Here is a 1,070,632-nt window from a genome sequence, read left to right as displayed (position 1 = left end):
TAAGCTTAAATGCACTCAGCTGCCATACCACCTGCTGGGTTTGCTTTTGTTTATTTTCCCCAGAATGAAAGTGGTGGGTTTCAGGTGTTATTTCCAGCCCATCCCTTGCCTGCTCGTGTCCTTGCCATTTCCAGGAGCTCTGCAGAACTGATGATTTAGGCAGAGCTTTGCCTGTACACACACGGGAGCATCAGCCCACATGGAGATGCTGCATTACATAGGAAGGGCTGTGTTAAAAGCAAGAGTCAGGTGGGACTTGGAATAGGAGGGTTTGCCCTTTGCTTCACTATTTCTGGCTGCCTAAAGAACTGTTTTCCTTTTGGTTGGGATTATTCGCTTTGCCCTCAGCCAGTCCCATTGTCCACAGGCTCTGCTGGTTTGTTGAGGTTCAGGTTTTGTCCATTCAGGCCTCTCTTCCTGTTTTTAGTGGCTCCTGCCATGGAAATAAGATTTGAATATGTGCTGTGCTTGATGCCTGATGAAAGGGGCTATTTCTGTCCCCTTTTTCTGTCAAGACAGATTTTCTTAATTATCTTTCCTTTTTTTCCCAAATTTTCTGTCTCCTCTAGCATTTTCTTGCTTTTTCCCATTCACCTCCTTCTGTCTTACTCTGTTACTTCAATTCTCTAATTTCCTTCTCTTTCTCTCTTCTTTTATATGTTGATTTAGCTTTCAGTATTCTTTATCTATGAAAACTACACACAGAACAACATTTAATACACTTACACAGTACAAACCCCTTTTTAAAATAATAATAATAATACCAAGTAGTTTTTCAGTGCTCTGAGAAGCATCACAACACCAAAAATGTCTTACTTACCTGTACATCCTATTTTATAGAACTTCCCAGAGATCCTTTTCTACGTTGAGTACATAGAGAGTGCACAATTGGTTGTGCACAGCAAATGCAAAACCCAGAAAGCCTGGCTGAAGAAGACATGTGTGGCTGTATCTAAACTAAAGCACAGGATGGGCTTTAAAACATGAATCAGGATATTTGCCTGAACCTGAGTTTTAGACTCTTGTTAACAGGATTTTATCCTGCTCCCACAGCAGAAGGTGAAGGGATTTGGTGAAAGAGAGGGAAAAGCTATAATCAAATCATGCAGCTTTCAAATCAAGGAAAAGTAGACCATAAAACAGAGGAAGAAAAAGGAGAGATAAGACAGAAGATTAGGTCTATTTGGCAATGATGCACAGGAAAACAAAACACCAGCTTCATCTTTTGTGTGCCTTATTGTGATTTTCCAGGAGACTAACTGAAAGATGCATTTTTGTAAAGTACAGATCTGATGTAGAGTTACAGTAAGACAAGGAACCAGGAATCTCATGACAGTACTTATAGAGTCAGTGTTCAGAGCACAGTCACTATTAAAGTTTATTATCACTCACTCATAACCACAAGAATGTCAAAAGCAACTCAAAGTTAACAGAAATAGAATCATTTCTTAGATACCAACAAATCTAAAAGCCTCAAAGGAATTTGCATGAAGTTACAAGTGAATGAAAACGGGAGCCTGTAACAAAATGTGTCGATACTCTGTGCTGTGATAGTGTATCCTGAAAAAGGTGTAATTACTTGTCTAATGTAGCACAAAAGTTAAATCTTTATGACCTTTTCCATTTGCTGCTGAAAGCAGCAGAAAGACAAATGTGAATGACTGATGGAGCAGAAATATATTCAGTTCGTTCAGGTAAAGCTTCTTGTGAAAGATCAAAATAATTTTTTTCCAGCTATGTGATATTTAGAGTCTTTTCCCAGCTTCGCTTCATGTAGAATTTATGTAGCACAACGTGAAGTGGGGGATGCAAGTTGGGCTTTGCATTTAAACACATTCTTCCTCCTCTGCCTTGAGCCATCTGTGTTCGGTCAGCCTCCTGTTCAGGGTAAAGCAGCGTGAAGGTTTCCTACGAAGCCTTAGCTGCAGGAATAGCTTGCCAGGGAAGTGGAAGTCCTGCCACACTTATCTTTTCCCTAACTAAGCCCATATGGCAATCGTAGAGTGAAACAAGCCAACGAGAGGGTGGGCATGCTCTCTCAAGCTGTTTCACACCCATAAGGAACAGAGTTCGTTTCCCAGGGAAGGGCCATGCTGCATTTCCCAGGGTCAGGCTGCTCAAACACAGGGACATGAGGTTACTCAGGTTTCTGGCCGCTGAAGAAGCTATGTTCACAGATCTTGCTGAGGCTGATGTTTATTCCAGGTACCCCATTTCATCCTGTAGGGAAGCCAAGGTCCCTGCACAAGCCACCATGGCTAATAAAGGCACCCCTCACCTTTGGCAAACAAAGCCAGCTTGAGGCTGTAAAGCAGGATGAAGCTTCCCAAACTTTCAGTAAATACCTCTGAAGCGTAAACATGCTGCATCCTTTTTATGCAAGGCAGAGCTTTCTGAAAGGTGAGACATCAACTACCAAATAACAGGCTGTTTTCCTCAAAGTTTCCTTACAATCCAGTAATTTGTTGTCACATCCAGAGATATTTCTCCTTTGGTAACCTCAAGATAATAAGCAGGATTCAATCTGACCACACTTCAGATCGATCAACGTCATGAAAGGTGGATTTTCTTAAATACTGGGTTGAGGGGAAAGTGAATTTGTGCAAGGACACACATACCTTGAGATATATGAACCAATCGGCTTAAAATGTTGTTTTGCCCTGACCTGACAAGACTTGCTGTCTGGCAATGCATAATCTCTTTTAATGTACTCCCGGGAAGGTGATGGCTGTTTGAAAACCCTTCTGAACTGCAGTTTATCTCGATGGCTGGTACCTGAATAGAAACCACACAGCTCTGTGGAAGCCTCGGGACAAGAAGGAATTAATAGGAGTCCATGTTGATTCAGGAGACAAAAGGATAAGGAAAGACTCTGAATCAACTTGCTATAGGTTTTGTGCAGAAGTTTAAAAATTTGTGTGTCAAGGATTTTGAAGCAGACACTGCCCTTGGAGGCATCTGTTTCACTGAATAAAGCCATGAGGTTTTGTCCTGCACATCAGGATGTTTTCCTAAGAGCGTGCTGCTCTTATTCATCTCCGTCAGTGATTTCAAGTTGTGCATTTAAGACTCAAGTAAGCTCCTTTGCAAACACTCTTGAGAATAGGATCAAAATGGGAAGAGATTACATGTAATCTAATTATGTTAGGTTCCATTTGAAATCCTTCAGTGTAAAAATTAAAAGAATACAACACAGCTTTGCAATATGCTGTAGTTCACATGGAATTGACATGAGCATGTAGAACTGAGGCAACATGGAAGAAAATATCATGTGTTGGGTATACAGCAACGTTTGCTTTAAATAATCTAAACCTCAGGACTAGAATGGTTTGGTGAACTAAAAATAAATTCTAAGAACTTTATGCCCTCTGTCATTAATGTGGCTCTGACCTTTGCCTTTTATTTTCTGGCCACAACTTATATGAGAAAGCTGGTGATCAAGAAATCTATATCAAACAATCAACAACAGCACGACAGTGCTCAGCAAGGTTGTGCCTGGAGCAGCACTGACCCTGAGGATTGGCACCTGCTCATGGGACAGAGTGAATTCCTGGGTGCTCTATACCTTTACACCATAACTTTCACCTTCTGGTAAGGGCTGTAAGAACATTCACAGTCACTAGAGATTGAGTAATTCTTCATTTTCACAGTCTTTCAAAATCACAAGTGAATTAAATTAACAGCTGTAGTATAAGAAGCAGTACTTTCACTGAAATTGCACCACCTTGTGATCCATACTGAATCAGGCTTCAAATTATGTATTGAAAGTCTGATACTCATGAGTGCTCCAAATGTACTTGGAGGGAGGACCTAGAAACCCTAAGGTCTCATTCCCCTCATGCCCTCATGCACTGAGTGCTGCAGGTGATCTGAGGGGAGGCTCAGGTGTGGTACCTCCCCTCTGTATCACCACTAGTGCTCCCGATCCATGTTGATCAAATTTAGAGCTGGAATATGTTTAGTTTGTCAGTTAGGTTTTGGGATGGAGGCTGTCCTTCCTAGACTAGAACTTGAGCACTACTCAACATCATGAAGTGTTCTGTGAGATTCCTCAAAACTGGGATTGTAGAAAGTTCTTCAACATGTCTTGTCTAGTTCTATTTCCATTATTCCGAGTTATGTCAAAACTGGATTCAAAAAACAGGTTCCTTTCTCCTCTTGAATTCAATCAATGAGCTTAAGAAGTTTCTACAAAATCCCCCTGAGAAGGTCAGATTTCTCTTCAGATTTTCCTCCAATTTTAGAAAATGGATCAAGCTGGAAAATTCAGATGTGAGTTTTGCCCTCCACCACAGCCCTCACATTCTAATTCCATCTAAGTCTACAGATCATTTGCCAGAGCTATTTCTAGCCCAGTTCCAGACATCTGGGCATATCTTGATCTCATGTTGTACTCTGGGTCTGATCACAGAACAGCAGCAGGGGAATCCTCATGTTATGGGCTCCATGACCAAAAGAAACAAATACAGTTAAAACAATGAAATAAGTTCTGTACCTCTTGCTGGCCAGATGGTATTGTGAATTGCTATAATTCATCAGCAAAGCAGAGGAAGGAAGTGTTTTAAAGCAAGATTATATTATTTTCCTTGAGTTCTTATTATGAAATCTTCCTGAGGTGAACTTTCAAAATTTGAAAACCCTTCCAGAGGGAATGAATGGAACAGGGCAAACTGAAGGCTTGCTGGGGAATAGTTAAATACAAGGGAAAAGAATAGTATGCCAGTGAAATAAAGGAAGAATTCATTACCAAGCTTTCAGTTTGGGAAGATGAGTGAAGAAAAATACAAGTGATTAAAAAATTTTAAAAAGTACATAAAAATATATGGTGTTTCTGTCCTCTTAATATTTCTAGATTGGAAATCACCCAGGTCTTCCCTCCCACTGAAGGGAAATAAGCCTGAAAGCTGAGAAAGCAGATAAGGCCAGTGGTGACATATTCACTATATAGAGAGGCTGCAATATTTAGCAAATCACTGCCAGCAAAGTGCCTTAAGATTCTTAAGAAAAAATGCTGAGAAAAATGCATTTTATTCTTACTGTCATTTAAGAAACAAAATACATTTGAAAACCATGAGAAAAAATGTGTGTCTTAAATGAAAACGACCCATGACCATTAAGTTCACGCCAGTCAAATAAAACACATCCTGTTTTTGTAACTTTTTTATACAAAGCAGATCCTGGACTGTATAGACTCTTTCCAGCCAAGGATTTGACCCATAGCTGAATTTTTATTAGAAGCAGGGGAGGAGGTAATGGAAAATAACACAGTGCTGCTGCTGCTTCAGTTAAGATAAAGGGTAAAATCTGAATTTGGGAAAATGCAGAAAATGGAGTAAGTTCATTGTACTGTCTCTCAACTAAAATGAGTCGGTACAAAGAGTTTAGAAATCCTCTGGCACGGCAAACATAGCTACAGTATCAGTTAATTAAATGACACAAAATGCGTCACCTAAAATACATCCTGGGCTTTCCACACAGTCAGGAAAATCTGTCACACAAAGCTGCATCAGCCTTTTCTTGATAATTTTGTTCTGAAACAGCTGCATTGAGATAGAAAAGGATAATCATGTTGTGTCCTGCATCAGCCATCCCCAGGTCTTTTCCATGGGAAGATGGAACTGTTGGTCACACCTCCACACCCTTATCGTCCATAAAGAAATCTTTTTTTCTTCTTGTCTAGACTTTGTGGAAGAACTGGGAAAAGCCTGGTATGTGCAGAGACTCCAGGCAAGCTGTTGATGAACGGGGCCACACTTGTAATCCAACCACTGCTTTTGTGAGACTGCTTATCCAGAGTTCTGAACTCTGTTCTACAGCCTAGTTCCTGCAAGAAGTCAGCTGAGAGGATCCCTTCCTCTGGTAGCTCCTTTGGGTGGGATGGATCTCACTTAACCTTAGGTTAAGGTCCTTATGTCCACAGTGTTTGTGCCTGTGTGTAAACCAGGTGTCAGGGCTCCCATTCTAGGGGTTGGAGGACACTGAAAATGGCTTGAGGGCATGAGGCAGCTCATTGTACAACACTCACAGGGGACTGGATTGATGCCACCCTGAGCCCCACTCTCAGACTTCCACTGATTACACTGGGAAATTGCTCCATAAGTACTTGCTCAGATCTGATCACCAGTGATGAGTCTGGAGCCCTCTCAGGCTAATGAGCCCCGGTGCCTCCTGGCTTCTGCAGCCACCTCACAGGTCAGCACCTACGTGCTGACACCTAAATTTAGGTGTCTTAATCTGTGTGCTGAGTCTAACCTTTACTGTAGTTAAATGAATCTGCTTCCATACAACTCGGTAGAAACACAGGTGTTAAATCCAAATTTGAATGACTTCGATGAAGTAAATGGACAGAAGTATTTGGAAAATATAATCTGAAGTGCTGAGAACTGAGTATAAACCAGTACAAGAACCAAACAGGAATCTGCTCTGTCTGTGTGGTATCTAGTCTTTAAATACACACTTACCTCCTACTCAGCTGTTCAGGTGCTAAAACAGGATCTGCATTTGTAGAAAAAGATCAGGCTCATTAGTCCTTTTCATGATTATAAGGTTGTTATCTATTTTTGAATAGAAAAAACACCCTTTGTCATTGTTCATCCATGCTGAAAATAAAGTGTTTAAATTAAAGATTTTTAAAGAATCTTAAAACTGAAATATTCTTGGTATTTCTGTTGCAAATAAAAATCAAGGATTTACAGGTTTTAGTGTTTTCAGCTGGTAGCATTGCATGTCCACAAGTTAAAAACTTGGCATTTATACAAAGCACAAAACATCTGACAGTCTATTTTTGCCAGAGATGGTTCATGTAACTGAATGTTTTCAATACTTATTAAAGTATTCTCATGCAATGACAATGAATGTCAGACAAATACCTTGCAATCAGGCAGCACTCCAAATCTGCTCCTGTGTTCACACTGGATATTGCTGATAATTATCCTCTTCCCAATCATATTATCATAGAAAACATAACTGGAAGGGACACTGAGATGGGATCATCCACTGCATTCTCCTACCCTCAGCTGGATTAACTATACCTAAAGTTTTTAACTAAGTACACTTTTTAAAATGCATTAAAATAATACTTCGCTCCTTATGGTTTTTTATTGCAGGATTGGACATTGCTTCATTTCCTTTTGGGGGATGGGAGTTGGATCAAAGAAATAGGTAAAAAAAACCTCCACATCTTTTGGTATATTTGTAATCTTGGACAGAAAGCAGCTACAAATTACCTGCACATACAAAGAAAGGAGACTGGCTTTTTTGTTCCAGCTGTCGTGTTTGGACATAACTGGAAAGGGAACAGTAGAATTTGAGGATATGGAGAATTACTCTTCATCTAAAGCCTTCCTCTTCCTACAAAGAGTAATAAAGACTTCTAATGATAATGGCAGGCATCCAAAAGCCAGAAACTATTTCTGATATTTCATTCAGGTCTAATAACAGGAACAGAACCAAATTACCCTCTTGGATGCACGTTAGTCTTTTTTTACAAATGAGTGGAAGCTGTAGGTGTGCAGCTGAGCAGGATGTAGTTCAGATCCTGCAACATTCCTTATAACTGAACCCCTTCCCATGGTGAATCAGTGTGAAGCTATAAAAAGAAAATAGGGATTCCTTGAGACAAATTCTAATCCCTGCTTGAGCAGATGGAAGAAACTGACAGAGAGTTCAGTGTGTTACAGGAGAACTCCCTCAGCATAGGTCAGATCCTGAGGTGGCCTAGAGCTGATATAGTGAAGAAACAAGGGAGCATCAAAACATCTCATCAGTGAGGCTGTGAGCAGCCAGATCTCTTTTCAAACTAGCATTAGAGTTGTTCCAGTTTAGCATGTAGATGCCCACCTTTAATTCCTAAATTTGAGACCTGGGGCAGTATTGTCAACATAATATTACAAATGTCCCTCTGTGTACTCTGTGTGTTTCATTCCTTAAATCTGCTTAAAAAGGAAGTTCAGGGGAAAAAAAAAGAAATTAACTATAGATGCTCTGGCACACACCTATACTGAGAACAATCCCCATTTCTGAGGGATCCAGCTCTCAGATGGGGAAGAAGCAAGCCATGAGATCAGCTGTCAAGGCAGAAGTGACAGCCACCCCCAGAGCCACTCTGCACTGCTGGCTCAATATCCACCCACAATCACTAGCTGTTTGTTCCAGCCCCTGTGCTCAAAATTTCTTATATCAGCTTCATTTCCACTCCTGGGACTGTTACTCCAACAATCTTCTTTTCAGTGTCTCTTCTCCTTTGTCTCCTCTTTCTGTTTGTATTCTCAAACTGATTCTTACATCACCAAGTTACTAGGTGCTTGCTCTCAAATCACAACCCTCACTTTACAAACACATTCAGCTGCTTTTCTCCAGCTCTGAGCATTTTTGGAGGAGGAAGTACAGTGTCTTCTGGGGAGAGCTTTGTACTTTCTCAGCCTTAGGCACTGGTGTAATAAACATGACTTAGCTTCCTAATGTCCTTGTAATTTTACTTCTATGGATTGGTCCAGATCTAGACAACTGATTAGTGCCTAATGTGCACTGAAGAAAAGTAGTTGGTCTTCCAGTATCAAAAAGCTGTGCAATTATGTACCTCTGTAATTTTTGGAGCACTAGGGATTCAAGGTGCTGTCTAAATTCCTTTTTGTACTGTTGTGGCTCTGAGACTGCACAGATGATATCACAGAATCACAGAATGAGTTGGTTGGAAAGGACCTTAAAGATCATGTAGTTCCACTCCAGTCTGGATGGCACTGCATATCCCAAAGCTGAAAGTAGGTCTTATATGAACTGTCAGGAGTTGCCACTAGCGTCAATCCTTGAAAATTGCCGTGCCAGGTCCAACAAACTAGCAGATGGAAACCTGATGACAGTGAAATCTGTAAGAATCCAGCCACGAGCTTCAAACTGAACTGGGATTCAGCAGCCTTGCAAAGTCAGAAACTCTTCCATCCTCAGAAATTCAAATGAAACCTTGTGCCACTGTGAACAACCAAATCTGTACCTTCATGAAAAACGTGAAGAACTTGAAAAACTCCACAGCTGCCATTAATTCATATAATCCTATTTCATTTGTCTTGGATGTCCAAATATGTGCTGTTCATTTTCCTGAGGGTTTCCTGCTGGGAATAATAGTGTCAGCAGAGGCACCTGGCTTCCTAGAGCTGAACATGCCAAGCACATAAGGTACTCCTGAAACAAGAAGAAATAATTTAAAAAAAAACAAACATAGAATCATAGAATATCCTGAGTTCAAAGGGACCCACAAGGATCACTGAAGTCTAAATTTAAATAAATTTACTACTTAGAAATGGTATTCTTTTGCCTCCTCCAGAACTACGCATGTAAACACTGATGGAGGAGAAAAGCAGGTGGCCATGTTTAAAACTAAGTGATAAATTAAACTACATTATTTCAAAGAGACCTAGCCAAACCCTCATGTTTTGCATACTGTACAGATCTAATTGAACAAATCATGTACCCAGATTTAAGTAAATTAATGTCAGTGGGATTAAGCAGGATGTAAATCAAGGAAGCATTTTATTTCCTTGCCTCTGATGAGAAGAGAGGGAGAAATCAGCATGTATGTCTCTCCTGCTGTCTTGTGAAGCCCAAGCCCAAATTTCTCATACAAGTGGAATGAAAAAGTGAAAATAAAAACAAAGATAAACTAGTCAGTCAGCTGTTTAAAATAAATGAAACTATAAAAAATCACTAATGGGATTAGCTCATTAAAATGTTCATTGATAATTGATAAGTCCATTGCCATATTAAGAATCTTTCCAGTACTAATTGGTTCAGCTCTCAATAAAACAGATGGATAATGATGAAAATCTCTAGTTCACTGTAGTGTTGCTGTTGGGCAGGAGGCTGTTCATGAAAACAACAGCGTCATTTTAAATGTAGGAGTTTAACAAGATTGTGAGGGTTATTTTAGACTGGTTTCCTGTGGAAATAGGATCAGACTGTCTGTCTCCTGCTACATTTAACAGCAGGCTGGGGTTGTCAGTGATCTTAAGTATCTACCTCTCCTAAGAACACCGAAGGCTAGACAGAGACTGGAGACCAAAATTGCCACCTCAGATTAGAGAAGAGCCACAGACTTCACTGGGCACTGCTGTGTTTGACCTGCCAGAAGCCTGCACTCTTCCCACCACAGCACATCTGCTCAGGGAATGGTTGGGAAAACTGAAGGAATGGTTGGGAAAGCAGGAGGGCAAGTGACACGGAGTGCTTGGGATTCTATTCAATCAACTCAGGTTCTTTCTTCAACTACAGGACTAGTAAACACTGTTTGCAGCTAATTTTAATTCTGTCATGCACTGTCACAGTAACCTGAAGTTCCCCACGCATGTAAATCCTCTCTCCAGTGTGTCTGTGTGGCACAAACACAAACTCCCCATGTCTCAGCTCCCTTCCACAGCCCATAGCTCCTGGCTCAGAGAGCAGGGCTGGTCTGAGCACTGTGTATCAACTGGCACACCCATGGACTGCTCAGGAGGTCATACCAGAGAGAGCATCACAGCCTGTGCTGCAGCCTCTTCCTCAGGACAAGCATTCATTTCTGTCTGTATGTTCAGCAATAATTTTTCTGCAACTTTTAACATCTTTTCCAATCTCCTTGACAGATCCAGGGGACTGGTAGACATAATTACCTGAAGCTTTTTCCTTTTCCTTCTAAACTAAAATAATTCTTGATTATAAAAATGGTCCTTTTAATTTGTGGGTTAGTATTTCCTAAACACAGAATAATTTTCTTTGCTCATTATGTATTACTGCTTCCTCTGCTTGGAAACAGGAACCACGAGCACTTTGACACAGAGTGTTACAGGATGTTTCTCCACAATATCAGACAGCTGTGTTGGATCAGGCCATCGCCCCTTCCTTTGTGCCAACACACTGTGAATTTAACATGTGTGGCCTTAATAAGATGAAAGTGTGTGGTGAGAGTATCGGGGACAGATGGATGGTCTGAGCCCAACCTGCAGCCTGGCATTTCCTTCCATAAGGAAAATGTACCGAGCAGTTGGCAGCTTCCCTGGTGGCTCCTTGTCCTGCCTCCTGCCTGCCACGTCTGACACAGCACCACCCTGATAAGATGTAAGATAAGGTAAAATACACACCATTGAGATGTCAGTCACCACCAACCCAGTAATGAGCAGCGTTCTGTGCCAAGCCCCGTGCAAGAAACGTTACAAGGACACATAAAAACCTCCCCCTTCTCCTCCTGCCCCCGTGTGGTGTGGACATGACTTCAGCTCCTGACTGAACTATTTTCTGGGACTTCATAAACTTTTCTACCCAAGGTGGATGTTGTCTGTGTTATCCCAATCTGATGTTGGGGGTGCCAAAGAGCCATTAGCTATTAGGATTCTGTCATTCTCATGGTCATTTGTAAGTCTGGCATTCTTATTGGATAGAAATCCAACTTAATTGGAAAATGAACATTTTCCCTGTTTCTTATATGATATTTGTAATGAGATGAAAAGGATTGAAAGAAAATGAAACGAGTTGAAAATTGGCCAAGGGGCAGGAAACATGTGAACTTGAAGAGTCCAGAAAATTCAATATATTTTGCTACAGTAAAGTAGTTACTAGCAGAGGCAGGAACAAGCTGGGTAGAAAGTGCAATTCTGTGGTGAGAACTGTCATTTGCAGAAGGGGGCTGGAGCAAAACCAGGCCACAATAGAGGGTGTTCCCAAGTATGGACAACTTTAGGCAAACTTTTGCTCTTGGCCCCAAACAGTAGCTACAATTTACCTCTTCATTCACAGCAATGTTTTTGTCTGTAACACAGCAGAGAGGCACTGACATCTGGAAGTGAATCCTAAGATACAGTTAGAGAATCAGCAGGCCGAGAGGATTCTGGTATTCCCTTCTTCCATTGAGGTCCCTGGGCTTAGGTCAGTATTTGTACCTTTCATGTGGGTGAGGAGAAAGTTCACATGCCCTGCAAGAGGTGTCAGACCAGTCTGCCTTGGTTCCCTGCTGATTTGGGCTAGGACAGAGCTGGTTTTATTCACAGAACCCTGTATGGGGCTGGTTTGGATTTGTGTTGGAATCAGTGCTGATAGATCAGGGATGTTTTTGCAATTGTTGGGCAAGGTTTACACATGGTCAAGGCTTTTTGTGCTCCTCACCCCACCAGTGAGGAGGCCAATGCTGCACAAGGAGTTGGGAGGAGACACAGCCAGGACAGCTCACCCCAACTGACCCCAGAGATACTCCAGACCATATGGGGTCATGACTGGCATGTAAAACTGGGGGAAGGAAGGGGGCACATTTTGAGTGATGGTGTTTGTCCTCCCAAGTCACTGTTACATTTGGAAGAGCCCCGCTGGCCTGGGGATGGCTGCCCATGGGAGGTGAGGAATGAATTCCTCGTTTGACTTTACCTGTGTGCACCATTTTTGATTTGCCAATTGAACTGCCTTTATGTTAACCCATGACTTTCCTCAGTTTCACTCTTCTGACTCTTTCCCTGCTCCTGTTGGGGGAAGTGAGCTGCATGGGGCTGAGTTGCCAGCTGGGGATAAACCCCAACACTGGTGCAAGGAATGGAGAGCAGAAGGAGCCTGGAGTGGGAGCAGGCAGCAAATTTAGACACTGTTCACCCTGAGGGGGAAAGAATGTCTCTACTGATTGTGTAGGGAACCTTGCAGGATTCAGTATATAAATTGGGAACCTAGGGGTAGATCCTCTGAGGGAAGGAATGAATATCACCTTTTTCCCAAGCCTGTTATAGGCTCACATATTTTACAATTCTGATCATTGTTCATATCTTAAGAATCTCACATACAAAAAAAAAAACTAATGTTAACGCCAGGGAATATAAACCACTTTAACAATGAGGACAATATAGGATAAAAGATAAGTGTGGGGAGGATAAGAGAAAGACAGCAAATGAAGAGGAGCAGGAATGGGCGTAGTGACAAAAGGGTCGATCACCTGGTTCACAAGCAGAAGGGAAAATAATCAGTACCGATTACATGGAGCAGTGCTGCCACACAGTGGAAAACAGGAAACACGGGCAACACAGGAAAGATCTGAGCAGTAACTGCAAAATATTGCAGCAGAAGTGACTCTGGGAGCTTTATCTTTAATGTCAAGAGCAAACAGGACACTGGATTGTTTGCTAAAGGAATGCTAAATGTGAAAGCAGGAGGCAGCAGTACTGCCAGGGAAGGACCTGATCTGGGCCTGACTGGCAGGTGATTAGCCTGGTTTACAGGCTGCTGCAAATTCTCAATGACAGTCATGGAGTTAAAACTGGATTCAAATCCTTTCTTTTAGCAGAATAATCAGTATATTAAAAAAAAACAACTTTCTCTTAAAGTACATGATAAAATTTTTGATAGTCTCCTATACATTAATTCTGTAATTGATTTTTAATTACTATTTCATAATTACTAATTAGGGCCTCTATAAAGAGAAGGCTGATATATAAATTACCTTTCTCAGACTTTTCAAGGAAAAATCTCAAGGCTAGGATTTAAAGGACGTTTGGTAGCAGAGTCATGGGAATTTGAGGTGTAGACAGAGTAAAGGGGTTTCATGCCCTTAGAAAACCCTAGCACAATTAAGTATTTTCCTGAAGTTTCTCTGCTATTTCTATCTTAACAGCAATATAGAAAACATAAATTGTCTAAAGACACAATAAAAATGTTACACAGACAGCACCCACCCTGTGGTGCTGGGACTCAGCTCAGAATTCTTGCTAAATGGAAACAAAAATGCAAAATCTTTTTTCATCTTTTCTTTAGTCAGTCCTGGAGGGTTCTACTTCAGAGAAACCACGATGCACTAGTCTATCTCTCTGCTAGCAGAATTTACAAAGCAGGGAAATAAATTATTTTCCTTGGCCTGGGTGCAAGAACAGGACCCTGCTCTCCCTGTTATCCTGGAACTACTACACACCTGAGCAGAATTAAGCAGTTTTTGAGTTCTTAAGGTGCCAAACCCCTCTGGCTCCCAGTGGGATTTGAATGCCTTCAGCGGTGTTGAAAATTAGGTCACAATATCCTCTGGGAATGGCGACGTTTGACAGGAGATAATTTGCATGAAACTCTACTAAGGATATGTCTGCTTCGTGTTCCATAAAATACTCCCAAGTTTCCATCATAGCATTGCAATTAATAGAAATGTCTTTATGGATAAATTTACTAATTTACATACATGTATGTGGATGTATTTTACATTTCAGCTGCATCCCAACGAGGTCTGCCTTTGCACTGGGTGGACCTGTTATTTATAGCAGCAGGTGCTCCTGCAAGATTCATATCCCATCTGGGCTCGCTGAAAGCCAAGGAAATAAAGACCCAAATAAATACTTGTGCTTCATAAAGGAAGGGATCCTGTATCTTTATTGTTCTTGTATGATATCTAACAACATCACAATGGAGAGCACAGAGGGCTTTACAGCAGCTAAGCACACTCAAATCTCTAAACATCTTTTCCTGCACAGTGTGATACCCTGATAATTTCTGGAATGATCTAAAGATGAAGTCACATCATGTCCTTTGTCATTTCCCTTTTTATTTTTTATGAAGATCAGTACAGCTAAAGGTTGGAAAAGCCCTGTCTGATACTTGCAATCCTGGCTTCTGCCTGTCTCCAGCTGAAACTGAGCTCAGCCATAACCACAATGCTGCTGGCAAATGCTATGAAAAGGAAAACTGCCTGAAATTGGAGTTTTTTCAGTACTTTCTCAGAGAAGGCAGCAGCAGGTCTGCTAAATGCATTGGGGAAGCTGCAGCCAAAAAACAATCTGTAATGGGGGTGGGTGTGAAAGGAAACATGAGGTTGTCAATCAAAGTTTAAAAGAACTGAATTTCCAGAGAGCTGGAAACACAATATAAAAAGTAAGCTTTTTGGAGAAGACCACAAAAATACTCTTTCCTTGGAGATAGACAGAAAAGAGACAAACAAATGGAGAAAGAGAAGGAACTGGAAGAAAAATATCAGGTGATTTTCACAAGTTTGAAAGAGGTCAGTGGTCAGAGTTTCAGAGGATTGGGAACTCCTCCCAGAGCAAGCACACATGTTGTGTTTTCGGTGTGCTTGCATTTGCCAAACCAAGTAGGGACTTTGAAACTGCTGAGATCTATATAAGATGATCTCATTTGCTTTTAAATGGGAATTTGTTTTTCTACAAATTCCTACTGCATATTAAAAGTAAACTTTGGAAGAACTTTTCAGTAAATGACCATGAGGTACAAACAACCTTGAGAAAATGAAAATGATCACGTGGGGAAAGCCCAGAGCAGAATTAGCTCTCAGGTCTGACAGTGACCTTCAACACTGAAAAATGTGCATAAATGTACATAAACCCACGGTGCCTCTTACTGTAGAGCCACAAAGCCCAGGGATCTGAGGGGCCGTTTTGTTAGGCAACATGAAATCAGTAAGCAGAAAGTGCATCCCCACACTAAGCTGTTAATATCTGTGTAAGTAAATATATTACTAAACAAAAAATTCAAATGGTTCTTTTATAAGGCTGATGCTCACAACTGAGAAGCCTCAATTGCCACCACAGTCAAAAAAACTGCAGGGGTTCAACAGACACTGATGAAAACTGGAGACACATCTGGGAACCTACAAGTACTTTGCAACAACTCACAAGAACAGCGAGATCAGAAAGCAGGAGCACAGATTTACATTTACAAGAAGCATATGCTGGACATAAATCCATTCCACTTTAGGGTACCTGTATCATGTGGAAAAAGGCTGCTTGGTCATTTGGCCTGTCAGCATCTCCTGGCAGATGATATTGTTTCTCAGCTGCCTCAGCCACATGGCTGCCCCTCTTTCAGCTTGACTTCTGGAACACAGGTGACTAGATGAATAAGCAATATTCAAGATAAGCTGTAAATGTACCCATAAGTCCCTAAAATACTCTGAATTTTAAAATTACATTTGAAGTTTGAAATCACCAAACCACCTCTTAAAATTGCATTTGCCTTTTTTTTCTTCTTGAATGCATCATATGGACTACAGACTGACTCTGTAGAACCAATTAGAACACACAAGGCCTTTCCCATGACAATTTCTAGGTGATGAGTTCCCAGTGAATAAATTATGGTCTTCTTAGCTCCCAAGTAGCCCTGCAGAACTGAATTTCATCTCATACCAATTACTCTAGGGCTCAAAGCAATGTCATTTTCTTTGCATGACACTGCTGTCCTCTCTGTCATGACAGATCCCACCCCAGTGCCACTGACAAGTTCGCTCAGCACAGTCCTAATCTCCATCCCATGGTCACAGATGCAAGTGTTCAGTGGAATCTGAAGACGTTATCACATTTCTAAGTGCCCCCCAACACCCTGGCTACTCATTAATGACACCACTGCCTGCCCAGGCCTTCCAGTGAGGAGTCAGGGCTGAGAACAGGACCGAGGGTGGCTTTGTAAGGATGGTCTGTATCAGGAATAATGTCCAGCAGCACCAGGGGAGTGGGCACTGGTGAGCCACACCTCGAGTGCTGTGCTCAGCTTTGGCCCCTCAGCTCAGGAAGGGCATTGAGGTGCTGGATTGTGTCCAGAGAAGGGCAATGGAGCTGGGGAAGGGGCTGGAGCACAAGTCTGAAGAGGAGCAGGTGAGGGAGCTGAGGGGCTCAGCCTGGAGAAAATGAGGTTAAAGAGGGACCTTTTCACTCTTTACAACTCCCCGACAGGAGATTGTAACCAGGTGGGTGTCGGGCTCCTGTCCCAGGCAACCAGCAACAGGATGAGAGGACATGGCCTCAAGCTGTGACAGGAGAGGCTTGGGTTGTACATTGGGAACAATTTCTTCATACAAAGAGTGCCTGGACATTGGGGCTGCCCGGGGAGTCACTGTCCCTGGAGCTGTTCAAGGAAAGCGTGGAGGTGGCACTCAGTGCCGTGGTCTGGCTGACAAGATGGTGTTTGGCCACAGCTTGGACTCCATTGTCTCAGCGGTCTTTTCCAACCTGATCGATTCTGTGATCCTGTGCCCCGGCACCACCACCAGCCCGGGTCAGGCTTGGGCCGCGCTGCCAACCCCACTCCGCGCTCCGCCCGCCCGGCCCGGCCCGCTCCGCTCCGCCCCTGCCCGACCCCGCAGCGATGGCGGCCCGGCTGTGCCGGCTGCGGAGGCCCCTCAGGGCCGCCTTCAGCAGCGCCGCGGCCGCGGGAGCCGGGCAGGCCCCGCCGGCGGAGCCGCTGACGGAGCGGCGGCAGGCGGGGGGCGTGCGGTGAGCGGGGGCGCCGGCGGCTCCGGGACGCGGCCGCGTTCGGAGCTCGGTGAGCGTAACCCCGCTGTGTTTCACGGGTTTTGCAGCACCATCGTCCTGAACAACCCGCGGCGGCGGAACGCGCTGTCGCTGCCCATGCTGCAGAGCCTGCGGCGGGACCTGCTGCACGACGTCAAGAGCCGGGAGCTCCGCGTCATCGTCATCGCGGGTACCGCGGCACCGGCCGGGCGGGCTGGGGGCTGACACCGGGGAACGCCGAGCCGAAACCCAAACCTCGCTGGGAACTGCAGGAAACGGGGCGGGGAGGGACCCTGGGTGTTTCCCTAAGGCTCCCGTGGTCTCCCGCGGCTGTGTGCGCCCCGCAGGCCTCCCTGTCACGCTCTTCCTGTACACTCACCCCGGCTTCCCCTCTCCTGTACTTCATTCCTAACTCGGCATTAACGACTGACTGGGGTTTTATTACGCTTTTGGTTTTAGCCAACGTGTCTAAGCATGAACACGTTTCAGAATGTTAGCATTTCAGTCGGGGTATGAGGATGTTTACACTCGGCAGTTAGGGTTAATAGGTTTTAAGATTGTATGTAAATACTTTAAACAGAACAAAAGCCAAGCCAAAAAAAAGTTCTAAGAGTTATCTAAGTAAAGCGTTAACATCCCCACATAGGTGTTCTGTGCCGGAATGGGCAAAGCTAGGATGGCGCTTGTTGCCCTGTTGACAAGTACAGACTAGTAAAAAACAAGGTTTCTGCAAATCAAGTACTGTTTCCCTACTCTGAGCCAGGATCAGCCTCATCGTTACCAATGGTTTGTCAGGACTATTTTAAAAACACTCCAGTGAAGGAGAGACTGCAATATCAATACCACAGACACCCATGACCCACGGAAGTAAAACAGCTTCTCTCAGAGCTGTTACAGTTTCCTTCCATTTACATATTAAGCTGTAAAGTTCCTAAAGATGATGAAACTTGAGCCGTACTTAAGCCATCGTTTTTTCTTCTGCTATTTTAAGATAACCTTCCTCTGCCTCCCTTCCAAACATCTCAGATAAATGGATTTATTAATTTAGGATCATGCTGTTTCCTATGCACAGGGGGAAATTCTGTATGTTAGGGCACGCACATGAGTGGAAGAAAACTGATTTCACAGGAGTGAGTTTAAATATACATATTCCTCATTTCAAACAGCAGTTAAAAATTCTGGGAAACACTGAAGGCTCTTCTTTGGTAGTACTGTGCTCTGGGAGTTCACCAGCACAACTGTGTTTGGTTTTTTAGAAATTGCATGTTCCTGTTTAATTCCCCTGCTGAATAAAATGCAAAAGAAGACATTTCAAGAAAACAAGATTCCTCAGAGAACGCTTTGGGCTTTTAATACAGACTTTGCAGCAGATTCTGCAATGAGGTTCAAATGCAGATGTAATCAATCTCTAGATATATATTGCCAATGCCATGAGTTGGCTGACAATTGTGTGGTTATTTCTGGATAGATTGTGTCTCAAAAATCTGATTCAAAAGAAACTAATCCATAGGTAAGGTTTGGTCTGCACAGGTGTAGCTGGAAATGTCACATATATACAAATATCTGAGAAGTTCTGAAGGATTGGAAAGCATCACATTGGTTCATTCTAATGGCAGGTAGTTGCATGACAAAGGAAAACCATTGTAAAGATTGTGTACCTGTAGAGAGTGTTTTGATCTTAGCAAATCCATAGTTCCTCAGAAACCTTCTCTTTTGCTGCCCAAACCCCAAACATGCTTTTAGGGATTCTCTAAATGACAGTTTAGTAGTGGAGAAGACACTGCAACCCTTCTGTAGCAGAGTAACCTTTTTTTCTCTCTTACAATGTGACCCTCAACACCGCGACAGAAAAAATACTGATGCTTATTTAGCAAAAGTTAATAATTAATTCTGGGTACAATAAATAGGGACTAAGTATATTTATCAGTCTGAGAGCAGAACACTCCAGCCTTGCTCCAACTGATAAGTTTGTGTTGTACCAAGGAGCAGTTTTGAACATCCTTACACAAGACTGGGCTCAGAGATGTGAAGTGCATTCTAACTGAATTAAGTGCAATATAAGTAAAATGAGACCTTGAAAAGTGATAATGAGTGTTACTGTGATTAAATGTTTCAGTGCAGCAATTTAAGGTTACCACAAAACCTAGAAAGCAATATTTTGGAATTCTGTTCAAAACTCCCTCCGCAAACTCCTTTTTGAACACTGACACGTCATTGACATCCCTTTACCTGGGACATTGATATGCTGCAACCCCTGATTTCTCTATTAATTCAGACTGACTTTTCCTGAAATTCTTTGCAGCTGAAGGACCTGTATTTTGTTCTGGCCATGATTTAAAGGAACTGTCAAGTGAAGATGATGTGAAGCATCATTCCCAAGTATTTGAATTATGTGCAGAGGTAAGCAGTTCTTCTTGAGTGCCTCTGCCTTTGCCTGGTGTTAAGAGCAAGCGTTGGTTTAAGGAGGGACAGCATTGGTCATCTGCTTGCTAAAGCGCAGATTATTCCTTCAGATTCCTTCGTTTTTGCTGCTCTGCTATTTTAATGCCTGATCCTGGTGAAATTATGTTTTCCCTGGATTTCTCTACATGTAAATAGAAGGGCTAGAATGCCAGTGTGCATGTCTCCAACAATGGGCACAGTCAGGTTTGTTCCTTGGTTTAGCCAGTGTTCCTTGCAGCTGAGTATTTGGGCAACACTTTCAAATCACTTGTGATCAGATGTTCTTTCCCAGAATTTATTTAGTTAAAAGTTCAGGATCAGCTTAAACATCAAGTAGACCATGTGAAAGTAAGATCTGACTCACTGGTTGTCCAAGTTCTTGTTAAAGGTACAGGTCAGGGAGGTGGGGAAGTTAAAGTGAATCTTGGAACCTTTGGAGAGAATGGCAAAATCCCCTTTGATAGTGGTGTAGCTACAATTTCACCCCTAATCCTCCTCAGAGTGACAACAGTGAGTGCTTTGAAACCTTTTGTTCTAGTTCCTCCAGTACTAATGATCTCTACGGCATTGCTGAGCCCATACTTAGGGAAAGCTGTAAAAGCCATGTGTGAAAGCTACATGCCCTTCATCATCCTTTCATCAGAAAGGAGCCAAGATCCAACGGTTTGGGGGTTTTTTTGGTAAATAGAGAGGAAGGTACTTCTGATGGCTTCCGAAACAGGATCATGTCCTCCTGAATTTCCATACTGACCACTGTCTTTTGTGCATGCAGGTTATGACTTTAATCCAGAAACTTCCAGTGCCAGTGATTGCCAAAGTAAACGGCTTGGCTACAGCAGCTGGCTGCCAGCTCGTGGCAAGCTGTGACATCGCAGTGGCAAGTGAGAAATCTCAGTTTGCTACTCCTGGAGTAAACATTGGGCTGTTCTGCTCCACACCAGCTGTGGCCTTGGGCAGATCTCTTCCAAGAAAGGTAAGCTTCCTTTCCAGATATTCTTCATAATTTTGCAAAAAGTTGGTTCCCTTGTTAGGAGTTTTAGTTCCATTGCCCCAACTTTATTTTCCTGCAGTGCAACATTCAAAATACTTTATTTCAAAAGGCATTTCCATAACTCTTTGGACTGGGAAAAATAATAAAGGGTGAACTCTTGTTTAGGAAAGGCAGCTTCCTACTGATGTGACTCCAACCAGCACGAGCTCGTCCCAGCAGCCTACAAGCTCAGCAATCCCTTTCCTTTCCAACAGACAGCTCAAGGCTTTAGCCAATGATGTTCTCCCCTGAGGAGGAAACCCCTGCAAGTTCAGGATAACAATCCCACCGAGGCATCAATTCTTGCCAGGCAATGACATTTCACTGCCAGCAGGATCTGCCTGGCTGTAGATCAAGATGCTTTAAATAGCATCTAAAACCCTTCTATGCTGTCTTTCTGTTTTATTTCCTACTGATTGTGACTGCACATCTCTCACTGCATAAAAAATAGTACAATCTGTAAAGCCAATTGGATTCATGCAGGCAGACGGTCCAAGCCCAGCAGGGCTCTGCTGGGATGCAGTGACTGAACTGCACACATCCCATTGCTGGATAAGAGCTTCAGCTTGAAATTACCCATCTGCAGGGACATCCTGTTCAAATAGTGTCTGTGGGGGATTTTTCCAAGTCTGCTCTTGTGTGCAGTTGTAGCTGTTTCTGAATTAGTATTTCTGGGCTGTAGGATTACCTTTTTAAAATGTGTGGGAAATACTTTTCTATATGCCACTTTTCAAGGCAATAAGAACATTCTCTGCCAGGATTGCCGATTTTTACCTTTTAACAAAAGAAGTTACCATTGTTTGTAGCTACCAGAACAAAGATGCTAATGAGGATAATCAGCTCTTATGATTCGGGCATTGGTCAATTGCGCCAGGAGTCTTGGAGAACCATCTTTATTGATACACTGAGTATTTGGGGGATTTTTTAGTCTGAAACCTCAAGCACCAGATGCTGGAAGCAGCAGGAGACTGAAATAATGTGGCTATAAAAAGTCCATATTTAAAACCACTTATACTAAACTTAAAACTAGGACAGGTGTTTTCAAAAACTGCACTTATGCCCAGCTTAAAATACCAGGTTCAGTCATTTGACTTTGTAGATGATTTACCTCTCTTTTAATTCCTAAGGAATCACTAGAGATTGTGAGCTTTTGAAGAGAAACCCAGGGGTATCAGCCTAGGACAGCTGGAATCAGCAGGCAGGTTTGAAGAGACCAGCTTTAGACCCAGTCCTTCTCTTTGCTGAGACCTCTTAACAGGTCCTTGGCAGTTTAAAAGACCAAAAGATTTAAATAATTTGTGAAAAACATAACTTGTACTTGAAAGAGGAAAACAAAGCAAAGCACTGAGGCACTTGGGGTGACTTAATACAGCATTTTTCCTTGTTCAGGTGGCACTGGAGATGCTTTTCACGGGTGAACCTCTCTCTGCCCATGAAGCATTAATGCACGGGCTGGTCAGCAAGGTGGTGCCAGAAGACAAGCTGGAAGAAGAGACCATGAAGATCTCTCAGAAGATATGTGAAAGCAGCAAATCTGTCCTGGCCTTGGGAAAAGCCACGTTTTACAGACAGATATCCCAGGACCTTGACACTGCTTACAAAATAACTACTAAGGTCATGGTAGATAATTTGACTTTGAGAGATGGGCAGGAAGGCATTGAAGCTTTTGTTCAGAAGCGTAAGCCTGTCTGGTCACACTCTCAGGAGAAGAAATGAGTCCTGTCTCTAAACAAACCTTAGCTGTGCTTTAAGATTCTTCACGCAGTTGCCTTTGGGAGCTATATTTTTATTCTTACTGAAAGTTAAATTTGTCTTTTTACAAATGCCAGACACAGTAAATTTACTCTAAGTATGTAATAAATGTTAAGAAAAATCAAAGAAAATGGGTTTTCTTAGCAGTGAATTTAATCTGTGGTTTTAGAAGTAACTCTGTGCTGCAAAAATCAGTTTAACGTGTCTCAGGTTACATAGGGAGTCACAGGGTCTGAGAGAGCTCAGATCACCTTGTTCAGAACCTCCCCTCCATAGTTCTGGATGAGAATTGCTATTTATTGTTATTAATAGAGAATTGAAGGGCTTGGACACATTCCAGAGATGATGGTAGAAGGTATAATAATGGATTCCAGGACTGAGTATTACAGTCAGAAGCCTGTAACAGAGTTGTCCATTGCTCCTCATATCTTCCTGTGAACTGTATGTGTCAGCAGTTTTTCCCCCACAAATCCTGATTTTCCACCATCAGTTCAAGCACTTGTCCCAGCTCTAGGGAGTTTTGTTGACTCCAGGGAGCATGAGCATGGGTTAGGATGAAAAGCAGTGTCTTGTCCCAGCTGTACTTTTCAGGCTGGACTGTTGGGAAGTCCATCCTTGTCGTCAAAGCTGGGCTTTTACCAGCACTGGAGCAGTTCAGCCATGGATATTAAGACTTGACAACTTCCAAAAAAAATGGGGTTCATCTGCCCCTCTGGGTAATCAGTTGCAACCCTCCAGGTGAATTTTTTATTGATGCACAGTCTGAGCCTTGAAGCAGCATTTTCTGGCCATTCCCCCTTATTGCATTATTTGGCATTACTGAGAAAGTTTAGCTCCATTATCTGTGTAGCTCTCTTTAAGCAGTTACAGGCTGCATGTAGACCACACTTAGATTACATTTAGATTCCTCTGTGTCAGACTGACAAGCCCTGCTTCCTCCACCCTCCCTGTAGGGTCATGTTCTCTGAGTAACCAGTTTGGCACCCCTCTGCTGGACCACTTCCAGTTTCTGCATATCCCTTTAGTACTGGTTGTGCCAAAACTGGGCTGTATCCTAAATATGGCCTCGGCAGATTTGAGTAGAGAGCAAAATAGGCCCTCCATGTGCTGGTCTGTGAATAGTGCTCAGTTTGTGTTTTGTCTGCCCTGTCATGAGAGTGCTTGGATCCAGCCAGGCATCCCCTGCAAGCCCATTTCAGCCCTTTCCAGGACTCTGCCCTGCCAGCCCACTCCTCACCTGTAGTGATATCTTGTACTGGTTATTCACTCCTCACCTGTACTGGTATCCTGTACTGGTTGTTCTTCCCAGGTGAAAAAACTTGCATTTCTCCTTGGATCATGGTGGGTTTGGATTGAAGCCAGGCCATTTGGGGTGTCAGCCATTGCCCCAGTTTTGCAGAATCTGCAGATTTGCTGAGGATGTGTTATTGATGGCAGTACTGGATGAAAGGAGCTTTGGTATCAAGCCATGGTGATCAGCATGGGATGACCTCCCAGCAAGCACATTTTTTCAGAAGTTCCACATAGCCAAATCATGAGGGCTCATCCATCTCATCCTTAAATAGATATCTAAGCAAGACCACGTGAATCACAGTATGGATGGGCTTTTTTTCTCTGTTGACAGTAGAAGAAGCCTAAAGCGCTTGGTGCAGACTTGGATGTCTTAAATTAGATCAAATTAATCCTACCTATGGCTACTAAAACTCCAGATGATGAACTATAAGTGATACATATACAGCCCCACAAAGCAAGTCCCTTTTCCATCTACAGGTTCAAAAGAACAAAATTTTCATTTCTGCTGCAAGTTTTAATTTTAAGAATGGAAACTTGAACTTTAATTCACCATAAACTGTTTCACATTAAATGTGAAAAATGTGCATCATTGACATTAGCTGTTTTAAAAATATAAATTTTTATTGTTACCACCAGGAAAGATGGGTAAGTTTTTTACAAACTCACATAGTTTATATAGGTTAGAAACTGCTATGAGCCATTATGAGATGGAAGAGTTAAATCTGGAGCCCAATAACCTTCATCATGTCCTTTCCAAATGCAGTAAGATGCTGCACTTAGACTCTGTTCCCACACGCTGCTCTAAAAGCATTAGGAAAGAGTAAATTGTTTTTAAAAATATTTATATTTAATGGCTATCTTGCAACTACTCAGCAAATCTCAACTGGCTCTTTTGTTCCAGGCTTTTAGAAATAAGTACATTATCTGATTTTTGCAGAACACTGCCCTTTCCAGCTAACTGCAGTAATAAAATGGTTTCACTGGCCATCTTAAAGCATGAGTGGCAGTTCAGATGAGCACACTCTTTCAGATATTCAGAAATTCTTCTGCAGTTGATTTCCATCTACACAAGATAGGGTTTGGCATTATTATTAACTCCATTCAGATCTTGAAGAGAAAATATATTTCTGTTTTAACTCAGTTTTCACAGTATTTGCACTATTTCATGTAGGAAAGAAACAATGTAATTATAGAATCATAGGATCCTCCTAGAATGGTTTGGGTTGGAAGGGACATTGAAGACCATCTAATTCCAACCCCATGGCAGAGATACCTTCCACTATTCCAGGTTGCTCAGAGCCCCATTCAGGCTCTCCTTGAGCACTTCAAGGGGTGGAACACAAACAGCTTCTCTGGGAAACCTGTTCCAGTGCCTCACCACCCTCAAATTAAAGAATTTCTTCCTAATACCCAATCTAAACCTACCCTCTTTCAGTTTCAAACCACTCTGCCTTGTCCTGTCAGTAGTGCTTTTGTAATTAGCAATCATCAGTTCTAAAAATGTTAGCATCCACGGGAACATTTCCCTCTTGCTTGAATGCTAGACAGAAAAGCTTCAGAAGGTTTTCCAGCATTCTCATACTGGCCCCTGAAGACTGACAAAACAACTTAATTTTTCATTTCTGACTTGCATGGGCTTTTTATTTTTGCCCACATCTGCCCTTATTTTTTAATTTAATGGATTTACAGTCTATTCCTGGGCAACAGAGCAGTTCCAGAACTGTTAATTAAGTACTACAGCCAAGAAACAGCAAACCAAATGATAGATTGGGAGCCTTACCACCATGGTTATCTGCTGCCTGAGGGAAGAGTTTGTCCCAAAATAGCAAGGAGCCTATCCCTTGTCACCCCCTCTATTTTTATTAAAGAATCTCTCTGCAGTAAGGTCTGCCAGGTAATTAGCCTAGTTTCAAGTCATCCTAACAGCATGTGGCTCTGGAAACTAAGTGCAACTCCATCTGCATACATCCTCTAGGATGCAGCTTATCCTTAGAAATGACCATCAGGGACACATTTTCTATCCATATATACAGGAACAGCTGGAGTGGAAACCAGTCATGATATGCAAGGAAGGAACTGCCAGCATGAATGGAATGAACTGCCTCAGAGTCCATGGAGGCCTTAGAGGAATGGCTTCGAGCCTTTACCTGGAAATTTTAGAAAAGATAACAAAGGCAAAATCTAGAGGATATGATCATATCACTTGTGATGTAGCTTCAGGCTCCCCTCATGAACAAGGCAAATGAAAAGCCAGGGAGCAGTGACAAATAACACATGGCACAAGATTATTCCTAATTCATGGACCAGGCAATGACCTGCCTCACCACATCACTTGGGGAATATGTACTGAAAGTAGAGTTAAACAGAGGACTTGGGTAATGGACAAGGTATTTATACCCTCTGTGCTCCACAGAGCCCAAGAACAGTTTATATAAGCTTTTATATAAACTTCATGGAGTTTCCTTAAGGCCAACCCAGAATTCAGCAGCCTGGGTAAGAATTAGTTTTGGGTTGGTTTGAAGTAATCTCCTGTAGCTGTGGATGAGAAAGCTTGAAAATATGTCCTAATAAGTCCAGAAAAGCTGGACTAAACTAATGATTTAGTTAATATTAAAAATACATGACTACCTCATTGGCAGGAGTCAGCATCAGAGTTTTTACCACCTAGCTCATGATTTCTGAGCATTTGGATGGCAGCACTATGTCCTTCACAGAATTGCCTCTGGGTAATTCCTGTGTTGTCATTCCTGTATTGCAGATGGGGAAATTGAGGCCAAATGTGCTGTGCCTGAGGTCTCACAGTGAGCCCGTGCACTGTGGCAGTGGCACTTGGAATGCTGACACCTGCCCCTTGTATTTCTTCAGCGACAAAGTTTTCAGTAAAATCAGCAGAAATGCAGGATGACAGCGTGCCCTGAAGTGACTGCAAAGGCTTCTGAACAGGAATTATGAGCCACTGCATCAAAGGCCTCTTGCTTGACATTTATTGGCTTTTTGATGAATGCTGGGGTAATTCTACTGTCAACAGTTTCTCATTAGGAGCCTGGCAATGTACTTTCTGACCATTATCTTTCTCAATATCACACTAGGTTGCTACAAAGAGCAGGGATTTTATGTAAAACTCATCTGTCTCTGTGGCTGCAAACTTTTCTAATAATTCTACATTTAAATAATCTCATGGAAAAGCTGGCTGCTGTATCTGAGCAATGAGGAGTCTAGACAAATGGTTAAATTTCCATGAGGACCTAAAGCTATGGGACAAATTTCATACTGCAATGAGTAGGATTCATTTCTCTTGATTCCACTGGCATTGCACCTCAATTATACTAATTCTGAATTTCACTGCTGAATAATGCATTCCAATACTGCTTTACAGCATGGGATCCTCTCCACTATGATGTACCATCTCCTGCTGCTTAGGGTCAGTATAAGGAATTATTTTTATCAAAACCATAGATTTCCTAAAAAGAAAATAGTAGAAATATACCCCTAATACCACTGTATATTTGGAAAGGGGAAAAGAGTTAATTCAACTTTGATGTGCCCAACTGGAGTAATTTTCATACTATGAGTTTTAAAGCATTAACACTTATTTTAAATATTTGTATCCTGGAGTCATGACAGTGGGAACATCATAGGGCTATTGTATATTATATTGATTATGGTTGGTATAGACAAAGAAATTAAAACAGAAACAGATGATAAAATAATTAATGGAATTTCTACTACTAAAATGGGTTTGATTCATGACTAATGTTCATAAGCTACCTAATATGAGAGACTTTAATTTTCCCTCCTAGAGGCAGGATGGTGTTTTCAGCCTGCCAAAACCAAGGCTTGTAATGCTGTGGACTCTAACTAAAAATAAACTTTCCCACCAACTCTTTAACCTCACTTTCATGGCAGTGCAGATCAACCTGTTGGATTTAACACCTATTTAGGTCTCCATCTCATCCACCAGTCCTGCTGAGGGAACATCCCCTCCCAGAAACGCAGCACAGGTATGGATGGCAGTGTCTGAGTCTGTCACTCGGCTCGTTAGAGCCCCGTCAGGAGCTCTGATGTAATGGGCCATGTCTGACTGAGGGAGCAGAGGCAGCTCTGCTTCCTGAAGGAGTTTTTAAGGACACATTCCCTGCAATAAGGGAATGTTGACATTCAGGCTCTCTCAGCTGCTGATGACAGAGAAGGTGTGATGTCTTCCAAAGTGGCACTCAGGTTTTATTCCAGACCTGTCCTATAAACAATTACAGTGGATGAAATCATGTTTGGAAAGATGAGTGATGTTTTCCCTGTCCACTCTGCCCTGTCAGCATCAAGGATAAAGTGATATATATACCTGCTTTGGTCTTCTCCACTTCCTGGCCCAAAATCATTCTCAGTGTAGACAGTGAGTGATGCCTCTGGAAAGAAACAATAAAGAATTAGTAAATCATATATAGAACACGGGGGAAGGAAAAAAAGGAAATGAACACATGAAGTCATTCTCCTAATGTGGTCTTCAGACTAGATATGAATATTTTGTTTCTTGTACCTGTTTAATGAAATATGCCCTTCATGCCAATAAAACTTTATCATCTGTTTGTTTAAGAGAGTTAAACCTATTAAAAAAAAATCCCCCTTCTGAATATCCAGTGAATAGGATATTGTGTAAATATAGACACGATGAATAATTCTGAGTTAATCTCTCTTCTCTTTCAGGACCTCACTAGTGTGGGGGTTTTTTGTTGTTTGTTGGTTTGGTTTTGTGACCTCAGTGTGAAGTCAGAACTTTTACTCTGTTTTTTTCTCTCCCTCCTTGGGGGTTAATTTTGTTTTAATGAATGCTGAGATCCTTACATGACTAAAGTACTCATTCTTACAGGGGTGCACAAATCTGAGATATAACAGATGGAAGAGCAGGGTAATGAGAGAATTTGGCTCTCTGAAAAAAGGCCCAGCAGGAGAAACACTGAGGTGCTCTCCAGAGCACCCACACAAAGAACTGGAAAACTGACCTAATTTACCCCTTTTTCATTGGGACCATGCAAGGATGTTCAGCCCCTTATTCATTGGCCTGAGACTATTATTAATTATCAATACTATTACTTATTTTTACAGTTGTTCTAATTCATGTTATAATCTATTTAATAAAATGACAGCACTAAAGTTCAGGAATTTAGATTTTGGTATCTCCTCCCCACAAACGGGCTTGGAAAGTGGTCTGAATCACTGAAATCAGAAGCCTTTGCTGCTTGAAATGGGGAATAACCTTTATCTACTCAAGAGAAGACTTCATCCTTTTATAGAGCCTATGAAAAAACACTTAGTCCCTACTATGTACTCATCACGGTAAAATGGAAGTTGTCAAAGATAAAAGTCCTTTTTCTTTGCTGTCTGTGGATGTTCCTTAGTCTTCTTCCACATGAGCATTTATTCAGAGCAAGCAGCTCAAGAATATTTCCATTGACAGCCTGAAATCTTTATGAGGTACTGGATGGTCAAAATGCAACACCAGTTTATTTAGAACAAACACATACAGTGTTCAGAACAAACACAAACAGTGAATTTACCATGGGAAAAGTCAGTAAAGACCTCACTGGCAGTTCATAGGCTAAAACCCCACCTGTTAAATGCCCTAGACCTTTCTGACCCATTCACTATATTTTAATATATTTCTATATGTAATTTGTTAGATAGTTCTGAAGCATAAATAAAAGGAAAAAAAATTAAAGCCCTGGACAAAACAAACAAACAAAAACAACCACAGACAAAACGAAAACAAATAAAAAACTCTGATTCACTTCCTGGCTTTCTCACAAAACTCCACTCTGACCTTGGGCAAACTGACAGAGGCAGAAAAGAAATGTGACTGTCCAGTCCAACTTTCTGTTTATCACAGGTCATTGCTTCTGCTTGCTTTACCCCCAGACAACGTTTGAATTGTAGCTTTGGGTGAGCTAAGGAATATCTAACCTCGTGATGAAAAAAAATTTGAAAAGCAAAAAAAAAAAGTAGATTCCAACAGTGTGATCCGTTCTCCTTGCAGTCAGAACTTGTGCTTTACTTCTGCTCTGAATTAACCTGTCTTCCAGCAGGGAACCAGAGGTGCCTTTCTGTGGGCTCTGGTAGACCTCTCAGTAGCTCAGTGACTTACAGGTAAGATGAGGCTGATCACTGGGGTTTTTGTTTTATTTGAGTTGTCCCTGTACACCACAACCTCTACAGGGGAAATTTGGCTCTCACTCCCAGTACACTCCATGCCTTGCACAACAGCTTGCACTGGACTTGCCTTTGATGCAGAATGATTGATGGGTGATTGATTCATTCATTGACTGACTGACTGATGTGTAGCATCTAAGTTACGACAGCGGGAAAGGACATAACAAAATCAAGCAATAAATCTGTGTCTGAGGGAGGGTCCTTCAGTGCAGACCCGCAGAGCTCGTTGTTTGGCGTGGAACAGAAACCGCTGGCTCTGCAGCGAGGGCACCGCAGCCCGAGCTGTCGGCAGAGGGCAATGGCAGCTCGCAGCTCGCAGCGGCTCCCGGGACCTGAGCCAGGCCGGTGCTGCCGGACTTGTTTTATAATGGACTGCGGCCAGGGAATGAGCCCCGGGTTTATTCCGAACAGCGCGTGTGACAAAGTACCCCCGGGAGCCCCGCCAGTCAGGGCTCTAAGCTTTCTTCTCCCACTTTCCCTGCCTTAGCATCCTCACTGATTATATTGGAGGGCCAGTTGCAACTTGATTCAAGACAGACAACTGGATAAAAAATTCCAGGGAGATCTTTGGAAGCAAGAGGAGACACTGTTCTGCTTTAAGGAACACACCTGTGAGCAATCCAGCTGTGTCTGGGCAGCTGTATCATTCAGCTGAGCACAGTTTGGGAAAGACTGTCTGTTCTGGCTTTCCTAGGGAGTCTTAATTTTGGATCCAAATGGATCTGTGTAAATTGGTAAGAGGTTCTGGATGGAACAAGTGATTCAGAAAGATTTTCCAAGGAGGCTGTGTCAGCAAGCCAGGTAGAAGAGGTGAGTGAAGGGTGATAATCATGCCTTCATGCCTCAGGCTTTCAGGAATAGGATCCAGAGGATGGGCAGCCCAGCCAGAGCTCAGCCAGCCAGAATCTCAGTGCTGCCTCTTCCACCCACCTCAACAGGTGAACTAAGTGGCACCATCTCTTCTCTCTGTGACTCAGTTTCCCCGGCTGTAAAGGAAGTTCTAAAGTTCTGTGTGACACACTGAAAGCAGTGAATGATAAGAATTAATCAACTGTGCTACTCATAGCTTGGTGATGTCATAGCTTGTCACTGGTGGCCCAGAGTCTGCTGGGCAGAGAAAAAACTGCTGAGGGTGTTAGTCCAGATGGACTGTAAATGCCAAGGCGCAGCAGGAGCTGTTAAAAAATAAAAATATTCTCTCAAGTCGTCTCCCAGCAGGAACAATATTCCAATTGTAATGCAGATATCCTACCAAATCATTCCATCCCTGAGGCCAGGTGAGCACTCTGCAAGAGTCTGTGAAGGTAATCATTACACTGTTGTAATATGAACAAATACAAATGCCAGGTGTCTCTATCTGAGCCTTAGTTTTACTCCTGGTTTCATGAAGAGACCATGACCACCTATCATGATAGTTTTATTAAATGGAATTTAAGGGAACTCTGGTTATCAGCCAATTCTCCCCAGATTCTCATACTGTAGAAGAAGGATGGGGAGCATATTCACTGTTCAAAGCCACCACAGTGGGGGAAATCTACAACTTCAAACACCAGAAGAGCCAGTACAGTGGGCTGTGCTGGAGCAGCAGAGGAATTCAAACAAACAACATTGAACTACCAGCTCTGGAATGCAGTGAACCCAGCCAGGTCAACAAGAACACCGATAAGGTGGCAAGTGGGGTCCAGCCCAGGCCAAACCTGCAGGAGCCCATGGCAATGAGGTACAGGTTATGCCAGCTTTGTGCCCAGCTTCTGGACAGCTCTCACCAGTGGACTGAGTGGAAGATGTAATTTAACTGCTTTGCCAGTTTTCACTACAAAGGCTCCACTCAGACCAGTCAGACGTGATTCAACACCTTTTCCACCAGACAGCCCCAGCCCTGCTGTGCAGGTGTGCTCCCACAGAGCCACGACAGGGGTGACCTGTGCTCCTGGATTTGTTTTCCTCCCTGCCACTCTTGAGCTTTCCCTGACTGGGAGAAGCTGGTTCAGACAGGAGCCGTTTCAGACTATGGCCATCTGTAGCCACAGATATTGAGCCACCACCAGTAACATCCTGGAAAGCAAACAACTGAAATTTTGGAACAAAAAGCAAATGTTACCTCAGAGTGATAAGTAGCAGTAAGAACAGGCCTGGCAAGACAGTTTTTTAAGCCAAAAATGTGCTAAATAAATACTTTTGCAGCCTGTTTTGAATCTTTCCTTCAACAAAGTTAAAATGTTGGTTTTAGGAAAAAAAGTACAGAATATCAGGTTTAAGCAAAAGGGTTTTTTCCTTCTTAATTAAAAAGAAATTTTGAAAGTTTTACATGAAAGTTTATGGAAGTATTTCCATATAAATAAAAAAAAAAAAAAAACAAACCAAAACTCTTTCATGTGGACAGAGTGTTCCTGTTAAGGCAGTGGTTGGTTGCAAGGAGGATACAAAAATAGATGGTAATATAAGTGTATAAGGGATGCCATTAAGAAATCAGGTGCTAATGAGACTGCTCGGCGCAACTGCCTGTGGCTATTCCATGACAGCTCTTCCAGGAGGTGTCTCCAGCAGCCATGAGTCAGATTCCTGCCGCTGCAGGAAACTCCCTACAGAGGAGCTGCCAGGTATGTCCTTAAAGGCAAAGGAACCAGGATCTTCTCAGACTTTAGCATTTCCAACTGCAAAAACAGGTCACAGAGGCAGCTTGGGGTGAGCGTGGATAACAGCAGCCTGAGAAATCTCTGTGCACTGGCATGAGCAGGAACCAGCAGCACTGTAAAGGTACAACAGATGGCTGTGAGCCAGGTGTGTTCTTGTTGGTCCTTGAATTGATGTTGGCTCTGACACTCTTGTGATCTTGAACACAGGCCTAGAGGACAGACTCTTCACTGCCTGAATTAAAATCTTGCCCTCAGTTACCCTAGGCAAGGTTAATGACTATAATTTATTAAAAGGTTTATAATGACTTGTTAAATGATGTTGAAAATGGTAGTTCCGTGAAAACAAGTTACAAAGTGTCCTGACAAACAAAATGCTTGCCCTGTACTTGCTTTCAAATGGAACATAGCAGTTAAAAGTAATCCATTTGTCACTTCTGAGGGGCCAAGAAAATGCATTAACTATATACATTTGCATCTACCATACATATCCATGTGCACTATGCTCTTCTGCTTGTTGGTACCTGAAATACAAAAGTGTGATGGTTTCCTTCCCATCATCTGCATTCCGTGGACTTGACAAGAACAGCACCTACAGTGGAGTCCTACAGCATGGAAAGCACCAAGTGAACCCAGTGTGAACCACCTGTCTCATTGCTGTGCCCCCCTAGCAATGTGCTCCCAGTGAAGCATCACCCTTCCTGGTAAGGCTCAAGGAACAATCCATAGGCAGTACCTCCCAAGAGGCAGGGTTGGCAAGAGAGGAAGGGATTAATGCACAGGTGACCTCACCTCTTCTGTCTGTGCTGATGTTGTCTTTCATAGCTATTGAAGAAAAACTTGGTATTACAGGCTGGCAATGTTCCTTTGGTATTTAGCATTTGCAAGGGACCCTGCATGGCTGGAACTCAAAAAAGCCTCCAACGTTCAAATTATTTTCTCCTGTTGCTAGGGTCATTCTCTCTCACTACCCTGTTGCAAATCTCTTAATAGCCTGTGTCTGAAGCTCAGGTCACCAGCCAAAAATGATATCCAAGTCCAGAACTAATTGTCTAAGCTCCTTGTATAGTTATAAAGAGGAAGAAAAGCTTCCAAAGATCAAAATACACGAAATGCTGGGAGGTACAAAGCTGCCTACCCACAGCTCAGCTAGGGAACAGATGCCTCAGAGCACCTGACCTTCATCAGGAAACTACTCAGGAGCTGGAGCCTGACACATCCTGTGCATAGGAATATTTTTAAGAGTAGAACAGGGAGACTGTTGAAATCCATAGAAGTTTTTAGAACCTTTTTTTTCATGTTATTTGCACTTAGATGTAGTGACTTTACACTTATTTAAGGACTTGAGTATTGCTCTTATCTCGACATAAGGCTTATTTGGTTACTTCTTTTCTTCCTAATTTCGAAAGGCCACTCCCATTCCAGTTTGAGAAATGCACATGGTAGCAGTGTCCCGACCTCAGAACAGACCTGTGCAAGTGCAAGATCTGGTACTGGTTGTCCCACTGCCTCTTCCATCCATCTTTGCACAGCATCAAGGAGGAAAAGGGACAAAAATCTAGCAATAACAATGTGCTTTCATTCCTCATTTTCAAGGGTGAGATTTCCTTTTTATTGAGAGATCTCTCAAATTATTTACTATTGGAGCCTGATACCTTCTTCCACCAAAAGAACAAGTTATTCTGTAAAAAAGCCAGTTCTTTGCCTCTGCCAGCTGCATGCAAGTACAAAATTACAAAGCACTCACTTAGATGAAGTGAATACTTCATTAAACAATTAAGCAATAAGGCAGAACAAAGGCTGTGGTTTCCAGGCCCTTGTTCTGTAATTGTATCCTAGAGCATTAGGAGAACCAGTGCTCAAACACAGGGTTGCAATTTAGGTTAGGATTATCCTCTAATAGCCTTGTCCTGTGGGATTAGGGGTTTGCCACGATGGGGAATTATTTTATCCATCAAGGCAATGTAAAATACATGACTTGTCCCTGAAGATCTGGAGGTGAGGATTTCCATCCCTCTTTCCTCCTTTCATCTTCTTCTTGTAGTGCCTTGAGTAGAAATTTTTATCTCTGCTTTCACTTTCTGAAGCATGAAGGGTATCCCCAGTCCAGTTTTTATGGAGGTACAGTCACAGAACCCAGTTCACAGTTCACAAGTAAATATCCCTGAGTGTCCCCAAACACACTGTGCACACTGAGCTTGAGGGACACTGAGGATGGAAAATGTGGGAAAAGTTTGTGCTGAAGTTTTGTGTTCACCTCATACTGCATGTGTAGCCAGTGGACTTCCACGGAAACTGAGAGGCTCCTGAAGAGATAAGGCAGAAGTGGGTTTTGATGGCTGATAAACAAAGACTGTTTGGATTGCAGATGAAATTTAAATGTTGAAAGTCCATCTACATTCTGCTACAGAAGTCTAAACCCCTTTCCTGATCTAGTAAAGGCCTGATTCAGCTCCTAATGAAATTACTGGGATTTATTCCACTGACTTGAAGTTGACCCTGCACAGAGCCCCCAGCCCCACCAGAATTCCTTTCCAGAATATAATGAATGACAATGGCAAGTCCTTCCCTCAAACATGATCTACAGGGAACCTCTCCATCCTGCTCTCCTCTTCCATAAACCATTCAGTCCTGCTGAAACAGAAAATACAGCTCAAATGCAAAATACAGCTTGCTGTATCACAGGACACCCTGTCCTTGGGAACTGGAATTAAGATCAGCCAGGCACATATCATGGGCCAATGGAATACCATTAGAAGAATTAACTTTCAGTTTAAGAGAAATCAAACCAGAAATTTTAAAAAATAAAGAAAGAATAAAAACAAAGGGTAAATAAAAGAAAAAAGCACAAAACTTCACAGCAATTTTAAAAGATAGATTTATTTCCAAGTATATGTATTTACGCTCTCTTGGAATAAATAATTTCCCATATTTTTTGATTGTAGTTGCATTTCTCCCCTTTGGAAATAACACGATTAATATTTAATTCAATTCAGTGACATATGTCTCCATTCCCCAGAGGAAAATAAGCTGCATTAATTTCAAACTCACTGACACTGGAAAATAACCAGTTGTTTATAGTCGTTGGGACATATGGGAGAACAAACTTATCATTAAATGTCAGAAAACATATGTTTTAAATAGCAGAAGCCAAGGAACAGCTATTAAAATCAGGCCACTTAACCAGATACTGCAACACCAGTAGAAAGCTGTCCCACCCCCGTCTAAACACAGGAAAAGGGAAGTATTTGCTCTCAGAGTAGGATCTGCTGAAGGAAAAGATGAAAGATTAGATCTAGTAGAAGATTTAGGAGCCAAAACTAGAATTTAAATGAAAGTGAGATACTAAGTGCCAAAAATACACCCCAGCTCCCCTTTCCCCCCAGGTGAACTGCAGACAAAGCCTGAAGGCAGCCCAACTCATCAGGGAACTTCCTCTGCAGCCTTCTCCTCATACCTGCAAATCTTGTCTCACCGGTGAGGTGCACTAACACCAGAAGGAAGGAGAGGAGGGAAATTAGGTCTGACTTCCTAAACAACTCTCTAGTCTGCCTGTGAGATCAGGCAAGGAAGAGGGACATGGCTCCACGGAGAGAGAAGCAGCAAGAAACCACAGAGGCAATAGCGAGAGTTCTGGGGAACGAGGGTGGGTCCCGAGGCATGGGTGGAGCGGGGCTGCTGCTGGAGGAGGTAGAAGGGATTGGGAACAGTGAGCTGGCCTCTGCAGTGCAGGGAGGAGAAAAGGTACTGGAGAGGGAAGGGACAGCGGGGAATCTGCATATCCAGAGGGCAGAAGGAAGACTGTGAAGGTTGGCTGGAGAGATGTTATTAAATACAGCTCACAGTGCCTCCAGCTCTGCTTCTGTACAGGCAAAGAACCACAGCAGCCTCAGGGCCATTTCTCAATTAATTTATAACCTGAAAATCAGATATTCTTCTGGCTTAATCACAAACAGGGCTAGATGCTAAAGGCGTTCCTAAAGAGTACCAAATAAATACTTGACTGTCTCTGCTCTCCACAGATCCTATCTGGACTGTTTTTCACAGCAAATGATGGTATCTCAAGTGCTTGTCTAGGAAGTGCCCATCTAGAAGACTCCGTTGTCTCTGAACCACCAGACTGTTCAAACTCATCTCTCACTCTCCACACATGTACCCTGATCACCCAGGGGAGGGATGGAAGTTGCTCTCTGCAACTCTAAGATATTCCTGTCCCTACAACGGTGGATCTGGTTTCAGATCTGTCTCCCTCAACCTAAAGTTTTTGTCCCACAGCAGTCAGTCCAAACAAAATGCAAAAACAACTGGGTAAAAAAAAAAAAAAAGGTACGAGCACCTCCCAGAAATAATCACTGAATCATAGAACAGCCCAGGCTGGAAGCGACTTCAAAACATCATCAAGTCCAGTCTTTCACGAAGCCTTGATGAGATTATGTAGCACCTGTCCAGTCACATCTTGAAAAGCTCCAGCCCTATCTGGTTCCTTGGGGAGTTTGTTCCAGTGGGTGACTGTTCTCACCATAAAAAATGGTTTTCATATAAAGATGAAACCTCTCCTTGAGCAATTTGTATTCATTGCCACTTGCCTTCTCCATGTGGCTCCTTGAGAGGGAGAGCCTCTACTCTCTTTGTAATAACCCTTTAACTGCTGGAATACTCTGATAAGCTCCCCCCAAAGTCTTCTCCAGGCAGAAAATACTTAACTGGTTCTGTCTTTCTTCACAGGGTGGGCTCTCCAACCTTTTGATCATCTTGATGGCCCTTCTTTGGATCCTCTCCAATCTGACTGTGTCTTGAACTGCATAGACCAAGACCAAACACAGTACTCCAGGTGTGGTCTGGCCTCTAATGGGTTCTTGGGTTATGTTGTCCCAGGTGAAGAACCTTGCCTCTTGTCTTGTTAAATAAACCCTAACAGTTCTTGCTAGTCCACTCTTCCAGCCCTTCCAGGCGTCTCTGCAAGAGTGCTGTCACTTCTCACATGTCCACCTCACCACCCAGTTTAGTCTCATAGTAAACTTGGGGAGGGAGCTTTCAATCTTGTTTTGTTGGTTTTAAGCTGTTTCACTACACAAACCTGCCTGTCCACAAAACAAAAGCCACAGAGTTGGCAGAAGGGAGGCAGCAGTGACATCTGGGCTGGGATATTTGACTGCTACTGAGTCACAGGCAAAGCCCCAAGTTTTGGTTACTGTAAGTTTATCTCATTGCTTGGAAATGCATTCTGCCAGCTGGGCACTGAAAAGCAAGGAGTGCTGTGACACTGAAGCCTTCCTTTGGCTCTGGCTGTAAATGCCCTGCCAAAACCCAGAAGTGGTCAATCACAGGGAAAGGTTGTATGAATCAGTCCTGGAGCACATTTCATGTGGGATTACAGATTGTAAACAATATTAGTGGCCTACTGTTGGTACAGTACTTTGTACAACAAGCGAGGCTCTTGTCTGGAGGTTTCCTATGAACACTCTTATGCAAACAACAAGTCATGACAATACCATATTTATCACAACACTAAGTCAATCATAATGATTGTAAACGTAACCTGACCTTCACTTCGGCTGAACTCTGTTTCTTTCATGGTTATCTCATATCTCAGTACATATTTATTTGCCTATTTTGATTATCTGTTGCATGTTCTTTTACTTTACATACACTGCCTCACACAAAGGGCTTTCTAAGCTTACTGAAATTCAAGTAATAACAGATAGCTTCCCATCAGCCTATGTTTTCTTTCTGACTGTTCCACCAATTCTTATCAAATCCAGGACCCATACAGAGAAAAAGAAAAGACAGACCCACAATGAAAACTGTTTGTGAAAAAACTCCAAAACAGGTGAATAAGATCCTCTGTGATCACAATTGCGTAGTTCAGTGTGTCTACTCTCAGCTATTTGCAGTAGCAAATACAATAAGCACATTCTGTGAGAAGAGAAACGAATTTTGGCCTGTAACACAAGGCAAAGGAGTCAGATTGGCAAGAGGAGTTTTATAAACGTGGGCTTGTTCTCGTGGCTGTTTTGGGCAGCATTACCAGTGTACTGACACTGACAGCTGGATGTGTCACCCTCCACTGATGCTGGAGAATGATAGAAGAAATTAGAAACGCACATAAAATACTGTTTTGCTACATTAAGTAGCAACCAGAAATGTCAGTATCACATGTTAATTAATGATTAATGCTGGAGGAAGGAGATGCATACCTGACATATTTTTAAACTGGTATAACGAGTTTTCACCGAGCAGAGAAGTTCTCTATAATACACAGTAATGGGCTGTGTACTTGGAACTGTGCTCCATAAATTTCCCCACCTTCAGGACAGAATGTGTCAACACAGTTGGTCTCCTCGAATAAACTCTGTGTCAGGATTAGTAATCAGTAATGCTGAAGAACGAGGAAAGGGGGGAAAAAACATACACATTATGATCAAAAGGACAAAAAAACCTCTTTTGGACTCACCTGGGGTAGAAAACTGTTGACAGGGCACATTTTTAATGACAGACTACACCTGATATTACGAGGTGATGAGAGTAAATCAAGAAATGAAGAAAATAGCACTGTGGAGCTGATAAAGCCCTGGAACTGTAAAATCTTCCTCAGAATGATGTCCTACTTAGTAAGGAGAACTTTAGCTCAGGCAGGTCCAATTAGCATATAATACATTGTAAAAATAATACATTGAAGTTATCTAACATTCCACCCTGATGAATCTCAAAGCACTCTCCCTCTGTGTATTGATGGTCCCACAGTGGAAATCTGCAAAGTACATGCTTGCCTTTAAGTATATTCTTGAATTAAATGTTCCCAGAACAGAGATGCTCTCCTTCTATAGCTGGGTGTCCATGCTATGTGCAATAGACACCACTCCCACTTTGCTCCTTGATGAAATAAGGAGCTTTCCTCTCCTGTGCTGTTGTGTAACAGTTGTTACACAGGACAGACATATGATCCTGTACCAAATTGTTGCCAAGAGCCAAGAATAAAAGAGAAAGATGGAATTCATCTAGCCTAGCATCAGCAAGCTCTAAACTGGGCCCCCAGTCATGAGAGACACACAAGACTGTGGTCAGGCTTCACCACTACAACCACTAGAGACAGGTTTCCTCACAATGTGGTTTGTCCAGCCTCTCCTAAGCTGGTGGAAAGTCTCTGTCTCTCTCGGCTGTAGAATGACCAAACAGCTTAGATTAGGCACCAGCTTTAACATAACCAAAAATTACATAACTGGAGTCTTAATCATCTGCTTTCCTCCTGGACACTGCTCCTGTAGCTTTGGAAAACACTTGAAAAAAGCAGTTACAGACTGGGAATGGTCTTACCTTGTGGACCCTCACTGACCCACATTGCATATCCCCCTTCCCTGTTCTGTTACACCATCTTTGTGAAGCACTTCCATCTTCCACACTTTGAGGTACTTCTTGCATTAGGAATATTTCAGCCACCACAGCATGGGTGAAAAATAATGATTTCTGGGAGCAGCTTGAAATTTTTACAGCATAACATAAGTTTAATTGATCATTTGCTGGCTGTCATGGCCTTTCACAATAAAGAAGGGAGGACACAATCACCTGATCAATACCAATGTGACAATATATTAGTAATAAATAGTATAAATAGGCAATATTTGTTATTGAGCTCTTAAGTTATGGGTGTCACAGATTTACAAGGCATGTAAACCTTTTCCCCACTGAGGAAGCAGACTCAGGGAGTTGTGACAGTGATTTTCTCTTTTACCTCCCCCATTTCCCAGTAGTTTAGTAGAGGGACAAGCCTATCAGACACCAGATCCGACACAATTTACACCTCACAGAATCACAGAGCCATAGAGTGGTTTGGGTTGGAAGGAAGCCTGGAAGATCATCTAGTTCCAACCCCCTGCAACAAGCAGGGACACTTTTAACTAGACCAGGTTGCTCAGAGCCCCATCCAGCCTGGCCTTGAACACTTCCAGGGATGGGGCATCCAGAATTTCCCTGGGCATAATCAAGGCAGGTTTTACCTCAGGGTTCTCTGAGGCAGCCAGAGGTGTCACTGTCCCCTCTCTGCCCTCACAGGGTGGCTGTCAAGACCCAGGTCCCCCAGACAGTGGAGGAACACAGAATCGGTCAGGTTGGAAGGGACCACAGTGGTGAAGCACAGGATTTTGTCCAGACAGTTCTGGAGTATCTCTAGTGAGGGAGACTCCACACCCTCTCTGGACAATCTGTTTGAGTGCTTGGTCACTGCACAGGACAGAAATTCTTCTTCATGTTCAGGTGGAAGTTCCTGGGCATCAGTTTCTGTCCTTTGCCTCTTATCCTACTGGGTGGCATCACTGAGCAGAGCCTGATCTATCCTCTGACACCCGCCCTTTAGACACTGATAGACATTGATGAGGTCCCATCTCAGTCACCTCTTCCCGAGGCTGATCAGGCCCATCTCCCTCTTTCCTCACAAGTGAGATTCTCCAGACCCTTGACGAACTTCGTAGCTCCAACACGCTCGGCTGGACTCCGCTCCTGGAGCACCGCAGCTGCCTTTCTGAGGGGCACACTCCCTCCCTCACGCCCTGCCCCGAGCGCCGGGACAAAGGCGGCGGTCCCGCCCGGGCGAGGCGGAGCTGGGCCGGGCTGGGCTGAGCCACCGCCCGGCCGCTTTATCCGCCCGCCGTGGGTGGCGGCCGGCGCAGTGCGCATGAGTTCGGGGCGGCAGCTCGGCAGAGCTGCTCCGGCCACCTGCCCGCCCTCTGCCCGGGCTCGTTCCGCCCTCGGCTGGCAGAGGCGCGGACCCCAAAGCCGGTGAGTGCCGCCTTTCCTCGGGGGGCTCCTCTCGCCCAGTGCGGGCCCCGGCTGAGGGGTCTCCGCTCCCCCCGGGTCTCGGGTCCGCTGGCGTGAGGGGAGAGCTCGGTCTCGCTGCGCGGAGAGGCCGCGGAGCTGCGCTCCCCTGCCAGCCCGCCACGGGAAAATGGTTCGGCGTTGCTCTTATTACTCACTAATGGGTTTTTAATTATTCTTCCCTCCTGTTCCGAGAGCAGCGGTGGCCGGGATGCCGGGTGCTCCGTGCGCTGCGCGGGCTCTGGGCGGCGGGCGGGACCGGGGACAGGGATCGGCACAGCCCCGTAGAGCAGCTTTGAGCTTGGGTTAGTTTTGGTATACAGGCGGGCAGGAGAAAAACTATCAGCAAACTGCTGCCCTGCCGTGAGGCTTGGCTTCCCACTATTGAGTTGTTAAGAATTTTTTTACCCCGTGGATTTCTTGTTCATCCCTAGCATAACCTAAAATTTGTTTCTGCTAATCGGCAAGTCTGAGAAGATATATTTACGTAAAGGTTTCATACCGGTAAAACTTTGATGTATACTGTTCCTGCCTGACTACGGGTGATGAGGAACAGCTGCCTTGTGCCTCCTCTTTGCCTTCCGACTGCCTGCAATGTAGGCTTTCCACTGGAAAAGCTGTTTGTGTAAACAATAGCAGATTCTAGTTCAGGATACTTTCTTCCCCTTCCCCCTGTCAGGCGTCTTTTCCATCTGGAGGTGGTAAGCATGAGATGGCTGGTACTTCTTAAGATCTTAATCTTAGGTGGTTCGGGCGAGGTTTCGTGCTTGTAAAGAGAAAGCACAGCCTTAAAAACACTCTCGGGATTTTCATTAATCCAGGATCTCAAGGGCATGTTTCCTGAATAGTTTTTGTTTTAGCGTGGCAGTGAGAGGAGGTCGCTGGAAGTGGAGCTCTCTTGTGCTTGGTCCTGTGCATGGGTGTAGCAAGAGGTGATTCCTGTGGTAACAAGCATGCAGATGAATAGGAAAGAGATAAGACAGCCTCTTCTGTATCTTTCTAAATATTTTTCAAGGATTTTAAGTTACAACAAGTGTCAGAAATGTAACAGTTATTTCCTTTCTCCTCCCTTATATGAAAGACACAGGAGGAAAGACTTCTTTCCAAACCCTAAAGCCTAAGTCTTAGCTTTAAAAGCTTTTGCAATTTCTGGCTTATGCTAATAAAAATGTATTATTTTAAGACTTTGACACAGATCCTTGACTAATGCAGCATTGTAGATGGTCTTTCTTGTGCGGGTACTACTTTAAAGAATTGATAGTGGCTTTTCTCCTTCCTTTGCAGGAATTACAGGAATTACTGTTGTATAAGTGGGGAGTTGATGTTTAAACAACAAAAGGACAGGAAAAAAAATGTTGCTTACTTGGGTCTCTAAGACATGAAGATATTACTTATTTCTCAGAAACAGAATAGATTTTCCCAGCAGTATCTTTCTTATCAAGGATTTGTTTGGGGGTTTTACTATAGAGAGTGAATGAGTAGAATGAAGTTTTATGACTAGAAGTACAAGTAATGCCTGGCATTAGAAAGGAACAGGGAGATTTCTATATTACACCTCTATTTTGTCAGTAGTAAAACTCTTCTCATCCTATTAGTTATAGCTGCTTTTTCTCTGCATGCCTCTGAGAGAAATATTAACCAAGAGTGTTGGCAGACGGATTGCTGGTTGGATATAGTACCTGGAACAACTTAACTCCTGAGCAGTTGACAAGTCTCAGGCTGACTGACCTTCTGAAATACTGGAGCATGAAAATAAATGAGCATATGAATGTGGCTTTCAAAGCCAGCCAGACAGGCTGTTACTGTTACCAAATCCTCCCTCCTCTTTTTTTTTTTAATTAAAAAATAAAAAGCGAGTGACTTTAATTTCCAGTATAACTAACTGCTTAAATATATTCTTTTCAATAGGGTGTGTATGGATTATCCCTGTATCATGTAAAGTCCAGGGCCAAGACTCTACTGCTCTGTTTTGCCAGTGCTGTTTTCAGCTTTGTTTACCTTGGGCAGGCAGACCTTTATGTACTTACATAGGAATGAAATGTCCAAAATTAGTTAATTTTTAAAGTAAACACTCGTGCTTTGTGCTTCAGATGTCCTTTGCTTTCTTCCCCACACCAGCACAGCAGTCACAAAAAGAAACATAGGAGAGCAGTCTAAAATCCAGTTGTAAGACTGTGACACAGCTATACTGGAGCTGAAAATTGTCTTGCTATTATAAATACTGTGTAAAACAGGATTTGGCTCACCATTGCTGTGACTGTAGCAGCAGTTACATAATGAAACCCTAAACCCCAGCAATGCTGCACCTGTAACAAGACAGAAGTTGACTAATTACAGAGGCGTCTGTGCCTGAAATTGTTTATGTACACTTCGTGGTTCTAAAGTGTTGGCTGTCACAGATAGCACCACCCTGATGTTAACAGGGGAGATGTTAAAAAGAGTAACTTGAAAAGAATGGGATGCTTTCCTTGTTGAAATTTGCATAGGGACATTTGAAGTCAGAGGAGAGCTCAGCCATCACCTGGATGTGTTTAAAGCCCCATATGGGACTGAATGAGGCAGCTCTGGGTATTACACCCAGTTCTCCCACCGAGCAGCTACTGATCATGAAATCTCAACTGGACAGTACCAGTGAGAGCCTTATCATTATCCTTAGGTAAGACCTTAATCTACAGAAAAGTAACTACTTGTCACTGGCTGTAGTTTTATTTTTAGTTGAGGCAGGAAGGGATTCTGTCACTGTAAATGAGTGGGAAATGTAAGCACTTCAGGGATCTTTAGTGGTTTAATTCACAACGTTATATAGGAGCCTTTGCCACTGGCCTTCACTTCAGGCAACAAGATTCAACTAATGCTGTTGCTGATGTAGTGAACAGGGAACAGAGTTTATTTGCAAAGGAAAAGGCAAAGGTGCGGGCACATGCATCACAGATGCCTTTTTTACCCTGATAAATTCTGTCTTGAGGGTGGACCATCATCAAATCCTGCACTGGTATTCCACTGCCTTAAAAGAAGGAGCAATTCCCAAACGCTGCAGAGAGAAGTATGAGGCAGTGATGAGCTGTGCTCTTGTGCAGGCTTGGTTGTATGTAACAAAGTCTCTAAAGCATAGGGTCTCAAAACAGTAAAAAGGTTCTTGAAAATCTAGAAAGACCAGTTAAGAATGAAACACAGTATGGAATCCTCATTTTCTGGTATCATAGGCTTGGATGAATGTGGTCAAAGGTGTGACCTTAGGCATTGTTTCTGAGCAAAGCATGATTTGGAGAATTCAGTGTAGGGATTGAGTTATTACTTAAGCGATAAAAATGTTTTGTGATTGTTTCCTTTCTTTTAAAGTGATTGCTACGTTTAATTTGAGCTCCAATTCACCAAACCATTTAAACGTGTGATGGAATGTCCTAGTGAAGTCAGACAGATTTAAGTTGTACTGAATTAGTGCTTTTCCCATCTAGTTCTTTAAAAATGTATGTACACAGGATTAGTTATTTCACAGTTGGCAGCTCTCACAAATTCTAGTGTGAGTTGTATGAATGACATTCAGTGTGTTTCTTGAGGCTCCAGCTTCCAGATTTAGAGGACTGAGAGAATCTTTGTTTTTAGCTCTAAAACTAACGGATTTTGTAGCTCCCCAGCCTGTAGAGGAAAGTTTGAATTGTCACAAGTGTGCCACAGAAACCAGTAAGTTTAAAACAAAATATTGGGGTTACACACATTGAATTCTGGGAGACTTGCATGGTTTTGTCACTCTGTAATTACTTTGATGTAGTTGCATATCTGTCATGGGCTGCCATGAAAGCCCCCCGAGTTCACACTTGGCTAAACATTGTTCAGTCTTACTTGTCACCTGTTCTGCAAATCAATATTGATGTCCAAGGAAGTGTCTATAAAAATGCTGTTGGCCTGGCTCTTATTTAGCAGATCTTCCTGTCATGGATTCTGTGTCTGTGTATGTTTTTGGTTCTTTTTCTATTAATGCTCAGCATTTCTATTTGGCTGGCCATACTCTGGGGGCAGTCCCTCTCTAAACAAGGGCAGGAATGTTTCTGGATTACTGGATGTTAAATAGCCATGACTGTTTTGAACACTCAGGATTTTTCATGAGCAGATAAAGACTTTGAATTGTACTAAATATTATCACAAGCTTCTACAATTATGATGTGGAGAAGAAAAGTTAGAATTTAACCATGCTGGCCAGTTTTGGTTTACCTTGGTTCCTAGACATCAGCTGTTGTCTGTTATTACTTCAGTTTTGTTTTGTTTCTTTCTGTAAGAACAGCTTATAAATTTACTATCTTATTCTGTGCGGGTTTTATGTAATTCAGCAAAACCTTATCAGTTTATTCTGTGTACTTCTGGAATCAGTGAAGTTGCCTGTGAGGTCTGGCCTCTGTACTGTTACTTTGTCTCTTCTTCTACCAGAAAGCTTCAATCTTACTGTACATCACAAGAATAGGGTTACCCCTAAAGCTCAAGGATTTACTCAGTATTTCACATACTGAAGGAGGTAAGAACAACTCAGCTGCTGGTAACCCTGTTCAAAAGAAGGAAATGTGTCCACAGTAAGTAGCCATCAGTTAGTTTTGAGGAGTTTGGAACAGCAGTAGCTCAGTGAAGATGTGGGCCAGCTGGTTTTGTTCAGCTCTGGTCTGGTACAGCTGGCTCAAAGGTATGTTGCAGTAGCACTTAATATGAGGAAAAATTCATGAGGTTATTAGACACAAATACCTGGCCTGTTTTGGGAAGCCCTGTGGTCTCCTGACCACAGCATGCAGGAATCTGAATGAATTCCTGCTCTCCTTTGCCTTGTTTTACTGCTCTGCTGCCAACTGTCAGAGGCTGATAAAGGTCTCCAGTCTGCCCCTGTACCATCATTTTTATAAAACCCATCCCATGGTAACACTTCTAATGACCACAGAGCGTTTCCTGATGTTTTTTCCAGATGCTTAACTCTCCAAACTCAACCACCACCATGGAGAGCAAGGTGACTGACAGTGTGTGTAGAGCTGAGTGTGTGCATTGCTGTGTCTGTGCACAGCTGACAGATTAAACCAACCTTGAAGTTCATTGCCACTTCTTCTGTTTCAGTTGAATCACTGAGAAAGAGCTGGTTAAGAACAAAGGCAAAGTCTGTGTGATGCTCAGAGTACAATGAGGCTTAGAAATCTATCTTGAGAACTGTTTCATGCAAAGAGTGTTCTAGAAATTGTGCATATAGTGAAAGGGACAGACTGATCTTGTGCCTTTTAAAAATGCATGATAATTTTCTAAAAATTGTCAACTCACCTTAAGTATATTGTGCAGTTAATGGCCTGGTGCTGTCTGCTGACTTTTGGCTCCTGGCTTACTTAGCAGTTGATTTTTAGCATTTAAATGTCTTGCACTTTTGTGGGATTGATCTTTTTGCCTATTAAGCTAGTCTTCAAACAGGATTGTTAATAAAAAATTCTTTCAATCTCCTGCTACTATAGAAACAGTCCCTTGTAAATGCTAACATTGAGCTTCAGTGAAGAAGTAAACTTAGTCAGCAAAACTATAAAAATATCTCTTTTGAAAGGACAGACCGCACCTTATCTTTGATGGCAATTTAATACATTCTCTCTAAATTATTTGCCTCTGTCAAAGCAAAATTAAATCTTTGGAGGTGAAAGTCAGTGCTAGCTTCAGAATCTTTCAATTTCCTCCTTCTGCTCTCTGAAAAACATGCATGATATCTGACTTATATTGTTTTAAATATCTCATGAAGGCTATCTCTAGTGTAACCAAGAAGTGATCACTTCAGATGATAGAATCACATCTGCTCTAAGATGCATTTCTGGTTTAATATCTGGGATCCTCTCTCTAAATAGTATTGCTCCTGTCACACTTCTGTGCTCCTGTGTCATGGTCTGATTTTTTTTTTTTTTTTTTTTTTTTTATTATTATTAATCCCTAAAGGTATAGGCACACATCTCTTAAGCCAAGCTTAAAAATACCCAGCTACAATGACTGAACAACAAATCCCATTGCGAGCACCTTTCATATTTAATGCATCTCTGAAGGTCAGGAGGAGCAGCCGCCTGTCATCCTGCTGTTCCTGCTCTCTCTGAGCAAGGTTGTCTTGTTTTTGAACCCTGATTGTTACCTTGGCAATCCTGCTGAAACGGACAGTGAGGTCTGGAAATCCATTAGGTTCTTGACTATTTCTATCTTAAACCTATAAAGACTTTCACTTAATAGAGATGGCATAAAGAGGGTGAAGGGACTTCAGTGTTGACCATGGTTAGGAGAGGAATTTGTCTGTAAAACATACTGTATGTATTGCAGCAGTGCCAGGCAGCCTCACGTCAGCTCTAGCTCCTCTAGACACTGTACAAAGGTCTAGGAGTTTCTCAAAGCATAAAAAACACAGCAAAGGGCAGAAGAAATAATATGCATGGATTATGATTTTATTGAAATGTACCTTTGATGTGTTGAAGATGATGTAAAAGGTAGAAGGGTGGAAAAAAATCTTCCCCCACAAGTTTTCTGCAGGCTCACAGGCCATTGCACAGCTCCCAAGCTTTTCTGAAATGAGTAAAACTCCCAAAGAAGCCACAGCTTCCAACACAAAGGCAGGACTGGTGCTGTAATGTTTGATACTGGCTTTTGTGTGGGCGGCTCTCTGAACCAGTCACCCTCACTGCCTTTAGTCATTGTTCAGGAGCTTTGTGAAACATCTGAACTGGAGCTCCAGAATGAGTAATGGCAGCTTGCTGGGAGCAGAGTTATTTGTTGGTATTTAGAATTCGTGCCTTTAATGTTTATTGCTGCTGAATCTGGGTGCCCCTGCTGTCCTGAATGCAGATAGCCTACTATGAACTTAGTCCTGGTTAACCTGAGGTATTGCTGTTGGAGAAAGCAGAACAATACTCTTAAATACTTCTCCTTCAAAATCCGGGCCTCTTGATTTGTTTCTTGGTAACATCAATTAATATATTCTCCTGGTTAGTCTTTAAATGTAGGTTTTATTTATGTTATCTGTTGTAATCTGCAGCACTGACCTCTCATAATGTAGTCCATTAAATGTTCGTAGTTTTGAGTGTAATTCTAGAAATCTCATAGTTGTCTATAGCATCTCTGAGGGACTGAACAAACACAGCATATTAAGTTTATACTGGGGACACCTGCATAAAAATTTGATGCTGCAACTTAAAAGTGCTGAAGAGGAATAATACTTACCTTGTGTTGAATGTCAGTGGAAGTACTCACCTCTTGCTGGTCTCTCTTTTCTATCTGAACATCACCTTGACAGTCACAGGATGGAATCTGAAGTCAGTGGGAGTTTTATGTGAATTTCAGAGGTGTCAAGATTCTCTAATAGTCTTGCCTTCTAAAAATATATATGTATTTGTGTGTGTTTGTTCACGTGTAGGATTTCAGAGGAGTCAAGATTTTCACTGATAATGTTGGCTTCCAAAAATTGCATGGATTTTCTTGTGTGGATGTATTTGTGTGTGGCTTTTCAGTACCACGGGGTTTGTTGTAGATGGAGCTGCTGTTGCAGGATATGTTCCATGCTTGGTCTGCTGTTTTCCTGTTTAACTTTCTGCAGCAGCCAAAGGTACAGCAGCTGCCTCAGTGCTCCTGTGTCTGCCTGTCACGAGCGTTTGAAAACCAGGACCATGAGCATGTTTCTACCTCCTTGGGCATCACTTAAAGCCCATTATCCTGAGGATGCATTGTATTGTTGATAGCTAAAGTTCTTAATAGAAAAAAATGAAGTTCTTTTTGTGTAAAAGTAAGGCTAAATTTGATCGTTAGACCTAATGCTCATAAGAAGGACTGAGAGATGTTTTTGTTGTGACAACCCAGTGCTCTGGATTGTGGATGTGCTCCCAAGGCTTGCTGGACTGCAGCCTGGCTACATTGTGTGGGAGCTTTCCCACAGGACGTGTTGGTGCTGCAGCACTGGCCACGCACCTCTGGTAATGTCATAGCCCTCTCCTGGGAGGAGGGATCAGCAGGATGGAATTGTTACTCAGTATTGGCAGATGTTATCTCACTGCTATGAAACACTAATCAGCTTACCAGAAGGGTCTGGTTTCTCAGCCCTCAACCCACAGCTGTGGGGAGCAAGGAGAAGTAATCCGATTGAATTGGAAATGCAGGCTTGACTTTGCTTCTCGTGTCGCCTCTTGAGCCATAATAAAGGGAGAAGCACTTGGGAAGCAGGAGCATCTCATTTAATTTGTGCAGTGTCAGGGGAATGGTATCCATTTCCCAGCTGGTTGCATATAACCTGGCACCTCAGAACCAGCTGTTTTGAGGAATGTGTCACTGCTGTTCACGGGTCACAGGCAGGGTGGGTGAAAAGATGGACTGTTAGCAAGCAAGGCAATTTCTCGAGGCAAAGTGTGGTTTAATGTATCAGAGCGAGAAATGAGCTAGGTTCTACGTTTTGCCTATCCCCTGCTCATGCTGTTAGTGCACTAAGATGACTTTTGTGTTTGTGTCCTTGAGAATAAAAGAAAAAGTTCTGCCAGAGTGTTTTGGGAGATGACGACAATTCAGAGGTTTTACACAACTGGGCATCGGGAAAGCTTAAAAAACTGGGGGCTTTTGCTCTCGGGAGTGCTGGTGCATATGTCTGTTTCAGTAAGTGTCTTCCAAATGTACAAGTACTGTTTCTTCATGGCTGAGTGAAATAAAAGGTCTTGAAGCTTTAAAATGCAATTTGTAATGCACTGGTGCAAAAATGACACCAAGTTTTGCTCATGGATCTTTCACCAGAAGCAGGTGGCATAGAGCTGCTTCAGTAGCATGAGTTAACTGCAGCAGTTGTTAGGAAATGAACAGGGTTCTGTTTCCCTCATGTGGTCCCATAAATAGAATTTTTGTTTAAAACCAAATAAAGATAAAGGTACTTGAGCTGGGCCAGTTGGTGTCTCAGCCAGTGGGATTTTATTACTCTTAATGATGTGCCATAATGGAAAACACAAACTGAATTTGTAGGACAAATAGGGTCCTTGCTTCTAACTGTCCACAGACATCTGGTTTGGAAGCACGACAGATGGGGTACAGAACCTTTCTGTGTTGGATTTTTAGTCATCTTTTTGAACAAAGCTAGTTTTTAAAAGATGCCCATAAAGTGGTAGATGTGTTTCAGGGCATAAGGATATGCCCTTTATTAACTCGTGTGGATCTTTTTTTGCCATTTATTTTCCACTCTTTTTCAAGTGTTTTAACAAGCAGATTTAACCCCATAGCACATTGTTCTCTGTTTCCAGACATGAATAAAGCGAGCAGCCCGACGTAACACACCGATGGCATTCTGTGCTGCGTCGGGATCAATAAGTCAAGAAGGTGTGATGCCTAGGAATCTCCTGGTGGATTCTCCTGAAATGGCATCTGAAATCTCTCCAGAACACACTCTTGGCAGCATGGAAAGGGCTGGCACTGTGGAGAATCATGGCAGCCAAGCTAGATGCAGAAACCTTGCTTTGGTAAGTGTTTAATGAGCCTTGTGCTTAGTGCTACAGATTACATTAATAGCTCTGTCCCACATCACGCCATTTTTGTTTTATTAAGGTTGGTTCTTGCCATTTCTAATCCTAAGTGGTTGCTGGTGTTGTCCTGCTTGTTAAACTCAAAGGCCAGAAATAGCTTCTCAGCTTTGGTATAACAGCTTGTTATTGTGGCCTGATTGTCTGAGAGCTTGGAGAGTGCTTCTCTCCAGCCCTTCCTCGCAGGGAACCAGGAATGGCAGTAAGGGCTGCTCTGCCCTTGCTTTCTTAAATAGCTCATAAAGAAACTTAAGGATAGTGGTTGTTCTGCACACTGCTTTTTGCTTAATCTCTTTGTTGACGCTCCTGAATAAAGGTCTCAGCTTATTCCACCTTAATTAGATGAGTAACAAATATGTCACCATAAACAAAGCCATGCTCACATTAGTGACCATTTAAATCGTGAGTGAGTAACTGAGGGAGTAGGATGCACTCCTGCATTTTTTCCAATTAGCAGGGTGAATCAGGCAGTGAACTAAACAGTACACTTTGTACTGTGACAGGCTAAGCCTAGAAAGCAGGTATGGTTCCATCCATATTCTTGTTATCATCCCAACCATTTGAAAAGCACCCAATTTTAATTGAGAAGAGAGCATTTGGTAAACATGCTTGCCCGAAGTGGAAATCTAAATCTCTGTCTTTCCTTAAACATGGAATTAGGCTTTGTCTCTTTCCCTCTACCCTCCCTGATAGTTTCCTTTCAATGTGGTAGTTTTCTGTGAAAAAGTTGCAAAACCTTATACCTCAGACACACTCATGGTTTTGTGCTACTTTGTGAGCTTTCTGGCACCTGGAAGCAATTTGAATGCAGTTCCTTTTTTTGTTGTTTCTACTGAAAATACTTACTGTTAATATGACACTGTATCCTTCAGCTGTGTTGCTAGTTAAAACAAGAACAAAACACAAAATAACAAAAACACATACACAAAACAAGTATGACAAAATTCAGTTCCTTAACTGTTTCTGATCTATTCTAGAAAAAAGTGATGAAGGGTCAGGGTGGGGGAAGTTAAGTACATCATTTGGACTCAGGAAGTTAGTGTATGTTATTTTATGAAAACTAGTTGAATTTTAGAGAATTATGGTGGAAGTAGTACTTTGCTAGAGAATTACAACTTAATTTTACACAGAATTGCAAGGTAATTTGGCTCATTACTCTACCACTAGTTTCCAGGTTAACACAGTAATATCAATCATGTTTCCTTGGGTTTTATTCTTAGCTGCAGTAGCAGGCATGAGACTAGGCATTAGAAAAAAATCAGTATTGAATAACAAAGCTATGTATAAATCAGTCTGTTTGTACAGGCTCATCCTGGGTCTGCTGTGTCAGAAAATGACGTAAATCCCCTCAGCCCAACTAGATCCTGCCATGTGATAGCCCATATGATGATGCATCAGCTAGAATTGGAATCCCTTGCTACTCTGTAATGCAGTAATTTATAGATGGAGTAAAAGTTGGCTGCAGGCTTAGGCAATTCCCATCAGACCTGTGAGTTAGCAGTTCACAGAGCCTTTCGTTTGTCTTGTTTGGGTTTGTGCATAAAGACAAAGAATTGTGTACTAATAAATTTGTGATGCCACAGATTCTCCTTCCATGATTTTTCTTCCAGCTGTGTAGTAGGTGGCATGTCCAATAAGGCTGACAACTTGCAAGTGTGGAATAACAGGTTGGACAATATAAATTCTTCTCAATACAGGCATAATTTCAGTTTCTGAATTGAGAAGGGATCTGTGTTAAACTGAACATCAAGGAAATTCTGCCTGTTCTGCTAATTGCTAGAACATGCTCCTAGAGATGTTATGTTCTTGCTTCAGTAGTTTTATTATAAAAGTTCAGGAGATGCAGAAGCTTTGATGGCCTAATGAGAAGAAAGAGATAGATAACTGTGTAGACAAAGAATTTCTATTATGCCAGTTCTGAGAAAGGAGGGAATGTATTTTCAGGCATGCTGGACCCTGAAACAGAAGCAACTAAAGACCTAACTGCCTCTTTATTTATCACTTTCCTGGCTCTGTTCACCTAGAGACAGGACAAGAAAGGTCAGGGTTGGCTTTGATTTTTTAGGTTTTTGTAATGGCATAGCAAAGGAAAGAAGTTTGATAATGCTGTTTATGACAGGCCTGTACTGCTCCAGGTTTCTTCCTACTTGATTGTAAAAAAACAGGCTCTTAAGCTTCTCAGTGTCAAACTGCATTAGTCACTAAATACAACCTTTGTATTGCATCTGTGGAATTCAAACAAACCCAGGGATGTGATAATAGGGACAAACACTTGGACTGGCTTTAGCCTTTGCTGACTGCTCACAGCTGGTTTGGCTGACTCCTGGCTGGTCCTGCATCCTGTGTGTCTGTGCTGGGAACTGGTTGTCAGTGTAGCAATGGCTAGGAGATGGATATCAATTGCCATGTGCTAAAAAGGTCTTAAAATTCTGTTTGTGGGATCCTTCCCAGTCAGCTGTTGTCACTTCAGTTTAATTTTGCCAGATTTCTCAGCTTCTCTTACCTATAATTAGTGATGCTTTCAGTTAATCTTTGACAACTGCAGGCCTCTAAGCCAAATTTTTTTTTAATGGAAAGCAAGGCGCTGCCTTGATTTTTAGGAGTATTACCATAGAAATTATAGATGTCCGGGTCTGGATTTTTTTCTGCCAAATCTGTCACAGGAGGTTGAGTTGAGATGGGAGGAATGTATGCCTTGATATGTTCATCTCACATGAATGCTAGTAACCATAAAAGCTGTTCTATATGAGGACATTAATTTGCACATATATTTTGGGTTCTTTGTTAAAAGAGGTATCCATATATCTACTTGAGAGAAGTGAATTTTCTCGATGCATGGAATCAGTTGCACTTATCCAAGGGTGAGAGCAAACAAAAACACTCTGTTCTTGGCAATTCTAGCTTCCAAAACCCAATCTGTAATGACACTGCCTGACATGTGGTATAAGAATTAACGTGCCATGAAATACAGTTGCAGCAATTTAAGGACACTTAATTTGAAGATGAAACTAGTGAAACTAGGTCTTGGAGTTTTTTTAAGCAATTTGTCTTGTTCCACTGACTGAATAGGCACAGACCAGCTTCTTAAAGCCAGTCCTTTCAGTGCTTCCCTCTGATAATTGGACTAGGTATCTATTCTCAGCCATGAGTAACTGCTTTGGTTTCTAAGTGTGAATAAAGTGCTAGGACAATTGTGCTACCTGTGAAAACCGTGGCAGAGGTGCTGGTTGTACCTGAAGTGAGCTGTGCCAACTGGAACTGCACTAATAATAAACTGTGTCAGTGCCTTGGATATGTTGCTACAACTTCAGTACTTTACCTTCTGTATCTGAACATGTCTTACTGAATGGTAGCTTTGAGGGATAGTGAGTTTTTGTTTTTCTTGGTGGATCACACTGTGTTATATATTATAATTTTTGCCTTTGGATCAGACAGATCCCTGGTTAATGCTGCAGTTTGCCACCACTCTTCTTGGGGCAGTGGTGACCTCTAGAATTTGTTCAAGTGACTATTTAATTTGATCACTAATCAAATGGCTTAAACTGGGAGAGGTCATGGCTCTAAAAAAGAGATTTTGCTTGTTCTGATTTCTTCAAACAAGCTTCCTGTCTAGCTCTAAGAAGACTTCGTAGCCAGTCACTGAAGATGGTTTGTCACTCCTGGATCCCTTGTATGGTACAGGTGACATTCTGAACACTCAGCCATTTAACTCAGGGATGACCTGGTTGTTTTGTAGTTATGGTGTCTCATGTAGCCTAAAAATTTGTTATTATCCTTATCCTGTTTTGGATCAGTACAGATAATTCAGATACAACAGACCTGACATTCTAAATGCACCGTGTTGGTATCTCTTTACCTCAACCTCCCTGAAGAGAATCCACTGGGAATCTAGTGTGGATTTAGGGGTTCTGGAAAAGGACAAGTCATGTGTCTGTTAGCCCACTGCCACCTTTTTTCCTCACAGTTTGAATGAGAATTGTGATGCTGAGCTGCACTTCAGGTACATTCAAGGGAAAGTCCTGAGAAAGAGTCCTTTCATAAAATTAATGTGTTTTTCCCCCTTGACACTGATACTCCACAGGCTTTGCTGTGCTACAAGACCTTTCACCGTGTCCAAGGACTTTGCCAAATAACAATACAAAAAAAAATGACAAGAATTTTTGACTGTTTGCTTTGTATGGATACATCTGCCTTGGGGCAGGTGGAAGCCATTCCTTACAGGGTGTGGAGAGAGCTATGCTATGCTTCATCCACTTGAAACTGATGTTAGTATGACCTGGAAGCAGTGTGCCTTGGAAAAATATGAGCCTGACTCTTAGCAAGGCTTGATGTTGCTGTAAAATTGCTAGTGAGAATATAGATCCTGAAGGCAGTTTGGCCTCTGTGCACAAACTATCATTGTGCTTCAAAGCAGGATCTGGTAGATAGAGATTATTCCAGCAGGTGGGCAAATCTGCTTTCTAAACCATGCTGATAGGCATTTCTGAACTTTCAGAATGTTTTCTTCATATATTCCACTACTTTTCACAGAATGCTTGAATTAAAGCTTGTGTAGTGTGAAAGCTAATTTATACTTGTCTCACCTTCAGTGAATGTAGAGAAGATTTGTTGTGATTATATGGGTGCTCAACTTTTTATATATTAAAATACACACAGGGACTCAGGGCTGCATCTGCCCCCCACCCCTTCATTCTCCCCTATTTTCAATGTAATGTGCTCCATTATTTGAGCCTTCCTGTGCAGCTAAGCTTGCAGCACTCCGTGCTTTGTTCTGGACCCTGTCCAGCTTGGCTGCATCCTTTCCAAAGTTCAGCAATCTGAACCTGAACTCTGTGTTCCGAATGAGGATGTGCTGTCATGTCATCACCCTGGTTAATATATCCCAGAATGAGATCTGCATCCCTGAACAGCAGATTTTTTTCCTTCTTTATGGCACTTAAACTGACAGAATCACAGATTGCACAAGTACCTTGCAGTAATTTCATCTCAGCATCATTTTTTTTGTTCATCTCCGAGTTCATTTTTGGGGGCTGTGTCATAAAGATTTCACATCAAGGTATGTGACATCTTGTGCTTGCACCTATTGGTTAAGTCAATAACTCTCTCATGAGAAATGAGCTTGGTGTGAAATTATTTAATTTTTTTAAATGAAAATTTAGTGGCTTTTGCTTGAAATATCTCCCCGTTTTACTCAATGTTGTTCTAACACAATTTCTTTTTCCTTTTAATTTCTATAGGCTGATCAGCCTAATTTTGTTTATCAAAGAGACGTCTTTGGAGTTTAAGTAGATATTCAGCTTGCTTTCTTTAAAAGTAGGTTAGGAGTAATTTAGTCAGTTTATGACTTAACTCATCTAGTTTATTTATTAAGTACTTGTAGATAATTTGTTTCCTCACTTAGGAGCTATTGATTATATGCTTTGCTACCTCTTATGAAGCACACGGGTACAATTATGCTTGTAAACTGAAGAAAACAACACTCAATATTATAGTCTTCTTCACCAAATGAATGGTATTATCAAAACCATCAGATAGTGGGTTGTAGAGGAAGCACTTTTTGACACAGCACACAATTACACTCTGGAACTCCCTGCCACAGAATGCTGTGAATGCCAGTCATTTCCATGGCTCAAACAATAAGATGAATTCATGCTAGAAAAGCTCATTAAGGGCTATTAAATACACAGATGCTGGGAAGTCTTTAAGCCATGTATGGCTGGAAACTTGGAAGGATTTAGGGGAGGAAAGAACTATATCCATCCAATATACAGCAATACCCCCCAACCTCTCTCCCTAATCCTGTGTCTTCATAGCTGCTGAAGGCTACTGAGCTAAATGGGCTTTTTGGTCTGATCCTGTGTAGTAGTTGATGTTTTTAGCTGTAATTCACTTGCTTCCAGCTTCAGTAACACAGCAGTACAATCTATTCCATTTCCCTTTCCTGTAAATCTAGTCAGAGGTACTTGACTTCTTCTGTGTAAAAGCTTTTATACATGTTCTGATACAGTTCCTGCACACAGGGCTTTCCTTTTCACCCCTTCTGACAAGTAGAACTCCCTTGTTATTAACAGAGTGTGGCCCAAGTGGTGCTACACTGGCCTTTGTACTATACATTAGAATAGTTTGCTCCCTTCATGGTTCTTTTGAGAAGCATCCAGTCACTCCTTTCCCATGGAATTTTCCCTATTAATTCTTCAGTGCTGTCAAGTGATTGATAAATCAGTTGAATCTGGCATTCTCCTGATATTTTGCTAATTGAAGTTTGGTTCCTTAGCAGGTTTTAGAAGATTTTTTTTTAAGCGCTGCAGATGTATTGGAATTTCCTGTGGTGTTCTGTTTCTGTGGTGTCAAAGCTGTGCTGGTCTTAGGATTTCAGATCTGGATGTGATGTTCAGAACTTCTTCAGATGTGTATAAAATTGTGGGCCTCTGGATATTAAGTTATTGTTTTGAACAGGTAGGAAAGGAATTAACGAATCTTTTCTATGAAGTAGATTATATTTTTTATTTTCTTTCTCTTATTTCTTTTTTTTTTCCTCTTTTATACCAAACACTGTTATAACAGGCTCTTTCCTGTTTGGCGTAAGCAGGAAATGTTTGGCTGCATAGAGAACTAAAATATTAATGCCAGCTGAGCATACTCAGCTATTTCAGCTGTTTGCATCCCAAATTTCTTCTGTCCAAGCAGTCTTTTTTATCCTCCCAATTTAATGTAATTTTAAGCTGAGGCACAATATTCAAGTTTCAAATTCAGGCTGTCTTTTGACCATGGTTTTAAACTTTGTAGTGTTAGGTGTATGTGAGATTTAGTTTAGAGAGGTGTGTTTGTACATCAAGAGTAGGGAGTAGATGGAAACTATGAGGTGAATAACTCAAGTAGCTGAAAAGACTTTTTTCTTTGACTATTAAAAAACACAGATTCATCAAGAGAAAAGAAGGCCTGGAAAACCAGCCTGGAAAGAATATGAACTGTTCCAGTACTTGGAATATAAGGAAAATGAACTAATTGCAAATAGGCTTGGTAGCCTTCATTAAAACTGGCACCTTTAAGTTACAAAAATTCCTCCCATCTTTCTGAAGGCTTTACTATAATACAAGTAATACAGGCAGGAATAAAGCAAGTCACTGCTTGCTTTACATCTCTGAGCTCCTTTGGTTTGACCAGCCTGAGTAGGTTTTTTTTTTCCACTGTGATTGTGTCTCTAAATTGGGATTGTTTCCTTGGCTGGCAAACTGAAACATGCCTTGCCCGAGGGAGTTTCTATCCAGACTGGATGCCTTGCATCTCAGTACAGTGCCCTGACCTAACACTGCCTATTCTCCAGAGCTGTTGGGTTTGTTTTTGTTTGTTTTGTTGGTTTTTTCTGATGAAATGTGACATTGATCATCTTGAAGGGAAACTGCATGAGGAAACAGATCGAAGTGCTAATAGAGATGAAGTTGGCCTTCCACATCTTGGTATGCTATTTATTACAAATGTGTTTGCAAAGGGATGGTTACTCAATTTAGATCCTTTACCTAAAGGGACTGTGCTCATTTCAGCAAGAACTATGAGGAATGGTTAAATCAGGCAAAGCTCTCCTGCAAATCTTACCTAGCATGGAAAAATGTTCAATCTTGCAGCACAGAAAAGGACGGAAGGAAGTCCTTCTGGAAGTCTTTGCTTCCTTGCTCTATTCTTTGCTCAGCTCTTGATCAAACAAGTTAAGCTCATGTGGGGGCAGTTTTTAGATGCACACAGTAATTCCTGTACCATGCTCTAGATTTGTTGCCACTATGAACTTCTTAAACACAGCCCCCTCTTTTTTTTCCTTTAAGTCTGTGTAAGGCTGGCCCTTGCAATGAGCTCACCCTCAACAGAAGGTTCTTGGAGTCCTGTTCAGCTCCAGCTCAGGGCTACCTAACAAGGGCTCCTTTCCTGTCATTCTCTCGCCTACTAGACATAGCAGCCCTATGAGTATTTGGGTGGGGAAGGAAGGAGATTGCAACATCCATTAAGGAAAAAAAAACATGCACACATAAAAAAAAAAGAACAACTAAAATACAGAAAAGGAAGCCTTGTCTGTCTGTTGCTTTTCAAGTGCAGCTGTAAAACTTTCCTTGGCCTTTGAAAACTGACGTGGTGGGAGCGAGCTGTGGACTACGTCAGCCTTTGAAGTTCATCTTTTAAACCAGCAGTGGCAAATGGCATCTGAATTTTAGCTTTTGTAGCAGTTTTGCTGCAAGCTGGAATAAGTTACTTATTCTGACAGTAAGACTAAGTTAGAAATAACCACACCTCTGTACATCTTTCCCACCCACCAAATGTTCTATTGGCTGCCCAGGCAAAGGCAGCTAAGAGCCTCAAAGCATTTATTGTCTCATCTGTAACATTCTGAGTACTTGGAGATCAATTGCCACTGGCTACAATGCAGCACATTATATTTTTTAATCTATGGGCATTACTTTGCTACAGAGCTACGTTGTTCTTATTTTTAATGCTGAGAATGGGGATAAAAAGCTTTGTGCAAGGAGTTAACAGGTAGAGCTGCACAGAGGTTTTTTTAGTCTAATGTAATGTAAGATGATCTGAACAGGCATGGTGAGTTTGAAGCAAGTTGTGCTGCCCTAGCAAGAACGTGCTACCTCTTGGATATTTGTACTGCATACCTTTATGTATTTACCTAAACTCTCCCAGGCCTCCACTGAGAAGTAGCCTTTTTACCCAGTCTGCACGTGCAATGAGGTGTCCTTGGTGCTTCTTTTTGAGTTACTGACAGCAGAGTTTCCAGTATATGCTTGGCAGGGGAGAAATTCAATCCAGAAACGGGAAAACCTCACTTGCTTTTCAACAATATATACTTGCATTCCAGAACTTACACAGGTCTCTTGGGAAATGTCTTTCCTGTATCCATTGTCTTAATGCAGTGCCTTTCTTAATCATTCTTTGTCATCTCCAAGTTTCTGGAAAAGTGAGTGTTTCTCAGGGTGGAGGAAAAAGAGTTAGTGCATTGCTGCCCAGCTTTGCATAGTGATAATGTGTTAATCAAGTTAATTAGGAGCAGTGACTCAGAGAAAATGAAGACTGGATAATCCAAGTGATTATTTATCACTTCTGTGGTCTACAGGATTATTTCCTGCTGAAGTAAATAGCCTAAGGCACTATACTGCTGGGTCTTCATATTTATTCTGGGGTTTTCCTTTCTGTAACTGAAAGGTAAAATCTTTAGAAACCCTCTCCCTCCTTACTATTACCTCTTTGTAATCTCTTATGTACCTCTGGATAATTTATAGTTTGTAGTGGCAGAGACACTTCTCAGCTCCAGCTTTGCCTCTAGAAGCCAAGTCACCCTTTGGACTTGAGCAAAAAGAGAATTAACCTATTTCTGGGACTGTCCTGAGTGCATCCTTTCCCTCCCATGTTGTTCCCCAAGCCTTGTCCCTGAATCTGACACAGAACAGTTTGCCCTGGTTTGGAATCAGAAGCAGCCATCCTAACCCTTGAAAAGGCACAGGTGAGTGTAGGGAGCTTTTTTTTTTCCTGCCTTTTTTTTTTTTAGTACTTTATATGGCTTTTATAATCTTTTAGTAATTTGTTCTGTACAACTCAAATGAAGACTTCTTTGCTAAACTGAAGGATGTAATACCAGTTGCTACTCTTTTGGTTTTTAAATTTGTTTTGTCCTCTAGCATTGTAATGTCTAAATGTCTCTTTGGGAAGGTGTTGATTTTTCTATTTTACTTTTTTTTCTTTTTTCCCCATAGGATGATGAAAGTCTGAAATATTTAACTCATGAAGAACAGGATGTTCTCATGTTCTTTGAGGAAACCATAGATGCCTTAGAAGATGACTTGGAGGAGATGGCCCTACGTGACAGTGGCATCCACTGCCAGTCCCCAAGGTCAACAGAAGAAAATGTGTCCAGTCATTCAGAGACTGAAGATATCATTGATTTAGTGCAGTCAACACCTGAGAGCAGTGACCATGAAGGCCCTTCTAGCAAAGACACAGAACCAGGTAGTTGTGTTTCTTGCAAGTGTGGGTTTTCCCTTTGATCCAGTCCTGACTTATTCCAGTTCTCTGTAGAAACAGCTAAAGAAATTCTTTACTTTCCTTACTACCTCAACATAAATTTATTACTCATCAGGAGCTCTGCCTCAGGATTTTAATTTGCCTTGGGGTTTTTGAAATTCTTGCTGCTACTTTTTTCTAATTTTTCCTTTTCCCTCACCGGGGGGTCATGCATATGATGAAGTTGTTGGTTTGCTATCTCAGTCCTCTGCCTGAAGACTGAGTTGTCACTGTTGTGCACTGTCATTGCAACAAGGCAGACTGCATTCACCAACTTGTTCATGCTCTGCTCTTCTCCAAGACTTTAAGATTTTCTTCGAGATTTAAGATAGCAGATTGTTTTCAGTGCTACTCTGTGTGAGACTGAAAGGCACATGATCCTATCAGTGAGTTTGTGACAAGATAGCATATGGCATGTTGTTTTTGTCACCCTGTAGTGTGTGTTCTCTCTGTGTTTGGACAATGAATCTATCAGCTAGTACACACAGTGGGATGTAATGTGTCCTCTCCTGGCTGTTTTATTAAAAAATAAGAACTGCAAAACTCTTATGAAAGAGCAGCCATTGAAGCAACACGTGGACTATGAGTGAAAGGCAGAGAGAGGGCTGTGATAGTGACACATTGTAAACGTGGTGATTTGAGCTATAGCATTGCCTGCTGGGGCTTCATTTATAGTTTCTTCTGGCTATGTGGGCTGAGGCTGAGGTAGAAAGGTAGGGAGAAGGGAGAAATGCTGCTAAAAGAAGCATTTTAGCTTGAGTTCTACTCTGTGTGAAGAGTTAATGACATGTCTGCTGCTTTGCCTTTTAGTGTTGGATGCCACTGGGAGAGCCGAGAGCCCTCAGCCAGCTGTACCTGCTGAGCTTCCCCCACACCCGCCTGCACCACCACCAGCCGTGTCTGAGACACTTCCTCCTCCACCCCCTCCTCCAGTGCAGCATCCGAAGTTGCTCCGTTCTGTCCCCACTCCTCTCATCGTGGCCCAGAAGATCTGTGAGCAGCAGGTGGAGAACCGGGCACGCTTCCCCGGCGCCCTCAAGGAAGGGAATTCCGACAGGAAGAAAGCCCCGGTAACCAACGGTGATTATTCCACAGCACCCAAGCACCCTCCTGCCCCCGCCCCCAAACTGCACCGGTTCCCAAGCAACATCAACATAACAAATGCCAGTGGCAAGGAATTCAGCGAGACCATTTCCAAAGCTGCGGTTAACGTCCAGGAGCGGCGGGCTCAGGTGCTGGCCAACATCAGTGGGGGAGCTCTTCTGGCAGCCGAACTGGAGGAGAAGCTGCACAAAACCGATTTCTTGTCACGTAACAGAAGTTCTTCCTTACGGGATCTCTCCTCTGAGCAAACACGCTATGAAGCCCTGACAAAACTCGGCCTAGTAAAGGGAAAGTCAGCTCAGGACCAAGTGGACCATGCCCCAGGCACTCAGCAGCTTGATGTGCAGCCCAAGCAGTCACAGCCTGTTACCAATGGATATCAAAACATCCATGAGGTTTTAAAAAGTGAGCCCAGCCCTTTCCTTCCTATGGGCAAAACTGTAACAATCAAACCAGAGGTGGCTCTTGCCACTAACAAAGTCAGCAGCGCACAGCAGAGCACAGAAAAAAGTAGTAATGATTATAAACAAGCTGCTGTAAGCCTGGACATGAGGAGGAGGTCGGGTTCGCTGCCTAGACCTTCAGGATTTCGATCCCAAGGGATAACGGTGAAGTTTTCCGGCCGTGGCTCAACTGAAGAAGCCAGGAGAGAGGCACTGAGGAAACTGGGACTGCTGAAAGAGACTGCCTAACTGGATGGGAATGTCGTGGCAGTGAGGGGAAAGTCATAGCATGGCTTTGTGCTAGAACAGTCCCAACAGGATTGGGATCTAGTGGATTGGAAGAAAAAAGGGAATGTTCTCTGCTTCAGGCAAGGCAGGAAGGTATTAGACACTGTGGAATGGCCACTTGTGTTTATCCCGGAAGGACTGGCACCACGTAAGGTCATGTACAGCAGTGGGGTTTGACTCTCCTTTCTACAGAGATACTCATCTGTTGCTCTTTGTGACTAAGAGGAATTTTATTTAATTAATGCTGGACCGTAGCAGGCAGCATTTCATTAATGAAGTGTACAGTGCAGTATTGTTGTACATAGTAAACTGAATGGCAAATCTTGCTTTTGCTCTTTCTGAAGCCAAAACAAAGAGCTCCGTTGGTCCTGCCCATGTCTGTCTGTCTGTCCATGGGAGCTCAAGATAATGTCACAGCTGAAATTTGACTCTGTGACTTTCTGTTGTCTGTGTTATCTGGCTTGGCTTCTTTCCCTGCCAGCGTTGGAGTCTTCTGCTCCCTCACTCTGCCCTTGACTCAAAACTGTGCACAGGGTGGCTTCTGCTTCGACCTTCTCCTGGACAGATCAGCCCAAGCTTTGAATGGGTGACTGCCTCACTCTGCTACTGCACCTGGAGTCTCCCCTCCCTTCCCAGCCACCTGCTTCTCTGTCACGCCTGAGCAACCCAAGTGTCCAGGAAAAGGCACCAGGAAAGCCTCAAGGATATGCACTGAGCACCAGATTTCACACTGACAGCCAAAGAGTCTCCTGACAATCTGTGACCCCAACTGCTCTGTCCAGGCAGGATCTCACAGCAGAGAAGCCATAGGAACAAGTTAACTTTGTACCAAAAGTGAGACCCATATGTCAAAAGTCTTCTCTTTTATGTCCAGGTTCCTGGGAAGGAACTGCTACTTTTTGAACAGTAGCTGTACTACACAAATTATAAGTTCTGTTACTTCTAAAACGATCATTTGGTCTTCCTGTAGTTTGACAGCCCTAATAATCCTCTGTTCACAGCCTTATTTGATTCTGCCCTGCCAATGCATAACAGAAGTTACAGCCAAAATTCTTGCAGGCTATGTGGAGTTTCAGGAGAGCTGCATGTAGGAGCACATCATTCCTAAATGGTCCAAGTTGGTGGTATTTTGCTTTTGTTCAGTAGAAAAGCTGGTAAAGATAGTCCCAAAATATCTTTGTGTGTTAGTATGGTTTTGGTTTTTTTTTAATATGGCAAAGCTGCCCTTCCACATTGAAGCTCCTTCCCTTTTTGTATTACCTAAAAACATCACAAATAGCCACTTTAAAATCAAATGCCAAACTCTTGATTTTTTTTTTTGGTTGTTGTTATTGTTGTTATTCCTTCACATTTGTTTTATTGGTGTTTTGGATTTTTTTCTAAAGGGAAAAACTGACTTACTCTCTGCACTTTCTAAAGCCTTGACCAACCCACTCCTTCTCCGAAGTACCTTAGCAATAAACCTTGGAGAAGAGGAGGGGTGGCTACAGCAGAAACTGACACACCCTCTGGTGAGGAGCTCTGACATAACTGTGATAAACAAGTTTGTAGTTCTTGTGATAAAGTATTTCAAACTTGCTGAGCTGTGCTTGTAAACGAAGCTGTCATGAAGGAAAAACCTTTGTGTCATTCTCAACCTGCCTCATACGTTAAGGTTCTTTTGTTTTGCTTTCATTATCTGCTTGCTGTTTGAATTTTTAATTATGTTCTTACGATATCTGACTGGTTCTGTAACGTAGTTATTCTTTTCAGCCTTTTCACTGGGTAAGTGATCATGTTCCTCATTGTGACAGACTTGCTACACATAAGCAATCAGTAATTAAAATATGTGGCCATTCCTGGTCTGGCAGAGCACTTGGGCATGCATAATCAAACATGAGAGGTGCTGCTGAAAAAAAAAGGCTGCTTGTGTGCTGCAAGTATAGCACAGGCTTGTTCTGCTGGGCTCTGAGTCTGTAGTCCTAAATCAGAAAGACAAGGGAGCACAGAAAATACACCCAAGCACGTGCTGCAGTGAAGGCTGGAATAGAGGCTGTCATGTGAATGATGCATCATAATTTATTAACATAACCTGCTAAGTAAATTTAAATGTTTCACGGCCTTTGTGCTTTTAAATCCTGATAAAGCAAATTCTTCATTATGAATGTGAAGTGCATACAAAGCAATCTCCACATCTAATCATTTCTTGCCAGCTCTTCTTTGAGTTGTTTACAGCTGAGAGTCCTTGCTAAGCAAAGGGGGAAAAATCCCTGGCACTGTTTCATTGAAATTCAGTCCAGTTCAATAACTCTGTAATGTCACCCTACGTAATAATACCCCAGATATGTAATATCTAAAGTTATGTATGCTGAATTAGCTGGATCATGTTCTCTCATCCTTTGTGCAGGGCTGTGTCCTCAACTGGTGGGAAGTGAGAGTTAGATCTTTGTTAGGTAAAGCAGTTTCTGTCCAGGGAGGACTTGGAACGAGGTATTCATTGTGGCCCTTCATCATAGCAGATAAATTCTTCTCTGTGCCTAAAACTGTAGTGAGTAAAGCCATGTACTAAATGAAGTTAAGTCTAGCTGCTAATAACCTGTATATAAATTTAGCTCTATTTTGTGTATCTTGTTTTGTGTGTATATGTTGCTGTGATTTTACTTCCCCTTTGTGCTGGAGCTAATGTCTTGCACAAATCTGATAAATCATCTATTAAACTAGAATAAACCAAATGAAATGATGGCTGATGGGAGGTGCCGCTGTGTTCTTTGCCACCCAGTAGCATGACTTTCTTGGAGGAGGGATATGACTTTTTCTTAATGGCTAATACTGATTTAATAACCTTTCATTTTGCAACTGTGGATGTGTGTGAGCCAGAGCCCAACCCTGTTGGGCAGGTGCTGGAGGAGGGACAAAAAAAAAAAAAAGCTGTATCTGACAGGAGATGTGTGTTCTCACTGCTGAACTTCAGCAGCTGTGATCAGGGTCCTTGCAGGAAAGAAATTCATCCTGAATTTTTGAATTAGACAAAAGCCTTTCTCTCACAAGGTTTTGCATTATTAAAATGACCTTTCCAAGAGGAAAGAAGATATCTTTTTATATTTGAAAGAAGAATAACATCTTTGTTTCCAAAGCTGTTACCATAAGTGAGTGTGGTCCTGCTGAGTGTGGAAGTTTTCCTTGTTGCACAGGTCAAAGTTCCCTGTCAGAGAACATTCCTATCCATCCCTTCTACCTCTATTTGCTGCTTTTCTGTCTTTTGAAGAAGGATTTCTAAGTAGTCGGGTGTTGTTGAGCATTTGTCCAAGCATCGTGTGTCATAAAAGAGAGAATAGAACTCACTCTAGAAAAAATAAATACTTCCCATTTGCTTGAGCTACTTTTTTATCCCTGAGGCTGGATGTGGTGGTAGCCAAAAAGCAGCAGCAGGTGCAGCAGCCTTGTCTCCAAGCTCTCCAGGGCTGCCTCGGGGCTCAGCTACGTCTCAGCCATGGCAGGGCAGGTGGCCTTTTGTAATTGTGTCCAGCTCCAGCCAGGAGCCAGAGGGGGAGAATTTAACTTGGCTCAAATCTGTAATGAAACTTAAAGGAGGTTCCAGTGCCTCACCCGTGCTGGAGGTGAAGCCTCACAGCTGCCCCAGCACCTGCAGCCTTTCAAGTGGCTGCAGATTGGGGAAGAAGCTTTTGATGTTTTGACTCCTCTTTTATACATACACATATGGAATTTGGTTTCTCCCTTTAGAATAGACAACTTCAGAAAGTGTTATCCATCGAGGGATCAGGGAAGGCAGAATCTGAAGGGAGGTGGCAGTTTTAAGCCAGCAACTTGGCCAGGATTTTAGTCTTGTTTGTGCCTCAGCAGAAAGTAACTTTGAGCTCTGCTGAACAAGCTCAAAATGTTGTGTAGCTGAGCCCACCAAAATAAAAATCACAGCCCTTCCTTAGCTGGCTATTCACTGCTCTTCCTGGCAGAGGGGAGCCAGGCAAGCACAGCTTAGACACAGCAGCACCTGCTTCTGTGGGATTGCTCTGAAGGCAGCTACAAAGGAAGGGCCTTGGAGCAGGGAGGCAGCACTGGGACAGCTCAGGGACAGCAGTGGCTCATCCTGGGCACCCCCAGCTCCCTTTCCACTGCCCACTTTTCCAGCCACTCATCCCCCAGCCTGGAGGGATCCAGGGAGGTGTTGTGACCCAAGGGCAGGACCTGGCACTTGCTGGTGTTGACCCTCATTCCCTTGGCCCATCAACCCAGCCTGTCCCAATGCCTCTGCAGAGCCCTCCTGCTGACCAACACTCCTGCCCAGCTCCATGGCAGCAGCAGCTTCCCTTTATCCCCCTGTCCAGTTCCTCAATAACGATGTTGACCAAGGCTGGCCCAGCCCTGAGCCCTGGGGGACACCACAATGAGCAGATGCCACCTGGGTCCAGCAGAATTCCCCCCCCACTGCCTGGGCTGGCCATCCAGGCAGGATTAACCCAGCCATGAGAGGGACTGGTGTGTGTCCAAGTGCTGGAGCAGCTCACTGACCATTTCCACTGGGATTTTGAGGCCTTCCTTCTGCTCCCCATCCCTGTCTCAGGAGATGTGTACCCAGAGAAGAACTGCTCTTGCCATTATACACTGAGGCAGAGGGCAGGAAGTACCTCAGCCTTCTCCTCATCCTTTGTTGCTGTGTTTCCTTCTGCATTCAATAAAGGAGGAAGATTCTTCTCAGCCCTCCTGTTGTTGCTGATGTATTTATAGAAACTTTTTTTTTTTGCTTTTACAGCAGTAGCCAGATTAAGTTCCAGTTAAGCTTTAGCCCTGCATAACCCTGATACCCTTGAATTCCTTCTGAGTTACCTGCACCTTCTTCCAAAGGTCATATACTTCTTTTTCACCCCGAGTTCCAGACAAAGCTCCCTGTTCAGACAAGCTGGTCTCCCTCCCTGCTGGCACATTTTTCAGCATGTGGGATCATCTGCTCCTGTGCCTTTAAAATTTTCTTTTTAAAAGCACATCCCGCTTCCTGAACTCCTTTGCCTTCCAGTGTTGCCTCCCAAGAGACTCTGACAACCTTCTCAATGAGAGGAGGCCTTTAATTCATCAGCCCTCCTCCACCTGTTCTTGCTTTCAGATAATTCCTGCATCCCGTAGAGGCAAAGGGAGACAAGTCTTCATCCCAATGCTTATTTCCTAACTATAAATATCTTTTTCTCTGCAGTAAGGAGGGTCCTTAGACTGGATGGAGCCAAACCCTTCCAAGGAAACACACCCTTGTCTTGTGTGTTTTGTTTTTATTTGGTCTTTTTTCTTCCTCAGATGGGGCTTCTCTTCCCATATTAGGTGACTCCTCCCAGATGAGGAAATGCCTTCCCTGAAAAGTCCTCGGTGCATCCCTGACTACATCACCAAATGTTCAGATGTGTTCTTACCTCAAGGGAACTGCCAGGAAAGATTATTTTCCACTGGGCCATAATTACCTGCTGCTACTTCCAACTGGCCAAAAAAAGAACACCAGAAGAGGCTTCAGTAACTTTGGGATTGAACTGAGCAGGCACAAGGAGTGGTAGATAAACCAGCTGGCAGGCTTGAAGGAGCGACTCAGCTTCAATTTCTCTTTTGTTCATGGGTCTTTGCACCTGCCCCTGAGCTTTAATGAATGTTTCACAGAGCCCCAGGAATCACAAACTAATTCCCAAAGCTGCTGAGGCACTCTTACCTAGGACCATTATTTTCTTCTCAGAAGGGTGTCTCTGTATCATAAAGAAATGCAGCTGTTACAGTGTCCTTACCTGAAGGGCAAAGTTTTTTTGGTTTGGGGGGTTTTTTCCCCATCTTTTTTTTTGGTTGTTGTTGTTGTTTAAAGTATGTTGAAGGTTTGAATTGAAAAGAAAATAAATACATAGAATCCTTTTCTTGACCACTGAGTCAGGGAGCAGCTCCCTTTCCTACAGCCTGTGCTACAGCCAGCCTGACTCTGCTGAGCTGCTGCTCCAGGTCTGTCAGAGATTCTGGCCTTAGTCCTCCCCTGGTGCTGCACCCAGTTCAGTGTCTGCACCGATCCCACAGCGGCGTCACCCTGTGCACCCTAAACCTGCCCTTCCCAGCAGCTCAGCCCCTGCCACGTGCCCCAGCAGCCACCTGAGCACTGGAACCTGCAGCAGGCAGAAGGAAAGAGCTGCCTCACCTTATTTGCTTTGTTTGCTCTCAGCCCGTGTGGAGCTCAGAGGCACCTGGAGCAGGTGGGGCTGGGAAGTGCAGCTCAGCAGTGCCTTTGATCCCACGGAACAGTGAATCCCCTGCCCAGGGCGCTGCTGTAGCAGAGGAGCCAGGACATCCTTCCTGTCCCTTTCCTGCTTTGCAAATGGAAGATTACAGAGTTACTGGCCAGGGCTGGGGCAGCCAAGGGAAGTTTCACCCAGGCACCAGCCAGAGCTGGGGTATGACTGCTTCAGTGGTTACAGCTGAATGTCACACTTCTCTTTCTGAGGTGATGCACAAAACCACGTCCCTGCTCTCCCAGTAAATGCACAGTCCCCTCCCAGTGTCCCCACCCTCCCTGCCAAAGCCCCACACAGACCCTTGGGAGGTCCCATGTCCTTGAGCCAGGCTTTGTTCAGCCCAGGAGGGATTGAGCAGCTCAGTGCAGCATCCTGTGAGTGTCCTCCCAGAACCTGGAGAGCCAGCACAAAGCCCTGGAGCCCCCAGCCCTTGCTGGGCACAGCCCAGCTCATGCCCAGGGCAGCTGGCACAGCATCCCCCTCTCACTGCTGGCTGGGGCTTCCATGGAAGTCCCTTCCCTGCTCTGTTAGGACAGGATTGCTCATTTCCTCACAGGGCTGGGGAGGTCAACTTCACCCTCAAATGTTCATGATGTACTTTTTCCCATAATTTGAAAGGAAGCTCTTAACTCCCTGAGATTCTGTTATTGTCAGCATCAGAAAATTGTGTAACTTTTTTATCTGTTCTCTGCTTGCTTATCCATTCCCACAAGGAAGGGCAAGGGCTGTGTTTCCCAGCTGGGAAACAAGGGCAGTGATGTTAAGCCAAGGAAAAAGAGCAGAGATGATCTTGACCTTCGGGTTTCCAGGCTTATGGAGTAATCCTGAATCCCCCTTCCTCTCCCACCACCACACCTGCCCCATTGGTAGCATTCCCTTGCCAGTCCAGGAGAACATCCAGCAGCCTGGAAGATCACTCACATGTGCCAGGAGTTGTTCATACTCTAATTAATGAAGATAAGCTACCCATCGTACTGATGCTCAGAGGGTGGAATAACACCAGAAGGAAAACAGTATCCCTACAAGCTGTTGTGGCAGGAGGGGAGACTATTTCTTCATACTTAAACATCTATTAGGAAACAGTTGTCAGCACAGAGCAGAGGATCCAAAGGGTCTTCAGGCTTCACGACCCAAACTTCATTACTGTGGAACATTTCCTGCCTCCTAAATGGATTTTAGTTTGCCTGATCAGGTTTAATTTTTATTTATGGCATGAGTTTTCCAGTGAGCTCAAGCCCAGGAAATGGGCACTGTGTGCAATTCCTGGTGCATCCTGTAACAAACCCCTCAGCTCTGTGCCAGCCATGCTGAGAGCAGAGACTTTTCTCTGCAGTTTGTCACCCTGCAGCAACAGCGAGGTCTTCTCTGAACCCAAAAGCTGCTCTGATTTTATATTAGCTAAGACTCACGGCCACTAATAAACCCCTGGTTTTCATGGGTGTGGGATCTGGGACCAACCTGAATAATAAACTTGGTTTATTTACCCCTCCTGGGCATTTCAGTAGGAAAGAGAGAGTTAGACTGTGTAAGTCCTGCTGCTGTGTCCCTCTTCCTACTGGAAAAGAAAGTCTGCCACAGAAGGGATGAGGAACCAGTGTCTGCCAGGAACAGCTCAGCTGTATTCCCAGACAGAAGTGGACTGAAGCTGTGTCTTCCTCCCAGGAAAAGGCTCTTCCTGCCCTGAGCCCAAAGAGGAAGCCAGAGCTCCCATCAGCACTTGAAAAGCTGCTCAGAGCAGAGATAAGAACAGCCAAAAGCTGCCTCTGAGCTCCCTCTCATCACTTGGTTATCTTCACTTCCATCACTCCAGGGAGGCAACTTCCAGCAACGTGTAGCAATTCAATTTGGGATTAATACAGCACCAAGCTCCCTCCAGGTGGGCTCTGAAACCCTCACTGACACATTCAAATCTTGCTTCCCAGGAGAGAACTTGTGATTTTGAGTTCACCATGAACAGACAGATGTATGTGCATATGTATACAATATATATTGTGGAAATACTTTAAAAATTAAAAAACCCACCCTAAAACAATTAAGGGGTAAATACAGCAGTTTTCAAGCTCTTGGGCTGTTGACTATGACTCGTTCTCAGCTGCAAACGTCACTCCCCTTTATCCCCTGCACAACAGAAACTTTCTTCCTGCAGGTAAATGTCGAAGAACAAATAAACATTAGCAATAGCTAAATGTCTTCCTCCTTTTTAAGTGTCTCAACTATTTTTTTTCTTTGCCTGACAGCTTGGATCCAGGTGATGGGGAGAAGGAAGGAAGGAGGGAGGGAGAGAAGCTTTTTCACAGAACACTGCTCTTCTAACAAGTGTTTTAAGTGTTTTAAGGGCACAATCACACCCTGACAATAATAACTTTAAAGCAAAGTTTATAGTTCAAACAATGCAAGTAAATATTTTGACATTTTCTCATTTGTTTGATTCCTGCTCAATTAGTTTCCTATTCCTGTTCTCAGGAAATACTGGGATTTCCTTAGGACTAGCTGGAAAAAACCCTGTTTATAGTGGAGCTCTGGGAAGAGACAGCAAAGTGTCACCTCAGAGGAGCACGTTCAGCAGGGCAGAAGGGTGAATGGCTGAGGAAAAGCTCAGCATGGAGGAAATTAGTGATGAAGCTCAAAGAAGGGAAAAAATGAGGAAAAAATAGATGTATTTATCAGGGGGCAACAGCAGGTTCGTGGCACCATTATGGATGGATTGGTATTGCAAACATTCACTCCAGGCTGATGAGGACATGCCATGCCTGAGCCAAGCAAACAGTGAGTGCTCTGCTGCAGCAGCCAAAGGAAAAATGCTGAGAGCTTGAGGAAAGCAGACAGACTCCACAATAGAGGTGGTTTTCTAAGCCTGAATATACATAAAATTGTGTGTGCTGTGGAACACGTGCATAGATATGCTTTATATTTTTATCTACATAACAGAAACAGCCCAAGAGATTTCTCATGCTGAAGGCCTGGGAAGTTGAGATTACAGCAAGTCTGCAAACTCAGCAATTAATGAAAAAAAGATTGATACCCTTTTTTATCACATTACATCATTGTGGGTAGTGAAAGATGCCCAATAGCATCAGCTGGAGTTCAAGGTATTGCCTGCAAGCACTGCCATTCCTGGGTCAAATTCCAATTCCAGAGCTTCCCAGACACCCTGGCTCCATCCTCGAGCAAGGCCCAACACAGCACCTCAGCTCCAACAGGCTTTCAAGTGATGCACCATAAATCATGGAATGGTTTGGGTTGGAAGGGAACTTAAAGCTCATCCACTTCCAGCCCCTGCCATGGGCAGGGACCCCTTCCACCAGACCAGGCTGCTCAGAGCCCCCTCAGAGGAGCCTGGGATGGCCTCAGAGCCATCTTGTCAGGTCAGGGGGACTCAGGTGGTCACAAACCTGTCCCTGTGACAGACAGGACTTCATTCCCCCAAGTCCCTGCCTTGAGCTTTGGAGGCTTGAGAGATCGGGGAGGAGAAGTTACCATCAAAAACTGAGGCACAATTATTGAGTACAAACCTACAGCACACTTTGTCAGCTCGAGGAGCCTCACATCAGTGAAGACAACCCCAATGCCAGGGCCTGACTTCAGCCCAAATTCTTTCCACAGAATGATAAGATAACAGAAATCTTTTACGTAATCAAGAACATGAAACAGTTTCTCCTTCATCTACATATGCTTTCCCAGACTTAACTCCTCACTTGCAGGGTCAGGAACACTGCTGCAGAAATGGTCTTTGCAAGGACACCTTCAACCAGCATCCCGTGAGAAAGGCTCCCAGGGAACATCCTCTGCCCCATCCAACAGTGCCTCAGGTTGAATTGGGATGACTTCCCCAGTGACCAGACACACCCATGGGTCACTGCACTGCAGGGAAAGAGAAGCAATGACATTAAACACAATTTCATTAATTAAAATAAACATCATGTAATCTGGGTAAAGCAGTAATATTCATAGGTGACAGACACTGACCAAAATAGAGGCCATTCCCCATTCTGTATCAATCCCAGGCTGCACAGGTGACAATTTTAATTAAACACCCTCTAAAGGAAGGTAAAGGATTCTAAAGACATGAGAGGGAGCCATGCAATCCCTGCAGCAAGAACCTGCACATGGATCAGGTAGTGAAACTGCTGTGCAAGCAGCAGGAGCAGCATCCAGCCACACCACGAGATGTGGGGTCAGCACACGGGAAGGCAAGGAATAAAGTGCATGCAAACTGGATTTTTTCTGTGCATCATGGAATGGTTTGGGTTGGAAGGGAAGGGACTTCTACAAGTCATCCAGTTCAATACCTCTGCAAATGAGCAGGGACAACTTCAAATACATCAGGTTGAAATCTTGCATGTTTCCAGGGACTGGGCATCCACCACCTCTGGGAAATCTGTGCCAGTCTCATCACCTCATGTAAAAATTTTCTTCCTTATCTCTAATTTAGGTCAACCCCGATTTAGTTTACAACCAGCACTCCTTGTCCTACTGCAACAGGCCCTGCTAAAACGTTTGTCTGTGTGCATTCAGCTCTGATTATTTCATTTACGGTGATCTTTGGCACAACATTAGAATAATTAATTTTAAAATTAAACTTCAGAAAGTTTCACTGAACTGTTTTTTGATTTCAGTCTGAAGTCAGGAAAATCCCTAGCTGACCCTAAACTATTTTTAGCAAATAATTTTATAAAGACATTTCCATTGATCCAAATTCCATCCAAGGCATTGGATTGACACATATAACACAGAGCTAATATTTTATTTTTATGCAGTTACTCAATCTGGATAAATTAAATGCTTTTGAAACTAAGCAACATGTTGAGTAAAGGAAGCTGACTCTAGTCTGAACCACAATTAGATGCTTAATCTGCTATTACCAATTGGTAGGCATTGTTCTTTGGGGAAGTGGAAGTTACATCTGAGCAGTGGATATGGTCATATTGGTGTAGGAGGCGTTCCTGGAGGAGCTCAGAGTTACAAACACGATTAATAAATGTACCCATGAATTTCATGTGGAAAGAAAACAACATGAAAAAAATCACGTAAGACTTGAATCGAAGACCTGGAATTCCTGTCCAAACTACAGCCCACAATACACCACAAACCCTTCAAAACATTTCCAAAGAACAAAGTGAATGTCAAGAGGCAGACACCGACTCTAAATTACAACACTTTATTGCAGCATTGGCAAAGGTCAGATTTCTGAAGCTGGTGAAGATCGGGCGGCATTTCTGTATGAAATGTTACAATTTTACAAGTCTCTCTTCCTACATGCAGAAACCAAAACCAGTGGTAAAAAGGATTTTAGAAGAGCTAGAAAAAAGAATTAGTAGTAACATACAGATGGGCTCTTTAACTCAATGAACTACCTCTACCTGAAAGCAAACAAAACCCTACACTAATAAATAACAGATTGTCAGAAACAGACCAAGAATCCTCATTTCTACTTAGAAAAAAATAAAAATTCTACTTGTTTCCAGACTTAAATCTTTTTTTTTTTTTTTTTTTAACTTTTTGTTTGTTTCAATAGACACAGAGGCTTATCAACCCATGAAGATCAACAGAATATTTGGATCCACTCCTTGACATCCTCCTGTTATGCTGACTGGCACGTTTTGGTTTTCAATGATACATACAATGGGCTCAACTATATCCCTGTCCTTAGGCTGGTGTCAGGCTGTTCCAAGCAGTACGAGTCAACACCCCGTGTTCATCAACTTCACTTTCTATTTTAAACCTTAACAGACATTTTATCTCCTTGGCTCTTCAATTTTTCACCCCTCCCCACCCCCTTTCTGGCACATCTGGCAGCAAAAGGCTCTTCCTTAACCAAGAACATCCTCGCTGAGGAGTGTTTGAGAAGTTATCCTACTCGGCAGGGTTTTCTTCTGGATTTTGCCGTTGGCTCTATGTTTTTCTACTGCAGATTTGCAGCCCTCAAAGAACATCCTTCCAACACCAAGTGCTCGAGTCGGAGACAATGTAACTTGTGGCGAGTTCAGAGCTTTATTTCCCTGCAGGCTGAGCTGCCAAAGGCCTTTCCCATTCCAGTGTAATCATCCGAACTCCAGGCTGCTCCCGGCTCTCACCGAGCTGCTCGCAGGTCAAGTTCCCCATCTCGCTCGTTTGCTTCTGCTCCTATGAGAAGATTGACCCTCAACGCGGTTCCCATAACAAAAAGCTTTTTTTGGGGGGGTGGGGGGGGAGAGGGGAGGCTGCTCTTCGTGCCCCACGGCCCCAGCCTGTCGCAGGTTTCGGTTCTGAACGCTCTAGACTGACATGCTGAGATGTGTCCACTGCTCTCGTTTAATCGCTGGAGGACTCCACAACACCAGAGATACAGGACCTAATGAAATGACACTGGCGGTGGATCAGCGTCTCCTGCGGGAAGAGAGGAATCACATCAGGCTGCGCTGCCCAGAACTCTGCAGTGAGCAGCCCCCAGAGCAGCTGCCACTCATTCTGATACTCTTTTACCTTCCAACAAAAAGTTACATATTTCTCTTTTCTGCACAACCATTTCAAAAGGCCACACCAGACAAAAGCAGGGGGATAATCTGCACCTTCTCATCCCAGATGAGATGCTGAACTACTGAAGCACAGCTGTGAATTTGGTGAAAAAATGAGTTATTGTAAATAGTTTTCATCTTTCTGTGCAGCTTCTTAATACTTAGAAGCTCTGCAGAAACGTTACAAAGGACTTTCTATATGCAAATTACTGGTTAGAACCTTTTTAGAGTCAACAGGTGCATTTAAATTTTCCACCACCTGTTGTTCATGAAACACATCCCTACTCACAAAAAGTCACATTTAATTCTCTCAAGAACATACAAATGCATTGAAGAATGACACCACTTTGCAGGCAGGGGATTCAGCAAGACCAGGGCAATGCAGCAGTAAGGCCACCCCAGTGTCACTAACTTCAGCACAATGCAGTTACTGCATCTGGGCTCCTTTTCAGCTGATTTTGGGCTGCAAATTAAAATTAGTAACAGACAGCAAAATAAAACTTCAACATTTACAATTCCAAGAAAGCTCCAGGGCTACACACCCAGGTTTTTTACCATGCAAACACAACAGTTCATGTTTCTTTACATCAGTGTGTATCCTCCAGTGTTTGTTCAACAGTCATTTGATCTAAACCTGGTCTTTACTGAAGATCTTGCAGATACAGATAGGTTAACTGGACATGGTAACTTTTCCATCTCTTGTACCAGATGAAGCTTTCACACTAAATTTTGTATTTCTATGTGTTGCTTTGTTCTAATATCCAGTATTTGTTTATATAAAAATGCTGTATATTTTTGCCAGGAAGTCCCAAGCTGATGCATCATTAGAACTCACTGCAGCACTCCTTCTATGATTTGGTTTTAACTGCCTGATGGGGAGGGAAGGAAAAAGGCTGGGACTGGCTGCACCAAACCAGCAGCTACCAGTACCAGTACACCAAACCAGCAGCTACCAGTACCAGTACACCAAACCAGCAGCTACCAGTACCAGTACACCAAACCAGCAGCTACCAGATCTGCTGGTGGCAGATCCCTGTTTCAGGGGATTACAGACACGTGCTGCTGCCAAAAATAGCAGCAATAGTTTTTCCCAAACCAGGTATTTCACATTTGTGTCTGATCTAGTAAACTTGATCCAAACTTCTATTTGGCAAGGTCAAACTCAGTACACAGATGTGATTAAAACCATCTTGAGCCCTATGTGTAAAATGAATCAATTCTTTGCAGTCTCCTCCCACACTGCCCTTCCTGCCACTGACGCCTTATTCATTTGTATGAAATTCATACAGGCGGCTTCTCACGCCATGCTGAGCATTAACACCGCCCACCCGTGACTGACAGGGAAATACACAGAACCTCTGCCACAAACCGTGGCTGGAGCAGAAAACTGGAAGTCATAAAAACACACAAACATCACACCATAGGCTACGAAATAATCACAAAGCCAAGGCACGGGTGAAGCTGGGAGAGCTCAATCAGCAGCACAACTTTACAGCTTAAACTGAGAGTGCCCAGGAGAATATCAACAATCAACTCCTTTCTGCATATTGCTGACATCACAAGATCACAAAAAATCTCTTTATTTCTTGACATTGAGACCTTTGAAGTTGGATTTCACACTTATCCCTAATCCCCTGGTGTCCTCCAATCCACAACACTGCAATTCTGCAGTGCTGCATTTCTTCACAAATCTCCCCACAAACTTCCAGCTCCAAACACCTGCTCTCCCAGTTCACTCCCTGCTTTGCTCTTCTCAACTAATCTCAGCTTCCATGTTTTGTTGTCTCTCTCCCCTTGTCACCCAAAACCATGAACAAGAAACAGAAAACACCAAGGTGCCCATTAAAAATCTATCACATCTGACTTATCACATTCTACACTGTGAACATCAAAATTCAAATAAACCACAAAAGCTGAACTCGCCTAAGTAAGAGAATCTTATCTTCTGCAAGCTATTTTATATTCTCATCTATCCATCAAAAATAAAATGCTCTGACAAAGTTAAATCACAAAGTCAGTGTGTATAGTGGGAGCAGGGAGGTGTTTTGGGGATTGGTAGCTGGTTTCCAGAGGGCCACAAAACTGCAGGGGTTTTTGGTAGGTAGTTGTTATTATTTATATTGAAAGAACCTTTTCAAACATAGGAGTCTTTCTAACTGAGCATGGCTTATAAATACAATTTTGCCTTCCATTCCCTCTAAACTGAAGTGTGATCTCTCCAACTTTGCTGTCTGGGTTAGACTCACACTCAGCCTGCAGAGCTCAACAAGCACCATCCTGCCAAGGCAAGCACCTGAGCCTTTCCTGTTTTGTGTTCAGCTCCAGTGCAGCCCACCAGAAGCAGCTGCAGGATTTGGAGCCCTCCTCCCATACTCCTCCCTGTGCTTCCCTCCCATGAAACAGCTGAAAAGGGGTTTGGCATTTCTTAGCTGAGTTTGAAAGGTTCATGCCAGTAAGAAGTGAATTCAAAGCTTCATAAAGCAGTATTGTCAATGCATCAACTTCATGACAGGTGATGTATGAATTGTGTTGGTCCAGTAGCTGAAACAGGAAATCATATTAAATTCACATTTCTTCTTATTATCCAAACTCTGATTTTTCAGCATTAATGCAATATTCTTTATGATGAAAATATTTAGCTAATAACATCCCAGCATCCTGTTATTACTGTTATGCTTCATTTTTCTATATTAAATGGGTTAAAGACAAATAAGAGTCAGATGTAAACAGGAGACCTGAGATCACCATTTAACATGAATATTATTATTTGGTTTGCCAGCCTATACCTGCATCCCCAGGGGAACTTTGGACACAGGCAAGCCCTGTACTATACCTTCAAAACAGCAACCAATTTTGAGGCTACTTCTTTTAATAAGGAGAGGTTTAACAAGATAAAATCCTTGGTAAGGCCCCACTTCTCAACAGAAGAATTACAGGGAGAAATCTAACTTCCTTGGTAATCAATGTTTTTAAAATTATTTTATATAACATGGTTATTTTCATTTCACTTTTAAAACCAAGCCATTTAATGGATCTCAATCCTCTTAAACAAAGGAAAACCATTTTATATTTTAAGCTGTTCCTAATGGTAGAAGTCTATTTTTATGATAATTCCATCACAAAAAAAAATTACTTTAGTGAATTTTGTGTTTCCTGAAGGTAGTAGTTTAATAGCCTGAGCCAAAGGCTTCTCTTAAGACACAAATGCTACAGAACTGGAGGCAAGAGAGAAAATTGTTTTCTTCCCAGTTCTGCTGAAGCAAATCAAGGAACCCTACTTTTAAGGGAGTCACAGTAAATTATCTTTAAGGTCAGTCATCCTTAAATGTACCAGTCCCAGAAAGAATCTCCTCCCTACAGGATAAACAGGTAATACAAGGCCATACAAGCAGGCAATTCCAAACAAACAGGAATAAACTCCAATTTTTGATCCAGCATTTTGCACGTACTAAAATCTGACAAAGCTTGCAAATCTCACTGCATTTACTTTAGTATAGAACAAGGACATTAACAGAGGAGAAATAAAGTAAAAACTACAGCAGATTTCTCTTTTTTAAAAAACATAGAGGGTTAATTGCTTAGTGAGATCCTGCTGTTCAAGGCCAAAAACATATGGAAGAACCCAATGCTACCTTCATAGACTTCTGAAATGAACTGTTACAATAGGGAGATTTGGATTTAACTTCCTAAAAGGTGTTTGAAACACGGTGCTTAGGGCATGTTTAGCAACATAAAGCAAAGGTAAAAACAACAAATCAATTTCTCTATTCTCAACACTCCCTCAAATCCAAGAAAGGCCTCATTCCTACCTCAGCTATCAGAACCTGTCACATTGTACATTACAGTGGAATCGACCAGGAGATTTATTTGCTTAGTTTATCCCTATCTCAAGAATTGTAAAATAAAAAGTTGTATATCTTGAAGAAAGCAGCAAACTGTTATTTCCAGTAAGTTTGAATTATTTTGTAAGAAAATAACATTTCAGTTGTGTTCATGTACAAAGAAGCAGCAACAACACAACACCGTGTCCTCATGGAAGTGGTAACATCTGTGTTACACCATTGTTCTACCAAGTCGGAATGTGAAACCTTCTCTACAGATATTAAAATTAACAGCTCAGTTCCTATCTGCTCAGCCAGATCCTCCAGCATCCTCAGAATCCACAGGGTAAAGCTTTAACAAAGCCTGAGGGGGGTCTGGGCAGAGACTGCAGTGCAACCTTGAAAGTCAGAAGATTATTTTCAATACATCCTACAAATCAGAGGCTCTAAGATTGTAGGCAGCAGACAGTCTGTGCCAGTGGGAAGCCATTGGTGTACCCACAGTCTCCAATAAATAAATGGAGTTAGGAAAAGTGTTAGTGCCTTACTGCAGGCTGAGATGGCTCAACCGATGCATGACTGCCAGGCAGAGCACCCAGTACACAACAAATAAAATATACCTGCTCAAAAAAACTTCCTGCTCTCTGCTCCAAGGAGCTGATGGATTAAAAGGAACAAAGAGTGAACTCCATAATACAAAACTACATTAAAACTGCAAGTGCATGGCACTTGAATAAGCAAACACTGCTCAAACTGCTGTGTAACATCTGACCTACTTCACAGTCTAAATGACATTTTCCCGACAACATCAGAATATAAAAAGTTTTCTAAAGAAAATAATTTAGAAGAAATCTACAGATATCACATCTACTGGTCTGGCTGTTGTATTTAAAGAATAACTGCAGCATGCAGCTCGTGCCTGAAAGAACAGAAGGCTGCAGCTGTTAATGAAACACCTGTAAGTATTGTGGCAATTCAGTGTAACTGAACACTTTGTATTCCTAAAACAGCATTAGGTCACAGTGATATGAAAAAGCTACATGGAAAGCACTGCTCATTTTGAGTTACATCTGGTTCATTTTTTAAAAACATTTAAAATAAACTGCAATCTTTAAAAAAACCAAAATTCTTTCTTGTACAAGCTGTGTCTGTATGAGGTCTCAATGAGTGAGTGCTCATCAGGACATTATCAAATGATCATAAACATGTACCATGAAGAAGATGGAAATGCTACTAGAACACAGAAGTAGTACATTACATTAACTTATTTGCAGTTCATAAAGGCAGATCCACTAGGAGGTAAACTGTTCCCTTCCCAGTTGCTGCTCCTATCAATCCACCTTCAAAATGGACTTGCAAAGAAAAGAGGAACATGAAAGCAGGTCTGCAATTCACCCGAAACCGTCTATTCAAATGTGTGCTGCAAGGCTAATTTAATGGTTTATTTGCCAGCTTGCTCCAAGTGAGAAAAGACATATACTAAAGCCTCAGAACAACTATTAAGCAATTGGGAATGACTTTTCATGTTAATGCTGGTTTTGGTACACTCTACACAACAAATTGAAAGTTCTTCTCTGTCTTCCCACCTTTACTATATTTACTTTCCATTCAAGGCATCAAATACAGAGGAATAGCTGTGAAATTTACCTCACAGAAAGACCATAATGAGAATTTCTGTGATACTATAAAAAAAAAAATCCTCATCCCCTCTCATGGAGAAAGCAGACTTGTTTCTTTTTCCCTACAAAAAGAGGCTCATATTCTAGCAGCTATTTCACAACTGAAAAATAATCTTTTGGCTTCCAAACTGTCACGGAGGTACAGACACTGAATTAGAAGCACAAAACACTGCTTGGCATTTTAAGTGAATGCTTTAGAATGGAAACGACTGCCCAAATACTCACTACAGAGATCATTATCTGTTTCAATTATGAAGGTAATTACTTGCCTAGAACCAGAATTACCACATTTAAAGGAAGATTGTCCTACCTCCCACCGGTTTTAAAGATTAGATCTGCATTAGGTGCTCCCTTCGGATGCTGGTAACGAGGCCGCCGCTCACGATTGGTATTTGCTGGAGCTGGACGCTGTGCCAGAGACTGCAACATTTCTGGGATTTCAGGCAGAAGAAAAGTAAATAGAAGAAAGTTAAATACATTTTCTATGCATCATTTTACACAGGAATTGACACATGCACATTTCACTGCCATTTACACTTACACTTTGCTGTAGAGTTAACACTCAAGTTATTCCACAGAAGTTAATTATAAAAAGTTACAAATCGCATCCACAGCTTTGATAAACCAAGCTACCCCACAATATAAACCTGCATTTCCAGATGTTCCTGCAGAAGGAACTGCCAGTAGTGGTTTTCATCACAGATGCTCAAGAGAAGGTCTGCGACCTTTTCTTTCTAAACACATCAGCCACCACTTTCTCCATCAATGATCGAGAACAAAGACTCACAGCAGCGTGAGCGGCCTCAACATTAAACCTCCCCGGAATAGTAACAACTGCACAAAGCTCCTACCAATTAAAAGACTCAGCAAGAAACCTGTCCTAAAATTAGGCATTGCCAGTCAGGTATTTAAGTCTAAGCTTGGATAATTGGATCTTTTTCCAGCGAAGTCAGGCACCTGAAGAAGGTGACTCAGCTGACCTACATCGCACCAGCTGTCCCACGGATGAAGTTTTTCACTTTATCATCAGTGGGAATAGTTTGGGTGCAGAAAGCAGTCCACACGATGCAGTTTATCCCTGGATAGCCAACTTTTGGGCAATTTAAACTAGGATAGTATTGTATTCTGACATTTGGTAAAACTTAATTTCTAAAACTTTATTTCATTTCTTAATGATTAAAAAAATGTTTCTTTACCAGGCGAAGTCAATGCTTATTAAGTAGCCAATACAATTGCAGATACATCATAGGAGGTAATCTCTGCCAATCTGTTAATACATCTAATGGAAAGTATTCCTACAGTCCACCTGAGCAGGGATCTACATTACTCAGCAAACAGACAGATGGGATAAATGAAGGGGAAAAGTGGAATAAGCTGTTAAACAGATTATGTTTGAAAGTCTGCTCTGTCTAGTTCTCCAGTCTCTGGTAATCTCATTGGAGACACACACCCATCACCTGCTGCACTCACCCACTGCTCTCAGTGGGGCCAAACTGGAGGCTAATGAGGTTCCCTCATCATTTACAAAGTGCAGGTGAAACGTTCAGTAAAGTTATCCACCTAGTCCTGGAGAAACTGGGAAACTGTGACTGATTTAATATTCAGTATCTGTGTCGATAGCCAGTGACCTTTGTATTCATGCTCTGCACACTCATCCAGCAGTGGCAAAGGCAGCCCCTGAACTCACTGACAGTCCATGTTTGTAAACATCATGAAACATCAGCATTCCCACCAACCAGTGTCGTTCCTGTGTGCCAGGAGAGAGCTCTGGGGGCAATGAGGAGGAAATCAGGAGGAAAACCCTATAAGATTAGGGTACCCTGCCAGCCAGGTGTGAGCAGCAAGCAGTGAATGAACAAGTACGTGCACATCTGCCTCTTCTGTTTTCCACACAGCAGGTGAAAGGAAATATGGGACTGGGAAGTTTGGTATTGGAGAAGGTAACAGAAGGCAGAGATGGCAGGGGAGCACAATGTGATTTCTAGGCTGAAGACACACCACCAAACATCCTTGCTTTTTTAGTGAAAAAAAAAATCAGCACAGAAAAGTACCAGTCTAAACTAGAGAACCACCCAAGTTCCTAATAATTCTTTAAATTAAAAAACGTTTGTAATATACTAAGCTTTGCTGAAACTTTAAATCTTTATCTGATACTACTTTGAAGTACATTGGTGAATTTCCATCTATTAGCTACCCTGTGCAGATGAAAAGAATAACAAGTACATGTGAAAACGTTGGGACAACCCTGAGGCATTCTTCCAGAAATTGAAAATTCTTCCTCCCTCGGTAACTTCAAAGCTTGAAACAGAAATTTAACCAAACACTTTCATTCAATGGGTAGGTACCAACTTGTCACAGACAGGATGACTCTTCAAAAGTAACATCAGCTGCAAAAATCTAAATAAAAAATTGTTCCAAAGGCAAATGTAATTTGGCCTGTTTAATTTAGCCTGATTAAATGGTCCTCCTTAGTTTGGTTTTACTCTGTGTATTACCCAAGTAAATAAGATGTATCAACAGCAGTTTTAAAAAGGGATGTGAATTATGGAAAAACTTTTTTCTTTTGTGTTCACTTCCTTCCTGTATTGTTTTGTACACAGGAACTACATAAAAATCTATGAGAAAATGTAAAAAGCCTATTTCCAATTATCAATTCTTATCAGTTGTCTGATTTTGTCCAACAGAAATAAATATGATCCTTTTTTGGATAAAAAGTACAATTGCTCACAATAAAATCCTAGATTAAATAGGTTCATTTTAGATATCAACAAAGTCATACAACAGAGTATAAAACCCAAATGCCTGGACCATTAGAAATATCAGAAATATCTAATGAGGAAAAACCCACAAAAAGTCTGAGAGAAGCACTGAAATGTCTAATTGTAGAGCCTCTCTCTTCCTTTCTCACAAATGGGCTTTATAAGAGCAGAGTGTCTCAGAAAGTTTCTGAGCTAATTACCCTGTCCAATACTCAGAATATATTGTGTTACCATTTCAGAGCTCTGCAGACACTCTCTTTGGAAGATACTCCTTTGTACAATTACAAGTTTAGTTCTGGTACTATCGAAGTTCTGCAAGAAGTACTGGATTCCACAGTGTTTTAAAATCAGAACTGTTTTAATTTCCCACTTCTTGATGAACAGTGACCTTTCACTAAATACCTTAAATGAGATTTCCTGCTGATTAACTACTTACACCATGATTACCACCAGACTACAACATCTTTACAAAAAAAATGCAGAGCAAAAACTTTTGAGATGTTAAATGGAAACAGTAACATAAGGCATCAGTTTTATTGGCCTGGCTTTGTTTGCTACCTGAGTAAGCCAATGGAAGTTGAATCTGAAAAGAAACACAACCCAAAACAAACCAGCCAACAACTAAACACATCAAGTGCACCTGTTTAGGGACTGTATGATCTGCTGTATTAACTGTTTGCTTCAATCTGTCCGGGTTCCAAAATGCCTGACTGGCATGTCTTCAAAAAACCAATTAATCATGTCATCTGTATGAAATCCTAATTGTGTTAATATATGCTTATGCTCCAGATTTGAGGACTCCTAGAACCTTTGCAGCATGAAACTGAGGTAACATTTTGTATTTCTCTGGTGAAGGTTACCTCAGGACTTGCAAGTCTCAGTAAGACTAACGAGTCCAAATATTATTAGTATCTAAACCACCTATTAAGAGCTTAAAAGCAGAGCTTAAATTGCACAGAATTCTTTCTGTATCCAACTCAACTGCCTTGCAGTAAACATCACATTGATTTTGTACTACCTTAATTTTAAAAGGACAATCTCAGTTCTTCCCCTTTCCCAAAATAAATGGAAATGCTGAAATTTGAGACCACTTGAAAATTCCTTTTCATGGAACAGCTACAAAAACTTCTTCAAGTATATAGACCAGGGAGGAAACACTGAATGACTAAAACCAAAATACAGGTTTCCCATAAGTACTGCAAATCAATATTGAGAACTTAAGCTGTTAATCATCACAAGTAATGCTTTCTGCAGATCCACCAAAGGCTCCCCTGAAAATAAAAACTAAATAGTTGATTTTCTTACCCTGATAGTCCTCTTGTTCCTGCCGTTCATTGATATCCAAAGTGAGTTTTTTCATCCTCATTCTCTCCTCCTGTTCCGCTTGCTGCTGGTTCCAATGGTTTGCAGCAAGTTGGGAAGACATCGGCACATTTAGGATCTTAAACTGCAAATCAAAATAAGCTTTTAAGTGCCCATCAGAGCAATAAACCAAACCAATACCAAACAATCCAAAATACAGAAATGCTACGGTTATTCCTAGGTTATTTCAGTGGGGTACTTTCTACAAAAGTTTCTACTGTGAAATGTGTTGTTGGTTTGTTTTGAACCTCTATTTCACAAAAAGCAGCATGAGAAAATGCAAGACTTGCTAAAGACACAGAGAACATAAAAAAAGGCTGAGTCCAAAACTTACTACACACAGTATTCATGTGAACAAAACTGACTGTCTTTCCCTAGCAAGGCACAGCATATGCTTTATTTCTTATTTTCATACCAGCTGATCAAGACAGGGAGATGCCCTGGTCTTGAGATAAAAGCACCACAGCTGACTCAAAAAGCTGCATCTCCCTCTTCAGTCTCTTCTGTCCAAAGAGATGAAGCCCCCTGAGCAGAATTTCTACTACTATCTCTTGTGATAACAGAGGAAAAACATTTCGAGCATTTCAGACATTCCCTGGAATTCCTTGGCCAGAATTTTTCTTTTTAAAAATAATTCTGGCTCCCCGGTGCTTCTTCTTAATCTAGAGATAACCATGGTGGCAGATTGATCTTTTCCTCCTCCCCCATACCCACATGTGCCCACCACACATTCTGATTTACACACCCATTATTTGATTTGCCATAAGGCACACCAGGTAAGCTTGCCCTCCCACAGAAATTCTTTCTGGAAATCCAGCTGATATTTTTGGGAAAGTGTAGGGAAGGTGATTTCTTTTTCCCCAGACTCAGAAAATCCAATCTGTTACTTCTACATCTCTATTTTTTTACTATTGTTCCAGAACAGAGAAATAATTCTTAATCTTATCCAAAACTGAGACAACAGTTCTCAGAAAATCCCTAATGCTAAAGTTTGCAAACTTTTAGAAAAATCCCACTTCCTCCTCCAACTCCATGTCCATTAGAAGTATTTCTGTGCCATAAGAAGGGTTATGCATTTAAGGATAATCTCTCTCAATATTCCACGAACTAATCTGAGTCCTGGTCCTTGTTACTCATCATGGGAGATCTACTTCCAAAGAAACAGAAGTAAATTCCTAAGTGTTCTTTTCTGTTACACTGTCAAAAGCTGCAGAGAGAGGTAAATTATCAAAACCTCTGCTGAGAAGCTTTAGAATAAAAGCAAAATCCTCACCACCTGTGGTTAGTATTTAATGCAATAATCACTAAACAGTCTCAAGGTATCTCACAGAGTAATGCCCCACTAGCAGCACAGTGATGAGGGAGTGTGAGAAGACTTAGATGAAGCACTTGAAAATAAACTGGATTTGAAACAGCTAAGACAGACTCTTGCAAAGACCCGAGAAAAACTTGGGAACAGTAAATCCCTAAACCCTACCAACTACATAATGCATTTAGATGAGATTTTTTGGGGGAGGTGAGGGTGAGGGTAATAGCATATTATATTGAAAACAAATATGAGCTTGTTATTATGGTGTGCAGGGAAGAAAAAAAATGAAAGTTGAAATTCCAAGAGCAAAGTAAGCTCTGTTTACTTACTGCTGAGCAGGCTGTGCAGGCTCCCAGATATCATCAAATGAACTTTACATAAACTACACAAATACCTAATCCATTAGCAGCATTTAATGATAAAAATCATTCCTCAGCTTCACCATTAAGCTCCTCATCCATTTTAATATATATTTTTAATTTATATTTTCTCTGTTCTAGGCATTTATCAGCTAAATGGGACTAGTGTTTTCAGACAGGAAAAAGAAAACTGAACTATAGAAGGATGTAAATGAGAAACACAGATACAGAAAAAACAATAGCCTGGCAATTAACAAAACATCACTGAGTCACTATCTCAAGGCAATCAGCTGCCACCTGAAATCAAGTCACTGATGACAATTACTACAGGATATGATGATTAGTGAGCAACTGAAACATTTCCGATTTGCAAATAGTGAAGAGGTGTATCAAAAACCTCTTATCGAATCTGTGAGATGGGGGCAGGATGGAGGATTTCACTTTAAAGATGTCAAACTGAGGAAAGATCAAAAATCATTATTCAGAAGATTAGACTAGAGAGTTTATAAAAATGCCACGAGATAAAAGCATGAAGATATAAACGAGATTAAAAAATTCACATTCAGGGAGAGATTTGACCACTCCATGGATATTATCATTCTTTTCTGGAGTCTTGCTAAAAAGCTTTCAAAGAGAAGGAAATCTTTTGTCTTAGGTAATAACCAAATTTCTTGACTTTCTTTTTACTGTCTATATCTCATTTTAGTTCATACCTACCTGGCATACAATGTCTTGGCTCAGAAACACCAAATGGTATTAGATACAGCTCAACTCTGATCCCTTATGATGCCAACATTATTTCCCCTTACTCTCTCATGACTTATGGATAAATCACAATGCCATCATGTAATTTCAAATAACCATGTTAGGTTCTATTGCTATTAGTTTTCTAAGTTTTGAGGATAAAATATGGTGTCCTTGTCACTACCAGCCTGCAATGACCATTGATTTGGGTATATGCAGCTGGTAAACACCAGTCAGTGGTCTTGTATTACTTAAAAAAAACCTATTTGTCAATGCTCCACTAAAAGGTGGGTGGACACTGACATGTGAACTGAGTATTTGGCAACTGGACCTCCACTACCAAATGTCACCCTCGGGAAGGAAGCACAGTACAATCCATTTTTCTAACATTTCTTGTTTCAGGAGCACCACTGACAAAGAACACAAAGACTGAAATCATTACTAACAGAAGTAGGCTGATGTCATTTATCACTCTGGTGACAGTGCAGATGAAGGTACTTACAGCCTCCCAGGTTGCTGCAAACTTCTTTTGACTGTTTTTAAAAGCTGAAAGTTTACAGCTATAACTTAACAGTGAACTATGCATCCATCACTTCAGAACTCATGCACATTCTGCTCATGTAGATTTAAAATAAAGCACCATAAGAAGGAATAATTATTTTCTTTTCAACTCCACCTCTTCTTTCCTGCTTATTTTTCTATTAAAACTCTGTACTAAAACACATTTTTTTTCTGAATACAGAACTGTGGACAAAGAAGCCTTTCATTAATTCAAGAGCTGAAGTAGTCTATAAAGCAACTGTTTTCTACATTTCTAGAAACACTGAGAGTAGTTTTGGCAGGAAGAGCCTACTCCCAAAACCAAATATTGGGGGAGGAGCAGGGAAAACTCCTGAACAAGTTCTGCTTTCTTTCAAAGTCACATTTCTGCAATATTTTCCCTTTTACATGGAATATGAAGATCCCAAAATTCCTTGTAACTACAGATACTCCTAATAAATTATCCTAAAAAAGCTAAACAACATTTCTTAAAAGATGGAGTTCTCTTAAACCCCTTCTCAGACCAATGACCACAGTTAAGAATCTCCCACTCAGAGCTTTTGTAGAACTTTGTATGCCACATTCAAGTTCCAGGAGAACAGAATAACCACTTCCTACATGGATTTCTGAAATGTGTTTCATATGAAGGAAGAGAAGGAGTCTACTTCAGGTTTATAAACCCCGACAGCTACACTACTCCCACAATTTAGGTGAAAAATGTTAAAACCAAGTAATGACATTGATCTAAACACTTGAAAGGCTCAGATACATGGCATGAAACAATTCCTTGGGTATGCTTTCCATATCAATTCAGAGTAATTTCTTTTCATCAAAATACAACCAAAATGAAAAGGTTTCTTTACAAGCCCTAAACCATGACAAGAAATACATGTGGAATGTGTTAGGTAGAGATTTGTGTACTGTGCATTTGCTGAGCTAGGAAAATTCAAACATACACTGTACAAAAGAGCCAAGACTAACATACAGCTTAGCTGCATGAAGCAAGGAGTTAGTTTGTTTTATCAACCTGATTTCCATTTAAGTTTCTCCAAGAGATTCACTCCATGCATTCTGGAATAATCCCCTAACAGTGTCTTCAGGGATAATGCCTTTTTTCCATTTTGCAATTTGAATAAATTCAGCCAAGTGGCAGCTACTTAGGAAATAGAATTTAGCAATGACCCTATATCTTGATTTGAAGCTGAAGGTGTTTTCAGGAAAAGCTGTAGAATCTTAAAGATTCTGGAATATTCCTTTTTCTTCCTACTCCTTTCAATGTTCAGTGGCAGTCCACCAACCACATCATTAATCTTCCACAACTATATCTAAAATACATGCAAGACATGCCACTGACCTACTGGTAGAATAACCAAATGTAAATAGCAATGGTATCATCTGACCATAGAATTTTTCTACATAATTTCTATTAAAAACCGAGAATTCCAAGAAATTATATATGGTATTTTCCATGTGTCAAAATGAAGTTCTCTGTATCTGATTTTGAGAAATGAAAGAAGAAATAAAAAATGCTGTGTTACTTTTTTTGAAGTGAAAGGCCTTTATTTATTCAAACAGTAACTATACCTTAGATAAACTCTTACCTGCTGTTTGTTGCCTTTTCTTGTTAACATGACAAATGGCATCGTGTCCCCAGACTCTGACTCTCCTTCCCCACCTCCAAGTGGGGGGCCCTTTTTCAGCTGACTTTTGAGATGCAGAGGAATAGCAACATCCAACTGATGCACTTTAACAGATTCTCCACTCCGTTGCTATGAAAGAAAAATGAATGATCAGATGCTGACACAGTCAGTCGGGCTGGCAACATTCAGATTTTCACAACTGAGAAAAGGTTTAACCTTCCAGGAAAATGAAGTAATATAGAAATGCATTTATTAGGCTTACTGTGTTTTCCTTTTGTTTTCCTTGCTTGAGAAGAAGAAAGTTACAGGGCAATCTCTTAGGGAAAGAATCTAGAGACCTGATGGGCCACACTGTAGAATGTACATTCTTCATTCAAGAATTTTTTTTTGTACATCTGATTAATATATTTATTATACAGGGCTTGCTATACTCAATACTGAAATACTTGCCAGATGCGACTAAGAAAACAAAGTACTAAAAGCTTATTAAATTTAAATGCATTTTAAGCCTATTAAAACCTAAGATGAAGTCAGAAGTGTTGCACAGTATCTGCTGCATTCATTATTCCTTCTGTGAAATATATGTCAGTATGTCATGTATTCACTGGGCAAACAATACAATTAACAACTATTTTACTAAAAGCCAAACCAGTCAACTGCAGAGAACAGTCCAAAACATTGAAAAAAAATATCTTCGTTCCTTTAGTATGGTAACCTAAGCATTAATCACTTATTTACTTTAAGAAAAAAAAAACAACTACAGTTAGCTGTACATTCAATTAAGAAAATAACTATTTATACCTGAAGATTTTCCAGCATCATTTTATCTAAGGCCTGAATGAAGTCCTCATCCTCTGCACAAGGGACATGCTTCAGTCCTCCTCCTTTAATCATTACTTCCTGTTGCAATGGGAAAAAATTGTCCATTACATTAGTTTCAGAAATATGAATAGTCAGTCTGAAAATAAGTGGAAAATATCCTTGTTGCTTCTATATCATGCACAATCAAAAGGTTTATAAATCCGAATTGTTCAAGAAAGAAGTTTTCAGCCTTGATTATTTTCTTGGAACACATATTTCCCCATTTATGGTCACTCATTCTGACAGACTGACGTGTGTGCATGCAGGTGCATGGACACTTTCAAGATGTGGCAACAATCAAAAAAAAAGTCTCTATCCTTAACACACCTATTTTAATTCAATTTTTTATTAAGTCCATAAACTTAGACGGCATTTTCAAGACCAAATCTACCCTTCAATTATTTGGAAAGCACAACATGACAACAAAAATGTCAGAAGCCAGCACCCCAACACATTGTTCTATAATGTTCATTATTTCCTTACTATGTAACTGCAATTCAGGCTCAACCAGATGGGTTCTTTAGCTGCAAAAGTTATCATCTGTCAATCCCAAATTCGTATTGTAGGAATTTTGCACTTCTTGGCTTGTCTCCTTTTCTGTTTTGAGATCTAGTGAGTATAATCAGTTTACCTTGTTGTATCCTGTCAGTTTGCTACTATTGCTGGCATTGTAAAACCATCATCTACACAATATTTTCCAGTGTAGCTACCTGTGAAAGCTCACAGTCTTGTGAAAACATGTTGCAGTAAATTTGACAGCATAAAAATTTTCAAAAGGAAATAATAACCAAAGTTCACAAACATGAAAATAAGCTATAAAATATATTTGAAAGAATAACAGGAAGTGTCCTTGCTGTATTTTCCCAGGTATGTTATGAGCAGCAGTGACAAAAACCACTGAGTAAAGAAAACCAAAGATGCAAATTCAATTCACTTATCTCCATCTCAATACATACTGTATTCTCCTCATCTGTTTCATTTTCCTTATTGGAGTCTGTAAGATAATCGGTGTTTTCTTCCTCCTCTTCTTCACCTTCTTCTTCCTCATTGTCAGAGCCCTCCTGAAATATTCAATTTTAACTCCTGACTATTTTAAAACAAGAACAGCTGGTTCCTCAACATTTTCCTAAAGACTTCATGTTGCTTAGTTAAGTCTTTGCAAATTTTTTGGTTTGGTTTTTATTTAATGTTTCAGTCTGAACTCACTCAGCTCTATTACTAATTTCACAAATGTACAGCAGAAAACTGGGAGTAGTGGCCAATACATGCTGCCACTCAGAGGAAACTCCAGAAACTGGAGGAATGGATTGGCAAGAGCTCATCAAGTTCAAAGAAGGGAAGTACAAAAATCTCCAGAAATGCCTTCCCCACCCTGCAACTGCTTCTGATTCTATCGATACTAATTTATAGGTGAAGGCACAAACCCAGCCAAACTTTAGGACCTTAAATGCTGAGAGACATCTATTGAAAGAAAGCTTATTAGTAATCAACCAGCCCAAGACATATGGAGAAAAACTGTTCTCTGTTTCCTTGATGAACTCATTTTCTTGTAACAATACCATTATCACATCAACTTTGCTGTGTCATAGTGACAAGTCAGAACTTTTACGTCGTTGTGGTTTTTTTTATTGGCTCCACCATTTTTGATTGAAAATATTTTTAGCACAGTAAATAAGGAAGGTTTTTATGCTCCATAAATCTTTTATTTATTCATGTTGCATAGGCATCCTGTGAACACCTGTTATTTTTTCCTAATGACTGCTTTGACATTTAGTCAATACATTTGCTTCTACAACAGATAACGAAAGTCATCTGAAAGTGAGTTTTTTCATGCCAAAAACTGAAGGTATCTTCTTGTTGAGAAGCAGCACATACCCTGAGCAAAGCTGTCAGGTTCAAGTTTCTGCCAGAATAAGGACTAAGCTTCAGATACTCAGTTTTCCACATACACGGAACTAGGATAGGAATATCCTGACAGTACTGACTGGGCTGTGCACACCCAGATTTCACCTGCTAACTCTGACTTAGAGGGGCTTCAGAAAGTAACAAGCAATCAAAATCATTTCTTTTACATGAAGCAAGGGAAATTATTAAGTTCACCTCTTCTTCTGGCTCATTTACTTCACTTTCATTTCCAGATTGCTCCTCTGTCTCTGCTCCACCTTCTTCCTCTTCTTCATCCTCTTCCAGATTCTCTCCTTCTGTAATGGACTCCTTGGAATCTTTGTCATTCACAATTCCTGAAATTTAGAGAAAGAGAAAGATTTAGAACATTAGAAGACATATAACTATTCAAGTTATATGTGGAAGATCACTTCAAAAGTCCATTGTTACTGAGCATTAAAACTTCCCATTGGTCATAATATTTGACTTCTGAATGAAACACTTCCTATATAGTTAACTTAGACATAAAGGGTAATAATGTCAGAAAAGGAGGAAAACATTAGAGAGAATGTTTAAAATCTCCTAGAGAACAGAATAAGCTGTGCAAATTGCCTCAAAACATTCTCAAACTAAATGTGGACCCTACTGAAACATGTAACAAAATCTGAGTGCTGTAATAAATCACGTGTGATTTATTACAGTGTTGTAATAAATCCATTTTCTTCATGTGGGAAAAGCCAATTCTTTATTCACATAATGCATTTTTATACACTTTCTACAGACCTCATTTTGATCTCAATTGGCTATCAGTTTTCTTACTGCTTCATTTATTGGTCAGAAGGTGATTTTGTGTGTATGTGTTAAGGTTAAAGTGTTTACACTTTTCTTTTGTGGGTTCACATGGGACGAACCTTATACTTTACATAAGTGCACTTGTTTTGCACCCAGGAATAGGTTGTTGTGTTAATGAACCTTTCATACCAAGACTGTTTCACATGGGAACTTGCAAACTGCACTTAGAAGAAATGACAGCTTTAATTTAACAGAGCAGGCCTGGTTTTATGAGGCCTTTCTTTTATAATTTCTTTATCTGTCTATGATAATCTGAGTACCAAACTACAGAGACGGCACAAATCCAGCAGAACCCAGAGACACGAAGCCCCTGCAGTCTTTGCAGTACTTCCCTCTACTGTCAATTAACAGTTCTGAAACAACAATTTTCTCAGCCTGCAATAGACCTTTATGAATCTCTCCTAATGCTCTGAGGCTGTACTTGAAACCTATGAGGATGCAGGTGTCTATATGAAATCTCTGGGAAAGCAGAGTTTCTTCCACAAGTTCTACTGGTTCTCCCTGCAGAGAGGTCTGACCATTCTTACACTGTGTGTTTAGCTCATCTTGCTGTTTTTCTCTTGCTGACCTACAGATGTTTTAGTTTACTCTGTGTGTAAAATACCAAACATAAAGATCTCCTTTCTTTCAGTAAGGCATCCTTCAATCTAATACCATTATCTGTACCATTTCCCCAGCAGTGAAAGATTAGTTTTAGCTTTTCCCAGTGATTCAGTGTCCAGATTAGTCTTAGATATAGATTTCAATCAATGTTTTTAAGAATTGAACATGGTTCTGATTCAGGGAAAAAATGAAGATCTGTTTTTAGAAAATGACTATTGCAATATTAAGTCATCCAATGCAAACTCCCTGAACTTCTAGCATACACTATTGTTCTCATACATTCTTTTTTTCTTTTCTTTATTTACAAAGCCACTTAATCCTCCAGGGGATTGCTGATGTCAGACTTCTACCATTAGTTTTTCTAGGAATTTACTGAGGAGTCAACACAGTCACTACTCAGATTCCTTTTTTGATGTTAGACCAGATGCACTTAGAGTCAGCCATTAGTGTGAAGTCTTGTGAAGCTCCTGTTATTTGTAGGAAGGAAGCGCTGAGTACTTTTCAAAAGAATATTATAGTTTATATAACTCATATATTTCTTCTTGGTTATCGTTTTGAGACCATGAAAACCACACCATAGGGGAATTCTATTCTGCTTTTCAGTTACTACTACATAGGGAATTTCAAGGCATATTAATTAAATAAAAGGCATATGAAAAAAAAAATTCCTCCTAAAACAGAAGTTGCAACCTTTCATGTGGCTGTTAGACATATTCATCCCACTGAATTGAAGGATTATTCTTAAAAATTGAGTGTGTCCAAGCAGGTGAAGTGCTGTAATTAAAATTTACATATAAAATCTCTTAATGAACAAGCTTGTTTTCAACTAAAAATGGAAGATTAGAAAACAACTCCATTTAACAAGTAATGAGCACAGTAGTATCCGTTTTCTAAGAACGGATATGTTCAAGAGGTTTAAAGGTTAATAGGACAACAGTTTTAGATACTCACCAATAAGTCTATTTTCAGCTGAGCTATGCTGCCAGCCCAACTGTTTTCTCCTGAAATTAGTGTGATTCCTACATTTTTTGATTAATGATTTTCTTCCTCATCACTTGCACCATGTGACTCCATAAATTAATATACACACACACTTCTGCTGTCTAAATATTATTACATTAGGAGTATTCATACTGACTATTTTTTACAACATCTATTACTTTAGAGTTATGGAGATTCTGTATGGTATTTATGATGATTAGAAAGAAACATGCAACATATTACAAAAACATTTCTATCATGAGAATAAGTGATCATAACAATAACAATGGTTAACTATTACCATCATAAAGAGACAATTTTAAGAACTACAGGAATTGTAATAAATACCGAACTTCCCTTGCACATTTTCTTACCCAATTTTATTAAGAATTCCCGTTCCAAGTCTTGCACCTGTCTGACAGCTTCTTCCAGAGAATTGCAGAGCTTTATCTTTGGTCTCAGCAGTTCCAGTGTATCACTGATCATATAATCTATGTCTATAGGAAAAGGGTGGTCTTTTGTCCAAACATCCAGACTTTTTTTCCACCACACATAGCGCTAGAATACCAAATATTGAAATCAATTATATCCACACTGATGTTTATAAACCATTCAAGTTGTGAAGTTTAAAATGCCATGTTTGTACGTAAAAAATGCAAAAGCTTAAATGTCACTACTCTCCTATTTAATACAACTATTAGATACTTTGATATCACTAAAACTTGTTTCATAACACTGGATATCACAAACATTAAGAATCATAACTACTGTTGTAAGTATGAAGACTCAACTAAAGAGCCCTGACAAGAAAGTGCCTTCTCAGGGTAAACTCTTTCTACAAGAGATGACCACTTAACCAGCCAGCTTCTGATTCCTTCTCCTAAATATTTTCAGGAAAATGCATTTCCCCAAAGGCATATTATAGGGAAAGTGGGGGAAACATAATAAAAAAACCGTTTGACTGCAGTGACCTTCAAGTGCCTTATTCAGTTTGCTTTACAACAAATTCCCATATACCTCTTACAGTGACATTGTAAAAAATAAATGCTGATAATAAGTGAACCTAACAGTAGAACCTGAGAACTGAGGTGCTGCAAAAACTGCATCTGAAAATGAAGTATGAGTAACAGAATCTTACTTAAAAGATGACATGCTCAAGAGGAAGGCTTGCTGAAATTATTAGGTTTAACAGAAATACAATGATGTCTTCCCCAAAACATTTATTTTTGCATTTAAAAATCAGACCATATCATACTGTGAGCAGCCTGGTCTAGTGGGAGGTGCCCCTGCCCATGGCAGGGAGGTTGAATAAGGTGATCCTTGAAGTGCCTTCCAACCCAAACCATTCTGAGATTCTATACTTCAAAACACCATTTTACACCTTGAATGCAGATGAGTGATTTGTATCCTTAAGGTTTGAAATAAGTTATCACCTTAATTTGAATTTTTTAACATCCTTTTTTTAGTATAAATTATAGAGAAAAGCAGAAAGAAAGATAAATTAAATCCAGCAAGTTTTAGCATGAATTCCATGGTCTGGAATCTTCATTTCAGTGTTTAAACACTCATAATGAAATATTTTCCCCACTTCATTACATTTATTGAGTCAGAACTTTCTTTGCTGCAACTTGTGCCCATTACCTCTCATCCTTTCACCATGCATGCCTGAGAAGTATCTGACTCCTCTTCCTCTACAAAAACCATGAGGAGAGCAGCCTAAATAATCTTCTCTTCTTCAAGTTCAGCAAACCTCAGTGTGAGCACTGAGCGCCTCCTGACCATTTTGGCATAACTCAACATATCACTTGAAACTAAAACTGCTACCAGACAGACAAGATTCTACAAATTACAGTGCTAGAGAACAATGAGATAAATACATACCAGACTGACTTATATTAGCTTGTTAAAGAACTTTACAGATCTGCAAAAAATTTAGAATACCTGAAAATATACGAGGAAGCAATCAAGTTTTCGCTTGCTGGATCCTCTGTCAAAATATTGCCCACAGGTATCGAGGATAGTACAGACAAGTCTGATTCTGAAAAGGTGTTCTGGAGGGTCCAGTGGACTAGGACTGCCATCAGGGTTCACACCAAACGAGGTGAAAGAATACAGAGTTCTAAATATTACAGCTGACTCCACCATTCGATAATTGTAAAGCTCCCCCAAAAACTTGGCACTGCTGATCCGCCGTTGGTTGAACTTTGGTTGATTAACCTTTATCAAAAAAGAGCAAGAAAATTCACTCTTATCATGCAGACACAACAGAACATTAAAAACCCAAACCCAACCAACCTTTTACAAAGGAAAAAAAGTGTATAAAAAGTTGACAGAATGGTTATTTATGGCTACATACGTTACATGAAAGTAAAGATTAAAAAGCAGTTATGAAGGTTGGTCAGCTAGTATTTAAGTTCCAAAGCATTTAGCATACACTCCATCTTAAATGTATGATGACTTCTCATCATCCAGAGAATTCTTGTACTTATAACAGCTTTTAAAATATGGACTGGTCTCCAAAGTTACTTGAAGTTGTGTAAATCTGTCTACAATTGTCAAAGAATAAATTTATGGCCTTAGTATGATAAGGGAGGCAAAACAATTATCTTAAGTAATGTTGTTAGTTTGGTTTTGTTGTTTTTTTTTTTCGGTACAGTTATTCTGTTAATTTAAATAAACCTATACAAAGCAAATAAGTGAGGTAGAAAAATCATCAGAAAAAAAAAAAAAAAAAAGAAGAGACTCCATGGACTTCTTTCCTTAAGCACAACTATTTTAGTTTTCCTTTCAACATAAGTAGATGAGTATAGCTTAGTAAGAAGACTGATCGTTTACCTCCATTCCTAGTCGAATATCCTCTAGCACTCCATCCACAACATGAATTCCCACATCTTCCTGGTAAAGGACCAACCCTGCTAGGAGGTTGGCTACACAGTGAATACTATTATATTTCACATTCCAGATGTTGATCATACAGCATATAACATAGTCCTTAACTTCTGCATCCTGCCAAGGCAGCTTGCGCATCTGTCTCAGGACCTAAACCAAATTTTAAGACAAGCTTCACATTTTAGCAGGTAAAATATCAAGATGCTCCCTGTCATCCCCCTCTCTCCTGGTTGGAATGAAATCCCTGTAAGCACCTGCAAACAACCCAATTCTCACTTCCAGCCATCCTCCAGACCTGCAGTGGCAATGGAAATCTTTATATACCTAACCCAACTGCTGTCCTTGAGCTACTGATCAAGCTGGCCAAGGCTGCTCCATCATGTCCTTGTTCTTACAGTCTGTATTTAACTGAAGGCTTTTGTCCCTTACTCTCCCAACACAATGTACAGAACACAACGATTCTCATCTCACTCTCCCTTTGTTCAGCATTTGATGCTGTTGAGAACACAAGTCCTCAACTGGAGCTTCTATGTGTTCCAATGAAAGAAATTAAAACACTTTATTCATGAATACAAAAAATGATCCCTCTTCCTCGCAACTGAAAAAAACACAGCCCTCCCCAAACCTTTTCCAAAGTTACAACTATGCCACTTTCAGTAAAAAAACTATATTAAAGATTTTGGAAAGATTTACCTTCTCTGTGGTGACCTTGGAGAGATCCTTGTAAAGAAGCTTACGGATATATTCCTGCAAAGGAGGACGTTTTTTCTTCACAGTTTTTTCAGCTGGAGGGGGATTACAGTAGTAATAGGCATTTTCTACCATTGTAACATAGCGTGCATCAAGATGCATTGCTTGTTTTTTCCTCATCATTTGTTCCTGGAAACAAATGCAAATGACCAGTTAGAGATGCTGACATACTACATTTTCAAGCCAAAGGCTTTTAGAGTTACATTTGGGATACACTAAATATGAAAGGTTGCAGAAAAGTAAGTTAAAAGCTCGGGTAGAGAGAAAAAAAGACAATGTACATATATATATGGTTCTGTGTTGCTCTTTCCATGGTCATTTTTCTTTTGATCCCTATTTTTATAATGGTTCATCTGTGGTAAAAAAGGTTTCGGAAAAGTATTTAAGCTTTAACTCAAAATCTTAATGCTGCTGTTCAGATAAATGGTTCATAAGACTACTAGGAACTCTGTTTAAAATATTATTTAACTAAAGTCGCTGCAATACTGATGTCTTGGCACAAGCACACTGAGTCATCATAAGACTGGCAATCTACTTTTACATCAGCATCTAACTCCACAGAGTTTTTGATGGTTTCATACGAATTTCCAAAGGCTTAGACAACAGAATTTTCCTTATTCCATGCTCCATTACTGCTGTTTACCCAAGCAGAACTGTCTGCAAGAAAAACAGTATCTACATAAAGTAATGTTTCAGGAAAAGTCAGACAGGTAAGACTCAGCACTAATTACTGTGCTTACTTGTCAGGATTGTCCTGATTTTCCTCACTTAATACAATCTTTTCTCCATACTTCATTTCATATTGTAAGTTAAGGTTTATTTTGTGGAGTTTAAAAATTTCTTTTATCTAAAAATTCTGTACAAAACCAAAAATAGCAGTTTTAAGTTGCTGATTTTACAGTTAGGATGAGCTTAATTCCATTACTAAATATTTTTAGTGTGCATCTGTGTAATTATATGCATAGAAGTGTAATCTTGTAAGTGATCCTATATATTCAAAATCACTCTGTGGTGGTTCACCAGGAAACTGGACCTGTGTAAATTTTATTGTATGCTAGAGGTTGGCTACACAGTAATTTACAACTTCAAACAGACAAACAAAATTAACATGTAAGTACTGTTTCATCCCCTACACACAAATGTTAGTATATCTATTCATGCAGTCCAGTAAACCAACCAAGAGTTTAAACCTCCTTTGATTATGCGTGAAAAAGCAATATTTTTCATGCTGGTGGCCTTTCCACTAAACCTGAATAATTTAAAATTTCTTTTACAGGGCAGATATTTCAGTTCAGCTGAAATGTCAATGTACTCCCACAGCTCCTTAACCTCGAGTTTCAGCTGCTAATTCAATGAGGAAGGGTAGCTTTGTGTAACATAGTAACCCAACAAATAATGTAAGTTTCCTCCTGGATTTTAGTCATCACCAGGAAGGTCTCCATCTGACACCAACCCTAAGGCATTTATTTCATTCTCAACCTTTTCCACGACACAAATGGTCTTTCCTTTAGTTCCCTGTGAGACTGTTCCATCCCAAATGGGAAATTGCTCTCAGTAGCAGTAGCACACTTTCCTACAGGCACCTAACAGACACACAGCACTTAACAACTGAGCACATAAATTGTTTTATGTGGGGAAAAAATACTTAAAGTAGAAAATTCCCAAACTATACCATGTCGTATATGTTAATGTCACCTTAGAAAAGGTGAAACCCTTTTCTAGATAGGTCAAGAGAAAATACACCTTTGCTGCCTTAAAGGCATTTATCATTCTATACTATAAACTGAAAAATGAAGTGGGTCAAAGTGAAGGAGAACAGAGAAAATGGCAGAAGGGCTGGCAAATAAAATTTTAAACCCCTAAATCTACGTAATTTGTGTATTTTCATGTTAAAAAAAGTTGTATATTATACTCTAAATAATTTATGATTATTAGTTTATGATTAAAATGTTTCTTCCCAGAAGAGACAATAGGTACTACCTCAGGTCTCAACATAACCATAATTTACTGGGTTTTGAGCAGTCTTGAGGGTGTGTTCTAACTGTAAGTGGATTGTATTAGTCTTAATCTCTATTTATTAAAAATCTTCAGCATTTCAAAAAACTGTTCCAGTCCTTTTTCACCTAAGACATCAGACAGTCAAGCAGGAAAGAGAAATCATAACACTACATCTTTTGTAGTAGCAAAAATCTTGATGCAATCCAGAAGAAAAAAGCAAGACCTGCAGTCCAAAGTTCTTTAAGCTCATCAGCTACTTTGGATCCTCATTTTACTAGGCTAAAATTAAGAACTACACAGGTGAAGCATTACATTTGAAGATTAGGTTTATGTTTTTCCTTTGATAAAAATAGACCACAAATATTAAAGTATCCATGTTAAAATACTAAAACTGTTTGGGTTTTTCTTCTTGGTGAGTAATAAAATCTCTCTGCATGTAGCATATATTGCAAAGCATTTCAAAAGAAAATCTGGTGATCATTAGGGAAAGAAAAAAAAGAAATGTAATTAATCAAAACCTAAGCATCGTGAGAATTCCCATTTCAGAAAGCATTTCAGCATGACTGACATTTAAACATCAGATTATAGCAAGATACTGAAACTGTTCAGTTCCTCCTTCCCTTTAACACCTGCACTGCTCTGTTCTCTGGAAATTTTTAATTTCCTGGAAGCACGTTATTATTAAAGAGAATTAACACAGTTCTACATGAACTGCATTTACTTTGCCACAGCCTCTGCCTGTACAAACAACATCTCCCACAGTTTCAATGCCACCAATAAAAAGCAGTCACACCAAGAAGGAAGGCACTGTGTAGCTTAACTTCTGTATATTTATCAATACAAGTGATCTGGCCCTAAGGCTTATGACAATTGTCTAAGTTAAATGATTAAAAATGCAACAGGAAGCTTTTAATACCAGAATTTCAAATATTCCTTCAGCAAGACTAGAACAGTATAATACAAGAATTTGACATTTTAACTTGATCATGTTACAGAAACATGGATCAAGATGAAGCTGATCTTCTTTTAAAGCTCCAATTCAAATAATTTATTTATCAATTGATCAATCCCAAAGCCAATCTAGTTTTACATTAGTATTTTAAATTACATAAAGGACACTGAATTTGAAAGATTTGCCAAGAAGACCATTATTAGAAATAAACATTGTCCTAATAAAAGAAGAATCCCTAAATAATTTGCAAAACATGAAGTAGTTCCACAAAACCAGGATATGATCACTAAATGTTTCTCTAGAATAAGTTGCTTAGTGCTACTAAATTTGCAATATAGAACATTTTACTTCTCAGTAAGTAATTTCTCCTTAATTACTTCTAAAATCCTTTCTTAACTATGACTTTCCTCCACACCAGGACAAAGCAACATTGTCTCTAGCAGGAGACAAGCAGCCTGCTTGCAATCTTATTACAAAATATGTCGTCAGCAGTAAAGATTAGGACAATTAATTATTTAGAGGATCAACAGGCCTTAATTCTACACATAAGAGTAGATCAGCTTTACAATTGCTTAGATTTCTACCACAAGATTCTTATCAGCTTGCTTTGGGAGAAATCCTTTCCACAGTTCACACTAACTTGTACCATAAGACTATGATCCAATTTGTACAAGACTATGTAAGTCAAAATTAATCACTCTAGGTTTTTTAGGGGAATGTTAGAAGATGCAGAATATAAATCTATTTAGCCTAATTTACATCTTAATAAATAGATATTCCAAACTTATTTGCCATCTTCCACCTTCTCCTGGTTCCTCAATGCATAAGAAAAGACTACTTATCCAAAACCTTGTGAGGCTTTAAACCTCAGTAATTCACACAGTGTTTGTGGTTTGTCTTGCACTTCACAGTTAATCCGTGTTCAGCATTCATCCAGCAGATTCCAGCAATCCAGCTAACAGTCAGCATTTTTGTAGTGCATAACACTAAAAGCAGTCAGTTACAAAAACCAGCTCTGGTATAAGTATTTAATTTTTCCTGACTTCTAAAATTTTTATTAACTATCAAAAAGTGATAGAAACGAGTAAAATGTCTTTTAAAGGTAATGGAACAAGATTTTCAAGGGAAAAATACTTGATAATGGAAAGGAATATATTTCACAATACAACCCAGCAGCTGGCAACCTTTTAGAAAATTGAGATTAAAACCTTTCAAGATACAAAGTACTGCTACAAAAGGCAAGAGCCAAAGAACCGGCAGTTAATTTGCCCATCTCTTTCCTCTCGTGACTGTACCACCTCAACAGATGTTCTGACATTCAAAGAGGTTCAGAAAAAAACAGTATTTTGTGGAAAAGAAATTATTCAACAATATACCCAAGTAAGCAACTGCTACTCCATTAACTAGAGCACGAGAAGAGGTTCAAGAGAAAGTGAACCTATTTTTGAAGGTCTTCTTCAATCATGCCTGACTCAGTCCCTTGCCTTGGACACAGAGTTTTAGGATTGTCTCCCAAGTCAGAAAATGTATTATTTAGTTCTTGTTATTTTTTATTCAGTTCTTGTTATTTTTAAGTCCTTGACAGTACTTCTCCAGACTTACAGATTCCAATTCTAATCTTATTTTAACTTCCAATCTCTGTTTCTAAAACTGCTTCTCTTAGAGTCTTCATAAACCTTTTCTTTCACATTTAGAACCCCAGATCATTATACAGGGCATAGAAATCCCCTCTTGCACGAATGTCTTCACTTCCAGTTGAAATCAGGTCTGGTTCCATTCACTACTATTCTTCCCCCAAACACTACTTCAGGCATGTTCAGGTACAGCTACAATATTCTTTCAACCTCATCCTCTGGGTTTTCCCTGTCTCTGAATTACTGGTATTTCAAAAGCAATTGCTTTTCACTTCAAAAATTGAATTATCTTTTTAACATTTTCATTCACGTCATGACGAGATTTTTTGGTCAACTGGAGTTCTCGAGAAGAGTTTCAAAAAGAAGCAATTGCTTTAAGTCAGGACATGACAACTTCCCCCATAGGACAAGAAGTTTGCTCTTACCAAAAGAACGCTGGTTCTTAAGTGAGATTCTGGTGATCTGAAGAGGAATCTTCCACAGGTTTCCAGCAAGGTGCATGCCATTTCAATATGGTGATGAGAGAAGTCTGACAGAAGCATCTGGTTTGTATTTATATAAAAGCACAGCTTGTTAAACATCATTTTCAATTGCAGAAAACACTAAGTTATATCTACCAGACTGGACACTATACTGGTGTTCTAAATTCTTTCTGGAATAAGTACAAATGGATTTCACTGATTAGATGTTAGGATTGGCAATGCCCTGGCACAGGTTGCCCAGAGAAGTTGTGGATGCCCATCCCTGGAGTGTTCAAGGCCAGATTGGATGGAGCTCTGAGCAATCAGGTCTAGGAGGAAAGTGTCCCTATCCAAGACGGGGGTTTGGGAAACAGATGATCTTTAAAAGTCCCATCCAACCCAAACCATTCTATGAATATTCAAAAGATTAATCTCATTTTAAAATTCTTTTATGAACAGTCTATAGACCCCAAACTTAGGCTTCAGAAGAACAGGATGTTTAGAAAGACCAGCATAAAAACTACCCAGTAATACTGCACAAGGGCACAGTAACCTCAGAGCACACCTAACTGCACTGTTTTAAGTTAAGCCATAACTATAATTAATACCACTTTGCATTTTACAGCATTTTATAGACAAGAGAGGTGAAATTAGGACTGATTATGCTTTCTTTAGGAATTCAGCTGTGATATCTAACAAGTCAATGAATAGAAACAATTCATATAGAAACTGATGTTACGTTGTGAGTCTCAAGAATCTTTTATTAAAGGCATCTTTATTTTTTAAAGCCTATTTTTAATTTGGGACTTGATATCAAGGTTTCAGTGCTTATCAGCATGCAAAGTGAGATGATGTGCCTAGAGATTAATGCTTTCCAGATAGGTTTTGTTCCTTAACAAACAAAAGCACCTGCTAAAATGGCATAAAAGCCATCCTTGCATCACTGAAATGCTTTTTCCCTCCTTCTCCCTTACTGTTATTTTTTCCACAAAAACATTAATTGAAATCAACATTACACGAGTTTTGCAATGTGCAGCAGATTAACAAGTAGAAATATCTGCCATGCTGACAAAGAAAATTATTAGCAGTTTGGTTATGTCCAAATGTGGAAGTTTATTTTAATATATTCCTCCCATTAGAAGAGGTAAAACATTCTCACTTCTATAGCAACTATAAAAGTCTCCTCACACACAGCTGTCACAGACACCAAGGTTTAAAACATCCCATGTAATGAATTCAGGTAACATCAGCAGCAGGTAAGTGAAGGGGAAGGGGATGGGGATGCATTATCAGCAAACAAAGGAGTACAGGACTATCACAACACCAACCTTTAAACAGTGCAGAGTATCGTTCTTGGAGAACATCTTAAACTTGGTAAGCTCACCAATAAATCTCACAGTTTTATTCTTTGTTTCAATGTTGATCTGGTCCTTTTTTCTTACCTAAAAAATAACCAAAAATTGATTGTAGGCCCTCAAAAATATCCACTTCTAAAATACTTTGATCTGAACATGCACAGAATACACTTGGGAATTCAGCAGTGTTTGGTATTGGTTTGGTTCCTCCAGCTCCACCTTTACTTTTCATTGAGTTTCCTAAAACTCTCCCTATGACCTTGTTTCTTCAGAAGATTTTCAATTCTTTTCCCCATCTCCCCATTCCCCAAAACAATTAATTCCTCTAACATACCTACAGCCATAGTTCCTCCTCCTTTACCACAGTGAAGTAGTGATAAAGTATTTTAGATTCTGTTTTCAGAATCAGTAAGAAGTCTCTACGTGATTAGGGCCACATGTGCTGTCCTCAAGGAAATATTAAATATTGATGACTTGAAAAAGTCAGATTTAGTAATGTGCAGACTTTTAAAATTACTAACATTTAGCATAAATTTAGGAACAAAACACAAATACATGTCTATGTCTAAACATAATCTGCAAAATAGAAAATTGTATTTCCCCAACAGAAAGAGGTTTTTCTGAGAAAGTTAACATAGTTAAGATTCATGTAACTCTGAGCAATTTATACACATCTTTAATGTCAGTATGAGGGGAAAAAAAAAGAAATCTGTGCCACAAAACTCAGAAAATGGTGAAGGAGTCATCACTGTGCACCATTACAAGTTTGATTACAACACTTAAAAGAAAGGGAAGGAAATAACACTGAAAAATACATTTGTGTGGAAAACTTTGATGGATGAAAATTCTAAAATCTAATTTGAATGAAATACTATATGATAATAGTGATCACTACAATAGTAGCCTTGGAGTGGGAAATGTTAGAATAGGTCAGGTCTCATTTTAAAACCAAGTTATTAATTTACAGAAAACTCTTAACACAGATGGAGCAGAGTTTCTAATTTTTGTAACTTCAGTTCATTTATAGAAATATATAAACATCTATGGAAAGTTGCAAAACCCTTCTCTTTTACAAGGACTTAGTTCACAAAAATTTCTTTTTTTTTTTTTGAGAACTGCTGAGCTGACAGAAAAATAATCACTGAGTTTTAGAAGTAGTATCTACACAACACAAAATGGGATTTTACCACAAAGGACAACTTATGAGATTGGTTAATCTGGTTTTAGTAAAAAACTAAATAATCAAAACATACATGGAATCTGAAATCCCCTTTCAGCATGGAACAGAGATCCTCTGCTACATCAGACATACAGGGATGCAATGTGGCAACCAGTCTTGCATAAAATGGTAGCAAATCCAATCTGCAAACAAAGGCGAGGATAAAATTTAGACAATTTATAGACAAAAATGCATTTATGTGTAAAAATATGGGTACCATTTTACTTGTGAAAAGAGTCAATGCACTGACAGAACTACATAAATGCAATTTTTTGGGCCTACTTCAGAATGTAATATCATTTAAAAACAATACAGGAAAGTAAACCACCCTATCTTGTTGGAATACTTCATAATTATTTTCCTTTTTAACTTTTTAACTCCCGCCATAGGATTCAAATGCTGAATATCATCAAACACAGAATTTGACCTACAAAAAATTACCAGAGAGAAGATTCAGATCCATCTCAACATGAGAAAAAAGGTTCTTACAGACAAGGCCATGGGTTATGGCAAGGTATTAATATTTTTTCTGAAAAGCAGTAGATATAACCAGGAAGGTAGAGAATATCTTTACTTGTAAGGTGGGAAACTTCTAAATTAATGTATTATATGTATATGAATGTATATGAATTTGTTTTATTACATAAAACAAAGCTGAGCAGATGTGATGTGGCCACCCTTTTCCCAAAAACTCTTCTAGCACTCCCACAAATGGTAATATTTCCAAGTTTTCTATAGAATTTCCTTATTTCCTCTCGTGTCTTAATTACATGCCTTCACACCCATTTCCTTTGCATATTTATGCAAACCAGCTGTGTATATATCAGTTTTAAATGCAGAGAAACTAACTGCACTCCGAGGCCTCATAATATCATTTAACAAGCTGAAGGAAGTATTTTCAGTCTATTTTCAGAATGTTAAGTTAATGCAGTAAACAGATGAACTCTAGAACAAGCCAAAGTAAGTGGAGAGGAACATCCTAAATTTGCATGCTTCTAGTGAGAAATTGCCTGTAAGGGAAAAATGCATCTTGAGTTTACACTTTATGAAGGATTAAGGTTTTCCCTGCTTAGGAAAGGAAAAGAAAAAATATGCTGACACAAAAAATCCAACAGCACAGTTCATACACAGAGCTTGTCCTGGCACAAAGCATCAAGACAAAAACCCCAAACAAAGCCATCACAACTGCCTCCTTTCTTCTTTCTGTTTCTATGTCACTGGAGCCCATTTCCAAGACATTTAATACTCACTTACAGAAAAAAAGACAATTATGTATTTAAATTGTGGGTTAGAAGCATCAGAATATACCCCCCCAAAATAGCATATCAGGCAACCTCCTGATAACACACAAGACTCCTGGTGAAACATTGTGGTTACCTCAGTTACCTATTTAACAGTTTTTATCTCTTTTGTTAATCAATAACTGAAGCAGTATTTACATTTTTCAAGCTGGTTGGAACACACAGTCAAGGCTGACTACCCACAGCAAATTACTACCATGTTATTAAGCATTTAGTCATTAACTTTGAGAGAAGTGAAAGTCTCACTACTTCACACTCACCCACAAAAGCTGAACTAAGAGAGGACTGTGGTTGAACTAAGAGGGTGCATTTAACTGAGGGGATTTCTGTTTGACAATTCTTTTAAGACAAATACCAGAAAGTTTTATTCTGGTGTCAACAAGTACCTGCCTGTTGAGAGCTAATAATTTCATCTCTGTAAGCTGAGTATACCTGGGAGAAAATTAAAGTCTTAGAGCACATTGTTGTTATTCTGTTGCAGGACACAAAAGGTTTCTTCATGGGGAAGGATACTAAGACTGGGTGTTTTTAAATAGGTGAAATATAATAAGGAAAAGCCTTGGGTTAATTATGCTGAAACTGGCAATCAGAGATTGAGTTAGTTCCCTCTCAGGGGAGACAAAAATTCATGTTCAGCAGTGGAGACATTCCAGTATCAGTGGCACCATCTACTGGTACATGCACTGCTTTGTTCTCTCCAAAAGCATTTCCTTCTCTTGAGAAGGGGGAATAACTTAACTAAACCCCCACAAAACCCACAGTATTGCTTGCTCTTCCTGCTCTTCGATTACAAAGCAAAATCTGGCATCAGAGATGAGTCAGTCACTCTCTGAAGTCCACGTTAAGCACACTGAATATTCACCACCACAGTAAAAAGCACCACCTCTGACCATTGTCATTTAGACCACATACCATGGACTGAAATCTTGTCATTGTGGATCTCGGCTCACATGGGCTACATGTCAGTAAAATATCTAAGAGCCCATCTTTTTTCCTACCATTTCAAATGTCAGTTTATTTTCAAAAGCCCAAACAAACAAAACCAATCATAAACCAACTTAGAGGAAAACTTTTCTCCAAGTCATAATTGCAATCTCTCTAAAATGGATGCATCCAAGATTTTATGCCCTGGAAGAATGAAGGGGGCATTTTGTACATTTCCTCATTTCTGTGACTCTACAAGACAGCTTAAAGAATGAAGCAATGGAGCCAGAACTCCTGCCTCACAAGTATAATCATAATGGATAAAAGCAGTGCATTCACAGGGCCTGAACAGGTACTAAGTGCCACCCACACTGCTCAGTGGGAACAGAAGGATGATGTGGAATTGGAATGTTACCAGGGAAGCACTTTTGGCTTTTATTTTTTAGTCAGGACATAAAACTCCTTGATCTCAAGCACATCCCTCAATTTTATCCTCAACTGAAACAGGCCACTGAAACACTGATGAGTCAAGTTCAACTGAACAAAAAGGACCTTGGTACAGAGAAGTCTCAGGATGAAAAGCTTACAGTAAATACACTGGAGGCTTGCAGCTTCTGAGTTAAAATGTGCACAACTATTTTAACACTTAAGAAGCAGTTAACTTCTGAATTAAGAACAACCAATAATAACACTAAAAACCTCCACATGAACAACTGATCTCTTACTGCAGGTAAACCTGCAACTTCACAGAACACCATAGATAGGAACATCAAAAAATATCATAAGCCACGACAGCCCCTATATACTGCTCAGCATTTATGCAGCATTGTGTAAAATTTAAAGCCTAAGAAAAGATTTCAGACTTCTCATATTGAAGTAAAAGAAAATTTACAAAATTGCAGTATTCTGGTGAATCTAAATCATTCTGCATACAGGAAGATAATTCAGTTAGACAGCAAAGAACCACACAAAAGTCCTAAAATTGTGAGCAGTATAGGTTAAATCACAGTCTGCAGTTCTGGATTAAAAGCTTAATATTTAGCTTTAAATCAATCCTCCAATGCTAATGTGAAAGCCACTTGTACACTGGCATTGAAAAATCTCTTTAAAAGGCCTTCTGTTCTGTTGGGTTTGAGGTTCAAATCACAGCTGAAAATGTAAATGTGATCCATTCATCAGTATTCAACAGAGCAGGGCAATGATGTATTCTAACACTGATTTACAGTGAGTTGAGGAAGAAATGGCCTTTTTTGTCAAATTAAGTTTTCTGTCCAGAAGAATACTGATTTGTCCCAATCTATCCAACCCTAGTGGTAGCACGAAAGCTACTGGCAACACTACATAATGACTTTGATTTCACAGTGTCTGTTTTATATCTCAAACAAAAAAAACAGTTTTACACTTTCTTGATGAAACTGTTGTGCCTGCACATCTCCTAAAAGTGATCTCAGAAAAAAAGAGAACTTATTCTGTCATTGAAATACCTCATTATGGCTGGAAATAAAGCAGCTAAACTTAAACATCAAACTGATATGCTTGGACTAAATGCTTTTGGAAAACATACTACTTTATCTCCATCCTTAAGGACACCACTCTGAAACTTTCAGGAAAAAACCTTCCTCAAAAACATTAGCATAACAAGCACTCTTCTCCCACAGTATCCCAGAGACATTGCAAAAATTCCTGGGTTAGTAAAAACAAGTATGGAACAACAATAATGGAAGGTAAAACCACATCATTATGGTTAAGTGATATACAAAACAAAATCATTGTTAATGCACAGTACACAAAGCCTCAAAGCAGTGTGTTACAGAATATATAGAATTTTATACATCAGAGAGGATTATGATGTTGACTTGAAGACACACAGCAGAACTGCTCTTTTACCAACCACAGCAATACAGTTTACTTAAATATTGGATAGGTTGCCCTTTCAAATTGTCTGTATCTATGGGCAGTTGTCTGCATCTATCTTCAGCTGGGATTTACATTCCAACTGCTTGTGTTCAGAACAAGCAGCTCAGTCAACATCCTCTTTCTCCAGCTGAGTAGCCCAGAGATGGGGTCACCGATGCAGGCACATAAACAACTGAACTTAAGATCCTAACAGAATCAAGATGGTTTGAGTATTTCTTAGTCAAGTAGGTCCCAAAGCAGACAGCAGGAAAAGGAATTAAAAAAGAATTGTACATCAAATGTTAATACTTCTTTATATTAGGAACCATTCATATTTATAATCAAAGACCAACAGTGAGAGATCAGCTGAACCATTCATTTCAGTGTTAGTTCCAGCTACTGGAGACCAGAACCATTACAAATGTAGTAGCTCCTTGAGGCTATCCCCACCACTTATCCTGCTCTGTTGTGGTCTATGAAAAAAGTTAGTATTTTAAAAATTATTATTACTTTTAATACAAACCTGTAGGGCAACAGAATTAGCACTGGGAAGATGACAAAACAATGGCAATGAGGAAACTATGTATGCTTCTAGGAATTTCTTAACTCTGTTCATAGTACAGCCTGATCACAGACACATTTTTTCACAGTACAATATATCAGGAATTTAACTTTTGCTTTCATGCCACCTATGAAGTCACACTGCTGAATTTATAAGCCTTATCATGCTGTTCCTATTTGAAAGTACCTCCTTTTGCTGTGCACATCTACAAGTTCCTTCAGATCACTGTCACCTAGCACAATTCAGCAGATTATGCAAAGAGAATAAAGGATTTTCAAAGAGATTCCAAGAGTTAATAATCAATTTCAGCAATCTGGAACCTACAGCACCAGGAAACAATACAGGGCAGTGGTACAAACATTACCGTATGGTCATAGACCAGCCAAAAAGCCACTTCCATTTTACAAGCACTGAAAGTTCTCTATCATGGCAGAGCTGAAGACAAAAGTCTAAGTGCTCCTGCTGATTTACATTGCTGTACATGTTCTAAGCTGTGAAAAAGAAATTCTTCTCACATTGTGTTTTGATGCATTTCATAATTACCAGCAGGCTGGATGATTGATTCTAAATATTTCTTTGGTGCTACAGCATAAGTCACTCCAAAAGTGCACATCAGGAATAAACAAATAAATAAGTTAAAAAATACATGCACATGCTAAATTAAATAATAAATGGGTGGATCCAGCTTGGTCCCCTTCTGTTCTTACCTTTGTCTAGGAACTATGAAAAGTGCTCGTACCAGTTTTCTTCTGTTGGCTTTTGTATTCATATTCATGCAAAAATCCATCGCTGCCTATAAAGAGGAAAGTTAATGCAATGCTTCACTTTAATGCACTGGGTTTTCAAGAAAGCAACAGAAAATGGTGTTTGAACATTGCTTTTACAGAGCTATACCCACTAAATGCAGCTGTTTTAAACATAACCATAAAGAAAAATCTTCAGTTTTGGCTAGAACTGGCATAGTTAGAAAACATGTCCACTGAGGGGAATACAGACTGATTAAAAATTAATTCAGCTACTGTCAGACTCCAAAGCTTGAAATCTTTATCTCCTATCTATCTGATCTAGCATTACGACTTTTAAGAGTGTAAAAAACTGAAACTATGACCATACCTTGTCTATGAGGTCTCTGTTGACACAATTTGGAAGCTGCTGAAGAAAAGCATCTACTATGAGTTTTAAATGAGATCCAGTACTGGCTTCTTCATCCTCTTGTTCTAACAGAGGCAAATAAAAAAACAGCAGACATCTTTAAACTATGAAATATAATAACTTATGAACATATTCCCCAAACAATACATTTGTAATGTTTAGTTGTTAAGTATTCATTCCTCTTTGTAGTCACTTTTCAGGCAACTGCCTTTATATCTGCTTACTTTTAAAAGCTGTGTGAAGGAATGGCTAACTTTCACTACATAAACATCTTTAAAATAATTTTCACTTGTATCTGAATGACTTGATACAAAAACATTTATCACAATCCTAAAAGTTTCTAGCTACTAGTTTAATAAATAAATACCCTGAATGCACTCTACAAATCCACAAACTAAAACAATCAAGTTAAAAAAACAACCAAATCATTAAGAATTCTTAAAACCAATTCTTTTTACCTTGCTCATCAAGAAGCTTCTTTGTAAGATCTTCTGCCTCATCTCCACAGTCCAACTCCAGTGCATCATCATTAATATCCAGGTTCTCCAGCTCCAATTCCAGATCCTCATTCCCAGCTGCTTCCTTATTATCTTTGGCATCTTTTGAATCTATTTACAAGTTATGTAGAAATACCAAATAAATACTAATAAATTGTTAAATATACAAATCATATTAGAATACAGAAAGATGAATGCTGCTAAACCTACAACTCTTTAGTGTCTTAATGGAAAATCTTTTACACAGATGAAGAAAAAAAAGGAAAAAGCAGAACAGGAGGAAGTTGATGAAATAATATGCTATATAAAAAGTCAAAAAAACATTATTAGTTTCCTTGAACATAGTATCTGAATCTGATAAAGATTCAGAAAAGAATAGTTAATATTTCTCTTGGACCACAATACTGATCTAACACTGAGCATTTTTACAAGAGATTATAGTTAATTTAAAAAAATAAATTTCAAGGCAGATAACCTTATTAAAATTCTAAAATTTTTCAAAGCCGAGTGTGACAACTTCTGAACAGTGCACACATCATATGGAAATACAGACTCAAAAATGTCACATGTTTAGAATCACAGACAAAATTAATCTGAAATGGACTTTGGTGATCTCTCAAGTTCAACCTTTTGGTCAAAGTGGATGAACACTATTCACACCAGATTTCTCAGGTATATTTCCAGTTGTTTTAAAATGGTAAAACAGAGATTCCAGTCTCCCCGGGCAAGCTGCTCCAATATCTAAAGATCCTTACAGGGAAATGTCAGAATTCTCCAAACATGCACCTTCTGTTACACTTTGAGCCAGGGATGAGAACTTTTTATCCCACTGCACCTGAAGTCTGCACACACCTGGCTGTGAACTGAGAGCTGTGTTAGAACTGAGGAACCACCCAGGCCTTCAAATCTAGTGAAAATTTATGCTGACAAAGTCATCTACTATTAATAATTTAATAAGAAAATAACAGTGGAAAAACCCCCAAACACGAAAATCTGCAAAAAACAGAAAACTCTTCTCATTTCTCACAGAAAAGTTGGTATTTACTCACACTGGTTAACCTACAATTACTTGGAATTTACAATTCTAACAATATTAAAATGCATTTAGTTTTTTTCCTTCCTTAATAACCAGATATAATCCCTACCCCACTTAGTTTATTCCCTAAAAATTCATCCAAAGTGGTGTACTGTTCTGATTACCACAAATTATTTCATTAAAGACTCATTACTTATATCAAGTTTGTTTATCTGTTGGACAAGATATGCTGAAGAAAACAGGCACCTAAGCATCCTACCTCTTGATTCATCTTTGCTGGAATCCTTGCTCTGGGAATATTTTTCATTATCTTTAAATAAAATTGCTGGCACAAAAGCCTTCAAGTCAATGAGATTCTCATAGAAGTTTCTAGCATCTTCATCTTCCCAGATACCCCCCTCCAGGTCATATTCTCCAGGTTTTCCTGGTGTGAAAATATCAATACCAGGTCCATGTTCTGCAAAAACAGTGAAATCATAAGAAAGTTATTTACATAAATTTACAACCTTCTATGGGGAGGCAGCTTAGAGATTAACAGTCTTTTAGCAAAGTGTTAAACTATTTATTCCTACCCCTGTTTTCATCTAAGTATTTCAACGCATACTTGAAAGTGTTCAATCTATTAAACATCAAGAAATTATCTTAAAATCATAAATTTCATTTTGATTGAAAATACAGAATCACAGGAAGTCAAATTAAGAAAAACTAAGCAACACATTATGTGGTATCAGAAAGTTATAACACACTTTACTAACATTAGCATTAAAAGTAATCACTTTGAGTATGACGAACTGTACCCCACTGAGTTTTCAGAATGAAGTTTAAAAAGAATAATTAAATATTTAGAGGCAATCAAGAAACACAGCTTTTTAAAGTTTAAGATAATTTAAGGTAAAAGATACTCAAGGTTTCAACAACATCTCAACAAACCCCAAAGTTTAGATTTAGATGCATTGAAAGCTGCACGTCTGCTCAGGAGGCCAGACAGCCACACCTAGTGACTTATCTGGCTAAACAATATGTTCCTGCCCATAACAATATGGCCCAAAATAGACTTCAAATGTATTTTTTAACAGTATCAGATTTTAAAACTCTAACAGTTTTTAAATACTAAAAACTGCATAATATTAAAGAAAAGGATCAGGTTAAAAATGTTTTTAATTTTCCATTTATTACTCTATCCCCAGAAAAAAACCTAAAGAGATATTACTTAGGTTTCCATAACTACACAGAATATACAACAGTTATGGTTACATATTAGGTATAATTACTTTAATTAAAGAAAATAAATGTATTATTCATTAGCTGATATCCTCCAGGGGGAAAGGCTGAATGAAATGAAACCAGCAAAAAGAACACATTGGTAAGAGGGTTTGGTTAGTTTTTCCACCATATCTAAGCTGAGTCCCGAGCTCTGTTGACCTGCTTTAGAACCTGGCTTACCCTCAGGCGTTGGCTTCTCTTGGGGGAGGTCAGGCATGTTCTCATCCAAAAGATCAGCCAGAGACTGAGAATTTGCCAACAGCTTCTGATATGACATTGCAAATTCCTCATATTGCTTGTGTCGATCTTCACTCAGCTCTCCCTTGGAGTGGAGAATCCGTCTACAAAAACCAAACTTACAGTAAGAACACCTTTTTCCTTAAAATACATTTGAGCTATGCTGAACCATTAGGAATTTCTTTGAGCAAAGCTAACCTACCCTCTTTGAGGGAACTGTAACAATTTTAATTTAGACTGCAATAGCAGACATTTAAATGACACTATTCTTTTTCCAAACTACACTGAATTTCCAAGTTTGATCCCACTGAGGACAGTACAGTCACAGAATCTCCAGCTTCCATGTCCAAAGAGAAAGGCCCACTTACTCTTTGCCAAAATTAGGCTGTAATAGTCCTAAAAAGACTTACATAGTAAAATAAAATATTCAACTTTATCAACAAGCTAGCTAAAAGTTGCTTTGCAACTCTAACAATCCATTTCCATATAGTTTAAATGATTACATGAGCTATTATCACCAGGAGGGTCAAAAAATTTTCAAGCAGTCCAGTGACTTTCCAACAAACCAAGTTATTTCAAGGCTACTGGTCCAAATTATGAGCAGTTACATTTGTTTCTTCAGCTGCTCTTTATTTTCTTTTACAAAACTACTTGTTTCAAATAATAATTTTTAAAATCGAAATCTGTTGTCAAAAGTAACTTGCGTTTGAAGGAACCTAATCACTGCTTACAAGTGCTGGAACCACTGACCAGACAGCTGAGATGGAAGCATCAGAAGTCTGAAAAAAGGTGCAAATGCCACAATTCCCAAAGCAGGTTGTATCATTACATTATCATCAGTAGGATTCCAATACCATTAGGCTTTTATTATGCAATAGGCAAAGAGTCACAGTCTTGCCAAATGACATAAGCATTTTGTGGCATAAGAATTCTGAAATAGTTAAGGCAATGTAAGTTGAGGGATATCAGTCTTCTTGTTCTAGGCTAATTGCAAAACAAAAGTCTTCTTTGTACACATTCACAGGGTGAGCAACAAAATCCCTTATCCCTGCTCAGAACCAGAAGTGGACACAGGTGTCTGGCTAGAGAGCAAGAAGCATTAATGCTGGCAAAACTTCTATTTCTCTGACAAAACGCACTTATTTAACATGTATTGCCTGCTCCTGCAGAGTACAGCAAAGAAAAATTAACAAATTAACTAACTACTGACTATTTGTGAAGTTCAGTTCAGTTTGAATTCAGGAAATACATTAAGTGTCAATTCATAGCTTTTCCATGGACACTGCTGTCCATTGCATACATACTTTAAACCAGCAGCTTTATCAACACGAGCATTGAAGCTCTCTGCTACTATTAAAAAACAAAAAAAGCAAAGTGGTGTAACAATAGTACGAGACTTTCAGTTCTCAATTTCAGTTCCAAGAAGACAAGTGTTAGCAAATTCAAAGAAACTAAAGCAAATGAAGCAAACTTTTAAAAGCACAGTTCACCTCTGAATACAATTACAAGGACAGCACACAGTACGTGTCTTACTTTATGTCTCTTCAAAGCACAAGGCAAGTTCAGCACGTCTTAAAAACATCCTTAATTTAGACAAAAGAAGTTTCTTCCATAGCTAACACATATTTTTGAAAAATCTCTCCAGAATTTGGAAATCAAGGTGTTTCCTTCCAACGACACAGCCTGAGAAGTTTTGTTGTGGCCTCAGCTGTGTAACCACACTACCACCAGGTTCTATGTTATGTCTATATTAAAGTCAAAGAGTAACTCAAGGAACTTTTTCCTACCTATCCACTTAACCAGCAATGCTTGAGTCTGCTTTAATTTTACCTAAATGATTCCACAGGTAACACAACACTAAAGCACTGTTAATTTAGCATAGTAATTTTCAATTAATTCAACCAAATTGTACAGCTTAAATTATTTCACAGTCATTCTCTTGACAGAGATAAATTGATGAGTTATTTACCTGAAAAAATACCATAACCTAAACATGTGATGCAGTTGATGCACAAAAGGAAACAGTTCACTCCCTATTCATTTCATTGATTATGGAATAACACAATGAATAAAAAATGGATCCAATTTTTAATACACAGAGAACTCCTTTAACCTATAGGATTACTGGTTTAAAAAAAAAAATCAAAACCAACCCAATCAAACAAAAACACCTCAAAAAAACCTGCCACCCACAATTAAAAAAAATCATTCCAAAACAAGTAAGGAATCAAATGCACAATCACTCTTCCAAAATCCACAGTTTAGGAAGATTTCTGTAATACTCATAGACTTCTTACTCAACAAATTTTTGTCTTGTCATCCTCATGCCTTGCACTTCCATAGCAAGCAAATGCCACGAATTTGTTACAGATGTTGTAAACAAGTAAAATCTGGTAGGAAAGTTTTGTGATGTCTTACTTAACAAAACTTATTCCTCAACATTTATTAAGGAGTTAAACACCTTAAAGTTCAGAGAGAGAAATAAGAGAGTTCTCTTATTCCACTGATAAATGATAGCTCTTCACATTCCTTCCCCAAAACAAAGCTTTGCACCCAAGTTCACAGGGATAATTCAGATGACAAGGTGCTCAGAGGTCCCTCATGTGCCCTTGTCTGATCTACTCAAAGCAGGCTCAGTGATAAGGTCAGACCAGGCTGCTCAGGCCCTGTCCAGTCATTTTTATCCAGCTGTACAAAGGAATATTAATGTGTATTTCTCTCTCCCAGATAATTCACATTCTTTCTGCTTCTTGGTTTCTTAACATATTTGATACCTCTCAGAAACTTTTTTCACTGTTTTCTATCATACAGACTTTGTAACATCCACTCACTGAAACACCAGCCAGAACCAATGACAGTTGTGAAAGTAGAAAGGTTCATATTAATTCACTTTGAAAAAATTACACCTAAGTCACTAATGCACTTTGAACTAGTAAGGTACTTGTAGAAATAACAGTACCTCAAAAGTCAGTTTATGATCCTGTGAAATTCAACACTTGGCTGAGACCAGATAGGACTGCAGCACAAAACTCATCAGCACACTGGATTCTTGGTTTGGAAACATAAAAATTTAATGCATTCCAAGCATACATTTGGCTCTGGATGGATGTCCAATCTTCCAGACAAAATATGTGCCTATACACAGTAGCATGTTCACTTCTATCTAACTGGAATGCTTCCAGAAGAAATTAAGAAAGACTGTTCTAAGAATGGCATTTGGGTTTAGGCTGGCTCCAATAATGAGAATTCAGAATGGTTTAAAGCCAATAATTATTAAACAATGTGAACATGGCAAAAATAAAATTATTCAGATCTCAAGGTCTGCATACTCATACCCTGGAAAATTAGTACTACATATAAATATTCAGGAGGACTTTTATCAAAGTCTATTTGTTGCTCTCCAACAATTTAATACATTTATTTAATATATATTTGTCCACCTTGGAATGTAGCAGATATCTTCTTAATTTAACCTATGTTTTCCTTCATCTTAGTACACCAAAAAAAGTAAACAAGCCAAAGCAATTGTGGCATATGCTTCGTTAGATACATGTGGGTGGAAAAGGGAGACATCAGATTGTGCCAACTGGAAAAGGACAGTACCAGCTGGGAAAGCAGCATTGCTCTCATGCTGATAAAGGAAACAGCACCAGAGTAAAGAGAATTACAGCTAAAGGTCAACCTCCCTTTCCTTTAAAAGATATTCAAAGAGTCTGTCTTGTCTCTGCTTTTTAAGTATTCAGAACAAATTTAGAACTTTTTTTTAGAAACACTGCAGAACACACTTATTTTCTACACACTGCTAACAGACTTTTTTCTACATACTGCAGCAAATCTAGGCATTTAATAAAGAAACTAATTTTAAGTCATAAGTAAAAAGCAACTTTCAATTGTCACCTGTTTTGTCTTTCAATATTTTGTAGCTCCCTGTGGTCCCTTTTCAGGTGTTTGGTCAAAGATGTAAAGTATTCCTTCAACAAATTCTGGAAGGGCTGTTGTTTCTCTGGGCTAATTATCTCACTAGGAGGAAAGCTCAAGTTAAACTTCTCTGCAACAGTTTTTACTTTCCTTGGTACCAAACCAGCAATGTCATCTCCACAGTGCCGACAAAAGCTGATAACCACAGAAACATGAGTGTGGGACTCTCGATCAGCGTTAATAATATTTTTAAGTTGCTCATAGATTAAAGACAAACCTTCCTTGTCAGTGAAAATCCCAACTATTGTCAATTCTGCAATGAAACGCAAATCAGTTCTTAACTTGGTAATGTTGGAAGTCTTCTCTTCTTTCCTTGCTTCAAAATGTTTCTTCCAAGCCTGAAGTAATGAAGGAGCAAAATCAGCATATCGCTGGTGAAAGAGGGAACACAAGTGCACAGCGCAGTTCACGTCTGATATTTTCAGTTTTGCCTCCACAATAGAAGCTACTGCTTCTGCAATGTATTTGCTTAAATTCAGGCTATTAAAGTCATGGGACAAGGAGTCCCTTTGTTGCTCTGTAATGGTTTTTAGCTTCTTAACAAAAGCTGTGTTCTTCTTCAGACTGGAGTCCAGTCTGCTGAAGAAGTTTTCCTCCGGACGACTGTCCGGTGCGTTCTGGTTTTTGCTGCGGAGCTCTTTTCTTGCCTGGTGCCGCTCCCAAGCCTCCTGATGGAGCTGATGTGCTTCCTCTTTCTCCCTGTGTGACACAAAAAGTAGTTATTTTGGTTATGGAGCCTTAACCTCAGGATATCAGTTCAAAGGAAAAAGGCTGGAAAATCTTTAGGAGTTCTAACACAATTTCACCTCTCTTCTTAAATATCTACCAAGCTAATCCTAGAAAGCTAAAGCATCTGCTTCAGAAACTGTTTAAATTTTGTGTTGCAAAGGGCAAGTACTACTTGTTACAAAACAAAATTTCTCAAATATTTGTTGGGATTAATATGCTGAACATATTATTCCCAACAGACTTTGAAAATATAAACACGAAACTCCATTTACTACAGATGGAGATGAAGTTCTGACAGAGGAAGAGGAAACAGCCTTTCAACAGGTCACTGTACTACACTTTTATTGCCAGACTACTGAAAGTACACAGAAGATTTGGAATAGGTGAAATATATCTGTCCCACCTAGAATTTGGCAATGACATTGCCTCAGTCTTAAAAGTGAAATATTTCAGACCTCAGAATGGCCAGAACCTCAGCTTTACTGGTCTAAAGATGACACCTTCAACACCGTACTACCATTGGATAACACACTAAGAAACATCGTCTTGGTAATATGACATATTAAACTGCCAAGTTACATTCTGAGTTTGCCATCCAAGTATCTGTTTTCTAAATATTTAAAAGAAATGACAGTCATTTCTCACATCAGATTTGCTCCTGTTATGTACAGTCTGTAGGCCTGCTAAGAGTCTATATTCCCAATTTTTGGGCAATAACACTTCATCTTAAATGCATCTGTGCTTCTTTATTGTTCTGGTTTGGGCTGGGACAGAATTAATTTTCTTCAGAGTATCCTGTATGGTGCTGTGGTTTGGATTTGTGCTGGAATCAGTGCTGATAACATAGGGATGTTTTCACTATTGCTGGGATGGGCTTACACACAGTCAAGGCCTTTTCTGCTCCTCACCCCAGCAAGAAGGAGTCAGGGGCTGCACAAGGAGTTAGGAGGGAACACAGCCAGGACAGCTCACCCCAACTGACCCAAGGGATATCTCAGTCCATATGACATCATGGTCAATACGTAAATCTGGGAGAAGAAGGAAGGGGAGGAATGATAAGAGTGATGGTGTGTCTTCCCAAGTCACTGTTACATTTGACAGAGCCTTGCGGTCCTGGGGATTGCTGGGGAAGTGGGGAATGAATTCCTTGTTTTGGTTTGCTTGCCTGCACAGCTTCTGCTGTACCCATTGAACTGTCTTTATGTCAACTCATGAGATTTCTCGCTTTTATTCTTCTGATTCTCTTCCTCATCCTGTTGAGGGGAGGGCATGGCCGTGTGGGGCTGATGCCAGCTGGGGTTAAATCACAATATTTATTCAAACATAATTGTGCTCTCCATGGTCATCACATGCAGAACACTGTCAAACCCCCATAACAGAGACCAAAGCAACAGAAATTACAAGTGAAAGCTCAAAACCTCTTAGAAATCATAAAACACAATCAGACAGCCACATAAAGTTGCTAACACTACATGCAACTTCTTAAAAGTAACTCCAACACTTCACCTTTTGTAACTCTGACCACATTCCTGATAACAGAACTCCAGCATTTGGCACAATTAAACCTTTAAAAGATAACTTACTTCAGTTGAGCAGCTTCTTCTTCTTGTTTCTTTTTCTCTTCCTCCTCCTGTTTCTTCTTCTCCTCTTCTTCAAGTTTCTTTTTTTCTTCTTCTTCTTTCTTCTTCTGCTCCTCTTCTGCCTTTACTTTATCCTCTTCTTTTTTCTTCCTCTCCTTGTCTTCCTTCTTTCTTTTATCCTCTTCCATTTTTTTCTTTTTATCTTCAGGAACCTTTAAAGTCTCTCTCTTCATGCCAACCTTCACATCTTCTTTTGGCTTTTCCCTGGTGCTCACTGGTCGCCTTTCACTAAATTCTTTGTTATTTAACTGAGATTCTTTTTCTTCCATATTTGCTGACTTTTTGCGCTCAGCTGGCATTGTGTTACCCAGGCAAACCTGCAGAAGCACAGGAAAACAATTACTTTTAAATTGCTATTGATATTTTAGTCATTTTTCACAGCCTACCCATATTCACTTAACTCACAAACGTGTGACTCATCAGAATAAAGGTTTACGTTTTCTTGAACTACGGAATAGACCTGACAGGTAAAAATGAATCATTTTCTAAGCATGTTGTTCTGCAAAGTTGTCTTCAGCATGAACTGTGAAATAAAAGCATCTTGAAGATTCTACAACCCAAGGAATGCAATATCTTGAACATAAACAAGTCCACCTGAAAGAAAAACAATTCGAGACTGATGAAAACAAAGTATCTTCAACTTAAAAATAAGTACATGCTTGATACATCAGCATCTCACTGACCTTTCTACACATCTCCTAAGAATACTCCCCCTTCCACTACCACTACTTAGGCTCATAGGATAATGCAGGTTAGATGGGACCTCAAGTAATTCAACCTCCTGCTCAAAGCAGGGTCAGTAATGAGTTCAGACAAGACTGTTCCTCCAGTCTTGAAAAGCGTCAAGGAAAGAAACTGCACAACCTTCCCTGGCCAACTGTTCCAATGCTTGATTATCCTCACTGTGAAAAGACATCAGCTTGCTTCCCTCTTTCCTCACCCCCTTCCCAGATTCCCTCAGAATCTCCAGCACTCAGCACAAGCAGCAGCTGAAGAGCAAGCAATGCTGACTAAGTTGTACACACAAACCTCCCTGTCAGCAGAGCAAATGGAAATAATACCAGAAAGGCTGCAATTATCAAGACTTATCAAAGGCTACAATTTCTCTCTCCTTCTACTCAACCAACATTTTTGTAGGAGCTTTAGCCTCTGGGGTTTTCAGCCCTCTAAGCTTTGGTTTCATTTGGCTAAGGATACAAAAGATAACATATACTGAACACAAAAGGGTAAAATCACAGGACAATTTTGATTAGGAGGAAACTGCAATTAGCACCTAGTTCAGTCCAAGCAGATTCAAGCAGATCAGAGGCTTGGCTAAGGCTTTAGGATCTCCAGGAACAGAGAAGCAATGGTCCCTTCTGGGCACGCTGAGAAAAAGCTTTTCCTAATCCCAAACTGGAAATTGCCATGCCCCACACTGTGGTTTTTTCCATCCTATCCCTGCACAACTTTGAGGAGAAGTCAGCTTCATCTTCACTATGCTGTCCCATTTGATTGCTTAAGACAGCAATAAGATTTTCCCCTCTCTTCTTACATATCAAGAGCCCAGTTCTCTCTGTTTCTCTTCAGGTATGTCCTCCAGCCTCCCTGTGCTCTTGGTGATCTTCCAATAGACTTATTTCAGTGTGTCAATGCCCTTCTTGGGAACAGAGAACCCACACCTGGATGTGTTAAGTACCGAGCAGAGGGGGAAGACTCACCGTCTTCAGCCTTACAGTTAACTCCTGATACTACAGCCTAGAATGCAAGGGCATTCTGCTGACTCATGTCAGGGTCAGCTGGGCCAGGCAGGACCACAAGAGGCAATTGGAACCACCTAGGCTTTTACTTCAGGCGAAATTTATTTCTTAAAACCAAAAATAATTTTCACATATTTACAAGCTTCAAGTGCATGTATAGGTGGGACTGATAGGACACCATTGCAAGCAATGCCTTCTGAAGGGCCATCACTTCGTTTTAATTAGTAACACCAGTTTGATTCCCAATGGCCACCCCTACTTTTGCTTTCTAACATTTTCCTCTGGATGATGAAAACATGCTAGATTCACCAATTCCCTGCATCTACTCAGAATGGATAATGAGACACTTGCATTCCAATCTAATGCAGAGTGCTTCTGGTATTAACTATTTTGAAATATGTTTATAAGTAACACTTTACAATAAAGAAGATGTTTCTTAAAAAGCATTGCACATTCCCTCTGCCATCTCCCAAACAATAAAATGACAGATTCATATACAGTCTATCTCACCCAGATGAAACTCTGTATTTACAATATTTAAGGTGCTCCTCTGGGGCTTCTGAACAAAAAATGGTCTGCAAAGATTTACAGTATCAGTACTCACATCTGGGCACTGACAACTTACCAATGGGGAACCTATTCATGACTTGGCCTCTAGCAGCAACTGGCAACAGATCCAATGGAGAAATGTCTCTGACACTGATTTATGGAAATCAAATCAGCATTGCCTAAACAAGCAGTAGCACATTTGGCTCCCTAATGCATGTCTACAACCATGAAATTTCAGATCTCAAGAACTACTTGAACTCCAAGAAGATTGATCTTAAAACAGTATTATTATAAAATCAGCACTTAACTAAAGACGGAAGGTGTTGCCTATGTTTAAGGAAATGCTGGAACAACATGCCACAATTCCAATACTCTGAACAAAATATCCAGCTACACATGTAACTTTCAACAACATGGTCATTTACCACAATCATTATAGTACTTGAGCTCTTACTAAACTTAGGAACTCAGAATTCTGTTTTAAAGATGCAGCTGATGTTTGCTTGTATAAAAGCAAACCAGAGAAGATGGGAAAAAAAGAAAAGGGATGGAGCATAATTGGGCACATTACGGTTTTGACAACAAGATAGTATTATCCACTTTTTCCCAGTGAACACTGGAGTCCAAAAAAACCCCCAAATCTTGTTTTACAGTAGGTTTCTGTTCTGTATCCCAGAACAGGTATGCTGCAATACTTCTCAGTACCTGCTACGTGTACAGCTCCTTATCTCCCAAACCTTTCCGATGGTTCTGCCAGCTCGTTCGCGCCGACACCAAACGCCCGAGGGCAGGAGGAGGCGGTGCTGCCGCTGCCTCCAAGCTACACCCGGGCTGATCCAGCACGGAGCTACAGCCAGGCTGAGCTTTCAGCCAGCACACGGCCCCCGTGACAGGCAGAGTAGAGCTGGCCCACCAGCAACTTCCCCTAAAGTTGTGGGAAAAAGGGAAAACCGGAAACAGCCGGCACACCTGGGCCTCATTTCCATAAACATAAAGGAAACAAGGTGAAGATAGCACGGAAACATTAAGAGAAACTTCATTCTAGTTAATGTCTCACATTTACATAAATGTACTGATGAAAAGGCATAATAATGACATTAACTCCGTAAGTCAACAGACAGGACAAACCAGCACTCACACTGGAAAATTAGGAAGGACAGAGAAAACAGAGACAAGACGAACATCTCTGTGCCTTTGGACTCCTGGCAGCCCATTTCTGTAGTGACACTTACATGCTCTAACACGCCTTCTCAGTTTCAGCACCTAGACATACTATGTTTTTTAGAGGGAACTATTTCTCTTAATTTTTCAGTATTTGACAAACATTGGCTCATTTGTACCTAAGTCAATTTTTACTGTACTTAAGTTTCTTCTTTTTTTAAACAATAATCTTGGGATTTGAAAGAATGGGACTGGGTTCGTGATAATCTGAGCTCAGAGGCTTAAGAAATAGTCTTGAAATACAGAAGTAACATTTAAGAAAAAACATCTGTGGATTTACTCTTGAGGAAAACAGAGAATAATATAAGGTATTCGGCGTCATGAATTTACACACAATTCAGCATAAAAGAATAACATCAACACCTCAGCCCTCAAAGCAATCCTCTCAAGTCGGTAAAAAGTCTACTCTCAAAGCCTGCAGTAACATGATCCAGAATCCCCATGTTTGCAAACACAAGTATGAGGGAAGGAAATACAGTTCCATTAAACTAAACACAGTGACATTTTTTTAGTTTGTCCTGTCTGTTGACTTACGGAGTTCATGTCATTATTATGCCTTTTCATCAGTACATTCATGTAGAAGTTAAATGGATTACATAAACAGTCCTTTCTGCAGCTACTCTATTACAAAAAAATATATAGGAGATAACAAATGTAGTCAAGATGTGTACCTCTGACTGACTGAAAAATCTCAAAGGGGAACAAACTACTCCATCACTAGTTATCACACCACTAGAAGGTTGTAAGTTTCAAGAACTGAAATGCAATTAAGGTTCTCTTAATGCAAGGGAATATGCATAAGTAAAATACCCAGGTCAGTGAGAAGAAAATAAACTTAAAGGTTTTGGAAGATGAGACGCAGCACACAAGAGAAAAAAACCCGTAGTGAAGAGAGAGGAGTCCCCCACTCAGTGGCAGGGAAGGGTCACAGAATCACAGAATATCCTGACTTAGAAAGGACCCACAACGATCATCAAAGTCCAACTGCTGGCTCTGCACATGAGTCACACCATGCACCTGAGAGCACTGTCCAAACGCTTCTTAACTTCTGACAGGCTCGGTACTGTGCTCAATTCCCTGGGGAGCCTGTTCCAGTGCCCAGCCACCCTCTGGATGAAGAACCTTTGCATGATATCCAACCTAAGCCTCCCCTGACACAACTTCAGGCCACTGACACATCTTCTGGCCAGCCTGCCGAACAGCCGGGCACTTTTACTTTCGCTTCTGTATCTCTCGGGGAGAATGTTTTGCTGCGGGACTTGCATGAACGCGCTTTCCACCGTGAAACAGAGGCCTATAGACAAGGCACTAAGTATAAAAAAACTCCTTCGCTACCACCCCAGTCCCCGCTCGCAGTTCTTCCGCAGCCCAGGCCTTTTCCTGGATGGGACCAGCAGCTTCCGCTCCTCTCCCGGCCTCCCTCTCCCCGTGCTCTCAGGCACCGCCGCCCGAGCCTTCTCTACTCCGAGCCCTACGGCCCCTCCGCCCGCGGAGCGCCCCTCCCCGTGCCCCCCTCCTGCCGTCCCCGAGTCCCCTTCCTCACACACGCCCCGGCACCGCCCTCCCGTCCCGTCGGTGCCCGCGGTACCTGTGCCCGGTGCCGACATGGGCCCGCCCGGCGCCGCCGCCGCCACCGCCTCCTCCTCCGCCCCTCCGAGGCCCCCGAGCGCTTCTGCCCTCACGGCGACCGGGCCGCCGCCGCGCTGCCTGACCCACGGCGCCGCCCCGACCGGGCCCGCCGCGCCCGCCCCGCCACGCCCGGGCGCGAAGGGAGGAGCGGCGCCGCTTCACGGCGGCGGAGCCGCGGCTGCAGGCGGAGCGGAGCGGCGCTTCCCAACGGGCGGGGGTTAGGCAGCGCGCAGGGCAGCCCCGCGCGGGGTCCTGGCGACGGACGGGTTACCGGGAGCGCGGAGGCGGAAGGGGAAGAGGAACGGGAACGGGAATGAGAATGGGGATGGAAGAGGAAAAGGGTTCGGCCCCGCGTCCCTCACAGCGGCGGGGAAGGGCGAAATAGCCTCTGAATGTCGCTGCCTTGGTGGCCCCAACGCACGACTCGGCTTGTGGCCCCGCGTGACGTCACTGCAGTGACGTGTCTGTGCCCGCCGGGCGTCACGGCAGCCGTCATGTCGCGGGTGGGGCCCTCAGGCGTCACCGTGATCAAACATTGGGGTGACAGTGTCTGAACACCAGATTACTGCCTGGGGGGTGGTTTAATGAGCGTCCGTTACCGTGCCCAGTTCGGGGCTTCTCAGTGCAAGGGAGACGAGGAACTGCTGCAGAGGGTCCAGCGGAGCCACAGAGATGGGGAGGGCTCTGGAGCTTCTGTCCTGTGAGGAGAGACTGCGAGAACTGGGCCTGTTCGGTCTGGAGAAGAGAAGACTGAGAGGGGATTTCATGAATGCAAGTAAATATCTCCAAGGCAGGTGCCAGGAGGATGGTGCCAGGCTCATCTCAGTGGTGCTGAGCGACAGAGCAATGGCCATGAAATAAGACATAAGAGATTTCACTTGAAATGAGGAAGAACTTCTTTACATTGAGGGTGGCAAAGAACTGGCAAGGCTGCTCTTGGAGTCTCCCTGTCTGGAGACATTCACAACTCACCTGGATGTGTTCCTGTGTCACCTGCTCCAGGTGACCCTGCCTTGGCAGGGGGTTTGGACTGGATGATCTCTATACGTCCCTTCCAAATCCACCCATTCTGTCATTCTGGGATTCTGTCATTGGGTATGTTTCCTAGTCTAAATTTGGTCTCTCTGCCCTCCTGTCCAGTCACTGTTCCCACAAATCTGAGGATATTTTACAGGGGTGAATTTAGTGGCACAAGTCTCCCAGATTTGTTGGAAACGCTCTCTGCCTGCGCGTCTGGGCATGGCATCACCTCTTGGGCAACTCTGCCTAAGCTGGAAAAAGCTGGCACAGCCAGAGCTGCACTGTGAAAATCTGTTTATTTTACATTTTGAAATCAGGTTCTGACAGAAAGTTTTTCTTTAGTTTGGGAAAGCTTTTACACCCCTCTGGGCTTAGAACAAGCCTTCAGCAATATTGGACTGTGACAGCAGGCACAGGCCTGGGTGTACATAATGAGGTTATTCAGCTGTTAAAGTTTCTTTTTATTCCGAGGCAAGAGTCGGCCTCAACAGAAGACACTGTTTACTGATGCAGAGCTTTAGGTGTGTTCTGCCAACTGGTACAGGACTAGACAGGTTTGTTTGGGTTTTTTTCCAGGCAAGAGCTCTCCTCCCTGCTGTTTAACTTCATTGCTCGTTTTGCAACAATTTTCTGGACAATTTTGAAAGGATGTGCTTGTTAGTGGCACTGCTCACAAAGATCTCATTTGTTTGCCAAAATATCTTAAACTACCAAGTTGGTTAAACTAATTCACTGGAGTAGAGAAGATCCATGGCAGAACATAGTAAAAAGGAGGAGAGAAAATCCATGTTAGTGTTGGCACTTTATTTTCCAAAGGCACCAATCCTTTGGCCTGTCAATGGGTTCCTTTGGATTACTCTTTTTAGGGGGAATTGGGTTAAGTATCAGTGGCACTGGCATTACATCAAGAGATGTTGGCTTATTTTCTTTTGAAGCACAATGTTGCTGCCCTTTCCAAAATGAATAAAAAGCATGATCACTACGGTTTTGAAAGCAAAAGCTCTTTCTGTGTTGATACCACACTCCACATCTACAATTATGTTGGAGCTCTCTTGTAAAGGCCATGCAAGCAAATCTTGTTTCACCTTTGGTACCTCAGAAACCTTTTCTCCTAAAGTACCTATTTCACTTGTGCACATATTAATCAAGCTTTTGTAGTGGTTTACCAAAACCAGGTAGATGTCATTTCCTGAATCTCAGGCATAAAGCACGTCTTTTTTTGTTTTAATTCTTGAAGCTTTCTTCCAAATTTTTTTATATGTTTCCTCAATTACTGCCACCAAACTTGCACACAGTATTCAAATTATGCCAAATACTGGCCTAATGTAGAATCTGTAGGTGTCTTCTATATTTTCTTGTAGCCAAATCCAGCAAATTATCTTCTTTTCCGAGTGAGCGGATATTCACATAATTTTTTTAGACCCATCTGCTTTTTTCTCATGATTTTTGGAGATTACTTATAGCCACTGTTTCCTGGAAAGGAGCTACATTTTAGTGCACATGCTCTTTCGTTGTGTGCAAGCTTTTACCTCATCCTGTTAAAGTAAGTTGTGTTTGCTTATCTCCGTCTTGACTGCGATTCAAAGTAACCTCTTCACCACTTACCTCCAGCTGACAAACTTCATCAGCACTCAAGGTGTGGGCAGCTTTTTTGGGTTGATCTAACTACTAAAGTGGCAAGGGGGATAATTCCTTGAGAAATATTCCCAGTGCTGCTGATTTTCTATTCTGTCAGGTAGTCAGACACTATTTAGTATGTACAGCCTTGGTTTTGGAGCATTTTTAGTGAGAGCATCATGTAGTACTGAATCAACTCGCACAGGAGCCTTCTCTAGGACAGGCTTTGTGCCAGAAGAGCCAGGCTGGGAGAGTCACTTTGCCTACACCCTCAGCAATGGTGTTTCTGCTGGCACAGGTACCACCTTCTCACATTTAGACATGAGCCAAAGTCAACAAAACCTTTCTTTGACCTAGATATAGCCACAGCAATGCTTTTGCCATGTGTAGTCGTGTCCTACACAAGATGATTATGCTGGCAAATCTGCCAAGTACTTTAAATCTTTTAACTGGATTTTGATTCTCATAAAAAATTCACATAAAAATCCTAACAAGTTGATGAGATATAAACATAAACACCTGCTTAGACTTTATTAAACCTTCATTAAGTGAACTTTTATATGCAAACATTCAATTAATTCTCTGAGATCCACATTGTGTAACTGAAACATCTCACTGGAGAAACTGGAAAATTTTTAATGTCAAACCTTTTCCTATCAGTGCTAATTGAGAAATATTCAACTAAGTGCCTATTTGATTCAAAGCAGAACTACATTGATATCTGCTGTTTGACTGGTATTTGCTTAAGAACTGTGGACAAGTATTTCATCATCCTGCAATCTGCCTGCAACATTTGTCTTTTTCCCCAAGCACAGAATGGAAATATTTAACTATATCAATGTTTTCTCCCTTTCCACTGTCAGCTTCAAAAAAAATCACATAATCTTCCAGCATTACATTCAAGGTTCCTTCATTCTAATTTAAAAAATATGAATATGCACAGTCACATTTCTACTATACTTTATTGTATGGGCCACATGTCCACTATTCTTCTGTCACTGTATCCTTTTGCCCTTCTTGCAGCATTAACGGTAATTTTTTTTTTCTCCCAAATTGGGTTTTATAAATATGCATAAACTCAACCATACAGGCCTCAAGGAACAAAAGTGGCCCCTCTGCAAGAACTGTGAATATCATAAAATCCCAGACCAACTGGAGTGTTGGAACTGATTCAGTTCTGAAATCCAGTTCCACCTGTTCCAAAGGCAAATACCATGGATTGAGTTGGACAAAAAATACTCTTTGATTTCCTCGTTGTGAAGGCAACAGGAGCACAACCAAGCATATGGAAAGGAAACTTGCCAGTACTCCGGGCATGCATTAAGACAAAGTTTACAGAATCACAGAAAAGTTGAGATTGGAAGGGACATTTAAAGATCATATGGTGCAACCCCCTGCCATGGGCAGGGACACCTTCCACTATTCCAGGTTGATCAGAGCTCCATCCAAACTGTCCTTGGACACATCCACAGGTGGAGCATCCACAACTTCCCTGTCCAACATGTTCTAGAACCTTACCATGCTCACAGCAAAGAGCATCCTCCTAATACCCAATCTACACTGTCCTGGTTTGAAGCCATTCCTCCTTGTCCTGTCACTACATGCTCTTGTAAAAAATCCATCTCTATATTTTCTTGCACACTCCCTTCATGTACTAGAAGGCTGCAGTTAAGTCACCTGGAAGCTTTCTCTTCTGCAGGCTGAACAATCCCAATTCTCTCAGCCTTTCCTCCTAGGAATGGTGCTCCGTCTCTCTAATCATCTTGGTGGTCTCCTCTGGATTTGCTCTAATAGGTTCATGTCCCTCCTATGCTGAGGGCCCCAGAGCTGGATGCAGCACTGCAGGTGGGGTCTCACTGGAGTAGAGTTGGAAGGGATGTCTGGAGACCATCCAGTCCAACCCCCCTGCCAAGGCAGGGTCACCTGGAGCAGGTGACACAGGAACACATCCAGGTGGGTTGTGAATGTCTCCAGACAGGGAGACTCCACAACATCCCTGAATAGCCTGTCCCAGTGCTCTGCCACTCTCAACGAAAAGTTCTTCCTCGTGTTGAGGTGGAACATTGAGTTTTATTTTATGGCCATTGCTCCTGGTCCTGTCGCTGGGCACTACTGAAAAGAGTCTGGCACCAACTTCTTGGCACCCACCTTTGAGATATTTATATGCATTGAGATCTCCTCCCAGTCTTCTTCAGACTGAACGGGCACAGCTCCCGCAGTCTCTCCTCACAAGAGAGATGCTCCAGAGCCCTCCTCATCTCTGTGGCTCCGCTGGACCCTCTGCAGCAGCTCCTTGTCTCCCTTGTACTGAGGAGCCCAGAACTGGGCACAGCGCTCCAGATTGCCTGGCTGGAGGCCAGAACATCGTATCCTTCTCCTTCCGTTCGGCGCCCGGGAGCCCCTGAGGGCCCCGCTGCGGGCGCCGCCCCCGGGGCTGGGGGCGGGTCCGGGGGCGGTGGCGGCGGCGGGGGCAGCGCGGCCATGGCTATGGCGGCCGCGGCGGGGGCTCGGGCCGTGCGCTGCGCGCTCTGCCGGGGCGGCCCGAGGCGCTGGTACCGCACCGAGCGCGGCGTCTACGGCTACAACCCGCGGAAGGCGGCGGCCGGGCGGGCGGAGGAGCAGCGCGGCGCCGGCAGAGCAGGTCGGACACCCCCGGGGCCGCGGCGGGCAGAGGCAGCGCGGCGGGGCTGCCCCGGAGCGGGGCCCGGGGACGGAGCGGGGGCTGCCCCGGAGCGGGGCCCGGGGATGCAGCGGGCGCTCTGAGGTGTTGCGTGCGTTGTTCCCGGCGGGACAGAGCGCGGAGCAGACCCTCTCCGAGAGCTCTCGGCTGTGGTTTGTGCAAGTCTGGAGTGCCTGGCTCCGCTCCGCGGGCTGTGAGAGGCACCGACTGCTGAAGTTTTCTCAGCGATGGGCTCTCAGAGAGTTCTGCTGCTCATAGAATGACGCGCCTGTCATTTTCCATTTATATCATGGTGCTTGAACCTGCTGAATTGAGGGTGATGAGACACTGAACAGGTTGTCCAGGGAGGTTGTGGATGCCCCAACCCTGACAGTGTTCAAAGCCAAATGGGAGAAAACTTTGAACAGCCTGGTTTAGTGGGAGGTGTCCCTCCCCAAGGCAGAGGGATTGAGATGGGATGGTCGATAAGGTCCCTTCCCACCCCTTAACATCCTAGGATTCCATGACTGAATACAGGTAACTCTCTCCTGTAGCAATCCTATGTTGCTTTTAGCTCCGTTTTACAATGCAGAGATATGATTTCAAGCAGAAAACTCTTCTAGGTAGGAGTGTGGTCCTTGTATTAACTTTACTCTGGTAGGAATTAAACCTTTTGCCCAGAAGCAGGGGTGAAACCAGTTTGTAGCTCCTGGATATCGAGGCCCATCACAAAGTAGTCTCCTTGTTAATGATCAACTTATTTTTATGTAACATTTTAAAAATTCCTTTGAACGGCCTCCTTGCCGAGAGCATTGTGGGCAGTGTTAGCCTTATGTCTGGGTTATGTCCCTCTCTTGTAGACCCCAGTAGAGAAAAGAGCCTGTTTTGAATGGGCTGTGTGATTGTAATGGCTGGAGCAGAGTGTCAGCAATAGAAATATAAGTGTCAGAGAAATATCCTTGTGATATGGTCTGAGAAGTGCATTGTTCTGGAAAACAAAAGCCTTCAGACCCGACTAGTGTCGGTGCTGCATTTTTATCAGGATGAAAAACTCCTCCACATTAGGAATGCTTTATAAGCTGGTTCATGACATTGAGTTGTAGCAGGTTGTGCTTGCAGTATGTTTTATTGTGTGCAGTTTATCAGCCTGGTCTATGGCTGTGGCTCAGTGGCAGTAACGTGTGTGATTTCTCAGTTGGTCATTTCTGCCCATGTCAATAATTTTTACCACATTTGGCTCAGCACATCCTCTTGGCTCCCACAGACAGACTTTGGTTTTTTTGAAGTCATGGGACCTGAATTATTGTAATGAACAAATCCTCCTGTCATTCCAGCAAGGAACAAGGAAGCATAAGTGATAGGATGAGGAGAGAGGAAATAAGACTATACACTGGTAATGTGCTGATCTTGACTTGGACGTACCTGTTTGTAGTGGTTTTGGTTTGGCACTGTTGTAAAGAGATTCGAAGCAAAATAAAGTAGCTTTGCATATGTTTACAGGAGCCTAACCTATGAGGGGACCTGTGGAGGAAATCTAGAGTGTACTTGTTTGAAAATTGGATGGGGAAACAGATGTAGCAGTTTGATGATGGGAGCTGTTGTGGGGTAATAAGGTAGAAACAACTGCATAGAAAGGCTCTCTTTCCAGTCAGAACCTTGATGGTTGCCAGCAGACAAAACATTCATGTGTTGAAACTGTAAATGGATTTAATCTGAGCATGTGTGTGATACTGTTCTGTTTTCTTTTTGGTTTTAGTTGACCATGGTCTTGCTCGTTTAATAACTGCCTACGCTGAACATGGCCACAAAGCGGCCAAAATAAACCCACTGTTTGCTGGCCGAGCCGTTATGAACATGGTACCTGAAATCCAAGAGCTGGCTGAAGTTCTTCAGGGTCCTCTCGTTACTACAGGTGAGTCCACAGCCTTATCACAGCAAATTCTGTTCATGGGTGATTTATTGAGGGGCTGTGGCCTCTGTGGAAGAGTCAGATATTGAGTGGCGGCTCAATCAGCGATGAAAACTGTTGGACAGAAAATTGTCAACATATCTGTTGCAGAAGTCATAGTGTGCAGTGAGAAGTTGCCTTCTAGCATCTTCAGAAATCATGAAATTTTTGTTCTTACAGCTGCTGAAGTTAAACATTAATTTCATGTGTTACTGTAGCAGTCTATGATTTACCATAATACTTAACACCGTAGTGAAGGTTTGAAAGTACAGGGGCAGAAGTCAAGAATTGTCTTTTCTTGGCTCTCTTAGAGCCTTGCTGCAGCCTTAAACAAAGGAAGGGGGTCTCTCTCATTGCTTTATTTTCTCCAAAACAGGTCTTAGTGCTTCCCCCTCTTCCTCCAAAGTGACTAAACATTTATTTCCCACCAGGACTTCTGAACATGGGAAAAGAGGAGGCTTCTGTAGAGGATGTGATGGCTTATCTTGACCATATATACTGCGGGCATATTTCCATAGAAACAAGCCAGCTTCCAACTTTGGAGGAGAGAGAATGGTTTGCTAAAAGGTTTGAAGAGCTAAAGCAAGAAGCATTTACACCTGAAGAGAAAAAGCACTTGTGCAAACTGATGCTGGAATCCCAGGTACTTTGTTCCCTGTTACTGGATTGGAATAGTCATGGAGTCTGTCATGGATCCTTTACTATTCTGGACATGATTCATGCAGAAAAAGAACATTCACTGTCCTGAAAGGCTTTGACAATGTGCAGGAGGAAGAAGTACAAGGTTTTGCCTGAAGCAGTGCAGTGCAGTAATCTCATTGTTGCTGAATTTACTTACCAGCCATTACTGAAATAATGAAGCTATAAACCAATGAATAATCAGTCTTCAAAAGTGAGATACTCTTAGATTAATGATCTGGCAGCTCATATTAAGTGTTACTAAGGGGACCCCAAGGTTGAGCAGAGCTCTGTGAAACCTTGTGCTCTGGCTTAGCTCTTCTGTATTTTCCTCTCACCCTCATGCTGATCTGTTTTACTGTCCTTAAAGTATGCTGTCCCTCAAGGTTTTGGAAGAACAAATCAGAGTTGGACTGAGGTGTTATCATATAGCACTGGCAGATATATTGCTTTTCAGCAAGGAACCTTTGTTCAATGCCTTCTATAAGGAAGTGAAATATTTATGCACTTATGAAATGTATAGAGAAAATTTATTCCAATACTTCTGTACTGTGAAAAGTTTTAATTTTTTCCCCTTTTCTTCCTATGTTATCCAGAAGGATTGAAAGGTAGAAGAGCAGAATCTGTGAAGGTTGGAAAGGTAGAAGAGCAGGATCTGTGAAAGTGTCCCTGTTTCCAGTTTTCCAAGTGGAAGGAGTGTTAAATGTAATATTTACCAGTGACTAAACGGAAGTATATGGCCCACTTTGTATTTTTTGTTGCCTCTTTGGCAGTTAGAGGAACTTGATGGTGATACAGGAGGTTGATATTGGGACCCTGATGTGCTCTACTTTAATTTCAGTACGACTAGAACTATACTAAGAGTATAGAATTTAACCCTGACAGAAAAAAACCTACTTTTGTATGTGATTAGTTTTGTATACATTATTCATGAGAACTGAATATTGCTCAGCTAGCAGTCAGTCAGATCTTTGGGTGTGGCTTAGTCTTCCCTTCTGTTACAGACTTCATTTAGTTTCTGTCTTCAGTTGCAAAAACTGAAGAAATTTCCAATGCTTCAAAACTTGGACTCTTGTTAGAGCTTTCTAGGAGGAGGTGAATGGAGTGAAATGAAATGAAAATTAAGTAAATACAGATTCATTTATTTTTATTGTCTCAAGCATTCTGCCTATATAATAAGGACTGTGCCTAATGTAAATCAGAATGAAACACTGCTTTGCTAGCACTTGTATCTCAAGAACATTATGATTTATACTGTAAAAGAACACCATTTCTAAATTTCCACTTTTTTGCCTAAAACAGGTAAACTACCAAGGAATTTGTAAATTAGTCTGGTGTTACAGTTCTTCTTGAAGCACCTTCCATGTGAGACAGAGAAAGTTTGGTCCTCAGTGCAACATTTTTCTGCTTAGAGCTGATTTTTTATAGTCATCATAGCTTCTGTTCTCAGACTGTGTGGGTGGAGAGTGAGCTGAGACTTTCCAGGGGTATGTTTAGATTTATATGCCTCAAGGGTATAAACATAAATTGTATTTCAATTTTATAAACAGAAGGCTGCTGCTTAAAATAGCATAATACTGAAGTTGTCCTGTTTTTAATAGGAGTTTGATCACTTCTTGGCCACCAAGTTTGCCACAGTGAAGCGTTATGGTGGTGAAGGAGCAGAGAGCATGATGGGCTTCTTCCATGAGCTGTTCAAGATGTGTTCCTACAGCGGGGTCACGGATATCATCATTGGAATGCCTCATCGGGGAAGGCTTAATCTGCTCGCTGGCTTGCTTCAGCTTCCTCCTGAGGTAAGGGATTTATATCTCATGGGCAGCTGCCTGGTTTATTTGCAGTAAAAAAACCCCAAAAAAATGTAAAGTTTGCCGTGCTGTAAATGCTGGAGCAATAAAATGTTACCTGTGTGAGAGTGTTCTCCCTTCCTATCAGCACTTCAGTGAACTGTCTGCAGGAGACTGCTAGAAGAGCTCTAATGAAGGGTTTATATGCTGTTACTTAGAAGCATCCTTGCAATTTCAGGAGTAGGAGAGTGTTTTACTTTCAACATGTCAGTGAATCAGAAAAGGGTTTTAACCAAATCTGTATTTCCATGCAGCTCATGTTCCGCAAGATGCGTGGTTTGAGTGAGTTTCCAGAGAATTCAGCAGCCATTGGGGACGTTCTCTCCCACCTGACTTCTTCTGTAGATCTGGACTTTGGCTCCCACAGACCTGTGCACGTCACCTTGCTCCCCAACCCCTCACACTTAGAAGCCATCAACCCAGTGGCTGTGGGCAAGACACGGGCCAGGCAACAGACTCTGCTTGATGGTGATTATTCCCTAGAGAGTTCTGCACAGCCTGGGGACAAAGTTATTTGCCTGCAGGTATTTTGCTTAGATATTATATTTCATATTTGTAAGACTTGCTGGACTGGAATGTGAACAGTAATGTACATGGAAATATCAAACAAAATTGGGTTAATGTATGATGTCAAGAGCTGGGATCTTCTTTATGGGGAAAGAGGAGGGCAAGGAAGATTTCCAGGTGGTGATACTGGCATTTAAATAATTGCACTTCTAAGATTTCTGAATAACTGATTCTGATACCTCCCTTTATTTGAATAATATTCTGCATTGAGAGCCATATGTGCCTTTCCTCACTTTTGCATTTAAACTGCCACTGGAAGCCTTCTTTCAAGTTAATGAGTTGGATAAGAGCTGTCAACAAGGCTGCAAAATGTTCAGGAGGATTTAGAATTTTGTCATGATACTGTTGAAGACTGCTGGAATTAGTTTTTACTCCTTGAACTGACTTGTATAGCTGTAGAAGCAATCCTAAACAATTCCTTGATAAATTTTCTTCTCTTGCATTGAGTTCAACTTGGAAAAACAAGTGAGTTGAACTCTTAACATTTTAAAGCCAGGACTAAAAACAAATGTTCTGCAAAGTGTAACAAACATGGAGGAAGTCACTTGTAGAAGTGAAAACGTATTTCAGTTAAAAAAGTGTTTTGGTGTTGTCTGGAAGGGTGCAGATATTGTGAAAAGCAGACATGAGAATACAAAATATTTTGGGAAAGTTTGGGTTCTTAGTTTTTTATTTAAAAAGAAATCTTTAGAGCTTGCAAGTATAGCCAACTTTTGCTGCCCAGGGTGTCTCCATCTTTCAGTGCAGTTAAGTCTTAGTTTGAGAAGATGCTATTGTTTCTTTGTCATAACGGTAGATCTTCACCATGTAGTAATGAAAGTACTATGACTCTTTAAACAAAGATTCTTCAGGATAAAAGGACTCTCCTTATCCAAGAAAAAATTCACTTCTTAGGATTTGTATGGGTAAGTGGTAGGGAGGATTGCATAGCAGAGAAGAGAAACATTTGATTCTGTGCTGAGCACCTCCCTGTTAGGAAACTGATTCAAAGTATTCCTAAAAGGAAGAAAATGTATAATGTAACCTGACCGTCATTACTTGTGATTGTGTCTTTAAGAGGTACACAAGTGAGGTTGAAAACAGGCAAATTTTTAGTTGTAACTGTTAACTGTTCTCATTCAGCTAATTGAAAAGAAAGAGAAAAATCAGTGTGTTCAGATGGTTCAGAATCTTCATTTGGGAGTTTGTCTTTGAACTTTCTGTTTTTACAGTGCTTTCTCTTGAGAATTCTAAGTGTAGACACTGAACTCTGAATTGAGGTTTATACTGGCAGTTTTTCTTCCACAAGCCTCAGTGCCAGAACTTGAGGAGAGAATGAGTAAAGATGAGTTAAGGTGGCATTGTCACTGGTGAGCTTCATTGTCCAGGGTCTGAAGGTCTTCTTTTCTGGAACTTCAATGTGGTCAGAATTTTTTAGGATTATAAACTCTTCTTGGTTAACTACCACGGACATCTCTGCAATATTTAATTGTCCATCTCTGCTGGAGAGTGGTTTATTTTTCACCTTCTCACATACCTTAACTCCAGTTCCTGGACATCACACAACTACGATGTTTATGAATTGAAATCAAATCTGAGAGTAAGATCTCCCAGAAATAAATTCCACCCTCAGGGACACTGTTTGGTGAATTAAACTTGATGATAACCTTGCTTTTAGCTTTTTGCTAATGCAGCCTAGAGAAAAATGTGCCCTAGCAAAAACTGTCTCCATGTTTTTGGTAGAATGGGTAAAATCCTACCTGCACCACCAGAATTGAATCCTCTGAGGTTTGAGATACATATGAACAGTTTTGTGTAGTTGGATAGTCACACTATCTTTAGGCTTTAATGCTTTGGGATGTGTTAAAGGCCATAAAGTTTTCTCAGATGTTTTAGGGTCTTCACTCAAATACTATCACCGAGATATGTAGCCTTCTTAGGCAGCAGAAGAAACCAGGAAGGAAAGGTGAAAACCCAACACTTCAGGAACAAGTGTGGCATGGTAAGGGATAGAGTGGGGACGCTGGCTTGTCTCTCTTGCAGTAGTTACCTTTGTTTTACTGTGATACCTCTCAAAAATCTTTATTAGAATGGTATAAAACTCAGTGCTGCCGTTTCATTGGTTGATTGCACTTTTGTTATCTTGGTGTACTTGTAGAAGTCCCTTAAGACTTAAAACTGTTATTCCATAGCTAGAAAGTAGAACTGTCATTTGGTTTCAATAAGGAAGTACATCAGTCTGCATAGTGACTTTGATCTGCAAATGATTGATTCTGCATTCTGAGAAAGCTCTGATCATATTCATTGGAGAACTGTCTCCAATTTCAAAACATTGAAATGTTAGATGATATTCACTCCAGTACCTCTAGCCTTTTTTTGAAACCTGGGTTGGATATCACAGTATTCTCCCTTCCCCTTCCAAACTATTTTTTCTTTGCAACATTTATTTGCTATTGCTATTTTGAAATGTAACTAAGAAGGTAACTTGGGTTTTATTTCCTTCTGAAAGTTTTTCTTTGTTTTTGAGTGCTTTTATTTGGTTCAGTTTCCACTTGTTTTTCTGTTCTTGTCTGTTTGATAAGGTGGAAATGGGCAGAAGTCCCAGTTCACCAGCATTCAGCTTCAGCAGAGGTGTAATGAATGCTGTGATGAGTGGCTCCCTTTGTTCAGGGGTCAGTGGCTTGCCTCTGATTGCTGCAGCTCTGCCATAGCCAGGAAACTTGCAATAACCTGGACACTGGTGGGTCAATTTTAAGAGATTATAGGTCAGTTCCAGGTAGGGATTACATCAGGCATTCATGTACATATGTTGGCTGCTATGACTTTGTGTAAGTGATAAGGCTACATAAACTCTTAAGTCATGGAAACAGTATTCTGAGAGGGATTAAGAAGTGGGTCCAGCTCGAACTGTATCTGTTCCAGGTAACCAGTTTAGAAAGTCTTACTTAATGAGTTATGGTTTTGATCTTGCTGTTTCTCCAATGTTTCCTAATGAGACTTTTCCATCTTCTTTCCTGATGTAGGTTCATGGCGATGCTGCTTTCTCTGGGCAAGGGGTTGTTCCAGAAACACTGACCCTCTCTAATCTACCACATTTCAGAGTTGGTGGGAGCATCCATTTGATTGTTAATAACCAGCTGGGCTATACCACTCCTCCAGAGCGAGGAAGGTCGTCTCTGTACTGCAGTGACATTGGTAGGTGGGGTTGAATCACAAGGAAGATTGCCTGTTGTGTCAGAAAGGATTTTTAACTCCAGTGTAAGCTGTGCAATGGATTTTTTTATAGCAACTGCCTATCAGGTCTGGGGAGAGATTATTATAACTCCAATTTAATGGTAGAGTAGGAATTAAAATTATTATTATTCCCTCCTACTAGCAACAATTCATATGCTAAAAATATGCCCTCCCCTATCTTTATGGCAAAGACTAAATATCAAGGGAAAATCTTGTCACATTTTATGGGATGTGATAAAATAATTGCAAGATTTCTGTGAAGTCTTTATAACTCAGTTTCTGTCATATTATTGACAGCTTTTAAAAAGGTATTGCAATGGAGTATATAATAGATTTATTTTAAATATACCTTGTTAACTTTCATAAAAATCATCACAGCGTGTATTCTGAGCAATATTTTTAGGTCAGATACTCCTCCATTTTTGCTGTTTTGTTTGTTGTCATGTGAGCCTGTTGAGCTTTCAGTTTAAAGATTAAGCTCAAGACCTTTCTATGCCTGAACTGAAAGCTTTGTTTTGGACTAATCTTTCTTAGTGATAAACAGATTAATTATCAGTAACATCAGAGACATAGTGGTTAGTTATCTTGTATATATCTCCTATAAGTAAAAGCATACTTTTGTATGCTTTTGACCTAACATCAAGTGTTTGTCTTATGGTTTCATCAAACCAAACAAGTAGATTAATTAAATCTGATAATGTAGATAGCATGTGTTTTTACTGTTTTCCCTGGGCTGGTTTTGAGTTGTGCATTGTTTTTGTTTGGGTTTGGGTTTTTGCCTCCATCCTTAGTTTTCCTTTCTTCTTACCTGTTAGTGAGAAGTGGCTGAGTTTTAGTATTATGTTATGTAGCTGAGCTTTAGTATTTTGTTAGGGAGGGAAACTTAATATGAGCCAGGAATGGCTGAAGTATCTTAGTTTCCCAGAATTTGGACAGATAAAGTACAAAAGGAGCACTGTTCCTTGCAGACAAATTGTCATACAGGAGAGGGGGTTAAGATATTGAAATTTTACTGTGTTTTCCTTAATGAAGAGATTTTTCTGCCTGGAGGAGCAGTGGACAGAATGATACTCCCTACTAATAAGGGAGAAAGTTTAGCCTGTATGAATTCATAGTAGTGATAGCTTAGGACAAGAAGGAAAAAAAACTCAATTTCTGCTTGAAAGAGAAGCAATCAAGTAGTTCTCTCCCAGCTCCTGTACACTACCAGATTAATATGATGCAGGAACTGTATATAAAAAGTCCTCTGGAAGCAAAGTGCTTGTAAAGAAGTTACAAATACAACAGGTTGGGCTAATTGCATGTTCTCTCAGGCAAGACTCCTTTCCTTACCCCAGCTCTCATGGCAAAGAACATCTTTTTTTGATTTGTTTTCATTATACCTACTTCACATGGGTTGTCTGTAGTTTCAGCAGAGCAGGTGTGTGTCTGCTTTCTTTGGAAGGGGTTGTGTGTGATTGCTGTTGCGTTTTGAATCCCTGGGCAGGTAAAATCGTTGGATGTGCAGTTATCCATGTGAACGGGGATGATCCTGAGGAAGTTGTCCGTGCCACACGACTGGCTGTGGAGTACCAGCGCCAGTTCCGCAGGGATGTCATCGTGGACTTGCTGTGCTACAGGCAGTGGGGCCACAATGAGCTTGATGAGCCCTTCTTCACCAACCCCAGCATGTACAAAATCATCAGGTAAGGGTTGCAACACCTCAGGTCTTGCTGCTGAAACAGAAATCTCTGTATGAGATCCTTTGACATATCCACAGGTTTTTATGTAAGGTGCAGCTACACTGTCAGCAGCCCTTGACTACAGTATGAGTCTTATAATATATTAATGAGCAGACATTACTGTTGGCTCTTGAATGTGTGACTTGGTGTTTTTTGGAGAACAATCTTCGACACAGCTCTTGGATTTCAAATTTGTGACCCCTGGTAGTCAGAGGGCAAAGTTGCTTTCTGTGTGCCAAGGGGAAGCATGCATGATGTGGGAGAATGGACAAGAAGCCAGTGTGATGTTTGTCTTGTCTTTGCCTGGTCCTGCTGCTTCCAATGGCGACTCATTTTTATAAGCACTTAAATCTATTCAGATTCCATCCTTATCCCCGAAGAAAAACACACAAAATTTCACTTGCCAGTGAATTCTGGTATTTTTGGAGAAATGTTCATGGAATGGTTGCTTGAATTCTCTCCAATGCGGAAATCCTACTGTGAGTTTCTCTGAAGAAAATATGCACGGTAGCACAGAGGGGGTTTTGAGTTGTTTTTACCTGAATTGCCACCTATAGCACTTTTTCTTTCACTTTTTTAATAAAGGACCATAAGACACATCTGTAACAGAACTGTATCTTTCTGAAAATGCCAGGAAAGTGAACTTTCATGCAAATAAACATAATTTATATTTATATAAATAAAGGACACAGTTTACATGAGTTTTCCATGGTACCTGACTGTAGTAAGGTGGTATTTCCTTGTTCTCCTGTGACACTGTTTTTAGGCTTAATATCTACATGGTTTGCTTCCCTCCCTGGCAGATCCCGTAAGAGTATCCCGGACACTTACGCTGAACACCTCCTGGCTGCTGGGCTCATGACTGAGGCTGAAGTGTCTGAAATAAAAACCACCTACTATTCTAAGCTGAATGATCACCTTGCCAACATGACTTCGTACAATCCACCTCCTACCAACCTGCAGGCTCACTGGAAAGGCTTCGTGGAGCCTTCTGCCAGAATCACCACCTGGGACACGGGCATGCCTGTGCCTCTCCTGCAGTTCATTGGAGTCAAGTCTGTGGAGGTGCCTGAAGAGCTCCAGATGCACAGCCATCTCCTGAAGACCTATGCACAGGTGAGTAGAGCATCATGATACTTCTGATCCCATGGCTCAAAGGTACAACCTGTTACAGGAAAAGGTCTAAACACAGTTAGAGAATAGCATGGTATTCTCTAGGAAAAACAGCTCACTCTCTTTCAAGGCTGAGATGATGCCATTTTTTCTCCAGTTTTGAAGAAAGACTTCTTCCCCCATGTACTTTAGTTTGTTATTTCAACAATGTTTTATTGCAATGAAGGAAAAAGCTTATAGAAAATACAGCTACTTATTCTTACAAATAGAAAAAAACTATTATGATAACTTACTAACATTTATATAGCTGATAATTAGAATGAGTACTTTGTGAAGGAATGACTCAGGAGCCTGACAATAGTGTACACAGTTTCTAAAGCCTGTGGTGAGTGTTTTATGACATATATATATAAACACTAGACAACATGTGGCCAAGTTTGACAGTCAGGGTTTGATAGTTCCAAAGTTGGTGTTTGGTTTGGATCAGTTTAGGATTTGTGAATATTTCCCTTTGATAGATAATGAGTGTGTGCAGGTGTCTGCTTGGCAGCCAGAGAGAGGCTGTGAGCTGAGTATTTCAAGACTGATGTTTTTGTCTTCCCAGCCCAAGGCAAGAACTCCACAGCTCAGTTTGATCATTTGTCTGCAGTTCTGCAGGCCAGAACAGGGAAGAGTTCTGGAGACTGAAATACTTGCACCTGGTACCTTTCATCACTGCTAACCAGACAGACCAGCAGTCTGTCAAGATTACACTCTGTGCTTGCTAAGATTTTTAATATATTTTTTATTTTTAATATTTTTAAAATTTTAAAAAATATATTTTATAAATATTTTTTCAGACTAGGATTAATTCATCAGTCCACAGTTTGTTGGCTGGGAGGTGATCACCAATGGTTCAGGCAACCTTCTTCAGGATGTGCTGAAATAAGACACTGTATTCTAATGCAGCCTAGGCTGGCTGCAGGAATGCAGCATTTCTCTCTGTAGTGTGTTGGCTTTTTCCTAGCTTCTAATATTAGTCTGTGCTACCAAAGAGCTACAGATGGGAAAAGACAAAGTAGTAATTTTTTCTTGTTCTTTATTTACTTAGTCAAGAGTTCAAAAAATGGAGGAAGGAAAAAAGCTGGACTGGGCGACAGCTGAAACTTTAGCATTTGGTTCTCTGCTGAGCCAAGGTAAGAGGCAACTAGACAGCAGACAGTAAAATATTTTTGCTTTAATGTCAATAAAGGATAACATTAGATTTCTTAGGCATTTCTAAGTAAAAAGATTGCTATGATGTATTCATTTGACAATTTGTATGGTCTAAGATAAGGTAAATATGAATCCATTGTGTCACTAATATTTGTAGACTGAGTCTTAAATATCTTCAAAGAACTGTAGCTCCCTCTCACTCCCCAAAAACATTTGTGCATAGAGCTGAGCACATGAGCAGTGCAGCTGACAGCAGTGGGGCTCCCAAGTACTTTGTGTGCTTCATGCTACTATTTCTTCTCCCTCCTCTCTAGGCTGCATTCAAATCTCCATTTACATATGATAGAGAATCTATCTTTTTTTTTTGCACTTTTTTTTTTTGCAGTTTGCTTCAGTAAATTGAACCATTTTACCCAAAATAATGTCAGAACATCTGTGTGTTTGAGAGTTGGAGCTGTTGCTGGTTAAGAATTGCATCTCAGATTTGATGTTGCTGATAAGGGGAAATCCAAAAAGAGATAGAATTATTTCCTGCATGTTTTCTTTTTACATGACTTGCTGATCTGGTGTTGTGTTTATTGCTTGGCAAGGGTTTAATATCAGACTAAGTGGACAGGATGTTGGCAGAGGGACCTTCAGCCAACGACACGCGATGTTGGTTTGCCAAGAGACAGACGATACCTACATTCCTCTGAATCACATGTCCCCAGACCAGAAGGGTTTCCTAGAGGTAGGTTCTGTGGCCCACAAGACCACCTTCTTTAAATGATGCTGAAACAATGCATTTGTTGAAGCTGCTGAGATATATGTAGGCATAGTATATGTTCTGGAAGACCCAGATACAGGGACGTAAAAATTGTCAGGGCATCCCTATTCTTTGTCGTTACAAATTACAGCTTTAACAAGGGGGTGTGCTTTTCCTTGAGAGAGCCAATATTATTTTGTTCCCCTCAGTGCCTTCATTCAAAAGCAAAAAATCAGTGCCTATCAATTGTCTTTAGGAATGTGTGTCCCCAGCACTGATTGCCTGGTTCCAACACTTCTTAACCCTTAATTGTCTTCTTTCTTATCCACCTCTCCCAACAATTTCCTTTTGTTAGGTGAGTAACAGTCCCTTGTCTGAAGAAGCTGTGCTTGGTTTTGAATATGGAATGAGTATTGAGAGCCCCAAGTTACTGCCAATTTGGGAAGCTCAATTTGGAGACTTCTTTAATGGAGCCCAGATAATATTTGACACTTTCATCTCTGGAGGTGAGTGTACAAGGAACTAATATATTTAAGAGTAAATCTTTTGTATTATGCACATTCTTAGAAAATCCTTCCTCTTTCAAGTAAAAGGGCAGTATGTTGTGCAAAGAATTCTGTTTTCTCAAGGAGCCATATGAGCTTGCCTGTGAGGTCTTGACTTCTGTGCAGCTTTGCTCTGAAGACAGTGCATCTAAAATGAAAAACTCTTTAGCAGAGTACAGTCATTACAAAAGAACAATTAATTATACTAATGGTCCTTCTTCCCCCACATGTATTTTACTCTGTATATATATGGCTGATAGCTTTATAGGCTGTACCTTTCCTTTGTGAAGCATCTGAAAAATTCCTGAAGCAATAGAGAAGGAAAATAGTGATAACTTAGAAGAAACAAACAATAAACCCCACAACAACACCTTACTAAGTTTGACTCTAATGTGTTTTCTGAGTGCTCAGATATAAAACCTCTGTAGTCATAGATGGAAATTCAGAGGCCCTCTTACCCCACCCACATGTATTTGAAGCTGGATACAGATACCTTCTGGATTTGGCTGTAATCTCTTGTATAGTGCAGGAGGTTTGGCAGAGCTCAGGGGTACAAGCATTGCTGTGTTAGCCAGGACTGGCTCACAGGATGCTGCTGGGATCATACCTGCAGAGATGAAGTTTTAATATTTCACTGTATCATGTGCTCTGTGTGGAGACTTAAGTCTTCTGGGAGCCCAGAGCTACCTGATGACTTCAGAAACTTCAGATCACCTTACATGTGTTATTTCACTGTAATGAACCTCAGGGCAAAATGCCAGCAGCATGTTTCAGGCTTGCATTTAAAGACATGGAAATTGGCTATTCTTTTTCCTGAGCAGTTTGTGCAAAGTAATGTGTTCTGTGGCTTTATGTTCTGTGGAAATCATCCTTTCCTTCCTCCTCATTCTGTTTCTAGGTGAGGCTAAATGGCTTCTGCAGAGTGGGATAGTAATTCTCCTTCCCCATGGCTATGATGGTGCAGGCCCTGAGCACTCGTCCTGCCGGATGGAGCGGTTCTTACAGGTACCCAGCACACCTCTCAGGGTCACACATCCCCAGCACAGCACTGGCAGGCAGTGCTCTGGGAGCTGTGCTGCAATGTGCTCAATGGAGACACTTCTGACACAATCTTACCAATTAAATGCTAAACCAATTTCTTCTCTGAAGTCGTTCCTCTCTTGAATTTGGATATTTACTAATCTTTTCCTATACAGGTCAATGTGCCTTGTGTGCCTGGATTCTTTCTTGCATATTGGTCTCACTGCTTGCTTTTGACAAGGTATTGCTGTGTTCCCCCTGTACAGATGTGTGACAGCTCAGAAGAGGGAGTTGATGGTGACCAAGTGAACATGTCAGTTGTTCATCCCACCACCCCAGCACAGTATTTCCATTTACTCCGGCGGCAAATGGTCCGAAACTTCAGGAAACCTCTCATTGTTGCTTCTCCCAAAGTGTTACTCAGGCTCCCAGTAAGCTGAAAAATGTCCTTCCTCTTTCTTTTTTCTTTTTTTCTCCTCTTTATCCTCTTTTGTTTTCTTTTCCCTTTTTCTTTTCTGTCTGTGTTCTCTGATTGCTGTTTTGGGGTCAAATCAGTGGAATTTTGCCTGTATGGGGCCAAACAGGTTGAGAATTAAAGCTTGGTGGAGGTGAGCTAGAAGTAGGGTTAATTCCTGGCTTGAAGGTGTTCTCGGGAAGCTTATTATCCCACTTTTCACTGGGAATAGGAATATGAGGGAGTGGGAAGACTGTGTATTTTGTACTTACCAAAACTTTGTCTCAGTATTCTTTCTGGCTCTGGCCTGAGAGAAAAGCAGCAAGATTTGGTGACTTCCAACTCTTCCCCCATGTAGGCTGCTGTATCAAGTTTTGAAGAAATGGCCCCAGGGACAACATTCAAGCCTGTCATTGGTGACTCCTCGGTGGATCCTAAAAGGTAGCTCTGCTTTCTTAGAGGAGAAGCTCTAATGAGATGTCCTGTCCCTTTCTCCTACCCAACAGCTCAAATTTGAGGTGACAGGAAAGAGGCGACTTGGAGGGGAAAATATTTTATGGTAGGCTACTGTGGTTAGTTTTACTTCCTGTCCTTTTCCTCTGGTAATTGTTGGTAGTTACCACATCTGCCTGCAAAACAGTGAAATGTTTACGCTGTCACCCCTTGGCCTCACAGGGAGTTTGTGACTAATTACCAACCTGATGGGTCCTATTCTGCACCGTGTCCATTAGCTGACACTCACTGGAGCAGCATCATGACATGAATGATAAAATCAGATCTGTTTAGGTTGGAAAAGACCCTTAAGATTCATCAAGTCCAATGTTAGCCCACCACTAAATCATGTCCCAAATGTCACATCTAGACATTTAAATACCTCCAGGATGGTGATTCACCACTGCCTTGGGAGGCCTGTTTGAGTGCTTGACCTTTTCAGTGAAGAAATTTTTCCTAACATCCAATCTAAACCTCGTCTGATGCAACTTGAAGCTGTTGCCTCTTGTCCTATTGTGTGTTACCTGAGAGAAGAGATGGACTCTCACCTGGCTACAACCTGCCAAGGAGTTGTAGAGAATGAAAAGACACCTCCTGAGCCTCCTTTTCCCCAGGCTGAGTCCCCCAGCTCCCTCAGCTGCTTCTCACTGGACTTGTGCTCCAGGCCCTTCACCGGTTCCATTCCCTTCTTTGGACAGGCTCCAGCACCTCAATATCTTTCTTGTCGTGGGTGGCCCAAAACTGAATCCAGAATTTTTGTTCTGGGGCTGAAATGCCTGAGCTGATGAGGTGGGACAATAATAAAGTGTGTGTACATCTCTCTCTCTTCAGATATTACAGTAAATCCTGTTCAAAATGACCAATTCAGCCTTAATTTTTTTCCCTTTATCTGCTCCTTGCCCAAGTAGTACCCACATCTGAGCCTCTTTCCTCTTTGCTTCCTGACCCTCAATCAAAAGGTTGGGTGTACCTTAGCATCTTGGGTTTTTTATGTGGGATGGTGTGGCACAAAGGGTGTAGTTTATCTCATTGCTTTTTCCAGTAAGATTAGGCAGTCAAGACCTCTGTGACTGCTGGAGGGTGTAGTGTCTCTCCAGCAGGCAGTCCTGCTTTGGCACAGCAGGGAATTGTCCTCTGGAGGGTCTTCTCTCCCTCTGGTTTATTTTCTACAGAGAGTTCAGAGATGACTAGCTTTGACTGGGTGTTCAATTTTTAATAGTCAAAGCTAAGAGAGATCAATCCCATTGTAAGGTAACTTTCCCAGAATTACTAAAGAAACATGACCTCTGGCATACTGTGCCCAAAGGTTAGTTTGCCAACTGTTGGAGGGAATGGGAGGGACGGGAAGGCAAAGAAAAGATGGTCTAGGGAAACAATTTAGCTTTTTGAAGTTGTCTTTGAAGTTTGACTGGTTTTTTTATTTGGAAGTGTGAAGCTGTTCTGCATCAAGTTTCTGTAAAACTAAACTAAACTTGGAAACATTCTTTTTTTTTAGTGTCACCCAAGTGGTGCTGTGTTCTGGAAAGCATTATTATGCTCTGGTGAAGCAAAGAGAAACTCTGGGAGAGAAGCAGCACAGCACAGCTATTCTGAGACTTGAAGAGCTCTGTCCTTTCCCCCTGGAAGCTTTACAGCAAGAGTTGAGCAAATACAGTCATGCAAAAGGTCAGCCAGGCTTCTACCTTTGTATTTCTAGTCTCTTTGAAGTACTGAACTCAATCTGTTGCCTACCTTTTAAGATGAAGAGCTGTAGTGGCTTTTTCCTCTTTGTTCTCCCCCTCATACATCCAAGTGTTTCTAGAGTGGGATGTTTCAGAAATGTTTATCACTAGTGTTAAAAGAACTCTTTTTTTCTGCTATTGTTAGCTTCCAAGAAGCAGCCCTGAAAATCAAAGCAATGCATTTGAGATACTTTTTGTATTGGTCTTTGCAGTCCAGTCCTTTTAGTAGCTTTTGAAAACAGCAGTAGAAAAGCAGAATATACAAACTATGCCCTAATGGTGGACATACTTTGGGTTTGAATTCAGTTCTGACCTGCAAGGGAATTGCGTCTGGCATGCCTTCATTTCAGAGATAGTGCCAAGACAAAAAAACTGAAGATGCTACAAAAACAAAACACTGATTTTCTTTCTCTGCTGAAAAGATAAATGTATATGTTTGTTATGTACCCTTATCCTTCCTTTAGTCTTCATCTGGAGTCAGGAAGAACCACAGAACATGGGTCCATGGTCCTTTGTGTCTCCACGGTTTGAAAAGCAGCTGGGGCTTAAGGTAAGATGTCCCCAGGGTGTTTTAGTCTTTAAAATGAAGTCGTCCTTGAATGCAAAATTCTGTGGTGCGTACAACAAAAAACCTAATCCTGATGCCTAAACCAAAAGTGTGTTCTAATTTCAGCTACTTCTGCTCTTTATAGCACCATTGGTAAAGAGCAGGACTGGAGCTTTATTTTACATGGTGTTCAAAGTAGACAGGATAATGAAAGATCCCAGGTAGGATAGTAGGAGGAGAATGCAAAAGTGCCATTTGCTCTGGCAGGTCATGCACTATAATGTCCTTGGAGCCATGGTCTTTGGGAGATGGGGGATAACTTCCTGCATTATTTCCAGCTGGGACTGCCCAGTTCTCTGACAGCAGATATCACAGTGGCATCAGGACCTCGAGATGTGATTCTGTCCTTCATTAATCATTTCCCCACAACTCAAATTTCAGCTCCGTCTTGTGAGCAGACCTCCTCTACCAGCCCCAGCAGTTGGCATTGGAACCCTCCACAACAAGCAGCAGGAAGATGTTCTGACTCACACATTTATCTAAGTTTTCAATGGATGGACTGCTCCTGATACCAGTCATGTTTAGTGCCTCCTCCTGTGAAGAACAAAAGCCAGATCCTTAAGACTCTTAGTTCTCCAAAATGGGGAAAAACAAAAAAAAAAAGTGAAATAAGTTTGGTAATGATGAAGCAATTTGTTTCCTGTTGGGGAATACCTAACAATGAGAAGTGCCTGTTACTCCTGATACTTCTTGTTCTCTTACATGATTTTCTACAAAATGTCTTTATAGTTAAAAATCCAGTCCAGGGGACAGATTGGTGAGGTCACTGTGGAATACCTTATGTCTGCTGCTTATTTGCACATGACAGTTTCCTGGGATGGTGCATGTGTGGAAACAAGTTCTATTTCTTCTGTTTCCAAAGAAGTGTTAGTACTGCTTGATCAAATAAATGCTTCCCCGTGCCTGGGAATGAGCCATTTCTATAGCAGAATGTTGTGGATTATCTCTTTTTACTTTCCTTGAGGGCCAGGAATGCAATCTGTTGTGGCTGTTGGTGCTCTTCTCAGTGCATGAGTTGTTAAAGCAGGATTCCCGTTGGGGGGACCATGCAGGATGGCTCCTGAAGGCTTCAGGCACCACTGTTTTTCTCACCCAGAGGGTGAGAAATCCCAAAGGATGGTTTCAGCACAGCTGTCATCTGGAGAAAGGAAAGAAATCTGTCTTTATTGGGAAACAAAGAATAAAGTACCAAAACATTGAGTTTAAATTAGAGAATAATGGAGCCAAATGGAAGACAGGCATCCCAGGCTGACCCCAGTGTTGACTGCCCCACAGCAGCATTCCTGCCACCACAGGATTTCTCCCAGCATTTTTCCTTCCCTGGTTTCAGGGTGAAGTTGGCACCTCCTTGCTCTTTTCAGTTACCTGTGAAAGCAATGCTTAAGTAATCCAAACTCATTGTGAGCCAGAGACATTTCTGAAAAGAAACAAGTGGGGTTTAACCAGACCCAGCACTTACAGATGGGAAGTCATGGTAGGTGAGAAAAAACAGATCACAGGCATGGTGTGCATTCACTTGGGGAGACAGCTCCCAAAATCATCTCTGAAGCCTGCTTTAGTATTTCATCCTAGTTAGTTCACATATTCATTAGTTCATTAATCCATATGACCCAGAAGTTAGCTCTTAACCTCTGTTCTGTGATGTTTCACATGACTGCTTTAATGCATCCATCACAGCAACATGAAATCATCTTTCTCCCACTTTGCTCTAGCAAACTGCACAACCTTCTTCACATCCTGAACATCTTTATCTAATCAAGGCATATTCTGCTTTAAATTTCTGCTGATAACTAGAAAAAGGAAGCTGAACAGTAACGTTGCTTTGGCTGCAGCTGTAGCTAAGGAAGTTGTAGAGTGCAGTCACCAGCCTTGACTGCACACTGATGATTACATAAACCCACAGTTTCTCCACTATGACAATGCACACAAGGGAAGAACAGACCTCGTGTTTTCAGTTTCACATGGCCCAAACCTGACCTTGTTATGCACCATTCCCCCACAGGCTGCGCAGGTCTGGTTATCCAACCAAATCAAGGATGCTCAAGTGTTCTGACCCTGTTTGATCCTCCTGGTGGGAGACAAAGCTATTTCTGTGGTGCTGCACAGCTCAATGCCCCCAGCCCCACCAGTGTGCCACAGAGCTCCCCAGGGATCCTGGGGTAGGAAGGGAGAGCTTGAGCACAGCTTTCCTCAGTCAGCTGACACACAGGCTGCCTGCAGATCGCTGCTCTTGTGTGATGGAGGACAGCTCCCAGGAGCAAGGCAAAGCCTTTGCTGACTGAGGGGCTCACACTGTTTCTCCCTGCAACTCTGGATGCACACAAAGCTGTTTTCCATCTGGATTGCTTTTGCTTTGGGGAAAAGAGAAGCAGAAATTAGAATAGAACCACAGAATATCCTAAGTTGGAAGGTACCCACAAGGGTCCAGCTCCTGGCCCTGCACAGGACACCCCAAGAGTCACACCGTGTGTCTGAGATGCTACACAAATTGAGTGAGTGAGTAACAGAGCAGGTCCCAGACTTTGGACAGGAAATTCTGCAGGTCGTTAACATAAGGAGAAGTGGGCCTTTATGTGCTGTTAGATAGCAAGGAGTTAACTAGAAAAAGAGAATTACAGCATTTGTGCAATGTGGTATGTCAGGGTTTTCAGAGACAAGTGCAAGACTAGAAGGAAAAAAAGTAAAGACATTGAAGGAATGAGCTGTTAGGTTGAGCAGTTCATTAAAGGCAGCAAAAACTTTCAGAAAGAAAACACACCAGGAAAACAAACATATTAAAACAGTTATTTTAGTAAGTGATGTTAGTTTAGATTTAAAAAATACAGTCTGGACTTTGAAGATGAAAAGTTCTAAACACAGTAGTATTTTGAATAAGCAAAGAAAGCAATACTGCATTTTTTTTTTTTTTTTGCTTCTGTCAGTGAAGAAGGTGACATAGAAACATTTGGTCAGCACATCTGAAGTGGTGCATCGGTATGCAGTCAGTATGGACTGAAGAAACCTCCTGGACCTTTCATCAATCACCAAAACAGTGGCCAGTGACTTAGACAGGAGGGTTTACTAACAAAACCTGTAATTTAACGAACTTCTCAGTTAAGTATGGCTAAAAATCTGAATGAAAGGTGATTACAAGAAATTTCCTGAAACTTAGCTACTAACCCAGGTATTATTTGGAGATTATGATCTACAAGTACACTGCCAGGTCCATTAATTGTGGGCATTTGTCAGACTATACAAGAACTCTCGATGAAAGTTTTTGCTATGGAGTTGCTCATTAGTATTAATAAATTTAATAATTAGTAATTAATTAATTAGTTAATGAGTATATAAAACTGGAAGAAAAAATTTCTCTAAGTGATTTCAGATGAAGGAAGCTACCGAACAAAGTTGTTTAGGTATTGTAGCAAGGTCTTGGTTAAGAGGATTTCTTAGGGAATGCAAAGTGCAATCCAAAATACAGATTCAAAGTTTTGGAGGAGCCCTAATGCTTCACACATTTTGTGTTCTCTTTTAGTAACAGCCTAATACAGGAAGGATTCGAGCTGGTGCATCAGATCAGTTACTTAGAAAGAATAAATACTATTTTGAATTATCATCTCTAAATCTTGTAGTAAATTCTGATGATCCTAATTTTGTAGACCACTGCCTGTTGTAACTGAGAGCTCTGTAGGTGTGATACCTGTTTTGGTAATTGTGGGATGATATTGGAATAGGTTTTCAGGTTCACTTCAGGGAATCACAGAATCAATTAGGTTGGAAAAGACCTCCAAAACCGTTGAGTCCAACCTATGACTGATCATCACCTTGTCAAACAGATCATTGTACTCAGTGCCACATCCAGGCTTTCCTTGAACACCCACAGGGACAGTGATTCACCACCTCTTTGGGCAGCCCATTCCAATCACCCTTTATAATGAAGAAATTCCTACCAATGTCCAATCTAAACCTCTCCTGGTGCACCTTGAGGCCATATCCTTTCATCCTGTAGCTGGTTAGCCAGGAGCAGAGTCCGACCCCAACCTGGCTACACCCTCCTGTCAGGGAGTTGTACAGAGTGATCAAGTCAGGCCGAGCCTCCTTTTCTCCGGGATGAACAATCCCAACGCCTTCAGCTGCTCCTCACAGGACTTGTCCTTCAGACCCTTTCCCAGTTCTGTTGCCCTTCTTTGGACAACATCCTTTCACCCCGTGAAAATATCCATCTGTCCATACGGGCGGATCGGGCTGTTAACAAAACACTTCGGTACCAAACCGCTCAACCTGTGCTTTTCACCTGACACTGCCGTACCACCGGCACCACAGAAACGCCGGAGCCTGAGGGAGCCTGAGGGAGCCTGAGGGAGCCTGAGGGAGCCTGAGGGAGTGAGGGGCGGGAGTTTCCCGCGCTGGGGCAGGGCTGAGGTGTGGCGGTGAGGGGCCGTGCCCGCCCCTGGCGCCGCGCGGAGCACGCCGGGAGCGCGGGCCTTGGCCGCGGCCCCTGCCCGCCCTCAGCCTGATCCCGCCGCGGCGGCCGCCGCTGCCCGCCCGTCCCCGCCCATCCGGCTCCCCTCGCCTGGGGAAGGGCGCGGGGGGCGCTCCGTTAGGGCGGTACCGCCGTGTCCCCCCGGGCGGGGAAGGGAGGGACGGCCCGTCCGCAGCGCGCGTCACGTGACGGCGGCGACAGCGACGGTGACAGCGCTGGGACCGCGGCAGGGCCGCCACCGCCATGGGCAGTGAGTGCCGACAGAGGCGGGAGGGAGCGGGCCGGGACCCGGGGTAGGGGACAGCGGCCCCGGGCAGCGCGGGGCGGACGTGGCCGGTGGCCCGTGGCCGCTGATGGGGCGCCGTGCCCCGGGTACCGCGGCTGGCAGGGCCGGGGGTACCGAGCACCCGCTCCCCGCAAAGGGTCGGTGCTGCCGGGCACAGCGTGAGGCCGGGCTCTGCTTCGTGGTGAGGCGTCCTGTTCCACTCTAACCCTTATATATATATCTGTGTGTACACTGTATGCACTCTATATACGTATGTACCGTATATACACGTACGTATGTGTGCATATGTGTCTAAAGGGCGGGTGTAAGGAGGATGGACCAAGCTCTGCTCAGTGATGCCACCCAGTAGGACAAGAGGCAATGGGCAGAAACTGATGCCCAGGAAGTTCCACCTGAACATGAGGAAGAACTTCTGTCCTGGGCAGTGGCCAAGCACAGGAACAGATTGTCCAGAGAGGCTGTGGAGTCTCCCTCATTGGAGATATTCCAGAAGTGTCTGGACACAGCCCTGTGCTGTGTGCTCTGGGATGGCCCTGCTTGAGCAGGGAGGTCAGAGCAGATGAGCCCTATGGTCCCTTCCAACCTGACCCATTCCTTGATGCTCTAATATCTTGTTCATGGCGGAGCTGTGCCACCCTCTGTGGAGTGAGGTGCATCTTCCAGCGGCCTGTGTGAGGGCTTGGGATCAATAGAGGAGACATGTGTCATATCAGAGTGTAAATGTAAACTACATTTACACGTATGGCACTACAACCAAAATGTTACTTACAGTGTAATAAATACATTCTCTTTGAAAAGGAGCCAATGGTGTTTTTTATGTCTGTCCCAGTGTGTTGGTGCTGAAAATAATGTTCAAGTTTTGGAGGCAAATTCCCCACGAAGCACATAACCTTTGCTTTTTTTTTTTCCAAATTGATTTCATTTTTTTCCCCAGAAAAAGAGCTCAAGCTGTTGAGCTTTTCTGTGTTTTTAAAGGAGAAACTGTGAAGAGAGATGTATTAAGAGCTAAACTAAAATCTCCTGAAGTTCCAATCAGAATAAGTATTACACTCATTTAAATTACAATTTCTTAAGCACATTTTAGCGCTTGAATTATTTTTTCAGCCAAATACTTCAGTAAACACAAGAGTCTAATCTCTGCATGGATACCTTTTGATGTCAGTATCGTTCTGTGTTTAACTAGCACAGACTGATACTAGGTCATTTATTTTTAGATGGAATACAATTCGGTTCACTTCTGGTGATACATACAGCACCACTTCTCTAAAATTATTCCAGTTGTAGAAAAAAGAATGGGCCAAATCTGGTTAGAACAAGAATTCTGTTTCACATTTTTGCCCTGATTTCAGCTGTTTTAAGAAGAGGGTATTAGTTTTTAGATAATTTTGGAAGCTAAAGTTCTTTGACGTTTCATAAATTCATAAATGTTTATTAATACATTTTTTTGTCTTCTTTTTTTGTGTGTGTGTGTGTTTGTTTTTCTGGAACAGTAAAATTTTTAGAAGTTATTAAGCCGTTCTGTGCAGTGTTACCTGAAATCCAGAAACCAGAAAGAAAAGTGAGTGCCACATTATGTTCTTACTTTTATGAGTTCACAGGGGAGGGAATATTGTGATATTCTAGTCTATATCCTATATAGATACAGAAGGTGGGCTTTAAAGTAGAACACATTCTTTGGAGCAGGGGGGACCCAATGTTAAGGTAAAACATTACGTGATGATGAATTCTGAGCACCCTGCTGGTAAGTTGTTCCTTTCAGTAATTATGCTAAATAATAATAATAATAAAATCTTTTAATATACTAGAACAGTCTTCAAACTTTGTTTTCCTGTGGATCCCACTGTTGGCTTTGAGCTGGCTGTATATTACTTGGAAAAGGATTATTCTGTAGATGAGGAAACACAAATTTAATTCTCTCCTTGCCACAGAGTAGGGTCTACACCCATAGCTGTGATTGACCTTGCTGAAGTGGGAAAGTGATCTGTGGTACAGTTCGGGTAATTGCCCTGTTCACCTTCTGGATAAAATGTTTCCCTTTGATCTGAAATCAATGAACTCAGTTCATTTACAGCTGATCTCTCTAGTCCTCTAGCCCTTGAAACTCCTCTCATTTCTTGGCATATTTTCTAGATTAAAATTAGGTAATTTCTACAGATCAGAAAGAGACCTTCCTTGTCCAAGAAAACCCCCCACCAAACACCATTTTTGCTTTCAAAGCTCAAGCACATATTGCCCACGTGACCATCTAATTAAAGTAACAAATTGACTTGTCATGACTTCGTGAAAATTCCTTAAGAGCTAAATATTGGTTTTTATATTCTAAAAGGGAAAGCTTAACTGGGAACATCACACCATCTCAGAGAATCCTCTTTGGCTAGTGAGAGGTTCCCCAAGGTTGGTACTGGATGCAGAGGTGTTTGTGCCAGTGACCATATCTGAGCCTGCTGAATTGAATGGAGAAGATACAGTAAAAAATTATGTTGATGGCCCTCTGGAATTGATTCTTTAAAAAGACTGGGATTTACCCCTTGACTCTTTGCTAGTTGGTTTCCAGCATCTTTCAGCTTTGGGACGGGTTTCTAAACAAATTATTTAGGCCAGAGAAAGGCATTTTCAGAGCAGGAATCTCCAGAACCAGACCTCCATGCTAAAGCTTGGATGCACCAGGTCTAGTTGGCAGGTGCCCATCTTTGTTTCTGCAGTGGGGAACCTTGGTGCAGTCTTTTGGTGCTGATTTATGGCACATCTGTGATTAGTTGGTTACAGCCGTCCCGTTTTTGTCTTGTGAGATGAATGAGAAGAGAAAGCTGACACAAACGTACAGATACTGATGTTTCCATAAAGCTCACTGGCAGATGTTATTTGCCAGAGAGGAAGAGGAGCTTGTTCTGTCCTTGTTGTCCATCAGCAGATGAAGGATCTCCAGAGAGGTGCCAGGATTCCTGTCCTGTCTATTTGGGTCACTTTGTCTTTACTGCTATTTAGGTCGGTGTCTAGACAATGGCTGCCAGTTGCCAGCTTTGTACAAATTTAAAGTGAAAATGTAATTGGGAACATCTTTGCTAGGCTGAAGAGCCCTTTGACCATTTTTAGTCACGTTCCTTGCTTCTGTGTAGTTTATCAAGTGATTTAGGTCATTCTATGTAACTCTAATTCTCTGTAATTTGTTGTTTTCTTGCAAGCTGTCACGGTTAGATACGACCAGTAATGGCTTTAGTGGATTTGTTTAAGGGCAGGACAAGAAATTTAGATAACCAAAAAGAAAAAGACATTCATTCTTATTAAACATGTATTGATTGTTAAGTGAAGATGATGTTTTGATTCATTTGGGCTTTCACTGAATCATTTTGCCATTCTTGTGGATGAGGAGAGTGGTTTCTTCTGTCTCTAGGGAGTGTTGCTTTTGTGTTTTGGCCAACTTGATTAGCAAAAGTGATTGCTACTTTTGTAGTTAGTAGAATGGGCTCATATTTCCCTCATGCACAGATTTGCTAAGTAGAACACACTGTTCAGAACACCAAGATGATAATGCTCAAGTCCCTTCATTTTCACATGATTTAAGAAAAATGTCAAAGGAAGAAAATGTCCGATTGAATCAGATCAGATCATGAAATTCACTCTCCCTGTGCTTGTTAGCATTTGTGGCTGGAATATTTTGGTACCACTCATTCCTGGCATATGGATTTGAATGACTCCTTTTTCCTTTTAGTCTTCTTGACTCATAGAAACTGTTTTCCTTGTGAATAACTGTGATTTGGGTGATGCAGAATTCCTCTAATGCTCCTATTCACCACAGTTACAGAGAGAACCAGAGCAGTTTTAGACCTTTACCAATGCCTCTGAGGCCAAGTTTAACTGTGAGGCTGTAGAGAAAATTTGGTTAAGCATTTTTGGTTTTGGAAGTCTGTGTTTAAAATCTGAATTGTGCAGTTCAGACTTGGTAAAGTGGGTCAGCACTGCATAGTCCAACACAAGGTATTGTTTGAATTTATTTGCTGCTGTCACTATTTTTCTTTTTATAACTGTGCTGTAAGTATTTTTAGCATCTGTCCTCTTTTTTAAGAGTGAAGCAGTAGCAGGAAATAAATTAAATTACTTGGATTATTTTGCTTTTAAGTGGATGGTTTCACTTACAAAGATGTAGACTACATTCTGTGTTTTCTTTTGCTTGAGGACCTGTGCTGCTGCTGCACTGGCCTGTAGTTTCTCGTTTGTGGGTGTTCAGTACCTATTAAACCAGGCACTAATCCTTTTTCTTGTTACTTCTCCACAGGCAGATTCAGTGGTTGGAGGCAGAGAGCTCCAACCATTTCTGCTGTATCTCTCTTACGTTTTAGTTCATGTCATGTTTTAGTAGCTGCCCTACACTTGTCTGCAATGAACACACTTAACCCTCAGGTTTACAGTCCCTGGAGGAGAGGTGGGAACTTGAACATAACCGTGCATTTCAGCTCTCTCTGCTCTCTTCAAGTGCATTCCTTTCTGTCTCATGCTTTGAGTAATCCTCTGGCTCAAACTTAAATCTTGTGATTCTTCTCTTCTTGCACCTGGCACTAATTACAGACACTTAAAATGTTGTGACTCTGAGATTCTCTTCAATGAATGACTAGTGATCATTGGTCTGGCATTCTTTTTCAAGTAATATATAATCTACATCAATAAAAATACTTTGGAGGAAAACAAAGAATATTTGAAGACCATTTTGTGGTGTATGTCCATGAGCATAATGATGAATTTGAAGCTTCCTCTAACACCCTTTGAAGAACTTAATTCTAAATTTTTTGAATTGCCGTAGAAAATTCATGGTTCATCTGGTTTTAATCATGTGTCTTCACAACAGTTCAATCTCTCTAAAAATTTTGTAGTGCTTTAGTTTAATAACTCTCAGTCTTACAAAACTTCTATTGAAGCCTAGAGCACTAAGTACTGGAGATAAGTTTTTTGAATTAATCTTTCATGTTTGCTCTGGTAAGTCCATGGTTTTAGCCATGCTGTTGCTCTTCTGTAAATACCCACTGCATTAGAATATTGTAGATAAAATATATTCTAGTGACTGAATGTCTGCCAGTCCCACATGAGTTATCTTTATCACTCTAAAATCTGAAATCATATTAAAAATAAATTCCAATGAGGGGCGATACTTTCTGGTTCTATATCTTTGCATTGAATTCTGAATTATAACAGCATTTAGTACTGTTGTGGGAGTGCAGTGGAAGTTCTACATACAATGAACATGTTTGTGTCTCCACTCTGCCCTGTAGATCCAGTTCAGAGAGAAGGTACTATGGACAGCTATCACACTCTTCATTTTCTTAGTGTGCTGCCAGGTAGGTATTGATGTTGTCTGTGGTAGAAAATGTGTGTTCTGTACATAAAAAGTACCCTGAAAGCATGAGACGTTCTTGTTTCATGTTGACCTACCAGTTTCAGCTTTTATTTTTATGTTAAAGTATTTAAAGTTCAGTTCAAAAAACCTGGTTCTCTGAAACAGTCTTTAGTGTTGATCATAGATGTTTTTAGAATCTAGTGCTTTATATTTAGTCAGAAATACATAACATTTTTTTTCTTGTTACAAAGATCCTATCAAATGATGGTAGTGGCTGCAGGGTAAACAGCCAAGGTAATTAATTATTGAGCAGCATAAACAAACCGAGCAGTTCACTGCATTGTTTACCCGCTGTTCATAGCTGCTTTTAAATTTTAGTACTCACAAGTGTGAAAACTAAATCAAAGTGACTTTTTACAAAATTCCTCTTCAGTAAGCTGATGGATTGTAAAGATTGCAGGAAGATGTTTTTGTAAAGTGTTTAAGTTGATATTTAGAACTTGTTTTTTGTGAAGATCCTGGTAAAGTTGTTAGCTGAAACCTTTCCAAAATGCCTGTCTTTGTAAACATTTATGTGATCTTTATTACTCATAGTTGTAGGCTTGGCTTGTAAACAGTGGAGGCTTTTTTTGGTTTTCTATAAAGAATACCTAGATAGTGAAGAAAATGAGAATCCATGTATTACTTATAAATATGTATAATCCATGTATTACTGTATAAATTTTTTAGAACTTATAGACCTCTTGGAAGATTCAAAATTAACTGTACATTTCAGAATCAGGGTTTTTATCTTATGTTTATTAATGCAGCCATTCCAGACTGCAGAGCAGTAGTTTAATAGTTTTTGTTTTCAGCTCTGAAGGACTGTTTAAAGGCTAAAACCCAGCTCTTGTACCTATCTGTTTTTTGGAAGGAGGAAGTGGGAATGATACTAGAGCTAGAAGAACATGTCATTTATCTGGGTTTACTAGCAGCTGGATGTATGCATGATTAAAATTTTGCATCTATATGAGAGATTATATAGTAGTTGAATAAGGAAAACAGATGGTGCAGACCAGAGTTTTCAGAAATTGATCTCTAAGATTGCCTGGATTCCTACTCTACTGTTTTGATGATTAGGAAGAGTTTTAAAGAGCTCAAAATACCTCAATATTGACATACAATATTGAAAGTTTTGTATGAACATGTCTGGTATTGACAGTTCCATGTGGGATATTTCAAAACATATTTCTGTGTCTAGAATTTTGGTATTTTAACTTCTTCTTTCTAGGGGTTTCTGCGTTTTCCTGTGGAAAGGTCTTAGTTTAGTCCTCTGAGTTGTGCCTCAGCTGGAGGATTAAAAGAGATTGTGTCAAGACTTCTGGTTTATTTTTTTTAAATTGAAACAATGTAACAGTTGAATCATTACATGTTAATATTTTGTATTAATGCATGCTAATTGTGTGTATCTGTTTAATGCTGTTGTGCACTTTGACAGATCCCTTTGTTTGGAATCATGTCATCAGATTCTGCAGACCCCTTCTATTGGATGCGAGTCATTCTTGCATCAAACAGAGGTTGGTACTCACTCTTTTCTCTTTTTCTCTTTTCTATTGGGATAAACACACCAGGAGAAAAACAGTTGGCTGTTAAATTCCACACCACCTAGATGTCAGGTTGGAACACTTTGTAAAGTTCTTAACAGAGATGGAATTAAAATCGGTACTTGAGCAGTGCTTCATGTTAGGAATGAGATTTCTCTGAGATGCAGATGAGATTAATATTGATTCACAAGTTTTGGGATGATCCCATTCAGGATTTTAGAGCAGTCTCTTTCTAACTAATATATGGGATATGGAATCTTCTGACTTTCCAGTTAGGAGCCGCATTAATGTGCAGTACGAGGGTGTTGATTAGGAAATGCCTCACCTGTGCAAGTCAGTTACACTTGGTAATAGTTTGGCAGTGTTATGGGTGAGTAATTTTCTAGGTGGGAGAGCTAAAGGCAGAGATAATTAAGCATAAACTGTAGCAAAATCAAACTAACGTATTTTTGAAGAGTAAAGTGGAACACAACCAAATGTATAAGATTCAAACTAATGCTAGAAGTCTGAAACTTAAGATGGGTGACCAGTCATGCTTGACTCTAAATGAGGACACTGATCTCATCTGTAGCTTGGAAAACTGGCTGGAAGTAAGAAAATCACTGGAACCCTCTAATGTGAAGGTACTGCTTACTTAGGATTAGTAGATTTTATTACACCAGTGAGGATAATAAGGTAAAGAAGTTCTCTGCTTCAAATTCTCCTACAGAGTTAGCAGAGTTTGGTGTGTCCCTAGCAGTGTATGATACGAAATACTCTGTCCACTACCCAAATAGAATGGTAACAGTGGCCAAGAAAAGGCTAGAGAGATTGAAAGCAATAAAAAGCGAGAGTGGGAAAGTGAGTTTTCACTTAAGTCAACTGCCTGGAAGTCATTGGAGAATGTGAGGTGAATGCTAAAGTTTTTGACATCCTAATTTCTGGCTGCTGGAGGAGTAGAGATTTCCATGGCAGGTGATGTAATATTTAACTTGGAAACTCCAGGATACATGTATGAAAGAACCAATTTATAATAATAACTTTAATGCTTTCCCTCTTTGAATTGTGTACATTTGGGAGTTGGTACCTCAGTGACACAGTGCCACTGAGTTGGCAGAGTTAAGAGCAGCTTAATGACGGTCTTTGTTTTGTTAAGAACTAACTTAATCCTAAACTCTCAACCAGAGCCAGTGATTCCAAGGGCAATGTTCTCAGAAACTGGATCTGCAGCATGTTTTTGTGGTCTGCAAAACTAAACTTTTGGAAAACGTGACATTGAAGCACCAACAGACTAAACAACCAGGGACAAGATGCTGTCCAGGCAAAGGTTTCTTGAGGATATGCCAAAAAATCTGAGCTTCAGTGTGCATTGGCCTTCAGTGCTAGCATGGTTCCACAAAAATATTTGTAATTAAAAGCTACATGGCTTTCCCATGCTGCCTTCAAAAGTACAGGTTTTAACACAGCAGCCTTTTGTGAGGCCATAACTGTCTTTGTTTTGTCATACCTCTACAGGAATATACATATTGGAAGCATTATTAGAAATATTCCTTATAGGTCAAGAACCTTTGAAGAGACCTAATGCTTTCTTTAGGAGAGGTGCTGGAATGGCAGTTGTGTTAATTTTTCTTCTTTTCTAGGTACTTTGATGGAATTGGGTATCTCACCCATTGTGACATCAGGTTTGATCATGCAGCTGCTGGCAGGAGCAAAGATCATTGAAGTTGGTGATACTCCAAAAGACAGAGCCTTGTTCAATGGAGCTCAGAAATGTAAGCACTGTTCCAATTAAAATTACTGAGTGTATTTTTATTCTTGGGAAAGCAGCCTGCCTAAGTGATACTAGATATGAGATTTCTTTGGTAGGTGACTTCAGATTTTTTTAAAAGGATTTTCTTTCTCTCTTTTTTTAGTATTTGGGATGATAATTACCATTGGGCAAGCCATTGTGTATGTTATGACTGGAATGTATGGAGATCCTGCTGAAATGGGTGCTGGAATTTGTCTTCTTATTATAATTCAGGTTTGTAAAGAGCTATTTTGCGTGTAACTGAGACTGGTTAGAGACAGTATAACTGGAAGGAAAAATCTTTATATGTCTGGGTTCAGCTTATTTATTTTTAATGCTGCAAAGCATCATTATTTGTATCTGTCTAGATATGAGAAATTCTAAATACTCCATAAAGGAGGAGAATGCTGGGATAGTTAATATCAAAAGTATTTCAGGTAGGAGTGGTGCTTAATTCAAGATACAGGAATTGGTGGACTTTGGAAACAGTAGCTGCTCTTCAGTGCTGTGGAGGAATTCTCACTAAAGCTGCAGCTTTGAGACATTCTTCTGCAGAACAAAACAGTAAATGCACAAACTTAAACATTTCTTCTAGAAAAAAGTTGTTACTGAGTAATGTTTGCTGTGTCTGCCTTGAAAAAAGGCACAGAGCTCATTGCCATGTGAGATGTGCAGGCCTTGGTATGTGAGAGGTCAGAAACACTGCATGAATGACATTTAGATGAAAGACTTAATGATTACTCTCCAACATGATGAAAATATTGAAGCAGAGAATTAAAACACAACTCATGACTTGATTTATTCTTGTTTCTGCTCAGTTTTGTTTCTTTTCTCACAGCTGTTTGTGGCTGGTTTGATTGTGTTGCTGCTAGATGAGTTGTTACAGAAAGGTTATGGATTGGGCTCTGGTATTTCCCTGTTTATTGCTACCAATATCTGTGAAACCATTGTCTGGAAAGCTTTCAGTCCTACTACCATCAACACTGGCAGAGGTATGTGTGCAGTTACAATCAGTCACAACATGTTTCAGTTATGTGTATATTACACATAACTATCAGATGTTTATTGGATGGCATTTAAAAAAAAGTTCATATGTCTGGTGATTGGCTTCTGAAGTCAATTGTCCAATTAACATCGAAGATGAAAATGTCTGATTTACATGGAGATTAGTACAAGTTTGCCTTTGCTGATTTGAAGTGCAGCAGTTAAAATGGGACTTCAGGCCCCTTGAAGGAAAATTTTTGGATTTCCAAACTGAAATCGTCTTGTTTCAGCATCACTTAGAGAAGATAGGAAATGCTGTACATGCTGTTTGTGATCCAGCTGTTGTTTGTGGCTATAGGATGCTTTTGTAGTTGGTGCCTCTGAATTACTTTAAGCTGGTTTGATTCTGCAGAGGCTGCAGTCTCTTCATTCCTCAGCCAGTCTTTGACAACAGCTGGTTGTTCTGAGGCCCCTGAATTAGCACCTTAAGATACAGCATCAAGAAATTAATTCATTTACTGCATTCATTTGAAATGTTGAGCCATGTTTTTAGTTTGCTTTCATTTGAATTTAATTCTTAGTAGTTCTGTTATTTCCAAAAGAAAGGTACTTTTTAAAAAATGTTTTTAATTTGGTGATTAACCTTCCTTTCACTTTCTTGCTTCATGCAGGAACAGAGTTTGAGGGTGCTGTGATTGCATTATTCCATCTCCTGGCCACACGAACCGACAAAGTCCGGGCTTTGCGGGAGGCTTTTTACCGACAGAATCTGCCCAATCTCATGAACCTGATTGCTACAGTGTTTGTGTTTGCTGTAGTCATCTATTTCCAGGTAAAACTCCTCAGAGCAGCTCTGCAGGGGCAGAAGGGCACGTGGACCCTGGACACTGCAGTCATTGGGAAAAGATGGGAAGGTTTAAGCCAGAGTAGCTGAAGTATCTTAGCTTTGAGTAACGAACTCTTTTTATCCCAGTGTTATTTCGGTAACTGTTACTTCTGACTTCTGTGACAGTACAGTCATAAAATTGTGCAGCCAGGCCTACTTGTACTCAGTGTGGAACCTCACATTCCATTCAATGCCATACACATTGTGAGAATATTTTCGATAAAACAGATTCCAGTACTGCAGTGGTTGCATCACACCAATAACATTCTTAATATTCATCATTGGCTGAAAAGAATACTTTTGGACAGAGCTGGAGGACTTTGCTTTTTTGGGGTGTGTAGCTTAGCGGTTTTTCCCTTATTTTTTTGAAACATTTAGTTAGTGTTTCTTTTTAAGTCTAAGTATCTACTAAAATGAACACTAAAGTAGGATCCATGTGGGGATTTTGGGGACAGCTAAAATGTGATTTTTAACATTTTTTTTCTAGTTGTTGAGTCTGAGTTCTGGGAAAAAAAAAAAAAAATACCAGGTTTTCAAGTTCATGTGGCTTTTCTTGGGTCTATTCAGAAAAGATCCTGCCCCAGAAGACTACACAAGAGCCTGGGCTTATTTCACAAGAGCCTGCTGGTAACTGGCTAGTTCAGTTGGAAGCCATTACAGGCTTTTATCAACCCCTAATCTATAAAATTTATTTTACAGGAGTACTAGTTAGAAGATGAGAAACCATGTTTATGTGAAACGAATGTAATACAATCAAGCAGTAACACTTTTAAATCTTTAAAATTTGTAATCCAGACTGTAGCAGAAAGCCTTTGGGCTGCACTATCTCAGACCTTGCAGTCCTTGTTTATCTAGCAAGAGCTGCATGGTCAGGAATAGCTCTGGGGCGTACTGGGAATAAATACCTTGTGTCTCAGAAGTGAACCCTGGAGCATTTTTGTTCTTTCCCACAGGGATTCCGAGTGGATTTGCCCATCAAGTCTGCTCGGTACCGTGGGCAGTACAGCAGCTATCCCATCAAGTTGTTCTATACCTCCAACATTCCCATCATTCTGCAGTCTGCCTTAGTGTCAAACCTCTATGTCATTTCCCAGATGTTGTCTGTTCGTTTCAGTGGCAACTTCTTGGTGAACTTACTGGGACAGTGGGCAGTAAGTATTTTATCACATTTTAGCTGCATAGAATTATTTGCATTTTTACTTTGATGTGAATTCTTGGTATTTAACCAACTGGTATACTTACTTTTTAACATTTGTATATATAAGCTGTTTCAAACATCAAAGAGGAATTCCTCTATTAATACAGGATAGGAATGTGGGAAGTCTGTGAAAAATAATTTATTGCCTTATTCTTCCCCTCCCAGGATGTCAGTGGAGGTGGCCCTGCTCGCTCTTACCCTGTTGGTGGCCTGTGCTACTACTTGTCACCTCCAGAATCCATGGGTGCAATATTTGAGGATCCTGTCCATGTAATAGTTTATATAATATTTATGTTGGGATCCTGTGCGTTCTTCTCCAAGACTTGGATCGAGGTGTCTGGCTCATCAGCAAAAGATGTAGGTGTTCTATCTTAATCGTTTTCAAACAGTGCTTCTGGTTTAGAACTGACCAGCTACTGAATGGTCAGTTTATCCCAGTAAACATCAAGTGACTAAGAAACACTGCAGTCGTTTCATAAAATGATGTTTTTTGCAGGTTGCCAAGCAACTCAAAGAGCAGCAAATGGTGATGAGAGGCCACAGGGATACATCAATGGTTCATGAGCTTAACAGGTAAGGAAATGCTGACTTCCAGCTGGATGGCAAAGAGTGCTGGGGAAGTGTCAGCTAGAGCAGTTTGTCAGAAAAAATCTGATACCTGTTTCCAGTGCAAAAGGGAAGACTCTGCCCATTCGCCTGTTGCCTTTCCTAGTTATGCAAAAGAAGTTATAGCAGCAGATTAGAGATTAACCTGTACTGTCTTTTTTTTTAAGTGACATAATGAGGGATTTTGAGTTGAATCTCTTCCATGTTTGTAAAAGATACCTCGGTTACTACCTTTTTCTTTTCTGTTTTTACCTTTCTTACAGATACATCCCTACAGCAGCTGCATTTGGTGGTTTGTGCATCGGTGCCCTTTCAGTACTGGCTGACTTTCTAGGAGCCATTGGCTCTGGCACTGGCATTCTGCTTGCAGTCACTATTATTTATCAGTATTTTGAAATATTTGTAAAAGAACAGGCTGAAGTTGGAGGAGTAGGTGCATTATTTTTCTAGATGTCCAAATATTTCATGGTTTGTGTGAAAGGGAAAGTATTTTGACAACATGCGTCGTTTAGTCCAATAATGCTATTTTCTTTTTACTTGTTTTCAAGTGCTACGTGTCCCATTACTGTAATGGGCATTGAGCGATGCCTGTGTGCAGCATTAGTACCAGCTGCCTTAAGAATAAAGTTTACATTATCTTGTTTAAGTATTATCTAGTGTTGCCTGTAATGCTGGAAACAATTCATCTACCTTGCTGTTCAGACACTACAGTGAGATGGTAAAATGTATCAGTTTGAGAGCCGTGAATGTCTTTGCACACAGCAGTAAAGTGTTAAATTAATTTCCCTGTCCCTAATAGGAGAAAAAGATACCTGAGTTCAGATTGCCACGTGCCAGTATTCCTGACAAAATTTATTTGTATCTGTATTTTACATTAATTTTTTTATACTTTTTTAACTTGCATTTCCCCAACACTGAACTCAGCACTCCTTATTCCTTTGCGGTGCCTCCACCCAGGCATCTTTCACTGAGCTCTGAGGGTGGCAAGCAAACCTTTTACTGGTGGCTGATACTCATCTCACCTGTGAACTGGTTCTGTGGTGCATCTGCTGCGGCCAGGGCAGTCAGGTTCTTCCCCTGGCTGCTGTGGGGCAGGGCAGCCCAGCCCAGCAGTGCTGTTCAACCATGTACTTGTGAAAAGTGTGCCACTGAAACTTCATGTCCACTTTGCTTTTGTGAGTCTAAAGAACGAGGCCTGGTTCCTAAAGCAGTTCCTAGGAGGGAAAAGGGGGAACGGGGTGTTCCTGCTGAAAACTTGTCGCACTTTACAGCGGCGATGTAACAAATGTAAGCGTTAGACAATAAACTTATTTAATTAAACCCTCTCCTGTGTCTTGTCTGTGCCAGATGTATGTCATGTGCAGTCTTTGGTAATTTCTACAATGCTTTGATAGGGAGGTAGGTCGAGAAGACTCCCTTTTTTCCTCTTTAATTTTTTCTTTCTAGAATATAATTCTGATTAATTTTTAGCAGCCACAATAAAAAAAAAAACAACAAGATTCTTTCCCTTAAAGTCATTGAGCTTTTCTGCTCTGCGGTAATCACTTTTTCCCTTTGATGTCACATTTCTTCTGTCTTCTCTCACTCTTAACTTGAAAGTAACTTTGTGTTGTTTGTGAAGATAAGCAACTCTCAAGCAATTTTCTGTTTTAGAAAGTCTCCCTAATTATGCATGCTCATCCTCATCTATTTCAGAGGCAGGAGTGATTTTGATGTGTGTTTATTAATAAACTCTCAGATCCTGACCTTTCAGCAGTGGTGGCTGTTTACATAATTAGTAGCAGCCTACTGTGTGCAGATGCACTGAAGGTTTATTTGGGATAAGATGTACCTAGAAGAGATTTGACTGAATGAAGGTGCAGCCTCGGTAGACACATGTGTCCTTGGGAGAGGGAAAACTGCAAGGCTGTGCCCTCTCAGGGCACATAAGTGACCTCATGCCTTCAGTAGGATCCCCTGGCTGGGTCTGCACAGTTCTGGTTTGCACTGGTGAATGGTGGTGTCATAATCATTATTTTAGACCAAACAAACCAGTTTTCTTTCTGCATAGTTTAGTTAGGGCTGGGAGAAGGAAACATCATCTTCATGTCTAAATCATAATAGGAAGTTGTTAAAATTGCCATTTCAATTTCAGCTGTCCCTGCTCCTGTCACAGAGAATTACTACTTAATAGAATATTCTGCAATTCAATGATTTTTGAGTTGGAAGGGACCCACAAGACTCATCGAGTCCAACTCCTGGCCTTGTGCAGGACATCCCAAGAATCCCACCATGTGCCCAAGTGGTGTGGCCACTTCCCTGGGCACTTCCAGTGCCCAGACACCCACTGGGTGAAGAACCCTTTCCTGATACCTAATTTTAACTTCCCCTGACACAACTTCAGGCCATTCCCTTGGATCCTCTCACCATTCACTACAGAGAAGAAATCAGTGCCAGCCCCTCTGCTGCCCATCATAAAGAAGCTGCAGACCACCATGAGCTCTCCCCTCTCCAGATGTTAGCTGTGAGAGAGAGTGAGACCTGCACTCACTCTTATGCCTCCTTTGGAACCATGGTGTTACACCATCAACCACGGTTACCTAAGCATCTTTTCTATACTGAATTGTAAGTGCAGAGAGGAATCTAGTGAGAAATGAGCCATTCTGAAAATTAAACAGTATTTTTATTATGGGTATTCTGTCAAGGGGTGATAGAGCAGTTAGAAGAAATGCTTTTTGTAAGTTACATAATTCCAAATAAAAATACCAGAATCATTACTACAAACACTTTTTTTGCTCTACAAGTAAAGCAAAGGACCCTGATTACAAGAATAGTTGTACTTCTAAGCCATCCAACTTGGGAAGTTTTGAATTAAATTTCTCAGTTCTAGAACTTCATAAAAGGAACTTGGAGCGGTTTTTCTTCTGCGCGCTTCAGAGCCAACGCGTAAGTATAAACCCTGGCATCTACTGCCAAATGCTCCTCTGCTACTAGTTCTGAAAATAAAAGACAAAAATTATGAGATGCTGTTAAAACCTCACCTTTACAGAAATGTAAGTCCTTGCTAAAATGAAGATGTGTAGCATTCCAGACACTGCAAACTCCTCCTGCTATCACTAACTCTCATGCCTGGCCAGGTCCCTCATGGCTTTTTGCTTAACAGACAGTATTCTAGGGTGGGAAATGACACGAGGAGCCCTGAGAAGAGAAGGGATTCTTGAAGCTCATATTAGTGCATTTAATGTGTCAAAAAGCTCTTACCATCAATCCTTTGCAGCAGGTCATTCTTTGGAAGTGAAACAACTTCCACATATTCTAGGAGAGAAGAAAAAGGTTTACACATCCTTAAATTAGTGAACAGTAGAGAATTTATCTCTGTTTATGTTTCTTGCAATTTAGAAAGGGAAAGAAACTGACTTAATGGTCATCACCATCCAAAAGCTGTAAGCTTTCATATATCAAAAAAAGGTCAATTAAATGGGGGAAGGCAGTGACTGAGCTCACTAAAAAACATGCTTGGCAGAAAAAAGCTGGAAAAACAGTTGGGGAAAAAGCGTAGCTGGTAGCTGTGAAGGATAAGAATCTCAAAAAGAGAAATCTCTCTTTTGAGAATGAAAAATACACTGTTGAAGAAAACTTGTTTGGCTTCTCCTGGTACAGGAATGGATTGGAGATGCATTTCAAGAGCAAACCATCTCAAAGGGTTTGTTAATGATGGATTTATTCTGGCTTACCCCTCTCCCGTCTCTCTGAATTACCTGTCTTTAGGGCTTGACCTACAGCTGTTGGGGGGTAAGTAATTTGTATTTCCTGAAATAGTGGTGCTATAGGTGTAATACTGGGAAAGATAATTGACGCAATAATGCCCCATAGGAATTTGCATCTAGGCCAAAGTCAACCTCAGGCACATTTGATTAGGGTGAGGAGATTACCCAAGCACAAATAAACACCAGCTGTAACTGACTTTTTCTAAGTAAAACTTGCCATACGAAGAATCACGCTTGACCTTATTATCAGTGAGATCACAGTCACATTACGTACCTCCATCATCTGCAAGTGAAAAAAGTAGTGAGTTAAGGGGTTGAAATACACTGGAGCTTACAGTTAGAAAGCATTTGACAGCTGATTGTGAGTGACACTGCAATTTCTTCCAGAGTGAAGCTACAACTGAGAACAGTATCTAGATCCACAAGTGTTTATGGCCTCACTGAAATTTGGCACCAAAATGTTTTATTCTGAAGCTGACACTTCACATCTGGGCTTCTCCAGTGAATTCAGCAGAGACACACTCTGCTCATCTAGACTGCAGGATGTGATTGGAAGGATGTGCAGTACCCAAATCAGCTAGGACGGAAGAGATATAGTGGTGGGGTTAATTGTTTCAAACCTATTGTTTTGTTATCTTCTCAAAATTTTCAGATAAATGGTACAAAAACTCACCAAGGTTTTGCTTAGGTCTTGTGTTCTCAGCTTCATCTCCATTAATGATGACACTCACGATGTGTGTTGTGCTGTTTGACATTCCTGGGTCCAAGCACAGAGCTGCCAACAAGTACATGGAGAGGTTCATTTTTCAGAGCAGGAGTCAGGCACCTTGACATTTTAACAAAAGCTTTCACAGAAATGTATCTGATACAATAGTAAAATATATATTTGGCAGACATTTATGCTGTAAGAACAGCAAAAACTTTGTCTTCACATATTCTTAGAAGTAATGTTTCTGTAACTCTCAGCTCTTTACAGATCCCTGGTAAGACTTGTTTTCACAGCCAAATTTACTTTCCAATCCATAGACTAAAGATTTACTGTAAACTATCCCTTATAGACTTCCTCAGTCTGAGTCTAATTTTGCCATCACCTGTCTCCAACCTCTCCCAATCCCCAGAATACAGTTGTACCCAATAACTGAGAGACAAGACTCGGCTGCAATGACATTTCCTCAAAATCCTAAATTGCCTCATCTACCTTCTCAATCTTTAATTTATGATCCTCATTTTGCCTTCATTTTATCTTAAGTAGGAAGCATAGGATTGGAACAATCATGTTCCAAAGGATCTCTGAATTTACTCCAATTACTCTCCTTTCCTCTTTCCAGGTGGAAAACCCAAGTGCTGTCACCTCCCCAAAAGTACTGTCACCTCCCCATGGCTAACAGAAGGCTGACCTCTGCATCATGCAGCTCTTTTTTCCTAAGTTCACAAATGTTGTTCACAGAAGTCCAGCACTTTAGACCTGTACACTAAAATGCCAGATCACAGGTTGAATAATTGGGTTTTGTGTAAAAGATTCTAATTAATAGCAATTTCCTCCCTACAGACATCAAACTTACTTCAGACAGAAGTTCAGCAACTGATTGCACATCAAGGACCAAAGTTTCACTTTTACAGCCATGAGATGCTACCCTGCTAATCTGAATAGGCTTTGCTGCTTGGATTTTCCCTTTGGTTTATAGCATTTCAGACATTTAGAGTAGCCATCAAGACAGATTTAGCTTTGGTGGGAAAAAATAAAAAGAAGCAAAGACCTGGAGTACATTCAATGACTTCCCCCTTGTACCCAGTTTCTTCCTTCAGCTCTCGAAGCGCAGCACTTTCTGCTGACTCGTTTTCCTCAATGAGGCCTGGGAGATACATAATACACAAAAAACAGTTAAAAGCCTCCCACTTAACTGCAATACCCATCCTGAGATCTAATCAAGCTTTATGGAAGAGGGGAAATATCCTCATTACTCTGTCTTTACAGAGTAGTAAGTGTTAGGAAGGTTTCCTGTCCCTGGATTCATTATGCTGCTCCCCACATCCTTAAGCAATTATTTACAGAATCATGCTGCCTTCCCCAAAAATGGCATTAATATTCTCATGAGAGAAAGAAACTGAATGCTTTGACAGTTAGAGAAAGGAGAAGTGGAGGGAATTTTCTCCAATCTGCTAAAACAAGCTTATTTTGATTTTTTCATTATCAAATACTCGTATTTTAGAACGTGGAACTCAGGACGGTTTTCCACCTAGAGGTTCATTACGATCACAGAATCACAGAATCAACTAAGTTGGAAAAGACCTTGGAGATCAAGACTAACCTATAAAATATATATAACTTATAAAATACATAAATATTGACACTTCCTGCACATCTAAATACACTGAACCATATGTGACTCATCCCCATGTTTCAGCCACTTACCTGCAGGAAATTCCAAACAGTAGGCATTGATTGGAGGCCTGAACTGTTTCACCAGGACAATGCAGTCGTAGTGCAGGGTTCTCTGTAGCACTGCTATCACTGCTACACCTACCACAGCCATGGGAGACACAAGGACATGGAATGTGAGTGTAGCAGAAAGTGAGATTTTAGTGCCAGATCTGGAAAGGAACCCACACACTGCTACTCTGAGTATTAAATGTTTAGGTGCCTGCTCCAGAATCCTGAGTGATGAATTTAAGTTCTTTATATCATGCATGGTGAGAGATGTTCAAAGCTCCCCAGCAAGCCAGAGGCACACATGCCAAGCAAGACTGAGCCTCAGGGAAGGGCTCTCCTACCTACAGAAACTGCTCAAAAGCCTCTGTAGGGAACTCTCTACTACATTCTTCTTGTCTAAATCATGTCCCAAAGAGCCCCTTGACCCCTTGGCCCCTAAGAGGAGACCAAATCATCAGTTTGTGAGCTACTCTGTATCAGGGCATCTCTGATGTCTTTGGAAATGCTCCATCATTTTAAAGTGAACACAATGATCTTGGGAAAGCACTCCCAAAGTTCTGATTCTTCAGCGCTTAAGTTAGCATTTCATTAGCTCAGGGGTATAGCTATCTCTGCCAAGCCACCTGTTCCACATCCTCATTCATTCAGGAACAGATCAGCTCAAAATCTGCATTGTCAGCTTCTCAGAAGGACTTACATAGGAAAAAATGCAAACAGAAAAAGCCACCAATTCTTACCATCAGCTGTAACTCCCTTTTTGTTGCCAGTACGCTTTACAGTTTCCCAAGTTCTGTTTAAACAGAGAAAAGAGCAAATGAATACATAAGTCATCTTCTACCCTTGCTACTTTCATTTAAAGCAAAATGTACCATCACACAGTGAGATGTAAGAAGCAGCAGGTCATAGGCAGGCCCTGTCATACACTGGCACTATAAAATGTCTACAGCATAGTTTTCTTTTGCCTTCTTAAGGAGGGAGAGAGAAAATAGTTAATTTTAGTTATGCAAAAGATCCAATCTTGCTAAATTTAAGAAGATACTCTGCTCGTGAACTGGGAGGCACTAGAGAAAGCAATCAGCACAGAATCTAATACATTAAGGGGAGGAAATTAAAGCCATGTTGTAACACCTACATAAATACAGCAAAACTAAAGAGTACAAAAGAATTGGACATAAATGATAACATACAAGAGGACATTAATTTGTCAGTAACATGCAAGACCTAGCAACACCAGTAGGAAAAAAGGAGCCCTTAATGAAGAACCAGAAAAGCCACAGGATGGATTCTCTGATTGCCATGGAGTAGTTGCACAGCTGGAACTCACTTCTGTGGAGCACCTTTCCAAAGAACTGGAAATGCAACACAATCCAGGTCCAGTGTGCCCGAGAGGATTTGGGAGCCAAATTCAAACCCAATGCTTGCACATCTGCTGGAGTAAGATTCTCTTCTCTGAACAGCAGGAACTCTGAAGGAACCTCACAATGAACAGCTCATCTTGTATGGAGTGATGTGTTTGTAATGCTTGTGTTTTCTAGCCTGGGGCCAGCCTGTACAATTGGGAATCTGGAATACCAGAGAGGCAATTACCTGGTTTTCCCAAAGGGATCAGTGTAAGTTGTTTCCGCAAGCTTCAACCATTGTCTTTCTACAATTACCTAAAATAAAGATTTCTTTGTTAATTACGTTTTAAAATTAATCCCAAAGAATTGGGAGAAACAACACAACTATTTTTAGGTTCTTTTGAATACAAATTTCAGCATCATAACCCATGCAGGAATGTGGAACAGCATTCCTGTTGCTAATACAGAAAAAAAATTACTCTAAATTCTTGAATACGAATAAAAAAATAACCCCAAGACAGTAGCTTTTCTTACCATGAGTTTTATAACCAAGTTTGGATGAATTCAGTGGGATTTTATGTACTGCAAAGTCCTAATTTTTTTTAGTAGGATTTTGCAAGGGTAATATATCAGCTGCAAAAGGGTCTCTGGGCTACACAGACTTTATCTACACTGGTGCTCAAGAGTGTCCCCTTAGCAGAGAGCACAGCCCAAAAGCTGAGCATGCAAGACTGAAAACCAAACTACCCTGAAACTTTTCTTGCCCTGATCCCAGACTGTGGCCTTGTGTAACTGCTGTTTTCTGCAGCTGTGAGAGTGATACATACCTGCCCCTTTAGGACTCTGAGAGCTGCTGAGTGGGTGCTTGGCATTAACACTATGACCAAATGTCTTTTCTGGGCTAAATGAGTTTATTTTCCCTATGATGTTTCCTCATAATTTATGTAATTCATTTGAAAGAGAAAAATCCCTGGATAATTAGCCCAGCAGTTTGCTTCTTTTACTGTAACTTGTTTTAAAATGAGTTATTTTTATTGCTTTGTCTATTACTTTGATGAGCAAAAAACGTCTGCTTAGAACAGCCTGAATGTGCCTTCCCAGAAAAAGGAAGAATGAAGTAAGATCAGCTCCCATTTTCATGGAAGATAGTCCAGCATCAGACTACACTGTTACTGCACAGTTACAGAAACACTTCTGATATAAGAGCCACTGGCAGAAAGAGGGTAAATACTTCTCTCTATTAAGCCCACAAAATGATTGAAAAAAATAAATAGCTTAAAATATGTAAGATCTTATTATAAATTTTTAGTGATACCGAAGAGTACATTGTTTTAAAAGAGAATAACTAAGAAACATTACAAAAAACCCCCAACAACAACAAACCAAACAAAGAAAACCATAAAAAACCTACACAAAACCAAACCAAGAGGATAAAATTAAAATGCTGCCTGCAAAATACCCAGCTCCTAATAGCAAACCCAAAAAGATTACAAAAATTAAATCCTTTATGCTTGTGAAATATTTGTATTTAAAAAATACAAAGAGAAAATACATAATCCAAACAAATCTCTTTTTTCCTTGTGCCTTGAAACCAGAAGAAATTACAAGAGTGTGTTCACTCCATGAAGAACAAATAAAAGAAACCATAGTTGTGTTACAATAAGAGCAGGACACTGCCAAATCTGTCTTAACACCAAAGATTAACTTTTGAAACTTCACTTAAGAGGGAACAGAAACAAATACAGGCAGCTTAGGGTGAAAGTGCTTCAAATAAGAATGAAGTACCTCCAGAATCCTTTCTTAGGACTGATGTTATTCTTAGTACTTCCTTACTTATGTCTTTGAAACAGCAATTATCTAAATTCAATCTTTTCAGAATACAAAACGTGGTACAATCCTAAATGTTAAAGCAACCCTTGGTGGTTCACCACCTTAAAGAAACAGAAAACTGAAAGAGTTAACTGTTGCTGAATTTCATAACCCAGCAATTTGTAAAGTCTCTCAGAGATATCAGCATTATTTCTGAACATTGAAAAACCTCCTCAAGAGACAAGTACAAGAAACAGATGCAAAATCTGAAAAAAAGAGAAGCAGCTAAAAAAATAATGCAACACAGTAGATTTCTCTATGCTCATTGACAATTTGTATAATTATTTCGATAAAGAGGAATGTCACATTGTTTAAACTCCTTGACAATCGGGAAGAAGTGTTTCATCTATTGAATAGGTTTTTATGAACATACATCATCTCTAGCATTTTGTACTCTGCACTCACAAACTGACAAATAATTGTTATTTAACAACAAAAAAATGTCAAACCCAAGCATGCTGTACCTCTTCCTTAAGGACGAATTGTTTAGCTGTTTTTGCAACTTCTGTGGATGTCTCAGCTGCCATTTTCAGGAATGTCAGGTTTTCCCCTCCTGTGCAAAGTCCAGATATAAATGAAACAAAATCAATATTTGCTTTCAGTGTAAAGTTAAAAGGTTCATTTCTGTACTGTCAATTAACAAATATAGCTTGTTGGAGAAAGTCAGGGACGTGTGATGGCAAGTTCAATTCATGCTTTCAGCTCCACCCAGTGATTTCAGAGTGGAATAATTCAAAGGAGAAATATAAATTTGGGTCAAATCCCTGACTTGCATAGTTTTAATAGTCCTATCAGCTGTCAGGTAGCTATGCCAGCTGAAGACACTTTTCTTAACTATTCCAATGTCAGACACACTTACAGACAATCCATTTCAAATTGTTTTGTTCTGATCTAGGTGAAATGCTCTGTCAGCAGTGTCTGGACAACAGGACTGTGCATTCCACTGTGAAAGTGCAAAAAAAATCTTCTATCAAGAGGACTTCAATAGTAAAAACTGTCTGCTATTAAAAATCAGAACTAGAACCTTACTTACCTATCTCCACCTTACATCACAAATAAACAGGTAAATGAGTCAACCTTTCCTCTAGAAAACAAGGTCAAAAAACTACACGTGTGTTGCAAGTCTGTGCAGCACGTGGGGCTGGTGTGACCATGGCATGTCAGTCTCTTACTACAAATGGTGTGCCCAACACCATGCAAAAGGCAGCATTTTCATTTAAAAATGCCCAAAGCAAGGCTCTGCACCTGCAGCTCAGTGCCTCAGCCTGCATCTCCAGGAAAGTGAGATTATGTACTCCCTCCATCCAGTTCCAGCCTAAAGACACAGCAGGTAACAGAAAAAAAAAATGTATTAGAGACTGAACCTGTGTCACTGTGGAACTACAGGGGACTTTCAGCACAGAAACCATCAGAGAAACCATCTCTGATATTAATATAATACTCTGATATTAACTTAATACTGAAGTCCTGAAAATCATAAGGAATCATAAGCAAAAGCCAGTGAAAATAAACAAATCAGTTTAAACACCAGGAGAGATGAGATGAGATAATCTTAAAGATTTCAATCATCCATAGCATTGATGGTCATAATCGTTCCATAAAGTCAAAAAGAATCTCTCTATGTCTTCAGCTATGGATTAATAAGGCTCTGTGTGGTCTCTAGCAATGAACAGTACCAAAGAGTGTGAAAACCTTCTCTGTCACACCCAACTTCATCACTTTCATTTTTTACTTAATCTTTATCCTGTAACATCCTGTAACATCTGTTGCACACTTGTGAAACACGAAAGAAAGAGCAACAATCAGTTCTCCTACATACTGGATTGACATTTACTTGCAGTAAATTCCTTAAGACTAAGGAACTAAGGAACAGGTAGGACTAAATATTTCTGTTTATCAGCAGGAGTAAAACTAAAATACATGAAACCACTTTCTTGGTCTGTACACAGCCCAGGCTCGCTCTCAATTCTTACCTTACCACAATTTGTATGAAAAGCTGTTCAGTAGCTTATGTTACACTGCAGTTCAGTCGGCCATTCCAGTGCTTGGAACTCCCTTCTCTTAGGATTGAAGAGTTCTATCTGGACAATGGCCATGGTCTCATGCTGTGACTCTCAAACACAATATCAAGCTTTCCACCAAACATATGCAAAAGAAGCACAGGCCAGGAGAAACACTCATAGGAGACTGTGTGATGTCTTTAAAAACACAAAAAACCTTACATAACTAGCTACAGCAAATTCATCTCCTGCATTTGGAAAGAATTGCAGCCTTTTGCATTGTCAATAGAAATACATGAAAGGAGTAGGGAGTGAACCATAGCCTTGTTAAAGTTGTCTTTGGATTGGGCTGTCTTCCTCTTTTACTGTCCCCTCACAGGAAATCCTGTTCCATTCATTGCACAAATCCTTCTGCATAAATATCAGTGTATCTTCCTCAAACATGGATTACCATAGTTGTATTATGAAAAAAAAATACTAGAACCTCATCTCACAGCCGAATCTGTTTACAAAACAGCTTACTTTCTCCTGAGAGATTCAGTGGTGACTTGCTACTTAACACAACAAAGAAACATACACAGTTTCAGTGGTTTGAATTATCACTAAAACGTAAAATGGGTGAACACCTCAAAGAGAGGGGAATGCTGATCTATCCCAGCTTCTGTAGTTTGGGTCTCCTCCACAAGTGGGTGCAGTAACTCTGCGTATGGTGACATTTTTAAAAGTTCCACTAAAACATATTTTTGTGCAGATTCAGTTGGCAGCATAGAAGTGAGAATTTCTGCTGTTAGAAAGCTGAAATAGTGTTTGGTTAAATGAAGGCTACAATTCTGGCATCTCACATTAGTCATGCTGTCAAGGATGGCAACATCTCTGTTCATAAACAAAATTAGCTGCAACTGAAAATTAAATTTAACACTAAAATGTGAGGTTTCTAAAGGCCTATTTAGCTTTCAAAACATGCCTTGTCTTGCACTTCTTCTATCTCATAAAATTCCCTCTGCATATAAATATGAGTTCATTTGAGTTAAAAACTCAGTGCAGCTGATACAGCAGCCTGAGAACCTGGCTACCTGGCTTAGGATTACATGAGCTCTAAGAATTCACATTTTTAATAGTTATAAATGCAATATTAAGAATATGTCAAAGTGCACACATTTATCAGCTGCCTTAACATGAATCTACAGCACTTGAACTATCAATTATGAGGAAAAACAAACATTTTCTACTTGGTCTGGAGTTTTTGTGCCCAGTGTTACAGAGTACAGCTAGCAAATCATGCTACTTCTTCAGTTTATTTCAAACTGGGGTCAAATTCGGTCCTGCAAAAGCCATGCCATTTATAAAATATGTAACTTTATTCCCATTTCTTATTCCTTTATTGAGTAGCTTCCTTTCAAGGCAGCATCCAGCCATTATCCTTCCCAGCAGTTAAAATCTTAAGCCAAGGTCTGTGAATCAGTTTGAGAGAGAAGTCAAGCTATCAGAACTATATTTCAATATTAATACTTAGATAGATTAATTTTCCCAAATCACTTTGCAGAAGACATTCTATGATCCAAACACATATTCCAGCTGACAGATTTAAGGGAAGCTCAGCAATGGGGGTCCATGGCAAACTCAAGGTCAAGGTCAAATGAAATGCAGATTTTCTTATAAAGAATGTGCAAAAGAGACACTGGCAACATTTTATGTACGAGTTAACCAACAGCACTCTGAGATACCTAGGCTGAAGATAAACATAATTAAAAACTCCTGAGGCACTTTAAACTTGTTACTTGAACTTTAGTGCTATGATTCTAGAAACAATATCAATTAAGTAGCAATTAAGTTGAGGAGAGGGAGAAAGTTTCATTTTTATCAAGGAATCTAGAAGCATGGATGACCCACTAAGTGCCAAATAAAATATGGACAAGGAACTGCAGAGCAGACAACAAGGATTATCTCACACAAGCAGAAGAGGGTTAGAGGCAGCTCCATGGTGTTATCAAACTTCCCAACAGCTGAGGTGTCACACAGCTGGGGGAGACGTCCCCAAACTGCAGATATGAGAGCACAGGAGGAGACATCGCATGGAAACACCTCCATGCAGGGGACACACATGCACAGACACAACAGCTGAACCACGGGGCTTAAAAATCCCCCATACTACTCGGTAATGTTTGACTTGGGACCGAACAAAATGAAACATCGGTTGATAAAAAACTTAACGCTGAGCTGACAACGTGCACCCAAAGCCAAAGGTGTCCCGGGCTGCATCCAAAGATTCTGCCCCTCTCCCCTGCCCTTGTGAGAGCCCACCTGGAGCACTGAGCACAGCTCTGTGTCCCCGGCAAAACAAGGACACGGAACTGCTGGAGCAAGCCCAGAGGAGGCCACGAAGTTGATAAGGAGACTGGAACACCTCCCCTACAAAGACAGGCTGAGAAAATCGGAGAAGGTTGTGTGGAGACCTCAGAGCACCTCCCAGTACCTGAGGAGCTACAGAGAATCTGGAGAGGGCCTGTTCATCAGAACTGCAGTGACAGAACAGGAGTAATAGGTACAAATTGAAAGAGGGGAAATTTAGGTGAGATATTAGGAAGAAATCCTTTACTGTGAGGGTGGTGAGACACCAGAACAGATTGCTCAGAGAGCTGCGGATGCCAGCCTGGATAAAGCTTTGAGCAATCCGGTCTCACGGGAGGCGTCCCTGCCCATGGCAGGGGGTGATTGCAACTGGATGATCTTTAAGGTCCCTTCCAACCCCTTAACATCTTATGAGTCTGTGAGTCAGCTCCATGCAGGGCACACGCGGGCAGTCGGCAGAACCTACAGGGATGACACGTTACTCAGCTCTTCCTGGGCTCGGGGCAGGGCAGAGCGAAGGCAGCGCTGCGGAGGCTCCGGGGCGCGGCCGCCGAGCGGGGCCGGCGCGGGGCAACGCTGAGGCGGCGGGGGCGGGGCCGGGCCCCGTGCGGAGGGGGCGGGGCCGGGCCCGGTGCGCCGGCGATGGCGCCGGGCGGCGCCCGGAGCTGCGCGGGAGGTTCCGGGGGGAGCGGGAGCTTCCGGGAGCGGCCGGGCTGAAGAGGAGGAGGAGGAGGATGAAGAAGGAGCAGGTGGCGCACTGCCAGTTCTCCCTGTGGTACCCGCTCTTCAAGGCCGTCACCATCCGCAGGTGTGGGCGGTGAGGGGCGGCGGGGGCTGGGAGAGGCGGTGCGAGCCGTAGGGGAGTGGTGTGGGGTGAGGAGGAGTGCGCGGCCGGGTGGGAGTGGGTGACAGGAGTGTGGGGCGAGAGACAGCCACACTCTTCTATCCTGCCCCTTCCTTCAGCCCTGGTGAGGCTCCTCTGGAGTGCTGTGTCCGGTTCTGGGTTCCTCAGAGCACGAGGGACATGGAGCTCCTGGAACGGGTTCAGTGCAGGGCTACGAGCGTGATTAAGGGACTGGAAAAGCTGAGGGAACTGGGCCTCTTCAGCCTCGAGAATTACAGAATGATTTGGGGTAGGAGGGACCTTAAAGATCATTTGTTCCAATCTCCTGCCATAGGCAAGGACACCTTCCTCTAGACCAGGTTGCTCCAAGCTCCTTCCACCCTGGCCTTGGGCACCTCCAGGGATGGGGCAGCCACAGCTTCTCTGGGGTGCCTGTGCCAGGGCCTCACCTCCCTCACAGGAAAGAATTTCTTCCTAATATCTATCTAAACGGAGTCTCTCTCAATTTGAACCCATCCCCGCATATACGTCACTACAAGTCTTGCTCCATCTTTGCTGCAAGTTCCCTTCAGGTACTGGAAGGAAAAAGAGATGAGCGAGAGGGGACTTCATTAACACATATAAATATATCTAAAGGGGGGGTGCCAAAGGATGGACTTGGTGGTGCCCAGCAATAGAAGGCAAAGGGAAGAAACTGATGCCCAGGAAATTCCACCTGAACATGAAGATTTTCTGTCCTGGGCAGTGGCCAAGCACAGGAACAGATTGTCCAGGGAGGCTGTGGAGTCTCCGTCACTGGAGATATTCCAGAAGTGTCTGGACACAGCCCTGTGCTGTGTGCTCTGGGATGGCCCTGCTTGAGCAGGGAGGTCAGAGCAGATGAGCCCTGTGGTCCCTTCCAACCTGACCCATTCTGGGATTCTGTAGGGCTAGGCTGTGAAAATGAGCTTGTATTGGGGCAGGGTTGGGTGAGATAAAGGGGAACTGTATGGGGCAGAGCTGGGTGGAGGTGGTAAAGGATTGTTTGAGCCATCAGCTGCAGTGCCAGGAGCTGGGGTCTTGTCTCTGTATCCCAAGGGAGTGTTTTGGGAAGCCCTAGGGGAGGCCAGGTATCCCTATGCTCCCTGTTCTCCTGGTGGGATTCCATGCTGAGCATCAGAAGGTGTCCACACTGTTCCTGTTATCCACTTCCTGCTATCCACACTGCTGTTCCTACTTTAACTGTGACTGAGTAGATCCAACCCAAGTGGCCAACTTGATGTTTCTTTGTATTTCTGGAAGCTATAGGAAATCTAAGAAAATCTAAGGTGCTGCTGCAGGTCATGAGATTGTTACAAGAGCTACCAGTAGCTCAGGAAAGTCGAGATAGCTGCCCTGTTGGATCAAAAAATGCTGACATCATGCTGTCAGTAATCAAAGCATTTGATCTTTTATTTTTCTTAGTGTTTAGCAGAGACTTATTTTTTGTAAGTTTAGTGATAGTTCTTCATTTTTAGAACATTAGGATGGCGTATATTGATTTGGATTTCAAAAGAAAAACCTTTAGTTTGAGCAACATGTTGTCTCCTCACAAGCTGCACATAATTTTACTTGGAATTTCTTAGAACTTTGAAGGAGTGGGGCATTTTTGTGCATTTCATCTAAAACTTTTGTCCTATACTTCCCTGGAGGGAAAACGGACATGGCTTTTTTGGGTGAGGCATAAGATGGGCAAAAGAGAATTTTCTTCCATAATGTTAGAGGATAAAACATAATATTGTTGAGGTATGTGTTGTGAAAAAAACAAATTATTTTATTCCACTAGGATTTTATTTTAACAAGTAATAATAAGGTATTAAAGAGATTTTCACATTTCTTCTAGTGTTATACTTCCCCTGCCAGAGAATGTGAAAGAATATTTGCTGGATGATGGAACATTGGTGGTTTCTGGAAGGTAAGGTGTGTTTTCTCCCCAGCTTCCAAGTATTAATGCCATCTTATATTCACAGCAGCGTTTTGTACATACATATTGTATTGAGCATAAAGAGTTTTTAAATTTGACCAGTGTGAGTGCAGCAAACCTCACACTGTGTGAGCATGTGAATGGGCTGACTGTTGTTAGTACAGCTGGATTTGCTGGTGCCTGAAGCAGATCCTAACCCATGAACTACTATTAATTCTAGACCAAGTGAACACAGTATTTTCATTTTTTTTCTCCACCTTTTTCTGGGGGTTGTACCAGTCTGTGAGATGCTCAGCTAGTTTGCATTTGGTTCTGGTTGGGTCCGGTTCAGAGGCTTGACCTGTCCCATGCCAGTCCAGGGGTGAAGTGACATTGCTTGAGCTTAATTCTCAATAAGATAAGCTATATCCAAACTCAGTAATTAGTAACATTTTATATAATCATTGTATGTGGGTAATCCTTGCATATGGCAGAGCTGAATGTCCTGTATGTACACCCATGCCAGGATTTTGGATGGAGAAGAATGAGGTGGATAGATAGCAGGAACAATTGGTAAGAACACAGGCCTTGCTCTTTGTGCCTGTGTAGGATCTCACTGTGTGGTTTCCTTGAGAAATGCTGCATGCACCTTGTTAATGATCAAACTCAGAAACCAGCCCTCACTCCATGATTCCCTAACTGGTAGTTTGGCCCTTGCAGAGCAACCAGTGAGGCTGTGAGTGAAAGGGAGGTTGGTCTGATTTATCAGGTATCAATTTATATAAAAATTGAAGCTGTTTAAATGCCTTGTAAAGATGAAAGGGTTTAATTTTTAATTTCTAAGTTCTTTTTCTTATTAAAGGGTATCCAGAATATTGGAATTGTTTTTTAAACCATTTCGGATCAGAAGTAGCATTGTTATCTGCTTCTGCAGAATTGTGCAATTTATTTAGCAGCAGCTGTTTCTTTTAATAAGCCTTCAGAAAAGCTGAAATTGAGAGTTTAACACACTTAACTGCTGTGTTCTACAATTTTTCTGTCTTCAATGGAGTAATGGACAGCTGTATGATTGATTTCAATTACATTCTTAGGATGTTTGCAGTTAAAACCCCTTCTAAAAACCTTTTTTTCTGAGTTGAATTTTCTTAGCTATAAGTGACTGTGATCTTGCAGTCAAAGCCAAGATTGCTTCTAACCTTCAGTGCACCCCTATCTGGCCTCTAGATCTCAAAAATTCGATTGAAGGCTTAATCCTTATGGAAGTGCATTGAGGGGACTGCAGAAACTCAGCTTGTCTAAGAATTGACTTTTGGCAGGGATGTACATTGACCTTGCCCTGTTTACTACACTCTCCACTTTCCATAGAATCTTCTTTTGTTTGTATGCTGAGTGTGAGGACATTTTCTTTTCAGAGCCAGAAATTCACAGGTCAACATTTGAAACTTCAGGTTTATGAATTTTTACCTGGAAAGGTAATGTGGAGGCAAAGCATAATTTAAATTGATTTTATTTTTTAAAAATTCAATTTATGTTTGTGTCAGAGTACAGTAAAGCTGGAAAAGAATCATTAACAAGGTGTTGAAAAGCTTCAATTATGGTGTTTTAGAGCAAAAACTGATCTGCTAATTTGAAAGAAGCAAAGTGTTCAGGGTAGGACCTAAGCCTAATGCCAGCTGTTTGGTCTTTAGTTCTCACTACTGGCTTCTCAGATTTTTCTCTCCCAGGGTTTGGATTTTGAGGTTTAATCTTATGAAAGCATTTTGATATCAAGAGCTGGAAATGCTGTGGAAATGTAATGGACATGGTCAAGTCAAACTCCAGTGCTTAATTATTTTTCCTGTTAATTTTTTATTTCAGAGAAGATCCACCAAGTCATGCTCAGGAGGGGAGTGATGATGCAGAGGAGATACAGGTCAGTGTAAAATGCAAATTAATGTCCAGACTCCTGAGAAAAATATGAATGTGTAACTTCTTCTGCATAATATATAGGTGTGGAGAGTCCTTCACAGAAATAATTATCATGTGTAGTTGCCATGAAAAACGTAGAATGTGATCACTTATGCTGTGAAGTCAGGGAAAGTTTCAAATATTTCTATGCTCTTTCACAGAAGACTTTTTTTATTTATTTTTCATTTATTGATAATTACATTTGTAATAACAAATGGGGAATGTTGAAATTGAACTTAATGCTGTTTCATGCCCTGAAAAATTAGGAGTACATTTGGAGTAGTTACTTCAATAAACAGTGAAAGTTTCTGAGGCCATAATAACTCGGAAGGCTAGAGGGAAAACACTGAAAAATGTTGTAAGTACAAGGTGACAGAAGGTACAACAAGGAGATGAAAAAGAAATAAAAGCGAAACTAATGGATCATGGATCTAAGGATGGAAGTGCTGGAGCTGAAGACAAGCTGTAGATAGGGACTGAGTTCTGAAATGTCCATCTTTCTGATACAAATCACAATTGAAATATATACAGGTATATTTTTATCAATATGTTAGAGTAGTGCTTCTGCTGAATATATAGTGGTTTTCCTGTATTACTCTACAGACAAAATAATTGCAGGATGGTGATGTTATGCTGTCTGGGCCAGTGATTTCATCTACATGTTGTAAGAGGCTGCATGAATTCTGATGTTCTCATAAATTATGAAGGAATTATGAATTATACACTCAGGAAACTTTGGTAACCTTTGGTTTGTTCTTATTTTGAGCAGTGGTCGGATGATGAGAACACTGCAACACTTAAGGTAAGGAGCTGTAAAAGCCCAGTGTGGGTTTGTCAGCAGTTTCCTTTCTGCAGCCTTGTGATACAAACTTGTTGCTGGTTAGAGATCTCTCTTGCTGTTTTTAACATTTTTCAGACCATTGTAGATGGATGGCAGTGGAGATATCTGTAACTTCAAAAACGTTTTGGTGTCTTAATTTTATTTAACTAAAATAAAACACTTTCCTTCATCCTCAACAATCATACACTTGTTAGACTCTAGGAAATTAACTGCAGTACAGCTCTAAATATAGCTTTCATTTTCACCACTTTGAGAATGTCCAGATTATTTAATCAGACTGGATGCAAAAGAAACGAACCCCCTACAGCTCAATCTTCACAGCTCTTCTCTTGATATGCCATTATTTCTTCTAAGTACATCTCTCTATAATTTTTTTATTTTCCTGTCTCTATGGTCTCCTTGCACGTGGAATCAAGATCATAATGGATGCACACCAGGCTTTCTTGATTTTTTTCTGACATCTTTTTCTGAAATTCGCTGTTGCCCTGTCACTGTCAGGGTTAAAAGGCTTAAGGCACTTGTCTGCCATCGATGCTGTGATTTCAGTCCCTTAGCTCCCTAATGTTCATCAGGGTGTGGAATTGCTCATGTTGGATTAGGTGCCATATAATGACAACCCTGCTTTGAGTGGTACTTCTGATAGCACAGAATTTATAGCCTAGAGTTTAAAACTAATACATTTTAAATTTGTACATACTGATTAATCTTCAGTTCAAATATTTAACCTTTGATAACCTAGAGTCCTTAAATTCTAAATTATTTAAAACAAGGATTTTAGGATCCATCATATGGTTTGCAAAGCTCATGGTAGTGATGCTAAATAAGTAATACCAGAGTTTTGAATCAGATTCTTTTAAAATGTAGAACACAATAAGGAAATACATAATTAAGAGGTATTTACTTGTCAGAGGAGCACAGGGCAAATGACTCTAGTGTATCTAGGTAAGTCTACAGCTTCCTCATGAGGGAAGTGGAAGGGCAGAAAATTCTGTTTTTAGAATAACTTGTGTTAATATTAATGGTTACAAAGCCAGGCATTCAAAATTCAGGAAATGATGGAGTCCAGCTTGTTTATGCAGTTGTACAACTTTCCTCTTGTGTGTATATTTATCCCCTTGTGTTAATCAAATGACACTTTGGTAACATTTTCCCAAGGAGGCTTAGTATGTGCTGGTATTACATATATAGTAGGACTCCTGATTTCTGTCAAAACAAGAGAAGCTTGGACCAGAATGCAAAGGTTTATTTCTTGCAGGAACAGTTTCTAGAATCGACTGAAATTTTAAAAATAAAATTAGAGAAGGTTTTTTTTCAGTTTACCAAGTGTAGTTTCCCTTGGAGACTAGGTAATGTATGAAAGAAAGGTTCAGAATGCTTGAAGTTCAGTCTAGGTCACTGCACTAAAATGTGAGAAGGTTTTTTAAGTGTTTGCATTTGGGGAAGCTGCAGTGAGGAGATGCCAGAATGTATGAGGTTTTTTTATTCACTTGTATGGCTGTGACAGTTTTGTTGTTTAAGAGGCATCAATTAGCTTTATCCTAGAAGTTACTTTTGAATTGAGTTTAAAAATAGACAAAAATAGTGTTCCTATATGCTTCTTGCTATAAATCCTGTTACAGGAAAAATCTTTGGCATATGCTTCAAATCCTTTCATATTATTTTAAAGGTCAGCAACCTGTTTTTTTTCTGTAGCACCACATTCAGGGTAGAGTTTGGAAAAACATGACAAATTTGGGTTATTTTACCTCAATCCTACGTTTTCAATGTTTTTTACAAGGCAAGGTTTTCTAGTCCAACCTTTGCAATTGTCCTCTATTTTGAATCAATGTAATGTTAAGCAGCTACTTTAAGACCTAATTTAAGAGCTGATTAGTTAAAGTATTACTAATATTTTATAAAACTAGAGCTTAAATGAGCAGCTGTCACTCAAATTGCCTATGAATTGATAAAGATACGTTTAATTCTAAAATCACTCTTTAGAAGTTTAAATATTACTGGATCTTATTTGTATACAATAATCTAGCATAAGATATAAACCAACAGGTAAGGACTTAAGATTTGGTTATTTGACTTGTATTTTTGCCAGCTGTTGCAGACTTCTTGGTGGCTGTTACAATGTTTTTGGTTTTCTCCTGAAGTTCATGATACTTGATAGTAATGGGAGTGGAACTAGGAGGATTTTCAGTTTTCTCCGATTGAAAGAATGACAGATTTGATAAAGTGATTTATTTAAGTGATTTTATTATGTGCTATGTTTCTGGGATTCATACTGATTTTCGACTAATTTCTAATGCAATATGTATTTCTAATAGTATTCAGAAGATGACTAAACTTCACTATTAAATATGAAGTAAAATTGTATAAATTGAAATTTATGTTTTTGCTGTTGTTTTTTGTCCAGGCACCAGAATTTCCCGAGTTCACAGCTAAAGTTCAGGAAGCAATAATTTCCTTGGGGGGCAGTGTTTTTCCTAAACTCAACTGGAGTGCTCCAAGGGTAAGAATGCTGACTCCCTTGTACCACTCATCTTGTAACAGATGTTGTCATACAGAATTGTTTCTTTGTTTTCTCTCAATGCTTTGGAAAGAAGAAGAGCCTAGTGGTTCAGATGAAGGAAGAAGTGATACACACGGTAGCATTAAAGTGGTGGATTCTTTAATCTAAGTGGAATCCACCACTTCACTGTTATCTTTTCTATCACTAGATGGTGATGGTGCATTTTTAGGGAGGCTGATGCATGGCAGCACTGACTTTGCTATCTAAAACCTATATCCTGGTCACAGATGGTTTTGTGATGGGCAAGTTCTTCTTGTTCTGGATACTAATTGAAAACTTTACCTGGTATAAAGATGAAAAGTGTCACAGTTTCAAAAAAAGGAAATAAACTTTCCTCTAGTTAATTTTAGGTACTCTTAACTATAACATAAGGATGAGTGCATCCAAATATAGTTGTTTTGTGTTCTCAAGGGACGTTTTGTTCAATCATGGCATTCCAAGAAAGTTCCTGGAAGCAGTAAGGCTTAATTTTGCAAATGAATTTGCACTACTTTCATCAGAGTATTCATAAGAAAAACAATAACAATTTTGTCTCTTTTAACCACTAATGAAGTTTTCCTCGAAATAAATAAAAAAACCTTTTCTGCATGTATTTCAAACGTTGCATAATATTTCAATAGACTTGAAGTTTGCAGTCCCTCCTGCTAATAAAGGTGTATTTCAGGTGATCTCTGTATTTCCTTAGGATGCCTACTGGATAGCAATGAACAGCTCTCTGAAATGTAAAGCTCTCAGTGACATCTTCCTCCTCTTCAAGAGTTCAGACTTCATAACTCGTGACCTCACTCAGCCGTGAGTAGATTTCCAGCAGACAATCTTAATTATATGCAGCTAGAAAAAACCAAAAGCAAACCAGAAAGATGTTCAAGTAACACATGCTACCAGTGTGCTTTGGCACTGTGGACTAAGATTATAATTTTTTTTTACTACCTTTCCAGAGCAAGTCATGTTGTATTCTTGAAATTTTTTCCACCCCTCTTGGTGTTTACTTGTTTCTACCCTCCTTATTGATGCCACTTCATATGGTAATAGAGTGTGACTTTACCTTGTTCTTTTTGTATTTCAAAGCTGTTGAGGTTTGTTTGGCTGCCTGGAAGATGCTTGAGATTTATGCTAACATATTTCACGTATTTCTAGAGTTTGTTCTGAACAAGTTCTTGTAGCTCTTGGAACAAATACATTCCAGCTGACTAAGGATAGCAGTTATGGAGACAGTAAAAATATGATGTGCTTGGGGTTGATTTTTATTTTCTCACATGAAGGGAGTACTTAATTGTGTAGGAATAGTTTCCTCCTGTAGTACCTGCATCTCACTAATTTATGTCACTCATTTTTAAAATACAGCATTTTTCTGAAAGAAAATGAGATTATTGGAGTTGATATTTCTGTTACTATCGTTACTTTTTTTTTCCTCAGACAAGCAGAAGTTCAAAGAAAAGGGGCAATCCATGGCTTGGTATTTGAGATTATTTTCCAGTAATTATTCAATGCTTATTTACATTACAGGATTTTTTAGGAGACTCAGTCAAACGTAGAGCCATTGTTCTAGGTGCCTTGCAGGGGGTTAACAGGTAGAAGTTTCATGTCAAGTGGCTTATGTCTTGATAAAAATTTTCTTTCTGAAGTGTGAAACCAGTTACATTAATGCTGTGCAACTACCTTCTTTTTTATTCCTGCAACTCTAATGAGACTCTCTTCCCTCAGTTTTTGGTACATGGAAAAAAAAAAAAAAAAAGGGCTGTTGGCAGGAAGGCTGTAAGTGTAATTCTGATGTTGGGTTTTACATCATGTCTAACCTGCAATGCAGGAGATGCTGGGGAAGAGACTCAGGAAGAGGGGAGAAGATACTGGAGTGATAAAACAGTTTGGAAAGTATGTTGGGCTTGGGAAACAATTGTGAAGAATGAGAATTCGTGATTCTGGGGTCACAGAGGATGAAAGGAAGGGTAAGACCAACCTTTGTTCTCTATTGGATGAGGGAGGGAACTTAGTAACTGCAGATGAGGAGAAGGCAGAAGTGCTTAACGCCTTCTTTGCCACAGTGTTTAATGGGAAGACAGCTTGTCCTTAGAACAGCTGCCCTCCTGGGTTTGTAGATGGTGTCAGGGAGCAGAATTGTCCCCCTGGTATCCAGGAGGAGGCAGTCAGAGAATTGCTGAGCTGCTTGGATGTTCATAAATCTATGGGACCAGATGGGATCCATCCCAGGGTGATGAGGGAGCTGGCAGATGAGCTTGCAAAGCCACTCTCCATCATTTACCAGCAGTCCTGGGACACTGGCAAGGTTCCAAATGACTGGAAGCTGGCTAATGTGACTCCCATTCACAAGAAGGGTAGGAGGGAGGATCCTGGTAATTATAGACCAATCAGCCTGACCTCAGTACCTGGTCAGGTATTGGAACAGTTTATACCGAGTGCCATCACACAGCACTCACAGGATGGCCAGGCTATCAGACCCAGCCAGCATGGGTTTAGGAGGGGTAGGTCGTGTTTGACCAACCTGATCTCCTTTTATGACCAAGTGACCCACCTGGTGGATGCAGGAAAGGCTGTGGATGTTGTCTATTTGGACTTCAGCAAGGCCTTTGACACTGTCTCCCACAGCATTCCCTGTAAAAGCTGCAGCCCATGGCTTGGACAGGAGCACTCTTTGCTGGGTTAAGAACTGGCTGGATGGCCAGGGAGTGGTGGTGAACAGTGCTGCATCCAGCTGGGGATCAGTCACCAGTGGTGTCCCTCAGGGGTCTGTGCTGAGGCCAGTTCTGTTCAATGTTTTTATTGATGACATGGATGAGGGGATTGAGTCTTTCATTAGTAAATTTTCAGATGACACTAAGCTGGGAGTGTGTGTTGATCTGTTGGAAGGTAGGAGGGCTCTGCAGAGGGACTTGGAATGATTGGATGGATGAGCAGAGTCCAGTGGGTTGAAGTTTAATAAATCCAAGTGCCAAGTCCTGCGTTTTGGCCACAATAACCCTCTGCAGCATTACAGCTGGGGACAGTGTGGCTGGACAGTGCCCAGGCAGAAAGGGACCTGGGGTACTGGTTGACAGCCGGCTGAACATGAACCAGCAGTGTGCCCTGGTGGCCAAGAAGGCCAATGGCTCCTGGCCTGGATCAGGAATGGTGTGGCCAGCAGGAGCAGGGAGGTCATTCTTCCCCTGTACTCAGCACTGGTGGGGCCACACCTTGAGTGCTGTGTCCAGTTCTGTCCCCTCAGTTTAGAAAGGACGTTGAGACTCTTGAGCGCGTCCAGAGGAGGCAACGAGGCTGGTGAGGGGAACACAAACCCTGTGAGGAATGACTGAGGGAGCTGGGGTTGTTTAAAATGGAGAAAAGGAGACTCAGAGGTGACCTTATCACTCTCTACAACTTCCTAAAAGTAGTCAGGTGTGGTTTGGTCTCCTTCTCCAGGCAGCAACTGACAGAATGAGAAGACACAGTCTTAAGTTGCACCAAGGGAAATATAGGTTGGATATTAGGAAAAAGTTTTTTATGGAAAGAGTGATAATGAAATGGAATTATCTTCCTGGGGAGGTGGTGGAGTCACCATCCCTGGATGTGTTTAAAAAAGCACTGGATATGGCTCTCAGTGCCATGGTTTAGTTGAGATGTTAGGGCATGGGCTGGACTCAATGATATTGAAAGGCTCTTCCAACCTAGTGATTCTGTGTGAACAGGGGAGATGAGAGATCTATAGTTTACATGTCAGAGGTGAGTGAATTCTCAGAAGCCTTTGGTACCTTCCCAAGGACCTGCTTGTTATGGTTTCCCCTAATAAGAGGTGGGGCGTTTGGAGGATGGCTTGCTCACAGAGTTGAGCAGTAACATTTTTGTTGTGATGGCTTTCAGGACTGATTCTTGTGGGTCTGAAAAGAACTGCACACTTTGCATCATCCCTTTGTGAATGTTAAATAATATGGAGTTTGTATTTACTGTCCTTGTGTATAAAGAGGTCCAGCAAAAAATACCCAGAGCTCCTTGCAGTATTCCTGTTTGATTAACTGTTTTCGAGTGAGTCGTGGAGACAAGCAAGTGTTCAGCAAGTGCCACTTGATTTAGATGTGACAACTCTTTGTAGAATGAATTGGTTGTACCACCTTCACTGATACTGTAATCAGTGCATTTTCTGTCTGGCTTACTTGTATCAGTGCCTCAGCTCTTCACTTCACCCCCTGCATTCAGCATGGGCTTGGTGGGAGAGGCAGTGAAGACATCCTGGTGGCTGTGGTGTGAGGTTTCACAGCATGGCTGTTGACTTGAAGCATCAGTGGTTTCACCTTAAGTTCACACGAGAACAGTAGTGGCTGAGCAGCCCATAGCAGACACATTCCCTTCTCCTGATCCTGCTGTGGGAGAACAACCTCTTGCAGAAAGGCAACACCTCAAATTCTGCAGGTCCACTCCATTTAGGCTCCTTTCCCAATGTGATAAGACCACCAGACAGCACAACTAAGGTGGTAAATAAGTAAAGCTTATGACATGATTCTGGGAAATCACCTTGGTCTCTGTATATATCTTGTACTTTATGAATATGTCATACTTGATTAAAGCATATATCATTGTCCAGTCTCTGCTTGGTATTTCTAAATTACAAAGTGATTTGTACAGAATGTCCCCAAGCAGTGCAATGATTATTGCTAGATCGGAACAGTGGTCGTCCTTAATTATACCATTGATTAGCTGCCAGTTCACTAGTCCTTAGCAAGCAGAAATTAAAAATGTAGCTGGCAAAAGAACCTGAAATGCTGAACAAATGAAAATTACATACATAATGCATCCAAATCCCTTGGAAGGACTACTTGGAGGGAGGAGAAATGTGCTATATTTCTACTGCATCAATAATACTCAGTATGGTCTAAAGGTTTCTTGCCCTGCATAAGTAACAGCTGAAATGCTGAGTACACTTTTTTTGTTATTGTTGTTTTGTTTCTTGTTCAATTGTATGAACTTAAGTGTCCATGGGTTGCAATATGGTAAACATGCTGCAGTGGCAATTTCTAGATCTGGTTTTTAACCTAGAAATTTAAGCCAGTGATGCAGTATTTAAGGCAAACCACTTTCTTTGCCTTTTTCTTCCTCTCCCATCTCCTGTCTGCCTCTAAACATTGTTCAGGTCAGGGAATGCCCTTGTTATAATTCTCAACTATTTCAAGCAGGGAGAAAATTTCAACCGTGTAATGCTTCAATAAAACTATTAAAAAATATGGACTCAGTGAAAATATACTGAGCATCATTAAATTGCTCTGAGTTTTAAAAGTTTGGATTCTTTCATGATGCTGACACCTTGGTTGAAAAGTTCAGACTAATGAATTATCTTTCCAGTATGTTAATTTTAAATAAATTAACAAAGACTTCAGAGCAATGTACTCATTAATGCAGTTGATGTTGTTTCTGCTTCAAAGTCAGCATTGTGTTTTACTTAGCTGAATTCACAAAAAAACCTTGTGAGTGGTATGATCTTAGTTTTTCAGGCATTAATGTAAGCTTTCAGAAATTTAGTGTTGAATATATGTGATAAAAATATCTTTTCTAACTGGGAATTCTGTAAGTGATTAAAAATCTTCTTTTGAACAAAAAGCTCTTTATAGCCCTGATGGATGTATTGGTGTAAAATACAGTTTTCTTCCTTATTAGAAGATTAGAATGGATGGACTATGTTTTGTTAAAACATGATTGATTTCTCACTTTGAGACTGGTAGAAATATTAGCAGTTCTTCTAATGGTGTGATAATGTCCCTGCATTCTGACAACATTTCTGATGCCAGACTTAATGCTTTTAGTATTGAATTCCAAATTGCAAGGAAATATCGAAGCTTTTTGAGATGTGGAGGAATAACAGCCTGTGTTCTCCTAACAGAACATAGGAGGCAGTGTTGGATCATGAAGAATGTGCCTTAGCACCTCAGTATCCTTTTGCAGGAGCTGTTAGTTTAGGCTTTAATAGAAACTGTTTCAAGGTAGGCAGTTCCACACCAGAGGATGTGGAAAATGAGGCCTTTGATGACGATTCTTTTTTTTTCTGGAGATTTTACTCTTCCACATTTTTCCTAGCAATTTACAGTGCAGTACAAGATTCTCTTTTGAGTGGTGCATGAATTTTTCTATTTCTTTTAGGCCTCAAAGTTCCAGCAAGGTTTAATATTCAAGGAATAAAGATACGGTTCAAAGGCTGTTAAAAGCTTCTCATTTTTTTTAATAAGATTTTAAAATAAACCATGCAATAATAGCAGGGAGGTATCAGGTACAGAATAAATTTTCAATTCTCATCATATTCATAATAGTTCCTAATTATCTCAGTGATTTGCAGATGAGTTCATGGCTTTCTTAGCAGGGTAGGTACTGGAGAAACTTGCCAGCCTTATTAAATTGCTTTTCTCAGTGTTGAAAACTGACCTGCATAATGACTTTGTGTAGCCTGTCCTGTGGTCAAGTATTTGCATTTGGAATTTGATATAGAGCTGCCACATATAAAAACATCTTGATCCTTCTGGTCTTGGCTTCTAAGTGTAACTCTGTAAAAAAGCTGTTGACCATATCACAGCAGAGGAGTTTGATCCCTTCACCAATAGTATTCAAAATGACAGAGGCCTCAGAAAATACAGCCCAGGCATGTCTCAGTTTGGGGTTCCTGAAAACTTCCTGATTATTCTTTCCAATACATCCAAAACTGAATAGGATGTGGGCTGAAGACACCCCACTTAGCATTGTGCCTCTAGAGATCAAAAGCCCATCTGTAATACATGAGTTCAGATGGGTCTCAGCAGTAAATGCTATGAGCTGATAAAAAACCATAAAACTGCAACCTCAAGTTGTCCAAAATTTACTCCCCGAACAAAGGTGGCCTTTTTTCAATGAAAACTCATGATAATATTAAGAAGGAAAACCAGATTACAAAAACATGAGTTTGTCTTGTGCTGTGTTCACCTATTTTTTTTCCTTATTTAGACTCAGCCCTGTGTCATTAAGACCCAAAAAAAAAAGCCCTTACTGTGTTTTGCAGTATTTTTACCTGTTTGCTTGATTTGGCAGCAATACCTGCACAGTCTGTGGGGCTTGGGATAGCACCCAAGGATTTAATTTTCTGACTTACAAGGAAAGAGGAACCATCTTTCCCCACATAGCTCTTACCCAAAATATTTGAATGTTGAGTTAGGGAATAATTTTGATTATAAGGTTGGGTTTTTTTGACTCCTGGAAAAGACTGTTATTGGAATAAAGCAAATTGCAGGTACCCCAGTCTCAGATATGGAGTCTGTGAGAGGTAATACAGGTCCTTGTGTGCAGGCACTGTAAAAATCCATGGGCTGGACTTAATCTGCCTCTGTAGACAGAGTTTATTATTGGCTTTGTGTGTGGGGGGGATATTTTCTTCAGCTTGGTAGGCATGTACTCTAGTAAGGGAGGAATTCTGAGTCTAGCAAAACTGTGAGTTCTTATGGGTTTGTTTCTGTTGCCTTGACAGATCTTAAATTGTGGGGAATCTAAACTGTAGTTGAAGGCTTACAGATATATATATGATGTGTTTGATCACTGTGCTTTTGGAAAGCCTGCCTGTATTGCCCTACTTTTCTGTGTGTTGTGGGTATTAAAGTCTAAACTAGAATGTGTGAAATTTATTTCTGCTGGCAGCATACAGAATGAACTCTTACAATAGCTCTTCAAACCAAAGGCTGGGCAGCCATGTCTTACAAATACAATGTTTATGTGAGACTTTTGGGTTGCTGAATGAAGTTCACTGCCAAAAGGAGATCCTATAAATATTGCATTTAGGACTATTGCTCAGCAGTGACCCTTAACACAGTTCTGTGCTTCCAAGTAGTTTGTTGCCAATAAAGTCAGGGAGTGAAATTGGAAGAAAAACACATGTTCTTCCGTGAATACCTTTTGAAAATTACAGAATCTATTGCAAGGTTTGCTGTAAAAATGACAAAAAGGTACATGGAACTTGACTTGGTTTATAACTGCCTCCATTCTTGGTAGCTCCTGAAAGGAGACCGACAGAGGCAGCTCCTCACAAGGGACAAAACCTTGACATCTGCTTGTAGTTGTGGAAATAGTTCTGTTTATTCCCACTCTCAAGAGATTTGTAACAGTATTTCTTAAGGCTCTTAATTTAGACAGATACCATGCTATGGAATCAGGAGTGCTGAGCAGCAGTGCTGTTTTGCATCCTTTATTCATGGAAATGAACTGCTGTAAGGCATGATGATGTGTCTCTGTTGTGTGGTTTGGGAAGTTAAACATTAAAAGTACTTGGGAAAACATGCTGCAGTGAAACTGGATTAGATTGCTCAAGTTTATTGGGTTTTTTGAGAATTCAGTTATGCCATCATAACAATACAAAGGAATGGAGCAGCACTGTTGATTCAAACAGAAATAAATCAACAGTGAATAAACACTGACGTTTTGGACACATCCCTTTCTGGATTTAAGTGCTTCCAAATTGCTCTAGAATAAAAGAGGTGATGATTCTGTTTTTTCCCCAGGATAATTGTCAAAAGGAGAGTTGTTATGTATTGCATTTACTTCCTTTGTGCATATTTGAAATAATTTAACAGTAGTTCTTGTGTTTCACAGTTTAGGGTTATTTTTCTCACTATGGCTAAAATTTTACATGTAAAGCAGATTTTGAAGTCTGTGCCTTACTTTTCCAGATTTATTCACTGTACTGATGATTCCCCTGATCCTTCCTTGAACTATGAGGTAGGACTCCTTGCATGATTTCTAAGTAATTTAAAAGAATTGCTCACAGGCTGGGTGACATTTGTGGTTGGGTTTCTGTCCATTAAATGTGTTATGTTTGTTTTATTCATGTTGCTTTCGATATGAAGGGAAGTCTGGTTCAGCACTGCAGGTCATAAGAAGTTCATTTAATTGCAGATCAGGTGGGCTAAAGTGCAGACTCGAGAAGCTTCCTTGCATTGTCCTCTCATGTCTGTCAGGTTGTGACAGGAAGGACAAGTTCACTAGCTCAAAGTCATACATTCTTGATGGTGAGCCTCTTGTGAACATCACACTGAGGTTACCAAGGGTGAGGCTTGTTCCAGTGGCTGGGGACATCCTGAACTGCTCTGTCACATCTTGTTTCCTATGTTTGTTACCAGATCAAAATGCTCAGCTATAGATGCTTTAAACTGTTAATATGAAGCTACTGCTCTTATGGTAACATCTAGTCATCTCTCTAATAATAGTTTTAATGTAAATATAACATTTGTCATCATGCTGTGGGCTTAAAGGGCTTTTTGAAAGTGAATGAACCCTGTTTTATTTTAAAGCACTATCAAGTGTGATTTAAAGGAACAGGACATCTAAAAGTTGGAACAAAATGTTTAATGTTAACACTGTAATTAGGAATGTCATCTCTGGTTACTGGAGCTTTCTGCTGCTCTTTAGAGGGTTTAGGAGTTTCCAGCATCCAGTAGCAGTAACTGGGGCCTTCAAAAACATGGGTCCTTCAGAATATTTCAGCTTAGGAAATACAGAAACTTGAGAAAGTGCCAGAGAGATGCTTTAATTCCCAGGCAGTCTGTCCTATTGACTATAATAGTTTGCTTTCTATTTCTATCTTGTGTCCTTATTTTAACTGGTTTGCGCCTTCAAAGGCGTCACAGAATTCTGCTTGGGTGTCTACCAGAATAGAGGTTGATTTGGATAAATTTAATTCTGCTCATCAGCTCCTTTGACTAGGGAGCAACTTTCTGCCAATTCCATGACAGATTTGTTGTGCTGTACAGCAGGGTTTATATTTTCCATGCTTTATCATTATTGTAACTTGGAAGTGTTTCATAAATGATTTCACAGTCATAAATACTGTACAAAGTGGAAGAGCATAAGATAATTAAGGTGGGAAGGGACCTCAGGAGGTGTCTAGTCTATCTTCATGCTCAAAGCTAGGTAAGGAATGAGATCATAGTGTCTTGCTTGGCATTTTATAAAATCTGGTCTGAAAACCTCAGTGGGTGGAGGCTGCACAGCCTCTGTGAGGGAGCTCTTCCAGTGCTTGACAGTCCTCATGGTTTCTTATGTCCAATCTGAACCTTTCTGCTTTAAGCTGATTTAGACTATATGGTCTTTATAGATGCCATCCAACTGAAAGCATTCTGTGATTCTCTGAAACTAATATTAAATCTAATTGTTTTGAAATATTTGCAAAGATAATTATGTGAACTGCAGATTTAAGATTGTTTTTATTTCTAGTATCACTGGTCATTTTATCATTACAGCAAAACTGTAGCTCTAAAAGGCAGACCAAAAGGTTGACAAAGAATGCTGTTACTTTTCTGAAACAATATTTTGCCATTTGTTTTTCCTCCACAGCTTGTTCTTCGCAAATGGTGTGAATTAATCCCTGGTGCAGAATTCAGATGCTTTGTCAAGGAAAACAAGCTTTTAGGTAAGGACTTTCTTAAAAACAAAATTATTGGATGAAGTTTTGAGGAATTTCTCTGATTCCTTGAATAAGAATTAAGTCTGAAGAGAGTTCTTTCTTTCCACACCTCATTTGTGAAATTAATGGTTTCTTCTTTCTGTAATTTAAAATGTGGTTTACCACATCTCACTTTCCACTGTATTTGAAAGCCTGACAGCAGAGCATGCTTGCCATTACAGTGGGAAAATTCTTAATTTAATTATTTATTCAGAAACTTCACCCAAAGGCAGTTTTATGGGTGAGTTTTTTATATTCAGGAGCAAATTGCATCATCCCCAACTTGCAGAATGAATACAGAGGCAGTTGTGTGTTGTGCTGCAAATACCTGACCCCATGTGGATACTATATGCAGAAAGCTGGAGAGGTCAAAACATCTCCACAGGTGTAGGAGGTGTCTTGAGTTCATAATAAATTCAGTGTAGCTTAGTTAGAATCCGTTGTTCTGTTACTCAGGTGCAGAATCCTAAATGTAAAATGTTTCAAGTGGCACTGAAGAGCCAGGGTATCCATCCACAGCATGCACAGAGCTGGTGGGTGCATTGAGAGACCTCTGGCAGCTGGAGAACAGGCAGATTGTGCTAGAGCATGTGTTGTAGGCAGCTGAGTAGGGTAAATTTAGGGTAATTTAGGGTAAATTTAGCTCAGTTTCACTCCTCTGGTTGTGTTGACTATTCTCTGCTGACTATAGCAGGAAATGAGATACCCAGTGCATATACAGGTGCTTGAATTGAGGGGTTTAATTTCAGGCTAATTACTACTCTGAAGTTTGATTTTGGTGTGGTCTACCATGAAATCTTTAGAGATGAACAGAAACTCAAATAGCACAGGATTAGTGCACATTTGTTCTGAACAAGGTTGAATCATTCTGCCTGAACTCTTCTAACAAGGAAGTGTTACAGCAGCGATGGAGCAAATCCAGACTCCACAGGAAGGAAGGTGATTTTTTTTTTTTTTTTTTTTTTTTTTTTTTTGCTATAAGACGAAACTGGGTTTATTCACTTTGCCTTTCTCATGCCCACATATTCACAAGCACCAAGCTCCATATCTGCAAGTGGTCTGTCCAGGGTTCCTTGTGACAATATAGAAGGCCAGGGATATTGGCTGTGTAGTTCTCACTGTTTCTCCTGTCTTAGCATGGTGAGTGTGGGCTTGTTTTGGCTGTGCCTTTCTGTACCTGTTGGGAACTTTCTGTTGCTCCATCCAGCCCCACCTGTGTGAACCTTTAGGAGCACACTCCCTGTTCTTCTTTGCCCGATTTGGGTTTCCTGTGGAGCTGCACACAAGATATTTGAGCTGTGCTAATCCAGGTGCTGTCAACACACACCATTCTCCTAAGTCCTTTTATTTGGCTGTTTCTTCTGTGTTCTCATGCTCATCTTCCCATTTTCTCTCCATTTATGCCAGTTGCAAGTGTATTACAGCCCTCTGTAACAGAGTTTATCTTCTTAATAGCAGAGATTTCCCATTAAGTCTGTGTTCCTTAATGGCTCCTGACAGAGCTTTTTGAAGGGAGGAAAGCTGAATCCTGTCCTGCTTTGTGATGCTGGAATACCACAACTGCCAGAGATACACATTACTCTAATAACCTCTAAAACATTTGAATGTAGATTTATTATAGAATATATATATAGTAATATTGAACTTCAAGTACCTCAAAGCATTTGTACACTGGCTAATTAAGCACTCTGTGCATTTCATGACCAGGTTTTGAAACCTAGTAGATTTGCCAGTATGGAATTTTTTTTTTTATCTAGCACTCCAGCTGCATTTCTGAAGATAGTTCCAAGATTTTTCACAATATGTTCCATACTCTTAAAATTAATAAGCCTGTCAGTCAAACTAAGAAATGATACTTCCAGTATAGTGAATGATTTTCCAGTTACACATCTGCATCTGCTTAGATGCCATTGTCTTTTGTTTTTTAGACTCAAGCTTTGCTGTAGTGTTATAAATTCAATGTTCCACTGACATCATAAACTTTTTATATGAACTTTTTTAAAAAGAGCACATCTTTGGCAGTTGTCAGCATTGTCTTACAGTAAGTCTGTGTTTTGTATACGGTTAAAAAAGCAAACTGACCTGATACATCTTCCTGGGGAATTCTGTCTCTTTTTGTATGTAAATAGACTGAATTACTCATTCTACAGTGAATGGGGCAGGTCTTGGGTTGACATTTGTCAAGCAGGATATTGCAGTGTTTTATGTTGACACATTCTGTATGAGAACTCTTGTCAGTCAAGATGCATGCAAGTGTATAATCCTGTTGATGTCATTTTAAGCCAGTGGCTTGTAGACAAATGTATGAAATTAAGAACTTGTAGGAGGGATGGTTTGTCTGCTTAGGCAAGAAAGCCCTTGAGGGAGCAAATGGGAGCACTGAGGTACTGGCCTGCATGCCATCCCACTGATTGAGGGGTTTAGGGTTTCAGCTGTAGTGCCTTATCAAATAGGCAGATGTTAGTCCACACTTAAAAATTCAGTTAAGTGAGAATCTGTGATATCCAAGGATCATCTTTGCTAATGTACAAGCTTAACCTCCACCCCGGCATTTCATGGTTGTGACCAAATTGTGGTCCCTATGTGTGAGGTGCAGAACAAGGTTTTTGACCAGAGTAACCAAAGGGAATAAAACTGAAAAGATGGGAGCTAGAAACTTAAACACAGGGAAAGTTTCCTCCTGAAATTCACTTTAAAATAGTCAGAGTGTGTATATATGAAATGAAGTTCACAGAATTTAGGACAGAGCTGTTCAAGGAAGATATTCCTAATGGAAGTACTTTTAAGTATAGCAGAATAAAGCCAAACAGTAAGTCACTAATAATGGTAGAAACTTGGGAAAACCCCATTTTCTGTGTCTGATAACTGCTTTCTTTTCTGGTTGGGTTTTTTTGCATGCCTAGAGCTCTTCATAATTATAATTACCTGAAATTATTGACAGGTATATCACAGAGGGACTACACCCAGTACTACGATCATATCTCCAAGCAACACGAGGAGATCTGTAGATCCATACAAGAGTTTTTCAAGAAACACATTCAGTATAAATTCTTGGATGAAGACTGTAAGTATCTTGAGGGTATCTATGGGTATGCATCTCTCTCTTCATTGCTCTTGCTTTCACAGAGCTTGGTTCTCTTTTAGCTTGGGAGAGTCTGAAAGCTCTTGTGGCTACAGCACGTTGAGCAGCTAAAGTTTGGAATTACATTGGCAACAAAAAAATCCCTGAAGGAATAGGCTGGAGCTCTTCAAGAAAACACAACATATGAGTGAAAGATCCCTTCAGAAGACATAGTAACTTTTTTTTAAAGGCTTTTCCCCCTTAAACTTGAAAATAATTTTTATACCAGAAAAGTGGGGTAGGAAATCCTTGACAAAAGGCATTCAGTAGTGAGAAGAATACTTGTTTTGCTGCTAAATTATTGAGGTATTCCTTGAATAAAGGATTTTTAAGTTTCTTTTAAATAAGTTTTAATGATTTCTAGAATATCAATGCACACCAGGTTAGGTGCCAAAACCTTTGAATAAATGCCACAGTATTTGATACACCTAATCAGTCTCCAAGTAAATTGCCTTGTTCTTTAAATGTGAAGTCCTTTGCAAATTTGATTTGAAATCGTTTTCTAGCATGGTTTAGTGAGAATTGAATGGTGTTGCATTGTGATGGGTGATCAATAGTGGTGAAAAACATGATGAAGAAATTTAAATTAGGTCTGACATGGACCAAACTTCAACTTAGTAAAAGCCATAAACATAAGAATTTTCTAGCAGTTTTACTGCCATCTTTAAAGCTTTGAAAATTCAACCTTTAGGTGGATTTTTAACATTAATAATTGTTTTACTGAGACACCAAAGCTGTCAAATAATTTGTCCCCTCTAACTGTCTGAAAAAGGTGCTTTCAAGTGCCAGTCTCTGTTATATTGAAATTCTTAATAATTTGACTCTGCAAAGCTGGTTTGTTTCAGTCCAGAGAAGTTCTCATGGGCTGCTGCTTGGAGAAGACCAGTAGAATAGTACACCAATTTAATAAGTCCATTACATTTTGAAGTAAGATCAGGCATATAGATCTGGCATTCTGATTACTGCCTTTTAATTTTCCTGTGTTCCAATGTACTTTTAGCTGATATGTAATCAACTGACAGATAAGAATTCAGGGCACTATTTTTGGAAATTGATGCCTAGATTTAGGCTCTGAAACGGCTGAAATGGAAACGGTGAACTGAAAGGTCTGAAATGTCACCTTATGTAAAGGATGCCATCTGAGTTGCCTTGAGGGAAAAGGAGGTTTCAGGGCAACCTTCTGGGATGAAGATTTGTTAACCTTTTATTCTTAGGCACTAAATGCTGGTCCATCTGCAATGAAATGCCATGCAGAAAATGTTTTCTGTGTTTTTGTGGGTGTTTTGGTTTTTTTTTACCACATTGCATTTATCCCCCATCATCTCCCTTGATCCACTGCCTGGTAGCATATGTGTTGTTAACAATAAAAATCTGGGTTTGCTTGTTTGTTTGCTTTTAAAAGGAAAGGTATTACAGCTTTTTTCCTGACTTCTTGTTTCGTTGGGAATTTTGATGCTGTTTGCTCTGCTTTTTCCAGTTGGTCTGGTAGCATCTCCAGATGGAAGAGTTGAGTCAGAGCAGCTGAAGCATTGCAGAGTCAGAACAGTAGGATAACAGATGGGTGAATGCTTTATAAATACTTCTAAATCATGTTAGAACCTTCTAAATACCTTTGATAAGAGCCCAGTAAGAGCAATGCTCTGGAGGTGTTGATAGTGCAGAGCTGGGCTTTGGCTTTCCCTCTGTTTAGAGCAGTTTCTGGTGAAGTTTCACTACAGTCTCACAGGCACAGGACACTCCTGCTCTGAGGTGATCCCTAAGGAGAGGGAACAATTCAGGTTTTGTTCTCGTTCAGTGTTTGTGACTGTCCTGAACCGGTCATCAGAGTGCAATCAGTCTGAATTCCAGCTGTGTGAATCTCAGTGAAGCCAAATAAATACCATTAGCCTCAGTGGCTGCTTTAGGCTGACAGGCCTCACTATAGAAACCTTCAGATGCAAGGGATATCATTGGGATATGACTAAGGATAGGATGTGCAGGCACTAAGTTTAGTTGAACAGCTGGAGAAGAAATCCTGGGGTTCCTGTACCCCCTTTGCACTGATGACTGGCTTAGCCACTGAAGGCTTGTCTTCCTGGGAGAAAGGAGCACTTAATCCTGGAGTGACTTTGACGTTGATGCAACCCAGCTTGTGCAAAAGCTGTGTGGAAGTTTAGGCTGCATGGTAAAAACCAGCTACGTGACTGGCTTTGGCTTTGTGGAGTTGTGGTTTACCCTTAGCCCAGCCAACTGCACATTAAATGTCAGATTAAGCTTTACATGCATGGATGTGATCAGTCAACATCCCTGTTCCTGACAGGCAGCTTCCTGAGACTCAAGTGTTCTGCAGTAATATCCTGAGTTTAGTTTATCCACATGTATTGGGAAATTTCTTAGCTGAAATATTCCCTTATTAGTGAAGGAAGTAACAATATAGCATTTGTCGGGGGCTTTTCTAAATCTATTTTTTCTTTTCCCTTTCTTCCTGATAAACTGGTACAATTTTTGCATGTAGCCGTGCCTGAATTCTTCCCTGTTGATTTCCCTAGGTCAATAGAAAGACAACTCAAAGGTTTGTTTAACCATACAGAACAGAAGCTGATGGAAAGCTGCATGTACAGAGTCGTGTTTAATTAAGCCAAGGGGAGAAACAACAGTGGAGCCAGGCAAAGCAACTTTGAGTCAGTCACTGAGTGGCAAAGGGGCTGTTTGAAGGAGTTAATTAGGTGTGTTGTGTCTGCTCTGTGTGACATCAAACATGGCCATTTCACTGCCACCGACCCCTTTGTTCCTACAACCTGTTTGTCTTGTTAGCTCCTGAAATCCTAATGTCTGTGTAGCAGGAACTTTCTCTTATTAAATGTTTGTGCAATGTCCAACACAATGGATTCTTAATCCTTCCCTGAAACGTCTCTGTTCTGCTGTAAACAAAACAGCAGTAATGTCAAAGATAAGCTCTCTGGGCTAATAGTTTATCAAATATTCTTAATGGGAGAAAAATCAACAGAAGAAACTGGCATTAAATGGGAAAACCCAATAGCTGATTTCCCAGTGCATTAACAGTAGTTCTTGAAATGTTTCAGCTCTCTTACAAGTACACCCAATTCTGACTTGCAGTTCTTTAGACATATTGACTTCGCAGATTGTGCTGTGTACACAAGTGTCTATTCAGATTTAGATATCTTCTGTGAAATTATATATCTTTTACAATTAACTTTTTTTTCTCCTTTTCAGTTGTTTTTGATGTGTACAGAGACAGCAGGGTAAGTGAACAATAGATTGTATATAATTGCTTCTTCTGTGAAAACTTGAAATACTACAAAGATCAAGCAAGTAATATCTTTGTCTTCCTAGAAATGGTCCTGGAAAAAAAACAACCAACCAAACAAAAAAATACCCCCAAAGTAGAAACCCCAACCAAACAAAAAACACCAAGCAAAACCTACTTGATGTTATTATGTTCCACAGGTCTTTTTCTATGCTAAATGCTCTCTACAGTAGGAGAATAATAGGATTAGGGGTGTAAATATGTCTGTGCCAGTGATGTAATTATTTAGTTAATATCTTCCAGAGAAGTTGTCTGTTCTAAAGCACAGCACTTAGGCTTCGACTACAATTTTCACAGTTCTGTGACTCTACAAGAGGCAACTTAGTTTTTGTTATGACATGAAAGTCCTGCTGCAGTAATTTAGAGTAGAATAGACTATTTCAGTTGAAGGGACCTGCAGTGGTCATCAAGTCCTACTGCTTGACTAATTCAGGACTGACCGAAAATTAAAGCCTGTGGTCATGGGTGGTGTTCTCAGGCACATGGTGGGATTCCTGGGGCTGTCCTGTGCAGGGCCAGGAGCTGGACTCAGTGGCCTTGTGGGCCCCTTCCAACTCAGGATATTCTGTGACTCTTTCATTAAGGGCATGGTCCAAATAGCTTTCAAACACACAAACAAGTTTGACATTTTCTTTTAAGGCAGGTATTTCCTTGGGCTTCATTTCTTTTTCCACGTGTGTGTTTTTTCACTACAGCATTTGAACTAATCAGAATTATCCTTAATATTTGTTCAGATTATGCTGTGAGATTTTAAAATGGTTCATATCTGGAAGTTTAGGATAGGAAGGGGTAATTGCAAAGAGAGGGTATGAATGTGGTGTGCCCAGTTTGTGATAGATGGAAGCCAGTTTTTTTCTTTTCAAGCTGCTTCAGCTGTGGTTCTGAGAGTTGGGCAGATCAGAACCCTCAACATCCAGATAATGATGGAGATGGGGAGAAGCATCCCACCTTAACTATTTGGAAAACATGTAGGTAGGCAGAGTCCTTAGGTGTGTGGTTTAGTGGTGAATACAGAGGTGTTAGGCTAAGGGTTGAACTTGATGATCTTAAAGGACTATGAAGGTGCCAATATCAGAATTAGTAACTTTGACTTCTTCCACTGTGAGTGGAGAGAAATACTTGGTCTGATGAATTATGCTTGAAAAGCTTGATTAGAGAAAGTCTTTATTAGAGTTGAGTATATTGAGAGTAAGTCCCGATTCTCATTTTAAATGGTGCCGAACTATTTTGTAATTGTTTAACAGTATACCATGCCATAGTTTACAAAACAGGAATGTGTCTCATGTGGAAAATAAAAGACTGTACCATTTCTCAACCTAACTTCTAATGTAGATATCTAAAATGAGGCTGTGGGCTAGAGCAGCTGTGCTGTAATGGAAATTACCTGCCCAGGCTCAGATCAACAGACATGAGGATGCTGTCAGGGAAAATGAGGAGCAGCACTTGAGCATTGAACCAGATTCTGCTGTTGGGTGCCCTGCCACATAGCTGAGGCATGAAGACAGATTATTTAAGTAAAAGGTTCCAGCCTGTGGGATCTCAAATGAGCAGTGTTTCTTCATCTGTCAAGATAAAATATATCTGTTTGTAGATTTTTCTGGGTGCCTTCTACCCTCAGGTCTTGTGAACTGCCAGATAGCCCTTTGTGTGTCAGATGCTCCTCCTTTCACACGTACTACTGTGGTTTGCAACTGTGTTATTCATCGCTCCCTTGGCGTGTGAGTTACAGGCAGCAAAAGAATATTGTGAGCATGATTAATTTCCAGAGCCTGTGCTCCTCATCAGGCTGGTTGCACAGCAACCTCACCTACAGACAGAGAGAAGTGTTCACTCTCTGCTTGTTTTAAATCCTTTAAACTCTAAATATTCAGCTTGGAGAAGCAGGTTGTTGTTGTTGTGGTTGTAAATGACAGCAGTCCTCTCCCTGTGCTCACTTTAGTTGCATTAGAGACTGGAGTTGGCCCTGCAGGTCCTGCTCACTGAGTTGGAGGCAGGAGTTCACAAAAGCCTGACAGTCAGCTCTGCTGCTGCTCTTTGCTGTCTCCCAGGTGGGAACAACAAACCAAGTTCAAGACAAGTCATTGTGGTAAGACAGAGCAATGCAGGGAGTGGCTCCAGACCACCGCTGGCTCACAGCTCTTGTTAAGGAGCAGACCAGTGCTTGTCTGTGCCTTGTGAGCCTGGTCACTGTGCAAGAAGGTGCAGCTGGAGTTAGGGAGATGTAACAGTTAAGTTTGCATTTTATCTGTCTTTAACTTCCTTTAAACAACAGGCTTTGTCGTGGGCACTTCCTTTCAGCACCCTGCTGCTTAATGCCTTGGTAAAATAAAGCATGAAGCTGACAGGGTGTGGTAAATCTATTGATGCCTTCTTTTAGGATGAGAAGAAATTACCATGTAGTACAAGTAGGGGGATTTTTTTCCCCTCCAAATATGCACAACCTTTTTCTTTCCTGGCTTGTGTGTTTCTGTGCTCTTGTATGACAAAGATTACTAATAGCAGGCAAATAGCCTTACTACTGCTTTTTAGATACACAGTGCAAGTTATCTGTAACTGTCCTTAAATCATGATATTGCATGTAAGACTTGAGAGAGATCTTAATCTTAAGAAAAGGCAGGTTGGTTACTGACCCAGGGTTATATACACTCCTTTTAATGAGCCCTGAAAAGAGATATTTAGCTTGTTTTACCACTTCTCATCAATTTGCAGCCAGCAAAGCTCAGTTCAGATTTAAGACCATCTCAGGGAAACAGCTGTTGCTGTAGATGGTGCACTGCTGTCTGCAGGGGTGGAGAAACACTGCTGGGTGCTCACAAAAAACATGTTGCTTTCAGTAGTCTCAAAATCAATTTTCAGTTTTTTCCAGGATATATTTATTCTTTCAAGAAACTATCTTAATGTTCCTGTGAAAAAGATGGGCTGGATGTATTTGGGGTGAAGAGGAATTTCTGTGAAAGCCTTTCATAGGGAATTATTAGGTATAAATGTTTCTGATGCAAGGAAAGATTCTCTGAACTGCTGAATGAACTTTGCCCGCCATTTCTTCTGTCAGTGATTAAATTGGTTCATTAGCTTGTTTTTCAAGAATGATAGAATTAATCTAAACCCACAGATTCTTCCTCGTGCTGCCTTGGAGCTAACAAGACACCCCCATTAGCAAAAGTAAAAGATTGCTTATCATGAGAGTTAGTGACAGCCTTTTGAGGAGGACCAGAGATGGGAAATGACAGCAGAGCTTGCCCCATGGGCTTTCTGCACTGATGGTGCCAATATTAGTGCAGAGGTGTTGCAACTCAACCACGCAGATCTGGGCTTGCTCATCCTTCCAGAGCAAATAAGAAACCACTCAGGTCTGTGTCCCCCCACTTTGTAGTTTCTTTTGTAGCTGTCTAGTTTCAGCACTGTTGTTTCTGTGCTTTGGCTTCTTCAAACGTGCTCTGTGAGAGCTGAACCCTGTGGACCTGCCCTGAGACAGACACCTGTGACAGTCTGTGTGCAACCACACGCTCCCTGCTGGGGTGCTGGCCCAGCTCCAGTTTGCAAGTCATAACCACTGTTTTCACCTCTGCTGGGACTCCCCACACCTGCACGAGGAGCTCAGTGTGGATGGTAACAGAACATTTGTGCTCTGTATCTCACAGGTTTCCATCCTTTGCAGTTCCACAGTGTGTCAGTGCCTGTGGGATAGCTCAGGTGCCGTGGGTGGGAGAGGCAGTCTCCATGTTACTCTCTGCCGACGCTTCCAAAGCTTCTTTGTGTGTTAGGAACCAGATGGCTGTAGTGTAAATAATTGAATGTATTTGCTGTTTGTATCAAGATAGGCAAGATCTTTTAAAGCAAGAAGATCCTTCAGAAATGAAGGAAAAGAGGAGAAAGCAAAATGGATGTTTAGTAGCTACAGAGTCTTGAGGTTTGTTTACCAATTTCAGTTGATCTTTATTATAAACACAGTAAAACTCTTCAGCCCTGCTTATATTGCTGCAACTTTTTCCTTTCCTGTTTGATAGAACTGATTTCTTCCAGATGTAATACTAGTTTTGCAAATTTTTACTAGCATCCGTGGTCATATTTCCTTATAATTTCTTACAATGTTTTGTTTTATTAGAATAGTTGGTACTTTCTTGGGCCAGAGAAGATGGCCCTGTGCTGGGGGTTGTATCTTGAAGTGACTCAAGGAACACAAACTATTTCTTCCTCCCCCACATGTCTGTTACTTCTAATATGTCTTGTTAGTCTCTGCTTTCATTTTTCAGTTGTAAAGCAGTTATGCTGTTGTGCACACTAACACAGCAGTTTGGAACACAGATGTGTTAAAGATGAGGTAGAATCTAGTGTGGAATACTAGTAATGGCTATATTAAAAATGCCTTCAAGATATTCTTTATTTATTTATGTCTGTACAACATCTTTGAGCTTTCATGAGCTCCACTAGCATTTTGCAGACCCTGCTCTCTCTTTTTTGGGTCCCTTCTGAGACCAAGAACGGCAATTTTTGTAGACTGCTGGATGGTACAGCATTGCTGAGGTGTTTTTCTGTGGAAAGAAAAATCCTTGTTTGGGTGGTTTGGGTTTTTTTGCTTGTTTGGTTTTGTTTTGTGTTTGGGCCTTTTTGTGGTTTTTGATTGGATCTCTCCCCTGTTTCTTGTTCATTCTCTCTGGGGATCTTGGTGGATCGTGGGGATTAGCCAGAACTTCTGTGGCCTCACCTGAAAGCACTTGGCACAGATCTACATTTAGTTTATTTGAGCTCTGTCTCATCTTCTGTTAAAAAAAAATCAAAGTAAATTAGTATATCATAGCTTGCTATGATATAAAACTCTATAAGGTAAAGGATGATAGAATATTTTAAAACCAGGTAGTTTCAATTTTTGCATCTTTTTATCTAAAGACCAAGACTACAATAATCTAAATATGTGGGGGTTTTTATTTTTTTCCTCTTTTTTGCTTTGTTTTAATTCTGTGGTTTGTTTTAATTCATCTGTGCTTCCTTTGCAGGGTAAGATTTGGTTAATAGATTTTAACCCATTTGGTGAAGTAACAGACTCCCTGCTCTTTACATGGGAAGAACTCACCTCTGGAAAAAACTTGAAAGGAGACCAGAGTGAAGGGGAAGCAACAGAACAGGTGAGGGAGGCTAAATAGCATCCAACAGGATTTATGGCCTAATTTTTTTTCTTTTTTTGCTGTTACAATCAAATTTTGATGCAAATCGCATTGAAGTAAATTAAGCTCCTGTGAAATGTAAACTCTTTGCAAGTAGAATCTACCTTAGTAGTTAATCTCAACAAGTATTACCTGATGGCTTCAGATGCCTACAAAGGAATTTTCAGTTCAAACAGTACAAGTCCATATTACAGCTTTCACCCCATTGCAAAGAAGATGCCCTGGAACTTGCTTTTACACAGTTTTGATGCATTCCTTTCAGTTTTTCTTGAAATCTATTACTTGTCTATATAATCACATAAATTTCTGCTTGGTTCTTGGTATCTATCATGTTGTTTCCTGTATCTCCAGTTTAATGCTTGGGGGGAGACAAACAGAAGCTTAACTTCTGTCTCTTCCTCATTTGGAATACCCTTAGCAAAGCCTTGTCCTCTGGTTGAACTCCCAGGACTTGCAGAACAAGGCTTTTCCATCCCTCTTCCAAGCAGCATTTCCTCTGTAAAAAGAAGTAACTTCCTGTTAATACAGAAAGGGAGGAATAGTCTTCATTTTTTGTATTCCAGCTTTTTTTTTCTTACTGCATCTTGAGACAGAGTCCTCATATCTTGAACAGCTGGGTAGGAGATAGAAAGTGGTGTGTTAGTGGATCTTGGGAAACACTTGATTGTTTTCTGAGGTGAGATGGCTGGCCAGTGTGGGCTTTTCTTTATTTCCTAGCTGTTGAACTGCATTAGAGGCCACTGAAGTGAAAAACTTCATTGAGCTGATTTTAACATCTGAGTTTCTTTAGTCCTGTGGCCCTTTCCATAACACATTTACAGGGAAACCCCACTCCAGGCTATTATTGCCTCTGTCTCACTGTGGGGTTGTTGCTGTATGAAAACCCATTCCATGAACCCTCCTGCTAAAAGCTGTCTCCTTTGTTAAAACACACTCCAAATTCTAGAACTGTCTGTGGGACATGTGAATTTTTGTTTTGGGATTTCTCTTTCTCATTGCCAGATGCTTTACACAGTTTTCTGTAGTGCAATCCTGGATGAAAAGTAGAATAACTTGTCTTCATGTTTCATCTTACATCCAGTCACAGAATCTGGTGTGAAGTTGCTGATCTCTCTTAAAATGAAGCTGTTTATTGCTATACAGCTGGCAATTGCATGGCACGTCAATGTGTTCAACTGAAAATTTTATCATCCCTCAAAACCTGTTGTTACAATTGAGCATTTAGAGATGTTTTTGGCCTTATTATAAAGGTATCTTTTCCTTCAGTAAGTGAATTGGTTGGAAAGCTTAAATTATAATTTCAGTAAGGTTATAGCTGCAAATGTGTTTAAACAAGGAACTATGAAGGCAAGTTTAGGTATTCTATCAAAAAGATTTTTCTCTATCCAGATATATATCTAGATACTACTGCCCAAAGTTCCTTGTAGCTCCATTATTGCAGCACTATCATAAGCATGAATTTATTAGACACATTAAGAACTGATACACTGTGGAAATTTTAAAGTGAGGTAATGAAAGCCATTATTTGACTGTTTAACATGTTTGACATTTTAAATTGCTCCTAAGTGGGCAGAGGTTTTATAAGAAAGCTACAATTTTTAGAAAGCGCAAGTTTAGTTGAGCGGGTGCCAAATAAACTCATTGGCAATGTGACTCAGTCTCACGGAGGAGTCCCAGAAACATTTCTGACTTTATTCATGTCCACTGTTCTTGTCTAATCTTGTCTTTTCCAAAGGATTATCCAGTGTTCCGTTGTACAAACAGCAAAGTCACCGTCCAGCCCAGTCCCTACCTGAGCTACCGACTGCCCAAGGACTTTGTGGACCTTTCCACGGGAGAGGATGTTCACAAACTGATTGACTTTCTTAAACTGGTAAGAAGTAGCAGAAAAAAATCTGACATTCCACCTCTGTCAAATGGAAACACCAAAGTCCCTGGATCTCTGCTTTTGTTACTAAGAAAGAATACATAGTTACAGAAAAAGCAGAGTATGAAGGGTGCACACAGTGTATTGTTGGGTTAATTGTTTCTGAAGTGGTAAAGAACAAGCTTTTTACTGCTCTTACTTCTCTTAATTAATTTTATTTTATGGGAAGCAATGAATGTCGTTTGACAAATCTTACTGAAGGACTGAGCTGTTTTCTTTCTTACTGAAATGTAAATATGACTGTAGTATGAATGGAAATGTGCTTTTTGAATGCCTGGAGCTAATGCTTTTAACTTTTAATGTTTTTAACTTTTTTCTTTAAAAGTTACAAGACAAATATATTAGAAAAATCCATGAAAAAGTTGTTCCTTTTTCAATCCTCTTTGTTCTTTTAATGCACAGTGACATGAAAACATGACATCTTTGTAAGGTAGGGAAGGGAAGGCAGCTTACCTGTATCTGGATCCCTGACACTTGCCATCACCATGATGTTTTCTGGTTCTTATATATTCCATGAGTTAATGGACAAGGCAAATCTTGTTCTTTACTGGAAATAAAATCCTATAGTTTGGGATGAGAGAAGGGGTTGATAGTGCTGTGTTCCATTTGCTGGAAAAATCTCTTATTGTTCCAAAAAATGACTTAGAAATGCAGCCACTGTCTAATCCATTGTATTTGGAACACTTGTCATGATTTATTATTGCTCTTACTTCAGATAACTGTGTCCTAACATTATGAACTCTCCTGTTCTGTTGACAGAAAAGAAATCAGCAAGATGACGACTGAGGTACCCAGAAGCATTACATTGAATTACGAGCAAGAAATGTGGCAAAAGCTGTATTTAGCATAACTATCAAACTATTGATTTAAGGAAAATCTGCTTTTTATAGTCAATGAAAGAATTGAAGAGCTGTTCATCCTCTCTTGGTTTATAAAAATGTGTAGGGAAGCTTCTTCAGGGAAACATGAAAGGTCAGGGTGAGTTCTCATTGGATTCCAGGTGCAAAGAAGCAACAGCCTGAGTGCAGCTGAACGACTGCTTTCCATTTCTCATAATGTGAAGATTGATGCCACTGAGCTACGCCTTCAGACTCCCCGGTGTAAATATGGCAACACGTAACGCTTGTGCAGTGAAAACATGGAGCATTCTCTGAATTTAGGCACAGTCTTGCTTAATATGTAGTCACAAAGAGAAAGGAATGTACATTTTTATCTGGAGTAGCCTTTTAAAATTGTAAATTGGTTTTGTTTGGGAGCACTTCTCATCCTTTATGTAAAAAAATAAAATAAAAAATGGAGAAAGGATTAATAGATTTTTTTTTTTGTTCCAAGGGCTGATACTTCATTTCAGAGAACAGCTATAGCTATAGTAGACTACTTAAGGTTTGAAAATTTTTCATATAGGGAATTACAATTCTGAATGCATTTGAAATAAAGTAGTATTTTCACAGTCACTAAAGCAACAAAACTAATTTAACTTCACCAAATTTAATTTCATTTTCATAGTAAAGCTTTCTCGAAACCTGTTTTTTAACGTGATTCCATACTAGACATCATCTGTGACTTTAATATAGATAATTAACATCAACCTATAATTTATGTGCAGACTCAGTCTTGTTTCTCTTGTCACATCTCTGATTCTTACAAAATCAATTATTCTTTCAGCTCTTAAAATTCTGTATTCATTTGGTACTTCATGCTTTTTGTATAAAGGGAAACTTGGCTAAATCTGGGGAAACAGAAGCTCTTGTTACCAATTGGTGTTTGGGAGGTGGGGGAGGACAGTGTTAGTTGAATCATCAGCTGACTTTTGGATATAGGTGTTTGTGTGGCATCAGTAATTTATTAACAGTGTGCAGAGTTCCCATTGAAACAAAAAGACATTTGAAGGAGTTCATAACCTCTGGAAATTGCTTCCTATTTCAAAGCAGTTATGTGATACTTTGTGTGTGTGTGTATAAAGCTGTTTGTGTTTGTCTTGCTTTTGCTGTCAGATTGGAATGGTGCTTGGTTACAATCTTTTATTGGATGTTAAATCTGAGCTAAGTTGTTAAATTATTACTTACTGTCTTTATTTAGCTTCACTTTTGAATGAAAATTTACTTGAGTTAAAGATTATGCAGGTTGAGAATCCACACATTGTTGAAACATCACAGAAGAAAGCTCCTGGAGTCAGAACAGGTTTGCCCTGTGTTTGAAGCTTTGGAACCTGGTACTCAGTAGATTTTTGTATTCAAATTAGATGGTCATTAACTCAGAGCTGGGCTATACCTAATCCTGCCATACTGCATGATTTTGGGTGAGTGTTTCTTACCCTCATCAGGGGGATAATTTGAGTATAAATGTCTCTCAATCGGGTAGGAACCTCAAAGTGTAAAAAATTAAAACAAAGAGAAAAGCTTTGTTAAAGTTTCTAGCTATAACTTAAACTGCTGTGATGATCTAACCACACTTCCTTTACACAGATGATGCCCTGGAATTTCCAATAGATTCATAAATCTATTTTTTTGAATAGAGTATTGGCTTTAAAAACACAAAGTCTTAGTTTAGGGCTGGAGGATAGTTTCCCACTTCTTCCACAAATTAATTTTCCACTTTCTCAGCTGTCTTTGCTGAATGTTCACCAGAATATTGAGCCCAGTTTGCTGGGACCCTGTGCACTCTGGAGTGTCCTTTTAGGTGGGTAGGCTGGAGTTTTTCTTTTCTGAAATGTGAAATGCTGGCAGATGCCCAGTCTGAATTCACGTGCTGCTCAGCCAAGCTACCCAACACTGATCATGAACTGCAGTTTAGAGTTGTAGGAACTTGTCCTGCTTCCTTTGGGCTGAGTCATAGTGAAGAGCCATAAAAAGTAGCAGAGCAAAAACAGTGGTCCCATGTTCAGAACTGGTACAGAAAAAGTCCCCAGTATAAAAATATGATCTACAGGATCAGGTCCCCTAAAATACCATATCCTTACAGTTTGAATACGTACTTTAGGTGTACTTTGCATTTTTCCCCACTTCAGGTAACCAGACTGAATTTTATTTGGCTGTTAAATTAAAGATTCCACTTCTAAAAGAATTTTCATTTTGTATGTACTTTTGATCTTCTAGGAAAATTAACAAACATATTCCCTTTGGGGAGTTGAGGGAGCTAATGTTGATAGATTAAAAATGTTTCAGATCAATTTTACACTGAATAGTACATGACACTTTTCCACCAAAAAAACAGTTTCTGCCTCTAGCCCTTATATACAGAAATTTGAAAATAGAGATTTCCAGTTGTTCAGGTCCTTTTTCACAGGATTCAATTATCACCATTTGCTGAGTAAGGGCCAACTGTATACTATATATTCTTAATTATATGCTTAAAACACAGTGTAAAGATGCTTGCAGTCTCATCTAGATGACAAACAGAAGTTTTAGAGGGAGGTAGCACGCAGTCATTTTATACAGATGCTGTGCCTGCCAAGCCCTGCAGAAGTCTGGCTGTGTCTGATGGCTCCAGCAGTGAGATTCAGTTCTTGGGCTGCAGCTCTGCCAGGAGTGCCAAGGAAAAGTCCTCATTGTTTCACAGTCAATACTTGGGCTGTTTAGTTTCCCAGATGGATCGTGGGGATCAGGATTCCTGTGACCTCAAAAGTAGCAGTTGTTAACATGTCCTGACTTAGTTCAGCATTTGGAGTAACATTCCTGTCCTTCTGGGCTTCTGTGCTGTTTGTTCCCTTTTGCCTCTTCTTTCTCCAGTGTTGTCCATGTCTTTCCTCATCCCTCAGCCTCTTATTTGGATAAATATTAAGATCAGAATTGGTAGCAGCAGCAGCATGGATAATATTGACCTGAATTTTAAAACCTTTCTGCTTTTGCAAAGGCCTGGTTTTGAGTAGTGCTCTATAATACCTAAAACCCCCTCTAAACTCCAGAAGTAGGGGAGTAATATTCAGGTCCGAGTCTCAGTAAAATCAATTGCACTTGCTAGATGCTGATCACAGATCGTAAAACTCCACATAACTGCATCTGACACCCTTAGGTAGAAATCTCATTGTTATATACTCACTTGTTGCTCATGTCCAGGATGCAGAGAAAAGGTGCCCTGTGAGATGCAGTTCAGGTGCTCATTTGAGCAACAGAGACCCTTAAACACTCCTGGTTTCAGGCTTGCAGGTGAGCATTCCCAGGTGAAAGGACCCCAAAACAGATCAGTGGCAGTGTGGAGATGGGTAACAGCATGGAGCAAACCTATGTAAAAATCCTTCTGTACCTTTGTGCATGGCTGAGCTCAGCTTTCACAAACTGTTCCAAATTTGAAGTGTCAAATAGCAAAGAGAGGAGCTCAGGGTGTTTGTCAATGAGCACAAATAGGCAAATCAGCGTGGCAACTGGTAATTGATTTCAACTTAGAGGCCAAAAGTATCAATTCTGGTTGTGTTTGGACATTTTACATTTTGAAAATTAGTTCAAGAAATAATATTGGACTAAAATACATATTTTTGGCCAAGAGAAGATGGAACACAGTGTAATACAGAAATAGACCATGGTGCTTTTGATTCATGAAGGACACTTGGTAACACTGATATTTAGAGCCTTAATAAATCTACCTTAGGAAAAGCTTGTCTGGATGTTAAATTAACAGTGTCTTCTATTTGAATTTGATAACCTCTGTTAAAAGAAAATCTCCAACTTGCTATCATCCTGACGTTATCTAGAGCTAAAATAAGACTTGTTGCCATAACTGCTATATTTTGTGTAATCTTGAAGCTTTCTCAAAGATACAGAACTCTTAGGCAGTTTTGTGTGATTACAGGATTTTGTAGTAATAATGACATTGGCACTGCAGTAAGTCTGGTTTTGGGGTTTTTGGTTCTTTCTTTTGGGGAGGGCTTTTTGAGGGAGGGAAGTATCCTGCTACATTTCTTCATGTGAATTATTGCAGCAATGGGTATCCTACCTGGGTATCAATAGTGTTTTGATTGCTCTAAGATCCTCTTAACAGCTGGCCAGGCTTCTGCCAGGGATGTGTTTTGGCAGTTTGTAGGAAAAGGTTGGTTGGTCATAAACACTGACTGCCCAGGACCTTCTTTCAGGGAAGGTTTCTAGTTACAGCTGAACTTCCAGGAGAGATTTGTGGCTCCTTAGCAGCATTGCTGTCCAAAAGAGAAAGGATAATCAATACTTGTTCCTAGTCTTTAGGACTCAAATCCAGCTGGTGGAGGGGCTTGAAATTTTGGGTTCTGTCTTGGCTTCTGCTATGAAGGTGTGTCCTGACAGACTGTTGCACTTCATTGAAGTAAATGAATTATTCATGGGAGCTGGGACTGTAATATCCAGGAGAGAGAATGAACATGTGAAGCTAAAACGTCTGTAACCAATATGAGGAATACATAGGAGGAGCTCAGTATCAGGATGTGTCAGAAAAGATTGATGTGCATTTCAGTGACTTTAGGAGATTAATGGCAGCACTAGATCACAGACCTGTCCGTTGCTCAGGAAAAGGCTGGAGGCACTGTGTTTGAACACCAACAGTGTATTTCCAAAACTTGGGAATCACAGAATGGTTTGGGTTGGAAAGGAGTGTTAAATGTCCTCTAGGCCTCAAACACTTCCAGGAGTGGGGCAACCACAACTTCTCTGGGCACCCTCACCAGCTTCATGAAAAATTCCTTCCTTAATGTCAATCTGAACTGATCCTCTTTCAGTTTAAATCTGCTGCCCTTTGTCCTGTCCAGCCCCTGGTAAAAGCCTGTGTTTCATATAAGCCCTCTTTAAGTACTGAAAGGCTGCAATATTGTCTACCCACAGCTTTTCCCAGCTTTCCCCACCTCTCTCAGCCTGTCCTCCAACAACAGGTTTTGTAGCCATGGCATCATTTTTGTGGCCTTCCTCTGGATTTGCTCCAACAGATCCATATTTTTCCTGTATTGGGGATCCCAGAGCACTGCAGGTGGGGTCTCACCAGAGCAGAAGGTCAGAATTCCCTGCCTTGATCTGCTGCCCACAGTGCTGGGGATGCAGCCCAGGCCTTGTTTGGCTTTCTGGGCTGGAGGTGCATATGACCAGCTTGTGCTCAATTTTTCATCCACCAGTATTTCCAAACAATACTTCAGAATCTGTTGGGAAAGTGCCTAACATGGGAAGACTTGAAAAGACAGAGAGTTAATAGATTTTTTCCAGAGGACAGTTTGTATTTCAGAAGGTACAGGGTGTTGTTATTCCAGAGTTAACTGTTCTGGGTTGCAGTCAGGTTTATTTGAAGCTTAAAACTTTAAAAGTCAGAAGTAATTCAGGTGGAAGTGGCTGTGGAGTTGGCATTTGGTGCTCTGGAGAAAGCAGGGAGATGAGACAAGCAGAGTAAGGACCTCAAAAGGCAGTTTTGGTAAGTGTGGGTGTCGATGCTTTGCATCCATTTGGGAGAGGTGGGTGGGATAACTGAACAGAGGTGCTTTTTTAATGGCCCATCAGCAGTGTCCTAATGTGAAGGGAAAATGGTACAGCAAGGGCTTGTAAGGATCAATCAAAGTGAAAACTGCAGAAATCTGAAGGAAAGGCGCATGATTTAGTGTGAAAAAATGAGTGGATAGAGAAAAAATGACAGATGATTCAGAGAAAACTGATGTTGTTAATGTTTTCTTTGCCTCACTATACTCTTTTTTCAAGGAAAAGAAGAAACGAAACAAATTAACACAATTTAGCAGAAAAATTGCACTTGGAATAGCTATTGGTATGAAGCCAGAGAGGGCATTGTGAGACCACTATACATTTTATTTCAGGGTCCGTATTTTTCCATAGCTTCGTTAATGGCTGGAGCGGTGAAATAAATAGCCTGTATAAAAATCCGTGGTTGGCAGTGACTTGAGAATACTCAGGCACTTTGGAGGTTTGTATCAGAATTTGAAATGGCCATAATACACAGGAAAAATGGCCTGAAATAACGAGAAGAAATTTGATAAAGGCAAGTGCAAAGAGCTGTAGTTAGGAGGAGAAATCAGACATTCGAGTATAAATGGGTGAGAGCTGGCAGAGCAGCAGTGCAGTGGGAGTGGATAAGTTACAGCAGAGACCATTAAATGCAAGGTGATAATAAGCTATTGGGGGAGGATAAAGGCAGGTGTCATTCTGGGCTAGCAGGAGAGAGGGATGGAAAAAATGAGAGATTATTTTGTTTGATGAGAGGATGGTGTAGTGAGATGAGTCGCTTTAGGCACAATGTTGCAAGAAATACCTCGATCATTGGAGAGTGGCCAAGATTGGATAAAGAATCACAGAGTAATTCAAGTTAGAAGGGATTCATAAAGATCATTGAGTCTGGTTCCCTGCTCCTCACAGGACTACCTAAAGCTAAATTCTGTGACTGAGAGCATCATGCAAACCATCCTTGAATGCTGTCAGGCTGGGTGCTGTGACCACTTCCCCAGGGAGCCTCTTCCAGTGCCCCACCACCTGCTCAGTGAAGAACCTTTTCCCAGAGTTCAGACTGGAAGTTCAGCATCCCCAGTGCAGCCTCTTTCCACTGTCTCACGACCTGTTGCTGGTCACCAGAGAGGGGAGACCAGCACCTCGTCCTTCCCCCTTGAGACAGGTGCAGACCTTGAAGTCTCTCCTCAGTCTCCTTAAAGCTGAACAAACCAAGGGCACTCAGCTGCTCCTCATTAGTCTTGCCCTTGAGACCTCTCACCATCTTGGCCACCCTCTTCTGGACACACTTGAATAGTTTGATGTCCTTCCTACATTGTAGTGCCCAAAACTGCCCCCAGGACTTGAACTGAGACTGTCCCAGTTCAGAGCAGAGCAGCACAATCCCCTCACTTACCTGGCTGGTGATGCTGTGCCTGATTTATCCCAGGACAGGGTTGGCCCTCCTGGCTGCCAGAACACACAGTTGCCTCGTATTTCACTTATAGTGAAATAACTATAACCATAGTTTTGTAGATTCATAAGATCCCCCCGAGCCTTCTCTTCTGTACATAGATCCCTCCCAGCTCTCTCTGCCTTTCCTCACAGGAGAGATGTTCCAGTGTCAGATTTCTCCAAGGAGCACCCTAGAAATGGTGGGCAGCTTTGAGCTCAAATTGCTTAGAAAAAAAGTAATCACGAAAGATGTTTTTCTAACTGCATTGGATGTCAGACTCTAATCCCAGAAGGAACAGCTTGGCCTGTGGTACCATCTTTGAAGGCCTATGCAGAGTAGAAGGGACAAACCTGACTTCTCTGGCTGTGTTTTCCAAGTTATTGCCTGCTGCTTCTGTGACAGCAAGATGCCCTTTGTGTCCTGGTTTTGGGGTCAGGAATGTACTAATAGCTGCCTCCAGTCCCTGCTGTTCCATAAATTCATGTTTCTTCCCATCCAGGACTGCTTAGGAACTTGAATGGGTGTTTTGGCTAATTATTGCCTGCTGCTCTTTCAGCACACAGCTGCCACTTGTCCCTGGGTCCAGGGTCAGGAAGGACTTTTTTCTCTGTGAGTTTCTTGCTCATGGGATAGTTCATTGTTACCACAAGAAAATGTGATTCATTAGAAAGGCAAAATTGGACTTCTTCAGTGTGGGAAAAAGGGATGAGGTCTATGCAGTTCTAAAAGAAATCAGCCAGTACATTTCAAAGATGAGCAGGGAGAGCCCTCAGAGGAGAAAATAATCCCAGTCCTAAGGCAAGCTACAAAGAGAGTCTGGGGAATCTGCAGGAATAATGCTGATTATGCTCAGTCTTACTTGAGGTTCTTCCTTATCCTATTCCCTCACTTTCCATGTGGTGTGAAAATTTCTGCTTTATCCAGTGAGAAGACCCTCCCCAAACTTCAAATCCCGCCTGGGGATGCCACATTTCCTTTCAAAGTGGTATCCATGCTTGATTTCACTGATTCCGGGTGAAAGCCCTTGGTGCTTTCCTATCTCTTTTAGGGATGTGCTGGTTCAGCCCTTCTCAGTGCACAGGGCTGAAGAGGAAAGGAAATTCAGCTCCAGCACTGGGTTTGGATTTGGGTTTTCTCCCTTCTGCAGGAGGCGATGATCCACAGCAAGAAGTCAGCCGGAGTCCAGGAATAGCAGTTTGTGTCTCATAGAAACCATTTGATTGGCATCACTGAGCTGCAAAAAGACCCGGTGGGCTTGGTGACAGATTCTGATCGCCTGGAGACAGGATTTTCTCTCTCATCTCACAGCAAGGGCAAGAAAGCTCATCTGGTATCCTTTGTACTTGCATACACCTGGGAAAGGGATGGCAGATCTTTTGAAAAGGAGATGCAGAATGGGATCATGCACGTAGAGGGAGGGAAGTGTCTGCTGAAAGGCCTCTGTCTCAAAGTGTTTGTCCATTGGAATTTGGTTTCTTGGTATGTGAATACCCCCAGAAAGGAACAACAACAACAATAAAAAGTATGATGGAATCATACACCGTGGATCTCCATTTTTAACCTAATTTGATCAAGAGCTTTCTTAAACATATTTAATATCCTGAAAGCAGCAGCTCGATGGAGAGATGGGCAGGAGTGAGATGCTCTGAAAGCCCCTTCCTGAAGGAAAAGCTGCGGTAGTGGTTTCTGTAGCAGTTGGTAATGATTCCATGAGAAATATATAGTGCAAATACCCTGAGGGCAGGAGCACCTTCAACACAAATTTCTTTTATGAGTCATTACAGAAATAAACTCCCAAACCCAAGTCTGCACAAGCCCTGCCTACATTCTGCTACCTTGCAGGTAAACTGCAAATGAGTTTGAGTCAGAAACATTAAACTGTCAAAGAACTTCGACATTGGACACTTTTAACTTGCTTTGGATGACCCTTTTTCATGGAGAAGACTTGGAAATAAGTGCTAATGAGTGCTAATTGCTGCTTCTTCACTAGTCAGGCCCGTATAGCCCTAAGCAATGATTGATGATGGCTCTTTCCAGTGCCTGATTTATTTACTGGCTAAGCCATTAGAGAAGCATAATGGATTTCTAAATAAAATATTCGACATCGTAAATACCTTGGCAATCAGTAACAGAACCAGTTTTTTACGTCTGGCTCCTCAGATCATGCTCAGCATTTCTCTTGGTATTTTAGGAAAAAAGTTTTTTCATAAATCTTTTTCGATAGTAAGATTTTTTCGTAAATCCATGAATATCTGAGACCCTCACTGCACACAGCCTCTGCCATGTGCATTCGAGGAGGAAATTGGAGCACTGCCCAAGGATGGAGTTTGCTCCACACTGGGGGCTCAAGGTAGAGAACAGAAACTGGTATGTTATATTTGGGCATCTCGTTCTCATTTTTCTTATTCAGCCTGAGATTCTTCCAGGTATGGAAACAGTTAGTGGAGTTGCTGTTAATTTCCTAAGCACAAGATTATCTGCTTCTGTTTAATATGGACATATAATCTCCAATTATGTTGTTTTAATACATACAGCAAATATAATTCTTCTTAATTATTACCTTGAGCACATGGCTGCAAATGCTGTTCACATATTTTTATTTTAGTAGGAAATCTGCATTCGTCCTATATATTGAAGTGTTTTTCATTATTGAGTGTGCTAATAAGTTATTCAGCCTACAGTTTTCATGTGTCGGGAGATCAGGGCTGTATTGATTTCATGGATGCAAAGCCCTCTTTAATATAGGGGAAAAACAGGACTCAACCCTGAAATAAATTAACCTGGGTTGTTCCAGACACCTGCAACTGCAACGTGGAACCGCCAGTCTGGTGTCTGACATTTATAGCTGGAGAAGCAGGTCTCTGTTTGGAATGGCATCAACCAGCTGCTGGGAACCTCTGGAGCCTGGGAACAGCATCGTGTGCTGCTGAGGCTTCTTCAGCAAGGACTTCTGACTGCAGAAGGTCCTCCGTGGGCAGGGGGTTCTCCCTCGAGCTCTGTGCTCAGTGCAGGGATCTCCCTCAGCATCAGGAGCCTCCTCAAGTGGTTTTCTCCAACCCATCTCAAGGCTGGAAGGAGCGTCGGGAAAGGGAGGAGGCTCAGTGGCAGGATGAGTGTGTTACACAGAGATTCAGGCTGGAAGAGGCTGCTGTAAAACATGGGAAAATAGTGGCTTTCAGCCTTTCTCAATCATAGAAGCTTTTCCAGCAGAAGTGCAGTAGCTCAGATGAGAAACTGGTGCCGCTTGCCTTGGTCACCCTTAAGGCTGCATCCATGATCTCCAGGAACCCCGTGCTGATGGGCTGAAAACCACAGCTAAAACCAGGGAAAAGGGGGTCTTCCCTAATGGGATATTCCTTTGTAGCTTGCTTTTATCTCCTGTGGTATCCCTTTATGGGAGTCAGGACTTGCAGCACACGCCTTGCACACCGAGAACCCCAACCAGTGCAGGGAGAGGATCCTCATGGGCAAGAACTGCAGGACTGAGTATCCCTGTAGGAAAGAGACCAGAAGGAGCCAAAACAGAAGCTAAAACAAATAAGCCCAGTAAATTGTTCTGCAAATAGTAGGAGAACAAATTCGGGTTTCCAAACTTCACATCCTCTGTACCTACACAGAGCCCCTTGCATTAAGCTCATCCTCAGACTTCTCTCTGTGTCCCTCAGCCATGGGCAGGGCACAACCTCCTGTGGATAATTTTGAGTTGTGCCTGGGCTCTCCAGCTCCTGGGCTCTCTGGTCAGCTAAGGGACAAGCAGAGCAGATACCTGCTGCCCTTAACTGCTGCCATTAGGGGAGGCACTGATTTCACACTCTCCTTTTCCTCTACCCAAGCATTGTTTTTCACAACATGTGCAGCTGTTTGATGTATTTGATTTTTAGCTGTCAAAATTGATAGAAACAGGCCACTTGTGGGCACAGATGGAGACAGAGCAGTGACAGAAGCCCTTGAGGTTAAAATGTGGGGTGTGTTTTGCATCTCAACATCTGGACACACGTTTTTCCCATCCCTGTCTCCCACTGGAGTTGCATCCATCATTCTGCCCCCAGTCCTGTGTGCACAGAGCTGCTGCTCAGTCCATAACTTTTCACAACACTTTCCATGAGCCTCCAACAGCTTGTTAAATAGGATAATCCTGGCTGCATGCTTCCCACAAATGCTTCCATTCATAGATCCAACACTTGCTTCTCTGAATTAAAGGCAATTCTCCCTGTTTGGATACATTCTGCCATCGATATAGTGAAAGACATCTTTAAATTAAGTAAGAAACCCAAAATACTATTGAGATGAGATAATATATTATACATACCTGCTATCTTCAGAATGTTGGTTTTCCACACTAATTACAGTCCAATTTATGACATTTAGATTCTAGCCTATACATTTTTCTTCCTATTTGAAGATTTTTCTTACAATAGCATTCAGACCTATTTTTTTTTCTTAGTGGGTACCATAAAACCATTATTGTCAAAAATAAATATAATGAATTTGGGGAAAATTGGGACAATTATTTAGGATTTCAGTAACTAAAGACTGAATTTTGTAGAATGTCAGTAAATTTCAGTAAATTTCAGTAGTTTGAAATTCAGATGATGTTTATTAGGATTAAGAGGGATTGTAGAGGAGAAAAAAAAAAGGGACAGAGAGTTACTAGAATGAAATATAGAGACAAAAATGAAGAGTGGAACTGGAGAGAGACGGTTAACTCAAGCCAAGCAATATTTGTGTGTAGTTTGACCTTGCTGAGGAATTTTATTGAACTGGATCCTGTCGTAGACAATGACACCATGCATTTTGCAGTGATGAATTCCTAATTACTGAGCTGAGCTTTTCCAACAGCAAGATTTCTTGCAAGTTGGTTACAAACCTAATTATTCCAGGTTTGGTACTGTGACATCAAAAAATTAAAAAGGAAGCATAAAATATGCATTATTGCCTATATTCTTGCAGTTATGTATCTCCAGGGTAGTGTAAGGTGGTTCTTTGTTCCAGCTTGCGTGTTTTAGCTGTGCCTGGGGTGTGTGGGAGGAGATGGTTTATGAATGTGTGCATGGCTTCGTGCACAGTTATGCAAGAGATGGTTTCTTAAATAGAGGAATCCCGGGAAACACAGAGAGAACACAGCCCACCCACCCTGGAGAGCCAAACCCCCTGCAGAAACCTCACACCTTCTCCAAAATTCATTCCCTAGGGAAAATGAGGAGAAGGGAGCAGATTTACATGGGACTGTGCTACATGATGTAAATGAATGTTGTAATAATCCAATTTATTTCCACAGCTGGAGGTGCTGTCCACGAGATGACATCATCCAGTCCAAAGACTCTGGGAACTGACCTGTCCTTGAGGTTGAGGGTGAACATCCTACAGGGGTGATCCCTGGTGCAGTGGTATATAAGCAAAAAAAAAAAAAAAAAAAAAAAAGCAGGAAAGGCAAGAAAGCAAAGCATATTTTCAGTCTAAAGTGATTGATTTGGTCCTCTGTGCTTGATCAGGCAAATTAGCTGTACGTGAAGCCAACTTCTGCTCTGTAGAGTGATGAGAGAGGAAAGAGAGGGAGCCAGAAATCCAATGCCCAGGTTGCAGTAATGAAGGCCAGCTAAGCAATGGCTGCATCCCAGAAGTTGGTACTGTGCTGGAAGAGGCTGCCAAAGCAAGTTTGCTAACAGAATGTGTTTTGGACCTCTTCTTGCAGCCCTCAACAGCAGTGTCAGAGCTTCTGGCTTAGACTGGCCACGGGCTGGCCAGAGGTACAGGGAGCACATCAGTGTCTGGGTCCAAGCTTGCCCCAGCACTTTGGACATCTCACAGAGATTTGTCACTCCCACAGGGTCAGGCGTGGCTGAGCCCCTTAGTTTGGGGTGTTGCAGTGTGGCTGTTCACCCCAGGGCAAGGCCAACCACACCATTCTGGAGTAAAGGCTCACCCTTGGCACTGCTACTTCTCTGTGGCTTCTCCTGCAGCATCGAGCCTGTTTGCAAAGGTCTCAGGTGTGTCAGACCAGCTTTTCATCTCTACCATTCCTTCACAACTCCTGGAGCCTGTTTGGGGACCAATAATTTAACAATTTAATATTGGCCAATAACTTAACAATTCCCATAAGCTAATTGGGAGAACCAGATATTCCCTTCTGGCTGTTTCTAGGTCTCAAACCTCTACAAGTTCTTTCAATTTAATCTTTGGCTTTTTCATGCTCTCAGGCCTTGCACCTCTGTGTGTGCCTTCCTTCCCCTTTCCCACCCTTCCCTCATTGCCTTCCACAGAGCCATTTCTGTCCTACAAACTGAGCTTTCCTAAATTGCATTCATAGCTCATTAGGGCCTGCAAATTCATCTAAGGGAGCACAAGAGCCAATATGTCTTGTGGAAAAACTTAAAACCCAGAGTGGTGAAGAAGAAGGACACCCACAGACCTGCTCACAAGCCTTGTGCCAGGCACAGAAGCCTGTCTGAATCTAAAAGACTCCTTCATTTAGCACAGCTTTGCACCAGTAAATGTGTGGGGCTGGATTCTGTAGGGCTGGCAGCCCATCCCCATCCTGGGGAGAAATCCCAATGCAGCTCTCACAGCTGAAAGGCCCCATGAACAGGCTGTGAAAATAGAGATTTCAGGATTAGTTCACAAACTCGGCCTCAGATTTTATAGGAGTTTGACAATTTTCAGATGAGTGTTTCTTCTGTCTTTCTGATATAAATTAATAGAAATATAATGATGTTGCACCATTGCACCAGCTATACTGCTATTCTCTCTGAAGGACTGAATCATTAAAGCAGCCACAGGTTTTAGATATCCAGAATCCAATGATTTTTTAATAAATGCTCTTGGTTGTGTCATTTCTAATAGAACAGCCATTCTGCATCAGTCTCATTGGAGTCTGCATCAGGTACAACCCTTGAGTTACTAAAGCATCACAGTTCCTTAGATATGTTCTAAAACATTGAGAAAACTTGATGGCCTCGATAAGGAAACATTTATCCTTGTTGAGCAAAACTCCAGCACAGTTTCCTGGGGCTGTAGGCATGATAATTCCAGAGTTCTGGGTATATGGCAGCAGCAGCAGGACTTTTCCTGTAGTGGGAGTTAATGAGTGCACAGGCAACACTTGCAGCCCTGCCCTCCCTTGGGGAGCAGATCTGGGGGAATTCATTTCACTGTCCCTGCTGTGAGAGCTGGGCACTCAGGATAAAGGCAAAAAAAAAATCTTTGGACTTCTCAGTCAAGGGTTTAGGAAACAAATAATTAATTCACATTCTCAGTAGTGCGGAGAAAGAGGAAAGAGCAACTTTTTCTTATGGTTAGAAAAATAAATTGTTATTTTATGCATTAGGAAAGAGCTGCCAACAGGGCTTTAGACTTTCTCCCCAAACAAGAATAGTTGCATTTCAAATACAAAAGTGGAAACATATGTGCTTCTTAGCACATAACTTCTCTCATTCAAAGAAACCCCCTAGAGAACCATGTTCTCTGCTGTTAGAAATCAGCACAGCTCCAGAGTTATACCCTCTGAGATGCTGACCACAGTCTTAGAGGCAGAAGTGATTCAAAGAGTAGCACTGGGGCTCTTTTAACACCAGCTGAAGGCCAGTGGGGAGAAGGGAAGGTGCAGGAAGTGGTTTTGGGAAGCAGCTCATATTTGTCTTGGTGCCACCTGGGGCAGCTCTCCATGCAAATCAGGGCTTTTGCATAAAAATTAAACCTTAGGCCCTCCTGCTGAACTACCAAGCACTCAAAGCCAACCCTGTGTTGCATTCAAATGATCTGCTTAGGATCTATCCTTCTTCCCCAGTCCCATGACAGAGCTCTGCCCTGCACCTGGCTCGCTCTGGCATCATCTCCTCCAGGGATGCTGGTGCCTGGCTGCTCATGTTTGGTGCCAGGGCATGGTCAGGGGGATGCTGAGACCATAGCTGTTGGCTCATGCTTTCAAATGTTCTATGTAAAGTTTGAAAAATTTTTAAAAAACGTAAATTTTTTTCTGTGCAATGCTTTCTGCTGTGTAGAAAAGAAGCCTTTGCTCCCTGACTTTCTTCCTCCTGTTATGTGATGATCAAAAAGGTGATGTTTTTACCCCAAGGTGTTCCAAGGGACAAGAGGTATGTGCAGCCAGTTCCTGTAAAGCAATCCTGGTTGGGGAGGCCTGCTTCATCTCAACTGCAAAATTAGGATGATGTTTCTTGTAGCTTTTGCAGCAAAGGAGGCCTGGAGGCAGAATTTTGAGGAAAGTGCTGAATGAGGAATGTTTTTGGGAGCGTCACTCCCTCAGGGAGGGCAGGGTGTAGCAAAGCAATTCCTTGATTTTTCAGTTCAGCACAGGGCACATCAGAGGCACAAACAGGCTGTGTGAGAGCATTTTGCTGTGGTTAATATTGGTTTAGCATCAGTAAGTAGCAGGGTGGCAGAGCATCCTCAGCAAGGCCACACTGCCAAGCCATTAAACAGAAAAGATGCTTCCTTGAATGTAAATTTATTTTACCAAGGCTGAAAATAGCCTAACCAAAGAAACTCATAATGGTTAATAACTGCATTGCTAGAAAAGGGGGAAAATGGGTAGAAAAGATTTATCTTAAAACCCATAAATACAGAGTCCTTTCTGCTCCTGCCATGCTGAACAGCAGGGCTGGGAAGGTGTGAAAGCCCTTTGGGTGCCTACACAGCCACACTTCACCAAGACTGAGCAGCCAAGGATGGAAGAAATGCTGAATTCTGTCCTAATAATTGCGATTTTTTACTAAATTTTTATTAACTTTCCCAAGATGTCCCTTGCTCCTGTACAGTACACAAAAGGCAGTGCCAATTACGAATATCTCTATCATTTGTTTAGGTCCTTGCACTTCCACAATTTCCACCACACCAAACTGGCAATAGCTACATTTTGAATTCTCCACTGGAATTTTACCAAGATCTTGCTGCATTGGCTTCAAACTGACATTGAAGAGGGGATGATGATGATGATGATGATGATGATGATGATGATGTGCCACCTGCAGACCTGTTGGTCACTGCTTGGTCAACCATCAGGCACAGCTGGATAAAATCAGGATGTGAAGTTGCCTGGTATTAAACTGCCTCAGCCACAGTCTCTACCATATATGCCATATATACCATACATACCATAGATACCCACCCCTGCAGCAGCAGTCCATGCACCCACTGCTCTCAAACCACAGCTACCTCTTGGGGTTTTTTTAATAAAAATTGCTCCCTAACAGGAAAATATTCCCACTGCTCATACACATGCATGCCCACGTGGCTATCAGTTTGTTTTTTCCAAATTAATCCAGACTTCTCTTAAGGGAGAAAACAATGAGAACTTGTTGTTTTTCTTATGACAGTGTAGAGGCAGATGAGGAAGGAATATTAAGAGGAGTAAGGAAAAGATGGGAAAGAAGTAAAAACAGCCTTTTTTCCCTCACATAGTATATACTCTGAAGGCAACCATTCTCTGGCAAAAATAAACCCTTTTTTAATGTCTGGAAGGTGATTTTTAAGGTGTGTTAGTGCAGAGGGCCCTCCTGGAAGAAGAAGTGGCACAGAGCTGGGGGATGGGAAGCAATGGTAGGGCAGATGGGGCTGTTGTACTGGGAGGTAACAGGAAAGATAAATGAGCTTGTGTTGGTTCAAAAACATCACAGATGTGGCTGTTCCAGGCTTGCTGGTGCAGCGGGTTCCTGGAACTGTTTGAACAGCCACCCTGTGTGCTCAGGCCCTGACAAACACAGAGTAACCCAGGGTACAAGCAGACCCATGTCACAGTGCTATAATAAGACATGTGGCATCATCAAGCTGCATCCCTCTCCAGGAGAGTAGAGGGCATTTCTGGAACAGCCCTTTTCATTAACTAAAGGAGCTCTTGTTGAAAAATAACTCCACCTGCTCTAAACTTAATTTCCCCATTTGGTGCATAAATTAAGAGTCAAATAAGCAGGGTCAAACAGAATTTAATATTCAAGGCTTTTAAGGAAGAGGCAGCAGCAGATATTAGCACAGGGTCTGGCTTAGATGCATTTTTTTTTTTCCAGGCCTTCATCCATAGCACGATTTCCCAATTGTTCCACCCTGACAGGGAACAATGGCCTTATCTGCACAGCAGATACACCCAAAACTAAGGCTGAACATGAACACTGCATGCACAATCTCCAAGAAGTCTGAAATCTGAATCTTTCCAGACAGTCCCTGCAATGCTTGGTGATGTTTGTTTTCCCAAGTTATTGGAAGGCTGGAGGCAGGTAGGATGAGCTCACCTTATTTCAAGGCTTTTCTTGCACTGGTGAAGTCATGTCCCCATAGATCTGTGATTATCTGTGTTCAGGTACTCTGGTCAGATACAGATCCTCCTGTCAGCTCCTTATTATTTGACTCTGGCCCAGCATTGTTAGTTAAGGCTGATTAACTGTGAAAACCAGTTGTATGACATTCCTGTGGTGCACACAATCCAGCTGGAGGAGGCAGGATAATGTTTCCAAGGGTCTGCAATCTGGACCATCATCAGTCTTGAAATGAACAGCCTTTGAGCATGACAGCTTACATGGCAGATAAACTGCTGGACACTCACTTTTCTCTATGATTTTTTAAAATATAGAAGTAATTGACAACAGTAGCTGACAACTGGATTGTTGACATATAAAACTCAATCTGCTCATTGACTTCTGAGGATGGAAATGATTCAAATCAAACCATGTCTGCAAATGATACCAAAGCTAATGGGCCCTGATACTTTAAGAAGTTGAACAGGTGAGCTTCAGGCTTCAGTTCTCTTACAGAATGTTCACCAAGGTCTGTTTTGCTCAAGTATTTGAAGTCTTACAATGGAGATGGAACCAGGACAGAACTTGTTCTCCATCAGGCAAGCTTTGAAGTGTGGTTAAACAGGGACGAAACAAATGCCACATAGGACAGAAAACTTTTGGTTAAGGGGATTGGATTTATATGGAAAAGCTCAGTGAGGAAGATGGTGGTGCACAACATAAAACCTCACACTAGTTGGGTTCTGCTGCCTGCAGAGCCCAGATTAGATCTTATCCGACTACACAGGTCCTGGAAACACACAGACACAGTAAAACACAGCTCAGTCCCACCCAAAACACGAGCCATGGGAACAAAGAGTGGCCAGATTCCTGTCTGGTGGGATGGTGATCAGCTGGGCCATGCAGTATGTGGAGAAAAGACAAAAACCACGATTCCATTTGGGATTTGGGAGTGGAAGGAAGACAAAGGGAGAGGAAGGTATGAGGATGCAGGCAAGTGGTGTCCTCCTGAGCACAGTGACGAGGTGGGAATACAGATTGAATGCTTTTGGAGCAATGACAGCCTGGGGGTTGTAGGGATGTGGCAGGAGGTTGATCCTGCCCAGTGATTCCTGGCTCTTTCCACAGCTGCTCTCCTATCCTGCACAGAGCCAGGCTCCAGCCCAACCATGGAGCCTCACAGGCACATCCCAGAGATGTGGGGCACACTGTTTAATTAATGTCAAATAGAGTGAGATGGAAGAACAGCTGGTGAAGAGATGTAACATTTACTCCAGGCTTTTGTTTCAGTTGGAGACATGGACAAAACAAGACAGTGACTGAAGTTCAGGTGTCCATGAAGGGTTGTGTTAAGGCCCATGAGTCCCAGTGACACTAAACCAGATTTAAACATGCCAGTGACTGGGGTGATGAGGCCACCAGCTTCTCTGCACCTCAGTTTCAGTAATGAGGATGATGAGGATGATGATGCTTATCACAGAGCATGCAGTGAGGATAAATCAAGACAAGAGCCTTGATGGCAAATAGGAAAGAGTCCATCATATTCCAGCAGAAATTACCACAAAATTGAGGTGGGGAGCCTCTTTGTGACAGCTGCTGGGGTTTGATGTGCCTGTAGAGCAGAGTGGTCACAGCACCCACTGCTCATAGCCCTGTGCATTTGTGGGAGATGAGGGAAGGCAGGCAAACAAGAGCCTGTGAAGGCATTGCTCAGCCCATAGCTGACTTGAGAGACAGTTTGGCAGCTTGATGATGGGGGGAAAAGTGGATATTGCTAAATGAAAGGAGCAAAGTTAGGTAAAGCGTTCTGGCTTTCCTCACTTTTTATGCCCATGCAAATTTAATTAAGGGAGAGTGCCTAAAATATGCCATTCAATTAAATGAGATTTCAAAGTGCACAAAGTGAACTCCAGCTCCATCAGAGAAAGACACTTGCATTGTGGCACAAGGCTTGGAGACACAGGTTTGATTAAACACCTTATAATAACTTTTGTGGGGCTGTAATTTTCTCAACAATTAGGTGAAAGCACATTTTTCCAGCTGAATTATAGAACTCTGAAAAATGAGGTTCACCTTTCTGCTAAAAACCTTCCCCCTCACCATCAAACTCTGCATAACTCACTCTCTGGAGATCCTTTCACAGTCTGCTCACATCGCAGCAGGCATGAATTTGCACAGTTGGAAGAATCCCACCAGCTGACACTGGCCATGGCATCCTGAAAGTCAGGAATTCCAGTAAAACTTTCCAAAAAATGTTTGATTTTGCTAAACACAGGCAACTTCTCTTTTCAGATTTGGCAGTGAATGAGGCTTTTGGCTATGATTTCAAAACTGGATCTCTTCTTTGCTTGGCAGCTCATCTGGTAATTATGTTGTGTAAATGGAGTATGGCTTGCAAAAAGTGGAGGGCACGGATTTAGCCCTTGAGCAGCTTCAGCTAAGCTCCACCACTTGTTTGCTGATGGGGATGTTTGCTCAGTGCAGAGCAAGACAGTGATTAAGCCTAGATCCAAAAGTTCATCCCAGGTTTACAGCTACTCCATGAGCAATGCCTGGGCCCTGTGTTAGTTGTCCTCTGCCAATGCAGCTGGCAGGTCTGAGCTCAGATATTTACCCTCCATGGAGGAAGAGCTGAGCTCCAGGTACAGCCTGGGGTAGTCCTGATGTCCCTGCTCTGGAGGAAAGAAGCTCCCATGCTTTTTCTGAAGCACTCCCTGAATTTGGGGTCTGTCTGCCAGGAAGCACTATGGCATGGCCTAAACCCATTGCAAAATCATGTTTTATGTAAAGAACAGAAATTCAGATTTAAATAAGCTCACACTTACATGAAACTCTACTTTCCCCTTCCAAGGCAGCAGGTTCCCTTTTTCACATAGGTCCTCTTCACCCATTAGCTTTTTTTTTACCCCAACCTCTTCATGAGCTTTTAATAGGTCCCACCCTGGATTTCAGGATCACCAGCTTCCCATGGCCTGCTAAGGTCCACCCAGCTATTTCAGGCTGGAAGAGGACAGGATATACCCAGGAACATTTCTATCACATTTCCATTGTTGACGTAATCCTGTTGCAGCCCTAAAAACCATATTGGGATGGAGAATCTGCCCATTAATAAAAACTAAAACACCCCTTTTGGGTTGATTTGGGCAACAGGACTCTGTTCTGGCTCTTGTCCCATGTGCCCATCACTGGCTGTTGGCACCATGCTGCTCCTTGCATGTGAGTGTCAGCCTGGACTTAATGTGGTGACTAAAGTTAATTAGCAAAGCTCCTTTTCCTGTTGTTATTCAGCAATGTTAATGTCTGTGGAAGGAAAGAACAAAATGAACCAAGTTCATTTCCCTCTTGTGAAAAACCCGGAAAAATAGCAATGTTCACCAAACGGGAAAAAGAAAATGAGGAGATAAAAAAAATTTAATTTCTAGCTTCTAAAAGGACTTTACCAATAACAATATAAAAGATAGCCGAGTGCTCTGCTTAAATGAAAAAAGTGATTACTTCACAGGCAAGTGAATGGTTTTCCATATCTTCTTCCCTTGCTTCTGTAATTTAATTTTTTTTTCCTCCACTTTTATTATTTGACTCCATTGGTGTGGTGAGATGGTGCTGGAGGCTATTGACATTTCTCCTCCGTGCAAGTGGAGGTGACATCCAGAATAAGTCACCTCCTTTGGAGGGGATGAGTCTGGCCTGTGACCCCTGGAAGTGAGTTGTGTTGGTGCAACATTCACATGGTTCAGACAAACACTTCAAGCTCAGGAAGATGAGAGCTCATAGTGCATTTACAGCCTCAACAGTGAAATCACACAAAGCTAAGGAGGTGTGGTGCATCCTCAGGGTGAATGTGGACCCAGTGCAAGCATGGGAAAGGCTGGAAAGGGAAGAGATGCTCTTGCATGATTCCAGTCAGCATAACTGTGACTACTGAGTGCTTCACAGGCAGTAGTGTCTGGCCTCTAAGAGCTGTTCTGAGGTGCACAAGCCAAGTTCCCTGATGGATAATCCATTGGACAGAAGAACAGTGCAGCTGGCAGCTAAACCAGCCGAGCCCCACATCCTACACCCCTGAGTCCTCTCCTGCACTTGCAGCCTCTCCAGGCTCCCTGACGTTCAAGCAAGGCATCATGTCTTTCCAGGGAGGAATAACTGGATCTCTTCTCTCTACTCTGACTTCTCATTTTCAGTAGACTCCTCTTTTTGGGCTTGTCTGTGATAGAAATGGGTATGAAAGCCAACATTTGTAGGGGGTGGAGAAGACCAACAGGCACATGCCCAGAGATGGTGCAGAGAGGTGTGATCAGATAATCCTCCCTTCCTGAGGGCTATTAACCCCACTTACAGAAGACAGTCAGGTCATAAAGTCAAACTCTCAGGAGCCAGGAAACACCAGAATTAACAGCCTGCACAGCCACAATGTGGGCCTTTCTGCACATCAGATGTGAGGCATCCTTTAATTATCTGATCACCTATCACTGGGGTTATTTTAATCTGGAGAATTGCTGCAGGCCACATGAACACACGCTGCTCAAACCGCACGCTGCATTCAGCATTAATTTCCTCGCTGTAAAGCCTGGGTGTCTGATCAATATTAATGCCTTTATCTGCACAGAGCTCCTGCCATGTCACCAGCTGGGGAACTGAGCCATGGAGAGATTAAGGCCAAAATGATCAAACACACTTGCTAATTTTGGGTGCCGGGGATCTGATCTTCCCCAGCACTCAGCGTTTCACTGTGCTTGGTATGCCTGAAGCACAGCTCCTGCTGGCTTGTTCCTGTCTCCCAGGACACATCCATCCTCAGTGCCCTGTGTGGGGCAGCAGGAATAGGAAGGAGAATTTTTTGGGCAGCTCCTTTGCTGTGCAGATGAATTTCCTGTGCTGAACTGTTCAGAGCAAAGGAGAAATCCTGGGGATAAAAAAAAAAAACAACCAAAAGAAAAACCAAGCAAACCTGTATTGGCCATCAGTGTGAGCCCAGGTGGCCGAGAAGGCCAAGGGCATTGCCTGTGTCAGCAATAGTGTGGCCAGCAGGACCCAGGCAGTGACTGTGCCCTGTACTCAGCACTGGTGAGCCACACCTCAAATCCTGGTGTCAGTCTTGGGCTTCACATGACAAGAAAGACATTAAAAGGCTGGAGTGTGTCCAGAGAATGTTCTGGAGCACAAATCTGATGAGAACAGCTGAGGGGGTGTTTATCCTGGAGAAAAGGAGGCTCAGAGAAGACCTTTTCACTCTCTACAGCTCCCTGACAGGAGGGTGTAGCCAGGTGAGGATTTGTCTCTTCCCTCAGGTAACATGGGACAGGACAAGACCAAATGGCCTCAGCTTGTGCCAGGGGAGGTTTGGATTGGATATTAGAAAAAAGATTATTTACTAAAAGGGTTGTCAAGCACTAGAACAGGCTGCCCAGGGAAGTGGCTGAGTCACCAGCCCTGGAGGTATTTAAAAGACATGTAGATGTGGCATTTGGGGACATTAGTGGTGGCCTTGAGGGTGCTGGGACTTGATGATCTTAAAGATATTTTCCAATTTAAATGATTTTACAATGTAAAATCTGAAGTGTTTGGGAACCTTGTTTTTTTGATATTTTTGCAGCTTTACAGTTCTTACTTCATCACCCAAAATTCTTTCAATATATATTGTGAGATGTAAAGTCCCAAAGTATTCCCCTCAAAACCCAAGTGTGCAAAGCCAATTCTGCAAAATTAACTCGAGGAAGAGTCAGTTCTCGTTTTTACCAGCACTTATCTCATGGGTGGGGTGTAGGCTGTTGAATCCTGAGCCAAACCTCCAATTTCACAGCCCAGGGACTGAGAGAGGAGGAGTGTGAGCAGGGTTTGTGCTGGCCATGCAGCTCTCTGAGGTTGTGAAATATCCAGTGATTTCACACTGAATGCTTGGCACCAGGGAAACACCAAGATTTGAGACCCCAGAGCGCAACATCAGGAACTAAGCAGGGTGTGTGGTTTTGCCCTTTCTAACTTTTGTCCCTGGGAGCACCTCCTGTCCCTCCTCCCTCTGTCCTGCCCATCTCCCGTCCCTCCTCCCTCTGTCCTGCCCATCTCCCATTCATTTCCTGCTCCCTGTCTGTGTCCTGCCAGCTCTCCCATTGCCCACATCCATCTACACCCCGTTGTTACTCCTCTCTCTTCTGCTTTGGCAGTGATAGGGTTTTTTTCCACCCACTACACTTTTACATGACCATGATTTACGACCTGGGTTTAAAGATTTATTGCAATGCACACATGGCACAGCAGCCCCTAAGTGATGTATTTAGCCTGGTTGTTATTCTCTTAAATAGCAATTTTTCCAAAGTGAAACAAGCAGCCTCATGTTGTCAAAACTATTGTCCTCTAACTTCTGAGGTTTATTCTAATGAGAATAAAACCAGGGAAGAGAAGCAACTTAAAGAGTTTGGCTGGCATCTGTAAACCTCACGAGTAATATAAGCACATGGGAGCTTAACCAAGCACCAGATGGTCTTCAGGCAATTAATTGCAAGTTGAGGATTCAGATCTACATCAGCTCTTGTTCATTCCTCTTTACAGAAATGGTTAAAAACCTGCCGGAAATTTAAATTCCCTCCTCCCTCTGAGAAAAGCAGCAATGGCAGCAACCACCTATCACCTCTTCCCCCTTGCTTTTGCATGTTTTAGGACAGTGTTTTACCTATCTAAGATGAGCAAGGGCCTTAGGTCATCTTAGAGAGCTTAAACTGATCTAAGGCTTTAATGTGCTTAAAGGTAGTGGAAGGACATTGATTATATTTAACCCTAAAAACCCACAAATCACCATGTACCTAACACAGGCAGAAGTCTCCTGTTTGCCATGGATTTGTGCTCCCTTCCTCACATGCATCCTCTTGATGTACAGACCAAGTCAAAGCCCCCTAGAATCACTGAGAAGTCTTAAATTAGCTGAAAGGAGCACTGCTGTTGGCAGCAGCAGCAGCAGGTTCAGCCTTCTGCTGTGGACATTCTTAGAGCCAAGTTTATCCTTTTCCATACTGAACTTGTGGTGTCAAAACTGATCTGGAAAACATTGAAATCCAACCATAACCACAGTTTCACCTGTGGTGGAAATCCAAAACCTTTGGTTCTCCATCAAAGTGCATCTTTCCAACTGCAGTTTTTAAAATTACTATCCAATGAAACAAATAGCAGTGAACCTTTTTTTTAATAAGCAATTTTCTCATTTAAACAAACATTTGAAAATGCCATTTAAGAGAAGCAATTTTGTCTCTCTCTTTTATGCAAGCAAATCTTGTCATAATTTTATTTTCTCATGACTAAGCGTAATACCCAAGAGGATTTCTTCCAGATTTCCAAAGGGGGCTCAAGCTGGAGCTGCAGCATTCCCACCATTTGAAATGCCAAGAAATGCTGTGAGTTTGGATGGAATTATTACCATGCTAGTCAGACCTAGCATCCCAAAAAATTAAGACCTGTGCTGCCAAATTTGAAGATGCCTTGCCCTAGGATTTTACTTCATGTCAGGCTTGTCTCAGAGGCAATGAAGCATCCAAGATGTGATTTTGCTTTGAGTTTCTCACCAAGGACTACACTCGTGTATGACAGTGTTGTTATCCCTGCCTGTGGGAGCAGGCCAGCACTAAAAATCCTGGCTCCTCCTATGTGAGTGTGACACCAATAATCCACCTTCTCACTGGGATTGGCCCAAATTTTTTCTGTCATAAGCAGAAAAGCCACTATCTGAGGTTGGTACGTGGTAGTGAAGGCAGCAGGGAACAGCTGTGGGCTTGAGTGCTGGTTGCTTTACACTGATGCTGCTCCAGAGCTTGAATGTGATGTTTTAACCCTAAGCATGGCCATGGACTGTGGGAGTGGGCTGGGTTGTGGTTTGTCATCAGTCTTGTCTGTTTTTGTTCAGAGCCAGGATTACTAGAAAGGTGATCGAGACAGTTTCTCATGTTCACACTTGGATGTTTATTACATCTTATAAAAATTTACAGAAAGTACAACAGTACCTCTAGCTGCTTGCTAGAAGTAGGAAAAATGACTACAGCTGAGACTGCTTCAAGGCCTTTTAAAGCTAAACACACCAATAAAAGTTTTACACCTATATTATTTATACTTTTGACCCAATAATAGATTCCCATGACCCTTAGAGTGACTTTCAACTGACCAATCTAAAGGTAACTACCTAAGTTCTGTGAAGAAGGAAGAGAAGATGAACAAGAGGAAAAGACACCACCCAAAATTCTCCATCTTGTCCCCTAACTACCACTATACATAAAAACCTCAAATTTATAACTCATTACCCAGTGAAAACACACACATCTAACCCACTACACATTTGTGATTTCTAACTTATTCATATTTACAAGTCTTCTCCAAGGTTTCAGGTCCACTGCAGTGCCCTCTAGGGTGTCCATGCCCGGAATCACAGAAAGCCCAAAAACTCCAGACTCCTGAGATCCAACAATGGCCATGTGGGTGCTCATCTCCTGGGCTTGGACCTCAGCAGCTGAGGCACAGCCACTTTTCTGATGTTCTTGCAGAAAAGCATCAATAGTGCTGATTTGTAATTGGAAAGGGAGATTATATTGCATGACTCAGAAACTAAGCTAGGAAAGAGGTCTGATATTATGGTGTTTAAGCACAAGAAAACCAGGTTGCCAGTGGAAAAGCTTGGAAAACAGACATGACTCCTTTATTTATGCTCATGATAAACTGATTTGCACAGTGCCCATATTAAGGGTCATCAGTGAACATGGCCAAGTGCAGCCATACCATACATGACCAGCCCCAACATCAGTTGGAAGGGCCAAGCAGTAAAAATACAGTTTCAAATATTACTCCAAAAATCCTATCACTTTATCCTGAAATAAAATCTCTCACATAGCAGTCTATTTTGAATTTTTCCCTTAAATTGACAGTATTTCCAGAGAAGGCCTTAAAAGCCAGTTGGAACTCGTCCATCTGCAGTGTAAAGGTTTGGAGTTTTGCTGTGTGGAGTGGCTGGGTGCATGTGCAGCTTGTGTAGCTGTGTCAAATACACATCAGCCACGCCTGCTCATTAGCCATGTTCTGATACAGCCCTTGGCAGAGCTGCAGAGCATGCCCAAGTGAGGAGACATGGCCTCTGTGCAGCCACTAAAAGGCCTTGAGTTGATGTTTCATTGTCAGTCTTAATGCTGGCATTTCTGTGCATTTCATTTTACCTCTCTATTGCTGTTCTCGTAATTGGGTTGTGTGTAATTAAACATTGAATGCAGCCGTGCAGATCCCTCAGCTGCAGCACACCCCGCTACTTCCAGCCACTCCAGAGAGAACTTTCCACCTAAGATTTTAATTTTTTAGAAATACCTGTTCTTCAAATAGCTACAATATCTCTGCAGGAGCCTGTCAGTCAAAGCAGGATTACAGACTCCCTAAATTCAGGCTGACATGACAGACTGTAATGACTTTGAAGGGGCTTTTATGGTCTATTTTGTCAGTGGTCCCTGCCTAAAAGAAACATCTCCTACACTTCTCATTAAAAATGTAATGGCTCCAGAGACTTCTATATTATCAGTTACTTCAAATGTGAGTTATTTCATCATTAAAAAAGAAAAAAGCACATGAATGGGATACTAAAGATGTAGGCTAAATACGGAAAATAGAATTTAGATTTTACACAATTTTGATGCTGAGAAATTACAGCATTGGCAAGGATTTGAGCAATTTTAAGTAAAATTTTTGCTTGCTGAAAGCCAAAATGGAGAAGTGGATGACACTGTCTGTGCAGTGAGATTTTAATGTGGTGCCATAGGGACCAATGGGGTGTCATAAATAAAAGTGGTAGATGATTTTTGGATGCCATAGCTTCAAGGTAAATTACGATGCTCATCTGGATGATCATCTTCTCTTTGGTCTCCACCATGCTGGAGGTCAGGGCAGAGCATCACACTTGCCCTTCCTGGCTTCACACTCTCTCAATCTTCTGAAGGCAGGAGCATGGCATTTCTAACACCATGTGATTTACTTGTGAAAGAGAGAGAAAATGTCACAGTGGTGCTGTTTGAAGGGCAACTTGGATTTGGTAGTCAGCTGCATGTTTTTAGGTCAGTCACATCTTTCATTTTCCAGGTATGCAGTGGGGTTGTGAGGCTGCCTGGGGACTCCTGGTGACACTCCCATGGAGTGGAGTAGAATGTAAATTCTGAGGGTGGTGGTGAGAAGGTGGAAGTAAGTCAGGAGCAGAAGGAAACCCGTTCCATGCTGTGACAGCACACAAACATCCATGGTAGGAAATCCCAAGATGTTTGGGCTGTCCATGAGGCTGGAGAGCTGCCAAAGCATCAGAGGGGTGCAGTAATCAACCCCAGGAGCTGGCACACACAAAGCCGAGTGGCTCTGCCCAGCAGAGGGTAGCATTGACCAAACACCCCAACCTGTACCCCAGGTTTACACTTTCACCCACCTACAAATGCCCAAGTCTGCCACAGCCCCTTTGAGATGAGAGGCACAGCTCTCTCTGTTCCCACCGAGCCCAGACTCAGGGAGAGCCTCATAGGCTGATACTGTGCAAATTCTGCTCATAAATTATAAGAAATCTGGAAAATCAGCTTCCAGAATAGACTTTTAAGGAATCTGTTAAAAGACACAATACATGTGAAACAGTAAAGTGCATACTGTCACGTTTGTTTTAAAGTAAATGTTATTTAGCTCCTTGTATTTGAATTTATTTTCAGGTCCTGATTTGATGATCAGGTTTGGAGTTGGTCAGGTTTGGGACTGAGGCATCTGAGTGCCTGTATTGTCAACAGCAAAGCTTCTGATTTGGTCGCCTACCTCGGGTGTCCCAGAAGAATTTCACTTTTTTAGTGCCTTACGTATTCTAAAACTGAAGCCCAAAGATCTTAGCTATAAACATGTCTCAGTTAGTGTAGACGATCGTTTTCTCTGATGTCTGACGAATCCTGTCACCCCGCATCAGAGCTCAGCCCATGCCCGATGTGACGACGCTAGAGGTCTCAGCGTCGCTGGGAAAAAGCTGCTTTTAGCAATGATGCCAGCCACGCGTGTGTGTGACAGCGTGAGGGGCCGATGCCGTGCCGGGCTCGGACGGCGGTGCCGGCGGGGTGGGCGCGGTGCCAGGGCTGGACCCCTGCCCGGGGCTACGCGGTGCCCACCAGCGGCCCCGGGACCCCCTGAGCCCTCTTAGGCTGCCCCTTGCCTCTAGGGCTGTGCTGGGTGAGGGTGGTCCTTGCTGAGGGATGAGTTTTTACATCCCAGACTGTGTGTGAGAGGCAGGTGGGCACCGCCGCCCCCGCGCATCCCCGCGCAGAGCCCGTCCAGGCAGCACGGCCGCTTGTGGTGTGCCTTTTTAATTTTCCTTTTTTTTTTTTTTTTTCTTCCTGGCTTTCCTTTTTAATTTTTTTTTTCCCCTCGCTGCTTTCCCTCCCCTCCCGTTTGACGTGCGTGGTTTTGGTGCAATGCGAATTATCTTCATTCAGTCAGGAGGGGCAGCGCCAGGCAGCAGAGCAGCGGTGGGGCTGCCTCCTCCTTCTTCCTCCTCCTCCTCCGCTTTCTCCTCTTCCTCCTCCTCCTCCTCCTCCTCCTCCCATTGCCATAACAACCACGCACAGCCGCTGCGCCCGCGGGGCCGCTCCGCACCGCACCGCGCCCGGCAGGCTGAGCATCCCATGGGGCCCCGCACAGGGGTGGGGGAAGATAAACAGTGACCTCCCTCTAGAAAAAAAAAAAAAAAAAAAAAAAAAGAAAAAAAAAAAAAGAAAAAGAGAGAGAAAGAAAGAAAAGAAAAACAAACAAACAAGCAAAAAAAGGAGGGACTTTTCGACAGGGTGGGTCAGTCAGGGAGCAAAGTGACCCCGGGACTCGGGTGCGCGCAGCTGCTGCGCGGGGCGCAGGAGGACGGAGAGACGGGGCAGCCCCGGCAGCGGCTCCGCGGGGGGAGCGCAGGAGGAGGGGAGAGAAGGGGAGGGAAGGGTGGGGGAAGAGAAAGTTGGGAGGAAATAGCCCAGGAAAAGTGACACTCGCGGAGCCCGCCGGAGCGCGGAGGAAATAAAAGCGGCGGCGGGCAGGAAGTGTGAGGAGGAGGAGGAGGAAGGGGAGAAGAAGGAGGCGGAGGAGGAGGAAAAAGAAGAAGAAGAAACAGCAGCAGCCGCTACCGCCGCGGCAGAAAAGAAAGCAAAAGCCGCCCGAGGGCTCGGAGCCGGCGGCGCGGCATCCGCGGGGCTGCGGCCATGGCCCGGGAGAACGGGGACGGCGGCGGCTCCTGGAAGAAGCAGGCGGAGGACATCAAGAAGATCTTCGAGTTCAAGGAGACACTGGGGACGTAGGTGGCGGGGTTCGGCTGCGGGGCCGGCGGCGGGCGCGGGCGCTGTCCCTTCCCCGGGAGCGGTGCGGGTCCCCGTGCGGGGATTTGTGCGGGTCTCTGCACGGGTCTTTGCGTGAGGATTTGTGCGGGTCTCTGTGCAGGTCTCTGCGCGGGTCGGGAATTTGCGCGGGTCTCTGTGCGGGGATTTGCGCACCCCCGGTGCTGCTCCGCGCCCCGCGCATCCATCCGAGCGAGAAGTCGGAGCGACCTGGGAACACCGAGAAAAACAGAATTGTGGGGCAGGTGCTGGGCTAGCATCACCCCTCACCCTCCTTCCATATCCTCCAAAAAAGCGATAAAAAGGAAAAATCCCAAGTGTTTTAAAATATTCATAGAACGAGGAGACAGGGGAAGGTTTTTTCTTCCAAGTGCAACTGTAAATAAATGCGGTCTGACTTGCACGCTTCCCCTAAAGACGATGGCTGCAGCTATTTGTGGACAGGAGAGCAGAAATAATCGGAGTGGATTGGATGTGTTTTAGCTACGATGCTTAACTGTTGTTGGGCTTTATTTGTTTTATTTATAGTGGCGGGGCATAAAGATTAGTAAAACGTTAGAGCTGTTTGTTGGGGGTTTTTTTGTTGTTTTTTTTTTTGAAGGCTCAAGAAAAACACGCACAGATGGTGCAAGGGAGCGGGGTACAGGCTGGTGCCTTTTTGGCCGGGCAAAGAGTTTTATTTTTGTTAAAACTAATTTTTGCGCTCAGAATATTATAAAGGTAGGGAGCCGGGAGTGCAGAAGGAGGCAGCGCACGGGCTGCTGTGTGTGAATACATTGTAATTAGAGTTGGGTTGGATTGCGAGTGCTCCTCGTAGCTGTGTTCCCACCGCTTTAATTGAAACTTCAAGCGCGTCTCAAAACGAAGCGCTGTTAATCCCGAGTAGTGCTTTTCCTACGCTCCAAAACACAGTTGAACAAGTTTTGACTGTAATATTTGAGTTTCTTTCTGCTTCCAAGGGAGGGCTCCCTATAAACAGAATATTTCTGGTTCGTGGGCTCGCTGGTTTCCTATAAACAGGCGGTGAGTAGGAATCAGGCTGGTGGTTTAACATGGACATGGGTCAGCAGCCTGGCAGTGATGGGCTTGATAGCACAGCCCTCAGGAAAACACCGACTTAGTAAATCAAATTAATGTCTGTCCAGGTCTCTGAGGAAGCAAAATGCAGCGTAAGAGCCAAGCAGTGTGATGGATTCTTGTCACCTTCATTGAGTTTTTGCTGTGGGAATTTCGTGCTGGGAGAGACGTGTCCTGCTTTGTCACCTTAGGTGTGCAGTTCCCTTCCTGAGCAAAGGGGTGTTGGGGAGGAAAGTTTTAACGCTCTGAGGTTTGCTGGAGCAGTAGGACAATTCGCTGGGATTCCCACTCTGTCACCCCTCTGGTTGTGGCATTGAAGCCACCTGTGAGGGTTAATTTGTGCTGCTGAAGAGGTTCAGGAAGAATTAAAGCTGTGGTCTTGATCCGGATCCCACTGTTAATGGGAGCTGGTGTAGGTCCCAAGGAGGGTAAAGCTGGTCAGAGTTAATAGTTATGCATATTCGCATGGCTGTTTCAAATTAAATCCATTAAATATGGCCAATTAGTGTCTCAAACTGTTAACCATTGTCTGAGCCTCACAGTTTGGTGAGTAAATTCTTTCTAATGGGAGTGGAAGCTGTGAAGTTTTTAAACTTGACTTAATAGTCAATCTAGAAAGTTTTAGAAAATTGAAATAATTGGATTATGAACCTGGGCCCATATAAAGAAAATAGATCTTCTTTCTTTTTCGGACATAGCTGAATTCAATTATGAATATATGTGTGTTTAGCAGGCTACACGTGGGTTGCCTTCTGGTTGTGCATTCCTTAGCTTCCAAGGGCAGGCTGATAATTAGAAGATTTGAATCTGAGTTTTGGTTCTGTCCTTAGCCACCCACTAGTGCAGCACCTGCAATTCCTACCAGGTCTGGTGTAACATACTAGGATGTGAAGCTTCTAAAAAATTTAGGCCATTGCTGTGCAAATCATTAAAGTGCCTGTTCCATTTCTGCTGAAGGGAGTGAAGGGCGGTTCACTGACTTGAGCAGCAGATATACAGGATCCAGGAGCCTAAATGATGGGAAACGTTCTCAATTATTGATAAGAAAGTATTTAAATAGGAATTAAGCTATATAAGTATAAATAGCTTTAAACTGTTTGTACCAAAACGTTTTTCTCTGACATTATTTAGGAGCAGGGTTAAAATCTGCTTTGATCCCTCCTGCACTGTAATGCTGAACCATGTTGGACAGCCAACACTTGATCTCACCAGCTAATAGATTTTTCTCTAGCATAGAGTGAAAAACTTGGCATGTCACATGAAATGTACTGGATTGTAGTAGCTATATTTTGCATTTTTCTGCCATTCCATTTCAGGATGCCAAAGTACTAAAAGCACTTTTAACAGAAAAACAGCCCTTTTTCATGCAGCTGTCTTAATTGCCTGGGGTAAAATTGGCTAGATAAATAAAAGCACTAAACCCCCAAATCAGGGAAGAAAGTGAAAAAGAAACTTTAAAAGCTTATTTTATTTCAAGTGCATTGATTTGTGGATGTTAAATCTATGTGTGCACCTTATAATGTTCTCAGAAAAGAGCCTTTCATCTGAATAAAAGCTCTTCAGCAGATCTTTAACACGGGAGAGTTGAAATTTGCTGGAATTATTAAAAAGATCCTAAGTCAGTTAATCATGACATCATCCGGGCTGCAAGGAACCTCAAATGAGTATCCAGCTCTCCCTTTCAGAGCTGGAATAAATTATTTACAAGTCTCTGTAAATCATGTCCAGCCACATTGATGCTGAAATTGAATTGTATGTCATGTCCACATGTAGGAAAGCAGCCCTTTTCCACCCAAAGAATTTTCATTTGGTGGCTGAGGTCTGTGTTGTTTGCTCTGTGCTGTTGGACAATAATGTTTTTCTACTAGTGTGCAGTGGTTGGCTCAGATGTACCCAAACCTGTATTTACCCTGTTCTGTACTTATGCAGATAGCATGTGCAATCTTCTTTTGAGGCTGCAATCTCTCAGGTACCAGAGTGTCAATGAAAGATTTTGGTAATACTAATTAATAGTATTAATATATTTTATAATACATGATTATTGGTATAGTTTATATGTTATCATATTACAATATGTATGATGGTCCTGGTCCATTCCTGGGCTGTGCTGGTCCAAGTGGGACAGTGAGCCACATTCCATGTGCAAAGGTTCATTGAGTGCCCCTTTTTGGAACTGGACCTGTTTGCTGCTAAGCCATTGACAGTGAAATTACAGATCCTGAAAAAGTAGCTAGGAAAAAATAAGCAAAATAAATTAAAGATAAAATAAAATCATAGCAAAGGGGCCTAAATGTAATTTAGAGTCCTTTCCAAGTCAAGAAAGGTGTGTTTAAAGAAAGAAGAAGATCTGACTCTTCTCCCTTTAAGTTTCTACAGATTCACCTCTTGTAGCTGTACTCAGTTCTCCCTGGAAGACAAATTGAGAGGGGAATTGAGGGCCTGCCTGGAGAGGGGGATTTCTGCCCCAGCTCTTGAGAGATGTGAAATTTCACAATAGCAGGAATCTGATGAATGATCACAGAAATATCACTTTTTTTCCTCACATTTAAAGTATGTTATGTCTAAGGCATTTTAACCTTAGCTTTTGACATCCAGGAAGTAATAAGAAATACCATTTCATCCAGTAGTCAAAGAGGAAGGTTACATCACTTGATCTGCCTAATTAGATCAACTCCAAATTTCTAAGATATCTGTAATTAGGCCTAATTGGCATCAGAGTTATGACAAAGTTCTAATATTTAGAAAGGCTCGAATTTAGTAACTATGAAAATATTGGTACTGTCCTTAAAAATGATGTGGTAAATTTCTTAAATCTTAGTAAGGATAACAGAGGGAGTTGCATGGATGTAGCCATAACATAGTAAGAGCTGGGTGGGAAGACAAATACGCTTCAAGTAAGTTTCCAATACTTTCCTAAAATACAGTTTGGAGAAAACAGATGGGTGGTTCTGTTTTTCTCAGGGGCTCTGTGGTAATTTTTGGTTTGTCTGTGTCACTTCCATACTCTTATGCCATTTGATGGGCTCCTGGCTCTCTCCAAGGCTCTTCCACTCACCAGTACGTGCTGGTTCATGCTCTGAAATGAAGTCACTCCTCATCCTCCTCTCACACCTCTTTTCTTTCTCACACACCCCCGTGCACACAAACACTCCCATTGGCACAAACCCTTATGTGCTGTGTCTCTGTCCTCTCATGGTGCCAGCCCCACACTGGCACTCCATCAGCTGATCCACCTCCTGCTCTCGTCTGGTTTTGGGTGGTCAGACCCTCGTGGGGGCTGTGCCTTGGGCCAGCCTTGGCTCCCACTGGTTAGGACAGGTCCTGACAGGGGCTCCTCTCTTGAAGGAGGGTGCTGGGAGGTACCAGAGCACTCAAGGTCTGGTTGTCTCTGGTCAAAGGTCCTGCCTTTTCATCAGCTGGGGGCCAAAAGCACTCGTGTTGGAGTCACACAACAGCCCATCCCTGTTCAGCCATTCAACTTGAGGCATCATGCAAGTTATTCAGTTTTTCCCTTGTGATTTTGGAAGTTCTCAAGACATAAAGAAACACGTTGATATTTGTGTTTTCCTTGGCTCGATGCCTCCTGTGATGATTGAGGGGTTTGTCTGATTTTCGAGTTTCTGCTGACATTACCAGCAATTGCTGCCTCTTTTTTTATGATACCTCAGTGAGGCAGCAGTGGCTCTGTCAGGTTGTTTCATATTTTCCTCAGTTCAGTATTTTCCTTTTTTTTTTTTTTTTTTTTAATTAAATAAACATTTCACCTAAAAAAAAAATCTTCAGGGAAGAAAATGCAGTGTCCCAAAGGGCTGAAGTTGAGGTGCAGGTTCTCAGGAGCAAAGTTGATGAACTACTGGAGCAAACCATGAAGGCAAGTGGATCTCATCTGCTCTGATGATTTTCTGGGAGCTCTGAAAACTCTCAGGCTTCAAGCAGCAGGAAAGTGCCTCTTGTCCATGTTTACAGAGGATGATAGTTCATGATAATTTCTGACCTTAAAATCCATAACTCTGGGAATCTTGCTGCCAAACCCATGTGGAGTCAGGGATAATTTGTGCCAAGAGGTGCTTATAGCACCTCTCTTGAATCTGTGGGAGGAGTGAAAGCTGAGGTCCAAATATTAATGTTTAACTTTGTGGTGTGAAACAACTCAGATGTTTAAGTTTGTGTATTCTATTTAGTGAAATCAGAAAAAACTCAGTATTTTTCTGCTGTTAGGACTCCTTTAAGATGATGCATTTTGTTTTAAACCAAGTAATCCTGATTGCTATCTCCAGGCATAGGTTTCTATCCAGTTTGTTCTTGAAGGCTTAAAAATAATGAGTTAGTATCTTTTGATGTAAATTGTTGGTCTTCATTGAACAGTTATAGAAAATAACAGGTTTGGGGTTCAGCTGGAATTGAAATGGGAAAGAAGGAAAAGTAAAATGGCCAATGGGTCTAAAGGCTGATGGTGAGGATTGGGAAAAAAATTGGCAGCGATTGGTGGGAAGGGATTTTTTGACAGCTCTTGGTTTACAGGTGCATTTTGGAAAGTGCTTGTTTGGGGCAGCAGTGTAGCTGAAAGGCAATTTTCTTTCATCATCTGAAATTAGGATTGCAAATCCTCAATAATCAAAAGCTTTCAGGTGAGCACCTAATTCTGGAGACACACTGTTGCTGTATTGTCAGCTCACATATGTGCTCGTGCTTCCTTTGTTTGCCTGTTTGTCTACCAGTTTTGATGTCTTGCCTCATTTTTCCCCTGCCTTGTCTCTTTTTCTGTGGATTTTCTTTTTGAAATACATCTTGGTCCTGTCTGAGCTCCCTGCTGCCAGACAGAGGATACCTGCATGCCTGAGCAGCCAAGGAGGGTGCTTGGCCAGCAAGGTGACAGCAAGATATTTGGGTTGGATTGGAATAGACAGTTTGGGTATTCTCCTGCTATTTTTTGCTTAGGAAAATGTGATCCTTGCCTTGGCCAACGCTTAATCTCAGCCCTCAGGAGTTCAATATAACAAATATCTATTCCACAGCTTCTCTTTGTGTAGGGTATGCATTAAAACATTGGTGTTTTTTGGCAGCCACAGAGGTAGCTGACATCCCAAAAGCTCCCAACAAGCAAAACCCAGAGGGTGGAGAGGTGGTGGACGGAGCTGAACCCAACTCTTCGGAACCCCACAGTAATCCTTTAACCAAAAGTCTCTTGTTCCCATCACAGCCACAACACAGTGGGTGTGAGAGCCTTCTTCTCCGCCGCTCCCACCATCTGGAGCAGCCTGTCTGCTTCCTTCACCCTCCATCTGCTTTCACATAGGAGCTGAAATATCTCTCTATGTGTGTTTTCCTTCCTTTTTGCCTCTTTTTCTCTCCACCTTGGCTACTGACCTCAATTATTTTTTGTTGTCCTTCACACACAGTTCTCCTGACTACGTGCAGAATATTAGTTGGGGTTACTTAATCCTTTCAAGCATCCAAGGATACAATTAATATTGAATAAAGTAGTATTGTTTTGGTTTGCTTGACAATGACAGTCATTTATAATAGGGTTCTGAATTTATTGCCAGTAATGGTATTCACTTAACCGGTGACTCACAGTTTGTATTCATGATTACTTAATAGGACCTAATTTTCTAGTCATTTTAGATAGCAAGAAAACAAGTTGGAACTAAGTGGGTACTGTTAGTAAACAGGTAATGAGTGAAAGGAGGGATAAAAAATTCCTTGGGGCAGAAATCTGTCATTTTCTTTGGAATTCAAGCCACCTTGCATTTCAGTGCTTCTTGGTAAATAATAATTAACAACAATAACAATAATTTGCAAACATATGTGTGTGATTGGGCTGTTGTTGAATGACAAATAGCTGGCTTAGCAATCAGAATATGTCTCACTTCTAGCAATCATAGTGTTCCTTAAAACCTTTCCATCAAATCTTAACACCAATATGTTTTTTTATTATCTGACTTGGCGGTTCCTGTAATTTTCCTCTGAATGTTGTGCCAATCACTTTTGAAAAAGCAAGCTATAAATAACAGATTGTTAATAAACTTTTGAAGGCCCTTTCACTGATGTTTCCATGTTGAAAGCTGCATATGGAGTTTTATGCCAGAATTACTCACCAAACAGATTGTATAAGGTTAAATCAAAATAATACTCTTAAGCAGAATTTTTTGGCTGAGTTAAAAAGCCTTTTTTAAAAACCTTTTTTTTTAAACACTGGATGTGCTAAGAAAAAGCTACCAGGAAAAAAACTGGGAAGCTCTGTTTTGGATCTGATTCATGTGTAGAACAGCTGAGCACAGCGCTGGGGATCCTCTGTAATAATAGCTCACTGATTTTCCTTGATCTTTTCCTGAGCAGTATCATGGGTCACAGTTAAAATATCAACAGTTTTGGACAACTGGGCTGCATAAGATTAGTTCTTAAATTACCTTTTTCAAGACTGAAATGAGAAGAAGCACATGAGAGAAAACATGCTGGCTTAGTTGTATTGAGGATTTATTTTTATTTTTGTTTTGATTTTATTTCATCCCCAGTTGGAGATAAACCAAACATTTTCAGTCTTCTTACAGTTTCCAGGAGGAACAAAAAGCAGGTGCTTGTAATGATGCAAATGAACATGAACAACAATAGAGTGAAGAATTGTGGCATCTCCCCTCTAGATCCTGTCCTTTGCACTTTTTTCCCGCAGGACTCTTCTCATTTTCCTGCTCTTAATGCTTCCACTAATTTAGGTTGAGGATTTGAAGATAAGTTCTTTCAAGCCTGAGCACCCAAAAGTTGGGAAATACATCTCATGCTCATTTACCAGAGTACAGCAGACCCAGAAGTTTCATCTATGGCTGGTGGGAGTGAAGTGAGGTCAGGATGTGTGGAATTTCTGAGGTCTGGGAGCCTTGAACCTCCCTGTTTATTTTAGTGAGGGCTGGTGTGGCAATTTAGAGAGCAAGGAGAGTAATACATCCCTGCTCATCAGTGGTGGGGTGTGAAGGTTTGCAGGTCTTCCTGGGAGCTCCGAAGGGAAGGTTCTAGAATATCCCAGGTATCTCCCTGAAGACAGAATCCCCCAGTGCTGTGGAGTTGTTCTGTGACATTGCAGTTTTTAGTTTTAGGTGTTTAAAACCTGTCTAACCCCCCTACGGCACTTGGGAAATGTGGCTGCCCCTCTCCACACGCTGGTCACAGAAATGGATGCGCTTCTGTTGCAGTAAAAAATAAACCAGCACAGCCACTCCTGCTTAAATGTAGAGATTTGCAAAGGCTGAGAAGCCAATGCATATGTGAGGGTTGGAGATGGGCAAGGGAAGTGTGAAGGGTCTAAAATACCTGGGAATTTTTTACTGTGCCTTTTACTGACCTCAGATGAGATCAGGTACTGTTGAGAGAGGGCTACTGCAAACAGCAGAGTAAAAGACTGTTTGTACCCAGGAGAACTTACAATCTAAATAAATAAGACAAAAATGCTAACACTCTTTTGTTAAAGACAAGCAAGCGTGTCACTTGTAAACCCAGGGCTGAGCCTGAATCTTAACTCCAGTTAAGTCCTCTTATGCAGGGGACTGTCCTGCTTCTTTTAATAGTGGGCACTGTGTCAGCACCAATGTCCTCAAAATATATTTGTTTGTGTGTGATTCACCCAGGGTCATCACACATAAATCATTGTTACTAGTTAAGGTTTGAAGATGCAGAGCACTGTCTCTGTGCTGTTGGTAACAGCGTGGGCGCTTTATTGCTGTGTTGTTTCAGCTGCTCAGAGGAATCCAGGTCTGCCCAGAGCTATAAAGAGCTGGAACAGTCTAGGCAGTTCTTGGGGTGATGTGGGATTGCTCCCAGCAGGATCCCATCCTCCCAGCCAAGCTTAAATAATTCAAAGGACCAAGCTTCAACCAGGCATGTTTTCCATACAAACTCACCAGTTGTGACCCTACTGCCCCACTGTGATGGGCAAGGGCAGAAATGATGGAAACTATTGTATGAAAAACTGTGAAAATCCTCAAAATTACATGGAAAATCCAAACAGCACAGAAGAGAGCTGAGGGGAGAGGAGAGCACTTAAAGGATTTGTAGCCCATGTAAAACTCCACTGGGGAAGGCACAGGTTGCTAATCAATTTCAGCCATAGTTGAGAGAGATTGCTGGAGCATCCCTGGATAATCCTTCACTCTTATTTTGAGTTGGCTTAGAGATTCCCTCCCACTGCTCACTCTTGTCTTCTCCTGCCTCTCAGTATAACTTGGCATGATGTGCCCAGCCATGAAGCCTGTGGTGTTTTGGAAATTTCAGGCACAGCAAAGTGCTTGGTGTGTGCTGACGGTGGCACAAGACACTGTGAACTCATTAAACTTCATTTGTGCTCTCTATGTTGTTTTCTTGAATAACACCTGTACAAATTCAAAGGCTTTGTCTTTTACTTTGGGACATTTTGTAGCTGCAGCCTGAGATATCTTAAGGACTATCTAAAGCTCTGGGATCAGCATCTGCCTCACACCTCTTCTTTAATGGGATTTCTTGCCGCAGGGGTGTAATTAATTTGTTCAACTTTTTTTGAGGGGAAAATCTGACAGTGTTAAGCTTTTCCACAGGCTGATGATGAGCATCACAAAAACACCACCTCCTTCTCTGGGTGCAAGCCATGGTGTTTTGAGACACCTTCTCTAGCATAATTGCATAGCAACCTGAATATTGCAAAGCAAACAAGCTTTCCCTCCCAAAATAAAATGCTCTCAAATGCAAAAAAAGCACCATGAAACAGCACAAACCCCTCATCTCTTCTAGGGAGAGAAGAGAGGGGCAACCAACACACAGCTTGTTAGCCAAGTTACTTGAAGCACCATGGGAGGATGCTTAGATAAAAACATTAATGGAGCAGAAAAACAGTGTGACTCCTTTTGGCCTAATGACCCAGGCACTGGAGCACGAGAGGAATAATTCAGAAGGAAGGGAAAGGTCTCCTGTCACAGGTTTGACTTATGGCTTTTAGGAAGGAGGGGGCTATATAATTAGATGTCAGGGGAGAATGTACCAAGAAATGATCTGAAGAAAATGGTTCTCAAAAGCACATAGACATAGGGCATAGAGGTACTGCAGGCTGCAGGGAGACTTCTGCTCTTGGGATTGTTAAGGTGTATGTGGAGTAATTTTACTGGCTAATTTTCCTGTTCATAGCCATGTAATTTATGTCATAGACATAAATTTTATGCTCTTAAGAGAGAGACCCTGAAAAAAAAATCTTGCAGAGCTTTGTAGGCAAGTCCATTGAACGATGTCTCTGATGAATCTTGTATTTTTAATGGAAAGCAATGAAAGTGATTCAAGGATTCCTGAGTAACAGCTGAGATGATTTGTGCCCAGAAAGCAAAGGTGTGCCCTTTGGCTACTGTTGGAAAGGAACATAACAGGCACTGAAGCTGAAACCAGGGGAGTGGCACTGGGGGAAAGAGGAAAGGAGAGGTCTGGGGCAAAGTAGAGCAATGGGATTCAGCTGCAGCTTAATTAACTCTAGAGACTTTTAAATCCCCCTCCTTGTTCATGAGCTGGAAAAATTCATAGATATGGGTCTTTTGGACAGGACAGCTTGCACTGCACCAGTACACTTCCATCATTTTCAATGACCACTAAAATGACTGGCAGCTTCAGGGCCAGTGTTTGCCCTGGAGATCGTGTGTTGTTGTGACATCTTTCTCTTACATTGCCATGTGGTTGGTTGAAAGGTGAAGGAGCCCTCTATATAAATACTGTCTATGTGTGTGTATTTTATATATATATATATATATATATAAAAATACATATGTACATATATGTGTATATATATATATATAAAATGCACATAAATGTATGTATACCCACATATTAAAAATACTATTTATATAGTGATATAGAGAGATATACAGCACTAAATAGTATTTTTTTTTTGCCAAACAGCACATTATTTGGCTTCATTCATGAATGCACAGACAATGACTTGTGCCATTTGGCAAAAGCTGTTTAAGTGGGTTGTGAATGTTGTTAATTTATTCTGTAGTTTGAATTTCTCTTCATATTTGGGTTGCATTTAGGGGAAGGCAGAAACTGTGAGGTGCCCCTGTGCTCAATTAGCTAATGGGGATAAACCCAGACAAATAAGAAGTTAAAAGCACAATGGTCCTTCCCTGTCCTCCATCTCCACGTTTCATCTGCTACACCAAATCCCTGCTTTCCACCTCTTGTCTAAAACCTGCAGTTTTGGCTTTGGGAGGTGCCTGTAAAATGTGTGCTTAGAGGTCTCCTTGTGTGTTGGCTTTGTGGTCTCAGTAGATCCTCCTGAAGTCAGAGGGTGACACACAAAAGCACAACTTGTCCTTTCTTATTTTCTCTTAATTTGTAGCATCTCAGCGTTGCTGTCAAATTCTGCCTTTGATTTCCACAGCTTGGAGGTTTCCCTGTGTGAGTTGAGAGAAGCCCCTACTGCTCAGCAGCAGGCTGGAATTGCAGCATTTTACGCTGCTTACACTCAGCTTTCAAACATCATTAGAAAGTTATCAGGCTGTGAAGGAACAGGTTGCAACTCCACAGCAGAAGAGGAGGGGGCTGAAAACATCCCACAAGACAGGTCCCATCTTCTGCCAGCTCAGTTGTTTGCAGGGATGTGCTGTGAATTTATTTGATGAAACTATAGAGGTTAAAAATAGTTCTCTAAAAAGGAGGTGGGAGAAGGGGAGAAGTACAGAATACAACAAGTTTTATTTCTTTTCATTCCATAGATGCTATAAATCAGTAGAGAAGTCAGCTGCAGTTTGTTTTCCCCTTCTGGGTTGCATCGTTAAAAAATCATCAGCCACTACACTGAAATGGTTTGCAAGAGCGACTTTGCCAGGAACAATTTCTGCTTGAGAACAATAAAAAATTAGTAGATGCCAGGTTGAGTTCGTATGTCAGTGGTTACTGAATTCAACTTAAGAGCTGTAAATGGAACAAATCATCATTTCTTAATGAGATATATAAGAACAAAGAATCACAATGCTTGAATAATCTGTCACGTCTCTATCAGTGCTGCTTAAGCAATTATTCAGTTTGTTCAGTGGTTTGACAGGCAACATAACAAAAATCAATTTATGAAGCAGATTAAATGTAAATATGCAGCACTATTTTTTTTTTTGTCGCCCTCAGGAATGCCATTCTAAAGCCTTGTGGTTTTTATCCTTACAATCCCTCCAGTCATCTGTTTTCAGTGGTACTGCTTGGATGAAGTGCTATATGGCCCATAGTGACATTACTCACTAGATCATTTGTCTTTAATCCATCTCTGGTCTAATGAGACTGTCGTCTGGGCCTCAGTAAAAATGAATGATGCATTGCTCTGATGTACAGTGTAAGTGTGTTTTTCACTGCTAAGGCTGTATTTTTCCAGGGTCCTTAAAGAAACCCATCCCTCAGCCCTTATTAGCACTTAATGTAAATATTTCTGAATATTTTATTAATTTGGCAGCTAACGTAGGAGAAATTGGTATGAGTCCCCTAGGAGCTAATAACAACTATTTTATATGGAGTTGATACCATCATCTCTTTTAATACCAGAACTTTCATCGTGTTGCAGCAGACTGGGAATGGGATGGTCCCATCCCTGTTTGTAGTGGTGGAAATCTGATCAATCGTCAGATTGAAAAAAAAATCAGCAAACACTGATAACAACTGTCACAGTGGACACTAAGTGCCATCTTCAGCAGCAGGTGTTCACTGTCTTACCCTTTTCTTCTGGAAATGAGTCCTTAATACTTTGAATGAAGCTGTGGCACAGAAGAGATAATTTTTTCCCCCCTTAGGAAATGTTTTCATCTCTTGTCTTCTTCATGGGGAACTCAGAGATTTTTGTTCCCTGCACAAATAACTCCTGAATTCTCTAAGTCCATTTGGGCTTCATATAATCTACAAGATGCCATTGACATACCTGGCTGTGTATCTCATCATGCCTCTTGTATTGTCACAGCGTTCTCAACAGAGATGTCATAACAACTTTTAGGGAATCGTGAGTACTTTTTATTTCAGTCAAGGTGACAGGGTTCCAAGAAGCCTTTTAAATACACCAGAGGACTGTATTACAGAAGAGAAAAGTATTTCTTAACTTATTGCTACCATGTGACTCCTGTTACTATAAATTTTGGGCAAATCACATCCTTACAAAATCTGTGAGACTGAAAACTCGTATGCTTATATTTTAGCTACATTAATTCATGACATATGGACTTCCAGTATTTGGTTATTCAATTTCTGCTCGACATCTTGTATTTTGTGGTGACTGTTGAAGAATCTGATCGTGTCTGGTATTTCCTTATCTATTATTGGTGTTGCTGTAGTGTTTAGATTGTGGTTTGTTGGCTAACTGTCAAATACTCATGGCTTCATTAAGAAACAGATGTACAGGTCTACACTTTGTTTTTGTAGCTGCACTTTTGACATATTGTAAATGTCCTTAATTGATTTTGTTCAGGATAATACCATCTGCTGGCATCTGTTTCTGCTATGGCTCTTGCTGAATACTTGTGTGCATCATGGTCTGTAAGGACAAATTACAGAGTGTCAACAAGATATTATGTCCATTTTTTTTTTCTGAAATAAATGAAAGCAGAGTTTGATCATTGGACAACCTAATACCTACCTGTTTTAATATCTAGATTAATACAGTTTATTACAGAAAGCATATTTCAGGCAATAATTGGGCCCTCTTCCATGTTTGGCTCTCTTAATGTATTGTTGGTGTGTCTGCAAATATATCAAAAGTTGCAGATGGGGAGAAAAGGAGTCTTTGGCTTTGTATTTGTCTCCCTATTGATCATGGAGGGATGTGGAATACACTTCTAAATCTTCCTGAAGCCTTTACACAAAGTGTCTAACAAATAGTCAAAATAAGTAATGTTAACACATCACTTACTGTATCTGTAAGGCTGATGGTCTTCTCACAAGCCTTTAACATAGCTAGATATGTCTGATGTGAAGATTTTGGTGACAGAAGCTGCATATGCACTAGATGAGAGTTCTGATGAGGGTGCAAGTAGGAAAATATGTGCTGTCTCCTGAGAGTCCAGAACAAAAATCTTATTTCTGAGTAGCCCGCTGTCCTGTTGGATTTAGCTCTCCATATTCCACTTTGTCCTTCCTAGTAGGTAGAATCAGTATTTATGGTGGATTTTATTGCAGTTGCCCTGTCTGTGTCTGAACTGTGAAATGAAATAGAAATTCCATTTCCTGGCACTCCCTGTCTGTGCTCATGACAAGTGCAGGCAAGAATCAAAAATTATGTAGGTCAGGATTTATCTGTAGTGGCCTAACTTTGATCCCAATAAAAGTAGCTAGTCTTTGATGTCAGTGAGACAGCATTCATCCAATTTTGAGATGCTTATGACCCCTTTACCTCTCCACACCTCACATATGCAGTGGTGACAGGGAGAAACAGGGTCATGCAGAGAAATGAGAGTCCTCCAAATACCACTGAAGACAGGGAGAGGGGTGTGCTCAGTGTTTCAGTAGAAATGGGTCACCAGTCTGAAATACCTGTGTCCCAGCAGGGCTGGATTGTCCTTGAATTGGAGTAGCCTTTGCTTCACATAAGCAGGATTGGAGTGAAAACTTAATTACAGAGAGCCTTCATGGCTGTGCATGTGTATTAGAGCTAACATGAAAGTAATGGCAAAAGTACAGGTTCTGTTTTGACTTTGCCAGTCACTTTCTTTGACCCAGTGTCCCTGCTGTTCTGGTCTTCCACTGCTGATACCCACTCAGGAGTCAGACCTTGTCAAGTCATGAGCTTTAGGGATGAAGTGGACTAATGGTGGAGACATGTACTGGGTTGAAGAGCACTAGATAACAATTTGGGAGAACTTGGGTTTTGTTTCTGACTGTGACACTGGCCTTTTTTTGTGACCTTGCAGAAGTTGCAGCACCTCACTGTCCTGGTTTCTCCATCTGTCAAACAGTTCCCGACCTACTTTGTAACTCACTTTGGGATCTAACTCATTAAAGTTTGCTATGTGAGATGTTCAGAATGTACTGGACAAGGTGTTGTTTTTGTCATGGTAATGTGGTAAGAACCTCCCCTCTTGTATCCAAATATGTTGGGAACTCAGCTGCAATGCTCGTGTTTGGCAGATGATGCTTTGTGGGGAGCACAAAGCCAGAATCTGATCCCTTTCCTAAATATACCACTCCAAAAAGAGGTGGACAGCTCCACCTCAAAAACACTAGAAATGGGACAAGAGAGTAAACCCAACTGAAATGCATTTTGTTTTCTGAAACTGTTCCTATCTTTCAGTGGGCAGGGAACCCCAGCAAGGCAGAAAGACCTTCCAGAAATGTCTCTGAGCACTCAGCACCAGCCTGTGGTGGATTTTGTAGTATAGATTCACCCGTGGATGGACATTAGGGAGACACCTGTAAGAAACTGTAAAGCTGTGAGGCAGTTTCCCCTTCCTGTGCAGTCCATGTTATAACTGGGAATCAGAAAATAGCAGCCCTTTTGGCATTGCTCTGCCAACACTGTGGGATTTGCAGAGCTGGATAAGGATTTGTGCTGCCCTGAAGAGCCCTCCTATGATAATACAATGTGGTCTTGCCTTGAAGACACATCTGTAGCATTAGCCACGTGTTATCTGCTAATTATATTTTTTAATGTCTCACAGCGTTTGTGCCTCTTGAAAATCAGCTCAGCAACTAAAGCCAGCACAGTGAATGGCTACTGAAGTGATAAAGCTTTTTGAAACACCTTCAAAAAAACAGTGAAAGCAATTGTAGGAATGTCTTCATTTCCATGTCTTCTTGGGGGAAAAAAAAATTTTACCTCTGAGATTCAAGAGGAATAGAGCTGTATTTCCAGTCACTGCAGCAGCAGTGTTTTAAAAAGCCTTTTTGTAGGCACAATGCATTCAGGTTTTTTTCTCTGATTCTGGAAAAAAGTGAAGTTCATGCATAAATTGGCAAGTAGGCTTTCATTTAAGCTGTGTGATTTAGATCTGCTAGTGAAGGCTGCTGCTGTAGAGCATTTGGCATTCATCAGAAAAATCTCCAAGTCTAAACAGTTTTATTATGCAAAGTTATATAGTTGGAAGGTAAAACACTCTGTCTTTTTCCACTTTGATGAACCAGGCTGGATGATGGATGTCCCATCAAATGTCTCATAAACTTGCAGGGAAGGTGAAGCTGTAGGTCTCACTGTTCAACCTGAGGCTGCTCTAAGCCCTAAGGAAAAAAGGATGCTTAGCTGGGCTGTGGGTAAGAGAGCAGCTGTACTCAAGAATCCATGTGTGTTCTCAAAAAATGTGTTAGAAAACCATTGACACCTTCATGAATTAGGATCCCAATATCTGAATATTTCCATTCAGATTTTATTAGCACAGCTTTGTACTTGCAAGACACTTCTTGCAGTGACTGCACTTCACATGTGTAGAGATTTTCCTGAAGTGAATTTTCCTTAGTGACTTAGGGAAATTCAAAGTTCACTATAACATTTATTAAAGCTTCACCCTGTTCAGTATGTGATTACTTTGCTCATTCATAGTGCCATGTGTTCACTCTAAAGTCTTATTAGAGGTGTGAAGTCAAAGGGATTTCAGCAGGAGCCAAAATATTAATGTCTTTTTTACTAGGTGTAGACTGCTGAAAGGTGACTAAGAAGGGCTCTCCTGAGTGACTGTCCTCTATATTTCTGTACATTCTACATAGTGTAAAGGACCAGGTTTGCTAATCCCACCCAGAGCTCATTGCAGCAGCCAAAAAAAATCCCTTGGTTTTGGGAGGGAGACCTCTCTATGCCCTGCAGCTGAGTGGGCTGGGGGCTGTGGGTCAGACCCAGCCCTGCTGGACCCTGATGCCAAAGGGAGTCACCACCAGGATGGGGCAGCCCAGCCCGGGCAGAAGCAGCTGGAGATGTCCTGGCCTTGGTGTCCTGCACCCAGCCAGCACCACCACAACCAGCACCAGTCAGAGCCCTGCTAAGCCACTTTGTAAAACATCCTTGCAGGAGAATCTTGGCAGGGTGAGAGGGAAAAAACTATTTAGCTCAGCACACTGTTGGTGCACCATAAATATTTTTCTCTGTTCCATAAAAACTGCAATAAGGGAACACCAGCCTTCATGAAATGCCCTTTAAAATGCAGTAAGAAAACTCAATATATTAATAGGTTCCTATTTATTCAAGCAAACCTTTAAAATAAGGTCTGAGTGCTCAGAAAAGTAACTTTCTCCATCACAGGCAAAGGAATTGCATCGTTTTTATTTTGCAGAGCTTTAGTTTTTCTGGGAAGAGGACTGTAGCAGAAAGAATAACCCAAGACAATAATTTGGGCCTTGAACAAAACCAAATTTTTGCATGTAATTTGGGTTTGTTCTCCTCTGAGGCTATGCTTTATGTGGACAGTATAAAACTTGGCGGTCTTTCAAAGTCTTGAGGGAATAAAAGAAAGGACTCATTATCCCTTCACCTTGTGCATTGCAGGATCTGCAGACATTGTGAGAAGTACTGCTGTTTCCCAGGAATTACTGGTTCCTTTAGGGGCAATGAGGAGGCTGGGTGGGATTCACTGCCCCTACAGGGCAGTGATGAATTTGCCTAAATTTAGGAATTCACTGTAATTTGTTGTGGCCATCTAGCTTATGCAGAACGGGGTCCCAGGGATGGGTTGGGTAGAGCAGCTTCCTCTTTTTTGGTTGGGTCCAGTCCCTTTACTGCATGTAAGATCTTCCATTAAATTAAAAGTCAAAATTATTTTGCTTGGGTTTAATTTTATTCTCTCACTCATAGCTTCATTTGCCACATTTAAATTATCTTTGGGAATTTTAGACGACCTTTGTCAGCCTTCTGAGGTGGCAGGGGCACTGTTTTCTCTTCCTGGTTTTGACACAAATAAGACATTCTTTTAATATTGGTAGTTGAAAAAGGAGCTGTTGCAGAAAGATAGTAAAACACATCCCCACTTGTACTATGGGCTCAGTTGTGAGAATTTTATATTGGGTTTGTAACCTGGAACATGTATGATACACTGCAAAAGCAGCATCCAGAGTAATTAAACATTAACTACCTTTGCTTGAAAAAGAGCTGTCATCATTACTCTTTGCACTTGTGAGGGTTTTTTTTTGTGTGGATACTGATTATAAGCTTTTAAAGCACTTGCCCACTCTTTATCTCAGCTGGTATTTACACTGAAAGGTGGTTTGAGTCCTGCAACTTCACGTCAGTGTGGCCACTGTGCTTGGAATTACTTGTAGGTCTTTACACAAAAACCAGGCATTTTTAATGCTTCTGTGGAAGTGGGTGATGGAAGAGCTTTTCTGCCTTCAGATGGTAAAATCAGCAAGATCAGAGACTCAGCTGGCCCTGCACGACTTTGGATGGGTGGTTCTTCAGGGAAATGTGGGTTGTTGGCAGCAGTGTGGGTGGGTGGGAAATGGAAACTCCAGCTCCATAGCTGGGCATGCCTCAGCCCCGTTTTTTCTGAGCCCTCCTCCAGCTGGCAAAACCTTCCTGCCTGTGCAGTGAGAGAAGCAATGGTCAAGCAGAGGAGCAATGGCTGGTTTGGGTCACCTGTTGGCTTTGAAGTTGTGTTACTGTTGTCCTTTCCTACATAAAGCCTCACTGCACCTGTGTTGTGCAGTGTGGGGTTGGGGGCCAGAGGGTGAGAACACACAAGAATTGGAAAACCAAACCTCAAATCTCCCAACTCTAGCCAAATAAAATTGGAGAGGGGTAGGAGAGCGGGGCAAGTGTGAGTCATAGCTAGATGGGCTGAGTTTTAAACATTTTGTAGGTGGTTTTAAAGGAAAATCACTGCATAAAATGGTTTTGTGACCTAAAAAAAAGGTGAAGAAAAAATAATTAAGAAAATAAATTAAAAGGGGCGAGAAAGAGGGAAAAGAGGAAGAAGAGGGAAAAAAAATAGAAAGAAGCTTGACCATTCTTGGATTACAGAAAAGTGAGAAGCACTGATCAACATCCTCATTTCCAGGCCTGTGCAGGCTCTGAGTGTGTCATTAGATGGTTTCCAGTTCAGGGCTGGCCCATGTCCAGCTGGCATGGGGCACAGCAGGGAGATCTCCCATCTGTCTGTGAAACTCCGTGGAGATGCACTGTGCCCCAGCCGAGTGAAAACTCATCACTTTACTGCTCAACCTGCTCTTTGAACAAGAAAAAATAACAATTCTGAAAGAGTAGAGGAGAAGTTTTGACATTACACAGCATTTGAACCCTGTAGCAGGAGTTGTGGCTGTGGATCCAAGGCTTCTTCTCTCCATAGCCCGAAGTTGCCACCCCCAGGGGAGGTTTAATTCCTGCAATGTGGGGCTGGGGAGTAGGGACAGCTCAGATGTGTCTGTCTTTAAGCAGTAGCAGCTGAAACGAAGGAATGAAGATGTTTTCTAGATTCAGCAGTAACTGGTGAGCACTTTCCATACCTTCTGCTCCCCCATCTGAGTAGGAAAATTTGTTTTGACTCCGGGGAACGTGCACCATGCAAGTGTCAGAGTGGATATCCTGGGGAATTTGCAATGGCAAAGTTCAAAGAAGACACAGAGTGAATCTGCTGAAGCTTCTGTAACATTTAATGAGACAGACTTGAAGACACAAACTGTTCTTGCAGAGATGATGGGATTGGAGGCTGCAGAATGAAACCTGCTCCTGAGTCTCCTGAAGTCAGTGAGCGACGTGGGAGGAGGATGGGATCAAGGGGTATCTCCTGCATGTCAGCCTTTATAAAAACTCAAACTGAGCAATTTCCACAATCCTTCAGTGCTTGCCTCTTGCCATATTTTGTATTTCTTCCCCTTACAGCCGTGCTGAGCTGCTGTGGGTCAGGGGCCAGAACTCAGCCCTGCTTTGCCATGTGGATCCCTCGAGCAGGAGGCAGCCCCTGGAAGGGCCATGGGCTTGCTCAGCTGTGGGCAGCCACAAGTGTGCTGGCTTTCCAAGGTTTTGATTTCCAACCTGGCTGGCAGCAGTGAATTACCTTGATTATCTTCTTGGAGTGAAGGCTTTGTGCACTGGCCATGGCACTGGGAGCAGCTGTGTGCCTGACCCCGGGACAACTTTGCTCTGGTGCCTGTGCTGAGAAGTCAGATCTGGTTCATCTGGATCTGGCTCCAGGCTCAGTTTAATTAATCTTTTCTTTATAGCAGATTAAATTGATTGCTTTGAAAAAAAAAAAAAAAGGTAAATTGTCTTTGCTTGGGTTTTTTTTTTGGTTGATTCAGTAGCCAGCTAGGAAAGAAATTTGGTGGATTTACATGGTTTTCATTATTATTAAAAAAATCAGCTAGTGCAGCGCCCTGCTCTTTCAGCCTGGGTGTTCAAAGATCTGCTTTTTCATGCCATAGCCTCTCCCTTATGGTTTTAGGTGGGTTTGAGTCTGAAAGACACATTCATCCAAGTGCTGGCCGAGGGTTACAGGGATGATCTCCTGTCCTGAGGAGCTGGCAAAGACCAGCTTTTCCTGCATGGCTGCTCCATCTCCTGTTGCATGTGAGAACACAGTGCAGTGGGTCTCTGTCCTCTGTGGTTCGTGTCACCCTCAGCTAACACAGAATCACAGAATGGTTTGGGTTGGAAAGGACCTTAAAGATCATCCAGCCTAACACTCTGCTATGGACAGGGACACTTTCCAGTAGATCAGGTTGCTCCAAGCCCAATCCAGCCTACAAAGAAGCATGAAGGACTTTGGGGTACCTTTGAGAGCTTTAATTCCCCATTCAGTGATGTTTCCTTCACTCAGTACAGCCAGGCTTTGCACAGCCATCTCCCAAACTTGCATAGTGTGAGAATTAATCCTTCCCTGCCAGAGATCAGCAGCACTTGGGACCTCCCAGGGCTGCTCCAAAACTTCCCTGGGAAAGAGAACATGCCCGAGGGTCAACCTGGGGCTTTTGAGAGCTAAAGATAAAAGAGCAAAAGTTCAGAGTCACATGGACTTCTCGCATGACCAAGGGCTGTCTGCTGCCCATAGTTTCCTACCATGATAACTGGAGGGTGGACTAATTCAGGGCAGAGGTGGAGGAGGAGATGAGAGGGAATGTAGGAACCAGAGCTGGGACCATGACATCATTGTGTTTTCTTTCCTGGTGTTGCTTAGAGCGTGTGGCTATGTTTATCTGAAAACCTCATCCTTGCCCATGTAATTCGAACTCAGTTTTAGGGATTCAGCATGTTTTGGAAACCACATATTAAGAATACAATTTGCCTATGTAATCTTTTCCTATTTTTGTGGCACCCAGACAAAAAATGCCAGCACAGGAGTTTTATGTTGAGGGAATAATTCAAATTAATATAACTGTATCTGTAATCCTGGTGGAAAGTCCTTTTTTTCAGCAGTGCAGAAATACCAGCTAAGAGGGTTTGCCCTCACACTTTTGAAGTTCCAGGCCTGCATGGTTTCCCAAGGAATTTTAATCTCCCATTTGATTTGGAGGGGATTTTATGAGCATGAAAGTCTCTGCTCAGTTTTCAGGGCACACGTTGAGGTCTCAGCTGTTCCCTGTGCTGAAGTGTGGCTGCTTTTCTGATTGGGTTGAAATGACCAAGGAGATAATAACGGGGTTGTTGAATTTAGAGTTGGCTGGGAAGCACCAACCTTGCTGCTGCATGAGGGACAATTCTACTCTGGTTGCACAGGCATAACTGGCTCATTTCTGAAACACAGGCATCTGATCTCACTGCGACTTATTGACTTTAATGGAGTTTATTATTTTAATTTTTACAGTGGTGTAAGGTAGAGCAGAGTTTGGCTGGAAGCCAAAATAGTGCTGTCTTGGCAGATGGAGTGAGTAAAATGTGCAGAATCAAACCCATTGCAGGGAAGGTTCAAGTTTTGCAGTACCCAAACCTTTGTTTGTGAGTCCAGGTTTCTTGTATTCCAGGGTGACTAGAAGAGAGCCATCCCTCCCCAGCATGCAGGGCCAGTGTGCAGGGCTACATGCAGAAATGAAGAGTCTGGGGGCTTATTCCCAATTCCCATTCTTGTTGTCCTACCAGCCCTTTCTCCATGCTGTTGTCAAGGGCTTCTTGATGAGATCCAGGGTGATAAAGACCAAACAGAAGGAGTGGGCAAAGCTGTCATTCCTGTGCAGAAGGCCAGCATGTGACCCCTGGCTCATGGTGACACGTTCTGACTGCAGCAGTCTGGGCTTTCAGAGGAGCAGTAGAAGAAAAGAAGAAGAAAAATTTTATCCCTGGTGCCATCTTCCTGAATTTCCTCCTTCAAACACAGATCAAAGAGGTTTAAAGAGGTGATAAAGTATGAAGTTTTGCTTGTAGCTGTAGTAGGAAGAAGGTTATATGTGGTTGCATGAGCAAGTGAGATGAGGGGAAGGTGAGGATATGACCATGCATGTAATTTCCTAATGATTTTTGTTGCTATTGATACATTAATTCCATTGCCACTGTCTCCTCTCTTCCATTCCATTGTCCCTCCTCTTCCCTTGTTGCTGGCAGTGTCCTTCACCAGAAGCAGTTGTGCAGGATATGATCCCTCCCCATCACACCTTATTGCTGTCCCTTTTTGATTTCTTGTGCTTCAAAGCCTGGCATAAGCCCTGAATGTGACCTTTAAAATGCGTTCAAAAGATATTTAAACATTATCTGTAACTCTGCTTAGTCTTGTTATCTGTACAAATGCCCAGTAATATCATAGAGTACTATCATTTTGTACGTATATTTAATTATCTCTTGCTTTATATTTGGTCTGATGAATTTTAATCTAGCAGATGCTGTTAGCTGATCACTGTGCTGGTCTTGGATGTGATCTCCCTGTCTTACTGCAAATACAATGTGCTTATACTTATTGAACACATTGTAATCCACAATGTACAACACAGATGTATTTTTTGGGTGCATGGCACATGGAGAACAAGGGGAGGCACCTGTAAGAGTGGGTCTTAGCTGGTCTCTGGGCTGTGTTTAACTAGTAGCCTTGCACTTGGAAAAGATTTCCTTTATTTGGCAGTCTTTGCTCATTCGTACTGTTCCAATTTGTTTTCAACACAGCCTGAATGTAATTGAATGGCTTCTTTTATTTCAGTGTAAAAAAATGTCTGGTTTACATGCCTCTTGAGGATTAGGCAGTGAATTAAAAGCAAGTGGTTTTAGAGAATCACAAATAATGCTTTAACCTCCCTCCCCACTGAAACCAATGAATGATTCTCTAAATAAACAGATTTTCCTTTGTATATGTTGGGCTGGATAAGACAAGAGTCTTCCCCCCAGCTGGCCCCTTCCAGCCCATGGCTGAGCCCCAGTGGCATGTGAAAGTTATGGTGTGTTTACCAGAGCTCATCCTCTCTAGTAATAGGGAGCTGCTGAATTGCTTCACACATGGGTCACCCAGTCATTGGGGGAGGTTTTATTTTAAGTTTCATAAAGAGTTTAGAGGAGGAGTGTGCCTCTCTGGCTCTTGGACTATTTTTAGTTAATCTCTGTGACTTCCCTGCAGCTCTGCTCCCCTTAATGCAGCTTATACTAATAGGCAGAGGCAGTCACTGGGGACATTAATGACTTGTCTGCTGAGGTCTGTCACTTGCTGGTGACTTACGTAGTAAGGTTGTTGTTTTTCTGCCTGGAGCACTCCAGGATTCTTAATTTGAGCCTCTCTCCTTGCCTCATTGGGGTTGCAATGGACGTTTTAGTTGCAGGTGCACTTCAGGAAACACAGATTTTTTCATAGTTTGATAGGGTGGTTTTTTTTTTACTTCTCACACATGCTTTGTAGAGCTATTTGTTGGAGCCAAATTAGAAGAACTTGCTCTTCTGCTATCCAATGACTCTGTTAGGAGAGAACCAAGCAAGTCTTGTATCATGAGGGTTTAAGTCCAATTCGTTGTATGGTGGGTGACAAAAATACTGTGAGGAGGAGAGGTGCTGACAGTTTGGATGATATGAGTCTTGTAGCTCCTGTGTTACTGCAGTTCTCTTAAAGGGTCTGTCAACAATGCTAGGACTTTTGGATGATTTCCCTTCAGTCAGCTTTTTCTTTTACATTAGCCATCACCATGTGCCTTTTGGGAGAGCATCTTGGGAAAAATTGGGATGCTATAACTCATTCACCCTTAAGCCTACTGGATTTTCTGAATGGCTAATGCTGATTTTAGTTTCGTTTGGGTTTTTTGTCTGTTTATTTGTTTATTTTTTTTTCTAATGAAGAAGTCAGGGATGCATGTCAGAGAGGTTTAATTCCTGTAAGGAGGAACTCAGGCACCAGGAAGATGCTGCAGAAAATTGTCATGGGTAAGCAAACTACTACCTACAGTCTCTGGTTTTGGTCTCTGTTGCCACAGTAACTTCCAGTCCTGCTGCACACTTAACATTGCTTAATTTGATTGCAAAGACCAGACCTTCAAGGAGAAACTTTAAGCTTTGCTTATAGATTGAAATTGGGAGACTGTTGATAAGTTTCCCCCACCATCCCACTCAGCAAGCAGGTACATAACTATGCTGTATTTTACAACTCTGTAAACTCACAGTAAAGCCAGGGCTCAGCTCTCTGGCTCTGAGACCCAGATGAAGTGGATCCACTTACAGTTCAGCTGTTCTGTGTATTCTATGTAGTCTCTTCAAGTTGTAGCTGGAAGTATCTTACTACAAGTTACGTAGCTAATTTTTATCATATCAGGCCCATTTTTACCTTTCATCTTTGAAGACTGTAGAAAAAAACCATGGAAGTGATGCAGAATTGATAAAAATTAAGTACAGAGCTTATAGATGCCAGGTACTGCATTTGATAGCTGTACAAGTCCAGAAAATGTGGAGTAGTACACCTGCACTAAATCATCTTTTTTCATGGGTAAGTGGATTTGATAGCAGTAATGGTTTCAGATTTGCCTGACCTTTAGGGAAGTTTGAATATGAATCTAGACTGGCTTTGAATTAGGCAGTAGAGCTCTTTTGTTGTGTCTAAATGTGAATCCAGATCTAAGCCTTGGGACTTTGGTTCTATATCTAGCCACAGTGGTGGCTAAAGAGATGAAGTAATGTCTGCAAGAGCACTTGAGTGATGTGCACACTCTCAGGTGCTGAACACAAAACACAAAATGCTCTCACCCAGTGATGGAAGTCTGATAAACCAGGGGAAGCAAAGGGCTTGGTGGCAAATGACAGCCATGGTGTGGCAGTGTCATGGGTTAACTCCAGCCAGCAACCAAGGACCCATGTGCCCTGGCTCACTCCCACACAAGTGGGATCAGTGAGAGAATTGGAAGGGTAAAAGCTGGAAAAGCATGGGTTGAGATAAAGATAGTTTAATAGAAAAAGCAAAAATTGTCTATGCAAGCAAACCAAAACAAGGAATTAATTCACTGCTTGCCTTGGGTAGACAGTTTAGCCATGTCCAGGAGAGCAGGGCCCCATCACACATGATGGTTACTTGGAAAGACAAGCACCATCACTCCAAATGTCCCCTCTTTTTCCTGCTTCTTCCCCCAGCTTTATGTACTGAACATGCTGCCATATGGTCTGGAATATCACTGTCCTGGCTCTATCTCCTTCCAATTTCCCATGCACCCACAACTTTCTTGCCAGTGCAGCAGTGTAAAAAGCAGAAAAGCCTTGGCTCTGTGTAAGCCCTGATCAGCAATAAAAAAAAAAAAATCTGTATATTATCAACACTGTGCTCAGCACAAATCTGAAACACAACCCCATACCCATCACAGTGAAGAAAATTAACTCTACCCCAGCCAAACCCAGCACAAGTAGCCTGGGGACCTGGGGGGAGAGCATGTAATTAGAGGGATGTGGCGTTGCCAAGAAACAGATTTGTAGGAGCACTGGGGTAGGATGTATAGGAGGAGGAGTGACTGTGCAAGTGAACCATAATACAAAATGGAGCAGCATAAAAGTGTCATGGGAAAAGAGAAGTGCTGTGGTATCCTTGTGGGTGGAAATTCCAACTCTAATAATAAATGTAGTAGTAGGATTGTACTACAGGAACATCCCCTCCTTCCTTCCCAGGAAATATTAAGTGAGATTAAAGAAGCTGAAAATTTAGGACAGGTATTAATAGAAGGAGATTTCAACTGTCCATACATAGAATGGGTCAGTGCCTCATCAGGATAAGATGTAGCAAGAAAGTTTTCAATGGACTAAGTACACAGTTGCTTCCTAGAACAATTAATCCGAAATCCTGCAGGAAAAGATGCTATTTTGGATTTAGCCTGAACCAGGAGGAATTAGTGGCAGAGCTCATTGGTAGCAAGTACAATACAATTAGTTTTAACATCACAGCAGGAAAAAGCAAGGTACGAGTCTGTATGTGGATATTTAGTTTCAAGAGGAATAAGGTAAATATGAGGGTGCAGTTCAAAAATGGAATAAATCTTCATGGAGTCTGGAGGCTGCTAATAACAGTGTCATAGAAGCTAAAAAAAAAACAGTTGTCCCCTAAATTGCCAGTAGAATCAGTAAGAAAATTAGGAAGCATATCACAGGAGATGACTGGCACCTGAGAAATGGAAATCTTGTTCAAATGAAGAGAATGAGGAAGGCTGTAAAATCTATCAGGTCAAGTGTAAAGAGAAAATTTGGTTTTCTGATGAAGCCAAGCTCCTCTGGGTAGTCAGATGCCACAGGGATGGTGAGGATCTCCAGACAGACCTCATAAAAATGACTGAGTGTCAAAAGTGGAGCATACGAGCTCCAGCATAGATAAATGTAAGGTAATCCATCAAGGGAAAATTAAACCGTGCCTTCATGATGCTAAACTCCAGAACCGGGAGTTGTATCTTGGGGAGAGATCTTGGAGTCATGGTTGGCAGCTCTTTGGGATCATGTGTTCAGTGTGCAGTGCCTGTGTGTGGTGGTGAATTGCTGCTGTAGGGTACCTGAGCCAGGGTAGTGCTTGTGCAGCTCAGGACACAGGTAGAGGAGATCCAGAGAAAAGCAACTAAAATGACTGAAAGGATGGAGCAGCTCCTTATGAGGAGAGACTTAATGAGCTGGGTCTTCAGCCACAAGGTGAAATGAGAAGGCAGGTGAGGGGTAGGTGTGTTGCAACTAGCATGTGGTCGGATTAATGTACAGGGATTTTCATCCAACTGAAAGTATTTCCCTGGAAGTAAGAAGGAAAATAAAATAATCGAGCTTAAAGAAAGTTGGGTTTTGTGCTTGGCAGACATCTATGTCCTTCCTATGCTGGGGACCCCAGTGCCAAATGTGAGTACTCAGGTGGGGTCTCATGAGAGCAGAGTAGAGGGGCAGAATCATCTCCCCTGACCTGCTGCCCACACTGCTTTTGATGCATCTCAGGACATGTTTGTCTTTCTGAGCTGTGAGAGCACAGTGATGGGCCATTCTGAGCTGCTCATTCACCAACACCCCCAAGTCCTTCTCCACAGAGCTGCTCTCCATCCATTCTCCATCCAGCCTGTGCTTGTGCTTGGGATTGCCCTGATCCAACTGCAGGACCTTGCACCTGGCTTTGTTGAGCTTCACAAGGCTCACACAGGCCCAACTCTCAAGTCTGTCCCTCTGGAAGGTCTCTTCCCTCTGGTGTGTTGAACCCACCACAGAGCTTGCTGTCATCAGCAAACCCACTGAGGCTGTGCAAGACAATGTCAAATGCATTGTGCAAACCCAGGTAGATGATGTCTGTTGCTCTTCCCTTTTCCAACAATGCTGTAACCCCACTGTAAAAGGCCACCAAATTTGTCAGGAATCTGACAGCTACGAGATGATGGCAGCTGTTGATGCCTTGCAGCATAATTTGCCTTCTCATCAGTTTTACTCTACACATCAATCTCATGCAAATTAAAATGTTGCTGCTCATATTTCCCTAAGGGACAGAAAGGAAATGAGGATGGAGCTGGTTGGAATAGGGCTGTGCAAAGAGCTCTATTTATCAATATAAGAAGGGCAGGGCATGTAGGATAGTGTGGAGGTAAATGCTCCAGGTTATGTTGAGATAGTGTGTGGAAAGAGCAGAGTGAGAAAGAAGTTCATGGGGAGGGAGTCTCAGAGTCCTGGTGTGGAGCTGGCTGGGGGAAAGCAGGAGGGTGTATTCTGGAGATAATTTTACTACATTTGAAGACGCCAGTATTGTGGGAATTCAGGACCATTCACTTCCACACTAGAGTGCAGTTCATACATATCATGTATGTGGTTGTGTAGTAAGGGGGCATTAGCTGATTCCTTGATAAATTAGGATTTTGGTGCTTGGTTGGTACTGGGTGTTCTAGAGGCTCCTAAAACAAACTGTTTTGATGCTTAGTCAAGTCTGGAAAGCAAACATATGAATGTTGCCTAATGCTGAAGCCATGAGAAGTCTGCCCACTCCCAAAACTAATTTTAATACAGATAGAAAAGCAATTTCTTGATGAGAAAGCTCTTAATAGAGTGTGTTGATAGCAAACAGCCAGGAGAGGGTCATGGGCTCTGGTGCAGCTAAGCAACCATGCTGGGAAGCAAAAGGAGGCTGTGTTATGAAGGGTTGTGCAATGGCTGGGCCAGGGGTGGGATTTAAGGATGACCAAGACCAAATGATGGAAGAGACCCCTTTGGTAGGTGGCTGTTTAGCTGGTGGATGGCCTCAGGGGTTGCTTTTCATATAAAGCAGAAATGCAACACTCCTGGCCACTGCTGGTGTGGTGTTGGAGTCAGCTTGGAGCTCCTTGGCCAACCACTGCAAGAGAGAAAGAAGAGGTGTGGGTGTGCCTGCATTGTGATCCGTGTTACAGTGCTCTGAAATGTGTGTTCAGGCAAGAGGTATTTAATTTCCCACTTGTCTGTCCCTGTGTTTGATCAGAGGACTTGGAGTCCACCAGATCAAGCAGGCAGGAATGGAAAGCCTTCAGGAAACTCAGCATTTTCCCTTGGCTTCCCCTGTTGTTTTCACTTTCTTTCTCTCAGTGGCAGTAATTTTTATTGGCAGCTCTCACTCCCTATAAGGGCTGAAATTCTGAGGTTGGGAATAACCTTAGAATCTGTAGGAGTCCAAATTGGATGTCCACATCTCCACTGAGGGGGTGGAGCCTCCTAAATCCCTGTAACCTGTGTGGTGTGGCTGACCTTGGACTTCAGGTCTGTGGTATCTGGCTGCCTGTAGACCTTTGTCAGCTGTCTGGTTTTCAGTGGAAACCCTCCTGTAAGAGTCAGCTTGCTCAGAATAAACTAATGAGTCATGCAAGCCTGGAATTTCTTTCTGCCTTACCTTAGCACCAGGTTGTCACACAAGCACAGCTTTCCCAGATAAGGTTTGCTCTGGCATCTCTTCTCTCATGCGAATCTTCAGGTTTTTTTGGCTTCTCTGAGCTGCCTTGAGAAATGCAGACAAAAATACAGCTCCTATGGGTGCAGAGGGTATTCCCTGTCTGCTGCTGCTGGTTCCTGCATGGACCTCTACACACCCCAGGACAGAAATGCTCCTTTGTGCCTTGCCCCATGTAGGCTCTGTGAGTCCGCCTGTGAGCAGTGCTTGGATGAACCCTGTGGTGGGTGCCTCTCATCCCACGGTGGAAATCACACCAGGGTCCTGCTCTCTGGGATGTCTCATGGTCTCTCTATTTTTGGGAAACAGTTGTACCAATGAGAGTTTGAAGACTGCAGCGTGCCTCGAATCTAGGACGTGTTTGGCTCTGGCAGGGAGATGGAGGCTGGTTTGCTTTTCAGCATGGGGATGACGTCCTCTGCTCATCCCTGGAGCTGTTCCCATTCAAAGCCCCTGCTCTTTTTGCAGAGACCATCCCACCCTGGCTTTGTGGAGAGCTCTAGACTGCCTCAAACACAGGCATGCAGCAGTGTAACCCCTCATCTCCTAACCATGTCCTAACCTTGGGGAAGGATTGTCACCCTCCAGAAAGCTGTGTACCACAGTATCTATTTATATAGAGCCTTCCATTGTGGATGCTTCTTACTCATCTGACTTTACTTTTGGAGGCAGTTCTGCCATTACATTTCAGGCCCAATTTTTGGTTAACTTTGTAAGCTGGTAATGGCCCCACCATGAAGTCATTTGGATACAGTGAGAAAAGGTCTCATGGAACTGAAGATTTCACCTGAGGTGGAAGCAACAACATAAATCCATAGGATTTACACTCTGGAATCCTGTGAGGGGTACAGCAAATCTACGTTTCTTTATGCCTTGGAGCCCAGACTGTTACATGAAATGGTGCCTCTGGTCCGGGTGCAGTGAGTGGGGAAATATTTAAGTACTTGGTATCTTCTTAAGGCTACACAGGAGCTACAGGCAGAGAGACAGAATTGGAAATGTGATCATAGTATCTAGAATTGTATCTGATGACTATACTCATCCCAGACTTTGTACAAGACTTGCTTTGTCTGTCACAGATATTATCGTGCTTATCTCTGGGTTGTGGCAAGAGATGTAAAACTTCCTTTTTTTTTTTTTTTTATGGGAGGACAAGGGCAGTTTAGTTAGCCAAATTTTAATGATCCAGAATTGGTTTCACCAAGACAGAAGAGACTGGTGCCAGCCAGTGTAGCACTCCCATTCCCTGTGGAGCTGAGCAGATTCACACTAAACCAGAAGCCTGAAATGTGCTTTCAGTAGAGAAAGTGTTAGTAATCTTGGAAGAAAATGATTTTCTGCCCTTTTTAGAAATAGAAATTCAGCTATGCTGTTCTGTGCAACACAAGTTTTGTCTTGCCAAGCCTGAGCTTTCAGCTCAATTCCCCAGTCCTGGAGTTAGTGGTAGGAGATGGACACATAGAAAAGTCCTGGACTCTCCATCGTTCTGTATTTGGTGCTGCTGACTCTTGCCCTTGCTGAATCACAATGACACATCTGGCAGACCTTCACCTGAATGGTGGTTCATAAGCTTAGGTCTCTGGGGATGGATGTATTTCATTAGTGAAAAGGCAGCAGTATTTCCAAAGGGGAGAGAATCTCCAGAGACTCCTCTGCCAGTTCATCTGAGGTAGGTTTTAACTCCAGCTCCAACTTGGCCTTGGCCCCCTGAGATGAGATTTCTTTGCTCAACCTATTAAAAGCCAGATTAAGATCTCTAGCAGAGGTCATTTAGAAAACAGTGAGAGAATTCTAAGGAATACTTGTTTTCCTCTCAATCCTCAAAACAATCTGGGGAATGCGTTCAGAGTCAGTTTCTGAACTTAACCCTCTCATCCCCAGGGAAAATAATTCAGTGAGCTGCCCTTGTACCTGGGATGGGGTGAGCTGGAGCCCAGCTCTAACTTCCCAAGCCATGCTGATTTTCTGGAGTGCACAGCAGGCTTTGTGTTGTGTGGGGGTTATGCCACGAGGAGATGGTGACTAAACCTGATGGGTTTGCAGTTATATAAATTGGCATCAGCCTGTGCTGTTGTGTGCAGGGATGACTCAGAGGCAGGAGCTGATGCCGGGGATTGGCAGCCCCGGGGCAAAGCTGATGGATCCGTGTTGGATCTCCTTGGGTGCCCCTTCATCTGCCATGGGTGCTGGGGGTGCTGGCTTCTCCTGCTTTAGGGAGCAGGGAGCTTCAGCACTGAGCCTCTGGGGTTGCACACAACTCAAACAGTGAGTCAGCATTAGGTGGAACTCCAATGTTGTGTGTGTGGGCTGTTGAAATCCAAATGATAGGAAAATGAGCCTGTCTTTCCACAGTGGTGAGTCCACTGCTGTCTGTGGGAGGTGGGATCATGTTTAGATGCAATGATAAAGGATGGACTAGAACTGGAACTCAACTGTGAGCCCTGTTAGGCCTAGGAACCAGGCCAAAAGCTTGGAGTGCCTTGGGTTCTACAAGGAGATGCCTATTAATTTCATTCTAAAATCAGCTGTATCAATTGCATTCTATCCATACAAATGAGAAATGTGTGCAGAACAGTCTCTCTCTTTTTTTTTTTTTTTTTTTTTTTTTGCAAAGTCAACTCTTAGTACATTTTACTCCTTAGTTTGTTCATACTCTAAATTAGTATGCACTGGTGTTCTAAAATGGGAAGCCAACTCCATCAGAATCTCATAAAGGAAAAGAATTCTTTGTACCACTGAGAAAGATTTTGCTGGTAAGACTCCTTTCTATCAAGAAAAGAAAAAAAAAAAGAGAAAAACAGAAGAGAATGTTTTACCTGGGACTTAGTGTGTTCGTTTATGTCAATGATCAATATTCAGAACTCATGCCTCCAAAACTACAAGATCTCAAAAAAACATTTGAAAATCTAAACTTTTATTATTCAAATTGACTTTCTAGGTTATGGAACTTAGATTTCCATGCTTGAATTTTCCTTTTTTCAGAGGGGATCAGGAGCTTGAAAAAAGAAAGGCGCATGCCATCCCACTTTCCCCCACCTGCTTAGAAAGCTTTGCTGGAAGGCTCGCTCTGGGAGCCAGGGCTTTTGGAAAAGGACCAGGAATCACAGGAGTGGGCAGTGCTGGCACTGCCTCAAATCCCCTGCTAATAAACACACCAACTGAAGCCAGATGGTAAAAGTGCATTTTTATCATGTTTTATGTGGATTAATGACTCCAATAAACATTTTTTCTCCTTTATATACGTTCAGGGCAGCATTTGTGCGACATCTAAGAAAATTTAGTGAGCTTTCTCTGGTTTTCCCAGTGCTGCACTCAAAGACTGACTTTGTCTGATCTGCCTCAACCTCCTCTCATATTTGCCATTTGTATGAGCAGTAAGACAGTGGCTGCTGATCCCTGCGGGGTCTGGTTTTCCTTTGATGTGTCTGTGGCTCCTTCCACATAATAAGAGTTATTAGTGCATTTGGAGGGGATTAGTTAATGACCTGGGGTGCTCAATCCACAGGGCCACAGATTGTCTCTCGTGACAGCTGCACTTTCTGAAGTGCTTTTGTCTTCATTAAGTTTCAGTGTGTGGTAATAAGAAGTACTACTGCCCCTGTTTCAAGATGGGAAGCCTGAACTGTTGCCTGTTAGGTGGGTAAATAACGTGATCTGCTGCAAAGTAAGAGATTATTGTATAGTCAGGGTGCTGTAGTTCAGCAAGACAGCTCTCCTCAGTGCCCTGTGGGTGTCCTCTTAACCTGGGCAGCTGCTGGGAAATGAGCTTAGCCTGAGAGGAGAGGTAATGAGGCTGACACACGTGAGGTTATTCGTGCACACATTTCCCACGACTTAGTGAGTGTGTCTGTAGCATTGCTAAGCTTCTGATGTTGGATGTGGGAACTGACCTGGTGGTCTGCCCAGGTCCATGAGGTTGGAGCTCAGGCCACACTGTGTTCCCAAGTCTTCCCAAAGCTGTCAGAAACAGTAGGAGCAGTTATGGAGGGAGAACAGGGCAGCCTGAAGGCTTTGCTATGCTCTCGTTTTGTCAAGGAGTTTCCCAGGTTGTTGTGCAGAATCTATGCTGATATTTATACCTGTGGTCATTGTGTTGTGTGCTCTGGTTTTCCATCAGCTCAAGAGGAGCCCTCTCATCCCAGGGCTCACTCTGGGGGTGGTATACAGAGTCTGGGAATGACTCATGCAGCTGCTGTATGGCACATCTACTCCTCTCCAGATGTAAAATTAAACACATGCTTTTAGTGTTATCTTGACCTAGACTAATGTTGCTATTTCGGGGTTTTATGTCAGAGGCACAAAAAACCTGGAAATCACTGATGGAAAAGACCTATGAGATCATCCCTTCCACCCACAGGGTTGTTCCCTGCAAAATATTCTCCATCATTCTGTCCAAAGCAATCAAAACTCACTCAAGTGAGAGGGATCCTAACGCTTCTCCAGGGGAACTCTTACATCTTTCAGGATGCCAGGGAGGACTCATTTATCCCCAATCTACAGTCCAAAGTTAATTTTACCTTGCTTAAACCTCCCTCCCAAGTTCAAATCCCCAAGACTGGTCCTGCTCTTCCTGCTGTTCATACCCAGCACAGTACAAAGAGTTGAACACAGCCTGCTCAGCCTCCTGTGATGGGGTGAGTTTGCAATGAACCCTCAAATAATTGCCCAGGGCCTCTTCAGTTGTACCCCTGTCACAAGGGTGGTGTAGGATGGAAAGCCTCAAATCCCAGGGCTGCATTTCCTCCATCCCTTTGAGGCACAAACTTCCCACAGGGCATTTTTAAATTTTGTTGAAATATCTCATTTGCTGCTTCGTGGGATGTACACACCTAGACTGATAGCCCAGCTTTGTTTCTTTTCAAAGAAAAAGGCAAAATTCCCACTGAATGAGAGAGGGCTGCTGCAAAGTGGGTCGTGGTTACCTGATGGACAAGAGCTGGATTAGACTATGTCAATATATCCATGTGTTTGGGCTGCTGGGAGCACCACCCCTTCCATCAAACCTTATTTCTGAGATGTTGCAGGCTGCTAACAACCTCTGCTAACAAGTACTGTAACATCACCAAGACATCTATTTTTAATATGAAATGCAGTTGCAAAAAAAAGAAGTCCCCACATAACAGATTTTACAGATAAGCTGGAAAAGAAAATAATCTCTGTCTGCAGGGCAGGGACTGTGTGCCAGCTCTCTTCTTTGGCCCAGCTCTGTGTCCCATCTCACCCTCACCTCCCCTGGGAGTGGAAATGGAAACCTCTGCTCTGAGCTCTGGCAGTACAAGCAGATACCAGGGGAAAGGTTTTGCCAGTACTTAGCAGGAGCCAGCTTTTGCTCCACTGCAGCAGTTAAACTCATGAGTGCTCTGAGCCTGCACAGCCCTCCTGGCACTGGCTGAATAGGTATTTGTGGGTTGGTTTGGGGTTTTGTTTTTTGCACTGGGGTCATTTTCTTCTTGGGCTTTTAAGCACTCAAATGTGAAACATGAAATTGTCTGACCCTGAAGCTCATCCCTGAATTGGTGAGATCCATAAGCTTGACGAGAGCAATATTTTCTTTCCTTTATACTTGGAGGAGTCTTCAGACTGCAATCACTCAGCAGACAGCAATTTTCAGCTGTCTTTCCTTTATGTCTTCAGTAGGATATGAACATTTTTGGAAAGTATAAATTTACAGCCAAGGATCACAAAATGATGCCTCACTCTGTGATATTTCCTGGGCAAGCTTTATGTAGACAACACAGTTGCCACCTGTGAGGAGCTGCAGTATAAATGATTGATAAATGGTGATAAATGGTTACCCTGGAGGATCCATCCAAGATGCCTGGGATGGCTCCAGGCTACACACAAAGGGTGTGACAGGACAGGCTGTTCAGTGTCATCACCTGGGGACATCTTGCCTGATGGAGATTCCAGGTAAAGAGAGATCCCAGAGCTTTGCCAGGGCTGGTACAGCCCCTCTCAAACATTGCAGGATATTGATGCATGAGTGGAAGGAGAGAGGAAAAGGTCCTCATGTCCAAGGAGAACTCTGATTCATTTTGAGCATGTGCTAGGGGACAGAGCTGAAGAGTGAATAGTGTCTGTCAGAAAACCCCCCTTTGTTCCTCCTAAACATTCTAGTATTTTTACTGAAATCTGCTTGACCTGGCTCCAATCCCTGGGATGTAGCTCTACCTTCCTCCCATACAGCTGCCTCCTACTAGCCATATCCCCCATCTCACTTCCATTAATCTTTCCGTATTCATCTGACCTTCTGATGTCTCATTTATTTTGCTCTCTTTGATTTATTTGCTCTGTAAATCCCTCAGGCCAGGAGCTGTCTCTCTAAAGTATATAGTGATCATCCAGTAGAATTTCAGTGTGTAAGTTTTTGAGTCCACAAAAAATGGCAGCTCCAATCACATAGGCTGCTTTTACAGGTTGCTCTCTATGTGATTTGAGACACCTTTTAAAAACAAAGTTAACTTCTGTAACAAAGTAATATAAATATCAGGTCTTATCCAAATTTGACTCTATAATAACTGGAAAATATGGGAAAATATGCATAAATTCTGTTCTTCATGTCAAGTACAAACACTCGAAGCATACTGGGTTATTTCTCATCATTGCCAGGCTCTAGGCACTCGCATCCATTTCTTACCACCCACAAGAGCTGCTTCCAGAGTAACCAGACTGAGTCATTAGTGTCCTTAGCTGAAAATTGTGCTCTTTGAGCTTCAAGCTGCTTCTTTTCTAGTGCATTTGTGCCGATTCACTGGGCCGTGGATCATTTGTTTTATCGACACATCCATGGGACAAAGGGCTGAGTGGAAGCGAGCCTGGGGTTGGGATATCGAACCCTTTGTCTCTGGAATCATTGTGGCATGCCCTGGGCTGGCAGGGGACAGCAGCCATGCCAAGCTGGTGGCCCTTGTGCAGTGATATGGAGGTCATGACTCTGCTCGGGGCAGCTGGGTATCCATGCTGCAGGAATCTCACTGGAGGGAACATGGAAGATGTTCTGCTGCTGCTGGCCATGGAGCAGGGCAGCATGGCACCTTGCCTCTGGAGAATAATGGGGCTGGTTCTCTCTCCTGTGCCCTGCTGACAGCCCCACTGCCTGCAGAACAGTGCACACAGACTTTTGCTGTGGCATCATAAATTCTGGACCAATTATTATTGTTCTACTCATGGAAAACGCAGAGAAATCAACTGTCGGAACAAAGCCCTTCCTCATTTCCTACATAGCATCAATTTCCAACTAATAGTGGAACCATGAAATCTCTTGAGTTTTATTATAAAATTACTGAACAACCAAGAGGCTGAAGCCTTGCTTTAAGTGGAAGCCTCAGTGCAGCCACATCTCTGAAGCTGCTCTCCTCTTCTGCAATTACCCATTTACAGTAAAGAGGAGAATGTGATACAGCAGCCTCACAGACACGTGGCTGTTATTGGCAGCACAGTAGACTCAGCTCGTAATTTTCTCTGCTTTTGGAAGTTCTCTACAACAGTGCAGAGAAGATGGTCAGCCATGGAGAAAAGGGAGTATTTCCAGCATGACATTCTTGCACACCAGTGGTCTGTACAGATGATTAATAACAATAACACAGCAGTTCTGGTTGGCAGGAGAAGCTCTTCAGCTTTGGCATGTAAATGCCAAGAACTGAGTGACTGAGAGTTCTGCATATTGTGTGGGTAAAAAATCAAGGTGTAGTTCTGTGGCTCCAGGGTGTGAAAGAGGCAAGAAGGTTATCAGAACAAACCCCATCTTCTTTCTTTAAAGACAAAATCTTTTAACAATCCATCCAAAACCTCATCTTTTAAAACAGATGTATTTTATTAAGGTTGAAGGCACAGAAGGGATGGTAGAAAATTTTAGCTTTACTGCTGTGTCTTGCAGTGATTCCTCGCATTCCTGTGTCCAAGATCTCTATTTCCATACCAGTAAAACAGGGACCACAACCTCTTTTAGTCACAGCAGGATTATGAGCTTGAATGAGTTAGTATCTCCAAAGTGCTTTGATGGAAGGTACAAAATCTTTCTGTAAGAACTCACAATTCCAGCTGGAGAACAGTTTTGTGTGCTGAGTGCTGAGGTTAGAAAGGTGTGAAGTCAATTCATCTTCCAAATTCTGCAGACCTTGATGCATCATTAGAAAGTCTGTGAATTCAGGCCCTTGCTGCTGAGTGGTCAATCAGGATCCGACTCTTCCATGCTCTTGCTGAAACCAATCAGACTATGTGCATAATAATGCAACACTGCTCAGAAATCATGGTAGACAGAGGTTCTGGGAATTACTTTTTTTCCTAGACATTTTGAAAGACAAAAATAAATCTCCAGCCTTTATCAACAGGAACCCTTTCTCTGGGAAAACCTCTTACTTGCTGATTGAAAGCTTTTTATCCTACAAAAAAATAGCAATCTCGTCAGGAGTTGTGGAGTTCAGCACAGTGTTAGCATTCCAGCAAAAGCTCTTTTTGCTGTTTGAAAGTTGGAGTTCTTCACTGGGCCCACGTGTTTATGATGACTAATTTCCCACTCTTATCTAAGCCTTACTTAATCTAAGAGTTCCCAGTGGGATAAACGGAACGGGAGTGAGGGCGACAGTGTGCAGTTGTCAAGGTGAAAAGAGAGAAAATACCCACATATTGCACTAGGCAGGCTTTTAAAAAATGTTCTGGCTTTGCCAGGAAAGATAAGGGTCTCTCTGTAGTGGGACTCTGTTTCATGAAAGAAACTGTAAGTGCTGCAGAAGTTGGGAAAATGGTCATACACCCAGAGTTTTGGGAATGGTCTCCAGCCTGTGACATTGCTGCTTCATGCCCCTGGCACTGCTCAGTCCTAGTGACACAGACACTGCCAGGAGCAGCATAAAACACATCCCCATATCCTTTGAGACATTTAGTGATGGGCTGGTGGATGAAGATTTACACACACTGCTGACCTGGATATTCAGGGATCTAAGGCAACAAGTGATCCATTGCATCCCACTTGGGAAGAGAATGGAACCACAGCGAAAATGTGACCTACTCATAAAAATAACTCTTGATTCCAGCTCTGAGGGGTGTGAAGCTGTGAAACAGAATGCTACAGCTCAGGATTCATTATTTTGAGGGCATGGGAGTCCTCCTTAAAACCACTGCTTCTCTTGATGAATATAAATGAATTACCCCCAGTTCTGTTGCCAGCTCATGATTTGCTGAAAGCTCTTGCTCCAGCAGAATCCTCAGGGATTCCTGAATCAACTTTTAAATGAAGTAGGGGAATAGGGTGTGATATTGTGCCTCTCATTGATCAGGTTGGACACTTTGTTTCACTCCTTACTCTTATGGATTTGGATTGTCAAACTTTTGTTCCTGGAGCAAGTCACATCAATAACCAATGTTTGTGTGGGAATGTAGGGCTGAACACAGGTTTTTCTGTACAAAGTTGAATATTTTAGCTCAAGAACCACAGACAAAATGTGGCAGCCTCATTTAAATCTGCAAAGACCCAATATTAGCTACAAGACTGCTTGGTGTTACACCACATCTCTGAATAGATGCACTTTTATAGAATACCTCACGCTGAAAATCTAATTAATTGGAGAACAGTTATCACATTACCAGCCAGACTGAGGGGTTTTTTTGTGGAAAAATGTGTGTTTAAAAGTCTAAATGCTCCTATTACAATGATTAATTATCTGCATAAAATTGAAAGCACACAAGAAATTATCAAGAAAGAACATTTAGACATCATCTGTCTTCCTAAAAACACTTGTCTGAGTGTATAAAGAAGAATATTATTGCACCGTAGATGCTCACTACTTGAGATATATTTTTTCTGCCTTCTCTATAAGTGCCTTTTTGCGATTTTTTTTTGTATATATATATATATATATATATATATATATATATATATAGTGCCTAAATGGATAAAAGATATATTGAATTTTTAAACTGGAGTGATTCTCTGCAGAAGATTGATTTCCCTGCTGCCTCAGATGCAGTTTAATTTTTGTGTTACTTATGAAATAATGAGAAATAGACTCTAATGGGGAGAAGCAATGGCACAGAGCACTGGTGATGTTGCAGAGCCTGGGTCAGCAAGGAGCCTCACCTCGGGTGTTTATGAGCTGTGACGGTGTCACAGGGATTGCAGCCTGGAGAAGGAAACACTCCCAAAGCCAGAGCCAGTGGAGCAGACACCCAGCCACCTATAAATCTGTGTACTCTCACTCCTTATTAACTGAGAGTCAGGGCTTTTAATTATAGATGACTTGATGACATATCTCCTAAAAAAGAAAGCAGCATATAGTGACACTTGATGGCTTTACATTAAGCAAGATGGAGATGGGTCTTTTACAGCTCAGCATGGGGTTAGAAGAGGAAAATTTACTTCTGCTTTGAGGGTTGTACAAACTGAGAACATCCACGTTTTGTAAATGAAAAATCAGCAATACATTAGCCCTATGCCAGTCATTTCCAACAGATTGAAAATTACAGGAGGGAAATAAACAGCATCAGGTTCTTTTTTTCTTAGGAAACCAAAACAAGAAATGGACCAAAGGAATCCCAGGCAAAGAAAAAAAAAAAAAAGAACAGTTATGTAGATTACACGGCGTGTTCAGACAAAACCCCAAAAAGCCAAACTTTCCTGGCTGACATAAGGCAGAGCTCACACCTGCATTACCTCCTGACAAAGAGCAGAGAGCAGCAATAGTTTACACCATCACTGGACAGTGTGGATAGAGAGCAGGGGGTGGAAACACAGCTTAAGAACAGCTCCATTTGTTTAAGCCAGCCTTGCTCTGGGAGCCAGTGTGCCACTCTCAGAACTTTGTAAAACTTCTGTCCACTAAAATCTTTGGCTCATTACACAGCGTTCAATATCAGGGTCTGAATTAAATCCATTTATAGTAGCTTTGGAGGAGATCAAGGCTGGGTGGAATGCCTTTAGCAAAGAAACTGAATGTTATTAACCATCCCAGTGAGGCCTGTGCAAACACTTTGCCAAAGAAAATAACAGTGAAATGAAAAATAAAGTACCTATTCCTCCTGCTTTGCACATGTAAGAAATCCTAGGTTCAGCCCTGAACTGATCTTTACATATGCTCTCAGAATCAAGGAGTCATATGTTTGAGCATGGCAAGATCAAGTAAAATTTATTCTTAGAATGAATATTATGTTTTGTTTTTTAAACATTTTCAAGAATAAGATTAAGACTTCTGTTGCCTTGGTATAACTTTCAAACCAGGTGCTCCCCTAGTGTTCTCAATGCCTCCAGCCAGCATGTTCAGAGATGCTTATACATAAAATAATGAAAAGAAGAAAGAGAAGTCAGTGTTCAGACACATTTATGGTCACACATAAAAGAGTAAGTGAATTTTGAGAAACACTCTCACTTTTTTTCCCCCTAATCCTTAAGAAAGATTGTGCTGATGCCAGTAATAAATAAAAACCAGCTGAGCACATTTTGGAGTTACTGTGGAGCTTTTCATCACCAGAAAAAGCCCAGCCCTGCTGCTGTAATTACATGATGCATGGCACAGTTGTCTCGCCCTTCTTTCTCCTTATATGAACAAACAACCACTCTGCCACACTTGCTGTATTTAAACAACTGATATCTCCAAATGATCCCTTGGTGCTAATAATGCTCTTTAAAAATATTTATTGCTAATAATGATGTCCCTGTATCATTTTTGCTGCAAATGAAGATGCACTAGTTTCTGGAGAACACCATCATCAACTTTTTTTGTGTCTACCCAATACAGCGAGTCCTGACATCCCCAATGTGCCATGTGAACTTTCACTGAAAGCCTGAACCAGCTTTAAAGAGAGGCTGCACCTGCTCTGAATTTTAGTGAGTGAAGTTAAGTCTCTAGCCACAAGTTACTCCCTCCAAAGCCTTCCTTTCTGAGAAGAGGAACTCTTTTATCTGATTGTATCTTCATAGTTACCTGGCACAGTCCCCTTCTCTTGGTGTGAAATTCAATGTTCACCACCCAAATATAGACCCCAGGGGAGAGATAGAAAAACAATTCACTTTAATAGCTAAAAGATCAAAGGTTGCAGAAAAGAAAAAAAGGCTTTTGGGGGAAGGTTTGCCCAGATTGGTCCTTGTTGAAGAGATCTAGTGCTGTGTTTGGTTTAGGACAAAAGAAATGTTTCAGTTTCTGGCTTGTGACCACAAGTGGCTGTATTACCATAGCTTAGTGACTCTACATTGTTTGCTGTTAGCTGGCTTCAGGATTTATTTGTCTGGTTTCACTTCCCACTGTGAGGGGAGAAGTGAACACACAGCTGGTTGGTTACTGCAGCTCAGCTGTACCTCCCCAGGCAGTAAGTCCTTCATCCTGGGTGTACACCTGTGCCTCAGTACTGCCAGAAGGAAAACATCATTTTTGGGCACCATGGGTATGAATGAGCCCCTAAAACATTGATTCACTCAGAGGCTGCTGAGGTGCTGTAGGGCTGAAGCACAGAGTGCTCCAGCAGAAGCTGAGAAGGACTCAAGGCGACCTTTTTTCTGTCTACAAGCACCTAATGGGAGGATGTAAAGAGCAAGGAGCTCAACCCTCCTCAGAGGTTTGTGGTCACAGGACTAGGTGCAACAGGCACAAGTTGCAAGATGGGAAATTCCAGTTAGATGTAGGAAAAGCTTTTTTACCATGGATGTCATCAGATGTTGGAGGCTGTCCAGAGCATCTGGGGCATCTCCACCTAGGCAAAGTTCAAAATTTGGCTGGAAGTGGCCCTGAGCACTGGATCTAGTTGGATGTGTTTTACATGGTGGGGTAGACTAGAGACCTCCAGGGTTACCAAAATTACTCTGTGACTAGTAATAAATCCCCCTGAAGATTCAAAGCACAGGAGGTGAATAGCATTTTTTCTCTGGTTGGTTCCCCCACCCTGTGTTGATAGTCTGGGCTCATGTGTGTGCCTCAGAGGCAGATGGAAATCATAGATGGGGTGAGAAATGAGCAACTCACAGCATGGCACCGTGCCTGCTATGGGGCAGAACCTTGGAGTGAGGGCTAGATGGGCTGGGAAAAGGAAGAGGAGGAAGAGGAGGAAGAGGAGGAAGAGGAGGAAGAGGAGGATGAGTCCTTCTGTCACCTGAAGCGGGCATTGATTCCAATGAGGGCACAGGTGATGGGATTTTACCAGCTATTTATCAAGCCCAGTTCTGGTGTTTTTTGCTTCCTTGATAACTTCAGGTAGCTGAAGGATGTTGCATTTTCTGGCTTATTTTGAGCACTGCTCCTTGAGCCCCAGCCCTAGAGCTGGCCTCCAGCTGCCATCCTGCCTACCAGCCACCTGCTCAGTGTCACAGTTTTATGGACACCCCATCAGCAGAGCCACATGGGCATTCCAGACCCATCTCTGAGCCTGCCAGGACCTTCCAGCTGCTTCCCCAACTCTCCTGCCTGTTTCAGCTGCTCCCAGGTCTCTTTTGAGTTTACCTCAGTGCAAAGAGAGACCTCGGAGCTTGGTGTGGAGGGGAGACATGATCTAAATCAATCCTATTTTTTTATTAAGTACAGAGCTTTCTATACCAAAAGTGAAAGTTTTCTCCTGGATGGATGGATGGATGGATGGATGGATGGATGGATGGATGGATGCCACTTCTGTGTCCTGCTCTGTGGTTCTTAAAATGAGCCCAGGAAAGCAAAACAGGAAAGGCTTTCAATGAAGGCTGGAGCATCTCTTTGGAGTCAGTGTATTGCTGATTTGCTCTCAGAGTGAAGAAATAAGCCATGGTTAAAACAGCACTGAAGTAAGCAGATGTTTTCTGGACTGGCTCTTAAAGACCTTCAAAAGCAGCTAAGCCCTAGGGAATGAAGTGAACCAGGCTTGCCTGGAAATCAATATCCACAAGCTGAATTCTCACATTTTGAAAATGTAGTCAGCTCATTTGGTTGCTTAACCATCCACTTGTCCTCAGCCAACTGCTCCAAACTATTTGGCATGTATTTTCTTGTCTACCAGCTTTATGTCTGCTTTTATTATCTCCCTTTGCTGCTCCATAGCTGCTGTGAGGAGCTTTGCAGCCCATGTTTTCAAAAAGTAAAAGTATTTATCATGATGTTTTCCTCCTGGAGTTTTGAAACTTGCTTTGTATAAAAATTTCAAAGTACTGTGGGCACTCATCAGTTCAACCTAAAAGGAATTTATTTTGGATCAGAAAGAGATGTACCATTATATTGAGCTTGTGCCATTATTTATGATCAACATCAGCAGGGAGGATTGTGGGGAAATACTTTTTGAAATTTTTCTTCATTTTTCCACTGTACCTGTATTTTTTGCTTTTCCCTTCTGGATCCCAAACTCAATCTTACTCTGCTCCCCCCAAGTCTGTGTGTCAAATCCTCCCATGTGAGCTGTCCTGCACTTGTGGCAGCTGCCTGGCATCAACATAATGAAGGTCCAGCACAGCAAGGAACACTGCCCTGCCTTTGGACTGATTCCTTCCTATCCCAGGAGTTTTTTTCCACATTTCTCACATAATTCACTGTAATCCTGAAGAGCATATTCCAATGCTCCTATTGAGGCAAAAAAATAAGGGAATATCCAGCTTGCTTACTAGTAGCAAAACTGATCTGAAGTCATCAATTGAGAGGCTCTGGGTTTTCACATAACCTTCATTTTTTCAAGATACTTTCCTCAGTTTATATGGACCCACTTGCTCCTCAGACAGCTCAGCTGAAATTGTCCCGGGTTTCCCAAAATAAAAGAGCTTTTTTTGTGTGTTCGTGGGAATTTCGATATTCTTCCCAAAACTAAAGGGCAGGGGGTTATTTGAGCTGAGAAGCATTGAAGGGAGCAGAGGCTGTAGATGTTAAATGGAACTTGCAGAAGTAATTTGGGTGAGATGTGGCACTGACTAGCAAAGCTCTCTTAGGAAACCACTCAGGCCTTCTGCTAGGCATTACACATTCCCAATTTTATAAACTTTGCTGGAATCATGCTAGCAAAGTGAAATACATTTCCAGGCATAACCCAGCAGATTCCATTTTAATGGCTGCTGCAGATCTCTGCTTGTGGAGTTGAACATTGGAGCCTGGGGCTGGAGCTGGGAACTGCAAGTGTCCAACCTGGAGAGGCTTCCTGCTCTCTTAAAGGCAGTCTGGAAAAAAAAAAAAGATAAATGCTGTGTTTACTCTGCTATTTCTATCATAGAAGGATAAAGAAGGAAAGTGGAATAGAACAAGCCAAAAGCAGAAGGGAGTAGGATTAGGAATAGGGAGGTGTTAATTGCTCCCTGTCTCTTTGGGATGGATGGAGTGAGTCTGTTGTCCATAAATTTCACAGTGTCACAGCACCCTAGTAATAAACTCCATCTCAGGCAGTAAGACAAATGGATCTGAGGAATACTGTAATACTTCCTTGGCTTCAGACCAATGTTTTGAGTAGATTTGTATTTTCCAGTGTTTCACTGACAGGGCTGGAGGGGACAGCTCCTGGGTGGGGAAAGGCCAAATCCCCATCTGCCCTGAGTTCATGAGTGACGCGGGATGGGAAAGGTTGGCAGAGAGGTGGATTGGAGCCAGTTCCTCCTGCTGTTGGTTTTGAAGTGATGGGAGCTTAGTGTGGGTGCTTGGCAGGGGCTGGATTCAGGTCTGTGGTCTGTGATTTGGCTCTCCTTGACCAGCCAAGAGCATCCTGTGACTTTTGCCTGGATGGGTTGGTGGCCAGTGCGACACTGACACTGCAGGTGGTGCTTGGCCCTGGGCAAGCATTTGCCAAGATCTTCCCCTTGGATTCACCCTATGACTTCAATCAACCTCAGATAGCTACCTGGCAAACAGGAAGGTTGAACAGGTAGGAGGCACAAGGGGCATGGCTGCAGACCCCATCAGTCACCATAAATTCCTTTGTGTGGCATTGTGATGGTTGATCACAGCCTGCCATATCCCGACTCATTCGGGGTGAAATGGGATCATTCCTGTGCAGCATGAAGGTCACTTGGCCTTGGCTGTTATCCAGAGGATTTTGCTGTTCATGGCCTTGCTGTTCATGATAATCTTGGTGCTGTGGAAGGCACAGGGAGCTGAGGGGTCTGCAGAAGTATTTACACTGCTGTGCTTGGAATGAGGAGCAACACTACCAGACACATAATTCATTCCTAATATTACACTATGAAGCTTTTTGCTGCTTGTCTCCCTGTGGATGTAATTAGTCGTGGGAGCTCTTTTTTAAAAGTAATTACACCATTAAGCATACTTTGGCTTCAATAACAAAAATGCATGGTTGGGCTCCATAATTACACCTCTTAATGACGTTACATAATTGTACGTAAGAGTCTGTGAAGCAAACAATGCTTGGGCTCCCTCTGACTCGCTGCTGCTTTGATCTCCAAAACAGTTGCTGGGAGTGGAAACTCTGCATCCCTCATCCTGGTGAGTTGTGCTTGGACAAGCTGTTTTCTTCCCAGATCCACTTCCACTCAGTGTGAAAAGCCACTCGTGTTCATAACTAAGAAATCTAAACCAAACAACATGAGCCTGGAGCTGCCCAAGTGGCTCACTTCCTCTGGGTTTCTAAAAATGTACGTGTCCATGAGGCATGTTTTTGTTCCTGTTTCTTCTATACACAACATTGCGGAAGCTTTAAGTAAAATCTGTCCCTAAATAGGCATCCCCGGGATGTGCAGCTGCCAAAACAAAAATCAGGCAACCATACTGATCTCCTGCCCTGAAAATAATCCATCCTGTTATCTGTTTCTATAATCTCTTCTATTTCGTTTCCTTGACACTTTTTTTAAGGAATATTGTGCTTGGCCAGTTTCTTACTTGCTCTTTGGGAGGCTGAAGCTGCTTCTATAGTAGGTCAAGATTTATGACAATGCCCATGTGAGCACTGTGCCAGGTAAATTTTCCAGCTGTAGGTAGGCTGGAGGATTGGACTTCCTTTGGACTGTCAGCCAAGGTTTAAATCAGTTTTGTCTTCCTTGGTGGTATATCCTGGTTCTCTTGCAATTTCTCTGATACCTTTTTGGGAAACAGTGCAATAAGGATTGTATCTGGACTCGTGCAATTAAATTACAGATAATTCTATGAAAAAGCAAAGCTGGAAGTAAAACTTTGAAACAGCAGCATCAGCTTATTGCATTTCCAGGATCTGTCTGTGAGAGCACTAAGTGAACTGTTGAGGAACTTCTAAATTAGTCAATTTTATCTCCTTGTAAAACCACCTGATTCCTTTTTCTAAAATAGGTTACTCTGCAGTTAGGCATTGTGTAATCATCTGTTCTTCTCATGCATGAGCAAAATAAATATCTGCTTACACAGGATCACCCTTTTTATTTGGAAAAGAAAATAAAATCCACCACTACTGTTTCAAAGTCTTTGTAACTCGTCTGCAACACAATACAGTTGTCTTAAAAAAATTAAAATACTCTTTTTCAATTTTCAAGAAAGTATTCTAGGTAGAAATGCTCAATTTTGAAACAGATGTTTCCTGAAAACTATTTTCTAATCTCATCATGGAAAGGGTAACACTGCATGCCTCACATCTCATAAAAAAGCACACAGTAAGGGACTTTTATAGGGTGAGGAGACACCAGCTCTGAATTTAGAGCCATTCTAATATTATTCATTGTAATGTTTTCTCCATTTGAATGTTTATGGTTGGTTTGGTAGCCTCTTTGTTCTCTATCTGATTCTCTGAAATTGCTTGCAGAATAGTAGTTTGTTAAAGACTGCTGCATGTCTGGCAGCAATCAATGGTTGTGCAGACAGAAGTTGATCTCTGCCATCAAATAAAACATAGACAAGAAGTTTCTTCTGTTCAGAGGAGAGTATGAAGGGCACAGGTGAGGCTGTGCCAGCCCAGCTGGTGCCCTTTAAAGTGCTGGTGTAGTAAACACAGCTTTAAGTGCATCTCTGCTTTGGTTACTGAAAAAAAATCGTCTGGTGGTTCTTTCCTGTTCCCTGGCAGCAGTGCCAGGATGAACCAGGTACATCCATGGTTGTGTCTGTGGTGAATTAAGTCATGTGCACTCAGTAGTGTCAGAGGTGGTAAAACTTGGTATTCTGCTGTAGATTATGTTTGCAGTTTGGAGCATCAGTCAAAATTCATAATGAAAAGTAATTTAGCATATTCAGGACATTTCTTTTCATGTTTTTCACTGAAAAGTGACCTAATGTGTGCACTGGCAATATTGGCCAGCAGGTTTCCTACTTAGCAATGTGAGACTGTGAATATTTTGCCTCTGCTCCTGCTCTCTCCACTGTTTCCACATCGAGCACATCATTCAGTTCATGCCCTGGGTCTACTGCAAAAAATCTTTCCTGGAGATGGACCATTGCATATAAGATTTTCCCAGGATGTGAATAAAAAGCATGGGAATCATTGCTGCAGTTTATCAGATCTTATCTCTTTTCAAACTAAATTAAAACTCCGTGTTTTGGCTGGGCTCTTTTCGATGTCATTGAGCTGCCACTGAGGTCTGAACAAAGCTGGGCAAAGAAGCAGGGCTGGGAGCAGGAAACCTCCTGCATACCCTGCAGCCTGGAGGGGAAGAAGGCAACTGCAACTTTCCAGTGGGATCATCTGCCCTGTGTCTGAAAGTACCAAAAGTGCACAGATGAGGATTGCATATGACAATATATGGAAACTCCAGCCGTAACCATTTTTCTCTGTTGGAGAGATATGGCCACAAACTCAGGAGAACAGCACTTTATTTTGGTACAAGTGAAATTATGAATGTGTGGCACGACTGTGAGGTGTTCAAACTCTCAGCTTAGTGAAAAATTTTGCAGCGCTGAGAGTAGTGATAGTAGGTGTTGCTACAAAATCTAGATTTTCTCCTGTAATACCATGTATGCAGGCTCCTCTCTAAAACAACAAAGCCTCTCAGTGGAACTGCCAGTTATACAAAATAAAGCAAAAGGAAATTTGAAGCAGGTCTCAGAGCAAGAAGCATTAGTGATATTTAGAAATTTTCTCTTGTGGGAAGTTTCATCCACATTGGCTTTTCTTGAGAATTGTGTTTCCCTCTCTGGAGTCCTAAATACCACCTGTAGATGAGTGTGCACATGTGAGCCAAAGGCATGTTAGCCCATGGATTCAGCATGGACAGTGGTGTGTCGCAGTTATTAAACTGGATACTGATCTAAGCATCTTCTCCAAGAGATGGAAAAATCTCAAGTATGATCTCTTCCTCACCACTTGTCTTTTACAGTATCTCTTTCTACCCACTCCTCCCTCCCTTCTTATAAATGTGCAATTTCCTGAAAAAAAAAAAAGATTTCCCCATCACTTTTATTTTTAGATTTGTGTTTGTTTACCAGAATCTGTCTGAAGCCTGGCTGGATAGCAATTCAATATCCACTCATTGATTTCCTAGCTCTCATTAGCTTAAATACTTACTTGAAGCAGGGGGTAAGGAGATCATAATTGTTTATTTTAAGAGCATTTAGTTTTAAGATGGCCTTTTGCTTTATGTTGCATCTGAATCAATTTTAAAAGGGACCATTTATAGTCTCATTCTCTTTAATGTTTACTTTTTGGCATGAGTGTCTGGTTGTTTCTGTTTCATAGTACTTTGAAGCAGAAACTAAGTTAGATATAGAAATTAATGAGCTCACTGATCGTTTGCCAAAAAAACCCATGACATAGAAGATGCATGTAACAAATTAACCCCAAGATTTCCCTGAAAAATGTCCTTTCCTTTATCAGAAATAACGAACATGGAACAGAGTAATGATGAAGTTTATTAATTTGGTTTTGAGGGGTCACTGTGCATTCTGGAAGGCAGTGTGACCTAAGGAAGCATTAGTAAACCCTGAATTCTCTTCCCAGAATTGATCTTAAATGTCCTCAATTGAGTGATTCAAATTTTCTGAGACTCTAGAACTCATCTTTTTGTTACAAAATGCTTTCAGATCCATAGGAAAGTGATCTAGGAGAGCCCAGATGAGAACTTTTATGTCAGTAGTGTCATTTGAGCCATGATTAACCCTTTTGTCTTTTCTTGGGCTGGAAACACATTCCCTACAGAGTCCATATAGCTGAGCAATGTATTTTATGCTGTTTGGTTTTCATAGCTTGGATCTGGATTTTCTTAATGCCAAGGCAAGCTTTTAGGGACAAAGAGAGGCAATTAGAAGTGCATTTTTCTATAGGCAGACACAGTTTCCGTGTAGGAAGGTCCCAGAAGAAGAATTGGATGCTGAAAGTGGAAAAAATAAATAGTGCTAGAAATGTATACTTTCAAAAGTTGGTTATTATTAAAATTTGAGACAGAAATGAAGGAAACTTGGAAGTAAGGAAATTAGAGACAATACGGAAATGCTGCAGTCACCACTTTGCTAAATGTGAAATGCAAGTATCGTTACTGCTATAGCTCCCAGGTCTCTGTTCTTCCCTCCTCTACCCTTATCTTCTAATTTCTATCTGGAAATTGTAAGATTGCTTTGTATTTCCCAGTTTGGATGGTGCATGGAGTGGTACATAGAGCCTCAGTGACTGATAGGCTATAAAAAGCATCTTTAATATTCTGTGATTTGCACTTTTTAGTGAGCCTGAATCTTTAGTAGAGAACAAATGGTAGATCAGGAGACATCTTTAGATTGAAGCTTGCACTGTAAGTATCATGTTGGTGTTCAGTCCATTAAAATGTGCGTTTTCTGTAAAGAAATATAAAAGATTTCCCTGGGATCTGAGGCTCAGGTGTCATCATTAAAGATGCCAGATCAGTGTATTGAGGAGCTTGTACAGCAGCTGTACTCACTGACATCTGCTGCAAAATACAGAGGAAAGAGAAGATGTGAATGTACATCTGCAGGAGTATACTTTTTTTTGTTTTATTATGAAAATTGCAAAGGTCAGGCTGCAAGTGAGAATAATTTATTACAAAAATTCTGCAGTAAACAACTGGCCAGAATACATAAAATTTCTCTAGAGGAAGATTTTTTGAAGCAGCATGTTTTTTATTGGGAGAATATAATTGCAAATAAATGCAGAATTCTATGAAATGTTAGAAGGGCAGAATGGCATGCTTCCAGCTTTTGGTGCTGAAGTCTGATGAGCAAATATTTGAACAGAGAAGGGGGAGAGAAAGAAGAATAAAAGATCCATAGCATATGCATGGGCAGATTATTTTCATCTCGCAGTTGTTATGTTTCTGTGGGGAATCAGTAGTGTCAGTTGTTTAGAAAATACTGTTGACATGGAAATGTGGGACTTTAAAGAGTAAAAACCAGGTTCTTAACTTGCCAACTCATCTTGTGATGCTGTCAGTTATCATCAGCTGAGCAGAGCCTTGCTGGGGGTGTCATCTGCTTCGTTTTTATTTTTCGTCCTGTAATCCTACTTTATTTACCTTTATTTCTTTCTTCAGCTTCATAGTAAGAGACAGTCTCCACCCTGCAGAGTTTGTGATCTAATAGACAGGTCATGGAAAAACAAATACTAAGTCACAAAGTAATTGAATAGGAAAAACAAACGAAAACATGAATGTTTCAGCCTCCTTTCCACCACCCTGTGTCCCAGGAGCTGTTACATTTTGTAATTATCAATTTGTTTTTGTAGTGCTTGTGGTATTTCATGAAGCACCTGAGCAGAGCCAGGCTCCCAGCCCTGCTTGGCTGTCATCTGAATTCACCTTTAAGGGAGCTGCTGATGTGAGTGGCATTGATTTAAGCAATAGCTACTCATGATGTGAGTGGTTATTGATGTGAAGAAAGACAAAGCCCACCCATAAATAATGAGCCAAGTATAATGCAGCAAGACCAAATGTGGTTATGAATTTTGCATGAGAGACTCATGGGGTTCAAAAGTCAAACAAAAAAGGTGATCTGCAGATCAGGGACTGTGACCAGCAGCGATTCATTCTCCCAAGTTGTTAGGTGGGCTCCATCTCCAAATGGAGTTTTGGGAAGAGGGATGAAGAGCTCTGCTACCCTGTGTCACTGCCTTTGTGGGCACTGAGCAGCCTCTTCCATCTGAACCTGTGCTTAATCTATTTCCAGTTGTCTGCATCCCCTCATCAGACTTAGCCAAGGCCACCTCCTATGTGACTCTCACATGTTTATATGCACAGGGCAGGGGACTTGGTTTTGGTTTTGGCTCCTCTAGGCATGCCAATGGCTGACCAGAGGTGTTGTTTTTCCATGAAATGTAGATTAAGATGACACTTCAGGTGGTAAAAGAGGTTAGACCAAGTTTCTGGGATCTTTGCCACTTAGTCATCTCTGTTGTTTGTGTTCCACTTTAAGCTGTAAGTGCTATAGTTCAGGGAATGTTTTGGGGTGAACAGTGATTTTTAAATGCAGAATTTCAGAATTGTAGAATTGTACATGCCAGCCCTACAGAGAGCTGCGGCATGGACTGCTTTGAGAGTCTGCATTTTTTTCATGCTGATTCCAGAAAAATTGAATCTTTTCCAGGTGAAGTGTCCCAGGAGAGAGTCTTTCTGTGTTCTTTTAAAAAGAGATTTGAATGCTGGGTAAGAATCACCTCCAAATGTCTCTTCTTACGCATATTCTGTGCGTGCAGCTTCACTGCAAAGTGTCAATGAATGCAAACTTTGGAGCTGTCCTTCCTCCTCTAGGGATTTTCTGTACAGGAAGGAAAAAAAAAGGAAAAGAAAGAAAGAATTTTAGTTCATAGAGAACTCAGAAAATTTAAAATCAAGACTTTGGGCAAATAAATACTGTTTGGATTCTCTCTGTTCACTGCTTGGCTTTTGAGCTTTTAAGGCTTAGGATTTCAAGCTTCTCCCACATGCATCTGAGTAATTGAGAATTTCTGCTTGCTTTCTTTCTGTCCTGAGCCAGCAGCCCATGATGGCGTGGAAAAAATACATCTCTCTTGATCCTTGAGAGAGGCTAAGCCCCAGTCCAGCCATTTCACAGGTACCCTCATACCCTCATTTGCAGCTGCTGCAGAGAGACTTTACTCCTGAGTATGAGTAGTTTTAAACTGTCCACTCACATCTCTCTGTTCCTTCTGTCTCGCCCAGCAAGACATTATATTTCAGGAATGATGTGGGAGCCTAAGGGTGTTATTCTTGAGATTGAATTGCTCATGTAGTGACATTCAGGTCTTGTCACCCAGCGAAAGCTCTGTGGCTGCAGAGGTTTATTGCAGTGCCAGACCTTGTCTGGGTGTAGAGTGCCAGCAGTGCCAGCTTTCCCTTCTTCAGGGTGAGAGAGAGAGTAAAGGAGAGGTGCTTCTGGGGCTGGGATTGTTCAAGAAGCTTTGGAACAGACTGTGTAGGAAATGAGTCTGGAGTAGCCAAACAGCCCCACACAACAAAGCACCCGAGGTACCAGGACAGAGAGGGGAGTGATTGCTGCAGGTTTCTGTACACAGAACTCCAGGTTCCTCTGATGAAGATCTCTTGCCATCTGCCTGTCCCACATGGGCCCATCCACAAGGGCTGAAGTCGTGAGCTTTATACATCTAGGTGGTTCTGTATTCTTTTGAAATGACTTTATTTTTTCTTCCATATATGTATTTTATATAAGTGCTTTGCTGATAATGAGTATTCTGAAATACAGCATGTATTATACAAGTCTATAAATCCTTATATGTATACAGACTGTATTTGTATAAACTGATACTGGAAAACATAAGACAATGCTAGCTGTTGGAATGTATTGCCACAGCAGTTTATTTCCCTTTCTTGCCATGTGTCTTTTATTCCACTTATCTTGCATTGAAGGTTGCCTGGGCTCTGGCAGTGAGGCTGTTCCTGGCTGAGGCTGCTGAGACCTGACCAGGACCTAGGAGAGCTCTACTGTGCTCTGGTTCCTGATTTGGGCTGCTCTTTGAAACTCCCATTTTTCCAGATACCCTTTAAAGTGTTGGATCAGCCCCCAGCAGTTGGGAACTGAAAAAATGTTTGACTTCAGACATTAACTTCCCTATTAAGTGTGCATTTGGCTAATGGAGTGCAGTGGAATTTCCCTTGGTTCAACTATGGGCACATTTTGAGCCTGATTGCTTCCAGTATCTTTGGGGACAGGTTTGTGGTTTCTGTAAGGAGCAGGGATGGATTTACAGTAGCTGATTACCAGATACTCATCATCAGAGCCATTGCAAGCTTCCAGGCTACCCTGGATCCACAGTGGTGGGATCAGGGCTGGTTCAGATGCTCCTGAAATGTCTTTGCAGTGACTGGATTGGCCCCGTTGTGCTGTAGGGAAGACACAGGGCTGGTCACCGAGCCTGCCTGCAGCTCCTCACACAGCCTGCATCTACCCAGCTGCAGGGCTGCAGATGTGCCTCTTTGTGCAGCAATCACCTCAAGGAAAGACTCAGGTCTCCTCTAGGCTTACCTGAACATCTGCATACAGTCTGAACAGCTGTCTTGTGTGGAGAACCTCCCTTTTGACCACCCCATCCCTTGCTGGATGCAGCTCTGGAGTTGGCCCTGCCTGTTTTCCCTGCAGGGCTTGGTGGCATGTGAGGGCTTTTTCTGGGACAATGCTTTTGGCTCTGGCTGAACTTCCTTCCTCAGGAGTAGGACTGAAGGAACCAGCCCAGGCATGGGCCACTGTATGAGGGTTAATGTAATTTTGGTTTCAGGACTGAGATGTTGCAGTGATGGGAAGTGATGCCTTTAAAGAGGAAGTCCAATGGGAATAAAAACACCACTAAAACCACAGCCAGCACTTTGCCATGTCAGGCAGATGTGAGAGCCCTGAATTGAGGGGACCATGAGCCCTGAGATGTGGCTTCCAAGAAGGAAACAGAGTCCTGGTCTGTCGTAGCACAAAGAAAAATGGCTGGCAGTGGTCTCAAAGACTTTTAATAACACATCTCTTTGCATGGATTTATGTCTGGAATTGCTGCAGCTTGGCTGTGTGATAATAAAGTGTGCTTGTGAGCCCAGAGCTCTGCCATTTCTCTGCTTGGAGCTTTTGTTCCCATTGTGAGCTGACACTTCTGCAGGGGTGGGTGTCACCAAAGTGCATTTTCTGCCAAGAGCAGGAGGCTGATGTGTAAGAACCATATCAAACCTGCACAGACATGTCCCATAAAGTGGGCACTCATTCTGTGCTCTGGGAGCACTGATGGGACAGGATGAGCTGCTCTTACAGCAGCCACCTCACCACTCTGGGTCAAGGAGAGGAGCCCATGCCCACATCCCAGAATGATTCCCAATGGGAAATCTACTTTCTTGGCATTGTACAAGGGAGAGAATTTAGCAGTGATGTGTTTCTGCAAAGTTTGGTTTCTCATCAGTCTGGGTGGAAAATGATGTGGGGAGGCTGCTGGGAATGTGCTGAACCACAGGAGGGGCAGGAGTGTCAGCCAGAGAAATGGGCATCTGTCACTGTGTTGGGCAAAACCAGCACAGTCCCAGGGCAGAAGCTGCTCAACAACATTTAGGGAAACCAGCCTTCTTTGGCAAGCAGAAACTTTCTAGGAAGCTGAAGACAAATTTATCTGTAAATCTGATTTTTTCTCAGAAATGTTTATCAGAAGTCTAGCTTTTTTTTCTTTATATATTGTAAAAATGTAGAGAAGATGCAATTTTATCAATAACTATCCATTTTTTTCATATAAAGGTTTGTGGAAAAAATTTTTAAGCCTGCTTCATTGCTGTTCTGTAATAACCCATCCATTTACTTCAAAAGCTTCACTGATTAATTTCATAGTTACACTCATTTCCCTTCTTGGAGATCCTATATTTAATTATTTTTAATAACAGGAATATGAATCATATTATTCAATATCTTACTATTACTCTTCATCTTTCCAAGGATGTCGGAAATAAAGAAATTTGTGCTTGGCATTTTGATGTACACGATGGAAACAAAGGAGATTGAAATTCTTTTCAAGAATGCTAGGGCTCATGTAGATTTGTGTGTACTGCCTGCAAATTTAACTCAAATTAAAGTTGTACATGGAGACCCATATGAAATTAAAGCCCATTGCTGCAAATAAATGTGAAAGGAGAATCTGTGTCCCAAAGAACTCTGAGTGCCAGACTGATGGGATTTGGAGCCAGGTCTCTTGAATTCAGTCTTCTAACCACAAGACCATCCTTCCCTTCCAAACATGGTGATTTAAAACTTCAGGCCAGTTTTTCCTAAGTGCTCAGCATACACCAGTTCCCAGTAAGAAGAGATAGTCATGTAGTGTCATTCATTTTTTAGAAAGGGGGAAAACAGTACACACTGAATATAACTTTCCTGGTAATACTGTTATAATTTCCAGCAGATTTTCTCAGCTACAAGTCAGTGTTTTTTTGTTAATGAAGTACAGCTCTGTTGTACTTTTATGTCCTTAGAATCTGTTTTTATTTTTTTTAAATTATTTTTTTTTACAGGCTGATCTCTGATATTGTGCCTTTGGGCAATATCCTGCAGACAGTCTCAGTGCTCTCCTCCAGGTCACACCACATAATGACTTGTGAATGAAAGAGAATTCAGATCAAGCAAAACAGGAAAGTTCAATGCAAAAAAACCTAATAGCACAGCTCTTATCTAGTTCTTTTTATACTATCATCTCCAAGGGATCCATGAAAGTGCCTTTATTTACTTATAGTCTTCAGATAGGGAAACACCCCAAAGGTCCAGAATCACCCAGCAAAACAAGAGTGAATCAGAACTAGGCTGTGATCTTAAATCTCCTGGCCAATCTCTTACCATGACTTTTTCTGAAAATTTTGTTATCCAATAGAAGTTTACATGGTTATTATTAATGGGATTTTTTTTTCCTAAGTGAACAGTGTTGATGTTGATAATTTAGTTTTCCCAGTGTGTTTACCAAAGAGATGTGTTGAAAGATGGGACTTTTTTAAACCAGGGCAACTGGACAAATATCTGTCATTGAGGGGATGCCTTTGGTGGAGTGTCAGAGGTAGGGAGAATGTTTTACACATTGGGACAGAATGAATTATCAGTGTCCCATGGCACACTTCAGCTGGAACACGTGTTCCAAGTGTATCAGACAGTTCTGTCAAACTGATAAGGCCTGAAAGTTGTCCAGGAAAGCTGTTTCATACTTCAGATTGCCAAAGAGCACATTAGCTTCTCATTTATTTACTGGATGTAAATTATGAATTCTCTTCTCTGGTCCATGGCTCTTCAAAGAGAATGGGAGAAAGAGGGTGTAAAGTATCCTGTTTTTTCCCTCAGTACTCATTAATCTGCAGAAAACAAGGCATTGCCCCTTATGTACCTTGAATTTGATTTGCCTGGTATTTCTGGGGCCTTGGCTGCATGCAGCCCTGAGTGCTCTGCTAATTCTGACACAGCACAGCCTGTTTAAGATAACGAGCTGAGGAAGCTGAACGTTCATTCTTACACTTCTGCATTCTGTAGGAATGTAGAAAACAAAAAGGGTCATCAGCTGCCAGGTTGGCACTGGATTTTCTTGCTTCTCCATGGCCAAGAAAAGCTCACACACAGACTCTGTATCTGCAGATACTGCTCTTGAAACTGATTTTAACTTTCTTTCAGTATCTAGATTGGTGCTTTTCTGTAAACCTGTTCAGTCCCAGACAAGCTACTGCTTGCTAGGAAGGGAAAGAAAAGGAGACACCTTTGTCTCAGCTTCTGCAGACATTCTTAATGTTTTCATCATGTTTTTGTCATTGTCAACAGAGAAGTGTTGGTGTTTTGTTCACCCATGAATATTCATTGGTCGACTCTCCTGATCTGTGCTTCTGTTTGTCCATGAGTGTGAAAGGATTAGACTGACCACCTGAATTTTCTGAGGAAGTTGGTAGCATGGGATGGATCCAGTTTGGGGCTCCCAGGTCTTTACTGGGGTCTTGCTTTGGAGGATGGGCTGTGGTGGCACAGGGCTTTGTGCATTTCTCATGTGGCATGTGAGGGTTCCGAGTTGTGCTGTTATCTCCCTTCCTGTTTTTATCTTTCCTCCACTGACTTTCAGTATTGCATGCTTTGAAATAGTTGCTTTTACACAATCTAAAGAAAGAGAAAAAAATATAAATAAAATGTGATCTTTATTGCCCTTAAGACATTTTGGAACTCCTGAAAAAGATTGATTGCTGCTAGGGGTCACACCATGCCTCATGGAGACAGGCAGGAAATGTAATTTTGCATACATAAATAATAGGTAAATGCTCATTTTCATGATCAACAGGTGATTCATGGGAGTCACGGCCCTGGAAAGTCTGACATACCCACTCAGCTCAACAGAAAGTTATTGGAAAGTGGAAAAAATAGGGTTAGTTACATGGTGAATGTGGTCTAAGGCTTGGAGTGGGACTTTGGATTTTCCTTTCAAATTTTTTAACATCATACAAGCTACCTCAAACTAATTCCAAAAGCAGACTGATGCAGAAACTTATGTGGAAATTGGTGTTATGGCAGGGTTGGAGGTAGCTCTGTGAGTACGGTTTGCTTTGCTATTAGTTTGTTTACAAATTTTGAGTAAAATGATCACATTTGGATTTTGTTGATTTGGCAGCATCTACCCAGAAAGAAAAATTGTTGAACAGCTAAAACAACTTGAGGAAGGCAGACCAAGAATCTTTCCTATGGAATCAAACCACGTGTCATGGGGAATTTGACCTGGGAGAGCTTATTTTACCTCTTTGTTTGGTGGGCTCCCAGGGTCACATTCTCTGAGCTGGGAGTTGTGCAGAAGTGTCACAGGGGAAGATAGCTTGCTTCAAAATTAATTACAGTGAGATAAGGGTTGTGAAATAGAGCTGTTCCTTTTGGAGCTGTCAGCATCTGCCTCGTGCTTCTTCGGTGTCGTGTTGCCTTTGTGGATGCCGGTGGCATTCCCAGTTATTAATCCCACTTTGTCATTCATGCCATCTACACAGGGTGTGGAGGAATCTCAGTGTACTCAGTGACGTTGAGGTTTTGAATTTCTGTGCCATAATGTGAATGTTTTCTCCTTTTGGCCTTTTGCTGGAAATGTTTGAGACCTGATATATTCTGAATATTACCCGTGAATTTCTCTGAACACAGTGATAAATCCAGCCAGGATCCCACAAATCAGAAAATGGTCACCCAACAGGCCTTGCTGCCTTCAATACTTCTGAAGGAGTGTATTGGAAGAGTTGTTTGACTGAAGTGAGTCCTCGATTGTTCCCACATAGGCAGCTGGTTTGGAAGTAGTTACTAAAAGTAATGGGTTTGTGGGAAGAGCAATACTTTAATCTGCCAGGTTTGGAAGTTACATAATCTCAGTGGTTTGATGAGTCTGTCACCTATTAGCAGTTATTGAATGGCTTAAAGAAATAATGTGCTGAGAAAGTTAGAGGCTAAAAAGGTGAAGCTGGTGTCTATTACTATTTTTATTGAGCAGCCCCATCACCTCAGGCAGGAACCTGTCTTCTCTCCTAATGGGACTCACTGCCCCTATGATGTTTGGGATTTAATATGGATGTTTGGTCCATCTCTGCCTCTGTTTTTTTCCATTAGTTAAATGTAATAATATTTGCTTTCTTTTGCAAAACACTTTGAGATTTAAGGAAAAAAAATAGGGAATGAAAGTACTATTAATTATGGTTATTTTATTTAGTGTTTCATTGATATAGTGCCATCTTACTGTCAGTGTCAAAGATTCTCAGGGAGGTTTCAGAGAAATTCAGTATCTCCAAGAGAAAGAAAATTCACAGAGAATGAAGAATCAGAAAGAGAAAAAGGCCTCAAAGATTGGATCTCATTAAAGGAGATGATAGAAAAGAGTCTTAGACATCTTTCAAAATGTCAATCATACTTAGAGGACACATTTGAAGCTAATGAAATTAGGCATAATGTAAGATTAATATGCTTGTTTCAAATTATCCTATAGTCAACCCTTTAACAAAAGCACTCAGTCCAAAACAGGGTAAATGATGAAGATGAACAATGAGAAGGAGAGAGTACTTGAAGTGAGTGAAGAGTAATAATAGTTTCATTGTGGTTTAATCCTGCTGGCAGCTGATCCCCACGCAACCATTCTCTCATGCCCTGCAACAGGATGGGGGAGGCAATTTGAAAGAGTAAAAGTGGGAAAATTTGTGGATTGAGCTAAAGACAGTTCCACAAGTAAAATAAAGCTGAGCATGTGAGCAAAGCCAAAAAAGGAATTCATTCACCACTTTCCAGGGGAGGAACAGCAGATTCTCCATCCCTTATTCCATACCATTTACATCATGCTCAGGTACCATCCTATCCAATTCAATCTCTTTAACCACCACACCCTTCCTATCTTTTGACATAAAACACAAGTGTCATTTCTCTAGTCTAAGGAGCACCCCTGCAGAATGTCCATAGAATTCCCATAAAATGTGCACAAATGTCCATCAAATGTCTGTTGAGTTCATTTGGCTCATGACTTCGGGCTCCATCTGGCATGGTGTTCACTTGGGACAGGAGAGGAGGTGTGTTGTGTGGAACTTTTAGGCACCAAATCCAGCTCAGGTCAGGTTGATTCTTGTAAGGCTTCTCCAAGGCTACAGTAATCCCTTTAACAACTCAAATCATGGCTTACAGCAATTTAAAGGTATTTCCATTACAACCTCCAACCTTGGTGCCTTTGAGCCAGGGTTTGACACTGTAATGAACTCTTACCTTTGCTCCTGCTCTGGCTTGCCCTTATCCACACACTGATATTCCTGAGGGTGTATCTACTCTACATGGAACCTTATCTATGAGCCACAGCCTCTCCCAGGGGTGTACCTGCTGTGGTGCACACTTACCCACAGCCAGAGTCACCTTAGGATGCTCCGTGGGCCACAGCTGGCACTGACACAACTGAGATGGACCTGCTCTGGTGTGGACACATCCATGGCTACGAACACTTTGGAGTGTCCTGCTCCCACGTGTGCTCACCCACAGGTCACATTGACTGGAGTTCACTCTGGGGTCCCAGCCTGTCCAGCAGTGCTGCCCTGGCCATCTGCCAGCCCAGCTGCATGGCTGTTGCTGTTATCAGAATGTTCCCAGGCACAGCAGAGTATGGTGACAAGGCACACGGCGGGACAGCACGCAGTGAAAGCAAAAAGCAGTCACTAACGAGCACTAGATTGGAATATCCAGTGAGGGAAGCAAGCCCCGTGGCAGGCACAGGAGTCTGCCAATTAATAGCTAATCAGCAGTAACAGCTATGAGTTCGATCTAGCATGTTTCAATCAAATCTGTTGTAATCTTGAACTCTTTGAGCCCCATGTTGGGCATGAGAAAGGACTGTCATGGTTTAACTCTGCTGACAGCCCAGCTCCACGCAGCTCATCTTCCCCCAGTGGAATGGGGGGGAAATAAGAAGAGAAATAGTGAGAAAACTCTCAAGTTGAGGTAAAGCAATGGGTAAAGCAAAAGTCGCACACACAAGGAAAACAAAAAAAAGAATTCATTCACTGCTTCCCATGGTCGAGTGTTCAGCCATCCCCAAGAGAGCTCCATCACATGGAACAGTGACTTGGGAAGACAAGCACCATCATTCCAAATTCCCAATGTCCCCCTTTTCTTCCCTCTTCCCCCAGATTTATTAACTGAACATTACTCTGTATGGTCTGGGATATCCCTTGGGTCAGCTGGGGTCAGCTGTCCTGGCTGTGACCCCTCCCAACTCCTTGTGCAGCCCCAGAATCCTCCTTGATGGGAAGGGGTGAGGAGCAGAAAAGGCCTTGACCTTATGTAAGCCCTGCCTAGCAATAATGAAATCCCTGTGTCATCAGTTCTGTTTCTAACACAAATCCAAAATACAGCCCCATGTACAATACTCTGAATAAAATTAACTCTGTCCCAACCAAAACCAGTACAAGTCTCCATTTCTGCTTGACTCCAAACAAGACAGTCTTTGCTGGGTGTCCCATGTCTCAGATGGAAGAACCAAGGCAGAGGTGAAAAAAAGTTGATTTTCCTCTGAATCAGTGTTGGTGTCTGCATAGGGTGAGCATCACTTGGGCTCTTTTCTAGGGTTTGGAAGAGAGGAGGTGCCAAGATATGAATCATGCTGCCATCCCTCACCACCTGTTGGCATTGGGCATATTGTCAGATGGGCAAAGAGTGATTCTATTTGATGATGTTTGTGTTTATCGTTTGCATTTATCCATTTGTGATTTGGATGTGATTGAGTTTCAGTTATTAAAGTATACATAGTTTTGAACAAATCCAGGCAGTTACAACTCCTTTGTGAAGTAAGATGCAATAATTTTTTCGTTGTAATCAAGTAGAGGAGATGTGAATATGAGTGCATTTGGCAAGCACTGGCCCTGCTTCTATAGACTCATGTATATCATATCACACGTACACACACATTATAAATAATGAATTTAAAAAATGCCTTTCTGCTCTTGTGGCGAAGGAACAGCCTCAGTTTCGGGCATTTCAAGTTACATTAAGAGAAGAGTGGCTTCTGAAATTAGACTTCCATGAAATGTGACACAAGAAGTCTTTTTTACTGGGAGTATTGCTCTTACTATCCTTAAAAAAAAATTAAAAAAGAAAAAAGGAAAAAAAAAAAACAAAAGAGGTTTTCAGGGTAAATATCCTGCACAAATATTTCTCTGTTCTGCTGATTTGATGAGCTGTTATTTGAGTGATCTGCTGAAATCATCTTATTATACTGATGGCTTTAAATTTTTTTGGACTTACAGTTGATTGTTTGATTGCACTGATTCTGGACATTGGATGGAAGAACAACAGAATCAATTTTATTCCAAATGTGGTTGTTCCTAGCACCTTTTTTTTTTTCAATTATAAGGTTGTGTAATACTGGAGATGAAGACAATGCACAGACTGGATTTAAGCTTGACCAAGTACTTAAATGCATTGTTTTCCCTATGCCTTTGGCATATGGCTTTGAATTCTTCTAAATTACTGGTCTCCTTGACAGTCTTGTTGTAGGATATCAATTTACATTTAGCATTGTGTGACTAGAGAAGTCATCACCATATCACAGTTGTTTACTGAATTTGTTTCAGGATGGAAATGCCCACAGGGCAAAGCTCCCATCTCCAGGAGGACACATTGCCTTCTCTAGGAGGCCTCTACAAAGGGACAAAGGATTAAGACAGCAGAGAAACCAGATTTTTACATCTGCCAGAAGAGGTCTGAGACAGCAGAAAGGTGCTGCTGCCTCTCATCAGTGCTGTGAGGGGCTTGTAAACCTTGTCTGAGCACTTGGTCTGGTCCTGAGACCTTGCTGAAATTAAGGCAGGAAAAAGTAAGAATAGGAGCAGGAGGGTGATATTACCTGTGCCTTGTGCCCTGTTTGGAGGATCTGGCATAAAAAAACATACCTGAGTCTACTAAGAATGATTCTAAACATAATTCAAAAATTTGCTTTAGAAGTTAATAGAGCTCTTTATTCATCTCAACAAAGATTAGACTAGGAGGGTTTGCTGAGCATTTTTCAGAGGTGTGCAAGGAATAACCGAGGACTCTTTGATCTATCACATATATCTCCCAGAAATTTCCCCAAGATACACTATGTGCACTCTCAAATGTGAATTTGGATTTTGGATATCATGGGCATCTTAAAATCAGGGCAGACATAGCCTGCAGTGAACACCTGTAGTTCTTTACTCTGCTCATATTAGATGTTATTTCTAATTCTGGTTAATTATTTAATCTGTCTATTTGAATCAAGGCAAATGGGTTTAGGAAGCTGTGCTACCTGCTGTAATTTTTCAGAGATGTAAAAGGAAGCAGTAGTTTCCACCTGCCAACTGAACAAACCAATGGGATTTTCCTAATCTTTTCACATTTACTGAGAAGTAACGAATTATATCACTCACTACAAATTAATATTACATCATCATGTTTATCCCTCTGTATTTGAGAGCAATGCATCTTTACAGAAAGAAGGGAATAATGTAATTAAGGATAAGCAAGTACACTGATGCGAATTTGCCTTTGGTTGAATGCTTTTTGCATGAGGTTTAATGAAACTTATTTACTCTAAAAATGCCTTATAAAATTAACTCAAGCCAAATTCATCCCTCAGCTGTTGTATGGCTGTGCAGCTCAGTGACCCAGCACGTGGGTTGTACCTTCCAGTGAGCTTTAGATCACAGAACGACAGAATCAATTAGGTTGGAAAAGACCTCTGAGACCTTCAAGTCTGATCACTGCCTTGTCAACCAGACCATGGCACTGAGTGCCACGTCCAGGCTTTCCTTGAACTCCTCCAGGGAAGGTGACTCCACCACCTCCCTGGGTAGCCTGTCTGGAATTTCTGTGAACAAATTCTTATTCATATCCAGCCTAAATCTTCTCTGGAACAGCTTGAGGCCATGTCCTCTCATCTTGTTGCTGGTTAGCAGGGGCAGAGCCTGGCCCCACCTGGCTACACCCTCCTGCCAGGGATTTGTAGAGAGTGATAAGATCACCCCTAAGCCTCCTTTTCTGCAGGATAAACAAACCCTGCTCCCTCAGCTTCTCCTCACAGGACTTGTGCTCCAGACTCTTGCCCAGCTCTGTTTCCCTTTTCCAGACTCAAATGGAGTCCTGTCTTGCAGCTCTCCCCATAGGAGTCACAGTGGCTGTGCTCTGGGAAATGGGTCTTGGAGGGATTGCCAGCTCCACAGGAGGACTCCCATTTCTGAGAATACAAGCCAGTGTAACTCCCTCTTCCTTATGGGTTTGCTTTCTTTGCTCCAAAGTGCAGGTTTGTGGGGCAGGGAAGGATGGCTCAACAGCTGAACAAGGATAATCCCCTTGAGCACCAGCCTAGGGCCAGGGCAAGCCCCATAGCTGGTTTGATTTTTTAGCCACTGTGCACATTCACAGCAAGGGCTGTTCCTGGGAAGGGTGGGGAATGGGACTGTGTTTCTGTGTTTCAAGGAGATTCTCCAAGGGGTGAAATGCAAATGTCTGCAAAGGAAGAAATAATGTTCACTCATAAATACAGCAGTGAGAATCAACCTAATCTAAATGCTGCACAGTGTCCTCTGTGCTGCCAGTGGTTCAGGAGGTGCCTATTTCATATGTATTTCTTTATTGTTATTGTTTTCTCTCATTATGTGCTGTGTAATTTCTGCTGCCACAGCACCCAGAGAACACAGCTCCTCATCCAGAGTAAGTGCATTAAAGCAGAAGTGATTTATGCCCCAAGTGCAATGAGGCAGGACTGCATGCTCACACCAGCTGCTGTCACCTGGGTGAGCAGCGTTCCTGCCATCTCTTTGCAGCCTGAGCATTCACCAAAGGTCTCTGCTCACATGGGGTCACAGCTTAAAATGGATCAGAAATCATCTAAAAAGTCACATATATTATCTTACTTTGTAGCGTATGTGTCCTCTTCCTTATGTGGAGTTTTCTTGGAGTTAAAGAATCTTTTTCTGATTGTGAACATCAATTATCTCCCCAGCTTCAGTGAACAGTTTTGATTTAGACCTATGAGTCTGTTCTTGTAACTAATCAAAGCTTTTAATAACATTAGCTATAGTGACACCCTTGTAACTTTGTTAAATATTGCCTAACACCTGTCAAGAAATTTGTTTTATTAACTTGAACAGTGACAGGATTTATCCAGTTGATAGCCAGTCATTCTCCAAAGAATCATTTTATTTTGGATGCCTACCCATTTAAGAAATGTTTAATGTTTGCATATATTTCTCTGCCATTTGTGACTACATGTTCTGCTCTATAAAAAAAACTATTTTGAATGTCCTTATTGTACTGTGGGTCCAATTAAAATGAGAGGGCCAGACATAATGAGAGCTGGCAACAGGATGTGAAGGGTTATGAAGGGAGACAGCACAAGAAGAGATGTACATTCATTCTTGAAAAGGCATTTTTTATCAAATGGTACAATTTGTGTTATGCTGAAGTCTGGATTAGGAACATCTAATTGCAATCAGTGATGGCATCAGGTGGACCAAGTGCATATTAACATATATATTAACAAGATATAACAACTGGGCAAAAAATCATATTCAATTGATGTTTTGACCATGCAGCCTTTACAATTCTTGAGGAGAAGATGATTCTGTCCATGCCAGTCTAGTCTGTGCACCTCAGAGGACAGATGCATTTTCTGGGCCTTTCTGGAAGGCTGTTACCTCCTGATTCAGAGAAGCAGATATTTCCCACACTCAGCAATCACATCACATTCATGCCAGGGATTAATTGTCTTAATTCAGTAACAGTCACATCTGGAGTTTGCTCTGTGGACCTCCTGGGAGAAACAAACTCACTGTGCATCTTCACACTTCTTGTCATATTGTTGAGATTTTAAGCATCTCATGGAGAAATTGTGTATTTATAGGAGGCCTGAGGTGCTTGAGTTCTGGTTTTGGGTGAGCCCTTCAAGTATGACCAATGCCCAGTGAGGGTGTGTTGCCATGGTAGAACCTGAGTTGAGTTTTGTGGGACAGCCTTGCTGGATCTGTGTCTCTGCTTTTGGAGGGGAATATGGTAAAGCTGGCCTCAGGTTCCCACTGATTCATTCAGTCAGTTCTCACTTGATTTTTTATCAAAATTTGAAATGAAAATCTTTAGGAGAATAGTTTTATCCCTTTAAAGCCCCTACTATTAGTAGGTAAAACAAGATCTTGAAAGGCTTTTACTGTATCTGAATAATTCTCAAAAGATGTGACATGTAGCCCAGGGAAACACAGCCCTCAGCCCACACCTGTTGAAAACAGTGAAGTTTATTTCTTTTCTGTCTGCAATCACCTTCATACATATCACATATCCACAACTCACATTAGTGATTAAAAGAGTGTGGCCCAAGGTTTCTCAAATCAGAGTAAACTTCACTATTTTGAAGTGTTCTCTCCTGCATCAGGTTAGCAGTAAAAATGAAGACATTAATTCCTGCAACTCTGAAGTTTTAGCCCTGGTTACACAGCTGGGGTCAGGTTTGGAACAAGCAGTAATTGGATGTCTTCATGGGCTCAGGATGCACTGTGGAGCTCTTCTGGAATAAACTGCACTGCAATGTATATTTTAATACCTTTACCTTTCAGTTAGGTATTGAAAACAATATATCAAGTTGAAAGGCAATAAAAACCTTTGTGTAAATATGCCCTAGAGGTAGGTTGATTGAACTGTATTTTTTTTTTATTCCTGGAGTCTTGTGAGAAAAGTCTTTGTTGGAGAGATGATGCACTGCTGGATTTTATAACAAGGTTCCAAAAGAACTTCTAACAAAGAAAGAAGTGTGGACTCGGGGTGGGGAGGGTGTTGGGGTTTTTTCGTTTTGTTTCAGTTCATCTCAGGTTTTGTATTTTAACTGCACAGTTTCTTGTAAGAGTTTTATGTAAAGATTCCTGACCAATTCATGTTAGCTTTTATGGAGCTTATTATAGCTTTTTGTTAATGCCCAGCATCTTTTTAACTGTTGTCACCAGTGTGTTTAATGTTTGTGACAAACTCACACCTTTATTCTAGAAACCCAGAATTTCAGCACACTCTTCAAATATTGATTAAGGATTGAGTACTAGCACTGTGGTTTTGCTCATTTTATACCATAATTACTGAGAAGTTATGGCCCTAAAAACAATGTGGATTTTGCCTTTTTCTTTAATATAATAGTGTTTCTATACAGTTCCTGGCTCTGGTAATGGGCACGCTTAGACTAAGGTTGTGGTCAGTAGGGATAGAAGAGTAGAGAGATTTAATCAGCATCATCTGCAGTGCTCTGGTTTCCCAACAGCCAGGGACATGTGGGGCCCCCAAGTGAAAAGGGAAGGAAAAAGAAACAAGTCTTGAGCTCTGGACATTTTGTACTTACATGTTGGTTATAAGGACCTGCAGCATAAAAGAAATTCAGATGCTAAATCTAAAACTGTAGAGAAGCCAAGTCTCAGAGTTAAAACCCAAGAAATCATCCAGTCTTCCTGGAATCGTAAAAATCCCTCTAAAAATAATGAGATTATATAAAAATTTCAGTTGGGTTCTTGGTTTTGAGCCTTTAGGGTGTACTTGAGCCAGGCAGCCAAACTGTTCCCTGTAAGCCTAAAGGCTAACAGATACCAAAATAAAACAAAATAAAAATGAGAGCTGAGCCACAGCATTACTCATGTCTTTACAAACTCAGACTTTACAAAAAAAAGCCCACAAGTACCCAAAGGCTGGACAAACTTAAGACACTTGGCAATATCATTACTGCAAGTATAGGAAAAGCAAAGAGTGAAGTTGTCTAGAAATTGATGGTGAGCTTAGGTTGTCTGGACTGAAATGTGCAGAAAGAAAACCAAAGGCATTATTAATGTTAAGAAAATAAGTCCCCTGCAGATTCTTACTTTTCTTTTTGGTCCTTAAATATATGGTTTAAGGTACCATTTGGAACTCAGGAAAGAAAATTTATTTTATTTTTGAAGATATATTCTTTTCAACTTGACAGTACCCTTTCAATAATTCAATGAGATCAGTGAGAAATAAAAAAGGAGCTGTAGTGAGTCAACTTTGCAGCTCGGCAGTGAGTGAGTGGCACTGCAGCCTCAACACAGGTAATAAAAGGGAGAAAAAAAGATCAGGGAAGAGAGCCTGAAAATGAATAAACCAACTGAAAATTTCTTTAGTGACAGACTTATGGAGCAAAGAGAAACATATTATCCCTCTTTCTCATTTTGGACGATGATAATTATGCCTTGAAAGTAGCTGGAAAAAATTTTCATCATGTAGAGCATTGTACTTGCCTCTTGGATTTACTTTTATTTTTCTTTGGCAAATTTTCCTGTGGGAAAAATAGGCACCAAACTTCATTTGACCCATGTTCTACTTGGGTTTCTTTTCTGTTCTAAATGCGTCCTTTCTACTTCATAAAATAAGGGAAGGGCAAACAGCACGTGACCTCAGTTGTTGGTATGAAATATGACAGGATAAGCACTGGCAATAAAGCAAGAAATCCCCCCTTCTTCCCTTCCAGGCACCAGAAAAAGCTCACATCTTTATGCAAACCTTACATTTTAGGATTATCTCTAATTGGGATGTACCAGACTTAGAGGTTTTAACTGCAGATTCTCAGAATTCACTAAACTGATCAAAGGGGAGGTTTTTACCAGCAAATCTCTGTCTCCTGGGCCCATCTCTAATCAGGCACAGAAAGAGGGTGGAAAAAATAAGAAGCCTTTTCTCTCCTCTTGCCAAGCATGGATCAGTGTGGGAACTTGATCCCATCAGCTGACAAAGGTAGGAACTTTGCTCTGAATCTTTGATTCAGGGAAAACCCTTTGGTTTTGTGTTGTTGGGGAAGGTTTATAGGGCTGTCAGACACTGCCTGATCCCGTTAGTCCTGCCAACATGGAAGTATTTTTGGTTGATGCCAGAGATTCCCACCCTAAATACTTAATAGCTCTCCTGCTGACATTTTGCATCAGAGCTGGCTTTCCTGGTCACAAGCAAATGAGAAAACTGCTTTTGTGTGACAGACAGTGTTTCTGTGGCTCACTCTGCAGTGGAGGACACGCTCTCCACTGAGCATGTTAGCACAGCTTGCACACAAACAGAACCTGGGAGGACTCAAAATGGGCTCAGCCAAGGCAGTGAGTCGCTGTGGGGGTGGTGGTGCTGCTGAAACACTCCTGCCTGTCAGGAATATCATCAGCACTTCGGTTTGGGGAAGATCCTTACATGGTTTGCACCCACTGATGACTCCAGGACTTGGAAATGTGAGCAGGAGGCACACGGGGGCTAAAGTCATCTTGAGTAATGAGCTGATGGAAGCAGAAATTTGGAGCCATGTCTCCAAATGAGTTCAGATCTTCCCTTCATCTTTCACTGAGGTCTCTAATTTGTTAGAAAGCATGGCTGGAATAGACCTTGCTGACATTATGAGTGATTTAAAATGAACTTGGCTGTTTCTGGGAATAATTGCAGGTGCTTTCTTTAAAGCAGGATGGAGAAGCATTGTCCCTAGTGGGACTGACAGTGTGCTCAGAGGGATGAAGGGCTATAATGTGTCCCACACTTTTCCCCCTGGCATAATGTCAGTCATTACATTGGCAGGGATGAGAACAACCCAAAGGATTTCAAAGGATAGAAAGTGTCATCTTGAAGGAATAAGCCAATATTTAAGTAATGAGAGTTAGCACAAAGCTTTCCCAGGGCTGGTGTACTCTGTTACAGCCCTATGGCAGTGCTCTTACACCTTCCTGTAACAGACATAAACCAGTGTCACAGCACTTGCTGGACTAGATCCACCTTTTTGATGGATATTTTATATATTGTGCACTAGAAAATCTGTTGAGAAGGCAGAAAGGGAAAAGAGGGAGATCATGAGCTGGTATAAAGCAGAACAAGTCCATTAGCATCAGTGGCACGCAGCTGGCACCAGCTGAGGCACTTCTTTGGCTTTTCCCTGCAGAGCTGCAGTGTGTTGCTTGTCTGAGAGCTGGCAGGACATGGAAACCCCTGCCAAGTTGTGTATATGAGAAAATGTCTCATCTGTGTGCAAGGGGCCATTGCTTGGGTGGGCACACAATGGTCCCAGTGCACCCAGGAAGCCTCTGAATTGTTGATCCTGAGAGATCAAGAGAGTGAAGTGGGAATATCTCCATGTTTTCTCTTTTTAAAATGCTTTTCATACAGACATTTGTTACAAGCTGGGAGACATTTTGCTAGAACTGTCCTTTGCTCTGACCCAGTGTGCTGGGTCTTCTCTTCCTCCACACAGACAGGTGGCTGAAGGGGTCTGTAATTTCCACAGTAAGCAGACAAAAAAGAAAGCACTGACCCCACTTTATCTCTCTTGCTCAGTTTAACTTCTGTGGCTGTGTGTTGTTGTAAGCACCACAGTGCTCCTTGCAGGGCGAGTGCACGTTGAGGTGATCTCCATTCAGGCAAGAGGACAAACCCTTTGCAGAGCTGCTCATTGCATGTAGCATTTAGAGATAAACATGAAAAAAGAAGGGCCGGAAACCTGCAGAGTATGAGCTCCTTTATGGTTGTGCAGTTGAATGATGAGAAACCCAGGCTGAGATTTTTGTGGCTGACAAGCAAGAGCATCTCAAGGGGCTGTTTCCAAGCCTGGCCGTGGCATAGGGAGCCTCGAGCTGGGCATGCAGAGCTGGGCTGGCAGCCACCAGCATATTTGGTGTGATGCCACTGGGAAGCAGACAGCAGGAAAGTTTAAATGTTGGGATGTTTGTGAATACTCCCTTGGAGCCCCTGCTGGAACACCCTGGGTCTGTTCAGGCAGCGTGGGGAGCTCCAGCCCAGCCCAGGGGAGTGGAAGTTTGTCCATGCTGCAGTAATATCCATAATCTTGGAGTCACAGATAATCTTGGGACCTAAAGCACTCTGTCTCATGCCTGGAGCTTTTCCCTGGTGTTCTTCACATTCTTCCCTGTGCTGCCACAGGGTTGATGCAGGAGGAGCAGTGTCAGCCCAGGAGAAGGTGATTCCTTGACCCAACTCTGGCCACAGCGGGTGCTGTGACTTTGCCCTTGGCAGACTGGGATGGCTGAGGGGAAAATCTTGTTTATTTGTGTCCATGGCTTGAACCAAGGATGATCCATGCATCTCCTCCTTTCCCATTTCCCCAGCTGCTGCTTCTGGCACCTGCCCTCTTCTTGTGTTTTATGTCACTTGGGATCAACCGTATAAAAGGACAAGACAGTCTAAAAGCATCACTGGTGGTGATTCAGAGCTTGGTATGAGGTGATTTTTCCCCCTGCACAACAGTTTTTTTTCCTAATTCAAAACTAGCTCAGATATCTCTGCAGGTGCTCTGCTGATGATACACAAGAGGGACCAAATACACTCTTGCTTAGTTAGACTGACTATTCAAAGAGAATGGTGGTAAAAACACATCCCAATTTATTTATTTTCTTTTATTTTTCTCATCCTGAAGATGTTATTCAGGATGAAAGAATGAGCAGGTCAGTGGAATAAGAAGATGCTTTTACAGATGCTTTTTGCAGAGCTGCGCTTGAAGTGTTTTGTTTGGATTTTTAAATGTCAAGGCAGTCCTACTGTTTAATTGAGATTTAAATATGAAATAGGTTCCCAAACAGGCACAGACTGTGCAATGTCATGTCCAATATTAAACCTGGCACTTTGCTACCTAAGCCCTTCCATTTAAACAGCTCAAAATTGAGTGTGTGTAAAATTTGGAAGGGCTGCACTAAAGGGATGCCTGCATTCCCTCATCTTCTCTCTTTGTTAAGTACTTAATTATTTTTGTTGCCTTCTTACCTATTCATAAGTGGGAACTGCTCTGTGTCTGATGTGGGTAATTTCTTATTGTATTGTGCTTCCAAATTGACATTTATAAATTAAACAGCGGTGTAACATCCCAGAGAGCACCACTGTGGCACAATTAGGAATGTAATTGCATGGAGTCACCTGGGAGGCAGCTGGGATGGGGAAGGCATTGCAGATATTAGAGATAGTGCAGAAAACTCACCCAGACTTTCCCATTAAAATTGTACTCACCACTTTACCCTCAGGAGGGAGGATGGAAAAGGCATTTGAGAGCCAAGTGCAGGGTCTGCTTTCACTGAACTCAGATGGATTTTCTCTTTAACTTCACCCTGAGCAACATATTGATTCCTAACGTGGAAATTGTAATGCCTTGTGCTAGGTATGGAAAAAATACTGTAAAGAGCAATTAATTTCTCTTCTCTTACATGCTGAGGCCTGTTACAGGTTCGTGGGTCCCTGAAGACCCATGGTACCACCTCATCTTCCCCCAGGTGAGATGCTCTCCCAAATAATGTTGCACAGGACTGAGCTTTCAGGTAGAACCAATCCAGATATGAGCTTAGAGAACTTGGGAGTGGAAACCATATGCTCCCTGAGCTCTCTAGAGTTGTGTTTACTTCTGCTTTGATCACATGGGTTGGCTTGTAGCCTTCTTTCAGATGTGATTATCATCCTAATTGGCCCTAATGAGAACTACACATGCAGAGGAAAGGGGATAACGAGTGTTCCACCCCCAACCTTGTTCTAACTCCAAATTACAAGTAATAGGAAAAAAGATGTGTCTCTTTTTATGTGTGTGTATATATATAGGTGTGTGTATATATATGAGATATATATCTCTATCTATAGCCTCTGCAGTGCTGTTGCTTTCATCATAACTTTCAGCCCCTGAATGTGTTTAACATGGGTTTTTTTAGCTTCTTTAGGCAAATAAGGCTGAAAAAAAATTGTGGGGGATACTTGGTGAGTTTTTTCCTTTCCTGAATTGGAGTTAAGACTAAACAGGTGATTCTGGATGCATCAAGCATCCTGCTGGTGCCTGCTCCAGTGTCACCCTTGTGCTACCAGCACTCAGCAGTCCTGCCTTGGGAAGGGCAAACCCCCTGTGTGAAGCTGCCCATGTGTTTGCAGCTCCCTGGCAGAGCTGCTCTTCGTGAGGGACCTATCCCAGTTCCTGCTTGAGAGTTTCAGCATATGACTGGGTTGAATCTAGGAAATTTGTTTCTTGTTGGGTAAACAACTTGTGGTAATGTGCCAGGGACTGCTGACACTGTCTGTGTTTGGACAAGTGACCTCCTGGAGGAGGGCCCCTCAGCAGCTTTATGATTAACATTTTAATGGCATGCTATCAGGGAACATTTTTCCCAGGAACAAATACCCGGAAAAACCCCATGTATTAACTGCTTCTGTGGTTGGAATTGGCACTGCATGGTTGCTAGGTGTGCTGGAGGCTGTCCAGAGTGAGGTGAGGAAGAAGAGGTTTCCTTGGAGCTTGTTGAGGTCCTATCACTGGGAAGGGAAAAAAACCTGCTTGCATGATTATACCTCCTCTGTTTCTGCTTAACTGGATAAATGGCAGTCTGGACCATTTATTAGTCCAGGCTGTTGTGATTTATTGGATGATGCCTGGAGGGATGCCTCTAGTTTATTGGAGCTGCATGCTGTCTTGGAATTGGGATTAGCCAGGGCAATGCACAGCCTGGGCTGTGCTGGAGCTGTCAGAATAGAACCTGAGGTGCCCTACTATGCTGGGGGGAAATTGGTTGCTATCCTTCTTATTTAATGGCCATTTTGGGAGCAGAGATGTTCTCTAGGCATGGGTGACATACAGAAAAGCTGCAGAGACCCTCCCTTCCCCACCTTTCACCCTGTGTGTGTGCCAAGATGAGTAAGTGTGAAAATGGACATGGTAGAGCTCAACCTGGGGGAGAGGAGTGGACCTCCCTAAACAACATTCCTGGTAAAAGCAGGAGCAGCAAATGGGTAGCTTTCTAAGGGTTCCTTCCCATCCTTAGGGCAGCAGAATTCAGTCTGATTTATATTGCCAAGAAGCTTTGAAAAGCTTTGAATTGACTCTGTCCTTTGCTGATGTGACTCAGCATAGCATAAATCAGTATAGCTTCATCAGTACAGTAACTCAGATAAGTACAAGGGAAGGACCTGGCCCAGGGATAACATGGAAATAATATAGAAAGCCAGGGATGAATAATTTCAGAATATAGATGTAGTCATGGTAGTAGTAATAATAATAATATTTTCCCTAGTGGGAGAAAAATAGACCTTTCATGGTTGTTGTGCCTGGAGCTATTAAATATGGATGAGACAGATGAAATGCTGCTTCTCCTATTACACAGAAATGAATAAACAGTAATTCTCAATCACTATATGCATCTCAGGCTTAAAAAAACCACAAAGACAAGTTAAATATGAACACCTGCTAACATTCGTGTGTGCCACTCTGAGGCTTTTGTCAACAAAGAGAAAAGGTTTCCTTCTTTACAAAGACTCTGATGGCAACTCAACCAAAGGGTATTTACCCTGCTAAAGTTTGGAAAATAAGTTCAGTGCCAAACATGGGGGTCCAATAAACAAGTTTACTGCTCGATTCACTGGGTTGATGATTCTGCTTGTTTACTGCAGCTTTAGCAGTGTGTGATGTAGAAAGCAAAAAACACTTCTGCAATTTTAAATTTTCATGGCAAGATGGGGGGGAAATGATGCCAGCTTTTAGTGAATCTCTTTTCTGGGGAAGAAAAGAGCTTTAGTCCTATTACAGATGATAAAAGTGTGGGGACAGCAGCCTGTGATACAGAAGGAGGGCTAAAACAAAAGGTGTAAGGAGTAGAGGCTGTGTGTAATCTGGCAGCATGTGAAAAGTCTCCCAGTTCAGCAATGGTGATGGCCTGGGGAGACCTGGGGTTAATCTGCTTTATGACCTTCCTTGCCCTAATTCCCATGTACTTCATATGTGTGGCAGCACTGCCTAATCCCATGAGGGTGTTGTAAGGATAAATGCATGAGAAATTGTGAGGGTTTGTGCTGTTCTAGCTGCAGGGATGCAAAGGCAGATTGATGTATGGCATTTAAACCTTGGGATGTGAACTTTAGTTTCACTAGCTGTTGTGATCCCACAAGGAAGAGATGACTGTTATATGCAGTGATAATAAAAGGCCCATCACTTACAACAAGATAAAGGAAGACAGGGGCTCTGTTTATTTCACAGAGATCAGTCCAAGAAGATCACAGAGAGTGTTTCCCCCGTGTATTTTTGATGCAGCTTTCAAAACTGTGTGTTCCCCGGACATCTTGTGGTTAATTCTCTGCTAATTTTATTCCTCTGAAGTCAGAGGTTGTCTTTATTACTGTGTCTGATATACTACTAGACGACTGGGTTGCTTATGTGAAAATGCAATTGTTGGAACTAGGCAGTATTTTACATGCACTTTTCCTTGTTTTTTTTGCCATGACTTAAGCCTAAGGAAGTTCCTGTCTGTCTCAGTGATTGCTTCACTGTCCATGCATTTTGTATTTATACCTATGAGCTGCTGTTTGCTGCTGCTCTGCTGCATTGATTGACCCTAAGAACAGCTGTATGGGGTCAGACCAAAAACGCAGCTCATGCAGTGCCCCCTCCCTGCAGGCCGTGTCTGGGGAGGAATGCATTCAGCAATAATGTAATTACAATACTGTGGGCACTTCCCTAGCGTTCTATGAGATATGTGCAGGCATTTTCTGACACTTATATGGTGCCTTTAGTGGTCTAGGATGAATTTTACAACCAGTATTTATGTAATTGTTTCCTGAATCCTTGTTAATGGCCACTGTGTCCTATGGAAAGAAGCTGGATGAAGTGTTCTGAAGTGTATCCTTGCTACCAACCCTCATGTGCTGTCACCTCATCCTTGCCTCAGAAGGGACAGTGACCTCCTTCTCTGCTCCACTCAGAGCTTTATTCTGCCCCCCTCAGTTTTCCTTTCCAGGCTGCAAAGTTGCAGTTGATTCAGTAATTCCTCATAATGTCGCTGTTTCTTAATTTTGATCATCACTGTCACCCTCCCTGGTGCCATATCCTGAGGTGAGGAGAAGGATCTCACCAACACAAAGCCTCAGTCTCTGGGAAACTGCTTTCTTAGTGACCCCTAACACTGGATATTTAATCAATTTACAATTTATTCCGTGCTGTTTTCTGTCTTTTAACCACTTCTTTGTTCTTGCAAGAAGTTTCTCCTATCCCCTGACAGCTTATCTGCTCAGAGATCTGCATTGAGGCACTCCACTGATATCTGAATAAACCACATCAACGGCATTTTCCCATCTGCATAGCTGTTGACCCTTCCAGAGTATTCAGTGCATTTATGAAGCCTGGATTTCCTTCTCTAAAGCCTCAATCTAGCAGATTGTTCAAAGTGTTCAGTAATTGTACCTTTGGTGAGAGGGATAGGCTTCAGTACAGCTTTTACTGACCTGCTGATGTCAGTTTTGCTAATTTGGAGTACTCGATAACTCCTGAATTATTTCTTTGCATCCCTCTTCTAAAGTTACATTATGTTAGCTGCCTTCTAAATTTTGGGCACCTGTAAAACTTTAAGAGGGAGACTCCAGCCCGTGTTTAGTTTCATGTCCACCTTCCCCTAGAATGGTTGGGTCAGTCCAGTCTATAACCCTTTCCACCAAGGTAAAGAAGGTTTCCAATGTAAGAACCTTCCCAAACCTCCCTGCAATGATCACATATGACAAAACCTCTGATTTTTTTGCAATAGTCATGTGGGTTTATTTGTGCTGCATCTGTGGTTGGCTTCTTCCTGGTCCATCAGTTATCTGGCACACATCTGGCTTCTCATATTTGCAGAATAAGTCTTTATTGAGTTCCCTGCCTGGTGCAACTGTTCTTCAGGTGCTTTTCTCCACCTTTTGAAGTTCTTATATTTTAGCCACTGGAACTTGAAATCCATTTTTGCTTCCTCATTTGGACACACAGTTTCTGGGTTTGAGGATGTTGTCTTACTTCTCACACTTTTTCTTGCCCAGCTGCTTAGCCTGCCAGACTTCTCTGTTTGAAGAATTTCTTTAGCTGTGGTATAGATTTGGTCTGCATTTCCAGCATCAATATTTTCAAACAGTGCTTATGATTCCTGCAAGTTTTAGCTCTCCTGGTTCTGTCTCCCAGAACCTTCTCACTTCTTGTTTTAACAACTTTACTCATTTTTACAGGTGTTCCTTTAAAATTACACACAACACTGAAGATTTAACACAGTGCAAAAAGTAATACTTTCCCAAGAATGCTGGGTTTGTCTCATGTCTCCTACTATAAGTTGAGTGTTTCTTGCCATGGAGAGTGAGGGGGAATCCAGTTCTTGCACACTTCTTTTGCTGATTGTTTCTAGCACCAACCTCTAGTCATAGTTTAAGAGCCATTCAATATATTTGTGATTAAAAAATGGAATGGAAACTCATTTGGTTACTTAATGTATTTAAAACTTCTTTCATTGGAGAGTTATGGAATTATTGAGCATCAAATTTAGAATGAACAAAGAAGAACACTTTCTCATATAATTTGTACTTCATTGTGCTTAATTCTGCAGGAGACTGAAATTTGAAGTGTAAATGGGTTGGAGAAAATGAATTACAGAGATTAGTACAGGACAGGTAGCTGAGACATGATGGGTCAGTGCAACTGTCACCTGAACAGAGATCCCTTCCCTGGATCTCTGATTGCTGGAGACTTGGGGATAAAAAGGGTGGGAGGAAATCTTGTGCTATATGAGCTCCATTTCTTATGCTCTTTGTTAAGCAAAACTTTTCCCCAAGAAAGTGCCATGTTTTTTCTGGCATTCCAACAATTTCACATACATCCTTTTGACTGGCCACATTTCAATGGACTCAAAGGTTATTTCTTCATGGTGAACCTACCCATATGACCATTGTGGGAAGAGATGCTGTCTCACTTTAATTTATTCCTAAATTCCGGGGATCAACTTGTGCCCTTGCTGTCAGCATTGGGTGTCCAACCCATCCTGTCTTTCAAGCCCTTTCCATGACAATAAACAGAAGCTCCCAGGGAAGCCAGATATCTGGAATCCTTTCTGATTTTTTTTCTTTAATCAACTTTTAACCTGTTTACTCTGCAGCCCATGTCTTCAGTGGGCTGGTGTATCAACCAGAGCACATTTGTACCCCAGACAACCTGTGGCATCTTTCACCACCTGGACCATGCAGAACTTGGCTCCTTGGTGTGTTGCCAGTGGCTTGTTGTTTGCAGTAATTTTGGGAACTGGCTTCCAGGTAACCTTTACAGTGCATTAGGAGAGATATTCCTGCAATCTTACTTGTTCCTTGTTGCTCTGCCAGGATTCTCCTGTGATCCTTTTGGGGTTCTTTAAACTTCTGGAGTGCAGGTCACCTGAGAGGAAAATATGCTGCTTCCTTTCTGTCTATGAAATTATGCAACAGCTTCCAAAAAACACAGAAATTATTACTGTCAGGTTTGAAGAGGTGGGCTCTCCTCTTTCCACCCTCATCAGCTCTTGGGCCACTTTACACTGCTTCTTGTCCCTGCTGTCCAAAGTCTGGGCTGGATTATCTGGACTCATATGAAGGATAGGAAGCACAGTGGTGGCATTGTCAATGTGTGTGTAGTATGTCAACCTGAGATGGAAATTAGTTCTGAGAAACTTAATTTTTAAAAATAGTCAGGGCGTGTGGCAGTCATCTCCTAGGAAACTCATCATTGTATTACGAGACTATAATGTGCTGTGATTACATTTCAGATAAAGGGAATCAGCCTTGCTGTCAGATTGTTTCTGCTGAAGTTTTCCAACACAGAAGGACATCCCTACGCAGCAGTTGGTGTTTGTGAGCTGGTTGAGGCACTGAGATGGTTCCCCCTGTGCTGTTGTTCACTGGAGGATGGCAGGGGAAGGCTGAGGGATGAGTAACCTGGCTCTGCCTGTGTTTTACTGTGTGCTGGAGCTGTGGGCACTCCCAGTCTGTCATGGCTCTGGTGAGTCAGGTGAAGCTCAGGAGCAGCAACTTGCCCTGGGAAATCTGTAAGACTTCAGTCTCCTTCTCCTTAACAGCAAATTTGGCAAATACATGAGGATTGTTCTGTATGAAGTCTAAACCAGTTGCTATTAAAGCAGGAGTCTGAACAATGTGTCAGAGATATCAGTGTCTGTCTCACTGCTGATGTCTTCACGGACCATCTCAACAACACGTTCCTTCCATGAACCGGACTGACCTCTTTGGATGGGGAGGTTTGTCCTTTCAGATGGAACACCAGCACCTTTTCTCTGTTGGGATTCTCTGACATGCTCAGCTGCTCTCCTGCAGCTCTGGCCTGCTGAAAGGGCTCGTTCCCTCATTCCCTGCCTTCTAACATCCCATGGGCAAGGCAGCAGAAGGCAGGGATGGCTCCCATCCTCAGGGGACAGGATTATTGCAGGGGTCACTGCCCTTCTCTGCTGTTACAATCATGGGCTGAGCTCAGAGGATTGCTGTTGCCAGGCCTTGTTGGCTCCCTGCTTCATCTGGGTCCATGCTTAGGCTGCAAAGGCTGCAATGGAAGCTGGTGCAGCCTCTGGTTGCCCACATCTCCCTGGAGAATTTCATTTTTGTCAATCCCTGTATAACTCCATGACATCAAAAGACTTGCCTTCAGAGTGTGAGGATCATGACAATGACTTGATGGGAGGAAAGGTGTGCTGGTGCTGGATCTATTCTACTGAGTAGCCTCAGTAGTCTCAATATAGCACCGTAAAAACAGAACCATGGAGAAATTCCTCATCAGCAGAAGCTGAAAGAAGCCCCTTTTTGCACTGAGTTTTCATGAAAATGACCGAGGGTGACACATGTGGAAAGTGTGTGGCAATTCTTTTTGCAGAAGTATCTGTGAGTTGCAAAGGCCCTGGTAACTCTGTGTACAGTTAGACTGAAATAATCTTAGCCAGAGTGTTTATTTTCTAGCTTGCCAGTTGCTAGGCAAACCAGTTTGCTGAGTTTCTTAATGTACCTCAGCTCAGACATGAAGCCACATGTGAATACATGAGTGAAGAGGCTGGGGAGTAGAAAAGCAAACTCTTCCCAGTGTTTTGAGAAGCGGCCATTGGGAGTAAAGCTGCAGATGGAGCTCTGAGTACCCTGCAGTGCCTTTTCCTATCAGAGCTGAGTTCTGAGCTGTAAAACAATGTATTTGTATTCCACCGTACTGAATTGTCTTTCACCCTCTCTCATTTTTTTTCCTTTAAATTCTAATCCACAACTTGGAGTGGGCAAAGATTCAAAATGCACATCATTTTAGTCCAGATATTTAAAATGGATATGCAGAACTGGCTGAGACAACAGAATGAGAACAAGCCAATTAGAGTTTCACAGAGGAACAGAAGGGCTCTTGGACAATGGGGCAGTTCAGCTGTGCTTGTGACAGCTCTGAACCCTGTGGCCTCCTCTTTCCGTGGATGCTCATCACATTCATGGAGGTGTTTCCTGACTGGGGCTCTACATTGGGTCTGAAGGATTAGAGTGGAAAAGACAGATGCTAGGAGATGTGCACTGGTTTCATGGTGTGGTTTTCTAATCTAAATTTGCCCTTAGAATAGGCAGGAGCCATGCTCTGATCATCTGCACTAAAGTCTGGGATCTCAGGTGATCTCTGTGACCTAAGTTGTGCAGCAAATGGAGCAGGGGGCTTCTGGCTGATAGGGTTTAAGGATCCTACAGACACAGAGTGTGCTGTCATTAATTTTGGGTAGGATGAAAGCATCTTCCCGAGATGCTTTTCAAAGTACAACAGGAATATACACTTTCAGATGATGCAAAGCTCTCAGCTTTTAAGTAATTAAGTTAAATAAGAATCACAGAGTTGTTAAAGTTGGAAAAGACCTCCAAGTCCACTGAGTCCAGCTGTTAATGCTTCCATCTTCACCAGCAAACCATGTCCCCAGGGGCCACATCAGTCCATGGAGTTCCTGTTCCTCAAGTCCCTCACCTGTGGAATGGGCAGAGCAGTTCATGAAAGGCAGGGTTGGTGTTTGAAAATCACAGCTCAAGTGATACAATCCTTTGCCTCTGATCACTGGGGAAGGGTATCAGAACTCACACTGTGGCTTTAATTTGTAGAGATAGAAATGCCACTTGAGCAGACATTTGCATCTTGGATTTGTGAAGTTCCAGACACCTTTAGGTGGAACTCTTGGCTAAATAGGAGTTTCCCATGGATTAGTCACAGCTGCAAAATTATTTGCTCTTTAGGCAGTGGATAGTTCCACCTTCACTACAGACCTCTGTAGAAGGAATGTAGGAATTGTTGGAAGCAAAACTACAGTGTCTGCCTTGCTTTGCTACAATATCATCTACTTGTTCCATAATTGATTCCATAATTGCTTACATAAACTTTTCTTGAGTCTCCATGTGGAGAAATAAGAACCAGGCTTTTTCAAATTGGTGTAATCTACTTTATATGGCCAGATAAGATCTCCAGAAATGCATATGCAGTGTTAGAATAGGGAAATGCTTTAGAAAAAAAAAATTATGGAGATCACTTATGCCTTTAGAAAGGTTTGAGGTCATTACTAGAAGAAAAAAGGTTAATTTCTTGTGAGAATGCTGCCATCAGATAAATCCTGGGAGACGATGAGCTCCTTTTGACTCTTAAGATGAAAGTGGTAAAAAAGGTACTTAAATATTCACTTTGGAAAGAAAGTGATCATCAGTGGGGAAAACAACCTGCTTAACAACTCACTTGTGAAGTATATAATGGAAGGAAGATCTCAGCACAGAGAAACTATGTTTTTCTTGATAGCTTTACTGTGACTGCCACAGAGGATGTAATGTAAAAGTAATAGGCCTTTAAAGACAATACTTCCCTTTCTAATAGGGGTCAGGATTAATCAGAAAGGAGCAAATAGTTCAGGAAAGAAGATGACTGTAATAACAAACATGACTGGGGATCTGAGCTGGGCCAGTTTCCCTTTTTAGCATCCATGCATCACTGTCTCAGAACAGACTGCAATAGCATCTTATTAAATTAGCATACACCAGGCAGCTCAGACAAATTAGTTCATCTCAGAAAGGGAAGAGATTCTTCAGAAACTTTCCTTTTTGGCTTAATTTCTGTGCTTTGTGTGGTTCATTCATCTTTGAACCCAAGTTTTATGGAACTGAAGCCTGCATGCCTCATTCTGCTCTGCACCTGATGGCTTTTCTTGCCTGGAAGTCTCCTTGATTGTGTATTTTAGTGCCTTCACCCTGCTGGTGTGTGAGTTGGAGTGACAAGAGGTGCTGGTGGTGTGTACCATGCCCTGCTGTGACCTTGGAATTCATCCTGGAGTAAAGAACTAATTCCAGCTACAGAATGGTTCACATCATTTCCAGGGATGTTTTCCTTGAGTGAAAATGATTGTTGCCCTCTAAGGGGGTTGTTGCCTTCTGGTGAAAGGAGTCCAGGGCTGTGAAGGAAACCACCTTGACTATACTGTCATAAATTCATGCTTTATGATGTGCGACTTTAAATTGGTGTTTTCTCGCTTCATAGAAGTCTCTTTCCTCTAAGAAGCTTTCCTTCAAGTAGCTGACATGGATTTCCAGTCTTAATCCTAGTTCTTTTAGTGGGTGGGCTCTTTGTTTTTTTCTTTCTCTGAGATTATTAAATATTGAACAGCTAAACTAGAAGAAATTATAAGCCTCATCAAAAGGGCATTACAATTCTTGCAGCTGTCTCTGGTAACAAAAACTGTCAAAACACTAAGCTCTTGTAACTGTAGATAATAGTACCCCCAAACAAATAGGAAAACTCTTGGTGGCTACACAAGATCAAAGCTTTGTGCTGCTCATTTTCTTGCAGACTGAAATGCTAAGTGGAAACCAAACTGGTTTATAAGGAGGTGAAAGAAGAAGCTCTGCCTGGAGTGTGGCATTTTTGGGTGGCTCTGTTATAGTCATGGCTATAAGCCCCAGCAGAGATCTGGGTAATGATGGGGTTACTTCCTCCCAAACATTTTGTTAAAGGGGAAGCAGCAGAATGACTGGAAATAAAAGTCTGGAGTTGGGGATGTGCTGCCCATCCCTGGGCGTGGTGACTCCCAGGGTCCTTTCACGCTGTGGCTGCCCATTGCAAACCCCCAGTAGTTTTAAAAGTTTTAAATTCCTCCTAACCTGGACAAGATGCTGAGGAAATGGGCATGGGGCAATGGCTCAGGGCACAGAGAAAGGTGTCAGTGCTCCAGAAAGCAGCTTCTTCCTGCAGGAATGCCCAGCAAAGAGCATCTGTGCCCCTTGCCATTGTTGGAGTGTCCATCAGGACATAGCAGCAGCATTTTGGCACAGAGGGAAGTGCTGTTCATCATCTGTAATGGGTCAACAGCAGCCCCAGCCTCATCAGGCACCTCCATGGGATCATCACTGCAGGCAGGGATCAGGATCAGCCCTGGAGAGGGGAACCAGGGTCAGACACTGCCCAGGGCAGGGCCATGTCTGCTCTTAGAGCAGGCACTCACAGGGCCCCAAGGTAGGAAACAGCATTTTCAGTTGTGGCTGGGAGGCTTAGTGGAAATTAAATGAGTAGGGAGGCTAAAAATACCAGTGTTAATACAGTGATCCCAGTTGTTGTGCTCTTGGCCAGGCAGAGGAAGCATTGCCATAGAAGGGGCTGCAGGGTTGGATCTGTGTGTTTGATGAATGAAAACAGCTAGAAAAAGTATTTGTGCTCTAAAGCATAGATGGCTGCAACCACATTAGTCAGCTTTTCCCATTAATTTATATTCAGTTCTTGGGAGTATGTAGGGAATTTGTTTTCTGTACCATGTGTAGCACAGTCTCAAAGTCCTTCTCCTTTCCTCATGGCTGGCTAAAACCCATCTCCACACTTTGCTAACTTTGCATTCAGACATCACCAAGCTATTAAAAGTTAAATTACTTAAATTGTAAATTCGTTTTCATGCATCTCTCAGAACACTGAAGGACATGACTTTGGAATGAAAATCTTTATTTCCAGCTTTATTTATCCACATTTGGGTATGTGTTGGGATGCACCTGGAGGATGTGTGAGGAGAGTGAGGAGGTGTTTACAAAAACAACTGAGTAGAAAATTTTAAAAAACTCAAAAGAGAGAACATGAGTTCTCTCTCATGCAGGAATATGGCTTAGTAGAAAAGTGGTCTGCAGGACCAGAATCTCCCTGGTGAGACATTCAGAGCCTGGGCTCACCCCACAGTTAACTCCTTGAGGCCCTTGGAAGAAGCTGTGAAAATGCTAACGAAGACTTTTTTCCCTCTGTTTGTGGTACTGTCCAAAGTCACCTTTCTTTGGAGAGTCAAGGGTCAGAAATTGAGTGCGGTAGCAAATGCCACACTATGAAAATGACCTTTAGTTTGGTTGGTGTCCCTTTGGTTCAGTCAGTCTCCTGTCTCAGGGTGGATGGACATGGTGTATTTTTCAGATGTTGAGTGATCAGTTTTTATTTTCCCCCGGTTTGGCCAGGGCAAAGTACACAGGGGAAGCCAATTGTATCATAATTAAGAACATCAGCTATATGGAGCCTGAAGATGTGAAATCTGTTTCCTGGCTATGTCTGTTGACTTAGTGTCACAGAGCACCTGCTAATGCAGTGGAAAGCTGCTCAACATGGAGGTTGAATGGAAAAAATGAAGTTTTATCCCTCCATCAGCTTTGTCTTCATTTTGTCAGTATTTTTGTCACAGCAATTTTTTTGTTGGATGAGAACGGATTTGCTGTCACAGTATATCCTGTTCATTGTATTTCAAAAATTAAATGTTCATATTAAATTATAGTTCCAACAGAAGAAGGAAAAACTTACTTGTTCTTTATTTTACTTCGATCTGCAACTGCTGCTTTCTTATAGAAAATCCAATCTGTTTGGGTATGAATGATGTTCATATTTCAGTGTTAATCTCGAAATTCTATTATTTAAATCTGTAGAAAAGAAAAATAATGCATGACAAATAATTTAAATTAAACAAAACTCTAAAAGATTGGCATCTCATAGGATACCACATAGTCCAGGTGTTTGCAAAGGGGTGAGGAGTCAAAATATCTCAAGCACCCTCTAGAATCTGCCATTATCTCAATGTCACTCATCAAGTCCTTTAACCTCTTTTTTTTTCTTACTTCGTTCCTAATTCATATGGAAATTATCTAAATCATAAAATTATTCCATGCCTTAATTAGAAGTTTGAAAAGAGCAGTTCCTCCAGGGTAAACGATTACATGGTCAAAACTTTCAAAAATAGGTTGTTGCTGCACAAGGATTTTGGCAGCTAAGAGTGGTTTCATTTTGCAGAAGTTTCTTGCTTACCCATTTCCACCACTGTCCTACTTCCTCAAAGCCACGACATGTTTTTAGTTGTTTGCTATCATCTGCAGGCAGGACAGGGAAAATTCCTGAAGGATTTTGGAGCTCCTCTTCAGAGAGGTGCAGACTTTGTCCCTGGGCATGTTGTTCACCTTCCCAGCTGAAGGGAATGGTGCATCCCAACCATTGCAAACACATTTATAATCATAATTTTTAACTAGTTAACCTCTTTTCCTAATAAAAAAAAAAAAATCTCTATCACAGTGTGATATTTGCTTTTTTCCTTTTTATCATACAACACTGCTTGATAATATTTAATGGAACCCATGGCCTTTTCATAAAAATCCTGTCATGTTGATGGTGTAAAATGCAATATTTTCCTACCCCAAAGTTCTTTCTACATCTTTGTACACAATTACATTTTAAACCTCAATAAAGATTTGTAATTCATTCTTAGAGATAAATTACTTTATTCATTAATATGATGATTTTAAAGGCAACATTAATTCCTTTTGGGGAGAAAAAAATCTTTAGCAAGCCTGCTGAGCTGGTAGTTCTGGGGAACTTTTTTGAGGAGGTGGGGATTTGCTGTAGGATATATTGCTCCTAGAAAGAAAATGAGCAGCCTTGTCTTTCTGACTTTCTCTCTGATATTTACCTATTCATGCCTGAGCTGAGAGGGGTTTAGTGGAGGCTGGACTGTGTCATTAAGGGTGGATGAATTCAACTGCATGTTTGAAATTATGATAATTGCTTGCCCATCTATTCAGTATTATTTTTGACTCTTCCCTGACTCCAGCAGACTCCAAGAGTATCTTTGCTGCCTCTCCTTTGCTGGTGCTCCCTCCCACACTTTCTTTCTTCTTGCCCTATATTGCTGAGTCTCTGTTTAACACTCTGACCCCTCTCTGCATCTGTTCCCTTCTTTCTCTTTCCTTCCAGAACTTCACTTCTCTTTCTTTTGTGCATTGGCTTGTTGCTTTGCTCCCCTCCCTTGCTCTGAGAGCACAGGGGTGTATATAGTGCACAGGATGGTGCAGACTGCCTCACTTCTGCCTCCTCACATCTCCCTCCTGCCTTCCCAGCAGATCCATCCCAGCTCTCCCCCTCCTGTTACCCAGGAGCCCTTCCCAGCATTAGCAATTTTGTGCCGTGGCCTCATATAAAAATCAATGTAAAGAAGCACCCTGTCCGTGCCTGGGGTTGACATGGAACCAAACACTTTCGCTGAGCTTCAGGTTATTTCATGCTATAATGAGAAAGGTTGTTAAGGAGATAGGGAATTGGTTTTCATGAGTATTGCAGAGCTCCACAAAAAAATTTCATTTAAATTCACAGAGGCTCTTTCCAACCAGGGAAACCATGTCTGTCCTGATAAGTGGAGGAAGAAATCCAGTGAAATGATGGAGCCAGCTGAAAAAGAGGTGCTTCACAAAGTTAACTATATTGTGTAGAGGGGAAATAAAGGGATTTCCACTATTTTATTGTCTGAGATCAGCAATGAAATACAGATTGGAATGGGAGCTCCCTATATTTTTATAATATTGTAAACACTGGGAGAGCTGTGCCATCAGTGTTGTGAATATTGCAGCTTCTAACACCATTTAACAGAAGGCAAGGAGCATGCTCAAGACACAGCTGGAGCAAAGTGCAGTGCTGAAAGCTTTAGCAGATGGGACTTAAAGGGTTCATGAAATACAGCTGGGAGCAGCCATGTGAGCTTCTGAGCACTCTGGTCTGCAACCAAAGCTGGTGAGCACTGAGAGGTCTTTGGGCTCTCCAGCAGAAAGGATTTTATTGCAGTTCTGGTCTGGCTGTCCCAAGCCTGAGGATCAGGATGAAAACCTTATTTGGTAAATCGAAGGGCTAGGGCTGTTGATAACAGGAAAACAAAGAATACAATTAAAACCACTCTGGGTGGCTCATTTGTGCAAACCCTTTGGATCAGTTGTGTGGACCCTAAATTGGAGCCTGCGATGCTCTGACATGCTAGGGTGGATTACACACAAAGCAGGAAAGAGGGAATCATTCTGCTACTCCAAGGGGCATAAACTTAGCCATAGTCTGTACTTTAGTAAAAATGAGGCAAAACATTTCTTGGTTCAGAGGATCACTGCCCCACGTGGACAAGCTGTCAAACATCTGCTGTATAACAGCATTCAAACGTCTTTTTTCATCAGCTTCATATCACTATTTCTCTATCTGCTGGCTACAAAAGCATTTCTGGGTAAACAGGTACTTTGTTTCCAGAGCAGCATCCTCTTCCTTTTGCTTATCCCCTTAATGATTCATGTAGCTGTTTTGCAACTCAGGAGCTGTTGGTGAGGTCACAGCAGCCTGGTTGTGTCATCCAAGTGCATGACTTAAAAAGGAGGATCCTGTCCAGGAAAGGAAATTCTTTTGTTTATCCATAAAACATCTAGATCAGCAGCAGTTGTGGGGAATGAAAGCCAGAGAAAGTTGGTGGTAGCCAGATGAAGCTATGACCAAACATTAACCTTTTAAGAGGGAGTTAGAGTATGGTTGGGTTTGCTCAGCACCCTCCTGAGCATTTATCAGAGTGAGCTGTGTAGCAGAGCAGAATAATCTGCTGATGAGGGGAAATAATAAAGGAAAGGCTATTTTTATTTCTTACAAGTCAAACAAAACCCTTCAGCTGGTGGATCACAGAATCAAAGAATGGTTTGGGCTGGCAGGAACTTTAGGGATCATACAGTTCCAACCCCCTGCCATGGGCAGGCGACACCTTCTACAAGACCGGGTTGATTAACCTGATCCTTCAGTTGTCATTGGGTTAGACAAGTCCTTGGATGTGGGTGCTTCAGGAGGAGGTTTTGGTGAGTAGGAACAATGATTTGCTGTTCCTCATCAGGTCAATGCTCTCTCTTGCCCAGTACCTTGCTGCTAAACCAGTAACAAGTTCCAGAATATAAGGATGGTCCTAATGTACCACTGCAAAGTCTGTCCAGAGTGGCAGAGTCTGAATGATGTTCAAGTGCTCAAAAAAGCTGGGAACCAAAAAAATGTATGTATAGCACTGACTGTAGAGTTTTCCTGGCCTCTTCTCAGTCAGGTCCAGAGGCTTGGGAGGAAGCACAGACAGTGCAAGAAATAATACACTGTTATGAAATAACCTAATGAAGGAGAGGTACTGCCCATTCTTGGCAATTAGTGACCAGCTGCTGTGATGATGTTTCTTTATTTTTGTAACCCTCTCTGGGGTAACCATAAGGAGTCTGCTAGTAAGACCAATGTTTACACTTGTGATTTAATCCAATTCTTTGGCTTTAGTGGTTACACACATCAGTTTGTGTTGTGGAGTAACTCTGTATGCATAGAGAAATTCTGATGCAGTCTGAGTCAGGGTTGATCCAATGGTTAGGAGAAGCTCTGGGCAGCCCAGCGAGGACCAGAGTGGGGGCCCTGACCTCTTGTGGTGATTGAGGAACCAGGAGCACTCCTGGCACTGGTGTGTCACTTAGTCCTGGGGACTTTGTGCTGCTTTGTGAATGAAGCCTTCAAAAATCTCAGGAAGGGGAAAAGTACATCATCCACCAAATCAGCAACTGGACTATGGTCCATGCCCCTGTGTGCAGAAATGGTACTTTTTCATTTTCAAGCTTTGCTCATGTCTCTGCTGGACTATGGTTCTTTATTAAAATTGTATTTGGTAAGCCTTCAATGTTTTGTGTGAGTGTGAATGTCTCCATATGTTTGTAAAGGCAAAGAAAGATGTTTGTAATATCATTTCTGTGTTTTACAAGAGCAGCTTCCAAAGGACACCAAAAGAACTATAATCAATAGCTGTGTTTCAGCTAACAGGTTTCAAAGAAAAGCACCACTTTAAACCAGGGTTTTTCTTCTCTTCTTTCAGGGGTGCATTCTCCGAGGTTGTTTTGGCTGAAGAGAGAGCGAGTGGGAAACTCTTCGCAGTCAAATGTATTCCCAAGAAGGCACTGAAAGGAAAGGAAAGCAGCATAGAGAATGAAATTGCAGTGCTGAGAAAGTGAGTACAGACCTTCATTTCTTCCTCTTTGCTTCAGTTAGACCCTTGCATTTGAGAAACAGTGATTGACAATTGTGACTGAAAACTTGTTCAGCTCATCACAGGCAGACAAGAACATGCGAATTTAAATGGTGCTGAAAATGTTTTGAGAAATGCTGTTCTTTTCTTTCATATTAATGCAGCCAGATAACTGCAAAATGGGAAAGAAGAGGATTTAGGCTAGAGTAAGCCTATGATGCCTTAAAAAGACTATCCACTAAGAATGTCAGCAGTTGTGCTTTGAGGAGAGCAGAAGCAGGGTTATAATTTTTAAATGCTTAAAACTGTCTGTTTACTAATTGCTCTAAAACGATGACATACTATGGATTGTCATAGGAAACAGTGTTAACCTGTGCCATGTAGATGAGTGGTACCTCTGTACTTCTGGAAGGGGGATTTTTTTTGTCCTTACTTTGTCTGGAATACATGGATAAGAAAAAGGAATTTCACAATTGCTATGAATTCATTGTAGTTATTAGAGACTTGATCCTTACCTCTTCCTCATCTTATGCCCTGAAGGTGGGATTCATCTCACCCGACTTGAGACATTTGAATCTGAACTTATCACCCTTGACTTTCATTCTGGGAAATAGAAAGAGCTTGGTTCCTTTAGGATTGGCTCACATAGTGTGTTTTAAACTTCTAAAAGTACCCTCTTTTCTAATTGAGATAAAGGTAGTACAGTTATACAGAACTACTCTGCATTGGACTGGGACACTCTTATTCCTGCTGCACTTCTGTCCCATGTGGGACTTTTTGCCCCAGTGCTTGGTCATGCCAGAGCTGATAGCTGATTATCTGGGCACCACGTGACAAAACACATCCCAAAAACCAACTGGGTGAAGAGCTTTGACATCCTAAGTCAAAGGAGCTGGTTCAAGGGCAAATTCAGACATCTCAGTAGGCAGAGGGGATCCTTTTCAGTGGAGAGACAGAAATGGGGCTCCAAACAGCTACAGCTATTTGTAGCAGTGCCTTCCTATTGCTGAGTCCACCTTGGGTCAGTACAATGTAAATCCGGTGACAAATGCAGCATGTTGTCAGTGTAGTGCTATTGAGAACCTGTCATAAAACTCAACCATTGCCATCTCTGTAACCAGGCAATAATGGCCAATAACCACAGCTTGAAAGTCCTTGTGTTGATGGGTTTGTCCCCTGGTACTTGTGTGGGTTGTAAGAACTGCAATATCCACGTGTAGTAAGAACTGACTTGCATCAGCCTTGATCCTAAGCTTGTAGAGCAGAGAAATAATTTAGCTTATTTCTTGCTTTGTGAAACATTGTGAAATGCTTCTGTTCCCTGCAAACATTTTCCTGAGAAAACAGGAGGCAGCACCCAGGCTGTGCTATTCCAGCTGCAAGTGCAGGAGAGTGAGTGGGCAGAAAATTCCTTAATTTCATGTAATTAGATCTACTCAATCTGTTGTCCTATGCACGTTAGGACCTTAAAAGAGAATGTCCTTTTTTATCTCCTAGTGTCTTCTACTTAGCTGTTGCTAATACAAACTTTGCCTGTCATTGTCTTTATTCTGAAAATAGACATCCTTGCTTGCAGATGCTGTATTGAATTTGTATATGCCACCAAGGAAACAATTAGAAAATAACAAACTAAATTCTGCCTACATTTGAGGAGAAGGGATATCAACCTGTTTCTCTGTTCAATGAATTCTCTGCTTCAAAAGCTGTCAGTAAAAATAGATTTGAGAGTGGTTGAATGGATCCTGAGCAGCTGTTGCTAAGCTCCATCTAAGTGCCCTTGCTTTTGTTTCTTGTAGCTTAACACTGAGTAGGAATGGCTCATTCTTGTGTTGTCTAATGAATGGGTGGGAGCCCAGAGCCCTGGGCTTCCCTGCAGAGTTGTGAGGTGCCACAGCCTTAAATGTACCATGCACTGAACTACCTCATCTAGAGGATGTGCACAGAGGATGCCTGGCAGGAGCAGCTGGTCCCTGTTCCCCAAGGGGAAGGTGTAGAGACACAGAGGTTACATGCAAAGCAAGTAGAAATACGTACATGTGTTGATCCTAGTCTCCCTGTCTGGTTCTGCATTATGTCTTTTAAGGGTGCTTAAACTCTGATGGGATAAAAGTCCCAAAGATACCCTGGCTGGCTAAAATGCATGCAAAGTCCTTGAGATCCTACAGAGAAGGATCTCTTGCCTTCCACTGGACTCTCTCCTCCTATGGTCAATCATTCGAGTTCTGTTTTCCTCTTGACAAGCTCTGTGCTTTCTGGCAGACCTCTGCCAAGTGTTGTGTAATGCAACAACTCTTCTTGAGCTCCCCCAGTTGTGTATCAAATTGAGGTCTGGTAGAAAATCTCAAATATACTCCATGCAGTGTCTGCCAGCTCTCAGGTGAGCTGCTCATGCCCCTGTGTGTGGTGAGCAGGATTTTAGGGACAGTCAGAGATTGTACTGGCATATCCAGGATCAATGCCCACAGTGTCCCATACATTTTGTACCCTCAGGCATCTCTGGTAAAGGTTCATCCCCCTGTCAGTCTTGCCAAATCATTCAGATCTGACAGAATCAATATGGGAGAGAGCTTGAATGATGCTGCTTGTTGAAGCAATGTTTCGAGGAGCATTTTTTGCAGTCAGAATTAAAAGTCTGAGCATGGAGTACCGGTGATGAAAACATGAATCCAGTGACTAAAAGCTTTGGGTCCCCTCGGCTAGTTTCCTTCTGTCACAAGAGTTATTGTCTGCCTCAATATTTATTGGCTGTGAAACAGCCCTTATTGAAAAGACTTTTGAATAAACAGTTTTACCTGCAGTTGCTCTCCTGTCCTCTCTTGTGTGAGCAGATCCAGGACAGTGGGTATGAGAGGGGAGGTTTCTGGGCCGGGCTCTTAGTGTCAAACCAAAACTTCTGCCAGTCCTTCGGTGTGTCTGGACTAAAATGCCGTTGGGAGTATTAATCCAAAATTCTGTGCAGCGTGAGGTCAGTGACTCCCATGTGAAGTACATGGAAGGTAGGAGATTTTATCTCTCTGTCTGTGGGGTTGGACGCTCTTGCTGCCAAAACAAAATGACACATTTTAGGAGCGATGCTCTGCGAACAGAGGAGCCGAGCTGCCAGCCAACTGATCTGCATGTTTGTGTGAGTGCCAGAGTGAATCATGCATACTCCATAATTCTATTTTTCCAGCCATGGCCAACAAATCTGTTCTTAAAAAAGAAAAAAGGCGGAAGAGCCGTTAAGTCAATATTTACGCCTAGCAACCTTAACAGGGTTCTTCCAATATGGACTCTTGTGTCCCGTGGAAATCCATGGCAACATTCCCCAAAGACTCGGATGGGTGGGGACGGAGTGGGAAGGAGCTCGCTGCCGAGTGATGTGCTGGGAGATACTGAATCTGCACTTAGTCCAAGAGCCTGGGCCTGACAAAGCATTTAAGCATGTGCCTAATTTCAGGCAGTAATTAGTTCAGTGAAATTGGAGAGGAGGCTGAGCTCTCCCTGCTTGGATGTTTCAGCGAAGGGTAAGGGTCCCACTGGGGACCTGCATTTGGTACCATACCAAGAGGGGAGTTTTCTTATTATCTTCAATTAAGACATTAAGACATGTGGAAAACATGCTTAGAACGGCCTAGAATCTGTTTGTGGAAGAAAATGGGATCTCTAGAACTGGGCTGTCACAGCTCCATTAAGTGCCTGTGGGGAACAACAGCACACAGTCACCTTTGTGTGACACAGCCACCTTTGTGTGACACAGCCTTTTTCTGAACTGACGTGGGGAGTTTCATAACCTGCTCTGAAAGCAACTGTGCTCTGTTTTTTGAGCAGAGAGAGAAATGCAATCCTTTCCATTGTTTGCTGTAGAATAGAGGAAATTTCTTCCTCTTATGGTAATTGTGCAGGTGTGAACACGCTGAAAGAGGAATCGTCTGCTAGACGGGTTCTTGAAGGCAGTGCATAGTGTGAAGAGTTGGACTGCACAGAAGCAGCAGTCTGAGGTTCTAGTTAAAGAGAAAAAAAATAGCTTCTAAGTCAGATAGAGAAAAACATGCCTGATTTGCTTGTGGAGTTGGTTTTGTTTTGTTGTTTTTTTTTTTCTTTGGCTACACCACTATTTATCGCAAGAAATTCTCTGTTGCCTGGATAATACCTGCCCGATTGTACTCAGTGCTGAGTCAGAGCAAAGCAAGGGGAGGAGCAATAAATTGTGTGTAGCCCTGCACCCAGGTTTATTGATTGCTTAATGGCAGTAATGTGCACATGTGTCTTGTTAAGCAATAATGTCTAGCTAGCAAATCATACTCTGCTTTAGCTAGTTTCTGCTGAACAGGGATTTAAAAAATAATTTCTAACCTATTTAAGTATCTCTTACCTTCTCCCCCACCTCTTTACTATCTTAGATCCTCTGGGAGAGGCATCATTAGATTCCTCATTACAAATCAAATCCATGCCTTACTGAGGTCTGAGGCCATTTTTCCTGTTAAACAGAGTGAACTGTTCCCAGCAGGTCAGCTAAACTTCTGCCAGTGCTTTCCATCCCCTTTTCCTCAGGAGACAGGATGCTCAGGCAGTGATTCATGGCCAGGCACTGCCTCACTCCTTATATGCCTGCACCTACAACCAGGAGCTGCTGCTGGGATAAAGAGCAGGAAGAGAGGAGGGGAGGTGTCCTCCTGCAAAGCCTGTGAGGTCAGGGCAATATCTAAAGTAAAACTAAACAAAAAACAGCAATGAAAAGTTTTCCTAATGTGGGTGGAATTGTGGGAGCTCCTGCTCTCCCATAATCAGATGATGGTCAAAGATGCCCCTTCCTCCATGCCAGGAGGCAGTGCTGTTCTTCATGTTAAAGATAACAAATGTGGAAGAATCACCCCTTCTCAAGATTTACATGAAGGCTGCAGGGGTAATTAAAAAGATTGTACCTCTTTGCTCCTTTTCAGCAGCCCACTGGCAAACTCCCTGTAAAACCTCTCTGTCCCAGATTCTTATCTCTGTTGTGCCCCATCCCTCCGGAGCTGACCCGACAGCCTCCAGGAAGACAAATCCAAATTTAGTTTTGAAACCCATTAGTTACCTCTTATTAAACTCTTCTGTGCAATTTAACTTGGAATCAAAGGCTACATTAATTCTGAATAAAACTGGCCATGCGGAAGTTTAATGTGCCCTAACATAAATTCAGGCATTTAATTAATTCAGATGAATGTTCCTGAATGACTCTGTGGGACAGACCCATCTATTCAAGATATGACTGTCTTTGGGTCAAGAAATACAGCCCTTGCAGGCCTGGGTGGTTCCATACTCCAGTTTCCCAGTCTGGAGGCTCTGCTGGTGCCCACTGATGTTCTCCTATGGTAATTGTTTTTCTGTCTGAGGTTACACAGCAGAGTACAGGGCCAGCTGAACTAAAGAGGAGACATTCAGATCCTGTGTTGATAAGTGCTAACATAAAAATGATAGCAATTAGATTGTGTTGCTGATGTACAAAAATCTGTGGGATTGACCTTTAAGGGGTTAATGAATAATTACCTCTTTGCACCCCAGCAGTAAGAGCTTTTTTTTTTTTCTGTCAAGAAATAGATAGATGGTTAGGAAGTGAAAGAAACAAAGAAAAAGCACTTGACATCTCTGTCTGTCAGATATCATAATTTCTCTGGTGCTTTGCTTACTCTATAGACAAAACAGGCTTGCTGCTTTTAAATTTTTTTCCCTGTTTTTTCTCCTCTGAATAATGGTGAGAAGATCAGCTGCCTCAGCAAGACTGAAGAGACAGCTGGTTGTTATATTAAGTAATCACTCTCTGAGAAAGCTTTTATGTAGATTTACTTGTTAAAACCTGGCTTGCTCATGCCACTGCAGTTGGGCTGGGGTGACAGAAGGCTGACTCTGCTCTCCCTGCCCCGCCATGCTCCAAACCCTGCCAAATCCAACTGCAAATCCAGGACATCCCAAAAACCTGCTCCTCAGTGAGGCCCTGGATAGCTCAAGGTGCTCAGACATGCAGCCACCAGCTAGGGTGAGATACCCAGTGGTACCATTCATGATGTTGGGGTCAGTGGTGTCAGGGTAGGGCCCTTCCAAGAATATATTTGTTGGCATCATGCATGGATTTGCTTCATCATTGCCCCCATACACCTTTTGGGCTGATCTGGATACCTGGAGGGACCCTGGCCTGCCTGTGGAGCCTCCCTTACAGCTGAGCACTTCTGCAGAAATCCCTGCTAGGGAGGTAAAGGCTCCTGGAAAGGAGCCAGGATCTACAAAACTCAGGGTAGGGGGACAGTTGGGCATGCCTGGAGGCTGACATCAGCCTAAACCATGAGATCATCTCCTGGATCGAGGAGAGGCAGGCTGGATGAATTGCCCTTCTCGGGTTTCAGGTGAAAGGGAATCTGACCCTCTCTATGTGGATATGGCACAAGGCAGCTCTGCCTTGGCACTCGCAGTTGGCTCAGTGTTAAGCAAATAGTTTTGCTGCAACGAATTCATCCCAGTGAAAAAAAAGTGAAACCTGAAACAAAGCTGACACCATTCTTCATCACTAAGATGCTGGAAACTTTGCAGGGGAAGACTCACAGCCAGGACTGCCTGGGTTGCATTTCATGCTAGATTAGATGTAAACAGATGTAGGGAAACTGATCAGGGCATCTTAAAAAATTCTTAAAATACATTAAATGAAAGAGAAAAGTCCCTTTCTGAAGTGGTTATCACAGAATCCTTTATATCTTCTCTGGTCTTGCACAGTTCCATTCACGTGCAGTGTGCTGGGTCAGGGCTCAGGGATGGTGTGTGGCATTTCTGTGTCTCAGCCTGACTTCACACCCTGCACACCCAGACAGATGTGTTCCTCCAGGGAGGTTACAGTGTGATAAGCCATTTCACTCTAATTGCTGAATGGTGACACAGCTGTCCTCTCTCCTGGGTGGTGGTGGTTGACCAGATCTCCCTAGCATAGCTATTGTTGTCCAAGGTCACCCCATACCTTGACTCACCTCAAAAAATGGCATATCCATGTTAGAAGGAGGATTTGGAAGCACATTGTCACACAATGCTCCAACTTTCAAAATAATTCAAGGAAATAACAGCTGATTTCTGAAAGAGTTCTAAGAAGGGTCCAAATTACCAGAATGAGTTTTAGTTTAGAATGTCAGCTTTAGGTGGTGTCTGCTTCTGTGCCACACAGAATCACAGAATATGCTGACTTGGAAGGGAACCACAAGGATCATTGAGTTAAACTCCTGGCTCTGTAAAGGACACCCCAAGAGTCACACCACGTGCCTGAGAGCATTGTCTAAATGCTTCCTGAATTTGGATTGGTGCTGTGACCATTTCCCTGGGAGTCTGTCTTTTGCACAGGTGGAATGCCAAAGCCAGGGTCCTCTCAGAGCTCCTAGCTGGAGAATATGTGACCTATTTCCAGTATACAATTCTCAGGAAGGTGGTTATGATTGTGTTTCAGTCACACAAGTGTCTGATTATATTTTTATGTTTTATTTTTTATGTTTTTATTTTAATGTTACCTAGAAGGAGAGACTTAAGATGCATAAAACCTTTTTAATAAGATCTAAAAGTTTGATAAATGACTCAGTTTCAAATCTGGATCCATAGGGTCTGTTATACCCCCATGTTTAAACCTAAGAGTTACCTAATTTGCAAGCACATGACTTTGGTACGAGGGACAGCATTTGCTCCAGTGCTCGCAGTTCAAAACTTCGAGGATGTCTTGGTGCATGAAAGGAGCTAAGGATGTACTCAATGTGCTCCTAGGTGGCTTCACAAGGCAAAGTACTTCCTCTTCTATTTTTTCTCCCAAGATTGTCTATGGGTAATCTGGAATGTTTTGTGCAAAAATAAGGGGTTTGGGTTTTCTTCTATGGAAGTAATTTCTTCATTTGGAAGAAGTACAAAAGCTGTTTAAATGTCTCATGACATTAGGAAAGGGAAGATGGCCTTGTTTAAATATTATTAACCTATTGCATTTTGCCTCTATTCTCTACTTTTGTCTTGAAACATGAACTGGAATAATTCAATGTTTTGTAATAAGCTGCTGTGATGTGCTGTTTGGAACCAGTTAGTTTCTAACCTCAGGGTGACCATATTTTGGTGATGGGTAATCTTTTAGATGCAGAGTCCAAGCAACTCAATGGATAATCCTTTATCTTACTTTCACACTATTAAAATCCACATCAGTAACTCATAAAACACTGGACTATTGGAGTGCTGAAGCAGAGTTTTAATTTGTGAGGCACTGCATAAAGAGAACAAGTAAATGCAAGGTAAGAATCATGGGACCAGCTGGAAGCATCCTCCAGGTACACAGCTGTATGTAAGCTCAAACCTCCCTTGCTATGGAAATCATCAAATATGCATTTCTAAGTGGATCAGAGTGTACAGGGAGGATAAACAAGTATTCCAAAAATGTCAGTTCAAGAAGGTAGAAGCAGAAATCTTGTCAGAAATGACAGTTTTCTTGAGTACTCCTTGTCCAAAGCAGTATTTTGCTCTCAGTTGCATATTAAAATGCTTTTTAAACACAAGTTGCTGTATTTTTGGCCTTCATTATATGAAATTAGACAGTAATATTATCAGTAGGCAGGTTTTCCTGAGACTCCAATGTGAATTTAAAACAACTCTTTTGGAAACTTACACCTCCTGTTTTCATTTATAAAAGATAAATCACGATTAAATTTTGTGTCTCATTAAGGTAGCAGTTCTAGGTGTCTTAAACCAGAGTTTGGCAGAAGGGGGCTGGTTCTGACCGTAATAAAATGAGGAAATATTTGTACTCTATCCCATGTTCTGCTGCATCAGGTTAAACCTGACAGCAGCCTCTGTGTTTGGAGTATATCCAAAATATCCTGAACTGACAACTGCATAAATTAATTGCTATTTGACCACCTAAGTCTGCAGCTGTCACTTGTGATACATATTGATTTTTTTCTTATAATGCTTATTCATACAACACTTTGTGTTCAATAAGCGTTTTTAAGGGAAAAAAAGTAAAAAAATCCCAAAAACTTTATGTACAGAATTTATCTTTCAACAAAGGCAGGCATACAAAACATTCATTTAGTCTGGGGGCTGCCAGTGATCAGTTTGACCAAAGAAATGCTAATGATAATTTTCTTCCAAATTAAACATTAATTATATTTTTAAAATCAGAAATTCTAATTTTTTTAACTGTGTCTTACATTCATAAGGCACTGGCTTAATCAGAATAGTTCTTTTTATTCTGAATTAAGAATGTCCCTAGTAAGGGATTGTGCTTCTACAGCTATAGGACTTTAGGTCTATCAGTCAAACCAGTTTTCAAAATAAAGTTTAACATTTTCCTTGCTTGCATCCATGTTTCTACATCTCTGGTTATCAGAGGCACCTTGCCCAGGTCTTAAATCTCTCTAAGTGCAGAAATCTTTGGGTTAGTTTTAATACTGACAATTTGTATCAGTAAGTGAACTATGAAATCATTTCCCTAAGGACAGGTGACAGCCAGATTTCACTCTGCCAGCTATTTTATCAAATGAAAATTATGGAGCATTACATTAAACAGGAATGCTTTTGCCTCCTTGACTTACCCCTTAATTTTTTTGTCCAGGAAAGTAGACATAAGTGAATTCAAGCCTTCTTAGGGTTAATAGGTTCTTCTTTGAAGGCACTTAAATATATAAATAGCAGAATTTATTTCTTGTTCTTCAAAGTTTGTTCAATAACTTTGAGAAGGGATATTGGTAGGAAGCTTTTGCAAATAATCTAATATGTATTACAGGCCTATACTCTACCAAAACAACCAACTGACAAATAAGTAGCAGTGGTGACAGATACATTTCTGCACACCAGCAATGCCTCCTTCTGAGATTAGTCCAGATTTCTATATATAATGTGTTTGGTTCCCACCAAATAAAATAACAACCTGCTTCAAATATCTTCATACCTTTGTGATATCTCCCGTCTTGGCTGACGCCCCAGGGATTAAACTGAGACCTTTTTGGACTTACACACACATATCTTTGCAGCCTCAGCTAAGCAGCCATTCCCTGGAATGGATTCAGCCCTTGCACTGGGCTCTGAGTGCAATAGTTGTACTGAAATACTGGTTTGAAAAGTCCACATCGGTGTGGGGGTGTTTCTCAGCTGTTTGATTATTTTTCCCCCTTTACCAAAAGCAGAAGAATTCCCATGCAGCAGCAGCAATTGGCATAATACATTTTGTAAAGAAGCATCTCTCCAGACCAAAGCAATCTGGTCGCTCCCATGTCTGCTGTAAACTTGATAATTAGAAGAGAAAACAGAGGCTGCTCACGGCTTTGCTCTTAAAGAGGATAATGGGGGATTTCTAACTGAAAACAAAGAGGAAAGGACTTTTTCATTGTTTTATATATGCTCTTTTATGTAAACCACAACACATAAGTGGGTATGACATGATCCAAAAAGATGCAGCTTTTATTGACATTTATATAGAAATGCCAGTACTCCCCTTTGTATGTTACAGCAATAGTAATGGCTGTCTGATCTATATTTACTAAAAGAGGGTTGGTGGGAGGGAAAACTTTCATGAAGTTTGAAACTTTTCTTTTTGTGTTTTTTTTGTGTGCTCCTGAGAAAATTGCTGTTGAGTGAAACTCCTGCATGTCTCACAGTGTTTATGTCTTGAAGGCATCATCCTTGCCATTTATGGTGTCCAACACACACGTCCAGCCCATGTAGCCCCAGCATGGGTAAATGAGCACTCATTAACAAATAGACATGGGTAATATGATCTAATGCTATTCTGGTCAATAGGAAAATTCAAAGTCATTGAACTTGGTTACATGACTCCTCAAAGATCCCTTGAGAATCTTGGCCCAAAGCAAAAGGGGAAAGAAAGCCTGGGCTGAGGTCACCCATGTGGATTGCAGGGCTTTGTCTTGTGTGGTTGTGCAGTGTGGATTCAGGGCTTTACACATAGCAGAGATGCTGCACAGCCTCCTTTCCTCTTCCTCAGTGCCTCCTGGATTGATAGATCTGAGAAGACTCATAGCCTATATGGGGATTTACTGTTCTAAAGGTGGTTGCTCCTTTTCATGTCCTCCTTACTCAGGCTTGGCTGAGCCCACACAGGATCCTGGCTTTCCCACCAAGAGCTCTGTGCCATCTCTGGATTATGACTGGGAGCAGTGGGTGTTCTGTGGTGCTGCTGCTGATTTCAGCTGCTGTGGCTGAGGCCAAACTTCAGCCTGCAGAGAGAGAATCTGCCAGGGACTGGCCATGTCCCCTCTCCCCCCTCCATGTAGCCACAGAACTGAAACAAGGGAATCCAAACACTGCTCCTGTGAGAGGGTGGGGAACATGATCTGTGTCTTACCTAGCGGGGCTTGCTCCTGCTGGTGTCATTAAGTTTTTTTCCTTCTATAAACTGAAAGACCAGACAAGAGCTCATCACCAAACTTCCCCCGAAAGAACTGAGTTGGCACGTAGAGATTCTCCCCACTCTTTTTTCTGATTTTACTATTAGGACACTGAATTGCTGACTTTGTTTAAAATTCCCCCTACCATTAGAAACATATGTTTCTGATTTTCTTTCTTGTGATGACGTAGTTTGCACTCTTACCCGAGAGCTGTTTTCTTAATAGGACTAACTATATTTGGAATCACTCTGAATTGCTCTTGAAATGGAAGATTGATGTCAGTATTTCTGGCAGTATTTCACTGTATTTCTTTCCCCATAGTTGAGTATTAAATGACTTCAAGCTGGAACACCTACACCATTTTATTTTAACATAATTAGATTTGGTTTACTTTAGTGCTGTATATACTCCTAGAGTAGCTGATACAGGTAAACTTATTAGTGGGATGGTTTGGGGAGGATTTAGTAAATAACACAAAGAGGATGCCAGCGAGTGTAGGGGGTTGTGCTTTGCATCAGTTTACACACAGGAAAATCTTAAAAGCTTTAGAGATGTGATCCTGTGTTGACACTGTCACATCTGTATCTCAAGCACACTTGAGTGGCATTTTAAAAAGTATCTGCACAGGATAGTGATCTGGATCCCACTGAAATCCCCTATCTAGAGGACATGGATTTTATTAGTCAGCTGTATAATTTCCTGTCCACGTGGGAGATGACTGTTCTCTGGTCATAGGTAATCCACCACAGTCCTCCCAGTCCTGAACAACAAACAAGAAATGTCAGCCCTGAGAAGGAGCACTCAGCTCAGCACTGGTTTGGGCCTTGAACCATCTTGGAAACTCTTTAAGACTCTCTTGGGAAAAAGCAACAGGCCTTTTTCAAGAAAAAACAGTACCCAAACTGCCCTAAAGTTCAGGCTCATTTTGGACTACACTTTGTATTTCAGCACCTTTAAACTCTGTGTTTGATTCTGGAAGGACAAAGCCACTGATCTGGTCTGTCCCAATGCAGCAAGTGGGCTGTCTTATTTCATCTCTTTATGTACATAGATCTTGATAACTGGTTTGGACTCGTGGTTAGAAAGGTAGCCAGGCTTCATGGGAGTCTCCTGCTTCTACACTAGAGGTGCAAAAGCATCCCATATAATCCTTCCAAAAACATATTCAATTATTTTCATTTGGCTGGGAAATCATCAGGGTTTAACTTCTATTTACTTGTGTATTTATCAATATATTTCTCAATAATATATTAAATATATTATATGTATTTATATATATATATACACATCGTGTTTATTTAATATTCTGCCTGTATAGGTCCTTGTCTTGTGGAATCTCTGTTTTTACTGTTGAGAATCGAGTGCAGGGTTCTTCTTTATAGACACCCTTGGGTACTTGGATCATATTTTGGACATTCTTCACGCATACTCTGTAACTGGAAGTGTTCCTATGGCATGCAGTGATTTACAGGGAGCATGGTAGGAGGAAAAAAAAGCATTCTTAAGTGGGATAATCCTGAAAAGAGCATTTGATTTGGCTATAATTCCTGGTGATAATCCAGATTTTATCTTCATTTATTAAATCCATTTATTCTCCTTGTAAATTTTGGTTAACTGAGTGGTAGATTTCAGGAGCACACTGATGCTGTGTGGGTGAGACACAGCAGGGACACATAGCCAAGGACATGAAATATATGGAAATGGGGAAAAAGGAGGGGTTTTGGTGGGGGAATCAGTGCTCTGACTGCTGTGGGTGATTTGTATCTTGTTTTTAGGAAAATAAAAGAGCATAAGCCCAAGAGCTTATTCTGGAAATGGCTTTATAATAATGGTTTTCAGTCATTTGAATAGGCAGGTACTTAATTTTTTTTCCAGTAGCAGAGCCAGCTCCTCCACAGCAATTTAATTTGAAACTCCTGAATGATGGATTTACTTTTTTAGTTATCCTGTACAGACTCTGTGAAGCCCACAGATTCCCATGGATCTGCACTCCCCTGGGTGGAAACCACCATGCTGAAGCGAGGAGGAATGAAAAAAAAAAAACAAACCTCCAAATAAAATAACAGGAGAAAGCAGAAGCTAACTGGCAAGTTAAAGCACCTCCAGTAGCAATACAGCTGTGAAGGAGTTAGTATTGGATAAGTTTTTCAGGAAATCCCACATAATTTAGCTTTTCTTTCCAAGTAAGTACTTGAGCTCACATCACTTTTAATTGGCCTCACAGGAGTCTCAGCCAGTCCTTGCCCATTCCTGTGCTGTGGCCACTCTGCAAGGGAGAAGATGGTGTAAAGGGATTTGGTACCACTGAGAGTGGTGGTGTCTGTGGTTTTGTGCTTGATCCTGGCCCTGGTTTCCCTTCTCCAAAGTGGAGAAGCCCAGAAAATATTTTTTTTCTGTGCCTGTTCCAGACTAAACTTTTCATTTGAGGGTCCTGAAAGACCATCTCTTCCCTGAGACTCCTCCTGAAGCCACATGTGCACCAGGATTCCTTGGGTGATGGCATAGCCACAACTGAAATAACATTTTCATAATAACAATCATAATCATTACTGAGTTATATAAATATCAGCACTTGGCACTGTTGTACAAAGCCAGAAGTATTGCTGGGAGAAAGCAGTGAATTAAAAACTGTTTTGCAGTGCTATGCTTCTCCTTGTATTAAAAATAAAGTGGAACATCATGAGCAGTTGGTCTTGCTGTTTTGTAAACAATTTTCCTCACATATTCTCCTCTTTTCTTTTGATAATGGTGAGGAATTGTACTGCTGATCAAAGAAACTGCATCAAGTCTGCTGTGCTGGGGCCAGAAGCTTTTCCATAGCTCTGCAAATAGGAGTTATTGTCCCATAACAGACCAAAAATGTTCCTTGCTTGGGATCACTACAGTTGTAGTAATCCCCCTTTCTTTTGGAAGCACAACCCACACATCACTCTAAACAAAAAATAAATTCAAGCATGACACATGGCTACATGGATGTTTTTGAGATTGAGTAATCCAGGAGAAAGTGGGAATGGAGAAGGAATGAAGCAAGATGAGAATATTTAAGAAAAAACTTTGTCCAACTTGGATGCTGAAGAGGTCCCCAAACAGTTAATTCCTGCTGCATATTTTTTCACTTCTCACTTAAAATAGAAAAAAAATCTGAAAGTGATCACAAATGCCAAGAATTTGAATGGGAACTGTGAATTCCCTTGCAAACTTACAGCTTGTTCAAATTTGCATTTATTATTTCATAAACTATTAAATACTAGCAGGAGTTTTGCAGGTAAGTTCTAAAAGCTATAAAGAGCCAAGTGAAAGGTATGTGCCAGATCATCCTTGCACTCAAGAAATCCATTTCCAAATGTTGTCAGAGGTGCATCCACATGTTTGAGACTCATGGCCAGACGTATGGCTGTGGTCATGGCTGGAGAAAGATTTGCACAAGGGCTAGAACCTGCCCAGTGTTTATTGCCTGAGTCAAAACAAAGTCAAACGGGGATCAATGAGCCCTCAGGCTGCAGAACAGTGAGGGCTCAGGTGTTTGTACTGCCAGCTAACCCAGGTCTGTGTGCATGATGCAGGGATGGCAAATCTGCTGCTTGACTGAGCTGCTCCTGTCCTCCCAGCTCTGCAGGGAGCTGCCCACGAGGATTTGTGTCGATCTGAGGTTTGTGTGTGAGGCACAGTGTGCTCCATGTATTACAAAATAGATTTGTCTGTAAATGGTGATGACCTTTACCGTGGTTCAGTCTGCTTGAAAAGAAAGCCCTGAGGAGACATCCTCCACCGAGTGGACCACACTGTGATTTCTGTAATCAGCGTGTGGTATTTCTGCCTTAGGAAAGGCTAAGCCATTTCATAGCTGTCTCTGCTCACCAGTTACTTTAACACCTTCTCTTCCAGTCTCTGCCTGGCAATTCTGCTCTAACCCAAATTATTTCAGTAGTAATGGGTGTGCTGTCCCAAGACCTCCAGTATTTTTGCTTGCCTTTGTTGGAATTACGGTGTTCCTCACACAACTGACTTGTCTACTATCAATAGAAAAGGCACATACAAGCTGTCATTGATCACTGTCCCTGGAAGGGCTCAAAAACCACAAAAATACGGCACTTGTGGACATGGCTTATGGTGAACGTGGCTGATAGGTGGATTTGGTGATCCTAAAGGTGTTTCCATAATGATTCTATGATTCTGTGACATGATGGGCATTGTGGTATGGACCATATTATAAACCCATTTGTGTGTGTATTTCTTAGCCTCAAATGAATATCTTTAAGCATTATGGTTCATAGCTATCTCTCACCATGGTATCTTGGCATTGTGTTGACAACACTGCAAACAATGAAGTACAAAAAAATCCTTCTCTGCCTGTGAAGAGGTGGAAGTGTTTTACTAAAATGTTGTGAGAAAAACATTGATGAGGAAACAGGTCCTTTAGCAAATCTGATGGTGGCAACAACACAGGTATTGCTAGAAATCCTTTGGATTGTGGAGGTGATTGAGGGCCCACCCCGAACTAATATCCTTTAGTAGTAGTTCCTTTAGAGAAAAGAACATAACTTTGCCCAAACACATACTGTGTGTCCTCCTGCTCACCTCCAGAAAGCTCTTCCAGACCTTTTGTCTCTTCTCCTTGTACCTGTCAAACCTTTTGTGTCTGACTGCTGTTGCTGAAATAACTGAGTCTGGTAGAAAGGCAGATGCTCCCTGGGATAGGATAAGCTTCACTTAGTGTATAAATTCCTTAGATTAGTACTAGAACCTGCTCTTGGATGCCCTGGAGAGCAGGGGACCAGCACAGGCTGAAGTGCTGTGGTGAGATGCAGACCCACAGTGAGAGTGAAACCAGGCACCGAGCCCAGTTTCTTGTGAACTCTTTGCTCAGATGGGCAAGGCAAATATGCTCACCTGGAGTCAAGGTGGGGACACCAAGTCCTTCTGTTTCCTTTCTGGGAACTGGAATTGTCTCACCTTGCTCAAGACATCACTGCAGTAGCATGCCTGCCCTCAAATGGTTAAGTGCTGATGCTTGTCTGAGATATTTCCTCCTTCTTGGGAATGTGTTAAGCACTAAATGATGCATGAGCACCTTGGAGGGAGGTGTTACATTCTATATGAAACTGTACACAGAATATTTATTTTTCACTGATAATTTTATTCTGGTTCCAGGATAACTTGACATGCTAAGCAGGCCCTGAAGCAAAGCAGTAATTTGCGTTCCTCTAAACAAACACGTCCTCTAATTACTGTTTTAAAGGTGGTATCATACAAGAAGAAGCAATAGAAAATAATTTTATAGGGTGGGACACATGTCAAACGGGCGCTGGCATGAAAAAAATGTCTTGAAGTTGTAACAACCTGTCTTTATACTTGGCATGCTGCTTGGCTTGCCCTGAATTTAGTAAGATCTTGGGTGTGATATTTCCTAGGAAAGATCCTTATCTCGGGGATCAGTGTCTGCCCAAACTGCAAAAAATAACTAATCAGTTGGCTTCTGCTTTATGGTTTTTGCTTTTATTATTTCCTTTTTCCCATGCATATATTAGCAGGTGAGAGCTTGTAATGTGAGCTGGGGACTGAACAGGGCTCTCCTGTCAAGGCAAAGACAGGAGACACTGCAGCCTAAACTGGAAGAGCCCATCTCTGCAGAGGGATTGCAACAGGCTCTTGACAACCACACATGAGGTACAGAGGGAGATCCAGATCAGGCAGTCATTAGAGTTTTATCTTGGGGAAAGTGCAATCAAGACAAGCCAAAATCTCTTAGCAATTTAGATTGCAGTCAGCTTTAATTACGAAGCCCAACTTCTGATCCTCTCTCCTCCCCGTGGTCAAAGCTTATAAAATTTAATTGGCCTCAATGATGACATATTTATTTTCAAATAGGCTGTTTTGATTTCTGCAGCGTGAAAAGGAAGTGAAGCCAATCCAGTTTCAGTGGCAGACCACTAGACAAGTTTGTATTTGCTAAACACTTTGTGTGTTCTTCTGAAGCTGCCACCCCCTGCCTTTACCATGCCACCTGCAGTGATGCTGAGAGTTATGGGCAGCAGTGTCCTCTGCTCTCCTCTGTGGGGGATTATAACAACAGCACCTTCAACTTGGGCTCACTTTTTTATTCCATATATTGACTAGTAGAGTTAGAAGTTCTCCCATTCAGCATGTTGAGAAAATGACTATAATTACTCTGTATTGTTTATCAGGCCTCTCTTAAGAATTTCCCAAATGCTTTTCTCGCTTTAATTTTTTTAAAAAAAATCTGAAATTACTTAGTCAAAAGTTGGCTACATAAGTAAATGAAATTTTCTTCTAGTTATCTAGGCTGAGATTGTTTTCCTCCTATTTGTATGGATCTTTTCTGTCACTTCTGTTATGCATTTTGTGTACATAAACCCCTCTTCCTCACAGTCTGAGAGGAAAATAACCTGCCTGAAGAAAGCAACCATTAGACAACATCCCAACATTAAAGATCTCTACAGTCAATATTAGTAACAGAGAGAGAATAAAGATTTCATTTAAAGTCCATGTAATCAGATTTTTCTTCCATGTTTTAACAAAACATGTAGCATGTTACCACTTATTGCAGCCACAACATCCTGGCAACACATGCAGGAATTGGCCAAATGGAACAATGCTTGAGATACCAACCTAGACAGACACTCAGCAAAAAGCACAGGAATATAAAGAGCAGAGAAGGTGGGAAAAAAAGCCATTTTTAGCTGTACTGCACTGTATGGATCAGTACAGGTCACCACCAGAAACCTGTTAACGTTTCAGAAAAAAAGCACTTGTTTAAACGATTTCCTTCCATTAGAATTCAGTCAGAGGCTTCTTTGTTCAGCACTTTCCAAGCTGATTATTTATTCTTCATCCAAAAATATTTTAGTTTCCTCAGAGGAAACCGCAGCATGCTTTGACTTGCAGTAGCTTGAGTTTGCACAGTACAAGATTGCTGCAATAATGGCAATAAATGGGGACTTTCACAAATGCTCATTCCCTTTGCTAAGTGGGATTGCTTGTGATAGGGCAGGAATTGTGCACAGGCGGGGCTGTTGTTTGTATGAATGTCATGCCCAGCTGAGTTTACATATTTGATGTGATCCTGCCTGACTCCAAGGAGATAAATTAAATTAAGTTCTCAGAAGGGAAGTAATTAGACCATGAAACAATGGCAAAGATAAGGCACTATGGGAGAAAATGTCCTCGAATAAACAGGGAGTAGAGGGGGCTCTTAGTGGGGAAATACACATTTCCTCAGCTCTCAGTAGATTGGCAAAGGTAAGATTTCTCAAAATTAAAAGGAGAACCAAAGGGGCTGCAACAGATCTGATAACCCTGGCTTTGGGGAGAGAACAGAATAGTTGGGGAATGGGGCTGTCAAGGAATCTCCATCAGAAGCAGGTGCAGGGAGGAAGGTTTTCAAGGTGGGTGGGCTCCAGGTTTCAGCCTGTTCTCTTGCTTGCCACAGAGCTGTTGAGAAATAAGCAGTGTTTCCCACATTCAATATCTACAGGAAAAAAAAAAAAAAGGCTGAGAGGTGCCAGAAGTGGAAGACCATTTGTGTGAAGGTGTCAGGAAAACAAGGAATCTGCATGCTGGAGTTGTGGGGCAAGAGGGTTTAACCAACTGCCTTCAACCCAGAGAGAAGTGGGAGAAGAAATTTATTTCTTATAAAGTGTAGCAGATTCCCAGGCCTGAAATCTGTCTTTGCATTCACTGAGAGAACAGATTTTTTATTATTTTTGCTGACCTTTAGTTAAACAAATAATAAATGCTACCACCAGGAAGTACCATATCACCTTCCTTTTAAATTATCTGTAGAATACTTTGTTTGGAGAATTGGACTCTAAATCTCTTTCTAGTTGCAGTAGTTTTACATTTGTTTAATTTCCTTTTACTTCAACAAGGTTGTTTCTGAAATAAAATCTGACTGGATATAATCAGTGATTAGATTGAGAAGCTTGCCAACAGTGCCAGTGGGATTCTTAAGGTTTTTTACGTGGATCAGCCAGAGGATCTGGAAGCTTATGATTGTGAGAAGTAAAGGCATTTTCAGTGAAGATGTCTTAAAATAGCTGTTGTACCATCTTACCAGGTTTCTGTGAGCCATGGATCCCTACAGAGAAGGATATTGCTTGGTTTTTCATTGGATGAAAGATGGTATCACCATTGGCACTACACATGGGAGGGATCCTCATTATCTAACAGCATACTTAATCATCCTGAATCCTTAGAAATTATTTAAAATATGCTTTAGTCTTAAAAAATGCATTGGTATTGTAAAATGTGTAACAGTCCCCATTTCAAAGGCATTCATCTGGACATCATAGGTTTCTGTGTTAGAAATCCATGAGTATTTGACCAAAAAAGTCAGGCTGTGGGTGAGATTTCTTGAGATGGGAGCAGATGGTCATGCTGAGGGACAGGGAAATAGACCCCTCTTCATCAACTCTGGACCATGATTTGAAGCTCAGTGAGTAAAATGCCTCTTGATTTCAGCTGCTGGCCTCACTCCCTGCTGTGGATGGACATTTCATCCTCAACACCACTCAGCCTGTTTATAAAACGATGAAAAGCAAATCCTGTTTGGAATGGAGGATTAATGTAGTCAAGGGATTGCCGTGAGCACAGAGGGTGTGCACATATCTGTCTTATTTCATACTGCAAACCATCACCCCAATGTCTGAGTAATGCACCAGCTGGATGAGGAATTGCCAGTTTCTGGCAAATTCAACAGAGGTGTTAATCACTTTGCTTTTGGGGTTATAAAACACAGCTCACACACATACCTGCTTGAAGTTTGGAACCTAATTTTAGATTTCTCTGTTTGAAATTTCTTTTCAGCATTTTTTTGTGGGCAACCTGAGCAAGCAAGGAGATGTTTAAGTCTTGGTAGAGGTTAGCAATATTTGATGGAGAGTTATGTTCTAGCTTTTTTCTGACCATCTTTAGAAATGCTTTTCATAGCTGACATCCTCAGCAGATGTACCCAGGTGAAGTCTAGAACTAGGAAGGATCATGCAGAGTGGGTGGATTTATCCTGAAAGGCAGCTGACAGAGTTTCAGAAGGAAGATTCCTTCCTTAGGCCTTCTGCAAAGAATGGGGAAGTTTTCAAAAGGAGCTGTGCTCTGTGCTGGGTCAGCACATCCCCAGGTTTCTCTGCTTCTGCCCTGTTCCCAGCTGCCAAATCCCTCTCACTGGGTGCTGAGAGGGATCTCAGTTCCTTTTCAGACTGAAGTCCCTTTGCTAGGTGAATGCTTCCACTTTCAAGGGCCACTTTTACTTTAATCAACTGAAAGTTGAGTTCCTTTGGGCCATTAGGCATCTGTGTTCTTCCTCCCAAGAGACAGTTATTTTGGCAAAAAAAAAAAAAAGAGATGGAAGTTGTTTATCTGCAGAGCTCTTTGGCCAAATCCCACCTTTGAATTGTTGAATTGTTATTTGGAAGGAAAAGGAAACCCTGAGAGCCAGGTTAGGATGCAGATTGCCTTCATGTGTTCCAAGGCCTGAGGAAATGATCTACAGAGGGAGCTGGGAGCCTGAGAGCAGCCCTCTCAAAATGTTGGATGGAGGTATGGACAGCAATAGGCAAAGGCAGTGCTCCTGCCCCTCACTGGAGCTCAGAGATCTACTCTGGACAGTGCATCAGCAGCCTCTGCTCACCCAGGAGCCTGCTGTCCTTGCTGGAGGTGGGTGTCCAGCTGAAAGGGGTTTCCTGCTTGTGGCTGTGCACTCCCTTCCTTTTGAGACTCCTGGCAGCTCACAGGTCCCATTAACTTGGTGGCTTTCCCCTGCCACCAGGCTACAGAGCCTCCTGGTCTTAGGTGTTTTCACCCCTTCCTAGTGACAGTGGCACCAGGAGGGCAGGATTCAGGGGTCAGGGGAAGCAATAGATATGATGGGAATAGGCTAAGAAGGTCCTTCAAAGCACAAATGAAATGTCCAGAGAATAGGCAATGAATAGTGCATGGATGTGCCCAGTCAAAAACACAGACTAGGAAATGTTCTCAGCAGTGTGAGGGAATGAAAAAGGCCAGTGAGGAAGAGATTGCAGTAACTGAGACTGCATGTTTGTGACTCTTCCCTTCTCTTTATTTTATTCCTGATTGCTCCCCTGAGCAGGGTCTCACAGACAGCACAAATGGAAACACAGGTCTTTGTAAACTGTGACCTGCTGTCACCAACAGCGTGGCTGCTGCAAGCAGCAGCCACAGAGATGACTTGTGTGACAGCTGCCACAGGGAGGAAAAGAGTTTTCCACCTTCAGGTGGGCTTCTGACAAAGAGTAAATGGATGGGGGGAAAGCAGCTCAAAGCAGATGAGAAAATAAGACATAGAAACAAAACCAGATATGCAGACAAAGCAGGAGGCACTGGGTAAAAATTGGGCTAATGTGAGGTTGTTTTAACTGTTCACACTGTGTGATTAAGTACTGTGAAATTTTACGACTCTGGTTATCTACTCAGAAGTGTATTTATATCCATCAAAAGCAAAATCACATTTTAGAAACAAAGGCTCACCTGCCCCACCTGTATCTGGTATGGAGTTTGCAAAGCATAGCTCAACAGTCTGTTAATCAAAATGATAACAGTGAACTGAGCACACACATGACTGATGCAATATTAATTGCTCAGATTTTGTACATTGCATTTCAACAGTGTGACTTCACTGGTATTATAGGCCTGGTTTGAGGCCACTGAAACCTGTCTGCCCCTTGGGGAGTCTGCTTGACTGGTTCTTTATGGTGTCACCAGACCCAGCTCAGAGAGAAGTCTGACACCAGCACTGTGTGCACCAGCTCAGGTGTGAATAAAGACACGAGGTTTGGTTATTTTATTCTCTAAATACCTGCAACTGTGTGTCCTTGGAGTGAGAACTGACACTTTCCTGCCCATTACAAAAGACTGGTTCCACTTGGTTTTACCTTTCAGAAAGACAAAGTAAGGTATCAGAGGGATGTTTCTTGATGTCTGGTGTCTCTGGACGTTTCTGGATGGTTTCCTGGCAGTAAGTTTGTGCCTCTCAATGCGCCCATTAGTTCTTGTGAAGCCACACATGGAAGCCCAAATGTATTTTGGGCATTGGATTCATGTTTGTTTTCCCCTAAACATTTCCAAAGTATTTTTCACAGTGTTTGCTCATAGCTGGTGCCAGCCTGAGCATGTTTCCAAGCTAACTCCAGCCTCCTTGGAAATCCTCAAAATTTCTTAAACAAATTCCCTTGGCTTTGCAAACTTTGGCTTTCAGTCCTAGGTCAAAGGTGGATTTTTTTAAGCGTGAAAACAGCATTTCCAGTCATACTTCAGAGCTATGTGAGTGGGGAGAAATGTACATTTTTCTATGTGCTTGGTTTGAAGTTCATGATTTCATAATGAAAAAAGGCTGAAGTTAGAAGGCTAATGGAAACTCAGACCCACAACATTAACTCAGCAGGTAGCTTCCTCCCTCTTACTGTCCTACTGAGAGCACACAAATGCCCTCCTGGCTGGAGGAAATAATTATTTGCTTCAAATATGTTGTTATTTTAAAATCCTACCAGAACACAGAGTAACCTGATAATGCAGTAATTCACAAGTTGAAGTATAACTAGATGGATAGAGAAATAAAACAGGGCAAAAGGACTAGGACAGGATGCTGGTCAGGTTGGTACTCTGATGCAGTTTGGATTTGAACTTCAAGGGGCACTGTGCAGGAGAGTGTGACACATGAGAAAACACATAATTGGTAAGGACCTGTGCAATTCTAGGTTTCAAGCTAAAGCACAAATTAGGAATTGTATAGAAACATCTGTGCCTGCATTTGTGTTGCATTCAGAATTGGGACATTCTGTAAATTTTATTCCAAATCCAGCCCTTGAGAGATCACCAGATCGCAGATGATAAGACCCGTGAGAATGTGTACATTCATCTGAAAATGAACTTCTAACCTCATCAGTTTGTGATGCTAATCACATCACCAACTACTTTCCCAGCATTTTCTACTTGTTGTGCTCAGCATCTATGAAGCAGATACACTTGCAATTTGTGACAAGGCATTGGATTTATTGATGCCACATAAAGATGAGGTAATGATAAAAAAGAAAGGGCTGATGACTGTTTCATGATGTATCATAAATGAATGCATCACGCCAATTAAGAATACAATAGGAAGGAGTGAATGCTATAAAATCACACCCCTTGCTTTGTAACTCGTTTTGTTTTTTTTTTCTGGGAAAAGCCAGGCAGTAAGTTGCCTCAAAGGCTGAGCTGGAGAATACCTTCTCCCCACACACATGCTCCACCCAGATCAAAACTGTGAAACAAATATATTTGGTGTCCTAGGGGTCCTCCAGCATCATCTTGACAAGCTCTGTTGGCAGATGCTCTTTAAGCAGGATACAGCTATCATTAATTCAGCTTTATTCATGGCGAGCAATGCAGCTTTTAGCACAGCAGAGAAGGGGATGTTACCAGAATGCCCTGTGTCCATCATCACTAAGGCTGCATTTAGTACCATTTATTTTAGTCTTCATCTAATAGCTACCTTTCATTCTAAATACCTTGAATTAATTAGATGTATTGCTCAGGAAAAAATGAGTCACCACGTGTGACTTGTATGTGTGACTTGGCTGCATAAAATATTAGAAATCTATAGAACTGTAGTTTATAAGCCAGTTGGTTAGAAAACATTTTCTTGAATGCCATGAAACAACCCACTTTTTCATACTGATTTCTTCTTAATGGCACGAATGAAAACAAGGAATTTACAAAGAGAAATTTTGCTATCAATGTCCTTTGAAGTACATTTACCAACTTCTTTTCTGTATTTTTATTCCCATTTCTGCTTCATCATGACTTGCAAAAAGTCAGTGGGCAGTGATAAAACCTAGCTAGAGTAATGGAAAAATAACCACATGTCGTTGCAATATTGCTCTTTAGCCCTACTGCTCCCACAGCTAGACATGCATTTATTTCACATGAAGGATTTGCTGTCTTTTAACACTAATTGCTGCTTATGACATTAATATTGTGCTTGTTGCTGTCTGAAATATTGGTGTTGTTAACCTCCAAGGCCTGCTGCAGGACAGTGCCACAGTGGCATATTTAAAAACATAAATTCTTTCTGCAGTGGTTATTAAGGATTTAAAACCATGGAAAGATTCCAGTCTTCCAGCCCCTCAGTGCCTATATCACCCTTAAAAATCTTTTAGATATATATTTTTAATATATTTAGCTGTCTGAAGATACCCAGAAGGAAGTTTGAAAGCACTTTGATGCTTAGTTACTGTAAGAAGTTACTTGCATCATATGGTACCTAATCATCTTTAGAAGTCTGTTCCTTGGCTACTAAGTGAGTGTTTTTTTAAATTATATTTCCATGCCATAAGAAAAGAGGTAATTGCAGTTTATAGTCCTCTTTTCTGGGCAAGTGGCTGCAATTATAGAGCTGGCTTTGGTTTAAACTTTGCAGTTACCTCTCCAAAGACACTGTGGGGACATTTGTGAATCCAGGTTTCTCTCTCCTAAAAATAGAAACCTATACATAGGGTCCCTATGCTCCACACTGATACATGTAGCAGGAATAAATGAACTTCACTATTTAATTTTTTAATTAGGCCCCCTTTATGATATCTTTGTAAAACTGGGGAGATTAAGCTTCTCAAACTTATTCTCACCTGGTTAAAAACCAATTAGCTGTTATACACAAGCAAAATGCATTCTTATTAACAAGGATTTCTGCTAATTATATTGTTCTGGTTAAATGACTTTTCTGCCACTTGATATATTGAGTTCAAGTCTACTTTGGACTCTACAGTGAGTGCTGCCAAGATGTGAATCCAGCCACTGAGACCCCCAGCAGTCTTGCCTGATTAAAGATTCCAAGATTTGGCCCAGCTGAATTGTTCCATTATTAATTCTGCTCATTGCTGGAAGGGTTTTTTCCTGTTCTCTCCCTCTGCTTCTTTCCTGAAGACCACATGCAAAGCAAATGCAATAGCAGTGGAAGTAGAAGACTATTTTTTTTTTCCCTAGGGTGTGGGAAGATTGAAAATAAGCCAGGCTGGAACATCAGTAGCCTTCACTGTGGCTTTGAAATGGCAGGTTCAGTTAAGGAGGGCTGCAGCTGTGTTCTCCTCTGTCATTTACCAGCAGTGCAGTGCAGCAATGACGGGACTGCCAGGAGTCCCACTGCTTTCACACAAGTGTCAGGAGAAGTCGATCTGTCTTTGAGTTTGGTTTTCTGTGCTCTGTGATTGAGGACAGTAACTCATAATGAACATGGAGAGGCAAGGTCTGTCCTCTGAGATCAATCCCCCGCTGTGCAGAGCTTTCCCACTGGCTCTGTTATGGTACAGGGTGTCTGTGACTCACCCCAGGGCTATTGGCACTTCCCACGGGCAGCTGGGGGAGCAGTCTTCTGTGTGGGAGTGTCCTAATACAGTGATGATGAAATGTGCAAACCTGCCTAGCCTCTTACTTATCCTTCTGTCTCAATAAATAAAATAAATTGGCTTCCCAGTAGCCTGGTGGGAAGGAGGGGGTTTTCTGACAGGTTGCTGCTGCTGCTGAGTTTGTCATGTGGCTTGTCCCAGCAGAACGAGTACTTGAGTCAGAGCCACTGCCTGGATGTCACCCAAGGATTGCCCAGGAGCCCCAGAGAGCTGAGCTCCAGCATCCCAGTCTGCCAGGCTTCCCTGCTCCCTGGACAGGTGGCCCTGGGCCAGTCAGGTGGGCAGGGTGCAGGCAAGCACCACCAATGCACAGTGGCCCCGGTGGCACAAACTCATCAAGACCTGATCAAAACTCTAACCCACACCTGCTAGGAGAAGCAAAGTGGTTATTACTGTACCCCCTGCACACACAAGGTCTCTGACCAATTTTGGGGGCCATTTGCTGTTCCTCACTGTAGGAGACACCTGCAGCTGGGCAAGTGTGACACTGTTGGCCACTGGCACTGAGGAACTGTGATCTGCTTTAATTGTCACATGCACACCCAGTCTGATGAGACTCAATCAAAGCTTGTGATTTTCTAGGCTGCCCAGCAGCAATCAGCAGAGATGAGCATGCAGAGGACAACTCGGCTTCACTGGGGGACAAGAAATTTATGTTCAGGATGTTATTTGTGCGTGGTTGCCACTTTCTTTTCTGCTTCTCCTGTGGACAAAATGTGGTTTTGAGGCGTAAACCTCTTTGGATGTGACTGTAAAGCATAGCCCTGCTTCCTGCTGTGAAGTGTCTTTTTGGTTACATCAGTGTTTTCTGAGTACATAAACCATCTCTGCCTTTGTGCTGTTACTTGTTCTTATCATCAGTAGTTTGGTTCCACCTCACACATATGCATTAGCTTTTAGGGTAACCCAAAAAATAAAGATGCTATAAAAGTCACAGCTGGGAGTCCCAGATCTGTGGCATCTGGGTAACAGCTACATTTGTACCCCATATGGTGGAATGAAATACCTGGCTTTGTTACATCTTTCAACTCTGTGCTTGTGTGAATAGGCTTTTTTCCATGTTCCTGTGTAACTTACCTATGCAGGTGGTGGGTGTTTCAGCATTCACCCTTCATTAGTATGTATTCAAAGCAGTGAAGGAGATAACAGCAAACAACACCCCAGTGTCTGTGTCAAATGTGTATTTCACGGATGGAAGGGCTTTCTTTTCATAGGTGGAGTGTCTGCTGCCAGGTTTCAGATAGAACAGTGTGCACACTGCACTCATCTGAGAGCCAGGAGGCCACACAAAGTGTTACACCACTTAATCAGCTCTTCATTCACTGGAAACTAATCAGATCTTCTCATTTTGTAAGGCAATGTACAAGGATAGTAGCTCTGACTGCAGCCAGATCACCCTTCCAAGAGTGCCAGTCGTCCCGTTTCTCACAGGTTTTGCAAGCAGAGTCTGCTTTTACGTTCGTGAAACACCTCCAGAGCAGCCCACCTCAGCCCAGGAGCTCTCACCACGTTTAACTGCACGTGGCTCCTCAGTCTCCCAGGCAAGGGAGTGGGAACCATCCCTAATTACTGGCTGCACATGGAAATCCACAGTCCTCCACACTGCAAAAACAGGGCTGCTGCCAAGAACTGAAGGATGGTACACTGGTTTTGTCTGAGATAAATCCTTGCAGACACTGCTTTTATCTTTTTCACCTTTAGTGATTAATTAATCATTAATATTTGTTTTGATGTGTTTCACATTAAACAGCCTGGAGGATTCTGCTCAAGCTTGGCAAGCCTTTTTGATCACTGCCAGCTGGGATCCACGGTTGGAAACCATCATTCTCATGGTTTGATCTGCTTCTTGTGAAAGTCAGGGATATTCCTAAAATGGCACTGACATGGGGATATTCCTGTTCTTGAATGGGCTGCCAGATCTGCAGGAATGCAGGCATTCCAGAAGATTGTTTGGACCTAATCTCCTCACTAGAGTTGCAAGTTTTAGTAATAGAAGATCCAGAGTTTCAATTTCTTTCCCTTGAACAGCTGCTGAGCAGTATTCATCTGAAAATGCTCAAGACAAGTGAGCACAAGGCCAGCACCTAACTCCAGGTGTGTGATCCAGGAATCACTCATGGTTATCCTCAAAATACCTAAAATAATTTGTTATGTTCATGGGGTGTTATGAAGTTCCACCAGTGCCTGGTGAAAACCCATGAATCTGTGCTGAAAATGTTCAGCTTTTGTCTGAGCTCTGTTGTGATCTTACTAGGAAGTATAAAGGGCAGGGATCAGAAATTTGATGGTGTATGTGGGTAGGTTTTGTCACAGCCAGTTAGTGCTACAGCTGATTAACTACACAGCTCAGATTTCCACCTGTGGAATGTCTCCAGCTTGACTTTATCACTGCAAAATCTCATGAGAACATTTTATGCACATGGTGTATAAGGCTGGTATTTGCTATAGAGAACATACAGTGCTAGGGAAAAAAGACCACTGAAATGAATGGAAATATTTCTGGGTCTTCACTCCTGGGTAACAGGAGATTATAGAGGTGATGGGTAGGATCTGGAAAATGAAATGGAGAGAGGTCAAGTTGTATAATCATGAGAAAAGATGTCCTGATGCCTCCCTGTCCTTTCTCCTCCATGTGGGCCCCAGAGGTGGCAGCTGCACTGACAGCAGAATCACTCAGCATTCTGCTAGGACACTGGATCAGAACAAATCCCATCCTTGCCCATTGATTTGCATACAGAATATTACAGGCCTAATTGAAGTGTTAAAGTGTGAAAAAACTAAACTGGAAACCATGTTAATTTAAAAATCATTACTATCTTCTAAGGCTAACAGAAGTAGGTCTTTTGGTGGACATCCCTCTCCTGAATTTTGACTGTTCCTGCTGACTTAAGGTACCTGCTCTGAGCCACTTGCTGCTTGCTGCCAACACTGGAGCTTTTTGTCAGTCTCCTCTTCAGTCACAGCTGAGGGAAGGTTATGAAGTGACTAATCCCTCCAAGTTTACCTTTGTGTACCATCTTCTAGGGCACCCAGGGCCTTTTCCTCTAGCTGGTTTCCCAAAGCAGACCAAATTAACCTGACAGAGGCACAGAGATCTTAAAAAATTTTAGTGAAGACATTAATTTCCTTCCTGTGTTGTGAGCAGTCTGTGTTTCGAAGCCCCCATGTGACCCCAAAGTTCAACTCCTTGTCCTTCCAGCCACAAAGATGTAAATAATTTGGCCAGGCATTCAGCATATGGGCTCTGAACCATCTGGCTGTGAGCTGGAATTAGCTGTCCCTTGCCCAGTTGTTAGATCAAGCAAGGCAAGATGTGCAATGTGGGTGGGAACAAAGGTATCACAGCGGAGGGAGATCAGAGGAGGCCAATAAACACCGTCTGGCATGGGGATGTAGCACCATTGCTATGTTTTAGCTCATAAAAATGAGCTCTCTTTTCTTTTTAATGCAAGGGAATATTTAGTACTGAATCCAGAAAACCTCCTCCAGCTCTTTGCAATAGGCAAATTAAGGATACAACTTCAGAAAACGCCAGCAATCTAAGCGTAGCAGGAGAGAAAAACCAGATGTTTTGGATTTGCAGACTCTGTAGAGCCACCTTTGCTGAGCCACTGACATCTGCCTGGTTTTGTTCACATCTCTGCTCTGTGTCTGAGCTGAGGCTTCTCTAAGTTTTGCATTATTTGCATGTATTTGTGAGAGAGGGGGAGACTGCTGCCCTGAGATAGTGAGCACCAAAGCCCCTTTCTGCTGACACAGAAGCTGTCACCACTGCTGGACCATGTTCTTGTTGGCTGTGGTGGGAGGACATTGTGGGGGATATGGCATATTAGAAATTAATCTCAGGGTCATTAAACCTTCCACCTTTCTTCTAAAGCTCTCTCCAAGGGTGCCCATTTCAGGGCAAGGTGGTTGACTTGGTGACATCAGTCTGGTAGCCTCTCACAATTTGGACCCTGGAAAATCAACCAGACCCGTATGATGTGAGGCACCACACTCTCCCCCCTCCCTTTCATATCCCAAAATCAGCAGTAGTGTGGCCAGTAGGAACAGGGCAGTGGCTGTCCCTCTGTACTCTGCACCGGTGAGGCTGCACCTCCAATCCTGGTGTCACACCAGAATGGCACTGAGGTAAGGCAGTGCAAGTCCCACGCACAGCATCAGTATTGGGATGTTTTTTGGGAGCAGGAATGGTGAGCAGAGTTCTGCTGCAGCCAGCCAGCCGTTTCTAGGACAGCCACCAGTTTCCTTCCCCATACCAACCCCTGCCATCTCACCCCATTCTCCTCTTAGCAGAATTGCCACAGTTTCTCCTTGAGATCAGGCTGGCTTGTTCCCATGCATCCTCACATCTTCTGAGCCACCAGGAAGATTTTTTGGTAGTTTTCTTTCAAGTGGAAAGCAATCTGATCTGATCACTCCCTGTGAATATGTGTGAGACTATCCTACTATCTGTTGAAATTATTGACTCATTTCAAACAAATAAGACAGCTGAACAGAGGCAAGTTTGCAGTGCCCTCCACTGAAACTGCGATTTAAACACTTCCCTTGGCCAACTGGTGAATTCATCAACCCTCATGCTGCTGGTAAAACTCTCCAGGGTAGGTGTGGGAATAATGGAACATTGATTCTCAAAGACATTTGGTTACTCAAAGCCACGAATCCTTACAGACTCGTGCTTTGTTAGTTCTGGCTTTTGCAAAATTATTTGTGCTTTCTTGTGGCATTTTACCTGTGACATGTGCTGGTCGTGGAGGTGCAGCATTAAATGTCACATCTTGCAAATGTAACACTGACTTGGAAAGAGCTGTTGTGGGGGGGACCTGCCCTACTTAAGCAGCTCTTGTGTTTGCCCAAGGTTTTTGTATGGTATTCTTCTAACTGATCCTTGTTTTAGTTTAAATATGATAGATATTAATGTAAGTGATTCAATTGTGGTTTGTAGCTGGGATGCCCACATTCTCTCCTGGCAGATCAGCAGCCAAAGCAACAGCAAAATCTGAGTTCTCTGCTTTTATTTGTGCAGAGTGTGGCCCCTCTAATTAATGATCCACGGCAGCATGCAGAAGGTTTAGTGCCAGCTCTTTGGCCTCTGGGATGGCCAGGAACCAGCAGAGATGTGCAGAAAGCTCAGTCATTAAAGGATTTAGTTTCCCTTATTGTACATCAACTTCCAAATTTTAATCCCTTGCTTCTTAAAAGCAATCTCCAACCAAAACCCATGAAATAAATTGATTTTTAGATTTTTTATTTTTTGGCAAACGTTGAAGTGAATACTGCCCATTAGAGCTAGACCTATGGGGGCTTGTGCACTTCTGGTGGCAGTGAGTAGGACATGGTGTCTCTGTGCCAGCCAGTGGCAAGGGAGGATTTTAGCATCACTGGGATGCCTTTCCATGTGTTCATCACCTCTCCAGCGCTGCAGCACACCCATTTGGCGTGATGGGAACTGGTGAGCAGGGCCAAATGTCACTCCTGGTCATGTCCAGTCTTGTTTTGGGGATGTGTTTCAGCACCTTTGGAGGTGGATGTTTCTGTGTTTTAGCAGTAGCAGTTGGGGGAAAATGACAATTCCCCTGTCAATGCTCTCATTCAGTGACTCCACAGGAAGCAAAGGGGGCCAGTCTGTGTTTGGGGCTCAGCTGCAGATCAAGCACTCTTTTGCCAGCCCTTGTTTGCACAGCTGCCATGCCCAGAAAACTCACTTGAAGTCTTTGGTTGCCCAGTTCATTTTGCTCCTTTAAATCTTGGCTGGCCGTGTGTTAAAATATTGCTCAAGTGCAACATTGCCTTCATTCACTTGTATCGTTGACACCTTTGTAAGAGCACATGGCAGAATCACAGACTGAAAGTCTGGAGGGAAAGCTTGATAATTTTGCATGGTTGCACTGAGCCCCAAGGTTTGTGTCTGCCCGAGGCACAGAATCCAACCCAAAGCTGCTCTGAACAGGGGGAATCCATCCTTTCTTTTCATTGTTTCTTTCTTATACTAAACTTTTCATAGTTTCTTACCAGGTTTAATCTCTCTTTATGCTTCTTTTTGTGCACTTAAATTCCCTTGATTCTCACTCCTAGATTTATTTTACTCTTCTTTTTCCCATGAATTGCAGCATCACATGAGACTTGTAAGGTGGAAAGTCCTGAGTCTAAAAAAGAATTAGCCTCTCTTTATTTGTATTTTTATTTCTAGACATCTTCTTTCTGTCTAATGGCCTCAGAATGTTCCTGAAATTGAACAAAGCAGTGGTGGCTGGAGGTGGCACTTGTCTTTTGTGCCAGAGATGGAGGATGTGATGCAAGCAGGGGTTTGCCAGGATGGAGGAGGAGTATCAGGAAAAATAGCAAATGGGATGAAAGGGTGGCAAGGGCAATTTTCCTTAGTTTATATCAATTTGTGTAATTGGATCTAATTTGCTTTAAGCAAGTCCATGCTTTGATGTTCACTTTCAGGGCTCTTTTTCTTTCTTTGGAAACAAGTAATGGGAACTACTCTCACCCCAGCCCATTTCCATGTCCCCTCTGCTACAGCCCTAATATTGCACTATTACATACCCTAAAAGCATCAATGAGCTGCTTTGTGCAGAGTTAATAGGCAGATTTATCCATTGCAGGGTGGGAGCCACGTGTTGGGAAGGGAGGAGTTTGGAGAGAGAGGACAGAAGGAAGAAAAGGTCTGCAGAGAAGAGGGGTTAAGATTCTCTCACAGAGCTAGGAAGCAGAAGGAATTTAAATAATATGGCCCATTGATTCAGATATTACTCTGGGATTGAGAAATCTTGGTCCTCTCTGCTCCATTCTCTCCTGTGATTACAGAAAAACTTGTAGTTTTTCTGCACAATGCTTCCCCTTCCGTAAAGTGAGAGCAGCACCTTTTGAAATAATAAATTCTGTCAGGTCTTGAGTAGATCAGACAGTCCAGTGAGTGTTTCTGCAGGGCTGCGTGCAGGCATTTGGAGGCTTAGCAGAATGAATCTTCTGAACCTGTGAGACTCACTTGGTGCTCCTAGAAGGGGATAAAAGTGGAGTTAATTAACCCATCCCCAAATCCCTCCCAATCCACGACCAGCAAGGAGCTGCCACTCCACAGTGTTTTCCTTGGCTCTCAATGTTCCCAAGCATCCCTGCAAACCAGAAATGAGTGTCTGCCTGCTACTCACATCTGGCACTGCTCATCTGCTTGCAGGGATGTGGGACAAATTTGCTCCATCCCCGTTGGACTTTGTGGTACCAACAAAACATTGTGAGGATGCCACACCTGCTTGCCCAAATCCCAGCGTTATTGAAATGAACATTGTTCATCCTTGAAGGATTAATTATTGTGTGTCAGGGCTGTAAGTGATTGTGTGCTCATGCTTTAAAGGGAAGAAAGGAGCACACGGATTTCTGTGTGAATTTCTGGAGTGAGTGGCAGAGGAGCTGCTGCTGCTGGCAGTGATCTCTGCTGGGAACCCCACAGCTGCTCCGCTCCAGCTCCAGAAGCACAAGCCCCAAATTTGTCTTAACTGTGGGCTTCACCCCAAGTAATCTCCATAGTGTTGATTTTTAACTTTGAATTCCATCTTCCTTTTAATAGCTTCTCATTTGGGAGTTCCTCTGAGTAGAGAAATGCTGTGCAGGACAAGCGGCTTCATTTGCAGGTGTGTGATGTGCACATTGCCAGGGATATTAAACAGTGCATAACACCATGACTGAGGCCTTGCTGGTCTTGGGAAGGCTGAGACAAAGGGGAGAAAAATGCCTCCTCCCCTCTCGTCATGACCCTGGAGTTCAGCAGCCACCAGGAGCTGGGGTGGTTGGTATGTACAGACACTATCTTCCAAAGGGACATGGTGCTCCAAATGCCATCATCCCTAGGAGGCATCACTCTCTGGATCCTTTGGGGGTGTTTCAGCTTCTTCAGCTGTTTTCTCCCAAATTACACTTCATATTTCCCACATGCTCACGTCCAGCATCTGATTTCAGAGGGGGCTAGATGGGCTCCATAGCAGGACCCAGCAGGGCTGGGGCTAAACCTTTTCTCCCCTTTCTCTGTGGCACTGAGCAGGTTTATCTCCCTCCCTCCAGAGCACAGGGTGTGGTGAATATTTGGTTTGCAAATCAGGGAGGGGAGAGGGTCTTGCTGAGCCCGGGTCTTGCTCAGCCTTGCATCTCTGATGAGCTCTTTCCTGGCCTCAGCCCCCCTGGCTGCTCTCTGTGGGTGACCATGTGTGTGATGGTGAGGCTGGTTTGGGGAACCTCTGAAGTTCTCCAAAAACAGAAATGCAAAGCATTTGTGTATGCATGGTGAAAGCCATACCACAGACTAAACTGGAGGCTTTAAACATTATGGCAGATTGATTGTGTTAAACTGCCACCATCATGATGGTAGCAGGAGCACAAAGGATCGTGTGAATGTGTGTGGTGCATAAAGGAAAATGGATAAATAAATATAATAATTTGCATTTAAAATAAAAAATTGCTTGAAATGCCATTTCTAACACACCTTCAGCTAACTAAATTAAACAAAGCAAGCCTGCCCTTGTCCTAACTAACCCTTAAGGGACCAGGCACTTGACCTGCACAGCACAAAAATGCTTCCCAATATTTGCTGTGTAAAGCCAAGTGGGTGGTGTATTGGTTTCCTGTTGCAAATATTAAGAATTCAATTTGTGATGCAACCTATCTGGAAATTTTGCTAAAGTGTCATGGGATTTTCCAGCCATTTAGGTAGAATGAAGAGCCAAGTCATGTGTTTGTTGCTCTAACATCCTGCAGTGTATTACATTTGAGTTTGCTTATTGTTGACATTAAATTTCCTGTGTGTAAAAGTCCTTGCATGAACACAGCTTTTGATGACTAATTACGGGCATAAATTCAGGTCAGTCATAATATTTCCAGTGAATTCAGAGGAAACTGAATTAGTCTGCATGCTTACGGGAAAGATCTTGCTGGGCACGAGGGACCTTCTGCTCTCCACGTCATCACACAGGTGTTAGGACACTTGTGACCATGGAGGATAAAGTCCTGGCACATGATTAAGCTTCTTAATTAAGCTACTTGAACCTAGAAACATGTAGAGAGTTTTGCATTTGCTGACAATGCTTGTTTACTTTTCTTCTGAACATACCCATCTGTTGTTTAATGAGTGGCCTCTTCTTAGAATTTTCCATCTTTCTCTTGCTCTTGAAATATTGTCTGGAATTGGTGTAATTAATGTTCTGCCCTGGGCTTGCACTGGGGTAGTGTCTTCAGAGTTTGCACAAGTTAAATATATCCTTTGCAAATAGTTTGTAAACATTTAAGGAGCAAACCCATAGAGGCATTGCTGAAGTAGCTAATTAGATGTGTGCTTGTAGAGATGATTTTTCTCTTTAATGCTAGTGTTTTGGCAAGAGGCTTGGTGGGAATGGTGAGGATGTAGAAAAGCCATGAACACTCTTGCAGCTGTTGCACATAGTGCTTAATAATAAAAAGGGAAATTCGGGCATCAAGACCAGGCTTAACATCAGAGCAGTACGAATTTGGTGGGAAGGAGCATGGGGCTGTCATATGGCTGCTGATTCCCCCTGTCAGCTTCTTCACAGGGTCAGATCCCTGTTTCCTCCCTGCCAGCCTGCACCCTGCCTCTGTCTCTCCCTTGCACCCTGCAGCAAAGCTGTCCTGACAATTCAGCCTCCAACCAACCACCTTCACTCCTCTGACACAGGAACTGTAAACCTCTAATGCCTCAGATACTTAACTGTTACACGTTTTGGTTTCAGAGATGAGTGGAAGAAATTTTTCTGAATAATTATGGTATTCTGGGCTGTGAAGCACTTTGTACTGCTTACTTTTGTTGAAAGGGCCCTAAAGATCATCTGGTTCCTATCTCCCTGCCTTGGGCAGGGACACCTTCCACTACACCAGGTTGCTCAAAGCCCTGTCCAACCTGGCTTTGAACATTTCCAGGGATGAGGCATCTGTGACTTCCCTGGGCAACTTGTGACAATGCCTCACCACCCTCACAGTAAAGAATTTTTTCCCAGTATCTAATAACTAGTAACTAAAAATAGCTCTATGTTCTACAGTCAAATGAAAAAAAAAATTAAAATCACGATTTCATCCTATCTTATCTTGTATTTTTTCAGGATCAAGCATGAAAATATAGTTGCTCTGGAAGACATCTATGAGAGCCCAAACCATTTATATTTGGTCATGCAGTTGTAAGTACTGAACCTAATGAAGTTTTTATATCAAAGTTGCCAATTCTTCTTGTTCTGGTTTTGTTCTTTAACTCAAAAGATGGGATATGTAAGAGGTATTTGTCTTGTGTGCTACAGACTGCAAAATCCCTGGAGGGAGGTCAAAACCAGATCTCTAATTATGATGTGCTGTGTTATAGTAAAATTGGGAATTAAATTGTTTTGTGACTAGTCTCACCCAAATCAAACCAGACTGGTTTTATGAGATTGCATCAAAAAAAGAGCAGAACAGACAGACAAGGCAGGAGAGTAAATTACAGCTGAGAAAAGCCAGATGTGCCATAGTGAAGCCTGGAACATCTGGCAGAGGCAGCTCTGGGGTTAAATTCCTCAGGGGAAGGCCTTGGGGAAAAGGCTGGTCCCTTGTCTGTTGGTAAGGTCCAGGCATGGTGATGTCCTCAGAAGTTGTTGTGTGGGCATTGTGGGGAGAACAGCATCCCGTAAATTTTTAGTGTAGCCCTACATTTCAGTTCAGGGTGCTGCAAAAGGACTTGCACAGGAACATTAGTGTTGTACGAATTCCAACAAGCCAGCTGGATTGTGGGAAGTACCAATTTTGTGATAAGTTGATTTACAAATCCTTAGTTTTGTTTAATCTCTTTAAAAAAATAAATAGACATTATCGCTCTATATTATTAGCTTGTTTAATGTACTGTAACCATCACTTTTATAAAATCCTTGCTTCCAGATATTTGGGTTATCTGAAATGTAGCTCTGTAATGAGAGGTGACACTGATTATATATTGGTATAAATTTTTACTTGCTCACTATTCAACACTTACTAGGGAATGAGCCTTTCTGTTACAGCTGTACATGTAAACCCAGCCAATTAATTTTCCAAAGGCCAAGAATTTAGCTGTTCCAGGGGGACACAGGTTCACTGATGCCCAGTGGGGTGAGATGCCCAGCTGAAGCCAGCAGCCAGAGCCCATCAGCAGCTCCAAGCAGTCCCCAGCCCCAGCAAAGAGCTGTGCCTTGTGTTACAAGGTAGACCAAGAGCACTAAACTGAATGTAGGGAATAATGTTTCTGCACTTTTTTGAGAAAGTGCTGTGTTATCTCAAGGTGGAGAGGACAAGAAGGCCAGGTACTCACCCTCATCTCTTTGGATGTTACATGAAGGATGGTGCACTCTGCACCGCTTCTGAGTTTTCATCAATAGTTAGACTTGGGATCAATTGGTATCAAGAGTTGGGGGGCAAACTGCAAAGTCCAGGAGGCACAAAATCCATTTTGCATGCCTCCTTTCATGGGTTCCTGTTTGGGAGAAGGCATGTATGGATAATCTCTTGTTTCCAAGGTAACACCAACTTGTTGATACAATGGCTGTGAACCATTGAAGTATCTTATATTTTTGTTTACATTTCTGCCCTGATTATTATTAGATTCCTTGGTGGGTTTTTCAGCTTCTCATTTTAGTGTGTTTCTCCTAAACAGTTTCTCCTAAGTTTTCCTCACTTTTGAACTTGGGTTCTGTGAAGTAGAAGGGATTCTGATCAAGCAGCTTTGAGAAAGCCCCATTTAGATTGCAAAAAAAAGAAGGGGTAAAATCTGGGCCACTCAAAGATCAGTATCATGAGCACAACCAATCTTAAATCTGTATGCCCTTCTCCCTGGGTCGTTGCTTGCTAAGTGGACTCTAGCTAATACTTCCCAAGGATTATTTTGTGGTGTGGACAGCATTTTCATTACCAGCCTTTCAAGCACTCCTTGCTATAATATGGAAAATTCACATTACAGCCCCTGAGTGTCTCGCAGCACCTCTGTGGGAGAAGGTTTTTGAAGGCAGACCAAGGCTCCCTGTTTATGTTTGTCCTTGAGTGCATCTACTTTTACTATGCTTGTTAGCAGGCCAGCTTGAAGGATAAATATCACACCTCATTTACTCTGTCAAAGATATGGGCAAGTAAAGGTCTCAGTGTGTGTGCTGGAGTTGGAGAGAAGGGAGGTTAGGAGGCAGCTGTCCATGTCTGCTTGACACTTCATTTGTTCCTGCCAGTCCCCCCGGGAGCACTTCCCAGGGTTACGTAGCTGCTGGTGAATCTGCCTGGTGTGTTCACAGGGAAATGAGATCTCTGGCTTTGGTTTCACCACCTTGTTCTCACATATATTGTATACAAGCCATCACAGAACTGTTCAAACTGACACAATCCTCTTAGTGCAAGGTAGACCAGAAACTCGGGTTGGAGATTCCTGGAATCGACAACACAGAATTTCATGTGCTGTCTCAAGGGGTTATATTGTTCCTTAGAAAGGACTGGGCTGGGCTATTTTTTCTTTATTTATTTTCACAAAATGCAAGATATTTCAGCCTAGTGCCTCTAAGTTTGGCAAAATTGTGGACAACTCCTTGCTGTCTTTCACTCCCAGCAGTATAACTCAGCTTTGGTGTGAGGTGGTTTCTGGTGCAGCTGCAAAGTCAAGTACAAATGTAGACAATTGTTGCCTCTCCTGTGATGACTCTGCCAAAATTTTGCAGGCACTGTAGAAATATACTGAAGAACATTTATTGTGTTTCCATGAGGATGAAGTGCTTTCCAACTAAGAAAAAAACCCCTCCACCCCAAGACTGGATTTCCTATAGTGCCGTAAGACCTTAAGTACACAGGCAACAAAGACAAAAACTAAAATGAAACTCTGAAAGTTTCATTCATTCTGGATGCTGCTTGAGATTTCCCCAGAGGATATTGTAAAGACAGGGGAAAATAAATTGCTTTCAGAAATAGTTTTTTTGAACTTTATTTTAGTTTAATAGTAAGCTCTCTAAATGAGCAGTTGTAGGATTTTTGGTTGCTGTTGGTGCCATTTGGTAAGAATTACCCTACTGTATCTAACAAGCTATCTGCCTTATTTCACCTGACAGTATGGGTAAAGATCTTGATAATCTGTTGTGGTAATATCAGCTACTAATGTTTCATTAGCATAATCAGCCTCTTTGGGTATTGATGATTCATTTTCTGCATGATGGAAAATCATGCATAAAAGTAGATTTACATTAACACTTGGAATCTTAGAATCATTTAGGTTGGAAAAGGCCTCAAAGATCATTGAGTCGGACCATTAACCTGTCACTGCCAATCCCACCGTGTCCCCAGTTACCACATCTACACATCTTCTAAGTAACTTCAGAGATGGAGACTCCACCACTTCCCTGTACAGTCTGTTCCTGTGCTTGACAACCCTTTCAGTGAATAATTTTTTCCTAATAATCTAATCTAAACGTCTTTTCCACCTGAATTTTGCGGGTCCATTTGCAAACGCTGTTTCTGACTGTGCTGTCTGGGTAGATCAGAGCAGATTTCCAAGGCTTGACTGATTTAATCTCTATTGTTTACCTGCATTGAAGTGTGAAGCATCAGAGTTTGGTTTCCCTGAGATTTTTTGTAACCTGTACTAGTCAAAGCCACAGGATCTGGGGCTGTTGCTTCTCCAGAAGAATATGGGACCATATTAAAAATAGATTAAGGCAGTAATATCCTTCTTCTTCTTTATTCATCCATATTTCCTTAAAATATGTAGGAACTTAATATTTTTGCTACCTCTACTCTTCTGGCAAAGTTGGTTGAAGTTCACCCAATGGGTCAGAAATTACTGAGGGCTGGCAAGTTGGGATGGAGAGTCACTGCCTCACTGCCTTTGGAAAACAGGCTAAAAATGGGTCTAAAAGGCATCTCTAAAACATGTAGAGCAGCCCAGTGTAGTGTGTAGAGAGCTAAGTAATGGTCAAAGCTAAAGACCCACCTCTGAGTTTCATTGCAATTTTTTGCCGAGTCAAGAATATTAACAGATCCAGAGGAATTCCTGTCAGTACTAGATCTAGTTAAAGAAAGTGAAAATCCTGGTGCATGTCTGGTAAACTCTTCCACCTCTTTGGAGCACCTGTGATCTGATCCCCTTGGCAGGACTGCTTTACCTAGATCCTGTCAGCTGCTGTTTCTGGTTTTTCAAAGAAACCAGAGTATTTTCCCTGTGTGATGTCTTTTGAGGCTTTGGCATCTCTGCTGAGAGCAAGTTTTTAGGGTAAATATCCTGTTTGACCCAACCTGAAGTACTTTTTCTTACCTTTGAAAAAAAACCTCAGCCTAAGCTGAGCTGAAAACCCCAACCCTGAAGTTTTTCCAGCTTGGTCTCTTAATTCTGATGAATTATTCAGATGATTTCTGTCACAGAAAAGTTGAGATGACAGAGGCTCCTTCCTGCTGGGTGCAAGTCACGCACTGAGGAAAGCTCTGCCCACAAGTTCGCAGGCTCAGAATCCCAGTGTCCCATTCCTGCTGTTTATCAGCTCTACCCTGCCAGACACAAGCACCTTAGAACCCTGCAATGCCTTGGGAGGCAGCTCAAGCAGGCAGGTACTCACCAGTGTAAACCTGCACAAGTTTCTGTTATTACCAGAACCACTCTGCTTGTGATTTTGCCTTTCAACTGTATGTTTTGCTAATAAGTAAGAGAGACCACTCTGCTTGTGATTTTGCCTTTCAAGTGTGTGTTTTGCAAGTAAGTAAGCAGAGTGCTAAGCTGTGATTAAGTGCTGAATTCACTTTGTTTTTTGAAAGCCCAGTGCCTGAGTGCACTCTGAGAGCAGCCGAGCATGAGCTGTGTATGTAAGTGACATTTCAATGAAAATATTCGGCCTCCAAGAAAAACAGCAGACAATGGAAGGAAGTGTTGTGTTTGCCAGGTTCCTTATGGAGTCTAGCAAGGGCAAAACAGCGATCTGCACGCCAAGCCAGTATCACATCAGGATGCTAATTAAAGCAAAACACAGATCTGCCATACCACATTTCTTAGGTGAGGCTTATTCCCCTGCTTGGGGTGGGGGGTGTATGCTTTATGTAAAAGACAGAAGGAAATCTCTCTGCATTCACATTGGAATTTATATCATAGAACTAAAGAATGATTTTGTTTGGAAGGGACTTTAAAGATCATTCAGTTCCAACCCCCTCCCCTGGGCAGGGACACCTTACACTAGACCAGGCTGCTCCAAGCCCCATCCAACCTGGCCTTAAAGATTTCCAGGGATAAGATATCCACAACTTCTCTGGTCAGCCTGTTCCAGGGCCTTACCAATGGATAATAAAAGCATACTGGGTTCTTCAGGAGCAGAAAGGTAGCAGTTATTGATCCAGCATCAATTTAACGTATTTTCCTTTGTGGAAAAAAAGATTGTTCCATCAGTTGGGTTACACTGGTCAGTGCTAAATACAAAGGAGGAGCTGCCCTTTTCCAGTGGCAAAGAGGTTATAAGGTGACTAGAAGAGATTAATGTCAGGGTAGAGATCAGGGCATGGGCAAATTTACTGGTAATAGATTATTAGACCACAGATTGACCACCAGAATGGCTTTTAGACACCTGTAATTGTGTGGTTCTATGTGATCCTGAAAGTGTGAGTGTGCTCACTGGCTAGTCCTAGCTGCCCTCCACACTTTTCATTTTTCTTCTTCCTTTTTTTTCTGGCTATAGCAGAACTTTTGGTAACTCCTAGTCCCCATGGCTCCTCCAAACACAGCACCTTTTCCTGAGCAGCAGTCCCTCCTTGTGCTTCAGCTGAGGCTAGGACCAGGCATGTTAGAGTCCTGGGCAGCAGCCCAGCCTTCCTACAGCAACAGAGGAATGGTGAGAGTCTTCTTTACCTTGGAGACTACAAAAAACTTTCTCATTATAACTTCCAAGACCACTTAGAATATTCTGTCACCTTCAATAGTCGGAGACAATTGTCAACATCCTTGTTCCAAAGCTTGCACTTGTTATTGTTACCTTAGTCAAAACATCCCGGTAACAACTTATTAGCAAGGCAACACTGATGGTTTGGGGTTATTTTTTTCAATTGAAGTGACATGCTACTTCTGATGGAGAGTGATTATCTTTTTTTCCCTATAGCCTTGAGAACAAAGAGATAATGGAGAAAAATTTTCTCATTTTTGTTGAACAGACAGCATTATAACATTGTTGGCTTTTACAGAAATGTGAACAGTTCAGATGAAAATGGATTTGATTTTTTTTTTTAAGGTATCTATTGTTGCAAAACTGCTATTGTTAATAAAGAAAATGAGATTTGGCCAAAATTCAAAATAAAACTTGTTCTAATGTATCTTTAAAGTTACAGAAAGATTTGAAGGTTTCATAAATCTGCTTGTTTTCCTATGTTGCTGATTACAATAAACAAGTACTTTCTGAGAGTTATTTGGTGTAATGTTTACTCCCCAGCAAGGGCTGGTACCAAGTCCTTAGGGTGACAGTATGTGCCTTGATTTATTTTTTTTTTAATAGCCATAGGTTTTGGCAGCATCAACTTGAGTTCCTCCTTCAGCCCTGCAGCAGCTGCCTCACTAAGTCCCCGTTTAGGGCTCTCTTGCAGCTGGGCCTGGGGGTGTACGTGCCTGTGTTGTATAGCTTGGTCTGGAATAGGCAATTGATGGGGCAGCCATACATACCTGCCAGTAATCCTGTATAATATCACTGCTTTTCTGAGAGCAGGAGTGAGGCTTTTCTCTCCAAACAGCAGGAAGGTGGCTATTTAGAGCCCTAGCAATTTTCTTTCCATTTTGTTGGCTTTGGATAAGCATCTCCTTCCTTTTATGCTTTGCCCAGAAGTTTCATTGCTGGTTACTTGATGTTCACATAGTCATTGAATGAGTCTTTTAGATTTAGTTCTGCTTCTCTCAGCTCCTGGTAATTTACACTGTGGTGCACCAAAGTCAATTAAGTAGCTGGTGTTTAATTCAGATGGAAGGGGCTATGCAGCAAAGGCATATAATAAATGTTAAATCCGTATATGCCACAGTGTGAGAATTCATTATGATACAGTAGGATCTCTCTCAGGCATGATGTGGAGTCATTCTGATTAAATGGTTACACTTATTTAAACAGAAAAAGCCTTTCATAACAACCTGCAAAGCTTTGAAGTGAAATAACACAGTGTTGAATCAAGATGCAGAATGAACGTGGGCGTTCCCAGGTCCATTCTTTTACATGGAAAACATTATTAAAGGTTTTCTTCTGGAGGGAGAATGTACAGGCTGTGGTGAAGGGGACAGCAGGAAGCTGATGAGTGTTACATGTCAGTGTGTTCCAAAAGATACTCCATGATTTTGTGGCAGAAAAACAGGCTCAATTTCCCAAGCACGCTCATGTTTTAGCCTCCAGCCTATGCTCTAGGTTGTACAGGCAGGTAGGTGACCCTGGTGAAGAGTCTGTAAGTGACTCCAGAGTCAGTGCTGGGCTAACTGGCACTGTACACTTGCATTGTATTATAGCAGGTGATGATGGAGCATCACCATCCCATTCATATTCACGCTGAAAGGAAAGATCTCTCACTACACGTTTTGTCTGAATTGCCCCAAAAATTCTACATAGGGTGTATTTTTAAAGCCAGGTTGGTTAATATAAATTTCTGTGGCTGGGTAGGGAGTCAAGACTTTAAACAGGAGAGTATAAAACCTAGAATTTTTAGAGGAAATACACGTTGCTGTTTGAAATCCTGATATGATTTCTTTTTGCAGTACTGTGGTTACCTCCTCTTACAGAAACCATTTTCATAGGACTGCAGAAGTACTTGCCATAGGTTTCTGCTTTAAACATTCTCCTTGGAAAATTATTCAGTGGAAAATGAACGTGGAGGATTTTGTGGTTTTCTTTTTCTTTTTTCCCTGAAACAGTGGTTAGGTCTGCTGTAGCCAAACTTTTACTTTTTCCAGCATTTTATAGAAAAAGAAAATACTGTTGCTAGTGAAGCCTTTCTTTGATGCATTTATAGAACATGTGCTCATTTCATTCTGATTCATGCCACATGGTTATATCTTAGCCTGTAAAAGCAATTTTTTCTCTTAAATTGGAGGAAAAGTGTGTTCAGAGACCCAAATATTTATGTCATCTTTTCCCTTCTCCAAGACAAAATTCCCATTTGGGGTGGTGTGATCTTGGCTTTAGCTGTAAAAGGCTTTCTCTACGGTTTCTGAAGATGGTTTGGAGGAGTTTGGTGTTTATTCTGACTGATTATTCTGTTGGCAAGGAGCATTTAACCACTCTGTAATTGTATTTTCTTCATCCCTCATTGATGATACTCTAAGGAGCACAGATATCCTTGAGTGAGACGTAGTGGAGCCTTTAAATGTCCAGATGTCCCTGAGGAAAGAAGATACAATTCTCCAAAATGCATTGTAAAGAAAGAGTCAGAAATACTGTTTGAAATCCACTGAAAGAAAGCTGAGATTTTAAGACCTACATTAGCATAAACAGAGACAGCATTATTAAAAACTGTGCTTGGCATCCATAATATGAAAAATCAGGTAGAAAATTAAACTTCATGCAACTATTTTTCTCTGCCTTAGGGTTTTTGCAATGAAAAAAATTCTGTGAGTCTCTTGCAGCTACAGAAAAGGGGTTTTCCTTTAGGGGAAAACAGAGCTAAGCATCCATTCTGCCATGGATGTGATGCTCCTTGTTGTGACGGTGATGTCAGATATACTCAGTCCTAAAGTGCATGGCCACCCTGCTGCAAGACATTACCCAGTGTCATGGGACAGGAGAGGTGTAACCATAATTAAGCAATGCTGAACAGAGAAGAGAGAAATTACCTTGCTCTGATTGCTCACCAGGAGCAATATATCTGCAGGAATATTTATCTCACTGCAGCCCAGGGTCTTTCCTGTCCATTAAGGCTTGTTTTCCTGTAAGCAGGACCACTTTCAAAGTGCTTCTGACATTTTGCTTCTTGGGGCTGAAAACTCCCTGCCAGAAACTTTTAAATCTGCTCTTTTCAGATGCTTTTGAAGATGGATTTGCTGTAGAGAGGTTTTGCTTCCCATTGGTGCTGTCCTGCCTTGTCTGAAGGGTGGCAAGGGAAATGTAGGTTTGCTCTCTGTCACCAAGGATTGTGTCACCAGATGAAATGCATTTTTAAAAGGCAAATTTCCTAGAGAAAGGCATTTTATTTTGCACTCTCTTCCTCCACAGCTTAACATGGTTTCAGCTGGATTCTCTTTCCTTGCTATTGACATGTGACTGCAGTCAGGAGAGCCACGGCAGCTCCTAGAAACAGCAAGTGGGAACATTTTGGGGAAAGAGCATTCCTCTGATGTGTATGGACTTTTATTTTATAATGGAATGGGAGTAAGGAGTGTTGGTGACATGTGCTGGAGTGCTCATGCCTGCAGACAGGAGCAGGCAGGGTTGCTGCTGGAAACGATTCACACCAAGATGGAGAGAGGTGCTTTTGAACAGTGTCTCTAATCCTGGTCCCACCTGAGCTAAATTAACTAAAGAAATGTGCTGCTACATTCATGACTGTGTATGTTTGAAAGCTTAGAGCAAAAAGGCAACAGTTTGCACAACACCACAGGTAAAAAAGTGGGAAGGAAAGGAAAAAAACCTGATGAGTTGATGTCTGTTCTTGGCTGAAGGTCTAGAGCTTCTCCCTTGCCTGACTTTCTTTGCAACATGCTGTGAAATGTGGCCAGGTGACAGTCACATAATAGATTTTCATCTGTGGCTGAGCTCTCCTGAGCACATACCTGTTCTCAGTCCATTCCACTTGGTCTTCATCCAAGGAGTTCTTCCTGCACAAGGGGTTTTGCTAAAGGTTTCCCTGGTCACACAGTTGGACATACTGCTCCCCAAAACTGCAGCAACACGGTGTGCCAGAGACATTGGAAGCTCTTCTTGTTACTTGTCTCATGTTCTGCTCTATGTCACCTAAAGCCAGTCTGTACATACAAGCCCTTGGGTGCTGGTGGGAGGCAGGCACAGGTATATTTTAGTGCTTGGTGTGTGGCAGCCTCTGGCAAGGCAAATGGCATAAAGGTGTGCCTCTGCCATTGTGAAGGACCACTCAAACCCCTGTGGGCCTTAATGAGTCAGGAAGGATTGTTTAGCTCTAAGTTCTGGTGTGTAGCTCCTGGCATAGCCCTTGGAACAGGGGCTCCCAATGCAACCCCAGGGACGATGGCAGAGGAGGCAGCTCATGGCTCAAAAGAGGAGGAGGGGAAAGCACAGTCTGAGCCATATGGAAGAGAAAGTAGAACCAGACACAGCATCTCAGTGGTAGGTGCTCATTAGGCTGTCTCTGATGTGCTGGGAAGACTGAGTTTATCCTGCTAAAGGAATTCTAATATTCTCTAAGCTGAAAAATGTAGCAGAATGGGTAAAGGACAGGTCTTTTCATCTATGGAAAAATATTCTGGCCTATTTACCAACAGAAACCAGTGGCTGATGCTCTTGAAGTCTTGTGAGGATGTTTCTTGTGGTTAGAGCACACAGATCTGAATATGTGGAGTTCTTGTCTTACTCTGTCATTGATTTACATTGTGGTTCAGATTACTTTGTCTTTTAATTTCCCTGCTTGCAGAAAGAGAATGCCTTCCTAATTAATTCTGGGTAAGATTAATTGGGTTTTTGTTTGTTGGGGTTTTTTTCCTTGAGTCAGTGCTGCTCTTCATGGAGTAAGTTGCTAAAAGAAATGAGTACTGAAGTCTGGCCTCTGGTGTTCACTGAGGAGCACTGTGGTCCATCTGTGTAAAAGTGAATGGACTTGTTTGCTAGGACCTATTGAGTGTTTTGAAAAACATATTCAGGAATGCCTTAATCCCACACTCTGCAGTGGCTGTGCAGTGGATTTATCCCTCCATCCCATCCGTGCCTGTGCAGAAACCTACAGTGAACAGAACCCAGGCTGTCTGGTGACTCAGTGTAACAGCATGACTGGTGATGGCCATCATCATTGCATAGATTTATTTATCCTTATGATGTAGGTATGTGGAAATCTCAAGCAGCAGATGTAGGACATCCAGAGTTTAAAATCCACTTACATAAAGCCAGGATTTCACCTACTGTGCATAGATGTGGGGGCAGCCAAATGCATCATGCCATCAATGGAGGGAAAGAGTCATCAGTTAAAACTTGGTAAGAAAGAGCTATAAAACAGCAGCTTAAACCCAGGCTGGGTAGAAACTGAGCAGTAGTATCCTGAATTTTAATATCCATTTCTTTGTTCTGCAGGGAGATGGAAGTGGTTATTACAGATATGGGATGTAGGAGCAATGTGCCAAAGCACGTGGTACAGGGGGCTCCAGCACCTCTGCTCGTGCTCCCCCTGTGCAGTGTGACTGGATCTCTGTGGAGGCAAGGTGTGGTGGGTGATTTGGGAGTCCCCAGTGTGCCTGGGTGCCCTCCAGCTCAGAAGGAAAGTCATACTTGTGTCTCATCCCCATCTCTCTCTTTGTACATGGAAAGGAATAAGCACAAAGTGAAGGATGTCTCAGGGTGCATTACAAGAACAAGTAAGATAACTAGTTTGCAGTTTTATGTTTGAAATACCTATTGTCCTAAATAATAAACACAGGAAAGGGCATTTGGAGGAGGGTGCTTGGGGGCATAAGATTACACTTTATACACCAAACCTGCTGTGAAAATTGTCTGGGTGTGCTTGAGCATCATTTACCCACTCTGGGGGTGGATATGGACAATCTTTTTGACTCCTATTTCTACCAGTAAATACAAAAGGAGTGTATGGGTGCTGTCCACTGAGCTGTGTGCAGGTACTGGCCAGGAGGATGCTGGCTCAGGGTGAACCAGCTCAGGGGAGCGTGCCATCAGCCCTGTCAGTGTGGGCAATTGTGGGGCAGTGTCCCTGTTTCTGTTCAGGGACAGACCAGACACAGCCTCCAGGCCCCTGCTCTTCCTTTGGGAAGTGAAAATAATAGCCTTTGCTGCCATATGTGGATGCTGTGAGTATAAATGTGTTAAACTCTATGAAGTTTTGAGATAATAATATCAGTTTAGGCATGTAAGTGCCTCAGATAAATATATTGTGCAAACACCAAGAGGATTAAAGTACAACTTCTGGCACAGTGATATTGCTTAAAGGCTGGTTTAGTTCCATTTCAAAGGATTTCTCAAAATAAGTAGTCTGAATCCTGCTCCCTCTCTGCAAAAAATATGGGCACTGTCACCAAAAAGCCATTAAAAAAGAAAAGCAAAGCATCTAAAAGCTTTCTCCAGGATTGAAATTTTAGATTTCAGAGTGGGAACAACTCCATTTATCCATTAAGTGCTGGTCTGGCACCACTCTCCATCACCCTGTGGCACAAATCACCAAGAGTGATTCTGTCATGCTCTTTTCAGAGCTTTCTGACACAACTCAAACTTCAGCCTATCCACAGCCTCACCACTGGCAGTAACACAAGGATCCCAGGAGTGGTTTACAGAGTCACATTCTGCCACCTAATTCCCACCTGTGTATGCTAGCCCTTACTTAGCACAGGTATCTCTGCTTGGTGATTCAGTCATTCCCAAGGGCAGGACAAGGAGGAGAAGAAATGGGAGAGGGAACCCCAGCTAGCTGCAGGAGAATTGGCTCCATGGCAGGGGAATTGCCTCTGGGTTTGAGACACTGTCTGGTGTACCCTCAGTCATGTGTGCACCACACCATGTGGCTGTGAATGCAAAATTTACTTCCTTGCTGTTTACTTAATCTACAGCCTCTTGGTAGTAAATTATATTCATTGCCTCCAGTTCCTGTTCTCTTTGAATAGCTATTTGCAAGGCAAAGAAAATATGTACTGGTTTTATTTTGTTTGGACTTTGAATGCATAAAATAGTCCCTTTTCTTTAGTCTGAAGATGCAAGTGCCCTTTAGAATGTGAATATTAGCATTGTGTTCGGATAAAAAACCATTTTCTTTCCAAAGCCTTACTTTTCATGTAATGGCTCATTTTAAAGAATTGGACATTCTTTGTGGATTTCAGAGAAATTCCTAAACCAAAATGTATCCTGCTTCCTTTCATCTTGAGTTCTTGCTCAGCAGATAGCATCAGATTCCAGGGTAGCTTAGTCTTGCAGTGTTAAGCTGTGAAGCCTTTGCCTTGTAGGACTCATTGGTTCAGAGAGGTGAAAAGCAAATACAGTTTCTTGTAAGGTTTTACTTCAGGCAATATGTTTGGAATTTCTTTTGACGATTCTAAAATTTTATTTTCTAGTAAATTGTAGAGTCATGGAAGGGTTGGAATCAGAAGGGACATTTTAAAAATTACCTAATCCAATCACCTCTGCCATTGAGCAGGGACGTGTTTCATTAGATGAAGTTGCTCAAACCTCCATCCAACCTGACCTTGAACACTTTCAGTCTCTTAATTACATGTCTGAATGTGTGGTGAGGACTTGGCCTTGGCTCCTGCAGAGAGACAATGTGATGGTGTCAGGCCACGCAGGGTGCTCCAGCCAGGCTTCTGCAGATGAATCATCTGAAGGGCTGTTTTTGAAGGATTGGGCTCTTGCATTTGATTCACTCTCCTTGGCAAGCTGAAAATAGTGTGCATTGTTCTCATAATCCCTAGCAACTTGAAAACTGCCATGAATTGAATACATTTTAATCTTTACATACAGCAAGGAAATAGGCTAATTCAGTTATTCCTGCAGTTCCTTAGCTAATGCTAATTAACTGTTGGCTTTGTATTTTTCCAGCACTTTTCTAAACATTTCCCTTATCATTTCAATGAGGGCTTTACAAATTTGAGACAAAGTGAATAGATTTATTTCTACCGTGTGCATTAGTAAGTCCAAGAAATATGTTAAAATATAACTGTCCAGGAATCAAAGACCCACTCCCACAATCTCATAAATCATAGATTACCAAGATTAGTAATCTCCTCAATATGATTTTTGCAGGGAAATTGTTAATAATCATGTTATAGAACAGAAACACACTAAGATGAGGTTGAGAAGTGATACTACACATTGGTGGAGTTGTAGGGACATACGGGACAGAGACCACAGACCCACCAGATAAAACAATTCTGCACCAAATTGATCTGAATGACTGGATTTCATCTTTGGCTATTCTGAGTACTGTCTTGAGCTGCACGTTCTTTATTTGATCTGAAATGCACTCCTCAGTTGATTTACAAGTAATTTGGTGGATGACTGATGTGTGGTCAGATAAATTGTTGAGAGCCCTGGGTAGGTAACTTCAGTCTCCTATCCTTGAAGGTATAAGTGTTGTAATACACGTAGGAAGATCATCTCTCAAATGACCAGGACAAGTGACCACAGATGTGCAGTGCAGAGGAAGCACCATACATCTGCATTAGGGTAAAATTTGGAAAAAACAAAGCAATGGCTGTTCTCTGGGTATAGTGACCCGGTACTTACTACCAGTTTTGTGGAAGGCTTACAGTTGTGTCTTGAAATGACATTGACCTGGTGATTTCTGCCATGATTTGGCCCTGGGCTCAACTGTGTTGAGCAAAGTCTTCCTTCTCCTGTCAAAACTGCATTAAGAAACAGGCTGATGAAAATTAACAACCATCAAACCATTGGATAATCTCATTTCACATTCAGGAAGGAATGCCCTCTTCCTTTTACCTTCACTTGGTACAAACCAAATGCCTCAAAGGGACCTTTGGAGAACGTGTGGAGAGATTGGAAGCAAGACAGAGAGCCAACAGGAGTAGTGGGATGAGGATAGTGGTGAGCAGCACTGATCTGCTTTACTTATCCAGCCAAGGAGCTGGTATCAGCTCTGACACTGCCTGGGGCTTTCTCAACCCTGTAGAATACAGAGACTGTGTGTCCGTGCTCACATCTAGAGGCACAACATGCTGTGGCTGGGTTCAGCTAGGAATTTTCTGCTAACTGATGAAATCAGTCCTATAGGTGAAAGATTAGGGTTTGCCTCTGGATAGAGTTGGAATAATTTTAAAAAAAGGAAACAAAGAACAAACAAACCAGCATTGCATGGGATGGTAGAGTGGTTGTGATAAGCTAGGGAAGTAAATACTTTGGTGAACAAAATTTGCAGATAGAGGGATAGGAGTGGACCAAACCTGCTGCTCATGACTAGGAAATCTTCCCAGGCCTGGCTGGTTCAGGTTTACTAAACAAAGAGGGTAAAGGGCTCATTCATGACTCCTGGGCAAGCCTAGGGCAAACTTCATCTACCCTGCTTGTGGCCAGGCTGCTCTGCAGCTCATGTACATCCACAGCACAAAGCAGTTGCCCTTGTCTCCTTGAGGCCTCCAGTGGTGCCATGATGTCCCTCAAATATGATCAATGTGCTGCTGGGCATTTTCCAGGTCAGAGGGTCTCACAGCAGGAGAAGGACCATGTTGCAGTCCACCTTCACAGAGTGTGGCACAGAGGGTGTGACCAGTGTGGGATGCTGGAATGTGTTGGAGAGAGATTTGTACTGATCCAAACCAGAGCCAGGATGTGACCTAGGAGAGAATCCTTGAACTTCATGCATTCTGTGCCAAAGTGAGTGCTTAGGCTCATTTCCTGGCCATTCTTTAGTTGGCATTTGTAGGTGCATCCTACATCTTCCTCCAAGCAGAGGGAGACCCCAAAGTCCCGATCATGGATGGGCATGGTCAAATCCTCAAGCAAATCCACAACCTTCTTGAGAGGACCTTGATGTCTCCCATCCCAGTCAGTTTGGGGACTGGGGAGGAGGGGCTCTCTGGGCTGGGCTCGGTGTCTCAGGTGCTGGAGGCCAGGCTGGTTGCTCCTGCTCCAGGGCACTGCCGATCCCAAGCTGAGCAGAGCAGCTGGTGGGTGGGAGTCAGTGCTGAGGCAGCATCCTGTGCTTCCCTGGTGGTGTGAAGAGCTGCTGGGCCGTGAGGGAGGGGAGGAGGGAGTAAGCTGGGAGGAAGCTGTCACGGATCTGCCTCTCATTGCTGCTCGCAGTCCTACGCTGGCTGAGTCAGAGCTGGCGGGAGCGGCGAGACACGCGGGAGCTCTCTGGGAAAAGTCCACACTCAAAGACAGTGAGGAAGAGAGAACCAACAGGACCCCCATCTGGAGGGCTTCAAGCCTGATGGGCTGTGCCTGGTGTTGCAGAGTGGATGAGGATGAGGAAGGCTGTGCTGGAAGGCTGTGTGTGTGGAAGGAGTTGTGTGCTGTCTCTCACCCCTGAAAATCATGATTTGACAGCATGGTTGGCTGTTAGGAGGCTCAGCCTCCTGCATGGACCAAGCCACCACGTTGGAGCTGCTGAGAGCAGCCCAACAAGATGTGCAATCTCCAGCACAGCATCCAAGGATTTTCCCTTTCTTGCTGCCCTTCAGCCCTCATGTTGTGGGTTCACTCACAAAGCCAACCCAGCACTCAAACACTGTTCTGATCAATAACACTTTTAAAGAGTTCTCCAGGAGCTACTTAATGTGTTTTATGTCATTCTCAGTTCAGATGTGCAAAGCCAAACAGGGTGAGCCTTGAAATCAAGTTTATGTTCAACAGTAATCCAGAGAAGAATTAACAAAGGCTTCAAAAATAAATTATCCAAGATAGCGTGTCAAGCCATTGAATTTCAGTTCAGCAGCATGCCAAAATATTCCAGGATGTGTCTTATGATGTATTTCCTTGTTTCTTATAATTTGAGTAGTAGGAAAGTTATTAAAAACAAGACTGCATCCTTATTTTTCTCTTTGATTCACTGAAATTTCAAGATATTTAAAAGGTATTTATACTCATACATTTAGGCTTTTGCAGTCATTCATTTTACTATGCAGTTTTAAAGTGATTCAGTTCAGCAATTAAGATCTAAACTAAATTGTCAAACACACAAAAGGATATTTGCATGTGTTACTTACAGCATCCATTTCAAGCTGATTTCCCAGAGAGAAACCTGGGCCTTTCTGTTCCTTCCCCCAGATCTCCTAACAAATTTTGAACCATTGGCTAATCAGAGATGAATCTGATGGAGGAGTAGAGTTATACCTTGAATATAAGTGAATCCCTGTGCGTTTTGTGTTGGTATCTCCCTGCTAAAGGGAGATCCTACAACAGTGCCTTCAACAGAAGGAAATACATATTCTTGTGAGGTTTGAAAGCAGTAGCATGTGCCCCATAAACAGCTCAGTGTTTCCTGGTGACTGAAACAGAGGGGTGTTTCCTTTTCCAAGTATAGAGTGGTTATTTTGAGGGCTTGACAGGGGAATGTAGAGTTTCATGCATCACCCACGATGTTTGAAAAAGCATTAGGATATTGAGACTATCTGAGACAAGAAGTACAGAAATGTTTTAAGAGGCTGGCAGAAATGCCTGAGAAGAGTTTAAAAGAGCTCAAAAGGTTACTTTGACCAAGCAGTGGTGAATGCAGGGTATGTTATGCACAGTATGTGATGGATGCAGGCTGCTAGGGGAGAGAAAGTGGCTGCTGTTGGAAAACAGTGACAGACTTTTCTGATTCCAAACTCTGACTGCAGGTGTTAAAAAAGCCAAGAGACAATTCCTGTGGTGCAGTTAACCTGTAGCAGTAAGTATGGCTCTGTAGATCTTTCTGTTTCTCAAGAAGAACCATCAGCAAACCCCCAGTTTAGGACACAGTCTTAAGCTGCACCAAGGGAGATATAGGTTGGCTATTAGGAAAACGTTTTTTACAGAAAGAGTGATAATGAAATGGAATTGTCTGCATGGGGAGGTGAAGTCACCATCCCTGGCTGTGTTTAAAAAATGACTGGATATGGCACTCACTGCTGTGGTCTAGTTGAGGTGTTAGGGCATGGGTTGGGCTCAATGATCTTGAAGGTCTCTTCCAACCTAGTGAATGTGTGATTCTGTGAAACCATGCTCTGGGAGGACATTTGGGTTAAAAGTTTACTTGTGCATGTGGGACATTGCTCAAAACCATTGAAGTCACAGTGAGTTTTTCCATATGCTCAGTGAGCTGTGATTCAGGCTCTTACTGAGGTGAGGAGAAGGAAGTATCCATTTTCTCAGGGAAAAGTAAATACTGGCTGCAGAAAATTCTGTTCCGCAAGAAATTCCAAAGAAAACTTTGGAGCTCATCTCTCCTGTGATATTAAGTTATGGTAATTTTAACATATTATTTTGAATTTTAGAAGACAGTAACATGTGCTCCATAAATAGCTCAGAGTTTCCCTGTAGCAGAGAAGTGTTTGTGGTTTGGGTGTTAGTGATGGGGTTTCCAGATCCCCTTAGAAGGAAAAGGAGATCCTGACAGGGTTTGTGATATAGCAGCAGTGGTGATTCCAATGGTAGCTTACAGAGCAAGAACTGGAGAATTTGGGAAGCATCCCATTGGATGCAAGACCTTAGGGAACAGCCATAGTCTGAAAGGACATCAAAGCTGAGGTTTCCATGGTGGTACTGGATTTAAGACATCTACCTTAGAGAGGGTAGGAATGGTGTGAAAGGAAGAAAAACATGAAAGAAACGAAATTTTTATTAAGAGTATGAGGACACACTTTCCTAGTTGTTGAAGTTCCCAGGATAAAATGTGAGCAGATCTGTCTCTCAAAGCTGAGCAGTACAGAGAAGTGGAGAGCAATTCTGCAACTCAGAGACAGCAATTAAAAGTTTGATGGACATAATGATGCAGGAGTCTTTCTCCCTGCTTCTGTCTAGTGCAGTTTGAAATTGCCTCTAATGCCAAGAAAATTAGAGCAGAAACTGGCTGATATTGCCGATGCATTGGGTCTGGTTCCCCAAGATCTGTAATGGGATGTATAATGAATTTCCTCCTAAAATCTTACATAGTACATTTTGTGTTTTAGTGATGGAAAACTTGGCTCAGGCTGATTCTCCTCTGGAGTAAAAAATTTTCTGAGTAACATTTCTCTTCAGATTTTACCGCATTTTATAAATGGCTTTGTTCTGTTTACCTTTTTCCAAATAGGAAAACTCACTCTGTAAAAAAAAATTCTTTCAAGATCTAGTCTGAATATAGAAACTACTTTTGTGCAAATCTGAATATAAACTTAAGAGAATTGACCAACTAAACCTCTTGAGGATATTACATCAATCTCAAAGTTAATAAGGTGGAAGAGAATGCATTTTAGATTTTACATTAACTTCCTTCAGACTAAGAACCATTTTTCCTTGCACTTCAGTTTTCATCTCATTAATTTATTAATAATTAAACATCTGAAAAATAAAAGAGCTGTTATTTCTCATATAACATCAATCAATAGATTTCTAATTAACCAGCCTTAAAGCACCGAGAAGCAGTTGCTCCAGCAACTGTTTCTACTACCAGCAAATTTTAGTTGGAGAAATAGGGTTTAATTGTTCTTCTGTTGCAGAACAGAAACCAGAGGCCAGCTGAGATTTTTTTAGCACAAGGGCCAAATTTAAGGTGGCACCTTGGGAGCATTTCCAGCATCCTGGGCCCATCTATGTGCTCTAGGTGGATCCTGGTTTGTGGGATGATGCATCCCATCCTCTCTTGGTTGGAAAACCTGAAGGAAGGATCCACCCGTGCTCCCAGCTTGGCTGTGGGGATGCTGTGATGCTCTGTGCTGACAGGCTGGTAAGGCATGGATACACTGCTCTTACCTTGGAGATCTCACAAGTCCTGCAGCTCACAGATCAGAAAAACAGCAGAAGGGGATGGGAAACATTTGGAAGGGGGGAAAATGTGCTGTAGGGCACAGAAGGAGCCTGTGGTGGTGTCAAAACAGAAAGACACAATTTTCAAAACCTAGCTTTGCCCGTTTCCAGGCTGAAGCTGTATAACCAGCTACTCTCCAACACTTCAGAAATCTCCTGTGATTTGCTGGAAGAGAAGATGTTAAAGGTATATTTCATCTTGTGATCCTGCAAATGCTTTCTGATGTAACTTTGCCCCCAAAAATAACCCCCTACACATGGAACTGAGAATCACATTCTCAAATTATAGTTCCTGATGTGCCAAGTGCCTCAGACTAAAGAGATCTCAGTCCATGGAAAATATCCCTAGAAAATCTTTCCAGACTGATCAGTGTGATCTTTCACAGTCATTTAAAATAACTCTTTCCTGGCTAATAACTGGAAGGACAGCCGTGTGTGTGGGGTGAAACTGCAGGAGCTCTTTGGCAGTCTCAAATTCTGCCTGCTAACGTGGTACTGAGGCTCCTCCTGTGGGGATCAGGGAGAAATACAAAGGATGAAAATACTAGAAATAAAGAGAAAAAGTGGCTGAGGAAGGAAGAGAAACACCAACAAAACACTGAAGAATGAATGAATCACTCAATATCCCTGCCAAATGTATAAAACAAACCCAATAGCTGTCCTCTTGCTGCAAACACTCAGAAGTTGCTGTTTTGTTTTGTGCTTTTTGTTGGAAGTAGTAGCCCCGATTCAGGCTGAAATCAGGATCCTATTGCTTTGTGTCTTTTTCCAGGCAAACACAGACAGATTAATGATGTTTTGTGAGCTCCAGGAAAGCCGTGGCATCCCAGAATTTAGGCTTTGCTGCCTTCCAGAAAGCATCCCAGAGTTGCTTTGCTGTGACTCAGGTGTGACTCCTGCCACCCTTTCTGGGAATGACATCTGCTGTGTCCTGAGAGGACATACTACCTGTTCACCATCTTCCCCACTCTTGGTTAACACTTCTCACAGTCCAGGGAGAGATTTGCACAATTACTAATCAGACCTATGCAATGGAGCTTTGCAAATTTGGGTTTTCTGGGTATCCACCAAAGCAGGTGGATTAGTTTGTCATAACCCCAGTAGTGACAATGGTGACCCCGATCCAGATTGGGATGTATCATGAGGGTAGATTTGTCATGGGAGTGATATTGCACTCATCCACTGCCCGAAATTCCATTTAGGAGGTTCAGATCTGGGAAAGAAACTTGCAGAGGCCAATCTGTACAAGGATGGAGAGGTAAGGACCAGGCTGTGCAGGGAGAGAGATAAGGAGGGACTTGGACACCCCAAATTACATTTAGCTGGAGTATAGGGGTTGACAGCCAAACCTGTCATAATGAAGACACTCAGCTGCTGCCATCCCTGAGGGTGGGAACAGCTGCCTAAGTTGCACGTTGTTATTTACTCCAGTCTCTGACCAGTAATGAGCTCGGCACTAACTTAATTAGCTAAATGATCAAGTTCTTCCCCTGCTGAGCCCTGGGCGAGGTGGGCTTGGCTGGAGTCTTGCACACCTAACACAGACCCGGTCAGGTTCTGCTGCTGCCAGACCTCTGTGCCTGGGGATGGTGCCAGGCTGGGACCCCCACCCTTCCCACAGCAGCTTCGAGGATGGGTGGGTACCCATCCAGACACTGGTGATGAAGATTCCCTCCTGGAAATAATGCCAGGGGAATGCCTGAAACAGTGTAATGCTTAATTTTAATATCTGAGATTTTTCTCTTTCTTTTTTTCCCTTTTTGTTTTCTGTATTCCCAAATCCACAAAGATAACTCTCTGTCAAGATTTATGAAGTTATAGGAGAAAACAGTGAAGCTTTCTAAGAAACAAAACATCAGTTCTATAGAAATTCAGCATAAGATTACTTAATACTTTTCTTTTTACATCATAGAATGATTTTTGTGAAACTTTATTCCAGTTCTAATCTTGTAAAAAAGATAGAGAGAAAACATCACCAGTGCTTTGTGGACTGCTGACTTTTACAAATCAATGGCAAAAATATTTTCTAAAATTCTGTATACTTAAATTTTGCTTTCACACATCTTACTGTTCTTAATTTTTCTACTTTTATGCTCTTGAGTAGACAACTTAGCTTCCTCTGCATCAGAGGAAGTCAAGAGCCCAAGAGACGAATTTTAATTAGAAGGCAATCAAACCACCAGATGGCTCTCTGATGTCTTAAATCTACACTTGGGTGAAATAAATTGACTTTTTTTAAAAACAGCCCTAGAGTAAATTTTAAACAATGCCCCAAAGCTGAAACATAAAGTAGTTTTGCATAGTTGTGAGAATAATTTGTAGACTCTGAGGCATTTGTCAGGGTGTTTTATTTGTTTAATAAAAAGCATTAATGTTTGAATTACTGGTTGCTTTCACACTGTGCCCTGTGATCTATTCCCGGTATGACTGTTTGAAAATACTTTTAATGTTTGGGTTTAGTTGTACCAAATTACAGAAAATAAACAAAAAATAAGTTAATTCTTCCCAATTTTCAGTTTCAATGTTATGTTCACTATGGAAGCAGTGGCAGCTTTTGCTCTGAACCCCCAGCACTGCAGGATGTGGGATGGGTATTCCCAAATGGGGTGATGAGGGCAAGGTGACCTCCCCCAAATCGGTGAGCTGTGAGGAGAGGAGGAGCACAGGGATAAGCTCTGGCTGTCATCAGTACCCTAAACCAGGAGAGGAAACATTCATCAGAGTGACAGGGCAGGGCAGCACAGCAGAGAGGAGACCTGGGAAGTCTGTAATACCCCACTCACTGTACTGGGACCTGCTGAAACCACTCATATCTATTTTTTCTAGGTGGTTGCAATTGTCTTTCCCTGCAGCTGGGGTTCTTCACAGAGTATCTGTGGGATCACATCTATGTGCCACATCCCATCTGTTGTTTGAGGACCTTAGGGCCAAAATCAAAGCTTCTTTTTAGTCAGGGAATAAAATGCCAGTTGACTGCAGGGATTCAAAGCTCAGCATCTCACTGCTTTTTTCAGTATGGATATCGAAATTTACCATCTTGCCTTGGCTGGTGGCTCATGTGCCAGCATGGACCAGATGCCAGTGGAATTGCACCATCCCACCCCAGAGCTGCTGCCCTGCAGCGTTTGCATCTGCTGCTGCAGGAGGGAATATCCTGAACCAGGTCTGGCTGTTCAGCAGTGGGTTCAGCTGCTGTCTCTCTCTCTCTCTCTCTCTCTCTCTCTCTGTTTGGCAGCTCACTCTGGGTTTCTAAATGATCTACATTTTTGTGCCTATAAATAACGATGGCAGCAGAAACCGTGACTATTGTTGTGCCGTCTGTCTCTGGAGCAAGCCCAGTCTTGTGATCTCACTGCTCCACCGAGGAGCTGCTGGGTTTTTTTGCAGTTTCTGCATGGCATTTCAGCCTGATCTTTTTTGGGGGTGTTGATCTCAGTGTAGCCAAGAGGTCCAGTGCAGAAACCTGCGGGTCCCAGGGTGGGTCTAACACTGCAGGGACAACCTTATTGCAGCAGCAATGCCATTTTCTCTGCTGGGCCAGGTTTGTGGTGATGTCTGTGTGGGACATGCACACCATGGTTGTGTGATGAACACATCAGACTGTTTGAGGCCCAGAACCTGGAGTCTCTTGTACTCAACCCAAGGGATGTCTGTTCTTGCGAGCTGAGGTGTTTTGGGATGTGGTTGTTATTCTACAACAATATTGTTAGTCCATTATATTGTCAGTGTCTGCTTGAATCTGGAAACACTTATTAATTAACATGTTCTTTCTCCTGGGTGACCATGTCCTTAAGGATGCTGAACCATAGAAAGCATTTTAATAATGCAGCTTGGTTCTGCATCTTCAAACAGGGCTTTAGGCAGCTCTGAAACTCAAGTTCAGCAGGTTTTGTGTCAGAACTTTCAGCCTTGGGAGCACTGGGCTATCAGGCATTGCCTTATGGGAGGGTTGGGCACCTCTGCATTCAGGTGGCCCTTAAAGCAGGACCTTCCAGACAACAACAATAAAAACAATTATAAAAAAAACCCCAAATCATATAAATATCAGCTCTATTTTCACAATAAATAGTTTATTTTAATGGAGTATTATACAGAGGTGCTTTTAATGTACTGGAATAGCACTGTAACAAAAAGCACTTTAACAAGGGGTTTCCAGCCTGGTGTTTAACAGCTGCAACAGGGGAAACATTTGGCATTTCTGTTTTCCTAACCTCCTGAGAACACACCAGTGAGATTCCTCTTAATTGAACCCTTAAACTTTTAATGCAGTCCCTGGACTGATACGCATTTGCCCGATGTTTTACTTAGCTAATAAATGGTTGGGTAAGGCCTGCGCTTGGCCTATTAAACTGAATTGATGACATTTTAATATTGCACAGGGAATACCACAGGCCAAATAGAAAACAGACATCTGTGGCACTGAGACAGGTCAATTCTGGCACCAGGGCTGAGGACCTGGACCAGGGAGCTGAGCTCTTGCAACCAGAGCAGCAGAAATAACACAGCAAGAGCAGGAGAGCATTTTAATCAGTGGCTTTGGATGTTCATACCTGGCTATAACTCATTATTTAAGGGCTGCCTAGAGCACTTTATAAATCATCAGTGTGAAATCTGTTTTCCATACTGGTCTATAACACACGATGAGAGTGAATGGCTTCTTCCATTGCATAAATACACCTGGTTTCCCTGCTGGAGGGACAGACACACTCTGGCTGCAAGACCAAACTCAGCATGGTGACTTTTCCTTTAGTTATGGAAGATGTGGACTAAGATTACCATCTCATAAAAACATGACATGATGAATATATTTCTTGAGGGGATTAATCTGTCTCCCTACAAAGGTTAAGGGAACAACTGACATTCACTTTAATGGGCCCTGTTACTGTTCCATGACATTGGCATCAATGCAGCAGTCATGGTGCTGAGGAAGTGTTATGGTGCTGAGGGAGTCTTGAGTTATTTTCTGAGAGGTGGAATATTTTTAGAAGGAAGTATGGAAAACATGCTGTGGTTTATGGCACTTTCCAAGAGTTGGATCTATTGACTTGATTCCCCTCTCCTCTCTTACATCTGGAACAGGGGGCAGAGCCCATGCCCCAAGTCACAAGAGGAGCTTTGCTGCTCACGTTTGTCACATCTTGACCTGCCAGCAGCAGCAGCACCTGGGTTATCCAAACCTTAAATCCCTCTCCAAGGACCTAAGTCTCTTTGTAGAGTCATCCTTCACTGGCTTGCCCAAGGTTGCAGAGCAAATGTGTGGCAGAGCAAAGGTTAAAGGCAGATTCCCAAGGTGAAGCTCTAGTCCTGGCCATGCCTTTCTGTTTGTACAGGAGTGCAGTGACCCTGAATATCTCACACGTCCCATCCACTGGCACCAGAATTCGGGAGGGAATTGTGGAGCTGTGTGGTAGCTTTCATATTGTGAGTATCAGATGTAAATACTGCAGTAATCGTCATTTCTTTGCCATATCTGGTGTTAGTGAAACTTTGCTTGGTACGCAGGTAACCAAAGATTGCCTGATAGCAGAGAAGTCACAGCATGTAGCTGTGGATATTTACTCTCTTAGCACTTTGTTTTGGTCTTTTCCTTTGCACCAGCAGGATAGCAGTTCACTGACTTGGATGCATTGGCTTAGGGAGACATGGTGACTGCTTGGCAGTGCCTGGACTGAGAGCACTGACTTTTAAAACTTTTTTCTGTTTTCAGTCTCTGAATCCCTCTCATGCAGAAAAGCAATTGCAATGATAATTTTATTCTTGTACTTGTGCATCAGTGTTCAGGCTTCAAGGTGGAGGGACGCAACAGCTTGATAAAAGTAAGGACCATAAAAAAGCTCTGTCGTGGGTTATATGCACATACAGGGCATAGATTGTTTAAAAAAAAGAAAAAAAGTTAAAATAGTGTTATTCTTCAGCTTAGTGCATTGGGCATCATTTTTCAGATGCTATTGCCAAAATCTGGACACTCAGGATTGCTGGGCAGGGCTGATACAGAGCCCTGTAGCCAAAGACTGCATTTCATTTTTGTCCATGAGTTTTGCAATGTGCTTTGACTACCGTATTAGGAAAAAAACAAAACCCTGTGTCCATTCATTTTATTAACTCCCTAATGTTCTTAGTGTATAAATCACAATTCCCAGGGTTATATTTGCTAGATTGTTTTTCACGTTTGATCAGTTTGGGATGGAGGAGGAGGTTTTGATTTTAATTGTCACATTTCTGTATTTTTAACATGCACAACAGATGCTTAGGAGCCAAGATTGGAGATATTGGGATACTCCAGGGTGTAGGAGTATCCCTGCAAAATGGAAAAGGAAAATTACAAACTTATATTTTTAAGTCACTCCTAAATCCATGAGGTCGTGTAGTTTTGTCAGCAAGAATGCCCAGGATCTTAACAGATCCTATACTGACCAAATGAAGTAGACATCAGTTAAATGTTAATGCCAAGGATTCCCTATGGGATGTACTGAGCTGTTGGGGTGGCAGTTCAGACCAGTTCAGCACAACCCTTTGGATCCTCCAGAAGTGGAATAAGCCCCAAACCTCTTGTGCTGGCACACAACTCCTCTGTGGCCAGAGTGCCAGGCAGAAAACTCCCTCCTGGAGTCCTGTCCTGCCCTGGGCCACCCCAGGAGCAGCTGGGCTGGGCTGGGAGAAGCAGTTCCATGGCTGTAGCCTGAAGCTGATGCAGTTTCACAGCCTGTATTTCTGCTGTTGCTGGGGGCTTGCTCATGAATGGGATTTTACAGGGCAGTTTAAGTATGAAATTTAGAACATAGGGAAATGATATCCTTTATGATCCCCAGGGGGTAGGGCTCAAGGAAGAACTCTGCACAGAGTGTGGCAGGAGGCATCAGCGAGGTTTCTTTGAGGCTTTGGGATAATCCTGTTGGATGCTTTGGAGGCTGGGAAACCTGAGGGGAATGAGGTTCATGTCTTGATATTTTGCCAAATCTGCCTCGGGGTGGGGCTTACCAGGAGCTGCTTTTGGGGTGCCACTCCTGGGAGAGGGATTTTTAGGATGCTGTCCTGTGGGATGGGCAGGAGTGTCACTGTGCCCCAGCAGATGACCCAGGTGTTTGCTGTGAGACAGAGCAGAGTCTTTGAACAGCCCTGTGTTGTCTTTTGGTGCTGGATGTAGCTCCCACAGATTTCTGCATGTGAGACAGTCTGGTTAAGCTTTTCTCCATTTTCCCAGCTAACTTTAATTATTTGTTGTATCAATCATGGGTTTGCTTTTTACAAACATAAGCTTTTATAGCTTGTCACTAATCCATCCATTAAAAATTATTGCAGAAATAGACAAGGCAATTGTAACACAAACTCCTAAAATATTGAGCATGACCTGTGAGGGTTGGCTTCTTGGCATCGATTCACTCTGCTGTCTTGGAAATAAAATTACTGTGGAGCTACTTGTGCTGATTAACGAAGAAATAGCTGGAGCCCTGCATTTTCTGTGTCAAGGAAAATGTAAAGTGTTAGAATAGATGGCAGCCTTGGAGCAATAATATATAAATGGATATTTAAAATCTCTCCCCAGGCCAAGGGACAGTCCCAGTAAAAACCAGAATGCCTGGCAGTTGTCCAGCCTGGTTTGTTAAGACACAGGAGCAAATAGGTGCCATTAAAAATAACAGAATCATAAAATCTTCCCACTTTTTCCATAGTCCTCATTATAAGCATGAGCATGTGTCTGTTTTCATCTCTGTGATTATATTCTTGGAAATTGTCTCTGTGATGAATTGATGATTTCCATTAGAAACATCTCCATGGTCTGGACTAAAACAGACACCAGCAAGGCAATAATTGAAGAATGATTAAAATAAACCCTGGGGCACGTTTGTGTTATGTAGGACATTATGGAAACTTTCTCTTCTGTGAGCTCTGCTCCTACTGGACCTTTTAACAAATACTTGCCTTCCTGGAAGGCTGAGGTTTATTTCCTTCTAAAGGCAGTAAATTCAGCTATTGCACAGAATAAAAGCAGTAAATCTGTGGCTGTGATACCTGGCTTTAATGCCAGACAGCCAACACAGACTGAGCAAGCACAGGGATCTCCCTGTTGGCAGGATCTCCCTTTCTGCCCTCTCCATGCCCAGCTGGTTTCCCTCATGATTTCCAGCATTTTTGGAGGCTGTCCTTTCTGCTGGCCAGGTTTGCCTGTGTTTCATTTGCTGCTGGTGGTGCCTCATTCCTCCCATCTCTCCTGGGGATGCCATGGACAGCATTTCCTTGAGGAGTTCATCCCATGGTAGTTGAAGAGCAGAAATCACATGAGCCATCCTGTTTCACATGCCTGAATTCTGAGGGGTTTTTTGAGAGTATCAAGAATTAAGACCAGATGCCTTTTTTTGACTTTTTTTTTTTTTTTTAAAGAAACTGCCTCTTTTGTACATCATAAATCTTCCCTCAAGGCCGTGAGAGAATATCTGTGCTGCCCACCCTCCAGCCAAACCACAATAAATCAGAGGGTCCTGCTGGTCCCTGCTGTGCCTTATCTGTGCAAAGGGCTCAGCTTGGAAATGAGCTGTTGTTAATGGGAGAGGGCAGCTGGCCATCTGCAAATAAACATGGAGCTTTAGGAGCCTGTGCTGTTTCTGGCCCCTCAGCAATGCACAAGCAGCATCAGGAACCCACTCACAGGCTTTGTGCACAGAGGGAGCTGGGAAGGAGTTGGTGATGTGAAAAACGGGTTCATACGTAGGGGAAAGCCTCAGGTGGGACACATCAAGGAGAGCTCAGCAATTGTGGGTTGCACTGGGGTTGGAGCAATGGGATTTAGACCAGTGTGTTTGCCATAAACTGCTTTTGGCAGGTCTGATCTGGCTCATCCTCATCCACAATGTCCTGTGCCCTCTGTCCCCCTTTAGAGGTGACCAGGCAGGAGATTAATTAATTTATGTACAACCCTTAGATTTCCAAATTGGCTAAATATACAGTATTTCTCTTAACAGTCATGTAAGTTTTATTTAGCTGAGATTGCATCCAAGCTGTAAGAACTTAGATTGATGTGTTTCTACACCACTCAAAATTTCAGAAATTCCCTTTTCACTGTGGAAAACAAGACTGTCTTGATTGAAAAGATTGAGATAAACCCACAAGATGAAGTAGAATGATTAAATGATGTTGAGAAGTGAGTAATTGGAAACTGTGTATTCTGTTTAGATTATATTTGATTCAATTCTGAAATGCAGGTACCTAGTACTGGTCAATATCCTGTCCAGGAACAGCTAGTTCATTTTTGATGCATATGTAAGTGAAGATACTTAACATGGTAATTTAACATTCCAAATGGAGAACTGGAAATGAGCATCACTCAACTTCTAGTTAGCTCTTCTCAATGGATACCTTCTCAGGTAGCTGTTGAATATAACATTTTTGGAGAGGAACTTCAGGTAGAAATAAAAATAATGAGGTTACCAAGACCGAAGTAAAGTTTCTCTAATACAGCTAAAGAGTCTGCAGGCAGTGTTGAAAGGGTTCCAGTGACAGAACATCCTAAATTATCAGTGGAAAAAAACCTCAGTGTAATTAGTCAGTGTGTGTAATTAACTACTGGACAAAGCAGACAAGGGATTAGTGGTATCTTCTAAGTCAAGCCTGTCTACACTGCTAAATGATAGTCTTTTGTGCAGCCAGGAGCAATGGATCAGAGGCAAAAATTGTACTGTCTTTGTTTTGTCTGGGGTCAGATTAGATTATCATAATGGCTTTAAAATCTATGAATCTGTCATATTTGATTTTAAGTGAATGAATCAAAAGACTCCCTTAATGTAGGTATGCACATTCAGACCAGAGCTGAGTGAATAATTCAATAATTAATTTGATGAGCACAAACATAAGAACATGAGTGCAGTTTTATTGGGTCATACCAAAGATTCATCTGTTCCAGGATGGCTCTTCAGATGACAAAGGCTTTTGTCTTAAATCCACCACCTGCTAATTCCGTTAGGTCCCCCATTTCTCATCTCTGGTGTGAAATCATTCTTTATATTTCCCTTGTCCATGCTCCATCCTTCTCATGAATGGTTTAGTGGTGGACTTGGCAGTGTTGGGTTAATGGTCAGACTTGATGATCTTAGAGGTCTTTTCCAGCCTAAATTCCATGTTTTTGTGGATCTAGGATTCTGTAGTATTCTCCTCTGCCATCTCTTCTATTTGTAAAACATGTTCTTTCTGTTCACCAGAGGAGCTCTCTGGTCCTGCTTGCTTTTCTTCTCTGTACTTCCCCAAGTTTGATTATGCTTTTGGCCAAAGCATCTTGAAGACTCTTTCCATCAAGATCATCATGTCTAAATGAACACAGAAATGGACATTTCTGCTGCTCACACCCTAGACATGCTCCCTTTCTTGTGCTGGCTGTCCTCATAGAGGTGATTATTGTCTAGACTTGCAAGATTTGGTGAGATGAACTTTGTCAAAAGTATTGAAAGTGGGAGTGTTCCATGAATTTGTAGGTGGACAAATTATTTTCTGTTTCACACTCATTTTTCTCCTAAACCTTCTGTTTGATTTTTCATGGCCACAGAGTGTTTCAGGGAATTGTAGCTTGATAACTCCAGCATATATTTCAACTCCAATGTGTATTTCCTGATATTCATAGAAATTGCATGTTCTAAAATAGTGCTTATAGAATTAAATGGGTTTTTGCTTGTACTTGAGTTACTTGCACATTTCTTAAGAAATACTTCATTATAAGCAATTAGAATGCTGAAGATTTCTTTATCAGTTCTCTGCAACTTTCTTGACACTCAAAAGTTGGAGAGTATAATAATGACATTTTGAATGTATATATAGTTGTTGCAACAGTTGGATAAAACAAGATACCTATATAACTTAAATTTAAGTTGGTCTGTTTGGTTTTCATATTTAGCTCCCAATTTTTTGTTTCTACAAACCACTTGGCAAGTTGATATGTGCAACACTATATCTTGACCAGCTGACAGCATTTCTCCTTTTTTTATGGTTCAAAATAAATTTTCCAGGGTTATATTTCTCTACGACAAAGGGATGGCTCAATGTTGTAAATCTTACAGATAACCTGAAGAAAGGTAGAATTTATGTGAGATACAGGGAATATAAGGATCTTCAAAGCTTTTTCTGTACTAAGTATTAGTCAATACTATCTTTACATTGGCTATTTCTACGATGACATCTGTCTGCAAATTTACTTGTGAGAAAGCAAGTGGAAAACAAGTCAGTCTCAGAAAAAGGAATATAGACACCACCCCAAATTTCTGTTAAATGTGTTTCACTGAAAATCTGGGCTGTTTAATCTCCAGCTGAGAGCTGACTTTATTGCACTTTTCTGTGCTCCTTTTCATTATTTAAGACAATTCTCAGTGCTGCATTCACCTCATATTTCAAAACTGTTTACTATACATTGCGTAACTTACAGTATCCGTTTTCAGTTGCATCAGTTTTCATTATTTTTAAGTCTGTTCTTCCTAGTTAATGCTGGCAGGACATCGAGGTTGGTTTCCATTGGAAAACAAGTCAAAAGGAAAATAAACTAAACCTATTAGTGCTGAAACACGACCTAGTTTTAAATTGTCAGGTGAGGAATCTCCTCCAGATTTTAACTATGTGCTTATTTTATAAAGAGGTGGAGGAATGAGACAGCAGTTAGGAATTACATTGTTCCAGCCCTCAGATACTGGAAAATGTGTTTTGAGCAGTGGTTTGTCTACAGAGCTCTACTTTTCTGTTTCCTAGAAGCAAAGTGAAAAGGATTGAGGCAACAAGATCACATATAAATATATTATATATATATGTACACACATATACAAGGAGCAAGAGTGGGCTGATTTACTGACGTCCCACAGAAGGAAGTGAATAAACCACTGAGCAATCTCTTTTTCTAAAACTATGATTTGGAGATATTTAATACATACTGAGTATTTTTAATGACTTTTTTTAAATGCTGGTTTTTTCACTGGTGAATACATTGTTTGCAGGGGTGTGGTGATATCAAACTGTTGACAGACAAAGGCAAAAGTCAGCACTGCTGAGCTTCAGCTTTACCTTTCCATTCAATGCAGAACCATGAAGATAAACAGGCTGAAGTGCCAACCTCTGTCACAGAATCATGGAATAGTTGGGGTTGGGAGGGACTTCAGGGATCACCCAGTCTAACCCTCCTGCAATGAGCAGGGACAGCTTCAACTACATCAGGTTGCTCAGAGCCCTGTCCAATGTGACCTTTACTGTTTAATGGGACATCCACCACCAGTCTGGACAGCCTGTGCCAGTGTTTCACCACCCTCCACAGGTCCTTTTTCAAATAAAAAGGAACCCACTTGAGTGTGATCCGCCTGCTAATCCTGGGATGATTCCTTGACTCCTCTGGAGGTGCCAATCAAACTACAGGAGCTCAGAAGAGTGGAAAAAAGGATGTGCCCATCTTCTGCACATCATGGTGTTTGTAGACCTCAGTAGAGTGCTGGAAATGTGAAATTTTGCTATGATATTTCTTAAGATTTGACTGCATGGTGGTGTTTTCAGTGGAAGCACTGGTTTCTTTCCTGTGCCTTGTAATGATGGCAGCACTGGGGGAGTGTTGCTGTTGATGGCAGGTCCCACATTTCCTCCATGCACCACTGCCTGGGGGGATGAGCATAGACAGGGGCAAGTGGGCTGCTGGCATTTGAAGGGCTGTCATAAGCTGTCACTCGGAACAGTGTAATCACAAAAGACAAAAAAACCTGATGTCCTTTGTCATTTGGTTGCCCTTGGTTCAGTCACACTTTTTACAGCTGATGGGACCAGGGGAAATTTTGAATATAATATTGAATCTTTGAATATGGAATAAAATTTTGAATAAAACAAGACAGCATTGACCTTGAATAATCATGGACCTCAAAAGATCTCTGCAGTAGTGATTCTGTGAAGGAAAATGCTGTCTCCAAAGATTTTAACTGCCAAACTGTATTACATCCCTGACCAGAGCTTTCCAGAGAATTAACAGTCTTGCTCCAGTGGAAACAGAAGTCTGTTCTCCAGAGCACTACCTCACTACAGCTGCTCAGCAAATATCATATGAAACTTTTAATGCAGGGGAAAAATTAGTTAGTTTGCTTAGTTTGATTCAGAAAAGTGGTCACAGCATTTTTGCCCAATTGTTTCCCAAACAACCCCTCAGGGTAGGAAGCAGCCCTTTGGAGCAGCCATTATCACAGTGGTGAAAGGGCTGAAAAAACAGAATAAATACCATGGAAATGTTGCATTGCATTTTCTCTACACAACCTGGAAGGAGGTTGTAAGGAGGTGGGATCTCTTCTCCCAGGAAACTGTTGATAGGACAAGAAAAAATGGCCTCATGTTGCACCAGGGAAGGTTTGGATTGGACATGAGGAAAATGTTCTTTGCTCAAGCACTGGAACAGGCTGTCCAGTGAAGTGGTGGAGCTGCCATCCCAGAAAGTGTTCCAAAGGGGAGTAGATGTAGCACTTCAGGATATATTTCAGTGGGAATGGTGGTGGTTGGTCAAAAGCTGTATTTGATGCTCTTGAAGGTCTTTTCCAGCCTGAATGATTCTATGATTGAACAGCACTACCAAAGGAGAGGGTGCTAGCATCTATCCATCCCTTCCTGCCATATGCATACACCTGCATTCTAGAAAAATAAGCCAAAACGAATCCCGTGTCCTTTTTTTGGTGGCCTTGGAGCATATATTTATGTTACCAGCAGATTTTAAGCTGGGTGATTTAAAGATACAATAACAAGGAAAGTCCTCGCCTTTTTCAAGCTGTATATTTCATGATGTGCTGCAAAGGAGAAAGCTAGGGCAGTTTTCTGACATATTTACTAAATAAAGCAAATCTCTGTAGGCCATACAGTAATTCTGTAGCAATATCTGTCCCTGCCTGATTAACACCCTAGATTATTGGTACAAGGAGAATTTTCATCACGTACTTCTATATTCAAGAGGTCAGACTAAATAATCATACTGTTCATTTCTGGGTCTAAAATCTATTAATCTGTTTACTCATTTTCCTCTTATGTGTTGCTTTGTTTGAACAATGAGATGAGGGTGGCCAATTTCTCTTTCCTTTCAAGCACCACATTGGCCAGGTTTGCCTTCTGGTTCTCATGCATTTTCACAATGCAGAGGAAGTTTAAAATCAAACAGAAAAGCCCTCCATTAAAAACAAAATACACTTTAAAAATGGAAGTATTTGTGTTAATAAGAATCCTTCACTAGAGAAATGTAATACTCAAATGCAGAACCTCTCAGGAATAGTCCCTTCAGTCTCTCTTATCTCCCCTCACACTTCAGCTTCATGCTGAGTTCTGTGCTATTTCTGATTTATATTGTAGGAAACTGTGAATGTGTAACTTCTGATCGATAAGCTGCTCACAATTATAGGGTAGTGCTCATATTTAACTTACTTTTCATACTGTCCTGGGAGGCTTCCTGCTCCAAATTCTGAAATCAGTCCTCTTTTTGTTTAGCATTCCTAATCCACATCCTTGGGATGTGTCCACCTTTGCAGGTGGTTCTTCTAACCCAGCATGATGTATGGTGCTTTGGTGACTCGTCCAGTGGAGAATGGATGCTTGAACTGCATGGAAGCATCAGGTGAACTTAACACCTTTCTGGAGGGAAAAGCCACAAGCTCTGAATAGCTTTGCTGAGATTCTTCATATAAATCCACCACTGATGAGTTCATCAATAAGACTCCTGATAAAAAGCAATTAAACTGTCAAGCAGTAAATGATCCCGAGCAATTCCAGCCTGTAGTACAAAAGAGGCAGAAGAGCATCAGTGTTCTGCCAAATGGCAAAGAAGTCAAAGTGATATTTCAAAGGGTGTTATTTTCCAAGCTCCTAAAACAAGCAGAAAGGTTCCTACACTTGGTAACAGTGGAGGATGCAGGAAGAAATGAGAGGATTTATCTGTACACACAGACAGTCCCATCAAGAGAAAGAAAGGGTAACATTAATACATTAATATGACTAACTTCTTTTAAATTCCAGTGTTTACTTGTTCTTTTATTCATGTATTTATTCACCTGAAGGCTAACATATGTAAGGATGTCCCCCACCAGGCAGCCCCACTGAGGTGACAGTCTAGTCTGGCAGGTATCTGGTACCGTGACCTGCAATATGTGGGTGCAGGTTTCACTCTGCTGGCAAAAACACCAGGAATTCAGAGAGATGGGCTCTTGTTTTCTGTTTATGAGTCTAGGGGCCTTAAATTACAAGGGAGTTTTTGTTTGGTTCTCATTTTTAGTCAGAGTACTTCTTTGAAACTTTGCACATTCTGCTTTCCTGATGCTGCTGCAGACGAATTGGATGCTTTGGAAAAAGATTGATAATGCCCTTTCTCTTTACCTGCAGCATGGCCAGTTTTCTTTTTGTTTGCCAGTTTGGTTCTTTCCTGATGAACTGATAGTTAATGTAAAGTGAAGGTGTAATAGTAATGCTGTAATATTTCCTCATCTCTCAAGTTACAAGTTACATCTGTAAATTAGAAATTGCACAAATATGGAAACTGTAGTGTCAAGGACTGACACCAATTCTTGAACAGAGCCTGACTATACAAGGACACTGTTAGAGTGACCTCTCCTTTGCCTCTAATGAGCATTGCAAGGTTTTTCAGAGTCCTTTCTTACTGTCTATGCAGGGTGTTCAGCCAGCAGTGTACACACTGAGAGCCCAATTAACAAGGTAGCTCGTCCATGTACAAAACCACTGATATTTTCAAGGTTTTTTGAAATCTGTCCTAAACTGAGCCACTCAGCATGGCAGCTTGTGCTGGAGGTTTAGATCTGCATTTAAACATCAAACTGGGAAGAAACAAGAAGCAAAACCCCCAAATCCAGTCGGGAAAGTAAAATAATATAAATATAACTGTAGGAATTTATTGCAAACTCCATCACAAGGCTAGGTCCTCAAAGATTTGTGTCATCTGCATGATCAATACATACATCTCCTTAATGAAACACTAGCTTTTGTCTCAGGAAACCCTGGAAACAAAGTGCAATCTGTGTTTCCCCAGTGGAATTGCAGATAATGTCTCTTTTATCAAGTGGTCAAGTTGGGTTCTACTGTCCCTCCTCAGTCTGGGTGTTAACGGAATTACATCCTGGCCTGTACCAGAAACAGTGTGGCCAGCAGGAGCAGGGCAGTGACCACGTCCTGTACTGGGCACTGGTGAGGCCTCCCCTCAAATCCTATTTCCTTTCACCTTGAATGTTTGTTTTGGCGTTTTTCATGTGGCTAGTCAGTGATGTACTAAAGGCATGTAGCCTCGGGTAAAAGATATAGCAAGAGTCAAGTATTTATATTTATGGCAGCATTTGGTTGCGGTTTTTTTCATTCTAAATGAAATTATTCTCCTGGTCTTTGTTTTGAAATTGTTTCCTGTTGCTGGAGGCAGGCAAGGCAGATACTGGGGTGTCCATGTGCCACGGGGACACTTGGCTCAGCTCTTTCTCCAAGTGCTGGGCTTCTCCCATGCTGCTGGAGAACCAGGGGAAAGGCTGAGCAAGGACCAAGGGCTGGAGCCACACACATTCCATCCAGGCAGTCCCAGCAGACACAGCCATGCAGAAGAGGCAGTTGTGGCTGCTTTGCTGAGTTTTTCCCAATTCTGAGTCCCTGGGCAGGGCTGATGCTACTTTGGATCACAGCGTGACACTTGAGCTGCTCCAGAGGTAAATGCTTTTCAAGTACCTGAACTTGGCTAGTTGTTCTTTGACTTTTTGTTTGCTGCTAACCAAGATTGAAATCATCAAGAGAAAAAGGTTCCTTTTGCTGTTGTTTGTGTGTCCAACTCTGCGAGCCAGTGCCAGCTGCAAGACAGGAGCAGTCCTCTTATTTCCACTAATGAGAAATCCCTCCTACCCTCTCTTTCTGGGCAGAAAATTCTGTCTTAAATTCCTTTAAAACAAAGACCTAATTCTGCTCTTACCGCCTTCAGTTTCACTTCTGCCTCAAAATTGCCATAGAAAGGGCAAAGCTGGATGATGCCATTAAAAAGAAAATAATTATTCCAGAGTATGGAAGACTGGAACAAATTGCAGCAGTGCTTTGTGAGTGCCCAGAACAGATGCCATGTCCCATCTCAGCAGGGCAGAGGGGGCTGGGATCAAGACCAGCTAACAGGCCACATCTCCACCATGAGTTTCGAGCTCAGATGCTCTCCCACAGCTGCCTTTGCTGGTTTGCCCGTGTAACAGCACTGGCTTGGGTCAGTCCTTGGGCACTGTGCAGGAAGCAGCATTCCCAATGACATTACAGTTGAGTTAACCCTATCCTGGACGAGAAAAGCCATAGGGACATAAGCTCCATATGGAAAGTAGCCATGGCCTTGGGTGCTGAGTTGAAGAGCATCCCAGGGAGTTGGACCTCAGCCAGGAATCTTGCCCACAGCCTGGAGACTGTAGAGGTGAGTGTAAAAATGTAATGCACCAAACACAGAGTCACCACACTAATAAAAAGAAGCAATGACACCCTTGGCTCTCTGCATGTACCTGGGGTGCTGTCAACATTCTCAGTAAAGCAAGTGCCTGCAATTGTAAGGGCTGCTCCTCCTGAGTGCTTGGATTAAGCTCTGTTTTGCAGTGCATCATTTAAGAAGTTGCAAATATTTTCCGTGTTTTGAAATAAAATTATAAACAGATTGAGCCCCAGCACAGTAGATCCACTGGACTAAATCTGACTAAGAAAAGATTTCAATTAAAGAATGAGGCTTTAGTGGGGTGGGGAGTGAGCTGGAATGGAGGGAAATTCTGTCAATTTAGTGAAAAATATTTTGTGGAAATGTACTCTCTGCAAAGATCAAAGCAGAATTTCCTTGTGCAGGAAAGCACGTGATATAAATTGGTATCTACTAAAACAGTCCATTGCTTGAATGTAACAAAAGTAACTCTATGAAACTGCAAAACAGCACACACTGAATTTTCATGGGGAAATGTGCTGTATTCAGTGATATTAATTACTGTGTGGGCTCAATTTTCAGTGCATTAAAGCCACAGGAAACAAAGGGACTGCAAGGGAAATATAAAACCCAGTCAGTTAATAGGAGCCATATTCAATAAGATTGTGTCTGCCTTCAGTGAGCAGTGAGGGTGAGGTGTGTCTGTTCTCCCTTGGCAGGACACAGGATGGGCTGGGCAGTGGGTGCAGGGCCAGGAGGGGTTTGCAGCAACACTGTGTATTCACACATGTATACATAAATATGTATATGTGAGAAATACAACTCCTGTTTTGAGAAACTAGGAAAGAAGGGGATTTAATTCATGCTGCTGGTGAACTTCAGACCCTGGGTGAACTTCACCTTTCACGCAGTTTCAATTTAGTGACAGTATGCTAGTAAGCTGTTTGTTTTGTTTGCCTAGCACTTAATAGAAGGATTATCTGCTTGCTTTCTTTTTCTTCCGAGATTGCTTTTCATTTTCTAAGCTGAATGTGTTCATTTTAGTGGTAGCATTCTCCCCCGTTCAGGCTCCAAACTTCCCTAGGAAGTGACTTCATGTTATTATTCAAGCAGATTATTGCCTGGAGTGGCTGAATTACCTAGTGTTCGTGTAATGGCAAGCTCCCAGTCCATATGCATTTAATGACTGTAATCATTTGTTATTTTCCCTTTATTAGGTTTGTTTTTAAAGAAAGTTTTACTGTGCTATTTATGATATGCTAAGTGGTGCAACTTGCTGAAGAAACATATCGCATACATTTTATTTTTTAATAGGCTTTGTTTGCTAAAATGGAAATCTTTTATTTACCCTAGTAGGGCAGTTTTTTGCTGACAGTTTTATTATTTCAATTACTCAGACATTTCTTTTCTCTTTTGTTTCCTCAGATACTCCTCCAGGGAATTTTAATGTGCCATTCTTTATTTAAGATTAGGTTCAAAATGTGTTATTTCTAGCAAGGCAGGGAAAAAGTGCAATACAGCAGACATTAAATAGTGGGATGTCAAGGTTTTATTTTCTTTCCTCTTTGAGTTGTGGAATCCTTTCCTCATTTGTGCCATCTGGTGATTAATTGCACTGATAATCTGTGCTCCTCATCAATAATTGTCTCCTACCAGTGCCAAGCAGAGGCTGTGCTCTGCCTAAAGAGCTTGTGACTGCAGATAAATGAACATACATGTGTGAGTAATGGAGGGGACCTCTGAGAGCATTTAAAATTGTCAGAGGTGCAGGCTACTTTAATAAAATAATGCTCTGTAGGTAGTGGCAGCAACTCCTGAATGTGTTTAGCTCACTAGTGGGGAAAGAATGGGACCATTCCTCCAGGGCAAAGCCCAAGCCCTGGTCAGTGGAATGAAAAGAGAACCCCAAAGGATCATAGGAGGAGTGGTGCAGCACTAGCAGATGGAACTGCCTATGCAAAGTTCTCTAGGGTGGGACAGCATGGAAAGCTGTCTGCTCCCCTGGCTCTTGCTGGGATATGATTGTGATTCCCTCTGCAAGTGTTGGTGAGTCTTTGACCACTCCGTGATGTGTGATGGGTTTTATTTTCCATTATAGGCTGACCAGTCCTTGGAGAAAATCAAACTCAATTCATAGAATCATAAAATATACTGAATTGGAAGGGACCTGTGTGGATCATTGAGTCCAGCTGGCCCTGTACAGGACACCCCAAGAGTCACACCCTATTCCCCAGAGCATTGTCCAAATGCTTTTGAACTCTGGTCAGCTGGCTGTGGCCACTGCCCTGGGGAGCCTGATCCAGTGCCCAGCCACCTCTGGGTGAAGAAGCTTTTTCTGATATCCAACTTAAACCTCCCCTGACTCAGCTTCAGGCCATTCCCTCAGGTCACCAGAGAAGAGACCAGTGCTGCCCCTCCACTGCCCTTCATGAGGATGTTGAAGAGCACAATGAGGTCTCTCAGTTTTCTCTTCTGCAGGCTGGGCTGACCACACCAAGTGACCCCAACCCCTACCTGTAAATCTTCCCTTCCAGACCCTTCACCATCCCTTGGGACAGTGTGGGAGCCCCAGAGCTGAAGCAGATCTGCTCTGGCTGCCCGTGCCTAGTGCAAGGCCTTGGCCATCCTTTAATGACACAGCCAGGGCTGTACAAAGCCCATCCTCACCCTTCTGCTGCCCGTTGTGTTTTCCAGAGTGTCTGGGGGAGAGCTCTTTGACCGCATTGTGGAGAAGGGATTCTACACGGAGAAGGACGCCAGCACCCTGATCCGGCAGGTCCTGGACGCTGTGTACTACCTGCACCGCATGGGCATCGTGCACAGGGACCTCAAGGTAAGCCCACAGCACCTCTGGGGCCCCTGGGCACTGGCAATGAGGGCTGTGTAATTGTGTGAGCCTAACAAACACGTTTTACCCTAGGAGAGATGCTCCAAAGCCTCCCCATGCCATTGGTTTTAATGAGGACCCTGCAATCAGGGCAGTTACAATCAGTGGGAGTTTTGCACATATGATGGGAGGAAAAGCCATTAAGACCCACAACGTTATGTTAAGGCAGAAACTCCCTCTCGGCTGAGGTGTGTTCACTGCTATAAAGTATTTTGCAAGTTTGCTGTGCTATATTTACTTTTACTTGATAATAACTGGTAACAATAGTGGGGGAAAGTTGAGTGATTTCCTACCATTTGGAGCAGTTTTTTTGGAGACACTGTTAACATCAAGGATTCTTCTAAAGACCATTGTGTGCCAATGTGATATTTAGATGATTTTCCTTTCAGCTGCACCATACTGTCACCTCTAAACCTCTTAGCTTTTCAGGTAAAATAAATCCCTAAATGTTGTTTTATTGTTTTCTTCCAATATCTTAAACGGTCATTAAGAGAAGCAGAAAAGGTTGGATTTGATAGCACTTCAGTGTTTCAAATAATAAATTAGCAGAAGATACTAGAAAAAGATACAAATTTCAAAAGAAAACTGTGGGTCCCATTCCTGAGCTAGTTAATTCTGCCAAAGTTTACTGCCAGAAATGAAGATTTCAGTGATGGAAATAACACCTCTGGTTGTATTTTGGAGGGATGCTCCGAACAGGAGTTTCCTTGGATGTTGAGGCAGAGCTTGTATTTTCCCCCTGTAAAGAGAGTGGAATTTGGCTACATGTTATGAGCCTTATATAAGCCTTATAAAAAGGCTTAATGAATAATCATAGAGTCAAGAGGCACTGCAGACAGCCCCAAATAATGGGTTTCCTGTAAGGAGGCACTGGTGAGGCTTCCATCTCCTGCAGTCTCCACATCTTGCCCTCAGTTCCTATTAATTTCCTGCACTTATGCTGAAGTACATAGAAATACTCTAATATTTATAAGAGCTCCACAGAATTCCAGTATGGAAGTGCTGTATTTTAACATGACCATCTTGCTCCCAAATTCAACTTTTAGGAAATAACTTCAGGCTTCTTTCTCCACCAGCATTTTTGGAGTGAAGTCCAAGACTCTTAAATCAGATATTCCATTGTACAAGGTCTTGGTAGTCTTGTCTTTATAATCTAAAGCAGGTTATACCTCTCATTTTAAAAAATAATCTTATTTTAAAGATACTGTAATAAAATATAAGCTCTGATGATTTGGGAATTAAATTCATGTACAAATTACTTTCAGAGTTTATGTAAGGCCAAGATGAATTTAGATCAAACCAACCTTCTCCAGTGGTATTTTGTAGCAAAGAGTAGCTCTTTTTCTCTTTCTGTCTTTTGTTTGCAGGTTTTTGTCAGTACCATATCAATTGTCAAAATGACTCATAAAATACAGTATATGAGGAACACCTGCTGTGAGTTTCTGTTAGCAAAAACATACCATGATGAGAAAAACAGAGATATAATAAGGCTTTTTATGATCTCAAAATATCAAATTAAGTGTAAGGTTCAAAATGAAACTCTGGGAAAGAATCCACTCTACAAAAATACAACCCATGAAACATCCATAACAATTATTTATTGCAATTATGTTTTTATTCAGATACCAAAATAATACTTTGCTGTAGTTGGTAAAAGCAGGTCTGGGCTCCAAGTCTCTAATCAAGTAATGCAACAGTAGATTAGAAGAGCTGGCAGCAGGAGATGTCCAGGGGAGGTCCAGGTTGCACAAAAAGGACTGAAAGGCTCAAGCAGCTCCACTTGGTACAGAGCCACCTTGTAAATGCTTTTTAAATTAACCAGCTTGAGGAAACAGAATTCTTTTAAACAGGTTTGACTTTTAAATGTGTGGGTTTCTTGGCCTTACTAATGTGAGTATGTGGGAGCCTGAGGTGAATTAGCAGAAGTTGTCAGGAAATAACTGCTTTTCCCTTAATTCCAAGTCTACCAACCCCTCAGCAGATCACAAGGGCAGTAGTAAAAATTAGGAGTGACCCCAGCCTAGGACAGACCATGGCATGAAACTGTAGTCCCTAAAACTGTCAACACTAAAAAGTCCGATTAAAGCACTGGACTTGCAAGTTATCAGGAGAAAGAAACATCAGTGGTACAGCTGTATATTTATTTTTAGGAAATGAATCATTTCCCGTTCTACCTCAGCCCTGCTGGCCCATAGCTGTGGCTGTGGCTTGCAAATCCTCTCATGGCCACTATGTCCCATGTTTCCACATGTCCTGTGGATAAAGCCATCACTTGATGCTGGGGCTGGGAGCAGGAGACACTTTAATCTCCTGAATGGGACATCACCCTCCTGCACTTTCCCCAGAGCAGATGGAGAAGGGAAGATGGATGCTGGTGCTGCTGAACTGCAGTTTCTCCTCCTTACAAATCCAATCTTGGATGTGTCCCAGGGAGTCTGAGGATGTTGTGTGGCTGCAGCTGCTCCTCACCATTTTCTGGAGCACACAGCAGGCTGTGTGTCAGCATTTGTACCAGCTTTGGGCAGAAGACACCACTGAGGCTCTTTGGAAACATTGGGTACCCATCACTTTTACAGGTGAAGACCCAAAGGTCCAGGGCCCGTTGCCAGCAGGCTGAGTGCTGCAGGTGTGGACTCTTTCATGAGCCCAGATGTTCAGTAGGGGAGAGGTGGGCTCTCACAGCACCCAGCAAGAGCTTTGCTGTGCAGCAGCAGCACATTCAAAGCACATGGATGGAGGACTCTGTGGAGCAGATGGAGGCTGGCTGGGCTCTCCAACCCCCCTGACTCTGGAATAAAAAGTCACAGGGCTTTGTGGAGTGATCCTTGTTTTCTCTTGCCATAAACAAGTTGCTGTGCTTAGTGCTACAGCACATTTTTCCTTCAGCATTTTTTCCTAATCAGCTCTAGCTGAAATATCCTTGCTTCAAGTCTGTTAACTGTAAAGGCATTTCCTCTCTCAAAACAGTTTCTTTCCAGTGGAGAAGATACAAAATTCTCTAATCCTCCTGTTTCCCTTTTTCTTTTTTCAAATACTGTATACATTTTTTTTAAGTACACTCCCTGGATTTGCCATATTTTCTTGCTTTCAAATGAATCCTTCTGTTTCACCAGTGACGTGATAATACATCAGACATATCTCACAAGTAAGGGATGAGCCTTATTTGAGGCGCCAGAGGAGAAGTTTGTAATCCCAGAAAAGTTGCTCAAAGCTCAGGGTGTCAGGGTCTTCCATTTGTTGCCATACAGGGGTCTGGAGAGGATCTCCATGTAGGTTTTAAGAACAACTCTTTAGGCTTCGGGCAACCAAATTATATTTGTGTATGGTGTGATTAGGGATTGTATTAAATACAATGCATGAGTCAACAGGTGTTGTTACTGAACTCACATATTCAAAACTTACTGTGCTTTTTCTCCTCTCTAGCCTGAGAACCTGCTTTACTACAGCCAGGATGAAGAGTCAAAAATCATGATCAGTGACTTTGGATTGTCGAAGATGGAGGGTAAAGGAGATGTGATGTCCACAGCCTGTGGAACTCCTGGCTATGTTGGTAAGAGGTTTGCTTATATTTTAGTGAAAATTAAATAATGCTCATTTTCTGGTGCTGGTGCCTTCCTGGACAGTGTCAAATTGGTTTCTATCATTTATTCTTTGCTCTTCTGTCCATTTGGTGGTGATTGTACAAGGCTACCTATCAACAGCATGTTTACCAGCAGCCTTTAAAAACAGTTAAAGCAGCTGAAAGTGAGCATTAGATGGCAGGTGGTGATGAGGTCTGTTTGAACAAACACTATTTAAAAGGCTCCCTTTTTGTACAAGACATCCAGCAAGCCTGTGCCTCATGCCACACCAAGATCAATTAAACTCTGGGGTACCCATGAAATCCATGAAACCGACAGTGGATAGATTTTTGTCTCAGATCTTTCCAGCAGGAAAGACTGGATATTTTCTAACTGTCAGAAACTCTTTTTACTTCACAGCCACTTCACCTGTTTTCATAGTTCTGATGATATCATGGTGCAACAACTCAGATTAGGTGATTTACGACAATGATACACATTTGTCAAGGTACTTTTTTTGAGGATTATCTTCACACTCTATCCCAGTAAAATCGGGAAAAGGAACAGATTTCTGTGCTTTCCTATTGTGGAGCCATCAGGCCATCAATGTTTTATTTTAAGACATGGGCCAGGAAGCACTCTGAGAATCACACTAGACTGGAAATCTTCTTCCAAAACAGTAGCAAGAATTGAACTGAGACAGCAATTTTCATAACTTTTGCTGTCAGCTATTCTGTCCTTATCAAACATGTTTTATTTGGTCTGGAACTGGCACTGACTAGAATGAGTCTCAAGACACAGGAAAGCTTAGGTGATGTTTGTAGAAGCGCTGGTGAAAATGAGGGAGTGTCTCTGCTTGGTCTCGGAGTGATCTCATGCAGCCTCTCATCATTGCTATTTACATGAGAAAACGTGTTCTTTTGGAGAGGAATCTCTTGCAGCCTGTGACAGGAGCTGTAGTGCTTTGAGAGATGTTTGAGAGCTCTCCTTACCCGTGGCCTGGGCTCTGATGGCTGCACAAGTGCCTCCAGGCTTGCTGTTACCTTGCTGAATGCAGGATTTACTCATCCTGGTTCAAGAGGTCATGGCCACTTATTTCTGAAGTGCTGACAGGACTTTCCCCTCTCCTTCACAAAGAAAACAACTTTAAATATTTGCTCTCTTTTTTTTTTTTCTTTTTGCTGCACAGGATACACCTCCCCTTTAGAGCTGTACTTTTTTTTTTTAGCATAATAGGTTGCTCAGACAACATTTTCCAAGCACAGAATGTTTTTGTTGCCAGTCACTGTGGTGATGCCCACAAATGCTCCTCCCTGAGTGTTACACCTGATGTTGTGGTGGTCTGAAATTTGCCTACATCCAAAAGCTTCCATATCTTCCAGTGTCACTCCAACTTGCAGCATCTGCCCATTGCCCTTAAATCAAGAGATTTAAGAAGATTCATTCCTCCTAATAGCACAGCATGAATAGGAGTCCTCAGCCTGGCTAGGGCAGACAAATGCCACAGTCCCAACCCATGAAGTGCCCTGTCTGCCTCCTCTTTGTGTTCTGCTTTTTCTTTCCCATGTATTTTACTTCAGGTTAAGTAACACTCAGAGATCCATCACTTAAAACTCATTTCCTGGTGCTTTTCTTCAGACATCGGTAGAACGCCCTATTTTCTAAGATTTTACTAGAATTAATTATTTTTATCAGTTTCATTACTTTGCTTTTAAAATGCTGGAAGAGATTTAGGCACATATCACATGTCAAAGACACCCAGGGCTGTGTTAAGAAGTCATTGGTATCTGCTACTATTTATACTTCAGCTCCAGAAATGGGTCCAGTCAGATCCCACTTTGCAAAGTGCTGGACAAGCTTCTGACTCAGAAGCAGATCTGATCTTATCTCATGCCTGCTGCCCAAGTATTTGCAGGTATGCAATCTCCCTGTCACTTCTGTCTAATTTCCTTGATCAGGAAATACTTTCAACTCCTCATGCTTCAGTTTTTATCTCAACTTCTCTTATTTTCATCTGCAAAGAGCAGTAGTATCCAAGACACTAAATGCCTGTTTATGTGGTCTGGAAATTTATTGAATAAGGAAGAGTGTAATTATAATTAAATTCCTTAACAAGTATCAGTTTTCTTTCTGAAAATCAAAATATTAATTTCCAAATTAGACTGTATCTAAAATGTGCATTACCAGTAGTGCATTAGCACTTCAGCTTTTAAAGCTCTGCCTTACAGATTAAATTACTGTCAAGAGTTCTGTGTTCTTGTTTTTTCAGGAGTTTTGTCAGAGACTTTGGCCCTGTGATGAAAAGCTGATGGTTAAGATAATTTAACCCAATTATTTGAGCGAGCCACTTTTGTTAAGAGGCCAATCTAAATGTTTGCTTACTGAAAAGGGGATCTGACAATACAACCTCTTCTAAGAACGTCTTGCATTTTCTTATCTGCTTACCATTCTTTTCCCCATTCTTATGGAAAGAATCTGAGTGATGAGCTGGGACTAGATACCCAACTTTTAGATAGCACCTGAATTGGGAAAGGTAAGGCAGCTAGTGTGGCTCATTTCACTGTACATTAGGTGTGAGGACTGACCTGCATGGGTCCACTGGCTAATGTGGAGAAGTGATGATTTCAAAACTTTGAGTGATCTATGTGATTATGGGCAAGATCCCAATAAGCCATTAGTGATTTATAATTTTAAACATCATGGATTTGGGCTGGTCAGCTCTTGACCTCATATAATAACTCAGTTTTGATGTAGGAGCTGTTCAAACCTCCAAAAAATGAGCCATCTCTGAGGTGTGTGAGGTTGGGCACCCACCAGGAGGTGACTCCAGTCACTCAGCAAATTCTCCTAAAGAGATTTTGGATGTTTGGGAATTGGGTCTCACTGAGTGACTTTCCATGAGTGGTCCCTCAAAAGCTTTGGTTATTTCTGCAGATGGAATTTAGACTTTCAAGACACTTGAAAAGTTAGAAAAAATGTTAGAAAGCCTGTCTGAGGCAATTTGCTCTCCTTTTCTCCTTTTTATGAGCTGTGTTTGTGGCTGACTAATATCTTAATCCTACTGAGATTTAAAATTCTTGCTCTGAGTCCCAATCCCTGTTCAAGTTAAATTTTCTTGTACTTTCTCTCATACAAATTAGGCTGGATCCTGGATATGTGTTTGGTCCCTGTACATTCCACCTCAATCACTGCTTTCATTTTCTGTAGTGCTTTTATGAAAGGCTATTTCACAACTTTCATCTCTGCTCTGCCAGAAATCCAGTAGTTTCAGATCTCACCAAAGCCACGTGTTCCTCCTAGCCCTATGCAAGACCACAGCATTTAAGCAACCAATAGATTTTTCACGTTGAATTTTGACTTATTTGGTATCCTTCGAGTCAAAGGTTGGAAAATATTCACTAAGCCTTCAGAATATCCTTATTAGCAATAAGCGACCTCAGGAGCCTTTAGGCAGCAGCACGAGTAATCAAGGAAAATCAAAGGATGGGAATCACTCTGAACAGGGTTTGCTCAGGCAGAAGCACATGGCAGGGCAATTTCTCAGCTCTGTTGCTGAATCTTGACAAAGAGTTGTGCTTGCTAAACATAAACTGCATTATTACCCAAGGCAGATATCTAAATCTGACTCAGCAACATGAAATAAGAACAACAGGAGCACAGAAAGTCATCAATACTGCACCAAAACCCTGCTCTCCTTTAGAAACAGCCTCAAACTTTAAAGTCTTGGCCAACCAGAACAAGAGGAACACGGGAGGAATGTGTGAAAAAATGGAGAGAAGTTGTTTTCACCCCAGGAGTCAGTGGAAGAAGGACTCTGGTCTTGTGGTGAAGCTGCTCCATGTGCATCTCAGGCTGTTTGCACTGTGAGGAGGGTACTTGGTAGGTTTTGACTTCAGGAAAGGGGCTGGGTTGGCCCTTCATGGACAGTACAGGCTGTTATGAAGAGCAGACACCCTCATGACTTGTACAGTGTGATCAAGAGGCTTAAAGTATCAGAGCAATCCCCATCACCTGAGCTCTTTGCAGGAACATGAATTGCAGTTTTTGGCATGCAGCAGCTGCATTTTTAGGGGGTTTATCAGCATAGTTGTGCTCTCTGAGGGTAATAGCATAGTGTTCTGAAAGGGTTCCAAATGTTCTGGTCTGGACCTTTTCTTAAAACCTCCATTTCAAAAAAGCCTTTGAATTTTTTCTCTTATTAAAAGCAAGACACAACCAAAAAACAAAGCTAACTGTAAGACAGCAGGATCATCTGGCCCAGGATGCAAATTTTCATGTACCTGAAGGTGGAATGAGCCTCCACCTTGTGCCCAGCACTGTGGCAGTGCTGATTCGGCCTGAAGGGTCTGGGTTTGCTCCATTGATTTCCCTGTCTGGATGACCACTGTGTGTGATTTGAGCCCAGGTGATTCCCTGGGGATGTGTGCCAGTGGAAGCCTGCTCAGCTGGCATCTCCCCAGCACCAGAAATGGGAAATTTGGCTTTCCCCTTCTCCTTTCTGCTGTTTTGTCTCCCCAGCCGTCTGTGTTGATCCTTTAATGCTGTCAGCTCCTGGATTCTTTTCATTGTGTCTCCTGCTTTTGCCTCTTGGCACTGATCTGCTGTCATTCCTGAGAGCTTCTCTGACTTGTTTTTCAGCTCATTAAATATTTCCGTCTTTTCCATGTATCAGAGACTGATGATGCTGAGCTATGTCCTCCTGTTCCTGATGCATGTCTGCTTATTGGAACAAAAATCAAAAGCAGCCATTTGGGCTTAAAAGAAGTATTTAAACCTCCTAGCTTTCTTCATTAATCCTTACCCTGTATTGCTCTTACCTGTTTTAGAGCTCCCATCCACAGCAACAGCAATAAGAGCTCTTCACTCCTTTAAAACAGAGAGAAATACCCCAGCACAGCTTTGATGTTTTAAGAGGGGAAATCTTTATATAGTTCACATCCCCTCATCTCAGAATTGTTTTCTGCTATGCTAATGTGGCATATCTGTATAATGTCAGGAGCTCACTGGTGCTCAGCAGCCATTTGCATAATATTTTCTTTAGGAGCTCTGAGATATGTAATGTTTACCAGTCTTGAAAGTTATGTAAACAGGCACAGACAGTCAAAGCTAGAAGAGAATGTGAATAAAATACTGGGAATTTGGAAGGACTGGATAGTTGGAAGACATCTAAGCACATAAAGACAGGAGAACATTAACTCCCTTCTTTCTCATATTTTGTCACAATATTCGATTACAAGGGATGGAACAAAACAGGAAACTGACTAATTTCTTATGCAGTGGTCCCAATTACCAATTTACATACAGAGGTCTCAATTAGCTGAATTACTTGAAAATTGGGGTAGTATTTAACCTGTGCTGCAGATTTGGACATATCCCAATCTTCAAGAGTCTTCATAATCTGATTGCCAGCTATAATTTTACCCACATCCCCCTGAATTTTCTTCATTTTTGCAACATGTCCCTGTGGAATTTGACCCTTTCCATCATTGTTTTGCTTGTGGAAATGCAGATGCCCTCACCTGCCTCATGCACTGTCTTCTTTCAGGCCCCTCTATGAGTCCTCTTGCCAAAGCACTGGAAAACCTTTTCTGATTCTCATTATTTCTTCTTGTTCCATACCTTGCTGGAAATATTGACCTTGGTTTTGTTGGCTTGCTTGGATTAAGAAGATAAGTCTTTGAAGAGTCCTACCAGTACAACAGAGGATAGGTAGCAATTAAATATCTCTGTGCTTCACTATTTATGTTTTGCTCTTCTTCAAGTAACTAAGTGCTTTGGTGTTGGTGACACTCCTAGCAGAGGAAGGTGTGACTTCCAAGAAATATTTTTGTTGGGACTTGTAATTTCATTACTTTTTTCCACCATTTGAACACCAAATAACTCAAAGGAAATACTGTACTTTTTAAAACACAGTATGGCAAGTCTGCTTTAGGAATGCCACAGTCAGTGATTTCTTGCATTACTGTGGACGTTTTGCTTTGAAAAAGGCAAAATCTTCTTTATATGAAAAAGATTAGGGTCGCAGGGTTTTGAAATTTAGGTGTAAGCCTTTGCACTGCAAGGTCCCAACAGGGAAAACATAATACTTCAGGATCCCAAACAAAAAATACACCTTTTTAAGTCTCAGTTGTGTAAGATAAGGTAAAGCAGGTCCACAAAGAGATTCAACAAATTCCCTGGCTGTTGCTTATAGCAAAATTATAGCAAAATGGTGTCTGTATGGAGGCAGGAGGCTCAGTTCCTTTGTGCACATGTCCAATTCCTGCTGCTTTTCATTTCTCCCTCTGAGGTGTTTGTGTTCCCAGAGGCAGAAGGACAAATGACTCCCTCTGAGTCTGACATCCAGCAGGCTTTGGAAGGCAGCTGCTGGAAGAAGTGGTGACTGCTCTCCTTCCTCTCCTGCAGATGTAGCTTATCTCCTCCCTGACTCGCTGCCCTTTGTGAGCTGCCTCTGGAACTCCCCTGTCTGGCAGCACGATGCAGCAGAGCTGTGATGCTGTCAGAGAAAATGTGCATCTCTGCACCCTTGCAAAGCTTGGCCTCATTTTCCTCCTAAACAGGGAGGTGATGGCCCTCTGCCTCTCACGCATTTTTCTGTGCTTTGTTTTGTTTTCTGTGCCTGGAGACAAAAAAAAAAAAGTGAATTTGCTCTACTTTAGGAGTCATCCATTCTCGTGAGAATATGACCTTCAAAAACCTCAGGACACATTTGCAAACACAAGGGTTGCATGTGGGGAGCAAAGCAAGGTCTTGGAGGCCTTCAAGTTTCAGAGTCTTACCTTTTGACCATATTCAAATGTCTGGTCTTATAACGTGTGCTTGTTTGGCTTCTTATTTTCAGCTCCTGAAGTGCTGGCCCAGAAGCCCTACAGCAAAGCCGTGGACTGCTGGTCCATCGGGGTCATCGCCTACATCCTGTGAGTACCTCTGGAGTTTCCAGTGCTGGCACCTTTGGGACCTGCAGCTTGCTCTCCCACCATGGAGTTACCTCCTTAGCCTGGGGCAAAATAACTAATTCCCTGACACTTGTGACACAGGGTAGCATGTATCCTAGACACCTCCGAGTTGCATAAAGGCTGAAATTCCAGCAAAAGTGGTAGGAAATGGGCTAGTACCCTTCAAATGTCAAAATCCTTACTCCTACCAGAACTACACTGCAGCAGTGTGGGCTTGTCCAGGTTGTGACATCATTGAAGTTATTGTTGTTCCCTGCTCACACTGACTTTGAGAAGAAACAAATCTGGCTGTGTCCACTGAGCTGCCACAGAAACAAATGTCTTTCCTGACAGCATTAGCTCTGCTTTATTTTTTTTTTTTACTTTTTCCTTTTACACAACTGTCACAGTTATACAAGACTGAAGGAAAAAGAGGCTTCAATGAGGCACAGCATTAAAGCATTCTTACTTTGTTCCCTTTTTCCTTACGCAGACATTTCATGGCTTGTCAACATGAATAACTTTTTGATGGTGCTGTAGAACTATTTTTGCCAGGACATACCTCATTGCTGTGCTATCCACTCTGTGCAATGTTCATTCTTTGCATTTGCATTACATTTGCATAATTTATACGCTACCCGAAACAGGGAGGTTTTATATTAAATAGTATAGGAAGGCAGCTTTGTTTATTGCATGTGAGTTTATTTATTTAAACCAAAATCCTGCCTGAAAACTTTAGTTTTGTGACTGACTTTTTTGAAAACTTCTTGAGTACAAAACTTACATGGGAACAGATTTCTTTTGGAGCATCCATCAATAGCAGGATGCAAAGAGCTTTTGCTAAACAAAGCAAAAATCAACAGTGCTGATTCTGACTTTGTTTCAAAGCCCAGCGGGACCTACTACAGCAGTGAGGAAGAGCACAAACATGCCAAAATACCTTGGAAGCTGCTTCACAAACCCTTCCTTAGTGCTCTTTTAGATGACAATGGTGTATGCTGACTCAAAGTTATCTTTTTTCAGAAGCAAATCTGACCATGGAAGTCCTAGGGGTTGGATTTTTGGCATTGTCAGTCCTTGCCAGCCATTGCAGGGCATAGTTGGAGTCTTTTCTGATGCTCTTTTAGCCTTTTGCTGAGAATCAGCTTCAGAGAGTGGGAAAAGGAAATGCAGGCGAGAGATAGCACTACTCTGCCTCACGTCCAGGCTCAGCCACTGCCTGGGTTCAGTTTATTGCTAAATATCCACCATGAATATGTGTCCATCTGGCAGCCCATGGGAGGGCTGTGAACTGTTGCATCTGACTGCCTGGAGATAAACCTGGCTCTGCTTTCCTGCAGGTTGTCAATCCCAGGTGTCAGTGGCTCATGCACCAAAGGTCTTTTGTGCTGGCAGACCTGTGGTCTGATTTCACTTGCTGCTTTCACAGGTCTTGCTGAAGAATAGGGGTGAGACAGTGCTAAGCAATGTGTCCTCCACACCCAGTTTATGAACATTTCTTCAACAGGTGGAAGGTTTTAATCTCCTCCATAATCATTTCCCCTGTCTAAGCAAGGCTGTTCTTTCTGCAAGGTTCAGCTCTGTTTCCTGCTCTGTTTTCCAAATCAGCATGTGCTCAGCTTGTTGAGCAAGGCATGCACACTCCTCAAACTTAAATTCCCTATTCTCTATACAGGGAATTCCCAACCCAGAAGGCTTAAATCATCTCAATAAGAATGAGCCTCTATGAATTCCTGTTTGCAGGACAAGGAAACCTTTTCAGGGTTTCTGTGCTTCAGCTAATAAGGTCTTGATTTGTACTTTGTACAGCCCAAATAAGCAGCAGTAATGCATTGCTGTAGAAGGAGCCTGTTAATGTCTTTGCCAGACTGTTACAGCTTGGGTGGGATTGGGTCTGAGACCAAACCAGCTCTTCCCATGGGTAAGCCACATCCTTCAGCTCCTGTAGCAGTCAGCAGCACTCCAGGGCTCCCTTTGGTTAGTCCCTCGCAGCCAATGGCATCAGGGCCCCTGTGCACTGCAGCTTCTCCAGAGTCACTGGGCACCTCAACCCAGCCTGAGTGGATGCAAGCAGCCATTCCAGCAGGGTGGGCTGTTCAGTTGCCTAGACTTGCACATTTAGTGTCATGCTGGGGGGTCCAGGACAGCCACATGGATTTGAAAAATGTAGCACATTGCAGAGACCTTCCTTCTGGAGAGGTAGATGGATCCAAGCTGGAGGCCATGGATCATGCCAAATAGCACCAGATGCTCATGCTGAGGTGACTGGATCACACCCTGCTCAGAGCCCTGCTTCCTCCGTGTGGATTCATCTGCTTTGTGGTACATTCACATCACTCTCCAGCCTCCCTTACTCCATCTCTGCTGAGTGCAATGTGATCTTGGAAACCCAGCCCACATCTCACGTGTCCTAGTCTTGGTCTGGATCTCATCCTTGCTTCCAGGAATAGCCAAGGGTTGCAGATGTGGTCTCTTAAGAAAGTGAATGTCTAGGATAGAGTAAAAAGAGAGAGAGGAGGAGGGTCCTTCCCTAATGTGGAGGGAATTAGCCCTGCTGGGGTGTCTGATACCAGCAGTGATGGGCACGGGTTTAACATGTAGGTTTGTGGTCTCAGCAGTGCCACACCACCAGAGGTAGCAGTGCCAGCAGGGGCTCCAAGCATGGCATGGCACTGAGAGGCCACAAGGACCAGCAGCACAAGGACCTGGTGAAATGCTGGGAGTTAAACCTGCCCTGAGCAGGAGTTATTAGCTCCAATATGTAGCTGCACCCTTTCAGATATGCCATTTCCATTTCCACAATCAGCACAGCTGGAGCTACTTGCACATGCCTAAACCTCTCCCACAGATCCTCACTGCCACTCTGGACAGACTGGTGTCATTTAAGAAGATGGAAACTCAAAGGAAACCAACACAGAAGCCAGGCATAAATTAAAGATGCTTTGAGCTAATATTACTCCAAATGGTTTGAGTGCCTCCAGACCCAAGCTCAGTCTCACTTGAGAGCCCTCAGTTCATGACACTGGAAGAACAAACTGTTTCTGTGGCACCAATGCTGTAGAGAAATATTTGTTTCCGTGATATGCAAGGATGTCTTTGGGAAAGAATACCTTTGTTTCAGTGCCAGTCTCTAATGCTTCTTGTTAATGACAGCCAGATTGCAGAGGCTGCACCAGTGGAGTTTTTATCAAAACCTGTTTTGCATGAGAAGTCATTATTCACAAAAACTAATTTTAGACCTGAAATTTCCTGTTATTCCAGTTGCAGTATTTCTCAATTTAAAACAGCCTCACTGTTGAGCTTGGCCTTCCACTTATCACAAGGTAGTTTTGATAATGTGTCCAGCTGAAAAAATATGAAGCATAAAAAGAGCAGAGGCTTCACTGGATTCCCAGCAGCTGGATTTGGGATCTTTCTGGGTCAGATAAGGGATTATAAAACCTGGGGAACTAAAATACTGATCACATGCATACCATATATAGAGAAGATTAGGTTAATTTATGCAAAAAAATAGAAAATCGTGTTTTGAAGATGGAAAAGAACCTGGGGGCACAGAATGCTCTGCCTCAGCCCCTGGTTATTCATAGTCTTCTGTAATAGCTCAAATACATTTTGCCTTGAATTTTCTTCTGTTTCCATTCACTGTTTGGACAGAGAGTTACTGGTTTGTTATTGTTTATAAACAATTACTTATCTGGAGATAAATCTTGGAATCATACTTTCACACTTTCCTGCTGAGCTGCTTTTGATTTTCAAGTAGATGGGCATGAATCATCAGTGATGTTTGCATGGAAGAATTAACCAGGGACAGTGCGAAGTATATTATGCCAAAAGAAGTTTCCACCATCATCCTAGGTGTCATTCATTGGGAAAAAGTGGTCAATCATTTGCCTGCTTGGCATCACACACATAAGCAAAAAAAGTGAGGAATAACTTACTTGTTTGGCACTGGAAGGAGAAGCAGTGGTGGCAGAGGACACAGGCATTTTTGCTTGGAAAAACTCAGCTAATATTGGGAAAACAACCCCAAATGATCATTTCCTCATTGATTAATTTGTCTTTGATACTCTTTCTCTTCTTAATTTGTCTGTGATTCCCTATGCTGATATGTCCTTATCCACAGCTTTGTGGGGGCACCAGTGTCAACCAATATGAGGGACAGTTCCCAAAATATACAGAAGAAATACATGTGTTTATCCCTATAAATAGCACTTGGATGGCTTCCCACACCATACATCTCAGGTCTTTGAGCACTTACTGAGTTCTTTGTCCTAATCTAACTCTAAAATTGTTTCTGAAACTAACCCTGGGGCCTCTTGTGTTACAGAGTGGACCCTGACCATGTGAATGATTTATTTAGCCTTCGGTGTCCCCCCAATATGTAATGGGTGCTTGCAGAGGTTTGCTTTCTCTTCCTGGTGAGGACAAGGTGTTCCTGCTATTCCTATTGTGCTCTCAGGATCACTTTTAGAAATTACTTCTGGCAATATCTTTCTCTTGTACATCCACCTGTGTTTTTCTTATCTTTATCCCATTATTTTTAAGGCAAGACTGGGAATAGGAGTTTGGGGGGAAATCTGTTGCTTATGTGATAAGGTTGCTAAAAAAATTCTGAAAACCTTTTATTTGGTGAAACTGCAAGAAAATGATGACAGCTAATAGCTGCCTGAAACTCCCCCAGGACTGTGCAGGATTTTTTCACATCGAAGACAGAGGGGTTATTTTTGCATTTCTGCATATCTAAAGAAAAGCAGCAGAACCTCTGATAGTGAGGTCATTTTTTTCACACAGAAACGTCCCAGCAGATGGAAATGAAGTCGGTGGGATTTTGATTCTGTAAGAATTAACCAAAAAACTCATTATGGACTTTGGAAAGTGGCCCAGTTGCTGGAAGTCCAGCAAGATTTCCTCCAGCCATAAATTGCAAGATAGGCTGATTTGCTGGGGCTTTCCCATCCTTTCTGCAAAGCCAATAACGTTAAATCTTAAGTAACATTAAAACTTCCATGTCTTCCTAAGCTCTATTTTTAAGAGAAAGGAAAGAAGGCTGGACATGAAATATAGAACCTGTATTTTGGCTCTCAACCCATCCCTGTGCCAGGGTGCCCCAATGTTCCTCTCCCAAATGCCACCTCTTCTGACCTACAGGGCTTGCTCCCTTCTCACATGCTTTCTGGTGTAGGTCCTCATTGATTTTTCTCCCAGAGGAACATCCTTGAATCCCCTGTGCAGGAGGATCATCCTACCCCTGGCCCAGCTAGGATCAGTCCTTGCCTTGCTCTCGTTCAGCTCTCAGGTATGGGGCTGATTTGGGGAGATCTCTCTGCCCATGTCCTGTAGTAACAACTAACACTTCTCAACCTCTTTCTAGAAAGGGAAAAGCTGCTGTTTTCTGCCCCCTGCCCAGCTCCTGGCAGTTCTGGTGCCCTCCTGCATTATTCTGTCTCTCCTTGTGCATCAACATGGGCTGCAGAGACCTCCAGGACACAGAGGCTGATTCCTCAACCATGTAGATACTCGAGCCATGCAGGATTGAAAGGCTCTGGAGAGGCTGGGGGTCTTGCTGGGACTCATGTCTCTGTGCTCCCCCCTTGCAGGGTTATTGCCCTCCAGCTCTGTGCTGCTTAGCAATTTGCTCCTACCTTTTGCTGCCACAAGTGTGTATAAATCACAGCAGTCCTAACTTGCGCTCTTGTACCTTTGCCAAGGTAATTAGCACAGTGCACATTTGAAGAGAGTTATTTCTCTCTGCAGAGCAGCCTGCCAGTGCCTCAGCATGCACAGCACTGTCTGCTTGTCTTAAAATGCTTTATCGGAGCACTTTGGGTTTGCCTAAGGAAAGTGCTGATGAAGGCAAGAAATTAATGAAGGGCTGTCAGGCTTCTCACATGCAGCCCCCTGAGTCTCACAGGGAGGAGGAGATGAGAGCAATGGCTTCATGTTTGGGGGTTTTTTGTTTGGTTGATTTTTTTTAATCCAACCTGGCCATCTCTACCCCAGTGCTCATCCTACCAGTTGCAGTGCTGGTACTGTCAGCTCCATCATTTCCCCTCAGTAAAGCACCCAAAATCTTGAGGGTTGTGACAAAAGAGGAGGAAAGTGAAAATCAGTTTGTGTGCATCCCACCCCAAGACTGTGGGATGTGAGCACTGCTAATTACACTAAAACAAGTAATTTATAAGCTCTTCACAAATACCTGTAGAGCCGGACACTGACTGTGGATCAGTTTCTTCATTAAACTACCAGATGTTTTTCCTCTGTTATCCGTGCACATGGTGGCTTTTTGGCATTTACTTAAATTCAGCATTTTTAAGGATTCACCCCCTCATTCACCCCCTGCACCACGGGGTTTCAAACAGACACACACAAACACGTGCCCATTAAGTGGGTGCACAGTCCTGCTCTGGACATACATGTCTGGCATGAGGTTATCTTACTGGTTTTGATAATGGCAGTCATCCAGTGGGACACAGATGAGGACTGGCTCATCTGCTCTCTGAGATAAAGAGTGAGATTTCTGGTTCAGCTGGGCCCCAGCGGGTTCATTGTCATGCTGCAAATTTCAGTAAAGTTCTCCCAGGTCAGCGTGGATGTGATGCAGATCAACATCTCACTCAATATTTAAATTATTTATCAAGCACACTGGCTCTTCAGAGCTAACAAAACATTGCTCCTTTCACCCTCAAGTGTTGAGTTGGTTCAAATAACCTCCAGGGCAGCCGGCTGGCTTTGGGTTATAAATAACTCAAGTATTTCATTTCCCCCGCCTTGTTCTGTTGTTGCTTCTGAGCTAGATCTACAGTCTGTTTGTAATGGCTGGCTCTCTCCAATTAAATGTTTTATTGAGATTGATTGACTCAGAGTTTTTAAAAAACCTGTAGGAAAAAGATCATTTCAATACCAGCAAAGTATGTGAAAGAATGATTTAGACCTTAGACCATCGATAAGAGGGAAAAAATGTATCATGTCTACACAGAGCAGGAAGATCTGTTTAACTGTGAGCAGGATGGGTTTGCTAAAACCTTGGGCCAGCCTCAGAGGTAAATCTGGCACTTTGCAACATTGGTGTTCAAACTTGAAGAAGGGTTGTCTCTGCTGGCATGTCTGTGCAGAGTGGGACAAAATACTGCCTGCAGCAGCAGCTGGGTGTGAGGGATCTCTGGCACACGAGTTTTATCACTGCACTTACTCAATGCAGTGCCAGATGTGTTTTTCCCACATCCAGCCCTGCCTCTGCATGGTGGCTGTCCTGCTCTGCAGCACTGGGAGGGTGCACCCTGAACGTATTAGCTCAAATTAGGCAAATAATATTCAATGTCCTGCTTGTCCTGGGGCTGGGCTTTCTGAGAAGTCTGACTATAAACACTGAAAACCAGGACAGGACTGTTGCTAGCCTCAGGCAAGGCAGGCAATTGGATGTGGTCAGCGAAATCACTTGCAGGAGTGAGAAAGGGAGAGGCTGTTCCTGTGTCTGCAGCAGCAGCAGGTCCATGTGCAGTCCTTGCAAGCTCTGCTGCACAGGTGGATGGAGTCCTGGGCATCCTCCTCACTGTGCCTGGGGACACAGAGACCAGCACATCCTGCATTATGCCCTCTGCCTGAAAGCTCTGTAGGGCTCCTTGTCCTGCTTTGCAGGTCTTCTGAGTGTGCTGAGGGATTAGAGGGACTGATGTTCTGTGGATGTAGGGTTTAGCTCATGAAATCTCCTCTCAGCACTTGTACGGGAGAGGGGTCATGTCTGTGTAATAAAACTATTCCTCTGGTTAAACCCTCAAAAGCATGCAGAGATATCTGCATGAGTCAGCATGGGGTCAGCAGCACCAGGTTTCCAGGCAGAATTCCACTTTGTCCAAGACAGTGCCAGAAGTGGGTTTACATGTCCCTGAAGAAACTTCTCTCATGATAGAACTTGCCTGTTTGAAAACTTACTGGGGCAAGCCTCAAGTGAGAGGTTTTCCTTCTTCTCCCTCCCTCCTTCTTACCTTCTGGACAGAGATAGGTTCAGTGGTGACCTCTCTCCTTTCTTGTTCTCCATTAGACTCTGTGGATATCCCCCTTTCTATGATGAAAACGACTCCAAACTCTTTGAGCAGATCCTTAAGGCAGAGTATGAGTTTGACTCTCCATACTGGGATGACATCTCTGAGTCTGGTAAGTAGGTAATGCTCTTTAAATTGCAACAACCATGCATGTACATGTGCCTATTGCATGCATCCCCCCCAGGCATGAAAATGCACCCTCCATCATGTGCAGAGATCCTTTTAACTGAACATCAGTGAGAATGTGCATTTCTTTTGGTTCAAATAGTCATGGGAGTTTATTTCTGCAGGAGACAAATTAGGTACTATTTTGTCCAGTCACACACAAAGCACTAAAACGTAGCTCAAATAGCAGATAAAGACAGTAGGAGACTGTCCCAAGAAGAAAAAGCAGCTTAATTTCTTCATTGTATCCAAATGAAAAGCAGATTGTTAATGTGTCATTAATAAAAAGGTGGCAAATGAGCTTGGCTCTGATGCTGACACTTCACTGAAGCTCCAAAGCAAGTCCTCAGACTGTGCAGCAAAAAAACCCAAGAAATTAATGGCTTTCAAATGAGGCAGGTGAGCAGATCCAGAAACTGCAAGGACTGTCCATGAGGGTGGATGCTCCTCACCCAGTGCAGGAGATATTTAATCCATAGTACCCACCCACCCCTGCTCCAGCCAGCCTGGCAGAGGGGCAGATACACCAAATGTCTTACAGGCAGATGTTCCTAAGGGCTTTTGGCTCCAGCATGGGTCTGTGTCCGGGGGTGACAGCAGGGGACATTCAGCTTTGCACCTGCATCTGTCCCTGACACACTGTGTAGTCTCCAAGAGGTCACCCAAGCTCAGTGTCCTTGCTCTGTCCAACCCAGGGAAACATCTGCTACTTCATGCACAAGAAGAAATGAATTTAGGAATATTCCATCATGTAAAAATATCCCAATAAATGCAGTTTTCTGATTTATTAGTGCTACTGATTGAAGCAGGGGAGATAAAAATTGAGTGTTTTTATTATAAAGATGATTATATATTCTCTTATCTCCACACAGAGCAACATTTTATGCTGCTTACATCTGCAGTCCAGATATTGTGATGGATTGCTCAAAAATATATGTGATGAGAAGCTTTTTTAAACTAATAAGGATTTTCAGAGAAAATATGAAGGTCTGCTGGCAGACCCTTCTGCCTCGTGGGGGAAAGTCCATCACCTAAATCAGCACAAAGATTTTCCTGCCATATTTGGCTTTGCTGTGGCTCCTTCAGCTACACTGTCCTGAAACTGCTGGACCCACGCCACGCTGCAATCTCCATTCCTTCCATTATAGTGTCAATTAAAAACACACTGCCTCCTGCTCCAGGGAGTCCATTTTCCTTGCTGAATTCCTCTTAAATAGGCAACATGTCCTCACAGCTGTCCATGTGTGTGACTGCTTGGAATGAGCAATGTGAAGCTCCTCTTACTGTGGCATCTGACCTCCTCCCTCTCCACTCAGCACATCCAGTGCATGTGGCCACATTCAGAGCACCAAGAAGAGGCAGCACACGGCTGACCAGGGACCAAGGGGCTGGCAGGGTTGTACTCTGCTGACTCTGAGTTATCCATCCCACTCCTAAATACACCTGCAGGAGTAGATGCCTTCAGCTTTTATCTAGTACACTAAACAGTTTGTATTTGGTCCTAAGTCACTTTGGTTCTACCTACACTAATAAATGACAAATGACCCAGGGCTGTTTTCTTGTGCTGTGGCCAGGTGGAACCTGGTAGCCTGATCAGTGCTGTTGGCTCATCATGTGGCAGCAGAACTGGGCATCGACTCATTGCTTTCAAACATTCTCTCTTTTTTTTTGCAGCTAAAGACTTCATTCGGAATTTGATGGAGAAGGACCCTAATAAAAGATACACCTGTGAGCAAGCAGCACGACACCCTTGGTAAGCAGCACTCACTGCTCTGAGAAACCCTCAGGACACAGAGCACCTTTTTACATTCATGTGTGGAAGTGTTTTTACTGTCACATATTGTACTGACCTCTACAACATAACTCTACACTTTTATTCTTACAACCTCTGCCTCTGTACTCTAGATTTTCTTGGAAAACTGTGATGGACTTTAATCTCAAGTACCAACCTGTGTAAGGATTAGTAAAATGCTGAATTATGTATGTTGACTGTAGTGCAGCAGTGGGATGTGCCAAAATGAGTAAAGTGCTTTAAGTTAAATGATGCCTTTGCATATGAGTGACTTCACCAATATTACCCACGGTTTGTGTAGCTGGAACAAGGGTGACTCATGTGCTTTTGACCAGCCCTGAGTGACTGAGAGCATCATCCCACACAGCTGCACCCACACATGGGCTCTGGATCTAACTCTTTTAAGGCAGTGAATATTATATAAGCAAGGTGAGGTATTATTTTTGTTGTTATATAACAGAAAAGAGTTAATGGTATGACATTTTCACCCCAGGTATGCATTAGACTCTGTTTTAATACTATCACAATTGCCTCAAATGCCATTTCCTTTTGCATTGTCTGTGCAACAAAAAGGAAATTTGAGAAATGAAATCCTGCTTTTGTGAGATGAAAAAATCCCAGCCTGGTTCTAAATGATACTGACCTGAGCCTCGGGAAATTAAAGAAGTCAGTATTAGGAATACAGAGTAAACAATGGGAATGCAGCTCCCAGTAGGGAGTGAGGTGACCATTAGTACAACTCAGAGACAGATTTTCCAAAGCCTTACATCCAAGATACACAAAATATAAGCATCCAGCTCCTGGCCCTGCTTACATCTGTGTTGGTGGCTGGAGTGCAACAAAGAAACGTGGCACTTGTAACACACACAGCTTCTGGGCCCTCTGAAAGGAACAAAATGATAAAAAGTGTTTTCATTCCTTTTTTTTGTGTGGTTTTGTTTCTTTTTCTTTTGCATGTCATGGCCAAGGGCCAATGGAAACTCACAGACTGCTACACAATTCGTATTATTTTCCACAGAATCCGACCTTCCATTTAAAAACAACCCCCCAGAAAGATTTTTCCCCATTTCCGTGGCAGGGGGTCTTCTTCTGCCAGGCTGACTTTGCCATCCAGTGGTTCATTTTCAAGACTTCATGTTCTGACACTGCTCCCAGCACAGCTCAGGGTCAGCCTTTGAAATGTCAGACATGCAAATAGCACTGCAGAAGGGAGGATGAAAATATTTACCGTGTTTCTACTCCACATCCTGAATCCACCTCCCTTTGACACAGAGACAATTTGTGCCGGGGGATTACAGGACAGCTGTACTGAAAGCAAAGCATGGAGGTTTGCAAAGCTATGGCTTCAGATCTGCCTCTGTTCTCCTCATGTGCTCATGAGCAGCACTCCACCTCATTCCCCCTTGCTCTGAAAAGCTTCCTGTAGCACGGAGGTTGCAGGTATGGACCTCTCTGGAGAGCTGTGCAGTGATTTTCTTTGGAGGGTTTGCATCCCATAGTGATAAATGCCTTTTTGGATAATCATGTCTGCTGACCCAGATGTTATTTTGGAGTCAGTGATAGGATCTCCTTCTGCCAAAGCATTGCTCAAGGAGCATTTTCCACCTAGATCCCTTATGTCAGGAAATAGTGAGGGTTTTACTGGTTCTTTTCTCATTCTAGCCATTTCATCTGTGGCAGTGACATCCTTTCCTTCTCCTGGAAGGGAGGGAAGGCTTTTTCAGTGGAGGTGGAAGAGAGTTCTGTGCTTTGTCCCAGTGGTCAGCTGTGTCCTTCTCTCACCCTGGGGGTATTTAAGTTTCCAACAGCTCCAGGCCTGAGTTCCTCTCTCTCATGGTTCCATTCAGTGTTGCAGCAGCTGGAGACAGGGGTGCATGTGTGCAGAGAGAGGGGACCTCAGCTTTTGTATCATCCCACACCCCTTTTTCAGATGAGCATGGGTTTTTCAGCACACATCCCCCTTGGCTACATCACCTTCCACAGTGCCAAGAGAGCATCATCTTCTCTGTGTGTTATCAGAAGGACAGAGGTACATAAGACTGTGGGCTTGGTGGAAAGAGAAGATCAGAGCAGGCTGAAGTGGGCCTATAAGTTATATGCTTTTGCAGAGTGCTTGCACTGCAAGCAGCCCTTGATGGCATCTCATAAAGGGTATTTTTTCTTTTTTCTTCGTAACTGGAGAAGCAACTCTGAACCCTAGAGTTCTCATGAAGAGAAATCCTGATTCCACTGAGGCTACTGGGAGTTTTGCCGTACTTCAGTAAGAGTTGGGGTTGTCTCCTTGTTTCAGTAGAACACAGGTCTCCCTGGGGCACTGTTGCTGTGCAAATGGTAGATAATTAATATGTATCTGGTGAGGCTCCATGTAGTAACATCTTCCAGCTTTTGCTTTTTCTTCCTCCTGTGAAATCTTCCTCTGCAGTATCAAATCATTGGGATCTTCACAAATTAGGAAGAAATATATCAAATCATGAATAATTAATACATATTTTATAATTGATTGGGCTAAAAGTAGTTAACTGTGCATGACATGGCTACTAGACCATGATATTTTGTTGTTTCAATATGTAGTATTTGTGAAGAACAAACTGATTCTAAAACACATTTTATTTTAATCACCATGTTTCCATTAAAACCTTCCAAACAGGGCTTGCAGAAACTGGATCTTTCAAGATATTTCATTTGTGCCTTTAAAGTAAATAATATCTTTGAATTTTGGGAAGCTGGACCAGAATAGACAGCTATTTGTATGACTAAATGTTTGCACAGGATCAGACCCTAAAAAAAGTCAATACTTCTTCCCAATGGCCCACTTTTGTTCAGTGTATCTGCTCGCCACATGCCTGCATTTATGTGATGTCTTGCTATTTATAATCAAATGGCCTTGGTAGGGGGATGGTATGTTAAACTCAGAGCTGGCAGAAAAAGAGGCTAATAATTACAGTGAAGTATGGTAGCAGAAACAATACAATATGTGAGACTTGTTGGTATAATGACTCCAACCCTGAGTATCCATTTATACAGATTTCTCCAGTTTAATATACAGGTGACTTATGCTTTCCACTGGAAAAGTTATTTATTTTATAATGCATCTTTCAGTGAGGTTTGCACTGTTTATGATGTGTTGCAAAGGTGCAATGTTCTGCTTAGCTTTTCCCACTGTGACTTTTCAAAAAGGACATGGAAAATGAAAGTAACAAAAGAATGGGGTGATTTTGCTGCAGCTTGATACATTTTAATGTTTCCCTGGCTCATATTAAAGACAGCAATTAAGTTTATTAAATATATTGCCATGTCAGAGCCTACATCCTGTTTAGTGCAATGGCTCAGTCTGCAGTGATTAGGGGGGAGCAGCAGAAACCTGAGGACCTGTTTTTTCCAGCTATAGATTCATAGAAACAGAATATCCTGAGGTGGAAGGGACCCCCAAGGATTATCGAAGTGTGCTCCCCATCAGGTCAAACTAGGTCCTGCAGAGCCAAATTCAGCCTCCAGGCTTGGATCAGAGGGAAAGAAAACAGTACCCAGAGGGTGAGGACAAAGTCCAACAGTTAAGAAGTTAATACAGAAGTTAGAAGGGCTGCTATGAATTTATTTACTCTGTCATGCATTAACCAAGTGAACTTAAATGGGATTTAAAACTGTGTGCTGAAGGCAGTATGGCATCAAAGGCAATTTGGGACATCTAAATTAAAGGCTGATGGATTAATTGCTTCCATATAGAGATTTTAAATGCACAGACTGTAGAAAGGAGAAGGAGCTTGTGGCACCAGTTAGACCCCCATGCCTGCAGGTAGGAGTGTGGTCCTGGCCTTTCCCCATTGCTTGTGCAAATGGAGAGAGGATCCTTGGGATGTGCCAACGTCCAGCCACACCTAAACTAAGGAATCACAAAGCTCTGGCAAGGACTGAGCCTCTGCAAATGGTGACCATGACTCCAAGTGTTGATTATGTGCCAGAGAGCACAAGCCAGATAATAATTTCCACTCAGGGAAAGGACATGGTTTACAAAGAGCTCAGTTCTCAGACAATACTGTTTGAAGTGTGAAAAGGCCTTCCTGAAGGGAACTGCTGATGTTTACAACATTAAATCAAACTCTTATCGAGTTCATCCCTACATTCTATTTATTTTGGAACATCACTGATACAGTGTGTGTGTGTATATTTATATACATGCATGGGTGTGTGTGTGTTTATGTGTACATATAGAAGAGTTATGATCCCTCAGCATTATCCATTACAGCCAACTCCATGTTTCCTGTCATCATACTCAGGAGTATTTCCAAGCACTTTTTGGCCAGCACAGCATTTGAGTTGGCTGCCTTCAGAAGGAAGGTTCAGAAAATAATGGTAGATGAAAGGCTCTGCCTGCCGTGGTGGGCAGGGAGGATGAGAGAGACATTTGTTTGCAGCATGCTAATGAAGAACTGTCCAAAAGGAAATTTGCTGGTTTTGTCTTTGTTGGAGGTTCCTCTCAAAGCTTAGAAGTGGTATGGCCAGATAAATTGGTGTGATAAGTTTGAAGTCAGCTAGAGAGCTAAAATAAATTAGATGCTATGAAATAATATTTGATCATTAGATTAGATTCCTCTCATGTGCAGGATTAGATTTGTTATTGTTATTCATGAGAAATACCCTTCTTAGCTTCAGTGGATGTGTTTGGGATACAGAGCCATCATTCTTGGTCTCTTGGTATCCAATTCTGTACATTGAGACAGTTATATATTGACAACTGGATGCAAAACCAGCTTCAATATAAAGTTCCCCAAAACATTGTTAGGATGCAGCTGCTTTCAGGTGATGCAAAATGGGAATCCTGAAAGAAAATCCAGGTTCCACTTAGACTAATCAGTCCTTGCTTGGTTCTGGGTGATGCTCAGCAGGATGACAGATGATGCATTATTCTGATTTGTTTAATTTTATTTTTGTGTATGTGTGTGGTAGGTAGAAGCAATGTCTTTTACTGGGCCCAGTAGTACAGTTGGTAAAAAAACTTCAGTGCTGATATAGTTAACTTCAAAGTTAACTGCAAAGCCAGAAACTATTGTTCAGAACTAGATAAGCATCAGTCTGATTAGCTCAAGTTGATTGCAGTTTCTCAGTGAAAATGGAGCTGATTTCTAGAGGCAATGTATATGTTGTGCTAGAGAGGGAGAGAGAAAGAAAGAAAAAAAAGAAAGATAGTAAGGTATTTTTTCCTAAAAGGAAAAACGAAATTATTTATAGCCTGTGGACTTGGAGAGTTGGGGAAATGTGGAAGGGAAATTATAAATGCACTAAAACCAGTATCTATTAATTTCATTCTTTCTCTTCTCAGCAAGAGGACTAAAGTTCATAATTAAATACATTTGGTATAGATGTGAGGATGCTCATGATACCCACCACAGAGTAGATCTGTGTGTCCAAAGCATATCTCATTTTTCATATCCACCAGTTGAGAGTACAAAAGATGTGATTTCTCCCTGCTCACCTCCACTTCTTCTGTGTCCTGAACTCCCAACATTTCCAGAAAAGCACCAACAGAGAAGGGATGATAACATTACTCTTGTTTTCCTAGAAGTAAAACTATACTATAAACACTATAACACCACAAGTATTTCATAAAAGTTACAAAATCCTCCAAGTGCAAAATTCAGTCCGGAAGCACAGTGCTCGTGTTACAGCATTGCAGGATTAGCAGGGTATTTCTTCAAAGGCAGCTTGGAGAACAGTCCCACTCCTGGCTTTGGCAGCTGAGGCTGCATTCTGAGCCACACCATTCAGCATACCAGCACGTGTTTGAACAGCTCCTGCTGCACTAAATTAGCCCCAGCAGTGCTGTTGTTTTCCTCTGATTAGAAGCTATCATCTGCAAGGTGCTAATGTTGCTGAAGAGACCAAAGATATAGGATGGTTCCACTGCTGTAGCATCTGAGGGCTTCACAGGATGTCCATCCTCTTGTGGAGTAAAAAAATACTATTCTAGCTATCTGGAAAACACCCAAACACCAAGACTTTTTTCCTGGAATTACAAGAATTGCATAGTGAACGTAGAGTTAAGGGTGGTAGAAGGCAGTCTGTGAACTCTTGGAACCAGCAGTTTCTTATTGAAACCACCAGCATTTCAGAAAATTATCCTTAAACTAAAAATAATAATAAAAAAATATATAATGCACATGGGAGCCCAATCATATGCTTCATATGACAAAAATGTATTTTCAAATCCTTGTGGAAACTGGCAAGAACAATCTTCTGGAAAAGCTGGCGAGGGCATCATGCCCCAAGAACTTGTTCTCTTTCCAAAATAAGATTTGACAGGTGGGAAAGAGGATCTGTTCTTATAGACTTTATTAACCAACTTGTGTGTAAAGCAAAATGCATCATTAGCTTTGCTGGAAGAATGTCCTTTGCAAGTGTAAATGAATTTTTTGTCTTGGTCTCTTTGATCAGTTACTGAGGGGATGGTTTGGCTTGTAGCTTCTTCTGAGATCTGTAGTGTGACAGCCAGTGCTCCCAGCTGGTGTGTGTTGAGGGCACCTGCCTTCACCAGGGAGGTGTTCTTGGACAGAGCAGAGTGCTCGTGGCATTTTGGAATTACTCTGACTAGCAGTTTGCATTCCCACCAGGAAACTCTTCTAGGGCTGTCTGGGAGTGTGGACTGCTTGGGATCCATCAGGGTCTGTGCTGAGCCTGGCAATATTCACTGTGCAGGACAGAGGATGGAACAGTGAACACGATGCTTAACACAGATAGTGCCTCACAAAGATTTTGGTCACCTGGGTCCAGTGGGAAATCTAGGAAATCCAGCTTGCCTTGCTGTCAGTGGGAAAGATGATCAGAAGGAGTAATCTTCAAAGAAAGATCTGAAGATCATCCAGTTCTCAGCCAAACACTCCCCTTTATCAACAGCACAGAGCCCCAAGAGAGGAAGTCAGGTGCCATTTGGGAGCTGTGCTTTGCCCAGTTCTTCTGTCTGCTTGAGGCAGAGGCTACATGGCAGTGGCACTGAGACAGGACCCTTCCCAGCTGGGTGAGACTTACCCTGAATGGAAGCCCTGCTCCTTCCTGCCCACAATCCTGCTGGCTCCATCACTTTTGAATAAAGCAATAGAGATGAACTCAGTTTCAACAGGATGGGATTGGTGAGTGTCCACTCTTGGGACTTGAGGGTTTAGTCCTTCCTCCCAAGGGTAAGTCATTCCTCTCATCTCCCTGAGGAAGAACCTGGGAGGTGGCTGTCAGCTGGAAGGCAGGCAGCAATTTGGAGAAGGCTGGTCTCAGTATTTCTTAGACAAGCCAAGGACATGAAGGCAGAGAAGGCAGCATGTCCTTAGAAGAACAGGGTTACAGTTTGGAATGATCTGGGCAGAGTGAAAGGGGTGTCTCCAATGCACAGGACACATAAATGGAAGCAGCAGGCTGGGGTATGCAGGCAGAGTTTTGTCTTTTAGAAGCACAAAGCAGTGCTGCCATTCTGCTGCCTTAGTTGGAAAACAGAGAAAGTTCGGGTGCCGCCCTCGAAGGAAGATGTGGACTAGTTGGAGAAAGTCCAGAGGGGCTCACTAGATCAGAGGATTAGAAAACATGAGTTATGAAGAAACAGTGAAAGAATCAGTTTGTTTAGTCTAGAGAAGGGAAGACTGAGAGAAGTCATGATAACAGTCTTCAAATATGTGAAAGGATGCTTCAAAGACAAAGGGAATAAACTATTTTCCATGTCTTCTAGGAGACAGTGAGGCACTGGAATAGGTTGCCTGAGGAGTCTCCATCTTTTGGAGATCTTTAGGAACTGGTTTGTCAAATATTTGTCAAAATTATTTTGACAGAGCTGGGCAGAAGAAGGACTAGATGCCTGCTGAGTCCCCCAGACCTTCTGATTATCCTGTTGGAGCTTCCCAGACTGGGAGACTCTGGTCCTGGTGGATTATTAAATTTCTTGTAGTTTTTTATTGCTAATGCACATTGTTTTTCTACACTGTGGCTAAAAAAATTGATTTCTAAAAGTATCACATACAACATACAAAGCAATCTTTGCCTCCCTTCATCACCTACATTAGTACTAATTACCCCAGCACATGGCCCAACATCAGCTCACTGCTGCTGCTCTTCCAACAGATCTCATGCCTTGAGGAGTTATATGAATCAATAAAATCCCCTTGAAGAAACAGAGTTTAGTGAAGATTTGAATGTAACTTTATCTGTTAAGGAAACTATGCAAGATCAATCAATTCTTTTAGGTTAAGAGTTGTTCAGCTTAAGCTCTTTGTGCAGCCTGTGCTGCTTCAATGAGTGTCCATGTCTCTGCTTTACTGTAAATCTACATTAATCATGATGAATGACTATGTACATTGCAGGGTGGCAGGAAAATCTCCAGTGCAAATAGAAATCAGGCAGGTTGGAGTGGCTCTGGAAGCTTCTGCATAGCTGAGGCTAAAAGTAGTCTCAGCCTGTTGATGTAAAGTCTTTGGATGTAAAGAAAAAAAAAAGGTAGAACATTTTAATCTGGGGCTGTAATGGTGATAGAAAGCAGCCATGCACCAACAAAATCAGCCCATACCTCTTTGTAGCTGCCAGACCCACAAGCCTTATCTACACTGGCTTTTATTGCCCCAGATTTTCCAGCACAGCTGCCAGCAGAGACATCCATGGGAAGTTTGAGCCCGTCTGTGAATGAAATTATTGTCACTGCAGGTGCAGTCACACCTGGGAGCAGCCTCTCTGCTGAAGGGAAAAAGTAAGAGTATTCAAGGAGAGGAAAAGATCTCTTAAAATGTGCCTGCTCTGTCCATTTCAGGATTGCTGGAGATACAGCACTCAACAAAAACATCCACGAGTCGGTCAGCGCTCAGATCCGGAAGAACTTTGCGAAAAGCAAATGGAGAGTAAGTGATGTGTGCTGAGGAATGACACTGACACACAGCTCTGCCACCCCTGTGGCAGGGGTAGTGCTTTTGTAGCCCAAAATTGTAGTCAGAATAGTTGGTCCGGGCTTAGGTTACATGACCCTGCAGGGCCTTTTATACAGGGTGATGTTTGCCAAAAACCAAATATAATGAGTGTGAGAAATGGGGTGGGGGCTGCTCATAGCTAAAGCACCTGTGGTTTTTGGTGAGGTCTGCACCAGGCAGGGACAGGAAGAAATATGTGTTGGGGTAGGGATGGATTTGTCAAATATTATTTTTTTGTAGGCTCTGCATCCCAGCTGAGCGCTAGGAGAACACAGGTTTGATAATGCACTTTCTAGTTGTCTTGGTTTAAAAAACAGATGTCTGCCAAGAAAGGAAGGAGCCTATTTTTAAAATGGAGAATGTAAACCCCCTCCCTCCAAATTATTATAATTTTGAAATTAAGGGGGTTCTCAGGCAAAGATATGGGAATAGGAACAACAGTTCTTTACTAGGAATATTAAAATAGAAATACAGTATTACAGAGAACAAACCCAAAAAAACACTGACAGAGTCAGAATACAATGTGACACCCCTTCGGTCAGTCAGGGTGTTGGTAGCACCGCATTACATGGTGGCTGCATCCTCCTGGATGACAGATGTGGGTCTGTTGAAGCAGTGGTCCTGTAGAAGGGTGTAGTTTTCCTCCAAAGGTCCAGTGATGCTGTGGAAAGGTCTGGTTTTCTTCTGGAATCCAGTGGAGAAAGGCTGCTCTCATGTTCCAGATCTCAGTTTTTATCTGGGTAGGAAAGGCTTGGCTCCTCCCCCTGGCTGGAGCATCTCCCAATGGGATGATGGAATTTTATCAGTCATGCAGTGGGACCCAATGGCCCATTAACAGGAGATGTCTCCCTGGAGGGAGGATGGGTTGTGGAAAAGATAAAGAACACTGCCCCACTTGGTTTAGCAGATGGCCCATTAACAGAAGATGTCTCCCACAGAGACAAGGATCACTGCCCCACCTGTTTTCAACAGATGGTGATCGAATACATACTTTTGGTCACATCCTGCATTGCAACGCAAGACACCAGCTTAGAATTCAGGAAAAATTTGAAAGACAACAGGCTTATTCCCTTCTGACACCCTGAGCAGCTAGAAGAGGAGCACAAGTAACCCTCCCGCCTCCAATTTTTCTTATTCCCTATTTCTTTCTTGCTGCTTTTCTCCAGCAAGCGTTCAATGCCACGGCAGTGGTGCGGCACATGAGGCGGCTACACCTCGGCAGCAGCCTGGACAGTGCCAGTGCCAGCGTGTCCAGCACCCTCAGCCTCCCCACGCCGCTCCCCGACGCAGCCACGCGGAAAGATTGTGAGTAGCCAACATCCCAGGAAAAAAGCTCCTGCCACCGAGCAAAACCAGCTGAGCAAACCCATGGCATCCCCATCTTCCCCTGGCCCCCAGGCTGCAGTCCTCGCTGCCCATAGGTTTGGCTTTGTGCAAGCAGTTTAAAATAAGGATTTGGAACTGGCTGTCATTTTTGGCTGGCCAGGAAAATGGTGTTTCAATTGGAAAAGGCTATGCGCTTAAAAAAAAAAAAAAAAAAAAGAAAAAAAGTTTAGCTTGGTGATTTTTGAGAGAAAAATCAGTTTCTTGTGGAGAAAAAGGGCTTTTGCTTGGGAAAAAGACCCAGACCCCCACAGCAACAGAGTTTTGTATTTGGTTGAAATTTGAAGAACTTTACTCAAACTGTTTGTGTTTGAGTTTACAGTATTATGATAAGGCATTTTTCTGTAAAAATTGCCATACTTTCCATTTCCATGGAGAAGACTGATCCTGCCAGTCAGACCCAGCTTCTTTCTTTCTGGACCAAGTTAAGCTTCTACATGAAGAGGTTCATTTGTCTGAGCAGGATTCAGACTCTGTGCACCACTGTGGGACTTGGCCCTCTGCCATGTCTGTTTTGTGCTATAATTGATATTTGCAAGCTGCCCACTGGACTCAGATGTTTGGGATATATATTTTTTTCTGAATGCCAGGGAAGGGGATATGGCAGCAAAGGGATTATTGGGAAGACAGAAATGCATCCTTTGCAATGAAGCCTGTTTATTCTCTGGCTTCTGAGCATTTATTTTATTCTCTCCTGTCCATCTGTAGATATTTTATATAATGAAATGGAAGGATGTGGACTTTAGAGTTGGGGGGATTACTTTAAAGAGCAACACTGAAAAGGAATGCTTTGCTGTGGACTGAGGTAGTAATTTCTAGACTGTACCTCGCACTATCCTGGAGTTGAAAGCACCTATTACTCCGGATGGATTTTGGATAATGCTGCTCTCTGCTTCTGCCACCCCTGCTTGCCACCCCCTGCTCCTTGATGAGGACATGCTACCAGCCACAGTCCCTCTGGCTCTGTATGGAAGCTGTTTCCTCTTGCTGCCACAGGCGCATTTTCCCGCACAGCTGGGGTGGGTTTTGCCTTCTGGGTACTCTGTGAGATGTTTTTTCAGCCTGTGCTATGGCTGAGCCAGGGGTGAGCCCCTTCCCTCTGCATACTGGGCCTGGTGGGGATTCATATCCAGTGTCCAGTTTGTGATGCCCTGTGCCAAATCCTACAGCTGCTGCCAAAAAAATATCACTGTGATCCTGGCACACACCTGGCACCTGCAAAGGAATGACGCTGACCATCCTCAAAACACTTCCAACCATGCAGTAGCCATGCAGCCATGTAGAAAACCCCCTGCATGGGAGAAATGTACCTTGATTTTGGTTCCTGTTGCAGTATGGCAAGGCTGGACCCCAGTCAGGTCTAGAGCATCTGATGAATGTTTTGCTGCTAAACTGGTGGGTGATTATCTCTGTCCATCCATTTGATTAATCTCAAATGGTGTTAATTAATGGCAATTAGTAGTCTGAAAAGCGTTAAAACGCGTGTGAATAGGAAGGGTGGGAAGAGAAAGAGATCTGTTTAACCACTACAGAACCAGCAGGTCCCTGTGGAGAATCCAACCATATTTTGCAGTGGTGAAGTCGACCAGGACATGAAGGATTAAACCAGATGTGTCAAGACAGGATGAGTTTTTACATGCCAGAAATACAACGCAGAAAAATATTGGAAGATTTCCAAGCATCCCAGGTTAAATCCAGCTTGGCAGACAATGCAGAAGAGCTTTCCTTCCTCAAGGAGATCATTTACAGAGTTAGGAGATGCTGGAGCCCCAGAGAACCAATGAGGAGAGCCAGCAGCAAATACAAAGAGTTAAGAGGGAGCTGACATATCAAATACATTCCACCCATGACCTCCTGATAGGACAAAGGAAATCTCTGAGGTCTCTGTCCACCTCTTTATTTCTCCACAGTTTTCTCTGGATACAGATTCCTTGCACGAGAAAGATCCCTTGCAGCAAGTTACATGATCCAGCTGTGCCACCATTGCACAATAGAATGCTGCCTGATGCTATTAATAGACACTTTATGAACTCTCCAAGTAGTTTCAAATGCAGTAATTTCACATCATTGAAGACAATTAAGTACAGACTTTGCCTGAGAGTAAGTTATGTCAGGCTGCATCCAAAACCTCTGTAGTAGGGCAGAGCAGAGATCAGGCATTAGACTGGATTATGCTACCTGTGAGGAAACAGGAAGGGATTCCTAAGGGAATCAGTCAGGATTTCTCAAGTGTATTGGCCTGATTCTCAGTCCATGGCTGGTTTATTCAATTTAGTCATGATTGGACTGCCTGGCTTATTTATAGGTCTTAGAGGTCTGTATTTTTAAGGTACAAGATAAATTGCAGCCAAGTTGTCAAATGTCAATGGGAAATGGAATGTGGCCAAGTATAGGTACAGCATAGTCATCCTTGAAATTGCACTGCCTCCTTGAAGCATGGAAAAGTAGTTAAAAGTCTTAACAAGTATCAAAAAGAACCTGAAGATCAAAAGGCCATGTCAAACTTCAGTCTGAGAATATATTAATATAGGTTTCATTCATTCTTTATTTACCAGTCTGGAAAAATGAACTATATTTCTAATCACTCTGAGCCTGCATCTTATCAGAGCAAGGTGACCATGCCAGGTCCCCACCTAACAGCTTTTGTTGCACCAGAATACTGATACTCAAGAGATACTCAACCTCAAGTCAACCTACATCTCAGCTGGAAGTCCTGGAGACAGCCCAGCAAAGCCTGGAGCAATGTGAGCTGTCACTAAAGTGATGTCCAAGTCACACAAATTTACATTCTCTCTAGATTTACTGGAACTGAGCAATGAATTTCATCCACTGTACTTTATCAGCAGCTTCCCAGGATGCCTGGGGAACAGTGTTCAGCCCAGTTATATAGTCTGTTTGTTTAGTTCAATGGCCATGGTGAGACATTTAATCATCTTTAACATGCCCAAGAGGAAATTATTCTCAGCAAGCACAATGCTGCAGGGATTTTTGCATCCCACAACTTTTTGTCTTCAGCCCTGGAACTATGGCATCGGTATGGCTGAATCCATATCAAAACTGGACCTTAAGTCCCTGTGAGATGTGTGTGCCTTGCTGCTGGTGGCTGCAGGTGAATGACCATGGGCAGAAGATGCCCTGTGGAGGTACCCAGCCAACCCACCACTGCAGGAAGAGCAGCAACCCCTTCTCCAGCAGCAATCCTCTCCGCTCCGTAGCGTGCTACGAAACACACCCAGCTTCTCCCGAGTTCCCGCCTCCAAAAATAACATTTCTAACTGTGTTTCTGGCTTTCCTTTTAGGTATGTCTCCATCCACTCTCTGTAGTTTTGTTTCATCTGCTTCTTCAGGCGTTTCTGCGGTAGGAGGGGACCGGAGACCCAGAGCCACCACAGTGACCACAGTGCACACAGGGAGCAAGTGAGCGCCGGGGCGGCGAGGAGCGGGCAGGCAGCAGGGCTGGCTGGGGGCTCGGTGCCCTCCCGCCCTGCTCGGCCAAGGACTAGAAGAAAGAAGATTTTTTATGGCCATATTTTATACTGCAATTCTGAAATGTTTCATTTATCACAAACTGCAATGACTCCAGGAGGAATGGAATCTAACAGTCTCTGGTGCTGTACATATATATATACATATATATATATATATATAAATATATATATGTATGTGAGTCTAGCAATGTTCTAACTAATGAACACTCATTCTTTCCCCCAGTGATTTACTCTTTTCTCAGTGTAGGTAACAGTATATGTTGTATTTTTTTCCATTAACTACAAACATCTCAACTGGATTATTTAAATAGAAATACTTTTCTGAGCATTTTTTTCCTTTTAAAAATTACTTCAAGTAATGTCCCTCTTCCAGTTTGCTGGGGGATAGGCTATTTCTGTAGATAGGAATTGGCATTAACTTTGCTACATGGGAGGATTTCAATGGCATGCCGTTTCTTGCTCCTCAAATTGGACTGCAAGTCTGACTTTAGCAGAGCTGTTACTGCTCAGATTAAAAAACTGCTGCTTTTCCCCCCATCCTCCTCCTTGAAAACCATGGGGAGAATTAAGTTGTCAGCTCATCCTTGGCCTCATTCCTGTCGTGCTGGGAATCAGCACCCTTGTTTCAGAGGAGAGGCAGGTACACTGAGTCAGGCAGGATCTGACCAGAGCTGTGCAAGGGAAATGACAGAGCACAATCTAATCCTGCAGCTCCCATCTCCTTCAAGTTGCTGTGTGTTGTGAGCAGAGGCAAAGAAAAGGAAGATAGAGGGGTAGCAATCATCCTCCTCTGCCACTGATTTGCTGTGCTGCCCTCAAGCAAGACATTTAATTCACGAGCCTCTGGCATGGGGTTCATCCAGCTCAAGGGCTTCATGAGAGAGATTCTGAGCACCCACAACTCCTTGGGGCTTTGCCTGGCATTGCTGACGCTCAGCATCTCCCAGAGTAGCCCAAAGTGGGAGAGGTCAGGAGTGGTGCTTGAAGCCCTCTGTAAAGCACTGGCAGGATCTTGGGTGGGAAGTGCAGGATCTGGTGTAGTGTAGCTCCATGATGATCAGGCTGAGGGTTGACAAGGAGTGCTGAGCTGGGAAAGCAGGACCTCGCTGAAAGGCAAAGGCACAGCTGGTGGCAGTGGTGGCACTGGCTCTCCCTGCTCCCCAGAAGCTCATATACCAAAGCAAGACAAATTTATCCTTATTTTAATTACTGAATGCACTTCCCAGGTTCTTTGTGCTGGTACTCATTCAGGAACAGCCACCACAACTGCTGTGCTGCTGTGCATTAAAGCATGAAACAGAGAAGAGAGCAAATTTGCCCAATTTGATAAAGGGCTCCCTCCAGTTTGCCTCAATGAAATTCCCATCTGATTTTGCTTTGAGGAGTTCAGAGGGGAGGCAGGTGGCAGAGGCAGATGCCCTTCACTGGGCACTCTGAGCCTCTCACATCCCAGACAGGTCCATCCCTGCCACAGGCACAATTCCCTGCAGCGTGCTCTGCTGCCACACTTGCCTTCATTTATCCTGCACAAGAAATTTTGAAAGCCAGTCACAGACAGACATGAGTATATCAGGCAATAGTGCCTGTGCTATTGCCTGATATTGGCTGTATTGTAAAAGCCATAAGTATTTTTTGTTGAGAGTTCTATATCCTGCTCCAGCTTTAGCTGGTTGGCTTCTCACAGCAGAGGCAGTATTTCATCCATTATACTAAAAAACCCTTGGGAAAAAAAAAAAAACTGGAAAAGCAGGTGGCACTGAGCACTGACTCTGTTTGAAATAGCCACTCCTTCGGTGGCACTTAGAGCTGTTGCACCAGATCTCTAGTTTCCTCTGTGTTAAGTTGCTCCCTGTTTCCAGAGGGCTGTGGTACATCTGAGTGAACCCCTGGTGCACCCTGTGCACCCCACCATACTGCAGCTGGCATGGATACTCACACAGAAAAGGCTTCAACTTCAATTTCTCATTTTAGGAAAGATAGCAGATACTGAACTGTTGGGAGCTTATAGAAAAACTCCACATAATTTCCACAGTGAAGACTTCTGACCAAGATTTGGGCAGGCTGAAGGGCAGGGGATCTCCTTGCTGAAAGTCACACTCCTGTCCCCATATCCTGGCCATTGCCACCATACACTTTTTATCAGCATTTACATCTGAGCTCTTTATGTCTTGCTGCAAAAGCATCAAGACACAAGTAGAACACTACTCCAGCCCCAAGAAATTAATGGTATTTTGAACCCCGTGATTTCATAAGCACAGCTGGCCCTATTCTGCTCAGTTGCAGGTTGTAAATAGACAGTCTCCCAGTTTGGCATCAGTGGAGTTCCCCACATTTACACACATGCAACTAAAAGCAGGATTTAGTTAGGGAATAATTTTGTCTCTGTAGAGCAGTTTTAAAGGCTAGGGCTCAAGTGTTCCCTCTGCACCTCCTCTTCTGAAACCTGAGGTCTGGTTTGAGCTTGACCTCAGCAGTTGCTGTGGCCACTGATCAAAATACAGCATCCAAATGGATCTTGCAGAAAAAAGAAAAGTGAATGGATTTCCATCTCCAAAACAAAGAGCAGTGACAGGAGCAAAGGCAGACATGCTGTCCTGCAGATGGGGGGTTCCCATGCACTGGCTGTCCCTCCTTGCTGGGTGCTTTCTGTGGTTTTTTTTTTGTTGGGAGGGGTATTCTTTCCTTCCGTTGTTGGAATTAGTGTGATTTGGTTTTGTTTCTGCAAGTAATATTCTGCCTTGATTGTGTAATTTATCATCATTCTCTTTGGCTTGCTTTCAACTGCTGGGATCGTAAGATAAGAGACAGAAGCACTTAAGAGCAAAAGTGTTTCTTTCTGCTACAGTTTTGGTGGTGGGGAGCTCTTCTTTGGTATCAGTGAAACACAGCTGGAGACGCGACCGAGGTTCACAAAATGTTTAGAGATCTCTCCTGAAGCATCACTTGTTTAAAACTTCTCAGTTTAAATCTGGGTAAATTTGTTAACGGGGTGACCTGGCAGCACCCAGGCCAGATCTAGGGGGGAGGGCTGGAGACTTTTGCCCCTTGGCAGCACAACCTGTTAGGGCAAACACTCCAGCCTTGCTCGCCAGGGATGCTCCAGTGCTTTTGCATGTCCTTCTCCTGCCCCAGCCCACTTCTGCTCAGCCACTCTCACAGGAGAATGCAAAGGTAGAATAAGTAATGTGGATATGGGGGGAATGGCCGAATAGCCCCACAGTAGAAGCTTCAAAACAAATCCCCAGCTGGCCTTGCTGTGAAGGACTAGGTAGAAAAATCACTCTGGGCTCTTTTCCAATGAACTGTCCTACTAAACAATCTATGATTTGCTGCTTGCATGAGGACTTCAGCCTGGACTCTGTTACCCTTTTCTGCTTTACTTTACTGGTACCAATATGTTTTTCCTTTGTAACTTGTTTTCCTCAGCTCCTTCCCCTTCTTTTTCTTTGCTTGCAGCTTTGATTGTTGATTTTTACCTCCAGAGTCACAGAGGCCATCTCTGATGCCAACAGCAGTGCTCTTGCTGGGAAAACAAAACAAACACAAAAATCCAGAAAAGCTCCAGCTGGCCCCTTAGCCTGCAGAAGAAGTTGTGAGGACAGGCTGCCCATGAACTCTGCGAGCTGAAAGTCAGTATTGCAGTGTCAAGGGCTTCTGCTGATGATTTTGCATGTGACTTCATTCCCAGTGCATCCTAACTCTCTGCTGGATCACCCTTTCTGCAGCACGAAATGGATATTGGCCCTGCGACATGGCTAGTGGGGAAGTAGGAGTGGGGGAAAACCTGGCAGTGTTGCTTTCCTGAGACTGTCACTCTGCTGCTGCTGTCTCTTTTGTCCTGGTTGCTGTTGTACAGGTGCCATTAGAGTAGTGGGTACAAAAGAAAAAAAAAAAAAAAGAAAAAAAAAGGTAGGATTTTACCTATGCTTTGTATGTCTGTTATGGTTGTGGTGCCGAAATAAAACCAAGAAATTTGGTTCATTCCTGACATGTATCAAACCACAAAAAGGGGTGTGACCCCACTGGTAGACATCTCCATGTAGTTCTGCTGTAGGCATTGATTAGGGGTTTCTGCTGTGCGTGTGTCCTGCATACCTCCATGGCTATTGTCAGTGATTTTTTTATTACCAGTTCTTTTGGGTCCCCGCCTGGTTCTGATTAAATTCAGATCTTGTCCTAAAGTTTTTTCTGTCCCAGGGCCAGCATAACCCCTGATCTCAGGTTTTTCTCCCCAAGCCCTCTGCAAACCAGAACATGGGCATCCAGGGTGCCCAAGAAATGCAGCTGCAGCTGGCCCCAAGGCTGTCCCTTCCTATTTTTAGGGAAGCAAACTGCCAGAGAAAGCCAGATAGCTTTCAGGCATTGGCAAACAGAGAGGATATTGCCCTTTGATGTGAACTTGGCATTAACAAGATCAGCTCTAGAGAAACCTGTGCTATTACTTCCTCCTGTGATAACAACTCCAGCCCTGAGCAGCACTGAATGAGCACCAGATAAAAACACCAGATTGACTTTGCCAGCAAGATCATGCAGGCTGTAGCCTGTTCCTTTTGCTCTTTCCAAAGAATCAGGGGATTCATCTACTGGCAAAATAAAAGTTTCTAGGCTGAGCCCCAAAGTACAGAAGTAGCTTCCATTCAGCATATGGAAATTCTCATTTGATGCAATTATTCCTGTTCTTGCTCCCATGCATATTTGCCTGTCTGAATTGGGGCCTGAATGCATCCTGGAAATTATTAATGGGAAGGGAGTTTTGCCTTCTTTATTGTGCTTATTTGCACCAGAAACTCGAACACTCATTGAAGCAAAAAGCAGAAACACACACTGATGATATCCAAGGAAAACAGCATCAAGACCAAGAGTGGAGGATTAGTTGGCAAATCACTGTCAGCAATGGCTGAGTGAGGGAACAGCAACCTGCTCACAAGCATTGCATGAACTCTTGTTTTCCCTGGTGAACCAGTCATCCCATATTTCATGCCCATCAGCAAGTTTTACCCAATCCCTTTTGTTTTCCCTCACATCCCTGCAGCCAGGTCCTGCCATCCCACCCTGCCTGTGGGTGCTCTGGTCTCTGTGACACACGTGTGTGTTTGTGTGTGCACGTGTGTGTTGTTATGGCCCCAGGGATCACAGATCCCTCCCGTGGGTGATCAGGAGCTGGCCCAGATTTTTTTGGTCTGACTGTGCACGGTTGAGTCAAAGCTGTGTAATTAGTGTTTGTAGCAGAGCATAGAGGCTCTTCAGCCTGGACTCTGGTTTTCAAGACCCCCTTCCTCACAAATAGTGCCGCCTATCTGTCCAGGTAGTTTTTTTTTCCCTCCGCTTCATAAAAGCTAAGGTCAGTCAAATGGCTCTTACAGTTTTTCCATACTCCAGAGTGGAATCAGGGCATGTGTGCTCATAAGCGTTGTGAAAAAACAGTGCTGAACTAACGATGGCATCAGCTGTCCAATAAATGCATGATAATGCACTGCATGTATTAAACTGCTGTTCACTATTTCTGTATTTCCCAAGCCTTTTCTTTATGCACATCTAGCCCAACCTTCTCTCTGAGGGAATTACTTCTGTGTATTGCTTTTAAATGACTCAATGTATCTGTAACTCAAAATCCATTGTTATGTTTCAGTAAATGCAAAAGCTAATGTTTCGTAAACAAGATACTGCAAAGCCTGGTAATGTATTTTGTCTTTCTGTTGAATGCTCTGCAGCATGTACAGGAAGAGTCACCATCCAGAGCAGCTTAAAATTAGGCAACAGTCACATACACAGGTGTAGAAGCAGGGAGCTGGGGAGGTGAGAATCCCTTTTTTGATACAACTCTTACAAATTTGATCTGCATCAAAAATTTCTTCCCTGGGTCACTAATGCTTAGAGCTACCAAGAAACATGTTGGTATGTCTCTTTGTTTATTTCTTTTTTCCTTTTGATTTGTTTTTCCTAGTGAAAATTCAAATTGGTTCACTCAATTCTTAATATTTTTCTCTTCCTACAAGATAGTTCTTTCTCACCTGTTGCAGAACAAACTGCATATTGGGGACTAAGATGCTCTGATCCTTTGCCTGCCCAAAATAGGGCAGAGAACTGAGCTAAACTATCCCATCCTTTCCAAAGCACCACCACTTAATACTACCATTTAATCCCTGAATCTCCAAGTAATACCATTTATCCGTGGAAGAGTTTGGTGTGGTACTTTTCCTCCTTCCACATGGAAACCATGCTCTTGCCTTCTCTTCCCTAGGTCATTGACCCATTTTCATCTGTGCTGGTCTTTCCAAGGCAGGGTACAGGATGGCTCCATGGTACTTGTATTAGCTCCAGCCCAAACCTCTTTGGGCATCAGCAGGGTTTTGGTCACAGCTCCTGAGTGGCTGCTGTGTGGAAGATGCTCAAGCTCCCAACACTCAAAGCAGAGTCATCTGAAAGGACTGGGAAATTGCTCTGTGTTCCTGGCAAGGGCATGCCAAGCAGCAGAGCTGGGGAACAAGCACCATGCTGGTGGCATAGTCCTTGGAAATTTTTCTCCATGGTGGCTGAAAACACCAAGAAGTCTTGAGCCCCCCTTGAAGGCTGGTGCTCAGGCAGGGCTATGCCATTGTCAAATCACTGCATGGCAGCACGACAAATCATCAATTACAGTTGTAAACCAGCCTGAGTTCAGATTGCTGAGGCAGCACCTGGTGCAAAGCTCCATCAGGCAGTGGATGTGTGCTGTGGTTCCTGGTGGGTGGGAGCTCCTAGCTAGTTGCTCAGAGCAGGTCTGAGTTTTTCCATCTCTCATCTTGTATCCCCTGAGCCCAGCATGGCATCACACAGGCTGAATCTTATTAGATTAAGCATAACCCCCAAAGTGAAGAGTGTGGAAGGTTGCAGCTCAGTTGATGCAATTCATGTTTTGGTCAACAGAATATCAGTAACCTGCTGTACATTGACCTCTAGTTCAGAAACAATATTTTGGCCCATTTGGGCCTTTTTTTTAGATAGATATTTCATTTGAGCCAGAAAACAGTGGGAAAAATAAAAAAAAAGCCTAGTCTGCCCAGAATAGTGACTCCCCAAATATCCCCAACTGCAAAACATCCCTCAGTTGACTTCTAATGAAAATGCAAGCATGTTTTCTACAGAGGCTTAAATTTTAATCAAGGAATGTCAGTGTGCCTAATATTGCAGGTCTTGTGATTGATACCATGTTCATAACAGCATCCATGTCCAAAAAGAAGGGAAAATGTGTATTTACTCCATGCATGTATTAAGGCATTGCAAAAGTTTTATCTGCATAATGAGTTTGCAGTTCTGCAAATTGTTAATGGGGCTACATTGCAAGTGGTTCTCTGCCTTGACAATCATGTATACATATCGAGATTTCTATCATAATGACAATTTAAAGGGATGACTAATTGTTTTCCTCCAATAAATCCAATTAAATCAGCCTGATGTGAAGTCTGATGATTTTGAGTGCATGAGGCTCCACCCACATGCAAGAAAGCAAGTGAATTATTTCTGTGGCTCCTCTACTGCCCTGTTGTGTTTCATGCAATGATGTTCCTTTATGTCCCAGAGGAGAATGATAAGATTTTCTTTCTCCAGTTCACTGCATATGGAAAAGAATAAAAAGGATAATTTATCCTTTGGATCTTTCCTAAATTTGTCAATGGAAATGGTGTTGAATGTCAACATATGGAGACATGGCTGTCTCCTGGGCACTGAGAATATCTGTGTAGGGCTGGGGAAAGGGCATATCTTTGTTGGAGACTGCTGCACCTTTGAGTTGGTTCTGGTGATTTACACACCCTGTAGTGGGAATCATCAAAGGAGACAAGATTTTCATCAGTGAGAATTTCTGAGTCTCTCTGCAGTCAGATGTCCTCTCCAAAGACTGTTGAGTGTGCTCCATCATTGGCTTAATTTTTTTCCAGATGATGTTCCTGGGGTATGTTATGACTTGTTTTTTATTTTTTTCCTCCTATTTTTATCCACTGTTGTTTCTTATTTTCTGGTTTTCACTCACTGGCACACAAGAATTCCTCCCCCCTTAAAATAGGTGGCAAAACCAACATGCCCAGCAGGGAGGTTGACCTGTGCTTGAAGACGAAGCCAGTTGGTTTTATATGCCTGGTTCAGTAACAGAGCTGAAACAAACAGCTGTGATGATGGCCAATGCACAGCAGTATAAAGAAAAAGGCAAATTACTTATAAAGCTTTTATTTTGTGACTGAAGAAACAACCCCCAGAACCAAGATATTTGAAATATTTGAAAGCTGTGGTGAGCAACTGTTTTCTCAGAATTAGGTTTTGATGTTGGATTTTACCAGGACAGGTGAGATAACCTCCAATTTGTACTCTGGAAAAAGCACACCCGTGGCAAGATACATCTTTGGAAAAGTACATCCATATACAAAAATGCTGCCTGGAAGTTGGTTGGAGATGGTGTGTGACACTGAGGCACAAATACATGATGTGCAGTGTCAGGAGGAGCAGAAGATCCTGCAGAAAGACTGTGCAGTCTTCCCATGTGACATAAGCCTGAACTCTGACATTCTGTTCATACTAACGACCTCACACCCACCTGTGTGTAAATTAGCTGGATTTAGCTCAAATTTGGCACTTACAGTGCATAAAGGTCGATCCCACATTTCACCATGGAATTAAAATCTCAGCCAGGAAAATTTTCTCATGTTTTGGTTTTAAAGTCATGGGTCCCTCCAAGGGTCCAGTGGTCACAGAGTGCACCAGGCTCTTCCAAGCTCCCAGGGAGACTGGGCAGAAGATCACCCCAGGACCACTGAAATCCTCGTGCATGACATCATGATGGTGTCAATATTCACTTAATCTTTGTACATTTTCTTCACTGCTATGTGCTCAGCCACAAATTCTTGGCTGTTTGCAACAAGCGAGATAAAACATCAGTACAGAGAAGCCAGAGGGACAAGACCAAGATGCAACTGTAGAAAATATTTTGCTTGCAACCTTGCCAAGATCCACAGCCATGTTTGCACTGGAGGGAAGGGGACTGTCCTTACTTTGAAGGCTTTCAGAGTATTGGTATGCACTGAGGTCTGTCTTATGCCATACATCAGCCTTTCTTCATGCTACACCAACACCATTTCTCACTCCTGCTCTCCCAGAACTCTCCCATCCCAGAACCAAGGCTCCAGTGGGCTATGGCAGCTCTTCTTTCGTAGCCAAGAGGAGTTTAGAATGAGTGATACCTGTTGAAGCAAAATGCAGGTGCACAACTTCGAGGACCATCCAACCTGAGTAGGGATGGACCCCTGTGGTTCAGGAGTAGGTGATGCTGAGGAAGACTCATTCTGCACAGAGCTTTCAAGTCAGTGCTTGTGCAGTGTAAACAGTCCTGCCCTCTTCATGCCTACATTGAATCTCTTCCTTCAGGCCAAACCTTCCCAGCCCTGTGAATCCACAAAGCCATACTGGTCTTGTCAGGATCCCTTTGGGCAGCTTCCCATGGGGAGACAACCTGGGCCTGCACTGCCCAAAAGCAATCCCAGGACACTCTGAGCTGTCATAGGGATTACAGGATGTGCTCTTCCCATCATAGTATGCTTCCTCCCAACTCTGGACATTCCTGAGGGAGTAAATCCACCCACATCACCGTGGGTGTGTGCCCTGCCTAGCACATCTGAGTCCCTGTTCAGTGGGCCCTCTCAACCATGCTGAATTATTATGATTATAACCATTTTTTACATCTGTGGGGGTGGGGAAGAAGGACCATCTGGATTATCACTGCAAGTATTCAATTGAGTACTTCCAGATTGTTTGATGTTTGGGCTTTCTGGATTACATTGGGATAAATTCCTGACTTCCAAACTTTGTTTGCTTATCCTGATTTCAAGAGTTTCTTTTCCTTTTTAATCTTTGGGGGTTTTCTTTTTATAATTTCAATATTCTGATAAAGTTACGGTCAATTAATGATTCATTTACCTTCTTCATGAAAGTGTTTTGTTTAGGGAAATTAATAATAATACAGTTGAGAGGCAATTTGTTGTTCCCATCAAACTCACGAACTTTTTGCTTTCTTTGGCGCCATATAGACTCTTGTATGTTTTTCATTTTCCTTCTTTAGGGCAGAAGCAAGAGCTGTGTTCACATCTGGGCCTCAGCTTGCAGTCTAACAGTGACCAGAAATGCATAATAAATCTCAAACTAATGATTCTTTTTGTTTTAGGCCAGCTGGGCAGGTATCAACCATATTAAGAATCACATATCATATCTTCAAGTTTGCATTTGGTCGAAGTAGCATCTGAAATGTAACTTTTCCTCCCAGTCTTTGACCCAATGCAACTCAGAGTAGCACCTAAGTGGATCAGATCCCTGTTCCACTACAAAGAGAAACCAAAATTATGGTCATGGTGAGCCCATATTGACCTTCAGTGGGAGCTGAGAGATGAACTCCTGTTCTCAACAAATAGAACATGGGTACATGATGAACACACACTTGGAGTTATATGATAATACAATACTATAGGATGCAATATTATATTAACTGTACAATATTATTGTCTTAGGTTGCAATGCACAATGTAACCAAAAGTAAATATTCTATTACCATCTGTTAAAACCAGCTGGAGCAGTGATCTTAATCTCTTTCATGACCCATCCCTCAGCTCCAGGGGGATATCTTCTGTTATTGGGCCAGCTGTTAAAACCAGCTGGGGCAGTGTTTTTTATCTCTTCCATGCCTGTCCTCCCTCCAGGGAGACATCTCCTGTTAATGGGCCATTGGGTCCCACTGCATGACTGATAAAATTACATCATCCCATTGGGAGATGCTCCACCCAGGGGGAGGAGCCAAGCCTTTCCTACCTAGACAAAATCTGAGATTTGGATCATCAGAGCAGCCTTTTTCCACTGGATTTTAGAGGAAAACCAGACTCTTCTACATTAGCACTGGACCTTCAGAGGAAAACTGCACCTACAGGAGCACTGCTTCAACAGAACCACATCTGTCACTGCAGGAGGATGCAGCCACCATTTAATCAGACTGCTACTAACGCCATGACCAAAAGGGTGTCAGGTAGTATTCCGACTCTGTCAGTGTTTTTGTATTTTACTACTGTATTTCATTTTAATTTTCCTATTAAATTGTAGTTCTGAGTTGGGATCTCTCTCTGGTTTGCTTTCAAACCAGCAGAATTATACAATATTATAGTATTACATTGTCTCCATCAGACCAAAGCAGAGGGAAACATGGCATTAATTGAAGGTTTGGTACTATTCTGCTGTGCCTTGTCATGGCACACATGGATCTTACCATGTATTTCAATTACTTTTTGAGGGAATTCATCTATAATCAGTCTAGGGCTAAATTTTGAAGACAGTGTGCAGCTTTGCCACCACCAAACATCTAGTTCACTGTTAAGTCCTCTGTCAATCACCTTGGAGGCTTGAACTGAGGAACTTCTTCCCTCTCCAAGTATTTGCAGTATGCAGAGGGCACCATGTGCTTGAGTTTACTGATAGTTCTCATTAAATCTATGGAAAGAACCAACTGTCCAGCAATTCCTCTGGAAGAAAGTCAGAGACCTTCAGGAAAGAGCCAACAGCTGTGGTTAAGATGGGTTTGTTAGTAAGACACCTTGGGGGCTTCACTTATCTGTGCAAAGAAGGTGGTGACAGACTGATGAGATGGTTTAGCACTAAATGTGCCTGAACAGATGGAAGGGGGTCCTGACACCTGTTCCTGGAAGTCACCAGGTCCAGGGATACCTACAGCTGTGGATGGCCTGGCAGGGCTGTTGTTCTGTGCACCCAGACCATGGTCCCCAGCAGCTGATGGACCTGTACCAGGTTGTGCCCATTGCCACTAAGCTGGTTATAGTAAGATGAGCTGAGCATCTCCACTGCAAAGTATTTAATTCTTTAAATTCTCCTATGGCAATGTAATACAGTAATTCTGTTCAGTTTCAGCCTCATAACTTGTTTTGATTATCTGTGGCCTTATGGTGGTGATTTAAACCTACTGATTTATTGATTCAGTCTTAATTGGGTCCTGAACTGGGTCATTGCATCATTCCATCTTTAATTGCTTTAATGAAAGTCTAGCAAATTAGGCTGGTAATATGATTGCTTAGAGGAATTCTTGCCTGTTCATGCTTCTTAATGAAATCCATAAAAGTGAAAAAAGGAATGAGCTTATCCTACTAAATTGCCACTTGTATTATGGAGTCTGAGCAAAACTCAGAAAATCAATCTACAGTGTCCTTGGCTCTTCCTCCAAATATGTTTTCAGAAAGAGAAAACTTAGCACCTCAGCAAACATCCCCACAGAAGAAGAATGAGAGGACGAAAACAGTAAAATGTGAAGCTAAAAACTGATTCCAGTTCCCTTTTCTCAGATTTCCTTTAACTTTGTGAGGAAAAGAAGAAGACCTGAAAACCTACTTATATTCCAAAAGTGAATTTTAGCCCAGTAGCTAGAGTACATGCTGGGATCCCTCCTGCTCTGAGAGCACAAATCTCTGTGGGTTTTGAGGTCTTTCATCATGTCCCCAAAGGTTAGACTCATGTCCCATTCTCTTTGCTGTCAGTTTGGTGCCCAGATGTACATTTTAGGCAGAGGACTCGGCACTACCCGTGAGAAGGACGATTTTCTCCCTATTTTGTGTTGTGACATTCATAAGGAGCATGGGCGTGGCTGCCCTCCATCAACACTGGCCTGTTGCCTGAACAGTTCCTCGGCACCTCTTCCCCTCTGAATTTCCAGCAAGCTGCTGCATCTGCAATGCATTTTCTACCCACTGGGCTAATCAGCTCCATGTTGCCAAAACTGTCTATAATTTCTTAATGTCCCCCTGTTTTATGGCTGGAAATATGCTGCTTCCTCCCGCTCCTTGCTCGTCAGTGAACACTGCACTTGGCATCTCACTTAACCCTGGCTCCTGCTGCAGAGAAAATATCATTACTTACCAGCAGTGCAAAGCCCCCCACCAGCCCTGCTCATATAGCCTGAAGCCTGTTCCATAAAGAATACAAGGAATCGGCTTCAAAACTGAATTTGCAAAACCAAAGAAAATGTGCAGTCAATTAAAAGCAATGAGAATTAAGAATACAGCAGATGAAGAAGTTCAGATCAGCTTGACTCCCAGCGTGACAATGCATTTTATTTTACCCTCTAGGAGAGCAGGGATTTTTGTCCCTGCATGGGCTGTAAGGATGTGGCTGGAAAGCTTCCATTATCTTTTAATTAAACAGTGTGATTACACTTTGCTTTCTCCAGCCCATTTAGCCCCTGAGTCAGTGCACAGAATGAAGTACATGTCACAGGCACTCCGAGTGCAGCACTAACCACTCTCCATTGATCAGGGCTGGATCTGGAACCCCAATACCTGTCCCCAGGCTGCCCACAGCTCTGACTGCACTTCCAGTTCCCCTGCTCTGAGCAGGGACACCTTCCACTACACCAGGGTGCTCAAAGTCACATCCAACCTGGCCTTTAACACTTCCAGGGATGGGACATCCACAGCTTCTCTGGGCAGCCTGTGCCTGTGTGTCACTAACCTACTAAGAAATCCTTTCTTCCTTATTTTCTAACCATGCACTCTATCTTGGAGCAATTTCAGATTGATGGTGTTTTTGTCTCCATAGGGCGAGGTATCAAATATGTGGCCACAGAATGGACTTCCCAGCTGACACCAGGGTGTAACTACAGATGGTGATTTCTAGCAGAGGCTGTTAGCAAGTGGCAGCACTGGGACCATCACATTGCTCCCAGCCATGGTACAATGCTGGGGATCCACGAGTGGTTAAAAGGAGATTTGGCTGACTGTCTGCAGCTGAAGAATTTTCAGCCATTCGTTGCATCCTGCCTGAATTGCTGTGGATTTTCCACAGAAGTAATAGACTAGACATCAGCAAAAATATTTAGAGAAAATGTTTTTCAGTTGCAGATAGTTGACAGTTTGGATAGTACTTTTTCCATGCACTGAAGCAGAGACCAGCATCAGCACAGAAGCTCTCAACCTGAACAGTGTCAATACAGCTACTGAAAATGTTGTAAAGTCACAGCTTCCCTGCTATCCCAGTGAGCAGTGCTGCTTCCAGACACAATTATAAGGTAAATTTCCTATGGTGAGAGTTTGCTCTTCATCTTGTGTTCATGGGGAGCAAAATGTTTTGTATATGTAAAAAAAGAATAGATTGTAATCGAGAAATGAGCCTGAATCACCTATGTATGGACAAGAAAAGAGATATCAAGTTATGAGATATTTTCTTTTTACTAAAGAAATGGTTTAAATTCCTGCCAGCTTCCAACTAACACACTGTACTTACAGGTGCACACTGCAATTTCTAACATCTCTGAAACAAATAATTTGAAGACGGCATAACCCATGATCTGCTTTCCTACAGCAAGAACTGCTTTTCCTGGCATCAAGAAATGGGAAAAATAATTCATTGATGACAGTCTGTGACATTTTGTCTTCCTTATCTCTTTAGGCCAAGTCTCCAGCAAGCAGAGTATTTCAGAAATAATCATAAGAGAAATATTAAAGAGAGGAAAACTAAACAGTTGCTCTGTTCCCATGGAAATGCATGGGAAGAGTTCAAGCAAGCCCCCCTTCTGATGTGGCCATGTGTTTGTCCTTGGATGGTGAGCAGAGATCAGGCAGATCATCCTCTCCATGGTCTGCCTGGGGTTTACTGGCATGGCAGATAAATAAATGTCTTTGACCTTGGAAGCTCTCTGTTTTCCTCTGGGCAGGGCAAGTGGAACAGAAATGTCATCTGGGGCAACCTGCAGGTCTGCACTTTCCTCCTCCCTTTTTGGTTGGTCCAGCCCTTCCCTGGTGGATCCTGGCACAGCTCAACACAAGGATCCCTCTGACCTCTTCCCAAGCCACCAGTGACCTCATGGGAGCATCTGCCCATCAGTCTCATCTCCTGAGTGAGAGAGGGATGAAGAAATTGGTCTCTAGAGATTAAAAGCAGTGGTTTTGCCCCTCTGGTCAGCTGTCCTGAGACTCCACCTGGAGTACTGGTTTACTTGTCCAAGTGCTCCTCATCCTCTATGCACAGCCACATGGCTCCTGTCAGGAAGGATTTCCCAGTTTTCCTCCTTCCAAGCAGTCTGGGTATATAAGAAGTGCCAGATCATGGCAGTCCTGGGGAAGGACTCAGGTTCTGTATGGGAACAGTGTAAAAGCTTTCAGTAGTCAAAAGGGATCTCTCTGGGCTTTGCTCCAGCCAAGAGGACATTTGTCCCTCCTTTTTGTTGAGATAGCTTTCCTGTCTAAATAAGCAATCCAACTTTTGGCACCTAATGCAGATTACTGTGATTCACACTCTGCAAGGCTCTACATCTCTGGTGTGCTGGCACCTCCCCTCCCAGCCCCACTCAAGAAGGTGACAGTTCTAGAAACTGCAGCATGTGCCAAAAGTCAAGGGCCCTTGAATTCTCTTATGCAGACCTGCCACTGAACTGCTGTATGCTTTGAGTGATTTACATGCATTTTGCTGTCTTTGCTTGACTTTGAGTGGAGAGGCATCATGCAAAGCCTTGCTTAGAACATTTTAAGTACCCAGTGTAGTCAGTGGAAGGATGAAGTATTTTGTTGCATTTGTTCCCAGACTGTGATATATAGGCTGTACGTTGGCAGCTGGGGACCTTCCAAAACCATGTGGTTTTTGGTTTCCTTTTGACTGCCTTTCTTGCAGAAAAAATTTTAGGAGTCTCTAACAGCAAGTAGAAATGAAGAAAAGGAGCCAGGTCACTTTGTGTGCTCTGGATGTTGACAGCAATGGTTTGAGCTCACCTCTACTCTTCACCATGCTGCCAGGTTGCCATCCAAAAGCGATGTCTCCAGGTCAGCAGCTTTCCTGGGCCACTCCCACCACAGAAGGAATCACTTATCCATTGCTCTCCAGCCTGGTCCTTTACCTGGAGCTAAAGCAGGAGCTGTGCAGCTCCTGGCCACCTGCTGATACAAAACACGAGTGACAGAGGCTGTGTCTCTCTCCAGTGGAGATCCTTGGGCTCCCTTGCACGGACTCTTGATGGACAGTGTGTAGCACATGGCTGTCCCTTCTCCAGGACCTTTTCCACATTCTAATCCAGGTACTGGTGGCCACTTCTGTAAGAGTAGTTCTGGCCCTGAGTGTTCCCAGCTCCAGGGTCTCTCCTGTAAATACTTCTCATGTCCTTTCTGAGCTTATAGGAGCATCCTCATCCTTATGGCACCACCCCTAGCACATACACAAACCCCTGGGCACTGCAGAGGCATCCAGGAGATTAAGATGCAATAAAAATCTGCTTTTATCAGTCCTGGAAAGGCTGGACTGCCCAGGGAAGGACAGGCTCAGGAAGGTTCATTTAGTGCATTTGCTGGAATTTTAGCCATGCAGCACTACAAAGTCTTTGCTGAGCATGTGTGCATTGCAAACCCAAAACATTCCAAAGGCTTCCTGCCGACTTTTCTAGGGACAAGGGGTACATAGAAGGGACTTCTGTCAAATTCTGTCATGACTCCAAAGTGGGAGGTTGTCAAAGAAAATGCCACTCTACCGATTGTATTTTAACATTGCAAAACAATTATTTGCCACTTACAACTTTTTCTGAGAAATAGCTTGTGTTTGTGGAAAATTTTAGTGTAAAAAAGAATTACTATCCATAGGCAGATAACCAGAGGAGGAGATGCCATTACATGCAATCAGCATTAACCAAAGCAGCCACCAAGTGCTGGAACACTCTCACCAGGAGAAACCATCAGGCACCTCAGGAGTAGTGTGATGCCACCAAACCCAGCTAATGGAAAACCAAACAAGTCATAGAATCATTGAATCATTTAGGTTGGAAAAGACCCTCAGGAATATTTAGTTCAACAGTTAAACCAGCACTGCCTTGTTCACCACTAAACCATATCCCCAAATACCATATCCACACGTCTTAAACACCCTCAGTGACAGTGACTCTACCACTTCCCTGGGCAGCCTTTTCCAGGGAATGACAATCATTGTGGTGAAGAAATTTTTCCTTATATCCAAGCCATACCTCCCCTGGCACAACTTGAGGCTGTTTCCTCTTGTAGTCTTATTTGTTACCTGCAAGAAGAGCATCGTACAGTGTAGTGGTTTTGGACTAGGGCCTGGCCCTAGTCAGACTAGTTACTTGCTGAACCAAAAGAGAGATTTTTGGGGGTTTTCATCTTTACATGTGTGTTTCACAAAGGCATATAAACTTTTTTCATTGGTGTAATAATGTGTCAATACTAAAAATCAGACACCAATTGGTTTTTGTCAGGTCCAGAGGAGGTTGCCCAGGTCTTGGCAGGGAACTATTTTAGGAAATTAATATAAACCACCACATATAACCTCCTTTCTGGGTATTGTAAAGAACTATAAACTGTTCCCTGAACCACCTTTTCTCCTGGCTAAGCCCCCCAGCTCCCTCAGCTGCTCCTCATTAAACTTGTGCTCCAGACCCTTCACCAGCTCCATTCGTTCCTCTGGACACACTCCAGCACCTCGAGGTCTTCCTGTGATTGGGAGGCCCAAAACTGAACCCAGAGTTCAAGGTATGGCCTTGCCAGTGGCCAGTACAGGGACAAAATCACTGCCCTCATCCTGCTGGGCTCATATTTCTGGTACAAGTCAGGTGTCATTGTCCTTTTTGCCCACCTGGGCCCTCTTTGGCTCATGTCCAGTCTCTGTTGACCAGCACCCCCAGGTCCTTTTCCACTGGAAATCTTTCCAGCCACTCTTCCCCCAGCCTGAGGTGCTGCATGGGGTTGCAGTGACTGAAGTGCAGGATTTCACCTTATTTAATCTCATGCAATTGGTCTCAGCCCATCAAACCAACCTGTCCAGCTCCCACTGTAGGGACACCCTCAAGCAGATCAACATCTCAGTTCTCACCCAGCCTGGTGTCATCTGCACCAAATCCTGATCCCCCAAAAAGGTCACTCCTCCTAAAGACAGTGTTGCTCCTGCCCCACTGAATCCCTGCTGTGCCTGCCTTCCCAGACATTCCTGTTGGGATGGCTTGGTTTGGTTTCCTGCACAGCCAGTGAGCCCTCCCAGCAGTGCCACATGTGCTGGGACGTGCTGTCCTGCTCGCTGTGTTTGTTTCAGGGGATTAGGAACATGCCTGAACCCAAGCACATGCTGGAAACAATCTTTCACACGCAAAGCAGGCTGGTTTGGAGGGAAATAGGTGCATTTCTGTGATTAAATGAAAATAATTTGGGTTAAATAGGGAGGAAAATGAAATTTCCTTGCAATTACTTGGATTTGTTATAAGAAAAAATGACATATGTTTTCAGTTTTATCTGCTTTCTACAGTTTTGCCTCTATGTTTTTTCTCCTACTTTCAGAAATTAATTTGGGCTCCTTAGCCTCATTAATGGGAGATTACCTAGCTTGGCGAGAGGTTTTGTGTATTAGAAATAGGCTTTACTGATACAACTCTGAAACACTGATATGCTCTTTGGTTCCAAAACCCCCTTCTGCCAAAACCCAAACAGAATAACATGGATATTTCTCTAAATTATTATTCAAACATAAGGAAATAATTTTTTTCTCAATGGTTTTGGTGTTAAGGAGCAAAGAGAGCTGCTAACAGTGTCTGCTCCCCATAAATCCTCCCTCACTTTGTGGTTCTTCCCCAGTTATTTAGGTAGGGTTTTTAGATCAGGATGATATTGGGATTTATGAGAATAATTTATTTGATGCACTTTGTTCTATAAACATCCACTTTCAAAAAACCCAGAAAATTCAGTTGTAAAGTCTAAAAATTCAAGATGTTTTTGGGTGCAGATTACCATCTGAATTATCCACTTACGCTGTGGTGAGACACACAAGTCCTGTAAAAGTTGTGTCAGAAATAGTACAAGAGGAATGTGTTGATGGTTAAAAGAGGACAGTTCTTAAGAGGATCCTTAATCCTGTTTCTTTCCATCATTCTTCTTCTCTTCTCTTCTCTTCTCTTCTCTTCTCTTCTCTTCTCTTCTCTTCTCTTCTCTTCTCTTCTCTTCTCTTCTCTTCTCTTCTCCTGTCCTTCTTACAATCACTCTGTCCTGTTACTATTAATTTTGCTCTTTCACTTCTTCTTGTCATCATCTGTATCCATCAGGAAAAATTTATTTGTCCACAAAAACAACCCCACAGTCAATACAGATGCCAAAAATCCCATCCTTGTCACCAGTTGTGTCCAGCTGCTTGGAAACCCCTAGCATTGGTCCTGCAGATGTTCTGGCAGCCTTCAAGCTCCTGATATGTTTTTCAAAAGCAGATGTTACCAATTTGTAAAGCATCTTTGAACTTCTCAAAGGGGGCAGACACTTTTGGTGTTGTTTCTAACCAAATGGAGATATTTTTTTTTTGTCTTTTTGTTTTTCACCAGGATGATTTTTGGGTTTCTACACCATCTCTTGCCAACCCATTCACCTATGCCAAACTCAATTTCTGCATCTCAGTCTCCTCCCACAGCTTTTCAAGAGGAACATTTCCAATTATGCCTTTCCCCTTACTCTTGGAAATGACATGAAATTTTGTCCTTTTTGCAGGTCTCCAGATGAGCTGATCCCTGAAGTTGCTATGGAGTGAGTCTAAAAGTTTTAGCATGTGTCAGACCGTGTGTGAGCTGTACCAGCCTGGGTAGACATAACCCAAATTCCTCATTCCACTTGTGTTTCCTGCATGTGCAGCCTCCCTGGTCACCCTCTGGATACTGTCACCAGCAGGGACAGGCAATCAATGCTGACACTTTAATGGCATTTTCATTTGGGTTTGACATCCCCTGTTACTTGTCGAGAGGGTTAACTTGTGACCTGATCTGACTGCCAGGCCTTATCTCTGGAAATGATCCAAACCCAAGCAGGAAAGAAAGGGAAAAAACTCACAAGAAAATAACCTTCCTGGGCTTTGTACCTAGTGAGAGCATTTTAGGTCGCATTTAGACTTTGCATTTGGGGAGGTTCTTTTTGTTTTCTTTGCAGAATTAAAAAATTCTCACAAAACTTACAAGGGAACAAAATGTTTTACTTTTTTTTTTTTTTTTTTTCTTTTCAGGAAGATAAAAGGGGAAACAGGAAGAAAATTCCAATCTTTTCATCAAGCAACAAAAATACCAGCCAAAAGAAAAATATATTCAACACTGTGTTTGGAAAATCTGTAAGAATAGCAAAGGTGTAACTGTATTAATTATACTTTCTCAGGTTTATACAAACACTTATAAAACATAAATGAGTACCAGAGGGAATATTTTTATTAACATAAAATTAAAACACAAGCTTTTAATACCTATCATAGGAAAACCAGTTTATTTATTTAAACAGTAGTTTAGAAATCAGAAAATAAAAGAATAAAATGTAGTTAATTTTCTATGGATCTAAATTTTGGAATTAAAAGCTCTTGATGGCTTCTAGGGAAGCCTAAGTTCTGTAGTTATTCTCAGGAAACAGCATTGCTGACTCCAGCAGAAAACAATTTAAATTGTGGTGATGTGGGAGGTGGAGCTTTTGAAACCAGTGGAGCTTGTGGAGGAGTCAGAATCTTAAGAAATGCCAATATTATTTCAAGAGGGAAAAAAAAAGTATTTCCAAAAGGAGCAAAACTGGAAGGTAATGAGAGTCAGCTTCTGTGTTCTGCTTGGACTGAAGCTCACATTTGAAAGTTGATATGGGCTTTTCCAGGAGCAGGGAGAGTTTCAAGCATTAACATTATCAGCCACAGATACTGATGCCTAAATCCACACTACTTGAGCAGAAGTCAGTTTGTAAATGCCTAATAAAGGATATGATGGACTTTTCTTTTTTTACAAGATAACCAAGAAACAGGTTTTACTTCATATTTTAAGAAATTAGACTATATCAAATGTGTAATAAAAATATTTTCTATAGGATTTTAAAATATATACATATATAAACTACCTAAATTTTAATGCCCTGTTGATATTGATGTGGTCTCTACAGGTTCTAAGTGTAACTAAGTGAGGCTGCCCAGCAACCTCCATTATACCTCAAACAGTGACTACAAAACTTGAAGCTTTGTCCACACTGTAACTTAAACCTGCTTGAGAATGGGATCTGAAATTGCCTGCTGGGCCTGATCCAACACCCACTCATAGGCTAAGTCCACTCCTGACTCCAGGATTGGGTCTTAAACACAATCCCAAAATGATGTGGTTTCCAACCCAGTTGGCTGACCAATGATAAAGGCACCTGAAGGAGTCACTGAGAGCCTTGAGGCACTTGGAAAAATAAAAACTGTTGTGTATTTGATTTAGAACATTTAAGGATATAGAGGAAGAGCCTTTAGACAATTTGGCCACATCTGTATTTTGTGCTGCAGAGAGGCACAAACTGCCTGTCTCAGACACAGCCTATGCCCAGGCACTGGATGAAGACTTCAGTCAAGCTCAAGCAAGGCTGAGAGCGTGGGGGTGATAAGGGAACAAAGGGCATTCATGCTTTCATCCTTCCCACCACATCCATCTCTAAATCGGAAGCCTTGCTTACCCAGCCCACGAGGAGAAGGTAAACTGTCAGGATGAGCTCCTGTGTCAAATGACTGCAATGGCCCTGAGGGCTGGGCTGGCACTTCCATCAAAGACAACCTAAAACTGATGGTGGAAGTGGAGGTGGGTGAGGAAGGAGAAGCACAGATGACTGTCTGGTCCTGTGTCCACTGACAACAGCAAGGACATGGCTTTGGGCTGTGCCAAATCCAGCTGGCATTCCTGTTTAAACTGGCACTGTGTTTAAAGCAAGATCAGATTCATTTTCCATGCAAGGTTTGAAGCACAGCGTGGACAAGGTGTGAGGGCCAGACCCTGATCTAATGCAGACAAAATTCACCACTGCCATTGGCCTGAGCACTTATCCTTGCATTATACTTTAAGGTAGGTGCCATGGGAGTTCTCCTGCTTCAAAGAGTTGATATAGGGGATTTGACCACCAGCAGAGGAGAGTTTCTCACTGAGCTTTCGGTTCACCAGCTCCATGTGCCTGGAGTTTTTCCTGGCTTGCCGGAGAGACCTCTTGACTTTCTTCACTCGGTCTCGCAGCTGCTTGTTGCGCTTCTCCAGCGTCGCCACCTTCTGCTGCAGCTTCTTCACCCTGTCCTCCTCCTCAAACAGGGCCTTCTGCACCGAGGAGCACATGAGCTGTGGGGACAGCAGCACGTCAGCTTCACACAAAAAGTTATCACAGCAAGGGTTAATTCAGGCATTGCAAAAAACACCTCACAACTTTTCAATAGCAGAATGCTTCTTGGGGGGGAACTTTTACTTTGTTTTTATATCTTTTTAAGTAAAATCCTCTCTTTCACTTATGGATTTAGTTAAGACCCAAAATTGTAGATCTTAATGATACTAGTAATTCAAAATTACTTTTATGAACTGTTCTGTCAGACCTGTCCAGTACACTGAGGATACATTGAGTTTATGGAGAAAGGCTGCCTTAATTCTGGTATTAAACTGGAATTTGAGTCAAGGGATGCCACTTTTGGAAAGCTCTAGTTTTGATTCAGCTTAGCAATGGTTCAGAAACCCCAAACTGAGACGAGAGCCTGCCCTTTGCTCTTTATGTCAACATGTGAAATAAGGAAGCACCTGCCAAACACAGAATTGGTTATTTTGCCTTTCCAAGAACAGAGATCTTAACACCTCATGATATTGGCTTGTTTAAGACAAAACCCTAGAGGGTAAGATCTCAGAAGTCTACAGGAGAATCCACAATCCCATAACTTTTACAGAAGTTATTACAGGGGGTAATTGCCTAGAAACTGCCCCTCCAACTCTACCCTACACAACTTACTGCAGTATTGCCCCCAGAAGGAATATCAAGTTCTGGACAATCACTCATGCCAGTGGCTCTTAGGAAATAAAAAAGAGAGGTGGTTTCAAAGGTGCTGCCCCCAAGCCATCACTAGAAGAACAGCCCACTGAGCATTTTCAAATTCACTGGGTTGGGTGATGTGCAGTTGCAAAACATCTGGTGGACAAATCTACTTCCTCATCCTAGGATGACACAAAAGATCTCTCTTATCTCATGGGTATGTTTATGGTTTCACTTATGACAAACACCAGCTACAAGGGCTGCTGAGTAGTTTCAATGCAAAGGAGTTCAGTTCCCAGCACACAGCCTCACCTGGGATGGGATTCAGTTGCCTCCTCTTAAGCAGTTAAAAGTGAGACTCAGGTCTGGGCTCCTCTCTTTGCATTTCCCCTGTAATATCTGCAGGGAGAGACACCCTTCCAGGGGCTGCTGTGCACCTCCTAGGGCAAAGGGAGGAATCACCCTCTGAACACAACCCTCTGCTTTTACTGACCACAAAGACACCAAGTTCTGTCTTTTTCTACCTGGAACACACTTTCCAGGTAAAAAAAGAGGAGGTACCTGAACCTCAAGGACAGCTCCACCAAAAAGTTTCTAATTTAGAAGATCCACATCAAAATCAGTTTTCCTCAGTGCCTCCTGCTTTTTTTTTTTCTCTACAAAAAAATCCTGAGATATTTTATTGTGCATGTGGGAATTTCATCTTGCTGCTGCACTGTGAGGACAGGCAGTGTATTCTACTGGATTTATCTTCTAAATACATCTAGAAATTTTTCTATGTGTGTCAAGCACTCCTGGAGTCTGGATGGGCTTTCTCTGGCAGAACATTTGGAACAGAGGGGGAATCCAAATAAACAAGTAAATCCTGACTGTGATGATGAAGGATTACATGTTTCTTTCCATCTTACTTTGTAGTATTTTCAACAACTGAAAGTTAGGGAGGGAGCCTGCCTTGATGAATAACATTTCATTTGCTTTGGAAACCCCCAGCAGTGGGAAACCATGGCCAGTCAACACAAACACAGCAACTGCTTCCACTCCCTTGGAAGCTCTTGTTCCTTGTGCAAAAGCACTGTGGGGTTTTGCTATATGGCAAATTCTTGCCCCAACTGTTTTCTCACTGGGGTTTTTTTATAAATGCATGCTAGCGAGATGGGGAGCTCACAGATAAAGGGCCAGAAATTGTGTTGAAAAGAAGAGAGTTTGGTTTTGATCACAGTTCATTCCAAGAGCTCTTTGAAAACAGCCAGCACATCTTGGCTTTTGTGTTTGCCAAACCCTTGCAAAACCTCAAGCAGAACACTTCTTGAATTTAAATCCCCGTAAAGGAGGACACTGAGTTAGGGAAATGTGTTTGTTGGGAAGACATGAGGTGGAAACTCTACTTCACAAGAGATTTCCTGCATTTTCCATGGATGCAGTGGTAGGCATGGCCCATGCCAGAGTCCAGTGCAGAGGAACAAACACTTCATGCTGCTGAAGTGGGAGGTTGTGTGAACTCAACTGCATTTCATCTGTCTGGGCTGGCTGATGGGGGAATAGCAGACATCTGGGATAGTATTATCCTCATCCCAGAGAAACTCCCAAACATTTTGAGTTTGGTCCTCTGTCATCAGAGGTAGACCTGCTCTACAGAGCCACTCAAACTTCTCAAACACTATCAGCTCATTTGCTTATACAGTTTTTCTACAGTCCTCACTCTCCAGTCTGAAACACACTGTTCAGTGCTTAAATTATCTGGAGATATCCAGAGACATCACGGGAGCAACACAGTTCTAAAAAACGGAGGTATTATCTGAAATGCACAGCTTTGTTTGCCAGCAGGGTAGGTGATAGGAAGAGCCCAGCTTGATAACTGGATGCCTGCCTGCAATAGCAAGACTACCAGCTGGAAAACAAACACTTGGTTCCTTCTAGATGAGGGAAAATACTAAGGCAAAGTCCTCTCATTCTTACTGGCTGGTTACAAACAGCATTTTTCACAGGACTCTGCAGTGGGGATGATGATGATGATGATTATATTTAAATGTGAGCGCTGCCCTGCCCTTGCTGTTACTACCAGGGCTGTGATTCACCTGGCTGAAACCAAATTATCCTTAAACTGGTGCTGAGAACTGTGTAACTGTGACAGCTGTGAGCTCAGCACAGCCTGGACAACTAACCCAGCTGCTGAACAAGCTGGTGAGAAGTTAACCAGGCCAAGTTGCTACTTGAGTGCTTGGGAAATGAAGAGAAGGACTAGGAAATGGTTCCTTAGGCAAACCTTATAGGTAATTTTTCAAATTCTCTTCAAAAATTTGAATTTCCTAATGACCCATAATTCAGAAGAGTTGTTTGGTCTGAAGATCTGTCTGCATGTCTGCTTGTTCCACAGTTTTCTTAGGAAGGCATCCTCAGCAGTGCTACACTCAGGTTTAGAACAGTACCAGGAGATGTAATGAGAAAGGTGACAGAAGAACTATACAGATCCTGAGGATTTATCCCAGACAGCCTACAGCTGTGAAACTGCATATTAAATATATTTGAGTATTTGTCTGAGAAACCATGCCAAAAATATACCAAGTTTAAAGTTTCACCATATCTAGGAGATTTACAAAATCTGCCAAAGAAATCAGCAATGTAACAAATGGAATAGAATCACAGAATCATTGAGGTAGGAAAAGACCTCCAAGATCATCCAGCCCAATCATTAACCTAACAAACTAATTTTGGAGCATTACATTATAGGCATGCAAACCCCTTTCCAAACATCCTGAACTGATATATATATATATATATATATATATATATATATATATATATATATATAATTGAAATATATACACTTTTCTTATTGACAGACACACACTTGCCTTCTACAAGCTTGATCTGAGTGGCACAGTGGATAAAGGTGCCATGCATAAGGGTGTGATGGTAGTGCTCATCCACCACAAAATGTCCATAAGTGGTTGAAGTCAGTGTTACAGAACTGAAGTCACTGAAAACCCAGCAGTGGCACCCAAGTCTTGCCCTTCACCTACCCAAGGGAGAGATGTTGAGTCCCAGCTATCTCTTCATGCATGATCCTTATGACAACACTGCTAAAAACACTGGATCCCACTACCTGAAAGTCTTTCCAGTGGGAGTGAGTGTGTTGCATGGAAAGAAAGACAAGGAATCAAAGAATAGTGGGAGAGGTCTGGCAGAGGGGAGTATTGGGTTTGGGATGGAGTGACTTAACCTCCAGTTACTGGGATTTTTCAGCCAAGACTAACACTCGTGCTGAAGTGTGGAAAAGTCCCTGTCAGCACTGTTGAAGCATCGTGTTGGGTGAAGTGGTGGGGGCATGGCAGTGCTGAGTTTAACCACCTTTGCTTGCTGCAAGAACAGCACTTTCAGAGGTACAGAATTAGAATCCCAAGGGTATATCCAACATCACTGGCATTAATGGAGGCGAGCTGGGATTTCACCCTAGGAGACCTCATATGAATCAGCAAGATGCATAGGACCTGGATGGAGAAAGGAATTGTGGCTGTTGTTACCTTGCTGAATGCTGGGTCAGCATTTGCCACAGGAAATGTAATGTTTGTAGCACAACTCTCCATTCAAAATAATAGAGATGGGGATTTCTTCGGGGTATGAAGCACTGCCTACAGGAAGCCTCTGCCAGGCTACACCCACCCCAAGATGTCTCAGCACTGTTTTTCTTCCTCATTTCACTCCTCACTGAAACCAGATTTTCTCTTTAAGCTCCTTAGATGCAGCTAGTCAGGGGACATCATCTTTCCCAACAGTCATCAGAGAGGAATGGACACATCCTGGAGGAGATATCTTGCATACCTTAGACACTTCCCTTCAGTGGACCACCTTTGGAGACTCCTGCCTAGATAACTATCTCAGACTGGGATGGATCTCACCATGAGTCCCATCAAATGGCATCTGAATGGCACTGACTTCCCAGAGCAGGCTGCAAGGGCAGGCTACAGATAATTTTCTTGGAGTTTGGAGAGACTTGCCCTGGAAACAGACCCAAATCCATGTGCATGGACACCTGTGGGTCTTTAAAAAGAGCTTTGTTCTGACCTGCATCAAATCACTGCTTAATGTGAAAGTATCTGAGCTGCTGGTGGCTCTCATCTGCAGTGGGTGTTGCTGGCATCCATTTCCAAACCCCACACTTCCCCTTCAAACTCACAGCCCTTACACTGCTCTGGCTGGGGGTGGATTTATAGGATGCAGGGTCATTACAGGGCACTTGAGAACTGGTGAGAAGAGCCTCAGCCATGCAGAGAAGAGAGGTCCCTGGCCCCAAAACCACACCTAGAGCTCGTCCTGAGGCATTGCTTTCCCCTGGCACTTGGAGCCCTGAGATGCTGCTGAGAGAGTGGAAACAAAGATACAGAGTGACAGTCACACCGAGTCACTTCTGCCAGGATTGGAAATGGGAATATGTCATCACAGCCACTGTCAGTGCCCAGGAAGGGATCAACACCTTATTCCCTATACTTTTGAAGGAAAAAAGTCAATGGTTTAGCGAGTATAGAAACACTAATCTGGAGGACAAGAAAGAGAGAAAAAAAGGTGTAGGGTATGAGCCAGACTGCCTACCACAGGCACCTCACCCGTGCCAAGTGAGCAGATAAGTCAGTCCTGACAGTAAATCCCTAAATTCCCTGCCCAGGCAGTGGGAGACAGAAGGTCTCCAGGAAGAGAAAAATAAATCAAGAGGGTACGACCTCACTCTGGGGCATCTCCAAGTTCCTTTCCTCTGCTCACTGACCACGCAGTCAGCAAGGGAGGCACACAAGAGCCGGCCCGCTGCTTTTCCCCGGCGCTGAGGCACAGGAGGGACGCGGCTCCTGCCTCTTTTCCCTGGAACAGATTCCTCCGAGCCATTGGCCCGGGATGCCACAGGAATGCGGCGGTGAATCGGGAGGGGAGCTGCAGGGAGGGCTCGGGTTGTTCAGCAGGAGCAGCCGAGCTCTTGCTCCTCCGCTGAGCTCGGCTCAGCCGCACCTGCCCCATCCCTTGCGCCTTCTGCATCCCCAGGAGCTTCCCAGCCCCGCTCCCAGCAATGTGTGCCTGCCGACATGGGTCAGGGCTGGCGAAGCACAGGGTCTTGGAGCCCTCGGTTTAACCCCTGTGCAACTCTGCCAGCCTCACATCACCCTCCTCGGACTCCCTCCACCAAAACTTGTCAGGCTGGCCAGTGGAGTAAAGAACCGTGGGGTGGCACATGATGCATTGTGCAAAAAAGCAGCGACAGCAGCCAGGACCCCACTCCTGGCTCTGCACCCCTGTCACAGGGGATGGACAGAGCTCACTGCCAGGACAGCGAGCTCCAGGCTCTCAGCACGGCTCTTGCAAGGCAGAAACACAAGCCAAGCCAATGCAGGGTCTGCCTTTGCTCCTCATAACACCACGCAGGCTGGTGGGTGTTCCCAACACACCTCTGCCCTGCTCCAGGTCAGGAGAACAGTGCAGGTCTGGATTAAGCTGCTCCAGTACAGGTAAATGATCCTGAATGTTAAAATGCACTACTCAGCTGAGCTTAAAGGAAAATGTTTTGAGGAAGGACAAACAAAAGCTTTCCTCCATGATTTTAACAAGCAAATGTCTGTTTAAGTCTACCTTACAAGACAGGCTGCTTAAGAGATTTCTGCATTTTGCTCTGCCTGAACACTGAAAATGTCCAAATTACAGCCACCTTTTTTTTTTTTTTTTTTTTTTTTTGTCTCAGAGCTGATTGCAGTTTCAGTGAGCAGGGCTTCAAAAGTCTCTGTGAGAAGCCGTTTTTTCCCAACAATATGTACAGAACCTTTCCATTGCCACTGCTACTAAAGTTACCAAAACTTGCTATCCACTTTAATTTTCAACTCAGCTTTTTCCCACCTAGTATCACTATTGTCACAATAAAACCAATAAGGTCTGATATGCCTAAAACTACTTTGCTAATATACCTTACCCTGAGTGTATTGTTCTCTGACTGAAAGTTGCTGTGTGACCATGTCTCCATCTAAACTTGTTTTACTTGGCTTGTATTTCAATAAGATTAGATCACCATTCCCCCCACACATACACACAGAGAACTAATTAAATACCAAGGAAGGGATAAAACCAGAAAGATCCAAAATCAAAGTGTATTGTGTCCTTCCTTCTCACTGGTGGGAACTCAGGGAAAGGAGAAAGATCAGAGCAGCACAGCATCTTATGATTTTCTCCTATTTATTGAAATTTTTTAATTAACTGACCTTTACCTTGTGTTACAGCAGCTTCTAGAAACCTACTTTATTTTAGTGGTCCTGTCAAGTAGAGGGCATACACCTTATAGCACAGTAGCAGTGAAGGAAGTACAGTATATCCAAATATATCATCCCCAGATGCAGCTGGAGCTGAGAACCAGCATCAGATGGTGAAGAAAAATATTTATCTTTACCAGTATTAATTTGCATGAGAACAACACTGGTTTAAAGTAGCATTATATAGCTGGTTTGGGGTTTTTACATCAGGTATGACTTACTTCAGTCTAATGTATTACAACTTATAGGGTTCCCTGGGAGTCCTGACAGAGGTGACTGGTGTTTTGGTGTGGCAGGTGCTGCAGGGATGTCTGTAAGCTGAGGTTTACTTAAACATGGGTGTAAGGGGCACAAAAGAACAGGTAGAAGACATGGACTGTGGGAGAACAGGGGACACGTGGAAAAAAGGTTGATAAAGGTCTCAAGGAATTCAGAACCTCCTGAGGGTAAGGCCATGCCAGACCTCCCTGTACTCCTCAGCAAGTTCAAAGTGCAAATTCTTAGAGCCCACATCCTCTGTCGCTGAGGAGGGAAGAACTGGGATCAGTAAATAAATAATAAAATAAATGTTATGGTGTTATATAGAATATGAAGAGAACCTTTGTTTCTGTGTCCTGTAAGTCAAAATGGGAAAGAGAATCTGAGCAAATCCCAGCAGGCTGTGGGTGGGTACTGGCAAACAGCCACAGCGTGACTGCAATGCACTAAATGCTGCCTCTCAAGAAAGCAAAGAAATGGACATTTAATGTAACTGGAGGCCATGTCTCCTCCCCAGAAAATATATCATACCCAAGGGCATTTGTATGCACAGGGGGAGAACCCATGCTGAGAAAGGCAAATGTTTAAAGTTAATGCAAGATCTATAAAAGTCAAGTTCCCCTATAAATCTCTCTGCTCTGGATGTGTTGGCTTCACACAGCACACAAGCTGCTGCAGCTCAGCTGCCTTTACAAACAGATAGGGTTTCCTTGGCTGAAGGCTCAGCTGGAAGCCCTGAGCATGCCCTGCTGCTGTGCATGGCTTCTGGATTTCAAGGAGAAATTGCAGGTGCCCTGAGGTAACCTGCTGCCCTACGGTGCCACTGGGGAGGCAGAATGTTCACATCTCCCCTGAGCATCCATAGAAACTTCTGGAGACATTTCACTTTATTTCCCAAGTCTATTTGGGTCCAGAAGAGCATGGGGAGTGAAAAGGCCACACTCAGACTTGTATTTATCTGTGTTTGGTGGGTCACTTGTGGTAGTCTTTGCATCACCCTGCTAAAATATGTAACCTCAGTCCTGGGTAGGAAACATCGGCTTTCTAATCTTTTTCTACAGTCTTTACAGAGACAGAAATTCCTCTGGAGGATGAGTCAGAGGAACTAATTTAGAGCACGGAATCAGGCACTAAAACTGAGTTGAATAGTAAGGAAATAACTCCAACACGGTGCTTACGCACACAGTGGAGACACCCCTGACATGGCAGGAGCAGGACAAGAGGCTCTAACGAAGCCTTTCCCTGCAAGCAGCAAAGGATTTGTGAAACCCGTCTGGAAATGACGGCAGCAGCATTGAACTCAGGCTGGCTGAAACACACGGGCTTGACAAAGGGCATCTGCAAATGCTCCTGAGCTGCTCTGCAAGCCCAGAGCAAAGAGGAGACCTCAGCAAGGAGCTGTTTGCTGTGCCCCATGCCAGCAGCCAGAGATGATGGAGCCAGCAGGGCTGAGGACCAGGTCCAGCCCCCATGCAAGCATGGAAGTGCCACAGGTTGCCATGGGGTGAAGTGGAAAAACCTTGGTGAGGCTGAAAAAACAAGGACAAAGGGAAGGAAAAACAAACATCTGCAATCTGCAGTCGCTCTCTGACTAATGTCAGTGCTGAGAAAGGCACCAAATGCCTGAGAGACTAATCAGCAGCTCTGAATAACAAGCTCCAAGCACTAACATCTGGCTGAGGGGAGCTCACTGCTACTCACAGATATTCCTGTCCCACCAGGCAGCCCAGAGCAGCCTGTCCACAGCTCTGGCTGCTGCGTGGGCTGGAAATCCTGAAAGGGCCCCAGACCACCCTGGGTGGGATAAATGACAACAGGCTATCTTGAAGATGGCAGGATTTGGCAAATAGGCAGTTTTCAAGGTGGAAAGATGTGGTATTTAGGGGACAACCCTCCTGCTTGCATGTGCTCAGATGGCCCTAAGCATTTTGGGCATTAATGACTGTTTCTATAGGAGACAAAAGCTGTTTTCACTCTAGTAAATTCCTCAGATCAAGTTCTATTCCTGGGACACTATTTCAATTCTCAACAGAAATACAAGGTCAAGGAAATACAGAGTCATATTTGAAATCCAATTTTGTATTTACTGGACAAAATCTCTCCCTGTTGTTTTGCTGCATTTCATACAGACACAGAAACTCCCACCATGTGCTGCACAACTCACTACCTTATACAGGGAAAAGCTTTTCACACAGGGCTGGCTACAATGTCCATGGAAAATAAGGTCATAAGGGAGGGATGAGTCAGGCCTCCTCATACACACAAGCCTGGAGCACTCCTTCCAGCCTGATTTCAGGAGAAGGACTGCAGCCACAGTTACACAGGACAAAACGCTCACAGTGCTGGTGGATGCCCTGCGGTGAACTCTTCCCTGCAAGCATCTAAATTACAGAGCACACACCCCACTGCTGGTTAATGTTGCAGTGTGGCTCTCAACTGTTTAATCCTATGTTAATAATTGTGCTGGAGAGAGATAATTACATAGCAAGTGCCACACCAGTGCACAGTGAGTACATGGTGATACCTTCGAGCTGCAGTTCAATCATGCACTGCCTTGGGGTTTGGCTCTTTCATGAATAACTGCACTGAGATCTGAAAAATCTTATCATGTCCTGCTGTTATGTCTTTTTACCTGTAAAATCTGCTATTGTCCCTGGCCAAATACTTAGGGATAGGCACCAAATGCATCCCCCTGTAAGTCTGTTACTGTTTGTGTATGCTTTAAACATGATTATGAGATTAATTTTCTCTATCAGTCCAAAATTCTTCTGTGGAATTTGTTATGCTTCTCCCATATTTCTCTGACACAGAAGTTATCTGTACTTTCACCAGCTTTGTATTGCAGCACTTTAGCAATAGCAAGGGCCAGGGAATGGGCAGCCTTGAAGAAGAGATGAACTGGATTGCCTCACAACCCTCCTGCAGCAGCAATCACAGTACCCACACCAGTCACCATCCACACAACTCCACAAAAATTGCCTAACATCACAGAATTAAAAAAAAAAAATAAAAAGACAAAAGTAAAATGGCAAACCCACTCTGAGGAAATCAGGGCTTGGGTTCCAGTCTAGTCCCATAATTAGGACACTTGCCCTGTCTTTTGGCAATGAAAATGCGGAAGAGCAAAATCTCTATCATTCTGAGCTGTGTAATCTGAACAGCTTGTTCTCATTAAGCAACACGTGCACTTCACACCTCATCAAAGAGGGCAGATAAAATGCTCATCTTAATCAGAGGAATAGGACTGGAGGTCTCCACTGCAGTGGGGGCAATAACCAGTTAGGGGAGAGTAGGTCCAGTGAATAGCTTTCCTGTGCTTCGATTCCCTGTCTCCAAAAATGGATTGCAGAACATCTGTGATTTATAGAGTCTCTGAGTCATTATAATCTAATCCAGAAAGGTCTATATTTAAAGCCTGAATAGTGTGTATGGGACAGGAGCCATAGCAGAGCCAGGACTCGTGGGCAGATACTTCACTTGCTTGCAGAATGGCCACAGTGCTTCTCTGTGCAAATTCAGAGTATGAGCCCAGAAACCAGGTTTTTCCTTAGGTGCTGGTAGGCATTGCCCATAACTGCAGCCTGGCCTCCTGCAATCTGGAAACATACTGTTCAGTAAGGATCCTGGACAAACTGCCCATCACTGGATCAAGTGACTGATTGAACTTTCAATACTGAGGGATTTAGTCAATACAAGTTTGCAACATAAAAATTGTATCTTTCTGTATCACTGATCAAGGCACTTAAGTCTACCTTATGCAAGAAGGGGAAAATCCTGGCTTTGAGAACGTGGCTTAGATACAGCTCAGATACAGGAGCAATGTCCATGGTCCCAAGACCAAGATTGCAAGTATAGTCAAAGGGACAACTTCTAGCAATTGCCTTTATTGGGCCATTGAAAATAAAACAAATCATTCCTCAGGCCCCTTTCACCAACAAAATGGGTGTGGGTGGTTGGGTAACAACATGGTTATGGTCATGACTTTATTATTCTGGACCTAAGGGTCAGTAAATGAACAGAAAAGCCAGCAGAAGAATACAAAAGGGGTTTTTACAGGAATGGAAGAAAGCTTTTATTCTCACTCATTACCTAGGTCAGAAATTAATGGGAGTGTGAGCTAATCTGGAAGAGCACAGCAAGAACATGGCACTAATCATTTAGAGGGAATGGTAAAGACCATTTCCTGCAGGTACTTGAGGCCTCTCTTTGTCAGCTAGATGGGGTTTAGGGTTAGTACATGTAAAGTGCAACACAAACTCAGCTGATGAGACTGGATGATCAATTTGTTTAATCTGAGCCCCATCCAGGTGATCTCTCAGTTCTGCCTTGCTCTGCTGAATCCTGTTAATAAGTACATCCCTGTACTGGCACACAGACACACCTACACTTCCCATGGCAGTCAGTGTTACTAAAACTCAATCATATTGATGATCTATCCTGCTCCCTCCAGATACTCGTGAGGTGTTTCAAGTGAAGAAAAACAAACAAAAAAAAAAGTCCTAAGAAATTGCATAATTCCAAATGTTTTTCCTTCCACATTCTCCCCACCCTAGAGACTCTGCCACTTAGTAACATTGCTTTATTCAATCCCTTCCTAAAATATCCTTTTACCATTGAGAACTTTGCAACTGTTTGGGAGTGGGCCGAGTTGTTTGGTGTTTTGATGGAAAGAGAGAAACTAAATTATTTCTTGGCTGAGATTTATGCGTCAAGATTTAGCTTGCAGCCAGATTTTTTTTAGCCAAGTTATAAAATCTGAAGATAATTCCAGCTCTCATCAATGACTTTTATGGAGCAATTCAGGATAAGTGCAGGAATAAAAGGAAACTCCTCACCATGGAGGTTTTCATGGAAATGAAGAGACTCATTCCTGCACAGAAGGGCAGGAACATATGTCAGCCTAAGCAGAGCTGTCAGAAAGCAGAACCCCAGCTTACTAAAAACTCATGGACGTGTTGATGAACCTATGTTTCTTTAATGTTTTGGATGCAAATTGAGAGTGAAGCAGAGGTTGCACTTGCCTGTGGACAAAACAAAGATGAGTTTTGCTTGAGACATCAGGTTTTTGGAAACTTAAGAGCAAATGCTTTGATATGATACTGTAAAGATGCTCCTGATCTCCTGAGAGTATTCAGTTCAATGCTGGTCAGCTGGAAGGTAATATGGTCATATTTTCTACCAAAAGGACACAGAAATGCCTCACTAAGCCACGGATAATGTTGTACTTCTCCACATCTTCTGTCACATTTGCCATCCCAGACCCTGATGGGCTGACCCATGTCTGAAGAGTAAGGTGGCCAGAGCAGGTGTCAGGTGGACAGGCTTAAAAGAAAGAATAGAGAGGAAGAAGAGACAAGTAAGTGAAAGTTCCAGAAACCCACAGTGAGACTCATGTGCCTAAAATTCAAAGTCTCAAGTGAGACACCCCAAAAAGGCTGAGGCTGTTGGCTGTGTCCACATGACCAAGTCAATTTGAGCAAGAGTCAATTTGGGTCTACTTTCTATAGACTGAAGCTCTAGACGTGTTTAGAGTGAGAAAACAGACAGGGAAAGGGTTGTGAAGGTGTGTGAAGGAGCAGCTGTGGATCCCACATGTTCCCATTAGGATCTGGTGCACACCATACAGGCATCTGGAGCAGTCTGGCTGTGTTTCCCCCAGGAGGAATCTACTCATTGTGCAGCAATGAATTCTGTGAACTGAACCAACAGTTGTCAAGCAAAATTACATGTTTCCTACTTACCAGACTAATTCCCTGTCATGATGGAGATTGCACTGATTTGACACATCTGGTAAGCTAAGACAGCTCTTGTTCTTTCAGATGCTTTGCCTGAGCTCTGTGGCCTGGGAAACTTCAAATAGGAGACCTCACAACCATTGCAAAGCCTGCAATGCAACTCATTTCACATTTGCTTCCCATCCTTCCTGATGGGCCAGCTCCAGGCCCTGGAGGCGTTTCACTGGGCTGGTGGAAGCCCCTCACAGCTCGGTTGAGGACAGGAGGTGGTGATGGATGTGCAGTGCAGCTCTGGGATTGTGAAATACAACAGCTAGCGGCTCCCCAGAGTTGCCTCCTACCACAGCTCACTACGCTTCTCTCCCTGAAGTTCTTCTAGAAGGCTCAAGCAAAGAGAAGATTGCCTGAGCTCGGAATCAACTTGCCTATTTCCTGCCACTTGATGCACTGCAAATCTTTACTGGTGCTGACATCCATGCTCTCCCAAACTCCTACATTTTTAAGAACAGTTGAACCAACAAGTGCTGGGATAACACTGAGCCTGTGAAGCCACCTTGGCTGTGTTTCAATGATTTCTGTAAAGATCCTAATGCAACACAGACGTTCCCGATATGTTTGCACTTGCAGCTGAGTGCTGTCTACGCTTGAGCTTGTAATGAGCTCTCTCCACAATACCACACATGAAATACAGACTAAGAGACAGGCATATTCGTTTCAGGGTTGCATGGGAAGGAAGGCAGATGTCTAGAAGCAAAAAGAACTCAGTAGATACAAGGATATTTCCTCCCAGCTCTGCTAATCACTGTCCATGCCTTAAAGCCAGGCAAAAATTGTTTAGACACTCCAGTTCTGAAGTGAGTTCCTGAGATACAACCAGAACAACTGTGAGGATGGAGCTGGACTGAGTTCCACAGATCTTCTGATCCACTAAAAAATGTCAAGAAATGTTTTTGGGGCTGGAGAGTGAAAGACCAGAGAAGATGCTTTGCTATGGACTCAAGGCTATGAGTCCAAGATTTGCTTACATGACAAGGCAGCAACTTGAATATGGCAACAGAAAGGAGATCAGAAGTAATGTGGTAGTACCTAAAGAAACTGGCATCTGTCCAACATCTCATGACAGCTTAGTCGTGCCTTTTGAAGTCAGTGGTGTCATTTCTGCGAAGGTGTAAATTCATGTTTTACATTAATGACTTAAATACTTAAATTTAATGAAGACTGTTGAAAACGCATGCCGCATCCTTTGATTGCTGAGGGAATAATTCTCAGGTATTTCAAAGCTTAATTATGAAAAAAAATTTCAGTCAGTTAGAACTGATGCATATGTAACAATAATAAAGAAACACAAAAATTATAGGGATAATTCAACTTAAACATCATTTGATTCAATTACTGGGCTCAGCCCCCAAAGTTCAGATGAAAGAAGATATCACAAGCAATGTTCCACCTCTACCACTTCTCAAAGTAGACCAATACCCTAAACTAACAAAGCTACTTTCATCCAAAAAATTCTGAATGTAGCTTCATATTTCAAACTAGTTTATTGCTTTACTTTCTATGTATAACTTGTAGTTTGTGAGAGCTATACAAACCACATAAAAGGGAAGAGGAAAAGGGAGGGGTGCTATAATAAATTCTGCATTACCTGAGAAGATAGGTAAGTGTCTTCTCATGCCAACTCCCCTTGGTGTTAAATTGCAGGAGGAGGTTATATGCAGTTATAACCTCATTGATTCTGAGCTGAGTTTTGAATCTTGGGTGGTGACACAGTGGTTATAATTGTGGGTTGCTTGGACTTTAAAAATGTAGTTAAATTACAATAAAGTTACAGTAAGGGCCATGACAAAGAACGTCTGTAGCAACCACAAATGAGAACTCTTCAATCTTCACCCTGTGTGTCTGTTATGAGTTTTACCACTATAGACATTACAGCTCACAAGTAATTCTCACACAGCATCTGCAAAGCTTGCAGAAGCTTGGAAGAAGAGGACACAGCTCTGCTCAGATCTGACAAATTACAATCGATTCACTGTTACAGATTGTCCATGTATTCCAGGGCAATACACTGTTGTGGAGCACTTTCACTCCTTATAGCCAGCTGGGTCAAGAGCTTCTTGAAGGCTACCACAAAAATCCATCTCCTTATTTCATGAGGACAAAAAAAAAACCCAACCCTAGTAGCAGCTGTGAGATGTTATTCCATCATCCCTTCCAACAGCTGCTGGACATCTCTGAGCACAGTCTGCACCAGCAGGACCAGCATGATGCATCCCTGTGTCCCCAGCTGGTGGCAGGTCAGCAGTGTGCTGCACATCTCCATCTCCTTCCTGCTCCTTTTCAAACTCCACCGTGTCAGCTGAGTTGAACCAGTTTTCTGGATGCCTTCCCACTTCCTTAATACTTCAACAAACAGCACTGAAAGTGTGAAAGGGCCCAGTGAACATCTTTGAAGGAACCCAGGCCTGACAAGCTCTTCTTGGCTGTCACTGCTGTGTCAGAGATATATTTGCCTTTGTTTTCTCCTTGTTTTTAAGGCTGCTCTATAGTGTGTTTTACTGCATTTGATGGGGAACTTTAAAAGGCTCCACACAGCAATGCTTTTTCTCATCCTGACTCCTCAGCTATAGTAGAAATTGGAAAGATGGTGCCTTGGGCAGTTGCTGACCCTGCTCTCAAGGCTGCTTCTATTTACTCCTGTGGTTCAGATTTCTTTGTAAATATGGCTGTACATTGTTTCCTATGACCCACAGGGAGGAAAGTCCCTAAGAGCAGGCTTTGGGGCAGGGACACTGAATTCTCCAGTATATCCCAAAGCCCACATTTTCTGTAAGCCAAACTAGAAAATAACATGCTGTCCAACATGAGGCAATGAGAGCAATAAGAATCAGTTCTCTATAAATCAGACTGTATCAGGCTTCCTGTATAAAATTGTTGGAAATCATTCCTTTTGCTCACCAAACGACTTCAGCAGGTGCATATCTTCCCTAGAAAAGAGATTCAACCTCTTTCTCAATGATAGAAAATCCATCATGACCCCTGGCAAACTAAGGATTAATGGTCTACTTCACTTCAAAAAACCACTGTGTTTAGATTGGGTTATATGGACACAGATTGCTGCTAGTTTCAAGCTGCAGGTCAAAAAAGGAAAATATTTAAGGCAGAATAGTTCTGGTTTGATTTCTGAGTCAGGAAATCCTTGCTGTAATTGCAGTCTCCCAGGTAAGACACACTTCCCCCCGTGCTCTCACCCAGACCACATCCAGGTGTTTGAGGAGTTTCTACTTTCCTCTTCAGAGAAACACAGTGGCCTCTAGCAATGGCTAATTACCACTCTGCTGATTGACAAAGTGCCAAAGAGTGAATGCTGCTACCTCCATAACCGATAATTACATTTTTGTCAGGCTGCCAAGGTCCTCACACACACCTGCACACTGCCCACACAGTTGTTACTAAGAGATTTATAATAATTAATTGTAACATTCCTATCACGCATCTCCCCACCCGCTTCCAGCAGCAACATGTAAATCCAGTCATGAGCATGTCTGATTTCCTCTCCTTGTTAACCTTAGAGCACAGCCAGTCAAGAACATCTTCTGTTTGCATCCTTTGAAACCTTGAGTCTTTTTTTTTCCTGACATTTTAATTTAATTCTAGGTGAGGAATCACACTTTTTTCTCTTCTTCTTGTATTTTACTCCGGTTATTTGTTCACGCCTTCCTGACTAGTCTAGACAGCCCTACCACTTATGATTTTCCTGAGATGGACTCTTTCCAAACAGTACAGCTCTCCTCCCACAGAACATGGGCCAGGCTTCACAAAACCAAACCTCTTCCCACGGATCACCACTTCCCCAGCTAGCAATTGACTTCCAGAACTGAAGAGGAAGGAGCTAAAGACTGTGCAAGATATTCATTGCTTCCAGGATCCTTCCCAATTTCCAAAGGCATCTACTGTTCATGTAGCATCCCATCAAGCTGCATCCCTCATTTCTACCCCTTCCTACTTTGTGCTCACCCCTGGACTCTCCCAACCTGCTGACACTGATAAGCCCCCATTGCAGTGCTTGTCTTGCTGGTCTTCATGCTGCCCTTTTTGGGAAAGCAAAAAGCCCCACGAAATTTTCCTTCACCCTGATTTGCTTCTAATCCGTTTTGCATTTTATTCTTTCTTTTTCTTTCTTTTTTTCAGCATCACGTTCTGTTTTTACATCCTTCTCAGTTTTCACTTTCTCTCACAGGTTGCTGGCACTATTGACATTCATCTGCACTTAATCTTCTTGGGGTTAAGTCTTACACACAAATATTTGCTTTCCCTGTTGGCACTTCTAACAGTCTAGGCAAAACTTTGAAATTTCCCTGTGGCAATAGCGGTGGGAGGTCCCAGACAGCCAGGGAAGGGGCTTTGCTCCCTCTTTTCTCAAGGACTTGCATTGCAGAGTGTTAGTGGTAGCTGATTCCTGTCCAGGATAGGGGAGGAACAATCTTCTCTGAGGCTCAGACATTAAGCTTGGTCTGTAATTTTGAGTCCTGTCCTGTGAGAGAGTTGAGGATAAAGGTCCACACAACCATGAATGCTATGAGGACAAAAAATAGAGATTGACAAAATCATCCAGCAGAAGAACTGGGAGTATCAGATAATAAAGTAGGAAACAGGTTGAAGGCAATCAAAAAGCTGTGATTCTCAAGTGAAGGCTGGACAGTTTTAAGGAGATAAATTGACTGGATGTCACTGAATATATAGAAAAAATTAAATATATGGAAATTATGCCACCATGGAGACTTCTTCACCTGAAAACACTGGAGAATAGGAAAGCATCAGCCAAAACTCTCTTCCTGTACTCTCCTATGCATACCTGACTTAGGTATCTCTTGGTGTACTGTGGGTCTTGGGGTGGGCACAGGGGAGAATGCTGCCAGTCTTTTACTTTACTCCCTCAGAAAACTGCCACTTTGCACCAATTCAGGACTTCTGACAATAAAGCACCTAACAAAAGGACTCCTGTGCCCCACTGCTGTTGGCTGAAACACTTTAAAATGTTGTATGCAATGAAATGCAATCTTTCCCCACATTTTAAGATCAATAATAAAGTAGACAAGCTCCTTAACTCCCTTCAACTAATACTTAAATACATCCAACCTAGAAGCCAATTCAAAGCTGCAATATTTATCATAAAATTCATAGAAAAAATATGTTCAGAGTCACATCTATAGTGTGTACTTGAAGTTCAAACAGAAAAAGCCCTAAAATCAATGTTGTAATTCAAACAGCCCCATAATGCTCCAATAATGTTAACTGCACTAAAAAGATTATTCCAGTTGTTCTACAAGCTTAAGAGTTAAAGGCTTTCTATGTCAGAGATAATGCTCCCTTTTGGTATTGATAACATATGTGTCGTCTCTTTTTTTTTCTTTTCCTAACATTATTTTATTTTTTTTTTTATTTCTTTTACACATTTTGCACCATTTCCTAAATCAGTCTGTGATTGACCACAGGCCTTAGAAAAAGGGAGGACAGAGATTTCAGAATTTCAAAGCACAAGGAATTGATTTAAAGCAATTTAGAAGATTGGATTTAGATCCACAAAACAAAATTCTACATCCTTCATGCATTCAGCATATTTTATCCAAAAGGTTTTATAAGCTACAAGATAAAGACTCCAGAATGCATCACAAGCTCCAGCCAAATTCAAGCCACCTGCTCCACACAGCAACAGATGCAGAAGGACTCCAGGCATGCTGCAGTGCTTGAGTCAAGCTCTGGCCTTTTCCTCATCCACTGAATCTAACCTGGAATTGCTACATCCAGAAAAATAAGTGAACTGAGCCGTAGTTGTGGTCAAGGTGTTGTGGCATAAGTGGACCACAGGACCACATCAGTCCCTTTTAGACACAAATAAGTTCATATGTGGTCAAGGCCAGACTACAATATGAGCTCAAATGACCTCTATTCCTGCAATCAATGTATTGTCTTTGCCTCAAAGGCCAGCAGAATCTGAAAACAGCAATTTGCAGGGCTATACTCAGCACTGGGTGCCACATTAGGAGATCTTTCTACTCCCATATTGTGCTGGGCAAGGATTTCCAAATCCCTGTGCTGCTCTAGAGAAGTCAGGAATACTGACTGCAGATGAAACTGTAAAAAAAAAAAAGAAAAAAAGAAAAAGAAAAAGAAAAAAAGAAAAAGAAAAAGAAAATATTCTCTAGGACCTGGAAAAGAGGAAGGATAATGCGTCTGATAAATACTGAGAGCAAAAACTGACACTTCAATAGCCACGTTCCCATCTCGATAGCTGTGGGGTTGAGGCCACCCCAGGACACTGCCAATGTGTAAATTAATGTTTAAAGATACGTGTGGGCTTAGGAGCAGATTAAAGTACACAATGAGCCCTGGGCAAGCTTGAGATTTCTCCGTTTCAAAACATAGGAAATGCTGTAAATACCATAGCAAATGCAATTACCAGAGCGTGATAAACAGCACTTCGTTAGCAGAGACCACAGGAGGCTTCTCTTGTTTCAGACGTTCCTGACAATGAGCAGGAACCAGAGGTTGATCCTGGAGTCCGGACACAGAACAGGCAAGCAAATGCCTCAGGGATGCCTCCAGCCTGGGATTTTGTTTTTAGCCCTTCTCTGGCCTGATGCTTTGATGGAAGGGGTCTGCTCCTGCATATCCTCGACATCTGTAATGTGTTTCTTGAGCAATGACTGTCTGCAAGGGCGGGATGTGTTCCAGGGCTCCAGAGTGCCACTGATTTGGAAGCACCAGGACATTTCCCACCAGTATTTCAGCTGCTTTCAGACATGGGTTAAACATAGGAGGATTTTATCATTGGATGTGGTTTCAAGCCATTTTTATTACAGCAGGCAAGATTTATGCACAAAGTATTATTTCCAGGACACGTTTAATCGATGATTCTACACCTTTGGGAAAAGAATCAAAAATCGCATTTGTTCGTCTGCCCTTTGAAATCAAGACTTAAGGAAACACAGGCTCAGTTGGGATTTCAAGGGACAGATCGTGAAGTGTTCACTCAACTCAAACAAAATGTGCATGACCCTAAAATGTGTAAAAGGACAAAACCCAAATCATTGATGGTAGTAACAACCCTTCCGTAGAGTCTTCTTAAAAGTCTTTGTTTCCAATCCTCAGAGGCTTTTCACAACACCAGAATTCGTGTCCAGCATGGCACAGAGAACTAGGAAGTGATTTTTAGAAAAATTCACCTCCAGTTGTCCTTTTGAATCCAGCTGATGGAGGTGGGCTTTGGATGCTACCTGGCACCTCCTGGAGCTGCTCAGCCAGAGTGGGGGACACAAACCCTCTCCAGAGGGAGCAGCACAAACACCCAGTTTGGAGTAACAGGACTGGAACAGGGGGCTCTGAAAGCCTATAGAGCCCCTTCCAGAGCCATGTCATGAGCCATGCAATTGTTCTTTGGCAGGAGCCAAAGAGGAATATCTTCTGACCCACCTCAATATCCCAGCTTGACCCAAGCTTTGCAAATAATGGAGATTTTACCAAATCAGTGGGCCACACGGTTTGGTTGGCTATTTCTTCATTTCATATTTCCATTAGTTATTTTAATTTTCTCTCATTTATATTGTTTTTTCCTTTGTCTCTACTCACAGACAACTCTCCAGGAGAGGTATTTACAGACAAAGTAAGCCATGTACACAGAGATTCTCACTTAAGACAGCTTTTATAGACCATGAATAAACTCTCTCCAAGTCAACCCAGACCTCGGAACTCTATTAAAGTATGAGCAGGCATGTGGCAGAAGTGGCCTATGGTTACTGTGACTAAACCCCTTCCTCATTATTGCTCATCTTCCACACCCAAGGATGTTGCTTTAAAGGTGGAAAAACAGCTTCCTCACTCTGCAACAAAATGGAGCATTTTGAGTGGATGTGGCTGCTGTGTTTTTGCTTCAAAGGCTCTGAAATGGGATTTCTTTCTTTCCCAATGTAAGGGAAATTAGGACTTAAAGCATTTGAATTTCTATTCCTATCCTGAGCCATTGTCACTACAAGCTGTTCCTCCACTTTGACTTTCCCTCCTTTCTCTCCCCAACAATTAAGCAATTAAAAAAAATCCAGTTAAGCAATTAAGTAATTTTCCACAATTAAAAAATCTAATAAACAACCTCCAGAAGAACATATTTGTGTTTGTATCCTGTTTAAAGTCTCTGGAAATACAAAAAGAAAGCCAAACAAACAATCGTGCTCTGAAATGGATGTACAGCAAAGACAAATGAAGGCAATAAGCTCATTTCATTTTGTAGATACTAAAAGGATACAAGACACCATCTACCTGAAGAAGGAAGCCAGACTTCATACCACCAACGTGCTCTGTTTGAATAAACAACCAAACCCCAGCTACTCATGTCACCCACCTGAAGAAAATTCCCTACTCAAAGTACAGCACTACCTGTGCAATAAGGCAGGGAGGGGAAGGGCATGGGATTTCAACAAATAAGTTTACAGGCAAAAAAAAAAAAAATTCAGAAAGTTGTTTCTAATCCCAGAGGGCATGAACCTGGGATCAAAAAGAATTGTCTCCACTGCATTGGAAAAAGCCTTGCTTTTACCTGTGTAGAATGGAAATAGTTCTGCTGCCCCTGCATAGTGAACAAGATGGGTCAATTTGAGGATAACAGTATGTAAATACCAGCTTGGATTTTAGTCCCACATCTTGTCTCAATATAAAATATTGCACCAACGTTCCCTCTTGCAGTTGCTACTGGTTTCTTACTGACCTAGTAAATGCAAAAATACTGCAGAAAAAGCCCATTAAGTGCTTTCAGATCTCAGGAAATGTTTTCTTCCTTGCTTGCTCTTAAGTTTTTGGGCAGAAATACAGACCTGAATTTTTAGCCATATTATTTTCCTTTTGCATTTTACGGTGTCATGGAAACTTGTTTCTCCCTCGGTGTATTTTTCCCTGCTGTCATTTCTTTTACAGATAACTTGACTAACAGTTGCAGCAGCCTTGTTCCAAAAAAAGTTGACAAACTGGGGCAGCAAGAGGAGGGAGTCACTGCATCAGCTGCTGGAAGCACCTGCAATGATTGGCACAGCAACCAGCTGCAAGTGGTCCACCAAAACTGTATGTTCCCAGTCCCTTAAAACCAGGCACTTTGGTTTGTCACTTCATATTAGCTGCTGCAAGGGGCTGATTGCTGCCAGGACCAGCAGCCAAGCCAAGCCTGGCACCACATGGCTGCTCCTGGCCGAGCACAACAGGGCAAGGACACTTCTCCAGGGGAATTTGGGAAGGTACTTGGCTTGCGGAGGCAGGACCGGCTTTGAAAGGCTCCGTCTGCAGCTTCCATTAGGGACTTGAACTCCTGCTGCCTCAAAGCCAACTTGGCTTGTCATTTGTGAAAATAAACATCAAAATGCATGGGCTGGGAGAAGATATGTCCCAAATTAAAAGACCTCATCTCCCTTCAAGCCACAATGGCTTCATCTGGTTACAGGCAGCAGCACAGGTGTCCTGTCTGCCAGCTGACAGCTGGATTTTGGTAGCCGTTGATTTTAATAAATGTATTGCTTCATCTTTTTCTGTGTCTATCTCACAGGTAGGTCAGGAGAGAGACAGAAATTGAAAGAAAATACTTTCCCTGGGTTCAAGGTCAACTAGAGCCAGCAAATAACCAAAGGATAGGTCTGTCCACAGTGCCTGTAGAAGCATCATGTTCATCAAGGAGAGATCCTGGTCCAGGACTGCTGATCTACGTGAATCATCCTTTCCATCTGCTGACCAACACAAAGTATCAATTTGCACACAAAAACCACCCAACTCATCTACAAACTCACAGATTTACAGAAGGGAGTGGTGGCTCCCATAATTGGGTTGAACAACACATAATATGGGACTTCCCTAATTAATTTGGCAGATCTTGTTCCAGAAAACTTGCCTGAGACTCATTCTGAATGTATTCCCCAAGAGTTGGCTCAAAACAAGGTCTAGGAAAATCCAAAAAGGTAAAGAGCCATGTGCAGCCAGCTCTGATGTTTGCTTCCCCCTCCTGTTCCCAACCAAAAGCACTGGGATAGCCCCAGTGTGTTACTGTGAGCAGGATGCCAGGATTCAGATTTGAGCATCTTTCAGTGGCTCTCAGGGAAAGCCTGTACCTCCACCCTCTGAGACTGAAATGTTGTGGGGCAAGTATGAATTGTAAGTATGATTGGATCAAAAAAACCCATGATCTGCTTCTCTGGACTGCACATTCTGTTTTGCCTTGGGTTAGTAAGACGGTACATCCACCTTAAGAACACCAGCCTTAACTCTTCTTGCTGGAGAACGTGCCCAGGTATCTGGGGAGCACCTTGAGTACACAAACCTCTGTTGAGGAAGGGGATTTGGCTGTGGACACGAGCTCTTTCAAGCATCCACTGCCCTGCACCGCTCAGTTTCTAAGCCCAGATCCCCACCAACCCTTTCCCTGCAGCTGTCCCTCTCTTTCACAGTGGTGTGGTGGGATGCCCCTTCTCACTTTCCCACTCTGGAGAAGCCATGAACAGGAGGGCAGGAAAGCAGAGGTATCACTCACACACAGGGAAGGAGACAGTGGACTAAAGTCAGCCTCCTCATGTCTTCTAGTAGCCACTTTTCCCATGACAGTGTCATCTCCAGAGGGGATGGGTGAGAGGTCCACCACCCACTACAATGCTGCAATTCCCAGCCCTCCTTCACATATGGATGCTCAGGGTGGGCTTCAATCTTCCCACTGGTCCCCCTGAGGAAGGTATCACCTCCCTCAGCCACTTCTGTGTTAGCATAGAGGGAACATGACCAGCCCAATGAAAGTCCCACCTCTCCTACCTACACAGTGTGTGGGACACATATTGAGAAAGTAAGAAAATTACAGCCTGAATAATATACCAGGCTGGAGCTTTTCAGCTCTGTTCCCAGCCGATAAGCTGGTCCAGCTCAAGGCTAGGGAGAATTTCTCCCAGGGTGATCATTTGGTCAAAATAAAAAGGAATTAATAACAAAGATAGAACACCTATTGTGGTGTGTGACCAGGCCCTGGGAATGGGGTGTCTTCTCTCTGGACCAATCACCTCTTCTCTACTCTTGGAATTGCGAGTCCTGCTATAAAACCAAGTGTGTTTCTGAATAAATTTGTCTCCTTCTTCCTGTCATGAAAGATGACCATGTAGCTGTGCATCTTATTTCCGCCACACTTAAAGGGTTAAAACCCCACTCCACGGCTACACACAGTGCCTTGGCCCTTGGCTAAGAGGCTTCCAAAGGTCAGGGGCTCCCAAAAAAATCTTCATCCAGCTAAGAAATCACTGCAGCAGGATTTGTGCCCGGCAGCACAAATCCAGCACTGCAAGGCTTTCAACCATGTCTGGGCTGGAAAGCCCAAGGGTATGGCATCCCTGCAGACAGCCTTGGAACTGAAACAGAGGAGGGACAACAGGGTCCCTTCAGCCCCACTTTTGTGTCTCTCAACATCCAGAGCTCAGCCTACAACTATCAACTGCCTCCGTGGCCACCAGCCAGATAGAGAATACAAAATGTGTCCTGGGGCTGGGGTCAGATGCTTTTTCAACACCAAGCTCAAGTACAGCAGCAGATAGCCTTGTGCCACAGAATATGGAATGATTTAGAGCATTTGGCAGAACTTCATTAAAGTGTGACTCCGGGTAATTAAAAGCAGCCTGGAGCCATGTGGGTCTCCCTTCCCTGCCAATTCCTGGAAGGATTGCTGCTTCACCCTTCAAGGAGGCAGCAGTACATACACACACACACACACACACACACACACCCCTGGTTGTCTTGGCATTTCCTTGCTTGGTGAGCTGGAAACTGGATATTTTTAAGGATATAATGTACTTGGATGTGCCTGAGACACAGTCAGAGCTGTGCTCTGGATTAATATGAATTGTCTGACAGGCAGCAGATTGGTGCAGACACGTTCACCAGGAGCTGTGGCACTCTGTGGGGCTCCCTGGTTCGTACCAGGAGGGTGCTAAGTGGGGGTCTCAACTTGTGACCTCCCTACCAGCATGACTGCCACAGGGGTCAAGAGTTCAGATGGGTGGGGAAAAGCTCCATTTTCAGTCCCAAATTCTGACTGTTCACAAATTACACCAAATCCAAGGTTCCCCTGTTACATCAGGTCATCCCTCCTGTGTTGTGTATGAAAACCAGCCAATCTAATCCCAACAGAAATAATGTACCTCTAAGAAACAACTGAAAACAAGAGATATTGCTCCATTTTTCTCCTGGGAAGCACTGCTCAGAACACCTTCTGGGTGTTATAAATATGATAAAGACCATATGCAATGGAAACATCCTGTGGATAAGCCTGTTGTGTATTCCTTTGTGATGTTTTACTCTCTGTTTTATCAGCCTGTGTGCATGTGGAAAGATAGAAAATTGATAGGGATATGCCAGTCAGAACTCTAAAAGTCCCCTACCACAGCCTGGGTGTGAAGATTCAGAGAAGAATCAATGCCATTTCTGTGCCAAAAGACTCCTGGGGATGTCACCCAAATGTATCAATTGTCTTGTGGCCTTCCCTTGTCCCAGACACTTGTCAGCAGTTCTCCATTTCATCTGATATTGCATACATGTACTCAAATTAAACACAGATTGTAGGGAAGGGGTACGCCTTGGGTGGGTTTCTGGGAGGAAAACAAAAGGGTTGTAAATCACTATGAAAACAACCCAGAAGTGATGGCACTTTCTATCACGCTATTATGCTCATGGAGAAACAACTCCTCTAACCAATGGTAGGGCAAGAAAACACATGTAAAAAAAGATTTTCAAACCTCTAGATATTAGAGGTTTAATTCTATTCTGAGGTCATTTTGTACTGCCCTTGCCATGTAGCATTGTTTTTAACTGAGATTATTTTGTATTTCCCTAGTGCCTTAAGACCAGAGAAGGGAGAATGTCTAATGCAGCTCATGCCACAAGCAAACACAAAATCTCAGCACATGGGAATTAAAGAGAACTGTCTCTATCAAGCCAGGATGCTACCTGCTCTTTTTCAGACTACTTCTAAAACTGCTGGCTCTGAACTCCATGACCAGCATTTCCCAGTCTTGAAATTCATCTCCTAGCACTCGAAGTGGAGAGGGAACCCTGCAAGAGCAGAAGCTCTTAACTTTAATAAGAGAAAAAAATACTACTTTTCTATGTTAATTTCGTGGATAACATGGACAATACAGTTATTCGTTTCTTTTTCCTAGTGGCCAGGATTTGCAAGACTCACAGAGCAGAGTCACTTTTGGCATCAGCAATGTCCATCTCAGCCACCACAGGAAGATCTCTGGCCCATGCATCCAACGCAGCTCAGCCTCTCTCTGGACATAATACTATTTAATCACTTCCAAAATCAGGGTGGTCTGAAAAATTATGGGGACTTCCCCAACTTTCCTTCTTTCTTCCCCCTCTCTGAGGGAATGCTGCCCGAGAGATGTATCAAAACAAGTCCCCATAGCAAACACCATGTGAACAAGCCCTTCTCTGGTAGGCAGAGAGCTTTAGTACAAGTGGCTATTTCTCTGTGGCTTGTGCCCTTGTGGTGCTGTGAGTGTCTCTGATTGAGACCCTCTACCATTCACCTGGTTGAGAGCATCAGGGAAGAGACAGGCTGGGACCAGCAGATGTGCTGCTGCCCACAGATGGGCTCAGGGACTCACCCAACCCAGTGACTCCCAATCCATGCACACAGGAGCTGCTAAAATACAAATCATTCTGAAACTATTTCCTCTACTTTCACAGAGGAAGAATGTTATTTAATTTAATTTTTGCTTTCCACAGTAATGGCAAGGCCATTTGTGCAATTTTGCAATTGCTTTTCTTACCTAGCTCCCTTTCAGCTGCTCCAAAGTCTTCCAGGTGTCCCAGTCAGGTTATTAGTCTGTTACAGCAGCCATGGTGCCACCAGAGAAGATCCAAACCAAATAATGTTAAATAGATACTTGTAGACTCCCAGACTAACCCACTAATTACCTTGCTTTTTATTTGGGACACTGACTACTCTCATAAAAGCTCTATTATTACTTAGACAAAGCTCTGGAGGTCTCTCAGAAAGCAAGTCCATTCATCTAAATCAATTGAGGTAACAACATGCTTGTGGCTCTGCTTCTTGAGTCAATGCAGGGAGAGAGGTTTAATAAAAAAGTATAATCTCCCCCTGCAATCTCTGATCTTAACTGAAGTTATTGGACTCCTTAATTTCCATGGACTTTATTCAGTGCTCTCACTGTTGCTCACAACTGGGCTGACACTTTGACATCGGTCCCTTGTTGTGATGCACGTGGGGTCATTCTGCAACTCTCCTGCACACGTAAAAGAGAAGGCCAAAAGAACACATTTCCTTACCAACCTGTTGACAAAACCAGTTCAAGCTCCTCTGAATAGTAACCACAAGTGTTGCTAGAGACTTTTACTGCCCTTATCGACACCAGACCTCAAGTCACTTGTCTTGTAATCCCAGACAAAGCAACAAGATCCTCTTTATGAGATCACACAGGCCAGAGGGAGAAATTACAGCTCCAAGATTTGCACTAAAATGGTGAAATTCCCTAGGGGGGCTAGATTTCAATCCCAACGTGCTGCATCATCCCTTGATTTTAGAAACAACCTTGTGGAAACCACTGCAACAACAAGCAGGAGTAAAGCAAGAGATCTGCAAACATCACTAAGGGGATGAGACAAAAAGTCAAGATGAAGCCACTAGTATTTGTCTCTGCAAACATGGAGGCCAAAATGCAAATGGCTAAAGAAACAATGGCAGGAGCTATCATTGCACTCTGAAATGGCCAGAACAAGCGCCTAAGTGAATTTATGAGATTGTGGGGTTATTGGAAACTATGGAAAGCAGTATTTGGCTCTTAGCCCAGACTGCAAGGGGTTTAAAAATGCAGCTGGAATTAGCTTACAGCAAAAGCAGCAGGCCCAGGATGAGGAAAGTATTCCACTCAATGAGATGCGCCTTGGGTCTGACCTCTTTTCATCACATACCATGGGGCTTTCTGAAAATTAAAATCATTTCACCATGATGGAAAAGGCAGTGGCACATGCCAGTGCATCAAAAAGTTCCTGAGCATCTCTTTGCTCTCTTTTGCATCACCAGGCACATTTGCTGGAAGGAGAAAAGGAGCTGTCAGTGTTTTCCTTGTTTCACCCCTTTGGGAGCCCAGACAAGGCTGCCTACATGCAAGGAGCACTGCAGATGGAAGAGGCCAAGCAGAAGGACAACATGTCAGTGGCCACTTTTGGGTCACCTGCTCCATGGCCAGCTCAAGCACACCCTGCAGAAGGGATCTCTTGCTTGGAGTAGTATTACACGAGGCAAAAACACTCATCCATGGGATTTTCTTACATTCTGTCTGAGCATCCCAGAGCTGCAAATACAGATTATCCACTGCAATTGGACATGCTTCTAGTACCAAAAACTCCCTTAGAGTGTCCACCCTAGAAATATATCAAGAGCAGGATTCTAAAACTTTCAGAGTATGGGAATTGGCTGTAAACAGAAAATGTCATCCTTCCTTTATTCCAAACTTCTGGTCTGTGCTTTTTAAGTTGTCCCTGCATCCAGCTGTTCCAACACCTGGAGGCAGGACTCTACCTATGAACTCCTCGATGAGACTTTTATCCCATCTGCCTTCTGCTCTGAATATCTCAACATTTCTACCTCTCCTCTCTGACTGCACAAAACATCCATGATGTACTGTAAGTAACAATTTATGTCAGTACACAGCAGCTAGTGTGACCCCTGACTCCTGACTACAGTAAGAGCCTTATCAGACAGCCCTTCCTTCTCTGTCCAAGCTCTTCCCAACTTAACACCATCTCAGAACCCCCCTTTGGATGTACCCATGATCCCAAAGTGGTTCTTTTTCAAAAACTTCAATAATAATGCCCTGAGTTATGCTCACTGTGTGTGCCATGAAGCTGGCACACACCACAGATTTCAGCTTAGGAGCCAGCACAGAGCAGCTCGGCCGAGCACATTTGGAAACGGAAATTGTTCACACTGTGACAGGATGTGAGCAGACATGGTAACAATTGGGAAAGCCACCACTACAGGTAACAAGGCCGATAAAGGAGGGAAACACTGAGAAGAGCTGAGGAATAAATTCCTGATACTGCAGCAGCCAGAAATGTCATCCCTTTCCCAGGCTGGGGCACGCAGGCTCCGGGAGCCGGCGCTCGGCTGGGCAAACACAGATGCAGGAGCTGAATGGGAACACAGTCAGCCCCAACTATTTTTAACTGGTGCAGAGGAAGCTTTTACTTTTCATTATGAAGGCAAGACAAAGTGTCCATCAGTTCTGCTGAATTTGTTCACTGAATGGGTGGGAGTTGAAGCCTGTAAAGCCCCCGGTCCCTGTCTGTGGGACCAGCAGCTCTAATCCCCCCCAGTCTGCTCACAGCTGCACGGGTCAAAGAGTGCAACAGCTGCAATGCACTTTTGATACATATGCTGAGGGTTGCCCTAACTTACCCTGAGGATTTCTGCCTGGTGATTTCCATTAAAGCTGACCAGTGAGATACACTACAGGCATAAACGAGCACCAGCCCATCAAGGTCCCCTACATTTAGCTCAGCATGACAAAATAAACTAGGCAGAGGCAGCACAAGCAGACACTGGCAGTTGGATCTGGTGGTCCCTCAATGCCACTTTGCTCCCCTGGAAAAAAAATCTGTGGATTTGGCAGCAGCAGCACCTTTACTTGCCAAGTATGTTGCTTGTGGCTCTGGGGAGCAGCAGGGGGTGAGAGGGAGGAGGCAGGGCTGGGACCAAGCTCTCCACCTCCCCCTTCTTGCCCAGACAGGGTTACAGCTCTGCAACTGAATTGTAGGATAATTAATTTCCTCTTAAGCATCAATTTCTGCTGCTGTCCCCACACTTGTATTTGAACAGCATCATTCCACACTCCCTCCCCAAAATATCATCAGCAAAAAACACACTTGCTCATGGGGCATCCCAAGCAGAGGAGCTGTGTCACTGGCCAGATGGTCACACAGCAGCTCAAACTTTGTATGCTGGCATTTGGCCAGGTGGTGAAAAGAGCAGCCTCAGCCAACTACTGAATTCCCTGCATCCATCTCCCAGACAAGCCTCTCATACATCTGCTGTCATACATAAACATCATGCCTTGGGTGAATCCACAGAAGACACAAGTGATGACACCTGTCCTGTCCATCCTGACCTAGAGAGGTGTTTAAAAAGTTCTCAGCCACCAGGGGAAACCAGCAGCCTCACAATACAAGGTTTGGCACTAAACCAGCTCTACAAGTTCCACTTTTGCAAAAGTATATGCACATCCAGAACATGCACACGCATGATAAGAGGTTGCTCCTCTCTGCCAAATAAGCATTTATTAAAATCCTGCATTTATTACACACACTACAATCCCATGAAGGGGCTCAGAAGCCACCAGCAGTGGGCATCTTTGGATTTTCCATACATTCTTAAGAGAGGATTGCTTAGAGGGTGAACTGCTTTCTGTGGCCTTCCTTGAAGGGAGAAAGAGACATTTCATCTGTCTTGTTCAGAAGTAAGTGCTGGCATCGCTCAGAGGAACCCTGCCCTCATCACTCACATGAAATGTGCCCTCAAGAGTCTATTTTTCTCCAGCTGCTACAAAGGCAGCTCAGGGCAATTAGTTCAGTAGACATTTATGCTGTTATGTGGAGTCAGGCAAGAATAATCCCTTACAGTCTGTCATGGTCCAGGCACTGCTCTTGCTACGTGAGATGAACACAGAAGTTCAAAAAGAAAGCTCTGCTCCTGAACATTTCAGCTGAAATTAAAAAATGAGATCCAGAGATGGCAAACCCAGGAATGATCTGGGTGGGGGAGGACAGGATCACAAGCAATACTATTTTCAACCTATTGCTCATGAACAAGTTGATACCAAGCTTTGCTCAGGCCCACAGGAAGCTAAAGAGGTTAACACAGAGGTCAGCTTTGAAAACAGTTTAATATTTCCTCACCAGTGTGTTACTTTGCTAGTGATACTACCCAAGGAACAGGAAAATCAGGGACCTGCTGCTCTGCATTCATATGCATATGTTCACAAAGGACATGGGAATGCCTGAGCCCACTTTGAAAACAAGCATTGGAAAGCAAACTAATCTCTTACCCGGTTGTCCTCTTGAATCTCCCAGTCATTGGAGAAGCTCAACACGTGCTGTGCTTGTGAGCAGTTTGAAAACTGGAAAAGGCTGGCAAACATCCTTCTGTTCTCCTGGGTATCAGGGAAAATCGCCTCCTGGAAGTTGACTCCATGTGGCAGGAGGATGTAGTTCTCATCCATTCTGGAACACAGATTGCAAAGGCAGCCCACTGTGAGAATGAGCAGCACTCTCTCTCCTGCAGAAGTCACCTGTCATACTTCAGCCTGGCTCAACACAAAGTCACACAGACTTTTAGCCGGCAAGTGGCTCTCAGCTCTCCTGGCATGTAAGTCACCAAAATGACAACTTCCACCACAAAGGACTGGATCAGGCAGCAGCAGTAAAGACCAAACAGGCTCCTTCCACCCTGCAGACACCTGTGAAACTACATGAAGGAGGCAAATATATATTTTGGGCCGTGGTTTCTACTGAATTTCCATCACTTTGCCCTTGAGCCCAGAGTTTAAGTACTCCTTCAAGCAGTCAATAAATAACTTGTGCCAATAAAGTGTGTTCAAAGATGTTGCTGCAGACTAAGCCCTAGACAGCATCAAAATTAGTTATGTTATGCACCCAGTGCAAGAATATACCAAGTATTTCAAAACAAGCCACTGGGTAGTATTTTGCAAATGCTCTTGAACTGAAAGGTCACGGAGATGGCTCTGTTCCCACATTGTGGTTTATTTTCTTATTCTTTCGATGAGCCCAAAAGTCAGGGTTTGGCTGGGACTAGGGAGAGCCGATGGAAAGCTATCGGGTGAGTATTTGGGGATGGTTTTTAAACTCCCATGCCAAACTTCGGCAAACAGGCGCTGGCCTCTCTCCAGCTCTGCGACCGTCCCGCCGCAAAAACAAAAGCAGCAGCACCCACGAACTACTCAACAGCAGCTCCCTGTGCATGTGCCGGCCGACAGTGCTGGAATACTATGGGAGTTTGGTGTTTCGGGCTTTTCTTTCCCTATGAAACTGTGGGTGGAAGCGCAGAGGAGAAGGCGCTGCGCGGAGAGCGGCAGCGGGACGGAGCGAACCCTGCGGGCAGGGGCGGGCGCGCATCCCCCGCCCGCGGAGATGCCCCGGAGCCGGGATGCCACATCCCAACTCCTCCCCGGATCCCCCTAGCCCAGGACTCACCGGAGGAAGAAGAAATAAGCGTAGCCCTGCATGACGGTGTGCGAGTGGCAGGAGAAGTAGCCGAGGCCGGTGAGGTTGAGGCGGGAGCCGGCGGGCACCTCCAGCATGCTGCCCCACGCCTGATCGCACAGCAGCTCGATCTCGGCCGAGTAAAAGAGGTCCCCTGCTCCCTGCTGGGTGCCGCCGGGGGGGCCCCTCTGCCAGGGCAGGTAATTGTAGGCGCCGTAGGGGTCGGGGTGCAGCGCCAGCACCCGCGCGTACACGATGATCGCGGCCAGCTCGGCCCGGCAGCCCTCGCTGAGCGGTCGCCACTCCGCCGGCAGCTGGCAGCCCCCGCCGCCGCCCGCCCGGCCCCCCAGCACCAGCACCAGCCCCAGCACCAGCACCGGCACCGGCACCGGCAGCAGCAGCGGCGGCATCGCGGGCGGCTCCGGGCCGGGGGTCAGGGGGGCTGGAGCGGGGACAGGACGGCCCGGAGGCGCTGCGGGTGCCCCGGAGGCTGAGGGGGACCGGGGGTGGGCGAGAGCTCGGGGAGGCAGCGAGGGATGTGAAGGGGTCGGGGGTGCAAAGGGGCGGGAGGGAGGAGCGCAGGGTGCCAGGGCCAGATGCCCGGAGGGCTGAGAGCCGAGCAGGCAGCGGTGAGAAGGGGAGAAGATGCAGAGGGTCGAGGGGCAGGGGGTGTGCGGGGGCAGAGATGCGAGGAGCAGAGATGCAAAGGGGAGGGATGGGAAAAGGCAGAGATGCGAAGGGGGCAGAGAGGCAAAGGGGAGGGATGTAAGTGAGAGAGGTGCAAAGGGGGAGGTGAAAAGGGAGGGATGCAAAGGGGAGGGATGCAAAGGCAGAGTTGCAGAGGAGGAATGCAAAGGGAAGAGGTGGACAGGACGGAGACTGCAAAGAGGGAAGATGTAGAAGAGCAGAGATGAGAAAGGCAGGCACGCTCCGGGGTGAGGGCAGCTGCTGCCACACTCCCCGGACCCGGGATGAGCACTTGGTGGCACCCAGGGCTTCGGAAGGTGAAGATGTGGCTCGTAGGGTTTTGGAAGTGCAAGAGTCCCAGTGGAGCAGGGGGCTGTGCACAGCTCCTCTAGGAAAGAAAATCCTGGGAAACTTAAGATGTGTTTATGTAGAAACTTGTAGCTCTAGTCATCCACTTCTCCCACTTCAAATGAAACTGGAGAAAAACTTGAAAGTTTAGGAGACCAGCTCTTCCTAGCAGCCTGCAATCATTTTCCAAAATACATCTGATGAGCAAGGTAAAAGTAAAAAGCCAGGACTCAATATATTTTGACTTTGCACTGTTTCATCCTAAAACAGTCTGATGCAGCTTAGGGCTTCTCCAGCTTTTTGGCAGAGAGCTCAAAGACTGACCCTCTCCCCACATACAAACTGCTGTGGAGCTTCTCCCAAGGATCCCTGGGGGCCTTGCACCACTCACAGCCTCCAACAGCCTCTTTCTATTTCAGTATTCTCCTTTTCCCACATCTGATCTCACTTGGAATAATAGTCAGGAATGGGCATGGGATGCTTAAAATCTTTTGGAGCTTTTCTTTGCATGAACATCATGGAGACACAGTCACAGTTAAATGTTCCCCTGGCTGTAGCAAGTCCTGGATGGTTCCTTTAATCTCTGTCTCCATCTGCCACTCCAGTCCTCTACAAGGACTAGGAGCTCTTGAAAGCAGAAGGTGCCTCTTTGTTCCATGTCCATGCTGCACCTGGTATACGAGGGTCCTTGTGCAGGACTTGGGTTCGAAATAATGTGCAAAATAATGAATCATCAGTTGAATAATGCTGAGTCAACTCCATAATAGTGAGATAAAACATCTTCAGTGACAAGTGTCTTCCTCTGGAATAGTTTCATCAGTCTCATCTGCGTGCTAAAGAGCTTAACAAAGCAGTATTCATATTTCATGATGACAAGATGCTACAATATATTTCATCATAGCTTTATGAATGAATAGCAAAGTTGGTTCTTGCTAAAAGAGAAACAGATTTTGATTTTTTTCCCTAAAAAAAATTTCGGAATGACAGATAGAATTTTTAAATTTTTTTTCCCTGGTTCTCAAAGATCAACAAATTGCTTCCAACTTTCAGGAAAAAAGTTTAAAAGACAATTTTGATTTTTTTTTTAAGAAAATACCCTCAAGAAATCCCAAAAGACCAAGTAGCTCAGTATTTCTTTAATGTTAACCACTAAGAAAAACTGCTTTTTGCTTTGGAACCTGAGGGGATAAAACTGTGTTAGAGAAGGTTTCAGATCCTCTCTCAGTAGATTTTAGATAAATAAACAAAAAATAAAGAATAAAACAAAGAATTGTGGTTGATGTTGACTTCAGATAAAGCTGAGGCAGTTTTGGAGGCATTTTGTGCAATCCTGTGTAAATGGAGGCTTTGATACAACCTCAGGTTTCTATTGAGAAATGGTATCTTGAGATATTGGCAAAGAATAGAGAGAAGTGCTGCAAGTGGTGGGAGAGTTGTTCAGCCCATTCAAGAGGCTCTCCATGTCTGTCCATGTCTTTCCAAGTGGTATGAGTGGTGTCACAGCCTGGCAGCTTCACCCATGTAAATCTTGTGTTCAGTGTGGGCAGCAACTGTGTGTTTTATTACCTCAGTGCCTCTATTAAGGAGGCAGAGCCCCAAGAAGCTGATGAGATGTTTGTGGCCATAGGTTGGTTGGTTTTGGAACCAAATTCTCAGCTTGTATAAAACAATGTTTCGATTTTCTCTGTGTATACATCCAAGATTGATATCTTCTGGGTGGAAAAGCCTCACAGCCTTCATCTCTGCTTACTCTACGTTGCAAGTAAATAATGGTCAACTCTCCTCAAGCCACTTTGGAAATATCTAATCTAAGCTGTGATCTGTTCTGCTGTTCCTCACATTTCATTTAGCCACCACACAACATAACATAATTTAGCTGGGAGGGAGGACAGGGTGAGAAAGGACAGGCAACTCACAAGCAAAATATGGAAGTCTTTCCTTAATGCTACTATTAAGAGCCTAAACTGCTTATATTTGATCAGGGTGTTTGAATCAGTGAGCAAGCTCAGAAAACACAACAGCATTTGCTGGCATACTCTGGTGCTGGCTGATGCTCTCCAAATTGCTTTTGGTGGTGATTACCAGAGTGTGGATGCAAATAATTAATGTTCTGTGGAATTTCTCTGTCATTCTGCACAGTGGTCATGTCAGCATTCTGAGGATATAGCAGGCATCCATGGAGTTGATTTCAGAGCTGAATGAGCTGAAGGGGGGTCTTAGCCATTACCCTGAAATAGACACAGTAGGTGTGCAAGTCTGCACATAAAAATACCTCTCCCTTGGAGGTGCCTGATTTCCTGTGTCTCATCCATTCATGTTTGCTGGTGCTGTGCCCACTGTCACTGTAAGGACTTGGGGAGGCTCCTCTTCTCCTGTGCCCTCAGTGACATGTCCCCAGCTGAGACGTCTCCCTGTCAGGAGTCTCTCTGGAGATTTATCTGTGTGTAACCTTTCCCTCCCATATCAATAAGCTGATCCTTTTGCTCTCTCAGTTCATTAGCAACTCAGATAGACATTTTGGTAAAGAGCTCAAACCACCTATATTCAGTGATTAATAATGTGATTTTATTCTTAAATTTCTCTCCACAGAAGCATCATCAATTTTCTTCCCTCTTCCTTCATTTCTGAAGTAGTGAAAAGTAACAGGAGCATCTGAATCTGTTCCAGAAGTCCTTTCTCTTCCAGCTCTAGATAACGAGGAATTAGTGACATGAAGTAAGGATTTAAAGCCCTCCCTGGAGACTGCATCCTTCAGATCTGTGTTTGCTGTTTCTCTGCAGGGATCCACCGGCTGATCTGAGACGTTCTTCAGTGCAGTGTGAATACTTTTGTACTGTGAACTCAGCGTGGGTCTGACAAGTGCTGTAGCCAAAACCAGCTAATCAGAGGAGCACCAATAGAGCCAATTACTGCTCAGGCTGCACTTTCAGCCACTCATGCATATGCCACAGTTATTCATTCACTTCCTCTGCTTAGATAGTCTTGTAGACGTTGAGACAAGCTCATGATTTTCCCAGGCAGGAGCTCTTCTTTTTTTTCACACATTTTTACAGATATTTAAATCAAAGGTTTCTCCCTTGGCAATGTAATTTTCTTTGCTGTTTCTGTGGTAATGTGGGTGATTGAAACCTTTTAATCAAACATTGCTCTGCTCTGTCTCTCTTTGCCTCTAAAGTTGACTGAGTTGAGTGTTAGCCCAGGTATCAAACAGGAGAGCAGGTATCAAACAGTGCTCGGTCTGGCTGCCTTTCTGATGGGTGTAGGTGATCTGAAACCTCAGCCCAGCTGTCTTTTATTTATATATCTACAGTGATTCCTTTGTAGTCCAGGGTACAAAATATCAAACCCAGATTTTTGCTCTTTAAACCGGGTGACCTACAAAGATGAGTATTTGGCTGTGCTAGTGTCCCCACAGGAAGAGATGTTTTTGTTAGCTTCTTCTATCTATGCTTCTCTAATTTGAGTAATTCTTTTCATAGTTTGACATTTGGTCCATTGTATTTAACTATTTTTGTACCAATACTGGGCTGATTCCTATTTTTAAAAAACTCACATTTCCTGGCCATAGTTCTTCATGCTTTTTCTTTTGAAGACTAATCATGACCATGAAGAAACTGGACCTGTCTTTGGAGATCAGCTGGGAATACACTGTTGTTTCAAAGAGTTTGGAAAGATGTATTTTATGCATAGCAGTAAAAAGACTTTCTGTAATAGCAATTAGAATTCAAATAGAAAAGTGAGTAGAAGGATCAGGTAGTTGGTATAGATGGAAATCTTTGGCTATACCTTCACTATATCTTTCTGCTCTTTCTTGTCCCCTTTGGCCTTTACCCTTTCCCCCGTCCATCTTCACAGAATCATAGAATGGGTTGGGTTGGAAGGAACCTTAAAGATTGCCTAGTTCCAACCCCCCTGTCATGGGCAGGGACACCTTACACTTGACCAGGTTGCTCAAAGTTCCATCCAACCTGATGCTGAACATTCCAAGGGATGGGGTATCCACAGCTTCTCTGGGCAACCTGTTCCAGTGCCTTATCACCTCTCAGTAAGGAGTTTCTTCCTAATATCTAATATAAACCTAGTTTGAAACCAATCTCCCTTCTCCACTCTGCCCTCACTGTGGTCACTGAGTCCTGCTGTCCTTTTCCTCTGCCCTGATCTCTGGCAAACCTCACCAATTCAAATGCAGTTTCCTTTGGATCTGGACCTCTGTGCTGTTATCTGTGTTCTGCTACTGAAACTCCCATCTTAGCCTGGCTCCCTCACATCTGGGGACATCTGGTCCTCAGACTCACCATGTCTGAAGGGGAACTGCTTTTCTCTTATCCGTCACTTGGACTTACAACCTGGATGACATCCTCACTTTAGATTTCCCTCTCTATTCTCAAGGTTGTGTCAACACTTTGCCTGTAGCCTCTCCCAGACATTCTCCCTTTCATGGCATTCACACAAAAAAGATTTTTTTTTTTTGTCTCATGCCTGGAGTCCTGCAGCATCTTTTCCTGGGCAGATCCAGCCTTGGCCCACCACTGCCTATCCAATTTATTGCCACAGGCAGTCCTTTTCCAGCTCGTCATGACTGAGTATGTTTACCTTCCATCTTTTCCCTGAATTCCCTTGGCTACCTACCTCCTCCACCCTCTGTTTACAGAGGAGCTCTGAGGCAAGGGCTTCCTCAGCTCCACATTTCTGCAGCAGCTGGTTCACGAGCCATGACTGCAGGTCCAAGAACAAGAATAGCAACAACATGCAAGCTGATTCCAGCCCAAGTCAGCAGAGGCCAGAAGTTGCTGCGCTCATAAGTCTGTTCATAAATCAGTGTGAAATGTGCTGTCTGAACGTAGCTCCCAGTGGACACACATCTGAATAACACATACCACTGACACAACCGGCGATGGGAAAGATATCCAAACACAGCATTCCCACAGCTGAGGAGAAAGGAATAAAGATGTCTAATTCCCCTGTCCCTGGGGTGAACCCTGGCTCAGGTAAATGCAATTTTTAAGCAACAGAGGTTTAAAAGGCAGAGGGGCTGCTAGGAAAGTCTAGTCTGTCCACACTGATGATGTCACCCAGGGACTCTTGTGTCATGATCATTACTGAATTTAGAAGAAGAAAGTGGAAGACACAACTCTCACTTTAAAATCTCAGATGGTGGAGAAGATAGGTCATCCCTTGGTCAATCGTTCCAATGCTAAAATCTTCTGCTTTTTCTCCTTCTGGATCTAACTGGCTTTTGATTCCATCCATAGGTTCGCATTATGCTATTGTCTGCTATGTGAAAAAAAACTCTCTTGTTAGAAATTCTCACCCAGCTTTGGCAATTATAATCCAATAATCAAGTACTCCCTTGAATAAACTGAGCACACTTCCCTTTATTTGATGACAAGATGACCAGACATTATTTTAGCTTGATTTCCCCAGATTTTTAACATTCTTTTCTTCAGCAGGCACCAAAGATTAACTCAGGATCATAAAGCCTGGTCTCCAAAGAGCCAGGGAGAGAGCAGCACTACCACATCTATCTGCTCTTTTTCTCCAAGAACCAAATTTATTCTGCTAGCCAGCATTACACAAGTATGGAACAATTTTCATTAGTCACTCCTGAAGAAAAATTATATTGGCAAAGTACAACTTGTCCTTCAATCCAAGCTTCTATTATCAAGTGAAGGTAATTCTGGCCTGGTTTTGGGCCAGGGCAATAATCCCTCCAGCACCCAGTCACTCACACTGGCTCTCTTCAGCTGCAGGACCACAGAAGAGTGATGAAGAAAGTGATGCTTACATATCTAAGTCCTAATGTAACACTCATAGTGTAGGACTTTGGCTTCTTGTCTGGAAATAAAAAGATAGAGATGTGAAATGTTTTGTCTGTGCTCAAGTTTTCTGCATTTATATCTTGTCCCTCCTATGTCTCCTGAAAGTTGAATTTTCTTCAGTTTTTGAATCGCAGCTGGAGGTAACATTTGACACAGTCTTCTTCTAAAGTGAATTTAGTGCTTTAAGTGGTAACAGATTTCTGGAACTGTCCCCCAGCAGAAGAGAAGCAGGACACACTAGAGCTGTGGAAGGGGTTGCCTTTCAAAAGGGCCAAGATGCTCCCAAACAAAGCCCACTCTGTCTTTGGGAGTGCAGAGAAGATGAGCAGGTAGATCCAGCAGAGACAGGTCTTCAGAAACAACAAGTGTCCCTGTGCAGCCTTTCTTCCTTCATCACTCAGAAACCAGCACCTGCCCTCAGAGGGTCTTGTGTAGAGCTCAAATGGAAATGAGAATCATTCCTCTTATATTACTGTCTGAACAGCAAAGGGCCCCTGTGTACAGGGCACTGCCCAGCCCCAGCTTGGGATGATCCCATGTAGACAAACATCTCTTCTTGCAGTATGGCTGGACAGAACAAAAAGGGGAAAAGGGCATCCTATAATGAGAGACCTCGGCACCATGTATGGTTAATGCAATTGAACTCACTCTCTGCTCAGTTTTCACAACTGAGTTCTTACTCTGATGAGCTAATTCCCTTTGACGTCCCTTCTGTCCCTCCCCTGCTTTCATTGAGTCTAAAATAACCCAACTGTCCATCTTGCTTATGGAATTACTGAACTTTTAAGAGAACACAAAGTGCTCTCCCACAAGGATTTGGGATTAAATCTCTCTTGTTTATGTTAAACATTACATCTTAATTCTTCCACTGCTGGAGGGCAAATGAGTCCCCACAGCCCCAAAGAAACCTGCTTTCAAGCCTATAGCAAAGGTCAGTGTGATTTGTTTCTCATTATAGATGTTCTTTCCAGTAACGTTGTCTCATGGTATATGACAGTTCTATTAGAAAACACCTCTATATAATTTAAAGCATTTTTATTTAAAATATTTTCCATTATAAATCAATTTTCAGCACAAATTCTCTTCTCCCAAACTGCACTAATCAATGGAGTACCTGATTATTTTTCATGGGATGGGATAAGAAAAACAACTGCTTCCCATCCCATGTCTCATTCAACACCCGAGGAGCTCTGGATTGGGAGAGGGGAATCCCACTGAAGATGGCATTTCCTTAAACTGGGTCTGACTTCAATCTCCTGGCTCGGGGGCTGTGTGTGCCTCGTGTACAGATGTGATGAACATCTGGAGGGGGAGACTAGTGGCAAAGAGGGGCAAGGCAGCAGAGATTACTGAGTGATAGACTACTGTAGACTACCACAGGGTTAGAAGTGCCCCTGCACCCCAGGAAGCCTCACAGATGAAGGGGTAGGAAATAATGAGGAATGAGGCAGACACAGGGATGCAGAGCCAAAGAGAAAACTAAAGAGTGGGGAAAAGGGAGAGGAAGTGGAAGAAAGAGACTCAGGACAGGAAGAAAAGGGCAGTAAGGGAAGTAGCTTGTCAAGGAAAATTTTAAGCAAAGAAGGAGCAAATGAAGCAATCAAGTTAACTAATTGAAAAATATATGGTAAAACCAGATAAATAAGGGCAAGAAAGGAAGGAAGGAAAAAGGAACAACGAGAACCCTAAGCCTTTTTTCTTGCATGGCCAACAACTGGAGATGTGCAGTACAAACCCCATCAGAGAAACCTGTACATCCTCACAGGAGTTGTCAGATGTTCTGTAACACCAGCTTTCACACTGGCCAGCTTGCATTGCCTCCTGTCCTGCAGAACGCTGGGCTTAGCCTGAGTGTCATGCCCCATGCCTTATGCCCTCTCTCAGCTGCTCCCTGTGCTCCTGACCCTTCTGGAGCCAGAGAGCTGCTGTGCCAGCCCCACCACCACCCTCAAAGCACCTTTTTTTTCACACGGGCATCCCCACACTTACTTCAATTTCATTTTAAATGAAGTACCAAGAGGAGGAGAGGTGAGTTTTCTTGTCTGGGTTGACAAGTGCGGGGTCATAACCTTCCCAGCAATTCCCAGCCACACTCAAATGAGGTGTGCCCACTCCCCATGAACCACTATTCCTCAGCCACCAGACAGCAAGTTTCTCTCTTTAACTGCTGCTGAGAGGGCATCAAACCACCTAGGGAAAAAACTCCTGCTCTATTAGCATATGGGCTTAGTATTTTTCTGTCTTAAGTAGGTCTTGTTCATCTCTGCCATGCTCTTGAATTAGAGCTCTATCCACAGAGCAGCTGACATAAAATCACATCTCCCCACCAATGTGCAGGAGGTTTCTTTGGATTTTAGAAATTACCCTTTACAAAGGATAAAAAATCTACACTTAACCCGGTGAGTTAAGCCAAGCACGTGGCCAAAGCAGTGAAATGGGCTCTGATCCAGCTCCCTCATGGAGAATTCTCCTGTTCCGATGGCAATCAGCTGGCTTGGTGCTGAGCACAACTGTCCTCCTGACTCAGGGGGATTTCTTTCCTCCGCAGCTGGGTCAGCAATGCCACGAACATTCTTGAAGAATTCACTTGAATGCTTGTGATGAGGGCAATGCTGCTGATGGGTTCCTATTGGTAATTTAGTCCTGCTCCCAAATTCCTTGGCAATGAGATGCTCACACACACCATCAGAATTGCAAAGGAGGAGAAAACAGCTTCAGAACCTGCCTCAGCTGAAACTCACCTACACAACTGCTGATGACCCAGGGGCAGAGACTGATGTGCAGGGATCCTTGCATTTGCACATTCACAGCAGCCAGTGCAAGGCTGGCTAATTCATATCATATGTCAAGGCCAGGACAGCTGTCCCCTGGCCACCATTTCAGGGGCTGGTGACACATGTACAGAACAGGTGCTGTTGAAGCCTGTGAAGGCTACAAGGTCCAGCAGCAGCAGCCAAAGCAAATGATTTGCTGGATTATATGGCCTGTCAGCAGAGCTGCCTGGCTCCTCCTTGGATTGCATTAATTGTTTGGGCTGAAATATCACGTTTTACATGCTTATCTTGGGTGAGATTTCTGTGGAAAGGGTTTCAATGCTCTCTTCATCAGGGCAATCTAAAGAGTAACTAGACTCTTTTTCTTGTGTAGGAGACTTTTTTCGTATGACTAGAGGCAATACTTTCATATCTGGCTGAAACACGAGGATGGAGAAGGAGATTGACTGGAAGGATAAGATTTAGGGACAAAAATGCCGAGCCTGGTAGGTCACATGGGTACCAGCTTCTTACTTCATAAAGGGATTGTGAATTCACATCCATTAACTTGTTTGCAGCACTCAGATAACACGGAGACAAGCACCACAGGAAAGTTCATACAGGTGTGCTAATAGTTCTGCTTCCCAAACCCTTACAGATTCAAGGATGGGATTTCAGGGCATTTGCACGCTGAGCAGTGAAGATAAAACATAAGTGCTCACTAGGAGGGCACATTCCAACTGCTGCTCATGGCTCAGCGCCCTGAAGAGACAGCGGGAGTTCTTGTGCTACTGAAGATTTGCCATTGCTCATTTGCATCTATGTGCACGTAGCACTGAGACAGAGAGAGAGACCATCCCATTTCCAAAGCAAGTTACAGAAGAGCTGCTTTTTGCAGATACCCTGCTAAAAACCTCGCTGTACAGAGGCTTGTTGGAGCTGGAGCTAGAGCTAGGCACAGGCAAATCTGAGGTCCTGAAGCACTTAGAAGTGGCATTTATAATATAGACAGCCCAAAGAAGTTGCCCACCTTACTTGGAGAATCAATCCATAGCAGGAATTTCTGGGAATAAGAGCAAAAAGTCACTTGCTCACAGCTTTCCCACTGCAGCCCTCTATCCTCTCAACATGAGTTTGCTGCTGAGTTCATCTCTGAGCCCGGTCTGCTACGCAGGTGAGGAGGGGAAATAGCGCTTCCACAGAGGTGCATGTTAATCTCTAGTTTGGATTAAATATATCTCAGCTGCTAGAAACAGCTGTGAAAGATTTTTTTTTTCTTTGCTCTTTCTAAATGTGATGCATTCCTCCTCTTCACTATCCTCTCATGAAGGGGGAAGGAAAACCTTGGATAAAAGCCTTGCTCCGGGGCAAGAAAAGATCCGAACTGCAGCTTTGCATAAATCTGTCACTTTGATTCCCTTGAGAACAACTGGAAATGTGAAAAATGGCAGAGTAAAGCAAGCACAGGTGTTAACTCCTCTTTTTTTTAATTGTGGGGAGAAAAAAAGGGAAAGACTTTTTTTGTGAGTTGGGAGCAGCCCCCTGAACATGATGTCTTTCACTCAGCTCTATGCTTCATTAGCTCTTCCATAAGTATCTCTGTGTCCATGAAATCTTATTTCTAAACCAGAAAGGAAATGGGGAAATTGTCCCTCATCAGTACCTGCTGCAAAATGCACATTAACCTCTCTTTGCTGCTTCCGCTGTTTTATTCTATCTCTAGGATAATTTGTAGGGCTTTTCCCCCTCTCTCTCACTTTTAAACACGAATGGATCAAAGATTTTCTGAGTTCGGCTCATGCGTGGGAGGGCAGCCTCTGAGGACGCTCAGTGATGTTTCACCCCAGGGTCAGCTTTGCATCCTGCATTAAACTTGGCTCTTTAACTTGCAACAAAGAAACACTGTTGCTACAAACATATTTTCTGTGCTCAATCCTTTCACCTCTAAAAGCTTCTACAACAAGTAGCCAGATTTTGCTCAGGCAAGTGGAGGCAGCTGTGGGGACTGAGTTCATCGTTGCTGGCGGTGCCCTGGTTGCACCCAGCAGCACTGACAGCACCTGGAGGCAGGGGCTGCCCCTCGGTGGCACCAGCATTTGGGGCATGTGGCAGCATGGAATGGCACAGGCACCTCCTGCTCTGCCTGGGGCTCCTCCTGCCCCCAGCCATCCCACTCAGACCCCGTCTGGCTGCAACTCAGCTCCACACCCCTACCTTTGTCCCTTAATCTTCCATGCTTTCATTAAGCAGGAGGTGTTTTCGTTAAGGCTCCATTGTGCAGAAGGAAATTGCTTTTGCTACTGCAGTCCCAAGGGCTGTACATTTCTCAGGCAATTAGACCTTTATCAGGCTCAGCGGTGTAGAGATAAGGATTGCTGAATATCTGTTGGCTGACACGGACTGACATAGACATATAGCTTAATTAATGTAAGTGAAATGCTTTGAAGTCCTTTTTTCTTTAGGGCTGCTTTTGTTTGTTAGTTTTGGGGGGTTTTATGTTGTTGTTTAGTTGTTTAAGGTTTTGCCCAGTTAATTGGTAAAAGTATATTTGGAGCAAATGCAGTGAAATTATTTAGGACATTGTTGGGTACCACTAGTCACCATGTCTAAGTCTGGCAAGCTTCTCTCTCCAGTTGTGATGGACTCAGTGACCACTTCCCTCCTGTGACAGTCTCAGGAGCACAAAGTGATGGGACTGGAGACCCCAGACTGCTCACCACGTTCTCACACTGAACCACACCAGGATCAGGATGCTGAGCCAGGAGAGCTGGCTCTCAGTGTGACATTGGAGAAAGCTGCCGACACCAGGACATCTCTAATCCTACTCAGCTATAATCCGACAGTATGTGCAAAGTGGTTTACCCACCAAGGGAGTTTTGTATTACAGTGCTGTGCTGCTTATGCTGGAAGCCAAATTAACAGTAAGGTTTGGCCAAGTTCTGCATAGGTTGAAACCTGATTTTTGACTCGGTTTCTGTCTGACAAAGAGCACGATTTTGGCATCTCCATCAGCAGCTTTGTTTTCCGGGCTCTTGCTCCCATTCCAGCAAACAAAGCACAGGTGGCCTGTGCTCAGACTGAGGATACCTGTGGGTCTTGTGAGTTGTGTTAAGAGCATTACATGGGCTTGAGTTTAAACAGATGAAAAGTGAGAATTTGTGGAATTTTGGCAGCCTGTACAATTAATTTGCAATGACAGAGGTAGGATGAATTCCACCATTGCAGTACATGGCTTTTCCTGGGGACATGCAGTCTGCCCATTGTGTGGTGACTGAGGGACTATACAGAATCACACCAAGAGTTGTGCTGGATTGTGATTCAAGTTTCTCGTTTCAGTAATCTACCAACCCTTACTGAAGCAAACAGGAGGATGAAATTGATGTTTTTAATGTGATTTGGGCTGGCTATTGAAACCCAACATTATTTGTGATCATCTCTCACATTCCTCTGAGATCAAAGAAACTTACTATGGACAAGTGCAATCATATACAGATATGATGAACATATCTGATTCATATGATTTATACTTCACAGTTTAGATCAGAGTTCAGCTCTCTCTTAAGCAAAAGATCTTTTTTCTGCCCAATATCCAGAAGCTAGAAGACAATTTCCCATAGGAATCCTCTGTTCTTAAGATCACTTCCCTCTTGGTTCATCTTTCCTTAAAGGCAATTGAGAAAGTAGTGAGTTGTGCATACACTGGAAATTGCAGAATAGTTTCTGAAAGAGAAATACATTGTAAGACAGCAAAACCTAGCTGGCCCAACAGGAGCTGGAGTAGGGACACCAGAGTGTAATTCTCTTTTCTGCCTCTGTGATATTTTGGGCAAGTCACCAAAAGATGAATCTTCGTCCCACTGTACCCCAGATTCTCATTTGTAATTAGGGATAACACCATTTTTTATTACAGTGCTGTGATGAAAAAGAGATCTTGGAGTATGATGATAGTACAGTAATGGGGACTACATGAATAAAGCTCATGTTGCAGGAAAGAATACTAGCAAAATATTTAAAACTAGCAAATTGAGGAAAAGAAATACAGCAGTGAAGTGTTCAGAACGGCTAACTGTGTGTTTAAAGGTTTGGGAAAATGCCTAGAGCTGTAAGTAGATGCCAGATAAATTAATGATGATAATAAAACTTCTGGGAAGAGGTAGAAATGCTGGAATGATCAAATCATGTGTAATTATGAAGAATATTTTCTGTCCTCTTGGTAACAGAGAGCTACAAAGAATGTGTGTGTTGCCTCCAGAAATGTGAGGGGCCAGGATGTCACTCTTTCAGAAACAAAACAGACAAGAACTGAAAAGGAAAAAAAAAGAAAAAAAGGAAGAAAAAGAAAATAAAAGCCAAACCAAACAAATGCCTCACAGGTCAATATGCAGCAGCCAGAACTTTGAAAGGCAGCCAGGGGAAATTCCCTGCAAACCTTCCCTCTGCTCACATAGGAATTCCTTGCCCCTAACCTTTGTTTGGGATCAGCTGAATCATGCTATATGGTCTTATTTTTCATTCCATCTGTACACCTCCAGGCTGCACACATCCAAGTGGATCATGAGGGACAAACAAGCCTCTTCTTTTCTTTCCTCTGGCCCTTGAGTTCATGGTTGGAGATTCTTGTTCAACCTAGTGGTCTCTGCTGGACCCACCTTGGTCTCAAAAGGTGATGGGCAGCACCCACAAGACCAGAAGTGGTTGCTGCAGCTAAGAGCCATACAATTGCTCCTTCATTAACATACTTAAGGACAATATTTGCTGCTCACTGCAAAAAAATTATTCATAAAAATCCAGCCCTGATGGCAAGTTGGCAACACAATTACCTAAACTCTCTATATAGACAGTCCAGGTCACTGGTGACTGTTTAGGCTGTGCTGTTTCAAGATGAATTAATTGCCTCCTGTGTTTCCCCGGCTCTGCCAGTCTTTTCTGGATTTACACATACTGTCAACTGCTGCACAGAAAGCCAAAGGGGAAAGATAGAGCTTGGAGAGGAGATACAGATGGGTCCTACCTAGAAAAGTTTTAGTTTCTTCTTTGTTTCTGGATATCATGATTTCTTCATGCCACAGCTCTTTGTTGTGTTGCAGGCCATTGAAAAGAAATAATAAAAAAACATATTGCAAGCCATGAAAATAAAAGGCTTTGATCTTGTTCTGCTGTTTGGGAGAAAAAGCTACAGACTCCACCCTGCTGAAATGCAGGGTGTTGAGCTTTTCATAAACTCACTCCTACAGGCTTCATCCAAATAACAAACTGGGAGTTTGTGTCGTCCCTTTAAAGGATGATTTGACACACAGTAGTGGGATTTCCCCATGCACAAATTCTTAATGTTTTCTTGATTCTTCCCCCTTACAGAGATGACAGGCAGTTTTTATCCTTGCAGAAATGGCATGCAATTCTCGATGGGATAACTTGGTGCATCACACAGCTTTTCCTCAACACAGCACCTAACAGCACTGATGCAGTGAGTGCTCAGCACCACCCCAGAGTGCTGTCCTTGTGGATGCTCCCATCCCTTGGCAATATTTTAACACTTTTAAATCAGGCTGTCTGCCTCCTCACACTACTTAGGATTCAGAGCACTTTTCCTAGACACTCTGCAAAAGGAACCCAGGAGATTCCCTAAGAGAAAGGAAAACTTTACATGGTATTTTTAATCTATTGGCTCTGCAGTGATACTATCGTGCATCTCCTGGATTGCTGACACCTTGGCATTAATCCTCATTGAATTCCTTTGCCAGCTATATCCGGCTGTCTCAGATATGATTTATGCCTTTACTGATATTCTGCCCCATTAAAACAAGACTATCTCTCAGAGAAGCCCCCTCTTCCCAATACTTACGAGCAGGTTTGATCTAGAGATTCCCAAACCTAGTACTTTCAAAGAAGATATAAGGTAGGCAACTTTCATCTATAAACTGCAGAAGCCACCAGGGTGGTATGAGAATCTGATGTGACATCCTACTGCTCAATGGTTCACTGGGATTAAGAGACCCTGTCCCCTAGCACTGTGTAATTTCACCAGGGGTGTGAGGAATTTATTGCAGTCTTTTCCAGAAATGGCAGCATTTCAGTGAGGGGATGCTGTGGAGCATCACATTCTAGTGGGGTTCTCACCCTACATTGTGAGAGTATCCAAATGCCCTTCAGAAACACTTTCAGTAGTGTGTTTATTGTCCTTTTTTTTTTCACTCCCCAAGTTAAAAGCTCACACTCTTATCTTTGTGTACTTTATATGATCAGCTCTCAATAAGTACATGATTTATGCTTTAAGATGAAGCCTGGAAATAGCACTCAGACCCCTGGAGAGTTCATTCCTACAAACTAAAGATGCTTTCAAACTATTCTGCCTGATTGCATCCCAACACAGAATGATTCAAGAGAGCAATCCTTATTCACTTCTGCCACTCCTTTGGTGAGAATCATGACAGCACAGCACAGGGGGAAGCCAGCTGTTTGGTTTTTTTATTTTATTTTTGTGTTTTTATCCCATTTTCCACTTCAGCCTGCACCTAATTCTCAGATATATTAGCTCAAGCCAGGAGTAACTGCTCTGATTTCATGTGAGATGGGGTTTACTCAGCTGGCTGCCCACTTTGTTCAATTATTAATGTTGGAGCACTATTGATTTTACTTGCCTGAGCTTAGTAGTGAACAAGTGCTGGAAAATGGAAGTGGCAAGCACAGGAGCAAGGAGAAAACAGCATATTCTTCCAACATAGCTCAGTCACCTGAAATCTAAGTGGTCCATGAAATACGTTAATCTGTGTAAAATCATTCCCATATAAGTTATCTTTTCTCTCTCGAACTCCTCTAGTTACATTCACTCAACATTATTCTTCTTTCTCAGGTTCAAGGATGAGATGTGTCTGGGGTAATGGTTTGGGCAAATGATGCCTTTACGGGCTGTAAATCTAGGAAGTTCTTTGAGATTTGCTATGTAGAGATATCACAGTGAAGAGCTTACAAGGGGCAAAACCAAAGTAATATATTAACCCAGCTCTCACTCTCAAACACAATCTTCCCCTGCTCAATCCCAAAACGTACTTTACTGGCTAGTCTCAGGCAGCCTGAAATCTTAGATGGCCCTTTGCTTTCAAAGAATAAAGAAGAGAAAATGCCTCTTAAGAAGTTTACCTTCATGAGCTCTCCTGCCCCAGCCCTAAGTTCACATATCCCATACAAAAATCCTCCAGGACCCTGAAGCGCTTTCCCATATTTTGTCTCAACTCTGGAACACACTGTTGCTGCCAAAACTCACCACGTCCAGGTGTGACCCCAATATAATCTGTGGGCAGCTCGGATTTGGCCTCAAGGAGCAACTACTGGGGCTCTTAAAGAGATTTGTACTAAATCCCCACCCAGCGCACAGCCTATAAAAAAAGGGGACAGTTTCAAAGGGAAAGTTATCAGGCCAAGAAAAAAAACCTTGCAGAAAACAGAACACATTGTGTATAGATGTATAGGTTTTTACTACAGCATCAGGGGGAGCTCAGACCCTACAGGATGCACTATAGAAAAACTGCAAGTAGAAGCAATCTCTTAAATGGAAACCTCTTTGGGAATAGTGGCAGTGATATTTGATATTAATAATGTTTGACATTGGGCTTGATTCAGATTTTGTCACAGGTCCCTTTCCTGGAGAATGATAGGCTAAACCAAAGCAATGGGACCTGGACAGGAACTCTCATTTGAACCCTACTCTGACATTGCAATGCTAATAAATGCGTAAGGAAAAAATAATGTAATAATCAAACTAATAATATCTTCATTTAGTATCCTAACCCTTCAGTGAGAGCAAGTGCCTAAAAAATATTAAATTTCCTTCTCCTTTCATTGTCTCTTGAATAAATGAATAGACAGAAGTTGTGATGTAATTCAATCAGGTACAAGACTGATTTTCTTTCTCTTCAGCATAGAGTTGAGGCCAGATATTCTTTCTCCTTTGTACCCTCTAACCCAATGGCCAACCAGAAAAATCAGGTAGCTGGAGAAAAAGAGACAAATAAGAAGAGATGGCTGCAAGTGAGAAAGTAAACACCATATCAAGAGGGTGGTTTGGCACAGGCTCCCAAAGGAAGAGGTCACAACACCAAGCCTGAGTTCAAGAAGTGCTTGGACAACGCTCACAGACACATGGTGAGATTCTTGGGCTTTTTCTATGTGGGGTCAGGAGCCGGACTTGATGATCCCTGCGGGTCTCCTCCAACTCAGGATATTCTATGTTTCTATGATAGGAACTACTGCAAAGAAACTGCCTGGGTTCCTGTTCAGGTCTGCATCATGCACTGTTCACCTTGAGGGAGGTGAGTAAATAGAAGTAACTACAAGTGATTACCGCCTGTACACTATATTATCCAATAATCTACCCAAATAAAACAATATCCCTTTACATAAGACAGCAAAGAAACAAGTAAGTGAAAATGACAGAAAAAATGAAACACTATGTGTGTTTTATAAGCTTTATATAAGCAAGCAGCAGCTTTGAGGCTACAACCTGTGTGTTAACAAGATATTTTAATAGGCTGTTTCTGTGTCCTCACAGAACTCAGCATGTCTAGAAACACACTTTTTATAGCTGGCTTTCTATGACACCAGCTTGTTCCCATCTCTGTAACTAGCTTATTGCAGCTAGGATAATAATTGATCAAATTGTAAACCTGATTACAAGGCCTGCTCCCTCATCTGCTTTGTTCCTTGGCTGGATGTCACTTTAGGAAGCAGCAGAGATTTACAGTGGTAGCTGTCTGTGGGATCCATCCCCTTCCTTACTTGCCATTAGGCTGCCAGATTCAGGAAGCACAGTCTGCCTCCAGTGGAGTAGGTGGTTACAGAGCCATCAACCCCACCTGGATCTGGTCCTGCCTGAAGAGAGATCAGAGTTGCAGAGGGAGGCAGAAAGGCTGGCAGGGAGGGTAAAACGCCTCTGTCTTGTGTTATTCCATGCCACAGACCTCATGGGTCACATCTGTGAGATACTGACCTGCCCAGAGGTCCATGCCCTTCAAACAGCCCCCTGGGTCTGATAGCTGTGGTGCTGCCTAGAGCACCCAAAGACCAAGGATAGACAACATGTTAAGTAGGAGATACCCAAGAGAAATCACTTGTCACTGGGAACACCCACAGGCTACCCCTTGAGAAATCCAGTTTGAATCACCCCCAGCAGATCTGACAGGCAGAAACATGGATTCAACTATTTGACATCTGGGTATCAGTCTGCATCTCATCAGGCAGCTTGATTTCTGCATGTCTCTGCCTTTAATACCCAGCTATTTCTTCACGTGGAGAAAATAGATGGTCCCTGTGCTGCCTGGCTCTACCATGAGGAACTTCTGTGTTGCCAAAGCCATTTTTAACATTATTGGAAATGCTGAGATGGGCTGGGAATCCCACATTATGAGTACTGAGAAATTATATTTTCTCAGTGAAGAATGTAATGGGACAAGAGAAACGTGCTCTGCCATTTCTCTGCAGAGTCATTTCTCTGTGCTTCATCCCTCAGTGGGGAAATCGAGGAGCTTGGTAGCTCAGGAGCCAAGTCCTGTGCTCTGTGATGAAAGGCAAATCCCTCCCAAAGGTCCCATGCCAGCTGCAGCCTGGCTGTGTGGTCACAGAAGACAAAGAGGAAGACATTTGTTACATGGCACAATGTAGAGCCTTAGGTGCCAGGGCACCTGAACAAAAAATGAGGTGGCCCATGCCATGCCTCGAGGCACAGCTCAAGTTAGGAGACACCATCACAGCCACATTGTCATACACAAACCCTAAATCAAGAGATTTAGCTCTATGTGGGCAATTCACCATGCACATGTACCTAAGAGAGATGAGTTACATGCCCAATGTCAAACGGCCTTGGAAGTCATGGGTCCTTTAATTTAATTACCGGTACTTGAAAATGCAAATCAAAGTTTCTGTGGATGAAAACAAGGCAAGTGACTAACTCAAAATTCTTTAACTTTCTAAGCCAAGATGTCCCTTTAGAGCTGAAAAAATTACAGAAATGACTGCCACAATAAGTAGATTAACCTTTCTTCTAAAGACACCAAGTATCCAACTACGAAAGACTTTAGTTGCAGTAATTACTTGACTTTAATAAAATAAGTGTATGTATTAAATGACTTTCATCAAAGTAAACTAATTTTTATTCATACCACTAGAAGTAATAATAAGAGTTAACAAATCAGAAGCATTGTTTCGTGTTCTAAGAAGCTTTAGAAGCACTAAGGAATTAAGGATTTGCTAATAAAAAGTGGTGAATAAACAAAAACCATGGAACGATTTTAAGAAGCTTGAATAAGCTAGAGAAATCAATGCAAGATAAATGAGAATCCAGAGAAATCTGATTTATATTAAAAATCCCTAAAAAGAATCATGCATCATAGTCTGGGTGAAATGAAATCACTGTGTCTTTTTTCCAGACCTGAACAGATGTGCCCAAAATGCAGATTCCACCTCAAGAGAGGCTATTTCTTGGGAAATTTGGGACAGCTGTGGGTGATGATTCTGGCCAAGGTGTGTCATGCAAAGAAGAGGATCTCAGCGATAAGGATAAAACCAGGATGAGAGAAAACTGACAGAAGATGACCAGAATACCAATATACAGGTATATGAGCCTGACATTTTTCTCCAATTCTGCTTTTATGGTGCTACTTGAAATTGCAATAAATAAACAAAACCCTGCTGCCTCAGAAGAGGTAATTAGTGATCTAAGACTTCTTTCAAGATGCCATTAAAATTAAGGCAATAAATTTATGCTTGTACTGAAGCACATAAGCAGCCATTTAACCAGCTCTAGGTCTTTCATTTTTCAGCTATTGGCAATGCTGGACCCTGAGCCCCTGCCCAGGCTTTTCTCACCAGCATCACTATGTGTGATTTTAGTACTGCAGCTTAAAGCCCAAACCTGCAAAACGCAAATCTCACTTAAGAAGTGCTCAGCGCCCTCAGCTGTCTAAAAAGCACTTTGTTTCCTGACAAAATTTCAGTCTGAGTTTACTGCCTCACATAGCCTCAGAACAATTCTCCTTCTCCACTTTTTCTTGCAAACAAAATTATTCCCAGTATTCACTGCTCTCCCAGCGCCATGGCAGGAACACCTTCCACTAGATCAGGCTTCTCAAAGCCCCATCCAACGTGGCCTTGAATACTTCCAGGAATGGGGTATCCATCCATGGCTTTTCTGGTCGACCTGGGCCCATTTTCACCACCCTCCTTGCAAAAAAAATATTACTCTTATGTCCACTCTAAACCTATCCTCTTCCAGTTTAAAACTGTTTATCAAGTCACTACTAGTCCTGTTAAAAAGTCTCTCTCCATCTTTCTTACAAGCTCCCTTTAGTATTGAAAAGCTTCATTAAGGTCTCCTCAGAGCCTTTTCTTCTCCAGGCTGAACAACTCCAACTCTTTCAGCCTGTTTCCACAGGAGAGGTGCTTCAGCCCTTTGTTCATTTTCATGGCCTTCTTCTGGACCTGTTCCAACAGGTCCAAAGGCTACTTCTCCCCAGCCTTCTACCAAAACCGTGTGAGCATGTTTTGAGCCAGCACAAGCAAAACTGTTTTAGGTAAAAACTGATCCAGGTTAAAACCTCTGGCCTGGTTCACTCTGATCTGGTTCTCTGTATGTCTCCACCTGCACTTCAATGGCAGTGCTGTCTCAAAGAGGCTTGAACACCATACAAAGTGCACTCCAAGCCTCCTTGCAGCAGCTATATTCCCAGACATGCTGGGGTATTCCTACAGCCATCACAGAGACAAGCCAAGGCTGCAATATGAGAATATCCCTTAAATGATATGGGGAATACTGCAATTTATGAGATGTGCTTGCAAGTTTCATTTCTACCCATTAAAAACCACAGTATCTCAAGAGCAAGATGAAGATATGGTCCCATGTCCTGTGGAGTACTGTTGAGGTTTCATGGCTTGTAGACCCAGAAGATGCTCTAGAAAAAAAACCCAGTTAGCTCCTACCAGGAGTGTGATCTGAGGTGTCTTATTGGGAAACTCTGTACTGTAACAATCTCCATAATGTTCTGGAATTGTTCTCTTCGTGATTTGCCTTTGCTGCATCCCATCAAAAATGCCAGTGCAGCTCGGTTCACTGGGGTAGCACTATTTCCCTCCTCCAGATTGTGTGAAAAGAGAAATAGTGAGGAGTGGCAATTACACAACCCACTAGAGTGACATTTTCCACATTTAGCAGGAGAGCAGCTTGTGGAGTCAAAGACCTCTTTAACCAAAAATCCTAGCAAGACGTTTGAGGTAAAAAGAAAATAAGCGGCATGTATGACTGAAAACATTAAAAAGATATTTTTAAAAGGATTTAAGTGGTAAAATTAATGAAGAACTCATTTGCTCCAGGCTATAGTTGAGAGTTATGCTTTTAAAAATAATGTTTTAGAAATAATATAATGCTTTTTCTACACTTAAAATAATGCTACACCTAAATATTTTTATTTTGACCATCTCCTTGCAGCCAGGAAGCAATGCTTTCTTTATGTCATAATATATGATGGGAGCCTGGATCATCCCCCCCCCGCCATGGCCCATCTGGTGGTATGGAGCTGTTCTCATCTAATGACAAACACAGGTGCATTTCAGGATAAAGAAAACAGTCTTATCTGCAAGAGATTTTTGCCACAGTATTTTCTGAAGAGAAGCTTCCTCAGCTCCATCCTTGTTTAATTTCCTCTTGAAGATTTATACAAACATTAAGAAGTCACTTCTTCTAAGGGAAGCCTGCTCTGCTGGACAGTCCACTGTGTGTGATTCTTCCTCCACAAGGTGCACTGTCATTGCTCCTTGGCTGTCCAAGACTTCTCCATCTGACCTGGAATCCTCACATTCCATTCCCTTCTTTTCAATTAAACCCTAAAATAGTCCCACTTTTACTTTTGGTCATCCTTAGGCAAAAGTAAACCTCCCTCCCCCATCTCTGAGCCCTGGGTCATGTTTGCTCGTTGATCTGCCTGTATTTTCCTGGCACGGCTGTACTTGGCAGCAGTGACACATTCCAAGGGCTTCAGATATTTTCTCAGTCCTCTGCCTTCTTGGTGCAAATTGCACACTCGGAAAGAGCAAAAGAAAAGGGCAAAGATGCCTGTATTTTTAAACTCTTCTGGTATTCTGGAGCCCCTGACCTGTTCAACCCATGATGATTTGGAAAGAGAATTGCTGCCATCTATTGGAAAGAGAAAACAAGGATGGTGGTCAGCTTGGTTTTTAGCTTTTCTGCACATTTATCCATCTTATTTTTGTCATGGCAGCTGTTGAGTGAAATGTACTGCATCCTGAGTTGACACCAGTATCTGCTGAGCAGTCATGAGAGAGAAGACAGCCTGAACAAGGACCCTACAGTGCTGTCTGTGGGAGTTATTCCCCAGCCATGAGTCAGTTCATCTCCTCTGCAACGACAGAGACAAAATCACAAAACCACCAGACTTGTGGTTAACATTTTGCTCTTCTCCTCTGCAAAAATTCTAAAGCAGCTTACTGACAGGCAGAAAATTACTGTCATCAGAGCTCCTAAGGCAGGGCCAGGTACCTAGAGGAAATAGTGTGGAATACTTTTCATGGCTGCTGCTCATGCTAGACTGAGGATAAGTGGGATATTTTTGCTAGTTTGACTCAAATCACTAAATTTTTTAGGAAAAAAATGACAGATAATATTTTTGACTGGTGACAGAATGAGTTGGTTTCAAGAAAGACACCAGAGCTGCTGCTGAGGAATTCCAGCAACTTGGCACAATTAAACTGCAGCTCACTAGAGGAAGGAAAAATCTGAAAAATAAAACCATGACATTACAATTTCCCTATATACCAGCAGTCTTTGCATTAGATCATCCAAAAATTGTACTAGAACATCTTTACTCTCATGTGTCATTGCACAGGAGTATTATATAACTGCAGTTGTAAGAGACGTTATCCATTTGGCTGTAGGTGGGAGGGAAAGAGGTACACAACACACTGCATAAACTCACAACAGGACAAAAGCAGTTAGTTAGACACATTCTTTGGCACTACCTTTACTTCACATATCCTGCCCATAGCTGGGTAATTAGATTAAAAACAGGACCTTAGGTCATTTTTTTTCTACTACTTTATTTCCGTCATCTTTTGGCTTCCTGGACTTCCTTGTTGATGATTTTCCCTTGGAAGGTAAGAACAGTATCAATAGCAATAGGTTCAATACTGGACTGATAATCAAAAATCCATGATGATCCCAGATTTAACATGTCATACCGTCTGTCAGTGGCAGATAAACATTCAGATCATACATTGGACTTTCATGCTCTTTGTAGATGTTTTACTGTAGATGATAATCTAAGGCCTGATTCTGCTTAATGTAAATTTTACCAGCTGGCTCCAAGCCCTTTCCAGGCCATGGTAACACTTAGTTGTTGGAAGAAATGAATGCATTTCATTATCTTACTTCTCTCTAGGTTATGGTGACATTCATCACAAAGTACTGCTTACTGCAGAAGTTGAATGTGCTCTATAACAACCCCTCTCCTCCACTTAATCTGCTCGAAGCCTGCAAAGAACATATCTTTATGGTATTTTCAAATTACCTGTCAGTTGGAAGTTAAGCTTAATCAGCAAATCTGAAGTCACAGCAAACACTCCAGCATTTATGCTGGCAAGAGGCCCAGGTATTAATCAAGGTTAGTAGTCCTTCCACAGACATGCAGATAGCTCTGTGGCAGAATAAAGCAAAGCCTCTTTAGGCACCTGAGCTGCTCAGAGGACGCAGTCCAGACCAGGATAGTGCACATTCCTTTTGTCCTGAGAGAGAAGTCAGTCTTTGGGCTATGTCTGTACATTATCTATGGGATCCTGGCCAAAATCAGGAGTTTCCAGCAGCTACTGCAGCAACAGTCAAGAAGGCAATGCTGAGATTAGAAAGACAGGAAAAGTAAAACCAGCATAAGAGAGTCAGAGGCACATAATCCACAACAGACAGAGAGATGGATAAATCATAAGCCCTGAGTGTATATATGTAGAGATATTCATAGAGAGGTGTTCTTTGTACCAAAGCTTTCCAAAGTTCAAGCCTTGGCTGATTCTCAGGACTCAGCTCCCAGATAACTGCAAAAACAATACCTAAGATGTTAGCCCAGACAGATGTGATAATTCAGCACTATTCTCCATCATTTCAGACTAAGCTAAACGGAATTATCCACATTTGCTAGGGAGTCAGGGTGTACACAAAGACCGTTTCCATGGCTCAGATACCACAAGGAAATTTCTTAAGTAGTTGACTGCATCTGAGCACTGAGACCCAGACCAACATCTTTATTTGCAAACAAATGTTATGGAGTAGTTTGGGGAAAGCTGGACACTTTTATACCTCTTACCTTCAAATATTTATTATCTGTGCTGTACAGCATAGAGAGATGGTCTACTCCTAACTCAGCCCAGCAGCTCAGACCACTCACCAGGAGAGCCAGAACAGATCTCCTTCCTACACAGAGCCCACACATTTAATTTCTGTGTGTCACCTGTAACCTGCAGAAAGGACAAGAGGATTAACCACATGAGGAACTGTGGTGAAAAAAATATCTGAATAAAATAGCTGGGCCCAAACAATTGCTTTATCCCTTGTCTTCCCACAAGGCTAATGTGCAACAGGAGTTTTGTGCAAACACTTTAATCCTCCTTAGACAGAAGCCATTTTTTCTTTCATGTAAATAAATTGTCTCATATTTTTTATTTTTCACACAGCCTCTTTCGTTATTTATCTCCTTTCCATACCTACAAGGATTCTAATTTTTCTCTGGCTTTTAAAAAGCAAAGTATTTAATTCCAATTAGAATTAGATATATGACTTCTGCTTCCAGGGAACCCACCTCCATTTTAGAACTGCAAGCAAGGACTTGCATTTGGATCTCTTCAAAGAATTGTGAGATACATAAATCTTACTGGCAGTGAAGCACATACTGAAAAGATAAACTGCTTCCCCAAAACTTGGGTATTTGTGGCTTAAATAAGATCTGTTGCCAAAAATTAATTCTGGGTGTTAAAACCAGACCTGGGATTACTGAGGGAACAAACAGCTATCAGGAGTAAAAAAAAAATAGCAAATATTTATTTAAACTTCTCTGACAAGTAAAACTCAATTTTCTTTGCTGCACAAGCAGAAAGGTCTTGCTGTCTGCAAGAATTTAGCTCAGAGTCTCAAATAAAAAGCCACGATGAGTTGCTAGTAATTCTGTTCCTCAGTCTCTCAGAAGGTTTCTTTATTGCCCTTCTAACTCCCATACACTCCTGTCCAACATCCAGCCACAGATGAGGGATGGGAGACAACAGCAATTCTAAGATCACACTCCCTCATACAGAGAAGATCTCACTGTTCCGTCAAGGAAACAGACTCTGTTCATTAGCAGTGTAAGCAAAAAGCACATGGATTATGGACTCAGCATGCATAAATCTGCTATCAGACCTGCTCTCTGACACGTAGGTGGTACCAAATGTTTGCTGGCTTTATTTCTTAGGAGATTTGTAAGCTGCACCCTGTTTAAATGCTGAACCTGTAAAAAGACTCCTCCTTGTCAGTGTCCACCATGCAAGGGGCACCTTCCTTCTCTCCCTCATCCTGGGAAATCCCTGGCTGTGGCACTTGGAGGGCAGCTGGGGAAACCAGCTCCTGGAAAGGCATGATTTCATTAAACAACAGATAGCTCACAACTCCTAGGAGATGGCAAAGCAGCATTTTCAAATCAAAAGAGCTTATTTTTGAGCCATGAGGTTATTTAATGAAAGACTGGTATTTTCCACATCAATAACTGACATTTTAGCTTCAATGGCTACAATTTTTCACATTGTAAACGAAGGAACCAAAATTTCGTGTTTCGCTTTATTACTTAAGAACAGGCAGCTGAGGCACCGCCAGCCCCATGTGAAAAACGAGGTTCACTTTCCTGGTAGATTTTAAAAGGTTTAATAAAAGACAATAAGAGACAAATAATAAACCAAAAGGTTATAATGGCCATGTGCTTGGCATTCAGCCAAGAGTACATTTGCTGTTTTGGAGACATCCCTTAAATTCATCAGCCTGTTGCATATTCATAGACCCATCATACACTTTCAAACTTTTCTATAAACTATTTTCCATATTCCAAGAACTGTCTTACATGGCCACTCCTTGAGTCCGTCTTTTTAGGGCATGCATGTTTCTTGGCTGTGGTTTTAATTTATTTTTCTTATCAGTCTTAATTTGGGCTGTGGTCTTCAATTTCTGCAGAGGCCAGTGCTGGTAGCTGGTATATCAGTAGCAAGTGTCTTCACTGGGTGTTATCCAACCAAGCAGGCAGTTCACTTACTACAAAGACAATTTATCAGCGTATATTACTCCTAAAGAAAACTGTATCTTAAAAACCATTTCAACACCACACATATAGCATCCACCCTAATATTTGCAAAAAGCCAATGCCATAATATGCATTTATAACACCCACATCCTGCTAAGAACAGTCACAAAGCACTGGGGCTGTGCAGGGTGGATGACCCCAGCTAACCCCATCCCTGGAATCTGGCATTTAAAGGCTTCCAGGGCCAGACACTACATCCAGCCACATCATTTGACAGCTATTAATGGACTATACCCCCACAGCATGGCAAACCCCTTCCTAATTGATTTGATCCTGTGGCAAAAATCACTAAAATGTCCTGTGCAATAACATTCCCTTTTGTTCACATCACACCCACCTCTCGATCCTGTATTTTAGGCCTCATGCCAGGAGAAGCCATTCCTCCCCCTTGTACTGGGCAGTGGGGAGCCACACCTCGAGTGCTGTGCCCAGTTCTGGGTCCCTCAATTCAGGAAGGACAGAGGTGCTGGAGAGGGATCAGAGAAGGGCAATGGAGCTGGGGAAGGGTTTGGAGTCCTGTGAGGAGCAGCTGAGGGAGCTGGGTTGTTTATCCTGCAGAAAAGGAGGCTCAGGAGTGACCTTAAAGCTCTCTACGAGTCCCTGACAGGAGGGTGTAGCCAGGTGGGTGTCAGGCTCTGCCCCCATGAAATCAGAAACAGGAGAAGAGGACATGGCCTCAAGCTGTTTCAGGGAAGGTTTAGTCTGGACATCGGGAGGAATTTTTTCACGTAAAGAGGGATTCAACATTGGAACAAGATGCCCAGGGAGGTGGTAGAGTCACTGTCCCTGGAGGTGACTGTAAAGGAAAGTCTGGAAGCGGCAGTCAGTGCCATTGCCTGGTTTGACAAGCTGCTGCTCAGTCATAAACCGGACTCGAAGATCTCAGGGTCTTTCCAACCTCATGGACCCGCAGGATTTTTCCCCCTGAGGAGCAGCGACCTTGCTGCTCCATGGGGGACTTGGCTCTCGCTCCCGCTTGGCAGCCGTACATCAGGGAGGGAGCCGGGAAAGGGAGAAGCGAACGCTGCGTGCCCGGGAGGTGGGAGGTGCCGAGCTGGGAAGTCCCCGTGGAGGAGGAGGAGGAGGAGGAGGAGGAGGGCGGGCAGTCTGTCCATCCGTCCGTCCGTCCGTCCGTCACTCAGTCAGCTGAGCGGGGCCGCTGCCGCCATGGGCGCGCCCTGAGGGGTGAGCGGGGTCCCTGAGGCCAGCCCAGAACGGGGGGCGGCGGTCGCCATGGCCGGGCTCTCCCGGTGACTCGGCGGATCCGGGGTGGGCCTGCGGGAAGGAAGGGCCAGGAGGGGAAACGGCGTTTGCGGCTCGAGGGGGCCGGTCTGGCCCAGGGACGGAGCGACCGTGCCTGGGCAGCGGCGGGTGCAGGCGCCTCAGCCTCCCCAGCACCGGGGCGGGGTATGCAGGAGAACGGGAACAGGGGACAAGAAAGCGAAAACGAAAGTTAAAAATCAGCGGAAACGGAGTTTCGGCGTGAAAGGCGGCGCCGGAGCGCCGACAGGGCCGGGAGGGCGGCGGGGCCCGAGTGCTGTCAAGGCTGGGAAGGGAGTGGGCGAGGCGGGAGTCTCGTTTCATTCCCAGAGAAATGGGCTCCTGAGGAAAGGATGGTCAGCCCGAAAGACGTCTTGGGGATCGTGTGTTTTAGGCCCATGGGGGATTAATGCAGGCTCACGGATACTCTGGTGTAGCGGGGTTAGAGGAATTGAAGGTGCCTTTGTGCTGTGACAAGGCATGTGGCTTGCATGTGTTAATAAAATGAGTGTGTAATTATGCTTCCTTTATAATTGGGCAAGAACTTAAAAGTTTTCTCTTGGCAAACCTTGTAACAGCTGCTTCGGAGATGTCCAGCAAGGTGAAGGGCCGTCCTACTGAAAATGGAGAGCATTCCAAGAGTAAAATGGAAAATGGAGTAGACAGCACGGCTGCCCCAGCCCTTAACACCTTCACCCCCGAAGAGATGGTGCAGCAGATGAAAGAACTGATCACCGAGAACAATGAGCTAAAAGGTGAATGTGCACGTGAGCTGCTCTTAAAATACAAGAGCCCTGAGTCTCTTCTGAAGGGTTTGTTTTGTCCTATGAGTATGAATTCTGTGCTTGTTTGCCCTTGCTGGGTAGCATTCACTGTATAAACAACTCTGCAAGTGACAATGCCAGTTTGATAAGACACATCAATAGGGTATTTGGTAGCAACTTCAAATTGAATTGCTGTGGTAGATTAAGGGGAGAACAGCCCAATGTAAGGGTGACTTACTTGCTCTAGAGTTTTATATAAAAGTGGTATAGTGCTATGTATTTTAGAAGGTGGCATGAAAAATTTCTTCCCGTAATATGTTATTTGCTCATCAACCTCTAAAAGATTTTTTTGATTTGTATCGTAGAACTGTTGGCTCCATTGCAAACATTTTGCCAAAGCTGCATTAGGAGCGGGGGTGGGTACTGTACCTTCTGTACTTCAAAAAGAAGTGGTGGCTATGGCAGGGGACATCTGGGAGAAACCAATAACCTTCCCTGAAAATTCCAAATGATTTGAGTCCTTTGTATGAGACAGATATACTTCTGGATCTGGAATTTAGGTGTCAGTTATTTTTTTCTTTAAATGGTTAGAGCAAAACTCAGGGAATCTGAGAATTTTCTGTGTAAAAGACAGAGGTATCTCACTATTTATATGACAGCAGAGCATGACATCACATATCTCCTGTATTGTGATTTTACACTGGTGTTTAAATTCTTCCTGAATCATCTTTGGACCTGGCCCAAGTTCTCTGTCTCATGGGAATCTAGCAGGAAAGTTGTTTGTAGAAGTACGTCTGGTATTTTGCTAAAAGACCTTATATAAGATAATGTTCAGGGACGTATTTATAGCTGTTGTAACCCATAACTTGCAGAATCCTTCTCCAGACTATATTTTTTTTCATAACCTGAAGGATTTATAGGCAGTTTATCATATGACATCAGGATGTAATGGAAGTTACTGGAAAGTACAAGTATAAAGGACTTCTTAGCAACCGGCTTTGAGTTGTTTGCTGTCAAAGAAGCATGTCTAAAATAATTTCATTGACTCTGCCTAAAAATCTTGTAACCATTTTGCACTAGTAAGACTGATATTGTTACATACTGACTTTGTTACTTATAGGGAACTGACTCTGATGTAAGTTTGGTATATTTTTTCAATGCTTGCTATTGAATCTTAACCAGATGTTGGGGGAGAGCATTGTTGGGCATATTTGAGACATTTGATTTGAAAGCATTTGTTTCCATGCAGTAATTTACCAGTCTAGGATGTTTTCCCTGCCAAGCCTCAGTAGTTTTGGAAGGTCAGTTCAGCAGTTTCATTTGGGCTGATCCTGTAAATACCACACACAGCAAGATACCAAATATCTCTTGTGAACAGTCCTGGCTTTTTGGTTTAGGAAAAAGTTAAGAAGTCAGCGAGTGTGAGCATGTGATCTCAGCAGTGGCTTTAAAGCTATTTATTATAGTGCTAACTATGATAAGTTTGGTTTTGGCTTGGTATTTAAGGTACGCCAGACAAAGGCTCACATTTCATACCCAATTATTGCCAACCCATTTGATGCTGAAGAATGCTGAGCTCAGTGTAGTAGAAATCTGTTCTCATGGACAGAGTATTAATGTGATTCAGTGTCTTCTCTCTGGCTACCATTTAGAAGCCATGAAGTTGCACAACCAAGCTATGAAGGACCGATATGAGGAACTTTCCACCTGGAGAGAGAAGCAGAAAGAAGAACGAGAATTTTATGAGTTAAAGTTTAAGGAGGCGAAGCAGTGCTTGCAGGCCAAGTGCATTGAAAATGAACAGCTACAGCAGCAACTTCAGAGCTTAAAGGAAAGAGAAGAAGGAGCTGAAATGGTAAATAAGGAATTGGTTAGATTGACATATTTTTGAATTGAAAATCTGGAGCATTCAGTCCCTTCTGTGATTCTAGGATTCATCACACTGGGATGGTTTGGAGATTTGTTAACATCTCCGTTTTTATCCTTAGCTCTAAGGAATGGTCTTGACCTGACTTACCTTATAAAGTAAGGCCTTTCAGAGTGTAGTAATAGAAAATTATGGAACACCTGAGATAATTTACTTTTTTTGTTAGTATTTAATAAACAATAATAATTAAAATTTTTACATAATAAGTAGGAACTAGTATTTCTTGCTAATTTTTCATTCTTGGATATCTCTTTACTTTATGCTTCCCTTTACTTGTTAGATTATCTGTCTCTCATGATCACTTAATTGCTTTTTGTATTGTGTTTCCAGGAGTATGTTTCCAGGGAGAAGTTGACATGTAAACAAGCAAAAAAAATTACATGTCATCTATTTTTTTTATATCAGTCTTCTTTTATGAAAGATCTTTCACTGAGGTCAGATTAGATCTGTCCTTCTGCTACTCCATTTGAGTCTGACTGAGCTTTCTCTCAGTGTCCTGCCTTTGGCTCTGCTACACATAATTTCTAATGTTGCAGGTGGCTGCACAGTAGCCAGGCAACATTTTGCAGGTGGTACTGAAGGCGTCTGTGGGCAAAGCCGATCAAAACAAAACCTGCTTTGTGTCCCAAATAGTCATGTGAAAAGTTACTTAAGAATTTCCATGCAGAGCCATGATGCATTCTGGTGTCTGGTACCTCCAGGACGCATGTGGACTCTCTGTTGTCTGATGAAGGACGAGTATATTAACCTTTTTCTCAACAGTCACTAGTAGACTCCCCTTTCCTCTCCTGACTGTTTTATGCAGCTCTGTAGTAAATGTTTCAGCTTGTAAATCAGAATTGGCCAATAAGCTCAGAAGATGCAAGGGGGAGGAAAATCATGTTTAAATAGTGTGATTGTGTAAGTATTACTTACAGTCTTTACAGAGTGAAAGTTGTGTTTCAGGATTGTCAAGAAAATTCAGGATTTCATAAATTGTTCAGAATTTCATAAATCTGGAATATTTTTTTAAGGGAAAGTAGAGGATTTATAATCCTTCTGTCTGTTGTAGAACTTCTTGTACTTTGAATGCCTAAAGTACGATGTTGCCAGGGTTTTCCTGCCTGCTTGAGAAATCTAAAATCTCTCTCCTTTCCTGGAACTGCCTCTAAATGCATCCTCTTACAGTATAAGCACAAAATCAGAGGCAGCAGCTGGTCAGAGGGGCAGAGTGGTAGTGTGGGATGAGAGACGCTGTCAATATAGAGATAATTTGGAGAGTTGGCATAATCATAGTTTAGAATGTAATTCAGATTCCAGGAATTGTTCAGAATTGGCATTGATGGTATGTGGTGTAACGAAGGCATTATCAGGAGGTGGAAGCTCAGATTACAAAATGAGGAAGAAACAAACTCTCAGGGAAAGTTTCATAATGGGGAGTGGCATTTAAAGGAGAGGGGAAAATGAGCCTTACTGGTTATGTAGAGAAAGGGAAAAGGCAGAAGACAAAGGAGATGGTCATGACTGGAAGGAGAAAAGTTCGGGGAGAGTATCTGAGGAACAGAGACTTTGTGGAAGGGATCTAGGACTTTGTGTGAAGGTCAAGGAATTGGGAAGATTTATACATGGAAATGGGGTACAAAGAATCTAGGTGGGGGGGAAAGGCTAAGAATGGGGTGTGTGGGAAGGCTCACTGCCCAACTGGTCTTTCCTGCCTTGAATCTTGGTTAGATTTGGCAAAAGAGGAATAGGGATATGGGTGAAAAAATGCAATAATTTTGGAGGTTGGCTGATATCCTGTGTGGTAGCAAAAGGCATAGATTCAGGCAAAAATTCACATCCTAATTATCTGGGCATTCAGAGAACCAGTCCTATATTTTCCAGCAGTGGGATGCCCAGTGTTTGATTAACTTGGTTTCACAGTTTAGACTTCTTGCTGTTGAGTGGACCAAAACCTAGTTTAGGGGTCTGTATTGTGGGGTTTTCAGGCAAGCCTGAACAGAAGAGGAGGGATGTAGGACACTGTTACGTTCAGGCTGTGTGCTCCTTGGCTGGTGTTCCCTTTTGGTTGGCTAATGCTGGGTGTGTTTGTCCCAGGAGGGCTCCGTGGCTCCCGAGAAGGAAGTGAGGCAGCTGAAGTCCCAGGTGCAGCGGCTCCAGGCTGAGAAGGCAGATCTGCTCGCCATCATTTCAGAGCTGCAGATCAAGCTGAACATCTCAGCAGAGGATTCCTTTGTGGAGATTGGGATGAATGTAAGTAAAAGGAATAACAGGAACACGGTAACCTGCAGCCAGGTGCCAGGCTAAATAATTCTGTAGTTCTGTGGTCTCTTACATTGCCTGCTGTAGAGACCTTGTGTCTTACAAGATAGTGTAAAGGTAGTGGTACAGGACTTGGAATTAATTTTTGTCCTTCCACTTTAAAGCTCTAACTAAATTAATTTCACAGATAGCCTCTATTGCACTAGTTAAAAATGTTAAGTCTTGTCTTAGTTGGAATTTCTGGGAATATCAGTCCTATGTTTTGTTAAGGGGCAGCACCTGTGCATAGACAGGGCATTTTCTTTTGAGAATGAGGCTTACTTCCTACTGATAGATAAATAGAGATGCAGGCAAGCAAAATTTAAGTGCAAAACTCTAGAGAGTATTCCCTAGAGACATAAAAATGTACTTTTTTTACTGTTCTTACATCTGGAAAATCTTCACAGGCAAACTGAAATGTGAAAATGCAGGCCTCTGCTATCCCTCTATTCCCCATATCTTCTCTCTGGAAAGTAGATGTGCAATAAGAAATATAAAAACATAATTAAAATTTGTTTGGAGTTGTCAGAGAAAACTCGGGTGCATTCGCCTTTTTATTTGCTAGAAGGATTCTCCTTTGGGCTACAAAGATCAAGGAGTGGGGTTTGTAGTGAGAAAGAAGAGTGGCTCTTTTAGGAGGCTGGAGAGTGATTTCTAGGCTTATATTGAAGGCTTATATTTCTAGGCATATATATGAATACTGAATATTGACACCTGCAGTGCCATTGACTTGCTGTGTCGTGCCTAGGCATCTTCACAGGGGAGGCTGTGAAAGTTGCTGATGAATGGAGAAGGGCAAATCTCATTGTTGTTTCTATTCTCTAATCAAGCTGGAAGAGATACAGGGAAAGGCATGTGAAGTATTTACATTCAGAATTTCCAAACATGAAGATGATCTGTAGGAGTTTTTTATTTATCTGTATTGCCATGATAGCAATTCTCCCTGTTTTTCTTCATTCCTTAAGTCAAATAAATAAAACCCTGTCCTGCTTAGTCCAAATACCAGGCTAATAGTGGTTTTTTCTCTCCTAGGAAGGGGAAATAAATAGAACTGCAAATGAACATCAAGAGAATAGTGGTGAAATGCCCAGTAATGTTGCTGTCTACATGTACGTAGGTTCTTGTGTGATATGTGTGATTCAAACTTCTGCCTTGGGTTTCATTTTCAATGTAAGGGAACTTCTTTCTCTGAGGAATGCACTAGAAAATCCTCTTTTTCTTTGGCTTTGCACCCCTCCATTGCAGTAGCTCTCCCTTCCTAGCACTCAGTTAAGACCCTCAGCTCTCTGACATTTTTCCTTCCGATTTTTACTAGCTGACAAGAGTCAAGGAGTGCATATTCTGGCCAATTGGCCAGGCATTTATGGACATTCTGACTTGACAACTCTTCAGGCTTCTAAGGGAGGCCAAATAGAAAAGACAAAGATAGAGGCTGCAGGGACTTCTTCCCTCTTAATCATTGAAGACTATCTAATAGAGTATCTGCCCTCTACCCAATTATACTGGTGTTGGTAAGAGTCAGAGGTCTTGTAGTCTTTCAGGTCTGACCCTGCTTGTGTGTGGTTAGTATGAATTGTATCCATGATGGGGTAGACCCACAGTGCAAAATAGTCCTAGCTTTTCAGGTTATTGGGTTTAAGATAGCAGCATTCTGTTCAGGTTACTTCTCAAAATTTGATCTTTACATCAGCTCCAGGACACAAGGGACTTTCTTGCCCCTGGCTGAACCTTTACTCCTCGTGGACATAGACATCTGATACTGTTCAGCTTTCCATTTTGGATACTGCTCAGTTTAGCAGCTAGATGTTTTTGGCTGAACTCTTATATACTTTGTACCTTTGCTTTTGAAAAGGAAGGATATGGAAAATATTGAGGACATAGCAGGCCAGAAAGCTGTTCTCCCTTGCAGTGACACAGGAAGTGATAATGTGGAGAACAGTGCTTCGTGTAATATCACAGAAACTTGTCCCTCAGCATGCAGATAAGAAGTTGAAGGAGGGGAAAAAAAAAGGATGTTACAGTTGTGGACACAGTTGAGAGAGTTGCTGACCACAGACCAAGCCACAAGTATTAAGCTTGTTGTTAGTCGTGGCCCGTGAGAACACTGATTATGATAAGACATTCCCTGTGGAACTTGCTTACCTTTGGAAGAGAATCTGGGCCATATTTACCGGAACAGGGGGCACACGTAACTCTTAAAATATTTCCAGTGTCACCACGTGTCTTTGTCCAGCCCTGAAACTTTAGACGGGTGCTGTTAACAGGTTCAAAGAAATGTGATCTGCTCAGGATGGATTTATTTCTGTAAGGGTAGAACCGCACTAAAAATCCCCTGATAAAAGTTATTTACTTAAAATACCCTGGCTGAACACTGTCTTTTGGGTATTGAATTTTGCTCACCAGAGGTTACTAGCTCTCAGAAGCACACAGAAGACGCTGCTTTGCTTTCTTTTCTGAACTACAAAAGCAGAATTTTTAACACATGCTGTTTTTACAGCTGATATTCTGAAATATACACTCTAACTTGCCTGTTTTCCTTATAGTTTGGGGATTTTGACTTTCTGTCTAGATGGCCATAAAAATTGATATAATGGAATACAGTATTTTATCACTTACCCTGTTTTTTGGAGATTTGTATTTGTTCTGGTTCAATTTACAGTAGCATAATATAATTTTGAAAAGAGCTGTAGAATGTGAGGAGGGTGAAACATTAAAGAGATTTTTTTTTCTGAAAAAGAAAGTAATTTCTGATGACCATTTTTAGTGGGATATGCTTTCTTTTCTGTAAAGGAGCAAAGCAGAGATAAGAAATGATAAGAAATGTTCTGTGTTCAAGCAGCACTTGGCAGAATGGGCTGCAAAATAGGTCAGAATAAGTGCATTGGGTTTTGTATTGTCATGACTGCTTTTGCATTCCTTGCTTGAGTGCTAAATTGTTCCCTCAGCTGGAAGGGGACTGCCTGTGCCCTTCATTTGCATACACGGGGGCTGTGGCTACTGGTTTTGGCTTGTGGCAATTGGGAATGAGCCCTTTGCTCAGAGCACTGGGTTCCAGCACTGTGTGAAATAGTAGCCTCTCAGACTGGATCCCAGCATTAGGGTTAAGGGAGTGTGCTGCTAAAGGTGATAGCTGTTGTTATTTACATCTGGTTTGGTTTGAAGCAGGAGCAAATCTGCAGATGAATCTAAGAATTTGGAGTCTGAGGAGCTAACTGTGAGCCAGCTGCTCTGCTGCCTTAGAAATGAAACTCAGAAGAGGGAAAAACTTGAGAAGGAGCTGCAGGATCACAAAGAGAGGTATGAAGTAGGTGCACTGTAACACTTGGAGCTCTCTTCTTTCAGGGCTGCTGCAGTTACCAAGTCTCTGAATGATATCAGTCTTATTTGGATGGGGGATTTCCTGAGCACTTGGTTGTAATAACATTTTGTGGTTGTCTGTATAGGGATAAACCACAGTTCTCTTCCATGAGCAAAAGAGATTTTATTTTGCTTTCCTGAAACACCACAGATCAAGGCATATTACCATTTCCTCTTGTGTTTGAACTATCCATGGGTTATTCAGAAAGATAGGATGACTAGTTGAGGCTGTTCTCTTCATTCACTCCTCCACAGTTATTTGATTTTGTATGAATCATCTCTGTGTGGGGCCTTAACCAAATCACTATGTCTAAAACAGGATTATAGTCCTCTTCGTGATATTGGCAGGCTACATTTAGCAGTGTGTGAGCTTGTAAAAGCTCATTAGAAATGTCTAAAATAAGTTTAATTCCAAACTTTTCTAAGAGAGAGAGTTTTCACAGTGAGACCTGTTTGAGGGCTGTCTCAGGTCAGTTCTGTGGGTGTAAATCATCACGACTGTTCAGGAGTGGCAAATTCCCCAAGCAGTTCCAGATCCCCACTTCAGAGAGACAGATAAGACTTCCTGGACATTATCTACTATGAAAGGTTGGTGTCACAGTAATTGCTTCTATGTGGTCTTCCTAGAAGAGGTAATGAGCCATAACCAAACAATTCTTAGAAACCTCAGCCCCTGAAACCACAGGAAAACAGAGGCAATATTAATCATTGGATTCAGTGAACAGAGTGACCTATTTCCAAAGAGTTGGCAGTTTTGGACTGTACCAAAGATCAATCCCTTTGGACTGAATGTCATGACCTTCACCACACCTGCAGACTTACACATCCATTTTAATTAAATGTCCACAGTGTCCTGTGTTCTTCAAGAACCCCCATGATTGTGCAGGCCTTCCTGCATGTCTGTGCTTTCCATTCTGCCTTGTGGGTTTTTTTGTGGCTGTGATGTTACAAAGCGAGTACATCACTTGCATGAAATCCTTGTATAGTCACAATCTCACCCAAAACATAAGCCAAATCCTTATCATTATTGGCTCCTTCTCTTTTCCAGACTGTCAAAGCTGGAGAAGGAGACCAGAAACTGCCTGGAGAGTGGGACACAAACTGAACAGGAAGAAGAGAGTTCAGAAGCAGTAAGTTCCTGTCCTCAGCCAAGATATAACAACATACAGCTGACTTGTTGAGGTCACCAACCTCAGGGTCTAAATTTCCACTTGCACTCAGGGAGCAAGGGGCAATTGTTCTGCACAGGTAATGGAAGTGAATTTGATGTATCTTAGAGGTGGTTCCAAATTACACCAGCCACTGCAGTGGGGTGGGATTGGGGGCCAAGTATTCGGGAGGCTTGGCATAACTGCAGTTCTACCACATTGCCCTGGCCATGCCCAGTAAACAGAGAGAAATACAGTAATTTCTAGCTCCAGAAATCATCTAGACTGCATGAATTTCCTCACTGCTGCCTAGATCAGCTTTTGGATCAGAATCTAGAGACAACATACTGTAAAATGGACTTTAAATGTGGAGCTCATATGGCACCTGCTTTAGGTTTGTTTGTTTTCAGTGGGATTACAATGGTGGGGCATAACTATCTTGGATTGAGATGTAGTTCCAGGCAAAAACTTAGTCCTGATGTTTTCAATTAAGATTTGAAAGAGTTCTGGGGTTGGGATTCAGCTCCAGTCAGATGCTTAAACTTCTGTGCCTGCAGCTGTAAGCTTCTGTGTGAGATGAGAGTGCAATCCCATAGCCTTGGAGATTGATGCTGGTTCAGTGCAACTGCATACTACAGGCAACTAAGAGTGCTAAGAGTGAGGTGTGTGAGTTTCTGAAGTGTTGCTTGGGACTTGGAAAATGCTATGGGATCTGCTAGGGACCTGTGCCATTCTGAAGGTCAGAACAAGTATTTTAGAGTAGGTCTGGATTGGTTAAACAAGACCAGTCTGCAGTCAGGCCAAGAGATGCCCTTCCTAGGGAAAGCAGTTGTTGTCTCAGTTAATTAATGTTTTCCAGTGCTCTTATCTCCACTGTGCCTGAGTTACAGCCTAGGCCTGATACTCCTCATTGAAGTGGATACTGAGGTCAGCACTTGTGCTTGTGCTGGCAGCCATTTCCATGTACACTGTTGTGTTTCTTCAGAGGCTCTTGTTAGCAGAGCTCATGTTACCTGCCTCTGTGGTAAAATGTAGATCTTTAGTGGAACAATGAGGGGGTGCAGTGTGGAATAATTGTAAAACCTTGTAGATGAGGCTTTATTACTGAGTATAGACTGTAACTGTGCAAACTAACTTGTGCTGTTTTCTCTAGAGTGAGACTTCCTGCTTATCTTTCTTAGCCTGTAACTTTATCTTGAATTGTCCATATGTAATTTTCATTATTTTTTCTCTAAAAGGTTGGCAGTGAAGTAGAAACCCTGAATCTGCAAGTCTGCGCTCTATTTAAAGAGCTTCAGGAAGCCCATGAGAAGTTAAAAGAAGCAGAATTGATTCAGAAGAAACTTCAAGAAAAGTAAGGCTCAGAAGAGCAAAAGTTCTGTCATGACACCCAGTACATATTTGTATGACAACTCCCGTCTTGGGAAACTCACCAGCTCTACAAATATCAACTTAAATAACTGTTTGATAGAAGTGCTGTTAAAAAATATTTCTTCTTTGTGAGTGGTGAAGTGCAGAAATACAGCAATTGTCAAAAAAATCTGAGCTGCCAACCTAGTTCTACAAATAGAATCTCAGTGCCTTGAATTATAAGATTGGGGTTTTAACCCTTCATGATATAAAGAAAAATCTTACCTCTTTTCTCTTTCACATAATCAGTCCCTATTCTGGCTTTAGGGGAAAAGCCAAGGGACTTGGTTATAACCTTTTCACATGAGCTGTCTGGGCTTTTGAAGAATATTGTGTAGGTTATAAAAGTGGCTACAAGATCCTCGCTTTTTTGCTTAGTTTCCTGTCAAATTCCAGTTCTTTGAGACTCATAATAGTAAGACAGTAAGTGTTGGTTTCTATAGCTTTGTTTTCTGATGGTTGTGTATAGGCTGATTTTTGTCTTTCCATGTTCTTCATCAAAATAAGCCTTTCAAGTGAAATACTTTACAATTTTAAATACTTCACAAAACGAGATACCATACAAATACTCTTTGCTATACACTTTATGGGAAATCCATCAGGAGAGGGGGAACAGAAGAGATCAACCTTTTTTTCTTTTCTATCAGGTGCCAGGTACTGGAAAGAAAAAGCTTGGCTGCTGCATCGGAATTGGAGGAGAAGCAGCAGCTAATATACACCATTAAGAAGCTGGAACTTCAGGTGGAGAGCATGCAGGCAGAGGTCAAGCTGGAACAAGCCAAGACACATGAAGAAAAGTGAGTATGACTCAGTTTTGTATTCCAGGACGGTATTGTCAGTGAAGAAGTGAAGTCCAAGAGAACCTGGAAAAAGGAGAATTGAATCTGATGTACTACTTTTGTGTCCTGCACCCTTTGAAAGTATGCTGTGTTTGTAGATTATGAAGTAGAAGTCTGTATTCTTTCATCTACTGAACCCCTTACTTAGGAATACTTGAGCTGTCAACTCTGACTTGTATCTTCCTTTAATCATGAAGTCCAAGGTGCAATAGAGCTGGGTGTAACAGACAGGTGGAGGAAGCAGAGAAGTGACAACAGCTGTGCCACTGACTAGCAGGGGTAAATGCGGACACATCCTGGAGGGCAGGGACAAGTCAGGTGGTGACAGTGCTGGGAAAGTGCCGTTAATGAAGAGGTCTGCAATCCCTACAATATGTTTGCACTAGGAGAGTCAAGTGTGTGGTGAGGCTGAGGTAAAGAGAGGCTGTTTGCTTTGGCTCCCTGCTCCCTTTCATGTGCAGTCCATGAAAGGAGTGTGAAAATGTCAGTCCAGGCTGTTCAGAGAGGCTGAACTTCCTGAAGGACATGTATTCAGCTGCTGCAGAAGCTGCTCATTATCTTTGGAGTCTGTGTCTGGTTATTCTGATGAATTCTCCTTCACCTGAAGTCTGAGTAAAGACTTGGATGTCTTCCTAAGAGGGGTGTTACATTTTGAACAGAATTTTTGAGCTTCATATAAAAATACTGAGTGATGGATTCTTCAATATAAAATGCAGATGGCCAGTAAGGACATTGGTTTACATTCAGTCCGTGGATAGAGCAGCACACAACTCATTGGAGGAGAGATATTGAGACATGGATCATGACTTTTTCTCACCAGAAATGCAGACTGATTTAAAAGGAGCTGATAGTGACTTTTTTTTTTAAGTTCTAACATTATTTAGATTTCAAAGAATTGTTTCAAACCTTCATCTCTTTTCTTGTCATAAACAGGGCAAGATACAATAACCTCCAGGATTCATATAGCAAACTTCTTCCAGAACTCACTGAGGCAATGAAAAAAATTGATGAAATGAAACTCAAAGAGGTAAACTTATCACCAGAAGAAATCATTAATTAATTAGGGGTGAGGGGGAAGGGATGGGAGAACATCTTTAGGATCAAATTTGGGCAGGAAACAACTATCCTCTCTTCTACATAATTACATGCACTGCTCTGATAAACATATATCCTGTGATGTCAGTTACAGAAAACATCCACACATCAGTACTTTCATGGTGGTTTCTGGGTAAGGTTTAATGTGCAGTGCAGCATAGAGTCCAGTCCTTAGACAGAATTGATAGATACATCAGTGTTCCTGCAGCATCGTTTATGAAAATGTGGGAAGGTAAATCTCTAAACATTTTTGTATTCTTAAATAGAATACCTGCCACAATGGAAGTGCCATATTGTTCTGTGTAATTTCAGAAAATAGGAAAACGTCCCTTACAGTGTCCACTAGGGGACTGTCTTTTAACTTGGTACAATGTAGTTTGAAAGCTCAAAACTAATGGTTAAGGTAAAATATCAGTCACCACTGCTGTATTAATCCAAGTTCCTTTGGTGACCAAAATGGGAACCTTTTCCAAGGACAGGAGGAGTAAGAAGAAAACTTTCACTTTGAGGAGGGTCATATTCAGAGTTCATCTCATAATCACAGTTCTTCTTTGCAGCTGGACAGAGTAGATAAAACTGTGGTGGAACAACTGACAGCAAAGGTGGAGTTGGCAGAACAAGCCCTTGCTGCAAAGCAGCTCCAGATAGATGAAATGAAGCAGATAATTGCTAAGCAAGAGGAGGACCTTGAAACTATGTCTGTGCTCCGTGCTCAGGTATCAGCTCTTCTTCACAAACTGGCTATTTCCCCCACCCAATAATCAGAAACCAGGAGGTATTTAATGGCTCATTCTGGAATGCTGAATATGTTTTCTCAACTTCGAAGCATAATTCCCCCTACTTGGTTTGCCTTGCAGATCCCTGTAGAGCCTTTACCCACTATATTCTAGGGCTCTGTAGGAGGAACTGTGTATGCTGGAGTCTGGCACAACAAACAGAAGTTGGGAGTAGATATGTATTTAGAACCACTGGCTTGAGAATCACTGTATATGTTTTAGGAACTATTTTACTCAAACCAGCATGTGGTTTAAGTCACTAAAAAGGGTTTGCTTCACATTTAAGGCACAGAACTGGCATCTTCAGATAGTTCCACTATCTGAACCACAGATTTGTCAGTGGTCAGTCAAGTCACCTCCTCACTGCTTGTCTGTGCCTCGTATTTGCCTCTACAGCAGAGGCAATACGTGTGTCCCAGGTAAGACACTCAGAGTATCTTTTACAGAATCCAGAAACTGTTAGGTCTCCTTCACATTGTGAGAAGTACAGGTCTTGGCTTTGCAGTGTGTGTGTGTTTTGAGTAGATGCAGATTATGATACACATTTGGGATTTTGACACGTAATATACAAATATGGTTCAGTCAAAGTTACAAATTTTCAGCCTGATTTCATTTCTCTGATCAGATGGAGGTTTATTGTTCTGATTTCCATGCTGAGAGGGCCGCAAGAGAGAAGATCCATGAGGAGAAGGAGCAGTTGGCTGTCCAGCTGGCATACCTGCTAAAAGACCAGCAAAACCTTGAAGATCTTGGCCGGTGAGAACAGACTTGGGCTGAACTGCCTTTGCACGGTCCTGTTACTCTGTGTATTGGTGTTGACCAATATTGTCTTGTGAGTGTCTCAGTAAAAAGGCAAATAAGTTTGCAGACATTTCTTCCTTAGTTTGAATTTAAAAGGAGAAAAAAAAAGGTGAATTGGCTGACTTCTCAATTTTCTGATAGAATCTCTGTAAAGTGTGTTAGTTCTTAGTTGGATGCCTTAGTAAGTTTTCATTTTGGATGATTCATACTTGGTAAATTCTTCCTGTTGATCTATGTGAGTTTCTTTGGGTTCTGGCCTCAATTTTAGCTGTGAATCTGCAGCTAATCTTGCTGCATGTGTGCCAGGGATATCTGCTGCTTCTCCCGGAGGCAGTGGTGAGTACATAGTTCCGAGTACTGTGGTTGTTCAATCCAGTTATGTTTCACATTAACTGTACACTGAGTCCTTTTCATGGTATACTTGCTTTTCCACTTAAAACAAATTTGCAGTTTTCCCTGAACAGCTGAGAGTCCTTGGAGCTTTCCAGAGAAGTGCCCTAGATCCCTTGGTGTGTGACTGCCCAAATACTGCTGCTGGTGTCAGTTGCATGACCCTGATTTCAGCAGACCTCTGGCATGATCTCACAAAGCAGTGGCATTTCTAGGTCTTGTTTCTGAGCAGCAGTTGTGAACTAAATGCATGACCAGTTGACAGGAGTCTGTTTTCAGAGCCCTTGACTTGTTTATTATCCACAGAACCTCTCTGGCAGAGATGCAGAGTCGCCACGGAGCCAGGATGCCAGATCGGGAGCACTCACCTCACCTTGTCCAAAGAGGTACTCAAGCACGTTCTCCTCCTCGGGGTCAGGTTCAGGTTAAACTTTACTTGGCTGCAGACAGCTTCCCTGTGGTTATTCTGGCAGCTGGGTAGCTGCAGAGAGCAAAATCAGGTAATGTAATAGTTAATCATTTATCTTCTCTGCTTGCAGGAACTAATAGTCAAGATTGGCCAGAGCAGCGGAATATTTCAATTTATTCATGTCCTAAATGTGAAGAAATTCTACCTGATTTGGATACACTGCAGATTCATGTTATGGACTGCATTAATTGAGTGATGCCCTCCATTTCTTTGTCTTCTGGAATTTCAGCTGCCAAACACTTTGGGGTTTTTTCCTTCTTGCTCAAATAATGCTCATCTCTTATGTCCTATGAAGGAGGTTTTCAGCAGTTTGCTTATTTAATTCAGTGGGAAAAGGGCAAAACTCTTCCCCTGCCCTGTAGTCGCTAATCTTGTTGTAATCTGCTTTAGGGAAGGAGTTTTCATAGATTAACAACATGGATGTGCTACAGAACTCACAGTGTGTCTGCTGCTATGAAACCTTTCAGGAACATTCCCCTGAAGTGCTCTGCTCTATGGCTACTCTGCAGAACGAATCACTGAAATCAGAGGAGAGATGAGATATTTGCTGATCAAATATACATATATATATATATATAAAAAGCCTGTAAATACTTCATCTCTTATATACTATATACCAGGAAAGTAATACATGAACAAAGCTGCTTGAGAAGCTTTCAGCAAAATGGAATAGTGCTGTATTCATCGAGCATTTGAAGTGAACCCTGCTCTTTTCTCCAGATGGCCATTTCATTGCTGCCCTTGTGACCATACTAATCTGATGTTAAATTTTTGATGGCTTATGTAACTTCTTGCTTTAGCCAGATGAGGGTAAGGTTTAAAACTGATCAGCTAGGTCTGATACATGTAGCTCCTGGTGTACTCAAGTCACTTGGTTTTATAGAACTGTTACTTTTTATGATGTTGTCTTAATTTTTCTTTATTATAATAAAAAATTTTGAACTTGTACAGTATTGTGGTAGAAAGCACTGAGATGGATGTATCCTAATTTAAAAAGAGTATAGTGGATTTTCATCAAAATAAATCTATTACAATTATAAATTTATCTGTGCCTGTGAGTACTTGGGAGACTGAAACAGGATTGCAAATCCCTATGTCTGAAAAGCTTGTGTAGAAACAGCTGTAGTGGATTAGCTCTATTCTTGTCTTCCCAGATGTTTTTATCTCAACAAAAGGTAGACAATCCCTTTTTTGCCGTTGTAATTTAAGTAAGTTTTTTACTTTGTTTATTGTCACTTGTTCTGATTATCACTTTTAGACTCTGGATTCTTATTTTCTGTTATAGCTCATCTGTAGCTTCATCCATAATTTCAGGTAACACAAGAGCTGACTGTTGTGAAGAGGTATTCATCAGCCTTGTTGCAACCTTCTTCATCAATTACAAGTAGTCCCAGCAGATGCAATCTCTTACTGGCTTTTAATTGGTTCCTTTTGACAGTAGGATTTACGGGCTTTTTTTACCCTGAATCCAATTTTATTATGGGAGCTTTGTGACAGTTACAGATTCTGCAATGATTAAAATCTGACAGAAATGCTACTAGGCCAGAAGCAAACTAACAGAATGATAATGGAGCTGATTGCATCTGAGAAGTATTAACCTTAATGAAAACACAGAAAATCAATGTGAAAGGCCGAAGAAGGAATAACTTACACATTTGTCAAGTCAAAATTAATCATCTGAGGAGGTTTCAGAGAGAGGGGATGTTAGCACAGGAGTGCTAACAGGAAAACATGGGTATTAGCTGAAATAGGTCTTCATAGAAAGATAAAAGAGCAGATCTAATAGTACAAAAAAGGAGGGGCAAGGAACTCCAAAGAATAAAGTCACAATACACTGAAATCTGTTCATGCTACAGGGATTTTTTGTCATTACTAACTGCAGTCCAGTAAAAAGCTTGTACATCCTCAGAAGTATTTTTCACAGAATTATAGCTGTACCAAAGAAAAATTGACCAAACTACAAGATTTTGTCCACTACATGTGACAATAACTAGGATTGAATTTGGTGGTGTAACACAAATGCTGAGTGTTTAGGTTATCCAGATGGGGTTGGCACCTGCTGTGACCCCTCCCGAGGCCACTGCCCAGACAGGGGCAACTCTGCAGCTAAATGGGCTTACCCAGAGGCTGTATCAGCACTAATGTGTTCAGCAGGACCAGGGGTGTGATTCTTCCCTCTGTTGTGGACGCTGCTGTGGCTACAACTTGGATCCTGTGTCCAGTTCTGGCCCGTCAGCTCAGGAAGGGCATTGAGGTGCTGGATTGTGTCCAGAGAAGGGCAATGGAGCTGGGGAAGGGGCTGGAGCACAAGTCTGAAGAGGAGCAGCTGAGGGAGCTGACGGACTCAGCCTGGAGAAAATGAGGTTAAAGAGGGACCTTTTCACTCTTTACAACTCCCCGACAGGAGATTGTAGCCAGGTGGGTATCGGGCTCGTCTCCCAGGCAACCAGGGACAGGATGAGAGGACATGGCCTCAAGCTGTACTAGGGGCGGTTTAGGTTGGACATTGGGAGGAATTTCTTCACATAACGGGTGATTCGGCATTGGAACGGGCTGCCCAGGCAGGCGGTCGAGTGACGTCCCTGCAGATGTTTAAGAGATGTTTAAGGAAAGTCCAGACGTGGCACTCAGTGCCAGGATCTATCTGACAGGTGGCGATCTGTTATAGGTTGGATTCGATAGGACTTTTCCAATCCCATGGATTCTGCGATCCCCACGCCGTCATCGCCCCCCTCAGCGGGCACGCACTCCTTCCCTTCCGCCCGCCCACAGCCAAAATGGCGCCGGGCGGCGCCGGGGCTGCCAGCACTAAAGATGGCGTGTGCGCGCATGCGCGGGAAGGGAAGGGGCGGGGCCAGTCCAAATTCTGGCGGGTACCGGCAGCGAGCCGCGGTGAGTGGGGTGTGTGAGGGGAGCGCGGGGAGTGGGGCACACGGAGCGATCCCAGGGCATACGGAGCGATCCCGGGACATGGAGCCTAGGCCGAGGGTCAGGGAACCGCGGGGAAGGGAGCCCCGGGGAGGTCGGGGTTCTACTGGGTGGGGGAGGCGGCTGAGCGGAGAGCAGAACCGTGAGGGAAAAAGCGCGGGGTCCGCGGCGATCACTGGCCTTCCCTGCTCGTACGAGTTATGCAGTGTTACTGAAAGCATACCGGAGTATGAGAAAACTATCTAAAGCGTAGTTTATGGGCGAAGCAAAAGATTATGCAGCAGGAAGATCTGTAAGCACAGTTAGAGTTTGGGTTTGTGACTCATTTTGCCTCAGTGGATATCCCATCTTTCTTAGCCAAGCTTCCCTGGCCCATTCATGTCCGCCCGTGCTGATTGTTTTTCATGGACCCTTCTCCATAAAATGGAGAAGCTGTGAGAAACGCAGAATGTACATTTTCAGAATAACAACTGTTAATCTTTAGTAACTAGTTAAATACTAGTTGTAATTATAGTGCACTCAGTGTAATGAGATGAGGTGGAAATGGTTATTAATATAAGAACATAGTAGTAATGGGCTTTTTTAAATAAAAGTAATATCCTTACACTGCAGTGGGTTCAGCATGGGTCAGACTTTTGATGTAGGAAACGTCTGTGGGGGTTTTAAAATTAGCGGAGTCCTCATCTGCGGCTGTAAACAAAACCAAGCTGGTGGATTGCAAGTTGTCAAATAAGGAGCCTGACACAATATATTTCTAGATGAGGTATATGTGCTTTAACAGTATCACTTTCATTCTCCCCATAACAGAATATTTTGCCTTGAGAGGCTCTTGAAGAAATCCTGGTGAAACTATGGACGGTAAGGGAGAAAATTCTCTTCCTTTCAGTGAAAAGCTTGTCTTCTTATCAGCCTGTTAGTTCATAAGTTCAAAAAATCTGGTAAGGCTTTTTAGCAGAGGAATTTACATTCCACTGAGTTTATTTGCTGAGTCCTTTGAGACTGCCTCTTGCTTTCCTTCTTGTCACTTTCCTGTGAGGCTGCTCTGTGCCTTCCATGGTTTGGTGTTTTCCTCAGCAGCAAAGGCTAAATCAGTTTCTTGGTTTGCTCACATTTTCATTTCTGCTCTGTCTGTCCCATTCTTTTTTGTCCCTTTGTCCCTATTTCTTTGTTCGTCATGTTTTCCACGAGCAAACTCTATCTGAGGATATGCTTCGTTGCCTGCCGTGCATCTCCCTCTTCCCTTCCATCGGCAGAAGCCACGTGGAAGTCTCTGTTGGCTACCTGTTCACAGGTTCCAGGCTTTTCTGTGTAACAGCAGCTGCTGTTCAATGAACTGCATAGGAGGTAAAGCCAGTGCTGAGTAGCTGGCAAATTTTCTGCTGACTTGCCAGCCTGTGCCACAGGCTAAGAGCATCTGCAACTATGTTTCCATCTGGCCTCACAGCCAGAAGCTGCTCTAGATGCTTTTAGCTAAACCTGAAGTGTATTTTTTTAAAAAATGCCACTTGCTGCTCTGATAGTTTCAGTTGTCATTAGCTTGTAATCAATGGGTCTTGGATGTTTTATCCTTTAGCAACTTTTCTTTAACTGGGCAGAAATAACTCTGAGTCTAATTTTTGCCTTAGCTGATGATGACCTGGATCTGTTGGCTTCCCTTCTGGAAGAAAACGAAGCAACTGAGGAGAGGAATTCTCCTGAGGAGGAAGATGCTCCAGAGGATAAGGGTGGAGAACCGGATGAATACGATGAGCTCTTTGATGCAGAAGATGATGCATCCTACACCGAGGAGGTTGATGCTGAGGACAGCATGACTGATGAGCAGAAGGAGAACTTGGCTACGCTGTTTGGAGATGTAGATGACCTGCTGGAAGAGGAGAAGGCAGAGGAAGCTGTCCCCACTTCAGCTCCCAGTCAGGCGAAGGAGAAAACCAATGAAGAACTGCAAGGTTTCTGCAACAGCATCTTTGATCTGTTTTGTTTGATATATTCTGTCTCTAGAGAGCTAAAGGGCAGGAGATGTGGCCTCTCTCTTGATGATGGCTGGAGAGGGAATACTAAAAGGCCTTGTGAATGTTTCTAAGTTCAGTTTTCAGATCCAGTGGCCAAACTCATCAAACCTGTCTTCCCAAAAGAAAGACAGAGGACTTAAGTAATCCAGGGAGACTAATAGAGCTGTGCTGAGTAGCATAGGGAAGATTGCCTGTGTAGCTGAGCTTTGTCTGATGAAGAGCAATGCTGCCTCAGTCTTCAGGGTATCAGATATCACCTGGCATCTTTCACCAGCACACCAGTCCCTTCCCCCTCAGGGCTTATGGACAGGAAGTCAATGTGCAAGCAGAGCTGGCCACAGCTTTCCTGTGTCCAGGCTGTGTATTTGATTATATAAGGAACTACTTCTTTATGCTAAGGAGTACAATCATCAGCCATTTAAATTATCTTATGGTGAGGAGGAAAGTTTTATTCAACATGGGAAAGAATATACCACAATTAAATAAAATATTTTTATGAGAGGACCCAGCTCCAGGCTGTATGGAAAAGTTTGCCTTCACTATAAACTGTGTAGAATCAAGTAAATCTGTATTGTGACTCAAGTCTTCATTTTCTAAGTTTCCATGATGCAGTAAAACTGCCAGACTTCTAGGGATCTCATAAATTCCCATTTGCAATGGTTTCCTGCTGTCTTCATTATTATCCTTTTTCTTCTTTCTTTCCTAGCTGAGCTTAAAAAATTGCAAGAACAGATGAAGACGTTACAGGAGCAGTTGCAGAAGACTGCTCTTGGGCAGCAATCCAGTTCAGGCCCTGAGAAGAAAACCCCTGGTAATGAAACTAAATGGATTTATGATTTATTGGCTTACCAATGTGAGTTTATTGGCAGGACTTAAAATAATCCTGAAGTGGGCACTAAGTAGCAAGGAGGAATGGTGGTCTGGTGTATTCCCACACAGGTTGTTTCTTACAGCTACTGATTAAATCAGTTTTGGTCTCTACATCATGGTTTGATTCTACATTGGACAGCTTTCATGACTGAGTTCTCCAGACTCTTCTGGAGGTGTCCCTTCTTACTAGCAGATGTTGGTACACCCAGTATATATAACTGTGTTTTTTGCTATAGCGTGTTGGATGTAGTAATAAAACTTCATAGAAAAATTGCAGAACAGGTCATGTTTCTTCTTTCCACAGCTTTGAGATTGCAGCAACATCCAAAGTCTTAGTGTCTTTGGGGCTTTTTCAGCTGTTGCATTTCAGCTGACAACTTGGCTGAAAGGTTTTCTTGTGGGGCACTGATTTGGACTTGTTATTCAACAATTTCACCATTTGGAGCAATGCTTAAAGTCTGAGTCTAGATCCCGAGGTCTCATAGTTTTTTGTTCCCTTGGCCAGGTAAATCTCCCTGTCCACCCTTAAAAGAAAGGAAAATTCAGAAGCTGCAAGAGTCACCATGCTTCTCAGCCCAGCTGGACAATCCTTTACCACCAGCCAAGCGAGGAATGCAGAAGCCAAAAGCATCCTCAGCAGGTACTACTCTTAGTCTACCTTTTACTAAACATACTGAGCTTCTGTCAAAAGTTTACTGTTCCCAACAGTGGTGTGGACACATCCAGGACAGTATTGTACTACTCAGTGTGCCAGGAGTGGTCTGGTCATAGTGGCAGAGAGCTTATTACAGTTAATCATTGTATTCTTTGTAATGGGAGTTATGCCTTTTTTTCTTCTGCTGAAGAGAGCAAGATTCCTCCTCCACAGCAAGTCCTCAGTCTGGCATTCCAGCCTCTCAAGTCTGCCGTAGGGAACACACCCAGTAAGGTGACCAGAGAGAAGACTTCTCACGTGCCTGCATGCTCCAGTGCAACCACGCAGCCAGTGTCTGTGGAAACCTTCTCAGGACTGAGATTAAGGTCAGCAGCCCAGCTCTGAGCCCTGTCTGGGGGCAACCCCTCCAGTAAAGGCAAAGAAAACACAATGGATATGTGTGGTTTAACCATGTCAGATTAGTCACTTGTCATCAAGGGTTGTAACACAAGGCCACAGCACTGGTTGGTTGATCAGTAAACACTGACTTTCACCTCAGTACTGTGTTTCTGTTTTCACCTCTGCTCTTTCCTAACAGAAAAGCTATAATTTTATTAGCACCGTCTTCCCTGAGGTATCCTCAGTGGTGGAGCAGGGAAGCAGTGGGCATGTGCAAAGCCCAGCTGAGCTCCAGTTGAGCCAGTTTTTGCTGCACACAGAATCCTCAGGAGCCACTCACCATCCCTATACTCAGTGTGGCCACAAGAGGACTCTGAATCCTCACAGTGTCCCCACCAGAACCTGAGCTGCATTCCCGTCTCAGTCAGCCATTCTTGGTTAGTCTGAGATGAGTAGAGTTAATGAAGGCTTAGGCCTGAGTTGCAGTGCAGTTATATGGGCAAAAAACAGTGTCATCAATAGCTTTCTGATATTGGGGGTTTTATTTCAAGTGACCTCAGGGCGAAGTAAGGCACAGAGGTGTTTTGCAGCAAGATGTAGTCTCCCCACGAAAGTGCTGGTTGGTTTTGATTGTCCATTTGTGCCAATGGATTTGTTGTCTTTTACCTGCTTTCAATGGATCTAGAAAACCCCGGGTGTCTTCAGCCGAAATGGACAGGAAAATGGCTAACAGGAAGCTCATCCGATTGTCTCAGCTCAAGAACAAACTTGCTACTGAAAATCTGGAGGAAATAGACTGGGTAACATTTGGAGTCATAGTAAGGAAGGTCACTCCTCAGAGTGCAAATAATGTAAGTAACTTCATTGTATCCCTTGCTCAGTTCAGGTGAAGTGCTGGTGATCTTTCCTGAGAAACTTTCTTAGATCTTCAACTTAATCAGCTAATTTCATGTAGTTAATGGAAAACTTCTGCATTAAAGGTCTTGGCTTGTGTGGTTTCATCCAGTACTGTATGTGTCCTATAGAAAGTCATTGATGAAGCAGATCTGGATATGCCATGGTTATGTGTGTTCAGTGGGGTAAAAACCTCTTCATTCAATGAACAAGTGTGCTGCCCAGCTTTGATATCAAAGGTTTGTGGAAGCAGAATTATTTGCTGTTTGGGACTTTGACAGCCCCAGAACTGGCAACATGAATGGCTGGAGATACTGTATCTAAGCTGTAATGAGGTTACAAATCATGCTTTTCTAGATCCTGACAACCTTGGGAAGGGGAAAGTCAGAATAGCTTTTCAAAAGAAACAGCCAGAGGGGACGCAGTCAGTGTGTGCAGCAAAGCTGAACGTTCAGGGAATGTCTGTTCCAGGGCAGGACCTTCAGTATCTGGCGGCTGAATGATCTGAGGGACCTCAATGAGTGCGTCTCGCTCTTCCTGTTTGGTGAAGTCCACAAGGAGCACTGGAAAACTGACCAAGGCACAGTCATTGGCCTGCTCAATGCCAACCCTATGAAACCTAAAGAAGGCTCAGACGAGGTAAGAGGTTTTTTTATTCAGCTGTAGATAAAACCTATAGCTGAACCTTTTCATATTTGGCTGAGATGTAGCTTTATATCACATCTTCAAGTTGAAATTGCAGCAGTCTGCCCAACAGTTTGAATTATGTTCAGGTAGTTGCATGGTGTGTATCTGTTCCTGACCTCCTGGAAGTCTGAACTTCAAGAAGTCCTATTAAGCATTTAAACCCAGAGTTTATTTCAGTTTTTAATCTGCTCTTGGTAGCAGTTCACTCTTCCACAAATATAAGGAATGTATTTTCATTTCAGTTTATTCAGCTACTTCAGTGCAACACCTATTTCAGACTAGAGGTCTTGCAAAACCGAAAAAGGTGGAGAAGCACATTTCTTTCTTCTAATTCAAGCATGAGACACAATTACAAAATGTTTCTTATTCAAAAATCACACCAGAGAAGCAGCAATATTAATTTATTAAACAATGTATCATGTAAATATATGTCAGTTGATACGTAGTAGTTCACTTATTTAATTGATTATTCATAAATGCAGAACATGCAAAACATTTAAGACGGCTTCATTTTGCTAACAAATTAATATATTTTTAATTTTACTGGAATGGAACCTGTTTCCAGTTACTTCTGTCAAGGGGAATTTCAGTCTAGTAGCTGATCATGTAGTGTTCTGCATTTTAAATTCTCCAAATAGAAAAATTAAGGATCTCATTAATTGTCTTTTATGCTATATAATTGCTTAAATTAGCATGAATAAGCAGTAGATAATCCCATTGGTGAGCAGAAAGGCACACCAGATTTAATAGGAGGGCTGTATTTAACTGTCAAGAATGGCTCTTAGTAGCTAAAATGTCCACATTTATTACTACATTAAAACTGACCTCTGAAATTGTCCCTTGGCTGCAGATACAGTCCCTGGTGTATTTGGTTGTGTGAAGCAGATGCTCTTCTTGTACAGGACTCAGTTTTGATTGGACCAAGACATTTGGAGAAGGACAGAGAGCCCTGGTACAGCTCTTCCTCCCATCCCTTGCTGGGTGTGGGGGTCATGATGGTGTCAGAGCCAAGCAGCTGTACAGGACGATTTACAGCACAATTAGAACTGCTTTAGGTGTTTTTTTGTTTCCTGAGGCTCTGAGCATAGAACTCAAATGTCTTTCATCTCTTTGTGAGAAATAAATGTACTTTTTTCTTTTTAACTGAGCCATTTCTAAATCTGAATAGGACATGTGGCTTTCTTAAGCTAGGCCTCCTTTTTAAGACTATGTTGTGAACCAGATCAGAGACAAACCAGTGGCATCTAAAAAGAGGCTATCCAGGAGTGTTCTGATTTCTGTCTAGGTGTGTTTGTCCATTGACCATCCCCAGAAGATCCTCCTCATGGGAGAAGCTCTGGATATGGGCACCTGCAAAGCCAGAAAGAAGAATGGTGATCCTTGTGCACAGATTGTGAACCTGGTCTGTATCTCAGTAATCAGGGCATTCCTAAGCTGGTGAAAATCTGGCTGCTGATTTTGTACTGATACTCTGACTTTTTTACTTGTTTCTGGATCTTGACTTGCAACTAACTAAAGTGGGTGGAGAAAGTGAGAAATGAAACCCAGAGGAGCTGTTTCTGTGCTGTCACTGTGCAGGGGATTTCCCTAAAAGCAAGGTTGGTGCTGCAGTGAAAGGAGATGGTCTTGATCCATGATGCCACACCCTTTCACTCTCCTTTACTCCAGTGCAAGCTTCCATGCACTGCATTAGAAAACTCATCCAGGAGAAAACAACGTGAGATTTCTTTTTTGGAATGGCTATTTTTTGAATAATTTTAACCCAATGAGCTCCCTTGTCCAGTGTATCTGCAAGCTGTTAGGATATTTACACCTGAATGTGGGGCACTGGAGATGAAAGAAGTGTTGGGATCCTTCTTTTGGGACATTACTGGCTTGTAGTAGTTTAAAGGACTAGTGGATTATGTTACTTCATGGCTACAGTGATGCTATGATAGCTGAAAGGAACCTTGTCTGAGTCAGAAGGGTTGTAGATAAAAGGGTATCAGAAGGAGGAGAAAAAATAAAGGAATTAGAAGAACTGGGGAGGAGCTGGAAGTGTGGGAAGTGGGAAGAAGACAAATACAGAAGGTACTTGTAGCCAGTCAAGACTGTGATTGCAGAACCACTCCAGCAGGAGGCTGTGCATACAGTACATAAAACTGAATGGAGTCAAGAATACAGAATCTGGGCAAGAGGGCCTGGGTGGGATATGAGATGACTTCAAGAAATGGCCTTAAAATTCCTAGATGCACAGGGTTGTTTCCAGTGATTAGTATAGGCAATTTTAGCTTTGTTTTTCGTTGCTTGAATGTGGGCATATTTTTGCTTAATTGACCAAATGCTAGAGTACCACAGTAGAGATGTTACTTCATTTTAACCATACAAGGATGCATGTGGGTGAGAGGAATGAAGGAAATTGTAATTGCTGGTGCTCTCCTGTTTTTTTTCAGAATGACTGTGAATATTGTCAGTATCACATACAATCCCAGTACAAGAAGCTCAGCTCGAAGCGGGCAGATCTGCAGTCCACCTTTTCTGGTGGCCGCATTCCTAAAAAAGTTGGTCGGAAAAATCCCACTTTGAAGGAGAGGCTGTGTCAGGATGGGTTTTACTATGGAGGAGTCTCTTCAGCAGCATATGCAGCCTCAGTGTAAGATAAACCATTTATTTCCTTTGCTTTTGAACAGAATTTCCCTCACAATGTACAAGGGAGCCTGAAGCTCTATCTGAGGGAGTCTATTCATTTAGAGAATGCCTTTGCATTAACTATTTACCAAATAGGAATAAAGCCCACATTTGGCATAATTCTACTGGCCACATGGGGTAACACAGCTGCTGTTTGACAGGAAAATTTTAAGTTGGCACTAAGATGTGGTAAGGGTTGTTTTTACCTCTACATTAATACTGTGGTGTGAAGCTAGGCAGCTTTGTGTTTCAGTAGATTAATGGACTTTGAGATCATGAGATCCCAAGCATTCAAGTTTCTGAGATTGTAACTGTATTTTCTTATGTCTTACTGCATTTAATCCCAGAGTCAGTGTTTTCTGTATTTCTTCATGTCTTCCTTGGCTGAAATAATACAGTGTCACTCTGCATTAATGAGGAAACAGGACTGACCAAGATCAGTATGCTGTGGAAAGATGAGTCACAGCTGGATCCAGCCCTGTACTTGGACACAGCTTTTATTCCCTCATGTCCTCTGATAAGTGGTGTGACTCCACAGTAATGAAGTAATTCCAACCTCCTTTCCGTCCCTGGAATGACCTGTGAGCAAAGTAAAGCTTTGATCTATGTTTAGGGTTTTTTTTCCTGTAATGCATAGGAAATACCTGTCTCAACAAAGGTAGAAATGGGAGATCCTAAACATTACACTGGAATTTGGGTTTAGATTCACATCCTTCCAAAAAACAGACAGATGGTCCTTTGGGATGGCTAGAGTATTGTTGTAGCACTGGGTTAGTATTCAGGCTTCTGTCGTTGCTCTAAGCATAGGAAAACTCTGATGTTCTGGATTTGTTTCCTCTTTCTAGTGCAGCAGCTGCTGTGCCAAAAAAGAAGATTCAAACCACTCTCTCCAACCTGGTCGTGAGAGGATCTGATGCAATTGTCCAGGAAACCAGGCAGAAAATTGGTACCCAAGTAGTCTCTTCACTCTTTAGATGTTTCCAGTTCCATGTGTGAATGTGTCCCAGGGCCTTCTAGTCACTGAATGAACCTAGCAGTCACTTTGCTGCAGAAGGGGTCATTTGCAGGCAGCTTCCTCAGTTGGTCAAAACTCCTCTTCCCTCTTGTGATCACAGTTTCAAAGCAAATGCAACTAAGCAACCGTGTGGCTCTATGCATCTTTTTTTTCATCAGTGCCCTCAAATTAAGTCTCCTGTTTTGTCTTTGGACAGTGACAGAAGATCTTTGCCAGATTAATGGGAATTAGAAGTTTTAAGAACTTTGAACCAGATGATTTATTTTATTTGATTAAAATAAATTACTTCTGTCAACCTTGAAAGCTTCTAAGGAATACTAAGTATAAATCAGTCAGGTCTGCAATGCAGGGGACCTTCTGAGAACCCACTTTGTTTCTAGTGCTTTTTTTTTTGTGTCAAAGCATGTTCCTTTCATAGCCCCTGGGATGTCACCAGTCTTCTCTGCCTCTGTTTTGTTTCTGTAGAGCACTTAATATTACACTCTATGCTCCTTGGAGAGCAGGTGACAGATTATTCAAACTGTGTTCTAGATGCCACTTAGTCTTATTCACAGCTTTCAGTTCCATCAGTTGCCTCCATTTCAGACAATATAGTGCATGTCCCTAGCAGCTTTTAGCTGCTCTTAATTCTCCAGGACTAAAGTGTGGAGGCTTCAGGACTGTCAAGGAGCCTAAAAATGGGAATGGTGGGAGTAACACAGATAGCCAAGGCTGATGAGGAACTGAGTGATTGAGTTGCTGAAGGAATAAAAATGGCTGTGACAAATGACAAGACCTTGGGCAACCAAATATAATGTAAAGGTTGGTCTTGCTTTGAAAAGTGGCCAGGTGACCTTCAAGGGCTTCTTCCAACCTAGACAACTTTACATCTCGAAAGGCTTGCTTCCCTTCCTCACTTCAAATCTGCTGTATTTCTGCCTCTTCCACTCAGGTGCAGCAAAGAGACCCATGCAGTGTTCTGAAGAATTCAGGGAACTGCTGGCACAGCCAACTTTTGGAGCAAGAAATCTCTGCAAACACTGGACCAAAGCAGGTATTGTCCTTTTGCCTGAAGGAAGACCCAGTCCTAAAACCACTCTACCTCTTTCTGAACAAAGTGACGTTTTATTTTGGTTTTTTTTCTTTTTTCCCAGATGCTGAAAAAAAGCAAGGGGCAAATTTCCAATCTATCTCTGCTTCAGCACTGCTCAAGCAACAGAAACAGAAATTGCTGGAGGCCAGAAAAAAGCGATCTGAAGAGATTCAGAGGCGGTGAGACACACTGGCTTTCACAGGAAGGGTTCTGTTATTGTAGCCCTAAGGATAGCTGTGTTTTCACTTCTTATTTCTTGTCTTTGTGTGGTGCCTCTCTCTGCCTTTAGCTTTGAAAACAATTGGTCATTCACTCCTGGTGACTTCTTCAAGTAACTCGTGATTTCAGTGACCCAGAGAGTCCTTTACCACTCTTGTTTTCTTCTCCTGAATTCCAAAATTGCTCTTTTAGCAATTAAAGACCAAATAGTAAAAAATCATAGTCTGCATCCCATCCTCTCTTAAACCTTTCTATCTCTGACTTATGTCCCTAATTGAATGAATTATTCTTGTCTTACAAGGTTTCTCCAGAACACAAGTAAAGCCAGCACTCCTGCTCTCCCATCGTCCTCCAGACAGACCTCCCTCCATTCCCCAGTGCCTGGGGCAGAGTTTCCCAAAGCTGCAAAAATGTCAAGTCCTCAAAGGCCCAGGCTAGGTACAGGCTTCTCAGAAGGAGAAGATATCCTCTTCTTTGACAAGTCTCCACCTCCAAGGCCAAAGCTAGACAGCTTGGCAGAAGCCAAAAAGGTATCAGCTCTTTGGATCTTTTAAATATCGAAGAGAGCTTAAGGGAAATTTGGTTTGTGGTGGAAGAGGAGTCTTTGGTCAAATATGGCCCAGCTCAGTTCTGGTGTTAGTGAAGTTTCTCATTTGTGGGACCACACTGGCCTATATTCCAGCACACAGGATACCTGTGGTTCTTGATAGCTGTTAGTGCCAAAGTCGATGCTGCCATCTTGCCTTCAGTCAATCTCCTAAGGCAAGGGCTGAAAATCCCTGGAATGCTACACTCTGGCATTGCTAGTGCAGTGTATTGCAGGTGTTTTCTGTTTGACAGGTAGGTAAGCAACTGGTTTAGCTGTGTTGTGTCATGAGTCTGAGTAATTTTGTTTTCTAGCCAAAACAGACTGCTTTTTTTTTTTTTTGGCAAAAAATATATATGTTTATCAAAGAAACTTTTCCAGCTTGAATGAGGAAGTCTTAGCATTCTGGGAGTATGAAAATGAATAGTTGTAAGAAATTTTCTATTAGTTCCAAATTATTATCAATTTATATGGAAATCTCAAGTGATTTGATTTCTCTGAAAAAACTTACTCATTTGTGAAGCAGGTAAAGCTCAGCTGCAGAGACATCAGGCCTGGTAACCTCTGTGAAGAAGTGATTTTATGATTTGAGAAGTCACAAGAGGTTGGGTGTATGTCAGATCTGGGAATTTTGTTGGGTGTCCTTCCAGCCAGCTCCATGCTCAGGCCAGTGGATGTTCTCTCTTCCTGTGCTACTTTTGGAAGTAGGAGCTGGGAGCCAGACAGGTCACTAACACTTTCCCTGCTCTTTCCTATTTTCTAGCTGGCTGCAATAAAACGACTACGAGCAAAAGGCCAAATTCTTCCTAAAACAGACCCAAACAGTGTCAAGAGGAAACGGACTGATGTTGAGGATGTTCTAGAAATTGTTGAAAGAGTTGAGAAAAATATTGCTCAGCCACAAGGTGCAGAAGCACACAATGGTATGTACTGTTAGCTTCTGTTCTACTGACTAGCACTAGTTGCTTTGGGTTATGGACTTAATTGCTGTGCTAAAAAGAAGCCAAGTTAAATCTGTTTGGAACTTCAAGAGTTTGTTGGAAAGACTAAAAATTCTCTAACCCTGTGGAGAAAGTGTGAGATGTAATCTCTGATAGCTCCCTGTGCTTATGTCTGCTCCCTTTTTTCCGGCACTTGAGCATCTGCAGTGCAAGGCTGACTTCACCAAGGGACACCAAGAACTAATCCCACCTGGGAAGGTATCTGAATTTTTTGTGGGAATTTGAGTTTGCCTGCTGGTGATTCACTATGCTATCTTGGATGAATTGTTTAATTCCCTTTAAAGTTTCTTCATCAGTCAGTGAGGGAACACTGCTTGCACTCCTGGGAGTAATGTGAAATTTCCTAGTACAGTGCTTTGAGAGAAGATGCAGTGTTATTTTAAAAAAATACTTTTTTTCTGATGCTGTATTTGAACTTGTTTTCATGTTCCCAAACTATGAAAGGCTGCTGTTTGACCTGAACATCTGCCTGAGAGATCTGAGACTTCCAAAATCTCCTGCAGTGAGCAAATTTAGCCATCACAGTCTTGTTTTGTTGGACTGAACCTTTTTGTCTCCCTAGAAATAGATCATCTGGAACCTGCTCAAAAGAAACGGTGTGAGCAGCTGGCCTATCTGGAGTCAGAAGAGTTCCAGAAAATCCTGAAGGCCAAGTCCAAGCACACAGATGTCCTAAAAGAGGTATGGCCTCCATCCAGCCATGACTGAAGGCTTAGAACTGGGAGCTGACTGGACTCCTCATGATTTCAGCAAGAAGCAGGCACCCAAACATCTCATAGGCCAGAGTGTCCTAAGGGGTAGGGCTGGATGTCTCTGGGCATGCAGGGCACAATGCCTGCAAGTCAGCACTCTTGCCATAGCCAGGGTAGGGTCATGTTGCCAATTGACATCAATTTTTTTGTTGTGTTTGGAAGAATCAGTAAAGTTTCCTATTGATGGATAATCAAAAGAAATCCTTCTGCATTAAGATCAAATGAGCCACATGCCTATTTTGTCCCTCATTACTTGACATCTTGGCCACATACAGCCAGCTTCCACCTTCATCTGTGGCTCATGTCAGCTGTGAAATGCCATCAGGTGCCCTGAAGAGCTGAGAGCTTGGGTTTCTCACACTGGGGTCTCTGCTGAGCACTTTCCCAGGGTTACAGCACTTCAAATGGCACAGAGCTCTTGTCTTGGACACTTATTGGTATGAAGACATAGTTGTTTTAAGGTCTTCTGGGAAGTAATATTTTGACTAAGAACCTATTCCATTAATTATATCTGCCTACCTGACTTCTCTGTGCACTGTCCTCGTGAGTATGTGCTTATTTCAGTACTTCCTGCTGTTGTTAAACCTTCCCACTCATGCATTTCAGAGGTTGCTCGTTTCAGTGCTGTTGAACTGCAGCACGTGTATCATAATGGATTATATTAACCATTGCAAGCAAGAGAGATGTTGGGTTTCTCTGCTCCCAGACTGCAGTCTGCTTCAAGCAGGCCTGCTAATAATTTGTCCTAAGGCCATTAATGGAGTGGCTTCTCCCCTCTTTGTGTCCTCACAACCCATTTTCTGTGCCCCACAGGCTGAGGCTGAACTGCAGGAGCAATACTTTCAGCCACTGGTGAAAAAGGAAGAACTGGAAGAGAAGATGAGGAACATTAAAGCAGTGAAATGCCGAGTTGTGACGTGTAAAACAGTGAGTGAAGGGGAGCCAGGCTACCAGCAGGGGAGTGGAACATGGATTCTACAAAATGGTGCTGGACTATCCTGCAGACTCCCATCTGTCACTGTTGGCCCTGATCCAGGGACTGATGTTTTGTTTCTTATGCCCATTTCTGAGAGCAGCCTGTGCACAGAGTGACTGAGACATGGCAAGGCTTTAGTGCTATGCTCAACACCTCAGCTCAATGCTTATGCCAGTGGTTCCATGGGTATTGCTGTCCTGAATTTCTACATTTCTTCCATGAAGTGCTTTGTACCAGGACCCTCAGTTCCCCATCTTTCATGAAAAAATAAGCAAAGACCTTGAAAACATTAACACTGGGTGGGAATCCTCTATCTGCATTTCCAGGGACTTTGCCGTCAGGAAGAGGAGTGGAGCCTTATGACTGTCCCAAATGTACTGAGAGGAAGGGAAGCATTACCTCCCACTTCGAAAGTTCCAGCCCTTGCTGAACTTTCCCTCTTGCTGCCTTCCCTACCTGTTTTGGGATTGCACAGAGGGACACTTATGCCCCATGAAGTGTTGGGAACAGAACCACAGGGTGGCAAGGGGAGGATGGCATTAGAAGGAGCAGTGACAAAGCCTAGGGTAGTGATCCAACTCCTGGGCTCCTCAGGATGGGAGAGGACAGGGATGCTTTCCTCTGAACACTCAGCTGTTACCAGCCCTCAGAACAAGTCTCATATGCTCTCTCTCCTCCCTGACAGTGTAATTACACCTATTTCAAGCCTCTGGAGACCTGTGTGCAGGATAACCACGACTACCTCTGGCATGATGCCATCAAGAGATTTTTCAAATGTCCTTGTGGCAGCAGAGCTATTTCCCTCGACAGGCTTCCAAAAAAGCCCTGCAGGTAAGAAATGAGTCTCACAAAACAGTGACTGGGACTTAGGTACTGTCCCTCACAAGTAACTTGTGAGTCACATAACCGTGTCCTAAACGGGGAATGTTAGCCCTTGTGCCAAGGAGCACGGGCTGGGTGTGGGGCTACCTTAGGATCCCCCCATACACAGTGGTTCTCAAATGCCGTCTTCATCTTTCAGTAACTGTGGCCTCTTCAAGTGGGAACGAGATGGGATGCTAAAGGTAAGTGTGAGCCAGCAGTGCTGAGCACCTCCAGCTGCTTCTGTGACACTTTTGTCCCCCTCTTTGGTTCTGTGCTCTTATGAGCTCCCAGCAAAGCCAACAGCTCTGCATTTTGTCAGGTACACACAGGTGCCTGCAGGCTGTGTTATAGTGGACTTCCACTTTTTCCTTTCTGTTCCCAAAGCTTTATTTAACCATGGGGAAATGGCTTTTGAACAAAGTTGTAAGAATTCAGAATATCAAAGTCCCTAGAAGGTCTGTCAATGTTTAGTCAGGTAATTCAGTGCTACCACGGTTTCTGACAGAGAAGTGTTTGGGAGATGCCTACCACACGTTTAACTTCTTTTCTCCATGATTCATGTTTCCAGGAGAAAAAAGGTCCAAAGATTGGTGGAGAAACACTTTTACCAAGAGGAGAAGAACAACCAAAATTTCTCAACAGTCTTAAGTGACCTGGAGTTGATTTTTTTCCCGACATATGGACGGATTTTTGTGTCTGAAACACACATTTATACTGGACTGCCAAGAGGATTCAGGTTTTAGTGATGAATCTGTAGGAGAATCGGTTTTTGATGAAAAGACCATCTGCCAAAGTGCCCACCGGGCCACTGCATGGATATTGAACTTTGATCTTTTTTTAATTGACTGAGTAAGACTGCATGTGAAATGCACATTTGTGCCTGTTCTTTCCAACTAACAACACAAGAGTGATCTCACTATTAGGTGACAAATCATCATGAATGGGAATGACTGTAGATTCCATAAGCACTTATGAAATTAATACTCTGATGTGTTCATGCCAACCTGTCTTCAGCTCTTGGACAAAACAGGGATGTGAGAGGGTTGAAGGCACAGAGCATTTTCCATTGGCTTCAAAACTACTCATTCTGAACCCTTAGGAATAGATGTCAAAGAGATATCCTAAGTTTTACCTTGGCTTACCTACCCTTCAATGGCTTTGGCCCTGCAAGCCAGCAGTGTTTATGCTGGAAACTCAGAGCTTCCTGTCCCCCTGCACCATCCACACTACAGTGCTCCTGTGGCTGCAGAACTGTAACTCCCACTTTTAAAAACATTTTAATGAATCTGGCATCATTTTGTGAGTGGTTTTAAAGAGCCAAGTGATTATATTTAAGAGCTTTTACCATTTTTCTGGTATTTTAAATAGGAACAGTAGCTGCCTCAGACCAAGAAGGATGAAATGCTGTCTCTATACAGGCATTTTTCTGACAGCACATCTCTGTAGGGATTCCTGGGGCATTTAACCATCTTTTCCTGGACCTGAGCCTTTCCCTGCCCCTGGCTCATGCCCAGTAGGATCACAGGATATTTTTAAGTGCCTAAACCCCCTCTAACCTTAGTGATTTGAACCAAGTGCCACTAACTGTCTCACATGTCCCAGCAGTCTTGTCGATGTCTCTTGTTTACTTGCACAGGGGCTGGAGGAGAAATAAGTTGCTTCACCCCAGATTCACCTCAGCATGCTGCAGCCCTCATGTCTTACTGGTGCTTTTATTGGTGTAACTTGGCCTATACCATTCACTTCAGTCTCCTGTTGGTGCTGAGTTGATGAGTGGGGTGTCACTGCTAGGGGACAAAATCAGTAACTGTGACACTGCTTGGCAACGTCTCCTGTGGATTCCTCATTCAGAATAAATAGAGTACAGAGTAAAACACTCCCTGGGTCTGCATGCTATTTCTCTGAGGAAGAGGATCAGTTGTTTCCTCAACATCTTTGCCCACAAGCTCAGTGCTGAATTACCAAAAGGAAGTGGTTTGTGGTCTGTAATTTCAGCTTTTGCAGAATTTGCTCATTCCACCTTGGTATCAGCCTTCAGCCAGCATGTTGAAAGCATCACACTTTTTGCAGTTCCTGTCTCGGGCCCAAGGAAAGGAGATTCTGCAGAAATGAAAATGTCAAAGGAGGGTTAATGCTTCATTTTCATAAATGTCCCCAGGACCTACAGGGCATTTGTAATGCCTGTAATGTAAAGACGTTCTCCATGGGAGTGAAAGCAATGCTTATATGCAAAAATAGGGTGAAGAAACCAAACAAGTTGCTTTGCTTAAGCTCTAGCAGTAAACAATGAGTGGGGGAGATGGATGTACTGGAATTTATGTGCCTCACTATTTTGAGATGCTTTTCTTGTGCCAGAGATTGCACTACTACCCTGATTCCTGAATACTCGGCTCTAACAACAGGACAGCTGGGATCAGTCAGGATGGTCACAGCAAGGAGATGAGGAGATACTGGCAGATGCTTTGTCCAAAGCTATCTCCAAAATGGGTTTGACCCAAACATGCTGCAGGACCAGCAGTTACTGGATTTTTGAGTGACTCAGCTGCAGCACCCCAATGTTTCCCTCAGACCCAGCACCTGCCTCTCCAGGATTCACTTTGCTTATTCAGCTACACAAGCCACAATAGAATTTCTGAACCACAGAAATAATCCAATGCAGCTATTTGCTACACTTTCATATTTATTGCAAAAACAAAATAAAATCCACGTTCTCCATCAGCTGTACCAATGACTTCCCAAGTAAGCTCATAGTGAAATTGATTCACTGGTTGATTTTGCACAGAAAAAGGATGTTAGAAACCTTAAACACATAATCACACATGGAATTTTATATTAATATGATTTTACCAACTATACTATTAGTAACCTTATATTAATAGAGTATCAACCCAAAAGTATATCAAGAGAGTGACTAGAAAAAATAAGTAATGCACAACTCATCATAATCTCTGATTAACTAAGCTGCAGCAATCTGATTTTGTAGGTCAGGTTTTCTTTGAAGTCTATCAGCTCTTCAGCCGTGCTGCACCTATTTTGTATTAGCATGAAAAAAAACCAAAAACATGTATTAGCATGCTTTTGTAATGCAGTATTTGGGGCAAGTTCCTTTCACAGGGGGCAAAAAGCACATGAATCTGGCTTCTCAGAAGCTGATGCTCAGGCACTGGTTTCCCATCCTGGTCTTTACAGGTCACTTTAAAGATTCTTTTTTCTTGCACTACGTTTGCTCATTTCTTCCAAACTACCTGCATTAAAAAACACCACAAAACAACAGCAACAACAAACCTAGAAAACAGCATCTTTGAATGCAGTGTTTCCTGCCTGTTCCTGGTATGAGTGGATCTGTTTGGCCATAAAAACACTCATGAACTTATTCACTGTCTCTTCAAAGTCTCCAACAGAAATGTACAGACAACACCAAATTAAATTAAAAGCTACAAGTTCCAGTGCACAAAACCCTGTTTGGTGTAAGCCAAAAGGCTCATTGGATTGATGTGGTAAGCAGAGAAGGCACTTGGATGGCTGTTTTATAAACTATGTCCTCTTCTTGCAAATCCAGTTGTAGAAGGATTGAATAACAGCCTGTCCTATCTAAATACCTGCTGGCACAAGCTCATCTTACCTGGGTTGATTTGCACTGAAAAGATAGCAAAGAAGGTGGGTGAAATCAATTTTGGCAGCTCAGAGGTGGGAATGGTGATGAGTAGAGCTGGAGGAAGAATTTGCAGAGCTCCTGGGCTGATTTCCAGGGATGTGAAGGGGCTGTCTGTGGAGCAAGGGCGCTTCTCCAGCACAGGCAAGCAGCAAGAAGCGTTATCAGCAGAAAGGCCAAAATTACTTGTGAGTTACAAGATAAGGTAGTGATTTAAGACTGCTACAAGGTCTGGAGCAGAAACCGTTTTATACTTATGTCCAAATTCATTTACTTCTTTCTCCAGCTGCTCTTGGATCATGTTCCTAACATCACTGTAGTAGAACTCTAAGCTGGTGAGGTGACAGCTGTGTGAGGATATTGGGCATCACTTACTGCCACTTTGATTACAAATGACTGCTGGAAAAGGATCTCCCACATCCCAGATCGGCTTATAGAGTCAAACCTACTTTGAAAAACTATAATGTAGTTAATCAAACTTCCTTTCCCCCCTCCATTTCTCTTGCATGAAGTAAGACTTTGATCTACAGCACTAGAAGCCAAAGCCAGGATTCAAAATCCTTTCTTTGGCACCTACCCAGTGTCTTCACATCAAAGCACTGAGCGTGCAACCGCTGTCAGCAAGGTCAGGAGTCAGACTAAATCTGACATTTCTGAATTGCTAGTCTAGAAAATAGCACATAAATTCTAAGCAAAAAATCTTCTCTCTGTTTATTGTCTTTTACCAAGCTCCAGGAAGCCTTTGTTTTCAACACATGTGAAATGTCAAGGCAAAAAAAAAAGTGTCTGAAACACTGGGGATTCATGCAACTGCAAAGGGCTAAATAAGCAGCTGGATGTGTAATTTTTACGTGCTCCTTTTTGAAACTCGGGTGCTGTTATTAAAAAAAAAAAATAGTCCAAGGAGGGCTAACATGGCTAACCTAAACTGCAGGAACACGAAGTTAGTTGGAAAGAAAGTTTTAGATATAACATGCTGTTACATCAATTTAGGAGCACACACGTCCCTCCAACATGTGAACCTGAACACCTATACCAAACCAAATTATAAGAAACATCCCACCAAGCCAGGGCTAAAGTAAAACACTATTACCAAAGTAACTTTAAATACTATGCTTTTAATTTCATTCAATTCAAGCAACTTTTCTAATAGGGTAAGTGCTGCTTAGCTAAAATACACAGCAACCCAAGCATTTCAACAGCTTCTGCATTTCCCTGTCTCTTGAAGCTCTGCCTAATGAATCAGGAAGTTTATTTCTCAAAGGTATCACTGCTACAAAGGAAGTATCCAGCAACACCACACGTCCATTCTGGGAGAATCCAACTTCATCCAACTGTATTCAGCCCAGCAGAATGAGCACAGCCTGCCCCAGAGGGCAGTTCCAAAAAAGGCGTGGGAAGGAATGAGGACTCAAGTCTCACCAGGTGGGACAACTGCTAAGTTTAGATCATCTCCGAGGTCGTTGATAGGTTTGTTCAGAATGAGGCAATTTTAGGCCGAAATCCATAGGCAGAAGTGCATAAATTTTTAAAAACAAAGCTAAACTTCTTTCTTTTCTTCTCTCTCCTAGCTATAGTAAGAGAAATTCAGTCTTGAAACTGGGAATGACACCTGTAGCTCTTCTCTGTGGTCACAGCTCCCTCTGCAGTCAACCCAGCTCCACCAGTGATGCCAGACAGGGAAGTCTCCATGAATCTTGTGCTGTGAACCAGACAGAATACACCAAGTTCTCACGAAAAACAGATGGAAAGGACTCAGCAAAGTCAGCAGAGGTATCTCCAACCCACTGGAAATCATTTACCTGGGCCCATGCTCTCCACAGGAGCTCATCAGTGCCAGGGTTATAGAGGGCATGGGGAACCAGGACACCCAAAATCACATGCTGAGCTGGGTGGGTGTCTGTCCTAAGTGACCCCACATCAGATTTCTTGGTGGTGTGGCCAAACCAGAGGCCGCTGAGATGACATGTCTGTCTCCAGGTGGGAACCACAGCCCAGACACCTCACTCCATCACCAAGGGTGTAGGACCAATAATTAACTGCTCAAACCTCACCTTCTTTAAAAAACAAACAAGAAAACCCAGAGATGCTGCACGAAGATAAAGAATCACAAAACAAGGCAGAAGGTGCCACAAGAGCCCATCACTGCAGCCTTTGGTGCTGTTTTAACACCTTTTTTGGATGGACTGGGGGGGAGCAGAAACAAGCTGAGGGTTGATGCTTTGCACTGGGGTGTTCAATGACATCCCCACTGCCAGTTTCTGAGCAGCAGCAATGACACAACACAGCCCTTGAGTGCAGTTTCACTCTGATTTATTCTTTATTTCAAAAAATAGATTCTGAAAGTGAATGAATCTTTCAGAAAGTAAGGAGAAATACTGTGAAAGGCAAGAGGATCATTTCAGTGTGCATCACTCCACTCTGCCACCACTGTGTCCTGGGGAGCATCCAAACAATTCCTCAACTTGGAAGCAGCAAAAGGCACTTTTTCCAGACCTGCCAGACTCAAAGGATTCCCTCACTTCACACAGCCTTGGATCAGTTGTGTAAGGCCAGTGGGAGGCTGCTTTGTTGGCCCAGTAGCTCCCAACACTGTCAGACTCATATTTCACCTTTGCCAGAGCTGCTTGGTCAGGTACGATGCCACACCAAGCCATGCTTGAGGAACTCTACCAGCAATCATAATCCTGTCCATAAATCCCATTATTCTCTGTGAGTGCTGCTTTCTCTTTAGCCACTTACACCACTGATTCTGCTGGTACCAACACCTACATCTTCATCAGCTACACTAGTAACTCCCCATATCACTGAGGGCTTGTGTGGAACTCAAGATTTTTTTTTTAATAGGAAAGGAAGTTGGAAATGCTGAAAATTCTTACATAAAATCTTACATTGGTTTAGCATCATTCTAAAGGTGTGTCATGTTAAAAACTTCTAAGCAACAAGAATGTAAACACCAAGAAAATCAAGGTGTTCTTTCACAACTTTGATTCTTCAATTGCCTAAGACACCCGCAGCAAATCTGTTTTTCTAGGCTAGGTTTCCTCTGACATACATCAGCTGTCCAAGCTCAGTGCAATTATTCTGAATTAGCATAAAACGATTTTGCAATGCAGCATTTGGCTAAGTTACCATTACAGAGGTCAACAAAGGGAATTCTGCCTGCCCAGGCAGGGTCTGTGCTCTTCCCTCAGAGTTCATGTTTTCCATCCTGCTCTTCAGAGGTCTTCTACAGGTTGATTCTTTTCCCTCGCACAAGCCGTGCTCGGAAGCTCCAAATATCCTTCAAAACAAAAATGAGACAAAGGAAAAGCATCTTGAGGGCCAGAAAAAGCAGTGACCAAGTTTCCAGTTCACAGAGGTGGAAAGAGAGGATTACTTATTTCTTAACATCTTGTGAAGGTGTAATAAGTCCTGGGTGCTCCTCTGGGAGAAAACCAACTCCAGCTAAAAACAAAGCCTTAAAGCTACATGAAAACACAGAGACTCCTCTGGGACTTGTATGAACAACCTCATTTCCACTCAGGAGAATGAGGGAGCCTCACTACACATCCCTTCGGATTTCACCAAGCACCTAAACAGCTCCAGGAACTGAAAGCCAAGCAAGCTGTGGCTTTACAGACATGAAAAATCAGCTTGCAAAACACAGCTGGATACCCACCACACCCAGGCACACTGGGGGGAAACACAAACACACCAAGTGTGAAAATGTCCCCCCGCCTCCAGAAAGCCCCAGATATTGTAAAACATGTACATTTTAAAATAAAATTGCTGCTTTTACATCTAGACTTTACTGCCTTGACACTGGCTTTGCAGACGGAAACTGCTGCGGATTAAGATATTCAGAATATTTTCACCCCAGTAACAAGGTTTATTTTTCTTTCAGTGGCTGGATCCCTGAAGAATTTACATTTGTTTTCTATTTTACTCAATGGTCTCAGTTATTCAGCAAGAGTCCATTAGTCCCTTTTTTTTTTTTTTTTAGGCAGGTGTGTATCACTGCTGACAAACCTGCTGTAGCCTTGAGTGTAAACAACTGATAGCCTTGAGTATAAACAATTGATATGGGATTATATTTAAGCAAAAAAAACCCTCATTTGTTACTGCAATCAGATATGGATACTTGTTTTAAAAGGAAAATCCACCCACCATTAAAGGGGAAACTGTAAGAACTGTGGGCATATAAACTGGGAAAGCACTGGATTTATTCCACCTTATAGTTTTGAATTCGGGGCAAATGACCACATTTTTTTATTTACAAGCAAAGATTCAGAAGAAATTTCTGTAGCTCAAGGGATGTGAAGAGGCTGCCAGAGAGCAAGACATTATGAGGAAAAGGGCCCCAAAAAGGCTGGCCAATCATCCTCTGAACATCAGGTCTTTTATCCTGCCAAGCACCTCTGTCTGTACAGCCTGATCTGCCAAACCAGGCACAGCAAAGAGCACCAATCTGCCACACGAGAGACTCGGGAAAGGGAACTGACCTGGTCTGTAACAAAGGGCACTGAGCCTAGTCTCACCTTCAGATCCACAGAAGTTGCATCGTATTTCTTGTAAACCATTTCCTGCAGCTCCTTCTCCAGGTGCTCCTGACTCGTGTTTTTGACATCAATGTAGTGACACTCTGAGCTGGCGAAGTGGCAGCTGATGCTCTGTGTGAGGAAAGTGGGCATCACTCACTGTCACATCGACTGCAAACAACTGCTGGAAGAAAACCTCATGCATTCCAGATTGTGGACACAGCACTCCTTCCTCACAGATCATGTCAGCAAATTCCTTCCTCTTTTCCAAGCGCTCTGGAGAGCATCCCCTTGGAGAAATACTCTTGCTGCTGACATGCTCTTCTTCCTTCCCTTCTCCCCCTCACTCCCTCAGCATGAGCTGTACTACTTGATCTCAGAATATCAGCAGCTGGAGTGGGAATAGGGAGAGTCAGGGCTGAGAAAGACCTGTGTGTTCTGTAAGGGCTCTTAGTTCCTGCACACAGAGTTCCTGCACCCACTTATTTTGAATCAAATAAACTGCCACAGGGGCTGAAAAAACAGGCCACACAATACGCAAACCAAAATAAAAATAGAGCAGTGCTGCAGTGGCTGGATTAATCCCTTCTGAGACAGGACCAGGCCTCCAAAGGAAGGCACTTTTGCCTGTTGCAGTTAAATAATTATGCATGTCAACAAATCTTTTATAGAAAAATGTTGTGCAATGATACAAATAAAATATTATTTATTGAATGAATGATGGAGTCTCTTGTTATCCAGAGATGGGATACCAAGAAGACACGGAAAAAAAATTAGGGAAAGTCCTGATATCTGGGACAGCTGAAAGGGAACGTTCAGAAAAGCAACAGCCAAACAGGCTTTAATTTAAACATAGACTCAGCATCTAATTTCTGCTCCTGTTCTGTTTTTCTCAAGCAGCTGCACAGCATGCTCTTCTTACAGAAGACAGATGTTTAAAAATAGAATAATAAAAAACCAAGAGAGTGCTGAAGTATATTAGAAAGATAAAAACTCTTTATAATATTCATCCACATATTCATGAAATGAGAAAGGATTCAAAGGGGGTGCAGGATAAAAACAGAAAGAGGAATAGTTGGATAATTTTTTTTAAAAAATCAAGAATATTAGAAAACTATATTGAGAGATGTTTTCCTACCTTTCTGAAACCTGATGTCCTGTTTATCCCAGAGCCATGAATGAGTAGGGGATGGAAGAACACTGTGTCTCCCTTATCCATGACAAGGTGAACCTTGGGAATCTTCTCATCCTCATCAAGCAGCCCATGGAAAAGTTTGTTGGTTTTACCCTAGGAAAGAAAACGGCTGAATTTAAATCACTCAGCTAAAATTAGAGGAAGTGCTGATTCTCAGAGCACAGTAAGGCAGTAGGGACAGCTATGGATCTGCTTTCCCCTGGAGAGAGTATTCCATATGCCAAGCTAAAAGTCTGACTATTGCCTACCTAGTCCTTCTACCTCAAGCCTGACGTACAGAAAAATGACACCTTCTGTATTTTCTGCAGCTGCTTTGGACAAAGACATTCTCAGTTGCAGAGAAGAGAGAAGAGCATTGGGAAACCCCACAAGGGTGGCCTGATGCAACTGCTGGAGTCCAGTCTTCTGCTCCTGGTATAACCATCACCAAAGACAGTCCAGGCCAGGAAACACACACTCTTAAGAGCAAGATACCACTTGGTATTTTATTCCATCCAGTTGTTAACTGTCAGCCTTCTCCTCTTTGGGACAGTGCACATGCTACCAGGCAGGAACAAGCTGACAGGAGGAGACAGAGCCCTCAGACTTGGCAAGGGCAGTGGAAAACGCTGGTATGTGTTTATGCTGTCATGCCACAACGTGCTGGACATTTTCTAGGTGAAGGTGAGAACAGAGGCAAATCTACCCATGTCACACAGAGTGAGGTCACCCAAGAAACTCTCTACCAAATCAATGTCAGTATTTGTATAAACAGGAAAGAAAAAAAAAATCACTGAAAACCTCAGCTTTGACCTGCATATCCTCCCCCTACAGTGAGTGAGTCCTTCCCAGCCAAAAGACATCCCCTTCCTGCATGCCCTTTCCAAGCCCTCCATGACACTCTACCTCCAGCTCTGGATAACCATGAGGCTTCAGGGTTGTCTTGTGTGTCCCTGGCTGCACGACCAGGCAGCCATTGTCCTGGTGAGCCCTCTCCATGGCAGTCCAGGCACACACGATGCGGGATGCGGGCCGGAACGGGAAATAGTGCAGGTCCTGATGCATGGGGTGCAGGAAAGTCTGCTTGTCTGCAACACATGTTCAGAAGGCTTCAGCCTCATCAAACGTGACACAGCCTTTTCTTTCCTGGTAAACCACTGCAGCACATCCTAAGGAGTACTTGGTGTATTCAGTGCCTGCTCCAGCCCAGCCATGGAAGCCAAGCACGTGAGCTGCCATCCCACTCCAAAATGGACCACGGTGGTGGCTCTTGGGTCACACAGAAAGCCTCTGTGACCCCTCAGAAGGTTCCTTTTGCTGGCCTTCACCACCACCACCACACATTTTCATCACTCATTTTGGCTGCTCTCCAGTTATGAGAACTTTAACCAGCACAGTGTTGCACAAACCTCCCCAGCACAAAGACCTTCCAACAGCTGTGCTGTCTGCAGGCACTGGATGTACTGCTGTGATGCAAGCAGAATCAACCCTGTCTGTGTTGCACCCTGCTCATGTTTATTTAGCTTTCTCTTTTTAAAGAGGAAAAAAAAATCTCAATTTATGGATTGCAGCCTCCACAGAGAGTCCCTGCCCTAGAGGCTCTCTTCCATGAAGTCTAAACAAAAATAAATATTCTTGAAGTTTTGCTTGTTATTTTTCCCCCATGGAAATGGAAACATCATCCACACCAAAAGAGCCTTTTATATATAATTTATATACTTATTTTGCCATTGATTTTGCTCCTTAAATAGATACAGTTAGGACATTTCTACTTGCCTCATTTGCCATACTATTTAGACTTTGTGCAGCCTCAAAAACTCTCCTGTGTTTTCTCATGTTGTATCATTAAACCAAGGTAAAAAGAAAACAAACTATCACCAAAAGAACTTCGTAAATTTTCAATGTCATTTGGGTTTAATTTTTTTTACAGCTTTTCTAAAATACTAAGTTCAACTCTGGCACACAGTAATTTATCCATTTTCCTCTAATCCAAATTTCCTTACCAGAATCTGGAAGTTTATTTATCAGCATGGTGTGCATTGCCATGATGTTTGGCCCTGTGAAGCACTCAACATATTTGAGGACCTACAAGGAAGAAAACATTAGAAAAAAAGATTAGAAACGTGAAAAACAAGAGGAAATATTGCTGAGGAAGCACTGGGAGCTGGATGTTTGGCTGAGGGCAAGGGTACAGGAGGAGGAGGTAGGGGGATGCAGGACAGGAGGTGGGATCTGGCACGGCACACATATGGGAATGGTGGGAGGAAGAGGGAAGTTGGTGCTGCAGGCTGCTGGGAGGGTGGAAAAGATGGGGATGGTATTCCCACAGAGCTGTATCTGCCACATGAATATTGGCTGCAAGGCTGGACCTGCCCAGGGACAGATGTTTGCTGGATAAAACACATTCAGAACATGTTGCTGATCTGTCCCTCTAGCCTGGCATGGTTTGGCCAAGTCACATTCCTGAATGGCTCCACACCAAGGGCAGAGCAGCACTGCTTTAAATCTTCTGCCCCAACCTCCATCCATCCCCTGTTCATGCAGAACACTCTTAAAAGCCGACCTGATCTTTCCTCACTTGTGTGTTTATGGGAATGACCTGCAGGGTCAGATACCTTCATACATGTTCTTCCACCACCACCACCACCCTTTCTTTGTTTTACCTCTGGCAGAGTGCAGTATCTGAACAGCTCTTCATCTTCCTGGAAGTCCTGCACTTTATTAACCACTTTTTCAGACTGCCCGAACTGGGATCTCAGGGACTCATCTTTCATAATCATAACTCCTGGTGGCTTCACCTCCCTTTTACAGATCCTCGTGAACTCCTTCCTGTGAACCAGAGGGAACGTCCATGTTGGAAGAGCCCAATGATCTCCAGCTTCCCAGAGCTCCCCCCAGCACGTCAGACAAGTGCCTCATACCTGAAGCGCTCAATGTCCTCGTCAGAAACGAGGTTCTTGATGAGCAGGTACCCATTGTCTTCATAGAACTGCCTCTGCTCTGTGGTCAGCAGATCGTTGTCCAAGGTGTAGCTGGGACACAGAGGAACACATTAACCATGTCTAGTGACCAACACGTGTGCTTGGGGGAAGGAAGAACTGAATTCTGAAGGCAGCTTCACTTTTATCTCTACCAAGGAAGATGGAGCTTACCAAAACCTCCCTGAATGAGGAACAGCACTGACTTGGGCTGAAGTAGGAATGCTTATCTGGGGTGGGAATTAAGGAATATACAAGCAAGCAAAATAGATTAGAATATTATCTACAGGCATGAGTCCTCTATCCTGCAATGCTGTTCATCTTAAAGGCAGTTGCTGTGCTGGACACTTAACCCATGTTCTTGTTAATTTTGCTTTTATAATAATAAATGATAATAAAGAATATGCTAAAAAGTAAAATAATCTAAAACAATAAAGCAATAGGAATAAACCTGAGGTTTCACATTCTCATACAGTGTCACAAACCCTCACCTTCTCTCCAGTTACTGAGGAGATCAGGTCCCTCCTAAATGACAGGGGCAGAAGAGAGGAGGGCTTTAGGCTTGTCCTCCACTTCAATTCATTTCAACAGGTTTTAAAAAAGCATTTTTCTCTTATGCAGAGACACATTCCCATCAACCAGGCAATTAAACCCCACACGCTAAAGAAGCCTCACAAGAGCCTTGTGCACGGGATTGAAGTGTCATCCATAACAAAAATGAGCTTGTTCATGCTGATCTTTCGGTCTGCACGTGCAAGTTTGCTTCGGGGTTTTATGAAAACCACCGACTTTCCTCTACTGCTCACAAAACCATGAATGCTTTGGGAATAAGAAATAGGCTTCATCTCAGCAGCTCTGTCTGTGGTCCCCACACCAAGAAGCTTAAACATTTTCTTGTCAAGAGTCACATATGGCGGGAGAACAATAGATGCAAACGTGTGGCAAAAATGATGAGCCAGAGGGAGGAAAAGGTGCTGGGAACTGGATGGAAGACAGAGAGAAGAACATAGGGAGACCAGCTGGCAACTGCCACAGCAGGTCCCAGAGTAAGGAATCTCCCAACTGAGAGCACTAGTGCTCCACACACATTTCAGGTCTAATTCCAGTGAGTATGGGACTCCTGACCCTTCAGGCTCCTAAATCCCCACAGACAGCTGATGGAGACACAGGCACTGGCTGAACCCCAGCATGGGGCCCTCCTTAGCAGGTCCACCTCCCCGAATGGGGGAACAGCAGAAAAGTCCACGCAGTGCTGGGCTCCATTCCAGGCTCTGCAGTGCCTCTTCCTCTCACTCGTTTGGCTCTTGAGACTCTGCAACACTCAGAGGACAAGTCTAGGTTGCTTGGACAACTGAAACCACGAGGCACAGAGATTAAAACAAAACCAGTGAAGTGATGTACCATTTGATTTATCAAATAAATCTACTCTTATTAGAATATGTTATTTACTTTTGCCACACACCTTTCCTGCCCCAGCCCAGCTTAGTCATGTTTTTGTCCTAAGATACTTGCATCATGACCCAGATTTAAAAACAAACAGGTTGTGCAGCACCTCTCCTTACCTCCTGTATCTTTACAATCAGGGTATTTTTCCTGTATCATTTATTCCTAATTTTGTGCTCCTACTTGTGTTATGGCAGTCTGAATCAACAACTATCCATCTGCCTTCATATTTTTAATCGATTTGAGGACTCCAACATCCTGTTTGATCACATCCTCTTCTATGTATTATATTTATTATATGTATTGTATGTATTACATGTATTATATGTATCCTCTTCTATGTATTATAATTCAGAGGTAACTTGTCAGTATTCTGCTCTGTAAAAAAGCATTTTTTTAAAGCAACATTTATACAGCAGCTTATAAAATATTCTCAGCAAGCAGCTTCCACTTAACTTTTGGAACCATGGGACATATCAACGCAAAAACTTATTTCTACCCAGGTTTCCTGTGCCTTGTGTTGGCAGCCTCCAACATTTCCACCTCGGTTCCCACCCACAAACCAAACCTTGATGTTTTTCCTGCTGCAGCTCTACCAGTCGAGTCTGTGCCTTTAAACGAAATCTGTGACTTGCCGTGCACTTTGTAAGTCATGTGTAGTTTATCTCCCCAAACCCCTTGAATCTCTAGGAGGAAAATTCGCTGCAGGGAAGCCTCTGGCTCGGTGCTGGGGGGCTGTTCACATCCCAGCTCCCCACAGGCTGCGGAGATGAAGCTCAGCGAGAGGTTTTGGGGTGGGCCAGGTGCTGAATCCAAAATCCCAGTGGTGCGGCCACGGAAGCGCTGTCCTCGCCACTGGGACACAGAGCAGGCACCCTGTGTGCCCTTCCCATGCCGGTGTCCCCGCAGGACAAACCTCGGACTCAAAGGGCGCGGGGAGCAAAGAGCGCCGGGCTGGGGGACGCGGAGTCCCGACCCACGGGAGACCGACGTGCTGCTGCCGCCCCTTCCCGATCCCGCAGCACAAAGGATACAGGGGCCGGGGCCGCTGCCAGCCGCGGGGACAGGTGCCGCAGCAGGGTTTCCAGCCGGGCCGCCGAGCGCTCCCCGAGCCGCTCCCCGAACCGCTCCATGGCGCCCAGGCCGCCTCAGCGCCGTCCCGGCCGGGGCGGAGCCGGGGCCGCCGCATGCTCAGAGCCCGAGCGCCCTCAGAGCCCCGGGTCAGCCGGGAGACGCGGGACGGCGGAGGGAAGGGCCTGAAGGAAACCGGGGCGGACCCGGCACCCTCGGAGCCCGGAGCTCCCCGGGAGCCGCGGTCCCACGGGTGTGAGGGGGCCGTGATGGACCCAGCGCCCTCAGAGCGCCGGGAGCCGCGGGCCGGCATTATCCACGGGCGGGAAAGGCCTGAGGGAGGCCAGGCCAGGCTGGGCGTGCGGACAGCTCGGAATTTTTTCGAACGTATTTCTTTACGTTCGTCTTCCCGCTTCCTCTATTTTTCCCGTTCTCTGGCAGCAGTGACTGCGGATTTCATCATCGCTGTGTGGAGAGCAGTGCTTGGCACAATGCACTGCTGAGGCCGCCATGGATCGATGCGTTATCTCCTGTCTCTAAGGAGACCGTCAGAGTTCGCCTCATCCCTTCATGAAAATGTTTGGAGAGATTTTTGCGGCCCCAGTGTGAAAACACATCTCACACCTGCCAGGTTCTCCATAAAACCCTTGCTCATGAGCAATCTAGGCCCTGCTCCCAAAGAGGCACCATCAAAAGTCTCCTGTAGCTCCAGGCAGTCTCATGATGACAGGGTGTGCAGCAAAACTCTGCTTACAGCTGCTTTAGGAAGCTTAACTCCCATTCTGCAACAGGTTTTGCTGGAATCTGGGGTGACATGTTGGTGGATCAAAAACTCGGCTGTCAATATACTAAGCTTCCTGTTAGTGCTGCAGATGAATAGAAGCCAAGGCATGGGTAGGAAGGGCTCTGGTATTTAACCTCTATTCTGGAAGCTGGATAAAAACTCAGAGGCAAAACTCTCACTGATTTAAGTAAACTACAGCAGGTTTACAAACTGCACTGGTCTGTGCTGCATTTGTTTATGGCTCTTACAGTGTGCTTGGTGGAGTCACTCCCTTCAGGGGCATAATAGAATAGGCTGTTCACAGAAGTGGGACAAACAAGGTTGGGAACCCAGGAAAAAAACCCTCTCTAAACGATTTTGTGTAGTCACAGAGGCAAGAGTACAGGCACTGTGAAGGTACAACAGCAGCAGCAGTGACACCACCCTTCATTGCCAAAAAAATCAGACCTTTGACTCCTGAGCCACAGGAAAACTCCTAGTCATAAGAAAAAAAAAGTTAATGAAAGTCCTTCAAATCAAACTAGTGAGGGGGAACAGAAAAAAAAGCAACTAGAGTAATAGCTTTATTACTGAACTCCTAATTATAACTGCATTGAAAAGCCTATATATAATTCAGATCTATGCTGCAATTGCTTTCACAATCCGAACTGAAACAGGAACCTCAATAAATCTCATCTGTTTCAAAGTTTAGTTAAAATCCCCATTGAAAAGATGAAGCAGAACAACAGTACTCATGCCTATTGTGGCATGGACCTGTTTGCAATATAGGTATTTCTTCCACAGCATCTTATTCAAAGATGTCTTTCATACCTGAAAAAAATTAACAAAAAGTAGGGATTTGGCTGTACTAATTCAGGAGTTTGAGAACTAAGATGCTTTTATACATACATAATACACACTTACATAAATATATATAGAATCATAGAACATCCTGAGTTGGAAGGGACCCACAAGAACCATCAGTCCAACTCCTGGCCCAGCAAAAGACAAGTCCGAGTCCCACCCTGTGCTGAGAATGTCTAAAGGCTTCCTAAACTCTGTCAGGCTCGGTGCTGTGACCACTTCCCTGGGGAGCCTGTCCCAGTGCCCAATCACCCTCTGGATGAAGAACCTTTTCCTAATACATTTATTTTTTAAACAAGAGCCTCAAAAAACCCTAATATCTCTGTGCATTAAATAACGTTATTAATTTTTACTTACAATCTCTCTGGCAATCTCGATACCAGTAACTCTCATGCCACTGGACCACCCTGTTGTATTTATCACATCCCCAAGAACTCAGGACACCTCGCCCACCTTGGCAGGAGCAGAGATTAGCTGAGTTCATTGCCCTGTGTTTGTACCCTCCTGCTGATGGATCGAACTTTAGCACAACAAAAGATCGATCTCGGCCACTACTGGCAGCACACAGTGACACGGCGGCTGCTTGCGGTGTAGCCACATCCCCTAGAATTAAATGTGTGGACACGTAAAAAAAACAAACAGCCTTCGCATCTAAACAGTCCAGAGTGAATAATTTTCAAATCCATTGATAAGCATCCCCGAAATACAGGCTGAATCTCATGAACCCAGGGAAAGAAACAAGGGAGAAATTTTCTTTGTTAAGGAAACTGATGATGGCATTAATCATTGTATTAAAATGGATGGCATTTAAGAGAGGCTGTGTCTTTGCAAAGTACTTTTACAGCTATGTCTGTCAGTTTCCTGAATTTTATAGAACACTTTTATACAGATGGTTTGCATTTGGCTTTTAGTTTTAATGTTTTCTGTTCATTAAATCACAAAACTAATAAAATCTAAACGATTGAGATTCCTCCAGCAGCACAGGAACATTCCTAATGCAGAGTCTTATAATTTAATAAGCATCTCAATTGACTATTAAAATCCACATTATGATCAGAACTGTAATTCCAAAGATGAGGTCTTCTGAAAGCTTAATTTACTGTGGTGGGAAGTGGCAGCTGCTCCAACTCAGCAAAATTAGCTTTTTTAACTGAGATGCCAGGGAAAACAGATGTTGATGAGACAATAACAAGAACAACAAAATCCACCACCAACACACAGGTTCATTTCTCATCACCAGAGGAGTCAAGAAGGGCTTCTATGGATACACAGAAGGGAGAAGGAGGGAAAGGGAGATAAGGATTAATCAGAGAACAAAATAATGGGCATAGTGACAGAAGACATGGAAAGGGTCAAGGCTCTCGATGACTTCTCTGCCTCAGGCTTTGCTTTAGATCCTGGCGTCTGCTGAATTCCAAGCTTTGGGCAACCTTTATCCTAAGGAGCTACTGCCAGGCTTCTCTCCAGCTGTCTGAAACTCCTCAGCTGAGGGTGCCCACCCATTCCTTATTGAAACAAATCCCTTTTGAAATACCAGAGACAGCTGGATCCACCAGTGCTCTGAGCAGAGAGTGTAAAAAACCCCAATTGTGGTTGGCCCTTGCGGTGCCAGCCAACCTCAGCAGCCAGTGAGCCAGAAAGGAAAAGTCTCCCTTATGGACATGTTGCTCCTATCATTGTCCACAGCTCCCAAAAGGGATCCCATTTTCCCTCCTGATCACCCAGCTGGGAAAAACACCTACCAAGGGTTGAACAAGAGGGTATTTTATTACCTTTCCCCTTCTCAAGCGCCAGTCACAGGGGTTGCAATCACACCTCGTGGTCAGAAAGCAGGATGTGAACTCAGGTGACTCTTCCCAACTGTTCACCTGACTTCCAGTTAAAAAGTCAGTGAAGCTCTAAATATCAGCCACCGGGCCCACCCACTCCCCCATGATCACTCAGGTTTGCTGCTCTCTCACTGCAACAGTCGTATTAATTTTCATTATCTCCTTATTAGAAAAGGTTCAATCCTGAATTTAGAGCAGAACATGAAATTAAAATAATCCCTAACAAAAAGGACCAAACTATTCTGGCTTTATAAACTGCCAGAGATTTTAAGAGTGTTGTTTCTCCCTGATGCAGGGGGGAAAGCAAAACACTAAGGAAGACAACAGGCTAAAGAGCAATAACTGTTACAAGCTTTCCAGAAATATATGCTACTTCTCAAATGTGTTGATTAGCCTAGTGAATATTTCGATTATTAAATGCTTTCTTTTCAAATGAAGATTTTTTTTCTCCACTCTTTTCACAACTTGGATGGAGTTTTATAAGCAGGAATGGGAGCTGGTGCATACGGAGTTTCCTGTGTATGTGAACAAAATACATTATGTTTGTATAAATGACTGGACACGGCTACTAAAAACAACTGTTCACTGTTGTTTTCTCACAGCTTTTTGACACCAGCATCTCAAAAACCCCTTCATTTAAGGGGAATCTCTGTCTTGCTTAATGGTGAAAGATTTAGGACTTGCTAGTCCCTTAGAATACATCCTCCTGCAGCTCACTGGGATCTACAATCTCTGATTTAGCAAAACAAATCATAAAATTTCGTAAACAAAGGTGATGCACACAGAGAAACCAAGTTATCACCCATTCAACAGCGCACCGGGAAGCACTTTGGGATGTAAATTCCAGCCATCAGGAAGCATTGGGAGAGGTTTTTAAATCGGCTCACCCGAGAGGTTTTCCTCGTAGCTGCCTCCAGTGGCCGCGACAGGAAATCTTCCTCCGAAAGTCCAGAATAAGCAGCGTCCTTCAGACACCTTCCCTTGGAGATGAACCTTCTGCCATTCGGGGCACGTCTAGGGAAGGACAAGCGTTGGTTTCACACCCGGCTGATGAACCCTTTATCAGAACAAGTGAGAAAACCCAACAGCACCGACCGACAAGGACCTTCCTTTGCCGGAGGGGAATTCACACACATCCGGTACCACTTTTAACTACAACAAACCTTTGTAACAAGCACTCCAACGCAGAACTCAACTGTTCTGCGCCCATTTGATCTACTTAGGGTTACTTAAAACTAAAATAATCTATATAGATAGAGTCTTGCCCACGACCATAGAGGAAATGAAGAGAACAAACATCACAAAACAGCAGGGAAAAAAATAATTAAATCAGTATTTTTTGCACAACTGGTTTTTGATACTTTATTTTCAGAACTGCCATGAAAAACCTAAAAGCTTTTTATTTTCTTTTCCCTCAAAGCAAAGTCAAAAACTTGGTTACTGTTCTGAGGTTTTGTGGTGAACCCACAACTCTCAGACTTCTTTTCCAGGAAAAGGAGCATGAGGGACTGTGTGGTTTAAACTACTCAGAAGGGGGGAATTAAAAAAACCAAAAAACATTCTAGCTTTGCAAAAGGTGTCTGTTGAAAACACTATTGAGTGGAAAAAAGATGAGCCAAGTTTTGCCAGAGATGCCATTATGAGGAAGACTGGAAATTTAAACCTTGCATGATGCACAAGACTTGATCTGACCCAGTAACTCATTTTTTATAGATGGAAGCCTTTGTAATTCTTACTGCAGTAACAATCATCCACGATTTTCTTCTTGCAGGTCTGAATATCAAGGAGCAAATTCCAGAACCTGGGAAAAGCTTCAGGAGCGGGTTCAGTGCAGTTCAGGACAGCAGGGAGTGTCTGGGCAGAGCAGGGTCAGTGGTGAGGCTGCTCCAAGGGGCAGCTCCCTGTCCTGGCTGGGAAAAGAAGGGCTCCAGCATCCCTTCCACGAGCCCTCCTCTTGCTGACAGCAGGCACGGGAGCACTTGCAGAGGAAACAATTCAAAATGTTGCAGACTCGGTGCTAGTAAGTAAAATAAACAAAATCAAGTGGGTAGTATACTCAGAAATAACCTACTTGCCCTCAGCTTTACTCGAGGTTACCACTGGACATCACAGCTTGGAAAATTGATTCAAGGAGTGATCACAATTGTTAATATAATCACACATGCAATAAATTTTTTTAAAGTTAGGATTTCTCCTCTTTCCAGTGAATAATTCAGCTAGGAATCAAAAAAGTTCATGCACTTATACAAGAGCAATAAAAAAAATTAAATATTTATTTTGAATAACAAGCTTAAGTTCAAGCTGCATTGTTGGCAATGTTGGTTTTAAACACAGATCACAAAAGCGTGCAGAAAATTGCATTTGAGCAAAGAACAAAATAATACTAAGAATTATACTAAACAGCTGCTGATTTTTAAAGAAACAAAAAAGGCTTGTAATCACTATACAAAATATAAAATGTATTAAACACTACCATCCACAGAACAGAGGTTTATTTTAGTTTGATTATATTTAAAAATTATTTGTGTAGTTATTTATATAGTGAATTGTAAATGAATATTATACAGTAACCTCCTTTTGGTCTGCAAAACCTTTGTTGCACTATAGCACATCCAATCATGTTGCAAAAAAAAAAAAAAAAATTATTTGTCCTTACTATCAATAAAGAAAGCAATCATTGATAATACAGTAAATATTGTCAGGTCTACAAATAATGAAATTCAAAATGTCTCCTTCGACTCTGAAGCGCTTTCCATGCAAAAAGTCAGCACTTGCTGTTTAAACTGAGTGCACTACCAAGCAATGTCCAGGGTCGCAGATGCTCTTGGTAAGACTAAACCTTACAAAAAAATTTAGAAAATAAAATAAAATAAATTTTTTTAAAAATCAAAGATTGAATGCAATCATGAAACCTCTTACTACTGGGTAACCCACTGTGTCGCTTGTCAATTTATTGCCTTTCTGGAATATCACTCAAGGCATCAAAATTAGATTCATGATAAATATACACATAATGAAAGGACACAAACTGCTATTCGACACTACTACTGGTAATGTCTGTGCTACGTGAAAGCACCTTTAAAAAGAGCCTATGCGGCAAGAGATAAGTGTCTAAAGATTCAAAATGAATCAACAGTATTGGATAACAATATAATTCTCAACTCAGAAGCTGCCTCAAGATTAGGTGCATCTTCAGTTAATGTAACAGGAAAAAAAGGCAATGGATTTTATTATTTGTATCCACTCATAAACTGACCTAAGGCCACCAGATGTGCAGACACAACAAGTTTTCTTTTCTTTTTACAGTTCTTTAAATTGTAGGATGATAAGGGAATAGATCTATTCAAAAACAAACAGCTATTTCATCTCTATTAAGAGGTGGCACCGGGCGTGGGGTTCACATTCTGAGTGGCCACCTGTGGTGCCACTTCAATGATCCGGGGTTTGTCTATAATCCTGGCCGTGCGGTTGCCCTTCTCTACAATGCCAATAATCCACGCCTGGTGGCCTTCGCCGTATTTTGGGGACTTGATCTCGGCGCAGAAACGCGCTGCCTGCTCTCGTGGTAAGCAGATGAGGAGGCCTCCTGCAAAGAAAGAGAGCAGAGCATCAGAACATCTGACTGCAAAGTATTTCAGCCTTGGTCTGCCAGACTCCTACTTGGACAAGTGCTTGGTGACTTCAGTGGAGTCTGCTGAACTCCAAAGACTCCAAGAAAAGACAGTGGAAGTCCGAGCTCTTGCTCTACAGCAAGATGTCTGTGCCTGAATGCAGTGTTTAGTTTCATATAAATGAAGCCAAACACACACAAAAGATGTTGGCAAAAGGACATGGTACTGATGCCAACAAATGACATACTGAAACAACACCAGCACTGTAACCTTCCTCAGAGGATTGCAGAGTGCCTCTACACAGAAACATTTTGGATAAAGGTCATATGCAGATACCTGTAACCACATATTGGTGGCAGCTGATTCTGTGAGTAATCCTGTTGCCTGCAATGAAATCATTCATCAAAGCGGGAACACTGCCCTGCTGAGAATGCAAGAGGCAGAACATGAAACACGGGCTTGATCCAGTGCTCCCTGCGACAGACCTTATGACCCCTTTATCTGACAATTTTCTAACCTTTCTAGACTTTCCTGTAAGTTTTCTTTGTCAGACACAATTGAAATTACTTCATTTACTAATGAAGGCTTTCAGAAGCCGCACAGCAATGAGTTAGCAAGCTCACCATTCCACCAGTAAACCTACAAGCACTTCCATTCTTAGAATCCCAAAGTACTGAAAAAGATAGGCTGGCATGCGAATTGAAAATGTTTGAAGAATACAGGGAGAGACCAGGATCACACATCCTGGAATCTGGGCACACGCTGAGCCTCACTCCTTGACCCAAAGCATTCTCATCCTCACAAGTTCTGCCACCAGTTCTGAGCCAGCCCAGGGGCAAAGGGCCACCTGCTGAGCAGATCACCTTGGGCTCGGGTGCTTCCTCCTCCTCCACAGACAACTCCTCAGCACTATGGGCACCTTGATGTTTGCTTTTCTGAGAACATAGTCCCCTCGGTGGTGACAAAAGACACTTTTCATTTAGGGCCATGAAGAAGCAGCTACTGAACATGAGGAATTAATTAAAAGGGTAAGTAAAAGTGTGGAAGTGTTTAGATTCTGTATGAAGAAAAGTGTGCCAGACAAAAAATGCCTACGTCTCTGACATTTCAAAATGACATCCCACTATTTCCATCAAACACAACAACAAAAAACCCATAAGATTGAATGACAGTGCCTAGAACTACTTCAGATGTTAACAGACAAATCAATTGCAAAGGAATTATGTGACATTCCCATGGAAGGCTCTAAATCCAATTGAAGTGAAACTTACATCACTGTGCAAGCCAGCCAGGGGAGAGGTTTGCAAGTGGCAGTGCAGAGAAGGTGCTAACTAGCCAGAAGGGAGGTGTGCAAGTATGGTAAAAAAGGAAACAAGAAAGAGCAGAAAAGTAATCTTCACTCAAATTTTTTCACACACAGTCTTCCTGCAATTTTGTATCATTAAAAAAAAAAAAAAAAAAAAAAAAAAAAAAAAAATCACTTTCCACCTGCTGGCTACATCCCAGTCTGATCAATAATGTTTAAAAAGGCTATGGGCTACTCTCAACCAGCAGCAGGCTTCTTGTATGCAAGGATTACAGTTACTTTTCTGCTACACTGACCAGTCTCTTTAACTGTCTGGATAAGTCCTTAAGGTTGTCCACTATGTTTTTTAGACTAGTCTGTGTTCTTGACGTTCCCAGATGCTCTGCTTTATGGGGATTGAAAGGATGCAGATATTTTGTGGCTGTCCTGGCTTATCTTTGTAAGAACAAAAGGGGTTTTTTTTGTAAGAGGCTTTGAACATTGCTGGTTTTATCAAGTACTATATCAAGCAGAGAAGTAGGCACAGAACACTTCAAAAGCAGGCCAGACAAAGCTCTGTAATTAAGAGCAGAGACACAAATAGTTCATGAATCAAAACCAAGTCCTTGCTCCTGCTAATGGCTTTCTCCTGCAATAACTTACAACAGGATGACATCATTAGCCTTGCCTCTTGTCAGGCACTGACACAGTCCTTCTTTTCCATCCATCTGCCTATTTCCACCAAATCTCCACAAATACCAAGTTGCTGAGATACCTCTACTACACTAAAAGAGTCGTCTGACACCATCCAAAAGTTATTAGGACTGAAAGATACACACATGTATGAATGTCCCAAACAGAGTAACTCTGTGATTTATCTTTTCAAGTAGCTACTCTAACAACTCATTCTTTTGAAACCAAATGCCTTACTCCAACTTTAACCATTACCAAGGAGTTCCCTAAAAGAGAACGGAGAATCAGAATCATATAAAAGTGCAATTTTAGGAGACTACACCATTAGCAAGAGTGCCTGAAGGATGGAACAGATGACATAATACATCTTTTCAACACTGGCTTTTGTGAACAGGTGCCCAGCAAATGCACATAGGGGAAAAAAACCCCAACACAATAACCTTAAAATCCATTCAAATAGTTTTCCAGTAAATTTCTTATTGCCTGCCCACTCTGCTGAAAAACATCTGTTCCCAGATGAAGAAGCTACAGACAGAGAGTGTCTAGAAGTTTAAGCTAATAGAGAAGAAGTGTCTGTGTTAGAGCAAGCAGAGCCGTGAGCAGCCCCAGCAGGGCCCCCCACAGCTGGGTATCAGGCACAGCAAGGCAGACCTTGGCCTTCACATAAATCAAGCCCAGGACAGGAGGTGTGCAAACAGCCTGGTCTGAATGCCAATGAGCCATGCCAGCACAGCCTGCCCAGCTCCCACTGCTGACACACACCCGGCCCTGCAGAGCAAGCCCGAAGCCTGTGGGTGGTTATTCAGCTCCCAGAGCCCGGCCAATGTGTCCATGTGGCTACAGATCTTTTGGCTATGTGGCAGACACTGCCCTGTGACAAATCCCTGTGGCCACCTGTAATGCAAGAAACAGTGCTGTGATCACATCACACAGTGTTTTGAGGCACCCACAGTTCACCAACCAGATCTGTCTCACTGTTTTTCCCATCATCATCCATCTCTGCCCGACGCTCTGCATTTCAGAGACCTCTTGCTCTCCCTCCCAGAAGGGATTCTGAAGTCAGGCATTTCCCACTTCCCAGCAGAGCATCCAGCTGCACTGTTTTACATTCCTTCAGTGAAATGAGAATTCGGTATCCCCAAGGTGCAGGATGGGCAGCTCTGAAGACAAAAGCACTTGGTTTGCAGCTAAACCATTCTCACGCCAGCTGCTATCCAAACCTCTACCACAGACACTCACCTGGAAGAACACCTTACAGTTCCAGCTCTATGCCATGCTATTTTTTGGGCTTTTTCCAAATAATAAATACTACTGGCACTCCAGCCTATGTGGGCTCCTGGGTAGTAAGAATCTGACTGGTGCTACCAACATTATTGACACAGCTTGCCAAGTTGCCACCAGGTATTTCTGCTCCCTTCTGACTGACTCTGGATTTGGAAAGGGTTCACATCCCATATCCTGTTACACATCATCTGAGCCACATAGTCTCTGTAGGACAGAGTGCCTGCTCAAGCACAGATGGCCAAGGAACAACTCAGCAGATCAGGGTAAGTTATGTATTCACTAGGGGAAAAGTTTATGGCTCTCACTGTGAAGCTTTTTTCCAGATCTTCAGATTGTTTTGCTTCAAGGAGGCCCCTCTGTTGTGAACTGCAGAGAATGTGGATAATACTTCTGGAAAGCTAGAAGAATGCAGGGAAATGAGATAAGAGAAAAAGAAAGATTCGTTGCTACATCTCTCCATTTCCCAAAGAGAAAGAAGAGTCAGACTAAATCAGAAAAAACAAAATGAAACAGGATACAAGATTCAAAGGGAAAGTGAAGGAGAAAGACATCCAGTAGATGACAGTGATCATGCTCATCAGAGAAGGCCTTCTCCTAAAAACCTTAAAAACCATCAGAAGTTCTCATCATCTGATGACTCTGTAAATGTTTTTGTCCATAGCCAGGTTTTCAGTACAGCCTGTTGTACACACTGTCACTGCATGTGGCAGCTTTATTGATCTCAATAAATGGGTCAGAGAGCAACACTTATGTTTTTGCTGCTAGTCACAATTCCTAAATTTCATAAACGTAAGGGAGAAAAGCTGTAAGCTGTATTCTTGGATGTCTGCATGCTGTGGACAGAGAAGGCCTCAGTTGCCAACACTGGCCCACTCAACACTAAATTTTATACTAACAAACCAAACACCATCCTTTGTAAGGCAAAACTACTGCCAGTGGTCTGCTTTTGAGAAAACTGTGCCAGATGTGGTGGAGTTTCCAGATATTCACTGTTCTGGAGCTAGCAGAGAAGAAAAGGTTTCAAAAGAATTCAGAATCAATCACTAACTTCTAACTGCAAACTGGAGGGTTGCAGGGTTTCTGTAACAGTGTTCCATAAGGGAGCAGAAAACATTCAGGACAGGGTGGTGGTTTGGAAGTCAGGCTGAAGGAGTTAGTTGTGAGCAGCTGGGTGGCTGCTGCTCATTAGCCTGGCCAGGTGCCAAACCAGCTGTGACTCTGAACACGCAGCACGCGATCTGTGCCTTTGAAATGGAATTCTGAGGTGCAGGTGTAGGGAAGGAAGAAGGTGGCACAGCTGTCACCTACCTGAAGTCTCTGGACAAGTCCCGTGCATGAGGCCGAACATGTTGCCACAGGCCTTGCTGACAGCAGCCATCTTAGCCAGGACAGGGAGGTTGTGAATAACAAAGGACACCTCGTTCCGCTGCTGCTTGGCAAGGTTTTGTGCGTGCCCCAGGATCCCGAATCCTGTGATGTCTGTAGCTGCATGTGCATTGAAAGTGTGCATGAGTCCAGCAGCTACAAGAGAGAGAGAGGGGGGAAGAACACCAAATGAGAAAATGCCAAATTATCAGTAAAATATTGTGCACGTTGCATGCATTTAACGCAAACCAGGTTGGGTTAATAAAATAAAGAGAACTGGGATTCACCAATAGTGCACGTAACACTTAAAAAATTCTATCTGTATTTAAGATATTAAATCATGCTGAAAATCCGTCATGGAAGTTGCATTTATGAGCACGGTCTATTAGACATGTGCTACTCATTTATACTGGCAGTCTAAGAAACAGGTTTGCTTCAAACCCAAACTTCCCAAAGCTGAGGGCCAGGGAGGTTCTGAGCTCAGCTTTGCTCCACTAAGGGCAGGGACGAGACACAGCTCAGTCTTCTCACACCTCTTTCCCTGCCCCCTGCAATGGGGACATCAGAATTTGCGATGTGGACACTCAAGGTTTAAAGCCTGCGGCTGTGGGGGAAGGGCCCCAGCCTCCCTACCTATACATTAATGACATTCCTACACATTTGCAGCTCCGGGGTGGGAAAAAGGCACCCATGCATTCAGGACAATAGCACCAGTTAAGAGTATTTAAGTGTTGTTAAAGGTGTCTGACAAGAGCAGAGAAAAACAAAACCAAGAACGCTTTGACTTTCTTTGGGCTCTTCCCAACACACCAGCAGGAGCGAGTTCTTTGCCATAAGACATTGCTGGTCATTTATCTTACCTGGAAGGCTTTGACAAATAATGAAAAAACGGGGATGATATAAGAAATGAAAACTGAAAACTGGGAAAAGAGATATTTAACTATTCTGGTTCCTTCAACTGAGAAATAAAGAAAAATAGAGAAATAATAAAGAAACACCTAATTCAATTCTCCACTCTGTCAAAAGATACTTTGAACAAAGAAGAGAAATCCTGGATTAAAACTTCTAGGGTAAAAAGCAGAGCCTTTCCTCTACCAAATGTAAAAGAAAAAAAAAATCAAAACAAAACTTACTACAGGAACAGGAAAAAGACAAACAGAAGGAAAAAAAAAACATATTCTACATACATCACACTGTGGAAAGCAGAGCACAAGACTGAAAATTAGAAGAAAGTAGAATTTTTTTAAAAATCAAAATTTAAATGGAAGCTTACATAAGTTTAGAGCTTTTCCTTTATTTTATTCTATTTCAATTTCTTTTAACTTTATCACAGTCAGACCTTCTCTATGCAAGAAAGTAAGGAATAAATCCAATATTTTTCCCATTAAAACATCCTTTAACTCATTGGGATGTTACTTGCAGCACTCACATGAGTCATAATCATATCCAGCAGCTTTGTGTTTTTGCTGTATAATTACAAGAGGCTGTTTGATTTTAATTTGCTAGTTTCACTAACACTGAACAGCAGAGAGATAGGGCAGAATGAAAGGGGAAAGGGACAAAGTGTCTGTGTCCCAATTCCCCAAGGCAGTGAAATGAAACTGATATGGAATTGAAAAGACTCACAATCCCTCCCCTCCAGCACAGTCTCTTCTTACCTGTCCTGTTAAGCCGTGCCATATTCATCATTGCCTCCTGGTATGCTAGTTCTACATCTTCCTGTGTTACCACGAGTTTGATTTTATTCCACTTTTCAGGCTAATGGATGAAATAAAGATGTTTCTTTTAGATTTTCAGCAGTACATTTTAAAGTACGCCCTAACCACTTAAAAAAACCCAAACCCTTAATCTAAAATGTACTTTTTTTTTAACAGTTAAAGAGGGGCAAAATGTTCCAGTCAGAGGTGCGTGCCTTAGTCTGCTGTACCCCAGCAAAGTTCATTTAAAGATCTATAAGGCTCTAAGCACCTCAATTTCTTCTTTCAGCAGCTGAGTGGAATGGAATAAACTACCCTAGGGAAAGAACTCCTTCAAGGCAACTCTCTGGATTAAACTCCCACAGCAAAATTAAAAGAACTTTGTTGCTGGATGTTGAGATTTGTAATTTCTGTCTTGGGTTTTTGAGAGATTGTTCTTACTTTCACACCTGGACACTTAGATCAGAAAAGTCCACTGATATCCACCAGTCCTGGCCAGAGGAATGTATGCTAAGGCAGGATATAATCACTTTAGTTTAGGATGAAGGCAGTTTCATAAACCTCCTTTAAAATTTAATACCAGCATCTTCCACCCATTCTCCAGTGTCTGGTACGGTCTTATCTCTTCACCATATTCCCATAAATGCTCTTCATCCCAGAAGGGTTTCACAACAATGTAGGAAACAGTACCTTTATAAAGGGTAATTACTGATTTAACCTTTTTTTTTTTTTGCAATGAAAATAAAATACAGAGAACTGAAAAATCAGAAAACACAGGATTTTTGAAGCCACAATACCTACACTGCCTTTCCACAGAGTAAATGTATAGAACAAATATCTTACTTAACAAAAGGTGCAGGAACTACTAAGAAATGGTAGCTGATGCTACACTGGCGAGGTATCGTGTCTTAAGAAATGAGTGCTGACTTCAAAGGGTGTAAGAGAGAATCTAGAAATGGCAAAAGGGGGAAAGACTGGTCAGCCAAAATAAATAAATTGTTAAAGAGCAAGGAATGATAGCAGTGGAACCAGAGTTTCTGATATTAGGTTGAATTGGACCTACCAATTAAAGAAAAGCATTATTGTTTTCACAAATGAGAGACCAAGTAAAAAAAATAAGATATGGCTGTTACAGAGATGACAGAATAGTGATTATTCCTACTCTGGGAATGACTAAAAAAACCTGAGCAGTCATTCTGCCTTAGGTGTCAAAAACCGTTCTGAGGCTGATCACAGGATGGAAACTGGTGAGATGATGGCAATGGAGATTACAAGTGATGTGGAAGCAGAACTCAAGGCTGAGGGTAGAAGAGCCACAAACACAAGATACGAACTGGAGGAAAATTCCTCTCCACTACAGCAATCAAGATACTGGGCTTAGTCAACAGGGAATTAAGGCAGAAAAGTTTGCAAAAAATCCCAAACAGGTTTTAAAAGCAAGATTGGATTTCCAAATAGGAAGAGTCTGTAGACAGCAGCAAAGAGCTAGAAAACCCTCTCTGAAGAGGCACATATGTTTCATATCTTTAAGCATGCATATCTCCTCTACACTCCAGTTTTCCTTTCTTGCCTGTGTATAACCTTGCTATGCCATACATTCTCCCACACACTTATTAATATGAAGTCCAATTCCCCACTAAAATTTGATTTACAGGTGGACTTGTGATGGGTAATTAATTCTAGTCTCACTTTCCCTGCACTTTCACAAAACAAAGCTAAAGAAAAGGTAGTACAGCTACTCAGAAATTTTCCTACCACAATCAAAGATATATTCTGTTTACACACAATAGCAGTATTGATTTCCTGGCTGTCCTCATTTTTCAGACCAGAAGGTTTTTCTGTTTGACAGTTGAGGAAATTAGTAGTATTTGAAATATGTGGAAATTCAGAATAGCCTTAATTTGCAAGTCTGTTCGTCAGTACAAGAAGGTATGTTAAGAATTAAGATTATGGCCAGAAAACACATACTATGGAATTGGGGTCTTGTTATTTCACTTCATTTTCATATCAAGATTATCTGAGGCCCTGATCCTTGTATCTGTGGAAAACACAGGATTCTAAAGAGGTCAAAATTGCTAGGCCAGACTCTATGAAGGAGGAGAAAAATATTTTTCCCTTGTTGCTCACACTTCAGACTCCAATGAAGGTTTAAGCTGGTTCTCTCCCACTTTGCTAACACTAGCTGTGTTAATTAGAATTCATCTTACAATGCAGTGGCCAACAGCCAAACCAAAGTAGATTCCAGCTCACTCCTCTGTCAGTCTATTGGCTCAGGAGTCCCAAAGTAGAAAAGATGCATCTTTTTAGAGTGTAAACTGAGCAGTTATAATTCAGAAGACACGTACTGGGAGCCAGACAACATAAGCAGATGCCAATTTTGCAGTTACTTTTCAGTTCAGTAGTTACATTTTTGCCTGAAGTAACAGATGGAAGTATGTCTACATCCAAAATGCTGCTAGAAATATTCTTACTGAATGCACAGGGCAATACATGTGAAACGCAGATAAACTTCCATGTACACAAGCAGAAAGCCCAAGAACAGAAAGAGCATTCTTGGCCTAACTGCCATCAATAAGTGTTGCCAATTACTTTGGCAGGTGGAGTAGGGCATAATATTGTCCAGGGTGATAGTCTGTTGTTCTGTTAGTAAACAATTTTGGTTATTACAGCAATGCCTGAGAAATAACTAAGAATTAGGTGCAATTAAGATGGGCTCACCAAGCACAAAATTGTAAATTGCCTTGATTCCAAAGGAATTTTGCACACAAGTAGGGAAGGCTGGAGCATATCAAGGAGGAAGGAGGAGAGAGAGGTGACAGATGACTCCCATCTGAGCTGAACTTTGTCATGCTGAGGGAATGAGGAAGGTCACCCTTAACTTACACCCCTCTTCCCCATTTCTTTTTTGCGGTGTACTCACAATATCTAGCCACTGGTGGACAGCTACAGCCACTTGTGTTCCCAAGGGTTTAGTTAATACAAGCACATCTCCTGGCACTGCATTGTCTGGCCTGGAAACAAAGAATTCATACATTAACTACACAGCAAGATTCAAACACGTTATTAGGAATAAGTGCTGATAATTACATTTTCCACAGACCCACGCATCTTATTGCACTGTAAAAAAACTGACTAATTGCAGAATTACCCTTTGGGATTCATTGCCACGCAATATTATTGAGGAAAATGCTGCAAACTTGTTTAAAAAGTGCTAATCCTTTTTTCTTGGAAAAAAACAACGGTTGCAGTCAGACACACACCAAATTACATCTCTTCTTTCAAATTTTTTGAGACGTAGGAGAGGACAGGGATTTTTACCCAGGGCATATGATATCCAGCATTAGGATCATGCACAAGTTCTATACTTTTGTATAGAGTAACATGCCACAGTGGGACATTCAAAATCAGCTACTGTTAAATGGACAGAATGCTCTAAAGACAGCAGCTCTGTAGTTCTCTACAGTCATTAACAGGACAACTGGGACATGGTTTAGAAATGTATGTATAAATGGGGCAGAAATTTATGTTCAAAACAGTCTCCACTACCTTTAAAGATTAGAAGCTTAGTTCTCCTGTCAAAAGGAGAATAGGATCAAAAAGAACTGGGGGGTGGGGAGAAGTAAAAGGACATCCTGTTTAAAAAAAGCAAATATGTACAAAGAGATGTGGCATCTGCCGAGTGCTAAGGACAAACACAAGCAGGAGAAGGTACCGCTTTATTCATCAGGAGACACACCACCAGATCACAACACAGTGCTTAAAGGAATATTACTGTATCCCTCAGACCAGTGCCTTTGATTGTTTAGTGATTTAACTTACATTATAAATTCATTAGGCTGACAGACTGTCGTGGCCACTCCTCCTAAAACAATCCAGGGATTTAACACTGTTTGGCCACCAGTAACAGATGTTCCTGCCTCTTCTGCTGCATCTTTGAAACCCTGGATAATTAGAGGCATCACTTTGTCTCTTTCCTAGAGATCAAAACAGAAGTCAGAGCTCCATACACAGCAGTGCTAGTCATTGCAAGACTGGTCCAAGGCTTTAACCACTCCAATCAAATGCCCTCGTGGCAAATAGTTCATGACAGAAAAGCAACCCTTAGGAAGTCTGGCCTCCTGAAAACTGGATGTTATCCCACAGAGCTACAGTTTTATGGCTCTGTATAGAAGAGGTGCAAAGACACTCTTACACTGAAGAAATATTCTAGAAAAGGTCATATAAGAGTAATCAGAGTTCTGGAAACTCAGAACAACTATCCTGCTGCTGTAATCAGGTACAGCCACAGCAGTGCAGTGCTAAAAGAATCAAGATAAATTTGGGCTCCGTTAACCATCAAAGTTTCAACTTACATCCTTCTAAGAATAAACATCCCTTTTTTTTACTACAGCAAAACAAACATACATGCTGATCACTTTCATAAAGAAAAACAAAACAAAACCAACCCAAAATCATCTATCCAAATTGATAGATGAACTGGCAATCAAATGCTGGCCTCTGATAGAAGGAGGCATCCCATATTGGTGGGGATGAAGGTAGCAGACTACAATGCCACAGAAAACTGAACTTTTAGCACATGACCTCAGAATGTTTGAGGCAAGATCCATATTATGAACTAAGCCACGCAATAAGACCATCTCTTCTTCAAGCAGCTTCAAACTTTGAGGAGAGAATACACTAAAGGTAAATACATTCTGAGCACATTTAGCTGTTTGAGTCTTCCTCCAAGATAAAGTGCCAAAAGTCTTACCCTGTCTGTCATTTTATTGCTGATTCCAAGGAGCATCAACATGTTGTCGCATTCTGTGACCCCCATGGCATAAAGGTCACTTAGGACATTGGCACACGCTATTCGTCCCTGAAAAACAAAGAGAGGCAAGAAAAAAAATCTGCAACACTGTTGGTGAATGTTTAAACACCTTCCACAAGCAAAGCTTCCAGTGTGAGTTTGCACTCTGACACAGCTTCTTACTCCACAGCATTACGAAACAGAGATTTGGTATGATCCATTACGTGCTATGTGCCCACCTAGAAGTGCAGGTATCATTCCTTTACAGGCATGGAGAGAATTCATCCCAGCTGTCTTGGTCAACACACTCTCCCACTGACTTCATAGGAATCCCAGAGTTCAGACTGGATGCCCAATCTGAGAGAGTAAGTTAAGATCAACAGTCTATCTTTGATAACAAGCTCTGTTTACTTAACATGGTATATTCCTATTAACTTTACTCCAGCACAAAACTGTACATCCTCATGGAGATGGCCATGGCATGGAATTCACAACTGCTAGGAAGTTAATCCAAAAAGCACATATTGCTGAACTTCTGCATCAGAATACGCAGGAGATGGGTCCTTGATGAGAAAGATGTTTGTTCCCTGCACTACTCAGGAGGCCATGTCTGCCCTCCTCAATTTCTAGGATAGAACTCTTCCCAGAGGATACAGCTGTGCTGCCTGCACACACCCTCGCTGGGCTGCTTCCTCTGCTCCGGGGATGACAGCATGTGCAGGGAATAAAGGAACTCAAGGCTCCCAGGAACTGGATTTGCCACCATTGAGGGAAGCTGTGTGCCCTCGCCACTCACATAGTGAGAGTGTTTATCTGTCACTCTTCAGGTGACAAGATCAGGCTGAATTTTGCTACAGCACCAACAATTTTACTGACTGTTGCATGAGGTTAGTTATGCTAATTTCATTAAATTAATGGATCTGAGTCGGGGTTTCTGACGTATAAACTCAGATGAGACATCAAGTTTCCTGATGAAGATGCAGAACTTCCTCATACAGGGTGTGCCCTAAGGGAATGCAAGGTATTTTAAAATATAGGACAAATTCCATGCATTCTAAGAACGTTGTTCTACGTTTACAGCCGCAGAACTGTAATCAACACCTGGCTTTATGATTTTAAGTCCGTGCTTTTCATTATGTTCAAAGGCAACACCACCATGGTAAAAGCAACAACATACTTATTTGATACAATTTGCAAAAGGGGTATTATTTTCAGGCAGTTACTTCATTTGCTGATGACATTAAACATCTCCAAATCACAAATAAATATAATACAGTTTTTCATAAATTCAAGAGTTTTCAGTGGCATCAGGGGAATCCATGATATTTGAAACTGGAATATATTTTAATAATTTAAATCTTAAGCTATTAAGAAAAGCATTGTGTACTGCACTATTTGACGGATATTGGCTGCTAAATTTCTATATGCCTGCCATTTCCCTTTTCTGGCACTATCAAGCCATTCTCTGTAATCTTCAGTATTTACCAAGCAAACTGCTGGTTTGTGCCTTGTTAGGAATGATAGGTAAGTTTTTAAAACCATAAGGACAACACCTCTGATAGTCAGAGGTCAGTCTAATAATGCTTTTGCCAGCTGCCAAAACCACTATGGAAACAAATTCAGGGAAGTGCAATTCCCAAGTTTCATGACACACCAGCAAACCCAACAGGACTCACAAACAGGGGTGAGCCTGGCCAGGTCCTGTAGGCTACCTTCCTGCTTGCATAGTGCCCTGAAGCACAAAAGATCTGTGTGCAATACTAAGAACTATTTGTAAGTGCAAAGGATGAAGAATCAGCTCCAGTCCTGAGTAAAGGTTCAACAGCAACAAAAAGGTTCCTGGATGAAGGAGGAAAAATGTACTCCCTCAAGGCAGCCAGTTCCCTGCTCCTGTACTCAAACAGGTGTCTCCACAGTGCTCCAACAGAGGCCAGTATCCAGTGCCAGTCCCAGTGGATTGATACCTATTACAAAACCTTTTTTCGACTGCTTGTAACTTTTCTAAAAAACTATTTAAGCTGAATAAATCCTATCCTATCCTATTGATTTTATAGGTGTACCTTCTAGGTGTAATTTTACACATGGACTGATTTTTCAAGGACAAAGCCAAAGTGAAGTAGAAGAAGGAAAAGAAGGAAGAATGATTTGGCATGTAACTGCAGAAGTTAGTTTTAAAATAGGCAGTGCCAAAGTGAGAGAAAGCTGTTTTCTGAAGCAGAAATCGGAAGTTCAGCTGAGTCCACAAGTAGTTCTGCCTTCCTCAGCTGTTTCCTAATCCCTTCTGTCACAGCACCCAGCTTGGAGCTCAGTTTTGGCTTTCCCTCTCTGCTTCCTCCCCTCCAATTAGGAAGAGAGATCAGATACGAAGCTGCAGGTAAACCCTGTGCACAGAGAAAGGAAGAGACTCTAGATCAGGAAGCACCCACTCAAAACCAGACTAGAAGTGCCTGAGTGAGGAGACTGAGGGGAAGAGCAAAGAGAGCGTGTACTGCAGGTAAATGACAGGTGTGGGTCAGGGGACACCTGGACTTAAACCAAGGAAAGAAGCAGTTGGAGAAGCAGGGTAGCATCAATGTGTCTCGAGCAGAGAAGGTCAGAGCACACCCCTTTATACAGCCTGGACATTGACTCAAAATTCCCAAGTCTCACAATTCCTCTGCTAGTAACAACCAACCAAACTCCATGGCAAACTGTATTTGACTGTCCTCTAACCAATGCTGGTCCACACAAGCGAGAAGTAATCTATACTGTCCCTTGGGGTACTCTGGCCCTCAAGAGAGGGGTCTGAACAGAGGGTACAGGAACAATAATCCTGCTGGATCACCATTGGTCTTATCAGCAAGAAGGCTTGGGACAGAATCCCCATCCTCAGCTCTTAGGAAGAAATACACATATGCAAACAGATTAGGAAGTGGCCAGCCACCAGATTAAAATAAGTGTCCTCAAGAATGAAAAGTGAAGGACTTGAGAGTTAGACAGCACCAAGGTTACAGCTACTGGAGCATGTGGATCACAGCACAGACTCTAACTATGATGCAATCACTGAAGCTGGACTAAAGCCAAATTTACATTCCACTCCTACCACACTGACCTAAACCTCATCTGAGCACAGGCCCATCTATCTATTCCTGTGGCATTTCAAACCCTTTTTATCTCCAAACAAAGCCACCCTCCCCCTTCCTTCACCACAGCCTTTAACACCGTCCCTCAAGTTTTTGTTACAAGGTGAGAATAGAGTTTCTCAGATGATGAACTCGAACACAGATCGCCAAAACATTTTTTCCTCTGGTCCCTGACAAGTTTCCATACGATATTAAAGCAACCCACTTGAATCAAATTTCTCAGGAGAGCACAACTCCATGCTCCAGAGGCCAGCCTGAGATTTTTGGCTGCTCAGTTTGCAGAGAGCTCTCCTGGAAGAGAAATCACAGCAGCTAGGCTTACATATGGGCACAATGTGTGGTCAAGCATGCTAAAAAAAAAAAAAACAAAAAACCTCAAACTGTGTCCAAAACCTACCAGACAGGTCTCACAGAGCAAACAAACTGACAGCAGCACATAAAACATTCAGTCACACCAACAGCAGTAAAAGCAATGGAGTCACAACCAAACCACAGAAAACATGAACTCCAGCACCTTTCATTTAACATTTCCTTATAGCTTTATTAAAGTCTTTTTCTAAAGCTCATTTGTTTCCCAGGATCTGTTCAAGTCAATACAGATCAGTGCCACACATGCAGGGATCTCTGCTGAGACAGATTAAATGCGACAGGGACACAGAAGGAACCAAGGCCAAAGTGCACACACCTTCCAACCAGTCATTTCAACGTGTCCACATCCAAGTGGAGGTAGCACCACAGGAAAGCTGGTGTTCACAAGGCACTCTGAAACTGCCATGTGCTATTGCCAACTACTGACATTAGGTATTTCCAGTTCTAACAGGTTACCTGGTTATTTCAATACCTCAAAAAAGGCCAGATACAATGAGGTTCTGCTCGTATATGGAGTTTACTCTCTGCTACTTCACAGGCTGCTCATTTTCCCCCTTTTGGGCTCTTCAAATCAAATCCCACAGAACAAGAGATGAAGGGAAATCTGAATTAAAGGTGGCAGGTCTCCCAGCTTTCACCTACACAGAAAGCAGCACTGCAGCATTCCTGGGAGATTCCAGGATGAAATTATGCCTTTCCCTCTTCATGTCTGGAAAGACTCTGAATACAATTAATCACACAATTAGCACTGCACAGCTAAAAGAAACTGTCAGAACTGCCAGCAGGGTGGTGAGAAGCCCAAATCAGCTACAGACCCAAGAACAAAGTTCAGCCAACTTACCATCATGTAAGGGTCATCCACAATAGGATAAATATAATCTGTCGTCTGGACTAATGACAAACCTCCATGTCTTAATGGAATAACGCAAGTGTCCATCCCAATTCCTGCAAAGACAGAAATCTATGAGTGAGGTGTGTAACTGTGCCCTGAGTTACCTGTTGCTCTTAACGAAAGAGTTTATAAAACATGTCTGTGAAATACCTAACATTGCCTAAACAGACACGGCAAACTCCTTCATCAGAGAAAGCACGCAGCACAAGTAAGAAGAAAAAAGAAGCAAAGAAAGAAAACTCCTGGTTCGAACTGAACATAAGTGCAAATGGCTGAAGGCAAGAACTAAACTACAATGTTCTTTATTCTTTTGCTGAAGCATAACAGCACATCAAGAACATCTGTGCTTTTATGTAAGTACATTTAAAGTTAAGAGGAACTAAGTACATTGATATCGTGAAAAGCAAATAGGTTTTCCTGTCCCTCTGATCTCAACAAAAACTTGGTAACAGCTGTGAAGGGACACAGCATCTCCTAAAGGACATTCCCTCACTTCAGAAGGAACAAGAACAAGTCACAGCCCAGGTCCTTGGTGAAAGATGATTCATCCACTTGGAGCTTTAGCAACCACATTAACCTCACCTTGCAAGGCTGGAAGGCTGCAGACCACCTGATACATACAAAACTCCTTGGAGAAAACCACAACCTCGCAGCATCTGCTGCAATGGAAGAGCCCACACCAAAGGGGCAGGTGAGAAATCACAACATGCTGGCTGAGTCACACTCCCCTGTGGACAGCCTTGTGCCTTGCAGCAATGGCAGGAAGCTTACCTCCTTCCTGGGCCGGCAGTAAGCTGCCTGGAATTACTCTGCATGTCCCACAGGGCAAGAGCCTTCAAAACAGCCCGTTTTTAGGGAGCAGATGCCACACAGCAACCTTTCACCATGTATTAATGAGACACACTACCCTAGCAAGAGCTACAAACTAGTGTTTGGCAGTGTCCTGTACAGGGATGGAGCAAGTTGCTGTCATCTGAGTCTTACTGAGGGGACAGAGGTCTGCCAGGCAGTCGGTATATAGGCAAACAGGACGTTGCCTCTCCTGCTAGAGGCAGGAGATCCTGCCTTGGAAGAAAACACATACTAACAAGCTCCCAAGCAGTAATTTAGGGCTGCACAATCTCCACAGAAGCTCCCAAGCCACTATGCCTGATGTCCAATCCCTCCAGGGAAGGGCACATAAGCAGTTACAGAGAAGTGGCCCACATGCAGGAGCTGTTTTGCCCTCAGTTCACCTACTCATGCCGTAATGCTACAAGACCGACTTCACATGTGCATTTTTCCACAATTTCAGCAAAAGCACTGCTTGACAGCCAGGCCAAGAGGTTGTGATGATGGTCCTTCTGAGGCTGTGCTAATGTTCCACCAAAACACATCTGAATAGCAAGTGAATCTCTTCAGAGCTGTGACTGATTTCAAGTCTGTAACAACTCTGACAATAAACATCAGATTTGCAGTTTCTTACTCACAGCCATATTTAAGTTTGCTCTGGGTAACATCCCTTGCAGAACTAAGAAGGGGAGAGCTTGAACCTGCTGCTGGCAACCTCCCTCCTGACTGCATTTCAAAAGCATGGTGCCTATACACAGGTGGCAAAGTTACCTGTCTATACCTTTTAAGCACAAGACATCAAAGGCAAATCTCACACCAAACTTATCCAAAGACACATTTGCTAAAGGGATACTCATCACAAAAGCATATTTTAAAATGAGACCAGAACTCTTCACGTTCTATTACTAACAGATTTTCTGTTACATAGTATCACACCTACACACTGATGGCATAAATCTACTTTAATACCTTTTCATATATCTGTAGAAGAAGAGTCTACTAGCAATTCCATTATTGTTTAGAGCCTGAAAGTTTGCAAGAGAAAAAAAAATCTAAACCAAACTATTGCTGATTTTAGAAAATTGCCAAATTGAAATGCTGCTGTGAACAGCTTACTTAATTTACAAAAATACATAGAAATAGCAATTTGGCGATGAAAAAAGATGGAAGTGTCCTCCATGAGGGAATATTAAATTACAGTGCCACCCCAGCTTCACACACAATTGCTGCTTCTATATTTCATACAAAGATTCCCATTGTTTAAGCAAGAACATGGGCGCCTTACTAATCTCTCATTATATTCAATCTCTACCAAAATAATGGGTTACAACTTGTTAGCCTGCTAACAGACAATTAGCAATGTTTATATAATTTTAAATAAAGTTATTGAACACTAAATTGACAATTAAATAACTTCAGAAGAAATGCTCCATTGATATTCCTAAGTTGAGGGAAAAAAAACCAACATTCTGCACTGCAAAGAGATTGAATATGCAAGGCTGAGTAAATAGACAAACAGAATTAAAAGTGTCATTAAACACATTATCTACATTAATTTATCTATATCAATATTAGGTACAGTAGCTGGTATCAAAATACCTACATTTGCCCTGTTCCCCATGTAGGTGGCTTGTGCAGGTTGTTTTCCCTTATTGCTTGCATCATTGTGCAAATATCAAAGAGAAAGTGAAGCTGGCAAGAACACAGAGGTCTTGGAAAGGCAGCCTTTCCCAGGCAGCTTCTACAGGTGAGCAAAAGAGTTAGAGTAGGGAACAATGAAAGGACTCAAAAGGAATAATGACAATTGTGAAACAATTTGCTCCCAGCCAGCTGAAGCAAGGAAGTTCTCTTGCTCACTTTCTGTGACCCAGGAACAGAGGGAAGAGGAGGGAGAGGGGAAATTCACCTGGGAGTCATCCAAATTCATTCATCCATTGCATCAAATTGCAGATGCAATGCATGAACATAAAAGTCTAAAATAAACTGAGAAATTAACTGACAGGACTTTAGTTTGCACAGCATCTACTGGGGGGAAAGGGAGGAACAGACTAACACCTAAGCATGTGCCCATCACAATGGCTATTCCTGAGTGTTTTGCTCTTGTAGTTGAGTGCACTGCAGGATGTTAAATAATTAAGAAAATATTCTTGGATGCCAGATGCCAACAAATGACAGCATGAGATTCATTCTTCAGCTTTCTGGATGCTGTACATGCATTATACAACACACAATTTTCAAACTGGTTAAACAAACCACAAATGTGATTGTGTCACTAAGCAAACTAAGCAGAAGGACCACCAATGTCCAGAGCAGCAACTACTTACCCAACCTGGGCATAACTGCCCCCAAGAACTGTTCATCTTCCTGAAAATGGTTTTCTTGTAGAGATTCGAGCAGTTTCTGTAAGACATCCTGCGGCACTTTGCAGCCTGTGCCCTTCAGTTCAGTGAATCGGGTCAGACGGAAGCTCTTGTCCAGTTCGTAACTTTCTGGGTTAAAGGACTCCCGAACAGACATGGTTCTCTCCCACAGACTGCCGGCCTCTCCCACCCCGGAGCAACAAGATCAGTTTCTCTGCTGATCAGTCTTATTAAAAAATAACAATAAAAAAAAAGGGAACATTAGAAATTCCTATGACTTTCAAGACATCATGTTTTCCACATGGTTCAAGTTAAAAGAAAAAGAAAGCGCTTGCTGCTGTTGTTCACCTGTTAAGACAGGTGTGCACATCTCACACAACTTATTTCCCTATGGCTACAAAGAGATGACTCCTCATCCTACCTTCTGACATTTAAAATATAACTCTGCCAGGCAAATCAGAGACTTAACTTCTTTTCCAGATATGCTGTGCAAGGTTTTCATTAAAAAAAGAATCTAACACACTTACCAACCTCATTTAACACAGAGGTAATGAAACAAATAATAGTTCCCAGAGCACAGAGGCCAACTTCCCAAAGGCAACCTGGGCCCTGATGCTGCAGCATGCTCAGCAGAGACATCTGTTTGTACTCAGCTCAGTGTGGGGTCATAATTTTAGCCATTAACATATTAATCTCAAAAATAAGATGCTTTTCAAATAATGGCTCTGCTTCAGTCCTCAGGTAAGAAGCTGGAGTTCCATACACCTGTTCTCCTTGGGAGAAAATACACTCCTGGTGTTCTGTTAGAACAGGCAGCAGAAGAACAAAGAGGCCGCTTTTAAGCGGAGTGGTTCACCTGCAAGCATGCCAGTTTACCTCTCAGCATGTTCACATACAAAAAAATGCTGAAAAGTTTCTTGCCTCTTCAGCCCATTTTTAGTCAACTAATGATATGGAGAATCAGAGAATTGCCCATTAAAATGGTAATGTAAAAAGACACTGATGCAATTCATTTAATAAAATTCTTAACAATGCACGTCTAATTTTAGAACGTTTTTCCACTCTGACTCACATCCACCACACTCCAAAACTAATAAGAGGCCTAACCGAGACACTGACTTCTAAACAGGAACGGCTGTGATAAAATACAATTCATCTTTCTCAGAGAACAAGTTTTCAGGAATTACTAAAAGCAACCTGTCTAGTAGAAGTTTCTTAGAAAGCAAGGATCCTGTGTAACAGCAACAAGAAGAGAGTTCAGTGGCATCACTGACAAAATCTGATACTGATGGTCATGCCCTAATGAGGTTAAGCTGAAAAGAAGAATGCAAGTGACTGGTATTTGCCAAGTTCAGCTTTGCTAAATGAAGGGAAGAAGTAAATCTACAGACTGTGCTGTATCTGCCCTACACAGCACTTATTAACAAGTACATCTGTTCCATAAACCTTTAAGTCAATTTATGGACTATAATTTGTAGGAACTGAAGTTTTAAGTTCCCTGAGAACTTTTGATGTGGAGCCCAACTCCCCTTTACTGTGTTTTCCCTCCTTCTTTGGGAGGTGTGGCACTTATTTAAAACAAATCTTCCAAAGCCTAGGCTCGGGCAGAAATCCAAACTCTAGTTACAAGAACGTGTCTTGGATGAGCAATGAATGCAGTTCCTAGCTGTTGTCTTCCAATGCAAGACACTAAGCACTTGCAATTAAAAAAAAACAAAAGCGTCTGGAAAACAACCTGTCAACAGAAATAGGAGACAAAAGCTTTTAAAAGGGGGGGAATGTTTTTTTCTTCATTCTTTTTTAACACTCCATTCTAATTAATTCCAGAGAATTATAAAAAGCAGCTTGCCCCATGAGGGGAACATCTTCCTTTATCTAACCAGTCAGTGCAATAAGCTTAGCACTCCCTGCCTACTTAACACGGGGATGGATGCAGAGGCCACAGCCTACCAGGAACTTTTTGCAGCCTTGAGGACTGTAAGGACACAGTTTCCCCGTTTGAAAACAACTCGTGAAACAAACAAGACAATTTCATTTAATGGAAAACATCTCCAGTGCAAGAATACGATAACTTTTCTCATAAAGATCTGATTAAAGATGCATGCAATTGTGCAATTCGCAGACTCCCATGGGCGCAACATTCCCTGCAAGATCAAGTTTTGGTGCCTTTGGTGGTCACAGCACCGAGTCTGGCAGAGTTCACGAAGAGTCTGGATAACTCTCAGGCACAAGGTGTGATTCTCGGGGCTGTCCTATGCCAAGCCAGCAGCTGGACCGACGGCCCTTGTGAGTCCCTTACAACTCAGAACGTTCTGCGATTCTGGCAGTCCATGCAGCACTGCGATGTGAGCGACAAGCATCTATCCCTCCCCAGCAGCAGACACCACCTCCTAACCCAGACGTTTCTTACTTTAAAAGAGCGGCATAATAAATATTAAAAGCTGAAGTTTAACCCTTGCCTTACTAAACAGCAGAGAGAGGAGAGCACGGGAGCGAAAAGGGGGGAAGGGAGGGAGAACTGGAGGCAGGTACATACCCCAAACAAACCCCAGCGCACCCACCGCCAGCCCGACCGCCCGAGACACACGAGGCGAGGCGCTGCAACCACCATCGATCCGGGGAATGCGGCGGGGAGCGCTGCGGGCAGACATGGCTCCGGGACACCTTAAATTTCCAGCCGCTGCCTTTAGAGGCAAACCCGGGGCCTTCGCTGCCGCTCTTTGTGCGGCCGGAGAGGCGGCGGGGGAAGAGGACGGGGAGGAAGAAGCTGCGAGCGGAGCGGCGCTGGCAGCGGCCCCTTCCCGAGGTGCGGCGGGGACGGAGCCCGCGGGTGTCCGACCCCGCTGTCCCCCGAGTCCCCACGTGCAGGTACGGTGTCACCGGGGCGGGGTTCACCCCTGGCCGGCGGGGACGGCCGGTGGGATGTTGGGAGCAGCCCCCCCTCCGCCCCCGCCGACACTCCGTAACGGGGAGGGAGGGAAGCACGGGGGTGGGGGAAGGAATGGGGGGAGAAAGGAGGGAAAAGGGAAAAAAAAATGTCGGCGGGCGAAAATTTAACCCGTCCGCTGCCGGCGTCCAAATATTTTTAAAGCGGCCGCATCGCGGTGAAGGCGCTGCCCCCCCATCCCCGCTCCTTCCTCCGCCCTTCCCCCGGGGCCGGGCCGAGGGAGGGCGGCGGGGCCCGGGCCAGGCGGGCACCCCGCGCCCCGGCCGCGCCGCGCCGCCCCCCGCGCCCGGCCCGGCGGGAACGGCGGAGGCGAATTCCCCTTTAAATCTCCCCGCCTTGCACCCCCCCTCCTCCTCCTCCTCCCTCCTCAGGTCTCCCTCTCACCGGCTCTCGCCGCCTCCTCGCCCTCCGCCTCCTCCCGCGAACGGGACTCCCAGCGCGGTCCCACAATGCACCGGGCGCGCCGGGCTCCCTCAGCGCCGCCTGAATAGAAAATGCCGCCGCCGCCGCCGGGCACGGGGGGGTTAAACCCCCCCTTTTCCTCCCTGTCCCTGCTTTTCCCTCCCTTTCCCTCCCGCCTCCCCTCTCCGCGCTTCCCGCCCCCTCCCGCTCCCCCTCACACCGCATCCCACGCGCGTTCCCGCGCGGGGGCGCGCGCCGTTGCAGCGCGACATGTCGCGACACCGCCCCCCCCCCACCCCAGCTCAGCACGTGAGGGCAGCCAGGCCGTGTGTGAGGGGTTTGGTCCCTCCTCGCAACCACGGAATCATCGAGGTTGGGAGAGACCTTTAAGATCAGCCAGTCCAAGGCAGCCTTGCCACTGTAACCCCTTAAATCCTGAACCCCATCAGCCAGCGCCGCGTCCGGGCACCTCCTAAACTCAACTCCAGGGACGGGGACTGCACCACCTGCCTGGGCACCTGTCCCGATGCCTGACCCCCCTCACAGTGAAAAACACAGCTTTAATGTCTAATCTGAGTCACCCCTATCTCTGTTTAAGGCCGTTTCCCCTAATCGCAGAATCGATTGGAAAAGACCTCTGAGGTCGAGTCCAACCTATGACCAAACACCACCCTGTCACCAGACCGTGGCACTGAGTGCCACATCCAGGCTTTCCTTAAACAACTCCAGGGATGGTGACTCCACCATCTCCCTGGGAACCTGTTCTAATGTCTAATCATCCTTTCCGTAGAGAAATTCTTCCTCACACACACTGGTGTTTCCCCTGAGAAGCATGCGTCTGCCTATGGAATTCCTTGCTCTGACACCTTTTCCTTCTATATGAAAACTTTGCGGTTTGGAACAATTTGAGTGGGAAATTTAACCAAAGCTGAGGATACCTGGCACCTGCAGAGCCAGGTCCTCCACCGATGCTGAATTTTGCCCAGAAACTGGACAAAAAGTCACATTTGATCCATGTCACACCGAAACGTTGGGCAAGAAGGAAAGTGAGGGGGTCAAATGGACCTGACAATGGGCAAAATTTGGCCAACATTAAATTTTACTGAGTGCAGAGCCAAGACTGCGGCCCCAGAGAGGTAGAGGTGTCATTTCCTCAGTGTCATCTCCTGGGGTTTTGGTCAGTGTGTGGCTCATGGAAGGCTGCAGGTACCACAGCAGGAGCACTGCAGTGTGGCTGGGTGTGACCTTTTTTTACCCAGAATGTGTTTTTGAGCATGCTTCAGGAAAAATGTAATCCTGTTTTGCAGCGGGTGGCGATGGGTTCAGCACAACTCTAGGAATCTGTGCTGTGTTGTAGTACCCAACAGCCAGGATTGTCACAGATTACTTGCTCAAATCAATCTTTTTCCATCACTGATTTGCAAAGCAACCCATTTTTTCTTATGCATTTAATATATAAATCACTGGAATCTAACATGCCTTTAACATGTGTGATTTCCAGTGTCTTCTCAGTTCATTTTTCTCCCTGAAAGTGCTTTTTATGCTTCCAAAGACCCTTTCCCCAAATGATTAAAGCCAGAATTCAGATGAGTCTTTTGCTTTGCATGCGAGACGAGTTTTCTCTAGAAAGGAGGGAATTTCTGTGTTAGGGATAGCACAGAGCCCAGTTTACATTTCCAAATAGATAAAACAGGCACTTTACTTCATGTAATTTGCAGCTAAGTACCTAATTAAGTAATTGCCTGTTAGTTCAAAGATTGCTTTTCGTGCAACTGGCTTTGGAAAAGTCCTGCCTGAAAACAAGCAGAAAGAGAAAAAAATTAAAGTGTTGCTTTTCTTGCCTGATTTTAATTACTCTTTTTGTCTCCCAGAGAATGTAGTGCCCCAGGACTGTGGTGCAGGGGACCAGAGGTGCATGGGAGCTCCCGGCACTGAGCACATTTCGGAAGTCACTAATATTTGTATAATTAATTGATTTTCAGGCTTCTCCGTGTTGCTGTCTGAAAGCATTTCAAGCTCGACACACAGAAGCTGTTTCTCTGTGAGCAGCTGTGGGGCATTTGGCTGATGGTTTTGACAGCAGAGATGAATTGAGGACGTGGCATCTGCAGTCCTGACCTGGAATTCGAACCCTTTAGTGCCTCTTCCTCCTCCCAGATGGAGAGGAGGCGGAAGATCTCGGAATCTTCTGATTGCCGTCTATCTGATTTTGCTGAGCACTGGTCTTGTATCACGACTGTGTGTTCCTTGAGAGATGATTTCAATCTGATAAAAACCCCTGTAAGTACCTTGAGAGCTGGAGATCAGATGCTCTGATCTAACATCTCTCTAGCATTTAGCCATCACCTCTACAACCAGCACCTCATTTAAAAAAAACCAAACAAACATGAAGCATAAGGAAAACCATGAGACAATGTTGCTGATTTTGAACTCTGACTTACATGTTTTGCTTTCTGAAATTTTTGGAGGGAAGGGGCAATTGGATCATATTTTTTTGTTGTTGTGGTTTGTTTTCCCCACATCTGTGAGGACTAGACACTTCTTTAACAGAGGGAGAAAAAAAATAAATTGAGATTTCCAGGTGGTAATATGGCTGAAAGAAAACACGAATACATGGAAATCCATGCTCATTAGTACTTGAACAGATGTGACTCTGTAGAGCTGAAGCTAACCACGACCAGGGTATAGAGATGAGACCTGCACATAATTGAAGCCCTGATTAATTAAAAGCAATTTCTTGGCACAGACAATGATGGAGCATCCTTGGGTGGATCAGCACATGTCCCAGTGCACATGTGCACCAGGCCCTGCTGCCTGTGCTGGGGTGAGGCTTTGTGTGGGCAGGCAAGAGGTAGAAAAGTGGCTTTGCCAAGAATGCTAAGCCAAGAGGAGCAGTGAGCCACCTCTCCACTGCAGCTTCAGGTGTGTTGCTGCACCCAGCACACATGTGCCCCATGCTTCTCCAGGGGCTCCATGCTTGGAACAGCTGCTGGAGGAGGTGTGGGATCAGGAAGGGAATCCTGTACACGCAGGGGAATGTCCTTTTCATGCAGGATCATAAGCAAAACCCTGAATAAGTAGTGATGGATCCAGCAGCCCTGGGTAGGGTCCACACTGCTGGAACCTCTAGCATCATGGAACATTTTCATGGAGTCCAATAGTGGTTTTCTAGAGTTCAAATTTGATCAATTTTCCTTTTCTTCCTCCCTCCCAATGGCTTCTTTGTCATCTGTGTCCAAAATCTCCAGCAGAAACTCCATGACTGGAGTGATTTGGTCCAATGCTATGAGAAGGGACTACTCCACACACCTTAGGAAGTGAAAAGGAAAAAGAAAAGAAAGTAGAGCCCTCTGTGCTGCACCTGATCATCAAAGCCAGCCGCCTCCTATGCTGGCTTGAGGATGTGACAGATGTCTGTAGCCTTTACAGGTACAGGGCCTGCATTTCATCAGTCTTTTTTCCATGGATGACCTGGAGTGTGTATTACTAGCAGCTCAGATTTCTTTGGCCAAGATGCTTTGTTGTATACACATCCGGGTTAAATCTAAGCAATATTTCTGATCCATGTAGGCTTCTGACTCAGTTCTGCATCTTTGGTGTTTACAAAATGATCAGAGTTTGAACTCTCCCTGTTCTGTTTCTTAAATATCAACAGAAACTTTTTTTTTTTTTAATAAAACAATGCAGCCTTCCCCTGCAATGTTTGTAACCAAGAAATTGTGGCATCACAAAAGTATGAGGAAATACTGGCTGATTAAAACCAGGGTAAGAAATGACAGAGAAAGTGTTTGTCTTTTTTTTTCCTCATTTCAGAATTCACAATGAAGTGGCTGGTAAAATGGGACTAGCTGGTTCAGCCCCACTTGGGCTGAATATGAGGTTTAATGTGCTGAAACTACTTCCACTGGCAAACTTCAGTGTGATAATTTAATTTCTCATGTAAAGCACATCTCACAGCATGACTTTTTCCTTACCTCCCTCTGTTTTGACAAGGTAAAGTAAGTTTGGGCTATTGTTGGCTTTCTTTGCCTTGCTTTTTGTCTTCTTCCTGCCTCTCATTAATATACAAGTGGTATTAAATAGTAATGATGCCAGTAGTGACCTCTGCTGTACCTTGGTGTTTGCTCATTTTTGCTTCAAGGAGCAGATGTTCTCTGTCTTTGTTTTCTGTTTCCAAATGGGGACTTTGCCCCTTTAACCTTTGATAAGGTGCTTTAATAGTCTCTGACGTGAGATTTTATCAAAAGCCAAGTAAATCATATCTGCCTGGCAGCTTCTTTTAAACATTCCCATCGTGGTTTATAGCAGTTCAAGAAAGTGCAGTTTCCTCTGCATTTTTGCAGGCTGTATTTATCCCCTGCACCCAGGTGAACATCCTCCATGGAGGGAGCACCCATGGGCAAGGTCCTGGGGTTCTGCTCCTGGATTGCTCCAGCACCAGACCCTTGCCAGCCTCCTCCATCTAGCAGTCAAACAGGATGATGTTTCCTATGAGGGATCAATGGGGTCTGACTAGACTCCTTGGACCCCATTTTCCATCAATTGCTGATGTGAGACGGGAAGGGGGATGTGTACACAGCTGCTGCTGGGGTCTTGGTGCTTGTTCCCCCAGCAAGGGGCCCCTGGCTGCTTTTGCACCAGCAGTTGAACACCACTGTGCTACAAAGCTGCTCTAACCCTTCCTAAAAAGAGGCATCCTCACAACATCTGTCTCTTCCTCATCCCTTTTGCAGCATTTCATATTTTGCTTCTGTACTTGGCCACCTCAAAAGCCCCAAAGGAAAGTCCACTTCCCAGTTTCTATTTTTTTCTTTTTGCCAGGCATCTACATGGCTTGTACAAGCAGCCACCAGCCATGGGCTGGGGTGGTGACAGCTCTCTCCAGGGTGGGCAGGCTGAGTTGTACCTCATGTGGAAGCATGCCTGGCTCTGGGAAGCCTTGTGGGCAGTTTGGGAAGGTGGCATTTTGTGTCTGAGATGTGCCTGTGTGCTCTCCCATGGCCTCTTGCAGCGTTAGGGTGGCTTCTGCTGAACCCCTCTTGGATTTACCCACATCTCCCCATAACTGCATTGGATTTGGTATTCCCACCCTGCCTTTGCTCTCTTGGCCTGTCACATCCTCATGGTGTCACACGTGGGGAACATTTCATCAACCCCCTTTGTTTTTGCCAGTCTGGGGCAGCAGGCACAGCACAGCTGCTCTTTGTTACTGGCCACCACACAGGAAATAAAACAATTACACGGGGCTTGGTGATGCAGCAGCTTCTGCCACATTCTCCTCAGTGCCACTGCCCAGCCTATGTGGGAGCCATCTTCCCCCTCCAGACCTGGAAGTTCACCTATGCTGACAATATCTGGGGACAAGCCTCATGCCCTGCATTGCCCACCAGAATGCTCCTTGTGTCCTTTGTAGGGCTTTGTGTCCCTGAGCCATATCCCTCCACAATGAGCCTGGGCATGCCCAAACATTTGCCACTTCCTTTGGCAGGGACTTGCCCTGGGCAGAGCTGCTCCTGCAGGGTGGGTGACAGGGGCACAACCCCATCATCACCACCATGGCCTTTGGTCCCAAGCACAGCCTATGCTTTTCTGTGCAAAGGTTTTTCCCAAGGATGGAGCCTATAAATAATCCAGGAGTGTCTCCTGCCCAGCTCTGCACTCTGCTACCTCTCTTTGTTTCAGAACAAGCTGTGATTCTGCCAGCCAGACCTGCAGCCACCAGATACAGACTCCCTCAAGCACTGACTTCCCAAATGACTGTCTGCAGCAATGGGTGCAACCGAGCTGAGCCAGCTATCCTATTCCAGCTGCTGGCACTTGCCAAAACATCTGCCTTGCCTGTGCTGTGCTTGTTGATGGAGCTGTGAGCAGCTCCCAGCATGTCATTTGGGAATATAAATTGAGTTCCTCTGAGCTGGAACCACCTGCTTCAGATAATTTCTCTGGCAAGGAGTTTTCTATCTTATTCTCCACCCAGGATTTTCCTGCTTTCCACTGCTGCCAGCCCTGTGTAGTAGCTGGGGGGGTTGGTACTGATGGGCAGGAATTTAGGTGAATCCACAGGGGAAATGTCCTGCTGCCAAAGCAGAGCAGAGGGCAAATGTGCTGTTTAAACCATAGAATTTTAGAATCACAGACTGGTTTGAGTTGGAAGGGACCTTTAAATTTCATCTAGTCCAAACCCCCTGCCATGGATTTTTGGGAACAGCTTTTGATATACTGGGTTGCTCAAGGCCAGTCTGGCCTTGAACATTTCCAGGGTTGGGGTATCTACAGCTTTTTGAGATGCCAGGCACGTATTGATGGTTGGGTGCACAAACAGGGAAACACACAGCTCCCCAGGAAAACAGGTGGCTGTTGCAAAAGGAGCAAAATGACCTCGGCAAACCTGCTGGCTCTACCTGCTGGAAACCAGGGGTGTGGGAGTGAAGGATGCTGCCCATTCCAGCTTCTCTTTGCCCTCCCTAGGGTGACATGCAGCCAGCCCTCCAGGTCTGTCCCTTTTCCTTCTTCTGCCCCAGAAGTATCCATTAGACGAGTATGTAATTAGGATCCCCTAAGTACACATGAATTGTCTGTGGAAACAGAAGATCCTACCTGAAATTGTGCCAGCTAGGCACTTTAAACTTGAGTAAATGGGGAAAAGTGGTTTATATGGGAAGCAGGTGAAGTTCCCTGGAAGAGAGACCAGGTGTGCCCAATGCCACCTCTCATCTCCTCAGGGATAACCACTGTGCAATGCTGTGTTTTCCCCATTGGAAAAGCAAAAATAAACCAAATCCAAGCCCCTAAGCAGGGGCTGGGTTGTTTGATCTCCTTGAGGGGTTGGATGTGAGTGTGTTGCCATAACAATCTCACAGCAGAGCAGGCACCAAAACATCTCTCCTGCTCCCAGTCCAGCTAGCAGGGGAAATGAGGATCACTGAGCCTGCAGGCAGTGGCTGCCTCAAGAAGCTCCTGGAAAGCCCCTGATTTACATACACCAAGAGATGCAAAGGCTGTTTCAATGAAGTGATGGATCTTTGGAGTTGCCAGGAGGTGAGACCCCTCTGGTGGGACTGGCTGGGATGTGGGGGTGGATGGAGGAGGGTGTCAGGGCTCCCCATATCTCTGTACCCCCCAAATGCAGCCCTGCACTCAGCAGATGCACCTGGCAGTAGTAGGAAACGCTGTAATGTGGTGCTCCACATTCTCCTAAAGGGCTTTTTCCCAGCATTTAAAAGTAAAAACCACAAAATCACATAGGGAGAGAAAAGGTCACACATTAAGTCTTCCCATTTCTCCATTTCTTTCCCATACCCTGCATCCCACTGCTCTTCCTCCCCTCCCTGCGGCCAGATTTGAGTGTGTTTCCCAGGACTTGCGCCCAGCATTGGCATTAAGTGAACTCTCCACAGCAGCATCTGCCTTTGCAGGACCTCGTGCTTGGACAGCGGGATACGGCTGTGGAAAGGGGCAAATGCTCGGAGTGGCCTGGAGATCCCTGGGGAGAGACATCCCTCCAGGTGAGATATTTCCCTGTGCAGATGGGAAAGCAGAGCCGGCTGATGGGCAGTGCCTGGGGGAAGCAAAGACCAGCAGACAGCCCCCGTGCCGGCTGCTTTGATTTCCTGAAAGGCAATTAACACCCGCCCGATGCAACTCCATTCCAGAAAGTAAAGCAGCAGGAAATAGCTGCTTTTCCCAAATGCAAAGCATTGCCCCAAGCCCCCTCTGCTGCCAGCTTGAGTGATCCCTGTGGAGCCCACGGAGTCACAGCAGAGCCAAGTCTGAGCGTTGTTTTTAACTCACTTTTTGATTTATACCAAGCTGCAGAGCCACATCTTGCTATGACCAATATCCTTAGCTCTATCCATATATCTAGAGTGTAACCAATAGGTCGGGAATTTGTATGCTCCAAAAAATGGAGTTCTCTCCACTTTACTTTAGGGTAGGTTTGATCAGGGTGGCTCTGCAAAAGCTGCTGTGAATGTGGGAGTGTGGGGAATGGAGGTGGGATGGGTGGACTGCAGCAGCGGAACACAGGGAGCTGGGGCTGGTCTGCTTGTGCCACTGGAACTGCCACCAAACATCAGCTTCATGTGCTCCTCCTGATACTGAGCAGGTAATACTGGGCCAAAGCAGTGAACCCTTCCCATTCCTACCAGTTTGGACAAAACCTTTAGGCACTGGAATGTCTCTTGTTCATAGCATCACAAAAGGCTTTGGGTTGGTAGGAGCTTTTAGAAGTCACCTGGCTCCAAACCCCCTGCCAAGAACAGGGACAGAACTAAATCTGGTTGTTTAGAGCCCCAACAAACCTGACCCTGAATGTTTCCAGGGACGGGGCATGTACCACCTCTCTGGGCAACCTCTTCTAGTGTTTCATCACTTTGATTGTAAAAAATACCTCCCTTCTATCAAGTCTACAATCCCCAAGGTGATCTTTGTGGTGCACAGCACGGGTGGTCATGGTGGTCCTGCACTGCTGGTGGTGCCATCTTGCATGGCACACTCAGCAGCCCACCTGGGTAGGACAATTGGCATGACTGGGATGGCCAGAGTTTGCTCCAAGGGAATTCTCACTCCCAGGAGATGCCTGCAGTGCTCATGAGAGTCCAAGTATCTCGTTGAGTGAGTTGACTGCCCCTAGAAGTAAATAAATAGTATGTGCAGTTTTGGGCACCACAATATGAGAAAGATGTTAAGCTATTAGAGAGTGTGTAAAGGAGGGACACAAGGATGGTGAAGGGTCTGGAGGGGGAAGCTGTATGTGTAGGGGCTGAAGTCACTTGGTTTCTTCAGCCTGGAGAAAGTTGAGACTGAGGGGAGACCTCATTGTGCTCTTCAGCATCCTCATGAGGGGCAGTAGAGGGGCAGGCATTGAACTCTTCTCTATGGTGACCAGTGACAGCACCTGAGGGAATGGCCTGAAGCTGTGTAAGGGGAGGTCAGATTAAATAATAGAAAAAAGTTTTTCACTAAGAGGGTGGTTGTGCACTGGACCAGGCTCCACAGAGAAGTGGTCACAGCACCAAGTCTGACACAGTTCAAGAAGTGTTTGGACAATGCTCTCAGGAACATGGTGTGACTCTTGGGGTGCCCTGTTGCAGGGCCAGGAGCTGGACTTGATAATCCTTGTGGGTCTCTTTCACCTGAGCATATTCTGTCATAATATTTTAGAGGTGATCTTGAACAGAGAACAATATTCCAGTGAGTTATAGACTGAGGAGGCACAGCTCGGGGTAGAAAATTGCTTATAAGTTCAGCCATTTAAGATATCAGCATTAGTTTTGCTTCTAAAACTTCCCGAGTGTGAGCAAAAATCACCTCACCCACCCACACTCACTAAATATTTAGTCATTTTTAACAAGTTAAACAAAGCCCTTTGATTGGATTTATGCTAATGGCTCCTCCGTAGGCATTTCTGATTCATTTACATTTCATTTTAAAATTGCCTGTGTACACTGCTGATTCTCACCAACACCATTAGCAGATAAAAGGAACAAGTAACGGGTCACAGACGCCACAAGATGGCAATAGTTGAAGAGCAATTTGTTTCTGGAGGAAGAGATCTGGGGTTTGGCAGCAAACCCTCTCTGGGAGGGCACCACTGCTGTGCATTAACCTTGGCACTGGCAGAGGGCTCTGTGGCCGACCAAAGCAAAGTGGCTCATGCGTGGGGTGGGTGGGTTCACCTCCCCCCTCGCAGGAGGATGGAGAACATGGGGGAGCTGCTCAAGGTCGGCCCAGCAGTGTTCTGCCTCACGGTTTCAAGGAGCAAAACTTGCAGTTTGAAGCAGAGAGGGTTTGCACGTCCAGAGAGCCTCTGAGCCCTGACCCTGCGTGCCAAGGTTGAGTTTTGCTGGGTCAGAGCCCCTCGGGGGCATTGCTGTGCCAGCATCCTGTGTGCATCTGCAGCACCTGATTTGGTCAGGAGAAGAGGTCTCAGCCCCACAGCACCCCTAGATCCAGAATAGAACTGTTCCAATGGATGGGAGTGTCTCTCACTCCGTGACAGGGGTAAAATCTGGGTGAGACAGGCTGCCACCTGATTACTCTTCAAATGGTGTTAGATCCTGTATGACCTACAAACCACAGCAATGGGGTTCAGGGCTTTTGTAAGGCTTCTGATCATTCTCCATCACTTTGGCTTTAGATGGAGGGGCTGTTAGGTGGATAAGGAACTGGCTGTATGGTCATGTCCAAAGAGGTTGGTCAAACATTTCACATCCACGTGGAATCAAATAAGGAGTGGCGTTCCTTAAGGGCTTGTACCAAAACTATTTAATATTGTCATCAGCAACACAGGCAGTGGTTTCTAGAGCACCCTCATCAGGTTTGCAGATGACACTAGGCTGAGAGGTGCTGCTGATGTGCTGGAGGGAAGGAGTGTCATCCAGAGGGACTTGCACAGGCTTGAGGAGTGGGTTCGTGTGAAACTATGAGGTTCAACAAGGCCAAGTGCAAGGTCTGGCATCTGGGTCAGGGCAATCCCCACTGGGATGGGTGCTGGGGGCCTGCATGAGGCAGGAATCTCCACTGCTCCAAGGCCTCCCCAAGGGGACTTTAAGTGAGAGATGGGGGATGATGCATCATGCTCAGTGAAAGGCAGCAAAGGAGCCATGTGGGAGCTCATTTGTAATGGATGTTAAATGTAAAATCTATGTTAATGAACTGGGGTTTGGCACTCCATGCTGTCCAGGTGATGAAGCTGGGAACATGATGCCCTGGTGAGCAGAGCATCCAGGAAGTAGAGGTCTTGGAGCAGTATTCCATCTCTGTGGGATGCAGCACACCCACTGCCATTCCTTGAGGGCTGGCAGCAGCACCTGGGTGTGCAGGGTAGCCATGGGCTGCTCAGGAGCCTCTGTCTGTGTTTTAGCCCCAGGGGAAGGAGTGAGGGCAGCAGGACCCCCAGGGAGGATGGGACTACATTGTTCAGATCACGTGTGGTACCCGGGACCAGAGGGACAGAAAGGACAAATCCACGGTGAGTCATCGGGTGTCACTGATGTTGTTCTGCTGTCCAGCCAGACCGTGGTGGTCGGACAATCTCATGCAGGCAAAGGTTACTTTTAACCCTGAGGCAAACCCCATTCCCTGCAGGGTGTCCAGCCCAGTCTTGGCTCTCCTTAGAGCATCAGGGCAGTACATGCAGGGCAGAGGGAGATGCAGGAAGTGGATACCCCACTGGTGCTGCCAGCATCAAGCCAGGGAGGTGGAGGTCTGTCAATTTTGAGGACAGAGCCATCACCAGGAAAAAGTCAAGAAAACAAAGGGTGGATGATTGTCACCATTCTCACCTGCCAAAAAGTGATGCAGGGCCTACCCTAACTGTGTCAGCAGGCAGGGATGTGGCAACGGGGAGAGCTGGGCACTGAGGGCCTGTGCAGGAACTCAGGAAAAGGGAAATCAGGAGGTAGCAGAGGTTCAGTTAAGAGCAGAGCAGTTTACACACATCCCCTGTGCCGTGATGAATGGAGACATGAGATACAGTCGGTGAATCCTGAAATCTCTTGGGATTAAATGATTACATTAATCTTTGCTTTCTCTAAGCCGTGGTAATGGCAGTAGCCACATGCTGGTTCCAGTCCAGATCCATCCCTGCTAACTTTCCAGTGACTCGCTGGGGAGCTCACACTGTCCTGACATGCAAATGCCCCCTCAACATTCTCTAGCCAACACCCCTTTCACCTGATGTCGCCAGGGCTGTGCTGGGCATGGCATAAAAGTAGAGAAGGGATCCTGTGGTATGGGAGCATTGCTGCCAGAGAGGTTTTTTAAAATCTCCTGGACCGATTTCCTTTGCTGGAGGGCACGTGCAGTCCGTATGATTTGCTGAACCATCCTGGGGCAGGAAAGGTCCTCCAGGCCACCTGAGGGTCAGTGGATGGCAGAACTGTGTGGGATGGCCTTTTTCATCCATCCTGACCTGTCCAGGCATCACCTGAAAATGGCATTTCTCCTGGGTGTGCTGGCGATGGACATGGCCAAGGGACATCTCTGCTCGTGGTGATGGTTGCCACCCCAAGTTCACCCTGTGGCCAGGCTCCAGAAGGAGCTGTGGACCACCATGCTGCTCTCACGTGTGATGGCTCTTGCTGGGTAGAGGTGGATGAAGCTCTTCACCCCATGCTTGTTGGTAGCTTCAGGGGCAGTTGTGGCGTTGTGAACACTTTAACATGAAGTTATGTTTTATTCCTCTACACCTCTGAGGATCTGGGTGGAGGAGGGAGCTGAAACACCAGGGGTATGTCCCTCCCATTTCCAAATTCCCCCACTATTAGCTATTTTCTGCCCTTGTTATCAGCTGTGTGTAACAACATATGCATGGAGGGTGGAGAAAAAGATGAATTATTTCAGTTGTTTTAAAACCCAGAATTGATGTTTACACACTGGAGCTAAATTATTTATACACATAATGTTACAGGTTTCACATTGGTGGTTTTTATTAGCAGTTGGCAGATGAGAAATCATACCTGACCTACTTGTACAAACCCCTCTTGTGCCTCTCTGTGATGACAATGTGGCAGGAAGGAGTGAAGGTGCTCACCCCAGCCCAGCTGTGGGGATGCTCAAGCAGTCTGAGAGCCAGTGGAGGGAGAAGAGACATCTCAGCACCTCCTACAAGGCATTTTGCTCCTTTAGATTTGGGGGAGAACATGCACAAGGGGGTTATTTTTGAAAAGTCTTGCAAAATGCTGGTGACATCTGTTTCTCTAGGAGGACGTGGCCCCATGGGTTTTTTCCTAGGACTGTGCCCCCTCCCTTCCCCAGCAAAGGAGAAAAGTGCTTCCCAGCGAGGCCTCAGCAGAGGGTAGGCTTTTGGGGGAGAAGGTTTCTCTAGAGGAGGGGTGGTTGCATCAGGACCACCCATCTCCAAAACACTCTGATGTGACAGAGTGTGTTTTCCCCAAAAGACTCAGCCAGTCGTTTCTAAACCAACATGTCACAGGCACTTGAGATGACTTTCTTCTTGTCTCGCAATTAATGCATTTTTTATAAAGCCCAGGCTCCAGTTTCCTTTCATGTTACTAGGAGGATATCCTTTTTCCTCTTCAGCTTCAGAAGGATTTTTTTCACTCAAAGTATTAATCTCCAGTGTCCTGTACACAGGACAGAGGGATGCCCTGGCTGACTGGGCCAGCAAAGAAGCAGGAGTGTGGATGGAGCTCGGGCGGGGGTGCTGGCACTGTCACTTGTTCCATCCCCAAGCTATTCCAACAGGTGAACCTGCAGCCTGGCAGCAGCACGTGCTGCTGGCTCTGCAGCACAGCTGAGATTTAGTGCTGTGCAGATCACAGCACCCAGGAACATTTCTTGCTCATAATTGTGCCTTAAACACAATTTAAGGTGCTTCGTTTAAATGTTACAAGCAACAGTGTATTAACCTGGTCCCTGTTTTAAAAAACCCAAGCGAAACAAAGCCATGCTTTAAGATCTTGGCCTGTATCAGCAATACTGTGATCAGCAGGACCAGGACAGTGATTGTCCCCCTGAACCCGGCACTGGTAAGGCCACACCTTGAATCTTGGGGACACTTTTAGTTCCTCACTACAGCAAAGACATTGAAGTGCTGGAGGAGGTTCAGAGAAGGGCAAAAGAACTGAGGAAGGTTCTGGAGCACAAGTCCGAGGAGCAGCTGAGGGAGCTGGGGGAGCTCAGCCCAGAGAAAAGGAGACCTTAAGAGTGGCGTTTCAGTACTTAAAGGGGGCTTGTAAGAAAGATAGAGAGGGACTTTTTACTAGAGGGACAGGACAAGGGGCACAACTAAAATTTTAAACTAAAGGAGGGTTAGGTTTACATTAGATATTAAGAAAAAATTTTACAATGAGGTTGGTTTACAATGAGGCTCTGTAACAGGTTGCCCAGAGAAGCTGTGCATGCTCCATCCCTGGAAGTGTTCAAGATTAGTTTGGAGGGGGCTTTGTCCAACCTTTTGTGCAAGATGCTCCTGCCCATGGACCTTTGAAGGTCCTGTCCAACCTAAACCATTCCGTGATCTGTGACCGAGATGCTCTTTCAGCACACCCCAGAGGGGAGGGCCTGCACTGGCTCCTGTCACACCACACGGATGCAGGAGGGGCACCAGGCTTCAGCTGATCTGGGCAGCCACTGAAATGTGAAGGAAGCTCTCGTTGGGACTTTTTACCATCAGTGTCTCCATAGTGCTCCTTGTATAAAGCAAAAAAGGTGTGGTGAGCTGCTGCTTCACTTCACTTCACTGGCTCCTTGGAATTGATGGAAGATTACCAGGAACATGTTTTTGCAGGAAGTATTTTCTAAGCTAAACATTTGATGAGGGTGTGATAATGAATTACCAAGCATATATCTTTGCAGCTACTCCAACCTGTGAGTATTGGTTTGTCCTTCCTGTGTGTTGTTTCCATAGAAGCAGAGCTTAACCTTTTAAATGCAGATTATAAAGGCACCTAATTCAATTAAAATTAGACTTCAAGCATATCAGTACTTAATACTCAAGAGTTATTACGCGATTGGATATAGATGTTGTTGTGATTGGCAAAGCCAGTGTGGTTTCTGTCTGAGCCAGCTGGAAAAATAGTATTGTGGTGTTAATTTTCAGGGCTTTCCTATGTGTAGTCCACTGGTGGCAAAGTAATTCCTCTAAAATACGTGAAGCCAGGATAGAACACAGGAACGCACATGCAATTAAAGTTATTTATTGTAGGTTTTCTTTTCTGAACTGACAAAGAGGATTTCCCAGAGATCGGTAACACGACACAATGTTATACACCATTTCACAACTAGTCCCTTGTCGCTTTATTAAGAACATAGTAATTTAAAAATATCTAAATATTTACATATTAATAAAACATATATACAGAAGATTGAGACATTTTTACCTAAATATGGAATGATTTTTTTTCTTCTCTCTAATAAACCCTATAAAAAGATTTCTGAAGAAAGTCTGAACAGTAGTCACAGTAAGTAAACACAAATGCAATCTTCCAAATTTACAAAACGCTGATTTCATTGCTGAAGGGTTACAACACAACGGACCGGTGCCCCCTGCCCAATGCAGGCAACTCCAAGCCATGAAGGAAGGAAAGACTCAAAATTAAGGTTTGCAGTGCACATTCAATCTATTCCACAGTTTCAAAGAGAACATGGTCATTCCTAAAAGTCCATGGAAGGTGGGCAGGAAACAGCTGGGAGCCTGGTTTCTCAGGTGCCAAGAGAACAAACTGTTCATGTTGGCTTCAGTGTTATTTGTGGGTATTCCGTGACACCTGAGAAACAGGCTTTAGGATTGTTAAAAAAAGAGGTTGAGTATTTTGAAAACCATCCCACTCTGTAATAGCACTTCTGTTGAGACACTCAAAGGCCAAATAGTTTCCAAAAAAAAAAAAAAAGTACCTAAGATAAGATACACACAGGGAAAGGAAACACAGTGGCAAAGGCTCTAGCAAGCTCTCCCTCGAATTGCAGGAAACATGGTCAAACTGCCTGGTGATCAACAGGTGTAGCAGGAAAGACCTTCCAGATTTCTTCGTGACATTTTTAAAGTGAATTTAGTGCTGATGAAAGGTGCGGAAATGAAGGTTCACAGGGAGGGCTGCACACGGTTTTACCTTAGCCCTGACCCAAAAGGACCCTTTCAGTGTCTAAGAGGGTAGTGCAATTTCTTGATCGATTCACTTCTCTTAACTGCTGAGATATCAATACAGTGCCACTTGAAAGGTGACTTGTTTTTTTAAAATAGGTGAGTATTGTTGCCAAGGACAGTGGCTGAAAAATCACAGTGAGCAGACCCTCTTCTTGGAAAACAGAAAATTAATAATTTTGAGATTGAGGTGGTAGAGCAAGCTGGGAGCAAGTGAAGGGAAAATTACCACCTCCAACAATCTGCACTGCAAAGATACTCGAGAGCCATCCCACTAGGACCACACAGGTGAAATTGTTTGAGGAATAGCTTCTCCTTGCTATAACTAGGAACATGGACACTGCTGGGAGAAATCCTGCTTTATTTCCTCCTAAACCCAGTAAGGACTTCGTAATCAGAGCTGTGTGTGAGTGGTCATTGGTACCGCAGCAGCCAGGAAAGGAAACGTGGGTCTGCAGAAGCCAAGAGCTTCACCAAGTCAGATGCTCATTAAGCCCCCAGGGTTCATGGTGGAGAGAGAGGCCACCCTGGGGATGGGAAGAGTCACAACTTCTGCATGGTTTAAGATGAAACACTGCTGGCAAGCATACAAACATGTGGAAAAATACAGTAATGGAGGAGAAACACAGGCAAGAGAATGACCTCAGAGTGGATACCCCGCTAATTCAGTAATGCATTGGATGCGGAGGGAAATCATCTTTAATTAAGATGAAGAACAGTGAAGTGATCTGGTGGTTTCATTACTTGAGGTTACATGGAAAATGCATGGAAAAAAAAGACTTGAAGAAAAACTGTATGGATGCCCATGTCTTGTGGTGCACTGAAGTTCTCGTGCTGAGCTTGCAGGAACATTACTCAAAGGAGAGGATGCTTCTGTCCGCTAAGAACACTGATGCAGGATGTGAAATTCAAACTGAAAAATCAGGGTTTGCATCTATCAGATGGTCTGTTGTGGTGTCGAAAAGGTTACCTGAAGGGAGAAGGAGTTTGAAGCAATCAGTTAAAAAAATTTATGAATTTAGGATATGAGTAATTTGCAACAAAAAAAATTAGTATTTTAGAATTATGGAAATTATGTATTTGAGCTTTAACTTTAATTAGTGATGGGGCTGAACTGCTGGTGTGCACACAGGCAGCACTGTTGAATTCCATTTAGAGTAGTGCTCAGTTGGCTATAGAAAAGCAAATTAAATAGATTTTTTTGAATGCAAAATTTGTCAGCCAAGATTTTCACACAACATACAGCGCAGCCCACTTCAGATGTAAAGTGCTCCATTAGTCTTCAGCACAAACTGCACTGCTATGCTCACCCCTTTGAAGTTTCGGTTCTGAAGAAGTGAAAAAAGCACCCCATGAATTTTAAACCTTGAGTACATACTTTGGGATCTTATTTGGTAAAAACCCCCGCCACTCCACAGCAGTCTAAATGCATATAGGAGAAAATATATATATATATATATACACACACACACACACACCTATAAAAGGTGCGCTGTATGATTATATCCCATCTTTTTTAAAGCACTTTAAGAATGTGCTTTTTCTAAACAGAACAATGAAAAGATGGACAGAAGAATTACAACGAGAGCGCTAAGAACACAGGGCAAAGAGAAGACAGACATCAATCAGCCTGAGAGGCAAATACAGCCCAATGAAAAGGGAAGACTTATACAATCATGCATTGAAAGGATAAAGATTTATATTACAATAAAGGATTTATATTTAAGGTTTTGGAAAAGGTTTTTCTTTTTTTTTTTTTCCCAAGTTTCATTTTCTTGATATTGTATTTCAAGAGAAAAGGAGACAACCTATATAGAATTGGATTGTTGCTGTTTTCTTATCATCCATTTCTTTACCAAGAGATTGCTCTCATCTTTTCACAAAGCTGTATCACCCCTAGACCTGAGGATTGGGATGTTAGTGTTTCAGCTTCCGTTAGGGATATCAAAATTCTTTCTCATCTTGAAATTAACCCCAGTGTGGAGAAACTACACAAACTCTCAGCATGGCTGTGGTCCAAAGCAGGGGTAAGGAGTGCTACCTCACAGACCTATACCTGCCTACATCTTTCCAATCCAATTTACAAGATAAGGATTCAAGAAAAGGGTGTTGCAGCTGTTGTCGCATGCAGAATTTCTGGGTTATGTCTTTCTTTTGTTTTTCTTTTAATCCACAAAATCCCAACGCTTTGTGTAAATTGTACCCTGAAATAAGATGAGCCATTTCACAATACCAACTTCCACAGAAAGATTCTAAAAGCTGCCACATCCTCATCCTGATAAAGATCTATTTCACACCCTCCAGGTATCCTGTATGACCAAGAAACTAATCAGCCTTTCCACGGAGCCCACGATAATTACCCCCAGAGCTGTCTGATGTGTCTCAGCTCAGGTCTGGACACAGCCTGCAGCTTTGGGTAGGTGCAAAAGCTGGAACTCTCCATGACCTGAGCTTTGATAACATTTGTTAGGGACAATTCTTCTAGTATTTTCTTGAGATTTATCTGTCAATGAACCAAAGTTCCCAGCAAGTTTAACTGCCACAGTTCTTGCAATTTACTTTAAACAGGTTTCAATCAACAGCCTTTAAAGCCAAGGCCCTCTTAGTGTAGAGGGTGATTTTAACACAGGAGCATAATTTCTGCTCAGGAATGCTAAAATATAATTGGGGAAAATGTCTTGCTTAGCTTTATGAGGATGTACCAGCTTCATTTTTTTATTTACCAGGCTTTTGAGTTCCAAAAGAGATTTCTGAAAACAAAGCATGTCCTGCTTTCCTCAAATCCCAGGGCTTTGCTAGTTTGTGGGCACAGAGGGAGATGGTTCAGACCTGGCTGTGGGTACTGGCACCAATTTACTGCACTTGGAGCCGGGTCCTGCTGGCACCAAAGGAGAGACACCTCTAAACACAACTGCAGCTGGCCTGGCCTTCCCTCTGGAAGCAGCTCTCTTCCCACCAACGATAGAGAGAGTTGAGAGCAACCACACCTTTGACTGGTGCCCCAATTGAAGTGGCAGCCAGATGCTATAATCCAAAATCGTACAGACTGAGACATTTCAGCATGGCTAGTCCACATATACCCAGATCTTGTTCATAATGTCTTTGGTGTCACAGACAGATTGACAGAGCTGGAAAGGCAGATTAAAGGCATCTGAGATTTCCCTTGTTTTTTGGCACAAATGCTTATCACTGATTCAGATAATTCTCCCTGTGTGCTTTTGCTTCACAGTTTGTTCAGTTATTGAAGATCAAAAGAGCAACTGTTCATGGATAGCTCCTGTACCCAATCTTTTCTCCCCATCCAGTCTCCTGCAAGATCCCCTAAAGCAGCCCAATTCACTATGTTTTTATTATACCAAAGCACCAGGTTAACTACTGATCACAGAATTACAGGATCATGTAGGTTGGAAAAGATACTTAAGATCCTGTATTGCTAAGTCCACCAACAACCATACCCCCAAGTGCCACATCTACACAGCTTTTAAATACCTCCCAGGACGGTGATTCCACCACTTTCCAGGACAGCCTGTCCCAGTGCTTGGCCACTTTTGGGGAAGAAATTTTTCCTAATACGTGAGGCCACGATTTATGTGATATTAGCTGTCATCTATAACCAAGGCCCGTCACATGAGGCACTGTACAAACACAGTCAGAGAGACTTTTCCCCAAAGATTTTTCAAGCTAAACAGAGAAGACAGCTGAATAAATTGCATGCAGACTCTCTTTAAAGAACCTGTCAAACACCCCTTTGTAAAACCAGCTGTACTAAAACAGGGAAAGACCCCTGTAAAAATCATATTCCGCCTCTTTTGCTACATTCCTTGATAGAAAGCATCTATATTTTGGCTCTGTCTCATAATTACTGTCATTATACTGTCTGTGTATCACTTTAAATAATCAGCTTCCAACAACAGTATGATATTACACAGATATGTCCTATAAAGAGGCATTGGCACACATATAATGGGTGTGAGTCAAATTCTTGGCCCACAGCCTGTGAGCATCACCTCCCCCCAATGCAAATTGCAGTGTGGTTTATTTAGGCATCCTTCCACAGGTAGTGTGGAGCAGTACACATCACACACGAGCATTTCAGCTCAAAAGCTGCATGCATGGATGCTTAAAGATGTACAAGCAAGCAGACCACAAGGGTGATCTGCAGTGGAGTGGAAAGGGACTCACCTTCTCTACCACAACCATCTCAGCACGTTCGCTTCCATCCCTGATGTACAACCCGAGCAGCGACTACAGAAACTGCTCGAAGGAGCGCACAGCAAACTGTTAATTCTGCTCCTTAATGTGATTACTGGAGCAATGAAAAGATAACACTACATCACATTAACAACCTTTATTAGGGTCCTCTCGCAGCGGAATTGCTTCCCTCCCTGATAAAAGAAACCAACAGGATGTCGCTTGGAAGGGATCTTTCAATGCAGAGCTTCCTGCATCTTTCATCACAGCCGTACCCTGAAATATTATTCAGGGGCTGGCCAGGAAAGCAGGATGGCGGCTCCCAGGCAGCGTGTGCTCCCAGCCCCCCCTGGGTCCATGCCAGAAGCAGACTATAGCTGCTTGTCCTCCCAACTGCTCCGCTGGTCCTATTCCTTAGTAACTGCACGTGCTCCGACAGCGCTCCACGGCTGGCAGCTGCTGCTCCAGCACACAGCAGCGGGGTGTGAAAGCTCCTTCTCCAGCCCTTATGTGAGAGAGATTAGGGAGTCCTGGCACAGCAGACAGATGCTGTGATGGTCACCAGTAGTCTCCTGTCCTCCCCACAGCTGTCAGGTACTGTGTGATGTGCTCAGAAACCCAGTACCAGCCCTGTCCCGCTCTTCCAGCAATGGCATTGCTGATCTCCAACTACCCTTTGTTGTTGAATGAAATAACACAAAACCGCACTATAATCAATGACGTTATTTGTCTGCCCAAGATCCTCTCTCCTTTGGGGGTAAGGAGCAGCATCTCAGTGACATTACAGACTTTGAAATGCAGGGAAATGACCAGCTCCCCAGGCTCTGGCCCACTGGATTTTCAGAGGATGGCAGCTCAGCTCATACCATCATGGCACCTATGGAAGGACCAACTCTTAATGCAAGGGTGCTTCAAATTTCAGTCTCAGTCTGGTGAGACTGGTCATTTCAACATCAAGTTCAACAGCGTGGAAAAATGCTATTTCGCTGTCTACACAGCTGCACAGCCAAGCTGCTGTATAGCAATTGTCAGGCTTTTAAGGCAGCGTGGCTGCACTTCAAGAATAAGTAAACTAACACTTAACTAGCATGTAAATATATCTGCAATCCTTCTGTGAGTCCAAGATATTATGGCTAATACTTCTGACAATTCAACAGATGTGACACTACAAATGATTGTGTTTGTCCTTACCAATAACTCTGTTAGATAAAAAATACTCCCAGAAATATCAGGGATGAGCACAAGTCCCTATCTGGCATAAGGAGTGTAACTTGTGGGTCTTATTAGCTTAGCTGCTCCCATGGACCTTGAGGTTTTATGAATATGAAATTGAGGTGAAAATTGTAAGATTCTCATGCATTTGTTTTTTAACACAGACCATTCAAAACTTTAGATAGCAGAGTCGTGTGTGCAATTACCCAGCTGTACATGGCAAGTCAGGATTATTGAAAAGTGCTTCTGCGCCATAAATAAACAAAAACACATATGGGAGACTCTTAAAAATTTTTATGCATTTTACCTGTTTGTAGTAGAGAAATGTCCGGCTTCTCATCACAGTCAGTTGCCTCTGCTGATTACAAATATAAACAAGAAATCTCATTACTTTTACTGAATACGGGAATGCGATTAAAAAGCTACAGACTGTAAAGTGATTTTGCATTTTCTATCTACTTTCCTCAGCTGCAATTTGCAAGTGCTCAGTTAAAAACTCATTGCTTGGAGGAAAAGGTCATATAATAAAAATGCAAACTCAGAAGAAGGAGTATTAAGAATCAATTGTGTTAGCAATGGGACGGAATAACACTTGCTCTTTTTAAGGTTTCAGGGTATCTGTATGATAAAAGGAGTTGCAATCATTTGATAAAAGTCATGAGAAAAGTCCCCAGCGATCCTTGGAGGAAGAGCCTTGCAGGCTGGAGCTCCACCCTCCGACAGTCATCTGATGCCTGCAGGGAAAGGAACACTCCCATTTCTGCACCCAAACTTCCCATGACCACAGGCAAGCTCATTTTGCAGGGGACAGATTTACTAGTGCAAAGTGTCTTCAAAGATGCAGGTGGGTGCCCAGTGTAATTAAAAAAGCATGTGACCACATTGGCAATTAATGTGTATATACACACGTGCTTTCAACCCACAGCTTATGCAAGAGCATTTGACTTAATTTGGCCCATGGTGAAGGGAGGCTAAAAGCCTAATTTGTTCATTTTGTGTTTGCCAGAGGCCAAGGGAATGCACAGACATAGCTCATCTCACTCAGCAAATGTGCAGGGACTTGTTAGGCTGTAGTACCCGGAATGTGCATATGAGCCCTGAGTAAGTCAACAGTGTGTAACAGGAAATCCTAACCTACACAAGCCCTACTCAAAATCCTATTACCTTTGTCTTTTGGCACTGTAGCATGATATTTAAGGCCTTTGAAGCACAATGAGATCTTTGAGGGCACTTAAGCACATGAGGTGTGGTCATACAGGACAAGGCCACTATCTCTGAATCACAGAATAGTTTGGGTTGGAAGGAACCTTAAAGGTCACCCAGTCCAATCCACCTGAAATCAGCAGGGAGAGAGCTTCAACTAGATCAGGTGGCTCAGAGCCCTGACCTTGAATAATTCCAGGGATGGGGCATCCAGCATCTCTCTGAGCTGCCAGTGCCAGTGTTTCAGCACCCTCATTGTAAAAAATTCTTCCTTATATCTAATCTAAATCAACTGTGTTGAGTTTAAAATGATCAACCGTTGTCCTACAAACTACAGAAGGTCAGTGTGGTGGATATATATCTGCTCACATCCATTCACTGCACAATATCCACAGGGATCAAAACCAAGGCTGCAGATGCACTAAGCAACTCAGTTCACCTCCCACTTGAGACTAAGCTAACTGTCTTGTCATCTTTATCATGGCTTTGCACACGGGGATGTTGAGTTGTTGCCTTCATGATGAAAATGTCTAATCCAGTTCCTAATCTACATTAATTTTCCACTCTAATCTATCAACCCTTGTGTCTCCATCCCCAGACCAAGAGACTGCTGTCTCTCTCACATGCATGCCTGGAGTCAGGTTAATTTTTAGCCAGATGCTCTCAGTTCTGAAAATTAACTAAACCAAAGAAAACACAAACAAACTAAAGCCCTAATATCAGGGCAGCCTTCCTCCCATAAAAGGTTTAAATGCAGAGCCCTGAATAAGTTCATGGCACAGACTTGCAAGTGACTTGGTGCCTGGAATTGATACCTTTTTCTGCTTTCTATGAAAAGGTGGCAGCCTGAGCAGAAACAATTCAGTGCCTGGTACAGCTCACTGTGAAAACTCTGAATTTTGGAAGGGACAGGCAGCTCACTAAGTGGGAAGGGATCACCTAGGCTGGTTTGAATCTGGACCAGACTCTCAGTGATGGAAGGACTGGATGCGCAAGGGAGGAGACAGCATGGTAAGCTGAGACTCAGCCAATGGGATATACATGGATTAAAAAATCGTGAGTGTCAGTCTGAGGCCAACTTCTAGCAATACTGTGAAGAACTGCCTGCACCAGGTGATTCTGTGGCACAGCAACTCAGCATACAAGGGACAAAGCTGCATCTACCCCTGGGTAGAAGGGACCCAAGCTATGAAAATGGGGGAAGCTGGCTCTGAGTGCTGGCAATGGACTGGAGAGCCTTCCTGCTATGAATATCAGGTGTGGTACCAACGGGCTGCCCACTGTAGTGACAGCTCTTCTAGAAATCTCTGCAGCAATTCCTGAAGTAGCTCAGAGATATGGTCACCTTTCTGCCTAACTGCTCTTCTTACACCAGAGGATGGCAATAATAAAGAAAGAAACAAATGGAAACAAGGAACTTTCAGAAGGTAAGGACTTGAGTCTCCAACTCTGCAGAACCAGAAGTTACCTGGCCATTTTAATCTGGCAGAAGACTGACAGATGAGTTCAGCTCTCCACCAATTGTTCCAGCCTCATTCCTCATGCCAGCACAAATGTTTATACAGTCACCAAGATCAGATCCAGTTAAAAACTGACAACATGGCCACAGGAATGCCTGTGCCAGCGCCAAAAAGGGAGTGGGAGTGCAGCAGATGCCCAGAGAGCTACTCACTCTTCTCAGCAGCTGCCAGGATTTGTTTAATGAAACTGGATGTGTAACTGCAGCTCCAGGTGAAGTACAACACAGGGGAATGGCAAACACCTCGACCTCCTAACATGGATATAAACCACCAGTCTCTCACATGTCATTCCAAGAAGGAAGGAAGCTTTGCCTTCGACAACCACACCCAGAGACTGCCAGCCAAACCTCACTGTCTTGAGCCAGCTTGCAAGACAAGGCAAGCAGAAGAGAGCCTACTGTGGGAACTCAGAGCCTCCTCTCTGTCCTTTGCTTAGACAGAGTGCAGCAGCTCTTGCAAAATAATGTTGGTTGTCATTTCCTTAGATTCCCCTCAGCTTCTGAGGTACAGGTCTGCCTGTTAAGTGTACACTTGCTGCTTTCTCCTTGGACAGAATGTACATGTGCTCAGAGCTGGAAAGCTGAATACAGCAGTTACTATTTTAATACTGCTGTTTTTTTATCTAAAATACTGGCCACAAACACACTGTACCACATGCTGGACTTCATCCTACATCCTTCCTGGCCCTGTGTGTATTGCTAAGCAAAAATCAACCCAATCTCTTGCAGCATGTAGATACTGTGTCAAAAGCACGAACCAGGGAATCAGAAAGCTGAAGAAAAACAGAAAGAAGAAAAAAAACCTAATGCAAAAGAATGTAAGCAGCAGTTTGAAAAAGGACATGGGAGAAAAAGCATATTTCCAGGAAAAAAAGAACCAATTTTTTCCTTCTTCCCCACTATTTTACACTGCAAAAAAGTAATGTTAATTTTAAACAACAATTCAAGGATGAAGCGTCATGGCATGCAATATATTTAAATGAATCTTGCCTGAACATTTTCACCATGTTTTCCAAAATTGCTGTATTCTCCTTTAAGGAGTCAGGCAATCCCAAGGTTCCAGGTTATGCACAATGTAATCACTTGGCACAAACAGCCCCTAGCCCATGTACTGTGGCAGTGTTAGAACAGAATCATAGGATATCCTGAGTTGAAAGGGACCCCAAGGATCATCCAGCTCCTGGCCCTGCTCAGGACAGCCCCAGGAACCCCACCATGTGGGGGTGATTTACATATTATTGTTATTACATATTACCCCCACAGCATCAGCTTTCCCATGGACAGCTGCTATGGAATAATGGCTCACGGGCTCTTCAAAACATAAAAAGGGAGGAAGAACTTACTGTGGGAGATGTGTGAACCCTGACCTGCTGCTTATTAATGGATGGAGAGTTTAGTGATCAAAAGGCTCGAATGTGGTGCCTGCACAGAGGTGACAGGAACAGCCAGTCAGCTCCCTCTGGTTTTACCCATTTTAAGATCTCTGTGATAATGGCTGACTGTCTCTCTCTGTGCTGCCACTGGCAAGGCCACCAGACACCTGCTCGTGTTCTGTTTTGCAGGGTGAAGAGACCACGCTGGGGCAAGCCCAGCACCGTAAATTATGAGGCAATTTGCATTGTAATTCATGCTGCTTCCAGAGAGGAGACCTATGCACATGCATTTCCTTTGACTTCTTTCCTTCCAGTGCAACTTTGCATCCCATCCCACCCACCAACACGGTTCAGCTTCTCTTCTGGGAGAAGACAGACATCATGAAGCTGTGCTCCACTATGCTCTGCTGTTGGCATGACATGGGACCAGTAGTCAAGGCTGAAGAATATTATCAAACTCTTTAATTTTAATTATAACATCTGTTTGTAACATTAACCTCACAGTCTCTTCTTCCCTTTGTGACAGCTAACTTCTGAAATTTTGAAAAGACTGAACAAGGCCAATAAAAATTTAATAGCAGTGGCAGCTTTATTCTCAGATCTAACAAATAAAAAACTCTACCCAAGTCTCAGATCTCAGGCAATAATCTAAAAGAACTAAGAAAAAGCTGAAGCAAAATAAATAAATTAAAAAGTAGAATATTCCCAGCTATGAAAAATATTGTCATTGATTCAGAACGTAAATGAATTTTTATTTGGCTTAGGATAACAACCTTTCAAAATCTACACAGAGGAACTATTTTCTAGAAAGCAGAATTTTTAAGTGGGTTTTTTTTTTATTAGCTTTTGAAATAAGGAGCTTTTTCAGTTCCTAATTCTAGGAGATGAGCCAAACATGGTAAATAAGGTTGAAGCTGGGCAGCATCTATGATCTAGTGATCATAATTTCATTTAATTTGGAAACACTCATGGGAGTACACTCTATAGAAGGGGCTACAAAAAACAGATCCACCCCAGTCATTTGACAGAATTCTCTGAAATTATTTCTGTAATTGAAAGATAGAGCAGGATTTATGTTTTCAGACTGAAATAATGTTTCACAGGATAAAGTGGAGAGGGTTGCTCATGAATGCAGTGTCTTACTGTCTGGTTTGAAATGAAAAACTCAGCAGAGGATGTAGTGAATGGCTCAGGGGAAGGCAAGCAGGATGAAAAGCCTGTCCCTCCTCTCTTAAATATTTCTGCTGCTAAAATTTAGCCCAACACAGTGCTGACTAAAAAGTTGTCTTGTGACCTCTGAAATAAATGGATCATCTTAAGCTTTCTCCATATAAAGCCCGTGCATTACGACAAACCAGGAACCGATGTAGATAAATAATGCAATCTAGCACCTGGGCGACACATTGGTTCAGAAAGTCCTGGGTGAAGTTAGATTAATGCTGGCTCAGATTTGTTCTTTGGGCACCTTAGCCTATCCCCACAAGATCAGCTGGCATGTTCCAGTGAGCAAGTGGAGACCAAACTCAAAGAGAATGAGTATGGACATAGGACACTTGCTCAGCTCCTGCTCCACTGGCCAGAGGCAGACTGGAAGAGCTCAAGAGCTCAGCCGGAAGAGTGATGAATGCCACATCTCAAGTGGCTGCAAATCCCATTGTTTTAAAATACTTAAAAGCCAAGGTTTACAACATGAAGTCCTGGAAGAGCTTCTCCCTCCATGTTTGCCCTTGCCTCCTCTTTTGGTCTCTGTAAATTATACACAATTTTGGTATGGTTTCACAATAGGGAAGTTGTGCACAATTCCAATATCACCAGTTCTATATCAGCATAAAGCTGCTGAGGGCTGAGAGACTATCCTACCAAACACCACAACATCCTCCCCTTGGTCCTACAGAGCTCCCCAGGCATCTGCTAACAGCCAATGCTAGACACAAAATACTGGAGTAGACGGGTCTGTTGCCTGGAGCCTGAGCTCTAGATTCCTCCTATCAGAAACTCACATTTGTAGCATGTAAGCACCAACAAATCTTATTTCAACAGCACGAGGATGTTACTGCAATCAGCTGTCTGCTCCTGCCTCTGCTCTCATCTACTGTTTTGCTGTCACAAAGGCCTGGGAAACTTCTTTGCTTCAGTGCAAGGTCAGGTTGGGTTAGCTACAGCCACCAGAGGAGATGGCAGTGGCTGGAAAGGTGCAAGTGGCGACAGCAGTGTGTTCAGTCACTCCTGAAAACAGCATGTCTGCCTGTGGCCACATTAGAGAGAAACTGGGGCACTTCAGGGATTGGCCAGTAAACAGCACAAAAAAAGAGCTTTTCTACCAATCTAGGTATTGTGCAGGTTTGGGTTTTTTCAACAAATAAATTTGAGGGGCTGCTAGGTACACTGCTGCTCACTATGCATCCACATACAGGTGAACAAGTTACCTTCCCTTTGCAGCACACAGACAGGGGAGCCTATCTGATTCTGGCACACTACTCAGCTTATTTTCCTTCATAGTCTTGCTAGCTTACATACAATATCCTCTGCTTAGATTCTCCCATCCTGAGCAAGGACCAGAGAGAGAGAGAGGTGGCCCCATTTGAAAAGCAAAAGCTGAATGTCATTGTCATTTTAATTAATATCCTGCAGAGGCAAGAAGAAAAGCAAATAAAAAAGGATGAAAGAAAATAAAAATCAAAACAAAATTAGGTCAATCCTCTTTCCTGAGGGATCTTCTGCAGACAACCCAAGGACCCTCTGCTCCCACATCCTGCACTGCACCCCCTTCACCTTACTGTATCCTGACATCCCACTTCCACCCTCCTGTCCTGGGGAGGCCGAGAGGCAGCCTTGGAAGGGGCAGAAAGCAATCCTGTTGTACAACACCAGTAATCTGACACTGCCTTTAATAAGATTATCTTGTATCCCTCTGTCCTCCCTCCCCCAACACACAAGAAACCCTTTTTAAGGCCAGTGCTGGTTTGTTTCTCTACTCTGGGAAGCTTATGCTACTGAATAATCTGCACTTTTGTCCTCCCCCTGCGTTATTTCTGTCTCTGGGTGTTTCTCATTTTCCTCCGTTTTCTCATTTTCCTCCGTTTTATGCTTTTCCCTCCTGGCATTAATAATGTTGTGGAGAATGATTTCAGATGCCAGCCTAAGTATGTGTTTCAGAGATGCAGCTTTGGACATAAAAGGTTGGCTCTTTGAGACAGGGAGATGGAGAGGACATTTCCTGCGGTCTCGCTCACCACCAGGGACCACGGGGCGAGCATCCCCTGCGGAGCCATCAGGTTTCCCATCCCATGGATGCTAACAGGCACTTAATTGTGGTGATGAGCAGAAGGGAAGAGGGGAAAAGGCAGGCAGCTAAATACAGTAACAGCAAAGGACTATGTTTAAGGAGGTGGCACAAGTGAAGTACCTCAGACAACAGTGTCAGATATAACCAGGGAGAGACAGGCAAGAAATACAACCCCGAGACAGCTTTAAGAAAACTGCAGGGTGAGAAAGAGGAAGTGAAGCCTTGTATGGAAAAAGCCCCTTGCAGGACTGGAGAGAAGAAGATGGGAAGGAGACCACTTATGGTTTATAAGGTAATTACATGTCTCTTAATCAGTAACATTGCTTTCCCAAGAATCCTACTGGGGATTTCCAGGCTGCACGTTCATGGCTGGAGCTGAGGGCTCAAGAGCTGTGCACTGTCGATGAAAGCTCAGCACTGAGCTCACTGCAGGCTGGTCCCAAGCATCCAGGTTATCCTAGCTCAAGCTGAGCAGCTTTGCTGCAAAACCCTGCCTAGATTACCTGTCACTGCCAGCAAGCTGCCTCCCACGTACTGCAGAGCCTTGCTGGCACAACCAGGGTGGGTGGCTGGATTTTCTTTTGGTTTATTTTGGGGTTTTTTTTTGCTGATTCTTTCACAAGGAATGTGAAAAGACTCATCTATTCTTCCACTGACACATACAGTTTAGAGGGAAAGGTCAGTTGGGTCTTAACAGTATAGTGAGTGGCTTGTCAGACTAAATAACACAGAATTAAAAAACTTCTACCTGCAACCCTGGATGGATCAGCTAATTTCTGGGAAGCAGAGTTTGGATGCTAAAGGAAAGGAGACAACATTTGACAAAGACAAACTTAACTTGTCTGTAGAGACAGCTCCTAAATCTGCTACCATTCCAAACCCACAGAAACCTGCTGAAGTGTTAGAGTTCTAATTTTCACAGAATGAACAAGTACAACTCTACAGTCAACAGGAAAAATACTTTTGTGGATACAAAGGCTCTAAGCTTTTAATCTTACACTTACATGTTGTTTCTCATATTTTTATACATACCTGAGCCTCTTTTTAATCGTCTTCTTGCAAGTTTAATTTGATCCTGAAGAATCTGGACCCAGTCCCTAGGACCAGGAAGTTTATCCACATGGTTAGCAGTGCAGTATTTTTCTGTAAAGACTGAAATAAAAAGATATCACCTTTTTGAAAAACGCCACCAAAAATGGAGAAAAGGAGACAGGAGAGGGTTTTAATAAAAATACATGAAATTATTCAATTATCAGAAATAATTTTAATGGCCAAATGTAGGGTTTTGAGAATAAAACTCAACTCAGTGTTTCATGAGTTCGTCATTCGGAAGTGACTTGGCTGCATAAGTATCACAGGAATGGCTTCATTACTACTTATAAAAGCCTGTCCCAGAGAAATGTTCTACACCTGATGTTTTCATGAATTTCACACAAAATGATGACAGAAAACTAACAGTGTACTTGGAACTGAGTCTCAGATGTGGCAGGCACTTGTAAATGCTGCCTTCAATATGGTACAGGTAGAGAGCTGAAGATCTTGTCATTTGTTGGCCTCTTGGTCAGGTTCCTAAGGCTGCAGGCAAAGTGATGAAAGAGTAGAGTCCTACCACTGTGGAAATCTCCACAGTTCTTATACTGCCAAACCAGATGGAATAGAATTTTTATAAAGCTATTAAAGAAAACAAACAAACAAACAAAATTAAACAAAACAAACAAACAAACAAAAACAATAAAAAATCCCAAACCCCAAAACAAACAAACAAAAAACCAAACAAAAATAAAAACCCCCACCATTACTGAGAAAAAAGAAATATCCTACAGGTCCAATTTTGTGTTTTGTTTTGTAACAAAGGTACAGAGAAGGTCAACATTGCCTTTAAATTCGTATTTACAGCAAACCTAACAGTGCTATACCAAAAATACAGATTTATAAATGGAGTGAAACTGGTGCAATTGATTTTCATCATGCAACTGAGAGGTATACAAAAAATAAACAAGTGCAGAAATAGAAAATATATTCTTGCTGTTAGTATTGCTATTGTAAGCTTGGTCAGAGGTCTCAGCACATAGTGTCCAATTATGACTGGCAAACAAAGACAGAAAACCGGTCCCAGCTCAAGAGATTTGTAATCCTTGAGAATAAATATCACACAAATGGGATCAGGAAACGTGCAACAAAAAAAAGACAATTTCAGTATTTTTATACACACACTTTTGAAGCAGCACTACCTGCTAAGTGTAAGGGAATCAAAAGTAATCCCCCCTCCAAACTCCTTCCATGCTAACAGCTTCACAGAACCATGGCAAGGCAGGCATCAGCAATACTCTCCTGTGCAGTCTGAGCTACAAGGACATCAGACCAACTCTGAGGGCTGCTCACAGAATTTAATACATCCCCACACATTGACAATGTTTGGTTTGAAAGAAACATCATCCTTGTGAAGGTAGAAATAATCTTTCCCTTCCGAATCCATATGGTACCTGACACAATGGGAACCTGATCAATGGCTTGCAACTCCTGCTTACTTAAAACAGAGAAGTGCTCAATGCATGGTTAGAGAAATAACGTGGACAAAAAGGAATGGGAACACAACAGCAAGGAGGCAGGAGAATTGGGACCTGCCCTTTCTAGTCCACCCAAGCTGTATGGTATTAACAAACCCTCTGTCATAGAAACATAGACTGGTTTGAATTTAAAGGGGACTTTAAAGATCATCTAGTCCAACTCCACTGCCATGAATAGGGACATCCTGCACTTTATCAGACTGCTCAATGCCCTGTCCAAGCTGATCTCAAACACCTTCAGGGGTGGAGCACCCACAGCTTCTCTGGGCAAACTGTTCCAATGTCTCATCACCATCATCATAAAAAAAAAATGGCTTCCTAATGTCCAACTAAATGTACCCTCTTTCAGTTTAAGGCCACTGTTCCCTTGTCCTGTCACTACAGGCTTTGGTAAAATATCCATCCTCATCTTTCTTACAAGCCCCCTTTATATATTAAAAGGCCACAATAAGGTCTCCTTAGAGCTTTCTCTTCTTCAGGCTGAACCACCTCAAATCTCTCAGCCTGTCTTCATAGCAGAGGTGCTCCAGCCCTCTGACCATCCTGTTGGTCTCCTCTGGAATTGCACCAACAGGGCCTTGTCCTTCCTGTGCTAGGGACCCCAGGGCTGGATGCAGCACTGCAGGTGGGGGGGGGGGTCTCACCACAGTGAAGCAAAGGCACAGAATCATTCTTGTGATGCCACCTGGGACACAGCTGACTTTCTGAGCTGTGACATTGCAGCATTTTTTTTTTTTGCATATCTAATTTTTTGTCTATCAGTACCCCCCAAGTCCTTCTTTGCAGGGTTGCTCAATCCCTTTATCCACCACTCTATACTGATACTGGGGATTGCCCTGACCCAGATGCAGGACGTTATACTTGGTCTTGTTAAATATCAGGAGGTTCACATGGACCCATTCCTTCAGCCTGCCAAGGTCCTGGATGGCAACCCTTTCCTCCTGTTAACCAACTACACACTCACCCTGGTGTCATCTGCAAACTTGCTGAGGCTGCCCTAGAAACCAGTGCCTGTGTCATTGATGAAAATATTAAATCGTACTGGTCCCACTATGGATCCCTGAGGGACACATCACACTTAAATCTGAACATAGCTCATTGATTTCTGCAGGGAAGGACTTCACTGGCTGAATGTCTAGTCAACAACACAAAGGGAAAATTACTGCTTCTGACTAGTTTTATTTTTTCACCTTTTTTTTTTCTCCAGTTCTGAGTGAAAGACTCACAAGAGAAGCTGATTGCCCAGGAGAAACACTGCAACTGATACAAAAAGTGCCACTGAATACTCAAAGTCAAAAGAGAGAATTGCTCCTTGGCTAATCATTCTGTTGCAGAAGCATTAAATTACTTGTAGGGACAGCAGTGAAAACGTTTTCAGACAGGAAGAATGATTTTCAAGCAAACAGTTCCTCCTTTAAATTCTCTGCCCATTTTTGTCATGAATGTAGCCTTTTGTATCTCTGTCATGGAAAAGGACTAATAGTGCCACTAAAGGATATCTGGGCACGTGGTAGAGGAATGTCCTAATGATAATAATGCAAACAACATGATGTTGTTTTTTGCAGAGATTTCATACTGGCTCAGTTATTTCTTAGAATAAATGAAACCACAGTGTCTGACAGCCCAGCTCCTTGGAGGGAAGAAGGGTGCTATTGGAGACAGACTGAGTGAAGATCCACAGGACATCAGACTGTGGCATCTTATTCCATCACAGCTTTTAGGGACAGGCTTCCCTATCAGGGATCAGGCACTTGTGTCTGGGCAATACTGTAAATGCCAATAAAGATCATTGTTATGGCAGTGGTACCTAGTAGTACCATCACAGGCGAAATTTGTCTATTGGAACTACAAGCCCCTCCTTTTTTCTCTTAAACTCAAGGGAAGAGGTTAAGTCAAGCCATAGAATTTGCTCCACTAATACAATCTTAGCTACTGAGAGGCACTGCTCTCTGCAATGGGTACCAGCTGCTATTTTAGTGGTGCTGTTGCATTTTACTGTAAAACATTTATTTTATCAAGTGCTGTTCAAATTTGAGTGGGTTTTTTTGAAGTCACTTTGAACTCCTCTTTCTTTCATTTAACTTATTTATTAAAGCTTTTAAGGAACAATGAGATACAGATAAAGAGAATTCAAACTCAGATTTTTTGTGGATTACTAAACTCGAGAAAAGAAGGTACAAAACAGTCTCTGTGATTTAAACCTAAATACAAATGTAACTGTAAGAAAGTCTGTCAACTGCTCTCTAAGATATATTAGGACTGTGACATAGGTACAACATACACTTTGTTGCAGAATTGCACACTCTGAAGGCCTCCACACCCAGCGTGCTGCTCAAAGCATGGCCAAACAGACCATAATGCTCTGCCCTGTGACAGTCACATTTTGAATATTTCCAGGGATGGAGATCCTGCAGCCCCTCTGAGCTCCTACTGCACTGCTTAACCACCCTTTTGTTGAAAATGCTTCTCCTTATCAAACTGCAATTTTCCATGTGCTCAGTGCCTCTTGTGCCTCTGACTCCACTTCTCCACATCATCCCATTAGGCAGTTGTGAATAACAGAAAGGTTTCTCCTGAATCATCTTCTCTCCAGTTCTCTCAGCCTCCCTTCATTTGGTACTGAAGCAGGGAAGTGGTGAAGTCATAAGTCTTGGTGGTCCCTCCACTGGACTCAAGACAGTTTGTCAATGCCTTCCTCTCATGGGAAGAGGGGTCCAAAAGTTGGCACAGAGTGGTTGCAGAAATTTCTCCTGCCTCCTTTTGCTGCCAGTGGACCCACAGAAGCTCTTCTTATTGCCCTGTGTCTCCTAGGTTAGCAACCTGTACCTGAGAACAAGTCTCTAAAATAAACTCCACCCTTAGCACATATTTCTGGCCTGTCATTTGGTAATGTGGGTATTGTCCCTACAATATCAGATTTCAAAATAGAATCCAGTTCAGAATCTCTGGCCTAATACTAGCTCTTTATATGCTGTCATCACAGAGTTTGAAGGTACATGTGTTCTTCTGGAAGTTAGATAGTTAGATGGTTAGGAAAAATCACCCAGCTAAAGCTGCTCACACCAAGAAATTTGCTCCCCCAAGAGAAGGACCACTGTACTTATGAGCATGAAACTCATCTCACGCCAGTATTATCTTCCATCTCTCCTCAATCCAGCCACCAATTACTGAAAAATTTACAGAGCAGACACAGTCAAATACAGTGCAAGATTCCAAACTTTGATTGAAGGGTATCAGTAACAGTGTCATTATGTTTTCAAGATTTCTTTGGATCTCTGATATCTGGGGGAAAAAAATAATTATCTTACATGAACATTGAGTTTCTAACCTTAGAGCCTGACTTCAGAAACCAGGATCACTGGCTTAAAATTAACACAAGCTGTCCCCGTAGAAGCTATTTTTAACAAGTGAATGAAAGGGAATAAAAATAAGACTGCATATTTTAATAGACTTAACACACGTCAGAAATTCTAATCCCCTTACACTCTCCTTAGCTGAGAATATGTTCTAATTACACATACGAAAGAAAGCAGAAAACATACCTTTTATTGCACCCACAATATTTTGGTCTAGTCCTTTCCGGTTGTCATTGAGCCCTCTTTTCCTTTTGCCATTTGGTAAAGAGTTAGCCAAAGTCTGGTCATCAAAAAATGCACAGACCAGCTTCCTAAAGAGCAGACTTCCTGAGCGAGTATAGTTTGATAGTATAGAGTCCAGCTGTGATTTCGGCATGAAGACGTCAAAGCCTTCTGCAAGTTGCACTTCTGGCTACCAAAAGAATAGAAATGTTTTAATTAAACGAGCATTCAAAGGCATTATTTTATTTCAATCATGCATCTGGTGAGACTTTACAATCGCTTCATCAAACCATGAATGTCTACCCAGCTATTCAGGACCACAGCAGCCTAATTCACTGAAATCAAACCCCATCAGTGAATAAGCACCTTAAAAGGCAAATCAAACAATTACACTCCTTGTCTAGTGTCTGTAAAAGTTAACAATTACTGACATCATTTCTAGGCATACAGCTAACAAAAAGACAGGAGATACCTTTTAATGTTGGGTAATAACAACAAAGCAGAGGATCATCCCAGAGCAGTGCTCCACGGCTATGCTTTTTGGACATTTATCTAACCATTTAATGGACTTGTTTTGCTGCCAAATGCTGTGAACGAGTGTGCTGTGGGGCGGCCAGGCACTTCCAAGAAGCACAAATGCAGGGATACTGGCCCAATCCACGTGGCTTCCCAAGAGGGCTTCCAGCAAAGATATGGCCCATATGAGTATATGCAGAAAATGAGCTCGAGGTTGCCCCTGGAGCCAGCACTTGCTGAGCATCCATTTGTCCCCCCCTTTTCATAGTCCCAAAACGCATGTTTAGAAGAGGATGATGTTAGGCAGACAATATATTTCAGTATAAAAATCCTCAACAGTGGATCACAGGGATTTAAGTGACTGGCAGAAGGTGAAATAGAGGGGAAGAAGAGAAAAGAAAATCATGCTGTATTTCACAAGAGTCTTCTCTCAAGTACACTGAGGCCAAGTAGTCAAAGGCCTTTGAGGAAGTCCCCTTACCAAGAGTCTTTTTGCTGCCCCTGTCTGTACATATCAGAAATTACATGAACAGCATTTGCAGAATTTTCTTCTGTGAGTACCTTGCAATGCTTATGGTCAGATTTCTTTATGGAATAACTATATATCTAGAACAAAGACACATTGTGAATAAAATAAAATTTGGAAAATATTGTTTAGAAGTTGGCAAGGAGGTAAAAGAATCAGTGATCATGACGTGAGGAAATAAGCCAACATTACAGCCTTGTCTCTCAGAACTTGCCCTTTTTTCTCTTACATGAAATATATCCACAAATGATGATGCATTTTCAAAGATGTTTACAGAATAAGAGCAAATGCCATCTCCCATCATATCACCTGCGAACATCTTGAGTCTAGACAGAAGAAAGGGCTGCCAGTCTCAGAACAATCTGGCTGTGTAATTCTTTTCCCATGGATTTTTAAAAATCAGTATGAAAAGTGTTGCTGCAAGTAGAATATTTCCAAAGCATGTACTGTCATGGGATATGGATATGTACTGTGTGATAAAACTGAAGATTACAAATGCTTTGAGAAGCTAGGATGAAGAATCTTAAAATATGCAGAGAGCAACAACAACAACAAAAATTCTAAAAAGCATGTAGCTCCTCAGCTTGTTCTGGATGAAAATTTGTTTTCTTACCTCAAGAACTTTCAAAATGCTGGATCCAGCAAAACAGTCAGTTACTGACATTTGACAATATTTGGATGTAGGTGTGTTTTTAATATGTTACTTCTAAACTTCTGGTGACAGAAAAGGTTTTCAAGACTAAATAAATGTGGACCAAGTTCACAACTTGGGAAAAATTCTACTTCATGTAAATCAAAAACCAGAATGTAGCTGACATGGTGATGAAGGATATCTGCCCTATTCTGTTTCTTTGGTCTTGTGACAGCCATCTAAGATGACCTCAATGATACAGACACCCAGGGCAGAGAAATTATAGAACCATAGAAGACTTTAGGATGGAAAAAGTCCTAAAGATCATTGAATCCAGTCATTAACCCATCACTAAACCATGTCCCCAAGTGCCACATTTACATATCTTTACCTCCAGTGATGGTGACTGCCACTACTTCCCTGGGCAGCCTGTCCCAGTGCTTGACAACCATTTGGGGGGAAGAAATTTTTCCTAATATCCAAAATAAACCTTCCCTTCTTCAACTTGAGGTAATTTCTTCTTGACATATCACTTGTTAGTTGGGAGAAGAGACCAACACCCACCTGGCTACAGCTGTCAGTGAGTTGCAGAGAGTGGTAAGGTCCCCCCTGAGCATCCTCTTCTCCAGGATAAACACCCCAGCTGCAATGCCCTTCTCTGGACATGCTCCAGACCCTCAGTGTCTCTGTTGTGAGGAACCCAAAACTGACACCAGGATTTGAGGTGAGGCCTCACCAGTGCTGAGTACAGAGGGACAGTCACTGCCTTGGTCCTGCTGGCCACAGTATTGCTGGTACCCTCACCAAAAGCCAGTTGTTCCTCTGGTACTTTTTCCTCACACCTTCTACTTAAAACCCGGAAAGCCAGAAGAATCAAGAGACCCTGCTATTATCTTCTGTATTTGTAATGAAAAATCAAGTGAGCTTTTTCTCTTCCCTTCTGTGGATGGTTTCCCTCTTCCCTGGTCTTACCTTAGGACACCTGCATTACGCTTTGGCAGGTGCACCAACCCTACAATACACCTACAATACATCCTACAGTACAGCTGTAAAATAATTTCAAACCTTACGATTCTACCAGCGTGGAGGAATTAGTATTATTTTAATTTTAGTTTATATTCTATTCATTTTGACTGTTTTATTCTTAATATAGGGATCAATTTGTTTGTCAGTGAAACAGTTTGAAGGCAAAACTATTATTTATTCTTGCTTTCCCTTAGTAGTTAGCTATTCTTCAGTCAAAGACAATCAGTAACCATTTGAACTTCATGACCACTTTGAATGTGATTTCTCAAAGAAAAAGCACTTATTAATTGATAATGATAATGGCAAAAGGAACTGGAGGGTAAACTATTTCTGAACAACAAAATAAAGAAGAACAATAAGATAAAGAACACCTGAATGCTAAAGGCTTTTGCTGTGCTAAAATTAACAGTCAGAAAATTAGATTTAATCCTAGATATTTTAGTAGGTTGTAATATGTAGATTAAAAATTATTAGGTTACAAATGAAATACTACAACTGTAAAACAAACAAGTTCAACTAAGAGTTGTAATCAGATCATTACATTTAAGAAGCAGATTCCCTGATCCATGGGCCAGATTAAGGGTTTGTCTCAGAAAGACATTTTCCACCTCTCTAAGTAAAAGTATTTCATCTCAGCAGGTCTGAACTAATTGCACTGGTTTTGGCAGCCCCAATTTTATACCCATTAAACTTGGATTCTTCTTAAAGTTCAATAAATGTTGGCAAAATATCAGTGGCAGCAATGGTGACGTATGACACAGCACACACAACAGACAACCTGTGGAATATTCTCAAGGGAACATTAATTTATGGTGCTTGTAAAATGCCTTTCAGTTTTTTTCAGGCACACAGACATGCTGGTTGTGACCACACCAGAGATGCTTATAAGAAAGTAGAATAAGATAATGCTGCCATTTGTTCTCTGTGGGAGTCAGCCTGACTGGTATTCCAGATCAGGCAACCATCACTGAAGAATAGTTGTATCCCAATCCTAGACCGTGGGAAGCATTTGTTGAAGTTGTGGTGACCTCAGAAAAAGTTCCAAAGAGTTATGGGATTGACCATGTTAATACCTCATTTACTAGTCAATTATCACCACTCCCAAATCCAGAATGTTCTCCCTTCCTTGTATTCCCATTGGCCCTCAGCTGGTGCAATGTTCCACCTCACTTACCCCATTTGGACAGTGCTTTCCCTTACCCCACCTCTGCACCACTTTCCCCTACACTCATTGCACCCTACCTCAACTTCACCCCCTCTCCTACCCCATATTTAAACCCTGGATCTCCCTTCACCCTCATCTTTGACCACCGGCTCCTAAAGAGACCTTGTCCCCTTGGCTGCTGTAATCGGATTTTTGGGCCTCATCCCACATTTACTTTCATTATTATTAAAGTGTTTTATGTTGCTAAGGCGTGGTCGTCGCACCGTTCTTCTTTTTTTTTGCCACTTATACCCTGAATATCTGTGAACCCTAAAAAGGATTGTCAGGGACCATGCTCGACCACGATAGTTCTCAAAGAAGTGACTTTCTTAAGCCTTCTCAAAGGCTTAAGGTCACATTTTCTTTTTGCATTAAATAGATCTGTTTTCAGAATTCAAATGTTTTCTTTCCAAAGAGAAAACAAAATCAATTTCTTTGTCTTGGGGTTCTGGCTCTGTAAATTTAGTCAAACAACTTTTGTGGCAAGCAAGGGCTCAAACATGGAAGGACAAATGAAGACCTGATTTATGAGCCACATGTTTTTTCTTCTTTTTTTCCTTGGGTTAAACTGGAAACTACAAAGAATCGTGTCCAGCAATGGAACACATTCATAAAGCCAAATTAAATTCCATTGCAAGCACAGAACTGTTTTCAAAACCGTGTTTCAAGCTGACAAGAGTGCCACAAGCAAAGAGAAATTATAAGCACAAATTGCATACTGAAGATAAATTACCAGTCCTCCCCAAACCTTTACCTCAAACATTATTAAGCTCAGTACTACAAAAGGAAACCCTCTGAAAAAAGCAAACTAGTTACTCTGTATCACTACACTGACTCTGTGGCATGAGACTGCAACCTAATTAGTGGTGTGGCTTGCATTGCTGTAACTGAATTATCCTGACTGCTCTTTTTTATTATTAGTTCTCTCTTCCAGAAGGATAGAATATTATCTGCTGCATTGTTTTCATTTACGCTTATTGATACTGAATTTAATTATGTTTTTCTAGCTCATAGTACTTAGGAAATTGGAAAGAGCCTGCTCAAAATTAAAAATATATTAGAGGAATTAATGAACAGTTTACTCGTTGGTGAACTGGTTCGGATGACATCAATTTGGTCATTAAACAAAGCCAATCATCCACCAGATACATGGAATTTCTATCGGTGTGTACATGAATCAAGAAAACATGCTTACTGCAATTTTCTATGGGAAAAGTACACATTCTTAGAGTGACAAATTTTGGCCTTTTCATTCACACTGATATCATCAACAGTGTTGAGGCCCTACTCCAGCACACACAGCATCCAGACCAAATTACCGAATTCAGCAAAGACTGAGTATGAATTTTCTAGGGATGAGGAGTCCTCCAAAGTCAGTGGGACCAGAAAAGCAGGAAAGCACATAAATACTACCTGGCAGGATAAAGACACGTGTGTGGTCTATGTGGGCTCATCAGCAATGATGGGACTGTGAATGCTTTATACACTTTGCACTTTTCATGGCTCCTCATCTCAACTGTGGCTCTTGATATTAGGAGAGATAAAGAACAAGTTTCCACTGAAAGCTCAAAAAACAGGAGCCTTGAACTCAAAGGAAAACTTCATGCTTGTGAAAGTTGGTAAAAAAATCCCAAAACCCCATAATGAGCAGTCCACACATCTAACCCTAACATCTTCATTCACTCCTAGCAAATCCAAAGATTTGCTAATTTATTCTAACAAAAAGTGGGAAGATGTATCAATGTGGCTTGAGTATTGATTCTCCTGAATAAGTATTTCAAAATCTTGAAATCCTGCATATTAAAATTTTAACTTACATCTGATGAAGCTGATTCAAGGATAATTCCAAACCCTGAAACCGGGGTCTCTGGCTTCAGGGGGGGTTCAATTGCTGGCAGACTCGATTGTTCCGAGTTTGCTGTCAGCCTCTTCTCATTCTCTGGAGAGCTGGGTTTCTTATTCATGGTAACTGTTTCAACAGCTTTGAGGGGCACTTTTCTCTTTTTATTTCTCTTTCTTGATATTGTTGACTTCTGTGCACAAATCAGAGGAACAGGAGGCTGCTGTCTGTTTTGAGTCCCAACTGAATGAAAGAAATTAATGCATTAATTTTAGAGACAAAAGCCCATGAATAACCACACAGATGCGCCATTAAACTACTGACTCACTGAACTTATTTTCTAGATAAGTGATGTGATTTTCAGGGCTGCTGGTGCATGGGAAACAAATAAGTTTTATCACCTTTGCATAATTTTCCAATCTGTACAATGGGGATAATGACAGTGAGCTCTGCTGTGAGGCTTTTCAAGCCAGACTGATGAACAGTATTTTAAGAAAATTAGGAATACACAGTTCTTTTTCTTAGTGACCACTGGATGGTTGGTGACATGAAGCACTTAAGTGATGATTAATTTGTCCACCCTCTGAATGACTGAGAATCTCACTGTCTTTGAGGATCTCTTCCTGATAAAGTAAGATAATACAAGTGCTAATGCAATTACAGTTATTTTTATGACTGTGGTCTCCAAGTTAATTAGCTCAGCACGAACATTTCAAGTACCATTATGTCAAGAATGAGTGAAAACACTACTCAATAGTTTAATTTCTGGGGGAAAAAAGTAACCCAAAGTTGCATTAGTTTGTTTTGCTCATACATAAAAACTGACATGCATTACCTCTGAAATAAAGAAACCATATTTTACATTTATCAGTATTTTGCATTTTCCAGTGTCCACAATCATTTGTATAAATTAAGGCACCAATCCTGAACCTGTACCAATATGAACAAGCCCTCCAGAAGAATGCTATCAAGATACAATTATATGTGTGGATAAATCACTAAGATCAAGGTCAGAACAAATGAAGAAAAAGCCAGAAGTGCTATACATGTAGATCAAACTCATTCAAGATATGAGCAAGCTACAGTAAGTCCTCATCTACAAAGCTTCAGGAAGTAAACAAACCTCAGACTACTGTTTATTAGAAGATTTCAGGAATATTTCATTTCTGGCAAGGATTTACAAGACCATGCTATACAGTTTATAATTAAGACAGTAGGCTGTTTGAATACAAAAATAAGTTATTACACTTCCACTCACAAGTTTGAATTTTAGTTTTTTTTTCTTTCAGCAACAAAAATGCCAAATAATTTTTTTCTCTGCGAAACCATAATTTCAGAAAATATTAAGTATTCCAAGTGAATCAAAACATTCACAAATTAACAAAAGTACTTACTCTGTAGATACATAATAAATAAGAAATGTTCTGCTATTGAGGAGTCAGCTCTTTTGGCATAGACCCCAGTTTTCTAACTCTCACTCACAAGCCATTTTTCAATCACCCAAGTGATTTCAATGAAATTGGTGTGACCGCATGAAGACTCCCATGTACCAGCAAAAATTATAAAACTGGGCTTTTGTGTTCTTTGAAAATTGATGACTTCTAGAAAAGCATTTTAATGTGTGTCAACTGATATTACAAAACCTGTCTGATCATTCCCATCACTCACTCAAACATTATACATTGTGGAGACAAGGAGTTTAGTCAGACCTTCACTCCACCCATATTTCAGTTAATTACTCAACACTTCCTTTTCTTACAGAGGTCTTATCCAGCCTTTCCACAAGAGAAGCCTCCATGGCTCCAGTCCTCATCACTCATGCTGGATGGGCAAGTCAACTGACAAAAATCTCCAACATCTCTATCTGCTCATTAGTATTAACACTAATTTTTAGGTAGCACAGGGCCTGCAGCTTCACATCAGCCTACGACGACCTAACCCTACCTACCACATTCTCATTATTTTTCTGGCTCAACCACTCCTCTGGCTCTGCACTGTTCTGTTTCAGCTCCCAACCTAGGAGAAAACTAAGCTCAATTGTTTTCCCCAGTGAACAGATTATTGCTGGTATACACACTGAAAGCTGGTACTTCACAGCCAGAGGAAGGGTGGAGGCCACAACATGCAGTAGCTAGCTCAGCTGAGACTACCACAGAGCTAAAAGAGGTTTGAATGAAGAGCTATTTGGTAGCTTTCAGCTACCTTCAAATTTAATTTTTCTTACCCCTAAGATTAGTGAACTGGTAAGCAGAATATAGGTGAAATAGCATTTGGCACCCCTGAATCAATGCACCGTGAAAACACATGTTTATGGCATATTGACTTGTCCACTCAGGTCTCATTATGTATCTGATCACATTAATTTTCTTTTCAATTTATCCTTAAAAGGCTACAAGACAAAATCCCATTATACAGGTAGGGATCTGAAAAGTGGAAGTTGCACTTCCAAGAAACCTGTGAAAATTTGTCTTTGACTGATGTGTCAGAAGAGCAGGAAATAAGCCAGTTTTACCTGAGTGCCCACACAGACTTTAATTTCCTGGACCACTCCCTAACAGGAAGATCACAGAATCATAGAATAGTTTGGGTTTGGAAGAGACCTCCAAAGACCATCTCATCCAACACCCCTGCAACAAGCTGGGCCATCCTCAACTTGATGCTTGTCACAGGTCTGCACATATGGGACAGGTCAGTGTACCTGCTTGAAGCTGCATCAATTTTCGCATGGTCTTGAGCTCTTGAAGAATCGCCTGCAGGGTTGACTGGCAATTACACGTACAGCAGTTTGGTCCAACTGATGAATTCACCATTGGGATTTCTCCTGAAAAAGAGCAGAAAGGAATGGGCCAGATGTAACCCACACAAAATCACCAGCCAACAATTAGCAGGTGTTTGAAACCATGATCAATATATCAGATTGTAAAATTAGATCAATTTATCAGATTGTAAAATTAGATCAAAAGCATGAAAGGAACTAATTTTCAACGTGATTCCTTTTAAGAGGAAGGGACCACTAGTTTTTATTCAATTACTAATATGTGCAATTATATTGAGTTGGGATGCAATGTTACATGGGCTGGAGAAGACTGCTCAGAGTGTGAATATAATGCACTCCTCACAGCAGGCTCTCCATTTTCAGGCTGGTTCATCTTGAATAACAAAAGCACCAAACCTCATTACAAACATACTCATTTTATCACACACACAAAAAAAAGCCCATCTCCTGGAACAGTCTTATAAAGAATGAAGATAGTCTGTGCAATAAAGGTATGTATTGTACATAAAATGAGGGTCTAGGAATTTTTAAACTGCTTGAATGTTACAGGTGATTTTTTACCATGTGAAGAGAGAATGAAAATAAAATACCCTACTTGGAGAGAGGAAAAAAGAAAAAACCCAAAAGAAGGACAGAAAAGAACCACCAGCAATGAAAGCTTTATTTATCAGGGTGGGATTGTTTTCTATGATGTTTTCGATCACTGTGACCTACAAGATGGGCTTTCCATAGTTTCCCTTTGAAAATTAATATAGTAGTTCAAGAGATTCCTTTCCTCTAGTAATTCTTACTAGTGTTTAACTAAAGTTACATAGTTCTAGTTCTAGCCCTCAGCAGTGCTTTTATTACTGCTTTACTTTCCAGAAGTTTTGCCTTTTTTTTTTTTCTGAATTAGAACGGGCTGCAAGAGCTGAGGGAGTTCAAACTTTTCAGGATAATTGCATCCTACACTTCAGCTGAAGACAGCTGCATCCCTAGTTTTAATGCTGCAAATAAAAATTTCAAAATTCAACAGACCACCTAGCAGTATCTGGTTGAAACTGAGGCAAGATGGGATGCACTTCCCTTCCTTTCCAAATGTCCTTACAGTCATTTTACTGCTCGAGACTGCAGGAGGAGGGATGACCACTTCATGAAGATAGGTACAAATGCACCTAACAAAATAACCTCACTTGGTGTCATATGTGGACTTCAGCCAGCATATTTCCCTTTTACTTCCATAGGCTGATACTTACCAGGCGCCCTTTAATCATTACCTAGTTAAAGTGAACATAAGCAATTCATTTAATCTCCACTTATAAATCTTCACACTTTTCATTATTACTTCTGCTTTCCTCTGAAGCCAAACCAAGTTATTAATACCTTTCTACGTTTGGGTTGTGTTCTTCCATCAGAGATCCCTGATGTCAGACCCACACAGATCCCCCGACTCTAATCCTCATTTGAAATAACTGAAAATCTGGCCACCACCAGGCACTTGTTCTCTATCTCCTTTCATACAATCCTTCAGACCTGAAGCAACATCTGTCAGACTTGAGCAAACTCATAGTCACACTCCAAAGGTGAGCTACTTGTAAATCTAAACTAATGCATCACCTAAAGACAGCTGACATCTTCTGGGTGTCACACTCCTATTTTCCTCAGATATTTAGATTCTCTATACTACTGCAATTACAAATGTTGGTATTTTAAAATATCATACATGGATAAAATCCTTTAAAACTGTATTAATATAAATGGAGTAGTTAAAAAAATTCCTGCAAATCTAGCAAATGCAATATCACCACTGGCTTCATCTCTCCAAGGTTTCAGCTGCAAATAAAATGATTTTTTAGAACTAAGAAGTTATTTGGAAAACAGGCTGAGAATCTCAAAATGAAACAAAAAAGCTTCTGACTCAGCAGGACTCTGCCTAGTTTGATCTCACCCTTCCTTTGTGCACAGTCTATTCATTGGAAGTTCCTTGGGGCATGGATGGGATTTTACCTTTTCAATGGTCCATAAAGTGTTTAGCCCATTGTTACAGGTATAGAGGAAAAAAAAGAATGTTATCTTTAGCTTTGCAGCAGATTAATCAGAATCCCTCAACTTGGCTCCACCAATACCCTACACCTACCTGTTATAAGTAGACTTTTAAGTAGATGAATTTCAAGACTACTTATAATTTAATAGCACCAGCATAACTCTGTACCTTTCAGTAAGACAAGCAGGTAACCCAGAAATGAGAGCCCCAGAAATTGGAAGAATTTTATTAACAGACAACAAATACAAAGATCATCCTTCCCTCAGTCCTTTCTCAATTGTTTAAGACTAAAAGATCCTTGAGATAAAGCCTGTCCTTTTCCTTGACCAGAATTCAATATTCTAGTGAGCTTCTGGAAATGGTATCTGAAAGACTGTGGGGGGAAACAGGGTTGGTGGCTTTTGTTTCCTTCTTAATGAAGGCTCTACATCATGGTGAATTGCATGTGAAAACTTGAACAAATTGTATCAGTAAATACCTGTACATCTTTCCTGTTGCAATATAACATGTTCCTAATGAAAACACACAGGCACACAGACTCCTGATGGAAAACCAAGGGATCTATTTTCCCATTGAGGCATAGGGGATTTACTTTATAATCCCCATTAGCATTGATAGAAATTACCCATGTAAATCTACCATAGGTACTGGGAATGGGAAAAGAGACCACCAATATTTCAAATCAAAGCAGGGTTCTACTGACTCCTTACATATTCATGAGGGTTTTTTATTTTCTTTCTATCCTCCCTCCTCTGATCAGTTATTATGTTCTAAGAAATATCTAGTAGAGTGTTCTCAGTCATTGTTCTAAGCACTATCTTTATCATTTTTAGAGGACAAAAGCAACCCTTTTCAACTTGTTATAAATCAATTTTTAATTTTAAAAGGAGATCAGAATTTTTATTTTTATGAAGGAGTCTTTAAGGAGCCATCTCACTCTTTCTTGGAAGCTAGCCAGCAGGCAAATTTGATACCTGCCTGTGTGACTGAGAGAAGGAGATGACACAAGCATGAGTTGCTTCCCCCATACAAGCAGTAAGTAGCCCAGGACAGCATTTTCTTCCAGCTGGATCTGCTGAGGGGGAATTCACTCAGTGTAATTAATGTTGCTACCAGTTTATACTGGAAAAGCATACAGGAACCACCCAGTGAAAATGATCACGATACAACCCAAAAGCTGCTGCATCACTGCTGGACTTGGTACAGAACACAAACAATGAAAACTCGAGTGTGAGTTTGTTGTCTCTAATAGGACAGACGTGGTGCTGTTCACTGTTTGTAGTCCTAGCTGGCTTTCACTAAAAACAGTGGGTCACAGATGTCTACCTAACATCCTGGCTTGTGGAACCACCACCTTAAGCCTGCTTTGGAATGAATCCCTTTGGTTTTCAAGTATGTTCCTACTCTTGCCTCTATTGCAGCAATACCCTGTTCCTCCTTTACTCTCTTTTATTTTTGTTGATGCCTTAAGTTTTAGCTCATATATTTTTCATATTTTGTACTGCATTAGTATGTAACTCTGAACTTCATATAGAGTGTTAGCAAGTTCTCTTCACAGTCTAATTAGACAAAACAATTCTTTTTCAGCCTGAGAAACAAGGTCACTAGCTTCCAGCCCCAAAAAGTAGAAACAAAAGCAAATTGGGGGGAGCAAAACTGGGAGAATGTGACTTCATTACCTGAAGCTGTAATTGGACAATTAACCCCAATATGCAAATGAACCAAGCTTATAAAAGTGACCTATCATCCATCTTGGGTGTAGCCTCGACCAGGCTCTTGTACTGCTCAAAGTGTATCCTTTGAAGGCCTTTTCAATAAACAACTACTTTATTTCTCTTATTCTGTCTAGCCTCTAGGTAGCCTCTTTAGGCATCTTTGTCAATAGCTTTCTCATGAATATTTTCTATACCAGCACCTATTAAACATCTATTCCAGCCTCTCCTTGAACCACCTCTACTCTATGAGTAGATAAGTGCACCAGTGAGATGGACTTGATGTGTCTATTACATTCAACTTTGAGCAATTCAGATGGCTTACAACATATATCTTCATTTTTTATAGAGCATCTATCCACAGTGGACAGAAAGAGTTTCTGGACTCAGATCACCTGCTATAAATGCCTGAACATCTCCCCAGTGACGACCTAAGCCTGACAGCTTCAAGAAATCACATTATATCTGGCAGTTTTGTTCTGGCAACTTAAAACACCGTGGTAAGTACCAAGTAGCATCTCCCTTGAAGTATTGTTCAGCATTTCTACACCCAGCTTTTAAGAACTTTGTCCGTCCTCTGAATAACATCTAAATTACTGAGTTTGATGCTCAGGCTCCCAATGCAAGGGATGCAAGGGATGGGGGAAATCAGGCTGCTAAAATACCCAGAAGAGCTGTGCACTGGGTGAGGAGCTGTTTCAGGGTTTACTCACTGCTCAGAAATGTATCAAAAGTTTTTCTTCCCTAAAGACCAGGGTTTGGAGCTCAAGCAGCAGTCAGGATCACAACACCCCATCAGAAGCAGACACCTCAAACTAAATTGCTACACAGATTGTCTTTTCAAAGGTGGCCAGAGGAGAAGGCCCACACCCTCCTTTATGTAATAACCCAAAAGATTGCATTCCTTTCAGCAGCAGGACAGCTGCAAAGGGAGGTGCCTCTTGGGGTGCTCCTCTAAGAGCTGTGAGCCTGGGCATTCCTCCTGTCCAGCCCAGGAGGTTGCTCAATCTGATCCTTCCATGTCCCATAGACCACCCCAAACCTGTAAGAGATCATAAGTCAACTGAATCCTTCCTCCACATACAAAAAATCAAAGCTGACATTTTCTTGCATATAGGGCCAAATCCTGTCAACACATTTTAGCTCACATGTTGAATCAGGCCCCTGAGGGGATAGAGGTGCTGCTCCACCTACTTTCTGGATTTGAGAACAAGGCACCTAATCTATGCAGGCTTGGGCACTTCTGTGCATGCAGAGAACTGTCCCTGCCAGTGCCCAGGGCCTCTAAGGACAAAGAAGCTATGTGATGAATTTTGGGTCCTTCCATATTTAGAAGATTGTTATGGTGGGGTTTTGACAGCAGTTTTTTTAATCTGGCAGCAAAACTTCCATTCTCTGGGACTTAATAAGAAAAAGGCATTTTAAAGGCACACTGCCATCTACTTCAGGGCAGAATTCTCTGCCAGTACTGGATTGGCCACACTCTAGTACATGCTGTTCATAGGTAGACTCTATCATCTCTTTTCTCCAATAGTCTCATTGGAATAAAAGCCTAAGGCTGTGATGGAATTTTGTACCTGAAGTTCAGTGGCCTGTTATAAGGCTGATGCCATCCCCTTATGAAAGGCAGTAGAATCCTGCTCCACAAGTGGTGTCACAACAGTGCTACATTACTCACAGCAAAGAGGAGTGGTAGAGGTTGACATTTAATTAGCCATGAATTTAATAACAACGACAAAAGCTGTTTTAGTAAGTACTGTATAGAAATTAAGCTTGCAAAGGCATTGAGTAATTCTATCTTATCACCATTTTAAAAGCTAAGACAGATGGTAGTAGAATGCACAGTGCACACTTTCACACCTTTTTGAAGTGATAACTATGTGCTCATTTTGTAGACTCTGAACTACAACTGCTTTCAGTGCAGTGGTACAATATATCATCACAACAAAGGTAGGTATCTAGTAGAGAACAAGGAGAGGGGAAAAAAAGGCACCATTCTCAGTATCTAACAGGTCATACCATTGGATGCCACAGTTCGAGCCTGATTTTGGAACGTTTTGGATCGAGTTCCATATTGCCCTGAAAAATGGCTGGCTTGGGGTGATAACTCATTCCATGCACCGCTCTGTGACGGATGAAGGCTCGCCTGGGACTCCGCAGGGGGATTCAGGCGCTGGGCCCAGGCTAAGTCTAAATCTTGGGGCTCCTCCTTCAGTTTTTCTCCTTCTTTGCCAACTCGTTGATAGATTCTTCCAGTGCTGTCATTCAGTAATCTTCTCATCCCTGTAATTTGTTTTTTAATTTCCCGGCTTTCATCTCCTAATGAAAACAGAGCCACAGTTATCACTGTAAATTAGCAAAACAGTAATGGGTAGCAATTAATGGTTTTAGATGCCAATAAGAGTTGGAGCACATAAATAAATAAATAACAACAAGAAAGAAAAGGGATGGTTGAGTGGTTGTTGGGATGTCCCAGGTTATGCTTTCACACAGCCATGGCTGACAGCTCTTGTGCCTGAAAGACCTGCTGAACTTGGCTTTCTTGATGCTGTTTCTAAGGCTTTGATGAGTAAGATTATTTTTTGCCAGAAGGAAATAAAAACAGCTACAACAGTTTCAAATAAACTGTCCTTTTAAGTGACTGATCCTATTCAGGCGTTGACATCAGTGGATATTTTCCTTGAGTGAAGCCCAAAGGATCAGACCCTTTATGTATCAGTTTGCTGTATGCTGAAGGATAGATCCTACAAAACCATAAAGCACAGAAAGTACCACACCACACACATGCAGAACAGCACTGCACCTATTGATTTTAATGAAGAGAATTAGTTCCTTATTCCACAGAATTTAGTAATACTGGATTATACATGAATAAATTAAACAGTAGCTAATATGTGTGTAACTGCAGATAGCTGAATTGCTGGATGTCTTAAAAAATGTAGATTCTAAAAAGAAAATGAAAATATATACAAGAAAAATGTGACTGTTCCAAATAAAATCAGGGCATTTAAATAATAAAAGTTACATACTTAATACTCCTGGCACAGTTTAAGTATTAATTTAACATATGAAACTGCTGATTACACAATGAATAGATGTGTTTTGGGCAGATAGTAGCTACTTTGCTCGTTAAAGCATACATTACATTTCATGAGTAATAAGGAAGTGTTCATTGCCCCTTCTGAAGAAAGAAGCTTCTGGTTTTCTTACTGGTAATAGAAAAATCAAATATCCTAAGCAAATGTCATAAGTAAGATCTAGAAACTGATGAATCAACCTTCCTTTTAGAATACTTAATAGAAAAATGCCTGGTATCCTCTATTCAATTTATATTTGTGCTTCCAAAAATAAACCTATTTTTGGCAAAGCAACTGTACAAAGGAAACTTTAGAAGACAAAAAACTACTCTCCAAAAATCCAAGATTCAAGGTGTGCCATCTCTGGTTCAACAAGGTACTTGAAAGTGTGCTAAATTCCAGGCATGTGAACAATTTTATCAACTCAATAGCACCATTCAGTTGCCTAAACTTAGGTGCACGTTTAGGTAGCAGCTAAACCAGACAGCTAAAAGAGCAGCAAACCCCTCCTCAACACAGGCCAAGCTCAGCGTGACTGCTGCAAGCCCGGTGTACCCAGGGACACAACACCCAAAAGAGGGAGGTTTTGTTCAGGGAGGAGAATAAGCAGAAGGGGAGAGGAGCTGAACAATGTGCTCCAGCCTCTGCTGGATCCCAGCATCTCCTGCTTGACCTGGTGCACCGGTTCCCTGGGCTGCTGCCAGCTGGCTCCAGCCCACCCCAATCCAGTAAGGAGAGTGGGCGGCTTGCAAGAAAGCTTTGAGTCCAAACTTAGAAAAATATTTGCCAACCTCATACAGCAACACTCCAGCATCACTTCCACTCCAGCTAAAGTGGTGAGAAAAACCCTCTGCAAGGAAGTTCTGCACTGTATTTATTTATTTTGTTGGTTTGCCTGCAGATTTATGTGTGCGGGTGTGATTTAATTAACAGTAACAGCAACAATTCCTTTAAAATGACACTTTTTGGCCCCAGCCCAACCAGGGGTTGACTGTTTGCAGTTCCCAACCTGGAAAGGCTGCAGAGTAGCACTGGACTCCAATTACTGTGATACTCACACCCGTACACTGCACACTGCCTTCCTCCTGTGCATGGCTGTACCTGCCCATATCCCAGCTCTAAGTGTTCCCACCACACCACAGCCTGGAGCAATCCTTTCCTGTAGTGCCATTTAACATTACCCTAGGAGTTTTAAGTTGGCAATTTGGATTTCTTCTCAATGGCAAAATGTATGTGAGTATCAAAACAGCTTCCCACCCACCTCCTCCTGCAGGGTGCAGGGACTGTGCTACGTGTCTGGTCGGGTGACATGTTGTTAGAAAGATTAAATTTCCGTTACCCAATTACATAAAATATTAATGTTAATTGAGCTTATTCAGCCTTGATTCTGTTCCCTTGTTCCTTTATATAGCAGTCTTCCTATACAGTGACATGAGCATACTTAACTCCAGACAGAAAAAAACCCACTACATTTATGTTACATTAAACCCTGAACTTGCACCTTACATAAACCTGTATTTTTATTTAGGTAGATCCTTACTTAAACAGGGAGATTCACCCTCTGCAAACTCGTTTGTTAGGATTTGGATTTGGGGATTTTTTTCAAGGATTTTTCTGTTTGTTTTTTATTTTTTGTTTTGTTTTTAAAATATGTGTTCCCTTTTACAAGAAAGGGCATAAAAACCTACAGGCTATAAGCCTTAGTTTTCAGTGCAAGTTTACATCCCTCCTCTCCCAATCATGCTTTTTTTCCAGCTTTTTTTGTAGCTGACCAGCAAGAGCAGCATCCTCCCCACAGGAGTGGAGAGCAGATGATGTTACACCATCTGAATCTGCAGATGGGTGCAACACCAGTAACAGATTTAACTTCTTGCTCCCTGGTTATCTCATTTGGCTATTAGGTCTAGAGCCCAAGGACAGTATTTTGTTATCAGTTATTCTGGCTGATAATTTTCACAGACAATAGCCATGTAATTTAAAAATGAAAAAAAGTAGATGGGGCACAGAGAAAACACAACAACTCAAAATAGTATGTCCTATGGAAGAGCCAGCCTTCTTTTAAATGCTAAATAGAATAATAAAGCACTGAGAAAAAAATTATTTATTATTATTACATAGAAATCTGCATTATCTATCTGTGCAAAGCTTTCCAAGATAGATGCTGAGGCCTGAGAAGAGCAGTGCATACTTCAGCCTCTCTCTGTACACATACCAGAGCTCCTCACCATTTCCAAGGAGATGGGGATGTCTCCAAAGGCTGCCTACAGGATTTGTCATTTGGATACCCCATGTAAATCCCTGGGTTTTATCTGAAACCATTGGAGTTACTTGCAAAACACTAAGACACAAAATGCTACTCAAAATAGAACTATGGCAAGTTAGAGCCCTATTTAGGAATTTGTATGTAGAGACGTCAATTGTCATAACAAAAACATATTAATAATTTTTAATAACTACTGTTATACTTGTTTCCACGATGGCCTCTTACAAACAACCTATTTTTTTCCTACATGACCTGACTTTAATCTTATAAAACAAAACAAAACAACAAAAAAAAAGCAGCAAAACAAAGCCCTTTAATAAATGCTACACAATCAAAAAAAGTAATTTCCTCAAAATTCATTTCAATCTATTTCCTTTCTGAAAGTGTACAGGACAAAAAAACCTCCTGCTTCGAAAGCTGCAAGAATGTTTAAAATTACAAAGGTATAAATGTAAACCAGAGCTGTTCCAGGGTGCAGTAGCATCCACGTGCTAAGTGTGCAGCTGTCTGAAGAAACAGGCCTGTAAACAACTCCAGTTAACATCATATTAATGATAATTAATTTATTACACTCCTCACTCCTATATGCCTGTCAATCTTTTAACTATTATGTTTATTAAATCTATCACATTGCCTACCAACATGTTGTTATACTTTTCCTGAACAGTTTATCAAATATTATCATAGCACTGCAATCAATTATAAAATTATATGCAACTATATACATATGTTCAAGCATTAATTTTATCCCAGTAGTAGAGAAGTGGTACCCATGTCTGTATTAATGTGTGTGTTTTAAAGGGTATAAATGGGTGAACAGAATTAAGGTTGGACAATTGTCTGTATTTGATATTTCCTTCTTTCAACTCACAAAACCAAATAATCATCATGTTCTCTTTGCCCAGTATTTTGCAATTACTTTCCTTATTTTTAGCATTTATGTTTCTCATATGTTTCACAAGCTGACTTTTAAAATACAGTTTTTCTATTAATTATAGTTTAATTTTATGGGTTTTGGGCAGACGAAACGCCTATGGAACTTTTCCCTTTTTTGAACATAAAAATAGGGAATTTTCTTGGATCAGACTTCTTACTGTAGTTACTTTTATCTCAGATTTCCACCTTTGTGTCCGACTGGGCTGAAAGTGGTGGAGCTGTTGCGAGGGTAGGAATGGCAGCGACAGCCAGCCAGCCAAACACATGTGAGCTGACAACATGAGCCTGGTTTGTATGGAAACAAGGCTTCAGAGGTGAGAAAAAGTGGAAGTTGAAGCATATGGCGTGAAAACTCAACAAAAAATAATAAATAAGTGTAAAGGGTTATATAATTAAGCATATTAAACTGCAATTTATTAGATGCCACTTGAATGCTGCCCTCTCTGGAAGGGAGCCAGCAAAACTCGCCTGCTGTGTTTGAAGACAGTAAGGGCTGATTCAGAGCAGCTCAAGGAATTGGGAAGCACGTGCACACAGGGCACACGTCCCCACTGCTCAGCCAGACTGAACTCACCAAAACACCTTTTGGAATGCTACACAGTGTTCAGGTATTTCCTTCAAAGACAGTTATCCTAGAAGGAAGCTCAGCATCCGTTCTCAGCAAGAACTATACCCACATTAAATAATAATTTTCAAAAACCAAGGTATTTTTTTGTCATCTTGTACCTATGAGTCATCCTGAAACAGAAATTTGCAGAGGTCAGCACAGGGAAAAGAGAGGATCCATGTGCATGGTTCCTTATTGGAGCAAAGGTCTCCTAAATCACGTGGAATCTTACTGTGACTTCCCTGTGCATAACTGGAATCAGGCATCCGTGTAACTAAACTGATGGGGTAAGCACACACTTCCCAAAAAAGCAATGCCAGGTCTTTCCCAGCCTGTACGATTCTGCACTGAAGAAAGAACACAGGCAACAACACCCTTTGCAAATTAAAAACCTAAAGCTCAAGTCAGAGGGGAGGGCAGTGGTCATGAACGGTGTCAGAGGGTCTCACACACAATGCGAGTTATGAGCTGGAGAATTTGACTCTGCTAAACTAACACGTGGGAACATTGAAGCTGTCTAAGTTGAGGCATCTTAGCAATGCTCTAAAACATCACCTCAAAGCACTTTCCTATTTCATGTCACCACACAAAGCACTAGGATTTGGTATGCAGGAAAACTGGATCACGCTCAAATCAGACCTCTTACTCCCAAAGCAAGCACAGAAACACATGGTTTGATAGCCCTGTCTTATCATGAGACAAAGTTATTAAGCCCCACAAACACTAATGTAAGAAAAGAAATTTACAGAATCAAACCCAGGATTAAACCCTGAGACCATTCAGGATTTGGGGGTTATTTCCCTGGAAACTGGGTCATACCAGGGGGCCCAGCCACCACTCCCACCAGAAACAAAGTAAGTCTTTGGAAGAGCCAGGTGAAACAGTTTCAAAACACCCAACAGGAAAAGTTACAGAAGCCCAAGTTACACACTTTCATGCCACTACGGGCCAGCTAAATCACTCGGGAAAGGACAAGTGAGCAACTGTTCAATAAAAGTATATATTAATGGGGTCATATAATTAAAAAAGTAATAATAGATACGCAACAACTTCCCCCAGTTCTTGGAAATATCCCAGGCCAAGACCATGCTTTAGCCCCAAAGGGAAATACCTGACAAAGTTAGATCATTAGAGAACAGAGATACATAAAATAAACTTTTATGAAGTCTTAATTACAGAAGCCACTACTGCAACAATCAGACTTGGGATATAATCCTATTAACAGTAACACAAGTCTGTGAAGTTACTTGTTAAGTCAACTTTTTCTCTGTGAATAAATTGCAAGGGATATTATTTCTGGGACAGAATAAATTCTTGAAATTAGGGAGTAACTTATGCATTGCTCCCCTGCTCCAAGAACACATTATTTATTTTTACCATGACACAGCGAAGTTATTAATCTGCTGCCTTCCATTTCAACAATGTGAAATGATGTAAAATGCACAGACACCTGCATTACAATACATTTCAGTTCCACTTTATATCAGTCATAAACATTTCTGTTTTGGACATCTCTTCAAAACAAATGCTCCAAGCACACTGTGCGTAGCATGCAATTTTATGAAACTATAAAAGTTCTTCACTGTTAATTACACAGACAAATGTCTCATCACACATTTGATTACCAGGATAATATAATTAGTTTTCTGCATTAACCTTTCAAACATAGAGCCTGAATTTCAAGTTGAAAGCATTGTAAAAACACTCAGTCTGGAAGCATACTATATTTCCACTTTTTTGTGATGGCAATAAAATACTAAGACTGAAAAAACCAATACGGTGTATGCAAAAGATTTATTTTAATAGACACTAAGTTGGATCATCACTGTCCACAAGACACAGGTGTACATAGTCCCTTCAAGGGCTTGTACTACCAAGTCTGGGCTAGTAGCCCTATGACTTTACTGGAAAAACTGAAATCAAATCTGTTTTAAATCTCACCCATGTTTGAGGTTTAAGCATTTCACCCTGTGCTGCCTCCTCCTTCTCAGGCTGAGCAGTCTCTCCTGGTACTTGATAACTAAGCCCTTTCCTTCAAAACAAGAAATATGCCAGTCCTCATCCACAAAATATAGTAGTGATATTCCACATTCCCCTGCAATTTTGTAAAGACTGTGGTTAGCATGTCCTTCATCTAGAAAGATGTGACTTTTTGTTCATCATCTTATCAGAACAAAGGACTGGGGGAGAGGACAAGCCACCACATCTCCCACTCCCAACACTGCACTACATGAGGAAACTTCCCAAGCTCTATTCAGATAGCACTTGGACTCCACACCATTGCCATCAGCAGAGGTCATGTCCAGTACCATGTTCATTTAACTGCACTGAAGCTTCCTCCAATTTTCAGCCTACATTTACACAAAGCTGTATTTTGCCCATCTGTGCTGGTGAAAAAAAGACCATTTAGGTTCATCCAGTCTTTCCTGACATTTCATCCTTAATTTATCTGTATGTTAAACAAACTGGATTCGCCTGATTTACTCATTTACCCTAGCAGCTCCCCTCTTCTCAACAGCAGTTTTGAGTTAACTATGCTCAGCTGTGCAACAAAGGCATTTCCACATCCCATTCCTGATAAAGCTTCGCTCATTTACAGGCTGCCACTAACATTTAACCTTCCCTAAAGGTAATAATTTCAATGCTGTATCATAGCATCCATTCCATACTAAAGGCTGCATCACACTGAGGTTTCAACCGCAGATCCCATGGATCACTTACACTGGTGAACAAACTTGACTCTAAATCAACAAGTTGGAATAAACATCCTTCTTAGATAAATTTTGGCATAAAGCAGTGAAATCAAGTGGAGCACTGATTATACCTGACTATACTTGATAAGGAAGATCCTTGATAGGATTCACGTTCTTAAAGGTTAAATTCTGACTGACTCTTGAAATAGGTGAACTTGAGGCACTTAAATGCCAGAGCACCTTCAGTTACAATGAAAAGCTGGACATACTAAAACAGAAAAACCCAAACAAATCTAAGGACAACACAGCAGCCAACCCAAAATCAAGATCAGTTGGTCTGACTCACAGCACAAATGTCAAAGCACAGACTTCTGTATATTCTTAGAGCACCCTGGCTGATGCCTAATTCTTGCCAAAGCTTTATCATGACTTAGAGTTGGAAGAAAAAGCATTACAAGTAAACCTCTGGTGGAGCTCACTCCATCAGGTTTATCAGACTTCACCAAAAGTGCTTACAGTACACGAAATCCAAACACAAAGCACAGCAGCTGCCTTTGCTTCTCCCTGGAAATGGGTGTAGGGAAGAAATACCTGCTCAAAATCTTAGTAGTAAGAAGCTAAGAAAGAAATTTAAGGCAGTTCCCACCCCCCGTTTTAACACATCCTCCTAATGTCTCCCATTTGCTGCTGACCTCTAGAAGAGGATGCGACACTATGAATTTAGGAGACAAAGGCATTTTGCATGCAGATTAACTTCAGGTGCCGATTCCCACATTTCAATGCTTCTTGCCGGCTCCAGGGGGCAACACACACAGACTACAGAAACCTTAAATCACCCCACAAAAATGTTAAGGCTCCTGGTGCTGAAAAGGAGAGGGAAACATCCCCAAATTTATTTCTGCACAGGCATTTATCTTCTCCAAAGCCCGAACAAAGTGTTCACAAGCATGCTTTATACAGCTGAAAAAACTGGCCCCTCCTTCTTTGAATTTAGCCTGCCAAATCTTTGCCAAGAGGGGCTTTATCCAGGTGAGGTCCTGGATGCAACTGGAAGGGGATGGAAGCAGGAAAGGAAGAAGCACTCTGCAGCTGAGATGTTACACAGGATAAAAAGCACACAAGAAAGGTAAAGGTTCACTGATAGCCAGTCACTGATATGCTGAAATACATATCATCCTGCAAACTCTATATTATTTCTGTATTTTCTTTACACATTTTTAACTGTTGATTTAATTTAATTTTGCCATGGCAGGATTAGCAGGCAAGCTCCAGAGGTGAAAGGACATTACATTAAGACAGCACATTAATCCTCTATCCCACCCAAGGCAGAAGCAAAACCAAACAAATAGCAGCTTCCTGGAAATTGAATTTCTGTTATCCAGATGTCAAAGATGTAATACCCCAATTACACAAACTATTGCCAGTGAAGCATGCCAGGGAATATGCAATGTAAATGGGGTGAGCACAGAGCTGCAAAACTGCAGAGTCAGCATCTGGCTCTCTGAGTGAGTGATAATTAGCACTGTGTGTAGACACTAATAAACATTTATGTCTGAAATTACAACTTTTAGCAGTGTTAATAAAGGATATATTGGCAATTCATAGAATAAAAGGGTCTTGAAAAGAGCGTCATATTAAACAATGGCAGGCGCTTTCTGTGCTTGCACAGAGGTTTTTTCCTCCCTAATTGCAAATGGCCACGCAATGTTGCTCGAAAATTAATCAACACAAGCACATACCTAAAAAAACTGGTTGTGTTTCTCTGGTCTCCCCATTAACATCATTGTTGTAGTCAGAGATCTTATATATCTCATGATGGTAATCTGGAATGAAAAACGATAAAAAAAATTAGAATTCAAGTGATCTGGAAAAAATGAACACTGAACACATTGCTACAGTTTTACTACACAATTTATCAATATATCTGCAGTTTATTTCATGTACATCAAATTAACCACAGAAAATGTGCTCTGTATCAGCACCTCCTAAAAAACCTTTGCTCACACTGGAGAGACTCAGTTCAAATATTTCACAGATTTCAGGGAATAGCTACGCCTGCCCTAAATTACTGTGTTCATTTTCACAGCAAATTATCCCACCAGATGCCAATTATCTGGCTTCTTGCTTTACAGAAGGAAAGCAGATTTATAATGAAAACTTTACCTTCCCAGAGACCAAGGCAAACTTTCAAACTTCACGTCAGTAAGGAATCAGCAATATACATCAGGACTGTATTGCTCAGCTGTCCTGACTCATACTGATGTCACTGACCTCCCAATTGTGAAGAAAGGAGGATCACGGACACCTTCAGATATTCACCTATAGAAATTAATGCCTGTGTTGACCTGAAGAATTAGCATTGGCATCTCATATACAGAGATGTCACAAGATACTAAAAAAAAAATTACCACCGAGTTTCTATTTTAAATAAAAGAATATTTTGCTGTGAAGGTCTCTGTTGTAACCCCAGGCAGGTGTTCACTAAAACCAGAGCTTTGTTTACATGTGTGCACAGAGGGAATAGTAAGTCCAAGGAAAGAAAAAGTGTCTAAAGGCAGCTCTCCTGGATGCTATTTCTGACTCCGATACTGGCACACACTCTGTCCTTCGGCAAATCGCTCAGACTGAACAATATATTCAGTGTCTTGAAAGAGCCACCTCCCCACCTCACTCCTTCAATACCCTCCCAGTTCCCAGTGCTCTCAGCTACTCCCTCCGTAAACTGGTTTTATGTTTACCTGCCTCACAAAAAGCAAGGCAGAGATTAACTCATGGAAGGGACTTTGGGGGATTCACTTTAAAGGTGTAACATAAGCGGAAGGTGGCATAAGCAGCTCCTTCTCCCACAGGCAGCACACTTGCACCTCTGACCAAACAGCCACAGCACTGGAAAAGTCTCCTGGAAGACACTTTTTTATTACATGATGTTTATTTGTACAGCATGACTGTCATGAAGGCACAAGAGGGGGAACAACCCAGTATGTAAACTAAAAATTGAGCCTAACACAGCAATGCAATAGAATGAGAAGGGCCTGGAAAGAAAATGAGGGGAAAACAACCACACAACAGAACTGGAGAGGTCAGTGATGAGGTGCTACACGAAGTGTTCCTCTGCTTCCCGAGCACACCCTACCATGAAATGGGTAAAGGTGAAGTTTGAGATATGACATCGAGGAAGTAAAAGCTTCTTTTGTATGACTTAACTGGCAGGATTTATGCTGCCTTCCATGATCACAGCTGTCCTGTTGAGCAGAGGGTGTGGTGAAGTGGCTTGGTGGGCACCTGATGGCCAGTCAGGGCCTACCTGCCACACTCTGCACCTTCACCCTCTCAAGGATATTCTGAGATCTGTGGGAGCAAGTATGTGGAAACTGGGACTTAAATGACTTAGGGACTGATGGTCCTTAGATACACAGATTATGCATGGTTTCTTCTCTAGCACTCCCCTGTACATCCAGCTGGTAACAATATTCTTCTGGTCTGCAGCTGCTGCCTTAAAGTCACCACATTTCACTCCAGAGGTGGCTGCGTTTTAGCACAGGAATGGATTTTCTCTTGATTTGGTCATTATTGATCCTTGTGATAAGGTGCTCTGAAGTTATTTTTGGGACAGAATAAGCATTGTATGGGTCCATATCAATAGAAGATGGCGTGTTACCAACAGCATAGCCTTTTCTCTTTGGTTTCCTTCTTCTGCCTTGGATGTCAGAGTCCAGGCACTGGAAAACCATATCAATTTCACAACAGTAAACACTAAACTGTGACATTACAGAATAACTCCTGCAAGAGGCAAAGGCCAATTACAAGAGACAACTATTTATATGTAATTATCTTTCTAATCAACTGTGATAGAAAAGAGTATGAGAGTGCAGACTCACATACAAAATGTGACTTTTATCTCCTCCATTCTCAAAGTACAAAGACGTAATTTTCCCTCTAGGATATGCTTTTAGTGTAGCTTTCTATTTGACTTTCTACATCCAAAAAGAGACCTCAGATAAAATATTATTAATAATGTACCATCATAACTGGATTTACCTGTTAAAATAAGGTTAAATAGATTGTCTCATACACTGAGGCATAGCTAAACCTGTAAGAAGCAGCAACTGAGACTGGAAAAACAGTCACCTATTTCTGGCACATACTTTTTCTACAGGTCCATTAGGACAGAAAGAAACAAAGCACAATTTCAGTTTTGTTTCTCCACATTTTGCTTTCACCACCTCCATGCTCCAGCCCAGTCTACACTAATTCTGCCTCCAAGTTGGGAGTGCCTCTAAGTTCAGTACAAAAACCCCACAAACCAAACCTGTTCTCTGTAAAAATTACACCCTTGATAGGTTTGCTAATGGATACAGACCTCCAACGCATTTCAGACACATCTGGCATGTTCCTGCCCCTCTGGCTTTAACAGGGACCATGTGTGATGCTCCAGACCCCCCTACCACGATACAGCAGTCATTATTTACTATTCCCACTAAGTGAGTTTATTTCCATCTTTAAATTTCTTTGCTTCTAATGCAATTTTGCAGAGCAGTCCCCAGACAGCAAGTCTTGACACTCGTGTGTGTGTGCCCCTTTTCACCAGTGTGACATTACACCCAAGCAGTCACCTGCCTTGAACTTGGCATGCAGGACACACACAGCATTTCATGGAGATATTCCCGTCCAATACTTGAGAACACAAAAGGAGAAACGATCTCGAGTCAAATCCATCAGAGCAAAAACATCTCATCGGCCGGAGAAGGGACAAATCCCCAACCAGAATAAATCCCTAGGGGTGGGAAGTCCACCTGTTAAAATGCCTACCAGCGGCTGTATCTTTTCCCCCCTTTAATTAAAGAAAACAACAACAAGACTGAAACACAGAGCTGTGCTTCTTGCCCGACATGAATTCAAATATTTCTCCCCTCACGATCCCTTTTAAAATATCCTCTTTTCCAAAAGCAAACACACCCCGAGTGAACAAGTTACACGCCAGCGGCTCTCCCCTACCCACGTACAATTAATTACCTGCGTGGATTTTTAATAAAGAAATCTCGATTCAGCTTTTCTTTGAAATACACGGATGTACACAGCCGAGGAGAGGAAAAAAGCCACCCCAAATACAATAAATCCACAAGAGTTGAATACTAAGGAGCTCTGTCGCTGCTCAAGTGTCATTATTTTTTGCTCGCTTCCCGATTCTATCTTTTCTCCCTCCCCCCCGCCCAAGCAGGATTTACCACGAAACACGATCCAACTTTATTTTGTGCAGGGTCTGCTTGGAAAAAAAATAACACGTCCACCTGAGGTGTGGGGGGGGAGGCTTGAGGTGGTGGTTTTGCAACAACACGTAACACACACGCAAAAAATAATTTTTGAGAAAAGAGGAAACGGGAAGGGGGTGAAAGAAATAAAATTAAATAAAAAAGAAAGAAAGGCGCACAATGGTTGCGGGGAGTTCAGGCAGAGGATTGCGGAGTTCAATAACAGAGCCGGGAGGGAGCGGCGGCCCGGGGGCGCCGGCGTTTCATAACGCCCCGCTCCCCCCGGGGCAAAAGTCGGGGCTGCCCCCGGCCAGCGAACAAAGCCCGGCCGCCCCCGCCTTACCTTCGTTGACCAATTTAAAGCTTTGGGATTTCCTACTCCTCTTCCTCTGGGCGAACTCCATGGTGCGGGCAGGAAGGAGCGGGGCGGACACAGGACCGAGCTCCGTCCCTCCGATCAGCAATACACGCGGGGGTTGGGAGAGACGGCGGCTCCGGCGGCGAATAAAGGGATCCGGGACAAGTTGGCTCCGCTCTCCCCCCCGCTCCCGCCCCGAACTTTGAGGGAAAGCGGGGTGCGGCGGGGGGAGCCCCGCGGGGGCGATGCCGCCGCCTTCCCCCCCGCCGGCTGCGCGGCCGCGGCCCGGCGGCAAAGGGCGGCCCGCAATGGCTTCGCCGCCGGCGCCGGGACCCCGGTGCCACCTGCTGGGGGAAGGAAGGCGGCGGTTCCGCCGGCCGGGAGCCGCCGCCACCCCGGGGCCGGCCCGCCGCCACTCGGCCCCACCGCGGGCCGAGGGCGAGGGGCTGAGGGGCAGCGCCATTTTGTGTCCCCCTCCCGCCGCGCGCCTCGCACACGGGCACCGGCGCTGCCGCTCAGCCCCGCCGTGCCGCCCGCGGCTCCCCCGGGGGCTGAGCGGGGGGAACTCCTCGGGTTTAGCGGGACCGGGCCAGGGCAGGCGGGGAGGGGGGTGAAGTTGGCGTGCGGAAGCGGGTAAACCTCAGGAACTGATGGCAACACCTGTTTGTTGCCGTGTTTTACAGGGATTCTCGCAGCGATGTGTCCGCTGGTGTCATGGACCGAGGCCTGGAGAAGAGCGCCGAGCCGCCAGCTGGGCTGAGGGATGTTGAGCTTTGCTAAACCTGGATCGCCTTAGCAAGGGGAAGAGAGTCCCTCGGCCAAAAACTGGATCTCCTTAGCAAGAGGAAGAGAGTCTCGGCTCTCCGGAGGAGCGAGATTTAGGGCGTCTGGCAGCCCTCCCGACGGTCACCGTGAGGTCACTGCAGCCATACGGCTGGCCCAAGCACAGCTGAAATTAGTGCTTTGATTTATTCACCACTTGACGCCTTCAGCCACACTTCCAGTTAGCTCACTGTGCTAAATTCACTGAGGGTGGAGTGGTTTTTTTTACAGCCGAGAGTGCTTTTTGCCTGTTGCCTGTAGAGAAAGGACCCAGGCGTTTACAGTTATGACTACTGATAACTGCAAACACAGCTCCGATCATCATCTTGTGTTTTACATGTAGTCAGACTGTGTTGTGACAAGGAGAAGACTATGTGATACTTGCATACGCCTACTTGAACAGATGCAAATGCAGATCTTGCCTTGGTCTCCTCAGAGTACCCAGGAGAATCCCGTTAGCTCCAGTAATACTGACCGACCCTATCACTCGGAATAATGACATAAAATGAGCAGGAGGGAAGCAAATGGAATACTAACAGTAGTGATTTGTATCCTAACTGTGTGCATAGACACAGTCAGACCTGAATTCTTCCGTGCAAGGTGCTGTCCAGACACCACACAGAGAGTACACGTGGTTCTGAAAGCAGAATTGGGAAATAGCCTTTATGGTGAAGCAATATCAGAAAATATGCCTAATGGTAAAATTTATTATATGCTGGAAAATTAAATTCACGAGGGAGGTTATGGAAACCTCACAGATTGGGTAGGGGTGTAATTTTCTATTAAATTGCTAAGTGGAAAATCCCAGAGGCAATCAATATGCTACTTTTGGAATTTTCCTAAACTTCTCTGTAAGACTTTGTGAAAGGAAACTGGGCTAATGTACTATTTTAAATCCTGCATTATATATTTTTGGGAGGATGCTGAAGCAGCAAAGGTAGATGGATGTCATATGCTGTTTGCTGGATTTCGTGGGTCCAATTAATCTCTGGTACAGTCGGGTCTGAAGTCGAGTCTGAAATGGAGCAGCAGTGTGCCTAAATTTTTAATTTTTCCTACAAAAAGAGTATTTTTTTTTTCCCCCCCTCCCCAAACAGTCTGCTAATTCCTGTCTGCTAGCTAACTTTATTTACAGGACTTAGAGTGTTGCTGAAACTGTTGTGTTTGACCCTTATCCTTCCTGGGACAATAGGAGAATTTTTATAAAGCATAAGGCCCTCATTTACAGTTCAGCTCACATGATGGGCTTTATCCTGCATTTCCAAAGGAAAGTGGTACAAAAATATTTTGTTTTCCTCTGTTACTCAATTTTGTGAAACATTTTGGGGTCGAATTTTTGAAAATGTGATGGCAGTGTTTTATCAGCTGCTTTTTACTGGTTTTAGTTCTTCCTTCCCTGTGCTGATATTTTGCTTAAAGGGACACTCGTGGTTTTAAATGACATTTCAGTCTGGGCAATGCAGTTTCCACTAATGTTTTACAAGAGTTAGCACATTCCCTTTTCCACCAATATTTCTCAATTTCCTTTTTGTGAATTAGAGAGAACCATCCTTTTCATGCAGAATAAGCCTGATCCTGCAAGCTAACCTAATTGTGGACACTCAGATGAATAAATCTCGCAGCTTTCATTTCTGAAAGTATGAGCCAGTGTGGATACCACAGCCCTGATCCTGCCATCTCATCTGCATAAAAGTGAATTGGAAACTAGGACAAGGTGACTTTAGGTCAAAGTCTTGTAGTTATCCACACAACACGTAGGAGGATCTGGTAGCTGGAAACAGCTTTCTGTCCTGCACTGCTGGTGTTTCTCAGCTGGGGCTTAGAAGAAACTACACAAACTCAAAGGCTCCCATGTACAGCGAGCTGTGAGCCTGTTGTTGGGCATTTTGGGGTGGGCATCCTAAAACTGGGCTGGGATCATCTGCTCATTTGTCACAGGCCACCATTGCATTATTCCAGCTGGAGCAATGTAGAGATGAAAGTCCTCTTTATCCCATTAGAATGGCTGCCTTGTGTCACCCTAGATAGTCACTGGCTGCATTGATGTGGCAGCCGAGTGACTTAGGATAAAGTGCACACTGGCTCTGGGGGGCAGACAGCTTTTAATTTCATCTTTTATTTCAGTTTCTGTCTCAGTATCATGTTGTTATTATTATATATTAAGAACCCATAGGTCGTTTGTTTTTTTTCTGGTGAAAATATGAAAAATTCTGAGCATTTTGTATCTATTCATGATTGGTTTCAAAGTATTTCTTCAGACCATTAACTGAGTAATGTGTTTTTTAAAATGCCATGAAATTAGCCAACTAAATAAAGGATTTATCTTGCAACATGTCCCAAGTCAGTATGATCATCCCTGATTATTTCTTAGTTAACACTGTATTATGCTTCAAGTTACTTCCAAAATATCCCCTCCCCATTCTAACTGATAGTAATTTTTACAACAGTTTTCTGGTGCGTAAAATACTTTTCTTTTTCATTTCAGATAATGAGCTAACTGATTAAATATAATTAATCTAGTAATATTTCAGTATTAACAGCAGCAGTGCTCTTCATACAGAATGTCCCAGACTTTTTCTTTGTTTCCAGGTCTGTCCAGTTCATGATAGTATTTTATTATTCAGAAGTAGGATGGTATAGGATGAAGATGACTAACAAGTCCTAGAGCTAAGGAGAATTAAATAAGTGTACTAAGAACCTGTTCAGCTTTTCAGTTGGAAATATACTGGAGAAAGTCTCATAAACTCAATGATTTGATCTGAGTCTTAAAGCCTAATGTTAAGGAATTCATGTGAGGCCGTGTGAAGTGGAAGAGGCTGCTGACTGTCATATTAATAGCACCATGATTACCACTCATCTTGTAGCCTGACGAGGTTCCATGTGGTATTAGGGAGCAGGAGAAAGGTGAAGAGGTAAATTGCAGACCAGGAGCTGCCCAGATGACAGGTTAATAGGTGAGCTATTTTGGTTAGTTATGTGTAATGAATGGCACTGAGGATTTTATAAACTGCAGTGTTTCCAGTGGTGGTTTTGTGGTCATATGACATATGTGGGCAGTACTTAGCCCCCAAGCTGACAATAGGCCACGTTGTGCTCTGCTGTCTCATTACAAACCTTCCCTTTCAGCAGGCTCTCAGGCTGGCATATCCAAGGACTGGGTCATTAGAGAGGAAGGTGTCTATGTCCTGAAGAATTCTGAAGTCAGGAGTGGGGTTTAACTTGTTTTCCAATCTTCCTTAAGTTTTTCCTGTACCATTTGAGTCACAATACTTGACATTTCATGTCCCTGTCCTTAGTCTCCTTTTCCTTTGGAACACAGTTTTGAAATACCTTCTTGTCCATTCTGCTGCTTGCTAATCTTTCTCATATAAATTTTAAAGAAAAAAATTACAGGATGGACCAATGTTTTCATCCGTTTGGCAGCTCAGGGAGACCAAAACATTCCAGAACTGTTTCAACAATAAAGAATATAACTGAATCTATGTACAAAGTGTTCTTTGTGTGCAGTCACAAACCCTCTGAATATTTCCATATCAGAATGCAAACCTTCTGAACATTTCCATATCAGAATGCAAACCTCCTTTTGACTGGAAAGGTTGGACTTTCTCCCCTCCCTGTGAATTTATGTACAGCTTGGACTAAGGTTCCAAGGAAGGGCACTGTATTCTAAGAACCAATGCTTGATGGTCATCCACTTTGATCCAATACTTCTGGGATAAGGATATTAAGGTATTAAGTCTTTCCTAGGAAGACTTATCCAAACCAGTGTTTGGATTTGAATTCTGGGAGGAGTGGAGAGGAGACCAAGGTATCTAAGCAACAGATGTGGCTGAAGAATAAAGAAGAAAAGGTCTCAACAATACTCTTTTTTATGAAAGAGTATGTGAAGGAGTAAAAGAAATCTGTCCATATACATGGACATCCTCTGCTTCTCTGCAACATGGAGAAACCATGGGCTGAACTAATTTTGCCTTTACAACCCAAGTGCTTCAAGGGAGCTGAGGACAATGTGATTAGGCCTTATTTTGCCTAGAAATTTAAACTTTCGTGGTATATAAAGAGTAATAGTGCTTAGAAATTTTAGCCTGGATGTGTCTTTTCATCACTACTACCTCTGCCTAAGAAATGTAAAGCCAGGCTGGCATCCTCAGAAAGAGCACGTTTGAGCTTTGGGTCATCCCAGAGTCAATGTCAATCGTGCCAGCCCAAGCACAGCAGTCCCAGTTCTGACGGATGCTGCAGGCACAAATTGCAGCAAGCTCAGCTCAGCGTCCAGCAGCCCAGTGAGCCCCCTGCTAGGGAGAGTTCCAAGAGGGTCATGCTGCTAATCATTCCTCCATTTTTGTGTCAGTTTGCTTCAGCCATAGCAGCTGAAGGCAGATGTAGGAGTGCAGCGATGGAATCGCTGGAGCTACAGATGGAGAACGAATGCAGCATCAGCTGCAGGAACAAAAGCATTTAACACTATTAGGGAGCTCCTTGAGGCTGCAAGATGAAGCCCAGGCAGCAGCCATCCTCCTCTAAGTCCTGACTGAGCCTGATGTGGGGATGTTACGCTGTGCTCCCTAGCCCAGCCTCTCGCCATTTTCAGCTTGCCACAGGGACCTGCTCTCCTTGTCTCGATTCTGCCTTGATCCTCTTCCATTTCTCCTGCCACACATTAGTAAATGCACTTGCAGTAAAATCAATGGGAGTTTGAAAACTAAAAGTAATGTGTGCTTTGGTATGCTACTAATCCACTTATTTGGATCCTCTTACCGCTCCTCTGGGCTGCCCTGATCCTCTCTATCAGCCCACCCAGCTGCTCTGATCTGTTCTCTAAACTTCTGCCGTGGCTATATTAGCATCCCTGTCAACTCACAGGGCTGCTGCCTCAACGCCATCAATCCCCTCTCCCAATGAGTGTTTCTCTACTAAATTATAATCCCTGTAGCTCAGAATACTGATGCAAACTAAAATAAATTCACAAAAAGTTGCTGCAGCTCCTAGTAAGATGTTCTATTTTCCTAAAAGTTTTCCAACAGTACTTACATTTCAGGCTGGTGAAATAGCTTCAGACACATTCATAACCACCTGCCTGCTTTTCAGTTCTAAAAAATAAAATTTCATTGCAAGGTACAATGGAGTTCAAAATCTACTCACACACGCACTTTTTAAAGAGAGATTATGTGAATTTTAAATCTCTGTCAGGCTGGAGACTGATAACATCTGAAAAAGGTGCTTTTATTCAGCAGTAAGATACATATAGCAGCATTTTCATTAATGTGACCCCCCTGGATTTACCTTCAGAGATGTGTAGATACTGAAGACTCCATCACCCATTCAATCCCTGACCTCTCTGCTGAGGCAGCCAGTGTACCTGCATGGGCATTTTCTCTGAGATGGACACATCCTGCAGGGATCAAACTGACAACACAGAACTATGATCATTTAGTAATAACTTTCTGAGATTTCCTGCCTATGTTGAATAAACGCTAATGAACTCAGAAGTACAATACTTTATGCTCAACCATTTATCTTCTATATGCATTAAAGTGGAAGTAAAATAGATGTTTTTATGTGCTTTTATATCATCCAAAAAGATCTATTTGGTGTTTGGGTGGTGGTGTCTATTAATACAGCTAAAATGTCTCAAACCCAAGGGATGTTAAGTATATACATTGCTTTGGGGAAGGTTGAAGAAAGAGAATTGTATGGCTCTAAAATGCAGTGCATGCAGTTTGACAACCCAGTCTGCATTTGCAGGGCTTAGTCCTGGAACTGCACCTTTCCTGGAAAGACTTTGTTGTTTGGATACATGTAGTGCACAGTGATGCTGGGAGTAAGGATGTTCAATGCTTCACATAATTTGCCCTGAACTGCTGGAGTGCTAGAAAGAACAGCTACAAAAATACCAACAACAGCAAGAAACCAAAACAACAACAACAAAAAAAGGAAGCATGATCATTTTCCTCCAAGATGTTTTGGATTCTTTAACATCCACAAATGGCCACTGCTGTCAAAAAAGCACAGTCTCCCTAGTGACATCTTGGGACCGATTCATTAGGGACTCTGATGACACAGTGCCATAAGCTGAGCTATGAATACTGTTCCTGAAACAACAGATTTTTCATCAGATATCTCACGTATCAGCCAGTTTGGCAATAATTAGCTGCTCTTAAATGCAAAACTTTTTAGAAGCAACAATGAGTTTTTACACCACCTCAGTTTTACAGATAATAAAGCTGCTGGGATAGGAAAGACTTATGCGTCCTACAGACAACCTAAACAATGCTCATAAATATTCCTTTGTCAAAATCCGAGGATAATTAGCAGCCAAATAGTTATTTCAAGCATGTTTCTAAAAGCCACACTAACCTTACTAACCAGTAACATCCATATAGATGTCACTACTTTCCTAACTATTTTAACAGTGCACACAAGGTGTGTCCTGGCAGACAGGAGTTGCAGGGGTTGACTTATCATGAGAACTAATCAAGTGATACTTTAAAAAGCAAAACAAACCAAATTCAAATGCTTCCTTCATGATACACAGATGTCATACACTTTGGAAGACCTATGTTTGTTAGAAATGTGGGAAATGTGGGAACCTTTTTTCTGCCATTTCCTCCCCCATGACCTTTCCTTGTCTTTGCAGTGGGCTTTGGACACCTGTGGTGGAGTGCTACCCCCAGTTTCTTCCTCAATCTTCCCTCTAGCTGAGTGTTTCTCTGACTGTGACCTCCTGGAGATTGTGTGCTGTTTGGAAAGGTGAATAAGAAAGTGAAAGCCCAGAGTGGTTTAAATTTACTAAATGGAGGGGATGGGCCTATCCCCAATGTCAGAATTTTATGAAAGTGCAGTTGGCAATCCTTAGCAGAAATACTAACATGTCCAATAGAACACCTGGAGGTGCCCTGTAGATATGACAAGCTGGAAGTACCTGTAAGCAAAGTAAATGTGGAGGCAAAGAATGGGGAATTTGGTGGGTTAATTCCTCCCAAAAAGTTAAGGACTGGTTTAATAAAAAAAAGAAAAGACTGAGACTGGGTGTAGAGCTCCCTTTGCCAGAAGTGGGCATACTTAGTCATGGTGCCAAGGCAATTTTATCTAATGTCTTTTTTGGTATAGTGTTTTGAAGATAAATAAAAGGAACTATGTACTTATCTGAAAAGGGTTTCCAAGAGTCATTTGTGCCCTTGTTACTTGAAATGAGTTCTGCAATCTTGGTCAGCTGCAAGACATCAGTTCTGCCTCCTGTGAATGAAAGCATATGCTGACTGAACTGGGGGTTTCCTCTGTTTTAATATCAAATAGGTAAGTGAAACTGGATGCCCACAAAGATATGAACTGAAAACAACTAAATGTAAAATGAATACAACCAGTGAGAGCCGTCAAAATTATTCTGATCCGTTTTACCACTTTGGCAAATAGATGACATCTGGGTTATTTGAGTGAAACTGGGTTATTTGAGCTGCCTTCAAAAATCTGTCTGTAGGTTGACAGTTGGCTTGCAGCAGATAAAGCTGAGCAATCACTTAACCAGCTAGAAATTGGAATGAAACACCTCATGTATGTTTTAAGCTTGTATTTTTATTGCTTACAAGGCTCTTATTAACGTTCCAAGATTTTGAATAACTTCTAGATTTCCCTTTCCAGTCTTGATTTCATATTTAATGTTGTGAAGGAAATTACTTCAAAGTACCTTTGTGGTTGACTCTGTGGGGTTGTTCCAGAGGTCTGCAGAAACCTGGATCTAGGGAAAACATGAGTAACACTATTGCTTCCAGACCCAAGCTCAGTTGCTGTGAGCTCTCAAGACTCTGCAAGTGGTTTTGGGAGAACTTAAAGGCCTGACTACAGCCCTGACAGCAAATGTCATATTTATTAATCACATGAGAGACAGAAATACACAGCCATAGTGGTACCTAACCAGCAGGACTGCCCTGAAAAGCAAAACAGGAGCAGTAGAAAACAAATAGTCAAGCTTTGGATTTATAGCAATGATCTAATTGACTCTAAACTGATAATTTGAAATACAGCTTATAAAAGCATACATTTCACTGTGTTAAAAATATCTTATACAGTGATGTCACCTAAGGGTTCATCGCATGGATGAGGGACTGGCACAGGGAAGGAATTGTCTGCTTTCACAACACAGTTAAACAGTTTCTACACTCTGAGGGCTCCTCAGAACAGTGATGACTTGGAGGAATTCTTTTGCAGTGTGGAGGAACAGTTTCCATTACGTGATCCAAGGACGAGATCTTGCCCTGAGCTTTCGTGTGCACCATGAGTTTGTTCAGCAAGCAGAGTGCCAGATACCGGCCCTAGAGCCAAGGAGCACGTGTGAATGGAGACAGAGGATGAGAGATCCATAACGAAGCAAGCAGGGACCATAACGAATTGCCAGCATAGATATTGCCTCAGGAAAATGTTCTTAGGAACAGAGGAGCTTTGAACTGTGCCCAGTCGAGTCCTGACTCAGCCATCTCAACAATCCATGTCCCTCAGAAAATGCTGCCCTGACCTCAAGGCAAAGAGGAGTCAAACAGATTTGCCATCCTGGGGATCAGACAAGAAGCAAGAGTGGATCTCTTCATGAGGTGTCAGTGAAAGAAAAAAGATATCACCTCTTCTTATACATTCTTCAAAAAGAAAAATCTCAAATGGATGGGTGACACCAAAGATTTTTTTCTTTCCTTCTTTGGGAAGATATTGATGAATGTCCTCAGAAAAACAGAACCAACATAACTACGTATTTGCATGCATACAGTAACTCTTTTGGGAAATGTAGTACTCTGTAGATTGCCACTTACTGTTCATAGGACAAGACAATGTCTTGATCACAGTGGGGATGCTTTGATTTGGAGGCAAGAGAGCACAAAACCACAAGTACTGGAAAAAGGGCAATTGTGGAAAGTTGAGTCATTGGTAGTGAACTTTTAGGCAGCTTTTAGAGGTACAGCATTACTTTCAAACCTTGCCAAAGTTGTTTCACCAGCATAAACTAATCAGCTGCTTCCTTGACACCTTTTTATTTTGGCTCCCTGACACCTTTTTTTTAAATTTTTTTTTAAACTGGGAGATCTTTGTTCTAAGAGTCACCTGAGAATAACTGCATCTTTCTCACAAATACTGTGTATGAGTTAGCTTTCCTCCTTCCTTTTGTATTGTCTCTGAGATATAATGTCTGTCATGATTTAATCCCATACAGTGCACAGGCTCTCCCTCACCCTCCCCCAGCCACAGAGGGGTGTGGAAGAGAATCAAAAGAGCAAAAGTGAGAAGACTTCTGGATAGAAAGACAGTTCAATGGGACAGCAAAGAAAGAAAAAAAAAACAAACAACAAAAAAACCCCCCAAAACCACCAACAATAATAACAACAATAACAACAACATAATATACAAAACACATGATGCACAATGCAATTGCTCACCACCTGCTGAGCTTTGCCCAGCCAGTTCCTGAGCAGCAGCCCTCAACCAACTTTCCCCCCAGTTTATATACTGAGTGTGATGCCATACAATATGGAATATCCTTCTGGTCAGCTGGGGTCAGCTGTCCTGGCTGCCTTGTGTCCCCCAGTCTCCTTGCTGGCAGAATATGAGAAGGTGAAAAGTCCTTGACTTAGTATAAACTCTGGTTAGCAACAACTAAAACATCAGTGTGTTATCAGTTATTCTCATACTTGATCTAAACTGCACTAGGTACTAGGACGAAAATTACCTGTATCCCTGCCAAAACCAGGCCAGTGTCAGACTGGAGCAGGAAATGAAGCAAGGTCTAAGGTTGTGTGTACACTAGAGTAAAGTGAGGGGGCAGCTGGCACTCTGACATAAGCACCTGAATTCGTTTACTATAGAGTCCACTACAGAGCTTTCCTACAGCCTCCTGGCTTATGCTCTTATCCAAATGTGGGCACATTCCCCCAGGACTCATACAGAGACATTCTTGGATTCTATCACCATCAGATGTGATATAATTTCCTTTTAGAGAACTATGAAAAGTGTAGGAGGACTGTTCCTGCTTCCTCATTGCAAAGCAATTGCATTCAAGCCTGAGGTAAAGCAGAGCACAACTTCTAAATCCAGAAACCTCCAGCCTGGGGTTAAACAACCCCTGTAAAACACTGTGCCATTTTCTATAAGAGTCATGACACACAGCTCAGGTTATCTAAAATGGGTGAAAAGCCAGTTGTGGTTAGAGCTCTCCAAAACAGCTACTGAGGCAATGGAGCTTACAATGGGGAAAGACAAGGAAGCAATCTGTGAGGTCCTACAGGTGAAAAAAAATTTCAGAAAAGTTCGTACCCATTCTTCAAACCGTTTCCTTTGGACTTTACAAGCTGCAGGGTGGAAATAGCTGGAGAAAATCAGGTAAATAAGGAAAATGAGATTTCTTGATGTTACTACTGGTGTCACAAATGCTGAGTGGCTGATGACAAAAGCATTTAGCTCAGTGTGCTCCCAGTGCACACTGAGGAGCTCAGTCCCTACGAGCTATCTCAGTCCTCAAGGCCTGAAGGAAGCAGATACCAAATATCATAGGCATCCCACCTTCCTACATGGCATTTACAGCCTGTGTGGCTGGCCAGTAACCAGCCACATTCAATGTTCAGGTCGGAAATGACCTCTAAAAGAATCAAATCCAATCATTAACCCTGCCAAGTCCACCAATAATCACATTCCCACATCTACACAGCTTTTAAATACCTCCCAGGACAGTGACTCCACCACTTCCCTGGATAGCCTGTCCCAGGGCTTGACAACACTTTTGGGGAAGAAATTTTTCCTAATACCTGAGGTCACGATTTATGTGATATTAGCTGTCATCTGCAACCAAGGCCTGTCACATGAGGCACTCTACAAACACAGTCAGAGAGACTTTTCCCCAAAGATTTTTCAAGCTAAACAGAGAAGACAGCTGAATAAATTGCACGCAGACTCTCTTTAAAGAACCTGTCAAACGCCCCTTTGTAAAACCAGCTGTACTAAAACAAGGAAAGACCCCTGTAAAATTCATATTTCACCTCTTTTGCTACATTCCTTGATAGAAAGCATCGATATTTTGGCTCTGTCTCATACTTACCGTCATTATACCGTCTGTGTATCACTTTAAATAATCAGCTTCCAACAACAGTATGATATTACATGGACACTGAAGAAACTTTTTTTATATCCAATCTAAACGTCTCCGGGCACAACCTGAGGCCATCTCCTCTCGTCCCGTCACTTGTCACTCGGGAGCAGGGCCCCCTGCTCCTCCCAGCCACTAGGGGGCGCCGCGCGGCTGCGCGGCCTCCCCGGAAGTGACGGTTTTGTTTTCCTGCGGCACTTCCCGAGGCCGCCATGGACATCCTGAAGCGGGAGATCAGCAGGAAGCGCCAGCAGCTGGAGGAGAAGGAGCTTGTGGGGGTGAGGGCGGCCGGCATGGACACCAGGAGACGCCCGGGGTGTGGGCCTGCGGGAGGGCGGCGGGGGGGAGGCGGGAGCGGCCCGGGATGGGCCGGGGAAGGGAGCGCGGAGCGGCCCAGGGCCGCGTTTCCCAAACCCGGGATGAGCCAGGATGGGATCGGGCCGGAGCCAGGAGGAGTTTGGGGGCGCGGATGCGGCCTGGCTTCAGCCTCGCTGTGTTTCGCGGGGTTTTGGGGCTGGTTTACGTTATTTCGGGCACCGAGAGATGAGAAAAGTCAGTGCGAACTTCGGTGAACAGAGGGTGGTTTCTTTCCTCCCCACAGCCGCCTTCTGTCCGTACCGGCGCAGGGTGTGAGTGGTGTGTGTGTGTGCCTAAAAACCCCATACCCGGGTAGGGTGTGAGTGCTCTGTGTGTGTTTGTGCCTAAAAACCCCATACCCGGGCAGGGTGTGAGTGCTGTGTGTGCCTAAAAACCCCACAGTACAGCAGAGCCCCTTTAAGGGTGTCTAATTTTGAGTTTTGGCACCAGAGGCTGAAGTGGGGAGCTGCAGTCAGGAAGGACAAAGTCATAGTTTGTACTAATCAAGGAAGATGCTTTGGGGTGACCACATTTTCCAGCTATTGTGTGTCTGAAATGTCTTTTCAGGCACATTTCTACAAAGCTGCTTCAAGCAAGCTTACAAATATTGTGTGTAAAGATGATCTCTTCCATCTCTTTGATTTAAAGTTAAATAATGTATTTAGTATGGTTTATCTAAACAACCTGGGCCTGGTTTTGCACCTCTGAAGTGAAGCTTTACACACCATTGACCACCAAGGCCTTACATGACAAAACACTTGGGTTTTCTAAAGTGCTGGCAAGCACATTATACTTTTAATTCTGCTTATACATATATCCTGCAAAGTAACTCAATATTGCTGATTTCAGAGGTGCTTCCAACTAGTTCCATTTCGGTGGCAATGTAGGCATCTCTGGGAAAGGATGTAGCTGAATTCACCGACCCAAGTAAGAAAATTTGAGCCATTTTTTTCTCAGCTATGCAAAATTGTGAACTGGTAACAGCTCTTCTCTCTTTTAGGGAAATAAGAAGTATTTCAAACGCAGTGAGTTAGCTAAAAAGGAAGAAGAGGCCTACTTCCAGAGATGTGGCTACAAGGTATGGAAATTGTTCTTGTAGGACTTGGTGTGTTTATTTTGAAGTCTGCATTTTTTTTTTTTAATCAACAATATCAATGTTGTTAATGATAATTGTTGTTCTTTGTTCAATCTGTTAATGTTATACATTAGCCTGTAAATGAGAAGCCACCTGGAGAGGTATGACTTTCCAAAACCATTTTCAATGCAGGAAAAGATATGCATGACATACAGCTACTTAAGTTTGTGTTATGGTTTGGCTTTTATTTCTTTTTGATTGTTTGTTTGTTTTTATTTGTGGAAAGCATGAAGTGGTTTGGGATCAAAGCTTGTCTTCCTTTCTCATTAAATTGTGCTGTTAGGCATGAACACTGGATCTGATATAGCCACCTTCCTCCCCTTATTGAGAAAAATGGATACATTTGGATAATTTTATCCGATCCTCATTGTCAAAATGTCCAAAAGATATCAGTATAGTGTGGGTGTGCATCTGCCAACTCTCCTAAATTTGTATTTGGGTTTTGGCCGTTAACCACCCAGCACTGAAGCTGTGCAACAAGGGCATTTATGTTCTTGCTGGCAAAATATTAGAAACAATTGGTAACCTCGGGTGCATTTTGCAACAAATGGGTGATCTGGAAGGCCTTATCTGCCTTGTAATGGTGTCAGGGCAAGAGTTTACTGAAATAAAAAGAATGTTGTTGTCTTTTAAAAGTGTGTATGCCTGCCTGCCTGCCTGACAGGGTGTCTGGGAGGGGGGATGCATTCCCTGGGCAAGACAGTTTCATAATCTTGTTTGCTGTTAGAGGGTACAAATAGGAGCTTTGTTTTCAAGTGACCTTTACCCAGTTAGTGACTTATTCTGAAACCTTGATCTGTTTGTGCATATTTGAACATCAATGCCAAAATGATTCTCGGAATGCGCAGCATAAAGTCATGGGAAAGCTCTGTGAATCCAGCTGCTCTTCCAAGTGCAGATGGCTGCCTGATGGCTTTTGAGCATTAGCTTGAATTCTTCAGAACCTGATGGGGTAAAAGTGCTGCTACCTGTGCTGCTGCAGCACCAGTTTTGGTGTGAAATGCAACCCTGAAAATGGTTTTAAAATAAGTTACTTTGTTAAATTTAGTATCTTTTTAGAGCATCCCAGATATCTGCATTTATTCTTTACTCTGTTAATGAGACATGGAACACAGACTGATTTCCTTTTAAATTCAGATGCCTTTTTACTTTGCTTAGACTTAATAAGTTGGAATAATCTCACCTGCTTGAAGAAAGCACTGAAACAAAAATAATGGCGGTAAAGATACTGCTTATAATTTGGAGTCCAGCTGACAGAATGGATCAAATATTTTCTTCCAGTCTGCTATCTCTTTATGATTTCAAGAATGTTTGTAAGTTAAAATTTGTATGCATCCTTCTGCTCTGGGAGTATATTTTTAAAACAAAAATTTTTACACCATTCTTCTGTATTTTCTGTCCCCTGTCAATTCCTCCTTCACTGCATTGACGGAAATTTTATTCCCCTCCCTTTATGTGTTAAACATTGATTTAATTGTCTTTTCCTTTGTTCTATCCAAACACCTGTAGTTGAAGGATTGATTTTTTTTCTGTGTTTGCTAATACAGCATTTAATGTAGATTTGTGGCTGAATCTTGTAGCTGGATCCTCCCAGCCACATGGAGTCACACTGACACCTGAGCAAGGCTGGCACTGTGGCCTGAAAGAATAAAAAAGCCTCTTTAAAAAAAATAATAAATTCTGTCCAGTAGCTTCCTCAAATTGATCAGCCCAAACAGAGGCTGCCCATGCACAGGGAATGCTGCAGGCTGCTCTAGCATTAATTGGATTGTTTCCCATTTAGCAAGTACAGAGAGGAAATAAATTAAGAAAAAACAAGGTATGAGTGAGCACTGAAGATGTTTCTTTATTATAGGAGTATTACCAGCAGCAATCCGCTCCTGCTGTCAGAAGTGTTGAATTTGAGCTTATACAGGGAGCTGCTGTCTCAAAGTTACTTTGATCAAAGAGTTGTTTTGCATTATTAAAATACTGAATAATGAAGAAGGAATGCTCTCTTTGATTCAGGGACCTTCTTTTAGACTAAGAGGAGTTGTTAATGGTACCCTGTTCCTATGAGGAATTGTGTCTTTTTGGGCTGTTTTTTTTTTTTTTTTTGCCTGCAAGAAACTGGCAAGGTTGTTAAAGAGGTGCATTACTTAAAACAAGGTTAGAGAGGTGCATTGCCTCTCAAAACCCAACAGAAACTGTGAATCACTGCTAACTGTGCTCAGCTCGCTGAAGCTGCAGGTAACAAACACTGTAACTGACACTGACCCTGCAAGAAGCAGCTCCACTCTCACCCTGCTCTGGGGTTTTCCCTCCTGTCCTTCTGTCTCTGCATGTGCTGGTCCTGGGGAGCTGGATGAGGAAGTGGAGTGGGCTGGGAATGGAACCACTGTTTGTGTTTGTCAGAGTACTTTCTGTTTGAATCATTTCTCCCTCCTGGTTCATCACACAGTGATGAAAATGGTCTTGCATGGATAGGAAGGATGGAACAGGGGCAAGAATCAACAGGCAGAGGGTGGATTTGTTATTTTTGGCACAAGTGCTGACACCTGCCTGATAAAGTGACAGCCAAACTTCAGGTATTGTCCTTTCTGTTTGCTGGAGAGACTGCTTCCTGCAACCTGCAGAAATATTAGTTAATTACTTATACTATCAAGAACTTTTATTGTTCTGAGATGCAATTAGGGACCATAAAACTATGAAACCAAAGAGTTTTATTGTCATATTAAAGTCTGTGTTCCAGAGTTCTGTATCTTGCCATCATTGCTTATCAATATGTGGGTTTGTTTCCATTGCACATGAGTAACTATGTCTGTTGAATGTAGGTACAGCAGGAGGAAGAGGAGGAGAAACCACTGGCTACATCAAATCCAGTGCTGGAACTCGAGCTGGCAGAGGAAAAGTTACCAATGACTCTTTCCAGACAGGAGGTAAAATCAATCACTGTAAACTGACTCCTTGAGTTTACAGCAAATGCACCTGAAATTTCTTGTTAGGGCTGTTTCATCCAGTGAACTGTACTTTTTATTAAGCTTCCATTTTTGCAGTCAGCAGTTAATGATCATCTTTTCTTATCAGGGCTCTGCTGTCCAGTTGAATGCATAGGGAGGTACAGATGGGTAGAGTTTCTCTGTTACAGGGATTTACACAGATGTTGTGTAACATTTTACAGCTCTTTCAGAGTGATACCCTGAATATCAGCATTATCCTTGGATAGTACTGAAGATGGCATGCTGACTTTTTCCAATATTTTATTTCCCTGAGCTTCTTTTCTTTGTAACTCATTGGTCTGAACACAAATTTAGAAACTTAAGTTTTGGGAAGAGCAGCTGGGATGTTCTTTGCCTTTTTTAAGGATAAAAATGTCTATGTGGATTTAAGTTCACAAACAGATCCACACCCCAAAGCAGAAGCAAGAAGTTCAGAATACACTCTAATCTTGGAAATACTGAAATTCACAGCTGAGGTCATCCAAGTATGTCACACTTCCCCTTAATTTGTCAGGATATTCAGGTTTTTACAGAACTTGTAATGGAGACTTGGTTTGAGGTTTGAATCAAGTTGAGGGAGGCTTTTTCACTTCTGTTATACCTACTTTTAAAGTAACTATCCCATTAGATTTTGTGACTCCATATTTCCCAAATGCTTAGTGATGAGGGCTTTCAGCAGATGATCTCGTAGCTGTGCTGGGACAACCTGCAGCCCAGTTCGTATTTTTATTGCCAAGACAAATAGGTGAGTGAGATTATTGTCAAGTTCCTTTGTGATTTTGAAAATGGTTTTTAAGCTCTGCCAGAGGGATGATTTTTGTGTATTTGTTTGAACAAGTCAGAGCAGGAAGAAGTTCGGCTGTATCAAACAGCCTGGGATTTTATGCAGAATTTGGATTGGTAATATTTGGAATGACCTTTCACTGAAATACCGTGGGAATTTTATATTTAGATTGTAAAGTGTCTGGAACATTTTTCTACTGCTTAAAATATTGCCGTTTCCTCTCCAGTCCGGCTCAGCTTGTTATTCTAAGCAGAGTAAATAAATGTGTCATTCTGGATTTTATTTTGCTTCCTTTATGCGTCAGGGAGTGCTTTGATTCTTTTCAGGTTATCAGGAGGTTACGAGAGAGGGGTGAGCCCATCAGGCTGTTTGGAGAAACAGATTACGATGCATTTCAACGTCTGAGGAAGATAGAAATTCTTGCACCTGAAGTGAACAAGGTGAGACTGCCTCTTGGTTACTTAATTATGGGGGGTAATCAATAAGTAACCATAAAAACGTTATCAAAAATCATTTTCAGTAGCTGTTAATTTTCAGGAGGAGGGGTGATAGACAGCAAAGAGAATACATGCTCTTGTCTCATTTTTCTTTTTTGCTGAGAAGCGGTGTTAGATGTCAGAGTTTCGTGCACAATTACAATTACGTTAGAGAATTCAGCCATAGAAACCTACCAGGCCCTTGTCAGTTGGAAAAGGGGCCTTCAGGTGGCACTAATACCTCAGTTTGTTCTGCCCCTGCTTTTTAATGAGCAGAGAACAGACATTTACTGTTAAAATAATCCTGTGTTTGTGATTATGTGCATCCCTGAGGACTCACAGGTAAATAAGAGCAGGACTGCATACTGTCTCTCTGGGATAGAAATGATTTTCAAATCCCTGGATTCCAGAGCTATAACTTGTTATGGAAATGTCATTTCCCCCCCTTGCCTTTGAAGTAGCCATCAACTGAAAAACTGACTTGAAGATGTAATTAATTTATTCATTTTGTATTAAGAAGTGATCAGTTAAGTGAGGAGATACAGTTGGAGTTTGTTTTGCATTCACTGTTAACCAAATTTTCAGCTTTAGTAAGAGAGTGACAATTTGCATTTTCTTCCCTAATTTGTGGCAAACTGAGTTGTTTTAAATGTCTTTCCTGCTGTTGCCCATAAAAGGGAAGCCTTTTCCTCTCCAGGTCTTTAAAATGAAGATAAACAGATCTAGAAATAGGAGGTTTGCTAATGAAAGCTTCCCCTCCAGCGACACTGGTCACAGGAGCAGGATTAGGAAATAGCCCATAAATAAGGTTGTGCTGGATTTTTCTTACATGATTCAGTCACTCCTGTTGCTGTCTAGAGGGATTCTGCATGTTGCTTAGTCAATCAGCCTTGTGGTTCAGACATTTTTAGAGTAACTAAATGATGAATAGAAATGTTCCAGACAGGCAAGTATGATGATGGAAGAGGGGAAGTAACTGTGCATATCCATTCCCTATGGAGTGGCTGAATTTATCTGAGAGTTAGAAATGTCATACTCCTTTACAGAGCTTTATATTTTATGTCTCAAAACGGGAAGTCAAATCCTTCAACTGTGGTTAAGGCGAGTTTTGTGTTACATTTGAAAGGATCTTTTAACTTTATATATATGGTTTTAAACCTATTCTGGTGGTTTTAGTCACTCCTTCTAAAGTTGAGGGTTTTAAATAGTGAATCTCTATAAAACATTCTTCTGTGTTTAAATAATTTGCAATAAAAGGAAACAACATTATTGTTTTATGTCTGGCACTGAAGGAGTGAGACGTTTTTATTTACAGCTTTTTTCAGGGCAGATGTGAAGACTTGTAGAGCTGATGATGGTTATGGTCTGGTTTTCATTTGTTTTGGGGTGGTTCAGTGCTTGGAGAAAATAATTGGAGAAAGTCCTGGAGGCTGATTCTGTCCTCCAGGCGCTTTTTTTTTATTTTTTGTGAAAATACTGTAAAAGGTATTTTTCATAGGTATGAGCATTTCAGAAGTTCATGCACCTGCTTTTTGTTAAGTGCTGAAGCAGAAACTGTTCTTGGAATTCAGTTAAATTCAAACAGCAACGCTAAACCATTATATGTGTTTTTATAGAATTTGCACCTTGAACAGAAGTGGGATGCTCACAGTGACAGTACTGAACTGTTTTTATTTACTTGGGTTTTTTTATAAATCAGTCTTTTTTTTTTTTTTTCTGTTTTCTAGGGCCTGAGAAATGACCTGAAGGCTGCTTTGGATAAGATTGATCAGCAGTATCTGAATGAAATTGTAGGCGGCCAAGAAGCAGGAGATGATGACTCCCAGAATGACCTGAAAGTCCATGAGGAGAATACTACTATTGAAGAACTAGAAGTATGGGATAGATCATAACTAAGGGATGTTGGATGTAGTATGTTGCTGTGAGAAAGCTTCAGAATGGTTTAGACAGAATTGTCTTCTTTTCAACAGCTGACTTAGGCATTTTGAAGTATTCTTAAGGAGAAAATTTGGGTTTCTAAGCCTGGCGTTGCACTGTTGATGCCCACCAAAGATAAGTGAAAACTCTATAGTCTTTGTTCACAACGCTTCATCCCAAAGGGGACTGGTGTTGCTTGCAAAGACAGTGATGCAGTAAAGATTCATTCTCCAGGGATTTCAGAAGTAGAGAATTTAATTGCAAAAACATTACCCGGTCATAAATGCCAAAGCCTTTCCAATTAATATTTGAGAGGGTAATAAGGTCAGTACCAATTAATTTTCCCTATACAAGGAAGAAGGACTCTGAAAAATAGACCCTCAGAAAGAATGTTTGATATGAAAACATCTAGGACAGAAAAAAAAAGAGCATCAGAAGTAGGCAGACCACAGGAAATATAAGAAGTGCAGAGATAATGTGTCCCAGAAACTTGAGTGCAAATGGCTGCTCTGTTCTGAAAGAATCCTGTGGTGTTTGTCTGAGTGAGTGGAGAGTGAGTGCCAGGAAATGCATTCAGCACCTGGTATTTCAGGATAATGTTTTGAAAAGCACATTAACTTGAGCTGAAGACTTTTACCCTTAATCTTCAAAACTCTTTGCAGGAGTTAATCTTAATAACGTCCTTCCAAAAGCATGTTTAAGAAATAATACGATTTATAACTGAAAGCTGAAGTGAATCCATTATTATTAAGAGATAGTCTGAGTTTTTTGTTATGGTGCCTGGGGTTCTGGTTTAAAATAGCTGTAGTACCAGAATGGATAGCAGCAGTTGTATTGGAGCTGCATTTTATTGATCTGTTAGCTCTCAAAATAAGCCGTTTTTGTGGGAGTAGGGCAGGCTTGGTTTGATCCATGCAAACAATCATTTTCTAAGAAGTTGGAAAATGACGCATCTTAATGTTGTGTTACTTCAGCTGCATTGCCTTGAGCATAAAGGCTTACTATGAATTTGACTCCAGATCTATGAGATTTTTAAAATAAAACTAACTTTGGAAACGTGAGGGCAGTGAAAATAGATTATAATCCAACTATACCTACTGGAAAATGTTTATAAAACTTATTGTTAGTATTTACAGTTTTGAGGTTTTGGCAGGATGGTGGAGTACTGGAGCATACAGCTGGGCTTTTTTAGTGGTTTGTTGCTTGGTTTTGGGTTTTTTTTTTTTTTTTAAGATTTGTTCCCTCAAATTCACACTTGCAACTAAATGGTAAAAAACCCTACTACATCAGAGAATTAAAATAGCATAACAAAATAGTTAGGTTAATTGATGGCTTTGGAGATCTCAAAAAATGCAGTGCACCCACAGTTCCCCTTAATACAATGCTGTCACACAGCTGCTAATTATGCCAATAATTTAGTAGTTAATGACTGAAGAATTACTGTTTTATTGACTTTTCAGAAGCAGTCATATTGGCATTGTGATGTAAATGTTTTTAATAGATTAACGAATTTCAGTAGCATTTGTAGCTGTTTCATGGCCAGTGTTTGGGATTTCTGATGGAATTTATTGCAGTTCATGGTGCAGTGAACCATGCTCTGCTGTGGTGGTGCTGGCAGACTAGACAAAGTAGAAATAATGGCTCTTTTTTTCCCCCTGTTCTAGGCTTTGGGAGAATCCTTAGGACGGGGTGATGATCACTATGACATGGACATCATAACAAAGTTCTTGAAGGTAACAGACTCTTAATTATTTTGTAGTTGTGTCATATAATTACTGCCATGCAGATACATTTCAAGATTAGAAGGGTGGGTTTCAGATGCTTGGGAGGAAAATCCCACATGTTATGTGTAAGATGTGGGTTTTTTGAAATGCTTGGCACTCCACAGCCTTTGTTAGTCACAACAGTGACTTGTGCCAGATCTGGGAAAGAGCTCTTGGGAGAGCAGTGTTCTTCAAAATCTGGTCCTGCTTTTCCAGACAAAATAAATATGGTTTTGATTTTTGTGTGATACTTGAGGCAGTTGTCTGTAGTTGCCTCTGTTTAGTAGTACTGTGGCATCAAAACCTTTGGAGGAGTTTTCTTGGAACAGTGAAAGCTAAATTGGAATGTCACCTAATACTGTTAGTGAAATTACAGTTTTAAAGGAAGTCCACAGGTTCAAGTGGATGGCAGGAAATTGTTTCCTTGTTTCCTGGCAAGAAACCTGTGTTGCCTCTCTGCCGGGTCAGCCGGTGCCTGTGTAGCTGCTGTGGTGATCAAAGTCACAGCAAGAGTTGAAGCTTTAATTTGTGTGTGTACATTTAAGATAAGAGAGTTGTTCCTATCCCTCCTTGCCTATCCTTCTGAAAAAGGTTTTATCTTCTGAACTCAGATTGCTCCCGAAAATTCACTTTGCCTTGGTTGCTTAGCCCTCTGTTCTGCCTGCTGTGCCGGGGAAGTCACTAGATGGCACCATGACACAGATGTGCTTGCTCCCTGCAGTTCCTCCTGGGAGTTTGGGCCAAGGAGCTGAATGCCAGAGAGGACTACGTGAAACGGGGCGTGCAGGGGAAGCTGAACAGCGCCACTCAGAAGCAGACAGAGTCCTACCTGCGGCCGCTCTTCAGAAAGCTCCGCAAAAGGGTAAATCACCTTTGAATCCCTCTTCAGCCTTTGCTTTCCCAGCATCAGTGCCCTTTCCAGGGCAGCGTTAGCCTCACTGAAGGAGAGGGGGCGAGTGAGTTGGTCACAGTTGCTGTGTCTACAGCTCCTAACACCCAGTTCTGACTTTATCTCAATCAGTGAAATCTGCCCACTCACTGCTTTTCCAGCTGTTTAAAGCAGCACCTGCTCCCTGGTTTTCAAACATGACAGAAAATTGGAGTTGCCTTTTGCACTTTGCCATCAGCTACCAGGTGTAACCACTTAACCTCTCCTCTTCAGATCCTTCATCTGAATAAAGAACATGTTTTCCTTTGTGAAACTCCTCAAGCAAGGATAGTTGCTAAACTTTGTATAAATGCTGAGTAAGATGATTTTCCTGAGCTGCCATTCTGAAGTAAATGTCTTTTTTTTTCTTTTCCCCTCTCTGCTGTAGACACTTCCTGCAGACATCAAAGAATCAATAACCGATATTATTAAATTCATGTTGCAAAGAGAATACGTTAAGGTAATGTTTGTTTGTACTCTTCTGTCATGTTCATGCTATCTGGTTGTAAAAGATCGAGTTTATTGCTTCAGCATTCCCTTTTTTTTTTTTCCATTTCGAAGATGCATAGCTGGAAATACAACATCTATCCCAACAAAATGAAAAATAGCTGTGAAATGTTAGGCTCCAAGTAGTATTTGATCCACAGCCTGACAGAAGATCTGTAGAGGTTCATGAAACTGTACAGCTTTGTAAACATGACGAAAATTTTTCTCAGAGATGGGTTTATTAAGTTGCAGAGCCTTCGTCTAGGGGAAACCCAATGTTATAAGGTTAAATGAAGGTATTGAATAGTAATAGGGTGTTGATGATTAATTGATAAGGAATTAATTGAGGCAAACTGAGTTATTGAATATGAGGCACTGTTCCTTTCTTTGTCTACACTCACATTAGGTGGCCTGGTAAGGTTGAGGTAAGTTAATGAGAAGATTTTTTTGGATGAAGTCTGCTCACTGGAGAAGGCAGAAGTACTTTGGGACACAAGATCAAAGGGAGTGTTAGGTTTTATTCGTAGCTGCCTTCAGAAATGAAACTGAAATAGCACTAGCATTTGCTGAAGCAGCTTGTATATGCAGAGGAAACTGAGCTGTCTTTTGCCTTTAAATTTCTAATATTTCTTACTATTCATGTGAGGATTTGGCATAATTTGTCAAGTAAGTAAGCAAACCTGCTTTTGATGCTGAAAAGGACTTTATGTAGCCTAAGGCTAATTTAATCCGAATCATTTGGAAGCAGAACTGAACATGTGGGATGTATGATAGTGGGGTTTTATTTTGAAGCATTTTTTTTCTCTTGTTTGTCATCATTATGTGGAAATTCCCTTTCCAATACCTTTTCAAACTAATGAGCATGCAGGAATGTGGTGTATCTCTGGGTTAATCAGCAGTGCTTCTCTCTCCTGGGAGTGCATGCCTTTAAGTAAACTTCAGAGAGAGATTTGGATGACTTGACTACACATTTGGATGTTTTGTTGTTTTGTTTTGGTTTTTTTGTTGCATTGGCTAATGCTTTTATAGATACATCCTTTTCAATTTTGCTTCCTAAGAGACTTGTCTCTTTTTGCCTACTCTTGTCTCCTGTCTCTTTTTGCCTGCTGCTTGCTTTCTGCAAGTGGATACTGTCAGCCACAAATTCTTGCTGCTTTGTTAGCGGAAAAGCTTGAAAGATTTTAATTTTGAAATCAACGTGTTGACAGCAGGCAAATGCCAGAATGCAAGCTGTCCACTCTGCCTTAATTAACCCTGTTGTGACAGTCCTGCGAGGGTCTTTAATTGCATGTTCACATACTGTTTCATCTCAAAAGTATATTTAAATCAGCAATTAGGCATTTGATTAAGCCTGTTCAGACTCTGCCTCATGCAGGTGATGACTAAGCTCTGTCCCCTCTTCAGATTTGCTTTTGAGTCTGTCTGCCACCCCCTGCCTTGTTCATTATTCACCTCCCAGTTTGTTCAGTTCTAGCTGGAAAGAATCTGCGCCCACTGCTCATGATTGCTGCTTCTTATTGTCCAGTTCCTGAATAGGAGGTGATAAATGAACTCTATCAGTGAGTTTTGTAGCTGCTCTCTAATAGAGAAGGAATGTCCTATTCCATGTCCTTCAGGTTTTTTCTGTAATTGTATCTGTCGCTTGCTGGTTCTCAGTTGTTATGTTGAGGGTTTTTTTTAAGCTCTATAATGCTCCTCCTTTCTCCCTTTTTTTCTGTTGATTTTTCCCTTTGAGTTTTATCCCTGTTTTTCTCCAGGAATGTTGTCTGTTAGAGCTTTAAAACAAGATCTGCACTCTTGATGGGGAAATTTATTTTTTGATCGATTTACTGCTGCTTCTGCTCTGGCCTTAAGCATGGTTACAAATGTAACCTTATTTAACCAGAGATGGTTGAATTGAAAATAATCCCAGTAAACCTTAGTTTTGGTCAAGGTAACCAGAGTGCCTTATCCAATTCCTTTTTTTTCATAAGGGGAAGTCCATAGTCCTTGCTTCCCTCGGAGTTCCACGTGGGAAGGTGTGTTGTGCAGGTGGTTAATATCGTGCAGTGACACCAGATCAGAGAGGCTGGAATGGGTTTTTCACTGCACCTGGCAGTGCAGAAATGCTCTGTGTGGTGCTGTTGCTGTGGTGCTCAGGGATGCCCTTCCCTCTCCAGGCGAATGATGCCTACCTGCAGATGGCCATCGGGAATGCCCCCTGGCCCATCGGTGTCACCATGGTCGGCATCCACGCGCGGACGGGGCGCGAGAAGATTTTCTCCAAGCACGTGGCCCATGTGCTCAACGATGAAACTCAAAGGAAATACATCCAGGTAATGTCAGCTTTGGACACCCAACAGGACTGCTTGTATAGGGAGATCTTTGAGAAGCAGTGTGTGGTGATGTGGTAAAAGGGTCCTGGAAATGGACAGGTTAATTTGGGTCAAGCATAACATCCAGTTAATAGATGGCTCATCCTGGACCTGAAGGTTCTTCAGTGCTGGGCCAGGAACAGTCTAAGGGGTTTTGCTGAACTGCTGTGATCCTGCATGAGTACCAAAGCAGCTCTGAAGACAGGCTTGATTCTTCTGAGGCCCCTCACTGCTTAACTCGTGCTTTAAACATGCACAGAATTTAATACTGTGAAATTCAGTTCTTCTGACCGTTTCTGCAGCTAGATAAAGGCATTCATGAATACATTCAGCAATCTGGGCTCAAAATTCCAGGTTTAGTTCCTTGTGGGCATCTTCATACCCATGTGGACTTGTGGTTGTGGAATTAGTAGCAGTGCTGTTTTTCTAATCTGTTCTTTCAACACGGTGGGTGGACAGGTCTGAGGAAACAAGTCGTCTCTGTCTCTCTTTGTATTGTTAAATGTGTTTGGCTCTTGCCAGTTGCAATTTCATTGAGATGAAAAACCTTCTGGGTTAACTCTGAAGCCTCCAAGGCAGCATCATGGAGCTCAGAACTCCTGGCAGGGGAGGTTTACCTAAATGTTTTCCTTCTGTAGCAGCAGGACTCCTGTTGCTTTTCAGCTTCTGCAGATGTCTGCAAGGAAATTGCTTGCAAAATGCAACTTCCCCTTCTGCTCGGAGTCTCTCTGTATTTGGGCTGCAAGTATAACCCTTGGTTTCTCTTCAGCTCTAACTTTTGATAGCATAACATGAAAAATTATAATTATGAAGTCACAGGGACCTCCAGACATGCACAGAGACAACAAATCTAATTTGTGAGGTGAAATTATATGTGATTGGTAATTGGTGCGTAATTACCAATTATTTTGTAAGGTGAAAATTGGCATGTGGATTATGCCTCTTCAGAGACAGGCTCCAGTTATGCTTGGAAGTATTTAATGGATGAAATAGTTTTAAACTAGATAATTTTGTTGTGGTGTGTGTTAATCCATGTGGTCATAATGGTGAATAATTCATAGAATCACAAAATACTTTGGATTGAAAGAGACCTTAAAAGACCATCAGGTTCCAACTCCCCTGGGAGGGGAACCTTCCTGACCAGGCTGCTCAATAATTGGCCTTCTCCATCCATTTGCCACTCTTGTAGCAGAAGGATCTCTACTCTGGACTGTTACTTGGTCTCTCCTATCATAACATACCTTGTGGATGATGTGTATGAATTCCCCAGTTTGTCCCTTCTCTGCTTTTGGGCTACATCTGTTGGCCAAGGAAATCCTTGAGTTCATCTTGCCACTGTGAATTTCATATCTCTGCTTCCAAATTACTCAACTCACTGAAGCACCAAGACAAAGTTGGCTTTAAACATGTATGTTCTTCATGTTGGTTTTAAATATTGGGTCTTGTTTGGTTCAAACTGGAGCATGGGATATTTATTACCCGTGCTCCCAGCAGCTGCATGAGGCTAACATGTTCCTGATTACAGCACCCTGGAGTGAGAACATCCCAAACAAGGAGTCATTATGGTGCTGGGACAGACTTTCCATGCTTGCCTGCTTTAGAAAGGCCAAAGCATCTTCCTGTTGAATCATTTTTCCCTGAAAGAGGAGCTGTCTTCCATGAGGAGAGTCTCATGACAGGGACATGATTCTGCCATCCTAGAGTACAGTGTCACTGCTAAATTACACTTCCACCACAGCAGTTGGTTTTCTTCTTTGTTAGACTTCTCTGTGTGACTGGAAGGAAAATAATCACAGGGTTCCTGTCATGTTGTTTTTTGACAATTGATGCCTTGAAAGAACTGAAAAGTCCAGATTCTGCCTTTGTCCTTGGTTGCTTCAGCTTGCCTATGTGATGCTCTGTATAGTACCACAGTTCTCTTCCTGGTTCTTGCCTTGGCTGTGCAGTTTGTTTTTTGTTCTTTAGAATTAATTTTAATACTCAGTGTTCTTGTAAATACCTTTAATTATGATATCATTTTCTCTCTTAGTGATAAAGAGGGATTAAAGAATTTCTGTGATCCTTCACTGTGAATCTTACCAGGTGGGACTGAAGCTGTAGCCTTTTTGATTATGCCACAAACTCCTCTAATACTGAAGAGAACCTCAAACTTTGAATAGAATAACAACCAAAATAAAAATCTCAACCTCAAAATAGCAGCCTTTTCTTTTTAATTCTTAAGTTTAAGAATACTGCAGGCTATCAAGTTTGTTCAACAGCTGCAGCCTTATTACAGAATTGTCCTTGTTTTGTTAATTCCTAGGGGCTGAAGAGGCTCATGACCATTTGCCAGAAGCACTTCCCCACAGACCCATCCAAGTGTGTGGAGTACAACGCTCTGTGAGCTCTGTGGGGGCCAGGCTGGGACTCACATTTCCCTCTCCAGCATCCAGAGAGGATGGAAGAGGCAGAGTTTGATCCTGAACACCAGCAAGAACTTGGGGTGGGCTTTGCAAAAAGCAGAAAGGACATTTTTTTACAGCTTCCTTTTTCCATTCCCCATTTATTTAGGTTTATTTTGAAATCTGTGCTTTTTGCTGAACGCATCCAGTGTAGAGCAGAGGGTTTTGAAGTGTTTAAGACCAAGACAATGACCAAGGGACAATGCACATGACAACTGCTTTTATTTCAGTTTGTTATTCAGGGAACTGTGCAGACTGAACAGTTTCCCATAATATAGAGCTTTAGGTGAGTCTCAACCCTGCAAGGAGCATATGTGGAGCTTTCTTTGGCTGCTTTTGCATTGGAGACTGACGTGGGGAGATGATTAGAGGGAAGCAGTTGAATCTGAATCTTGGTTATTTCTGTAAATATAAAGACTTTATTGGCTAATCTTTCATGTGGTATTTATCAGGAATAAAAAAAAAAAGGTTTATATATTTCTCAGCCTCAGTGCAAAGAGTTTTTGATCTTGAATGCATCTGACTTTTTTTTTTTTTTTTGGTAACGACATTTTTAATATAAACCTTCTGGGCTTGGGGGAAGTAATCTTATGGCTCTTGAGGCTTTCAAATTTCATTTTTATACATCTGGAGAAAATTTTCAGTCTGCTGGGCATTGCAGAGAAAATAATTAGGACCTCCCATGACCATGAACAGTATTTCTAGCAGCTACAAATCTTTACCATTGTGTATCCTGACTGGGAATGGTGAGGAAACTCATGGGAACGATGATGTCTAATTCTGCATAAACAGTGAAATATTGAAACTTGGTTAGTTTTGAGCAGAACCACTTCCTGAAGAAAAGTGTCACTATCCATTGAATAGGTTTGTCTGGGTTCCTCACCTCGACTGGCAGCTTGGAGCAGGAGCTGGAGCCCTCTTCTCAAGGAATGACCTCTCTCCCTTGGGTGTTCCCATTGTCCTGTGGCACAGTGAGAGATACTGGGGGATGTGAGCTGGGAGGGGTATCTTGGAGAGCTTCAGATTCTTCTGGAGACTTTCTTAGATTCTGAAGTGCTAATTTGGACACAGGAAACTTTCAGTCTGGAGTGTTTGACCCCAGAGAAAATGTCAAGAGCTTAGAGTTTAGAAGTAATAAAATGAGGCTGATGAGACCTCACTGTCTCTTGGGGGAGGGGCCTTTGGGGAGGAGATGGGGATTTGTGGGGAGAAGCTGGGCAGATGTCAAGAGCATGGAAGAGTTTCATTAACAGTGGTTTCTGGTGATTTTCTTTGCAGTGCTCTGTACTGCAGTACAGTATCCAAAGATACTCTTTGAGGGCATTATTACAACAGAAACATTTGTAACACTGCAACCTAATCCCTCCCCACCCAGATGGTTTCCTGAACTGTTTCTAAATCTTTATCTTGACCTTAGTTTTGAACTCTGTAAATAATTGAGGGACAATATTGTCCCTTGTTCAGAAGAGCTGTAATTTCCCTGGAAACTGCAGCAAGTGAGTAGCCAGGAGATGGTTTAAGGAGCATTGTATCATCTGCTTTAGCGGGAAGTGGATTCCTTAGGGTATTTGTAATAGTGCTAGATGGATTTTTCCTTCCTGCCTTAGAGCTAATTATTGAGAATTTTAATGGTACCCAGAGTCCTGGCTTGAGTGGGGATGCTCCTCCTGTAGGGATGTGAATTTGAGGTTGGAATGTCTTAGTCTGATCAGGTTTTCAGGAATGCAGTTTAAGCAATGTGCCTCCTTGCTGACAGTCCCTGAAATACAGCTGCCTTGCTTGAATGAATCCCATGGCAGAAGAACTTTATCCCCTTGCAATCCGTGGAATGGTGCTGTATGGGGAGCTGAGGAGCTGGGAACTACTTTCTCACGGCATATCCCTGTAAGAGTTTCCAGCTGCCCAGCACGTGAGAGCCAGCTCTGGTCCTCAGGGGATGGTGGGCCAGGGGGACACTGTTATAGCAGCTGCTTTTCATCATCCGTGTGAGGCTCTTTGCAGCTGGATGGCCCCAAATTGCAGCTACCAGACCGTGATCAAATAGTTAATAATGCCTCTTAGCCAAAAAAATCCCAACCCTCAGTCTAGTTTAGGGGAGGAGTGGGTGTGGTGCAGCTGTCACACTGCTTGACAATTTGGGGATTTTTTTGTGGGGAGGGTATGTTTCAGTTTAGCAATTTACTTTTCCCTCTAGGCTTTTCCAGATGTTTATTTCTGATAATTCTTGCATTAGGCAGAAATAACTCTGCTGAATCCTAAGCCTTGTAGCCTTAAGATGAAGTCATGAGTTCGCCATAGTGGTGTCTGGAGTGGTTTTGGGACTTCAGTGCCCCTGGTCATTTGTTGCAGTCCCTGACCCTTTCCCAAGCCCTGCTGAGGAAGGGCCTGTCCAAGGTGAACTCTAAAACTATTGGTACCAGTCTGATACTGGTATTATTGTGCCTGGTGGTGGTTAAATGCCTTAAATTCCCTATTTGCTATTTGTGCTGCTGGAAAGGTTCTTAGGGTCAGTGTATGTGGGATCAGTTTATTTTAATGGAGGAATTGGATTCATCTTCACCTGGCTGCCATCACATCACCACCATCAATCCAGTCTTGCCCAAAGAATGAACCTGATTGGGATGTAGGTGGCTTCACTTCTCAGGGGGAAGAGAGTGCTCCAACCCACCCCTGGAACCCGGGGATGAGAACACAACATGGTGTCTTCCAAGAGGGCTAGTGCAAGGTAAGCAGTGCTGGTATCAGATCTGCTGCCCTGAAAGCTGCTCCTGAGGTGGTGAAGAGCAACCTGCAGCACTACTGGAATCACTCATGAAATGTGAGCCAAGGTCCCAGAGTTCAGGGGTGTCTGAAAACCTTCACTGTAGCTGTTTGGTCCATCCCAGACCCTCCTGGGGATTTTCTGCAGGCAGTGGTTCCCTGCTTGGCAGTGCTGGGTGATGGTCACAGGGGCTGCCTGGCTCTGGGCTGCTGCCATGGGTGGCTCCCTGTGGGATGTGGAGGGGATTGGGTGGATGATACAGGAGGTGCTGGGAAAAGGGAAGAGGCTCCTTGGACAATGGGAATAAATGGAAGGAGCAGGAAGCAACGGCTCTGGGAAGTGTGGGAGGCCCCATGTGAGACTGTGGCTGTTGGAAGCTGCCTGTGGTTTTGGGGGGTGCTGGGTGGCCAAAGGAGTCACTGCTGCACACAGAGGGGACAACAGTGATGTTAAGTGATGTCTCTAACCCTGTGCAGGGGTCACTGCTGCCGTACTGAGCTAGAGCAGCTTCCTGGCATGGGTTCCCTTGGGAAGTCACCAAGCAGGAGTTCCTTGGAGCATGGGGAATGTGCTAGTGCTGAAGCCTGTCCCACAGCCCTTGGCATTGCTGACAACAAACAGCCTTGCAGCAACTTGGCATCCAATCCATGTAAGTGAGCTTTATTTTAGTTATTTCAAGTTGTGTGCTGGAAGTAAATATTATTTGTGACTTTGCTTCCCACAGTGGTGGGACATCAGTGACACTCTGTGTCCTCCTGAGCCCCTGGGACCAGTGCTTGGGAGAACATGGCATGGAGTGAGCATGGATCTGCTGGGTGCTAAATCCCATTCTAAAGGACGGGCTTTTTGGGGGAATGCCAGGGTTTCCTACAATCAGGCCCCAGGGTAGCCAAGGAGCAGGGCCCTCATGCACACCCTGGCCAGCTGTGCACACATCTGGACCCAGCATCTCTAGCAGTGTAAGGATTGCCTGGGCTCTGCCCTTCCAAAGAGACCACGGTAAGTTTCATTTTGAAAATGCTTTAATAAGGAAGTGTTGACAACACCGTTTTGCAAAATGTAAAGGTAACTATACAAATTCTTAATACAAAAAGAATAAATTAAAAGCAGATATTTTTTAATTCTGCAACTTTTTCTACAACATACATATTTTTTTCCTTGATTACAGTTGAACAGAATCCAGTAAAATCATTTTCCATGCTCTAAAGTCAATTTCAAGAGAGACCTAATTTTTTTCTTATTTTTTTCCCTTTTTTTTAAACTAGAGAGTCCATTTTACACAACTTGTAATAAAACTATTGACATTAATATATATGTAAAACTTTACATCTAGTTAACTAAGCAGTAACTGGTCATCTGATAGCACCTGAATGGGGATCGGCTACGCCTGAAACTAAAACTAATACAGAGTGAAAACAAATTGGACTGTTTCAACATTTTCAACACTCGACTGCATATAATATCATTTAAAAATAAACCCTGCCTCCCATCACAGCCCCGTGCAGGGACTGTCCCCCGGCTCCTGCCCACACAGAGGGAGTGTCAGACACACAGACTGAACGTGGTTGTGGCTTTATGGCAGATGGAGCCTTGAAAAATAAAAAAGTAAAGGAGGGGTTAAGTTGGTAGTCAAGTGCTTGTCTATAATAGCTATGTATATACCCCTCCGTGTTATACTTAAATATGTTAATCTCATATGATTAACATTTTATGTACATTTGTGTTTTAATTGAATTGAGCTAAACAGTAAAACCTGTTTTACTTAATCTGTCTTTACTACCAGACTGGCTGCTCACATGTGCCTTGATTGCAAACCAGAAAAGCAGAACACAAAGCAAAACTCAATCCATTTCTAGAAAGCCTTTTCTCCACTCCAGCCTGTTTGCAATTCAGGCTAAATATTTCCCCCCCCCACCCCTAATTTCAGGGCTGCCACCTTTTAACCTTTGCTGCAAAACTGCAGAGCTGGTCTTGGAGGAATTAATGTTTCTTCCTGTAGTGCCCAGAGGCCTCATAGTGCCGCTGTTGTTGAATTCTTTTTAATTAAAAGAAGGTACACAGAAAAAGAAAACCAAACCACTTACCAGGGAAATTAAAAAGAAAACAGACAGTTGCTCAGAGCCCCTAAAAATCCTTGGGCTAAATTATTTGCTGTAGCTTAATTTGGTCCTTATTTAATCCTTTCACTTTAGCTACCAAATCTTATCAGTAAAATGTCATTAATCAGTACTATCTCTTATCCAGCTAAAAATCCAATTAGGAGCTTGAAATAATTCCTATGTTAAAGACCCCAAAGCACAAAGAGATGGTGAAAACAGCATTTTGTGTATCCAGATAAAGGCTGCAATCTCACCACTGGCTGTTCTTCCAGAATGGAAAGTAAGGCTTCAATTACTGTCACAGTGCATTGCACTCTGGGGTGATGTTTCAGGGAAGCCCAGAAGCACAAGGTTTGTGTGGTCACCTTTGTAAACCCTTTGCCAGCGTTTTTGTGTTTTGTTTGGTTTTTTTTTTTTTTCAGAGGGATAATTCATTTATGCTTCAGGTGTGAACATGAAAGAGTTTCCTTATCACAGAATTGCCAAAGGGTTTGTATTGGAAGTGACATCATCTGGTTCCAACCCCTGCCATGGGGGCAGGGACACTTTCCACTAGACCAGGTTGCTCAGAGCCCCATCTAGCCTGGCCTCTTGCCCCATCCAGTCCTGGCTCTGCCACAGGTTTCCCTGGACAAATAACAGCCTTTCTGCCTCATCTCTGCAAGGCCTCCTCCCCACCTCACCAGTGATGCGAGGCAGCAGTGCAGGGAACCAAAGCCAACACTTCTGGTGTGAGTTGGAGAAAGGAATTGGCATGAGCTGCTTGCATTAATGTTTAGAAACCCCATCGTTTTTCAAAGCCTAATTACACAGAACCCATTCTCTTTTAAAGCCTGGAATGCAGTTTTCCAGCAATCTTAATACCAAAAGGTGTGGCAGCCCCCCAAGTCGCGGTGTTTAATTTGAAACGTTTCGCTCTACTTTGTCTGGTAGATGCTGTTGTTATTCTTGGAACACACACACACACACACATGCGCGCACACACACTCACACTTTTTTTATTTCCTTAAACTAAAGCTGACTTCAGTTTCTGCTTTTCACAAAGTAACCCCCTCCAGCCGTTTCTTTTAATGCCTTTCCCATAGGAAATCATCGTTTGCACGCACCAACGGGGGAAGGCCGGGCGCCCGCCCCCATCGAGTGGCAATAAAAACAGCATAGCACCGCAGTGAAGACTAAGACGTGCCAGCTTCAACATCCACCTAGATTGTGCACTTGTTCGTTACAAAAGTGTCTTTGAGGCCTTTGAAAGTTCCATGGCTTGACATGTATAAAGCATTGCTCTAAAGTATGTGTAAACTTGCAGCTCCTTCCAGGCCGCGCTCGTGCTGCTCCGGTTGGTGTCCGCAGGCAGCTCCCGCTCGTGTCCGACCCTCGCTCGGTCGCTTCTCTTTCTCTCTGGCAAGGGGAGGATTTGCTGGCTGCCCAATCCTGCTCCAGGAGCCTTCCTGCTTCCTGACAGACCGGTTCTCCCACACGGCAGCACACAGGGGACGAGCCCTTTGCTACACTGGTGCTAAGGAAGGGAAGAGGAGTGGAACCGATATGTGAATGCAGCTTGGCCATGTCAGGTCAGGTCGATCGCAATGTGCTTTCCCTCGGATTTCATGTTAATGCTTTGTGCAGAAATAGATTCGAATTTATTGGCTGTATCTGTTTGTGGAAAGGTTTCTTGGCAATTTTTATCTGTATCAAAGCAACCAATACAATCTCAACCTCTCCATGTATTGGTGGGCTCTCTGTGCCAGCCACAGAGATGCTGTGAGTGCAGTACTTGCCTCTGCTTTAGGTAATGCCTTTGTAAACCTTGTCTGTCCAGTTCAATAGTGGCTTGCAGACAGCGATGCTGTGATACCAGCCCAGACCTCGGGTGTGTCTGCAGCACAGGGGGTTGTTTTGCTTGCGTGTAGGTGGACTCCAAATGAAGGAGGAAATGCCATTTTTCAGGGGGTGGTCGTGTCTGCCATCAAGTTAAAGAAGGGAGATGTTCTTGTAGCTAGAACTTGCTGAGCAACTCATCCTGCCAACAGTGGTGTGGAGATCTTTGGCAGTGCTGACCCAATTGTGAGACTGACACATCTCTGAAGTGATGGGATTTACTGTTTCAGAACAGATGCACCTTCAGGAATATGGTCTCCATTTCTCAGCCTCTGTCCTATTCCTACCCCCTTAAAACTAATGCTGTTGGCTTCAGCTCGCAGGTCATGGAACTCTTACTGCTGTTACGTGCTGTGGAATGCTAATCTTTGATATGAGCCTTGAAAGGCTTCCATTGTTTCAAAGGAAAACGAGTTTTGGAACTGACTCTTCAGATGGCTGCTCCTCTCCTGCTGCCCGTGGCCATGGGAGGGACAGGTGATGGATGTGCTGCGCCGCTGCCGTGGTGGATGTCTCAGGGCCAGTGTTCCATAAACGTGGTCTTGAATTGCATCGTGGAAAAAGTGCTTAGAGTTGAAGCTGGTGCTGGGTGACAGTGCATCTGGGTAAGGCAAATGAGAGGCAGTGAGGTGATCTCAGAATGGCATTGATGTGATTAACTTGAGGTCAGGGGTTCACACTAGAGTTCCAGGCTTGGCTTTTTCCTGCCCATACCACTGGACATCTGCTAATTCTGGATAGAGGGGAGAATCCAGGAAACAGTTATCATTGTAGTTCCTGTAGGAGAAAAGAAACTTTGTTAGGACAGTGAGTGCTCCTGGGAAGTTCAAACCATGAGCATAAAACATTGTGTTACGGGTGGAGAGGAATGCAAGGTATTCACAGACCACACTGCACTCTGCCTGTGTCTTCTTCCCCCCCAGCCCTGGGTACAGCAGTAGTGCTGTGCCTCTGCCTTGCCTGAGGGCTCTGCCTGCTGTCCTGCTCAGTAGTATGTTGGGACAGAGATTTTGCTATAGGATGCTCTCCAAGGAGCAAGTCCTTGGAGCAGCTCACTCAGACATGGGCTGTATCACCCAGTGGGAGCATTGAAAGAGGAGGGTGGTGGCACTTTTTGTAACACTTCTGCTCTGGGCAGAGGTTTGTGCATCACTGAGCAGTCACAGAGTCATGTGGCTTTCCAGGGATGAACCAGGAAGGGACTAGTGAGAGCATGCCAGGTCTGAGTGGAAAGGACCCTGTTCTGTTGCAGTAACCTAGTCCTCATCTCAGGCTATGTTTCCTGACAAGCTACTGCTTCTTTTGCTGCCTGGATTTTTCTTTGCCTGTACTGAGCAGACGAGACAATTCATAAGAATTTTCTTTGCTATTAATGTTAAGAACTCTAACCAGCATCAGCTCCTGGCTTAGGCTGTGGAGCTCCTTCCCAGAGGAAAACAGGTCAAAATCTCTATCTTTTGAAAAGTGACTGCTATATCTGGGCAGTCATAGCCAGAATTGATGTCTCTCCCTCACACTTTGATATGAAACGACTTCCAAACTAGCGATTGTTTTGAGGCCAAAAGCAGGAGATGCATTTTTTTTCTGTTTAGTGAGGGAGTCTCACTCCTTTCCTGCATTCCCTCCCCACCTCACAGGACCAATCTGGCATCTAGTGCAGGTGCTGCTTCCTCTGCCCTGTTTTCCACCTGGTTTCCCTGGGATTGGTGTCTGAGAGGAACCCGAGCAAGGGCATCGACATTTGCATGTTAAAGAGCCTTTTGTTTCCCAGCTCTGTGCTGGAATACAGAGGTTTATGGGACAACTCTAGAAAGCTGGGCTTGAAATACGTGACAGATGCCAGCTGTGAATGGTTGTAGATTCAAATGAGAGTGTTAGACAGCAATGGCAGTTTAATTAAAATAGAAATACTCTGAGGGTTTTTTTGTTCCCTCCACCCTTCCCCCTCTGTCTTCCCGCAGGAATGGGGCCCGGGTTGCTCCTTGTTCCATAAAACCTCTCTGCTGGTGCTGCTGCTGAGAACAGCCTCAGCTCTGCAGCAGGGAGGGAGGAAGAAGGGGTGACGGAGCTGTGGCTGGAGGGAGGCCAGGAGCTCTGGCCAGGTCCTCTGAGCTTATCCAAGCTCATGTCCCCACCATGCTGCTCCCAGACTGTTCCCACAGCTCTCTGCCCACGCTGCTTTCAGTTGTCCCGAGCCACAGATTTATTGCCCCCCTCTCCCTGCTTTCTGTGCCTGTTCAGCCTCTGCAGGGCCACAGAGCGGGCTGGCCCCAAGTCCCTTTCACAGGGGAAAGTGTCACAGGCACAGACTCGCTGGAAGGGCACAGAGAGGGCTTAGAACACTCCCAGGCACTGCAGGAAACCTTGCTGGCAGACAGACACAGCTGAAGGGCAGCTCTGACAGGACAGCAGGAGCCGGGCACTCGCACTGTGCTCACGGACTGAGGGGCAGAAGAAGCAAAGAACAAAACGTTCCCTTACTATACCTCTATTCATCAGTACTTTGGTGGGTTGGAGACTGAGACTCATCCATAGTGGGTGAGTTGTCTGTTGCTTCTCTGAACAAAGGAGAGCAAAAAAAGGAGGAAAGAGGAGAGAGGAAATGTTAAAGAAAAGAAGTGACACAGACATTGTTACGAGCTTATTAATCCAGTGGGGAAACAAGTTGATGAATCATCTTTAGAAAAGGTTAGTGACACAAAAACATGTTGGGGAGAACTGTCAATCTGTTGAGTCGTACTGGGTGGGCACAGCTGCTCCAGCAGCGGAGGAATCTGTTGTGCATCTAATGGCAGACTGTATCCACTCCTGTATTTATACACATACACCTTGGGTCCTATGCTCAGGTACAAAACAAGTGCTGATTTGTCTCCAATTCTTTTTGCACTGCTTGTTGGTGCAGGGCCTAAGCTATAAATCCAGGTAAATTCACTTTCACCACATGAGAATTTGGCTTGATGTACTTTTGCTGTGAGAGACAAGCTGCAGGACTTAGACTGAATGGAAAAATAAGAAAAGCTGGGATTATCCAAACAGATGTCTCAGCTGGCTGCTCACCAGTTTTGAGACTGATCATCATCAAGATATTTAGAAGAATTAGGATTGGGATGGAGACTAAGATTTGATTTTAGACTCAAACCCTTAATAGTGGAAATTGCAGTATATGGTAAAGGTAGGAACCATTTTGCTTATCTTGCTATCCCTTGACTTTTTGTGAAATGAGATCAAGAACGTTCTCCTGTTGTAAAACCGGAAGCACATGCAAAGACCATATGAGGCTGGATGTCAAATGTGTGAATTTAAAATCCAGGTAAGCCTGAGGGGTTATGGTTATGGTTGTCTTCATCTTCAATTTAAAGTACAATCACAAGCAGTGCTGGAGTAAAACCAAAGGCCAAACCTGGTCATAGGTGACATGGGTAATGAAAAAGCAGGAGATTTTCCAGCAGCTGCACAGTGAAATGTTTTCAAAGTTAGTCTCATTTCATGATTCAGCATATCAGATCTGTTTTCCTATTCAAAGGACTAGGGTATTTTGAGGACTGTGGTGTCAGAGATAGCTAATCTTGCCAAAATCTCATCCCACAATCTCGGATGTGCTGAGTTACTTGGGATCTGGAAATGACCTTTATTTCACATAGCAGGACAGAATTGCTGGACAGAGAGTACTAGAGAATACCCATGGGAACTTGCAAAAGGCTGTTTATTTACTCCCGGAACTCCCTGCCTTGTAAAGAGGTGCCAAATAACCAAATTTTTACATTACTAATGGCTATGGGTGTGTAATGCCTTCCCTGGCACTCTGGTGAAGCACCTTCATGTTAGTGGCAGCTGAAAAAAGATGCCCTTAAAAGTCATGCAGACTCATTGCTGGGGAAAACTGAGCAGAAAAATGAGGTTGCTGCACACGCAGGTATGGCAGGCACTGAACCTTGCCTTTTCAACGAGGTCTTAGTGTGGACAGCCAGTGTGCTGGCTGCTAAAGAAACATCAGCTATTTCAACATATGAAGAAGACTGTCCAAGCAGGAGGAACCTGCAAGGCTCCTTTCCTTCTGGATCTGACACTGCTTGGAGCAGTGCTGTGTGTGGATGACTCAGCCATGTCTTGGTCAGCCTAAACCAGAACTCCACCACCACGAGAGCACAGGTGGGAGACTGGAAATGCTCCATGTGGATGTAAGCTATGGAGCACATGGGAAACATTCCCCACAGCTGTGCTTGTGTGTGGGGAGCTTTTTCTCACTGAGTGAGGTGGATTCTCTAACCTGAGCCCACAGACACTCACCCAGTCTGCCACGTGAGAATGTGGTGGGGACTGCCCGGCGGCGTGGCTGCGAGCTCGCTCGATGGCGTGGAACTCCTCTGGCTGTGAGGTAAGGCAGCTGGAAAACAACCAAGGGTGGAGAAAAACGACTGGTGAGGTGAGAACACAAAGGTCAGGATGGTTCAGAAGTATCAGCTGGTCAGACCAGCAGAAACATGTCTGGCTGTGAGTAAACACAGCCTGGGACAGACCTCGCCCTGTTCCAGGGTGACTGTGCCTGAACATGGCACAAGAGCACGGCCTCTGCTGACACTGCTGCACATCACGGGCTGAGTCTGCCCTCAGCTCTGCAGGAACACTCAGTCTCCAGCTGAATACAGCCACCCAGACTCTCCTGATCCTGCCTGGGACACATCACACTTCTCCCAGCACAGAAACTTGGTTGCTGCTGCCCGGACTCCATGGGTCCTGAAGTGGAGTAGCTCAGCCTGCCAGGCTCAGCCTCCTGCTCTCTGAGGTGGTGGGAGATGCTTTCTGCCCTAGGAGCCAGGGCTGGCAGTGGTGAGAGCCTGGACAAGTATACTGTTCATTCATGTGCTAAGGAGAAAGACAGTTCTGAAGATTTCAAAAGCTACACCTTCCTCTCACTGAGGATTTGTAAAAAATGCCTGACTTCGCTGACAGTCCTATTAGGGACCAAAGAAAGGCTTAGCTTACTTGAACAAAGACAGAAGCAAGCTGGACTATAAATGGGCAGAGATTCTTGGGGGAATTTCCCTGGTGAGGGTCCAGCAAATAAATCCACATGACTCTCCTCAAGTCTCTACAATGCTGACCCTCTGAATTTAATACAAGCCTAGAATTTAATATATGTCTAGAAGTCTGATCCTCTTTGAAGGACAGTGTGCAGCCCAGCTGACCTATCAGCTAGGAGTGATCAGCTGAAATTATGGAGGCTTCTACCTGACACCCCTCTCTCTGCTGTTAAATTCTTTAGATGCTCCCAAATTACACTTAAAGAGAAAACCAAATTTATTCTGCTTCTTGAAGCTGATAGCTCCTGAGGTCAGTATCCTCCCATAGCTGTGATTGGGAACACTGAACATAAAACCAATCTATGCTGCCAACTGGTCAGGCCATGGTGTAATTACTGAACATACTTGAGCTGCACAGATATCACATTTAGGTTTAAAGACCCAGCTGAGTGGGGGAATGGATTAACTGACAGCTTTTTATGTTCTCACCCCAACCCCACCGTTTTCCTGAACTCATACCATTTCCAAGGCTAACTAAAAGCTTTCCAGTGTTTAAGCTTTTCTCTTGCTGCATGGAACAGAAATGCCCATCAAGCAACGGGAGGAAGACAGATTTTCATAGGGAGACACAGGATGGTTCTAGCAGCCACTCAGTTGTGTCCTGGTTCACTCCTGGTACTCCTATGAGTGTTGGCATCACACGTCAATCAGCCTCTTCTTGGGCAGCTATTGGTAGCCCACGAGGAGCCTCTGACTCCACACTGGAGTTGACAGGGCCCCACTGGTGCCAGCGTGGTGGTCACCATGGACTGGACACCATGCTGGGATGGCAGAAGGCCAGCAGCCAGCATGGGTGGGCAATGCTCTGGTCTGCCTGAGAGGCAGTGGCAAGTGCAGCCAGAGCAATGGTGTCTCCCAGGCTGAGGCATGTGGCTCAGGTTTTTAAGCAAGTCCTTGATCTGTCCACACTGGCTGGACAAGGAGTGACTGATGGCCAGTAAATATTTAACCTTGGACTGTTTCACAGCACATTGTAGCCTTCTCAATGTAATGAATTTGACTGTTTTCTTACCATTTAATATTAACAGCACAAAGGTGTGCAATGCTCTGTACATGCCACAGAGACAAAATACTGCACAAACTTCAGCACTCTGAATTTCACGGTATTATCAGCAGAGTTATTGAGCTGCTTGGGAAAACCAAGTCTCAGCAGTGCACAAAGATGTCATTGCTCAAACATTTTCGTGGGGGGTGGTAGGGCTAGGGTGCTTTAACCTTTCTCATGCTTTTAGTGTTTCACTGAGGACATATATTTTCCTAGTCTGTGTTGAACCGCTGCTTGCTTCATTGTTCCCCTTGCTGTGATTATGAATAGTGATGCTCCCTGTAGCTTTGTCACCTTCAGCCTCTAGTGTCATCACCCAAAACCCAACTGCACTCTGAGGAAAGACCTGGCAGTAACTGGGCTTTGATCCCTCTCTGTCTTTTGAGCCCATCACTGAGAAGTGATGATTTCCATGGAAGAACACTCCCATTGATGAATGTCTTGGACAAGGCTTGCCCCACAGTGTTACACCTCCAGGCTTGGTGAGCAGTGTGTGCAGGCCAGATAATGTGCTATGTTGTGGCACTGCTCTCCAGTTGGAATGTTAACACCTGGCATGGATCTGGGCTGAATGAGGCTCCTTCTCTCCCACCCCTCTGCCCGGGCCTGGCTCTCACCTGATGTTGCTTTACACATCTGAGGCATTCTCGTGACCCGGCTGTGTGCCACAAAGGTGCTTTGAGAAGATGTGCTGTACTGGGAGCTGCTGTCTGAGGAGGTGGAGCTCGTGTGCGAGAGGCGGCTGTGCTCCTTGTGGGAGGCCGTGGACCGCTGGTACCAGAGCCGCAGCTCATCCGACACCGCAGTCCTCCCCGAGCCCTTCTCGTGGCCCTCCCTGCCCAGAGATGGAGTCCTTATGATCTGGGAGCGGGACGGGGTGAGCCTGACCGAGTCCACTTCATCCCCGTGCCAGTTCTCCTTAAACATTCCCCCTGCTGTGTAGGAGTTGGAGGTTTTGAATTGTGCTTTCACGCTGTAGTGTCCCTCCTGGTCGTTCTCCAGGCTCCGCACCACCACGGGTGTGGAGCTGCCCTCGATGTACAGGGGATATTCTTTGATCCTGTACTGGGAGGAGGGTTGGCTCTGGCTGTGCAGGTAGACACGGTGGTGTCCCGTCCCGTTCCTCGCAGCCAAGTTGGGCATACTCCCTGAATTGGAAGAGACCAGGTTGCCTGCTGATTTGTGCCTTTGCCTCTGCCGTTCTCTGGCTTTCGATGGGGAATCCTCTGCCAGGGTGGAGTAGTTGGGGTTCATCTGAGCAGGGTAGTAGTGCTCCGAGCTGGAATGGCTGGTGCAGGAAGAGCAGTCGTCCATGGGGTCAGAGCCATTACTGCTACGAGTCCTTGGGGTGTAGAAATCGGGGCTCCCTGTCTCATTTTCCGAGCCGAGGAGCTTTCCTTGTGACTCCAAACTGGAGCTCCGGTGTCTAAAGTGCTGAGCTAAGCTGTGCAGTCTGGTTGGGCTGATATCTACTGACCTGCAGGTACCAGGAAAAAAACAGGCTGTAAGTCAACAGGCTGAATCATTCGCCATCCCTCTCTGTACACACAGCCACCAAAGGAATCTGAGGGCATTGGAAACCTGAACCCTTCCAGCACTGCTTGGGGCCACTGCCTGCAATGCAATCTGCTTCCCTGCTGCGGGTTTGAGGTGATTAGGCCCTGTTCCTGTTCCTCTCCAGTTCCTTGGTGGTGACATTCAGTCTGAAGCACCATGAGGGACGTAAACCCCTGCCCAACGCAGTTCCTCTGTGTCATGCCACCCTGGGAGAAGCCCAGTTTGAAGGGTAAAGCTTAGGAACCTCAAGCCTTGGCTTTGCTGGTTCATCTCTCTCATTGCAGAGCTGTTTGGATCCCATCCCTTTGCGACCAGGTTCACCACCATGCAAATCCTAAAATCTCACAGGCTACAAAGGTGATGAGATTCCCTTGCAAGTGGCCCATGAAAGTCCTGCATGGGTACAATCACCTGATGAGAGACAGACAGCCCATACTTAGCCCTGAATGTTGTGATTTCTCCACTGGTCAATGAAAAAGTCACCCCTTGTCAAGCAGCTTGGTGCTACTGGGTCCCAGCCATGGGTAGTGTGTGCAGACTCTCACTGGAGACAGCCTTCAGGCAAGCACCCCAAATCACAGCTTACAAGGCTTGATTCATGGCCAAGTCTGGGAGGTCTCTATTCACCCCAAGGGTTTGAAGAGCTCCACCCATCCATTCAAGGAGCAGAAACACATCTACATGATGGATGGCTAAGGTCAGGACATGCAGCTCATGAATGAGCTACAGACTGAGCAATGGTTGTTTCAAACACCCAAATGGCCCCTACCCTGTCAAGGCCACTTTTCAAGCCCTGTGCCAGGCTCATTTCTCATACAGCTTGGATGCAGTGTTAACAGACATTGCACCACTGCAAAGGTACCCTCAGCCAGAAGTTTGTAACAAACTTAATGCAGGGCTTTAATGCCTGGTATCATCTCTGCCTGAGGCTGATGTGTTGGCATGACTCTTGATTTATTCTGAGCTAAATGATGGTAGCACTACCCCTTAGGGCAGGACACCAACTAGCACACAGCTCTGTCTCAGCTCTGCTCCCTGCATTGTCCGTGGAGTTTGTCACAAAAGCAAAACAGAAATGAAGCTGAACAATTTGTAAAAATCCTGCTGAAAATTGCAGTCAAGTTTGGCCCCACATATCAAATCACCTCCCTTACTTCAGCTCTTTCTTCTGTCAACCCTGGGCTAAATTTCACTGCCACCTGGGTCCCCAGCTGGATTGCTTTATACAGGCTCTTGATCTCCATGTAACATCACACACGTGCAAAAATTTATCCATGAGAGAAATTAACACTATTCAACATTTTGTATCAGACAGGAAGCAACATGTTCTCTCCAGCTGGATCCATGGAGAAATTTACTGCAGAACTTAGCAGTAGCACCACATGCATTTTAAAAGTGGCTTATAGAATCTATAAACAGTTTGAGATGAAAGGTCCCAGCAGAAGAAAAGCTTGATCTCTTCAGGGGAGGGATGAGGGGCAGAATCATGTTTATCTGAAGGGATTTCAGGATGTCAGTAAAGGAGAGATTCTCTACTGGCATGAGCACATGAGCCTCTTACATGTGCAGGACTAGTTTGTGTCCTTCCCTGAACTGGGAATTAATTCATACCCTGAGGGAAGGATAAAGCACGGTAAATTTCTTTCAGGGTAAGCAAGGTGAAGCTGGAGCCAGGAAGACTCACCGTGTGGAGTGGACGTAGTGCGGACTGCGTACCCGTAGATCCGGCGTCGACGGCATGCTGGACTGGGAATTCCAGTGGGGAAGGCTCCGGATGGGGCTGTTCTGCAGCGAGCTGCTCCCTCCCGCCTCGGCACAGCTCCCGGTGCTGGGGAACCGCTTGTGAGTGCTGCAGAGGAAACACCCTGCTTCAGCTCTCCCACAGGAATTTGGGGAAGTGGCTCCCACGCATCCTTCCAGATCTCAGGCACATGCCTGGGATCTTGTGGGGGTGAGTGGAGTTGGGTCAGCTGCTGCTCTGAGCTTGTGTCCCGGTGCTTTGACAGTGCCAGAGGTCAAGGCCAAGTCCTGTCAAAGCCCTCAGATGATCCATCATCCTCCCTTCTACATGTTTTGTAGAATAACACTGAGATACCGAACAGCAATCATGTGGCTGTAGCCTGTTTTTATGACCTGCCTATTGGCCAAAAAACTTAAAAGTCTCCTTTCTGTAAGAGACAACTTCATAGATTTTGAAAGGGCTCCCACCTGTCCCTCCTGAACGCAGGGAACACCTCTGTGATGGAGCTTCAAGAGAACTGGCTCACCTGGAATGGCTGTGCGAGGAGCGCTTCTTGACCTTCTCATAGGGCTCATCCAGGGACGACTCGCTCCACATCTTGGGTTTGATGGGGGACTTGTCGTAGTCGCTGCGGTGGAAATGCATCTGGCGGAGACCTTCCAGCGACTGCGGCGGCGGCGGCCGGTTGTGCAGCGGCGGCCGGGGCGGGAGGCCTTTGTGTGGGGACTGCAGAGGGGAGATTGTGCTGGTCACCTGAGAGTCCTCTGTGAAGAGAAGGGAGAGAGGTGATGGCTGTGGGACACCTCCAATGGCAGCATAGCCTCGAGAGATATCACACCTCTAGAGCCTGCTTCCTTACCCTGCTTCCCCTGGCTGTGTTCAGGGCCTTCCTCAAGACCTGACTTTCAGAAAAGCACTGGCTGACATTCCCATTCTGGGACAGAAAGGCCAGCAAGAGTGTGTGATGCATTAAAACAACTGAAACTTAAGGGAAAATAAAGGGGCATTCTAGGACTGCCTTTTGAAGCAATTCAGAGCAGTAACCACTGCTCCAGGCCTGATGTCTGACTACAAGATAGAGTCAGGGGAAACCAAGCTTTTTTGCTCCTGGGATCTATCGCTGGACTATTATACAGAACAGTAATTCTATTTTGAGTGTCAATTAGGAGTTTACACATCCCTTCATGCTCTCTAGAACATACAGCAGCTAACATACATACCATCCTCGAGAACAAGGGCATCTGAGAGGGAGCTGTCTTCACTGGCAATGTTTCCTTCTGAAGAGAAGAAAGTATAAAGATGGTCAGATGGTCCCAAGAATTGCAGTGACTGAGTGCTGAACTGCACCATGATCTTTGTCCACTGAGTCTTAGCCTTAAGCAGTCACCCATGCCTTCCTCCTCCCAGAGCAAGACGCAAAATTCCTACGAATGGTTGACTCAGCCCTCCTTCAGTCTGAGAGGGCAGAGCTGCAGATCGGGTCTCTCAATAGCAAGCTGCTTTTCAAGGAGCTGCTAACTCTTTTCAATAATTGAGGATTAAGACTGAGTCACAACAGAGAGCTGAGATCCCCAGAGGATGCAAACTGGCACAGTGCCATTAGCGAGATTTACATCTTGGCCCTTAAGGACTTTGGATTTGATCCATCTTCTTAAAATTATCAGCCTGTTGCTAACTAAAGGCTCACACTAAGTACCAGTTCTGTGGAATTCAAGAAAATGTTTTCAGAGCATCCTCTGCAGTAGCAGAGAAAGTTCTCAGGTCCTTAGCATGCAGATATTTGAGCTGACTCCCCCAACCTGTGTCCTCATGGCTGTCTGTTATTTCTGACTGAGGTGCAATTTGGTACCCAGGTCACAAATACAGCAGCTCTAATCTCAGTTCATGCTACAAAGGCACAGAGAAAAGCTCTGCAAGTCAAAGGGAAAGGGGAAAATCCGCAAGGGAGAAAGAACCATGGCAGAAAGTTAATGGATTTCATGAAAAACCAATCAACAACCCAGTAAACCATAAAGTGCCCCGAGAATTACATTGTTTAAAAAAAGAAAAAGAAAAGAAATATTTGAACACAGCAATGACACTGCTCCCACTTTGATTTTACAGATGCCTTTGAGCTAGAGAGCTCACCCCAATCTGCTAACATTAATTACATTTGTACTGCATTGCTCTGGAGGAGATGCCGAGAGAGTGATTTCATAGATGAACAAAGGAGTCACAGCCTGCTCTGCTGACACCCTGATAATCCACAGCACAACACGGCTTTGCTGCTGTGACCCAGCACACCCCTAACGCACAGCACCCTGTGACAGCACCCCGGGGTCCTCCAGGCAGCACAGACAAGAGGAGGGAGGGGAAATTTGGTAAAAATTTTGCTCCTTGCCCTCCACAGACCCTCCGTGACGCTGTGGGCACCAACTCCCACTTACCATCTATGATCAGGGAGGCTCTCTGGGTTGGCTTCTTCCCAGATTTGATGCGATACTCGTTGATGGCGTTCTCTATCTCCTGCAGTTTCTTCAGGGCATTCAGGTAGGATGTCTTCCTCTGCTTCTTCAGCTTCTTGCTGACGTTCGGGTCGCTCGCCAGGCGCCGTGCAGCCTCCGTGATCTGGGACTGAATGGCAAATTCCCTCTCCAGGCGCTCCAGCTCTGCCTCCTGGCAAAAGGATTCTGGTTACCACCAAACCCTCTGAGCCCACCTATGTGGAAGCTCTCCAGTGGCCTCCAACAAATGCTCTCCGTCAGCAAAGCATTCACAATCATGCTGCTGCTCTCAGGGCCTCCTTGAGCATACCCATCTTGCCTTCACCTGCTCCCAAAAGTGCCTGGAAGCACAGCTGGTGGAAGGGATGACCTATACAAGGAGGACATGTGTGCTCCAGCCCTAACCCTGATGTGCTGTTTGACTTTTCATGCAGTTCAATATGGCCAAGTTCAATGGTGCTCCACTGCTCTACTACACATTCATCCTTTTACACTCATCTGTGGGTCACATCTGCCTCCCACTTGCTCCTTCTCCCTCTTTTCTATCTCCGTATTTAAGCCCCTTTTGATTTCACTGCTATGTATTGATGCAAAGCCACAGCTTTAACCTCCTTGACAGGTTTGCTTGGCAAACACTTTGGGGTAAAACAGTGCAAAGATGGGTTAAGTCCTCCCCAGTGTAAGGCTGTCAAAATCCAGGGGTGAGTATGAGCTGAAGTAATTATGGGCTGCTGCAACTGATGGCACCAGAAAATTGTCTCCTCGAGTTACCAGCCGGGAGGGTGATCTCAGAGGCAGCAGTGTAACAGCAAACTCTCTGTTTGCCAGAAAGAACCAGTGCCTTCAGCATTAGCCCTTGCAGGGCCTCAGCTGAGCTCTTAAATGCTATCAGGTGTACCCTGGAAGCCACCTATCCATTTTTGGTTATCCTCCAAAGTAAAGGGACTTAGGACAATTTATGCCAAAGCATAAGCTGATATAGAACTTCCCAGTCTGCACCAGGACCCCAAGCTGTGAGCTTCAAAGGGACTTGCTAATCTGCAACGGATCTGGCTACCTCCCCCAGCTCACTGGAATTAGTCTGCTAGAAAGAAGAACCTAGTACATTGCTAATTAAAAAAAAAGACAAGTTTTTCTGCTTTTAGTGAACGGTGAGACAGTCATACATTCATGGAGATCCCCGTTACGCAAGTTCAAATCCTCTCTTTGTTTAGCAGCAGTGTAAAAGCTGATGCTGTAGGATTTAATCAGACTGAAGGCATACTCTGAAGTTTTGAGTCTGAGCTTCTGGCTTAGAAAATATACCTTTGCTATCAGTGGTGAGTCAGCATTGCTTTGAAACTATAATTATCATTTCCCTCACTTCACTGAAGACTAAACCCACCTTCTGTCTTTTAACAGATCCCTTTTTCCTTTGAAAACTTTATAAACCCTATTGGTCCCAGACTTATTAAAAGTCAACTCGATACTATGAGGTTTTAAGGCCTGGAACCCGATTCATCATCTTCTGGTAAAAGCCTTCCTAGAGTCAGGAGTTACAGACCAGGCAAAGGTGATTACCAACAAAAAAACAGGACCCTTCCCTGCAAGTCTTGCTCTGGCAGAGGTCTTGCTAAAGGTATGGTGAGTTTGATGTGAGAGCTGTCATTTCAGACCTTCACAGATTCAGCTGTAATCATTCAGTAGGAAAAATATATTAATTTTCCTCCTGTCCATAATTGTCTATTTCCCTCCAGTGAGGCCCCTATAAATAAAGCCCTAGGAAATGAGAGCTATCATCTGCCTTCAGATGGAAGTGCCTTGCTTCAGGTCCTTGTCACAGCTAGTAATTTCAATCCTGGATTTATGTGATTGAGGGAATATTTCACCTTTTGTTTTAAATTGATTTTCCAGTGTTTGCACTTGCTGAAAAGTGCATGAAAACCACTGCTAGCCTCCCCAAATGCCTTCAAACTGGCAGCCAAACACAGCTCAACCTCATTCTTCGAGAACAGAAATTTATGGTTTTCAACACAGCCTTAAAATTTGACAAAGAGAGAGGTAGAGAAAAGCTGAGTCAGCGTGTTTGGATTGGTGGTGCTGAAAGGCAGAGTGCCTTTTAGCTGGGGAGGAGCTGCTTTACCTTCCTGCTCGTTCCACCTAACCCTGCCACTGGAGTAAGGAGATTCCTCACCCACTGGCCCCAAAAGCTGCCCTGTAGCAATAGGAGCTGGGGAAGCTGGAGATCAGGTTATAACTGAGCAGCCAACAGACTGCAGGGGTTTTAAGAGTAATTCAGCTAAGACATGCTTCCCTTTGAAAAGCTTAATTAAATGTGCTAGTTCATGAATATTTGACTGCGGTGGAATTCCACTCCCAGGCTCCATTGAGAACAAAACTAAAGAGCTCCAGCTGTTTATTTTTTCAGCAGAAGGAAAATGCCAACAAAACGACAAACAGTTAATTCCCTGGCTGAACTGAGCCTCAAACCACACAGTCACACCAGCTTCAGTCTCTCCTCCTACAAAAATAAAAAGGAAACTCAAGACTGGAATATACACAAGTGTCTTGAGACAAATGTGCCTCCACAGACAATAGTTGTTCTGTGAATCCGGTCCTGCCTTACAGCTGCTGCAGGCCTGTTTTCACAGCCACGGTTCAGGGCACTGACCCAGCACATTGTGGGAGCAAGGAAGGGAACAAACACTCCCTGGCAAACTTAGAAAAATGTAACTCCAGCTCCCCATAGGTAGGGATGAAGGCTCTTTTGTTTAAGGACTGGGGAGCAAAATGCTTTTATCTTGCTGAGGCAGGGCTAAGATGGATAATGGTGATGCTTTTCTCCCTGGTTAGAGGGGGCCTGAATTTGGATTGCTACTGGAGTGGAAAGCAAGCAGCTGTTTGCAAAAACAAGACAGGCAGAAGCAGGGCTCAGATGGCTTCTGGGGCTCCTGATATGCTCCCTGCTCACACAAATCATTGCACTTTGTCACCAGAGCACTTGCATCGCCATGGTCCAGTTGGTCACTCAGGCTATTTCTGTTACCTCTAGCAAAGCAAGGGCTGAACCTCAAGCATTTCACCTTTACCCCGAGTCTGAAGTAAAGTCCCCAACTCTCAACCTGTTCCCCATTCTGATGGATATAAAAAAGCTCAAATGGGTACTGTGACCAATTACAGTAATTTAAAACTAAAACAACCATGGGATTGATAGCTCCTGTGTGATGCTCAGTGGACATCATAGAGACCTAAGGTGAGGACATGGGTCTGGAAGGGAACAGCACAGCCTCACCTCTCCCTTAGGCAGGATTTTCTGCTCATCTAGTTTAAAGGCAGTTCCTATTCTTCTCCTTACAATAGGTGGCTCCTCCCCAGGATCCAGGGGGTATTCTCGTGGCAGCTTTCCTGTGAGCTCCTGTAAGCAGAAAATGCTGTTAGTGTTCTGGGAAATCCTGCAGCAGAGCAAAACACACCACCACTCTTGTGTGATCCCAAAATGACAGGCATTCATTAACAACATATCCAGTTCAGCCAGCTGATAAATATACAGGAGAGCACCCAACCCTGCAAAGTCAGAGCCTGACACTGAGGGTGGGGACCTCCTCTCTAACCTGTGCATAAGAACAGATCTTTGTGGCCTGCCCTGGGCAGGTCTATAAGTGGTGCCCATCCCTAGGGCGTCAGGGCCTGAGGCTGAGCAGACTTGCAGCACACAACTTGTCATCTCTGCTGCAGGGTGAGCAGGAACTAAGAGCTCCTATCTGCTGAGCTGCTTCTGAGAGGGGTGAGCAGACCCGAGAGCCTTCCTGCAGGATGCAGGTCTGCTGAGTCAGAAAGCTGCAATGGTAACAGCCGTGCAGGTTATGACCTGCACAGAAAAACATTCCCACCTGATTCATGATGTGTCTGAGAGGAATGCAGTGGAAATGGTCACTAAAAGCAGTGCCTGGTACCTCATTACCTGTCTGATAACACTTAATGTATTAGAATGCCTTCCAAACCCCAATGATGTCATGGGCAGCTTTGGAGCAATTATTAGCTGATACTCTGTCAGACTGATAGGGTTATTTGCAAAAATATGTTCAAAATCTGAAGCAAACCTCACAGAATTTCAGAATAGATGGACCACAGGAAGCAGCACCACTACTGATGTTAATACTGTGGGGTTGTCCCCCCATTCTACACGGTACAGGCACACATATCTGAACTGAAGGCATTGAATTGCCTACAGAAAAAGCAGGAGCCTGACTACCAGCACAGCCCAACTCCTTGTACTCAAAAGCCTCACCATGGAGGACAAAAGGCTTTTGTGCTCCTTAGCATCAGTCTTGAGAGGATCCAGCTGGCAGAGTAACCTAAATCATCTGAATCCCAAAGAACAGCAGCTGACCTTAATGTGAGTGTGGGTGCACAGCCCAGTCCCTCTTCCCCACTCCCTAATGGGTTTTTTTTCTTTCTACTCTTTTCAGGTCACTAGGAAACAAGGACCTGGCCTTTTCAAGTCTTCACTTTAAGCAATTCCCAGCAAAATGGGTTTGCAGCAGAGCTCTGTGTTGACGTGCACAGCCCCCTATTGCGAGAGGCACGGCTGCAATGTCTCAGAGTCCCACTCTGCACTGCCCTTCAGCCCTGTGGGGTTATTTCAGTTTTTCTTTCAAAATGTATTCCTTGTACTGAGATGTGGCTCTAAGCACTTCATGAGACACAGATTCCTGTATCCTGAGGGCAACAGGGATATTTTCTTTATAGCTCCTAATGTGATATGAAGCAGGGCAGTGGGTAAAGAGTTAATCTTCTGTAAAATCTGTAAAGATCAGAGCAGAACAAAATGAATGTGGGCTACCATGCTGCCTCCACAAGCTAAAAAGTATTCAAAGGCACAATCATGAAACATAATCTGAATTAATAAGTAACTGGAGTAGTGATGGCCTAAAGTAACCTGATGCCAGCATTATGAATGGTTCTGGCCATGCCTTCTTAATTATGCCTTCACTTTTAACTCTTTTTTATCTCCTGGTTTGCCACCTTCTTCTTCTGTTTTGGCCATTCTCATGCCAAAGCAGAAAGGACAAAGGGCAGCCTAAGAGGAAGCTTTCAACTACCAGCTGCTGATGGATGAGCTGTAGGGTTGCAAGATGGGGTCAGATTCCAAGTGTCCATTAACTGCCTCTCTCAAATCACCTATGGAAAGCAGGAGCACTTTCTAGCAGCTCTTAATGTGCTGACAGATGGGCTCTGGCCAGCCTTACCACAGCACATTAAGGAGTTATTGCTCTTCATCCCCAGCTCCCTGCCCCAGTGGGAGCTTTTGCCTGCATCCTGGTTGTTCCTGAAGTGCCTGAGGCTGCACCAAAAGCAGGGCTGGGGTTAAAAGGAAGGTACTGGGCTGTGAACCCCTGCAGCTGTAGCACAGACACATCTTCCTCTGCATCCGGTGCTGCTGCAAGGATTAGTCATCAGCAGTCAGGCAGGGTTAGCTTAGGGTAGTAAATTCCTCTGGGCCAAGTAGAGCCTCCAGACCTTGACTGCCAGCCCCTGAAGAGCTGTGATTTTTTCCTGTGGATGATCTCAGCTCAATGGATTTAGAGATTGGATCTGGTCCTGTGACGTTTCTCACAGCACAAACTGTTTGCTGAAATCAACCAGGACTTCTCAGGTGGGAAGGGATTGCTCCCATGGAGTAAAGAATGGGAACAGGGACAGCAGAGATTTATGCTGATGTTCTTTGTTGAGACGTATTTTCCCTAAGTTCCTCTTTTTGGCATTAAAACTATACATTAATTGAAATAAAGCAAAATGCGACCTGAATCAGTGACCCATTTCTCCCATATCTTGTCAAAAAGTAGATACACATCATATATTAAGCAAGATCTGGAAGATCTCTGTGCCATTGTCTGCAGCCAGCTTCCTGTTGTGTTACACATCACAATTTGTTATTAAAATCAGATACACAGGCCTGGTAAACATGGGAGGATTGCTGAATGACCTGAGTACACTGCTGCTAATCTCCACACACAGCTGCAGCAGAGCTGTGATTTCTGCAAACATTAAATTGATCACTAAATGGCCTCCTATGTACTCCAAGATGAGGTGGCATGTGAGTGGGAAGGTTATGAGTACCTGAGCTGTCCTGCATGACCTGGTGCTTCCTCTTTGCAAGGTCTGCCACCACACTGGCATTCCTTTCCAGCAGTGCCAGAGCTGACTGGATGAAGGTAATCTACATGGAGCAGAGGAGACCTTGTGTGCTGTATGGCAGAGCAGGCTCAGAGAAGTATGTAAAGTTGGGCCTGTTCCAAGAAGAAAGTGTCCCAGCCTCGGAGTTTTTTTTGCTAATGGAGTCAAAAGTCTCTGAGAAGTGATGACATAGAACATCCTGGTGGCAGAATACTCTTACCAATGTTAATAATAAGCCTGGCTGAATGCAACTTACTCACAATTTCAAAACACAGACATGGATGCTGAGCACCCTCCTCACCTCAAGCCAACTGGATACCCAGCTGACATGGGGTCCCCTTCTCTGGGGGGAAAAGACCCTGGACTTTGCAATCTGGAGTTGAAACAGCTGAATCTCCCTGAGGCCCTTGTACAATGGGTTTTGTAAGAGGTGACTGGGGAATCTCATCTCCTGACCCCACCTCCAAACAAGGAGCATGCTCTAACAAAGCAAGGAACAAAGTGTTCCAGGTTATAAAATGCCCACTGCCTACCGCTTCCCGCAGGCACAGTTTCTTTAGCTCTTCCAAGCGCTGGCGCAGTGTCTCTTCCAAAGCTTCTTGCCTGGACTTCAGTGCAGCCAGCATGTCTTTCTTGGCAGACTGAGAACTATCTGACTCTTGGGAACCTGTCAATAAACAATGATTTCACTAGGCCAGCTGACAGCAGAATACACATCTGGAGTGCTTGTAATGTTACCAAAGCCTGGATGCAGTCCTTCCAAAAAGAAATTGGACTATGACATGAAACAGGTGTTACCCAGTCACGTTTGTTTACAGCAAATCCTTAATGTTTAAGCTAACTGTCAAGAGAGTCAACAGTGGAGCACATAAAGACATTTGTAATCATTATCTGGAAAAATAAAAGGAGCAAAATTATTCATCTAAAGATCTTAGAGGAAACCCACATGCAATTCCCATGAAAGCTCCCAATGGCAAAGTACAGTTTACAAAACCCTGGAGATGTATTTTTTTGGAAATTAAGTCTAGGAGAAACCATTTGACAATACAGCCTACTTCTTAAGAACTGCAATTATCCTAGTAGCACACATGTAATTCAATCCACTTACAGGGCCTGTTCTATGAAAAATAGTAATGGAACAAAATTACCTAGCAAGATTCCTGTAAAATACACCAAGAAACCCCAACCATAGCTCCTTCTAGGGTAGTAGCTGTTTCTTGTGCAGATGTAGGTCGAGATATTTAACTGCATGTCCAAGTGGTAATTACCAGCAACTCCACTAAGTAGGTCTGTGCATTAAATCACTCTGTTGCTCAGATGTCATAACAACATTTGTAATTTCAGCTCTTCAGGGGAACTTCTTGATGAAGTAACCTCATCCTTTGTCACTATGTTTCCCACACATACAATAAAGCATGGACATTCTCCTTATCCCTCTTTTTGCTGCTGGTGTATCAATAGAAACATTTTTTTACAGCAGTGACCTATTCCCTGCCCCTCTCGAGCAATGGCACAGAGAAAGCAGACCTTTATAATCTGCAGGAGTCAGATACAACAGGATGCTACATGGAATTTTCTGTGCACCTGTCATCAGATGGGGGTTAGAGGGGGCTCCTGGATACGTTTGCAGCTTGGCCTCCAAGCATTCAGTGAAAACACTCAGCCCAAGGAGATTGAAAAAGCTGTTATTTCACAGAGCTTTGGAAGGAATCTGGGAACAATTCTTTATTTTGGCAGAAAAACAGTGAAATTTGTGCCTTCAGCTTCATCTTTCACTGCTACTATTCCAGTAGACCATTAAAGCTAAACTGAAAGGGGATTGAGGCAAAAATTGCTACAAAACAGTTCTGCATTGACTCAGGGGGAGCAGAGAATCTTACAGATCTTTTCTACCAGTATTTTCTGCAGTTTTCATGAAGGAAGATAGCTGGCATTTACTCAATGAAACACCACTCTGCTTCCTTAAACCTTTTACTGGGCTGTCCTGAAGTAGGAGTGGTGGAGGAGATCTCTCTAAAGGTCAGCCAGGCTGAGCATTATCAGATAAAGGAGGAGAGCCTCACAGTAAGATGCTTGTGTAATTGCTGTAGTCATCCTCATTTTACTTGTGTTTGCCCTCGTAAAGCATCAAAACTCAACTCTGCAGACACGTCTGTGCTGGAAGAACTTGATGGGACCTTTTAGAGGAGCCCTGTATTTGCACTGGCAGGGAAACTCCTCTCCAGCACTTAATAATTCTTAATAGCAACCCTGGTGAGCAGTAACTAGCAAAACTGAACTGCTGAATTTCTTCACAGACTTGTCAACAAACCGCCGAGTCCCGATAAAAAGTTGCTCATGATTCCAGCAGATGTGTTGAACCTTTTTCTTTTTTCTTTTATGACAACCTTAATGACCTATGTTTTCCTTTCAACTGCTCTTCCCCTTTCCTTCCTCTGTCTGCTCCATACCTCCACGCCAGCCTCGGATTTATTTTTAACAGCTATTCCTTTTTGCTGTATGGGTTGCCACAGCAGCTACACAGAAACATTTACAAGCATATGAACAGCCTGGCCAGACCCCTCTGCTGATTCGGGGTATGCCCACAAGTAGGAAACAAGAGGCTTCTGGCTGAGCTGGTAGGGATCCAAATCAATCCTAGACACTTCACAGCATCTGCCCCAGCTGTACCTTCCCTGTGTGAGAACTCTGCTGGTCTCAACCCTGATGCAATTGGTGCACATTTTGTCCAGTGAGTGCCCATTTTGCCATCTTTTTCACTGCTCCCAAAAAGCAAAGGAACTAGAGGGGATCTGGAAGTGTGCTGGCTGTCACATTCTGAGTGAAACAATGGGATTACTGCTGAAACCAAAGTCATGCACTCACTGGCACTAATGCTTGGTCTTGAATTTTTATTTTATAGCTGAATTATTTTGTAGTATTATTAGATTTTTATCGGCTGGATTCTCTGCTTGTTTTCATGGGTAAAAAGCAAATGGAAACTTGATCAGTCAAGAGAACCATACCTCTATGAGATGACTGTAAATAAGCAGAGAACAACGCTTTGTGTTGCTAGGTGCCTATGGCTTCCATTAGAGGCTCTTTATTTATAAATATGTATCAATCCTACCTTGAATAAGGCTGTGCTCAGAGATCCACTTCCAAACCCAGTGGTAATTGACCCAAAAATGTCAGGACAAATCAAAATACCGTAAAAAACCCCAAGAAATAGTAAAACCCAGCACAAACCAAACCAATCAAGCAGATACTACCTTAAATCAGCCTTATTAGATATGGTCACTGAGTCATGGCTGCCCAGTGCCTTCCAAAGGGGATCACCAACAGAAAAATCAGTCCTGGGAGATCAGTCTAATGCAAGAGGCTCCTGCTGCAACAGAAGTGGTTGACTCGGAGGCTTTCTCAGGTGTTTTATCTCCCACAATTAGAGTTAACTCCTAATGCAGTAGATGGGAGAAATGTTGCTGAAATATATAGTTTTCCTATACAGCATTTGAACCCTTTTCTGGGTTGAGTAATTTGTGAAAATTATTTTTCAGCCTCCTTCCCATTTGCAGTGCAAGGATTTACCAAACTCTGCATTTTAACACACCCCTCTGCAGAACTATTTGATATCCCTAAAACAAAAAGGATTGTGAAAATACATCAGGTAGCAGGCACAGGGCCTACTCTCTGGTAGGCACCAGGAACCTGCTGAACGGGGGGCTGTATTTTTGTGTATGTGCCCTTTCTTTCTTAGCATACAGGTCTTGGTGACCTAAATGTCCACTTAATGCCCTGATAATTTGTGGAAACAATGTTCATCTTATGATACCCATATGGCCTCTCTGGGTGATTTCTTCATCCACTGACATTCAGGAGAACATGAGCTGAGAAATGCAGGGGGAACATGGTCCTCCCTGTCCAACTCCCTCTTCAGCAGAACTCATGGCTGAACTTCACCAGTGCTAACAGGCTGGGTTCTGCTCACTTCCATACTGGTGAGGTCAGGACAGTCTTGGTGACGTTGAGGGGGGCATGAAGCACACAGGTCACAGCCCTGAAGGGTCTGGTCAGGTACAGGTCTGCTGAGGTCCAATAACAAGCTTTGCTTTAAAACCTGCCAAAGGGGTGACACCACTTTGGAGAAAAAAGTCCTGCCAGTGACTCATTGTTTGTCCCTATTTCCTCCATCTATTGTAACAGAGTGTAGTCAGCTTGGAAAAGGGATAAATGAGAAGGATGAAAACAAGCAGGGAGGGATGGTGAAGAGCAAAGAGAGCCAAGTCTTGGTGACACCATCAGGGAGAGGAGAGGAGAGGAGAGGAGAGGAGAGGAGAGGAGAGGAGAGGAGAGGAGAGGAGAGGAGAGGAGAGGAGAGGAGAGGAGAGGAGAGGAGAGGAGAGGAGAGGAGAGGAGAGGAGAGGAGAGGAGAGGAGAGGAGAGGCAACAAGGTGGCTGAGCAGCAGCAGCAAGGCAAAAGCACTCAGGCATCTCTTCCCGTTCTCATTCTTCAAGTCTCCTGTCCCAGGAAAAACACATCTAAATATGGCAAACCCTTCACGCTACATCCGGCTGCTGGCTGCAGCTCGCTGGCATTTGGCTGGGGTCCCTGTGGAAGGCTGTCCCCTGAGCAGGGAGGGAAGTTTCCCCCACGCTCGCTCCGCGCCAGAGCCCTGGCTGACTTTGCACCAGGATATCAGTGCACAACAACCAGCAGCCCCAGACAGCCCCTATCTGTGCTCTCTGCCCAGCACATAGGATTTCCTCGGCCGGAGCTGCTCCCCACAGGATGTGCTCAGAGCTCAGATATCCTGTGGGTGACTCTGCAGCGGCCCCCGGCTCGCAGCCACGCGGGTTCTGCTCATCCGCTCCAACACCCGCCGGGCGCTCCAGCTGGGACACAGCCCTGCTGGCTGCAGTGACAGGGCCTGGGAACCGCCTGGCTGGACTCTCTTGTGGTGTTTTCAAATGTAAACAGGCCCCTGCACAGGAAACCTCCACTGCTGCAGAAGGAATGGGGCTCAGGGGCTGGAGGATCCTTGAATGAGCCTGCAGAGCTAAAGCAGAGATGCTCCTCTGGGGGGTCTCCTCTGCCCACAGAGATGAAGAAGGTAGTCTGGGGTTCAGTCCAACCATAATCCAGCGACTATAGGGCTTCTCACTGGCTTGGAGACCAGCAGAGCTCTTATGGCACAAACTCCAAAAGAAAAATCCACCTTAGAACTAACTTGGTTTCGTTCTGCTGGCTTTGATTTGCCTGGGTGAAGCAGAGCTTTCATTCTCAGGCAAGTCTTTCCCCAGATGTCCAGAGATGGCCCACAGATCCTGACCAGAAGATCCCTGAGCTAAATAACAGCAGCCCACTGTCCTAGGAAGGCCCCTTCAGATCCAAAATGAGGACAAAAGTTAGAGTCAGCTTGTCAGAAATGGACTTGGGCATCAAAATTACAAATCTGCAGTGGACAACCTGAGATCAAGAGCGTGGGAAAAATGGAGGAACTGAGGGTTTGGTCCTGAATTGCTGTGATCATGAGGAAGCCACTTCCCAGAGCAAGACTTCATCTTCCCTCTGCTGTCTCTTGAGACTGCAAGTGATGAGGGGTAGTGACTGCCTTGTACTGCACAGCAGGATCTTCTCCAGACAGTGTGACAGCTGCAAGCAAAAACAAACTTTTCCTTGCAGACTTGCTGCAAGCCCAGGGGAGATATGCCAGTTTTGGCATGCTCCTCATGGCGCTGACAGCCCCTCCAGCGAGGAGGAGTGAGACTGAGGGAGGAAATGACTACGAGTAATTTTCAGGAAAAAAAGGACTGAGAATAGTAGGGAAGTGGGGGCAAACAGAGATTCAGTCCTGACCTTGTGATTTCAAGTCACTTGAGGTATTTATAGCCTGGAAGTCTACTGTGGCCACTTAATCATTTGCACTTATTCTCTCCAGTGTGCAGGCTGTACTGCGATAACCCATCATTGTTGTGGTTGTGTGCCGATAATCTTTGGCACAATGGGAGGAAACACAAAGCCTGGGACAGAGCCAGTGACTGTGCCCAGTGGGACAGACAATGAATGCCCCCTCCCATCCAGTGGGACAGGGATGGGCCACCTCCACCAGCCAGGCTCAAGGGAAGGGGATCTTGGAGCAGAGGGGTCTGAGTGTGAAAGCAATCCAGGGTTTCCAATTCCCTGGTACCTGACCTCTGCCAGACATCTTCTCTCAATATTGTTTTGTAGCTGCTTGTAGCTGCTGGAAGGCACAGAGCAGCAGCAGTAAACTCTGCAGCTCTCAAACATTTTGAGGAGAGGCCTGTCCTCAGAGCTGGCAGGATGTAACAGGCAGCTCTGAAGAAAGAAACACAGAGGGAGTCATGCTCTCCTGGCCCACCAGCAGCACCTTGACAAAAACAGAAGTTTACACAGTCCTATGAAGGCACCCAGGTAGGAAATCCACCTGTCGAAGACTGAAGAAATTACTTACCTGGTCAATGAACTCTGGGTGGGCCTAGTCATTAGTACAATTCTGATGAGTCTACAAATCCTGTGCTCAACCAGAAAGGTGCAGAGAGCACAAAAGTACAGAAATAAAAGCATGGGCAACTCCCAGTTTGGAATTTCCATACTCTTAACTCTGATAGATGCTGGGCCTACACTAGCTTTTCTAGGCCTGATTTTTTGCCAGTTTTCACATGCTACTGCTCTCTCCAGGTGTAAGAGTAGAAGCAGACCCCAGCATTTTTTTCCAGGAACACAAAAAGTCCATGTATTAACATGGAAACAGGATTACTACCAAGTAGCTCTCACGAACTTAGGAATGGTGCCCAGGAGGCTGAAATCTTGGAAAGACTTTAAGAACTTACTTGGGGTACTTAACGTTATTTACCTTCCAGCTGGAGAGCTGGAAAAAATGCCAAACAAACAAAGACTTCCAACAACCTGACACCAGTCTGGGAGCTGCTGAGCTACTGCAACTCCCCAAGTGATGGGAGGCACAGACAGTGGATTGTACACTTTGTCAGGAAGACCTCAGGAGCAGAAAGGCAAGTCTGTTTGCAGGCAAGGCAAGGAATTGCACAGCAAGCAGCTCTGGAAGCACTGCACATTTTAACCCCTTGCTGAACATTTCCAAGCAGGGTTTTCAGAGACATGAAGGATAGAGTGATGAAAAGCTAATCTACTACATCAGTGTGGGTTCAGTTTTAAAGCACTTGCATTCTAAGACAGGTTCTTCCTTTGTCCAAGCCTAAGAAGGTTATTCTCTGCTGTTACACATCTCAACACACTTAATTTTGATAACTTGATGTGATGCTTAACAGAAGGTATTGAACTGTCTGAAACTGTTAATTGCAGATACCAGAAACCTTGCCCTCCTGAAGAGCTCACCTAAACAGCTTCAAGCTCTTTGCTAAATATCATCCTCTGCTTTAAGCCTGAAGTGACACTTATCACTGTTTTATACACAGCTTACCTGGCTCAGACTGATAGAAGAGTATCAAAGAGTCACAACCTCCTGACCCCCCTTCTCCAGTCCTCTCCTCCTGCTCTAGCCCTCCTCTGCATCACCTTCTCTTGGGTTTCTCTCACACATGACATCTTCCTCACACAGGAAAATGCTCTAAGCCACAATAAGAAACCTTCAGGACTCTGGCACTAGTTTGGTAGAGTGCTAGAGAATAGTTCTGTTGAGCCTGGGACAGCAGCCAAATCCCAGCAACAGAGAGGCAAAGCAGATGTGCACTCAGTGAAGAAGACACCTGTCTCAACAATGCTGAGGAACATCACCAGTTCCCAGCCTCAGTTTCCCTTGTGAGCTGCATTGGGTGACTGCTTCCCCACTGCTGGCTGGGAACTCCTTCACAAACCCATCTGCCTCAGGATAAGCTGGATACCAAGGCATGGTTAGGGTAGAAATTGTGAAGAGAGACTGTTTTCAGATGGAAATTAAGAGGTTGGAGATGACATCCTGGAGTCAAGGAGGAAACGAGTGGTAGTAAAGAGAGAGGGGGGAGGCTGCTGCCTGTGCTGTTTGTGGAGCAACGTGCTGAGAGATGGACTGCCACCTGGACAGACAGAAAGGCTAAAGGGAAGTGACTTTCATTTCTGCAGTGCAGCTTCTGGCCCCTCCCCATTATACCATGGCCATGGCCCTTCCCACTAGACTCCCTCCAGTTACAGGACAAAGCACCTACCTGATGACAGAAGACTCCCACTGCTTCCGCTGATAATTTTGCCTTTACTCCCCATGTTGGCCAGTTTTGAGGTCTTGAGGGTTCCAGTTTCAGTCAGGTCAATTGCAATCTCACTCAGGCTTCTTGCAGCATGAATCTTGGACTGGAGGTGGACACAGGAGTTAGTAATGCCTCTTGAAAGCTCACACAAGGAAAAAGACCTTTTGCTGTGGCAGGAAACAGGCCTCCACAGCAAGCTTGGATTATTTTACAAGAATAGAAGCAATCTGGCACAGTATTCACTGCTGTACTTTTCACATTCTTAAGTGGGTACAATTCTGGCATCGCTTCCTGTTGTTTGGGTTTTTCTCTGCTTTGCCATGCACATTTTTCTCTTTTAAACAAAGGATGTATGGAGTCACTGTTGCACCACATACAATAAGAAACCTTCAGAAATGCCATCATAATAATCTGCTGAAAAGCTCAAATCCTAAAAACCATGTCTAACATCTAAAGGAAGCCAGAAGGGGCCTTCACAAATCAGCAATAAGCCTTGGAACAAGTCACAGTGAGGACATGCCTTAAATGGGCTGTCATGAGAAGACAGAAGAACATACTGACAGGAAAACACATTCAGGTTATTGTCCAGACTAACAAGCTGCATGCAATGTCCCTACTGTGAGGGACCTCTTCAAAGCATTAACATTACTCTAGTAGGAAACAACAGCCAGCCCATCTCAGTAACTGGCCACATTAGGGCGTGGCCATTGTTCCCCACCAAATGTCAACAAGATTGTTGCAATTTGTAATTATGAGAAAGTAAATGATGCATAGTACATGAATAGAATAGAATAGAATAGAATAGAATAGAATAGAATAGAATAGAATAGAATAGAATAGAATTTTTCAGCTGGAATGGATCTCCAACAGTCATCTCAGCCCATTGCTCAAATCTTACAAGCCCTGTGCTTCTGAGCTTCAACTGTCCTTGCAGGGCCACTGACCTGCAATTTTAATTTCTCAGAACACAGAAAGCTGTTGGCACATTTTGCCAAGACTCTCCAACTGCAAGAGTTTTATCTGAAAGAGGTGAAGCCCTAGCTCAAGATCACTTGACCATTCACCTTTGCATGTTCTCAAGGCCAGAAGAGACTCAGCCCTGGCCATACTGCTCAGGGGATGGACACATCATTACTGTGCTAACAAATCAAAGCTGATTGGTGTTCACATACGAGGGTGTGATCTGTTCCTGCTGGAAATAACATGACACAGGACAACAAGGAATGCTTGTCATGATGGGATAGTCAATGTTACTTCACATCCTCAAGAAGAAGAAACTATTCCAACAAGAACTAAGCCTGATGGCTGAGTGCTCACCACTGAGCTTCTTAATTCTGATGTGCTGTGGGGCTTTGGGTAAGACACTTAAGGTTAAGTTCTTAGTGATCCCTGCCTCTGCATATCAGTGAAATAATAAGGGAGGAAAATGTCTCCCTGTAGCACACTGTATTTTTAAGATTAATTTAAGACTGCAAATGAAGACAGCACTGGGAAAGCCTTACACTGAAAACACTCTCAGAAGTATTATCAGAATTTAATATTCCTGGGTATTTATAGGCTCTATCATTACCATTCCAAGGTACCCAAATGCCTCACAAGCTTATTTCCACAACCCCAATAACAGGGCGTGTGTTCTCACTTGTTTGCAAGAGTGAACAATGCAGTTCTTGTGAGTGCAGAGGCCGACAAGATATCAGAGCAGATCAGTCAACCAGTACTGGCCCTCTTCAAGTAATATTACAACCAGTTAGACACTGCTCATTTCCAGCAGTTCTTCCCTAAAATCAGCCCCAGGGGAAGGAGAGCACTTCAGCTTCTTGGATCAGATGTTTCCGGTCAGAAACAAGGCCTGTGAAACATCTTCTTCAAATAGTTCTGGAAGGTTAGTTCCAGGTGAAGAGGAAAATCACTGCTTTTATCTAATGAGATTTCTTTCTACTGAAGTCTTGATAAGAAGTCTAAGCATGAAAGGCTGTCTTGCTGCAATGCCAGACCTTTGGAGGCAACAAACCTTTCAACTGCCTTTGTCCTGCTGACAAATCCCCTGCAGGTGTGTATATGCTGTATAACCCTATGTATATGCAAGGTTATGTGTACTTTGCATAACAGGAACAGCTACATTGATCAAACCCAGTGTCTACCTGAAACAACACACTGAGTCCTGGCAGTGGATGCCCCAGAGAAGCACAAACCCTAAGTCTGCATGGACAGATCCATCCCTCCTGCTCCATGAAGCAGTGGTTTTCCTTTTCTGTAGGACAGTTACAGCAAGCAGCCCTGTAGTTTATTTCCACTCATTTTCAGAATGCAAATTAGGGTACACTCTGGCCCTACCTGTCTGACTAGGCACCAACCAAAGTGCTGAGTGAAGGCAATGTGACTGCTGGGTGCAGTTGTGGTCCTGGCCAAGCCAGCAGTGGCTGGAAGTGTACCCTATATAGGGCAAAAGAAAAGGAGATACAAGACCAAAACCTGGTATCCCTGGAGCCAGGAGAAAGGAAAAGCAAATGAGCAGACAGAATAAGCAGGGCAGAGTGAGCTTACTCTGCAGAGGGTACAATTCAAACCTGCTGAAACCAGAGGAGAAGATTTTAGATTCAATTGCAGTTGTGCTAATGCTGCCCTGCACTGAACAGTGCAGATGAAACATCTCCTGAAACGAATGGGGTTAATTTTCCTTGCTCCTCAGTCCCTGCTGCCTCTGCTGCCTACAGCAATGCCAGTCAGCATCGGGTGGTCTCGTGCATTGGACAGGCTTTCAGCAGCAGCAGGAATCAGAGCAACAGCTCATTTCACACAGGCCACTGAGCAGCAGTGCGAGGCCCGTGAGGCTGTGTGCTGCAGCACAGCACTGCAAAGCTGGGTTACACCCCATTAGCGCTCCCCCGAGCCCCACAGTCCCTCCAGGCTCAGAGATTTTAAAGCACTTAGCACAGACCTGCCAAGTCTCATTTACATGGAGGAAGACTGGCTCATTCATGAGTCATTTCAAAGCATGGGGCCAAACTGATCCCCAGTGCTGTTCTGACAGGGTCAGAGGGTGAAGAAAAATCCTTAAGTGAAATGAGGAAGAAGATGGACACTAGGGATGAATTTATCCCTCTTGCTGCAGTGATGGGACTTTGCTGGAGGTGATTTTTTGAAACCCTTGGCCTATTTCCTGCCAGTTCATTCAGCCAAAAAGCCTTGCACTTGGAGGAACATGGTGTTGAAAATTCCCACAAAATGGGACTTCTCAAGGTTTCTAGGCCAAGCTTTTGATTGACTCAGTGCAGTCAACAGAGCAAAGACATGCCTTCAAGTCCTGCTGCATCTGTCTCCCGAAAAAAAAAGGGAAGCTGACAGGAGTTCTGCATGCTGACAAGTTCACTTGGGAAGCTGGGGGTCTTTTCAGTCTCCACGTTACGCTTCAATTGCATGGAGAGAGAGAGAGATCAGCAGGGAGCAAGACGCTGGGAACCCGGCGAGCTGGCAGGAGTTCAGCGAGGCTGCAGAAACCGCTGGGAACTCACTTGCAAAAGGGTCAGAATCCAGGAAAAGCGGATTTTATTTCTTTTTAAAATCAAGTGAAGGCTTTTCTTTTCAGTGGAGCTGTTGGTCCAGATCCAACTGGTGCCCAGGTATGTGAGGAGCACAGAGTTCAAGCTTTCTTTATCACTATGTCACATCTCCCGCCATCTAATCTACATCGCTGGAGCAAAGGCTCAGCTGTGCAGTGAGCTCCAGCAGGCTTTTTCCTCTAAGTTTGTTTTTATTTTTCTTTCTTTTGTCAAAACGATATGAAATGCCAAGTTTGGACATGAAAGGAAGGAATATCTAAGTTTTGCTTTGAAGTTGAGGATTCAATTGAAGTGGGGCCTGAGATTTAAGGGGCTGCAAACCCATGCGACCTGAAACTCAATAAATGTTTGTCTAGGCCCCTGAGAGCTGAACCAAAGACATTTCACATCACTCCACTCTGGGATATGATTTACTAGTTTTCCAAAGTGAAGCTCATATAAGCACTTGAAGTGACCAGCAGGATGAACTGAACAGATCAATTAAAATTGATGGATCTATCAATATTGACAGTGTCAAAGATGAGGACAACAGAAGAAAATATCGGTTCTCTTAAGACAAAGGGACAAAAATATTTGTATGCCTTAACTTCAAAGCCTCAGCATGACCACTGGGATTATTGTGACAAAGCAAGCTGACATGGTCACAGACGTGACAGGTTGACAAATGAGGGCTGGTGGGTGGTGCTGCCTGTAGGAGTGTGAGAGAGGGGAGATAAAATTGAAACACAATCTGCCAACAACAAAAGGAGTCACTGAAGGGAAGTCCTGGGTGTTTCAGAGACCCAGTTTCCTACCAAACAAATGGGTAGAGGAGGGAATCTCCTTTTGTTTGTTGGTTGCTGTGAACTAAATACCTTGCAGCTAGATCAGCAAATCCATCTGGGTAAAAGTAGGCAAAAATCAACTTCTATTTGAAATTTATCTCCAAGTTGACAGAGAGGACCATGGACTGCCCTCATGGTCCTGAGCAGAGAAGGGGAACAGGAAACCTTCCCTCGGTATCAGTGAGTATGCAACTTTGTCCATATTTACATCTGGCACTTAGGCAGGGTTGGGAAGTTGGCTACAATCCTAAATTCAATACAGCTTATGGCAACTAAGGTGAAACCTGGATTTTTGCATTAGATGAGACATGGCCAAAGTGAGAGCAACCATGCCCAAGGCATCCAATAAAGGACTCTACAATAAAGTCAGAGCTTATGATGGGGAAAGCAATGTCAGAAGGGCTTAGAATGAGTGGGACTATCACCACACTCATCGCCTTCCACATAATTCCATGATTAATTTAACTGGCAGAAAAAATAATGCAGTAAAGAAAAGCAGGAAAAAGAAATCTTTCTGCCAGTTTAGTGGGCTGAACTGTCTCCTGAAAGGACCTGATGGGGTCTGAGGGCCTGAGCAAGGAAGGGAGCAGCCCCAGCCTGAAAATGCATGCAGTGCTTTCAACAATAGCAAGATATTAAGATTGCTTCAGGCATTTGGAGGATCATCACCTGCACGTTCTGCCATTTCACTAGAGATGAGGACCAATGCTGGTACCCACTCAATACAGGCTCTGTCTTCTCTGTGAAGCTTTACACCAGTGTGCTCATATGGAAAGGGAAGTCTGCCTGAGAAGTCTTTTCTCTGTATCAAAGTAATCTCAAAGTGATCAAAGTGATCTCCTGCTGCTCTGGGTATGCCTAAAATTGCTGATGAAAGGAATTAACAGGGAGAACACACACTCCTCTGGTTTCAAGGTGGGTTCTTTTGTGTACTGTGTGGCCCTTTTTGCAGCACCAGTTTGCAATAGCTCCTTGTACAGCTAGGCTGTCAAGCCTCCTGCCCCCTCCTAAAATAATATTCCTACCCCTCATTTATCAGAAAATACATCAGTAAAAAGCAAAGGACAGAAAGAAGAAGCCAGAAACAGTTGTAGGTTGTGAAGCTATTTTGAACTCAGTTATTGGAAGCCGCCCTAACTTTACAACAGAATTCAAGACATGGAAACCATCCAGATGTGCCCCTAACTGCTTGCTAACTTTGGCCATAGCTCAACACAACCTTTTCCTCAATCTTTACTCCCATAAGCATGAATTCAAGAGAAATTTCTCAATCTGGTCAAGACTTGCAAATATCTTGAGTCAATTCACCTATTTTTTTGATCCTGAGTAGAAAGGGAGGGCAGGAAAGAAGCCACCATCTGGACTTGACGTGTCCGGGCCTGTGGTGAGTGAGAAGGACTCACTCACCACAATGTGCACTTCCCATGCTTACCTTGCTTTGCTTCCTGTCCAGGTAGAACTGATGTTGACTAATGGCCATAGCCCAGATAGACTTTATTAGTGCTGGACAGGCGTACCACGTATGCACAGCAATGCCACTATGCCCAAAAGTCCTCCTGGTCACAGATGCCCTGGAGAGGAGAAAAGAATGAACTGGGATTACACAAAGGTTTCACCAGATTGCTGTCTGTGGCAGTACAGATCTCATAGTAAAAGCTGCTGTCTTTACTGCATACACCTTTGTGTTAATGGGAAAAAATGCTTAGAAACCAGTAATTAATATCTAATCAAGCCAGGAGAGCATTTACTTTAAATATCTCCTCAAGCCAGCAAGCTCCAAAGGACTAACAGTAAAGATCATCCAGTTTGCCCAGCTCAGACTGTATCCCTGGATTTGGCTGATGCTGGCTTGCTGCATATCCCAGGGGAGTCACCAAGGCCAAAGCCTGTGTGAATCCTCTGTGTCTCATCACATGGAGAGACATCTGAGGCCAAGTCCTCAAACCCTCCGCTGCCTCTGGCTTTGGACAGTGGCTCCCAAATATTAGGACCCAGGTAACAACTAAAGATCCACAGGATCAATGGCTACTTTTGGGAGTGTAAGAGAAACTCTTCAGGAACCTTGATTTCCCCACTTGTAAACAGATGTAACAGGATTTGACACACGGTATGGGGGCAGGGAGTTGTGAGGCTCAGAGGGGGCTGCCTAGTGCCCTGGAGAGAAGAATGGGACTTGGTGATTAGCTGAGTGAATTTAAAAACAGGAAAAATAAGGGCTAAATATTTCCTCTCTGGGACTCCCAATTGTTCTCAAACATTAGCAAAAAACCATAGGTTAGGTTTCCCCATGCTTTCACAGCTGTACAAATCTGCTTGATTATTCCTCCCCATCCCTCAAAAGCAACCCCACCAGCAGAGCCCCTGACACCAGCACAGTGCACATTCAGGCTCTCAGCATCCTGGGCTGTGGAACTCCTCCCACTGCAGGGATGGAGCTCTGGCTGGAATAAACCACACCACTGACCTACAGAGCCCCAAATAAATGAGGGCCTCCCCTTCAGTCTGTTAAGATGGGTCTTGTGGTAGAGTAGGATTATGAAATGATATGACACGGGTACAGAGGCTCGCTCAGAAATGTGACACTTTTAGGGACATAAGTGGTGAAGAGGGACTAGTGCAAGAGACAGCCTGGGGAACAGGTGTGCTACAGAGGAGCTGCCAGAGTCCACACTCAGCAGGGACTCTGAGCCATGCAGGTGTAGAGGTGACACTTCAGGACAGCTCAGTGGCTCTACTGTGCTGTGCAAGGGGGAGTCAGCTCTTTTACCAGCACTCACAAGTCCTCAAGCCTGCTAAGGTTCCCCTCCTGCACCTGTATCTGCACTGGCCACCTCTCTTCTGGTGCTTTTGGGCCACTGCCTTGTCCAAAGTTGGAGGTGAACATGAAGGGGTGAACACTTGAAGAAAGTTGTGACAGAGCCAAGAATGGAAAAAAAACAAAACTCTGCAGCAAAATGAGAACTGCTGGCAATGTTCAGTCTGGGAGAGGGCTGACAGCCATTGCATCAGGGCTTTTTCAGTGCTTCAAAATGTGTTAAAGTCAAATTATGGAGCTAAAAATCAGAGTGAAATTTCTGAGAAAACAGCCATGGCCAATGCAAACAAGGTCTGAGACAACTGGGATCTCTTATTTCAGTGTTACCCTGTGCTTTCCTTGTGAATGGTGCTAGAGACCTTGTCCTATTACGAGTACTGTTCTTGTGAGAAAAGTCTCCATGGATGCAACACGACAGTGGCTGATGGTGCTGGGCTGCCTCATTCCTGTCACTGGACAGGGAATGAAGGCTGTGCTGGGACGTGTTCTTGAAGTTGAGACTGGAGAGTGGATCCAGAGCTGGATGCTTTATATTGATCTAAGGACAAAAATCACTGCAGCACATTGGCACATAAAGCTATAAGGAAATTAAACACTCAAACATGGGCTAAGCCTTAATTCTGGTGCCATCCTATTCAGTTCAAACACAGTTACTCCTGAATTCTTAGAAACATACTCTGCAAATCATTCATCTTCTCACTGTAAAAGCAGTGATTTCTGATTTTTTTTCCTTTTTGGAATCTGTACATGTTTCCCATGAAAACAGCAGACTCCATTAGAACATCTGCAGACTGTTGGTCAGAGCTGTGTTTGAAGACCTGAGAGACACAGCCCACGGGTGTTTTTTCCATAACTTCTCTCCATGCATGCTACATGTGCTATGGAATTAACCCTGTTGATAGCCCCCAAAATGTATAATTTTCCTCCTTTATGGGATAAGTAACTGCAGTGAAAGGAGGTTAAATAGCTTGTTGGGGACAAGAAGCTATGGGCAGAGGCAGGGCTTAAAAACATACGTTGTGCTGCCCCAGCTCTGGCCACAACTACAGAGCTGCTCTCGCTCTCCTGACTGTGGCTTCGCTGACTCAGGCTCTGGTTTGGCTACGAGGAGAGGAATGTGGAGAGAGCACTGCGTTGGCTACTCCTCCGCCTCCACACGCTGAACAACTCCTCACAGGAGTCCATCCCACTTGGCTGGGAGGCTACAACTGAGCTGTCTTCCCACCACGCCACTGCAACGTGCTGCACTGCATTAGAGCCTGTGCACCAGTTCCACATGGATGGTGCCGCTCTGGATACAAAACCCAATCAAAATGATACAAAATCCAATCAAACTAATTCCTTTGTAGCAATAAAGTACCAGGCTGACAACCCGGGACAGGGCTTTGTCCTCCTGGTGTTGAGTCAGAGAAACAAAGCAATGGAATAAAGAACGGAAGCTCTTCTGTGTCACTAATTCCTATAATCTAAATACAAATGAGAGAGAAGAGGCTGCTCTATGTGGTCACATTTCATGTACAACATCGAGTTGCAAATGTCACCATGATTTTTAGGTCCCAGAGCTATTCCCTTTCTTTTTTTTTTTTGCAACTGCTCCTTCCAGGAAACAGCCAGAACTTAGGGCATTTAGGGGCTCCTGGTCGCTCACAGCAAGTGTTTCTGACGCCTCTCTGGCTGCTGGAGCCTCGGTGGGGAAGGAGTGTCCTACCCCCAGCTTCTGCTGCTGGAAGATCTCCCGGTGTATTCTCGACTATGGGAATTTGCTCTGCTAGATTTCATGCGACTGTTTACATGCTTAATATTAAGCAGATGCTTTGAGGTTCTGCACAGTGACACGAGCTGCTTTACTCAGTATTTGTTTTAACAAATGCACCTATGCAGACAGGCACCGTTGTACTGGTGTGACTGTGCTCCTACCAGGGTAAAAAAGGATAGAAACTGCATGAAAAATTCTCCTAAAAAAATTACATATATTAGTACACAGATAGGCATGGGAAGCAGGTGAAACTGGACCACAGCTGAGTGATCAGCACAACACACTACTACCAGCAACATATCAAATCAGCTTGGGCAGAGAGATGGTTTCCATCAGTGGTATCATACTTACAGTGCAAACGAGACATTGCTTTTAGTCAGAGCCATACACTCACTGTGTGCAGTAACCGTCCAGTAACGCACACACACGAGGGGTGCTGAATGCACTGATGGGATGCAGCACAGTCCCTTGAACTCTCACATTAGGATTCCAAAGTAAGAAAAAAAGGCTCCTGTGCCAAAAAGACTGATGGGCTTTCATCCAGGCTGCCGGTGGTAAACCTCTGGTTCTGTGCCATTCCTTTCAGTTGCACTATTGAATATTTATTTGAAAAAGAAGCATGCGAGTACAAAATCTGGCGCTCATTTCTGGGCTCTGAGTGAAACACGGGGACAAGGCAAACCCCCCTTTCACACACGAGGGCTGCCAGCACTGCAGCTGAGGCACCGGAGCCGCACAGTCCGGGGGGTCACAAGGTGCCAGAAGAGAGGGAAGGGGGAAAAAAAATACCGCTAGGAGCCGAGGTGAAACACATCCTCAAAAACGCACCAGAACCCGAAATGTCCCTCTGAAAGGAATCAGCAGCCCCCGGATTGGTACCCGCTGCCTCTCTCTTACGTGTTCCCCAGCTACCAAGCGCAGCGAGCCCCGCACAGCAGCGGGGGCAGCGCGGCCTCGGCAGGACCCGGCTCAGCCCGGCTCAGCACTGCACAGCCCGGCTCAGCACTGCACAGCCCGGCTAGGCACTGCACAGCCCGGCTCGGCACGGCACAGCCTGGCTCGGCACTGCACAGCCTGGCTCGGCCCGGCTCGGCACTGCACAGCCCGGCTCAGCACTGCACAGCCCGGCTCGGCACTGCACAGCCCGGCTCGGCACTGCACAGCCCGGCCCGTCTCGTGGCTCACCTGCGCGGATCGTGCACCTCCACCGAGAACTTCTTCTCGCGGAAATAGAGGTTCTCCAGCTGCCTCCATTGGAAGATCTGCAAGGAGAAGAAGGGAATGAGGCGCCTCGGCGCGCTCCCTCGCCCAGCCCTGCCCGCCGCTTCCTCCCGGCGCTGCGGCGGGAATGCCCCGCTGCGCCCCGCCCCGCCCCGGCCCCGCGTCCCGCCCGCGCCCCCCGCCCGCACCCGCGGGGCAGCCCCGGGGGCGGGGGCGGCCTCTGTCCGTCCGTCCGTCCGTCCCTCCCTCCCTCTGTCCGTCCCGCCCGGCTCCCGCCCGCGGCGGGCTCGGGCCCGGCGGCAGGCGGGGAAGGACGCCGGTTTCACTCTCCGGGGCCAAATGTGTTGAAAACACATATAAACTCCGGGCAAACCGGGATTCGACTACATTTTCCTTGGAGGGCTGGCACCTGGGGTGGTGAATCGGCCTCTGGCACAGCAGACTTTTCGCGGGGTGAAGGAGATGAGACCCCCGCTCCACCCAAGTGCTAAGACCCAGCTCTGCTTTTATCCCGCAATCCACGTAAAGTTGGCAGGAGCACGAGCCGAGCGGAGTCAGTTTATCTGTGCCAGGTGCTGTCAGACTCGTGGTGGCGATGCCCAAGGCTCCAGGCACTCCCGGCGGTACAAGCACGGTAATAAACAGGTCATGTCTCAGACTCTGTTTAACAGGCTGCCCTGCCGGGACATCTCAGAGCAGCACTGGGACAAAGCCACCACTACCACCAAGGGGGAAACTGAGGCACGAAGCTTTTCATGGGAGGGAAATGCGGCGTGTCCTCGCCCTCGAGTCAGCCTGGGCCAGCCCTGAAGGGTTCTGCATGCTTCTGGGCAATGGGATGCGCTCACACGGCTCCTGTGCCCACACTTCTCCCGTGAAATAAAGCCCTTCTCCCAGGCAGGAGGGCGGACTGACCTCAGGAGCAGAGCGAAGGACGCGGTGACAGCGAAATAGTGCCAGCTCCGCAAACCAGCACACCGTCACCACTGCGGGCAGGTCCACCACTGCCTCTTCCTTGCAAATGACTAAGCCGAAATCCAAACCCTGGCTTCGAGGCTGCTAATTAATCCGCAGGGAGGAGGCAGCCTTCACTCCCCTGGGCATCTCGGACTTTGGCTTCCCTGCACTGCCCCTAGCAAGCAGCAGAGCTGGGGAGCACAGGCAGCAGAGCTTTCCCTGATTTACACTCTTTCTCCCACTCCAAGTAGCTTCTGTGGAGTTCCTGTCCTACCCCCGAGGAAGGCGCTGGCTCCTGAGATAAGCCTCGGCTGCCAATGTCAGCGCTCTGGAGATAAGTAAACAGGAGGCGTAATTTGATTTGCACTGATATAGCTGCTGGTGGGAGATGAAATTTAGAGGATAAAACAAAACACAGAGAGGACCCAAAATTTTCTCCTTGATGGTATTTCAGGGGTAGCAAAATTGAAAATATTTGTTAAAGTTTCCAAGCAAGGTTGGGGTTTTTTTTCTCTACTTTTTTTCCTTTCTGTAACAGGGTGCTTCTTGGAAGGAAGCGTAGGGGTTAAGAAGGACACTGAGCTGCCCCATTTTCTAGGGCTGTCCACATTGCTGGGGGGGATAGGGGAAGAAGGAAGCCAGGAGAGATGGGAAGTCTGAAAGGCTGAGTTACATTGTCCTTAGGGGATTATTTTATTCCTCCACTGGAAATATTAAATGCTGCATAAAACTTGTAAACACCAAATGAAGCACAGAAACGCCCACTATTTTTTTACCCACCGAGGGAGGACAGACACAGGGTGAAAGGGTTAAGCCAGGAGCTGAAGCCTGACTCCCCTTTAAGTGCCTGGCTTCAAAGGCATGAAAAGGAAGTTTGAGGCCTAAACTCCCACAGACAACAACTGGGGTCAAGCTGAAAACATCCCCCCGTGCTTCCAGATGCCCGAATGCAAGGCGGGGAGGACAGCGCGGCTGTGCTGCATGGCATGTGCAGAGGACGTGTTTGGGAGGCGCTCAGACATGTGGAACACATAAGAGTCTGAAAAGCCAGAAGATCACACCCTTCAGAAAATATCCCTCTGTCCCCAGGTCCCCCGTTGTCGTTTATGACTAAACTTCGGCGTGGCACAGAAGGAATTTGAAACTTTCCTGAGCTGCTGGCAGCTGCTCTATTTGGATGCTCTCCTGCCCATCCTCCCCCTCTGACTGCCGGACTGTCCCCTGTGCTTTTCTATTTTACCCTCTCTGCTACCAAATCTCATAGTGCTGTTTGCTAAGGGAAGCTCTGTTTCTCGTTTCTCTTCAATGATTAACTCCAACTGTCCAAACACACAGGGCTCTGGGGAAGCTGTTCAGATGCCCAAATGTAGGCATGGAGTGCCCTTTTCCATGCCCCAGGGTTCCCCGCCTGACCCCTGGGTGGGAGGGAGCCTGACATAAGTCTGGTGCTGTATCTGCCAGTCCCACGCAGATTTCTTGGATCACCAGCAGTGCCTAAAACAGCATTAGACACCTACGTTTTGGGCACTGGAGCAGCTCCCCAGATTGCTGCATTTTTATATTTAGTTTTGTTGTTTTCCTTGGCAGAAGGAGGCAAATCCAGACTCTTGGGAGGGAGGGGGTGGAAGTTACCCCACAACCTAAGTTTGTGTCTTTTATTCCATAGCTCTGCTCTCCCAAACGTACACGTTTTACCACTGAAATTGTGCTCCATTTGCTCCCCAAGTATTATTCTACAGTGTCCTACTCCTTTTCCCCACATTGATGTGAGAGGTCTCCCCTTTCCTATCCAAAAGGAATCCAATCTGCAAAAATGTGAATACCCATAAGAAAGTATCCACTTTCCTGTTAGCCGATAACAATCCCTCCAGAGAAACAAAGCCGAAGGTGCCCCTTCAGCCAGACCTCCTAATGTAAGCAAGCTGTTGCCTTCACCAGTTGTCCACTTCATGTACAGTCTCAAATTGATGTTAATGCAGTGACAGATGCAGAAGGTGCCATTAGTGGGTCTTCCTAAATGGAAGCATAATTTTTACCCATCAAGATCCTTTTACCACGCTGGTGCTTACACTGGGGAATAGAGCCCCAGCAGGGAGCTGGTCGTAATTTCAACAGGATCTTGTGGAAATGCAGTGACAACAGATGCGTGCTGGTTTTGGGGCTGGTTTGAGTCAAAGCATCCCTGTTCATGGCAGGTTTGCCTCTCCCTGCACGGAGGCTGGGTCTGGTTTTGGGTTATTTGGCTTATGATTGTCTTTGGTTAATTTCCTGGGTCGAATCCAACATCTGCACATGTGGGTGGGACAATTTGTATTGGTTTTACTGGGATTGTATCAGAGGTGCAGTGACTCTTTGACAAAGAGTACCTCATCAAGGGACTGGGACAGCATCTCCCCAAACACATTGGAAATGGGGCTTAGGAGAAAGTCAATCATTAACACAAGCTTAGAGCACAGTTCCTCTGCCCTTAAGTAACTGCCTTCACTCAGTGCCCGCAGACAAGGGGACACTTAGCAGTGCTGCAGAGGGCCAAGCCTCTGATGTGGTGGTTTGCCCGCTGAGTTCTCTTCTGAGGTCAGCAGCTCGTTTTGGATCATGCAGCACTGGCAGCTTTCAGATGGGAACAATTTTTGGTAGTGGCCATCATTGCAGGCTGCACATGAGATGATTTAATCTTCAATAGATATTTAAGGAAGTATCCGTGAGACTGGCTTTTGAGCACAGCTGCACACTCACATATGCATGTGAAAAGGGTTAGTGAAAGAGGAGAAAAGAATTACCCTTATTCCCTCCTCCTCCAAGGGGCCTGTCTCCACTGTGATCTCTGTTTCATCATGCCAATAAAACTGGAACTGACACTACCACTTGAATTTGAAAAACTGCTTATCAACTCGAGAACATTAAAGGCAATAACTGCTCCCCATCAGACCATGTGCACTGTTTAAAATGTGTTGGGGTGGGTGAGGAGGCCATGGTGGGGAAGCCAGTGCCAGAAATGGCTTCTACAAAGCTGGCAGCTTAGAAGAGGAGCCACGAGAGAGATCTGAGTGCTGCATGGTGCGCTACAGAGAATTCAGGTGCGAGCTACAGGAATTTTCTCACTGGAAACCCCTTCCAAGAGGCTGGCAAGCTTGCCAGGCACCAGATGTTTGTGACTAGTTACAAAGAGCTGCAGTCAAAACCCTTCAGATGCAAGCTTCTTTTGTGAGCACACTTGTGGTTTGCTGGCTGGTCCTTAATTAAGCTGAGCCTGGAGGAGAGGAGGCCCAGGGATCTGCATCCATTTCAGCCATGTGAGTCTGAAGGATTTTTTACCATTTTTATTGACCATGAGGCTGGTACTGTGGAGTTTGCACATGCCAGGAGGTAGGGTCAGCCTCAGAAGATTTGAAAAAGTGCTGGAGGTTCCTGACAAAGAAGGAAATGTCTTTTGTGAATGAAATATCAGGTATTGTTTCTGGCTTGGTCACTCATGGCCTGGGTGACCTGGACTTTTGGAGGGGTGTGGGGACCTGAGTTAGTGCCAGGCACTGGGCTGTGCTCTGTCCCTTTGTAGTCAGGGAGCTCTGCCCGAGTATTCAGTGGAAGTACCGTGCCATTTATTTGGGAACCCCTGGCAGTAATGAGGCTTCCTCCTGTGCTGCCCTTCAGCTCAGGCACAGGACTGAGGGGGTTGCTGAAGTACTGGAGGTTGGTGCACAGTGCTGTCTGGACTATGGTACGTAGAGAAACATGCCCAAGTGGTACCTTTTGGAATAATCCCAAATCCTGAGGTTGGGATATGGGGTCCCTGATGCTGTTTTCTGCCTGCTGTGCCCAGAAGAGCTAAACTCAGCACTGAACTGGGGAACGTGTGCTATGGCTGGGCATGCTGTGGTGGCAGAGTGTGAACATTTTGCATTTGACCTCTTAAGAACCAAATATAAATGCCCAGGAGTCTCATTTTCTTTCTCTTTTCTATGTGCTGAATCACCTGAGATGAGGCACAGGCTGAATGCACACATTCTCAAGGGCTCCAGATAGCATGGTTGGTGGCTGTTCAGAATCAAAGCACCTGTAGAAATCTATGGAGGATCTACCTGATGTTAGTTCTGTTTTATGACCCAAAGGGAATTTACAAAGAAGGTAGAGACTGACTTGGCTCAGAGGTGCCCAGTGAAAGTATAAGAGGCAATAAGAGGCAGTAGACACAGGCTGCAGGGTTGCAGCAAGGGAAATTATTAGAAGATACATAAATTAAAACCCCAAGTCTCAAAACAATCAGTGCAGGTGGTCAAACACTAGGGCCATGAGTAACTAGATCAAACTCTGAATGTGGCCCAACGTTTAGCAGGAGGTTGGACTAGAGACCTCCAGAGGCCTTTCTGACCCATATTTTTCTTTGATTCTAAAGATCTAATAAATGACCAACTGTAATTGCTGTTGGACTTGCTGACCTATATGGCGTCTCCCAGTCCTTCAAGTCTTGCTGCTTCCTAGATTATTAATGCCTTATTAAATCACACCATGCAGAAGGAACAATCATCCCTCCAAATGCAAGGACTATCACCCGGACTGGATGTCCTGAATGGCTTCTAGGAAAGGCAGACAAATAATGTGGAACATTTCTAACAGCCCCATTGCAATCCCTTCCCTTGCTTATGCTATGGGCAAGAGTCAGCACTGGATGACACGCCAATACTAAAACTGATATTAAACAATGGAACTAAAACAATGACAGTATTTTCACACAGCTTGCATGAGTGAAGCTACAAACTCCCAAGTCTTTCGTCCTGCAGTTTAAAGACAAAACAAACATAACAAAAAAACCCCATCCTCATTGAAAATGTAATTTCCTCCACTGAACAAACCAGCAAGCTAAATTCTAGGATCTGAGTTATGCAGGAGGTCAGGGTGGAGGTTGTGAGAGGTCCCTTTTTGGCCTTAAACGTTATGGAAATCACAGCTCCAGCGAAGTCAATGGCAGTTTTGTCCCAGTGATTTCAGTGGGGCCATGGTTTCCGGGCATGGATTTGTGTTCTGCCTCAAGCCAACCCTGTTGCCATCAATCATACCTCTGTCAAACTAGTTAGAGTGAAGGAGGAAGGACTTGGTCCAGGCAGAACAGCACCATGTTAACTCAAACAAATGGGCTCTTGTTTCAGGGGCAGATTTACCAAGAGATTTCTGTTGGCTGTCACCTGTGAATTAGTGTGACCCACTGCTGAGGGTGCCCTTGGGTCATGAGGTGGGGATGCTGCTGCACTGTAACTTAGTCCTTCATCCTGCCACACTTCCATTCATTCCTTCATTTTTATTAGTTTGGGGTATTTTTTTTCTTTTACTTCTCAAAACAAGGGAAAAATAAAGTTTCCTGTGTGATTTGATGTGGGTAAAGCCCTACCAATGATCTTCCCAGAGGCTTGCCGTCCTCTCTTCCCTCATGGAATGAGAGAATGGCTTGGCTAAGTAGAAGTTTCAGTGGTCTGTCAGCAATCCCAGCTCACTATCTAATTACTTCTTTGCCTCAGGCTACAGGCCTCTGTTTTTTTGCCAAACAGACAAACAATTTCTGGTCCAATTTGAGATCTCTTTTGCTGTGTGCTGTTCTTGTGGGACCACACCACCCCAGCAAACATTTCTGGCTTGACCAAACACAAATCGCATCTAGATCTATGTAATAACCACTTTGCATTCATTTCCATTATGGAAACACAATTCCCTATTAAATTTCAAAGTGGCTTATTGGCTCAGAGAGACAGCAGAGCATCAGATCACAGAGGGAAAAGCTGCTATTTGGACAAAGCATTATTTGTCTAAATAATGCCACTTGATATTTGTGTCTGTAATTTTACACAGACTGGGAGATCGGACTTTGACTTAATATACAACCAAATCCACTTTCACTGCACATAAGTATCTGGTAGCTGCTGTTAGATTGTGCATTGCTGTCACCATGCTGTGTGAGTCTAAATCAATAGGTCTACAAAGAACCGTTTTTGTCTGAATGGTTTAAGTTAAATTTTCTCCCATTTATTCTCTGAAAGGAGATCAAAGTGATTGGATCTTTCTTTTGAAGAGCTCTCCTTTCTGGCACAACATACCATGTATTAGATAAAGGATGCCCAGTCTGTAGCCTATGAATCAGCTGTGGAACTCTAGAAGGATTTATGCTGCCCACAAACCATTACTGCTGCTCTCTCTCCTAAGGATCCTCATGTCTTCTCCAGTGCCTTAGCTAAAGTACCTCTGTCTTGGAACCAAAATACAGGAATCACCATCGCCATGCCACACTGCTGTGAACATGCACAGTAGGCTGTGTGACTGAAAATACTCCTGTGATGCTGGGTGTGTGCATAGGGGGTGCCATGGCAGCAGCAATCCCACTCTCATGGTGCAGTGAACCTTCTAAGCCTCCTGCCCGGACCACTGACTAAAGGTGCCTCATAGCCACAGCCACTCAGCAATGGGACCCCTACCTGGCTTCATCTGATGATTAAAGTGCCCAAGCCTTTGGAGCAGCCCTGGTGAGCTAAGAGACAACATCTGAGCAGGGTGGGGTGTGGAGGAGCCTGCTACCACTTCAGAGCCAAGCATAAGTGCTCAAGGAGGTTTCAATCTCTCTCCAGATCTCCACCCTAACTCTAGGACTCTGAGGACCAATTTGTTTCACTTCGTGCTGTCAGAGTGATTTGTCTTTGTATCTTGTTGAAGTTCCTGCTGTGTACTGCAGAATCATTTAAGACTTGGCTGCTGCTTTTACACAGAATTACTCTTTAAGACCTGAATACGACAAAGGACTTAGAGAAGGGAGTTTTATTTTGATGGGACTACTCCTATATTTAATGGTAGCCATGGGCTTGACTTGGCTAGATCATGGGATGGGACGTCATGCTGTAGCCTTTCTGAATGTAAATTCTCACAGAAAACCCTGGGAACTATATGGTATCACCACAGCACACTAAACCACCAGAAAAGTGCTAGATTTTTTATACAGCAGCAGTGCCTTAGACTATGTATTAATGTTTATAAGCATTGTAGTTGATAAAACTGCTTATTTACCTACATAATGGAAATTGAGCATGACTAATTGTATGATTCTAAAAAATTCGTTTACCTAGACAATCTACTCACCTGTCTGAAATCAGCCCTGTTTGGGAGACACACTGAAGCAAATCTTTACCAGCTTTTATGTGGAGGAAAAAGTGGTGATGATGACCTTATACCTAACTGTTAATTCATCCTGGTTCAACCATGACAAATTCCATGCAGTTGAACTCCTTCCAACTTGTTCTGAGCTGTGACGCTCTTGTCTCGCTCCACAAAGTTACTGTGTAGGTTAATGATGTTTCTTTCTTTGGCTGCAGTGATTTATGCAGCCTGTATCCATATCCAGCTCCTACAGCTTTGCTGTAGGATACTGATTGTGAGTCAGATGGTGAATGGGATTGGGAACTGATTGAGGTTAAGAGTGACCACTTTTTATGGCTGGGTGGTGCTGAGCCAGTCTGATCCCTTCTCTGGAGCAGTTTCCTTCCCAACTGCACAACTATACCAGGATGGCTGAGGAAGGGGCCCAGGGGAGGAAGTGAGCAGTGGGGGCAGGATTGTGATGGGGGAGGAGAGTGCTAAAGGCCACTTCAGCTGACACTGCTGCCAAAAGAAATGTTCACTGAATCACAGCCCAGTAGCATGTCCAGCCAAATCCTGTGGAAGTTCTCAGTGTCAGGGACACAATCCTGCTTTCCAGCCCAGTGTGCTCTGATGTCATTTATTCAGCTCCCAGTGTGTTTGGCAGCTCTTTGGCACAGTGGCAAGGCATGGAGTAGTGGGTGCTGAAAGGGGAAGTGCCTGGTGCTGGATGGGAGAAACCCCAAACCAAGGGCAAACAGCAGCTAAAAAGGTGCTGGTGAGAACATGGTCTCCTGTCTAATGGGGATGGAATAAGGCATTTCAGCAGAAGAACGTTTTAAACTGTGTCTGCTCTTCAGTAGTTGCAGGTCTGGGTATTACATTTTAAGGAAAGAAACTGGGTGAGCAACATCTCTCTATGAGAAGAAACAGCATGGTAAGGAACCTAGCTTCGTATATGTCCCCTCCTCCCATGCTCCACATTTCCAAATATTAAACCAAGACTGAATTTCTGCACTATAAAATGAGTCGAACCCACTGTGACCTGAAGACTGGTTCAGTTTACAGCCAAGTCCATAACCCAAGAAGCAGGAAGGATCAGCAAAGGGAAGAGAAATGAAAGCGCGGAGCAGAAGGAGTCAGCAGGTAGTCCTTAACAGCCTGCTAATCACAGTGAATAATTTATTACAGCAATGCCACTGAGACTCCATGAGCTTTAAAACCAATATTTCCTGGAAATGGTTTCTGCTCGTTTTTTATCGTTTTAAGTTTGAAATCTTCTATCTCTGTCTGCAATGCAAAGGTGTTTGCAAAGGTCCTAGGAAATGACAAGGAGCCCAATGAAGCATGAGTCCAATACATTTTCTGACCTCACTTGATTCTGGATGTCCTAGAGAAAGTCCAGCCCATTCTGAATACACCCTGTGGCTCAGCAGCATGCCAGTGAGAGGAGTGAGACACATGCTCCATGCCTCTGACAACAGAAGCCAACTTGGTGTCAAATCAAACACCCTCCTTGAACGTGAGGATTCATAACTCCTCCCAAAATCCTCTTTGAAAATAACCAACTCAATGTTAAAACCCTGGATGGAAGGTCACACTTTTAGTCCTATCTTCAATCTTTCTGAACTCTTTGCCTCTATTGTATCATGTGACAAGGAACTGTGCGAGTGAATTGGGCTCCCTGTAACTAATTTGAATTTCATGTTTCTTTTGCCTTTTTGATTCTCCTGGTGTTCTATGATCAGTTAGGACAGAGAGCAATTTGTCAGCTTCCTCCTCCCCATCATTCACTACTTTCTGTACATTTCACATCAATCCTTACTTTATGTTTTTTTAAGTTACTGGTCTGTCATTCCTTCACCACAGGAAGCACAAGTTTAACCACTCCATCAATGCAATTACTGACTTGACAACGCTTCATTATGCCCTAAAGCAGAGAGGATCTATTTGTTCTGCAATAAAGCAGCTCTTAATTAGGCTATTGCTCCTCCTGTGTAAATATCTCGTTTTGCCTCTGGAATTGGGAAAGTTCACTCTATCTCTTGTTGTTTGGAAAAGGCCAAGTGGCACCGGACAGCAATCTTTCACTTTCTGGACACAATTAATGTGCTGATTACTTTGCTCATGCTTTTGACAAGAAGGTGATTTTTCTCTGATCAGACACTTAAAACTACTGAATTTACTTGTGCTCTGCATTGCTTGGTAGGATGGATCCAACTCACCTCTTGTTTTTGCATGTTTAAATGGGAAGTCAACCTGTTACTTTTGCTTTGGATTCATGATGACACTGCAAAGTAAAAATTAAATTCTTTGTCGTGAGACCCAAAGACTGTTGTGGAGACTTTATGGCAAGGGACAGAGCATTCTCACAGCATTGCTTCATTTAGTCTCAGAGAAAGGGTAATGCGGACAAGAAATGGCAGAAACTGGTGGCTGGCACAAGGAAATTTTTTGTCAAGTTATGTTCATGGCTGAATTTTGTGATGCCTCACATTTTATCTTATTTATAAAAACCTTTATTCCTTTTGGGTTCTCCTCAGTAACTAGATAATGTAAGCAGTGATGTTTATGAGTCTGAGAAAAAGGCTCATTTTAGGCTTCATTACCACTAGCTTTCTATAGAACAAAATGAGATAACATTATATAGATGTATCTCTTAAAAAGCAACTAAACATTATCAGACTCTCCTTTAAGGTAATTTTATTTTTAGCGATAAGTTAGACATTTTCTCTGTCTTTTTATCTGCCATATGGAAGTCCTTTGGCTGGCTTTGTTAATCATTCACTCTTCAGCTTGGAGTTAATTGTTTACTAAGTGTTAAGTGTGTGCACTGAAAAAATGCCTTTGGGCTCTTAAATCAGTGGGAATATCTCACTAGAACAACAGAGATATGCCTAGTGCTACTGCTTGGGTGTGCAGATCTCACAGCTCCAGGCTACACTGTGGCTCTGTGTGTACAGGTCTCTGGGGATGGAGTGGAGTCCCATCCCTCTGTGCTGGTTAAAATGGACACACACCACTCACAGACAAATGCTCACATGGGGCTGCTGCAGTGCCTTGGCTTTCTTTCCAGTTGCTTTGAAATTCAAGCAAAAAACCCTCAAATGACCCTTCTCTGAAAATTATAGGTTTGGTCTTTTCTCTTAACAAGAAGGCGATTGTAGAAGCTAAGTTTAACATAGAGGGAAATGGATTCTGTCCACCCTGGAAGCTGTGAGTTGCTTCTACACAAATGACAGTGGTTCTGCAAGCCCGGCTTCCAGAATGGCTCAATCTATGGTTGGCAGGACAGCAGCCATCTTTCCACACTTGATGCCCCCTTCTTGTTCAGCTGGAGCGTTGGATTTTGTGTAGTACACCAAAACTTTTGCAATTATTTCACACCCAAGAATGAACAACTAGCAGATTATAACTCTTAAGGACCAAATTTGCACCTAGAATTGGCAACAACATTCCCCTTTAATGCCAAATCTAGCTCACAAACTGAGCCCTCAACAGACAGAAGAAAAAAGATGACCCTCCAAGTGATGGCTTTGAGTAGATACAGCACTTCCACTAAATTCAAGCAGGAAGGAACATAAAAATAGAAACACAGAGACACATTAGTCTCTGCAGTCTAGGTACAACTGCATTCCAGTTTAATAGCTCTGCATTCCCATCTGAACCACCCAGGACTAGGTTCCAGATACCCATCTCAGCTGCATCCCCAGTAATGCAGGAGAACTTGATGCCTGAGTGAGAACAGTGCAAGCAGGATGAGGTTCTGGCCCTGCGTCAGCCTCAATTCCCCTCTCCAGTCTCAGCTAACTTGCTGACAAACCTGGTTAGTTTTCTAGAGACACATGGCTGATTTACTCCAGCAATTTAATGAAATCATGGTTTTGAGTGACTGCTAATGGGATCGCCCAAGATAGGTTCAGCTGCTCAATGTGTGTTACAGTTTTACTCACAAGCACAAGAAACATGGAAATCTATCTAGGATGACATATAGGAAAACATTACCATCTCCCTCATAAGACAAGCAAGGTTTTTATATGTGCTTAATATAAATGTCATTATTTCAGCTGGTTTCTTGCTAAAATTTTCTGCTTGTGTTTTTTTCCAGGGAGATTTATTTTACCATTGTAAGTTTTCAATTTGTTTTTGGCATCAGCAGAGTGCAGGAACAAAATATTAAAGATCAGAAAAGCCACAATCTCTTTCCTCCTCCCCCACTAATTTTACCTTGCAGAAAGTTCAGTAAGGTTTACCTACCCCTCCCATTTGCATAGCTAAGACTTGAACGAGCGCAGTGAAGTGAATTAGATACTGTGGCAGGCTGCTCCCAGATACCAGGGTTATTGAGTGCAATTTTACAATCTAATTAGCAAGAGGATTAAACACTATGCCTCGCTGAGGCAGTTGATCTGCTCTCGCCAGAGGGGTTTTACCACCTGTGTAGGGTAAGAAGTCTTTTGATTTGCTCCACAGAAGGTAAAATCACTCCATGGAGATATAACAAAGCCTCAGCCACTCTGTCCATGTCCCATCCCAGATTTAGGTTGTTCATTTTGGAATAGCTCTGCCAACAGATGGGGTTTGCAAGGATCATGGAGCAGAGAAATGCTCATCTAGGCGATCTTTTCACTGCTGTGGTTTCTGGATTGTGGCAATGGACAGATCCGAGCCCGGAAATTCCTGCTTTCCCTTCCCACCCAACCTTCCCTCACAGATAAATGACCACTTCTGCCACAGGTCTTAGTGGTTTATACATAAGGCAGCACTATTGTTTTGGGTCTGCTTTATTTCATACATGATTTGCTGAAACCAAAAAAACTAATTCCCAATAAAGAGAAAACCAGCAACTTATTTTTTTAGGGTTACACTTGCAGAGAAAGCATCAGAGGTGCCTAAAGCCCCTGATTTGAGGTGCAGTGTGAGTGCTAGAGGTAGGCTAGTGGGGACACAGAGAGGCAGGCAAAGATTTTATTAAGCTCCAAATCAATGATACAGAATAGATCACCCTAAACAGCTGAGAAGAGAGAGAAGCTGAGGAAGGATGCTTGATCCTTCTGGTAGAAATGTGTCTCCTCTCATGCAGTCAGAGCACCTGATCTCTCCTCTCCTCCTTTCTGATGCTTTCCACCGGCCCTCTCATCCCAAGAGGGCTGACAATAACTGCTATAACATGTGAAAGGCTGAGTCCTGTCATGGCAGGGCATTAATTTCTTCCAAAGAAATGTTTGTATTTCTAAGAGTGACTTCTGAAGGCATCTTTTAAGTACATGTCTTCCCTGGGGGGTTGGCACTACTGAGATATGTGGGTGCAAACACCTAGCCTAGGCATGTTTTAAACTATCATGTGTGAGGATGGCTTGCCCTGCAGGCAATGATTGATCCCAAATAGATGTGTATTTTACTCTTTGTGAAGACCTCCTTACTCTCCCCATCCTTTATTTTAATGAATAAAAGTCCCATTAATAGCCTTCAGTGAATAAAAGGCTAATTGATAAACCTGTTGTCTCTTGCTGCCTCCTTAGCAGTTCAGTTTTCTACAAAACCTTGATTCTATTTAATTTTAATAGAAGATGCTCTCTGTGAGCACCAAGCAGTGTCCAACTTGAATGTGATCAGAGAAGGTAAAAGAAGAATTGGTACAGACACAATGCAAAGAGAAATATAGTACATTAATTCACTGTGGAAGATTTTGCATCCACAGAAGAGCTGCCTAATTACTCCAAATCATCCAGTACTGCAGCCTGAAGCCAGTCTGAAGCCTTGCCTCCCGATGTTTCCACAGGTTTGCAGTACAACAAACACTGTTGCTAACAGGCTGTACATTCCCATCTGCAGGGCATGTGCTCAGAGATGAGGTTTTTTATATTAGATGGCATCCTAGGTGGGAAAATCTGAACACACAGGTCCTCCTCATAGCCTGAGCTCAAGAATCAAAACTTCCCATGCCTTTTTTTTTAGGCATGTTGAAAGTTGAAAGTCATCTTTCCCTGCTACCTTGACATTAACTCCTCAGTTAGGAAAATTGTTGCTTATCAAATGTAATGCTGGTCCTGAAAAAATAATGCAATTTTCTTTTTGTAATAAATGGAAGCAATTTTCCTGTCTCTTCATTCCTTTCTCTCTCAGATAATTTATGGCTTGACAATACAGTATCAAGGGTTGGCTGAGCACACCCAATCCACCATTACCAGTGAATGGAAGGCCTCCAGCACCTGAGAGAATCAGTCCTTGAGTTCCCATCTATGTCTTATGAATCACACAAAAATGAAATGTAAATTGCAAGATTAAGTGATGCTTATTTCCTCCAAACCCCACAACTTTTAATAAATTATGAGCTACTTCTGTCCATTAATTCTTTGCAGATATTGAGACAAGTTTGGGAGAAAATGAACAGCCTTCAAAAATCACATGAATCAATGCCAGCATTTGGTGTACATCACACCCTTGACTCAAGCTATGACATGTGCGGCAAGCCCAGACCTTGGTAGAAAAGTAAACACTTACCTTTCTTGGTTTCACTTTGTCATGGTAGTCATATTGAAAAATCCCCTTGTAGCTAAGTCCTAACCACCATGGAATTCCCTGCTTGTCCTGAAAGAGAAAACAGAGGGAGTCACATTGAATACGATGGGGAAATGCTGGAGATTTCCTGTGTTGTTGCTCAAGATTAAGATTTGTTTCTAAGTAGTATCTTTGAATGGGTGTTGTTAAAATTCCCCCTGCCAAGTTTCTGCAAGTCACAAAGTTCCATGGTGTTTAGAAGAGATATGTTTCACTTTTGGCTATGACATATAAAACAATTTAAAATACATCACATGTGATCAAGTTACTCAAAATGCTGTTGGGGAGGTGAGGACGTTGGACATGGGTCCCTTGTGCAGTGGTGCATCCTCTTTCTCTTCCCTGTAAATTATTCAGTCTGAACACTCAGAGATTGAAGAGGAAGGAAAGTGAATCACCCAGCTGACTTGAATTATGTGGAGGGATTTTAGCATTAGTCTTGAAAATGCAGCATTAATGGGATCTGAGAGCTACCAAGTGATAAGGTCTGACAGGCTCGGACCCAACTGCTTTGTGTCTGAGTGTGCAATAAAATGTCCTTATGGAGTAATGGCTGATATCTGATCCCAGACTCTGCAATTTACTGAGCTGAAGTCCTCAATGAAATTACATCTGTTCTGTTAATGTGATAGAGAATGGCAGGGTAAAACATAGCAAAACCAAAACCCCCACATCAGGCAGAAGCAAACCCTATTATGTGCAATATTTGCTGCCTCATTGCTGCTCACTGCTGCTTATTGACCATGGGGAGCTCACTGGAATAGCTCTCAAGTCTTTGCAGGACTGAACATCCAGCCCAATCCACTAAATTTTTCTTGATCTAGAGTAGTCCAAGAGATTTGGATGCAAAGGGTGCTGGAGAGATCTTGCCCTCTGAGAAAAGATGAGGCTAATGCTTTTTGCAAAATGATAATAACAACAACAACTTTATTATTACATCCTATTAGCAGCAATAGACTAGAAATGCATATCCTGACACAGGTTCAGTCAGACATTTGTGTTTCTATAGTACCCCATGTGTGCAAGACATTACAGATATATGAAAAACTATATGATCTGTGCACAGAGATAATGATGACACACATCAAAACTTCAGGGGTGATAAATGAGGAAATATGCTCTGGGGAATGTGGCTCTAGCTTTCTTTCTATGTTTATTGATTTCTCTTCTTAAAAACCCCACAAATCTACACAGCTGGTCAGGCAGGGAAGTAATAATAATAATAATAAATAATAATTAATAATAATAATAATAATAATAGTAACAATCTGGAAATTTTGGCGATAAATCTTTAGACAAAAGAAATTAGGGACTTCATGAATAGCTGCATGAAGTCCACATAGAAGTGGACAGCTGTTTGGGGATGAAAATGTGTTACCTATCTCTAGAGTACAAGACTGTTCTGGCATTGAAAAGATGTACAATCTCTGTATCCATCTACATATCTCATGTCAGGGGAGCTGCAGTATGCAGTCATGGCTGGCCCTAGATGCATGTTCATGGATCTGCCATCTGGGAAAGATCTGACCTCCTGGAGCTGCAAAAAGGATTGTCTGCCAGAGATGTGTCTGGCTTGTCCCTTTGGTGGTGGCTCATTGGCATTGCCATGCTGCTGACTGAGCTGAACGCTCCAGCACAATAGGACTGCAAGAGTTTTATCTCCAAGAACAGGATTTTCCTCTTTGGAACTCTATTTACTAAACATGCACACACAGCTCAAATAAGTTTATCCTACCTCAGGAAGTGAAACAAGACTTTAGTAGCAGTGTATTGTATTCTGAGAGCAGGATGGCTGTTTGTAGCTCTCTCCCTCCCTCTCCAACAAGAGTTCAATTCAGTGAAAGACCCTTCTTGTAGCACGTACCTTTACTGCGTAATAATGCACTCCATATGTTGGGAGGGATTCTACAATGCTCATGTAACTGCAAAACAACACAGAAGAGAATAACACGTCTGAGAAGCTGAGAGGATGATCTGAAAAAAAAACTTTGATAAATAAATTATTATGCCAAGAAATACTTAAAAATGAAGCACTGCATGAGATGGCAAGCATAGTTACATATTGTATTTACAGTTCTGTAGAAACACTTCCTAATAAAACAGAGGTCACAAAGAAATCATTCTTATTTCACTTACTTTACAATTGCTTGACCTCTTGTCTGACCATTTAGTTTCTTGTAATGTTCAATGACTCGATCCTCACTGGAAGGGAAAAAAATTGGATGTTTTATATAATGGCATTATCATTACTAAAAATCTTGTCAAAAGCTGAAGAGATACTTCTGTTAATGCAGCTGACTGATGGAATCAAAAGATGCCAAACAAAACCATTAGATGAGGGGATTTGGTGCAAGTCAGGGTAAACAAAGGGGGAGTCACAGATTGAGAATAAAAATTGTTTTCTAAGAGTTAGGTCTCTGGAAGAACCCTTTTTCCTCACAAACATGGTATCTACTTGTACAGACTTTTCCCTCTCTGCATTCCTTTCCTTACCTACAAATGATGCCCACAATGCTACACCGAGGGCAAACAGATTTGTGTTGGAGCTGCTCAAGATCTGCTTTGTCCTAACTGCTGTAACTTCTTTTCAAGCCCATCATGTCCTCTGAAAGATGGGCAGAACTGTCAGAAATTGGTGGGCAGTCATAGCCCTAAGACTGAGATTCCTCCTCACTGCAACTGCATGGCTGCAGGTGCATTATTGGAAGAAGTCTGGAGCAATCTCTCTCAGCAGGGAGCTGAATTCCTTAGTGTACAGAGAGGCAACAATAACAGCAGTGACAGGGGATATTTCCAGGGCACTCAAACTTGAGTTTCTTTACTCTTATAGTAGTCACGTGCCTTTGTTTACTCTTGAGTTATACGAACTTGCACTCCCCCAGGCAACTCCTGGCTATGCACTGGGAGCTGGCATGAGCCAGGGCCCATTTCCAAGAGCTCTTTAGAGACTAAGGTAATTTTATGTTTTAGGAAGACATGAACCATGTCATCATGTGTTCCAAGGTGAACCAGGAGTTCCACACCAGTGGGCCTCTGTGTCAGACAACAATTCTGAGTGTGTGCCAATAAGCAGTAGAGATGGAGCATCCAAGAGAGGTCAGCATGACCCAAATGACAGACTGAGAGACACATGTAAGTTCACTTTTAAAGAATTTCATTAATTCTTCTCCAGTGAATGGGCAGCAGAGCAATTTGATACATACAATCAGCTGTGCTAGCAAGGTCACAGCATGGCAAAGTATAAGCCAAGGATCCAGAGTAAGGGACACAGGACCTGCTCTGCTACACTAGCATGACAGAACACTGAAGTCCTCAGGTTTAAAACCAATTTCTTGCTCTTTATTTTGTATTTTATTTTTGATTCCCAAGGACAAGGAATCTGTTGAGTCCCCTGGAGATATTGTATAGAACCTACCAGACCAAGAGGAAGGAAACCTAAACTACCTTCATGCCACCTTAGTGCCCTTCCCATCTGGCCTTGCATGAGCTTCTGTCTGTGTCGCATGTCTATCCCATGCCATCATGCTGCATGTGGTTTAGGACAATGTGAACTGGCATTCCTCCCTCCCTGCATTTCCGGGATCCAGCAGAAATCAATTATGGGACCTTTTAGTTGTCCACCATGTGGTAATCCTTCCTCAGGCAGAACTGAAGCCAGTGTGGGATGATGTGGTAGATGACCTCACCACAACTGCTCAGAGATGCCCACGGAGGCTTTTGTGGAAGACTGCAAAGTCTTTCACCAGCCCAGCTTAACATGACTGCATCTTCTCATTGCTGCCTTCCCCACTGCACCCCTGTGCCAGAGAGGACAGAACCTCTTTTAGTAAGAGAACCAGAATCTCCAGAGCCAAAACATCTTTTAGAAAGAAGAGGCAGAGGGAAGCTGAGGATTGTGTAGCCCTAATAATGAAGAGAGAAAGGAGAACCAGAAACATCAGTGAAGGCAGCAAAGAACAATTCAGAGACAGTCTGTTGGATTGTCAGCAGGGCCAGCTTTTCCCTCACAAGGCTGTTGTTTATCTGAGAGTAACTGCTTTCCTTACTCACTCAACAAGTGGCTTCCTCCATTCATCCTATAAAAATAAAAGAGCCCTTTTTGGGGCTGTCCCATCAGCAGGCCACAGCAGGAACAGGCTGCTGACTGAGCCAGTGACACATTACATGGGTAAAGGAATGGTCCAGTTCTGCCATCAAATCCCTCTGAATCATTTTAATGCTTAGAAAATGATCTCTAAGCTCTAAATTCTACAGCTATGAAACCATATTCAGCACATTGATCCAAGCAAGTACCACAGATGTTATGGGTGTGCACATGAAGGCAGAGCCGGGTCTCCTGCCATGATTATCATAAACAGGATTACTTTTGGAGCAATAACTGAATTACATGAGTGTTCAGTATTGGAAGATCTCCAAAAAACATCATTCTTAATAAAAAAGATAGACAGAGAGGGCTTACAGCCCTTTGAAATTACCTCTTAAAACCATGATTACATGTGGATACAATTCCTGTCTCAGACAGGAACAAACCAGGAATGACTTCTCAGAAAATAATGGAGTTTCTTCAGTGGAAAACACTCCTAGCTTTATTTTCCACTCTGTGCAGTTTATTGCACAGAACAAGCTCTCATATTGCTGCCATTCAAGGAAAGGGTAGATGTACCTGGGCATGCTGATTACTTAATGTCATTCCGGAAGTGTTCTGCTTTCTTACAAATTATTATAAAATAATTGAGATGTTCCTAGACCATACTCCTTGGGTAGGGAAAACAATTGATGGCCCATTTCCTTCAAAAGGACAGATTAGATGTCAGGGAGCCTTCCTGAACAGCAGGAAGTGTTTTTAACCCATGCTAGAAATGTGAGATAATCCAGGCTTTACCCAGTTCTTCTAAACAAATGGAGGCAATGCTATACCTCTGTCAGGGTATTGATGATTTTTCTTAGTAAAATGTTTTGTGGTCTACAGTTGTTAAGCACCAAGTAAGTATCATCTTTGTTTCTTCTTTCCTTTGGACAAAAAATATAAACCCCGAATTATAAATCAAGACATTTAAGAGTGGGATCTGTGGCCTTTCACCTTCCTGCAGCACTGCCTTGTCGCTGGAGAAAGAAGCATGTACTCCAGAGCATAATTAACCCAATCTCTTTTGGATAGACTCCTTGGGAGGAGGTTACTGCTGCTTCTGTTGCTGACAGCAAAGGGAGCTGAGGGCACCTAGCTCAGATAGCAATGCCCACACTGGAGAAACATTCATGGTCAAAACAATCTGTGTGACAGTCCCTCCTCTAACAATTCTCTGAACTTCCTTTTCCTTCCCACTGCCCCATGCAAGAAGGATCATCCAGCACAGAGGTTGCTTTCTGCCTCCAGCTCTGGGTTGGAGGGTTAAGCCCAGCACATGCCAGCGAAAACAAGCAAAATCATTCACGGGTCAGAAGCAGCATTAGCAGAGCCTATAAAAATGCTCTGCTATCATTTCAGCTGTTCATCTCAAGGCAGCTGCCATGCAGCTATTGACAGCTGGGAGAGTGCTGGGACACTGCTGGGACCAGCAGCTGACATCTCTTCTCCCCCCTGCTGTGCCTTGTTGCTGTGTTGGTGACACAGAAAATCATTCACAGTGCAGGACTGGGAGAGGATGCTTAACTAATGTGGAGACAGAGACACGGAGACTGCCGAAGCGCTGCCGTCTGTTTGCCAGCTCATAAAACATTCCCCCCAAAGCTGCAGAAATTAATACATGGATGATATCCTGCAGCAGACAACTCTGATAAAGATCTTTAGAAGTAACAAGAAATCCCTCATGTCCCAGCAGCTTATAGAACTGGACAGCAGACAGCTTGCAAGCAAATGTAGGCCTTGACTTTCTCATCATCAGATCCAGATTTTCAAAGTTAGTTGTTCCCTCCCGCTCTTCCCAGCACACTGAGCTGTTTTAAATAGCTTTCCACTCATTGTTGTTCCTTAGTGTTATTCTGTATCTAACCTGACTTTTAAATTTTGATTATATTATTGAACAAATAATGTCTTTATTTGCAGTTATATGCTGTCCCTCGAAAGCCACCAGCACCTCTTAGGCCAAGGGACCAAGAGCTGCACCAGGGCCTCAGGTCTGTGTTGAACCAAAGTAAACCACTAAACAGTGATTTTCAGCTGGCATTTTCAGAGTTGGGTTTTCTGGCAAGACTGATGCTTTGGGTTGCTAAAAACAAGCTCATGTTCAAAGTCTGTGGAAAGCTGGGAGAAGTCTATGTTCACCTGGTCAGTTGAAAATCCCAATCTAGCATCCATTTTGTGTTGTTGCACCTCCTATTAGCCTTATTACTGACAACTGAGTATGGGGCTGGCTTGTAAGGGAGGACCTAAAATTAGATAAAATGCAATGACAAGTGTCTGGAAAGGAGCACTGAGAGTTTACACATTTCTAAAGGTTCTCTCCAGTCTCTGTGATTGGTTTCTCATCTGTTTCCATGCATGGCCAAGAGAAATCAAAACTCAGAGCCTCAACTCCTGGACTGTGTGGGAGGACCAGAGATTAAGTTTTCATTTAAAAGAAAAAGAAACACAAGCCAACCCACCAAAAAATCCCTTCTTTCTTCACCAGTAATCAAAGATGCCAAAATATGCTTGAGAACAGGATGTAATATCTACACCAAGGGTATGGAACCAGGAGACTCCATGAAAGTGAAATCAGAGGCACAAACTGTGCTGATTTAAAAATCCAGGACTCTTCCCACAGGTCTTACTACATTTGGTAGGTTCAACAGCTGATGCTTTTTAATGGTGTGTGATGGAAATGTTGTATTATTTTATGAAGATCTTTTTACAGCATCTTGCCAAAGGTATCACATTTACTTGATTATGCATTTTATTATCTCTTAATCCATTTCTGGATTAAGATTGGAGCTGATAAAAATATAGTACAAAATTCTTTTGTTTGTCCATTTTAAACTAACTAGAGCCATTACTCTTCCCACCTTCAATGATTTAAAAGTTTCTTTCCAGGGTTGGATATTCACTTGTGACTGCTTGTGCTAATGCTGAAGAATTGCAGAATAAAACTGATTGCTCACAGAAAAGGTTTGGATGAAATCTGCATCTGGTACATAATCTGCATGTGATGTGAAGAAGTGTCAGAGAACACAGTTTTTAAAATCTGCTCCCTTGGATCACTGAAGTTTGAACTGTACTTTTGAGGCTTTTTGTCTGATTCACCAACAGACGCTTCCTGAGAGCATTAAGTGTTGCAGAGGGTGTTTAGGAAAAAGCCATCATTAAAAAATAATGAACTACTAATGTTAAAGAGGTCTCTGAGACCTGGTTACTGACATGAAATCACAAGGGAGTCACAGGACTGTAGCCTCTGATTTTATTACTCCATTGGCAACACCACCTTCCCAACCTGTGACCTGTTCTCAGTCACATGAGACCCCCCCCCCCCAAAACTAAGTACAGCTGCAGTGCTGTACCTTGTGTATAAATGCAAATACTCACATTCTGAGCACGAGGATTTTACATGGCTCTCCTCACTATGTGGCACTTTATTAAGACCTTAGGCCATGTTGCTGCTGAAGGGTCAGATTTACTTTCCCTGTCAATGCCTACTTGTTCCCACCACTCCTCTTGAGATGGCTTTCAGCTTGAGCTCCCAGTCTGTCAGTCAGCTAGGCCACCTGGAAATGTACTGCTTTTTAGTGTGTTGAGTAGTTTTTGGAAAAAGAGATGCTCCTAAGAGGAAGACCATTCTTCTTCAATGAAATGGCAGCCTACATTTACCATTTTTCATGAAGATTTGATTTGGTTCTTAGAGAGAAACATCAGGAGATTGTGATAATCCACAGTTATTGTGTCAGTGATCCTAATTTCAGCTGGGGACTCTGAATCTCTCCTTATATTCTCAGAAAGTGATTAGGAGACCTCAAGGTGAGCTTGCCTATGACTTGACATTCGGTACAGTTAATTCTACTGTTGTAGCCATGCTAGGAGAAGAGGATGACTTTTTGGCAAAGAGAAGAACTGCGATCATAGCCTATAAACTGATTTGTTTCCTCCTGCCACCCTCAGTTTACCAAAATGCAGAAGTTAAAAGAGTAACAGATAAAGAAGTTCAATCCAACCCCCAGGCTTACAGCCTAGTGCTTTAGAGGCAAACATGAAAGAGCAACAAGCAGAAAATGGACTGAAAGTATCTCCTCTTTAATGAATAGTCTTTCCCCAAACTCTTTCCTATTTGCACAGATAAAAAGGATATATACAGGGTGGCACAAAGAATCTATGTGTGTGGCATGTAAAATCTAAAAGTGACCCTGCTCCTACACCCTGGGCTTATTTTTCAGTGCAATAAAGACAGAGCAAACGAGCATCCACCTCCAAACACTGAGCTCATATAAAAGGAGATGAGTTCAGCTGTGCCGTACAGAGAGGACTTGCAAGATGGAACTGAATCACTCAACACAGGGCAGTGCAAAACATTGACATTTCCAACTGGGAAAGCTCTTTCACAAATGCAAAGTGCTGTGAAAGTAAACGGCACATTAGGAGTCTTGATTTCATCGGGATATTTGCACACTTACAGTGGATTTTTGGCCAGGCATTTGGCAGATGGGGAAACTGAGGCCCAGGATGGTAGCTCTACTTGTATTAAGTCATGCAATGAGTCAGTGACAGACCCAGAGCCAGAAGGCAGGAATCTCTGCATCCCAGTTCCACTCTCAGACCACACTGCCAGAGCCAGGTCCTGCACAAGACACTGCAGAGAATGAGTGATACATTACCAGTAAGCGAGAGAAGGATGCTCCTTCAGTGCTGGTGTTGGAAGGGCTGGCAGCTTCTTTAATTCATTCCTTACAACTTCATTGCTGAAAGAGAGTTCAAAAGGAGGATCAGGCTACAAGAAAGCAACCACAATATTTGATATGACTTGACCTAGCTGGCAGGCTGCTAGGGCTCTACATCTGTTCCTTCTTAACAAAAGGCACTGGGGTTTCCTTTTTCTCCTCTCTTTATTTGTTTTATGGCAGCCCAGTTAACTTTTCCCTCTATTATCAAAATTGGAGAGAAGCTCTCCCAGATGGTTATGTTGAAGCACTTCCTACCAGTGACTGGACACAAAAGCCACCATGTCACATGCCACTGAGCAGGGTGTCACGGACATGTTCATATAGGGAAAAAAAAGAGGAAGAGAAAGTGATGCTTTTAGCTGCAATTATACATCTTTATTTAATGCCTTAAAAACTGCTGCAAAAAGTAATAATTTATTTTCTTAGCATCACAGGTTGTTCTTAACCTCTTGCCCAGTGACCTGTCCTTTGCATAACATCTTCACTGGTAAGACTCCACTTTGAATACGGGTCCTGCTATACAAAACCTTCCTGCACAACCACCTCACTAACATTCTTCTCCCTACAACCTCCAGTGGCCACAATGGCCAGCTGGAGCAGCATCACTGTGCAGCAGAGAGCAGGGGGAGCTCATGAAATGGGAGGCAGATCCACACAGATGAAATGAAACCGTGGGATTTTCTCCTACAAAACCAAAATGCCTCCCTTCCCACTTTTAAACACACATGGAATTGTGTTCACATAGAAAAAAAAAAGCCTCAAAGGCTTGGGAAGGAAGGCAGTGCTGCTATTAATTTTTAAAATTGTAGAAATACACAGCCAAGAGGGCCAGACAGGACACGGAGGAGTGCCAAAGAATTCATGTTTATTGGCTTGCTTCTTGCCAGCAAGTTTTTCTCCCTTCTTGTACCCTTCCCTTTATCCTACCCAAAAGAATGGCTGTCCTGGAGCTGCAGAGAGAGATATCTCTTCCAGAGCCCCAGATTTCCCAGCCTACCAACGTCTCCCATGGGGCTGGTAAACAGGCAGACAGGTAGTCTTGACCTCTCTGGCTGTAGACCAAAGGTCCTGACATTTGCTAAAGACTCGAGGAGCTCTTGAACATCCCAGCTCACCCTGGGTTTCATCCTTGTCTCTGGGACAGTCTGTATGTTGACTTGTAGAGAGATGATACTGCTTCAGTTGTAAAAATATTCCCACAGCATTTCTCTATTTGCACATCCCAGCAGCAGGTTCTGCCTGAGACCTAGGTGGGTTTGTCTTAATTGGAGTCTGCAGGTTAATTGCTAGGTTGGGCCATAGGGTAAGCCACTGACATAAATCCTGGCATTTTGGGCATGTCTACAGACATTTATTATTTATTATTATGGTAGCTCCTTAACAATCAATTAAGTAGTTTGAAAACAAGACCAAACTTCTAGTCAGGACAAATCTGTGAGAGATGCCCAAGTCTCAATTAGGCTCAAATTTTGCAGAGGGAAGATGTGCTGAATAGCACACAAGAACTGAGGCAACCACTGCCATGCCAAGCACATGGAAAACCACTCTGTAACACCTCCTGTGCCAAGCCAAAAGGCCTGCCCAAATCCCATGGTCATTTGGCCATCAAAGAGCTCTTCTCTTCTAAGTGCAAATGCTAAAAAACTATTCAGATTTATTCTTCCATGGAAGGTAAATATCTGCACAAGTCTGAACATGAAGCTGCTCTGCTTTATGTTATCTGCTGATCTGGACGCTGTTCTGTGACTGACAGCCTAGAAAACAAGTTGCTGCTTTTTAGAGTTTACTGCCCAGAGCTGTCTCCTCCACAGCATGTGCATACTCAGCTCTTACTGAGGTTTTTGACATTTTGAAAGAAACTGGGAAAAAAGAATAGAACTTGGGACAATTAGAGGACAAGCAGCAGTCACTGCCCTCAAATGAAGATTTTTTGAGGCTGGCTGCTCAGAGAAGGAAGTTGAGAGATTTCCAAAACTTTTCTGGGAAAGCACAGAGTGAGTTCCAAACAGGGACTTTCTGAGCACAGAAACCAATCAAATAGGGCAAGATTAGTGATGACTAACAGTCCCTGAGAATCTGGGGAAAACTCTTAGTCACTAATGGCTCCTATAAAAGAAAGGGCTAACATCAGTCAGCTGTGTTTTTTCTGTCAGTGAGGCACAAAGTTTACCTGTGCTGTGATAAGATCTTTAAAGAATCAGAGAAAAACACATTCTTAGTGATGTTGGGCAGGATTAACATTTCTGCTCAGCACCTAGAAGATATCGTAAGGATAGTGCCTCACAGCCTCAAAGCACCAAATGTATGTCAGGTAATCACTTCCAGGAACAAAACGGTATTTCATTCTGTGGTCCATGCATTCACTAAACCTTCTGGCAAGACTCATCTCAAGACAAATTAATTTAGACTCCCAAAGAGATGTCAAATCAAAAAAGAGAAAAAAAGAAAATCCGGTTGAATTTGAACTAGTGGCCGTGAGGTCACTTTCCTCTCGGCTCCTTGTAAAACACTGAACCCCTCAATTTTTAAAATGTTTCCAGCAGGATCACAAGTGGTTTTGTACATACTGCCTTTCATGCTCTTTCTAGTGAAATAGCTCAGTGTGTTTATTTTATTACTGTATTTAGAAAGTGTTGGTTTAATCCAGTCACTTGTGCTGCATTTATTTTATATTTGAAAGTGTCCAGCCTCCAGGGCTGATATATACAAAAGGCAGTTTAGGATACAGATTTATTAATATGCAGGGGAAAGGCTCCAAAAATACTTTCTATGTGTCCCTTAGACCACTTTATTCCTTTTTCCCCCTATGGTGGAAATGGTAATATTTAAAGGACTGAATAACAATATGAAAACTGAACTGGAAAAGCCACCTGCATAGGGTCCTGAAAGCTGGTTAGAAAGCCAGAAGTAAGTTTGACTAACAATGGACCTAGAAAACAGAACTCCTTTTTCTTGGGTTTGTTCTGGCAGTAGCCTGTTTAATGAGTCTAGTCCAAATAAATTAATCAGCACCTCTCAGGATCTTTATCTACACATGGGGGCAAAAGACCTGCCTAGAACTTCATAAACATTTTGTGAAAAACAAGTTTTTTGCATAATGTCTGCAATAATTTTAAGCAGGATTACATATGCAGTTGTCTCAGGAAAACCATACATTTTCCAGCATGTGTAATAACAATGATCAGTAACAAAACAAAACTGCAGGTTAAAGTTACCAACTCTTCTCATCATGGTAATTCTGTAGAATGCAAGAGGAAATGCAGAGTCAGAGACTCTCAGATTAGATGGTACATTTCAAAGTACAGTGTTTAGGATCTTTACTATTAGGTTGCAAGAATGCAGCCCAGGTTTTCTAACCCTTTAATACATTCTAATTGGTTAAATGTCACTTGGTTCCACAAAAAGAAAAGTAATACTGAAACTATGTTAGATTACCATCTACTCAAAAGCTGAAATTATTGTGAAATTCTGCCTAGCAGGAAACTGGCTGTTAGCTTTTTTCCCTTGTTATTCTTTCATATATTTCTGGGAGATACTTGGAGTTCACCGAAATGTCTCATATTGTTTAATTGGAAGAAATCTAGCAATAAGGAACTAGCTCCAGTGGTTCAAGATTTTGTTTTACTCAGAGGTTTTTCTTTCCTGTCCCCAAACTGAGGGACAAATGGTCAGTACATGCATTTCTTTGACATACAAGCTGTTAGAACTGCATTATGAACATTTAAAAACAAAGCTAGTGTGAGTTTGCCAGAGATTTTGGGACTGGACTCTCAATCTGGCAGAATTATATTAGGGGGGAAAAAAAAATCTCAATTATTTTAACAATATGCTGTATTCCCCCACAAATTAGCAAGGCCTTGGTAATTCCTTTATGTAGACCTAAAGAGAGTCACACCTGTAGGATTTGTGTCCATCTAAGGAACTGAAATTTGGCCTGCCCATGCTCTGCCAATCAAGCATGACTCAGCTCCTAACTAGAAACAAGATTAGTTTGAGCTAATAAACTTTAGATCCGTCTGCAGGGTGCTAGTTTAGGAGCTTTATACATGCAATTCTGTGCCTTTGAAGTCAAAATGTTGGCGGCTAATATTGAAAGATCAATCTTAAGTGTCTGGTTCCACCTCAAATCAGCCGAACAGGGATACTTGATTGTCTGAAATTCAGTGGTATGTTCCAGACTAAAAGTAAACATATTTAAATCTTGTCAGCTGAAGCATTTGGGCATTCTTTTTCAGTAATGTGAAAATGCTCTTCTTTAGTGCAGAGGACTAGGAACTTCTTACAAGAAAAGCTTTTTATTTTAAACCTCATTATGCCTAAGTCTTTATTAACTAAGAGATGGATGAGGCCACTCATAGCAAACATTAAGAAATACTTAGTTGATCTAAACAGGTTCAGAATTTCAGGGTTTCTGATGAGCTTGTTTTCGAAATTAAACACACATTAGAAATTGAAAAGGACTTAATTGCTCACTATAGCTGCTAAGCTCATCTGTCAGGGCTGTCGTGGCATTTTACTTCAAGACAGTTGAGGGTGACTTGGAGTGTGTTCCCCAGGCTTAGCAAAATCTGGGAATCACTGTGATGTCCAAGGTGACAAGAAGCAGTGATAACAGACTCATGCATGATAATACCAAAGGATTGTGTTTGAAATGACCCATGAGCTGCTTTTTTGGAAAAGGAAAAAGGAGTACTCTGAGCATATTGATTATTCTGAGGTGTGGGATGATTTCCTCAAAAGCAGCAGTGGGACCTTCTGTCAAGTTCACAGAGATAGAAAGCTGACTATTTGTTTGTAAGATTAATTCTGTTTTTTGAGTTCCCACGAGGCACAAAGAGCAGACTTGCAACTGCTTTCAGGAGTCCTGAACCAGCTGCAGATGCTCCACATGGCTGCAGGGGGGTTTGGAGGTAATCTCACACGGCCACCACGGGCAGGTGCCAACATGCAGCTGGAGCTGTGACAGTTCGGCTTGGACTGTCCCAGCACCTGAGGTGATGGGCAGTGACTCACAGCAAGGCTCCCATGGGGAACAGCAATTCTCCCATCACTACAAATGAGCCAGTGCTTATGCACTTCTCTGGATGGGGGCCAGAGAGAAACTTGTATTCTCACAGGCTATAAATCTGATGTGGCAGTAGACAGGACAGGTGTGGGAAAGCTGAAGTCTGCGTTCCAAGCATGCAACTCTTTAGAATGAAACTATTTCTTCAAAAACAAAGGAGTTCAAGAGTTCAGCCTTCACACAACATATGCTGCCATGCACAACATATAATCTTTAAATCTCAGCAGCAAGACAATCACAACTGCAAAGCTTCTCTATTTCAAAGCGTATTCACTTCTACTTTAAACAATACTTCAACATCAACTAATTTCAGACACTGAAGCTAACTTGATCCCTAAGAGAAGCCAGAACATTTAACTTCATCTGTAGTTCCTCTGGCTGGTCTGAGGCTTGATTTGCCTACCAGATTTTACCCTGCTGATACGATAACCACAAATCTCAGCAGGCAAAAATCTTGACCACGACAACCTCATGTTGACTTCAGTAGCACCTGGATCTCACCCAGCACATAAACTGTGTCAATGCACATTAGATGGGAGCTGCTGGACAGACATCCCTGGGAGATGCTAAGTCTTCTAGACCATAGAGGATCAGGGCAGCATTCTTCTACCTTCCTCCAAGAACAGGCTTCAAACTGGCAGATTGCTTTGTCCCCAAAGTCCATTTATGAATTAAGATCCCTGACAGTGCCCTCAAATTGTTATTATGACACCCCTTTTCTGCCTGACTTGCATGTAAGGAATCCCCCTTCCACTTCAAACCACTGTGATTCACAGGTGAGAGAACTCAGAATTGTTTTAATGGGCCTGGTGATGACAGGCACACTGATATGGTGGGAGCAGTTAACACCATGGCTTGAGGTATCTTCTGTGCCCTCAGAGAAGATTCCTCATTTCTCTGTGGTCCAGAGAAACACACCGTGATAAACTCAAACATTTCTTTTACAAAGGACATCATACAACTTTAAGCAAGTGGACTTTCCACCAGCTGCTTCCATTTCTGGTCTGGAAACAGGTACTTGAAGATAAAATGCTTTCTCTGATTCCTTTCTGTTCTGCATTTCATAGTCTGAACATACACTTTCCCAGTGTGTTTTCACCATAACCAAGACATTCTGGGAAAAAAATACTGCTCTTCTTAGCAAAACCAGTGGTTTATCAAGGTTGAAATGACAAAACTTTGCTTGGCACAACTGTTCTAGATTGACTACTTGGCAGTACATTGAAAATCAGACTGAAAAGTTAGAGCCACATGCACTCCAGTACCCCCTAAATAAACAGAGCTGATAGCCAAGTTATTTCAAATTGGGCAGAACTGAAAAATGAAGCAAGACTGGGTTTGTGTTTCTGTGGTCAGATGCATGTCAGGATTTTGCAAGTTCATTAAGGTCTTGAGAAATGATAAGGCAGAGCTTAAACTTCCTTTTAGCAAGGGCTACCATATGTCATCTCAGATTCCATGATGGGCAGGGGATATCTACAATGCAGTTCCTTTTCACTGATTTGTCACCATTTTAGCTGGCTAGAAGTTCCAATCCACCAGAAAGTGGAACCTGCCTGCTCTTCACGGCCTCCTGTCATTACAGTCATGTTTCAGTATATCCTAATGCTGACAAAATTAAGACAACTCTTTAGGCTCACCTGACAATTGAACCCCATTGCCCATTTCTTTTCTTCTCTGAAACTAACTTTAATGGATATTGTGGCCCTCCTGCTGAACTCACATTCAGGTCAGCAAAAGTAAAATATGGACTATATGAAATTTTTAGCATCATCAGCTCTCCTGAGTGTCACACTAAGAACTTCCATGTTTCTCACATAAGACACCAAACAACCATCTGACCTTTGGTGGCTACCAATGCATAAATCACAGACACAGTCAATTTACAGGAAAATTCTTGGGCATTTCATTAACAGTGAAACTGAAATATCAATTAGTGATGGAATTTTAATGTTGCCTTTGGCAGGATATGTGATATAACTGTGATTTTAGAGTCATTTCCTAGCAATTTCCTTCCGAAGACTAGTCTATTTCCTGGACTTCATGACCACATAATGAGATTTGTCAACAACAAAATCGCAAACAATGCTGTTTGCAAGGCATGCTCTGGTCAAAGGCTGTGTTTGGTGAAGAAATTATGTCAGGAAACACGATGTCTATGTTAGCCATGCACACATAGTTGCATTGCTAACAGAGGCAATCCTGTTGCTACACAGCTACAACTGAGTTACACGTCTCACACAGGAATTTTACCAGATTTATTCTCACATCACATAGTGGCAAAAACTTTTAAAGTTCACCTACCTTGAAAAATCTCCCTTTGCCTCCTGTGAAAAAAGGAAACAAGGAAGAGAAATTTAAAATATATAATTAAAAACAGGGAAAAAAAAAAAAAAAAGGCTGTTCAAGATTTTCCATTTGCAAAATTCATTTAGCAGCAATTTCCTGTTGTAATTGATTCCTCATGCATTTTTTGGAACCGGTATCTAATGTTAAGTGCCATGATACAGTGAGTTGGGCAGATTAACAAATGAAAGAGCTAATACAGGGCCAGATGATTCCTCATTCTGCTGTGGATACCTAAGATGCTACAGGAGATAATGCCAGTAAATAAGAAATTTTGAATGCTACATTACTAGAAAATCTCTGAAGTCTCAGTGGTTTTGCAGCCTCTGAGACTGCAACTCCCCTGACTTTTTTTACAAGTATTCTGGCCATTTTCTAGTACCTAGACTTTCAAAAAGCTTGCTCGCTGTCAGCTTTCAAGGGGATATTAGACACAGGTTTCTCTAACTCCTTGTTGGGTATTTCGGGGAGTATTTAGCTCCCTTACTTGTTCATCTAGATACTTCCATTTGTTACCATCACAGCCTGATGTTAAAGGATTGGATAATGCTCCATTACAGTAGTTAGATTAGTCTTACTGCACACCTGGAGAATCCTCGAAATATGGTGAGTGCCCTCTGCAATAGATTTAGCACACATTTTGCATTTTCCATTTACCACAAGACAATATGCCTTTCATATGATTCATGTTAAAGCACCTCATTTGCCACCAGCTACACAGAAAGCACAGTGGAAGAATGTAATTTGTGCAGTGAGGGAGTTTCCACTGCCAAAAGGACTGGGCTTTGTGTTCAGGTCTTTTGTCTTTACATCCATTCATTTACCCGCAAAACTTGCCAGCCCATGTCCAGTGGTGTTTCAGTCCTGAGGCTGGGGTAAAGTTCAGAGCTCTGGTTGTACTTTAATTTGTTCTGGTAAAAAAACAATTTGAAATAGATCTGCAGACTAAATCACTTGAGCTTTGACAGACCTTTACTATCTTTCCCTCTGAGTGAAGTAAAGGGCGGACAAGCACTTCTCTGCTTCATAGGAAAGAGTCTTTCAGCATGTCATAATTACTGTTCAACACGGAACAAAGCCCAAAGGATATGCTCTGGCCTGCATGGGTGTGAGCATACTGAATTTAAAAAACAATTTTGTTGGGTATATTCTTCATAATTCAGTGCTTTGACCCAATGCTGCAGCAAGAAGTAGAGCAAAATGCGGTATGATTCCTTTTGTTTTGCTTGGATCCTGTCGTAAATACGGGTTGTAGTAGTTTCTTGTTACAAGCAGCAAAGGTGTGGCTTGTTTTGACTGTTTTCATTAAGTTACACATCAAACTACTACAGGAATAAGCGTAACATCCTGTGTTTGTGGCAAGAAACAATCCCAGCAACAAGGGTTAGTTACAGTGGCAGCTCCGGGTCTGGCTGTACAATTACTAAGCACTAAGTTATTCACTAGGATGAGCAGACAATAGATTCATAACCCCACTGCTGCTCCTCACAAAGAGCCCGTTGTTTGATGTGTATTCCCCCAACAGCCAATATGTGATTTCTATAACGTGCTGCTAATTGAGTCCTCCATCCTGACTCTCTCACTCCATTCTTGTTACATAAAATGATTTTAATGAAGGTCCAAATCCCTACACATTAATTGCTTCTTTAACATGGCAAGTGCTCTAGAAGTGCACCACATTGTTACTTATTAGTGCAGTCTGATGAGCTGGTTTGCATGCTCACATGGCTCCTCATAGCTTCATGGCTGATGGGAAAAAAATGAAAACTACAGACTGTAAGAGAGGGGAAACAAGGATCACCTGATAATTACGTCTGATCTCCCACAGTCATGCTTCTAAAAACAGAACTTTCACAAAACCCATCTCCACTCAAAAGTTCCCTTCTGGGATCCAAACATTTACCAAACGCTGCTTGATCATTTGCTCTCTGACCCTTTTTCCTCTTCTTGAATGGAACTTTGAAATACAGTATTTCAAAAAGTCTTTAAACCATTCTACCCACGTTGGAGAATACAGACAATTGCATATTTAGAAGCTTATGTAGCTCATCAGAGGACCAAGCCCCATTGGGAAAACAAATGAAATTAAAGTCACTAGAGGACAAACTCATTGCATATGGATTTCACCTAGGAATTTGCATTAATCACTTAGATTTTCTCTGGCTGTACATCATACCCCAAAGTCTTGGATATCTGTGCTGCTGCAAACATAACACATTTCTCTATGAAAAACGTTGACCAGTACTACTTGCTCCCTGAGTGGGGAGGTCTAGTTTGAGAGCCTTCTGTACTCATTTTGGCAGAAACAATGAAAACTGTGCATAGACATCTTTTTCCTGCAACTGGGGGGACCCCCTGCACTTGCACAATCCATTGTGGATTTGGTCAATCAAAAGATTTAATGCAGCATGAAGAAGCACCAAGTGAGGGAAGGCGGGTGCTTACCTGCAAGATGTATGCAGCCAGTTCAAACACCACTTCACTGTCAACCTCAATGAGTTCCTTGAAAGGTGAAGAAAACAAGAAAGAAAAAGAGAGTTGAGCTGCTGTAAGAAAGACATACATCTCCTGACTACTGCATGGTGAAGCATGCAGTGCCAGTTTTCTCCCTTGGCTAGGCTTCAAAGTATTCCCTGTGCTCCTGGAGACAAAAGGGAGGGAGAACCTGCCCACTCAGATATGGAAAAAGCCAAATATTCAGTGTAATGCGTTGGTTAATGAAGCATAACTGGATGTGGCATGAAGGGATTCCTGGGGGAGGAGTGAGGAGAAGACAGGTGGAAGGGATAGGGCCAGGATACATTTTATTTTCTTGTGTGATTTAGTGAAAAGCAGTCTAGGATATAGATTTTTTGCCCTCAGATGTGACCATGCTTCAAGGGAACACAGCTTTGTCCTTGGGTCACAGGAGCAAGGAATGAGAATTTGTCTTTGACATACTGAGGTGGTATCAAAGCCCCCACTGGACTTCTCTGGCCCTTGCAAAAGGTAAACACAGGAAAATGAACCATATTTGTTCTTGCAGGATTTGAGCCCTGGTTTTGGCGTTTTCACCCCCAAAATCACTGAGGCTGGGGATGATTTGAGAATGAGCTGTGACAGCAAGTCTCTTGGTAGATCTTCCTTGCTCCATTTTATAGGATCCTGCCCCTGATGAAAGCAATCTTGGAGGGTTTTACTTGGACACCACGGTCACATGAAGAGCACTGATGGTCCCAACAGATCATCTCAGGACTCCTCTGCTGTGCCTGACACAGAAGTTACAGAAACAAGGGGTCCAAGCACTGCTCTGGAATGTGCAGGATGCAGTCCAAGCATCAAAGATGCTTGAGATGGGAGGCACAAGCATTACTCTGGAGGCCAAGAATGCTATTCCTGACTCTCTGGTCCCTGCCTTTGGGAAGCTAGTGGGCTTTTACAGAGATAATGTTTAGGTCTCTATTCTGCAACTACAACTCCTACATTGTCTCCTATGGACATGGCCCAGTAAACTGGGTCACTGTTCGGCTCATTCCTGTAGTGGTTTTTCTGTTGTATTTATTTAAGCTGCTGTTTTTAATATTTCACTTCATCTGGCAAGAAACGAGTGATCTAAATATAGATCACTGCTATGATCCATGCTCCAGCCAAGTCATGGCCACACCTCATTTACAAGCCACAATTGCTGCATTGGCTTGTCTCTGGCAAAATCAAAAACAAAGGGAACAAAACACAGGATAAGATCCAGGTGTCCTTGGCTTTCACCAGTGCCAGCTTTTTAAAATAAGTTCACCTCTTTCATAACAACTCCTTGGGGAGTGAAGAGCAGCTCTGCTACGGGCGATAAACACGCCTTTCCCCTCTCAGCTGAAGTGCCTGAGTCATGCAGGCACCTGCACCAGTGATGAGCCTGTGCCAAGGGAAGCGGCTGGTGCAAGAGGCTGATTTAGCTGCAGGCAGGGCCAGGCTAGGGCTATCAGTCACATCCCATAGCAAGGGACAATGCAGAGTAGAACCAGAGCACCTGTTCTTCCTCCTGTGTGGAAGCATCAGGCACGGCACGGACAAATCAGCCCGTGCAACCATGTGTTGATGCTATGGCAAGTCTGTACTGGCAGGTGAAGTGGGCCAGAGCCCATTCTCTGGCCCCAAGGCTACATGGGTGCAGTGCAGCTCATGACTAAACACTCACCCTCTCTCCCCCAGTCCCAGATGGGGTTTCCACCACTGTGTTGCCTATTTGGAACAGGTGCGCATCCTTGATCAGCACTGAAGCAACGCCTGGGGCAGAGCTAGTTGGCACAGGCCAAAATTCATGCCAGAATATGCGAGTGATTAAACAGTCTGTCTGATCAAGGGACAGTGCCTGATGCCAAGCCCTGTCTGCTTTGGTAGTACAAATGTGGCTTGGCCTTTCTGGGCAAAAGTGGCTTGCTGGTCCTGTCCAAGGGATTGGGTGTGTGGGTTCACAACTGTCTCACTACTCAAGAGGGTTGGTGAGTGGAGGTGGTGGGCACAGCCAGAGGAGTGCAGCACCCCACACAGGGTCAGCTGGCAATCCAGTGACCAGCAGTCCCAAACTAGACCTCAGTTTTATTCTTTCCCACCCTGAGCAAGGGGATGTTTGAGGATGTGTGTCTGGAGAATCAACAGGGGAAGGTCTGAGGTGCTAGCACAGTGTTAGGAACCACACTTGTTTCATACTCATTGGTCTTTCTGGGCCGCAGGGGAGCCAAGGGTGGAGGTATCCATGGGAAGTCCAACACGGAAACTTTTGGTGCAACAAGGAAGCTCTCAAGGTTTGGCAGCATGCGACATCATGTGCTAGCTGCAGGAATGACAAGCACGGGCTGTGCTTAGACACAAGTTCCCCACAACATTACATTCATTATGAGGAATCTGCCAGGCTGGGGTGCTTGTCCTGAGTCTTAGCAGATACTTTGCACCAAACTTTCAAATTCAGTGCCTTTTTTAATAGCACAGCATGGCTTATTGTGGCTGGATGTCAAATGGAGAAGGATCTGCATAGGAGATTCGGACTTCAGCAGGGCTATTTTTGGATAGAGACACTCAGCTCTAATATGCAAAGTAACGGTTTCAGGAGAGGTCAGATTAAAATAGACCAACCTAGATCTGTAGGCACTTTGTTTTCTTTATTTTGTTCTTCTTCTTATTAAGCTTTCTCCAAAAAAAGAACAATAGTGTAAGCTTTTCCTGGCAGCACTTCAAAAAGGAACTTTCCCCAGAAACCAAAACGTGATGCTCACTGAGCTTGTTGCTGGAGAGGGCTGACTAAGCACATCTAATTGCAGCCTAGGGCGAGAGCAAAGCACTGCACAGCTCAGCTCAGTAGCCCTGCCTAGTTCCCGGGCACTGAAAAAAGGGCATTTTCTGGCTTCTGCCCTGCATTTTAGAAAATACAAAGTTAGTCCCTGAGTTTTAGGACATATAAACGTCAAGTGAGGCTCCAGATTTGGTGTAATCTACTTGGCTTAGCAGGTCACAAACGTGCTGAGGGTTGTGGGATGGTGGAACAATCCCTGACTACATCTGTCTTTTCCTACCACTTCCTCTCTGGCAGATGGAGGTGAGTCACAGGAATGGCCTCTGCCAGCACAGAGGGAGGTAGGAGGGATCCTCCCAGGGAATCCCAGCTGCTGACAAACCTCTCCCAGTCCCAGACATCCAGCCCACCTGGCTGAGTCTGCACACTGCCAATCTCCACCTCAGTGTGGTCTGGGGCTGGTTGGTTTTCCAGACCTTGCCATGTACAGCTGGCTTGTGGCATGAGAGGCATCATTTTCATGGCTCTGCTGCGGGCAGCCCTCCAAGCTGAGGATGTGCCAGGACACATGTCATTGTCTCCGGCACAGACAGCACCTTGCAAGGGGCTGCTCTGAGCTGCAGGGCCAGGGACAGCAGCCGTGTCTTCCAGGAGTGTACCAGAGAAGGCAATTACTCACACAAAAACATTCCTCAGTGCATGGCTTGTGAAAGGTGATCTTCGGTGCACATCCACAGACACCTTTACTCCACTCACGCAGAAACCCACAAACTCCTTCTGTCCCACAAATCTGAGGTCACTTGGCTTGTTCGGCCTGGAGAATATTGCAGACCTCGTGGTGATCTGCAACATCCTCATGAGGGGAAGTGGAGGGGCAGGCACTGAGCTCTAATGTGGTGAACAGTGACATGCTGAGGGAATGACAAGAAACTGACACATGAAACTGACACATGGCTGGATGTCAGGAAAAGCTTCTTCACCCAGAGGGTGGTTGGGCACTGGACCAGGATCCCCAGGGCAGTGGTCGCAGCACAGAGTTCAAGATGCGTTTGAACAACGCTCTCAGGAACATGGTGGGACTCTTGGGGTTTGTGTGTGCAGAGCCAAGATCGGGACTCGACAATCCTGGCGGTTCCCTCCCAACTGAGGCCATTCCACCCTTGCCGCTCCCACTCTCCCCTCACACAGATGGCGCCGCGCCGCGCTGCCGCCCTCTGCGGGCCCGAAACCCTCACGGCAGCCACTCGGCCTAGGGCGCGTTTTTAGCACAAAACCAGACATTTCCTCATAAATACAAGCCAGTCTATAATTTCAGCACTGCAGATTCCCTCCTGCCAGCCACAAGAGTTACTTCCAGGGCTGTTTCACCCCAGAACCGCTCTCTGAGAGGAAAGCTGCTGCCAAGGGAGGTGGCAGCTGGAGACAGAGGAGTGAGGGGATGTGCGAGGAGGAGAAGGAGAAGGAGAAGGAGAAGGAGAAGGAGAAGGAGAAGGAGAAGGAGAAGGAGAAGGAGAAGGAGAAGGAGAAGGAGAAGGAGAAGGAGAAGGAGAAGGAGAAGGAGAAGGAGAAGGAGAAGGAGAAGGAGAAGGAGAAGGAGAAGGAGAAGGAGAAGGAGAAGGAGAAGGAGAAGGAGAAGGAGAAGGAGAAGGAGGAGAAGGAGGTTGTATCTGGAAGTCCAGGTGTGACCAGTGTCAATTTTGGGGCAGGAAATGCAGATCCAGGTGTCTGAGCCCACTCCGGTGCCACCCACAGCTCTCCAAATCCTCACCTTGTAGATGCAGGACTTGGCGTTCAAGAAAAACAGCTCGATGGTGGCATTGTCCTTCAGATAGGAGATGCTTTCAATGTAGAACCTGAAAGGGAAAGCCATAGGGGTGAGACACGAGAGAACAATGAAAAATGTGGTCAATGGAGTCATGATGAATGTACTAAAAATGAACTTTCTTCCCTTATAGCAGTCTGAGGTGGTGAAGGAGGCTTGTGCATACTCCAGGATGTGGTTAGCAGCACCCCAGCCATACCAAAGGAACTGGATCATCAGGTGGTTGATTTAGGTTCTAAATAATCCTTTGTTTTATTTTTTTAGATTTAAAATAAACCTTTATTCTGTTTTCTTGTAAGCTTCACCTTTGTTTACCATCACATTTTCACCATTTCTTCATCACTTCTTTACCCATCACAACAAATTTTTGCTGTTAACCTGCATTTTGTAAAATATTCATCTATGCACTTCTGTGTTCCTTCCCTGTCCCCTTCAGCTCTGCATAAAGCAAATTTGATTAAGGGTTCTTTACATACTGTATCCATGGTCTCACAGTAAGGCAGTAGTTAATAATGTTGCACAGTTTACCAGTACCATGAATAACAATGTTAGGGATGACAGGGAATGATCATAATCTAATTTTTTTGAGCTGGAGTGACTTCTCAGAATTCAAGAAAAAGCTCAAACCTTCAGTGTCAGAAAAACCCACTCATTTGCATTGGCTGATAGCCCCAAATATTTTCAATTATGTTGAAAGCCCATGATATGTATGAATTTATTCATCACTCCATGTCCTGCCTGCTCTGAAGGTCTGACGAATTTTGTGAGAGCTTCGTGAAGATTGATTCCTGCCCTTAATTCTGCCTTGAGACATTTTTTTGGGGGGGGAAAAAATGCTCTGAATACTATCAATATTACTGACTGATCATTCTGTAGTGGTATGTTGTGTGTTCCTGTAGTAATAGAGAAAACCTGGATATGTTCAGTGAATGTTAAGGTGAATTTTGGATTTACTTAGTGTTTAGGTAAGGAAAAATAAATGGATCTGTCTGCTAATGCTGTTTGGCAGTGATCTTCAAGTTGCAGTGCAGTGACAGCAATGTTCCTTACATAAATTCCAGTGCTATCGTACCTTGTCAGAGGCAATTAGAATAGGGAAGGTGCCAGGGAAATGGTGTCTGCACCAGGGACTTTTTAAAAATCCAAATTCCTTAAAAATCTGGGTTGACATGCAGGGTCCAGTTACAGAGAAACCCCACTCCCTGACCCTGCTGTCTGGGAGCAGACAGACCTCGGACACTCCTGAGGCTTCACACAAGTGCTGAAGGGATTGTCCACATCCAGCTGTTTGCAGAGTCCAGGGCCTAAAATGTAACCTTCTTAGGGGCAAAGGTCAAAGCTTTGTAGTGCTCCTAAGTGTCTTCTGAAGGCTCTTCAAAACACTTTATTTCCTGACAGGCAGAACCAATCCCTTGCTCATTAGAGAGAGAGAAACATTTTGTTCATCTGCTGAAGGGCTCCTGAGTGTATTATCCTTCCTTCTCTCACTTCAGAAGAGAAATAAAAATAAAACCTGAATAAAATAAAATAAACCCCAAGAAAACACCAACAACCAATCAAACCCACAAAACACCAAAAACATTTGAATGTAGTGATTACGAAGCACAAGATTAAACTTTTTCTTGTTTTTTTCTGGTTTTCACTGTTTCACCTCTTGTCCTTAAAATGGCTTTTTTTTTTTTAAATAAAAAATATACTTGACTTTACAAATGCAAAATATTGATGCATTAAAAAAGGAACCTTCTTACTAGATCTGTTCTCTGAATGCAACTGGTTTCCCCTCTGCTGAATTCATGGAGAATAATGGTAATTTTACACATTCTGTGGTTCTTGAACAACCTTCTCTTCTTATCGCTGCTACCAGTGCTCTCTGAGTTATGATGGTAGGTTTTCTTATTCCAAGGTTAGAAGAAAACAGGAACATTTTTTTCCATTTTGAATTCCAGTGAAGGTTAGCCAAAAAGCTTTTTGTTTCACCAGCTCAACCACGACCATTCTCATCATCACTAGAGGGCAATATTGCATTTCTTAAGGCTGCAGGGAGCTTTCCCAAGGCTTTCCGCATGGACATAGATCGTTTTCTATACAAAATTAAATCTCTGGGAACATAGAGTCTGCACATGATGCTTCATCTCACAAAGAAAGCCTGATTCGCAAGTGATCTCCAGAGTGGAGAGTAAGCTGGAGAGCTACTGGCTCTTACACATGCACCCAGACAAATGCGGAACATGTGTACAAAGAAACTGGTGCTACTTAAAAGAGCACAGATTTGCAAAGGGAACTCTTGTGGGATTTTCTGTGTGGCAAGCTCAGAAAACCTGAACTGGAGTATATTACCCTGAATTCACAGTTGGTGCAGTAACAATAAAAAGGGCAGGGAAAGATACTTCTTTTTTTGTAGTTATGACTAGTTTATGTCACATCTCCTCCTGTTTCCATCTTTTATGAACACAGTGAAGGAACCCACACTTTCAAATGACCAATATCAATGACTAAGGAGGGAGGCAGGAGTATCCAGCTGCTAAAGCAATGAGCCAAGCAAACAAAATCTGGGTTGAATTCCCAACTTGGACACAGGTTTCCTTTGTGACCTTCAGAAAATCATTTAGCTGCTTGGGCTGTTGAGCTGGGCTTGGAAAACACCCCTCCCTTCTCTGTCCCCCTCTGTCTGTTTTGCCTGTTAAGCTTAGGAACCTTTCAAAGCGTGTTTCAAGATCATCAGTTTTGAGAGGCAGCTCTCAGATTTCTGTTGAGGACTCCCTAGAGAGCAGCATTCCTTCATGTGATGTGAAGCTGATGTGTCTGGGACATAATGGATAAGCTGGACAGGCAAACAGGCAGTACAATGTGTCCAAGACCTCTGCTCCACTACCTGCATCTCTTGCAATACACTCAGCAAATAGTTTTGCCTCCAGCAGCTCCTACAAGAAGTTCTAGGATAGCCAGCAACTGTGCCTGTGAGAAATTAGCTGCCTGCAGGAAGGGAGAACACCCCATGAGACTTGGTGAGTGTAAAACCAAAGGAATAATTTTCGAGAAAATTTAAAAGATCAGCCAGTGTTAATCTATTTCTGCATTCCTCCTCCCTCCCCACCCCCAGTAACTTGTAATTCATCAAGTACATTTTCTAAGCATTAATTAAATAGACCAGTGAATATTATGCTGAATAATGAACACAAAGTGCCTATCTTGGCTGCTTCCTCTCAGCAGCAGAGAAATAATAATGAGTACTGCAGAAGGTGTCTTGGAAGGCTTCAGAAGCTGCTGCATCTGAAACGTTTAAGGCTTTTTAGCTGTGAGGACGTGTTTCATACTGATCACATTGCTCTCTATTAAGCATTGGTTAACTGACAGCTTCCTCTGAGACAGCTTAAGCCCCCTCATGCCGTGATGAATGGCAATTCCCATCGTAAACAGTCAAGCACAGACTCACTGTGGTGCTTGTGGAAACCCCCAGTTGTTGGGTGAGGGGAAACTGGTACTACCACAATTTCTCCCTTGCATTACACACAAGCCCATCTACCTCTGACTCATGGCTCAGAGAAATGCCTGACTGGGTCCTGGACTCACCAGTTTGATAAGTGGTTTGTCAGGAGATGGAGAGTCCCTTATTGTTGCTGCTGGTCTCATCTGTGAACCCAGGTATGTGTGTGTATGCAGATGGGCGAATTTAGCAGTGCTGGGAAGGTGTTTGAACACTAGTGCTCTGTCCTTGCAGTGGGAATAGAAGAACTGAGGACTGCCAAGCACCTGAGCTGGTGGGGTGCTTGTGTGTACAGTGAGAGAAAAAATGAGCAGCACTCATTATCTCCATACACCAAAAGAAAATGTGAAATACAAAATATTTAGCACTGCCTTTGATTCAATGCTGAACAGCCTGAACTTGGCCATCTATCACCTAGCAGGGACTCTGCAATCGAGTTGCTGACTGGCCAGATAGACTGTCACAGCATTTGAGAGCACAAGCCCATGTGTTTACTTCCAAGCAGAACCTGCCAAACAGTAAAAAAATTTCACTGTGATCGTCAACATAATGGTACTTCAAAACATGACCACAGCAAATGGATGTCTTGCCTATTTCAGGTGTCTGTATTTCCTGGGGCAGTGATACCATCCTCATTCTTGTGAAGTTTGAGTCTGGTGGGAGCTATATAATCCATGTCCTTCCCAACTGGCTGACTCTGATCTGGTTGGGGTGCAGGACAGAGCTGTCAGCAGAACTCAGTGACCCCGTCAATGGACTACTCCTTATTTCATTATTACAAAGGAATGGGTAAAAGAGAACATCCCTTTTCTGCCTCATCCATCCTGGGGTCTGGCTCATTATCCCTCACCATGAGAGAACCTTGGAGGATAATTTGAAAAATATGAGGCCATTTGCTAACCAGGAAAAGAAAAATCATATATGTTGGTGTAATGGACTTAAATGCAGATGTCATTATGTCCAGTGTCTCATACTAAATGAGTATTCTGAGCAACACAGGCTGCACAGCTCCTTTTATGTTCCAGCCCTGTTTGCTAATAGTCAAGGGTGGACTTTTAAGTGCTGACACTTAAAAGCAGACAATGCTTATGCTAAATAGTTGGCCTGTTAAATAATCAGTCAGGAATGAAAACCAGCTTAAAAGCTCAGTTTACCTCCCCTTCTGCATTCAATTTGCTTTGAATCCCATGTCCTGTCTCCTGTGCCTGTGCCATGCTCAGGTCCACCTCATCCAGCACCAGGGATTGGTATGCAGGGGGCAGGAGGCAGCAAGAGAGACCTGTGTCAATTTTTACCTCATTGCAGGGGAAGCCTTAACACTGGAGGTGAATTTGATTCCAGAAATACAGGGAATTGCAGCTAACAAAATAAAAAGCTGTGGATATTGTTTAACCTGAGCCTGTTCCTTCTCTCTTTCTCACCAGCTGCACTATACTATGAAGTTGTCTGCATCTTTACCTACTGTCAATCCATTTTTCTCAGTATTTCTAAGATGTTGGCCCATTGAATCCCTGGAAAACCACGTGCTTTGGGGATATTTGCTCATTCCTATGCCTCATCCTCTCCATGTACAAAATACATAGGGATCTACTTTGGAATATATAGGCACCAACTCTCTTTGTCTCTTTCAGGCTGTATATCCTTTGCAGAATACCAAGTGCTCCAGTATGAACATAGAGAAGGGAAGGAATCAAGGTGGTAGTGCAACTACATTTCTCCCTCATATTTGGTTACAGCATCAAGCAAAGGCACCTCTGCCCCTTACCTACATGAGGAACCCGGCCTGCCCAAGCAATAAATGCAGCAAACCCAGCTCAACATAGTCTGTAAACTGCTCCACCACTGCAATGTCCCCTGGAGCTTAGCTTGGCTTGCAAGAGAAGTGCATCTTTGTGCAAAAAAATGTGATTTTGTACAAAAGCTGTTACAGCTCCTCTTGGCTTGAGTGATGTGCTTATCTGTCCCAATGTGAGGTGAGGGCAGTGACTGGATCACAGCAGCACACTGCCTTGCTCCTCTTTTCCCTCAGTCACCAGGGGAATTGCCCCTCAATCTCCTGAGCATCAGCACAGCCCTTTCCTGCTCTTTGGTCATTGCCAAGGGTCACATCTTGGCAATTAGAGGTAACTCACTGGGTGCACTGTCTTGCATAACACCATCCCTCAGCATCTAGATAGCATCTTTTACATGAGGATTTCGGACCATTTTAGGAATAGAAATCCCTCCAGCTGTCTCATGTGTTGTCAGAAGCACATGAAGGTATGATTTATCTGTCAAAGCTGGCATGAGGGTCACTTATTTACTGATTCAGCCATTGGTCAATGCCATGGTGACAGGACCCCTCTGAGATGACAGCCCATCACACCCATTGGTGTCAGGTATGAATACACAAATTGCAGTGAAAACAGAAACAATGTGTGCATGACTTTGACCCAGTCAGAGAATCTATGTGTAGGCACTGACACAGCTATTGCAGCTTGATCCAAATTAGCTACAAATCCTACACTGACAGAATCCATCATTTCTGCATAGTACCTATCATGCAGTCTAAATGCTTCCCAAAATTAGACAAGACAATGCTGTCAGCATCAACACATTCAAAATGTGTCTCAAAACAACAAATTTTCAGAGTGCCGTTTTTTTCTGCCCCCTTGGGTGGCTGAATGGAAAGGAAAAAACGACTTATTCCCTTCTCTCAATAGCTCACTTATACAAATATATTCCTAGTTAAGCAGAAAACAGAAATGATGTTATGGGACTCAAGAGCCAGACTGCTATTAAGATGTGTGTGTAATGGATGGCTTAGCTCAGAGCTGTGTGCTAAGTAGCAGAGCCCCATTAGTTCCCCTCCTCAAGCAAAGGTCGGTTTTCACACAAGTAAATCTTCTGACTGGACAGAAGTTTCTCATATCTCTAAAGAGACTCTGAGGAGCACAGCCTCCCTGCAGGCAATTTATTACACCTTCCCCCGGGTGAACAGAGCAGGGGGCCACCCTGAGAAGGCTGCAATAAATTGTCTGCAGGGAGCCTTGTCTTCCAGCACAAACAAGGTCTGAGTGGCTGTATTTATACACTGCGGCTGGCTGGGAGGAGGGGATTTGTAGGGCTGCCGGCTTTTGGGATCTTCCCGCTTAGCATACACACAGCTGGTGCACACCAGCCAGCAAAACACATGCTGTGCAAAGAGATCTGGGCTATGGCACAGACTTTATAGACAGAGCAGCTCACAGGAGCCCCTGAAAGCAGCTTGGTGGAACTGGCTTGATTATGTGGGTTCAATATTCTGGTTTTTTGCTGTTTTTTCTACAGCATCCCACAGCAGTACACAGACATGTACAGCTATAATGTCAGCAGGAGATGGCTCTTTGTCTCCCCTTTATGTAGCACAAATTCAGGGAGTTTCTGGCTCAATAATGGTACTGACAGTGGGTGAGGGAGACGACATAACTGCAAGGAGCTCTGGGAAGAGACAGCTAGCCAGGAGAAGGTGGATGGAGCACCCCAAGATGCTGAAACATCTCAGAGCAGTTCCCTGAGCTCTCCTGGGATGATCAAGCTCCGTGGCAAACTGAGGTCTGGCACTGCCCTCCTTGCAGTGCAGAGGGGTCTGCACAGGATGAAGGAAGAGCAGAGGAGTAGAGCTATTTGTGTATATGTAGTTTTGCCCCAGCAGCTGGGTGGTAACAGTTGCAATGAAGTTTGGGTGAGAGAAAATTCTGCCACTTTTCTTCCTCCCCCCTGGCTGCAAATTTAATGTGTTTGATAATCTGTTCATGCATTTCCCCCAGTCTCTGTAAACCTTAGTTTCAGACCACGGGGCAGAAAGAGGGATATTGGATCCTTCTCCCTCCGAGGGGAAAAACAAGAACTGGTGATTCCCTCATTCCCTACCTGGAGCAAAGTGTTGGAGCCCCACATACTCTTCTCTGGTGGGGAAAACTGTGGATGGAGAAGCCCATTATGTGCAAGAGAAATAAATTGCTGAGCTTCATTTTAATTGTATGGTTCTATTCAGCTCTTCCTTCCAAGGCAGGCTGCTGTCATCACAACCTCAATCTGATTTCTTGGACAAAAGCAAAGCTGAGTGAGTATGTGAGTGGCATACACAGCCGTGGTGCTAGGATCCCACGTTAGTCAGCTGGGGAAGTTGGGAGCAGGATGCTCTGAATCTGCACCCCATGAGTAAGGCAGAAATGCATTTCAGTGATGAGTTCTAAGGTCCAACTACCCCTATGAAGATCAACTGTCTCTCTTCCTTCCCAGGTCAGCTGTTTTCAAATGGCCTCTGACTTGTTTCACTGTAAGCATTAGGCCTTTTCTAATGGAATACAGGTTTAAAGATGCCTGTAAAGAAGGGCTGAAAGACTAAAATAGCATAGGACCTCATTAACAGCTGAAATCTGGTCCAATTCCATTTAGATAGCTGGGCGAAACTGTGTAGATAGGAAAGGCTTCCTCAACCCTGGCTGTGCCAACCTGCTGAAATAATAATTTTAAATTTATAGACTTGATAGGACAGAGAGATGCATCAGGTGAATATGCCTATATCTGAGCAGAGGTCTGAGGTCAGAGAAGAGACACAGGGGTTTTAAGCCTGCAACTTGTTGAATTCCAAAGCAGTCATCTTTGGATGAGTCAGATGAAATAAGTCAGATGAATTGTTCCTGAAAGGTGCCTATTTCTTTCCAGTGGCTATATAGGGAGGCTGCACTAATTAGCTGTGACATAGAGCTGTCTTCCAGGTAAAGATCTCAGCTCTGGTGTGGTGAATCTCATCTCAGACTGCCCACCTGCCCCACCTGCCTCAGACCTGAACCACCGCCAGTGCACACAGAGCTATGTTCCTTCAGGTTAAGGGGAGCACAGGCATCTATGAGCTCTGCATGAGCTTTGCACTCTGTGTTTCAGTCCCAGTCTCTTATTTAGGGACACTTTGTTCTGTAACAGGTTACTGTAGTAACCTGGCAAAATGTCTGGCCTCAATATTGACAGTCCTGAGCCCCCACAGCTCCCATGCTGACTTCAGCCTAGCCAGTGCATATGAACCCATGCCAGATGTTGCTGAACACAGGCATTCCTTTGTAGGAATACTGCCAGCCCATAGATACAAACTCTGCCCCATAGTGTATTTGAGTATTGAGGATTTATTTCACATTTTGTTCCATGCCCTTCTGAAAGAAAAACCTTTCCATGTGAGACATATTCTGATTTAGTGTGACGACTTCTGCAGTGAGTTGTCACTGTTTAGCTGGTGGAGTTGCCCTGAGAACAAATATATTCATTCCTGGGAAAAGATCCACCAGTGGAGTGAATTTTATTTGCTAAGCTTGTTCATAAAAATTAACAGCATGACAAACATACAGAAGATAAAGAGATCAGACCCATGCTGGTGGCTCCTTTGCTAAGGATTGCTAATCTCACATGGCCATTGTTTGAGGATGTGAACTCACTGCAGAGCCTGGCCAATTTTGCTTTCCATGAACAAACAGCCTGTCTGTGCTTTCATGTTCTCTCAACAAAGCTTTACACAAAAGGAGTAACTTTGCCTTCTTTCTGTCTGTGTGAGTCTGAACAAAATGCTTCCCTCTCAGCCAAAAGGATGTATCTGTATCTGAACCCCTGCTGTCTCTATTTACCTCTGCTGCCCAGGTTTCCACACTGTACTTAGGTTCCTGCACTTTATCCCAAAGCTCAAGGTGTGAGGTACATTTTCTCTGCTCTCTTCTGGCCTCAAAACACCTCTGTAAAATCAACGAATCCCTCCGTTCTTCACCCTCATCCTTTGCTTCTCCTGGACTTCAGTGATGACTCTCATCTAACTTGTAAACCCTCTAAGGCAGGGAATTAGTCTCACCAACAACCAAGCAACCAGGGTTATAGAAAGCCATCCAGGGAAACTAAGAGGAGAAGTAATGTCACTCCCATTCTGTTTCCCAACATCCCTCCTCCCCTGCAAGACACATGGCACTCCCTCTTGCTTTCATGTGTGTCTTTAGAGGTTTGTAAACAGATATTAGCAGAGTCTTATAAAATAATATTGCACAATAGCCGTGGGAAGTTCACAGGTGCCCAAGAGTTCTGATTGCTTCCTAGATTCTTATTTGTTCTCAGTGGAAAGCTTTCATTGAAGCACTAGATGACAACCTGAAGCCAGGGAGGCTTTGGTAGCTGTGTAAATGTACAATGGAAGAAGCAATTCCTTACAAACCAATGCTAAAAACATCATTCTAAAATCCTCCTCCTTTGACACAGTGCTGTGAAATTTTTGGTCTTTGATAACGGAAGAGAGGAAAGACACTGGAGATCAGTGTTCAACAATGTCAAACCCCAAGGAAATGTGTGTCAAAAGACAAAGCTTCAACAGTGCTGCAGAGATTTTAAAAAAGAGTGGAGAATTTCACACTGCAAAGCTTGTGAAACTTCCTATTTTCGGCACGGTTCTTTCAAGAAGCCTTTTCTTAAGAAGGCAGGCTTCACTTTGAATGTACTTTTAGAGCAGGCTAAAAATCTGTGACATCTTTGGTGGGCATGCTGCCCTTCAACATTGCTGCAGGAATGCTGAGGGTAAAAACCATTTGATGGTCACATTAAAGGTGAAAATGTTTTCACTGTAGCTTATCCTCTTCACAAACTACCCTTTACTTTCCTTGCCTGAGGCTTCATCTCTTTAGTAGTTATGTAGGGTGATTGAACTATGCATTTACTTCCACTAGAGGGAAAACCCACACAATTACTAAATCCTGATGCAATAAACAGAATTCTGTGTCATGAGCATCTGGCACAGCAGATCAGCTGCATCCACCTAAGCATCAACCTAAGCTTTGTCAGCTGCAATGCTTGGGAGAGGTAATGCAAAAAGGTATCTACAACCACAGGCAAGCCTTTACTTGTGACATAGTAGGTGTCATGGGCATGCAGTTCCTTAAAAATCAACACATTTGTGATTAGGTATAGTACAGCACTAATTATCTCTGCTTTCTGCCTGATGGCAGCAGGGGAGAGGGAGCATTCTGTTTATGGTATGTTTATGAATGGCTCTGCAAGCTGCTGCACACCCCCAGATTGTGAAAATAAACCCCTCTCAGTGGGTGGGTCTCTTTAGAACTTTTCCTTCAGCCTTTGCTTTAGTTCCCAAGCCAGAATTGAAACCACTGGGAAACAGATATGTGGGGACTTTCCAGCTTCAGTCATCTGGCTGGAGTTGGTGTCTTCAATTGCCTTCTGCTCAGATCAGATTTAGGGATGGACACGGGAACTCCTTATGTGCTGGGAAACTTTTTCAACTTCTGCCAGCATCTGACATCCACAAGGAAAACAAGCAGTAGAAAGGCACAGTAAGTTAATGCCCGTTCCTAACTCTTGAAGCATCTGGCTCCCAGTCCAACCCAGATTGTAACTCAATGTGACAATCCACTCATTACTGCCATCAATAAGAGTATAAGCCCAGAGTCAGTCTGGTTTTCACACATGCAGACACTGAATGCTGAGTTTTTCCCTATGGATTGCAATTCCAGAACAGGAGAGGTCACTCATTCACTGTTATATGGATCTGTATCCTAGGATGTCTCTTGGCTGGGATCCCGCTAGAATGACTGGTCTCCACTGTGCTGCCAACTTTCATAAAACAATACAGATGGCAATATTTATGCTTGTTGAGTGGTCTTTGAAATGAATATGAGCGTGGCTCAGTAGCACCAGCTTTCACACATTTTACAGTTCCACTCTGAAACCCAGCACTTAGCTCTTGCTCACTCAGGGCTTTCCCTGCTTTCCATGGGATCCCTGTCTTAGCATAGACTCCCCAATTTGGCCCCTGGACAAGATGTCTGGTAACTGACTGGCCATGTTCTTAACAGTTTTGTGTAGGTCTAAGCACAGGTAGATCTGGATCTCACATGCTGAAGATGCTCAGCTCTAGATCTACCCTTACAGTTTGAAGCATCCAAAATATTGACTAAATTATTCTCTTGGGTGATATCAGGCTAATTCTGGACTCACAGGGCTTTGTACAGTCTTGATTTGTCCTAAGATATATCCACAACTAAATACGGGGACATAACAGAACAAAGAGTCTCTTCTCCTAAAAAGCCTGCCTTGTAATGGAAGTTAAATGAATGGCAATCACTATGTGGAAAAAAAAAAAAGCTTCACTCAGGGGAAGAAACTCAAAAGTAGGTCTTCATTTTTTTGTGGGTACTATGGAATGAATGAGAGTGATGTCAGATGTAATATAACACTGGAGTGGAAAGCCTAACAGAAAAAGACACAGTTATGCTGCATTGGCTTGTTCTAGACATGAGCTATCCATTAAAAGTAAGTCAAAACCCTCAACTTAATTTTGTACATATGCCATCCCAGCCCCTGTGCTCTCTCTGGGCATTTCAAAGCTGCAGGAGCAAATTTGTCTTCTCAGAAAATATCTCCCTTGGAGGCAAAGACACTGTGTGCATAAGAGCACTGGCAGCTTCCAAACACTAACAGCTCCTTGTAAAAATCCCAGATGAAGTTTGAAGCTCCCAAATTGCCATAATCTTCATTAAAACTTTTATAGTCAGGTCCAGCCACGTAGAAACCAACTGGCTGCCATAAAATGCCATCATTTGCTATTTGTGGGTAATTCACTGTAGCACTGAGTTCAGAAGGTGAATATGACAGAGTTGTACAGGGATTCATTTGGTCTCTGACAAAATGCATATTATGAGCACAATCTAGAGGAAACTAATGGCTCACCCTGCAGGTTGCTGGTTCAAGTGGGTTTTTCTGGCAGAAGGAGGGCTTTGTTCTGCCACCCTACTCAGCTTGGACTTTCTAGCTCAAAGCCCACAAGTAGAAGTGTAAATACATAACATCTGATCTTGCCCTCGTACAACATTTCCCTGTGGACAGCAATGGGTGTTGGTATGGCTACTACTTGTTTACACTTGAGTGAGAAGAGTTTGCAAAGCCAAAGCGCTCAAAGGAAATCTCTGTGGAAGTGTTTGTTTGCCCACAGGTGTTTCTGAGAAACTGACAGCCTCACTTCCTGGCCTCCAGGAAACAGGCTGTCTGTAGCTGTATCCCATGGGAAGGGCTTGCCATCAGGCACTTACCTGACACAGAAGTACAAAACAACTGGTCCTGACTTTTTGGGGAAGTCGTGTTCCAGCACTCGGCGGTCCAGCTGAAGCCAGTTCAAGTGTCCCCTGGCAAGAGAATAGACAGTTTTGAGCCTGGCACCAAAGAGCTTTCTCACTCCTCACAGCAATGAGGTCTGAGGTGTTACAAAACGTGAACTAAAATGTGTGCTATTTGCCCTGGGCTATTGGATGATATTTGAAAAACACACAATAAATGTTTGAGGAGCAGAGGCGGTATCATACTGGCAGTGTTTCAGTCTGGGAATCAAACTGCTAAAGTTCAATCTGTCAGGGTGAAAGCTGGCAGCACTGAGCAATCAGGACAGCCCAAAATGTTATAAGCTTCACCTTTTTATTACAGGCCCCTGGAGCAGTTGTATCATTAAAAGTCTGTCAAGATTTTCATTAGAAATCCTTATGGTTAAGAGTTTCCATGACGCCTGCAGTATTTCACTCAAGGCTAAACCTGACTCTACAGCCTCAGACAGTTTATTTACCACCCACATGCCTGCAATAGCCTCTCTAGGTTTGCCCAGACCTCCTTTTTCCTTCTTCAGAGAGCTCTTGAAAAACAGCTGCTCCATGAAGCGTTCCAGCTACAATTACCACATGCTGCTTTTCTTTTGCCTAGATGGTACCTGTCGTTGTTATTTTCTCCTATAATTTATCCATTCCTGCCTTGCTGCTGGAAGCTTTGCTGGGCAGGAGTTCTGTTCTTTGTCACGTTCCCCACATTGTAGAGTGCTGTGTGTGCGTGAGAGGTACTTTATAAATGCCATTATTTGTATTACAGGGGCATCTCACTCCCCAGCTGAGATAAAGGCTCTGTTAAATTAGACACTGTGGAAATACCTAGGGTGACATTCAGGCCCCACTGAAGATGGCCAGAATTTTGTCATTGCCTCCAGTGATGCTAGGGTTGCACCCTGCAAGCTTTTGGCTGTTGATTTCAGTCAGACCAGATTTCACCCAGAGGGAGAGGCAGCCCTTGCCTTCAGTACTCTGCTGTCTAGACAAGCAAGGGGAGAGTTGAAATGATTTGGGGGAGAATCTTACAACAAATAAAGCAGGAATGGAACTCAGATGCCCTGAGCTTTATTCTAGTGCCTATTCACCAGCTCATGATAATCCTCAAGAACAATTCTTTATTCTACTGAAAATGAATAAAAGGAAAAAAAGAGCCCACCAATAAATTACTTTCTAGAATTGCCACAAGCCTTAGCAATGTACCCTACGTATAGCAAATACACTCAGCTTTCACAAAGGTTTTCATGTGCATGAGTTTTGGGCAACTGAGAAGCCCCTTTAGAAAGTAAGCAATGACATCCCCGTAGCAATTTGACTGGATTTACAGCCCACCTCCATCTTTCCCAGAAGCATAAATAAAAGGGAAAGTATCACTTTCAGGAGGCTTGGAGTCACCTGGGTTCAATGGGAATTTCTGTACTGGTGCTCTGGAAACCTGCTGGGACACTCTGTACTCACCTGAGCACAGCACGCAGCTCCCAACCAAGGGGTTCTAAATTACTGGTGAGCTCCACTCATCACTCTCGTGGGTTCAGGACCAATATGTTGAGAAAGAAGCTCTCCTCAAATTTTACCATGTAGAAGCCAGAAGCCAGGCATTCAGTTTAAGCAGCCTTTGCATCTGTTTTGCAAAAGTACTAAGTCTCAACTAGGTACAAGTGATACATGTGGAGTCAGGGACTTTTCAGACTCATCCTGGACATCTTTTGATGCACAAAAGGAACAAAGCTTATTTTATCCTCTGCTCTAGACACCCATGTGTTTCTCTTCAAGATATTTTAACTTTCAGACAATTTTTTTCTCTAGGTAAAGTTTTAAAATATTTTTTTCTCTATTTTTTTCACTTTAGGTTAAGGGTAGCCTATACTGTTAGGGGCACAGACTTGCTGGCACCGTGGCTACTGGAAAGGGGTGATATAATCCAGATTTTCAAGCCAAACTGTTCATCTCATATGTCTCCATTGCAGTACAGGGGCTGAGGACAAGTCTGCCCAGTCTGGGATTAGAGTGAGGATGGCCATATTAACTCATCTGGATGTAGGAACTAACTGGTCTTGCTCTGGGCAGGATGCATAGCTGGGCATGCAGCAAGATGCAGGGGGTTTCCTTCCACCATGCTGCTGGCATGCTAGTGTGGGTTCCATGCACCATTCCCTGTTGTTCAGCACAGATGTGTACTATTAACAAGGTTTGGCTTTTGGAAGGCAGATGCTCCAGGCTGTCAAAAAATAATCCCCATGAAAAGATTCTCAGCCTGGGTACCCAAAAAACTAGAGGTTTCTAGCTTTTGTGCTCCATCCTATTTCTTGAATGGGAAGTGCTGTTACGTTGCTTTTAACAGGCCCCAGGAAGGCTGAAATTAGCTGGGAAGGCCACAGTTACACATGGGATTGAAACTAGCCATGCTCACCCATTCCTAGCCTAAGTACAACCTGAGCATTTACCATGTAGGCCATGGTATAAAATGCTGTCAGAGCAAGGAAAAGCCACACTAAACCTGACATCCTATACTGAACCTGTCCAGTTGCATTTGTATCACCAACACAGCAGCCACCAGCAACTGATTGTGTTACACACCAGTTCCCACTGAGGGTGAGCTGCTGACAATGGGCTTACTGTCTACCTCTCTGTTTATTCAACAGCAATGTCTGGGTTTGGCTAATGTGCACAAGGAAAGGTTGAGAAGCCATGGTGCACAGCACAAAAAATCATTTCAAAGTATTTCTTATTTTGAAAAGACTTGTTCTTTTTATTCTCGTTGCATTTTTACAGGAGAAACTGGTTGGTATAATCAAATATATACATATGCATACCAGTTCCACATTTATGTTGCACACGTACAAAGTTCTGAGTACTGGATAACACACTTAATTGCCACCGAGTTTTTAGGTTGAAGAGTTTCATTAGTCTCATCTGCATGGAGCTTAAATCCAAAGCTCCTTCGGAGGAGAAAGGTCACTTAAATCCCTGCCAGGAGCTAACTGCTCACTGTACTCAATTACTACTTACAATCTTTCATTGCTGAGGGCTCCTGCACTGCAGACTGTCACCTAACTCCTTGTTTTCAGGCATGCATGTGTGGCATGTAGAGAACAGCAGCAGTGAGCAGTCCCTGGTATCTGCCTGTGAGTATGGGCTATCAGGGAGCCAAACTCCAATGCTGTTACACCACAAAACACTTTGCTCTGGAATCTGTCTTCCTGTTGTCAGCAGAACTATTCATGGAGCACAATCCTGTGTAAGACAGGGAAAAGTATGGGCATATAAGCCTAGGCATGTTGTAATCCTGACAGTTTTCATGGACCAATTTAGGCAGCTTGCACTGGGATCCCATTCATACATGCCCACGTTTAGCTGTATTTCCTTCATGGTTCAATTAGGGACACAAAGTAGCTTTTGTTTCATTATCACCATCGATTTGTTCATTCAGATATTTCTATCAGTGTATTCAGAAATAATGGTGCAAACAGTTTTGGGAGACCTACTGGAAGTCAGATAATTTTCCTCTGTTGGTTGTACTCCTGTTGGCAGTTAAACTGGTGTGTCAATAACAACCACATAATCACTTCTAGGAAAAAATCTGGGCCCATTTAGGATATAGACTGAGTATGGATTTTGGTGCCCAGGGTCCATTTTGTTGATTGTGTGCAGTAGTTCTGTTTTTTATAAGTAAAGAGTGGCACATCAATGAGTACTTTGGCTCCAGGTGGTTCTGTTTATATGGTTTTACTGCTTAGTGCCCAGTTTTCTGAAAAGTGGATCCATATTGATTTGTGTTATAAAGGTATTTGGACCAATAAACCAACTCACACCCTTTCAGTGTCAGACTCATTCTGAATTTAACGGACATTGAGAAAGACCAATTCATGTAATAGAAACCATAGAAACTATTTCTATTTTCATCAATTGCAACCAAAACAAAAAACCCTTTAAGCTCACAGATTTTCTCAATTACTTGTGAAGGGGCTGAGAAGCTCACAGGGCCATAAGAATTTAACTATACAAATTTTGCAACACAGCGGACTTGGTGATAAAGGAATTGGTCAAGTGCCAGAGCAGGACGTTATTCTGAGAGCTGCACACTCCATTGGACCAGCTGTTCAAGCAGGATGTGGGACACCTGCTCCCTCACTCTGGCTCTGGAGGGTGGAAATAGGCTTCCCCCAGATCCCAGGGATGAGAGGGTATTCCAGGGAAGGGTGCTACCCTGCTCTGTGGGATGCAAAAGTTGGTAGCTCTCAATGGAGCAGGTGACTCAGATCTAAGGACAAGTAAGGGATGTGGAAACCCTGCCCATGGCCCAGCTGGGGAGTCTGCAGTGAACAGAAGGTTAATCCTGGCCACTGGCTCTCAGTGAATGCTGGAGGAGGTGATATGAAGGGAAAGGGTTGTTAATGGAGATTCATAACCAGCTGAACTAAAACCCAAGCTCTTTCTCCATCCCTTTTCACTTCTAATCAAGCAGGATATTGCTCTTCTGGCTTCCTGTGAAGCTTGGCCCCTCGTGCTGTACAGGGACACCCTTTTGACCTCTGCTCTCCTGCAGTTAATGGTTCACACTGTAAAACGTTCCTATGATCATTAAAATAGGAGGGGTTATTCTCCCCTCCATAATAGTCAGACAATCTAATTTTAGTCTCACTGAATGCAGTAATGACCCTATATTATCACAAGAAACTATTAAGTTGCCAACGCAAAGGTTACTCCTATTGATTTTCTTCTAGGGTTGTCATGATAGAGTACAACTAATGAATGGAAATCCCCAGTCCAAATAATTTCTAAATAAATTACTCTCATAGAGCTTTTACTCTTAAATAGAAGAATTGATTTAATACTTTAGTGGCTTTTCTTCTTTCTAAACTTGCAATTTAGCCAACCTCAGACGACATTTATGAAGCAGGCTTGTTCTGTTTTAGCTGGTTATGAGTCCCCTTCAAGTAAAGCACATGGAAACTCAGCGAAGAGTGAAGAGAAAGAAGTCCCTCAGGGCCCGTGTCACAGAATAAAAGGGTTCTTTTTACTTTCCTGGTCTATATTAGGTAAAGGTCTGGGTTATGTGCCCTGCAAACACACATTAAGATTGTTTTTACTACTTTTTGAAGAAAGAGGATTTTTCAAACTTCCATTTCACATTGTGGGTTAAGATCTGTGGTTTAGACAGCCTAGTTTATTTTCTGAAGCTGGCTTGGGACATCCATTTCCAAGACTCTGCCCAAGGCCCCAAGTATATTCTTCAGCTGTGTTCACTCAAATAAAACAATTGCTGCTTGTGCCAACTCTCCTCAAACTATTTTACAACTGAAGAGGAAATACTTTTGTCAGGGTTATTTTCACAGCACTGAAGAAGCCTAAGTGAAAATGTTAGAGTCACTACAGGACAGCAGAAGGGCTTCAGACCATCTAGGACTTACTGCTTGTTTCTGGGCTGCACTTCCTTGATTTATCTTTCATCTTGGCTGGCTGAGCATCTCCTAAAAAGCACCCTGCTCCATCTACAGGTCTGAAGGTGACCAAGTGAGTGGATGCTATTACCCGACCCTTTGAATCCTGCCTGGATAGTGCACATCCCTTTGTATCTGCTATGCAACTTCAAGCTCTGCCTTGACAACCTCCATCAGCTCTCACACTTCCTCCCTTTGCTAGCCCAGATCTTTGCTCCAGTTAAACCTGGGAGTTCCAGGGGAGGCTGGGCTCTCTCTAATTGCTGACACCTCCTCATTAGCTTCCCTTGCACTCCCAGGAGAGCCCTGTGCCCACCCAGCTGAACTGAGAGCTGGGACTTGCTCAGCTGCTCTCTGGTTACATTTCGAGATGTGCCTTGTTTCTCACCTGTGCTCTTGGGACTGCTAAGGGAACATTTTCATCTTCTAGTGTGCTTTGGCTTCCCTGCATGACTTTCCTGTGCCTCTCAGGCAGCACTCACTGAGTAACTTGCTCTGTCCAAGAATAAGCACTGTGGTAGGAGCAATTTCCTACTCCTGCTTTATAAAAGGCAAGTCTCTCCTACTGTTTCTCCTTGGAGGATAAGTCTCATTAATTTGTGTTGGGTTGGAGATCTACAAGGCTGAGCTACTCATGTCAGTGAGCTGGGATGGATTCTGGGATCTCATCTTATTTGAGTCCTGCTTCTGTACATGCCTGAGCATTCCTCCATCCTTGGAGCTGTGTCCTGAGATGGCCTCAGGCTGTCCAAGGCAGGTGCTTGCCAAAGGAATCGACTTTAGAGGGGTGATTGCTGCCGAGATGAATGCGGATATGTTTGTGCAATTATCCAGCAGCCTCTGATTACCCAATCCTGAATCACTATTCCAGCAGATTTCCCTGCCACTTCAGCAGGAAAGCAGAACTGGCTCATGACAGCAATACTGCTGACTCAGCTGTTCTGGGGACACAGTGTTGGCTTGAAAATTTTGGTTTTTTAAAAGGATTTAGATGTGGGAAACCTCTTCCTGATTAACATACAAAGAAAAAAACCTATTACAAACCAAGGTGGGTGTCCATACAAGACACAGTCCATATGCCAAGGATGGTGTAACTCCTGAGAGAAAACAGCTGGAAAAATGTAACAGGATGGTGCAGTAGCACTGAGGGGTCACAGTCTGGGACTAATCATCGCCTTTGGCAGACCTTTAATGTTTCTCCAGTGCAAATTTTATTCTTGTTGTTTAATCTGGAGGTAGATATGACCTGTCTTGAAATAAAACCTCAAATTTTGTGGTAATTTGGTCCATGCCTCCCTAGACCTTGGTGTAGGACCTTGGTGTACACGCTGTTTCTACACCAAGATTTTCTGTGACCAAGAGTTGCCTCTTAGGTCTTTGATTTCCCACACTTACGTTTCATCTGTGAATGCAATTCCAAAGTACTCCTTCTCCTTCAGGTTGAAATGAGATGCCACCAAGTCAAGCAGCTCCTTGGCCAAAAGCTTTGGCTGAAAAACAAAAATGAAAGAAAGTGATTAATGAGGAGAATTGGATAGAACTGCACTGTGCTTCAGGAGGAAAACACTATCCTTGAAACTACTCCACAGCTGTTGCTTTTATGTTCCCTCTGGTGTTCAAGCTAAATCTGCAAGGAACATTAGCTCCTTGAAATGAGCAGTAGTTTCCCTCCTAGGTAAATACTAAAAACTTGGCAATTCTGACCTATTCAGCACTTAATGTCTCTGCAGACAGATGATCTGCTGCCTGCCAGTGCTCATATCTACCAGGACCAGCCCACTCCTGCCTCTCTGATAATTTTAGTTGTTAAAGCTTTTTATCAAAGGCCATTGCAAACACAATTCAGACACCCACTCTCTCACACACAGCATAGATATATGTTCATAACACTAAGAAAATACATAGTGCCAAAAGATAGGATGTGATGGGACCAAATGAGAAGTAAATGACAGAACAAAATAGTTTTCCATTCACTATTGCTTGTCATATAGAGATAAGGATACATCCTCAAATTTAGGCACTTGGAAGGAAAGACAGGAAAGTAGCACACACTTTCAAAATATTCTTCATAAGACAATAAAAGTCAAACTTAGAGAAACAGAGGATGGTTCATTACTACCTTTTCTGCAAAACCTTATTTATCTTTTAACTCTAATGTGTTCTCCTGCCTGAATTTTCGTCTGCTCTGCTGGGATCTGGTTTTTCCAGCCAAATTTCTGAAGCCTTGGCAACAGCACAGCTCTCGTCCTGACTGTCAGTTGTAGGAAACAGGGGTACAAAGGATCCAGGTAACTGCACCCTTGTAATAGCCCCAGATCCCAGAGCTGCAATTGTTACAGCAGCACTGGCACAGCTGGGGTCAGAGATCCCAACAATGTTCCCTGGTGACTACTTATAAGGATTTGGTCTACAAATCTCTGTGCTGCAAACCTCAGTGAAAATAAAACTGTCTGCAGGCTTGACTACCCCAACGAATCTGCCAAGCAGCTGAGTCAGTTACCCCAGACATGAACCTGTTGTTAAATGGAGGTGAAATTATGATACTGTGCAGAAATGGGTGGCAGGGACATGAGAACCCTGCTGTCCTAATCAACTGCTCTGTCCTATAAACACAAATATAGTTGTAGAAAAAACCCTGATTTGTACCTAACTTCCAAACAGATTTATAAGACTCAGACTCTCTGAGTGACCCTAAACTCAGCACTATTGCAGTATCTGACACAGCCGGGACAAACTTACTTCTCTATATGTTTTTCAGGCATTTATATGAATATTACAGCACATTCTGCCCACCCTAGTGGGGATATCCAATGCATGGAGGGTTTCTAGATCATGCCAGCAAAGAAAGAAGCAATAGCTGTGCCTAAATGCAGCCCTGGCTTAAGGCAGCCTCAGAATGAATACGAGAGATGTTGCTGTGTAGGAGGAACAGCCTGGTGGATAACAAATAGGTAGGATGCAACCAGCTTCATTTTAATTCCCAAGTCAGACTTCTCAGGCACATCCATTGGAGGCTCTGCTATGACAACACTGGTGGCTGCATTGACCTTTACTCCTGAACAAGCTCCCAAATGGTGCTCAGAGATGAGTGGACTGGGCATGGGACTATGGTCAGGTCCCCTGTCCCCCTTGAGTCCCATCAAAGACTCAAGCAAAGAGCACACCAGCTACACCAGTCTCACTGGGGACTTCTCAGATACTTCACTCCTGGCATTGTGCTGGCTGGGACAGACATTTGCAGCATCCTTGTCCCCTGTAATATGAACCTCTCTTTGTCAGAGCATTTTAAGAACAAGCTACAGTTTTACTTATGATATACACAAAAATTGTGATGAAGAGGATGGTAAGACTGCCAGCTGAATTCAGAGATACACAGGCTCAGTGCAGGTACTTGCTGGGGATACTGGGTGAGTTTTCAGCTTAGCAACAGACAGATAAGAACAAGTTTTAGAGGAGAGAGAGGAAGAGGGATTTGTTTCCTGATGTCAGTGTACAGTTTGAAGCCTTGCTTTCCCCCTGCTGTTGCCCAAGAGTCCCTGCTCCTTTCTCTTCTGGCTGGGCCAAATTCTCTCTGCACCAGAAAGGGATTTCTTTGCAGCTCAGAGTTATCACAAGAGGAGGGGTGGGAATGCTTGACAGGACTGACTCCTCCATGGCCAAGGCCATGGTAGGGACAGCTGGTGGAGGTGAATCCAAGCATTCCCATGGTAGAGTGTATTGCAGGCTGGGAGCTGCGTGGCTGTCACTGCCTGGTGCCCAGTGCTCTGTGTGAGTCAGTTATTTGATAAATGAGCAATTGTGCTGCCAAGCAAGGGAGTGAGCCATCAGTCAGCCCGGCTGGGTGTCCCACCTGAGAGGGCAGGGCTGGGAAAGAGTGGTGAAACATCATGCCTCAAACCCTGCAGTTTCCCCAAACCTGGGTTAAGCACATGGAAGTTAAAGGTTGAGCTTTTGCAGGAAAGCAGGACAGAGCAATAAACAATTGATGTATAAGAGGCTGCCCATGGACATGGGCAAGGTATGGATCCCTCTGCTGCAATCACACAACACTGCCACAAGAGACATTGGACAAGGGAGAAAGTCCCTTCTGCTGTTCACATTATGGAGAAGTGATGCTCAACTTCCTTTGCTCTATGCACTGCTGCATCCGCCCCTAGCTATCAAATGATGACAGCATCCAAAAACACCTGCCTTCAGCCACCCTTCCCAGGATGGGTAAATGCAACATGCTGCTTCGTTATTTCTGCTGAGTGAGACCAGGCTGAAAAAGCCAAGGAGAGGTGGTCAGCATGGTGTGACAGCTTTCCCATGTCTACTGCCCAGAAGCAGATGCTCCTCTCCTAGCACAGCCCCCTGAGGCTCAGCAGGGGGACGATATCCAGTACCCTTGCAGTGGGGCCTCTTACAAAGCCTGTGGTAGCAGATAAGGCAGGATAACCCTTTGCCTTGCAAGATAAGGGAAAAGAACAATAGATGCAGACCCAGCACTGGAGTGGTGCCAGGTTAGTTTCTGGGCCAGAGTCCCTGAAGAGGCTTATGGCAGTGAAGTTAAGCCCTGCTAGTCCCCTCCAAGATTACTTTCCACTCTCCCCTTAAGCTCTGCAAGGTTATTGTCCTTTCCAGTGGAATGACTCGGGTGTCTCCCCAAAACAGAGAGGCAACCTGAGTGTTTGGAAGGGAGGGGAGGGGAGGAAGGTGTCTTGTCCAGGTAGTAAAGACTCCTCGAGACAAACCTGCACAGCAGGGATAAGACAGGAAAAGCCAGGCAGGCAGGAACTGAGCAGCAGCTTGTCCCCCTGTCCCAGGAGAGCCCCACACGCCCGATGTTAGCGGTTAATCTTCTTGCCATTCGCGATGGGAACGGCTGAGCAATGACCTCCTTTCATGTGAGCTGCGCAGACAAAGAGCTCATTAGCAATGCCTGTGGCAAGTTGTTTTAATTCATTATTAATTTCTGGACTTCATTTTCCAGAGGGAAAATTTTGCATTAATAAAACTTCCATCACAGACACATTGAAGGAGATGGGCACTGGTCTCTGAGAGCAGAGAAATCAATAGAAGGTGAGCCTGGGACCTTCTGGATTCAATGCAATTGAATGGTCAGCAAGATGCACCTTGGGCATCCCACAGAAATAAATCAGGGTAACAGGTGGCATTCTGAGTAGAAACTGAACCTTGTCCTCAATGATGCAGAACTACAGAGCTGGGCTGTGTTGCCTTGTGAGCTGCCCGAGCAGGTGTGGAGACCCCTCTATATCTGCTGCTCCTCATCCCCTTCCTACCTACTGCTTCCTGGCATCCTCCATGTAATGTGTATCACAAAAAGCAGCCTGTGGAGCTGTCATAGCTGCAGCTGCCTGGCCTGAACTTGGCAAGGGGAACACCAGGAGAAATCCTTTGTCTGGACCAGCAAGGGCTGAACTTTGCTTTGCTGGTGGGATAGGTTATCAGAGCAGAATTATACAGCCAGGGAAGCTCCTGCTGCTCCCTCCTGCTACGGGACCCTCTTTGCAGAAAGGCATGTAAAGAACAGTGTTCTGTAAATCAATTGCTATTGTTACTAGAGAAATCAGCAGAGAACTGGTTGTGGTCCCAGGACACTGGAGCTGCAGCCCTGGGAAAAAAAGAGTCTGCTCCTGGTAAGTGCTTACTCCTGCCAGGAAGGAAGGCTGAGAAATCCACACTCCTGTGTATCCAAGTCTCTGGCACAGACATTGGCCATTTATTAGCCAAACTCTGTCCCTGAGGCTTCTCTTCATGGCAGTAACCTGAGTGCTTTCCTGGCTCTGTATCCCTACTTGTACTCCCCAAATCCTATTCCAGCCTGGAAAAATTTACATCTTGCAGCCTGGACTTCCTGGACTTGAAAACATGACATTTTCTACAAAACCTAATATGTCAGGATCCACCTGCTAGGTATGATGGCACTTAACCTTCTCCAGGGGATTCCTGATACTCTGCAGAGCAGACAACTCTGCTGTAAAATCAAGCCTGACTTCAGAGCACTCTGAGGTTTCTTCCTCCCCTCTTGGAGAGGTAGGGGAGCAGAGATGGACTCATTAGGGCCTGCCTCCTTATTAGCAGAATGGCCCAGACATCCTTCCCTGCTCCCTGGACTGTGCTGGGGAGGTTTGTCTGAAATGATAATACACACATCCACAAAGCTTCAGCAGCGAGGAGCACAGCAAGCACATGGCTGAGCCTCTTTGCAACCCTGCAGGCTTGAAGCAGTGAACTCATTCCCTCCTTGCCCTCCAAAACAGCTGAAGTTTGTTCAAATAATGACTTAGAGGAAAGGGAGAGCTTTATTAGTGGTGTCAGGTGGCAGGGAAGGGGCTGAGCCTTAGTAGCAGCTCTGTGACTTGAACTTGCCATGAAGAAAGATGATGAAAGAGCACCAAAGGCAATGCTAGAAGATCCATATGGGATCATGCTTGGCTGACACTGCAAAGGATGTCTCCCTACAATTCCCCATTGCTTAAAGAGCCCACTCCACACCCTAGACTACAGGAACAGCCTGTGCTAGCAAAAACAAGACCAAGAAAACTTCAGTGCACGCCATGTCCAAGCTGTCTGCATCTCCTTGCCTCTGTTTAAAGGAGCATTCAGCACTGACAAATTAACCACAGGGGATGAATGTCTCTTCCATGCACTCCAGTTATCTCTGCACAGAGGCACTCTACAGGTGTCTATTCCCAATTAGACACGATGGCAACTTCCCTGAGCAACAGCAGAGCACAGAGAGCACTGAAGGCAAGTAGGGAGGGAAAGGATAAGACTGAGAGCTCCTTGGAAAAGGAAAGATGCATGAGGAATGAGAATTCAAATTGATTCAATGTCTAAATCCCAGAGTTTTATGTATTTGATGTATTTATTGGATGAGTTCATATTAGCATGAGCTCATTAATATGGGCTGCTGTACCCACTGGGGGAGCAGGCTGGGGTCTGCTCGTGGGACCTTTCAGCAGTGCTGAAAAGAGGGAAAGGAGGATGTGAGATACAGGTGATGCAGAGCAAGACTTTGCTGCTCAAGGTGACATGAAGACCCCATTTTGGTGCCTCCTAACACCAGCCACAGTCACTGTCACAGTGTTATGACTGACATGTTATGGACATGTGTTAGTCACAGGATGGGAGGAGGAGGAAGAGGCCTTCTGGGGGAAGGATCTCTTATAGACTGGGAGAACCTTGACACCAAGCTGTAGGGAAGAGATGCCATGCAAAGGGACCTGTACAAGCTTGAGAAGTGGGTCCATGGGAAACTCATTAGGTTGAACAGGGTCAAGTGCAATACACAGGGTCAGGGAAACCCCTGGAATCTGGTATTCCCCAGAGACAGGCTGGGGAATGCAGAGACTGAAAGCAGCTCAGTGGAGGACATGGGGAACTAGTGGATGAAAACCTGGACATGTTTCAGCACTCACAGCTCAGAAAGCCAAACGTGTCCTGTGCTGCAGCACAAGAAGTGTGGTCAGGAGGGTGAGGGAGGTGATTCTTCCCCTCTACTCTGCTCTGGTGAGATCTCACCTGGAGTGCTGCATCCAGCTTTAAAGCCCTGAGTACAGCAAAGACATGGACCTGTTGGAGTGGGTCCAGAGGAGGGTCATGAAGATGACCAGAGGGATGGAGCACCTCTCTGTCTGACAGAGACAGAATGAGCTATTTCTGTCAGTCATCGTGGAAAATACAGCAGAAGCACAAGCATTCCAGTATTCAATATTCAATATTACTGGGATTTGAGCAGAGCAAGGAACTTTGAAATCATGCATTCCCCCAGTGGAAAGACAGACTGCCCACTTTTGGCAGAGAAGCATGTTTCTCTATGACAGCTTCCCATTAAGCTTAGAAATGAGTGAGTTACAGAGAGAGATTATGTATCCACAGTCCAGCAGTGCCATGAATAAAAAACAGATGACATGGTATTAGCAGCTGCTGGTATGTCCCTAGAAACTCAGGCACACACAAAGTATATTTCATTGTTTTATTAACTGTCAAACAAGCCTATCTGTTCCCCTTCCCCCATGTCATAGCTTCTCCCTAATTCTCTGCAGCAGAAGGTTTCTGGGTAATGTATAGTTTCAACATATGGACAGACACGTGCTGCCCAAATCCATCCAGCAGACACATGTTGAGCTGCGGGAACCAGGTACCTAACTCACACCAGGCAGTGCCTCCCACATTAAGGTTAAAAACACTGCTACCATCCACTGTCTCCTTGCTGGAGGGACTTACAGTGCAATATAGCACAAGAATGCAGAGATGAGACACTGCAAAGCCAAGTGCTGCAATGCTGAAGGTTGTCTGCAGGACTGGTGCTCAGCACTGATTTTGTGCTATAACCCATCTGTGGCCAGGCACAGGCTCTAGAATTCTTACCATTGGTATTTAGGTGTGAGCAGGTTTGGTTTCTGCAGGATGGATTGTGAAGTGTGTTTAGTTCAAACCAGCCTCTCAAGTTCTGTTCATTTGGTCAAGTTTTGTTCAATATTCAAAGGTTAAATGTTTGAAAAACATATTTTTGGTGGCTTGAGTTGCAATGTAGGCTGAGGAATGCGTGCAGTGTCCATCAGCAGGAGAGGTGAGGTGGAAAAGGAACAGTTTGCATGAATGCAGAGTAATTCCTCCCATGGCTGTGCCCAGCACAGTCCTACCAGGCAGGGAACAGCACTTCTCCTTTGGTCTGCTCGAGCCTTGGGCAGTGTAATCAGGAGGAAATGAAAGTGCCAAACATCACTTCACGAACAATTCTTCCCCTCCACCGACTATTAGCATTTGCTAATGAAGCAAATTCCAGGTTCTCCCCATGAATTAGATCATCTGCTAAAACCACAACCCTATGTCCAACACCACGGAGATAAGGGCAGTAAAGGAGCTCATACAGGCCCTGTGTGTTCTGACTCTGTTCTTCAGGGCACTGATACCCACTGGCCAGCAGCCTTGTCTGCTGAAAGCCAGCAAGTGCTCCACACTCACCCGTGTGCACTAGGCAGTGCATTGCCCCATGACAGCTATGGACTGTAATTCCTTCCCTCCCCTGCTTCCTCCTGCATGGAATATGAAATTCTTCCATCCAGGGGCCACTGAACTGTCCCTCACTTGCAATTCTCCTCTTGTCAAATTGGGTCTGCCAACAGCTCTATCATCCTCTTGTTTAAGAGGATGATAGAGCTGTTGTGTCCATTTCATGCATTTCCAAGAAAAGAAAAGTCCAAAGTCACTCCATACAGTGCTCTGGAAACACCGAATAACATCCCTTTTGGTCATTGTGTCATCTGAATACAGGGTAATAATACTGTACAAAACTGCTCAGGCTAAAGGCTTGGGGCTTTAGGGGCTGCAATTCCCCTTATGGGATAGATCCTCTATTCCTCAACTCCACATAATTATGTCAATATATGGAGTGCACATAATCAAAGCAGGCTGAGATGTAGTTGGGTGAAAAATTATTCATTGAAATGCAAAATGCCTGGAGAGGTAGTGCCTAAATTTTCTCATGGAAGAGCTGAACTCTGTCAGTGTTGGGGACTGGCGGCAGGAGCATTGCTCGTGCTGACACAGGCAGCACCTCCTTCCCAGAGTCAGTGGTTGGCTCTAAAAATCTCTTTTCTTCATTTACATAAGCAAATGAGACAACTTGCTTCCAGCAGCTGCCTCGGGAATGTGGAGGGTGGTGACACAGTGCCATTGACTTTTTTTCTTGGAAAGTCAACACTCGCAAGTTGTGAGAATTAAGATTTATTAGGGTCAGAGAGAAAAAGACAAAAAAAATCCCAAGATTTCTAAAAAAAATCTGTTCGGTAAAAGGATTAGAAACAGCCTACTGACAAGTTGCTTCAGAAATATTCACAGCTAGCTGTATTTCTGGGTTCAGCTGATACCTGACACTCCATGTCTTAAGTCAGAAGGCATTGCTGATACTCTCTAATTCCCCTACATATTAGCAATGGGAATCTGCTTAAATAATTTTGTAGTCACAGAAAGCAAAAAGCATGAGCTGGCCAAGTCTGCATGGCAAATTCATGTCAAAACCAAAATGAGAAGCAGTTGGTGGGATAAAAAAAGACACTTTTGGGTCTCTAGCATCCCTCCTCCCTTTCTTGTCTGATGCAGAGGCAGCTGCACTCTTCCCCCATTCAGAAGGGGTCTGTGTCAATGGCCAGTGACCCCATTCCTCTCTGTTGCCATCTGTATCATCAGAGTTTTCAGGTGACTGCATCCAAAGAGACCAGCCAGCTGCAGCTGGTACTGGGACAGGAAATCTGCTCCATGCTCAGATGTTTCTCTCACCCATGACAAAAGCCTCAGCATTTCCCTCTTCCCTTCCTCAGCCCTCTGCTCACTCCATCCCTTCTCTATTTCCACTAGGAACAGCTAATGTCCCCACATACATTAAAGAAAGAGCCTGGATGATGTGCTGAAGATGGTAGAAGGAAAACCTCAGGTTTGGGGCTGGTCCTGGTTCTGATCAGACATTTTTTGTCCGTAGACCTGAAGTACAAGGAGATTTGATGCTTTAGTGTACTACATCCCACATGAGAATCTGCCCTGTCTCCTGCAGGGCTGGGGAGAGGGAAAAGATGCTGTGCCTGGCATTCAAACTCATGTCCTGGTCTGCCCTGACTACATTTGGTGCCAGCAGGAGCACCACACTGTAAAGTATTTCTTCCTGAAATCTCTGAGCTGTGCAGTCTGGGTGTGAAGGCTCGATGCACATCCCCATCATGGAGCATCTGTGCCAGGTCCCCTGTGCCCCAGTGTACCTCCTGTGTGCCAGAGCACTGATCTGTGCACGCACAAACACTCCTTTCTGCACAGGATTCCCAGAGGAAAGTGGTCAAAACCCTCACACATCCCCCTGGGATATCTCTGAGACCACTCAGGGTAACCTTGTGTGAGGACTCAAGCCACCCTTGAGTCCTTTCCAACTGAACTGTGGCCAGGAGCACGAACTGAGTGAGAAGATCTGGCCAACCACAGAAGCAAAACTGGATTGGAAAGGAAAGCAGAATTCTTTTTCAGAGGGATTTGATGGAAAGTGTGGAATTCCTTATGCTGACTGATGTAAAAATGGCTTTTGTAGCACAGCCAAAGTCACTGCCAGCTCATCTAATCAGTCATGAAAACATCACTGAAGCAAGTTTAAAAGTTGCCCCAAGTAAATTTGCACATGCAACTTTTATTATTCTTTATTTAAACTTTTTAGATTTTTTTTTTTTATTGGAAGAAACAGATCCTTCCTCTATTATCTTTCTTTGGGTTTCTCTGCAATCCTAACACAACATCAAATCGAGTTTGACCTTTACAAGACACTCCTGAAGACAAGCTTGGCTGGCTGCTTGCTTCACTATGTGCTTACTCCAGCAAATACTGTGTTTTCAGGAGGCTACTCTTAACTCCATGAAAAATTTTATAGCATCATCAGGAGCTGCATGCTGTGGGTTAATACAGTTTTAAAGAAAATACATCCCAAATTTGACAGTTTTTGACTGATTTTTTTAAACTTTCAGGGAATTTAGAGCAAACTTATAAGGCACTAATTCAGAAGGACTTGTGCAAGAAACAGGTACTTGTTTACCCAAATCTACTTGTTTGGGTACTCAATCAAACAAGCAACTTTCAAGCAAGTTCAGTTTCTTTAGAGCAGAAGAAAATCCACTGCCATCTATGATGATCGGATTCACTAGCCCTTTAAATCATCCTCAATGTCTTGAACCCATTAGTGATCTACTTGGTAGCCTCCCATCTCCTCATGCATGAAGCATCTACGAGATTTGTATGTATAAATGAGAAAAATATGGATGATAGATCAGCAGAGCAGAAGAAAAATACCCCCACACAAGAGGGCTTTGCACTGGCTTAGGGCCATCAGTTTCATACAAGCAGTGGAGTGAAGCATCTGTGCTTTAAAGCAAACCATGACTTTCAAGGTCAAGGTGGTTTCAGCTTCTCCCAGTCCACCTGATCTCCAGGTCACCGGTTCTGGGTGTATTTGGCACTTGGATCTCCATGGTTTAGCAGCACTGGCTCTATCAGCACTAGTTACCTGAAGAAGGCCAGAGCAAATCATGCTCCCACAGCCTCAAAGAAACCTGGATAACCAGGCAACTCTTTCTTCTTTCCCTCATCCTTGCAAAGAGTCAGAAAAGTCTCATTTTTCAACACAAATGCATTTAACCTGTGGAAGATGCCCATCAACAGAGATGGATTTCATTGTCATTATCTGTAATCAACTTAAGCAAGCAATGATATTACTGAGGCTAAACATATCTCATGGTTTTATCACACAACCGGAGGCTCAGATTTTTCACCTTCCTTTGCACATAACATGCAGCAGTGATGGATACAGAGGCCAGATTAGATGGAGCTTTCCAACTGGAGGTGGGTGCTAAATTAATACAAACTGAAGCAGCTCAAGATGCGAATTGCACATGCTGGGGAGCTAAGAGGGTTTGTGTGCATGGCTTTGGTTCAAACCCTTGTCTTAATGCAAAGAAAAAAAGACACAGATATGGCAGTCTGTGCTGCACTCCGGGTTGGAAGTGAGGTGGCCTACTTTCAGAAAGTATGTGACAAATTTATTCAGATAATCGGTACTGTAAATGTTTGGCTTAAAGTATTTTGGATCTTCATGAGTACTTGCCTTTCAGTTTCTGGAGATGTGTATAATTTTGAATCAGGGTAATCAACTGCTGCAAGAAAGTCAATTGTGTTTTAAATCATCTGACTGTATCACATGTGGCAAATCAAACTTTGAACACGAAGCGAGCTTCAGAGCCAGCTTTCTGGGCAGGAATCCATTTCACACTCAGCTGACAATGGGGCTTGATAAGCACCCAGCCAGTGTGAATAACCAGCTGCCTTCTATATATATTTCGATTTGGTAGTGTCTGTTAAAGTTTTATATCACTGAGAGATTGTTGGTATTCTTTTAAAGCATTAAACCTACCTTGACAAGGTCAACAACAATTTCTACAGAGGTCAGCATTTTTATTTTGAAATATTTGATCATAATTCTATCAAACATTAAAGAAAGAGTTTGGCTAGGGCACATAATGAAATTGGACAGCTCACACAATCCATTTATCTTTTCGACTGTAAACCTCTGAAGCGCTCTAGTTCATCCAGTTTCAAATCAACTGTAGAAATGTCCATCTCCCTTCATGCAGCCTACAGAAATTGGTGCTTGGAAATGCTCTTGATCTGTTATTGCTGATGTGGAAAAGGAAAAATAATTTCCCAAGACATACTAGCTTAGCTGCATTCTTATGTTCTGTTTGCTTTTTAAAAATCTCTCCTGAATAAGGATGTTTATTGCCATCCTCACTCAAAGTCACTTCCTCATGGCTGAAAATATTTAATAAGCTAAGTGAATGCTTATTTTTGTAGCACGTTTTCTAAACACATTAAAATAATTTATTTTAAAAACCCTCTGTTAGCAAACCTAACGTTAATAAAAATAAATAAAGAAAATAATAGTGCTAGGCTGGATGCATAGGATTGTTCTGTTCTATTTTATACACCAATTGTGAGTGCAGGGAAATGAATTAAACTTAACAAGAGCTACATCCTCATATGCTGAGACTGGGGAAGGTGAATACCTACAGAACCACAGTGAGCTTTTGTGCATTCATCTTCTCTATCTGTACTCATACTTGGGGATGCAGTCAAAAGAGCTGACTCTACCAATAGATTCTCCATACATACAGCAATGTTGGATTTCCCTCCCCTAAGGAACTTGGGAGTCGAAGCACATTGGTCTTCCTGGATGTTTCTCATCAGTTTAATTATCTGTGCATATTGCACAGTTGCTATATTAAGAACGTACCACAATGTTTTGAAGCTTCTGGCTTAACACACTCAAATGTAAATCACTATGCTATGGAAATACTACACATCAGACAGACAGCTCTTCCCCTGGGAAGGTCAGGAGAGAGAGGCTGAACTTCACTTGCCAGATATGGGTTACATTGCTCATTGTGTGATGGCAAAGCTCAGATGTTATGGGTAGTCAAGAGGTCAGGGAAGGAGAGAAATGGGATAGCTAAGGAAGTCAAGTAAAAGTGTGATGCATTGTGTAGGTCCAGCTCCCAAGGCACAGGAACTCAGTGCTACCCCACTAACCTCCTCACTGGTAGTCTGTCTTCTTGTGCCTGAGTGTGGTCCCCAAGTTCAGCAGAGTGGTGTCTAGGACTGGCCCCTGACTGCTGGGCCATGGGGCAGGGTCTGATACACCTTGTCCTGTAAGACAGAGGGTCCCTCCACTCTGGGTGAGCACCCAAGAGGAGGCTTTGCTTCTTGAGTCAGCAGAAGATGCAAAATATAACCAAGGATTGGATTTGTGATAGAACCATGGTTATTTCAGAGGCAATGGAAAAAATCAACAACTTTTCATCTGCAGAAGCACAAAAACTTGCCCTGCCTTCAGCTCCTCTGCAGTCTTTCCTACTGAGTCTGTACATTCAGAGCCTATATATGAAGTCAACTTCAGTGTGTGTCCTGAGAAACAAAGATTTCCATGTCCAGCATGCCTTGGCACACAGCAAGGAAGCTGCCTGGATCCCCTGCTCTGGTCCCCTCTCTCAGTCACAGCAGTCACCACATCCAGCACTTGCCCATGTCAGTAGCAGAAGGACAGGGACAGGATGCTGCAAGGAGCAGATCAAGGTTCAATGGGGAAACCTTGGGCAAGTTCTGTCTCCACTTCTAGATGGATCATCCTGGTGCACATCAGGACAGTCAGGAGCCTAAATGGGTCCTACCAGTCCCCCCTCCTCACAACTGTTCTAATGCCTCATAGACAGCTCTGAAGGTGAATGGAAAGGGGACAAGGATGCTGGGCTTAATTTCCTGACTCCAGGCTCACCAATGTCACAGTGTAGCCCCCATAAGTAAAGGAGGAGGCAATGGCAACAACTCAAAAGAAAAGAAAGCAAAATAATACTTGCTCACCATAGGAATTACTGGGAGAATAAGAAAGACTTATTTCCCCTGATATTTGTAAAAAGACGTGCTGGTAATAAACCAGTTCCATTGTAAAGGAGGAGGGTGAAATGAATGACTGGATGAGATAGTGTCTTTTATTGAAACAAAAAACAAGAAAATAACCTTTTTTCTGCAAATAAAGAATAAAGAAATGAGACAGAGTGGTTAGGAGAGAATTCAGGCAGAGTAGAAACTGTTAGTGATAAACAGCTACTAAGAAAATAATTGGAAAATGTAAGTGCATACAAATGTGGGTGATGACCCACATACTGGGGTGATAGCAGAATTAGCCAATGAATGTAATGAACCATGAAAGGAGAAGCTTGGAGACTGGAGAATTGAGGAAAATTTTCTGAGCAGGAGGGGTTGAAAGAAAATAAAGGCAGGCTGGCTTCTGAAAAGGAGTGATCCTTGGCCTGTGGATGGGGAAATGTCCAAGTGTGCCATGCAGTGGCATGGTACAAGGGAGTTGCTGGGCACAGGATGAGCTTCCTTGACAATGTCCAGAAAATGTCTTTCTGGGTCTTACCCAGTCACATCCTCTCTGCAAAGTGGGATAGAAGTGATTAGGCAACTGTTTCTGTCCCTGCTTTCACTGAACCCAATATGGAAGATAGACAGGACAGATCCCACAGTAGCAGTGTGGGCAAGGATATCAGAGAGGCTGTTCCCAATATATTTCATTGAGTGACAGAGACAAAGTCTCATAAGCTGGGCCAGCCTGGTGATCTGCCTGCTGCTGGCAGATGCTGGAAGCACAAACACTTCCAGAAAATGATGCTGGAGGTCTTGATGGCCTCTGGCAACTGAAGGCATCTCTGCTGACTGGTGAGCAGTCACACTGCCTGTGTGACAGATCCCTCTCATCTCTCTCTCCCTCCTCATATCCTACCAGGTGACTGTGGACCAACCCCAAAACTTGCTCTATGGCAAGGAATAAATGACTTTATCATTTCTAATCTTTATCATTTTTAATGCTGAAGGGCTGCAGTTTTAGAAAGATTTGCACTTCATATATGAGGGTGGTGAGAATAATCACATTTAATGTGATTTCTGAAAAACTGAGGAAGGTGAATTTGGGCAGGGAAAAGGTTTTGTTATTCTCTATGACAGAACAGGAGAGATGTTTCACTTGTAGTAGGGAATTACCTTTGACTTTTCAGGGGCTCAAGAGCCCCAGTTCAAAATTCTCTCTTTCTTCACAGACCCTTCCACAACTGTGTGGTAGTTTTTATCCCTTGCATTGGGAGCATGCCATGGACTCAGTGGATGTCTGCCTCTGATCAACATTCAGAGTCTCATTACTTAAACACTGGGAGCTACATTTCTATTGGTTTTTCTTTCCATATAGCTTAAACAGTTGTTGACTAAGTGAAAGCTTTGGAAACTGGGTAGCAGTCATCTGAATATATGCCCACAATTTATTTGGACTTTGGTATTAACCAAGACCATTCAGCCAAACTCTGATTTGGCATCAGGACGAAAGAAGGTCTCACCCCATCCTTTTTTCCTCATGTGTCTGGGCAGCCTTGCAAAAGCACAGGATGGGCTGAGTGCAGCTTAGGAGATCCTTGTAGCACAGGAAACACCTGTATGGGCTGCTGGTCCCTGTGCCATCAGCTGCTAAGTGGGAATAATACCCTGCACCATTAAATCCCAACATAAAATGTCCTTTTTGATCAAGGATATAGTCTCCTATTGAATGGAGTTCAGTAGGAAAACCTTTATTTCTACATATTCCCCTACCAAAATTATTCCTCTGTAAACAGAGCTTCAAGAGCAGCTCCTTGACTTGGTCACTTCAATGTGTGGACTTGAGCTAGATTATTGAGGACGATGGGAAAGACCCTATATATTTAGAAAGACAATGTTCCATTCCACTTGCCATAGGGATCAGGAAAACATTTGCCTGCCTGTCTGCTCCCCCAGGAAGCTCTGAAGATGTGATTGCAGTTTGTCCAAAGAGAAACATGCCAGAATCTCTTTGAAGAAAAAAGAAACCCAATGGAAAATATATTTCACCCTGCAGTGTCTGAATCCACAGAGGAACTCTTTCTGGTAGGAAAAGCTATAAAAAAGAGAGGAGAAATCCCAGAAAAGGCAAAATTCTCAAACACAGACTTAATCTCGCACAGAAAATGGTTATATGACAGCAGAGATATGTTATATTCTTATAGTGTAAACCACTGCTGTTCAGTGGAGATTCATCCATCAATACCAGAAGAGAAGCTCGCCTATGGCTCTTTGCTGGTTTGCCAGAATTTTATTAAATGCACAAGAATGCCAAGTCTGTAATGTCTAAAAGTGAATTTATTTAACAATGAACTCTTTGAAAAGGGAGTCCCAGATGTGTAATTAATAATGAATCAGTGATGTGAAATCTGATCCAAAGCTTACTGAAGCTGATAGACAGACTCTGACTTCAAGGAGTTCTGGATAAGGCTCCCATTAGGCAAAAGGAAAAAAAAATTAAAAGCTGAGCCAGCTAGTTGGTTAAAAAAATATTATAGCTTGGATTCTGTGCTAAACAGAGACATACAATAATCTGCACTGCACATAAATCCCTTCTCTGCTGACAGGGGACTCACACATTTCTGTGTCTGAAGCCGAACTTGAAATCTAGGAGATAAAATAAAATAAAAAAAGCTGTGAGAGAGAGTCCCAAAAGGAAAACCTCCAGCGGTTTGAACCACAGCTCATTTCCTCTTGGCATGGACAGGAGATAAGTGTCAGATATGTGTCATCTGGAGGCAGCAGATGCTGCTGCTCCCTGCGTGCGAGGCCGTGCTGGTCCCCCCGCCCTGCTCCATCCTGAGCACCCACCTCTGCTCTGCCTTGCCTGGCTCTCCCTCAGCTCCACAGCACGGGGATTATCAGCCTGGAATTCCTGCCAAGCCCAGCAGAGCGTGGTGTCCAAAGGGGGATGCAGCTTGTCTACCATCAGTGCAACTTAATTCAGTTTGTCAGGGATGCAGAGGGTTTGGGTGAGCCTGATCCCATGGCCACCATCCCGGCCCTGGCCAAGCTGTGCACTGTGAGATGGGGTTCTGGCAGCCTCTGCTTTTCATTTGCCTTTCAATATGACTGTAATGGGGAGGTGATGTTTGCTGATGAACAATTTCATCGTTCCATATCTTTTAAGGGACACATAAAGTGCACATATTAAGTCATCCCCCTGAGTCAAATATTTTTACGTACAGTAACACAGCTCATTTTTAAGTAATCAAATAATAATTAAAAATAATCGTCTCCCATTTCTGATGAAGAACGAATGCATCTACATTGAATTTGCTTCTTTAATAGCAAATTGTAACTCAATCTAAATGTAAATTCCTAGAGAATCTGCTATCTAATTCTCATTATTTCCACTTGCTTAATGCAATTAGAAACATCTGTCACTGATCAACTGTCCACATAGTGAAAACAAATAATAATTCATGCTCTGTGCCTCCATAGTGTTTTTCAGGGAATGGACTGCTTTAGAACCAGCTGCTAGAGCCCAAGAGCTAAAGCTATGCAAAATGCTTGTGACAAGCTCTGAATCACAGCAATGTGGCTGACCATCAGTGTCTTTGTAGCTCAGTGACATTTGCTGAATAATTTGACAAATTCCTAGAAATATATAAAAGTCACCATCCTGCTTTCTAGAAATATTTGGCTCTGGTGTACCCATTCTCAGAAATATATGATGTGCTGCCAGGGACAGATCTCACCCCTTTATCCCAAAGCCTGGACCCAAAGTCATGGTGGAGCACACAGATGCAGCTTTGGTTGCTGAGGGAGCATCAAAAGGCCTGTGTAAGGCACATGAGTGCAGGCAGCAAAGACAATGGAGTTACTGGGGCTTATCCCAACTGCTGTCTGTGTTCCCAGTTTATCTGAGACAAGAGTCTGGGAAACAGCAGAGTGAGAGGCTGTCAGAAATGGACATCCACTCCCCATGAGATGAACCAGGTCAGGGGCATGGATGGTGCTTTCTCCTCTTTAAAGCACATTAGTGCATATAAACTCTCTGGTTGCTCAAAAGACAATAAAAATGAAAAGACAAGATGAAGTTTAGAAGAAATGGACATCATAAAATAGGTTTGTTCATCCCCTGCCCACTAGAGATAGGGATGAAGAAGGAGTAAAGGCAGAGTCCAAGTGGAAAGGTATTCTAATCAGGCATCTACTGCTGAAATGTCCTTAAAAGACAGAACAAAATTAATCGAAATTAGTCTTTCTGGTAATCAAGAAATTCCACAAGCCAATGCTACAGCCAAACAGCCTTTTTGCCTTTGAGCTACTGGGCAGCTGGAGGCTCGTCCCATGCAATGGTCTGACTGCTATGTGGGGCTGATGCATGGATGCTGGGCTAAAAACAACAAACAAAAAAACAATAAACATCAGAGGGACTGGGGAAACACAAGCAAGGCCTTGCCCACATCACCATGTGGGTCAGAACAACTCTACCCATTAAATGGTGATCCTCACTTCAAAGTGAGGAAGAGAAATGAGGCGAAAATGGCTTGGCTGGTTTGGTTTATTTTATTCTTGAAAAGGGCAGATGCAAATCTCTTTAGTTCATTCCTTTTCCAGGAGACAAGCATAACTCAGTGATATTACAAGATCCACTCTGACAAGCTGAAGTCTCTAACACTGTCTGGGCTGCCAAACCAGGAGGGCTGGGATGAGCTGGAAGTTGTTGGCCTGTTCATGATCTCGTCAGGTCTCATTTAGTCACCTCTGCACGTCCTGCTCCAAGCCCCCTGATTCCTCCATCCTGCACTGTAACCACAGGGTTATACACCCAGCAATGAGCCACCTCTGCAGCTTCATCCCAGTTTGATCCCAGTGATCCAGAATGTACCTGTGCCCGTGTAAGGATGAGGGGATGCCTATACTGCTCAGTCCATGTTATTCCAGGGGATGAAGAGGATGGTGGCTCCCAAAGGCAGAAGTGACAGGGACCTGGCTGCAGTGTGAGTCTGCTGCCTGCTTGCACAGGAGGGCACAGGGGGCACTTGACTTGTTCTGCTAATAGGGATGCTGAAGACTGGCAGCACATAGGAGGGGAGATTTCTCACCAAAATAGAGATAAGTCACTAAACCAGAATCTGTACTATAAATCAATTTTCCCAAAGATAAAAATCTCCCAGAGCCGGCATGTTTTGCTGGCTTTACCTCCAAGCATCTGGTTTGACCTGCTACCAAGATAGCTTCAAAGTCAGAACAGAGACTGAAGCTCCTCCTAAGGCAGATTTAGAGTTGTGCTTCTTCCTCCCCAAAGATGGGCAATTTCCCAGCAAAGGTAATAACAGGAGAGTTTTCGTTCAAACATAGTTGTAATGAGCCATGTGTGAGTGCAGAGAGATGGGAAAGTAAAAGATAGCCTATCTGTATTAACAACCTCTCATCCAAAAGGATTGCCTCTTTGGGAGAGGTCAGGGCAGGAATGTAAGGGGAGAATGGGTACATCTTGTGGCTTATGATGAGCTAATGCAAGATGTTTTAAAGCATGACCCAATTATAAGCCAAGAACCATCTCCTCTGTCCTGAAAATTAGAAAAGCTGATGGTTTTTCTGATTATATTCAGTATTATGGCTGACACAAGGGCCACAGGCAGGCTTTCTGTGCTGGCAGTGACTGCCTCATTCCTCCTCCAGGCACCCAACTCACGGCTGTGCTGCTGTCAGCAAGCTACTGCAGCCCTGGGGGAAGAGGAGAACTCGGGGAAATAATCACCAAAGAGAGAGACAAATCCATTTCGACTTCACAGAGCCCAAAGCTTCCCCAAAAGTAGGCACTTCTCCAAAATAAAGACAGAAAGGACCAACAAGCCACACACTGGGAATACGGCAAGGGTTGGGGGTTGGAGATTTGCTCTATCACTCGAGGACAGCATTTTGCATCATTTCCAGAGAGAATGGTCCTAAAAACACACCTGGACAAAAGCAGAGAGAATGGATTGGGATTGTAGAGGGAGAGGTGGGGTCAGCAGGCCTGGGGAACAGTCAGGACTCCCTCAGGAAGGGCAGCATGGTCTCCTTGCGTGCCTGTGCTGCCCATGCCAAGCCTCCTGCCCCCTCTGTGTGGTTGCAGGTGTTTCCTTTCCCTCCTGTGCCACAGGCAGTGGGCTGAACAAGCCCCAGCAGCCTTTGCTGGTTACACCATGGTGCCAGACCCAGCTCCTCTTTGCTTTGCTCGGTCATTGCCAGGTGTGATGCTCAAGTACGTGTCTGTGCAAGCACACCTGAGCTGCTCTAAACCACCTGGCCTGAATCCATCACTGCAGGCAAACTGCTCCCACCTGACACCATGCAGCCATAGCCAGCTGCTGCCTTGGGTTACCTGCAGTAAGGGGAAGGAAGAGGAAACAATTTCCCAGTGAGACAGTTAAGACCCTTTTTGCTCATTATGCACAATGTCCCTGAGCCCAGGAGCCTCACTCGTGGCCAAAACTCTCACTGTGTCATGCTGAAGGAATTACCTTTTGGTAGAAACATGAGATCTTTTGTCTAAGTTGCGTCCACTGAGGCAGAAAAGGAAAGGGAATAGAAAACCATTTTCTATAAGCTGAGTAATGCAGCTTAGACAATCAAGCTGCTTGCCCATTCTCTAGCAACCTAGTATTTGTACTGCACAGCCTGATGGCAGCAATAAGGGGAAATGTTCCATCCTAAAATGCTAGCTCCAATTGGAAATGCACCTTTGTTACCTTTGCACAAAAGCAAATCTGCTATGCTGCCTCGTTCATCATTTCTCCCGAGCTACACGCCTCTAGATTGTTCAATATCTCCTGGAATCATCTCTGGTACATCTGTTATTATTTTTCAAAATTGCTTGCTCAGACCATGCTATAAAAGAATAATTTTCTATTTCCACTATCTTCCAGGAGGCAGCTTCTATCCTGTGCCACATTTAGCACTTTCTCACCTGAATTTACTACTTGGTTTTCTTGTCCAGCCAGGAGGACACAAAAGGAGGAGCTGGAGCCAGAACAGGACTCATATAACCCCACACAACCACCCACAGTGTGAACACCTATGAGAGAGCTGATTGCAGAGAGTATTTTGGAATCAGAGGAGAGCAAGGGGCACGACTCATTTCAGATGATCCCTTTTAGGATGGGTTCAGCTGTACCCTACAAGTGCCCTCCTTCTTCTTACCACCTCTAAAAGTGTGGCTCAGGCACAGACACTCACAGTTTGTGCCTTAAGTTAAAAGTGGTGAATCCCACCACTGCCTGCTGTGGAACACATCAGACAAGCCAGGGCTGGAGGTGAGGGATGGGATGTGGCACCAACACAAGGGCTACTCCACCATGAAGGAGCAGCAGCAGAGAGCAAGAGGAGCTCTGTGAATTTCAGCCTCATCATCCTGCTGCTAAACCTCATTTACTTCCACTGTTGAGCTTGTTGGTGCCTCACAGCTCAGCAGATCCTGCAGTTGGTCCTGGGTGGGGAAAGCAAGGCTGGGGGACCCTGGCTTGTCCATGGCTGGAGCAGCATCTCATTGGATAAAATGACATATTTCACAGGCACTGCTGGACACTGGCAGGTTGGTCCAGGCTGAACAAAAGCTCCACTGAAGCCAGGGAACAGCTGAGCCTGGCAGAAACAATAGTGAATTTTTGAATTTCTCCCAAGTAACTGTGAGTGAGATGTTTTCTCTGTAACAGACCCATTAGATGCTGGATGTGCCATTCCTGTACTGGTGTATGTGGTGGGAGGTCAGCAGGACAATTTAAATTGCTGATTCTCTGCAAAATTTTAGGAGTTACCTCACAGGAAAGGAAATAGCTTTCTTCCTTCATCAGATGTTTTAGTGGGATTTTCATCATCCCCCCACCATCCCGTAATTTTGAAAAGTTCCAGGTGTGCTCAAAATTAAGGGTTTTTGACAAATTTTAGCAGAAGAACTGCAAAAAAAAAAAAAAAACAAACCAAAAAACTGAATATCTTCACTCCCATTTAGCCAGCTGTAAAGAACATCCAGCTCTCAGCATATGCAGTATGAATAAACATGTGTCTTCAGCTTATCTCTCTCCTGACAGCTCACGGATAGCTCCCCAGCCTGTATTAGTTTAAATGCAATTTATTCTGGAAGACTGATAATAGGGGTATTGATTATGCAGGCCTTTGGAAATCACACCCTCATTTCACTCTGTGCAGGGCAATGATTGCCATTCCCAGTTCATTTTCTTATCAGGCTGTGAGTACTTGGCTGTGGGAGTCTTTCTCCTGAGGCTCCTGGCAGAGTGCAGGGTTTGGTTACAGGGGTCCCAGGGCACACTGGGGAAACCAGCTCCCAGCCTTGTTGAGAAACCACCAGGCAGCTCAGAATGGGGGGAATGTGCAGCACTGCTGTACCAGGGAAGCATCCCCCCCTCCAATTAACTTCCCCAAGACACAGAAGTACCTCTGCTCTTGGCAAGGTCGGCCCTCACCCAAGTCTTCCCAGGGGACACACTTTGCTCCCAGCACCTATTGCCCCCTGCCCCTACCTGTCCCAGCTTCTGCTGATGCTCCTCCCATGCCTGTGCTGAGGAACAAATGTGGACAGGCTGAACTACCCCTGCTGGGTTTCATTAATTTTCAGGCTTGCCTTTCCCAGACACAGCTTTGCTTTCTCTAGGGCTGCTTGACCAGATTGACCTTGGGTGCACGGCAGATCCCCTTGGAGGCTCTCTGTGTTCCCTGTCTGTTTGGGCTCGCTGCTGATCCCTGCCTGCAGCTGTGCACCCTGCCTGACCTCTTCAAATCCTGCTCCCTGTGACCCTCACTGACGTGCACGACCTGCCAGCTTGCTCTGCACAGCCTGCCTTGCTGGAATGTTCTCCTCTGGCAGCTCCATCCCTTGAGTACAGCCTGTAGCCGTGTTCATTCTCACCCACAGTGAGCTCTGGGGAGCCTGGAGCACCCAGCACACCTGGGAGCTGCTGAGCCTGGATCAGCGCCACTCTGTTGTTCTTAATGGAGCCGAGCCAGGGTGCACAGCAGAGGCTCTTCACCCCTGGTTTCTGAGCCTGGCTCAGGATTTCCCTCTGAGATACTAATTCTGCCTCCTCTCCTAAATCTTTTCAGTTCTGCCCTCATAGTCAAGGGCAACCTTGAGATTATCTGCTTTGCCACCTTCACCCTGCCTGAGATCCCTCTGGTTCTTAAGCTGAACTCCCCAGCTCTGCACATCAAATTTCTTTATTTTCTGCCCCTATTCTCTTCTATTTACATTTCCCAGCAAACACTCTCCCCTCAAGTCTTGACTTCTGTGGACTTCTGAGTTTGCTGGAGCCTAAGCTGAGAAGTGAACCCCCAAGATACAGCCCTCCAGTCTGATACCAGAAGTTCTGTAAGCCATGGATGGCAGTGGTGGATGCTTTTTGAGAGAATTAGAGAGGCCCTGCAGAGCAGTTCAACAAAGGCACACCTTGCAGGCTGGAAGGATGGATTTGGGAGCACACCTGGCTCTCCTGGTCCATTTTTCATTTATCCATTTACCTGGTCTAAGACAACATCTAGGTATTGTACAGCAACTGTGTCTGCAGGAGATGTGCTGACTGGGAACATTCACCTTGGATCAATGCTAGATGTCTCTTTTCTTGTAAACAGACAACTTTTCAGCAGAAGAGCTCTTAGCTCACAGTTCACTGGTTGCCCAGTGAGAGCACAGACATGAATTGCCCCTCTGGGGTCCCACCTCCCTTTTGGTACAGCAATCTCTCCTCTGTCTCTCTCCATCCCATGGTGACCAAGCCCAGCCATGTATTTGCAGTTCGCAGCTGTGCTCAGAATGGTCAGAAGTTTCAAACAGGAACCTGGGGCACACAAAGGCCAGGATAAGTCTTTCCTGTCAAGAGAGTGGCTCCACACTCCTCATTTGCCCTGAGCCACAGGCTGTGAAGGGGAAATTGTGGGCTTTGTCCCAGTGATATAAATCCCACTTCAGACACTGCTTGGCAGGATCCCTCTGAGTTGATCCAAAGCTTTGGACTCCCATAATTTTTAATGTCAAAGATGTTAAAACATCCAATTTGCAATTTTGCAAATACTTGCTGAGCTGGACTATGGTCTCACTCTTGTTGTAGTAAATCAGAATTTGTTTCTGAAAGAAACCAGAGTTCTAACACTGCAATTTGGGAAAATAAAGCCTCCTTTCTAGAAGGCATATTTGAGCCCCCTTCAGCTCAAACTCATTTTAAATTATCATCCAAATTCAATGTTTTCACATTTTCCCACTATGAGGGACTGGATCCTGCCAGAGTCCTAGTAGAAAACTCCACTCAGGTTCAGCCTGGTCCAGTTATTTGCTGCCCTATAGAAAACATGCTTTTTTTTATTTTGGAGAGAAGTAACACACCACCCTGCAACCTTCAAGGCCACTCAGAGGACAGTTATCAAGTCACTTCTGAGCCCTTGTATGAAGCTGAAGGAACATTTTTCAGCTGCTTCACTGCAGGCATGGAGAGGCTGGGTGGGAAGAGGGGATGCAGGGATCCCTCCTCAGGCACTCACCAAGGGTATCATCGAGCCCATCCCAGCTCTCCATGCCCAATGGGATATGCCCTACAGACAACTCCTAAAATATATTCACTGGGCAGCTCCTGCAAGGGTGTAGGGAGGGCAGTGGGGCTGGCAGGGCAGTACTCACCCCTGTGCTCATTCCCAGCCCAGCACTGGCTGCCACTGCCTTCCACAGGGATGGCTAAAAACGCCTTTGGAGCAGAGCCTGGTGCTCTGCAGGGACTGGAGCTGCCTCTCCCACATGGCACAGACAGCTACTGGCACCCAAACATCTCCATTTACGGTCAGGGCTGTGCAGCTGCATTTCTGCATCAGCCCTGGAGCTGATGTTTCCTAAAGGATCCCCAGTTTTGGCAGTGGAGCAGGGCTGGACCCCATTCTTCTGTAATTATTGTGGCTTCCCTGGGGAGACTGAGGCCATTCTGGGGCTTGTCTATCCCACACTAAGGATGGGATATATTGCTGGTCCTCATGCAAAACCTGTATCCAAAGTTAGGCAGCTTCTCCTGATGTAGGCAGATGCCAGCCTCAGCATCACCTAAAGGGGAGCCTTGGCAGCCCAGGTAACCACCCTGCTCTTTGGCATACAGAAGTGAGGAAGTAAGAAAGCATGGGTAAAAGAAAAAAAAGAAAACATGGATTGTAATTTCCTGATCACAAGCAGTACTGAAAATACTGCAAAAACTATAACAGGTCATTGGGAGAAGAGTGGACCATTTTATTTCTCCCTCCAGCTATAACTGGTGGAGCTATTGCTCTCAAAAGGTGCCATTGCTTCCCCAGGACAGTGAGCCTCAAGCTGGTGCCAGCAAGACTGATCCCAGAGGAGTGAGGGACACTGGTGTGCTCCAAACTGAGCATCTCCACTGGGATTGCCACTCTGGTGACAGCCATCCATGTGGCAGTGAGTCAGCAGCCCACAGGGCACTTTGCCAGCCAGGCTGGCTCACAGCTCCAGTGTCTCCCAGTCTGGCTTGGAGGTGGTTTCTGGGGATGAGATTCTGCACCACGACAGGCACACTGCAAACAAATCCTGGGCTCCTGAAAGGCTCCTCACTCACTCAAAGCAGAGTTAGTTTTAAGCAAGGTAAATAGGGATGTTCAGTGCATCCCATTAATTTTGGCTGTGCATGTACATGTATCACTGCTAATGTGTTTCTGGATGCACTTGCATGGCAGCTGGGAGATGGAAATGCTGCAAGAAGAGCTTCTCAAGAAGTGTCAACATGGACATATAGGTGGGTTAATCACCAAAATACCTATGGTGTGTGCTGACCTCCCCATCTCTCCCTGGCTCTTCCAAGTCAGTCTCAGTGCTTCCTGGGAAGAAGGTTAGAAACAAATTGCCCAGTTATTTCCTACAATCAAATTGCAGAGCTTTCAGACCCCACAGACAGCTCTGCTACGAGCCTCAGATGAGCTCCATTTCTGCAATAGCTCCTCCAGAGAGAAAGAATTAGGAGGCTTAACACTTTGGGATGACAGTTGCTGGAGCTGCTGTCAGATAACAGGCACCGCCAGCCAGTGCAGGAGCTGGGATCAAGCCAGGCTGTCTGATTCAGCCATCCCAGAAAAAAAGCCATGTTTATAAAACCCACATGAAAAGGAACGAATTGCCAATTACGCAAAAGTCTTTAAATAAAGCAACACAAACCTTTCATGTGCAGCAGACAAATGATACACGGTCACTGGGAAATAATATAATAGAGAGGGAGGCTGTGAGTGGGGAATGGAGGAAATCCATTTTCCAGAAGTATGAAAATGGACTTGCTCACTGAAAAAGATTAGCTGGATAAAACCAAACACTTAAAAAAAAAGAACTGTGCTAGAAACTAAACATGCATCAAACAGAAACAGGAAAAAAACCTCACAATGTAAGATCCAAGAAGCCACACTCTGCTCCTGCTCAGAAAGAAAAAAACTGTCAAAAAACATGCTGTGTAAACTTGCCACACACCCCAGATCTTCAACAGGCATTTATCAAATGAAACACACACCAAACACAACTCTTCTGCTTAATCCCAAGTCAAATAGCCTTTGAGTTTCAGACCCTCAGGAAGAGATTTCCATATGATCCTCCTCTGTCTCTGTTTATGATTAGCCCTTCTAAATTTCAGCATTTATCTGACAAAACACATTGGAGAGGGTTTTCTTTTATCCACAAAGCCTATGTTTTTGCTTTTCCTTAGCTGCTGCTGTACCACTCTGCAGTGCTTGACTTGGGAGGACAAGACTTCAGCCAAGCCCCTTTGTCTGAGGAAAGCCAGGATCTCTTTCCTGATGATGGTAACCCCAAGCCCTTGCATTATGTGCCAGCATGAAGCAAGCCAACATTCACAGAAGGGGTTATTAATGGTGCCTCTGAGCCAAAATCTCACTTTTGGGGTAGAGTAATGCAAATGAAGCCTATATGCCTGGTGGGTCCCACTGGCAATAGCTGTGTGGCCTGTCAGAGGGGTTTTTGCAGTTTTGGGAGGGAGTTTGTGGTGTCAAAACATTTTAATCTGGCCTGGCAGAGCTGTCACATTGAGCCACTGCTGACTCTTGCAAGCAGGAGCACCAATTCCACTCCCTGTCCTCCTGCAGCCCGGGGTATGGTCCTCATTACCCACCAATTGATATGTTTAAAATGGCATATCCATAAACCCTCTAGTCTGATCACAGTTAATTCACAGACAAAAAGGCAGTACATTTGCTTAATACACTGCTTTTTGCAAACACCCTGATTGTTCCCAGATGCATCTGGTTTTGCCCAGCAGCACTTCAGGCAGGATAGGAAATAATTTCAACTCCCCAGAGTCTCTGGCCAAAGCTGTTTCAAGATGCTCCAGGAGCCCTCCTGCATCCCTTTGAGGGAGCTGTACTCAGCTCTCTCCTTCAATCACACTCAGCTCCTTCTGCTGTTTTCTTTCTACACCAAAAAGGAGTACGCCAAAGATGATCAGAGGGCTGGAGCATCTCTCCCATAAAAAAAAGTGAAAAGAGCTGGGGCTGTTCAGCCTGAAAAAGAGAAGGCTCCAGGGAGATCCTGCTGCAGCCTTCCACTACTTAAAGGAATCTTATTAAAAAGAGGGAGAGTTACTTTTTCCATGGGCAGATAGAGATGGGAAAAGGGGGCATTGTTTTAAACTAAAAAAAAGGAGAGATTTCGATTAGGTGTTAGGAAGAAATTCTTTACTCAGTTCTAGTGAAAGGTGGCCCTGCCCATGGCAGGGGGAGTGAAACCAGATGGCCTTTAAGATCCCTTCCAACCCAAACCTTTCAGTGATTCTATGAAAATACAGCAGCAGGATCCCTGAACCCTGCTCCAGGCAGAGCACCTGATATCACACACACAAGCACTGAAAGGAGATGTAAAGCCAGATCCAGATTAGGCTGTTATTTTCATCTCACCTGTGGAGAAAAATCAAGTTTACTAATTTTCAGTGCTCTTTCCTAAATTCTCATAGGAGTGGAAAAGTTTCCAACAAAGGTTCAGGTTGGTGAAAAGGAGATTTCAGATGAGTATTTACGAGACTGACTCCTGAGCAATTCAGGCCAATGCAGGTCTAGATCTTGAGCCCCAACAAAGCTATAGAGGAACCTCTTTCACAGTAAACCCCAGCAAACCAGCCCTCTGTTCCAGCCCATGGCAAGACACCTACAGAAAAATACAGCTTTGAAGTGACAGCCAGAAGCTTGGGCTTGGATGGACATTTTATTTACAGCTTCTAGTTCAATTCAGCTACAAGATAAGGTAACACTAATAAAAACAACAGCGCTCAGAACTTACAAAACAACTTTTATCTGAAATCTCATGATAAGATACAAACAATATGGGTCAGCTGGTGAGATTTCCCCTAACAAAGTGCATGTTGCTCCCAGAGGGAGCCCAGTCCACTGGGACATAGAGCTGCTCATCTTGGTAAGCTCAGCCCACTCCTGCTGAGTGGAGCAGCTCCAGGACCACCCCAATGCTGGTGGCTTTGCCTGAGCTTTACAGGCAGGCAAACCAAAGTGGTGTGCCCATGTCTGCAAAGAGTATCAGTACTGGAAACATCCTCAAGTCCAAAACATCCACTTTCCTTTTCATCTGCTCCACCTAAAAGTGATTTCACCCTGACTAGAAGCTACCTAATAGCATTGTGATTAAGCCAGAAAAACATCTGAGATGCCTCAGTGGACATTCCTGTACATGTGGGGGCACAGGGGGAACTCAGATCTGAGTACTGCATGCAGCAGAGGTTACTCCTTTTTCTGGGCATGAATTTTTCATCATCACCCTCCTGGCTTCCCCCATTCACACATTACTTGAAAACAGCAAAACGATTTGTTGTACTAATAAAATTCAACCATGGGTCACTTGCAAACTAGTTAGTGTGATTTACAGAGCAATTTGCTTCCGATATTGATTACAAGGAATTCCATTGAAGGTGTGATCAAACACTTGAAACATAATATCACGTGACACCATTTCTGCTCCTGGGAACTGGACACGTCTTCCCACAGCCTCCTTGGCTGACATCTTCCTGTGGTTTTTTAGTGTCATTGATCAAAACCCAAATAAGTAGGTTGGCCAGGGCAGCTCACATAGATTTCCTGCAGCATATTTTAAGCTGTGATTATTAATATACTGAGCAGTGCTTTAGCAGAGCTTTCTCCAATAGTCCATTTTAATTTTTAATTGAACTAAGAAAAATTAGAAAAGGCATTTAGATGAAATAGGAAGCCAAGTGCTGTGTCCTTGTAATGAAGGTGACTAAACTTCCCCCCAGCCAGCTGCAAAGCATCAGAGAACCTGGTGCAGCCTATGCAAAGACCATTGGTGTTTTGTTTTAATTAGTCATCCTGATTTAGCTGTTCTTGTTCCACCACTGGCCTGACTCATGGTTATCCAGGCACTCTCTGAACACACTGTATGTCAGGGGCAGCTGAGGGATTTCACCTCCTAGATGACTATGTGTTTAAAAAACATGATCCATTAACAATTTTGTAATGGTATTTTTAAGCAACTTTCCAGAAAGCGAGGCTGAATGTGCATCCGGCCATTCAAGCCTCCTTCAGCCATCCCCATTCAGGTTTGCTGGTGCTGGGAAGGATCCTGTCCCCCCTCCCATCTTATCAGCTGTAGCCAGGGCATTTGGGTGCTATGGGAAGTTTCATTTCCTGCTGCTTTGGCTGCCTGTGGCTGCCTGTGGAAGCCTTTGTAAAAGGAAAGACATTCTTTTAATTCTTGTTATTAACCCATTGGGGATCTCTGAGACAGGAGCCAAAATTGTCAGGAAAGTGTAGGATGCTACAGCTTTCACCAGCCCATCCTTACAAAGCCACCACCAGACTCATTGTTTCCAGTCTTCCTTCTTTTTTTCAAAAGTAAAAAATAAGATGGAACATGGACTTATTTTAATGCATATTTGTGTTTGACACATGAACCTACAAGAAAGTGCCTGCCTGTGGCATCACCACCACAGCATCTTCTGTTGCCAACCACATTCCCAGTGCAAGTGGGAGCATGGGCACAATCCCCTCTGGTGTGTGGAGCCCAGCACTGAAGCCCAGCAATTTAGGATGGCAAGCAGAGAAGCTGGAGGTATTTTAAGCAGATGCAATGCATTTCTCATAGATAAGCAGCGCCTCAAAAACATAGTTAAAACATATGTCAGAAATGACCAGAGGTGCTTTTCTATCTCATTGGCAGGGACTCGGAGAGTTTTGGCACAGAATAAAGTAAAAATACGTCTTGAATTAGTCCTTCCCACAGATATGCCTTTGCAGATCCTTCCCAGGCAGCACTAGTGCAGCTTCCCTCAGCTCTGCAGGCAATCACAGCATGAAGCTGCTGGGAAAACCAGCTGAAAACCCTTTTCTCTCCCCACCGTGGTGAAAACCTGTGGCTGTAGCAAACTATCAAATGATGAAACGTGCAGTTCCTACCTGAACAAGGAGCTCCAGCTTCCTGTCATCAAGGAGGTGCACTTGGCATCTGCGACCCTCTGTCATCTGCAAGAGAGAACAGGAACGTGTCAGGGTGCTCGGTGTTACAGCTCAGCACGTGGCTGCTGGCCTCCCCCAGCACAAGCTGGAGGCTTCCATTCGATGCAGACCTTTTGGTTTGTGTTTACTTATTCTTTTTAAATTAATCTACCCTTTTTTTTTTTTGGCACCAGGGTAAAGAAAAGGTTGGAAGGAGAAAAAGAAAACCCCCCTGGTAGCTGTCATGGAGCAGTGTCTGGTGCCTGCTTGGATGCAGCTGCCAGGAGGGTGTTTCAGTGTGTACAATGGGGGTAGGGGGTGGTTTGCAGCAGAGGGTCCCTGATGTTTCATATTGAAGCCTTCAGCTCTGTAGCTGGCTTGGCTTGCAGAGACATCCAGGCAAGTTTCCCCAAGCTCCTCAACAGCAGTGATCCAGCCATGCCACAGGCACTGTGGAGCCAGGCTCCTCCCTGGCCGTGCTGATGCTGCTCCCTGGAGTGGCACCAGGTGCTTGCTTGGCCCTGAATCCTGAAATGGGCTTGTCCAACCTGGAGTATCCAATTCAAGATGTACCACAGGAGCCACCTGTGACATCACTGTCCTGGTCTGAAGGTTCTTCCACATCAGCAGTTTGTTACAGCAGTTAACAAATAATATCAATAAAACTATTATGTGTACAAGATTTATATGATATTTCCAAGGTCCATAGTTTGAGGTCCTAAGAAATAAATGAGCTGTGGTCTGAGGCAGCTCCTCTACAGTACATCAAGGCCTCTCTTACACAGAGCACTATGAGTGAGGAGCAGCTTCACTTTGCAGAGTTACAGATCTCAGCTCAGTCCCACAAAGCCCTTCAGAGGCAGGCACAATCCCACTATCTGTTAATGGGATATGGGCAGCCTTAAGCCTCTTTGGTTCTTGGAAATCCCTTTCTCAGCACGACTTAGGGAGCACACAGGCAGCCCCCCCCAGTGTGAGCTTTCCCTACAACACTCACGCACAGCTGGACCCACATAGGCACAGACCCAGCTCAGCCCCACAGCTCAGCTTAGCCCCACAGGGACCCACCACCCCCAGCCAAGGCACCTTACTGAGCTTTGCATGGATCCATAGCTCAACTTAATAATATTGCTTGCCATGGTGAGTCCTAAAGCATCACCAGAAGGGAGCAGAGACTCCACAGGATCCTGGAAGGGGGGGTCACAGACTGCTGGAAACATGAGTGCTGCAGCATCCTGGCCATTCCTGCCCTCATCCATCACCTCTTCCCACCAGTGCCTGCTGAGCTGAGCCCCTGACACAAAGCTGCCTTGCAGAGAGTGGGAAGTGTGCTTGGGGGGTTAACTGAGGACAGCTCAGCTTTCTGTTTCAGCTCTGTGGGTTAAAAATCAGCTGCTCCGATGGTTGATGGGGCTGATGGGGCTGATGGGGCTGGATGTGCTGGCATCCAGGAGGCAGTGGTGGATGCTGCACCATCAACTTCGTCCATTCAAGAATCCAGGCATTGTGTGGCCATTGCCACATGATCTGCAACCTCAGCCATCTCCAGCAACCTTAACCTGCTGTCTCAGCACAGGAGCCCATCAGCCTCTTCTGGGTGCTTCAGTCCTCCCTCCTGACAGCTCTGTCCCACATCCATCTCTCCCTTTCCTGCTACCAGACTGATCAGCCCCTTCCACAAAACAAAGATTCAAGTATTCCAACAACTCTATTGAACCTCAAGCTGGCCATTGAAGATGCATATTTTATTATGAGAGAACTTCAATCAAAATGAGCTTTTCCCTTCAATTCACCCACAGTTTACAATTCTGGAAGGCACAATCCCATGTGATTCACATAGAATTTACCCCTTTTTGTTATTCACATCAACACGCCTCTGAGTATCCTGCATGCCAAATAACATCACTTTCCTTCTCTTCTTCCATCAGCACAACTGGAGCCCTGGCATTGCAGCCAAAGGAAAGCCTTGTAAAACAAGGCTTCTCATAAATGTCAGCCAGTTACCGCCATGGCAATAAATTGTCTTACAAGAATTTCCTCCAGTAAGAAATGTTATGCAAAATATGGCTTCTCCTAAGGTGTATTACTCAGTGAGCGAGATTTTTCACTATTAAACAGCTTTCAGCTCAGTTGTAAAACCATGCCAGAGACTCACAGAAGGGCTTTGCAATGGTTACTCCTGCTTGGAAGAGTTGTGTGGGTCATACTCACACAGGCACGGGGAGCTGCAAGCTTCCTTCACTGGGCTTCCCCAGCAGATAAAACTCTGAGTGCCTGAGCTGTGCTTTGACATCTCCCTCATCTTCTGCCACATATCCATTATGTCTCCAAGATGGGGAATATGCACCAATATTTCAGCTTTAATATGAGTTTATCCAAGGCAAGAGAGAGAGCAGTGAGTTTATCATGCTGACGGCAGGGATGGGAGCACAGTCCAGCTTTTGTGTGTTATGCTCCATTGGCTATAACAAAGTTGAAATATGAATAAAAGAACGTGAAAGGTGGAAGAGGGAACATTTTCTGAGATTTCTGACTTTGTGCTGTAGTGTTTCAGCAAAGCTCTTGCTTCCCATGTGGAACTTCTTTAGCTCTCTGTGCTTTTCCAGCCCACAGTTTCATAACCCCTCAGTGCTTTCATTGCTAAAAGAAATCCCAAATGCAAACAGCTGGGAACATGAATAAATATCTGAATAAAGCAAAGCTCTGAAATGCAGCACATGATGGCTGACTAATTGAAAGGTGTTTCATGAACATCCCTTGAAGCTCAGCAGGTCCACAGGTTGGAGATGTGCTGCAGCGTTTCCTTCCTCCAGCCATGGGGCTTTTCATTTGCCTTAGAAATGAGCAATGCTTTCCAACAGAATAGAAAAGAGGGTAGAGACAGGCTTCCTACTTGATATAAGCTAAAATATGATGGTCCTGCCCTCCCCCCTTTCTGCTTTATTATTCCACCAGGTGTCTGAAGCCTACATTATCTGCTTTTTTGCATTATTGGATTAATACAAATTCTGCTAGTTTGTCAGAGCAAGAAACAGAAACATTTCAAAGCACAGTGAGAAGGCCCTGATTTAGCACAGTCTGTCTGAGTAAAAGATGCTGCCTCTGACACTGCAAATTGGCTGCTCTGCACTATCTGCTGCACTGCCATGCATGGGGCTGTTGCTGGCTCCTGTGAAACTAATCAGGGAATGCTTTCTGCTTCCCTGTGAAGGGAAATCAACACCTCAACTCTATGGATGGGAGCAGGAGGAGCTCCCAAAATGAGCTGAGAGTACCAGAGTTTGGGTGGAGGGAGACCATAGGACTAAACTGAGGTTCTTTCCCAAGGCTCTTACCCAGAGAAGGATGGGGAAAACTAAGCTAAGAGGAACTTGAATTAAGAGGCACAAAGGCATAGCTTTTCCTTCATCTTGAAAAAGCAAAATCCCAGCAAAGGGATGAGAAACAATGATTGAGCACACTTCCTGACAGAAGAGGAGGACGCTTGATGTGGAAGGGAAATGGGAGTTCAGTCCTGATGAAGTCCTGGTTTTCACAGTGAGCTCAGTGAGATTTCCTGTACCAACAAGTTCCCCACTTTCCTTCTGGAGGGCAAGATCCCTCTTCCATAACTCCAGAAATTAAAAAGCCAAGTTCAGCCTAACAGTTGAGATGCCCTTGATGCTCAAAGCAAAGAGAACGCTCAAACATTTCAAGTGAAGTGAGACACTTCCTAGTGGAATTCCACGGCTATTCCTGCTGCTCACTCAGCTGCAGCTCTGCCGGGATGCTGCATCCACACCAATCCCTCAAATTTCCAAAGCTTCTCAAGACATGTGAAGTGGTGGGACTGTGTTACACACTCCTGAGTGCTAACAGTTCACCCATATGGCAGCGAGCTGCATGTGCTGGGTGTGAATATGGGCCACGAGCATCTCATGGGCCAAACTTAACACGAGCTCAGATGGAAATTATGTGACAAAATGCAGAACATATTTTTCCCCCCCAAACAGCTCAGTAAGTAACTTTTTTTTTCTGAAAATCTGCCACTTCTTTTAATCCCTGCACATGCAGCATGACCCCCCCCAAGTGCTTGAAAAACTGAACATGAGTGCTTTTAAAAAGCTCTGTCATTTATATACATGAGTATGTAAAGACTAGGGATAATATATCTTCAATACCCAGACTCTGATACTGCTTGTAATGTGTTTGTGTGGCTGAGGAGCTGGAGTAGTCTGCAGGAGGGCTGACTGTACACAGGGCATGCGTTCTTTGTCTGCTCCTTGGCTTCTGCACCTTGAGGATGAGAAAACTGATCCTGAGCTTTGCAAAACATTTTGAGGTCCATCAGTGACAGCAAGTCCTGACATACGTTTGTTTAATACAGAGATGCTACAGAAAGGAAATCTGTCTTGTGGTTACTCATGGGATCTTCTGAATTGCAGCTGTTTTTATCAAGGAAAGGACATTTTAGTTACCTTTATCACAAGACTTTAAATCTCCTTTGGAGGCTTCTACCCAAATATTTACACAACGGGTTTCCTAGGGAAGGCAGGCTGGTGGTTGTTTTGCTTTGTGCCACGAAGTGCTCTGATGACTGCCCTCCTCTCTATTCATCTTCACTGTAACTCAAACATTGTCTGAGAGAATCCTATAAACTGTCTGTGACACAGCCCCCAAACCTTCACAACGCTCAGCTAATCCCTGTACACCCAACACTTTGTCACTAAATTATCACAACTGCCCACAGAACTGCTCTATCAACACAAACAGCCAAGGCGATGGGAGGGAACAGCTCCAAAGAGAACCTTTCCCTTTCAAAATGAAAAAACCCTCCTGGTGAAAGTGCTGTCACACTAAATAACTCAAAGGCACCAAATGCAAATGCTATTTACAATGTCAGTTCTATAAATATCTGTGGCACGTTTCATTAGCTAGTGACTGCAGGAATAAAGAAGAATACAGCGTTTTCTTCCTTGAATCACATCAGAAATTATAATTGGAGACAGAATCTTTCCTAAATGCTCACTGCCTGTACGGGAGGCAATTACTGTGCTGAATCCACAAAAATCTGTGTCACTCTGTCCACTGTTTGGACAGAGCTGCTGAAAGGAGATAGGGAGAGGTGACAGCCCACTGATTACAGTAAACTCTTAGATTAAACATCCTGCTCCCACTTGACCACTTCTTACCGCCTTCTCATCCTGGCAACTCCTAAGCTTGTCAAGAGAGGGAGGGAGGAAAAGCAGTGTGTTTTTGACATCTGCACAGCTTTGTGCATGTGGCAGCACTTCACTTTGCTGAACTGGGGCCAGTCTGGCAAGCAGCTGCCTGTGGCACTGACCAGCACTGCCTCTTCATGTGCCTGCATCCATCTGCTGTCTCCTGTCCTACACTCACACTTCAAGACCCTGGAGGAATGGACTATCTTTCTTTTTATGCCATGAGTTTGCAGAGCATCCTCCCCATTGCTGGTCTGCATCTGCACCTAATAAATGTTACTGATGGTGGCTGGGATGAGGATGGATGTGAGATTGTGCAAAGAGCTGAGCCACGGGGCTGACCCTTGATGGGGACCTGGGAGAGGGGGCATGAGGAGGACCACTGGCTGGGCTCTGCCCTTGGGGCTTGCTTGTTTTTACAGTCATAGAATCACAGAATCATTAAGGTTGGAAAGACTTCCAAGAACACCAAGTCCAGCTTTCAACCAAAAACCATTATGCCCACTAAACCACATTGTGAAGTGACACAGCTACTCGTTTTTCAGACACTTCCAGGGATGGTGACTGTACTTCCCTGGAAAACCTGTTCCAATGCATAAATCTGGTCCTTTAGGTGTAACTCAATGGGAAAAACACCTAATGAAGAGAAGGAAGATAACTGTTGGTGCAAATCTGTCCCAGCCATGGGGCTTGGCCTCTGCCCTGCACTGGTGAGCACATCACCATGGTCTGCAGCACTGCTCATGCCAGCCTCTGGTCCAAGCCCAAAGCCCTCACACATACTACTTCCTTACTATTCCTTTTCACTAAAATGGGCAATATTTGAGGCATTCATGTCTCAGTGTCTTGAAGCTCTGAGGATGTGAGACACTCAGGAGAAACTGTTGTTTCTCAATACAGTCCTCATTTCCACAAATCTTTCCTAGATAAATGGTGAATAGTTTGTGCTATTATTTTTTTCAAGATGCAGAAAAATGATTTTAATTTACTCCTGGCTTATGAGCAGAGGTCCATGTAGCCTGTCCTGGCTGCCGAGGTCAGCAATGCAGTTCAGAGCACGAGCTGGGCTTTCTGAAATAAGCAGTACAGAAGCACGAATGGTTTGGGTTGGAAGGGACCTTAAAGACCATCTAGTTCCAACTCTTGTGCCACAGGGAGGGATGCAACCCACTAGATCAGGTTGCTCAGAGCCCCATCCAATCTGGCCTTGAACACTTCCAGGAATGAAGGTATGAAGAAGTGGGAACCCATTAGACAACACTTTGTCATTCAAATTTGTTCACACTATTATTTCTTAAGGGAAAGGCTACTTGGTACTCTGGAGCAGGAGAAGTTAGCTGTAAGCCAGTTGTTTTTTTCCCCTGGGAAGGGTATCCCAGCAGTATTCTCAGGCATTTGTCACCTTCTAGTAGTATTTTGGTAAGAAAACCAAGATGTTGCATATTCAAACAAACAGGAACAACCTTTTAAGTATTCCATTTCAAGGGAACTTGGTGGCAAAGGAGCTTTGAAGCTGAGAAGAAAGGCCACAGAAATATGGATAAGGATGATGGTGATATGAAGAGAAGTAGCCAATGGCTGATGCATAACCAGACTTCACCTTCTAAAGCAGTGTGGGTTTCCCTGTAGTGCTTTGAGGCTCTGTGAAATACATGCACAATCCACAGCTGAATTGACTGGCCAGCAAAAAGAAGCTGAAAATGATGCAGCACTTCCCATAGGTTTGATAGCACCAGAGGAATGTATGGTGTGCGAGGCCTTTGGCTTTCCCTCCGAGCTTCTTTATCCCAGTCCTTAAAAAATTAATGTCCTTTCCAATGGATTAGTGAACAGAGGCAAAATTGTCAAAACCATGATTACAGATAAAGCTCTTAAAATCCTCACCTATCCCACATGAAGGGAGTGGTGCTTGATATTGTCCATCGCATGGGGGATCTGCACAGAGATGTGTTTAAGAGGGCTTGCATCGAGTGATGCAGCCATTTCTGCAAAGGCTCATTTGTCAGGAGAGAGGAGAACAGCTTCAGTAATTAGAAAGCAAGAGTCCTCCTCGGGAGGGGAGGTGGGATGGTGTGAGCTGTGGTGTCACCCTGTCAGAACTCTGTTCTCTCAGAGGGATGGTGCGACCCAGCCATTGTGTGGAGGCTGACAGGGAGTGATGGGACAAAAATTAAGGAGAGCTACAGGCTGAGTGACCTGGTGACTTCCCTGTTTTGTCTTAGGAGCTGACAAAAGAATTCCTGGCCTGCCCAGGGGCTCCTCACTTCCTCCACGCAGTGCTTTCCAGCCTTGCTCAGGCTCAGCATCGCCCAGAGACATCTGCACAGGTTATTTTTCATGCTTCTCCTAAACAGCACTCAGCAAAAATGCTCTGATTCAGCAAAGCCCATAGCTGTGTCCATAAATCCCCTTTATTTCAGTGTGACATAAGCAAGTGTTTAAGTGGCTTACTGTATCAGGGCTGAAATGAAAAACCGTCTCCTACGGTCCTTAAGTCCATTTACGACATCAAGCAATAACTCTCAGGCGAACTTTAAAGCCGGGAATGCCGCGTCTTAACCTCAAAACACTTGGTACTTGAGCCATGTAGTCAGAATGAAATCTAATTCCAGCACCACGTTTTAAACCGAGCAGGGCATTACCCGAGATGTCTAAATTACTGCTGTGAGCGCAGCCAGCCTCGACGGCCTGATTTCAGTTATATCCTGAGATAAGAAACTCCTTTCCTGGACAGACCGGCTTCCTCACTAGAATGGAGGCTGTGCTGGTTTAGGTCACGTATTGTTTTCTTTCTTGAAAATAATACTGATTGAAATCTTTTCAAATACAAAGGGAAGCAGACATTCTTGCAGCCTCCCCGCCTTCTGATGTTGAGGCAGGAGGAGAGGGCATTCCCAATGCAGACTTTTTACTATGTTTGACTTCTTCGCCCCTGTAACTCTTCCCTTCCCTTTCTTGGCAAGGAAATAAACCATTTGCCAGTTTAAAAATATACCAGCTTCCAAGAATTATCCCCACTATTTACAAGACAGGAGTGGAGAATGTAGGAGTTTTGATATGTCTAGTCAGAACATCCTCTGAGCTCTGGAGCTGAGGCTGACCACAGGGAGGTTACATAGTCTTCAGTATTATTTATTATTTTTAGTCTAAAGTACTCACTGGTCACAGATGTCCTTAAACCTTACAAACCTGAAACCCCTTCTGCACACAGCAGAAGTGTGTTTTGATAAACCTTGACTCAGATGGTCAGTTGTGCAGATGGTTCAACATGGTCACCTGCTTCAGGCCAGCATTCTTAGGTCAATTTGAACATGCCAGAGCTGTTAAAACTTTGCCTCAAATTTGGATCTTGTAGCTGTCTCCTCCACTTTTACTTGGGGAGCCCATGTTGGTCCTACAGCCTTTCTGCACGTGCAGCAAGCTGGCTGCACCCAGCAATGAGTAAGGAAATAAATAATAAATAAATAATAGTGCAAAAGAGGCAGCCCAGCTGCTCCTCCTCCTGCCAGCTTGGGGCTCTTCCCTGCTGGCAGCACTGTCAGGCAGAGGAGTTTTGAATGAGTCAGGGGATGGGGCTTCCATCCTCTCCCAACAGATTTCCCTGCACAGCCTCATAGACCTTGTAGATCAGCTCCTGCCTGGAGCCAACACCAAGCCCTGGTAAGAGAGGAAGAGCTGCAGTCCTGCTCAGAATTTCATCACTTCTTACAGAGCAGATGATGAGTTGTTCACATTTAGGGCATCTTTAGGTTCTGGTGAAACCACTTGATCCATATGAAACCACTACAGCCAAAGGGTTGCATCCTATGGGAAGTGGAAGGGGAATGGCAAGGGCAGCCCACAGCCTCATCCCACCTTACAGTCCTTGGGACTATTAATCCAGAATATGCTATTCCTCTTCATGCCAAAGTAATGCCCAAAGACTGAAAAACTGCCACTATCACAAGAAAAAACATTGCAAAAAATAGTCCCCTCACACCTCTGTTAAGAAGACAACAGGTAGACAATCTTCCTTGCTGCCAACTTCCCAGTTAACACCCAAAATATCTTGCCCTGTACATAACTTCTCCAGATCCAACTCAGCTCAGCCAAACTCTGTGAATATCTTTATTTGGTGAGCTTTTCTTTTTTATTTCCCCCAGGGTGAATTTATTTTTTTGGATAATAATCCCTCTAAGGCAAGTTCTGCAGTTTCATCCCATGTTTGCACATTGCATAGGAGAGCTGTGATCCATCATTTGGCTTGCCAGTCCCTAATGCAGCCCAAAGAAGTAAATATCAACAGCAGAGCTAAAATGGGAGGCCCAGAGGGAAAGAGGATAAAGGATCTCTGGTGTCTTTGCACAGGGACAAGCAGAGTGGTCATGGGACAGATGCTTCATCAACTTTTGAGAATAGCTGTGCTTCAGGAAAACCAAAATATGCCTAGAAGGGTCTTGCTTCCCCTGGAAGATCTCTGTATTCACACAGTTTGCTATGCACAAAGGACACAGCACGATCTAAGGGAAAATGATCTAAATGATCTATGAGAGAAATCCTTTACCAATGAAGGACTTTGAAGTCTTTTATAAGTCACATCAACTTCTTTGAGGGGGACTCCTGGTCACCTTCTGGTTCATTCCCTACTATATTCTGCAGCAAGAAATGTGAGTCATCATAGGATAATGACCATGTGGCAATAAAGTACATGGCAATATATTATTATTACTATTTTTCCTAAAGATGTTATCATGTCTGTTAATCTCTCCTACACCTGACTTTTTAAATTCCTTGTAAACACTCATAAAATTTTAATTTTTTGTACAGTTTCACACTTGAAACGTGGAATACTTTCAGCAAAATGTTCCAGATATCACTTGTTTGTGCATGTAGACAGGGTGTAATTACATGAGAGCATCCAAGTCTTCTGGGAACACATTCACAGGAGGTTTCGTTTAGTTATAAAAGAAAACAGGACAATTTATTTGCTATTGAAACTAATGTGATTTGCTGGAGGAAAAAAAATCAATGTGGGTTCATAGGAAGATGACCAAAGTGACCCAAGGCAGTGGAAGTGATAGTATGTGTGAAATATTTTTAAAGGACAAATTAAGATTTATGGCTTGAAGTGTCCTTTTAGTGCTCATTGAGTGTTTTGTATCTACTGTATCACTAAGCCTTGGGAGGTGTGAGTGGTGCTGGCCTGATCAATGGAGCCAAGGCACTGGGCAGTGCATCACTCAGATACTGTAACAGAACAGGTCAATAGAGAGCACTGAGCAGTGTTATATATAACACATAATAGAAAACACACTTACCAAAGTCATTCCAGATGTGAAAGAAAAAAAAAAAAAGCAAGCAAAATGTTAATCTGTGTAGAGAACTGTTGGGTTTTGGGTTTTTTTTCCTCTTCTTGTTTTGAATTACACTCCAAGGACTGATAGACTTCCAGTGGGAAAATATGTCAGCGGGTTGTTTCCAGGCACTGCTAATCAGCAGGTTTGACACACATTTGATGTCCAGAGTCAGGGCTGTGGCTGTGCCCAGCCTGGGCAGCTGCCAGTGGTTCTGCCTGAGCAGCAGCAGCTGACAGGGTCAGTGCAGGGTGGGCATCATCCCCCAGCTGGGTTTCACAGGCAGGACGGGGTGAGATGCAGAGCACATTCAGATGACAAGCAGCTGACTCATGCTCAGAGATGCAGGTGTTTTCAGAAACCAGTGCTGCTTGCAGAAATCTGCTTTGGCCCCTTCTGTTCCCACTTTGCTCCCGAGTGCATCCATTGCTGAGCAGAGCGGGGGCTGCAGGGCTGGGACATCTCCCATGGGCTCTGCCTGCACACCCTGGATGAGGGATATGAAAGGGTCCAACCTGCCTTCTCTGGTCCTGACAGCTCCTGATGCTGAACACTTGTGTCTGGTGAGGACCAGAGCTCAGACAAGCCCCAACTGGGCTCAAGCAGGGAAAACTGCTTTCAGGACATGGCCTGTACTTTTATACCCCCATTCACTGCCTGACTATTGCATCACCTGTACTGAGAATTCTTTGGTTATTGGTGCAGCAAGACTTTGTCTCTGCATTGTCTCTACATCAGGGCATCTTATGACACACTAAATATGGACAGTCTGTAACCTCTGCATAGGAGAGACCTGGAATAAACACCTCAACACAAAACTGTTTTCTATCATATCATATCATATCATATCATATCATATCATATCATATCATATCATATCATATCATATCAATCAAGCCTCTGCTTTTTAAGAGCCAGGGAAGGATGTTCCTTTCTGGAACTAAACTCAGCAGCTCTTTAGTACTATGAAGAATTAATGCACAAGAGTTAAGGATGGGAAGAGAAGAGGGAAGAGCCTGATGCAATGTCTGCAATTTCAGCAGCTGGATCTGATACCCCTGAGCCCGAAGCTCTCAGGATTCTATAGATTCAATACCCATTTTGGAGCAGCCTTCTGCCATGAACACAATCAGCTGTGCCTGTGAAAGGGGACTGAGAAAGTGGGGACACAGCCCAGCACTATTGGACTTGCAAATTTCCCTCAGAACTGCCATCAGCACTTCCAGAGCATTTCAGAAGGCACATTCCATGGTGCAACACAGAGGCAAAGCAGACTCGGTGCTTCCTGCCAGTTCTCCCTGGTCTTGATGAGGAACAAGTCTCTTTTCCCAATTCCCACCACCTCCTGCAGCACAAGCCCAAGTGATACCTTCATTGACTGCATAACCACCCCAGCAGGGATGCAAAGCATCCCAGGGAGCCCAGACCACCTCAGATAGAATATTTTTCTCTTTTGGATTTTGCAGTTCAGAATTGCAGAAGACAGTGGAAGTCACCTTCCAAACTTATTTTCCAGCATGCTTCCACGCTGGGGGAGGATGTGTGTGTGCACAAAGGAAGCACTGTGTTTGATTACACATCTAAATCATCCCTGTCCCCTTTTGTACCCCATTTCATCAGGAAATGAGTGTGTGAGCACACACGTGGCAGCCACGTGTTGGGATGATGGGTGTCTTCTCAAATCCTTGGGTGGGGGGAGCCAGGAGAGACATTCCCCACGCACAGAAAGGACAAAACCATGTTTAAATGTGGAAACAGTTCAATCCACACTCGCTTCTCTAGGACAGGTGCCACGTTTCAGCTTCAGATTTTGCACTGCCTTTCCAAGCTGTTGACTTGATGCAGCAGCTTTCCATCCCCTGCTTGTCTTGCATAAACCCAGGGTCGGCTTGTGGCTGCCCCACTATCTGCAAAGCACTTCCCTGCATGAAATATTTCAGCTGGGAAGGATGGGATGCCAGCAGCGCTTACAGCGTGTGTGGTACAGCTGCAGCCACGTTCAATCCCACACGGCCAGGAAACCCAAACAAGGGTGGCTTTATTTTGATTGGGAGATCTGGAGACTTCTAAGAAGAAAAATAAATAAATAATCTAAACACTAGAGCCTGAGCCTAGTGGGTTGGCAAGCCCAACAGCCATTGTCAAAATGTTAGGTGTTACGTGTGGAAGTGTACATACAAAAGGATTTCTCTAGCCAAAATGGGAATATCAACCTTTTTTTGGTTTGCAGCTTTCCAGGAGATTTTCATTGGACCTTTCTACAATGAATTTAAGTAACAAAAAGTCAACTTGCCTACGTTTTTTACTTCCTCAATGACTTTTCCTAAAGATGTTTACACTAAATCACACCTCATCTCACCAGTGCAGGCAGAGGGTGAAAATAATCATTTAACTACCCACTAGTGATCTTTTCTTGAAGGTGGGGAAGCAGCAACTGCTCCACACTATTCTGTGAAAATGTCACAGAGAAGCTCAGGACAACAGCAGAAATTTTGTCTGTCTGTTAGGAAAGGAGCAAAGTGGGTTGTAAACAAGAAGACTTGGTGTCACTGGAAATCAGATGGTCACAGGTCCTCTGGACTCCTCTGCACTTTAAAGCTGGGCAAGGGCTGAAGTCCCACCTCACCTCACCACGCCCCAGGGTATCTGGCACGAGATTTGGGGGCCTCAGAGGAGTATCACACAACCATGAAGCAGAGATGCACTGGTAAGGGGAGATACAGGCAGCCTACCAGAGCCAAACACAGGCAAGGAGCAAACCTTCAGGCTGACATCAACTTGTGAAGTAGGTGGAGTGCAAAGGTGACTTGGAGCAGAAGAGACAGGATCAAAACTTATGTGCTTGCGATTCATCAACATGAAAGTGCTCTCAGAAGCTCAGAACTGATCAAATATCTGTCTGGGGTTCCCTCTCAGTGTCAGATCAGAGAGAAAAGCAATCAAAGACATTTTTGGTTCTTGACAAGGTTCATGCCCAGAAAAGAAGACAGGGGCTCCAGCTCATTGTGCAGCCTCACCAAATTGTAGCTTTCTAGGACATGGCACATACTGAGATTTACAGGAGGGCTGGGGATGAAGTTTTTATAAGTCTGGGAGCAGAAGAAATATCAGTGGATGCTGTCAGTTGCAGTGGTCCCTGAGGCCATGCCAGGCAATGCACTGCTGGCTTAGGGAACCTGAGAGAGGCTGGGACAACCTGGGATTTGGAGCTGGAGGAGGCTTGTAAGCAATTCCATCACAGCTTAACCTTGTCAGACCTTGCTGCCTGCTGGGCTCCTGTGCTCTGCTTGCACTGGGGCTGCAGGGCAATTCTCTCCTCCAGCTGCTGGAAGGAGCAAGCCAGCAAGGATGACTGGAGATTGACATTGCTGAGTGACCTTGGGAGCCAGCTGTGCACTCATCCTGTGATGAAGCATGGGGATCCCAGGGAGCGTCTATTACCTGTTCTTATGGCTGACCCGGTAGCACATCCCCCCAGCTTCCCAAGAAATGGACATTTGTGGGATAGCTCCCACCCAGATGGAGATTCTGGGTGCAGCTCAGAGAACCAGGAGCCTTGATTTTCTCAACCACAGAGCATTTTGAGTAAAACACACCCAAGTTTCCTGAGAGCTGAGTGTATGGCCCTGTACATGACAGCATCCTTTGCTTGTCCCAGCAATCCAGCTCACAAGAAGTGGGTCATACAGTGCCTTTCTGCATCTTCAGGGGACACCACTAAGCTCTGACCCCAAATTTGGTTAATGCTGGATCAACACACTCATTAATACCTTCTCCACGTGTCATCCTTCTTGCAATGCATGACCCTTCCTTCATAGTCCAGCTTGAGACTTCAGTGACTCCCCAGCCCCTTTCTAATTCCCCCTAATACAGCATTTTCTCCTTCATCCATACCTGCAGTTAGTTTTATTTTGGCTTTGCTGTTAAGCTGCACTCAAAACTGATTCAAGCCTTCTGCTATTACTCACACAGTAACAGTAGCAACAAAGGGGATATGTACCACTGTAATTACCTGTGATGTGTGGGACTACATTCCATGACTCGGGAATTCTTCCCCAGTCCCATGTCCCTCTTAACAACACTCAGTGCACTAGCTGAAGCTCTTGACCTGGCTCAACAGTTTGACAGGATCTCTCTCTGCACCAAATGATGCTGCATTGCTGTAGGGCCCTGAGCAACACAACGCTGTGACCACAGGTATCATCAAATATTAAGTTGTATTTTTAATGCAATAACCAGTTCAGACATGCAACAACAGGACCACCAGAAATAGTCTACAAGGAGACAAGAGTAGCTTGCCCCAAAAGGTTGTGAGTGGCTCACTAGCGCATCTATGCTCAAGTAACAGCAGATATCCAATATTTTTAACTTGGGCGTTTAAAACAAAAAATCACCTGAGCACAAAATGTTTCTTTTCCACGTGCATAAATCCACATGCTCTGCTCCACTGGTGCACTTCTCCCTTCTGTGGGAGCCGATCCCACAGCATGATGGATGAGCAATGCCAATTCCTTCAGCCTGTTTGGTCCTCTGAGGGACACAGCTGACCTTAGCAGCAGCACAAGGGGGTACTGAGCTGAAGACCCTTCAAAATATCCCCTCTTGTACCAAGAGGCAATAAATCCTTACCTCCTCGTGCTTCTGCCACAGCCCCCTTGCTCAGCAGCACAGCTGGGCTGCAGAAACCACCCCACGAGCAGCTCACCCTCCTGCAGAGCATGGCACCAGTGCTCAAAACCACCTTCCAAATATTAATATTTGGCTTCTGTAACTTGTGCCAGGAAGGTCGAGCCAAGCAGCTCTGAGCCACCAAGCTGCACCATCCCCTGGTCAGGGTCAGCATCATGGTCCGAATGAGTGCACAGGCAGCAGCAGCCCTCGGGCGGGCCCTCTGCCATCACCCCGGGGAGAAGGGGATCACCCTGGTGGGCTCAGCTCCACCGGGAATTCTCCGGTGCCTGGCAGGCAGTCCTAGGCAGGGAAGATGGCACAGACACCCACGCCTGTAACATCCCCTCCATGCTTGGGTGGGGGATGCGCATGAGACCCCGGGCGCCAATCTAGAGGGACCCGGGTCCGAGACATCCCGATATCCAGCTGGGGCTGGGCAGAGCCAGGATCCAACCTCTCCCGACACCCGAGGCACGGGGAAAGCCCGGCTCAGCCGAGCCCATGAAGTGCAGCGCGCCGGCACAGGCACCACACCCCCTTCGCCGCTGGAAAGGCGAGCGGTGCCGGCGTTTTTGTTCGGGACGATGTTTTAAAATCCCAAACCGAACCAACAAGCTGGGAGTTCAGCTTTCCCCGCGACCTGATTCGCCGGGGAGAGATTTGCTAGATCGCTCCGTATCTGTGTGTGCTATTGCTAAACCGCTGCCAGGGCTATTATTAGAAACAATTGTCTCTCCTGGAAATTTTATAGAGAGGTTCGAAACAACTTTTGTCCTGCCCTCCCCAGCAGCCAGCGGGTAACAATGCGACCAAGAACCCTCCTTACGCGGAGCCAGTCTGCAAGGCGTGCAGATGTTCTCCCATACAGACACAGTTTGGAAGCAGAGCTATACATTTGTCTTTTCTAGCCCTGAATCTGGAGCAACTTTTCTATTCCCCATTCAGCAAAATGTGCACATGGAGAAGGAAAAACAAGCCGGGGGCTTTCCCCTTAGCGAAGCCCCCGGCTCTGCACTAAACTTGCTGCAGCCATTTGGGAAGGGAAGGAGCAGTCCATCTTGGCAGTCAGTGGGGACAGGCAGCCAGATTGCTGGGGAAGGGGGGAAGGAATCGCAGCACCGGCTTCTCTCCCCCCACACACCCCGAATCCTTCCCGCAGCCGCCGCGCTCGGCTCCGTTACTCGCCCACCGAATTCAAGGGTTTGGGGATTTTATTTTTTTTGGGGGGGGAAAGGACAGGGAAAGCAGCTGCTGCCCACATTTCTCTCCGTTTGAGGTAAATGGAGGGAGGGGGCGTGGAGCAGCCCGCACATTGCGGCTGGGCTTTCCCCGGGGGCTGGAAGGGGAGCCCCGGCCCGCCTCGCCTCGCCTCCCCTCGGCAGACAAAGACCCCGTTACCTTCTCCCGCTGCCTTGGCGGCCCCGTCGGCCCCTCAGCTCCGAGCCCGGGGCGAGCGCATCCCCGCCGCACCGCGTCTCCAGGCCGCGGCTCTACCGCCCCGCATCCATCGCCCGCCTCTCGCCGCGGGGTGCCGGGATGCGCGGCCCTTCCCTCCGCTCCCGGCCGCTCCTACGGCCGTCCCATCCTCCCTGCCGGGATGCCGGAACGCTCCTTTCCCCCTTCTTCTTCCCTTTCCCCGCCTGCCGGCCCCCGGCGCCCGGCTCCTGCGCGGCCGCTGCCGCGCTGCGAGGCTGCGAGGCTGGAGCCGGGGAGGAGGAGGAGGAGGAGGAGGAGGAGGAGGGGGAGGAAGGAGGAGGAAGGAGGGAGGAGGGCAGCGAGCAGCAGTTGGCGCTGGGTCATGTGAAACAGATGAACCTGGCTCGGGCCTTCCAACATCTGGGCTCCTCCTCGCCTCTGGGAGAAGGATGAAGGGATGGAAGGACGCGGGGAGAAAGGATGCAGGGTGGAGGCATTGGCCCCCCCTGCCACGCGTGCACACCTTGGGATGATAACGGAGAGGGGCGAGAGCAGCGGGGATGCTCTGGCTGGAGGAAGAGAAGGGCCCCGAGCACCCATGGGGCTGGAGACAGAACAGCTCCTGGCAGGCTGGAGCCCTGGGAAATAGGGCAGCCTCCCTTCTGCTGATTTTTTCACCCTGGCTGGGTGAAGGGTGCAGCTTGTGATGGTGTAAAAGAGTGGGGATGCTGCCCAGCAAGAGAACATTTCTACACATTGCACTAGAGTAGCCTTCATGCAAGGATTTCACTATTAAATAATTAGATTAGTCAAGAAAGACAGTATGTGTGGGCCTCCAAAAAGTGCTGATTTATTGATTTAAACATGCACAGCATGAAGCACCCACACCATGACTCCTGTGGTCAAAACTCTGACTTGTTCCACTGCTGTGCCTCCCCATCAGTATTTTCTCTCTGGGACTGGGGTTATTCTCACTAGGTAAAAACCAGAGGCAGCTGCTGTGCCATGCTCTGTTTCAGACTGGTTGGGAAGAGGTTTACTTTGGGAGGTGAGGTATGGAGGTGAGCACTTTCCTTCATTTGTTTTCAGCTGGCATTCATGCCACCACGAGTATGCTCATGGTGACAGTGGATCTGCAACTTACATGGGATACAGGAAATTTCCCTCTTTGCCCCGCAGGAAGATAACAAAGTCACTCTCCTGACATGGTGGTGGTGAAGGAGCATAGTATCTCATTTTAACTGAGGGTGTTGCTGGGTTTGATTTGCTATCAGACTCAAAATGAAGACCATGTGTCTTTATCTACTCTCTGGACTTAAAGCAGCCAGTGGGCTGCAAAGTCCTTCTGGATACAATAACCAAATGCTAGAGCACAAACACAGTTCTCTCTTCTGTTTTTCAAGGCATAAACACAGAGCTGTGCATGCAGCCCCAGGTAGGCTCACACATCCAGCTTGCTCCACCCAAGGGGATGGTTTGATCAAGGAGATAAATATTGAGGCAGTTCTGACCTCTGGCTGCTGAGGATTTAGACCAAGTAGCTAAGGTGGCCCAGCTCTGCTCTGAAGGTAATCCCAAGGTCAGAACAGAGGGACAAGAAGCAGTAAAGGTGTCCATCCCTGCTCCAGGAAATGCTGGGTGACCATGGCTCCATTGCAAGGGAAAATATTGTGATTTAATGGGTTCATCTAATGCACATTTACATCCAGCTGCTGAAGTAGCCCTGAGGGAAAAACCACCAGAGCACAAACTGCAAAACCCCCTGGGACTATAAACCTACTAATTTCAGAAAAAGATAGAACTTCAAATTGCCTCCCAAATCATGTTCTGCTCTTTCCTTCAGGAGGTCACAATGTATCTCAAGCAGGTTCTTTCTGCAGCGCTGAAGAAGAGCATGAGCCCCAGCAGCGATTCAGTCATGACCCTGCCAAACTAGCGAGGAAAAATCACCTTCCCACTTGGATTTTCACTGAAATAGGAGGTGAAGCTGCTTCAAAGGTGCACTCACCACACAGGTGCCTGCTAGTGCTTGTTGTTCTCTAGGAGTGTGTCAAAGTCATGGACTTTGCCCTTGGGGTAGGATGATCCTTCAACTAGCAAAGCCTCAAGGCACTTTCCCCACCCTTTGCTCTATGGCACGCGTTGCCCTTCCAGGTAACTCTCCTGGCAGGATCTGCTTCCAAACCAGAGCAGACCCACGATGTGGGGCAGCTTTAGTCATCTGGTGAAAAAAGAGCTCTCCTGAGAGGTTAAATAAGCAGCAGCAGAGATTGGAAGCCCCTAATTGGAAAGTAATTTGCTTCATGCTTAGCAGCAAATACTGGAAAACAAAATTCCCTCTGCCCAAAATTGTACTGTTCACCTTTCAGAGCAGGTGTAGGGAGTTTCACAACACTCAGCTTGAAATTAACAGTTCTCTCCAATAGTCCAGTCTCTTGCCTTGGCACAAAACAGGCACGAGTTTTGGAACACTTTAGAGACAGCAAGAGAGCATTTTACTCATGCCACATGTTACAGTGGGGTGTGCCCAAAGAGCAGTCTCATGCATGTGAAACCTAAAGCTGCATCTTCCTCATACCCTTTTTAAGGATATGACCTCTCCTACCCATCCAAGGCCCCATGAACAACACTTACCCAAAAGGAAGTGTTTAACATTTCCTGCAATGGTGGGAGATATTCCTGCTACATTTCCTTTATCCTCATTCATGAAACAACATTTGTAATAAAAATAAGTTGCTTGTCTAAGTGAAGATAACATCCTCTAGCTACCTGATGGAGTTAATAAAGAACTTAGAAATGGGAACTGTTTCTTATAATGTGGAAAGACAGAGGAGTATTGTCCTTGCCAAGAGCTGATTATGATTACTCAACCAGAAAGAGGATTTTGCCCCAGCTCTTCTCCTTTATTCATTGCACCCTTCTTTCCTAGAAGAACTGGCCAGATCTGGGTTTCCTCCCCGAGTGTCATTCATCTCATGCACATTTCTCTCTAAATTTCCCAGTTATAATTCAGCATCATCAGTGGCAAAAGTTCTTTCCTTCTAGGAAATTTCATGTTCTCACGAGGTCTCTGGAGCCGGCACAACCCAAACAATGCACCCTGGTAGCAAACATCCAGCCTGGAGGCAGCAAAGCTGCTGTTATTGCAGTGATTAGAAGCAGGGAATGGCTGTGCTTCTTCCAAGCTGGTTCCTATCATGGCAAGTCCCAAAAACAGAACAGCGACCCATATATGTAACTTTGACATACACAAAATCCAGTTTCCAGCAACCAGATGATGCCCCTGTGCCAAAATAAAAACATGCTGATTTCTTTGTCTTGGTTTCTGATAATAAAGCTAGGAGGAAACACCATGGCCTTGTGGTGGAGAATTATTGTTGACAATTCATTCCCACTCTTGTTAGCAAAGATTAAAGAGCCAAAATGCTTTACAGGGAACGTGGTGATAGGACTGTGGGTGCCATCAGAATGTGTGAGCTGTTACATGAACATTTCTAGTAGTTTCAGAAAAGCTTAATGAATACTGTCTACCCCCAGAACTGCATTAATTAGCACTAACGGGCTGGAGAAGATGTCATGTCATAAAGTAATATTCACACTTACTCCATGATTTGCATCTGTAAGAGGTGCAGTGCTTTACAGGAGTCAATGCCATTTCCCCCATATGGCACATCTGAAACCCATGGCAGGTGAGGAAAATGCTTTCAAAGAACATTCAGGATTTGCTGAAGGTGTCTAACTGCCTGTCTCCCTGTGGGAGGTGTTCAATGGCCTAACTCTCATTGATTGCACAACTCTTAACTCATAATATTTGAGTGGCAGTAAAAGATTAAAAAGCCTCAAACTTAAAAAGCAACATGGGCCTGAGTAACTTGGGAGCTGAAATCCATTTCCAGAGATGATAAAAGCTAGTAGGCACACAAATTTCACTGTAAATCAATGCAGCTGACTTATTGTAACCATGACAAGGGTCAGCCAGACCTAGAAAATGAAATGTCAGGTTAGCCTATGGGTTAATTCACGTGGTCCCTCTGAAATTCATCGTATGAAATGGTCTTACTGATCATGAGCTCTGATGTAGTTTGGCTGGAGAAGAAGCACTAGTATCTCTCGTTTTCACCTGAAGCAATCTGTACCCTCCACACACTGAATAGGCCTCAATATGGGGAGGTAGAAAAGAGACTGGCATGAGCTAGTTGGTCACCCAAGCCACCAGGCTGCCCTCACCCCCTCCCATGGACCAGGGCCAGCAAAAAAGAATGGAGGGTTGTGTGGGCCACCACCAAGCCTGTCCTCATCACTCTATTTTCCTCCATAACAGCATTTGATGAGTTGTGACCTTGTGACAATTCATTCTGAGGACTTTGGAAACCAGGTGGAAACCACAGGGATCTCATTCAAAAACATAAAATGCAGTTGCTCAGAGCAGAACCTGACTCATAACTGGGTCTGGACCTGTAAACCATGGATAGGGCACATGCAGCACCAACTGTCACAGCACAGCATGCTTCCAACTGGGAAGATCTCCAGGTTTACTGGGTGATCCCAGAGCCATGAGATGTTTCTAGTTAAGCCTTTCATAGAAACACTTCCCTTCTGAGATGAACTGTGGGTGTTATTCCCATGTCATGCTTTCATTAATTTCCAGGACAATCCCTTAAGTAATTGGGGCACAAAAGGCGGGGGGAAAGGGAGAAGCAGGACTTTAGCTTTGGACAAAATAAGCCTCCAGGGCATCTGATTAATTTTCACACAGACTCTACTTAAAGGATCTCAGAGAGCTGAAGAGGGAAGGAAGCAGACCTCAACAGAGAGCTGGTGCAATAAATCCTCCCTTCATTAGGCAAGGGAAGTGCATGCTGGCAGGATTATCATGCAGGGCAGCAAAGCTCGGTCCTCACGAGGCAGCTGAGACGGAAGGTGGGGACAAGCCAACTCCAGCTGGTTGGTGCCATGACCCTGGGCTGGCAAATCCTGCCTGCTGCCTCCAGCTCCAGCCTGGGGCTGCTGTGGAAAGGGACAGGAGTCACGTGTAAGTCGCCTGTGTCCCAGTTAGCTCTGGGTAATCCTGGCATCCAAGAGGCCAAACAAATCAAACAGCTCAAGTGTGCACGAGGGAGCAAAGAGGAGCCACCAGCCCTGCCAGGGTCAGCCACGAGTGGAGTGATGCTGGAGAAAGGGGACATTCCTACAGTTCCTTCCTCTTTGCACCCACCTGGGTCTGGGACCAAGGAGAAGAAAGAAGGAAATCTTCCTGATGGAACTTGCTGTGAGCCATGCCTGTCCTTGCAGGAGGAATAGAAGGGATGAGGGATTCCTGTCCTTGATGGAGGTCAAGTCCTCACAAATCCCTTCTCCCACGGGGTAGAGGGGACACATGCTTCCCTTTTCCTCAGAGCTGAGCAAAGCTCTGCCTCAGAAACTTCTTCCTATTCACAGAATATTGCCGTTTTCACCTGAAATTGCTTGAAAGCAAACCAATGCAGGAAGGAGCAGACATGGCAGGGGCCCTTTCCATGCATAAAAATGGATTGGTGGTGGGAGATGGCAGAGGCCTTTCCCCAGGGGAGGAACAGGAGCTCCAGAAGATGCTCATGGAGTGGCAGAGAGACCTTTTTGGCTGGAGGAGACCAGGAGAGAGGTTCTCAGACCACCAGCATGGCTCCAGCGTGGGCAGAAGTAAAACACAACTAATAAGAAGAAACCTCTTTGTTCCAAAGGCAAGTGAACAACCTCATACATGCAGGGGAACTTCTGAGCAAATGGTGAGTGAATGGCAAGAACCTGAGAACAAGGCTGGAAAAAGGTAAAATTATTCTCCCCCACACTTTTCTCAGATGCTGCAGTTGACTGGTGCTGGTGAAAATCAGCCAGAAGCCTTCTTTGATGTCAAAAGGCAGCACAGGTAATTGTGAAGAGCATCAAATGAATCAGCTGAGAGAGCCAAGCCCAAAAACGTGCCTCCTGTTAGGCAAAAAATACATGTACTTCTTGCACTGAGCTACATAATGAAGTACTTTCTTTTGCACAGAGGAATAAATCAAACTCATTCTCATTTGTTTGGGCTTTTTGTACTGAAATAGCCTTTGTACTTTGCATGATTTCAGATTTGAAGAATATTTTTGTAGTTTTACACTGCCTTCTACTGAGGATTGCAAAACTTACACCAGTTGGAAAAGCTTTCTATTCCACATTTTGCAGAAAATCCTGATAACATTTCAAAATGGCATCAAAATAATTATGAAAAGATTTTTCTAAACATATGTAGCAAAAATAAAAAGCCACTCAGACAATGTTTCAATACATAACTTCAACCTTAAAAAAGGGCTCAGGAAATAGTGAGGTGACACAGTAAAATGACAATTGTAGTAATTAAAATAAAAAAACCCTCTAAGTTTGCTTTCCAATTTCTGTTACTTTTCGGTTATGCTATATTATTTCTTTAAGTATTTTTCTCTACTCCATTGCTTACCCACCAAATAAAATCAGGGAAGGCTCCTGTAGGTGTTAGTAGGGGGTAGCCTAATTTCAGATGCAGGTATGGTTTTTCAGGTAACCTTTTCTTCCTGAAAGTTTTCACTATCTCTGTGAGGCAAGATCATTACCTCAGTTGAACAGATGGGAAAATGGAGTCATAGAGAGATCAATTTACCTGGGCAAGATCCTGTACCAAATTGGGCACAGAGAGAGAGGGAGAGGCAGATGTAGGAATAAATCACAGGCCTTGTGACACCAAACCCTTTGTGCTGGCTAGAGACCCCTCTTCTTCCCCCCACTAATGAATTGGTGATTAACAAGGGCTGCTCCATATCTGACAGTTTTATTGGTGATTCCTACTTTACACTTTTCTTAATCTTTATGAGGCGATCCCCGAAAAGAGAGGAAGGGAACAGAAAATAAATCTCAGAGCCAGTAAGTCCTCATGTCATAAAAGTGCAGTGAACAGATCTTATATGTCAGAAAATATTTATCTGACCAATAATGTTTGTATTTAGACCCAGTCAATAACAAACATCGAAATTATATCTAATATGAAAACATTTTAAATGGGCTCATCTCTTCTAAATAAACACAAAACCAGTCATAATGGTGCTCTGCTAGAACAAAGGCTCAGTGTTACTTGATTTATTGTTTAACTTGAGTCTGATTACTGCCTATCTGATGTCTTTGGGAGCAGGGGCTTCTATTGCTCATCTGAAAACTATTTCATTTTCATTACCGAGGCACACAGGATAAAACCCAGCTCTCCTGATACCCTATCCAGGGTGGTCACCACAAAGACCCTCAGCTAAGGAGACTGAAGGGTTTGATTAGTTCACTTCACAAAGGCTTCTCATTTCTTCTCCATACACAGTGGTGATCTGGTTTCTGAGCATCCCAGGGTCTGCACTAACCTGTGATGTCCCTCTGATGTCTAACTCTGTTTGCCACACAGACCCAGAGCTGCTGAAGATCAGCCCTGAGAAGGGCAGGAGGGCCTGGAAGTGTCCCAGTGATGGGACTCAGCAGTCCTTGCTTGCTGCTGTTTGGGACATGAGAGTCTTGTGCTGATGCCTCTTTGAGGGCTCTTTATGTCTTTCATCTAATGACTGTAACAGGCCTTGCAGACATATATGGGGCTGTAGGATAAATGATGTAGATATTTTCCCCCAAAAGTAAGAGATAAGAGATAAGAAACTGAAATTCATATGTCCTGTGGAGGTCTCAAACCACAGAGCCTTTGCATTAAAAGGGTGAACATCTTACCCTAGTTGCTGTGGCTTAAAAAATGCTCCTGTTGCTCAGCCTGTCATCCCCTGCTCCATTTTTGCAGGAAAGGATGGATCAGTACTGATTCATAAGAAGTCATGATTATACATCTAATCCCCATTTGAGAACATGTGTAACCTGTCTGACACTGCCTCAGAGGTGAGATGTAGGATTTGCACTGTAGTAGCACCTTTTCCCCATGGCCACCTTGACTGCTGGGAGTGAGAAACGGGAGTTTTGTTTCTGAAGACTGATGAGTTCCACAGAACTCAGCTACCAAAACCCCAGTACCTGATGGCTACTATAATGTTATATGTAATGCTAATGTTATAATGTTAATGTTATGATAGTTTCTGTAGTGTTGTTGCAGTCTTTGGGCTAAGGAAAACTAGGTGCCTGTTTTTCAGATGGAACAGGTTGTGATCATGGTTGAATCTGTTCCCTCCCACCTATTCCTCAGTGACATTTCAGCTTGTATTATCCCTCTGTCTTCACCTATAACCGGAATTTGAGCATGACACACTTCTCCCTATCCTAAGAAGAGTGTGAAGTGTAATGCATTAAACCATGAGAGGTGAAAAGAGATTTCAGACATAACACACAAATCAACTATTGTTAAAGTGATACCTTTTGCAGTGACTCTTTGGGTTTGTTTCATTTAAAATGTGGCAAGAATTTCTATTCAGATCACCTATAGCAGCATATTCCATTGGTCAAAAAGGACACCTGGCAATTAAGTTCACTCACTAATAACTCACTAATATTTGCAGAACACAGTGATGGTGACTGCAGTCTTTGTTGATAAGATTTTGAGTACATTGAAAACATTTTCATATTGAGTATGTTGGAAGGGCTGTTATTAAAGCTATTGAACAGGCTTAAACACAGTCATGGTTAGTGAAATAAATATTTTCAGGCAAAACAAGAATTTCTGCAGCAATTCTCATGAAAAGCTGTATGGGAGTAGGAAAGGAAATAAAACCCAAATGCCCCACAGTCCTTGATGTTTGCAATCACTGCCTAACTGCAACTAAATACAAATAAACTGCACGTCCAAAGTTGGGACAAACACCTGCACTGGGAGTTGACTGCATTCATGCACTATCCTTTGCATATTCGAGCTGTAACAAGTGAAACCAATGATAAAAGGCTCTGCTGTGCCTTGTCTGCACAAGATTGCTGAGAATCCACCACCGTGGAGGGTGGCAGGGCTGTGCTGCTCTCTGGGGACCATGGCTTGGATGTCCCCACCTGATGGCCAGGTGGCTGGAGCAGGGTCACACATCCCCAGTGGGTCTGGACCATCTCAGAGGGGCAGTGATGCTATTTCCCCACCATAGCTCAGGCTCTTCCTTTACAGCAATGCTGATTTTCTTGTCCCCTGGTTTGCAGTCAGACACTTCTGCCCCTCCTCCTCCTCATCCCAGAGACAGCTGCCTTGCTGCAGTGACAGTGACCTTATGATCTGAGAGTGCAAGTTGCCAAATCTCATGATAGATGACATTTTTCTGAAAATGAAATCCAGAAGGTGAAGGAGAATCAAGCCCAACTCTGCTCATTTTATTAATTCCATTATTTTAAAGCAGTCTTAATATTTTTGAACCTTGGTAATTTTGAAAACAAAACCTACTCTGCTGGTTAGAGTCAAGGGAATTGTCTGATATATTAATATACACTTTTTACTGTATGGTGATGAATATTTGCTTATGGAAGACTCTATCCTAGTTCATTTTCTAATGACAGTAACTAGTTTTCATATAATTTCTCTGGTTGTTGTTTCATGAGGGGACTACTGCGCTTGGATGCTTCCAAAATCTCAGCTGCCAGCTTCATGTGAAGGGAGGACTGAAATAAATGGGAAATAAATGAGAGAAAGATGAACAAAGCTAATAGTTAAAGGGTCACAGCAGCAACTTCGTTGCAGGAGGAAAAACATTAATTAAATGTTCTTTCTCCATAAGTTGCTTGGAAACACAGACTGAAAAGCTGACCTGGGTGGTCTTGTTTCAAAGGACTTGAAGGAAAGATATTTTTCTTTCTTTGTGCAGACGGGACTGGAGAAATAGGCACAAGCTTTTCCTGCCCCAAGTAGGATAAAAGAGACAAGTGTGGGAACAAGTGCTGGGGAGCAGAGAGGTGGGCAGAAAATGGGCAAAATGCAGCCTATAAAACTGATCCTGGAAATCAGCAGTGCTGGCACCAATCTAGAGGGTAGGCTGTTAGTGAGGGAGTGAGGGCTGGCAGTGGGATTTGTGCTGCTGATGTCACAAGACAGTGGCTGTGTCCCAGTACCTGGGCTGGGACAAACCTTCTCCTGGGCAGACCTGTGCAGCATCAACCCAAGTGAACTGAACTGGGAAAACACAGTCATTAACTAAATGCTACCACTATTATCACTCTGAAAAATAATTGAGAATGGCAAAGTTCCCAACACCTCCCAGCGCTCTCTATACAGGTCTCCCCCTATTTTGTAGTCACTGTTTTTCCCCTTTTCCCTTTTTATGGCTGTTATTACTGGAATTATTGCTGTGCAAACAGGGTGTCTGTCTATGTGAAACACTGAAGTTACAGTTTCCCTCCTAGATGGCAGTGTAAATTATTACATGGGCTACCCTATAATCTCTGGTCATGTTCCACAGCAAGGTAATTGATTCCCAAGTCACTAAAGCTAACTAACATGACTGTAAATCTAATGCTTGAGCAGTGTTTGCTATTAAAAAGTCAACATCTACAATAGTTACTACGCTGCAATTACTAGAAAAATGCTGATTTGCTCTAGACTTGGATCAGGGAGTAATTGTAGCCTCTCTTGAGACCTAGAGTGTGATAATTGGTGGTGAATGGTGGGTTTTTCCAGTGGTGATCACATAGGTTGTCTCTGTGGTTATTCCCAGAGCCTTTATAGCACTGTTCTGCAGCTGCCAGTGCTGGGCTGGGTACTTCCACCAAGGCCCAAATAAATAAATAAACCCTCTAGGAAGAGCACACATACTCAGATTCTGAGCTGGTGCAGACCTAGAGCCGAGTCTGAGGACGGTGCCAGTACACAGAAACCTGCTGCCTTCTGATGCCACTTCCTGAGTCAAGTGAGAAATCTCATGACTTCTGAATTCAGGCCTCTGGGCTACAGCCTACCTAGAAATAGGAAGGTTTTTCAAGTCATATCACTAGATTTTTAACTTTTGAGGATGCACTGGATCTGTGTGCAGCTTGCTCTAGCCTTTGATTCTCTAGAGCAACTGGGACAATGCAGGAGCCACTGCTCTGCTTTTCAACCCCATGGGAAAAGTTCTGGAGATCAGGATGTGGCTGGTCCTCGTAGCTTTCCATGCCCCTATATCCATGGGAGTGAGAACAGTGTTACAAGGCTCCCCAAAGAACAAGGATGTCAGTTCTCAGTGTTTCAGATGGTTATTTCACCTAAATACAGACAACACTCAGACCTGGAGAGAGGAGACCCCATAGGAGGCCATCCTATTGTCATCAGAGGAGGAAAGAACAACCCTTGAGAGGAGTTAATTTCAGTAGCAGCTTACTAAATACTTTGTGTAGGGCTGTGCAAAATATCTGGAGGGAAATCTGGAAGTCTTCCTTTTCATGGCTTTCACTAGAAATTCTTTTTCCTGCTGATTTCCCCTTGCAGAGAAACAAGCAAGCCCAAGCAAATAAACAAGGCAATCCATAGGAAATACCCCATTTCCCTCTCATCCTTTTATTCCCTCAAAACAAAATCCTTCAGCTGCTGGATGGCTGAGGACAGCTTGCTGCTTCTGACAAACAGAATCAAGAAACTGCCACCTGCTTTGATGCTTCACTAAGGTTTTTTTCCAAAGTAGTGAAGAAAACTGATTTCTGCACTACCAAGCAACCAGGAACAAAATCACATAAAGGATGGTGCAGAATTGCAAATGTCATTTTTACACACTCCCTGGCAGAAACAGCTAATAATAATAATAATAATGGTAGTTATAATAGTAATAATAGTAGTAATAGCAATAGCTTAGAAAAAATAATTAGTTTGACCCTAGAGTAGAATATAAATGGGTGCACAAGTTAAACACCAGCATCCTCCTCACCCCCATCACAGCATGGGCAGAGTTCTGTGCTGCTTTGACTGGGGATGAGGGACACAGACATGGACACAAGCTCTGTATGGCAGGTCCCTGCATGGGGACACCTTCCCTCCTTGCAGTGCTTGTGACAGCTTGCAAAAACTGGGACAACTGAAGTTAGAAGTAGGAAAGAAGTCTGGGGGAAAGGAAGAGGAGAGGGGAAAAAACCCCAAAAGAAAGCCAGATGTAAGGAATACCTTTTTTAAATGAGTCAGTTTAGCAGTGATTGTGTTTATATTGCAGCTGAGCATCGTTGTACTTGTGTGGCTGTTCATACATCATTGTGCTAATGAGGTAATGAGTAACTAGTATGCTGCAGGATGCTTTATTTCCACTGAACAACCCAAAGCCTCTCAAAATAAGGTTTGAAACCCAAAACCAAACATCTGGGATGCTTTGGGAATGGTGGTAAGAGAAGGAAAATGAGCCCTGCATTCAGCCCTGTCCCCTTGGGAGCTGTCTGGGGGTTTTGTGCTTTGCTGCACAAAGCATCTTTTCTTTGCTTTCCTGCACCCATGGACTGACACACGGTTCACTCTGCTCCCACTGGGTGAGCAGGAGAGGAGCAGGAAGAGAGCCCTGCCGACCTTCATGCTGGGAAACAAAATAAATGAATACCTGCATTTGCCCTTCCTTATCCTGCAATTTTCTGAGCCCTCATGGAGCACCACAACCTGCCTTCTGACAGTGCTGCCCTGCCATGCCTACCAAAAATCCTCTCTAAACCAAGCCATCCACACAGAGCCAACAAGGATCTGGGTGCTTATGGTGGGACAGAAATGTTAAATACCGTGCTCATTTATTTATGACTTCTTCAGCCAACAGCAACTACAAGCAATAATTGGATTGTGCTCAGCATAGCTGGATTGATTTTCTACTTAATAATAAAACCAGGCCCTCTGTTTATAATGGCAACCCTAGAAACGAGGAGATGGGGTGAAAAATGCATTCAAGGCGTGATGCTAATGCTGAAAATTCACGTGGCCCTGGGTGCAGAGCAGGATCTCTGCCAGATGCAAATGTTGTACTGGTGACTGATAAAACAAGCACTTTGAGGCCTCCTGTGCCTTCCATGGAATATTTACCAACTTTGGCAGGCTGTTATTTAACGTTTTGACAAAGGACAGCGGACACAGTGTATTTTTTTGTAGTTTTCTGAAGGTTGTGGCTAACCCCCAGTGCAATCTGCAGTGGCCTCTGGCTGCCTCCAAGGGGTGAGTGGCATTTGGACTGAATTACAGAGCAGCACCAGGGAGCTGGCCTGCCCAAACCCCTGTCTTCATCTGAAACAGAGCCTAAAGTTACATAAATATGACAGACCCAGCACCTGCTGTGCAGCCCCTGTGGATGGGTATCCATGCAGACAGGGCTGTTTCTCCAGTGCTGCTCCTTGTGCCCCACTGGCAGCTTCAGCAATGGAATGGAACAGGTGGCTTGTATCTTGCTGTTCCCTCCTTCAACCAATGCCCTGGCACTACTGGCAGCAGATTAAGGACCATAATCATGGCTACAGCATTGCTAATGGGTGTTTGAGGATGCCAGCCACTCTGGAGGCATAAACATAACCTAGCTTTCCATGGGCTTTGCCTTTTTTGAGCAACCATGATGCTCTGACTCTTTCCTGAGCTTGCAGCTGTGGAAAGCACTGGGTACCCAAAGCCACCTGAGGCTTCCTGGGGAATAATATGCCCGAGGATGGCTGCAAAAAAAAATCACTGCAAAAGGTGCTTTTGCTTCTGCTTTGCATCCAGCATTGTCCAGACAGGAGGAGCTGGCCCTGCACTTTGGGTGCTATGTGGGCACAGAAGATGCTTGTGGAAGGGCACATTTTTCCCTGTGCTACAGCATCCAGACCTTTTTCTGGACCCTACTGTAATCACAGCAGCACAGACTCAGTGAGGTTGGGAAAGGCCTCTGAGACCATCAAGTCCAACCTATGACCAAGTTCCACCTTGCCACCCAGACCATGGCACTGAGTGCCACATCCAGTCTTTCCTCAAACACCTTCAGGATGGTGATTCCACCACCTCCCTGGGCAGTCCATTCCAATGTCTAATCACCTCTTCCATGAGGAAATTCCTCCCTCTGTCCAACCTGAACCTCCCCTAGAACACCTTAAGACCATTTCCTCTCCTTCTGTCACTTGTTGCCTGGGAGAATAGTCCAACATCCACGTTGCTGCAACCTCTTTTCAGGTAGTTATAGAGAGTGATAAGATCACCCCTGAGCCTCCTTTTCTACAGGATTGAAGATCTGCAATGTACTAAAATAAAAATACAATCCCCATTTAGGCAGTGACCTGTACCAAGCCTGCTGTTGTGCTCAGTATGGCAGATGCAAGGTGCTGTCAGCAGAGTCTGTCAAAATCAGTTTGCAACAGCATGAATTTAGAGAATGTTTTAATTTCTCTTTCTGTAGTCTCCAGTAATTGATTACTTACTATTATAATATAATTATGATTTATAATTATCAACAGCTTGATGATCTAGAAGGGATTAAAGCAAGATTCTGATGAACATGGTAGATTTTGGTTGGGAAATCAGGCCTGAATGTCTAAACATGTTGCCACATTTCATCTAAAGTGTTCAGTGCCTAACACTGCCCTGGTGCAGTGCTGAGACCTTGTGCCAATTGTCACATTTAGGCACACTGAGATTTTGGTTCAGCTCAAATGGGGACTCAGGTTTGCATTAACTTGAGGTAACTCATTTGGGGTGATGTGCAGGTAAATGCTGAATTCCAGGTGCTGAGAAACCAACCCTACTTTTCTGAAGTGTTTGAATCCACTTTTTGGACTGGTATCTCCATTCCTGGCACAACAAAGAATGTCCTAACTCAGAGCCCATCTTTCCCTCTTTGAACATGCCCACAGAATAAAACCAAAGGTTGCTGCAAGAAGGTTGGCAGTTTGATTGTTTTAAGGACTCTTTTCCATACACATACATATGTTTATGTGCAAAATTGATGTATATTTGTTGCTCTTGTGACAGATGTATTTCAGTGAGAACTAGGGCTAGTGGGTCATCATGCTGAAGGAATTTTGAAGGCAATCCTGAAGGTGCTGTGCATTATGTACCATCACCATTTAGTAAGAATTTATGCACCCAGGATGAGTGACTTACCCAGCTGCAACAGATTGTGTTTGGGGCATTTGAAGCTGTGTGACTCCTGTCCCACATCCCCACCTTGGTTATCCTCAGTTCTGAAGGAACAAGGGAGAAACCCCCAAGAGAAAAACTCCAGATTATTCACAGAATGACAGCATGTCACCAAATAAAAAGAGAAAGCATGAAAAGCAGGTCATGCCTGTCATCCTCAGTGCGAATCCCCTCTGATGCTGACAGCCTTGTTTCAGGATTTATGCAGCCAGTTCCTTGCAGGATAATTAACAGCCAGGCTGGGTGACGTCTGACCAGGATCTCTGCCCCAGGGTCACCCACCCTGGGTCACCCACCCTGGGTCACCCACACTGGGTCACCCACACTGGGTCACAGATGTCCTGCCTGTGCTGGAGGAGGAGGACCCTGCCCTGGGGAAGGGTGTCCAGATGATGCAAGGGTCTCCTGCCATGCCCCAACTTTCCCCTGCTTTATTGACCAGGGTGGAAGGAGATGGGGACACCAGGCAAAAACACTCTCCCAGTGTTAATAAAACAGGTAAAGCCTTTTATCTGGATGTCCACTGCTATGAGTTATGTGCACTTAAACCAGCCCTACCACTCAATCTCTGATTTTGAGGGATTTAAAGCCAGGCCTAACTCATGACATGACTGCACATCCTAGAGAAGAAAGGTCTTTTGAAAGCAACCTTGAGCTCAGTGGGACCCTCTTCAGAAGCTGTTACTTCGCATTTCACTTCACCCTTGGAAACATGTCACCCTTGCTCTGAAAATCAGACTCTTGTGTTCTGCACAATGCAGGTTCTTCCATGGGGAGTGAGCTGAACTGAATAAGTCTAATCTGCTTTTGTCACTGGTACCATTGGTGTGAGAATGGACACAGCTCTTCCCTGGTCAGCAGGCACATTTAATGCTGTCTGCATGACCAGCCCCTGAGCAAAGGGACTACTTTGGTAAACTGGAAAGTAGTATTTTGATGAAAGTAGTATTTGACAGAGAAAGTGCCCATGACAAAATGCCCTGGAAATTTATGTTTTGCTAAAAGTCCTATTTGGTTGTGAAAAAGCAGGAAAATTCACAACAATTTATTTTGACTTTCCTTACAAAAAAAAATAAAAGGCTTTAATTTGCAAATTTTTTTAAGGCTTAAGAAAAACATGTAATATAAATACTGTCACAGTCAATATATTTCAATTTTACCAAACATTGGGTTGTGAATTTTAAAATCTGAAATGCCTTTTTCAAGCAGGGCCCAGGACTAAAACAAGGCAAGAAACCCTTAGAGAATGAGAATTTGATTTCTTCCCTATCATCTTTCCATGGCCTAATCTCAAGAGGGTCAAATGTGTTTTGGGAAGACAGCGCTGCTGTAGCTGTGTCTTTCCATTCTTGATTACAAACCATCTTGGCCTCAGGGTGATGCACAGCTTCCCACACTCCTCCACCACTGACTGCCCAGCACGGGGCAGCTGGGTGATAGAAACTCACATAGGCTGAGCCAGGATCAGTTTTGTTCTGCAGATTTGAGTATTTTGAAATATTTATTATTTTACACATGCTCCCCTAGTCTGGGCACATTATAAATTCTTATTGCTGTATAAGAATATATAGGAATAATAAATTCTTATTATTTATATAGGAGAAAAACTTAAACTCTCAGCTCCAGGGCTTGATTTTTCAGCTCAGGTAGCAAACGCTGAGGATGATGGATCCAACACCAGGCACTGGCTGTGCTGATGGCTGTCACGACAGGGGTGCCAGCTGCATCATTAAGGTACCCTCTGGCAGCATATCAGCAACTGCAAGAGTGTACAGGATTAGTAATAAATCAAACACATCCTGTGAACATTGTTGCAGGATATGATTAATTTCCCTGTATGCCAATAGCACAGTGAGACAGCTCCTCAGTTACTATAAAGCTCCTAATTCTGGACTTCGAGATTTGGCTTGGTGCTTGCTCACTTGAGACTCCCAGCCAGTTTGCCCATATCAGCATGTATTATATTGGCTTCTCTGTTCAAGGTCAGATCCTGGTAAAATCTGCAATTTACAGCGAAGGAAGTTTGCCTTGAAGCAATGGACAGAGATTAATGAGAGCTGCTTTGCATGCAATTGCATTCCAGAAATACATATAGGATTAGTACATCCTGGGGAAAGGGAGCTTGCATGGGTCCAAGCAGTGAATCCGAGAGCCAGAAGAGACCACAGTGGACAAGGCCACTGTACAAGTGCACAGACAGAAGTAAAAGACACTGATTTTCCAACACCTGTTCCCACAAGCCAGGGAAAAACATTATGGAATAGAGACTCCTCCACTTCTGCTCCTCACCCTGCTGCCTAAAAGCCCAAATAACCCTGTGCCTGTGGAAGCAGCCACCCTGACCCAGCTCTCCATCAGCCTGGTTGGTATAAATCAGCAGTATTTCCCTCTCATAATTCACATTTACCTCTGCATAAACATGGACAGAATTCAACCTGTTAATATTTCTGCATTTATCATCCCTCTATCCTATCTCCACATGGACTGCAGGCCTGTAAGGGCATGGGGCTGGTGCAGCTGAAACATCCTGGGTGGGGAGGGAAGATCCCAAGATCCATCTGCAGAATGGCTGAACGAAACCAAGAGGGAAAGAGCCACTCCTGGAGACCTGTGGGGTGGAAAACCTATTGTCTGGGGTGCAATTCAATTCAGACTGTGTTTTCCTGGTGCTTGGGTTGTAATGACATGGTTATGTCCCCGCTGAATCGTTGGCCTTTACAGTGTTTGGATTTCCTGGTCACTCCATTGTGAAGGGCCCCATTCACTCAGGAGTGTTTACCCAGCTGCAGGAGCTCCTCCAGAGCTCAGGAACTGGACACAGCACCATGGATTGTGGGAAAGAGAAAAGCAATGAGCTCAAGAAGAATAAGAAAGCTAAGAAGAAATCATGCTGGAAATACTGTACTTGCTGTGGGATGGCTGTGTGCATGAGAGGTCTCATTCCATGGGTGGCAGTGAGCAGGTGCTCTTGCTGGGATCAGTGCACTCAGGGGCTCTACATTACCTTTTTCAGGACAAAATCATGTTGGTGGCCACAACAAATGTGCTATTTTTTGCACTCCAGTGATTTAGTAGATTTTAACAACTGAAAGAAAGGCAGCATTGGTGTTGGGGTTCCCATCCAGTCTTTAGTGAAACTCAGGGAAGGGATGTCAGTTTAAGGAAATCATCTCAGCTTGCTTGGTGTGCAAGCAAGACACTGCCCATCAATTAGAGGAGCTTCTAGCTGAGGACCAGGAGAGAGCCTGAATATCCTTTCCCTGGGAGCCTTTCCCTGGGTAAGAGGACAAAAAGGCTACCCTAACCTTAACCTTAACCCTAATCCTAAGCCTGACCCTAACTCTAACTTTACACCCACCCACCCTGTCTGTTCACACCAAACACAGAGCACAGGGTGGCCCCAGGCTGTTCCAGCCCCACTGTAATTCACACAAACATTTAAGGCAGAATGTGTGCAGGAGCCTTGCATGTGCATGGGGCCCTGCAGGGAGGTGCAGTGCTCTTGTGCTGCCTCCCACGAGCTGCAGGACAGCACCCCAGACACTGAGTCACCTCTGCTCGGTCACCCACACACGGAGACTGAGCGGAGCCTTTAGCCCTCGCTCCAGAATGTGAGTAAAGGGACCGTGGTGAGGGGAAGGAGTCACTGCTTGGATCGTGGGTAAATCTGTGGGCTGGAATATGGGGAAATTCCACAGAGCTGGATTTCTTCTAGTTCACTTTGCAGTATGCAATCCCACCTCTGCCAAAAGGTGACAAAATTCCCATCTTGAATGGGCTTGTCTCAGCTACAGAGAGAGAAACACCACCACTGTACAATAACTGCTTTCTCTGAAAAGAGAGCAAGGGAGAGGAGCAGCAATAATAATAAAAAAGGGCAAAGACACACTCAGCCTCTAAGGCTTATAAAAAGCAGCTTAGTCTTCAATAAGCAATTCTTTGAAAAGAAATTAATGGAAAAGGTTACAAGCCCGGTCTTGAGCAGAGCCTGTCACACTGCTCTTTCACATCGTTTCTACAAATGGAACGATTTCGTGGCATTTCTTTTATTTTCAGATGCCCTGAAAGGCTGCATTACTCACTGGACCCTGCATTTTTCCCTTTCCCGTTTGCACAATGCACTGAGGAATTCCTCGTGGGTGATTCAGTGGGAGATGCACACTGAGCCCAACCTGCACACCCCACACAGCCAACAAAACAGCACCCACTGCTGCCTCTGATGGGACACAGGAACCCTGTCCATCCAACCCCTGCTTTGCAAAAACGAAACCATAAAAAAGAGAAAAAAAAATCAGCACCTGCTGGAACGGTGCTGTCCCTCCACCCACAGGAGATGGTCTTGGATGTATCTCAGTTGGGAAATCGGATTAAAGATGGGATGGGGAAATGGATCCTGAACTTTGCCAACACGAGGTTGCCCTTCTCATGCAGCCAGGCTCTGTCACTAGGTGGTACTGTGCATCACAGCTTCTGCCTTCTCCTAATTCCTCACTCCTCTCTCCACTCCCTGGGTTAGATATTATACTGGTAAATACTGTGTTTTGAGAAAGGGGACCTTGTTGTTCAAGTCCTCTCACTGCTCCTCACTTTGCAGGTTTTATTGTTGAATGCAGTTAAAGACTGATTCAGCAAATATTAGGGGTTGATGCCTTACTTGAGTTTCTGCTGTCAAACAGCACATGTTGAAGGCTGCCTCGTGGAGCCATTTGGTGGTGGGTTATGACACCTTTCAGGTATAGATGCTCAGGCTCATGAAAGGGAAGGAAAACCCAAAGAAATCAGTAATGGTTCTATGAAAGATCTTCAATTTTTATTTTTTTTTGCCCACAAACCCTCTTATCAGTCCTATCACTGCCAGAAAAAGGGGAACCGAGAGATTTTTTTGATTTTCACTGCACTCTTTCAGCTTGCTGGCAAAAATCCAAGTTCAAGGGATTTGAAAGAACTTGGAAAAGGGGATATTTCTTGCTTGTGCAAGAAAATCCGAGCAGCCCAAGTGCAGCAGGACCACATAACACACCTGCTCTTGTTTCCACACCAGGACCTGCTAGTTAATCCAGTTCTGCCTCCTGATTTGTGGTCTCGGCCCTGCACAGTGGCTTTGTTCCTATCAGCCCATGGTGTGGAACTGTCCCTTGCATTTGCAAGATGAAAGCCCATGACTGGACTGACTGCACGAATTTGGTGCTGAATGATGGCTCTCTCTCATTAAGAGAACTGTTCATTATGCACAGTGCAGCTTTTATAGCTTGGCTGAAGTCTCTTGTCAAGTGCACTTTTAAATACTCAGATTGTCCCAAAGCAATTCCAAACAACAGAGGAGGAAGCACAGACACACAGGCATCAAAGGTCATGCAAGATCCCAAGGTGCCACAGTGTCCTTGGCAAAGCTGGGTGCAGAGCCCAGTGTCCTTGTCTCAGGCTGGGACAATCCAAGGCAAATTTCTTCTTTTAAATTAACATTGCTATTCATGTCTTTCTCTCAAAAATGAAGCTGCTTATTCAGCACTTCCCTGCATTCTGCTACTCCCCAAGAGCCTCCCCAGTCCACAACAGGATCAGAACAACTGATTTGAGGTCCAGCTTTGTCCCAGTCTGACTCCAGTTTCCACATGGCTCTTACAGTACTAATTTAAAAATCCCTTCATTTTTATAGCTATGAAAACTGTCAAGTGTTAGTGATTCTGCAGATTTCCCAAACTGCCAAACAGCCCAGCAAAACCCTTTTGGAGTATTTTTTCTGAGTGTGTTACATTTTACATGAAGACTTTCTGGGTATTTCGAAATAAAAGGACGAACATATTGATGGGTGATCAAAATAAGGTCAGTGCTGACTAACATAGGAGTCTTCTTCAAATAGCTGGCCCCATGTTCCACAGCTGCTGCACTACAATGCTCAATCACTCAGCTGCTCTTACTCCTGGGGTGCACCATGGACTTGAGAAGCATCACTTGGCATCCTGAGTAGCATTTGTGTTTTGTCTCAGAGGAGGTCAGGAGCAGTGTCACCTGCAAGCACTTTAATTTGCTTATGAACAGGAGATAGGGTGCAACTCCTGGCAAGAACAGGCAGAGCAAAAAGTACTGAAAAGCAAGAGGAGAAACAGCAGATGGAAGGGAAGCATGTCTGAGTGAATCTCTAAGAGGGCAGATATGTGGTGTTTCATGGGCACTGCAGCTCTCCAAGGCTACAAGCTTGTCATCACTTTGGGTTTGTCACCCTGCCCTGGTCTCATACCTGCTCCTCAGACAGCAGCCTGGCTGCACCAAAGCAAACATGGGCTGAGAATGAAAGAGCAAAGCACATCCCATGAAAAGATGCATGTGAGCAGAAAGATTTGGAGAAGACCTTTCCTTTGAAAAAGCCTTTGGAGAAAATCTCAAGAGACCATCCAAATATACTCATCCCTAAAACACAACAAACTTGTGAGACAAGGGAGCAAATGCCCCACTGTGAAAACTTATCACTACTCAGTATTAATACCAATTAATCTCTGGAGACCTGCAAGGTGTCTGGAGCCCTGTTAGAGGAGATGGGGACTCCTGAATGAATTCCAGGATAATGAGATCCACTGAGAGTTGGGTTAGTGAAATGAAAAGGGATGTGGTAAACCAGTGTTATCAGCTTTGACAGAAATTAGCTCTGCCCACCCTTGAGCATTCATAAACCATTTCAAAACCATGCACACTGTATTCCCTGCTGCACTTCCCTTGGCCAGGTTTCATTTAATTCCAACTCTCCCAAGTCTGATGCAAGAGGGAGGGGAAGCTCTAATGGCTATCATGTCTTTTCCATCCCATTATCATCCAGAGCTAATGGTTAAGACATTATCCATGTGTATTAATAAATGAGAGACACTGGCCTAGGCTGAAGATGAAGTGGGTGGTGATGGTCCTGGGCAATCCTAGACCTCTGCAGGGCAAATTGATTCATCTTTCTTTGTCACTCCCTGCTATTGGTAGGAAAGACTTTATGAACTTTTTGTTTTATGTATGAACTGTAAGATGAGATGAATCAGAGAAATGAGTTTGTGCCTGTTAAACCATCCATGGGGAAGTCTGTGATTAGTTTTGCTGTTATACATTCCCCCACTTGGGATGGCAGTGGATTATTTCTTGGAGCCAGAGCTGATCACCAGCATCCAACAGAGGGCCAAGGCTTCCTTCCTTTTGGCTGGTTTTGTGTTCACAGGGGGATCATCCTCATGGCTTATCCTTGCAATGCAACTCCTTGGCAAAGCCAAGGGCAGCACTTGAACCTGGGGCTTTCACATCAAGACCACCCAAACAACCCCTCATGAGCCGTGGGTCTAAGCCAGTGCAAGGACAGCATCTCTGGGCTGGGGTGACTCTGAAGCCTTCTGCTGAGGCTGGATAATGAAGGCCACAGATGGGAAGGACTTTGGTCAGGATGTCCCTGCACAGAGGGCTCCTCACCCATGCCAGGACATCCAGGCACCGTGGTGTACAATAACATAAAGAAAAAGCCCCAGTGCAGCCCCCTCCCAGGTTGCACAGACGATGGCTGTTTACACTGGCTCTTTCACAGGAATGTGGGATCTCAGTTCTGTGCTATATTTAGGCTGCAAAACTACTGATATTTTTTTGGTTGTTGGCCTTTGACACACAAGTGTATTTTCTGAGAGGAAAAATTTCAGCTCTTGACTAAGTGGTGGGAAAATACAACCCCCAGAAATGTTGAATTTTCTAAAACTGGAGCCAGGAGTTAGGAGCTGACAAGGGGAGTTTACATTATAAATACAGTCTGTTGGCTGAGCCAAATGTTTAAGGCAGCCTGGTGTCGGAGACCCAGGGTCTGGGCTAGCAGGACTCAGCTGGCTCCTGACACTTGGGACATCCTGATTATTTACATTTCAGCTTTTACCATAAGAGGAAGGAGAGCTGTTAAGAGCTGATTATTGTGAGATGAAGAGGAAAGAAGTTGAAACTGGGACACAGTCCATTACTGAAACATGTTGTCTGCAAGGCAACAACTTGTGTTTAGAAAAAAAGAAGGAAAAAAGTTCCACTTCCAGATTCCTGGTCTGAGTGTGTTGCAGGACTGGGATCCAAGGGGAAAAGATTTCCGTGAAAATGGCTTGAATGAAAGAATCCCTTTGTAGGAGGTTATGACTGATAAATTACAAGAATGTTTGTGATATGATATAATAGTGGCAATTAAAAGACATTTCAGATGACGAATGCCTGAGAATATGCGATGCAGTGAACTTCCCAGAACCTCTGAGATGAACACTGGCTCTATTCTCACTTTAATTAGAAATTACCCCACTCCTGTGCTGCCTATTCCCCTTCCTCCTTCACTACCTCCTCATCCCAGTGACTGCTCTGATATAATTTGTCTGGCACAAACAGTTCCTCATTTGCAGTCTGGTTTTGAAAAACTCCTGATTGATCACCTGAGGTTTTGCAAAGCCCAGCTCAGCCTGCAGCCCTGATGATACTCAAGGTTGTTGTCTCAGCTGTGGCTGGGCACATGAGGACCTGGATGACTCTAGGCTCCCGTGGCTGTGGGGCTCTAAAGAATATTCAAAAAAACATTAAAAAAAAGAAGAAAAAGCAGAGGTCAACCCAAGTACAGCAACTTACAGGAACATAAAGATTCCCAGCCATCAATCAGGTCTCTTTTCATCGTGAGCTGACTCTTTATGGGCATGGAAGTGAGTCTACAAACGTGTTAAGTCCCTGAACATGGAGGGGTTAAGATCAGGCCTCATGGAAGTGGAGCAAAGCAGGTTTGCAATGATTGTAACCTCACATTCCTGCCCTCCTGGAGCTTTATGAGAGCCCCTCAAGTACCAGTGTTCAGCAGCTCCAGCAGCACAGTGATCAGTGAAATTGGTGAGTAACTGCACACAACAGGACTTGCAGGTTATGCAACGCTGCAGACATGGGGTGACTCCTGCCAGGTGCTGGACAGACATTAATCCCCACTGGGGGGTAGATGGAAGTTCAGAGCATGGAGGAATTTGACATTGGATAACTTTCTGTAGTTGGGACTTAGCACTGGCTGCCATGCAGAGCTCTTCTCCAGGAGCAGGGGATAGGACTGGCCTGAAACTAGGCTTTGTCAGCTGTTTTGGAGTCTCAGTGGACTCACATGGTTAAAAAAAAGGCACCTCAAAATGCAGGGTTTAAAATCCCATAACAACTTCCCTCCAGCTTGGGATCCTAAGATTCAAATTTAATAAAACAACAACCCTCCTCTGCTGTGAGCTCACTTGAACACATGCAGTGCATAGGACCTTTAAATGAAGAGTCAAAAGGAGTGGGCACTAGAAATTTAAAATTCATATTTAAGCTTAAGAAATAATTAATGTGCAAATGTTGCCTTGCAGATGTGAAAGGTGCACCTTTGAGGGTTTTTCCTCCTCATTCCAAACTGGGAAGGACAGAAGGAACAAAGCAGAGGCAAGCCATCCTTCAGCTTCAGTGCCTTCTGGTACTTACACTTGGATGGCACTCAGAACCTTTGTTCTGTTCTTTTTGTTTTTGTTTTGTTCTTTTTTGTCCCGTATTTTCCCCAAAGCTCCCATGTGCCAAGAGCTCCTGTTTCTAAACAACTGGATGCTGTTGGTTGGGTGTGAAAAAAGTTTCTGCAAGAGCACAGATGATTCATGTCAGCATCTTGGGTGCAGCTGCAAACCCAGACAGGGCAGGATGGGCTCAATGGCACCAGTCAGCTCCACCTTTGCTCCAGGAGAACATCTGAAGGAAATGGCATCCATTGCACAAGAACTTTGGTGGGGCCTCAAAGGCATGTTGCAAACAGTGAAGGAAAAAGCCTTTGTTTCCCATGATCATCTTCTCTTATGCAAGAGAAGAGACACGTGGAAGCCTGATGGGACTGGACCTGTTCTGGGGCTACTCTGAGCTCTGTATTCAAGATGGATTTCTCCTTGAGGGAGAAGGGGTTGAACCAAACAAAAATGCTCCGGGCAAAACTTCCTGCTGTTTTCAATTACTTCAGAGGATTGAAGTGCTCACAAATGACTCTCTGGGGAAGCCAAGCTCTACCAAAAGCAGGTTCCTGGGGACGTGTTGGGTTAACAGAGCATGTGGTGTTAACTCCAGCAGCTGAAGCTTGATGACTCAAGCAGGACTGCTGGGCACTGTCCTGATGGTTGCTGACCTTCCTGTAGGCATCCAGCATCTTCCACCCAGGCCTTGGATGACATATATTTAATCAGAACAACATGACTGAGCTCTAGGTCACAGGACTGTGGGTGTTTAATACTTTAGTATGCAGTTGAGTTTAGCAGTCTCAGCTCTTTCTGGTCTCCAAGCACAAAGGGCTTGGCACCTCTAGAGAATGACTTGCACAAGGCACCTATCCTGGAAGGAATCAGCATGGATGAATTGCCTAATTTTTGATAACTAAAGCAACACAAGATGAATGCCATCTCATGATTCTAGACACTGAGCAGAAAATAGCTGAGCCTAGGAAGAAGCAGTTCAGACCTGGCTTCTGCAAACCCAGGGGATCAAAAAATATTTCCCTTGCCTTGCTGCAAGATGCATTTCTGTTAGAAGCAGGGTGAACTGCTGGAGATTGTCTCAGCTGAGACAGTTTGTGTTCCCTGTGGAGAGCACAGTTTTTATCCCTTGCAGACTAAAGCAAAGATGGTGCAGGAAGACCCAAGTCATTGGTGGTGGACTTCAACAGAGCTCAGCTTTGGGACAGACTCAAATCCACTCTGTCTAGCAACAATGCAGCATTGCTTGTGTCTGCTCAAGCTGGTGGCCTCTATAACCTGCACTGGCAATCCCAACCCATTTATTAGTGGGGTGGATTTAACACCATGAAAGACTTTGCCCATGTTCCTAATGGGGCAGCCAGACTCCTCTATCATGAACAGAGTGGAGCTGGAGTGTTTCTCACAGGGAGGCAGGCTGGAGGAATTCACAGGGGAGAAAACCAATGCCAAGTACACCTCTTTTAAGGGGCTGCTGTATTTATTGAATAAAAAAAAGCTCAGTCATGAGACTCGGCCACTCAGTCTCCTCCTACCATCCCTAAAAGTTCATGTAAAGACAAATAAGAGGGTCAATGTCCCTCATTTTCTAGCAGCAGTGGAAGAACTGCAGCCCATGGAAAACACCAGAGTGTTGTGTTTGCTAATAATGAGTGAGCACAAGCCCCAGCCTGGTGCAGCTCCACGTTGGATTTAACAGGAAGGCAGCACAGCAATCCCTGATGTGATTTAATGGCTCAGGTTCAGCCACTGCCCAGAACACTTCTGGAGCTTTTCTCTGCCCTCCAGGAAAGCCCTGTGCCTCTTGTCCTGCCCCACAGCTGCCTGGGGACAGTGGAAGGAGAGATGAGACCCCACAAACTGTTGAGGGGAATAGGTGTTTGCTCAGGAGGCAAAAGGGTTATTGCCCCTCCACTGACATCAGTGCTCTGAGGGGTTACAGTGGGGCTGGTGGCAGTGGCACAGATCCTACAGGATTGTCCCAGCCCTTCCCAGCCCCACAAAGGCAGGGGAAGTCTGTATCAAATGCTGAAAGAAACTTTACAGTGTGCTATAAAAATACCTGGGGGTGGGAACTTAGTGAACACTTCTTTCTCCATAGACAACTTGAATGGTAATGGCTTGAGGTTTCCCCACAGGCTCTTTTTATTTTTCCTGTCTGTTGGATATCATTTCTGGCAAAAAGTGAATATTTAGCATTTGCATTTTCTCTCCCCTCCTCTCTCTGTCTAACCCTCTTTGCTTCTGCCTGTGATGAAGATGGGGTGAGAAATTCTGCAAGCCAAAAGTTCCCGAGCTGCCTTTGGAAACATGTGAGGCTCATTAGCCCTTTCTGCAGGTCTGGGTGAATGGTTATTTTTCCCCTCTCTTTTTTTGGGTGTGATTTTTGTTCGTTGTTATTGGTTTGGGTGTTTTTGTTTTGTTTTTTTCCCCAAGGAAAGCAGTTCAACTCTCATAAATGCTTAAATATGTAGTCATAAATGCTTAAATACGTAGCAATAAAGTTTGAGAAGTCTCCAGGGCAGCTCCAGAGACTGTGGACTGGATCAGTAAAGAGTGCTGAGGAAAAGAAGTCATAGCTGCATCCCAACAAAACTGGGAATTAGGCCTGGACCCCTCCTGAGCCCACAATGTTCTGAGAACAGGGCAGTGGCCAGCAAAGAGCCCTTTGAGCTCAGCTCCATGGGGGCACCAGTGCCCACCTCCATCATCATCCTCACAAGCAGAAAGTCAACAGCCCCACTGAAAACTCCTCTGCCCAGCACCAGAAGAGAAAGGATCTGGGTTTGCTGTCTTTAAGGGAGTCAGAAACAGCTCCAGCTAGAACTTGAGACCTGAACACGGTCCCATGCTCTCTACTTTAGTCAGTTAGTTAGTTAACTAAAGTGAATTTTGTTGGCTCTTTTCCCCTGCCCACCCAACACTCCCACATGCCTAATCCCCCATTTCCTCAGCCTTCATCGTGCTGGAGCTGACTAGATTAATGGGAAATGTTAATATGTCAGACCTGGAAGGAAAGCAAAGAGCTGGTTGTGTTTGAATTCCACATTAATCTACTTGGTGATGAAGCTATAAATCAAAACCTGGAAATTTTGCCAATCTGAAATGATGTGTTTAACATTTCAGCCCTTTCCTTCCTCCCTCTTGCCCAAAATTGCTTTGCACAGCCTTTTACAACAGCAGGGCAGACACGCAAAATGCTGCTTTTGCTCTTGAATCTTTTATTGTGCTTAAACATAATAAGATGTCTTCAAGGCAAGCAGGGTGAAGAATGATTTTGAAACAAGAATAGAATTTCCAAACTGTTCCTTTCTGAGGAGGAAGACCATGTTTCCTCATAGGGTACCTGGGGTTGTGGGGATGTCTCAGATCCCACCATGGAGTGGAAACAATCTGTCCCTTTTTTGATGCACTACTCAGCAGGGGCCAGTAAGACACCAGGTGAATGAGGGAGAAACCCCAAAACCCCTCCAGGTCAATTCCCCAGTGCCCATGGCAGCTGGGGGAAAACCATTAGCACCCCATGGCTAGAAGTGGGAATTCTGTGGGAAACACACCTGAGCTGCCTTCTCAGGAAAAATTATAGGATCTGGAAAGCAGAATCACAGAGTTGTTTGGCTTGGAAGGAAGCTCAAAGATCCTCTAGTTCCAACCCCCCTGCACGGGCAGAGACCACTTCCACTAGACCAGGTTGGTTTGAGTCTCATCCAGCCTGGCCTCAAACATTTTCAGGGATGAGGCATCCATAACTTCTCTGGGCAACTTGTGCCAGTGCCCCACTGCCCCAGGGAAGAAATAATTCCTAATACACAATTTCTTCCTAATAGCCAAAATTAAACCTTTTCTAAATTATATAATATTCCATGAATTTGCATATCTGCCAGTATAGCAAAAACTCTTTCCTCTTCCTCAGATAAGCACCCAGCCTCAAAATTCTATATCCCACCTCCATCCTTAATTCCATTGCCTGTAACTGGCAAAAAATTTGGGGAGCAATGAGGTACTACAGACAATTCTGCACTTGTGCCCCTAACCTGAAAACCTGAAGTTAATAATTTCATCTGATTCTGCCTTGAATTCTGCAGCAGTAAAATTACTTGACTGTCTTTCCAAGCACTTGATGGATAAGAAGCAGTGTGTAAAAAGTACTCAGCACTACTGTCTACAGAGAGTGAGGAATTAAATGTCTGTGAGTGGTATCCTTGAAAGATGGCTTTGCATCCAGTTGTCTGCCTCTGACTTGGTAGGAGCAGTTGGTGGGATTTTAAACAGTTAAGACACATAAACACATTTTTACTGTAGATGTAGGTCCTGCACTGCCTAATGTTCTTTGACATTGCACAGGCATAGCTGGGAAACTAAAACATTTGTTGATGGATTTGGAGATTAAATAAATAGTGAATTATCTTCAGGATGTTAAAATGCAGAACTGACTGCCTATCCCATAATAATAAGCCAGCCCTCCCCCAGTACTTCTTGAAATGTGAGTATTTCTGCAAAAGCAGGCACTGTGTTAGCTCACAGAACCATTTGTTTAGTAGGTCAGAGCAGTCAGACATCTGGGCATTGGTAAAAATACATCCGACAGCTCGGTGACATCTTGCACAACTGACTGTCTGAGAGCCTCAACTGGAAGTTTATTATTTGTTCATCTCCTTTTTCAAATTAATTCCGATCATGCAGTCAGAAAACCACATGGTGGATCACAAAACACAATTAAAATATAGCGAGCATTCATTACAATTAAAATAGAGCAACTGGTGAATATTAGCCCCACTGAAAACAGATCAAGGCAAGAGGTTTGTTTCAGACTGGGCAGACAAATGTGTCCCTGGGAATCACAGCAGACTTGGGGGAGGATTTATTTGCTAGGAAAGAAATGCAGCCTGAGACAGATGATGGTATCCTTCAGGGTACCAAAAGCCTCTAGCTCTCAGTACTGCTCAGTGGTCTGAGTACCAAAGCATTGCTTACAGACAGTGAAAAATGGAGTCACTCAGCATCCCTGAGACAAATCCAGTCTGGAGACCAAGAATGAAGGAATTTTTTTATTATTTTAACCTATTTTATACCAACTGCTGCTCAGAGTGCAGCTTGAGCAAGTCCAGACTTCCAATTGCTGTATCAGATTGGATTTGAAGACTGAAGTGTTTCAGATCCCACTCTAACCACCACAGCCAGCATCACCCCAAAAACTGCTATTTCATCTATCACTGCTAAAGCATTGGTGCCGATTTTCTGGGAGCAACGAAAGTAAAGTCTCTCATCATAGATAAGGGAATCACACTGATTACGTTGATTCCTGGAGCTTGTTTTGTTTCCAAGAACCCATTGCCTCTTGTATTGGAAGTAAATCTGTACAACTATGTCTTAGTTTTTATATATTTTGTAGATAGGACGGTAGAAGGCAATTGGCAAGTTTTGGAATGTTTATATGGTGGAGACAACAGACTAGGGCAAGAATACAAAAAAATTACCTAAATCAGAGACATAGCTGAGCAACCATGATACTGGCTGGTGGAGGAGCTGGGTTCTCCCCAGTGTTGTGTGCCCAGCAGGGTGGGTCCTGCTCAGCCAGAACCTGGCTGTGTGCTACACTGTTCTGCTACCTCCAACTCTGTCTCAGCAAAAGGCACCAGGAGCAGAGATGCACTGAGATGTGATTAACTCAAAGAAAAACACAAAACATACTTTTCAGAGTATAAAAAACATGGCTTAATTTTACATAGTTGACTAATGTTTCTCTTTAATGTCTCTTTTTAGGGTTTTTCTGGTTCTGGTACCAGGCAGAAATCCTACACTGGTCTGCTTTGCCCTCAAGGTGCAGTAGCAACGGGGATTAATATACAGTAACAACAAAAACTAGCATAATCAAGAGCTTATTTGCTCATCTAAATAACCAGCAGTGGAAGAAGTTTCTGTCTTTGGGAAGTGATTAAACTATCAGGCTTTCTGTCCAAGCAATACTCTACTAAAATACCCTGCCAGCATTTAAATTGGACGATGCTGGCTACTGGAGGAAATGCTTTTAGGATTAATATACATAAGTGTAGAGTTAGCTATCAGCTCATGCCGGCTGCTTATAACTCTGCTGCTGCTGGAACTCCACAGTGATGAGCTATGAGATGCCTTTTCTGACAAACCTCCACCCAGCAGCAATTCTCCTGGTACCTGACTCAGCATTCCAGATCCTCTCCAAAGAATTGCAAGCTCATGGGTATTGACAAATAAAGTGACGTGGTTTTACTGAGCTTTTGCAGATGTTCACAGATTCTGTCCCAGAAACAAACAACTCTTCAAATAATATCCTGACCTGTGGGTGTCTTTCAGGCTGCATTAATGCTTGTTTGGGTGGGAAGAGAAGCACCTTTGCCATTTTATTGGTGACTCTGGCAAAGGGGAATAACATGCCAGGATCATGATATAATGCCATGGGGGATGGCTCAAGGCATGTACATTTTGCAATGGGAAAAGTGCACTTGTGGATGTGTTCAGTGCTCACAGCAACATAAATCTGCTGAAAAAACACCAGTCCTGGGAATCTTCACAGGCAGTGGCATTCCCTGATGCATGGTGCATAGGCTGGGGCACATTATCAGCAATAAGAATCTGGACACACCTGAAAACCAACTCCTTAGTTTTTGAGGATGATTTTACATAGGTGGAGGGTAAAAATGAGGTTCAGCATTGAGTCCTCTTGCTTTCCCCTCCCCTTTCCCAGGCCCATGTGAGTTGGTTTCAGGTTCAGGCTCCTAGGACAAGCTGCAGAGAGAGGATGGGGCAGCTCCATACCACAGGTAGCTTCTGCACAGACTGACCTCTGGATTCACCCCAGCCAAGAGTCAGCAGAGCCCCGGGAGGGCAGTGTGGTTCACTTGGAGCCATCCCAGTGGTACATCTCAGGGGGGTTTCAAAACCAAGCCCTGGGTAATGGGTTTGTGTTACTGGCTGTGGGTGTCTTCTGGAACAAACACTTAAAATAAAAATTCTGCCCATGCTTGCTGAACTCCAAAGACAATAAAATCTATTCCTGAAGTCTGCTGAAACCAGAGCATGATTTGAAGCTGGTTCAAATTTTGCTGAAATTACTAAGAGCCCTGCCCTGGTATCCCTCTAACCAACACACACAATTTCTACAGGCTTTTAATCTGTTGCCTTCTGTATGACTTGGCTTCACACATGGAGACTTCCAAAGCACAGGAAAAGCAAAATACCAAATAAATGGGAGTAGCAGAAAATCTATTTTCCAAATGCAAATCAGTCACTCCAGCGTCCGGCGTTAGATAAATCTGTGGAGATGATAAATATTGTAATGGGCTTGTCCCCACAGCAGAATAAATGTCTAGACTCAGTTGTCTAAAGCTGATTTAAAAAGCAGACAAGTTGTTGGGTTTATATTGCAACCTGGACTCACCTATGGACTGGAATGAGTTGCTTTTCAAAGTGACATTCAGTACTAGCTCCTTCTGTGATGTTCAGTTCATTTAACCCAGTTTAATCAGTCTCAGAAACACACACAGTTTATTAGAGCTGTGTCACTATACCTCAAGCTGCAAGCAGTTAGTGTAACTCTACAGAGAAGCCAGTCATCCAAGCCCCAAAGCTCTCTATACCACATAAACCATACATCAAGAAAACCAGAAATTCAAGCAATCAGATGCCTGGGACTTTGCAAGATGAAGCAGTCAGAAGGCATTGCACAAGTCACTCAGGGATAATTAGTGCTACTACAGTTTAAAACCCTCTGCAAATGCCCATTTTCCACAGATTAGGTGCCTTTAGGCACCCTTTCCTCTTTATTATAAATTATTCTTATGCAGCTGTAGGGACAGCCTTCGGATGCAGAAAAACTAAGATTGTACTTATGAGTATAAAGCTCAAGGAAAGGGGATACAGCAAATTGAACCTTAATTTGCTTTCACTTATTCCCCCCCTGCTGTGTGGGAAGTAGAGTTTGGACCTGTGCTCCACCATGGGAGACCCCATCACCATCCTCCAAACCAAAATATTTCTCCGGCCACACCTCCCCTTCCCACAGCATCCCCTCTGTCCCACTGCTCGTGTAGGACCCAAAGTGGTTGGTAGGAGCAGGACAGGACCCTGTGAGGCTCCCAGGGGGTCTCCCCCCTGCAGCCTTAGGGTTTGGGGATCTGGCCTGGTGTTTTGTTACCCTACCTGATAAACGTCTCTGGAAATGCACCATGGCTTCAGCATGAGCTGCAGGACCCTCAGGTTTCCAAAGCGGCAATTCCTCAGAGCCCGGGACGTCAGGCTCCACACCAGGCTGTCCCAGCTGTAGAGCAGATCCTCAAAGCCAAAGAGCACAGCAGCCATGCCAGCTGCCTGTGTGAATCACCCCAGATTCCCTGCTCGGAGGCAACCAGCTAATCCCAAGGCGCCTTGTGAACTGCAAGGTTAAAGAGTCACCGAAATTTCCATCAAAGAAGGAGAACGAAAAGCAAAGGAAGAAAAAAAAACCAAACAAACCACCAAACCACCAAACCAAAACGGGCAACAAAAACCAGCAGCCAAAATAAACTGTTTGGGGATGTGTCTTTCCCCTTTGCATACGCCCTTCAGGATGTGGTTTCTCCCTCTGTGTATCTTCTCAGAGCGAGTCCTGCTGCAGCCAAGGATGAGCAAGGAAGAGGTAAAAATACCTCTCCTGACTTAGGCAGGCATTTGCACATCCCTCGCAAAGGACTTCTTGGTAACACTGCATCACTTCCCAGCTCTCCGCTGCAGACCCAAGGAGCAAACTCGGATCCAAAGTCATCACTTTGCCTGCTCAGTGCTGGGACTCCATCCAGAGGGAAGAAAAAAGCTGCTCACTCTCCGTCTGCCAGCATTCCCAAGACATTCCACTATTGGGCTTAACTCTTTCAAACACTCCCAAAGAATATCTGAGAATGCTCTCTGCCACAAACAACATTTCATCCTTTTGTTTCGTGTGTTAACTCACCATTGCACAATTACACTCCACTCTTTTTCCCACCCAGCTGTCTTTTCTGGAAGCTTTTTATGTTTTGAACTCGTAAGGGAACTTAATCTTTACATGAGAATTATGCAACAGTCTGCAAAGCACCTTTTTTACCCAAGGGGTGATATTTTTGAAAGTTGATGGCCTTATAATATGTCTTATTCAGCTGATGTGGAGAAATTTTTAACCCTTGGTGCGGTCACATTCATAAGGGTGGGTCTCATCTGAACAAGCCCAGGAGGAAGTTCCAGAAGAATTGGATGCCAAAACAACCTTTTTGGTCTATGGGTAGAAAGATTCACTCCTGGCATCCCTTCCTAAAATAAGTGTTGAGAAGAGATCAGTTCCCTGCCTGTTTTCCCACAGGAGCAGCTTGTCTGGGTGGAGACTTCAATACTGTCAGCATCTATGATGGGTTGAGCTGAGGGAAGTGGTTCAATGAGGGCAAAAAATACATTATGAAGATGAGGATTTTGCAGTTCAGTTAAATCACCACAAAATCATGGAGTTAAGTTGCAAGACATTTTCCAATTAAATTCAATGAGTGCTACTTCTTCCTATTTAATCACCAAGAGGGGAAACTGAGGTTGGAAATATTTTTTTTTATCAAAGGCACAGTGCAAGCCAGTGCTCATGGAGACATCTGCCTGTCAGTGCAATTTGTCACTCATTTTACTCTCCTTTAAGAGGAATGTGTGCAAAAAGGCCACAGGATTTGGAGGGAGTAGACAGGAGTCAGCTGGAGAAGGCATACATGGAGGCACTTCCTAGGAGGCATTTTTTAGAGGGGTAGGCAGGACAGCTTGAGCTGAAATCAGGAGAGACCTGCACCCACTGAACTCCTAAAACTGCTGGTTTAGCAGAGGTGAGAAAGCATAGTTTCCAAAAAGCCTCAATGTCTTCTCTGATTCAACTCCCTGGATAGAGAAGAAGCAGGAATATTAATATCTGCTTGATTTTCTGAAGGTCTGTCCCACCATGACCCCATCCATAATTTGTACTTTGAGGACTGAAGGACATGAAGAGAGCTGTGCATCACCATAACAGCACAAGGATGCTCGTCAGCTCATTGACAGGAGGAGGGCCAGGAAAATACAGCTGCAAAATTCATGTTCTCAGCCTAATTGCTTCTTCAGGACTTCGTTTTTAGAGCTTCTTCATAAAATATGGTAATAAAACTGTAATAATGTTTCCTTTAAACTTGTAAGGAGCTATTCATTCTGCAAAGTGCAGTTTTCCTTCCTCCTCTCCCTGTCCCTGCCTGTTTTCTTGGTGTCCAGCCTTTGCTGTAATCTCCCTCTGCTCATCTTTTCTTGGTTATTTTCCTGCCTTTAAACTCGGTATCACGCTGCTTCTGTTAGCAGCAGTGTAGACAAGGGATCAGGAACATCTCCATTATAAAGCCTCATTTAGAAAAAAAAAGGAATTATATATATATATATATATATGTAACTTGACTAGACAATATTTGCTTCAGGCTACAGCCTGATATACAAGGTCTCTGCCTGGGAGCACAAGAGAGGAAAAGAAAGAAATGTGTTTGATAAAGGAAAACAGAGGGGGGAAAAGAAACCATAGCAAGTGATTGCTCTGGGATGTGACCTAACCCCTTTGGTATTCTGGAAAGAGGAGAGGAGGGGAAATGGAGGATATACTGCAGTTTTAAAATTAGCTGCTCCATATGTGCATCAAGTCTTTCCTTATGGCCAAAAGGAGATTTTCAGCCCCTGTCCCAGCTCAGTAATTACTCAACAGATGAGGGCAGCTCTGAAGGAGCCTTTTCACTTGGCTGATGACATAATCAGACTTTCTGAAAACAGTTCTATGTATTTATTTAACTGATAGACTGGAGCAGTCTCCTTAGGAGTCACTTGAGTCTAGAGAAGGCCCAATGAACATTTCAGTGGATAGATTTACCTTCATGATTAGAGCAGATTGTCTGGTTTCCTGTGGAGGTTTTCCTGCTGCATTTTTTGAGAGGGTAAAAGCTGTCTGAGTACAGATTGCTCAACCCACCTTGCAGGACACAAGGGAATTTGAACCATGGAGGTTTCTTAGGCTAAGATAGCCCATCCCCTCTAGAGTCAAGGGATATTCTACCAAAAGAGCTTTTCTCAAGCAAGACACCACAGAATGTGTTCTTTCTTATCCAAAATGGTCAGAAGAAATTATCGCTACAGAGAATGGCAGAAAAAAATTACTGAGAATTAACAACTTGGCTCTTCCACTGGTGTACCCTTTGAGGAATTTCTGTAAAATCATCTTATCATTCTATAAAACATGCTCAGCTTCACCTTTACTAAGGTCAATTAGGAAAAAAAAGAAGCCCTTTGCGCTCTACATAGATCTGTAGACATTTGCAGGTCTTTTCCTCTCTAATTATGCACTGATTATTTCCTGCTGTTTCTGAGAAAATGTCAGCCAAAACATTTACTATGAAACCTCCCACATTTTACTGACAGTCCAAAGGCTGTTAGTAGGGCATAAAAATAACTCCTTACTTCCCTTGGAAAAAAGCAAAAAACCAACCCCCCTGAGCTGCTGTATTGTTTCGTGGGGCTGTCACTGAGGCTTGAAGGCTGGGGGTGGATTTCCCATCCCAAACCCTGCAGGCAGCTCCTCCTCTGCAGACCCCACAAATCCCTGCCATGCTCTAGTCTAGGTGGGTGCTGCCTGCAGCAGGAGCTTGAGAGATGGGTCCATGTTCACCTTTCTGTGTTCTGACCCTGGGAAGAGCAGTTCAGCATCTCTCTCCATCATGCTCTAGAGTAAACCTCTACCTACAACTTTGCTATGGATGTGGATGTGTTTGGGAGCGTTGAAAGAAGGACATTCTGGGTGGGAGGAAATTTCCTTTGAGTTTGCTATAGACATAGCAGAAACATCCTGTTTCTGCCCTGCACATGGCCCCAGTGGTCCCTGTAGCTTCAGCCCAATGTGGTGTTTCAAGTTCTATTTCAAATTCATGGCCCTTTTTGATCTTTATTTCTCTATAATATAAAGAGGATTAATGTTGTCAGAGCTCCTTTTCATGTCACAGCTTCATGCTTTCCTGTGTAGGAGATATTTTTTGAGATATTTAACTGGTTACAATTTTCTCCTTGGGCCTTAATGGCACATCTGATACGATGGGAGCAGGTAAGGGGTGTCCTGCCATGCCATCAAACACATGGATAAGGAGCCACCCTTCTCCCTTCACATGTGCCAGACCTCCCTCCTGTATCAGCACAGAACCACGGAGTCCCCCAAGAATTTCAAATGGACTTTGTGCACCAGATCCACTTGAAAACCTGAGTCTGAGTGCCCTATTTCCACCCAAACCAAGGTGCTGTCATCCCTCCTGCTGACTCATCTGGGCTTCTATGTCTTTCCCCTGGCATGTGACCTTGCTGTCACCCAAGGAGGGATCAAGGAGGGTTTCTGTGTGTCCAGTTGGGAGCTTCCTGGAGGGCAAGGGCTGCAAATTATTAGTTTTATTTCTTGTACTTTGTTTGTATAAGGAAAGCTTTGAGAGAAGGGTCTTAAAAGGATCTGGGAATGGCATTTGATTTGAAGAAGCAAATCCTGAGATCTTGAGGGCTATTATACAGTTTATATTCTCTAGGCAGAGGAAACTCTCAGAAATTTAAGAGGAGTGAAAATAAAGTATAGATGTCCACACTGGGTCTGCTGAGAGCTTTGATCAGCAAAGAGTTGGCCCTGCATCAGTTCTGGATTGCTAAGAAACTGTGACCTCAGTCTGGCTGGCCCACAACATCTGGGCTGTGATCATGCCTGAACCATCACAGACTTTTAGAGGAGGCACAAACGCCCCTAGCTCACCTTTCTGGGACTGTTAGACAAGAAATTGTTCTTGGAAGTATTGGCCCAAAAATCTGCTGCCCTATGAAAATATGATGCCTGTGCCTGCACTGCCTCAGTTGCCTCCTAACTCTCACCTTCCACATGCTTCCAAAATCAGATATGAACAGCCTCCCCCTGGCCCCCCTGGTCTGCCACCACTGACAGCCTTAAAACTTTCCTGCAGAGAAAATTGAAAAAACTGAAGACTTCCCTGCTGGTTGCATTTTAGGACGAATATCGTGAGTCAGAAATCCTGGCCAATTTCCTCAAGATGTTCTCACGAGTCCATATGGCCTAAAATGTTCCATAATGAAATGAACTGCTGCTTCACAGTAATAACAGAATGAAAATTTACTATTCCAGTCATCCACCTTGATCATAACGCTTCTAAAGCTCTTTGAAAATGTAAAGTGCTCTGGTAGTGCTAAGTATTATCGTTATGCCAACAGCAGCTGTCTGTGTAAGGCTGTTCATGTCCTCACTCTAGAGAGATTTTTATTGACTGACAGAGGAGAGTATGTCATCTCCTCAAATCATACACATTTCATTTCCTAAAGTAAGTTGTGTTAGTGATTTAACAAGGTTTGAAAGTAGGTGAATCCTATAAAGCTGGGCTTGTACTTGTCCCTAATATTCCACCAGCTAAAGTGATTTTCACTTCTACTATGCAGAAACGTGAAAGAGATTGTGCAGAGATTTGCTATTCAATCCTCTTTCTCCATGGGCACTGTGGTGAATGAGTCTGCAGGAGAGGATGTAGGTCAGGACAATGTATTAAGGAAATAGTGCAGAACAGCCACAGAAAGTGAATAGTGAGATCTTAAATACGATTATTCTCTTTGAAAACCCAAGCTTATGATTAACTCTGATCCCTCTGGGCACTATAATGTCCTATGACTGGACTCTTCAGTCAAAGCAGCACGTGCTTGCACATGCCCATGACAAGGTTCATCTTCACCTTGCTCTCTGCTATCATGTGCAGAAATGCTCAGGAGACTTATTTTGGCCAGAAGAAAATAGAAAAAAATCATACCCTGCTTATGAGGCATGTATGGACAGGGAACAGCTCATCTAGCAGCTGAGCTGTTTTCTTTCCATGTTATTCACCCATGTCTAAAATAGCCTCAGACAAGGTTCAGGGGTGAAACAATACAAATCTGAGACAAACCTGTGTCTGTGCCCATCAGGTGGGCACTGAATCTCAGACTGAGGATTGGACATGCCTGACTGCCCACAGAACAAGTCATGCACTTGTGAAGATATACCCTTCTTGTTTCAAGCTTTTGCTTATTCCTTTGGTGACTGGAGTAAGTGTTTGCCTTTGGGGGCTGGAATTACATGATCACTAAGGTCCTTTCCAACCCAAACCTTCCTATGATTCTTTATGAGAAGTTTCCCTGTTACATCCATGTTCATATAATTTTGAATTATATACTTATCTTGTGCTTCCCACCCTTTATCAGGTGATGATCAAACTGTCCCAGTGGCCTTGGCTGAGGGCTGTGGTTTGGAAGACACAATTTTCACATTGCAGGTGTCCCCTAACTGGCACAATTTGCCTGTGAGAAAGGACAAATCTGGTGGCTCACAAACAGCCAGACTGCAGTTCTGCCCTATGGCATGGTAGATAATTAAAGAAGGGCAGCCTTGCTGTCCATACAAAACAAGCCTAAACACAGCACAATTGGCCCATTGCAGCAGAACATTTTCTTGCAATTTATCCTGAAGATATATTTAAGTATCTGCCTGATTCAGACCCAGGGGTAACACTCACTGCTTTCAATGACTGATACAAAGTCCTTTCTGTTCACAGACAAGGGTGAGAAAGAAGGACAGCAAAGGGAACATATTTTAGAAAATCAGTGGTGCAGATTTCTCATGTTTGATCTTGCTTATGGGTTGGAAAGCCTGTTCCTGCCTAAAATAAAGAATGCATATTTAATTTATTCCACAGCTCCTTATGAAAAATCATTACTAGTAAATACTGATATTGTTGGTTAGGATGTAATTGTCACTGGACAGAGAGGAAGATAAGCAGGTCAAATATAACCTTCAGAGTGAAAATGAGAAATCTGGTCCTGTTCCAGAAAAGACATCAGTTTCTTGAGCAACATTAGAAGAGTCACATAGCTTTATGGGTCTCCATTTCCTCAATAGATTAATTCACTGTCATTTGTCAGGTGATATGAAATCTCAGGGGAACTGTTTCACATTAAAAAATAAATAAGTGTTCTAGAAAGCCAACTGGTCATGTTTCATGGGAGTTACACAGCAAAAAGCTGAAATACTTAAGATATCTTGGGTCGATAATATACCCTCTGTGTTGAAAGCTCCTACACTGATTATCAAAATGAGCATAACTGTGCTAAATAAATGTTCCCTGGGCTTATGTGTGTGCTGCCTGTGGGACTAGTGCTGTACACATCCAGGTGATGCTAAGTGTGTGTAGGGAGGCTCCCATGGAAGAAGGGAATGCCCCAGACTGAGCCACACTGGGCTGCTAAAACCACAACACCTTGTGTGTGCACACACTTGCACACTCACTCATGGCATCTGCACTGGGGCTGGATCACAGGGGGGCTCTTGGGCTGCTTCTGTTGCCACAGCACAATTAATCTGCTGATGGGAAATGCAGGAGTCAACAGAGGGGGATTTCTGTACTGGAGCAGATCTTCCTGCTGAGAACATCTCCCCAGCTGGGATCAGTTAAACCTTCTCAGTAGAGCATAAGACTTGACCTCTACCCTGTTTGCTCCCGAAACGCAGACCCCTGTGGCTCCTGCTAATGGAAAATCTCCATTTGTTGTAGGACAGCACTGGATCCATGCCATCTGCAGTGATAATGCATGCACAGTTGACAGAAGAGGATAACTTGCACTTCTGTTGTTGGTTGGTTTAAAACCCTGAGCAAACACCAGCTTCTATTGCCTCATGATGCACGGGGAGATCTGTACTATTGAGCAGCTACCAGGGCTGTGATAAACAGGGACAAGAGAGATGAAGTGGCCCTTTGGGACAGCCAGTCTCAGGGGCTGGCAGCCCTGGCCCTCCTTTTCTCTGATTACTTTCTGCAGCTACGTGCACATCAGCATTTCCAGATGGGGTACTGAGTTTCGGGAGGTATAAACAGCAGCCCACACTCCTGCAGAGGTGGAGAGAAGTTAATCAAACTCTCCCATGCTCTGTCTTCCAAGCTGATGTTTGCCATGGGGGATCCTAACCCATTGTCTGGTTTGTTTGCTCATACTTCCTGAAAAGAGGATAAAATGGATCGAACGGTGCCGGATCAAAGCAGCAAGTCAGTCACTTCTTTGTCTCTATGGACAGAGCAGACTGAAGCTGTTCAGGACTTAAAACAAAGAGGATTTACACTCTCGATTTAGAAATTTATGACTCATTCCCATTTTGGCTGTTAGAAGCGGCTGTCATTTCCCCTGCCCCCAAAACTTCCATTCCATAAAATATAAAACCCATAAGCTCTTTGCTGTTCTTATCTTGATGCACAAAGAATCCAAATGTTCACTGTTGCTATCTGGAGCTTGACTTCCTGTTATTAAGAAGGACATCCTAGTATTTAACAACATAAGATTTTTATTTTTTTCCCCTTCTTCAAGCCAGGCAGAAAGTCTAATGATTCTGGGGTTTGTTTCCTGCTTGTAATTAAGTAGGTCACAGCTGCAAAGCAAGAGAACAAGAAAATATTCAGCTCACACAAAGCCAAGAGCTATTAAATCATTTGCAGCTGAAAGATATGGCAGATTTTCTTTTTAAAAAGAAGTCTCAAGTCTAAGGAAAACAAATATAGGAACTTTTTGGGGAATTATGAACTTGGAAGTTCTGCCCAAGCACCACAGTAGCTCAGAAAAAAAGAAGTGATCAAAACCCAGCTAATGTTGTTCACAAGCTGAATAGCTCTATGTGGTTGAAATAAATTCACTACTTCATTGCTTAGAGCCATATATTCTATCCTTGCAATCCACTTTGAACCACATGCAAGATTGCCCTCATTTCTTCTGGGCAGTTTCCACCAGGCCCTCCGTGTCAGCCTGGAATGCCTCCCCGTGTCGTCTCCTGTAGGTCCCACACACCCTCCCCAGCTCCAGATGCAGCTCAGACACAGCAGAATCTCTACCCAGACATGAAGCTCCCATGGTGTGAAGGCCTTTTGATCTGCACTCACGATTTGTGGTGTTGTCTTGCCCCTGATTTTGCTCCCACTCCACCTCTGTCTAGGACAGCAAGCTGCCCTTGGTCCCTGCACCACTGCTTTCACCCACAGACAGTACCAGCAGGGCAAGGTCCATTGCCCATGGTCCATTTGCCACTGACAAAGCCATGTCACAACCTTGCAAAGCCAGGAAAAGCTTCCTTCATCAGCTGGGGTGTTGGTCTGCAAGAGCCAGGCACTTAAAGTTGGTCCTGGTTCGCCTCATTTGGTTTATTTCAAGATTCAGGAGAAGCATAAATGACTCCACATTTCTGTTGTGGTGCTTTTGCTTAGACCTCAGTATAAACACTCCTCCAAGCCATTGACCCACCAAGATGAGGGGACAGAGAGCAACAACCCTGGAACAGTACCTAGGACTTTTCCATCACGAGAAGGAAATGTAAAATGATGTTCAGCTATGAGAACTGCCCCATTAAGTGCCTGCCTTGGTCTAAAGAGCAATGGAGATGTGTCCCAAATGCATCATTGCTGTAACAATGGGGCTCTTATTCTGTGCAGTCAGAAAAATGGTCTTTGGGAAGATTTATATGTGAAGACCACCAAAATCAACACTGAACACAGCAGTGGTCCAGTCAGACAAGAATCACTGCCTGGGCAGGGAACACCCGCTGTGAATGTGTTTGATTTCAAAATAGTGTGTTTGGTTTTGTCAGAGAGTGATTAGATATGGACAGAACAGCAAGAACGAAAGCTTATTTCTGCTTCTATGAAAATGTGATCAAGAGAGACATAAATTTCTGCCATTATAAATTGGTGATGACCTAATGTTTATTCAAGCTCTGATTGGGAAACTTGTCATGGGAAAGAAAAGCCCACGTAGATGGTATTCTGGACTCTGTCCCTGTGTGACCAGACGTGGTCAGTTCATTCCAGGATAACAGAATGTGGACCTTTTCATGTTGGTATTTCTTGGCTTTGCAAGCTAGGAACCAGGAGGGAGAGTTGGTCACTGCCTCCCCAGTGGGCAGTTGTTATGAAACAGAAACAACGAAGGTTTCTCAAAGGCTGGAGCCCGGGGTATTTGAGGTCAGGGCTGCAGTCTCTCCTGCAAAGCCCTGACCTCACAGGAGAGGGGCTGAGTGCAAGACTGAGGTGGCAGATACCCTGGGCTGCACAAGATGCCTGATCCATCTTCACATGATTCAGAATGTCTGGATTTGTGGGTTTCCATCTTTAATGTCTCTAAACGACAGTGATTTTGGGAATGTGTTGCTCCCTTTCCTCTAAAATGGTATTCTTTCACCCTGAGCCCCTAACATAGACGACTCCTAGGGAAAAGGTGCTGATTTCAGAGAAAACACTAATGCTGAGTGCTGTAAGGGATGTGCAGAGACCCCATGGTATCTCTTGGCCTTTGCAGGAAAATATTTATGCTGCCTACACCCTGGATCTGCTCTGGATCTTTCAGCAATTTCCCTTCCAGTCTAGGGCGGATCACAGTATCCATGGATTTGTATGAAACAAAGTTCAGGAATTAAAAGTTTTCAAAATACTTCTGTGACCCAGGGCCTGGCCAGCACCACAAAGTCTGCTGTGACTGATTGTCAGGAAAAGGGGCTAGGTCATCCACTGGCATCAGCCTCATTATCTTTCCCCTGACACCATTCTCCAGAAGCCAGGGGTTGGCTCCAAGGACACTTTAACCACTCTCCTGGTGACTGATTGGATACATTGGAATGCACTAACATAGCTGTGCTTTTAAAAATCAACCTACTCTGGTTTTATGACTCTTCTTGGCCAGGTTCCCACTTGCTTTAACTGAAGCAAAGCCTTTTTCTCCAGCAGGAAACTGCCACTATTGGTGCATTTGAAAGTTTATGGGAGGATACACAATGCCTGCATTACAATAAAGTCCAGGATGGAAAAAGGAAGCTTTCCAATATTTCAGAGTGGAAATTATGAAAATTAGAAAACCTCCTCCCAGTCTCTGGTGTGGTTTGCAGGCATGAGTTGGGTGGAGAGATGCTGGAGAGGGAGGAAGGGGATGTGGATCTGCACTTTGAGCTAATGGGAGACTGGAGGTTGATCCTGCATCAAACACTCCCAGATTTGCAGGGTGTTGGCAGTTCAGCTTGGCTTTTACCCTAAAAGCATCTTGGCTGCCAAGTAGGAGCAACAGCACTGGCTGGGTGTTGCAGAGGTCTGCAGAGGATCAATGTCTGTGCAGCCTTGTAATATGTAAAGACCAATGTATTATAAGGAATAATTTTAAGTTGTGGTGCAGGATTGCCAAACTCCCCTCTTGCAATAGCCTGTTTATCATATTGGCCTTGACAGATTTTCTTGGATGGTGTTTTCAAATATTGGGAACTCCAGGCTCTGCCCTCAGGCAACAGCAACAGCTTTGAAGTCAGCTCTGAGGAAAGGAGAGCCTGTGAAATACTGGCAATTCAATTTTCTTGGTTTGTTTTTTTTTTTTTTTTTTCCCTGAAAATATGGACCTTTAGTGAGGGTAAAATACCATCTAGGGTTTTAACTTTGATCATCCTCCTCTCCCTGTCTGCAGGTGCATTAAGAGAAGACTGAATGACAGAAAGTTACTTGATGCCAACCCCATTCAGCTTCCTAAGATGCTCCAAAACATCATGGATAATATTACAACCCATGCAGGACAAGCCTTATAGTAAGAGGTGTACTGTGCCTATGGAATCTATAGTAAATGGGTTCATAAAAGCAAAGATGTTGGAGAGCTTTTTTGGATTACTATGGAGGACAGAAAGGACATTGACATTCTTCCCTCTGAATAGCAGCAATTCCTCCTGGACCACATTAATCAGGGAAGCTCACTGATCTGTGCTCTTTCCTTGAGCATCCCACAGTGCTCTTACCCAAGCACACCTCAGCATCTTTTTCAGGTACATTAAATACAGGCATTTATGCACAGAAACTGACATGAGACACATATCTCTTTGAATGTCACATTAAATCTACCCTGCAAAGAAGGAGGGGCATTTGGAGATGGTGCAAGGACAGGATTCAGTCCCTTCCATACCTCCCCAGATGCCTTGTTCTCAGGTGAAGTATCTGACCCTTTATCAAGCCACTCAGTGATCTACTTATGGTGCCCACAGCCTGAAAACACATAAACACTATTCCAGAATATGATCATGGATTTGTCCTTTGGGGCAGGTGGTCCAGACATTCCCTCAGGGTTTCTGAAGACAGATGTCTCCAAAAGGAACAGTGAGCACCACGAGCCTCCCCCCACCCTATAACTGGAAAGGCCAACTCATCCCATGTAAAATGGTCTCTGAAGATATTGGGATGAGCTGTCACCAGAAGACCCATATTGCTCTCTTTTCTTTGACTACTGAAGACTCCTAAAACAATAATAAAAATTACTACAGTTTCATGATGAACTTGTAGATGTAAGCTGGATCAAGGTACAATTGGAAGGAAGCTGACGTGAAGAACAAATATTAGTAAAAACACCAATCCCTACCTTTAACCTCTCTTAGCTGAGTTTCTCCAAAACTCATCTCATCCTCCCAGCTGATCTGTTGGGAGCTGGCAGGGTGGAAACTCCCTGTGGCAGGAACTTTTTGAGTTAAGGCTGATTCGATTTGCACTTGCAGGGATTTCTATTCTGAACTAAAATGGTAAAACTGTAAAATGGCACTTGTTCTGCACATAGATCCCCAAAGGGTAGATGCTTAGTGCACCAACATTAATTGCAGGTTATCAGTCCTTGGCTATTTCACACAGAATTTACCTAATCTGTGTTGATGAAAAACTTGGAGAGAAAATAGATATCCATGTTCCCACCCCATCAGGATTAGTGGCTTTTATAGTGGGAGTACTGGAAACTAAAATTATTTTCAACCTAAGTTAAGAAACTTGCTCACTTGTTTCAAAGCATGCACAACCCTAATTGCACCTTCTAAATATATTCCAGAAATACAGCTGGGTTGTAGAGTGGTGCGGGTGACTAAATGGTGTCATTTGCAGTCCATTATCTTTCCAGAAGCTTTTCATGTGGTGTCTTTGGGAAATGGAGACAAATTGCACTCCATGTCTATGCAATTTGGAGAGTGTGAAACTTTGGTCCAGACAAAAAAAAAATAATTAGAGTGTAAGAATCACACATACCCATTTTCCTGTGGAATGAAAAATCACCATTTCTTTGAAGCCATTAGAAATTATTGGGACAATGAGGATAATATATATTTCACCAGGAAATAAGCTAAGCTCAGACAGAGAGTTTGGCCACGAGTTTGGAAATGTGTTTGAAATCTCAATCCAACTTTCTGAACCTGAGTCAGCAAAATGGGAACTGTGTCACTACCTACACAACACATTCCCTCTTGTTCAGAGCAGCCTTTTCCATGATTTCCATCAGGCTGGCTGGAGGGGCCCTGGTGCTTGTGAGCTTCACTGAAGTCATTGCTGGTGTTTAAGAGGCTTGTGCTGGTGTCTGGTGTGCACCAAAGAAGTCTTTAGAGTGAAAATGGAAAAGATCTGTGATGAGTAAATGTGCTGCTCATCCACTGTTTTATTTTGATTTTTTTTTGCAAACACTGTACGTTATCTTGACTTAAATGGATGAAAAGACTGAAGAAGTTAAGAACTGGAAAAAAGTATGTGTTGTACTTTCTACTTGATGCCTGAATTAAAAATGCTGTTCTGGAAAATGTTGGAGCAACATTCAAGCAATTCTTCGTACAGATCAGGAATTTATAAAATCTGAAGATTTTCTATGTCTGGATTTTAAAACTTATCTGAAAGCATGTCTAAGCCTTTCAAGGGATAAATCCCGGCTAGAAGATGAGTTAGGACTAGGACTTTAGGTTGGGACAGGTTGGAAGGTATTTCAAACACCCAAACTGCCACTTTGCATTATCCATCACTGGCTGACATTGCAAGAAACAGTCTCTGAACTGAAAAGCCCTTCCAGGAACCTTCAGTTTAGGGTGGTAAGTTCTTGCCTTCTGGGCTGTGGATCACCACCTCAAGGGAAACTAAACCTGGTACTAAACCATCACAACTCCTTTGTGTGAGCTTGGGGCTGCTGCTGGGAGTGTCATCATGGTAGCAGCTACCTGAAAAAGCCCTTTGAGCAGGCTTATTAGCCAAAAGGATCCATGGACCAGAGGAGCCTTTTCACCCCCTCTAAAGTTTTATAACTGGATTCATATGATTACCCCCCTTCCCTTCACCCAAATCCTAAATATTTGGCTCATTTCTGGCTCTCAACCTCTGTCCCCCAGCTTGCCCTTGCTCTGTCCCTTGGCCTTTCTGTCCCGGTGCTTGGCCAATGTGAAGGCAGCAAATGCCAATTTGTAATGAAAAAAGCTTTTCATTTTCTCATCCAAATAAGAATCTGAAGCACTGGAAATTTCAAAGCAGAACCTCTGCTTGTGAGGTCTCCAGACCTTGAGAGCGCTCAATAATTCAATTAAACTCCAACCATTTGAAAGCCAATTTGAGCAGTATCCTGGTTCCAAATTCTTCAGAGCTTACCAGTCACTATCCATTAGCCTCTGCCATGCTCTTACCTCTTGCACTGTTAACCTGCATGCATTTTGGGGGGATGAAGTCTGGCACAGCTCCTGATCCGTTTCACAGAGAAGTCTGTTTTGATTTGTTACACCTTTTAGAAGTGTCACAAAATATTATAACTTCTAGACACCTGAGAGGTGCACTAAGCATTTATCTGTCTAGGTAGAGTTCAAATTAAACCAATTCCTCCAAAATACTTGTGAACAGGTCAGAAGAGATAAAGCTCAGATGAAGCAGATAAAATTGATGTTTCAGCAGTCACAAGTGATTATATCATAGCATTACATAGGCGACAGCTTTGCTACATAAGAGTAGCCTTTTATTCTTTTTTTTAATAATACAATTATTTTTCTATAGGGATGGTGAATAATTTTTCATCACCTTGAGACCTGACTTTTAGAAAACAGCTAAGACAACAGGAGGTCCTTGCTGCAAGGTCTTTCTTCTGTCTTTGGCAACTTCTACACTCAAATATCTACTGTTTGTTATCTGTGATATCTGAGTAACTCTGCTGTCACCTCGGCAGTCTATCAGATCAGTAGTGACGCTGTCAAGGTAAGATACCCATCCAAAAAATGTCAGTGAAGGTGCTAAGCAAAGGTCTGCAGGACCTGCATGCCAGCACGGGAAATTTCAAGTAAATAGCATGAACTGGAAAGATCAACTTCCCTTGGAGCACGGGCTCAGTGGTGGTGTCAGAGTGAGTGCTCACAGCATCACTCACAGTTTGCATGAAGAGCTCCATGGGCCAGGATCACTCCCCCTGTTACTGGTGGTGTTTTGCACCACTTAATTAGTGGCTTGTCTGAAGTTTCTTCTGTCTTCACTCAGAGCCAGAATTAAAAAACATGGAGATGAATTTTCTGTGTTCAGACTTGGTTGTTTATTAAATCTTATTTAAAGTACAGAAAGTTCAGCAACACTTCTAGCCACCAGCTAGTAGCAAGCAAAATGGAGACGAATTCAGCTAGCTACAAGGTCTCTTAAAGCTAAACAGTCCAATAGAGAATTAACACCTTATTATTTATACTTTTGACCCAATAACCAAACCCCTGTGTCCCTCAGTGCAGCACTAACTGTCCAACCAGAAACTACTTCCCGAAATTATGAAGAAGGAAGAAGAACACTAAAAAGAGACACCACCCAAAATCTTCCATCTTGTCCCTATGCCTATTACTATAGTATAAAAACCTCAAATTAAAATCTCTTCACCACGTAAAATCACACACTTCTATTTAACTACACACCCATAACTTTAACTCCATCACTCAAATTTGGAAGCCTTCTCCAAGGCCTCAGGTCAAAAGCAATATTCTCCAAGAAGTCAGTGCCAAAAAGCACAAAAATCTTGAAAAACCTCAAGTTTCTGGGGTCCAACACCCCATGAATGCTGCAAGGTCTGCCTGTTCACCCTGTTGGACCCTGTGCTCCAGCCCTCACTGTGAGAGGTTTCTCACCACTCTGCTCACGAATCCATGCTGGAAAAATTGTCAGTAGCAAGCTGAATGCTGAATTATGCTTTGTCTGCTAGAAAAAGAAAATCAGTAGCTCAGAATAATAAAAGTTCTGGTAGGTTTGTACAGCAGCAAGACATATTGGAACTCTTTTGCTGGGTTTGCTTGGAGGCAATCTCCTCTCTTGCCAAAAGCAAAGGTCGCCATAAGCTGCAGAGTAGCGTGGGAAAACCTGCCTTGGAGTTGGCCTGCAGAGCAGAAAGACTGACTTTTTTTTACAGCCCTGGGTTCTCTCTTCTCAAGAGAAATTTATTTATAGGAGGAATGACGTTTCCTGCTGCATTCTTAACGTGCTTGCAGCTTGGGATAAGAACATGGGAGCTTTGTCTTCTGCCATCTGTTTTCTATGGCAATAAATATCCATTTACAGATTTATCTCTGCCTGGTGTGTTTTAAAGTCATGATACGAGTGAGTGTTCATGGATATCCATTCAGAGAGGAAGTGTCATAGGTAAATAGCAGTCCCAGCTCCGTGCTGGTAGAGATTTACATTTGTGTAATGGGCAGTGGAGCTGTGGCCGGGGGCTTTGGATGCATTTTTAATCTTAACTTATCTTCTTTGGAAGCGCAAGAAATAAAAAAGCAATCTGGACTAAATTCCTGCTGAGCTGCAAGCATCCACTGACACAACTGGGCACGAGGCCTTTAATTTACCATAGCTGAGAGCTGGAACCTAAAGCTGGGGCACAAACTGCAAAACCCAATTTAAAATGGCTTTTCAGCCAGACCTCTGCCAGCTTGATTAGTTTCTTACAGCACTTCATTTCGCCTGGAGATGGCCTTCCTTTTTACACAGCCTCTGTAGTGCCAGGCTTTGAGCCTCAAAGGCAGAAGAGAGGGCAGACTTATTCCTTTTTAATACAAGAAAGCTGCATGTTTTCTCTGGGCTTTCTAACTCAAAAAAACAATGCCTTGTGTTTGTGGTGAGAAACATTCCTGTGGCTGGAAAATAGACAGTGAGGTCTTGAGAGGAGTAAATTGTGCTCTTCCTTACCAGTGCCTTGAAGCAGCAGAAAGAGATCTCTGGATGGTGCTAGGCATTTGTTAGACATTAGCAGGACTCTATTCATCTTCCTCTCACACACATCTGCAGCACATGGATATAATAAACATAGCTGGGAGGCACAAACCGTCTCACATCAATAATGCAAAGGGAGAAGGGGCTGCATATTTAACATGCTGGGGGAAGAAGACCCAGAGAAGGAAGATCTGATGGGGAGGGCTGAGACAGGCTGTGTTAGGGATGGGATACACATTTCCTGGGGTTTTTCTGGGGGGGGTGTCCTCTTCTGACCAAGGTATATGTGCTGGTTAAAGTAGAGCTGGCTGCAGTTTAAGGAGTTATTAAATCAGTCAAACATGAGTTCAGGGACCTCCTTTGCATCCATCCCCCACCTTTTACAAACCCTCCTTTGCAACCACAGAGGCAGTATTTTGACTGCCTTTGCAGTGATCCCAAAGGCAGTCCCAAGTGCTGGTCACGATGAAAAAAATCTCATAGACATCAGCATTGAATTAGATGAACCCAACTCATACCTCAGTCCTGACACCAGCTGCTGGTGTGCCCTGTGGCACAAAGCACAAAGCTTAGCTCTGCCTCAGCTGACATGTCTGGTGGTCTCTGTGTCATACCTACTAATATTTAGCAATGTCCCTTTTCACTTGGACTTGTAAAAGCTTTTGTAAAGCCTTATCTTCTTGTGGATGTGTGCCAGTCATTGCAAAGATCTCTCACATCTCAGGCTTTGCATGTGAAAACTGCTCACTCAGGACTGTATTTCGGGCTCTTTCACTGCTGCAGTGGATTTCATGGACTCTGAGCTTAGAAACAGATTTTGGGTGGCTTCAATACCCCAAGTGCAGAGAATCTGCTCTGCCAGCTCTAGCTGGTGGGGGACTCCAGGGAGAGAGAACATGATGCATCCCTCAGCCAGGCTGATCACAACCCCATGGACCGATGCCTGATGAGGCAGTTCTGTGATGAGGCAGAGAGAAAAGCAGCAAGGACAGAGGTTCAGGACAAAAAAAGAAGTGATTGCAAAAATCATCCCATCAAATTCTCTGGCAACCCTTAAAGCAAGGCTCCAGCACTTGCCTGAGAAGTCTAAACCACCCCAACCTTAGGTCAAGAAGTGGGAAGGAGAGAAATAAACTGTGGATGTCAGTGAAAATAAAACAACACAACCCCCCTGACAGTGTCACTTGGGCTATGTGTGGAGCTGTTAAATCTGTACACACTGTTCAGTCTCCTGCAGTGCTGGTCATCATTCTGCAGCTGTTCTTGCCTCCTATATAAACACTAACATTGTCCAACACCTTCCTCTGAAGGTATTTCCATGCTCTGCCTTGCTCCCTGCCAAGGGGTTATATCCTGGAAACACCCTGTGAGAGTGCTGGTGGTTTTTACACCTTTCCATCACATGGACTAATGCACAGAGCAAAGCAAAGGCTTGGGCAGCTGCTGTCAGGCAGGTCAGTATGGGTGAGATGTTTCCAAAGGGGATATGTGCATGCATGGAGGAGAGCAGTCTCACATTTTCTGCACTGTTATATGTGTCTCAAATAGTGATAGTGTTTTTAAATTAAAAGAGAAGGGATTTAAATTAGATTATTATCAGGAAATTAGGTTACGAAAAAGATTCTTTACTGTGAAGGTGGTGAGGCACTAACACAGGTTGCCCAGAGAAGCTGTGGATGCTCCATCCCTGGAAGTGTTCAGGGCCAGGTTGCACACAGTCCTGAGAAACCTGATATAGTGTGTGGCATCCTGCCCCCAGTGGGGGGGTCAGAAAGACATCATCTTTAAGCTCCCTTCCAACCCAAGCATTCTACAGTTTTATGATTTGTTTCTAGACTACTCAGCCTCAGGCACAGCCTGCATAAAATCATGAGCCACTCCAGACAGGGAGGGACCCCCTGTGGCCATCAGCAGCAGAGGTTGCTGGCCCTGCAGCAGCTGAGAGCTCACTCTGGATGAAAAATCATTTTCCACCTTGCAGGAAGCCACCTTGGAAGGGGACACCACACTCACACAATCTCCAAACCACCAGATGCCAACCCCAGCCCAGTGGCAGCAGTGGCAGGCAGGGAACAGGAACAAAATAAAACCTGACCCAAGGCAGGTTAAGGCATCAGGGCTGTCTGGCCCTGAGAACCAGCATCTTGAACTGCAAAGCCCAAATTTACCGGGAGGGACACTTCTGAATGCTCTCCAAAGCAACAAGCCACAATCAAACAATAGCAGACCAAAGCTGTGTGAATAATTGATTATCTTTGGTTTGCTTGACGGACTGGAAAGGCAAAGGAAATATTTTCCAGATTGACACAAAGTTATTCTGTTTTCTCTTCTGCCAAATGGAGGGGAAAGAAAAACAAACAACAAAAAGACTTTGTATTTAACCAAAACATTTTGCAAACAACTTTTAATTTTTGAGATTTTTCTCATATTTCTTAAAAAAAAAAAAAAGGAATTTGTCTAAATGAAATTACACTCTTTTTGAAAGAAAAAATGCAGAAAAAAATTGGTTTGAAATGTACAAAAGCAGATTTTCTTTTTTTTGAGTGCAACAGACTTGAAGTAAACTCACAGGTGGCTGCAGCTGCAGCCAGACTGCTTTTCAGCAAAACAGATTCCTCAAGCAAAGGCTTTCCTCTGTCCTGGATGAAAGGACCATCTCTGAGCCACTCTGGGCTTATAGAGCTACACTTGCCAGCAGTGAGTACAGCAGCCCTTGCCCACCCATGGGACACTGAACCCAAAGCCCCTGTGGGCAGGAATGAGCAGAGGGTGCCTGCTCCCTTCAGCTGGCCACTGTTTGGGAGTGATCAGCAGTGACAAGGTGGGCTGTGCAAGGTGTCCCAGTCCCCTGGGGGGCTGTGCTGCCCCTGCCAGCTCTGTCAGAGGCAGCCTGGTGTGTGCCAGATGTGTGCTCAGTGTGTTCTCTGTGGGTGTCCAGCACGCTCTGAGCCAAGCCCCTGTCACAGCCACTGCTTCTCTGCCAGCCCATCAATCTTCAGAGTGCCAGGACCCCCTGGTTCCCTGGGCACTGCTGCTGGGTGATGTGCTTCCAAGTAATTAATGACACTATTGAGTTTTTCCGGGACTCCCTGCTATTCCTGTGCAGCACGAGAGCAGCAGCATTGCCTTGGCTATCCAGGGACAGTCCTGTGGTGTCACTTCAGCTGGCAGGGATTAGAGACACTCTGTGCACTGCAGAGCCCTCAGTGCCACCAGTGCTCGCTGAATATCTCAGCTGGGACAGGCACTGGTGAGCATCTGCATCTCTGCTCACTTGCACAGAGCCCTTCCACACCACCCTGAGCTTTCCTCTGGCTCTCATTATTTGACATTTATTATCATCATCATTTTTATAATTATCATTGCTATTATTATTATTTACTCCCCACTCCTACAGGTTTGTGCTGCCATATGCCATCATGCTCTCTCAGTGAATACTGAATATTTGCAACTGCTTTTTTTCAGAAATTATTACCCCCAACTATTGCCACAGAGTCTTTAACTAGTTACATTTGTTGTATGTTATCTTGCAGTTCCTTCTGGCACTAATTTCCACTCTAAGTTACCACACAATCTCTGACAAGTATTAATTCCCATTCATCAGCACACAGGTCCCACCAAGAGTAATTCCTACCATGGCACACACCAGTAGTAATTTCTTCACACCTTTACATAATCCCTATTAGTTCTGACTACTAACAGGGCAGACAACTGCTATGAAATGGCACCCTCCTCATCCTCTGGGCATGCATTCAGGACAAAGAAATCATGGCTTACCCTTTCCACACTGCGTCTCCTCAGTGATCCATATGGTATTTTGAATAAAAGTCTTCGGGTCCTACCCGGAGTCACAGCTGTCTGTACTACCATAGTGCAGAGCTAACTCGTGTGTGTGTGTGAGAGAGAGAGAGTTCACAGCACACACAGCCTTCCCTTGAAATAACTTACAGCCTCATCTAGATTTCCCAACTATCAAATAGCTGAGTGGGTTTTCACATCAGACCATATGAGTCAAGATGTGGCTTGTTTGAAAGAAGGAGAGGGGAAATGAGAAAAAAAAAAGAAAAAAAAAGGAAACCCCAAGGCTTGTAACCTTAACAACATGCTTCGAGCAGCGTATCTTTAGCTTCCTTCTGTTTCTCGGTGTAGTTTGCTCAGCAGGATTGCTGTGCCATGGAGGTGGAAGAATTAAGCTTCTGGGGAGAATGATCCAAAAACGTCAAGCCCGCTTCTTGTTGCTACAGATGGTAACCAGGTCAGTTGTCTAATCAAAGCTCTATCTGAGTTATTATACGTTTTGCCATGTGACTGCAGACCCCTCTGGTTTGCTGTACAGTAGATCACATGTTCACCTTAAAAAGAATATCTGGTGTATCACCATCTGGTGCAGAGATTAATGCTAATTCCTGGGTTCAGATATTCCTCTCTCCTAGATGTTGGAAAGCCCAGAGCCAGAGCAGAGGGCTTGGGCAGCTCCTCTGGGCTGCTCAGCTGAACGGAGTGCTCACAGATCCAGGGTCTGTGGCACAGAGCAGCACATGCATCGGGACAGAGAACAGGCAGAACCACTCACACTCACGTCCATACACATCCACGTCACTGGAAGCCTGATGGGTGATGCCTGCAGCCTCTATGTGTACTTATTCACTTACAAAAATTATTATGTTACAGTCTGTGATTGTGAAGTGTTACTTCTCAAAGTCACTCTCAATGTTTAATTCTTTTTTTTTTCTCTTATGAAACCACTTCAGAGGCTAGAAAAGTTTGAAACTTTATTTACACTCTAAATTGTATACACATGCTTTGGAAAGGGGAAAATTACTTCCCCTTCCCACAGCCTTTCTATAAGACCAGGAGCTGCCCTAAAGCAGCCAGGTATAATCCTGTGCTTTTATAGGAAAGTGTTTTGGATGTTGTGTTCATTTCCATACTCTGTTAGAAGTATTGGTCCACGTGCAGTTTAGGGTTAATGTGTGCAAAGTGGGAGCTTCTCAACCCAGCAATTCCTTAGTGGTACTCTGAATTTGCCCAGTAAAATGGAAAAGATGTTGGCCCATGTCCTTTTCCTTGAAGCAGTCTAGCTGGGAGAGCAAAAATCTGCTGAGTTGGAGAGCCAATCCCTTCCTCCATGTATTGTTCTCATTTTAATGCAAACTAAAAATACTTTGTTTTGATCCAAGTCCAAAAGCTGGGATGAAGGTGTTAGGGACATGACATTAAAGCAACCATTTCAAATAAAAAAGAGAAACTATATCTGCTCAGCATATGCACATGCATTAAAACCAGTCAAAGGAAAAAAAAAACCTGCAGCTTGATGTGGGAAACTCTAAATATTAAAACAATTGCCGTTTGTTCATAACGAGTTCCATATGTCTCTTGCCAAAGAGAGGGAAAGAGACAGGAAAAGATGGAAATATCTTAAGCATGACTGACTTATATAGGTTCTTTAAATGGAATAGGTGTACAGTTAGGGTCTTTGCTTTTTGCAGGTTATTTTCTGATTGTTAGTGTCCCCCCTGCTCTCTCACAGCCTGCCTAGCTCTTTCTGTGAGGCATGAAGTGGTTGGCATTTCCCACGGGGAATCTTTGCCGGCATCAGCAGAGCCCCTGGGGGACTGACTGCTGGAGAGAGGGCAAAGGTGGTACCAATTAACCTTGCTGGGAGCTTTTCCTGAATAAAAACTGAGTCATGCCTGAGTCAGGACCTCGGGGCTGAGTGTTTCATACAAGAGCAGAGTAGCAAAGGTGTCCCTGTTCACCAGATCCAAAGCCCTGGGCTGGGCTCCTGCCCACACCAGCCCCCTTCCCCAGGAGCTCTCATATTCCTGCAAGCATGTTCTCCTTCCTCCAGGTCCAGCTCATGGAAAAAACAACTCTGTAGATAGAAATTTATCCACTAGAGGGGACAAAGAGCCACAACACACATGGAGATGTGTCTGTAAGCCATCAGGCTCTGGGACCAGGCACAGACAGTCCAGGGGCACCAGCATGAAACACCACACACTGATATTCTCCACGGGCGAAAGGGGAGCATTCAGTCATTTCCACAAACTTCAAGTGCTTTTGCCTAGATTTTTAGGTCTTGCCAATGAAATGCAAATCTGTGTATTGCTCAAGGCAGCTGAATGATAATAAAAATACTCTTCTTTATAGGAAATATCTTGCACATATGAAAAGTAGAAGAAATCCATCCATTTTCATGTTACTGGAACCAATTCCAATAAGACCCCCATGTATCCCACTGGGCCTGACTCCTTGCTCCCTCACTGTGCTGCACCCCAGGCACAACTCTACAGAGACCCTCCATGTAAAATTGGAGACCTGGACCCACTATGACACTTTCTTCTGTTCCATTCCTCATTTCCTAGGTGGTATGAACCTGGAGACAGGAAACCTTAGTCATCAGGATTATGGAAACCTCTCATCCAGGCAGGTGAGATGTTTGCTTTATGTTTTTTGTTCAAAGCATATTGGTAGGCAACTGTATAGGGCAGTCTACTAGAATTCATTTGATAGGTTGCCTAAAGGTAGTAATGTAAAACATGCTCCCATGAGGGTCTTTCTAGTTGCTCCCAGAGGAACAACTGGGTGTTTGGGTGTTTGTGGCAGGCATAAGCACATCCAAGGGCACTTCAGCCCATCAAATTCTGAATTTGTCTCTGGAGATCCCCCTTTCCCATTTAGGTGCCTCCAGACACAGATTGAGACCAGGCTCATCACTGAGCATTTAACTGCATTGTCTGCAGAGACCATCTCCAATTGAACAGCACAATAGGAAATAAACCCCCAAATATTCCAAGGGAACATCCTGGCCTTTTCCCCACAGACCCTCAGAAGGGACACCCTGTATTTACTAACTGCTGAAAGACAAAGCTCTTTAAAGCAGTGGATGCTTTTCAGTACTAATTGCAGGCTGCCAGGAACAGTGGTTTGTGGTAACAATGCATCAGAGGAAAGTATATCCAATGGATTGGTAATTGGACTAGATTTCTTTTTTGGTCTTTAATGAAAAGGAGAGAGGAACCATTTACTGCTATAGAGTGTGTATTATATTTGCAACACAAGAGTCAAGTTTCAAGTCAGGGTACTCCCAGCAGAGATCAATGGATGGAAACCAGTGACAGCAGTGGCACAGACTGAAATGCAGTGAATGGTATCCAACAGATCTATCAATAAGACATTGTATTGTAAAATTGAAAAGTCACTCGTACAGAAAAATCCACTTAAGTTCGGTATTCCAGGAAGACAAAAGTATGGCAACAGATTGAGGGGAAAATAAGGATAATTTGCAGCTCCTGGCTGTATTTTCCACCCTGGATGATATCTATGGTTTGTCAGTAGCAAAGCCAAATTCTTCCCTAGAGTCCTGATAGGGAAACCACTTCTATTTGAGGTCTTTAGCAGCTCCTATTAATCTTTGTGGGATTTCTTACTTCCCACTGTAAGCAATCCTCCCTAGCTATTTTGTTGGAAAGATGAGGAGAACAGAGCTTCCCCAGAGCTTTGGGGCTGCAAACCCTACAGTGACTTAGCTTACATTTTATTGCACTCAGAATCAGACTGCAAAGGAAATTGCCTTGTTGGGAGTGAAAGATGTGCAGAGGTTGTCATTGCAAATCCAACTTGCCTTTGATTTAAAAAAAGCTAAACAGTTTTCCAGTCTTACATGGTGTTTTACAGAGAAATGTTATGATCACTCTAGCCTGGGGAGAGATGTGGGAAAACACACCGGGTGCAGCTCCATTCCCATGTGAGTCCTTTCCAGCAGAGCTGGCAATAACCCAGCAGCTTGCAGGGGTGAGAGAGAGAGGCTGTTTGTGGTCCTCAGCCACAGAAAGCCTGGGGGCTTCCCCTGTGTGTGGCAGGGCTGTGTCACATCAGGGGCCACAAGCACCATCCTGTCCCTTTCTCCCTGGGCAAGAAGTGCATGGGAGTGCCTTTGCTGTGTGCAACGACATGGGCTGAATAGGAATGTCAGCCCCACACTGGAACAGAGATTTGTGCTTTGTTTCACTCTGATCTAGAGCTGTGGGTTATGCAGTGATCAAGGTGGTGTTGGACTGCGTGTGCAGCACGTCCATCACTTGTACCAACAAAAGCCATGAGAAATTTGGGCTCCCATCACAAATTTACATTGTGCTGCAGCACAGTTGTTTAACCATCTGCAGTTCACAGATATGTTAGACGTACACATAGTAGGTCTGACTAGCATAAGCCTGATCAGAAACCCAGAACCAAGCCCTTCTGGACTCAGAGAGGTTCATATCTGATGCACATTGCTGTAGGTTGACACAGAATGTCATGTCAGGTGGTCCTAAATGTCCTTCACTGGCATTCCAGCATAAATATCTGCATGGCTGCTCATCAGCTGCTTTGTGTACCTCAGCCTTGGAGAATGGCTGGCAGAGCAGAGCATGAAGCCCAGGATGTCACCTGCTGAGCTTACACCTAGCTAAGCACTTAGACTGCTGTGTCCACCAAGCCAGTAAGTTCTTGGCACAGCCCCTACTGAAAATCATGGCACAGATGCAGACACCCCAGGAAACGTCTTCAGGAAAGAGGACAGAGCAACCTGCACCCTTCCTCTTCCCCTCCTGCCACCAGGCAGGCTCTCCCAGAGCTCTCTCCATCCCACCTCCAGTTCTCCCCTGCATCCTCAGACCTCTCTGTGGTCCTGGCTGGGGAAAGTGGTCCCAGGAAGATGGGCTCCTGGAAAACCCTGTCCAGAAGAACAGCAGCAGATAGCAACCCTCTGCTAGATGGAAGGATATTTCCCTCGGGTTTTAGTGTGCTGGCAGGTCAGCTCTTTTCCCACATAACTCAGAGAGACAGTAATTAATTAGGGAGGGAACTCGCCTGACCCCATTGCCCTGGAGACACGCCCCTGTAAACATCATGGAGGGATTGAAGGGGCCACCTCTGACTTCCAGGGCTAATATAAACAAAGGAGGAGATATTTGGCACCAATAGCACATTCCCACATGGAGGCTGTGCAGCAGAGGCGGGTGTGATGCACACAAGAGCAGGACTGCTCTCAGTCTGGGGATGACCACACAATATTTCTGCTGGGGGTCTGGTCTAAAGCCTTTGCAAATCCCCGTGACTGCAAGGAATGTGTGAATACTTGGTGCATCTCAGTATCAAATCTTAAAATGTGAGCAGGCTCTGCTCTCTGGAGTGCTTAGCACTGCTGATTTGCTTCAATTCCTGAAGAAATAGGGGTTTGCTCAGCACGGCATGGAAGGTACTCAGCCTTGAGCTTGATTTAAGCCTTAAACAGGATATGTGACATATGGACTGTGTCAAACACTGTGAAGATAAATGCTTCTTTGTTCTGTGCAATTTTCTCTCTTTTAAAACTTCATCCTTGTTACACTGCTTTGATTAATCTTAATATATTGTGGGAAAGCATATGTCTGTGTAAGGGAAGAAGAGAGTGTTATGTTGCCCCAAGAGAAAGCCACATGAATAGCAGAGAGACCAACATGTCCCTAAAGAAAGGAGGGAAGTATAAGACCCCGAGAGATGTTACAAGGGTTTTTTTTTAAGGTTTGCCAGACTTGGTAAAGAGCTTCTTAGGCAAATTATGTTTTGTAGCTGAGGTCTCCCTCAGCTGAGGCATGGAATAATGATGACTTTTCTCCAAGTGAGGAGAAAGCTCTGCATCAAGCTGAAAGAGCAACTGCTAACATTGGCAAAATATGAATTCAACTTGGTTGTGTTTTGTGTGTGTTTTCTGGACAGATGAAGAAATGTGAAAAATTTGAGTCTCTGGATCTTCAATCTTGGAATCCTGGAATCTCTCCCTGTAATTCCTATCTATTCATACAACATCCTACCCTAGTCATAGGACACACCTGAAGTGGCATTTAGCTTTCCTGAGTTTGGTCCCTTTATGTGACCTTGTCACTTGGACTCCTTTTGTCATAGCTGGAAGGAAATTGGCACTTGCAAGATTTGATACACCAGACCTGCTTTAGCTGCTTATTTTACTGGGGGTTGAATGGAACCTGAAAGTGTCAATGTCTCCCCACCAATTATAAAACAAACATGACAACTGGCCACTCTTTTTCTGCCTTGCCAGCTCTCAGAGGTTCTCCTCTGTCCCTTGGTAGCTGTATTTAATTACCTTGTGTTTGCTAACATCCCTTTTGGCATTCACACTCCCAGCTCTTCATTCTCACTGTCCTCTGTGTGCTGCTCAGAATGGTTGACCAAGCCCAGGTTGCTCCACAGAGCAGCTGATGGCACCATGTGGAGGGTGGCAGCACAGCAGTATTGATTTTCTTCTACTCCAGGACTCCAAGGCAGCTGGATTCCTGGGTTGCACTCAAAAAATGACTCAACAAACTCATAAAAAGACATCTACCGTGGGCTGCTAAATTTAAAGATGCTACTTCTGGGTCATGAAACCCTTGAGTACAAAGAACTGGTTGTTGAAAGTTAACTGTGGGGATTGTGGTTATGCATTTACCCTCTTTTAGAGCTGTGTGTGGGGAACTGATGTTATCTGCTGCTCAAGACATGATGCTGGACTACATCATTCACAGGGAAGACCTGGTATGATTATTTTTCATTTCTCAGTTTCAGAGGTGTCTAAACAAAACCTGAGGCAAGCTACCTAATTAGATCTCTTTAATGGCACAATCCTGCTAAGCAACCTCCGATTTTACTGCAGGTCAAGGGGCCTGATTCTGCTTCTCTTGTCTGTACTGCCATAACTCATTCTGACTCCAGTGGTGGAGGGTGAAGCTTTAAATCTCCTGCAGACTGGATACTGAGGAAAAACTGGGGGATGCTGTTGTTGCCAGAGAGAAAGTCATTAGGAGCTGCTTCAAAGAACCAATTTCTCAGATAAATAAACACATGGAAATACCCATTATATTGCAGGGGGTGAGGTTAGCACCCACACTTCTGCATTATGTATGATTTGTGACTGCTCTGGGTACAAACAGCTTCTTGCTCTTCGATTAGCAAGCCCTGGCAGCCTGGCAAAGCCGCACAATTTATTGCTGCTGTAGAGGTTAATGGATCACTTTACATGTTGATAATGTCTTATTATTGCAATGGTTATTAAGAAAAATGTAACACAGACACCAGGAGTCGATAGCAACTGCAAGAATGTTTGTTTGGTTACTGCAGGGAGGGGAACTGCTGCGTGCAGGGCTCATGGTGCAAATGGTGGTGGAAGCAAGTTCATCACAACCATCTTCCTGCACCCCTCCTGTCTCCAGATTGTCCTCAGTCCCAGCTATGAGGGTGGCTACTGTTTACTAGTGTTGATGGCATGACAAAATCGGAAGGTTGATGGTGTAATTGCCCAAAGAATGGACAAATTTCACAGCTATCTATGCCAGAGCATGCTAGGACTAGATCCAAAGTCCCACTTCATCTTTGGCATCAGAGATCTGTGAGACATTGATAGCTGGATTATTCTGTGATTGTGTGGAGTCTTATACTCTGGAGGGAACAAATCACCAACCCAGGCTTCTGGAAATTGTATTTCTACTTCTTTTTAAGTGGGAAGATGGAAGAGGATGCTGCTTAAATGGCTCCATGTCCCTCTGTCTCAGCTTCTCTATCTGTAACATGAAAAATTATCAGTGCTGATTTTATTGCTGTTTCACTATTATTAATAAAGAGCCAGGTCACCTAAATGCCCCTCTCCTCACAGCTTAGTTTTCTGAGCTGGAATATGTGTGTATTGCCAGCCACCACTCTGAGTCCTTACTGGGACATGATGGCCTTGTCCACCTCATAGTGCCATCCCCATTGCCAGAGTCCACCAGGGAGCTCTGTCTGTATCCTGTGGTGCCACTGGCCAAGAGACCTGACCCTCATTTCACACTCTTCACTCTTAGCATTTGAGTCCCTCTCTTTCAAATATCCAGCTTTGGATCTGGATACAGGAGTTTCACTCCCACCTTAATTCCAGTTCATCCTGGGTAATTTCCTCTGACTGAGTTTCATACTCCTGCTGTTTTAGTGTATACTCTGCCAGAACCTGACAACATGAGAAGGGAGAATAGCAGCTGTTTCTCTGGGTGATGGAGGAGGCTGGAACATGGCAAATCTGGATTGCAACATCCACCCAGGGCAAAGCAATCACAGCCCCTCTCCATGCCAGAAAGCCCTCACCAATATAATTTCATCAGACACTCTCATGTATGTATACACATATATGCTATATATATAGATACAGATATTTTAAAATATATTTAAAATATTATTTTATATACATATATAGACATATATACATAGGCACATAAGCATGTATTTTTCTGTGGGTTGTGGTGAGAGGAAGTCTGAGGGGCTGCTGTGAATATAGATGTTTGCAGGAATGTAGAAGGAGCTATGGAGTGTACTGTGGGTTTGACAGGATTATTTGGATGGGCTCTAAGACCTCAAGAATCATTGGAGATAAATTTTCTGTTGTCTTCCAGGTGATATCTGGAGTGGGCCAGCATACCGGGTTAAAGACTTCATCTGAAGTTGTTTTTTTTTTTTTTTCTCTCCTGGGATATCCACCACAGCTCCATCATGTCTTTCCTCAGAATTCAGTCTCCTTTTTGATGTCAGCTGATATTTGACTACTTCAGGCTCACTTTCCTAACAGGATTATTATCCCTTAGCCTGTTTGCTTGAAAGTCTGGGTTTTTTTTGAGGTGTAAAGCCACATCCATAATGCAAGGAAAAGCATCCCTCAGTGAGGCAGGCTCCACAACCCTTCTCACTCTCAACCCCTTCCAGACATCCCATGCAAAGTGCCCCATGCATGCTGGGCGTGGTATATCCTGGAGGTTTGCTCTACCTGTGCCTAAGGCAAGGCTGGGAAGGCAGCAAGGTTAATCCTGAGGTTCCCCTCAAAGGTCTCGTTCACTGCTCGAGATTAATTAGTGTGTCCAGAGGCAAGGAGGGTTTAGTTCGGGGATGGCTTTTGCAAGCTATAAAATAAGGATTCAGAGTCTGCATTTCATATCCAGACTCCCTTTTCCCTGTAGCACACCCCAGGGACCTGCTGAGCTTGTCCCTGCTTTGGTCCCTGTGTCCCTGTCCAGCCAAGTCCCAGCTCATCAAGGGCTGGGCAGCAGCCCGCCAGTGATGACAGCTAATTATGAAATGTCATGTCAAAGGCTTCCCTTTTATCTCATCTCATACAGCCCAGCAAAGCTCTCCAGTGCCCTTTGGAAGCAGGGGAAAGGAAGTGTCAGTGCAGCACCAGCTGCTTCAATGATAGTGGGATGACAGCGTGGTGAGAACACCATGTCCTGGAAGGAAGTGGCAGCTCGTGCCATGTAGATGCAAATCTCTGGTCTCCACAAAAAGAAATAAAAAAGCTTTTTAAAAAGTGTTCTCATGTAATACTAGCTTTCCAGAGGAAGTGTTTAACACATCTGCTGGCGAGGCTTGCCATCATCTCTGCAAAATGGCTGAATTCAGTCCAGGTGAGTTCCTGAAGGAGAATTTAGCTAAAAAGCTTGTCCAGAGAAAAACTGGCCCTATCCTATAGTTTTTCTTCAGTCTGCATTACTGCAGATGTCAAATTACATCAAGGTGTGTTAATCTCAGCTGAGCTATGTCTCAGGTTTCGTTAGAAACTGTTGGTTACTTCTCATTTGTTGTCTGCTATAACCTTTTACACTGGGGCAAAATGGGCTTGATAGTTTAGTACAAGCTATTAAAGTGAGCTTTGTCAGGGTCCACTGATCCAGGAATGGGTTACTGCCCCTGAGGTCCAAGAAGCATTAAAACTAAGTTTCTCCAGAAGAAAAAAATAGATAACTCAAGGCTCCATAGACCACAATTTCCCAATTTTGTAAGTAATCACCTGGTTTGGAGCAGTGGAGGGCACCGAAGAATTGGAAGAGGAGCATTATGGTGACAGATGGCTTCTCTCTTCCAGCAATAAACCTGACACAGATGAAGATGCATGGCATGGAGCAGACTTCAAGATCATTCCCAGGAGGGTCCTGTTACCTTGCAGTCTGCCCACAGCCCATCCAGCCTGGCCCCATGCTCCTCACCAAAATACCCATCTTGCTGCAATAAAACACTTGGTACTGGATCAATGACCTTGGACAAATCTGGCTGCTAGAATGCTCTGTAACAGCCAGAGCTTGACGTTTTGCCCTTCCTTCATATTGAGTTTTGTATTTACTTTTCTGTATCCAGTATATCCAGAGGTTATTTTTAGCATTGCTAAATGAATAGGTGGTTTAAGATCAAACACAGTGACAAGGCAAGGTGATGTATAAGTAAAGCCTGACAATAGTGCCGGATAGTGATGATTCTGCATGTGGCATTTAATCTAGATTATCCAAAATTCTTCCTGCTTTAATTCCTAGGTAGGTTTTAGAAGACCCCAGCTAGCTGCAAGCATGATTGTTCATAAGGGAAAACCTTTTTCCTTGATTTGCACAGAGGCTAGATTGGATTGCCAGCCCTGAGGTGAGACGTGAAGCCTGAACATTTGCCCTGGGTAGTAAAGCCCCAGGCTCTGCAGAGCACACAGCTGTGACACCACTGCAGTGTCCCCTGCACAATGCTGCTCACACACCCCACCTCCTCCAGACCCAGCTGGGCTCAGGAGTGGCACAGCATGGCACTGCACAGACATGTCCCTGCATCACAATTTCAGCTGTGACTGCACTGTCCCAGCTGAGGATGTTTTACTGGGTGTCTAGAATTACAAATTTGAGAGACCAGTTCAAAACACAACCTGAGAAGAGCTCCATTGGTTTCACAAACTGAGGTCGCCTGTATCTCTGGAGAATCTGGCCCACATTTTATCTGGCCAACAGTCACCCTCATTGCAAAAACCACCAAACATCAAACCCAAAGACTCACGAGGAGAGACATTTGGGTGGAATCAAGGCATGGACATTAAAATAGACAATGGGACATGAAGAGCTAAGAAGATATGATTCCCTACTTCTCTGTCTTACTGGAAGAAGTGGAACTGTGTGGTTCCCAGCAAGACAGGAGACTTTTCATGCCCTTCAAACACAACCAGACACATGCAGGATTGTTCAACCTCAGTCAACCCTGGCTTTCTAGATGTTGTCAGTCTCTGAGATTCTGCTTGGAGCTACCCTGTGACAAAATGCTTTAAGCACCCACTGTTCAATGATACCTGTCCCAGGAAGGTCTCAGTCCCCCAGGTGTCAAACTCAACTCAGTGAAGCAACGCTGAGCTATAAATAGAGCAAGAGGAATTGTGGTGCCAAGTTTATCCTACAACATTTGCAAATACTCCAAAGAAAGCACTGGCCCCTTCCCACACAGAATAACTTTCACAGCATGCTGTGGTCATGAGAGGCAGATGTTGCATCTTTACTTGTCATGGGGATTTAAATCCTTAGGGATTTTCTCTGGGATTCACAGTACTGAGAGCTGAGAAAAGGAGTTGAACCGGAGCAGCAAATAATCATTAGGTTGATTGAGATATTACAGCCCAAAGAGTATTTCAGTATTTCATGCCCTATGTAGAGGCTTTCACAGGATAGTCTCCAATAATGTTCATCCATCCCAATCTCAGCAGCCTGGGAGAGGGGTAAAGGCACTTTCCAAAGTAGTGATGGGAGATATCAGCACAGAGAAACTTGAATTCATTTCACAGCACAGATGGACACCTCAATGACTGGACCACAGGCTAGAAATCTGGCAAGATCTCTTGTTTTTCACTTTTGTGGCTGATGCCTAAGATTCCTCATCACTAGACCTTGAAATTTGAAATATTCCATTAAAGAGATGCCAAAAATCTCTACTAAAAATTCAGAAGGTCACTTGCCATCTTACAGCCTTATTTCTTACAGCCTGATTCAGGGAGTACAGATCATTGGCATGACTTTTTTTTTCCACAAAGACAAATGAACTGGCAATCCCTCACTATTATTTTCCATCCTCTCCCACCAAAAAACCTTCCAAAACATGTCCATCTCTGACCTTTAGGGGAAATCCATCAAGCTGTGTTGGAAAAGGCAAAAATATGTTTGGAAATGCTTTGATATTTTTAAGAAACTTTATCATGAGATGATAAAGACAGATTCTTATCTCAGATGTGTAGAAGCAAGTCATACATTGCTTCACTGAACTTTGATGATACCAAGGAGGCAATCCCAGATTAACATGGGTTTAAAGTATTTGATACATCCAGTAGTAATAAACTGGATTCTCTTGAAAACACAACTGGTTTCCTTGTTCCTCCATCTCGTACAAAATAATCCAAGAGTGAAAATTGTACTCTAATAGCTGTCAAAATCCTAAAGTCAAGGACACTTGATGTCATGCAAGGCACAATTTAAATCTCTGTCAATGCAATAGTTTTACAGAGATATTCCTCAAACTGACCAAATCTCTCCTCCTTTTCACATCAAATTACACAAAACCAGTGCAAAATCTGTCCTGTCTTGGATCTCACCCTGTTCCAGTTTTGCATGTTATGGCTTGCAGGAGATGCCTAAACCACAACATGGATTACACACAGTTTATCAGGAAATGTAAAGAAATTAAGTAATATAACACTTTGGATATGCCATAAAATTTGTATACTACCTTCTGGGTTATTGGCATCTCACTTGAAAAAGGAAATTGTGGCTTACTTACAAACACATCCATTAGTAGGTGCTCCAGCGTCACTTCAATATCCTCTAATTTAGCTGCTAAAGTCATTGTGAAGTCAAACAGAGGAAAGCTGTCAGAAGTCAAAATCCAAGGCGTATATGGCCAAATCTAGTTCTCAGACTGTCACAAATGAGTTTCTCACAGATAAGGAAAATCCAAGAAATCAAAACTTAACATCAGAGTCCAGACGACGCCTGGACTCCGTGCCGGCTGCCAGCCCTGCTTGCAGGATTGAGGATTATTCCATGTGTGCAAGATGGGAGCAGAAGCTGCAGTGTGTGTGCTGCTGCCTTCCTTTCAGAGCTCCCCAGCCAGAAGCATGGAGTTATATCTGGGAAACCACAACAGAGGGAGGGAGAGACACACACAGAAGGAGAGAGAGGGGAGGAATGGAATAAACTGCCTTTGACTATGACTGATATTTATAGGACTGCTTGTTTTTTGACTCCAGTCCATTTCTCTGTTCATTTCTGACCTTTCACAAATGGCCCAGCACACTGGAGTGTATTGTACAGCAGGGGCAGCGGGTCCCACAGAAGTTGGCTGTGACCAGTGCTGGGCCAATTCACACAAGCACTCCATCAATAGCTCTTTGTCACAGCATACCAGGCTCTGAGTGACAGAGGGGAGAACAGACGTGTAAAAAACAAGGAAACAAAAGTTGTTTGCATACTAATTCTTTCTTAAGAGTATTAATAGATCCCCTTACCCACTCCCCAAGGTACTGGCATAGAGTGGCGACTGCTGAGGTTGTGTATGGAGGAGAATAACCCCAAAAAATGCTATGGGGTTTGAGCCTGCAAACACCACTTCTGACACATACTCCCACCACTCAACCCTTTCAGCTCTGCAGCATCCCTGTCCCCTAAGCACTTCTCAGGACTCGACCCTTCCAGTTACTGTATTTTTGGAAAGTTTAAAGCATGTGTCCAAGTGCTTGCTGCTCCTCCACACATCTGCTCCCACTTAACTCAATGGAGAAAAGGTTTCTGCTTGCTTAGCACTTTGTAGCTCTCACAGCTCCACATGGAGTGGGAAGGTATTGATGGACATGACCCAAACAAAGCAAAACCCAGTGGAAATCCTTCTCTTCAAGGATTTTGCATAAGGTTAACTGGAACCAATTAGAAAGGAAACTGAGGCACAAAAAGGAGAAATACTGGAAGTCTTGATATGGCCAGGACTGATATCAAAGTCTTCTGCATCCTAAACAGTGTCAGGTTCATCAAACTGCTTTTCATGATGCTCACATTGCTCAGCCAAATTATTTTTTATTTATTTGACATGTACCCACATAGTTTGAAACTTGAGCATGAAATCTTGCATGCGATATATTCCAGAAACTGGACAAGAAAAATCCACGAGGCTGCTCTAAAGGCTTCAGAAACTGAAGACCAGCATTATTTATAAAGGTGTGAGATGGATAGAGTTGATGGAGCTTAGAAGGACCTCTAGTCATAAATTCCAACTAAATATTCTCAGAGTTATAGCTGAAATCATGTTTTCAGACATGTACCCATTAGCATCTGAACAGGACCTGCCTCTGATGGCCGAGTTTTATTAGACAACAACATGATGGACCATTTGGGGCATGTTATGATGGATGGCTTCAACAGCAAAGAAGGACATGTCATTCGTTTTCCAGCTGGACCAACTCTCGTTCACACATGGCCCTACATCAGATAATAGGTTGACTGCTCCAGAAATAAACCCAGCACGGGAAGCTTGTCTACTGCAAAAAAGCCTGTTAATCATTCACATGCTGCCCTTTCATTAAAGCTTTGACAAAGTGTCTGTCTTCACCATTGTGAGTGGAGGGGTGTTTTAATGAGCCTGGATCAAAACAAAGAGGAATACATTTGGAGGGAAGGTGGTGGAAACCCAGGGAACCAGAATGCAGTAAGGCAATGAGCGAGCTGGTGTGCATGGCCACAGGGCTCACCACAGACAGGATTTCACATGTTTTACTCTCTAGAAAGTATTTGCAGAAGACCACCTGACTGCTGGTAAGGTCTTCATCCTCTCCAGCATGTGTGGAAATTCAGAGATTCCAGGAATCTGTGGTTTCTGCACAACCAGGCTGGGTACAAGGACACATGATTGGCCTTCTGCAGGTCCCTGGCCCACAGAGATCAGTGTTTGGGCTGTGTCAGAGGAGCCAGCAGTGGTCCAGCTGGACTGAATCATGCATTTGTCCACCTCTAACTGACCCAACCAGTCTGACCACAACAAGAACTTCAATGGAATCAAACATGTGATCGCTTCTGTCCTCCCCACCCCATTTATTGCACAAAGGCTAAGTGTTAAATGCTGAAATACGAAATTAAAGATCCTTTTCTGTAGGCTCCCTCTGTGCAATAGCACAGGGCAAGCATGTCACTTGTGCCCCTTGACTGTCCCTGTAGCTGCATTGTGTTGGTTACAGAGATAAACAACAGGAGACATCTTCCAGGGTCAGAACACAGTGTCCATGTGACAGACTCTTTGACTCCAACACAGGCTCATTTTTGTCTTCACAAAGATGAATTTCAAGATTATTTCAAAAGTGATGGAGAAAACAGTGTCAGGCACAAGAAAATGGCTTAGGGGAACACATAAGTCCTTCCCTGATGCCCACTCAAGAAACACCTGGCACTAAAAACACCACGTGCTCTACTGGCAATGGCAAGGAAGATGAAGGAATTCCTGGGTTCTCACCCAGGCTCAGCTCTACATTACATGGGATTCCCTTATTAAACAATATATATTTATATAACATCCCTTAGGCTCTTGTACTTGCAATATTCAGCTGAGAAATTCTCCTGATGATCGATATTAACTGTCTGTAAAATTGGTCAGAAGTTTGGGTAAAAATATTGCTGCTGGGAAAAGATGCTTTGCTGCAAGTCCTGTGGAATTTTCCTGACTCCCAAACTGCAGGGCATTTTGTACCCAAGGATATATTGCTTTCCTTTTTTTCCTTCAAATTGCAATAAAATTTCAGATTCAAAGCAAAGCACAATAGGAAAAGATGTAAAATATAGAAAATGTGCAGAAAAGAAAAAAGAATCACAAAGTTCCAGCGATAACCCAAGCAGTTGGTGTGGCTGTGGTAAAATTATATTGATGGTGGAAAAAAAGGGCACCAAAGTGCAGAAAGCTGCTTCACTCAAGCCCTTGAAAAAGCGTGTAGCAGAAATCAGAGTCACAAAATTGGATCAAAGCAGAACTTCTTCAAACACATAAAAGCTCTGAATCTATCCCATTGGATCTCTTCTAGCTCTTGCTTCCATGTTGCTTACCCCAAGTGACCTTCTTTTTATGATAGCCACTCAAATAGAGTAAACAAGAAAGAATTTCTCTGAGCTCCCCAGGGATTTTTCTCAAAACCTCTGTGCATGTGCATTACAGGTGCACACAGAAATGAGATCACATGTGACAATGAGAAGCTCTAACCTGGTTAATTCTTTAATGCAGTAGGTAGTTTCTTTATTAAATCATTATTTCCATCTTTTCTAATTTCTGAGAATGTATTACTTTGGCCTTTGCAAGCATGAGACCTCTTCTATTTAAAGCAGAGCATCCATCTGACAACACACCAGGGTATTTGTGCAGAACAGGATGTTCTTCTACACCCACATTTTCTCCTCACTTCCTTCCTAGTTTTCTTTGACCATTTGGGAATAAGATACCAGAAGAGAGCTCAAAAGGGGAGATTATTGTAGCATTTTTGCCAAAATGAGGTTTCAGCAAAACATGCTGTTTTTCAAAAGCTGAAGTGTTATCTGGGGACACACTGGGTCCCAGAATTGTTTTCTTAGGGGAGTTCCAGGGGTGAAGGTGGCTGGTGATGGTAGGAAAGAGTTACCCTGCAAGCATTAGCTTACAAAGACAGGGGTGTGAAAACAGAACAAAAAATTTTACTAAGTAAAGCCAAAAGTTGAAAGGGTTAATGAGCTGATCTGAGCTTAATTAGTCCCAGGATGTTATGTTTGGACCAGCCCAGCTTGCAAAGACTGGAGTTGAGGAGTCCAGGGAGGATGGGAAGGCTATTTGTCCATGAGGCAAAAAACATTCCCGGGTCATGGAGCTCACTAGGAAAGGCATCCTGGCTCTCCTCCACTGCTCTAGCCAAGGGACCATGGCTTCAGTCCTGAGCCTGTGTGACAAATACAGGTAAAAGTCCATTTGGAGCAGTGCTTTTGTCATCCCACAGATGTGGGATGGGCCCCAATTCAGCTGAATTGGATTTTTTGCTTGAAATAATCAAAGTGAGGATTTGAGGAGGAATCTTTTTTGTCTCCTCCACAGGTTTTTCTGTGCTTTCTCCTCTCAAAAAAGAGCTGTTCTGTTTGGGGAAGGTGAAGAGGGACATCCCATACCTCTTGGTAAACTTGGATGACAGGGAACCATCAGCTTCCAAAACCTTCCTTCCATCTCCAGTTTCCTTTTCCACACAAAAACCTGGACACAGGAACCAATCAACCTGACACCCCCAGGTTGGATTGTGGTAATTCACTGAATCTGGAGCTGAGTGTGAAGCCTGCCAGGTTCCAGCTGGCCCAGGGCACAGCCATCTGCCCTCCCCTTAGTGCTGTAAGTCAGCCCCATCCTACAGCAGCTTTCAATGTCAGCTGAAGGCCTTGGTGATAATTTTTCAATGAATTATTAAACTAGTGCTGCAGCAAAGGCTGGACATCAGCCTGTGGCTCCACCTCAAATCTCTGATCCACGGTGAAATGCAACAGCCTCATCTGATAAAGGCACCCAGCTGTGATTTATCTCCAGAGAAGGGATCTTGCAAACATTGAGTTCATGCAGTCAAGGCAATGAGCAGGGAGATGATTTTGAGTTTTCTCCAGGGATCTGAGTGAGGAGACACATTGCTCTTCCTATTAACAGGCAGTCTGTGAAAGGGAGAGAGCAGTGAGGGGAGCACAGTTTCCAGGTGACACTGTGGTATTCAGGCTAGTGAGAGCAAGGGCCTGCCGAAAGATATGATGAGACTAAGTAAATGAGCAATAAAGCAGCTAATTAAATTTAATGTAGCCAAATGTGAAGTAATGTTCACAGCAGGAAAAATGTTCTGAACTTCACGTATAAGATTATGGGCTCTGGGGTCACTCAGGAGTAAAATATTTGGATTATAATAATTCTGTGAAACATCAGTTTCATTGCTCAGTAGTGGTAGAATAAGCAAATAAAATATTAACATTTACCAAGGGACAAGTAAAAGAGAATATTAATACGCCTCTGAATCAAACCAGGGTTCACTTACATTTTGAATACTGTCTTTTGATCCTTTTATCTCCAGAAAAGATGTAAAGATGAGGGACAGGATTCAAGGAAAGGCAATTAAGATGATTAAATGTAAGAAAAATGGCTTTTATAAAGAAATGATTGAGTAAGCAAAGTGGACTCTTTGGTCCAGGGGGAAAAAATATGGAGAAAGAGACCTACAGAATGATGGTGATTAACTTGGAAAGGGTAAAACATTCCTTTCCTTCAAGAGCATCTCCCCATCCTAAAGTGTGTGGGCTAAGCCTGCAGGTACACAGTGCAGTGCCAGGCAAGGCTACACCACATCTGGGGCTGCTCAGAGGGCCAGCTGAGATCCCCCGTGTGTGTGAGTCCATCTGAGGGGTTTGCCAGGCTGGGGCTGGCCCGTGCTGCCAGAGGAGGAATGAGCGTAGGAGTCCCATTGCTGACCTCCTGCCCGCAGTGGGATGGACACAGCTCCACAGAGCAGGAAAAAATGCTGCTTCCACACGACAACAAGATAAACGTTTTTATAAGGAAGTCTCCATATGGGAGATGCCAGCAGCTCTGAGGTATTGCAGGGAAGAAAACAATCACCAGAGTCCTGCTGTCCTGGCAGGTTTAGCACACGGCTTTGTCCCAACCCTTTTACAGCCCTTAACAGGGACATTCCTGTTTGCTTTACAAAACAAGCTTAGAGTCAGCAAAATGGAGTCCCAGATCATCCTGCCTCTGAGGAGTCCCAGGTGCTGCAGAGCACTCAGCTTTCAAGTTTTAAAATGTGGCTATAATTTCTATTTTATTGTCACTATATTCAACCAACATCTCATCGTCTTCATGGGCATAGCTGCTGCTGGCTGACTTTTTTCACTGTCCCCACTGCACTGCTTTTCATGGGTGGTCCCCCTCTCCTCGATGGCCTCCCACCACTCTCTGTAGCTAAGACATTTTCATATTTTCATGATTTAACTGAGTGTCCTAAAAGCCACCCTTTGGCTAAAGGCATTTGTCTACTGTCCCTCTCACATGCGCTTTCATTTAAGGGCCACTCTGGGCAAGGGAAGGGAAACCTCAAGTTTTCTTTTTTCCAGACTTCCCCCAAGGCCAAACAAGCCACCCAAGGATGAAGGAGCAGTTTTGGCACAAATAAGCTGAATGGGTGTTGCTTAGATGGGTCTTGTCTCTTTCAAGTGGAGAGAGGGGCCTGTGCTCATGGAGAACACGGAGGAATCAGAGTCTGCTAAATGCATGCCCAAATCTGCCATGCATGGCAGCAGCCTGCAGCCCAATCCATCTGCACAAATCACAGCAATACAAATGCACCTTCTCAGTGCTGTTGACAAACCCTCCCCTTTTCCAATCCCACTTCCACAATTCAATGTTCCACTGACTTCTTCCCCTGCTTTCCTAAACCCTCTGCCATGTCTCCAGGTGACCTGCTGGACAGGGCTGTGGCAGTGACACCATTTCCCTGGGAGATGGCTGAGCCATGCACACTCTTGGAGATGTCCAGATGCCACTGAGCCACATGAACCTATTCTTTAGCTTGCTGGGAAGGATCCCACTTCAGTTTCCCTCCTTGATGTAGCAAATCAGCTGCATTATTAAAGTGATTAAAAATAGACTGAGCTTGCCTGAGACTGCATCTATAATGGATCAATTGCTTTTTATACATTTTTTGGCTCCCTACAGTGCTGCTTTGTCATGCTGCTTTCACTTGGTGGGTGAGATCTTGAAATAATAGGCACATTCAGGAGATATAAATATAGCTGTTTATTGCCTTAAACTGGGTCTGCAAACAAATCACAGTCCCAGCTTCAGGTATTTGGAAATTAAATCTTCTGCTCTGTCCTTTCTCTTTTGGACCAGAGTCAAACACTGGACTTAGCATCCTGGCAGCTGCTTTATCTTACTTTATCTTAAGCTATAGGCACTAGTTCTGCTGCACAAAATTCAAACCCTCATAGGCTGTTGATTTAAGAAGCCCTTGAATGCTAGTCTGGATTTGATTCCAGTAAGAAATAATGTGGAGTTACCATTGAAAGGCTGCAGCACAGTGAAATAAAAATAAATGCACTGCATTGTGTAGCTTAACGGGGTGCTAATTTCTTGGGAGCACATAAATAGGAGGCACAGAACACATCTGTTTGCTGGCGTTGGGTTGGGAAAGTGCAGGGGAAATTTGGAGCTCTGTCACAGGGACAGGCTGAACTTTGTTCCCATGTCTCACAGAACTGCACAAAGTCTCCTCTGTAGAATTGCCAGTTAATTAAAAATGATATTTACGGTACCCTGGAGATGCATGCTCATAATTCTGCTTTTAGCATTTCTACAAAGTCTGGCACAGCAAGAGAGTTGAGTTGGGGCCCTGGCAATGCAAACAGCCTCTCCCATGGTCGTGCTACCCCTGGAGTCCTCACAGAGGGGCTTTGGGCTGCCAAGGCCATTTTTGGGATGCCCATTTCCATCACACTGTGTTTGTTGAAGGGTTTTATCAGCCCTGTGTGCTGCGGGGAACGTGGGGCACCCCTGCACTTCATGCTGACATTCCCAGGTATGCTGCAAGCAGGAGTGAATTGAGCTGCCTGTGGCAAGTACGATGCTCTCAGCTCACAAGTGCCACTCACAGTGAGATACACAAAGGCACAGAGGATCCCCGTGCATCCAGAAGTACTAAAATAACAACCCGTGCTCAAACTACTGAACTCCCATCCCCTTGCCTCCTTCCTCCTCTAGCTCACATCCACACTGCTCACAGAAATTATCCTCAGGCACTTCCAGGGTATTTCCCTGGCACTCTTTGTACAGCCATATATTTAAAACACTTGCAGTGTTTCCTGTGATGTGACACATAGGCTTTTGGACAGCAGAGTTTGATGACTCAAGGAGAAGCAATGTCCTGAAACTCTAAACATGCCCAGGATAGAATAATGCTGTAGAGGTGATGGAGGACAGGAGGAGCAGGGAGATCTTCAGAGATTTTTACCCCCCTGTAAAGGAAACTTCTCTGCAGAGAGCCAGAAAGAGAGAGAGGTTTCTTTAGAGGCAGATTGGAGCAGAAACCTGTGCCTTTGCTGACCACAGATGGAGATTAGGGAGGCTGTTTTTTCAACCTGCTCCCAGCTGACCACTCTCAGCAACTCCTGGGGCCTCTTCTTCTCTTATAGCCTGAATTTGAAAAGACTTAATGTAGTGAAGCAACCTCTCATTTCACCTGGACAGAGGATGTCCCACGAGGACTTCATGCCACAGAGAACTCCCAACCTCCCCATCTCACGCTATCCCCCTCCCTTCCTCGTCTTTAAAAATTTCCAGCCTGGGAAAACTCCTACAGAAGTCCATAACGAAGCTTTACCCCACCATCCCAGCCCTCCACATCCCCTGGCAGCCAGCAGCTCACCTTTGGCAGGGGGGTGCAGACCCTGAGCTCGGCCGGCACCCGCGGCGGGGCTCTGCAGAGCCGCGGCAGCTTGTGCCTCATCCTCGCGTATTTTTTCATATCCTTTTTTTTGGTAGAGATAAAGCTCCTCTTACAGGGTGTATCCAGCTGCTGGCAGCATGTACTGATAGCTGTTAATTCGTCCTAAAGGCTGGACACTGCGAGTGTGCTGCAGTGAGTTGTTACAAGCTGGATAAAAACAAGTTTCTGTGGTTGAATATGTAGCTGTTATTATAGGCATAAAGGTTCTATCCTGATACCACTGGAAACAATAATAAAAATCTCATTAACATCTTATTACCAAGCCCTTCCCTCTATTCCTTTTTACACACTGCCAGCCAGTTCAAAAAGGATGGCGTCTGCTGATGGAAAGAAAAAGATGATGAAAGCTAGAGAAACTCCTTGACACACTCCTTTTGCCTTTATGTATTTCACTTTGAATTAGGATGCCAAACCAGGAGAATGACACTGCAGACTTCTGAAGAATTAAAAAAACATGAATCAAACCTCAGCATGATTTCATTTGTTAAAAAAAAAAAAAACAAACTAAAAACCAAAAACCAAAAATCCCAACCAAACAAAAAAAATCTAACTATGGAACCTAAAAAATAAAATGCTGATTTGGCTGTTTCTCATCGCCTCCTAGTTTTTTTTGTACTTCATTGTACTTTAATGCTCCTCCCAGGACAATGAAATGTTAAAAATCTTTTTAATGACTAAGTATGTTGAGGCCAGATAATCTCTTGGTTGAAGGAGTCAAGGCTTTAGGAAGGGTTCAGAGAGTGTGAGAATCTCAGAGGGATACCATTCTCCATGACCTGACATCCAGTTCCCCCCAGGTTCATTTCACCCTCAGTGATCTCCCTGCAGAGGGGATATCTTGGTTTACCTGGCTAAAAGCCAGAGGACATCTTCTTCCCATCATCACAAACCCCACCAACACTCAACTGCAAGTAAGGCTGGAAACCATGGCAGAATGCACCAATGCATTGCCAATGCTCCCACACAACCGAAAGATTTCCCAGATGGCTCCAGGGAGCAGACTGGAAGACACACCAGGTAAGGGTGAAACACCTGACAATATGACTGGGGGAAATGACTTTCCAATCCCAAATCTGGAGTGTGGCTCACCTCTGAAGGTGCAATCAGCTCGCACAAGTTGGGCACTGGGGAGACTGCAGCACCTCAATCAGTGTCATTGCAGTTTTACAATCTCTCCCTACCCCAGCACAACCCCAAAGTGGGCTGACCCCCAGGGCTAAGTGACTGACCAAAGAGAAATGGAGTTCTGCCTCACTGTCCCAGGAATTAAAGCCTGGCTTAGCATGACATGAAAACAGCTTGAAGAGCCCACAGTCTCATCTATCAGGTGCTTTGCCACAGCCATGGAACAGAGATGACAAATCTGTCACTGGTTACGCTCCATTACATTCTTGCAAGATTTCCTGTGCTGCCTGCAGAGTAGATGTCTTTGCTCTGGTTTTTGAAGGATTTTAGGTAAAACAGCCCACAGCTCTGACAGCAGCAGCCTGGTGCTCTGGGGTCTCATCCATTCCTAGATGGAGAAATCACTACTTTTCTGCATCATAAGGGCATTTATCAGAAACATATCTGTTAAAAGTGTACAGTACCTGCTCCCTGCATTCCTTAGCAGGAACCTTACTGCCAAAACAAGCTTTGGTACATACAACAGTGGGACCCAGACACTGTGGATCAGTGAGTGCCTGGCTGGGGATGTGGTGTTGGGAGGGCAGAGTTGAACCCAGAGAGATCAAAACGGTCCCAGGAAACCATGGGAATGGCTGCATGTATGGATGAACTTGCAGTAGTAACACAAGACAACTCCCACCTCTGAAGAGCATCTGTGAAGCAGGACTGTCTGAAGGCACCCCACAGGCAGTGTTGGAAAGAAAAAGTTGCAGGGAATTCATTGCTTATGGTATGGGAGCTCACAATCCTTAATAAACTTGCTTCCCGTGAAGGAAAAAGACAAAAAGCTCCTGTCTGCCACTTCTTCCTGGCTCCCTATTTCAAACAGCCTTTTGGAGCTCAGCAGGTTGCATGTCACATGTTTCTCAGCAGCTTTCTGCCTGCCTTTCCCCTGTTTCCCATGTGAAACAGCACTCAGCCATCCCCAAAGGCTCCTGCTGAGGCTTTCTGCCCCAAATCCCCATGCCCAGAGCCTGGCTGCTCACTTTGCCTCTTTCTCTCTCAAAGTCAGCCAGAGCCTGAGAAAAGCCTGTGCTCTCCTCAGTGAGTTCAAGAGGGGACAAACAGAAAATGCTCCCAGGGATGCTGGAAATAAAGCTAATGGTCGCTGCAGGGAGTGACAGGTTTGCTCTTGTGGGATGCTCTGACAGATCCATCAGGAGGCACTTAGCCATAAAACCCTGAGATCTCTGCAAGGGGACCCCTGTCCTTCCTCTGTGTTTATGCTGCTCTGAATTGCCTAGTTAATGCAAGAGCAAAAAAAAGGGAAGGTAATGGGCCTCTTTAGAGGGGTTTTAGGCACTTAGTGGGAAGCAGGAAGCCAGGGCCTGTATAATTAAATTGCTAATCTCTCACCAGATCTGGCAGGCTACATACTCTTGTTAAAAACAGGTTTAAGCCCCACAGCAATTTTTGTTTCAACTCTGGGTACAAGCCAGCTTCTTAATTCCTTCAGCCCTGAAATGCTTCTAACCCTGCCCTTCGTTAGAGCACTGTGCTCTAGCAAAGCCCAAACACCAGACAGCTTCAAGATGACCCTCTTTCTCCTTAAAAAAAAACATTATTAATAAGGGGAAGGTGGTTATGTTCTCTGCTGAGGCACAGTCCCTCCTGAGGCTTCTCTCTCAGCAATGTTTATTCACGTTATTTTTCTCTTTTCTCTTTCCATATCTAAGAAGTCACATTAAGGACCCCATCGACCCCAGTGCATTCCCTGGGTGTGAGGTATCACATGAACACCCACAGAAGGGTTTTCTGGCTGTCTCTATACCTTTGCACACTTTAAACACAACACAATAAGTACTGAACCCCAAATGTCATTCTGGCCTAGTCCAAAGAAATGGAGAAGGTTTTGGGGGGGTATTGGGACAATGTTGCAGCTGTAATATCTTCCTCACAGATACATCCCTTCTCCTCCAGCAGTCATACCTAACAGACAGACAGCTCTGGCAGACTCCCCTTGTATTGCTGAGGAAAACAGGCAAGTGCAGGGGTATCAGATGGGATGCTTGGTTCATTCATCACCTTAAGGAAAGCCACCAAAACAAAAAGGAAATATCCCCCTTCTTTTCACCATCTTGGCCATGTACTTCAATGTTTGTAATTCCCTGTGTCATTGTCTCACCTGGCTGGAGGTCAGGGGGGAGAGAGTGTCCTGAGGAGCACTGTGTCACCCACAGCCACTCCCCAGCTCAGCTCCCTTGGGAGCAGCTTGGCTCTGATGCTTCATTAGGTGCTTCATTAGGTGAAAGCAAGGGGCAATGGCATGAGGGGAAGGGGGACACAGATCCAGGAGGGAAGAGCAGCCTGGAAATCAGCTCCTCACTGTCCATGGGGAATGTCCCCAAGAGTTACAGAGGGCCATGTGTCCACTGACACTGATGGGTATGGCAGGGGACAGTGCTCTGATCAAAGGGCTTGGAGAGGGGAAGATTGGCAGCATGGGGTGGTGAGAGACCTCTAAAGATTAAAAAGCACACAGCACAGAGATGTCACATGCACTAAAATGCAAGAGGAAAACACTCAAAGAAGCAACCTAATGGCTGGGACCACATCCCTGGGGATCCCTGCTGCTCTGGGATTGTATGGCAGAAGCCTGCCACATCACTTGAGCAATCAGCTAAGTGAAAATACCACTTAAAATCTGTGGAGGATGGCTGTGGTCGTGGTAAAACTGCCTCCTCTTTCTGGAAGGTGCATGAGACCCTCCAAGGATAGGATTTGGGTTGGATTTCACCAGCACATCTACTGAACTGATCCTGGACCTGGATTGTGGAAAGCTCAAGGAACATTTAATCCCAAGGGAAGAAGATCTGTTTGTCCTTTGAAACATCTTTCTGATGTTTGCAGGCATTAAAATGTATGTTCCACTTCATTTCAAAATGATGTCTTGGTGTTCTCCAACTCAAGCACCAAGGACATACAAATTTTATTTATGCCACTGCAGCAGTCACCTGTCACTGGTTAAACCATCACCATATGTTTCAGCTTTCCCCTCAAGAAAGGAGATGCACTGCAAGAGCAGAAGTTATCATGGCTTAACAGATACTAGTCATCAGCTTGAAGTTGTTTTCATGCTTCCAGCACATTATAATATAAAGCATATTAATTTAAACTAACAGTAATAAGTAGCTAATCTATGATAATTCAGTCACTTGCAAGCATCTGCATACCCTTGGTTTATGTGATCACTCTCACTGGGTTGAGGGAATGGGGAGACATTCACACACAAGGAACATGTCCCTTTGTAGATCACCTAGAAAATTATTTTTTATGATGTTTTTAAATACATCTATTGAACAAAAAGAAGGTTCATAGTTTTAGGATGACTGACCAATTTTGACAAACTTGTGGTGGGGTGGTTTCTATGACCAGCACAGATATTTTTTCCTAAAACAAGAGAGAAATCAGTGCTCAGCAAATGGAAGAGGACAGCAAAAGAAATATTGAATACGGCTCTCCCAGTTCCCTAGGACAGTCTGCCTAGGACAGTCTCACCTATTGTAATTCATCACTTTTCCTTGTTCCACCTCCCTTTTCCATGTGTTTTCTCCCCAGTCTGGAAAAGGTTTTGGTTTTCCTTCTAGTGTGAAAAATGAAGAGGGATGGGGAAAGGCAGCATGCAGGATTGTTGAAGAAAGCCTTTCTCAAACAGTTGTAAAAATCCACCTTCTGAGAAGAACACCTGAGCACAGCTAAATGAGAAGCACACCCAGACTCTTGATGTGGTTGCCAACCCCTGGTTGTTTTGACTCTCTCATTTACATTTGGACTGATCATGATAAATGTGGAGAATCTACATTTCTTTAGGGACTCTCTGGGAGCTAGGATTAAGCACATCATGGACTGAGGTCTGAATACATTGCAGGAGCTTCTGCGCAGCTTTCAAGAAAAAACCCAAGATCTGGGACTTCTCCTAAAAGATTTGCAGACTATTTTTGTGGTCTGTGAATCCCAGAGAAGCAGCATTTGTGTGTCCAGAAATGTGTGTCCTAAAGATGGCATATTTGAACAGGTCAATTATTATTCTTGACTCATACATTTCCTCTGGAGAGTACAGCACTGCCCATCCCATTCCCTGTGCCCTGGGCACAGTCCAATGCCTGCTGTGTGCCATATCAAAGGTATCTGTACTTCAGTTTTGGGCAAGGGAAATGCATCCTCCCTGACTGATGTAGTAACCCACACTAAGCTTTAATCACAGGCTCCCTATACAGGAAGGAAGCAATTTCTTATGCAGTGGGATTCAATGGATAAGGAGTGTTCAGGCTGGGAAAGATGACAGAGAGGAGATATGATCAAAGTGTATAAAATCATGAAGGGGAAAGAGATGGTGAATAGAGAAGGATTATTTATTTTTTTTTAAAGCTATTTTATACTATTACACCAGGCCTAAGAACTATGCACTGACATGATGAGGCTGCAGATTCAGAACAAGAGAAATCTCTTATTTGAATAGCTTGAAGTAAAAGTAGGGAAAGTATCACACAGAAAATTCCACAAAGGGTTGTTAAACCTGGTGAAGTCAGGCTGTGCCTAGTGGCTAAACTGGTGACTCCTGGGCAGTGGGAGGATGTGCTGGGGAAGCATCTGTCCAGCCTTGCCTTCTTTTACACTTCTCCCAAGTATTTGTGGCTGGCTGCTGTTATTTGTGGGGCAGATGGATCTTGCTTTGACCTAGCAAAGCTGTAATGTTATGTCAGGGGTCTTTTTATCTCACAGGGAGAGTCCTCCCAGGAGTGATTCAGTGCAGGATTGTGCTGCAGATTTGCCTTCCCTCCCTCCCTGCCTGGACTGCAGAGCAGCACAGGGATATCATGCTCTGTTTAAGCACGTGTCTTAAACACCTGAAGTTGCTTAGTTTAACTGTCCCCTTTTCTGGGTATGATTTCCAAAAAGTAATAGCAAGTGAGGTGTCTAAACCCCACAGCTTTTAAGAGAGCTTAGGTGTGCCTAATCTGCTTAGATGTTTTTAATAATCTCTGCAGGCATCACCATGAAACCTCTGTGAAAATCAGGTCTAGATTGATTTCTTCCCTTTTATCTTCTGACGTTCAGGTAATACTTGAAAAATGCCTTGTAACCCATAGATAGAAGCTATAGTTTCTCCACAATTTGCAATCATTATTAATGAGGCTTTTCAAGTGTTAGATTGCCTGAAAAAGATATATTTTATCTATTTGCAAGAAGTATTTCAGCAAGTTTTCTACCCAGGGGTTACAGACAGCAAACACATTTGGTGCAGCAAGACCCACTGGTGCCTCCATCCATCTCTGACCTCTCAGGCTGTTTCTTGTGCCCTACCTTGCACAAGCAAGTTGAGAAAAGGGAAGCTTTCAAGCTTGGCTGGGCACATTGCATGTAACTATGCCAGGCTCCAAACAGAACCAAAGTGCTGGAGACATAAATCAGGTCTGTAACATGAGGCCACTGGAGGAGAACTCTTATTTTATGTACTCGACCTGTATGCAGGGTTCATTTCAGCATGACCCTGGTGTAACTCGCTTTATCAGCTGTAAAGACAAGCTCACCAGCTGCACATTATGTTCACACTCCAAAGCTATTGGAAAAAGCAAGTAAAGCCCCAGAGCAGACCTGTGGGAGCAGACTAAAAAAAGTCCCTTTTAAATAATTTGCTTTCCTTGCTATAAAACACAAAGGATTTACCTGGGATGGATATAAAATAAACCAATTCATTTCAAAGTAAAGAAATAAAATGGTTTTCAAAGTAAAGAAATAAAATCTGAAGCCTAAGCTGAAATAAAAGCCGAAGTCAAAGATGGAGTGGTTTTTTCATGTTTTAAATTTTTTACCTTGAAATGCTAAAATGGACCTTCTCTGGTTTGTCAAGAAAAATGGGGTTCCCCTTTTTATGGCAGAAAGCATTAGCTGAATTCAGCCTAAGTCTGTGAATAGTTTCAGTCAGCTTGAACAGCATTTATCAGCAAATAAACTAGCCACCTGAAAAATGTTATCTAGTTCTTCCCATTGCTTAAAAATACCCTTTTTATAGACAAAGCTATTGTTGAGCATAGATTTAAGATGTTGTGTTCATTGTCTGGCACAGCATCTCCTTGGGAAAGCAAACCAATTAAGCTATTCCTTTTTGCAGCCTCAGTGCCTGTGTGTGCAGTTACTATATCGTATAAGGGACCACAGTCTTACAGTATTTGACAAATATGATTGCAGTTCTTGTAAGCAAATACCCCATTTTCAGTAGCTTTGAGGTATAAAATGGTCACAAAACAGCTTAGGAAGGCAGGAACAGCTGAGATAATGGAGCATCCTGTATGCAGGTCTCTGCCAACCCCCTGTACCAAAAGATCCCCCCCCCAAAAAACCCTGCCAGGCAGTAAAATAAAAGCATTGTTCCTAACCTCTCTTAGTAAGAGGTAATTTATGGGCTGAAGCATGGGGAACTATGTCCTTTTCAAAATTGTCATTATACAGCCAAAAAAAAAGGGGGAAAAAAGAGAAATGGAGATAAGAAAAAAGCATTAAAAGGTGCATCTTGAACAGGGATACTTTTCATTATTTTGAAGATCTTCTAGAAGTCTGATTGCTTGCTTTGGCATTTGATGTTTTCCTTCTTTTTGTGAAATAGGTACAGCACAGGGAAAATGAGTCACCTGCCTTGCCAAGGTGTCTGAGCCTTCTGTTGCAGGACCTGTGCAATGTGTTGCTTGCACTGAGGCTGGTGGAAGCAAGGCTGGTGGAAGCAGGGCTGGAGGGGCACTTTTCACTGTGACGATGACTGAGCACTGGCACACGCTGCCCAGAGAAATTGTGGAGTCTCCATCCTTGAAGATATCCAAAACCCACCTGGACATGGCAACCTGCTGTGTGTAGATGCTCCTGCTTTGATCAGGTGGTTGGATGGGATGACCTCCAAAAGTCTTTTCCAACCTTAAATGATTTTGTGATGTGATTACACGTCCTGACTCATTCTGGTGGTGTGCTCTGTGACCTCGCTACCTCCAGGACAGCTCCCAGGCAGTGTGTGCAGCTCCTATAACAAATCCCTGCTCACAGAGCTGCTCTTACCCTCACACAGCTGACACCTTTCCTTTCACAGCCAACAGGCTCCATCTATCTATTTATTTTATATTTATAATGCCAAGCAGGGAAAAATTCACTGCCCAGTTTCACTGAGTCACTGTTTTTCCTCTTCCCAGCAAGGCAGATAGGCCAGGTTCACCTAGGCTCACAGCTGCCTCATGCCCTTGGGTGACCAAAATTGGCCTTCTTACCTGCAAGGTGGCTGCTACTAACTCAGACAGGACAAAGGCTGGTGACCTGCGTCCAGCCCTGGGGCTCACAACACAAAAAGGATGTGGATGTGTTAGAGTGGGTCCAGAGGAGAACAACAAAGAGGGTTGGGGCACCTCTCCTATGTGGAAAGGCTGAGAGAGTTGGGGCTGTCTAGCTTGGAGAAGAAAAGGCTCCAAGGAGCCTTATTGTGGTTTCTCAGTACAAAGAAGGGGCTTGTAAGAAAGATGGGGACAAAGCTTTTAGCAGGGCCTATTGAGATAGGACAAGAGGTGATGGTTTTAAACTAAAAGAGGGTTGATTTAGATTAGAGATAAAAAGGTTTTTACAATGAAGGGGTTTAAAAACTGGCATAGGTTCCCAGAGTGGTGGTGGATGCCTCATCCCTGGAAACATTCACAGTCTGGTTGGATAGGGGTCTGAAAAATCTGATCCAACAGAAAATACCCCTGCTCATTGCAGGGGGGTGAAACTAGATGAGGTTTACAGGTCCCTTCCAACTCAAACCACTCTATGATTCTATGAATTAAACAACAGAAACTTCTCATTTTTTTACCAGTCTTCTAATGTCACAGCCATTTTGCATCCATCAGCTCAGAGATCAGGTTAAAATGTCAGGTACAAGAGCATAGCTTTGTAAATATTACATTTGCACATAAATTATTTGGTTAGCTGTGGTGGGGAAAGGGCTGCTGGACACTGAATCTCTGGGTCACAAGAGCTGGTCCAGTCTTGCCTGTACTGGGTCTTGGGGAAATACCACTATTTATAACCTGCAAATTATTTATGGAGCTCACCTTTTCTCATCTGAATGAGATCCACAACATGCCTCCTGTGGCTCTGAAGCCATGTGAGGTTTGTAGTGAAGAAGCACACACAGACATGGTGGGGCTGCAGCCAGACCCAAGAGTGTGAGGTGGCACTGGCTGCTAGTTGCAAAAGCCATTTCTCTCCAAACTGGCAATTTAACAACACCATGGCCTTGTGTTTTTCAGGTGCAGGAGCAATACACAGAATGGTCTTTGAAGTGCCTCAGCAGCTGCAACAGCTCCCTGCTAAATTAAGGGAAAAGGCTTAAAGCTCCTGTGTGCTGCTCAAATGCACACACAGCAATGAATATCACAGAGCTGAAACTGCCCCCACTGATTCCATGTGCTCATTGAAAAGCCTTGGGAGGCACAAGCCACACTTTACAGTGGCAGCACAAAGAAACTCTTCTCTGGGAGCAGTTTTCTTTACTGTGAGAAGGAAACAAAACTGCTAAATCACTCATTTGAAGATCTTTCCCTACTGAGACATGGGATAACTCTGCAGCAGTTTGCTCAATGCTCAGCCCTCAGGTAGTGTGAATTCAAGTGTTCCACACACTTAAAGCAGTACAAGAGAGTCAGAGAGCCACCTTCTTCTCATGCCCAGGTGGCATTAACTCTTGCCTCATGTCAGCACATGGTTGAGTTTGTATCCTTAGAGAACTCCAAATTTATTTTTCCCGTCTGGATAGAAATAGCAGGAAGGCTAATTCATCTTTGAACTATTGCTGATACTCATCATTCCTTCCCTATAATGTGAGGCATTATCTCACATTTTAGCACAGGAGCTTTGGTCCCCTATAAAAAAATGCCCTGCTCCTTTGCCTGTGTGCTCAAGGCATTTCATGCAGAAAACGCATTTATTTCCTGGCAAGAACGCCCAAACAGTGTGATAAAAGCTAACCCTCAACACAAAAAGATCCCTCGATCCCTGTGAGAAACGTGCAACCCAGCTCAGCACTGCTGCACAAGAATTTAGGGAAACAGCACGACCTAGTGTTTCCTCTGCTTCTCACTGCTGCTCAGAGACCGATGGCTCCTGGTGATATCCTTGCAAGTACTGCCCCTACCAAGCTCCCAGGAACGCAGGGTTTCCTTCTGTAACTCCAGTTTCTTTTCTACTCCCCAGTGAGGTTTTTCGTCCCTCCAGAGGTTTATGTCCCTGCTTTTGGCTCATCTTGCATTTTTGTCTGAAGAGGGAGGATCTGACACAATCCTGTGAAGTTCAAAAGCAGCATGGGCTTGGGAAGGAGGCTGCTTCACAGCCACACTGCAAAGGATTTGGATAGATTTCCCTTTCCAGAGTACCCTAATATGAACACTTAAGAGTCTGGATCTGCTCTGCCATCACCAACACAGCCAGAAAAATTTGGGTAGCTCAATCAGCAGCTTCTGATTACTGTGTTTCAGATGGATATTTTGACAGACGTCTACTGTTGACCAGTCCTGTTATTCATCCACTCGCAAAGATCTGTCCTTCTAAAACACATCTCCACGCTGTAAAAACCTACTACTGTCTGTTGGAGGCTTAGGACTGTGCGCTTTGAAAGAAAGGCACTGGAATTACAAAGCAGCCCTAGCCTGAGCAATGCTGCCCTGAGGAACAGTGTGTTTTCCTGACCTCGGGGTTGATTGCCTTGCCTCCTGGAGGCTGAGGATGCCTAAGAGATTTTTGTTGCAGCCAGTGTGATTGCAAATGCTAGTGCTACTCAGGTAAATGAAACAACAGAGGATACTCCTTCCACATGTTCCTCAATAAAGATCTTGATCAGATGCACCATTAACCAAAGTCAAACCTGCACAAAATCACATACACAGGGAGCTATGAAAGACCATTTGCGACTTTCTCTACGGGCAAATTGCAACTTTGTGTGTGGACACTGGCAGATCTGGAAAAGAAAGGCAGGTTGGTTTACAGCCAGTCATGGCTGTGGTCAGATGACTCGTGTTTGATATTTGCTGAATGAACAAGAAATGATGGAGCTGATCTTTGGGCAAGGCTTCCACATGTACCATGCAGAACCACAGGGCTTGGCAAAGGTAATCCCTGCTGCATCCAGTGTTACACAGCATGGTGTGGTAGCCATGTGTGGGGCAGCCAGGTTATTCACCCTCAGGCTTCCAGCTGTGATCCTCCGGAGAGGGGTGTCAACCCAAATTCACCTTGGCAAGAGCTTCTTCTCTGTTGTACAAACACAAAAGCAAATAACCAAACCTCAAAACAAGACACAGCTTGCCTAGCCTTGGATGCAGGCTGGAAGCAGCCCTGCCCTGACAGCTCCAGTGGTGCAGAGCCCTGCATGTTGACAGAGATCTGAGTCAGCCACAAAACTGGATGAACGGATGGCCTGGCAGCAGATAAAAAGGATGACTCCTTATCTATCACCCACACCATCTGGGAACCTCACTCCTTGCCTTCCCAACCCTAATTATTGTTACTGCTTGATCTCAAGAGGTGTTTCTGGCACGACCCATAAGTGAGTGAGCCTGCTGCTCCTCGCTCTCTCACTAGCAGTTTGCTGTTCAGTCACTTCATTACCATCTTCACCTGTGAATCAGATAATGGCTCATGTGATCCCAGAGCATTAGTCCCGCTTGTGTTGTCACAAGCTTTTGGACATTCCAATTTTCAGGGGATTATATGCAAAGCAGAAAAACATCAGCCATGCCTTTCATGCTTTTCCCAAGTCTTTCTTTTCCCTAGGGACAACTCTTTTATCTCAAGGAGCCTTACAGAGAAATCAGCAATTCAATTGCACTATTTTTTTGGCCTTTAATTCCAGATACTTATTCCTGTTTGATCACGCCATGCAGCAACTCACAGGAAAAGAATGAAATTGCTCCTGGTTGCAGATGCTAGTTGCTTGCTAAAGCAGACTGCACTCTTTTGTATATTCTGACCTTATTTTGTGCAGTCTTTCAACCTGTCAGTCTTGAGGTCTGTTTCTGTGGAACACAGACTTTAATTTGTCTTAGGTGTGAGTTCATCATGTCTCAGCTGGCTTAGCTTTAAGCTCATTCTGAGATCCTGCTGATGAACTCCAGGGAAAGGAAAGGGTAAGTCTGGGATGCACCTCAAGAGTGGCTCCAAGCACCTGTCCTGCAGGAGAGGGGAACAGACCTTTCCCCACTCTGCCAATGCAGGAGTGAGGCTGCAGGACTCCATGGTGTTACAGGACAGATTAGCTGATGTAAAGATCCCTCCCGAACAGGTAATCTATAGTTAATGAACACAGTGTCTTAGACACTTACAAGCCAGATCAAACTTGCCTGCAGCCCAAACTGCTAACGAGCATGGATCTCAGCCATCTATCCTATAACCACATTCTTCTGGGATGGACACCTGCAAATATTGTCACCCGGTGTCCACTGCATGCCAGACACTGCTGAGGTGAGGACGTGGCTTCCAACACTCCTGTGTGGGTCTTGCTGTGCAGAGTAAAGGCTGGGGTGTGGGTGAATGAGCCCACAAGGCACTGCCTAGTGTGGCGTCCTTGCAGCCTGCAGAGCAGAGGCAGAGGGGAGCACCCCTCTGGGCTAGGACCTTGTGACCTGGGGGGAGCCAGCCAGGCTCAGACCTCACAAAAAAACCTCTGTGCTGAATCAGGGTCTTGATGGCAAAAAGCAGAACAAGTTCGTTAATTACTGCACTTGTAAATCTTTAACTGAACTGAAAATTGTAAGGCAAGTAATTTATTTTATGCACAGATTGTATCTATTTTAATAAGATCCAAAAATAGAGTTTTAACATGGTGGCTTTAAGCTCTGACATTGCACAGGGTTTTTTAATGTGAAATTTTCCAGGGTGTTTAATGAAGCTGTTTTTTCCTAGAGTGAAAGCATTGTTTTTTGTGTCATGGTGCACTGAAGAGACCCGTGGGCTCTGAGTCCCACCTGACTGGACAGTCAGGGGCTTGGGTTGCTCTCCATGGCTCCTCTAATTCAGGGTCTAATCCTGCCTTGCTAGGGAAAGGATCTGTCTCAGGGTGCAGAGGTACCTTCAGGGTCTGAGGCAATTCCAGCTCCATCACGAGTTTTTATTCTCTGTGAGACATCCCTGTCTCAATTCCCTGTCCAAACTATGAGATGGCAAAACACAGGACTGCCAGGTGCCTTGGAGATCTCCTCTGAGACTGTGATGTGCCACTTGGCTGAAGCAGTGATGCTCTGTCAGTCTGCAGGAGTTTTCCCAGTACTTACTGGTGTAGGAGACTTAATGCTGCCACTTTGCACTGCATACAAGGGGCAACAGTGGCCTCACATTTAATTGTGAGGGACAAAAACCATTGCTGTCAAGAGTTACTGGAGAAGATGAAGATGAGCATTTGGGAGATTGGTTCAGCTTCTTTTGGGGGAGGATCCCCCAGGTTTGATCTCCAAGAGCTGAAATGACCCTTCTGTTATGAAAGCCATGGCCACTGGCAAGGGGACTGTCAGGAATGCTGTGAGCACACAGGCTCCTCCATCTGAGGATTTCCCAGTGGGCATTTCCCACACAGCTTCGTTAATATAATCAAGGCCAGGACTTATTTAGTGCTCATCCAGTCACAGCCATTGCAAGGGGACTGATTATAGGCTACTCTCCTGGGCACTATTTCAGTCTGGGACTTGCTGGAGAGTATAAATAGCATGGCAGCTGCACTGAGGAGGTATTCCTATGTGACAGAGAAGCTAAGGCCCATGTCAAGGCCTTGCTAATTGCTCAAATTATTGCTGCTGTTAACAGGGCAGCAAATTATGTCAGGAAGCCTTTTAGTAGTCATACTACTCCACCTACAAATGATACACACTCCTGAATTAAGGCTGACAAACAGTAGTAAACAGGAGTTGAATTAATAAAATCTGAACGCTGAGAATAAACATCAAATTTAAAGCAAACAACAGCTGAAATATTAACTTTGACAAAATAAAGTGATACTGAGAGAAAGAGGAAAATGTTATGGAGAGAAGATTAGGAGCACAATTATGGCTCAGGGCAAGTTTTACCAAGCAGTTTGGAAACACTGCTCAGACATGTCTGTGTGCAGCCAAGTTTTGGTCTGCACTGATGCAGCTGCAAATGCCCCCTCCTGTCAGAGGCTATTGGAACTAGAGTATTGATCCCAAGAGCCAAGACCCCAAGGCTTCAGTGCTGAAAGAATCCTTTCTTCTGCTGCTACTGGAATATTAAATATCACCACTCCATCTGCTTCTCCTCCTTGGGTGGAATTCTTCCACTCTGTGATGTCAATGGGTACAGCAGACCAGGGATGTGCACTCTGAGCAATACAGACATTCTCCTTTGGAGAAGCAGGATGGTATCCACCTCTTCTTTTCAGATAACTGAAAATGAGAGACAAGGACAACTTTGCCTGAGGAGATCAAAAGTGTTAGTAGGAATTGGATCTGTAAAACCTTAACTCTTCTTTCTCATGGGCAAGTCTCCTTTTCCTCTGAGTCCAAACAATTATGTATTTAGACCACTGTACCCACCACACACACGAAGGACCTGGATAATCTCTCATTTACAGCAGTAAAAAGCAGAACTAAGTTACCCAAATCACTGACTTCACTGTTTTAGGTCCAATCCATGTGGAGACCCAGCTCCACATTTGCAGCTGCCTGCCCCTTAAAGCTGGAAGGTCTAAGTCTTCATGTCTCATGCCAGGAAGTCTGATCTGAGAGATGAGCCTTCTCCTCAGATTTCCCATCATTATAGCTGTTGTAAGGAATTCAATTCACCAGAGGCTGTTTTTTAAAATATAACACTGTGTGCTATTTTCTTGCTTTCACCATCAGAGGCTTACAAGATACCAGCATCATCTTCCTCCCCCTAGGTGTAGATGTCACACTACTTCAAACAAACTGATAAAACACCTTGGATTCTAAGGGCTGGGGAACCTCTGCTGTTTTTGTCATAAACTTAATACTTTGAAGTCTTTTTAAGAGACTTTTTCTTGGTGGATTTGATTGTTTGTGGTTTATTGGGGGTATTTTTTGAGAGAGATTGGTTGCAGCGGCTTCTTAGTTTGATTTATTCGAAATTTAGACTTGCCTTATCTAAAATACAGCTTAGTGCCGTGGTCTTTGTGCTCTCAGCCTCCACTGAATGATGTCATCCCATAAAACAAGAGGTAATTAATACATTCTCAAGAGTATTTATGAGTAAATATCTGTGGTTAACCACAGTGGGATGAGGGGTTTGGAGGCATCCTTGGTGTGTGCAATAGGTTTTCGTGCAGGGAGAGGGACACTGCTCTGACAGTGCTGTGTAAGGGCTCACCTTTAATCACCCCTCCCCTGTTTTATAAGTCCTCTACTCAACAGGGATTTTTGGTCTCTCTGGAGGGCATTAGAGACTGTAATCTCATTAGCAGTAGCAGGCTGTGTTTCTATCTTGCTATGTGACAACCTAAAAGCTTTTAGAAAACAGCTCCTTGTAAGAACAATCCTTATGAATGCAAGGAAAATGATGATGCTATTCATTTCTTGGTTGTATTCTCAGCTCTCTGCTACTTTTCCATGGACTCTTTTTAAACTGGAAAGCTAAAATGCAGCCCATGTCTCTTTGCAATCAAAGGCTGACTCAATCCCTGCAGCAGAGGTTGGTGGCTTTGCAATAATTAACAGCAGAGTCTTGTAGAGCATGCAACAGTGCTTGCAGTAACCTCCCTATAATTTATTTAATCTTCTTAGTGAGGTGTAGGCTACATCACCCAAACCAGCCTGGAGAGCTCCTGATCAGCCCCATCAGTACCACGAGCATTGCTGGTGATTTGGTGTCCCAGCCTCTCTGAGCTCTGTAGCAGCAAATTAACACAGCACAGCTGGTGCTTTCAAAAGCTTCACATCCAGAGTAACTGATACAGATTTGGAATCCCTGATGGGTTATGAGCAGAGGACTGTTCATGCCCAGGGTAGGAGAGACTGATATTATCAACATCACTGTTATTACTGAAAGTTCATTCTTGCCTCTGATTTTAAACAAATCCAAGCACAGGTGTTGCTTGCTTGTAGTAATTTTAAGAGGCTTAATAGCAATGAGATTGAAAGATTGCTAAGACTTCCTGGGACAACAGCTCGTGGGTTCATGACAAGTTTGTATGAGAAATAGCTGGGTTTAATATCTTTATTTTACTACAGCAAGTTTATTCTAAGGTCTATGAGGAACAAAAGGGAGTAAAGTCCTGGAAAGTCATGGCAGTGTCACCCTTGATGCCAGTGAGGCTGCATGGATCTTGCACAGCCAACCCTCAGGATAGCCAAGATGCATTTGGGAGCTCTTATCACCATTAAAGTAAAGTTGATTTTATGTGATTGAAAATGGCATTGCATTGCTCTGCTCATCTGTACAACAACTCGATGTCCTGCAGGAAAGGGAGGCTACAAAAAGGTGAGAAAATCTCTGCAGAGCGTTGCCCAACTTTAAATCTGTCCAAGCAGCAAATACTTCCTTTAAAAGCACACTTTAGAAAGGATTTTCAATTCAAAATTATTATTTAGGGCTATAATGGAACCGGGGAGAATTGGATCCTGGAAAGCTATTTCTGTTTGTAACAGAGATTGATATGAGAAATACAGCCTTGGGCTTTGGGGCCCTTCTGTCTCATTCAGGCATTGCATTACTGAAATGTGAAATGATTAGCCATAAACAGGTCATCCAGATCTCCTAAAATAAGAGTCTAAGTTCCCCAAAAAAACAACAGAAAGAGGGAGAACCTTCCAGAGACCACTACAGGCAGCATTCTTCATCTAAACTAACCCATCTCCTGATTTAACCACCTTCCACCTATTAGAGACACAGGCTGTGAGGTTGGGAGACTGGAATTCTTGAGGGGATGTTGCAGCTGATTTCATTCCATGAGGAATGTCCCTCATGGTAGCTCAGATTTCCTTCTTGTCCTCTGTTCCAGTGGGCTTTTTGGTGACATAGTCCTGACTCATTGCAAATATTTCTCTAGTTTTTCATCTCAATGCTAAAATGTGAAATAGTGTTCAAGCTTTGTGTTTGCACCAGGGGCACCCTGCAGTTCTCCCTGGGTCTGACAGGGAGTTGGGTCCTTTTATTTTTCATGCACAGGGAGGTTGGTTCATGTGCTCCGTTGTGCAGACTGAGATGAGAGCTTGAGAGGAAAAAAATCCTCAAATTCCCTTCCGAGCACAGCATCATAGAATGGTTTGGATTGGAAGGGATCTTGAAAATAATTAGGTTCCAATCCCTCTGCCATGGACAGAGACTTTCCACTAGAAGGTTTTCTAGGGTAGAAATATATGAATTTAAATTTGGGGGTTGTTGCATTTTTTCAGGAAACAAAACTTGGGAGACTTCTGGATCTTCTCACAGGAGCCTGGAGATGGAAGTGTCCCTGTGCCAGCACAGAAGGTCCTGCCTGGGACAGGGGCTTGAGGACAGTGACTGGTCATCCTGACACATCCTTCCCACTGCTGCTGGAGACTTTTGTTAAAACAAACCGATTTTGACAATTTTCTGACAGCACTTCCCACAGTGGCTCTTCCCTGGCTAGCCTCAGCCTGCTTTGACAATATCCACAGGGAACCTGCAGGGAAAAGCCTCCTGGCAGCAATTCGCACCTTCCAGTGCCACCAGTGAGTGGCTGCATGGCTCTGCCCAGTCTGACACAGCACTGCAGCCCCCAGACTGGATGTGGGGCAGGACACTGCCACCAGCCATCCTGCCACCAAGGAAGGAGAAGAAAGGGGCAAAGCCAGGTGCCCAGCATCAAATTAAAGAGTTACTTACACCAAGAACAGAGCTGAAAAATTCCCACCCGAATCAAAGGGCAGGTTCTGAGCATCTAAGCTCTGCAGGAAAACCAAACTACTCTGCTGGCTCTGAGTGTCCTAAGGTTGGGCACAGAAGTCTTCCAAGATACTGGGCACGAACTGACCCTTTGGGGTTATTTTGGGGTCACAGAAGAGCCGGACCCCCAAAGAAAATGATGTGATAGAGCCGACCTGGCAGAGGGAGAAGCTGGGAGGGAAGAGGCAAATTTCTGTATCCCTGCAGAGCAGCCAGTGAAGGCAGGAGTTTTCCTGCTCAGTCTCCTGCCTGTGGAAGCCTTCACAGAGGCTGAAGAGAGTTAATTGTTATTAAGAGTTAACTGTAGATAAGCAATGATGTCTTTTACAGAGATGCTACTTCCCAGGAGTTTGTTTTGGGGGTGAAATGCCAAGTAAGCACCTGGCCATTGAGGTTTTACCAAGTCCTTCGAAAAGGGGGTTTATCCCTCATTTCCCTCGGCTTACTGCCATCTAGTGAAACCTGCTGGGAAGGCGATTAAGCGCCTTCACCCCTCTTTCCCGCTACCCTTGCCCTCCAAAACCCATTAAAAACAAAACCCATGAAAAGGAGGAGGATATCCTCTCAGGCAGCAGGTGTTCCAGGCAAGTCACTGCAGCAGGTGAGGGACAGACAGGTAGGAGGAGGCTTTGTACTTGATGATCCCATTTCTGAAAGGTTTACTCACTCTGCAAATAAGATTTTAGATCAAAGAGAGGTTTACTCAGCTGCCCTGCATGACTTTTGCTCATGTGACAATCCCTGTGGATTCCCCTGAAATAGGCAAAAGTATGGACCCTTTACCTTAGCTGGAGACGACAGAGCCTCATGTGGGGCTGCAGTGGTGGAGTTGCCAAAGTAGTTTGTTTACTTAAAACAGGGAGTAAGCAGGGGCTGGGCTCCCTTTTCCTGTTTTTAATCTCTAGAATACAATTATGGATGCCGATGTGATCAGAAGGTGGGGATCTGGATGAGGACAGGTAGAAGAGTGAGATGTGCTGAGCTAACAGCCAGACCTGAAACAGGGAATGGCAGCCTGGGAACAAGAGTCCAGGGAAGGGAGCAGGGAAAAGTCTCCTGGCTTTACCAGGAGAACCTCAGCCTCTCAAACACAGAATGAGATATTTTCTATGCAGAACTCCTATTCAGAAAGCTTTTGTTATAAAGAGCTTAGTGAGCTGCAGAAAAGCATAGACAACATGTTTCTTCCTGATATATAAAATTTCCCATGTCAAATAAGAAATAGCTAATTGCTAAAGAAGTATGGCCTTTCTAACCAGCACTTGCACTGAATTTAATGCCTCCTGAAAATTAAGCTGCACCTGGCCAATCCTCCTCAGTCTGTGTGCTCCATGAAGAACACTGGGGCACCTCAGAACCCATCCTGCCTTCAAGCAAGGAAACATCCAGGGATTCATCTGTTTGAAAACTGTACAGACAGTAACACTGTTCCACAAATATAGATCAGTTTTGTGCCCTGCATGTTGTGCAACTGTCCTGACTGCAGCTGTTATGTGATATATTATCCCAAAGCAGTGGGACAGATGAACTTCATAATGATGGAGAAGCAAAACAGGAACAGCCTAGCCCTTAAATATCAAGATAGAGTTGAAGGTACTGAGGACCTTTCAGGAGATGCTTACGTGGCTAGATCATGTCAGACCTGATTAGGAGTCAGGTAAAAACCGCATAGGAGGGGTCAGGGAGGGGATGTAGCCTTTACTCAGCTCTCACATTGGAAGAAATGCCCATGTCTGAAGGTCTTAATTTTGAAGGTGTGGAGGACAAACTTTTCACTCAGTCAGGTCAAAAGAAGGAGTGACTGTTGAGGTGTGTGGGTTGAAAAACTTGCTGTGGATGTCCTATATTGAGAAATCTTGGACTGGAGGTCTCTCAGGATATATTTGCTAATTTTTTTCTCTTTTTTTTTTTCTTAAGCAGAGCCAGTGATGTTAAGAAGTGGGCTGTCTTCATAAATGAATACAGAGATAAATGTGATGAGTGTGTGACAGTCAAGTACTTTCAATGCCAAGTTTTAATGAAGCAAGGAAGGATAATATTTTTCTCCATCTAACACCTATCAGAGCCATCATCAGATGGTGGGAGGGTTTTGCATGCTTATCTTCACTAACACAAACAAAGTCAAGCCACAGCCCAGTGCCTGCACCATGACTGAGACACAACTCAGATTTTGAGTGACCTGACCCAGTGGAAGGGATCCCCGACCATGGAAGGGGGTTTGGAATTAGAGGAGGTTTAAGGTCACTTCTAACCCAAACCAATCCTATTTGAGGATGCTGTGACTGGAGTGCATTTGCACATTGCAGGATCTCTCAGGATCGGGAATTTATCATAGTGTGGGCACCACCAGAGACTCTGGGAAAAGCAAATTAATTCTTCAGCCTTGGAGCTTTGTTTTAGTAACAGCCCAAACATTTGCAGTCTCATTTTGTGTGTGCATATCAAACACTATCTGTGTACGTGTAGTGAAGTCTCCAGCACCACGTCTTTAATTACTCCAGCCTTTATTCCAGTGGTTGAGGATATTCCACCTAAAATCACCAAAGGGAGCTGCTGGAGCCAGTGCTTCATCAAGATCAATATACAGGGGAAGTATAATATGATCATTGGTGGATTAAATTGGAGGGAGTAGGAATATCATGATGTATTTGAGATGTGGGACCTTTTGTCATGAGGAAGAGAGAAGAAAAAAACCCAGTATGGTAAAGTTGCTTTTGAGACAGAGAGAATGCCATGCTACTGGGATACCTTGAGGATATTTTTCATAGATTATTAAGGCTACAGTTTGGCAATTTTCATTATTTAGCCTGACCTGAAAACACCAGGTCATAGAATTTCATCTCATCATTCCTGCTTTCAAATCTATTTCTGTTTTTGTATTAATTCAGTGGCAGAACCACAGATTTTCCTATTCCCACAGAACCATTTTGAAGTCTTCTTTTACGAAATATTTTCTAGAAGCTTTCCAAGACATTTTATATTTCAGAAGCATTCAATGTATGACCTTTTTGTAAAACTCTATCCTGGAAGTAAAATAACGGCAGTTATTGATTAAACATCTCTTAAAAATAACCAAACTATTTGAAGTTTTGGATACAGTTGAATTAGTAGATTTATCTCCAGAAAAGGGAAAAAAGATGATAAAAATGTTTTTCTGTTTCATTTTGAATTGCAGTAAATAATTCTGATTGTTTCTGATCAAATTGACCCTTTTTGAACTAGATTACCACAACACATATATGTGCTTGAGATGGCCCTTGAAGCCAAATATTACTTCAAGTTTTCTTTACAAGCAATATTTATTTTTTGTCTCACTACTTCCTCTGCCAGATATTTTAATAACTTCATGGTGTTCCATGAAGTTATTAAAATAATGTTCAATGATATTATAATATTTGGAAACACCATCTTTATATAAATTGGAGTTTGTTATATTTTCCAATCTGCCAAAAGTTTTTTAAAACATTCCCTTTTAAGTCCAGGCCAGAATGTTTCCTTTGACCCGACCAGGCTTTTATGTGACGTACTTTGAGAGTTGATGCCACCAGCGGACTTAATGGTGCCTAAGAGCAAAATATTTTTCTGAAATACATTTATTAACAAACAGTGGCTGACTTCACTTCTTTTCCTCTTGCATTTTCACCTCTGGATTTCTTGTGTTGGTGGTATTTTTGTGTTGGTGTTAAGCTCTAATAGCAACATACAGAATGAATTCACAGTATTTGTATTATTTAGAGCTATTCTGGAAGGCTTTTTGTCTTTCTAATTCTCAGAAGAAATTTCTCTGCCTTGTCTCAACCTCTTTTTGGCAAGCTACAGCATTTTTGACAGAAGGAGCTGACCCCACTGACCCTTGCAGGTCTGCTGGGGGCTTGGGGCAGGAGAGAAAGCCAGTATTTCATAGATCATGATGAGCCAAATGGCTTCATCAGTGCCGTGGTCATCTTCCATCATTTGCTTTTGGAAACACTGCTGTGGGGTGCAAAACATGACATCTTGTATTGCAGCTCATCTCCATCACCGTCTGCTCCTCACCTCCCCTGGGAACGGGGCTGTGTCTCCACTAACCTTGAAAAAGCAGACTCAGCACAAGTTGTCCACATTCATTGCACTGAGAATCAGCCAACACCAAACACAGATAATAGCCCGTTTATGTTGACTCGTGTTTTCCCACCTTGTAAACACCCTCTGAATTTATATTCCCATCATTCCTGCTATTATACTATTCCCTAAGCCATAAAAAGAATAATTCTAAGCTTCTTGACAGCTAATATTTCTGTTGAACGATATTAATGCATTGTAAGTGTGACCTCAGTACTGATGCATCACAGCCTGATCCTGCTCAGCGCTGAGTTCTCTCTGTGCCTTTTGATGTGTCCTGATGTTGGTGGAGGGCGAAGGTGCTCAGCAATCTGTACAATTGTACTCCAAAGCAGGAGTAAAGGCACAAAACAGAACTAAGATTCTCACAGTCACTGTAACGTAAAGGTGAGACATGTTTGCAGAAGCTAAACTCTGCTGGGAATGATTCCTGTAAGAAATGGCATCCCCTTGGGATAGATATCAGCAACAAAATAAAAAGCTTTACATCTTCCTGCTGCTGTGGGCAAAAACAGCTCTTGTGTGTGAGTTCTGTGCAGTGTGTATTTCTAACTAGACACCAATGGTTCACATGCACAGCACGTTTGTTTGAGCAAAGTTTAGCTTTGGGTTTCTTTAGCTGTCCAATTAATTTTTATGTTAATCATTGAATCTGGAAGAGTATTTTCAATAACTTTGTGTCATTCACACTACAGGAAAGCCATCAAGACACTTGGAATAAGTGTCTGCTTAAAGAGCAACAGACATCTATTAAAAATCCAACAATCACAAGATATAAGCACACATGCACCTCCACACAGGCTGCATCACATTCATTTCTTCCAGACAGGCAAGAGCCATCATGCACCTGAAACTTTAATTTATACAAAAAACGCCACCCCAGTCTAGATTCACCTCAGTGCTCCTTGGATCAGAAGGGTCAAACATCCTTCAGCAATAAAATCAGAGAACTCTCTTGGCTGAGCTGATGTACATAACAGGCCCTGATTCTTGCTTCTTGTTTCTAAGTGCTTCTTGTATTGTGTATTGGTCTGCAGTCCAGGATTCTGGAGGAGCCAAAATGAAAACATCCTGGAATTATCTCCCCTTCCTCCTAAAGGCCATTAACACAATCAGAGCTGTTTGAAGTAGCTTTTTTTCTGGTTACTGCAGCTCTGACTGACAAAATCCTTGAGATAATGAGAAGCTCAGCCAGATGAGATTTCCAGCTGTGTTGTACTCCACGAAGGCTGGCTCTGCTCTGCACACTGCAAAGCTTACCCACAAGGCTGGGGAGGCAGGGGTCAGCCTTCCCCATCAGCTGCTAGGTGCACACCAAATTCTGCAGGGGGGAAGCTGATAATGAAGATTAAACCTTGCATGTTCTGCAATAAACTCCTGGGTTGTTTTCCTCGTCATCTCACATTTGAAATAACACCCAAATTGGGTCCCTGGGCAATTATTCGAAGCTGAAAGCTGGAGCCAAAGATTGACATATTTGGGTACTTCGGTGGAATTAATGGATTAACTCCCAGTCAGAACCACTTTAGTATTTTCCCTTCATAGTCTGCAAACTTGAATTACTGTGGGCACTGAGATAGAGCTACCAGCTTTAAAAAACCAGAAACTCAGCTGTAATTTTCTCAAGCTGCCACCATGAAACGATAACGTTTTTGCTCCCATAGCATTTCACGGTGGCATCTCTGCAAACCATGCAGGAGCTGCAAGGAGCTGAGGAGCACAATGTGTGTGTCAGGAGCTGCCACCAGCAAACCCACCACTGTCTGCAGGAGAAAAAGGTAAGAGGGGAGGGGGGCTGGGAGAACAGATCCAACAGCTGGAATGGCAGTCAGACAGCACTGGACTGGGAGCATGGCACTCATTTCTGACTGGGAGGGATGCTGGGAGGGAATGGATCCTCCGTGGTCATACCATGGGTTTGCCAGCACTTGAGGCTGAAGTATTTTATTTTTAGTTTTAACAGAGATCACTGCAGCTTCTCCTAGAGAAAAGAGCATGATCTCAGGATGGGAATGCTTGTTCCTGAGCTACACAGGGACTTAGATCAAAGTCTTCACTGGCCTTAATCTGACCTTGGTGAACAAGAAACACATTGGGGAAATACACTCTCCTCTTTCCCCATTAAGCCCAAGCACAGCCATGCCTACTGCCTGCTGCTGGCAAACTGAAGGGTCACAGCTTGATGTTCAAAACAGACCTTTCAGCCTTAAAGATCTGTGACTCCGTGGTGGGAAGGAGAAGCAAAGGGAAAGGCTGGCTGAAATATCTGTTCTTGCACCTGTGACAGCTTCATGTGGCTTTACATCAACAGTGCCACTCAGGCATGGTGTCCTCGGCATCATCACATGCAGGTGACCAAAAGCAAGTCAAAGCAAGAAGGGAGTGAGCTGTAGTCTCTCTCATTTTGTCACAGACACCCTCTCACACACTTGCATCCTATGGGTGTCTTAGGCCAGGAACTTATCATCAGAAACTATTTGACTGGAAAATGCTTGCACATGTGATTTAGGTGGAAAAAATGATGCCCACTATCAGAATGAATTTCTGAGCATCTCATCACCTATGCAAAAGACTTTCTTTTAACATCAAGAACTTTGAAACACGTTTGTGCCAACGCCTGCCCTTGTTCTGCTGAGTGTGGAGACTTTTGCTTGACCATTTTTTTTCCTTTCCCTTGAATGCCTTGGACCACAGTAGCTACATTTGTCTGCAGCAGTATCTGCTGTCACTGCTTACTCACTGGGACCTTCAGCTGGGATGTAGAGTCTACGTCATTATTATGGTAGGGAAAACTCTAAGTGCTGCCATGTCAGCTGCTGTAAATCACTGTAAGTTAAGTGCTTGCTTAAACACGTCCAGGTCTCTGAGTTTTGTTCCTCTAGGAATTGTGCAAGGTTTTTCTGTCCTGAAACGACATGGAACAGTTTGGTATCCACCTTATACCTTGAGCCACATATATCCTGTGCTAGACAATGTGATCCTCAGACCTCTCCCTCTCCCAGGGCCAGGAAGAGGTGTCCCATTTTTTCCTCACATTATAGGAACAAGGAAGTCAGTGCTGACTAGTCTTGTACATCCTGGATATGAAAATTAGGAGGGTTTTTTTAACACAAAGATAACTCCATTACAGTGCCTTATTTGCATGTGTGCTGAAGCACTTTTGCATCATTCTCCCAGCTAGAAACACTCATGTGCAATGCTGATACCCAGAACTCAGGTCTTGAAGTTTTTTGTTGTAAAAGAAGTGCATAAGGGTATCCCTGTCCACACTATGCTGTGGCAAAGCCAGCAGAAAAACACAGAGGCATTTGGTTTGGTAGTTATATCTGGAAATGCATCTCATGGAAGGAAAGAGACAGAATGAGAAAGGTGAGGAGCAGGGAGAGGAGATATGGCTGAAAGTCTTCATTGGACACACCGTGTCCTGCACTTAACTGAAAAGCTCATTTCAAGTTTTCAGGCACCATGTTAGAAAATTAAGCTGTCAGATCTGCTTACAGGCAACATGCTAACCTATGAAACACATTTTCTCTGTTCACTGGCACAGTGCATTTTAGGAAATCTTTCTATTATTCCCTCAACATAACTGTCATTCCTAGAATAAAAACCCTCTTCCCTGCATGAGGTGTGGAGATCTGAGTCTCTAGGTGCTCTTGGTTGATAGTGTTGTAGATTTGAAAGCTACCAAGGACCTACATCAGAGTTTCATGCCAGATCTCCATCACAAATTGAGCAAAAATACGTTTTAAAAAGAGCACTCGTAGAATTCAGCCTAACTTCTGCTTGCCTGCCTGCTCTGCCTTTCTCTCCACTGAGTATACAAGAAGCCTGAGGCAGACTGCACTTCTCAGGTAGATGTTTCAGATAGTAACAGCTGTGATCAATTCAGAATGCAGCTTTCTGATGCTCTTTGAGAGCTGAGCACAGAAATTTATCCACCTCTCCACACCCTGGGGTATGGCTGTAGACACAGCAGGGCAGAAACCACTTCATGGATTATATCTCTCCCTTACAAATAACAGAGCCAGTCCTACATTTACATGAGGCAGGAAAAGGTCCAACTTTTGTCAGTGTACCACACCAAAATACATTTAATTCAGTCTACGGTTCTGCAGGTATGGTTTTCTTTCTTTTCAACAACTTGCACTAGAAATCTATCTATTATATCATTCCAAAGAAATTAAAATTACTGGGCTAATGTCATCCTTCTTACCCGCAAGTTAATGAAATTAGACATCCCAAGCTGTAATAAGCAAAGGGTTGACAATGAAGAACAAAAAAGACATTTTGCCTGAAAGGATTTTGATGCCAAAGGGAGCAACTCAAGGAGCAGACTGGATTGCAGGGAAATAAACTGAAGGATTTGTTATCAGATTACTCTTTCTGCAATTTTTTTCCAAGATCTAACAAATGCTTGTGAATGTGTTGAATATCTAAGAGCTTTGAAGAAGTTTAGCATGAATAATTCTGCAAGTCACTTGCTTTTTGCTATTCTCCTTTTCAAAAGGGGAAAATGAGAAGAGCATTGTGGCAGATCAGGGATGTCAGCATTTTGGGGGTAGGTGTTCCACTGGTGTGCAATAGCTGAGTCTCCTCTGGCTGCAGTGGGATCTGTGATGGGAGTGAGGCAACTTAGAAACAACTGACCAGCAGAAGTTTGTTGGCACGAACTGCTTTGTGAATAATTGGGCAAAAGTAATGGATGACTGCAGGGAAGAGCAGTCCATGGTGCCCTGGCCAGCATCCACCTGCAGAAGGCTGAGTGGGATGTCTCCGTGAGGTCTGGCACCAGGAGCATGCAGAAGTGCTGGACAGTGCTCAAATGTGCTCACTGCCCTCCCTGCTTCACTCCACACACTGAGCTCAAGCAGAGATGCAGTGATGAGGTGATGCTTTCCCTGCTAATGGACAAAGCTGTGAGGAAGGGTCCATCTCTTTTGTTATTTCAAAATAAATGCCTATCCTTAGAAAATATTTCAAAGGAATGACACTGAGCAGCACTGAGAATTTTGGACTCCTCTTACTCCTGATGTGACTTTTTAACTGACCAAGTGTTGTCACCAGTGTCAGGAAGCACAAACTCAGAGAGGCAGGGGAGGGAGCCTGCTCGACCATTTTGCTGTTAAGATATGATTCCTCCCAGGAGAATGTTTCAAGATCTTACATTAGGAACGTGCAGATCATCCTATGAACACCCAGTGGACTCGGTAAAAACATAATTTTCACACAAATCTTGTAGAGCACTATTACTTTTAAAGGCTGTGAACTTGGTTTTCTGGATTTTCTTACTAGGAAAATAATCTTGAAAGCAATTTTTTTTTTTCCAAACACTTCTACTTTGTACCTCTTTGGCTCAAATGCCACAGCTGCTGAAATGTAGCTTGCAGAGAAGTGAGTAATGAACTGGGGGGACTGCTGGCTGATTTTAATGCCTGTGAGCACATGACTACCCCTGCACTCCGGGCTTTTATTCTTATCTGTCATCCTTTGCAGAGCTCTCTCTGCCAAGAAGTATGTACAGTGTGTTGGTGATATGTGAGCAGCTACTAAAAGGGAAAAAACTACACTAAAAATTGATTTTGGGGAACAAGCATTAGATTTTAGCCACCGCTGACTCAGCCAGAGGATAACTTTTCTTACATCTCCTACTGTCCCTGAACATGATCCAAGGCTTGCTGCATTTCTGCATCTCTAAATATTCCAGTATGAGAGTGACTTGTTGAGTGGGAGAAGGGTCAGTCCTTGTGATTGCCTCACAAAGATCTTTGTTCCCACAAAGCCTGGTGGGCACTACGTAGCCTGCACCTGGAATATCCCAGCCAAATCCAACTGAAGAATTGGTTAAAATTTACATTTTGCACCAGAAGAACCTCCTGTAGGATACCCCTGTTCTGTGCTCAGTCATTGGTGTAATTATAATCATTATGTGGAACACACAAAGGGGTTATTAAATAGCTGTACTCTTTAAGTATGTACTAATTATATAAAGCACATTACAAGGACAGCACAGAATGTCTCCTAATAAGAGTAGCCTACATCTCTGGCATCCATCTAAATTAAAAATCTTCTCAAAATAATAACCTTAAGTAACTATGTACTTCAGAGGCAGCTGCAAAAGAGTTAGAACTAACTCAATCAACTAAATGATGTGTAGATGGCTCCATTTTTATTAGCGGTCTCCAATGTATACAAATTTCAGTAGTACAGCAGCCACAACAAATGGATTACTACATGATCTATTATAATCGCTTTCCTTTCTGTCAAAACATTGCTTTGACCCTAAAGACTAGCTTATAAACTAAAAAATCAAGCAAACAACAACAGCAACAGAAAAGCAAAGAGGAAAATGAATCCCTGCTTAAAATTCCATCCCTTGGTTGGTTTTGCTGAAGATAAAAGATGAACTCTGCTGAGATACTTGAAAGCACTGTGGAGGGGAAAGCAAAAGGCCATTTTTACCAGGCAGTCTTTGGTAAAAGCACTCCAGGCAATTATGATGCCTGCAAATGCAATCTACTCCAAACACTGCTTGGATAAAAAAATACATGGGAAACAGAAATTTGCCATCAGCTTCTCGTCTCTCTCTGTCTCTCAAACACAGGCTGCTGTGCCTCCTAACAGGAGAAGAGCATCAGTACAAAAGAAACTCTCACTGATTCAACAGCAAGGGTGGGACAGCAGCTGCTTGGACACAGCTGCCACGTGAGGTCACCTGCAGCCAGGGATGGAGAATGGCAGGGCCCAAGGCCCAGGAGGTGACTGTGCCACAATGGAGGGGTTGGATGTATTCTGAGGAGACATATGCTGCAATGAGAGGGAGAATATAATTGAAGAGGATGAATGCATGATGGGTCTAAAAAAATTTTAATTGAGATGAGAGAAGAAGGAAGACATCTGCCAAACCTGGTAATGAAATTTAGCCTAATTTCAATAAACAGTTTCCTGAATCAGAGGCTGGCCCCATAGCATAATGTTGTGAAAGCAAATGCCTTTAGTAGATAAAGGCTTTCAAAACAAGGCAAACCACTCTGAAGCACTGGGAAGGACCCATGCTCAGCCATAGTAAAGGGAGAGCATTTCTTTTCAAAACTTATGTCTGAAAGGCCAAATTTAACTCCAGAAGAGCCAAGTGTGTCTCCCACTGTGCAGGGGATGCATAGGCACAGCCATGGTTTTAGACATGCACTTATTCAGTGGCTCCAAGAGAAACTCATTTTGGATGTCCCAGAGAGGGGTCTGTGATGTAGAAAAGCAGTCACAGTTCAGTTCCCTGGGCACACATGTGCTTGCAATGGAAGATGACATAATCATCCCTGAATAAATAAATGTCTTATGGCTCATTCTGCACCTAATGAGGGGATTTCAGGATCTCTGCCTGACAAGAACATCTTTGCATACACTGAGGTACATTCATTGCTGCAGCCTCCACACCTGCCACTGCCAGCTAAGGTCAAGGGCTTGAAGTTGTAAGTGAAAGCAGCCTGGGAAAAGCCAGTGCAGGAAGTTGAAGCACTGCTCCAGTCCCTGGTAGACCTGATATGTTGCATTTGCAAGTGCTTTGGTCTTATTTTCATAACACATCACTCCCTTGGAGCTGCCCATTATCCAACACTACAGAAATGTGCCAAGAGTAAAGCAAGGAAGAAGCTACTGTTTAGTTCAGTAAGAGAGAGGGGCAGCAGAGCAAAGAGTGCTGGTCATGTTTCATAGAACATGTGGAAGGATGAGGGAGAAAGAAAACCAAAGACAAAGAAAATCTCCTGTTGGGAATGGAGCCAGTTTTGCTATGTACCAATTGAGCATCTCAATATCTTGCAGTTTTACTTCAGAATCCTCAGAGTAGATGCACTCTGTGCTGAACATCATCAGATAAAATCTTGGGGAGGTCCCAGGAGACTTCTCCTGCTCTTGAATGCCTCCTTTTTCTCCAGGAAAATGTGGTGGGAAGGCCTCACTAGGGCTGATGGAGAGTGGGTATGTCCCAGGACACCTCTGGACAGGCTCCTGGGAGATGAGCAGGGAAGCTGTGACACCTCCTGACAGAGGTGAAATCTGAGCCTGCCTCCCTCCTTTCTTAGGAGAGAACAGTGTAAGACAAGAAGGAAGATTCTTTCACCTCTGTAATATTTCTATTTAAATAATCCCTGGTTAATTTTTTGAAGGGAAGTTTGGAGACGCTTATATATCAAATGTCAGGGTGTAAACTCCATTTTCTTCATTGTCTCTTGGCTAGCTGCAGGTGATGACACACCGGGGACCACCCAGGGCCCCTAGTATAAACCAGAATTTTTGATAGCTAAACCCAAATAACAAAAAATACATTAGGAACACATTGGTGGGATATATGATGTGCAAATATGGCTCTGAAAGTATTGATTTCTTGCAGTTTACCACTCCGTCTGCTCATAATTTCAGTTCATATTTTTACAATCTCCCCACACACAGAATAATAGATTCTCAGCACCCAAAGCAGCAGCACCTTCCTCTCAAAACAACCTTTTTCAGATCTGAATCTTAGTCACAAGACCATTTATTCTGAAGCTTGAGCTATATATAACATTATATAAGTATGAGGTTATATCCTCCAAAGTTGGGGTTAAATGACTGGAGGTGAATTAGCAAGGCCCTGGAGAGGGGCCTTTAGTGCTGATCTCCACCTTTAAAATACAGATAATAACTCTTCCTACATCATAGGGTTGTTGTGATGCTTAATTAAAGCATTTAGAAAGTCTTTCAGCAGCATCAGTCTATAAATGTTAAAGGAGGCTGTACTTCTTCTTCTCCCATGGTTACCATCAATTGTTTTATTGATCTAGTCCATTACAGACTCAGGAAAACAATTGTTTATTGCAGTGAGAACTTCGAGTAGAAATATTTCTTTTCTCCTCGCTACACTCAGAACTTGCTTCCACAGATGTTTTTAATCATCAAACATGTTGACTCAAGTCTACAAAAAGCATCAGGAAAACACTGGATATCATTCCCCACTAACTAAAAGCCTTTTTTTCTGATCTTTCCATAACAGCTCACATTTTCAGTTTATTGGCATCTATCGGGACTTTCATATGAAAGAACTTCAGCAGAAAAAATGTCTCTGCTCTTCATTTATGGCTGGATGAAAAACCAGTTGATATCAAACAGAGGCTTCCCACTGTTCCACAATGTTTTAAATCAGATTATTAATGTACTGCAAGCTGATGGTACATAAAAATCTCAAATTATTTCTCTGAGAGTTTGCATGCAAAGAGACTGCAAAATTTGTCCTCAGCATTTAAATGCTTTTAGAACAGCTGAATTGATGTCAGTTTAGAGAAATGATTAATAGCAAAAGATAATTTGGCTACAAGCACTGTTAAATTTTCTTCCTCATTATATATACATGCAGTCATGCTGAAAATCCAAAACATATTGTAGTAGCTCCACGCAAATGCAGCGTTTTTAAGATGTCAAAGTATCCTGGCAGTCCAATTATTACTCATAGAATCCTGAAAAATCCTACGTACTTACATTAGGTTTTTAATTAGTTCACAAGTTAGGCAACAGTTGATAACATAACACTTAACATTTCAGAGAAAGCTCAGCAATAAACAGGTGCACTCCCTCCTTTTTCAATTACAGGGAGAATAATGTTTTTACAAGGAATCAAACAAAGGTTAATTTGCAATTAGAATTTTATGATGGGAAGAGGCTCTGTTGCTGAGTTCCATGACTCACAAGTCCATCTCTGAGACACAGAAAGGAAAGGGTGGTCAAAAAATACTCCACAGAGATGTTCAGTGCTTGTCCATTGGACGGCAGTTCCCAGCTCAAATTATATTGAATTAATGAGGAGAGAGAAATGAAAATTTACCTACATAGAGATTAGGAGGAAAAGCAGATAGGAGTTTTCCATTCTTTGTAGGAATGGCAGACTGGGAGACTAGAGGATTTGCCAAAAATGCAGCCAAAATAGGCAGAGAGCCCCTATCCCTTGGCTCCTAGCTTAATGCCTCATTATAAGGTAAATTCTGATTTTATGCTTGCTCTTCTCTGGCCCTACATGAATTGCTGCAGTCTGGGTGGGGGGTTGAATTCACAGGTTGTCATTAAATCTACAGAAATAGCCCATGGTCCCTTGCTGTGATGTACTGGAGGGAAGGAGGAGTGGATGAGAGATTATTCAGGTATCTGCTGGAAGCCAGCTCTTGCCTGCCCAACACCTGTACTAGCCACACTGTTGCCTGAGTGGCATCTGAATTGCTCTGCACATTTTTTTGGGTACTGAAGCTACACTCTGGTAGCCTCAGTTAAATAACATGGCAATAGTGACTAATGCACAGCCATTCCTAAAAATGAAATGTGTGCAGGGGAAAGAGGGAGATTCTGCTTAGGAAGAAAAAGCCTAAAATAAATGAAGGTGTAGTAAAATTCCAGGAACTGTTTGCAGTGGGGTTCTGTGATCTACAGTGCCCCTGATTGACTTGATCCACCCTTTCCTGACCATCTGATAGGAGGAGACCTTACTCACTGCCAGGACACTAACCAGAGGTGACCTCTAACCCTGCTTAGAAAGGAAAATAATCCTTGCTTCTCCTGGCAGACAGGACACACCTCCTTCTGCTGCTAAAATCATGCCTGGAGATTGGCCTAATGGGCAAGTTTAATGTGCAAGATACTGCCATGGCTAATGAGAGTGAGGCTCTTGTCTTTTCTCCAGGAGCAGGAATCTGTGAGTGAAATGGCAGAGCTGTATTTGAGACTTTAGTCTTGTCCCTGTTCTGCCACCCAGGCCAGAATCAGAATTAAGACTCTAATTACTCACCAATTTCCTTATCCTAAAATAATAACTGAATTGATCTGTCAGCCTTCCTTGCCATTCAGCTACATTTTTTGAACTGAGATTTATTCATAAAGGCACATTTGCCTTCAGTGAAGCACAGGCAGATTTGGACACTGATTTTATATTTTTTTCTAACTAGCTCTTGAAATGGATGAACAAGAATGATCTGCAGATTTTGGCAAAATCACTGCCAGGTATGGCCACACAGTGGCAAGCAAAGCAATTAAGCAGGATGAGGATATACAATCTCAGCAATGAGAAGGTTCTGCCATGAAAAAGGAGTGTGCAAGTGTTCCAGATACCTTGGCTCAATTGTTTATGAGTATTTCTACATACCCTAAGTCATCGATATTCACCATAAATCAGGAAAAAATAGTACATGAAAAATAAACATTCAAGTTTGTATACATTATCTGACTTTTAAGCCTGCAATAATCCTTTGGGTTTTACTCTTAAGCTGCTTGTAGCAATCATAAAGCTAAACTGTGCTTTAAAATGAAATCTGGCAACTTCCAGTAAAACTTGATTTCAGGAGCTAAGAATCTAAAAGCCATTCTGATAACATCAGATTAATTGTAAAACTATTCTAAAATTGTTGGAGTTGACACCTGCAGTCTGATAAACTGGTGCTTTCCAAGTCCTAAGCAGAAGATGGGGGAAAAAAGTATGGAAAACATAGTCTGTACCCAGCTTGGATCTTACATCCATCTACATCTTCCCTGCACCCTTGTTCAACTTGACTAGAAAAAAAGATTCAGGGTGACTTAACTGTGGCCTTTCAGTATGTAAAGGGAGCCTACAAGAAAGATAGAGAGGGTTTTTACAGAGCCTGGAGTGACAGGACAAGGGGAATGGATTCAGACTGGATGGGGTAAGCTTAGATTGGATATTAGAAAGAAGTTCTTTACTGTGAGGGTGGTGAGGTACTGGAAGAGGCATCCCAGAGAAGCTGTGGTCACCCCATCCTTGGAAGTGTACAAGGCCAGTTTGGATGGAGCTCTGAGATACCTGGTCTAGTGAAAGATGTCCCTGCTCATGGCAGGGTTTGGAATGAGATGATCATTAATGTCCCTTCCTACTCAGGCCATTCTATGCTCTATGGAGAGTACACAAGCAATGTAAGATGCTTTATTGTCCATGCCTGTTTATCATTCTCCTTCCTGAATCCCAGCTGTGGGTTTTTCCTAGACATTTAAAGAAGGCAGGGAAATGGCTTCTGCTTGGATGTGAGTGGGTATGATCAGCCTTGTGGCATGGCAAACTCCCTGGTACCTCGTCAGTGACTGTGCATGTTGGAAACTTGCATGCACTTTTGAGGTTACACACCATGGTGGAGCAGGGTTAAGCTAAGGCACCATCCAGCAGTCCCAAGAAATGCACACCTTCCCAGAAGATTGTCCCAGAAGAGGAACCACGACAGTCCCAGCTGAAGTGGAGCAACCTCTCTTCAGCTGCTCTGTGTTCAGGCACTCCCTTTGCTATTTAGCTTGAGCTCTCACTTGGTGGGTTTCAAACTTCATTAAGAAATTTGGAGGAGTAGCCCTGGAGGAGCCTAAAGCAAATCCTGGAGTGGCCCAAATGCCAGGCCCTCCTGGGCAGAAGGCAGGACCATCCCTTGCCATGATCGATGGCCCTGGTGCCAGGGCCAGGCAGTGTGTGCTCTGGAGGGGTCAGCACCACACAACACCTTAAATCAACCTGTCTTCCCTCACATTTAAAACTTCCCTTGATTAATGATGCTGAAAACCTGATAAATGAGAATCAGCTAAGTTGTGCATGCAGATATCTGGGCAGATTAAATAATTAATCATCTTGTAATTAATAAAGACAGATACTGGCTTTTTCTGAACTTTCCCTCCTCCTCTTCTCACACAGACTTTCAAAAGGTTTTTGACAAAAATAACTACAGACACCAGCCACTAATCCTGCTTTCTGGGGGAGGGGGCCCCACTGCTTTATTAACGTGGCAAAATCTGTGCATACATTTGAGCAGTAATGAGATCTCCAGGGCAAAGTATGACATCTGCTCCAGAACTTCTAAAATACAGGTTAATTTACACCAGCCAAACCTCTTTGAAGCCAGGAGGTTTGATTTTCACTTGTAGACTTAATGTAGCAGTGTCTGACAAGCATCCAGCCCTCTAAGGCCTTGCTATTACTTAGCTCCCAGTAAACGAGCCTATCAAAGTACTTTATAAATAATACAACCAAATAATCTGTTGGCAGAGGAGCAGCTGAGTCCTTGGGCATCATCATGAGAGTGGTCATTTGCCCCATTGGCCACGCCTGTAGGGATGGACCAAATGCTCCCAACAACCCCATTATTCTATTTTAGCTGTAGAAATCAAGAAATTCAAGCCCCTGAGGATAAGACAGATGGATCTAATAGGAAAGGTAAAACAGAAGCTAGAGTTTGTTTCTCAGAGGAGACCAAGCTACTTATTTCTGTTACCTTTTTGGCCAAACTTTGCATTTCTTGTTTCTTCTGTTGTTTGTTTTTTTTTTGTTTTGTCTGGTTTTTTTGTTGTTTCTTTTTGTTTTCTTTATTATTTTATTTGCTTGTTTGTTTGCTGGTTTGGTTTGTTGTTTTTTTTGTTTTGTTTTGGATTTTTAAAGAGAGAAAGAAAATAGCCAAGGTATTACAACAAAATTATCAATGTAGTTAATTTTTTAATACATCTAGAAGGCAGGGACCGTTTGTAGTGGGTGATGGTGGAACTGGACTATTTGTTCAATAGCTGTACAGAAATTCTTTCGAGTGATGGTCCCTTCACACCTCGGCACCTTCTTGTCAGAGGATATTCATTTGGGACCCTTCAGTTCAGGTCCTCATGGATTAGGAGTGGTCCTTAGGAGAAACACGAGGAGGACAAAGAGTATTCCAGGTGTCTAACATGAATTCCGACCCTGGTGCCCAACAGAACCTTTCACTTTTGTTAAACCAATTTATCTAAAGCAGTTTATCCTTGGGAAGCTTTACTGAGAACTCAGTTTCACCCTATTAGCATTTGCATGAAGAGATTTTGTACAGGACTCAGTTCTTCAAACTGAAATGAAGTCCATAACGAGCTCTCATGGACAATAGCTGAGGCTGAGCAAATTCAGACTGCAAATAAGGATATCACCTTTTTCCTTGTTTCATTTTATTGGGTTTTTTTTAATGTTGTTAAGAAAAAATGTGTGCTAATATCTACAACTTCTTAGGGGAATATAGTGGCATATTGACCAGCTGCAGATTTCCAAGCAACTCTTTCAATAATTATATGCCACTTGCTTTTCAAAAATTATGGACTTGATACAGAAATTACTGGATAGTTTTCTGATGCAGAAGGCTACGAATGTTTTCTGGCCCTTGAAATCCGTGAACTCACAAATTTGAATGAGATAAAGCAATTGAAAAACAAAGGCCACTAGGACAGAGAATGAGTCAGGTGCAGATGTGTCTTAGGCAAATCAATTTATTTCCCCTTGTCTGAAAGGCCCTTCCAACAAATTACTTAATGAGATTATCTAAAATATTTTTCACAGAAGTCAGCCTTAAATCTGATTTTAGAGATTACCTGCTGCAATAATCTAGACATAATTCCTAAAATGCACTTGGGAATGTTGGGTCCAGTATAGGACACATTTAGGCTACAGAAGAGCTGCAAATACCCCAAGAGGCCCTGCTCACTGGGAGACTGGGAAAAGGTACTGTCTGTTTTGCACACTTGCCAAACACAAATCAAAGATATTAAAAAAAAAAAAAAAAAAAAGAGAGCAAAATTAATGGAGCTTTATGGACACTATCAGGAATGCAGCAGGAAGTAATCAAGTACAGGATCACGTTGCTTGTGTGACTGTTGCCATGACATTCAAAAAGCACTTAGTGTTATCATAGACTATGAATATTCTGTTGGCTGATTGATAGTCTGTGGCTTTTTTTCCTTGTAAGCAAATGCAATGACAATATTAAGCAATTACTGATAATGTCACCCAGCTGCTTTCCCGCTGCCTGGGTGACAGGAATTCTGAACTGCAGAAAAAACAAATTTATTAAAGGATGGAGCGTCACCCTCTGCTTGCTGGCGTTGTGTTTGTCCAGGCTCAGCACAGCAGAAGGCTTCATTTACAGCAAATGAAAGAAACACATCCTCAGTAAACTTTACTAGGGGAAGTACCATGGGGCTTATTTAGCTCTGATTAGATCAATGAGACTCTCTAAACATAGCAATTAAAAATACAATTGGTAGCAATGTAGCCTGCTTTAAGCATCTGCACGCCTGAGGAGTTCATACAGGAATAAACGTGTTAAAGTACATTTCCTGATTAGTAAATAATCAATATGCAAGGTACTTGGTAGTGTCACATGGAGCAATGATAAGGGCCAAATTTTCCTCAGCTAAGTTTTTCACCAGCCTGCTGCCCAGAGCCACTGCATAGGGCTTAATTTATGGGTTATTTACCAAATCGTGTCCATCTTCTCCCTTAATTATCCTTATTAATCCTATAGCTAGGACTATATGTCCCAGCATGCGATGCCTGACCATGAGCCAAGCAGAATTTTGGGCTTGTATCAAAGACTAAATGTTGTCTCCTGCTGTTGCTGGGTGTGATGGAGTCATTGGAAGCACAATGGGAAGATCTGCAGTGAAGCTTGGTGTAGGATTTGGGATTGCAGCCCTTGGCTACAAACTTGACCTGCATCTGGTGGCCAGGACGAAAATATCAATACCTTATGAAACTCCTTACAACACTGAGGACTTGGCAGCTACCTCCACTATTTCATGCCTGAAACAGAGGGAGTTTTAGCTACAGTTCTGTGCCAAGGTTTTATTACTTGTCCCGGAAAAGAGAAATCCAGGTCACACTTCAGAGATGCAGAGAGGTCATCTCCTCCCACCACTTGTGCTGCTCCCTCCTCGCACACATGAGGTTCTCAGGGTAGGAAGATCTGCTCCAAATGTGCAGTGTCTCAGTTTTATGGCTTGCAGGGGAGCTTAAAGGCTGGCTCCTTAATTGCTGTGAATGTTATTGCTACACGTGAAGTCAAAGCAAATATCTTTACACATGATAAAGATTCAACCCTAATATCATAGGGATTATAGTCTCTCTAAACCCTATAAAATGTAACAGAGATGAATATCCTGCTCATGGGCTTTTAAAGCATTTTATGTCTGGGCTTTTATTTTATTTTACATTAATTTTTATAGGAGGGTTAAAGTAAACCTGTAGCAATAATAGCATTTTCTCTTACATTTTACAACATTTTGCCAATAAAAATTGGCATTTTGGTATGTGCCGAGAGAAAAATATCGGAGGCTGACAAATTAGAAAAAATGTGAGAGGTTTCACAACAAAAACAGGCAGTAGCTCACCAGCTGGGTAAATCTTCATGACACTTAAAAGATAATTTCAAAAATAGTGTTTTGAATCCCAAAGTGCACATGAATCAAAAGCAAAATGCTATATTACTATAATAATAATAATAATAATAATAATAATAATAATAAATTGAAAGGCAGATCTCATCTGAGAGATGAGTTCAGGATGTAGATGAAGGGAGATTCAGGATGTAGGACACACAGAGATTGTGTCCAAATTTGCACACCACCTTCTAACAAAGTATTAGACAATTTATGGAAGAGGAAAACAGGAAGGATTATGGTTTGGAAAACATGACCAGTGAAGAAAGGTTAAGTGATGCAGGTATCTGTGGTCCAGAAAAGAGAAGCCCGAGGGGTTGTGAAACAGATTGTCATGGAAAGGTGTAAGATAGGGCAGGGATTAATTACAAGAGAAGGACAATGTGGCTTACTCTGCAGGGAGAAATGAAGTGGGCTTAGGAAAACCTCTTAAAGGGTAAGATTAGATGAGCACTGAGAGAGGAGTTGGTTACCTGGGAGTCAAATCTCCTCTTTGAAATACTGAGAATACTTTGTGTGTACTCCTACAGTGAACAGTGCAAATTTGCCTGTTTTCTGTCCAAGCCTGAGAGCCTTCCAAGCCTAATTTTTAAATAAATTTTACTATATACTGAGATAGTTTGGCATATGCTGTTTCCTTAGTAGTTTACAAACAGACAGAGCTTCAGAATATTCTTTTGAAAGGTGTGTAGGTGGGCAGGTATTACAACTTCAGTGTAGAAAACTGGGAGAGAGAAAAACATAGGTGAAGTAATTTCCCTAAGGCCAAGGAAGCAGCAAGCATGTCAAACAAGGTTCAACTACAAGCATTTCTGCATCCAGCAATCCTCAGAAGCCCACACCCACCCTTTCCATCTCAGAGCATCTACCTTTTGGGGCTCACTTTTCATCTGGCTCTATTTTCATGCAGTTGCCTGGCAGCTTCCTTGTTTTTTCCTCCTGAGCACTGTGCTAGTCACCACATCAATAATTGCACAGTTTGAGTTTGTAGTTGCCTCATGACAGGTGAATACAGCTCCCAGCCAGCCTCCAAACCTTTCTACCAAAGCTCTGCTGAGCTGCATAAAGCACAGGATTGACCCAAGATTTTGTCCCAGTGAGCAAAAGTCTGTCACCAATGACACCATCAAAGCTCCAGTAACAAGAGCTGGGTCACACTGGAGGAGAGTTTGCTTTCTTGCCTGGAAGATGGTCAGCACATGGCAAGAGTGTAGGTATCAGAGCTCATTGATGGCCCAACCTGTTTCCTTAAACAAATCCCCAGGAAAAAAAACCTCCCAGTCAGCTCAGAATGCCAGTTTCAGAGGGGAGTAAGCAATCTTTAGGACTCCTTTCCTATGGCATTGGGATAACATGAGGACTGGTGTTCTGTGAGCTCTTGACAAAGGAGGTTGCTTTCCCGGAGCACACTGCAAACTCATTTAAAGATGAGAGCTCTGCTTGCCAAAGCACCAAACACAAAAGTGGTATCACTTCAGATTGACAGCCATTGCTTTTTTTCTTTATTCACTTCATAGTTTTTCAATTCAGTTAGAAGGCATCCACGGCCTGGAGGGACTAGGAACAATCACATTTAGAATAGAACAGATGTAATTCAATGATTCTTTTTTCCTCACTGAGACTTGCTCATTCACCAAAATATCCTTCCACTTTCTTCTGCCTTTCTACAAAAGGTATGGAATACCCTGACACTGTATTAATTAATCTCTCATAATCAACTGGCTGGAGGACCCTGTTATTACCACAGGTTCTTTTAGAGTCGAGCCAGAAAATCCTTATGTCTTGTGTTGAAGAATTGATGCCAAACCATGGCTGGCTACTCTGTGGAATTACCTCCTGTATGTGCAGCAGCAGCAGTGCAGGCTTTCCAGGGCAGCCCCAGCCCCGTGAGCCCCGGCAGCCACAGCTAATTTGTGCATATGCTGCCATTGGATGGATGCCACACAATTAAGGGGACGCCCTGGAGGCATTAACATTCCTCATCTCGCAGTGAGGGCGGTGGGAGAAGGCAGCAGAAGTTTATGGGGTGTTATCCATGGGAGTGTGTTATTTCAACAGCATTTGTACAAATCTGTGAGGACGATTCAGAGCTGGGCAGGGAGCCAACACAAAGAGGTTTCTGAGGCCACAGTGGAAAACTCTCAAAGTCCCTGTTTGCTGGAAGAAGATGGTGATGAGGCAGCATGGGGAACTGATTGTTCTGGACTGGAAAATGCTGATTTCACTTCTGACCTGTTCTGTCTGGAACCTGGGGTTACTCACACTATTTAGGGTGCTTGTAACCCCTACTCCCAGAAAAAAAGCCCATCAACTAGGTCCCTATGAAGCCCTGACAACAAAAAGGGTATCAAGGTCTTCATCCCTCCTGAGGAAGAACCAAGACACTGAACAGCAAGGATGCCAGTGATCTTTCAGGGCCTTGGTATCAAACCAAAGGACCTAAAAGTTCCAAAGGACCAGAGCCAAGATCTTGCCATGACAAAGCCCTTTCAACTAGAGGATTTCCTGGGTGCAGGGACCCTGTGGGTAAGTTCCTTTGGGCTATCACAGAGCCCCAGCTCCAGGGGAATCCATCAGCTGAGTGTATTGAGTTACTACTGCAGCCTCGACTTAGGCTGAGTTAAAGTCTGGGGCTGGCATGCTTTCACCAAGACATCTTGGAAGCAAGCAAACTGGAAAAGCTTTGACAGGAAAATTTTAAGCCAAATTTCCACCCTGTGTTGCTCTTAGAGACACAGTGAGTCCCATTACTGCCTGGCAGAAGGATCTTGGCTTCATGGTGCATCCCAAGCTGTGTCCAGACGGTCCATCCCTATGACTACCTGGGAATGGCAAAAGCCTTTGCCTTTGCAAGGCTGGCATGGGCAGGACTGTGTCTATGCTCTTTATCAACATGTTACAGGGAGGAAAGCACTTGGTGCACTCCTCCTTGCCTCACTCCTACATTTAAAAAGCCACAAAATATATAAAATAAATGAATTAAAAATACTGCACTTTCAGCTGCACTGATTTTGGGAGAATTACATTATCTCCCACCATTAGTGCATTTATTCCCCAGTGCTGAAATGTGTGTACTAAGGCTTCAGCACTGCTGGCTAATTTAGGAGTGTTGCCATCATCATAAAAGGAAGAAAATCGATTCAAATCAAAACACCACAAACAAACTATGACCTTATTCAAATCAGAAAAAAAACCAACCCAGTCCCAACCTCTAACAGCTTTGGTAGGATGCCAGAGAAGCTGAGAAGCTATGCAAGATGCACAGCATTGATTACTGTGCAATAATGATTTCCCTTCAGCCTCAGACCTCACTGTATCCTTCGTTCAGCATTCCAGAACATGTCTCTGAGCATCGTTGGGGCTGGGAAGTAAAACACATCCAGCCTCGATGGAGGTTGCAGGTTAAGTATTGCTCTTAGGTTTTGTGGACCAGAAGAGTAGATAAATTCTGTCAAATTAATGTAAATGCTCAGCAATAATTTTTGCTTCTGAGAGTCTTTAAGTGCTTTTTTAGGGTTTGGAAATATTTCTGTGTTTTTCATTTTGTGAAATGGCATGAATCTCTGAATCTCTCCTTGGTCCTGAGATTCAGTTTGGTTTGGTTTTGGTTTTGTTTGTTGAATTTACCAGTTGTCTGCTGGAAATTAGAGTTTTAAATAATTTCTTGTTCTTGGTCCTTCTTCTGTGCTTTTTGGAGCATCACACAGATAAAGGAGTGGCCACACTCCTGGCTGAATGCAAACTGGCACAGTTCCTTCAAGGAACAGTTCCCTCAAGGGTGGTGGTTTAACACAAGTTTGCATCACTGACTCTCTGCCCTGCATTTCATTCCCTTTGGGTTTGGTCTTTTCTCCACTGACACTAATTCTTTTACAACATACGTAATAGGCAATGTAGCTTTATTTCATCTGCCTGTTTGTTCTGTGGGTGATATCTCCCAGGGAAGATTAATGATTTAAGCTGATTTAATGCTGTGCATATTTTCTGTAGGGAAAAAAAGAAGGAAAAAAAAAAGAAAGAAAAGAAAAGGAAAGGAAAAAAGAAAAGAAAAAGACACCTCATCTCTTTTTCTGTCCAGATTGAAAAATGTTATCTTGTCTTGAATTTTGGGGTATTTTTCTCTCCATTGATATTTGTTGTTTTCCAGTCTTTGATAGCCTCCTAAACAATTTCATCATCCTTCTGTACATCTGTGATGTTCCCATATTAATGTGAGTCATTCCAGCCAATAAGACTGGGACTGAGCTGAGTGTATGAGAAACTACAGTTTGTCTGTACTGAGTTTCAGGAGATTTTCCAGGGAAGATTTTGACCCTATGCCATGTAGTCCCATTCACCTGACTGTTCTGCCACCTTTCCCTTTTCTTCTTACTTTATCCAGGAGAAAAGCCAGCTCACTTGGCAAAAGAGGTTTGTTATGTCTGTGGGAGAGGTTTGCAATATGTGGCTGATGTTTGCCCTTGCTCTTGCTGAGGCACCAGAGCACTGTTACCACGCATTTAAAAGGATGTTCAAAAAAACCTCAAACCCAGATATATGTGACAAAACCGTGGTCTGAGCCAAAAATTAAAAAAAATACTTAGAACTTGTAAAGAGCTGTTTGGAGGTTAAAGAAATGCCAATAACAAAAAATATCTTTTTCTTCTCAATCTACCTGAGAGTCTACTTTAATAATAATGTGGTGTTTACTAACTAGAAAATTTTGACTCAGCGAGAATGCAAAGATCATTAGTAAATGCACAAGAGTGATTTAAAATAGGGTAACTACTGGCATATGCAGACACATATTTCTAAAAATGAGTTGCAACACATCGTAAAAGTCACACCCATTTTATAAAGCTTTCTTTACTGCCCTCTCAAATGGGGGAAAGTAATCAGATTCAGCTTTCATGTGGACAAAGACATTTATTCCAGGCAAAGGTGGCATATAGAGAGATGCAAATGGTCCCTCCCCACCCTCAGCACATGGTTTTGCACAGGGCTGTGTTTTCATTTGTGCATTCAGAAGCTGCCTGGCATTTCCATACAGTCAGTTCAGCCCTGCTCACACCTACTCCCACGGCTGTCTGTTTTGTCAGCCTGGATTACTCCAAAAAGGTGCAAGGAGAAATGATTAACTGCAGTCAATATATCTGGAATTCTTAGAGGGAACGAATAACATTTGCTTAAGTAAAAAATAGCCAGGTGAGAGCAGTCATATGCTTGCTGATATTATACACTGCACTGGGGGGATATCAGGGTGAAAAGCTAGAAAAGGCCAGGCCTGAGTGGATGTTTCGTGATGCAATTTTTAATTTCAGGATCAGATGTTCCCTTCACCCTAACCTCTGCACTCATATTTTCCTCTTCCTTGTGTGGGGTGGAGCTGCCTCAGGGATGAATCAGGGAAGGTGTCTGCTCTCTAAAGGGCTCCTTGGCATTTGTGGCACACAGAAGGTGCACGAGGAATGAAGATGGGGAGTGCTGCAGAGGGTGAAGAAACCTTTGGGTGAAGATGTTTGGTAATGAGTGACTCATATACCCCAAACTTTTACTAATGATCCCTGACATCTAAGCTTTATTTTTGAGTTTCTGAGAGACATCCGTGGTACATGACTTGAAGAAAGCCTGGGCTCTATAAGAAGCAAATGGTGAGGGACACAATGAATACAGAAAGTGCTGTATGATGTTGAGGATACAGAGAAGTCAGAAATGGCCCAAAACTGAAAGAGACCTCTAGTGATTCCTTCATGGCTCAATTTACCTCAGTTAAATGGAGACAAACCCAAGTATGATTACAGGTTTTAATTAACTTTGATGCTGTTGTAATTAATGTTTCAGAAAAAATACAGAAGAAAATTAATAATTCTGTTTTCAGGGCAGTATTCAGTAAATATAGTTATTTGGTAGGAAATGAGGAGAATACAAAATAAGGAATGGCTGCTCATTGTCTGAGCACTGTCCATCTTATGCAGGAGACCCATGAAAAAATATTTGTGTGACTGCACTGTTAGATGGGATAGGGCTGCAGGGATGTCCCTTGCTCCAGTATTTCCCAGCTTTGCATCTTGCTGGTGCTCCCTCTTTGAAAAGCAGCTTTACAGGTATGCATTCTACCTCCATCCAGCTGGGACATGGGGTTTGGGCTGAAGGAGGTTTCCATGACGTGGGTACAGGTGCTCCACCTCATCTCTGCCCCTCTACCCCTGCCTCCAGAACTTACCTGTTTAGTCCTGGTTGCCTTTTCTCAAACTCCTTTCTCCAGCCCTAATCCTCTGTCCACATCCTCCCCTCCTCCTAGAATGCTTATTCCATCTTGGATTGTGTTTCTCTTCCACTTGTGCCTTATTTTCCACGCCTCTGTGGGTGTCAGCAGAAATCCCAGGGATGCAACACAGGCTTCCTGTCCCACACATTGGGAGTCACCAGTTGAATAGTGACAAGAAGAGATCCTGGCTTAAAGCTCAGGTTAAAGAGCAGGTTCCAGCCTAGACGTTTCTCAGATATCCCTCCCAGGGTGCCATCTGTAGCAGTAGAAGTTCCACCCAAATACCAGTGAGGGTGTGAGCACCGAGGCCTCGGTGCCATGGAGAGGTGTCTGATGTCATGAAAACACATTTAATCTCTCATCTCACCTGATCTCTCTCTCAAGACCACAACACATTAGGGGAGGGGTTGTGCCAGCCCTAATGAAGCTAAATATTGCCTTCTTTGTGCCATATAATTCTTTGGCCTGATCATGAAATATTTGCTGAAAAGATTAGTCTTATAAGTAATTAATCTTTCTGGAAAAGAGTATCAGTGGTACCAGATAATACTCGAACTCCCTCTATCCAAAACAATTTAATCTCTTCTAAATGAAATCCATTTTTCTAAAGAAAAATTACTTCAACAGTATTATTCAGAACCTGGCCATGGAGAGATTCAACTTTAGATGAAGCTGTAATGATTTCACCTAACTTCGTATTTCAACTCCTAAGTTACTAGAATTAATTGAGCGTGTAATTAAGGAAGGGTTTTCTTACCAATATGATCATGCCTATAATTAAAATCTCACACAAATGTGTGCATGTAAGAATAGGGCAGGGCAGAGAAGAGAAGAGACCAAAGTGTCTGACAGGTTTACATCAAAGGACCTGAGCTCCTGAAGCTCTGAGCCAGAGGGAGGGGAGGAAGGGAAGCCAGGACTGGCTCATATCTGACTTGATAAATTGTTTTTGACCTCCTGTCTTCAAAGTCCCAAGTGGTTTGAGTGCTGTCTACCCAGGAGATGTCTTCTACCTTTCATGTTCCTTCAGCACAGCCAAGCTTTGCAAGTGTTTGTGCTACCAAGAGCAGAAGAATGATGATATCTGCCTGTTTTCAGAGGGACTGAAATGGGTTTGGCTGCTGACTTGGGCTGTGCCTCATCAGTGCTGTGGCCCAGGGGACCCCATGTCATGTCCTGAGAGCCACCACTTTCCTCTGATGTTTGTTGTATGGGAGAGCCATGAACAAGATTTGGTAGAAAAAATAGAAAGGAGTGGTGCGTTTTTACTGCTGATATTTATACTGCTTTTACTACTAAATCAGCCTTAAATAGCTGTTCAGCCTGTCATGTGGGACCCAAGTCAATGGCTCTGGCTCAGGACAGCTGCATTTGGGGAGATTTTCCTGTTCTGAACATGAGGAGATGTTGGGTGCTGGGAAGCTGCAACACAGCACTGCCAAAACAGCTGAGCTCCTGCACAAAAGGAACAAGGGTTTTCCCTAAAAAACCCAAATAAATCACCAAAATGGGGACTTGGAGCTTGAAGAGAAGAAGGGATTGAGTCCCTTAGCTGGTCTGCCATGTGTTGTGATATCCTTGACTGTATGAGGGAGGGGGAAATCCCTCCCTCATAGGATAACCAAGCCAAGGACCAAGACAATGAGGAAAAACAGGTGTGGGTGAATGTTACATGAAAGAAGCCACCCTGAAGAGGGAAACTCTCTCATTTGTTTGATATCTGCTGTGGTCAGGGAATCAGGACTTTGTATATTTGTTGACACTGTAATATGTTTATAAATCACATCAAAAAGACACCTGCATCTGTCCTCTGGTCTTCTCTGAACTGGAGCAACCTGAAGGGCGTGGGATTTTCGTCTTGCTGGTTGAATTCCAAATGCAGTCAGAGTTTTGGTCTCACAGATTTGGTGGGGTTTATACTGAGATGTAGATAAAGGAGGCATGCAGGGAAAGTTAAGGTACATTAGATGTGTGTTCTCAGGAAGAAAGCCCACATGGCCAGCTGCACACATATTTTACATTTATTTAAATCCAGTCAAATATTATAAGAAATAGCTGAAGTCCATGCTGGGGTGCTTAGAGCTATGCTGGTATGCACCGGTTATGGATCAGACATTTTTAATATGAAATATGCATCATACAAGTGCTTTATTTCCTTTCATATAGTCCCAAACATTAAACACATGCAGTCCCTACCAACACTGCCTTCAGAACGACCTAATATACCAGGCAGATGTGCAGGAGAGCTGTTTTCCTCCGTAGATAACTACCAGGCTGGCATTTCGGGGCAACCATCATTTTTTGCTTCATAATCATCTCACTCATATTTTTCTCATTTTTTCAGCTTTCCCATATTTGCAGCAGTGACCTTCCCCAGGGAATGCAACCTGTGATTCACAGCTAAAGAGTGGGTGTCGCTGTCTGAGTTCTGCTTTTGAAAAGGGTGGCAAATTGCCTCGACAACAGCTGCCATTAAGTAAAATACTTAATGAAATGACTGGGAAAATGAGTGCTCACCAGTGTATTTTCTTTGCACTTCCTAAAAATGCCTGTGACCCACACACTGAGCTAGCAAGCTTTATGCTCTTAGTGCTATCATCATCAGCTTTCTTCCCTCCAGTCTGTGCCTTGCCATACTGAATTTTAAACATTATTATTAATTACTGTGTTGTTGCTATTGCTATGATTGCCATTATTAATTTCATTTTGGTACCTCTGTGGTCTTTACATAGCCCCTCCAGTGAGTTTCTCTGTGAGGTCACAAGGAAGACAAGAGAAGCTCTTTTGGCACTTTCAGGCAACCTCAGCCACATGAAGGTTTGGAGAATGTAAGACCTTCCTGAGCACCTCTGCTACAGCCTGGGTTTGCACAGGCTGTGCAAGACATGGACAACTGAGGCCAGGGTGCAGGATGGCTTGAGCTGGGACATGGTGTCTGGGCGCTGGGAGGTGAGCAGGGCATGTGGAGCAGTTCCTATTTTCATCCCTTGAAAGGATCCAGTGGTATTTGAGACACAGTGTGAGAGCTTTGGTCACCAAGGCATGCTGTGATCATTCCAGGCTCCAACACAACAGCTGGAGCCAAGCCTAACTGCACCTCCCAGTGATGTGGTCCCCATGCTGAGCTGGTGATGGCAGAGAGGGGATCAAACTGTCTGTGAAAGACAAAGCAATCCCAGCTTTGTGATTATCCTGGCTCATCTCGGGCTGTCTGACAGTCATGGGAGAGCTCAGCAAGAGCTCAGGCTGCTGTGCAGGCAAGGGTAGATCCTAGGATAGTGTAGCCAGACTCAGCTGTGCTTCTGAGGGTGCTGAGAATGGACAGCACTCCCCAGGCTTTAGATTATGGATGAAATACTTGAGTCTGAACCACAACCCTTCCTCCTTAAAAACTGAGGCAAAATACTGCTATATCCTCCTAAACTTCAGTAGGGAGCATTTGGGGACATGGATTGTGTTCTCATGATCCAGCACTAAGCACACAGGTCCCTGTGCTGGATTTTGAGCTCCTGGTGCTCTGCAATGCTATTCCCATTTGCAGCAGAGTCCAGCTCCTGCCCAGGATACACGGAATTTCCTCTCCTGGACAGTAAATAACCCATCCCTGCTGTGACTGGGCACGAGTGCAGGGCCCAGTCAGGCACGGAGCTCACTGCTCTGCTGCAAAGCACAGCCGGGGAGGAAAAATAACCTTTCATTTTATGTTCAGTGATATATTGTCTTTAAATCTGAATGGGTTTAGGAAATGTTACAGAACAGAAACTGTTCTGCTTTTCCAGAGGCATAATGTTATGGTACAGTTGTTCCAAAGCCAAACTCCGCTCTGAGTTATGCCCTTACATCCTCTCTCCCAGGTATTTATAAAATTATGATTAACAGTAGCAGACATAGAACTTCATTATTTCTTGAATTGCCATTCTTTTTAACTATCTACAAGCTCAGAGAATTACATATGGCCTCATTAACCTCTGTGTCAAACTGGTGATAAGGCAGGGGAGGAGGTACCCCTTCAGCTGCTCGACAGCCTGTGCAGGGCTGCTGAGGGAACACCAGCACTGCCCAGTTCATGCTGTGAGCTTCGTGGGTCCTGGGGTTCTTGCACAGGAACCTGAAATGTTGTGTTTGTGTTTGTGTCCTCACTGCCCATATGAGGTTACTCCATCTGGCAGATCAGAAGCCCCAGAAATAAATGGCTTTGGAAATCTCACTCTGTAAGTGTCATTAGTACCAGTGTGAGTCTATCATGCTGGGATACTCAAAATAAGAGTGAAAACCACAGTTGTATCAAAACAGATCTTAGACTCCATAGAAGCAACATGAATGCTTTTGGAAGGATGGGGGCAACTTTTGTCTTTTGGCCTTTCGGTATTCTTAAAAACACCAGGACTGGTTTCACAACACACACAAAGGAATTATTCTGCCTCTTGGCTTCCACAAGAGTGCTGTACAGTGACTTTAATTTGCATAGCTGTCAAGACAGTGCAGGATCCTAACCTGAACTTCTGCAAGATCACTTGCAAGATAAAAGTTTAGAATCTGTTCATATGTTTTACTGCATGCAGCTGCACAAAACCCCCTGCTTATATAAACTTATTTTCAGTGCCATCCAAGAAGGGTGAAAGACTACAGCAACCCAAAGGTGTAACCCAGACTCCAGACTTCACTTTCCCAGGGGTAATTCCCCCTCCTGATTTCCTTCCCGACAATCTCAAAGGCCAGCTGTCACAGCCTTTGCTATTTAGGATTCTCAGGGTATAGTGTACTTCCCAAAGTTTCTCTGCTTCGAGCCAATGTGAACTTCTCTAAGTAAGGCACAAGGACAACTCAACCATTCTTTGTGAGAGATCCAGCGGTCAAAAACTAAGTGGCTTTGAAAGCAGAGCCAACAGGGTTTAACAAACCAACAGCAACACCATGGGAGTTTGCTAATCCCCAAAATCTACAATAAACAGATAAAGTTAATAAGATTCAATAAACGAGAACAGCCCCATTAATGCTTAAAGAGCACTATCTAAATACTACACACTTTATTTACAGAGTTCCCTTGCTGAATTTGCTGTACACAGGAACACTCAAAATTCATTATCTTTGGATGCAAAGCTTAGTAAATTCGACAGTAATTAATCTCCATTTACCCTCCGCGTGTGTTTCTGAACAGACGAAAAGTTCATTGAAAAAGTTCTTTCAGCCGCTCTGAAAGGGAAGCAGTGCTTTGATAAACAAAAAAGCACCAAACACAGGCTTCTGAAAGGAAAATAGAGCAGTAGCCAGTTCTGCGTGGTTCGAGCCAGGTGCTCATTGCAAATTCAGTAGCGTGCACTGGCAAGTGTCAGCAGCAGAGAAACTGAAATTACTGAAATTCTTATGCCAGTGTAATTTGCTGAAGGCGATGCACTGAGGGTTAAGGCAAATTGTGCATGTGTTGAGGATTATAAAACAAATTAAAATGGAGGCTAACAAAAGGAGTGCAATATTTATGCATTTCTTCATTCTTTTCACTTCGTGGTACTCAATCAACTTCACAGTCTCTTAAGGTGGCATGGGGACATTGCTATTGTGTACGTTCATGTGCTCTGAAAATGGGGACTCAGCATCCCAGGCTACAGAATTTAACTGGTTCTGGTAAGAGTTATAAGTACCTCTATTAACCTACCAAATATTTACAAGCCACCCATTACTTCTAATTAAGAAAAACTTAATCATCAACACAAAAAATGCAGTAACTTTCCTGTTCAGTGTGTTCTACTTATCTGCTTCAGTTTTGATATACCAGCCCATTTTACCGTGTATCCCTTCCCTTTCCCTAGAATTCCTGCATCTGTGCACCCTGGTTATACAAAAGCAGAAATGTTTTAATCACCCATGGCTTGCTGCAGTGGAGTCCATTACATGGTATAAGAGGCTTAGTGTTTAATACCCAATTTACCAAATATTTTAAAGAGTTTCTAAAGTACCCACAGTATGATCACCCAGCACGGCCCAGCAACCAAATGGGTTATTATTTTGTGGAATGAAAAACAAGACCTCTATGAAATATGCTCTTGGCTGTACATTCCCAGCCCTCTGCTGGCAAGCCGTGCCATGGAGCTGGTTGGAGAAGTGAGGACATTGTGCCCCATCTCTGCCCAGTGTGTCAGCTCCAGCCTCCTGCACAATAAACTGGACTTTTTTAGTCAAGATGTATCCACCTGTCCCTCTGTCAGCTCTGATGTGGAGTGACAACCTCTGTGAACAACAGGGACCAAAGAGCTGACAGCAATCTCATTTTCAAGTGCCACCACGAGATTCACCCAAGCCCACCTGCAGGGATTTAGACCTCATTTTAATTCCAGGGACCCTTGCATTTGGCTATGAGAGGCAGATGCAGGCTGTCCTCACCTGCTGGTGACAGACTGTGAGAAATCCCTTCAGAGTCAACTCTTGCTCCTACTTACCCATGAAACAAAGAAAATTGTTTGGTTTTAGTTTTCTGTCTAGATTTGATAAAATCTAGCTCTATTTGGCTAAATAGAGCTGCTTGGGACTCTAAGGATAAAACAGAGTCTTTCTTTGCATTTCTCTGTGGCAGGGAGATGTTTTCACACAGGTTCAAGTCTTGGAGCTCCCAGATGCTCCAGGCTCTTTCCAGGTTCTGCCAGAAATGACCAGAAGCCTACTGCCCTTCATGTCACTGTACAAACCAAAGCACAAAAAAACCTTCTAACTAGCCCCCAACAGTTTCAGCCTTAGTGTAAAACAAGTGACAACAGATGGGATCAGACAGACGGGGGAATAGAGGAGGGAAAACGAGGCAGTATCAGGGAGTGTGACAGGCAGGGGTCTCAGCACATTGGCAGCCTCGCTGTTGTCAAGTTTTTTTTTTTGTGTAGTCATCACATATTAACGTTGTATTTGGGGAGTTAATAGATTTTACACTTGATTTTCTGGCAGGGAGCATGGAGCCACTGCCAGCCATGAAGCATCTTGGAAATGAGATTAGTTTTCAAATCTATTCAAGTAATCTATGCATTGTTATTTCTTGAAAGGTAAAGATGCAAGGGCCAAATCCTGACCTTTATTTCACAGAGTCTATTTGAATATCTCCATCAGCTGCCATGGAGCTACTCCAGATTAACAGCAACGTAACACCAACGTCAGGATCTGGATCTTCCAGAGAATCCCATTGATCTTACATCATTGCAATAGCTGATTTAAAACCACATTTCTTTGGCTTGAGAAGCTTTTCCCACACACAAAGGAGGTCAGAACCTCTCCCTTTCTCAAATATCAAGGCAGATTGTGATCCAAAGGATCGTGTCTATATTCCCAAGCATACTCTTCTACAGGATCAATAAATTACCTGATAGTGGCAATTGAGATTACATTTTATGGATGGTATAATTAGGATTTACATTCCAGCTATGAAGCAGGTCAGATGAACAAACAGAATACCCCGTCCTGGACCACTTCCCTTACTCTACTTTGTCATTTTTATAGCTTCACACATGCTGCAGGTGCTGATACTACACACGTCTGACTGTAACCCACACATCAGGCTGAGAGCACACCAGTCCTGGGAGAGACTGCCTCCAGCAGTCCTTTCAAGCCTGGTTAGAGGAGCAGAATGGAAACATCAGCTAAAGCGACGAAAGTTACATTTTCTAATAATGTAAATGAGATGGAAATGTTGGGCAGCTGCTAGGGGTGTCCTCTATTATCTGATTTTTAAAAAATAACACTGCGAAATGCCTTACAAAGCCTAACATTAATGTATGTATTCCTCAGTAATGAGAGATATGAATGGCTGGGTCTATAATCTCTTATAAATCTTTCATTCTAAAAACTGCCCATAGCATTGTTCTTCGTAATGGAGAGCTATATGAAGTTGGCAGGTTTTATTTTAAAATTATCAACTTACTGTTCAAGACAAAAAAACCTGAATTAAAGTGGAAAAAAAATTACTCCCCCGGAGAATTGCAGTGCAGACATTTGCTGGCAAATTATTTTTATTTAAATCACTTTTCTTGGTTTTAATATTGAAAAGACTTTAAATCATTGAAGAGCCTTTAATTTAGGATAGTGGATAGCAGGGATGTAATTGAGGAGACCAGACTAGATGATCTGCTTCAGCACGGGGGCTGGACCAGATAATTCCACAGAATTTTTTCAAGTCTGGCATTTATAGAAAGCAACTCTTGTCTGACTGCCCCTTCAAAACTGTTTGCATCTAACACATACAAAGACATCCTGTTGCCAGCAAGAATTGCCACTGAATTCTAATTCTTCCAATCTTGAGGTACAATAAAACAGAGTTGGATTGAATGTGGTGATGGACTGAAATCTGAAGGATTTACCCAAGGCAGTTACCACATGGGATGGAGGTAGTGACTAAATAAAATGCAATCAAGATTCAATCTATCCCCCAGGACCACAAAGAAATAATGGCATGGTAAGAAATTTTACAAACTAAACCATCATTGTTTTTTCTCTGTCTTTTCCCTGCTGGAATTCAAGTTTCTTAAATAATGGGGATTACTGTCAAACCTTTAAAGAGAGTTGAGAGTGTGAGCAGGCAGCAGACAAGTGCAGCAATTCCTTAGCTCTGCACACTCACTCTCTGTTACAGCTTTCTGGTCTGGGTCCACAACAAGAGGTCTCCCACCCTGACAGGGTATTTGGGCTCAAAGTCCCCCGCTTTGCTTGTCCGTGCCCCCCTTGCTGTGAAAACACCTCTCTGGGGTAGCCCCGTGTCCCCATCCGTGCCCGTGCCGCAGGTAAGCGTCCCCCGGCTGGCTCCCCGGGGAGCACGCACAGACACACAGACACAATGAGAGCCTCCAAGTGGAAATTCAAACAAAAATATGGCTGTCTACTCCAAAAGGCAAACTCATTTACAAAGGTCATCTCTGTCGAGGAAGAGTGATGCGTTACTCCCCTCTTGGAGGCAACTGCTGTCGCTCCTCTGCCGAGTTACATTCACGAGCATAGTTTTGAAAAATAAGAAAGAAAGAAAAGAGACAGAAAAGAAAAGAGACAAAAGCCCGGCGAGCCCCCTATTCATAGAGCTAGCCCCGCAACTCCCCTTCCCCCGGTCGGGTAAATTGAGCTTCAGAAGACATTAACATGTTTCCCTACCTTCGTTCTCATCGGAGACAGAAGCCCTTCCATTTTGGTCCGATCCTCATGCCAATCCTCGTGCCCCAACTTAGTATCTCGTGCCCGTCTCAAGCATCCCACACGAACAAGAAGAGCATGTCAGGGACCGCCAGCGACACCTTCACGGGAGCCCGGCCAGCTGCCAGCCTGCCAGCCCGCAATGCTCCGCCGCGTGGGGCTCCGCTCCTGGAGACACCTTCCTCCCTGGCCCTCCTCTCTCGCTCTCTGTGCATAATCTGCCCGCAGCTATGTTTGTACCATCGCGGCTGACAAACGATCCCTGCCTTACGTAATGCATTCAGCACAGGACGGGCGATCCCAGCCCGGCCGCGGGGACCCGCTCGGGGAGGGGAGGAGGGATGCAGGGATGCGGGGATGCAGGGATGCGGGGATGCAGGGATGCAGGGAGGGAGGAAGGTGCGGGACCCTGCCCTGCCCTGCCTATTGTGCCGCTGGGGCTGATCCGCCAACCCCCGGCTGATGCTCCTCCGCTCCCCCTGCTAGCCAGGAAAGCACCGGGAAAACTTCGTCACCGTGGAAGATCGTGGATTCCCCGGTGCTGACTTAAAAGGGTGTAATCCTCACTCCAAGCCTCAGCCCAGGAGGTTTTCCCTGCTCGGGGAACGCCAACAGTTGGAGCATTTTCTGCTGGGCGCGTTTGCTGTCAGCGAGTGACCAAACCCACGCTGAAAGGGAGTTCCTGTCAATTGTCAGCCGGGAATTCAAGGGAAGAAAGAAAGAAAAGCGCACTAAACAAAAGGAATACACTCCTGCAAAGTTGGTCAGCAAAAGATACTCCCTGAATGCATTACTATTAGCATTTTAATTCAGATCAGAGCGTACCTTTGTGGAAAATTCCCTGATTGCTCCTGCTTTATGCATTTTGGTTTTCATCATGAAGTGATGTTAGGACTGAAGCTCTTTCAGAGAAAAATCCAACTAAAAAACAGTTTCACACTTACAAACACACAGGCGTTCAGTCCACAGGGCCAGACCAGACCAGTCCAAAGTGAAATTGTTTTGAAATGCCATCAAATGAGCACAGTTTCCCATCACTGCTCTGAAGGTCAGCTCCCCTGAGGGCCACCCCACTTCCTAACACAAACACAAAAAGGAATCCACTTCCTCAGCCCAGGGGGTAACCTTCCACATACCAGTACCAATTGCTGTCCAAAAGCAAAATTAAAAACCCTGTTACACCACCAGAACTTGATTTTCAGTATTAGAAAAATCACTGTCAGGCTGGTTGGAGCATATTACAGGTGGACATTTCTAATGCTCTTTAACACCAACTCTTAGGCCCCAAAGCTACATGCTCAGGGACAGTCACTGTCTGAGCTGGATCTGGCTAACTCCTGAAAATACCACATATTCTTTGGATGATGATGGGTATTCACCTCAATTAGCTTTCACCATCCAAAACTCTGCTTTCTGGTCCAAGCCAGCCACTGAGGCTCCTGCAAAACCAAAAAGAGAGACCAGTTCCTTCTCAAAGGGATTGGCTGCTCAGACCAGGGACCATCTCTGAGCCCATGTATCCTTCATGCTCAGCCCAGGCTGCTGGAGGCTACACTGAGAAGGAGAAGGTGCAGTGGAAAATGTTCATGGTGATGTCATGGTTGGCTCATGGCATCCCAGGGTGCAAAGCCTGGGATGAAGCCAGAGACAGACAAAATTCCTACCCTTCAAGCCTCAGCAGAAGTGCTCCCAGACAGTGACACATATGAGGGTGTTCAACCCCACTCATCCCTTTTCTTCTCTATCTCTTCCAGTCCTTTCGACCATGTAGATATTGCAGTTTAAGGCCATTTTTCTTATTATTCTTTATGGGGTAAAAACAGGGGGAGGGAGGCGTCCCCTACAGTGATTAATATTAATTTCAAATATAATTAACTGTTCTCAGCCAAATTCAGGTTCTTATCAAACATGAACAAATCTGATCATATCCTACTGAAGGCAGAGATAAGTTTTCCAGAGCTATAGAGACTGTAGAATGCTGGCAGGCTCATCCATTTCTTGCTGGTTGTATATAAATGTGTTTTGCTATTGGTATTTACAAGACTTTAATAAGACTTTGAATAAATGGCAGCAGGAATTCCAGGCTCCAGTAAGACAAGGCCTTTGTGATTTTTCTGCTGTACAACATTGGGCCAGACTCTGATGACAGGCTTACAAGCCTGTGCATCTGTGAAACATCATCTTGTCCAAATTGTCAGGGGAATTTGACTGCCCATAGCCTCAAGAGGAATGTAAAGGAAGAGGAGCTTTTGGATATTTTGGAGATGTCAGGTCAGGTGCTCAAGATTTAATGCAATATGATAATATGGAGGATGCACCTATGGCACCATATGAATGCCCAGTTCTCTTACAGCTCAGCTCTGCTTTGAACTAGGCTACACCACAGTGCCCCGTGAGCTTCTCTGCTTTATCTCTGTTTACAAGAGAAAAAAAAGGAAAAAGGCATTTCTCCTAAAGTCCAAAAGAGTAATTCAGTCTGGGACCAGAAAAGCAAGCTGGGGCCTTTCTGGTTCAGCAGCACTCAAAGCCACTCTGATCTGAATGGATTGGGAATTGTGCTGATACTGCATGAGTCAGAGCAGAGCCCAGCTCAGCAGGATGAGCAGGAATGGGAAAGAGTATGGTGCTGTTTGAGCAGCACCAGTGGCTGTGAGCCAGCAGCGAGACTCCCTCTCCAGGGAGCGCAGGCTGTGACCCCCAGCTGCACCCCAAGGATGCTCTGGGTCCCTGGGAAAGTTGTCAACTCTTGCATGGCATCACCACAAGCCACAGCTGACGTGGTGTGTGTGACAGTAAGGTCTGTTCACATCCACCTTCACCAGTGGGGCCAGGGGACCCAAGTGGTTCTGCCTGTGTGTGATTTTATCCTGGCTCCTTGGAAAGCAATTTCCTGTAAGAGCTGGAGCATCAGTGGGTGGATGGGTATTGTGCATCACATCATCCTTCTCTCAAACTCCAGGCACCAGGTTGGACTAGAGCTGTACTAACATCTAGACAGACACTGCTGTAGCCTGTGCAGCCCCCAGCCTGCCCTCCTTGTGCTACAGGAGCAGGATGAACACTCAGTGTGCTTCAGACTGCTTGTGACACTTTCTTTCACATTCAGAGCAGTAATTTTACAACTGTGGGAGCCAAGGAAGTTTATTTTCACTTTAAAGTGGGAGCTTTAGTTGCTCTAGCTGGGGGTGCAGTGCCACAACAGTGTGTGCCATGGTCTGACACCTCATTCCTCTGCTGGGCTGCTACTCACAGCAATGCTCAAATTACTGCAGACTCGTTCTACAGCCTCTGCTCCTGTGATTTCAGATCAAAGGCACTGCAGAGGCAAAAGGAGCATGTGAACTCTTGCATCCTCATCTGGAGAGGGGACCAGCATTTGACTCAGATCCTGGGCAGCTACACCCAGCATATCTCAGGTTCTCCATCTACAGAAGAAGGGACCAACTTGTCTGGTTCACACAGGTGTTGCAGAGGTTCATCCTGTCCTGGATTCAAACCACCAAGAAGATGGGAATATAATCACCCTTGGCTCCTTAACTAGTCATGGGAGTGAGAAACCTTGCAATCCCCTCTTATATTGTCGTAATTAAAATGTCTGCTGGACTCTAGACAGCAGACCAAGGCAGATGTCTACCTGGAACCTGATATGTCCTACCTGGATTCAGCCTTGGAGCTCCATCTCTTTCTAGGCTCTGCTGACTACCTTGACAAATCTCCATGGACCAGAAAGAGCAAAGAGATTCTCCTGATATTTAGCCAAGTAGATCTAAATGGCTGAATTTAGCTGCTTGACTCTGGAGCTGAATCTTGCCCCAGAAATGGCCCCAAAAATCCTTATGTTCACTGTCAGACTACTGGCTGGGGGTTTTCCTCTTGTTCACCCTTTGTAAGTGCACCCAGGCTGGGATAAAATTCTGTAAGCTGAACACTTCCTAACCTTCGGGGTGGGGATGCCAGCACAAAGCCAAGTTGTGCCTCCTGCACCAGCCCTGAGAAACGGAAGCAATTTGGATTTTGACCCAGTTCTCACTGCTCTGTGATGCAAAAAGTTGCCATCTCCTGCAGACCTGCCTGCCACAGGGACAATGGATGCCGAGGCAGCGCAGCCTGCCCTGCCCGTGTGCCCCCGGCCGACCTCGGCACTGGTCATTTCATTCATCCAACAAAAGGTAGCATCGCCCTGTTGCCATGGGAACGCCCCGCCAGCTGAATGGCTACAGCATCCTGTAAGGGAGGGGAAAACATCCCAGTCACACACCAGGGCTGCGCTGAAACCTATCTTATATTTAGAACAGGCGGTGCGGGGAATACTAATGAATATTTAACACTCGGAGTGCCTTTCATACTTGTTTTTTTTTTATTTTCGTTGCATGCTTCCCATAAGCACAACATTTGCTTCCAAATGGTTTGAATATTATTGCTACTGTGCTTCTCTCATCACTGCTTCTTCAGGTTTCCTTTGCTTTTCATGAAAGCAAACTTTTCATGGGTTGCCTAAAAAAGGGAACAATTTGCTCATGCTCTGCAAGATCCAGTCCCTTCTAGGGCTTTCTTTCCCCCCATTAAAAATATCTGCTTTAAACAATTAATTCCCTGTACTGCAGAAAAGAAATGAATCAATCAATCAATCAATCAATCAAACTTTCGTTCATTCAGGAAAAATACACACCTGAAAATATCCTGAAATTCCTTTCTTCTGTCCTTTTCCCCTAAATGGTGAGCAGTGAAAAAAAGGGGTCTAACCACCCAAAAGTCCAAACTAACAATAATTTTATGTGCTGTATTTTATGGCACATATTTTAAAAAGCAAATGTGCTGGACATGGTGGTGAGTCCCACCTGCTACTGCCCAGGCTGTTCAGGCAGATTTAGCACCTCCTGGTGATGAACAAGCAGATTTTTTATTTTTTTTTTAGGATGGCAAAGGAAAGTGAGAACAGCACTGGCTGGTGTGGCACAGAGAAGAGGTGCCCACCCATTGGGTGCTGCTCACAGCACTGCCAGCCTGGGGACTCCCATCTCCAGAGATGCCAGGAGGATGCAGCCTGGCACAGACTGTGGGTTGTGCTGATGGCTGGGTGCATCCTCTCTGGGATGGCACCTCCTCTTCAGTCTCCTCTTTACCTATAAATGAAGTTATAAACAAGGTTAAAAAATGTGATGTATCAGATCTCGTTCTGAAGCAATCTCCTGGCATTATGTACAGCTTTGTTCTCAGAAAGGCCAGATTCTTAGCTATGATTTTAAGAGTGAAATGCGATCTTTTTACTAGCCAGTGGCAAGGCCACTGGGCTCTTTTTTGAGCTTAGCAGCCCTGCAAAAGCTGTTGGGATCCCGAAAGCTTCTCTGTGTGCTTCCTGCTTGGTACCACGCCAAGGCACCAAGGATAGAGGCGAGATTCAGCTGCAGCTTTGTCGGTGATGCAAGCGGAGGAACAGTGCTGAACTGGGTGTGTTGCTTTGGCAGCACTCAGAAACTGGAGCTGTGTTTATTTGTTGCTGGTTGTAGGGCGTATTTTCAAAATGGAGAAAGGTTTTCCCCTCCAAGATTGCCAGTGCAGTCCTTCGAGATCTGCTCTGTGTGTTCACAGGGAGAGGGACTTGCCTCTGAGGAGGCGAAGAGGGGACACACCCCTGCTCTTTGCAAGCTGTTCCACTGATGCAGCATTTGCATGAATAAGTGCTTTCAAAATCATTTGCCACTTACCCTTACATGGCACCAATTCCAGTAAGGGCTAGAAACACAAGCTATTTTACTGGAGTTTGTCTTTAAGGCTCTAATGACCTGTTTTTTCCCAGACCAGCTATGCTTTTTCCACAAAAGCAAAAGCAGTATGATGAATATTAAAGTCTTAAGGTATTAATAAGACTGACTTAGCTGCCTTCCAAATCTGGACAGCAGATTTATGAAACTCATATCTGAGGACCATAGGTCATTGTACAAATCTGAGAAGACTGGGTTACAGCAAAGGCAGTTCAGCACCCTGCCCTGCTTGGCAGGACCATCAGGGTCTGTCCATCCTCCTCCAATAACTGAAAGGCATTTATCTCTATGGCACATCAATGATCTCAGCCATTGTGATCATGATTCCTGTTAAGCCAGTGTGGTAGTTTAGGAAGGAAAAGCTGCCTCTCTACCACACAAATAAACCACCTCAGCAGAGATGGGGACTGCTGTGTTTGAAGAAGTGGGTTCCCAGGATCAGGCTCTGGCTCGGTGGCTTGGGCAAGGCTCTGTCTACTTTCCTTTTTCTTGCCTCCCTCCTGGCTCACTGGGAGGATCTACAGATGCTTTGAGGATCTATAGATGAAAAATGGGAGTTGTAGAGATGAGGCTCACAGACCCAAATCAAGAATTGCTGTGCAAAATCTCTGCCCCAGCAGAGAAAATGGCCTCTGGCAGTTTTCTGCCAGCAGGTACAACCCAGCAGGTGCAACCACGAGGCTGAGCATCCTTCCTAGTCTTCTGACAAAGCATGTGCTAGAAATATGAAGGGGCTTCCTTCCCTAAATAGCAACTGAGCTATATTTTCCTTTTGCTGCTAGGTGTATTTGCTGTTCTGGACGTTTACAGTCAAAACACACACAAAGCCTTTCACTAGAGCATTAGGTCTATGTATGCAGTTTCAACAGTCAGATGATTTATTCATCCACTTCAGTAACCATTCAAACAGGGCACGATGTAGAAAGCAACAAACACGGAGTGTTTGTGTTTGGTTTGCAAGAAGAAATCAACAGAACAGGATAAGAGACGCTGTTTTTCCAATGTAAAGGGCTCCAATCCCATCCCTGTCAATATCTCTGTCTAATTAAACACCATTTCTCAAAACTACAACTCTGCTAAAGCACAGCTATTATGCTCTCAGTTAGAAACCTGATTATAGCCACCTCATGGCTGCAAAAACACCTCTGATGCAAAGTGACTTCCAGATACTGCAAATGCTCATAAATGCACTTGATGCTCTCTGGACACAGCTCTGTGTGTGCTGGAAGAGAAGACCAGCTCTCACAGGGCAGACAAGGCGTTAAGAGAAAAACAGCCATTTTTCTGAAGTGTAATATTGTTACAAGTGTGCAAATCCTGGCCTGGGGTATTTTGGCCTGGGGAAGAGGAGAAAAGCAGGGAATGAACAGAAGGGCTCAGCATGAGGCAAAAATTGAAGACGGGGCAAGGGTAAGAAAGGGATTGAGAAAGTACAAAACAATAATAATAAAAATAATAATAATAATGATAAGTCTTGGGTTGCTCAAAAGGAGTCCTATAAAATATTATTTCATGCAGAGATTCTTTAATCTTTAAAGCTTGGGTTAGTTCTGACACAAATCAGAACCCCAACTGAAAAGAGCCACCAGAGACCATCCCTTCTCCAAAGTGTATGTGTAGCTTTGATCCCTCTGAGGGTGAAGGCTGGGGCAGAATTTTGCAGGTCTCAGAAGGTATTTCTGCATGTAAAACACCCTGTAGGCAGGAGGATCCCCTGGATGACAGTGTGAGGTAAATCCTGCACTCCCCTTATTTGATGGGGTTCTTCACAGGACATAATCACATGCCAGAGCACAGGACCAAGGGAAATATGTGATACCATTTTTCTTTGTGATAATCTTACTTTTTTCACTTTAAGTATTTTTATATTAGTTTGTTCATCCCTAATGGATCCCACCCTCTAGAACCAGAGAATTGCTTGAAACTCAGTCCTCACTATCCCTTAGATTTGCCTCCTGGGGCAGGAGCCAGACATCCCTTCCCTTTCATCTCAACTGGGACTCCCATCACCCCCGAAATACTGATGTTCATAGCATGTTGCCTTAAGTTGTTGTGGGTATTTCTATCTATGCCCATGGCTGCTTCAGCAGCTGCCTGTGAGCCCCTCCTTGGGTCACTGTTCCCTCTGTGCTCCAAGACCCCCTGGTCATGCCCTTTGTCCACTGCATCTTCCAGCTGTGATAGTTTCTGACCAAGGTTCCACTGATATTGGAAAGAAGATAAGAGCTAAAGAAAATCAGAGGCTCATTCAATCTCTAGGTCCTCTCAAACCCTTTCACGAAATTCCCAGATTCAGGTCCTTGGGGCAGGGGCTAATGGGACATTTATGCATCTCCCTGGATGTCAATAAAATTATAAAATAAAGATGCCGGCACAGCATCCCCAGCAGGGCACAGGAGAGCTTCTATATCTAATGAATATATATCATCAGCCTGTTTTCAGCCTGAGCAACAATCCCCACTTGCATAAAAGCCTCATTTGAATTAATAGCCAATGCTGAATTTCATGGCACTATTAGATGCTGTTAAAATTCAGGGACCCTAGTCTTTCTTTATCTGGAAACAACAAGAAAACTCACCAAGACAGGTCAGAGGTGAGATTCATCTCAGCCAGCTTCAAATATCTACAGTGTGACTGGCTCCAGCTTAGCCTGTCCATTATCATTTCTGTATAGCAAGTGGAATGAACTGTCACTTCTAAGGCCCAGTTCCCTTGACCTTGGCCTTGACCTGTGGTAGGAAAAGGTGACATGTGCCCTTATTGCCTAAGAAAAATGCAATTTTTATGTGTTTTTGTGCCACAATCCTGGCAGAAATAAGGATGACAGCATCTCATTAAGGTTTCTGCTCATTATCCTAACACCCATATTGCCCATCTGAAATACCTTGCTTGCAATAAGAAAAGCAATCACTGTGATGATGGAGCTGAACTTTTTAAAATAATGGTAGTTCTATAACATGTGGCAAAAGCCTGAAATCTGCCCGAAACCTTTCTTTGGGATATTTGCACAGGTCATTAACTTCAAGAAATCAAACAGTTAATTAACGTTACACTGAAGTCCTAGCATCACCCGGATGTAATGACTGCTAGGCACCTAACTTTCCTCCAAATTTCCTGTGAAGTGTTTCCTCACCTGCTTTTTTATCTGCTACTGCATTTGTGATTATGTGACCTCTTCTTAGCTCTCCTTCCCTATTTATCTTACTTTGCTTACTAAAAACAATTTCAAAGGTAGCATCATTGTGCAAAGGCATGGTTAAAGGGCCGTTTAATTTAGTCAAGGGAAATAATCTGTGACATGGGGCTTGTCTGCTATTGATCTAAAGGCAGCTGATGTTTGTCTTCTATGAGACCTTTCAGGAGTTAGGCAGGTCTAACCCCCAAAGCATCTAACAGGTGAAAATCACCCACAGCTTCCAGAGGGATGAAGTTCAGGCTCAGGAGCGGAGGATGGAGCTTTGATCACCCCAAAGAGCTGTAGCCAGGGCTGTTACAAACATTGATCTTCAAAGCATCAGCACGATCAATGTGGCCAGTGCTGCTGTGCGAGTATTGATGCTGGGACAGCTAAAAATAAACCCAACCACATCATGGGGCTGTGGCACTTGTCCACGAGCAGTGGCCTGACTTGTACCTCAGGGCTCACAATTGTGGCACAAGAGCAGCTCCACACTTCATGCTCTGGACAGACCCACAAATGCTTGCTGAAGTTTTTGGGCAATGGCGAGGGGCACTGGGTGCAGCGTGGTGGCTCGTTGCCATATGGAGCATGACTTGCTGTGTGTCTCCATGGGGAAAGGGAACTCAGTTGAGGGTGCAAAGGAGGCTCCCAGGTCTGCTCTGTTCTCTGCCTCATAATCCCTTGAGGGTTTAGGGCAAGTTATGCCTCAAAGCCCCATGCACTCGGGTTTATCACTATGAAAGTGGAGATAATCTATACCTCAGAGGAACACTGCATGGATAAGTCAATTAACCGTGAAATCACAGATGGAAGATGCAAGAGAACTGCAAAGGATTAGTTTTGCAGATCAACCCTGCCAGGCATAAATACATTTTTAGATCAGCAAGCTGCTCCTTATAGTCCTGCTTAACCTGTTAATGGGGCATCCCCGCCAGTACCAGCAACATTTGTGGCTAACTGTGGAAAGTGGCGAGTGAGACCACCTATGCTCAACACCCTTACCTGGGCAGCCCTTGGCCACTGCTCACCTCTTGCCTGGCAGATGCTGCATGTCGAGGGAACAGCATCTTCTCCTTGTCTGCATCATAGACATAGACCTAAACCAGCTGGTCTTTAGGGTGTGTTTGGCTGCCAGAGCTGACCACTACTGAATGTCCACAGTTTCACCTCAAGGCATTTTTAATTCCTGCAGGGCCTCACATAGACTTGGAAATCTATTAAAGGATGTTTTTCTAATTTTAATGCACTTTAAAGACATCCTTAACATTTTGTGCTTTGAAAAAATGTACAGAATATGTTTTTTTTTTTCTCTAAATCAGTGTCCTATAGACAATTAAGTGGTCTTCACTTTAAAAGGTCACTTAGAAACATCACTGGATTTATTACCCACTGGTGATAACCATCTGGGAGGTATAACTGTCTCACCCAAGGAAAGCTCATCTTGTAGCACTGCAGCCTCTAAGCACCAGTGTCATTCATGCAGTCTCTGAATATCAGGGGATGATTTATCTACCAGTAGCAAGTGAAGGGGCTCCTGTCCTTACTCATCCTGTCCAAACCCAAATCCATTCCCCAGTCCCCAAAATTTGTGCGCCCATTCATCTGGGAGATGTTGGATTAGAAAAAGAACCCCAGGTGAAAGAAAAAAAAAGCAAGGTCAAAACAAGTAAAAGTGAATTAATGAGGTTTATATTATCTACCCTGTGAAGAGCAGTAAGTTACAGGAGAAAGAGCAAACACTCACAAGAAGGGGAAGACTTTGATCTGCTGCTAGAGAAAGTCGAATGCAGGACTCCTGTTTCTGCTTGCAGTGTCATTTTCCAGATCATTGGTGAGAAGTAACTTACTGTATTTTGTTCTTTGCTCAGTTGGGTTTTTTGTTTTTTTATCAGATTTTCTTATGTAGGCAAAAGTCCTTAGGCATACTTGGACTAGCAAAATAATGCTTTTGCCGGTAATCTATTTTGTTAAAAAACTTCAGTAAAGTACATTACACAAAGGTCTCTTTTGCCCTGGGCTGCCCAACCCAGGAGGGTTGGGCTGTAGATCAAATCTTTACCAATAAGCCTTTAAGAATGCAGAATAGGCTATTGTGTAGATCAGCTGCTTTCTCGAGTTTCACATAGTAAAGAAAAATGTTTAACAGTCCTTATTGTAGCCTCAGGTATCTAAAGTTTCAGTATCACTACATCTAAAATACAGAGGCCAGATATTGCATTGGTTAGACATTGAAAAAGCCCACAGTGGCTGTGTGCTGAGCATATATTTCATACATACAGTTGCAGTAAGAAAATAGGAAAATATTTCAAAGTGAATAGTATTCAGACTGGCTTTGTATCTACTTGTCTGTCTTAGTTTGTTGGCCACATTTCCAGCTGATGTGAACAGCCGCCTCTAATCCAAATGACACTAACTTAACAGCTGATGGTGACATTTCCAGAGCAAATGTACATTCTATCACTATTTCCTTGTCTCACACATTTTGTTACAGTGACAGGAGAGAGATAGTGGCCCAGAGGAGAGAACATCCTCTTTTTTCTGGTGCTACATTTCTCAGAACTCTGCCTGGGATCTGCTGGATTTGGGGCAGTGGGACAAAGACTTTCTGGCCCCCAGGACAGCACTCCTGTAGCTGGGCTGGCTGAGCTGGGTTTGTGGTGACTTCTCACTCACTCTGGTTTAAGTGCAGCCTGTTCTGTTCAGCCACTGGCAAGAGTGCAGCCCAGAAAATCTCCAAAAGGGAACTTGCTTTGCATGCTGTGACTATTGGTAGGAAATGCAAATGTGGACACCTTTGCAAATCTAATCCCCCATCCTCCCTCCTGAACACATTGCTTCCTGCTTCCTGGCAAAGCCTTCTTCCCTTTGCTCTCTTCCCCAGGGCTTCAAGGAGAAAAATGTCTGGGCCAAGTCTGTGTATGGCCACCACTTTATCATATCTGAAGATTTAGCATGCTTGGCCCTTTCTGGACAGCAAACCCCTTGGTCCTGCCTTTACAGGGGTTGGGTTATGAAAGAGTTCCTTGAACAGAAAGGTGCAAACTCAAGCAGAAATGACAACACACCTCATATTGAAACCTTTCAGAGGGATCTGTGTCTCCCATTGCAGTTGCTCTGCCTCCAGGATAGCTGCAAGGCTGACACTAATTTTCAGGCATTTCCAGCTTGGTTTTCTAAGCACTTGCTTGTGGCATTGAACACTGTTTGGTTTCAGAGCAGAGTCTTTCACTGAAGCATCCCATCCTCCTGAGGATTTTGCTCCCCTTTTTTACTCTCCTGTTGTGTTGGTACATCAGTCATGCCAATAGGTGTTCTCTAAAATCATGGCTGCCTCATGGCACGAGGAGGGTTTCTTTATTCAAAAGGGGCTTATGAGGACAGGAAAAAAAGAAGTGGATCCACAGTCTAGGGTCTCAAAAGATGTTTGCCAGAAGCCAAATGATCACATACATACATTAATCCTAACTGTGTATCACCTTCACTTGGAAAGCACCTATGGCCCAACTCTGCATATTTCAGCTCTTTTCTGTTCCCTTGTCTCCTGTGGATAAATAAGGATTGGCTGCAATTATGTGTTAGAGGAAACAAAAAAAATAGCCTATCCCTCTAAAGAAATACATCATTAGTGCGGCAGAACTTCCATTATTTAAAAGCAACACCTTTTCACCCTTAATTTTTGACAATCCCATTAAAAAAACCAAATTAAAACCTTCATATTTGCCTACATACAGGTATTGTTGAGACTGTCACACCTAATAAGAGCACGAAAAGACAGATGAAAGCACTGTGCTCATTTCTGAGCAGCTGGGAACGGCACTGAGAAAAGCACAGCAATTGAGATTAAGAGAGAGTCTTCACAGTGCAAGATAACCCAGCTGCTTGGAAAATCAAATCTATTGAACATACAGATTTCATGCAACAAAACAATGCCTTGCTGATAAAGGAAAATAACAATGCTCATGCAGAGTTCTACAGTCTTCGATTCAGTTTGGAGATAAATGGGCAGCCCTATACTTCTCCTCTTTAGAAAAAGTCAGAGTTAGCTTTCTGATTGTGACTATTCATTGTCTCTTTTTGCCAACTCTGAAAAATCAACTCGGAGGTTTTCATTTGATAATAACATACCCCACAATTTACTGGAAAGGGCACTTGCATGGGAAACTAGGACATGCAGGTCTCATTCCTCACAGTGGCTTTAAGAGCCTCCTTTAGCTCTCCTTCTCCCTCTCCTCACTCTTCCTATGGCAGAGACATCACTGCCTTTGGGAAATGTTTTGACATGTCTAGAAGAAAAGTGTCATACCAATATCCTATAATTTCCTTACTCAGAGCTGATTCATGCTAAGAAGTCAGGAATAGTAGGGCCCACAAAGCTGATGAGAAAATGTTTTTCCCTCTGATGAAAACTGTGTACATCATAAGATTCCACAATTTCCTCTGAAAATTACTAATCTAGGTCCAAATGTTTTAGCTTTTTGAGAAAACTGGGTATTTTCTCATGGGAAGTGATACCTGTTCAGCATCTTTAAATCTTTAGCTGAAATCTTTGCCATTGAGAAATGGTTTTATGTGATCAATTTTGATCAGCTGTGGAACAGCAAGCTGCTGTGTTGGAATTTAAAATTTACATTGCTATCCAAATGTAATGTTGTACCTACTTGAGGTTTTTGGTCCAGGTAGAAAGTGTTGATTGTTCCCACCCATTCTCCATTCTCTTCTTTTGCACTGTGTAAAGTGAACATAAAAACACTTTTCCAACACCAAGACCCAGCCCTCCTTCCTAGATGCAAGAAATATATCCAGCACTGGACAGGACTTTATAAAACCCAGCTCCTTCTTCCCTTCAAGGCACCATATTTTCAGTAACCTTCTAATAACCTCTGAATATGTACAATATTAATTGAGAAAAGCAATACTTCTGGAGTTTTTATTGGATAAAGAAGAAATATAATAGTCTTAATTCCTCTAAATGAAACCTTTTATTTATGCATGAAAAGATGGTTAATATGTTCCCTCTGATAGCCTTTTGTTATGTGTTTGGCATTATAATAACTAACCAGTCATTCCTGCTCTGGTTTTTTGTTCTGGCCTGTTTTTCAATCAATGGCACAATACTTTACCTTTCACCAAATGCCTCTGGTTTCCTTGAGAACCTTTGTAATAAAATTCATCAAAGCATTTGTCAAGTCCACAGAAATCATTGTCGACTAGTTTTCTTTCAAGTGATTATTACATTGGTGCTGAAGACTTCAGCCAGGCTGGGGGAAGGATATCACATTCCCCAAAACAGGTTGTTTAACTTACAACTAGAGTCCCTTGCAAAAAGCTACCAAAGGTGCCCCAGCTGGAGTTCCTCCCTGCTCCTGCTTAGACCAGCAATAATATATATTACAACTTGTAGCCTTGAAATTACCCTCTTGGTATGAATTCCTAGCACCACAAGTCCTTTCTTGAGAGGATATAATTAACAATGTTTTGATTCTACCTTCCTTCTTCCAGGCAAATCTGGACTCCAGCCCTTACATCTTAGCCTTGATATCCTCCAGCCCTTGTGAAAACGATGTGAGTTTTGGCCTTAATAACAAGCCATGTAAAATCTACATAATTGACCCCTTTTCTGGAAATATTTCAAAGCTTTCTCTTTAATCTTTGAATATGCATGTGCAGAAGGGATGCCCTCATTTCAGCAGACCCCTGTTGCATACAGCAGCCTTCTTGCTGCCATATAGAAAAAACAACCAGGGAGTTGTAAGAAATGGGGTTTTGCCTCTCAGATGCCCTACTTTTCTTTTCTGGGTGATTTTATGCAAAGGAACTCAAACTCTTTACTTCTGTACCAGTAATCTGTGGCATTACCATACATAATACAATCCACATATCCACGAGATATCAGAGTTATGGGGTCCAGTGCTGAGGTCCATGTGTCCATGGTGATCTTTGAGTCTTGCATGAACGGTCCAAAGTAATTTTGCAGCAGCACCCAGGGCAGAAACCTTTCTGTAGCTGCCTGCCTGGACAGGGAGGCATCCCAAGCAAGTCTCAGAGGTGAGAGTTGGATCCTTAAACCAAAAAAACTGGAATCTGCTCATTAAGAAATGGGAAGTGTTAAGGCACTTCTGCCTTAGTTCAAGCAATAATGGTAACATGACAATTTTCTATTGTGTTTCACTTGATGGATTTCAGTGCTATCAACTCCTGAGTTGTGAGCCCAATTCAATTTCCACTGAGTCCATGCCATATCTCTTTTTATCCTGAGGGGACCTGAGGGTATGGATCTGAAACAGTAGGGGAGATGGTGTTTGGTTTTGAGTTTGGGTTTGGTTTTATTTTTAATTACTTATAAGTAATTATGGCCTCATTGCGACCTCTTTTTTTTCTGCATCTAAACTTTATTTTTCCCTTTAACATTTCAGTATCATTCAGATGGCCACCTCTTCTGAACCATAATTTGTTCACCAATTGCTTACATTGCTCTGTTCATTGTCCCCCTTCCTCTACCAATCCATCTAAAACTTGTTTTGATTTTTCATTCAGTTGCAAAGCCGGTAGTTCGTATCTGCCAACAGGACTGAGAAAAAGGATGATGGAAACAGACCTTGATTTCACATCTGTGACTAAAACCTGCCTTACCCAGCTCCAGAGAGGGACTTAAACTTTTCCACCCTTTGGATTCAGTCGGTCCTTCCACTTGTTAAGAAAGAGCTCCTTCAAGTCAGTATCACTCACGTGTTTATTCAAAATCAATACTGCTTATTACAGCTTCTGCAATTGTGTCTCACTGTCACCTACTTAGCTCACAACCTTCCCAGCAGATTCTCAGCTTGCTGTGAAGTTGCAAGATTGAAGAAAAGAGAAAGTCAGACAGACACAGACCTGCTGACATGGGATGTCACACAGGACAGATTGCCAAGAATTCCTTCATCTGCTTCTCATTCCCTGCACTCAGACACACATGACCAGATGAGAGACAGTCATGATCTCTGAAATCTCTGTGAAACTCTCAGTTTCTGCTTTCTCTCATGAAAAACAGAAGGCCACAGAGATGATCAGAAGGCTGAAGCACCTTTCCTGTGGAGACAGGCTAAGCAAGAAGGGTGTTGTTCAGCCCAGAGAAGAGAAGACTCCAGGGATACCTTAAGAGCATCTTCCAGTACCAGAAGAGACTACAAGAGATCTTTGGACAAGGGCATGTGGTGATAGGAAAAGGACTAATGGCTTTGAAAAAGGGTAGATTTAGATTGGATATTAGGAAAAAATTCCTTATGGTGAGGGTGGTGGGACATTGAAACAGGCTGATCAGGGAAGCTGTTGATGCCCCATCCCTGGAAGTATTCAAGGCCAGTTTGAGTGGGGCTTTGAGCAACCTGCTGTAGTGGAAAGTGTCCCTGCCCATGGCAGGTGGTGGACCAAAGTGATCTTTAAAATCCCTCCCAACACAAACTATCCTGTGATTCTATGATTCTAAGTGATAACTCACACCTAGTTCAGGTCACAGCGAGGACCAGCCAGCGCTCAGGCAAAACCATCACCCAAACAGTGTGCAAACCATCACCCAAACAGTGTGCAATGTTTTCATACCTTGGTGCTGCCCCTGCTAAAGCAGATGGCAAGCTCTCATTGACTTTAATGAGGCCATAAAAAGCCCGTGGTGTGCATGCAATATGGAACAGCTCCTGTTTCAGCCCACGTGCCCTCAGTGTCACTTTTTCTTTTGTTTGCTCCACGGATTAAGAAAGCCTCCACTGACCCCCGTGGAATCTCCAGCCTCTTACACAGAGAGCTGGAGAAGGATGGAGGCCAAATTCATAGCAAGAGCAGTGTCTTTTCTTGCATCTCTGCTACCCCTTAACTTCCTCCTACCCAACCCCACAAAGGACAGGCACTCGAGTGCCACAACTCGCAGGTGACGCAAATCATCCAGGAGAGCCAATTCCAGAGCAGCAGGGGCTTTGGGAGGATCTCAGGGCACTGAATTATAGAGCAGTAAAATGGGAGATGGTGTTCAGTGCCTGTTAGTGCAAAGACAGTTGTGGGGAAGAAAATAAACCTACCTATATGTGTGCAATGCTGCTTTTAAAGTGCTGATAGCAATCATGAGAGAAATGCTGGAGACACTGCATAGTTTTCTGAAAGCATTGGGTCAAACTAAGTGGTGGTGAGAAAGACAAAATGAGTGTTAGGAAATCCAAGAGAAAGGGTTGAGGATAAAACACAGACTTCATTATTCCACTATAGAAAACTCTGTGCACCCTTATTTTGGAGATTCTGTGTTGTTCTGATGACTTTGTCTTGAAAAAATAGAGGAGACAGACAAGAGACAGAGATGATCAAAGATTTAGCAGAACTTCCACAAAATGGAGGAAATAAAATAGAGAATTTTTGGGCTTGGAAGAATGCTCAAGAGAAGCAAAAGGTTTGTAAAATCACAAACAGTGCAACAAAGAGGAATAGAAGAATAGTACTTGTTTATTTCTCATAAAATAGGGACTACTGGGCATGCAGAAATGTCACTGATCATTTAAAATTTACCTCATACCATCCTTTTCTTATGCTATGTCATTAAACTGAAACCTATTGCAAAAACATGCTCTGTGATTCGAAAGGAAATAGATGAAAAAAATTAAAACATTTTAGAGTGGTTAAGTCCTTCCATGGGTGATAAACACAAGGGTTCAACTGCAACTTTTAGCTTAGAAAGAAAATTTATTGACTGCTGGATGATCTACATCCTCATTCCTCCCTGTAAGCACCCATGGTGGACCCTGGCCTTTCTGGCTCTGCCCCACAGTTGTGGGGTGCCTCATATCCCTGCAGGTGTTACTGACCCCATCCTGTGAGGGCAGCACAGCAGAGCTGCCTGTGATAGAAAATAAAGCCTGGCACAGAAAGGCACAAACAGACCCTCTGCTCCCCTGTACCAGCTATTTCATGGGTGGCCCATGAAATAAATGCTTTTTGTGGTTGTTTCCAGTGAAGACCTCTGCCCCTTGTGCCTGCAAAAGGCAGGAACAGATGCATTTATTTGTAACCTTTCAGACTTTGAGGCTCATTTTTCCATTGATTACCTTAAAAAACCAGAGCTATTTATACACATTACGGTCCATAACTGTCAGCCCTGTGACAAATCACCCACCCAGTGCCTTGTCAATGATGTGGAAAATAGTGGCCATATAAACAGATCAAATGAAGTGGAAGTTAGAGAGTGCAGTGGTGTCAGGCTGTAGCCTTTGACCTTTAAAGGCCAGAGGTCAAATCTGTCTGCACTGGGGAGTTAAAGGGATTTGGGGAGTTCACCCTGGTACCCAGGGAGGGATGAACCAGCATCCTTCCCTGGGCAGGTGCAGGGCTGGTAGAGGAAAAGCCTGGGGTGCCTGTGAAGTTTTGTACCACGACTGTGGTCAGAGAAGAATTAGAAGACTTAGAAGAACTAGAGGAGACTCCAGTGGTGTCACCAGAGCAGCTGACCAGGAAGAAGGTGACTCCTATAGGGAAATCTGGATCTCTGGGAGAAGTCAGAGGGCTAATCAGAGGTTTGTGGAGAAAAGCTGCTCCTGTCTGAGGCATGTTTCAGTCAGGAGATGGTAGCAGCACTCAGAACAGCAACCAGGAGAGCCTCCTTTGCTGTTTGTTTTGCAGCAGTTTGGATTGATGCAGTTCCTGTGGTACACAGCACAATGAGCAGTCTTAGGCCAAGTCACTTCACTACTGCTTCACCTGTGTTTTCATACAGAATGAAACACCCTTGTATATTGGGGCAGAAATGGGTTATTTTCAGACTAACAAAAGCAATGGCTTTTCCATGCCACCTGGGGGACCATCCTTCTTATTTATTTTTATTGATTGACTCTGCTTTTCCCATTTAAGTTACAATTCGACAATTGCCATTTACTGCACCTTTAACAGTTTCTCCTGGCTGCTGTCAACACGTGAAAGCTAAATAATGGGACAAGAAATTAATTAAAATCCATTGCATTTTTAAGTTCTGGCAGGCTTTCTTTTGTGTAAGCCTACCAGGCCTCAATCATAACATTTTCACCTCTTGCAATTGATAAAAATGTATTTACTTGCATGCTGTGCAGGGTTTGCTGTGCAAGAGGTGAGAAGATGGGAAAGGCAACAGAGACTTCTCCCACCTGTGCTGCTGGACACTGCTGTTGCTTCCCTGGGGCAGCACCAAGCCTTGGCTGCGTTCTGCACTGGATGAAGCATCAGGGTGCAAAGGATCTCTGTATTCCCCAGTTCTGAACCACCCAAGGGATCTCAGAAAACCCTGTACTACTGTCATTTTTTGGATGCCAGCCTCTGAGGGGTAAAGCACTTGTCCTTCTGGTTGACAGCAGCCCACCTGTTCTGCTACACACGGTGAATAATCAGCGGCACACAATGTGCTCTCACTGTCAGGATTAATTCTCTGCAGCCACCTGAGCTCAGCTCAGCAGTCAGGTACTGCTGCTGCTCACCTGAGCTGTCATTGCTGCTGACCAGGTAGGAACTTCACGGCCTCTGATGGTGGCCCAGAGGCACCCAGCAAACTGTTTTTCCAGTGATGGTGGAGTTGATCTTTGCTGCCTCTGCCCCACAACTGCAGTGGGACAGAGGGGTAAGTCCACAAACCTCCGAACTCCATCCAAAGCAAAGAGACTGTCATCATCTGACTCTGTAAAAGCCCAAATCCTAATATGCTAAGACTCCAAACATCACAGACACAGCTTTCCCAAGTCCAGCCTGAAGGTATGAGCTTACTTGACTTAAAATCGTCATTAATGGAAGGATTTTTCTCATCCAAACTCAGACATGTCAAAATCAGATGTCTAATTTTAAGTTAGTCACCTCATGCTACGTTTTCTTCTAGCCACAGGTGTCCAGAGGCCACTTACCTTATTTTAGATGCCAATTTTGGGATGACATGAACCACCTGTTGAAGACACCTACTACTTTTCATCAACTATAGGGAGACAGGAGGGTGAATACCTCAGACTTAGATGTCTAATTTTAAAGTGTTCTGAATTAAGGCAGGAAGATTGCCTCCTGCCCTAATTGGCAGGGCTGAACTGCTTGGACCAATGCCCAAGGAACATGAGCAGAGCCAAAGTGGGTGGCATCTGGTTGAAGGGAAGGACAAGAGTGCCCTGAGTGAGGTGAAGGAGAATCAAACCTAAATAAATCATGGTGATGGAATCAGACTATATAATCAAATATATTATATATGATATATAGTCAAGTGGGGTGCACTAGTCCAAGGCTATTTCCAATAAATGCAGCCATGAGATGACAGAGCAGCAAGAGTGGATAATGAAGCAGGCATAATCTAAGTGCAGGGTCATAGTTCTTTATTTCTTTCCACCTATCCTTACCAGCTTTGCACCTATGTTTTCATCCTTGGGTTTTGTAAATAAATTATTTAATCTACTTGCAGGTTAACAAATGGCATTAAAGGCACTTTGGGGAAAATGGGTAAAAATAAAGGAATTAATTTCCTTGAAGTAGCATAATGGTATTCAAGGTTAAGATTAAGGCATGATTAGCCTTGTGACTTGTTTGTAAAATAGATACATATTTCAACCTCAGCACCTTGGTGACCAGCAGTGGCAGTGAGTGAAGAGCAGTGATCCCTGTCAGCCTGGTGATCTCTCCAGAGAGTGGGAAGTGTAGGGAACAAGCCCTAACACCCTTGTCTCAAACAGGGCTTGGCCACAGCCATGGAGCAAATGTCCCTATCATGTGCCAGAGTGAAGTGGGGCTCACAGGACTGCATTAATCTACTCTTTCCCAATCAATTGCTTCAGTGAGATTATCACAAACATGATGGATTGGATCACTTAATCCAGTTAGACAGGAGCTCAGGATGGGTAAATAAAGGGAGCCAGGAGTGTGTGGCCTCCACTGACCCGGAGCAGCAGCCAGCCAAGCTCTCAGTGCCCTCTGTGACCTGCTTCTTGGGACTGACAGTGCTAACCAAACACATGCAGGCTACACAAGGGGTGTGCCATTGCATGCAAAGGATTTGCCACCAGAAGGGAAAAGGGTAGAAATGGCACCAGTGGCTCTTTCTTCCTTTCCTTGTGCACCCTTAAGAACGAACAAAAGGTTTCTCATCCACAAAAACAACAGTAACAACAACAAAGAGGAAAAAAAGATAAAGCTTGACAACACATTTAGCTGTTCCTGTGGGATTTCCAGGGTTTTGAATATTGGGTAAATGCCACATAAGGCTGGAAATGGCACCACTGGATTTTGGAGGGGGAGGCAGCACAGCTGAGCTATGTTTAATGAGGGTGCTCTCACAGCAGTAGATCTGCACAGCAGCCAGTCTCTTGTCAACAAAATGCAGCCATTCCTGCCTTGTATTATTTGATATTAACCAGCACAGTTGCTTAAAATTTAACACCTGAATTAGAAAGATTTTGATCACTAATGACTGCATGCAATGCTACACTCAGCATGAGCCATCAGACAGGCATCTTCATTTTGTGTATGCAAATCCTGCAGCTGGAAAAGGCAGCATTTTGGGTTGTTTTATTAAAAATCCGAAATAATTCCACTCCTTACCCTTGTAACACCAACAAAAAGTCTGCTAAATTCCCCCTCACTTCCTAAGAAAGAAAAAAAAATGCTCACAGTGAGATAAAAGCATGAGTGTGTTAACATAATATATGCAATTCATTATTGGCTGATCAATGATTAGATGTGGCATTCAACTCTAACCTCTTACAAAATTTTATTAGATGGGAGAATTAGTGCCTGGACTGGCAAATGAGGGAGGGTTGAGATCTAGAATTCTGTATATTTCTACTGAGTAACCAGACATCAAAGAATTCTCTTGCAGCAGGGTGAGGATTTTGTTTTGGGAGGGTGAAAACAAATCTTCCTTCAAAAGCTCAAAAATGCAGAGAAAAATTATGCATTTTGCTGACACCAAACATTGAACTGCCACAGTCAAAAAATACAACTAAAGCCAAAGAAGGGTAAGAAATAGCAGAAATGAGCAGCAGAAGTCCATTCTCCTTGAATAATCACCACATACATGGGCATGTTAATACAAAAATACACACTGAAATATATTTAGCTTACAGATGTTTTCAAAACTTTTAAAATAAATAACAGGTTTTTATAGTCTGGCAAACCCTGTATTTTGAGGTAATTAAGGCTGATTGCTTTCAGAGCAGCCTGTTAATGTTTTCTTTATTTATCAAGGGTCATTTAACATTTGCAGTGTACAAAACATTCCTCCAAATCATCAAGCCGCTTTCCATGAGCAAGCCTGATTAAATACATGACATGATGGGTCTCACATTGGATCTCTCTGTGGCTCACAGTGCTCTATTTACCCAGCAGTTTCATCCCAAACACAGAAGCAGCACCTCATTACAGATTCCTCAAGCTGCCTTTCCCTTAAAGCTGCCCACATGGGGATTTTTCCCTTCTGAGGTCTTCAAGGCTGTTGTCTTACCTGTGTCTAGAGATACTCTAATTGCAGAGTCTTTGGGTAATACGAGCAAAAAACTCAGAGTCACTTCCAATGGCATGAAACAAAACTTGGGATCTCCCTGGGGACCCCTCTTGTCTAAATTTTGCCTCCAAGCCATCTCAGAGGAGCAATACCACCCCTTCAGGATCCGAAGGAGAAGCCAATAACCAACCACGGGGGCCTTGCTGATCACACCCAAGGCTCATGGACCTCTCAGAGTATCCTTGGAAGATTTGCAAGGGCAAATTGCTGACCACTGGCAGAGCAGAGGTTGATCTGAACATAAAGAATTGCAAAATGTCCTGGTGTCTAGGCAGGTGAGGGGCAGAGCTGTGCTCAGATCCACTGGAATGACGTGATCAGAGGGGGCTGCACAAGAGCAGCCAGCCTGGAGGAAATAGGAAGCAGCTGTTTTGTGCAATTATTTCTTCACAATGTATGTATTGTAGGAGAGGGCATGAAGATGTGTGTTTCTGTGAAGAACCTCTCTTGTGAATAGGTAATCAGCAGTAATTAAAAACTCCAGGCAGCTTCTTGGGGGGGAAATCCAAATCATACAGTGACAGAAATGTGAGTGAGACAATTTGCTTCCTCTCCCACAACCACAGATTGTCTCTGGCAATCTGGCAATACTGGCTGAAAAGTCATGCATGACCTTCAGTGGGTTTTGTCTGAAAACCACACAGAATTCTGTCTGTTTTCTGGGATCAGCTCTCATCTTTAGTACCTTAATTTACCAGATCTGCCCTGCTCTATATTTTGATTGTGTTTGTCAAGTGGAGAGCAAAAGTGTCAGAGGAAAACTAAGAAAAAACACAGATAATGCCTGACTCTCAGGGAGGGCAGTAGATGAGTAGAAGATACAGAAGAATGAGACTAAACTAAACTAATTTCATACTATTTGGGAACTGCCAGCTTCCATCATTGTACTGCATATCTTACAGCATTTGATTTTTCTTCCAAAAGCCCCAGAGAATATAAGGCTCATTTGTATAGACATAAATGCCTTGCTGTTGCAAAGAAAACACTGAAAATAAGCAAAAATATAAACCCCAAACAAATAGAACATGGCAAACAAACAGACCTAACCCCCACCCAACTCATTTCCTTCCTACAGTGATCTTCCCTTATAATGTATATGTGGAATAGACAGCTTGAAATGTATGATAGCACAATTAAGATGGTAGCTTGACTCTCTGTGGAAAGATGGCATTTATGGCAAACTTAACTTTTTCAGCATTTTTGCATATATTTTTTTAAGAAAGTTTGAGAGTATTTATTTAATTTGGTTAAAATGCCAAAGTCTGAAAGCCAAACCAACTGATGAAAGATACTCAGCTTTACAGTATGCAAAAACTAACCCAAAGAAACATAATCATGTTTTATTTAAAAGCACACACATACACACTCGCTGATGAATAACATGAGCTGAGTGAAAATCACTCTTGCTGCAACACACTGAACTCAAGGACTTGGTGACGCAGTTGCCAATCCCTTGTTCTCAAGGACCATCTGCTCTTGAATCTCATCTCAAATACTTGCAGACACATTTTTAGCATTTTTGAGCATGTACATATACTGGTGCTTCCCTTACACACCTCTTGGAAACCCACAGTCCCAGAATGGCCATATTTCTGTCTTAAAGGACAGGTAGAAATGTGTCATTAAGTTTCAGAGTTAAAATCCCCCTGAGTTAAAGGGGTCAAACTGCCTTTTCCATGATACTGCCTCACTCTTAGATGTGGGAACATGTGAGATCAAATCTCATCCAGACAGTTTCTTCATAAGGAGGCAGACATGGCATCTTTTAAAGAAAGATAATTCTTAGAGGACTGATGAGGTCACTAAAGAAATACTGACACAGTGCATTAACGAGGGCCAGTCTGATCTGACCTCTGCCTGAGCCACTGAATATTGTGGGACTGCTTTTAATATCGACCATTCTTCAGGGAGCAGGAGGTCAGAGCTACATGTTTCATACGGTGTGAGAGTGGTTTGTGGATGACTGATGCCTGCTGATCTTTGGGGCTGCATGGATCACTTGCAGTGAGAGGCACCACGTGTGATTAAAAATAACTCTGGGCTCACTCAGGATTGCTGTGGGGCAAAAGGTTATTAAACCCAACTGAGTTCATTAAAAGATGATCCAGAGGCATTCACAAGATCTTAAGTTGTTAAGGCAACTGAGATTGTGGGGTAGGGTCTAACATCATAAGGGGCATCTTAAAATTGATCAGATCACATCTGTGGGAATGTATCCACCTTAGGTGTAGCAAAGCAGCCATGCAATAATCGGCCTTCTCCTTTAATTTCAGGAAAATTACTGCATAGCTCTGATCTGGAAAATCACTCCCAAACTCAGAATGTTCATTTCATATGACTCTTACTTTGTCCCAGTGCTGCATCTTGTAGGGTTCATCTTGCAAACCCTGTCCTTAACAATCTTTAATGTCCACAACTTTAAGACTCATACTCCTATAAAACCCTGACAAAAGTCCATTCATTTACAGTATGATCAGGGGAAAAACATATTTTCAAACCAGATTACAGCAAACCTCTTTCCACCAGCCAGTAAATTTTACTCAGGTATGCAAAAAGCCTAAGAAGCCTTATGAAATCACATCACTTGAAGGATCACAACGACTACTGAAAACTGTATGGTAGTGGTAAGACCTATACAACATCTGGAGTGGATGTAGAGAGATGTTCATCCAACACTGCATGAGCTGAAGCTTCACAGCAGCCTGAAGGTGTTTCCAACAAAAGAGTGATCCACAGTGACCGTGGTCTTTATCAGTTCATGTCTTATACCCCTTGGCTGACTACATGGCCAATGTCACAGCCAGAGCAGAGGATGAAGCTCATGGGCTTTATCGTTTGGGGCAGCTGAACAAGGTTGTTTCTCCTACATTTGTTTTGACTCCCTGTTCATTTCTAGCCCATACTGAGGATTTTCTAAGTGCCTGAATGACCTTATTGTGAGATCTGTGGGGCAAGCCCTGTTGATTAGTGGTGCTCTGCTCTATCAACTCTCATCTGTGAGGCTGTGAACCACCCAACTCATGACAGATCCAGAGGAGGAGACTGCAGCCTCCCCAACCAGCCCGAGGACCAGCAGCACAGATATTGCCAAATGAAAGGAGCACAACCCTTGCAGCTCTGCCAGACAGCACAAACGTGGAGCCAAGTCCTCTCTGCCCAGACCAATTTTGCCAACAAGGAGTGTAAATGTGTTATTTCACATGGGGAATGCTCTTTTGAACTGAATCTCCTGGTTTGTCTCGATGTGTGGTTCACCTCACAAAGTGGTCTTGAAGTACATGACCTAAGTTCCTTCAGGTAAACCCCGACTGAAATATGATGCATAAGCACTGCAAGAACACAGCTGATGTGCTCCAAACAATGATGGAAAATTGGGATTTCTGGGATGTGGTTAAAGCTTGCCTGGAGTAAATGCCTGGAAATTGGTGCAAAAGAGAGGTCCTTGGCACCAACTCTTTCACTTTACTGACCTGCTGCTGTCAGGTCACACTACTTTCTCAGGAAACATGGCCAAAGGTTTCAAACACTGTGACTCTACCATAAAGCTCACTTAATGGATGATGGGGTGACACTAGGAAATGGTCTGATTACAAGACAATTTTCCCCTTATATAGAGAAGAGGATCCCATCTCTTTCAAGTCAAAACACAGGTGCAATAATATAAGGAAAACCTCTGTACTAACTCAGCATAAGTGGCACATGAGAGATGCTTATGAGCTTAGCAAGACAGGGACCCCTAAGTCATATGCTGGCAAATGCTCTACCAGTTGTTATTATATATTCTCTGCTCTTTTTTACCTCACTTATCTTGGAAGTGGTGAACAATTGCCCCAACCCCCCTTTTTTAAAATTTTGTTTGTTTTCGCTTTGTACAGCATTTGAAGTTGTCAAGGACTTTCCAAAGGTTTCAGAGGTCACATTAGACAATCAGGTCCGGTTGAAGTGCTCTTGAGTGATGAACATGATAGAAAATGCTGATTTCAGTAACTGAAGAAGAATGGGCTGGTGAACAAGGTTTGAGGTAAAATATATGATAGACCAAAGTTCATTATGGAGCTGAGAGCTCTTGTGCCTCTGACACAGCTGAGACAGCTCCATAGAGTCTGTTAGGGAACAGGATGAGATAAACAGAACATGGACTATATACAGCTTATAGCAAGTATTTTCTTTGGTGAAATATACAGCAGGATGGAATTCCCTGTATTTTAAACATATAATCTGTGCCCTTCAGCTTTGTGCCTCATCTTTTTTAAAACCGGAAAGCATGGAATTAAAGTTTCCAACCTTTGTTCTTGAGGAATAAGCTTTCAAACGTGGAATTCCAAAATGCAGATGAAAAACATAAAATTAAAAAAACCCAACTCAGCAAAACACAACCTTTCTGCTTATATGGTTTTTAAGCCAATACCATTAGGGAAGGAAAATTACTCATGATTTTGACTGTATGGATCTGTCACTCCATTATAACACAGAATTTAAATGAGCCTTTTCTCATATGATGCTTCATCTGTCTGTGATTTGAAGTACAGTTAACATACATGTGGTGTTGGACTCTGTATGGCACCTGGTAAAAGCACAACTTGAATGCAATTGAGACCTGTTGAAAAAAAAGGGGAAATTCAGGAGGAAGAATTCAATTTCACTTTGTCTGTGTTTCAGATCTGACCTGAGGTGTCAAACAGCCTGTGCAACAGAATCCACAACAATTCAATAGACTCTGTACAGACAGAACGGGTCCACAGTAGAGAGAGATTGAAAAATTAATTCCATCCATGTGTAAGAGGAAGCAAATGTCACTGAGAAGGGGTCATTGCTGAGGACTCTGTGCACGGTGCCTGTGCACATCAGGACAAGAAACACAGACAGAGATGTATCAAGATCTTTCCTTCTCTCTGAATAAGAACATGTTTTATAAACAAATGCACAGCCCTTTGCATACACTGTTTAATTTAGATGCTGTCAGTTTTCTTATCACAAACCGCTGCTTTCTTGTGGCTTTTAATGACGTCTTTTGTAAACTGCTCGGACACCCTCTCCCAGGCTGAGCAGCTGCAGCAGACTGGCTGACTCCCCACCCCCAGGAATTGGGAAACAGAAGATGTACCTCTGTGGGGAGAGCATAATCCTTGTGGGATTTCAGAGTGCCTTCTAGCAGTGCACCAGAGAATCACAGAATAGGGAATAGAATCACAGAATAGAATTGGGTTAGAAGGCATCTTTAAAAATCATTTGGTTCCAACCCCCCCCTGTCATGGGCAGGGAACCTTCCACTATCCCAGGTTGCTCAAAGCCCTGTCCAAGCTGGCATGAACACTTCCAGGGATGGGGCATCCACAGCTTCGCCTGTGCCAGGGCCTCAACACTCTCACAGTAATAAATTTCTTGCTAGTATCTAATCTAAACCTGCCCTCTCTCAGTTTAAAGCCATTCTATCCTCTTTCTGTTTAAAACCATTCCTCCTTGTCCTGTCACTTCATGCTCTTGCCAAAAACCCTTCTCCAGCTCCCTTGTAGGTCTCCTTCAGGTCCTGGAAGGTGCTCCAAGGTCTCCTTGATGCCTTCTCTTCTCCTCAGCCCAGTTCTGGACATCTGTATGCCCAAGAGTGCTGTATCCATGTCCAAACCAGAGCCCAAGCCAGGGATCCCAAAGAGCAAACTACCCAGAGGAAAATCAAATATCAAATGCAGGAGTGGGAGGCTGAACTGGCTCCACCACCAGCCCACCACAGGCACCCAATTGCAGCAGCCTGCACCTCCCTCTGGAGACGTCCAAAGGCACCTTCCTCTCTTTGTCACACAGTGACACAGGGATTCTCAGCCCCACCTCCCAGGACTGAGTTGCTAGGCACTTAAATTATAGATACAAATTGGGGCCTTAAATTAGGCAGGCTCAATCCCACACCTGGTACTTATATATTATGAAACAGCCTTTCATTACACGATCATGTATTTTCTTTTTATTCTCCCTGAAGGATTGTTGCTTCATTTGGGATGCAGGATGGACAATTGCTGGCAATGTATCGTGGCTGAGCAACTTAGGAGGCTGATGCCCACAGACTTGCTGAGTCTGAGAAGTGTGCAAAAAATGTAGCAGGAAGAAAAAGAATTTGGCTTAGGCTTAACATAAGTGAAGACAAACAGAGAGCTGAACAAGGGCTCCTATCTTACAGAAGCTAAAAATTGGGATGCCAGGATGGAAAGAGACAAGTCCCTGGAAAGTTCTGCTGTCTTGTAATTCAAACACTCCTTCCCTCCCCTGAATGTACCAGTCACTATTTCAGTATAAGCTTGGACTTTAACTTTGCTGGTAATGCTGAAAAATTGCCAAGCAAAAAAAATCAGCTCCCAGTGCAAAAGATATTAATCTGAAAATGTCACCAATGGCTATTTCAGCCACTTACACATTCCCTCAGCTCCCTTCCAAATGTGGAAACTTGTCTACATCATCTTTTTCCCATAAGACCCCCAATTTTCTCTAAGGATAATTTTTCTGACCATGGCACACATTTTCACCGATTTTAAGTTTTCCTGGTCAGGTATTGTTGAACACCCTGGGAGAGACCTGGGCTCTGCCCCTTCCTCTGCCACTTGGCACCAGGCACCTCACTTAATCCACAGCTCTCACCTTTTCCCAGGCTAAAATCAAGGGAAAATCCTGGAATTAGGTCTGGAATAATACTGAATACTGAAGTCTGTCCTGGTAGCGTTTCAACTATATACTGTGTTCTGTAATGCTTTGAAAAATCAAGTTCTAGGTGTTTCCAATAATGCAGATAAATCGAGCGGACATTTTTGACCTTAAAATCTCTTGTACTACAGCTCCTCACCTGTAAAATGGTGGTAAAAGCATCTTCTCTTCTCATGGAGTTGTTTATAAAACTGACATTTGTGAAGGTCCCTGATAATATATAGTAGGGAGAACATTAAAAGCACCCATGAGGCAATTTATTATTCTGCCTTCAAAGCAGTATTTCAATAGTACTCAGTAATAGTGTGCAGCACTGTATACATGGGGCTTTTTTTTGGTTGCAATTCATATTTGATTTTTTGGTGTCAGTCAAACAAGAAAGTATAAAAGTTTTTCTTAGTGACATCTTTCTATATTCAAATGAGAACCAAACTAGAAAGGAAATGACATGATTCTAATTATGCTTTGTGCATATAAATCAGCTGTGAAATAATTTGAAACTCTTGTGTATTTGGGATCTTTATCAATGAGGCAGAATAATTACCAACAAACCTCCATTAAGCCTCACTTTAAAAAGAAATGGTTATTAATATGAACACAATTCTGCACTTCAAAGTCAAAATGACTCCCCAGTGAACTGGGCAGATATCAAGACTTGTATGCATCAATGTGCATATCTCCAAAAAAATTAAATTGTAATTATTTTGTGTTTAAAATAGGAAGTTCCCCCTTTACCTTTTATCAGGGCAAGAGATTTCTGTGACCTAGAAACAAAGTTAAGCTTGATCAAATGCAACATGGCAGTCAAATAGCCAGTCTAAGTGCAATGTCAATAAACATGAAACAAGCATTGATACAATTCTCAATAATGCAGATTCTCAATAAGCATAGAATATTTTATTCTCCCAAGTAGCAAACCATGTATAGATCAAGCAATAAAAGACATCAGTTTCTGTCTTCGATCTGGTCCAGTGAACACTGATAATAGATCTTGCAAGACAGGCTGAAAAAAGTCTATTGCTGAACATCAGCAACGAAATATTAAATTAAAAGTTCCCATAAACAGATCTGGAAGGTAAATAATGTCCTCTTGCACAGCTCTGTTCAACAAAGAAACTCACTGCCCTTTTCAAAGCAGGAAGATAAGCCTGCTCCCGATTTTAGACTCAATGAAACAAGTACCTGGGGGAGAAGCCACTTGCCCCAGCTTGGTCAGGGAGCTCCCTCACTGCTGTATATCTCTGCTTGTGTTAGCCATAATCCACCCCACAGTGTCCCCACATAGTGACACAAGTGCCCATCACTGCTGGGAGATGCTGCAAGACCTGCTCCCTGTGGATGCATGCAGCCAGGCACCAGACAGAAGTTTTAATGGTCTTTTAACCCGATTCCTTCTGAAGGTCTTATAATTAGTCACCCATGTCATAGGTGAGCAACAGACCCCCAAAAAGCAGCGAGACGAGGTGGCACTCAAGGACAAATCCTGCTCCTGCTTTTGAGAAGGGACAGTCCCTGTGGTTTCTCCAGGCAGGCTGTCCCCACACTCACAGCAGCAGCAAGGCTGGGCTCTGCAGAGGGACTTGCTGCCCTGGGAAGGCAAAGCTGCAGGTGCAGGACACACATTGCTCCTGCAGGGACATCAGCAGGAGGACCTGGGTGTGCTCCTGGCTCAGAGCCGGGCATCCCTCTGGGAAAGCGCTGCCACAGCTCCCTCTGCGGGCCCTGCCCTCCATGGTTAAAAGCATCCTCCCTTCTCAGCTGCATGCCCAGAAGCACAGACAGGCAGAGCAGGGGTGGAGAGAACGCTGAATGTGGGGTTCATAGGCAGATATATGCATGCACATCCCTGTGATGTCCCTGGGAAAACAAGTAAGTTTGAAGGAGAATAACATTTGGTGAGGTTCTAGGATTCATCACTTGGTGAGGAATAAGTAGCTCACTTTCAGGGTGGTACTTGTTTATAGCAAGTAGGGAAAGGTGACTTGGAAACAATGCTTAACCCTTCCACTTGACTTATTACTCAAATAATTATTCAGTGTCTTTCTCCCTACTGGAGCAGTTTGATCCCTCCTGGCCTGCTGGGGAGGCAGCTGCCACATCTTGGCCCTGGAAGACTTGGGACAAATCCCAAGTCTTGTTCCAAACACAAACCTTGATGCACATGCAGAAAACACTGTTTCACAGCACATCTGAGGGCTCCCCAGCAAACCCAAATCACTCTATCACCTCCCTGTGCCTTCTCTGTGCCACAACCATCTTCTGCCCTCACCTGAGTTTCAGCTGAGCCCCTGTACTGCAGATGGATGGCTGCTCCAGTTTCCATGAGGGAAAGTCTCCCCAAAACCACTTTGGGGTGTTTTCAGAGGCCAAGAAGCATGGATGGCTGCAAACAGAGCTCCTCATAACTGGCTGGATGTTAAAAGGAAGATTACAATATCAGAACTTTTTTTTGTTGTTGTTGGAGATTATTGCTCAGCTCTGATAATAAAAACATGCCTGATTGTCCACAGCAGGTTAACACCTCCTTGCAGACAAAGTCCCCCTCATATTCCCCCGCCATCCTGCACATCCATTTGAAGGGATGGCAGAAAGACAGGACACATTGTCTAGCTAAAGCCACCAGAGCCAGGATGTCACCTTTCTGCTGCAGTGTGATGTATGCATCAGAGGAATCCAAAGTGGTCCATTTTTCTTTAGATCAAACTATCCCCACTGGCATTGTGAGAAACTTGCTGTGCAGACACGCTCCACAGCCTCCCACTGCACTGACAGCTCTGCCACTGCCTGTGGCCCCTCTCCTGTGACACATGCCAGCTCCCCAGCCAGCCCAGCAGACAAGAAGGGATTCAGTGCAGACAGCCTCAAACAGCCTCATGCCCCAGGCACCCTCACCCAGCGTGGGGATGCCGGGTCTCCCGAGGACATGGATGCTGAATGCAGGATGCTGGATGCTGGATTCTGGATGCTGATGCTGAATGCAGGATGCTGATGCTGGATGCAGGATGCTGGATGCTGGATTCTGGACGCAGGATGCTGGATGCAGGATGCTGGATGCTGGATGCTGGCTCAGCCTCTCCTGCTGTGACACACACTGGCCTGACAGGGCTCCCTCCGAAGCTCAGCCCAGAGGTGATCGTGAAACCTCTGCACATTTAAGCTTTAAAGACTTTCAGTTCAGAGGTATCTTAACATTCCTAATGCAAAGGAGGTCTCGCTGCTCTGGCACTTGCAACGCTTCCATTTCAAGCACTTAATTTCATTACTGAACCTAGCCCAAGGGTCTTCTCATCTGTATCCTCTGCCTTGCAAGGATTGATCTGAGATCTACCTTCTTATCTTCTAGTAAATGTAATTGAGGTTTGAAACAACCAGGTTTAGCCTATTTGGAAGCATTAATGTTCTGTGAGGATGGAAGCTCCATTACTTTAACATCCCGCAGCTGAAATTCCCTTGTAGCTGTTTATTGACCTATAAAGATGTGACATAAATGCATTCTTGACATGAAGAAAATGGTGAGGCAGGTATGACATTTCTCCCCATGCAGCTACTGCAGCTTAAATCATGTTATCTGCAGGAAAGGTGGCTACAGAAACCTAATCACTGCTTCATTTACTTACAGCCAGCCAAAATCAGACCACTCAGCAGCCGTACCTGGCACTGTCCTTGAATACTCCCCTAGCAAGGGCTGGAAGTGATTATCAGATGTGCTAACCATCTTTGCACCACTAAGAAGGGAATAATCAGGTTGCATGGTCATTTCTGACAAACTGGTATAATTTTCTAACCAAGAAACTCTGCTACAAAATAAAACATTTGGGGAAAAAGCCCACACCACCATTGCCATCAAAACCATTGGCCCTAGAAGGTCAATAATGTTTCTTTTGGACCTGAACTAACTTGCAATCTAATACACCATACAAGCCCTGACATGAACACAGAGATGATATTGATCATCCAAATTGGGAAGGGTAATAGAAACAGGGGAATTAACATTTGGGCAATAGTTAAAGCAAAGAGCTGTAGGAGAAAGCAGAGACATAGAGACACATCCCCTCCCCCTTATATATCCCTCTTCTAATTACATTTAGCTAATCCGTTCAATTAACATTGATGAATTTTATGATGAAAAGCATAATGAATCCATTAAACACAAAACAAGTATTGGCATAAATCCTTTTCACCCCAGGAAGTGAATTATATCAGAAGAGCTACAGTAATTTACTAATAAAGTGATCTAATGATGAAAAGGAGCCATTCATTTTGTGGCCAGTTAAGATCCAGGCTGGCAGGGGCTGGATCCTCTGGATCAGATGGTGATGCTGAGGGACTTTCTCCACCCCCAAGCTGCAGCAATTGGAAGCAGAATTGGGGCTGACTGCACACGTCACTCACTGCTACCTTAAAATAAAATAACAATAATAATAATAATAATAATAATAATAATAATAATAATAATAATAATAATAATAATAATAATAATAGTAATAATAATGATGTTACACTGACACTGTCAGGATTTTTCATCTCCCCACTCGTGCTAGACTCTTCTATAAAAAGCCAATTTGTTAAGCAGTTAGTCACTGCTTTATAATTCATAGACTCTCACGAAAGTTTTAATGAGAAACCACAAAAGCAGCAAGAGGGAAGCAGGGGCTGAGACAACTATTTATAAGGCAGCAAATATCCTGCTAGAACAGTCTCGTCTTGTGACGTGTGCGTTACATTTCTATCATGTGCACGCTAAATTTATATGTCATGCATTCCCTTAAAAAGACTATTCATACAACTATGATAAATAGGGCCATAATCTGTGGCGATTTCCATCCTTCTGTATGCCAGCAGGAGTCTCTTAGCAACTGTTGTTAGGGGCAACGCCAGCATCCAGCATCTTTTCGTGGAATTCAGCAGCAACCAAGCTTCCACCGGCTTACGATGGAGGCTCCAGCTATACCTCAGAGAAAACAGAGCCTCCCTTCCCCCTTCCACAAATCCATGCTACTGAGAGACACTCACTGCACAGAGCGTGAGGCTCAGCAATTATCAGAAATTATCAATTTAGCAAAATCCAAGTGGCCGTTCTGGACATGATGTGTATCTCTTCTCCTTTCACACTACAACGCTCTTAGCTTGTTCTCCAAGATGACAACAGCCTTGTCCTCTCCCCAGCCTGCTTAAAATTCACGACAATGTCTTTAAATGAGGCTAGGGAACCTCTGTAATGTGCTACAAAGAAATCCCTTTACTAGTCCCCTGTTGAGATGTGTCATGGATGCACTTCCAGAGCCGTGTGCCATGTGTCTGCCTGTAAGGTTACAGCCATGATCTTAATGCTCCTTTAATATTTTATTCCGACTGTAGCCTAATGCCATCTAATTGCTGAGCATCCCCCACAAGAGGAGTTGCTACAATTCATCTGTTTTTCCAGGATGCCATTTTTATTTTCAGTGGTAACGCAGACAGTCCTTCTGAATCAGGACTCTCCAGATCATGCCAGAATGCTGAAAGGTCTTCTGGATTAAAGGAGAAAAAAACCAAACGGGTAAAATCCAACCGAAAAAGTGATGGGGGTTTTATGCCAATCAAGCCAAAGTGTGTTTTGAGCACCACCAGCTTTAATGATGACATCTGTGATATGGGCTGAGAAGGGCATTGGGCTGCCTCTTCCCTGGGGATTATATGAATATTTCATCTCAAATCAATTACTGAGTTGCTATTCCCACTGCTCCCCTTAAGGCTGTCAGCCAACTCACTTTAAACCTCCTATTCTGAGGCAGTTGACATCTCAGCCTTAAAGCAAATCCAAAACCCACATATAAAAAGCTCTCTCTGGTTTGAAATTTGGCATCAGAAGGGCTTACCCTGAAATGACATCATAATGTTTTGATGCATGGAAAACTTTTCTTCTTTTAAAAAATTCCCAGCAATTTTCACTTACACCTTTTCCCTCATTTGCATTTAAATTACTTCATTAGGTGCTGTGCTATTTTCCTTGTGTTTTATTCATCTTCCAGGAATAATTTCTTCCCTCTCTCTTTCAAACTTGCAAATTTGGCAGGTTTCACCCAAGCTCCATGTTGGAGCAATATTTAGATCCAAACCAAAAGAACCAGGAATGTCAAAGCTGTGGGCAACATTCTCTTCATTGTAAGCAGTTTCACAGCTGTCAGATTAGTACAAGAGATGAAATATTATTTGCCATAATACTTAGGCACCATTGGTTGATTTATGGATCTTATGTCACATTTAGATTTGAATTTCCTTGTTTATCCTACAGTTGAATCATTGCCTTGTTGCTCCCTCACAAGAGAACTGGTCAGGAATTTCAAGCTTATATTTGCCAGATAAGGACTTACTCTGCTCTGCTTGGAATTAGCATCACTTGTTCAGCCTCTTTTGATTAAATATCCTTCTGTATCTCTCAGCCTTCACTCCTGATCAGATCCTTAGGATACAGCAGTGAGTCTAAAATCCTCTCTTCACAGCTTTCAGGGACTTTTTGGCAAGAAAATTTCTCAACTAGTTTTAGAGCCTTGTGACACAGATACTGTGGACTAACCCTAAGCCAGTTCCTTGACCCTTATTCATGGTCAGTGAAACAAATAAGAGCCACCACTCACTTTTGGGATGAGTTGGATTTAAAGGGAAATGATGGGGCCTTCTGACATTCAGGTGTCAAAATTTAGACAAAACTCTCCACTTTTACTGCTAAGAGGAAAAGTAAGACTATGAAGTAGAAGAAGAAAAAAATCTCAGCTGTATTGTGACATTCTACAAGCAATTTCATGTCAGACACAGTCGTCTGGAAAATGGGCAAGTCCTTCTTTTTTTACAGTGCTTTGCTTCACTTAAGAATCCCAAGTCTTTTGGGAGGTCTCTGTACATCCCATCCCTGGCCAGATCTCCCCTGGAAAGGATTTCCATATGATGCTCTCACAGGCCCCTGGGCTGAGCTCAGCCCCTCACAGTAACTCAGGCCACTGTGCAAAGGAGGGCGAGGAATTACCCAAGAAAAAACATGTTGCTTCAGCAGGATACTAAAAAACATCAAAGTGTGAGGTGATGGGAATAGGAGAAGCAGTGCATTAAGCCCTTTTCTCCTGAACACCATGAGCAAGTGAAAGGAGCAGGGAAAGGCATGGTCTTCAGAGAGATCCAACACCTGGTTAATTATAGGGTGATCACAGACTTGTTCAAGCCTTAATGGCAAGGCAATTCAAGTCCTGTGGAAAGAATGAAGTGGAAAGAAAGGAAAAAAATCAAGAAGGGAGAGAGGAGTGAAAAAGGAAAAATAAAAAAGTAGGTCTAAGAAAGACTACAGTTCATGGAAAAAAAAAATCTCTTATCAACACAATGACATGGTGAAAGACAGATAATAAATGGCAAAGGAGCTCAGCACAGAAAGAGGGATTTAACCAGCTTTGCAGTGAGGTGCCCTGTCTCAGCTGGATGAGGCTGCTTCATCCCAGCATACAGGTCACAGAACCTTGTCTCTGGATGTCAACAGGATCCTCAGGGCTTTTTATTTCATTTACTTTTAATTGCTCTTGGCAATTTGGCACACCTACAGATTGAATTCAACTTTAAGGATGATTTCTCTGACGTTTCATAAGTTTGAGAAGACAGCAATTAATAGAGCAAGTACTGGACTTACAAGTGCCCTCAGTGCTAACTGCTGCCACTTTTCTTGGTATCTTTTTACTGTGGATGTTCATTTTATAAGGCCACGCACACTCACAGATGTATTTGAATTCTCGCATTGGACATGAAAAAGCAGTGTTCAGGAAAACCCTGGGTGTAAGTTTGCATTACCTGTAGAACAGATACAATTTCTTTTGTGACTGGAACTAATGCAATCTGCAAGAAAATCAATGCAGGTTCACAGGGAAATAACCAGACAGTTAGCAGAGCGTAGTGCAGTCTAAGAGAGACATGCTCTGCTAACACTGAAACATGCTCAGCAGTCATGCTTTTGATCTTGCTTCCTTCATGTTACAGCCAAGCCTTCCAGACTACCAGGAGTGCATCACACACTTCCAAACATATCAATCTTGCACTCACTTTTACTGTCTGCTCTGGTATTTGCATTATGAAGACTGATCTGATTATTCAGTGCTGGTTCCAGAAGTGAGTGTTCTCCACGCTTACTTGGATTATCAATGTGAAAAACACAGTGGCAGGACTAAAGACTAATTATTTTTAAATGGATTTTTTTTTTTGCTTTTACAAAGGTGCTGGCTCTATTTACTCCATGCCTCTGATCAAAGATGCATTAAAGCATCTTCCTATCTGCAAATGAGAACTTCATTCAGGCATGGTGTGAGTCCTAGTGCTTCTTTTTCTGCTCATTTCTAATGCAGTATTGAGTTGTTTGATTTTTTTTGTCTGGAGGCTTATTTTATTTTATTTTACTTTATTTTATTTTAGAAAAGGCTCTAAAGCAATCATGCTTTATAATGCCAAATCTGTACGGAAGGAGAAATAAGTAACAGGTCCTAAATTATCAGGGCAATGCTAGAAGAAATTTATGTCCCAGAAGAGGATAAAAAAAAAGTGAAAATAAATAGTGAAGGAATGACACAATTTATTTATATACATCATTGCAGAGCTAAACACAGTGCTGGAAAGATATAAAAATGGAGCAATACACGAAGAGGAAGATTGACTGTATCCATGAAAAAAGAGTATATCTGACACAAAGGGATTCCCTTTGCATGTGGGGCCTTGTGGCTGTTGGTGTGAAAAGCCCAGAAATAGAAAATGCATCAATTTCAAAATGCTTATATTTGTGCTAATCTGTAAAACACAATATGTGAAAATCTGCTTCTTTATTTGGTGAATGAAGAAACAACAGCAAACATTGGGTATAAATGGATACTTGCAGGTCAGGAATAGTTTTTGCCTAGGACCACCATATTATATATATATATATATATATATATATATATACATTATTAAGGGTGTTGTCCCCCTTTCCAATTTGCTAATGATTTTCTTGGGATTTATAATTCAGGCTGAAATTTTCATTCTGGATGATTATTCCTTTCTCCTCCTAAACCCAGGCAAAATCTGGAGTTGTTTATTATAGTAAGATTTTTAGGCAGTGAGGGAGGTGTAGGGAAGGCATTTTTCAACACTTGCAGCAATCTATAGAACTGTACAAACCTCAGGCCATGTGGCAACTACTTGAAAGTCATCAAGCATCATCTGTGAACCACAATCACACTGCAGAGTTTTCCTCTCCCATGGAGAACTGCCCACTCAGTTAAACTGTGAATGCTTGCAAAAAATAAAACATTTGCCTGGCACAGGCTTCCCATGGGGTCACTGCTGGCTCTGGGCACAGCCCTGCTCTGCTGTGGGGTCCTCCAGGGGCTGCAGGATCTCTGCTCTGGCACCTGGAGCAGCTCCTGCCCCTCCTGGTCTGACCTGGATGTCTGCAGGGATGTTCCTTTCACATGTTCCCATTCCCCAGCTGCATTTACTTTTCCCCCTTCTTAACCATGTTATGCCAGAGCTGTCTCTGTTGCTGATGGGCTCAGCTTTGGCCAGTGTTGGGTTCATCTTGGAGCTACCTGACTTTGGCTCTGTTGGACATAGGAAAAGCCTCCAGCAGCTTCTCACAGAAGCCACCCCTGTAGCCCCCTGCTACCAAAACCTTGCCACACAGACCCAGCACAGAAGCAAACACCCCCAGGGCAGCAGGACAGCAGGACACAACCATGCAGGCTGGTTGCTGCAGTTGCACAAAGAAGCTCAAAGAATTTTCTAACTGCCAAGTGAGTGACTGTGCTGCTTAATATTATTAATTCCATTTTTCCCCCCTAATTGCTTTATTAAAAGTCAAAGAGCAAGGGAATTTCTTGAGGCAACGGGCAAATCTCTCAGAGAAATCTCCCAGGATTTGCTGTGGGAAGCTGTATTTAATACTGAGATTGCTGATGTGTGCTAACAGGTCACCAGCAGGGTGAGAATCAGTGAACGTGGGTGCTGGCACAGAGGACTCGCTGCCAGGTGCCTGTGCTGCACATTTGGTGTCTGGGACAGCTGGCAGCAGCAGGCTGGAGCAGGCATCTGATGGCGTGGATGTACCACGATATCCACCAACCCCAAAGCTCCTTGGCTTGGTGAGACAAAGCCACAGCAACCAGGGCTGCTCAAAAGGGATCCCATGTCAGGCTCTCAGCAGTCACATCCCTGCAGCACCAAGTGATGGCTCTGTTCGGGTTTCTCAAAAACACAAAACATGAGGGGTTTCTTTAACTCTGGAATGCAAGTGGAGAAACATTTGGCAATATTTGTACAAAACACAAGTGAAGGCTAACACAGAAACCCAACTCCCCTTATCCCTTGAGGTCTCACTACCAAGGTGCAGAGTGGAGGAGCTCTCACCCTGTGAGAGCAGGACATGACAGGCTGATCAATTCCTCACAGCAGCAACAAGAACTGCAGTGAAAATGGAGCTGACATTGAACACTGTGATATTAAAAACTCGCTTTTTTCTTTTTTCTTTTTTTTTTTTTTTTTCAGTTGGAACTACAGTGGAATAAGCAGTTTGTAAAGTAAAATAAGACAAGAACTGAGGTCCATCAGACCTTACCAGAGCAGCCTGCTCCAGGATATTTGGATTATGGACACTGCATAGCAGGTTCACTGTCAGCTCAGCATCCCCTCAGGCTTGATACATATATGAGCAAGTGGTCAGTGTGCAGATACCTTCTGTCATCTTTCTGATTTTGGGCACCAACCATGATCAACAGTGATATATTGAGGGCATGTGGATTTCCCTGGGAATGCAGAAGTGTCATATTTGAGTCTCAAACAGGATAAATTTGCTCTCACAGAATTACCTGAGAAAACTTTAAACTAGGGACAGATGGAAGATTATATCAGCAAGGCCAGTTGCATAAATATCCACTAGGTCTGAAACTAGGAGGGATTTATCTCTCCCATGAGATACCACGGTTTCATTATTGTCAGTACAAAACTGGTCAGCACCAGCCTGTAAAGATTTGAACTTGACCTGTATTACACCTTTCACAGCAGAGCAGCCATAACCTTCAACCAGAAACACCTGGGCTTATAGGAAAGGGAAAAATAACTGATTTTAGTTCTTACTCATGGGGTAGGAAAGGTGCACTAAAGCAGGTAAAAATCACAAGCCCAATAAACAAACAGATGCAGGAGCAAGCAGATACAGATTTCTTTTATTGGCCACAGTACTTTGAGTAAACTTGTTTGCACAGCTGACACTGCAGCCTGAAGATGGTGGCAGCTGCTGATTTGGGTTCTGGTCACCAAACTGGAAGCATTCATCCCCAAGGAAAGAAACAAAACCTGTTCTCTGTGACACACAGCCACAGTCTCCTTGCCAACAGCACGGACGGGCAGCAGGGATGTGCTGAAGGGTCTCCTGTTGGTCACAGGTTGCTTGGTGAGAGCCTGCATGGGATGCAGGCAGCTCCTGCCATCAGAGGAGCTCCCAACAAACAGACACATCTGTCTCCCTGGCTGGGGCTGTAAATTCTGTCATGAAATACAGATGACCTTTAGCAAATGTGTCTTCTCTGTATCCATAACGTCAGTCACAGCAAACCTCTGTTGGGTTGTGGGATCATGTTGGTCTCCAGCTATTACAGCAATAAACGTGATTAATTGCAGCTATAAAAAGCAATTTCATTCTGGCTGCTAACCTCATGAAAGAAAAAGAATTAAATAAACCAAAGAATGAACTGCAGTATGACATTTTTACATCCATATTGGTTTATATTCTGGCACTGGACTGTGACTCTGATGGCTTGTGATGGGAATGACTTTTGGTTTTGCATGGTCAGTATTTGCCATCACTGCTCTGCAGGATTGAGGTGCCACAGGTACTTTCCTTTACAAGGAGGAGGGAACTGCTGCATCTCTTCAAGACTGTTTTAGCCATCAGCAAATATTGGTGACTTAACCATTTTGTTATGTACCAGAGCAACAGGAGTCCTTTGCCAAATCATGTAAAAGCCAACCTTGCAAATTCAGGTGATGAGCAACCTCTGCTGAACGAGTGGAGTTGCATGGGCAGGGCTGAAATTAATCTTGAATTTAATTCATCTAAAACACAGGCTTTTTAGAGGAGTCTTGCTGAGGTTCAGGGTATATAATGTCATGAATATACATCTGATAGGAACAGCCCTGTGTAAAGTCCAGTTGTCAGAAAACTTCAACTAAACTGAACATCAAACGTTATTTGCTATTTTCTTTTCTTTATAGCCTTTTAATCATCAGCAGAACATGATTTATCTCTTTGATCATCTTGAAGAATTCACTTAACATAAATGATTTTACTCAAGGGTTTTTTGATTTAGCAGAAAATGCTGTAACAATATCCAGTGGCTGAAAGCTGAGGCTTGCAACACAAATCGAGATGCATATTTTTAACAAGCATAATTAGCTATTGAAGCAATATGCCCCAGGAAGAACAGCATTTGATTTTTCTGAAGGATTTGACACTTCAATGTCCAATGTTCAGAGTGGAGATAAGATCTAGAAGCTAATGTGTACGGGTTATACTGGAGTAATTTCCCATGACCTATGTGTCTTTTCATTGAAAACAGAATTTTCCCCATGCTTTTTGTAGTTTTTATAGCTCCATTTACCAAATCCTGTATTGCATTCTCTAAACTTTCCAAACAAAGCTGTATTTATCATGTCTTAAATTAAAGGGAAACTTCAATAGTTACTTCATACAAATATTCACAGCTGCATGAATCAACTCACAGAGAAGATTGGGTGTTTATCAGCAAGAAAACATAAGCTGTAGGAACACGCTTTGTACCTTCATTTCTTTGTGCTTCTCTTGTAAAACATTAAGGATGTCTTAGGATGTGAAGTAATTAGGCAGATAGTTTATTACAGCCAAGTAAATGCCACATACTCCTTCCTCTCTGGACAGCTTGTAACTCACCATTTATTTCTTCACTACAATGGGTTTATCTGCAAAAGCTGCTTTGTCCTGATATGGAAGTTGTAAAATATTTAAGTATCAGAATTTATTCTGATTCTGGTTCGTTGAGTCAGGGCAGTTGGAGCCAGCTTTGTGCCTCCCCAGCCTGGAGCTGTGCTCAGCCCTGCACACAGCCCCCAGCTCCAATGAGAGGGGTCTCACACTTTTGCCCCATCCCACACTGATCCCTTTTCTCTCTCATCCTGCTCTTGATAGTCCTGAAGGGTTTTCAAACCCTTCAAGAACATCATGCCTCTTCACCCAAAGAGCTCAAAGTCTACGGAAATAATTAATCATCCTTAGGAAAACTTTTTTTTAAGCAATAATTTGGCCCCAAAGAAAGAACTTTAAAAATAAAAAATCCTAAAACAAAATCCCAAAAGAAACAAAGAACTGTTTCACGGGGTCTTTCAAATTAGTGTAGTCCAAAATGTGGGGTTTTTATGTAGACTTTCCTATTTCATCCCCCCAAGTGCTTAGAAGTTCAAAACCAATGTGCCAAGGTGGCTTCCTATTTTCATGCTTTCTCATGTCCCTGTTTTCAGACTGTGCTGCCATTTGACTTTCTTCAGCCTTTACCTAAGCTTGTCAGCTTGTGAGCATTAAAAACTCAACTCTAAGCACAGAATGACCCGTTCTTCACAGTCTATGACAACTAATGCATTACATCCCTACAGTAAAACAGCTTTATTATAACAGCTGGATTGTGGTCTTGTCTTTTTATCTCAGTCTCCTCAGGGTAATTGAGAAGTGGAGTCAATTAAGACACAGGGCTAAGATAGATGTTGATTTTAGACCCTGTTTATATCAGAGTGACCTCACACTCCAATTATTTATCTGTGTTATCGCAGTATTTAGGAGCAGCTGGCATGGAGCAGCTGGCATGCTGCTACAACACCAGGAAAACTCCTTTTTTTGTCTCTTTCCTCAGTTAAAGGATTTACAGCCTGAGACAGACAGACCGACAGACAGAGTGGAGGAAGCAAAAGACAGATAAGCCATTTTCCAGCAGGGAGCTGCCAGAATTGCCAGCTGTCCTGTGTCAGGCCACAGCACAAGTCCCACTTCAGCTGGCACTGCCTGGTCAGACTCCAAGGCACGCTGAGTCTGAGCATCCCAGCTCCATCAGGCACAGCCACTTCCTCCAGAACAGTCTGATGAACTGCCATGGTTTATTTTGCCAGTGGAATGAGAGCTTTGGAAATGTCAGATCTGGAGGCTGTTGCTTCTCAATAGGAAAAGCAAGGACATAACTTCCAAAGCCTCCAATGCACCTGAGGTGTTCCTCCTGCAGCCAGGTGATGTGAGGGCTGCTCTCCTCCCTCCACCACAGGCTGTGCCAGTGCCACCTCTCTGCTGCCAGGAGCAAGGGCTGTGGAGAATCAGGGAGCACCAGAAGTGCTGGGAAGGACACCTGGGACAGATCTCCTGGCATCTCTCTTGCTCTTCAGGCAGCAGGCAGGATGGGTAAGGCAGGGAGGATGATGAGGAAAAGCAGGGAGGATAAAGTCAGGCTCATCATTAATCTCAACCACCAGGCTGAGCTGGAAGAGCAGCCAAGCTGGGTCTTTCCAAACCCAGACATGTACAAGTCTCTGTAGGAAGTGCATCTGTTTCTCTTGTTTTGTGGGGATGGTGAGCACAAGGCAAGTGTACACAATAGTGTATATATGAAGATTTCTCCCCCACTCTCCAGGCAGCTGAAGTGGAACACACTAAGAATTGCTGTGTTAAAGTCACTATAAAGTGTCAGTCACTGCTTGTAAAAGGTCACTGTCACTGAAGCAGTTGGTTGGATCCCCTGTGTGGTTGTACTGTTCTGCATGGACAGAAGCTCTAACCACAAAGAAGGAATTGTACTTTCCAAGGTCTATCCTTTACAGAACTGTTCATCATTTTCCTTGTCGATACCTGCCTTTGCAATTTACTCCACACAGGATCACTGTCAGCCTCGTTTTCTTTGCTTTTACATCCATGCAACTGGGAAAACAGCTTCAGTACAAAAGGCAACTGTGTAAAGACAGAATAGAAAGGCTACTGAAGGCAAGAGCAGGCTTTGAATAGGCTCCACCTTAGAAACCTTTCTGGTTGTATTGTTGGAATATTGCTGCATTTATTTTTTTAAAATATTTTTTTCCATCCAACTTATTCCACCTGAATTCTGATCAGGTTGTGCTTGCTCTAATGCAAACTAATAAGGAAGATTTCAGTCTCAGTAGCAGAACACTTTGGCAGTAGGGGACAGGGCAGGTTTCTCTAACAGATGCAAATATTTACACCAGACAGCAAACATGTCACAGGGTCGAGCAGCAGAGCAGCTGCCATAGCAGTGTAAAGCCACATAATGTTCTCTTTGGCTCCAGGTTCACATAATTGATTGAATCAGCAGATAATCAGTTACACTAAACACCCACTAAATCTTCTCTTTGTCAGCGAAGATGCAGCTTCTTATAGAGAGGGGCATTTGAAGGATGAGACAAAGCTATTTCCCAAAGTCATGTGTAAACACAAATGTCATTATTTCAAATGTACATTGCACACATTTAAACCAGCCCTGTGGCCTATGGCACCGGCCAGGGTACTCATAGCTCGATTTTCACCACAAATTTCATTGAAGAGAAGATAATTTTGTGTCACAAGGTTGGAAAAGGATGTTCCCAGCTGAGACATCTGATCCAAACTGGCTGCCCAGGCTCCCTGTTCTCTTAATGGAAATGGGAGTGTTTGGGTCATGAACCACCTCGTCCTATTTTAGCTGAATTGGGATGAGATGAGTCAGGTCCTCGAAACATCTGTTTCTCTCCTCTGGTAATACAAGGTGTTGAGACAAATAGCACACATGCAAGCACATATACTGTAGAGACTACACAGGGTCAGATGTTTTCCCTGCTCAGCATCCAAATGAGCCTCCCTAGGCACTGGTAACAAAAACCTACCAAGCTGCCAGCTTTGTTCAGAATACTGAGCTTTTGTAGAAATCTCTCTTCCTTCTTAACTCATTTTCCAGGTCTTCCAATCTCATCCCACCTGGCTGTCCAAGTTTCTGCTCTTATCTGGCCCATATTTCTGCAAAAAAATATCACCCCCATACTAGACCCCTGAATGTATTTGATAAACCTTCATCCTGGCTTACACATCCCCAAGAATTCCTTCCTGCCATGTTGTCCATAGCAACACTGGTTGATTTGTCAGGGGAAAAAATTATTTTTCATTGTTGTTTCTCTTTCCTGACAGCTGCCAAGCAGCAGACAACTTGTGGTCTTGTGGTATGAGATCCCTAGGACACAAAGCAGTATTTAAGGGACACCTGGAAGACTTTCAAGAACCTTATAACACCCAGAAAACATATGTTAACAACCCGCCCAAGGCTTACTCTAATGCTAATGAATCCAGACCAGTTTATAGAAGGTTCTACAGACACCTGGCTTCAGTAGTTTTACTCTGGCACTTTATGGGAGATGCTTCTTCAGAAGAAGGCATTGAGTCAAAGGGCACATTTGGGGCACTCCCAGACAAAGACATCACATTTCTTCCAGCTCTGGAGCTTACTTAAATGCTGGGATTTTGTTTTACCTCCTGAAATAGCTCTGCCCAAAGTGCAAAAACGGAGCACAGAAAAATCCTTCAAAATGAGCAGACTCCTGAAAGGGAAAGATTGGTGAGAGGACAGTGGGATTCTTCCAGGTTGGAGAAGGGTGCTGAATTTGACCTTTGAATGCTGATCAAGGGGATCACACTCATGCACAGCCATACCCTTGTACCCATAAGCTTTTCTTTATATTCATACATACACCCCAGTCTTCACTCCTCTTCAATGTTTGTTTGTCTCCGTCTGTTGAAGAGAAATATTCCTCTGAAAGCTAATATCTATGTGAATTCAAAAGGAAGGAAAAGGATATGAAAGACTCACACTTTGCAAGTTCACAGATAACAGGAGGCCTAAAAGTTGCTTTGAACCTGTATCTCTGTGTCCACAACTGTTTGCCTTACCTGCAAAATCCCCCAGAAAAATACACTGAGATGAGCTGAGGGCATTTCAATGATGCTGAGGCAAATCTGTGTTTAGAGATTTGAGGCCAGCTTTGCAGGATGCTGTTCCCCTTTAAAATACAACAGCCTGCCCATTTTTGATGAAAGTTTCCTCCTTGGAGAGATGAGGGATGAAAAGCAATCCAAACTGTGCAGTCCCTTGTGGTGCTTCAGTGGGACAGAGTGGCAGTTTTTGCTGGCCCATGTTTTCCTTTTCTGTCCAATCATTTGAGTGTTTCCAGTAGGAACAATAGTGTGAAAGGACACCATGCTTAAAAAAAGATAAACCCCAGAGTTTAAACATAAATAAGTCACAAGCGAAGGAGCTTATTTCAAATTCATAGAGAAGTAAATGAAAGGGACAAAATCTGCCTTTATGCAATAGCTTCACATCTCTCTTGGGTGTAAAACCAGAGTGACTTCAATGGAATTGCACACAAATAGATTCGATCCCATGCATTGGTCCTCTGCCCCAAAGAAACAGGCTGTCCTTTGGGAGGTGATAACAGCTCTGATGTGCACAAAGGGGGAGGGTTGGTACCTTGCTGTGTGAATGAACCGAGTAACATGATGTATTAAAGGTGCAGGAGAGAACTGTGGAAGAGGCAGGTTTGCAGGGGATGCTCCATTTCATAGGAGCACTTTGAATTCAACACCAGTTGAGAGCTGCTCACATTTCCTGCCTCACTGTTCCTCCTGCACCCAGAGATGAAACAAGGACACCCAAAACTGAGCAGTCTGCAAAACAGAGTCTGGGGCTCGAATGATTCCAACTTCTGCTCCAGGTCTGATCCTGGTGGGAGGCTGAGACCCCACTGAGACCATAGAGCTGGAGAGAGCACCAAGGCCAGACTTCCAGTGTTTTTCCAGAGCAATTTGACTACTCACTCACTTTCTCTGTGTTGTCACCCACCTTTCACATGCCCATCATTTTCTGCTGCTAAGTTATTCCACTTAACAAAGTTCCCCTTATTTGGTTTGGTTTCTCCCTTTTGGGGTGTCCAAGACACAGAAGACAATTTTGGCTTTCAGTTTCAGTACTTGATGTTTAAGGATTTGCTGAGGGCTTTAATTGTAGTTGACCAAGACATTTTAGGGGAAAAGGTAAAGGCAAATGTGTTATGTGTATTTTGCAGCACACAGAAGCTACAGCTGGGATTTGTGTGTACAGGATCCATGCAGAGGACAGAGCAAATATTTCTGCAACAGGCTTGCAAAATAAGCTAAGAAAGGTCAATTAATACTAACAAATGCTGAGAAAAAGGAAACCATTGATGTAAATTAGACAAAGACCATACAGGCATCCAGTGGCAGAAACAGGATTCCAGCCCCATTCCTGCATCCTCAGCACAAGATCATCCCTTTTCCAGCAGGATCCTCAGACAAAGCATTGCTGATCTTGTAGCTCTGTCCAGAACTGCAAGTCTAGTGACAAACCACAGAACTGCAAACAACTGTACTGCCAAAGCAATCTTCTGGTGAGTCTAGGTCAGAAGTTCATCAGATGGTATCAGTTAACAGAAAGAAAAAGCTATTTCTTGCTGGAAAACAAAACAAAACAAGAAACAGCTTATTTTAGACTGAGGTCTTTGGAAAAATAGAAACCTACTGTATAGCAGAAGGAGGATTTGGGTATTGAGTTTAGGCTCTGAATAAGTAAAATTGTCTTCCAGGAGAATTAAAGCTAGAGTGTCTTTCCACTTCACCTTCTAAGACTCCTCTGACTCCATTACACTGCTTTGGCAAGAGGGTAAGTCATTACTCAGCTCATGATGAAAACCACAGGTGAGAGAGGGGAAAGAATTACAAATCTACACTTATTCTCTACTATATTAAGGAGTGAAAGAGTTGTGTAAAGTGATGCATCTAAATCTGTTTGAAGAGTGGAATCAACAACAATAAAATGAGAGGCGAGAGATGTCACCCTAGCAAAAACAAAAAGTGGTTTACACAGTGATTACCTGGTGAAAACACAGCAACTTGAATTAAATTGTTGTTGCCCCTCTAAAGAATACCTTTGTCTCCATGAAAATATTGAACTACTTTAATGGTATTGATTTCAGCAGAAGTGTACAAGCCCACCAATGTGGAGATACTCATGTTGCTGTTAAGAGGTTTTATTTCAAAAGCAGGAATCTGAAAAGGAAAGTAAGTACATTTCCTGTACAGATATATTTGGTCTGGAGATTATATTGGTATCAAGATTTAGGTTAAACTTGTCTTATCCCCAAAAAAAAAAAAAAAAAAGAGAGAGAGAGAAGAGAGAAAAAGCAGCCAACCAAAAGCAGTTGAAACACTACCCAAAAAAAGTTAAACTACTACAGAATTAGGACTAAATACAGACTTTAAATTAAGACAAAATCTTGCCTTGTGAATTCTACGATTCATCTTCATGATGAAGTTTTCAAATTATGCTAATTCAACAGGGAATCTATTTTCCATCTAGGTGTCCCAGTGAGAGTCTCACAACTCCTGACCAAAATCTCTGCTGATGTAGCAGTCACACCAACTGCTGGTTGCCTACATTTACACCTGGGAATGGGACCCTTCTATTTAGAAGAGACTTTAAAGATTGATTTCAAGAAGGAAGGCATTCCTGGCTTTCCAGATGAACAGATTAGGCACCCCCCATTTTAACTCCATCTTTTCCTTTGGCTTTGCCCCATCAGCTGATGAAGACTTTTGGCAAAAGCCAAATCTATCTGTAAGAGAACAACAGCTGGGCCAGGCTCCAGCCCCTTTACAGAAGGAGGTTAGTGCTTAATAAGTTAGAGCCTATCACTGAGACTTGGGAAAAATAAAATAAATAATACATCCCTGAACCAAAATCTCATTTGCATCCCAAGAACTACTAAACTGTTTCATAAGACTCTCTAGGATTATACAGGAATGATTCAGAATACATCCCAGGGACTCTTCCTTGCAAATAAATAAGCCAGATGAACATGATGTGCCACACTCCAATTCATAAAGAGAACCAGAGGGCAGACTGTAAACAGAAGGAAATTGCAAGAAGGGCAATAAAATGCAATTGTGATCTCATGCCATCAGCTGGACTAGGCAAGAGGGATAAATAAAGTCACAGGCTTCTCCCATATTTATGGTTCCTTATTGTTATGGAGCTCTCCTCAGAACAAGAACAGCTCTGGAGGGGAGGCGGCCGTGCTCCTTTCGAATGGCAATGTTTAAGAAAGGAGAACCATATGGTTTTCAGTTGGCTCAATTGTGGCAGCCAGGAAACTAATCCACAGATTTATTGGAGCTGGCATACGTAACAGAGTGGCAATGTTCCTTTCATTTGCTGCCAAGAAACCCTCTGTGGTGCAGAGCTTTACCTTGAGCAGCAATTGCTTACTGGGCATATGGGCCTTATTTCTGCAAATGGGAGTGGAAGAGAGTCAATTTGCAAATCAAATTGGAATTCTCTTCCCCCTGCTGCTCCAATTTAGTATGCAGACTTTATTCATAGTTAAAGGAGCCTGGGTTTCTGCTTCTTTTTTTTTTCTCTTGAACGTGTTCTATTGATTCAGGACATTCAAATGGGTGGAATATGATGAGGAGAGAACAGACCATTTAAACCCTCATCACTGACCAGACAGAAGTTATTGCACTAAGTATTTTACCTAATAACCCACTTGCTGGAAGACCCCAAGCTATTATCATTAGAGTTCCTGACATCCTGGTTTTTCTTGAAAAGGTCATATGGAAATGGGGAATGGCACATCAGAGTCAGTAATCTGTCTAAAGTATAGATAATCATCTTTTAGATATTTTTTTTTTCACAGCAGTGAAGCACAATAGAAAAAAATCCCAAGTATCCTTTGGGCATATTCATGGAAGGGTTTCTAGAGTTCCCATGGGCTTGCTTGGAAAAAGGTATCAAAAGCTTGACTTCTGAAGAGAGACAAGGTGGCAGGGGGTGATTGATAGATGAACTGCCAACCCTTACAAGTGCAAATGGAAATATGATCAGGGTTTGGAATCAGCCCCATTCACCTGGGGAACAGGCAAAGCTGCATCTGAGGTCTGCAGCAAGGCACAGAGAATTTCAGGGGGAGACAGATGCTACAGCAATGTTAAATGTGTCAAAGATTTCCTATAAGCTAGTGCTACAGACATAAAGAAATTTATATAATTTCTCTGGGAGGCTATACCTGAAAACCTTGTTATCTTTTTCTCAGTAGATAGAGTGCTGCTTTCTTTACTTCAGCAAAAATAGAGAATAACAAAGGAAACTGGGAATTGTTAAGATCAGCCATCGATCATACCACAAACCCATTGTGTTCAGTGTGCTGGGTACCAGACACATCAGAGAAAGGCAGGAATGCCCATTCATGGGTAATTCTATAATATACCTCTGCCAACCTTATCTTTGAGCCCAATTTCCAAGGAGATGTGTCTAGGAATATCAGTGAATCCAATAACAGCAATGACCTATGAATAAAACAGCTCCATCAGCTCATGATGATAAGCAGTAGAAGTCTGCAATGAATTAGTGGAATAAATCATTATGATTTAAAGGTTAACATTTGCCATCTTTCTCTGCAAAATGATTCCTCTGTGAAATTAAACATTGCTCTCAACACAAAAATATTATTGAAGAAGTTAAATTGTCTTTTGAAGATTATGTTAAATCTGAAGATGGCATTCAAATCAATAAAGTATGAGTTCAAAGCAGTCAACAAAGACAGTCCAACTTACAGGGACTCCCAGAGGTCACACAAGCCTGCTGTGACCTTATTTCAATACATCTCTTATAAAATGGGTCAACAGCACTTCTCTTCAGAAGTGACTCAGATATCCACAGCTCTGCCTTTCATTGCTTGTTACAGGTAAAAACCCATAAATACCTCATGTTATCTGAACTCAGAGAAATAAAAAATTGGTCATATTTACATAACATCATGTACATATATATATAGCATATATATTAATAAACATAAAGAGGGGCTTGAGTGTTGAGGAGCTCAGTGTTCAAGCAGGACTAAAGGGGTGCTTTGATTTTTGTCATTCAGCATATGTAACAATACAGAACTAATTGCAGAGAAATTCCCTGGGTTTCATTCTCTTCCTTGTGAAGAACCAGTTTTGGGCTGACACCTCAGCAGAAGTCAGTTCCCATTTGTGTGACAGGGAGTGAGAAAGAGGAGAGATGAATTTTCATACCTGAAGAGTCTCATTACTGTGTTGAATTGCCCATAGGTAAAACTGTGTGTATTTTTTGTTCTGCCTACTGAAGAGGCAATAAAGCATATATATGCATGTACAGCAATGAAAAATTAATTACATGCGAATAATTCCCTATTTTACAGCCCTAACATATTGCTTTGGTACAGCTGGCAGTAAAAATTCCTCACTTTGAAATAAGCATCTACACACACACAAATATATTAGTCTATATATTTGCACCATTGAACTAAAGTGCCATAAAGGAAGAATTCCATCATCCAGTTCATGAAATTAATATCTCTTTGACCACATAACTGATTTTATTTGAAGAGGTGTTTTTTGAAAGCAAGTATCAATAACAGTCATAAGCCATGTGTGCCTGAATTTGTCTGCAATTTCTACTATGAACATTAAAAATACTGTATGATAAAAAAAATCAGATAGCTGTCAAAATAACTCTGATTATTGTGCAGAAAAAGGGAAGAAGAAAATAGTTATATCTGTACCACATCACTGAAAAGCAGCACATGAGCAAACACTGGCCCACAGCAGCCTTAATACCATGTCCTCATCTGAAAGATGGAGGACAAAACCAGTCTGATAAATCCTCAATAAAAGGGGCCTCTATTCACTAGTGATAGAAGATACAAATGCTGCCACGTGTCCTTTGAAATTGCTCATAGGATGACGTGGACAGACAAGAAACCAAGTGTCAGCTCATGAACCTTCCCCCTCCAAACCAATCACATAAATAATTGGGAATTCAAAACCGTTTCTATGCAAAATAAGATCACCATCTAACGAAAGGAAGAAATTTCCTTGCCCATGCAGCTGGTGAAGGTCTGATTAATTCTATTATAGAATAAACTTTAAAAGAGCCTGTCCTACCCTTCCTTCTATATAGCACAATCAAGGAATGGCCCTTTACTGCCCATGCCTGGCCAGGAGCTGGGCTTGATGATCCTTGTGGGCCCTTTCCAACCCAGGACATTCCATGATTCCATGACTCTAACAGGATTCTTGCTGCCCACACCACTCCTGTGGGTGATTCCACTCTGTCTATGGAGAATATTGAGTTACTGGGAATGCCCTGCCTCAGTACCTGAAAATGAGGATCTGGGGTTTATATATAGGCAGTATCACCACAGGTTCCCATCAGGACTGGACATTACTGAGATGAAGAGGAGGGTGAAGGCTTGTGTGCTCAGCTCCAGCACTGCCTCTTGCATTGGTAATTACTGATCTGCAAAACCCTAGGGACTTCACATTTAAGCAGGCATGGCATTATTCCAGCATACACAGCTACAAATTGCTTCTGCTAACTATTATCTTACAAACAGCTAAGCAAGAAATATTTAGTGTCAGAGATACAAGATCTGTTATTTTAATTTCAATCTTTAGTACTCTCGAAAGATGTCAGGTACTGCTCTTTTAAATGTTACAGTAAGCAGTTTGGTTTGCAGCAAGAAGAAACAATTTTGATATTTCATGTAAGTAGGTCTTTTTTACAAAGGGGCTCTTGTTTCAATCGTTAAAAATTAAAGATGCTTGCTAAAAAAATCAAAACAAAACAAGAAAAAACAAACATACAAAACACAAAAAACCCAAATCAAACACAAAAAAACCAAACAAAACTTTAAGATTCCAAAAGCTTTCTCTTCTCTCCACTGCTTACTCCATGTTTAAAATGAAACAGCTTAGTTCTGTCCACAGGATCTGCATTTCACTCTGTCAGTATAAGAGAACACTTTCTCACTGTACCCTCCAAAGATGTCTTCCACTGCTGGTTGTAATCCATAATCAAAATGAATGACAGATCACACAGCAGGAATTTTGTTTGCAAATCTCTGAAATCAGTGAACGTATCTTAACACCTCTCATCTGTATCACTTTGTCCCCAGACCTATTTGCTTGTTACAAACAGGCCTGAACACCCTGATTTAACAGATTGCTGAGCTCTCCTGCTCACTTCCCTGTTCATTAATCTTCATAAAATAATCTGGCAATGAAAATTGCTGGAGTTCTCCCTGTACTACCTGCTGCACGCTGGGCTCCAGTGAATGAATGGAGAGTACCTGGTATGTGCAGAGAAAGGTTTAACTCTGTATTCTTGTATGCACTGGAATGTCTCCAGCCTGTGTCCCTATGGAATGTAAAGCTCTGTATAGACTGATTTGCTATGCAGGGCACACTCAGCAGGACCAGCTGAAGGCACATTGTGGAGGAGTTAAAACAATAAGGTAAGTTACAGGTAGCACAGCGCTGTGTGGCATAAATCAACCCCTGCCATAGGGTGAAATTCTGCTTTTTCTAGGAAATAGCTGTATTAAACACATTTCCAAAGGGATTCTCAAAATCTATTTATTTTAGGCTAATGAAAAGAGTATTTCATGCAGGCTTTTGCTGCAGCAAAGGCATGTGCAGACTGCAAAGCTTGATTTGAACAAGCTTGTTCTATGATGCATTTGACATGCATGGAGAGTTTCACCCACAGCTTCCACAGGAAGCTCAGAAGGAATCAGATCTCCTGACTTTGGGTCCCACACCTCAGAGAGGCAGAACTGCCTGTGCAAGCCCCAGGAAGATGCTTTTGAAAGGGAACCACATTATCAGCACAGCCCTCAGCAGGCTGCCAAAGCTGGCCACATCACCTTGTCACCCTAGCCCATCATCATGATGTTGAAGGTGGGACAACCCCAAAAATCACACCATGTACCTGAGAGTGTTGTCCAAATACTTTTTGAGCTCTGTCAGGCTCTGTGCTGTGACCACTTCCCTGAGGAGCCTGTTCCAGTCCCCAGCCACCCCTGGGTAAAGAATCTTTCCCTAAAATCCAGCCTAAACCTCTTGTGACACAACTTCCTGCTGTTCCAGATCACCACGGAGAAGAGATCAGTGCCTGCCCCTCTGCTTCAGTTCATGAGCCTGAAAGATTAGGCCAGTAAAATGTGGCAACACTAGAGATGTAGGGAATGTTCCAACAATTTATTATTGCTAAAACTAGCGTGTCTTTTGTCCTGGTTTACAGAGAGCAGTCTTCATAGGCTAAGTCAGATACAGATTATTTTGCACAGGAAATATTGCTCTGGGACATAAATTCTATTGACTCTCCATATTGACAGGAGGTAACAAGAGACTTGAAAAAGCACTGACTAGCAGCTCCTAGCTCAAGAGAAATTACATATCGAACTGTATTGGACACGTCCTAGATGGTAGGGAGACAAAGACAACTTGCATGCCATCCATCAGACACTCACACATGGAAATGGGTGTTATTTATCTTCCCTTTTAACTAGAAATACAACTTCAAATTCATTTCCCCTTAAAAAAGCACAAAAAAATGGCTGACCCATGCTCCAAAGCTCAGTGTATCTGTAAAGGGAAGCCAGAGAGGCTTGTTCAGGTGGAGACAACTAAGACTGGGCAGAACAGAAAGGCTGAGACTTCTCCAAGCACTGCAGAACACAACAGCTCTAGTGCAGCACGAGTGGCATGGGTGAGAAGAACAAAAGAGAACAGAGGGAAAAGAACAAATGCAATCAAAACTGCCCCTTCCTTGAACATGGAGCAAAAACAAGGTTTGGTTCTTACAGCTTTTCTGTGAACTGCTTTGATATGAAATTGCTGATCAATAATAACATCACAGGAAACAGGATCTTTCCTACTGGTGCTCATTGTGGAAGGTGATATAAAGTCATCCAGTTTGCTTTTGTCAACATAGATCTTACACCTGCACCCAGGCTGAAATCCAGACATCCCATGGTTTTACCTTTTTATGATAAACAAAGCTGCCATCCCCCTGCTTGTTCAGGGCAGATTTTAGGGCCATTGATACAGGGACATTTTGCATTTCAAAGCCTTTTGCAAATTTTATTTTTGTTGTTGTCTTTTAAATAGATCACAAGAAACAAATAATTATCATAATCCTGACTATTATTCCTTCCCAACACTTCCTCCCTCTAAAGTCCACATTTATTCTGCACCTTCTTCAGGGTACACTTTGCCTGTCTGAACAAATTTAATTAGTAAATGTCAATAAGTATAGATGTGCTCACTGCAATAATGCATAATCATTGTGATTTCCTTGGAGCATTTTTGTGCTTGGTATGAGAAGAATAAAAAGTTTTATTCTGCTAAACCTGAAGATTTTGGGAATGAATCCATTAAAAATGGATAAATTACAGGATACACGAAAATTTTCTTTCTAGGAAAACAGTTTTATGAAATTTGTCTATTTTAGTCTTGATATTCTTTTATTGTCAAGATCTTGTGTAATTTTACACTTGAATTAGCAGAGCATTTAGCTTCCATGGCTGTACTGAGACCAGTCCACCAACAAACATTTTTGGGGGGACTTTCATGTGGGAGAAGTAGTTACTGTGTTTTTAACCCCACCCTGTGAAGCAACAGAAATCCATCATATAGAACAAAACAACAGAGATAACAGAAGAAAAAGACTTACAAAAGAAGAAAGCAAAAGCAGAGACACACAAAGCTCTGAGCAGAAGAGAGGTGAAAGAGTTTTGCAGCTGCAGGGTAGATTGGAGAGGACTGTACTTGGGGTTCAAACTAAGAGATGCACACTCAGAAAACTCCTGGGCCATCAGAGAGGATCCAGCACAAAACCAAACCAAACCAAACCAAAAGAAAACAAAACAAAACAACAAAAAAAGCAACCAACCAACCAACCAAAAAACCCAATAAAACAAGCTACAAAAATCCCACAACCCCCCCCCCCCAAAAAAAAACTACCCAATGAAGGAAGGAGGGGAAGTCAATGGAACCTGTGAAAGGTTTCTCTCTCTAGATCCAGATTCTCCTGTTTGCTGAGTAGAAAAGAGGGGTGGTTTTGGAGTCCTGTGGAAGCAAAGGCAAGCACAGTGCATCAATCTTTGCATGAACACTTCTAGCATATTCTGGAAGAATTTTTTTGCAACCCAGATTAGCAGAAACTACTCAACCAGATCTCAATGCCACCTTTTATGAACAGATGCTCACAGAGGGTTTCCACCCCCTGAAAAAAAGAACGTTCCTGCCTGTCAAATAATATACTACATTGGGGTATTTAAAATTCTTTCTTTTCATCCATTCAGTACCCATCAGAGCCTTGGAGTAAATGGGGAAGGTTGACAGGCTGGGCATGGACTAAAGTAAGCAAAGCCCCAGATGGGTGAATTGTGCATTTTTGATGGTCTAATAAGAAAAATACCAGCAAGTTCCTTGTCCCCAAAGCAGGGCTTGGGCATTCCATATTTTGAATCTGGGGGAAGAAAAAAAAGCAAAGGCTGAGGATATGAATGAGAGCTGCATTTCAACAAAAGCTCTTTGATATCAAATATCACAGACCAGGGGAAATAAAAAAATTTAGAAAGAGAGAAAAGGACATAGCAGGGAGGGCAGAAGAGAGCAGGGGAAGAGGTGAAGTGAATTTTACAACTGAAAAGCATCTTTAAGGGACTTCCCTGACCTGCCATTTACTAGGCAGCAAGAGGCAGGGCAATAGAACCTGCTCCTGCTGCTTTAACCTACACCCACAGCCCAGGGAATGCATCTCATATCAAAGGTTGTTGGCAAATGCCAAATTCCCTTTAAAAGAGGCCACTGGGTTTCAGGAGAATATCAGCAGCATGGAGCCAGTTCAGACCCTCCCAGAGGGGCCCTGATCCTCTCCCATGGGATCTGATGCACTCTCTCTTGGACTGTGTCCTGCTTATTTCATCCTGGCTGCTTTAGAGCAAGTATTGCAGCAACAGCATGGCCCTTCACTGAGCTGATGAACCTTAGAGACATTTTGTTCGTTGTACACATCAGAAAATACTTTCTCCAGTAAAAAAAAAAGACTGATTTGTCACTAAAACCGCAGCACATCACCCTTCAAACAACAGCCTGAAACCATACCCCATCTACTTTTCGTCCCTGTCCTGGGTTTATTGCAGTTAAGATGGTCAAAAGTGCTGCAGGTTGTCCTGTGATTTGTAGATTTTTTCAGCCGAAAATCTAAAAAAACCCCAAATTCTTCTTTTCACTTAATGGTAGGGACAGGGGATCAGATTATGGTCACTTTACATTCGTAAAGAAATAAAAACAAAATCAGGACTCTCCCAAGAAGTGCTCCTATTAGTACTGTTAATCTCTCCCAGAAGTCACAGCCAAGTCTTGAAAGGATTGTGTATTTATTTATTTTTCATGTTTATCACTAGTATCCCAGTTGAGCTTGTTCATCTGCACAATTGAAAAACAGGTAAGTAGAGGAGAAACACTTATTGAATGAAAGCACAGAATCTGAGAGTTTGGCAGAAAACTTTGCCATTTGCAAAAAAGGAAGTTGTATTTTCATATATTTTCTGAATAAAAATTACTCACTGTTTTAGTTGAATATTGATAACTTTGTTATTTCTTGCAATCCCGCAATTGAAATTGGTTTTATTTTTCTCCTCTACTAAAATCCAAGATATTTTGCTGTAGTTGACAGCTCTCTTTCTTGGTGAGAAATCTTAGTTCCATAAGTAACAAGGTCAGAAGTCTTGTCAGGTGCATATCAAGGAGTTGCATAAGATGGAAAGTACTTGTACTGCAGTATGGTAGCTAAGGACATAAATTAAATTCTTGAAGGGGAAAAAATTACACTTTGAAATTGCAGCAATGATATACTCAAGCTGTCTATAAATTAAGACACCTTCTTGCAACTCACAAACAGAACAAATCTTTTAACAAGTGTTAAAAATTAATAAGGAAAGGAGAGAAGGAGATCAAAGCTAAGGTAGATGCTTCAGAAAACTGTCAAGGCATCGACAGAAGAAATCTTTCAGCTTTATTTCATAAGAAGGGACCAGAAAAGCATTTCCCCTTTGGTGGAATGAAATGGCTTTAAATCAAATAGAAGAGAATCTGAAATGAAATGTGTATAAGGAAAGTAGTCTTTCAGTTCTCCTTCTGGGGAAAACTTGCTTGACCTGAAATCAAAAGTTGTAAACTGATGATTCACTTCCTCACCCGAACTCACAGAATCATAGAATGGTTTGGGTTGGAAGAGATGTTAAAGACCATCTATTTCCAAGCCTTCTGCCATGTTCAGGGGCACCTTCCACTAGACCAGGTTGTTTAAAGTCCCATCCCACTTGGCCTCAAACTTTCAGGGATGGGGCATCTGCAACTGCTCTGGGAAACCTCTTCCAGTGTTTCACCACAGTGAACAAATTCTTCCTAATATCCAATCTAAACCTGTCTTCTTCCATCTTAAAGCCATTTTACCTTGTCCTATCACTGCATACCTTTGTAAACAGCCCAGTTTTCCTGCAGACCCCCTTTAGATGCTGGGAGGTGCTCTAAGTTCTCCCCAGAGCCTTCTTTTCTCTAGGCTGAAGAGCCCCAACTGTCTGAGTCTTTCCTCATAATATAGTCTTTAAACCAAGATACACCCACTTCCCCACAGAACATGCACTTACAGCTGCAGAATTATCCCTCCAGGATCACATGATTTTGGAAAGAAGCTGTTCTACCTTCAGGTCCCACCTTCCAGGCTCCTCAAAGCAGATTTTCATTGTGTTTATTGCAAAATAATCTTTGTGCCATGGACTGGCCGTGTGTTTATTGTTACTTATCTTGATTTATTTGGCTCATGTTGGGTGATGGGTGCCATGAGCCACCCACTAACATCCCATCCCTGTTGCTGGAAAAAGATCCCTTCATGAAACTTTTAAAGAGTGGCTCAGCTCAAAAATTCTTGGAGACAAGGACTGACCGTGGCCACAAAGTTCTTTGAAATATCTTCAGAAGTACAGTGAGGAAGAGGGAGGAATCCTTCAGACCTTCAAAGCCAATCTCCAACAACCCTCAGAAATATAAGGATGTGCAAAAAAACTTTGACATTGCAACTCCATGTCTTGTAACACCAAACACAGAGAGACATCTTGGTGACAACTGTGGGGACTTCAGAGATTCTGTCCTGCCCGGACAGGGATTAAGGCAGAGCTCAAACACACTCACAGTCCCACAAAAGTCCAGATGTTTGGTGACAGTCTGAGCTTCCATAAAAGTGTCTAAGGTGCCAGCCTAAGGTAGCCATCTGGGCTCACAGGGTAGCTGGAGAGAATCAGATATCCCCATTGGGAAATTCGTCTCATTTTAAGACAAATGTCTAAAATAGTGAATCACTCTCCCTCTCTCATAGGCAGAGTCCTCCACCAAACTGGAGTTTTAACTACAGAGAGCCTGACACTGGAAGAGAGGAATCTCACCCCAAACAAATTGCTTGCCCAAGGCCTCATAAGCAGCTCATTGCAAAGACCCAAAATTCGAGTTTAGCTCAGGCAGTTCTTCATCACTGTTCCCTGGCAACAAGATAGGACACAGAGCTTGCATTTCCCCCTGCAGCCTGGGCATGCACAGCTAGCAGAGACCCACGCAGCCTGTGACAAGCCTTGTAGTACACAGACAAGCCAGAGAAAGATAAGGGCAGGTCACAGAACATATCTATAATTGCTTCAAGGGAAAAAAAATATGTAAAAAAAGAAAAAAAGTTGGTTCCTCTGAATCTTTCACAGCTGTCAGTACAGCAGCTAGATTTTATTTTAGGTCCATCCTGCCAACAAGTATAATTTTCATTTCTGTGAGCAGAATCAAGATAATTAAGCTTCCAAAAAGCCAGTATTTGGTAAAAATAGCCATGGCTTTACTTAGCAGCGTACAGTATTTTAAAAGAAATTCTTCAGCTTCTATCTTCCAGCCAAAGGGCACTTTTCCCATTTTTTCTACCTGAGTTATAGACTTTTCTTTATTTTGAGATCGCTAGAGAAAAGCAAAGGACAGGGAGCTAAGGGTTGTCCAACATCTTTCAAGATGTACTGAGGAAGTAAGAGTTACTGTCTCTCTCCATGCAGGTACCAGAATATACTGCACTGCCTGCTCCTCTCGGACAGTTTGACACACTCTAGTTCCACTGAACCACTTCTGATTTACACCAGCACTAAAAAGGGAGGGGGAGAGGGAAGTCAGACATCATACATCTTTTCCCTGAATGACATTTTGAAGGGCTCGTACATCACTCTGAAACGATGGTCTAGAATCACAATACAGATGACCTGAAGAATGGTTTACATGCCCCAAAGCCTCTTCTCCTTCCCCCAGATATCATTTGCTATAGCAGAAGACATTAACTCTTCCTGCAAAGCTGGTATCAATGGACTCACAAAGGCATTTAGAAGCCAAAGTGCCGTTGACTGCAAGGCTAACACCTCCAGGATATTTACTTAATTCAGCCAACTAATGTCAAAGGGACAATATTTCCATGAGTTATACAGTGATTTAACAGCCTGTTTTTCTTTGAGGTACAAGGGAATAAAGTTTCTACATCATTTGTGAAAGCATCAGCCAACTCACATAAAAGAAGCGAGTTGGCAGTGCATGGTCTGGCCCTGCAAAGACACAGCTGTGAGCATGAAGAGTGATGCTCATTGTCACCCACCCTGCAGTTCTGCCAGGGTCCCTGAGCAAGGGACAAGACAAAGCTGTGCTTAATCAGTGCAGGATATCCCCACTTCCCGTTGTGTTGGAGGCAGAGTAATAAAACAGGTGCCATTCCAGCCTGCCCTAGCACATGCTTTTTCATACAATATCAGGTTTTCTGCCCATTTACCACACACACTTTCCCTGCAGCTGACTGCTCATACTGAGCAGAAAGTGAAGGAAACACTTCAGCAAAGTGGATTCTCCAGATCTCCATTTCCCAGCTTGAGACACTTGTGTGAGTCTCACTGGGCTGCAGTAAAGATGTTGAGCATCCCACTGAGAATCACACTCAGCAGCACTGTTAGACCTCAGGTTTGAATTCTGCTTTGGGGCAGAATTCAAAGTCTTCTTTAGGCTGAGCCTTTGGCACCCAGACAGGTCATATGGATACTATTTGGAAAACCAGAAATATGCAGAACCTCTTTCAACAGAACACAATATAAAGCAGTAATAATGTCCCATTTTAATGAGTTAATGGTGGAGAAAGAGCTTCCAGTCTGGTAATCTTATCAATGGCAGGATCTGTGTCACCTAAGATTACAATCCACAGCACAGGGCTGAGCATCTAAGCAAATTGTCTGAGATTCCCATTACGGCCTTTGAAGTCCAGTCAACAGAGTTTAGGGTGCAACTCATCCTTAGTTGCACTGATGAGAGTTTGTATTTGAATAGCTCTATTTCCATTATAAAGGGACTCTTGGCTCACTTAGATTGTCAGCACTGCAGTATTTCAGACAATTCCCACCAAGTGTTCCAAACAGCTAAAGATTGATTTATTACTTTGTAAAGAAAAGAATTAGACTTATCCAGCTTGAGTGGCCCAGTATACTATCAAGGTGAAGAAAATGTTAAGTCTCAAACATAGCACACCTCACCTACATAAGCACAAATGGCTTAAATGCCAGGAAAATCCACCAGCTCACAAACATCACACCATGACCACCAGCCAGCACAGCAACATATTCCCACACAAGCACTGAAACCTGTGGGGTTGAAATGAGGCTGGAAGTATCCATTATCCCTGACTCAGACAGGAGGCTGACACACTATACCTGACCAGATGTCATATGCAAACTCAGGGGTTTTATCAAGTAAGGGTGATAAAACCACTGATCTGCTGGTGACAACTTTATTGGTCCTTTAAATTGCTTTAGCCATTACCCTACTGAAATATAAAAGCTAATAGTTTCAGCTCCAACACAACACACCACGATATGGTAATTCAGAGACTGAAAGCGTAACTAATTATAGACTGAGTTTTGCAGCAGATACATTGGCTTGAGACAATATTTCAAGGCAGGTGTGGGCAGATACAAAATACTTCCAGAAACCTGAACAAAGACTTTTGCAGAGGATTATGAAACTAAATCTTTGAAGAGCAGAGGTAGCATGTTAGCTGTGTCCTGTCCTCAAACCGTATTACTATCTTGTCACTTACTTAGCACTGGATTAAAGTGCTTTGTCCTGGAATCCTATTAGTAGCTCACACTAACACAACACAAATTCTGTGTCTTGGAGGTGCAGTGGTGCAGCTCTGTCCTACTTGTAGCACTGGAAGAAGTGGCAGGAAAAAATGGTTTAAAAACTACAATGAAGTTAGAACAGCTCAGTACAATTTTTAAAGCATGTGACATGCCACGTATTTTCCTGCCACATGTTTTCTTCTTACTAATAGCCTCCGTTTTGAAAACTAATAAACACACACATTTGAAAGTGTTAATAATGCCGGGAGAGAGAGTAGTGAGAGTAACTTGTACCAACTTGTACCAATGTTCACCAAGGCTGGGTTGTGTCTTTGGATACAAGCCCCATCCATTCTCCCCAGAGATAGGTCAGCATTCAGCTGCCCTGCTCTAGAGGGGCTAAGCCTTACAAACATCACTCCATCCATTGCTTTTTCTCTTGAGTGTAAATTGCATCCTTTTCCCGCACATTCCATAATTTCCCACCCCATTCACTCCTACACAGAGTAGAATGAGAAAACACTGGGAAAACTGCCTTTATTCCCTAAGTCTAATCTGTGGCAGACCTCCTTGTGTGGTTGCATGGAACCAGGCTACAATCTTGTCCTGAGGTCTTCCAAGGATTTAGAGATGTACATCAATGCTGATCTGTCAGAATGGTTCTGGTATCTTGCCCTGGCCCCAAGGAGGCAGATTTAAGACTGCAAGGCAAGGCTGGCACAGAAATTCACCTATAGAACCACAAGTGCCCCAGCAAATATGATTTAGAGCCAGCTAACTCACACCTTGTAAGATACCCTCAAAGCTTGTGGGTTTATGGTTAAGAGCAAGTCTGAGGTTTCTCAATTCCCTTTTTACCAGACCATAACTCTCTGAATGCAGCCCATGTGCCCACACATAGGGATGCAGATCCATCTAAGCTGCCCTTTAGAGCCTTACACCTGCTTCTCCAGAGATGCAGAAGTGGCTTTCTGGTCCTGGGTCACAACCACCTGACAAAAGTGAATGGATATCTTGGATATCTTTAGGCATCTCAAGTGGATCTGGATGCCTATGACCAGGCTGCTGACTCTCACTCACTGCACATTAATCATACCATCAGTGGGGTCCAGCTCTGCCCACACAAGTTGCCTCCTGCTTGGAGCATCTCTCAGCTCCACTGTCTAAATCCCCACTGCTGGTGGTGACATAAAGCTGTGTGCACATACAGATATCCTAATGGAATGTCTGGAACTCTGAGCTGCCTCTTAGAAGACATGGGTCCCAGCCTTGGTGACTTAAGGAGATCTCTGGCAACTGACCTTTCCATTTTCTTTAAATTTTTGTATTCTGCAGAAGCAGATTCACTTTGAGGTTGGTCTAACATGCAGTCATTTTTTTCCCCCAGTTGTTTACATTTTCTTTAAATAACATTACATCTAATGCAAACCAGAGGTTTGTCCAGGTGGTCTGAGATGTTTTTGCTTATAGAACTGTTCAAATCAATCCATACACTGTAGTTGCTGCACTGATGCCTTAGGTTTTAGGTTTTATATTTTTCAAATTCTGTCCTGCATTGGTGTGTGACTCTGAATGTCATATAAAGTTTTAGCAAGTTCTCTTCACAGTTTAGTCAGACAAAACAATCTTTTCCCAGGCTGAGAACCAAGGACACCATTGTAGCTTCAGGCCCAAAAAGTACAAATAACAAATAATACAAATTGAGGAGAGCAATCTGTGAGGATGGGACTTCATAACCTGAAGCTGTAATTGGACAATTTATCCCAATATGTAAATGGAGCAAAACTTAGAAAAGTTTGAAAACTCATAACCAGTCATCCGTCCTGGGCCTGTCTTGGGTCCATCTTAAGTCGAGCCACAGCTTTTGTACTGCCCAAGGTGTATCCTCTGAAGGCCTTCTAATAAATACCAATTTTATTCCTTTAACAAACTCTAGCCTCTGCTCCAGGTAGCCTCTTTAGGCATCAGCACAGCACGTGCATCTGCAGTAGGCTGGCAGCTCACCTGACCATGCCCATCCAGAGTCACAGGTACATCCACCTCCAAATCCAAACCAAGGATGTCTCAAGAGGAACGGAAGGGTGAAGTCCTTCATATCTCAGCATGTTAATTCCTCCAAAACAGGGTAAATTTTTTCCTCTACTAAAGAAAAATAGCACCTTTCCTATGACACAATGGAACATCTTGCTGGCTGTCACTAGAATATGCATCTTACTGAGGTTGCCTATGAATCCTAATTCCTTTGAGAGTTTTTATATAAAAACCCTGCTTAAAATCACTGAAGAAATGTTGTTCTGCATTCCTTGTTTGCACTGCTGGTATTATTTCTCTGATATATATTTGCCAAGATAGATTAAAGAAACAACCAAGAATCATGTCGATCCTGATGGTGTTTTCTATCTACAGACACCCTGATTACTATTTAATTTTAGCCAGAAAATAGTTTATACAGTACCTTTCTCAGTATCATTGTGTAAAAGTCAAAGCAGACAATCTTTTGTAACTTGGCTGTCTGCCATGACAACTTTCCTGATCCAGTTTCCATTTATTAATATTTATTGTTGCAGTTTTTTAGCCTTTTCACAGCAAAATATAGTATTATAAAGAGATTGAAAGTGTCATAAGAGACAAAGGCAGAATTATGAAGTGCAAAACGTCTCTAAATTTCCAAGCAAAATTCTATATCGTGCACAGCACAAAACTGATGTAGTTGCATTTCTCAAGTAATAGCATCAGTACCTAAAGTCCCAAGTGTCATCTTTTATTTCAGATGCAGAATATTATTTGTAGAGTTTCTAAAGAAGACTATCAGGAGATAAACTTTTCCTCTGTTTTTCTGATAATATAAACTTCAAATAGACTGGACCTAGCTGAATCCTCTGCTGATCAGTCTTGTTGAGCTTTTCCTCTACTTTTTAAAATTCACATTCTTTATCTCAATGAAATTTCTTCTCTGTCTAATTACTCATTGAGCCATCATCTTTGTATGCACATACCCAGACACCAGACTTGCCAGGTCCCTTGTAAGCCAGAGACATGATGAAGTCTGAGGACACGTTTTGGATAGATGACATCTTTATGACCAGTAAATACTGGAGTTACCAGTCAGACACTTGATTGCCTAAATTATTCATAAGGCCAAAGTGCATTGCTGTACTGATGCTGAGCCTCGTAGTCCAGGAAGAAATGCTAGAACTGAGACAGTGCTGCAAGTGCAGTTTGTGTTGCTGTAGGATCACACCTCTACAAAAACCTGTCAGGAAGGGATCAGGAACTGAACCTAGACATCACCAAGGCTGGATCCATCTCTTTAGCTTTAACCCAGATCCCTGCAATCCCTTTGTGAATGAATGAAAGGGAAGTGGACACTTCAAAGCCTTAATTTGTCCAGTTTCAGTTGCTTTTTCCAAAACAGTTCAGTGCTTTAGACTTAGCAATTTTCCTTTTAAGGCTTTCACTGGAAAGCAGATGACTAGACCAGCTGAATGCAACCCTGTAAGCAACTTCCCCACACAGAGTCAAGTGATGTTTCATTGTCTAAAAAGGCAGTTGAAGGGGGGAAAGAAATCTTTTGGGTTTTTTTCCCCCTTGTAAGAAGTTCTCAGGACCTTTTTCTATGTCAGAGGCTCAGCATCTTGTCTTTCATGCTCATAGGGTGACTGACTGCAAGGATGGGTAGCAAAGGTAATTCACACCATAAGTTTATAGGTGGAAAAGTTGCTCCAGGAATGAGTTTTTTGGAGGTGGGCAATGGCCATGCTGATCTTGTAACATGAATAAGGAATAAAAATCTGTGACAACTGTGCAGTAAAATTCAGGGCAGGAGTTCATCACTAAATGTGCATGTTTATTGTTTACTCAGATTTATAATTCTGTTTAAAAATTAAAGTCTACCTCATTAGCTGGTAAATCACATTTCATTTCCACCTAATTTATGAGTCCTGAGGTGTTTGGACAGGGCTTAACGTGACCAAAAATGCACTATGCAACATCCTTTCATTTGCTTTTGGTGTGGTACATGAAATAGTCTCTTTATTTTAGAAAGCTTTTTCTTCGTGAATCAACATCATTAGCAATCAAAGAAACAGCTATGAGCATTAAATGCAAATGTTTGAACTTCTGTAATTTGCATATCATTAATAAGCAGGCTGACAGAGTATGGTCATAAAGTTGACTTTGAAAACTCCCACTGCTGTTATAGACTGAGTCATGGTAGCAACAGTGAGAGCCTCAATTCCAACTAATTAATAGTTTTAGGGAGCCAGGAGTCCCATCTTCCATGGTGAGCAGCAGCCTGGGGCTCACTCATTGTGGAATGAACACACAAGTCACACAAGTCTTCCTTGGTAAGGAGGAAGAGTTGGAATCCAGGCCAGCAAGATCTCCCTTTTTTGGCTTTATGTTCATCTTTGTGCATAGGTCAGTTACCTTTATCTCTCCTCTCTCTCATTATTGAATTAGTGGTCTTTCAAAACACCTGGCACACTGGAGATGGCAAAGTGGTCCTGCAAAAAGAGCATTGAGCCCTTTTACAAAACCATAAATATTCTGAAAAGTGAAGGAGACTGCCCAAGGACATACAGAAAATACATGCCACTACTTGAAAACAGGTCGTCAAAATTCAAGTCTAGTATCCAGAAGCTTAAAAAACGAGGAGTAAGATTGGGGAGCTGTCACTGAATTATTGGTATATTGCCTTGGGAAAACCAAAGTAAAATACCTCAAAGAATGCACAGACAGAGGCAAAAAAAAATCAAGCATCAGATCAAATAAAGCTGGTTACCTTGGCTAGTCAGGTTTCCTGTGTCTAAACTTCATGATCTGGATGGTCTTTGTCATCATCTCAGTGAGTTGCAATGATTGGCAGCCTGATACAAACCAAGCAGACAACTGGGAAAAACTGATATCTTTGATTAAAAATAATCATTAATGCAGCAGTGAAAGGCTTCAGCAGGTGGGAAGGGCTGATGACCCAGAGAGCACAGAGGAGAAGGCAAGGGAGAGAAATGCAGAGCAGCCTCTCCCTGCTCTCCCAGCAGTGGGGACACGGCTGTGGCTTGCAGGCAAGTGCAATAATTCTGCCAAATACTGCAATCCATAGCTCACTGACCCCAAATGATTACTGCACTCCTCTCAGGCATTCAGTAATTTTCTGTCCTGATTCAGCAGGATTCAAGTGGGCAACCTGAAAGAAACTAAACTCTTTATCCCTGCTGGAAAAAGCAAACAAAGAGGTGTAATCACAACCCCCTGCTTCCCCTCTGTGTTTTTTAATGTAGTGTTGGAAAATTTGTTTTAAAACCTCCTTCAGATCTGGCCACAAGTGTATCCATATCACTGGTGCATTGTGAAATGACCTCATCACTAAGAGAGGAATTTTGAGGCAGCATCCAAACAAACCTGCAGACTTGTGCCCCAGCTCAGAAAGGTTTTGAGGGACAGACTGAGCCCTTGGGACACTCTGGGGCTCCCACCATTTGCAGTAGCCCTAAAATCTCTGCTGCAGTCAAGCAATTACTACAACATTAAAACAAAGACTTTTCTTCAAAGACAATAAACTCACAAAAGAACCAGGAGTCACAGGAATCTGCACAGGAAAAATTTTCCTGTTTTAAAGCCATTGCCTCTTGTTCTATGACTACATGTCCTTGTAAAAAGTTCCTCTACTTAAGGAGGTCTCTTATAGGCTCCAAAATTTATGACTTGATTTGATTTATTTCAATCAGCAAATTGTTCTTAACCAATGGGTTTTCTCATTTTACCCTTCCAGTTCTCTCCCCAGTCTCACTGGGAAGAAGAGAGCGAGTGGCTGTGTGGGGTTGAGTTGTTGGCTGGGGTTAAACCATGACAGTCCTCTAGGCTTGCTGGTCTTCCCATCAGTTCCAGCATGATCCCACAATCACCACCATCCTCAAGCCAGTCCCTCAGCTTAGCCCAAGGCCAGAAAGCAACAGTGAACAGATTTTTAATTGTTCAAATATTCAGTGCACAAAGCAAAGTTTTATATAAATATTTCATACAGGCAATTTTCAAGTATGTCGCTACTCTTCACTGAATCTGCTCTATCCACAAAGTGCCACCTATGCTGGCCACTAGAAATGATGAAAATAATACTGGACTCTTCCTGACACAAGGTTGATGGGTTATTTGCAGTTTAATATTATCTCCTGTTTTTACTGCAGGCAGCAGAATTCTCTGTTGTTGAGACTGCAAACCAGATGAGTTTGAACTCTGTTCAGTTACACAAACACATGCATATGTTCCTCCAGTAGTCAGCAACAAAAGCAAAACAGGATCAACTTCTATAAGCATCAAACATAGCCTGCATACCCAAGGTACATAAAAATGTTTGGCACAGTTCAAAAATTTATAGCAACCCTTCTCATGCGAGATGCATCACAGCAAAATCTTGATTTGACTAAGTGTTTGATATTCTCATGCAGCCATTACTGCTAACAGGATTCATAAGTCACATTCCTTTAACATATGCAACTTTAAAGGGGACCATTCACTTCGTATTTAAATCTTCCCATAAATTTCCCCAGAGGAAAACCTGCAATGGAGCAGTGATCCTTACCAGCCAAGGGAGACAAATTTAAATTTACAGTGATCTAAAAGATTTGGACTCAAGGATGAAAAGGAAATAATAATTTTTTACTACGTTTGCAAAGTTTCTGTCAAAATAAAGTTCCTGCCTCTAAGAGCCCAGGTGCCACAAGTGTGCACACAGCAGCAGGAGGGTAATACAGAGGTGCATAATTGTGGGTGAGGGAATAAGGTTTAGATTATCCCAGCTGCTTATTGGGATGTGGAAGAGAGATAGCAGTGAATTCCTAGCAGGAGGAGCAAATCCACCTACCATTGTCAGTAATGCCTCATCCTGTGCTAAAAACTTAGGTATTCCTTTAAAATATGACATTTCTGGGTTGCACAGATGGTGCAATGGGGAATGATAAGACCACCTTAACTGTTGGATTTGAAGCAGCTGAGGTTACTGTTCTTCAGCTGACATCCAGGAGTTAAATTTCATTTGCTGCAAAGCAAAGGAAAATCAATTCACACAGGCTGTCAAAGAAGAGCATTGAGAGCAGAAGGGGAGCATCCACACGGGCAGAGACTGCATCTCAGCTGGGATGAAGGTAACACATAACTGGCCTGATCCCTTGGATGGCAAAGATCATCCCACAGAATCCCATTCCAATTCCCTGCAAGCTTAATTTTCAGCTACAGTTATCTTGACTTCTGTCCTGTGAAGGATTTTCTCCCCCACAGCTAGAAGAGATTATTTTTAAGAAAGACAGGAACCAGCTAGGACAAGTGAGCCATCGATTTCTACTTCTCACCAAAGCCCTTCAAACTCTTAAGGGAAAACTCTGATGGGAAACCTTTCCCAAAACTGGAGAACAGAATATTAATGTGTAGAAGCAAAAATAAATTTTTTTCCAGCTGTGGCCTGTGTCTTGAGACAGGTTGCATTAGGTTTCAGATGAGAATATTGACAAAACCCAACTTAACCCAAAGAGGGATTTAAAGATCTAATAGTACCTCTCTTGTACTCACCAATTTAAATCTCAGTACAGCTTGTACTTGATGCTTACCAGCAGGACACCTTCAGATAATTTGATTCTGGCAATAAGACAACCCTTTTTCTAATCACTGCAGACTCCCCCAGCAGATGTTGTGCTCTGGGAGCCCTCGCTGTGGTTTCTCACGATGTGGTGCCTTTGTACACGCTGCAGCTCCACATGACAAAAATTAAGACACTTTATGTGAAGCTTTGAATGCTTCTCTGAGGGGAAGCTGCCTTCTGATTTAGACTGACAGGACCAGAATTGAATTGAACTGTAGCAGAAGAGGTTTGGAGGAGAGAAAACTTGTTTCTTCCCACAGGGAGGTTCTTCCAGCCCACTGCCTGGGGGAACAGGGCACTAGTTCCCTAGGGTGGCTCACATATTTTTGGAGGCCCAATGGGAATCACAAGCTGCAGTTGGTTAGCACACAAAATAAACTCAGCAGTGCTGCAGAGGGCCAAAAAACTTTAAAGGCTTCTGATGAATATGTGTTGTCACTTGCAGGTGATGCCTTCAGAGGAATGAGGTGTCACCAGAGCTGCTGATGGGCACCTGCTCTTTGGAGAGCTGGTAGGGTGCCATTAACCTGCCAAACATCCCCACACACACTGCTTTGTGTGAGATTTTACCCCCAAAGGCAGAAATCACCATCATTGGCTCTCCTAAGCCTGTAGGGATGTGAGCTCCCAGGAGGGCTCCATAGCAAGGTCTCCCAGAGCACATCCCCCTCTCCTTCCAGGACCACACAGAAAGGAAGGATCCACAAGGCAAATCTTTCTGTAAGTCTCCTGGTTTGGGAAGCACCCAACCAGGTCCTTGTTGGGTGACAGGAGTCCTGTGTTCTACACCCCTGCTCCAAGGATGAGTTCTTCACTTTTCCTACCACCTGTCCTATACAAACACAAACCTGCTGCAGGAGCTGCAGCCAGCACCCCCTGAATTCCCACTCCCAAACGGGTACTGCAGCTCTCTCCTCCATTGCTATAGTCTCTTAATCCTTCATGTTACTGAAAATAAAGCAATTCTGTATATTCAAGTAATTTTTCGAAATGGCAAACTTGTTAAGTAACCAGTGAAGGTTAATTTTGACCTTGTGATTTGAATAAAAGCCTAATTTTTTCTTTGGAGATTCATTTTGAAGCATGTAAATTAAACAGTGATATAATACTCATTTTGTTGACACGTTGTGTTAACAGGAACTGAGCACTTCATCCAGCCAGTGACTAATATGCAGAACCAATTTCTCTATGGCTGATTTATTTATATATAGTACAGTGCAATTAAGAGAATAAACCACACTTCATCCAAGAGGGTAGCAGCAAGATAGTGGCATTGCTGAGTTAGCAGAGGGAGGTGCTCAACCTACTGTTCACAAGATCTGGGATCCCAGTTTCATGCTGCCTCTGGATCTCTGCAAGTTTCAGCTCTGTTTAATCACAGTCCAGTCCACTCTGCACACCATTCTCTATCATAATGTCTCCTCATTTCTTGTGTGCTTAACCCAAGCACTGCTCTACATCTGCTGTGAGCCTGCAACCTCCCGTTCAGGAGTGACCTTCTCAGTAGGTATAAACCAAACCTGAAGATGAATCTTTATGCAATAAACATAGCCAAAAGCTTGCCACATGATTGAGAGAAAGGTAGTGGAAATAAAATTTTAAAATACAGTAAGTTCTCAAGAACACAAGAGCAACATTGAAACGTTTTTCCCTTCATGTCTTGTCATCTCTCTATGATGAAGAGTGCAGTTAGACCTCAACAAGAACAAACATGGGTAAAACTACCCATACATTGTGCTGTAGCTGGATTTCTGTTTGTGTTTATATCAGAGCACACATCAAGGCTGTGGATAAATGACTCGTGGAGAAAAGCAGTTCATCTCCTCCTGCAAATGTTCAACAGCATTAACATCATCAGATTCTCCTGCATTGTCTCTCTGGTTCTCTTTAACTGTGTGGATTCCTGCAGACAGCAGCAGAGAGGGGAAAGGAGACTTGAACAGAACCAGACTGATCTGCAGTGCATTGCATCTCATTTGCTTGGATTTGACTCTTCCTGTCCTCCCCAAACCATCCTCTGCATCTCCTGTGCTTTCCTTCTGCTGCACCCTCAGCCCCTCGCTTGGTCCCGTGCCCCGGCTGCCCCGAGAGTGGCACACTGTAACCATCAGCGTGATGTCCTTTATCTGTGATCACACTGCTACCATTAGAGAAATGATATGAGAGCAAATGTTCATCCCTGGGAAAACACAAGGGTGTAGCCACGGAAAGGGGTTTTAACCCTTTAAGTGCAGCAGAAATAAGATGCACAGCTACATGGTCGTCTTTCATGACAGGAAGAAAGAGACAAGTTTATTCAGAAACACACTTGGTTTTATAGCAGGACTCGCAATTCCAAGAGTAGAGAAGAGGTGATTGGTCCAGAGAGAAGACACCCCATTCCCAGGGCCTGGGCACACACCACAACAGGTGTTCTATCTTTGTTATTAATTCCTTTTTATTTTGACCAAATGATCACCCTGGGAGAAATTCTCCCTAGCCTTGAGCTGGACCAGCTTATCGGCTGGGAACAGAGCTGAAAAGCTCCAGCCTGGAATATTTTTCAGGCTGCAATTTTCTTACTTTCTCAATATGTGTCCCACACAAGGGATCCTTCTGGATTACACTGAGTACAGCCAATGCTTCACAAAAAGGGAACAAGTTGTACCAAAAAAGGGCCTTGGTTTCTCTGGGCGCCCTGAGAGCTGACTCTTCCTGAGAGCCATGCATGGGCTTAGGAAAAGATCACTCAAAACGTCACTTCCAGCAAAGCCAGATTCAGGTTCTACATCACCAATTTTTCTTTCCTTTGAAGCCGAATGCAAAACCCTGGGCAATCATTGCCACTTCATAGTGAGTTTAACTAATGTGCTTAAAAGCCACTGTTGTCAAAAAGAAGGGCAGCAATATAAAGCAGAGCCACTAACCTCCTGCCACTGAGGTGACTGCTCACATTTTGCTTTTATTTCAGCGTGAACAGATTCAGGTCTAGAGTAGTCTCAGAAGAAGCACCTTAGAAACCAGTCATAGGGTAAAATTAACACCTGCTGATTGATCAAGAGTTTAGTGATTGAATTTTGAAGTGGAAAGAGAGTGCAAAAAAAAGAAAAAAGAAAGAAAAAATAGCATATCTCTGTTTTCCCATCTGCTCAGAATTCACTGCTGTGGTTTCTATCTCTGTTTTTTATTAAGTAGTCTTTGCCCTAGAGAAAATAGTTCTTTTGATCTTACAGTTGACCTTTTGGTTTTACTCTACATAAAATTTTTCCCCTGAAGAAGGTTTCTATCTCTGCAAAAAAGGGGTGGAAATAAAACAACTGTCTTTTTTTTTATTATTATTCCTAGCTACAGCCTGCATTGGAATCAGTGTACAAAGGTAACCAGACTTGCATCAGCATTTTACATTTTCCCAACAAGCTCTCCTGTATTAAAACATGATCCTTTGGGAATAATCCACTCCTTTTGAAAACTTGTTTTTTACTTACTCACTAGATTTCTGTAAGATTTTAGCTCAGCTATCTGCAAATTATCTTTTAATGAATCCATCTCATGAGTATTGAGGATGGGAGTGATATTTCTGTTAGGAACACGTGAGGAGGAAAATTCTCACATGGGTATTCAGGATCATACTGTATAAACAATTACTGCATTCAATGTCTGCAGAAAATCAAGAGGCAAATCAGCAGTGAATATCAATTATACATCTGCTGCATCACAGAGGCAGATGGCACTTTAATTGTACATCCGAAACATTATGGACAATTTTCCCCAACCCAGCCTCATTGAAATAGTGGCTTTAGCACCTAAAAATATCAAGAGAGGGTATGTGTGCAATGACTCATCTAAGAACTCATTTCAGTTTGAAGATAAATATTCCACCAGTAAACCAATAACAATCTTCAAGATGCATAGCTCCTATGCAGCAAACGTGCTGTCTTGATCTATGTAAAGACTTTTATTGATGAAAAGCAATGGGGCAACTGAACAGCTCACACCAGTCAGCTCAGAGTGTGAAATTGTCAAAGAGTTTGAAGATCAATGAGACAAATTCTTTTGATTGCATCTGCAGAAATTGGAAATGTCATGGAGATAAGTAGAATAATATGGATTTACACTCTATTCCCAGCATGATCCTAAGAGAAGAAAGCTCAAGTCCTTCTCCCTCAGACAGGAATGGTTTTGTGCAATGAGGGAAGTTTTATGGAACTTAAACAGACACAACTACAGCTACTGACCATGGAAAATCAATTGACACCAGCCTGCATATGAAAGAATGATATTGACTACCTAGAGACTGTTGTGCTAATGCCCAAATACCAAATGTGTTTTGAATGCTTACTTAATTAAAGATTATTAAAAATTAAAACTGACTCTCATAAGAGATTACTATATTATTCAATGTGCAAAAGCTTTGGCAATTAAGCCACCCCTGCTTTATTATAGTCAGTGATGCAGATTTCAAATAGGATTTGTTCCTTATTCTCATCATGTACAAAACTGCTGGGCTTTTCAATTTGTCTGCATGGTCATACAGTCTTAAAATATTCAGTAACTCTGCAATCAGTTTACATTTCATCATGCAAGTGGATAGCACTCATTTCCTCCTCTCTCCCCCAATTATATTCATGGTTAGCCACAGCAGACACATTTTATTTGCAATGTGAGCAAGTATACATTTTCTTGGAAGAAGTTTAGGAAGTTAATCTTAAAACCTGTATTTGGGAAGGGTAATCCCTAAACAGAGACAAACCAAACAGGAACACTCAAAACAGGATCCACGTCCAAGAAACCAGGCACCTCTGGACTTGGCAGCTATGGTTTCATTCCTATTGATGTATCAAAGCTTTCACAGAAACTTCATATGGATGATTCTTATCTTCAAATTAAAGTGGGACATCCAAAAATCAGAAACTCCCTGACCTAAGCCCTGCCTGACCAATGAAGTCTAGTAGCACAGCTTTGATGGAAGAATAGCTCAAAATATTCCCATAACACAAAAACATTTGTGTTGAAACCAGTGTAAGCAATATGGTTAGTTTATTATTTCTTCCAAGACAGTGAATTATATTAGATCCAGAGGAAGAGAGTTGAAGAGAGGAATTCCATCAGCAGGGACTCTGAACAAGTAGGCCTTTGCTTATATAAGGATGGTGACAAAAGAAGTTTCTGTACTGATCAAGAGGGCAAAATAGGTCTCTTTATATCATTTATTTAACTCCTGACTCCAAACCAACATTTTGAACTGGGGAAGAAAAAAACGAAACACAGCTAAGAACATCAGCAGACTATAAAATTCCCCCATCTTTTTTCTTGTGCCATCACTATATCTTCTGCAATCTGTAATTTTGTCTATTTAGAGCTGAAGTGCTTCCTCACAATGTCATTAGACCCAGCAGTCTCATAATATTGATTCAAGGACTTTGGTTTGTGCAAAATACTCACCCCATTTTAAACACATGATTAGAGAAAACAGCATTCAACATAAAACTGTTTAACTGTTTTTAAGGTAGTAAATAAGTGCTATTGTTACTAATAACTTGTTAAAGCAAAGTACAAAAAACTGCTTCTCATTATTTTTTTGTTCCATTAACACTTTGTCTTGAACAACAACAACAACAAAAAAGGAATTCTCAACTACACTGGGGGGAAATAAATTAATCCTCACAACTGTGGTTTTCTATCTTCAGTTTTCAGTAGCAATATCATTCTGCTGCTCTGGGGACTCTGACCTACAGAGCAGTTTGAGGGACAGCACAAACACAAATGTCCCTATAGCTCTTTCTTGATCTGGGAGCTGGAAGCCCTTCCAGACGTGTCAGGATAAGCAAAAGAAAGGCTGCTTTACATGAGATGGCTGATTTTGGTCCATCAACAAAACCTTGGAAACCCAATCCAGAGCAGAGATATCAGGACACAAACACCAGAGGTTCCACAAGGTGCAACAATTTCCCCATTTGTCCCACAGCCACCCACCCAGAGTCTGTGCCTTGCTGCTAAAGAAGCCAACACAAGGGATTTGTTGGCTTTTCACTCGGTCCTTGTCCCTCCCCCTGGGACTGACAGCACAAACCTGTGTCAATCTTTTGGGGAGGGCAACATTTCAGGCCACATAAAGCTAAATGAGCAACCTCCCAAACACTCTAATTAATTTATTTCTGGTTTTACAAAAGTGGACAAACTCTAACCCCCGAAAATGAATGTAAAGGCAGACTAATTGGGAACAGCCTTTGCACCCAGATCTCTGAAATGAGACCAGAACAGGGAAAATGGGTTCTTGAAAAGCTCATGCCAAGTCTTTTCCATTACAATAGCTTATATAGCAGCAGTAATAATGACCTTCACTAGACATTTCCTTGAGTACTAACGACCTGGGGTTAATGGCCCGAGGCATAGTTTTATGCAGTCAACTATTGCAGCCAGCAATTAATTACCAGGAAATACAATGTGCTCTGACCACTGTGGCTCAATTAGCCTCATATTATTAAAAAATGAAAAATTTGTCAGTCTTATTTACTGTGAAGGTGTCCTGGATTTTATTTTAGTGTATTAGACTAAAAAACCCCTTGAACCTATATTAAGCCAAACATATGTTCTACAACACTCCTCCATTAACTTTGCACGAATTATGGGGAGCCAAAGCCGAGTGTCTCACAGTACAAGGATTATCACAGCCTGCCCACAGACAGAAAAATATTGTGGAGCAAGGCTCTGTGTGAATTCTGCTCCTGTACTAGAAAAGCCTCCCCAAAAATAATTTTCATCTCTCTGATGGTTGTAAATGGATTGAGAGAAGGGAGAACAGTGAGGGGCACACTGCAGAGAACATCCCTTCACTGGCAAGAGGTGGTTCCCACACTCCAGAGTGTGTTGGAGTAAGGACAGGAAGGGATATCCTGCTTTTAGTAAATTTTGTGGTGCCTCAATATCCTTGCAACAGATTTACAAAGATATTGGGGGAGATTATTTTTGCACCCAGATTTGTGCTCTCCCAGTCTATGTTCATTCATTATATTTTATTGTTTCAGCAAGGCTTTTGCAAAATGCCCTGAAAACCAAGCACTGTGGGCTCAAGCACCCTTGTTGATGGTCAGTTGCTTGTATTCCAACACTATCACTAGGTTTTTGGGGACCTGAAAGGCTAAGGCTGGGCATTAGAGCTAGCTCTAGTATTTGCTGGCTTTAATTTGGGAATTACCAGCTTCAATCCCATGAAGGATGCACAAAGCTGATCAGACTGTGCCTGTAGATCCATGCCTGTAAAAATGTTTCTGGCATTCACTGTGGCTTTTGTTTCCATGAAATACAGGCACTCTGTGGGTGTCTTTGTGCCTGGGAGGCTTCTCAAGGAGCACTGGTATCTCGGTGCCTTCCATCAAGACCTGGTCTCAGGCATTGCTGCTGGACAAGTGTGTGCTAACAGGGCTCTGAGCAGGACTCCCTAATATGATAAGACCCTTCAAAAAAGCAAGCAGGAACTTTGATCACATGCTTTGAGAGCTGCAGTTTCAGGCCAGCACAAGAATTCATTTAAACAAGAAAATTCATCTCCCTTGAAATGGATGATGGATTCAGCTTAGCCTGAATCTCAGTGCCATTAAAACCCCTTTGTGAAATGGCTGATTTCAATGCACTTCTGCAAGTTTCTGTGCTTGCTGGTAGTTAAAAGCAGAAAGAATTAAGACACGTGAGGGCAAAATGTATGTATCTGTCTGCAGGAGCACAGGGAGGTGTTTACCCAAGGTTTGCCAACGATGGCAAAGATGGAAAGACATTCCCTGGCAGCCTTTGTGGTGGTTTTGGAGAGCTGGGAACAGTGTTCTGGCTGGTGAAAGCCCAAACCTCCACCCAGTCTCTCTGACTGACCCTCCCAACCAGACTTTGGTGGGGGAGTCAGCCACCAACTGTGGTGGCTTTTGTTTTCAGCAAGGCACACGACACAAAGCAGCCTCTGCTGGTGCTGGCAGGACTGGCCACCTGAGCACAGCAGCTTTGGGTACCACATCACAAAAACCTGCATTTTCTGGGATGTATCGAGGGAGGATCCACATGGGACTTCTGTACATCTCTGATGTGCTAACCACATTAGCCTGTCAGCAGGCTGGATCATTGCCAGGCTGAAAATTATGAGTACAGTAATTACAGAAGTATGACATTCGTAACCAGAAGGCAAAGAATGGGAAAAATTGCAATTTTCCAATGTCACAAGTCCTTCTCATGTATTAATAGCTATTCATAACCTTGCTTCTTTAATAGGGCAATTATAGCATTTTTAACATTTTATTTTAGTTTAGGGATATCAGTCAAGTTTTTCAATGCCTTGATTTTTGAAAAGCCAAAGTGATATGATTCTTTTTTATTTTGTCAAAAGAGGTTGACTTATTTAGAGATCTTTTCAACTTGTTAGCATGTTACTTTTCTTCTAGTTGTAGAAATGCTCCAATTAATCATAATGATCATTTACTCAAGTGCCTGCTAATTCTCTTCTACAAATAGCAATACTCTATAGCATTGGGAAAAAAAATAAAATCAATGGCCAAATCTCTGATGAGATAATTTTATCAGTCATTCCGAATGAAAAGCTAGAATACAAAGCAAAAGCCATATACATAATAAAAAAAAAAAAAAAGAGATAAACCAGTAATCCCTCTTACTCTTTTTTCAAGGCATAGTAATAAATGTGAGAATTCAGATCTGCAAACATTATGGTTGGCTTCTTTAATGGCATGCTCAAGCAGAGGGACAGGGAAAAGAAAATTGATGGCATGCACTAGAGCAGAATGGGAGGATAACAATTTTATAGTCATGCAGCTCAGATGGCTAAAAGGTGACATCCACCACAGGGAAGCCAAGAGTAATCCCAGGGAGTGTTTAATCTCATTTAGCTGAATTAAATCACTGTGTTTGAAGACTTACTGCAAGTTTACAAAGGCAAACAGTAAAGTTCAGAAATAATTCAGTCTACAGGGGAAATTACCAACAAGAAATGGCTAAATTCCCAGTCCAGGGTAGCCACAGCCACACGGCACCGAGCAGGGATTTGCTACTCTCATCCCATCCTCTGAACGAGCAACCAGCACAGCTCAGCTACTGCTGCTCGTGAAGCCCATTAGGAAATTACTGCCTGGCTGGGGCAAGGGCAGAGCCGGGGAGGAAGGAGATCCCTGGCACACGGATCCTCCCCAGCGACCTCCATGTGCCGCGGCACATCAGCATCTCCCAGCCAGACCTTCTGGCAAGGCCATGGGTGGAGCCCACGCACCTGCACGGTGGAAATATCTGTGAAAGTAGCACGGAGAGGGCTGCATAATCACCTCCCCTTGCTGTGCAAGTGTCCCCACAGACCTCATTTTGGGCATGAAGCTGGAGAGGGCCAGATGTCAGCGGCGCAGCAGGACCCTGGGGGAAGGATGCTGTTCATTGCCAAGCATTGAGCCATTGCTGCTCACACCCAGGGCAGTGTGTATCAGTCATGCACTGCTGACACATCACCCTGCCTCAGCATCAGCTGGGATCAGCTGCATTAACCTCCCCACCACTCCACGGAAAGCAAGGAATGAGTTTTGTTTCCGTGGAAAGAGATGCCAAGCATTGACCTTCCAGGGCAGCGTGGTCTGTAGGTGAGGTTGCAGCAAGGAGGTTTGAATGTCGAGGGCTTTTGCACACTGTCAACACAGAAATAATTTAAGCCTGAGATGAGAGAGGCAGAAAATGACCTCATCCTTCCACTGTAACCTTGCTGCTCCCAAAGGTTTTAATATGATCCTCCAAGCTGAGCTGTGCTGCTGCAGTCTGTTTGAGGGGGACAGATCACAGCTTTATAGGGGGAGGGAGCAGTCCTAGGTCTAAATGGGGCTTGGAAGCCCTATATCATTTTAGTTACCAAATTTGTCTTCACAAGGGGAGACTTCAGACACGAAACGTAGCAGTTAAACGTATGAAATAATTTATGGAATATCTGGAATGTTGTCAAGTCAAGCAGAGCATGGCCCTCATAGGGTTTAGTAAGGATACAATTAAATCTTGGAGTGTGGTTTAAGAGCAATTCTGTAGAGCTCATTGCTACACTCCAGAAAAATTATGAGATCAAGGAGGTTCACATTGTTTTGAGGACCCCAATGTAGCTTTGCATGAGGGATGGAAGGATGATTCAGGAGAGCCTTCTTAAAAAGGAGTACTGGAATCACATCAGAAATCTGGGATTTTCAGTGGACAATGACACTCTGATGCCAATTATTTCTGAAGCAATTTAGAAGCATAGCAGTTTTCACATCTTTCTGTTGCAGGGGTCTGCCTCCCAGCAGAAAAAGGAAACACCAAGGTCAGCAGCCTCAATACTGCACTGGCCGCCCAATTTCTCCCTCTTCATCCTGGGCATTGTGAACACCCCAGACCGAGTTAAAGCTCCAAATTCCCTGCTGGCCTTTTCCTCTTTGAACTACAGAGATAAACAAATCCCATGTAATGAAGGTTGCTTAGGAAATCTTACATGAACACACCTCTATTCCAGCCTCAGCTTGGATGTAACTCAGACCCAAAATAATGAATTTTACCACATGAAAGCATCACACAGAAATTAATGATGCTCCTCCAAACACAAGCAGTTACCATTAATTTACAAGTGTATTTATGTTCTAATGTTATATTGTTATTTCTTCAAGGAAAGTATTTGCCAGAGACCAGAAAGAGTAAAGTTAGATTATAAATAGGGAAAAACTTCATCTTGATGGAGAGGGTGAGAGCAGCTAGCTGAAGCTAGAAGCTGGAGCTCTACTGCAGAGAACTGTGCTTCTCTTCCCTACTATTTTAGATTAATTGGTAAACATTGAGCTATAGATGTTGTTCACAGGAACCTCTGTTGTCACTTAACACAGATTAATTAGTGTTAGTGTTATGACCTAGAATAGTTTGAAAGTCAAGTCCCTAAGAGGTATTTTCAGGAGATGCAGTAATGCTGTCTCTGGAGACACCAGGCATCATAACTTATTGTGCTGTTAAAATATGTGCAGTCAATATGTCTGCAGCTTTAAAATTTTACAATATACTAATAAGACAGACATAAAAACCTATTGGTATCACTCCCATCAGTATTAATGATCTTAACACAGCAGGTGTTATCAGTCCTAACAAGACATGGTATTTGCTATTTCATGCTTAGATGCTCCCCTCTCTGGATTCACAGAAGCTGAGGAAGTTGTTTGAATGATTTGAGAGTGCCACAGGCAGAGTCACTTTGGGCACAGTTCTGCCCAATTTCCTTCATGCTGAACCAGGCAACATCCCTCATCTCCTGTGATTTCTGGAGCAAGGTAGAGGCAGGAGTCCTGCAGACCAAGCACATTCCAGGGTCATTTGTAGTACAAGATATTTACCAGAGTGGACAACTTATTTTTGCAGACTGTAGTCTTTATATGAAAACAGTATCTTTATTTTAGGGAAATATATGTTTAAGACTGAAATTCTTCTTCATTGAGCCTTTTCCCTGGTCTGGGGGAGAAAAAAAAAAAAAAAAAAAAAAAAAGAAGAAGAAATAATCACTATAAACAGGGGGGAAAAAATCAGAGTATTGAACTGGCTAGAAAATAATATAATTTTTTTTAAAATTCAATTTAGATTAATTAATTATAGAGCCTTTTTTTTTTTTTTCTTTTTTTTTACTAAAGAGAAGTGGAATCTGTCTACCTGAGACTGCAGGTGTAATGAGATAATGGCTGAACAAGAAATGTGCAACTGAGAGCTGCTCTGGGCCACACCAACACCATGTCCTGGGTAGTATTTACTGGACACAGGTGTGTCATGAGCTGTCAGCACAGCTGGCACCCTGAAGTGCCACCTGGTCCAGTGAGTGGCCTTCTACTGGGGCATACTGGTGCTAGATAGCCATGTCCTGTGAATGGTCCTTCTGTAGGAAAGAAACCCCACACTCCAGAGATGTCCATCTTTCTGCATCGACCAGAAATTATTTTGGGATGAGAAAACTGATTTGGATCACTCACTCAGTGCATCAAATTCCAGGAAAGGCAATTAATGGCTCTGTACCTTGGTTTCTTTATTTGCAGCACAAAGTGCTCTGTGGTACCCCATTGAGAAGGAGATATTTTCAGACTATGATGCAGCGCTGCCAAATGCTGCTGCTGACTATGTCTCATGAAAAGTGGATGGTTGGATGCACATTCTGCATCCTATTGCAGGGGAAATGCAGTACTGAAATACTTCCCAGTGCTAAAAGAAAACTCTCTCACTGGAGAATTCTCATTGAAGTATTAAAATCTACTTCTGTGGACTTCTCAAAGACATCTAATCTTTGAATCTCTGGAGGGTGGCAGTTTTAGAAGAGATGCCATTATAGCTGCTAATTGTGGGATGAATTATGCAAGAATTTATTATTGATTCAAGGGTAGCCTGCTCAAGCATGCAATCAAAGCCAAGGCAAAGCAGAGGGGAAAGGATGAGGTTTTTATAGTTAACACCTAAGCTGATTCAAAACCCAAGAAAAATCCAAGGCAAAAGAAGCAGTTTGAAAAGTGCAGCATTTTCCATAGCAAATCACCAAACTCTATTACCTGATCATCCTGGAGCAGAGTCCATCCTTACAAGAACTCATTCTCGACCCAGAAATTCATCTCCACCCCTACCACCCCCAGCCATCCACAGGGTCAAAGGCAGGAACCCCTTTGGCTGTGGACCCCCAACCCAACCCAAACCAGCCTATCCACCTGGGTCTGTGCCCAAGGTGGAGACACAAGGAGTCCTGGTTACAGGCCAGAGCTGTAGAAACACCCAGCACACCTAAAAATAACAACCAGGGCAAGGCCATGTAGCCACAGAAAGCCACATTTTAGAAGAGAAAATTTGCTGACAGCTTGGCACTGCACCGAAGTTTGACAAGGTCTGTTCAAGGAATACAGAGATTGAGGAAAGAGAGGTTTAACTCAAGAATTCAGAGGGTGCTGAAACTAAAAGCATATAGAGCCCAAACAATGACACAGGGGTTACAGACACTCATCAATTTACTTTTGAAAGAGAAATTAGAAAGAGGTCGTTTAAAAAGCCAGGAAGGCCGGAGGTAAGCAAGGGGAAATAAAATGAGCTTACACAGCAAGTCAGTCACTGACAAATATAAAACAAACCATGCAGAGGTTTAATAGCGTGTTTAGCATTTTGAGTAATGGACATAAAATTTGCTTTTCTCAACTTGACCTTTGTTAACAACCTTAGGCACTGCAGGGCTCTTATCCTGCAGCATTCCCTTTACTAAACTCATCATGTCTCTGAGTGCTAGAGACCATTTCCCAATGCAATCAGAGAGAGATCAGCAGTAATGACAATAATTATATAAATATGTATATAATGCTTATGTATCTATGCATTCTCACGCACATGTGCACACACACATGCCACTTATAACAACTCTCCAGCAGAAATGTTACAGTGGCATTTAGGTAGAAAAACATCCAGCAGAGATCTTACACTAAAACATCTCTGATGCTGCTGTACAGAAAATGGCAACAGAAGTACCAGAGAGGAAAAAAAAAATAAAATCAGTAAAGCTAACTCTCTAATACCCAACCAAAAAGGTTTATTTTAATTGCGGCAGGACACTGGTATGTTTCTAGAGTCGGCCACGTGTTCTGCTAAATAATCTTCTTTAAAATATTATAAATATGCAGAACTTTCAGAAGTAGGTCAGTGGCTCAACATGTTGTAGCAAATAGCTCGGATAAACAGCAGTCATTAGCCTGTGGTCTGCAGTCAGTAGGAGATCTGACACACTCTGCAGCAAGTCGAATGGCGATTCACTGCATTAGAGGACCATTCCCCAAAGTGATCCCACAGCTGAGCCTGGTCTCAGCTAACAACATGCCTCCCGACCAGCAGAGAAACCAAGCTCCCCCTCTCCTCTTTTAAGTTTTCTCACAATCAGCAAGGGCAAAAGCAGGAGGACGTGAGAATTCAAGACACATATTTAATGAACAAAATGAAATCTGCTGCTCAGGATAAACCCCGAACACGAGTGCCAGCTGTGCCGGGAAGGTGACTTCAAAATCCTGCCTCGAGCATTGGTCCAGATGTGCTAAAACCCATCGTGGGAGGAATGTCTCCATGCAAGCCCCAGATGAGCCTTTTGCAAAGTTCCCTGGGACCTGTAAAAGCCAAGCACCGACTCACACACAAAATCCTCCCGTGGATTTGGAGCCCTGAATCCATGCAGTGCAGCTCCCCTCGCCCACCCCCCTTTCCCAAATGGATTTCAGCAAGCACTTACCATCAGCAAGCTCAGAGCAGATTCGGGAGCACGCTGCACAGCCATCTCCTCTCTGCCTACATCCAAATCCTCCCCACGACTTGGTCAGCCCTCGGCCCTCCGTCACAGCCAAGCATCCACAGAGCCCACAGCTAACTGCAGGGAGACAAACCCCAAATCAGGGTCGGAGAGCATTTGCAAGAGGAGGAGAGGATGGATGAGGGGGTGGGGAGGAGAGGAGGGAAGGAAATAACCTTCACAGCCAGGGAAAGAAGCTTAAGCTAGGCCAAATTTTACACTAGAGAGAAGAGGAAAATGAAACAGAGTGCCGGCTGGAGAAACAAGATATCGGGAACTGCAGGATATTTAAAGCTCAGGCGCACGCCACCACAGAAAGCAGCAGCAGCAGCATAGGACATGTATCAAACACCTACATGACAGGTCAGGTCCAAGCCATCCTCCCCCTGCCCCAGCTCGCGGACTGTAATTAATTGCTCTTAATTGCCATGTTCCTTACTCCGCCTAAATAAATCCCAGGTAGCACAGGAGTGCCGTGCCCCTGACTCTGCATCTTCCTCCCTGCCCTGGTGATGCTAGCGCAGAAACAACGTCAAATATCGCCACGTACCGCTTCCAACAGGGTCAAACCTCTTCTCTCTTCTGGCAAAGCCCTGCTTCCCCTGCTCGGGAGAGCAGACGCCTGCACAACACAGACATGAGCAATGAGAGCAGCCAGAGCCAGGAAGCACCCGGTGCTCACTTGAGAGCAACAATTACCTTTATCATATTCGAGAGAGAGCTGGGTTACTCAGTGACCCTTTTCACCTTACCCCCTCCCCCCAAAGAAAGTCTCTTCCTCCTCCTCCTCCTCCCCTCCAAATGGACTCAGCTCCCCATGGAGCTAACACACTTCCCAGAAACATGTAATTACACAGGCTGTTGTGTTAGCGCTCTGATCACGCTGCCTGTACCGCATGGAGACGGCAGCCAGGCAGCCCCCCCTTCCCTTTCCCTTCCATCCCTTCCCTTCTCATCCCTTCCCTTCCCAGGGAAGGACGCGCTGCAATCCCCGCACAGCTCCCGCGGCTCGGGGGGCTAATCATGGAAATGTGGCTGCTTAAGGCACTGAGACAAATTAGCCCTGAAAATAAGCCCCTTGTTTAAATGTCAGGTGTAAATGGAAGATGGCTCTTGAAAGCCTTTAAAAATAAACAGAGCATCCTGGTGGGAAGGCCGGTCCTCTAAAGCAGGTGTGCCCCGACAGACCTGCCAGAACCCTGTTTTGTGGGGCTCAGGAGCCTCCTGGATTTCAGTGTGTCAGCATTCATATCACCTCTCTGAAAAAGCAGAATTTTGGCTTCATTTCCTAAAATGTTAGGCTCCATCTAATGACAATGTCTGTTCATCTTCCAACTCCCACGTGCACACTCCCCTCCCTCCCCCCGCGCCGTGATTTTGGAACCCAATTAAAAGTTTCAGACAAATTCAGCCAGTGTTGAATTCTCTGACACATGTCATTCCTGCAACTTTTATAGAAATTGGCACCAGGATAGAAAAGAGAATCAAATTACTGTCTCTATGAAGGCAGCAGAAATCCTTCCCTGTGTTCTGGAAGTTACATCTGGCAGGTCAGCTCTGGCATGTACAGCTCTGGAGTCCTTGTTTGCCCAAACTCTCTTGATCACCTTTCACTATGTTTTAGCAAAGGGAACACATTCATCACCTGGGGAAGGCAGACATTGCCCTAGGAGGGTCATCCAGGACATCTGTGGCATAGCCATACCTCCCTCTTCCTGTGGGGCATGTGACAGATAGGGAAATTTGGTTTGTTTCATTTAAATCCACAGATCAGGGAAATCCACTCCTCTCCCCACAAGCTGTGTCACCAAGCCTGGATGGTGATGGCAAGGGCTTGCCTGTCCCAGCATGTTTTCCACCAAGAGGTGTGGGAGGGGGAAGCCACTTGTGCACAAAGAGGTCACCTCTTAAAAGGTAGTCTAAACACAAGAAGGCATTGTCTGGGATCCTCTCTCCTTAGTTTTGGGTCACAGACACCAACACTCAAGGAAAGTCCTTTGTCCTACACCTGGAGGTGGCATTTACTGAATTCTTTCTGAGACCTGACCTTTTTCCCTGCCATGAATGCAGCTCCTGTGATCACACACGTGCCAGCAGCTATGCTCGTCACCATTCCTTGTGTGTAAGTCATGTCCACTGAGAGAGAACAGAGGCCCACCTTCCTTAAATCCACAAAGGTACCCAAGCATCAGGGAGCTCTATCCTTCAGCCAGTTGTTTCAACCCACCAAAGAGCTGAGACAAATTCAAGGCATTTTTTAATCACAGGGCCCATCGTGGCTCTCTGCAGTGGGTCACCCTTTCCTCACAACCATCTGAAATATGAGCTGTGACACAATGTGATCTGCTCCCACCCTCCTAAGAGATTTGTCTTCATCCCTGAAGATAAACAGCTTCTTGGCTTTTGCATGGAGTGGAGAAACAGGCTACTTAAATGTCTCTTGAAAGGGGAAAATATACATAATAAAAGATTAAGGTAAGTTTTGAAGTATGCCTCAAAATGTCCCAAGGCATCAGATTATAAAATATGTAACTAAATCTATTTCAACAGCACCATGACAAATACCCCAAGGCTATTGCATTTCCCCCCTACACTAACCCAATCAGAAGTTCTGTAAGGAGGGGACTGCAGAAATGACGTGTTCAGTAGCTCTCGAGTTTGACAAGCAAGGTTTCTCCTTTGCCAAGGGATTTTAAGGAAACAGCCTATTCCTACATTTTTGGACTCAAATGAAGAAGCTGGAAGTGTGGATGGTTCTTCCATCTCTAACTCCTGAATTCAGTCCACAGTTGAGCAGGGTAAAATTCGTCAAACACCAGGAGCTAGTTATGATTTGTGGTGTCCTTGAGAAAATTCTAGGTTTTTCCTGAGCTCTGCAAGTCTCAGAGTAATGATCATCTGTAGGGAGCTATCTGCATACAAGTATATGATCTATGGCTTCAAGGTACATTTGCAAACTCACCTACAGCTCAGCCATTTTCTACTATTTACATGAATAGATTCTGTAGCACAAGAGGAAAAACATAGCTCATTATTCACTGCAGGCTGTCAAGAGACAAGAAGAAAAACATTTAAAGGAACTTGATGGATAGACAGGTAAAACTACAGACTTGTGATTTTGTTTCAAGGACTAAAACTATGACATTGAGGCCACACCTCGAGTGCTGTGCCCAGTTCTGGGTCCCTCAATTCAGGAAGGACAGAGGTGCTGGAGAGGGATTAGAGAAGGGCAATGGAGCTGGGGAAGGGTTTGGAGTCCTGTGAAGAGCAGCTGAGGGAGCTGGGTTGTTTATCCTGGAGAAAAAAAAAGGCTCAGGGGTGACCTTAATGTTCCTGACAGGAGGGTGTAGCAGGTGGGGGTCAGGATCTGTTCCCAGGAAATCAGAAACAGGATGAGAAGACATGGCCTCAAGCTGTTCCAGGGAAGGTTTGTATTGAACCCTAGTAAGAATTTCTTCACACAAAGGGTAATTAGACATGGGAAAAGGCTAGCCAGGGAGGTGGTGGAGTCACCACCCCTGGAGGTGTTTAATGAAAGCCTGGGTGTGGCACTCAGTGCCATGGTCTGGTTGACAAGGTGGTGTTTGGTCATAGGATAGACTTGATGATCTCAGAGGTCTTTTCCAACCTCATCAATTCTGTGTTTCTCTGCTCCATGATTCTGAGACCTTAGCAAAAGAATTGATTAGATGTCTTCTTTTTCTCCCCCTGTATTTTAAGATAAATAGCTCCTACAATTGGTCAACAAAGTAGCTGCTTACAATCACTCAAAGAAAAAATATTACAGCAGCCTCTGGATTAATAGGAAAATTGATACCAGTAAGAAGACACAAAGCACTTGCAGAATGATTTATATATAGACATGTCCTCCAATTCCAGTGTTATCACTGGTAGAACTTTGACAGGGATAAATAAGCATAGATATGCAATGTCATGGTGGGTCACCTTTGTTAGAGCTGGTGGTTGCTGGGCACATAACTTGAGGTTCTGGTAATGGAATATGATAGGAAAACCCTCTTCTAGAAGCACATTATGCTGCCTCTTCATGGATATCCAGAAACTGATAGACCCCTGCTGTCCTCAACAGGAGACTGAGAAGGTGTTACTAAAGGTAAGAATAAAAGCAAGACAGAGTTCAGAGTTAATTGCATGATTGTATTTAATTCCATCTGGTACAGAGCTCCTATTTCTTATTCTTTCCTGTTTTTTTTTTCTTCAGTGAGCAAATAGGGGCTCTATTTTTCAGTGAAAGTAAATGTCTCAAGTACTGCTACCATATATGTTTAAACACTCAAAGTCAAAGTTGTCCTTCCAGTCAGCTGTGACATTTGTGAGAGAACAAAATCCTGTTAAGAATTTTGATTTGCCTTCTTGCATCACAGATGTGTGTTTGAGTGAAATGTTGTCTCGTTATATGACAAGTGCCAGGAGGCCTCTTGTTTCAGCAAAGGCATATGCAGAAAAAATTATTTTATCAAGAGGAGTTAAAGCCCTTACCTCAACTTAAGAAGAGTTAATAAAGCAAGTCCTGCCACTGTTTTGACATGAAAATAGTACATAAATGTTGAGGATAGTACCGTAAGCAATGACAAGACCAGAATCACAGCCATTCACATGACAATTACAAATCCTGGATTTGTAAATTTGTAAAGAAATCAATGGAGAGCCCAACAAGCACTGGAACTCGAGATATATCAAATTTCATGCCATGCTTGTAAATATTTAACCTTAAATTTAAAGATCTATGAGCTTTCAGTGGTATGAAAAGAATACATGGTGTAAGAGTATGAAAAGATGTCTGATTCTATTGAATTTCCTTTGCCCATTCATGTGTTCCTCATGCATCTAAACTATTTACTGGAACTTCAATGATTATTTTCAAGTATGTGTTAGTCACAGAAATAAAATTTGCATGATGAATGGCCATGACAGAAGTGCTTCTTTAATCCACAAAGGAGGAACTACTTCCTACAACAATCTGCAAGAAAGTAACAAAGCTGGAAGTCTAAGATGCTTAACCAAGCTATAGAGAATTACACAAAAAAATACTCATATAATTCAAACAGAGAAACGTGAGGACCTACATTCTGCTTGTAGCATATCCCCATAGAAGATAAAAGCCTGATGCCAACAAGTAAATTATTCATTGTGAATTATTCACTCGGCTTTAAGAAAGATCTGGAAGGAACTTACTGAATTTGCTTTTCTCCTCCCCTTCCTGTGCTCCCTTCCATCAACCCAATTGCTCTCAAAGTCCCTTGTCATGCCCCACAAACAGATCTCAGCAGGGCTGCGACCATTCCTTCTGAAAACTCTCTTAGAAGCTTTTGATAATTAGAAATGCAGTGACAAGGATGATTCTCCAGGCTGCCAAAGAAATAACATATAGGAAGAGAAATGTAATTCCTGGAGCCAGCAGACGGCCAAATGAAGCCACCACGTGTAGATATCTGAGGGGGAAGGTATCTGGTCAGCCTCCTCCTCCACTGCCATTCTCTCTTTAGGGTGAACTTAGTGAAGGGCTCCCTATCAAGTGTTTGAGAAAATACTTTCTTTCTTTCTTTCTTTCTTTCTTTCTTTCTTTCTTTCTTTCTTTCTTTCTTTCTTTCTTTCTTTCTTTCTTTCTTTCTTTCTTTCTTTCTTTCTTTCTTTCTTTCTTTCTTTCTTTCTTTCTTTCTTTCTTTCTTTCTTTCTTTCTTTCTTTCTTTCTTTCTTTCTTTCTTTCTTTCTTTCTTTCTTTCTTTCTTTCTTTCTTTCTTTCTTTCTTTCTTTCTTTCTTTCTTTCTTTCTTTCTTTCTTTCTTTCTTTTTCTTTCTTCCCTCAATGAGGAGATATTACAGAAAATATTGTTAGAAATCTATCCAGGTTAGATGGACACCTAGAATAAGACACCAGCTAGGAGAAGGATTGATTTCAAACTCATCTCTAATTTGCTGATTGGCACACTTCCCTTGCCTTGCTTTTCTTGGCAAATGTTCACTAAGAAAATAGTGCTGCTCATGAGTGATATAAACCAGAGGCTCTGGCTCCATCCAAGTGCTGAAAGCTTCCCTGATTGAACCTCTCTGAATCATTTGTCTGTAGAGCTGTGCAAGCAGCCCACAGGCTGCTCATTGCTAAGCAGTCTCACTCTCCAGATGACTTATGTCTGAACACTAATTAGCTCTGACAGACACTGCTTTGGAATAAGGAGTTCTGGAAATATCATCTATTGTATGGACAAGAGTGAGATTGCACAAAATTTTCCTGATGTACCACCACAGCTAGAGGCTGGGATATTTCTTGGACCCTCTGAAGAAACTTCTTCATGATGGTGACTACCACTGGAGTACAAAAATCCTTGCAAAAAACATTGCACATCTCTTCCACAAGTGTGCGGGTGACACCTGGCAAAAAAAAAAAGAATATCAGATCAGAGTCCCCTTGCAGAAGCTGCCTGGGCTGGGAAGAGAATTGAGGCTTCTTGTTGCCCATATGCCAACCACAAGGCAATGCCCAGCCTTTCAAGAAAATGCCCACTTACAAGAAACCTCAAAAGGCCAGAAGAAGCTCTTGTAGGTAAGTATGAGATCTGGAGTGCCCAGAGAGGTAACCCAGTAGTAAGGAGTCTGGTTTGCTGCAGCAGACTCTGTTCACATATGAGAAATATGAGTGGGAAGTGGAGTGGCTTCCCATCAGCAGCAGTGAATGGACCCTGAGCTGACCCACTGCCCTTGCACAGGGCATCTCTCACAGTGCTACTGCCTCTCTCAGCTTTGAGATGAGGTTCTGCTGCTTCTCAACATGAGAAAGACTCCCGTCTTCCAGATGCCCCTTCAGCCTGTGCAAGATTTCAGGAATCCTGGTAGCTTGCACCTGGTATTTGACAGCTGAACTCCTGATATTTCCTGCTGAGCTCTGGCAGAGGAAGCTGACACCCAGTAGCACCTCCTCACCTCCTGCATCTCCCATCCATCAGTACCACACTTCTGCTCTGAGCTCAGCAGGGACTGGGCAGCCTTGGACATGAACTACTTCTCTCCTAAACTGGGAAGATTCAATCATGCCTGGCATCTCCCATCACCCATTCCCCAGCACATCCCCACCCAGTTATCACACCCCATACCAAGCAAGCCAGGAGAGGACTCCAGTTCCAGAGAAACTCCAAACTCCCTCTACTTCATGAAATAGCCTGTGGCATTTAGACCTCTGGCAAGAAAAGATGTAGATTAAAGAAAAACCTAACATTAAAGTATTCAGAAAGCTGACCTCCTATGTTCTTCCAGCTTATATTCTATTTAATTTAGCATGCAAGAACTCAACACTAATGGTGCACTGGGACAATCCTAATTTTAAAAACCCTGAAGGTTAATAACTAGAAAAATAAATATGTCGTAACTCGAAGTATGACTTAATAGCGGCATAGTAATTAACATTCAATAACCATCTTACTCAATTTGAAAGGTCTGGGTTTCATATTATGATTGTTTAATATTAATTTGACATTTACAAGATTATGGCCTCAGCAGACTCAGATATCATGAGTCCAGCTGAACAAAGAGTCCCAATAGAGGGTGTGGAGTCTGCAAATGTGCATCACTGCTGCAGTTATATTTGTTTTCTGGAAATGCATTCCTCAGTGCTGTTGCACGATCTGTTGGGCTCTACTTGTGCTACTTGACCTAATGTGCACCTGTGCAAGCGAATTTAATGAAATTAAACAGCACTTTTCAACCAATTTAGTTTTTTTCTTTTTATTATAGTATTAATTTAAAAGAGCCTGGGGTGAGTGAGCTCTCATCAACAAGGCTAGTTCTTCTATAGTCAAGCTCTGTGTAGCTAAAAAACTTCTCAGGTTTGTTTTACTGTGCATTTTTAACTTCCAATCTACATTTATTGATAACTAGTGCTTAATTTTTGTGCTGACAATATATTTCAATGAAGTAGCTCTAGCTCCTAATGACTTCCCTCTAGATGCATTTGAGATAACCAAATTTCTTCTGAGCTTTTGTTTTGCCCTTTATGAGTTTTCCAGCTGCCTGCTGAGGAAAATAATGTCTCTTTCCATTAGAAACCCTTTGCTACCCACATCAACTAGGATTTATCTTCTCTGAACAGCACTGACCAACAGCATCTACATTATTTCAGATGAGACCTGACACCTTTGCTACACCGTGCCTCATATTTCTACAGATCATGCAATTTCCTCTTTCTTTGGGAAAGACGGTGAGCATTCACATTCTTTTTTTACTCAATGCATTTCATTATGCACTCAGGCAGCTCTTAAAAATGTTTTCAGACTAATATATTGCAGCCATCTTTATGGCCAACCAAGTCTGATTAAAAAAAATCATGATACAAACAGGGATAAGTGCTTCCTTTACTATAAGTTAGTGGCTGGAGGGTCTGGGAATTCCAATCTTTGCCTCATGCACTCTCCTTGGTCTGAAAGGTATGGCTGACCTTTTGAAATTTCTTTAGTAAAAACCTCAGCACATCAAGTGGACCAGTTTTCAATGCTTGGAAAGTGAGGGTCTGAAGAATCTACACTTTGAACTCAAGTCCTGTGGGTCCTGTCAAGGGCAGCACTCTAAGTGTTGCCTCCATCCTCAGGGACAATCTGTGATGCAACAAGGAGCTGTATGTCCATTTCTTCAGGCCCACCTATGTTCCCTCTGTGAAACCTCTTTGTTCTCCTCACTGAGCCTCTGCCTTTCAGCCTCAGAACAGCTTCTGCACAGTGTGGACTTCATTCTGGTGTTGTTTGGCTGGATGTTAAGTAAAGTGACTTCTGCTGCATATTGCTTTAGGGCAGATAGTCAGGCAGGTTAAATCAAATAATATGTACCTGAATGCAAGTGTCACTGAGAGCCGTCTATTCTCAGCTTCTGTCCTCAGCCCAGGAGTCACGTAACCTAGTAAAAACAATTTATGAGTAAAGACATCCAGCCAAAGATAACCCATTAGAACCTCCTCATCAGTCAATGGACAGCTCCAGAGGGTAGGTTACACACCCTATTAATTTTCAAATGAGATGACTATTCTCTGGAGAGTCTGGGCTCTCTCCACTGGCTACTGCAGATTCCTAAATGACCATTTTAACATTGTCAGCAAATCTCAGCTTGAGCATTAGCACTGGGAGCTGCCCTCAATTGTCAGCATTGCTGGTTGAACATGCTGTGAGATCAGGAAGCACCACTGCAGTGCTGCCTGTGCCTTTGAGGGTGCCTTTGAGGCTCAGCTCCTGGATGCTGCTCACTACTCAGGGTGCTTCCATTTGTTTAATATTTCCTTCAGCCACCACTTGAGACAAACCTAGAAGGAGACTAAAGTGATTATGGGGAAGGTTCCCTTAGAAAAACAAGAAAATCATACCAAGAGTGGCAAGGATGGGATATGCAAAGAGGTTTGTCATCCCCCTTGGGCTGAGGAATAAAAAATAGCACACGCTAAAAATATAACATCTACTCTTGATCTGTCAAAACTATTTGTTTTGTACCACATCTGTGTCTTGGGTTTCCATCACAGACGTAGCTGACCCTGTGGTGTTAGACATTGTGCATATTCCTTCCTAGACCTGGGATGACCCTTCACTTCTGAGCAAAGTGTGGGCTCAGGGGAAAGTGATGAATGCTTTCACAAGCATTCACCTGGCTTCCAGCACAGCACTGTAACCTCCCAAACTACCACAGCTATTTCAGCAGTGACTGCTGTGGCATGACCTAAGTAAGATGCATTGCTCACACTGAGGAGTTGACAATCCACAATGAGATGGAAGAAACAGTGGTTTAAGATGGAAAAAAAATTACACTCACAGCAGTAAGATGCAAAGGGTTTTTGCATGTAGAATGTTTACAGCAGTCAGTATGTTGGTGTTTGCCAGAGGGAGTTACTGGAGCATTGAGAGTTTATTATTCAGTTGCTGTTTCATAATGTAGTCAGGGTAGCAATGACATATTTAACAGAAGTAGATTTTGAAATAAAAAGGAAAATTAGTTTTATTCATTTCTGAATTACTGTTACAAGTGACTAATTTATAGGACCAGTAATAAAAACAGAACTGTGTTCACAAGGTAACATCTACAGTTCCAGAGGACCATGTCCATTAATAAACAGAAGTGACTGCAGAATTTTAAGTACCCTTCCTTAGTCTAGAAATATGTTCTGTGAAAACTTCACATAAGGGAATGAGCAATTCAGCTCAGCCCATTAATTGCCTTAAATATCATGGCTGGTAATCTGCAAATTAGATTATAAAACTTCATTGCATATAAACAAATGCCAAGATGGATTGCCTCTGCTTTCTTGGCAATTAGTTTGCAGAATAGTTACTGTATTTTATGTTTAACAGTATTAAAGAGCCAACAGTGATTTCATGGTAAAGCAACTTCATAATGAATATTGGTTTTATGAATCCTAAGTCCAGTCTTTTATGGTTGCCCATCTAACTCAATTTTGAAAGACACTTTTATTCTCTACTTGATCTAATCAGGTTCTTTCTACAACCCCTCTGGGCACCCAGGATCTGGGTCTCCAGGCCCATATAGGGACATTACATGTCCAGTTTTCCACAGATGTGGGGGGGGGGTTCTATTTTCCTATCCCCCCCCCCCCCCCCCCCCTTGCCAGGAACCAAAATTGGGTGGGATATTGAGAAATTGCCACATCAGCCAGAGATTTATGGATGTCTGGTGTCTCTGACTAGTGATGTAGACAGATAAGGCTCTGTCTGGGATTCTCTACACCTAGAAATAGGAGGTCATCATGGAGCACGTTATGCACAGTAGCTTTCATATTATGGGGAAAGGAAAAGCTGAATGTGTTTAAAAATTGTTCTAGACCACAGCAATTAACAGGTGGGTCCACAGAGTGAGCACCCCTTCATCTCTGTGGGTGTGAAGGCAGTGACACAGGTCTGTGTACAGACCTATTCCTCACCACTTCTCCACTGCTGGTTGTGAGTGGGGTACCAGACCTGAAGGAATTAATCTCTTCTTTAGGAGACCAAGTTTAAACCATTGGAGAAACTGTTACTTGTGTCAGTCTGCAACTGGGAAGGTGGCTAACCAGCTCTCGTTGGCTTATTAAGAGGAACACTGACTTTTCCCCACCCCTGTTTTGGGCTTTGCCATTAAAGCAGCTCATCAATCTTCTTTCCTCACTGTCCCTCAGCCATTAGGTACTGACCCTGCCTCAGGCACAGGCCAGAGAGGTGACAGCTATTAGGTGTGAGAAGCACTGTGATGGCCCCAGAGGGCTCCACATCTCAAATCACATAAGCACAAGGGACAACAAGATGTGTTTGAGCTCTCTCCAAAGACCCTGAGAGTGCCAGGTGAAGGACCAGCACTCTCCACTGTGCTGAGCAGTGAGGAGATGGAAAGCTCCATCTCCTTCTCCGTGGAGATTTTGGCATCCTGTAGCTGTGGAAAGGGGTTTTAACCCTTTAAGTGCAGCAGAAATAAGATGCACAGCTACATGGTCGTCTTTCATGACAGGAAGGAAGAGAAAGTTTATTCAGAAACACACTTGGTTTTATAGCAGGACTCGCAATTCCAAGAGTAGAGAAGAGGTGATTGGTTCAGAGAGAAGACACCCCATTCCCAGGGCCTGGTCACACACCACAATAGGTGTTCTATCTTGTTATTAATTCCTTTTTATTTTGACCAAATGATCACCCTGGGAGAAATTCTCCCTAGCCTTGAGCTGGACCAGCTTATCGGCTGGGAACAGAGCTGAAAAGCTCCAGCCTGGAATATTTTTCAGGCTGTAATTTTCTTACTTTCTCAATATGTGTCCCACAGCATCCAACCAATCTGAAGTGATAAAAGGAGTCTGCAATCCAAAAGGCCCTGCTGGGCTCAGGCCAGGCTCTTTTAGAAACCCAGAAAGTAGAGGAAGATACAGATGAGAAATACACAAAAGGCAATTGCCTTATTCAGGCACCAGAAGGTTCAAACACCCCCAAACAATGTGGGACACCAGAGACTGATGCCCACAGTGGACCAAGAGAGTGAGTATAGTAAGACCCCAGCTGGTCTGTGTGCTAGAGACAGTTAATAAATGAGGATTGTTTTGAGAAGAATTCTCTGACCAAGGCTGTTGGCATGGAGACTAAGAAGAAAGAAAGGAGAAGAGAATATAACTAGAGAAGAAAACTCCATAGCTGTGGAAAGTATTTTTAGAAGTGTTCTGGGAAGAATAGGAATGGAGAATTTTCCACCAATGACTGCTATGTTGACTAATTGTGACCAATAAGAAATTGTAAACTGTATAGAGGGTATAAAAGATGGTGCAAAATTGTAAAAAACGTGCCTGCCTATACAGCAACAAGTGAGTTCAAGCTCTTATCTGATAACCCAGCTGATTTGTCTGCTAAGCCACCCACAGACACCTCCCTCTGCCCTGCAGAGCATGTGAGCATCGCCTCACAGGTGGAATTCCAGGGGACTCTTCTGGATTTCAAGATCAGCAGAATAGCAAGTTTATCTCCAGTCTTCATCATTCCAGAGAAGTAGCTCAAACCAAATACTTTGTCTGTGAGGTACAGCAAAGGCTTTTCTTTAGAAGACATCTTGTACTTTATTAGAGTGTTTGGGGTGGTACCTCCCACTGAGTTTCAGTAAAACATTTAACACTAACGACAGGGTGGAGATTGGAGAGCTGCCTTGCAGCCTCCTAAAGCAAAAACTTGAGAGATGCTGATGGCACACTTGGGTCCACATGCATATGTAACCCTTATGCTTTATAGTGTCCTTCTGTTGCATTTTTCTTTCCTTGATTTTTTAGAATTAAATGTGGTCTTAATGCACTTTCTCGCCCCCTCAGCCCCCCAGTCAGTCAGAGATGTTTAAATCCTGCCTGGCTAGCACCAGCAGTTTAAACATGCCATTTCACTTACACAGGCAGCTGAAAAAACACACTTCACTCCTTCCAAAGCAAATACATGTGAAATAATATTTTATTCTGCATTTTCAGCTATGCTGGGTGTCTAAATTAGAGTCCACTGAGCTCAATACATTTGCCTGCTGAGGATTTAGATCAGATTCTCACTGAGAAAATAAATTCCAGCTCTTCTAGGTGCACACAGATAGCTGGTAGCTCAGAGATGTGCATTTTACTTTGAGTGCCTTCCCTTGGATAAAGCAAATGCCTGCTAATTTCCACAAGATGTTGCCACTCAGTGAAGTACATGCTTAAGCTGAGGGCAATGCTGTCTGTATGACATTGCACAGTCCCAGTGCTACATCATCTAAGTGCTCAGATATGCAAAGGCCACGCTGAGATGGAATATTCAGACCATGAATTTTGCACCATTATCACAACTTGACAGCTCTCACGTCCCCAGTGTCCTCAGCAGAATGTGGAGTGGCACAGGTAGGAGTGTGGAAAGAGCAGTGCCTTTTTGAGTTGTCCTTAACAAAACACAAAGTCAAAGCTTAAAAAAATTGCTGTTAGCTTGGGTCTGTGTCACCAGGGAATGACACTCCATTTGCATGACTAATGCATGGGGTTTTTAGAAGAGGAGTACTTATCATTGCATTTCCTTGAGATCCTAAGGAATAGTGCTTCACCACAGTCTCTCCAAGGATGTCTGCTGTGGCTCAGGACTCTCAGCTGGACTCCATGATCAGAAATGCTCATGCTCACCTTCTCCACAAGTGGAGATCGACACCATTGCTCTTGTGTTCAACATATCCCTGAGGGCCCCAGTCTCCTCCTGGTCCACATGATGCACGAGACCATCAGGCTAAATCCAGAGTTATGGTGAATATCCCAATCCATCAAAATCCCCCTGACCAGAGTGTGCCTCCAGCCCCTAAAGGCAGAGATGGCTGCATTTGGTCTTCCCCTCTTTGGACTCCTCATGGCTACCTGCAGGAGCCACCAAAGAGACAAGATATCATGGGAGTCCCATCTTGGTGTAACAGACATATTTTCATAACCTGTTTTAAACCCCAAAAAATAAACAGCCAAAACCCACACACCAATTTCAGTTAACTACACTTTCCTTGGCCAGTGGGTTTAAGTGCCCAAGACAAACTGGATGTCCTTGGGAAGGAAGAATCAAGCCTAGCATCTGGAAATCAGAAATCAAGCAGCTGAAATTCATCCACAAAGCCTGTATCTCCTCTCTCTTGGGCAGGGAAATGCTAATATTCTGTAACCCACTCAGCTATTTCTTTCAGGGTATTAGATTTTCCATACTAACATAATATTGGGAACATACACCAAAACAAGACTGATTTCCAAGGCCAATGAGATGATGGACACTCCCCTGATATCTCTCACAACAGCTCTTCCTTCTTTCCCAGAAACCACCCCAATTAGCTCCCTCCAGCCTCCTTATTCCTTCGTTTGAAATCTTCAAAGGATCTTCCTGTGTATCAGTCTCATCTGGGACACACCTTAACAAGCACAGGTGCAGCTCTGTCCAAACACCACCGATGCACCAGAGCTTAACAAGAGACAGGTAAAGTCAATGAAGAGTCAGGAAATTTTCTGTTACGCATCAGCAAAAAAATTGGACCAAAAAGAGATATTGTTTCAAGCTAAGTACAAGTGAATTCCCCCTCTACCCTGATGGTATAAATAAAGACGTATGTGTTTTGTTTGGGGGGGAAAAAAATGTTGAATTTTATTTGAAAAAAAAATAATATGAAAATATTACTTTTGTCTTACGTTGAACAAAAATGCTCTTTCTACTTCTAAATTTCATCAAACAGGAAATCAAAAAAGTCGATTATATGCTAAGCCTCGTGAGTGACTCACACAGAAACAGGTGATTGAACTCCAGCATCACAGTTTGCCTTTCCTTCCTCCCTTTCTTCAGAGACAAAGAACACTGACTGTCTTCATTAAAACACAGTTAAGTATACCAATTCTGCTAATGCAAATCTTTCCAAGTGTTTTGAGTAATTTGAGGAGGTCTGCTTAGAAGTATGTGACCTTTTACAATGCTGGATGTAAGCAAAATGAAAACAGGTTTTTTTTACAGTAATTCAGAACAGCTTCTGGTGAATTAGATAATGACAATTTCTTTTAAAATGTCAGATTAACTTACAATCAATTTAGGGCTCCCAGCTTTCTTTATGACTCAAGTGTTCTTAGGAAAGTTTTTATCCAGACATCATATTTAATGCTATGTTTACTGCAAATGGCATAAATAAAAGCCTGTATAGCTCAGATTAGGCAGTGATGTTTGTTAAACAATAATGTGATGTATTTGTTTCATGTTCTGGGAATACATCTAGGAAGCAATTTGTAGCCTCAATATTACCAATGGCTGAGTAATTGCTGCATCAGGGTAAGTGCTGTGTGCCTTTTCACAAATAATGAGCCAGAATGTCTTTATTGCTTTGCTAATTAATACAAAGTTTAGTTTAGAGCTTTAGCTTTGCTTAAGATGTCATGTTTTTCTTTAGCACAAGAATGCCTGCGTTTCCCTTATTGAGTTGTAAAGAGAGGAATATAATTTCTACAGCTTTTCAAGGATGTTCTGTGGAAATCAATAGCTTGGGTAAAATTTTCTGTTTTGCTTTATCAGAGACTGTAAAATACTAGAAGTCAAATGGGGGGTCATGTCATTGCTATTGCTATTAGAGCCATTTCATAAGACTAACAAAAAACCTCACAAGAACAAAAGAAAGGAAAAAAAATCAGAAGAGAGAAGACAAAGAAAAATCACACAGAAATACATAAAAGAAAATTTGACAACACTTTTTCAAAAGAGTGAAAAAAAGTCATTGAAAGAACAAAGGGTGAAAAGAGATTTTAGCCAAAAAGCAAAATAGATTTTGACTGTTGTTTTTTGAGAAGCTTCCTTTGAAATCAGTTGCACCAGTAAGTCACTGAGCTCAGCTGACTCCAGCATGGCTTGAAGGAGCTATAACAACCTGGGTGTTTGTGTGTGCCAGAGAAGTAATAAGAGCAACACAAAGAAAAATAAAATGAACTCTAGGAGATCAATAAAATGTAACCCTTTGACCCTGCAGATGATCACTATCCATTTTTTAGTTGGGTGATAAAATCAGTACAGTATAAGGTTTTAATCTGACCATTACTGCTATCTTACATCTGTGAACTTCAGCAGTAATTTGCCACACAGATCTATTTTTAAAGGTAGATATAGTGCTTCTAGAGAAGAAACCAAATTCCCAATTGGTACTAAAACCGGGGTTTAGTAAGATTAACATTTGTACTCAAACTGTTCTCAAATCTTATCTCAGGCAAAGAGAGGGCTCTGTCTTTCCTGCTATAGGAAAAAAAAAAAGAAAAAAGGCAAGATAACAAGCAATGGAGCAGATGGAGTAAATTTTCAGAGCTGTGTGTGGGAGTCAAGCATTCAGATCCCATTAACTAATATTGGAGTTGGAGGATCAGACTCCTACTCACCAGGCTTCAAAAACAACAGGTTCACATTTCTCCAGTTTCACTTGTTTCTTGCGTGTCCCTGACGCCATTCTGGCTCCTCTCTGCCAGGCTGACATTTACACAACAGCACAGGGCCAAATGTGCCTTTACACTTGGGGCAGGGCTCCTCATGCAGCAATTAGAAATGGAAATATGTAGAGAATAGATCTGAGTTTATGTATAGCTCACATGTGCTCATGGATGTGGTATGGAAAAGGACCCATAATGTCCAGTGGCTTCATCTCACAACCAAAACAGCCATACAGAATCTGTATTTTGGTAAAGACACTCCTCATAATTTACTGTTCATAATATACTGTTTTAGGACACATGAAAGGTGAAAAGCAGGTAGATACACTCAATTCAGGTGTTCAGTGCAGTTCCAAGATCTCTGCCATAATTCTGGCTGTATACACAAACTTTAAACCCCTGAACCATGAGAAATGCACTGCTCAGGTTGGTGCAAAGGCCTCTGTGAGTAAATACATCTTATACCAGCCTCCTGCACAAGAGGAGTGAATAGGCACAGCTGCTTCCATTTGCATCCATCTCCTACATGCTGGTGATGTGCAAGAGCCCCACACATTCATCTGGGATGGGCATGATGTCCAGGATTTGTCTCCTCCCTTGGGTCATCTCCACAGTGTTCTGTTTTGTGACTAAACATTCTCTTCTGCAAAATCAGATTCTCTGTCCCTAATAGCTGTGGGAAACAACCATCTTCAGCTCCACTGTGTTTTATCACGGTAGCTTTATTTTTAACTGGCTTTAATCACCCAATTATTAAGAGTGACACAGCACTTACACCCTATCATTGCAATCTAATTAATTTCTGATCCCATAAATCATTCTTGTGCATCAAGTATGTAGTATCTATAGGCTGAATCTCTTATTTGCTCCACAGGGACACTCAGCAGCATCAGTAATGTGCAAATGCAGTAAAGAAGGAGAACAAAGCAGTTCCTGAAGAGGACATGGAGAGACTGTCTTCTTTCCATCCTGCAAAGTGTAAAACACCTGCAGATGGGCAGCAAAGGCTCAATTGCCTGATTGCCACTCAGGGCACCCCAAAAAACTGCACCTCCCACAGAGATCTGGGGAAGATACCTGGGATTGCTGTTTATTGCTATTTATTTCCCTGCTTCTCTGGATGTAGAGGATTCAGCAAAGCTGACACAGACTCAGATTTTGGTGACCTGCAGCACGGGGTTGTGACACATCTCACAGCCTGGTGTGTGCCTGGTGCTGGTCCTCTTCAGTCTGAACTAGGATGGCATTTGAGTCACACCTTTAGCGAGACACGCTTCCAACAGGATCCTCAGAAATAATATCCTTGAGTAACATCTTAGAAGTCTTTGAGTAACATCTTAGAAGTCCTGCAAAGTCCTGCTACCAGCAGGACTGTAAAAATACAAACCTGCACATGATTTTGGGAAGTCTGCTGTAGGAGATGTCATGGAGACACTCTATGTCCAGTCTCCTTCTCCAGCTCAAAAGCTCTTCTGTCAACTCTGGTTATCAGAAGAAACTTCTTCCTCTTCCTGACCATAGAGGGTCTGTGTACAAGGGATGTCTTGTCATTTCACATGCAACCAGAAATCTGCTTTAACTTTTATTCAGGTAAAGTGAAAATAAATATATTTATTTATGTGCTTAGAAAATAAAAGCAAACCAACAAACCCAATTATAATTATCAATTCTCATGAAAGACATAGATTAAAGAAATGAAAGAACATAATTGAACAGTCTAGTCACAGGGAGGTTAATTCTGCCTGGTTTCTCTGTCTCTCTCTCCCAGAGCATCCCAACTGCACAAACCATCCTGACACATCCTTTGTCAGGGCTCCAGTCTGAGCTTCATCCTTCAGAGAACCCATTCCTGGTAGATGACATTCGATTTTATAGATGATTTCCTTTTTAGAGCCCTCAGGAGCATCTGGCCAGATTTACTCCTTCCTTTTAAAGATATTTGTTTCTAATGTCTCCAGAAGGAAAAGACTGACGTGTCTTTAATAACAACAAGAATTGCTACACTTGTTTGGAGATACCAGCACAGCCATTTGCTAGGACAGATGTCACATCCTTGACAGTCCTGGACTCTGGGAGGGAAAATTTCTCCTCCCTCCTCTCTGTATGAAGCGTATCCGTGTTCTAAACCTTAATTTTGTATTCATCTGCACAATAACAAACTTAGTATCAACATTTAAATGAAGTGACAAAGGTGCCTGACTACAAATACTCTTTTAGGGCTTTGGTAGTGGTCAATAATCCCTGCATCAAAAGATGGGAAGTGGAAATGAGGAGGGTGTTCTGACTCAGCCTGTCAAGGCAAGCAAAGTGCTCTGGGGCTCAACAGAAGTTGTATTTCCAACATGAGACATTGCTCCAGAGGGCCATGGGCTGTGACCTCATCCCTGGAGGAAGATGATCACCTGAAGTTGCAAGAAGATCATAAAGAGCAGGCAGGAAACCCTCCTGAGGAGCAAGGCTGAAATAAGTGCTTTGTCCCCACAGCCTCAGCCTGCAGTTTTACAGATGTGGGTGCAAGAACATCCATCAGTCACTGCACCACTGGAATGCAGCTCAGGGCCTCCTGTGTCAGCCCGTGGTGACTGTGCTGCTGCAAACTTGCTCACTCCAGTCACATCCCATGAAATATGATGGTCTCAGTGAAATTTATTTTGCTTCCCTTGACTGGCTGATCAGTGCTTCTAGCAAATCTGACAGCTTCAACCATCATCAATTACTGCTTTCACTATGCAGTGACTCTTGCTGTGCCACACTTTTTATTACAGAGACCTTTGAAATCTACTGTATTTAAAATTGGTAGAACTAAACCAGGAAAGTTCAAAGTAATTCCCCTTTTCAAATCAGTCTCCTACTAAAAATATTGCACCTCAGTAATAGGAACCCAACAAGAGTCTCACCTGATGTGGGAATTCTTCTTCAGAAAGCTGGCAGGCTGCCTGTTGCAGAGCTATTCTCGGGAATGCAAGGCCATTATCCACATCATTTGTTCTTTATAGCTCTGGGTTCACTGCTGAGCAGAGTGAGGCCACCAGAGCAACTTCATTGCCTGCAGAAATACCCAAGCCTGGTGGTGTCTGTGGAGAATTATTCCCCTGTTCCCTGGGTCCCTCCATAGCAGGTCTTGATGCTGCTCATCACAAGGGCAGAAGTTTTGTGAGATGACTCAACGTGAACAGGCTGCCAGGGAGGATATCAGTGAGAACACAGTGCTACAGCTCCATCCTGCATTCCAGAGGGAAGGGCTGGCAGTGTTCCATCTCCCCACCATGCAGAAATATCCATCAGGGAGGGTCACCTTCCCAGGATGGAGAACAAAACCTTTGCCATGAGCACTGCACTGAGGGAAGAGAAAACTGAAGGGCTGGTTTTGCCCAGGCTGTGTCTGAGGGACTTGGCCATTTCTCCCTTCTCCACATCTCCATTCCAGGAACAGCCACTGCAAATAACTGTGATGGCAAGAGCAGTAAATGTGCCAAGATAGAAAAATCACCCAGAGAAGATGCAATGTTCCCAGGTGGCAGAATGGTAGTATTATCTGCCATCATAATTGCTATGTGGGAAGCAGAAGACCTTCACTCTTGGGAAATAAACATTTCCTCACTTCAAAGAAACAAAACAAAAAAAAAATAAAACATTAAATTGGAGTATATGT

General features: G+C 43.1%; 17 protein-coding genes, 3 long non-coding RNA genes and 1 pseudogene across 45 annotated transcripts; 14 read left to right on the top strand and 7 right to left on the bottom strand.

The window, feature by feature from the left end:
* The first annotated feature begins 17,050 nt into the window (after positions 1-17,050).
* On the top strand, positions 17,051-22,571 carry ECHDC3 (enoyl-CoA hydratase domain containing 3). Its single transcript, XM_014883074.2, has 5 exons — positions 17,051-17,198; positions 17,285-17,406; positions 19,519-19,616; positions 20,431-20,631; positions 22,078-22,571. Exons 1-5 carry the CDS (start codon positions 17,071-17,073, stop codon positions 22,402-22,404), a joined length of 876 nt encoding a protein of 291 aa, XP_014738560.2. The 5' UTR covers positions 17,051-17,070; the 3' UTR covers positions 22,405-22,571.
* An 18,623-nt stretch (positions 22,572-41,194) lies between these two features.
* Positions 41,195-65,510, top strand: PROSER2 (proline and serine rich 2). The gene is made up of 4 exons (XM_014883128.2): positions 41,195-41,339; positions 50,624-50,839; positions 60,643-60,895; positions 61,760-65,510. The coding sequence occupies exons 2-4, from the start codon at positions 50,660-50,662 to the stop codon at positions 62,743-62,745; spliced, it is 1,419 nt and encodes a 472-aa protein (XP_014738614.2). The 5' UTR covers positions 41,195-41,339; positions 50,624-50,659; the 3' UTR covers positions 62,746-65,510.
* Positions 65,511-74,168: 8,658 nt separating this feature from the next.
* UPF2 (UPF2 regulator of nonsense mediated mRNA decay) lies at positions 74,169-126,624 on the bottom strand. Its single transcript, XM_014883102.2, has 22 exons — positions 126,485-126,624; positions 121,331-121,704; positions 118,938-119,717; positions 114,984-115,144; positions 113,800-113,997; positions 112,466-112,615; positions 111,969-112,072; positions 111,563-111,648; positions 106,207-106,315; positions 104,927-105,040; positions 103,563-103,679; positions 98,497-98,682; positions 97,750-97,953; positions 96,856-97,131; positions 95,289-95,472; positions 92,695-92,834; positions 91,551-91,655; positions 90,535-90,633; positions 89,695-89,862; positions 85,085-85,226; positions 81,331-81,451; positions 74,169-75,392 (listed from the first exon to the last, which is right to left on the bottom strand). The coding sequence occupies exons 2-22, from the start codon at positions 121,684-121,686 to the stop codon at positions 75,383-75,385; spliced, it is 3,810 nt and encodes a 1,269-aa protein (XP_014738588.2). The 5' UTR covers positions 121,687-121,704; positions 126,485-126,624; the 3' UTR covers positions 74,169-75,382.
* A 5,008-nt stretch (positions 126,625-131,632) lies between these two features.
* DHTKD1 (dehydrogenase E1 and transketolase domain containing 1) lies at positions 131,633-150,614 on the top strand. Its single transcript, XM_014883073.2, has 17 exons — positions 131,633-131,803; positions 133,578-133,733; positions 134,201-134,412; positions 136,049-136,243; positions 136,549-136,818; positions 139,864-140,035; positions 141,561-141,759; positions 142,599-142,911; positions 143,999-144,083; positions 144,693-144,832; positions 145,203-145,353; positions 146,291-146,397; positions 146,679-146,843; positions 147,225-147,307; positions 148,854-149,023; positions 149,544-149,629; positions 150,068-150,614. Exons 1-17 carry the CDS (start codon positions 131,644-131,646, stop codon positions 150,167-150,169), a joined length of 2,766 nt encoding a protein of 921 aa, XP_014738559.2. The 5' UTR covers positions 131,633-131,643; the 3' UTR covers positions 150,170-150,614.
* Positions 150,615-154,117: 3,503 nt separating this feature from the next.
* SEC61A2 (SEC61 translocon subunit alpha 2) lies at positions 154,118-168,110 on the top strand. The gene is made up of 12 exons (XM_014883114.2): positions 154,118-154,398; positions 155,925-155,992; positions 159,696-159,761; positions 161,238-161,316; positions 162,963-163,094; positions 163,236-163,345; positions 163,950-164,103; positions 164,767-164,927; positions 165,935-166,132; positions 166,345-166,536; positions 166,676-166,752; positions 167,049-168,110. The coding sequence occupies exons 1-12, from the start codon at positions 154,392-154,394 to the stop codon at positions 167,233-167,235; spliced, it is 1,431 nt and encodes a 476-aa protein (XP_014738600.1). The 5' UTR covers positions 154,118-154,391; the 3' UTR covers positions 167,236-168,110.
* A 1,318-nt stretch (positions 168,111-169,428) lies between these two features.
* NUDT5 (nudix hydrolase 5) lies at positions 169,429-181,119 on the bottom strand. The gene is made up of 10 exons (XM_088165927.1): positions 180,987-181,119; positions 176,636-176,724; positions 174,550-174,617; positions 173,700-173,752; positions 172,945-173,052; positions 172,289-172,384; positions 171,205-171,306; positions 170,802-170,814; positions 170,026-170,108; positions 169,429-169,760 (listed from the first exon to the last, which is right to left on the bottom strand). Exons 2-10 carry the CDS (start codon positions 176,696-176,698, stop codon positions 169,651-169,653), a joined length of 696 nt encoding a protein of 231 aa, XP_088022053.1. The 5' UTR covers positions 176,699-176,724; positions 180,987-181,119; the 3' UTR covers positions 169,429-169,650.
* A 13-nt stretch (positions 181,120-181,132) lies between these two features.
* Positions 181,133-213,881, top strand: CDC123 (cell division cycle 123). Its single transcript, XM_014883108.2, has 13 exons — positions 181,133-181,328; positions 183,226-183,297; positions 185,143-185,197; positions 186,002-186,034; positions 188,475-188,570; positions 189,316-189,422; positions 197,288-197,336; positions 198,951-199,026; positions 202,001-202,123; positions 205,394-205,422; positions 210,482-210,610; positions 212,385-212,522; positions 213,336-213,881. The coding sequence occupies exons 1-13, from the start codon at positions 181,255-181,257 to the stop codon at positions 213,360-213,362; spliced, it is 1,008 nt and encodes a 335-aa protein (XP_014738594.1). The 5' UTR covers positions 181,133-181,254; the 3' UTR covers positions 213,363-213,881.
* Positions 213,882-242,319: 28,438 nt separating this feature from the next.
* On the top strand, positions 242,320-448,888 carry CAMK1D (calcium/calmodulin dependent protein kinase ID). Of its 3 annotated transcripts, none has more exons than XM_088165924.1 (11): positions 242,320-242,945; positions 331,405-331,536; positions 367,438-367,512; positions 406,979-407,117; positions 410,595-410,721; positions 417,573-417,648; positions 425,705-425,817; positions 427,545-427,623; positions 436,436-436,523; positions 437,756-437,894; positions 444,917-448,888. In XM_088165924.1, exons 1-11 carry the CDS (start codon positions 242,854-242,856, stop codon positions 444,961-444,963), a joined length of 1,107 nt encoding a protein of 368 aa, XP_088022050.1. In that variant the 5' UTR covers positions 242,320-242,853; the 3' UTR covers positions 444,964-448,888. The 3 variants fall into 3 exon arrangements, with proteins under 3 accessions (XP_088022050.1, XP_014738569.1, XP_088022051.1); XM_014883083.2 differs by having other exon boundaries at positions 242,590-242,945; positions 441,272-448,888; XM_088165925.1 differs by having other exon boundaries at positions 242,592-242,945; positions 444,943-448,888.
* An 835-nt stretch (positions 448,889-449,723) lies between these two features.
* LOC148223762 (uncharacterized) lies at positions 449,724-461,615 on the top strand. Its single transcript, XR_015804101.1, has 3 exons — positions 449,724-455,534; positions 460,978-461,013; positions 461,483-461,615. It is a non-coding gene; the product is annotated as an uncharacterized LOC148223762 (long non-coding RNA).
* Positions 461,616-461,656: 41 nt separating this feature from the next.
* Positions 461,657-495,996, bottom strand: CCDC3 (coiled-coil domain containing 3). Its single transcript, XM_014883136.2, has 3 exons — positions 495,815-495,996; positions 494,650-494,824; positions 461,657-463,577 (listed from the first exon to the last, which is right to left on the bottom strand). Exons 1-3 carry the CDS (start codon positions 495,919-495,921, stop codon positions 463,302-463,304), a joined length of 558 nt encoding a protein of 185 aa, XP_014738622.2. The 5' UTR covers positions 495,922-495,996; the 3' UTR covers positions 461,657-463,301.
* Positions 495,930-521,145, top strand: LOC148223761 (uncharacterized). 2 transcript variants are annotated; one of them, XR_015804100.1, is made up of 5 exons: positions 495,930-496,023; positions 513,345-513,569; positions 513,668-513,736; positions 515,849-516,033; positions 517,903-521,145. It is a non-coding gene; the product is annotated as an uncharacterized LOC148223761 (long non-coding RNA). The 2 variants fall into 2 exon arrangements; XR_015804099.1 differs by lacking the exon at positions 495,930-496,023 and having other exon boundaries at positions 511,137-513,569.
* Positions 521,146-523,832: 2,687 nt separating this feature from the next.
* Positions 523,833-540,353, top strand: OPTN (optineurin). 9 transcript variants are annotated; one of them, XM_014883126.2, is made up of 14 exons: positions 523,833-523,981; positions 524,635-524,811; positions 526,473-526,675; positions 528,824-528,979; positions 530,060-530,136; positions 532,193-532,324; positions 533,433-533,514; positions 534,771-534,886; positions 535,590-535,739; positions 536,715-536,808; positions 537,434-537,592; positions 538,278-538,408; positions 539,150-539,229; positions 539,383-540,353. In XM_014883126.2, exons 2-14 carry the CDS (start codon positions 524,646-524,648, stop codon positions 539,502-539,504), a joined length of 1,668 nt encoding a protein of 555 aa, XP_014738612.1. In that variant the 5' UTR covers positions 523,833-523,981; positions 524,635-524,645; the 3' UTR covers positions 539,505-540,353. The 9 variants fall into 9 exon arrangements, with proteins under 9 accessions (XP_014738612.1, XP_014738611.1, XP_088022041.1 ...); XM_014883125.2 differs by having other exon boundaries at positions 532,190-532,324; XM_088165915.1 differs by having other exon boundaries at positions 523,897-524,065; positions 532,190-532,324.
* A 2,693-nt stretch (positions 540,354-543,046) lies between these two features.
* Positions 543,047-559,203, top strand: MCM10 (minichromosome maintenance 10 replication initiation factor). The gene is made up of 19 exons (XM_014883124.2): positions 543,047-543,098; positions 543,866-544,186; positions 544,956-545,060; positions 545,625-545,759; positions 545,965-546,139; positions 546,838-547,003; positions 547,518-547,685; positions 549,019-549,135; positions 550,166-550,365; positions 551,246-551,346; positions 552,347-552,448; positions 552,549-552,666; positions 553,008-553,236; positions 554,056-554,215; positions 554,856-554,974; positions 555,859-555,972; positions 556,707-556,852; positions 557,043-557,085; positions 557,454-559,203. Exons 1-19 carry the CDS (start codon positions 543,092-543,094, stop codon positions 557,535-557,537), a joined length of 2,610 nt encoding a protein of 869 aa, XP_014738610.1. The 5' UTR covers positions 543,047-543,091; the 3' UTR covers positions 557,538-559,203.
* Positions 559,204-561,635: 2,432 nt separating this feature from the next.
* Positions 561,636-571,806, bottom strand: PHYH (phytanoyl-CoA 2-hydroxylase). 2 transcript variants are annotated; one of them, XR_015804098.1, is made up of 10 exons: positions 571,687-571,806; positions 569,384-569,439; positions 569,153-569,263; positions 568,895-569,060; positions 568,235-568,316; positions 567,138-567,319; positions 566,196-566,345; positions 565,058-565,189; positions 563,670-563,820; positions 561,636-562,239 (listed from the first exon to the last, which is right to left on the bottom strand). XR_015804098.1 is itself a non-coding variant. In XM_014883137.2 (9 exons), exons 1-9 carry the CDS (start codon positions 571,783-571,785, stop codon positions 563,767-563,769), a joined length of 1,032 nt encoding a protein of 343 aa, XP_014738623.2. In that variant the 5' UTR covers positions 571,786-571,806; the 3' UTR covers positions 562,834-563,766. The 2 variants fall into 2 exon arrangements, 1 of the variants encoding a protein (XP_014738623.2); XM_014883137.2 differs by lacking the exon at positions 561,636-562,239 and having other exon boundaries at positions 562,834-563,820.
* A 5,628-nt stretch (positions 571,807-577,434) lies between these two features.
* On the bottom strand, positions 577,435-600,915 carry SEPHS1 (selenophosphate synthetase 1). Of its 2 annotated transcripts, none has more exons than XM_088165922.1 (9): positions 600,809-600,915; positions 597,442-597,703; positions 594,236-594,339; positions 589,865-589,972; positions 588,934-589,088; positions 588,035-588,125; positions 585,076-585,175; positions 583,361-583,573; positions 577,435-578,765 (listed from the first exon to the last, which is right to left on the bottom strand). In XM_088165922.1, the coding sequence occupies exons 2-9, from the start codon at positions 597,632-597,634 to the stop codon at positions 578,551-578,553; spliced, it is 1,179 nt and encodes a 392-aa protein (XP_088022048.1). In that variant the 5' UTR covers positions 597,635-597,703; positions 600,809-600,915; the 3' UTR covers positions 577,435-578,550. The 2 variants fall into 2 exon arrangements, with proteins under 2 accessions (XP_088022048.1, XP_014738613.1); XM_014883127.2 differs by lacking the exon at positions 600,809-600,915 and adding an exon at positions 600,014-600,153.
* On the top strand, positions 600,093-604,604 carry LOC148223760 (uncharacterized). The gene is made up of 2 exons (XM_088165923.1): positions 600,093-600,345; positions 602,809-604,604. The coding sequence occupies exons 1-2, from the start codon at positions 600,100-600,102 to the stop codon at positions 602,869-602,871; spliced, it is 309 nt and encodes a 102-aa protein (XP_088022049.1). The 5' UTR covers positions 600,093-600,099; the 3' UTR covers positions 602,872-604,604.
* A 10,869-nt stretch (positions 604,605-615,473) lies between these two features.
* Positions 615,474-663,277, bottom strand: BEND7 (BEN domain containing 7). 2 transcript variants are annotated; one of them, XM_014883104.2, is made up of 9 exons: positions 662,785-663,277; positions 658,932-659,015; positions 649,636-649,935; positions 643,804-643,926; positions 641,083-641,348; positions 635,327-635,552; positions 630,250-630,369; positions 622,144-622,194; positions 615,474-617,403 (listed from the first exon to the last, which is right to left on the bottom strand). In XM_014883104.2, the coding sequence occupies exons 1-9, from the start codon at positions 663,260-663,262 to the stop codon at positions 617,342-617,344; spliced, it is 1,710 nt and encodes a 569-aa protein (XP_014738590.2). In that variant the 5' UTR covers positions 663,263-663,277; the 3' UTR covers positions 615,474-617,341. The 2 variants fall into 2 exon arrangements, with proteins under 2 accessions (XP_014738590.2, XP_014738592.1); XM_014883106.2 differs by lacking the exon at positions 649,636-649,935 and having other exon boundaries at positions 662,785-662,920.
* On the top strand, positions 662,865-667,099 carry LOC106857182 (uncharacterized). The gene is made up of 2 exons (XR_015804097.1): positions 662,865-662,964; positions 663,483-667,099. It is a non-coding gene; the product is annotated as an uncharacterized LOC106857182 (long non-coding RNA).
* A 7,804-nt stretch (positions 667,100-674,903) lies between these two features.
* On the top strand, positions 674,904-690,843 carry PRPF18 (pre-mRNA processing factor 18). 2 transcript variants are annotated; one of them, XM_088165912.1, is made up of 11 exons: positions 674,904-675,018; positions 676,098-676,175; positions 676,307-676,333; positions 679,046-679,150; positions 680,321-680,434; positions 682,198-682,344; positions 684,052-684,120; positions 684,872-685,012; positions 685,467-685,538; positions 687,724-687,879; positions 690,221-690,843. In XM_088165912.1, exons 1-11 carry the CDS (start codon positions 674,953-674,955, stop codon positions 690,299-690,301), a joined length of 1,056 nt encoding a protein of 351 aa, XP_088022038.1. In that variant the 5' UTR covers positions 674,904-674,952; the 3' UTR covers positions 690,302-690,843. The 2 variants fall into 2 exon arrangements, with proteins under 2 accessions (XP_088022038.1, XP_014738616.1); XM_014883130.2 differs by lacking the exon at positions 676,307-676,333.
* A 3,281-nt stretch (positions 690,844-694,124) lies between these two features.
* FRMD4A (FERM domain containing 4A) lies at positions 694,125-1,051,765 on the bottom strand. 11 transcript variants are annotated; one of them, XM_088165906.1, is made up of 25 exons: positions 1,051,747-1,051,765; positions 1,051,109-1,051,180; positions 1,050,502-1,050,636; positions 820,970-821,035; positions 790,967-791,061; positions 784,077-784,169; positions 771,450-771,534; positions 766,864-766,920; positions 764,377-764,399; positions 756,942-757,025; positions 750,300-750,365; positions 750,028-750,085; positions 748,107-748,193; positions 733,500-733,576; positions 729,176-729,314; positions 723,321-723,462; positions 715,694-715,827; positions 712,276-712,398; positions 708,948-709,176; positions 707,742-707,798; positions 707,048-707,285; positions 706,465-706,629; positions 703,841-704,700; positions 701,385-701,481; positions 694,125-697,874 (listed from the first exon to the last, which is right to left on the bottom strand). In XM_088165906.1, exons 3-25 carry the CDS (start codon positions 1,050,544-1,050,546, stop codon positions 697,772-697,774), a joined length of 3,123 nt encoding a protein of 1,040 aa, XP_088022032.1. In that variant the 5' UTR covers positions 1,050,547-1,050,636; positions 1,051,109-1,051,180; positions 1,051,747-1,051,765; the 3' UTR covers positions 694,125-697,771. The 11 variants fall into 11 exon arrangements, with proteins under 11 accessions (XP_088022032.1, XP_088022031.1, XP_088022030.1 ...); XM_088165905.1 differs by lacking the exon at positions 1,051,747-1,051,765 and adding an exon at positions 1,051,258-1,051,429; XM_088165904.1 differs by lacking the exon at positions 1,051,747-1,051,765 and having other exon boundaries at positions 1,051,109-1,051,394.
* Positions 834,231-838,144, top strand: LOC148223759 (uncharacterized; annotated as a pseudogene).
* Positions 1,051,766-1,070,632: the final 18,867 nt, after the last annotated feature.

This window comes from Sturnus vulgaris, chromosome 5 (assembly GCF_052056855.1).
Source record: "Sturnus vulgaris isolate bStuVul1 chromosome 5, bStuVul1.hap1, whole genome shotgun sequence".
Classification (NCBI taxonomy): Eukaryota; Metazoa; Chordata; class Aves; order Passeriformes; family Sturnidae; genus Sturnus; species Sturnus vulgaris.
This window is presented reverse-complemented; position numbering and strand designations above follow the sequence as displayed.

Excerpts from the sequence above, each read along its gene's own strand:
- ECHDC3 (XM_014883074.2), top strand. The coding sequence starts at position 17,071 with ATGGCGGCCCGGCTGTGCCGGCTGCGGAGGCCCCTCAGGGCCGCCTTC. Across the intron at positions 17,199-17,284 it reads CGGCAGGCGGGGGGCGTGCG|CACCATCGTCCTGAACAACC; the intron begins GTGAGCGGGGGC and ends CGGGTTTTGCAG. Across the intron at positions 19,617-20,430 it reads TATTTGAATTATGTGCAGAG|GTTATGACTTTAATCCAGAA; the intron begins GTAAGCAGTTCT and ends TTGTGCATGCAG.
- PROSER2 (XM_014883128.2), top strand. The coding sequence starts at position 50,660 with ATGGCATTCTGTGCTGCGTCGGGATCAATAAGTCAAGAAGGTGTGATG. Across the intron at positions 50,840-60,642 it reads GATGCAGAAACCTTGCTTTG|GATGATGAAAGTCTGAAATA; the intron begins GTAAGTGTTTAA and ends TTTTCCCCATAG. Across the intron at positions 60,896-61,759 it reads TAGCAAAGACACAGAACCAG|TGTTGGATGCCACTGGGAGA; the intron begins GTAGTTGTGTTT and ends TTTGCCTTTTAG.
- UPF2 (XM_014883102.2), bottom strand. The coding sequence starts at position 121,686 with ATGCCAGCTGAGCGCAAAAAGTCAGCAAATATGGAAGAAAAAGAATCT. Across the intron at positions 97,132-97,749 it reads ATATTCGACTAGGAATGGAG|GTTAATCAACCAAAGTTCAA; the intron begins GTAAACGATCAG and ends TTTTTGATAAAG. Across the intron at positions 91,656-92,694 it reads TAAATGAGCCAGAAGAAGAG|GAGGGCTCTGACAATGAGGA; the intron begins GTGAACTTAATA and ends TGAATATTTCAG.
- DHTKD1 (XM_014883073.2), top strand. The coding sequence starts at position 131,644 with ATGGCTATGGCGGCCGCGGCGGGGGCTCGGGCCGTGCGCTGCGCGCTC. Across the intron at positions 134,413-136,048 it reads AACTGATGCTGGAATCCCAG|GAGTTTGATCACTTCTTGGC; the intron begins GTACTTTGTTCC and ends TGTTTTTAATAG. Across the intron at positions 140,036-141,560 it reads TCTGTACTGCAGTGACATTG|GTAAAATCGTTGGATGTGCA; the intron begins GTAGGTGGGGTT and ends ATCCCTGGGCAG.
- SEC61A2 (XM_014883114.2), top strand. Across the intron at positions 166,537-166,675 it reads CTGGCTCATCAGCAAAAGAT|GTTGCCAAGCAACTCAAAGA; the intron begins GTAGGTGTTCTA and ends TGTTTTTTGCAG. Across the intron at positions 166,753-167,048 it reads ATGGTTCATGAGCTTAACAG|ATACATCCCTACAGCAGCTG; the intron begins GTAAGGAAATGC and ends CCTTTCTTACAG.
- NUDT5 (XM_088165927.1), bottom strand. The coding sequence starts at position 176,698 with ATGGCAGCTGAGACATCCACAGAAGTTGCAAAAACAGCTAAACAATTC. Across the intron at positions 173,753-174,549 it reads GATCCCTTTGGGAAAACCAG|AACTTGGGAAACTGTAAAGC; the intron begins GTAATTGCCTCT and ends CTGTTTAAACAG. Across the intron at positions 172,385-172,944 it reads CTGTTTGGAATTTCCTGCAG|GCCTCATTGAGGAAAACGAG; the intron begins GTAAGTGGCTGA and ends TGTATCTCCCAG.
- CDC123 (XM_014883108.2), top strand. The coding sequence starts at position 181,255 with ATGAAGAAGGAGCAGGTGGCGCACTGCCAGTTCTCCCTGTGGTACCCG. Across the intron at positions 186,035-188,474 it reads AGAACACTGCAACACTTAAG|GCACCAGAATTTCCCGAGTT; the intron begins GTAAGGAGCTGT and ends TTTTTTGTCCAG. Across the intron at positions 212,523-213,335 it reads TGATTGACTTTCTTAAACTG|AAAAGAAATCAGCAAGATGA; the intron begins GTAAGAAGTAGC and ends TTCTGTTGACAG.
- CAMK1D (XM_014883083.2), top strand. The coding sequence starts at position 242,854 with ATGGCCCGGGAGAACGGGGACGGCGGCGGCTCCTGGAAGAAGCAGGCG. Across the intron at positions 410,722-417,572 it reads TGGAACTCCTGGCTATGTTG|CTCCTGAAGTGCTGGCCCAG; the intron begins GTAAGAGGTTTG and ends TCTTATTTTCAG. Across the intron at positions 427,624-436,435 it reads CAAGCAGCACGACACCCTTG|GATTGCTGGAGATACAGCAC; the intron begins GTAAGCAGCACT and ends TGTCCATTTCAG.
- CCDC3 (XM_014883136.2), bottom strand. The coding sequence starts at position 495,921 with ATGCTGGAGGTGCCCGCCGGCTCCCGCCTCAACCTCACCGGCCTCGGC. Across the intron at positions 494,825-495,814 it reads GCTTATTTCTTCTTCCTCCG|AATGGATGAGAACTACATCC; the intron begins GTGAGTCCTGGG and ends TCTGTGTTCCAG. Across the intron at positions 463,578-494,649 it reads AGATTCAAGAGGACAACCGG|CTCATGTGCTCCTCGGTGCA; the intron begins GTAAGAGATTAG and ends CTGTCCCCACAG.
- OPTN (XM_014883125.2), top strand. The coding sequence starts at position 524,646 with ATGTCCAGCAAGGTGAAGGGCCGTCCTACTGAAAATGGAGAGCATTCC. Across the intron at positions 537,593-538,277 it reads TGTCTGTGCTCCGTGCTCAG|ATGGAGGTTTATTGTTCTGA; the intron begins GTATCAGCTCTT and ends TTCTCTGATCAG. Across the intron at positions 538,409-539,149 it reads AACCTTGAAGATCTTGGCCG|AACCTCTCTGGCAGAGATGC; the intron begins GTGAGAACAGAC and ends TATTATCCACAG.
- MCM10 (XM_014883124.2), top strand. Across the intron at positions 552,449-552,548 it reads CAAACACTGGACCAAAGCAG|ATGCTGAAAAAAAGCAAGGG; the intron begins GTATTGTCCTTT and ends CTTTTTTCCCAG. Across the intron at positions 556,853-557,042 it reads CTTCCAAAAAAGCCCTGCAG|TAACTGTGGCCTCTTCAAGT; the intron begins GTAAGAAATGAG and ends TTCATCTTTCAG.
- PHYH (XM_014883137.2), bottom strand. The coding sequence starts at position 571,785 with ATGGAGCGGTTCGGGGAGCGGCTCGGGGAGCGCTCGGCGGCCCGGCTG. Across the intron at positions 569,061-569,152 it reads GAGGACATTGAGCGCTTCAG|GAAGGAGTTCACGAGGATCT; the intron begins GTATGAGGCACT and ends TCTGGTTCACAG. Across the intron at positions 565,190-566,195 it reads GGACATCAGGTTTCAGAAAG|AGCATCAGCTGCCACTTCGC; the intron begins GTAGGAAAACAT and ends TTCCTCACACAG.
- SEPHS1 (XM_088165922.1), bottom strand. The coding sequence starts at position 597,634 with ATGTCTGTTCGGGAGTCCTTTAACCCAGAAAGTTACGAACTGGACAAG. Across the intron at positions 594,340-597,441 it reads GGCAGTTATGCCCAGGTTGG|GAATTGGGATGGACACTTGC; the intron begins GTAAGTAGTTGC and ends CTGTCTTTGCAG. Across the intron at positions 589,089-589,864 it reads GCAATAAAATGACAGACAGG|GAAAGAGACAAAGTGATGCC; the intron begins GTAAGACTTTTG and ends TTTGATCTCTAG.
- LOC148223760 (XM_088165923.1), top strand. The coding sequence starts at position 600,100 with ATGCGGCGGGGAGCGCTGCGGGCAGACATGGCTCCGGGACACCTTAAA. Across the intron at positions 600,346-602,808 it reads CCCCGAGTCCCCACGTGCAG|GCTTCTCCGTGTTGCTGTCT; the intron begins GTACGGTGTCAC and ends ATTGATTTTCAG.
- BEND7 (XM_014883104.2), bottom strand. The coding sequence starts at position 663,262 with ATGGCGCTGCCCCTCAGCCCCTCGCCCTCGGCCCGCGGTGGGGCCGAG. Across the intron at positions 630,370-635,326 it reads TATTGTGGGTGCAATAAAAG|TCTTTACAGAAAAATACTGC; the intron begins GTATGTTTTCTG and ends TTTTTATTTCAG. Across the intron at positions 622,195-630,249 it reads ACGATTAAAAAGAGGCTCAG|CAGAGGCAACTGACTGTGAT; the intron begins GTATGTATAAAA and ends ATTTGTAATCAG.
- PRPF18 (XM_088165912.1), top strand. The coding sequence starts at position 674,953 with ATGGACATCCTGAAGCGGGAGATCAGCAGGAAGCGCCAGCAGCTGGAG. Across the intron at positions 685,013-685,466 it reads TCAGAAAGCTCCGCAAAAGG|ACACTTCCTGCAGACATCAA; the intron begins GTAAATCACCTT and ends TCTCTGCTGTAG. Across the intron at positions 687,880-690,220 it reads CTCAAAGGAAATACATCCAG|GGGCTGAAGAGGCTCATGAC; the intron begins GTAATGTCAGCT and ends GTTAATTCCTAG.
- FRMD4A (XM_088165901.1), bottom strand. The coding sequence starts at position 891,094 with ATGGTAGTACAGACAGCTGTGACTCCGGGTAGGACCCGAAGACTTTTA. Across the intron at positions 707,799-708,947 it reads AGCCTCCCTGATCATAGATG|AAGGAAACATTGCCAGTGAA; the intron begins GTAAGTGGGAGT and ends TCTTCTCTTCAG. Across the intron at positions 707,286-707,741 it reads TGCCCTTGTTCTCGAGGATG|AGGACTCTCAGGTGACCAGC; the intron begins GTATGTATGTTA and ends TTCTCTTCACAG.